Source organism: Nyctibius grandis, chromosome 2 (assembly GCF_013368605.1).
Source record: "Nyctibius grandis isolate bNycGra1 chromosome 2, bNycGra1.pri, whole genome shotgun sequence".
Lineage (NCBI taxonomy): Eukaryota > Metazoa > Chordata > Aves > Nyctibiiformes > Nyctibiidae > Nyctibius > Nyctibius grandis.
In genome coordinates, this window is record NC_090659.1 from 9,767,904 (window position 1) to 10,738,802 (window position 970,899).

The 970,899-nt window shown below is 38.3% G+C and overlaps 1 protein-coding gene and 2 long non-coding RNA genes across 4 annotated transcripts; 2 read left to right on the plus strand and 1 right to left on the minus strand.

Annotated features, from left to right (window-relative positions):
• Positions 1-109,899: 109,899 nt before the first annotated feature.
• On the minus strand, positions 109,900-115,092 carry LOC137673074 (uncharacterized). Its single transcript, XR_011049694.1, has 3 exons — positions 114,787-115,092; positions 112,307-112,381; positions 109,900-111,516 (listed from the first exon to the last, which is right to left on the minus strand). It is a non-coding gene; the product is annotated as an uncharacterized lncRNA (long non-coding RNA).
• ROBO1 (roundabout guidance receptor 1) lies at positions 114,792-667,572 on the plus strand. The gene is made up of 30 exons (XM_068417582.1): positions 114,792-114,900; positions 268,133-268,216; positions 387,510-387,836; positions 550,268-550,425; positions 578,395-578,515; positions 582,227-582,365; positions 582,881-583,008; positions 600,576-600,700; positions 604,890-605,061; positions 607,697-607,902; positions 609,327-609,408; positions 609,576-609,744; positions 609,845-610,011; positions 613,676-613,797; positions 616,246-616,477; positions 617,746-617,867; positions 621,429-621,600; positions 629,725-629,922; positions 633,324-633,350; positions 636,008-636,050; positions 639,757-639,911; positions 643,225-643,560; positions 646,027-646,134; positions 648,856-649,000; positions 649,309-649,560; positions 653,448-653,857; positions 655,689-655,841; positions 663,574-663,882; positions 665,148-665,344; positions 665,925-667,572. The coding sequence occupies exons 1-30, from the start codon at positions 114,792-114,794 to the stop codon at positions 665,937-665,939; spliced, it is 4,983 nt and encodes a 1,660-aa protein (XP_068273683.1). The 3' UTR covers positions 665,940-667,572.
• A 123,954-nt stretch (positions 667,573-791,526) lies between these two features.
• Positions 791,527-830,977, plus strand: LOC137660370 (uncharacterized). Of its 2 annotated transcripts, XR_011047674.1 has the most exons (4): positions 791,527-791,611; positions 799,991-800,125; positions 818,951-818,991; positions 829,591-830,977. It is a non-coding gene; the product is annotated as an uncharacterized lncRNA (long non-coding RNA). The 2 variants fall into 2 exon arrangements; XR_011047675.1 differs by lacking the exon at positions 818,951-818,991.
• Positions 830,978-970,899: the final 139,922 nt, after the last annotated feature.

The window sequence follows — 970,899 nt, forward strand, 5'->3', positions numbered from 1 at the left end:
TTGTTGGAGTGGAGCTTCATGTGTCAGCCTGCTTCACGTTTACAGTTGTGTTCGGTGCTCTCTAATCGTTGGTTAGGGTCAGGCAATTGTGCGCATCTGGTAACTTGACAGGCACTTAAAATAGCATCTCTTTTGTCATCAAGAACTTGACATGAACCCAGATACTATGCAATATATGGGACATTGCAGTCACGTACATTTCAGTTTGCATTGAGATAAAGGCCCTTATAAAAAAAACCCAAAACCACAAACCCAAACAAAAAACCCAAACCAAAACACTAAACCCGTTTATTTACAGATTATGTGTATTTTTAATTAGAGGGACTGTCTAAAAAACATCTTACTGTTTTTAGAAACCTATGATCATCTGAAAAACACTGATGTTTTTAGAACCCTATAGAGGAAAGGCATTTTGGACAGGTTGGTGTGCTGTAACCAAGGCCTGGGGAGTTCTGGCAAAGTCCGAACTATGCCCTAATGTAGTTGAAGTGTAAGAAATGAGTAGGATGAACAGAGATTATTTTTCAACAGTGGCAGAGTTGTGAATACTTTTCAATGTACAGTTGCAGTGGTCAGAAAAAATAGTTTAAAGGACGAAAATTTTCTGCCCTTAAGAATACAGAAACTCACCAGAAAGTTACCTCAACTGTTCAAGTTATTACTGGATAAAATGATCCCTAATCCTCATTCAGCAAACACCATGTCATAAGAAGATGACTAGTGTAAAAGTTTTAACCCTGCTTTTATAGAAAGCTGAATAGTATTGAAGGGTTTTCAACTTAGGCAAGTGTTTAAGTACTTCCTTGAACTGGGATGGATTAAACCTACACTGAATTATCTTGCTGAACTGAGCAATTTCTTTAATAACTTGGGTTACATGACCAAACAACATGCAGGACGTTAAAATATATATGTACACTATGGAGCTTCTTATGTCTCCCTTAAAAACATCTGGTTTAGGGTTGTCTGCTATGCAAGGATAGTTAATATTCTGGTTGTGGTTTACAACTTCCTAATTGTTAAAAAATTTAACATTATTTTAATAGCTAAAACTGTATTGAAATCAGCACACTTCATAGAGTTATACTGAGCAAAAATATTTGGAAGTGCCTTAAATTTATCACTAATCTGTCTCTTCTTATTTCCATTGTGTATTGCAGGTAACATTTACGTTAGCACTGCTGAGCTGGTGTAATGCAAGGAAGGACACATCATGAAATGGAAACATTATCCTTTTCTGGTCATAGTAGCTGTATTCAGCCTTTCCAGATGCCATCAGTTACTGGGTCAGCTCATTCCAGGTAGGTACCTTTTATTTAAACATAAATATTCATGTTTTTATGAATAATTTTTATGCTGTCTGTGTGAATATGTGCATGTATATACCTGAAGTTCTCTCTCTATGTACTAATGTGTGTGTATGTGTGTGTGGAGTTAAGGAATTCATAAGCATATCTGCATATTTAAAACACAGAATTTAATAAGTGCTGTATTGTCTGTGCTGCAATTAGTTGCTTTTTTCGATTGCAAAGGAAAAGACAGAACAACAGTGGCCTGAAAATATAAGTACGAGAAGGTTAAGGTGGCTATTAAAGCATTCCTTTAATTAGCACTGTTGGTGGAGGGAAGAAATACAGAGTGCAGAAACAGACTTGAATATCAAAGAGAATAGGAAATCTATAGAGAACCTTCCTGAAGAAGAAGGAAAATAGCAGCAACCATGAAATAGCTGAAATGCAGTGTTTTCAGTGAAGTCCTAGAGATCAGGGACTGTCATGGTGCTTGCGTACGGCAAGTCTTCAAGTCTTACTAGTGCAGAGAGCAGTAATAAGAGTGTATAAAAATGGTGAGATACTATCCAGCTTTAAAGAGAAAGTGATGGTAAAGTAGGTAACCTGTATCACTCCAGTGAACAGTGGATTTTTACTGAAGTAACATAGGGGAAACAAAATCTGTTGTGTGGTGTTTTCTGGGTTTTGTTTAAGAATAAATCTGTAAAAACAGCTTCTGAGTCATTCTGAATCATCTTCAATATTTTTCAGGAAAAACCCAAACAAACTGCTACAGTCAAAGAGCCTCCACCACTTGCTGAATAAGGAGGGTAGTGTAGTGTCAGGGGATGAGGAAAAGGCAGAGGTGCTCAATGCCTTCTTTGCCTCGGTCTTTAATGTCAAGACCGGTTGTCCTCAGGAGACTCGGCCCCCAGAGCCTGAAGTTAGGGACAGGGGGCTGTGTGAATCTCCCGTAATCCAGGAGGAGACGGTTAGTGACCTGCTGTGCCAGTTGGACACCCACAAGGCTATGGGCCCAGATGGGATTCACCCCAGAGTAATGAAGGAACTGGCAAACGAACTTGCCAAACCACTCTCTGTTATCTACCGGCAGTCCTGGTTAACTGGAGAAGTTCCAGCTGACTGGAAATTAGCAAATGTAACGCCCATCTACAAGAAGGGTTGGAAGGACGATCCAGGGAACTATAGGCCTGTCAGCCTGACCTCGGTGCCAGGCAAGGTGATGGAACAAATCATCCTGAGTGCCATTGCATGGCACATGGAGGACAATCGGGGCATCGGGGCCAGCCAACATGGATTCATGAAAGGCAGGTCCTGCTCGACCAACCTGGTCTCCTTCTATGACCAAGTGACCCGCTTAGTAGATGAGGGCAGGGCTGTGGATGTAGTCTATCTAGACTTCAGTAAGGCATTTGACACTGTCTCCCACAGCATCCTCCTAGACAAAATGGCTGCCCGGGGCTTGGATGGGGCTTGGACTCTTAAATGGGTTAAAAACTGTCTGGATGGCTGAGCCCAGAGAGTGGTGGTGAATGGGGCAAAGTCCAACTGGCGGCCGGTCACTAGCGGTGTTCCCCAGGGCTCAGTTCTGGGGCCGGTGCTGTTCAATATCTTTATAGATGATCTAGACGTAGGGATTGAGTGCACCCTCAGCAAATTTGCAGATGACACCAAGCTGGGTGGCAGTGTCGATCTGCTGGAGGGTAGGAAGGCCCTACAGAGGGATCTGGACAGGTTAGATAGATGGGCCAAGACCAACGGCATGAGGTTCAACAAGAACAAGTGCCGGGTCTTACACTTGGGCCACAACAACCCCATGCAGCTCTACAGGCTGGGGGAAGAGTGGTTAGAAAGCGGCCCCGTGGAAAGAGACCTGGGGGTGCTGATCGACAGCCGGCTAAACATGAGCCAGCAGTGTGCCCAGGTGGCCAAGAAGGCCAATGGCATCCTGGCCTCTATTAGGAATAGTGTAGCCAGCCGGTCAAGGGAAGTGATCATCCCTCTCTACTCGGCACTGGTAAGGCCACATCTTGAGTACTGTGTCCAGTTCTGGGCCCCACACTTCAAGAAAGATGTTGAGGTGTTGGAGCGAGTCCAGAGGAGGGCGACCAAGCTGGTGAAGGGTCTGGAGGGTATGACCTATGAGGAACGGCTGAGGGAGCTGGGGTTGTTTAGCCTGGAGAAGAGGAGGCTCAGAGGTGACCTTATTGCAGTCTACAACTACATGAAGGGAGGTTGTAGTGGAGTGGGAGTCGGCCTCTTCTCCCGGGCAACTAGCAATAGAACAAGAGGACACAGCCTCAAGCTTCGCCAGGGGAGGTTCAGGTTGGACATTAGGAAGAATTTATTTTCAGAAAGGGTCATTAGACATTGGAATGGGCTGCCCAGGGAGGTGGTGGAGTCACCATCTCTGGATGTGTTTAAGAAAAGCCTGGACATGGCACTTAGTGCCATGGTCTAGTTGACATGGTGGTGTCAGGGCAACGGTTGGACTCGATGATCCCTGAGGTCTCTTCCAACCTGGTTGATTCTGTGATTCTGTGAAACTATGATCAGTACTGCTAATAACGTACAACCTTTCAGTAAAATGTAGGAAAACACAATAGACATATAAAAAAGAAAGTGGCATGCTGATTTTTGGTGGTGTTTTTTTCTGCTTTGCATCTGAATAATAACGTACAAGACTCTACTGGATGGATTTCTAAGTTGAATACCTTGTGCATGCAGGATTTTGTGGCTATACAATTCTTCTCCATATATCTGTGGGCAACTAGTTCAAATATAGACTACTGAATGAAAAGAGAAATGAAAAGTTTTTTTCCTCAAGGGTTTGTTGACCTATAATGAATGGTGGTTCATGGAAAGTAAATTAAGGAAATGAATAGTGGTTTGTGTTTGTTTTTTTTTTTTCTGGTTTTGTTGGTTTCAAATGCATTATGTAGAAGATGCAAAAAGACTCCAGAATAAAGGAAGATGTAAGTTGAAATTATCATTTTAAAAGTTTGACCTCAGACTTCAAACATAATTTCAAAGCAATTTACCTGTCACAAAGACATCTACCACTCTTTTTAAAAGGAACGCCTGCAGATCCAAATGTATTTGCATGATAGCTACCTCCATCCACTTGCATTGGTTTCAATTTAGTCGTAGCTTTGTAGACTCTACTAAAAAGGTTGTTTGCATTGTATTACTTTTTTCATCAAATTAGTTTCAGAATAAAATCACAGGTGGCATTTTTATTTTGTCCCTGCTTTCTAATTTTCATCACAGACCTCAGACTTGAACCAAGAGATTACTCTACTTGGCCAGACATCGGAGTGCTCAGCCTTGCTGGCAGAGTGCCAGGAGTGTGATTATCACAAAAGATCAAACAAAGCAGGTTTTTTTTTATTTCCTTTAAGCAGTTCATCCCATTCATTTTGCTCTTTTCATGTCTTTTCCTTACAAAGGCATGTGTCTCTCTCAATTTTTTTTTAATGCACAGAGAGACCTGTGCATAATCTCAAACTTTTTTCCTCCATTTAATGGGGGAAAAAAAAGAAATAATCATTCTTTGGAATTCATCTGTACCCGTAAAAAATATCAATAAAGCAATAAGTAACAGCTTTTTCTGAGGATTGCTAAAAGCACTAAGCAGCTAAAATGTCTGTGATCATAGTACTCCTAAATTACGTGTGCTATTTTATTTCAATAAAAACTGTGCTTTCAAAATAACAGCTTCAATGAAATTATTTTTTGATCATGTTATTAGATATGTTTAAAAAATGAAATCTTATGGTTTCAAACTCTCCAATTCTGTCTTATCTAAAAACTGAAAATTGTTCCAGCTTATGGATGACATAGCTTTAATTTCATATGACAAACTATCAGCAATGTGTTAAAGCTTACCCTCAGAACTGGAATTCTCAACTTCAGTAAAATGTGATGAATTTTAATGGTGATCTTATAACTTTGAGACATTTATTGTAGTTTTTGCTGAATCTTTTCATATATTCTTGTTGAGTCTCACTCTTTTGCATATGGGCTCCACAGGGAAGTACTGTCTCCCCCCTTTATTAAAATCACGCCTGAGCCTTTCATCTAATGTCATTACATCTTACCTCTAATTCACATATAAAATACACTTGCAATTCCGCTATGGCTGTCTCCTGAGGCATAAAGTATCTCTGCTTTGGCACATCTTTATTTAATCAGGGGTTGAACATTATCTGGGAAAGATGTGATTTTTCTTCCCAGTTGCTCTGCATATTTAAAAGCTGGAAAAATTGATAGTTGATTTTAAAGTGCATTGATCTAAGAAAACATGGCAGCAACTAATGCTATATTATGTTTAGATGCATACATTGAGCTCTATGTTTTCAGTTGTCACTGAAGTGTTTTAAAGTTACCTGTTGCTACATTGTCAAAAAAAACATAGAACTATAAATCCCACATGCAGCAAAAGATTTTAATAATTTAAACTGCAGGTTTTTTTTAACATCAGTAGAAGTGAGTGCAAGCTTTCAGATTTGTGGTCTTTTAATAAAGACAGTAGGAGCATTCCTCATGGATTTGGTTGGGCTTGGGACGAGGTCCTCTAGCAGGGAGTATTGTGGAAGTGCCCTCCATCTGAACTGGAACAGATGCCAGATATGTGGGTTCCAGTCAATCCTTGAGCTTTACAGAGATATCTGGACAAAAAAAGCCTTTTGAAACCATGGCATGACAAATTTTGAATGCTTCTGATAGATTATGAATAGATTTTTGTAACAGTATTCACTGTAGATCTTGGGGAGAGGAGGATGAGGAGAAAACCTTTTTTGAACCTAGATTTTTTGAGAAATTTTGATAGAAACTTCTAGACCTCCGTGGTCTACAAGTACTGTCTCTCAGTACCTGAGCAAAGACTGATGCTGCACTAGAAAGCCTGATATATTTCCATAATTTTCAAGTAAAAAGAAAGGTTGCTTTTCTGATACTTTTTTTTATTTTTAAATCTGTGAAGTGTGTTGTTCCTCCAGGAAATAGGTTTTCTTTAGGAGATGCAGATATATAACAAATCATCAGATATATAAAACATATATGGTAAAATGTAAATTTGAGAAATATGTTTCGCTAGTGTAAGTTTTTGTTTTTTTTTTAAAAAAAAGGCAACCACAAAACAGCCCTCTCTGATAATCATAGAAGCTGACTGAAATCCTGAAGAAAACCAGCCCAGGATTTAACCTCTTCTGGGGCAGACAAGAAATATTTTAAGTTTCCTTTTCCCTAATAATTCTTGGCTTACTAATGAAACACTACAGGAAATACATTCACTATGCTAGCTTATTTGCCTCTTTCAACAGAAGACAGTTATTATTCATAATGAAACTTTTATAAATTCAAATTGTCTTTTTTCACTGCCTCTAACATGCTAAGGTGTAAGCAATCCTTTTTGGAATCTGAAAACTTTTACATCAGAGCTTTTGTCAAGTTAATCATAATTCAGTAACATAAGTAACTAAATTGTTTGGTGTGATTTTTTAAAAATCAGTTAACTTTTCAGTACTCAAGCCTCTGTGATCTGTCTAGTGAAAACAAGATTTGTAGTTTTCCCCTGTCACCTGCTTGCCAAACTACTGAGTCTGTTGTCAGAATATGATACTTTGGGTTTATATGTGTGTTAGTTACATTTTGGCAAGAAATTCTCTATTCCTCTGGTTTCCCTGCAACCTGTGAAGGTACCTTGAAAAAATGTACCTTGAAAAAGTGGTTCCTAGCACTGAAAGATCTTCATTTGCTGCTTCATAAAGAAGATCAGTGTCCTGTATAATGTAATGTGTACTCATTCATTCTTCTGTACTTTTTAAGTGCCCGAATGAATTTCCAATCAAATATCCAAAGTAAATCTCTCAATGATCTGAATAAGGCAATGAATAGTTCAGGTGAAGAATTTAGCTAGTTTTATGGTTGTACAGATTTTTTCTGAGAATAATGTTTAAAAAGGAAACGTTCAGCCAAACCCAACCCAACCTGTAGTTTTAACTATTGACTGTCTTTTGGCACAGGCTCAAAGGCAAAGAGCACTGGATGCTCAAATTCCATGTAAGCCCCTGATTGTGAAGCTGTAAAGGAAGAGTGAAGACTCATTGAGCTAAGGAAATTAAGTGACCAGTACTCCCTTGACACTTCTCAAAGAGTAGGGGATACGGATTTAAATTCCTTCAATTGGGAGGTACTTAAGGATAGTTTTCTGAGCAAGTGATCCAACAGCTGAGCTCATATTTTAAAAAGATGGCAGTTTTGTTAGTTATAATTTTGTACTCTTTTAAAGTAAAGTGATGTTCATAACTATTTTGTGATGAGCCAGTAAGCATTTCGGAGCACCTGAACAGGAAAGCCTAGTTTGTAGGTCACAGGGGAGATAAGACAAAGGATAGAAGCCAAAAAACTCAAAACTTATGTAAAGCTATGCCTTCTTAGGAGCAGAGCTTTAAGTCCCAGAGGAGTGTTAACTCTAAAGACGGAAGGACATGGTTTAACAGGGTCAAATTTTTAAATATATCTCCCCAAATTCCATGCAAATTCCACTTACTCTTTCATTGAATCTGAGCCCAAATGAAGATTACCTTTAGCTATTTTTGATTCAAGACATACATATAAATATAAGACTGGAAATGCATAACTCTCATGTAGGAACACTCATAGAATCATGGAAAAAATTAGGTTAGAAGGCATGTGGAGGTCATTTAGTCTGATTATTTTTGCACAAAACAGTACTATCTTCACATTTAAATCAGGTTGCACAGAGCCACATTCAGCTGCATTCTGAGCACCCCCAGGGATAGAAATTTTATAACCTCTTTGGACCATTTTCAAGGTCAATTTTTACTTCCATTTAGAGACAGCTGGAACTTCTTGTATTGCAATTTGTGACCCTTGCATCTTGTCCTTTCACTGTGCATTTCTGAGGAGAGCCTGGCTCCAGCTTCTGCAAAACTTTAAGGTAGTTGAAGAGTGTAATTACATCACTACCTTAGACTTCTTTATGCTAAACCAAACCACCTTCTTTAGCCTCTCCCAGTATCTCATATGCTCCAGCCCCTGACCATCTTGGAGGCTTTCCTCTGGGCTCTCTCCCATTTTTCTGTTTCTCTCTTGAAGTGAGTGGCTCAAAACTCGATGAACTCTTCCATGTGCAGACTCATGAATAACAACCAGAGGGAACTAATCACCCCTTGACCTGCTGGTTCTTCTCTCACTAAAGCATCCGAGTATGTTGGTATCCTTCCCTGGGTAAGGGGTACACTGCCAGCTCAAATTCAACTTACCAGCCAGGACTACAGATTTGTCTCTGTCATGTTCTTAACTTTCTGTCTTACAACTTCTACCATAAAAAGAATCATCTTGGAGGAACAGTTCTGTTGACAAACTGTAGTGGCAAGAAATACCGTGTTGTGGTGCACATTCCCCGGTAATTTTGTTTTCACAGGCTTTATAAAATGTCATTCTTGGCTATAAATTACGTTTTTGTGATTCTAATTTAATATAACTGTGACAAATGCATCTGCAAGTGATGTGTAGCAAGGGATGATGATTTTATATATTGTTTCCAGTTGTAAGTTTGTAGATTGTGGTATTCAAGGTCAAATTCAGAGAGAGTAGACAGGCAGTTTAGGGCTTGCTGGGGTCAAGGAACATGTGGAAAGATGTACTTCTGTCATCCACATCCAATTAACTTGAAGCAGACAGAAAATATTCTTCAGATCTAAAAAAAAGAAAGAAAGAAAAAAAACCATACCAAACCAAAACCAAACCAAACACCACTCACATTTTGGCTAGCACCTACAAAGGAGGAGCTCTATTTAGACAGACTAAATAAAATAAAAATTAAAAAAGAGAAAACCTGGCACCTGTACTCTTGTGAACACTGTGTTTGTGTTCATGTCTGCCTCTTCCTTCTCTCCTGTCAATGTGCATAGGCCATGCTGTAACCTCTTGTAGAGAGGAAGCAGCACCAACTGAGATAATCTAATTTGACCATTGTGTATTTGTATGCATGTGTATATGCATTTGTAAGTATACATAATGACATACAGTTATCCATTAATAACTCTTAAGACTGAAAAGTCATCTTGCCTCATGGAGTAGTCAGCTTTCTTTGAAGTGCAGGGTAATATGTCATCCTTGCAAAATATTTTAAAAATATTTTTCACTACTTTATATTCCTATATCCTAATATTCATGAATTAATGCTAGATCACATTATGTTACGATACAATGTATTTGTTATCAAGGAAACATGATGTTTCCATGCTATGATATTACCATGTATAATTTCCATTATGACTGTACAAACCATATTACTTAATAACACAAGAGATAATAATTTCTTGTTATCAGAAAATTGAAACCGTGTAGTAAATCTTGTGCACTGTTTTCAGTTAATTTACCTACAAGATGATCACATAATTTATCTAGTCATCCATCCCTGCTGATAGAAGTAAAAATACATAATTTTTTTTTCTTAATTTGGAATATTATGGCTAAATTTGTTCTGACTCTATCAGATATATGCCAGATGATTTTTACAGTTTTGTCATTTACCCATCTTTTTTACTTTTATTGACATCGGCACATTTTAAAAGTACTCAGATTGTTTCACATCTGTTGGCTTTATGGTGTGACCTTAGGTTTTCCCTGTTGTTTTGGTTTGGTTTTTCTTGATTATTTTTTTCCCAACTCCTCTCCCTGCTTTGAAGGATAACAAAAGTTTATAATTCCTATTAGTAGAACTGTTGTGCCTGGAAAGAGAACATTATTAAAAGGGGAAAAAAATCCCAGAATGTGCCTTGCCTTCCAGAGGTTGTCACTGTGTACACTGAGGTCTTAATAAATAAAAAGATTGCCAGCTGTACTTCAGTTCATGGCTTCTTTATTAGCCTTTAAAAAGAAATAAATAAAGCATGACACTTTATTTAATTGTCTGAATAGATGGAGACAAACCAAGAGGCACAGTCTGCTGCAAGACACTTAATGAAGAAATCCCTATTTTTAATCTAGCTGTAGAAGACACAACTCTTCTGCTTTGATGATGTGGCCTTTGTGATGAACCTGGCTGGAAAACCACATGTGCTGCACCGTCTTCCTAATTAAGTCATCAAAATGCACTGGAGCAAACTGAGTGACTTGCATAGACCAGTATAAGTAATTTTAGTTCCTCTATTGCTTGGTTAATAGAAAGTGGCACTGTTCTAGATTATGACTGATAGAGGTTAGATGCTACAGCTGCTATTATTGTGCCTGCAGGTAGGCGCCTTTATAAGCTGTTTCTGTGCGTGTGGAAGAAGACACACTTTGCTTTGTTTCCCTTTCTTTTCTCTTACTTTCCAAGGATGTAATCCCAGAGGCATTTCCTCCATTTTTTGTTTCCTCCAGAAGCCTCTGCCTGTGATTTTCCCCAAAACATACAGGTATTCTACTTGTTTTGGATGCACTGACAGAGCATTCGCCAAAAGTGATGTCAAAAGTAAGGTTTTGGGAAGGCTGCCCACTAAAGGAAATTAAAAGATAAACAACAAGAAAAAAATTCAACAATGACAATCATGGTCATATAAAAAATCCTCAGTATATATAATGAGGAGGGAATCAGTTTTTCTAATGTTGGCTTGATTGGCCACAGCAAATGTTTTTGTAAATGTGTAGACCAGAGTCTGAAGCTTTTATTGGTAAAATTGTTGGTAAATACTAATTTCTTGCTTCACAAATAGTCATACTTGAGGCTCTAGGCTTCTTAGAGACAAAAATCCACTGATTATGAGAATGGCATAATCAGGTCTTGAGTATCTATCATAGGCATTATAAACTTCTGTTGAAAAGCTTACCTAGTTTACATTGCTCTGTGACACTTGAAAGTTGATAGCAAGGTTACTGTACAGGCATTTGCATACAATAATCTAAGAAAGCATTTGCTTGAATTATTCTATAAATGTCATGTTTCTTATGGTTAATGGAGAAACCGGCATAAATGCTATGTATTTATTTGTAAATAATATAAATATATATAAGATAATAATATACTATAAAAAGAATTTTCACCAGAAGTTGTTCTACCTACATTAAAATTATCAAGAATAAATGTTTCTTTACATAATTCATCAATTATCCTGAGAACAATCTTCGGTTACAAAAGTAGAGCACAAAATGACATAGAGTCTCTATTGAATCTAATATTTATTTAGATGATGAATCTGTTAGAGCTTCAAAGCAATTTAATGTCTTTAACATCATTTATAAAACTAATTTCAGTCGTATCAGTGAAAGAATAACAATTTACAAGGGTGTTTTCACACTTATGAATACTCAAAGGCTTACTCTAGGCATATCTACACTTGCTAATTTATTTTCAGTGCTGTGAAAGAGTGTCTAGAGATGCTTTATTAAATATTTTAATAAGTGTCGAACATATTTGCACAATTTCTGCCTTGACAGTGGGTGATTTATATCCACCTGTATCTGCATACACAGAAAAAATATCCTTTTGTCAGACTGCCACCTTATTTTTGCACAAACTAACCAGGAAATTACTGCCTTTTGTCTAATCTGAATTTTAAATCAAAGTGGAACCGGTGAAAGCAAACAAGCTTTTAAGCTTTTTTTTGCAACCTCAACTGTTGAGTTAGATTGACAGTAACATTATTCTAAGTATTTCTCCTATATCCATGATGGTGTTATCAGTACAGCAATGTGTAACCGACTAGTTCCTGTGTCTTCTTTATTCAAGCTTTTTTTATAGCATTTTATAAATGTTTAGAAAAATGCTTTACTTTTGTCTGTGGTTCAAAAATCACCATCTATTATTTTGATCCAGAGAGAAACTTATATATGGCCCATATTCAGAGGAGTCGATATTTTATATTTGATAAACCATGTAAGGCTGCAGGTACCATGACTTTCAGTGAGTTTCTATTTTTTTGTTGATACAGCTTAAATATTTTTCCTACATTAATTTAATTATTGCACACTAATTGTCAAAATAACACGTCAAATGTTCTATGTATGCTACCACTAAATCAGTCAACTCTCCTTCCTCTGTTGTATGAAAACAAAGAAACACCTCTCCTTCACAAATGTTTTTTGCTCAAGGCGTTGTTACAGGCTACCAAGAATCACAGAATCACAGAATCACAGAATGTTAGGGATTGGAAGGGACCTCGAAAGATCATCTAGTCCAATCCCCCAAGATTATATATATGAAGATAAAAGAACCCTTAAAAGTGCTGCGAAGCACATCTGGTTAGCCATTTACTATTAAGTTTCCATGTTTAGAGATTTCTTTAATTACATTTTGAGTGTGTTTTTTTCTTTGTCTTTTTTTTTTTCCTTCCAACATTACCCTAAGGGTAAAATCTAATGATATTATTTAGAACTTGTTTTTTAAATCAGATCATAAATGACCGAGGTTTTAAGCCTGCTTCATTTTGACATGCAGCTGAGGCGAACTCCAAGGTCACAATTTTAATATATGAAAATAAAAAGGCAGTTAATGGTACACAACAAAAGGATGCTTTTTTTTCTTCCTTTCTCTCTTCTTTCTTTGCAACAGTTATGCCCTTCAGGATTTTATTCACTTACAGTACTCCCTACATACAGTAAGATTAAACGATTTCCAGTTTACTTCACGTCCATCTGGCATGTAAAAATATAGGTGTAAAATTAAAGGTTCTGTTCATATCAGAAAACATGCTTTGTTATATTCACTGACACTTATCTAAAAACATGTCACCGAACTAGCATAGAATTGATCACTTGCATTTTTTTGAAATTACTTAATGTCTAAACACGTCTTCCTTTAAGCGTATGTTACTCTAAAATGTCTAGGATACCTCAATACTTGAAATTTGGCACACACTTCGATTTCCTTGCTTATTTGGCCTGTGACACATAAACAAGCATCACAGTTTTGACAGATGTGGTGCCCGTGACCACTTCTATTCATCAGTTTCCACCATCTCTTTTGCCACGTCTCTTAAGTACGTGTTTGCTTATGGGTGGTAGCTGATAAGTTGTGTTTTATCTGGCTATTAAATCGGGACTAAGCATTGTCCTAATTCAGAATTGGAGTTAGCAGAGAGGTTAGAGCCTGTGGATGTTCACAACTACATCTTCCACTGAGGAAGACTGGGAAAGAGTTTACAGATGGTTAATTAAAGAGCTAAATCACCTCTTGGTTGCGTATGTTCAGTTGCCTCTTTAATCTGGTCTCTCCTAACTTATATGTGGATTCATTATTTTCCATTCCCATTGGTTTATTTCCTACATTTTACGATTTCGTTTGCTTTTATCAGTTGTTTATAACATCTCAGAATTTTATTCTTCAGTTTTCAATTTTTTTACAGTATGAAATACCTGTGATTAGCTTTACTGCCACCTTTAGGTTTACTTCAGCCACCTTCACGCAAAGAAGCTAACACCTGTTTTTTAATTTTAGCGCTTTGGTGGCCTGCTTCTGATATAGCACTTGGGGTGGGGGGGGGGGCGATTCTGTTTTTAAGTTGGAGCTGTTGCAAGAGAGAAGACTTATTATGCATTAACTTTATTTTAGCATTTGGGTTGAACAAGATAGTTTGGATTGGTCTCATAAGTTAGTCATGGCTATCTGTACACAGATCACAACTACTGTTTGAATTTGATGGTACTCTGTCCTAAATTTTCAAAATATACAGACAATTCTGAATTTGAACTAAAATGCATGAAACTTAGGACTGGGAAGAGGACAATGATTACTGCCTACCTAGTTTTTTTTCCATTCCTTTAAAACATATCTTTTTCAAAACTTCTCTGTCCTTGAAAGTGCTTGTTACACAGAGAGGTCAAAATGTTAACTTAAGATGGTCTCTTTCTGGCATTCACACAGCTTACCCGAATTGAGCTCCCTGCTGTCATGGCTAGATTACTTCTGGGACCTTAGCTCGCTTGTTTAAAGCTAGCCTGGGACCTTGACTTTACATTGCAGTCTGCTGTTCTTTCACTGTCTGCTGTCTTTATTTCATAGTACTGCTTTTCTTGTGAGACTTCATGGTGTTTTATCCTATTGTAGACATTTTAAATGTTATAATATAGCTTGTAAATGAAATTGGCTTTTAATTGCTGTTTTTTCAGAAATACTCCGTTATTAAGGTTTTTGTCTCACCTGGTTTTTGAAAGACTCTGCAGAGGGTTCTTTAAACATTGTAAGTAGTTGTGCGTGCTTTAGCAGGAAGGTCTGAATCATCTAGTATTTCAAAGGAATTAAGTACAGTGAGAAAAAGGATGGTCTGAGGTCAGTCATAGTTTATTGAAGGTATTCAGTCAATGTCAAGTCTGGCTTTGAGCTCTAGTTTGAAATATTTAACCTTTCTATTACTGCAGAAATTCCAATCAATCTATGTTACAGTCACCTTGCAAGAAATAAATGAAATCCCTTGGTCAGCATTTGCAGAACAGTCCATTTTGCTAATTCAGAAAGACTGACAGGATGTTGATACTAGAAATAAACCAACTAGTCTATCCTCTTCTCAAAAAAAGGACTAAAAGCATGTATGATCTATATGGCCACAGGAATAACATGTTTAAAATTCATAAAAGCACATTTTTCCACATTTTTTGAAACTGAAGGAAGATGTAGAGTAGAACTGCTTCATTCTAGGCCAGTTGTGTAAAATCTTCATTCTGATAGTTGATGACATAAGCAGTCGTGTAAATAACAAAGCATAAGCAATATTTTAATGCTACAGAGCCGAAGTAACAAATTCCGCTAAAGGGCCATAGGACACCACAGTCACCATTAAAACTTGCTAATGAATTGACTTCTGTCAAAGTGAAGAATTAAGTGATCTGAGTCTGCTTTTATTGAAGCCTTTGTCTTACTTCCTATTGTAATCTTTACTATATGTCATCATTCAGTCTCATAGAGGTACGTCATGTTTCATTCCCCAGCTGTAAAAGACTGGCTTGCAGCCTTTTCTCTGCAGAATTCTTCATTCCTACCTTGTGGCTATTTCTGTATGTTTGCTTTACCTTAGTTTTGTCTACAGAAAGTTGTTTGTTTTTTTTTTTAGCCTGTTTATGTAAGCAAGTAAAATACACAGGAGTAGCGTGAAATTTTTATACCTTTGCAATTCTCTTTTCCTGTCTTTTTTCCCATTCAGTCCCATTTCAACCATACAGCAAAGTTCTCCATCAGTTGGAAAGTTTATTTCAGTCTTCAGTAGTGATAAAGCAATGAACTTGACTATATGGTTAATAGTTCCCATTATTAGGACCTACCTTTTGACTAGCTTAATAATTTGGATTGTGCTTTTCCAGGTGAACCAAATTCATATGTTTTTTCAATGTAAGAGAAATGGTTTGGGGTTTGGTTTTTTTTTTCAATAAAAGGTCTGATAAAAGGACTCTCTTTTGCCCTTATTAGTACATACTTAACATTTAGAGCAAAAACTTGAAATTGGTAATGGGACTTGCCTGGCATCTTTTTGTCAGCTCTTTGAAAACTTAACTCAAATGTGCTCCAGTTGTATAAGCCCATGAAATCTCATATTCCATGGCTGATGTTGTATTTGACATATTGATGTAATTTGCAAAAAAAAAATCTTTCAATGTTCTTAGATTGGAAAGGATGAGCAAGACTTTCCCTGTGATCATTGCTCCTGAAGAATAGGAGTTGGACTTTGGTAAAGCAATCAGGAAGATTACCCAATGATTTGTTCTCTTAGGATGATGCCAAATAAATTTCTCGGAAGGAGCTGTTGAACAGAAGAGCCACTCTGGTGAAAACAATGTGGGAAAAGAGTCAGAGGATGTTTGTATTGAGGAATTAGGAAAATAAAGTGATTCTGCTGTGGAATTTGACCTAATAGGGGAAAAAAAAGAGAGTGGGACAAGGACAGGAAGAAGAGGAAGGAGAACAGAGGGACTGGTGCAGAATGACTGTTGCTGTAGGCACAGCAGTCCTAAGAGCCTGAAAACACATGTGGGAAATCTGGGTCTCATCCTTCACTACCTTTGCTTTTCTCTGTTGGATCATATGAAGAGATTTCTATCTCTGCCTCCTTCCAACTACAAGGTACAGTAAAGACAAACTCCTAAAAAGAAGGAGTTGATGTATTGCCATTCATATTGGGATGACTCTGGGGACCTACCAGATGCAATTCAGGAGGTGGAAGCACCCCTCAACAGCATATTTCGATTCTGAGGCTATGTAATTCCTCACGATGAAGGGCAGAAAGAGGGTTAGCCAAGGAAGTGCCACACGATGAATTATAGTAAAAGAACACTAGACTCACAAAATTAAATGTTTAGGTTATAAAGAATTCATCACCAGTATTTAAGTTAAGATAAATGAATGAACATTTTCTGTGTCAGTTGACTACATCCACGCTCGTAGCCTGTTTACTTCATATTATTAACTTGTTTAGCATAACATGAGGTAGCATTTCTTGCTAGCAGCTCTACGTCCATACTGTCAAAACTCCTGTTGCAGACATGCTACTGTGTACTGTAATAGTCTGTGTGTATACTAGAGCTCTTTTTGCACACAGTATTGTCATCTTTTTAACATAATTTAGCTTATCTGTTGGTAGTGTATGTCTGCATGTTAATAAATTCAGCCACTCTTCTCTCATTTTTTTAATCCTTCTTCCTTCACTAGTCTTGGAATCCATTGACTGATTTTTTGGCATGTGACAGAAAAAGAGAATTCAGAGATGTGAAATTCCTATGAGAACTGGGCTATGTAGAGAAAGAACCAGATTAGTACCCTCAGACACCTATTGCCCGTCAGCACATGGTGTAGCTGAGAATGAACCCAGTACATGTTGGGGTTTGGGCATATACAGCTGGGGGGCGTGGAGGGCAGAGAAGGAAGGAAGAAAGGAAAAGAAATGCAGAAGGATATAGAGGGACTGAAGGAGAAATGAAGCCACTGCTGAAAGGATTTCAGAGGGTATTTCATAAAGGGATTATCATGGTGGGAGAACAGAAGAGAGGGCTGTGCTTTGTTAGATTTACTGCTTATGAACAATTTCTTTTTCTATAATATCCCCCTGTCTTTGAGTGCATAGTGCTTCTGGACTGCGGTCGTGGTAATATCATAAAGAACTGCTGGTTTTGTATTGCCTGTCTTGTTTACTCTGTGGCCACAGGGAACTGGAGTCCATCCATGCATCTGTCACAGGTTCTTTAAGTGCTACTGCACACGAGTCTTCTAACAAACTGCCAACAGGTAGGCATTAATAGGCCGCATCTCATTTCGTAAACTGTCTAATTTGACTCCCAGGACCACATATTCCAGCAGGTCTGAGCATTCACTATTAGGATTAAACATAACCACATTTTTCACCACAAAAAATTATTAAGGTGTGAAATCTTCTTTAAAAATGAGACTTACCATGTCTTGGTTTATCTGAACAGTACTGGTGGAAGCTCTAGGTATTATGGATGGTAGTCCCCAATTCTTTCCATCTGTATAAGGGAAGAAATATTACTTTACATGGGGAAAATTGTCTTTTCTAATTATGAAGTTCAGATACTTTGAGAGTATCGTGTGCTGTGTCGATGTTAAGACAATACAATAGAAAATTCTCTTACGCTGTTTTATATTCTAGCATATCTACTGAATCATAGGCTTGATTTTTTTGTTTACAGGATTTGGGGGAAAAAACAATAGGGATTTACCAACAATTAAGTTTCAGTACTGCAGTATGCAGAATTCTGATTATAACTGTTCAGAAACAGCAGTCTAACAGAACTATAACTTTTATCAACAAACTTAAGAAATACCTAAATATTTGCAAACAAAAGAAATTTTTGTTTCCTGAAACAAGAAATCCTAGTTTTCTTCATACAGACTTTCCCTCATTGTGTTTTCTAGCACAGTGCAATGTTGCAACGCATTGCCTGGACCCATCAAATAGGCAGATTATTCATTCTGTGCTGACACTCGGTGTTCTTCATTCATCCAACTAGCATCACAGATGCAGATATCTAATGCTGTAGATACTTGCATCTGAGCTGATCACTTAGGCTTTAAATACTTTATACTCAATAAGGTGAGGCCATTCAGAGTATCGTTGATGTGACCTAGACGCATTTTGTGGGTTGCCCTCTGTAGTTGCCTGTTCTCTCCCTTTATTAAAGAAAGAGTATGGATTTGGTCAGATAAATCCCATCCTTGGTGTCTGCTAATTCTCTTTTGACAACTGGGCTGCTTCTAGACTAAACAGTGGATATGCTGTTGTTTATATTGCGCCTGTTCGTCCTATAATTATCCAAATGAGGGATCAAGGCAGAGAGTACTGTGACTCTCTTGTAGCCTACGTGTTCCTGTTTTCTTTCCAGGAAAACCAGAGCCTAGGGTAAAGGCCCTTGGTGCTCGCCTGAAGCACAGGTCAGGCTGAGGATGTACTACTAGCCGCGCTAATTTAGGTGTAGCATAGAAGTCTTCATCAGATTTTAAATATGAGGCCTTTTCCATTGTCAAGCTGATGAGAGGCCTAAGGATGATATATTAGAGGAAAAGTACTTTTCTCAACCTATTCTGACAGCAGCTCCAAATCATGCAGGAGGCTGGTAGCTCTAGTGCACAGAGGGCAAGTATTTGGGGTTCATTGGTATTTTCGAAAGCAAGCGAGGCTGTGGGAAAACCTGATATTTTTCATGGCATTGTTTGGACATTGTGCTGTCATAAATGAGGAATTTTGAAAGATTTTGTGAAGTCTTCAGCATCTTGCATGCTCTTGAAAGGGATGCTGGAGTGAACCTGCTGCTTGAAGCATCAGTCACAAGCTTCAGCAGGTGAGCCAGAGTTTCTCTGGTCTCAGAAGGGGAAAGAGAGTTATGCCCAGAGCTTTAACTCCAGGCACGATGCCTGGAAGATAACCAGCCTCAGGAGACATAAAAGCTCAACCATGTAGAGCCCAAGGAAATAAATTAGGGAGTAGTTATGAGGGTCTGAATTCATTCTAATTTATGTTGAGACACCTGAGGTAGGGCCCTGCTGCAGCCACGGTTAAAGTGGGCTGAATTATTCCTTGACTACCTGTGTCTCGCCATTGACTAAAGAAGGAACCAATAATGATACCTGATGCCTGATGTTGGATCTAATGTATCGAGTCTTTTTTTGTCATCTCAATACTGAAGAGCCTTCTTAGCAAATAATCCAGCTACACTCTCCAGGCTAAGAACTGCATTCTTGTTTTCTGTTGAGACGGGGAACGGGTGCTATGTAAGAAATAGTACCAACATTGTGAAGCAGCCTTGACATCACTTGCTTTAGTATGGATAAAGGAATTTTTTTCACACTCCTCAGATCCCCCAGCTTCTCAGCTGTTGGGCTCTGCAAATAATTCTGAATTGCCTTATTCTTTTTTTTGTCCCACAATATGTATGTAGTGAGAAAGTGTTTGATTAAATTGCGAACTATTTCTTTTTGTGGTTACTTTTCTCCTCTTCTTCGAATTAAAAAAAAAAAAAAGGTGCTAAAGGATGTAGTTTAAGGGGACAACGTAGGAACACCAGAGGAAGTAATTTATTACCAGGCTTTGCTTTGAATAGTAAATAAAACATTGGTTCACAGTTTTAAAGATGACAACAAAATGAAATATTGCAGCTAGGTATTGTGACCAATGTTCAGCCGATGCACTGAAAGAGGTATTCTACCATGTGAATAAACTTTACAGTATTACATAAACAGAGGAGAAGAATAGGAAGAAATTAAGGTTTCACATAGAATTATTTTACTGACATTACCTAAATGTTGAGTTTCACTTTATAATTTGCTCCTTAAATAAAAAAAAAACCACCACCACAAACCCATGCATATATCCTAGTTTTGCAGAAAGCCAACAAAATATTCAGTTTAGTTTTGAGGTTGAATTCAACATCTATTTTGAAAGTTGCTTGGAATTTTCTGTTACAAAATACTATAATAATAAAATAGTAAAATAATAAATATGCAATAACAAAAACGTGTATGAAAACTCAACCGTCTTCAGGTTAAGTTTGCATACTTTGATTACTTCTCCCCAAACAATTGAACTCTTCCTGAGGGTATGGTTCCATATATTTTAACAAGTTTTACCCCACATGCTTGTTTCTGCGTGAACTTCAGTTGTGCCTGCATGACTCTCTGTGGTGTTGTGGGGTAAACCAGTTCAGTGATATGATTAGTTTACAAAGCAGCCCTGTAACCCATTGCATCTTTATAACTAAGGTAGTGGCTTTGGAAGGGTGTGTGTGAGATACACAGCTTGTTAGAGCTTCCTTGGCGGAGGGCAGGGGAACAGAACGCTGCAGAAGTAAGAACCAACCTTTGCTGTTAGACTATATGCATTTGCAAATGTAATCATTTGGTGGGCTTTTTTTTTCTGTATGGTAGTTAGAAAGCTAATCAGAATCTTTCATTTTCAAATGGCATTTTAAATTCTGTTTTGGGCTACAGGTTTTTTTAATCACATTGGTGTTTTAAGGTTGTAAAAAACACACATAAAAATAGGTTTGGCTGTGCCCATGGAACTGGATGATCTTTAAGGTCCCTTCCAACCCAAACCATTATATGATTCTATGGTTTTATATCAAGACTGTTTCTTTAGGGAAGGACTTCAAAAAAGTTGTGAAAAAAATGGGTTTTATAATAATTAGAAGTAATGTAACTAATTTAAAACTGTTTAATTGAACTAATTTAAATTTAAATTGGGAAAGAATACATAGGAAGTACTTCATTTTGCATGCTGCTTGAAATTCAAATGTCAATCTATTCATTTCATAAGCATGAAAGTAAACCCTCGTATTCCAACTTTACGAGCATATCCGAATTCCCTAATTTATAGGACATGCAGATAGCATTTGCATAATTTTACATATAGGTATTTTACTCCCACAACGTTGTTTCATTTCTTGGTACTGTGCTTTTTTAATCTTTCTCTACACTCCCAACCAAACTTGAAAATGTTTAGATCTTCTCAAAATTACTCATGATTTCTCACATGAATTATCAAAGGCCTGTGATATTTATAAAATCCAGAGTTGCTCACTGAAGTGAAATGGAATTTAGAAATCTGATGTTTTCCAGACTTGTTTTTATAAATGTTTCATTTCTTTTAGAGTCTAAAAATATTCAGGGACTTACCCCTGGAATTATTCTGACACCAACAGAGGTCACTATCCTTTACGATTAATTGCTACTCATAAATAGATCTTATCTTCTGATTAATGACTCAGCATGTTGATGTTAGTGTTTTATTGCTCCTGCATTTTTACATATTTTGTGAATTATAGACTGAGTTATCACCCAGTGTTGCAAGAATAGCAAAGATATACATATTATTATTGCTCTGCTTTTGATACTGTTTATTACACGGACTTCTGCATGAATGATTTCATTTCTCTATTATTAAAAGCCTTTTTAGCTGGCACATACAGGAGTCATTGCCCCAGCGTGGTTCAGGTGTAATCTCCATGTTAGGGCTGTAATTCAGTGTAGTTGTTTGCCATAGCAGTGAGCATCCATACTTAGGGATAAGAAATGCCAAATTACTAATTTCTGAAAATTATATTGCACATTTGAGTCAGGCAATTTTAAACTCTCATTTGAGTAAGGGGGGGATGATCCCTGTTTACAGGCTGATAACGAAAAAGAGATGAATAGTTTTCACTACAGACAACCTGCCATGTTTTATCTCTCAATTGCTATTTTTCTGTAATGGTTTTGGGTTTTGAGTTTTGTTTTTCGGGTACTGAATGCTGCTTCTGCTGAGTTGTTATTAATGGAGCTGCGTAAGACTGAAATTTATACAGCTGCAGAAGGTCCATCGAGTAATATCTAGTTTTTGTTAAGAAATGAGTAGATTTTGAAAGAGAAGAGTTTCTATTCTGTGAAAAAGCTGTGTCGAAGTCTTCGACATAGCATGCATTGAAAGGAAGAGCAGATTCCTTGTACTGTGGAGCCCTGCTCTCTGAACTTAGCAGGGACAAAGAGAGGACAAAATACATGCGTTTTGGGGATTACTACTTAGGGGAGAGGAAAATTGCTGGATAAATAGCTGAGAGGCATTTACTAAACACATCTGTGAAATTAATTAAAGAAATGCAATAGCAGAGAGGAGAGAGAGTAAATGATGGAAGTCCTACAGCTTATATCCTTCTAGCAGCATTTGTGGCACATGCTCACTAGCTGTCAAAGAGAAAATTTAGAGGCCAGTGAGCAGCTCCAATACGAGAATTAGAGCTGTAGCGAAAAGGAGAGAGGAGCCCCAGGAATAATACATTTACTTACTAAGAGAAAAACAAAGTAAAAAGAACATTAACTAAAGGATTCAGCTCTCTGTGGTGACATGTCTGGTGGCATGTCTCCCAACATGCCACTCGGGGAGACTTTTTAGTGCTCACAGTACAATTCGAACATGTCAGCCATTGAGTCTTTCTCAGAAGTCTCTAAAGTCACTGTATCTTTTTAATACTTTTATGTATAAACACATCAGTAGCTCAGGCAACTACTGTACATTCAGACAAGTAGGCAAGAAAATGTTGACAGTCATATATGAAATATTTCTAAATGGATTCCTCAGGAAACAATTTTGTTAGTGAGTTTTTCTGAATTTATTTGAATTCAGAATAAGAAGTTGTGTACTGTCTCAATTATTGCAGTGATAAGGACTATAGAAGTTTAAAAAAAAATCTGATCAAGAACTAGGGTTTAATGTTTACTGTTGAACCTAAACAGTTGTAACATTATGCCAGCTCAAGGGGAAGCAAGATAATGAATGGATATTACTCTAGCTTATCCCTGTAAAAGAAGACCTATGAATTTTGCATCAGGGTTTGTCACAGAGCAGCTCATCCCAAAATCAAAGGGTTATTACTTAGGACAAATTGGTAAGTTGACTGGTTGCAAGAAAGTCAGGTAACATTTCAAAATACTTACTAATTTATTTTATTTCTCAGATGACAGACTGTGGTGACTATATAAGTACAGTTTCAAACAAATTCTGGAGGAAGGCAGACAATAGTCTGATACTTACCTGCCTTGCAGGAAAATACATGTTAGGGTGCTTCTAATGTAGAATGCTACAAGACAAGGATTAAGTTTCCTTTTGCTGGGAATTTTGAATTTTAGGGGATTTATTCTAATTTGAAACCAATTTTTATAATACTGAACTACAATTACTTTTCTCATGCAGTTCACAAGCAGTTTAGCAGGAATCCTTGGCAGATGAAGAGGAAGAATAAGTGGTCTCTGCACATGAGTGTATAACAGATAATATTGCCAAAGTACCTAGTCTATATATTACCACGTATTTATGTCGGTAATGAAACAATATATGCACACAGTTTTCCATTTGGAGAATAGATGTTGACTGGAGGAAAGCCCCCAAATGTGCTCTCTACCCTTGTTTCGTTGTAAATGCAGTGAGGGATAAAGAAGAGGCAGGAAAGAATGAAGAAAGGTCTTTTATCTGGACACTTGTCAGCTATGGAGGAAGCACAATACAGTGGAAAGGTATAAAAAACTGATTCATAGAAGGTAGCAGTGAAGTGCTAGGTAGTAACAAAGTAATATTGATCACTCAAGCTAAAAGCAGGAAAGACTTGGGTACGGAAAAGAGATCTGTAAAAATGTGAGAACGTACTATCAATTACTTTAATATAGCTATTTCTAAAATGTTCACTGATATATAATCTATATAGTTGTTTTAAAAATATATTTTATTGCCAATCTGAAGTTCAGAATGTGTTCCATTATGATTCCTGTTAATACTTCCCTGGCATACATTTCTTGCAGTCAGATAACTGATCCCAGTCTGTAGACTAAGCTACCTAATTACTTTGGTTAAAGGTGGGGGAGAATTGGCATATTTGTAAGTGTTATCTGTCATACAGCTTAGAAGTCTAATCCTTGTATTCTTTCAATCCATTGAGTCAGTGTGAGGTCACTGTGTGAAAGAAAATCTCCTTCCAAAATGTATTGATGCATTATTCATGTTATCTTAATATTCACATTTTTTCCCCCAGAAGATATCAAAACACAGTAAAATGACAAGACATTTATAGGTAGTCCTTCTGTTCACGTTAAATCCTAAATCAAGTTAAACAACTTCAATATATGTATAATAAAAATCAGAACACGGTACCTAGTATATTTTTTTGAGTAAATTATAGTTGCATCAGGTACCATTAAAGTAGAGTGTGTGTGTATGTACATCTATGTGCACACACACGTGTGCCAGCGCTCCTGAACACCCAAGAGCTAGGTTGTTTTTTTGCAAGGAAACCAAGTTTGTGCTCCATCCTGATGATATAACCGGCTTGTAGACGGTGTGGACAGTCACAGGACTGTAGAATAGTTTGGGTTGGAACAGCCTTAGGAGGTCACTAGTGCAACCTGCTGCTCAAAATGGGGTCAGCCACCAGGTCAGACCAGGTTGTTCGTGTCTGTGTCCCAGCAGTTCTCGGAAATCTCCTGTCCTGCTTTCATTGGGATTTTGTTTCAGTTCGTGGCCAGCCATGGTGATCAAGGCCCTCAGCAGTTAAATCCAGGGCAGCTGACCCAGGCTGGCCCACAGGTGTATTCTATATCATTAACATCAAGTTCACTATAAAAGGGAGGGCTTGGGGGAGAGAGGTGGGGCTCTTTTTGTTCTCATGTCTTCTGGTTCCCAATGATTGCTGTCCCTGAAGCAACTTGCTGCAACTTTGTAGGTAAGTATAATTTTGTGTGTTTTGTATTAGCATTTATATTTGTTTTTTTATTTTATTAAATCTGTTTAATTTTAACCATTGAGTCTCCCTCCTTTTCCCAATTCCCTTCCTCGGTCAGGGCAGGGACATTGGGTGAGAGAAAACTGTTCCTGTTTAGCCCTGGGTGCTGGCTAAATATGGACATCTCCAAAGACTGAGTTTGCACACTCTGTCTGTGCAGCCTTCTGGGATGCTTGACTGTCCTCATGGGGAGAGAGTTTTTCCTTATATCCAGTCTGAACCTCTTTTCTTTCAGTCCGTGTCTGTTGTTTCTTATTTTCCCACACTATAAAGGCCCTGCCTCCTTCTTAATGGTCATGACTTTTTTTTGTGTACCAGCATGATAATGTAGGTTCGTCTGTAGTGTCAGAAAAAATGTTCTGTAGCATTTACAGTAGCAAGAAGAATCAATGAAATACCTTTACTGAGAATTGTTTAATGTTTAGATGGAAACTTGTTACATGGCTTATTGAAGTATAATTAGTGGTCACACACAGTCTTTCCAAAGTGGGACTGTCATATGTCAGAAAGATAATGACACTTTGTTAGTGATTAATCCATATTTTTAATAAACGAAGACACGTACAATATGTTTGGATGCTGGTCATATTGTGAAATATTGAACTATCTCAATCCATGTTATTTTTTCATTAAAATAAATCAAGCAAATGCAGAATTACAACTCAGCTACCATGACCCACTTTATTATATTAGTGCTGTGAAATTAATTGGGTGAAATATGGCCTCTTTCAGTTTACCTGCTCTGGCCACTCTAATGTACAGGGTGGGAAAAGGCTGATGGGATAGGCTCTTTCATCTGTTCCTTTTAATTCTAGGACTTAAATGGTGATTTCAAGTGAAAGATAAGTGTACTCACAGGATTTAGGCTGTGTCTGTGAATGGGAAAGGAAATTTCTTTTATGGTTCTTCTGCCCTGTTATCAGAAGCTTTTACATCATGTTGCAAATTTTCTTATGTCATTTTAGTGTAATTTTTTAAAATTAATTTTCAAATAATTATTTTATGTTCTATGTAGCTATGTTTAATATGTATGGTGTTGCTGCTGGTTCTGTTTCCTGTGATAGTATATGAACAGAGAAGAAAGTTGGGTCTTCATGTGAATAGCTGTGCTACATCCTTGCATTGTCTGTGCTCTTACTCAGTGTATGTGGTGATTCAGGTTCCAGCTTCATGCCTGTATAGTTAGGGAGCAATGAAAGCCTGCTAGCAAACCTATTTGAGAGATTAGCGAGATAACAGCCGAGAAGCGGAAATGTCTTTACATATTCTTTTGGGGATGTGTTCGGCTGTTCAAAATTTGTGGTGTGGATAAAGCACCCAGGAAAATTTGTAAAACTGCCAGGATTCATACTTTGTGTTTCTCTCTACAAATGTGAGATGTATATATAAGATGTCATATTAGATTATATGAAATGAACAGTCAAATGCAAGTTAGTTCAGCACTTTCTGTTTTTAATGTCTTTTGAATAGCAAGGAGAGGAGAGTAAATAGTGGAATAAGGAAAACATTATGGAAAGTACTTCACAAATGACATCCAAAGCCTGTTCATACCTATACAGAAATATTTGTGATAACTAAGAACCTCAAATGCTCAACGGGGTGAAAAAAAAACAATGGACTTCATGCATCTTGGAAATATATATTACATTTACTAAAAATAAAAAACTAGTATTATCACATTTAAAGGGAAGAAATATTTTTTTTTTTGGTTTTGTGTGGTGGTGTTTTTTTAAAGTCACCTCACTGAACAGGGGACGCATGCGTCATCCTGCTCCAAGGCTTATCTATGTCAGTGGACTGATATATACCATGTAGTGTGCTAGTATTAGAGTTAACATATGGAGACAGCAGGGTGGATTGTATGGGTCTAGAGCTTTACTGATCTTGGAGTGAAAAAAAGAAGGTCACCGCATCTAAAAAAGTACCCTTTCTCCTGATTTTTCTCGCAAGAGAGTTGAGAAGGAGAGGAAGGAGAGCAAAAGAAAGGAGTAAAGATGGGAGTAGCAGTATAGAACTTTACACCTTCCCATGAAGCTATTTAATACCTGCAGTATATCTAAGCTAATTAAATGGACTGCTTTGCAAGGAAGAAAACTCACTTGCTTACTACCTATGTACTCGCTTGAAGGTAGCAATTATTGGCTGGGAAGCCCCAGGTACCTTTGTTTTAGTGTTAAAGTCTGAGCAGAGGAATAGGGAAAATAATCTTTTTTTATCCCATAGCATCTACTGTAAATAGTTATCAATAGAAAGTCTCAGGGGTATCCAAGTAAAAGCTGGGGGGCTGGGGGGGAATCAGTTTTGTAGTAGATTAATATTGTCAGCATATTATAATGAAAGGGTCAATCATATTATATATAAGTATTTACATACACTTGAATCCTGCTGTGGAATGATTCAAAATGGTTTTAATAACCACATATTGGAGCTGGAGTTAGTCACATTCTAAAGGTGCACAGACGGAATGTGACTGACATTGAGTGTAACTCTTCTTAAGGAGTCGGCAAGGTATTAAGGGAGGGAAAATACGTATGATCTGCATTGACACAACACATAGCTCTTCACAGAATAAGTACCCCAAATCTTTAACATAGTGATGGGTTGCAGCTTGTGCCCATTTTTTTAGGCTCATTACTTCTGATGTGAAGATTTCCTTTGCATATAACTGGTGGATATAAAATGTTTTGGGTTTTTATGTGGAGGTTTGTTTTTCCCCCCCCATAATAGTTATGAGAAAATACATGCAATAAAACCTGCTTATTTGCATTTGAGGGTAAGTTTTGTTATATATCCTAGAGTAAGCAGTACTGACCCTCCTTCTGTCCAGAAGCTACCTATTTCAGCTGTTGTTGCAGAAGGCATCTGGACAACAGTGTAGAATATTATAAGATGAAGTTGAAGAGATTAGTGCAAAAGAATTTTAAAAAGAGGAAAGGAGAGAGTGGAAAAATAAAGGTGGAATTTTAGCCTCGAAGCAGAGACAAGTCAGTCAGGAAACAGAAGACAGGAATACAAAGTTGCTCTTGAGAGAGAAGAGAGGTCACCAGCAGAGTCGCACATGTCTGGGTTGTTCAACATTTTCATTAATACTGAAAAAGCGGGGTGTGTATGAGTAGACAGAATTTACTGGTGACATTAAGTTTTTCAAGGTAATAAAAACAAAGGCTGACTATGATGAACTGAAGAAAGATATTACCATATTAAGTGACTGCAGTAAAATAGCAGATGAAATGCAATCTAGATAAATTTGAAGTGATGCACATGGGAAATAAACAATTCTAACTCTACATATGTAATGATGGATTCCTAGCTGACTATTATCACATGGAAATGAGACCTTGGAGTTATGATTGATAGTTCTATGAAATCGTCACTTCAGTGGTCAATAACAGTCAAAAGAAAGGCAAATCAAATGTAGGTGTTATTAGGGAAGACATAGAATAAGGCAAATAACATTAATATGCATATATAAAAATTTCTAGTGTACTAACATTTTGAATACTGTCTGAAGTTAGTTCTAGTCCTACCATCTCTAAAGCATGTAGTGGAGCTGGAAAAACTTTGGAGAAAAACAGTGGGTATGACTGCACCGAAAGACTGACCCATCAGATTAGGACTCTTCAGCACTTGAGAGAGAGGAGTGAAGGTAGATAGGATAGAGATTTAGAAACCATGATTGTAACAGAGAAACTGAGTTTGGAATGATTGCCCACTAGCTGTTCAGATTCAAGAACTGGAAATGTTCAGTAATATTTACAGGAGAAAAAATTGGGGGGGGGAACGGGGGACGGGGAACCAAAGCAAACAAGTCAGGTGGTTGTTCTTTTATGTAACATTGAGTCAGACTGAGAGACTCCTTACTACACGATGTCATTTCAAAAATGGACTGGAAAAATTAGTGGAAGAAAAAGTGCTATTACATACCAAATGATACTTTCAGCACTGAAAGTCCATGGCCTGATAATTGTTGGATATAGGGAAAGCAATGAAGGAAGAAGCACTATGCCCTTGCCCCAGCAATGCACACTCTGACTGGCATTGACCATTGGCTGCTGTTGGAGGCAGGAGCTGGATAGATCTTGGCAGAGCCATTCACATGTAAGATATGGTTTTAGGCAAGACCTGTATAAAACCATCTCCCTATTTATTTACAATGCAGCTTTTTTTTCTGTCACCAGCTGCACAGCTAAACGCAAAGTTCTGGGCTTGGGCCTAAAACATAAGCCTGTTTTATGCTAATATTGATTTTTGTTTTTCTGATGCAAGGAAGTAATATATATAACATTTGTCAGACACTATGTATTTACAGTGATATCTCTACAACACCAGTTCTCCAAATCGCCAAGTCTACTTTTGCTCATGATATAGCCAACATTGCCTGATTTTTTCTCCCCTTTTTTCTCTGCCAAATTGTGTGCTTAGAAAACCAAAATTCATTAAAACAATTATTAGAAGCTGCAAGCTTAAATTTGAGCTCTTATCATAACCAAGGTACCAAAATAATTTCTTTGCTCTTCAAAAGCACAGCCTTCCTGAATAGTTCAGAGGGCTCAGACTTGCTTGTGAAGTTATGAAAGTTGAAACTTTCCAAGGCTCGCTCACTCTACAGATTCCTTTGAGTTTTCTCTTCAATGTGTTTGTCACCCATTCCCATACTAATTCTGCTTTGCATTTATATTAACACATGCACTGGCATTTGATTCTGTTCAGCTGAAGTCAATAGATATTTCACTTTTGACTTCAGTTGAAGCAGAAACGAACCACAGGCAACAAGCACGACAATACCTGCTTTTCAACTTGGGAATTGACTATTTCCTTCGTCTACTACATTGGCTGTAATTGCTAATGTGGGACCTGCAGGTCTGTACTTTGCAACTTAATAGTTTAATAGGTCTTCTGAGCTAGTACAGATTGGTAAGAATAGAATTATATTTCGCATTTATATTTCTCCCTACCCAAAACTGAAAAACAACAACAAAAAAAAGCTCTTTAGTTAAACCAAATGTCTCTTCTCTTCCACCATCACTGTTTTTAATTGTGCTTAATTTGTTTTAAGCAAAACTTATTTTATTGGTTTGAAAAAAATGAAAATAAAGCAATATGCTTTTTAGATACACCAAGAACGTGCCTTAGCAGTTTCACGGTACATATAACCAATTAATAAGTAAATATATGTGTTAAAGTGTAGCGTAGTCTTTATGGGGAAAAAAATAGGGAGGTTGGAGCAAATGAAGTAAAATGTTGTTCATGAGATCACAGGATAACAGAAATAATTTTTGTTTTCTTCACATTGCACATACTAAGACAAGCAGGAAAATATGAGCAATAGCATGAATCAGTATCTTCATCTCTAGAAGCCCTGTACAGAGTTGACACCTGAAAGATACATAATAAGAGCACTTTGATGTGAAAAGGTATTCATTCTAGTCATATAGGACTAGTCTGTTTTTGCTCAGCTGCATAGTGTAGCCCAACAGCAGTAGTGGCCTTTGTTCGTTACTCACTGCGGTTGGTTGGGATGTACCTGAACAGTCCTTTACACAATGTATTATAATACGGTGTATATTCTCTTGTAGCCATTTCATTCTTTTAATGAAGATATTAATGTACATCTTTTCATATTACTCTGTTCTTGGAAGATATTTGTGCACTGAATCCTCTTTGGTGGGCTGAAGCCACGATGGTGGTTCTGCAGGTAGTTCCTGCCCAGATGAGATGCTCAAGCCAGTGGTCACAGTGCTTGCAGGGAGGCCGGACAGACAGTGGGGTGCTCACGTAGCTTAGGGGTACTGGTCTCTGTTTAGCAAATGTTCTGTAATGAAACAAAACCTTGTCTTCTTGATCCTGACTGAGTAGTCTCAGGGAGTTGAACTGAACTGCATGGACTTTCTGACCAGAGGCAGTTCTGGGCAGTTTTGGTAGCATGGGTCCAGACACCAAGGGAACTTCAAAGACAAGTACAGAAAGAGCTTCATTTCTTCTCCTCTTGGAAGAAAAGAAGAAATTTCAGTCACCTCAGTTCTACTTATCTTAGTATAGGTCCCTCAAATTTTGAATGGGCAGATACCTTTGCCTGACTTTCATATCAGAAAAGTAGGATGGTACTGTACTTCTGACAGGTGTGTTATGAAGATAAATATGTAAAGCAGCAGTGAGATAGCTTAGGTGCTGTGCTTATCCTGGGCTATGGCTGCACTACGTTACCCTGAGGTGGGGCCTTGGGGAAAGTCTGTGTAGCATCTTCTTCAAGGCAAGGGGGGAAAGATAAGCAAGTAGACATTGGCTTTATATAGCTGTAAGAAAATAAGTTTATAAACAAGGCAGATTCTGTAAATCCACTTACACAGCTATCATTTGCTCACTGGCTTGCTGGGACAGCTTAAATTTCTTTTTCTGTATTTCTTTAAGAAGTGTTTCCTTGATAGACTTCCATATGTTGCATTTTACTTTTCAAAACTGTACCATAGAACTCAAATTAAAATTATTCCTTCCACAAATGCAAATTAACAAAAAATGCTCGGAGCAACAGGCAGACAAGACAAAACTGATGTTTGTATTTCGAAGATATATTTTCCTTTTAATCATTCAATATCAATGCATCTTAGATATGTTTCTCACCTTTCTGTCATAAAATCAATGAGAAAGGAACACAAATCAATTTCAGTCTCAGAAAATAAGTTGTCAAGACTTCAGGAATTAGTTTATCATTATCTGCAATATATTTTAGAAAGAATAACAGTGTTTGTGACCCACAGTTTTATGTTTTGTGTCTTTTTAGAAAGGGATATAGTGGCATTCAGAATGTCACATATCATTCAGGAGTAAGTTTTCAGCTAGTATTTTATGAAAGGCAATTTTAAAACATCTGGGTATTTTAGGATTTTGATTGCATTTGATTTAGTTCTTTCTTTTACTTTTTTTTTTTAGGTTTTGTATTATAGAAAAAGACTTACAAACTATTATAATATATAGTTATTAGCTGCATTGCTATCAGATGTTAATGTAATCTAATTGCCTGGAGGTTGTAATCCAAAGTCTTCTGAAGTTATTGCAACCTTTTGTAAAGTTCAACATCTCTTTAAGTAGGAATTTAAGAGCCTTATTGCATTTTAAAGTAAAATTGAAGTCGCTCCCCACAACTCTTACCATTTTATGAGCATATACAAGCTGCGTAACAGTTTCAAGAATGATATTCAAGACTGATAGGAGAATGCTACCCTGAGAAATCAGAGAGTACATTGTATTTGAATGGGAGAATGCTCTGAGTTTCTGAAAGTCAAAGCTCAGTTTAGGGTTTTACAAACCAGATATCCTGAAATGTAGGTACAGAACACTTATCACATCTGAAAATTTTGGCTTAATGGTAGTACTGGAAATTACACATGTAAGGTTGTGCCTACCCTGCTATATTAAAGATTCTCATGAAAACATTCCCGGCCACCGAAACCTGGCAGTTTGTGCTGATGAATATTTGGACTGGCCCCTAGCACAGGTGTTGGCCCAGGCCAGACAGAAGCCCAGGCGGTCCCCAGGCATGGCTGAGTGCTTAATGTCAGCCAGAGAACAGTCCCTGCACCTCTCCATCCTTTGGAGAGTAAAATAGTTTGCTAGCACAAAGGGGTTGAACCATGTCGAAGGACCTCAGTGGCGTGCTTAGTTCGCTGTCATAGCCACACAAGAATCACAAATCCTAGAAAGATTCTGTATATGTTTTTATAATTATCTGATTCTTAAAAGAAGAAATCTGAACTTCAGAAATATCTAAAGTCTATCAAGAAACTAAATAGTACCTTCTAGAGATCAATGTTAATGTTAGCTGTGTCATCTGTTAAAGCTGGTATCAGACATGAGCACTAGCTCTGTGCTCATGTGCGTAGGTGCACCATAGATTTCTGGTAGGGTTTTCTGATCAAAGTCATTACCGTGGCAAGTGGTGAACAACTTACACATTTGCTAATCTCCATAGGTGCAAAATGCTAATTTGTAACATCTTAGATCTCTTATTAAAGGTGGAACGTGTGTTCTGTGTGTTTGTGTTGTCTACCATGCTGTCAACATTGAGATAACTAGGGAAGGACAACATTACACCAGAATAACTTTAATTGCCTTCTTAAGCAAATTAGTCCTGTCATACCTAGAGGCAGCAAAACCATCAACCAGTGTTTAATTATGAAACTATTATTTCTTTTTCTTTTGGTGTTGCTAAAAAATAAAAGAAAAAAATGAGTAGATTTCTTATTTAAAAAAAATTAAAATAAACATTGTAGATTTCAAATATATCTTATGCAGTTTCAGTATGATGCATTCTAACATGTCAACAATGCTTGTGACTTTACATTTATTGGTTTTGATTTTTGATATTAGAGCAAGACATTAATAAAAAATATTTCAGTGTTAGCGTATCAAGGCTATCCATGTGATATGGCATGTTAACTTACGGTGTTGCATCTGATAAAAGTTTTCTTAGAGGCCCTACAGTAAAAAGCAAAATGTTTATAGTTTCTGAACCCTTTTGTTGAAGTGGTGTTGCTGAATGAGAGCTGGAAAGGGAACAGAGGATATTTGGGATGTTCCTCTGCCCTTTGTAGAAAGAACTCTGTTTCCGCAAAACATTTGTGCAGCCCTACGGTCTGGAGAAACAGGTTGACTTAGAATAGTTAAAACAAGGCTAAGGAATCAGGTCTTTACTTTGGAATGGACCGAAACCAGAAAAGATTGGGAAATTGTGTCTTAAGTTTTTGTTTTATTAAGCCATTATTTTAATTTTTTCAGGGGTGAAAATTATTAGCTAGTTTTAAATGACAATAAAAATTTTATTTAGAAACAATTTTAAAAACTGTGTTGCACTGAATAAATGTTTCCCCTATTATTGACAATTATTACTGAATACCTCCTTGGTGCATAGATAATGTCTCCCAGAGGAAGTATCAGAAAATGCTCATGGGTAAAGCATTCAGCAACGAGCATTCTTGGCCTTTGTGTAGACTGCTTGTGCAGCTTAGTTCATTTAATACTGCTATGCTATTTTCAGCACTACCGTGATTATATATTTCTGCGTACCTAGAAAAGATCTTAAACATGTAACAATAAGAATACACTATACTAAGCCCAGCAAAATGCTCACTGGAAAATCAGTTTATATAAAGGCAATGACAAAATGACTGTTTATTGATGTTCTTCCTTATGCTTCCTTATAGTGACATTTAAACTTAATTTTCTTAGGGAAGAGAAATGGATCTGTGAATTAGACAAACTCTGATTAATAACTTTGACATATAGTGCAGTACAGAGAGTACAGGGATCAAAAGTTAGCCGTATGCTGTAACTTCCAAGTCTATTACAAGTATTTATCTTTGGCTTGCAAAGAGTAAAAAGGAATTGATTTCACACTTATCAATTCACTGCTTATTTTTCAGCTCAACAGAAAACTTTTTAATGGGTGAAAGGAAATCAATTGGTAGCAGTTGCCTCTCTAGTCTGTTTAGAGATTAACTATAGAAGCTAATCCAAGAAAACATATCTAGACCTTAAAAATTAGGGTGGTTTGACTTCATGAATTAGTCTGATAACGTAAATTTATTTCATAATAGCTACATATGATAATAAATTAAATTAAGCATGTTCCAAGTTCAGGCTCAAAGCCTACAAGATATACAATTAAAGCAAACCAACAAACCTGTAGAATTCAGAAGCTGTATCAGGGTACTAGAGAAGAAATTAAACTAACAACACCTGAGGCTTGACCAAGCTCTGAAAGGAAGAGTAGGTATACTCACATAATGTTTAGAGTAAGGAATTGCACAAAGAACTCTGTGGTGGCTTCTCGGCACTTCTGGATCAATGTGTCGTTTTGGACAGGTATTGTAATTTTTCTGTGCATAATTTTTTCCATCTATATAATGGAGATAAAACATTCCTATTTGTATGAACTGCTTGTAGACCTGTGAAACCTTCTTATTTTGATACTAATCAAACTGAAACTGAATATACCGATTTTTTCCAAAAACATTTTTCATAAGTTCAAGACTTTACTTTCAAAAACAGTTATTGAGCAGAATTATTTTTCATTACAAGTAATGAATCAGTAAGATTTTCAGCACACTTCAATATTTGGGTGACTTTCATTCTCATTATAGTGGCTGCTGTAACCATTATTCAAATTTCTATTAGTCATCACACATAGTCCGTCTTTCTATCTGGGTATAGAGTCTAAATTCTCTCTTGTTATATGAGTGTCTGTATATGCACATTTACATTTTTATGAATGTATATTTTATATAGCATGTGCGTATATGTGTAAATATATGCATACAAATAGGGGGTTGTATTTTTGAATACAGACACATGTATGTATGTATTTTAAACTGTCTTCTGTGTTATTTAAGATGTTGAGGTGTGTCATTGAATGAAGTGTTCAGGAATACGGTAAAGGAAGAAAAAGGTGCAGGTTTAATCCAATGGGAGGTAATAACATGACTTGATGAAGCGATGTACAAGCAGATTGTGTAGTATCTGTGTCAGAATTATTGAGCTTGAAATCTGATCAAAGATGGGAATTATTGAAAGCTAGTGTTTTAGAAGTGGAAATTCTTCTTTGACAAGGCAAGACAAGACTGCAGTAACCTTGACTTAAACGTGGAATCGGAATGATTAGAGTCGGTGCAAATTTCAGACCCGCTCCCTGACGATAAATAAATGGAGGTGTCGAGTCTCATTTCGATCACCTTCAGTAATGACCTTGAATGCATGCAAATGTGAAATTTGCTCAATGGGGACTCTGTGGCAACTCTGCGATTCAACTGTGAAATTAAAGTAGCTTGTACTTAAACTGGAATTTCACACCTGCTGAACTAGTCTCTTTCTGACTTACAGCAGGAAGGAACGAAACATTTTACAAAGCCATGTTTCCATTTGTTTATTTGAAATAATTTACTTTTCCTCAGTCATGACTAAATAGGTTAAATATAATTTTAAAACCAATCTGGGGGAACCTGAGGCAAAGTGACTGTGGTGGATTTCATTTGAAAGCTATGCTCACTCTATTTTTAAAACATTTTTCATTGTCGAAATAAATAGTACAATCTTTGTAGATGCTGTAAGAGTAAGAACTTACTGAAACACCAGAAGTGTTCTTCTGGTTCTTAAAAAGGAAAAAATTTTCAACACAGTGTATCTGATACATTAAACAATAGAATTGTTAAAATTACTAAAGTTGAGAATAATAGATATATGCTTGATTTCATAGGTCAGTCCTCATATTTATTTCTTGGCCTTGCTGTAGAGAGAATATTTTTGAGAGTAGAATGGAATATGCATTAATTGAAGAGTGGTATAGTGCCAGTCACGCCCTATCCCAAACGCTTTCCAAAGTAATCAACTGAATATAGTTTGTGTAGACAAACAGTACTTTCACAGCAGGGAATCTCAAATAGAATTGCATATTACGAAGTGGGTTTTTTGTGACACAGGAATTTGCAGTTTCTGATTATATACATCATCTGGAATTGCGTCATGACAGTGTTATTGCCTGTCTTGGCCACCCTCTGGAAAGAGAGAGCTGTTACATCCAAGTTCCATTGAGCACGTTGCCTGAGCCTACCCCCATCAAGGATTTTTACAGGTCAACTAAACTAATATGCACACAAAATGCTGAATTATCAAAAATTTAACTGATTAGTGGAACAATTTTTAATAGGATGTATATTCTTTTTAAAAAGGTTTAACAGTTAGCTACTTAAACTCTCTCCAACGAATTAACCTAAGTCATGTGTACAGTTTTCTTCCATATGGATGGTTGTTTCTGGTGAGTAATGCTGTGTGTATTTTGTGTGAACACATTTTATTGTTCAAACACTTAATGAAATTAAAAACAACAAAATAACAAATGTTTCTGTATATTTTCAAATTATGGCTGTGTAAAAACTGTACGTGATACCATGCAAAGCAGAAGAACCTCCATTACATCCCAGAATGTCTCCCTGTATGCAATAGAGTGAAAATGTCTGTGCTCTGGAGTTCAGGTGACAATACCCGTATCTTAGAAGGCACTTTTTGTCTTATCTGGTGGTTAGGACATCTTTCCAATCTTTGGACTTTAGCCCTGCTCCTTTTTAAAAGGGTTGAATTGAGAACATGTCCAGTCCGTATTTGTTCCTGCCACACCATTAGTGCTTCAAACGTTTGTCACTTCCCCGAGAGAAGGAACTGAAACATTTGTAGGGACTTTCCTGTTACAGATATTGGACTGTTATAAGAAGAGAAGACAACCACCACCACAACCTTCTCCTAAATGAATCAAACACTGAATCACCAAGCCACTGGGTGAAGTCAACCCTTATTTGTTTGCTTTTATTACAATTGCCAAAGGGAAAAAAAACAACTTCAAGTGAAATTTCAATGTAATATTACATTGTATTATCAAATACTATTAGAAAACACAAAAGTACATTTTAATGCATTCACAATTTCTCAGATTTTCTCAGTTTTTATGCCCTAAAAAAAGAATTATGAGAACATATGTCTACAGTCATTCAGCTAGTCCTGCCTGAGCCCATTCTCTGACAGGGTTACCTTTTAACTGGAAAACAATTTATGTTTTTCATCTTTTTCCTCAACATTCCAGAGCATGCACACAGCCTGGTCTTTGGGTTTTTCTGTTGTACTTTTTTATATAACGAGTTCACTATTAAGCGTATGTTTACAGGTGCATTTTATATTAAGTGCCTATCTCTTAATTAGCATACAATTGATCAAGGTTATTTTTACAATACCTTGTTCTGTTTGTTCTCATTGAAGCCACGTCTAAAAAAGTATCACCAGTTGGTGATTCAGTGGTGAAGAGATCATGAGCTATCACATCCAGATATGCCTACTCCTAAAGGTGGTATTTGTTCTCTAAGCTGTATCTTGAGGTCTCTACTGATCTTCAGAGGCAATGCTAGTGGTCTTGTCACTATTCCAGCAGCCTTTTTATTTTTTTATTTTTTTATTTTTTTATTATGAGATTTTTTTTTCTGTTCTAAAAAGCTGAAGCAAAAGCTAAGTGCTGGCATAGTGGCTATGTTTAAATTTGATTCAACCATCATGGAAAAATTTTTTCAGTAGTTATATATGCTTCTAAGAGGCAAACTCATGAAAAAAAGGGTTACAAAATGCCTCCTCTCTTGCCATGATTAGATATCAGAGATCTTTTATTTAGCTTCCTGGAAATTTTTCCAGATCACGCTGCATGTAACAGTGATAGAAACATAAGCATTTGCATTTCACTGAAGCCTTTTAGAGTACACTTTGTTTTGATAATTATTAGTCAAATATGTAACTATTGTGAGGCAAATGTGTTTCAATGTAGTTGCGCAGAATCCATAGGTCCCAGTCTAGGAAGTGTCTTAGGCAGATGTTTATCTTTAGACTGATGAGGTCTGTTAACTTTGATAAAACTAAACTTATGCTCTAAGTGGTTTGCTGGATTGGGGCCACAGACTGTAATTGAGTTGGATTTTTATCTTTAATCTTTCATCCATTTGTTAAAATTTTTGATGGATTTTGTTCTTTTACACAGAATTATCTTTGTTTAATGCTACTGGTTTCCTAATGTAATTATCTTCCAGGTTTCATTAATCATTTTTAAAGTACTTTCAGATATTCATGCATGATTTCTGCATGTTAATTTAACTTGGTTATTGGAATTTATTTAATGTCCTGAAATATCACAGGATACGCATCTGTATGTGTGTCCTGCTTAACAGATTAATCTGATTCTCAAATTGTAAGTACACTTATATTTGTATAAGGCTTAGCTAGACTGAATAGAGAGTCACTTTTGGCAATGTTTTGCATTGTAGCTGCAGGGCATACACTTCCCTCGTAAGACAGGTCTACTGAAAGCTGTCCTTCTGCAAGTTGCTGAAGTAACTGCAGATAGAGAATGTTTACTTTTTACTGTAAACAGTAGTTTGTGTCAGAATCTATTTCTGATAGATTATATTAGTGAGAAGACAATGAAAAGCAGCTAAAATAGAAGTCGGCATTTGAAAATATATTAAAGGGTAAAGAATATATTATTTATGCATATGGCTGGTTTTGTAAGCACAAGAATTTGTTTTTGAACTCTTTGACTGTCTTCATTTTCACCTTGTTTGTTTTATAATCACTTTGTCGTTCCTTTCAGTTGAAATGTTTTCAGGCATGGATCACATAAGATTTGTGTATGCTTGTATAGTATCTATCATAATGATTCTAATTAATGCCTACAATGCCTGCCTTTAAACAAATAATTATAATCACAGAAAGAAATGGATACACTTTACCAGTTTTAGAAGACAAGAACATCCTGAGAACTACTGCTGCTTCAAATAGGAACTGGTTCTTCCTGAATAATCTAATCAGTTATTAAACACTTTAATTAGTCATTATTGCACATTATTAATTATTGCAAATTTAAAGTACCCATGAAATTCGTAACAATTGAAAATTTATTAATAAGTTTTGAGATAATGTACCTTGAAATATATTTTCAGTATTTCATACATTTTATGTTGAAAATTTTCAGAATTTAATTTGAGAATATTTAAGCAATTTAATTGTCAGATTTTACCTCTGTTGCTTTTTATCATATAATATAGTTCTGTTGTTTTCTATCTAACATATTCTTTCTTAATTTTCATTAGTCCTTTTTTCCCCTCTACCAGTATACTTGGCCATGGTCCATATCCTTGCTGGTTCACACTATTACAGATTAACATGATAACTGTAGTTAATGATGAGTGATTAAAAACATCTTTCTAGAAACAGCAAATACACTTCTGAATTGTCCTTTCAGTGCCCTTTAAGCATACATTCATTACATCCTGCATATTTCATGTGCTTCAGTTAGAGAGAGACAAGGTAAATGGGCAAATTCCCTCCTTGGGCTACACATTTCTTCATACCCAAAAATATGTCAAGAGGGAAACTGTCAATGGCCCAGTGCTCCATAGGTAACGAAACCTAAGGGTATTGTGAAGTTAAACATCGAGCTCTGTGGATATGGTTCTGATACTTTCAAATATTCCCTGTTTCACTAGTTATCTTCAAAAAGGCTCCTTATTTGAATTATTTCTTTTTCTAAGATGATTTAGTGGGGAAGCTCTGCAGCATTTCGGTAGATGACTACTTCTACTCTGATCAGAGTATATTCATTTAATTTTTTTAGTATTCTATTTTCAAGCTTTTTAATTCTAAATACAAAGAGTAACATTTGACCCATATTATGTTTGTCCTTTTATATATAAAATGCCAAAGTAGAAAAGACATTTTGTTGTTGCTTATAGTTCTCTTGAGTTATGACTATGTCTGGGTGAACGGTTGAACCCATCAAATCTGAACCTAGCTAATAAAACCCAGATCGTTTTTGTTCAGCAACTGCTAGTGCCTTGGTATGTATTAGATTCAGACTTAACTCTGCTGAACTGTTCACCTCCTCTTAATCATTAATCAATTTAATGACAGCTTGAATGTATGAGCATCTTTTTTAGGACACTAGTATCATGCCTTTAATAGCAGAGATTAAATGGTTTAGTGTGATGCTTTCTGGAAAACATGCTGTTCTGTATCTTCCATCTTCCTTTCATTTTATGCATTTAAGGGTATATGGTCAACCCTGAATAATAGGATGTTTAACTCTCAGTCCTCATAAGTCAACATTAAAGACACTATATGTCCAGTTTACTGCCAGATAATTTGCTGATGGAAGAAAGCTGTTGATGTTGGCTACATGGCCAGAAACTACCAGCAAACTGTATATAGTGAATAAAACTTAAAAACTTAGTTTTGTGTGAGCTTATACTGGTTTATGGTGAGCACGTAAATGGATGATCAACTTTCCAGTTAAAGATCAGCATTGCTTTAATTCCTGTGGGGGCAATATTAATTATATGAACTTAGATTTGGGTCCAATTGATTGAAAAATATATATAACACTGCAGAACTAAAATATAATATTCCTTTTTTTGAAAAGTTAGTCCTTTTGCTTACTGCTAGAAGTTTTCCACTTTTGTGCGTGCACATGTGTCCGCCTGTGTGCATGAGAGAGGCAATATGGTGGCAAGCACAGTCTTTAATTGTAAGAACTTATTCAAAGACCAATAGAGATGTCGACCCCAAAGGGAAACATGCAGAAGCAATAGATACAGCTATGGTTTTAAGTTTGCATTGAACTTAATATTGCTTTTGTAACTGTAAACAAACAGAAACAGGGAAAAATATGTTTTTTTACAGGGGAAGGAATAATTTATCATTATTTTTAAAAAAGATTATTTGAATTGGATGATGATTTGAATGTTAAAGTAGATCTCAATTTCCAACTGAGCATACACAGCATTCACTGTGACTGTAGCTGGGAAATGCTGCAGCCTGGAGGGTCTCCACATAAAACATTAATTGTATTTAAAAACAAGATCATAGCATTATCTCTTCTATATTTTAAATAGAGGGGAAAAAACCTTCAAGACTTACCATTTAGATCTGTTTCTTCCACCCAGCCTTAGTCAAGTAGACTCAAGTAAATATTGTGTGTATATTGCAGAACTAAATTATATTGCATACAGCAAGATAAGTACAATAGTTAAAATTAATAAAACCTCTTAGTGTTTGTCAAATAGTTTTATTGGTCTGTTCATTATATATAAAACACATAACACTGTAACAGAAACACTGTTTTCATTTGTTCACTCATCTGTACAACTAATTTTTGATTTAGGTACCCATGAGTGACAATCCCAAATGCACACTCATAAAATCTATGTGCTAAACCATGTCATCAACTACTCTTTCTGAAATATTCATATAAAACCAATAACTGTTATAAAGGATAGAAATGTGACAAATTGAAGGGCGATTAAAACAATCGGTAGTGCTCATTTAATGTTCTTTGTTGTATGGATATAGGCTGAATTTACTGCTTAGCTTTAAAGGCAGCTATTAATTTTCTAATGGTCTTTTCCAGTTTGCTCATTCCAAAACTGAGTGATTCAGAAAAAATATTGAACTTACATTCACATGACTCCAGCAAGGTAAAAGGATGTTGTTATCCTGCTTTATAAATGAAGACCTGAACTGTAGAGAGGATTAGATTGGAAGTACCTACTTCTTGTCTTCCACTAGGGACACCTTCGACCTAGGTTTTGTAGCTGTTGAAGCATTCAGAGCACAGATCTCATTGTCTTCAGCTGCAGCTGTGAGCACTTGGCCATTTTGGAAATCAGGTGTTAAATAGCTGCGTGTAGACCTGACTAAGAGCAATGGACAGAGATCACGAGTGAGAACTCAGCTTTAAATGACTTGGCTGTCACCACGTAAGACAGAGTGCCAGTCCATTTCTTTTGGCAACCTTCACCCCACAACTGCTCTTTCTGCTCTTACCTCTGTACCTGATTCATGCTTTCTAACTCCTATAACAAGGGAAGCATACCTGACAGAAAACTGTTTGTTTGAGTTCATAATGGTTCAGATTTATCTGTAAAGTGGACTCTTTTCAGAAAATGATTCAGGATTCTGTGAATAACTTGCTCCCATGTGAGTAATGACTGTAGTAGTAAAGTTACGTCTAGTTCATGTGCTTGATTACAGGTACAAGGACAAACTGTAAATTCTAGTATTTCTCTGGTTCTGAGGCTTAGCCATGTAGTGTCAAATGTGTTTTTCTTTGTATTTTCTAAACTTTAAGAAAAAGATTTTAGCAGACTTTTAAAAAATGGAGAAGTGTCGAATTTAAATCTGATTCCTTGACCATGAAGAGCTCAAGGAGCTCGTCGGTTAAGAAGAAAGCAGAAAGTGTTATCTTTACATGCTTCTTTATAATGCCCCAGGGTTCTGAGATAATATTTTCCCTTACAGAAAAGTTTAGTGAGTACCTACATACCTTAATATGCTTTCATTTTAGACCCAATGATAATCTCAGTACAAAAATATTTCTCACCCTTTTAACAGAATTTTTAAAAACACTTGTAAACTAATTTTTCTTTAACATATTCATATATACGTAAAGCATACTATTGCCTTTTGTGATAAAAAGGCTCATTCTTAGTGCATTCTTTAGGGTTATCTATACCAGTGCAGAAGGAGTTTTAAATGTTACATTTTATATGCTTTCCATTGGCAAGGAAACAAAAAGTCCCTTTGTAATCCTCATACCCTGAGGATGTGCTTGTTGCCACATCATGAACTTGGCATGATGCTCATCATGTGGATGCTAAAAAAACGCCACACAGTCATTTCAGGAAATGGGAAGATTTGGTGTGCATTCTTGGTACTTTTGATGGGTGGGAGTACGCTGTGCGTGCTCATGGCCATTGCCATGGTCCCAAAACTTCCCGTGTAAAAGTTATTGTTCATAAAGTTGGAAGATTCACTTGCCTTGCCAGTGACTGATAAAATAAAACAAAACAATCCAGGCCGGTTAGCAACTGGCTACATGTCAACCTGAGTTATTACTCAGGCTCTGTATTAAGCTCTTGCTAATAGTACTTGCACTGTGCATCTTATTTTAAGGTGTTTTATATGTATATGCATGTATATAAATATGCATGTATGCATATGCACATATATATAAATAGGTGTATGTATATCTGTTCATGCAGATAGACAGTGCTCATTGGCCCTATTCATTACTAAAAGGTGGTGTCAGAGCAGCAGACACTGCATTCTGAAGGTTGCCAATGATCTCATTGAAGATACTGTCATATCTGTAAAATATGAAAGTACTAATTTGAAGAAATTGTTTTAACATTTATTAAAATACAATATACATGTATGTACACAGTTATGTAAATATTATAAAATTAATAACATTTCTTTCTTCAACAAAGAGAAAAAAGGTATTTATCCACTGAAGGCAATCGCATCTGGTGCTGCCAATAAGCTACAAATACTGAACATCTGAGTTCAGTTCTCAGAAAACAGGTTGTCTTTTTTTTATAATGTATATTGTTTTCATGCTTTATCTAGGAAATGATCACTCCTGTGATGGCAGCAGTATTAGCATTTACTTTCATAGAATTTTGATTAGGAAAAAAGTGTGATACATTTCTTTCTTCTCTTTTTTTAAGTTCATACTCACAAAAGGAGAAAAGAGGCAAAATGAAACACATTAAGCAGGGTGTTGCCAAGGCAACGAGTCCTTGAGCCCCCCAGGTGAAGTGTGACTGAAATGCATATGATGCCATCGCATAGAGACATGTGTTCTACTACACCGAGGAAGTAAAATCAGCTCTATTTTAAAAAAAAAAAAAAAAAAATTTAAAAGCACCATTTTTAATACCTGTGACTATTAAGATGGTTCAATTTCCAACTGATAGCACCATACAAAGAACAATGAATTTCAGATATACTGGGAAATATTGGTGGACACATACTTAAATCTTCTAAGGTCTTCTAAGAAAGAGGGGAGGTTTCTGTGTTTTGTTTTGGCCTGGGAACACTGTTTAGGGACAAATATTGATATAAATGAGGGAAAAGGAACTGAGCATTCAGGAAATGTGTGCAGACCTTCTGCTTTGGTAATACTTTATGGAATCATTGTTAGAATCAATATGGGCTGCCTGAGGGTTCCCTATCTAACCTGAGGCATGGTTGCATCGGAGTTGATCTTTGATTTGTTTTTTGCTCTTCACTTGGAAACTGTAATAAAACTTATTATCAGTAGAAGTAATTAAAGCTGAAAATATCATATACATGCAATAATGTCGATCCAGATCTTTAAAAAATCATGAGATAGGCTAAGAAAAAAATGTCATTTATTTTCCTTTTCAGTAATTTGGATTCTTTGTGTTTGAGCTTCATGTTTTCTTCAGTCTCTTCAGACAAATTAATAAATAAAGGTTGAGAGCTTCACAGAATCACGTGACTCCAGAACCTGAGGATTTAAAGCGATAATGAAAAACTGTGCAGTATCATCTAACCTCCTAGCTTAATGACAATGGGCCAGTTTTCTTCTTGTTGTTCACTGAGATGGTTCTTAGACCTTGTTCCATCACAAGAGATCCAAGTATTAGTGTTGCACAAAGCACCTGAGGAGCAAGAGTGAAGTGGAATCAGTCTCAGAGTAAAGATTATAAAGACCTAGGCTGAATGCAGCCCTGACCAAGCCTCAGGAAAATGCCAACAAATGCATGCAAAAGAACTGACACTCCCTTTCTCTAGTTTTATCAAATTAAAGGCATGAAGAGCTATATGTATGAACCTTTTTTTAAACTCCCTTCACACAGATCAAACCTTAACAAATGTTTTAGTCAAAGTTACAAACAATGTCAAAAGCAGCTACTTTTTGAAGAATTCCTTCTCCAAATTGACTGAGTAATGTCTGTCCTGTGATAGCAATTGCTGTTTTAGAATAATGTTTGAATACTGTAAAACAGAGTAGAGTTTGAGGAAAGCAAATCCTGTCTACCACAGCGTGTTCTACTTGCAGAGCTGTGTTTGCTATCCAGTGCTACAGAGTAGCTGTGAGAGTGTACCTTTAATTTTGTGTGCAGATTATTTTGGGCAAGAGATTTTCTCTAATTTTTGCTCTAAGGAAGAAGGAAAAGAGACAGGAAAAAGTCAGAGCTATCATTACTTTAACAACCATAATTGGTGAGTAACAATCATAATTGGTTTGGGATTAATTTTACCATGAAGAAGACTATTCAGTTGTCATTTCCTAGCATCTAGAACATTAGTTTCTAAACTCTTCAGTAAAAAATCTGTGATGTAGGGAAAAAAGGAACTTAAATGGAGAAAGTAGATTAAACAGATAAAAAGGGTTATTCTGTTACTTGCAAAGCACATATAGATTAATAACCATAAATTAAGCCATGGATTCTCTGCAATCGGAGCCATATTATGAGTAGAATTCAGATTGGCATGGCTGGGTGTGCTAAGAGGGGCGGAGTCTTGATCATGAGAAATATTCTTCTAGATAATCATATCAATGATATGCTTTGAATTTTGAAAAAAGCAATGTTGAAAATGTCTTTGCAGTATGAGCAAATGTGTGCATGTGTCTAATGTACTTACTTCTATGTGTATATTTGTAGACATAGGGTTATATATATCGGCACTGGTGAGGCCGCACCTTGAACACTGTGTTCACTTTTGGGCCCCTCACTACAAGAAAGATATTGAGGTGCTGGAGCGAGTCCAAAGAAGGGCAAAGAAGCTGGTGAAGGGTCTGGAGCACAAGTTTTATGAGGAGCAGCTGAGGGAACTGGGGTTGTTTAACCTGGAGAAAAGGAGGCTGAGGGGAGACCTTACTGCTCTTTACAACTACCTGAAAGGAGGTTGTAGCGAGGCAAGTGTCGGTCTCTTCTCCCAAGTAACAAGTGACAGGACAAGGGAAACAGCTTCAAGTTGTACCAGGGGAGGTTTAGATTGGATATTAGGAAAAATTTATTCACCAAAAGGGTTGTCAAGCATTGGAACAGGCTGCCCAGGGCAGTGGTTGAGTCACTATCCCTGGAGGTATTTAAAAGATGAGTAGATGTGGTGCTTAGGGACATGGTTTAGTGGTGGACTTGGCAGTGGTAGGGTAACGATCTTAAAGGTCCTTTCCAACCAAAATGATTCTATGATTCTATATAGTTTCCATGCGTATATCCCATTTCAGCGTCATTTATTCTAGAGGGGGTTGAGTTTGCTTGGGGAAATTTGATATACAGCCCAATATTCAGCACCAGCTGGTTTTTATCTTAGGAAATACCATTTGCTCCTACTGTTTTATGGTGGATAATACTCAGTGTTGTTGTAGTGGAGAAAGATGTTCTTTGTTGGTGCTTGTATATGGTTTGGCTTGTTTTCTAGAACAAGCTCTTTCTTTTGTCCATGGCATTTTCTCAGTGGTCATATAGATACTTGGTATAAGCAATAATAGTTGCTCAAAAATTTAAAGTTGACTCTTGTCAACATTGTGATACCATGCCAATATTAGCTTTTTCCTTTCTAGGAATATATATCTTCCTTATATTAACTAGACTAGACAGAATTTAATTTAAAATAACTGCAATTTTGTGTTATAAACCAAATTGCTATTTTCTAATTAGAACCACTTTGGCTATTCTTTGGAAGACTTCGCACAATCCTTTGAATTTTTAAAATTATCATTGTCTCAAAACCTGAACACTTCCTACAGAACAGTTCCTAAAAAATCCCTTAAGTGAGAGTCGTTTAACTCACAAAACCCCAATCTGGTAAGCTGAATGAGACAGCTCTGCAGAAAGTAACCAAAGTGTCAAAATTCTGTCTCTCTCTTTCAAGTTCATGTTAAAATACATCTCTGAACACTTGTGATTTTTAGCTGTTTTGTAATTTTTTTCATATTTGTTAATTTGCAGAAGGATAGCAAAACAATCATAGAGAAAGATTTTTTTCTTAAGTGTCATGATCAGAAGCCAAAGTAATACATCTGAATTGCACGTGTAGTCTGTTGCACTGTGATGTTCCTCTCCTCTGAATGGTCAAACACTGACCACAACAGGACTATTTTGTGTTGCAAGTAGCTCTTTAGGCAATACGTTCCTTCTGTGTAGTGTACAAAAGAAGACAGGAATGGGAAAACTTGGTGAGTGTGTACAGTGTGCTTATGTCTAGCAAGTATGCAGATCCCCAAGCCAAGATCTCCTTAAATACCTTTACCTAAGATATTCTCATTTTCTGGATACTCTCTACTCCCCCTCCATGTCTGCACCGGTTGTCTAGATTAGGATCTTTTGGGGTTACACTGTGTGTATCTATAAAATCAGACTAATTTGTTAAATCTGTGTTCCTCACCTCCGCATGGGGCTTGAGTAAGGCTGGATGACACCAGGTGCACCAGATTGGTCTCTTAAGAGTTGTGTTGTCTGGTGTCTCTCAGCTCTGGTGTTTGATGCTGCAAGCTGATGTGACATGGCTTTCCAGTCAGCAGCTTTCCATGTTCTCTCTCAAGCCAAGTGAAAGCCCTTGGGAGAGGGGATTGCAGTGGGGCACATACAGACTGTAGAAGAGTCAACATCCTTCCATTCCCCCATCCCTTGAGCAATAGGAAAGTACTGAAATGCCATGGGAAGAGGATAACTCCTATTAGACCCTACTTTCCACCCTTGGAAACTGAGGAGACAGAGTAGCCATCCTACCTTAATGGCACCCCTTCCTGCCTCTGCTTTGTTCCTAGCTAGCACAAAGGGCATGTGGATACTTCGACCCAAATCAGAGTTGATTGCAGTAGTCAAGGAGCCACTCCTGCTTTTCTTTTTTACCTAAAGAAGCAGTTTTCTCTAATGATTTCTTTACCCATCTTCATCCTATATCTTAAAACTATGTTTTCTGTTTGGCTCACTATTGTACTCACCTGTTAGTATTAAAAAACAGAATATATTTTCATCTTTCCTAATACTAATCTCTGGACAAACTCTCATGAAAAGGAGAAAATTTGGTTTTTGCTTTACCAGGTCAAATAATCCTGGCTATATGCGTTATATATACATAAACGTCAGCAGAAATACTTTTTAATAGGTTTTTCACTAGCAATTAAAAACCAAAAAACACTCCCCACCAAATAAATAAATAAAACTAGAACAAGCACAGGTGGCAGTAAAGCTTATTTCCATGCTGGAGTAATTGATAATTTGTGGGTTTGTTGTTTTTTTTTTTTTTTCTCTGTGAAGCCTTCAAGACAGGCAATTCCTTAGCGTATTGCAGTAGCATGCAGTACAGATGTAAGGGAAAGCTAGGTGTCACTCAGGAAGGAATCCTGTTGGTATGATTGACACATAAAGCAAATTTTTTTGCCATTCTGATGTGTGCTTTCTTATGTAGGGATATCTCAGAGACAAACCATTGGAGTAAACCCTTTTTGTTGTCATGTGGTGAGAAGATTTTTATTTTAATGAAAGCGATCTGTCTTGTGTGCAAATACTAGCCTTTGCTGTTTGATATGCACAGAAATTCAATCAGATGCTTAATTACATCTTAACATGCGTTCCAAACAGCTGGCTAATTCCCTTGTTTCTGATTAAAGAGATTACAAAAATAAAATTTAACATTGCATTTACATACAGCTCTAAAAGGAAACACTTGCCCATAAGTTTTAGTCATTTAGGAAATTCATGTCTGTTCGATGCTAGGGATCAAAGCTTTAGCATGATGAATTGCAGAGTGACAAGAGATTAAAAAAAAAAAGAAGGAACAGCAAATGGAATTTGTCAAATGTTCTGCTTGTTGATTATGGCAGGCTTTAACTTGAAGGTGTGAGTCCATACACACATGCAGGAAGTATTTTGTTTCAGACTTCTTTGTGAAAACATAGAAATTAAATTTATTCGCTAAGCCTTCACTTCCCATGAACTCAGAAGATTATTTTTCATACAGAATTATTGTAAGTGTAGGCACTAATTTGTTGGAAGTTGATTTAAATGTCACAAAATAAGGTAGAATTTCATTTTTTTTCTTTCTGGTTTAATCTTGAGTGGTTTAATCACTTTAAATTGACTTTTTAATGAAAAGTATAGTTATTCTAATATCAGAGGGTGTTTGACATTTACATATGTCTTCAGCAACAATAGTATAAAAATTCTCTGCCACAAAACCAGATAAACTCCTTATAGCTGTAATTCTTGTATCAATGCATGCACCAGAGGGGAAGCCAGAGTAACTGCTAAAAGGCAGTAGAAAATAGATTCCTAATATTGTCATTTAGGCCTAATTGAGATTCATTTAAACACGTTAAAAGACCTATTGTTATACGTAGAGAATTCATATGAAAACATTTCTTTAATATTTAAGTGAGAAATACGTCAATTATGTAGAAATAGGAAATCAAGGGAGCTGCAGACAGTGATAAGCAGCTGAATGAACCGTATGCATGACTCGCTGACACTGAGGGGTGTGAAGAAATACCTCCCTCTCTTGGCAATAAAGACTGAGCATTTGGAGAGGTTCTGGGACTATTCGCACTTTAAAAAATCAAATAGGAAATATTCAAGTCTGCTAAGAGAACTGGAGTATACAATGAACGAAAGGTTATTAAGAATATGCAGGTTTTCTTATTCAGGGGACTGGAGAGCGAGACATATCACAGCTATATTTTACAGTTGTCTATGTTTGAACCAGAGGACTACTGACCTCCACACCATATACTTTAGCCTAATCTATTAGTGAAAGGGAAGACCTGGGAGACCATGACCTGAGAAGTGTAAGCAGTAAAGTCTGTGTGAAAAAGAAAAACTCTCCCTTCTTGATCTGCTGACATTTTACAAACACGTTAATAAATGAGCATATTAAGGAGATCATAACTGTCATTTTTGTTTAGACTCTGCTGAGACTTCGAAGAGATCTCTTACAACACTTACGAAATACATTGAATAGTCATGGGATGCAAGCTGTAAGCGTTGTATTGTATCGGATCAAAAACTGACTTAGATACAGATGAAAACTGAGAATAAATGACCAGATTTCACTGTCAACCCCCTGTGCCCCTGCACCCCCTGATAAACAAACAAACAAACTCAGCAGAGATACCTACTTTAGAGCTTCTGAATTATTGCATGGAAGAACAAGGTAACAGGTCAGTCTAAAGGGCCAGCTTGTTTTTTACTGGCCAGCAGCATAGGGAAGAAGAACTGTTATAAGATGGTATTTCCCCTCATGGGCAGGTTAGGGAATCTCAGATGAAAGATTGTACTGAATAGTGGTGTTTAATAGTCCTTAAAGGGTTTTTTCATTACATTAAGTGATCTAACCACTTTGGACTGCATTAATGTCAAGAGTGTACTTCTCTCTGACCTGGTTATTTTTGATATTCCACACGTGAAGGGTTTGATGTGTAGTATCAGATTTACTTATTTGACGTTATCTGACATGACATGGGATTTTGATTTAGCACAGTGATGCAGCAGTGCGTGTAGAACAAAATATAAGTACACTTAACAGCATATAACAATTACGGTGCACAGCTGGATCCCAGTACAATGGCTGAGTGTCCCCAGCTGCTGAGAAGGAGTACATGGGTTCAAACCAGCTCAAGCCCTTTGCTGTCTTCTGAGTCCTGTTTCTTAGTTGTTCACTTGAGCCATGTATTAACCTGCATCTCACCGGTCTGGCTAGCTCAGGAAGACAGCTGATGTAGCCTAAATGCTACCCTCTGGACCCCTCTGTCTTGAGGTAAGTTCAGCTTTCATTGCATCAGGAGTAGACAGTCATTCCTCACATCCCATCACGCCTTCATGAGCACAAAGCCCTTGCCTGTCTCCTCAGAGCCTTCTTCCACTTCAGGGGTTCATTGATCAGTCACAAGTTTCTACTTTTGATGTTCACAAGGTTTTGTGGCAATGAGGGCTGCAATTTAAGCATGCATTGGATGAAAAAGAATTTATTTTTGTTGGTTATTAGGAAACAAATGTTGAAAGGCATGAAGGTCAAGAATGGCATGGAGAAGGTTACTTCAAAAGTAATAGCATGAAATAAAATGGTCAAGCCTCAGATTCAAACCCACCTGAAGAGTCCTAGGCTACCTTATCTCTCCTCAAACAAACTCTGCTACCTGTCTCCCATCAATTTTGTTACTTTCCTGTATTATTTCTATTTCTGCTATATACTATCTTTGCTTGTGTGTAGTATCCAAGATGTGGGCTCACTCTTGTTTTCTAATGTGGCTTAATAATGCTAAGCACTGGACCCAGATGGAGCTCCAGCCACCTGCTGTATTTTGTTCCATTGCCAGTGAGAACTGAGAGAGAAAAACCAAGAAGGGTCCCCAGCAAACTGTTCTGTGCAAAATCCCTCCCTGGCTGATTCATGCAATGCTGTAAAAACAGTAAACTGTCACTGTACACATCTCATGATGCTTTGTTCTACTTTCTGATGTGTATGTGCATCACCTCATAGCCTAGCCAAGATCATAGGCTTTTGTTTCCATTTCACTGTAACACAGTCTTTTCCCTTGCAACTCAGACCACTTAGTACCCTAAAGCTTTAGTGCACTAGAAATACTGAAGGAGAGGGGAAAGTGGAAGGCTTTATTGCCTTTATTGGTAAACAAACCAATAGCGGTCCAGAAACTAACATAATCTGTCTGCCTATTAATGAGAGAAACCTGCTATGGGTAATAATGAATTTATATGTTTATCATATCATCAATTAATTGTCTCCTTTCTAACCTAAAGAGATCACGGCTAGTTAATCTTTTCCTGGACAAAACTTGTTAAATACCTTCTCAGTGATCAATGGAAACAGTGTGTAAGCTATTTAAAGATTTATGCAACAGAACAGAGGTTTAGAATTACCACTGAGAGACCAGGCTGACTGTGAGCTCTCAGTTCCGGCTCTGAGCCATGAAATGCTTCTTGAACTCTGCTGCTGGCCACCAAGGCATATTCTTACGGGATTTTAGGATAGCGTGAACTCTTTAATTAAGTGAGAGTGGGAGGGAGATAGAAAATACACTCTAGAGACAGATGTAGGGTGTGCAGGCTGGGGGGTGTCTGAAAATGCTGAGATGGTTAATAGATCTGTTGGACTCTGCTAATCACTTGCATTAGCTTCTTTACTGATTTCATAAGGTCCTACTACTTGTTTCTGTCATATTAGATATACACCTGCATGCATACTACAAGAATCCAGTAATGTGGTCCAAATTTGCCTTGTCTCATTCTGCTTTTCTAATTCTTTTCTGATTGTTTTTACTTCTTTAACTGATTTACCCTCTCCTCTTTCTCCCCACACACATGCTATCTTAACTATTAGTTTGAAGCAGCAGCTTGTGCAAGACTGGAAAAGAAGCTTTCTCCAGAAAGTATTTGGGATGTTCGGTATCACGCTCCTAAGCTTTGGTTCATTTTGGAATCTGTTACAATACTGTGAGAAGTATTGTCTTCATAAAACAAATGCCGCATTTTAGGCTAACTGTAAAAACTCAGTAAAAGCATATTAACTTAATGGAAGTGCAGTGCTTCAATAAAATCAAAGTGTTTTAAACTTGAATTGTTCTATTCCATAATAAAGTGCTCATAAGCAGACTGAGAAACTTGGTATTGGAATAGAGGTCAAGAATTAGTGGGATTCAAGAAGTAGTTGGACATACCAGTAGAACCAAGAACATTAGTTGTTCAGAGTCTGAAAACAAGAGCTTGTTTTATCTTTCTCTGGCTTTTGGCTACTATGTTGAATCTTTAGTAGGAATGAAGAATAAGTTTTGATTCATATTTGTGGTACGTTTCCTTGTGGTCTTCGTTAAGAAATTGTATTTAGCTGGTGCTGATTTGTAGTAAGAGTGTTAACTGTGGCAGGACTCCAAGGTCACCATACAGAATTAGTCTTCATTGTTTCTTGTTTTTTTCCTAGAATGTTTTTTTTTTAGGGTGAAGGTTTAATAACCAAAAAAAATAGTGTTCCAGTAACTATATCCACTGTGGAAGAAAGATTTTCAAATGTCTTTAAAGCTACATTTCTTTCTCTCTTTCATTGCAGATTTAGAAAATGGAGCATTCTTGTTTTTTTCTGTAATTATATTCCATTTCTAGGAGTATCTTTAAGCATGTTACTGTGTACACAAACTACCATAGTGGATGTCAATTGTTACTAGTATACAACAGCTAACAGTAACTATGTAGTTGTTGTTTCTGTTGAAAACTATTTGTCAAAAAATAAAGCCACTAATCATAGAGAGCCCTGAACACTTAGTTAACGGTCTTCAATTACTTTCCTTATGATGAAGTGTTTCTCTGCATATTGCTTATTTGAAAGCTGGACCTAAATGTGCAATCCAAAGTAGAAGACAAAAATCATTAGAGCTGTTTGTGTGAGAAAACACATCAGAACAAGTCAGGCCATAGCTAATGCTGTACTGTAATTATGGTTGCAAAAACATTTCTGTTATGAGTCCATTTTTTTGCACAATTCTTAAAATTTAAGCCAAAAAAGGCCCTGGTTTTGTATTTATCCTGTCAGAAGTAGGGCAGCATTGTGCATGTATAGAGCTTATTAGTCATTTTTTCAAGTTCCATTAAAGCTATGTATTTTACATGCAAAGACACATATGCCTCAAGCTCAGATTGATGAAAGAGTAAGACAATTTCTTTACTGCATTGTCAGCTGTTAACTGCTTATATGTCTGCTCTATTAGAATTATCTTGTTTTAAAACACTTAATTTTCAATCTTGGAGACTTTGTTTCTGTAAATGAAACTGCTTTCCAATTCTTAGGTTTTCAGTAGTGTGTTCTGCATTGTAGTGTATGCATGGTATTAAAAAATTATTTGTTTTAGAAAAGAAAACATTGTAATTTCCTGGAAGTATCTGAGAATTGGTTAATTGAACTTGTGAGTGTTCCCTCCAAAGCAAGCAAATGCTTCAGAAATCACCCCCAAAACAAGTCCAAATAAAGAAATTAAATAAATGTATTTGAATTTAGCATATGAAATCCTTGCCTCCTTGCAGCCAGTGCTGGAGCTGACTTCAAAGGAGCCATAATGTTACCTAGAGCTTCAGCTTAAACTGACTCCGGGTATGAACCTTCCCCAGAGGAAAGTGAAGACAAGACAAGACTTTGAGCTGGGGCTACACTTATGTTCACAAGTGTGGAATCTCTCTCAACCAATGTAGATATGTTTGTGTGCTTATGTTGAGATGACTAGCAATTGTGCTGCAATTAACTGTGGCCAAAAACTTCCACTGTAATGAATAACTCTACCTTGGTTTCTGCAGCAAAGATGTTTTCATCAAATTAGCTAAAAAAATTTCATGCCTTAGAACGGTGGATACGTTTAGGAATTCTCACAGTCTTCAGTTAAATGAATCAATGGTTTATATTAAAAAACTTTCAACAAAAAAAAATCATCTTTCAACTTTTACTTAGTTTTCTAAAATTAAATTCATTGAGAAGCAAGCTTGCCTAGGCATGCAGTCATAGATTGGGTGAAAAAGAAAGAATAAAACCATGGTTTTTGATATTATAATTGTAAACATATGAGAAAAGGTTGTATCTTCTTTTGTTTTCCTGGGGAAATTGTATTGGTTTTAGGGAACACTGTTGTTAGTTCCTTTGTGATGTGAGATCTGAATATAGTGTGAAGTACAGACAGATGAACCTTCCACACTGTTCTGTATATATATAGTAAATATACTGTAACTCCAACAATTTAGCTTAGAATGATTACAGTAATTGTATTTTCATTTTAGAATTACTGCAGTATACCACAGATGCTGCATCATGGCAGTGACACGTTCCATTATTTTAGAGGCCTACATATTTACTTAGTTTTCAAGACTACATAAAATTGAAAGGAAGAAAACATATGGCACATAATTATACTTAATTTTGGAATTTAGCTTGAAATACAAACTACTGCATTCATAACCCATCTCCTCCAAAGGGTATTGTTTAGGCCCCTGTCAGATAAGGGTTACGTGTAGAAGATATGGAGGCAAATCTCATGCAGCATATCATCACAGCTGAGAGTTGACAAGTAGCCAAGAAGGCTGGAATACTGCCAGCCAGGCTGTATTTTATTTCCATATCATTTATACTGCTTGCAGTGATATGTGGTGCTATCTTTTAATCTCTTTTCCTATATTTAGAAGAGTTCATTGAGGGGAAGAAATCATAGTACTGCTGCTTTAAAGAGTGTGTTTTATTATTACTATAGAGCAGAAATTTTAAAATGCATTAATTTGTAAAGCACTCTTCTCTCTTCCTCCCCTCAAAATACACGCAGCAACCTTGCCAAAAGGCTTGGGGAGAACTATAAAGTCTTAAGTCTGAGTGAAGTCATCACTCTGCAGTTTTAGGAATTTTTGCTACAGCCTTCGCTGAGGCCCGGGCTGTGCTCCCAGATTATCTGTTGTTCTGCTTCTCTTTTATTATATTTGGCCTACTTTGTGTCTAGCTCTTCCCTCAGTTAACAGGTTGACTTACAGAATCTTTGGCATTATCTACCCAATATTAAAGTTTTTATGGTTGTATAAGAATATCTGTTTTCCTGCAATCATTTCCATAATAGAAAGTGTATTAGTGCTACTAATTTGGCAATATGTATTTCTTGTGATGGCAGAGACAGGCATGAAATGGGAGTGGGTGAATCTGTTTACCCAGCTCAACATAATCTACCTTCTGGTGATGACCCTTCTGTCTAGGAGGTCATGTAAACTCTCTTAGGCAATGTATACACTGATCCTTTGTGTGTATGTGAATTTCAATGACATTTTACATTAAGGCTAGAATAAATACCAACAGGATGTTTTACAAAGGGCTTAGTCAGCAGTCTTCCAAACTACTGAGATTGAATTAGAAAGAACAAGTAAAATATCTTGATGTGCAAGAAAGAAAAATATGAAAGATTCAGAAAAGCTGAGAAGCATTCATAGTATCACTTGGACTTTCAGGTCTTTTAAGAGTGTAAATCAGAACTGAAAAGAAAGACAATTTTATACAAAACATCTATTTTTTGAAACTTTCTTCCTAGAAGAGATGTAAGAGAGATAAGCATATGTATTTATATGAGAAGTACGTTATGTGTATCAATATAAATCAATAACATATTTGCAAATCATGGAAATGATGAAATATTTATCAAACTAACAATTTCATTTAGAAATATCTCAAAAGTAACTAACCTTTTATATGGAGTTTAAGATGTAAAATGGCTACATTTAATACTCTGGAAAGTAATAAACATCTTAGAAATTAAATCACTGTATTCACTTTATCTGTCTCCTGAAACATGATATATATGAAGAAGTGTAATAGGATGGTTTCAGGTAGCAAAAAAAGCCAGGGAAAGTAACATTACCAGATTTGGCACGTATTGTGTTTGACTAATGAATCACTTCCCTGGATTGGGTTTCTAGTCTAGAAGGCAAAGAAAATAAACACATCGAAGTCTGCCTTATTAGCTGATGTTTGTGAAGTAGTTGATGAATGAGGGGTGTAAATGTTAAGTGCTGTTACCACAATAAGTAATCTTGTGATATTTGAATTGCAAGAAAATGTAAGCCTTCAGACTTTTCTTCCTAATGAAATCTCGGTGAAGAATATGACACTTTTACTGCTGAAATAATTAGGATATGTTTAGGGCTTAGGGGTCAAGAAGAGTGTGGATCCATTGACCCTATAGACACAGATGAGATATTTACCACCTACTCTTCTTGCTCAAGACACAGACATGAAGCTCACTATCACGACATAAGATATAGATAGCAAGAGTTATCACACATTTGCATTGCTTAAACACTAATCTAGCCCAAAATCCAATCTTGTAAACTTTGTTGTTCCATTAGATTTTATGATGATATTGTCACCTTTTTCATATTCTTATAAATGCAGCACACCACCACACCTTTAAGAAAGCATTCTACAAACACATCAGAAATTTTCAAAAACTGTAACTGAACACTTTGCACAGTGCAAAATAATAAAGTAGCAGGCCCTCTGTGCTTTTGGCTTGTGTTTTGATTGGTAATCGTGTGCAGGAAGGAGGCAAGAAGGCTTGCAAAGGTTTATCTATCTCCTTAAATGATGAGAAATATCTCTTACGTGAAGCTATTCCATCATGTTCAGAAATCTTTCTAGTTTTACTTTCCTGCAGGGGCATTCAGTGTGGCAAGTAGTTGATATAGTCATCAGACAGAAATGCCTTTTTTCTTTCTTGTTTTTTTTTTTTTTTTCCTCTTTTTTGTCTTGGGGTCCACTCTAAATATTCCAGAAGTCTGACTGGAATAGTTATAATTTCCAAACTGTTAAAAACATGGTTATACTGCTTCCTAGTGGTGGATGAAAGAATATGTTCTTATTTGGTGAAACTTTTTTTTGTGATCGTGTGTGTGTAGTTTTTTTGTTCTTAGGATTTGGTGCAATACCAAAGTATTTAGAGCTTTTCTCTTTTCTATTACATGGTTTTATGACAGTGTAGATTGACTTCAGTGAATTTGTCCTAGTTGTTACCCGTTTGTGTTAAGAGAATATAAAACCAGAATGCCTTGCTCTTTTACAAGGGGTCTTAACTCAAGGCTAGAGCATGCTGTTTACAATCCAAGACAATGATTAAACTAGGCTAGTGGCTGTAATGTCTCCTGGAGATGGGCAAGCAAATAGTCTTTTCCCTTACCTCGGTTGCGCCTTATCTGTGCTGTATAGCAGCACACAGTGCTAAAAAGAAAATATGTTTCTAGGGAGGGAGAGAAAAATGTAAGTAGCTCCGAATATGTGGAGATACATTGAAAAACTGTTTGGCGGAGAGAAATGTCTGTCAATGAGAGAGATGATTGCTTTTTGAAGCATTCATTGGCAAAGAAGTGACACTGTGCACTGACCTCCCCAGGAGAACAAAGCTGTGAGTACCTTCAACATGTTAGTGACACTAGCCCAGTGGTTAAGATGCTGGGCAGAAGCTCAAGAGATCTGCACACAGCTCTTGCTTCTGCCATCACTTTCTTGCGAAAAGTTGGAGATGTACCATTCAGTACCAAAGGTCAACACAGGATAATTGGCAGTGTTAGATTTCTGTCTCCCTCCTTTTGCCTGCTTAGGGACGGACTTAATGCAGTTATTTATGTTATCACTTGAATATTCCCACTAATTTTTAGTGAGATTATGGAAGTGGTAAGAGGGTACTGAGCGAGAGAGTGGTGGGTCTGCACTTCAGAGCAGAACAGGCATGTGCAGTCTGTTTAAACAACACCTGGAGCTGGAAGTCCCGTGCCCAGGTCTGGGAAGGCAACTCCGAGTTCAGCGGTAATAATTCTTCTTCATATTCTTGCAAGGCGTGTGCTTTATTTCTATCTTTGAATGATATTTTTTCATCTAGAATCCCGAATCCACCTAGATTGAAAGAAGATGGACGTTTTGGCAGAATCCACACTTTTACGTTTTCTTTTTTAAAGTAGTTCAGATTCTCTAAAATTTCTTTGCAGTGTCAGCTGATTTTCTTACAAGACTTCAAGGCTCATGAAACTACCTATGAACTGACTGAATTGCTACATTGTAATGTCTCATCTTAGATCTTAAGAAAGAGAATGGGTAGTACCCATGAAAGAGAATGGGTCGTACCTCAGAACAGTGTGACCCCTTCTTATATTTGTAAGAATGGCTGAATTGGTGATTATATGTCATTCACAATCATATTTTCATCTTAGACATACTTATTTGTTGAGTCATTGTAGTATGACAACTGCTAAAATACAATATGTCAAATTAAAAAAAAAAAAATTAGAATCTGCTCTTACTACACAGAATGTTTTCCCCGTAATACCTGCTGCTGTTAATAGTGGTTGTGTATATGACTCCCTTGTGCATTAAAATGCAAATATATCCCTTTGTGTTTAGACAGAGATATACCCAGAAGTAGTGTTATGTTAAATATAGAATTTCATTATTGAAAATTAATTCAGCCTAGAGTGTGTCAAGTTTCAGACGTGTGGTTATCAGGGTTCAAAAGAACTGGGTGCATATACATTCATAGGAATTCTATATATCTTCCATAGCCTACAAATATCCTGAAACTAGTCTGTACGGAGTGATTTTATACAGTGACCCATGCATTTTCCTCTCTCAAATTAAACTTTGCTTATTTAACCAACTTTTACCAAAGTTATATAGACACAAAAATGCTATACTATTTACTTTCATGAGAAAGCAATTTCTAATTCACAGAAAAATTGTCAGACCTAAAGTCTGCAGATGGTTTCAACAGGCATTCTCTGGCGAACTGTGCTGCAGTGGCTAAGATATAAAATGAGTAAGTCTCCAGTATGTTCTTTACATCTCTGCAAGAAATCTAGTCCCCCGAAGGAGGGATGGCAGAGAGGACCACATCCCTGTACTCCAGGCATGTCAGCCTACCATGTTAGCGTAAGCTACTATTGCTCACGTGCCCACCGGAGCAAAACGCAGTGGATATTGTTGTCTGCAGAGCTTTGGCTTTTGCCACTCGTTGCATTTTGGTGCTGCGTGCCTGCACCAGCCCCAGCACTGCTCATGGGTTTAAGCCATTGTTTATCGTGAGCAGCACTGGAGAATCTGATCAGTTGAATTCCCCTGTCAGGAACTAATATACAAGGTTTTCCAGGGGATTTGGATTTTTATTGCGTTTATTTATAGAGACTGTTCTAGAAGTTTAATTGGGCCTGAAATTTTTTACAAAGCTGAAGGCAGTAGACAACTTCTGTAACTACCAGTGACAAGGTGTTTCCTTTCAAAATAAAACAGCAAAGCTCCTGTAAGTAACTAGCAACATCATTTATTTCTTTTGAGTCAGAAGCAGCTATTATTCTGTGTTCAGAATAGTTATTCTTTCTGTGTTCAGAAAGGCAAAATAAAAATACTATTAACGAACTCATACACTGACTGATTCTGCTATACTTAATCAGTTTAAATAATATTTTACTGTGCAAGAGGTCTTATTTAGTTTAATTAATCTAAAAGATGTTTCTATCTATGCTCACTATTAATGAGGATGACATGTTTTTACCAGTGGTTAGAGTATTAACTGTGCTCAGCAGTAATTTTATCCAGTTAGGAACTTGCCCTAAACTGAATGAAAATACACAGAAAAATATAGGAAAGCCAGGAAAAGCTAGTGATTTTGCTAGACTGTCTGATTAACCAAGGATAGCATTATGAACAGACTTTATTAATGAAACTTTTCTTTAAAATCAGCAAACGTAAAGTTGTGTTTCTTTAACTAAATTTTATAGCAATCATTGAAATAATTGATGTAGGTTAACATACCACTCATCAAAATACACTGAAGCTTAACAAGAGCATAGAAAAGGCTATCACAGGACCCATCAATGGTCTGTTTATCTTGATACCTCAAATCCAAAATTGCCAACAGCAAACATGTAGGCAATATAAGAACAAGCAAAGCCTACCTCCCTGAAACACTCCAAGGATTTCCAAGCCCAAGGTAGTATCTTTCACTTTAATAGTCCTTAGCGGGGGTGGAGGTTATCCATTAATTTGTCTAAACATTTTTTGACATCATGTAAACTTTTAGCATCTTCGCTGTCTTGTGGCAAGAAGTACACATGACTTCTTTGGCTTTTGAGAAAAAGAAAATAATCCAGAGGATATAAATATGCCACCTGCTGCCACCTCCTGCTGCTCTGTGGCTCTTGCATTACAGCTGGAGAATAATTCTTCCTGTCCTTGAGTAACCACCTCTTAGGTATTACTATTTTTAATCCAATCAACATGCTAGAGAGCTGATATTTCCACATATGAAAGAGGATGTTGTGCTCAGTCAAATATGAAGGCTCTTAAACTTAGCAGATGTACATACGTAAGTAAAAGCTGGGGGCATCGAAGTGTTCCTAGCAGTTTTTGCTCTGGTGATATGTAGTCAGGGTCATGCTTTGGTTCATCTCTGTAATACTAACTCTTTAAGAGAAAGTCTACTTGGAGCCTTGTTCTTTAGCAAGTATATATGCATACTTTTGGGGGTTTTTTAATGCCAACTTAGTAATCATGATACAGTAGCATCTCGACAAATATTTGAAACAGACTGGAATCTGAGGTGAAAATCAAGTAGGTTTGTTCTCATCAGGTAAAAAGAATGTAAGTTTTCTGAAACAGCTGGGAACAATGTGAGAAGCTGTGAAATTAACTTCACCACAGTGTTTGTGCAATGCTCTATGTTAGTAAAGAAAGGGTTGAAAGAGAGCAGTGAGATGGATTCCTGGGTGTATACGTAAAGGTGTTTGTACATAGATGAGGCATAGGAAAGCAGAAAAATGATAGAAAAATTGAGCTATCCAAAACCTACTTGATTATGAGGATTTGGGGTCTCCCTTCCCCCCCTTGTAGTACTTCTCCACTAGTTTGACTGATTTCAGTTGATATACAGATAATTAATCCCAGAGGAAGATCGAAGAAATTAATCCCTATCATATATTTGTAATTTGATACTTTGATATTTATGACTAGGGATGAGAAAACACTGTTTACCTCTTGTTCTGCTTTTAAAGCATTTGAGGGATAAGGTTGCACTGCCTAGTTAACCTGAGCAATATCAAACCCTAGACATAAAGGCTTGCACAGCTCAGGTGTGAACAACTATGAAAGGAAGTTCATATTAGCTTACTATGGCATCCTTTTTTTTCTGAATTTACCCTTGTGGAATACCAAGGTATCTGTGAGGAAAACGAAAAACAACCATGGATCTTTTGGAGTACAGTAATCTGATTTTTCCCTGTGATCCTTTCCCGGTCATTTTGGAGTTCATTCCCGTTTCTGGCCGTTGGGGCTGGGGAAGGAAGGACTACAGGAACAACAGACCGCAGCAAACGTTGACAGCATCGCTGCTCCAGTGCAACAGCAGCCCAAGGGAAAGGGGAGTTGGTGGGCCAGCCATACTCTCACTATTTCTACCAGTTTGGACTGAAATTATTGGTTAATTCCAGTTAAATGTACCATTTTAAGAATGAGGCAAAACTGGAACAAAAGAACAGCCAGTGAGTGGTATATATGGAGTGGGGCTTTTTCCTCTCCCTCCCTCCCTCTCCCCCTTCTTCGCCCTCCCCTTCCCCTCCCCTTCCCTCTCCCTCTCTCGTCTTTTATTGGTAGTTTATACACTCGTATGTTGATTTTTAGGAGACAGTGCAATTTCATCCTCCCAAACCAGCAATCTCCAGTCTGTCATTCAGCATGAAGCCTGAAATATATATACAATGTTACAAGCCTGAAATAATGCAATGTGAATTACATATTTGATTACAAATGGTAGCTATGCTGTTGTCCAAGCCATTCCCTTTGATTTCAAAACGCGTTTGAGTAAGTCCCGTTGCTGCCTGGATGCGCCTTCCTTCCCTGGCAGTGCCAGAAGCAGCTCTGTGTGAGGTGGGAGAGCTCCGAGCAGCTGCTCTGCCTCCCCTGGAGCAGCAGCTCAGCAGCCTTCCCTGACCATTTGTTGCCTTAGTTTGTGACTTTTCTGCCTTTTGTTTTCATTTAGTGCGTGTTCAGAGACCTCCTAAGGGGCTGCACAGGAGACATCTGCCAAAACCAGAAAGACTGAAGCTTCTAAAGTATAACTCTAGGCATAGGAAGAAATATAATGTGGCTAGGACAAGGCTTAGGATAGGAGATAATGTCTGTACACATTGCTTTTTTTGTGATGCTGCCCAACACGTCTAGGCTGTAACGGATGCATCGCTGCTCTTATGCAAAGCCTTTGGCTGCCACAGATGAGGCTTACTACGCAAGAATGAAAGGCAGAATTGCAGCGCAGCCTCGGTGAATTTTGCCGTCCCGTCTGAAACATATCTTTAGTCCTGTTAGCAGCAAATCACATGCAGCACTGCTCGAGTGCAGCTGAACGTAACTTCTCAGATTGCCAGCACACGTTGTTTGCCACTTACCCAAAATATGAGCCACTCCATTGAGGTGATGCAGTGGGATTCATCAAAGACACAGTGGGATACAGGAGTCTATGAGCCTGATTGCGAACAAAATGGTATCTTAATTGCTTTCAGTGGCAATACAACTGAATCGCACCTTGCTTTTATTAACTTGTTTAGGTGCATTTGTTTGTTGCATTCTTCTATGTATGAAGCTGGTCAGGTGAGCCAATGTACCTGTTAATCTCTTAATTTCTGGGAAACTCTTAATTCAGTTAATATTGTTTATAAAGAGCAATTTCAAATTTTAGAAGAAGGTCTTTTTAATCTGTCTGTTCATTTCTGTATTTGACTCTTTTGTGTCCTGGTATTGTTTCTGCATGTCTTACTATTGGATTCCTTGACAAGGCTGAGAGATGAATCCCTTCCTTTGATTTGTACTTCAGCCTAAATCCTAAATTCTGCATTCAGTTCTTGGTCATTTTCAACTTAAACATGCAGCCCTTTGAAGTCAATATGATTTGGCTTCAGGAGCTGACCTTAAGGCTTTGTGGTTCTGCAGCCGTCTCTGGGACACCAAACCCTCCGTGTTATGGCCGAGGTGGCAGCTGTAGGCCGGGGCACCCGGGCTGGGGCGCGAGCAGGCACCCAAGGGAACTGCCAGGGGCCTACTGGCGTGACACCTCTTGCTTTTCTTTTTCAGGGAAAGAAAACAGCGTATGTATACAAAGATTGTAGTGTATGGAGATAATTTTTGTGTAACTGACACCTTTCATAGAAAAAGCAGGTGAAATAGTTCAACTGGTGTCTTTGAAATGCTCCATGTAAAATGCAGGCTACCTTCGGTGGAGCCTTTTTGGGGTGCTCAGCTGCAGCCTCGTTCTGCCATCTAGTGTTTAACACATCGAATGTCAACTTCAGCAAGGTGATTTTTGAAGTGTATTTTTAGGACAAAAACATTTAAAAATAAGAACGAGATGGAGAAACAGCATTTGTTAGTGTGAAACAAATGCAACAAAAATGGGGGAAGGCTCACTACAATGTCATTTTTTGCATTCTTAAGTTGAACCGCTCTTGTAGACAGTAAATTGACTGGTCGTCATAGAGGCTAACACGTTTCATTCGTAGAGCTGTAAAAACTTGTATTAGAGTCCCACAATTTTGGACTCCCCTTTGTTTAGTTAAGAGTAAATTTATTTTAAGAGTGAATCCAGATGTTCCTTACACTGTGTCTGTTACCATAAACAGTCACTGAGCACTTTGGATAATGGGCTCTCAGATTTTTTTTTTGTTCCTTTCAGACTGTTTACTTTCGACTGTTTCACACTTTTATTTGTGCTGTGTTTGACTTATGAATAATTAGTTGATTATACGGGCTTGTACAACTAGAAAATAATTAACTCTATTTCAGATCTTACAAGATGGGGTCATCTTTTATCAAACAGATTACTTCTGTCTCGGGATGGTGTGGAAAGTCATTTAACTGGAAGTTATAGTACAGCCCAATCTTCTTTGTTGATGATTAAGCCCGTTAAGCTCTGGAACAAAAAGCATATCAGTTAAATACAGTTTTCTATTTACTTAGTTTATGGTTTATTTCATCTTCTGATTAGTAAAGTTTCTGGTTAGGAAAGTGATTCTTAATGATTTCTGCAAATCTTGCACAGCCCCTATTTTCTGCCAGTAAGTTCTACTTAATTGTCTGATTGCTTTTCTGTGTTGCATTTTTTTTTCAGTTGGTTTTCTTGTTTGTTTTTTTTTTTATTTTTTACAAATTTGTGTTAAATGGTAACCAGTAGTGATATCACTGAGGAAAAAAACACAAACCAAACATTTTCAGAGTTCTAAAGGATGACAGTGAGCTCTTGAAGAGCAAGTCTGTATGATTTTGATATTTGTCTGAGGAAAGGAAGGAGAAGGGTGCCTTCACTTTTACAGTAATAATATGTTTGGCTACAGCAAACAGGAGGAAAGGCATTGGCCGTGTTGGGAGCCAGAATGTGTTTTATCTGGGAAACTAACCTGTGCCATGCCTTTCTAGCTCTTGAATGGAAGGCCATTTGCAGACTGCAAATAAATCACATGCAAGAAATCATGGTGAAATCACTGATAAACACTAGACACAAGAATGGAAGTAGTGGGAATAGCCAGGAGTTGTACTATCCCAGCCATACTGAGAGGCAGAGAAAATGATGGGAAAATGAAGAGGTTTAAAAGAGAGACACAGGGAAATTCCAGGGGAAAAAAATAAAAGAAATACAAAGCTAATAAAAGAAAATACATAATTTACAACATTTTATGCTTAGCAAGGATCAGATCCATAAACAGTGAAATCCGTTCCATACCCTTTCACTTTGGTGGAGTTACACTAATTTGCAATTACTGGAAGACCTTTTCTTTAGACTTTAACAATCTCATTTCCTATTTTGAAATCTGAAATTCTCTCTTCTTATATTGCAATCTTATCAAAACTTAGAGATGAAGTGGGAATGCATAAAAAAAATTCCATAAAAGGCTTGAAGACTCCATTATTTGATATGCACGATGAATTCTCCATGGTGCCCCCAGTTGTCCTTTTCCAATTTTAATACTACCTTTGATCAGTCCCTGGGCATTGTCCTCTAAAAACATCATCTCATAAAAAAGCTGAAAGGTGATTAAGAAAACATTATTATTACTATAGATTTATTGATATCTCTGACAAATGTATGGTATGTTTTTCCAGCTCTTCTATTAATCACTGCCCATATTTTCATGGTTTATCCAATTTTTCCAGTTTTATTTTTACTACATTTTTTTTACCAAGTATTTAACAAAAGGTTGATATTCTGTTGAATACTTCTCAGTTACTGCTGTATTCCACTGGAATATGAGACTTTTCAGGGTCCTTTGGGATAAACTACTATGTTAATACAACATTTTTTTCAGTGATACTATTTAACAGTGGGTCTGAATGCATCGAGTCACTGGGCTGTTTAACCAATTTTCTAATAAATTCTCAGTTTCATTGGTTAGAAATTATGACTCAAGGAGCATCTTGTGACAAGAATTACAGCAATTTAATTTCCTATTTACGCATGTAAGATAGTAAAAAAATTAAACATTAAAAAATAATAAAAATCAGCTGTTTCTCCAAATTTTTGTCAAATTCACTGAACTATCTGTAATGAAGGCACACCGAGAATTTTGTTCTGTTTATGAAAGCTTACAGCTCATTCACATGCAGGCCATGATATATCCTTGTTTTGAAGCTACATTGTAGGATAATTAAAAATACATAAAATCGTAGGTTTCAAAACAATCATACTTGAGCCCAGAATTTTTTAATATCTTCTGTCTAAGGAATTCCTCCTGCAGCTTTCTAACTAACAAGACGAAATTAGACCAGATTAAAATATCCTATTGACACATTGAGCAGTACAGTACAGCACATATCTCCAGGAAAAGGAAGGATCAGGAAATTGTACATCATATCTCTTCAGTGATACCACGCTTTCACATTTCCTTCAGATTTGTATCCTTTTTGGTCTTTGTGGTAACTAGAAGGTTTATCGACATAAATTTGGCTGTCCTTCTCTTTCAAAAGGTAAAAAAAAAGACATTGTGGCCATGAAGTTTTTCCTAACATTTCTCAGCACCTTTAAAATGTCATTAACGATACCTATTTTTGTCTCCTGTTTTGCAGAGAGGCAAGCAAATCCTGTTTGTCTACTTTCCTTCTTAATTTTAGCATTTTGAATGGTAATTTCATCTTTCACACGCTTTCCTTGTCCAAGCATACCACAAGTTTCCATCTTTCCTCTCCTTCAGTACAGGGACTGCTTGTCCTCACAGAGCTTCTTCAGCTGCAGCCCAAACAGCATTAGAGCATGCTGCAGCTCTGCAGTGGTTCACCTCTGAACTGTCATACACAGACTTTCAGTGGGGTTTTTTTCTGCTTTCTGGAAAATATGATCCTGTCTGCTGCTCTTTATATGTTGTATACTTATGAAATATACACTTCTTTGTTTTGCTTTCTGTCTGATGCGGCTCATAACCTTAACAGCTGATTTCATGTTTGTAGAATAGAAACTTTGCTCCTTTTTGCGCTATCACTGTGAAATGTATTTATGTTATAAAACATTCCATGTTCAACCTTTTTATTTTTATTTTCTGGTATGAAGCAACTTACGACAAAAAGAAAAAAATCTACTACGTAAAAATCAAGGACAGAATGCTCATTTTTGTTGTGTTTACAATTTAGCTAGGAAAATTGCCTTCTGCTAGTGCAGAAGGTCCTTATCCCTAAGTTGGGTCTTTGTGAATGTATTCTTGAAACCATTCAAGTCAATTGATTTTATCAGGATTCAGCCATCCAGAAATATCTCATACAGTCTGAATTTTATAACACTCAGCATCCAATCTTGTCTTTATTCCTTTCACAATAATTTCTCAGCATCCAGTCATATCTGTATTCTTCACAGATAAACAGGATTATTTGTTTTAAAGTCAAAATCAGCATACCTATTCAGAACTGTTAAGTATGTATACATTATTTATGCAGTAGTAAAAACTCTGATGGATAAGTATGTTCAACTGTGTATTGAGATGGCACAACATAGCTCTGTTATTTTTCTAGTTGGCTGCAGACAATTTTTACATTTCATGTGGAAATTTACATCTCAAAAAGAAGAGATAATGTGTTTGCCATGCAGTAATCTCAAATCCTTTGTGGTTGCATTTTTGCATACCCTATTCCTTAGTCATTTTGAATGAAAATTTTTAATGTGTGTATCTTGATAATTGTCCACATTCATGAAAAAAGAAATAAAAAATGATTGCATAATTACCATTAATGGAGAGGAGAAAAAAGACTCTGAAAAAAAAAATTTTCAATTTCCATTTTACAATAGGCTTAAATATGTTATAATATCCATTTTAATAATGCTAAAATAATAGACTTTCATGCTCTTGTCCAGAGAAGGGGAACATTTTCACTATGAGAGAGAGCAAGTGCCCCTCAGTAAGAGCATACTTCTAAACTTTCTTCAGCATTGTGGTCTATAGCAAAACACTTGCTGTGTTTAAACAAATGTACAGTCTGTATTTTGCAGGAAACTTTAAGCAAACATGATGTAACTCTAAAGGAGTACAAGATAAAAGAAGGGAGGGAATATTTTTCCCTCAGTTTAGAACAGCAGTGTGGTTTATTGTGAAGCAGCAGATAAAAAAGGAGCCATGCCAACAAGTAAAGCTTGTCTGGCCCAAATTTCTTTTTCCCTCCTCACCCAACACATACACCTTCCAGTGACTGCAGGTGAAGCAGCATGTAGACATTTTTTTTTTTTTTTTTTTTTGCATATTTTCTCTGTCCTCGTTGTCCCTTTAGTGCTTCCTAGAACAGATGACATTTGCAAGCATCCATTTATTTTCTGTGCTACACCAGCCTTTCTCCCATAGTGCTCAGAACATTTAAAGAACAATAAGAAAAGGGTCCTGTCATCAGCTTGTGTTAGCTGATTCCCTCAAAATTAAGAACTTATTTACTGCTATGAACTACTGGAGTTACTTTCTACCTCTAGTAACACACATATATATTGTTTCTTAAATGTTTGCACCTCAAATTCTGCTAATAATCCTATAGGGAGAGAAGAGTAGCAGCATAAACGGGAGGTGTTCCATGCTTATTCGGCATGAGAATGAACATGAAAGTGCTGGCGGGGGAGAGCTGCCCAAGGAGAGGCAGCAAACAAACACACCACTAAAGGGTGTGATGAGAAGGAAAAATTGAAAGGCAAAAAAGGAAGTAAGATATGAATATATTTTTTTCTAATTCTTGGGTAGAAATGGTTCTTTAAGAAAATAAAAGATAGGGCACCAGAAAAGACTGCTAAGAAATTTATGTCAGTACCTTGTCCTATTCTGGTCAGTAGTAATTAAAGAGCCTTATCTTCCCCCAGCATGTTAGTATTAAAAGACAGTATATTCAAAGTATAAATTATCTTATTGTTTTTCAATCCTTGCAATCATTTCATCATCATATTCCAAATGTAATCGAGGTGTTCAATTTTACCTTGCATACTGTATGTACATATATGTATGTATGTACTACAACCTACTGGGCTGCAGCTGTGGATGGCAGCTTCACAGGCTCAGGTCCCTCTTTGGCTGATTCAAGCCACTTAAATGTGTTATTAATTCCACATCGCAGTTACAAAACCGTATACTGTAAATAAACATAGCTCTGACTGCATTGTTTGGCTGTTGGTAAAAATATATTTTAAAAATCAATTTACCATCATTGGATTCTATTTTGCATTCTTCCATGTGGGCAACAAAATCCAACGAGATATATTTTATTTCCAGAATGAAACAAATACATTTATATAACTGACTCTCCAAGGTGTCAGCAATGCATCTACTCAGTATTCAATCTCCATTACTCTAAACAGCTGAAGTTTCATAATTTATAACATCAGTATTACTGGCATCTTTTTCACTTCTCAGAAGCATTTGTAATGTTAATTAAGAAAAAACCTGTTTTGACAAAATACACAGCTTATAGCCAGAATTTCCACTTAAAGAAGTGTTCTTTCTTTTAAAAGCATGAAATTAGCTGAATAATAAAAAACTTGAAACTTGTTTTCCTCAAAATGCTATTGCTTTCTTCAGTAAGTTCATGAAGACAAAATGTGCTACTCTTTATAAAAACAACAGTGTTCTCTTGTTGCTAACAGCATTTTCTGAAATACTAGATCTGCAGATGCATGGATCAGTTAGTAAAGATAAAAAATATATCTTATGCTTTATTGTCATGGTTTAAAGCTGGGCCGGCTATTAAACCTGTGGCAGACGCTCTCTGTTAACCCTCCCCCCACCCCCCGAAGGGAAAGGGAAAAGGGAGAGAGACTTAGGGGTTGAAAAGTTAAAACAGTTTTAATAAGCTATAATAATGAAAAAGAGTATAATAATAATAATAGAAATAATCAAATATATACAAATATATATACAAAACCAAGATTGAGCTCCCCTGAAGTCAGCCATGTCACCACCGGCACTGCAGGGCAGGCTCCGGGAAGGCCCAGGCTGGGCCCAGCGATGGTCGAGAGCTGGATTCAGGGATGCACGGATCGGGGGCAGCAGGAAAACAGACAGAGTCCTGTTCGGACACTGGCCATAGCAGAAAGAGAGCGAGACCCTCATGATCCCCCCGCTTTATACAGAGAATGACGTGTATGGGATGGAATACCTTCGTTGGTCAATTTTGGGTCACCTGCCCTGTCCGCTCCTCCCTGCAGGTGTGACCCCCCTTCGGCTCTTCACTCGTAAGCAGTGAGGAATTTAGCAGTGACCTTGGTTTCTCTAAGACTAAGTACAGCAAGAGCCTCAGCGATAACTACAAACTTCGAGCATTATCAGTCCTAGAAGCAGACACTGTCTGCAAAACATGCAGTTAGTTTCAGAAAATGCAGTTACTTAGAAGAGACTTAGCTGAAAGTAAAAATAACTGAAAGGAAAATTAGCCTGGTTTAGGCCAAACCAGGACATTTATTAGATATCATAGTTTGCTGATATTTCTTTTGATATTATTTGTTCTCTGAAACTCTTCCACTGTCTACAAGTATTTCACAGTAATCGGAAATGAGTTCAACCTTAACTCTGCTGCTAGACGTTACATATTCTATGTGAAGATCAGGTTACCATTGGCTCATAGTATCTATGTGCATGCAGAATATTCCTATTTCTTATGCTTAGGGGATGCTCCCCACCCCTGCTCCTCTCACCTGGCTGTTGTTGCCTAAAGGACTAGTTTTCTTATTGCTGAATTGAGATGCAATGTATTTCAAGATGCTTCTCTTGAAATACTTGGGCCCTGGTCAAATACTAGGTCATATAGGATACAAATAAGAAGGCTCTGTAAACTTGTCTCTTCTCACAATGTTTTTGCGGGTGGGTCCTTGCATGCAGCCTTAGTCCCAGTTACCTTGCGTGATCTGAGTGGGAGCCAGCTCCGTACAGTCTCCTGAAAGCTGTTCCCCCCTGGCCAGAAGGTGAGCAGGCAGCTCCTGGCTCTGCTACCTGCAGGTAACCACTTTTTTAAGACTTATTTGGAATTTGTATCCTTGAACTGAAAGTATTTCTTCATTAAAGGTTCTAGGCATATATTTAGCAAGAAGGGAAAGAATGAATCAAAATCTAATGTTTCTAAGATAAGCAATCTGTTAATAACAGACACAGGAATTTGAAGTTTCACAAGAGACAGTTTTGGAATAAGACATATTCCTTTGGAATCTGTATTCCGCTGTCTTTTAGTAACTGTATGTAACTTAGGATAATCGAGATACTTTGACTACATCTTGACTGTGGATGGTACAGTTTTAGGAAAAAAAGCAGAAAGCTGAAAGGTTTTCCTGACTCCTACCAGCTGCTGTGCCACCCCACAGGGCTACCTGCCAGCTGAATCTAGGTAGGCACAGGCAGCGATCTGGCATCCTCCAAGCACAGATGCAGCATTTCCCCATTCCAAAGGCGAGGAGAGGTGGAGTGTGAATAGCAGTTACCTCCTACAGATTTTATGCCACTCATAAATAAGTAACATACATAAAAATGAATAATAACAAGATATAAAAGTGTGTTAGTATTTAGGTCAGTTTCTTTTCTCTTTCACTTGTTGATGTGGCAGAAATACTCTCAGAGATCATAGACAATTTATTTATAAACCAGTGTAAGGGAGAAGTACATAGATCAAAATGAAATCCAGAGAAATCTGGCAAACTGAAGAAAATGATTGTATCTGGTTTTTATGAAGTTGTTTGTAAAATACTGTGCTGGAACAAACAATTTATTTTAAATGTTTCTTTAAACTGTGACTTTCTTCTGGGATGGAAAATTTCCTTGTAAACTAAGCCCACTAAATTCTGGAGTAAACCCAGTGGTAGTGTTTCCCCTGACTGGCTTAGGGCTGGTTTTGTTTACCAGCAAGTAGATTGGTTGGCTGACCCTTTCCCTCCCGTTCCCTCCTGTCAGAGCTCTTGTACAGATGGCACTGATGAAAAGCTCAGTTCTCTTCTCCATGCTGCTGATTATCATCAACCGTAATGGGCTGGAGCCCTGTAGTGAGTGGAGATAATGGTAATTTGCAGGCAACTGGAAAGAGGGGTATTACTTGATTTCCTTTCTTATTTCAATTTCTGTGCTTTGCTAAGTACGTTTAGACAGCTATGCACATTCCAAGATCTATAGGTGTTCACAGCACTTCTCAGCTGATGGCAGTATCTTGAATAACTTACACCTTCCATGAGTGGTGACTTTGCTCCTAGAAATTGCATAGATGTCTTGTCAAAGTGATTAAAGCAACTCTTAAAGAACACTGTTGATTTAAAACATTTAGAGATTTGGCTCATCCTTTAAAAGCCATCAGTCTAAAACCAAAGGATAGAGGTCTTGAAACAGGGGCATGATGCGAGATGTATTTATTTTGAAAATGATGATGGAGAATGTTTAACAGGAATTGGGGAGGTTGCCAAATCCAATTGGGAAGAATGCTGTGTGGAAAAAAGGAAGGATATTAAAAGGGAGGGAGGGAGGCAGAGCAAAAGCCATAAATTTTTCATCATGAGGGATCATTTTAGCAGAGCTGACTCAGGGCTTCTCAACAATGTAGGCAAAAATAAATTTTGCTTTCCCAGCTGCTGTGGAATAGAGCTTTGACAGAGTGCTGGCTGAAGAGCAAGAATTTTTTTAGCTTGGTGCTGGCCGTGCCAATGGCCATTAGGTAGGCAAAAGGCATAAGGATAGTACCTCTCCCTCCTGTGGGTGGAAAGTTGAAAATGAGAGATGCATCCTGCCAGCTGTGTCTGCTACCACCACTGGTCCTAACTTCTCCCTTTGACTAGCACCTGGACTAGCTTTCCAGGACTGTGGTGTAGGCTAACAAATCAGCAGAGCCATGTCTGTTCTTGCCAGGGAGAGGGAGGCAGGGCCTAGGCAAGCTTTTGCTATCCCTTTCAACACTGTCTCGATATAAGTGAATAAAATACATAATACCTTACATAAACAATTTTGTCGGTTTAGAATTTACGTTCTGAGGCTTATGTAAATAACTGTCAAATTATGTTGAATCCTGTTATATTTTGCCCAGGATCTCCTCTTTATCACATTGTTTATGTACGTCATGAGTGGTCTTGCATGGGTTACCACAAGCTGTGATCATGGCTTCTGTCACCCGTCATGTTCAGTGGACGTGTAAGAGTCAATGGGACAACAGTGAACAGCAGAAGATGTAGAAGCTGCAGATAGACATAAGAAATGACAGAGAAGCTATAAATCTGTGATTAAAGGGATGTAACCTCCTTTTGTTACTGGGCTTTAACATTAGGCTCATTTTAATCCTTGGCTGTTGCTGGAGGCTAATGCAGTAACTCAGAACCCACCAATTTTAATGAGTTTGTGGAGATTTTGGGCCAAATGCTAATATTGCTTATCCTTGTTGTATTCAAACTCAGGTTTGCTTGAAAATCATTATTCTTATGATTCCGTTTTAGAACAGAAACATGATGAAGTGCTGTAGTATGTTGTAGTAATGCCTTCTTCATGTATGCCTGTGTTAAGGTAATTAAAATAGCATTCAACATGACAAAACATATTAGGTATTGCTCCGCCAAGATGTTACTGCAAAGAAGAGATTTGTTTTAACAGACTAAGAAACAAAACAAGAGAAAGTTTTACATTGATTTTAGTTGCGAAGTTGCTATACATGCACATTAACTATGAAGCAAAGTCAGCAGAAGACTGAAGTACCACATAAATCTTTTACTAGCTGGAAAGCACAAAGAATGTCAGTAGGGTTAATGTTGTGTCCTCTTGCCCCTTCCTACCTCCTGTGAAATGTGTTAAAGAAAGATATTTTCCTTGAGTTCTGGATACCAAAAATAAAAATGAATCCATGAGAGAAGACTGTATGTTTTGAACATTAAATGTTGGGTTGTATTATCTTTGGATATAACAACATTTTATTTGGGGGAGCTAGATTAAAAAAATATTTTGGGGAACAGTCCTGCATTTAATACAGTCTTTTTAAAGTGCAATAACTCGTGAAGGTAAAATGTTTTAAAGCATATTGATTTTGGGGCCGGGGGGTAGGGGGGATAAAAGCTATTTTAGAAGCTTTTTAAGACATCCAGCCTTTGGAAGGTCTATTGAACAAGGAGCTTTTTTTTCACCCACCTTTGTAAAGGAGTACAGCTGCTAATCTAAATTTACCAGGATATGAAACATTGATCATGACCCATGAAATGTTTTATCCAACTGAAAGTACTTTGTGTACACAGAATGGCTTTTATTTGTTCCTCAAAGGGACTGTTTGCAGACTCTCTTAATAGTCCTTGGGCTGATCATTATGTCAGTAGAAGGGACTTTCAAGTAACAGCTTGTGTTTCTGCATTACTCAGTGACAGATAGAAACCAGAAAGCACTTTTGCTTGTTATGTTTGAAAACCTGATTTTCTGAACATGGAAGATGCTAAGGAAGTGTTATAAGAGCAAATTAGGTAATGTTTTTCTATATTTCTTGCAGTCATAACTTTGTCGCTTTATCAATTATAACATAATCATCAATGAAAATTTCACTCTAGAGTTACTTCTGCACTGAGTTGCAGTGGTGGAATTCAGATCTAGTGTGACTGTCATACTAATTCTTGATTACAGCAGGCTTAATCCTGACCATTTACTTGCTAAGCATGGACTTAGAATCCCATCTTTTTTCCTTTCTTTTACATTCAGGTGCAGACGAACTTTCTAAGATTTATCCTTTTCTTTTCATCTAACTCATGAATTTATGAAGCTTATGCGTGGACAGTCTTTAGTATTTTCCACCTAAAGCTGTGAGGAAATGAAGGAGATGGCAGGGATGCTGGAGGTTAGGACCCTCTCCCCATAGTGGCTGTAGTATTGAATATTGCCTACATTTTTCCTTGGAGCATTTCGCACCAGACATCTTCACCCCTAATTTTCTACAGATATAACTCTAATTATCCTCTGCAGAAGTAACCCAAAGACAGGACGGCCCCGCCAGGAAGTTCTAATCGCACTAAAATAATAAAAACCTTGACTGAGCGAGCCCATCAGGCTGGTCAAGACCCAAACTGCTAACACTGATCTGCCTGTATCTGGCTCACAGAGAACCCAAAAGTTATTTTAGACAACTGTAGAGTTTCACTTAGTTTTGTATGTATGTGTGTGTGTATGTGAATTTGTGTATGCGCTGCATATGAAGGACTAGGTTTCACATTTTTTTTAGATTTCTCTAGTCTTTTTCATGGATGAAACGTTTTTGGTGCACTGATCAATTTCTGCTCTGTATGAATCATTTGTCAGAATCAACAGAAATACCAAGTACCTTGGCTGCTCCTCATGACTCTGGTAAACGGTACCGTTCCAAGATGATTTACCAGATATATAATATGAAGGTGTAAATGACTTTTTTTTTTTTCAGAAGAAAATATGTTTTGCTATTTGAAATGAGAGCAATTGCTATCTGGATATTACCAGAGTTACTGGTGCTGTATTTATGTCTGCTTTTGAGCAAGAATATAAGAGCAGTCACCTTAATATATGTTTTCATTTATCCTTGGTTTGGATGTTATGATAATTGCTCCTAAAGTCTCATGATCCGTACCTTTCTGGTGTGGAGATCAGTTCTGCTACATGATGCTGCTTCATGAATAAAGTTACAGGAGCTTGTCAAAAGGGCAGGGGCTATGTCAGTACTGCTGTTCTTTGTGAACACGTGAGCCTAATGCTTTGTGATATATGTAGGTGGTTTGGGGTTTAAAGTCTGGGCATTATTGACCTCAAACCACTAAAGCCTCAATTCACCTAGGTCATCTAACTGTGGTATTGCTTCACATTTCAATCAAGTCAAAGTAAACTGACACCGTTGACAAAAGCGATGGTTGTGTTCTCCCCAGTGCTCTCTGCCAGGCATCCCTTCCGCTTCCCTTGAGCCAGCATTAATGTTTGTGAAGCTACGTGGTCAGTCAGCTCAAAGAATTGATCAGACTAGCCCCAATAAACAGATCCAACAAAGAAAAAAAAAAAAGAAATTACTTTTCAGTCAGATCAGTTTATCTCATATTGGCATAAGCCTTATGAAATAGTTTTGTTTCTGTATTAATAACATTGAGATTATATTTTGTTGTATGTTTGCTGATATAAAAGTCATAATGCATTAAAAATTGCAGATACAATTTGTCTTTAACACACTTCTATGAAGCAGGGGTAACTCAAGTAATTTAGGTCCGATAAGCATGTATGAATGTATGTTAGAAGCATATGTGTATATAAACACAAGCATACACATTCTAATACTGTAAAAGCACAGAATCAGATTTAAGGGATGTTTTAGATAAAATTCTGAAGACTCTTGTTAGAAAACTGGGCTAGAAGAAACATGGAATAATCATCTGAGGATGACAGCAAATTCTTTAGGGCCTTATCAGTCCACAAAACTCAGCTTATAGGATGCTCGTTAATCATTGTTTTCCTAGAGCAAGGAGAAGCCACAGCCAAAAACTGCAGATGGGAGAAAAAAAGGGGGAGCTGCTAGAAACAAAACAAAGCTTGAAGACTTCCATTCATCTAAACATTTATCAATGACATTGTGGCCCCAAGTCGTTCACAGTCTCCATAAACAATCCCATATATTGAAAGTACTCAAACATCCTGTAGATTTACTTTTTTTGTGAGTCAGTCCAGGGATACCAACCAGTTAAACTTTGAAGCCCCCACCTCCTGGATGGATTTCATCCATGCAAATCAAGGTAAAATATTTAGTTTGTGCCAGCACTAGGAAAAGGGTCATGGGACAGGGTGAACTGAAGTGTGTTAGCTAATCACAACCTCCCTTCAGCCCCTTTTTTTAAACTAAATAAAACCTCAGTGGGTGAAGAATAAAGCAATCACACCAAATCCATCAGATCCTGCAGACGTATCAGTGACACCTTGCTGTCAGCAGTATCAGAGGCCGCTGATAACATTAACGTGGACACCTGACCTTTGTCCACAGCTGATGGAAATCTTTGATCAAGGGTACAAGTGTTGTACTAAACTGGCTCATTTCTGAAATCAGACTGAAAAGGTAAAAAAAAAACCAAAACAAACAAAACAATAAAAACAACCACTCAAGTATTTGAATTTGCCCTAAATATAATGCTATGTAAAGGTGTTAAATATAACTTACCTTCTGTTAAAAGACATTCTAAAGGAATTAAAATATTTATATTCTTATATAAGCAGATTTTCACAGGGAAAATTCAGGTACAGTTCAATTTTTAACTCTTTTGAAATATCCTAATAGCCTGTTAAACTGCCTTTGAAGTCCTTGATCGTTTCCTTTAGCTTCATTAAAATCTATTCTCTAATGTTTGATTAAATGTTTAATTCCGGTTTCCTGATTTTCTTCTTGGTTCATAAGGAAAATATTTCTCTCTTAAATGTGTATTGAAAAAAATAGGATTAAATGTATTGTTCTTTGAAAGACAGTATTTTAATTACTCTGCATTTAAAGAGTGAGTGATTTGATAGTGAAATATGAAGCATCCAAGGGATTCTATTTATGTGATAACTGATACAGGTAGTAGCAATCATAGGTGAGGTATGCCTTGAATTTTCAATAATAAACAGCTAAAAATTCTAAAATACCATTTTGTATGGTTAGCAAAAATTTTAACTTCGACAAGGATCTAAAATTATGTATAATTTATATTTTTTTTTTCCAAAGGAACAAATGAAACATTGACTAATATTCTAAGGCTCTACAATTTGCAGTGCGTGGGCCTGATTTACTAGAGTTAATCTACCTAGGTTCGTTTGTCAAATGTAGCCATTTACAGAGTATATTCAGTGTTTATCATGGTAAACTACTCCCCTCGTGAATTTAATAAATCATTACATTCCAGATATTAAAATATCACTGCAAAAGCGTAAAAAAAAGTAATTTGTACTTTATCACGGATTCCACAAGAGGGCAACATATACCAGGCATTTATCTGCAGCGATATTAAAATCCTTTCATTATTCAACAGACTTAGATGAAGTTCATTGATTTTGTATTTAGCATTCTTCTGTATTAATTTGTACTGTTATCTAAAGCTTGCACATTGATAGGTGTTAATAGAAACCGATTTTATTTTATATGGTACTGAACATGGACCAGTGTTCAGTTTGTTATGTGTAATTATAATTAATTACAGTTAAAGCTTAATATGCATTTAATTTATCACTTGGACTGTCTTAACAGAAGCATTCTTTTATTGGAAATGCCTTCATGGCTAACAGAAATGTACAGTGTCTGTTAGAAGGTCACACGTTAGCAGAGCAGATGCTAATATGCATGTTGGAGTAAGTTAATGGCAATATTGAGAGGTTTCTTGAAGAAAAAAAAAACACCACCACCATGTCACACAACTGAAGGATATAATCTATGCAGAGTATGTAAATTGTAAATGTGGAAGTGCAATTTTTGTGTGAATAGTCCTCTTGCATTTGCTCACTAGGGCAGAGGAGCCTGCGTTTCTTATGCGCACTAGGTAGGACTTTTCTCTGCAAGTAATCACAGTGAAATCAATTACACTCTTAATAGAAGAAGGGTGGTCCAACCTGGTCCAAACCAATTAAATCAGTCCTGTGAGACAGCAACATCTGATCAATTAGCATAAAACTTGCCATCTCATCAGTTTCTTGAGATTCACAAAGCTCACATCTAAGTGCTGAGCGTTTTTCTCTCTCCTTCCAAAGAATGAGGACATTAAACTTCTCAGTGTTTTGTGTGTGCTGCACAGAACATATATGAACATTTTTATGTAGTCTAACTTTGAATTAGTTTTATTTTAGAGTAATTGATACATCCATTTCTGTATCAAAATGGGCAGTATTGTTATATAGTATGGTCATAAAAACTGACCAATACAGTAGGATGCTCAAACTCTGAAAAATAATTTCTTTAATATATGTGAAAGACTTCATTTTTCACACACTTGTCTCTTCAGCCTGACTGTATGATGAACAATTTGCTGTAACTTACAGAATGTCTGACACTTTATATGAGTACTTAGGAATAGAGATAGTCATCGTTGTCTTCACAGAGCACTCAAGCTGACTTCTTCCTTCTTTATAGTAGCCTCACTGAAAGGGGCAAAACTTTACTGGAAAAATTAATGCCACCTGTCCAAAGTCTTCAGCAACAGCAGACAAAGAATACTTTTTTTGTTTTGTTTGCTTTGAGTAATGCTTAATGGAACAAAAATAATAAACTATATACTATTCAATGTGCTAGGAACTCACTGCTTTGAGTCAACCATTTGATAAAACGGCAAATGTATGTGGAGAGTGAATACCCTCACTTAGAAAACAGGAGACGCCATGCATACCCAAGTAAGCCCATATATATTTAAACTGGAGTCACAGAAGTTATTTATATATGAATTAGCCTGTGGTGATGTCTATGCTGTCACAACTGATTGACTACTGAAAGCCAAGCCAATTAAAGGTTGGCTGGTTTGTCTCTCAGCTACACAGCGCTGACTACAATGTGGACATGATTAACTCTAGCTTACCTACTTTGCTGTATTTGTCTTTGCTGTCCAAGAGTCTTGATGTAATATTTTTTCTTTTTTTTATTTAAGTCTTATTTTTCCTTTGCTTTTTCCTGGAGTAGTGTGAGTCAGTAGTATTAGGGGTTGTCTCAAGGAGCTAATACCTGCTTTTGCAATCTGCTGGTTCAGTCAGCAATTGCCTACATGTTCAAACCGTGTTTCCAGCAAAAGGAGTTCTTCTCTCCTTAGGTCTTCCAGATGCACCTCAGATGAATAAAAGACCCTCTGCTTGCACATCCTTTCCTGTGTCGATAAGTTCTTGATGCTATTGCTTGTTCCATCACTGCACATCAATAGCTCCTTTAACAAAAAAAGCAAAAGTATAGTTTGCCTTTATAATTTTACTAACAATCAGAATATGATGACCATAAGTCTAAATAGTCCTCTGGATTGAGCTCCCTTTCTTTGGTATTGTAGCCATTTTGACTGTTGTTTCTGTGATAATTATCCTTTGCGTAGTGATGGATTAAGTAAAAATGAGCTTCATTTGTGTTTTCTCACTAAGATGTTCTTCCAGTTTCCAAAGTTACCTTGTGCTTCTGAAGAAATGAAGATAGCTTTGTTTCCAAGCTATTACCACTGATACCCTTGATCGGATCTAAAAAATTTCTAACACCACATTTGAAGCTGGATGATATGGAAAATCTTTATCAGGTTTGTTTTATTCTTACTTAGGAAGTTTTTCAAGTCAATACTAGTAAAATTTGAAACATAGATAAAGTGTTTCTTGTAGTCCCTGTAAGATGAAGTTTCATCTCATTTTTCCACAGTTGTTTATATTCCATGTGCCATCGTGAATAAGCATGCATTGAAATTAAAAACCCTCTCCCTTTGTCTGACTTTGCAAAAGCTACATGTCCATGAAGCTGCTGGTCTTCCTGAGAAAAGAGTTGAGGAAAAATGTCTGCAGATATCACTGGTGCTATTGATCATACCATGCTGTAAAGTCTTAATTTCTTACTAGGGGGTGGTGGGGTGGGGTGAGCACTGTTTCTGTGTCCTGCAGTATGCATCCAGCTCTCGGTGCATCACTCTAACCCTTTCAAGGTTATGGATAGCTTGTAATATATGTTGCTGCACTAGGAAAGGATATGATCCTTTTATTTTTCTTATCTGGGAAACCTTTCCTGATGGCAGGTCAAGGGTGTCCCAGGAGTAATGCAATCTCCTCTGGAAATTTCAAAGAACTTGATGATTATCTGCAATTGACTGAGGACATCTGTGCTGGCATACTGACACCCTACCTAATTGATTATCCCACATTCACGCAGCTACATTCAAAAGCAGGGCCCCAGCTGAACAGATGCCATGGCTAACACCCCCTCGCATTTCATCAAAAAGTTCCACAAGTGGTTTGTTGTCTGTCAGAGCGGGGAATGTATACGTACACTGCTTGTATTTTTTATCAGCTTTTTCTTTCTGTAGTTGGGAAAAGTCTTATACAACTTCAGCCAGTACCTGGAGGCATAACTAATGGGTGATTATTAATACCTGTGGCAAAACCATCCTTACCCTTGGCTATGAGGTAGCGATATTAAAATGTGACTTTGCCCTGAAGGTGCCGAGGATTCTGAGGGCTGTGCCTGGAAAGGTCCCTTGCCTCTTCCCTGGGGGAGCTTGTTTCTTCAATTGCGTGCAAGAGCTAAAACATTTCGTAAAACCTAATAGTGCGTGATCACATCTGTGTTTTTCAGTGGGATGGTCACTTTGCCCTTGACCGCCGTAGGAGTAATTCTCCCTTCTAGTCTCTGCAGTTGACCACATGCTCTGATTTTACACAAACTAAGCAAATTCTCATAGACTCTAGTCAGCCTAGTCCCTCTCTATTGCTGACAGATGTTTATCATCACTTCTGCCAGTACTGAAAATGCCATCAGTCTTTAATATAACATATGGAATACTTTTCAACATATTTTCCACAGCAATCTATCCAGCAGATAAAAATTAAGTGTGAGCGTGTATTACAGTACATTTCTTAAAGTTTGCTAGTACATAAGTGGGCAGTCCATCGTAATAAATTTTCGATCTTTAATTTCGGTAGCAAGTTGCACTTTTATGTAAAGGAACAGCACTTCATCAGTTGTAAATTTATGATTCCTGCAGATACAGATCACATAGTTACGAACATTACAGAAAATGTCTGTTAAAAGCAAATGAAAAATATGAAATGAAAAATTGACACTGTTCTTCCCCAACTTATCTAACTCACTGTTAATTTTGGTGACTAAACAAAGGACTGATCTACTTTTGGCTTGACTAAATGTCAGTTCTCCATATGAATCTTGGCTGTAACACCTTTCAAGGCACTTTCTGTGAAAATGATTGGATGGACATCCACAGCATAGCAGGAGTTCTTATTTTATGCTTCACTGCAGGCTAAATTGAGTTTTACAGCTGATCTTTACCTAATGTATTCTGAGTTCCTGCCCTGGTTATCAGAACTAGGGTGTCTTTCAGGTGATACAAAGCCTACCATCTGGGTGAAGTCTCTAGTTAAAGCAGGGTTTTGTGGATTATTTCTGTATTTGCAATAAGGTTACTGCAGTGCAGGTATGTTCATTCATTGATCACAGCTGCTGAGCTCTTTGTACCTGTTTCCACCTGTAGATTGACTGTATCATTACTTGCTAAAATCTGTCCTGCTGTCTCCATTTTAGTAATGGGTAAGAGCTAAAATGAAAAGAAGTTTCAGTTTCTTTCTTTCTTTCCCTCAGTGTAAAATGTGCTATGAGAGGAGGTCTGCCCACTTTGGCTGTTTGGTAGGTAATAGCTTTAGGTTGGTCTGCTTTAAAATTACAAATTAGTGTACAGAAATGTCCACAATAGCAAGAGAAAAAGAAGCCTCTTACAACTAGCTTAACATTTCACTGTAATGGAAAATATCTGTTCTATATGATTTTTCTGCTTTGGAGCAGATCAAATTATAGTTAGGAAGACGTAATCTCAGATACTAGTATACTCCTTACTAGTATCTCAAGTTAATTCATCTTGCAGCATATTTTCTAGAACACTTCCTATACTGAGCAATGCTTAGTTAATGGTTTAGTTCCACCCATTTAGTTCATTTTAGGCCTTCTCATAGATTAGGGAATTTTTTATGTTCAGCAGTTACATTTGACATTGGTGTGTGCTGATATAAAGGAGCTCTGAGGAACAATAATGGAAGTTGTCTTCAAAAGATGGCCACCCGGGAACTTACGACCTTCTTCAGTTGCATTGCAAGAGAATGGGAAAGAAGGTCCTACTTGTAAAACAGAAAATAAAAAGTTAGAGTGTGACTTTGTGCTCAGTTACTTTGGAAAATGCAGTATATGCTTTCCTGACTGTTTTACTGTACTACTTCTGCTCCAAAATGTCATCCAATCATTTGCTTACATTACTAAAATGTTGTTTGGTTTTTTTCCCAGAAAACAAACAAGGATTTTTCTATGCTTATAGAATTAGCTAGTTAAAGTGTTTAAGATTACAATAAATTTTCTTCAGCTTTGAGTTTTTGAATTGAATCCTCCTGTACTTGAAGGCTTTACTTGTTGACCTTAATGCTGTGTAAACATACAGTTTGATAGCAGCTGATGTCCCTGTTCCAAAAGTGGGTTGGTGTTATCTCTCAGGTGTTCTCGTGATTTGTTCTGGTAGAGGTAAACAAATACAACAGATAATTTTATTTCCTTTTAAGTTCTTAATGCGCTGGAATGTGCAGAATTGGCTAAGGGTGGGAGAATTCCCTATATGCTGTGGGGTTTCCTCCATTAGACTCTCCATACCTGAAGTCCAGGTCAGTGCAAGGAGAATAAAAATAATTCCCTTCTCACAGGTGTGTCATAAGTACATTGAAAAAGTGATACGGTGCTTAGCTACTATAGTAAGGGGAGCAATTAAGGTCGGGAAAATAGGTAAGTCAAATTCTAAGAAGAGTTTTAGAGGAAAAGGTAAAGGAATGATCCCAGCAATGTCCTCCAGTTGCTTTGTGCTGCTCTTACACAGCAAAGCAGGGGTAGACGTAGCTTACCATGCCTGGGTACTCAGTGCAGCCCAGGATGGAAAGGGGCTGCCAGGGGATTCTCATAAATAGGCATTGTCCCCAAACATGGGGGAAAAGCTGCAAGCACACATGCAAAAGACACTGTATATGAGGAAGAAAAAGATTATTTTATTTGGTCAAGGCATGCAGATGACTGAAAAGAGACAAAAGGGAGTGGGCTATTTCTCCAATCTACTTTAGCTGCCTGTTGCAGGGGTTAGGAGACAGTGGTCATTATTCAGCCTCCCAAAGGAATTCAGCTCAGTGTAAGAAGGACAAAATGGTATAGAACACCATTTAAAATAGTAACATGGGTTTCTGCCTTTTGTCTGTACTGCTATCACAGAAAAAGGGAACAATCAGAACATTCATATTAACTCTTAAAAGTATGAATTGTTACCTGTCTTTGCTGCCTGTTCCGAGAAAGGTGAAATAGCCAACCGAATCTCTGTCTGTTTTGAACTACTGTTAAGCAATCATGGTTCCCTTAACAGTTGGTCTGTAAAACCTGAGGCATCCTGCAAATGTTGGCCTTAAACTACAACATGGGGGATAGACACTTTAGTTGCAGTCAAAATATGTGAGCCAACCTCTGCATTTTAGGGGAAGGTGCCTTCCCTCACCTGCTGGCCAGGGAACAGGAAGAGCCATCAGAAAGGGGAGATGCTTTGTCAGGGAGGAGCGTGCTACAAAATCATTCACATTATGAAGAAGTTTTTCATCTGATGACAAAGCTGGAGAATGTTTCCATTGATATCAAATAGACATCAGATATTGATATTTTCTTTGAAATTACCAAATACAGTGCTTGCGTGTACATAAATGTGCATACGTATTTGACTGAATTGCCTTTGAATAAGGTACTGGCATCTAACTAAATGGATAGTCTGGATAAAATGAAATATTTTAAGAAATTTAAAAAATTCATATTCACAGAATGAAAGATATAAACCCATTTGTTCAGCTATATGTTTTAAGATGAGTTTAAAAGTAAACAGTTTTAATTAATGATTGCTAACTGATAATGTCTTGAGCTTTCCTCAAAATGTCTGGTCAGTGAAAAAGCCACTTCAGCAATATTGAACAAAGGTTTATCTCAGGTTGTACTGTAAATTACATTAAGATATCAGAAAGAGTTCACCCAGGCAGCAAAGGTTGCTGCATCCTTGGCTGTAATCAGTAGAAAGGAAGCCATAGCTAAGATTATGTTTTAATTTAGCCAGTCTGCTGCAGGAAAAATCCTGTTAGTCATGCATTGATTTGGAATATTCAAGTGCAGCCTGTGTTGGTTTGGTTGAGAAGTAATCCTGATTTAAATGTTAAGCTTCTGAGGGCTAGCTTAATTTTAAAAAGATAAACCTTGGGGTTGTATAAGGTATTTACCACAAAGAATATGCTCTATATTTGAGACACTACTTAGCAGTTTAAAGAGCCAGAGAAATTTGAAGTTCTGAAGGCCATAGAAATGCTAGAGTTCAGTAACACTTTTTTACATATTTAGTTTGTATATATGTAAAAAGTAAGATCACCTGTTCCATTAGACAAATTCAGGCCTTCAGCAGCAGCAACGAAGGCAAGTCTCTCCGTCAGCAATGACAGCTTCTGGTAGTGGATCTAGCTTATTTTCTGGCATACCTGGAGAAGCAGTGGTGTAGCAGATGTGTAGCTGCTGAATGCCACAGCTTGAGAGTCCCTGCTCCAGGAAGTACAGTGCTGCTCCAGGACTCAGGTGGGCTCATTTCTGTTCTAGCAAGGAAAGTTCTGTTTTCCCTTCATGCTTCTGTTTCTTTTGTTCATCTTGCTTTAACTGTGCATGCATGATCTTGGCTAGGATGGCTAGACATTTCTGTAACATCAACACAGAATCACAGAAAGAATCACAGAAAGGTTCCACTTAAATATGAGGAAAAACTTCTTTACGGTGAGGGTGACTGAACACTGGAACAGGCTGCCCAGAGAGGTTGTGGAGTCTCCTTCTCTGGAGACATTCAAAACCCGCCTGGACGCGTTCCTGTGTGATATGGTCTAGGCAATCCTGCTGCGGCAGGGGGATTGGACTAGATGATCTTTCGAGGTCCCTTCCAATCCCTAACATTCTGTGATTCTGTTGAGGTTGGCAGGGACCTCTGGAGGTCATCTCATCCATCTGCCCTCCTTAAGCAGGGAAACCTAGAGCAGGCTGCCCAAGACCATGTCTAGACAGCTTTTGAATATCTTTACGAAAGGAGACTCCACAACCTCTCTGGGTAACCTATGCCAGTGCTCTGTCACCCTCACAGTGAAAAAGTGTTTCCTAATTTTCAGATGCTTCCTCCTGTGTTTCAGTTTGTGCCCATTGCCTCTGGTCTTGTCACTGGGCACCACTGAAAAGAGCCTGGCTCCATCCTCTTTGTACCTTCCCTTCAGGTATTTACATACATTGAAAAGATCCCCCCTGAGCCTGCTCTTCTCTAGGCTGAACAGCCCCAGCTCTCTCAGCCTTTCCTTATAGGAAAGATGCTCCAGTCCTTTAATCATCTTAGCTGCCCTTTGCTGAACTCTCCCCAGTAGCTCCATCTGTCTCTTGTACTAGGGAGCCCAGAACTGAACCCAGCACTCCAGGTGTGGCCTCGCTAGTGCTGAGCAAAGGGGAAGGGTCACCTCCCTTGACCTGCTGGCAACACTCCTCCTAATGCAGCCCAGGATGCCATTGGCCTTCTTTACAGCAAGGGCACGTTGCTGGCTCATGTTGAACTTGGTGTCCACCAATACGCCCAGGTCCTTATCTGCAAAGCTGGAAAAAAGTATATAGAACTTAAAATAATTGTAGAATTTTTGAGCAGATCATTAGCTGATATAAATTAGTGGAGCTCCGTTGAAGTTGATGGTTAATAACTATGTCAGTGCATAATGATGAAGTCTGTGATTGGCTTGAAACCAGTGTCCTTTGACCAGAAGTTAAAATCTTTACTTTGAATATTACTTCTACAGTTGTAAAGTTTAATATACATTTAATTTATAAAAGAAAACATAATGATAATTTGGTTAAAAATAAGTTTAAAATTACTTCAAACAGTGTTTTGACATCTTTGAAAACAAATAAGTTGATTTTCCTTTTGTAAAAAGAACTTCACATTTTGATTCATTATGTTTTAAAAAAAAAATATTTTCTTCAAAATTCTGTAATATAAAAGGAATATACTTGTTTGGAGAAGCATGAAAAAGGTCCTGCCATCTGATATTTTTCTGCTGTCATTACCAGCAGAATAGAAAAAAAAAGTATTCCTCCTGTTCTATTTAGAAGGACCATATTCAATGGACCATAAGAATCTGGTGAAAAATTAAAGACTATTTAGGAAGTTGACTGCTTTCAAAGGGCCACAAAAAGGGCTGAATTCTGTAACCAAAACAGAAATTTCACTTGCGTCAATCAAGGACTCTTCTGTTGTTATTGTGGTAGTATTATGTTTCTATGTTATATGAGAGCGCAAAGAGTTCAGTATAGTGATTCTGGCCTTTCTATTCCTGTTGAATTTGAAATACATAGTACATTTTCAAAGAAAAAAAGATGAAAATTGGTAATGACTTATGATCCTTCAGAATGAAACATACAAGGGAGGATCGTGCTTTAGCTAAGGTGGTGCTTTAAATTCATACCCTCGGATTTCCCTACAGATTCTGGATGGACACAGCTGAATATTTTTCTTGGAAATCACCGTTTGTGATACACAATTTGCCCTTGTAATGCAGTAAAACATACTCAGTACATACAAAATATAGATGTTATATACAAAAGCTTACTGCTGAGGTGGCATTAATGTACCCTGTCTTTTTTGAATAGAAAGATATGGACAGAAAAGAGCTAAGACTTTTTTGGGGTTTGGTTTTTTTTTTTCGCTGGTATGGTTTCATATTTCATGGTCTATTCCACTAGACTTACTGAAATTCAGAATGCCGACCAGGTATCATAGAGAAACCATACTGGGACATTAAAATGAACAATAGCAAACATAAAGTCTCCTTCGGATTCCAATTACAACACACCCATCACTCTCCATTTTTTTCTGTTCCCAAGGAACACAGGGAAAATATTACTCAATAATGTAAGATATGAATTAATAGCAAGCTATCTAATTCTAGCACACACTAAGAATATCTTTACACAAAATAGTTTACTTCATTCTACCTTGTCCAGCTAGGTTGTCTAAAAAAGGAATTAGTAGAAAAGATGTAGTGTATTGTAAATCCATAATTTCATTTGATGTGTTGGAAGTTTTTGCAAAGACTCAATATTTTTTGAAGGTAGCAAACTGAGCAGGAAAGCAAAACATCTACTCTTAGTCAAGGGAATATATAGACCATTCGAAGCCAGTCAAGACAGCAGGATGTGTTTATTTTGAGTAGCGGACATCCCAACCATAGAGACAGTTTTGTGCCTTAAAATTTCTATGGAGCTCTTTTAAGACTCCTGAATGAAGTAAAAAACAAATAAATATTGAAATAATTATTCAAGCTAGTGCAAGAGTATTGTAGCAGAAAATTGGAGACAGTGCCTTGAACATTGCATGGACAACAAAATGAAAATTAGCAGTAGTATTTAGAAAAATATTTAACGACTAGGAAGTCACAAACTGCTCACTGAAAAAGTACAATAGAAACATTGTAAACACTTCTGTGGTGTCAAAAATGACAAAGAGGAGGGTGAAGTTCTTTAATTTGTTTGTACTTTCCATTCAGCTCTCCCCTTATTCTTCTCACTCCTCAACTTGTTTTCTTTGTTCCTATCCTCTATTCTGCTGTTATTTATTAGATTATTTCTTTAAATGCCCTCAGTCATCATTTTCTGTTGCCTTTCTCTTTATTTTCATGTTACTGTTGGGTCTGTGGTTTGATGTATAGATTACGTGCTGAATTTTGGAGAGAGCTTTCTGTTAAACCTATCATCTCCCAGATGGAAATTATGGCAGTTGCTTTGTGTAAAAGCCTAAAGATCTTTCCCTGAGATTTCCTCTCTGCTCCGTGCCCCAGAGGGGCAGCTGAAGCAGCTGATGGCTTTCCATCAGGATCACGTTGGAGCTGTGATGGGGCAGGGGGGGAATCTGTCATGTGGGAGGCTGGTGCCAGGGACCACTCAGCTTTCATACCAACTTCTCCATTTGACATTCTTCCTCAAGTAACCTAAGACCATTGACCTTCTCATAGTGTTATAAAGCTCTTGATTTGGTATTCCCAGGGGGTGGGGAAATCTGAGATACTGTTGTGTATATGTCTGTAGGAGAAAAGGTTGCTTCCCTTTTTTCCTCCAAAATTCAAGGGCTGGGAAAATCTTTGGCCTGTGATACTTCTTTCTTGTCAGCCCTTTACTTTTAGAGATGTGCTTGTATTTGTGTTCTATTAAAGTATTGGTAAGACAGCCTAGGATATGAAATAGAGGGTAGCTTTATTATTTCAGATAAAGCTATGGAAATAAACATGTATTTGTTGTGTTACTCTCTATGCCAAGGCTCATTAACTGTTGCTAATTTTGATGGAGTCTGTGAATGAAACTGAGTTATTGCTTCGTAAAGGAGAAATTAACTCTTAGATATGTATTGTATGCATTAAATAGTCCAGGAAACTTCCTGACTGCCGTTTTGTGAAAAAAAGGTCCATCCTGAAAATAGGAAAAAAACATCTAAGGAGAGGAGAACCAATACTTACAGAAACATATGCCTGACATGTTTATGGAGTAAATAAAACATAAGTAAAATGAAAATGGTATTCAGGTACAAAGTTTTCAAGCTAAGCCTTAGGTCATGTAAATGTTAACTACATATTGATCTTCCAAGAAAGGATTTTAAGACAGAGAAGACTACATAAGGGGAAGAACTCTAGTTAACTACAGAGACCTTGCTAAGGTCATAGATTCTTGGTGCGGTAACTAAAACATGCTTTCAGATGGAAAGCAGGAAATATGTGTTACAAAATATTAAGGTATGCTATCTTACTTGTGCATTTCACTAAACTCCTGATAAATTTGTGAAATTTCAGCTTACTTCTTGGTTGTGAGATACTAATCGCTTAACAGTTTTTAACTTTCTTTTCTCATCTTTCTCAAATTGAAGGCAATATATCTGTATTGCCTGAGATAACTCGGCTTGAACCATTTCAACTCCTGCTCCCCGTAAAAGCAAAGCTCAGGTGTCAGCCAGTCCCTGCCCTGTATCTGAATTTTGTTGCCAAGAAAGCCAGAATGTGAACCAACATGTGAAAAGTGAAGATAATCTGGGGATTTGGGCTGCAGTACAGACTGTAGTTCCACTGTAATGTGATGTTATAGATACAGTTCTGCCTTGCTTTCTCTTCATAAAGGGGAGGAAGGAAACTGGAGTCTCACACTAGGGAAATATGTAACACGTTAAAGGCAAAGGTTTGTTCTGAAAGCCTAATGTGAAGAATCAATTCTAATCCATAACTGCTTGTCACAAGTAGCTCTTTCATGCATGAATAATAATATTGAACTCAATAAATACTCAGGTGATTGGTTTCTCTGAGATAGCTAAGTGCTATTTTCTTTTCTGCTTTGCGATTCCTGGTCAAGATAGTGCACCATGTCGAGAAAGAACACAACTAAAATATTCTAAAAACAGTGGATAGTAATGGTCCAAACCTCTGAATATAAAAGAAATAGTTGCTCATATATTTACAGTCTACTATGGCTCTTGAGCATCTACCTAGTTCCTGATATTATTACATTGCACTTTCATGCCTATTCCAGCATAAAAAGAGTTAATGGCCCTGACCAGTAAATGTGTTTCTTCATATTTGTAAGCTCCTTTGGCAATTCCAGTACTTATTAGGGTGGACTGATTTTCATCTATGGCTTGGACTGCTTGCTTAAAAAGCACGTTCTCTTCCTAAGCCAAAAATAATATGGTTGCATAGTGATGCTTCTGCTGTCCCAGCATTCTGTAGGACCTAAATCAGAGCGTGACACAAGTGTGACTGGCATAGCTACTGATACAGCAGTTATGAAAGTACATTTTTCAGAAATGTACACTGGCCTGCAGTGTGTTTTGTCATACTTCTCTATATTAACATTGATTTTAAGTTACAGTCATTTCTTTTATTGCAATTTTCACAGGGAAATCATGTGCTAGCTGCTAATATGCTATCTGTCTCCAGGATGCTTGGGTAGCTGAACCTAATATTAGTATTTCACTGACCTTATAAATTTTACCTTTAGGTTTATTTGTGTTTTGTAATGGATTTTTTTTTTTTTAATATTTAAGCTTTAAATCTTGTTTGATGTGTTAGAGAACAAATAACCTCTAATGAAACTGATGGGACTGTCCCTTTCAATTACAAAGACAAAGAAATCAATGTGACTCATTTCGCACATTAAATGAGGTTGGTATTATTTAACACTACAATGAGGGACAATAATTGATGATAAATTACAAATGAAGTCCTATTGGATTATGCATTACTTCACTCGTAGTGGTGTGAAGGATTAATTAAATTGTGTAGGAAGCTGCAATACATGAAGTTTTCACAGCTCTGCCTCAGCTGTCGAACCATAGGATGAGCATGTAAAGCACACTTTTATTTTTACTTCTTTGAGGGGAGAAAAATCAAATAATGCATTTTATATTTTTGTATATATGCATTTAGATAGACCATCATCGGTCTTAAATTGTTCATTTCAGCAGTGCAAGGAAAAGGAAACATGAAATTAGGAGAGATGTCATAAGATAAATCTCAGATCCTGAACACAAAACCTACCATTTATGTAAGGCAAGGAGAATTCAGTTAAACTATGTATCTTAATTTTTACTGTGCATAAAGATATATGAAATTAGTTCATATTCCTCCTCAGTCACTGCACGTAAGTGCTAGTGCACTTTTATGCACTAGCACTGTCAGTTCTTTCATAAGAAAGAATTTACATTCATTCACATTACTCCTGCGAAAAAGTAAACCCTAGAAGAAATGTGTTTCTAGCAGTGATTTCTGTAATGCCTTAATCCACCAGATACAATGGTGGATCCCAGAAGTACATCCCAGCAGTATATGTTTTTTATGTATTTGTTTTTTTTAATTTATGTATTTAATTGAGTAAATATATGAGTCTTGATATTAATTTCTTAAGGATCCATTTAATACTCTTCTGCTTTATTCCCACCGTTAGCCCCCTTATGTGCTCAGTAACTCCTCCTGGTACCCCTTGCCCTATCAGGTGAGCTCCGTTTCTTCAGCCAGCTGGTTACAAAGGAGGAAAGAGACTTCTGCAGCCCACCCTGGTCTCTGGGAAGTGCTTATTTATAGCACGATCAGCCAGGGCTGTTGATCCAAGATGAGTCTGGAGCAATGCTCAAGTTAGCATTGCTGGATCTTTAGCCAGATGCTGCAGTTTTGCTCCAATATCCTGCTCAGTTCTTGTAGGAAGATTACCTGTTTCTGCCTCTGGGCTGGCTGCTCATTTTCACTAGATGTTTTGTTTGAAAGTGTAAATGTCAGAGGCTGTAGAGGAGTCAGACTCATTGCTGAGTGCCTATATCAAGAGAATCTCCCTTACTCATCATGGCAGCTTCTACAGCTGTTTTGTGATGTCCTGGCTCTTTTACAGGTAGCTAACACTAGGAATAGGATAATGTATCAGAGATAACATCTCTCCTGCAAAACATAAAGGAAATGTTCTGCCCAATGTAATCCAATTTCAGTATTCATTTGGAGAAGTTACTAGATACCCTTTTATTCTATGAAATATAACCTTGTGAAATGTAATATCAGTGGGATTACTCAAGTTTTAAAAACAAAAACCCCAAACAAAACCACACAATTTTTCACATGAGCAAAGATGTGCAAGGAGGTCTTCTGTTATGCTGGAAGGTATTCCATCATTTATTTTCTCTTCTCACTAGGACAAAAGATAGAAAGTTAAATATGCAACCAGAATATGTTTCCTAAGAGATAAAATTATACCTTTGACTGACCTTGTGAGGTATTTGTAACGTTGGGAAGTCATATTTTAAGGTTTTCTGCAACCTGCTTTGTAGTCTGTAGTTCCTTTGTTCTTTTTATATTTCTTAAGTAGTGATGACAGTACAGCAAACTGTCAGTCATGACTAGCTCATGCACATCTTCCTTTCAGTATGTGTGTGGAGCACTGTGGAGATCTAATGGAGCAAGGGAACGAAAATCAGAAGGCAAAGTCATCCCTGTGTGACTTTGAACAGTCACTTAGCCTTTTTAAACAGGAGCTGTCACGAGTGGACTCAGCTGCCCTTGTTCTTCTTTGTTGCATCAGGGAAAAGATCTGTGTATGTTAATCAACACTTCCACCTCTTGCACTCTTGTTTCAAGTCTTGAAATTCCCATCAGCTCCTAGCTCATAATAACAACATCAGAATTTTAAACCTTTTTTGTTTATTTAAAAGAAGAGTTTCCAACTCGCTTGTAGAGAGTAAGCTTCCACAGGAATGCTTAAAATCTTCAGAATACATTTTGAAGTCATAATCAGGAAAACAGAAAACAAATTAGAACACACGATCTGAACTGTATCTTAAAATCTTGTTATTTGGGAGATCTTGTTATTTAGTGTTATATTTTTGTGGATTGATTATAATGAGAGTTATGTTTCTTTTGAATGACAAGCGAACATTTAATACAAAAATTGCACAATTGTTTCATAAGAAACTTAGAAAGTGCTTAACTTCTACATGCTATAAAATAATTTTGAAAACTCGGAAGTGTCTGAAAAGAAAAATCAAATTCTATTATCGCACTTAAATGAGAATAAGCTTAAGAACTGTTAATTGCGCTGTTCTGACTGCAGGCCATCTATCGTCATGTTGACAGAAATTTTCTTCAGTGCTGGGAACAGTGATAGGGTGTAGTAGTGATGATATAAATGGAATAGTCACTTTTTCACATCAATGTATGCACTTGCAAAAATAATGCAGTGGGATTCTGAAGTTGTGACAATGTAGGAAGCTGTGATTAGAAAAAATGGTGAGAAAGGACTTGACATGTTCAAGTATATTTCATTGACGTGAAATACAGAACAAATTGTATTTAATAACCTCCTTTAAAAATTATTTCTAATTAGTGAGAAATTTTGGCAGGTACGCTTTCCTTTTCATCCTTGAAATTTTATCTTAATTTTTTGTCAGACTAGTCTCATAATGATTACAAAAGAAAAGGCAAGCCACCTAGGTTATCTCATCTACAATTAACTCTGTTAATTTCCTACAAGAATAAAAAAGATTGATGTAAAATATTACACGTTACCTGATTCATCAGAAATATTGTTATACCTAGGAGTAGAACTTCAAGGCATATTTATTCTGCTAAAGATATATCACTGCAAGGTACAACACTTTAAAAGAAGTCTTTTCTGATCATATGTTAGCGCGTACAGCGAGGTGAGAAATCAAATCCTACTCAGTGACATGCCTTTAACCTCTGAGAACTTAGTGCAAGTGAGAGAGATTTATCCTCTAATTATATAACTGTGATCCAAAAAAAGAGAAGTGAATTTTTACAGGCAAATGTTCTTAACTGTTAAAGAAATTTTTTATGATGTGCTTTAACTTAGGTTATTTTGTGTTTGTAATATCATTTCAATGTAATGGTGGAAGGAACAAGGAGAAAGTTTATCCCAAATTCTGGATGCCCAACATGACTTGGACTCCACAATTGCAAATGCAAAATAAATAGCACAAAAGAAAACCATAATCATGCTAAAACTAAATAATGGCTCTGCTCTTTCTGAATGTCAGCTGCCTCTTCTCCCATACCCTTGGTAAGTGAAGAGATAGGGGCATGATCAAGGAGCTACACCATGCATGTTCCGTTTCTGGTGTTCAATTCTACTCAGTGAGTGCAAACCAACAGACCTCTTCTGTTCATGATGAAACAGCTGCAGGTATCTATCACACAGAGGAAGGCACATATTCTTAAACCATTTGGAGCTTTTTACATTAAAACCATATGTTGAATTCTACCAGTTTATTCTTTGGCACCATGTAGCCCAGAGCACTTATCTAACATTCCCCAGGTGTGAAATCCCCTATAACCAGAAGGTCCCAGAATGCTGCAGTTGTTTAAGTTTACCTTGATTTCAGTGTGACACCTTGCCTAACATGGGATTTATAGCAATCAAATGTTCAGGTACCAAAGCCATGAGTATTTGTGTGGCAAATTTTATATTGCAGAAAAGTTTTTCAGTTTCAGCCAGACACAAATCATTAGTAGATCTATATTCAAAAGGAAACTATGGTGAAACTCTGTTTTCTGTTGCAGGCAGCATTAAAAATCCCTGCTACTTTGGCAAGATCAGTTAAATCTACATTGAGTGCCTCTGAAAATCCTGTTTTAGATTCTTTAGCCACTACTTGCCAGATCTGTTCAAACTCTCCGTTACCAGTACCTAGTGTTCCCAAGGGCATTTGCAAGAGCGTCATGTTAAAAAATGTCCCTTAATTTTATGCGTGTGGGTAATTTATGTATGTGATGCTATATCTTTTTGTCTTTCTAATCTTCCTGTTCTCTATCAGAGGAATGAAAAGACTCCAGTTTTTCACTACTGTGTCCCCGTAGATTCTTTGTGAGAGTAGCATTATGGTGTAACACTAAGGGTTTTATCAGCTTCCAAGATCCCTTTTAAGTTGTCATCCTGTGGCTATGGGAGGTTGGATCTTCTAATAGGAATAGCCAAGGCAGGCTTTAAAACTTAACCCTTTCCAATTATTTTCTTCATTAACCACAAACACTTTTTTCTCCACTGCAGTTTTCAAACCCCAACTCTATTTCTGTCTTTTTCTAAAGTATTACTGTTCTCAAGTCATTTACTTTACACTATTCATCAATCCATTCCCTATATTACCTTGCAAACCCAGTAAGAATCAAGCTCACCCAGAAGAAATGAATGGCATCTGCTGCGAGGTATTACTTGTCACTAGGGAAAAAAACAAACACGAACAATTCCTTATGCCATAAATTTTTCAGTTTACGGTACAGGCAAACACCTTTAGGAAACACTAGCTGTGGGCAGATATTTGGATGATAAGCTAGGGAATGAAAGTAAGCTAACTGAAAAAAAAAAAGACACTGTAGATTTTTAAGTGTTGACAAGCATGCAGCTATAGATAAGTAACAGTTTTGTTTTCAGTGCTGAGTTCTTCCTAAATCTCCTCTAGATAATTTTTCCCCCTCAGAAAATTGCTTCAAAAAATGAAAATTTAATGTATGTTTTGGCAAACGTACATTGCTTTGAAGATTGCTTCCAAAAGTGTGAATTTATGTGGCACTTATGGATTTTTTTCAGTTTCCCTTTACATATTCATCCAAGGCATAGAAACAATACCAAGCAAAAATAGTAAGCATTTGAAGACACAGCTGAAAGCTGGACACTAAATACCTAAAATATTTTGTGAACACAAGGAATTCATAAAGCAAAGAAAAAGAGCATTTGTTTAATAATTCTCCTAAACACTACCAGTTTACACAAAATTAATTGAACTTTAAATGGGAAAAATCATTAGGAGAAACCTGCACACATATTCAGACAGCCACAGAGCAGATGACATGCAAATGTTAAACAAAGGTGCATCTCTACCAGTCTCTCAAACAGTCCCAACAATAGTAAGAAAATCCTAGCTGACGGTCAGGTAAAAAATATTTACTGCTACTTGTTCTTTTTTTCATTTACTAGGCCTTGCTGAATAGCAATTATGGATTCTGACCACAAACTTCAACACACATTTCTATTTTTCCTCCATCTCTGTGTGACACATTTTTTTTTTTATCAGCACTGGAACATATTCTAGTGAGCTTGAAGCATCCTGACAGCTAACAGGCAGGTTGAATAAATTGTTGCTGTGTGCCTGGGGGTCTACATTTCCCTGACTCCTCTTTTCTTTTTCACTGTCCCCACTCCTCTCCCTCCCCTTCCCCTCTCCTCCTCTCATTTCCCTGTCCTGTCAGCTGTTGCAGAATTCAATTTTTAATGCATCGTGTGCAATGTGTACAAGACTGTGTGCATGGGCAGGCTCATCTTCGTAATCATACTGTACCCTTCTAGTAGCACACATCGCAATAACAACAATAATATTTTAATATATGTAGCAATGTATTTTACATGCACAGAATTTGGAGGTATTGTGCTACCTAATACTCTATTCTTTTAATATCAAATTCACTTCAGTGATTGTGACTTCAGTAAACCAGGCAATTGTGCCATGGCTTTGTTCTGGATTGTCCCTTTAATCACATCATGCTTTAAGGAGTATACTTGCTGGCAAATAGGAGTTGCCCCCCCTGACCTTAAAGAAGAATATTGTCCCTTCCCACTGCAGTAGTGACTTTTTTCCCACATGCCCAGAAGGATGGAGCTTAAGAACTGTATTCCTAGTAGATTATACTGACATGCAGTAGCTCTCTGGTGCATGTGTTATAGTTTTGCTGGCTTACAATTGCATTTTTTTTTTCTCCTTGAGTGAATACAACATTGAGTTTGGGTTGCTGTGGCGTGATGTATTCACAACTTACAAAGAAGTGGATGTGGTCATTAGAAGAATTTTCGATTTCTTTCTATTTATCACATCAGGACCTTTCAGCGTTTGCATGGTGTGTCATATAACTGGAACTGAATTACTCACTGGCAAAGACCTGGATTCTTAATTACTAGGAGTTTCTACCTTTTCTGTAGAGATGGACAGAGGGAAGAGTGAGAGGGAGGACATCTATGGCACTGAAACATTTTAAATGTCTAGGGCTTTTTGTACAGCATGTCTAAGTGCAGACTCAGAAACCAGGCATAAACTTTTGGTCTGTACTATCACTCGTTTGCTTTGGCCCAAAGTCTGTGCAAGCGACTTATGAATGTTGGAAGTGTGGGTATCTGGTGCTAATCTCTTCCAAGGCTTGATGTACCCAGCCTGGGGGAATGTGAATAACCTCTAAGGTGTTAAGGAAGTGTCATTGCTCCTCCAGAGGTTCCTGACCCATGGTCCAAGTGTGCACATGAGCATGGGGATGGTAGATCAGGCTGAGCTCAGTCCTGAATTTGTCTGATCGAAGTGACTGACTGACGCTGACTAACCAAAGTGACCCATACAGTTCCCCCCTTGTTGACTTGACTTATAAACAAAAGACACGACAATCATGTGGCAAAGTAGTCGCTACCCTCATCTTTCTGTGCTCATGAAGCTGAATAAGCTGCATGTTAAGCAGTACACTTTTACATGGAAACACTGGACTGTAAATTGTGACATCTATGATCTGATTCATTTTTGGTTTAGGTGTCAGGCAGAAGAGATGGATGAAGATCATGGGAAATAAACTGATAAGCTTCCCTGTGGTAACCCATCTTCCCTCATAAATACAATTCTTGGGCTTTTTCTTGTCCAAGGCTGACTAATGACTCAAAAAAGGCACTTCTGCTTTCTATGGACATATATTAGCTACTTCGCTATATCCCTGAGCTATGTATTGTAATGTAATTTCTGAGGAGCATGGAGATTAACTTCAGTGCTAGTTACATTTCATAGTGAACTCTTAGAAAGTACAGTTTTGACATTCCTGACTTCTGTGATGTATCAATTCAAAACCTCATTTGTCTTGACTGAATTTGTGGTATGTGGTAATCTGAGAGAGATCATCTCTCTTTTATCAACTGTGCTTTTATCACTTTACTGTCGTCTTTACCATTTTCTCTTCTATACTCTGTAAGTTATATTGAAAAGAGAAATTTTCTTCTATAAGATAATTATATCTATAGGATATTTTCAGGACTTTTATTTCATTTTTTGTACATTGAGTCATTTATACAATAGGCATTCTGTGAGGTCTCAGATTTTTTTCAGGGCTGACTGTATCAATTCACCTGAAGTTTCCACTTACAATCCACTGAGGACTATCTGTAGGCAGATGTATGTGCTTATCCTCCATCTTGCTTCTGGAGAAATATATTTAATTATTTGCTACAGAACATAACCTAAAAGTATTGGTAAGAGGCATTTTCATTTATGTATCTGTTATCTTTGCTGTGAGGATTAGTCCACTTAAGTCTTGCATCTTAATAGCATCATGTATAAGGGTTAAATTTTAGAATTCTTAGTGAAACAGAACTTAAACTTCAAAGGCAATATTTAATATAATTGTAATAGGAATGTGTATTATTAGTGTATTGCTCATTGTAAACCTCACTAAATTAGAATTAACATTTGCTTTAGGAACAATGAGGACCGTAACATGTTCTCCTGTATTAAATTAGTTGGAGGAGGAAGATATCAGTAACAAGAACCATGGATGAGGTTTCTGCTGGAAAAAATAGTTTAGAAAAAATCGTAAATCAGATTGAATTTTGAATAAATAACATTGCTTTTAAAACTTCCTTGGCAAAAAAAACCCTAAAGACATTAGATTCATTATTATAAATTACTTCAATATTGAGTTTAATTATAAATGGGACATATAGAAAATTTTGGAAGGATGAATTAGTGAAATATGCCTAACAATTATATTTAAAAACTGCATCTTATTTCCTTAGCATGCACACTCATGAGAAAAAAGCATTATAGGACCATCCTATTTAAAATAAGAGAAAATTACTTCAGCACGTTTAGTAATCTTCTGTAATCCTTTCCATAATTTTGCAGCTGTCTATGATTGTTATAGAATATAGAAAATGAATTCATCTAACAAGTACTAAATTATTAAACATTTTGTTATAAATTTCATCACACAAGTTTTAAGTGTGTGAGAATTCTATATTGGATCTTTCTAAAATGAGTAGAGATTACATTACATTCCAGCAGTCTTTAGTAAAAGAAAACTGGAACAAACTGGAACTTTAAAATAGATGACATTCTCATTTTTATACATTGTTTAAGTTTGTCAAAGCAAGTTTATGTTTTTTGCCTTGAGGGAAGAAATATTGTATTAGGATTTTGATAGCATTATATCGTATTTTGATAACAACACTTCAAGCTGGGATTTTTACTGCATGCGTATTTTCTGGAATTCATAATTATGGGCGGAGCAGTGCTTTTCCTCTTTCCTCGGTCATCTGATTAAAAGGTCTTCGTGAGACACTGACACTTCTTTTTCTGAAAGTCTTTGTCTAAATTCTATAAAAGACAGTGGAAAAATTGCGATTGACCTCCATATGACTATATTACCTCTAAGGGCGTAATATTCTGTAACGGTATTTTTGTGACTGTAAGCTGCATAATTAGTACACATGTGTGGGGCTTCACAGCTTTGCATCATCTTGATTGTACATGCTCTGCATTCGAAATGTTTGTCTAATATTTTTTAAACAAGAGAAGATTAGTTGAAACTAAACAGAATTTCATTCAACAGACAAATAAGTTGAATCTGGTTCCACAGTGTTGGAAGTTTGACGTATCTTGTTTTGGATCATTCTCTTTGAAGTTAAGGTTTTATGATGACTTTATAGCTCTCCAATTTCCATAATTTAGAGAGAAAGAGGGAGAGAGAGTGAGGAAAAAAAAATTGGGATCGTATTAATTTTAAAGATGGTTGAATTGGTTTTGACATTGCATGAGGTAGAAACAACTTAAAATACTCCATGCAAGCATTTTGTTATATTTAAATCCTACTACCTCATCTAAAAATTTCATTGGAGTTTTATTATGTGCCTGAGAGCCATAAGATATCCTGAAATCTCCTCTGCAGATCTCTGACATCTGGTTTTATTTTTGTGTTTCTGGGGCTAGGAGAAGCCCCCATGGCTAACTGAAGACTTGCTGCTATGTTCCCATTCTCCAGAAGGAGGTGGATGACCCAACCTCCACTGTGTGGCTGGAGCAAACATGAATAGAATTAGTCCAAAGTGATATTATTCAGCATATAGGGTGTTCTAGTAAAATTAAAACTGGAGAGATTCATTGTAGAGCATACACTGGAATTAGCGTTAGCTTCAATATCATACCTTGTTTGATATATATATAGGAACTTAATACTTTTACACTAGTGAAAAAAAGAAAATGTTTGCAAAAGTTATAGTTGCTAACTGGTAATTATCCTGTTTCATAGTTAAGTTTAGGTTGCAAAATCTGAAATGAAAATAAATCCACAGTGTATCACATTCAGTTTTTTAAAGAACAAATGAGCAACCAAATGATATATACATTTTTCAGAACAAAATGGAGAGTGTGGTCATAGTTTCAGTGATGAAACACTTTACTAGACAGGTTAAAAATTTTGGACTGTCATTTTTTACAATATACAATAGAAATATTTTAAAGGCTGTAGTAAATTTAATGTAGTCTTACTCCTGTCTAGTGAGTGAAGTATATATACCTGTGCATTCTGCTTTATTTGTCAAGAGCCATGACAAAGCCATTATGTTATAGTTTTGAGTAAATAATACTGCTTTTAAAAGTCTCTTTGTAAACAAGGTTACAAGCATTAGATAGATCATTGTAAATTACTTCAATTTTATATTGTGTTTAATTATAGACTATTATAGTTACATCCATATAGACTATTTCAGAAAAGTTCTGGTGTAGAATGTCTAATGGAATTTTATTTAAAAGAATTCCTATAAAAAGAGTGCTAAACTATAAATTTTATATTATGGATTTCAGGCAAATTAAATGCACAAAAATAAACACGTTTTGAGCAGATGAATCTTCAGATACTTCATTCCTGAAGAGAAAAAAATAATGTGATTTTAGCTTTTATGTTTTTTAACCAATTTGCAAATTACAAAAAGGTGTTCAGACAGGAGTGACAAGCACACTGCGACTGATCTCACTGGAGTCCAGATCACTTTTTTATGTGAGGAACTTGGTTTAGAAGGTTATTGTGATACTATATTTTAAGTTTCTTGGCTCTCAGACCTCACATTTCCTATCCTTTTTTTGCCAAAGACTATTTGGAATAGTTTACCAACTTCGCAGCTCCTAGCAAAGTGCCTGACAAAATTTTGACCAAAAATAAATCTTTTTTTTTCCTACTGATTTTTTCCTTTTCCTTTTTGATTATCATTTTGATTTATAGTATTACAACTTTTCTTCATTCTTCATTAATCCTTCTTACCATTTTACTTTTCAAATTCTGCCTTATGATTTTCTTCTCTACAGTTCCCTTCTCTGCACTCAAAGGAATAGCATGTTCTTGTGCATTGTTTTTCATGAGGAGTTGGAGAAATTTTTAAGATTCAAAGAAGAATAAAAGAAAATCTGGATGTTCTGCTGCCAGAACCAGAAATCTTGCATGGAGTACTATTTCAAGAGTCAAAACTGGGAGAGTGGTTTTGAAGGAACTATCTGCTGACATAGAATAAAAGACTTGGCTCCTGAAGCTATTCATATGCACTCTAGAAAATTTAAAAAAAACATCACCTCTCCCTTTTAAGAATAGTGAAAAATTCTGAAACTACTGGAAAAGGCTGACTATTTCCAAGTGCATATGTTCCTATTTGGCTATGTATAAATTAGACTTTTATTCTAATGAGTTGTGCTTTGCCAATAAAAATGAAATATGTGCTACAATTAGAAAATGCTGATGCAGAACTTCACAAGTTAATTCAAAGCCAACTATTTATCCATCAGTGTATGGTGGTTCAAGTTCAAAAGCACATGCTTCTGTCCCAGAACAAATTTTGTCCCAAGGCCTAAATCAATACCTTTGCAAGTACTAATTTATCAATTCTTCTGTGTTGCACAAGAAAAAAATGTTCCTGTATATCAAAGGAATATTTATAGGTCTGGTGAATCCTCACCTTTGGAATTTGAACTCACAGAGCCAAGTCAGTATTTGATAGCAAAGGATTTCAAAAGTATGCTCTAAGCCTTCCACATCTCAGCATTGTAGTGTGAAAAAATGTTTCATGTTAAGTACTGATCTTTATAATATCTACAGTCACTTTTCCTAGCCTTCATTTCAGCTGGCTCTATACTGAGTCCAAATGCTGTTAGATTTGTTTGATTATTTAAATCCAATACCAATGAAAATTGTTTTTTCTTCATGTTAAAATTCAGTTGTTTAAAATTAATCTGGCTATATTGGTGCCATTTATAATTACAAGTATTTGCTTTAACAACAGTCGATACAGTGACATCTACAGTCTTAATTTTATTAAACAAAACATTAAACGTCGTTTTAAAAAACAGTTTTCAAAAGTGATTGCTTCCCAGGCTTTCTTTGGGGTTAACTTTAAAAAGCCAATATGATGAGCTTGAGTTAGTCATGAAATAAAGTTCAGACATTTGCCTGTAGCTGCAAATTTAATAGGCTGTTTCATTACTCTGTTAAGTACTGAGTAGGTTGTCCTTTGGTTATAACTCCTGCTGATTTTGAGAAAAAAATGAGTACTTTCTTCCTACTTCTCCTTTCAGGTGTTTTGTTTCTTTGTTTGGGTTTTTCCCTCTCTTTTTCTTTTACACCATTTTCTAAACTGTGACAAAGCAAATTACAGTTCCTAATTTCTGGTCTACATTGCCTTACATAATGAGCACAATAAGCATGGTAATGTATGAAGCAATTACATACATCTCAGAATCATGAATTTAAAATATATCTAATTCAAAACAAATCAAGCAGCAACATGGATTTCAAATATAAAGTTACTCTGGGGATTTCTGTGTGTACGCTGCACAGTTTTGCTGTGTGCTAACACTTTATATTCAGTAAATGGACCTCACAGAGTGAAACGGCCAACATATGTTGTAAGAGAATTATGTCATGTAGTGTTAAGGCTAATAGGCTAAATTAGAGATAAATGGTAGTGGATCCACAGGTGGCCTTACAGTGCCTGCTATGAAGTGTAACAGCTAGTTAGAGGAGAAGCTATCACCTCACGAAACAAGATGTTAGGTGTTTGCTTCATTTTATTCTCCATCTATTTACTTACTATAAACAAATAGCAAATACATATCCTAATATATATTGTGCATATATGTATATGTAAGGGGATATATAGCCATGAAAAAGACTTGAACTGCTCCAAAGAGAAATGCATTGCATCGATCACATTAGGAGAGGAAATTATTAAAGAATCCCTAGAAAGTTAGAATGAAGAGAGCAGGTTTGTTAATTCAGCTGAGGCCAACTCTTTCTGTAAAAAAAAATCCTCTAAATATGTAGTCTGATAAACCATTCAACTTTATGTTAGATGACTAAATTATTTAAATAAACTCAATTGGCATAACTGAAGTGATGCCATGTGACTTGTCTGAGCTGACTAGTTACATGTGTGTATTGTGAAGAAGTGTAGGGAATGGAAAGGAGGAGGAGAGAATGAGAAGGAAGATGAATGAAAGCAAGGACGAGCAAAGGTATGAGCTCTGTGCTGTTCTTATAGGGTTCTCTCTCCCCTCTTCCCTCGTTTCCAGATGTCATGGGGATTTATGTGGGATCGAAATCTGCCCTGAAGTTTGTGAACCAAATGCTTTTGATTTCTGTGGAGTTTGTTTACATCAGAGTTGACTGTGGGTTCTCTTTGACAGATTTTTTTTTTTTTTAACTTAAAGTAATTAATAAAATCCCACTGCATAGCAAAAGCTAATGGAAGATGATAGAAAAAAAACCCCAATTTTAGAGGCAGAGGTTCACTACAAAACCAACGTGAATGTTAAGGGTGTTCCCATACAGCAAGGCTGAGATTCATTTATGCAATGTATGTTGACTGTATCTAAAATTAAAAAAAATAACTTTAAGCCAGCCCTCTGGGTTTGTATTAGACATTTTGAGCCGAATTGCAGCAGACTGCGGTGGAGAGAAGGAAATGTGGAGTGGGAGTAAGTCAGGAAAGTTGTTGCCTACTTCCAGGGCCTCACAAAAAAAGCATATTCAGACTTTTTCCAGTATGAGCTTCTATCAGACCGCCTGCTGCCACCGTGTCAACCTGGAGCCTGCGTGAGTGCATACCCGTCCCAAGGACTGCCACTCATACTTTGCACTTACTCACCTCTTCTGTGGCACTCTTGGACTTTATTTTTGCTAAGGTCATGTCTTTGGTTTGAGAAGACTGTAGTACTTTCTTTGCAAGGCACAGGCAGGCTGTCATACTGCATAGTTCTGCAGGCTTCATATTTACAGACTACTGTTCCCATATGAAGTCTGCAGTGCAAATACACTGTATACAAAATCAGTAAGTTTTAGAGGTTAATTTTTACTCCTTTCGAAAATCTTCCATGTTATGGTATAAAATAGGCAAATATACTTCAATTTTATGCTAATGCTTAATAGTAATATAATTTTTATAGCTAAAAATGTAGTTTTATCTAGGAAGTTAACAGTATTTCTATGACTGCTGATATTTTTAAGATCCGATTAAAATACAAAAAAGAGAGTGCTTTTGAATTTTTTAAAAAATGGGGTTTTTGACAGACTCCCATAAATTTGAAACTATTGTCTCAGCTGGCCTGTCTGAGAAAGTCATGTTAACAGCTTTCATCTTTAAAATAACTCTGAATGCACTTAGAATAGCTGTCAACAGCAGAAATCTGTGAAATGTACCAGACAACAGGTCCACATGTAAGTGAGAAGCAAATGTGTTAACTTAGCTAACATGGAAAATCAAACAATCAGGGAAAAAGAAGAGAAGAATAAGAATAGACTAGACTTACTAATTAGAGAAGAACTAGGTTTTCTGTGGGAAGCAACACCTGCAGGCACTGAAACCATTTTACAGCATTCAGGTTGCATTCATTGTCATATACAGGGATTTATACTGATAACTTCAAAACGTGATACTCATCATTCCCATCTTATGAGAAAGTACGATAATCACTCTCTCATCTTCCCTTACTAAAGTTGAGGGTTTTTTTCATTTTATTTTGATGATTATTACTTATTTTTGTGTTATATATATCTGTCTTATCTGTAAAAATAAAAGTAAAGCCTGCTGGCAAATTACATTACCACATAGCTCTGCCTCTCAAAAATTCATCTTTTCCACACCAGAATTTAGACATGTTTCATCCTGGTATTAGTAAGGAGAATTTGATTATTACAGCCACACTGTTTTTGTTAAAGCCACATCTTTCACTTAAACATACAATTTTTTATTCCCATAAGAAACTCCTACCAAATGAAAGGTGCATTTGCATTTTATGGGTGTTCCGTTTTTTGTCAAAGGAAAATGGTCAGGATTAAATATCTCCAAAATGTGATTTGATAATCTTTAAAACAGTCACTTGATGACTGTTATTTCACATGCATATTTTCAATGATTTCCCAAAATAATGCTTCTTTTTATGACAGATAAAAATGATACCATGAACGCAACTCTTAAGCAAGCCTTATGGTGGCATATAAGAAATTTCATCTAACAGATGACAAAAGCTTCTGTGCATTAACTGAGTCAGAGCTTATATTGAAAGCAGTTACTAAATACTGTGAGAAAAGTATTGATTTTATTATTGAAGTTATTAATTTCAAGTAGCTCATATACTTAGGAATGTTTATTATCCCGTGTCTTAGTTATTATGATATCATTCTAAACACCAATATATTATACTGGTGATTTTCTAGATTAGAAAGTGTGGAACTCATTAAAAACACATACTTTTTTCATCGGGCTGATTTCCATTAACACATCTGTGTACGGTAGTACCACATGAAACTTAAAGTGAAATGCTGCCCTGAATCAGCTAAGAAAGTATTTTTTAGTTTGATATATAAACAAAAGCCAGGCACAGCGGCCTATGTTCTGAGTATTTCTATATCCCAACCCATAGAAAAACATATATGTATTATATTTCACTTGAATGTAGAGTTGGCATGAGATTTTAGATGGTAATTTTAGCCCCATGCTCTTTATGACATATTAGCTAGTGGTGAGTTTTTTTTATTTCCATACATCTATTAAGGATACGACATTTTAAATTCCATCAGCTCAGGGCTTAAATTAGAGTTTAAGATAAATATTTTCATTTAGCTTATTGATTCTGTTCCAATTTAGGAGATTACCCCATAGCTCTAATTCACCCAAAGAATCTCACTGGGGAGATTTTCAAAGGGACAAATAGAAGTCAGACCACTAAGTTCCATTGACTGCTGAAAATTGTATTACTGCCTTCTCTCTGGGTACACGGAAACCCAGTTCCCATTGTTCTCTTAATAGGAGTGAGCATCCATCTTTCTCAAATAGGCTTTGAAACTGTTGATCAAAGCAGTAGGAGGCCAGATGCTCACAGTTTGCTACAGTTCTGTTATGGTCAGTGAATTATTCGCACCACTTGGGACACAAGCCATATCATTGCTAAAATGATTATAAGTTACTTAGTCTCCTAATAACAAAATTCAACATTAAAGAATTAAGTTTTCCCAGCTAAAATGGAAAAAAGAAAAAATATTTTTTTAAAAAATTCCATTCATTAACACCAATGTAATTGCCTGTTAAAGTCAACCTTCAACTGGCATTTTTTTTTTATTAGGCTGTGAAACGTTGACCTTCATTTGTGTTTTGAGGAGTATGGAAGCACTGCAGATGAAATGCCCTCACCCGCTTGGATAAAGATAGTGTAATGCTCTCACTACATTGCAATTCATGTTGGAATAGGGTTGGCAGATGTAGAAAAAAAGCATCCAGACTATTATACCTGCTTTTACACATTTTGTTACGGTTCCTCTTCTCTGCCCTCCTGCCAAAATAGTTCCCCATGCTTCTGATGCCACCCACCCCAGGAAAAAAGCTGATTTTGTGTTCCAGCATCATGCCCTAGTCAGCATGCATGTGTAGAAAGCAATTTCTTTTCTTAAATGAACAAAATGAATGCCAGTAATGTCTCCATCTTCTGGGGTAAATTTCATGGGTTTTTTATATGCCGCCTCTGGTTTCTAGCATGTTGAGCTGAAATGTGCAACAGGGCCAGCGTACAAGGCATATCGCATTTTTATCTCATGTTATCTACTCAAAATCAGCTGCTGAGATAACGCCACCCTCGCCTTCGCCTTGGTTTCTCATCATCTGTTATTCACTCCTGTTGGCACAATTCTTAGCCCAACTACCTTTCCTTTGCACCTCTTCTGTGCGGTGTATCAGTGCTGAGTAGGGGTTGGTTAACTGGGGGTTCAGAAGAAGGAGGTGAGAACGATAAGCGAAGGGTATGCTGGAAAAAAGAGAGAGGTTCACTGAGAGAATGAAGAAGTCAGAGCTAGGTGGAAAGGAAAATAAGATTTTGGTAAAGAGCAATTAGCAAAAAGAGAAGAAAGTTTAAAAACATAAATAATAAAGAAGAAAAAATGTGACAGGCTTTGTCTTTGATCATGCAATCATAAAATGTCCACATCTCTGAATGCCTGCTTGAAACCCACTAATGTTATATTTTAAGTGGGTGAGAAAAAGTAAATATAGAAATGCAAATTAGGCCTGATGGATTAGCCTAACAATCAGTTTTTGAAACACAGAAGGCCGACCACAGTTTAGCAGTTTATTTTGAGAGCTGAGTAGGATGGCATATTTTTACATTAAACAATATTCATTTTCATTTTCTTGTGTTTATTTTTGTCTGAACATATCCTTATAATTCTCCCCCACTCAGTTAAAACTGCTACATATGCCTGAATTAATAGGATAAAGATTACCAGTTTGTTAGAATAGATAATGATAAATGACTTGCATGCATTAAATGTGTTTGGGACATGTTTAATCCATAAGTTTGATGTTAAAAGCACCAGCATTATCTTATAAAATTTTGCTGTCAACATGATCTGGGAGACATTCTTGCGGCTCATACGGTTCCTCATTTATGCTAACATAAAACAGTGGCTGTGCTGAAATATCAGTTCACATAGAGCTGTGTAGATCTGTTAGTTTTACACTCACACATAAAAATCCTAAATAATCATTATGAGAAAGCATGCTATGACTACTTGTTTGGAGTCAAAACAGTAGAAGACCAAGATGCCATGTTGTAATACAAGCTCGGCATATGGGTCCTGAAAGCTCTTGAGAGGTACCCAGGTTTTTTGCTGAAATGAAGATTTAGTACCAGGGCTAACATGGGATATCAAGATGTGATGCTTTTGTGAAAGTCATGCTTTCTTTACTGAACGGTGTGTTGGGTTTCAGAGTCTGCTGGTACTTTTTGCTTTTAAAGAAGAAGTAATTTTGAATTGCGTTTTGCATAGGAGCTATTTGTGGCTGTAGAAGGAGAAGGTACAGGAAGGAACTTGACTTGGTGACCTAGGGTAGCATCAGCACCACTCAGATACCTTACCTCATCTGGGGTGGGAGTGTACTGCTCTTCTGGTCCTTAGCCATTTGGCTACTCATTGTTTTATTTTTTTTTTTTTTTAGACAATGACTATAAATACATAAACTCTCCTGGGATGCCATGATATGAAGGATAAGTTAGTCACCTCCAGCTCCAATAACAGCCCTTAAGAGATGTTTTCTCATGTAGACTTTAGCCAGTTATGATGTCCCAGATGTCTAGGTAGCTTAGGAAGGCTGATTTTTTTTTTTGCCTGAGGGCAAGTTTGGAGATACCTCATAGGAACTTTACTTGCAAAAAAAAACCTTCTCTAATACATGTTTGTGGATCAGTTTTTGTTTCATTTTCTTCCTGATGGACTTAAAGTGTCTGTTGCAAACAAAGAGAAAAAATTCTGGGTTATGAGATAAGAAAAAAATACAGTCATAATTCTTGCTTTTCTCATACTAGTCAGGCCAGCAATGTGGAATTTCGTGTAAAAGACACAGTAGTTGCTGACTTAGCCTTACAGACGTTGTCTAATGCTTACTCTTCTGCAGCCAGATGGAAAAAATAAGTCTGGTAATATTCTTTGATCTCTGTATGTGAAGTTTCTTTTATAGTTGATAGCCTCAGACTCTTGCACTTAAAAAAAATCTGTGTTACTTTGAGGGCATGAGGATAGATGGCAAATTGATAAGGCACATGGATAAGAAAAATTGTATTTTTTCCCTCAAAAAAGCAGATCATCTCTTTTAAAGTTTTCATTAAGAGGACCTTTATTCCATGTTAATTGTATACAATAAATGAGTATATGTGTGAGACCAGTTGACCCAAACCAAGAATAATTTAATCAAATGTTACTTCAGCGAAGGTTAAATAATATGTATCAAAACTGATTTTTTGATTGTGCAACTCTTGCTCTGTTTATGTGTTTGTGAGTTTATTAGCAGGAGCGTGTATACATAGATGCATGTACATGCACTCAAAGATTTGTACGTGTGTATCTATTTATGCAGAGTACATTTGTTTTCCTCTACCATCAAGAACTTAAAAGATGCTAGCAAAATGTATAACGTGATGGTTGAGAATTTAAATTAAAAAATGAGGAAATTAAGAAACAAACAAACGTGCTCTCATAGAAGTGACGACTTTTAAGACATAGTTGTGCTAGACCATAAAGTCTTTAGGGGAGAGGTAATGTCAACTTATATGTTTATACAGTGCCGAGTGCACTGGTGGTGTTCAATAAGTAAACAGAAAAAGTAAAGGGTATGTTTGTAGGACCGTAAATTTTGCATATTCTTTTCTTCTATGCATTTGGATGATAAAAAAATTGTAAGGCATGTTTTGTACCCTCCGAGAGCTACAGAAAGTCTCAGGATCCTTTGTTTGGTTGTTGTATTTAATATTTCTATATTACAAGCAAAACAAAACACACCCCTACCAAGCTGATCTGGGAACTTTACCATTTCCCCAAGCTTGCAGGGCTAAAATGGTGCATAGGTCTGGTCCCCACACACACTGCTGAATTATGTGAGTGTGCCCTTCGCTTCACAGAGTTGCACTGTTTTCATGGCAAGCATTGCAGCATCTGAGTTGATCTCCCCAGAGTTGTTAGAGTCATAGGGGCTGCAAAATAAAACTGGGGTAATTCTTAGCTTTAATGAGTTCTGTAACAGTTGTCCTGTCATGCCTTAAAGTCTCTGTACGGCTGCCTCACAGAGGCTCTCTGATAGTCACCAGATTTAGTCTTTCTTCTGAAATGGGAGACTGTTGCAGAAATGCATCAAAGGCAATGTAAGAACTCTCTGTGACAGCAGTTTGAGTACAGCTTGAACTGCAGAAATAGAGACCTGTTTTGTTTTGCAAACTTGATAAAGATGCCTTAAAACCAAGGACCCTAAAGGGCAGCTCATTATCCTCCATGATAAGACAAGGAGAGAGCAACAGTTGCCCTTACTTATGAGTTGATCCAGTCCTAATGTGACTTTCAGGAGAGGATGACTCAGGAGCCCGTGCTACGGTGGCCAGGCTCTTCCTCATCAGTCTGTCCTCTCTCAGCACTAAAGCAGTGCGTGACCTCTGGGAAAAAAACGCTCTCCCAGTTCATCAATTTCCAACACATTCAGTGGTGGGTTCTTCAGAAGAGGTGACAGAGAAATGTCTGTGTCAGGAAGTGGCTTTGTCTTTGAGGAGAGTGAAGAAGGACTTCTGGGCTGACCTCACGGCCTTGCAGGCTTCCAGAGAGAGAGGCTGTAGCTTTCATCATGTCTCGGTGAATGAAGTATCCCTGTGCAGAAGAGAGGGCAGTTGTTTCAAATCCTTCCTGGAAGGCCGTGCCAAGATGCCGCAGAGAGCTCTGCTACCCTTTAGAAAAAGGTAAAGGTGAAGTCTCCAGTGAAGTGAGAGAGAACTGTAGAAAAAGTTCTGCTCTTTGTGGGTAAAAAGCTCTATGGAAGATATCTGATCCATGGAAATAACTGTGCAGTAAATTGCTAGTGACTTTTATTTAGGACACACTAAAACAAAAATTAAAAGGCTGGGGCATAATGAAAGCTGAGGAGAAAAGAAATTAAATATGTCTGATGATTTTAGAGAATGACATATATTAAGGCTAGATAGAACTAGTGTAACACAGACCATAAATTAATTTTGTAATTTTATCTTCAAGTCCTTAACTTCTGACTGAGCTGCGACATATAAGTCAGAAAGGCATCCGGTCCTGGTGTAACATCTTTAAGTGGTCCACTGCATCTCTGAAAAAGTTGTTGACATGGCTAATTCCAGAATTAATTACTTTGCTTTTGGGTAAGCTTTCAAATTGCTAAGGAACTCACATGAGCAGCAATTATACAGCAGAAACTGAAACTAGTTAAATGAGCTATAAAACACTGAATCACATAGGAGCAGGCCACCTTTTATTGGGCTTCACACCTCTGAATGCTTAATCAGTTTGCTTTTACTTGCTATTACTCCAGTGGGGAAGGCAGTGGCCCAGCATTGCCTCTACGGCAGCAATTGTCCACTACCCTGCTAACCAGCAACACTGACCATGAGGCAGTCTGTTAGATAAGGTGATATAAAACCTTTTTTGGTGATAAGTTTTCCCTGACTGACTGCATTTTGGGTGTGAATGAAGAGAAAAATGGTCACTTACGAGATGCTGCTTCGGTCATCCCTTCACATCCATCAGAACACGGGGCAGCTTTTCTGAAGGCAACAACTCCTTCTCCTGTGACAGAATAAATGGATGCAACCTGTGCAAAAATGTCCATGCAGGTTTTGTGTCTGTAAAGGTACCCTTCCATTAGTCTTGTAAGATTAAGAGCTCTCTGGCCTACAGTTCTGAACCTTTCCATTAACTCTGTGTTAGATTGAGTACCAGACAAAACTGTGTGGCTCAAGAGCTCAGCAGACACCTCTGAAACGACAATCTGATGCACCATTTTACTTCTGCACAGCACAAAGCTCAATGGGACCAAATAAAGGGTAACAAGCACTAGCTACAAGGCAGAGTTTTTTTCCATGAGGCAGCTCAAGTTTTTGGCTGGGATTTGTTTTGTGTAGCTCATTCTTGAATTCCAGGCTTTCCTTTATTTTTTTTTCTTGAAAATCTTTATCTTTTATCCTTCAGACAGTGCACTGCCAACTGCAAGATCACAAAGCCTTTTGGTTTTGGTGCTCAAAAATGCCGCTGTCATTTGAAAAGGCAATTTTTCTGCATTCATAGTAAATGACACCATTCCACATTACTGCTACTGTGCTCCTAAAGGACCACCTTATATTAACTGAGGTTTTTTCCTCCTGTGCCGTATTTTGGTGCAGTGAACAATTTGGTACATTCAGGTCTCTTACATAACCAGCAACACGATGAGTCATCTTTAAGAGAGTAGTATTGACACGCTTCCCTGGCATAAGTTCAGGTGATGAAGGATATGCAGTTAGAATGTGCTTTAAAAAAAAGGCAATCTGAAATTCCTAACCATTTCTTTTAACGCTGTATGTTACCATAGGAGTTATTTTTGCTAAGAGGCAAAGGCCCGATGGCAGGTATGGGACTGATGCTCTATTGTCAACTGTTTACTTAAAGTTGTCAGATTTCAGATGACAGCAGCGATACTGTACCAGAAAGTTTTCCATAAGTATTACAGTCGTTATCCACAAGCCCTTTAAAAGGAATGCTCTGTTTCTTCATTCAGACCAGTTGGAGAAATTAGGAACGGAGATGTGCTCTTATTTCAATTTGGGATAACTACATTCAGTACAAAAAGTGAGGCATTTGCAGCAGAGGACATAAAGAACGGGTGATCTGCCAAATCTCCCCCATGTTACACATTACAAGCAATCTTCAGTTTCAGACTGACCCCAGCAGCCCCCATGCGGTTGTTCCCCCCACGCAGATGACCAGGAGGGGGTGGTTTCCACATACGGACCCAGCACTGTGTCTGGGCAGAGAGAGACTGACTGCCTTCTCATCTCAGTGAAAGTTCCTGATGAAGAGGTTTGGTTTCATTGCTGTCATTTTATTCTACAGGAGTCACATGTATTGGCACTCTGGCTTTATTTTAGTGATTTTTCAGCTCTCAGGATGAAGCTTCCCTGGGCCTCCACAGGTGTTATGGAGTGAGTTCGTAACTGTGGTGAAAGGGTTAATGGATAATTTTTATTATAGTTCTTCCTTGAGACTGTTTTGATTGACATGGGAAAGTTTCTGATCTAGCTCCCTGGCACTGATAGTTAAATAGCTTCCAACAGTACTGCTGTTAATGCTGCAAGCACTGGGGTCTGCTTGCCCAGGGTACGGGCTGCCCAGAGGCTGGCTGGCTGCAAGGTGAAGGTTTGTTAGGTAACATAGGTTATATACATAAGTTCTTGGAACTTCTTTTACTGACAGTGAAATGTTCATTCATGCAGGGTCTGCTCACAGAAACCTGGGCTGAAGGTAGTATTATTTCTATTATTTTCCCTAGAAATAGGAGACAATAATGCTGACTAAGAGAAAGAGTTGTCAGTTTAAAAAAAAATTTCTTTTTTAAGCCTTTCTTTCTCATCCTAGATTTTCCTACTTTTCTTCCCTTCCCTTGCCTCCCTTTGTGGGTAGGAAAATAAGCTTTATAAACTTTGTTTTTACGCCCATTGATAAATGTAATGAGTTTTGAGTGTCAACATTAAAATGTTCTGTGCCATCAGCTCTGTGAAACTGCAGTGAAATACGCAAGTGAAGGAGAAGAAACTCCTCCGGTTTCAGCCCGGCTGTGTCCCCTCCTAGGGTGCTGTGGGGAATGTTGATAATCATTGGGAAGGGCTGAGAGGTGGCAGAGGCAGGTGAGGAGCTGGTGGCTTCTGAGGGACCACAGAAAGCTGCCAGAGCATCTCTTCCGGCGTCTGAGTGCTAGAGGCTCCTGCTTAGGGGAAGACTTTACAACTGTTCTGTTTTTACATTCCCTGGATGAAGGAAATAAGCAATGCAATGGAAATACAATTTTTAATAAACACTTCTAGTAGGAATAATATTTTACATCTCTCTCTGCCTCTGCTGAGTAAGTGCTGTTAACTCCAATTATTCATTCCTAAGGAAAGTCTTCTAATTCATCTGTACCAGTACTCCAGGTAGAGGTGATTTATTTTTTTTGTTACCTGGCATGGCTGTGCTGTCAGTGCTGCTGCTGCTTGGGATAGTAGACATAACTGCTGCTGCAGACGTCGCGCCTAGAATAAAAGCGGGGTCAAGGTGGAGAGGTGAAAAGAATCGTGAGTAACCCAGGCTTTTCCTTCTCTTCTTCTCGGCTCTCTGTTTGAAGAAATGTGTTAGGCCTCATTTCGCTGTGTAATTCTTCCTCTCCGGGAGGTTATTCTTTAATAATAACCTTAAGGCCATATAATTTTAAGTATTTAAATATCCATGCAGGCGGCACGGGCCACACCTTCTGTATGCTCCACACATCTGCAGTACAGTCCTGTATTTCACCGCAAGCTTTCCGAACTGCCTGTGCTGATTAACTCCTCTCTTCCCAGACGGTTGGAAGACTTCCAGGCTACAATCGGCTGTGCCTTTTCTATTTATAGTCTTAACATTTTGCATGCTATTTCAAATGTTAACATAGATAAAGGTAGAAAATTTTATAGGTCTACTGTTTGTGTGAAGGAACCTTGTAACCACGGTGATTATACTGGATAACTTTATGGATATATAACGGGTAACTGCAGTTTAAAATCTACAGATTTAGAAAGGAGGGTTTAACGCAGCATTGCAGCTTGTGCAGCACTTCATGCTGCGCTTAAAAAGAGAAAAGAACATTAGTATTAGAAAAGGAAAGTAGATGAGTCATGATAATATTTGGGAGTGAGACTTCCTATTGCGTACACAGTTTCTGGATTGAAATAGCCAGATGATTATTTTCATTTAAAGGGCAACTCAGTTCTTGCTGAGATTATTCTTCAGTGCTGTCCAGCTATTTATAAGCAAGGATTCCCCTGATGGGCAACATACTATTATCATTATGCATGTGAATTTTTGCTATTTCTTTTAGAAATACCTAGATTACAAAAAGGGGAAGGAGTACTGAAAACTGAATTGATGTTTTCAGTTTAATTCAGCTATATATAGTGTGGATGACTGGAAAATATATATGATGGAAGTCCGTAAAACAACCAGAACTTGTAGGGGTGGCTGTCGGTATCCCTGGGATGGGTATTATGCTGGCAGTCATATTGTCTGGAAGCTGATGTGCAGCTTGAGTAATATTTGTTTTTCCTAGAGTACAAACATACATATCAATAAATCTGCCACTTCATTCAGTCCCCCAAATCAGCAGCATGAAGGAAAGAGGTGCTGGACTGAGTGGAACTGAGAACTGCCTCATTCATTTGCAAGTAATTTACATCTAAAAGATACACAGCCCAAACTAGCAGGCTGTTAATGTGGGCATAAGTGATGCATAAAGATAACATCCTATGGCTTATAAATATTTAAGCATATTGACTAATAATGACTAAAAGAGCCCTTTAATTTAATGGGTGTGGAAACTGAGGCACAAATCTAATAAGACCTGAAATATGTTGATTGAAATTTTTCCAAGGCATGCTTCTTGCTCAGTAAAAAGGTCTTCCAAAATATGTATCTGTGTATCTTTTAAAGTACTAACTTTTATGAAAAAAGCCAGTTCCCAGAGTAAAAATACTGTATTTTCCATTTTGATTCAATGATTTTCAGATGTTTGGAAGTTTGTGATTCTGAGTATTTAGTCTGAGTTTTTTTCTATGAAGAACTGAAATAGGTGGAGATATAGATATTAATGTCTCACAAAAGCATTACTGAAGTTAATCAGTCTGGGATGGCATTTAGCCATGATGAGTAAATTGCACAAGGATATAGGAGTTTAGGAGTACCACATTTTTTGGAAATTGTTTTACAGGTATAATGGATCATTTAATGTCATCTGTAGTTAGCCATTAGACACTATGGATTCAAATTGCTTTCTTTCTTCTCTCAGGACAGGGGGCATGTTAGCAAATTGCTAATATTTGGCTAAAGGAAAAACAAGGATGTAAATTAGTTTTTGTATCCTATTGATATTGTGATACTGAATTGTTTAGTGAGATCAGTTGTGGAATGTGTTAAAAGTTATGGATCTGAATCAAGTCTCCTCGAAATTAAGAGAAGGTGTTTGGATTAGACCTTACTGTTCCTTTTATTTAAATATGAGCAATATTCATACTAGGAACAACTGTTGGGCAAGAGAGATTTTACAGCAATGCCATTTGAATTGTATACCATTTGGCTTTGCTATCCATGATGCAAAAATTTCTCTGGTACCAGAACGCAGATATCATGCAGAGCTGGATGCCATGGGAGGTAGCTAGCACCTTCTTTCTGAGAAAGGAGAAAGCCAAAATGTTATGTAATTGTAGTTGATTGATTCTTTGTCGATTGCTATTAATGTTATATATTTGCCTGTCAGTTGACAGAGTACTCAAAGGTGTTCTCTTGCTGGGTTATTTTTAGACATCATAGTTAAAATACTAATAAAAAAATACTCTGAGAAGGCGTGTGATTATGTAATATATATGTTCATTTAATTGGGTTACACTTAAATTGCATAACCCAAGCTGAAAAATATGATTTTAATTTAAAGGGGACATGACTGGTTTCTGCATCTCTTAACAGGAATTTTCACTAAAGCATTCAGGTGTGGCAGTTTAGCTATGCTTTAAAAGTCTTGTATTTGCTGTATTGAGATTTCAAAATCATTTTGCTCCAAGGTATCTTAAAAGGTAGAATAACTTTGCATTTGTTTAGATTCTCTGCAGTGCTTCTCCAAACAAGATTATGGCATATTAGGAGGCATAATGAGTTGCCCAGAAAAGTCACAGTGGTCCAGCAAGGACCACAACAAAACTCTCATTTCTGTGAGTGGTGTTTGCTTTATCTGAGCTTACATCTCCTTGGACAAAGCTTTGGTCTTTACTTTCCCATAGAAGGGTCTTGGAGCTGGGAGTTTTGTAGCGTAGTTTCTGCTCCACCGCAGCTCAAATGAATGAAATCAGATTTGGGGAGAGTGAGGAGAAATGATCATTTCTGACAAATACAAAAACTGCAGCAAAAAATATTATGGAAGGAAAATAAGAGGATTTATTCCCATACGCATCTGTACTTTTCATTATAACGGCACCTGAGGGGGCAGGGATGGGAACAGCACAGATCTTGGAGGTAATATTGAACTTAGGAAATGTTTCAATATATAAAAAAATCATTGTTGAATTGCTTATGCTATGGTGTCTTCTTGTGGCACATGTTATTACTTTTTTGTATACACTTCATTTTTAAGAAAGCCAACAATTGTTGTGTGAATGCCTGTATTTTACAACTTTCATGCTTATGATCATGGGAAATCATGCACTACTTAGTCTGTAGTATTAACTTCAGTGTCCCACTTTCATCATAGTGTCTGTAGGATCTGGGAAATGACCTCTTATGTCAAGAAATAAATTCACTTAGAACTTCAATTTGTCTAAGTTACGAGGATAAAATGAACTGTTTTATTTTAAAATTGCCTCGATAAGATTTTACAGTAAAAACTGAAGTGAAATGGCATTGATTAATAAAATCATAAGGATTTTGGAGTAATTAAAATTTGGAACATTTGATGCCCCAGAACTTTTGACTTTTAATAAGTTCGAATGGAATTGAACTGAATTTCAATGTACAGTGTACCATGTGATAGATAGTCAATGAAGCTGCTGTGAGATTGCATTTCTGTAAGACACTGCACAATTTCAAGAGAGCCCTTAAATGATTTTGAAGTACTTATATGAAGATAAAAAAAAGCATAATTTGTGTGCTGCTTCTGCTTGTTCTATTGAACTGTTGGTACAAATCCTGAAGAAGAGCTTGTGAGCTTGAGTTTATCTTCTAAATGGCTGTTTGTTCAGTGGCCCCATCAGTGATGTGATTTACTTACTTTATGCAAACACCCTTTTAAACTGGGTTTGTTCACAAATTACTAGGGAATGGCTGTTCTTTGTATAAATACCCATATTTGCATTCTTGCAAGTAATAAATGACAAGTATTTCAACTGTTCTCATTCTCTTTAAAAGTTTGCAATCCAATTAGGCACCAGAAACTGTAGTATGTTAGTTCAGGGACTAGTCACATACTACCTAAAGAAACTTTATGCAAATATGAATGAACATAGATTTAACAATGCATATGCAGAGTTTGTTCTTCAGAAGTGTATTGCCTATATTTACAGGGAATATATTTATAAAAAAACAGGATTACTTCTTAGACAATGAAAGAATGCATGAGATCATTTATTTGTCATAACTAGTTTTACTTGGTACTGTGACACAACATCATTTTTTTTTTCTGTGATACAAAACAACTAAGGCAAAATGCCATGAAACGTTATTTGTGCCCTGCAGAGTGCTTGGAAAATCAGTGTGTTTGTACTCAAGACTGAATATGATATAAAACAAAAACAATACAAAAAATTAGGAAATTCATGTACAGCAGAAATAATGAAGCCTATAGATGTGTGTTTCTCATCGCATGTTTTTAGTATCTTTAAAGGCACATGAATATTTTTAATTCCTTCCTCTCCCTTTCTGTCTATTTGTAGCACAAACCTCTGTCCTTGGCACCAACTTTTCCTGCAGAAAGGATGCTCACAGGGTCTCTGTCTCCTACCCAGCCTCCTGTTTTCATGCTACATGTAAGAGCTTAGTGTCTCTGAGAAACTCCAGGCTGCGGGGCTCCGTAGGGATTTTGGCAAAATAGAACAAAACCTTTTTTCATTTGTGAGCCACATACTTGAGTGGAGGAAGGCACTGACCACTCATAACATGCTAAAAGTCTGTATTTGAGTAATTAATGTGAAAATTGCATGAATTACAAAAATCTACAAAAATTAAAACATATATACTGTGTAATGAATCTTTGTGTGAAAAATCTGTCTGTGATGACTTGAGCTGAAAAACATAGCGCTACAGAAAAATACATTTATTTACTATTCTTTTACATATGTTCAGAATCAGTCAGTTTGCTGCTCTCAATTACACTGCCTTTCATCAAAGTTTTTATATGTTTCAGCCTACCCAACGAACTGAATTGTCAGGCTGGGAAATTACCCCTGTGGAATGTTTCCTCTGATCTATTGCAGTCCAGAAAATGGACTTGCTTTTGTTCCCTCTGTTTTTATTTGCATTTTCTCCTTAGCAGGCTTTACTGAGAGGAGCTACCTTTTTGAGGTCTTACTCTCTTTCATCCCTTCATTCTTGCTCTCCCCAAACAATTCTTGGTTGTCACATAGTGGGCAGAGAAAGCCCCTTCATGTTTCGGGGCTACCTTGGGTATCTTTGCTACTGCAGGGTGACGAGACACATGGACAGAAAGAGTGAGATGGAAATGTCCCCTAGCTGCTGACCCTTCTTATTCTACGTGCTGAATCAGAGCTGAGGAGGCTTCGAGAATTTACCTAAATCCTTAGTTATTAAACCTGTTTTTCTCGGGGAGATTTCTGCAACAGAAACACAATGCACTACAGAAAAAGTAAAGTATTTAATGAGAAACAGATGGGGCCTGTGTATTGTTAATGGAGAAAGACTACTGTTTTGTGTAAAGAGAAGCCAACATGTAACATTAGGAATAAAAACAGAGTAGGTTACAGGACATTGTAACAAGATGTGAGTTTTACACTTGGTGGTTTAGATATTGCTTAAAATAATGTCTTTTTAACTTACTCTGTCTACTATACAGTCTGTGTGTATGTCCTCATTAAAAAGAACAAACACAAAACAAAGCAACAAAACCACAGAAACTAGGAAATACCTATTCCACTTTTTATGTTGTTTCTCGTGCTTTCAGTATAATTTTACAGATATACTCTCTTTCTTTCTTAACACCAGTTGTCCCTTTATAACAATATCCAAAGATAATATTTTTCTCACAAGCAATTTCTGGCTGCTTTAACATCTGTTGATGTGATTTGTTAATGTTCAGGTACCAATAAAGATACTTTTTTCCTTTTTGTGTGTGTTCAGCAACGTAAGAAGAATCTAACTACATGCTTTCTTGAAAATAGCGTCTCACTGGCTTAGCTTTTCTTTTTTCTTAAAGACCGTTGGGAATATTACAGTTTTACATGTCAGCTACTAATGGTTTTATATTCGAAATTTGATTTAAAAATCACATGGCCCTGAATAGTAGTGTTTGTTTTTTTTAGCAAAGCCTGCTTAGTTTCGTGTAACACTACGACATTAACGTCTTCTTTTTAATGACTGTAAACATTTTAGTTTGCATTTTATATGCAGCACCTTTAAGCTTTAATTGGACATCTGATAGTCTGTGTACATAAGCACCTCCCAGATAATGTGCAAATTGTAGGCTGAGAAGCAATGATGCTATTGTGCTGGAGGATGCAGACTTTAGCCTGTTTCGTCAGATTGTCTCCCAGGAGTGTCTGTTGTATTTCAGAAACTCTTTTCCTATGAACTGTTAGAGAAATATGAAAATGATGAGGCAGGTGCTAAAGCAAACCTTTGACAGGCATTTTATCCCACCCAGATTATAAAGTTCACACCTTCTTTTTTTTTTTTTTTTTATCTTAAATATTAAAATCTTAAACTGTGAGTCTGGTAAGGTTGCATCTCTGACTTTTAATACATTTTCAATCTATTATCATATGTTGTAAGTACTATCCATCATTCTGTTGCTGTAGATGCTTCAGTCTATACCATATCTTACTTTTTGGGGATTCATGCTGTAGCTAGAGAACAACAAATGCTATTGATTTGTTTTCTGACAGATTCTTTGAGAAGTTCTCCCCCTTTCCTTCTGCAGCTGCAGCACCTTCTGCTCTGTGAAAATGTGTACCATCAGATTTAACCAATTTTCCCTTTCTAACTCATTGTCACTACTTAATTTAACTACAGGAATCATCAATGGTCACCTAATAGTGCTGCATCAAAAGGCGATTTAAAGAGTGAGTTCATCCTGGGATTCAGCCTTTTGGGATGGTATTTATCAAAAGCATTTTTTTTCTGAAGTAGCCCCAGCCCAAGAAATATAATCTAGCAACCTTGCAGCAATTGTAGCATCTAAAAACATTAATTGATCCATTTTCTTCACATCACTACCAGGTGCTATAAGTAGTACTGTTTGCTGTCTTTACATCATGGATGAAGTCAATGATAGACAAAGTGTATGTGAGAATTTGCAAAAGCCACACAGAAAATTAGTAGTTTTACAGATTCTTGTCTTGTAGTTCTAAGCTCATGAGAACATGGTGTTTCTAAAAAAAAAAAAAAAGACATATTGATATGTCATACAGTGCAAAGTCTATATATGGGTATTCTCTTGTGTATGTTTTTGGCTCTAGATATATTTTGTGATGGTTACTGACAGTGTTGCCATATGTTATGAACAGCTAGGGAAATAGGGTCAATCCAGAAATATCTGGGCATATGTGGTCTTTTGAGGACATTGCAGCAGAGGTAGAAAGCAGATGTAATTCTGGATTAGCTTAAGCATTTCTTTGTTGATAAAACTCTTTTGGCACAGATTCCAGCAAAAGTTATACATAATCTAGTGCATATATATAGCAGCATGTTCTGTACCACTGTGCGAGAATGGTTTTCAGTACCTAGTTTTTCTCACAAAGATAGCAGCTCATGACAATGAAGATAAGCAAGAGAATAAAAATTGAAGTTGTAATTTCAGGACTTAAGCAGCTCCGAAAAATCTACAGCAGCTTTTTTGTGATGGAGGAAAATGTGTTCTCTCTGGGCTATAGCAAAATTAAATGATTTAAGATTTTATTTGGAGTCCAAGGAACCAGATGTATAAGTAAGTCAATTAAGGTAGTAACTAAATAAGGGTGGTATTTCTGTGAAGGCTGAATTTAGCCTAGCTATCCCAAAGCTTCGCAGCAGAGAGTTTCCTTTGAAGGAGGCGGTAAGGGGAGCCTAGGGAAATTAACCTCATTAAGCTGAAGTTTGCCTTTGGACCACTCAAAGTGCAACAACATTTTTGGACAACACATCTCCACTAAGGGCTTGGGGTCCTCAATAAAACAGAAAATGTCTTAGGAGCCAAGAACATATCTAGGGACACATAATTCCAAAGCAGCCAGGAAAAGGAGTCTCAGCAACAGAGAAAACATGTAATAAAGCATGTTTCTTAGGGAACTGGATGCTTAACAGTCAGATCAATCATCTCATTGACATGTGAAGCTGAAGATCTCAATTACACAACAGTGCACGGAGACAATATTAGAAAATCTGAGTCTGTCTGCTCTTATAAAAAGCCCTGCTTTACATTTATATGATATTACTCACTAAGCAAGAGGCTTAAGATTACACACAGCAGTCTCCATCACTTATAGAGAGAAGGAAGTATTAAAAAAGTAGAATCTGATGGTAAGTACTCTGCCAAGTAAAACCTGCGCAGTGGTTGAGTAATTACCAAAGGGATGAATTTTTTTATGACAGAGTTTGAAAACAAATTTATAGTACTTGTAAAGCATACACAGCAGCAGATATGTCCCTCACATATACCAGAAGTGTTTACTTGGCACTTGGATAATTGTTACTTTCCCTAGATAAAAGAAGTCACGAGCTATAAACTAGGTTCCCTTAGTCTGATGAAATGAGGTTCTGGAATAAAAAGAAGCAGAAAGAAACTTCCCATTAGTTGGTTACAGAAGACCTGTATACATATATTTCAAAACACGCTATGCTAAATTTTAGGGTTAAACCTCTCCAGTTTAGAAAGAATTAGACAAATATAGATAAAGTAATAATAGATCTGCATGAAATTTCGAGATGTGACATCAGCCTGTGCAGCTGTCTATGTTTTTCTCAGAAGCTTCCATAGTATACTTGATTTTTTAGCTGTGAGAGCAATCTAGTTGCGTGTTATAGCAACTGAGTTTTCCTACGAACAGGAAATGGGCATAACAGCTCAGTTTACACCATTATATCAGCGCAATAGAAAATTGTTTTGTTAGGAGTTGGTAAGGTCAATGTCACTGTTACCAGTGAAACACAGATTCCAGGTTCTTCTGTGACATGTTTTGTATCACTCATGAGATTAGCTGGCCTCAGTGGAAGGCAGGATAGAAATATCTCATTCAGCAGAGAAGTGTTACAGCTGCTTTAAGCAATACCTTGTTACAATATCTTTGGTTCTGTTTAGGAAAAATGCCTCCTTAACCTCCCCAGTTTAGCCAGTCTGACACCAAGTTTACCTGATGTGACACTTAATTCCACTATTTCCTTGGAGTCGAACTGTTATAGTTACTCACCTGAGTTTTGATCTTATACAGGCAAAGGAAAACAGAGCCTAAAGGCCCAAGTCTCCTATATGTATACCCAGAGATGGGGAACATAAACAATGCCAGCTGTGTTCAGCCAGACAGTGTGTTGCTGATTATCTGTAGAGCTCTTGGGGGATATGTTGTATTCATACAGGTACGATATTTCAAATGAAAATGTCACTGCCTTGAAGCTGAGTTATACCTATTTCAGAAGGCTAGCATTTGAAGTAAAATTATAAATTACCAACGAATACACTGAAGCTGCCAACTACACTGAATGTGATTTCGTGCTCGAATACTCAAAATGCTACTAATGTAATCATTGATGAGCATTCTCAGAAAATGCCAGAATTCAGATTAAAAATCCAACATTTAGTTAGCATTTGCATTATCCAACTGCCTTTGATCATACAACACTTTTTATGCTTTGTGCATATTCATAAAGTTGTGTTCACGCTCTTTGCTTGCCACTGTGTTGTTCCTACAGTACTTCAGTACAGTTTTTACAGACTCAGGCTGCAGTCCTGAAGAGGGGGAGCATTCATAGAATAAGTCATCATTAGATTATTTATTTTTTCAAAATGTACTCTTTTCTTAGTCCCTTGTGTCAGTGTCAATGCCTGACAAAATCGCTGTGGCTCGTTCCGTATCAGTTCTGTGTTTTTTAAAAACTTCTGCAAACTTTTTGCACTTCTTCAGCCCTTTCATGCCTTGTGCTACAGCATCTGCAATAAGCCTATGGTAACCCAAGTGTTTTTTGTCCGCTCAGAAAAATGCAAATATCTAACTTAACATTTCACTTGTACAGTCTAATTATCCCTACACCCTCACACAGCACATTCTTGAGATAGAATTTCCAAGTTCAGGGCAAGAAGCATATTTTGTGTATTTAGTGCATAATTTCCATGTATTCATATAGCAACGGAACCAGTACCTTCCAGAGGCAGGTGGGCACAACTATTTCCTGAAACATATGGCTATGGTAGATTTTATCTTCCAGGCTACACCTGCTCCAGTTATTCAAAAGAAACATACTTGTGTGCTTACTAACACAGAAAAATAGTTCTTTCACTCAAAATGGATAGAGGCATTTTTGCTTAATGAAAAGCAATCACTTTCATGTGGGGTGGCAGCATGAAAAAAAAATATCAGGACCTTAGTGGTGTAAGTTCAAAAAAGTTATTGGTTCTTGGAAAAAAGCCACTAAAAGGGAACAGTTGTTCAGTTTTGCCTCTAGACTGCTACTTTTGTTCTTATCAATAGTATTCATACATTTCTGGCAACTAACAAATTCATTTAAGAGTTAGAAAGTACAGAGATGAGACTGAAAGGAGTGTTGTGAATTATTTAAAGAGTATTAAGAACTTTAAGATTCTTGGAATAATATACTGTAGAATGCAAGACATTTACTTCAATAAGATACTTTCATTACTGTGAGAAAGTTTTTTTTCTTTTGCCCTCAGCCTTAGTGGTTTAGCTTTATAGTAAAATGCTTATGTAAAAGCCCCCCAAAAGTTCTTAATTCGGAAACTGTGAGAAAAGATTTCAACTTGGACCTGCGCCATTCAAGCTACATAACTGTCAGCTACAATTGTTATTCTGATGATTTGAAATCAACTCTTCGTGCTTCACCGGTGACAAGAAATTTTGCTTAATTTGCAACATGTGCGTGCATAGGTTATGAGTTTGAATTTCAGAAGGATGATCAAAATAATGTAGAAAAGCTCCGTTCATGCATTAATTCTTTTAATGTAGTTATTCATGTGTAGTATAAAGTTACAGTATAAATCTCACTTTGTACAGAATATTTATTTAGACAGTTGCATTTTGACATCTGAGACAAAAAGCCTTCTAGAATCCTACTGCAGAAAACAGCTCACTGTGTTCTCACCTCATGGGAAATGCAAGCAGTGAATTTAGTGAGATGAGTATGAGTAGGTACTGATCTTCAAAGAGTACTTGCACTTTTTAGATGAGTTTTGTATACAACAGGATTCATATGATCGTCAAGACCCAAAGCAAGGTGATGAGGAAAGGAACAGTTCAGGAATTTTCATGCTTTGGGGTAGTCAGCTGTCTGTCTGTACAGGTTATTGGGTTTAAATGAGTAGAGAGTTTGTGTATGCCTATTTATGAAGGAGAATGAGAGAGTGCTGTTAAACTGGCCAGGTGTTTTGACTCTCTGCTATGTATTATCTTGAGTCCATCTATGGAGAGAAATAAGTGTAAGAATACCCTTAGACTGAAGTAATAAACCCCTACTTGTCATACTCAAAACTTGCATCCTATTTCAATAACTATTTAACATATTGTCACAGATCTTTAAATTGTTTTTATTTTCAAGGGTTCAATGGGCAAATGTGCGAAGTCAGGTGCCATTTACAGTAAGGAGAGTAGCTGTCTATCAGAAACATAACCATTTCTGGACTAGGTCTCCTGCGTATGAGATGACAAATGACAGAGTAGATGGAGTGTACTCAAAGGTACAGAGTAAAAAGAGGCCCCTTCCTTAGCTGGCAGAAATCAATTTAGTGATGAGATTGATTTGTACCAGCTGTGGATCTGGCCCACCTTTAAAAAAGAGTGGGATCAAAGGCAACAGCCCATAAGCAGCCTGGTCTTGTTGAAAAGAAGACTTAAGAATAATGTGGGAGGTGAAGGTATGTGTTACAGAATTGTTTTGTAAAACATGGGGATATCTTCTGTTATGAAAATACTCTGTATTGCTTTTTGGCTTGGTGGCTTTCACTACTGGCTTTCCAGTCTGAACTTGGTTTGGTCTTGAGCAGGTTTTTTCTTAAGTCCTGTAACCCCTGTTTAGCTGGTGGATACTTGCAATTCAGTCTGGAGAGGTTCCTGCTGAACTGCACTGGGAAACAGATGAAAAAATACAAGAAGGAGCAAACCTTAATATGTGTACCCTTCAAAGGGCAGGGAGAAGAAAAGACTAAGATGGGAACAGGTTGCCCAAGTAGTTTTCTTTGAGGAAAATAGTATGGTGGGCTTTGGCCTTGAGTTGGTAGCCTAAATTGGTATAGGAAGACAAAGCTAAAATATATATATTTTTTTTTCCATTACAGTTTTTAATGATTTTCTCTGTGTTGTTCAGACTTCTGTGGTTAAAGCTTACCTCATGGACTGATGGACTGTTTTGGAGTTTCCCCCCGCACCGTTTGTTTTTTGGTGTTTTTTTTGTTTGTGTTTTTTTTTTTCCTGCAGTCTTACATGGGTTGCAGGGCCCTAGGTGTGGTGAGACTGACAGTTTAACACGGTATATGTCGTATCTCTAGTTCTGATCTTGGCAATCTAGAGTCAAATCTTTTCTTGCTACTGAGTCCAGAATATCAAAGTGAGTAAACTCTTTTCCAAAACTTTCCCCACTGGGCTTTAGGAAAGTGGTATCTAACAGATTTTGAGTCTTGTTGATCTTGTTGAAGTGAGTAAGGTTGTTAAAAAGCAAAGGAACCCTTTTGATTACAAGGGATTGAAGTGTACTTGATGATTTTTTATGTCTGAAAGATAAAATTGTGGCCCTGTTAGCTGAATAAGCTGCATATGGTTCAGTGAAGAACAAAGTTGTATCTTGCCATTAGCTGTAAAGTGGGTAAATAGTAATTGCATTTAACTTAAGAACTGTCTAATGTAATGTATTCCTGATTATTTTTTTAATGTGCTATATAAATGCAATTAATACTTGTACTAAGAATTCTTAAATGATAATGCATGGTGTATTAGGTTGCTAATATTCTGAAACTGTGGGAACAGCAATCCTTATTGTGCTGGAAAATCCTCCATTATCCTTTGTACAAAACCATTCTTTAAAAAAGTTCAAGGAAATGTTGTCACAAAACTGCTATTCCTTCAGGCTTGTTTTCCAGCTGAGACATATTGGCAGGTAATTGGTTTGGGCATGAAGTTTCTATGTGAAGATGACTAAGGATCTCTTTAGCAATTACCTCTCTGAACAGCAGTTTAGGATTATCTGCTGGTATTTTGTATGTTGGGATTTTTTTTGTTTGTTCGTTTTATTTTTGATGTCAACAGCTGCTGTCTTAAAAAGCATCTCTAAATGGTCATTAGAGTCTTGTGAAGCATGAGATGGCCCCTCGTATGTCTGAGGGGCACTTGGCAGTGACTCAGCCTTCATCCTTAGGAACCACACTTTGTGTGTGTGGTAATACTGCTGTTCTGCGGTGTGTGTGGCACAGTTACCACCTGGCTTGCTGGCTTTTTTTTGGGCTGTAGTGGTCCTTTTGCATACAGTGTGATGTTTTTGCAGTGCATGTGTTTAGCTAAGGGTTTGAGCACTGAAGTTCAAAATAACAGTTCTGAAATTGCGTTTCTTACCAGTTTGCAAAGCAAATCGCAGTATGTCTACGGGGCACAGTGCCATTTAATTCTGACGTATCTTTAATGCTGTCGGAACTTTGTTCCTGGCTATCTGTATGCCTCTAGCAGCTTTAATGTATCAACATTCTGTTTATGTCTATCAACAGATCACACAGGTGAAAAGTCTCTATTGAAACTAAGTATTTCATCTTCCTGCTCTATGGGATTAGCTCACCTGTGGGAGCACAGGTTCTTTGGCTTAAAGTAAATGAATAAAAAAAAGAAAACTGCTCATAACATTTGCAAACATCGCTAGCCTATCTACCAGTTTGCCTCAAGTAAAACGGGCAGTGAGGGCTGTTTACATATTCTGCATCATGGTGGTTACTTTAAGGTCCCTTTTGAATGCTACTTTGTCTTTTGAGCCCATTAGCAATGCAATTAACTCTCTTGAAGAGTTTAATTTGGTTGGGGGAGGGAATCTCCTTCCATTGGTGACAATTGTCAGCAGCGTTTACCTTGTTTTACACTTGAAAGCACACCTGCTGAAAAGAGTCTGTGAAAAACCTCTATGCAAATAACATGTTTAAAACTGAGACAGATCTCTTGGCTTCTGGCAAATAAGTTCTAGGAAGCTGTAAATCAAACATCAAGGCCTAGATCTCTGCCTTAACATAAATATTACCAAGTTTTTATGTTACTTTTGTGAAATCTTAAACTACAGAGACCGTATCTTTCTGAAGCAGATAGCATCACAGAGCTAATTCAAAGGGGAAACTGAGAGCTGTGAAGATACTGCTATTGTGGAGGCAGATAAGGACTGAACGAATTTAAGGACATACCTGAGACTTGGCTTGACGTGGAAAATGCAGCAATGAAAGTTGCTAGGTGATTATGGATTTTAATGCACTTGGAGATAAATGGGCTAGCCTATCCCAAGATACTACCTCTGCTATGGCTAGGGTGAAAGTGTGTGAAATAGTACCTGGTATCCTTGAAAATCCTTGAAGAAACTCAATGCAGTTCGACTATAACAACGCTGGCTTTAATTGTCACTTTACCGATGAGCAGGGTTCACAGTTAAATTCTATCTATAGTTGCTGCAGAAGCAATTAAGAGAATATAGGGATCACTTCTTAAGATAACATGATCTTCTGTTGCTGCAGCCTCCTTTCACAAGACTTGATTTTGCTTTCTTTAGTACTGAAAACTAAGTGAATTCTTTGGGAATTAAAGACCCTTTCTGATGAACTGTGATGAAGGGCAAGATCCCTGGTAGGTAGTGCTCCCCTTGCACTGTCTGGTTGATATGAGGAGTGGAAATTAAGGATTAAGGTAGGAATGCAGGCACAAAAGGATTGGACTTTATCTAGTGCTTTCAGACATTCTGGCCAAGGTTAATATGTACAAGACGTAGGTCTGGGGCACACAGTCAAGGAGCTGCTGTTTGCTGGGTGTTCCTCTGAGTGGCCTGAGCAAGGAGCTGAATGTAAGCTGCTGCATCCTATGAGCACAAGTGGTGCGTTCTTGCAGCTGTAACAGAAGAGTTATTTTCAGTGAAATTGGAATAAGCAATACATGCAGTAATCTTTGAAGAGTTAGGTTTTAGCTGTGATAAAGACAAGTTACTTGTTTCCTTATGACTGGATTATTACAATAAGATTGTAATGGTGAGCTCAGAACAGCTTCAGCTAGGCTATACGTCTTCTTTCTCAACACATCCCCATTTTCTGCATTCACTATTTCTGCTGTGATTAAACTTGACTTTAAGTGAAACTACAATGCTGGCAAGTGCTGGAGAACTGTGGAAGTTGGGCTCCCTGCTCCTTAGTGTTATTGCAGAAAGTCAACCGCTGGAACATGAGCTCACCACACTACAAATTTTTTGCTTTTTTGTCTTTTTTCAGATGGCTGAGTAATTGCCTGTTTTCTTAGGTATAGAGCCTTGTGAATGATTGTCTTGTTACTTGCCTGACAGATGTAAACCTGCTATAAATTAAGTTGTCTACTTGTTTTACCAGGCGAGTGGAGCTGTGTTAGTCAATAGTTGAGCTAATGGAGAAATAGAAGGGGGGATGTGAAACGTTCACTGGAACATGAACCAAAAACTTGGTCCCGGGAGCCTACAGGGATTGGGTTGGGTTGGGTTTGGTTTTGTTTGCCTCTGGTGATTTTGTGTGGAAGTTGATGCAGCTCAAGTGGTTAAGTCATCCCAGATTTCTCTCCATCGCTGCTTACTAGATGGGAAGCCAAAGAATCAGCATGAAGAACTTGTGTTTTTGCAGGTTCCAGCACTACCTTTGCTGACACAAGGCAGATCATAGATGCAGAGCTGTTGGCTAAGCTTGGAGAAACTGGGTCAATATACTGTTCTCTGTACTTACGGCCACCTCTGGCAGGTGATTTCTTGCATGTGTAAAACTGTCTACTTGGCTTTGATAAGATCATTGAACAGCCATGGTAGTTCCTAATGAGAACAGAGGCTGGAGGCATCTGAATCGTTGGTCTTCAACTTTCCTTTGTACATCTTCAAGTTGCAATACTAAAACCACTGACTAAATACTGTGAAACTGTCTTTTACATGAATATTATCAAGTCAAGGACTTAATATTCAATGTTTAATCCTGCCTATAATGTCCTGCTTGTCTACAAAACAGTCGCATTCTGCAGAAGGCATTGATTAAACTTCATCGTGAAACTATTTCTGTACGTTTGCTGTTTCCTCGGCTATGCTTTTTACCAAGTGCATCATTATCCCTTCCACAACAGAACCTTCTGGAAAGGAGCAAAGGCTTCAGGGGGGAAAGAGAAGGGGGGAGCTTTTGTCATTTTAAATTTCTCACAGATTGCTCAGGGTAGCAAAATAATGAATGTTTCATTATTACCACAATAGATTAAAACATCTGCAATAAATAATGCTGATGGCTATTTGTGATGGCACGAAGTATTGTTTTTGTTCTCTTTTATAAAATTACAGCTCATTAACTGTCATAAAGCGAAGATACCATAAATAAAACAACTAGTAGTGTTTCATTTCCCAGAAATGTGAAAGCCTGCTGGTTGGGAACTTTGAAAGGTTTGTTTTCACAGCTGGAACAGTCAAGTATTGGAATATGTTGGGGTCTGTCACTTTTGTGGCCAGAGAAATTATGAGGATTTAAACAATTTTGTTTGCCCTCTTCACAAAGCTAATATAGCTCTTATCCTTCTAATCATGAAGTGCTTTTCATTTAGGCCACAAGACACCTGTATTGATCAGCAAGTATATATGCATTTAAGTACAGCAGTAATTACAGAAGGGTTGTTATTTCCAAAAAGTAATTGGACAACTTAGCCTGACTTCCACTATGCTACTAACCATAGAGTACTTGCCCAGATATCCCCACACTGAGCCCAGTAACTCGCATTTGTAGTGGTGTTTCAAGAAAAGGCCTAATCTTAACTTCAAGTTGTTTATAATAATCCAATTGGTCCTTCATCAGAGATCACCTCATCTCACCTGAGATTGCAGTGGTTTTATGTGCTCTCATTTTTCAGGCTGTGAGAACAGACTTGCAGTGGCTGACTTACCTCACAGATGTGCAAGGATATAACTTCAGATTTGTTTCCAATTTATTTGCCATAGACAGGTTTCTACAGGAAAAAAGTTCATTTGAACAGTAAAATAATTAGAAACATATCTTGTTGTCTCAAGTTCTGAATAATAGTTCAAGTTTCCAGCCCCAGATTTTCTCCTGCGCGGCTCGGTATTTGTGACAGATATAATCATGTGGCAGTTACAGGATAGCTAGGAATTTTTTTCACTGACCAGGACATGAGCTGGGTTCATGTTGGAGCTGCGGACTGCACACATGCTGCGTCTCGTTGTGGGATGCTTGAGCTCACAGCTGTAGACTGCACAATAGGAAATCCTCCTCTGGATTTAACATTTCTCAACATAAAGGCTAAATCTGTATTTTGGCTGTAGCCGTATGTGTTTTGAAACAACAGAGGCGTACAGCACTCTCTGTTCCTGAGGCAATTTAGGATCAGATTAAAAAAAAAACTTGTCTGGCAGTCTGAACCAAAGTGCTCAGTTGGCTGCACGGTGTAATCCTCTAGTCCAAGGTCCAGCAGGCATCAGGTGACAGGGTTTTTGGGGTTGTGGGGTTTTGATTTTTTTTTTTTTTTTTTTTTTTTTAAAATGCACGAAATAAGATGCTTCTGTTACCACAAGTAGTTCACAAGTAGTTGCACTGTAGAATTCTCTCCTGAAGGAGAGTGTGGAGGCTGGAAACTAACAGGAACTCAAACAAGTTCTGAAAAAATATCTTTAGGCCTGCACAGGAGGAGGAAAGAAAAAAACGAAAACAAACCAAAAACCTTAGCACATGTAATAAAAAATACCTCTGGTTTAGCAAGTACCGGTAGAGCATATCACCATGTACTGATACTGATAATTCATCAGTTCTGTGTGTAAGTGCAAACACCTTCTTGGACACCTGTCTGAAAGAGGATACTTGGCTCTTTGATCTGATTTACCATCTACTGGTCCATCCTCTTAATATTTACTCCCCTTTTTTGAAACCATGCCCATATAGAAAGATTTTGTTAATTAATTTGGAGGTAAATCCATCTTACTGTTAAGATGCTCAGGTGGGCTTAGGAAGTTTATAAGTATCACTTTTTTGGCAAATAGTAAGCCCAAGGTGCCTTTAAAGGGTGAGGAAGCTTGTTGGATAGATGCAGGCTGCACTTGCTTCTAATGATGGTGATAATCTCTTGCAGCTTCACTTCAGGATGTGCTGCAAGAGTACTGACCCCATTTTCCCTCCTCTAGGGCACTGCTCTGATTTTTTTGGAAGTGTGGGAAACCTCTTGTGCTCTTTTAAAAATGAGGTGAAGTTCCAGCTTTGCTGCTATCCAAGGCAGAACTGAGTTAATATCAGTGAAATTAACCTTCGTATGGTTTTGTATGACTTTTATCTAAATTGGTAGTATGGCATATCATTTCTATGCCATGTTTTTAAAAATGCATTTCTGGATGAGGAGTTCAATACAGATTTCAGAAATAAAAGATTATAATGTGCTTTGAAGTAAATGATTTGACTAAATATTTCTTTAAATTGTGGAGAAGAAAGGCTGGGCTAACAGGTAAGGGTCTATATTCTCAGTAGCATACAGCTGTGTTTCAGAAAAACCCAGCCTGTTAGATGAAAACGAACAATACATGTGGGGATCATAAAGGAGGGTGTCATTTATTTTGGGTTGGTTTGTTGTTTTTTTTTTTCCTCCTTGCTCCTTTGTGATAATTAACATCTTTCAGACTTAAGCACAGATTCTGGCTGAGCGCATACACTAGCTGTGCTTTTGCTGTCTCTGTGTGCATGCTTGCAATACACAAAAAAAAAAAATCTACATGTTGAAAATATCGTCTGCTCCAAGTGAATGTGCGTACGTCAATGCTGTGCAACACAGCTTTAGACAGCAGTAATAGCCAGAGCCCTGGAAGCAGTGTAGTCCCACTGCAACTGGTCTGAGCTGGGATCTTTTGGCTGCTTCTAGGTCTCCAGCTATTTGTTCAGAACTAGCTAAGACATTTCTGCATACAGATTAGTAAAATACGGTGCAGTGCAGATGTTCTTTGCTGTGTGAAATTTGGCAAGACCGTGTGGAGCAGATTTCAGTGATCTGAAACTTTTTGAACAAAAAGAGCATCTCTGCCACTTTGGCAGTATCAGTGGCTTGTTAGGAATCTCTGATTTCACAGACAGATAGAAACTGTATGCAGTTTCAGATCCATACTTACTTAGAGCATGGGAACTGTGGTCACAAATGATTAATATCACTCAGGAACAACTCTATATTGCATGAACCTATTCAGTGATTTGTAAACCTGAAGAATCCTTTGTCTTTTGTTCCAGAAAGGCTCTGAAAAATGGAAGGAAAATGCCTCCAAGCGATTTATCCTTAATAAAGGGCTTGTCACCGCAGTGCAGAACACATGAATCCAAGGAGAATTTGCATGTGTCTGTGCTAGTGTGATACACAACAATCCCAATGGAGCACAACTTCGTTTACACTCTAAAATGTGCTAGACAACCTGCTCAAATCTGGGAGAACCTGGCGATGAGCCCTCTATCTGTACCTTGTCTCAACTGTTCCAGAGTTATTTTATCTTCTCCTGTTGTAACAGATAGGAAGGGAGTAATCTCTAAAGGAACACTTGTTCCTACTGAGCAGTCTAAATGACATCTGTGAGCATGACATGCAGACACAGCAGTTCCTATTTGCTGCAGAATCCAAGTGCTCACAACTAATTGCAGCTGAGGTTGGCTGAGGACATGCAAAACAGAAAGTGTATTTTATGTCTTAAGGCTGTTAGTTTGTTTTTTATTCATGCGGCATCCCTGAAAAACATTGTTTGTGTGACCCTTGGAAGAAACCTGCAGAAAAATCACATGGGATGCAAGAACATATGTGTGTACACACAGGTTTTTATACATATAAGTGTGTGTGTGTATATAAAAATAATATAGTCACAAGATGGCGTAGCAGAGATAAGATGCCTAAAGACATAGGGCTGTGAAGGTGGTATTACCCGGCTATAAATGGCCATTCCTGAGGCTCCAGTTACACCTTAATAATCCCGGGATGCCCTTAGAGCTGAAGATAACAGACCAACTGCACGTCGTGGACTGTTTCTTGGGTGGGGAAGTGTTAAGTATGTCGTGATGATCCCATGTCTGGAACGATTTGCAGATCATTTGTGTATGCTGTGTAAAGGATACTACTGATGGTAATACTTCTAATTACTGTCTACTAAAAAATGCGGAGTAATGAACAAAGCACTCTTAAATGCCAGGAATAAAGAATTTTCTCAGTGACCTACAGATGGCAGACCAATATAACAGATGAACGATATGCTTGAAGCATATTTCTTTGAATATTAGAAACATAGTACACCGTATTTATGGAGACCTTCCCAGAGAAAGAAGTTTGAACTGGGTCACTATAAAATTTAAGCACTTTTGCAGCTTCTTCTTTTCCTTCAGAATATGTTCGAGATCTTTTTCTTTGTGCTATAAATTGTGTTCAAAACTAAATCCAGAACTTCTGAGCTGGAAATGTTTTAAGTATTGTTGGGCTTATCTGAAGATGTTGATAACTAAGCCCGAATTTTTAAAGACGGGCATGTACAGGAGCATGCATAGATTTGCTTGTATGTAGTTTATGCCTTCAAATTACTCGTTTTTTTAATGAGAATGCTGTACTTGTTTCCACTGATACCCTACTTATGTTTTGGGTAAATCTAGGTTGTTTTTTCCTGTGGAAGACATCAATAGATGAAACAGTTGACTTTTTCAATCACTTAATAAAAAGCAAAAATTGTTTAAGAAGCATTTGGTCTGGAAGGAAGAGTTGTAGATACAATAAAGCTTTTGTTTTCTCTTCCTCTTGGGTACTGAACTTCAGTGGATGATTTGGTACTCCTCTGCATCTTTAGCTCATAAAAGCTGTAATTCCAGAAGCACCAAAAAAAAGCAAGCCTTTTGCTTCACTCGGAGAAAAAGGAATTATTGGGAGGTGGGAAATAAGAAAGTGTGGGGTTTACCAACCTTGTTCAGTGAATATCTAACAGAAAAAGACATCTTAAACTCTGTACTCTTTCAAGTGTTTTGTATTTGTTATATAACATCATTAAAAAGGCGTTGGAAGAGAAAAGCTATTGTAGGTCATACCCTTTCATATTGTTTTTTTTTTAAATGGGTAGAAAGGCAAACTCACTGTAGTTCAGTGTGTTAGTCTTTTTTTTTATGATTGTAGATTGAAATAGGCATATATAAAATATTATAAGGGTGGAAGTGATTAGAACGTGCTGTGTAAGGCCCTACTCAGGAAATTGAAGAACAGGGGCTTAAAACTAGTCCCCAAACAATGGACTTAACAGACTCTCAAAAAATGCTTCAACAATTTTTTTAACTAGAAAATACTCTGTTTTAACCAAGTGACTGGAAAATATTTTGCTATATTCTTGAACTGTTTTCTATTATGAAAATCAAACAAACTGTCATGCTGGATTATCCTTCAGGCAAGGAGAAAGAATGCTGGTTGAAGCTGCACGCAGGTCTGTGGTTTGTGCTCTGCTGTACTGTCGCAGCTAAGCCTGTCCTAACCGTCTTCTAATCTGAAAGTGTTGTTCTGGCTGTTAAAAAATGTAGTGATGCAAAAACTCTGAAACCTAATTCTTTTGGGCAATATATATTGAACACACAAAGAGGCAGGAGGGTAGTATACCATCCCTCTGAGCTGCTCTTGTGCTGAGAAACCATGACAGAGGGGAGTCATGGTCTGCTCTGGCTGGTCTGCATTATCTGTCATGCATATGTTGGAGTGTGAAAAGAATGAATTTCCCAATGTATTAACTTCAAATGTGATGGGGAGGTGTCTGGTTGCGTAAAATCTGCTACAAAGATGAAACATGGAAGAGGCTGCAAAGGTGGCCCCTTAACTTTTCTGTATGTTAATGTGAGAGCTTTGCTATCTCTGTCATAAGATAGCTGTTATTGGAGGAAAATTCTCTTGAAGATCTGCCAGTATCAGAAGCCCAAATAAGAATACTGAGGGAGGGAGGTGGTGAGAATAATGATGCACCCTGATATTAGGGATGGAGCATCAACCTGGCACATACCTGGCTCATGCTTAGGTTGCTTTTTGCTTTGTGGTTTGTTTTTTTTTTTCCTAAACTGGGAATTATATGCAATCAGAGCAAAAGGGGAGGGGATAATCTTGCTTTGAAAATGGCTTCTGTCATGACACTGAGCTTTGCTGTCTCCTGAGGTTTCTCAAACACCAAGAAGCAAATAAGACTAAGTAATTAAATGTGAAAACTGATCAAATAAGTTCTGCAAGTCTTTGCTGGCTCATGGGAAGGGGCTTCTGAATCAGTGCTAAGGTGGTGAACTGGCATCATACAAAACAAACAGCGTACTTAAAAATTATGATTTAATGAGTCTACAGTCTGTGACTTCTAGCCTCAGAAGCAGGAATTCAGGTGACTAAAATGTGACTTGTACTTTCTCACACTTTTAAAAGAGATAGGGGTTCTAACCCATTTTCTTTCTTCTTCAAACTGCAGAAACTCTGCTTTCTCTCCCATATGCCAGCATATAGTATTCTTGTAACAACAACTGTATAGTTGGAGTTACTTTGAAAGGTAATACTTACAATGTGCTTTCCCTATAATATGACCTAGTAGTTACGAAACAGGAGGTTAGTGAAGATTATAGGAACAGCTGTCTGCTTTATGCCACTCCCATGGATTCCCTGAGCCAAACTTTGAGGTCCTGACAAAGCAAAGGATATTACAGCTAATATCTTTTCTTCTTAAGGATCCATGTCTACATAAAGAAGTCAATATATTCAGCAGTAGCGAATCATACTACTTTATAGTTTACTCTGACTAGATTACCATTACCCCGACATCCCCAGTTTGCAAGCAAAAATATGTGCTGCTGTTTTTCCCAGGCTATTCTGGGGAGACGTTTCCCCAAGCATCTATGCAGGGAGAAAGAGAAATTGAACGAGGATTAGTTCTGTTACTGCTCTCCAAAACATTCAGTCACTTAGAGTGCAGGGAAAGTGTAAAGTAGTTTCTTGTTGTTCTTTGTCTCTCTTTGATTTTTGGGGGTTTTTTATATAATAGTAAACATAAGCTCTGAGCCTGCAGATTACTGTGTGCATATGGACAGCTGCACCTGCACGGAGCCATGCTGACTTCGGTGAGGCACCATGTAGGCACAGCAATCTGCCCACCCGTAAGTTGTAAATCTCAGGATGAGGAATTTAACTTGTTTATTTAGTGTTCTTGAAGGAGTAAGGTATTGGAAAGTGCCTGTAGGGTGTCAGCAGGTGCCATATGCATTTTCCCACACAATCTTGCCAATACACAGCATTCCTGACCTGTAACTACCCTCCTTGTGCATATGGTGTTCAAGCTGATGACTATCTGTGACTGTGCTGTTTGCATTGAGGTAAGGGCATAGCAAGTCTTGCTGTGCTAACTCCAGTTTGTAGTTGGTATTATACTGCTAAAAGGCAAGTGAATGGAATGTAACTTCTGAACTTCATTCTGTTTAAAATGAAATACATTGATTTTTGTTGGTATTTTATTAGTTGTTTTTTTGTTCTAACTGTAGTTCAGTTTTTGCCTGGACATGAGGTTCTGGGGACAAGTTGTTCTTTACAGCAAGATAACGAGTAAAGATACTGAGCCATAAGGGGAAAGCAGCACTGCTAATGTACCTTGCAAGAAAACACAAGAAACTGCATCCACCTGTTCTAACCTGGCTGTGCAAACTCTTATGTGTTTTATCCATCTCATCTAAGAGTCACAAGTCTGGCTTGCTTGGGTACCACCATCAAAAGAGACTGTACCCAAACAGCACCTGCTTCAGGCCCTGAGCCAGGCCTCACACACACAGAAGATTCATGCCTTCTGCTGCACCTCTCTCTTCTCAAGTATCAAACTCACATCAAAAAGTTTGCAATATTCTTTCTAGCGTGCAGCTTACAGTCATTCTGCCTTCAGCTATCATCATTCTGTCTTGACTGATGCAATTAGTTCTACTTCAAAATAATTAATTTTTTTAATGTAGAGGTATTAAAACAATGTATGTGCGATGTAACATGGGGCCAAATTCATTGTTGGAAACTGTTTCATGTAACTGAGTTTCACTGTGTTTTCAGGTTTGTCTAGGGTTTATCTCAGATCTGTTTCATTATTTAATCAAGACTAAAAACTGCTCTCTGTTAATAATCAAGGGTATCAAAGAGGGCTGTATCAAGTTTCTGTGTTTTGAGAAGACTGCAAATAACTATCAGGAGGTGGGTAATTAAATACATAGTCTTTTGTGTCTTTTTCAACTGAAATTTCAGAAGGAGAGTCTGTTTATCTGAAGATGTGAAGTAGATAAAAATATTAGTAGCGTATATTAAATAGACTTTTGGTATGCAGAGGCATACTTCTTGTTGTGAAAGAGTTAACATCTGTGGGGAAGCCTTTGTTGGGTTCTTAAGCTGAGCAGCCCAAGGTTGACCAAAATGCTTTCAAACACTAAGAGATCAAGTTTTGTTAGAACATAAACTAGACCGTTTAACTGCTTAAATAACACAAAACTCAAATGTTCTATGTAAGGCAGCGTAACAACACAAAGGGTTTAACCATGACTGTCTCCCTTCTTGCTGTGTCCATGCAGCATGTGTCTGGTCTTGATCTTGGCCCTGTAGTAAGCTGGCTGTGCTCTCTGCTCTGGTCTGGCGTGAGGCTGGGCACGCTGCTGCCCGCTTCTCTCAGCAGTCCTTCAGCTGCTTTGTGTAGCAGCCAGCTGCAAGCTGTAGCCTGAATTTTTGTCTTCGATAGTCACTTTCTGTTGTAACTTTTAGGCACTAAATTCTACTGCATTCTCTTACAGAGAAATTAAAAGAGACTTTGACAAGTCTTTGGTACTGTAATTTTGAAGAACAGGATGTGCATGACTATAGTTGAGCAACTCCTTTCATGCTTCCCAATTATCTTGTAATATGCTTGTGATTTAATTTCCATTAAATGTCGGTAGCAGATTAATCTCTCTTAAAATGCTGAAGAGGCAAACAAATTACTGCCTTATTATGGAGTAATTTTAGCACAGGTTGAGCAGAACCTAAAGCAAGCTGATCTTGTTCTAAATCAAGGATGCAACCTGGTAGGCAGGTTTGTGTGGAAGGGGCTGAGAGCTTAAATATTTCTATTTTCTTCAACTGTGCATTGTCTGAATAAATAATTATGCTACTATATGATAGGCAAATATAAGATCACTCATTGTGTGAAGGATTGCTATGGCATATGCAGTAAGCATTTATTTTTTAAACAGGCTTTTAGGGAGACCTGTTTGATTTTTAGTTTTTCTCCAAAGCTGTCTTGGATAAGCTCAATTACACCCAACCTGGATGACTGCAGAGTTTTACCATGTGATCCTGAATGTCTAAATCACTCTTGAATACCCTGGATATCTTTTTTCCAATGGTCTTTGTGCAGTGGTGTGTTTGGTTGGGTTTTCCTCCTGTTGTTGTTTTTGTTTTAATCAGTAAACTGAAGACTTTTAGAACAGTGGAATCTAGGGGAACATAATGATAAACTGTCTTGCTATGTATTTTCCAAAGTGCAAGAGAACTCCATTAAAACCTAATGGTGACATCTTTAAGGAGCATGCCTGCTATATAACAACAGCCATAAAAGGGTGTTTTTAATGGGCATCTGTACAACAAACTGTAATAATGTACAGTAATTTTCTTGTTTCTGTTTGTCTCTTGCTGGTTTCCATTGCTAGTGCTCTTATGTCTGTCTCAGTAACACAGTTCTACTTGAACTTTGTATGGTACTTTAAGGTAAATGAAACAGTTACGAACTTTGGCTAAGTAAAATTCCTTCCTGTTTTTTTTACTATACTGTAAACATCAGTTAATGCTTCTTGAGTTCTTTCATTACTTGTTTCAGACAAATAAGACAGATATGATATAGCGTATGTTCAGGTAGTATTTGCTTAGGCATGTTTCTCTTCTCAGGAAAGAGCTGAAAACACAAAGAGTATTTTTCCTTTTCTGCTCTGCAGTTGTCCAGACTAGCAATAGTTCGTTGGCTGTCTTTGAAGACAAAATTCAGTTGCCTAAATGTGCATGGTTTTTATGACTTTAAGTCACCTTAGAGTATCGTACCTAGTTTCCAACAGGTTCTCCAGATTGTCATTGATGCCCCATAGGTCCTGCCTAATATGTGCCAGCTACACATGGGACATCCAGGATACCCTAGGGCAAATGAAATAGCCAGCTGGAGACTAGGAGGAATATCATAAGCCATACAAATGTCACCAGGCACCTGGGTTTAGGTAACTGCATGCAATAAAACTAGGCAAATCTTTGCGTTATAGTCAGAGTATTATGAGATCTGTAATACTCAGCTCTTTCCTTGATGTTATTCTTTCCAAGGGTAATGTGCTTATCAAAGGGATGTTGCTAGAATGACAAGCATAATATCAGATGTAATGTTCCATTTGTTTAAAATCAGTGCTCTGGGAAAGAGTAGAAACTGTAATCTGAAAAACTGCTGAACTCCATACCCCAAAAGAAACCAAGGCCTCTTTTATCAGAGGGTCAAATCACATTCAGCAGTGGCAGACTTTGATACTTAAACCACTGAATTCTTGTTCACAGTCATCTTACTGCACCTCTGTTAAAAACATTTATACTCTAATTTCTGTACCAGATGGAGGTAGTCTATGTACACATATTAGAAAAGATGGTAAAATGCAATCTCTGCTGCCATCATCCTTCACAGCAATAACTCCAACAGCAAAGAGAGCTACACTGGGATTTGGGAGCCTGTCTTGGAGACCCCATAAGTGCATGGTGACTGGTGATATGCAAAATCAAGAACTGATTTGGAGGAATGGCTCTGATGGTCTTTCATGTGGTGCTAGCAATGGGGATTTTTGTATGGCAGGACAGTAAATCATGTTGTGTGTGATTGCTTGTTATGATAGTGCTTTTCCATTCAAATATTGTGTAATAAGGAAGATATTAATTATACCACAAAACAGGCTTTAATGTGCTTGAATTCCTTGTTCTTGGCACAGAGAGTGATATGCAAGACTACTGTAGTGTATATTGCACACTGCTGTATTTTCTATGCAAACTTTGGTAACTACTAGCAGAGACCTGAGGTGTCCCGACTTCCCCTCATACGTCACCTTTGGCTTTAATCACGAACTCCAGGCTTGCTTTTGTTTCTGGAGTAAAGTTAGGAGTTTGGTATGTTCTTTATGACCCGCAGTGGTATAGGTCCCACAGCTCACAACAGGAGACTACACTGCTGGGTGGTTCAGGAGGTCATTCCACTTGAGGAAGTAAGTGCTCTTGTTTAATGGGCACTAAGGGCAGGATTCATCTTTTTCAAAGCAGTTAGAGAGAAGCACTCTGGGAAACAATTAGGGTTGTTTCCCTCCTCTGATTATGGAGGGAACCTAGGAGCACCATCTTTGTAAGCTTTTGCAAGGAACTCTGATTCATGTCCACAAAAAAAAAAACCCTTTTCAGCTTGAATCTCAAGTGAATTAGGCTTTTTTTTTCACAGGTTTGATGTTAAAACTTGTATGATGAGTGAAACACAATTTTTACCGTAACTTGTCAGAATTCTTCAGGAATTTTTGCTTTAACTGATTTTTTTTTTCTGCACTTATAATTGAAACGTCTTTGGTATAAGTCTCTGGGTTTAATGATATTTACTGAACAGCTCCATGCCTAGTGCCTGGCTTTCAGCATTATAGACCATGTTGTTTGTGCCCATTATGAGGGTTCACTTTTTTCTTTTCTTCTCTCTGGGAAACAAAGGGACTTTAACAACTGCAGGAAGCAACGGGTTCTGCTATGCATTTTATTAATGATTGCTTACTACAACTAAGTCCAGATGAGGGAAGAGCTTAAAACTAAGACTACTGTTATGCTTTCTATTAGAAACACATTCATGGTATTCTAAGTAGCTTGGCTGCACCTACTAATTTTAAAGAAAACAGCTGATTCCTGCACGTATCTATCACACATACAATTAGTTGCTCTTCGGTATAATCAGTTAGCCCTTATGAGGGGCAGTTTCTCAGTTTGAAGTTAGTAGCAAGAGATGCTATGTGAGGGCTGCTTCTGTGAGGCTGTACACAAAGGGAAATTTTTTTTATTTGTGTAAGTTTAATTCACACATTATCATGTTTCTTCATTTATTAATTTATTTTCATAGGAACCTCATTTATTTAGGCAGAAAGATAAAGCAATACTGGACTGTACTTAAGCCAAGTTTTCAAGCATAAAGTAGGCTTATAGCCAAGAGGCGATATCTTAAGACAGCTTCTTGTATTTCTCTTTGGAGATGATATCAGGTCATTAAAATGTCTTGCTTTGCAGGGAAGGATCAGGAAAACTTCTTGGCTGTAGGCTGATGCCAAATGACATAGAATGTGTCTGAAGAAAGTGGACTGTAACTTGGCTCAAGAAAGTACAGGTAGCACAGAGCCCAGCTCATGGCTTGATGTGAAGATCTGTTATAGATTAGGCATTATACACAAAAATCTTTGTTTCATTTAGCCTATGTGTGTGCAGTTGGCCAGAAGAGAAATCATCCTGTCCTGTGAGGAAATGTTTGCAGTGTCACTAGAAAACTCTTATGAGGAGGGGAATGCTTTTTGGGGCTATGTCTGAGGCCAAAGCTTGGAACAGACCGTTGGAGCATTCCAAGAATGAGTCCCCATTAAGAAACAAAATAGGACGTTGTTTTAGGAACCTGGCCATTTTGAGCATGTCAGCTGGTTAATGTGTTGGTCATAGTTGTTGTTCTTCAGGAAGATATGTAAGATGCAACTCTCCCTCTATGTATTTAAGCAATTTTCTATTGCTTCAGAGGAGACCACAGCCTTTCAACTTCCCCCAGTAGCAGAGGAACCTCCAAGTTTAGGTGTGTTGTACAGGCAGATACCGAGAGCGCTCATTGTCTACAGACCCATTCCTCAAAGCATTTGTTTCCCTTTCTGTAGATCCTAGTACGTGTTTGCCTGTGCAGTTTCTAATGTGGAGACAAGTAGCAAAAATAACAGTGATCATAGTAAGGCTGTGTCTTGCCTTTCTTGTGCTTGTTCTGTGCTATCTTTCACATTCACCCCAAATTTTGTGGAGACCAGTAATGAAAGGACTAGAGGCTGAATACTCCTTCTGCTTGCCAAATGTAGATGTGCTCCATTCTTATGTCTGCTGGTTCTTCTGCTGGTTGTCGTCTTCTGTCTGCGATGAAGGGCATTTTAAACTTAAGAAAATAAGATTGTTTAGAAATATTGGCATTGATTTTATTTTTCTGTATAGGAAATTAGAACATGAAAATATATATAAAACAACTTTGTATGTCTGTAGGAAAGTGTTACTCCAGGATAGAGGTTGTGCTAAAACCTAATCAATATGTACATATACCTCTGTGTGTGCTAAAGGCAACAGACAAAAAATTCTTGTAAAATGCCAAGTGATTACTTTACTCCTATCGGATATGATTTTTGAAGGCAAAACCATATTTTGGCTGAAAAAATCTTCATTTAAAAACTCTCATTTTTTTTTTTTGAAGAGCAGAATAATGTTTTTTAAAAATATACTAACTCTTATCTTAACAAATAAAAAAAAAAAATCCAAACTAAACCAGCATTAGAAAATTCTACAGTAAGAACATCCAGAATCATGCATTTGGGAAGAACATAAATGATGTTACAGGAACAAACAGGGTACAAGAACAAATTCTTTTTTGTTTTTTCCCTTTTATGAGTAAAACATCCAGAAGATGCACTGAGGAAAAATAATTTTTAAATAACTGCACTCTTGGGGTTTAAAGACAGCCCTAAATAATTGTGCACTGTTGTTTAGGTTATACTATCACCGACATTGGAAATACTACCTCTAGGGCGCATTTGTGGTTTAGTTTTCCCATGAAACAGATGTGAGGTACTTGTGAGAACAATCAAATTAAATTATTTCATTCCTGATATTTTTTTTTTTAAGATGACTTAGTGGTTGAAGATCTACTATAATTATTACTTACATATTTAGTTTACATTAAATCAGCCTCAGTGTGGGGTCAGGACATTAGGAAAAGGTTTGGATGTTAACATTGATTTTTTTTGTTGTTGTTGTTTTTTGTTTGGTTTGGAAGTACCTCAGCAGATAGAGATGGTATCTCTTGAATTCAATAGTGGAAGAAGAGTTGTGAACAGAACAGAGTTTTCCTTCTTAATTCATTTGTCTATTGGGAAGTAACCTCTGTGAATAAAAATTACTGCTGAACATAAAGTAATCCCATGTATACAAGCAGATGCAAGACTTCTGATGTCTGTTTCTGGTTAAAGCATACACGTGCTATGTAATGCCTTCAAAGTTATTAGTGATGGAGGGCTGTTTATTTCTTGAAGGGAAATTCACTTGAGCAAGTATTTTCAGTCTTTTTGAACATAATGGCCAAATGTTTGTCCCAGTGATAGTAAGGAGGATTTAAACTGGAAGAAACTGTACTTGTTTTAAAAAGCAGAAGTTTGAAGGAGGCACCAGGAAGTCAGTAATATTAAGAAACCCAAATGCTAATTAAAAGACTATGAAACATTATCTATGGATGCTTTAAATATGTCATACCGTCTATGTGCTAGCAGTAATTTCTCCAGGCTTCTATCCACAGGCAAAACATGCTGAAGCTTTCAGATGCTCAGTTTACCTCAAACTTTTCAGAGTTGTCCAGGAATTAAGAGATTTAGGAATGCAAAATTTTGTGACTAGCATCTGAATAATTGACAATAGAGTTAATATCCTGTATTGAAAAGAAATTTCACTGAAAACACCTTTAAGAAAAGCTGTTTTCAATAAAGCGTTTGAAATAAAGATTAGTGCTAATGAACAATGAACTATATGAAGTTTGAAACTCAAATGAAGCAGTGTGGTTCTTGTAAGGCTTGCTAAACTATGAAGGCCAAGCCAAGGATCCAGTATAACTTGTTTTTTGTTTATGCCAAGAAAGGAGAGTTGGAGAGATACAGTCCCAACAGCATGTATGGTGAACAGATTTGCATTTCAAATCCATGTATTTATTCCTGATATATGCTGGCATTTCCCTTCTCTGTGTGTCAAGGAGGTAAATAACTCCCTACCCTATCAGTTCTGTAATGAAAGACAACCATGTTTCTGGGAGCTCTTGCCCAAATGGAGCTTAGCCTGCACGCAGGTACCAGCCAGAGCATGTCTGTGCTGCCCAAGATCTGCTAAGGGGCCAGAAGGCCCAGACCTCCAGGTAGCTCCACCTCTGAGAAGCCCAGGTGGCTGTTGTTAATGTAATTTACTTTTTCTTTGAGAGGGCTAAGTCTAAGTCAAGTTTTCATGATGCTCTGGTTTTGGGGGGGAAACTGGCTGGAACCTGGGAAAAATCTGTATGAGCAGAAGCTGAATGCCTGTTAGAACTAGAAAAAGGTCAAACGGAAAGGCAAAAAGAAAACCTTCTGAAAAAGATTATGCACTGTAACGCAAAATCCAAGCATCTCACACAGCCTTGTTTGGTTTTGTTTGTGCTCACTCACCAAGCTTCTTTTAGTTGACATGTCTCAGTCCTTGGTCTTGACTTGCATGCCAGACTTGCTCCCTTTTTTGAAGTGCCTGCTGCCCCCAGTGCTTCTCCCCAGGTGCCAAGCAGACAAGATTGACCACCTTCCTGAGACCCAAATCTTAGGCCCCTCTGTCTCCCTTCCTTATAGCTCCTTTTCATATGCCAGCTCTAGCTGTGGTTTTTCTTACAGCCTGAACTGATGTTAGTCCTATCTGACAAGGATTTGATTGCCATTTTTAGTAATGAAAACCTTAATTTCTTTTTACTTTGAAATAATTGCCTTGTCCAATGTTGGCATTCCCATCCCACTCCCCAAAAAAAAAAAAAAAAAATTGTATCTTTGATGTCATTGATAATGAAGCCATGAAAAGTTTCTGTTCTAAAATATCATGATTACAATAAAATTACAAGAACTGGTTATTCATACTGTTTAAAATAGAAACCCAAAAGTCACTGTGCATGTATTATTGATGACATTACTACATGCCAGAGGAATGCATAAGTGAATTTTCTCAATGCTCCTTCATTTCTTCAAAGAAATGACTTAATCTGTGCTAGAAGTTGCCAAATTCATGTACAGTGTTTGCAATTGTACTCTCAGCAGTTGATCTGAGGATAAGTAAGGGTGAAAAGATATACTATCACTTTCTAATTTATTGAAATAAAAATAAATAAAACCTAGCTTTCCCATGTGAAATGTTTTTAATTTTGAAATGTCGGTCAATGTTATTGCAGTGCAACCAAATATCAGCCAAAATACACTGTTTGTCAATTTGAAGTGTTTAAACTATGTCTCTTAATACCTGAGCATTTTTTATTGGTATTATAATGGCTAATATATAAATAAGTGGTAATTAATCTTAATAAATGATTGGAAAATGAACACTAAAGTTATAGCAAGTGTGTAGTGTTAGAAACTGACCTTCTGAAGTAGTGTGTTATTTTTTTGTTAAAATCTCTTGAAATGTAATTATGAAAACTGATTCGTGTAGTTGAATAAGAAGGATTTTGGAATTACTGCCTGTTTCTATTGCAAGCTGTTAACGGGGTACACAAGTAGGAGGACTGCACAAAGACAAACTACCTTCATTAGGAGATTGACAGAAAAGTGAGGAGGTGGGAGCGTCAATATGTAAAGGAGAGATTTGAATATCTAACTTCCCTATGATTGTCAAGAAGTCAGGAGCACCCAAAGTAAAAAAAATCTTGTTTTCAACAGCTCTGTTCTGCCCTGTGTTGATTTTTTTTTTTTTTTTTTTTTTTTTTTAATTCATATAGCTGAGTGTTGGGTTCAAGTGGCCAAGGGGGAGATAAATGGATCAGTACTCTGTATTCAGGGCAGATTAACCTGCTTTTGTGGTAAATGGCATCTGCTGTTGAGACACTTCTGACATGATTCTGTTTTGTTTTTTTCTTGCAAAAATCAGTTAGGTACCTTAAAGATCAAGCATCTGTACTTAAGTGTGCCCATCTAAACGCACAAGCTCTGACATGATGTTTGCACATTAATAACATAATAGCATTGATATAGGAGAGGTCAGGACTGAGGGTTGTGTCAGATTGAGTGCAGGCCTGCTGGTGCATGTTTAATGGTGAAAATACCAGACTCTGTACTTGGAGCAAGCTGGGAGCTTGTGTGTGCTCAGGTATTATTGCTCAGCTAACAAACAATAACTCATTAAGCCATTTCTGAGCCAGTAGTTCTTTCTTGTGATCACCTGTTTGTACCTAAGTATAGTAGTTGCTGTTCACGCACGTAACTAAAAGTCTCACCCAGATTCTTAATATGCATCTCGGCTAGCACAGCACCTTTTTCTTTCAAGCTTTGACAAATGCTATCTTTCTCTGTTCAGGCGTGGCATGTTGACTGTAGTAAACATTTGGATACCCAGTGACAATATAAGCAGCAATAAAAAGGAAAAATTGAAGTGCTAACTTTGAAAATCATATTGAAGCGAAATATGAGGGCATATAGACATCTAGTTGACATACTGTATCCTTAACCTCTCCATATTTCAATGTTATCCCTCTGTAGTCAGATGACTGGTAGAAATTACTTTGTAGTGCACTGTGGGTTTGTGTTTGGTTTCTTTGTGATTTTGGGGTTCTCCCCCCTGCCCTCCCCCTTCAGACTATGGCTGAAAAAGGGCTGGTTAGTCACTTAAATATGTTCCAACAGTAGTATCAAAATAAACTGCCTCTGAGGTCTGTAAAGGAGGAAGCTGCTGTCAAGCCTGAAATGACATTATTTCTGTTTTTCCTACTCTAGTCATCTTGTGCGTGCTCCCAGTCTTAACTCTGTTTGTATATAATGGTTTGCTACATCTTAAACTAATCCTGCTTCTATTTCAGTTCAAAAAAAATAGTCATTTTAATATGTATCCAATATCACCCACCAGACTGTTTCCATCACCTTATTTATTTTTTTTTTTAATTCCCCAAAGCAAGAACCCAGAAAGGGTATCCATTCCTCGTAAAAGTTCAGAACTTCCTTTATTTTCACTATAGATCTGTTTTTTCATTGCCAAAATTTTACTAGCGTATTCTTCCATTGAGTAAGCATAGAGCTATTAGTAATTCAAGAGATAAAACTGCATTTATAGACTGCAAAAGAATTTAGAGATATTTCTTGATTACATATGGAGAGGAATCCTGAAACTCCTAAAGGTTGCTGCTGGTAACAGCACTGGGCTGAGGTGCTTAGCCCTCGCACCATTTGACAGCACTGATGAGGGCGACCAAGCTGGTGAAGGGTCTGGAGGGTCTGACCTACGAGGAACGGCTGAGGGAGCTGGGGTTGTTTAGCCTGGAGAAGAGGAGGCTCAGAGGTGACCTTATTGCAGTCTACAACTACCTGGAGGGAGGTTGTAGTGAAGTGGGAGTTGGCCTCTTCTCCCAGGCAACTAGTGATAGGACAAGAGGACACAGCCTCAAGCTTTGCCAGGGGAGGTTCAGGTTGGACATTAGGAAGAATTTCTTCTCAGAAAGGGTTATTAGACATTGGAAGGGGCTTCCCAGGGAGGTGGTGGAGTCACCATCTCTGGATGTGTTTAAGAAAAGACTGGACATGGCACTTAGTGCCATGGTCTAGTTGACATGGTGGTGTCAGGGCAACGGTTGGACTCGATGATCCAGAGGTGTCTTCCAACCTGGTTGTTGATTCTGTGATTCTATGTTGCTCTCCATTAAGAATTAATCACTTGTCAGAGTTGCCATTGCTGAGTCCTGTGAACTCCTACCCCAGTGGAAGTCTGTGACACAGAGACTGATGACATATGGAACCTATGGCAAAAGCTATTAGCTCTTACATAGATTGAAGAGTGATGGTCTTGGGGGTTTTGTATCTGCTTCTGAAGATGGCCTGTCTTCTTCCTAGGGCAGTAATCAGCCTTGCAGGCACAGCGCATCAGTGTCTGATGTTTTGGGCCTTGTTTTTGTCTTCCAGTATGGATAATGGGGTTGCATAAGACAAAGACTTGTTCATCTCCTATAAAAAGTCACAGAAATCAATCACGGATATGTTGTTGCACGTTGGTTGGGTTTGTTTTCTTTTTGTCTGTTTTTTAATGTGATGGCAGGTGCATATTTTTCTGGCAGATCTGCAAATTAGGAAGAAGGAAAAAGAAAAAAAGGAAGACTTTCACAGTCAAAAGTAGGACTAGTGTCTACAACCATAAGAACAATGTTTGCTATGTCCCCAAATACACACACACACACACACACATATATATACCCTCCCTCATAACAGGAGGAGGGTTAGACTTGTTTCCTACATACCAGAGGAAGTTATTCCCTCACCTCTGTTGTGCTCACCACTGATCTACTTCTCTGAATTATGACATATCTGTGTTTTCATCATGGAAACTTCTATGTCTGGTGATTGAAGTAAACTCAATAATAAAAAAAATGGATGAAAGTGTTAGTAAGCCATTAAAGCATTATACTTGCTTCTAGTACTTGTGTTGAAAAATCTTTAAAACGGGACTTTAAATTGTGATGTGAATAGTTATTTTTGGAAATGCATTGTGTACGTGAAAACTTAGAATTACCTACTCCTTGTGTAACTGAGAAAATCATAAAGTTGACATTGTTTCCTGGTGGCACAACCATAGTGGCATGAAAATTGGTCACATATTTGCAGCAGTCAGAGTGAGAAAGTGTAAGTAATTGAACATTTTCTTATTTTGCTGTCTTGGTCCCCTGTTTTGATGGATTACGTTGTTCAGGAAATGCAGTCTAGAACTGCTCAAATTTTCTGATGTTATATAGAGTTGCACATGGAAGTCAAAGGGCTTTGCAAAACTGCTTGATATTAGAACTTCGCTTAACATTTGTTACCTCTCTTGAGCTTGGTACTGTACTAAGATTCATCTTAATGCATTATAGTACACTGAATATGCTATGGATCTGTCTTTTCTAATATAGCACAAACATATAGAAGAAGAAAACTTGCTTACTCTTTGTACATCCTTCAACTGATATGTGGATGCAGTTTACCCAGGCATTTTTATACAGGAGCTCAATAGGAAAACAAATGAAATGGAGACATTCTCTCCATGAGAGAGAGATACTAATCCCAACAGCCTGTTTCTGCAAATGCTATTAGGTGGAATGTAACATCCAGATGTTGTCTCCTGAGTTTAGCTCATATGCAAAACATTCCGTTAGTAATATGATTCCACAAGAAACAATAAAATAAGAATAAAATAATGCTCATCAAGAGATGGTAAAAACTTATTTATTTTTAGTTGCTGTGATAGGCCCTTTCTCTCCTATTTTCCATTCAAAATTCTTTTGTTTGGTGGTTCAGGTCAGAATATGTTCTTGCTGTAGAAACCCAACTAGTATGGTGGCCCTCTACTTGGGTGATGAATAATGGTGAGTTGACATGGCAGCCAGTTTCACAGTGTCTTCCAGTTTGACAAATGCATTATCCAAATTTCTACCTTCAGTTGTATGATGCTTTGTCTTTTGGACATGCAAATTTTAAAATACTAAATGCAAAACATACTGTAGACAGTGCGCTAAGATCGGAGAGGATGATGCATGGTGATTTTTGTAAAATCATGGTCTGATCAATGATAACCTGTGTCTTTTAACTAGCAGAGTCTCCATCTTTGATTTTGTGGAAATGGAACCATAGAATGTTAGGGGTTGGAAGGGACCTCTGGAGATCGAGTCGAACCCCCCTGCCAGAGCAGGACCAATCTAGGGCAGGTTACTCAGGAACGCATCCAGACAGGTCTTGAAAGTCTCCAGTGAAGGAGAGTCCACAACCTCTCTGGGGAGCTTGTTCCAGTGCTCTGTAACCTTTACAGTAAAGAAGTTGTTCCTCATGTTGAGGTTGAACTTCCTGTGCTCTAGCTTGCATCCATTGCCCCTTGTCCTATCGCAGGGCACAAGTGAAAAGAGGTTACCGCTTTCCTCTTGACATCCAACCCTCATATATTTATACACACTAATCAGATCCCCTCTCAGTCTTCTCTCCTCCAGACTAAAAAGCCCCAGGTCTCTCAACCTTTCCTCATAAGGCAGGTGTTCCAGTCCCTTAATCATCCTCATAGCCCTCCGTTGGACTTTCTCCAGTAGATCTCTGTCCCTCTTGAACTGGGGAGCCCAGAACTGAACGCAATACTCCAGGTGATATCTCACAAGGGTAGAGTAGAGGGGGAGGACGACCTCCCTTGATCTGCTGGAGACACTCTTCTTCATGCACCCCAGCATCCCATTGGCATTGGCCACAAGGGCACATTGCTGTCCCATGGATAACTTGTTGTCCACCAGGACTCCAAGGTCCTTCTCCACGGAGCTGCTCTACAGCAGATTGCCTCCTAACCTGTACTGGTGCATTTTATTACTCCTTCCCATGTGCAGGACTCTGCACTTATTCTTGTTGAACCTCATTAGGTTCCTCTTTGCCCAGTTCTCCAGTCTGTCCAAATCACGCTGAATGGCCGCACGGCCTTCAGGTGTATCAGCCAAACCTCCCAGCTTTGTATCATCTGCAAACTTGCTGAGAAGACACTCTGTCCCTTCATCAAGGTTGTTGATAAAGATGTTGAACAGGACTGGACCCAGCACTGATCCTTGGGGGACTCCACTAGTTACAGGTCTCTAGCTGGACTTGGCACCATTGATTACCACTCTTTGGGCTCTATTGTGTAGCCAGTTCTTAATCCATCTTGCTGTCTGTTCTTCTACCTCATGCTTCCTGAGCTTGCTCGCGAGGATGTCATGGGAAACTGTGTCAAACGCCTTGCTAAGGTCAAGGTAGACTACATTCACTGGTCTCCTTGCATCTACCCATTCAGTCACGACATCATAGAATGCTATCAAGTTAGTCGAGCATGATTTCCCCTTGGTAAATCCATGCTGACTACTCCTGATAACCTTCTCTTCCATGTGCTTAGAGATGACCTCCAGAATGAGCCGCTCCATCATTTTTCCAGGGATGGAGGTGAGGCTGACTGGTCTGTAGTTTGCTGGATCTTCCTTCTTGCCTTTTTTGAAGACTGGAGTGAAATAGTTGATAAGCTACTATTAGTTGGACTGGGAGGTATGGCATGGGGAAACATTTCCCATTCTTCCCAAAGCCCTTCATGATTTAGATTTGGAATGCACTTGGTCCATGAGGCATGTGCAAACATCTGTGAAGTCTGAAAAAATGTGACAATTTTGAAGACTGAAAGGAACAAATAGAGAAAATGGAAGCTCAAAATACGTCTTTGAGTAAACTGGAAGTCAAGCATAAAGACATAGTTATACTTTTAAGACTTGTATTACAGCAGACTTTTATTCTGGATTTGGAGTAGCATAGTATAAATTTTTGTCCTTGAAGGCTACATTTAGAAAAGGAGAGCAACAATGTAAGGATGATACCACAGTGATAAACATCCGAGTTAACCGAGCAGTGTGGGGTAATTGTACCCCTGTACTGATTTTTCACAGTGATGCAGAAAAGTACTGTGTTGGACTAGACTGGATTACATATGCTGCATTAGAGATTATCTACAATACATATATAACAAAAATTGGTTTCAGCTCACAGTTAAACAGTCAAACAGGCTAACTTTTCATGTGTACTGTGCTGTGTTAGGCCTTTTGGGGGAAGAAGGTTTTGAAGTAATGTCTTTTTTCTTTAAAGGCTTCTTCCTTAAGATTTGCACATCATGTAAAAGAAAATCAGAGTAAAAATGTAAGGCACTGTCTCCTAAAAGTTCCCATAAATTTAACAATTATAACTTTGTAGGCTTCCCCCCCACCGCCCCACATATCCCTTCCTCTCCTCTATTCCCATCATCCCAACAAAAGGAGTCATCAAAAATGAAGCTATCCACCTCTCCTTTTGGAGGAGTCAACTGAGTTCTGGTGATGTCGCAACCTTGCGAGATTAGGATTGCAATATTTGACATAACTAATAAAATGCCTGTCTTGGTGCCAGCTGCCAATCCCTAACTTGACACGTGGAAGCAAACATTCCCATGCTTGTCTGCTGTTCTTCATGGAGCAGAAAATCTTTCTTTTTATTTGTATAACTTGGTATTACAAATGGTTACTGAGGCACAATGTATTTTAGTTATGTAAGGCACTGTACAGATACTTCAGTAAATGACAAGAAGAAAATTTGCAATGAGGAGAAGACAGTTAAGCTTTTATGCAATTTCTGGAAAGATTTACATAGCCTTAAACTACCTTTTCCACAACGTCACTTGTGTGTGAAGTTCTTGGAGAAGTCATGCCTCTCCAGAAGCATGCTTGAAGTGAAGCCATGTTGCCATGTAGTATGGAGCAGTCATGGGCCTGTAGGGATGGGATCTGTTTGTCCATGTCAGGAAGGCATGGTTAAGAATTTATTAATTTGTCTGACTGATTCCCTGTTTCCTGAGTGGAAGAAGTGATTAGTATTAATAGTTAGAAATGCAGTTAGTACTTGGTTAAATAGTAAAAGACAGTTTGAGTAGTAAGATATGCAGAAAAATGCACTGCTTTGAGAAAAGAAGGAAGAAAAAAAAAAAACCCGCAAAAAAGACAAAATCCTCAAATATTCCTTTGCTTATTGATGAAGGTCAGACTTATTCAAAGCACGTACTTTCAGTCTGATATAATACTGTCATTTCGATACAAGGTATAATTAAACAAAACCTTTTGGTGGTGAATAGAAATAAAGCTTTATATAAGGATTAAATCCTGCAATACTGCTGGGCAGAATTGTATATAGTATAGTCAGTCAATCTTTTAGACATCTTTCTTTTACCAAATATTTAGAAAGAGTGGAAAAAATATTGTATAAAACATAAAATTGTTGATCTAATGTTAATTTCCCTCTGTATTTAATCTCCCATTAAATTTGGATTTACATTTTTATTGGTTTGGAGGTCATTATTTGTGTATGCAGTGGCATTGGTTTTCTAAATTGCAACTTTGTGCTTTCAAGCATAGCCCTTTTCATTGGAAAGGGGATATACTGAAAATGTGCTAAAGAGCCAACTGTTATACAATGCTTTCCAAAGCTTTTTCCCAGGACTTAACGGCCAGCCCTCTCATTTGACCTGGAGTGAAACAAGTACCTCTCTTAGATAAGTATAGGTCTCCCAAGCAGGAAATCTTATTTGGAAAAAGTAGTATGTTGTTTTCATTTTTTTTTTTTTAAACTCGTGTGTTAACTTGGACTAAAATAACTTAAACTGGGTTTACTGGGAAGGGATTGTTGCACATTTTAAGTGAGCATCTGATACACACGCAACTGTGCCATATGCAATCCCAGTGTCTTTAGAAGGTGAAAGGCCAGTGTAGTGGTAATTTTGCCCTCTGCACCAGATGTTACAGCTCTGCAAGGTCCCTGAGTGACCATTAGATCACAGGCAGCTGGGATTGGTGGTTTATGTTTAATTTATTATCACACTATTAATCTATCTGACTGTCAGAACTCTCTCTTCCTCATCATTTCCAGAAGTCCTTATATTTTAAGGACAATTTAATTTCCCTTATGATCAATAACTTCTATTTTGGCTATGTATTTACATAGATGAAGCTTGGCATCCATTTTTTGGGGATAGCATTGAGAGTGACGATATATAAATCTAACAACTTATTAAGCTTTAAAAACATGCCTGAATTTATGCCACGGATTAAAACACATCTTCTACAATCACCTTTGGGTTTAAAAAAAATAAAAAACCCAAACAATCAACAAAAAACAATGAATGCCTCCCCCCCCCGCCCCAACTCACCAACAACACCCCTCCACTGTAGGTATTTTTCCCATTTACAAGTATATTTAGATTTAGCTGATACGTTTCTCGGACTTTTGGCTGGAGTTGGTTTGTTTAGTTTTGCATTTGTGTTTTCATGTGGGCAGGGAAGAAATGGAGAGGGAATGCTGGGGGAATGGAAGAGATAATGACAGTAATAAGGGAGGGAGGCTTGGAGTTTGCTATTGGTAATTCTTGGAATATTTTAAGATGACAGTGGGGAGAAATTGAAAATGCTGTTCTAATTTATTTTACCATCGAGATGTTTTCTTGCTTCAGTAGTTCATAGGCAATTTTAATAGCTTATTGACTTTGACTTAAACACTGTGGTCTTGACTTACCTTTAAGGGAGCAAAAGGAAAAAACCTATTCCCATATATTTGATTCCTGTATTTCTTCCCCTGCATACTGCAATGGCAAATATTTGTAACACTTGCTGGGGGAAAACACTTTTTATAATTAATATTTTGCTCCATCAAGTGAAGCCTTTATCCAAATGTGATGTTCATTATAGTGCTAAAAGAGATAGTGGAGTTTGCAGGACTAAATTATTCTTTGCTCCTGTCCTAGTTTCTGACACACACCCCTCTCCCCATCAGTGCCAAAGCTGCAGACCAGCTACTGTAGGAACAGGTGATGAGTGACTGGATGCTCGTCACTGGAAGCCACACAGCACTATAAATGGATTGTCTCCTCAGCAAGTCTCACCCACTCTTTTAGTCATAAGAAATTCATAGTTCCAAATTCACTTTTTGCATGTGCCCAGGGTGCTGCCTTCAAAGGTAGTTTTGAAAGTTTTTATTGAAAAAGATCCAGTGCTTTTGCCTCTGGCAGACTTGTTCTGTATCAATGTACCCGCTTTCGCGTATTGCCAGCCTTTCTGGGTCAAGAAGTACCACAGAACAGGTATTTCCATGCTGCTGTTCTTGTCCTAATAGGCTTGTGCACTCCCAGTAGGATACAGCACATCAAAAGGTTTTGGAAATGGAGAGAAAACTTGCTGATTCCTTTCAGGAGCCTGAATGATTTAAAAGAAAAGCAAAATGAGGCAAGTTAGGGAAGTCCTCGGAAGTTAGGATTTCAGTTCCCTGTGTGCTTCTGAAAAGGTGATTCTTCCAAATTAGCACATGCTATCAGTCATCCACGCAGTCCTTTATCTGTAGAACTCTATCTTCTGCATCTTGAATATATGGATTTTTAATACTAATTGAAAACCAGCAATGCGCTAACTTCTATGAGTTGATGTCCTTTACCTACTATTAGAGCATGAAGTGTTTGGGCATCGCACTGTCAGCTGATGCAGTGAAATTAGGAATGAATCTAAAACAGTACTGTTGAAATTTCAGCAGGACTGAAAGGAAGGTAAATACATCAACTAACAAAATAGAGCATGAGTTCTGTTTTTTATTACTTGAATATAAACTTGTACTGTGTTGTGTTGATATAAATTCAATAAAATCATTTCCAGTGATATGTAATCCTCATTTTTATTTATATTTATTATACAAAACACATTAATCTTTCCATGCAAATATTTTTTTCTATGATTAATGGCAATAAGTGTTGCATAAAAACTTGGGAAAAGTCCTTTTTTTTTTTTTTTCTTTTATGAAACTTCATGTAGTGAGGTCACAGTATCTTAAAATAGTGAGTTACTTAACTTTTAATGTTTACAGCAATGTTTTGAAAAATTGGTGATCTCATTATTCAAAATATATTTGTGTTAATTTATAGTAAGTTGCATGCATGGAATTTTATGATAAATATTATGTTTCTGCAAACATTGACACACTTCTAGAGAGGGGAGATCAGGCAGAAATCTGCACAGATGCATAGTAATTCATATTTATTCACTGGGATAAAGCTGCAAAGATTACCATGGCATTCTGTGTGTTTAATACCTAATAAATATTATGTTTGTGTAATTACTTGTAAAAGAATTTGTGGAGAGTTTAATGATGATCACTTTAATGCAAATGAGATTAAATTTTTCCCTAAATTAGCACTTCCAGCTCACTTGGGTCAGTGGCCAAATTGTAATTACTGTTTAACCTGTCTACAACCCCTGTAGTTTGCATGCTCCTTTGCAGACATACCAGAAAACAAGGTCTCTGCCCAGTAAATTTTAGCAGTTGTGTTTGTTCTTATAACTATAATTAACTACGTTTGGATAGATGCAAGTCACTATTGCTATGATATAGAGCACATTTCAAAACAGTCTGTTAGCACATAGGACTTCTCTCTTCATTTGCTAAGAACCAGAGACATGCAGAGAGCAAGGTTTAAAAACTATAGCTCTGTAGAGACAATTTTCTGTGAGTGGCCTGAGTTGTCCCTTTATTTAAATAAAATTCTGCATTTTTGAGAATTGTAGAAGCTTTTGGAAATGCCTTCTTTAGCCAATGCATTTGTAGGCATATTGTATACAATAACAGCTTTTAAGTTTGTCTTTATAATGCTGAGTATGTTTCAGCTTTCCACTGCAATTATAGCCAGTACATGAGAATCATTGGGGGATTTAAGAAAAGGGGGTTGGTAATCAAACAAAGTAGTGTAATTTGGGTACAGAATAAATTACAGTAGCACAATTGTAGCAGTATTTTTTGTAAACTAAGTTTCTGAGTTGTTTTTTTTTTAAGTGGTACCTATAGTTATGACAGTTAACTATGTGAATAGGACTTTTAGTATATAGTGCTAATTCTTAGGGAATGTCTGTTATAATAGTTATCTCAATAAGAGGAAAAATCATATTGGTCTTTTAATATCACCCCAAAAGTGTGATATGGAAAAAAAATCAATTATTATAATTTAGAAGAGGGAAGGTGTATTAAAATGGATGAGATTTCTTTTCTTTGTAACAATTGTGTGTTGCAAAGACTCAAGATTAAATTATGTCATTACAGGCGAAAGGCTTTTATAAATTTTAAGATTATTAAAATATGCTCAAAATACTGCAGTGAAGAAGTACCCCCACAACTGTAATGCTGAGAACTTTTACAACCTTTGATGTTGAAAAGAAAAAACACCAAAAAACCAACAGCCCCCCCAAACAACAACAAACAAAACACCATACCACTTATTTGTGCACCTTTCTGTCACTCATAGATGACACACGTGACTTTGCATTATCATGTGTCTTCAATTTCAACATATCTATGAGGGTTTTTTACAAAAAAATCCTTTATTTTTCCCCAAATATGACTTGCTACTACAAATTTTAAGCCTTATTATGCTATAATTGACCAGTCTGATACAGTGTGAAATTGTCCATGAAACAGTTAAGGCTTCTTTTTTACCTCTTTGCTTTACTTTCATTAATCTGCCTTATTCTGAGGGCCAAGCAAAAATGCTGCATTGAGCCCTAATGTCTCAGGAGAGTCAGGAGGAGCAAAGCACACCCATGCAGTATGATGAAAAAGGCTCAGCAATACCCGCAGCTGCCAAACAGATGAGCAGTTTTTAACGGAGCTAAGATTCACAATGAAATCTGGGCCCAGAACTAATCAGACCTAATTAAGACAGACATGTTATGGTCCAGTACTGTTGACAAGGTCAGGGTTCCTGTAGCTCTAAATGAGGCATGTTATAATTATGATATAATTGAAAAGCTGGGAGTGATACAGAACCTGTGCACTGCAGGGTCTGAAAGAAAAGTTGCTCTTCACATCCTGTTGTGTACCTTATTAGATTGTTAATGCTCAATTAGACAGCTGTGCATTTAAAGAAAAAAAGTGCATGTGACAGTTGCACATGGTTCAAAGAAAACCTATATGAATTTTCAGTATCTCTTTGAGTTTGATTTGTGGAGATCTGCTACATATACAGATGTAAGCTGTTTGTTTGATGCTTGCTTTTCACCTCACAGCTTATCTTGATATACAGCAAGGCAAAGGGCTCTTAGATTATTTTATCATGATTCAAAAATACAGTGGAGGTTTTTCAGAGTGCAGTACATGCATGTATCAATCTGCAGTATGATATATGAAATTTGGAGGCCATATTTTCTAGCTCTCATTTGTCCCTATCAAGCAATCAAAGTGCTGTGGAGTGGCTTTTTCATTCTAGAGACCATGGTGCCTTCATTTCTGTTATAAGTATGACTTGACATATGGTCTTATAAATTATCATGCCTTACCACAGGTTGTGTCATGCACAATTCCAATTTGCCTTTTTTTTCTGGTGAGGAATTCATGGATTTGAATTCATTCATTTCTCTTTATAAGACCATGTCTGCAATGGAAAGCTTTCTTAGAAGACAGGAGTTCTCACTCCACCTTGAAAAGTCATTCACACATGCACTATGTGCGTAGAAAATTGCTGCCATTGTGGAGAGTTCTGCTTTGATCCAGTGTGTTCTCGCACATAGCATGAACACATATGCATGAATAAGAGAGATACTGAGCCTAAATCTGCACTGCTTAGTGTGTGTTAGAGATGGAGATCACTGACTTTTTTTCAGTCTGCAGGGAATTCCAATATCACAAAATATTTTTGTTCTAGATTTTCAAGACATTTTTCAAAAATATTCCTGAAGAGTTCTCTTATTCTGCTTTTTACCCAAATCGAATTTGAAAAGCTTGCGTAAGCTCGTTGAAGACTTTTCATCCTGCAAAGCGATGTGTCCGTAACATTTGTGTGGTAGATTAGCCTTGGCTAACAGCCAAATGCTCACCCAGCTGCTCACTCACTCCCCCTTGTGAGTGGGACAGGGAGAAAATAGGATGAGGAACATTGTGTGTCAAGATAGACAGGAAGATGGCTTGCCAGTTACTGTCACAGGCAAAATAAACTTGACTTGGGCAGAATAAATTGAGAGTATTGCCAATCAAAAATAGAATCAGATGTTGAGAAACAAAGACAAAAGCTGAAACAGCTCCTTCCGTGTCAGCCCTTCTTCCCAGGCTCAACATCACTCCTTCGCTCCCAACTTCTCTACTATCTGCCGTGAGCAGCAGGGAGGGTACAGTCAGCACAGAGCAGTTTCTCTCTGACACTTCTTCCCCCTCACAGCTTTCCCTTGAAAGCTTGAGCTTTCCACAGCCCACAGTGAATCTCTGCTTGGGCACCATGGAGCATCTCCTCCTTCACTGACCTTGGTGTTTGTTGCCTCTCCTGTTTCTCACACTTTTCCCCTCACCCCTCACTGCTGGGCAGCACTTTGCCCTTTCTCATACAGACTCTCCCCCAGGCGCTGCCGTGGTGGCTGCAGGGCCCAGCCGTGCCCTGTGGTGGGTGGGTTGGAGCCGGCCGGAACTGGCTGTGTCCGGCACGGGGCAGCCCTGGCCGCTCCTCACAGAGGCTCCTGCAGACCCCTGCCAGCCCCTGCGCACCTGTGACCTGTAATCACTTCAAAAAGAAACATAAAGTGCTCTGATTTACTCTTCTAGTAGCAGCCAACTAAAAACAGTTATACAAACTTTGTGTCAATTAATGGCTGGTTTGTGAAGCCATCTCTAGCTGGATGCTTTTTCTCAGGTTGGTGGAAAGAATTTTACAGGTTCCTCTGTGCATACCCTACATCTTCTCTGCTAACTTGTGCCTCCCTCAGCTAATCATCATAGTCAACTCATGGCCAGCTAAACAAGGAAAGCATTCACTACCTTAATAAAAGCTCAGGCTGCTTCTGCCTTCTATATATTTCAAGTGAACAGGGTAACTCTTTGATCTGCTGCCAGAAGGTACCCTCTTCCCTGTCTTCCTAGGGCTGCAAAGCAGGCATGCCTCCTCACTCGGGGGGGATTAGCCAACCTGGGAGAAAGCAAATAATTATGCTGAACTGCTCTTGTGCCGATTTAGCAATAGCTGTGGCTGCCTGGAAGAAAAAAAAAAACACAAAACAACGACGATGAAAGAAAACACCACCCAATCCAGAACTGCACACAACTGCGTTGATCCCATTCATCTTTATGGAGGCTTTGGTTTGAATTTCAAGATCTTGAATGCCTGAGGAGATTTGTGTGTGGCCAGAGAATGAAAGCATGGATATTTGTAGTTCTGGCTGTCTTTCAGTAGCACGGCCATCCCCACCCCTTGCTGGACAGCGGGAGTTGGAGTGAGCTGAAAGCAGGAGGGAGTTGCATTAGAAATGGCAGCTGTTTGGGTTTAGCCAATAAACCCTTTGCTCCGATTTGCTGCATTGCCTGGTCTGTGCAAGTGGCTTCTGTCAGCTCCACAGTGGCTACAGGAGGCCAGCAAAGGCAACCTGAGCAAGGCTAAGTTAGCCAGCAGCAGGCAGCTGCGCGTGGCTTTTCACATATCTCCTTCCAAGTAGGAGCTGTGTCCAGACCTGCAGGACGTGCTTGCTTCTGTCTGCTTAACACTCTGCGAGGTCTTTGAGCCAGCCCTGTGTGTATCTTATCTTTTCTAATGTCTTTTTTTTTTTTTTTTTTTTAATCTCTTTCAAGCAATCCCAGTAAAAAGACTGCAAGCTGAGTCTTCTTGAGTAAAGCTTAACTGTTTTTTTTCGGCAGGTATGAAAAGGATCTCTGACACTCAGTTATTATCCCTTTGGGTAACCCTCTGTGCTGATGACTTAAGATACCCTGTAAATAAACATATTTAGAATGAAAGGTGCAGCCTTACTTCTCAATTGTTGCCAAACAATGTTCAATAACTTTTATTCTTATAAAAGATCTCCAAGAATTTATTCTTTCCCTCTCCTGTCCCAAAATTATAAATGCTACAAGTGATCAGATGCATTTTGGTAACTTAATTATTCCAAGAGTATACAGAGAAGGAAACAGATAATGATGGGAGTCAGTGCTGTATAGTAACTGATGGAAAAGAATGACTTTTAATTGAGAACACTTATTTCCAGAAAAAAAAAAACCAGGACTTTTCACGGGAAGCTATTTGTAGAGTCAACATTCCTTTTGAAAGCACAGTGAAAAATACACAGGCAGATGTTTCCATGTTCTATTTAAATAATCTCTTACAGAGATTTGCGTAACAGCTTAACTGCTTATTTTACTTGGTATCATAAAGAACATCTTAATTTTTATAATACGTATTTGTTCAGACAATATTCATCTTCAGAATTACAGAAATGAAGCTCTTACTTCCTTGTGCACAAAATTCAGAATATTTTGGAAGTTGGAGACGTGCAAATTTCAAAAGTACACATTTAATGTGATTTAAAACTGTATTTCTCTAACTCTTATTTTCTACAGAACTTGTCTTTCTAAAATTATTAGCTATTCTATCAACTGCTGCTATTTCTTAACCCCTTCTATACAGACAGGAGAGGTTAGACAAGCGGTTAGATAAAGATAGGAGAGGTTAAGAAGATACTTTTTGATTCCTCAGCTGGATAGATTTTAAGAGATTTTGCCAGTCACATACATTTTCTTAAAATTCATTCTCATTTAATTTTGAGCTACAGCCACTGGAACCTTGGTCTCTATGTAAAGGCATTTGCAGTTTTGTAGGTCTTACTGTTCTTTTTGGTATCCTATACGCATTGAGTTTCACTGCTCACTTGGAAAAAAACCCTGGATTTCCTTCTAAGTGTTGTTTTTGTGTATGTGTAGATTATTTTTATTCTTTTTTTTTCTTTTTAGTGAGAAATTCACATTAATAACGTATTTCTCTGTGACTATGCCTACACAGATTAAGGCTGCTGTGAAACCGACCCTTCCTATTGACACAAAGGTCTGGTCTATCACCTACAGTAATTCCTGATTATTTGGAATGTGTCATGTGTCAAGTGCTGATAAACTTCAACATTAAATTCTTTTCCACATGAGTTGTCATCAATATTTCATGTGGGCTGGCAGGACATAACATTTGCTATTCTGTTTTCCTTCCACTGCACTTTGTTTTGCCTCAGCAAATTACAGTGGAAAAAATATTTAATATGTGTGACTTCAGCTGATATGGCAAACTTCTGAATGTTGGCTCTTCACTGGTGTGTTTGTCTTTGTTTTGGGGGGTTTGGGCTTTTTTTGTGTGTTTTGTGTTGTGTTGTTTTGTTTTGTTTGGTTTTTTTTTAATTAGGGCTCTATTCCCGGTTTGTCCTGAGCGTCTTCTCTCTATTGAGGATATTCATGCCAAAAAGAATCACTCTGAAAGCACGACAGCATGCACAATATTAGATATTAGCTCTGTGGCTGTAGAATGGCTACAAGATTAATGTCTGTTTGACAGGGAAAGGCTCTGAGGAATGGCTTAATAGCACTCTACGCAAAACCTACAGATCAGGTTAAGGATATATACTGTATTTATTTCCCTCATAGGTCAGTACCTGGAATGTTGTTAGATGTGCAAGTAGTTACATTGTTTAGTGTTCTTAAGCCATAGGAAAAGTGTGTTGGTTTTGGTCAAAACTTAAGGCTCTGAGAAGCTAACAGAACAGTGCACAGATCAAACATATTCCACCTTGAAGTTTTTTTCACCAGGGCTTGGTTTCTGTGAAAATTACATTATTGGTCTTTCAGACCAGGGTCATCCTTGCCTCTCCCTGTATGTTCCAGACTACTTTAGTTGGATCCAAGTGGCTCTATTTATGGGGGTAAAGTAGAAACAAAAGAAACTATCCTGCTTCCCTGGGAGCAACTGGATTACAGCCACATCATAAATATAATGAATTACAGCAGCCATATAGGATGATAGGTCAGGACAAAGTAGAAATATTGATGGGTTAGTTATATACATGCATCTTTCTGTTTCATTGTGCTCCAGGAAACACTCCTAAAATGTGAAAAATACAGGAACAAGGGTGGTTAATCATGTTTCCTTGGAAGTCTTATCAACTCTCAAGTGAAGATTAGTATAGATTTGCAAAATAAGAAATGGTAGAAAAAAAAGAAAAGAGGAGGAGGGGGTTCCTGTCTTTCTTGAAGGAAAAGTAGGACATTGAACTTTGGTTGTACTACTAGATGCTAGTGTGGCTTCCCAGGGGCTTGGGGAAGGCATGGCTTGGGGAAACAACTGTTCTCTAAGCAGTTGAGAGTACATACAGGTATGTACTCCACCACCATGGCCATCTATCTCATCTTAACAAACAAAACATCCCTTACAAAAAAGGGTCTTATGTAAAAGCTATTATGTGATCTGTTAAAGCAAAGCAGTATACTGAAGACTTGAAGTGTATTACCTAAGCTGAAGAAATTAAATTATTTGAAAATAAGTTGAAAAAATAATTTAACTTCTCCATACTAACTCTAGCCTTAACTACTTAAAAAAAAATCATAGTCCCAAGGTGTATTGGTAAACAAAAAAAATCAAAACCCAGTCATGTTCCTAGTAACTGACATTCCTTGTCACAGATGGAGAACTATTCACAGTTTGAAGGAGAAAATGTTCAATGTTCAACTACCTTAATAATCTCTGAAAGCATGCACAATAGAAATATACACTATCAACGTAGTTTTCAGGAGTGTTATAGAAACTGTCATGTAGAGTATAAATGGAGAAAAAGAGAGAGGGGAGCACTTTGTACTGCTGCTGTGTGGTATTACCCAGATAAGGCTGCCACAATATCTGTTGCACAAGAAGGAATATTTAAGGTTATTTCTTTAATTTGGCCTGAATGTTTGGGGTGGGGGGTGGTTTGGTGGGATTTTTTTTTGTGTGTGTTTTTCTGATTCCATGGTTGATTCAGCATCTTGATTGTTGCAAAGGTACCTTCAACTCTGTTAGCTTACAGTCCAGAAATCTGTAAGCAGTTTCTGACTATGAATGCCTTACGATGGCATTATCTGCTACACACAAGGCTTGCTTTCTCTTGTTCTTTTCGTTTTGTTAATCCCTTCTTCTGTTTAGCTAGTCTAGTAGTTCAAGTAAACCTAGAAAAACTACATACTGATGGTCTGCTTGACTTTGCTCTAGCGCACCAAGCAACAGGATTTGTCTGGGTGAATATACTTGTAATGGTATGAATCCATTGGCCATGAAATAGATGGAGTTTGATATTCCTGGTTTTCATCTGGGTTTGACAAGCATGTTGTCAACTTATTGACTTCAAATTTTAATGCCTCATTGTCCTCTGCTCAAAAATAACTGTTTCCCTCATCTATCACTTCTGGAAACAAGAAGAATAACTAGTAACAGAATTCTGCAATGTGATTGTTTCTGTTGTGCATCATGCAACAGTTGATGAAGTGGTGCAATATTTTGTATGAAACTTGATTTTTGAGCATTGCCTCTGGAGAAAACGAAGTGCACTCCTCAGATTTGTAGCTATTGCATTGTTGATGAGCAAAAGCTTGGACTCTTGCTTCCTTAATGAAGAGCTCTACCATAAGCAATAATTGCTGTACTATAGGCTAGTTGCTGAAGGGACGATTATTATACTGCTTACCAAAAAAGTAGATAACTGTTAGCTCAACAGGTAATATATGTATAAAGTGTCTTATCTTTGCTGCTGACTAGAATGCTTCATCAATGAGAGGATGTCATGTGTGACAGCCAAGGGCAAAACGCATTCCCTCAAAATCAGTGGTAACACAAAAGCTCAAAATGAAGCTTCCAGAGAGTTTTATCTCATGGAGCTTCTGAGGAATTCCTCCACAGATAAAAGTAAGGGAGCCAACTCTGTCTGGAAACAGCATCATGACAGCTCTGAGGTGCTTTGACATTTATGTAGTTTATATGTAGATAGCCATTTTTTTTATTGATGCAGCCAGGGAAAAGAATGAGAACAACTGATACCCATAGCTTAAGAAATATTCCTTCAAGAGTTTTCAAAATGTTAAAGGCAAAACCCTTTCCTACAAGTTCTAGAGACTGGGAATCTGACTTCATGGAATTTAGAATGTAATTTCAGGGAAACTAGAAAAAGTAGAAAGTGGCTAGTGAAACAGAGCTGGTTGGTTGGTTTGTCCAATTGTATGGGTTTCCTTCCTTCTCCTTTTCTTTCCTGGAAATTCTGAAGGAAAGTGTGTTAATATTAAATTAAGGCTACAAAATTACTATTATGTATTTCAAAATAATGCTATGCTGTACCCCATTTGAATCCCCAAGGTTTTCGTCCTGAGATAACCAAGTAGTTGTGTTGCATCTTGCCACTGCTATATTTTTTCAGAAAAATTGGGACACTAAGACATTAAGTGGCAATAGATTCTTCTTCCTTTTAGTTTAGCTTTCTTTCCAGCCTCTGTATTCTGTTCCTCACCCTCCTCAGTCAGTGCAGGTTTTTTTTTAAAAAAAAACAACAACAAGTTTCAGTTCTTATTAATAGCTTCTGTTGATAGCAGTTTTCCTATGTTTGTTTTATTTTTTGATTTAGTCCAAATCCCAGTTCTAGTAAGTCCTATTCTGCATTAATTTACCTCTAAACCCTGAAGACTGCAGTAAAGTCTTTAATCTCCTTTAGCATGTTGAGGAGGGACACAATTGGATTGGCAATCATTAATGAAACATCTGTATTAAAGTGCTGTATCTTGCTCCCCTGCTCTTGCTTCAGTCCTTTGATATTTGTAGGTTTTCTTATTTCTTTGGCAAAAGCCATCCTTTCCTCCTTCCATTTTCAGAGCTATTTGCACTAATACCACTGCAGATTAGTCAACTAGGTTTTCAAATTATACCAATAAAGAGCGTATCAAAATTTAAATTCAGGTCACCCTGTGCCTGAAACAGTCTCATATGAAGAGCTGCGGAATGTGGAGGTATTCAAACAGTCAGTCAGTCTCGTGTATATTTTCTTTTGGGGCTCTTTGTAGCATTACACTTTATCAGCACATTGTACGAAGATACCAGTGTTGATGCCTGCTTTTTTGCTTCAGTGGCCGTTTCCATATCAGCATTTACACACCACAATAAAGTTGTCTGTCACTTCCAAATTTTAGACATAAAAATTTAAGAGCTCTTTGTGGAGTCCTTTTCTTGAGGAAAGGAACAATCTGCAATTTTCTTAAATGTATTAATGTAGGCTTTACCTGTTCATGTTATGGCTTTTCAAACATGAAGCTGACAAATGAAATGAAGTCTTGACAACAAAAACCTGGGGGGAGACAGTTTTGCTTTTCTTTTTCTTTTTTTTTTTTTTTTTCTTAAACCCCGAGTTGAGCTTGGCACGTAAAGTTCATAAGAAAATGACTAGTAAGAGTATGTTAGTGCTCTGTCTTTTGAAATGGCTCTAGCTGTTGATTCTCCGTAGTTGCGAACACATTGACCGTGCCTCTTTCCTCCCCTGATCTCCTATTACGGTGCCTCTCCAAGCTAGCCTAGCAAAAGACTTAATGTCATGAAGAGATGTTCCTTAAAAAAAAAAGGGTATATTTTTGTTGAGTGACCCTGCATGTGCTCTGCTACCTCGTGTAACTCAAGCAGCAGAATCCCCAGAGGCGATTATATACTTAAAGGCTGTCTGTGCTCGTAAGGTAAAACTTAGAGACTGTGCCAATTGATGAGACTTTTTTGTTAGAGCTTCAGAAGAAATAAGTCCTGAATGATAAAAGATCATCAAATATAAGACATAACCATTGTTACCTATGCATACTTGAGAAGTATCTTAGCTATGCTACTATATCATCCAGTCATATTCTGGTCTCAGAGACAACTATTATTCCTTTGCTTATACCAATTTTTTTGAATACACTAAATATTCAAAGGGATTATTCTTCCCATCTACAGGAAAAACTATGAAATCCTCAAGGAGTCATTTCCAGTCGCCTTGGCTTTGGCCTCATGAATACCAGCCTTGATCAGTGGACAGTGTAGTGTTGTGTGGAGCCTCCCATGAGAGTCCAGAATGTTAAAAAAGCAGATTTCAAATGTTTGACCTGTCAGGCTGAGCAGTCTGAACTAGATAAATTGTAGTGGCTTCTCAATTTTGGACAATATGAACTCCTCGACAATTGGATCACTTGGACATATTTGCTATACCTTATCTTTTTCTATGTAAACTTAATTTTTACTCACCTTCCTCATGCCCCACAATGTCATAATAATTCTTCTTCAACTAAAAACAACCCAATAACTGTAGCAAACTAATTCTTCAACTAATGGCAAGATAGGGACAGATAGCCTCCTCCTTTGAATAACTAGATACTCAAGGCTCCATTTTCAAAGATACTGTTACACTATATATGTTTCATTGTAGCAAGGTGGTAAATAGATCAGTGTGTTCTGAAATGATTATTTCATTTTCTGTTTCACTGCTGAGAGAACTGGTACTTTATTTACAAGTGGTGTTCATTTTTCATGTCATTGTTCCCACGGGAATTAACATAAATCAGACGAGCTCAAATGCTCTAATTTCAGTGTGGGACCAGCAGCTGTTTCCCAGAAGTTCAGACATGCAGGACTCAGTAAGTCACCAGTCAGACAGGCAAAATCAGCTATATCCAGTTTCATGCCATGATATATTCACGCTACATATGCCTGTTAGAGATTATGATAACAAAAGGATTGTGTAGGGCTTCCGAGAAATTATGAGTTTAAGTAAACAGTTATGTAATTGTCCCCCTCGCACTCTGTAAATCATAGTGGCATAAAAATGCAATCTGTGAGCGACCAGGTCTTTGGAGGTATGCAGTAGTGAACTGGTGTAAACATGAGTCACTGAGTAGTAGCAAGAACTAAAACCCCCTTTTTTTTCAGCATTAAGCATGTCTGTAGAAGCAGATAAACAAATGCAATGTGTGTGATTTTCAATCTATACTACTGTAGAATCATAGCATACCAGGTTGCAAGGGACCTCAAGGATCATCTGGTCCAATGTTTCTTGGCAAAAGCATGGTCTAAACAAGATGGCCGAGCATGCTGTCCAGGCGAATCTTAAGTGTCCAGTGTTGGGGGATCCACCACTTCCTGGGGAGATTATTCCCATCTAAAAAACTAAATTGTTAGAGCAGCTGGGAAGAGGTAGACAACTTCTGCTTTATTCTTCTGGCCTGTGATCGAACAGCTCTTGTGGCATAATCCATAGAAAGGACAAAAGACTGCTACAGGAGTGTATTGGGAAGGTTGTATAGATTCTTCTTTGTCCCTTCTGGTGCAGGCTTTCCTGGGCTGCCTTTTCTCTGCATTAGCTCTCACTTACTGGCCAGTATGTGGAAAGAAAGGAAAGGCAAAGGAAGGAAACTTTATTACTTTCTTATTTATGTTTTACTCATCAAAGGTATTAAGGTGATTCGTTTGATTATTTACAGTGTATGTTGTGCGGGAGTGTGCTGTGTTGTGCAAAATCATGGGGAACAGTAAGTTAAGAAGGATCAGTTGTGTGCTGAGTTGAACCTCTCAATTTCAGGCTCAGTGCCCAGACCCAGGGATGAAGTCTCCATTCTTATGAAGTCCATAAGATTTTGTCTCTGATACTGATAAACCTAGGATTTCTTTCCACCTTTGTGTTGCACACATGAGAATGGAGAAGGAACAGGTGAGAGTGAGTGGTAAGCATCTCTGTCTTCCAGTTTCACCGTCGCTTTGATACGGATGGAATCAGATCCTAGATCCACATGTGGTAAAGTGTATTCATGATAATATTTGTCAAAAATCTACAGCATTTATCTACTGTAATGTGAGCGTTGTTTGGTCTCGAATTGACATTTTAAAATACCCTTAATTAACAACACTTAGGAAAATTCAGAATTAGCTTAATATAATGCATATGTTTGTTTTGCACTAAGTATTTTTGTAAAAATCTCTCTTCCATCTTTGAGATATTTTGGTTTATTCATACACTGTTTCACAAAGCACCGGTATGACGTGGCTGTTGTTTTCCGTATCTTTGATTTGTTGAAGACTTCCACTTATAACAATGAAATTTCTGCTTTCGGATACAGAATGTTTTACGGCGATTTGTCAGTGGAAGGGACTGCCAGCTTGAAAGTGGCCATCAAATGGCACCACTCTATGGAAAGGCAACATTATCGTTCTGATTTACTGATGTGTGGGTTGTCTTTTTTTTAAAAAAAAAAAACAAACATGTATCTTGAAAACTATGTATCAGTTATAGTATGTATAAATGATGAATTTAGTTATCTAATGACCCCGTCCTTGATGGAATCCAAGTTATTAACTTTTTTTTTCTTTAAGTATATGCATTACTTATAGGGAGAAAAATCATTTCCAGACTTATTACTTCAATACTAATTGGAATTTACTGGAGATTTACTGCATTAGGCCTGAAGGTTCCATTTGGCTATTTCATTAATATGACCGATCTTTCTTTTAGAGAAAGAAAGCATTATCTTACTTTATTTTATTGAATGTTTTTCAACAGTCTAGCTGCAGTGGATATATCTCCTTGAAGTGTATGTTTGTGTAATCATCTCTTTTAATTTTTTTTTCTCCCTCCTCTCATTTCTTTTATTCCAAAAGCAAAATGAAGCAGGATGAGATTGATTAATGTAGGAATAAGGAGGCTAGGCAGACTGCACTTCTGTTGACTTTTGACTTTGGCCTAATAGAGATATATTGGGATATTCTAAAATGGCAGGTTGAGTCTAAAGATTAATTTCCCTATACTGTTGCTTAAATCTCTTCCTCCTCCTGCTCACAGAGCACTAGTATAAAACGTTTAGTAAACAGATTCGAATTATGAATTCATGGAAAGTGGAAATCTAAGTAGTTGTTTTCATATGGGAAAAAATGTACTTTAAAGCATATACTGGGATATCCAGGGATAATTGGTATACTGCAAACAAAATTAGAATGCATTATGCTCAGAGTGGGAGAAAATATTTATAGTTCATAACCAGATTATATTACCAATCAGTTTAAATAAACAGGACCATAGATAAATTTATGAAAGAATAGAAAGAATTACTTATGTCTTTAATACATTTAAATGGTTACTAATTATATTTGATATGTACTTAGTAGTACTACCTTTATGAAAGCATAAAGATGACTTCGTAATAGCAAAAAGCGGAGTCTCTCCTCATTTGGTAGTGCTGTAAGCCTCTCCAGCTTTGTTGGGTAAAACAGACTTGCACTACTGGAAAAAAATTTCATAATTGAAACATGATCAGATATGGGATATGGTCAGGTAGATTTTGAAACCTACCCAGACTATTTGGGACTAGTAATTGCAAGATTCACTGATCTATCCCAAATTCTGTATCAACATGAAGGCCAATGAAGGATGATAGAAAATATGCTATTGTTTCCTATGCATATTGTCCTTGTCAGGAGGGGGGAAGTCTGTTCTGGGTATCCTTTTATTAATCAAAGTAAGAAATTAATAGCTATGTACCTCAAATTAGGAAAAGGAACAGTTTCATTTATTCTGAATTGCATCTGCACATCTTAGTGGCCCATAGGAACAGGCTTGCTGTAATCACGTAACAGGCTGTTCTCACTGCATTTAGTCCGATCAATGATATGAAAAAGTACCAAGTATCAGTGCCTGTTCTTGTGACATGTGCATGAGTGGTGCAACAATAATTGGTTGAAAAGTTGTAGCTGTATCTCACATCCTTTTATGTTCAACAGCTATGTTCCTGCTTGAAAGAGAAAAGAGTAACTTCCAAAAAAATAAAAAAGACCAGAACTGCTGATGTGCACTAAAAGATATCATGTTAATAATACCTGCAACACCAAGTCGGGCAGTAGGTTAAAGGTCAGGCTCGGGGAGCAGCAGTGAACTTCTGAGGGAGCCAGTTCAATAAAGAAAACCACAGTGCTGGGGGCAGGGGAGATTTATTGCCAAACCAGTGGATTGTGCATCTGCTCTCCTTAGTTTCATATGGATCCAAAATCGGAGTTTTGCATTGCTTATCAGCACATGACTTAGGCTATTGAGGAACAGTTCCCATCTGAGCTTGTTTCATTCTGTCTTACGTAGGTAGATAAATTATCTTTTCCTAAGGCGCAGGCACAGAAAGCGCTGTAGGACTGTGATTTCACCAGTCTGGATAGTGTGCGTTTGCACCAGAAATGTTGATTTCTGTGCTAAGATGCTGACAGCGTATTGGGGAATAACTTCTGATGTAGCTGTAGCTAGAGCTGGATTGCAGGGAGGAAGCTAATGCCACTAAGCAGCTTCCTGCATGTGTTGTCCATCTGCCCTAGCAGCTTCTGAGGAAAAAAGGAATACCTGCGTCTCTCTTTTCTTACCAGCAATGGCCTGTAAATAGCATGGAGCTGAGCCCCATTTATGTAATTTTGGGGTTCCTGGCATATTTAGGAGATTTCTCCTTGATTATTATAAATGTACCTTTTAATTAAAAACTTCCCCAGAATAATAAATATATATAATTTCTAAACATAATGCTAGGTAAAGGGTAACATATTTTGTGAATTATAGTTGAAGAAATTACTATATGTTTTAAAAAGTAATTTTAAACAGAAAGAGAACTGCATTCAGAGTGCACTACAGATAATCAGAATCTGCCAATGCTTATACACACACTTATCAGCAAGATTAGACCTGGTGTTTAAAAAAAAAAAACCAACCACTTATTTTCCTTGTAAACACTTAAAATAAAAAAGAAACTATTTTTTTTCATAGTGATTTTTTTTTTTTTAAATAGAGTACATTTCAGTGGCACTGCTTAACTGTAACTTTGTGTTAGAAGCAAAAGTTACAACAGTTGAGCATATCTGATGCTTGAAAATATGCTTTGAATTAACTTGCCTTGTCTGTTGCTGGGGGTTTTTGCTTCCTTTTCTTTTCAAAAGCACAGTGCTGCTTGAAGATTTCTAAAATTTCTGGGGAATGTGCTCTAAGGATTTTTTTTTTTTTTAAGCATTCCCAGAAGATTGTTTTGAAGATATTTCCCTCCAGGGTTAGCAGGTGTGAGGATGAAATATCCATGCCTTTCTGCAATATCAGGTTTAGAATTTCTTAAGGGAATGAGACTGCAGCGAAGATGGTTAATAGTTTGCTAAACCCCTTAAAGCCAGGGAGTTAACAGGGAAAACGGAGGAGCGTCAGTGTGAGATGAAGCCCATTTTGGACTTCAGCTTCTCTTTTCTAAATGTAAACTTTGGAAAAGCTTGGATCACAGCATGTTGGGCGGACTCAGTGTTTGGGAAAGGCTGTGCAGAGAAGTAGTCCAACGTTTGCTCTTCAGCCACTCTTCTTTCATTGAAATCTGTTTCTATAAAGCCCGTCAAGGTCTGTCCCATCTGTCCCGCTCTCATTGCGATGGCATTTGATCGCTTGGTTCCAAGGACAGCAGCGTACAGTGGCGTTCCACCAGCCCCTGGAGGCTGACCTTCTGCCTTATGGGGTGTTGTAAGTGTTAATACATTATATCTTTCAGTGCATATCAGCAGTTCTTGTACAGTTAGAGGGACTGTCACTCCAACAGGCAGCTGAAAATAATATTGTTGATTTGTGTTCCCAGTGTAAATGAAGTAAAAACATGACAATACATGTTTGACCTAATGTTACCTTGTAAATTAAACCTGTCTTTTAACACTTCTCACTTTTTATCAGAAAAATTACTACAAAATTCAAAAAGTACAAACCAATCAGAATTCAGAGATGTAGGAATGACATGATCTATTTGTGTGCTATACTGAATTCTTACAGTGATGGGATTACCTGACTTGAACACAGCCATGTTATAGGAAGCTCACTAAACTAAAGGAAAACTTTGCAAATTATTTTTGTCTTTTTGACCAAATATTTCAAGCAATTATTAGTTTTTTTCCATACAAAACCAACACCCCGTGTATAATCTTAGAAAGACTGTTTTTCGGAAACACTTCAAAATACACTGTTCTAAACTCTGCTTGGTTTTCAAACCAAGCAGAGAGCTATCTAATGATGGTATCAATCATCCCAGTAAACAAACTCCCTCTTTTTCCACTTCTGGTATCTCAGAGATGACAGTGTGGCCAGCTGCCACTACATGTGGGGATAGTTTCTGTGATTTGGACACCTGTCAGCAAGAAACTGAAAACCCCACAGAACACAAAACAGCTGCCATGTGTAATGATTTAATATTAACATACAATAAGGAGCTGGGACATGTTTCTCTTTTTGTATTGAACTACCAAATAAATGATGTAGGTAAGTCACTGGTGATCTCCTCCAGCATTTGATATGCACTGTCAAGTGTTTAATAAATAAAATGAAGACTACTTTATGAACTCCTTGTTATATTAGATTTGAAACCTCTTTTGCTACCTGGCATGCTACAGAAGGTAGTTTTTTCTCCAGTCCTACATGCTCAAAACCAACTGCCTATTTCCCAGGACATGCTGTAATGCATGCCTATGTGTGTCGGACTGGAACTGAGCCACTGTCTTATCCATCAGCATTAAGAGCATGACAGGGAGCTGTTCTGTGTGTGCGTGTATCTGTAGAACAGAATGTTATTGCACAGTGTTTCAGATCTACTTGGTTTTTATACAATTCTGTCACGAATGTTCTTAAAGCAATTAAAACCAGTATTTCTAGTCTGATAGTAAAGCTTTACTAACCCTCCTTGCTTGCATACATTTCATAAACAAGTCATGCGTTTTCCAAGTCTTAGGGCTGTATTGTAGAAGAAGCTGTTCTCACCTGGTTCGATAACTGTTTAATAAATTTTTATATATAGGATTTTCATGTCATTGGAAAATGGAAGTTGAAAATATTGAATGATGCTCAGAAATGCAATGTAACATTATGATCATCAAGATACAATTTTCAATTAAAAATAAGAAACAGTAATAGTATTATCTCACAACAGATTATTCTGGGGGTAGTAGAGCATTTCATGTGCCACATATCTTATGTTTTCTATAGAGGGCTGTGCTTTGCAAAATTATAGGAAAGAAATTTTATGACTCTGTTCTCAGTGACACTGTGCTTCCTTCCCCATCTGCTTGTCTAGCAAATTTTTGGCCATATCCTTGAGGGTTAAGTCAAGGGCGGAGCATGGCAAGCTAATTCACATCTTGTTTTAAAGCTAGCTTCAACAGTTCAACTTTGGGAACATTCCAAAATACATCCATTTGTACAGGTTGCCACAGATGATTTAGTGGTTAGGGAGGGTCATGCTTTATTTTGCTTTCTGTTTAATTTAATTTCTGGTTTTATAATTTATAGTGAAGAAATCTAAGAGGTCTGGTTAAAGCCCTTTTATTTTCTTCTGTGCAAATATTGACTAAAATAACTTTAACAATAAATCTAGTATTTAGACTTGACAGAATAAGCTGTGTATTTCCAATACCTTCAGTAAGGGAAGGTCTAACACTGGAGTGAGTGAGTGGGAGAGAGGAAAGCAACAATGTTATATAAACTTGGAAGTAGACGAGTTCTGACCTCTGGAATGTGAAGTCCAATGAACTTGATGGTATCTTTCACTGAGGTCGGTGCCGTTTTATGAAAATTTGGTAGATAATGTATGTTTCAATGGTCCACAAACTTTTTTGATTTGAATTTGAACAAACACCAGTTAATCTTGGGAGGAAAAACATGCAGTGTGGTCAGTATTTTATTCCCCTATGTATGTTTCAATAGTCCACAAACTTTTTTTGTCCAATTTCTTTGGCCTGTGTGAGATGGTCCCATAAAATACATCCAACTACTGGTTTCACTGCTTTACTTTGTCAAGCACACCATCTAAAAACCAATTATTTACAGATTGTTGGTCCTTCTTCCTCTGATCACTAGCTGGAAACAAAGTATAGGAACTATTCAACAGTGAATTTACTTATTTTTAGTAAACTGCTTCAATTCAAAAAGCTATGCTGGAAAACTAGCTTTTAAAAGCCCTTGAGACATTTATTTCTTTACTGCTGGGACTGGTTTAAAAAACAGAGTATGGGCTGTATGTTTTGCTAAAATAATGTGGACAATTTCAGTGATTGTATTGATAAACTGTGCAGGCTCGTTCATAGAGTTTCTATTTATCTGGTTTTAGTATTTTTGCTTGTATTCCCAGGCATGGCTCCTTAGGGGAGGGAAAGTGTTGACTCCTCAGTGATGCCATTTTTCACATTGAAGGGTTACACATTTTGAGGAGGATAATAAATGTGCCCAAAGTGACAGAGCTGACATCTAGAAATCTGGAAGTGTTTCTGAATAAGTTATTAACAGGGTACAGCTAGGTTTTCATTTGAATCTATAATACATTCGTTTTAGGCTGAGTCAGTTCTAATTCATTTTTATACAGATTATACCTTCCTAAGCTTAATTACTATTCTTTTCCTAATATGTCCCTGAAGAACAGCTATTTTACTGCAATTACTGAAAATGAAAAGGAGAATAAAATTCAGTGACAGTAAACTAGGTTTCTCAATCATACATATTCATTTTTGGGGATCTGTTTTTCTTTTTCCTCTGCTGAATGAAAAACAGCTCCCAAGTCATTATGAATTTAATAATCAAGCTCTTAAGAGCCATAGAACCAAATTCTTTCCCGATAATATCTTATTGACATAATTGAGATGGATATTGTTGAATTCAACTCATTTATTTTTTTGGTACAGTAGGCTTAGGACACTTTTCAAATACAAACATTAAACAGTGTTTTTGATGTAGGTGCAATCATTGGTTGTATCTCCTGAGTGGTTTTTTGGAAACAATCTGGAGTAGAATTATTAGATGAAATTCTTAATGATGCATTCATTAAAGCAATTATTTCAAATATCTTCAATTAGTGGTAAGTAGCTGCGTGGAATGTACATCTGGAATGTAATTAGTAAATGAAATTGGACTATACTGCATGACTACAGATTCAGTACAAATATTTACGTGATACTATCCAAGCTCCTGAGGCAAAATCAAAGTGGCGAGATCTGAGCTCCTGACCACAGGTAATAAGAAAGCTGATGAACTTCCAGCAAAAACGGTCTCAACCTTAAAGTTGGGTCAGTCAGACTTCAGATATCAGTAGAACATAAGTGGTCTTTTAGGCTGCAAAAGCAAAGTAGAAAACACTTTTTTTTTTTTTTTTTTTAATATATATATATATATATACATACGTAACTTCAAAGAGCTGTAGCCAGGGAATCAGTGTTCTAGCTGGGCTCTAGCCTTGCTGGTTTTCTGTCCATGACTGACAGTAAGCAGGGTTTCTGAATGAGCTACACCTCCACCGTGAGGGAGCGGAAAGAGAGGTACCAAAAAAATCAAACACAGCTCTACAAAATGTCCCTTTCCCTTCCAGTTCTGGAACTTTTCTCCTGACACCAAACTTGAAAATAGCTGGGTTTGGATATTTTTTTTTTCTTGATATCCAATATCAGATGTGTATAGTGCCTATGTATATTAGCCCTCTAGGCTGAAAGGAGCCATAGCTGTTTCAGTCTTTACCTAGCAGGCTTTCTGATTAGTAGATTTTTGCATTCCCTGTGTTTTCATTCACTAGGTACAGTGTCCTCGAAAGTACTTGAAGCTGGTGGTTAGGAGAACTGCTAGAATATCTTCTTGCTAAGGTTCCACTTATAATGAGAAAGTTCTCAGATAGAAATCATTTGATAGAATTTACTATCCAAAACAGTTTTCTAAGAAGGATATTACTTTTATTCAAAAACCTTCTCTTCTGGAGTATGAGATGCCCAAGATTAATTTACCGCAAAATTATTAACTAAACTGCATTAGTCTAGGTGATTTTGTAATTGCTTAAGCTATAGAAATAGCTGATAGTCAGGCAATTCAGCATTTTTAAAAAACTATACTTTTTTTCTTGTGAGATTTTATTATTAGTCTAGAAACACTGGAAAATTTATTTAGTCTGAAATTAGGAGTCTCATGCCATGAAGCTTAGGTTGGTAGGCACCCTGGGACACAGCTATTTTGGTGATCGGTGGAGTCTTGAATAGTTGAGTCTTGATGGAAGCTAAAAGGCCAGAGCATGGTGAGCCTGAGTGAGGGAGACTACTTGCTTCCCTTGTCCAGAGACAAGATTTATCTTCTGGCATCTAAAGGAATGGGACCCAAGTTTGGCTTTTTAAGGGATGGGGAAATACCTGAGTGCATGTATTAGATGAAAGGAAGAGGGAAGACCTGCTCACCTGGACCAGTAAGACACACTCTTCCCCTCAGGGTTTTCAGTTTGATGCAGGCTGAGAGGGGAGAGAGAAGATAATCACAGATGTTCAAGGTTCATATTCTGTGTTCACCCCAAATCAGACCAGATTTGAGACACATAAGGTAATTTTATAGTCAATATTACCACCTAGCCGGCAATGAAACAGAGTGTTTTATTTAGGTTTGGGATGATTCCATTCCCTCATTCATGAATGTTTATCTACATTCCCAGGTCCAATTTTTGAGAGACTTATATTGCTTATGCTGAGGGTCCAAAGTTCAAAGCTGTAAACATGCAATTGAGAAGACCCAGCTGATTTCAGAATCAGTGGGGAGGAGTTACTGCAAAGCACGTTGGATGAGATTTAGTCATTCACCAACATCTCTTCCTTGTTGCTGTCTCCTCATGTGCTACCTTACTTCTGAAAATCATCTTTCTTACCTGTACTCTGATAATGCTCTCAAGGTGGAATTAGTTCCGAATAGTATGCGCTTTGTAACTTCCTATCCCATCTCACTTTCAATTTCTACCGCACAAAGACAACCCTATAGCATTACATTTTTAAGGTGTTCAAGACCTTAGTGTCCAATAATTTGATGTTATTTAAATGCCAAAGTTATTTATGTCTCTTCAAAAATGCTGCCCTGTGTTATGCTCACCACAACATAGTTGTGGCGTTAATGGCAGAATTTGGGTTGTTGTGTTGGTGTCTGTAGGGAGTAGAACTTGAGCTTTGCATTCTTGGGGTTCAGCCTTTCCCTGGCTGAACCCCAAGAATGTGTGTGTGTGTGTGTGTGTGTATATATATATATATATATATAAAAAATACTATACCAAGCTATAGTATGCTTGGTACAGCTGTGGGGGTGTAGAAGGACATCTAAAGTAGGCTGCTGCTCCCCAGATTTTAGGGTAGAGTCCTGTTTATACACACTGTGCGAAGGGCAGCTGCCCACACCATAAAGCAGCCTTCTTTATTAGATGACCATGGAGGTCACTGAGGGAAATACTGAGACAAATTACTCTTTTAGTCAAATAAATTGGTTTTATTTGTGGATCCAGTTCCTATCAAGGTACAATTTTTAAAATACTTGGTATTTATATGTGGCTAGAGCTTCACCATTACGTTTTAAAGTATCTCAATGGAATATTTAACCAGTAAAAAAGAATGCAGTTTGAAACTATTTACATCCGTATAAAAGCACTTATGATTTGTTTAATTTATGTTGTTCTTTCATATATCCTGGATGTTGTATGAAACCACTGTTTTCATATATTAGAAGCTAAGTATAATTTATTGAATTAGACTGCCTTCAGCTATGACAGATGAATTCATGTGACATAAGTACCTTAAAAAGGAAAAGAAAAAAGATGAAAACAATTGCAGAGTTAATAGGAATAAAAATCAATATATAATAAAGGAAAAGGTATATAGTATAAAAAGCACAATGTCAGCACAAATCAAGAAAGATGCTGAAAACCTATGGGTAGCTTTAGTATGTGGAATCAGCAATTCTGTGACAGATAAGTAGCTCAGACCATGGTCATATAAGTCTTATAAGACATTAAAAAGACATGTTTGCAAACAACTATGTAAATCTATGGTGCTTTATGAATAAGTTCTAATATTAGACAAACATTGAATGCATCAGCAGACATTTATCCTTATTATATCAGTTAATTCAAGCTTAATTTTCCTTTTAGGAAAGCTAACATCAGGTTAGCAGTGAATAAAGTTGATGTTATCTATAATCACAGATGAGGCTCCTGACTTGTGTGTGCTGATGAGACCTAGATGGATGACAGAAATGTTACTAGCTGTATTTTCCACGGAAGCTAGGCATGTATGAGCCACCAGAGGTACTGTGACATGAGATCTGACATGAACTCAAAGCAATTGACTCCAAGGGGATACAGTACCTTATCCATTAACTCAGGGTGATGTGGCCACCAGGCACCATGCATGAAGACTGAGATAGGAAACAGCAGAATTGCTGCTCCTTTGGTCAAACCTCCTAGTTGAATTTTGACTTTGAATAAGTTCCCTTGAAGTGAACACTTAGGGTTGTTTTAGGCACTGGGATTATGAGTGCTGTGTGGACAGATCATTTCAGTGCGCAGACAGGATCTGGTGCTTGGCTTGATGTTTTTGCAGGAAGGAAGCTAGAGGTGAAGCTGAATTTGGGAGTTAGCTTAACTGGAAAGCTCCCCCTTCCCACAGATAAATGTATGTTTTCAAGTAACAGACTAAGAAACTAAGTTGGAGTATCAATGAAATGCAAAGGCAGGGTGAAGCACTCTGAAGGGCAATGAGCACTTCTTAGTCTCTAACTCCTCAGGATTTGATGACACCTCAGCTGTTTTCAACCATGTATCTCGGGTTTGGTATTTTCTCTGCAGTTTCTAGGGCTTTCAATCCCAATTGAACTGTCGAATAACCCCCAGTTGATTCTTTAGTTGTAGCTTTCCCTGCCAAAATAGCCATCACACCAAAGTCATACTGATTTTGGAAAGCGCATCTAAAAAAGACTAAATAATGAATTAGGGAGGAAAATCCTGAAAAACTGCTATAGATCATGAAAGTAACAGATGACAGTATTGTGCAGATAGTCTTCACGAAATAGTGTCTCCAGATGAACAGATCTAGGGTTTCCAGAGATGAAGAAATTCAATACGGTATTGCCAATAAATGAAGGACAGTATAAGAACCTTCCAAAAGTGAAACCATCTTGCATTTAAGGTACTAGTAAGCTTAGCCTGACAATAACATTTTTGTCTGTTGATCAATCATCATGTAAGTTGTGAGAAATTCCTTGAGAGGTTTTTTTCATGCCTAAGATGAAAAAGAAAAAAGACTTTCCACCTCTTTATAGTGCAGTCTCTCAACTCTGTCATGGAAGTCTCCATTTGCCTAATATTGAATGTGGTTCTGTTATGACTAATAAAAATCTGTAAAGAAGTATCCACTATCTAAAAGTATAGGGAAAACGTGTTTAATACAGTCTTCTCTGTTTAACTACAGAAATAAAAGCTCCTTTTAAAAAGTCTACTTTGATCAACTTCTAAACTTGAATTAGTAAAGTCTGTCTTTAAAAACAAAGAAAAGAAATTGTAATTACTTTATTGTAAATATTTCTCAAAACCAAGGCCCATTAAAAAGATGTTTGAAATTAATGAACAGGAATTATTTTTTGAATTTGGAAAAAAAAAAAAAATCTTAATTTTTGTATAATCTATTTGCATTTATCATTACACTTTCCTTTTCTTATTACCTGTTTGGTATCTCTTATTACACATCTAGACCTAAAATATGCACTTTAAATTACACCTGAGTAATAGCAGTTGTCACACTTAACTATATTTCATCTGAACTTTACATTAAAACCTCAAATATGCTGACACAAATAGAGTGGGAGTAAGAATTGATAAATAAGTGATATTTGAGAACTTACTGCAGTTGAAATTTTATCTTTAATTTCAGGAACATGGCATGCTTCATTCTTTCCGTCTTCTCTTTGGGACACGTGACTTCTGCTTGCATCTTGAGTTATAACAGGGAGGCAGTATCTTAAAGAATTCTAGAAGCTGTGATTCTGATGCAGTGTTGAGTTGGGGATTATAACCTTGTTCTGTGCTGGTTTGGGGAAGTGGGTATATCCATTGCAACCTATTAAAAAAAGATGTTCTTTATGCATTGATCTTCTTTTTCCCATACTGTTTCTGAAATGCAAGGGAGGGGGGTATCACCAATTTGAAGAAGCTTTCAGCACTGTTTCCACATGGCTTTTGGGATATGATTAGCCCCACTAGCTGTGCTTATCAGACCTGTGTGCAGCTGAGAGGAAACCACATCTATGTGCCGTGGGGGTGGGAGGGAAGCAATGAAGAGGAAGCCCCATTCCACTCCTAACCCTTGACCATCCCTGAAGAATCAAAAAGGAAGCCACAGCTGTGGGTCAGGGTTTCTAATGTTGTTTAGAGCAAGGCAAACCAGCAGCTCTATAGATGTAGTAAGAGAGATATGTAGAGTATGAAAGTAATCTGCAGTGTGCACAGCAAGAGTTTGTGACCCTTCAACCACACAGCTTCACATATTCTCTGTGTAGCCCATCGCCAAACACGGAGGTGGGTGACACACTTACAGTGTCTTTTTCATTACATTTTCAGCTCAGATTTTATATTGTGAATCCTCATAATGAACAGCAATGTGTTTAAACAGAAAATACAATTTAAAGGTGATTTCTATCTTCTGCTTGGCGCTGGGGGGTTTGCACAGCTGTTTCCTTTTAGAGCACTTACACAGTTTGCTTTTCAGTAGGAACAACACATCAGGTGTTTGCACCAAGGTGGTTTGTTTTTTTTTTTTTTTAATGTCTGTACTCAGCAATTAGCAGCGAAGCATTTAAGTAGTTACAAAGCATAGCAGTTTTGGGAGAAAGCACATAGTTAAAAATGAAGGAGCTGTTGGCAAGTCAACTAGAGAGGGATCATGCAATCATGAATAGAGGCCCATAAAGGAAGACTTTGAAATGATGGAAATAATTATTGCACTTAAATTGCTTTGTGTACTTATTTTGCAGGCATGAAATAAAATCTTCCTCCACAACTGGTGGATATGTTTTAATTAAGACATGTACAAACCTAGTAGCATTTTAGTGTATTAAGAATAAAACAGATTAATAGACTATCTGAAAGTATGCTGGCTTTTTGCTGGTGTTGTTTTTTGTTTTTTTTTTCTTTAATGGGCTAAAATACAGTGTACAGGCTTTTTCTTACTGTGGTAAAAGCTTTGCAACTGTTATAAATTTTTTGATCACAAGTATTTAAATAGAAATTTCAGCAACCCTTTGACTAGCACAATAATATTATCATTTACTAGACTATTGAAATATAAAGGAAGATTGATGCGGCAGTAATTAAAAAAATAATACACAAGCAGTAGAACTTGTTCCAACATTGGATGATAAGAGTCTGCTCTGTTCTGGAATTCTGAATATCATAAAGAAATGCTGAGAACGGAATTTCCAAAGCCCATTTGAAGTAATACAATATTTATGATGATAAAGAACGTACCACTGGCTTCCCACATAATCCCTTGAGGCTCGTTGGCTGCATAATTAACATAGATATAAATTAGATTGCAGTAAAATCAGATGACAATTTCATTTTTTTTAGCAAAAAGACAAAGGCTTTATCAAAAGACAAGTATCAGAAAACTTAGTAACATATGACTGCCTCTTTTTTAGCTATCTTTAAACGGCACACTGTCTTGTGTCGGAGGTAAAAATGGCAGTGGACTAAAGCCACTTGTGTGTGGCTGATGGCTAAAAGCAGGAGACTGCTGACTGGGTGATAAAGAGCGATTGCTGCAGTCATTGACGAAGAGGTTTGAATATTGCACTGATTGATTGTTTGCCCCTGTGAACATGTGGTATCCCATTAGAAAGCTTAATCATCAAAGTCAAAAGTCACTAACTTATAAGGAATCTGTCTTAAAAAGTGGACTTACCAGTTAAAATTAATTGTGCAGTAAGCTTTGTGTACAGCCTACATATGGGCTTAAAAACTCTTTTTAGAACTGGAATTAGAGGAGCCAACCATCAATATGTCAGGTCATTATGTATTGCCTTCTCATCTGCATGACCTGTTATCGTGACACCACCATCCTATTAAACATGTCTGTTCACTAATGCCAGCCAGAAGTGACACTGGTAGAGCAGGCACAGTTTTTAGAGGCAAAACTAGGGGACTTTGAAATTAAATAGAGTTTCTAACTATTGGCTATTTTATCCTTTTGGCTGCTTTCCCACTATTACTGACAGTTGTCTTCATTTCCCTAAGGAGAGACCCTGTCCCGGCTGAAATCAGTGGGAATTTTGGCACTTTCTTAACATAGTCAGGAGCTCTCTTTCAATGCCTGAGGCCTATGTGAACGTAAGGGAATGAAATCTTGAAAAGAAATGTTTAGCCTAAAAAATTTAAGAATGGTATTCAGTTGTGAGGTCTGAGTCTACTAAATAGTTTCTCCATGAGAAGCTGTTTGGGATATGTGTCTATCGATTGTCCATATGGAATAATCTCCTTGCAACATAACAGGTATTAAATGAGGTGGTACTTTGTGGCTCATTGAGAAAAAACTCAAACTTTCTGTGGTGTTCTAATCAACCATGGCTGCCTAGAAAGTTTTAAGTTGTTTTTACCTGGTGGAGCCTGAGACAGATGCTTTTATAAACTTTAATGCTGGCTGATAATTGCTGTATGTGAAATGAATAAAAATGCAAGATTATATTTTATTTCTCACTATAATAAGCAATTATTGACTCCCCTGTCCTTGGCATAGTGTAAAGATTTATTAGCATCAGAAACTAATATTGATCAGAACTAAGACGGTGGGTCAATGAATATTAAATTAAGGTATTTTCATCTTCCCAAGGTTAAACTAAGATTTTGCTCTGTGAATTCTGTCATCAAGATTTTGCTTCTGGTTTCGGATATGCTGAAAATGTAATTGCAGATGCAGGACTCTAACTAATTCTATTCTAATGTGCTTTCATATGCAACATTATGTTTTGAGCAGTTTTAAGACAGATGGAAATGATTATCAAAATCATGCAAGCTTTTTTAAAAAAAAAAGGGGGAGAGGGGACTGAAGTCTTATTGTACATAAAAGTCTTGCCTATACTGCTATATCATTTCCTAGCCCTGACTGACATGATGGCAGATGCCCTGATGGTGGTTTATCTAATCACAATACACGCATGCAGATTGCTTTTGTGTGCCATGGCTCTACAGACCCTATTGAGTCTACATCACCTCCAGGAGACAGGGAAGTCTTTTGCTGAGCTGGGAAGCTGTAAGTTGCCATTGCCTCCACAGATGATGGTTTGTCCTGTTTGTCTCTTCTTAAGGCTGCATCTGCCCATCTTCTTTTTTATTCTCTGGTTGTAGCCTATTTCTCAACAAATTATAACCAAGATTTTTTCTTTTAAGACAGTTTGAGTTTTAATTTGAAACAAATGGTTTGAAGTTTTTACTGGTGTAAAGTACCTTCACTGGGATACACACCAGGATCTGTTTGGCTTGATGTTTTGAAGTGTTAGTTGTGCACTCTGGGCAAGTGCTTTCAATATGGAAATTTTGAGTGACAAAAAAATAAATAAAAATCTGCTGCTTAAAATGGTGATCTTGAATTGCACTCAATGCAGTGCTTAGACCTAAAGAATGTCTTTAAAGTATCTTTGCATTGTTGTTATGCGAACAAAGAGCTATTTTAATTTCTGCTTTCTTAAAATAAGTTCTTTCAGCCTTACGGTTAACTACAAAGCTAGACAATAACTGATCTGCAGCCAGTCCATGGATAGCCGTTTAAATATTTCTTTTTAAAACTGTGGTGAGGGTAAAATAAAATTGTGAGGTTGACTAAGATACAGTACTCCGAAAAGATAGAATGAGGCGGGGGGACATGGACCCAAATCATTGTGTTGTCAGTTAGAACACAGGATTAGTCTCTCACTTCTGCTGTCAATAGAAGGATGAGCAAGTTTTGGTTTTGTTCTTACCTTTCTGTGTCTGTTTCTCTTGTATTTGTCTTAACTGCCTAGATTTAGAGATGAGACCATCTCTTGCAGTCCTCAGTACTGAGAAATGTATAATATTACAAGTGAAGGAAAATTATGTCTGTATTTAGATGGGTATATATTCATTAGAGAAGATGTCTCAGCTCTCAGGCCTCAGTCTGAAGCTTTAAAGACGATTAATGACCAATGATTTAGGCTGCTGCCCTATACACTGCTTTGCAGTGGATGCTGGATACCCATGAGGGACGAGGACCAGAAGTCATCGTGAACGTTCCATGGTGGGATTGGGAAATGAAGTATGAGGAGTGACCATGTAACATAGAGAGCTACAGAGTGTTTTATAATATCAGTAATGCCAGGTCCAGTTCTAGTTTCCTCGGACCAGTTGTAGCTCACGTGGGGCCTGGGTTAGTAAGAGAAGGATGAGAGGAAAGGAATCATAGAATTGTAGAATCATTTAGGTTGGAAAAGACCCTTAAGATCATTGAGTCCAACCATAAACCTATCCGTACCAAGTCCACCACTAAACCACGTCCCTAAGTACCATCTCTACACGTCTTTTAAATACCTCCAGGTACGGTGACTGAACTACTTCCCTGGGCAGCCTGTTCCAATGCTTGATAACCCTTTCGGTGAAGAAATTTTTCCTGATATCCAATCTAAACCTCCCCTGGTGCAACTTGAGACCGTTTACACTCATCCTATCACTTGTTACTTGGGAAAAGAAACTGACACCCGCCTCACTACAACCTGCTTTTGTGTGGTTGTAGAGAGCGATAAGGTCTCCCCTGAGCCTCCTTTACTTCAGTCTGTTCTTCCTGCCTGCTTCTCCACTGGTCCTACGGCCCTTCTCCAGACCTCTGGTACCTGCAATAGGACCAGCATAGTAAGAACATGTAAGGTTAGGAGAAAATGATGTCCAATGACCAGGAGGTTTATTCTGTCTCCTTCTGATTACATTACATTATCTTATTCATGGCACTCTCCTGATCTAGGCCCAGGCCGTCTCGTCTGAGCAAATAGAAAGGTCACTGACTTTGAAAAGGTGCCTTTCTGTGGTCCCCTTTTTAGCATCCCCTGAAGTTAGCAGAAGGAGTAAGCTTTCTCTGGCTGGCACTTCTTGTTTATTTTTCCCAGTGCTCAGGAAACTATTGAAGAATACTGGGGACAATAAGCAACACATTTATTCTGCTCCATTGCAGGCTAGGGCTGTCTGAATTTGTGTGTTCCTACAAAATGAAATGCACTGATAAGAATCCTTTTTTTTAAGTAGCCAATGGCAGTACCTTGCCTTGTGTGACAACTAGAAAATAGGAAGGGCTTATATGGCTGAGCCACCCTCCTGTTCTTGGAGTGATTTTTTGAAGCAATACAATTACATGCTGTCTCATGTATTAGGTTAATTTAAAATACAATTTCACCCTTGTAACATGATGACTTAAGAGATGTGTTTTGCTCAAAGTTACTAATTCAATGAGAATTCTCTATTTCAATGTCATGTCTGAAAATTGAAGTACCAAAACTGAGTTGCAAACACATGGGTTTGAGACGATAGATTTGCCTTTAATGCTTAACTTTGTTCTGTCAAGAAAGTCCCTGATTTGTATTCATTTCCTGTTTCCTTTCTTCATGCTGCATTTGGGCAAAAGCTTGAAAAGTCCCTTATTCTCACTGGCTTTCTTATCTTAATTTCTCTTTGATCCTTTTATTTTAGTTCCTTTTTCCATTTTAACCTTTCTGTAGCTGTACATGTTGTCTGAAGCTGTTATTCTCTCTTCCCTTTCCTCAAGATAATTTCTGTCCTTGAATAAAACTTTCAAAGTAGCTCAAGTCTCATATTCATAAGATATAATTACTTAGAAGCCTTTTCTCTTTGAGAATCGTTGAACTAAATATTAAGCTAATCACTTCAAGTGATTTATGTTCCAAACTCACTTTTGTATTCTTTAAAATTTTGCCTTCTTTTACATTTTTCCTGGTTGTATCTAGTTCTTTCTTTCTCTCCCTTCCCATTTTTTATTTCTTTACTTACATAGTCTTCTGTTTTTTTCATGTCCATTATCTTCATTTGTCTCTCATGTTAATTCCCAGGTTTTTTTAATCTATATCCTCTATTTTTATTTTTTTTTTTTACTCACTGGTATATTCAACTTTCTTTTTCTTTTACAGTCCCGTCACATTTTCTACATCACTCTCTCGTAACTTTCATCTGGTCTTTTCTTTCAAGTTTGTGCGTGAGCAACGGTGGTATCTTAAGAAAGCAAGGGAAGAAAACAACTCTGTATAGCAGCCAAATCTAGTGTTATTCAGTTCCTCATATTCTGTTCATAAAAAACCTTCTTCATATCCATCTTCCAGCTCATTTTTTTGAAATGCATGCTATACAAATGTCTCTTAAGGGAGAATTTGTGAACCTCAGCAAGGTAAGCTGACAGCCTCAGAAGAGAAAAATTTAATACCTTCATTAAGCATGGCTACAAGGCAAAGACACTCTTCCATTTCTAGTAAATTCCCCAAACACTTTCTTTCCTAGTTATTCTTTCTACAAAATGGTATGAAGTTATGAGTCTTTTTTGCATTCAGAGTAGCCCACTATGCTATAAATTATAGTCTGAGGTTTTTGACCTCTCAGTTCCTTCTACAGATTCTTTCTTTCACAACTTTTATAATTGACAAACTTACTAAGAATTAGGCAGTAAAATCTGACAGTCCCTAAAATTGCATCAATTTATAAAATTCCTGATAGGAGTATTTCCTGTGGGAAGCAAAATTGTACCTATCTAAACCAAAACATTACAAGGAAGTAGTATAAATACAAATTTGGTTAAGAGATTATTCACCCTAAATTAACTAATGCCTTTAACTCCCAAAAGAATGGAAAATGAAGCCTATGCATATTTTTTGTTCATATGACTATACAGTATGTTATATTAATATTGTTAGTATGATATATTGATTTTAATTTAAAAAAGAGGTTACGCCTCTTTTAATATTTTACAGGTTTATTGGTTCCACCTTGCCATTTCCAATGGGCACTCATATTTCTTAAATGAGGCCAAGACAGTAAGCAGTTTTGTTGGAAAAGTGATAAAGTTGACCTGATTAAGTTATGAATTGTGAAACATTTGTGGGTGGAATGTCTGAGTCTGAGAAGCATCCTGGGGAGACTGAACATAAAAGGTTACATGTATCCTAGCAAAGATTTGCTCCAATGGAAGAAGTTCTTCATATGAAGGTTGGGTAGGCCTGGATCCCAGCTGTGAGTCTTTGGTCATCTGTTATAGCAGCTGGTTAGCTGGATAAAGCAAGAATGAAACTCCTTGGAAATTAACTAAAGTACAGGTAGCTGTAAGGATTGTTTCCTTATATGCATATGCCTTTCTGTATACCTGCTCATACTTGATGTTTTAAGTATAATGAATACATTGCTTCATTACTTATAGCTTAACACGCCTTAGATGTCAAGGCTGGTTTCAGGTTAACTGACAAGCCTAGAGGTATGATACGACAAGTCTTAAAATCAGGGACTTGGACAATTCTTGTATTCTGGTGTTAGGAGCATAAGATGCAAGCATACACTGGAGGCAGGCCTCCTTCTTGTGTGGTTTTAAGAGAGTTTTAAGCTGGTAAGGCAAACCACTGGTGTGGAAGAGGACTTTTTCTAGCTCATCAGATTGCTCTTAGGCACACAACTGCAAAAGCAGGGATAGCCTCCAGATCCTCTTTCAAGGATGTAGCTACTAAATTGGTATGCATTACTACTGAGTTCGTTATTGATACTTATTGAGGAGTTAGTTATTTATCATTTAAGATGTCATCAGTTACTGAATTGATAAGATGCATTGCTACATGTCAAAGTTTTATTTCTTAAAGCAGTGCAGTCAGATAGGATTTTGGTAAGCCTCTTAACATAGAACTTTATATGCATAAATTTAAAAGTTGACTTGATAACACTTGATGCAGTTGCAGCTGTTAGAAATCCTATGTTTGTCACTATTTTAATTTCCCCATAGAATTAGGGGATACGCTTACATTTTCCATAAAAAGGAAATGATAGAAAAAAGTTTAAAAAAGTTACTGAAAGTCTACTTTTTAGATTTTTGAAATACCATTTTACTCTACACATGTGACATTTTTATTTCTTTATGTATCACTGGATGATAGTAGTAGCAATAGCACGCTTTTATGGCTATAATGTCAGAAGATCACAAAATGTTCTGTTGTATTTTTATTTTGGTACATTTTTTAAATCATTGTGGACAGATGCTACTAAGTAAAATATCCCTTCTTTTTTCTCCAAAATGACTTTTGGTCTGAAAAGAACTTGACAGAACTTTCTTATATAGATATGTATATACATTTCAAATGTGATCATACCCAGCATGATCAGAAATAAATGTAAGGTAATAAATTTTAAACTGTAAAAAAGGTAAAATGCAATACAAAATTGTATAATCCTTCATTTTCTAAAGCAAAACCTTAAAATGAAGACATATTTCCCCATGGGAATTTTCTTCAAAAGTAAGATGTTCTCCTACAAGTTTTGCTTTAAACAAAATAAATCCCACCCCTCTTCCTTCCTTCCTCTGTCTTTCTCCCTTCACCTCCAAAAAAAGTGAAGAACTTCGTAGTAGCTCTGTGCATAAAAATACCTCTAAATCAAAGATTCTGGATGGTAATTAGAAACCCATCTCCTAATGAAAAAAAAAAGGACATTGTGGGACCACATCAACATGCTGCTACAACGTTATGCTGTACAGTGTAATAGGTATTGTGGCTATTCTGAACTAGAGAAGAACACTGAACATCGTTTATCTGTGGCACAGCTTTACTTCAAGTTCTACTTAAAATTCAGAGCTACTTCTCAGATGTTACACATCACAGCAACTGCTCTATGAACTATTGCATTTCTGTACATGTTACAGCCATGGTCCCAGGTTCTCCAAGTGCTGCAGCTGTTCAGTCAATACAAAGCCCTACAACTACAGTCAGTTTTGTTTCTCCTGTATTTAGTCTCTAGAAAAAAGTCTTCAGGTACTGCCCTCCCTAGATTCTCCAGAGAACATACACACTTTGAAGCAGTGGTTCTTCTAACATCACGGTTTTCTCATTTCTTCTGTGCTGTGTTCATGGCTGTTGGGCATTTACCTTTTTTCTAAGTTCCAAGCTCTTCAGGCTGATTTTACATTATATCCGAGAATCCTTATTCATATGAACAGAATGTTATTCATTTCATTTCATTCCTATTTGCAAAACATTTGGTTTTGAATAGAAGTTAGGAATAAACATTTCTAGACATGTTCAGTATACAGCTTTTATTTTTTTGTGAAAATTAAGCTGACAGAAGTTTCCTTCACCCTATTCTGGCTCTTCCTCAGAGCATGGAATGCCTTCAGTAATCAGTGATTCATTTAAGTGTTACAAGTGATTTGAGGGCAAGTTGTGGGGTTTTTTTTGGTTAAGGTTTGGCTTTTAAGGAAAGAAACTGAAAACAAAATCCAGAAATCTTAAATTCCAGAATGTAGCCGCACATTGACACTCTTTGAGGTTATTATGAACCTGCAAAGCTTTCATTCTACAGCTATTTCCAGCTTGAAAATCTTTTGCCTGAATAATGAGAAGTATAAGCAATTTCAAGCTGAGCCTCAGGAAAAGAATCAGCTGCAGCATCACACAACATTAGCAACGGACATGATCACCTTCACCAACTGTTAGAAAAAAAAATAGAAAAACTTATCTCCAGGTCTCCTAAGTGCACTCTCAGTTGTGCCTTTTGGCAGCAATTTCCATGGTTTCTTTGCATGGTGAATAAGTTGTTTTCTTTCAACTGTTCTCAGCTTCCTACTTCTTAAGCACTTTGACTGTTCCCTTGTTCCTGTATTGTGAGGTATGATGAACTGAAAAGCTCGGGGTTTTTTTGCCTGCGCTGTTTTTCATTGTGGTGTTGTGTGACTCCTTTTATTCATCTGTTTTGAAGGCAAGCATACTCTTCATCCTTGGCCCTACTTCTTACTTTAATTTCTTTGCTGGACAGTTTTTAAAGAAAAGGTTTTACCTTCATTTTCTACATGGCTATCTGACGTCTTGCCAGTGAAACCAGTTTCAGTGTACTTAAAAGCTTAAAGTACAGTTGAAGACTCAGTTGGGCACTCCAACTTACTCTGCTGACTTGGGTGTGTTATACCTCCAAAGAGAACTTAGCAGATGAAGAAAGTGGGCTTTGTGCAGTGCACACTTCTTTTAGGGATGGAAATTTGATTTCAGCTGATTTCCTAGGGGGAGTCTCATTTGAAGCCTTGTTATCTTAATAAAGCAATTTGCAAAAGACAATTTTGTTTAAAACTGGCATTTTGGAATTCTCTGTTTCTGGTGATTTAGTAAAATGTCAGATTATTTTAATCTCTTCTAAAGAAGAAGACTGCTGAAAGAGAGAAAGTCTGCTTTCTTTTTTTTTTTTCTTTTTAATTATTATTCCAAAGACAGTATATGCATTATTTGTGTCTGGCTCTAGTAGCAGCTTAAGATCAAAATAGCTTCATAACTGTTTACTATCGGAAGAAAATCCGGGGTTTCATTCTGTAAGTCCCACTGGGGTAAAAGGATCTGATCATGTAAAGATTTCCAGCAGGGCAGCGCATTCCCAAATTCAGTGCGTACTCTTGAGGCCACGTATGTGTTGTTAAGAGAAGCTTATTTATTCAGTGAACATAGCTTTCCAGTTAAAATACAGTCTTTTTTCCCCATTACTGTTTTTACTTGCATCTGGTGTACAAATTGTGTTCTTTATTTATCAATTTTTGTGCTTTTACCTTTTACTTGAGGAGGATGTCATAAGGCTTACAGAAGATCCAGAGTGGCTTGTGGGCATTGTAGTACAAAGGACTGAAAGCTTTTTCTTTCCTTCCTTATGGAATTCAGTGTCGAAACTGAGACATTTAAGTACAGTTGTTGAAATGCTTCTGTCGTGAGCAGAACTTGAAAAGAAAACAATGCCATAGCGAGTCACTTGTTCTTTTATTGCTTCTCCCTGTGCAACCTGCTTTTAGCTGTTTATTTTATGCTGATTAAACAGACTCCTTTCATTAACTGCACTTCCTTAGATATTGTTTCTTCTGCAAACATGGCAAGTGCCAAAAATAAAGTCATCTTTTGAGCTTTGTTCGACCTGAACTTTTGCTAAGCCATTCCCATGTACTCTGTAAATAATAAATATAATGTGATTCCATTAGCCTAATCATCCTAGCACAGAAGGAGAATATTTGACCAAGTCAAAAGCACATTTCATAATACATCCTGGAGAAGAATAAGCAACTGGTTAGTATAAGAAAGAAAAATAAAAAATACTATCCTGAAAAAAAAAAGCTTATCGTTTTCAGACCACCTTTTTCTGTTTGTCCTTCGCATTACCTTCCACCCTTTCCTTGAAATTTAGGAAATATTTCTAGGTTTTGGTTGGTTTTTTTTTTTCAGGAGAGAGTTTTCTATCATTCAAGGTGATGTTATTTATGTGTTCCATTATTCAGGACAATAGAATACTATGGCATGTGCTACATAGTGCTGGGCAGAAGCCCAGTTGTCCCCTGTGAGAGTTATTTCGGGTCTGACAGGGAAACTTAATTAGCTAGCCATGAGCTGTGTCTTGCAGAGCCACTTGGGTACTTCTGCACTACACTTCTCGTTGTGTCAGGTTTACTCACGGTGGCACGATGCCTCCCTGGCTTTGTGCTGATGCAGTACAGGACCACAGTGCCAGGCGTTCCCTTGCCCCCCCTGGTGCGAACCTGCCCTCCCTGCCAAGTTCGGCCAAGCCAGGCTCTGTCTGCCCTGTGCCCGGGGATGTGTAAGGATGACATGAGGTAGGCCAAAGTGTCTGAAACCACAGTATAGTTGCCTAAAAATCATGTAAGTCACCACTGGGTCAGAATCAACTACGACTCTAATCAGTAATAACTGGTAAATGGCCAAACTATTATATATTTGTTCTTGTTCAATATTACATTGCCTTGTGTACTCCCACCACTGCGGCTGTAGACTTCAGGAGAGTACAATTTAGGAAGGAAAATGGTGTTATTTAGTGTCTGAATTCCTTTCAGTCCTGGCAAACGCTGAGCATTCTGACCTTGATACAGCCAATTGTTTAAATACGAACTGGTCCAGTGGTTCTCCTTTCCTTCTCATTAGAGACATTCCTAAGCTCAAATTTAAGGAAAACAATACAGTTCGTTTTTTCATTGTTGCCTACCTCACCCTAACTGTTTAATTTTTATCACTGGCGGAAAAAAACCCAACACTCCAAGCCCTTTTACTCTATATTTTCTCACTACTGAAGACCTGACTTCACATCTTTTTGCAGTGAATCAAAGCATGGAAAGTTTTGTTCCACACTAACTCTTGAATGCTTATGCAAGAATAACTGTAAGGTTTTGCTCGCCTCTTTATCAGGTGAGATGTGGATCAATTCATAGTTACCTTTTCAATTCATGTCTAACTAATCACTCGAGTTTTTACAGCAAAAGTAGACGTTCATGTAAGGACAAATCTAGAGGCTGAGTTGGTATTCTTTATTTTTCAGATCCAAGTCAGTTGTATGACTTGTTTATATTAACTAGGCCTGCCAAGAAACCAGATATTATGTGGTCCAGAAAAAGGATAGCTCGCCACCTTAAGCATTTTAAGCAAGCTTTTCACACCTTATTATCCCATTTTATATATTTATAAAACAGAAACTCTTAAAACTGTGTCTGGATATAAAATTAGTGTATGCTTCATGCCATGTTGTTGTTGTTGTTATTGTAATTTAATCTCACACTTCACTACTAAATATACCTACTCTACGTAACCCCATATATTCTAATATATACAGAGATATTCATATCTAGCAATAGTAAGGTACCCCTACTTTCCTATTTATGCAAAAAAAAAAAAAAAAGTATTTTTTAACTAGCCTTCTGGATTAAAGGCTCTGTACTGTGACATCTACAGTTTAACTGATTTATTTCAAAGTGAATGAGATTTATTTTAGGTTTTTCAGGTCTAAATTTTCCTAAAATGCCTATATTTCAATTTCTTCAGTGCTTAAAAAAATAAAACTGATTCAACACATGATTAAATCAAAGTGAAACTGTCCCCTATAATAATACGTTTCACGTAAATGAATTTTTGGGCTTGTGTTAGTTGAGCAAACCCAAAATTAGTGTCTATAGGTCAACGTATTCTTGAAGTTATACTGAAATGCATCCAACAGAAACTCAAACATGTCTAAGCAGCATTGAACCATTGTTTGTTTTATTGTCCTGGCTCCATACTACAGTAAACGAGCTGCTCAGCTGTTTTGTAGTTCCAGCAGTTTTTAGAGCAAGAAATACTGGATCCTTAAAACTGTATGTAAGAAACTTTGCAAGTAACAGGTCTGTCAGATAAGCTGGCTGAAATCAATAGTAGACTGCATAGCTTTACTTTTTAGTTAGCCATTCAGTCAAACACAGAGATGTAGTTGAGAAGAAATAAGGTAAGAGTTTGAAAAATGAATAAAATGCTTAGTTGACTTAAATCTCCTGTCAAGATCAGTAACAGATTTACTTTAACTTTTACAGAAACAATGTTTAGGATAACCTGGAATTATTTAAAACTAGTAGTACGTTGTATTATCAAGTTATCTAGGGGAGAATAAATACTACTATTAAGTCATTAATGGTAGTGTATAAAACAGTTAATAAAAACTTAAATACATATGTTTTTCTACACCCCCTTTCTTTATATGTTTTCCTACACCCCCTTTCTTTATATATTTTCAAAAATGGCCTTAGTAGCACAAGTCCTGGCTGAGGATAAATTGCATTTTAGAGCTACCTCTTATTTGCATGAGTAAGAAAGTTGGCATATGACTTGTAATCAGTGCGTCATCAGTATTTAGAAGTGAACTGCAATGCTTCTGTCCCCCTTTTTCACTTTCCTCCCACTCTCTTGTCTTCCTCATCACAGTTTTTCTTCACCTGCTTCTGGCCCGTTGGCAAAGCCCAAGGCTGCATGCATAGAACAAAGTTTGTCAGTGCCGAAGTGTCAGTCCAAGTAGTTATCTCATGCTAGCATTATCAAAAGCCATAAAAACCTATCATTAGAGTGGGCTGCAGGATCAGCAACAGTAGGAATAATATGAGGGTGATCCTACAAAGACCAGGATGGATGCTTTGGGAATGGAGCAGGGATTGAGAAGAAGAGGTGGTGTCAAAGGCTGGGATGTGACGCATCTTAGATGTGAGGTATGGCAGAGCTCAGCAGAGAGGAGAAGGGGGTTTGTGGCTCCCTTGCTCAGATTATTTTGGTCCATCTGTTCAGTCTAAGTATTGCATTGCTATGGGACCAGGGTAAATCACTGCTGTTTCTCATCTGCAAGATGAGGAATGACAGCATTTCTGTGATGAGTGAATATATCTAAGATATAAAACACTGTGAAAGAGGCAAGCAATATTATTTTATCCAGGGGTTTAAGATGGAAAGAAGGAACTTCTGGAACAGATCTGAGGAAGGTTGGCCACAAAGACCAAAATTAGGATGAGGCCTCACTCTTCACCAACCTCTTCTCGCCCTACGATACTCAAAAGTGTTCTGTAGGTCTGTACAAGTTATTTTCCTACTGTTGAAGAAGTATACTTGATGATTGAAATGAAACTCATTGAGAATTATGTTGATATTCTAGATCAAGATGAGCATGCCTTGTATTAGACCAACAAATCAATACTTTGTTATTATCAGTGCTTCCAACAAAACTGGTTGGGAGATGTTGTTTGTTTCAAATTTTGATACTTTATCAAAACCTTAGAAGACGCTGAAAAATTAAAAGGAAATCTTTAGTTCTGCGATTTTGTATTTTCCTGTAAATTCTGGAGATCCCTTATTTAATCTGTTCTTAGTGTAAAGCAAAATGTAGCATTTCCATTCTCATTGCCATATTTTTCTAGCACTGTACAGAAGTATATAAACAGACGTGCTCTCATTCTAAAAAGCTCTGAACAGACTGCTGAAGGTTCTCCTCCCATTTTACTTGTCTGATTTATAGCTAGAGCTGGCAGCAATTTCTATAGCTAAAGTTTCTTAACACTTTCTGTTACCACGTCTGTTTTCAATTGCTTATAATTTTGCCAGCTTCAGCTGCTTCCTAGTGTTTTTAGACCTTTTGGCTTGGCCAGTGGTTTTGAGCTTTTATGATACTGGTGAGTTACTTCAGAAGTTTTATGGACCTCATCCTGAGCTGATCTAAATTTGTGTAATTCGAACACTGGGCTTAGCTGTACTTTCCTGCGTATAATGCTACAGAAAGAAGCCCAGCTGGTTTTATTTATTTTTTAGAGAGTTGTGATGTGAATGAGAATGAGACAGTAAGGAAGATGGGAGGAAGCTGGGCTGGAAACCCTACAGTCATGACATGTAGTAACTTCTTTCTATTATTCTGCCTTTTCATGTTGCACAAGCATGTGGATTCCATTTGACTGTAGCCAGCTCTGCCCTTCATCAGGCTCAAATTTCTTGCTATTGCAAAAGCAAGCTTGAGGGGGTTATCCTAAAGGAGGAAAACTTCCATCAGTAACCTAGTGCATTTTTCGCTGAATTCCTGCATGGAAAAGGTGGTAGAAGGAGCTACCTCCTTTATTCAAGCTGTCCTGCGTTTGTTACCCCCTAAGATCAAGCTCCCCTGCCTGCTGTAGGAGCAGATCCTCTGGGATACCTGAATTTCTGCCATTTATATGCCATAAAACAATGTCTGTAGCAGGAGGTTCCACTTCAGCATGGGTGCCGGAGAACGGCAGCACATAGTGACAGATGCACAGTCAGAACAAGCCTGATCCAGCAAAGTGGGTTGCTCCACTTCCAGTGGCTGCAGTAAAGCTGTACCCATAAAGAGGGTTCATGTGCTTAGTGCCTTAATGGCTATCGTGGGATTTTTCTAAATTTTATGAATAGAAATAATATGAATGATGATTTAATCAGAAGACTTTTGAGTCCTGCAGCAATGTTTTAGCTTAACAATGTATACTTAATCCGCATATGTATTGCTAGTTCCTCTCGGTTATAACACTTTATCCCTGCTGAGCTGACCCTTATTTTGAGTACCTGACCCAATTTATAGCTAAACTGGCCGTGGTTAAAAATAAGGTCAAGTGTCTTGCACAAAGATAAGGTAAAGTCTGGCTTGTTCGAGAGCATGAGACTCTTCTCAGCTGACATCTTCCTTTTAAAGCTGGTTTCCATATTGCTTATGCCTTTATTAGAATTTTTCATCAAGAAATCCAAAGTTCTGAAAAATAAAGGATTTTCACTAAAAGTTGTATGCTTGCCTTCAGCATATTCATTTTTCCCTCCTGGCAAGTTTAATTCTTTTTTGGGGGCATAAACCATTTAAATATCTGATAGAAAGCAGATGAATGGTGTCAGGGGAAAAAAAAAAAATTAATAATTTTTTTTTTTCCAGTGAAAAATGATTATGAGAAATATCTTCCTGTATTTTTGCAAATTGATCAATCTTTACCTCCGCAGGCTCTCAGTGCTTAGGATGACATATGTTTTGGTTTCTGTGAGTCAGTTTCACTATCTAGATATTTGCTTGATAGTTAAGCATGCATCTTAATATAAGCATGCCTTTACCGTTTGTTTTTTAACACTTTATTGCAAATATGTGTGTTTGCACTGAATATTACTCTGAATTGTATTTAGTATGGCATTCAAAAGCATTGTGCATTGTTTAAATGATTTCGATGCCCAGCACCTATCTCCATTCATTTTCTCTTGTGATTTCAGCTTTTGGACTTTATCCTGTTTTCTCGTCATCTTTTTATCTTTTAGTTATCTCAAAAGAGTAGTTTCTGTTAACCTGAATTTGTGCTTACTTTATTTCAGGCATTTTTGGGCTACGGCAGAGAAATTCCGTGTAGTATACTGTTTTTATTTAATTTCCAGTACTTCACTGAAGGTGTCAGTGTTTTCAAGGAGACTCCAGTGTTGCTGAAAATGTGTCAGTCTTACGCAGTTAGTACTATGGCTAAAATACACATGCAACAAGTTAAAGAGGACACTTAATTAGACCCTTAATTAAGGTTCAGTTTACTTCGCTGAGCTCTTAGTAGGGCACATATAGTAAGTAATGCAGTAATGAAACCCAATTGTTGCGTTTTTCTTTAAAAAAGGGCTGGACGTAGGGGTTGGGAGGGGGACTGAACCAGCAGCTTTTTATTCATGTCAGAAAAATCTGGTTTAGTTCAACCATGTTAGAGACTTTATGTTTTGTTGGATTAAGTAATTTATGAAGAAAATTGATCCAACAAAAGAAAAAAGACATGCACAAAACCCCCAAGCAGATTATTTTTAGCCTGAGTCCATTCTCGAGTATGGTTCTTTTCATGGTGTCAGCACTGTCCTGGCCTGACCAAGGGCATGTGGTGCCGGGAGAAGTAGTGCTTTGGTCAGTGCTGCTGTTGCTCAGCAAACTGAGGTTTGAACATAGCAATCAGGCAGACTTTCTGCTCATGAAACTGCTGCACAACAGGTACTGCCACATAGTGAGTTTGTTTAGACCAACAAATCAATACTTTGTTATTATCAGTGCATCCAGCGGTTCCCACTCTGCTCCCCAGGAGAGCCGGTACCAGAGTAATCTTCACAAGTCGTGTAACTTTGTAGAGGAAAAATGTTCATATTACCTGGGAGAGTAGCAGAGCTGCTTCTCAGGAGGCTCATTTCTTACTCAGTTATAACAAATATGATGCCTAGATCTAAGACCTGAACGTATCTGAGTTTTACCTAGCTGGACTTTTGAACAGACCACCTCTCCAGTTTGTTTTTTCAAAGACACTTGTAATTTTTCCAAACACTTATTGTGAATCTCTCACCCTTCATCATTAAGAATTCTGATTGTCTTCTTTCCCCTTCCCCTGCTCCCTGATTAATTCCTGGTGCTGGTTAATAAACACATCTTTTAGTGATATAATCAATCCCTCTTACTATCTCTGAATGCAGAGCTCCACGCCTTTGGATTCAGACAAGCTGAGTTGTCAGGATGCAAGATTTCTTATCCCGTGATCCCTAGGTGTTAAAGCCTACTTTCAGACTAAATTTCGAAGTTTTGAATACTATTGCAAATCGTTTTTTTTCCTGAGAATTAGTTTAAAAAGCACTTCAGAGCGCAATAATACTCTGACTGCACCCAGCAACGTGCTCTTGAGAGCTGAGCAGTATGCAGGCTCCTGTTGCCAGTATATTGCATTTGCTGGTTCTTAGCTATTGAAATCAGGTGAATTAGGGTGTAACTGGACATCAAGGGTGTAACTGATCACAAGGCTCACTGTCACTGAAAGGGATGGTCCCATGTTCTCCTCTGCTCCTTATTTTGTCCTGATGCTTAGTTGACCCCTTGGTAAACCAAAGCAGTTCAGAGGGGAATAGAAAAGTAATAAAGGGGGGAGGGAACTAGATTTTCCATTTGCCTCGGTGAGCCACATCAGCTTGCTGTTAAATCAGATTAGTACCACAGTACGAGAGAGGCACAAGAGCTTGTGTCTGGGAGCAAAAGAGAAAAGAGGTAGAATCAGGAGGCAGCGAAGGAATAGGTGAACTGCCCCTTACAGTAGCCTTTTAGGTCAGCTGAGCTGTCTTGCCTGCCATCACTCTGAATTTTATAGCCTTTTTATGCCAACACAGACATGCAATGGGGGTAGAGTGCGACCCACAATCTGGCCCTTCATATTCCTGAGAAAAGTCTCCCGGAAGGAATAGTATTTGAAGGAAAGTGCAGGATGACTGTCTTAATGGACCATGAAGTGCTGACAGGCTGCTTTTAAAACAAACAAAAGCCCAAACCATCCAAAATCCCCACTTGTTTTTGTATGTTTTTGGATTTGAACTCCCCCAATGTGTGTAGATGTCATACATAATATTACACTTTGAGAACGTTTTAGGTCATCAGTCTGTTACTTGCGGGATTAAAAATTTGTCTTAAAAGACACTACGATCTGTCTGGAAGGCCAATGAAAATGTATCCTTCTCATAGTTGTTAATCTCCACATCTGCCCCTCTAGAATGCTTTCATGTGATCTGCCCATGTTGTTTTTTAAGCTTATGTGACTGATGCTAGATAAAGATTATATAGATCAAATGGGAAAGAAGTATGATTATTTTACACACCATATAAAATGCAAAAAGCATGCTTTCATCTACCCAATCTTTTTTTTTAAAAAAAAGGGAAAGGGGAAGAAAGGTGTCAGACCTTACTCAAGGGATAATTATCTTCTCCTGCACAGTAAGTTATGTAAGAAACATTGAACTCATCAATATGAGAACATCCCCCCAAGTTATAAAGTGAAAAAATAGAGGGTGAAGCTAAGAACAAAGGCTTGTCAGACTAAAATGGCTACAGATGTGAGTATGATTTTAATACTGTTAATAAGGAATTATGCTAAGACTTCTACAAAAGGAATAGTGTGATCACCAAAGTGGACATTTCTCAAATTTAGAAATGCAGCAATAGCGGTGGGGTTTTTCTTCAGCGAATTTGAGCATGTTGTCCTTGTTTAGGTGTGTTACACTACTACTACTTGTGTTTTGAACACTGACACTCAGTTGGCCAGGGCTTTCCGTGAGCCTAATGTCTGAGAGCTGCACTAGCTGTCGGGGTGTGAGAAGGTGCACAGTCACTCTAAAGCCTCAGAGGAGCATGGTAGCTATTATTTGATGCAATCAAGATTTTAAAAGAAAACCTTCTTCTTCTTCTACTGTTTTTCCTGTGTTTTGATAATATTAAGTGATTTCCTGAGCTACTTCTATGGTAAGAATTCTTAGGAATTCAACACATGTAAAGCATAGGAGTGATTCAGTTTGAGAAAATCACTTGCAAATTCCTGTTAATTTTGCACGCAATTAACATGGTGATGGCCTTTCTTAGTACTAGTCAATATGATTGATGGCTTTCTTTCAGGGCAGTCGATTTAGTTTATTGAGGACTTTTAAACAGTGACTGATAGCTCTGTAAGTCAAAGAAAGAGTAGTTTAAAGGACTCTCAGAAAAAGTGCTGAATATAAAATAACAGTTTTTAAATTAAAAATTGGACTATAAAGTTTCATGAAAACAGTAAATCGTTGCACCTTTCTGAGAAAGAATGTATAGCCAGAAGTCTTATTGACAACATATTGAGATTTTCTGTGTTTGCTGTCTGTTAGGATATAAATAGCTTTGTTTTTTTATTCTTAATCTATCAGTTAATATGTTGTACCAGTGTTCAAAATAAAGTGTTATATGTTCAAAATAAAGTGTTATTCAAAATAAATGTTACTACTTAAAATGTAGCTGATACATTTACCTGTCAGAAAAGAAAATATGTAATTCCAGAGAACTTTTAGAAAAACATTTATTTCATGTGGGGTGGAAGGTGTTTTTAAAAGTGAAAGTGGTAGGAAAAGCCAGACTTCTATGGTTGTGGGATGTAGACTTCCAGCCACCATACAGCCTCCTAAATGTGTCTCAGTGGTGTGAATTTCACTGACAGTCACAGACTAGTCAAAGCAGGAGGCACCTTTGGAGATTGCCTGGTCCAACCCCCTGCTCAGAACAGGGTCAGCCAGAACAAGTTGCTCAGGGCCATGTGCAGTTGGGTTTTGAATATCTCCAGGGATGGAGATGACTTCTTCAGGATTTCCTATTACTTACTTAAAATACACTCTGTTCTTGCTGATGGTTGTTGTAAATGTTATTATGAGGACCTTAGCTTTCCCCAGGTATCGTAGATTGAATTCAGGTGACAAACTTGAAGACGAACAGTTCTGCCTGGGAGCTACACAAGTAGATTCACAAGATTTATGTTCCTTTGTACCTTTTCAAAATTGTACCTGGCATTTTTTTTATTTGTGGGGATGCGATTTCACAGGCAGCTGGGGTCTCTAAAGGCAGAATGGACTGCTAGAGGAAATGATCCAAGTCTTCTTTCTTTCCACTTTGGTCTGCAAACTTGGTTCTTACCAACTACCCAGTACCAGACGTAGTACTGCGTGGGCACAGCTTCAGCCACATAAGGGATCTGATCCAGCTAAATAGAAACTTCTGGGTTTCTTCTATTGTTTTGTGGGGGTTTCTGTTTGGTTTTTTTTTTTAAGGGATTGAGATTAGTTTTCAGCTGGATTTGTTGAAAGATTGAAGCGAAGTAGCAGAGTTGCCTTTGGTGGGCTGAAGCTTCTGAAGAAAATTTAGCCTAAAAACAAAGGCTAGTAGGCCTTTCATTCCTATGCCCCGAGCCTTTTTCTGATTATATAACTTTGTCCTTACAGAAATCTTCCCTTGTGAAAGAAACATGTAGCTGGATGAACCAATTTCAGTATACTTTAGATCCCTTAGGTTTCATTTCATTTTATTTTGAATCCTAGGGTTAGTGTTTGTTCCTAGTGGTAGTTCTTTACGCTGGAAACAGAGATGCACGTTTTTTCACAGATAAATCCTGCTTTAGCACAGACTATGGCTGGGAGACCATTTCAGTAATAGAAATTGGCAGTAGGTTGGCTGATGTTGGCAAAATCATCTGCTATAATCGCCTGATACAGCTGGTGTCTCTATGGCAAATGTACTCATGCTTCCTTCATGGTCTGCATGTAATGAAAAGGATTTGGTAGTATTGCTGTTCAACTTAAGGGTTTATTTAAGTGACATTATTAAGAATAAGGAGGATTTCATACTGTTTGTAAAATTATTTTCATATCTTCAGTGAAAATTATTTCATCTACATTGGTAATAAGCTGTTTTCATGCAGTAGTAGAAGTAGCTGTTGTGAAGATGTCAACAGTAGTTGCTACTTCCCTTGGGAAGTTAAATAACATTGTGAGGCATTGTAACATTTTGGTTGGCCTTCTTGCAGCCCAGGAGTCAGACTTAGAATATGTAGATTCAAGTTCTGCTGCAATGGAAATAATCTGCAATGTTAGGGGAGTCAAGCAATCTACAATCATCAGTTCTCTGTAAATAAATAAATTAGGGATGACAAAATGGTTCTTACCTCATGGGATATTAATATTTTACTCAATATGTACTTGAAATTCTGTAGTGTCAAGGGTCATACAAGATCATAGAATCATGGAACAGTTTGGGTTGAGAAGGGACCTTAAAGATCACCTAGTTCCAACCCCCCCTGCCACAGGCAGGGACACCTTTCCACTAGACTAGGTTGCTCAAAGCCTTATCCAACCTGGCCTTAAACACTGCCAGGGAGGGGACATCCACAGCTTCTCTAGGCAACCTGTTCCAGTGTCTCACCACCCTCACAGGAAAGAATTTCCTCCTGATACCTAATCTAAATCTCCCCTCTTTCAGTTTAAAAACATTCCCCCTCATCCTGTCACTACTTGCCCTTGTAAAAAGCCCCTCTCCCGCTTTCCTGTAGGCTCCCTTCAGGTACTGGAAGGCTGCTCTAAGGTCTCCCCGGAGCCTTCTCTTCTCCAGGCTGAAGAGCCCCAACTCTCTCAGCCTGTCTTCATAGGAGAGGTGCTCCAGCCCCTCTGATCATCTTCGTGGCCCTCCTCTGGACTCATTCCAACAGGTCCATGTCCTTCTTATGTTGGGGCCCCAGAGCTGGATGCAGTACTCCAGGTGGGGTCTCACGAGAGCAGAGTAAATGGGCAGAATCACCTTCCTCGACCTGTTGGCCACTCTTCTTTTGATGCAGCCCAGGATACGGTTGGCCTTCTGGGCTGCAAGTGCACACTGCCGCCTCATGTTGAGCTTCTCATCAACCATCACCCCCAAGTCCTTCTCCTCAGGGCTGCTCTCAATCCATTCTCTGCCCAGCCTGTATTTGTGCTTGGGATTGCCCTGATCCACGTGCAGAACCTTGCACTTGGCCTTGTTGAACGTCATGCAGTTCGCACAGGCCCAGCTCTCAAGCCTGTCAGGGTTCCTCTGGATGGCATCCCTTCCCTCCAGTGTGTCTACCGCACTGCACAGCTTGGTGTCGTCGGCAAACTTGCTGAGGGCTCACTCAATCCCACTGTCCATGTCACCGACAAAGATTTTAAACAGGACCGGTCCCAATACCGACACCTGCGAAACGCCACTCATCACTGGTGTCTGCTTGGACACTGAGCTGTTGACCATCACTCTTTGAGTGCAACCATTCAGCCAATTCTTTATCCACCGAGTGGTCCATCCATCAATTCCATGTCTCTCCAATTTAGAGACAAGGATGTCGTGCGGGACAGTGTCAAATGCTTTGCACAAGTTCAGGTAGATGACGTCAGTTGCTCTTCCCCTATCCACCAGTGCTGTAACCATGTTGTAGAAGGCCCCCAAATTTGTCAGGCATGATTTGCTCTTAGTGAAGCCATGTTGGCTGTCACCAATCACCTCCTTGATTTCCATGTGCCTCAGTATAGTTTCCAGGAGAATCTGCTCCATGATCTTGCAGGCACAGAGGTGAGACTTGACTGGCCTGTACTTCCCCAGGTCTTCCTTTATGGAAGATCTTGGGTCTGGACAGATATGCTGTTCATGCAAGCATCATCTGGAGAAAAAGTGTGGTGGGTTAACCTTGGCTAAGGGCCAAACAGCTACCTAGCTGCTCACTCATTCCCCCTCCTCAACAGGACAGGGGGAGTAAATAGGATGGAAAAGTTTCTGCATCGAGATAAAGATAGGGAGATCATTTACTGATTACTGTCACAGGCAAAACAGACTTGACTTGGAGAAAACTAAACTCATTCCAATTAATATAGTGAGAAACAAGGTAGTCAGTGCAGGGAGAAACAAAAAACAAACAAACACAAACAAACAAAACCAAACAAACATTAAACACCACTTCCCCTGCCCCACCATTTTCCCAGGCTCAGCTTCACTCCTGACTCCTCTAGCTCCTTCACCCCAGGCAGCACAGGAGGATTGGGAACAGGAGCTGTGGTCAGTCCATAACAGCTCCTCTCTGCTGCTCCTTCCTTCTCACACTTTCCCCCTGCTCCAGCGTGGGTCCTTCCCACGGGCTGCAGTCCTTCAGGGTAAACCTGCTCCAGCGTGGGCTCTCCATGAGCTGCAGCTTATGTCAAGGAACATCCACCTGCTCCAGCCCAAGGTCCTCCGCGGGCTGCAGTGTGGCTGTCTGCTCCAGCGTGGCCTCTCCAAGGGCTGCAGGGGAATCCCTGCTCCAGCACTGGGAGCACCTCCTCCCCCTCCTTCTCCTTCCCTCACCTTGGTGCTCACAGGGCTGTTTCTCACGCTTTTGTTCCTTTTTTTGTTTTCTGGCATTTTTTGCCCTTTCTTACACGTGCTTTCCCAGAGGCCACCTCAGCCGTGCCCTGCGGTGGGTGGGTTGGGGCCAGCTGGAACCGGCTGTGTCTGGCATGGGGCAGCCCCGGCCACTCCTCACGGAGGTCCCTCACGGAGGCCCCTGCAGCCCCCTGCCAGCCCCGGGCACCTGCATCCAGCACAACATGTCAGCAGTTCCACTGAAAACTTTAAAGCATAAAAAGATCATGTTTACCCTTCTCCAGATTTTTTGGGGGGATGGAAGTATGGAGGTCTACCACCATTTCTATGAAAATGTAGTGAGCATCGCATAGCAGACAGGTAAGTTTGTGCTGTTTAGGAAATCTCCTTACCTCAACCGACTAAATGCACCAATCATTTTTCTTTCTAAAAGTAATATTAGGATGTTACTTTCATATCAACAGACAGCTAGCATGCATACAGCAAATGAAAATATTTTCCTTTATTTCCTTAGTAAGAAACAAATAGTTTTCTGCTTTGTTCAAGATGGGCCACATTGTTCCACATGGCCTTTCTTGCTTGTGTTTTTGTGACTCTTGGGATGGGAACAATGATGGGCTTCATAGAAATTTTGCAACAGGCACTTTGGTCATCTGCCTTAGGGCAGGTTAAAAGCCTACAGGAATAGTCGTATGGTATTTCATATGCACATAGGCTTTCCAAATAGTAAATGTAATTTTTCATCTTATTTGTACCTTTTTGAAATAAATGTATAAATCTGATAGGAAACAGAGTATATGTCAATTATGTTGGCATTTGTACCTGCTAGCAATAATTTCATAGACAGGGAGAAGAAGCTACTTGGATAGGTAGGCATTAGGAAATGTTTTTATTCCCTTTTCTACAATTTCGGCAGAATATGTGGCTCATTTGTCAGAGTTCCTGCTTCTCCTTCTTTGTGTGACATTGCATTGCTAAAACAGTTGATCAGTGACCTGTACAAATCAATGGACTATCTTTTCAATATTTGACAGAGAGATATGGATGAGGTGCATGCCATTAGTTGGTTTGTCTGTGTTACTAATGCATATTCTTGACGACAAAACACCAAAAAGCAGAGAACAGGAGGCAGCCCAGGGTTGCTTTTCTGTCTTACACTGTCTTTGTGGCTGTCGCAACTCCATTAGGCTTGCATGCTAAAAGGGGTGGGAGTGGCAGTCTGCTAATTTCTGATCTCCTCTGACATCAGTAGGTCCTGTGGTTAAGTATATATGAACAAAGAGAGGTGGAGGAGGAAAAAAAAAAAAATCAGAGTTCTGAGAAAAATGCTTTGTGTTTGGAGGTGTTGCTTCTCTTAGCTTCTTCAAATGTACTTATATAGAAAACTGCTTTATTATACAGGAATCTTCCTGCCTTTTGCTGCCCTGTGTTTACATGTTCCTGGTATGGTTCTTTGGGATCTTGATGTGTCTGTGTTTCCATGAAAATTAAACTGTGGAAGAGCTGCTCTTCCAGATAATTAATCTAGTTTCAAAGCATAAGCATTAGCAACTGTGAAGGGCTTCTCTTTCAGAAATAACGTGTATTTATAAATCAGTTTGAACTGCGTGAGAGTTTTGGCTCAGGGGGCAAGTCTTGTTGGGGATTCTTATCTTACTTTATTAGACTAGGTGACATGGTTGAAAAGTACAGATTCCTTGGCTTTTAGGCACCAAGGTCAGAAACAGCAAACTTAAGGCTAACCACAGAAGAGAAGAGTTGCTTCAAGCTTAACTTAATTATATGAGGGAATTAAAGAGAAAATTCTTGTTGGTACTTTTTAGAGCAGAGGTGAATATGAGCAAGTGGAGAGTTGATAAGGTTATAGAAAAATCTTTAAAACTTTGTAAATGGAAAGTACTGAGAAGAGTGAAATGCTTTTAATACAAAATCTCTTGGTGTCAGGAAGAATAGTTCTGAGACCAAAAGAAGTACAAAGGCTGGCTTCCTCCATCTCTGAAGACTGGTACACTCCCATTCATCCCTGCAGCTTAACTCTCCACCCATTTTCTACTATATTTCTGTTTAAAGTTACTATGTTACTTGCCCTGGCTTCATATATTCACTAGTAAACTCTTAAGTCATCCTGAAAATTTGTTATACTTTCACTAACTGTTAAAAGCAACATGTTTTGCAATACATTGATGCTGTTTGATCAAAGAGAAATCATTTAGACTAAAAAGTTAGTGTTAGAAGAAATTATTATTACTAGAGGCTTCTTGTGAGTGTTTTATTATTTATACTGTTCTATAAATATACACATTTTTACAAAGAAAGGAAAAAAATGTATTTCATCAGTTACCATCTGAATTATACAAAGATGTGATTTTTTTTTTTTTAAAAAAAAAAACAAACAGGAAAAAAAGTGTAGCCTGTTCTAAATGACTAAATCAAACAAAATACAGATGGATCTTTGCTTTGCCTTTTGGGAGAGTTAGGGAAGGGAACACCAAGTGGCTATAATTTTTGATTTGCTTAGCCTGGTCATGTAAAGACATAAGTTTTCTTAGCTGTTTAAATACTATTTCACTTATATTTATAATGGGCTTCATATAGGTGGTATGAACTAATAATTTTATATGTTTATTGATTGGGGGTTGGGAGAAAGAATAACAATACAACAGTATAGTCCAAGAAGAATAAAAAGAAATGCTGGAAAATGTAGTTGTTAATGATTCTACTCCCTTTTTTAAATTTGACCAACAAACTACACACTATAATATGAAATCTGACAAAGAGTTAATATGTATACTATAGGGATGCCTAGAACTTTTGGCATAATTAGAGAGAACCCAAGGTAAAATTTTGATTAATAAAAACTTTTAGCTTCTTAACAGCACAGAACCATTTCGCTAGATCTTTCCAGCTGTGTGAGTAAACCAGATTTTCGGGATGATTTTTCTTAAATTCTAGAATCATAGAATGGTTTGGGTTGAAGGGACCTTTACAGGTCATCTAGTCCAACCTCCCCCTGCAGTGAGCAGGGGCATCTTCAACTAGATCAGGTTGCTCTGAGCCCCATCCAACCTGACCTTGAATGTTTCCAGGGACGGGACATTTACCACCTCTCTGGGCAACCTGCTCCAGTGTTTCACCACCCTCATCATAAAAAATTTCTTCCTTATATCTAGTCTGAATCTACCCTCTTTTAGTCTAAAACCATTACCCCTTGTCCTATTGAAACTGGCCCTGCTAAAAAGCTTGTCCCCATCTTTCTTGCAGGCCCCCTTTAAGTATTGAAAGGCCGCAATAAGGTCTCCCTGGAGCCTTCTCTTCTCCGGGCTGAACAATCCCAACTCTCTCAGCCTTTCCTCATAGGAGAGGTGTTCCATCCCTCTGATCGTTTTTGTGGCCTTCCCCTGGACCCGCTCCAACAGGTCCGTGTCTTTCCTGTGCTGAGGGCTCCAGAGCTGGATGCAGTACTCCAGGTGGAGTCTCACCAGAGTGGAGTCGAGGGGCAAAGTCCTCTAAGTATTCTCCAATACATTGATAAAACATACACTACCTTGGTCGCCAAAATGAAAATCATAAGAGCTCAGTAAAGTAGGTCTTCTGTTTGTGAACACACTGCATGAAGAAACAGTTATAGACAAGAAACTGTCATTTTCCGTAAGCAGAAGCTTTTTCTTACGTGCCATGACGATCATTTTAAAAGTTACTATTTAAAATTATTAAAATATATGTGCTTCCTTGTGCATACTGTAAGTTAAAGAATAGATTTTCAAATTCATTTTCTGCCACTAATCCAAAGAAAGCATGTTTTTACTTCTAAGCAGGTATCAACTTAAAGGAATACTTAGACGCTTGTATGTATCTATAGAACGAGAAGATAAAACTCCATCCATTTACTTACGTGGGGAGAAAGAGAATTGGTTCTTGTTCTGACTTGTAGGCTCTAGACTGTATGGATGTTAGCATGGAGTACACTTGTTGTAGTCCAAAAGCAACAGAAACTATTTTTACAACAGAATTAATTGGGTATTTCACACCTTGCTTAATACAGTATTTTAAAATCTCTTTATTTTTTGATTTATTTTTCTACCCATATTATCAAGGATACAAAAAAATATGGAACCTCTGTAAGAACCAGAACTATTTCTAGTGGTATTAGCGTTTCTTCATCTTTACATCAATATTAAGTTGCATAAATATATATATATCACATCAGAGGAGTTGAGGGGAGAGATTGAGGGCAATGTGAAATGCAGTCCTGATTCATCACCAGGCAATTCAATGTATAATTTCTTTGATTGTCTCCATAAAAACTGGTAGCAGTATATTATCATACACTTATAAGAAAAATGAGCAGCACGGCTCAAAAAAGCTGGGCAATTAATTAAATGATATGCTTGTTCATCTTGCAGGTCAAGCAGTTAATTGTGCCAAGAATTGCTTTGAAATCATGCATGCCTCAACTTAGACCTTTTGCCTCCCGAGAGAATTCCTCAGGTCTTACTGTGTATCACGCTTCCTGTGGCTGCCGGTCTAATGCTGGCTAATCCTGTTAGCATGTGTAATAGATACAGTGAGATCTGGAAATCTGCATCTGATTTCGGCAGTTCTACACACCAGCATAGGAGAAAACTGAAATCTTTGTTGCTTCTTGAACATGAGAGTAAAATATGATTCATGGTTAAAATTAGTGTCATGTGCTTCAATAATTCACACTTCCCAGGGCAGAGGAATAACTGCAAGCTAGGATTAAAGATTTTTTTAGCTACTTTTTTGTACATTTTAGCTGTACAGTGAAGTTGTGTTTGAATGAGTTACGTGCTTTTCAGCTGCCCATGCTCCCATATGTACAAGAGTCTACTTTTCTAGTGCAATTTTCCTTTTGGATTTGATGTTTTCATACAAATGTCTATGAGAATAGTGTAACTGATAAGGACTGGTTTGAATTTTTAATTTGTTTTACAAGGTGGAAAAAGATTGCTTTAGTTTAAGAATGCTGAATCTTGAATCTTCAGAAGATGTCCAGACAATGCAAAACCAATCTAAAGTCAATGGTATCTGATCCGTTGTGTAGGCTTTGGCCCTTTCCTGAAATATAAAAGGCCTAACCATAACCCAAATCAGTGTAAATAGCAGTCATCATTAGTGAGGTGGTAAGTAATGCAAAGATTAGGTCCAGTTGAGTTGTAGGGTTAGTTTTGAAGAAGTTGATAGTTGTAGTGATTATTCAGAAAGATTCAAATGCAATTATAAGTACTCAGTTGCAAAAAGTATTAATATTGCTTATTACTTGTAGTCCAGCATATTGCACTTCAAGCATATATTTTATTAATGACTATACGTGTTTTTTCCTGAAGAACTTGAAGTTGGTTGACATACATAGTTTCAAGGAGTTAGAAAATATTGCTATTAAACACAAGCAAGGCTGTTTTTTTCAAAATCTGTTTTTTATAGAAGTACTTTTATCAGAAGATGAAGCTGATTAAAAGTATATATATGTATTTCCTGAGATGATTGCTCAAAATCAGGATTTACAGTTTTGTAAATATTTGTAAGTGATGTCAGACTTTCCTCAACTGCGAGTAAGCCATTTAGTAAGTACGTGAACCATTATGAGTCCCCAAAACAATGGCAAATGGACTTGTGCCTGTTACAACAAAGCAACTATGTATTAGATGAAGAATGTACAGGGCAGAGTACATTCTTGGCTACATCTCAGCTGTTGCAAAGATTTTTTTTCCTATCTCTCTTCAAAGCAATAAAAAGATGTTTTTTAATTTCCTGTTAGCATTCCTTCTGGAAACTAGATTTTCTTTACAGGTCAACACCTTTTCAGAGATAAAAATGATGATCATACACAAAGATCCAAGAGGATCAGGAGATCTGCTGCAATGACTTCAAATAATACAATAAAATATATTCATATAATATATACATCTAATTTATAGTAGAATAAAAGGCTTTCTTCCCTTTAAGCCTGCTGTGAGGGGAAAAAAATTTCCATGCTTTTAAACAAAATTAACCTCATTTAAATGGAATCAACTTTGTTCTTCAATCTGGAAGGACTAGGTTACATTGTTAAACCAATGGTATTTAAATACTGTGAAGGCTTAAAAATAATAAATATATATGCAGAAATGTCTATCCCATAAATGAGTGTTAGATAGGGTTTATTTTACCATCTCTGTAAAAGTGAAAAGTACTTTCTCTCTCTTTGTAATGCTTTTCAACCTCCACATTCAACAGACAGGGAAAGAGGATTGGTTTTCCAAGGATATTCTGTAGAAAGTCATTCTTTCTTGGTGTCATGTCTCACTAATTATTAGTACAATACCACAAACATCTCCAAGGCTTTGTAAGCCCCGTGGTACAGGCTGTATGTGTAGTAACTGTTTCTATACAAAGCCTTCACATTATAAAGGCATAAAACAGTGGAAGGAATGGAAAAAGAAGCAATTTAAGAAGAGACCAAAAAGTTCCATTTGTAAATCACTGACATTTACTGACAATGTTATTTGTTGAAGGTCTTCCATGATAATATGTTTATGACAAAGTTTGTTTATTTCAAAGCTAGCCTTGTTTAAAGTGTCACTAAGACCTTCCACTATTCCTTTATATCTTTGGGAAGAAAACTTGAAATTTACAGTTTCACTTTTTTCATGACAAGATCATTTTGTATAAGACAGCACAGCCCTAATAAGGATAACCGTTTCATATAGGAGGCAAACTAATGAAGATCAGTGGGTATTTACTCCAGGTGATTGTCAGAAAAGATCCCATACCTGACTGGTTTTAGACTTGACATTCACTGGCATGCCAGTCTTCAGGGCCTCTCCAGCCACTGTCCCATTCTTCATAGCTTCAGTAAATGGACATTAATTCAGTCAAAAGTTCATTGTCTTTGCACAGTTTCTGGCCTTTCACAATTCTCTTCTTGCCTATTTGTTCCATCTGTCTTGTGAAGTTGGAGAATATTTGTAGATACCTTGAAATACATGAATATTTCAGAGATCACGTGACATAAGTGATGCTTACGTATTCCTCAGGAAACACTGATGTATCCTTCGTGACATAACTGAATAGTGTCCTTGCCACTGATATCGCTTGTTCTTTCTGTTAAATATTTTCAGTAGGTTGATTGCTGAAAAGATGGAAGGAGGAACTATTAATTAAGAACTGATCTGCTCATTCAGATCTCAGGGTATTGCAGGTTATCCTTCTACAGCGTGTCCTGGGAATACAAAGTTCCCTCTTTTGGCTCACTCATTTATCGTTGATTCAATGAATTCAAGTTGCCTGTCCGCAAGTTTCCTCCCTTTCTGACCTGCGTGCTTCTAGCCATTTGGTAAGAGCAGTTCTAAGTCTGAACCATGAAAAAGGTGTGCTTGGTAGCTGTGGTGGTGACTGATATTGTAGTGGGTCTTTTTGCTCTCTAAACAGTCTATCCTATGCATGTTCAAGGAATTTCTGTTTGAGAGGCACCCCAGGCTCAGAGTCAAGAATGCATTTTAAAGTATTTATTAAGTTTTGTTGAACTCACTGCTGCTTAGAATGAAAATAAGTATGTGCTTAAAGAGCTAGCTTTACAGGGGTGCTTTCCTGGATTGGGACCTCTATTGAATCAGAGTCCTATTTAGTCTACATTTTTAAATTCTTGCTCACTTCTCTTGTGAATACTTTGCTGTCTTGGTTGTTATGAATGGAGCTCTTTGTTTTCTATATCTGGAATTTAGTCTAAATAATGACCTCCAATGAAGTACTTCTGGAAGGTCACAAATGCCTCTCAGAGCTAAGCTAAAGTAAACATTCTAAATAATGATATTTTATTTTTTATGGACCTAATATATCACTGACAAATATTGAAAGTTCTCCAGTAGGGGAATGGCAACTCACCACCTCAGTTTCACTGACCTGCAAGCTGCATTTTCTTCTGAAGAGTTCGTTTAATTGCAAAGGACTGAACTCCTGAGTACTCACATAGAGCACATATGGCTAATTTAAAGCCAGCAAGTTTGATTCAGAAGATGGTTAAAATAGGCTGATTCTGTATTGATGAAAGTCCCTTAGCCAGGTAGTGTAGAGACCTTTCATTTTGAAGCACTTGCTCCTGATCCAGAGTATGATGGTCCTTACGTAGTCTCACATTGAGGTGTCTGAAGGGAAGACTTGCTTTTTCCTTTAAGGAAAAATGATAAACCGAAATCCTGAATGGTGTGTTATCTGATCCCATTATTAGGGAAGGCTGCAGCTGTTCATATTTTCTCTCTGCAGCACGTGTCACTGTGGCAAATGGAAAATATTTTCATCCTCTAGGATTACAGAGCTGCTGAAAAGCCATAAACAAAACATAACTAGAATTGTGCATGTAAGTGACAGTTAATGCAGTCTCTCAGAAGAAGGTAAGGTAGAAAGAAAAAATAATACAGGAGTTTTGCTTGCAAACAATACATTTCAGAGAGAGTTTCAGAGGAAATTATTCCACGTATCAGTGGAAGTGTTTTGCTTCCATTATTCTCAAACTAAACACAAACATATAAATCTGAGGAAAATACTTTATAAAGAGATGTATGCATGTGATGTTGTGTGTTATTCCATTAAATTAATCCGTATCAGAAAACAGTCGCACTGGTGCTGATGCACGTTAATGGTTTCTGTTCCCAGAGTATCTGACAGGCTTGCAGGCCTTATTGATAGTGAAGGAGAATGTGTCAATACTCCCACATTAAGATCTTATTCAGGAGCAAAGTGATTTTTTTCAAGGTCAGACAGAAAGTCTGTGTCTTAATTCTCAATTTCATCCTGGCAGTCTTACTCCTTTCTTGTGAGGAGAAGGTGGCCTTAGCATTTTTCTCAGTGTTGCTGATCCTTTCCTCATTCTGTCCCTAATTTATCCCAGCAGTGTAGATGTGCTCAATGAAAAAATAATTGCTAACAAATAATTTGGAAACTTTCAGTTTGTATGTTGTGGCTCGTTAAAGCGTCTTGAAACAGGATTTGGTGGTTCACGCCACAACAAAAGCAGAAGAGTAGGGTGGTGGTGGTTATTCAGACTCTGAGGAGAAGAGACAGCATGTGCTCTGCTTTTCATACTAAAGATGCTGGTAGTGATTATTGAATTTTATCAAAACCACCTCTGGTGTATCTAGAGGTCTCCCATCTCCCTCCTTTCCCAACAGTCGAGGCTCTTACTGGAGTGACATGGCAAAGCAGAAGCATGTTACCAGTGTTTCCCAAACCTCACCTTCCAGCCGTCCTGCTTTCTATCGCACACCTGCAGAGCAGGGCTGCTGGCAGATCCCAGTATTACAGGCTTCCTTTTGTGGGGCATCGTTTTGACACTCCTGCACGAGAGTGACACAGCTATTCCTGAATGAACTGCACCACACATCACTTGAGTGGATGCTATTCCTGCTGGAAAAAGAAATTCTTCATAACTTAAATAGAAAAGTGGTAGTTGCAGCATGTATGTAGGAGGATCAATTCACTGGGGTGATGTCCTAAATGTAAAAAAGATATAGCAGTGCCAGAAACCATTCATGTAGCTAATTACAGGTGACATGATAATCCATTTTCTTCATTTGCAGAATGTTTGAACAGAAAAAAACAGAGTCATTTTTAAAAAGCGGGGAGAGAGGAGGGCTTTAGAAACCTGCTTTTAGTCTTGGCATCTATAGCTACTCAGCTCCAGCAGGCAGCTGCCTGCAGGCCAGCCTGGCAGGGCTCTTCTGCCAGCCAGCCCTTCCCAAGGCACGAGGAGCCGTACCGAAGTTCCCAGTCCTGCCGCCGTACGTGAAAGCGCACGTGATGTTTGTTACAAGTACAAATGAACCGAACCCCAACATGGCATGATCTTATGTCTTTTTACAGTAGTGAAAAGGCTATTAACTATGAATAGGTTCAAAACAGAAAGATCTTTATAGAAGGCATTGCTTGATGGCTAATAGGGTCTGCTAATTCACCTCTGTTGTTTTTTCAAGTATTCAGACTACTGTCTAGAAATAAACCCAGACATCTAGGCACTGAAACAAGAACAATATTTTAGGGTTTAAAAAGCTAATTCTGAAGATCTAAACTGTCTAATGTTTAATAAAAAAAAAGGTGACATTGTTACTACTTCAAAAATAATCTGATGGATGTGATTTGGTAACCAGCTGACACTGAGTGTTTACCTCCTTACTTGAGAGCACATAATAAAAAGAACAAAAGCTGAAAAAGGATTTTGAATGCTCTTTTCCTGTTTAGGTGAGAGGAAGGCCACAGTCAGCAGGGTTGAAAATGCGTATTTCACATCATGGACATCAAAAACATTATGACATACTTCTAGCATCAAATCTGTCCATTGCATCAGATCACATTTTCAAAGATGTACTGTTGAATTCATAGCTTTGATTTACTAAGTGTGTTTTGGTGAACGAAAGCTATGAAATTGATTTTTCCTTTCCATATTTTTTAATTCTGCCATTTAGAAAGCAGTGTCATATGAATACAAAATACCTGGGTGTTCTTCATGATGAGATTTTTACTCTCTTGCTTTCCCTTTTGTTTGGGATCAACTCCTGGGAACATGCTGCAAGGTGAACAGTAATTTTACAATGTTAATTCTAGGGCATCAGAGGAGTGTAAATGTGCAGAAACCAGACAAAAAGGGGCATTCATATCTTTGAGAGGAATGAAGTGAGGGAACAGTTTTGTATTTACAGATGGGCCTTGGTTAAGATTCTGTTTTGAGTTTGGCTATCATGCAATTATGAATTTCAAGTTCATTTCACTGGTGGCACAAAGTCATGATCTTTCTTCACATGCTGGCGCTGAACTGCTGTTGGCACATCCACAGTGCAGAGAGCAAGTGCCAGGACTTGGCACTCTCAGGCCCAGCAACGTTTCCAGCTCCTGTGGTGCATTTGGGACTGGTCGGAAGTACTAGATTTCGCTTGTGGCCCACAATCCCAGAAGGATCCTGTAGCAGACAAGGGTTACCGTTTTAGGTGTGGGCTACACCTTGTCCTGCTAGTTTGTGCTTCGTACTTTCCCCTACCATAATGTAGATGTGTACCACATGCTAACTGTCAGAAAATTTCCACTTAAAATTCCCAGCTTATTTCTGACATCTATTACATATCCAGAAGGGGGCAAAATTCAAGGTATAACTCATGCAATTGACCTGTTTCAAGTGTGTTTTAATTCTCTGCTTTGAAATACAACTTTGACGCTATGAGTGGAGCCATTGCGATGCCGTTCAGCATGGAGATGGCTGAAGACCAGATCCACAGTAACCTCACAAAGTCTGATGGAAACAACTGATTGTGTCTCAAGGCTGTTTGATGATGCCATTCTCTAGCGGAAAAAAATGCCAAGCTTTTCCCTTAGAGTTGTTGATCAGTCTGGAATAGACAGCGTGAAAGCATGGAACTTCATAACTGTCGTGGCTGCCGGATATTCTCATGGCTTCAAAGGCCGTGAGATGACCACGTAGGTTTGATAAGGGCTGCTACACAATGTGTAGTTCCAAAAAGTGAACAATTACAAAATCTGTCTTTATAATACCCTTTTATCTTGCATGCTTCTTTCTTGCAGTTTGAGTGTTTTAATTGTGCCATCTAAGAGGGATGGCATCTGAATGACATGTTATCACTTATTGTTTTGAAGTATAGGAACATAGGTAATTTTTGCAATGGAATTGCTGTGTGAATGGTTGGCCAGCTTAATTAATTTCTCATTCAGAAATGAGGATGGAGCTAACATCCATTTTACAAGTGGAACAAATGGCTTGTAGGAGCAGGTGGCTGTTCACAGGAATTGCTCCAGCAGGTCTGAGTTTATAAGGGAAGCGTATCTTGTGCTCCATTTCAGTTATGCCTATACAGTTTCACTACAGATGGCAGTAGCAGTTTCCTCAGCAAGGTCTTCTAAAGATTTCACTGATTGACCATAAAGCAATTGTTTCATGTCTTCCCCAAGGCACAAAAGTCAGAACCGTGATTAAGAAATTCTGAATTCCTTTATAGTCACAAGAACTGGGGCTGCACCGTAACGTGTCTAAAATACTGCTTTCCTGTAACTCAAGATTAATTGGAAATTATCATCTGACAATATATATAGTACGTAGTGTTTTGGTGCCAAATCTACTAAAATATGATCTTTAAACTTATTTCATTTCAGTTGTAATCTTTATGATTTATTATGACAATCATTTCTGTGGCTCAGTTTGGAAAGCTATTGTACTCCTTGTCTAGAGACAAAAATTTTTTTTAAAAAAGTATTTTCTGTTATTGTAGTTGGTAAGAAAAGATGGAAAAAAATAGCATCTCAAAAAGAAGCTGCCAATTAAAGTGTTACCTTCTTAATAAGTTTTTGCAACACACATTTGTTGCTTGACTTTTTTAATATTCAAGCCACTTATATATTTAAAGATTGTTTCAGAAGTTTAAATTTTGTCATTTAGTTTTCAAACCAATGGCCACATGCTTTGGTAAATCTTGAATGCCCTGGTATAGTTTTATACCATGGACAAAATAAGGAGAAACTGGGAAAAGAAGAGATTTAAAAATCCCTGTAGAATGAGAAACAAATGCCAGTTAAGACATTAATTTTTTTTTTGCAGTACTTGGTATAATCTCATTGCCTCTCTGAGATTTCTCTCTGCTCCCTCATCTCAGACTGCCCAGCAAGACGGCTGTTGTTGGGATAATTTGTATAGGGGGGATTGTGACTATTTCATGGAAATACATGTACATATAATTCTTCAGATAATTAATCACATCTATTCTGTGTCATATCTGGCACACTTACAAAACCATGACAGATCTGGACAGATTTTGGCTCTCCCTTTGGGAAAATACAACTACTGTATGTCAAATCTTGCCAAATTACTGCATGTAAAATCCCTGCTCTTGCTACAGTGGTAATAAGTCATATTCAAATACTTTTTTGCTACCATTTTAATATGAATAATTAATAAACTAGTTTGTTACTTTAAATTGGACAGTGTCTGCAATTATTGATGGAAAAATACTAACTTACATATGATAATACTCTAGACTTGCATTTCTAACGAATAAAAGTGCATTATTTAGAGGGAATACCAGCACAGTTTACAATTATCTGAAATCAGGTGTTTTGTTTTGTATGAACATTGTGGACAAGAGTTACCTGTGACTATTAAGTCCCAAGTGATGAGGTGATGTCAGTTAATTTCTTTAGTCTGTGGAGTCACAAGTCACCATCAAGATCTAAACATTAAATTAGTGAAAGAAAAAAAAATAATCTGATTATTTTATTTAAAATTCCATTTTCTCTTACATATGTGACACGTAAAGAAAAAAATGCTTTGTAGTTCAGTGAAACCTTGATTGTTTGCGAACTATATCCCATCATCTGTAATAGCTCCAGCTTTGGAAGACAGATCCCTGTACATGGGAAGGGGTACATTGCTTTGCATCCCTCTGATACTTTCCAGAACTGAAAACTGTATCCAACATTAAAGGCATTCTGTGGTGATTTTCTTGTAAATTTGACACCAGTGATAAAAAGCAGCCCTGCAGCACCCACAGTTAACTACTAAATTTCAGGCGCCAGTGGCACGGTGTCGTTCCGTGTCCATGAAATTACTCATGGCATGTATTTCACCCTCCGAAAATCATTGTGTTCAGGGTACCTGTGGCCACTCCTTCAGGACAGTGGCCACCTTCCTTCAGTATCTCAGAAAAATGAAATTAATTGAAGGTGGATGCAAGGGTTAAGAACAAAATGCCATATAAGAGTAGTGTAGCATCCAGAAAATCGATATGCTTATTGCAAACTGGCAAAGGTAAGTCAATGCAACAACCATTAGAGAAGAGAGCTGATGGGTTTAAACTGAAGTATGTGGGGGACATTTTATTCTGAGCTCTTGGAGTCCTTATTCTGAAATAACATATGTAGGCTGTATGTCATTTCCCTCTATATCCACCACCTCGTTAATACAGGCTGGCAGCAGGAAAGGGAAAAAAAAAAAAAGAATGTGCAAGTCTTGCTACATATCGTAAAGGGGGCTTTTGCATACTGTAAAAATAGGCTTCCTTTGGGTGTCTATTCTGTGTTATCACTTCTGATCAGAAAAATAGTGTTTTCCTAATTAGATTGTGACACCTGTTTGAGCTGCCCCAAAACCTACCAACCAACATATGAAAGCCTAAACTTCAGGTAAATACCAATTCTAGTTTCAAAATGCTAGAGGAGTGAAAACCGAAGGGTTTTGTCTCCGTTTTAGGGGGGAAGTGCATAGTGTACATGCATGCCCTTGTATTTCATGTGCAAATACAGAATTTGGGTTAAGGGTATAACAACAGATGGTTATTGGGGGAAAGATTTAATAATACTGTGCTGGCACCTAATATTTCCACACTAACATCTGTGCAGCAGAGTTATGCTACTTTGGGCTTCAACCCCATGAGATGCGTAGTGATCTTCTTTCTGAGGACTGGGAGTTGTCAAATGTGGGCTTTGTGGGGCTCATTTGCACAGACTCCATAGCATGTAGCTGGAGACTTGGGGATTTTGGTCTGTGTCAGGACATCTGCAGCAGGTTTACTTTTCATCTGCAAAGTAGCTGGCTTGGTTCACAGCTAGGGTCAGGAGTCTCTCAGGGGTTGCAAGGCTCACAAGGCCACGAAGGTTGTGAAGATTTGTCTTTTGTTTTGCCATTGTCATTGTTTTGGACCTGTTGAGCTCTGGCATGGTTATTTTTCTTTTCTCACCTGTACCTCCATGAGTGAAACAAATGAATTCTCCTGAATTCAGAGCAGGACTGAATTTGGTGTCCGTTTGCTTCTTCGGTGCTGACCCCATATTTCATCCAGTATGAGTCAAAATAGAAACTGTCACAAGTGAGTAAATGGTGGCTCATTTCGTGCTAAGTGGTGGTAAGATGACTCAAGAAGGTTACAGGAATATTACAGAGTGTCATATAGGAAAGGGAGTTCCTCTCTTACACCTTTGCATTAATTATTTTTATGTTGCAGTTGCAACTGACTCCCCCATTTGATTTGTAAGGTGTATGCCAATGGAATGTAGCCTTTTAATTTTTAATTAGTCTCTCTTTGCAGCTTGTGTATGGAAAAATTCATAATACTCCCTATTTGATCAAAGGCGTTGAAATTATCTTGCATCATCCATTTGTATAAAGTATGTTCTCTGTATTTTTTGCACATTAGAGTGACTGTAACTTCTTATAAGTTAATTTCAGGAGTTTAGAGAGAAGGAAAAATGTTAGTTTCTGTTTCTTTTAGGTCTTTTATGACCTCAACTGTTTTTCATCATGGAACCTATTGCGAAAACGGTTTTCTGAAAAGAAAAGAGTGTTTACAAAGTAAACATTTTTTCTGGCTGCAAGATTGTTTGCTGTCCAGGAAGCAAACACATTCTAGTTCATTACATATATTTTGAGTGTATGAAAGGAAAATAAGTTCATACATTTTAAATGTGCAGCTTACAGACTTTCCGGCTGGAATCCACTTGGGAGTTGTAACACATTTCCAGGACCTCCCCTAGTGAGACTCCTCAGATATCAGAGTAGTAGTGACTCATTGACTGTAGGAGAGGCAATTGAATTAAAACTCAAATATTTATGTGTCTGACTCACTCAAATTGCAAAACAAATACAGCCCGATTTCTGGGTGAGATATCCGTGTTTCTCAAGAAAAGTTGGAGCTGGTGTTTCAAGAGCTGCAATGGCCTGAATTTGGCTGTTGGTCCTTGTTTTCACACCATCTTTTTTTTTTTTTTTAAAGCAGTTTTCATAGCTTTAGAACTACAGAAGTAGGACTATTGTAGCTTAGTTATTAAATATGTCTGGAGTACTTGATAGCAGTGACAGAAATGGAATTTTGATCAGGTAGTTCAGTATGCTCCTTTGCACTCGTAGCTGTTGCTTTTGGACGTACTGAGGTTAGGTTAGCATCCTCCCATCACTTCCCAGATACAGAAATGACTGTCTTAGATAAATACAATGAAAAACTGAGCCAAGGAAGAGATGCTGTAATGCTGCTGCCAAGCTGTGTTTTTGTCAAGTGCAGAGATTGACAGTAAGAACCACCAGGTCAAATGTCTTGCCCGCCCCAGCACAGCATCGAGATCTTTGCAAAAAGTTGAGCTTGATCCTCTGAATTTGTTTCTGAAGCTGGTCTTGCTAAACAAATACAGCACAGATGTTGCTACCCACACTCCACCGCTCCTTCTCCCTGCAGTCAGGTGCTGGAGCTGAGGCTGTTTCATTCTTCTAGGTCGGTCTGTTTGGAGAAAGTTATAATATATACCTAATTACCTTACAGCTAAGAAAGCCTTAGCAGATCCTACGTATTGAAAACTGAGCATGTGTTTGCTACAGTCATAATTTGAACTTTAACTATTTTATTACACATTTTCTGGTCCAAAATCCTGATTTCCAGCTTGCCCTTGAGCGAGAAGTATAGGCACTTGTCTGTCATCAGCAAGATATGAGGTATTTCATGAGACCACAAATAAAGTTGCTGTTCTGCAAACTCAAGAACAGCAAGTGTTTGCTTAAGACAGCTTTCTGTGCAACACAAAAGTGTGATCTGAGAATATAACCAAATGCTCTGTTCAACGTTCTTTATTTAAAGAATGTCTGATGTGCTACTGCCAATAATTATCAGCTCTTCATGGCCAATGGCAAAAATTATACAACTTCTTCCAGTTGTCTTTTTTTTTTAATGTTCTTATTTAGCCTAGGATCAGAAATATCTTCTGCCACTCCTATTTCTATCTTAAACAAATTGATAGATTTGGTTTCAAAGATGGCATCAATATGTTCAAGTTTAAATTCTACATGATAGATGGATCATCCAAATGTAAGTCATAATACTGTGTCATTAGGCTCTTTTTCTGAGGCTGAATTGCTCTGCTATGCCATGTGTGTTGTTTATCCTTTTTTTTTCTGGTTGCAGTAGGGTTGATTGCACATATTAGATAGAATCAAATTAAGCTGGATTTTTGGCAAATCTTGTATTGTTTGATCAACTTCAGCTTCACAAACACTGAATTAAATTTGGATGATTGGTCTCAGCCCTAGTTGTAGTGGTAACTGCAGCTCAGTATGGCATAGTTGCTTATCATAAAATAAAATTCACATTTCAATATGATCTTGTGATTACAAGTGTGTGTATTTTGTAATTTAAAAGAAATTTTATGATAGTATTGTATTAGACTTTTTTATCGCACAAAAGTATTTGGCTAATGCTGAGACAGATGTTTTTTAATACATCAGGTACTTTTTTTTTTTTCTTAAATTCTGTTGTGCTTGTGGCTGGGGGGCTGTCTTTGGCTATAACAAAAGCTAGGAAGGTTCATCCAGTGTAAAACAAAACAAATATTCCTTGCTGCTGCCACCTCTGAAGGTCATAAAAATATTACAGATTTGAGGGAGCTTGATCAGTTTACATAAGGGATTACAAAATGTGGTTGCCTGTAATACCAAGGGACTGTCCTTGATGACCTAAGAATTTTCTTCCAGTTTTTCATTATTAAAATCCATTCATAAGAGAGAAAACAAACCCATAATCACTGATGTATTATATTAGATGCTCAGCACATAGTCTGCTGCTTAGCCAATAAATGCTGTGCTGCTGAAGCCCACCAGCTGAATGGCATGAAACTGAGTGAATGACATGGCTGAGCATCAGATGCTGCCCAAGCCGAGAATCATACAGACCAATGTTCCGTGGATTTCCACTTGCATGTTTGCACATTGTAAACAGTACATAACAGGTTACGCCGAGAGGACCTAAACTCTAATCCGTGTAAGAAGGTGAAAAAATGCCAAATTTTCCTTTGGGGCTTCTGACATCAATAACCTGAAAGAACATTCTGTCTGGTTTGCTAAAATTCAGAGGCAAATCAACAGCAAGTTTTAGTCATAGCATCAGAAGCAGCTTATAATGCTAATAAAAAAATCACTTGAGGGCAACCTTCCCTGGGCCATTAGGTTGGTACAGTTTCAGTTCCACTTCCACATCATTTCAGCCTGTTAAGAATAAATAGCAAATATTATAGCATCCAGTTGTTCCTGGAGCTGCCTCATTATCACTTCCTTAATAACTCTTTACAGTCTGGCAGCTCTTTCCCTATTTAGGTTAACAATACTGACAAATTTTACTGTTTTCAGTAAAAAATCTACCTAAATTTTGTTGTAACTGTCCTCTCAAAGGGAAGTAGTAACAAGTATTGCCAACTGCCTGCTATTTCTATGTCAGCTTTATATTTGATTAAGCTCCATGTATATCTGATGAAAGCCACATTTGTTGAAAGCAAAATAAAACAGTGGAAATTGGAGGGGGAGTTTACAGGTTTTCTTTAAAGGCCAAAAAATTAAATTAAAATAATATACTTTTAGTATGCTTTTCAGGAATGTATTCATGGCTTGAGTGCTTTCAAAGTGCTTTAGTGAAGCTTCTAAAGATTGCCTAAAAGATTTAATTATATTATTTTACAGGCATTTTAATCACATCATTATCGTTCTTTAGGAGAACTGAAAACCTAAGGCATGTGCTGTGAATTACTATATTCAGAATAAATCTGAAGAAATCTCTGAATAAGGAAGAATACACATAATGCACCACATCTTAAAAGTAGTATAATTTATACACAGTCAGTGAAGAGAAAGGTAAACTATAAGCCTTGTATTTTCTGGGATGACCCATGACTATAATAACTTTTATCCTTTTGACTGACTTCGCACTTTGAAAGATAAGAACTCATTCTTTCCTGAATATAGGCAGACAAACTGAGCCAAATCTTTTGAATTGCCCTACTGATTTTTGTTGGTGAAAAACCAAAACCCCTGGCTTACATGTGTAGAGCAGAGTCACCTAGTTTTAGACTTCCAAATGCGGTGGGATTCTTGTCTTCTGTAAAACTGTTTCAAGAAGTTATAATACAAAAGAAAATACTGTGTGCTACTACTGTTATCCATGTAAATATGTGTTACGCATAATCCACTCTTGCCAAAATTTACACTTGTAGAGTCTCACATAGCATGATTGTTTAACTGTCGGTCATTCTTTAGTTCATCTTATTTTTTCAGTTGATTTTTAACACACCTTGTGTGAAATCTCTTCTAAGATTTCAAATTATACATGTAGTTTCACAGAGAATATTTCTTATTTCAGGAATACAAATATGATGAACAAAAACTACTTGCTTTTGTCAGCAGGTTGTTATTCTCTTAAGGAAAAAAAATTTACAAATGCAGGTGAATGGCAGGAAAAGGAAAAGCAGGGAGTCACAGCAAAGATATAACTGGGATCTCATGTAGAAAAAATTTTAAAAAACAATTACAGCCAATGGTGGGGATAGAAATAACCTCCCAGGGATCACCGCAGACCGGTCAGAGTTGCTCTAATCCGACAGTTTCTCAGCGAGTGAAACAAAGGGCTAAGGCAAATGTGCCAAGGCAAAGAGAGCAGTGGGAATTGCCTGTGACTTTTTACATTACTTTTTCCTCTTTTCTGTATGCAGAGTTTTTTCTCTTTTAGAAGTTAAGTACTGAAGGTTTTAGTTGATTAAAACCTGGTTTTTTTTGATCCTCTAGTCCACTTTGGGTACTTAGCCTAAGAGAAGAGTGTAGGCATATTCACCCTAAAAGGTCTGGCCCATTCAACATCCCATCTCCCCATGCAAGAAGTGGAAAAAAGCCCAAGTGATGGAGTACCTCAGCTTCAAGTTTACTGTTTTTTCGTCTTTCCACAAAATGAAGTTGTTTGGGTTTCTGTCAGACAGCTTGGCATGTCTACTCAGCAGGGATATTAAAGCAGTTGTCCAGTATTACTTGTTTCATGTGTGGAAGTGAGTTAATTTTCAAGTATTTATTTATCTTACGATTTGGTTCAGGGTGCTAGGGAATTGCAGTGAATTGCAAGAGCGTTCGATTACCTTAGAATGTCACAGCTGATAACACAGCACTGAATGATACTTTGGAGAAGAAATAGTTTTAGCTTTGTTTGCTACTTTTCTTTTTCTGTTGGTTGGTACAGATGTTAGTATTGTTTCAAGAGAGATGAAGGTGCCAGAGAGCAGCTGTGAGCAGTGGGAGCCTCTTCCCTAACAAAGGCTCTGAATTTGACAGTGGATTTTAGTGTTACTTCAGCTCCCAAACTCATGTAACATGCTGTGGGAAACAGGTTAATGCTTAGGTGCTCGGGTGAAAGGGCTGAAGAGTTTCTGAATAGGAAATAGCTTATTTAGTGTGCAGGGGTCCAGCAGATCATCACCCTTTCCCCAGGCACAGCAGAGGCAGATCAACAGCCAGCTCTTCCAGGCACTGAACGTCTCCTAAGCCACAAGACTGTCCACAACACAGACTGTCACTTACTGTCACGAATCACTGCTGCTGTGCATATTTTAGCTCATTTTTTTAAAAAAATAAGCCCAATCCAAGATGAATGTGGGGTTCCAAAACTCAGCTGGAATCAGCTAGGTTCCAAACTGACTGATTTTTTGCAACCAGCATCCAGGCTCTGAAGAAGCCCAGTGGAAAATCACTATTAGAGCTTTCCATCAGAGATGTAATCAGCCACATTGGCGAGAAGGCCAGGCACCAGGAGAAGGGGGACACTGAAGCGTTTTAGAGGAATGTTGTAGTTAACCTGCACGGGATGCTTTTGTATGAACATCTCCTTCTCTGGAGACATTCAAAACCTGCCTGGACGTGTTCCTGTGTGATATGATCTAGGTAATCCTGCTCCGGCAGGGGGATTGGACTAGATGATCTTTCGAGGTCCCTTCCAATCCCTAATATTCTGTGATTCTGTGAATGCTAGAGTGCAGTAATCACACGTCACTTCTTAAACACACCTCATAGTCATCTCGCCACAGATGTGAGACAGAGAAGTTCCCTGCAGAGGGAAAATATTTTAGGTGTACCCTTCTCACCCTTAGTTTATTGCAAGATTTAATATTAGGTGCAAATCTTGCTTTCAAGATTTCTTCAAGGTGAAAGCATGGAGAGGTGCAGGTGCCTGGGTGGTGAGGAACGGGCACGCTGTGGCTGGCTCTGGCTGTGCTGAAGTCCCCACGTCTCAGCTCAGTTTGCTATGCTAAGCTAGGCCCTTCAGGAGGTGAAAGCTGGACACATGATATCTGCGCACGTATAAATATTTTTGGTATAAATAATGGATCCCGGGGCATTTAGTGGTCCCTCTAGAAATACGAACCTCCATTATTGTGATCCTAATCATCGTGTAACTCTCACCTGTGAACAGGCTATTGTGTTTGACATCTGTGAAAGTCTGCTTCCTACTTGGGCTTGCTGCCCTCTCTGTGAAGTGTACTAAATCTTCTCAGCAGGGAAAATAACCTTAGCTGATAGAGATAGCATAGGCCTGAGTCCATAGAGATTTATCATCAGTGCAACTAAACACTGAAGTCCTTATATCGTGAATTAGCTCCGGTGTGCCTGTTCTTCTGCTGATTCTGGTAGTCTGTGACCAGATCCTACAGAAGTTCAAAAGTAGGAAATGCCTGCATGTAAACACACAGGGAATGAAACAGTACACAGAAATGAATGTTAAAATGTCAGCTGTGTTCTGAACACTGAGTAATATGAGAGTAACACAGTTTGAGAATGCACTTAGGTTTGGTATGGTTGCAGAACAACACCCAGTCCCCAGCTGCAGCAATTCCTACTGCTTGCAGAGGAGCCACCGAGGAGGTATGGCAGTCAGTAAGCCAGAGCTGCTGATCTGTGAGTCACAGGCTGGGATAGCTTTCCTTGATTGCTATCATTGAGCATCCTCTAGGGCAATCTCTCTCAAAGTTGGAGATAGAAATCCTCCACTGCCTTACACTTATACTCTGGGCATAAAAAGTTTGCTTGGTACTCTGCAATGTAACTGCTGTAGATTTTTCGCTTTTTGCCTTAGCCCATCTGAATTCAAAACCAAGAATTTTTGTATAGTCAATGAAGATGCTCAATCCATCTTGCTTTTTTTTTTTTTTTTGAAAGATAATCTTCCTTCAGTGACTCCTGCTCCATCTTGCAGCAGCACAGTCCTAACAGATGGAGAGATCTGAGAATCAGCTAATCTGAGAAAACAGTCCTTGAAGGAAATTAGTAAATAGATTGTACCCCATGCCGGGGAATTACTTCAGCTGGAAGGTGCCATGTAAATGTTTTATTTTGGAAATCAATATTTTATAGATTTGCTCTCACTGTCAAGATTCACTTAGTTAATGACATACGAACCTATTCTCATAAATGAAACATTCATCTAAATATTACAGGAAATGTGCTTGTAAAGGACTTTAAACTGTCTCACAGGGTACTGTAACATTTTCCCCTACGAGCTGCTCCTACATATAATACCTAATCTTGCTATCAAAGCAGTCCTGTAACAGAAAGAGTAACCCAAGCATAATTACCTCCTGATTAATCAGCTCATTTGCATGTTTGCCACTCCGGTGCCTGTGGCGATATTATGCTAAACACAGATGGGTTCTCTGATTCTCCTCACACGTAGGTTTTGGTGCAGCTGCATGTGAAACGGGTAGTGGGAATAGCAACACAGATGTAGCTACAGCTACATGGGGAAACCTGAGCAGAGCAGTTTCACCTTTATTGTGTGGAACTGGAATTCCTTAGGGGTTATCTCCTTCCCTGCACATATTTGGAATTTTTGTACTAATCTTGTCCTTCTGCATCACATCCTAAATACATTTAACATGTGGCAGTGATTTCCACTCCAAGTGCATTGTTTGGGACTTCTATTAGCAACAGTTGCTGAAATGTTCAGTGCGTCTCTCTGATGTGTATATTTTGTTTCCATATAACTTATTCTCTTTTTAGTCTTTTCTCTTAAAAAAAAATTAGTTAACTCGTCCTTCTAACCATAAATGGGATTATAAGTAGTCTTCCTCCATCTCTAACGCTGTCTAATAGGTTAGGTGTATTTTAGTTCTCTGAACATCCAGCATGGACAGAAATCTGGGTTGGATAGAACTAGTTATCAGATTTACTATGTCTAGTCCGGTATTTCATCAGTCTCTAACCACATTATAAAAAGATGCCAGGAAATAACGTTGTACTCCATGATTTATCACTTGCTTACGCACAAACGGACATTTGTATCCTTTTCCACTCTTTCCATCTTTTCTATTCCTCCCTAGATTAACTTGGTTTGTAATTTGATGGTTTAGTTCCAGAACTTGTCTGTCAAAAGCAGCCGTATTCATCCAGTAGGCTGTAAAAGCAGGTGTTTAATATTATTGTCCAATATTGGAGAAGAGTAGCCAGCCTTGATACAGATGTCCGCAATTTTGCGTGGTTTGAAAAGAAGTTTTGCTAAGTAGGTGCACTGTGAATTCATAGGCTATTACAAATTCAGTTGTCCTTTTCCAAAAAACAAAGTGTATGTGGAGGAGGGGTGTTTGATTTTTGGAGGGTTTTCTTAAATGTTTCAAGTACTTTGCATTATTATTTTAAATGCATTGCAGATACTCCTCAGATCCTTGAAAGCATTCTTCCTATACTGTAACCAGGTTAGATAAAGCTACTTCATCTCTCTTTGTAGTACAGAAAATTGTGTGGGTAAAACTGCAGCTCAGGCACAGTGAAAGAAGTTATCTGTGACCAAAAAGTACAGCAGAGTTTTATTTCTAGATTTACCTTCAAACTAATTAAAAATAAAGATTGCGGAGGACGTAGGTACTTTATAGAAGCAGCTAGATATACTGAAAATGAATTGAGTAACAAAGTAAAAATCCAAGGATTTTCACTGGGTAGATATTTGAAGTTCTTTTAAAAATGCACAGAATGAAAGTTGTTGCCTTGAATAAAGTTAGTGGAAAGTTGTGTTACATTAGCTACTATATGATGGAGGTTCTGATATGGCATTTTATAAAAAAATTAGCATAATTGAAAGTGAAAATATGGAATGAAGAGGACAATGATGCGTGCAGTATGAATAAAAGCGTTGATAATATCACTAGTATTTTCTAGATTTTTTTATTCTGTAACCTATTAATTTTATTTAATTTGAGAGCTGCTTAAATCTGTTCTGAAACCATGTCATTTAAATTCTGATTGCTTAAATAATTTAACTTTTTAACTGTGCTGCCAGATGGTATTAGCAGAATCCTTTGAATTATCTACAGTGTAGGTGGTAAAGAGCTGGCTTTTCTATTTTCTCAAAAACTCTGGGCAGTGTGGGAAATTAAATTTAGAAAGCAACTTGATTTACTGCAGCAGTGAATTTGCTTTCTGGACATATTCCCTGAGGCTCTGGCTACACTAGCGTCAAAATGTTGCACTTTGGGGTTGCTGGGAGTTAAACTAACTTGTAACTTATCACTCATTGAAATGTACTGGAAATGAACTTCTAGAATGAAAAGTCTTAAATGAAAATCAGAAAATTGCTGCTAAGTAATAATCAGCTCTTCTTAAAAAATAATCAGAAGGTCCACTAGCATCTTCCTATCTTTTCTTCACTCTTTTTCTAAACAACTTCTTAAGAAACAAAAACTTCTTAAAAACTTAACTTCATAAAGATCTTAAATTTTTAAAACCCTATTAGTACCATCTAATAAAAAACTCTAATAGTATTATCTTTATATTGGTTAAGCAATATTATAATACTTAGTCATCTAATACTAATATAGCCTTTTTGAAATTATCATTTTCATTTATTGCTTTGCAAGAAAGAGCATTGGTGTATACCATTTATTGAAGTACATATTTTTATGAAGTGAATGCATTTCCCTGGGCAGCAAAAGCGATCTCTGCAGAGACGTGGCTGCAGAGTTGTGGAATAAGGTGCCTAGTGACATTGATTTTGTGTATATGTGTCACGGTTTAAAGCTGGGCTGGCGATTAAACCTGCGGCAGATGCCCTCTGTTATCCCCCCCCCTCCCCCCAGAGGGAAAGGGAAAGGGAAAAGGGAGAGAGACTTCTGGGTTGGAAAATTAAAACAGTTTTAATAAACTATAATAATGAAAAAAAAAGTATAATAATAATAGAAATAATCAAATATATACAAATATATATACAAAACCAAGATTGAGCTCCCCTGAAGTCAGCCACGTCACCACCGGCACTGCAGGGCAGGCTCCGGGAAGGCCCAGCCTGGGCCTAGCGATGGTCGAGAGCTGGATTCAGGAACGCACGGATCGGGATCGGGGGCAGCAGGAAAACAGACGGAGTCCTCCTTGGACACCGGCCATAGCAGAAAGAGAGCGAGACCCTCGTGATCCCCCCACTTTATACCGAGAATGACGTGTATGGGATGGAATACCCTCGTTGGTCAATTTTGGGTCACCTGCCCTGTCTGCTTCCCACTGCAGCTGCGACCCCCCTTCGGCTCTTCACTCGTAAGCAATGAGGAATTCAGCAGTGACCTTGGTTTCTCTCAAGAATAAGTACAGCAAGAGCCTTTCTGCACAACATCCCTACCGGTGCCTCAGTGATAACTACAAACTTCGAGCGTTATCAGTCCTGGAAGCAGACACTGTCTGCAAAAACATGCAGTTAGTTAGAGGAGACTTAGCTGAAAGTAAAAATCACTGAAAGGAAAATCGGCCTGGTTTAGGCCAAACCAGGACATTCCACCCCTTATTCCATACCATTCACGTCATACTCAGATCACCACTAACTTTTCATTTTAAAATATATACAGATAACATTAGTTTATGATTCATCTCTATACAAAAAAAAAGTTCATCAAGTTCATTTAGTTCAGGATTGTGGGTTTCCATCTGGCTAGGAGTCTCCCAGGGTAGGAGAGATGATATGAGCTTTGTCACAGTTCGTGCCCATGGGTTGCAGGTTAAAGATGTCAGTCTCGAGGAGGTTACTGGACTCCACTTGCAGCTAGCTCCGGTCTCATCACCACTGCTTCAACCTGAAAGACACTTATGAACACTGTTAGTATTATGCAGCAATTAACATCATGCAGTTCAGAATTAAGTATTCTCACCCAAGATCAGATCACCTTCAGGGACACATCGGACTCCACCATCCTGCAGCATCACCCACCAAGTACATCCAGGTCCTTGAGCAAAAGCAATCCCATGAATGGGTTTACCTTTGCCCGTAGCAGGAAGAACCCAGACAGTTTTTCCCAACAGATTCCTTTCATGCACCACAGGGACTTTATCCCCTTCTATTGTATGTAAAAGGTCTGACTGAGCAGGGCCAGCTCGGTTGATAGATCCTCTGGTGTTAACTAGCCAGGTAGCTTGTGCCAAATGCTTATCCCAGTTTTTAAAGGTTCCACCCCCCATTGCTTTTAGGGTAGTTTTTAACAGCCCATTATACCGTTCAACTTTCCCAGAGGCTGGTGCATGATAGGGGATGTGATATACCCATTCGATGCCATGCTCTTTGGCCCAGTTATCTATGAGACTGTTTTTGAAATGAGTACCGTTATCCGACTCAATTCTCTCTGGTGTGCCGTGTCGCCACAAGATTTGCTTTTCGAGGCCCAGGATAGTGTTCCGGGCAGTGGCATGGGGCACAGAGTATGTTTCCAGCCATCCGGTGGTCGCCTCCACCATGGTAAGTACATAACGTTTACCCTGGCGGGTCTGAGAGAGTGTGATGTAGTCAATTTGCCAGGCCTCCCCATATTTATATTTCAACCACCGCCCCCCATACCACAGAGGTTTTAACCGTTTGGCTTGCTTAATTGCGGCGCATGTTTCACAATCATGGATAACCTGTGCAATAGAGTCCATAGTTAAGTCCACCCCTCGGTCACGAGCCCATCTGTATGTTGCATCTCTCCCTTGATGACCTGAAGTGTCATGAGCCCACCGAGCTAAAAATAGTTCACCTTTATGTTCCCAGTCCAAATCTATTTGGAACACTTTAGCAGCCTGATCTGCTTGTTGGTTGTTTCGATGTTCCTCAGTTGCCCGACTTTTAGGTACGTGAGCATCTACATGACGTACCTTCACGACTAGTTTCTCTAGCCGAGCAGCAATATCTTGCCACAGTTCAACAGCCCAAATAGGTTTACCTTTACGCTGCCAGTTGCTTCGCTTCCACTGCTTTAACCACCCCCACAAGGCATTTGCCACCATCCATGAGTCAGTATAAAGATACAGCCTTGGCCACTTTTCTCGTTCAGCAATGTCTAAAGCCAGCTGGATGGCTTTTACCTCTGCAAATTGACTTGATTCACCTTGTCCTTCTGTGGCTTCTGTGACTCGTCGTATGGGACTCCATACAGCAGCTTTCCACTTCCGATGCTTTCCTACAAGACGGCAGGATCCATCGGTGAACAGGGCATACTGCTTCTCATCCTCTGGTAGTTCATTATAAGGTGGGGCTTCTTCAGCACGTGTCACCTCCTTTTCTGGTGGCATTCCGAAGTCTTTGCCTTCTGGCCAGTCCATGATCACTTCTAAGATTCCTGGGCGATTAGGGTTTCCTATTCGAGCCCTCTGTGTAATTAATGCAATCCATTTACTCCATGTAGCATCAGTTGCATGATGAGTAGTAAGAACCTTACCCTTGAACATCCAGCCTAGTACTGGTAATCGGGGTGCCAGGAGAAGTTGTGCTTCAGTACCAATTACCTCTGAGGCAGCTCTAACTCCTTCATATGCTGCCAGTATCTCTTTTTCAGTTGGGGTGTAATTGGCCTCAGAGCCCTTGTATCCTCGACTCCAAAATCCTAGGGGTCGACCTCGAGTCTCCCCTGGCACTTTCTGCCAGAGGCTCCAGGTAGGACCATTGTCCCCAGCTGAGGTGTAGAGCACATTTTTAACATCTTGTCCCATACGGACTGGTCCAAGGGCTACTGCATGCACAATTTCTTGTTTAATCTGTTCAAAAGCCTGTTGTTGTTCAGGGCCCCACTGAAAATCATTTTTCTTTCTGGTCACCTGATAAAGAGGGCGTACAATCTGGCTGTAATCTGGAATATGCATTCTCCAGAAACCCACAACGCCTAAGAAGGCTTGTGTTTCCTTTTTGTTAGTTGGTGGGGACATGGCTGTTATTTTGTTGATCACCTCTATCGGGATCTGGCGACGCCCATCTTGCCATTTAATCCCTAAAAACTGGATCTCCCGGGCAGGCCCCTTGACCTTGCCTCTTTTTATGGCAAAACCAGCTTGCAGAAGAATTTGAATTATTTTCTCCCCTTTGTCAAAAACTTCTGCTGCTGTATCACCCCATACAATGATGTCATCAATATATTGCAAATGTTCTGGAGCTCCACCCTTTTCTAGTGCAGTCTGGATCAGTCCGTGGCAAATAGTAGGACTGTGTTTCCACCCCTGGGGCAGTCGATTCCAGGTGTACTGGATACCTCTCCAGGTAAAAGCAAACTGTGGCCTGCACTTTGGTGCCAAGGGAATAGAGAAAAATGCATTAGCAATGTCTATAGTGGCGTACCACTTGGCTGCCTTTGACTCCAGTTCGTATTGAAGTTCTAGCATGTCTGGCACAGCAGCACTCAGAGGTGGTGTAACTTCATTTAGGCCACGATAGTCCACAGTTAATCTCCATTCTCCATTAGACTTTTGCACTGGCCATATAGGACTATTAAAGGGTGAGCGAGTCTTGCTAATCACTCCTTGATTTTCTAATTGTCTAATCAGTTTATGAATGGGGATCAGGGAGTCTCGATTGGTGCGATATTGTCGTCGGTGCACCGTGGCAGTAGCAATTGGCACCTGTTGTTCTTCAACTTTCAGCAACCCCACAACAGAAGGATCCTCTGAGAGGCCAGGCAAGGTAGACAGCTGTTTAATGTCCTCAGTCTCTACAGCTGCTACACCAAAGGCCCATCTATATCCTTTTGGGTCCTTAAAATACCCTTTCTTAAGGTAGTCTATGCCAAGGATGCATGGAGCATCTGGACCAGTCACAATGGGGTGCTTTTTCCATTCATTTTCAGTTAGGCTCACTTCGGCCTCCAATACAGATAACTCTTGAGATCCCCCTGTTATTCCCGAGATACTGACAGATTCTGTCCCTTTATGATTCGATGGCATGAGGGTGCACTGTGCACCAGTGTCTACCAGGGCTCGATACTTTTGTGGTTCTAATGTGCCAGGCCATCGAATCCACACAGTCCAATAAATCCGGTTATCCCTCTCCTCCTCCTGGCTAGAGGCAGGGCCCCTCTAATTAAAGATTGGATTCGTGCTGCTCACGGGGATTGGACCTTCATTTCCTCTATTCACTCTTGGAAAAAAAGGATTTGAGGCCCATCTACCCTGACTGGAGTCCTGCTCATTGGTAACTGGAGCAGCCATCCTCCTAGAAAAATTCTCTCTGGTATTTCTGTTAGCTTGCAACTCACGTACTCGTGCCTGTAGGGTACTGGTAGGTTGTCCATGCCATCTGTTCATGTCCTCCCCATAATCACGCAGGGTAAACCACAGGATACCTCGTGACGTGTTCCGTTTCCTTTGAGCCGGTCCAGTAGGAGGGCGTTGCCTCCTAAAGGCTGCAACGCGGGCCTGTGTAGGTAGAGAGTCAAGTTTATTCTCGATCCTGGACAGTTTGTCTGACAGTTGTGTCAATGTGTCTTTGTTTTCCTTAGTCAGTTTTTCCACAGCCGAGACACGGGCCTGCAGTGGGGAAGAAATACTATCTTCATACTGTCGCATATAGTTAGCCATTTCGCCCACACTAGGTCGTGCCATAGCATCTTCTCCCCAGACTAATATTGACAATGTAGGGGCATGTGTTGGTGGAGCACTCTTCACAACCTTCCGGAACATGGATCGGTTGCATTCCACTTCATCAGGATTTACAGGATCTACAATGTCCTGAGGGTGTTTATAAATGATCTCTTGCACAGCTAGTTCTCTAAGGTAGTTAATACCTTTTTCTATAGTGGTCCATTTGCTTAGGTGGCTCATAACATCATCTTTATAGGGATACCTGCTCTTTACAGCTGACAAGAGTCGCCTCCAGAGACTGATACTGTTCGACCTTCTTGGAAGCATCTTATCAATACCACCATCTCTGGACAGGGATCCCAACTGTCTGGCTTCTCTGCCATCCAATTCTATGCTATCTGCCCCATTATCCCAGCATCGGAGCAACCAGGTAATTATTGGCTCACCGTCATAACGACTAAAATCTTTTCTTATATTTCGCAGTTCTTTCAGGGATAAGGAGTGGTAGGTTATCTCTACTTCCGAGTCCGAGTCCTCCTGTGATTGTTCTGCTTTAGAAGGACCTTTCTTGTCCTTCTTGTGTAATGGGCCTTCTTTAAAAAGACGATCAAGGAAACCCCCCTCTGTGTCAGGCCCTGACTCTGACTGAGAAGGGCCCTCACCTGGGTCCCGTGCTGGCTCTGCCTTAGAAGCCTCTGAATCATCATCCTTCACTTTACTAGTTGATTTCTTTCGGTGTTTTCTCCTGGTTACAGGGGCAGCATGATACCTCCCGCTGTTGCTGCACCGACATCTAATCACATAGCACACCAGTAACACATACAGGACACCCAAAAATAACAACATGCCCTGTTCGAATTTTGCAGGAATCAGCTTGGCAAAAAAGGAGCAGATACTATCAAAATCAGTTAAAAGACGCCCGGTGTGCGCAGCTACCGATTCGCGATTAAAGCTGCCCATCATTGTATCATAGAGATAAGAGATCGGAATAATGACTGCCCAGTTTATCACGACATAAATCAGTATCACAACCCATACCGAAACGACACATTTTGACCAGCACGCCCTGTTAAACCACACGTAAGCACTAACACACAGCGCATACGGCAAGTAAGGTATCATTACACATAACTGTAAAACAAGCTTTATAAAGAGAAGAGGTAACACAAGGCTCACAAATGACATTACCATCTTAGCTATCTGTTTTAATTTCCAACCCCTCGTAAATCTCAAAGGAAGAAATCTGATACTCTCTTGGCTGAGCTCTCCGGGTCTCCTCCCACTGGAGCTGGGATTCGACTTATCAGAGCAACCTGTCGGAGCTTCTCTCGAGCCCCACGTTGGGCGCCAATAAATCTGTCACGGTTTAAAGCTGGGCTGGCGATTAAACCTGCGGCAGATGCCCTCTGTTATCCCCCCCCCTCCCCCCAGAGGGAAAGGGAAAGGGAAAAGGGAGAGAGACTTCTGGGTTGGAAAATTAAAACAGTTTTAATAAACTATAATAATGAAAAAAAAAGTATAATAATAATAGAAATAATCAAATATATACAAATATATATACAAAACCAAGATTGAGCTCCCCTGAAGTCAGCCACGTCACCACCGGCACTGCAGGGCAGGCTCCGGGAAGGCCCAGCCTGGGCCTAGCGATGGTCGAGAGCTGGATTCAGGAACGCACGGATCGGGATCGGGGGCAGCAGGAAAACAGACGGAGTCCTCCTTGGACACCGGCCATAGCAGAAAGAGAGCGAGACCCTCGTGATCCCCCCACTTTATACCGAGAATGACGTGTATGGGATGGAATACCCTCGTTGGTCAATTTTGGGTCACCTGCCCTGTCTGCTTCCCACTGCAGCTGCGACCCCCCTTCGGCTCTTCACTCGTAAGCAATGAGGAATTCAGCAGTGACCTTGGTTTCTCTCAAGAATAAGTACAGCAAGAGCCTTTCTGCACAACATCCCTACCGGTGCCTCAGTGATAACTACAAACTTCGAGCGTTATCAGTCCTGGAAGCAGACACTGTCTGCAAAAACATGCAGTTAGTTAGAGGAGACTTAGCTGAAAGTAAAAATCACTGAAAGGAAAATCGGCCTGGTTTAGGCCAAACCAGGACAATATGTTCATGCCCTATTAACAGCATTTGAAGGCAGATGGATCTTTTGAATCTACAGCGCAAATGATGTGCAGCCCGTACTTTCTCAGGCATATTTTCATGATATGAGTCTTTATTAGAAAGGAGTTCAGTTCGGCTTTTTTGCTGCACCCACCAGCTGTTCCTCATCATGAATTCTTCTATACCAGGATCTGCCCTTGGACTACTTACCTGATTCACATGTAGTTCATGAAGCAGCCATTGCCTTGTATTGACTTTCCGTCCCTATTCATCTGACAGAATCTGAACCGGTAACCTACAGGTGATAGGTAATATATTCCTTAATTCTCTGAGTATTTGTATCCTGCCGCTATTTTGTCCATACTTCAAGATTTAGAATAAATGAAATTTCAGCATATTTATAGTCCATAGCTCAATATAAAGAAATGTTTTCTTCCAAAGTACAGGTCAGCCTGGGGGTATTTCCCAAATTTCTCTCTCTGAAGATCATTACAGATATCTTTTAGATCATGTCTACACGTTTTCATACTAAAAGTTCAAGGTGACTTGAGTACTTACTTTCTATTCTATATCTGGAAATACTTTAAAAATAAGAATGATTTTTAAAACCTGTATGTCTGTGCTCTACTGCGCCGACAGTTTAACATCCAAGCGTGCAATTCTGTAGTATACTTCTCGGAAGACTTACAGAGCCTCATCAGCATCAGCTGATAAAATTACCTGATTCCTTCTAGGCCAGCATGAACAAGAGTTTTTAACGAAGGCATCTTCTGGGTTTGTTTAGCCCTCTGAAGGGTCAGGGGTGGGTTCTTCAGTGTCTCTATTCCTAACACCAGAGCAAGGCATGAAGATTTTAGCCCACTGCCACAGAACAGAAACGTATGTAAAGAAAACTTAAGAAAATCCTGAGTGATTTTAGAAATAACAGATGTATTATAAACTCTAATAAAAACTATTCTTGAGTAATAATATACCAGTTTCTAAAGGCCCTTAAAGTTTTGTTAAGCTGGTGAAACATCAGTGGTTTAGGGCTCTACCTCGGTTCGGTTTTTTTTTTACTTTGCAGTCTCTAAAAAACATTTATATACAGTTTTATTTCCTTTCTAGAAATTGAAAATATAGAACAATAATTTGGATAAAATTATTTTACTAATGCAGTTTCAATAAAACACAACTCTTGTACTTCTTACTGATTTTAAATATTGTGAAGACATTGGTTTTCTGCATGTAATAAATGACAGAGCTGTAGCTGTTCTTTCCTCGTCTCTTCTGCAAGATTTTAGATTACATTGAGGTATTTTAAGTGGTTTTGTTAGTTTGTTTAAACAAGAAACTAAAACCAAACACACAAATGAAAGAGAACAGACTATGTGAAATCTTGAATCATTAACTGAACATTCATTCACTCAAAACTCAAATATTTAGAATTTGTCTTTGCTGTTCTTATCTGAGGGATAAACAATACAGAGTACCAGCAGTAGGGCATCTCGCATAGCATGGGCACCTCACACAGTTGTGCTTGACCTGCTTTAGGTTATGTGTATTCTTGCTGGAAAGACTATAAATACCAAATAATACATGGTTTAAGAACTTGTTTACAAACCTGTGAATAAAAAGATTTTTTGTTGTCATTAAACTGAGGGCAAGGAAAAATTTTCTGACAAAGCACAGACATGGTTTATTAAGTAGTATGTTATCTATATGAAGTTCATTCTAGCCACAAGTACTCAAGGAATGGTCCATCAAACAAAAGATCAGGTGAAGCATGGACATCTTAAATGCTGTCATTTTTCACTCAAGGTGTTGAAATGTGAATGGCGATTTTGAGCTCAGCCAGCCAGTGTCTTACTGTAAGAATAATGAAATAATTTTTTTTTTGTCTGTCTTTAGATGCCACTTAACTTCTTTATTCCACTTAAAAGCAAGGCTTGGACATTTCAGTGGTTTGCCTGCTGCAAGCTGCCTGTGCAGTTTCTGGCCACAGAGCTTTCCGTTGGGTGCAGGACTGCGAGAAAAAAAGAGAAAATGGTGTCTCTGATAACGGATTGATACAAAAAGAATCTGACATAATCACATTAGGAAGATTTATAGTGCAGGTTATTCTATAGCTATTTCATCCAGTAACAGTTGCATGTGTTTCCAGTATAGATCCATACAAGGACAAGAAAAGACTCTTAAAAAAACATAAAAGGAGAAAGGATAATCTTCCTTATTATATTTTTTAATAATTAATGTGTGTGTTTGCTTTTTTTAATGATGAGCATAAGAAAGAGGGAAAGTGATGTAAATCTGGGATTGTCTTCTTCCTTTACTACTTGCATCTCTGCTATCTCTGGACTTATTTCTAACTTATACGAGGAGACATACGTTTCCATATACAAAATCAGTAACAGACAAAATTGCTCACATACGTACATCTTCAACTTAATCACTTAAATATCCCAATCCTAGAAATTCCTCATGATGAGAGGGTCTCCACAACTTGTATTTCTTTCTTCTGCTTTCACACAAAGTAACACAAGCTTAATTTTGAGCATGTGTGGCTGAATGCCTTCTGATTATTCAGAATGCAGAGTGGAGTTGCTGCCAGGGCACTTAGTTTGCATAATGGAGAATTTCAGCTGATGGGTATCTCTGAGTTGGTTGTATTAGCAGCCATATACACGAGGGAAAGGCATGGCATGCATAGATGGAAGATTCTTGTAAAAGTATCCATGACGTGGTATTTTAATATAATTTCTGTTGATTCCTTAAGGAGTAAATGAAGTGGTATTTTCTGTATTTTAGTCGTTACATGAGATTAGAATATCATAGAGGCAGATATGTATGGTTTGTATAAATGGGACGAGTAATATCACATTGAAATTTGAATCTGTCTCGATGGATGCAAATTCTGGACTACAATTAGCTGGTAGTTTCTTCTCTCCTACATGCTCACATATGAATATGTTCTTCTAAAATGTTATTGAATCTTTAAGAAAGATGTGCTCCAGAAAATTCAGGTGGTTCCTGAAAGCACCAGTGCTGATGGAGAAGAATGTAGTGATATTTATCTCTCTTGTTTTGGGTAACATATCTCACTTCTAGTCATTTGCATTTTGAAATGGTTCCTGGTTTCTCTTTGCAGCATTCTGTTCTGATGGCCCCATGATTCTCCTAATGTAGCTGAATAAAATCATGTTAGAACATGAAGATCTTTTTATTTTTGCCTGGTTTTCTTTCATATGTTTACCTAGGCCTTTAATTCACGTTTATTTTTACAAGTATTTAAAGCATGCCCATAACGGTAGATATATTATAACTGCCTGGAGTTCTACATGAATGAAATGCAGGTCTGTTTAATTTGCTTTGAGGGGGGTCTTTTATGCATTGTGAGTTTTCTTTATTTTCTAGAATTGAACCTGTACATAAAATTTTTGGGGACCATTTTGTTCAAGGCATTCCGTAAAGAGACTTGAAAATATATAGACATCAGCATCATCATCTTAGAAGTAGAAGTTAGATAAATGCAAAGAAAACTGAAGTAACTGATGGGCAAAAAGTCAGAGTCCCATTACATGTGGGAGGATTAATACTTCCTCAGTATCTCAGTGTTCTTCTTTGCATGATGTCTCTATGTACGTGTGGTCTCATATGTATGACTTAAAAGCCTAGGTAAGCTTAAGGAAGACCTTCATATTATGTTTTCTTCCTAAATGGGGATAGGAAAGGAAATACAGTAAGATACTTTCCTGTGTCCTATAATGAAGTTTTCACAGTAGTGCTTTTATTGTTCACAGACTAAGCATTCCCTGAGGACAAGAGCCAAATCCCATTTGAGATTAGTGGAAGACTTTGGATTCAGCTCAAAGTCATAGAATAATATGTAATCTTTATCTTAAAATGAGGTAGCTGTTATCTCATCCTTCAGGGTGACTTCTCTGCATCAGCATGAGAGGGCAAACAGCAGACATGTATAGCAGTAGGAGAGTCCATCAGATCAAACGGTACCCAGCGTCCTCTCCAGGAAACTGATGAAGGATAGTCGCAGGAATTATGTGTGGCTTCAGGTTATAAAAGACATGTGGCTTTGCATTACCTCCTGATTCAGACTTTATGTTTGAAATATATAACATATTCTACTGTACTAGTTTCTAGGGGAAGGTTTACAACAAATTCCAAAATCAGATCCCTAAACTGCATTTTTTCTGATTTTCAAGCAAAAGTATTCCTATGCTGTCACTCTGATTATTTTTTTCATGACTGCTTTTGAAACACCACTTGGGGGGAAAAAAAAAAAGATTAAAAAAGGCCAAACCATCTGATGTACTTTGCCTTCTTTGTTGAAGTTCCACTGAGTCATTCTGAGATAAATGGAATTTTCTTCTTCAATCCAAAGCTTAATTATGGTAATTAGCCTGTGCAATTTGTAAAGTTTGGCAGTCAATTCAGCTCCTAATATGCATAAACCTCTTTCTGTTACAAATTGAGTAGGTTTAATCAGTTTTAAAAAGACAGTGTCTCACTATGTCTGTGTGGCACACTTAGATTTTCAGATTGGCTGTTATTCCAAACTCTGCTACATCATTAGCAGTTTTGATATTTTTAATATTCATGAAGCTTTCATTTTAGCATTAATCCCCAGCATCTGTGATTATGATGGGTACTTTTGGGATCTGTCTATTGTGTGTCTACTGAGAATGAAAAGCCCAGCAGTTCCTGGCAGTAAATTAACCCTCACAATGCCAGTTGGTGCTGAACTCCTTTTGAAATGTTGCCTTCTGCTATGTTCCTTTCTATTCAGATTTCACACTAGCGTCTGATTCCCTCAGCAGACACAAGCTTCATTTCATCCTGACAGCCATCTGTGACACTAAGAATTTTTCCTTTTTTCATTCAAAGAATATATCTTTTGCTGTGTGCTTTTTCCCCCCAGATTCAGTATGGTAATCAAATGGGAGAAAAAGAGTTCAGAATGCAGATTTATATCTTAAGTGAGAAGATGAAGGCATTAAAGAATTTTATTTTTCCAGGATTCAAGGAAGGGAGAAGGATGTTTTTCTTTTTTTTTTTTTTTCCTAATATTCATGGTAGGATTTTCTTTAGTGGAAGATTTTTTGCTTAACTTCAAAACGTGATCATACAAAGGTCTTTGCTGTGCAAATGAAGTCTAGTGAATGGAGAACAGACCTTGGGTACTGTTTCCCTCTCTACTGCTATCTTGTGGCATATAGCTAATTAAGCCCCTATCTGTTTTCCTCCTTTTCTTATTTAGAACTGTAAGCATTTTGGGGCACAAACCCTTTAGCATTATTTACAGTGCAGTATCACCTATTTTAGGTGTGCAATTTTAGCTGCTTATCTCTAGTTGACAAGCACTTAATGAATGAGGACAGATTCTTCCAGCTGGTAGTTGTAGTTCAGGTGCTTTAAATCACTGTGGAAGAACTTCCCACCATGCAAGAATCCTCGGGGGTGTAGATGGCATCTAAATTAGGATGGCTAGAATAGTGTAAAATATGCATACTCTTCCTTTTTCTGCTGTGCAAAGCATGAAGATGTTGGCATCAGCGGGGCATAGAAGTCCAATATAAAAAAAATAACACTATATAAATAATGTTTTTATGCACTGCCATGATTATAGTGAGAAGTCTTCACAGCTCATCATACTTTGCACCAGATAGGAGGCTCAGTTCATATCCTGAAGAACTTCTGAGCAGTTAGGGCAGCTTTGGATTCCTCTGTAGGCTCTGTGAAGCCTCTCTAACATGGATTGCCTGAAGATTGAAGTTTCCCTTGGCAAGTGTCACCTGCTCCTAATTGCCTTACCAGGCTCCCCTCCTGGGCTCTGCTACCTGATCACAAGTGCAGGGTTGTCAGGGTTTGCTATTGCATCCATTGTTCCAAACCCTCTTTGTCTCAGGCTGCTTAAAGGCTCTGCCTGCCTGCTCGGCTTGAAATGAAATGTCTGTCTTAAAAATCTATACAAGTAGGTGGCTTTTAGCACATTGTAAATAAAGGTAGAGGATACTTTTGTCTTTATTCACCAAGCTTTTTCTCCAAGTCTGCTTTGCTATTAACTGAAGCCATATGAGTTTAATTACATAGTTTTGGAGGAAACCAGTTGTGGGTAAGTTGCTACCCTCAAAGATAATTGGCCTGTCGTTAGGAGCCATGGATTGCCCTAGCTACAAAAGCAACTGTGCTAACTGTAGCGGGATTTGCCAGCACATACTTCCAGCAATATGGGGAGCACAGAAAGAGCTGCATCAGCAGTAAATGCAGTGAGAAAGCTAGGTGTGTAGTGTAGAATTAATATCACAGACCAGAAATGAGCTGCAGAGAAAGAAGAAAGAGACTGTGGTGCTTCATGATAACAAGCTTTTCTGATGTCCTAATGGGCCAGTCCCGAATGCTGTTTGTAATGCCTGCAGCATTAACGGGGGCCAAGGCTGGGCACACGCCGTATGTTTAGTGCCAGATTGTGTGGCACTGCTTCAAAGCTAGTCCGGGCATCCTGGTAGCTTAAAAAAACCACACTGTCACTGACTTTTCTATACCAACTCTTTCAATGTTTCTAGCAATTTTGACAGCAGGAGCATGCTGGCATTTGGGTGGATGAGTGTGCATCAGCAGGTGTGCAGTAGATGATATGTCCATAGTAATTTCTTGTGTCACTGATTTTAGATTCCATCTTCTCCCTTATTGCATCACGGAAGTGCAGAGGACAGACCTTCCCTTGGCACTGCTTGTTATTTTATTCCTCCCAGCTGTACAGCGTTTTCAGAACAAAGATCTGAACTCAGATCTTCTTAGTTTTTTAAGCTTGATGTATTTACCTAGGTTTCTTAGTTGTTGTGCTGTTTGTAATATCCTGGGAACAGCTTATAGGTAGATGCGAGTGCAAGAAAGCCCAAAACCATGCCTCTCTTCTTCAGCTTATTAGTTGCATTGTGTTGTGTGTATACAGTTTCTCTGGTGCTTTCTGGGAAATACTGGATATTCTGCTCATGTTTATGGGCATGCCCAGGCTCCCTGGTGTCTGGGAATATAGGGTAAGTGTACAAAATCTTTGCTGCCTGTCTGGACAACCTTTAGAAAAGGAAAATGTGAACATCCTGGGAAAGCTGCAGAGGTATTTCTTAGGCCCTGTTTACCCAACTCCGTGCCTTAACCAGGAGGCACTCTGCATGTTAGCATTATCTGTCCTAATGGTGAGAGCTGAACTGGCCTCCTTCTAGCAGTACCCATCTTCCAGCTTGGGTACTCCCTTCTGCCACGCTGGCGGCTGCTCTGCGCTTTCACTGCTGTCATCTGCATGGGGCACGGCTTGTAGCCACTCTCTTAAAAGCAACAATACTCTGCTGCTCCCTGCTTCTGCACAAATTAAGTGGCACCTTTTCACTCCTTTGGTAGGATGCCTGTCATGAACTGTATTCTCCCAGCGTAGACTCAGATTCTGTAGTTATCTGATTCTGACCACAGTAATCATGAATAACTTCAAGTACCAAGGATGGAATTTAACAGAGGTTCAGTTTTTATTACGAAAGGAACAAGAGCTTTGCAGTCTAATAAATGAAAGGAAGGTGACAGGGCTGGAATTTGATTTAAGGAAGCAGGACTCTAAAACGTAATTCCTTCTGTGTAATTTAATAGCCATTGAGGAAGTACTGGAATCTACAGTATGTGGTCTGTTAATCTAATTAATCTACCCTAAAGGTTAAGTCACACAACCGACAAGTATAAGTGGATTTTGATCAAGTTTTACTGGGCCTATAAAATATCGAATACGTGAGGATGTCCAGATTTACTTGTGTTTGCATTGGAAATACCTCAACTTTGTGAAGTCATGTACTGATATAAATGCACATACAGAGAGGCATTTTTATTTAACTTTCTATTTCCAAACATAACATGCTGTGGATTTAAGAATTGTTTTTTATGATGCTGAATGTCATTGAAAAAGTATGGCAAAAAAGGAGGGAGTAATGAGCACTGAATTCTAAAGCCTGATATTTTTAAGGCTGTAAAAGAGGCCCCTATTTAGTTCTGTGTTGCACTTGGTGCTCCACAGATTGGTGTCCTTGGTTTGCATGCACCCTGTCATCCTGAGAAGCGCTGAAAGCGAAGGCCAGTCTTTCTGTTCTTGGTTTCTCTTCAGCTGCAACCAGATTCCTGTGACAATGACTCTTCGTGAGAAAGATCAGGCAAAATTAACCTTTCTCTCAGGATTTCAGATGACACTAGTTCACTGTATCTTGAAGTAATCTAAATCCTGGTCTGACCTAAGAGGAAACTAGTCAGGATCTTAACAATTCCAGCTCTAGCTACTCAGGTGAACCTGAGTCTACGCAAAACTGTAGAGGAATTCAGTTAACAGGCTTTCCCATTTGTATACTTTCAATCCGTATTCTGTGTTCTATCAAAACCCAAATTCTGCTTCTCTCTCCATGGTTTTCAATAGTTTTTTGCCTTCCTGCAAACAGCATAAATATACAACATAAATATATGTATCGATGCACTTCTTGAAGGTTCTCATTCATTTGTCGGTATGTCTGCTACTGTTACTGTTATCATGGTGACAACCCTCAAAGAAACCTACACATGGAAGAGAAGTTCAGAAGAAGGGACAGATTGCTACATGCTTTTGGGGATCTCCAAGAGTTTTTGTTGCCTTCTCCTTCCCCCAAAGGGTTTTGTTATCTGTATTTAATTCAGAAAGCCTTTTTTCAAGTTGATTTTGAGCTCCCCCAAATCAGCACACCTTGTCACAGGTGTGCCAGGCCAGATCTCTTGAGTGTGGCAGACCACAGCAGTGGGGAAGCAGGAGGAGCTACTGGTGAGGCCAGCACTCAGGTTTGTTACAGGAGTCGGTTATGAGTTTGGGTACATCAGCAGACATGCTCTCCAGGAACCTCTCACATGTTATCATCATAGTTGTGTTCGTTTCAAAATGCAAATTAATTGCTTACTATAGGAGAAAATTATGTAATGAGGCTCTGGAGAACATAAATATTTAAACATGTTTTTAAATACATTCAAATATGTGTGTATGGAGAGGGGAGGGGTTAGTGGAGGTAATACATTCAAATAAACATGTTCAATATTCTGTTGTATAATATATCAACCCTGCAAATTCATACTAATTAGTATTTTGAGCTCTCATGGTGTTACTAAATCATTGGCACCAGATGAATAAAATGTTTAGAAAACTTTTTTATGATCTTATTGGTGCATTCACCCATATCAATGACTGAAATTTATCTTGCTTTAGCAAATCAATGGATTTCTTTCTTTTGCTAAATGTTTTTGGCAACACAGATGGAGAATGCAGCAGTCGGGGCCCTGCTCAAAGGCGCCAGATAACTGAATGGGTTACTTCCTACATTAAAACCAGCTTGTTGACTTGGCAAAGAGCCCTGGTCAAGTAATACAACCAGTGCTGCTGCCATTTGTTAATTCTGCATAATTAAACACCAATTATACATAGTATTGTTTTCTAGCAGGCTCCTCAGCTGGCTTTTCTTTATTACGATTCTGTGCCAGTTTCCTTCCTTATTACTAAAAAGGAGTTTTTATTTGTTATTGTAATTAGGAGGTTTAAAAGATATCAAATTTTTCTAAAGAGAGAATAGCAAATGATTATGGAAGTTGGCATATCATTTTACAGGAAAGACATTGCATATAATAGGTATTTTGATTTTTTGGTATAATCGGAGGGATCTGCACTGTACTATTACAGGACTCCCAAGCACAAGTCTATTAGTGAACATGCAATAAGAAATGAACGTATTTACAAACCACTTTCAAACTCTGTCTTAAAAAGACACCGGGAAATTCAAATGTAGAATCAATATTCATTTCATAGCACTTTTATCCTCATTCGATGGGGCATTGAACTGCTGCTAACCACGTGCTTAAGTCCTGTTGAAATGAATGTAGCTTAAACATGCTTGAACGGAGTATATGCTTAACTGCTGCTCAAGGGATAAACCTAAATATCTGTTCACTGTTCTGCTGAAGTTGGAACATTTTATGCATCCTATCATGCTACTACGTATTTGGAGACTGTAACAAAGGAGGGCATTGACTGTCTCGGTGCTTTAAACTGTGTTATTGTTGTCACTGATGCAGTTCTGTTGGTAATGACAATGGAGAAATTTCAAGAAAGGTTTTGCCTGTGTTGCTGTATTAAATGGAAACTGTGGAATGAGAGGAGCAGAAAGCTGGAGGCAGGTTCTGTGCTTGCTTGTTTGGGGTTTATATCCTTCCCTGAGTACTGATTAAGGTATTTGTTATGAAAACTCAGTATTTATTTTTCAGCTACTTAAATTTACAAAAATAGTCGGGAAAATGTTTTTTTCCCCTTTCTTTATGATTAATTATATAGCAATATCACCAAAGGTTACCATACAGCCAAAATAGATATGGGAACTCTCTGGAGACTTTAAGTGCGTATTATACAACCCATAAACTTTATTGGAGAAAAAAAGAAGAAACTTTCAGGCTTTTGATAGTCATTAGAACTCAGAAGCTCAGGAGGGATGTTAACTGTGTCTATAGTTTTTAATCCATGGACTATTTAGCAGTCACATACACATACCGAATCCGTATGCAACATCCTCATGAACTTTATTGAGAAATGTTTCTATGAGTCAGCAGCTGGAGCTCGTTCCTCAACCAAACTTTTTTCTTCCCTCTTCCATCCTTGTGGCTCTGCTCCCGTTATCTATCATTCCCTTCCTTTGAGTCCACATAATTATTGTCCCCTCCCAAATAACAATGCTTAGTTTTAAGCTTGGCAGTTCTTAGTTCTTCATTTGCTAGACCACAAGTCAACTAAACTATAAAGAGGAAAAGACGTAGTTGCCTACTTAACCTTCAAAGCCATGAGGTCAATGAGACTTCCCACAGCACATAATAGAAAGCACAAAAGTCTTTGCAAGATGAGGCTTTTTGTTCATTACAGTTACGTCAATGAAGCCATTTCAAGTTGTAATTGTCAGTAAAGTAATTTCTTGACTCTTTCTAAGGAAAGGTCAGCTGTTTTGAATCATGTTATGCGTGAAACATATATATTTCAAATTCCAAAACTCAATAAAACAATACTACTTTGTCTTACTTGCTTTAAGGAACACATTTTGGTAACTTCTATGGACCTTCTGTTGTCATATCCCTTATTCTTCCTGTCTTAGGCATATACTTTCATTTTAATTATGATTTAAATAGGAAAAAAACATGAAGGATTGTTTTCAAATATTGTAGCTAGATACTACATCAGGTATGCCTTCGTTTTACAACTAGATCAAATGCAGCAGAATTTAGCTAGTGATACATTTTCACCATAGAAAGCTTCCTTTTAGCCTTCTATCCTGAAAGAAATCTTTTAGAGGACACCAATGAGGAATGCAGTATAGAATCTTGAAGAGAAGAACTGGTGGGAATTACAGTGAAGAAGAGGGAGAAAAAAATATTTTTCTTCCTCACTGGCAATTCTTCTAAACAGCTCCAAGCTCTGGGATGGTATTTATTACTGATATTACAATAATGCCCCAAACATGGCAGGTGTTGAATTGTTTACCAGACATGTAGTCAAACCTGTTCCAAGTTTTGAAATGTTGGTTTGTAGTCTAAAGAGCTGTGACTAGACCCCAATTGAACAAAAGCTACTGAAACACATAGATAATTTCCCTAGTAGTTTGTGTCATTGATTTCCCTAGCTTTGTTTAAAGAGCACTCCCCAGTCGTGACACTAAGATTTGGCTTGAAGCAAAGTACCTGCATAAATCCTATTTTGGATTAGGGTAAGTGGGGAATACATGCATAAAAGTGGGTCACAGCGGCATAATGGATGCAGCTTGACTTATCTCCACTAAATGCCAATTTTTATTTATGCACACGTGTATTTATTTATAATATATTTATATGTATGCATTCTGAGTGTATCGTGATACCCCATTGATTAATTGTAGAATGATGTGATAAGTTGCATTTATAATGCACCTGGGAATGCACCCCTGTAGCCGTGCTGTTGATGCAAATCTCCTGGAGTCACCACTAATAGTCTTTGCAGGGTCAAAGGTTGAAGGTTAGAAACAGGAGCATCAAACCATGAGAAAGGATGGATCCTCATCTTCACTTGGGGAGAGCATTAGCCTCAAGCCATGGAAAGTCCCACAACACTAGGCCTTAATAATGTGCAGTTTTATGCCTGAAAACAACATTTCAGACTATAGCTGGAGTTTTTTAAGCTAATTACTTTCCTCTGCTTCTGGACTCAAAAATAATTTAACTCTCCTCCTCCTAGATTTGGAAGAAAAAGAACTGCCAAAAAATGTCAATATATTATAAATATCTTGGGAGAAAAAAAATAGGGAGATACTTTTGTCACACAACAATGACACATGGAAACTCCATATGGCTTTTGTAGATGCCAAGATTTTTTTTGTCTGGAGTTCTTTGTCTTGAGATTAACCTGGGCATGCTGCAGCTAGCCCAGCTTCATGACACAAAAATATTTAGACCACATTGTTATTTACTCTTTCCAAATTAGACTTTTTGGTATATTTAAAAGGTCACTAATTCCTTAAACTACAAAAGAGCAAGCTGTTGTGGTTTCTTCACCTAGACATGATCCCAGAAATCAACTTGGTGACAAGAGGTGCTTCTATGTAATAGAAAATAAAAAGCCACTCATCTTGCAGTTCATTTCATAACATAAATTAGCAGAACCTGAGTCAACAGTCTTACAAACTGCTAATTAGGTTTCTGCAAATGTGAGGTTTGCATTCAGTGAGACACTGGGAAGAAGGAAAGTATTTTGGGCTTGTATCATTTCAGATTTGCACTGAGTGGTATCGCAAAATGTCACATTTAAATGCTGCTAGAGGGTTCTGTAGTAGCACAGAAATACCAGAAACAATTTTGACGTTAGTTTATAGTAATGACAAAAAATAATCTGTTAAAATGTGATGTTCAAATTTGGTAGGCATAGTTAGATTTTGTAGCTTAGTAGTCTCATACTGAGAAAGCTGAGTTTGTAAGACTAAGTTGTCACTTGACCATTTAAGAGTCTTGCAGAAAGAACATTTTTAATACTTAACATATTAGTATTTCTCTTTATGTCGAAGAAAATGCCTGTCGTTGCCTCTAAAACGTGAATGGTGTTATGTGAGATAAATCTTTATTTTATAGAACGCTCAATATCTATAGATGCTCAGCAAAGTGCTGGCTTTCAGGAGTAGTGGTGAACTTAGGCTTAACAAAACTATTTCTTTTATAGGATGCAGCAGCTGACATTTCTGAAGATGTAATTACAATGCAAATACAACGTTCCCTTCAAAGTATAGGATTAGTAAGATAAGAGTTGTACTTATACAATTCTTAACCTTTCAGTGGTTAAGAAATGTCTTAGATAAATTTATGCCTCATAACTTGTCAAACCCTCTCAGATTGTTACTGAAACATTTTTAGTAGTGTAATTTATAGTCATAACAAAGACATTAAGACAAATTTCAATTTGATATGGACATGCATATTTTAGAATTCAGGAACCCTTTATTCCCATTCTATAAACTGGATAAAGAGAGATTTGGGAATAGATCCACAGAGGTGTCTGGCATCTTAGTACCTGTCTGGATTTGAGTACTATTGATCTGATCGCCGTAACCCAGCAAGAAAGTGACAGATTAAGATAATTGATTTCAAAAGTTAGCAGCTGAGATGGTTTCTAGGCTAGCAGTCTTTCTTTCAAAATGTCTGTCTCTCTGTAAGATTTCCTTTTCTTTAAGTTGTCTTGATTCCAGGAGCCAAAACATTCTCTAAAATAACTTTTCCTTTGTTTTCTTCCCAAGCAATCAGTCACAGACTGTTTCTTTTAAATAAAATGAACCTTTGTCAGCATGACCTTATTTTCTTCAGCACATACATAACTTTACCTCAACAATCAATTTTCTTCCACATGCATACCTACAAATGGCAACAGGGCTTACATTTTTGCTTTGTTGGGAGGACTGGGAAGAAGAAAGAGAAAAATAGAAGATAGCAATCAAAGTCTGTATTTTATATTTGATTTCATATTAGCCATGCAGGCATAAACCCAGATTTTTAAAGACTGAGTGTAACATTTAAATGTATTTTGCAAAAAAGTAGACATTAAATATGAATCTTGTTCAGAATATTACAGATTAACTATTACATCATTTAAACACATTCGGTGGAAGTGACAAATGTATTTCATGCTTACTAATCCTTTCCTAAGAATTGGGAATGCTCCTTTGTAGATTAATTAACTAATTATTTATTGGTCCAGTAATGTTCATAAAGGAAGGAGATGTCCCCTTTTGGGCTTTATGACATTTTTGGCTTGCTTGGTCCCTAGGGCTAGCTAGGCTAAAACTTTGAAACTAGTCAACCTCGTACTATTACACAGCAGCCTAAAAGCTCTAAAGCACAGAGGTCATCAGGGTATTGGGACATTATTGGTGTCCTCGTCTCCCTGTTCTAGTTGCAGCATTACAGGCTCTTAAACATGGAGCTGGAAGCCTTGGTGGTGGAAGTCTGAAGAGGGTAACTTTCTTTAGAGAACTTGACTCTAACCACAACAGCATCTCAGATTTCAAGCTTTAAGATGGAGATGATAACAGTACCTCCTCCAGCTTGCAGGCTCTTGGGGAAAGTGCATTAGTTTAGATTTGCAGAACATTCAGCAGTGGTGTCTGCGAGTTTGCTAATTTTGAAGAAGTCTGATTCCTAATCAGCGTTTGGTGTCCACGTACTTCAAACACTTTGGACTTCCATTACTATAGGGCGAAGTCACTTAGGAAAATGAAACTATCATTAGAGCAGTGTTTGGAATGTGTATTAACAGTAAGGAGAAATCAAGCATTGCATAGTTGCTTATTGACTGAGCATCATCTCTTCTCTGCACTGGAGGGATACTTTGATATGGTCATGGAATTAATGACTAAAACATGCCTGGGGAAGATGTGGTAAGATCAGTTGGGCAGCTTTACTTCTACAATTTCCTAAGTTTCAAGTTTGTGTCTGTGACCATAAGACTGTACAAGAGTCTTTTTACTTGCAAGGATTTTTGGTTGGGGGAGGTGTCATCTTGTAACTGTCTATTATTTGATGCTATTGACTAAAATAACTGGTCACAATGTTGAAGGAATGTGTATCTGGCTGCACTCATTTCATTGGGATTCAGGCAACAGTTTGTACTGTTTTTAATGCTTGTTCATTATCACTTTATTTCTACTCTCTGTAGATAGCCGCAAAGCATAAAGATAGAGGAACCAGACTTTCAAGTGATGGCTTTCATCTCCCTAAAGCCATTACTGAGAATATTAGAGGGATGAAAGCAAAACTGTGGTGTTTTCATCCCTTCAGCCATTGTGCTTTTTTACCCTCTCTGCCTCCCCCCTCCACACTATAATTTCATCCCCTCCCCTTCCAGCAGCAGCAGCTGTAACTCAGCTCTGTCGGGCCCCTGCGAAGCTCTCCCCGGAGGCACCGCAGCACCTCCCTGACCTCTACGGGGCTCCAGCCCCAGCTGCAGCAGTCGGGGGCTCTTCTCAAGGCCAGGCTTTCCCTGTGGTTGAGACACCAGCCGGATTTTTCTGAGCATCCTTGCAATGGGAGATCTGGTTCTGTTTTCCTCAGATATCTGTTTTCAGTTTTTCTAGTAATAAAAATACAAAATAAATTGTTTCCTTAAAAGGAGCCACGGACTGAACCAAATGTATGCTCTCTCCTCTCTCTCTTTTTCTTTCCCCCAAAGAGCTTAAATAAAATCTTGAGATAAACTTACCTGCCACCTTGCAGTTTCCCTTAGCATGGTGACCTTTCAGCAACTAACAGAATCCTGTGCGAACACAGTTTTCACAAAGATATATCTTCAACTTTGTTTTGTTTCCTGCCAACTAAACCTGAATCACTGAACAACATGAAACATTGAAAAAAATGCCAGGAGACTTTGTGTTTGATTGGGAAAAAGTTTGCTGTTGAGAAAGAGGTTTTTAAATGAAAACACTGAAAAGATCCTTGCAAAGTTAAACTTTCTAAATATGCAAATAATAAAATAATAACTGATTGAATTGGTCTAGGAATCAAGGATTAATCATTAATTGATCTGTTTAGTTGGAAAATGAAAACCACTTGTACAAGAAAGATATAACAATACTTACATTTTGTGAAAGGGAGGTCAAAGGGAAAACTGACCCTGCTTCCAGTATTTTTAAAAGACATACTGTGTTGATAGGGTAGTATTAGATATATTGTGCTGTGTTTTCGTTACATACTAGTTCAGTCTGCTCTATACTTTTCTTCACAGATTGAAGCCTATTGTACATAGTGCAGAGAATCATTTCGATTTCTCTCATTGATCAACTTTTCTTCAAAACAGACAAACGTTAGGGTGGGAGTCGTGCTCTGCTCTTTACATTTCAGTGAGAGCAAAAACCTAAACTCCATAAGATGCTTGTGAAATCAGATGTGCGTAGAAATGGAATATTTTCCCCTCTTCTCATCTTCAGGTACTGATAGGCTAGAGAAACCGTGGTCTCAGGTACCTGCTTCATCATTGTTCTCTGATGACCAAAGATTCCCAAGCAATCCAATACTCCTGAGTTTAGTGAAAAGTGGCACTTAGCATGTATCAGATCCTCAGCTGATGCGATGATGCTGAAGTCCATTTTAGTTACTAGCAATACACTACTTCCACGGATCACCTAGTGCATAGTATGTGATATTTCCCGCTGTGATTATAGGAATATGTCCTATAATTTCAGTACAGCAAATCTATTGTATAATAAACAATCTTAACTGCAAATTCAAGTATTTATCATTGAAATATTTTTCTCTAAAATTAATATCTTACAGTTACTCTCACCTTGGTTGGATGATGTATATAAGAATGAACACAAAGGAGAATCAATATAGTCATTAACTGACTCACCCACAGGATATGATAAATGAGGGGTCAGCTTAAATTCAACTAAATTTTCATTGATACTATATCATCAGAAAAAACTTCATGTGTCTATAGCATTTTTCATTAAGTGAATTTTTTTCTTCTTACAAATGAGCTTTATTTTCAATTGTAAGAGTCTTTATAATTGTTCAAATTGTGGAATTGGAGTCAGTCATTCAGATTATGAAATACGTAATTTCTATTCATGTTACTAATTCAGATTATGAAATATATATTGATAAACTCAGCTGAGTAGGATGGGGAATGACTTGGAAGTTCTTTTAGTCGGATTTTCTACAGAACAGGGTTTCTGTTATCACATAGTCTGCATCTGTTGAGTATGCTCCTCTAGTGTCTTCTCAATTCACTTGCTAATCTTAACCAAAATCTTAAATAAAGATGGAAAGAGTCTCAAAACTATATCAGAACCAGTGGATATGAGATGCTGTTACATTTTGTCTGCATATTAGGACAAGATTTTGCCATACATCAGCTTCTGTCTTTTGGTTGCCTTGAGAAAGATATCCGTGGTGGGAGGCTGCAAGGAAACCAGGGAAGGTTTTGTCTAGGACTCTGATTGGGATGATGGGAGGGGCAGGACCCTGAGACACACTCGGCCTGAATCTAGTCAAACATAATTATGTTCAAGTTTCAAGCTGACAAGAAAAGCTTAAATAGAGTTTACCTAGGGAGCCTTCTTAGGCGTGAATGCCAATCAGTGTAAAACTAGTTAACGTTCAGTCAGTGCTTATGAGAGATTTTATTTATTTATTTCAATTTTTTACCCAGTTTACCTTTCATTACTGAACATAACTTTCTTTATGTTCTGCGTGTCAGTGAATTCTTTTCTGAGACTAAATGCATTTTCAAAAATATAGCCATGTGCTATAGCCATTTAAAAAAATAAAAACTATAGGGAAAACATCTTAGATTATTTTTAATTATATTATTTATAGAGATAAATGTTTCTGTTCCCATTGCTCAGTCCTTTGTAGCTAAGAAAAAGTTCTAAAATGTTTAACGGTTTTTGAAGCTTTTGCTGAAGTGTGGTTGAAACAGTCTTCATCTCAGGTGTAAGCTCTTTTTCACTGATGTAATGCTTCAGTTGTATTCAGTTTTGAGCACTTACATACACTTACAGCTTACTTATCTCTGGTGTTATACTTTCAAAATCATACCACTCTCCAGTTGTAGAAAAATAACAACATAATTTTCAGTAGAGTTAGATAAACAATAAAACTTGAGTAATGGGAATGATGTGGTAAACTCAGTAATGTTTCTTTTGTTTTAAAGTTTAATTTCCTCACTATCTTTTGAGGCAATTTTTTTTTCTATTTGTAATATAAACTTGGTGCAATAAAATAATACCATTCTGCTTTGTGTGGTTTTACTTTCTCACCAGTGTTCAATGTCAGATCAGTCTCTAGCTGGATATGTTATTTGATCCAACGTGTTAGTCTCTTTTTTTCTTATCTAGCACTTTCTGAAATTACAGTGTTTTTCCAGGAATTCTCTGTAGTCTGGCCTGCTAAAATGAAAGATGATCAATTGCCTTTGATATGCTAAATATGCTTTTATTTCTCTAGGTTCTTGTGTTTTTGTTTTGTTCTCTTGTCTCCTTTTTCCATAATCTTTCATACCTATATTCCCAGCAAAGTCAATAAAAGAAATTTGAAGTCTGTAATAATATTAAATGTTTTTCTATTTTGGTTTGTCATACAGTAGAAGTTTAGTATTCTAGTTGCAGTAATCTTGGGCATACCTAGAAATACTTAGCATCATAATCTGATGACGTTCCGAACTAGCAAACCTTTAGACACAGCATGCAGTCTTTTAAATTCAGTATAGTTTTAAAGGTTCATTGCAGTGAGCTAGTTTTCAACTTGAGACCTAACCTGATTATAAGTTTCCCTGTCGACTAGGTAGTTAAAGTGTTGCTGAAGGACATTTGATTAGTCTATTGTCACATCTGCTGCACTCCAATAGCCTGTTGCCCACCTACGGCACCCAGCAAGGGCTGAGGGCTGCTAGCCCCCCTGCCACTGAGCTGGGGCACCCTTGGGCTGAGGTCTCAGCCATGAACAGTCAGAGAGGAACCCTGAGGGCACCGGGGTGTGCAGGAGTTTGGAGAGGGCTGCTGGCAGCAACCCTGGAGCTTAGGCCATGTGCTCTTAGTGGCAGCCCGTGGGAGAGTGCAGTACTCGGATCGAAGCCAGGGCATCATCTTCCCTGATGGAGTTTCTGTGATGGATGGCAGTCGTCCTAGCCCATAGGGATAAAGCGTCTACTTCTGACTTTTATCCAGTTTGACACGTTAAAATTTGCTGAGGAACTCTGCTAGAGGTGCTTGGGGGCCCCAACAATATGGAACCAATCACGCTAGAAACATATGATATGTATAATGTTGCTTCAGAAGTATTTTTTATTTCCTGCCCAAAGCAGCTGCACCAACACATTTAATGAAGCTAGGACAAACAAACAATCGAGGTTTGCTAAAGAAATTTTTTTTCGAGCTGTCACTCTTATAGTGTTGTACTTCAGTTCTGAGATATTAAAGCTGTGACCTAGCCAGCAATGATATACTTGGGAAACTTTCTACAAGTAAATCTGACAGAATGCATTCTTAGTCATCCGCGCTTCCATTTTCAATTCATTGTTGTGATGATAAATGAATCCCTTATTGTGAGAAGCCTATTTTCCTGATCTCTAGCACTATGGGTTTTCTGGTTTTTCTTTTTAAGGGTGGCATAACTGTTTCCTTCCATTTGCTATTTAGATGTTCTGTATCGACCAACACACGAACTGTAGTTTCTGATAAGTTGTGTCTTCTTGGGCAGTTTATCTCAAAGGTCTGGTTAGTTTTTGAACATAGATATGTGATTTGGTCTGTCTTTGCCATCTTGATAATCTTATGCATCAAAATTTTGATGTGACTGCTTTCATTATTTACACTGGCATTGTTCTCATCATATTTGTGTAATTTAAAACATCATTTTTCAGTGTTCGTACTTTATTGCTTTGAGTTCTGTGCTTTTAGTTACAGCTCTAATTATTTTAAGGGTTCCCATGGATGTATTGAAGGTCCTATTTTGTTTCAAAATTGCTGCCTCTAGCTAGTAATTCCCATGCTCAATGTACACAATATTACAAATTGACAATATCGAGAGAAATCTGTAGATCCTTGTAAATCCAAGTACCCCTTGCTGTGTTGTATGATTTCTTATCTAGTGTTAATTTTGCAGAGCTGAATTCTGACAAGATAGAAGAGTTATCAATTGTTCTCCTCCTTGGCTATTTCATTTCCTCGTTGTTCTATTTTGTCTGGAGTTTGAGTTCATAAACTTGGCGTAATTTTTGACACTGTGCTTTCTTTTGAGGCTGACATTAATCACATTGAGGAATGAGATTCCCAGCTGGAAGATGCTGAAGAACCACTAGGAGCTATTAAATGAACTTACCACTATTTTATGAATCTTTCCCCATTTAGACTGAGAATTATTAAGTTGATTGGGACAAATGTGTATGTTTCATTATGAGCTAGATAGTAATTGCTAATTCTTTATTTGTGGCTCTTTCTCCCGTTTCCCTGAAGTATTCACAGCTGTGCTAACAGAACCCTGCATACAGTCAATGGGAGCATTTTGCTGCTTTAACAAGAAAGGACTTCAGCCTAATATCAAATTTTCCAGGCAAATGCTTACATGCTCCATCATTTGTTTTCTTAAGGATATGATTTTGAGTGGTGAGTAGTCAGCTCAGGTAAACAAAGAAAGGAGGAACACCTGTTGTACGGCTTCTCTTCTCTCCAAGGGACAAACTTAAAAACCTGCTTGGTAGAATACATTTCATTACGCTGCACAAAAGCAGTAGCTCTTGGGAAGAACTTTACAAAAAAGAACCCCTGTGTTCTAACAAAAAAAAGACAAAAACTTCCTTGAAGTACTTACCTCTACTTAGTATGAATGAAAGAAAACATATTTTGGATATTAAAAAAAAAGTTTTGTTGCAAGTGAGAATCATTTGATATCTACGGGTAATTCACTGTCTTGGAAGGTTAATAGGAAAGGTAGTTCTGGACAGACTTGATTTGCTACTACATTGCATGGATACATATTTGTGATTTGATGATGCTTGTAGCTTGTAAATTTATTCTTGCAGAGATGCACTGGTTGACATGGTATATTTTTCAACTCAATTTCTTTTTACAAGTCAGTTTGAATATTTGTTTACCTTGCATTTCACCTTTTTGTTTCACTTCAAAATCATCCCTGTACAGTGCTTACCAAATTACTTTCTGTTAGGCCAGAAAGATTTAACTGTAAACTACGATAGAGTTAAAACCTCTTTTTAAAATCATCGAATCACTCCATACGATATAGGATTATCAGGTCTTTGCTTTATGCAGAAGGTTAAATAGAATGTGAGTGGCTTTAAGTATGAAAGGAAGAGGACCTTCAGAGCCTGTCCTGTCTGCTGGCTTCTCTGTCATAGCCAAAGGGCTGGGGTTGTGGAAGGCAAAAAGGAAGGAAAAGCACAGAAGAGCAACAACTGGACACATCTCCTCTGAGAAATCTATATGCTAAGGTTATCATTAATCAGGATGCGGCTGAAGTCACTTTTGCAAGGTAGAGAATGTGTTGGCAACAGCAAAATGGTTCAAAATGCTGTCCTTCTAAAAGGAAAGGGGGGAAACCAAACCAGGACAGCTAGAAATGTAGCTAGGAGCATCTCCTGAAAAAAAAGGACCTGGGATTCTTGCGATATCAGAGAGACTTTCTTGCTTGTGTAGCAGTTTTAATAGGCTTACTTAGAGAGCCAGTGTATTCCCTTGCTGGACAGTGTATCAGTGCAAGTGTGTCCTTTCTTTCTATAAACAAGCATTGACATACATTGATTTAATATTATTCTTCATGCTGAGCTCTGCAGATAGACTAGTAAAATGTAAATGACACAGCTGTGTTGGAGATATCTCTGACAACTCAGAAGATGACTTTGCATATACAGAAAAGCAAGGGAGAGAGAAAGGTCTTTCTCAGTTCTTCAATTGCGTATATCCCCTTCAGTGTTCATTTTTATGGTAGTTTTAATTTCAAATTATGTGACTGTAAGGCGGTTGGGGTGTTGAATTAGTTCCTGCATTTTCATTGTTTGTAATAGTCATTAATGAGGGAAATTCATCACCTTCCCTAAGTTCACGACTCAGATGAATAAAATAAGGGGTAATTAAGCATGCTGGGTTTCTTGCCGTGTTCCAGTTCTACAGGAAAGAGAAAATGAACCCAGTTCTTTGCTAGTATTTTGGGGACAGCTACTTGTAAAGCAGCTGCATAATTGAGCCTCAGAGCAACCTTACAGGGCTAAAGTCATAGAAGCAGCAGCTCCAGGGGTTAATGCCTGGAGGACTGGGTGTAGTCTCATAGAGTTGATTACAGTGGTTAGGGGATTATTGCAAGAAGGGCAGTGGAGTTGGAGGATTGCATGGGAAGCTTGTGTAACCCGTTCTTCAACTGGCTGTGGTGCTAGTTGCTATTATTTAAATGTCTTGATAGTAGTTCCCACAGTAATCAGAACTCTCTTGAGAAACATGTACGTTCACTTGGAAGAAAAGAAAATAAGAGAGCCTCTAAGGGAGAGGAAATTTCCTAAAGTAAGGGCAAATACAGTGCTTGCAGTAAAAAGAAAATACAAAATATTGATATGAAGAAACCTATGCCAAATACATCTTATGCATATGCCATATTGAACATAATCAAGATGACTGGTGAGCACTTCAGAATAAGTCATTTATTTCTGTATTTTCTGGAGAAAGTTTGCTTGTTGCTTTAGAGAAGAAAATTCTGTTATAAATCTGGTTGTCCCTCCTTCACAAAAGGCTTCTTGTCCCAATTAATAGTAGTGCCTTATACAGCCTGGTGACGGGTCTCTTATATACCCCTGCAACTAAAGCAGCTGGGGCCACCTCACTTTCAGCACCATTTAATTAGCATGAATGGCTGTTACCTTCGGGTTCATGTGGCAGGGACAGAAACGGGAGCAGATGCAGAACAGGAGAGAGCTACAAGGGACGGCCCAAAAAAGTACAAGGAAGAGCTAGGAGAAGTCAAGGTGTGGGAGGAGGTGAAGAGAGGACAATAGACAGGTTTGGAAGCATCAAAGTCTTACAGTGCATGTTTATGTGCTCTCTGCTAAATACTAAGCTTTGAAAATTTAAGTGTTCATTCAGAATTGTAGTTATGCAATTATATTTGTATGGTTTCCCATATGACTGATCACACATAGTACTTCAACTTTAGAGTTAAAAAGTGACGGAGATTTAAAAAACCAAACCCAACAAACCATTGTTACACTACTCCATAAGATATATTTGCTGGATCTGTGTTGAAGTTGCTAATACCTTTGTTTTCTACCTACTTCCAAAATAAATAAATAAGGTGCAAAGAGGTTGCTTACTAGCAGCATAAAGATGCAAAGAGGTTGTTTACTGCTCTTGCATAACTAGACGTCCTCATTTACTTTTTACTGAGTTAAAGGCTGTTATTGAATGAATCATGAAAATGAAGGGAAGGAAAGGTGTTCAAATAGCATCCGCTACTGAGGTATTGTCAAGATTTCAGTCATATGCGCTGTTCTTTGAGGACAACTGAAAAAAAGATACTCAAACCATTAAATAAAAGCTGTATTCTTCCTTCGTTTAGAAAAATTTGCTTCTAAGGGGTTTTTTTTACTCCACAAGGTATTCTGTTATTCTGTTCTCATCAGAAGATTCTCTCTTGTGCATAGTGAATAACATTTCTGTACCTGTGCATAAGTGTCCATTTTATTTTTAGAGCCACATATTGAGTTGCTAGAACATACTTGTACAGGCTATTAATAAAAAGCATACTTATAGATTTATTTGTAATTTACTTGTTTTTGCCTTTTCTTGCCTTTTCCCCTTAGCTTAAATCTTTCTTAACTTTTAAGATGAGGCAGCTGAACAGTGTAAACTTTTAATGAAGAACTTAATTACTTGTGGAGATTCTCAGCTGATAAAAATGGTCATAACTCCCTAAAGTTATCCAATCTAAACAAGTTAGCTGGCTGAAATGAATGTCTCTAGGAAGTTGCGCTATTAAGTCTTATGAAAAATAATAGAACTTTTCCTTTCAGCTAATATGAAATATTGGTAAGGATATTCTCCAGATTAATCAGCCATATGCTACATAGGCTTCTAATATAGACCTGTAAGTATTTACCAAGCTGTGACAGTCTAGGAGTGGCCTAATTATTCCCAATTATGCACATAGCTTGAAGATTTTCCTTTTTGTTCCAGATCTGAAGAATAGGTCTACATTCTTGAAAGCCTGTCTGTATTTCTCTAAATAAACATAATTTTAGCTAGTACTTCCCTCTACAGAAGTTAGTTCTCACAGATCTATTAATTTAACTTTAACAGTAGTTCTACCTTAGGTACTATGCTTACTTACCTATACTCTGATAGCATAAAATGTTTTGTCATTATGAATAACCAAATGAAGAAATAGAATTAAATCAAATATCCCTTAAGACATATTGTACTGTATTTCTACTATAACTCCACTGAAAACCTAGAATAAATCAAAATACTGGAAAAAAACAGGCTGCTAATTTATTTCCTCGGCTTAGGTTGTGGTTTGATGTGGTTACAGTTGGGTTTTTTTCCGATGTCTCTTCCTGAATTCCTCTAGATCACTAGAAGGGAATCAATGGGAATTGATCCAATTTGTAGAACACAGTTCTTATATTGATAGTAGTTTATATTCATTTGCTTCACCCTAATCTTTTATTAATGTTCATTTGCAAAATGCTGTTCATGCTGTTTCCTCCCAATTTTGTACCCCCAAGCTGATGATAATAATGAAATTTAGATAGAAGTAATAACAAATAATGGAGTTCTATATTTTGGAATTAAATATGTGTCACGGTTTAAAGCTGGGCCGGCTATTAACCAGGTGGCAGATGCTCTCTGTTAACCCTCTCCCGCTGCTAAGGGAAAGGGAAAAGGGAGAGAGACTTATGGGTTGGAAAGTTAAAACAGTTTTAATAAACTATAATAATGAAAAAGAGTATAATAAGAATAATAGAAATAATCAAATATATACAAATATATACAAAACCAAGATCCAGAGCTTGGAAATCCTCCTCAGGCAGAGTTGCTCCCCCCAGCACAGACAGAGGGGAAAATGCAGTAGCTTCCCCCAGCACGGGCAGAGGGGAAAATGCAGTAGCTCCCTGCCATCACACCTGCAGGCTTTTAACTGGAGATTTGGCAAAGCTGGTACCAATCAGTGGGAGACAGGAGGGCCCCTCCCTCCTGGGCCCCACCTCCAGGAGGCAGTGGGTTAGTGATAAATAGGAAAGTGAGAATGACGTGTATGGGATGGAATACCTCGTTGGTCAATGTTGGGTCACCTGCCCTGTCTGCTCCTCCCTGCAGCTGCGACCCCCCTTCAGCTCTTCACTCATAAGCAGTGAGGAATTTAGCAGTGACCTTGGTTTCTCTAAGACTAATTGGCCTGGTTTGGGCCAAACCAGGACAATATGGTAGCAGTTACTATTTTTGTAGTCAGACATTTTTCAGTAGATGGCTTTAATTTCAGATAAACAGTGACCTGTGTAGAAACTCAGATACATGAGATTCCTACAGTAGTAAGAAGTTGTGTCTGTTTAGGTCTTTTCAATTTTTGTCCATGTCCTCCAGGAGGATGGGCCAGGACATCAATACTGAATCATTTCGGGACTTCTAAGGATGCATCGTCAATAAAATGTGTCATACAGACCTATCTCCCTGGTTCAAAAGAAGCAATAGCTGATGGCTTCACTTTCTGTTGCCTGTGGAAAAAAATCACTGGTGATTTTTATATGAATAGCAGAGAGCCATCATTAAAAGCATGTTTAATATAATTTTTGAGGTTAAGATTGCACAAAGCTCTTGAAGTAAGTAGCTGCAAAAATAAATATATGTGTCTGGTTGGGGTGTTGTAGGAGCTGAGAATGAATAAAAATAGTAAATATTTAGTATTTGGATTTTCTGATCAGTTTGAAGACTTAAATATGTAAATTAAAGCAAGAATGATGTTTAGTGGATCCTGCTGCAGTCCAATAAAATGGAGTAACTTACAGATTTCAGTGGAAATTTCATTTGAAAAGGTTCCCCACATTCACATAAATCTGTGGTACTATCTGCCGTTGGACCACCTAAACTTGTTCTGAACTTGTATGATTAAGCCAAATCCTCTTGCTGCTTTGAAGGTGTCATCTGTGCTTGAGCTGCACTGACTAAACGTGAAACTGTTCCACCAAAAAGCTAGACCACTCAGTGCTGCTAAACTTAGTACTCTCCCATCAAGTCAAAATAGATGTTTGTTGGATTTTTTTTTTAATACCTTAAGATACTTGCCCAACTTAATGAATAGTGGCTCTGGAAACGGCTGTGGAACGAGGGAGTCGGGTATTTTTCATCACGATGAGGGGGCTCCCCCTCTCAAATGAGACCTCTCTCAAATGTTCCTGTGAAAGAAAAGTGTTGTAGCAACTGATAAGGGGTGGCTTGCTCCTTTTTTTCTCATGGTGGTCAAGGCTTCACTTTTTATCTTCCTGTTCCAAAATTAACCCATTTGGGACTGTAAAAAAAAAAAAAAGGTGGGGAGACTCCTTTTACCTTCTTCCTGAATTTTTGCATACTGTCAGGTAAAAGTAATTTTCTGTTGGATTCAATGTTGGGTTTTGTTTTGTTGTTTTTTTGTTTTTACTTAATGATTCAACCAGTTACTGCTGAGGCATTTTTTAAAGTGTAAGTTTTATTTCACTGAAAATAGGCTTTTCTGAGCAGCCAGGATATCAGAGACCTTGGTTTAAATTCAAACAAGACGTTCAGCCTTACTGGAGAGTTGTTTTGAGGGACACCTCTCTCTCTCAGTTCTGTGAAACCTGTTATAGAGCGATTATGGCGTTTCTCTGAGGGATGAGGTACTGAGTTCAGCCTCTGCTTTGACTTAGATGGAGCTGTAAATTTTTCATACATCAAGTGAATTGTTCCAGGTTATATAATTCATTCCCTTCACTTTTTTTGGCATGGCAACTAGCTCAAAAAGTGTAACGATGTAAAATGGTTCATTATATTTAGCAAAGCCAAGTGGAAAATTGCCTGATCCTACAGCAAAGTAGTCATAAGAAATACATCACATCTTAACATTCAGGCCCTTTGCCACCCATTCAACAGAGTGCCTTTGCAGCAGTCAAATGGTGAAATGTGCTGTTTAAGTCAATAGTACTTATTTCTGTTATATTTTAACAGGGACTCCCAAGCAAAGGCAAAGCTGGATCTTGTGACAGAGCCAAAATTAAATTCAGTACAGTGCAGGGGGCCACAGCCAGAAATGTAGGACTTGGGTGCAGAGTTATCGTTCAGTGGAATGGGTGGAATTCACCCACAGCAAAACCTGAATTGCAGCGATAGTCATTAGTGAAAGTCATTTCCAGCCAGAGACCATAATTTAACATTAGCTGAGTATCATGTTCTTTATGACCAGGTCAAAAAGTAGCATTTCTCAAAGAAAGGGAGAGTGAATGATGTCTGTGTGCTTTTGGATTGTAAATAATAAGTGCATTGTCACTAACAGATATCATGTAAGTATCAGTAGTGTTAAAAACTAATCCCCTCATTTCTGTCAGTGGAGGGATTGAAGCCAAGATTGTCGTGCCTAAATGGCTGCAAGTAGTTGTAGCCTAGGTTTTAAAGCTGCTGCTCTGATATCGTGTTGTCTGCATTAAATGCACAGAATTTCTGAAACGGAGACTGCTCCTATTTAAACATCTCAGTGAGTCTTGCTAAAGGACACAAGCATCAGTTGTTTCGTGAGGTGTTATGAGGAGGGTTGGCCCCTTGTTGGGCATGCTATGTTCGAGGGAGTATCTTGGGTAAAAAAAGATCAATTCATTATGCAATTATATTTTGCACATGACGCCAGACGTTACACTGACACATAGAACACTCCAGTAGCTTTCAGGGCATCTTCCTCCTTTTTCATCATTTTGAGTAGTGTGTTGTTCAATCTCCTAGAAGGCAATTAATCTTTCAAAATGATGATCAGCAGGTTCGTTGCTTGAAATCTCAGTCTGAGCTTTCTGTAGTCGGTTATAAACACTTGCCCTAAAAAAAGTAGGCACAGCCTCTGCCTCTTAATTTAATAAAAAGTCCCATCCTTCTGTCCTTTACTGCTGTAATTTAAAACTCTGACCCAATCAACCCTTGAATGCAAATAAGTGAGCAATCTGGAGAAGCAGAATGTTGATCCAGTCACTCTACGGCCATTTTCAGAGCAGATTTTAAAGATGTACGTGACATCGGCCATTAGCGAGCCAGAAAAGATGAATGGACCAATAAACGAACATATTTCACTTCTTTCATCTGCCAAGATGAAACACCATCTTGGTGTTTGGTTGATTTTTGTTCTTTGGTCTTTTATTTTCTTAATTTGCTCAACAGTATTTTAAAAGGCATGTGCTCAATTCTTTAATTGACTGTTTTTTAAAGAACATTTGTTCCAATAAGTCCCCTTAACTTGACTGGTCTTGAGGATTTTGGTTTTATTTTTGTTTTTCTTTTGCAATTCATTAAAAAGATATCGATTTGTAAGGATGCTGTCTCTATAAGATTGTTTAAAAGACAAATGGAGAATATTAATGTTTGGCATCACATTTTAAAAATTAGATTGACCGAGCTAGTAAAATTAAGCCTCCAGAAAGAAAAAAAAAAAAGTTATGTTTTTTCTATTAATTTCATACACAGTTGCTTTAGGTGTTTTGTGGAACTTCAGAATGATTTTTAGCAGCATGTGCATTTTATTGAAAAGGAACAGTTACTTTCAGTCATTATAGCAGTCCAGAATGTGTGTGTGTGTGAGAGAGCAAAACATATCTTTCCTATTCAGGGTCTTTACAATAACTAATAAATAATCTGACACTTGTCAACAGGAAAAAGAAATAAGGAGCCTATTGTTGTGGTAGTGATATTCTTGCAAAGAGATTTGCTTCTTGCAGTTTTATTTTAAACAAAATATGAATGTTTCTTTTTTTAAGTGTTATCTGTTGAACAGTGCACTATCAAAAGTAAATTAAAAATAGAATTTAAGTGTAATAAACAGTTTAACATTAAGTTGTATAGACAAGAGTAAAAAGATCTAGTGATATTGATAACAAACTCCTTTGGGTTCTGCTGTTTTGTTTTCAGAGCCACTGGCATTTTTATTTTATTTTTTTGCTTTGAATTATTTAGTTCATTATTATGAGTTATCTTTGCAGTGGTTTGTGGTGTTTTGATCAGCAATTTATCTTAGGGTCTTAAAACACGTGTTCATTTATGTGTTTAGCTGACCAGCTGCCTTCCTTTTTTCTTTTTTTTTTTTTTTAATGTGACATTAAAATTGAGTGTGTCCTTGCAAGCATCTTTCAACTCAGAAAATGCATCTTATGCTGCTGAACTGTTGCCTTTTCATAGAGGAGCTTTACCCCTTTTCACTGCCCCATCTTCCAGAAGAGGTAGAACAGCCCCCCTGCCTCTGTGCTTGTCAAGACACAGTCGTCCCCCCGCCTCCTCCTCACAAAGAGGTGAAGTCCCCTGAGTCTGTAATTGCCAGGAGATGAAGCGATGATGGGGAGTGATCACAGTCAATAGCTTTGATTAACAATAAGGTGGAAAATTAGCAATGCTAGCATTCAGCTCTCCTGCCTTCCCGTCCCCATATGCTCACCACAGCCTGCGCTGGCTGGTTGGCAGGGTGGCCACCGCGCCTGGCGGGCTGCGGAGCGAGACTTGGAGTGGGCAGAGGGACAGTGGGCAGTGTTTTGGGGACCCCAGGCAATGCTCCTGGCCGCCTTTCTCTGGACACCGCCATGCAGGCGGGGGAAGGACGAAGCATGCCGTGCTTTGGCACTGTGGCTTTTGCTGTCATGTGTGGAGTTAATTGTGTCTGGACGTGTTGTGATCGAAATGGCAACTACTGTTACTCCTGTGACCCCATCAGCAGCTCTGGTGTTGTTTCCGACAGACTCCGACGACCTAGAGAGGGGGAACGACAGCGGGACACCACTCCCCACCTCTGATAATGGCGACAATTCGCTGGGCTACACAGGTAGAGTGCATCTTTCCAAAATATTCCTGACTGCCTACTTGTGACACTTTCCACTTACCTCTGCCATTACCACCTGTACATGGTTTTTTAATCATCTTTGCTCGCTGGCTCTCTGTCACCATCACTCCAGAAGTTCAACATTGTTAGTACTGTTGGGAAATATTATTGTGCCTTTTAACTAACCAAGATGACTGTCTTTTTGTGTGTGTCAGCACATTTCAGTTATTTAAATGTTTAGTTTTCTATTGTTGAAACAATGCATCCATTATTTTCCTTTGAACTATGTATATTAGTGCATGAGGCAATATATAGTCTCAGGGAAATTTTTCCAAAGACCAAAGGCAGGATTTTTCCATATGTTTATTTGGGTTTTTTTTTCTTTGTTTCTGTTATAAACAAAAGTAAAATATATTGCAGCAGGGAACAAAAATCCAAGTGAAACTAAAATGTGACTGGAGAAGAATCTGTTTGGTTGACTTCTGCTTTGCATAAACTAGACAAACGTGTCTCTAGGCCAAATAAGAAAAGCCATAGCTAAGCAGCACTATGTGGTGCGTTGCAGCAGTGACCTCTGAGGGACCCAATTCTGTAGCTCCTCTGCACACTGAAATGATACCCAGCTCCAGGAGTCACACTGCTGACCACAGCCCGGGCTCAGCTATAGAGCCACTGAGTCTAGGGTTTTCGTGAACTACTGATAGTCCAGTACAGTGGCAGACTCTAGATCTAGGTAACTTTTAGATTGTGAACGTAAGTATTAATTATTCTGGTGGTAGCAACTTTTGAAAAGGGAAGGAGGGAGAATGAGATGGACATTTAACTTGAAGGTGTTCTTTAAATACTTTATTGGTGAGTTACTAGTGGTACTACTGCTCACACTGTGTAAAATTGCATATAGTCAAGTTATTAACAAAAATGTGTGAATCAGATATTCATAACTAAGACAGTCTTACAGTATACAAGAAGAGGATAAGCAGGTATAAGAGAGAGGGAGTAATTTCTTTTCCATTCGTAAAACTTCAGGTCTGTTATACACCACTTACAACGATTACAGCTTTTATCGCCTACCCCTCACAATCATCCCTGCATGTGGTTTAAAACCTTGAGACATAATTTTATCCCAGTTTAAAATACTATTTTTCTAAAAAGGTAAAAAAAGCAAAGCAATACAAATCTCCCCTCAGTCAAGAAGATAGATGCCTTCTTTGAAAAACATAGCATGAACCCTGCTGCATGTGGATTCTTTAGACTTTTCTACCTTCTGAATATTCCTATTAATTCTTTTCTAAATTTCCCCGCACCACTCTCAGAGTTTGGCACATCCATGCTCCCTGATGCATACGCGGTCATCATATTGACAAAATGGAAATGAATATAGCTTAAAGAATGCTTTTTTAAACTTACTGTAAGACAGATTTTTGCTTTCAGAAAATGGAGCCGGGAATGGTGATCCCTGGATCTTATGTTTAAACAGACATTAATTTACTTGGGACCATGAGTCAGACTCTATGATTAATAAAGTTGCTTAGTTTTACCTAGAGAGGAGCAATCTGTTCCCCTCCAGCCCCCTCGCCCCTCCCTGGCCTGAAGCTGGTGCCTGACAGACAGATTCCTGCACCCGGCAGCCTCACATCTGCCCACGGAGAGCGTGGGGGGAGGCCCTGCATGTGCCCTCCACAAGCCCCTTTCGCCTCAGGAGTAGCGGGGATAAGAATTTAGGGAGAGACACCATCGCCTTTCCCCACTGGCGTGTTTTGGAGAGGGGCTGGAGGCTTGTCGTGGGACCCCCAGGGGCAAGGGCACCGGGTGGGTGATGGCAGGCAAAGGGTGCAAGGGCTGCAGGCGGTGCTTCTCCGCAGCCGAGACTTTGTCCCCCTCTTTCAGGGAAGTATTTAAGGCACATAAGCCAGTGTTTAAGACAGTAGCTCCCCTCTGAGCATGGGGACGTGGGACGACTTCTGGAGCAGAGTACAGACCCTTCTGTGTCTGTCCACCCACAAGGATCCTTCGCCCGTACCACGGTGTGCACGTGCATCTGCCCGCTGCATCCAGGGACAGGCCTCTGAGGGGTATTGCAGCTGTTTAACCTGCCTCTCGGAGACTAATGGGGTCATTTGAGAGGACTGACAAAATCAGGCCCTGGTCTAGTAGTTCCCCAGAGGCTCCGGATCTTAACTCTAGGCCGTATTTTAATAGGCATTTTCCAAGCAAGCACAAAAGTCAGGATCACGTTAGAAGCAAACACAAGCTGAACAAAAATGAAAAGTGAGAGGATGGCTGGTTTTGTTTAATTGGAGTTTTTGTGCCTCTATTTGAATCAGCACAGAATGAAGGAAAGACCAAGTTTTTCATGTTTAAGGATTTAATGATCCAGTATTTTTTCTCCACTATGTAATAGTAACCAGCAGCACTATGTGTGTGTACCTTGGTTTATATGGAAAAGCCCTGAGGTATTTATTAAAATTAGTCCAACAGGTTTCTACAGTAATCAGTAAGGATTTTTTAAAATATCTAAAATAACATTAACTCTAATACAATTTTATAGGTAAAGTTACTTTTTTTTTCTAATTTATGGGCCCGCTTATGTGGGCCTAATATGGAGTTCCTGGATTTTACAGAAGTATTCTTAGATCATTTTTTGTTCTGTCTTACCTATAGAATTCAATTCCTCAAAAGGAAAACCATTCCAGGAGCTTGTTTGTACTGAAAATTCTCTAACTCATTCCTAAAATCACTTAGATAAAGTTCAGGATGTCTGGACCTGTGGGAAGTAAAAGCAGCATTTTATTTTTTAATCCTGTATTCATCTTCAGGTGGTGTCTGAATGGACAAAAAACAAAGCAGCTAATTGCCATCATACAGTAGGATCAGAAATTTTTACTCATACTAAGAGCAGTGATACATTTGTAGGGCACATCTTCCTTCCAGTTCGATATAAGCTTAGCTGTGAGGTAAATAAGCAAAGCATTTGCTAGTGTGGGAAGTTTCTGGATTAAAGATTATAATTTTTTCCTACATATTTTTCTTTCCATATACGTTTTTCAAGATGAATATATGCAGCTGTTTCATACTGTTCTTCAGTGGAGGTGCATGACTCCTAGACAGTGTTTCAGTGTGTTCTCCTAACGCCTGCTTTAAATCAGGAGATTTTTTGGCTATCCCATTAGGTTCTGTTGTCTCCACTGTCGATGTGAGCACTTGCCTTGAGAAGTAACCTTGTACCAAACAGGAAACACATCGGTTTCAGCGGGGAGAGAGAGGAGTTGCTAACCCAAGCTACTTCAGATCAAGACTGAAGTTGTTGATAAATTTTAAGACTCTTATTATGGGCAAATGATGAACTTGTATTTGACTTTTCATGATTCTTCGTATGTTACAGGACCAAACTCTAGATTTTTTTTATCTCCCTAACCAATATAGTAATGTGGTATCCAATAGATTGTTGCACTTTTTATAGATCATCAAGTTTTTATAATCAAAATAATTATTATTATTTATTAACTGTAGACCCAAATGGAGAGGCTGTATATACATCTATATTAAAGACGATCACTTTTGGAAAGTATTTGTAATGTAAATAAATAGGGACTGAATGAAATAACAAATCAATAAAGGAAGTTCAGTCACTGAGGACTGTTCCATATGCGTGACACTGATGTTAGACTGAAGGAGTTTATAGGAAGGTTTTATCTTGCATGTTTGGTGTGAGAGAAATGCTAAGAATAAAAAACATCTAAAAGCTGATGTGACCACATACATAGCATATGAAAGATGCTAGACATATCTGGATTGATTTAGCGAAGGATTTAGGGTCAAAAAAACAAAAAACTTTTAACTGTAACTCTATCAGTGTAAAGAAATGAGCCAGAAAGATTACCTTGTCTACGTCTTCACAAAAGACCAATTCTATTCTGTCAAGGCCAGATTGGAAAATAATTGCATAGTTAAGATGTGTAATAGTAAAAATCTAAATTACTATTTTAACAATATGCATAAAGAACAGGCCAAATCACAGTGACATTCGACAGGATAAAAGCATATGATTTAGATACTTTGTGTTGTATTTAATTTGCCCTAAAGAATGCATCCAAAGTAGTTTTCTGAAATTCTCTGTAACAATGCCTGTTTCTCTTTCTCCAGACTTTAGGGGAACTTAGGTAACTAGCAGTGATGTAGATACCTAAAAATGATTGCAAGTAATCCCACCTCTTCATCAGTTTGGATCTGGGTTCTGAAAGGAGAACCAGGTGATAGGAGTGTGCACCAGAGAATACAATGAAATCTTTTCTGATTAACAAAGGAAGGCAGGGGAATGGAAGATGCAAGTAGGAATTCAGTCCTTTATCAAATTTAGGCTGTGGAGATGTCAGCCGAAGACTATTGTTTTAGACAGTTATTTTAGAGTGGAAAGAAACCCTTAAATTACCCAACATTATTCCATTTTTTTTTTCATTAAAGTCCTGTAAGTAAGTACAGGGACAAACAGAAAAGGAAGGGAAGCAAGGAAAAATATCTAGGAGAGTTCCCACTGTATATCAGAGGAGAAATATAAAAAATAATCCAAATAAGATACTGGAGGAACCCAGGAGTTGGAGAACTTGGAAAAAAACTCATAGAAGGAAGGGCCTTAAACAACATCAGGATTTCCAAGGGAAGAGCTTGTGGTTGGTGGTCAAATGGAGCAGATGATGTGATGAATGTTGTCCCCTAGTGCCTGAGGATCTTTGAGAGCCACAACCCTGCAGCAGGGAGCGGGGAGTGAGGAAACCTGAAGAAGAGTATAGGATAAAAATCTCTTGATTAAAACTACTAAACATACTTTTCTGTTTAATACTTACCTGTTAGAGCAGATTTTCAAGAAAAGAGGAAAGTAATTAATATTTCCACATCAGATTCCACACGTGGTTTGCCAGCCTCATTAGTAAAGTAACCTTTCACTCTTAGCTCACGGGTTTCTCTTTTCCTCCCCAAAATAGTGCAAGGGCAGTAAGCGTCAAGTATGACCCTCAGTTATTTTCCACATAATCAGTGGCTGCAGAGTAATCTCTGAGATTGCATTGTGCTGTGCTATTGAAGTGTGCGCATGCATTATAGTCTAGGAAGTAGCACATTTCCTGTTAAATCAACTGTGACATAAATACCGGGGATCATTTGACAGATCACAGAGTATCGCTGTGTTACGGAGACCAGAATGATGGCTTGTTAAATTAACACTATATAGTCAAACATTTGCAGACAAGGATCACCACTGCTCATTAAGCAGATTCATAACTTTTTGAAGGAATCTTTCCAAACAAACTTTTTTATTCATAGCTTTCTCAAAAGACTCTTCCAGTATGCAAAGAAATCCTGTGGTTCCCACTTATGACCCAAAGTTAGCCTTCAGTTTTTCTCCCCTGATTTTAATCATGAAATCATTGTGGTGGTGTTCTTTTGTATGACAAGGGATCCCATCCCTTTTTTCCACATTACCTTTCTTTTTTATTACTATGTTGTTATGTGATCGGGAGAACTGTTCGTAGTGGATCACTGCTTGTCCCATGTCAAATAAGACAGATTGCCTTTGGTGAGCATTTCAAGAAATGAAGGTGAAATCTCTCTTCATTGCATGGCCATTCCTGAGATTTCTTCTTCTATTCCAGTAATTTTACGTAGGTTATCCTATGTATTACAGAGTGCTTGTTTTGAAAAGTGGTAGTTCTGAAAAAAAAAATTCAAGAAAACACTTCTAAGACTTCTTTGACATCAAAGTTGGAAATCTACAAATAATACTTATCCTGTGAGAAATACAGTATTTTTCAGCCATTTCTTTTCTAACGGATTACTACAGGTAGTAAATGCACATACAGATTTTGTGGCTGAGAGGAAAAGGTGAGAGGAGGAAAAGCTATGATATGCAACAGGATGACAAATAAGACTGTTGTAAAGGAATAATTGCCATTTGATTTGACATTCCTTCTAAATTATCGTCTTTAGTTTAAGGATTAGTTGGAAAGAATGAGCAATATTGGGAAAAAACACATGAAACAAAAGCAGAGTTTGGCTAATGGGATGCAAAAAGTGGTGAATGAAGATGTACGTTGTAGCGTTGGGATATTTTAGGTTGGGAGGAGGCTGGAATTTCAAATGTGAAACAGGTAGGTCATGATGTCTGACCAAAACAAAGACCTTGTTTCCATACAAGTATTCCAAGTAAGCTGTTGGCATGTCTTATGTTGCACTGAGTACATCATGTCCAACAACTTGAGAAAACCAAACACTTGTTTGCACTGCAGAACTCGCAGACATCTGACAGAGCTGAATGAATCACTAGATTAGGTAGCAGCAACATTAATTTAATTGCAGTTACAGAATCCTTATTGCTAGCAGTAATACACAGTAGACTTCTGCTTAACTTCTATATCTCAGGATACGTGCAAAGCTAGCAGTTAAGACCTTTTTCATGGTCTCTCTTTTTTACAACTGCCAACTGAGCAAGTGTGCTCTTGAGTCACTGGGAGAATGAACACAGAGCCCCCATGATACCAATTTTACGAAGTTACTACTTAGAGTACATCTGCACTCTAAATCCAGGAACAGATGGATACTGTTATGCTTATTCAAAAAAAAAAAAGAAAGAAAGAAAAAAAATCCCCTGCTCTTGTCTATCAGCAATCTCTCTGTTCCCCATGTCAGTCTACACTGCCAGAAAGGTCCTTTCAGTTTTGTGCTTCTCTTTGCAAGCATGCTTCCAACACAAATACTGAGGATTTTTTTTTAATGTGTGTAAAATATAGATGTAAATATAACACCAATCGATGGAATTGCCTGTCAACAGTAGCAATGTTCGGGAAATAATAATTTAATTAAAACATATAGTAGCAATATTGGAGTGCGGATACTCCCACTTACATAAATCTTGCACTGCCAGTTTTTATGAAAAAGTTTATAGAAAATCTTCTCCTCCAGTTATTGTGTTATACTTCAAGGCAGAGCTTTGCTTAAAATGGGAAGCAATGGCAATGATGTCCCATGTTTCTCAACCAGTTAGTGAGTTTTCTGGTAGCCATCAGACCAATTTAAAATGACACCCCCCCTTTCGCCACCACCCCCCCCAAAAAAAAAGATAGCAAAACCTTGTGTGAAGAATTTGTCTAATAATGACACTAGTAGATGTATATGCCTCTAAATTGCTGAGATACTAGGGGTTGCTCTAAGCAATCATATCTCAGGAAGATGAATTTGAGCTAGAGAAGGTGAAGGAAAGGGCTATTAAAATAATCAGGGAATAGAAAGCTTATTTTGACAGAGGCCTTAATGAAAGGGGGATGTGATTGGCATTTTTTGCCAGCCTTATGTTCTTAGAGAACACATAGAAAAAAAAAATAGCTACGGAGCATGTTGGCTATATAACTTTGAAGAAATCCAGTTATTGGTAAATAACCTGTCTTCAAAGAGTGCCCCAAATGTGTGCTCCTATAATGGGTGATTCTAAGCTTTTACTCATACGTTGCTACTTGACAAAAGAATAAGCAAGCATAAAATGGGCCCTAGTTAATTTAGGATAGACATTTAGGATAGAAATTCAGGTTGTTTTACAGCAGCAGATTCTAGACCAGTTTTCAGACAGGAGTTTGAAATCTGCTTTCCAAAGATTTAAACTTGTGATAGGCTATGATAGGCTGTGCATGCTAGATTTGATTCCCTATGATGAGCATTTTAATCTTGAGTTCATGTGTTCCTAATTAATCATGAGACAAGTAGAATCAAAACAAAAGGCGTTTGCAGCGTATTATACTTTCTCTTTTCCATTTGGAGTGTCACAGACAGGAACCCCTGGAGTTGATGAGAGGCTTTCTGCTGAGGGCTTCCTAGCAAGAGTAAAGACAGAGCAAGTTATCCTCAGACACTGCTGTCAGTTCACTGAATTAAGTATGCAAAGCAATTTGTGAAGATGTTCAGAAGTGCAAATTTCTGCCAGTAGGTCAAAAGAGTATGAATAATCACAGGATGAGAAAAGTAAGAAGACATCATTCCCCGTCCTCATCAGGGTGTGTTATACAAGTTAGTCTTTTGTTTTAGCCAGGCCGTTTGTTTTATTTCAAGTAGTAACTTAGTAACACACACAGTCTCATTAAATGCTGAAAAACATTGAAAGGTAATTTCTTATAATTCAGATATTAGCATTGTTGGTCAGTTTTCATAATAATTACTATGTAGTATCACGGATTTACAGGATAATTCAGGTTGGAAGCAACCATTGGAGGTCTCTAGTTCAACCTCCTGCACAAGCAGGGTCAGCGATGAGGTCAGACCAGGCTGCTCAGGGCTTGATCCAGTAAGGGCTTCAAAACTTCTGAAGACGGAGATGGCACAGCCTCTCTGGGCAACCTGCTCCACTGCTTGCTTGTCCTCATAAGGAAAAAATTTCTCCTTATATTCAGTCTGAACCTCTTTTGTTTTGACTTATGCCTATTGTCTCTCACCCTGCCATGGACCTCTGTGAAGAGTGTGTCTCCATCTCCTCAGTGGCCTCCCTGTTGGTATGGGCAGGTGGCTGTTCAGTCCTCCTGGAACTGCCTCTTTCCCAGGCTGAACAAGCCTCGGTCCCTCAGCCTCCCAGGAAAGTGCTCCAGCCCTGACCATCCTGGTGACCCTCTGTTGAACTCGTCACAGTTTATCAATGTCTGTCTTTTACTGGGAGGCCCAAAACTGGATGCACTACTCCAGATGAGGGCTGACTAGAGGGGGATAATCCCTTTCCTTGATCTACCACCTGTGCACTCATACAGCCCAGGATGCTGCTGGCCATCTCTGCTGCCAGGGCAGGCTGCTGGCTCATGCTCGGCTTGCTGCTGGCCCAGAGCCCCAGGGCTGCTCCCCAGCCTGGTAGTCCCCAGCCTGGTAGTCCCCAGCCTGTATGGATGCAGGGGGTTCTTCCTTCCTTCCCACAGCAGAACTTTGCATTTGTGCTTGTTAAATTTCATTAGGTTCCTGTTGGCCTGTTCCTCCAGCCAGTCTGGCTCCCTCCAGGTGGCAGCTCTGCTGTTGGGCATGTTGACTGGTTCCCCCAGTTTGGTTTTGCCTACAAATATGAGGAGCATGCCCTCCCTCACCTCCTCCAGGTCACTGATAAAGATCTTAAGCAGACCAGGTCCCATGACAGACCTGACAGTTCCTCTTCTTGTTACTGTCCTCCAGGTAGGCTGCAGCCCATTAGCCATTACCTTCTGAGATGATGAATCATCAAGTTTTGACTCATCTGGTGGTTCACCTATCCAGAGCATAATGTCCCTGCTTGGATACAGGAATATTGTGGGAGACAGTGTTGAACACAACACATGGGAGTCTAAAAAAACAAAGAATCTGTCAAATTAGGACTTCCCATCAAAACAGATCTCTCCTTTTAGCACTGTTTAGAATTGCAACTCTTGTCCCAGAATCACAGCTTCATACGACAACACTGAGTAAGAAAATAACAATCGACATCTATCAGAAGATCCAGAGTTATTTTTAGCAGATCCTTCTGGAATTACTGTCAGACATTTATTTCAGTGCTTTGTGTGTGTGTGATTCTTGTTTGTTACTTATCCATAAACCGTAACAAGTTGAACCATCACCTACAAGTGTTAAAACATTGTAGAGAGCTTTTTAGAAGGAACTGTATTGATTTTCAGTGACCCTTGTATAAGAAAGGAGACATTTTTCTGTGGTACAATTTACAATTTACTGGACAATATATTATTTATAGGGTTTCTGTCTGATATTTCCTAAAAGGCAGTGAAAAATTTCTACTAAAACTCACTGCTGCTTTCTTTATTGCAGAAAATCCTAAATTATTTCTCACTCCTAAATACAGGCAGAACTCTAATATTATTTTTTCAGATTATGAATATTATGAAATAATCTCTTCCAAATCTGCACTAGCTTTTTGACTGGATTCTCTGTCTCTTCTTAGACTCTTCCTTTTATTCCCATCAGATGGTTCTTGTGAGGTAATAAACTCCAGTTGCTTAATTCTCCCGTTCCCTCCCCCCATCCCCCCCCAATTTCATGGTTAATTTCTGAATACCCAACAGGAAAAGCAGCATTGCAGTTTGGCTACACTTGGAATGGAATAACCAGCCTACTCAAACACTTAAAACTTACCCACTCAAAAACCACTGAAAAACTATTTTCTTTATTTATTTCTGTCTAATCTTTACCAGAATAAATTTCTCTGTCTTGTTTCTGGATTAGTGCAAAGCCAAATATAAGATTTTGCTCTTTCTGTTAGGAATAAGTGTTGTCCAAGGGAAACCAAATTGCTTTTCAGTAGATTTAAACTTTTGGATAGCAAAGTATCATTTGCTTCATTTTCAGTGAGATTGTTTACTTGTACTCTGATGTGTTATGAGGCCTTTCATAATTTTATATGTAGATTCTTTTTCTTTTTTTTTTTTGCATAAAAACAAATGGATAATATTGCAGTCTTCACATCAATGGAAATGGTAATCTTTGACAGAAAGCGCAAGAGAAAGGAAGCATGAACTCACTGATCAAGTGATTACAAAGTTAGTGTTCTGGATTTCTCACAAAATCTCAAATAGCAAATTTAGCATAAAAACCTGGTGGGGGAGGAAGATGCCTGTTTCTCTGCAAAAAAACTGCTGTGCAACGTTCAGGTATTATATAGGGTCTAGAGACCATTTTTAATGAACAGTAAGTACATCACAGGAGGCTGAAAACGGCTTAGGGGTTATTTTTTCCTCCAAAATTGTAGCTGTTTAATTATACCTTCCAGACCATTATCAAATGGATAGAATAGAAAGAAAGCTTATTTAGAAAAGATGCTGTAGGAATTTGTGGGAATAGTGTGGATATTGTTGCACAATATGCACGAAAATTGTTGTCAACGTGATTTTCAGTTCTTAAGCATACAATATCACCCATGAGATAAATGGATTTTTATGCAAAATTTATATGCATAAATATAACTACCTCTTCTGGGTTTATTAAGAAATACTTAATAAAATTATATCCATAATATAATCAAAACAATCAGACAGTATGCAAGAAGAAATTAAATAAACCCTCTCTAATAAAAAAAATAAAAATATATATAGAGCTGATATAGACCTCACAGTCAACATTTGACTTTTTTTTTTTCCTCCCACATTTGGGGGGCTTTGCAAGAATGTATTGATGATTTGGCGGAGAAAATTCTCCATAATCACAATGTTTTGATTCCAGACAGCCCCTGATGGAAACTCTTCAAAATTCAAGATGTTGTAAGGGTATACAAGCCAGGTAAACAGCATAATCATCCCAAAGGGAAGGCTTTATAATGAAGTGAAGAACTTTCAGAAGAAATGCGTGTTTAGGTAAAGGAGGTGTGCATTTTTCTTGACAAACGAGGTTACTTGTAACACATTGCTAACAGCTGGGCAGTCATAATCTAGGCTTCACTTCAGCACATCAGCATAGTGAGACATTTTTTAGGTTATTAAGAATAGACAATCTTGAGCTAAAAGTTCACTAAAGTTTGTAATAAAAGGTGGGGATCTTATCGATGTATATAAATACCTAAAGGGAGGGTCCAAAGAGGATGGAGCCAGGCTCTTTTCAGTGGTGCCCAGTGACAGGACAAGAGGCGATGGGCCCAAACTGAAACAGAGGAGGTACCATCTGAACTTCAGGAAACACTTTTTCACTGTGAGGATGACCAAGCACTGGCACAGGTTGCCCAGAGAGGCTGTGGAGTCTCCATCCTTGGAGATATTCAGGAACCACCTGGACATGGTCCTGGGCAACCAGCTATAGGTGGCCCTGCTTGAGCAGACAAGATGACCTCCAGAGGTCCCTACCAACCTCAACCAGTCTCTGATTCTGTAATGTAAGAACAAACAAAAAAAAAAAGCTTTCTTGATCTTAACCTACATGAAGCTAACTATTTTCTTGGCTAAAAATGTTCCTTGAAAAACTAATACTTACAAGATGTGAGGAAGAGCAAGATTATTTATCTGCCCTTAAACTCCAGAAGGCAGAGGCTTTATCTTTCCAGAAAAAGACAAAAACCACCACTGAGATTAGGAGCTGTTTGCTCTTTCTTCCAGGAGCACAACCTAGAGTTTTAAAGCCCTGTTGTTACTGGCAGGAATGTGCTTTTAACATACAAATGTGTTAGAATATACTTTTATTGTTTAAGTGCTTTATAAACTAATTAATTTACATATAAATTCAATATAAGTTACTTATAAGCTTATTCACATGTATACACACAAGTGTGTCAGGCTAGCTTGTCTCTGTGCCTCTGTGCTTGCCAGCATGCTGAATATCGATCCAAACCAAGACAGCTACAAATATTATCAAGAGAGTAGGGACTGAGAAGAAAACAGAATAGAGAGGATAAGTGATTTTTTTTAAACCCACATGACTGTAGATATAATACCTAGAAAGAATATACATGGTGAGATCTCTTTCTTAGTAGGTCTATAAAAGTTCTCTGAAGAGTGGATGCAGCTAGTTTTAAAATCTGAATAATTAATTCTTTTTTAACACCCAGACGGCATCTTTATGAGTTTTCTACTTATTTGGTTGGAAAATGTCCTTGCATTAAGGTTAAGGTCTTTTTGTAGCTGCAGATGCTCTTAAAATCTGCTGTCCAGAAGCTGAACTGAGATAAAGAAAAAGCGTCATGACACATTTATTTTGGCAGCCTGATCAAAGCAGGATGGCTGTATTTAGGCAGATGAGTGTATCAAAGTGATGAAGTTTGAAATGGCTGAGTTAGCATTCCTAAAACTGTGTCCCTGTGGTAGGCTCTGCAGTGGTGCTGGCAGGGCAGCGCGGTGTTGGAAAGCGGTGTACAGCCGTCAGAACACAGCTTGAACTGAATATAGTGAGAAATTATGATTCACTACAATCTTTTGCTGTCTATATTAATTCTCCTCTAGCCATAACACATCTGTTCATGGCAGGACCGATCCAATGCCCATCCAAGTGCAATCCATTTACTTCAGGAAGCAATGGTTCCAATCAATACTATTCATGGAAAGATCTCAAAAAATGACTAAAAAGTGAGTTAAGGGCGTGAGTCCAACTAGAGCAACATAGGATCTTAGGTCATCTTGCAGCTTTTGAAACATAGTTTCCTTCTTTTATCTACTAAGATAGTGGAGAGGCCAGTCCTGAAAGGTATGGAGCATTTCTTAACTATCTTTTTTTTGCTTGTTTATTTGTTTGTCTTTTCTAGTGGGGGTAAACAACACACTTTCAGGACTATGTTAGGGCACTCAGATAATAGAAAAAGTGGATTTTAAATCTGTTATTTATCAGTATGTTTAAAGTTAAATCTGAAGTCTTTCTCTTGCAATAAGTTTTTTAAATAAATAGATAAAAGCCTTTTCTGAATTTGCTTTACAGTATCTCAAAATCGGTGGGTTTTGTTCATCCTTTTACTAGATGAGATCAATGGAATAAAAATTTATTCTGGATTCTTCTGAAACCACCTGATTCCAACATATGCACACAGAGTACATAGTCAGGTCTGGGACTTGGATTATGATGAGCCTCTCTTGTGAAATAACCTGTAGTTTGGAATAAAGTGGAATATTCCATATAAATGAAATATTTTTAGATAAGTGTTACATAGAGGTCAGTGAGTGAAGCACTGCAAATACTCACTTTCCACTTGTCTATTCTACTGTAATGGAGCAACAGTGGAGAGTTAGGAGAGCCTAAGTGATTAGACTGCCTGCAAAAGGGCTCCATACAAACAATTTAGTCAGTATTTCCTGCTGAGTCAGTAAGCTTGGCTTCTTAGTGCCACTACGAGGAGACAAGGAAGAAAATAGTATGGATAGAAGGAAAATGAACGTCAGGATGAAAATGAGAAGGAATGGAACAGTTTGAATGTTTCCTGTACTTTTCTGTATTCAAGTAGAACTCCAATTAGAGAGTTGGTTATAAGCTACTGGGAGTCATGATATGACACATATTGTACACAGTCTTCTGATTTACAGGTATTGATAGGTGTTTCTTTGAAAATAGCCCTGCAGATTTCTTGGTTAAAGAATTTCTTAACCAGTAGGCTAGGTTACTGCCTATCCTCAACTTTTGTGCTGAGGCACAAAGGGACATAATCAATTTTCATATCCTCCTGTGCCCCCTTACCATGTGTACTACTCTGGTCATAGAAAAGCTCTTCTCTACATGTCCCCATGTACGTAGAGCAGAAGAGGTGGGAAGGAGTGATGAGCTGATAAAGCACTGGGGTGGTTTCCTTCTCCTCCTTAAGCAATTGCTAACACACATGCATCGCCACACCAGAGCCTCTAAGCTGAGAGATTTTGTATTTTGAGGTAGAGCCCCAGAAATGTTGCAGATAAGTGCATAAGTCCCTGGCCTGTACTCTTGCTCTCAATCAAGGATCTCTGCCCAATGTAAGGTAAGGGGGGAGGGCTGGCATGCCGCAGAGTCACCCTCTTGCTTTTCCTGCTGTTGAGCTGTACGGCACCTGCTTCTTCTGGCCTTCCCCCAGGGTCCCCACCAGCCCTCATCTCTCCTTCCTCTCTTCTCCTTCTACACTTTTCCCAGCTGTGCTCATCAAACCCAAACTCAGAAGCAGATCTCTTGGTAGTAGATACAACAGAGAGGAGAAGAGGATGTGCAGAAAATATACTGCAGCAGTGTCACGGTTTAAGGCTGGGCTGGCTAATTAAACTGGTGGCAGACACTCTCTGTTAACCCTCCTCCCCCCAAAGAAGGGGAAGGAAAAGAGAAAAGGGAGAGAGACTTACGGATTGGAAAGTTAAAACAGTTTTAATAAACTATAATAATGAGAGTATAATAATAATAATGGAAATAATTAAATATATACAAATATATACAAAACCAAGATCGAGCTCCCCCGATGTCGGTCACGTTACCACCAGCACTGCAGGGCAGGCTCCAGGAAGGCCCAGGCTGGGCCTAGAGATGGTCGAGAGCTGGATTCAGGGATGCACAGATCGGGATCGGGGGCAGCAGGAAAACAGACAGAGTCCTCTTTGGACACCGGCCATAGCAGAAGGGGGAGCAAGACCCTCGTGATCCCCCCGCTTTATACTGAGAATGACGTGTATGGGATGGAATACCTCATTGGTCAATTTTTGGTCACCTGCCCTGTCCGCTCCTCCCTGGAAGTGTGACCTTTCTACGGCTCTTCACTCGTAAGCAGTGAGGAATTTAGCAGTGACCTTGGTTTCTCTAGGAATAAGTACAGCAAGAGCCTTTCTGCATAACATCCCTACCGATGCCTCTGTGATAGCTACAAACTTCGAGCATTATTAGTCCTAGAAGCAGACACTGACTGCAAAACATGCAGTTAGTTTCACAAAGTGCAGTTACTTAGAAGAAACTTAGCTGAAAGTAAAAATCACTGAAAGGAAAATTGGCCTGTTTTAGGCCAAACCAGGGCAAGCAGATAAAGGGGATTGCTGGTCTCAGCTGAAGTGACAGTTCCCAGACCCTAGGTGCCACTGAGTCATTACCTGTTTCCTGGGCTCTTAGGTCAGTATTAAAAACATGCTACCCTATAACGAACAGGTTCCCCAGAGAAGTTGTGGATGCCCCATCCCTGGAAGTGTTCAAGGCCAGGTTGGATGAGGCTTTGAACAACCTGGTCTAGTGGAAAGGTGTCCCTGCCTGTGGCAGTGGGGTTGGAACTAGATGATCTTTAAGGTCTTTTCCAACTCAAACCATTCTATGATTCTATAAATCAACCTGATGAACAAGCCACAGCTTGACCTGCATGACTTGTAAGGTTCAGTGCACACTGCTCAAAACAAAGCCCAGAGAAACTTTCTTTTTATTTAGTCGGAGATGCCTACTTCTTTACAGTGTACGGAAAACCTACCAAAACTCAAATATTTTAACAGTATGCGAGCATCTTCTATTCCTGACAGAGTTAAATAACAACTACATTTGAAAAAGTAAAATTACAATTGACAATTACAGCTTCTGGTGTCCTTCCTTTGCACCATTATTAACAACATCCAACTCTGCTCCCATTCTTGTCTTCACAATTTCTTTTATTGATAAACTTCAATATTTTTTAAGCAAACCTGCAAGAGAGTTAAATCGGAAAGTAGTCTTATAAGGTATATTAAAGGCTCCCAGGGTTGCAATGATGGTTGTTGATTCCATCTGAAGAATCATCAAGTGTGTGAGTTTCCATATGAATGGTTTCTTGCCTTTTCAAGCTCTAAATAGCTTTAGGCTCACTAATTATACTGGTTCTGGGACTACCTTAATGACAGTATGCATGAGAAAGTATTTTAGATGGTCAGCACAGAAGAACTAGGTCAGAGACCTCTGGGGATTTAATCAAAAGGTTAGCAAACCTAGCAGCACACCTTGAGCACCAACCACTGAGGCTAATGAGACCTCATTTAAATAGTTTTTCAGAGAAGTAGAAAAGATTATCTTCTTTTGGGAAATGAAATCTTGCTCTGATGTTTTTATCATACATCTAGTAGTAGGCCCTTTCCTCTATTTTATTTTCTTTACAAATTTTCTTCTTTATTCTGGCAAGGATATTAGATTAATAGACTTACCTAAAATATGCTGCCATTAGTACAGCAAACACTACTTTCCTGGGACATTAATGAAAAAAATTTCTCCACAGCTGATACTTTTTCTTTAAAATGGAGTCTATTAACCTATCATATTAGCTACTAAATGAAAACAATAACATACCTTTTTTTCGTTTCCAAAACAATGAATTCCTTGACTACGAGTATTCAGAGAATAATTTGAGTAAAGACTGAGTAAAGTATATTATCTGTGATGTTAAGATAACATACATTTCATTATCAAGGTTGTTATGTGAAAGGACTAAATACTGTTTATCAAAATATAAAAATGTACATGGAACAACATTAAAACTATTAATATCATTTAGTAAATAAAATATTAACATATTAAGTATTTATTGGCCTTCATTTTAAATACCATAAACAGATTTACCACATAAATGTTCTTTAAAACAGTCCCACTGAAGCTGGTCCTTCAGCGCTTAGCGCTGAAAGGTCTTTCAGCAAAACCTAAGGATGCAAAAATATTACGCCAGCGTGCCTTCAATACCTGTATAATCTGAGAATGATTTCCTATATGCTTTCTTCCTAATTTGAAGTACCTACATTCAACACAAGTACCAATTTTAAATGTACTTTAATTCAACCTCCTCTGACATAAGAAAGAAATGGCAGAGAAATGAGAATAGTTAAATACACAATATTCAAATAAGAAGCCAGAGAAATGCCACAGAGTGAAAGCAGTAAGCAGTAGATTCCTGCACAGACTTTGTGTCATTCTGAAATTGTTTTTATTTGCAATGTGTCCTTTCACGTACAAGCAAGAAACAGAAGGGATCTGAAACAATTACATTTCTTTTAAAGAATGATCATATAATGAAAGTCTGGGAATATAATACTAAGATAATAGAAATTAACTGTACCACTACACTCTAACTATGTTTCACAGCTTTACATTCCCCAAAGGCACCTGGTATACATGTTGTATTCAGTCAGTTTCTGATTTATAGACAGAAATTCCTCTTGACTACCAAATCAAGCATAATACTTTTTTGTTCCACATTGTATGGCTCTCAGTGTGATATGATGGAAAATTCTAATTCACTAAAGGGATTTTACTGTAACACCTGATATATATCAAAAAGCTCTTTCAAAAAACCCATTCAGGATATTCAGGATATCATTCATTTTCTTAAATGACCTCCCTAGGGATTTGCATTGTATTCAAGTGAGTGGAGTATTGAAGGGATTGTATTATTAGCTACCACTTAAAAATAAGAATACAAGGATTTCTCAAGGAAATTCTTTGGCCTTTCTTTTCTTTTTCAAGCAGTTGAAAAACTAGAACGCTGAACACAAGGATATAATTTTTTACGTCTTCGGGAAATCATTATGATTTGTATGAAATGCGAGTAGATGAAGCATTATTTTGGCAAAAGTTAATTACACAGGATCCAAATCTCATTAAAGACCCCCTTTGGCATGGGTAAATTTAGTTAGATGGGGCCTGTTGATCTTTGCCAAGTGCTGCCTTGAATTATTCCATACTAAAATGTTGCATGCACATTATTAAATGCCATCATCTCATTTATATTGATTATTCTAACCTATAGAGTTATAAATGAATTCACAATTTTTTATGAAGATGTGGTTCAGTTCACAGTGGCCAGCAATTCAGGGGGTATTGCTTTTGATCACCAGCCCTTCCCTCAGTACTGCTCAAAGCAAGGATTAAGCCTTATAATGACTTATATGGGTCCATGTCTAGAATTCCATTTAGCTGTGGGTCTGACCTCTGCCTGACTCCACCTCTCTTCTTCAAATATATTCTATAGGGAAAGTAGTGGAAATAGGTCTAGTTGGATTTAAACCAGTAAGAATTCTACTCAAATAGATACGCAAATGTGAGACTAACTAGTTGTCTGATTCAAGCAGTGAACATCTCATTTACTCTGTAGCTACCAGTTCTCTACACCTCTAACAACCTCCAAGAGTAGAGAGGAATGAATGTCCAGCAATGTGTTTAACTGGTATAGTAAACTGTAACTTTTTTCACGTAGGTTAAATAAGGTTTATCCCGCCTAAAATACAGGCTCTTGTTAAGAAAAAGAATATAAATATGGAAGGCAAATTATAAATACCTAGATAAATAACCTCCATGTAAGATGAATAAGGTTTTAGAGTAGTTAACTTTCACACATTGTCTTTATTACAAGACAGGTACACACATTATTGGTCCAAAACACTAAACAAATGCAGCTGTAGATTAAAACATTGAATTTCACAGAAGACTGCATTACAGCAAAGCATTTCCATTGATGAACTGTAAACATAAACAGAAATCAATGATGAAACAAATATTGTTTCTTCATATATCAGAATGAATGGATTTACATTTTGTTTCAGCATTGAAACTGTTACAACAGGTGGAGAATGCCTGGCTATTTATATAAAAAATGTGAGACATGCTTTTCACAGATAATCATGTAGAATGGTAAGACAAATATATGAAGTTTCCCAAATATCCTTTGTTTGGAACTCAGAGACTAGAACATCTCATGATATTGCTACCATACATCAGAATGAATCAATACAAACCGAGAGTAAGTTTCTTAAGTGAAAAAAAACATCAGAAAACATCTTCTGTCCTTATTGACTTCAACAAGCTACCAGCAATGTGGTGATGTTATAAGTTTTATACAATATCATGTTCCGCAGCAAGTATACAGTAAGGAGCTTTTCATTCTGTCTCTAGAATACAGTCTCTTGGGTTCTAGTTAAATAAGACTGAGCTCCGCAAGCAATGAACAGCAAGGGTTCATAAGAAGGTTGTGTTTTGCAATTTAATTTGATCACGGTTGTTTCCATTTTTTCTTGAATTTATGATCTGTATAATTCCAACTGAATAGGAAAAAGCCTGTCATATTCATACTCTTGAAGGAAAACCCTATTTTAAATGATGGTTGCAAACATTGCGTATTGAAGTAAATATAATAAAAATGAAAGGATAATATTTATTAAAGGTACATTACATTTTGATAAATGACAGGCAGTTATTTTAAAAAGTACAGTTAAGGAATGAAAACAGAATAAATGCTCAGAAGCATGATATACTAGAAATCGTGAGGCCTCCCTAACATTGTTATGCACTTCAGCCTTTACTAGTAAATCTCTGTTGAACAGCGAAGGAAGAGAGTCAGGGGGTGCTTCTGTACAGAACATAAACCATAATAATCAGACATTTTGGAGTCAATAAAATGTTAACATGACATGTTACGTAGGGAAAAAAAAAAGTGAATGCAGTCCTTGCTTCAAAGATAGGATAATACATAAAAATAATATGAATATTTTACATTTAAGGGCAAAAACAGTCTTTATTTGCTTGCACTTCTACAGGAACAAGATGTCTGTGATTGCAGCCCTGCTTTTAGCATTTCAATGTCAAATAAATTTGACAGAGGAGAAAGATCCTATTTTTGCTCCAAAAGGCAGGTCCCATTCTGTTTGGATTTCTTGACAAATTAACAGATATGTAGCTGCAGACTGCCTACAAGCATGGGCTAACTCCTGGCCAGCCAACATCTCCAAAATGGTGAATAGAAGACACAGGAGAGAGCTGAGATATTACAGTGTGCAAGGAAGACTGTGGGAGAACTGATGATAGCGCGTTACAATGCAGACAATGTAGAGATCATAAGAAAAGAGAGCACCAAATTGTGGTAAGGTGTATGCTGGGAGAGGAGGCAAGAAACAAATCCTTAGGAAACCAGGCTTCATTAATCTGCCTGTGCAGGAAACCATTTGTTCTCATGCCACGTGCCGTACTAGTCATGTATTCATCGTTGATGACACTGTGCAATTACTGCGTAATTTGAAAGAAAGCTAAAATTGTCATAATTCTAAGGAAAATAACTTTCCCATCCTCAATTTTAGAGGCTTAAAAATATATTTTTTTTCAGGAGCGTTATGTTACTCTCTGCTGTGAAGCAGGCAAATAGACAAAATGTCAAGAATCAACCTCACGATAAAACAGTTGGTTTGCTGTTATTTGAGAAATGCTTTCAGTAAAGTACTGTTTTTTTACTGGGAAGTAAATACATCTAGCTAAAACACCTCCAGTATATAAAAATGCTTTGCCACAGTACAGCAGAGTTACACAGAAAGCTCTCTCACTTGAAAGCACTAGAGATTCAATTGTCCACACATGTGCTTTTCGTTCAAGCACAGGGACTATCGCAGAGTTTCCTCCCCTTGTTGACATATTTACAAACCTTGGCAGGCCTACCAAAAATTTTTTTGGCTCGTACCACTGGATTCTTCTAGCTGAAGGATGAAAGGTGGTGATGGGATTGTCATTACTGTTACCCTCCTTACCTCTCGAGCTCTCTGCAAAGTCCAGGAATACTGAAAATCTCTCTGTGAGCAGGTTTTTAAAACGCATTGACTTCAGAACTGAGTCAGCAATGGCAGTGTGGAAAATCAAGGTAAGGCAGACACTTCACTTGTCCTAAGTGGGCATCATTGCCCTAATATATTGCATACAACACACATGCTCTACCCACAACAGAAGACATCTGTCAGGATGGCTTAGTGCCTGCACTCAGCCGATAAGATCTGTGTCCCTACAGTATGGGTGCCAACAACAATAGACTAGCTTTGGGAACCAGCACAACCCTGTGAATAACCTCGCATCGCGCAGGAAGCCCTGCTCTCTGTTGGCATTGAAGCATTGGTACCACATGCATCTTTTCAGTTGTTAACAGCTGCTAATTAGCAGTAGTCATATTCTGAACCTCATTCGTCAGATTGCATCTTGGCTAGGCGCTCAGCACACTCAGAAATAGAACTGTTAGAAATAAAATAAAATTGTAAGGCCTCTGGAGCAGAAATTGTCCTTTTAAGAGCATTGTATTGCAGTTGGCTCAAACTAAGCTTTTGGGTGTTACTGTAATAGAAACTAAACACGTGATTTTCTTTTCCTGTGAGAAGAAACCTTTGACTATGAAGTTCAAAAACTTTGAAAAATACAGCAGTAATGAAAAATTGTCAGTTTCAATTTTTATATTGCCTTAGTCTGAGAGGGAACAAGAGCCAATAAAGGAAATAAGCCCTGACAGCAGGATCCTAGACTTCAAAGCTTCAGTTTCAGATAAAAGTCCAATGCAAAAAAAAAAAGTCAGTCAGTTGCACAGTGAAGAAGCTGCATCCCTTATATGAAGACAGAAAATCCTATTATTGAGCACCCTTCTTCAAATGGTTGTGGAGAATTGTCAATTAATTACCTCTGCTAAGTGATAGACAACCTACTTGATTGCCTTGAGTGCATGCCTGTCTTGAGTAGCAGTAATGCCGGATTTCTGTGGTAGATTTCTTTTAGAGCCTCTTTGAAGGTCCCAGAATCACATGCACATATGCGATCCTCATTTGAAGCCCTATTTGCATTTCAGCACCTCGCTTCTCACTTCATACATCAGAGATGAGGACTAGATGAGCAAGGTCAAAGAAGAGGCAGACAGTCTGCAACTTGACTTACGTAAAAGGGCTTGTTTTACACAAAGTACATGAATGAAATTTTCTGTCTTCTTTCAGCATAAGTACAGAGCTCAGTCATGTTCCCTGTTCTTCAGTGTTCATGTTTTTTTTTCCATTTCTTTTTTAATAATCGTGCTTGGGTCCTACTCTCCTCTGTATTGGGGTGAAGCTTATATTCTGAGGGTCTAAAATTCTTAAAAGTCTTCCCAAACTCTCTCTTGTAGGTATGTATTTCTCTTTTTGTGTTATCAGTATAGTAGTAATGGCTTTTAAACTGCGTTCTCCGGCTTTTTAAAAACTAGCTTTGATCACTAAAATGTCACAGTGAAATATATTTTGCTTACCTTTACTTATTGTTATTCATTTAGATTAAAAAAAACACTCTAACTGCCCAATTAGTCCACATAATACTAGAGATCTAACCAGAAGAATGCATTTGAACAATGTAAGAGGTTCTAGGCCGTTTCTATAGCTCTTCCTTGCTTGTACAACATTAGAGGCAGTAATGAAATCGGATTTTAGCTGGTTAGTCAACCTTGTTCCCAAATGCAGCAGCAGGAAGAAATTCAGTATCACTTCTCAAAACAGTTCTGTATGTTCTTCATAGAAACTGATAAGACAGTGTCTCTCTCCGTCTATCTGCTTTTTCCACTTTGTACAAGAGACCAAAGGAAATAGAGTGAAAAGTAACAGATGCCAGAGAGATAGTGAGCAAGATTGTGCTAGGATGAAGATCTTGAACCAGTCCTTCCATATGCTGACATCTGGCATCTCTGCTCCTAACTGAGATAGCCAGCACGCTTTTGGGCCAGGAGAATTTTAGAGTTTATAATGAAACAGAGGAGAAATAAGGAGAAGTATATTACACCGTGATCACTTTATAGCAGTGTGGAGTTTCATTATGTGATGAAGTAGCTGTTCAAGTCTGACTCCCATAGCATAAAGGAACTGGAAGTCTGGCTTTAACACAAAATGCACTGAGTAATGTTTTCCCTAATGAGTGGGGAAAATAGAGCTTATATAGGTCTTTAGCAAACTCAGGAATGTTTATATCAAAATCTGGTTTTGCATACACATGAATCAATTTTAGCAAAGTGGCTAATCATCCCTTGCTGACTTAATTCCTCTTCTGTTCAATGTTGTAGATAATACGAATCAAACAGAAACTTCCTAGTTCATGTTTGGCACTTGGAGGAACTCTCATTCTTACAACTAAATCAGCTGTATATTCATCACACCCTTTTACTGCATAATAGATACGGACTTGAAGAGATAGGAAAAAAAAAAGAGGAGCTAGAATCCTAGCGTATTCGAGCAGCTTGGACTTTTGGATGTGGAGTATAGGGATTAGAGTTTAAGTGAAACACTCCACTCACTACACAGAAGGTAAGAACTGCATAATAAATGCCATTTATTTAGGACCATTTGAAAAGAAGGAAAGAAATCAGATTCCTATTTAACAGTAGACTCCCCCAAGAGCTCTGAGCAGCACTCCATTACTCATTTACAAAAGCAATGAAAACATTAATTGACCTCTTGATTAGTATTTAAATAATAAATACCACAGTGGATTAATGCACTGGCCTTTTACCTCAAAGACATAGTTTAAAACTGACTTGACAAAAAAATCAATTTAATTACATGATACTAAAATTGCAAGTGCCAATAGGTGAGAGTTTCCATGCACACAAGGCCACACAGCACATAATCATGCCAAATTGGAATTTATTCAGTGCTTTCTCTTTTTCTTTTTCTTTTTTTTTTTTTTAATGAATGCATACATAGTGTGTGTTGAAAGAAAGCAGGCTGCCACCTGCCACAGAAATATCCCACAGAGCAGCTCCCATCCTTGTGAACTAAAATATTTGGTTTAAATGCTGGAAACCTGAAAACTGACACAGTTCCATTATCACATTCAGCTAATTAAAACAGATGCATTCTGGAAAGAAATGTGAAATGTTTTATGTAAAGCACATATTTTGTAGAACTATTGCATACATAGTTTTGTGGAAAATAAACTCAGATTTTGGTTTTTTGGAAGATCTTTAAATGCAAACTCGATGTTGGCCAAGTCAATGGAGTCTGGAGGAACTTGTTTATATTATATTAAATTAGTTAATGCAAGACTTTCCTTATGACTTTGACAGCTGGGAAATATCATAAACTGCTCTTAGAAGGCTTCTACCCTAAGGAGTGGAAATCTCATGAGGTCATCTCTTCCTTTGAGTCTTCTTTTATCTTAGGCTGAAACTCTGTGAAAACAGCTGGCCAAAACAGACCAGGAGAAGAGACTGTGTCCACATTTAGGTAGGTCCCAGAAGAAAAATCCTTAGAGTAGGCTTTGACATTTAACAGTTCTGATGACTATAGCTAGATGCACACTGTTTTTTAGGGAAATTAGATCTGAACTGCCATATTATGACTGTGATCCTATTTTTGGCTTATAACAGTTATTAAAAAAGTAGTTTCCCCAAAACCATTCATTAAATGTGTAGGATGAATAGTTCTGGTTGTGCTGATCTGTGTGTCAGTGTTAGTGAGCTTGCTGTAGAGTTTAATAGATAACCCTAAATTTCTGAAAAACAACTGCGGTTGTTAGATTTGTCCAAAACCAGATTCTTTTTTGAACAGCCGTACTCTGTTTTCATTTATGCATATCTATTTTTGATGAGTACGATTATGCTATTATTCTGTCTGGCTGAAATTTTCTTGCAACATTGTTTTAAACAAGATTGTGTTTTCAGTTATTTTTGACAGAAACTATCTGTCTCTTGAAGACATCTTTGACTTCTTATTGAAAACATGAAAATTTTAGTCAAAAAATGTATTTTGACTGTGTTTAATTTTCAATTATATTCTAGTATATGAGTTTTTACTTGTTTTTATGTTGGAAGGATAGGAGCAAATCAGGTCTAAGTGTGCAGTTTATGTACACAAAAGGAAATTTGTCTGCATAAATGTACTTACAGAGAACATGAATTTTAGAATTACAGTAGTACAATAGAGAGGTAAAAGAGCCTACTAAATAATCTGCATATCCAATGCAAATATTCTGAATAAAATTCTAAAAGTGGCTGAAGTTTATTAATTTTAGTGAGCACAGTATTTCACCACCCCAGTTTCTTATTTTAATTCAGTGATTTGTTGCAAGTCTATAATGCTAAATGAAGAACAATTCTGAGAACTGTACCTGTTACCCAAGAAACTTCATAAAGTGGAATAATTTAACAAATTATTTGGTATGACTAAAGCTGTTTGCGTAAGTGATGGATAGTAACTAAGATTTACAGAAGAACTGTAGACTAATCAAAGTAATCACAAGAACTTGAAGTTGAGTTTTTAACATGCTTCTTAGAAATGGCTATAATCCATTATTACTTTTCATTTGGGGTATCTTCAGGATTAGGGATCCTCAAACATCAGTTGGAATTGAAGTGTAATGGCAGGATGAGAGAGATACATACAAAAGGCACATGTAAAAACTTGTTTTCTTTTTATTATTTTTCTCTTTTTCCAGCAACTGGAGGTTCACTGCTGCCTACTAAAGGTCACTCCCATGGATTAAATCTATGTAGAAAAACAAACATATGAAAAAAACAATTCAAATTACTGACTTGTTTCTACTTCAAAACAACTGTGCCATGTTTGCATTTGCAGGAATTTCTCTAGCACATGTTTTGATGTGGCTTTTGTTTGTCTCCGCATATGTTCTGAACTTTTGATTCATATAAAAATGGCAGCGAGATTCTGTTAAAATTCAAGAGCCACCTAACTGTAGTAGGAAAAAAATGAGATTACTTCAATTTGACCAATCTCTGCTAAGTTGTTTTGCTTTATCAGCTTTGTGTGATGAACATACAAATTTTGGCTCTTATTAAAAACCCTGTTGAAAAATATAATGTTATAGATTTTCACATATTGCAACAATGTGGTTCAGGCAGCTGGAAACACATTGTGGCAAAAGACCACATTGTAATTCTCTTTATAATCTTGATTTTCTCTCCCCCCATTGCTATTCATACTTAGTTGTGTCAAAGATTAGAAACTCTGTAGGGCAAGAATCATAACTTTGTTCATTTTGTAAAACACCTAAGACAGCTTTTTATGGCATCATTTCACTACACTTAAGGCACCATTTTATAATGTCTTCTTCACGCTTTGAAAGTCTTGCTAAGATTATTAGACAACTTTGGGCTACTGAGAAACTACGCCGTTTTCCTATCGTGTTTCATATGACAGAATGTGCGCTCAGAAAAAGCTTTCATAAGTTCATGGAAGTTCATAAGTTTCTTTTTTATTTAAAAGTAAACAAAAGAAGATCTGTTTTGAAAACACGGATCTCATTGATTTATGATGTTGCCTGTTTTGCATAAAGTACTTTTAGATGGAAAACCTCAGGTACTGAATTGTTTATTAAATTTTGTAACTAACCTATTTTATGCTTCATCACAAATCCTTCCTGGTGCTCTGTATGTCATAGCAACTTGTTCATTGACATATTCTTTGCTTTGACCCGAAAGACATAATCTAGCCATGAAAACTACACCTGCTTTATAATAAGATTCACTTAACTCTACTCATGAAAATTACTTATGGCTACAATGTATAAATTAGTGTTGAAATGCTGTATTTTAATTTTATTCAACTGATATTTCTTAACATTAGTCAAGAGGCTGATGCCCTGTAATTCGGGAGGGTGACAGGCAGATTCCACCCTAACAAGTCCAAAAAATCATAGGCATACTGTAATTGCAAGTTATGTAGGTGCATAGCTATGAATCTCTAAATAATCTTAATTTATGTATAGGTAAATGGATCTTGTGCTGAAGTTCTGAAAATGTGACTAGTCAGAAAATTTGACAGCTGAAGGCCCAGTTCACCAAAAGACCAATTCCCACGTACAACTTCAATCATACAAATAAAACGTATCCATTCACACGCAGAAGTACCTTTCTCATTTGGAAAGAGTTTTCTGGGCTTGACTGAAAATGCACCAACAAATTATCTGTTGATGCCAGTCATCGTTGTCTCAGACCCACAGCCTTTTAGAAAACTAGAAAATTACATCATCAACACCTGCCTAGGTGCTATTTAGGTTAAGCTTACTAGATCTTACACCAGCAAAAACTACCACTTAAATAATATTAGTCATGTTTTTGACAAACTTTGTAAGGCCCTTTATGTGTTTCAGAACCTATGAGAGAGAGTATTAACAATGCAAGTGTTCATTTTTGACAGAGGCGATGAAGTAGAGCTCATCACGTGTAGAAATGCTGTCTTCTTTGGAAGTAGTAATCAGCACGACACTTTTTAAAAGCAATATAATGTGTTTTGGCAGCACATAAATAAATAGCAATTGAAAACAATGCTGTTCTGTTTGATCGCTTGCCAAGAGATTCAGTGTTGTGGCTTAAAAGTCATACAGGTGTTCTTTTTTCTTGTTGTGGGAGCAAGAGACACATCATATTATTAGTGGTCTAGAATTTTCACTTTCATATGAAACCTTGTGTGTAGTTAAGAGATTAAAACAGGACTACACCTTTATTAAAGGAAAATAAACTATTTGGGTCAGTTGGCTTACGGGATAAGAATTGACTTATTGCAAAAAATTCTTATGTATTTCTGGAGCTTGGTTCAGAATCAAATGGCAACAGCTTAATTATAAACAACCTTTATGGCTCAGCTAATTAATTTGGAAATTAGTGCATATTATCAAATCACTTTATATAGGATAATCTGGTAGGAATTACAGTCTCCATTTTAAAGACCTAAGAAGATAAATGCTATGCTGAATTAATTTTACCATAAATAAAAGCAGAGGTCACAACAGGATAAATTACATAAAATTCCTAGTGCTGCAGCCTGCATAGCACCTCTGTGGCAAAACCAGTATTCTATATTAGCAATGCTTATCATTTCAAATTGTCTACGAGAGGTCTGTAAGCAAAATGATAGGGTTTTGTATATGTATGATTAGTTTTGTTCATCAGTATTCAATGTCTATCTTTTTTGACACATCTGTGAAGATTCTTACATTCTTATGTAGCACAATAAGGACGAAAAAACCCTGCAAAAAATAATTTTGCTGTTAACCCTTCTCTGGGAAATTAGAAATGCTAAGTATTCAGTCTGCTGAAGTCAACTGGATTTTTCCATTTATTTTAACGAACCTGGGATCCCAGTATTCATTCTAAATGGCACTTCTGTGTTCAAACTGCAGAATGATCCACCCCATATGTTTGATTATTACAATTTCATATTAAACAATATAATTATACATCCATAAAATGCTTATCACTATAGCTTATATATGACTCAGTCTCACAGTCATAGCTTTAGAAGGTAGATGAGTGCAAAAAATGTCTCCAGTTTAAAAGCTTATTTCAGAATCCAAAACAGATAGAAAGCCTGATAAACTGTCCTTTTGTGGCTGTTCATTCTGCCTGTGATACATTTCCTGTAGTTCGGAATTTTAGATGCAAAACTACGGGATGGAAGGAGTCCTATATTTTGGTTTTTTGTATATCAGAAGATATTGAAAAAATGGATGCAGGAGAGTATAAAACAGGCTGTTCTGTGTTTCTCACTGGAAGAGTAATAAGCTTAGTTTGTTTAGCTTAATTATTAAGAATAAGATCAAAGAGAAATTTGATCACAGTGTGTTACTGTCCTTACTAAATGGCTCTTGATGTGGAAGGTATAGAAGAACAGTGAATGGTGGTTAAAACCAGACATTTGGTTGAGAAAGAGGCAACACGTTTTAACATAATGGCCAAATAAGCACTGAATTCTTCATCATTTCGTGTCTTCAAATGCTTGAACACAAGGCCATGATAGTGCAGTTCATTCAGTGATGCGGGTTACTAAGCACAGGTTGCAGAAAGAGGCATAAAATTATATGGCTGTTTTATTTTAAGTAACTTAGATGTTTTTATGGTCTTCAGGCTTAAAATCCAGTCAGTGTTTTAAGTTTTAGTGACCTAGACTGTTCCAGGATGTTCCACAGCCAGCCTGCCCCTGGCTTGTACTTTCCTGCGGAGCGCCATGCAGACATACTGCTGAAGAGGCAGGGATAACCAGCGAGGTACCTACTCCTAAACCTTTACGTTAGTCTCATAGTCTGCTGGTGGTGACAAATGAATCTACCTGACCTGGCTGGACTTGCTCATATACCTTCTTCCAACCTGATTGATTCTGTGATTCTTCAGCTAACACTTTTGGTTTTCCCTCTCTTTTCCTTGCCTCACTTTGCTGGAGGGTATGGAGGGTATGGCCTCCAGTGAGCTGCTGGCTCAGCTGCTCCTGCAAATGGTCCCGAATCAGAGAGACGAGAGACTCACAAGTCACTGCTTCAGCTCACATCATTCCTTTTCACTGAACGGGTTAGAGAGCACCTGCATAAGAACCTGACCTCCAGCAGGGAGGCGTTAGGCAGTGACTTGTGGATAAATCTTCTTCAGTTGACACAGCTTCAGCTGAAAGATTTGTGAATAAGCACCTAGTGCAAGCTGGATGAAACCCACTAAGTTAAACTAACTTACTACCTTCCTAAAGCAAATTATTGAAACTTTTACTCTATCCTCCTGTACCTTGCAGTGGCCTGTTGTAGACATTTTGTGCACTCCGAAGTGTGTAAGCTACAGTATAGTACTATATGCAATAATCCAAAATAATGAGACACCTCTGCGAGTGTACAGTAATGTCAGTACACCGTATTTATGAATAAATGTGTTCAGGAATCAACCGAGTGGAGAACATCCGTGTTTCATGCTTCTAAAGACAGCAGTTCCCAAAGGACAGAAAAAAATATCTGTGCACCATCAGAGCCAGGTAGCACAAAAGCTACACCTTTTTTCAGCCGTACTTTGGTTATTTTCATCTCAACTTTCCCAACATACTTGGCAGAATGAAAAAGCTTGATGAATCACCTATCTGAATCTAAATGCATATGAACATAAATAGATGTGAAAATGAATTTGCATTGTATATATGCATGCTAATTTTTCCAGGCTACAACTGTCACCTTTTAGATGGATAAATTATTTAATTTCTCTCCTTGGCATTCTTTTTAAAGATTGCCTTTTGTAGCCTGGCAAACAGTATTTCATATGATATAAGAAATTGTCTTTAAGATTTATTTTTTGTTTAAACTTACAGACAGCTTAGTATTTCTGAATTTTAAGAAGTATTTCTAAATTCTATGAAGTTTCTAATTCTGAACTGATAAAATTTGCAACTGAAAATGCAAAAAATGTTTCAAAATAGATTTTTTTAGGTAAGAGCTATTAAGAAACAAGAACTTATACTTTTAGAAATCAACATCTAGGATACCACTTGAACACCAGCTTTCTCAGATATAAGTAGTATAAACATTAGCAAAATCTACTCCTAGCCAAATGTATGTTATTGCTTGATTGAGACAAGGAAAGACAGGCAGGCAGAGATGTCAGCTTTTGAAAAATACGTGTTTACCAGTAAGCGAACCCAATTGATATCACATAGTTTGTTTGACAAAACTTTAGCCATTTGCCTTCCAGAATGCATTGCCCCTGGTGATAAAACTCCAGTACACTTCAATATAAATTGTGAATTTTCTCTAGTTAATTCATTGCTGTACTCTTCTGAACAACTTACAATAAAGTGCATTGCCCTTCATGCAGCTATAGCCGTTCTGAGGCACAGGAGGAGGGGTGAACCCTCTGAACGTAGCATCATTAGTGCCCTAATGTTATTAGTGGTACTAATGTTTGATGGCTAGGACAGGCTGGAGTCACTGCCTTGCACAGGAGCAAGTCAGACTCTTGTACCTCTGAGAGAGAAGGGCAGCCTCTGGGTTCCAAAGTCGTTTTGAGGGGGAAGCCGATATCACCACAGACACAAGGTGCCATTAATCACCTGATTGACAGTACTTTAAGGCAGTGTGCCTGCCAAGTTGGGAATTTTACATCCTCACTTTTTCCTCAGTACTATGTTACTTATTAGAAAAAGAATGGTAGCTCTACTAAGCATCTTGGAAGGAGGGTAAAAAGGATTTGGAGGTGTTGGGAGAGGTGTAGTCCACAGTGAAGGGAATTGAGTCCCTGATCTCTGCTGGAACTCATAGAAGTGGGAGGAACAAAATAGTTTGCTGATGATACCAAACTGGGAGGTGCTATTGACTCTCTCGAGGGACAAGAAGCCTTGCAGAGGGATCTATATAGACTGGAGCACTGAGCAATGATTAATGGGATTAAATTTAACAAGTCCATATGCCAGATTCTCCACCTATGACAGAGTAACACTGGGCATAAGTATAAATTGGGAGAGGATCGGCTGGGGACCAGCCCCACAGAAAGGGATCTGGGGGTGCCGGTCGACAGCAGGCTCACCATGAGTCAGCAGTGTGCCCTGGCAGCCAAGGGGGCAAACCGCATCCTGGGGTGCATCAAACAGCATAACCAGATGGTCAAAGGAGGTGGTTATCCCACTGTATTTAGCATTGGTGTGGCCTCACCTCGAGTACTGTGTGCAGTTCTGGGCCCCAGATTTTAAGAAGGATGTTAAGGTACTTGAATGCGTCCCGAGTAGGACAACAAAGCTGGTGAAAAGGCTGGAAGGAATGTCCTGTGAGGAGCAGCTGAGGACTTTGGGCTTCTCTATTTTGGAGGAAAGGAGGCTGAGGGGTGACCTCATTGCCCTCAACAGCTTCCTGAGGGTGAGAGGGAGATGCTGAGCTCTTCTCCTTGGGATCCAGTGATAGGACACGTGGGAATGGTTTAAAGCTGCAGCAGGGGAGGTTTAGATTGGACATTAGGAAGCATTTCTTTATTGAGAGAGTGGTCAAACACTGGAAGGGGCTTCCTGGAGAGGCAGTCGATGCCCCAAGCCTGTCAGTGTTTAAGAGGCATTTGGACAATGCCCTTAATAACATGCTTTAGCTTTAGGTCAGCCCTGAATTGGTCAGGCACTTGGACTAGATCATTGTAGGTCCCTTCCAATTGAAATAGTCTATTCTGTTTTGTTCCTATGGGAAGTCAAGTAACAATAGGTACATCTGCTAGATCACTGTATTACTTCTATTTGTGTGATGATATACATATTTCAAATAAGACAGACACTAGCATTAAGACATTAAAATTTAAAAATGAAAACCATTGTCATTTCAGTTTTGGTAAAACAACTCAGGCTGGATGAAATAAAGATTAAACAAGCATGAGGCTATATAAAAACTGCTTATTTTAAGATGGAATGTGAAAATACACAAATACCTTTAGATAATAGATTTAGAAGCAACAGTTGCTTGAAGATATTAGACAGTGGTTCCCAAGCTAAACTAACTGCCCATATTTTCTTCTGTAGCATTGAATAAAAGGAAATAGTGTATTTAAAGTTAAAAAAAAAAGAAAAGTTTTGTCTAATACAAAGTTACTGGTTTGTTTTTTTTTTTTTATCTCTGTTAGTGGTCAATCCCAGAGGCCAGATCCTGGAGTAAAAAGGCTGTGTTTGATAAGAATACAGAAACTCTTATATTTTTGAAACATCAGAAATTATCTCCTGTTGGTGGGCAAAGGGACTAGCTTGAAAATGCCCAAGAAAGAGTTCTTCCATTTTCCAGTTATGGAATTTCATCTGAAAAATTATAGCTGCTCTGGGTGCAAGCTGGGCAAGATTCAGGCTATTACCTAAAGAATTACCTAAAGTATCTAGATGTAACAGGAAAATTATTATGGAAAATTAACTTTTAGACTCCTGCAATAATGTTTGTAAAATCTATGAAATAGAAAGAACTCAGTCTTTTACAAACTGTCACTGAGTAAGCTGCTTTTGTGATGACCCATTTAGGGCGTTTGCAAAAGCAGCATCCACATGGTGGTAGAAAATCTTTCATACTTCATTATCATGAAATACATTTGAATCATATGTATTCAAAGAAATCTGTGTGTTTATATATAGATATGCATTGTGTGATATATATACTATCTTCTTGCCCATTTTGTCTAGGTTGGCTAATATCCCAGTTCTATACAGTTAGTGTTTCACTCTCAGTTTCTAGTCCCTAGGCATAGAATAACCAGAGTTATTGTAACGCCATGAACCAACCGAGTCATTATAGTGAGGCCAGTACTACAGCTTTTGGGAGTGGAGGTTATTCTTGCATGGACATTAGAAAAACATGTAAATACACACAGAGTCTAGGGAGACATTCTTCTCCTAAAGGCAGAGTACCAACAAAATGGCTATAACTGAACGGTAACAAGGAGTGAAAATCATAAATTCCAGGACATGACATTGTACAGGATCCTCTGGTTTCTTACACTATGTCTGCATTGTGTTGTTTTCTTTTTATCAACTGTAACATATTAACTTATTAAGACATAATTTCAAATTCTTATTGCTGTTTTTATGTTCTAAATGCTAAAATGATTGTTTTCTTCTCCTTCAGAGAATTATCTTCTTCTTTTCATGAAGGAGATAATCTAAAACCCATAAATTCAGAGTATTTTACGTGCTTAGGTATTTCCTGACATATCAAATTACAGTATTAGCAATAAAATGTAGAGAAGTCAGACAAAAGCAAAACATCCGTGTGATCCTGTAGCTGTATTTCTTGAGTATTTATGTATATATTTCAAACCTAAATTGCAAAATAATTGCAAACTACCTGAGAGGAGGTTGTAGCGAGGTGGGTGTCGGTCTCTCCTCCCAAGTAACAAGTGATAGGACAAGAGGAAATGGCCTCAAGTTGCACCAGGGGAGGTTTAGACTGGATATTAGGAAAAATTTCTTCACTGAAAGGGTTGTCAAGCATCGGAGCAGGCTGCCCAGGGAAGTGGTGGAGTCGCCATCCCTGGAAGTATTTGAAAGACAAGTAGATGTGGTGCTTAGGGACATGGTTTGGTGGTGGACTTGGCAGTGCTACGTTAACAGTTGGATTTGATCTTAAAGATCTTTTCCAAACAAACCGATTCTATGATTCTGTGATTCTATAAAAAACTAAACATGAGGTCTTAATAAGATCACCAACTCCAATGTAGACATTTAATGTTTCATACAGAAGACAATTTTGAAGTAACTGAAATCCATAAATTTGAGCATAAATATGCAGACAACTTGAAAAGCATGGATAGGTGGATTCTGGTTACTTAAGAAGGCCTAAACAGCAACACACCTAAAAATTCCAGTTTAGGGAAAAATAGGATCATGCTGCTGTCATCCTTTCTGGATACAGAATGTTTTTTTCTGCTTTCTACTGATCTCCCTCTAGTGGAGACCTGTAAGTCTGCATGCGATGAAACGAATTTCTCTCCACAATTTTTCGTGCAACATATCTGTAACGCATGATGCGTATGCTACAAACATCTGTTTTCACTAATCAAGACAAATTCTGTCCGTTCCTTTAGGGAAAAGCAGCATATGTAGTAAACACAGAGACTGAAATTACAAAGCCTTGAAACTCAAAGGCCCATTAGAGAATGGTTAGGAATGTAATTTGTTTGCTTGCTAAACCTGTTCCTTATGGATTGCAATTTTAATTTTTTAAAGAAATTAGACTAACATGTGGGCTAGATTCTTCCTAGATATGACAACAGTGCAGAAGGAGAAAGGAAAAATAGAGAAACAGGTGTTTACAGAGACTTCTTTATCCCTTGTCCTTATTGGGTGAGCAGGCTCTAAAGGGGATAGGAAATAAAGTATGGCCTCACCTCCCCTAATCTCCACACCAGCCTGCACTCTGTATTTGGTATGCAGGAGGAGTACATTGCACCCCATAAATCAATGTCGTGCCAAATATGCTCTTTCCCTCACACCCATGTTTTGTGCCTTCAGACAAGTGGAGTTCTCTAATGCAGATTGTCTTCCAGTTCCTGCTGCAGAGTGCTGTTACTCAGCTGCCCCAGGCATTCCTTGGGTGGCAGCGAATGATGTGTTGCTCTAAAAGCATGCACTGGTGATTCACAGATGTAAATAACAATATTACTTGTGCACATATTACATGTGGCAGCCTTATACATAGAGAAGCAAATCTGTGTTACGGATACTGTGGATAAATACATAAAAGCCAAGAATACATGTGGATTCATTCACTCAGGTATACCCTCAAATGCAAATTGCCAATCATTTTAAAGAAGACAAAGTAGTTGCAAGGTAACAGAAGGTTGTTCTTCTGATATCAATAGCATTAATCATATATTTCACTGTGTATATACCATTAAAACATAACTTTGATTAATGATAGTGTCAGTGTATTTAATCAAGTGCAAGCAACACAGCACTGGTTGGTTGTGATTATTTCTCCCCTTGACCTCGTCTAGCTGAGGAGGAATGTGAGTGAAATCAGGGGCGTTCCACTGATGCGAACCTGACATGCAAGGAGACTCCAGGGTCCATCTTTGCCCAGATGACTTCTCAGAACTCGTAAGAAGGAAAAAGAGGAGCAAGCCTGAATGTTTTAACCCACATCAAACATTACAGTGATTAATTATAGGCAATGAAATCATACCTATGGATCCCAACTAAAAGCAGTGTCTTCTTGTCCTAAACCTTGCACTCACATATACTGAGGAACCATTCCAAAGAGTTTCCAGTTATTGCAGGAAAAGTTTAGGGAATGCTTACAGGTGCAAAAAAAGTTACCGACTGATCTGGACATAAACTTCTTACAGCCCTCTGGTACTCAGTCCTGTGCTAGATCTGTGTGGTTGGACTGTAGCTCTCGCTTTCGCAGGGGTTTGAGCTCTCTTTCACAGTTACCTTTTTTGTCAATACAATGGAGCCTCACAGTTCTCGGAGAGTGTGTTACTACTAGCTGCATGTAAGCCCTAGTGAAATGACACTAGTGGTAGAACAAAAGCAATGGAATGGCTTTGCAAGTGAAAAAGGCTAAACTCCAAGTAGCAAATCTCAGGAAAAGGGAGAAGAAAGATCAGAAAGAAATGATGGGAACAGGGAAAAGAGATGGAGAAGGGCAGGCCAACTGCAGTGCTCTTTGCTGCATGTAAAGGAAAGGGAGATGAAAATCTGTGATGAAAGTCATGCACAGATCTATCTGAAAGAACGGGGAGAGGGCTTTACTTAAAGAGCTTGCAAACCATTGCAGTAGCCCCAAAACCACCTTTCCTTCTACCATGCTCTATTTGATTTTGCTGCTGTATTGACTTTTGGGTGCTTTTAGTAGTTACTTTTTGGCAATTGCAACAGGAAATGTTTTAGAGAGTTGTGGGCATGGCGTTGTGTCAGCGAGCAGGAAGGAACTGGAAGGATTTTACCTGCATGTGGCAAAGATAACTAAAATGCCTCCTAGGGCACTTTGCCAGCATCCTTCAAAAGCACCACTTCAGCTGCACCTTTAAACTGGGCAGCTTGTGCTGTTCACTGTGAAATAAATAAAACTTCTCTTGATTTCTTTATAGATAGCTTTTGAATCATGGTGAAGCCGAAAAAACCCGTCTCTAATAAGTGCTATTTTTTCCACTCACCACTAACACAAAAATGCTGAACAGATTGAAGGCAGGGGGATGGGAAGGGAAGAGGGATGAGTGAGGAGGAGTTCCATTGTGCTGAGACCAATTATAGAGGTCTCAGCCCAAAAAAAGACTCTTTCAGAAAGTCACAAACAAATGAAAACAGAAGACTGATAAATCGTGGCACAGCTTTAACAGCCATGCATCTCTTCTTCCCCCAAAAGCTATAAGAATAAGCAAATTGTAATGGGTCATATACCTCTGAGGACTGTAAATTCAATCACTAAATGAATACTTTGCATCTTCTCTGTGTTAGATTGTTTTATTATTAATGAATTATAAGGAGGGTTTTTTTTTAATTAAAAAAAACCCTGCAAAAACATACCACTTTTAAAAATGTATTCATCTTTCTGATACCATAATACAGTATTGATAAAACATGCTTACAGCTTGGTGTTGGAAACAAAACAAAGCACCGGCTGGAAATAGGGCTTGTTCTGTTGAATATTAATTCATCCACCTCCTTCAGTTTTGAAATCTTAACAGCCTCACAGGTTGTTCCCTTGTATTTCTGTGCCTATTCATGCATCTTTATGTTCACAGAGCCTTACATCTCTTTTGCCCTCTTTAATATGTTTGTTCAATACGTTTTTCACATGGCATATCCTTCCCGAGTGTGTTTTCAGAAACCACCACATGGGAAACACTGTAGAACCTCCACTTTTTCAAGCACAAGAGGGGAAAATAACCAGCTGATAATCATTAGGATGAGGGGGCTGAAGGCATATGAGACATAAGTATGTGAGCATAGCTTTCATTAAAAAATGTTTAAATGGCTAACTGGAGCGGATAAATCTGTCCTGAAGATTATTTGGTGATACCTATCAGAGGCGATCATCACAACATGCAAGTTACAATGTGGTGTTTTCTTGACTATATCTCAAGGCAGTTTGGAAGACAGATTATGTCACCACTCTGTTTCTGGTTGCCATTATTCATGCTTCTATTGAATTCCATCTATTTCTGTTCTCATCATTGTTCAGAAATACGGGATTGTGCCACCACAGTTGGGAATCAGTAAGGAGGAGCATGCCAGTTCTAAAAAAGGAAAGCTTTTTGCTTTCACAAAAAGGCTTTGTTAATTAGTGCTATACAAGGAGGGAAATGACAAAACTCCATACTTTTCCATTTAAATGTTTGTAAAAGTGATTTTGTTTAAATTTCACTGAGTGAAGCAGGAAATGTTAAAACTGAAAGAGACCAGACAGACCGTACTAATGTCCTTTGGGGTAGAAGTGAGAGAGGGAAAGGGCCTGAGGATTATATTTTCTTTATTTATACTCTCTCCTTTCCACTAGAAAACTGTGAACTTTTAAAGCTTGTAAAAAAAAGGCATTGATTTTACAGCGCTGAAGATAGAACTCTTTATATAGAGAGACAGCACAACATAAGCAGTCACAGTACCAAACCCTTGTTCACTGCTGATCTGGGGACAAAGGGAACAATTACAGAGCCAGGCCAACACCTATGCAAGATGCCTTCTTGCGTACATTTGGCTCACTATTTCAGAGCGCCCTTACACCAGGATACATCTCACCTACCTTTTGGTATTTAATTTGAGGCAACCTATTTCCTTATTCTATGCAGGTAATAGCTAAAGAGAGATTCTTCTAGAGTGTAAGTGAAATCTCGAATGGATTCTTCATTGGTGATAGAAAAACTGCAGGATGCTTACACTTCTAACGTGAATTCTTCAGTTATATGCCCAAATTTAGGTACATGAATCTAGATCTTAGCATATCCATACAAGGAATTGGTGTTGAGTAGCAAGTATACTTTTAATTCACATGCTAGTTCACAGTGCATTCATTTCCTCATATAGCCAAGACATAACGCACAAATGGGACTGTTTTTTATTAGGACGAATTAGTAAGATTCTGCTGCAGCTATACAAAATAATTTCTAGAAACTGTATTACTCCACTGTCAAATAACTCATGCACTGTACGCAAAAATAACATGCCTAAAGTACAAGACCTTAGCTTTTTTCTGTAGAAGCAGGGTTGTCAGTGGCAGTAAAATTAAGTTTGTATTTGACTAGTCCTAAGAATACTATTTATTTATTAGTGGAAATGATAATACTTATTTTGGCAACCAATAATGACCTTATAAAACACAGATGTATGAATGTAGCTATATTTACATTCATGCAGGGATCTGCAATTTATAGTCACCTAGGGGCTCCCTGAATCCACAGTGACCACAGGCATTGGCTTCATGCTCAGCAAAGCCACGGAAGTTTTCTGTTCAGACTTCAGCTTCAGAGAGGTAAATGTGGATGTAGTATTCATTTAATTAATTACGCTTTCTCTGCCTCTTCACTTTTTTGCTTGATTCATGACAGTCCAAAACCAATCTCTTGTGGCCAACTAACTTTTCTTTTTAGGTCAGAAATTAAACTGCTAATATAAAGATTAATTTTCTCTATTGAAGCCAGGAAAATAAACTTTTCCCATAGCCTTCCCTATCCAGAGTGGTTTCTCCTCCACGAGGTAATGAAACAATATGTCGTATATCAATCCACCAACTTTCTGTTCTGGCGTCCAATGAACGTGACCTTGCTCCAGCCACATTCATCCTCCTTTCACCAAATATTTACTTCTGCTTCACTACACCTTCCACTACACTCCAGGGCCTTCAAGTACAAGTGACGTAAAACTTGCCTTTAGAAACATCATGCCACGTCATGATTTCTACACCTGTTACATCTTCTGGTGTTCGTTTGTTCCAGATAGACATAAGCCAACCTGGTGCCATAAGAGCACTTCAAAGCAAATTTGACTGGGTTTGTAGTTCTTCAAGACTTTTTATCCCACATGGCATCTAAAGAGTAGGTGCTTTGCACCTGTCTGCGGGTTCATCCTACCACTTTTGCATGGATTGAATAACCTACACTTGCCTGCAAAATTTTAGAACAAATTTCTTATTTTTCATTAGTAGTTTATTGCATTAGATCATGTTTGCACGTTTCCCCTTTTCTTCAAACACCAACAGACTCCAAACCTCTGTTTTGTTCTGTTTCATTCTGTTTTGTTTGAGGGTGTGGTTAATTAAATGCTGGCATCACTAACACCATTGCTATCTTAGCTATATATTTTGGAGTCACCCTTGAAAGTAATTTACATTTCATAAGAACCAGTTTGGTTCAAAATCCCATGGGGAAAAAAATGAGAGCAATTGGCTTGGGCTTGAATGGAAGTCACAGTTTCTAGGGAAAATCTAATCTATTAGCCTGGCTGCTTAATGAAAACCTTGAATATTGATCCTGTAGAACTTTGTTTAATTCTCTAGAAATTCTTGAGGAAAACTGTTTATCTGATTTTCTAGAGCACGACTGAGTTATTGGTTCTGTATGAACTTTTGGTTCTCGGCAGATCTTTGTTGCCAAGCAAAACCCCCTTGCCTATAAAGTGCCATGCATGGTTTATCTTTTTGCCAAATACCTAAATCTGTATCCCATGATTCTAGTGTAGCTTAGAATGAAACTTATTATAGCTGTTTATTCCTGATTTTTTTCCTCCTTAAACCATGTTATTTGACTTAATTGACCATTTGTGCCATCAGGTGTGAAGTAAGCAACAATTTACTAAAATGGGTCATGAATTTGGCTCGTGACATACAGGTGTAAAGCTAGCATCTCAGCATGAGTTCTCACCTTGCTGGCTAATCTCAGGAGGCATCAGTATATGTTAAAGCAGGTTTGCTTCACAGTAGAGCTTTGCACATAGAAAGTTAGTGGCGCACAAATGATTATAGATAGAGAAAGCCCCAAAGTACTAAAAGTAGAATTAATGTAATGCTTCCAGATTAACTACCACATGCATTTCTCATGGATTCAATCTGATCAGCCTGGTTTTGATTTGGTTATATGAGTAATTATCTGTGATTTCTCATGAGACCATAAAGTACATTCACTCACAAAGAGACAACAGTATGCTAGTGTGCTTCGAAACATGCAGCTGCATTTTGAGCTTGCATATGCAAGGGTCTGTTACTTATTATTTGATATGAAGTGCATTTATTATTTGGTATGAAGTACTAATATACATAGAAAGAACATCTGTGCTTTGTCTCATGCTTTGTCTTACGCTACTGCATCAAAAAGCAACTAGCTGCAGCTTTTGAACATGTCCTTTGCCCTGAGTATCTCATTAACACTTCAACCTTAGTTGCACTGTAGCTTTTTAATTTTTAATGCAAAAATTCAGAGTGAAGGAGAAAGGAAAAGAAAAGTGAAGGATAAAAAGAGAACAAAAGGATATTCAGATACCAATATAGATATATTCACATGCAGATTTTATATGGTATCTAGATACCTAGAGGGAAGGAGATAACAGTCAAATACAAATGTTCATATAACTCTCAGTGTTGGGAGTGCATTGACAGGTGCAGCTGTCAGATTGATGCAGAGACAAACATTCACAAAGCCTAAACTGAAAATGATTTAAACTTTTTATGTCCACATGTATGTAATGTGGTACGTAGCTAATAAAGAAAACATTTTTGGTTGGACAATGGAAGGCCCTTGAGTTCATAGGATTACACGTAGGGCTCCTTTAATTACTTCAAGTCATTCATTCCTCTAAAAGGTATCTCTAATTTTGTTCTATTGTTTTAGGGTCTGTGTCTTTCTGCTTTCACCGTGCATTCATTTTAATTTATAGCATCATTTTTCCAATTTTGTTTTTCTCAGTTATAGCACAGTTTTACTCATAATATATAATAACGAGCCAAAGGCCCAAATTACGTAAAATAAAACATTAACATTTCCTAAAAATACAAAACCTAGAACATTCCTGAAGTAAAGATTATCGGTTTATTCTATTCCCACTTCAGGAATTTCACTGACTTAGCAGTTTATCCCTGAATGTTAAAACATATGTCAATGATTTTGATTTGCATTTGCTACTCATCCTTAGACAAATCAATAATACTTTTAATATTTTTTTGTACCAGTCAGTACATAGGGACTGCGTAGGTACACCATATAGTAAAAAGGAGGAAAAAAGCCCTGAAAGCCCCACAGTTCATTAAAGATGCATCAGGCTTTATTATTATTCAAAAAGGAGGAAAATAAAAAAAAAAAAAATGGGTGAAGAGGCCATCCTCTGCAGTGTGATAGAAGCTAGGCTCATATAAAACAAGCCAAAGAATTAGTTCCTTCACCAAGGAATGACACGAAACCCTAGCCACGGTAGCTGTAAAAACAGTTAAAGGTCGTCTTTGTGCTCATTAGCACCACTGTGCTGGTATTCTGTGTTGGCAGCTTTTGGTTCGGCTGAGGCAGTCCTAAAGAAAGTTGTTACCAGCCTATATTCTACAGTTCACAGGCTCTCAAAAAGGACACATTAAAACGGCTAGAATCCCCAGGGCAAGTGGGGAGATTAAGTAGCCCTCTCCCTCAACAGAAGCCCCCACAGACAAAGCCTGGCATTGTGCATTCAGTACACTATCTCTTTCCAGCACTGAACTTTACTATTGTCCTCCCGGATCCTCGTTTGCAAAGTGTTTGGGGGACTTTGCGTAACGGTTCACTGGCACCACCATTGACAGCCATCTGAGTGTGGGAACTTTTTTAAGGGACGTGATGCCCCCCAAATCATTGGCCTATTCTATTGGTCCTTAAGCTGATGCCAGTGGCAGTGTTTTAGTGTGTGTATGTGTGGGTTACTTTGGAGTTTTCTTGGAGTCTCGTCTTTCACAAGAATACAAATTCAGGCAGGGAAAGCAAACATGGATTATTTGTTTCCCAAAGGATCAAGCTTTTTCAGAAGTTTTAACTGTTGCACTCTGCTGCAGAAGCCATCATCGCAAAGACCACAAGGTGCCTTGGAATACTTCTAGAGTTTTGGGGGGATATTAAAAACAAACTGTTGGGGGGAAAAAAAAATTGGAACAGTATTAAAGCGCTGCTGTTCCAGTTATAGCAGCCGTGAGAAGGATTCACTATTATCTACCCTATTTATTGCCATTTGCTTCTGTGCTGAAATTTTTCAAAATTATATTTAGTTATTTTGAATAAAGAATAGTAAAAAGATCTAATCTGATACAAGACCCATTTGTTTAATATGCTGGTTTTATCCGAAGACTTAAAGAGGACCTGGTATGAGATAAGCAGCCTTCTAGGAAATACCACATTGGAAAGAATACTTCAGCTGAATCTTATATTTCATTTTCAGCTTGTTTTATATTCCAAACAGATTTACCAGATTTTTTTGCCAGACTCTACGAATGTTAGCACTGATGCCTGGAAAATGGAAGAGGCTCATTCCGGGTAAAAGCATGTTTAGAAGCAGAGTAAGTTCTGACGAGGCGCACGAGCTTCCCCCTTCCCACAACCGTTTTCCTGTTTACCCCTCAGCCAATCTGAGGAGCTCCACCAGTGGCTAAGGTTACAGAAAGAGGAGCCAAGGTAGAGAAATACAGAAGGTGCGGAGCATGGTTCCTGTTAAGAGAGGTGTGCAGTAGAAGTGCTGATGGAGCAGGAGGGAATGGACATTGGCTTGGGGTTCTCTGAGGGAGGTAGAAAATACAGTAGAAAGGAGATGGTGGGAGAAGACCAGGGACAGTGTGGAAAGGTTTGGTAGGAAGCTGGAAGTCAATGTTAAAAACCCAAGGTGTGAGATGTCCTGCTCTTCAGTTACCCACACTTGCCTGCCATGTTCACAGCTGTGAGCTGGTAGTATTAGGTCTAAACTGGAGAGAAACTGTGGTTTTGCATGGCTTGTGTTTAGAGTATGGTGGATGGAAAAAGACTGTGTGTTGACAGGCACATTGATTTTTACTGTGAAAAACACTGTGATCACAGTGGTGTTAAATGAGATTCATATTTATGACTGAGAAAGGGAGGAGAAAAAAGGAAAGTGGAATAAGATTTTCTATACTTGATGACTATGAAGACAAATGCTGAGATCTCATATTTTTCTTCGATAACTGAGTCCTTGAGAGGAGAGAAAAGCACATATTTAATATATTTGGACTTGGGTACATATTTTTTCTATTCTATGTAAGCAAAAATTAAAGTACACTGCAGAATATTGAAACTAGTATGAGATCAGTAAATTGAATAAGCAACTCAAAGGCTGATACTGAAGGGAGAACTATAGAAATATTGAAGCTGAAGTAAAGTTACAGTGGAATCTTTCAAACATTTGTATTTGCTCTCCCCTAGATTACTAGTTTTCCTAACTATCCTTGTATGAGAACATGGTGTATGGTAAGATTTGGAGATATCATAAATACCAAAGAATATCAGAACATCATTTAGGGAAAGCCGTATTGACCATAAGGACCAGCAAAACTGAAGTGGGACTGAGTATGTGAAGAACAAGGTCATAAACTAGGGGACTCAGATTATCTACCACAAATTAGAGAATTCATGATTGTGAAATGATAATGGAAAACACCTGAGTGTACTCATCAATCACAAAATGACAACTGGTAAACAGTGATGCAGAAACAAAGTTGAAGGAGAAGGTTTGCTCCCAAAAGCATTCATCAGGAAATATTCATCAGGGAAAGAGAAGGTAACAATCAACACAAAGATGGTGTTGGCACAATGCTAAAAAGGCATAAAGTGGCTATAGATAGACTTATAAATTATAAAAAGGCATCTATGCACCGGAAGAGTAAAATTCTGGCACAGCATTCCAATAGGGATAGCTGGTGCAAAATCCAGCTTAAAATGTAATTCCTTTGCAGGAAAGTTAGTGTGTGAAATGGGAGTTAATGTTTAGCAAAACAGTTTTTACTCTGAAATGGTGATCTATAAAAATCAAAACATTTCATATTAATGAAAAAAAAAAGTTAAAAAGAGAAAATAAAAATTACAGCGTTTTAATAAGGATTGGGTGAGACATTTAAATTTTCCTTTTTTTGAACTCTTCTCATAGAACTTATTATGTACTTTAGTAGTAAAGATAAAATTAGAGAATGCCCTCTTCAGCAACCAAGTACTTCAGGCTTTGTATATTCTTTTTATTTGGTTCCTGAATAGGAAAAAAATACAGAGTTCCAAAGTTCCTTATGAAGCCATTGAGTACAGTTTCCACGCACCTCTAGTAAATTCTGCTACAAGCAGCAGGTTTGCAGATGGCGATTCTGCCAGGAGGAGTCAGAGCAGGGGAACTACTCTCTGGCCTCAGTCCAGCTCGCTACAGATTCCCAACTGAATAGATGCTCTGGTATTTGGGAAAAAATAGTACATTGCTATTAAGAGCTTGCAATGCACTGGAGAGCACTAGCCAACGGTCTGCTCTGGGGGAGAGCTGACTCAAAGCAGCCATTTTAAGGCAGGTGGTGTTATTGTGGACACAAGGAAAACCACCAAATGAATGCTTGCTCTAGTATATTCCGAATCAAAGGGTCTGTTCTAAGACTCCCCAGGCATCTAGCCATTATGTCCATGGTCTTAGCAAATTTTTAGTCTGTAAATCCTGTGTAAACTCATGACTACAGGACAATAATAGGAATTCTGTAATATATAAACTATTCTTCAGAGGCTGTTTTTTATTAATATAACATATTAGTGGAATGGAAAATTAACCTGGTCATCTTCTGGAGATACTCCTTCTTCTTTCATACGTGTTCCTGAGAGGGTATATTTATTCATAGGCTCATAAATAAAAGCTTAAACTGGTATTAGTTAGAAAATATGTCACCTCTGATCTTGAAACTAATTGGTTTGTATGGACTCTGTTTAATTTGCATAATTTCCTTAGCATGATGTCTTTACACTTCTTTCATTTTAAAAGAAAAAAAGTCTTTATTCCAATACTGAATGGAGAGTTTTAAAAAATAAGCCTTCCAGTGATTATAGGTTAGGTGTAATGTTTCATCTTGTAGTAAATGGATATATTTCTGTCACGTACTTTGAGACCTGGAATTCAGTCAGAGGCTGAAAATATTATTCATAGGCATGGATCCTTGTTAAATAGGTGTTACCTTTGCTTTACCCCTTCCACACTGGGGATGTACAGCAAAACATACGTTCTAGTGAGTCCTTATTTCCCCGTGGCAATTACTGGAGAAAACCTGACTGGAGAGCCTGTTTCACCCCACACTAACTCCCTGGCTGGGTCCCCCCACACCAGATGAGAGGTAATCTTGGCTCCCTCTTTACAGCTGCCTAAATCTTTCATACGCAGCATCTAAGAAAATAACTCCAACCGAACTCAACAAAAACCATTTGTTGCATTTGCGCCATTTCTCAGTAGCCTGCAGCTGGTGCCAAATTAGTTCTTTCAAGCAATAGATAATTTCAGAACTCCTATTTTTGGCTAGCAACAGGACTTAGCAGTTCTGCTTAGCAGCGTCACTTTTCATTTAAAGTAGCTTTAGAAGAACTAATACTCTAAAACCTGAGGTTTAGGAAGCAAAATGTACACAGCCCCAAATTCTCTGCTGCTTTTTTATCACTTTAAAGTGTATTGACACTCTCTAGCACTAATAAAAGGGTGTATATTTTCTTTGCAGGACTTGCCACAAAGCGGTGGTACAAATAGCGAGTGAGTGTAATGCTCTTCCACGTGGCAGTGGAGAGAAGTTATGCAATAGCACATCTACTTGTTTTACAAGGAAGCAGAGCGACAAGAGTGGCATTGCTTGTTGGCTAACTGAAACTTTGGGTTTAGCTCTGTTCTTAATATTAGCTATTATTAAGTCCGTGGCGACCACAGTGCATACACACAAGCAGTAAGATGATGAGAGCTGTTGAACAGCTCTCCTGTGTCTTGTTAGCTCATATGTGAAATATTGCTCTCGTTCGTTGTTGGAATGTCAGCCATACGACCTGTTGTCATGTGGTCCTAATATGAATGTGCCTTGGTTTACCTGAAGGAATAAAACATATATTAAACATGTAGTTTTTTAAGTGAACTATTAGGCTTGTATGCAAATTGCAATTCAACTTTATGTATGTAGATGATGATGTAAAATTTGATTGGAGTTTAAGAAGGTAAACTGTGATCTCTTCAGTCTAATCCCAGCCCTGAAACTATCCTTTTTTTGCTATCTGACACAATGTATTAAGCCACTGGGCAAAAATCTTTCTATTTATACAACCTACCTGCTTCACTGAGAAAAGCAGATTAGGAAACTGCAGAAAAGAATGAAGTAAATGAGAAGTATTACCACTGTAATTCTGGAATATGAATAGAAAGTATAAAAGATCAGTGTACCAGAAGAGACAAAAATGACTGATTCCTCCTTTAATATCACCTCTTGTTAGGTGGAGAGAAAAATGCAAACTGACGCTATAGGCAATGCAAAGACAGTGCTCACACACATGCCTCTGCTTCAAGGGAAAATCAAGGGAAAATCTTTGGAAGGGCTATGATAAAACGGCCAATATGCCATAAATTTGAGATTAAATTACATTGATATTAACTGAAATCAGCGCACTTAAAGTGAAAGGATTATGCAGGAATACAGCCAAACAGAAACTGGATACACGTATAAAAGTACACATGCTTTGAATGTCTGGTGTCAGCTAATAGGTGAATAGTATTGCTCGGAATGTAGGGATCCATGGCAAGTCCTGACTTCAAGACAGTTTTTAGAAATCTGTTTTGCAATGTGGTATAAAGACAGTTCAGTTTGCAAGTTTCATGTAATTTGACCAGTGTGTTGAAATTGAACAAAGCAGCAGCAAATCTCAGCATAAAGGACCTGAGAGTGAACAAATTAAATACACATTTTACTCATGCATCGCTTCATGTTGCAGTCTGATTAGAGGTTAGGTTTGGCACTAATTTCTGGGGTTTTGTCCTAGAAAGGTGACAATGAAATCCAAATGTCTTGATTTTTGTTTTGCTATTGCAAAAACACAAATCGTGTGACATATATTAATTGCAAAGTAATATTGCATAAGTTAACATACAATAGCTGAAAAGTAGCTCTGTGATGTATTTGTCACTGTGCTAGAACACATGTATGATGCTGTGATAAACACTCTACAAAGCACTTGTCAAGACAGCCCTTACCCCTATGGAATTTACAGCCTGGGAGACGGAGAGAGATAAGATAAGATGCACCTGGTAACCAAGAAGTGATGCTATTTACATTTTTCTTTTCTGTTTGCTTTCTTTTCCCAATGTTTCACCCCCTGTTTTATAATGAGGTGCTGGACTGGTTGATGTGACACTTGTGAGTCTCTAGGAAGAATTTGATTGAAGAGAAGTGGTGGCTGGCAGTGGGCTTGGGAAATCATATTTTACGAGGTAGGCAGCAGAGAGGAAAAATAGAAAGACAGCAATGATTTGAGATGATTCTTAAGGCCCAGTCCATGTCAAACACTGAACATTTTGACTCCTGTCAAAGAAATTAAGGAGGGGAGTATTATTCAGAAAGGGATAGGAACTCCAGGATGCTCAGAAAATGATTTTTTTTTTTCTGTTCAGATATTTAATGCATAACCCAGTCCTCTTCCCAACAGTGCAGTCTTTTGATGAACAGCGAGTAACTGTCACAACACTGGAACAAGAATTCAAGTTGTGCTGTTGCTAAAGATTTTCATTTACCTTGGTAGCATCCAGACTAGATATGAGGCCTTGTTTAAGTTCCCAAATGTCACTAGGTTTCTCAGGGTTATTGCTTTGCTACTAGACTTGCTGAAGCTATTCTAATCCTCTCCACTTCTCATTAGAGCATTGCTGTCACTTTTTCTTAGCTTCTGCATCTGCCTGTTCCCTGGTTTCCTTCAATATATTCCATCCAAACTGTCTTCAGTATTACTTCCTCCATTACCCCTCCCTCACTTTTCCTCTTATCTCCTTCTGGTAGCATAATATCATCATGTGAAATTCACGGCCAAGTTTTCTCATTCCTTTTGCCCATCCCTACTCCCTTCTCTGAGTGAGCATTTTGTATAGCTATACCTTGCAACATCAGCCAAGTCACACCTTATCTTTTCCAATGTGTTCTTTGCCACTTGCAAAGGTTTTTAGTAGTCTCAACTTGATTATATTTCTATTCTGAAATTAATTCTTTTGGTGATACTGAAAAATAACAGGCTTACAATTCACTGGAAGTGTACCTCACCTGAACATCTATGTTTTCAGTCAAAAAAGGTTTGATTTTGTTATCCAAATCAATTTGTTTCTTGTTGTCCTCCCCAAGTTTAAAACGGTCTTTTCCAATGAGAAATGAAAATAATATCTTTGGTTCTTCTGCCCCTCCTGCTAACAGCCTGCTCCCCATGAGAAAGTGGAACAGATCTGAATATATAGCACAGGCTACAATTTGCAATAAATTCTTAACAATTGTAATATGCGAATATACCGTGATAGTCAAGCAGGTAAGGCTGTGATACCCACCTCAGAAATATTTACTGTGTTATTATATATACTATATTATTATTCACTATATTAGTCTGCACAGACTAATAACAACATGCTTTTGTGCTCGGTAGGTGGCAATGATTATGAATCAGGTTGAATGTTATCCAGATGCACTATAGCTGTTAGAGTATAATATTTATGATAGTTTTGAAATGGTATAATATCTATAACCAGTCTAAAAACTCGTAAACATGTCCTCAAACATGATTAGCAGTAATTTATCTGAACAGAACATGAACAGATAAGCACCTCAGTTGACATAGTTAAAGCAGAAAAGAATTTGATTAATATAAAGCACCTGTACTCTTTAAATCATTTTAAAGATGGCATCTGTTTTCTTATGAGATTAAATCTATGTAATATCAGTATTTTACCTCTAGCCTGTGTGTCTAATAATCTCAGAAGTAGTATAAAAGAAGCGTACAAAGGAATGGATTTGAAAGAAGAAAAAGAAAGCAACACATATGTTTTCATAACTGTGTTTTTACCATTTATCAAAAGAGCTTTGGAAGAATTTATCAATGGCTTTGAAAACAAGCCGTAAGGATTAAACACTTGGGTGTTAAAACTCGAGAGATGTGAAAACAGAGTAAAGTAAGAGGCAACTTTTTGTCATCATCATCACACTTCATACATACTGTACAGAACATGGCAGAACACAGGGAACTCTACTGATTTCCATTGAGAACAGACCGATTTATTATTCTTTTCTTCGCCTGCTTAGTGTCTTTGTGTAGCATGTTTGGAGAATCAGACTTGATTTTGATGCTGATATTTTACATAGATTCACCACAATTTCTCTGTCATCTTCACAAATTTCAAAGGAAAATGCGTCTTCCAAAATGGGGCACAAGAAGAAGCAACATTGCCCCTGATAAAGGATGTCCTGTAATTCCAGGGTCATGGAAATAAAAAGTCATCCCAGAAATCTTTACTGGAAGAATGAATATTACCATCATGTGCCCTGTTTGCTTTATTAGACTGTTGATGCAAATTTTGCATATTGACAGTGTAATTTCTATAAGCCCAGAAGTGATGCACGTTTATAGAAAAACATGAAAAGATTTTTTTTGTTGATAGGCTATTATGATATACAACATCAAGGAGCCAGCCACCTTAAAGCAAGCTTAATTAAACATTTTGTTCAAAGGGAAATTAAGAGGGAGTTGAGGCCTCTAATACAGACATTAGGACAAGATCTTAATTGCACAGAGTTCATTATCGTTTCTTTCTGAAATACAAGAATGGGTAAATGACAAAGGGAACAAAGAGAGAAGCACACACATTGTGTACATGTAAGGCTCAATAGCAATCCTTTACTTTGGCTCGAGCAATTTCCTCTTGTACTGCAAAGCTGCTGGCCAGGGAAATATAGTTGTGTTTGTCTGTTTGCCCTTGCATAACAGTAGGAGAAATGTAATGCTGTTAAAGGAAACTGCAGAGTAATTAGTCTATCCCTTTCTTACAGCCACTTCATTTTTTAATTAATTTATGTATTCAAACAGCTGATTTAGAATTTTCTGTGAAAATAATCAAGGAAACTGCTTGATTCAGATGATTCAATCGGATGACTGATTTAGTCAAACCACTCAGATTCAGAGTTTAGTTAGAAGTTTCACTGCTTCTTCACAGACTTTGTCTACAGCAGAGACTCCTAACTCAAAGACCTCTGTTAAATATATCTAAATCTAGATATTGAAGATGCCTTTGTGTGAACATCTTTTCCAAGGAGAAGAAGGTCCTTTACGCAAGCAGACCTCTAGTATTACATGCAAAGATTGGGTTTATCATGCCTAACTTCAGGTGTATGAAAAGTCATTAGGCCAAGAGTAAACCAATCATGCAGTAAGAGGGCAGAAAAAGGCACTTCCAGAGGATGATTCATCAGTTCTAAGCCAGGTGTTAGACCCATCCATTAAAAAGCTTCTGGAGTTGTCCATTTCTCTGTGTTGGCTGTAGGTAGAATAGGGACAGAACTTGCTTTTAGACAGCTGACCATCTGTAAAACACTATTCCAAATCAGGCACACGGAAGTCATTAGTGCAGAAAAGAAAACACACCACAAATTTCCACTTTGGCTTTAAGTAAAACTTTTGAAAAGCATATGAGTAAAACAATTATCTTGGAATTTTCTGATGGAGGTAATGACTGATATTTATGTTCATGGAAAGGAAATCTGGGTTCAACAGAACAGGCTCTCTTTTAAGCCCAGGGCTCCACAGAGCTGTACCGTATGTGATGTTGCAAATACATCAGTAAACTTTGGTTACGACCCAGTGCTGTACTTTCACACATGGGATAAGGTTGTGGGTTGGAAGAGTATACACAATACTGTCAATACAGTGTTTTTTTCTTAATTCAGTTTCCTCCACTAGTCTCTGTACTACCTGCAGAGTCACTAATACAGCATTTCCACCTGCCTGTTTCCAATGCATGCGATAGGAAAAAAAACAAACCCCAAGTTGGGGGAATCACCTCACCGAGAACAGCTCTTATTCTCTATATATTCTGCTAATTCTTGGGAATGGTGATGGCATTTGAAGAATCATGGCAACTTCTCTATTATTTTTCTGTTTTAGGAACCAAAAATAGATTCTAATCTTGAGAACAGAATCCCTTTAAAGGGAGTTCTCCCTTGATTTCAGTAGAAGCTGTATTGTAAACTTAACATGACTGAAATTTTTGGTAATGTTAAATTTAGGTAATATGGTATAGTTTCATTTCAGACATTTTCCTACTCAATGTGCTGATACCACAAGAATATATTCTCTCCTGGTTTTACTCTTTTCCCCCTGCCACCAAGTCCCACATCAGAGCATTCCAACTTTACTGCAAATTAGCAATTTGAAATAATCACAGAATCATAGAATAGTTCGGGTTGGAAGGGAGAATCTCATTCTAAAATGGGAGAAGATGAGAAACATTCTCTGGCATATGCATATTGCCTTGATTTAACTTACAGATTGATTCATAACCTACTGACAAATGCTTCTTTGAATGATGGTGTGGCTGTAAGTTGTTCAGTAAGTTGGAGAGTATATGCATTTTTACATATAAAGTTTGTTATCAACACTACTTGACAGCGTAAAACTAGGATGACATAGCAATATAAACCTTTGTTAATGTTACACCTTCCAAGAAAATGATTTTTTGTATCCCAGTCTTAAAAATGCTGCAGCAGAAAGATCATACAATCTGACCATCATCAAACATTATCTGATGTCACTTTATACTTCAAATAGTTCAACTTGACACCCTGTTTACCCTTTGCTAAGATGGAGGTTTTACCCTGAAATGACCTCTTTGGCTTTGCAGTGAATTGTTTTAGTAAACAGATGGATCATTTGATTCAAAGAAAAAAATGTAAAATATTCATTTAGGTCTGCAAATCATTTCTCTGAATGAGAACAGTAAATTCTAAGTGCCTGGGGCTTCAAACCTTTCAGGAGTTGGAATTCTGCGTGAAATTGGGTTGTTAGTGTCTTGCCTTTATTTTGTGATTTATTCTTTGTACTCCAAGAAGCTGCATACTAGAAAACCTTTAATTACTTATTTCATGGAAACATTTGAAGAGTTGTATTTGTTTCACTTTATTGGCAGCTTTGCTGAGCAAAGTCTGATTGCATTTAGTACAACTGTGCCACCTATTTCATTAAAGGATTTTATTCCAATCTTACTTGTGATTAACTGAAGACATTATTTCATTGAAAGATATGAAAATTCCCTTAACTTCTATAATTAGGAACATGAGCGTAATCAGTTTATGTTGTAGTCTATAAACCACAAACTGAAGAGGTGTCAAAGGTGTAACTCATTTCCATTTTGTGGGTATGGACTATCATGTTTTGGATCTATGTTCATTTTTGTCAATTGTCCTGGTTTGGCCTAAACCAGGCCGATTTTCCTTTCAGTGATTTTTACTTTCAGCTAAGTCTCCTCTAACTAACTGCATGTATGTATTCAATATAATAGAAAAGAATCTTTTGCAAGCTGTGGCATGGTTATAGTTGCAGACACAAATAAAATCTTTTTAATTAGTTCTATATGAAATCTTTAAAATACTGATGTTCATCTCCTGGATAATGTATTGTTTAGGATCAGTTACATGATTTGTAGCATTTAAGATGGAAAAGACGACTTGATTAACAAGTATAATCTTCTAAAAGCCATTTAAATTTCACCCATTTAATCCCTGTACTGGGCTCCGTAAGACACGCCTGTATTTCCTTGAGGCTTCCAGAATAGCACCTTATCTTAATTTTCAGGGACCAAGAAATGAAGATTCCACTTCTTCCCTTGACTCTTCAGTACCATGTTATTATAGGTTGGTAGTAGTAGTAGTAATGATAATAATAATAATAATAATGATGATAATAATAATGATGATAATAATATTGTTTGTGAATATCAGTTCCAGAAGCTGGTATCTGATTTCAAAAGTAGAGATCTTTTCATATGTGCTACTAAACTTGTTAACAGTTTGGCATAAATGCACCCAAAAAGCTATTTATCTGTTCTTATTTTTTTCTGTGGGTACAAATACAATGTTCCTAGTTTTTCCAGGATATGACAGAAATAAGACTTTCACATTACTCCAGAAGTCATGACTGCAAGCCTCATGAGGTAGAATTGTTGTGCTCTCATTTGGATATGGCAGTGTTTCAGATGGCAAATGTTTGAAGAATGAGTGGACGGTACATAACTATTTTGTTGTTATTTTGTATATGGACCTGGATCAAACTTTATGGTTGTGGAATCTCAGTCAGACTTAAGGGATTGTTGCCTATGCAGCAGTAGAGCATTGAAGAGACAAGGCCTTTCAGTTTTCCTTTCTGCTTGTTGCTATTAGCGTGTGCTTGATTGAAAGATGCGGGCAAGATTGCTGTGCCACGGAAATGGCTGCCGTCCCTGGAACAGCTGAAGTTTAGTCTTTACTAAGACAGCTTTTTTTTTCAGAACTGAGACCTATGCTCTATGTAAAGCGTCATGGCAAGCTTGGGAGCATTTAGGCAAGGATATTACATGATTGCTGTACTTTAATTACATTGTTAAAGTGCCACAACAATCTATGTATGTATGTGTACCAAGATTGTAGAAACAAGTCCTCTCCTCTCTGTAGATGGGTTTTTCACTGTGTGCTTACTTGAGTGTCGTGTAAGCAACTCAGCACCACACAGCCACTTGCTCACTCCCCCCAGGTAGGATGGGTGAGAGAATTGGAAGATTAAAAGCGAGAAAACTTGTGGGTTGAGATAAAGACAGTTTAATAGGTAAAGCAAAAGCTGTGCATGCAAGCAAAGCAAAACAAGGAATTCATTCACTGGTTCCCATGGGCAGGCAGGTGTTCAGCCATCTCCAGGAAAGCAGGGCTCCATCACACGTAACGGTTACTTGGGAAGACAAATGCCATCACCCCAAATGTCCTCCCTTTCCTTCTTCTTCCCCCAGCTTTATATGCTGAGCATGATATCATATGGTATGGGATATCCCTTTGGTCAGTTGGGGTCAGCTGTCCCGGCTGTGTCCCCTCCCAGCTTCTTGTGCACCCCCAGCCTACTCGCTGGTGGGGTGGTGTGAGAAGCAGAAAAGGCTTTGACGCTTTGTAAGCACTGCTCAGCAGTAACGAAAACATCTCTGCATTATCAACACTGTTTCCAGCACAAATCCAAAACACAGCCCCACACTAGCTACTATGAAGAAGATTAAGTCTATCCCAGCCAAAACCAGCACATTCAGTCTCTCAGTGATTCAAGTGAGAAATCAGTGTCGAACCAATAGGTTATCCTGTATCCAATGGGTAGTAAAAGAATATGCTATTTCTTGAAGATGTCTTGTTTTAGCCACTGGATGCAATACTAACCTCTTTAGTAAGAAATGGTTACATATACTTGAGGCTAATATTACCTGTAATACATTGTTTAATAGAGAAGAGTAGAGATAAGAGACAATTCAAGAATTTTACTTTGGTAGACTACACTGGGCGATGTCTTCCAGAAAATCAATAAAGCAAATTCCACAAAAGCTAGGCATCACGTGATTTCACCAACAGGAACTCTGATCATTGATCAAACTGTTTCCTGTAGTTAATATGTTAAGTTTAAAAACCAAACCCAAACAAACAAAATAAAAGCAACTACAGTCCTCATCAGAGCAAAGCAGATTTCAAAGAGAACTACGTTATGCTATTTAAAATTTGTCTCCTCTCGTGTCTTCACTGTGGCCTAAATGACATGGATAATCAGAGATACAGCAAATCATTAAAATATTGGGGAAGAAAACAGATGGACTCCAGCTTTTCATACATATCTGAAAAGCGGCAGGCATGCCTCCCACACCTGCTCTCAGGCAGTGGGTTATCACCACAGGCTACTGCCAGCTTAGGATGTGGCATATCCAAGAACCTAAAATCCTCTAAGGATTAGCCTAAATCTACACAATAGTCTTGAGTGCTAACGTTTGCCTTTAACGTGTTTATTACCACATCTACATGTATTCATCATTTGGATCCAATGCCATTGTATCACACAGAAGCAGAACATTTTTGCCATCTGAAACGATGTTGTGTCAAAACAGTATGTCACCTATTGTGTAACAATTTGTCTCATGAAAACATTTTAGACTATTCAGACTCATATTTCTGTTGCACTAAAATTGTCTTTTTTTTGATTGTGAAACATACTGTGTGCTCAAACATGGATGAGACAGGCTGGTTTTGAACAAAAGCAGCTCTCCAGAGAAATGCATGTCCAAACTGTAATCAAGAAAATCCTTCATGTCTCCTGTTAATTGGTGATTTGCCCTGCATATCTGATGGGAAGATTTATGGCTTCAAGCAAAAATCTCTTTCAAGGGATTCTTAATAAAGGTTTAAGGGTGGGATTTTCAAGAATACCAAGGGGAGTTCTTTCAATGGCAGTTGAACATCCCTCTCTGCAAAGCACTTTTAAAACTCTCACACGCGTTTCCAAGATGCCAAATTTGAGCCAGGTTTATAATTCTTACTCTGTGCGCAGAGAGAACTGAAAGACAAAACCAAGAACATCCTAGACCTTATTTTTATCAGTAACCTACTTAATTAAGGCGATTTTAACCAAGCTGCTATGAACTACATAATTCAATTGATATGGTACTTTAAAAACCATCACTTGATTAATCTTGCTGCACGGAAAATGTTTGTTTGTTTGACATTTATTCAAGGAAAGTATTAATTAACTTCTTGGGAATGGGTAGCATCTCACTAAGCTTTCTGTAAGACAGAAGCAAGTTGGGAAGGAAAAAACTTCAGCTGATTTTTAATATTTCCTTCTTTCCATGCATTCATGCCATAAAAGTATTGAAGCAGGATTCTTCAGTACATATCTACTTCACTGTCTAAATTGTCGTTCCCATTTTCTTAAAAGTTATTCAAAATATTGACCAAGATTATCGCGTAAGTTCTAGTGCACACATTCAGTTCCTTGCTTTAACAGTGGCTTCAGTCTACGGTTATTGTCATGTGTTGGCTGGGTAAAATGTAAGCCAAGAGCTTTGACATTCTATTTGAAATACTGAAATCTAACGTGACCATTCTGATAAGGTTTTCACTGTCTATTTGCTAATGCAGAATTAACTTATTGAAGTTAAATGGATGTCAGTTGTTGCTCTTAGTAGTTTCTTCCTTTAGCCCTGGAATTTTCCATAGAATTAGAGAATTTAGCAAATATTCTTTCCTGAGAACTTTTTACAAAAGTTTTTATTTGGTCTTGTTTAAGGTCAATTTTGCTGTTTAAGATCAATTTGGCTGTTTTTACTGAAAAGCTTCTTACAGAGGCTCACCAGCCTAGGGTACTAGTAGAAGTTCATAGTGGTTTGAGCCCTCAGTCTTTAAACCATTTTTATACCTCTTTAAATCACCTAAAATGGAAATCTAAAGGGCTGTCACCAACTTAATACCAGCAGAGGGCATTACAGTATAGTTCACTAAAAACTAAAATCTTAATATTTTGGAAACAATCCAGATAAGAACAGACAAAGTATATTGGAGGTTTGATAAGTACTATACTGAACATGTAGACTCCTTAATGATCATATTGAACTGAGTGAAAGGATTTCCCCATTGTAATAATAAAAATCAGGTTTTTAAAACCTCATTTGCTTCTTTAAATCAAAATGCACATGTTGCTACACAAGTAGTATTGCATACCAAAATGTATTGCAAAAAGTAGGCATGTATATTTTATTAGAAATTGGGAAGAAAATTTAAAATTTTACAATTAAAAATGAAGCTGTTCATAAAGAGAACCAACTGAATATGTTTGAATGAATCTCTTCAACTTTTACTCAGGTGAATTGTTTCCCCTACCAGTTAAGAAGAGGTCCCTTGGTAGTGCCACATTTTCGTGTCAATATGCAAAGTTTAAGTATTGCAAACCCTCTCAATGCCAAGGCTCCTCCCCTGGCCTGAGGTTGTTATCTCTATGTGAGACTATCAATTTTGAATACATAAAAGTGACAGTTTCACAGCTCCATCATTAGGAAGCAACATATTCAAATGCCAGTTAAATCTAAAACAAAAAATAATTTATTAAATAAATAATGCAAAATGATCGCGAATACTTTTCTGCATGTGTGTGTCTAGGTGTAGGTTTAGAATTAGGTTTTTGGCACATAATGTTTGTGTCTTGCTGATGCTTTTCTGCTTACCCACCTAAGAATTACAACTACAGGGATCATACGTGGAAGGGGTAGATCCCAGGCGGTCTATAAGAACTTTGCCTGAGACTTTCTTTGGTCTGAGTATTTATTTAGTCTGCTATTACTATCTGAACTACCATTCTAGTGCTGTCCCCTTCCAGCATTAAGATTTAAAGAGCAATTTTTCTGTTCTTGTTGCATTCTTTGAGGTTAGTTATGAGTCCATGCAGCTCAGACTGTGCCCTCCAGCTAGAAGTAGGATAGTCCAACAGTATAGTTGAGGGTAAGTGCAGACAAGTTGTGTCTACTCAGTACCAACTGGGGAAATACAAAACTTGTCCATTTATATATGAGAAGGGTGAGTTTTTCACTTTTTATTTGAAAGCAGATTGCTGCATTTTTTAGGCCTTCTCCAGTGCTTAGTGTGTAATTTACTCTTGCATCTTCTCTGTTAAGAGGTGAGAGGACAGGAAACAAGAAATTGTATACCTGTGTGATCCTCGCTTAAGGTTGTGCTTTCCACTTGGGAAGGCGCCATTGTGGTGTGACAGAAGTGATCCTCTGACCTGCTAGAGGCAGTCAGCACTCCACAACCTTTCACAAATATACTATTTTCTAAATGTTCTTCTTTTATGCCAGGACAGTTTTTTGAGAGGAGCAGCTGCTGGCTTTAAATTAAACAACAAAATCCCCGGGAAGAAGAGGAGGAACACGCTGACGGCATGTCTACACAGTCAGGAGCAGATACTTAAGTGCCTGCTCCTCGCACATGGCAAGCCAGGCACACAGAGGCAGCTGCGGGGCAGCAGCCGTACAGCCATGTTATTACAGTAATGAGCCTGAGCTAATAAGGCCTGTTGAGACACAACCTCTGTTAGCTCAGGCTTGGCACTATGATAGCATATTTACTCAGCTTCTGGATTGGAGCTGGCTCGTGTCAGGCCGTCTCAGAGAGTGGGAGGAATAGTTGTGTTACTGGATGCTCCTAACTATGTAGACATACCCTGACAGATTTGTCCTTTGGGAGGTTTTAAGGAGAACACATGCAAGACCAGTTTTCTTTTTAATGAAATATTTATCTGGAGCCCAAGGCCTTCCCTCTAGTTTGTTTTTTGGTTTGGTAGTTTGGTGGGTTTTTTTTATTATTCTGAAGGCAGCCTGACCTGTGAGAAAGGAGATGTATGCAGTATGGGAGCCTGTGCTGCTGTTTCCTGTGTTTCCTGCACAAAGCTGAAAGGAACTATTTTTAAAAAAATTAGCCTGCTGTATGAATTGGTATACAAGACTCATCAACAGCACCCTCTCCCTCAGCAGCAATCCTTACTTGCCCTGCAGGTTTTGTACTTTATCAGTGTCTACTACCAAACTTCACAATATACATCACCTGGGCACTTCTCACCAGAATCCATTAGGATCTAGATCAACAGTTTGGAGGAAAAAAAAGAAAGTAAAAAGAAAACCCAAAAATAACTCCATGTCCCAAAGAGGAGAGAAATGCTTCTAAAGGCCAGAAAACGTTTAATATCTAGTAGAAGAAGATGGCTCTGATCAGCAGAACTCTGTTCTCTGTTTTGGGGGTGAGGGGTTTAACTAATCTTTTTCCTTTATTTGCTACCTTAAAAAGTAGAGGAGGGAGTTTGGTTTTACTCAAACACTTGAAATACATTTATACACGGTTTTGGTTTGGTAATTAAACTAAGTAATATACATTTTCACTGCTGTCTTGAGAGAAGTGTGGTTTTGAGAGCTTTTAATATGGATAAGGATTGATGGGGTCTTTATACCTTTTCAACGAGGGTATTCTGCAAAGAATTTTAGATTGTCGGTATGTATTCTGTACATGCACAAAAGGGTAAGGCTGGGCTAGCCCTTATACACAGAGGAAGGCAGTTCCACTTGTTCGTTAGAACAGACATATTGCCGCTTCAAGCAGGGTACCAACAGCAAGGCCAGCAAAGCGTACTGCTAGGGTAAGATTTTTGCTGCTCTTTCCAGTAGCATACTGTGTCTGTTGGCAGGTAGTACGTACTTCTGACACCAGCAAATAAACATACCATCATGGGGCAAAGACTTTCTCTTCTTCCCATGCTGGTCAACAGCACACACTGAAAAAATTTCAGGCGGTGTAATAAAATGTGTGCTCTAGGCACTGAAACAGGATGTCTCTATCATTTGTAGTCCCATCTTTACTTTCTTCCCTTCCTCCACTCAAGGGCAGAATGTAATATTAAAACTACAGTAAGCATTTTTTTAATTAAAAGAGGTTAAATATATGGGATCAGATAGGCTTTCATCATGCAATTATAAATTGTATGCTGGTTATTTTAAATTTCAACATGCAATTGAAATTGTACTGGGTGAGCTGGCTTGGGTATCTGCTTTGCATTTGACTGAGTTAATTCACTGCAGGTATTCGGTTCTTAAGTGGCGTCTGCTTTAAATATGTGCAGTAATTCAATCAAAGAAATAAGATGGATAGTTTATGTAATCCTTTTCATCTCCAGATTGCTAGGGTTAACCTTAACTATTCATGAATTATAAATGCATACAGCAGTCTCAAACTGATACACGTAAAAAACCTTTTTTTGATGGCCTGTTGAAAACCATGGAATAGTTCCTTCTTTTAAAATATGATTGATGGAACCTACAGGCACTGTATATATTTTCTTCCACTTATTTGTAATATTAAACAAAAGTTTTGTGCTACTCATTTAAAATGGTCATCTGTGGTAATATTAAACCTTTCCTCTGAGCCAGGAGCATAGGTAATTTTCTCTTCAAAATTTTGGATGCATCATTCTTACAGCCCTTTTCAGTGCCAGTAGATTCTGTGACATGAATGGGAACCCAAAGGCAGATATTAAAGAACAATAATGCTCTGTTGAAGCCTTCACAATTCCTGGAGTAATTAAATAAAGAAAAAAAGAATCCTTTCTCTCTCATGTTGTTAGTTCTTTCAATGCCATTTGGACATGTTTGCTTGTTAGCTCTCTTAGAGGCAGTCCGAACAATCCACTAGGTGACACCCTCATACTCTTCCTATACTCCGTATAGCAACAAGGAGACAGTGAGCACTGAATGGCTCATTTGTTAAACATCTAAACCAAATACTGAGATTTCAGGGACAGGTCTCTCTTTGTTTAGCAATACCAGAGATAACACTGGTTTTGTAATAAATACCGTGTTGTTTGTATATAAATTACATATTAAGCAGATTAGCATTTTGTCATTAACAAGAACAAAACCACAGAGCAGAAGTTGTATGCAATATTTCCTATAATTATAATAATTTTTAAAAAGCATTTGAGCTAGTCTGCTGAGTAGACTGAATAGAAAATATGCCCTTAGCATTTTTTACGGGGGGAACAGAAGGAATATAGCTTCAGTGAATTTTTTTTTCCAGTGGGGATGTGCTATAGCATCTGAAACAGAAATGAAAAGCCACATTCACCCCTAATATAAAGGAGTATTAAAGGATAAACATCAATGGAATTCTGCATGTTTATGCCAGTGGTGAATTTTTCTTGTAGTCCTTTATGTTGATAATGATGCTTTATAAATCCTTTGAAGAAAGGATCTTTTGTCATGTTGTTTTTATACACCTAGCATAATGAGGCTTGGGCTTGTTTAGGGTGTCTATATACGAGTTCAACATAGCAAATAAAATAATGTATTTTATTGCTAGTATTCCTTACTCTGCAGTGACTATGAGTACTATTCCAAATGTTGTACGTAGTGAAAGACACTGGAAGTCTGAATTCACTAGTGGTGTAATTAAGAGTAACATAAAAGAAATAGGAGTTACATCCAAAAATTAATGTAAATAAAAGCAAAATCATGCTAAGGCCCTAACAATCAAACATAAGAAAATAATTTCTTTGAATAGCAGGTTTAAACAGTAACCAGCCAGGTCAAGAAAGAGACAGAAATTTACTTATATGAGCATGGAAATCATAACATTTTTTGTTTACTCATAATAATTATCCCAATTAATTATATGGCAACTGTAGGTTTTCAGGCTTTTGCTATCCATGTACTTTTTATATTCAGCTACACTTTACAGTGCTCCTTCTTCTAACAACTTCACTGCCTCTTTATCTCTAACATAGAAAATTCCATTTTTTTACTACTGAAACTGGCAAAAAAACTACTGAAATTATACACTGTTCTGCTGCCATGTATGTTTATTGGCTTGAGTTAGGATTCTTACCATGGGTTAGGCCGATAGTACACTTAGAGACAAATATACAAACAGAGATGTATGTTTCCTTGTATTTTTCTCTTTCATTTTCGCTTATTAATGCTTACACTTAGAAAAAAAGATTTTTAATAGTTTTTTAAGACACTTTACTAAATAATCCAACAGGTCACTTCTGTGGTGTCCTAAACAGTCTGGGAAAAAAGAGTTTTTGAAACTTAGTTATATCTGATTGATAGAACAATGGCAGGAATATGGTGAACTGTTTAAGTGGCTGCCTCTTTTAAATGAGTATTACATTCTGAGGGTAACGCTCTGATCTGAACTAGTTCTCTCTGATGTCAATGGAAGCTTAATTCTAGCATATAGAATAATGTTACTGGTTTAGTCATCCTCGCTGCCAGCCTCAGAACGCTCAGAATGATAAACTCTGTGCGTATATGCAGACACGTGCGATCATATAACATACACGTGCACGCACATAGGTATTTCTGGCAGTCACCTCCCAGAGATAACCGGAAGGCTACACAGTAGTTTTAAGATGACGAAGGTAAGTGTCATTTGAAGTTCAAAAAGGTTTGTGGAGAGAGAGTGCAGTTGCCCCCAAAAGACATCCAAGACATCACATGCATCTCTCTGCCTTTAGAGAGAAGCACCCTGGGATCTTTAGTACTTACAGAAATTTAGTACTTACAGAAATGTTCTTCTGGGTAACGTGAAATAAATAATCTCTAAGAGCACATTGTCCCTTGTATCTGAGGCAGCACAGATTTCAGTCACTTCGAGGGAAGAGTGCCATCTGCTGAATCACAACTATCAGTTCTGTAGAACCTTTTTTCTTGGAGGTTTCCCAGCCAGGGTCCTGTGCCTCAAATACAGGCAGAATGTGTAATTTTGTGAGTAGGAGTAGTCCTGTTCTCTCAGAAATTACACATTTGTATAAATCTTAAAAATGGCGAGGTGCAGGGGGGTGAGATTTAGAAGAAGATAAATACCAGATTAAAAATTCAGTCCTTCAACTGTTGTGCGTTCTGTACTGCATTAAATTCAAATAAAAAGATAAATGCTGGGAATTACAGCTAATATTTCACTTTGATAAATGACGTAATGTATATTATCATACAATCAAATGCATACATTACTGTATTTTCTGTAGTTTTAAAATTCACTCAAAAACATGACTTTATGTCAGTGCAAGTGGGCTATTTTTTTATATGCTTTTTGGAGTCAAAATTATCCCTTGATATAATTTAGACTGGAATATGATTTTTTGCCTTCTCCCTTTCAGATGCCAACAAATTTACTTTATTTTACCTGATTTTCAGGAATTCACATTTCACATATTCCAGAATTAACACAGCAAGTACATCTGCATTTTAATACACATAGAAGAAGCGTTCCCCAGATCTGAAGAGGTTAAAGCCATATTTCTTTTCCAAGAAACATTTTCTGACGTATATATATATATGTACAAGCGTGTGTGTGTCTCATATATATGTATATATGTCTCAGTATCAAGGACAATAAGGATGCTTGAATAGCACACATTTTGTAAGAACATCTGCAGAATTAGAGATGATGTCAGTTACTTATAAGATATTCTGATGAATTTCTCTAGGCTTACAATTTGAAGAGATTCACTCAGCCATGCAGCTGTTATATATTATTACAATCTAAAGGAATTTTAAAAAAGATAATTAGAGCAGTATATACCCACTCCTAGCAATTTTTCTGAAGTAAGATAACACTGACTGCTAAACATTATGTTATGAAGTATCTGAGACAGTACTAATTGAACAAGTCTTTGAAGCTCTAGTGTACTTTCCTTTTTAGATACCTAAAGTAGAATGAATGTGTACTTCTCAAAGGATAAAGATTTATTTATAGTGATAGAAACAGTCTTAGATGCCTGTTAAAGATGGGCTAACTGTGGCAGAGAAGCTTTACAGTTTTACTTTCTCTCACCTCATGATCATATGGTAAGGTTATTCAAGCTTCAGACCTTTCATCCACTGCTGTGGATATCTCTGTATCTGAAATGTGAAATTATAAAATTAACATCCAGCATACATAAGACTTCAACACAGCATGAAGTTTTACTGGCCCTTTTTTTGAATGACCTAAGCAAAAGAGTGCGTGAATCTAGAAATCTACTATGTCACTAATGTACAGGAAATGGATTTATCTTGGGTAGAGAAAACGCCCTGGGAATTAGCTAAATGCTTTATTTACCTTCTCTCCACATCACATATACTTGTTGCCAGTTACAAAGTAAATGGATTAATTTATGTTGCTAGATAATACATATGTCATAGAAATGCATTTAAAATAACGTTTTTATAATGAAAGATGATGGGGAATATTGACAGCTTCATATAAAAACAGGGATACCTGAAACTGACACTTTACAAGTAAATAAATACATGTATATATAAAATATATGTATGTATTTACATTCACAGAATATGTAAACCCATTTATTCCCTATAGAGTGACCTACTTGTAGATTTGTGGTTTTGCTTTTTTAAAAGAAGCAATCAATTAAAATATGTAATTCGGTACAACGTGAGTCTGTCAAGTGTTGATACTACAGAAGGAATAAAAAACACGCCTTCAAAATGTTAGTTGGTGGTGTTGGTGTGTTTTCTTTCCTTGCTGGACACCGTTAGTCTAGGCTTAAATAAAAAATCTGACTATATAGTAACTGGAAGAGGTTACCTAAAGAGAATAAGAAATTCCAGTCATCAGAAGTGTATAGTAATAGGATTAAAAAATACTTGCTGGTGGTGGTCTACTTATATTTGTCCCTATCTCAGAACAGGGAGGTGAAATAAATGAACTCGAGGTTCATTTTCAGCCCTGCATGGGATTCCAGTTTATTTAATTTTAAAAAAACAGCCACCCCAAACCTAATTTACTGAAATCTCAAACTTCTCACTAGGGTTCAAGGATTATCTAGGACCTCTTCACTGGTTTTGCGGTGTGCTTTAATTCTGGAGGTGCTAACACAGGTTTCTTCCATAAAGTGCAGAACGATGGCTTGAGGTCACTGAACAGAAACTGTTGGCTACGTACAGCTCGAAGAAATCTGGTCATATCCAAAAGTGTTCAGTGTTATTGATTCCATAGTTGTGATTGTTTTCTACATGTGTTTGAAGTAGGACACTAATCCCTTTTTGTCTCTGAAAATTAATGTCCGATTGGTGTTAAAACAGTAGATTATTTTTCTGAGTCTTCTAATGCTTGGTCTATTCTTACCAGTTTTAGTGGAAAATCTTGACAGTTTGGCTACTGCTGATACCTATACATTTACAAACGAGGAACTTCCTTTTCCAACATAAACCAGTTTTGCTTTACACTTTTGAAAATTTGTCTGTACAGATCTTGCATGAAAGTGGACTAAAATAGAATCAGTGCAACCTACAGGACCTTTCTGTTGTTGGACTTTCAGTCAGTTTGCCCTACGCCACCCTGAGGAAGACGAAATGGGGCAAACAGTGACATGCCAGCATGGGTGCGGTTGGATTGATGGTGGCTGAGAGCATCTAACGTGTTTGGCTGCTAACAACGTGGGGCGTGTAAAAATCCTATGTCAGGAAGTAAAGGAAGATTCTTTCTCTGGAGTTCTGTTATCCCACTGCAAGAAAAGGCTCGCTTGCAATGGGGTTAATATATTCAACGTGCTTCTTGGAAATTAAATTTCTTTTTACATCTCATTCAATCCTCATAACCCAATGAGTCAAACCTAGGAATAGCTGGAGCTGTGCTGTGAGGTGGTAGCGCTGCCCTACGTCTGACTTGTCCGGCAGCAGTCTTTCTTCCAGGTCCACCTGCCCTTTTCACCTACGGCGTTGAGCCTTCTACCTCTCGTGGCGCGGGATAAAGCTAACACAACCACGTGGAGCTGACTGTGAGAGCCACTCAGGTATCTCTGTGTCGTACCTGTCCTTCTGCCCAGCCGCAAGAGCGTGGATTTGAGGACACTTGTCCCGGAGGTTTAGTCCACGCCTGGAGCACAGCCAGGCCTTAGGCACTAGGGATCACCCGGCAAACCGCAGCCTCCTCGCTCCACCGGGAGTGCCGGACAACGCTGTACCTGCCCGCGGTGCCGGCTGCTGGTGCCGTTGACCAGCACAGCGGCGGGAAGGGCAGGGAAGCAGCCAGGCAAGCCGTGAGGGGAGAGGCAGGCTGCGGCCCTGCCTGCCGGGCCCGCGCCGGCCGCGCCGCTGCGGTGAGCGGCGCCGAGCGGTGCGGGACCGCCGGTAACAGCGACCCAAACGGGCCGTAACCCCGAGGGAGGCCGCGACTCGCGCCCTGCGGCTTTCCGTCTGGGGCTTGGGGTTCCGGGCACCCGAGCTGGGGTTTGTCTGCTTGTTTTCATAGGGAATCGGCACTTTTTCTGTGACTGATGCTACCCCCGGCTCAGACCGAGGTCTCTTCACCCTGCCCCCGGCTCAGACTGGGGGCGGGGGGCTGTGCTGTGCCCCGGGGCACGGTCGGTGGCGGCGGGGGCAGGGGGCGGTGCCGGCTCCGCTCGGGGCGGGATCCGTCGGGCCGGGCCGGGCGTGCGGGGGCCGTGTAGGTGCGGCTCCTTTAAGGTGTCCTGAGGCGGCACCAGACCTGCCGCGGCGGCGGCGGCAGCAGCAGCAGCAGCGCGGGGAGGAGGCGGAGGCGGCCGGGAGGGGGGAAGGGGAAGCCCACGGCGGCCGCGAGCAGCTCGACGTGACACCAGAAAGTTCAGGCGCGGCGGGCTCGGCCCCGCCTGACTCGTGCACCCCTGCCCCGGCGGCGGGGGAAGGCGAGGAGCCGCTCCTCCTTCTCCTGCCGCCGCCGCTGCCGCACCGAGGGCGGGCGGGGTGGGTGGCTGGGGGCGTTGGCCCGGGGAAGTTTTGCCTGCCCTCTCTCTCTCTCTCCTTTCTTTCTTCCTTCGCCCCTCCTGTGCCCTCCTCCGGCGCTGGGGAGGGGGCGAGTTTGGGATTCCCGCGTGCAGGGGGCGGCGGCGATGCTAGGCAGGGCGAGGGGCTGCCGCCGGGGCTCCCCTGCCCGCCGCCCCGCCTGACTGCGGCCGGGCTCCGCCGCGGCCCCCGACGCGCCCGCCTCCTTCCCCCGTGATGGGAGCGGGGGCTGCCGCCGCTCCGCCGCGCTCTGCTCGCCGCTTTCCCTGCGCCGCCGCCCGCCCTTCGCCCGCGCCGGGTGCCCAGTGACTCGGCGGGGCACTTCGCGGAGAGCGCTTCCCTGCCCGCCTCTCGCCTTCGCGGAGGGCGGCGGTGGCCGGTCCGTACCCGTCCCGGCGGCGTTCCGTTACAGGCTCGTCCCGGGCACCCCAAGACAAAGTCTCGGGCCGGAGCAGCAACTTGTGATCGGGAGGCGGCGGACCTCGGCTGCGGGAACTCGAGGATCTTTTGTTTTCTCCTGTCGCTTTGGATGGTCCTGGGAAGTGTCAAGACGCCGCTGAGGAGAGCCCGGGCCGGGAGAGGAGAGGCCGGCCGGAGCCGGCGTGCTGCTGAAGCCCCGCGGACCTGACAGCGCCCTCCCCGGAGGGGGCTCGCCCTGGGAGTCCGTCGGGATTAGGAAACCTCGCGTACATTAAGCTTCTGTGGAATTACAACTGGGGGCTCTTCGTTTCTCCCCCCGCTCTCTCTGGCATGAGACTGCTTGCAGGCGCCACCCGAGGACAATGATCGCGGAGTTTGCTCACTTTTACCTCTTCGGATTCATATGTCTCACCTCAGGTAACCACCACACGTAGGCGAGTCAGATACGAGGCCGCGGCGGTGGCCGCGCTCCCGCCGCTCGCCCCGGTTTAGCGGCGGGGAGGGGGGCGATGCGCTAGCCGGCCTCTCCGCGCCTCCCGCCCCCCTCCCTTCCTCGGAAGCGAAGCTTGGTTTCCACCCGGCGGGCGCCCAAACCACGTTTGTCCCGGGCGCGGTGTCGGGAGCTGCTGCCGGCCGTGGCCCCTGCGCAGGCAGCGGCCGCCCCGGGCTGGGCGCGGGGACCGGGGGGGGCGCGGCGCCGAGTGCGGCCCCAGGGCTGCGGGCGGCCGCGGCGCCCCCTCCCCCGCCGGCAGCAGCGGCGGCGGGTTCCTGAGGGTCGTTTGATGTAGCCGCGGCTGGCAGGGAGCCCCGGCGGGGAGGAACCCCGTCCGCCCGCGGGAGGTGGGCTGCGCCTCCCGTTCGGCTGGGGCTCCCCTCGGCTACCGCGCCAGGGGAGAGGCCCCGGGTACCGCGCACCCTCCCCCGGGCGGTGCGTGAAGGGCCGCTCCCCTCTCCCAGCCGCCGGGGCAGCCCGGGACGCGGCCGGGCCCACGCGTGAAGGGGTTAACCCTGCGCAGCCGCCCCGGGTGGGGAGCACGGCGGTGGGGGGGGGTTGGGGACAGGTTTTGCTTCACCTCAGCGGTTAAAGTTTACCCACGTGTGTGAAGTGAAGCGCCAGCGTGATAAATGGGAGCGGGGGAGATCGCCGAGGAGATAGGGGGGATTAATGGTCATTAGCCGCTGTTTGCGCGGGGCTTAGGCGTGTTGGGGCATCTTATCGTGCCTGCAGATTAAAGATAGGGCCGTGCTAACAGGGTGTTGCGGGTAGCAGCTTTTGCTCTGTGTGAGCACCCTGTCGAACCGTGGTGTCGAGGAACGCGGTGAGGGGCTGCGGGTCGTGACTTCAGAGCGGGTGTGCATCCCTCGGCTCGGCCCGGGCACCGCGGGGTGCTGGTGTGGGCCCGAGTCCTCCTGAAGGTGCTCGGGGTTTTGGTTGATGTTTCTGCACAAGCTCCCTGTTGCTCTTAGGAGGCCGGATTTGTCTGCCTGCAGTATTCCTTCCCGTTCTCAACAACGCTTTTTGGCATACATTAAGCTACTAGTAAATTCAGTAAAACCTTGTGTTATGGTTAAGGTTAGTTTGGGCGCTAACTTTTCTACCCTGATTGATTTCTATAAGTTTGCTGAGGACCCCTTTGAGTCATTAAAGTTGTGGTAGCATGAGACACCTGGTCAGTAAATGAATGAATGAAGTTTTTGAAAGACTTAAGTACACTGCCTGAAGCTTTAAGTCTTAATTATGTCACTAAATGCAATAACTTATGTCTGTTTCTAGATTATATCATAAATTTAACTGTTACCTTTTTGCTGTTAGGTATTAGGTTTGCTTCTCATGGCTTTAAATATGGAAAGCTTTGCATCTCTCTCTTTTAAGAGAGAGAAACTCTAACCCTGTTCACTTTTGACCGTGTCAGTCATGCCATCTTTAATTTGCTTTTTTTTTTGCTTTTGCCTTCTTTATCTAATGGAGGAAACAATTGGAATGGGAAAGAACCTTTTCATCAATTTGCTCTTTGTAAATCTTTCGTGCTAATTGTCCCAGGCATGGAAAAGTTGACTTCATGGACAACGTAGTCTTTAACTCTGTTCTGTACTGGGCTATCTTTAATTCCAAGTTAGGAAACACGTGGGGTTTTTTTAATGTGTGTGTGGTGTTTTGTGGTTTGTTTTTTTTTTTTTAATTCTCTCATCTGCTTCTCACATAGGTGCTCAATAGAGTAAGATGGATGTAAGGTTTTTTGGGTTTTTTTTGACTTTTTTTTTTTCTTTTCCCCTCAGGGTAGAGATGTTCTCTTTCATAGTGTTGATTCCAGCTGAGTTGTTGGGCAGCAAAAAAAAAAAAAAAAAAAAAAGAAAAAAAAGCCATGATTTTTTTATGGAGGTTTTAAATTTTGCCTTGTAAGCAAAGTCAGTAGCAAAGATAGAGACAAACACCAGAGAATAACTTTGCTCCAACTCCTTCACCAGAGGAGTTTCTTTTTCCCCTCAATTAGAGCGTGGTCAAATAGTCGTTCTTGTGTCTAGAACAATGGAGATGCCAGAAGCCTTTGGCAGGATGAAGTTTAGGGGCAGATGGCTGCAGTGCAGAAGGAAGGACAGGAGTCTTCTACAGCAGTTTCCACACTGAAATCCTTTGAGTTCTACTGACAGCTGATCTGCTTGCAAGTTGATTGATCCTTTCCTCCCTTTTCCACTGAAGGTTTTCCCTTCCCTCACTTACAGCCAATACTGAATCAACGGTTTGTGTGGCCACGCTCTAAATGGAATGTTAGAAACTTCTATTGAGAGGTGGAAAACAATTGGGGGATGGGGAGGAGGAAAATCTTAATAATAGAAAGGTAAGTGGGTTAGTGTTTGTTAAAACAGTAATTGGTAAACCACTTAGAATTTAAAACCCCTAATTTTTACCCTGGTGTTGCCTCTGTGCAATCCTGTGATGTACCTCCTTTCATCTAAGCCTGTGGTTAATAAATGTTGAATAAATTTAAATTTGAATAATTTTGAACATTGGAATATAGCAGCTTTCCTCTCTTATTCTTCCAGTGTAATTTCAATGCTTCTTTGCATAGAGATAAGAATAAAACTTGCTTTAAAGGGTACTTCTCTGGTATCCTTGTTTTCTTGAGTATTTACCTGCATTCTGCCCTTTTTCTTCCATTTTGACGCAGTCTTTCCTTCATAATCCATAGAGTTTTCATATCTCTACCTCCCAAGAAACAGCAGCATCAAATTAGTACATTTGGAAAACAAAAGCTTTCAGTTATCTGGAGAGTAACATGCAGAATGCTTTTGCTGGGAATAAGAGTGTCGAGGTTCTGGCTTTCCACATGTGTGTTCACTGCTCTAGCAATTCTCAGGGCTAACTATATTACTGTTTGATTTTTCTGATCCCTCCACAGAAATCTTTATATTTTATGAGGTATTTCATTGTATTGCTGATTCCTACTTGCTCAACATGTTTTCCCTCTTTCCTGTCTGTGATATCCCATACTAATTACTGTACTTCACGTGGGATTGGTACATTTGCTCAAGAGGGCTTTTCATGCTGTATGAAATAGGCAGCTCTGGCAGCAGCGAGGCAGGCATGGTTTCCAGTGATAGTTCCAGCCAGTGGAGGGCAAAATTGTCTCTTGCATTCCTTCATGGGAGAGTTGTCTTCTGATGGTTAATGGTTTAGGGGGTGTCTGTGGAGTGTCCCCAAAGTCCTTTACAGTTGGCTAGACTACCTATTGGAGTAAATAAACCAGCCATTTCTTTGATACTTTTTGTTTGTTTGTTTGTTCAAGCTTGTACCTAAAGAGGGAAGTTTCCCTTCATGAAGTGATATTAGAGTATTTCAGGAAATGTTTCTGCTTTTTTTCCACATTTGCTGTCTAATAGCAATAAAATAAGAGAGACTTAAAAAATATTACACAGGAATTCAAAGGATTGTGAATGTCTAAGTGCATAATCTATAAAGTAAATGTCACCCAAGAAAGCATTAAAAAAGTGTGTTTTTCACCTGCCTCTAATACATTGTATCCTGGTCTAAGTACTTTGACTGTAAAAATGTTTAAGAAAGATTGAGTCAGCTACTTACAGTTGCAAAAGCTGGCCACGCTTGCATTGTGTTTGGGGACTTCAGGCTAGAAAAGAAATAACCATGTGCCGTGAAATGGAGAATGCTCCATCACAAGTAAGAAATTGCCAAAGTATCCAAGTGTTTAACTGATTCAAAACCACTTACCCTTTTGAGTACTGATAGTATCTGTGGAGATCAAACTTGTTTTTTTTTCGATGTGCATTAGTGTGTTTTTTGTTACCTTTCAACTAGAAAGAGGCACTTTTTCATATAGCTTAACAAGTAATTTGGATACCTGTTTAAAACAGAAGAACACTCAAGCTGACTCTTTTGCTTGCTGCAGTCTGTATTGGTTGTGAAATGTTTTCCTGCTTCTGTGTTGTGTAGTCCCATATCGTTGTCCTGAAGCAACACAGTATTTTCATTAGTAGGGACCATCTGTAATGTTTAGGGTACTGAACTTTGGAGCATTACTGTGTACTGTTCATAAGATTTTCTTAGAAAACATGAATTTACGTGAAGGATACTCCTGAATCTCCTGCCCAAAGTTTACAGGCTAAAAGTTCTGACTGGATCTACAAAGACAGATGGGCCATTACAAATATTATCAGAAACTAGTGACACTTAGGTAACAATGTTGTTTAATGTCAAATATTAACATGTGACATCCATGCCAAATAATGTTTTAATATAAAATGCTTTGGAAGTGATGGCCAAAGAGCTCCAATGGGGGATCGAAACCAATCTTGTTTTTGTAAGAAGTAGGGAGAGAAAATACTATCTTTAGATATTCAAGGCGAAGAAATCTACTGTTGTACTTAAGAATCTGAGAACCTCTTCCCTCATTCCCAAATAATATTGGTTTTGGTTTGGCACTTAGTTTTCCTCAATAACTGAAAGAGTTTTGTTTTGCAATCCTAAACAAATGTAATATTATGTCTCATTAGGTGATAGCTTTGTCTAATTAATTTAATAATACACTGGGGCTAGCAAGTCCAGTCAGTTGCTCAGCTTTTACAATTTATTATTTTTGTCATCGTTAAATGCACTGGGTGAGTAACGGTCACTTGGCTTGGTGTTGTGGTAGCTGTTCTAGATTCTTCAAAATATTTCTGTTTCATAGTGAAGATCAGTGTTGGCAATGTGTAGGTTATTGTTGTGAATTTGTTGGGGTTTTTGTGTACTTGAATGGCTGGGAATGAGGATTTTTTTTGTCAATAGGTTTTAATATTTTGAGGTTATTTTGTGGTCAGGAAGTTGGTAGGAACCTTGCTCTTTCCAAGCAAACTAAAGGGCACTTAAGAATTTTATATGCTGGGGTCCTGACACATTTTATTTGTGTATTCTCCTATATAATCTTGTTTGGTGGTGATAACCTTCCTTAACTTTTCACCTGAGTGCCTCTTCATAAAATTGTAAAGTAAATAGTGAAATAACTGGAGTAGCGACTGAGGGGTATTTTAAGTCCAATAAATTCTGTAAACAAGGGAAATAAGAGTATTTTCCTGTTAGTGAGTAGAAGCTTGACCAAGAGGTGAGAATAGAGCTACAAATAAAGGCTCTTCTTAAGTATCTTGAAAGAGGAGCTTTTAAGGGAGATAATTTACTAGTTTATACCTTCTCTTCATACCTTCTTTAGGAACCTACGTAGGTCCTAATACGAGTGTTTGACTGTAACAGCGTGTTTCACACATATGCTGATGCCTCTTGGCCGATTATTGCGTCAGCCTTAAATCAGTGCTAAATTGGTGTGGGTAGAAGGACATTTTATGTGAAGAAAGAAAATGTCTTATGAGAACAAATATTTTGGTCTGCAGACATGGGCCATAGCTGGCAGCCAGCCACGCTGCACTCGCACAGTTGAGGCTCAGTACTATGGAAAATCTCAACAGGTGAGAAAGAGGAGCAGCTGGGAAGCTGATAATGACTTCAGTTTTCAGTCAGATGTGCAGAGTTCTGTTATTCTGTTGTTGTATTACGTTTTTGGGTTTTCTTTTTTTAAAGAGCTAAGTTAATAATCAGGATACTGAAAGACTTAGTCCAGGTACTGGAAGTTACCTTTCCCTGAAGATGATGGTAAGCTTTTTTTGAAATAAGACAGTGGTGAATTTAATTCTGGATGCCAGAATTTCTTTGTTAGTTGACACTATGATTTCATTAGAAAAACTGTGCATTTACCCAGATTTACCCACAAAAATGATAAGATACAGTTGTGGAACATTTGTTGAGAGGTATGAGGGTAGGCCTTTCAGACCAGGAATGTGTATGTTTTAATTGGTGTTAAAACAACAGCACGAAGTTAGCCAGAGGGAGAGGTGAGCAAGTATTTATTCTCATTTAACTTTAAGGTATAAGGTATAAGTATATATAAGGTATAAGTAGTAGGGGATAAGGTATAAGTAGTAGGGGAAATATCCTACATTTCAATAAAACAATGAATAGAGGCTTAAGGAAAGTATATTCTATTTCTTTCCATATCTTTTGAAAATTAAGTGAGGAAACTATTTTTAGTGGGACAGTGAAGGAGTATGTGAACAACTAATGAAGTTAAATACTGTCAAATATTGAGAACTATTCTAGGGCTCTCTGTTGAGATTTGTAGCTATTTTCCATGACTCTCTTGTTCCGAAGCTTAGGAAAGTTTCTGGCCAAGACTGATGTGTCTATATGTGTGTCTGTGTATGACTGATTAAAGCAAAATACATAAATTGTCAATAATGTCAATGGTGGCAGGCCAGTCTTTTAAGAGCCTACTTGTCGTCTGAGTAGCTGCAGTTAAGGGGAAGATGCAGACTGCTCTGTTCACACCTACGAACAGAGAAGTCATTTCTCCTTTGCTGAGGACAGAACAGTTTATTGAATGGTGGCCTTGTCGAAAGGAGGTGAACTCTGTGCTGAGAAGGGGAATAGAAAACCTTTTGCCTTCACTTTTTTTTTTTTTAGTGGAAAGTACTGTTAATTGTGTTTTCCAGAACCAGAAGCTTGGAAAATTAGGAAGGAGGATCTACTGTTAATCAGTGGAGAATGCACTTGTAGATCTAAATAAAGGATCAGCATGTTTTAAAAGTTTAAAAAGCAGCTTTGTATCTTTGTGAAAACTGCATTTCAGGTCTTCAAGCTTACTCATAGTTGCTTTCAGCACCACTATCCAAAGAACTACACAGAACTTGAGCACTTTTCCATCTAGCTTTTAGTGAAATGATGTCAATGCGTTGCTACAGGAGGAGTGAAGGCCCTGGTGGTATATCTTGGGTGTGTACCTCACCTGACATAGGTGTTCAATACATGGATTTTGATAACAGCAGTAACATTTTTTTATGTCATCTTCAACCTCATTTTTAACATATTTGGTTTTTATCTTAAGGGTTTTTTTTTAATATAAACTCTATGCAGCTAGTGCATAAAAACATTGGGTTTTTTACAGAGATGTCTTAGGTATTATCTTCTCAATCAGAATGCTGAAATATATAGAATGCTTGTATTGGCATATATACTTTTACAAAATAGCAAATATGTTGCTGAAGATTTCTTTCTTGGATTTCAAAAAAATTTCATAACAAACAATTGGATTCTGTAACTAAACAAGAGGAGAGTACCTCTGTGGGTGTTGACTCGTGATAGAGATAAATTCCACAGTGTAATCCCATTCACCTCTTGTTTTCTGCCACCAGACTTTACACCTTTAGAGGCTTTCTGTACTATGTTGAATGGTTATGTTTATTTACATTTAAGTAAATCACTGTAGTTAAATAAGCAGAGCATTTAATTTAAATATAGCTTACTATAAATTCAGCTTAGACCAAAATGGCTAGTTGAATATAATAACATTGAAATGGTATGAATAATTTTTTAATCAGAAAACAAGCATGTTTTCTGGACTACTGCAGTCCTGAAATACATGCACTTTCTTTGAAGAAATGCATAGTCAGACATGCAAAATTATTCAAGCTGCCCTTTTCTTTTGGCAAGTATTTGCTCAATATGGTGTTGCATTACCTTAAGTCTAATGCTAATATAGCGAATGATTAAAATAATACGAACACCCCTTACTGTAGATTAAAGATCTGTAAAGCTGACAAGCCTGTGCTGAGCTCTGGATTTAAAATCTTAATATTTTATTTTCTTCATCTTGCATAGTGAATTAGCAGTTGGATATGTTCTATTTTGGAACAACCTCTCTTTTCGTATGTGGAGTGCAGGGTATAGTGAGGGTTGGTTTCCAACCAATGAAATCTGAAGTAATCCATGACAGCTGTGTGAGAGAACTGTATAGTATGTATACTTTTGATGTTAACTCGGTTTTGTAGTCTTTGTCTTCTGCTCCTTTAACTGTCTTGTACATAAATCAGAATTCTGATTTCTTTAGTACTGTTTAAACTGTTTTGTGCTAGTATTGCATTAAAAGTTGCTTGGCTGGCATTTTTGTACATTCTGAAATTTGCGTATCCCCAGGCAAGATATTTATTTTGCGTTCTGGGTTAGTTATATTGCCTCTTATCTAATTGCTTAAGTGCCTTTACATTGAAGATTAGACATATAAAGCAGTCATGGTTTTAAATTCATTTATAGAAGACTTTAATTTTACTATTTGCTTCTACATTAGCGTAATAGACGTTAATAGTTTCTCATCTTAGAAATTAGGTTATAATATATAACCAAGGATATAATGTAGGCCTAAAGATGTGCACTGGATGAACTTCCCTGTCTTTTGAAAGTGGGTAGAGGGGGAAAGAAGTAGGTTTTGATAGTGACCACATGGACGTGCTTTAAAGAGTGGCTTGATTTTCAGTAAACACTAAAGCTCAGATTTTTGTAACCCGGGATGTTGTGAGTTGTTGAAGTTGGGAACTTACAGCTTCAGTTTGGAGCCACTTAAGATCAGTAGTGCTTTTTGAAACTCTTGGTTCTCGTGTTTAAATTCAATTGCATAAAGTGTTTGACTTCATCTTCAGTTGTGAATGTTTATAGATCATTGTGGGTAACTTAGCCCATCTGACAATTGAGATTGTGGTGAACATTTCCTTAAGAGCCAATTAACTGAAAAAAGCTGTATACCATTGAATTTGCGTGTGCATCTATAGCTCTGTGTAGGGTGAGAAGCCAATCAAAAATGTGTTTGAGTATGTATTCTTTTAGAATCTTCTCGGCTTGATGCTTTAGTAGTACATTTTACTAACATCGGTCAAAAGCAGACTTTTCAACCTAGACATCTCCTTTGGCCAAATAAGCCCAAGCATGTAAGCCCGAGATAAGGGTAGCAACCCCCAAATCCAAAAATAGGTTGTTCCTGGATTTATATGGTGAATGCATAATACAGGGCTATAAAATATGGATTTTGGATCAAATGTTCAGCAATGTCACTACTCTCTTTCTTCTTTTTCTTCTGTCAAAACCTGTTGGCACCTGGTATTAAACTTGACACTTGCTCTAACTTTGTGCTGGGAGATCTCTTAGATGCTAGGCACGTTCAGAACTGGGATTTGCAAATCCTGAATGTTCCTCCCCTTCACTTCCCACTCACAAAACAACTCTGTCAGTGCAACTTTCTGCTTTTGGAATATAGCTGATGCCCTGGGTACAGCAGTTGACAGATACTTCACAATCAAAGTGTTTAATGGTAGGAGGTGATAAAGGGAGAAAAAAAAATAAAGTAGTGTGAGGGAACAAGGAGAAAAGAAAACAAGGTAAGAGTAGTAAAAAATTATTTTGCTTTTTGCTACCCAAACCAGGAGTTGTCACTGGAGAGGGTAGAATTTGGGCAGCAGAATTGTAGGAGAGAGGATGTATATAATGAACAGGTTTAATGAAAGGGTGTCTGATGAAATTGTGGAGCGGAACTTGCACTGTGCCAGTGCTCAGGCATAAAAGTGACTGGCAGGAGGCCCCATGCAAGGAGTAAAATCTTGTCTGCCAACATGGAAAATTATGGTTTCAGCTGCAAAAGGAGGTAAAGCTTGGAAGGAATTAGCATATCTCTAGCACTGAGTGGCATCTGGAGCTGAATGGCTGAGTTAAATCATTCAGTAGTGATTAATGAGACTCATTGCTTAGGTTATGCAGGCCTTAAAAATTAAAAGGAGTAATTTAAAACTAGATGCAAAGCAAACAGAAGGAACCATTGCTACTATTTACCTCTTGAATAAAGAAGGTGGAAGGAAGTCTTTCCTACCTTTTGATACAAGGAGAAATCTCTTAAGTGCTGCTATTAAGTTTAGAAACTAAGAAATTAACTTTTGAAAAATTGTTCTGAGGAACATTTTGTGACTTTTAAAATGTATATGCAGCAGTTAGAGCCTTGAAATGGGAAGGAGTGTGCAGGATAGAATTTTGCTGATGAGTACTTTGCTTAGAAAACTTCAGAAAATAATTTCTATTTTCTCTTTCACTCTTGAGCGTTAATCTGTGTTGCTTGTAGGGAAAGCAAAATATTGAAACGTATAAAGTGAAACAAGATTAGAGACATACACTGGACTTATTTTAACTTTTCTTGAGCATGATTCTGGCTGTTGGTGAGCTGAATGGTAGTGTAGTTTGGTATCATATCAGGCACGTTTGAACTGTTCGAAGGCTGTCATTCTGTAGGAGGATTCTAGTACTAATATAAATACACTTCTGTTTTCTTCCAAGTTTTTAGTGGAGAGAATAGAATAGTGAAGTGTGTGTTCAAGTGTTAATTTTCTTTAGAATTGTAAAAAGAAACAAACAGTAACATCATTTATGATGCTATTGCTTAAAATGGTTGACCTTTCTGCAAGAAATTCATAGAGGTAGAAAATAAAAGGGATCTAGGCCCTTCTAGAGTAAGATGTTATCCCTCTGGGGCTTATTGCTGCAAATACTAAAATAGAATTCAGCTTTAATCTCTAGCCGCTAGGGGCTGAGGTTCCCTAACTTCATTGCTGAAAAGTCTCTGCTCACAACACTTTTGGCTTCTGGATTGCCAGTTTTCCCAATTATTTGATGTCTGTCTTGGTTTTCTTTAAAATTTTGAATATTTTTTTTAATCTTTTTGGCATGGGGGTGGTATGTCCAGCAGAAAGCAAGGAAGTAAGACTTCTTAAAGCTAAGTGATTGCTTCTTTCCCATCTCTACATTTATGTGGTAGCCATTACCATAATGTGGAATGAGACTACTTAACTCCCTCCCACTCATCCCCGCAATACTCCATATCAGATGGGATTTTTTTTCCCTGCCTTTGCTGGGACAGCCAAGCTAGGAAGTTTGGCAGATTTAGGTTGACCCAGTGTATTAGTGTTGTGACCAGAAGGAGTGAATGTAATTTATACAGGCAGCTTTTGTTGTGTTTTTTTTTTTTTTTTTCCTCTGACTATAAGGATTATTGATACTGTGGATATTTGATTTTTGGCTGATAACTATGATTTTTTTTTTGGGGGGGGAGGGGGGGAAGTCACTATTTAAATGTCAGTGAAGTCAGTTGTTATTATTCAAAAAAGATTGGCTTAATGTCTGCACTCAGATTATCGTGTCTTAGGGACTGATATTTCTGTCTTTGACAGGAATTTACATTTTATTTTACATAAATTTACAGAAAGACATTTACATTTTGTTGGCCTGTTACCTTATTGCAGGAAGGAAAGCAACAACCTCACAGCTAAAAATTCATGGTGACCTACAGTCCAGTTATAACTAGAATTAAAGAGTTAGTCATTTAACTTGGTCATTTCATCACAATTCCTCTAGGCTTGCAGCTGATAATTTTGTATCTCATAAAATGAAATTTTATTTGACTCACCTTACGCAGGTCAAGAAAAAAGCCACATCAAGTTAATGAATCCTTTTCTTTGCAAGGAACTGAACATGGCATTTGTTTTTGTTCTAGCAGTCATGAAATCACAGGGTGTTGGCGACAAGTCCATTATTGGCTCTGTGCACTGTGTTTCTGAGGGCTTTTACTCCACCCAACACATTATGTGTGCAGACTGCAACGTACTTGTTAAAACTTGTTTTAAATTGAGGATTCCTTTTTTTTTTTTTAAAGCAGTAATAAAGAGAAAATAAAAATAGCTCCCTGTTCTTTATTAGCATAAAAGAAAGAGAAACAGCAACTCATTCCTTTTGTGGCCTGAGGAAGAAAAACAAAACCTGGATGAATTCTCAGCCCCTTAAAGTCAAAGGAATTTTAACTACCGATTTAATTTTACGTTGTCTTGCAAAGGCTTTAGTTGTGTGTCACTTCTCTGCTACGTTATATTAAGTAGAAAAGCTTAATAGTGGGGGAAAAAGAGATGATCCATAATGTCACTTCTAAACTTAAGAAGTGAGAAAAGTTTCAAGACTAATCAAATTCTGCAATTTAGGATCAGTTTTTGTCGTTGGTTGCAAGGTTGGATTTATTGCGTGTAGTGTTGGTGCTGTTGGCGTCTTTCCTGTGGTAGTCAGTCATTCCCCTGCTTCCTCAACACCTGAACTGGTTTTGGTTTAGCTTCTTATTTTTATCTGCATTGTTTGATTTTGTTTGTTTGCGTGTCTAATAGCTTTTGACTTTGAATTTTCCTGTGCTGTATAATATAATTTCTCTGGTGTTTAGCCACGATTGTGAGAGAAGTATAATACGTAAATGAATACAGTCTGGTTCCTACCAGCACAATATTTGAAGGGAGCAATAATACATTTATAAACACAGTGTTAAGCGCAGATCACTTCTTTAAAGAAAGAATTGTGCCAGCCATTTAAAATGATAACAAGCTCATCAACTTTTCAAACATGCTGTTTCCAAATCTTTACTTAATTTCATTTTTTTTTTTCCCAAAAGTTTTAAATTACAGAAAAAATAAAGCCAGGCTTTCCTCTGTGACTAGTTTTTTTCCCTAAAAGAGCCAGGTGTCTGATCAATAGCATGTGCTGGGAAGCATGAATTTCATCTCTGAGGAGACTTTAAATGCACTTATTTTCAGCTTTCATGAGCTACAAGTTGTATGTCTTGTTTTGTTTTCCTTGTCAACTGGGCAATGCTAGGTAGAGTTTTGTTATTTCGCTGCTGATTTAAGACACAGATACATACGTATTTTTCTTCAGGCTTTTAAGGGCTCAAGTTTAAGTGGTAGATCATTATTCTCCGCATCAAAAGTGAAGGGTGATTAACTCTGTCTGGGTGCATGCAGTGTAATTTTAGAGGCTACAAATGTTGTTACAAGTTAGGTTAAGGTTTAAAGGTGAAAGTTTGCCTGAATGAGTTTTACAGCTTTAAGTTAATGTACGCAAACAAAGAAACTCTTGTTTTCTACCCCTTTATGTCTAGTGAGCATGTAGCTCATGTGGTACAGAAAAGAAAATGTGAAGATTGTGCAGTTTGCCATAAAGTTCAAACTACATACTTTTTATTTCAATTTAGAAGTCCCATTAAATAAACTGAATCTAATACAACTTTTATTTAGACTGTTCATCTTCTAAATGTAAAGTGAAAGGATAATGGCTTTAAACTAAGTGATAATGATAAACTAAATGATAATGGCTTTAAACTATTATAGCTTAACTTTTAACATTAATGTATTTTTGTAGATTTCCTCCTATGCCATTAAATAATTTGAAGAACCTGTTGAGATAAAGCCCTAATAAAACTCCCCTAGTGTGTTTAAGCTTTTCTTCTAGATAGTTCTAAAGTTGCATTGATAACTTGGCTTTTCACTCAATTCTCTGACTTACCATATTCCCGAAAATTTAAGTTCGTCAGTATGTAGGAAGAGAGAGGGTGTTTTTTGAGTGACAGGGAAGTTACACGGAAAGGCTGGAATTTCTTTTAAAGATACCAGCCCGATTCATGATGTTAAAATTGTAAGTAATGAGACAGGTAGGATGTGTCCCTGTCTCTGTGCCTGCTCACCCACTTTAAAGATTTCTTGAAGAGCCAAGCAATTTGGAAGCTGTTTTGAATTTCTGTGATCGATTCCATTTACATCAGATAAAAGGTAAATGGTGTGGATTTTTATAGGGCTGTATACTAGTGTAAGAAGCTGTTCAGCTGCATCTGAAGAAGTGATCCAGTCTGATCGCAATACTGATTGCAAAAGCCAGGGCATATAAATGTAATAAACCAAAATGGAAGTGATTAACGGAAATAAAAATAAACAGCTTTTGGTCTCGGTAAATGATACCTTTAAAGCACAGCAGCCTTGTTGAACATAATTAAAGTTGTAAGAACTGGGGTAGGGTGAGTGGGCTCTATTCTCTGAGGTCATGGTGGAAATACAGGGGTCAGGGTTTTGCACTTAGTCTTATGTAAACAATGTCATGCCCTGGTAAGTATAAGAATTGATTTAACAAGGTTAAGCTAATTTAAAAAAAAAAACAAACCAAACCAAAAAAACAACAAAACCCCACCAAGATGCACTCATTTGATATCAAAATTTGTGTGCAGCCTCTATATCCTCATTTAACCAGTTAATGGTGAAAAGTGAGAATTATAGGTTTCTATTTATGCTTGCTTGGGGATGCCCGTTTTTACTGAGTGATTCTGTGGTGTCAGACTTTGGACAACAAAGTCTCTGTAGCTTTCCCAGAGCCTATTCCTTGAAATCTGCAGGTAGGCAGTTGTTCGTTTTTTCCCCCAGTTCAAAATGAGATGACTTCCTAGAACTTTTATTTCTAGTTACATCTATTGAATATTATTTTCTTTTGTCGCAGAGCTCATGTGCTTATCCTTCTTGCACTCTTGAATAATGCTGTATATCTCCCCAAGTATATTAAATCTTTATTTAGTTCCAGTGGTTGTGGGGTTTGGTTGGGTTTTTTTCCCCCTTCATTAGTGGTTTGGATTATGTATTCAGACCTACATTTATGCACGGTAGAAAAGAAATTCAAGGGTGTGGAGGTATCCTAACAGTTCTCCCTTCTGAATTACACAAATTTTCTTTCTTTCTGACTGACTTTGCGTCAAGCCTCCTTTCATTAGGGTACATCGCCAGTCAGAAGGAACCACCAGCTCCAGACAGAACATGTCTCTGACTGTTAAAAGAAGGATGGCTGGCAAAACCCATAAGAATTCAATTGAAAACAGAGTTCTGTAGCTTAGTGTGGCAAGCACAGGCACCACTCCCTCCCAGAAGTTTCAAGGGCAATTGCTCAGGCTTTCACACGCTTTGTCTAGTCATCTACCAGCTGTGAGCTGGCTGGGGCTGACCAGTCAGACATTGCTGGTTGTGTAGGCTGTCACTTCGTTATCACTGCAGCATAAGGAGGGCCGCAGGCCCTTGGAGAAGAGGAAGATGGGCATTCAGCATAACAATTAAGTATACGGAGGAAACACGCTGCAGTTCCTGGCTTCATCTGTCTTTAGGCAGCTGTTCCTTGGTGTGAAATGCTGCTTTAATATAGGTCAGCTTGAACTGTTGTAAATGAGTGTAGTTCTAGTGAAGTCAATGAGCCAGTGTTGATTTAGTTCACTTGAGAATCTGCCCAAGTAGATGAGCAACTAGCAGAGAAGTTCACGTCAGTTAGGTGTTTTGTATTTGTCTTCTTCTCCCTCTCTTCTGAGGAAGAATTTGACGTTCCTCCATCCTGATTGTGTTTACTGCAAGTAGAATTTTACTCACAAGTTAAAAGTTCATAAACTGTTACTGTTTTGGAAATAAAGGTGTAATAGGTACTTCAGCTTCTCTTGCAAATCCTCTCTTTACTAATAAAATGAGTAGGTGATCTCAGTTGAAGAATAGGTGAGATCACAAAACTGTCAGTCATCATTCAGCATGATTGACATAATTAGCAGCTTCTAGGTGGAGGAGGCTGAAGATTGCTTTTAGTGGAGACTGCTAACGCTTGCCCTGCCCCATTCATGGAATAGAGGCATCACATATCTCACGATTTTTGATATGTCTAGTGAAAATGAAAAAACCACTGTGTTTTGCCCCAAAAGAGTTTACTTTGCTGTGTTATAGATGGTGTTTACCTGACACTCTTACACAGCAGAAGGAACAGGATATAGCATAGTTACGCTTTTGGTGAGGCTCGTGAGAATGCACGCTCTGTCCGTTCAAAACTTCTCTGTGAAAGATGGACTTGGATCAGCCTGGTCCCTATAGATGCAGATATATGTTACAGAGAATTGCAAGGTAACACTTAAAATCTTCTGTTGTTAAAAAAATAATAGCCTTACAAGTCAAATGAAAATTGTGGCCCTTTTAGCAAGCTAGATGACAAAGCTGATGACTTTGAAAACCACATAACTAAGCCATTAGAGTTTCCTAATCTAATGTTATCAAGTAATGCTGTCTGTAAGTCTCGGAGAGGAGTCTGATGCTTATAGTACTGGACAGTGCAGTACTTAAAGATGTGCAAATAAGAGAAAAAAACCTTATTTCTATAGCATACTACAGACTTCCCTCTTGGAAGAGTGTGCAGTAAATGATGAAGGAAAATGCCAACTAACTGTCTTGGTTTTGTTGTTGTCCTTAACAATTTAGTGCTACCCGGAGACTCTGTAAGACTCTTCCCTTCCAGCTGGTGGGATTATTTGGTTACCTAGATTTAACGTTGTTCTAAATGTTTGCACGACTAGGGAAATTTATTTTGTTCAGTTTGAATTGCAGCTTTTTACTGCCCAGTACCTTGGTTCCTCCTGTAAGCGGGTATATTTAGGTTTCTTATGTGAAGTGCTTTGCATACCAATAGCTCTGCATTTACACTAGGTGCAACCATGTAAAGTGTTTACTCTTTAATGTGTATTTCCTATTTTTGTCATCAAATAGCTCCAGGAGTAAGGAAATATTTTAAAGGGAAGATTTGCAATAAGGAAAAGAATTCCTATATGCAGAATGCTACCTCTTGTATCAGAGCAATGTACGTGGAGCTTTGCTCCTTTCCCCCAACCACAGGCACTTCAAATGAAATGTTTATCCTGGAGTGTGTTCTGGCTGTTTTCAAATGGTATCAAGTATCATCACATTGGGGTTTTCTTGTGAATGGTTGATAGTTCTAGGAGAAGGCATGGTTGCATCCTGGTTGACTGTGTAAGACTTGTTGCCATTTGTAGCTGTGACTTGTAAGAGGATCTTTGATTCATCAGACGTTTCATCTGCCAGCTGTATGACTTCAGGGGATGTAAAGAAAGACATAGCCAAATACAAAGAAAGATTCCTCAATATTTCCTTTTACCAGGTCTGTAATGTGCTTTGTATATGTAAGAAAACAGAGGATCATATGTGGTTTTGTGTTTAGGGCAGCCTAAGCATGGTTTATCCTCTTAAATTCTCAAGGGTTGCAAACAGAGATAAGTTAGATCTCTATCGCGTTTGTCTGTGATGAGCATGCATACTCTCCAGCACAGGTACCTGTTTTGTTCAGCGTTGCCTTCGCAGCACGGGAATTCTCTTGCCATCTGTACATCAGCTGGACAGCAGCAGCGGTGGTCCAGAGGTCTGCCCTGAGCTGCGTGCCTGCTGATTGGGAAGTCATTTTCTAAGTACAGGTCAGTGGGGATTTGAAGGCACTTGTATGTCAGCAGTCTGAGCAGCAGTGTTTAACACAGCAGGTGTGATCCTAAGGGTGATGGAGACGGAGGGTTAGAGACCGATAGGTCCTCAGCGACATGTGATCTCTGCTAATTATTCAGAAACAAGCCTGGTATGCAGGATTTCATCAGCAGTTCCTTCCTTCCTGATTTGAGATTCCTTAGCATGGATGGTGGTGTGGGAGATTGCAACAGAAAACGTCTTGGTTTGAGTTGGCTGGTTGTGTCGTTGCTGTGTCATTTTGTGCTTCACTTAGTTTTTTCCCTTTTTAAACAGTCTATCTAGATGTCTTGCATGCCCTGCCCTGCTTATAGGGATTTATTTTAATTACAGCTTGAGTTAACTTTTCTTTGAACATGTTAAGGTATGTCTCTAAAATACATATGTATTTTTTTAAAGTCAGATATTATATAATGTATCTGGTATGTTTTGGAACATGCATAGTTCCCTGGCAGCTGTTAAGGAAAATTATGCCTTTACGTATATTGTAGCGTAGGAAATTATTATTTTACTCTTAAGTTACATATTGAGTTAAATTTTTTTTTTTTTAAATATGAAGTAATACCCTTGGGGATAAAGTAGGATCAAAAGCCATTTCTATTTAAGAATTTGGGTTAAATATTGTCAGTGTTAATACTGTAATTTTGCTAATATTTGTACCCAGTGAGATGACTTGGCAGTCGTGAGGGCTAATACCTAGTTTTGGGGCAGGTGTCAGACAGCACTCTTGCCTTCTAAACTTTGTTTCTATGTCATGACAGACCAAGTCAGAATAGTAGAGGCCACTTTGTATCTGGGGATGAATTAAACTAAAGGAAACAATGTTTCCACAGTTTGATTGTGGAAAGTGTCAGAAGGTGTGCTGGTGTGCACACATGCCTGGAAGACTGCATGTAAAGCTGCTCAGGTTTCATGGATATGGCTCAGTTCCAGAGACTAATATATCTGGCTTGTAAGCATATAGGCTTAAAAATATTAAATACGTGAGCAAATAAAATATGAAAAGTAAATTGGAGTTTCTTTCTGAATTGGAACCTGACAAGGGGATCAAAATCTTTAAGTAGTTTCTTTTGGAAACTGCACATTTCAACAGCCATTCAGTTCATGCATTCACCACTTCTTGCTAGTGTGTTAATGTGCAGGATATCAGCAGATCTGTAATGTACGGACTCGGTACATTTTAATTAGCTGGAATCTAGAAAGACAAAGCAAGCAGGATTTTTCATCGCTTTTGTTTCACGTTGATTGAGTAAAGATGCTTTTATGGGCTCTTTTGGTTTGACCTAGTGTAAATGGCCACCTGTTTGTGCAACGGCAAAGTCTAACTTAAGGTTCAGGTTGGTTTTGTGTTTTTTTGTGGTTGGGTTGTGTTGTGGTTTGTTTCCTTATTTTTTTTTTCCCAAATGTGATTAAGAAATCGCTAATTAGGACACCATGAAAGCCAGGGAAGAGGATCACAGCACCCAACCATCAGAAGCAATAGCAGTCTGGGAAGTATTCAGCAGTTGAGCTAATTAATGCCTCTGCGTTAGGCTGTTGATACATTGGCCAGCTTTAATTATGTGCATTCAATAAGAGGTAGATGCTACTCAAGCTGTTGTTTTTTTAAGTAAATATTTATATCATGAAGAAAATTGATAGAGACTCTGAAGAACAAGATTTATTAAAATAGCTACTTATTGGCTCTTGAAATGTGTCACAGTTTAAAGCTGGGCCAGCTATTAACCAGGTGGCAGATGCTCTCTGTTAACCCTCTCCCCCCCACCTAAGGGAAAGGGAAAGGGAAAAGGGAGAGAGACTTATGGGTTGGAAAGTTAAAACAGTTTTAATAAACTATAATAATGAAAAAGAATATAATAACAATAATAATAGAAATAACCAAATATATACAAATATGTACAAAACCAAGATCAAGAGCTTGGAAATCCTCCTCAGGCAGAATTGCTCCCCCCAGTACAGGCAGAGGGGAAAAGGCAGTACCTCCACCCAGCACGGGCAGAGGGGAAAATGCAGTAGCTCCCCCCAGCACGGGCAGAGGGGAAAATGCAGTAGCTCTCTGCCATCACACCTGCAGGCTTTTAACTGGAAACTGGCAAAGCTGGTACCAATCAGTGGGAGACAGGAGGGCCCCTCCCTCCTGGGCCCCACCTCCAGGAGGCAGTGGGTTAGTGATAAATAGGAAAGTGAGAATGACATGTATGGGATGGAATACCTCGTTGGTCAATCTTGGGTCACCTGCCCTGTCTGCTCCTCCCTGCAGGTGCGACCCCCCTTCAGCTCTTCACTCATAAGCAGTGAGGAATTTAGCAGTGACCTTGGTTTCTCTAAGACTAATTGGCCTGGTTTGGGCCAAACCAGGACATTCCACCCCTTATTCCATACCATTCACGTCATACTCAGATCACCACTACCTTTTCATTTTCAAATATATATACACATATCACTAGTTTATGATTCATCTCTATACAAAAAGTTCATTAAGTTCATTTGGTTCAGGATTGTGGGTTTGCATCTGGTTAGCAGTCTCTCAGCAGTCTTTCTGGCTAGCAGTCTCTCTTTTGTCATGGTTCGTGCCCACGGGTTGCAGGTTAAAGATGTCAGACTCGAGGAGGTTACTGGACGCCACTTGATGAAGCTAGCTCCGGTCGCATCACCACTGTCTTAACCTAAAAGACACTTATGCAGCAACAACATGCAGTTCAGACTTAAGTAGTCTCACCCATAATCAGATCACCTTCAGGGACACATCGGACTTCACCATCTTGCAACATCACCCACCAAGTACATCCAGGTCCCTGAGCAAAAGCAATCCCACGAATGGGTTTACCTTTGCCCGTTACAGGAAGAATCCAGACAGTTTTTCCCAATAGATTCCTTTCATGCACCACCGGGACTTTATTCTCCTTCTACAGTATGTAGAAGGTCTGACTGAGCAGGGCCAGCTCGACTGATAGATCCCCTGGTGTTAACTAACCAGGTAGCTTGTGCCAGATGTTTATCCCAGTTTTTAAAGGTTCCACCCCCCATTGCTTTCAGGGTAGTTTTTAACAGCCCATTATACCGTTCAACTTTCCCAGATGCTGGTGCATGATAGGGGATGTGATATACCCATTCAATGCCATGCTCTTTGGCCCAGTTGTCTATGAGACTGTTTTTGAAATGAGTCCCATTGTCCGACTCAATTCTCTCTGGCGTGCCGTGTCGCCACAAGATTTGCTTTTCAAGGCCCAGAATAGTGTTCCGGGCAGTGGCATGGGGCACAGAGTATGTTTCCAACCATCCGGTGGTCGCCTCCACCATGGTAAGCACATAGCGTTTACCCTGGCGGGTTTGAGGGAGTGTGATATAGTCAATTTGCCAGGCCTCCCCATATTTATATTTCAACCACCGCCCCCCATACCACAAAGGTTTTAACCGTTTGGCTTGCTTAATTGCGGCGCATGTTTCACAATCATGGATAACCTGTGCAATAGAGTCCATGGTTAAGTCCACCCCTCGGTCACGAGCCCATCTGTATGTTGCATCTCTCCCTTGATGACCTGAAGTGTCATGAGCCCACTGAGCTAAAAACAGTTCACCTTTATGTTCCCAGTCCAAATCTATTTGGAACACTTTAGCAGCTTGATCCGCTTGTTGGTTGTTTCGATGTTCCTCAGTTGCCCGACTTTTAGGTACGTGAGCATCTACATGACGTACCTTCACGACTAGTTTCTCTAGCTGAGCAGCAATATCTTGCCACAATTCAGCAGCCCAAATAGGTTTACCTTTACACTGCCAGTTGCTTCGCTTCCACTGCTTTAACCACCCCCACAAGGCATTTGCCACCATCCATGAGTCAGTATAAAGATACAGCCTTGGCCACTTTTCTCGTTTAGCAATGTCTAAAGCCAGCTGGATGGCTTTTACCTCTGCAAATTGACTTGATTCACCTTGTCCTTCTGTGGCTTCTGTGACTCGTCGTATGGGACTCCATACAGCAGCTTTCCACTTCCGATGCTTTCCTACAAGACGGCAGGATCCATCGGTGAACAGGACATACTGCTTCTCATCCTCTGGTAGTTCATTATATGGTGGGGCTTCTTCAGCACGTGTCACCTCCTTTTCTGGTGGCATTCCGAAGTCTTTGCCTTCTGGCCAGTCCATGATCACTTCTAAGATTCCTGGGCGATTAGGGTTTCCTATTCGAGCCCTCTGTGTAATTAATGCAATCCATTTACTCCATGTAGCATCAGTTGCATGATGGGTAGTGGGAACTTTACCCTTGAACATCCAGCCTAGTACTGGTAATCGAGGTGCCAGGAGAAGCTGTGCTTCAGTACCAATTACCTCTGAAGCAGCTCTAACTCCTTCATATGCTGCCAGTATCTCTTTTTCAGTTGGAGTGTAATTGGCCTCGGAGCCCTTGTATGCTCGACTCCAAAATCCTAGGGGTCGACCTCGAGTCTCCCCTGGTACTTTCTGCCAGAGGCTCCAGGTAGGACCATTGTCCCCAGCTGCGGTGTAGAGCACATTTTTAACATCTTGTCCCATACGGACTGGTCCAAGGGCTACTGCATGCACAATCTCTTGTTTAATCTGTTCAAAAGCCTGTCGTTGTTCAGGGCCCCACTGAAAATCATTCTTCTTTCTGGTCACTTGATAAAGAGGGCGTACAATCTGGCTGTAATCTGGAATATGCATTCTCCAGAAACCCACAACGCCTAAGAAGGCTTGTGTTTCCTTTTTGTTAGTAGGTGGGGACATAGCTGTTATTTTGTTGATCACCTCTATCGGGATCTGGCGACGCCCATCTTGCCATTTAATCCCTAAAAACTGGATCTCCCGGGCAGGTCCCTTGACCTTGCTTCTTTTTATGGCAAAACCAGCTTTCAGAAGCATTTGGATGATTTTCTCCCCTTTGTCAAAAACTTCTGCTGCTGTATCACCCCACACAATGATGTCATCAATGTATTGCAAATGTTCTGGAGCTCCACCCTTTTCTATTGCAGTCTGGATCAGTCCATGGCAAATAGTAGGACTGTGTTTCCACCCCTGGGGCAGTCGATTCCAGGTATACTGGATACCTCTCCAGGTAAAAGCAAACTGTGGCCTGCACTTTGGTGCCAAAGGAATAGAGAAAAAGGCATTAGCAATGTCTATGGTGGCGTACCACTTGGCTGCCTTTGACTCCAGTTCGTATTGAAGTTCTAGCATGTCTGGCACAGCAGCACTCAGCGGTGGCGTAACTTCATTTAGGCCACGATAGTCCACAGTTAATCTCCATTCTCCATCAGACTTTCGCACTGGCCATATAGGACTATTAAAGGGTGAGCGAGTCTTGGTAATCACTCCTTGATTTTCTAATTGTCTAATCAGTTTATGAATGGGGATCAGGGAGTCTCGATTGGTGCGATATTGTCGTCGGTGCACCGTGGTAGTAGCAATTGGCACCTGTTGTTCTTCAACCTTCAGCAACCCCACAACAGAAGGATCTTCTGAGAGGCCAGGCAAGGTAGACAGCTGTTTAATGTCCTCAGTCTCTACAGCTGCTATACCAAAGGCCCACCTGTACCCTTTTGGGTCCTTAAAATACCCTCTCTTGAGGTAGTCTATGCCAAGGATGCACGGAGCATCTGGGCCAGTCACAATGGGGTACTTTTTCCATTCATTTTTAGTTAGGCTCACTTCGGCCTCCAATACAGATAACACTTGAGATCCTCCTGTTACTCCTGAAATACTGATAGATTCTGCCCCTTTATGATCCGATGGCATTAGGGTGCACTGTGCACCAGTGTCTACCAGGGCTCGATACCTTTGTGGTTTTAATGTGCCAGGCCATCGAATCCACACAGTCCAATAAATCCGGTTGTCCCTCTCCTCCACCTGGCTGGAGGCAGGGCCCCCCTAATTAAGAAATGGATTCATGCTGCTCACAGGGACTGGACCTTCATTTCTCCTATTCACACTTGGGAAAAAGTGATTTGAGGCCCATCTCCCCTGACTGGGGTCCTGCTCACTGGTAACTGGAGCAACCATCCTCCTAGAAAAATTCTCTCTGGTATTTCTTTTAGCTTGCAACTCACGTACTCGTGCCTGTAGGGTACTGGTAGGTTGTCCATGCCATCTGCTCATGTCCTCCCCATAACCACGCAGTGCAAACCACAGGATACCTCGTGATGTGTTCCTTTTCCTTTGAGCTGGTCCTGTAGGAGAACGTTTTCTCTTAACAGCTGCAACGCGCGCCTGTGTAGGTAGAGAGTCAAGTTTATTCTCGATCATGGACAGTTTGTCTGACAGTTGTTTAAATGAGTCCTTGTTCTCCTTAGTCAGTTTTTCCACAGCCGAGATGCGTGCCTGCAGTGGGGAAGAAATACTATCTTCATACTGTCGCATACAGTTAGCCATTTCGCCCACACTAGATCGTGCCATAGCATCTTCTCCCCATACTAATATTGACAATGTATGGGTATATGTCGGTGGAGCATTCTTCACAACCTTCCGGAACATGGATCGGTTGCATTCCACTTCATCAGGATCTACAGGATCTACAATGTCCCGTGGGTGTCTATAAATGATCTCTTGCACAGCCAGTTCTCTAAGGTAGTTAATACCTTTTTCTATAGTGGTCCATTTGCTTAGGTGGCTCATAACATCATCTTTATAGGGATACCTGCTCTTTACAGCTGACAAGAGTCGCCTCCAGAGACTGATAGTGTTTGACTTTCTTGCGAGCGCCTTATCAATACCACCATCTCTGGACAGGGATCCCAGCTGTCTGGCTTCTCTGCCATCCAATTGCATGCTGTCTGCCCCATTATCCCAGCATCGGAGCAACCAGGTAATAATAGGTTCACCGTCATAACGACTGAAGTCTTTCCTTATATTTCTCAGGTCCTTCAGGGATAAGGAGTGGTAGGTTATCTCTACGTCTGAGTCCTCCTGTGATAGTTCTGCTTTAGAAGGGCCTTTCTTCTGTGATGGGTCTGCTTTAAAAGGACGATCGAGGAAACCCCCATCTGTGTCAGGCCCTAACTCTGCCTGAGAAGGGCCCTCACCTGGGTCATATGATGGCTCTGCCTTAGAAGGCTCTGAGTCATCATCCTTCACTTCACGAGCTGATTTCTTTTGGTATTTCTTCCTGGTTACAGGAGCAATTGGTACAGATTCGATAGATGCTGGAGTCTGAGTAGATGCAGTGGCTGTCGTGGGAGTGCTGAGAGTCTGAGTAGCTGCAGTGGCCATCTTGGGGGGTGTAGCAGCTGTGGTACAGGCTGCTGAGGTTTCAGTGGGTTTAGTGGCTGTAGCGGCAGTACACACTGTAGGATCTGAGGTGGCTGCATAACACCTACAACTGTCCCTGCATCGATATTTAATCTTATCCCACATCAGAAACACATTCAGGACAACCAAAAATAAAAACATGCCACCTAGACAGCACCATCCTAATTTCGCAAAATCTAGTGGAATCAGCTTGGCAGAAAAGGAGAAGGTGCTATTTCCCAAAGTAAAACTGGAAGTGTAATCATTAACAGAATCAGCTAAAGGACGCTTGGAGCGTGCAGATGAAGTCGCTGCTACTGATTCGCGATTAAAGCTGCCCATCATTGTGTCATAGAGATAAGAGATCGGAATATTAACTGCCCAGTTTATCACAGCATAAATCAGTATCAAACCCCATACCAAAACAATACATTTCGACCAGCGCCCACTGCTAAACTGCATGTAAACATTCATAAGAAGCAAGCAATAACACAGTGCCCACGGCAGGTAAGGCATCATTGCAATACTCAACTGTGAAAGAAACTCCATAAAAAGATGAGATAACACAGCATTCAAAAATGACATCACCATCTTCACTATCTGTTTTAACTTTCCAACCCCTCGTAAATCTCAAAGGAAGAAATGTGATATTCTCTTAGCTGAGCTCTCTGTGTCTCCTCCCACCAGAGCCAGGATTCAACTTATCAGAGTAACCTGTTGGAGCTTCTCTCGAGCCCCACGTTGGGCGCCAATTAAATCTGTCACGGTTTAAAGCTGGGCCAGCTATTAACCAGGTGGCAGATGCTCTCTGTTAACCCTCTCCCCCCCACCTAAGGGAAAGGGAAAGGGAAAAGGGAGAGAGACTTATGGGTTGGAAAGTTAAAACAGTTTTAATAAACTATAATAATGAAAAAGAATATAATAACAATAATAATAGAAATAACCAAATATATACAAATATGTACAAAACCAAGATCAAGAGCTTGGAAATCCTCCTCAGGCAGAATTGCTCCCCCCAGTACAGGCAGAGGGGAAAAGGCAGTACCTCCACCCAGCACGGGCAGAGGGGAAAATGCAGTAGCTCCCCCCAGCACGGGCAGAGGGGAAAATGCAGTAGCTCTCTGCCATCACACCTGCAGGCTTTTAACTGGAAACTGGCAAAGCTGGTACCAATCAGTGGGAGACAGGAGGGCCCCTCCCTCCTGGGCCCCACCTCCAGGAGGCAGTGGGTTAGTGATAAATAGGAAAGTGAGAATGACATGTATGGGATGGAATACCTCGTTGGTCAATCTTGGGTCACCTGCCCTGTCTGCTCCTCCCTGCAGGTGCGACCCCCCTTCAGCTCTTCACTCATAAGCAGTGAGGAATTTAGCAGTGACCTTGGTTTCTCTAAGACTAATTGGCCTGGTTTGGGCCAAACCAGGACAAATGATATTTTACCTTTTTGGGTGTAGCCTTGGAACAAGACTGCATTCAGCAACATGAGGGGAAGATTACAGAGTGTATCCAATATTATCTTGCCATCATAAGGAAGTGGTTTTAGTCTCACAGTTAAAGGAATGTTGTGTTAGGGATAAATATTTTATATATCCTTCAACAATGAAGCACTAGTTCTGTTTGTTGTTTTTATGTGTACGTGTGTACATTTGAATCTATGATACATAAGTGTAAAAAAAAAAATTGGTAGAATCCTTTATCTATCCTCACTGCATTTGTCTCCTATCATAGATTATCGAGAAGTATTGGATATTTACTTCACTTGATGTTCCCTGCTGGTGTGTATTATGTGGAACTCTACTGACACTCGATTGTTAAAGTGTTACAAGTACTCTTCCCATGATAAGATTCAGTAACTTCAAGGTATAGTTGGGAGTATGAGTCAGGTTTGTCCACGATAGGAGTACTAGCATGGCGTTAGGTTTACAATAGGCAGAACTGTTACTAACAACAAAAAATATTGCTTGTTTTTTATGTATCAGTTTTTGTTACTACTTTATTATTTGGGAATTGTATAGGAAATGTCACACCTGCTTGAAATGTGTTGGTATTAATCATATAACTTTTAGTATAATATTTGTGATTGAAGTCTACAACACTACACATTTTTTCAACATAATGAAAAAAAAAAAGCGTTTTTCAATTTTAGGAGCAGCAGGAAGAGAAGAATTCTCTACATTATACTTAGTAATACTTTTTCCTCTCACTGATTAAGATGTCCTCACCATAATGATAAAATCTTATCTATTTTGATTATATTTTTTCATCTTACTTTCTTCACTTTGAACAGTCTGAAGGAGTAAACCTTGTAAGCAGAGATTATATTAGCTTTTAAAGATAAGCTCTTTCTCTCCTTCCTTGCTTTCTAGGAAATGAAAACAATTTGTCATGGGAATAGACTTCAAAGTTAAGTCTGTAAATTTGGTAAATAAAATCATGCAAAGATATTAAGTACTTGTTAGAACAGTCCAGTCAGAGGCTTCATATGGCAAATGGCTTTGGTGTACCCAGGAAGGCCAGCAGCATCCTGGGGTGCATTAGGAAGAGTGTGGCCAGCAGGTCAAGGGAGGTTATCATCCACCTCTACACAGACCTAGTGAGGCCACACCTGCAGTACTGTGTCCAGTTCTGGGCTCCCCAGTTCAAGAAAGACAAGGAACTAATGGAGAGAGTCCAGTGGAGGGCTACAAAGATGATCAGAGGACTGGAGCATCTCTCTTATGAGGAGAAGCTGAGGGAGCTGGGTCTGTTTAGGCTGGAGAAGACTGAGGGGGGGATCTTATCAACACTTAGAAATACCTTAGGGGTGGGTATCGAGAAGATGAGGCCAGACACTTCTCAGTGGTGCCCAGTGACAGGACAAGGGGCAATGGACACAAACTGGAACATGGGAAGCTCCATCTCAATATGAGGAGAAACTTCTTTACTTTGAGGGTGGCAGAGCACTGGAACAGGCTGCCCAGGGAGGCTGTGGAGTCTCCTTCTCTGGAGATATTCAAAACCCGCCTGGACGCAACCCTGTGCAACATGCTCTAGGGAAACCTGCTTTGGCAGGGGGTTGGACTAGATGATCTCCAGAGGTCCCTTCCAACCCTTAACCATTCTATGATATTTCAGTAAGTCTCAGAATTGAGAGAACTGAATTTGGGAATAGGTAACATGACTAATCTAGTATAATATTGGATTTCAGTTCCAACAAAATTCAGGGTAGATAGCTGAAGTTTTATAGTATTTTTGAACATGTACATAACTGGCTATTTATTGGTTGATTGTCAGTTTCAAGTCTTTTGTAAATTTTAGCTTTCTCTGTATTGTATTGCTTTTTAATAATTGGGTTTTTTTTGATTGCTGAATATAGATTCTCATGACTCTGACTTGGACAGCTTTCTTCACTTACATTGTGTTGTCTTTCCCCAAAGGCTTTTTAAGTAGCGGAGTTCACTAGATAATAAGTAATTATGTTGCTTGTTACTTTGGTGTAATTCTGTTCTAGCTATGATGCACTGAATTATTCTTTAATGGATCATTAAATCCCAAACTCAAAGGCAATTCATTGTCCTAAGTAAGGTAAAAGTGTCTGTTTCTTCTTTCCAAAAATCTTTGTCTTGCTTCAAATTCCTTCTTGGAGATGGGCGAAAGGATTAACTTGTTTTTCCAGATCACAAACTGCCGTATTTTGTGTTCAGGATACCTAGTTATTTAGTTTGAAATAGATCAATCCTTGCATAACATGCAGGTATTAGTCTGTTGTGATCTTCTTTTTTTTTTTTCCCATAGCATATTCATCCTTCTCGTGAATAGCCAATAGTTTTGACAATTTTCAGCAACTCCTTTTAGACAGGCCTTTAATCCTCTACTACTGCCTGTCTCCATCATTACAAATACAAGTTTAGGCATGCTAGAGAAGGGGCGAACATTTTCTCTGAGAAAATATTCATCCTTAAACAAAAAGTGAAGTGTCTTAAAGTGTTATTAAAGTAAGGAAGCTTATATATAATTAGTAAAAAAGGTATAAACTTTTATGTGTGTATTTAAACAGCTTGTTATAATTTGGGAAGCTTCAGAGAGGAAAATTTGTTTATAAAATGTATTTTTTGTTCCATTAGAATAGAAAAGGCCATTTTAAAAATATATAATGATGAGCAATTCATTGCCCCTTCCATTTATGTTTCTCAGAATTTTTGTTTGATTCCTTCTGCTTCTGTTGTTAGAGACACGAATAGGAACGTGGCTATGGTAATGCTACAGTGTCCCTAGGAAATGCCACTCTTCCCCCTGCATCCAAACCCTCTTCTCTTATCTCTCTACCTTGCTTGAGTCTGTTGTGGGAACACAAGGCCACACCGCTCCTGTTCCTCCTCTTTCCGTAAAGGAAATGGTGGTCCACAGCATGAAACTCTGAGTGAATTTATATTTTATATAACCTACTGCTACAAAGCAGTATTGCTCTAGCTTTTTATATAAACAGCGTGAAATGCTGGGAGCTGCCTTTTTTTTTTTTTTTATCTGCCAGACTGTGATACTACAGTAGAAAGCATTTTATTGCTCAAGTAAAGATAATTGACTCCCCCCCAAAAAAGTCTGGAATTAAGTGGTTTCCACCTTTTTTGGATTAAGATACTATGTCAATGCAAAAAAAAAATCTTGTACATTATTATATATACACCGTTAAAATTCAGTTTAATGGAAAATACTGTAAAGGTGATGATGGTTCCACATTATCTGTATTGTTCCATCATATCAAACTATGAACCTCTTAAAACAGCCTCATGTGGGGGGATAGTGGCTTGCAGCTTACAGTTTAGGATCCATCTTCAAGGAAAGACCAAAAATGGGCTTCTTTTCTAATGACAGATAGCAGTGGAAAGGACTTTTGGAGCTTTGTATCATTGATATTTTACATATAGTATATTCTCCATATATATGTATTTTTTGGTCAGACTTAGATCTTATAAGCAGGCTGAGGTCTTGCTGACTCCCTTAATCTGAACACGGCTGTGTACTCACATCCAGGAGCTATTGCCTGTCTTCAAGAGTGTCCTGTGGATTCTTGCAGAAATGCTTTCCCTTCTAGCAGAGTAAGAGGAGGGAAAAAGTTCTTGAAGATACATTTGCCATGCCAGTGGAGGCATAGTTGTAACCAGTGAATCTTTTATAATTAAAACAGCAACTGTATGACTCAGATTTTGTGCTAGGCAGGTGGAATGCTTTGTTGTGGGTAATTAAATTACAGTTCTTCTGCTCTTAGATCTTGACCGTTTTTCAAGGAGTTTTCCCACCATATGCATTACCTGTGATAAGACCAACCTTGTCTTTGTTTGGCTTATGCATTCCTTTTTACATGGGTCAGAACCAAGATTATTGGAACTACGTGTCTGTCCTCTCTGAGGATGTTCTGTGTTAAGCATCTGCCTCCACCTTAAAAGAACAGGATTCAGCTATTGCTTCTTGTAGTTAAATTTCTTATTGGAGAAAAAAAGTGGAGCAGTGGGATAGATTCCGACTTTCTGAATGTTTAAATATTTCTGATAATTAAATCTTTGAGGTCCTTGCCACCAAAAGTTCAGTTTAACGTTATTGTTACAGTGTATTTTAATCGGTGAACCAACAATGAGGAAGAGAGTAATCCTAGGAATACGTATTTTTTTAAATACATTTAATTGCTAATAGAGTGATATTATTTAGAGGTATCTTTAACCTACCAGGTTCTATGAAAACTGCATTGTGTTACAACAGTTATTTTAACTCCAAAAACTGGTTCTTATATTTGGTGTTGTTTTTTCCCCCTGCAAGACTTCCTCTCAGTAGAAGCTAACCAAGTTGGTTTCAGGGTTTGTGAAGGATTCTGAGTTCATGTGTTTTCATTTAAGAATGCCTTAAGAATGCCTCATTTGTATCTGTTGGCATCAAGCACTTCTGGAATGTAAATTCAGAGTATTAAACCAGATACATTTAAAATTAAAGCATTTAAGCATTAAGAGTTGATTACTTAAAATGTTAGATTATGTTAGTAGGAAGTAGACACCCTGCAACAGGGGAGGGAGAAGCATGAGCAACCATGACCCAATTTTACATGGTATATCAGTGAGAAAACAGCACTACATGTCATCAGTTCCTACAGGAAAACAAAAGCAAAGATGCAGAAGGACTTTGACAGGAAAACCATTAGGTCTGAGCTTTTCACCTGTTAAGGCCAGCTGTCCCACGTAGGGTTTTGCTTTTCATTTAAGTCCATGTCTGCTACAGTCTGTAAAACTGCAGCAGAAAGTGCAAACTGTCAGACATTAATGGTAGCAAGTTTTACCTGATAGGTGGGAAAAAGTGTCATGTATTGGGAAGTTGAATTAACTTCTTCATGTACTTGTCTTGTGTTTATATTGAGTTTTTAAGTGGCATTTTACAAGCCCTATGACCATACTGCTGCTGCCAAAGTGACTAATAGACAGATCTATTGACACCATCTGTCTAAGGAATCTGCAGCCGCTCCTCCGAAGTCTGGTTTAGTTTTCAATAGAAAAGCATTCTTTATAGGAGGAATTATTTTGGTGTTCCTCTTTTCTTTCTCTTCTGCCCCCTTTCCTCTCCCAAGGATCCTCAGTGGTGATTCATACTGGAATTTCCCACAACTTCCCCCCCTGCCCCCAACATCCTTTTGCACATCCAGTAAATTTCTCTGTTGATTCTCCAGTACTGTATGATATGTTGGCACATTTTATCACAGTGTAGAAGCTGTAGGGCAATCTGGACAGAAATAAAACATGAGTAGCTCATTTTGCAGATAATTCTCTTAAATTGTTTTGTTCTTTTGGGAACTATTTGATGTATATAGATAATGTTTTTAGAATTGAACTGATGGTGCATTAACCAGATTTAATAGTGTGTCTTCTGAAATACTTCTGTTTGGTGATAGAAATACCTATTTCTACAAGAGGGAGTTAAATTGTACTTAATGCTTAGAATATCAGTTTCTTTAAAAATTATTCTAGTTGAGTAGTATGAGGGTGTTTAGGAGAAGGAAAACATGCATAGTTTTATATGCAGTGTTCCAGTAGTAACTAATGCTGCTCAGTCTTGCCATTTGTGGTTGGCAGAAGCAGTCTGATGCTCTAGGCAAATTATGTTGCTAAGGGTGATGATTTAGAGGGACAATTATATACATTTATATTAAAATGTAGACTTCTGTAAAGAAGACATTCTGAAGCGTGGTGGAGCTTTAGCTTGTGTCTCGCTGAGCCATTCACCAGTATCCATGAAATGAAAATAGTAAGGTCAGTCTCCAGAGCCACAGTGACTGCTTGTGCTTGTTGTAGCAAGTCAAAGCAAAATTTGTGGTTTGTGAATGAGGACCTAGTCAAGATAGGAGAATAGGTAAAGATCTAAGTTGGGCCATCTGTGAGCAATGTCAGTGAGCTGATGATGCCATTGTGAATGCTAGAGATTCTGGGAAGGGGAGGTGACTTCTCTCACGTAATGACTTACGGTTTAATTGTTCATAATGAACAAGTTTCTTCTGTTCAGCTGATGTGTGTTTCTTTTGTGACGTTTAACTTGGGTTAATATTAAACAATCTGAGTCTCTAAGTTATAAAGGCAATACTAATGTTGTAGGTACTTTCTCGATTGAGCTGAGCTGCCTGACCCATGTAATTTAATGTATTGAGAAACCTTAAGTTCATCTGCTTACCAGTTCCGCAAGACTATACTTTTATGTTAACAAAAAAATCCAAGTATAACAAGAATTTAGTAGTACTGTGCTCTGCTCTGTTCAACAAGTATGTTCTGACTGTATGAATGTCATTTGCAGTAGATTGTTTGAAAATACCTGCTGTTTGCGTCCATTGGGTTACTTCAGGGATCACAGAGAAAGAACCAAAGTATAAATCCTTTCTAGGTTTCCTGCAGTGGACCTGATGATGCTTTAATATCACAAGATTCTTGTTCTTCTGTCCCAGAGAATCTGTTGACTTGTTATTTCTGTAGGAGTTCATGGGATTTATTCTTGCTAGATTTGGAGGACAGGAGAAAGTGACTGTACTCTGCTAAATTTACTCATTCATGGCACTAAAATTAGCTGTTGGTCACAATGATGGGAGCCATATGAAGACATAATAGATGTCTTCATGATTTAATTTTTCATCTTTTCCACTTGTTTCTGTAAGCAGACATTCTATTTTGGATGTCTTTTATGAAAAATGTATGGGTCACACCTCTCAGGCACTGCATTCGGTTCTGCAGACCTGGGCAGGACCTATAACAGTTATCTTGGGAGCATTTTGGGGAAGAAGAGAAAAATTCATTTTTTTGAAAACATAAAGGTTTGGTATAATGAATTAAAATCTATTTCTCAAATAGCTTACAAATCTGTATCATAAAGGAGCTGATGCTTTGTGGGGAAAAAAATCTGGTTTTGGTTTATAGAAGGATGTTGTTTTTTCTGTTAGTTGCACATTCAGTTGTTTAGAAGTAGTTTCAGGGATATTCCTATTGTTTAAAAATGGCTTCGTGGTATTCAGTCATCACTTTTGCTGAGACCTGACCACAAGTAAAAGTGATCCAACAGTGGCTGCATGAAAGATAGGTACTGAAAAGCCTACAACCTCAAACCCATACTAAGAAAGGAAAGGAATGTTTGACAATTTAATAAATTAGAAGTGTAATAATAAGTTACATTATCTTCAACATCACACTGTATTACTTTGGATGTAATGTAACTTTGAACGTTATTTTTAAAATATAACTTAAGGAGACTTCTGTCGGTATTATACAGATTTTTATTAATATGCATAGTAATTTGTCAAGTTCAGCCACATTCTCTTTCAAAGTTTTTATCTTCATTTATTTCTCCTTCATGAAATGGTGTCTTGAACATATCTTCATATGCAAGACAGAAAAATCTGTCATCTGTATGCAGCAATTTGTTGGACCTTAAAAATAGAAAAGGAGGATGTACAAACAACACGTTAGGGTTTTTTGAAGGAATCCTTTTTGTGAATATGTATCTGTTCTTAGCTGTGTGAAGAAATCTTTCATCTCGAGAATATGTTTTGTTTTGTGAAATTTGTTTTGTGAAATTCTAGTGCCATCCTATCATATTTTGATTGAAAGCTCAACTTAAAAACATATTTACTTGGAGCAAATGGGCAAGCCATCTTTACTCTTTAACCAAGTTATGGTTTATTTTAATAATGTTTATCTTTAATGATTTATAAAATTGTTAAGTTGTGTGGATTAATATTTGATTCAGAGTAGTTTCTAGCAGTGTACTGTCTTTTCTACATTAGAAGCAATGTGCTACTTACTGCTACAATTTTGTCTGCCCCTGCAGATTTTTTCACCAGTAGTTATTCATAGAGTTCTGTCTCAGTGGAGAGCCAGCGTGCTGTAGAGCGAGTGATAGCTATTCATAAGGAAGGGAGTCATCTTAAGGGCGGGGGGGGGAGGGAAAAAGGAAGATGGTATGTTAGTGAAGGAGAGCAGGTGAATTGTTGCATGGAGAGGGACTACAATGAGCAATACTAAGAAGCATGCAAGGCTTTAGGTACTTGCGTTCGCAGCAGTGTTTTGTGGAGGTGGCCTCTTTAGCATTATTTGTCTTCTTTCTTCCCATCCACTGCTAATTCAGTCTTGTCATCATGAGAGCTTTTAACATAAAAGTACTGATTTTTTTGTGGTTTGTTCTGGGCTTTATGACAGCATTAACAGGAAATTGGGGATTTTTCCTCCTGAAATATACCAAGAAAGGCTTTCATCAAGGTCAGGCATGATCTTTACTATGGCTTGATTCTGCATGTTTATATGAGTATTCCTTTTGCAATTAATCATTGAGGGTATTTGCTTAAACTAGGATGAAAGATATTTTTGGGATCTGTTGTTTTACTTCAGAATAGTGGTTAAGTTTGTGTTTTGTTTGAGAGTTATATTTATGGTCATATACGAGAGAGACTATAGTCTGTGTTGGCCCATCAAACTGACTTCTCATGGAAGAATATAATCTAGTTAAGGAGTGTAATGAAGTGAGGCTGAAGAACTGCGATTCTGTAATTCTGTATTTGCTTTTTTGTTAAAGGTAGAATTTCAAAGAATTATAAGCTCATATTTTATCAAGGTTCAGGGAAGGAAATCTCTTTTATTTAGTAAATGAGGAATAGAAAACTATACTTGGTACCTCAGTTTCCTTTAGCCAGCCTTGCTTGAAGATGGGCACTATTAGGCTGTAAGGAGGATGGGATGAGATACTGGAGATACACTATTTACTTAAATATACATGCAGCATACTCAGTATACAGCTTCTTGTTTAATCATTTCCTTTATTGCTTCTAGTCGTCATCTCATAATGTTACTTTCCCAGAGCTCGATCAGTGAAACCTTTATGGATGTTGGTAAATGCTTGCTGAGGTAACCCATTTGACTTGGCGCGTATGTAGGCACACTGTAACAGGGGAAGAGTTCTATGGTCAAGTGATCTAAAGTAAAAAACAAAGAAACACTCTGCACACACTTTTCTCAGCAGTTATAGTAAGTTTTCCAGTTTTCAAATCAGCTTTAAGGATTTAGGCACTGGAATCCCATTGAAATGCAGTGGGACTTAGTACTTTGTAGAACCTTTTTATTGCCTGAATTCATAAACTGATGATTTCACAATAGGTCTGTGAGCACCTTTATTTTTATTTCTTTAGAAAATAATACTTTTAAAGTGATTACAACGGCCCAGACAATGATGACAATTACTTTAATTGGTAAGAACAGACATGTTGAGGGTCTGTAGCATTTTTAATATTAAATGCATTTCAAGACCTTTAGAGAAGGCTGTGTATATAAAGTGTATAGAATGACAGCTTGAATGTATATTATTTAGTATATTCAGTTTATGTCATTAGAAGAAAAGACTGTTAAATAAATGCTGTGTGGCCTTTTTTCTGGTTTCAGAGTGCTCTAGTCTCGCATGTAAAAAAAGTTGTCGTGTTTGATTTTTTTTTTTTTAATAATTTTTTTGTACCTGATTGAAACCCAGTCTTCTCTCTGATACGGTTTTCAGAGTAACTTAGGAACTCTTGTTTGATTCAACATTTTATCCTATGCTGTCAATTTATGTCCAAGTAAGATGTTCTTCCATTTACGGGTTTTTAGTATCTAAGCATTGTACAAAAGTTGGTCCCTGTTCATGTAAATAATACAAGGTCAAGGCTTCAGTAGCTGGGCGTTAACCCAATTCCCCGTGCCTTTCTTCATCAGTTAAGAGATGACTTTCTGGAGAATTACAAGTTCAAACATTGAGCTTTCTTGTCTCATTGATAGTGCTGCATGGTCAATTAAGAACTAATACAGCAACTAGATGAAAAATAGTTCTCTTTAAACACGAGAAAGGCAAGAGGTTTTATTTTCATTCTTAAAGCTATGTATCCTGACTTAAATGTAAGAAGTTTTCAGCTTTGGCTCAGACTCTTCTGTTTTTTTAAATAGAAATCTGTCTGGAGTAGACTTCTTTAATATTGTTGGTATTTCGTCAGCTTTTATTTTTTAATCAAAAACCATCTTATTCTTGTTTTTAAAAGTGGTATGGTCTCTTGCTATTTTGAGAAAGCCTGTTTAATACGCCAAATATCTTTGCACAGGTGAGAAAGCTACCTAGCAAAGCAGTTGTGAAATCGTAATGTTGATGTGTAAGAACAGTTGTTTGCACAGATTACAACTATGTTGTTTGATTATTATTGTTTTTTTTACTGATAATTAAATACTGATACTAAAAGAAAAAGCCCCACCCAACATGTTTACTGTTAAGCTTTGTGTGTCTGTGTTGTCAGCTCAACTGTTTCTGCTGGGACTTGTGATTTCTGGATATTTTGAGAAGTGCTTCTCAATCCTTTTAGTGTTGTTGATTGAATGGCACTAAAACCACCATGGAACTGCCATTTGAGATAAGAAAAAGAAAACAGATTTTGATAACTTTGATTAGATTCAGCATCTAACATACTGTTTTCAGGTTTCTGGTTTAGTTCTCCATTATTTATATTAGTATTTAAATAGTGCTATGCAGATGTTAGTAGATTGGGCTGCTAGCAGTTTCCATAAATGGGTGGATAAATATCTGCCTCTCTTCTAGAGTTTAAATAAGCACCCAGGTTAAAGTTAGGATCCAAAAGGAGCTTAGGTACCTGAAGTGGAACCGTGTCTGGAACTGCAGTTCTGAAACCTTCATGACCTATTGCCTAATCACACAGAAGCCTAAATGCTGCCAAATTCCTCCCTCCCCAACTTTCTGCGCCCTTCTTCATGCTTACTACTCTTTCTGTGGTCTTTAGGGCATTCAGTCCACTAACATGTTGTGTAACTGTCTGTCTCAGACCTACCAGACTGGGTTTCATAAACACCTCACAATTGCTTTCTTCTAAAGTAGGTGTTTTAACTGCTTTATGTAAAATTGGTCAATAGTCCGTGGAGCAGAGACTTGGTCCCAGGACTTCTCTGTTTGCTGGGATGTCTCTAATTGCTGATACAAATGGGCCCCCTCATCACCTTCCTCAGATTCTTCTCAAAAAAAAAATATTCCTGTATGTTTTGAAAGGAAGAACATAAACACCCTAAAGACACCTGCTTTGAGCACAGGTCTGTGGACTGCTCATTCTAGGTGGAAGGAGGTGACTAACTTACCATTACTAAAGTGGCGAGGCATGAAGAAACAAGAAATTTGTCTTTGGCTTGGTTAGGCAGTTTCACATCAAGCAGGCTAATTCTGTGTCATTTTCTGCTTAGAATGTTAAAAAAAATATTATTTTATATTGAGTCACTTTGTCTTTCCTCTGTACTCTGTAGGGGTTATATGTACCTAACAGAAAATCTTGATTTTCACTTTTTCTACTGCAAAGGCCAAGCACTTGGTGTTTATATATAGTGGTTTCACTTAGGAGTGTATCCAGAGAGGACCTTGAGTGGCTTCTCACCACATCATTCTTAAGCTGAAAGGAGAACACATGGCTGAGTGGCACACAATCTTTGAGAGCTTTGGGCTGTTCACAATGCCAATAACATTTTTTCCTGATGATAAAACATGGGATTTGGACTGAAATATTTTAGAGACCCTTTTCTTCCCTGCTTCTGAGTCTTATACACCAGTTTCTTCTTAATTTATTTTTCATTAGATTATAATTTTTGAAGTTGATGAATTAACTCATTTGCTTTTTTGATGGCAGTGTTACTCAATAATGATGATGTGCTCTGTAGAGAGATTTAAGCAGCTGATGCAAATAAAGACTTCCTAGTCTTTCTCCAGTGTTTCCTTCCTGACAGTCTTGAAAGTTATCTGCTTACCGCTGTCCTTATGAAGAATCAAATAGTGTCGAATCCGTCCTCTGCAGCTTGACTATTTGTAGTTCATTTCTGTGTATAAAGTCCTGTAGCTATTCCAGTGTGGTGTTCCTAATGCAGATATGCCAGTTTATAAATACTCGGTGCAATCACAAAATTATAGAACAAATTAAGAGTAGAATTCCCAAGTAATGCATAGAGGACTGATAATTTGTGGTACAATCTCTCAAGAAAAGACCCATTCATTTTTAATAACCTTTTTTAAGCACTACTTAGCTTTTGCTTTTAATCAAAACACTAAGGGAGAATTTCCTGTTTATTTAAAGTAAGAATTTAAAATAAGGACAGAAAACTTGTCATTAAAAATTCCTTTAAACTGATACATGTGCCATAATGCCTACTAATTAGTCATATAATGGTATATTAGAGAATAAAAAGATTGAGATTAGGGCTCTATGTGTAGAGAAGGGACAACTGATACCCGTTAATCAATTTAAACCCCTAACCATGCATTTAATGCTCAGCCTTTGCAGAGGGTGCCGGTGAGCAGCTGTGACCCTCAAGGCCTAGTGGTTCTCTCTAATTAGTCCCAGTGAAGGCTTTCAGCCTATTCAGGAAGCCTTAATTTAGGTTGAGGGGTCTTGTTTACATGAAGTGGAAAAGTCTGTATATTGATTGCCTTTTAGTGTTTAGAAACTATGCTGTACTTATATTCATGGCATAAAAAGGCAGTTTAGCCTTGAAAACCCTGTTGGAAAAAAGCCTGCTTAAAGCCTTGGATAGTCCTTTGCAAGGATGAAAATGAACAAAACCTCCGGTTCCTTGTATCCACCTCTCAAGTCATGGTTGATAACCTGCCTGGGCTGTAACAGAGATGGATGTAGCTCCTTGAACAGCCAAAGTTTCTAGTGAGATTAATGTTAGGTGTTGGCAGTAGAGGTCCCAGCCTACTTTTATCTCCCTGGAGGGATTGAGCAAGTTCTGCATGGAGTAGCCGTGGGAGGAGGGAGGCAGGGGGTGGACGTGGTAATTAGAACTAGTCTACTTTGTAATAAATTAGAGAGGAACATGCAAACTTAGTGAACAGGTAACTTCCATGCATAGTAGGAAGTCTTACCATAATCCTGAGTAGTAGAAGATGAGATACTTGTACTTGAGGTTAAATTTGTTTCTTTACATGAATATAAGTAGCTTTTTTTCCTTAGCATTTCTACATCCTTGTAAAATGTAGTTTAATTTGTTGGAAGGAGAACTAATGATATAATCATACTCAGACTAGAGAAAAATAGCTTTGCTGAAGGAGCAAAGGATTCTTTGGATTCTTTGACTCTAGCTGCCTGTTTTTTATGGATTGTTGCTGCTGTTTTTCCACTTGCCTCTCTGTGCAGGGCTATCTTAACTTGTGAAACAAGCTTTGTGCAGAGAAGTAATCTCTTTTATTAGATCTACCGATAAAGTTGCAAAAAAAAAGATGGATAATATTCCTGGGCACACAGACTTCTCTAAGGCTTAATCCTGGCATAATCTGTTTTCCTTTGCTGTTTGAACCCCCTCCCCCATCACATAGTGATTGCTGCTAGAAATAATTATAATGATGATTCCTTTCCCTTGTTTTCAAACAGCTATTCTCCTTAATAATGTTGAGGTTTCATCATCATTTGCATTTACGTATGTAAACCATACTTGCTTGCCTGTGGTGGTGGTGTATTATACCTTATAATATTCTCAAATCATACAGCTCTGTTCCTCTAATTTTCACTTACTGTTTTTTTCATATTTCTCATGCAGCTCTGCAGAACTCTTCTGAGATATCTTTCTCTTCCATTGCTTACTGCTTATATTCATCTCCGCTAGTTTTGACTCAGCCTCATGGTTATGTAGCACTGTGTCTTCCTCTTGCTTCTCCCCTTTGATTCCTTTTTCCATTTTTGACCTCTGAATATTGATCTCTGTTTCTCTATCAGCACTCCAATCCCTTCACCAGAACCCTTTATAACAGTAATTCAAAAGCTGGTTGTTAAACTAGCTGTTAAAAATAATTATAAATTAATTAAAATAATTTAAAAATATCCAAAATAAAAACACAGTCCTGAGTTTTTTCTTATGATCAAATAATTGTATTTTTCTAACTTCTTCTCATACTGTTAGTGATGTTCTTAACTCTTTAAATCTCATCCTCAACAATACATCCTGCCCTTCTTCAACCTTTTTTTCATTCCATTATAAGCTTTGGTAGGCAGAGTCAACAGCATTTTTGTTTATCTGTAAAAAATCTCACATTTAGCATGCTATGTAAGGTATAAACACTGTCTTCATTAATGTTCTGGATATGTCAGAATTTGCTTTTAAGGTTGAAAATTGACTGAGGTGGGCTGCATTCCTCTAGGGATTTGTTACTAATCCTTTAAAAGGCCATTTCAAATATTTTGTTTTCTAAAAGTATAAATGACTCCAGACAATTATCCTTAAAATTGTGGTTCGCTACTTTTTTTTTTTGAAGACGTTAATAACTCACCTAAAACCAGTGCTATTTAAATATCTTCCTTGAGTGTGCCTATCTTACAGGACATCTCAAAAGCTTTGTTTTTAATGTTTAAATACATTTCAGGCTGCTGAATACTAAGGCTATTAGCTACAGGCTTTGTGAAGAATTCACTATGAATATTCAGGAAAATAGTCTGTTAACATTTCTTTTTACCGTTTCTTTTATCAGTAACAACTTTGATAGCGTATGCTTTTTCTTTTTTCTCATGTTAATTTTATATAGAGATGTTAAATATAATTTTCATGCTTGAAGACTGAAGTTAGTGCCTCCAGAGAGTGCTTTGAAACTTAGATTCGTTTTGAAACTTTCCTTTGAGTTTTTTAATTTGTTCACAGATGGTGTTGTGTAGTGTAAAATGAGATATACATTGCGAACTGTATTTTATAAATATATATAGGTAGCTGTATATATACTGTAGAATCTTCTTTTAACAAAGCATGCTGTTGTGTTGAGAAAATTGAGAGGTTAGTTCAGCAATCTTCTAGAGATTGTAAAATAAAAATGAAAGTCCTTTGTACTTTTCTCAGTTCCATTTATACCCATATGTTGCATTTGGCAGAGTGTCAAACTGCTCGCTGGGGGAGTGCCTTTTATAGCAGGTACCACAGTCTGCCTTTCCCTTCGCTCTTCCTACAGGTAACATTCAGCTTGTTGGCTGAAATATCTCCTTGTGCTCGGATGAGATCACAGAGAAGTTTCACTGAGCTGCTTGTTTGTGCTTCTCCACTGTGTAAAAGGGTGATGTTTTCTACCACAATCACTTTAACATGGCTCTTACTTACAGTGAACTTATATTTTTCTTCTGTATGGGTCTTACTTTTAGTATTTGGATAACTGAGAAATTTTGCAGTATGCATCGGTAGAGGAGGAATATATGGAGCTGAGCAATTCCCTGCGTGGTTTTATTTCTTGGCATCTTCCAGAGAGTTTTCCTTGTAACATGATTCAGAGCTCAAAGTGTGAGAACTCTGGATGCAAAGGTGTAGGTGATCAAGATGACTTAAGGTTTACGTAAGAGTAAATACACAAGCTTGATAAATGGAACTTCTCCAGGCCCTCTTTCTAGGAAACTTTGTGGTAGCCACTGAACGATACCAAAGTCTTCACTGTGGTTGTATTCAAGTTGTACCATTTTCACTACAACCAGAACTAAAATCCAGTTGGGAAGGTATAGGAGTGGCAGGGATGTTGGTTAAAATTTTTGATGATTTTTTCACTAGCTTTTCAGCAGTCATGCTCTGGGATGGGAACTCAGACTACAGAGGATAATGGCAGCATTAATTCTTCATCCCTCAGAGAAGAAAACTCACTGAGTGTTAGTCTTCTGGGCCCGTACTATTGTACATTTAAGAAAGTCCTGGGACGTGGCTTTTGATGTGTAGTGCCATTCATCTGCAGTTGGATTCAGTGTTAGTGTTGTAGAGTTACGCTTTATGCAAGGGAGCAAATAGAAACAATTGTAAAAGAAATGGGCATGTGGAAGATCTCAGTTTGCATTTGGAACCAAAGAAACCATTAAAGAAACAAAAAACAAACCCAGTGGACTTTCTGGCCTGTTGAGGGACAAGAAATTCAAACACAGTCAAAGGGAAAACATTGCACAGTTGCTCAGAAAAAGATGATTTTGATAGTATTGATAGTTAGAAGTTTGAGGTGAAAGGTTGGTTACTATTTTGACATATCTTCATATTGGTGAAAAATAGCAATAGAAAGATATCTTCAGTCATCACTCAATGAATGTCATGTTGATTGCTATGCTAAGTAACTTATGGCATTTTAGTACACAAATGAGCTGTAATATGTTTTGAGGAGTATGTGATTAACCTGCATTTATATGGGAAGGTACAGTATTTCACACGTTCTCTGAAAATACCGTATTGGTTCGAGCTTATAGCTGCAAGCAGAATCATCTTTCACTGAGTCATTGAGATGTTGGTATCCAGCAGTACGGTCTGATTTCACTAGCAGTGTTCTTACAAGTTCAGCAGATGTTTAATTTCTAAACTGGTGGAATCGTTATTCTTTTTTTCTCCTCCTCTCAGGAGATATTTATTACTTTCCCCTGAGAGCATGTTATCTTTTATGCTTTTCATACTAATTTATGTAGCTTTATGTTTGAATAAAAGTATATTTTGGAAAGAGGGTAGGGATAGACGGCTTTTAAATAAATGCTTATTTGAGTTTAATTTTTTTTGAAAACTATTAATTGTAAAATATTGATACTGATCTGTACATTTTATGTAGTTGTAAACAACTCACTGAAAATAGTTTTTCACTTGGATTTAAATTTCCATTCTTCCTTATGCAACTAAAACATGACAGTAGTGTGTTACTGCAGTAACGACTTCTAATTGAAAATGCCTGGCCTTTTTGTAATTGTCCAAACTGTTGTTGTACAAAAAGTCAAATTGATTTAAATGGAGTGAAAGCAAGTTGGTTTAATCCAAATTTTTAACAAATTAAAATAATAACAATAGAAATAAGGAAATTGAACTACTTAATAGTGATTCTTTTTATTCCATTGTTAATCTTTTCTAAATTTTGAGCACTCTGGGTAATTAAATTCAAACTTATTCCTGAGCTGACATAACCCTCCTATTAGTACCGAACATTTGGATTCATGAAGGTAGTTTTGATAATTCCATTCACCCTTGTATCTGAAACAAATTTATAATCATCTTAAAAAGTAGGATTTTTGGATAGGTGTTTTGAATCCTTGTACTTCTCTTTAAATTTCTTTTGGAAACAAGAATAAATGGCAATATCAGTTGTATGAGATGTACCAAAATTGGCACAGGCGTAAGCTTAGGAATGCTATTGACTGTGCTGTTATATTGGGCTTCTGTTGTTGCAGAGTTGAGAAGTGTTGCCTAATGCAGCTGAGAAGAGAAAACCCTTATTCCTATTGAGAATTGCTATTTCTCTGGCTTCCCGATAGTCCTGCGGAAATGCGGATCCTTTTTCCCTTCTCTCAGCATCTCTCAGACATTTGAACATGCGGTTGATCAATAGCACATTCAGTCTCACACTGGATCTGGAATTGGAGATGAATTAGAAGTTGGTATTCCTAAGCACAGTAGGAGGTGGCTTTGAAAAGTCTGAAAGCATGTGGGGGCAACCCATCTGAAATCATATGAAGAGAATGTGTTACGTATGTTTTCATGATCAAATGATTTTAAAAAAGAACAACCCGAAAAGCAGGGATATCTTTAGATATATTTTGTTTTTATGAATGAGTGTGGTCATCCAGAAGGATATTTTGTGTTTTATTTGTTTGTCCACAGATAAAACTTTGGAGTAAAACAGCCTAGTGTGGTGTAATCACGCCACAAGTAGGTGAAATCTTTGACACTGATTACAGACAAACCTCAAGGTGAAGTATGTTTTTTCTGCATCAGTATGTCTGACATCTGAATTATCCACACAGAATATATAAAAAAAGTAGAATACAAAATATGTCATACAACTTATGTCAGCATATTAATATAATAATATTTTATATAATGTATCCATATCATTTTGGGTGCTAGGCATTTTCACTAAATTGACAGTTAATTGGGTTCCTTCAGTGCAGCTGAGAGTCCTCCTTTGGTTTTGGTGCACTATCATTGTTTTTCTCCAAGCTCTGTTTCCATGTTCCAAATGGCCAACCAATGGTTCACAACCAACAAGATGTTCTCCCTGTCTTGAATAAAACATGATTGAGGACAAGGATCGAAGGTGGAGAGGAGGAGGGCCTGACAGTCTCTTCTTTGTTTTCTAGTCCTGCACTGCTCAACAAAAAAGCAAGCCCTGGAAATGGCAATTCTTTGGTGTCTCACGTTAGCCTCTGTTCCCACACTTTCCTGTTTATTATAGTTTGTTTTTCTTCTCAGGTGTGCCAGTGAAGCTGTTGACAGCAGGTCAGAGCTGTCAGGCCTCCCTTTGTAAGGAACACGATCTGTCAGGGAAGAAAAGGGCAGCAGTGATTGCTCTGAGCTGGCCCAGATCTTCCTACCATGTCCCAACTTGTCTGTTTAACCCATGATCATTTCCAATATCTTTTGAACTCTGTAATCCACAGAATTAGCCAATTATCATCAAGTCCTATCACTTTAATATTTAAGTATCTGTTTCCCTAGTGCTCTTCCAGTTGCTCTTTACTTCAGTTCTACGTAATATTTACAGCCTTTTGATAATCCTTTGCCACCTCTTTTCCCCCAGCCATCCTTTTTTACACTCTTGACTGCCATTCCAGGGTCTGTGCAGCTCTCATAGGGTCACGATCTTCTCTGTGTTCCCCCGGTACCTGCCTGACCCCCATTGCTGCATTCATCCTGCAACTTAGTGTGATCACTTCCAAGCAGTTGGTCATTGCCAGGTTGTCACATCCAAATCTCCAAAGACAAGCTCGCCTTCAGATGAATCTCAGCCATTCTCAGTCTTGGTGTACTTTGCTTCTCAGTATCATCCCAGTGTAGGAAATATCTCCCAGCATTACTCCAGCCATTTCAAAGACAAAATGAGTGATGAAGTAGGCTTTATTACCATTGTGTTTGTTTTTGAATATAGTGTAATTGCTTACTGGGTCATAGTTAATTTTGCATTATTAATGAAAATACTCCTGTAATTTCATTGTTTTCTTTAAGGGAAAATACTATTCCCAGCTTACCAGTTTGGTGTGGGATATTGTAATTTTTATTGAGTGAAGTTTGGTTTCAAAAGTCAGTGCTCTAGATACTGCTATATCAGACTACTCCAGTGCCTGCTGAAGTCAGAGGAGACAAATATCTTGCCAGAAAGCAGAACTGAGGGAAAGAAAAAATAAAACTGAACACTTTCTTACATTGGGAACATTACCTACTGCCTGAGGTTTTATGTAAATGTCAGCCTCTTACATAGCTCAATATAAATATTATTATTTTAAATTTATATTCTAGCTAATTTAATTAATAACCAGGTCAGGACTTACTTATGCTAACTGCTGGACAAACCAGTAGCGTGTGTTCATGTAACAAAGATTGACTGTAAAGCTACGTCTCTTGAAAATAAATGGTTTGTCAAGAGCAATTTTAGAGAGTTGTATTTAATTTTGGATTAAGAAACTAAAGCATGACTCTTGCTGCTTTCAGCTGCTTTGTTAAAAGTGATTATTTGAGAGAGCCAGTCTCTCTTAGTATCTCCTGGGAAATATGTCTTTAGGTATTAAAACAAAGGCTTAGTATCTGTGCAGTGCAGTACAGTACCTGCCAATATGTTTTTTTTCATTCCCACTGGGCAGAGTATTTAAATAACTATAAGATGTTGTACAACTTCCCAGAAGTCTTTTTGCCTAAAAATTTATAGCTTTTTCTAACCTAATCATGTATGTCCAGAATTACTGCAGAGTAAGGACAAACAAACCGTTTAAACCAACATAATGTATAAACGTGTTCAATTTTTCTCCCTTGTTTATTTAGTTTATTGCTATCATACTTCAGCTAACTGCTGTTCAGTTGACCAGTCATGAGTATTGTGTAAATTAAATTTCTATAGCTTCCAATGTTTGGGTTACACCTTCTCTCAGTGTAAGAGCCAGGCACAAGATCAGTCTGGATTTGAGGCATTTTTAGTACAGCTCCCATTTAATCTCTTGTTTCAGAGAGACACACGGACATGGCTTAAAACTCCAGGCTCTCTGCGGTTATTCTAGTTTTTTTCCCAGCCATAAGTGTACAGTAAATTATTGGTTTCTGACAGCTCCTGATAGTGTGGTAGCCATGACAGAAATTTAATTGTAATTTATGGTGTTTTAGCAACATAAAATACTTTAAGGTTATCTTTCTAAGTGGAGAAAATGTTTTGTGGGTGCCTGCGACTTAAGTTGAAAAGCTATAGCCCACAACATTTATTTTTATATTTTATAATCAGACTTTGTATTACTTTACCCAAAAATATCCTTTAGTAACAGAAATAATGAAAAAGAACATTTATTAATAATTTAATATCTCATTAGGAACAGGATCTCCAATAGCAATTGAAGGAGGGAAACAAAAGTTTTCCTTGACATAATGGTGTAAACTGAAAAAAAGAGCAACTCCTTCTTCAGGGAGCGTCGCAGTGGTTTCATGGGTGGAAGGATCAGTTGGTGTTCAATGCTTTTCTTTTTGGTTACGTCTTGCTCACCTGTTTTCCACTGTGTGCTTAGAAAAAGAAATGAAGACGTTACTCTTCATTGGGAACATGTAGGGGAATTCCAGGTTCTACTGATCCAAAGGGAGAGTCTTGCTTGTCACATTTTGTGGTGTCTAAGGTATTGGAAAGAACTGGACCTATTCCCACATCAGTATTTGGAACCATTAAACACTTCTTAAAATGCATTTCAATAAACCTGTAGCCCTGGGTGGGCGTTAATCAACTGATGTAACAGTGCAGTTATGTTCCAACTATGCATTTTTCTCCTGACTGGCTCACTTGCAGGACTGTAACACCTCCATTGCCTGATATTTTTGTTCGTAAAGGTGGCATCCTTTTAAAGTAGTTAGGGAAATGTTCACGATTATGACTGTGCAAAGTAATGGCAGGATTTAGGTAAAAAGCATAACTTTATTTTTTGTCTAGGCTGTATGTTCAGTATTCGGTCGTTAGAGATGAACAATTGTAAATAAAACTATCTGTGCGAAGAACTACTTTCCGAGTCCGAAGTGATAAAATGACCAACGCTATTATCAAATCAGTGTTTCAGAAATATCAGTTAAGTGCAGTTTTGCCTCTTGTACTTACGCTGAAGTAGAATTCAAAAGTGAAATCTCCGTTCTTGTACAGTTTACTGTTTGGGGAAAATCCAAAGGCGTAGGCACAGCATTACTGCCTTCATTAATTACTTCATGTCTTTGGTTACGGAGGCGAGACTGCAACATCTGTAAAGGAAATTTCAAAATAGTTACTTTTTAATATGCACTGTTCTTGCAGGCTACAAAGCTCAGGAAATCAGAGTTTTTGGAAGATCTCTGTGGATCTTGCTTGTCCTATTTTTTTCCTTGAAAATTACTTATTGTCTGTGAGAACACATAAACCCAGTAAGTCAGGTTAGCTGCATGTCTTTGGCAGAAAAGCCGCTTTCAGAAAAATACTTTGATTTTTCCTTTAGTTATTTTTCCCCTGTAACATGATGTGACATTGCTTTGCAGTGTGTGACTGAAATAGTATTCAAAGTCTGCTTGCCTCTTAACTGGGTATGGTTTGGGTCTTCCATGTTCAAAGAGGATGAACTCAAACTAGAATTTAATATGAGGAAAAAATGAGTGAATCTTATGAGGGGAAAACCATATGAGACTAGTTTGTTGATTTTGACAGCAGCAAGAGCACAAAATCCAAGAGGATTGTGAAAAAGGAAAAGATTGCAATCTGCATGTAAAAGGGATAAGATCCCAAGAAGTGTATGGAGAGACCTGAATTAAAGGGCAGCTCCAGCACAGGAAGAATGAGGTATTTACTGCTCAGGGATCTGTTTAACCTGAGGATTAGAGAAAGATTTCTAACCACTAGAGCAAGGGAGTTATGAAACATCTTTCCAGTCAACATAAACAAAACCACAGAAAAATTCCCCCGACTTAAAAGTTCCTGAAAGAGGTTGTCTGTAGCGGAAATACTGCGAAATAGGGAATGCTCTTATGTTCTGATGAAGTATAATTGTTTGCAGGAATCATCTAACATTGATTTTAAACCTGTGGCTTTGTTTGTCAGCATTTTACTAATACCTGATAGCAATTGGGCCAGTCACTCAGGTCTTATGTTACGATATAAAGCATTTCAATAAAAGAAAAGAGCTGAGATCTTGTGCTCTGAAAATCGGTGTTAAATGCTGAAGTTGTGAAATGGAAAAGAAATGGGGCCGACTATACTAGCTTTTTGGCACTTGGCTAAAGACACAATCTGTCATGCAGCATTTTTATAAGACATCGGATAAATTATTATTTAGATATATAGAACTTGGGAAATCAGGTTTTCCATATCCATCTGAGCTGAAGTTGAGATCGACTGTAGATATAGTCTTGATTTTTAACTGTCTTAGGCTGCATGGTTCAAATTTGAGGCACTTTGTTCCAGTAGCACATAACCTTTTTGTTTTCCCCTTAAAGGGGACCAGCACAATGTTTGTACCCCTGCTATTAGTAGATTTCCCGTTTAAACACATTCCCAGCTATTTTTCAATACATTATATTTGTATATACTACCAACAGGAAGTTTTAAGGTGGGAATGAAGGCAAATCTTGCCTCTATGGCTTTAGCATTCATCTAATGCTAGCATTCTTTGAACCTTCACATCTGTTTATTTCAGTGTTTGAATTCTTGTAAAAATAGTTGTGGCACAGTCCAAGAAACTGGAAACATGATTTCATATAATAGTTCTTTTAAGTAGCAGCATGAAATAATTAGTATGGCGTACTTTAATTGGTGGCATCCTGTTTTCTTTTTATGAAAGACTTGAATTATAATAAAAGCAGAGAACACAAGTTGGTTAGTTCCTATAACCCAGCGCTGTCATCTTTCAGGGAAGGAAAATGCAGACCTGTAGTATATTTAATAGCAGATCCAACGTGTAAGAGGTGTTCTGCTTCTATTTTTTTTACCAAATATCCCCCTTGGAAGGATTTTTGACAGGAAAATTACAGGATTGGTGCCCACTGTAAGATTTATGTTGATAATTGAAGCTGCTTCTTCTCCATAAAATGTAAATGCAGCTTAAATAACTAGGCTAAAAGGAAAGAAAGATTTAAAAAAAAAAAAAAAAGTGTAGATATGTAGAAAGATTATAACTTGATTATCAAGGTCATTATACCCCTCAGGCAGTTGTCACTAAATCTGTGGTTAATGCTCACTATGTGCCAAGTAAACTACTCATGCAACTTTTGTCTCTTTCTGCTTCACGCAATTTTATGAAATTTTCTAGAGAAATGTTACTTTATAAAATGCTAGGATTAAAAAAAAAAATAAATTAATGGACATTTCTGTCATTTTAACTCCCCTAATGTTACCCAGCAAAGAAATTTAAAAAGTATATGAGCATTCCTGGAGTTTCCTGAGGACTTTTTCACCCCTAAGAGTTTTGAGTCTCAGTTTTCAAGAAAGTTTAGAGGTCAGTCTTTAAACTTTCATTCTGTACGGTACTTGAAGTTAGCGTACAGTGACTTGAATGTCAGTATGGAAAGTGTGCATACAATATATCTGAAAATGGTATTTCATTTATTTGTGGTCTAGACCAGGCTGACAGAAACAATAGGAGGCTTGTAGTACATTCTGTGCTGGTTGGCTAGCATAATCTGTGAAAATACAAGTGTGATACATAGTAGCATATGTGCAAACTTTGTTTTTTAAAACAATTCTTAACTATCTTTAAACATTTTACATTGAACTTGGATTTTTGTATCTCCAGAGTGACTTGTAATAATTGATTTTTAGCTCCCTACTCCTTTGTTTCTATGCCTTTCCTAGTGAGGTATATAAGAAGTGAGTAAAAGTGTAAACAAGATAAGGTTTTTATCCCTGTCTAGGCATTTTTCCTTTGGAAAGAGAGATCTAAAATTGATCCCACTGCTTCTGAGGGCAGCATTATTGCATGAGGGGCTTTTCAAAAAAGCTGTGTAAAAGTTTGGGATGGGTAGACACAACTGGAGTCTTCAGTGACTGAGGTGTGCTCTCAGGGCAAACAGAAGTATATTAGAGACTTTCTTAGCTACTGCAAAAGACCAGTGCTGGTTGGCACGATTTTATTTTCTTGTACTTTTAGCTCTCCTCTCACTGGATTTGGCCTGTGTCCTACCTCTGGGGGTGCAGCTCAAAATCTCGCTTTAGAGTGATGTACAAGGCTGGTCTGCACAGTGGTGTGTGTAGCCAGCAAAAGGATTCCAGGAGTTCCCTGGCTTCTGCTCTACCTGCCTGTGCTTTAGTTTTCACGTCTCAGGCAGTTGTTGTAAGTAAAAGTAAATGTAAAATATAATTACTTGTTTGCTTTAGGTACTACAAAATCTTTCAATATTATTGAATATCTGAACAGAAATAGGCAAATTAGATAAATGATAAAATATTTCTTATAATTTAGGAATATAGTCCTAAATACAATATTACTTATATTATCTTTCCTCGAAGGACTAAAGAGTAGGTTTAATGCTGGTGGAGTTATTTTGTATTTAATGATCAATAATGTTAAGGTAAAATCTTCTTTTACTGCATGCAGAATGAAAACGTATTTTGGTGTTGTCGAGCCATACTAGCACAGATTTGGGAATGTGTGGTTAGTGCTAGACAATTAGCGTAACATTTAATTTGCATTGATTATCTTGAGGTGAAGGGAATGTGAAATAAACTTTACATGAAAATTCTACATTTTAGAATATTTTTATTTTATATAAATATAATATATATATATTTTATATATATTATGTGTACACATACATATAGTATATACTGAAAATGGAGTGCTCTCTGGGACTCGACTCTCCTTGTCTTCTTCCCTTTTTCCATACCGTCCATAATTGTCTATTAACCTGCAGTGAATAGATCTTGTATTTCTTTGTGGTGCTTCACAGCTGTTCAAAAACCATGTTATTAATGTTAATGAAAAACCTTGGCATCTAAAATTTTAATAATCAGGAATTAGCAACCCAAGAGACTAATTTTCTCCATGGCAAAGTTGTATATCAAGAAAGAGAGAAATAAGGAAAACAGTAATTTGAAATTGAATCAACAATTTAAAACCTTGAAAGTTTTGGTAGCTACTTATTCCTAATTTGTAGTTCTTGGGCATCCAGTTGGTTGCCATATTCTTCCATGGTGTATATATCTATCCAGACTATTACAGGTTTTTTCATGCCAGTTATCACCTTGCAGTTTGAATTAGTTTGAAGTTGAATGCTTTTCTAGAAGAGTACCTTGTTTGCTTGTAACTTTTCTTTTAGCCCCGATACTGTTGTCTTATGTTGTATTAGGGGTCTAGATTGGAGACAGTAAAAATTTTATAATGTGAAACGTTGCTCTAGTTTTCCCTGACACAAGAGGTGTAAGAAGCACTCAGGCACTGCATGCATTTGTACCTCTGTGGTACTGCTTAAGAAGATAGCACAAGTCAAATAAAGCAGCTTTGGGTGCTGGAGATGTTAGCCTCACTCTGCAGACATTGCGTGATTTAATGAACTTTCCAAAAGGTCGAATGAGGTTGACTATGAGTTTGTGTTATGAATTAGAGCAGTACCAGTTTTGCTGGTAGAGATGGTCTGATGTCTGGAGTATCTGTAGGATTAGTTTTTCATAATGCTACATATACATAATGCATTTATGTATACATTTATATATGTGAGTAGATCAATATAAAAATGAATGTGGTTTAGGAACATGGCAGTTTAGTTCACTAATATAGGTTGCCTGTTGAAAAAATGCTTTTGAATGTATTCGCTTGGGAGAATGTTGCACACAGTGAAGTACATTAAGGATTTTGTTTTTTTTTCACTTTAAAAAGATGTTAATAGCTGTTCTTATTAAATCCTGTACTACGGGATAATGCTTAAATAGTTGTATTGCAAAACACAGTGACTGTACCTGGCAATGATCTCCTAAGAAAACTTTGTGTTTTTGTCTTGCAGGCTCCCGTCTTCGGCAAGAAGATTTCCCACCCCGAATTGTCGAACACCCTTCTGATCTAATTGTTTCCAAAGGAGAACCAGCAACTTTAAACTGTAAAGCTGAAGGAAGGCCGACCCCCACCATCGAGTGGTACAAGGGAGGGGAAAGAGTGGAAACGGACAAGGATGATCCACGCTCCCACCGCATGCTGCTGCCCAGCGGATCTTTATTTTTCTTACGCATAGTCCACGGGCGCAAGAGTAGGCCAGATGAAGGGGTCTATGTCTGTGTGGCAAGGAATTACCTTGGGGAAGCTGTAAGTCATAATGCGTCGCTGGAGGTGGCAAGTAAGTACATCTTTTTTTTCACTCTTTGGTAACAGCCGCTTGCTTTGATGTTATTTGAAGCTAAAAAAATAACTGTGAGCTGCCTCTGAGGCATTTACTTAAAAGCAATGAAGGAATTATATGGTTAATTATTATTGATAGAAAGACAGGAAAATAGAAAAACAGTCAGAAGAGGTATCATATCACTATAGAAATTTTGACGTTTTTGTGCGTTCTCACTACTTTTATGCTTTCATGCAATTATGATTACTTTTTGTTAAATTTTGTTTACTTAATTTCAATTTATAGATGTGTTTTCCTCTCCAGATAACCATGCAAAATGCAACATGTAATAGGAGGCAGTATAGCCAGGATTTGATCTAACAGGGTATGTTTGGAATTGTTGCACAAATAAACACTAAAAAAATAACGGCAGATTTAGAAACACATATATTTTTTTTTTTCTTTTTTCTCTAAAAGAGGTGGCCCACAAATTATCTCTGTATTTCTAAGTATTCGGTCAACGGAAGGAGCAGTCAAGTATGTTCACATCACTTTGTAATGCTTATCTCTTCCTGTATACCCTTTAAACTCTACTTATTTTAGAGGAAGAGAGTGTACATGAAAGCGTTTTAAGCATTTATGTGGAGGGCCAAGTGTAGGTCAAAAAATAGCAGTTTTGGGGTACTGAAGTATGAGAGGAAACCTTGCTATTCAAAGGTTAGTTATCTATTTTAAGTTGCTTTTATAGGCTTCCTCTGTAATCTGTAGCAATTCACACAGTGTCATGTTGAAGAGCTACCTCAGAACTGGGTGAGTCGCTCTTTGAAAACACTGATCTCTCACTAAGCAATTCATGTTGTTCACTAGCTCTGACGATGCTCCTAACTTTTAGACAAGTTAAATGCCACTCTTGATGTATAACTTTAGAAGAAGGGCTAGATTTTCATAATTCCCACGGAAGGCAAAGGAAGTAGACTATAAATTTGTGCATTTACTTGAGCCCTTTGTCTAGTCTCACTCACATTCAAAGAAAATTCCAAGGACTTTCATCCTTCTTATACCAGAAGGATCTCAAGCATCACATGATTAGGATCTAAGACCATGCAGTTTCCTTGTTACCGATTTTAGTGAAAAAAGTAATTAGTGTCTGGCTAGCTGGAAGTATGCTTATGCAGTAAATGTGTAACCTGTTTAAATTATCTGTTGATTGATTACTCCCAAATGTTATATCCAGTATCTTATAGGTGTAATTTTGAGCGTGTGTTAATGTTTAAGCAATTCTGTTTTTTATCTAATTGCTGTTGTTTACTTTATAGCATTGCTCGTTGATTTTTAAAATAAGTCTTAATGTTCTGTCCATGCAGCAAAGCAGCATGGTCAGTTGTGCTGATTTCGCCTTCTTTTGGTTTGTGGTGTACCTGGAAGTAATGTTTGAAATGCATGTAGTGCTTCTGTGTCTTCCACAATTTTTCATCAGAACCCAGAAACATGAGGTAGACTTCAGTGGTTGGTACACTATGGCATGTGTCAGTTCAGCTGGTATGTAGTTGCTATAAATGTATTCATCACCCCTGCCTCAAGTCATCTTCATGTGATTACAGTAGAGAGTCTGACAGGGTCTGAATACAAAATATTTGTACTGCCACCAGTTTTTTTTTAAGAGCCTCTACCAACACTCAAGACAAAAAATAAAAGATGAGTGTCTTTTTAAAGGGGTTCAAATGTACACCACCTAACAATAGTATACCATGAAATTGTTAGTCCAGCTCAAAATTACCCTCACATCGAGGGCTAGCATCAGAAAATAAACACCAACAATGCTGTAAGGGGAAAAAAAAAAATCACAATCTATATTTGGAAATAAGATTTGTAGGTATAATGGTATATAGTTTTAATTGTATACCAGCAGATTAATAGACAAAGAATTTTAACAAAAAAGGTTATGATTGGAAAACAAAAAGTGGTGATGTGACAGTGCAAAAGCACCAAAACACTTTAAAGAGCACAGAAGAGGTGAGGAACAAGGAAAGAGCTGGAGGCTGGTGGAATAAATTTGCATTAAATTCAAGATCTGTGCATTATAGCTGTAACATTATTGTCGTCATAAACTGTAGCTACATTCATAGTGGACTGCTGCAAATCAGCCAACTGTTTTGATTAGTTTCTCAGTACACCTGTTTTGAGCACCACAGCATTTACATTTGTATACATGTAGTCATATACAATTGCTGTTTTAGAAATCCTTGTGTTATAGTTTAATTTTTGTATGTTTACAGAGTAAAATTGCCTTTATTTGGTTTCCGTTTACAAAATACAGATCATTTGGAGTATTCATTTGAGTATATGCTTTGCTGCAAGTTTAACCAAAAACTTTTGCGAAACACGGGAAGCAGAAGCATGTTTTGCACTGTAACTGCTAGCTCTTGCTGGAAGAAGCAGCTCCTGTCCGCACCAGTTTGTTTCATAACATGACAGGGAATTTATCAGAAGGTTTTTGTCTATCGCCTCTTATGGTAATAACTTCAATTAGATGACATTCCTTCACTGTTCAATGTATGTGGAGATTTGACTTCAAATTAATATTAAAAATAAATTTTCGTGTATGGTATTCCTTCATGCAGGTAATTTTTTTTTTTTGAGCAGTTCAAATGTTTATCTTTCAGATAGGCAACAAATTGTCTTTGTGGACTACGTGATAAAGTGGACATTGTCCTTAAGTACACTGTGCGTAAATTCCACAGTTGCAAAGAAGGAAACGTAGAGGGATTTCAAATCTACAAAAATTTCAGAAGTACAATATATTAAAAGCTGTTTTATCTTCTTAAATACTTGTGTATTTTAAGAACTTTAAAAATAGCTTTAGATGTGATCACCGCAATGGGGGAGAGACTAAAATCATAAATCAAACACAAGAGAGTGTTTTCCCTCTGCTTTGTACCTTTCTGTTCTTCAGCCTTTCTTTGGTGACTTGACTGAGGTCTGCATGCCATTTAATCCAAAGGATGCTGCGTTTTCCTCCACTGATATGTATCTTGGTCATGATAGTGTAGTCCTCAATTAATACCATTGAACCTGATCTAAATACCATTTATTATCAGTGAATTAAGTAAGTCTCTTATTCAATCTCTGTCTCTTGTGGCCCTTCCAAAATGTTTGAAGATCCCATGTGTCTACTCATAGAATTGAGGATTTGTTATATATTCTCCATAGTGTTATTTTGTATCTACAAAAATATTTTTTCCATCTGTATTTCCTGCAGTTTCTGTGGTTATTTCCTTGAAACCATGCCCCATCCCTATCCCCACAAAAGCCTTAAAAACAAGATGATCCTTATGGCGAGTGAAGAGTGGTATCTTTCTTAAATCTATGAAGTGAGTACTTGAACCTCTGCTGACAATATTCTGTTTGTTTCTCTTGCAGGGCCTGTAACTTTCCCTAATCAAATAGCCAGCTACTTGATACTTCGAGAATTAAAATCTCTCAGACACTTTAGAGACTAGTAAAACTATTCTAAGCTACACAGCCCTGTGCAAAGTAGCTTTGTCATTTAATATTACGTGACATTTTCTGTGTAATTTAGATCTGTAAGATTTTCATAAAAGGGAAGGATATAAATTTGCATAAAGAGAAACTTGGCAGAAAGCTGAATTACAAGTCAAGTAAATAAGAGATGTAACTCCTATTTAATTGGGGGATTTTTTTTTTTTGTAGTTGACTGGTTTTGTCTTCATTTGAAATGTTATTCCCACAGAATTTCTGAAACAGACTCACTGTATCTGTTCAAACTTAATTTGCAGTAGAATGAAGTTTCACTAAGGTAGCCCAGAAAGGGTGTGTGATGGGATAATCAGATAACAGTCTGTAGTCATCCTTCAGACTTAGGCTGCTACAAGCCCATTTGCCTCCCTTTTCTTGACTTCCTGAACTCAGCCTTTTGATCACTGGAGACCTACTTAAATTAGTTCTGTGTTTTGTTTTTGAGGAATGTAACTGGTTTTGGATTACTGCCTACCAGTGACACATTCTGCAGTGGTGAAAGGTCCTAAAGAACGTGAATAAGGGCATGTCCCTGTCAAAACGAAGCTGGGTAATTCTCTGTATAAATGTCAGCTTTTACAGGTGGGAGCACAAAATGGAACCGTGCTTGATCCTCAGAGTAAGGGCTGGAGGCTGCTTTGGCTATCACATAAACAGTTGGCAAACAAAAGTAATTTTTCACAGTAGAGAAGTAGAAGCAGTTTTGGAAAAGTGGAAAGTTACCTGTTAGCAGACTGGAAGGTGGCTGCAGCTGCTTGAATCTCTCAGGATTGTCTGGTGAACGGATGTGCCTGATTAAGACCAAATTCAGTTATTGGTGTGTGGCAGTTTGATTCTGTGTTTAATTTTTTCTTTTGTTTTTGCCAGTTACTCCTTTTTTGAAGAAAATTTTATCTCCGGATCTCATAGGTGTCTTATGTAGCATTATGTAGAAACCTACCCATGTCAAGAGTGGCAACAATAGCTGCAGGGGTATATTCATCTTTCTCTCTCCACTCTAAAGTTTTTGAGGATGTTAAGAAAAATCAAGTGCAAATGAATTTGGTTATGTTTGCTGGTCAGTGGCTTTGTAAATCTTTATTTCAAATCATGTTTCTCTGTGAACTTCTTTCACCTTTGCCATGAAAGTTCTAGGTAACTTTTATCACTACATTTGTATTTTCCGTTGATATATGGATTTGATTCTCAAGAGCCTTGCTTTTAGAAAGGTATTTGTAAAGCATGTGCACATGCATGTTCTCTCTAACTTCAGTAACAGAATATCTTACAGTAAGTAAGCTGTTCTGTGTAAAAGTTTGCTCACATTTGTTTTCAATTTACAATAGATAATACTCCAAATAGTTTCTACTTTAGATCCCAGGAATGTCCCAGTTACAGACTTGCTATGTTGTGACTTTAAAAACAAACAAACAAACAACCTTCCATAGCACAGGATTGATATGAAAGATGACTTAACAGCTCTGTCTACTCAGTGGTTCTCAAACAGTAGTATCGTTCTCACAATGAGAAGTCATATTTCTTTGTGTATTGTTTTCATCGTATGTTCAGTCTGTATGGTGTTACATGAGCAAACATGCCCTCCTCATTGCCATTGTACACCATCAATGTTTTAAGCCAAGCTGAAATTAATGAACAGATTTACAGATTTTGTTACATGAGCTGTTCATACCTGACTGATAAACAAGTGACTTAATTCAAATGCTTATGTGCATATATAACAAAGACGAACCTCTATTTTACAATAATCTCATTAAACTCCTAAGTACGTATAAAAAAACTTAGTGAAGCTATACCATTGCTTACCACAAGCAATAGCATTAGCAAAAGTTGCTCGAGGCGGAGAAGGCCTAATAGTAGTACTGTTGCTAATGCTTCTTAAAACCTACCATTTATCAATGGTAGGTTTACCTTGACTTTTACTATGCAGCTGTAACAAGCTTTGAAAGCCTGGATTACTATAAACTGCCTCTGAAGCACAGCTTAACAAAAGAAGTAATGTCATTTAAGTGAAATTTCTTTGCAATGAGGTCCAAGTTACATGACGATGTGCTGTTTTTTATAATGTAGTTATCTCTGCTTGAGGAAAGCAAGAACAGTTATTTTAGTGACTTTTACAAGTTTGTGTGTATTAATTTCTTCTGCCATTACAGTCAGTTGAAGAACGTTGAGAGTTTGAAGGTCAATGTAGTCCTTTAAGTCCCCCACCTAATTTTAAAGATGCCTAGAGCCTTATTTTTACTCTTTTGATATTCTGCTTCCTTTACTAACGAATGCTGTAATAACTGGCATAACTCTCTCTCTGTTAAGCATAGTAGTGTTGCATCCCTGAATGTTTGGGAAGTGAACCTTGGACTTTCTTCTTTCTAATTTTTTTTCATTAAATGAAAACGATGTTGTCACATATTGAGTTAGATCTAATGAGAGTAGCAGATGCTTTACAAACCTCCCACATTTTAAAAAAGATTTATCCAGTTGTGTTTACTTTCACCTATAAAAAGGGTGAAGGTAGGGTGAAAGATAAGGAACTTCTTTGTCCCATTAAAACTCTCTGACAAAATAGTGAGGGTTTGTGTTCATATTTTATATAAATATTTCTACTCTGTGCACCTTCTTTAAATTCTAATATGAATCACCAAACGAAAAAGGAGATAGGGAAGTGAGGCTGCACAGAAATCTAGCAGTGCAGCAAATGGAAATGCTTAAATATTACAGCTCTTATGGTACTCAGATTTAATCATGTTAATATAACTATTATATTCCTGGTTCAGACTTAGAAAAATTGATCTTCCATGAGACTTCCATGGCTGTCCTGACAGCCCTCCATGACCGTCCTATAGCATGGTTGAAAAATGAAATAGTGACACATCTAAAGAATTTCAGTTTGAACTCATAGCATGGTGCAAACAAAAAAAAAGTATTTCAGGAGATTTCAAATGAAACAAAAATTGCTAGGGTGAAAATAAGACATTTCCACTGGGTGGAAATAAGACATAATTTTAGATTGTCTTCAGATTGAACTGTCCTGACATGTGAAGGCAATGTGTTGAGTCTCCGTGTTCATGTTCTTTGTGAAAAGAACTTATCTTCATGCAAGCAATCCACACATGGCCCATGTCAAGTTTCAGAGAAGGTGGTTGAATTACTTTAAGATGGTTTTATTTGATGAAATCAAGATATGAAATCTGATGTTTCCCACTGAATCAGACTATTTTCTTGTCTCTTCCCTCACCCCCTTGCTGTGTCATAATGACTTTTTAGTGAAGAGATATATTTATGACCAGGGAATTTGGCATGATTCTTTCATATGAAGCATGTCATCATTGTAACATAATCATCAGTACATATTTGATGACTGTTTGAGTCCTAAAAATGCATTGTTGCAGTTTTAAAATGATTTAAAAGAAATAAAAATGGCATAGAGTCAGTGTAGATGTCTTATGGTTAAAAACACTTCAAGTTCCTTTGAAATACAAGAAACAGAGTTAACCATGTGTGGAGAGAGGATGGTTTCATCAGCAGAATCATTAATTGTCATTGGTAAAATGAAATATCCCCTGTTGTTCTGAAATTCCTTTGGCATATGAAGAAAAGGTTGCTACAGAATCTAAAGATCAGTGATGACTTCCCTGTACTTCATTTTCCTGTGTTATGCAGAATATGAGCTGCTCAATTAGCTGCAAAATTCTTTCTCACTTTCCATTGATTTTAGGCAGCGTAGTCTCCCTGAGTTAATGTTTGTATGATTACCTGCAAGTGGTGCAATGCTGTCAAAATTCAAACCACTTCATTTTTATAAATGTTCTGTGTTTTAAATTATACCTAATACGCAATTGCTGGTATTTTACAATAATCAGGCAAACAACAGGTTGCTCCCTTTTTCAGTTACATGACAATGAACAAAACACTTTGACACTCTTCATAATTTCCATGGGTTGAGACACCCATGGCCTCGGATAAAAATATGCCGTTTTTAACCAAACCGTCAGCTCCTTTCTTCATTGAAGAGAGGAACTAAATATATTGTTGGCAGTATGCCATCCTACCAGGCTGCATCACTGTAGCATTGGGTGAACCTTAGAAGAACAGTTCTGTTTGCTGTCATGATCAACAGATCTCTATAAGTGACTGTGCTTAACAGTGGTACATGTTGGATAATGCGGGTACACTTTCTGTGCTTCCAACAGCTACGTCATTCACTATATTTTCACATTTCTTGATAACAAAACTTTAAGAATTTTGTTCTTAAAAGCTGTGCTGAAATAATTTGTTTGCGTGCTATTTACCATTCATAGTTCACCAGATCAGGGAAAAATGCCCTCAACTTCTAGTATGATCTTTTCTCTCTTCATCCTGGGGAAGGCAGCCCCCCTCACTTGGTGGTGGAGTGTCGCTACGAGAGCTGTGATCCATACCACCACTTCACTGTAAGATTTATTAACTCAATTTTAACTCACTATCATTTTGCTTACTTTGCATCCTCCTTGCAGTGGACCAGTAGACACATGCTACGGGGCACGCTACAGCTTACATTAGTGCTTGATAAACGTACGAGAAGAAATCATACTTAGTTATCAATACTTTGAGTGTATACAGTAACTCAGACTACAGTTCTTCTAGAAGTATTAATATATCTACAATTGTTTCCATTCCAGTGATGACACGAATATTTTCTGTGTGCAAAATACACATAGATTAATACTCCTTTGGCTTTAAAGGCCTTGCTTCCATCCAAGTTGCTTAGATCAAATCTGTTACATGGGATCTGAAACAAACACTCCTATAGTGAAGATAGCTCAGATTTAGACACCTGAGGACTCCCTTGGAGGAATATGGATTCGTGTCAAGTCAAAAGCAGGTCTTTTTTTCTGTTTACCTCCACCATAGGTTCTGGAGCTTCTTTCTGAATTTTATCAGCAACACTGAATGTGCCATAGTAAGTTCTTTGGGAAAAGAGTCTCCCCTCAGTTTGTAGCCTGTTAATGGTGGGTGATAGGTTTCAGAATACACTGGTACAGGGGCTTCTACCAGAAAGCTGATTTGCTGCACTCACATGCTATATGCAGTACTTTGCAGCAAGATATAGTGAAAGCCTGTGTAGGGAAACCATGTGCTGCTTATGTTGGTTATGACTTTATTTGACAAAGTCACATAAAAGTTGTGGATGATTTTTTGTTTCAAGTGTGCAGTTAGTTTTAAGGTATCACAAAAGGTCTGTCTTTTTTGAGTTTTTCATTTATCGTTTTGTTCAAAGACTAGGTTTCTTCAGGCAAACGCCCACCTTTGCAGGGGTGATGGGGGAGACAAAAAGAAGAGTTACTCTCTTTTTTTTTTTTTTTTTAGTATTGTTTGGTGAAGTTTTGATGTTTCAGTCTTGCCTGCATTTATGAAATGAATGAAATAAGAAATGTGCTTTATCAGAGTTATTGGATGTTCACACTGTAGAGAGGGTTACAAGGTTAATTTATGCATTGGGGAATAAAATGACATACAGATTTAAATAACACAAAAAACAACAGAAAACCAAAACACCAAAGCTTGACTGGAAACGCCATAACTGGAGTATGTATCCAAACTGACACAGTTCTTTGGTATGGTAGAAGTTCATTTTGTAGCTATGCCAAAGTCTATTCTTAAAGGAAAATTGTGTGTGTAGTATCTAAAATACAGCTTTTATTTGGGAATAAGTAAGAGTAATTTTTGAAGATCTGAAGGTTGTATAGTCTACAGTTGTAAGATTTAGTGGTTTAGGATTTTGGTTGTTCCGTGGGGAGGATTGGAAGCCCATACTGTTTATATCTTTCATGTTAGGTATGAAATGCTGATTCAATATATTTTGGAAGCAGAGTAAGAGGACTCTGTTGAGGATATGTGTCAACATATTTGAATATTATAGTTAATTCTGTACTCAAGACAGTTCACAGGTCAGTGGTATCATTAGTGGATAACAGTGATACTGATAAATGAAAGCTTCTTCTAGATGCTGATACATAGGAGACTTAAAACTACTGTGAAAACAGAGCACATAAGACTCCTATTTAGTGCAATTATCTACTCCTGCCAAGGTCAGGGCAAAGTAGTAGGCTAGATGAGCACTTCGTCTGACCTAAGAAAGCTGTTCTTACATCTTTGTGTCTTCTTGGACACTATGTGGAGCAGAGGAATTTAGGTTGCCTTCAGCCAACGGAGTTCTTGATCAGTTATGATACGGTGACTATACTGATTATTCTGAAGCTGATGAATAATTTATGATGTTATGGTGACCATGCTGGGATGGATGATCAAGCAAATTATGTGTTTTGTAGTCTTGGCAGAAATTGAAGTGGAGCTCAGCAAATTCATAAATCAAAGAATGTGGTGGCAGTCTTCATGTGGGATGGTGACTCTGATGGGTAAAAGACTATCTGAAACCTCAAACTGAAACTGGAGAAGTTGATTCTTAGAAGAAGGAGGAAGCAATGCCTTGCAGGTTTAGACTCACCAGTCAATAGTTTCAGAGAAAAAAATAACTGAATTAAAATTGTTCAGTTTAGAGGGCTCTTCCTTTCCAAGCATGAGCCTGAGATAGATGTGCAAGTCATTTTCCTGAATCCGACCGATATAGTAAATTGATACCAAAGCTCTCCTTAGTTTTGCTGTTGCTGTTCAGAAGCCTGTGGAAGACAATTCAGACTGTTAACATCAACTAGAAGTACCGATAAAGACAGGCATCCTAATTATATGAAAAAGGAAATGGAGGTTTTCCATCTCTGTTTTCCATCTCTCTTGCATACTCCCCTTCCCGCAGTGTTAGGCGATGTGCCGTGTCCCAAGCCTGTATGCCCTGTGAGCTGTGAAAGATGGAGCCTCAAGCAGAGTTCAGAGGGTTCTTCTTGGTGGAAGTCATCAAATGAATTGGGACCATTGGCTGTCTCCTCTTTTTTTCTCGTTGGTGAGCTTCCTCTGGTCCAAGGGAGTTTTAATATGTGGTTTTCAACTAACAGATGTCTAGTATATTTTTTTTCCCCCAGTTTCTGCTTTAAACTCTGATCTCCCCCTGCCCTGACATCTTGATAGAACTAGATGCAGTGAAGGAGATCTTTCCTATTTTTGTTAATGTTTACATTTCCTAGATGATAATATAGGACATAGGCCTGTAGGCGAAAGGATATAGGCAAAAGAATAAAGCCAGACAAATAAAATGCTGACTAGTAGTCCTCAAGTGTTGGTTGTTCTGATGCTTTTTTCCCTCACTCCTACATTTTAAAACATGTTTTCCTGGAGTACTGAAAGTCTTTCTCCTGAGCTAAATATGGAGATAAACTTGCATTGTTCCAATACTCTTTTCTGTATGAATTTAGAACCTTTGACAAATGCTTCATATTGAGGAGATATTTTATTATTATTATTTTGAATCATCATTCCCCAGAAAGAAAAAGTATCAGCTGTATTTAAAATTGTGAGGAAATGGATTTTCTTTTTTTCATGTCATCACGTTAAAACCTTTCTTAAAAATCATGCTGCTGACAAAGATAGATTTGCATCTTTGTGTCTGTGAGGTGTTTTGATGAGAACTGTCTGACTTCACTTGCATCCTATATGTAAATTGATTTCAGCTGATTGCTTTGAATTTGAAAGAAATTTAATTTGAAAACTGCCCTGTTCCACTCCCCGCGGTAGTCGATGCCTCTCTATGTCATCTGTTAAGCAGTACATAGTCAGCATATGGCTGTTCCTCTCCTATTTAAACTGTTTTCTCCAGAGAAAGAGAAATTCCCTTTAGACTAGTCAGACATCTGCTGACTCTGTCCTACTAGCAAAGCAACTGAAAAGATATCTTTCCCGTGATTAAAAGAAATACATCTGGAGGTGCTTAGTTTTTTGTTCAATTAATCAAAGATTAAACACACGTGGACTCTCTAAATGGGGCTTCTTTGTGCTTCTATGCTATCAAAAGTGATTGGAGGGGAGCTGCATGCTAGAGCTAGCTTGACTGAAATTTAATGTTTTACCTATATGCCCGCTATAATTCAGTTCCAAAAGTTCATAATGAAGTGGGAAAGAAACTAAAAATGAGCTTTTTTTATTAATCTACGACTTTAAAATATTCCAATTAACAAAAAAAAAAGGCAAAAGTGTGAAATACTTTCTCTAACCCATGTTCTTAAAAAAAGAAAAAAAAAAAGGCAACAACTTAGGGCTATGTGACCATGCTACTTTATACACAGTTACCATTTTGGTTTCTGTAACCATTTCCAGATGCAAGAGCATTCTTGGTTGCTTTTGTTCTTCAGTGCCTATTAGTAAATGCTTTACTGGCAGAAACTGTTAGTGTTAAAAGTCTGGTATTCAGCTCCATGCCTTACCCTTACTCGACAATTATGCTTCAAATATGGTATTAAGTAAAAACCTGCAGGTTTTTCTCTGATGTCAAAAAAATGAATAAGTTTTTTCACTCCACAGTATACAGAATATGTAGACTACAAATGGCAAGTAAGATGGCAATAATTAAGTGAATTCCTTGAATACCAAGCTGCTCTTAAATTTTTCATCAGACACTAGCAAGTCTCACCCGTAGACATCTTTATCTGAAGATAATTTGTTTGGCTCCAGTTTTATTACTGGAATTAGTTCTTTGGTGTAGTCTGTGGAGAGGTTTTAAACCAGGAAAGGCTCCACTGATAGTGTGACTTTACTAAGATGTTTTATAAAACTGTGTCTTCTGGACTGCTCTTTCTAATAGCTATGGATTTGGCTTATTAACTGAGCAAATTTTCTTCAAAACATATAAAAACTTACCTATGTACCACTTTCTGAATAAACAAATTACAATACTGTGGAAAGGACTATCCTTTCATAAATGGGCATCAAGCAGCATTTTTGGCAAGATACTTGATAACAAAATTTCCTTGTAAAATAAGATGTACTAGGCATATATTAAGAACTATTGAAGAAGCTGACGATGAAATATTCCAAACTGCTGTCATGAAATTGGCTAGTAAAATAGAATAATCAAAATCTGCTTGATATGTAGCTTTTTCACTATTAATGGGCTAAACCAGTCCTTTGATGTTAATAAAAGGTATAATGGTAGGCATTGCAAATTACTTCATTTTAAAATGCTAGCTGAAGTAATTAGGTTTTTAAACCAAAAATAGTCACAATATTTTCCAAAAATGAAAAAAAAAAAAACATAAAGGCCAGCTAATTTCAGTAAATATTGTTTGTGTACAGAAGAAGGAGTATCAATGCATATACTTCGATTCTGGTATCTTAGCATTGCTTTGTGGTGTTTTCTTTTGCAAGAGTACCTTGAAAAGTCCACGCTACTCTGGTTTTGTGTAGGTATTTCAAATCACATTTTTAAAAGCATTTTATAAATGTTCAAGTGTACTCATACTTGGGAAGGAAGGAGGTCTTGCTATTGCTGTTCTCTAGATAGAAAAACTGAGACAGGAAGAAATTAAATATTGGTCCTAGAGGGTCACAAAGATGTCTGTCAGCCATGGAGAGATTGGGAACACGCTCACTGTTACATTTGTTCCTCACAAGACTGCTCTTCATCGCTCTGCTTTAAGGCCTAATTGAAATGTTTCATAGCTATTTTTATCACTAATTGCAAATAACTTCGTAAGTCCTTTGAAATGTTCCAAGAATTCTCCCTTTTGGGTGGTGCTGAGTTATAAATTTAGTTCTCTAACTTATAATTTTCGATTTTCCTTCTGTGGATTTATTCCTCTAGAGCCTGGATTGCTGGTTCCCTATGGGTATGGGCCACCTTTTCTTTTTTTTTCTTTCTTTTTTTTTTTTTCCTCTGCCAGCTGCTCATGGATCAGATGAATGTATCAAGATGATTATGTATTTAACCCTTTATTGTCCAGAGAAAGAAAAGTACAAAAGAGAAATTCTAAGAATATACAGGTGCTATAGAAGGTGCTGGAGAGCCTGGTGCAGGGACACTTGTTTTTTTCTGACTTCAATTTAGTGTGTTCCTGCTGAACTTGGGACTGCTGCTGCAGGAACAGATGAGTGTCATTGATTTTAATTTCACCCATACTCAAGGAAAGCCTATAAAGTTAAATTCAGCCCCCTTGCTTTAATACATAGTGGATGTGAAGAAGAGGACTTTGTTCCCTGACCTGGAACATCTAGACTATCTCTCTGCCCCAGCAGCATGACCTCCCTTGGGAGAGACTGTAGGTCCCATGCAGAAATAGTGCTGCCTTCCACTCCTCTGTTTGTAGGGGTTCTTGGGGCACTGGTTCACTCCCAATCTACCCTAATTACCTAGTAGATCTAGCAAAGCTACCTCTTAAAAGCCTGTTACAAAAGGCATGTGGATCCTGGTATGGTTGTCCAAGTCACTGCAGCAGGAAGTGATCCCTCCTCTGGTTTAGTCGAGTTCAAGGCAGACCCTGTGAAGGACCCAGCCTTCTCCAGCTCTGCACTGTGCTAACTGCTGTCTGTATAGGCAACTCGAGTAGGTGGGAAAGTGCTGGAACAGTTACACTTCCTTTTTTAACCTGTCAGCCGTCACCCATGCTCTTTTGTTCCTCCCACCCCCTACATCTCCTCACTCCCTTTTCTTTCTTTCCTGCTCTCCTGTGGGCGAAGAGTATTGTTTAGCACAGTACATGATGTTCAGTTTTGCTCTAGGCCATTGTGGGAGCCAAGTAAAACCATCTTGTGGGGCTGGATTCAGCCTTCAGGCTGTCAATTAGTTTTCCCCATTCTAGAGGAAGAATAGCAACTGATGCATATTTCTGCTCTATGTCATGGAATAGATGCAGAGCTTCAAAGTTAAGAGGGTAGAAAATGGGAGCAGTAATTACAGAATCACAGAATCAACCAGGTTGGAAGAGACCTCTGGGATCATCGAGTCCAACCATTGCCCTGACACCACTATGTCAACTAGACCATGGCGCTAAGTACCATGTCCAGTCTTGTCTTAAACACATCCAGAGATGATGACTCCACCACCTCCCTGGGCAGCCCATTCCAATGTCTAATAACCCTTTCTGAAAAGAAATGCTTCCTAATGTCCAACCTGAACCTCCCCTGGCAAAGCTTGAGGCTGTGTCCTCTTGTCCTATCGCTAGTTGGCTGGGAGAAGAGGCTGACTCCCACTCCACTACAACCTCCCTTCAGGTAGTTGTAGACTGCAATAAGGTCACCTCTGAGCCTCCTCTTCTCCAGGCTAAACAACCCCAGCTCCCTCAGCCGTTCCTCATAGGTCAGACCCTCCAGACCCTTCACCAGCTTGGTCGCCCTCCTCTGGACTCGCTCCAACACCTCAACATCTTTCTTGAAGTGCGGGGCCCAGAACTGGACACAGTATTCAAGGTGCGGCCTCACCAGTGCCAAGTACAGAGGGACGATCACTTCCCCAGACTGACTGGCTACACTATTCCTAATAGAGGCCAGGATACCATTGGCCGCCTTGGCCACCTGGGCACACTGCTGGCTCATGTTTAGCCAGCTGTCGATCAGCACCCCCAGGTCTCTTTCCGCTGGGCCGCTTTCTAACCACTCTTTCCCCAGCCTGTAGCACTGCATGGGGTTGTTGTGGCCGAAGTGTGAGACCCGGCACTTGTTCTTGTTGAACTTCATGCCATTGGTCTCGGCCCATCTATCTAACCTGTCCAGATCCCTCTGTAGGGCCTTCCTACCCTCCAGCAGATCGACACTGCCACCCAGCTTGGTGTCATCTGCAAATTTGCTGAGGGTGCACTCAATCCCTATGTCTAGATCATCTATAAAGATATTGAACAGCACCGGCCCCAGAACTGAGCCCTGGGGAACACCGCTAGTGACCGGCTGCCAGTTGGACTTTGCCCCATTCACCACCACTCTCTGGGCTCGGCCATCCAGCCAGTTTTTAACCCATCAAAGAGTCCACCCATGCAAGCCAAGCCCCAGAAGTCACAGTCCCTGGTTTTGCTCCTTCAGTATGCTGTCATCATTGAAGTATTTTCTTACTGGAAAGAAGAAAGTAAGTTTAATCTTTTCCTGACTTCAATTATGACAAAAAAGAAACCTGATTTAAACCAGTCTTCATAGAGGGTTAGATGAGTGTGAGGAGAACTTGTCCATAGAAGAGCAGTATAAACTTATGTTGAAAAACTGATTTACTTTTCTTCAAATTATCTGACTAGTTTATAGAAAGAATGAAGCAGTGGCAGTTTCCTCTAAACATACACCAAAACAGCTAAGTTAATAGATACATGTAGAAAGAGTCACCGAGGTGGAAGTACATACCTCAAAATGGATTTACCCAATAATCATTAGTCACAACTTGCAGGATTCGCACCTAAAACAAATGTTGACAGAGAAACAAGTAAAGCTAAGTCCACTCTCCATATTTGAACTGAATGGCTTGTCAAGTATATTTTCTTGCATTCAAATCATACAACTAAACACAAAAGGTGTTTTTTTCAGAAGCTTAGCATTATGGGACCATAGTCAATAAGGGAGTGATGCTGAAAAGGACCTGGAATCACATTAGATAGTCTAACAATGTTTTTCCAGGTTATGCTGGGAAATACGAGTAGGAAGGTGAAGTACAGGTGAATCATCAGTGACACAGTCACTGGAATGCTGTGTCCACACACACACATGAAAAAGGACAATGGAAAGTTGGAACGGGCTCAGAAAACAGTTGCACAAATGATTCAAAATTTTAAAGACTTGGTATATGCTCAGCCTATTATAGTTTTATTAAAGCAAATGTTAAGAGGTAACTTGAGGCTACAAGTAAACTCATACTATATAGAAGTTCCAATTAGTACTATGTTTACATGGAAGTAGGTGCAGGGATTCTGTCCCTACGTATGTGAAGCTATACATATATGAACTACCCTGACCATGGTTATAGCATTGAAGAAAGTCTAAACGGTTTTGTGGGTACGAAGTAAATCAGTAGGTCAAACGTTGCTAATTCTGGTGCACTTTGGCTTTCATACTTCTCTGGGGACTTAAAGCAGCACTGGAGTTTATTTTGTTCCTGTAATTTATTCTTCAATTAAGAACACAGTAAGGGAAGTCACAGGATAAGAAAGTAAGTGTGTGATTTGCTGTCCAACTGTTTTGGCTTCCTCAGTAACTTTTGTGTCTTGAAGAAATAGTTATTCATATTGTACACAAATTAGTGAATCCAGTAGAAGTAGAAGAAGGGGCAGAAGAGAATTACAGTTGAAACTTCAGAAGCACAACTTGTCAGAAAACTGTAGTAGCTCTTAATATGCTTTTATTCCCTGGGAAATGTAGACTCCTTGGGTCACGTTTTACTGAAATGAGGAGATGTGCTTTTTTATTTTTTTGGTTTTGTGTTTGTTTTTTTTTTTCTCCTTAACATTTACTTGAAATATTTCTATATTGAAGCAAGACTGGATGAGGCTCTATGCGGTATCTTTATACTTAAAGAGTAGACTAGAAAGTTTGAATTGAACTGTGGTCTACATCTGAAGACATTAACTCTTCACCAGACTTCAGTTACTGTCTCTGCCTGTAATTCATCTCGATGGCGTCTTGTAAACCCATAGACCACCGAAAGAGCAGGAAATGGTTGAAAGTAGCTGGTTTACACACTGCAGTCTTGCTCAGCAGATTTCATTCAAAAGTGTCGTGATACATGCACAGTACACAGAAAAGAAATCTTTTATTCCTTAGCCTGTGGGCACTCAGCTGCATCAGATCTGCCAGCTGGATGTGTGTGGGAGGTGAAGCGCTCTGCCCAGTGGCAGAAGGTGCCAGGCCCTCAGGGCTCCATGCTTCCTCCCTTTCCTCCCCTCATCCTCTGTTTCTGGGGGCTTGTAAAAGTACATCTCTTTTCTGATAACGCTGTTTGTTGTACCAGCAGTTTTAGTCCTTAATGAGCCGTCCTTGGTCTTCCCTTCTGGATCTCAGGCTTTTGATACTCTCAGAGCGTGGAAGTGGGGCTTTGGCAGCTCTGCAGCCCCAGGGCTTAGCCCGGGACAGGGGCTCCTTGGGCAGGTGCTGCCGCGGGAGGGCTGGGGAGGGAAGGCCTCTCACAGGGTCGGCGTGGAAAGGCAGCTGCGACGCTGGCCTGGAAATAGGATCGTTACAACAAACCAAGAAAGCTGCTGTTAGTGGATGTGTCCAAGCTAGGTAAAATTTTGTCCATCTATTATTTCCAAGATTTATATTTTTTTCAAACCGTGGTGATGGCCTCTCTGGAATTTGTTAACTTCTTCCTGTATGAAAGCGAATGGGGGATTATTCCCACCGGTGTGTGGTGTTGGCCCTAATTTCAGCATAGTATTGTGGCTGAGGCCTAAAGCACAGGAAGGTAAATTAAGGGTAATCATATCTTTATTGCTGACCTTAATTATTTGAGTTTTTGTCTTTCTCTTTAAATGATTTGGAGAAAAAAAAATTACTTCCATTGAAGGATATTACTGTGGCTAAGATGATTTGTTGAGACGTATAGCTTAGTGTGTCTAGTGCCTGATGATTATTTTTATCTGGTTGTTTCTACTATAGATGTATTCAAGACTCTTCTGGTTGATGAGTAGAAATCATATCTGAAATACATTGCATAGTGAGAATAAATAGTCACAGGCAGGCTCTTCTATAAGCGTAGCAGAGTGTCGAACTTTGGAACAAGTGAAATTGCATTTTTTAATTGCAAGGGAAACAAATCAATTGAATGGAACACTGAGGTATGTCAGTGTTCGTATGGATTCAGATGTTTTAAGTAATAAAGAGTTTAACTTTAGATAACATACCCTATATTTCTTGTGCTGATCTTCTAAATAAAATCTATTCTAGCATTTTGTTTTAAAAACGTTTAATTAAACATACATGTGTGTATTATAAAGGTTTCATATATATCTGACTTGAAATAAAAATTCTGCACAAATTTATTCAGGCATCTTGTTCAAAGCTCTATTAATTTAATACACAGAGAAACTCTACCTTAAAAAATAAAATACAAAATATATTTTCAATTATTGCATGCAGTAAAGATCTTTTATGAGCCTGTGCATTTTATTTTTGTATCTTAGATTTACTGTATCATCTATAAGGGAAGTAATATGGCTACTGTAAAAAGTTATGGCAGGCTTTGCAGCTATATTTTTTTAAGGCACTGATTGGGAAATGGTAGAGATTTCACCTTCTTGAGGAAGTGCAAGGTGTGCTTGGAAATGCGAGAGCTTCTACAACAAGAATCAGGAAGGAGTAGTACTATGTTAGGGCTAATTAGAGCAAAAGAAGTACTCTTTATGAAAGAGAATTTTATCCAAAATACATTGGAAAATACTGTCTGAAAGCCCTCACCCTTTTTATGGATATAAATAAAGTTAATGCTGGCAGATGTTGTGTTTTGTTACAGTGGGGAGAAGTAAGCTGTATGGTGATGAGAAGGTAATTGTTTCTTTGTGACAGCAACAAAATGTAAGGTAGGATGATTTATATTGGTATAGTAGTAAACTTTTTTCTAAATATTGTTAAGCATGCAATTTCAGCGATGATTATTAAGATGGTCAAAGTACACAAATGCCTTCTGAGCATGCTTTGCCATTTTGTTTAAAAAAATAGTATCACAATAATTTTGAATTAATTCACAGTAAGAGGTTCCTAGTAGAGCATTGTTGTTTCTCTTGCAGCTTTGTTCTATGGTGAGGATTACGGGTGGTGTGAAATAAGACTTGTTAGCCAATAAAAGTCTCTGCAATACAGTTTATAATTAAAACTTGTGATAAATATGATAGTAGCATGTGGAGATTGTAAGGGCCTTTCATTCCAGTGAAGGTTAAAGAGATTTTGTTTACAAAGGATTTTTTTAATTAGAATTTTTTTCATAACTATTTGATGTCTTGAGACTAGGACTTCTTTTCCAGGCTTCTGTTATCTTCTAGAATTTGCACGTTATTTTGGAAGTATTCAATTTTCTATTTATCAGTGGAACATTCCGTTATCTCTCCAGCCATTTACGTACCAGTACCAGCATCTGTGTATGAAATCAGCTTTATGGTGTGATTATAGGCACCTGAACTTGTTCATTAATGGAGCAGAGGCCAAATCCATGCAGTTCTACACAGTTTGTTTGTAATACACAGGAAGATTTTGGAGGGAGTGTAATATGAAGAGTCTCTTTTGGCTGTCATTTAACCATTTCAGTGTATGAAGATTTCAAGGAGGCAGGGAACCTTGCTGTTCAACATATCTGGATTATAGTTCAAGATGAAGTACAAAAAGGCTGTAATTGAGGACGAAACTGATTTGTGTGCAGTCTTTTGGTGACACAGACATGCTCTTCTGTTAATGAGTGGAGAGAAAGTTCTTTTTAAATCCAATAACTTTTCCAATTTTTTTGCTTACTTTCTGGTAAGCACTGAATTTTTTCCTCTTTAGTTAAGGATGGGAAACCCTAATGTGAAAGATTTTAATTTATTTTAATGATAGGGAGAATATTTACCTTTTATCTATGGAATCCTGTACCCAGCTTTCAATTCAGCCTTGGGCATGCTTCCAGTAGAAAAGCTGTTAATCTCTATTACTGCTGTTATTTTTCATTTATCTTCTGAAGGCCTAGTTATCTCGAGAAACTAGTCTGTCCTTAAAGTCACTTTCATTTGCTATTTTTCTTTCTCTACGGGTTTTTCTTCCCCAAACTGGGGTTTATCTCTATATGAAGTGTTCTATATTAAATTAGTGTGTGTAAATAGACCAGTACAAAGGCTACAAACTAGGTCTTAGTTTGATCTGGAATATTTGCAAAAGAAATAAAAATAAATGAACTAAGAATGAAGGCTGTGTCTACACCAAAGTTCAATCAAACTGCTGCATGTTTGCTCATAGCATACATTATTAGGATAATAGTAATTACAGAGGTAGTATTGTATCAGATCTCTGGGCTGTTTGTTGCTCTGGGTGGGCCATAACCATCTCTATTATGTGGCATGTTGACAGACAATTTCCTTAAGCAGCAGATATACCTGCTGAAAGTGCATTGCTCAGTTACTTAGCTTGCTTACTTAAATTTGTTAAGTTCAATGTAATTTTTGATCAGATCAGTCAGCATTTAACAAGCTAAGTAATGGAGATATTTTTGATTTTAGATGGTTAGCAAAAACATCCTAGTTACTCTGCTTTTTATGTTTTATAATAGACAGGTTTTTGTAATAGACAGTACTGCAAGGGTGGAACTGGCCTAAAAGGAAAAAAAACAGGTTTTTAAAGGAGTTATGTCAGAGAGTGCTGAGGCCAGGAAGCCACACACTGTGTTCCAGACTTTAATTCATGTGCTTTGTGGCCCTGAACTAGCATAGCTTTTCTACCCTGGCCTCTGTAGAACATGTATCTAGAGACCTATGGCCATACAGAAACACCTTTGTACAGGAGTTCTGTACAACAAAGGCAGCGCTTTATTGAGTACTTGGAGGAAGAAGTGCCAGCTGTGTCTTCATTGACAAGTATTTCAGGCAGGTTAGCCATTCTGCTAGGGCAACTTTACTGAGGTTTGCAGATTAACATCATAATGTTGCGTATTGTAGGATTTAAGGAAAATATTTTTTAAAGAGATCTGCCAAGTTTTCCATGCTGGAATTGGTAACAACTGTAGAAGACAGAAAAACATTTCAGTGTACAGAGAGAAGTGGTTCCTGTTTTACATGAGCTGTGCTTAAACCCAGATAACTGGAAAAGTTCAACAAAGCCTTTGATATTCTTGTTTGTGGGTACAGTTAAGGTTTGCCTTTTGAGGGTTTCCCTCTTCTCATTTATTTTTTAGTGTTACCTGTTAGGTCAAAAGCTGTAGTTCAATAACTATGAAACAGCAACAACAAAAATGAGCCTGAATTAGGAAATGGATTTCATTTGGAAATATTAGGATAGGGAGATTGTAAAAATTAATGCAAACAATTTGTTCTTTGCCTGCAAAAGTACAGCAAGTCTGATCAATGTGTGAAACCACAGTAGCTGGTTAAAAATGAAGAAATGTATTATTTTCCTGCAGATAATTTTCAAGCTGCTTCTTCATATTTTCTTTAAGAAAAATACCAAAATGTTATTTGGTTACATACACGCATGATAAAAAAAATCCCTACTTGCAAATATTATAATTGTCCTTTAAATTAAAGCACTGCAAAATTTAGGTTGAAATTGTAACTCAGTAGAGTGTTGATATAGCACATTTCTAGAAATGATACATTTTAATAATGTTTTACTCTCTTGTAATCTGGATGCTTGCAATTTGGAAGGTAAATGAAAAAGTCTCTTGGACTACAAAGATAATCATTGTGTTGGTTGCCTTTATTTCCTCAATGTAAAGACACTGAATCATATTAAAATACAGATTTCTTGTAAGTGCAATTATGCTGATACTAGATGTTAGGGTCCTAAACTTGAAAGATCCAGTAGAGTTTTACATTAATTTCTTTGAGATGCTGTGATATTCGGGCTTGTGAGTTTGAGCAGGGATTTCAAGTTAAAAAACAGGAGAAATCTTGTTGATGTTTTAAAACAATAGTCCTCTTTCCTCTTAATTTACAATCATTAATTTCCCAGTTCATTTTAGGTAAAGATGAACTTTTAAGAGAACAAAAAAAACCAGCAAGACCTAACTTTTTTGGTGTTTTTGAGATACCTAATGTTCTCAGAAGGAAAGTACGGTCTCTTGTGGAAAGTGGTCTTCCTTGATTATACCCTTTCAGACTTTTAAGTTCAAAGATACTCCTTGAGGGCATGTCAATTTTTGTATACAGCCAGCAGGCTGTTAGTCCCTTTGAAAAACCACAGACCTTACAAGAAAAGTGAAATTAATCATAAATTTAAAGAGTATTTCAGTTTTTTTTTATTTTATATTTGAAATAAGCAAATGCTCTCACTGAGGCTTTTACAGAGGTTGGTTGTGCAACTAGCTAGAGAAGATGATTTGTTAGAGTCTGTGTAAAATGGCCTTGCATGTTTATTGCCTTTGTGAACATAGTTGAATATTGTGTTGTCAGTGTGCATGAAGGTCTTCTGCTGCAAGGTTCATTTAATAAGAGTGATAGTTGAATTATTAAAGTTTTAATAGAAAATAAACCTAGAAATCCTTTTACTAATGTGAGTATTTAAAGATGTACATTTAGCAGAGTGTTGTTTCTAAAACACCCTCATAATCACTGTGGTTGAAAGGTTCCTCTGGAGAACGTCTAGTCCAACCCCCCTCCTCAAAGCCTGTCAACTTTTAATCATATGGAAAGAGTTCAAAATCGTGTCAATGCCAAACTATGTGTCTGAGTTTATGGGAGAAGGTAATAGATTTCAGGCTGTCATAAATCTGATGCAATAAAGCGTCTCTTAGCTGTTGCTTGTAGCTTACTTCAGTACTTTCTTACTTGGGAGGGAAAGCAAGAGATGCACTGAGGAAAGTCAGTGCAACCCAGCATAGGTCTTTTTAAAGTTGTAAACTCTCAGACTTCTCTTAGGGGATTATTTTGTGCACATAGTTGTGCAGCAGATAATGAAAATACCAGTAATTGCAGTGTGAGATTACTTTATCTTTTCTGTTAATTAAATAAATGTCTTTATAAGTATTTTTTGATCAAGAACTTATCATGAATATTACACAGAAATAATATAGAGGAAAGTATAAACTACTTACGAATATATTTTTGTTCTGCTTATGTTATTCTAGGCAACAGGGAAAAAGACTTTATCAGTTTCCTGTATGAAGCTTTGCAAAAAAATGATTTATAATCTTCCACAGAGTTTCAAAAATCACATATTACAAGGAGGAAAAATAATCTACTTTATCCTGGTTATAACATCTCTGGTTGGCTTATTGTCATTTACTTTATCGTTTGCATATAATGATATCTGACATAACTCTGTTATTTCTCTTCTTATCTGTAAGGAAATTCTCCAGTATGAAAATATAAACCATTGTGTGGATAACTTTCTTCTAATGTATTAATATTTTTTTTTTCTAGAATAGTATTTTATTAACATGTCCTTCTCTAAAATCAGAATTTATAGGCATAGATAACTGAGCAAGTCAGGAAGGCGTTAAGAAAACTTGCTTGACTTTCACCCTTTTTTTATACTGACCATAGAATGAAAAGCAGCGTTCACAGGATCAAAAGAGCTTGCAACCTGGCCTGGCAGTGAACATGTCGGAAGAGGGGAGGAAGAGATGAATAAGCTTCAGGGAGCGGATGTGTTGTACTTTTTGAAAGTGCTGTTGTAGACACTTCCCCAGGCAGAGGTAGCAAGTGTCAGCAGCTGAATGTCTTTGGATATTTGACTTGGGCTTTGTCCTTAAGCTGCTTCGCAGTACTTTGCAGTGAGCGGTGCTTGGCACCCGAGTCGACAGCCTGAACTGAGTCATGGACACGGGCCAAAGCTGGTTTGAGTGAATCTCCTGGATTTTTCAGCTCAGATGTAGACGGAACCACCCTGCTATTGCAGGTCTTGTGATGCTGTGCCACAACTCATTTTGTGCGTGGCGAGCTGAGCGATTCTTTGTGTAGTTTCACAGGGGAAGCGGAGCCCCACGGCCGCATAGTTTACTGCTTTACTAAGCTCATTGGCAGGCATTGTCATGAATGAGAAGAAGACACAGTAGATCTTAATATGAATGAGTCTGTCTCCACCTAAAATAAATAACCTGAATACAGTTTGCAAGGGTTTGTTTTAGTGTTAGTTTTACGCGAGAGTTGTATTAGTTTTATGTGAGATAGCTCAGCCTGGATATTTGTTCACTGAGTTAAGGCTGCAGAGAAAACCTGCTGGTAAGGGAGTGGTTCCAGCCTGCTGCTGGTCTGGATCGCTATATCTCAATTACAACACTGTAGGAAGTCAAACCTGGTGTAATCCATATAATAGATGAATAATATAAGAGGTAATTAAATACTTGAGAGATCATATAGGCTCAAAAAAGAACCACAGCAGAAAAAGACTATTCCTTTTCAGGTGCTTATTCTTTCTTTGGAAACCTTCTGGAAAAAAAAAAAAAAAGAAAAGATTTTTTTTTACATTTGGAAGAGCAGACAAGCAGCAAGTACAGGCTATTTTGAGTGCATGGGGAAAGAAATTCCAGTACTGTGGAACTTACTTCTCCAGATGCCAGCTGCTGAAGTACTAGATTTTGTTATGCTGGGCAGACGATTGCCCTCGTTGCTGTGTGGCTCAGAAAGTGGGGACTGGGAGATAACCTGGTCTCTTTCCTTTGTGCATGCGACCCCACAGAAGTGGGGAGTTGTGACACTAGTTGCTTTGCTGTCAAATAAGGTCAGGTGAGCTCTTCTGGCTACAGTTAAGCCAAGGTAAGAGGTTTTGGTCCCAGCTGTTTGCTGCCGTCCTCCACTACCGTTATTACAGCCCCACTCAGATGCAGCATAACTGCATGTGTAGCCACTGTCAAGATGACCTGTTTTGAGAAAACCTGAATTAAATTATGCTATTTAAACTGTACAGAATTACTTTGACAAAACTAAGTTAGGGAAAGGCTATACGTACTGGCTGTTACTTAGCCTGTGTTTAGGCTAGCCTATTTAAACAGATCTTTATCAGAGAGGAGGGTAGCTTTTGGTAAAGGAGTGTGGATAAGCAGCCAAAGGTGGTAATATCATCTTGCTGTCAGGGTAGCATGCAGGGCTATGGCATATTGCTGCCAGACCATAATTACATATTTGCTAAAGGTATGAAAAAATCATATTCCTCCAGATTCTGTAATCCTTTTGTGACTTCTGTCTTCCTAGACAGTATTTGTGCCTATAATTGTTTTTTTCTTGTTTGACTTTAACCTAATGATCAACTGAACTTTTAAAATTCCACCTATTAATATTCTTTGTTTTTTCACCTGATATATTAGCCTTAAGTAATGACGTCTGGTAGGAACCGCTGTTTTCTGCCTGGATTACACAACTGTGTTCAGTTACTTGAAACAAAGGTCTAATCAGACTGAAGCAATAAAATTTGGACGGCATAGAAAATTTATTGTTTCAAAGTGCCTAAACTAAAAATAGTTTGTTTATTTATACAGCCATGCTCTAGAAAGAGGGTTTGTTTGAACTGACTGTTAAAAAAAACTTACACATTTAATGTAGTAGCTAACAGAATAAATTTGTGTTTACAGTATTTACTGTTCAGTATAATATAGTCACATCCTACTGCAGGGTTTTTGGTAAAATGTTAGACTGTTCTATAGGGAGTAAACTCTTATGCATGAAACCTGTGAAATAACATAAAATTTTTAACGGTCAGCTTAATTTTTCTGCTCCTGAAAGAAATTCCTATGTGTAAAAGAGCTTGAGGCATGCCTTAATTTCTGTAAAAATTGCCATAGAAACTTGTTCATTTTTTATCTGTGGGGTTTTTTTTCCATTAATAATCCAAGACCAATTGCTGAGTGTAATTACGTATTATAACCATTGTTTAACAGGGTATTGTGGTTAAACTTAGTTGGAGTTGCAAAAGCTGCCATTTTGCAGTTGAAGCAGAGCTGTGTCTTTGACACCCAAGTATTAACTCTGGCACAGGTGGCAGGGGCACAGGCAGGGTAACGCACTGCTGGGGCTGAGAAGTTAACTTAGCAGTTGGTCAGACTTAGAGAATTGATAGCTATGTGATTAACTTGTACACGAGCCTTTTTACATGCCGCTGAATATGCTCAGAGGTAACATATGGTAAGTAAGTTACATATTCTGCATATACCTGGAGATAGAATATGAGTGAATAATGTATCTGAAGATCAGATATAAAAACTGGCTTGTATTTCAGCGGACTTACAAGTTTTATTTTAAAATCTAATTTAATAAATGAATTTACCTTCTTAAAATTGTTTCCCTTCCCTTAAAAACAATTTTAAGAAGGTAAATTCATTTATATTTAAAGAATCTTATTTTTAGAGTATTTGAGGCTTTTTTAAAAGCAAAATGTGAATCTCAGTTGCTATGTAGATCAGCACAAGAAAAGCCTTGACTTGCTTCAGCTGAGAATAAAATAAATTTTATCAGCTTCAATGAAGTGGAAGCTAATTAAATGACTAGATATTTTAAGGTGATTTGTCAATAAATTGTACATCTCTTGCATGTTGAACTACATTATAACATGTTTTAAAATTAGAAGTTTCCTTGGATTAATTTTATGACAATTTTATGTTTTCTAGCCTGAAATTTCTAATAAGAAATCATATCTCACTCTTTAAAATCATGTTGTTCTGTGAATTTGTTTTTTTTGGGGGTGGGAATTAATTTACTTTTTAAATTTTGCTAACTCTGCAACTTAATACCAAGTAAGTGCAGACAAGGAAGGAATTAAAATAAATATTATGAGTAAACATGTGGTGACATTTTATTTGAAAAATTGAGAATTTCTAAATACTGAAGAGGCTAGGTGGTGGATTTGTGATTTATGTCATTTTAGCAAACAACGTAGGAATGGATACGGTGTTAAGTTTCTGCTCAGCTGTCACAAATTTCGCACCTGATCTAACAGAGTGAGTTGTATGAGTGAGCGAGCAGAGCTTTCACAGGGAGTCTGTGATCCTTCCTTTCAGTGTGACTCTCTCACGGCTTTGGGTCTTTAATTTTTTCTAAAACTGAAAGCAGCACAAGTGAATACTTGATTCTGGGTCAAAACCACAGTGCATTGTCCCAGAGCCCTGCAATAACCAGCAGTTTAGACCATGATGCAACAACTTCATACAAAATAATTATTTCAACATTTTTCACAAGCATTTGTTCAAACAAACATCTGAACGGCTGCTAGAGCAAAGTATTTGCAGGGATTGAGCAAGGCTAGAGAGCACCCCAAATCTCTGAAGTTTTAGAGACGCTCAGAATTAGAGATCCTTCATTGCACTCCTCGTTGATGTGTTCCTGCCTCCTATTCAGACATCCTTACTCTTCCTGGCAAATGGTGCAGCTTTTAGCCACTAACACCTGGCTGACAGACAGCAGTCAGCTGTATTCCATGCCAGGGACTCTCAAGGGCTGCCTTTTTTTTTTTTTTTTCCTTCAACAGAGAGAATAGCAGAAAAATAATAATATGAGGAGCCAGAATATTCTAATAAAGTTTGCCGCTCCTGTGGGATCTAAGGATTCAGGTTGAGTCTGCTTTTTTGGCAGAGCCGTGGTTGTGAAGATGGCAGAGTTACACTGTAGGTGATTCTCTTGCTTATTTCTTTATAAAACTCAGCTTGTGTTATAAAACTAGTTATTCAGAGCCACATTTCAAACATAAAAACACTCAATTAACTTGGCAAGAATCAGTGTCCAAATCAACAGAAAGTTGTTGCTGAGTATCTAGTTATTTGCTCCAAAAAAAAAAGTGCTGATCATGTATTTGTATCATAAATTACATGTTCTACTAACATTGTAAAACTTATTGAAACTTTTTTTTTTCCTAGCTATACAGAATGTGGGAAAATTTTTTTCCTTTTATTTTTTTTTCCCCCGGTTGGTTTTAAAGCTACAACAGTATTTATGATCTTGTAACACCAGTATTTGGTGTATTGCTTAAAATGTAAGCAGGACTTCTCACAGTATATAAAAAAAAGCTTGTTAAGTGCTCTTTTGCCAGACTGTGACTTAAAACAATTCTTCCCTAAAATCTTTTTAAAATTTTAATATTTTTTTTAATTCTTTTCCTCATTTTGTGTGTGTGTGTGTGTGTGCATGCGTGTGCATATGTGTTTGCTTTCCATTGTTTGCCTAAAGTAGTGATGCTAACGTAGTACACTGTAGATTAAGGCTTCAGGGAGCTGAAGTGTGAAGTTCAGCCTCTAGCTAAACATCACCACTGTGCTAATCTATGATTTACAATGATCCATCACGAATATTTACAAGTAGAGAGAGTGCAGTGCAAAATTAAACAGCATATGGGTACAGTTATCCCTGTTAAAATGACCAACGTGCCTTGTATTGTGTATGGAAGATAACTGGACAGGTGGTAATCTGTCTTCTCTGAGCGGAGACAGCTGGTATTTTCCTTGGGCTTCAGTGGTGCTTTTCTGTATGGTCTCACCTACCAGCTGATATCGTGCTTGTTAGAACAATACCAAGTATATATTAACCCTTTTGTCTTCCTATGTGATGTCCTAAGGCAGAAGTATCAGAGTGCCTGTCCATAAGCATGGTGATGTAATGTTCCTAGTAACAGAAGATGCATGCAGGTTGTCTTACTGACCTCCTTACATGCATCACTATGATGATATTTATCAGTAGATAGTAGATAAAAATCTTAGAGTTTATAATTTATATAGATTTTGGTTTTAAATGTCTGAAGTTCCACACTGAAGGAACATTTGAGAATCAACCCCTTTTCATTTAATTTAGGAGAATCTGAAAGGTCATATAGAAAAGAAATAAAATGGTTTTGTAACTTCACTTGTGTTTACTTCCAGCCATATTGCTTAATATTCATGTGTGTGTAACTTTTCCTTTCTGAACACAGTAATTTGGTTCCCAGCATGGGTACAATGGGTTGGCTTCCTTCCCCCCCGCCCTTCAGGATAAATTAGGAACAACTATTGTATTACTAACAGTTGATTTTTCTCTGAAACGTTTGTTTAATTATCTAGATAGTGGGGGAATCGGGTACTGACGTTCCACGAAAGGCAGCGGGCGCTGCTTCTGTGGGACTCAGACTTCTGCTTCTGTGCCCTAGCAAGCAGGAGCCAAGCTCACCCATCTCTACTTGTGGCTGTGTTCAGTTAATTGATAAATGAATCAGTAGTTAGGTTATTCTGTCACACCTGATGTTGTGGTTAGAACTCCAGACAAGCTCTGGTAATGTTGAACTACTGCAAGGGACAGCAGTGTTACAGGGCACAACGTGGATGGGTCAGGAGAGGGAAGGAAGCTCTGGGAGTTACCAGCACAGAAGTGGTCTTTAAAGCCGTATCAGTGGGACCAGCTAACACCAGTCCTGGAGGAAGGAGGGGAAAGAGGAATGGCTGCTGAAGGATGAGACAGGGTGGAGTGAGAGGGATGCAGGGACTGCGGAGACTGAGGGAGGCCAATGTTCAGACACTTTATTTTTAGTTGGGGATAGCAGAGAATTTAATGTCTTTTATCTGGATAGACTGGTTAGTGGTGGGTTTTGTTTTAGAAAACGTGTTTATGCTTGGATTTATTTATTTATTTATTTATTTATTTTGCTTAGCAATAAAAATGAGTGTAATAAACTTGGAGGAAAAGCCACAACCTAGATTTGAAACTGTGGTAGAAAGATTCTGTCTGGAAGAGGAGCATGACCTTTGTGAAACTGTAGCAGAGTGAGTCCAAGCACAGTACTTGTCAAGGCTTAAATTTCTAATAAAGATTAGACAGGTAAAAGCAGAAATTCTTCAGAAATTCTGATTAATTAACTTTAGAACTAGAAACTTCCATATTAATCAAGAATGTGTTCTCAACTTTGAAGTCTTCATTAACAGCTGCATGTATTCTCTTACAAAAGAGTTGCAAGAGATGTTTTAATGGCCTTACTAGAATGAAATGATTACCTAGAGAATCTACAATAGAGGAGATAAAACTAAATTGCTTAGGAAAATCAGCAGTTTTGCCAGCATTTTGCCTGGTTAATTGCCATTTGGTAAAGTGTTTTTCTTTTAAATTAGAGGTCGAAGAAACATCAGATAAAAGAACTACTAAAACTAACCTTCATTGTAGAAGACCATTGTAGATATGGTTTTTTCCTAAGCAAGTTAAGTTAGAAAATAGCAGTGTTCTTTCAAGTTTAGGAATGGATCCCAGGTTTTTCAAGTCAACCTTTTGATGACATCACCAAAGAAAAATTTTTATATATATATATATATATGTGTTTGACATGAATCAGCCTGGAATAAAAAGGATATTAACAAATCTTATTTTATTGACTAAGTAGAAATAAAGGGTTTTTTTATATCACAAAAGAGAGATTTTTGGATTTTGAACATGCTCAAGTTAAAGTGTTCCTGCATAAACAGAGTGTGACTTGGGGTTGTTTTATAGTATGACTTCTGAAATGACTAGTTTTTTGAAACTTAAATAGATGGCCAAATAAATATTTCTGTCTTGACTAGTAAAAATACTTTAGTGATACACTACCTTAAGTGTTGTACTAAAGCTTTTGGAAGTAATATTACTCAATCTCTTCTCCAATGTGAATGGTGCCAAAGTAACTTTTTTCTCCTGGTTGTCCTGTCCTGTGTTGCACATATATATATATAGGCAGCACATAGCCACCCAGGGAGGCATGAGCAGAACTTTGAGGATCTTCTGTTCTAATGGATTTCACTTGACTTTAATTGGTTCCAGCTTGTTAATCATATGTGTCCTTGGAGAACGGCATTTTTTTTCTTTTTCTATCTGATTACTGCTCACAGATACACATTTAGCAAGTATTTCCTAAGCATGTGAATGTCTGTACTGTTCTGTCCACGTGTTTTTTCAGCTATGATCAGATACAATGATGATAATTCTTCTCCTTTTTTATTTCTAAAAGTTACATTAGAAACATCTCATTTTCTGTCTAGGCTTCCAGGGTAAACTCTGATTGATTTTAATGTCCAATATTTCATGAGCCAGTGCACTTAGATGCTAATAATGTTCAGTGCTGCTTGAAAGCTGGGTTTTGGCCTTAAAAGAGAGAGTACAATGAAAGCAATGGTTCATAGATTTAGTCCTTTATGCTTTGTTAGTTACAAAAAATCAAGCTTGGAATCTATCTAATGAATGACAGCAAACTAGTAAAAAAAAAAAAATACCATTTTAAGCCCTCCAGACCGATCAGCTCTAGTGTGTGGTGTATAATAAGACATCAAAAATAGAAAATTTCTGAAGTTGGCTTGGCGTGTTGCTTTATTTTCTATCTTTGTTTTAAAATGTGTCTAATTTTAATGATGTCTTGCTTTCATTTGTAATTTAAAGTAGCAACCTTCCCAAGAAGTGTCAGCCTTGGACCAGTGTAGCTCTATTTTCATTGTATAAAATTCACTGCACCTCAGAGTTCAAGTGGCATGAAAAGTTATAATCAGAAGAAAAAAATGAAACTTGCAGCCTGTCATTCTGGGCTTTTCTCAACAGATTGTTTGTTACAGAATTGGTTGGCATGCACTGCTGGAAATGTTACTGTAAGAACGTGTAAAGTCACTTCTGTTTTCATTTGAATTAATATACTTCAGTTAGTATGCACAGATACGTATCCACTTAAAGCACAGTCAGTGAAAATTAACTTTGTAGTCACAAAGGAACATGGCTGTGACTACAAGAAGAGTCATGTTGGTTCAGGGAGTCGCAGAAATATTGGTGTTTGGTTTCATAAATAAAACAAACAATTTTATGCTAGGAAAGAGTTAGAAAGGTGGAGGAGAGTTTGAAGGTGGCAAAAGCAGGTTTGCTGAAAGGGAGCAAAGTAAATGTGAAGTTTATTTTGAGCGGGTCATGAGTTAAGAGTTAACAGATTTTTTTATAATAATTATTATTGATTTATGTTTACATAAATACACAAACTTATCACTGAACCCACTTCAAAACAGTCTAGATGGCTAGGGAGATGGTCCCTGAGGATGTGATGATACATGGGTGAGAACTTTGTCCACTGAGCTACTGAATGTGAAGAAGGTACATTTCCAAATGTTGCTATTTTTCAAAAGAATCACCCCCTTTTTCTTTTAAAAGAGGAATCTTATAATCTAAATCTAGAGGATCTTGGTTTATGAATTCAGTGATGAAAACATGCCTAAGTCTCTAAAGTGATGAGATTTCCTGTGCTCCTTGTTCAGCATTTACTAGTTTCAGCAAAATTCTTCTGTCCTGAAAGTTTTAGTGAATGGATAGTCTAGATTCACAAAAGGGCATCAATGTTTAAAGGAAGGCATAAGCAGAATTTATATGCTGAGTCCAGGAGTGCAATTATCAAAATCCTTTTGCGTGAATCTGGTTCTGAGCCTTCTCTTTCTCTTCTACAGTGAAATGAGAACTAAGGCACAGGGCAATAAAGTCCAGTGTGGAATTAAGGTTCTTGAAAAATAAGATGTCCTTTTGTGAATCAAATCTGTATTGTGTGTGAGTGAAATGACTGTACCATCATACTTTTCTTCTGAATCATTTAGCCTTTCTTCTGTGTGGGCATCCTGACGGAAGAGGTTTATATTCCAAAGTAATCAAAATTTGTGATTTGCCTGCAGTAGAGCAAAGCTATAGACTATTCCGAATAAATTTTGTACATGGACTCATCATCTGTGATACCTGACAAATCATTAAGGCTTTCATGAAGTGTCACATCAGGGAAATGAAGCCACAGTCAGTGACAAGCTTTATGCTTCTCCTATCCATAACGAGTTACTTAATGTATTCCATTTTAATTGTTATCTTGGAGTCAATCGTGGTCTCACACTGCAGCTACTGACAGGAATCATCAGTTATGTGCATCGTGTTTTGCAAAATTGCAAATTCACAATACATCTCTCTTCAATGGCAGCAATGTTTAGCAGCTCATTAGCTCTTGGGCTATGCCTTCTGGTCAGTAGATACTGGGAGAGACAGCCAGCCTCGTTGATTTGCAGACATATATTAGTCAAGATGAGCACTGCAGTGTAACTGAAAGGAAACACAATAGAATAAAATAGCATTTAGGGTAGACTTCCATTAACTGGGAGATTAAAAAAATAATGAGAATGGGGTTAAAAAAGAAATAAAGTTGATTTTTTTGCTTAGTAATCTCTATCACAAAATATCCTTTACTGTCACATTTGATGTTTTTGATTATAAATTTAAAAATGATCCATTTCCTCAATTTGTATTTGAGGAGAAGTAAACATACAGCTAGAAACTGTACTGCATGCTTTTGTCTTAAGTGGTGGAGTTCTTGAATTAAAATGTAATATCAGGAATAGGTCCCATGTGTAATATACCGGAGATACTGTGTAATATGTTCTCCATGGTTACACTTTCAGAGGTTTTGTTCAGATTTGATGACTTAATATTACTTTGGTGAGGAAGGTGGATTGGAACAGAATTGTATAGTACTGGATAGCCACTGTAGACATTTCTCTGTATTTACAGCTGAATGAGTGAGAAGAGGCTTTGATAATTCAGACAAATAGTAGGATCAGTAGGAATTACTACTGAGGAACTACAGGGTAGTGTAATTGGGAAGTATAGATCAGGTTGGAATGTTATCACTAAAAATGTGTGAAAGGTGTGTTAGTTCAGAAGAGACTAGGACTGGAGGTATTTCTTACCAAGTGTATGTTGAGAATAAAGAGGATTAATGCAAAAGGAGTTCTTGTCAAAAGAACCTTTTTTTTTGTTATTTTTTGTTTGGTTTTGGTTTTGTTTTTTTTTAACTTCCTTCTCTTCTCCTTTACTGCACCTTTTATGCTAACTTACTGAATGTGAAAGGGCCATGCTGGATCAGGCCAAAAGCCCAACGAGCCTGTATTAAATGTTAAGGGGGAAAAAGGTTTAATAAACATCAGGTGTGCTTGGAACACTTTCGCAGCTTCTAGTGGTGAGCAGAAGCTTGTAGCTAGAATTTGTGTCTTTTGAATGCACTTACATTTTGGCCTTTCATATTACTGTGAGGAAATCAAAATGGGCAAAGAGAAACCTTATGAAGTTCAACAATGGGAAGTGTAAAATCCTGCACCAGGGGAAGAGTAACCTCATATATCAATTACAGGCTGAGGGCTGATGGGCTGGGAAGCAGCTCTGCAGAGAGGGACCTGGGGGTCTTGGTGGACAACAACTTGACCACAACCCAGCAATGCATCCATTTGGCTAAGAAGGCCACCAGGCTCCTGGGCTGTGTTAGGAAGAGCGTCACCAGCAGGTCAAGTGAGGTGATCCTTCCCCTCTGCTCACCCCTGGTAAGACGTATCTGGAGTGCTGGGTTCAGTGCTGGGCCGCCCAGTACAGGAAAGATACAAACTTACTGGAGTGAGTCCAGTGCAGAGCCACAAAGATGATTAAGGGACTTGAGCATCTGTCATATGAGGAAAGGCTGAGACAGCTGGGACTGCTCATCCTGGAGCAGAGAAGGCTCAGGGGGATCTTAGCCATGTCTGTAGATACCTGGTGGAAAGCAATGAATAAGAGGGAGACAAACTTTTCTCACTAGTGCCCAGTGACAGGAGAAAAGACAATGGCCAGAAATTAAAACACACAACATTCAATCTGAATGCAAGAAAAAGCTTTTTACTGTGAGGATGGAACAGGTTTCACGGAGAGGTTATGAAGTCTCCATCTATGGAGATATTCAAAATGTGACTGGACATAATTGACGTGAGCAACCTGGTCAAGCTGATCATGCTTGAGCAGATAGGTTGGACTAGAAGATTTCAAGAGGTCCCTTCCACCCTCAGTGATTATTAGCATTGTGGAGCTATTTACAAAATGAGTACTGTGTTTAGAAACAAAAGAAAAAACACAAAACTTATTTTGAAAAAGACATGAGCAAATATGCTGCCTGGTATTTTTGTTGGTGTACCAAGTTATTCTGTTAAAAGTGACAAAATATGATGAATCACTCATGGGATCTTTGAATAGTTCTATGTCAGGTACAAGCATATCTTTTTAAGTTTTCTTCTGATGTTCTTTTAACAAAAATAGGCTTCTGTTTGATTTCTGTAGTTCACCTTTTTATCCTAGTTCATTATTTCCCCTTTTGGATGTTAATTGTGGTTTCTTATGGTCACTGTATTAGGTAGTCCTTCATTAGTGATGGTCTTGTGCTTGAGACCAAGTCAACAGTTCTTTCTTTACATTTTGTAGAATACTGCTTTTTGAAGAATTCTGAGCCTAACAGCAACTCTGCTTGACTCTTATGTTTCTCTTAATTTGGTTAACTAGTAGTTAGCCTGTTGCAATGTGTTATATATCTGACTTAGAATGGATGAACTTAAGATGTCTGTCTTGTTTTCTATATTTCTGTAAAACCCAGAAGCCATCTAGTCCTAACTCGTTATTGCAAAGCCTGTCCAGTCATACCTGTGTCATTACTGACGGATGGTCGCCTGACCTGTTCTTGGACATCTCCTGTGAGAAGTCTGTAAACTCCCCAGGCATTCAGTGATACTTTGCAGTCTTCAGCATTACAGATATTTTCATAGTCTTTGACCTCGCTGTGTCATTATTATTGAAATAGCAAGAATTTATTCTTTGTCCAGTATTTCATGGAGATGGAGAGTGTAAGTGTCTTTTTTCAGAAGAACTTTTTTGCCTACTTGAAGACCATTATTACTTGTTGCATGTAAGTTTTGTTTCCTTTGCTTAAGAAATCCTAACTCTCTTGATCTTTCCTCTTATGTTGAGTTTTTCATACCTTCTAGTCATTCATGTTGCACTCCCGTGGACTATTTCTGATGTCTGACTCTTTTTTAATTTTTTTTTTTCTTGAAGAGTGATACCCAAAATTGGACAGTTTTGTAGCAGAAGCCTGATGGATGCAAAGTATGTGTATAGCCTCACAACAGCACTGTATTATTGGCTCATCATCTTATCCCCTACAGGTTCAGACTCTTTTAAGATTCTGGATTATACAAAGAGTTAGGACGCTATGAGGAAGAAAAGAATGGATCTCATAGATCTCTAGTTGTACATAAAAGAACTATAATAGTCTGTGAGTTCAAAACTTGCTTATTGATATGTGTCACGAGATAAGGACCATACAAGAAGTTTTGATCAACAGAGTTTGAATGAGTTCACATTCAATCTAGCTGTTTAGTCTGTTCAGTGACAAAGCTGAGTTTACTTATATAGTGTGATCATTATAGTAGAATAGTTTCCTGAGGCGAGCCTTATATGTCCTCTGCAGTCACCTGTAGCTTCCATCACTGCTGCTGTTGCTAGCTAAGGACTAGGTTGGGCATTTCATCAGTACAGTATCTATGTAACTAATGATAAATGAGCCTGTCTTAATTCATTCTTCCTGAAATGTGATTTTTTTTTTTTAGCGTTTGAATTGAGAAACAGGGTGAAAGTGTTAGCCTAGTTATTGAAAACACAATCCCACAAATGTTATCTGATTCGTTACTTTTGCTGGAGCAGCATATGAAGTTCTGATCAAAGAGACCACAGGGAAATATATAATATTTAAAATAAATTCTTGATAATCTTTTTTGCATGTGATATTTGGGTTTGTATCTAATAAAAATGTGGTTTATAGGCAATTGGCTATTCACTTATTCAGTTTAGAAAAATAAGGGGGCACTCTCCCTCTGACATCTTCTGTGACTCTATGTGATGTTACATCATTCCTTTTGGCTGGATATTCATGTGTATTTCCAATAGAGACTAATAAATCTTCTAAAGCTGCATTTATTTATAGGCAAGTTAAATATTCTTTTGTTTTATTCCATTTGTCTATTTTAGATAAGAAGTTGCATTCTAACCAGTAGGCCTGATTTATTGCTCAGTCGCCTGTGTAAAATGAGTAAGTGAATATTCACCAATTTCTGGTGCCCAGGTGTTAAAGTTGTATACTAAATGCCGTAGTAATTTCCACTAATTACCAAGCTGTCATCAAAGAAACACCAAATATTTAAGCAACAATTTTGCAAAACGTTGAAGCTCATTCTTAGGTCATTTTGAAAAAAAGTTTTAAGAATGTGAAACTTACTATTAAGTATGTATCCAAGTCTTTTGCTTAACAGAATCAAATTGGTAAATTAGGGCATGAAAACGAGCACTGAACCATTTTGCTGGCAAATTCCTCCTTTAAAATTATGGTTTAGACAGATTTCATTTTTAATTACCCAGAAAAAGAAATCTTGTTCTTCGCCTGCAATGTTCTGCCTCTGTATGGATAAATAGAACATAGATAAGATTTCATTCTAAGTCTCTTTGCTTTATATTTATTTAAAAGTAATTTTCAGTGATTTTATTCGTAGTGTAGTCAGTCATAGTCCTCAGCAAGTCTGACATGCTTTTAAAAATGGGTTGTAGCTATTGACAATAGTATCAATGACATTGTGTGAAATGCAATAAAATCTTGAAACCCTTGATTTACAAATGATATTAGGAAATTATCTCAATGACTGTCACAGCATATCAAAAAGCATTTTTTTTTTCAGAATGGCTACCTCTAGCTAACCAGTTAAAAAAAATATATATTTTTCAACTGTTGTGGTTTGTAAGGGATAAGGAAATAGTATTTGCAATATACAAAATGATGGATAGATACAGTGTCTTAACACTGGTATTAATCAAGAACTAAACTAAAGAGTAAATATAATAAAACCTAGTATCAGTCTACAGATTTCAGAGGTAATGAAGGCCACTGTTTACCTTCTTTTTTTTTTTGCTACCTTCACTCTCTGTTAAATAATTCTTAATATTAGTATTTATAAACTAGAAATCTCTTCCCATCTTTTGTCTTCTGAATATTTGTCATTATTATTTTCCACAGATAAGTGAAATAGTAAAACTGATTTTGTGAAAAATCAGCGTTTCATAATATGAATTTTAGGACAGTATGAGAAAATATATGCAGATAGATGTCCCTTTAAAATATGGTTTTGATTCAGTACAAACTTAATTATAATTATGCAGATCTCTTAGAAAAACAGTAATGTAAAATCTTAATAAAAATATTTTGCTGCAGACTGGGTGGAGTTTTAAAGTTATCCAATGTGTACTGAAGCCAATGGAGGATAAGGAAAAGGAAACCAATTATTTGTACTAGTTTTATAAATCTCTCTCTTTATTGCCTAACCTTTTCAAACAAGAAATGGATTTATCCTCTGTGGAGACAGTAGTATAAATAACGTCATTCTCTGGCTAGAAATGGCTCTAAAATCCTTTGATCTGAAATAGGGTTGCTTAATTCTAAGTACATCCTGTTCTAGTATGTGCACTCTTAACTAGATTTTAAAAAAATCCAGCTCTAAAAATTCTTGACAATAAATATGTTTTCTTTAGACCAACTTAATAGTTCTAACATGGTACGGTTCTTGGTGTATTTAATTTCTAATGAATCCTTTTGATGTTTTGGACTTTCCCTGAAAACTAGATTTACTTTTTCTTCTTGAACTTGGTAGAAATATTACAGATTTTTAAGTGAAAGAATAATTAATAGGAAAAGCGTTTAGTCTGTAAAGGTTGGACTATAGTGACTCTAGGAAAAAGTAAATTTTTCTGTGTTCTGTTTTAAATTGTGGATAAGGAAACCAAACAGCACATGCACTTTCCCTTGGACGTGGCGATCAAGTATTGCATTTTTTTGTTCTGTTTTATTAAACCAGTATTGGAGGAGGAGGATGAAGATAAGGGAAAAACTGACATAATGAGAGAAAGAAAACAAGCATGAAAATGGCCATTGCTGAGGGAAAATTGGGCTGTCACAGAAGTTCGTTAAAGGAGACCTTTGATGTGGTCTAATTTATGAAAGGTGAGGGTGTGAAGAAATAGTAGCTAACATGTCCTCTACATATCAGAAGACAGGAGCCAATTCATGCCTGTCAGGCTAATGTTATATAGATTTAAATCATTTCTGTGCAAGATTGTTTTCCCCCACCTTAACAAGAATTTTTGTTCACTGTCAATTTTACAGTATTCTGCCTACCCACCCACCTTAAAAAAAAAAAAAAAAAAAAGTTGGTTGGAACTGGCAAGTTTTTTTGTAGTAAGTATTACTGTGTTAAAATCACCAGTATGGTGCTACCCTGCTGAATTTTGATTAGTTCCTAGATGCTACTGTTTCATAGTTTTGAAAAAGTCCTTTCAAATTTTAGTCCTTCAACAAAAGTGTTCTCATCTTTACTGTGATCTTCTCAAAATTTCTTCTTTTTCAAAATATTTTTTTCAACATGAGTCATGTCTTCTTTTATGTTCTGATAATGTATGCCACTGCAAGGTTATACCTTAATGAAATGGAGCTGGTTGATTAACTCTCCATGATGTGCGGAGGTGTCTGTCACTTCTTGTGGCTGTCATGTCATCATGAAACTCTGGGTACGAGCTCTTGTCAGAGGGGGGAACTTCCGAGTTTCCATGCCGACCCCTACAAAGATGATGGCCTCTGGGTGCTGGAGATCTTACTGCAATATGTACACAGTATATTAGTTTTTTCCAGCAGGAAAAACCCTAAGATACATCTATGAAATTACAGTTTATTAAATATTGATTTATATATTAAGCAATTTCCACTCTAATTATATAACAGTAATTGGAGGGGAGAATATTGCCAGAGAAAGAGAAAATGTAAGACAATAAAGCAGATATTTATGAAAGCCCCTAATTTTATTTATTTCTATCTTTTTTTTTTTTGTTAGATTACATAGAATATACAAACATTTGTTCTGAGTTTTCAGATAATAGATTTGTGGGGTTTTTTAATTTAATAATATAAATATTTTTTTATAGAATTTCATAATTTCAAAATACCCTCTGCAAATATGAAAACTGAATGATAATGAAATAGGTTTTCTCTTCATTATATTAGGTGAATAGAATTCTCCTTTGGCTAGTCAGGCCTAGGTTTTGGGTTTGGTTGGTATTGCAAGTCACATCTTCAAACTAAGGATCCGTCTGTATAAAACAAGAAAATTTGAATAATTGGTGTGTTCTTCTCTCAGGGTGGTTATTTTTTGTTGGGTTTTTTTGTTTGTTTTTTTTTTTTTGTTGTTTTTAAAAAAGCCAGCTGATAGGAGGAAACATCGTCCATCTTCCCAGTTTAAAAAAAATAGTTGATTATATGCAAAGTCAAGAGAAATCATGAGAAGTGTTTACAAATAACATGGATGATTGAGGGAATATTCAATAAAGCAGAGCAGTGTTCAGGAGACGCAGGAGCCTAATGTTAATATCACTTGCTGTAACGGTTTTTCACGTATTTTAAGAATAATACTTTGCCAAAGACTTGTTAGAGCAAGTTTTGAAGATACACTTGAAAATGATACTATTTTTGTAGTCTTCCAACAATAAATTAGAGAGAGAAGGATGCCACATATCTGTGTTTTGTCTTCCAGTGTAAATTAATTTGAAACACACTCAAACAAAACCAAACGCCCCTTCTCACTTCTTTTGTAGAAGATGCGCTCTAGCTGGACATTTGGCACATTTAGGACTCGGACTTGCAGGGATTTTATAAGTGTTATACATCATGCGTATGCACTTGCTATACTTTGTTTACTTTTCAAAGCAGGTTTTGAAGCTGGCTTAATTGAACAAGTTAAGTGTTCCAACTGAGTATTTGTACTGGTTTCAAACTGTTTATGTCAGCTTGGCTTATTTCTGTGTATTTATTGACGTGTTAAAATATACGAGTCAGTGGTAGACCCATTAAATTGTGTCAACATGTGAAGTTGAACTGATTTATTAAAACAGTCCAACTTTGTATGTGGACCAGAATTCAGTTTCTTTAAGGATATTCTTTGGATGACTCCCCCTGTGCCGCTTGTCTCTCTCCCCACCCCTCAAATCTGGTAGTACCAGAACCGAGAATGAAATAATGAATTCAAAGATGTGCCTATCAAGATATTTTTGTTCTAAAGTTCAGTTAGGAAAATAAAAAAGTCATCCATTCATTAACCAGCAAATGGATTGGTTTTTTTTCAGGGTACATATCTGAATTCATTTTGTGCGTGTTGGAGAACAGGTTACCTTGTCAAAAGGGCCTCGCTTGGAATAAAAATAAATATTAATTTAACTGTTCTGTGACGGCTTATGTGGTAATACTGATAAAATTTCAAGAGCCGCAGCTATGCACAGCTGCACTTTCAGAGTTCTTGTGGTTAAAATTGAAATTGCCATGTCCTCTGGTTTCTGCATTTTCCTGGAGCTGTGATCGCATTTCTGTCTATGAAAGCCTAGAAATAATAGCCTTACACTTTTCAAATTCCCACAGGCCTCTCTGCTTGCTTTCAATATGGACTGTTTTTCTTGAGAGCAGGAATTCTTTGCACTGGCAGGATATGAGGCAAGGCCAGTAGCTACTTTTGTTCTGTTTTTGAAAGATTACTTTTTATGACTTAATTTATTTCTGTGTTTCTTACACACAGAGATGTTATGGTAGTCTTGATTTACAGGCAGGGTTAGCAGTCTTCCTATAACTCTTACTCCTCTGAGTAGTATCAGTAAAATCATCTGAATTGTTTTGTGACCAAAGTGTATGCCTGCGGTGAGTGCTTTCGTAATGGTTTTCCCATGACAGCCCAGATAATAAAGACTAGGTTGCAGCTTTTATGAATTACTGACATTGATTCAAGAGCTAATAACAGTTCTGAAATGGAGAGGCTGCATGACTGTTCTTTAAAGTTTAAGGATGGTAAAAAGACTCCTATTTTTTTTTTAAAAAAAGGGGGAGGGGAGAAGAAAAAAGAACTTAGGTTTCTTGGTCCATCAGTGAGCTAAAATCATGCCTCTGTATGTAAAGTACAGGTACTGTGACTAGCTGTGCTTCTCACTGAGTTCAGTCACGTGGCAAACAGTTGTGGTATGGGAAAAAAGAGTTTCTTGCCTGTTGGCATGCCTCATTTTCTTTTTGCTAGCTAAAGTGTTTCATCAGGTCTTACTTAAAGGATCTATAATCCTGAACAATTTCAAGAAACTGATAGATCAATGTGTCTACCCTTCAAATGATGTGTTTCTTCCACAAAAATTACATCAGCCTAAATACAAAATAGACAAGCCAAGCAGACAAGATCAGTATCTGACATAAAGTGGGTTCCCTCCTCCATCCCCATTTCTGAGTAAGGCTTAATAACACTGGAAAAAGCAGCACATACATTGAGCCGTGTCAATGTCTGAGACAACAATACTGTCATCAAAAAAGGCTACCCAACTGTAGGTTACTTTGGGGAAGGTTGTACTGATCACTTGTCCTTGTGACCCTTTAACCTTGGCATCAGTAAATCAAACATGGAGAGCGATGGCCAATAACGAACCACCTGAATTTCGCAAGGATCAATGGGCAGACTGATCATTTAAGTTTTTAATTAAAACCATTGTTAAACAGGCTGTGGCCTGGCAGCAGGCCTGCGGCCAGACAGGCTGCGCAGCCTGGGAGCCACCTCGCTGCCCTGTTTCTCATTCGCGTCCATGCGGTGGGAAGGGTCTGCTTGATCCAAAAATGAACCAGACCAGGCTACAAGGCACCAAGGGAACCCCTTAAAAGAAGAGGAAAAAATAATTTATATCAGTGTAAAATAAATTAATTGGCTAAAAACCATTCAGTGCAAGGTACAGCAGCAGAAACAAGTGTTGTGTTTGAATATAAAGATTTTATGGCATACATATGAGATCACACCTCGAGTAACAGCACAAAGTGTCCCGTTTATCATCACTTATATGCTAGAGTCCTGAGTCCTCCAGTGTTTATCCTTGAAATATAATCTTTAAAAATTTAAGTACTTAGACTGAAGCTAGTGTGTAAATGCTTCATGGAGGTTTCTTCCTTTGTCCCAAAAAGTTAATTATATTTGATTTTATTTGTGTAAATTTATTCTCCTGAGTTCTCATTAACTTGAATAGAATTATTCTGCATATGGGTTCTTGTAGCTCAAATAAAATTTAGATGATTGAGATGACCATTGATATGATTTTAACACAGTATAGTAATTAGGACAAATTCCTTCAATTAAAATATGTTGTAAGAACGTTAGTTGACCCATGTAACATCTTATCAACCATGGTCTAAGTGTATGGATGGTTCAATTTAACTTTTAAAGGACAGCTTACTTGGAGATTTATAAGGTTCGGAAGAGATCTTTTGTATCATTCAGTAACAATGGATCGCATGTCTGCAAAGATTCCTCTAGGGCAATCAACCCTGTTAACCAGATAACTCCACAAATGAATGGGATTTATAGTATCAAGAGATATGATTAAATTAAGGGAATTTAAATTGAAATACATACTTAATTCCATTTAGGAATTATAACTAATTTGTATTGAGAATTTTCTTTGAAACTAGCTTTTGTAGTGAATATTTGTTATCTTAACCATTAAGGTAAAAAGTTCACTTTCAGGGTTGCTGCAGTTTTTTTTCATCAGTATTTTAGAAAATGTCATTTGAGAAGGTTCTTTTTGTATTTTAATAAAATTATTCAAGAAAAATATTCTTGGGAGGCATAATTGTGTAACTAATACTTTGGGGATGAAAATGTAATTTTTGTTTCATAGCATATTGAGATTTTAATTTTTAGATACAAACTGCTTCTTCAACAGCTCTCCAATGAATGGTATTTCAGAGTTTTATTAACAAATTGTTCTGTCATCTTCCAAGTATCTCTCAAATGTTGATGACCGTCTAGCTGTAAATGAGAAAAAAGTAGGAGATATTACAGTACTTACCCTCTCTGGATGACAGATTATATCTTAACTATTTTTTTTTCTGAAAAAATGTCTGAGTCTACATGGTTTGCTAGTCTTTTTTCTTCTCGTGCTGGCATGATACAGCTATTCTAGTGGAAATGTACACCATGACAATCGTGAATTGTACCTCTCACATTTAGAGAAGGTCTTTTCACAACTTCAGCTTGGAGGATCTTGGGCCTTTAGCCCCTAGGTTACCATTTCAAATTGGAGTCGCAGTGATGGTACTCAAACTTAGCAGTTTACAGACATCCTGTTGCTTGAGTGGCAAGAGTTCTTTGATTTGGACACTTCCTCATCTGCCTTATAAAAAAAATTGTCGTTTTAACAAATGTTTTTCTTAATAGACTCAGCAGAGGCCAAGAAGCACCTCTTGCATTTGTAATAGTGGACTCATTAAGTTTAGGATTTACTTCAGTGGGCAAACATAGGGCGTATTTGCATGGATACACAGTGTTTACCTGTTGCACTCTAGGTTATGACCTACCAGTTAGAAAAATTAATTTAACTGAATTTATTAATCACTGTCAAAACCCATGATGTAACCGCAAGGCAAACACTACCCTCTGTAGGGTTAGTAGGAACTATGTATCGTCTAACTGTGGCCATTTGAATGATGTCTAGTGAATACTATTTTTCTAGACTCTTCCTATAGTAAATCAGTTAACAGTGTGTGCCCCCAAAGCTTTAGCCTTGAGTTGCCTGTCCTTCTCCCTTAATTTCGACAGGGACCTATGCAACTAGCTAAGGCCAGTAGACTAAATTAACTAGCTAAGTGAGGTAAACATCTTTTCATTTGAAGAACTTAGATTGAATTAGCTTGATTTCCTGTGGATGGAGGCTTGATTTCTAAGTATTACAAGAGATTTAATAGATTTTAGCCTCTGTCCTATTTCATCCTGTAATATATTTTTGAAAATGACACTTCTTTTTAAATTTTTCCATGGGTAGCTAAATATTGGATTCTTGGCTCTTTATAATTCTCTTCATTCTTCCCTTTTTTTTTACCCTGAGACTGCTGTCACTGGAGTATCTAATAAATTCTTTATGGCTGATTTCAAAGTCTGTGTACTTTATACATGATAGGCCTCAGATTTGCTCTGGTTTTCTTCCCTTTTTCTTTGTGTTGCTATCAGTCAAAAAAGAGTATTTAAATAAATGCCATAGTGAATAACTATCCAGATTTGCCGCAACTGCAAATTGACTCAAATAATACTATCTGCATTTTGTCTCATTATAATTCTAATTTGTATATTCAATTATATTAGAGAATCATACACTCATGTCCTTTCCAATTTCTGTCTGCACCAAGTAAATACTATTGTAGTTAATGAATCCTCACATACGGTACTTCATAATTTTACTGATAGCTGCCTGAGGCCTGTAATCCTCCTGGAATCACCAATCTTCTTTTCTTAATGTGAGTTTTTCTTGTGAATATGTTGAACATTTTCTAGGCTCAGGCCAGTTTTTCCCCTATACTTCTTAGTTAAAGTATATACATTTTTTGAACCTCAATGCAAAATGTATTCCATGTGACTGATTTTGTCCGTACATTTCTTCAGCCATGATGCCTTTCTCTGCTTCTGGTCTTCAATGCTTTTACTCTTCTTGATTCCACATCATCTGCAAATGTAATGATTACAGTCCTGCTTTCTTCCAGGGCTTTATAAGACCTAAATTTGCTGTTCCTCAGGGAGGTAATTTTTTATAGTTCTCTAACTCATGTTTATTAGTATTCTTTTAATTACTATACCTTGTTTTATGCTTCCCCTGTCAAGTAGGTTAAGGTATTTAAAAGCATATATGTATGTATGTGTGTATATTAAGATTTACTAATAAATGGGTAATGTCACTGTTCATAGCCAAATTCTAAGAGTACTTTTTCACTTTCTCATATTTAATTTGTGTAATTTCAGAAAATGCCGTAAACTTTAAATTGCTTTTGTCTTTGTAATTCTGAGTGACGTCCCTTCTTTGGGGAATACTTTAAACCTTCAGGTCAACTGAAGTACAGTATTACGCTAACCAGCCATTTCAGTGAAACCTAGTGCTCAGATTAATGTCGTAGTTTTAGCAGTCTCATTTAATAGACGTGAAGTGCAATAAAAAAAAAAAAATCTGTATATTGTGTTTTATATATACTTGTGTGTACTTGCAATATTTTTGCAAGTGAAACTTAAAAAGCATAGAGAAGTTTATTTCTTTTTTTTTGGTAAGATATTTTTAATTTTAAAGACAATTTTTAGATGAGAATATATGGATTAGAAATGTTTCTTTAGGCTCTGAAATCTGAAGCTTTTGCTTCAGCAGAAATTTTCAGGTTCTTCCAAGACATTTGTTTATAATATATAATAAAGTGTTCCCATAAAGCTTTGTGAAAATAAAGGTATTGTGAGGACCAAACCCACAAACTCAGAGCACTTCATTTGGATGAAAATGTTGGCTCAGATGATGTAGAATTTGGGAAGAAGAGTACTTTTTTAAGTTTCAGTTTTATTTTAAGGACACCCAGCAGACTCTGAGGCAAATCCAGTTAGTGTAATATTAATAGCTTTAATGCTGTACAGCCAAATGCTGTATCTGGTTTTGCAGTGTTCTTTCAACAGCTAACAAAGGCACTCAAGACTCTGTGTGTGTGTTGTATTTAAAGCAGAATTATCAGAGGGGTTTGTATCCTTTAAAGCAAAAGAATAGATTATTCAAGCAAACATGAAGACTAACTCCTTGAATGGAGATCACAAACCTACATTTCCTGGAAAGAGCAGACAAAGTGTAATTGTCCACAGGCTGTGGTTATATTTCCTTTGAGTTTTCAGACAGATCACAAAACCCACTTACATTTACATACATTGCACAGATGGCACTTTGCAACATATGTATTTTGGGCTGGTGTCAGAGCTTATTGGGTATACTTTTAAACTTGTGACTTCTGGGTATTATCATGGTCTTTGTATTTTGAGTTGCAGTGATTTCTTTTTTATTCCTGAAACAATTTCTTATTGTTTCTTCTTTGTGCAATGCATGTATGTTAAGAATTCTACCATGTAATTTCTGTTCTTTTTGTTCACGTTACAGTAATTTGTATCTTATGCAAACAAAAATCTAAATGTGATGTGTGCTATAGTAGTATTTTTTGATTTAAAGTAATCTGTACATCTCAAGATAGAGTATAAATATTAACTGCCTTGTAATAATAGAAAAGTGCAATTGTTCTTTCTAGCACTTGTCATGAGGAAAAATAAGAAATTAGAATTTTACATATGTGTATTTTAATGGTCAGAGAGCTTTTTGTCCTTCGTCTCTTCTTGAGTAATATTTAAGAGGACTGGACTTGTTGAGAAGATACCACATTGTCATATGTACTCTGGGACATAAGCATGTAATCAAAGAAGAGGTGATTTCAGAGATAATTTTGGTTGAAGTTTTAAATAGAAATTCCCTAGTCATCAGAAATGAAAGATGCTTTTGAAACTTCCATCTCTGGGTTAAATTGAAAGGACTTATTCAAGAATTCTGGAACTATAGAAACATGGAAAACTGGTTTTATTTTCCTCTGTTTAAGGACACACAGCTTTAAAACTTCCATAGCCTTCTGAGGGAGGTGTAGATATCTTAATTTATAACCTCAGTTCCAGGCACTTCTAAATGACATTTAGGACATTATGTATATATAATGGCAGTATTCATGACTTCATGAGCTTTAATTTTCTGGACTCTCAGCAATTATACAATTCTGCTAATCAAAATGAGGCAGTCAGTCCCTTGGGACGCTTTGTGGACGTTTGCCGAGGTGATTGCCGACATCGCATTTCCCTCACGTGGCAGTTGAATGGAGCTGGTTTGACTGTGCCTCCATACACCCACTGCCACGTCCCCCTTCTTCTGTCTGTTGGTGGCAGCTTCTAAAGTACCAGCTTGTTTCATGTTGACTGCGTGTTGGGCCCGGTAATAAATCACCAATGAATAGCCATCTCTGTACTTCTGTATTTAAAGCAGTCCTGAACATTGATTAATGTGGCTCTTCAGTGGCAGAACAATGCTCAAGGCACATATGCACATGAAAAGCTCTTCTAGTGCAAGAGATAGCTTTGTCCTATGTGCTCCCCACTCTTCCCTTTAAATGGTTCCCTTCCTGGGCTGGCCTGGACCTTGGCTAATTGATTACCAGAACTTCAGGCAGGCTGAGTTTGGCCTCAACCTATAGGGCTACTGAGAGCCTTTGGAAAGTCTGGCGCTTGTCTCTGGAGAGGCCAGAGGCATGTGTCCCTGCCGTGGTCCTCACAGCTGCGAGGCCACTTACTGCTCGGGACCCCTGGCTGTATTTAATATGTAGTCTAAGGACTTTTTTTTTTTTTTTGTCAAAATGGATAATGAGCTTCACTTGGCAGATGACTAAATGGTTAAGACTAAATTTAGAATGAGGTGTTTGGTTTTGGTTTGGGTTTTTTTGCCATTTTAGGCTTGGAAAAGGGTATGGGGATACGAGAGTTCAGTAGTTATCTCACCTTGTGACAAGTTGCTGTTCCTAACTTAAGGTTGTTCGTGTACTCCTGCTTCTTTGAAACAAACCCCTGTGACAAGACTTGGAGAGCAGGGCCTTTCCTGCCCTTGGGAGACACCTCAGTTCGTTAGCCTCAGTTCATCTTCTGAGTGATCCTGCTCAATTCAGCCAATTAATAGAGGAAAGCCCACACAGAACAGGAGAGTATTGCTACTCTTTTTAAGACTCTTCTGTGCTTTCCGCTACCTTATTTTTAATTGACTTCATATGGAATTTAAATATATTTAAAAATAGCTATAAAATGGCAGCTCCTTACTGAATGTAAAACAGTTCCTACAAAGTAGTGACTGTCTAGTAAAATCAACTGCCCTCTAACTTTTTAATTGACAAGGTAGTTGGGGTAGAGGAAACTGTTCTTCAGAATACTGAGAATTTAGTATAAAAGCTTCTCACCTTACCAGTTAGCAGCTTAAATCCTTTCTTTTGCTAGTCCACTGTGAAATAATTGTGTGATATGATAGGAGGATAAATAAGGAAGAAGTATCTTTCAAAAAACACCCATATGCTAATTAGAAATGGCTGCAATCTGAAATGTAATTTTTCTATGATCAGTAAAGTGCATGTTTGTTTGTCCTGTAGGTGTATTTATAACGTACATCATGCTGTATTTGTACAGAACTCAAATTGTGTTTATTTTTGCATTCTAATCACATCTATAGGCAAAAATACTACTGTTGGAATTGATAACTATAGAGATAAATATTGTGTGTTTTCTTTACTACTTAGTGACTCATGAGTCGTATATTTTTATTTTTGTCTTGACTGTACATTAATATGTTTTTAATCCCTATCTCCAGAAGAATTAGCAATATCAAGGTATTTTCTTCTCACTAGAACCCGAAGTTTCTCTGGATCCCAAAGTTCTCATCATTTCAGGGATGTGCTTTTGCTCTTTAACTAATTTTTGCTCCTCCAAGTTCTTCTGACATTAATTTTGAATACAGAAGAATGCAGCAGCTTCCCCTCTCTGTTCATCTTGTCCTCAAATCCAGGAATCTTCAATGATCTCTTGTTTGACTGTTCAGTAGAAGAAATAATTCTTTGTATTTCTTTGCAGAAGTTTCTCAGAGATAAGTATTTTTTGTCACAAACAAGACACAGTAAAAATAATGGGGTTTACTATAGCTTGTTACCTAAACTCTGATTCCTTTTGCCTTCTCTAGTCTTCAGTGTTCATCTGCTCTGTTGGTGACTTTCTTTTCCCTTTTAGAAACCTTCATGTTTTGTAAGACTGAGTTTCCACTTGTGGGTAGTGTTTTGGGGTTTTTTTACTTGCGATACCTTGACTGTGTCTTTAAATCATCTTCAAAGTAGAGAAAGAAAAGCTAAGATCAGTCATACCAGTATTTGATTGATGTGCCCATTATAAAAATTCATCTTTTGTATTTATCTATCAAAATGTTAATGTTCTGATTATGTTTTAATGTGAATTTGACATGATGGAATGCTATAATTATGAAGCTTTGAAATAACCCAGTGGTTCTGTCTGAACTTGTATCTAGTTTCAAAGTGTAAGTCCTGTTTTGTACTTCCACGTGCACTGGTGGTGGTTGATCCAAGAGGTGGCACGTGCTGAATAGATTTTACTTTGGGAGGTTGGGACTGCAGCTCAAATCTCCTGGCTTTTGGTATTTTGCACTCTATGTCATTTGGAATCAGCGTTCCAAAGAGTGTGAATGCTCTTCCAGAGGATTGTTTTGAGGGGGAAATCATCAGAAAAAGGTTCACTCAATGAAATGGTCTTACTTTGAATGTGATAAGCTCGTGGCACTTCCTAAAGAAGTATTTTCAATAAAAAATTAAGTCAATGTTGGAAGAGACAATAGCAGTTCCTGAAAAAGACACATTATAATATTTCTTCACTTTCACTTAAGAAGAGAAAAAAGGGGCTGGCTTGGAGTATCCCAAGCCTCCTTCTGTCATTAGCATCTGAAGCCCTGTTACTCGTCCTCCCAGGTGTCCTCTTGCACCTAGCTAATGTCTCCTTGATGTCCAACAACTGTATAGGATATGAGATTCAACTTGCTTTGGTTAAACCCTGCCAGCATAAGCCAAAGGACACTTAGCAAGGCTGTGGTTATATTGATGTTGACAAAGACTACAGTGCAATAAGAGTGAAAAGTTTTGGGGTAAGGCCCCGGCATCAGCTGTTTAAGTTAGAAGCCCTAAAAGCCATAAACTAGGTCTAGTCCTAGAATGACATTAGCTCCTCTTCAGGACCCTGATTTCTCTCTCAGCTTCATCTGAAGGGAATCCAGTTCACACACTGCAGGACTGCTACACGATGCAAACTAAAATACTGTAAGTAGGGATATTTGGGAGTAATTTCAAAAGCAGACTTCTCTAAATTGAAAAACTAATGTATGCACACAGTTTGAGGCACAGCAGGGGTAAGAAATACCTTATTATGGAGCTGAGCACTCCCTGTACTGCGGAAGGTGACCTAGACAAGGAAATCCATCCTTAGTTTTTGCAAAATGAAGAAAAACAAAGGAGTTTGAATTTCATCTAGTCCTAGATTACTTTTTTGTTTGTTTGTTTAATGTGTCCTCTTTCCTAATAAATCCCTGATCTAATATCATATAAGGAATGAAATCTATTACTAGGGAGACTGGTAGGAAAATTTTCCTATCTACTTCTCTTTCATCATATTCCTCTGCTTTCACTGCGATCTTGTTACGTAAGAAAAATAGATAGGGCCTTGGCGAAATCCACTTATCCAAGGTAGTATTTTTTTTTCCCAGCCCTGTGTGGACTGTAATGATGCAGGACTCCTAAGAAACATTCAAGGAGATTCCCTCTTATGTGGATATTCTTTTAAGGTGTTTATGGATTGCAACACAAGCTTGGTTTGGCATTCTCTGAATAAAATGGCCAGTTTTGCTCTGGTCAAAAATGGACTGTTGATAAAGAAATCCCAAGGCTGTGTCTGAAACTGGATTTTCTGTAAATTAGTACATTATAGTACCTCCTTGAGCTCTGCATAATTAGCTCTTTCTGTTTTCATATGTTCATCAATTTGCATTCATTGAAGGATTTAGAAAATTGGATAAGATACAAAGTTAAAGCTTAAACCGATAGTTAACAGTGAAAGCATTTTTAAAAAAAAATCATGTAGATGCAGTGGCAGTTACTGGCTGAAGCCAAAAAAAGGGATAATTTCACTCCATTGCTGATTTCTGCACCCAGCCATAAGCTTCATGCCTCTCCTAATTAACTTCATGCTGGTGAGCAGATTGAGAATGGCTCTAGTCAGCGCTAAAAATGCCTGGAAACATGCTGTTTTACAGCCGTATGTAAAGTTGCTGAATTTTTTTTTTTTTAAATCACTGCCAAAAGCCACAACACATAGATGCATATGTTTCATGCTAATCACAAAATAATAAGGTAATTGATATTCAGCAATTTAAAACAACAAACAGAGCGCATACTCTAAATCTGGCTGGCTGGTTTTAATTAATGCTAGTGCCCACTGTTTGAGTGGAACCACAAAGGAAGTTGTGGGAACTTGGTTTTGAAAGAGAAGTCTTTTCCAAAATGTTGATAAAGCATTTAAATAACTCTTTATGTGTCCAGGAAGGCAGCTGACAGACTGTCCTCCTTTCTCTCTTGCTTACAATAAATTTGAAAAGCAAAAGCGAGGTTCTAGGAAGGTTAAACCCTGAGAAGGTCTGGGAAGGGTTTTGTTTCTTTCTTTCATATTAGCTAGTGCTTCCTAAGGAACTCATGTCAGGATTTGTCCAGATTTGTCCTGGTTGTTTTAAAATTAATTATACCTGTTCTCAGGGAATATCTGTGAAGCACATTCACTTGTTTTTGAGACTACTATTCAGCTACATCACAAAGAATCTGAGGATAGAAACAGTTGTATTTTTGATGGAAAAGTAAGAAGACAGTTAATATAACTTACTAGAAGGGAACAGGAGAAAAGGTCCTGGCATTGATAGAATAGGCACAATTAGTATTCAGAATCAGCTCTTGAGCTCAGGGGATTTTATGGAGGGGTTTTAGTTGTAGTACTTCTGTCAGCTCTAGTAGTCAAAATTCTAGGCTACCATGAGATGTCAGAGTTTTTTTGGTAGCACCCAGCCCTTCCAGTCATACTGGCAGTGAAACCAGCCAATAAGTGTATAAAATCTGAATGACACATCTTCAATAAAAATTCACATTTCTATCGGTTATTCAGTTTTAACTTTTCTGTGCTGGACAGTAACTTTTGATAAAATGTGATTTTTTTTTTTTTTTTCTCTCTTCTGGAAGACCACTGGGAATATCTTGAATGATTGTGCTGTGTGAAGCATTAGCCCATTGCCCTTGTTAGCTCAGCTAGTTTCATTTGGTTATTTATCTCTTTTGTTTATCCGTGGGTGTTTTTCCATTTCTGCATATGTTTGTTTTTAAAGAGTGGGACAGGACAGATGCAGAACTATGAAGAAGAACCTTTCTCTTGTCTTCATTGTCTGCCCATCCTCCTCTATGATAGCGATTGCCTCGTAAAACCTAAAATTTTAATATATGCAATGGTTGTTGCAAAGCCCTGCGATGAACGTTTTATTAACTGGCTGCTTCCACATAAACTGATAAGATTCTTTTACATTGGAATAACAACCATGGTAACATTTTAAGAAAGCTCTATTCAAGGAGGAGCTTGGGTAATTTTCCTACTGGAAATGCTATAGAAAGCAAGATTTTGTTCTTTTGGCCCGATTAAGCAGTTATCAGGAGCAGAAGGCTTCAGGCTCCAGTATGGGCATGGAAAGCACATTTCCTAAGCTTTTCTTGTGTTTTGACAATCTGCATGTGACAATCCCGAAAAATCCTATTGCTCCTTTTTAGTTATCCTTTCTAATTAGAATGTAATTTTTAAAGATTACATGGTTTCTGGGATGACTACCAGAAAAAGATTTTTGTGTCTATTGTCTCACTCCCATTAAACAGTGAATGATGTACCATTTTGCTTAATTGAGGTATTGTTCTGGAGAACTCTAAAGAAAATTACCAACTTAGTGGACTGGAAAATCTCAGCCTGTTTTTTTCCTTTTAGCATGATGAAATTGCTTCATTGGTGAAATATACTAGTGCGAAGTGTTTCCTAAAGGAAATACATAACTATGAAGAATAGATCTGTCAATGGCTACTAAATATTTAAGTCCAGATGCAAACTCTTTCAAACCCCAGTTTCTGGCTGCCAGAAGCTGAACTCTATGTATTAGGAAAACAATAATTCTATTAAATCTCTTACTAAAGAATCTGCAGCTCGCCACTAATGGGGACGTAGTACTGGGAAAAGCAGGCTTTGAGCCTAGTCCTGCAAGGAAATATTTCATGTTATGTTTTATAGGTAGAGATATTTTTGCTGTAGAGGCTAATGGAGAAACAGCAAAGAAAATTATAGTATGTGGCATTTTTTAAATATTCAAGAGAGTTCAAAAAGGGAAATTAAGAATACAGCCTGGAGTCAAACTGAAGTGGCTTTACACAGTTTTTGAGCCTTTCAGACCCTCTGTTGCCTTGGGCTCCCTTTCATTACTTAGCCTGCTGGGTGCACCAGTTTTTTCCCTAGGGTGCACAGTCTCAGGAACCTCAATACAGCATTGTCAGCTAGTGAAGTAAACGTAGTAGCTTTTTTTAAAAGAAAGTTTAAAAGTGGTATTTTATAAACTATTAAAAAGAGATAGGATACATTATTAAAACTAAGGAACTCATGAGTTACTAGAGGTGATCTACAGGGAGAAGTGCTGAAATTCTCCCATGCTTCTGTTGTTGCCCAAGAATTTAATTTCCTCTGGCTTTTTCTAGTAAATGCTTGATAAATTAAGCCTAACTCTTCTTTCTCATACCAATTTGCCTTTGGGAGAAGGGAAAAGAAGGCAACAGAGTTTTGCTCCTGTCCCCTTCACTCAGATCCATGGCTATGGTAAAAAACCTAGCTCTGGTGTTTGCTGTTCTGCAGCCAGCTTTTTGTGTCTGTATCTTCTGGGCATGCTTGTGTCAGTAACTGAAGCAAACCTTGCTCACTCTTGCTGTTCCTGCTACAAGGCCTGAGTACCAACACTTGATGTTGCCATTAGACCATGCCAAGGCCCATGGTGACAAAGTCGTGAATGTGGGACTTAACAAACAACAGACTTGGAATCTAGTAGATTTGTTGCAGTTGTAAATAGTTCATCTGTCTAGCCTGAGAGCTTTTCTAATGCTGTATTTCTGAGAAAAGAATAGTATGAAGTTGTAGGTAGGAAACCCAAACTGGCAGAGATTGTAATAACCAGTTCAGTGAGGATGAGTGTAAACCTGAAAGTGTCAGTTGAAAAGCATGCTTGGCAGATTCAGGAAAAAGAAACAATTAGGTTCCAGCTCACTTTTGGAATAATTTTTTCTGTAGAAACTTTAGGAGTCAAAAGTAACTACTTCCAACATATTTCTGAATCATCTGCTGGTTTGAGTTAATGGATATTTCAAGGCCAGTTACGATTTTTTTTTTTTAAATACAAAGTCCAGAAACTACTGGCTTTAACTAATAATACTTTATTTCCCCATAAACATGACATTATTTTTGTTATCTGCACCACTGAAGATTATTATTTGCTTTTCAGTTATGTGGTAGACAGAACTTAGATTTCCATTTCCTCCCATGTGTAAGCTCTCGAAGTGTCCTTCAGAGATTTTTGCTCAATTATTTTCATTTTTATAAATGTCCATGGAAAGCTGAAAATGTAGGTCAAGGCTGGACAAAAAAAAATAATGATACTGAGGAGGCTGAAAGTTTTCTGGAACCCAAACTATTGTACAAGTTCTATATTGCACTGTTAGATATTGTACAAATACATACCTTGTGTAGAAACTGTGTAACTTGGGTGTAGAAAATCCACACCTACATAAATAAATTAAAAGTTGAGTGTAGAACTTTCCATTGTTCTTTCTTTCTCTGCTGAACCCAAAGCAGACAAACTTTTTAATGTTGCACTGCTTACAATTTAGCACTTGAATACTCCCACTGGCAGTAATGCTTTTATCAGCATAAGAGGAATGAATGTTGCCGGAGAGAAGTTCCTTCTCACATGCAGTACTTACAATTTGAAAGATCAGTTTGCAGCTTTCTTCATACATGTATTATTTTTGAGCATCTACAATTAGATACGTAGAGTTTGTAATGAGTTCTTGATATTTCTTTCCTGTGTTGGTGACTCTGGCTGTCCAACTAAAATCATATTTAAAATAAATAAGTTGTATTAGGTTAAAAAAAAAGTATTGCTGTGCTGGCTTTTAAAGTAGCAGTTCAATTTTTCTTGTGGTGTAGATAAGTAAGGTATTTTAAAATATGTAATATGGTATGCAAAAGATAGAGAGGGAAGCAGTGAAGCAAGTGGACAGTTTGTAGCAGTTCTTTACTCACCAGGCAGGTAAAGGGAAAATAATCAGTTTAGCACCACAATGGCTCTGTAGCATTGAGTTGGCTTTCAGAACAGCAAAGAAAACTTCACTTTCCCTGTATAGAGCAAAATATTTCTTCTAGGTGAGATATTGAAAATGGAAGCAAAGTTGGTCTGCTTTTGTTCTTTTAGATTTTATTTTATAATATAAAAATTTCAAACAAAATCAACCATGCAGAAATCGAATTTCTAGGAATAGCAGTCATCTTGAAAGAACTTCTGCTGAAAAACAATTTGTCTGTCTTCTCATTTAGAACTTTGGGAAAAAGGTTCCATAGCTTGCACTGTATTTTGATTTTTATTACCCTCACTGGCTAGCTTTGTGTCCTTGACATTAAATGTATGTATACACTGTTACTAACAATTTTCTCTGTGTAAACATTTGAAGAGCAAACAGCAGTATCTTATAAAGGGTAAGTGGAGTTTCTGAGGTGAATACCCTGTAGGTAATGTGGACTTGAAAGAGCATTCCAGCAGAGCTTTGGCTTTTCCAAGGCTATCTCCAGTGCTCAGTTGTCCTTAGCCTTGCTCAGAATTGTGCCATCAGTATTTTCTTCAAACTATTGAAGAAGCAAATAAACCTTGTCTTTACTGGGATTAATTTACTGTAGCCTGAAGCAGCAAATCTCTTCTGGCAACCATTCATAAGCTGAGTAAGCAGCACCCTCACATGTGTTGACAGTGTGAGTTCATTGCAGAAGCCAGTATCTGAGAAGACACTAGAGTGTCCGGGTTGGGAGAGGGAATATTAGTCACTAACAAGGGAGAGCTCTGAATTTGAACACTTTGAGTCAACTACTCACATGGTGGAACATGGATATGGTGTTTGCTGTCTTCTGTTTCTCTGGTACTTATGTAGCTCAGCTGGAAAACCAAAGATCATTATGCTGAGAGAAGCCTGTCCATTCTGGCTTGGCCAGTTACTGATTAAAGTAATGTTTTTTATTTTAGTGAATTTGCTGAAATTTTAATGGAAGCAAATCTTTTCAGGGAAGTTAGTAGAGCCCTGATTTTTCAGAGATACTTTAAAACTAGCTTAAGTAATTAAATAAATTATGTTTGAGGATTTGCTTTTCTTCTGGATGGCCAGCTGTATCTTACGAAATCACTTTAAAACATTATTCATTGTAATCAATCTTTGGTTCTCCACAGCAGTGCTAGACTAGACAAGGGATAACATTGAAAATCAAAATTAGGTTCAATGACATAATCATGTTGAGTACCTCAACATTTACTGACTTGAGTCGTTTCCTTCTGCAGCTTAATTATTGCACGTCAATGATCATCTTTATGATAAAGCAGTGCTTTTAAAAGGTACTTGCGCTTCACCTGGCCACTGGTAAAGACCTGATACAGTCTTGGCAATGCTACTGCAAGGTCCTGGAGACCTGGCGTTCCCTCCCTGCTTGGTTATCTTGCACAACATTGGTGTATCAGTGACTTTTTGTATGGCGTTCTCCTAGCTAGAAGATTGGGATAGCAATGGGTATTACATTTAATATTTCCATAGTCTGGAAACATATACTACTCCCATAAAGGTATTCTGACTTAGTTTCAAACTGGAAAATGTTTTCAGAATACAAATTTTTAAGTCAGTGATAGATGATATACATATATATGTGTATTCAGTCAAGAAGCAGGCTAGTTGCATAACTGTGATTCATGACCAGCCTCACATTTTGAAATTTCTTTAGTCAAAGTGAATTATCAGAAGCCACTACAGAAATGGTAAAAAATAAAATAAAAAATAAATTTATTAAATACTTTAAACAAATAGAACCCATCTGTCTGTGAGCACTTGGTGAGCCAAAAAGAAAAAAAAATGTTTTGAATATGTATTTCTGAGCAAGTTCATTGCTTAGCTCTACAAGTTTCTGTCAAATTGTTGAATACAATATAAGCTGCTGAAACTTCTCAGAATTCCTGTTCAAAATACAACGATCTGATTTTCCGTTAAGGGTTTTGGTTGCGTGTTGTTACTAGCATTCATAAATTATCCCGTGATTAAAAAAAATTATGTGGCAAACAAACAGTTTTAAATTGATGGTAAAGCATGGTAGTGACTCTGTTTTAATAGAAGATTACTTTGTACATTTATCACTTCTATTTCTAAAATTAGTTTCTTCCAAATGGATCTCTGGTTTTGTGTGTAGTCAGACTCTTGTTATACAGTCAGTACAGCCTTTACTTATGTTTATACCTCATTTATTTTGTTTAAGAACTACTTATGTGCTCTTATCATTTAGTTTTCTATTGTTGGTGCCAAATCCTGAAAAATTGGTCCCTGTAGTATGCTGCAGCCATTAAATACCAGTCGGTTGCAGAATATCGTTTGAACTTATTAAAATGTGATTCATCTGGTGCCAAGTTTATTCACAAGCCTTGTGCTGGCCCAGGCTTTATACATCAAGGGAAAAAAATGCAAACTCCCGTGGGTAGAACTGGACAACTAAATTCTGTGAGGGTAGTTAACTTCTGTCTACACTGGATCCAGGAGGGTACTACTGTCCCTTTTCTCCCTTCTCCGCTTTTCTTTTTCCCTTAAGTGGCCAAGGGAGCAGGCGCTTGAACATGTGAGCGAGCAGAACTTCTGTGGTCCTAATCCCCTAATTAGACTATCTTGCACAGATGGTATTTAGATTCCTTTTTGTGTGTGAAGAAAGCATGTGGTAACAATATTCATGAATTTTTATAAGATCAAACATGCTACGTAGGTTTTGCTTGCATATTTCTTAACCTTGTATTTGGGCCAGACCACTGGATGGAAACAAATGTGAAATTGAACCTAAATACACAATGAAATTCTTACCAAATCACTTTACAGCATGCAATAAATAAGTGAATGCATTGCACCATGCTCGTGGTATTTGTGACAAAGCAACAAGATTTTTCATTATCTTGGTTGTTGACCCCCAAAAGTAAAATTCAATAAAGTTTGCGTTATTGCGCTCATTCAAATGTTATATCCAGTAGTGTATTATAAAGGAGCTATGTTTTACTTATGTTTTGAATAATAAATGCAGACAAAGGCATACTGAATTTTCAAGTTTAAAATATATAATAGGTTAATTTTCTATAGAATGATTTAGGCATTTTGGACAAAGGGATTATACAATGTAGATGTCAGAAGGAGATGTGTTATTGTAAAGCACTTGTAGTGGGAAGTCATTTGCAGACAATTTTTTTTAAATCTATCACATAAATATCCCCAATATTATATATGAGAAAAATTGCGTATTCACTTTAAAAATTACTCCAATGATGACAGTGTTTTGCATTTTCTTTTGCATCGCCCACAGAACCAACAAATAACACATAAATGAGCCATCATAAAAGCTGAGACTTGCTGTGTTTAAATCTTATATTGAACTTGCCAATTACAGTGACAGTTTCTCATTCTGTCTGGCATTTATATGGTGCAATTGGAATCAAATTGCAGCTTTTAAATTGTGTAAGGTGGACTTTCAAGAAATGAAATGGGATTTTTCCACATTGTTTTGATAAAACATTGATTTACCTTGTTTTGTTACTGGACATATTTGAAGTGTTGAAGAGATTTTCCTAAGAACTTCAAAGGAACAAATGAAAGAAAAAAATAACCATGCAAGTAACATCCAGAGTGCAAAACCAGAAGATAAGGAGAGATAAAGAAGAGTCAAAAAAATAATGGTTATAAAAAAATGTTGTGAATCTAATGGTAACAGAATTTAAGAGAATTATGTAAGTTCTAGTATTTTTTTAACAGTAGAGAGTGGAGGTTCTAGATGACCATAGGAGTAATGATGCAGGTCGAGAAAAGAGTACCAGGAACAGATTTCCTGTTCCAGGTAAGAAAGGTGAGAATTATCTCACGTAACAGGCACAAAGAACAGTCTCAGTGTAGGGGACAGGAAAAAGGGATATGGACATCAGTCTATCTTTTTTTTTTCCCCCCAGAAATTTAGATACTGTGCTAAAAATAGCAGAAAGTTGAAGGCTGTGAACTGGTCTCATGAGAATGTGTTCTAAACTTTTTGAACTCTGTGTAGAACTGAAATAATAACAATGAGGAAATTTTACCTGCATCATCTCAGTGCCTGAGAACTAATAGGTGAATTAGCATATATTAAAAATAAATAAATTGCCATTTAAATGACCAGGTTCACAGATAAAGTGTTTGTGGGGGCCACTAAATTCTAGAAGCAGACACTGTCTGCAAAACATGCAGTTAGTTTCAGAAAGTGCAGTTACTTAGAAGAGACTCAGCTGAAATGAAAAAATCACTGAAAGGACAATTGGCCTGGTTTAGGCCAAACCAGGACAATGGCTAATATTCAGCCGGCCATTGATCAACATCGCAGGTCCTTTTCCACCGGACAGCTTTCCAGCCACTCTTCCCCAAGCCTGTAGCAGGGCATGGGGTGGTTGTGCCCCAAGTACAGCACCCGACACTTGACCTTGTTGAACCTCATACAGTTGGCCTCAGCCCATCGATCCAGCTTGTCCAGATCCCTCTGCAGAGCCTTCCTCCCCTCAAGCAGAACAACATTCCCGCCCAACTTGGTGTCATCTGCGAACTTACTGAGGGTGCACTCGATCCCCTTGTCCAGATAGTTGATAAAGAGAATAAACATTTTAGTGGAAAGGGGTGAATGGCTAAGAAATACTGTTCTGTATTTGAAATTTTCTACGCACAGAAGTAACTCAGTGATTCCTTCTGTGACCTCTTGAGGATACAGTCTCCCCATGTGTTAGTAGAAATAGGTAGCCAATGGTTTCCATCTGAAAGAAGATAAGTTACAAATAGTCAAGTTCAAATTTCGAGTCTTGATATGTGTGCTGTCCCACATTTCAAAATATTGGATTTTTTTCCAGGTTATTGACTCTCCAATAGGCGAAGAAAGAAGCTACCTATTGTTTTGTGTTGAGAACTGTAATTTCTTTTAAGAAGTGACTCTATACTCTCCTTACATGGAGTTTATTAAGACATTTTGTATTTACTTTGATTTGTTCAGCGTCACGGGTTTAAAAAAAAAAAAAGTATAGGAAGATGAAGGAAGCTATTTTTGTTAAACATGTAAACTCTGTTGTTCTATGTATTTTTCTAAAATGCCTAAGAAAGTGTTGGTGGCTTACGTGCCCCTGAAGCAGAGGTGTGAAATACCTTGTTTATTGAACACACAGCTATTGTGATTATATTGTAAACAAAATTGTAATTCTTGTTTGATAACTGTTGGCATTGCTTGGCTTTTGTTAGCTTGCTGCATCCTAGCACAGTTTTTCTCTTGTACAGTAGGCAGCAAGCCTTGCGCAAAACTTGTCCTTCAAATTATCTTGTCTCCCAAGGAGATGAGAATGGACAGTGTTTGAAAGCTACATGTTCAGTATGAGTGTATATATCAGTGCCATATTTTTCAGCTAGTTGAAGGGTAAGCCTGGGAGAAAGCGCCAGCAGGAGATGTTCTCCTCTACTGTTCAGGAAGAATTGGAAAACAGATGTCTTGAACCAGCCTCCAGTATCAATCCTGGTAAATGTCTGTCTAATCCGTTTTTAAAGATCTGCAATGTTGGACATTCCACTATTTCCTGAGTGTAGTCTATTCTACTGTTTCCTTATCTCGTTCCCTAACATCTAAGCTGAATTATCTGTTCTTGCTGTAGTTTAAATGCATTACTCTTCGTCTGGTCCACTAGGGACACGGAGAATTGTTCACTTTCTCTTTGCAGCAGCCTTTGCATACTTGAAAACTGTTATCGTGGCCCCATATCACTTTTCTCCTAGCTAAAGGTGTGGATTTTGAGACAAGAATATAATTTCAATAATCTTATTTTTGTAAGTCCTGTGCAGTGATTACAATAGCAAAAACAAGAACACATTTTCACGTAACTAAAATAATTAAGTGTTTGGAAGAACAACACTAATTTCTAATTGTGATCATCTGGCAAGATGTGAGAAACAGTGAACTTTTGGTGGGGTAAAAATGGCCCTGCAGCTCTATTGGCAGCAGAGCCTTTGCCATTTGCCCTGCCCATTAGTCCAGCTTTGTAACTCTCTTAGTTCTCCACATTGAGGAAACAGAGTGATTATCTCATGGTGCCCTTTCACAGTACACGTTGCGTATAAAGCATGCCCACATGGGTGGAGCTACTGTATTCGTGCCAGGGCAGGGGCATGCTGGAGTGGGAGACAGGACACGTCCCACTCTCTTGTTCCTTCTAGCTGCCAAGAAGGGAGGTGAAGGAATGGAAAAATGAGTCAGATACCAGATGGAGTTACAGAGAGAGATTTGGAGCAGTATGTATTAAAACACAAATGCAGATGTTCTCCTTAAATTGGTACTGAATGACAGTGCATGCTGATACTGAGTACCACTGAAGCAGGTATGTAACATAGCACTCTTTCACTCTAGGACCATTGAGTATCCCTCAAGAGTAATATTATTGTGTCATGTACCAGTACTAGAAATACTCCAGAGGAAACTATTTTGTTAAAAAGGAGTTCTTCGTATAGTGAGTTGATGAGTGAAACTGCTAAGATCTTCTTAACTCACTTCCAGGAGAAAGACAAGTGTTTTCAAACAGTGTAAGTGAAAAAGTAACAAAAAGTCTGCCACAGGAGAAACCATGGGTCTATGCCACACTCATAGAATCACTCATTGAGGGGACAAATACTTGTTTTGTATGCCAGGCACATTGCACAAAGGTGAATTAATTCCTTTGGATGTAGTCACACTGGGCAAGAGGAAGATCTCTTCACTGTGTTAGAGATCAGGTTTTGCTGATGCAGAAGCTCATTGGCAAGGCTTCCGCTGTTTAGGTGTCTGCTTTTTAATCTAAATAATGAGCTATCAGGGCTGCCTATAAGCATGAAAGGAACCTTGAAACTGATGAACTTTTCAAGGAATTGTTTAGTGATCCCAGTGGTATTGAGATGTTTATACAGTAGCCTGGGAAAAGAGGGAGACCTGGTGCAGACATACTGCTGCAGACAGAGCTTCAGTTGATGGACAAAGGAATACGGACAACCTAGAAATAAGATCTAACAGTTTAGCTAGCCCCTCTATTTATCTTTTGGCGGAAGAGAGAGGGAAAAATCTGATCTCTCCTGAGGGAGATAATAGTGCAAACGAAACAATAAATCCTTCTGAAAGTCACACAGTTACCTCAGTTCTTTTGAAAAGGTGAATAAAATAAATCAGACATCTAAGAATAACACTCTTTGTCAGGCAGTTTCTCTTTTGTAAAGGAAGGAGAATGTTCGGATTGAAGAAAATGAGAAGAGGGAAGATATTTTTAATTGAGTCTGATAGATTAAAGCAATGGTTTTAGGAGTAAGGTAATGTTTAAAGAGTTTTTGAAGACACATGAAGTGAGAAAAGGACTAAATACTTTTCCTTAGTTCTGAATCCCTTTTCCTCAGTACTGAAAGGTATTATGGGAAAACTGGAAGTTTAAAGTAAAATTAGATGGCTAGATTATAAAATCATCTACACAAAGAGGAAATCATATTGGCAGTTGCTCAATACTGTGGAAAGTAGCAAGAGGCGAAAAGTGTTTTCAACCCTATGCAATAGCAGGGAAAGCTACAAAGAAGCTGGTTTTAAAAAGCAGAATTTGAAAATGTATAGCATCAGCAGAAATGTCACTTGGTTTCTGGTGGAGAATCTTTAAAGTTGATGTTAAATGTGAGAAGAAATAGTTATCCTGCACACAATTTCTGTAATACTTTCAGTATTCTTGATATTGAAAATGTTTGAGTTGCAACAGCAGCAGTTGTGAGTGGAAAGGCCAAGACTGAAACCACTATGTAGGTCAGAATTTTATGGAGAGCACCACATGTCTTGGGATCGTACCTTGTAAAGAGGTGATATTACATACAAATCTTCTTCTCTACAGCAGCAATAACATGAAAAATCTGAGTTTTATGTTCTCGAGAGTGAAGCAAACCCAAAAGACCAGTCTGTCTTTAAATTAGTCTGTGGTTTATGGTAATGATCCGTTATTATGAATTTGCGTCTTTGTAAGCTACTGGCTAGGATCTCCCTTGCAAAGGGAAAATCCAAGGTGCCTGCTTTAGTGGTGGGGTTTAAGATTGTTTTCCTCAGCATTTCTGTTACCTAATGACAGGGAACTTTCTGCTGAACATGCTGGCTTAAAAGTTTTTATTCAGCACGATGGCTTTTCAACATCCTACTCTGAATATGTTTTTACCCTCTTGGTAGTGTCTGAGGAAAACTGCTGCATTTTGATGTTAGGGAAGAGAGATTAACCCAGCACTGCAAATGTCTGACTCCCCATAATCCTTGCCTTCAAGATTTTGTTTCAATAATGAATATGGTAGTGGGGCTATCAAATTAGTATAGAAGAGAAGTGGGAGGGAAAGTGGATGTGTAAGCTCATTTGTTTTCAATTTTGGAAATTGTTTGGGATGGTGAGGTTGTTTTAATTCAACAGGAGAATGTTTGATCGTACTTTATTCCCTCACCCTTTTAATGATAGTGTATTTTAAGGAAAAGACATGTTAGTCTGTCATTAAATGCCTTTTTTTTCCCTAATTTTAACTTTAAAATATTGACACCTTTGGTCTTGTGTGATAGCATGAGTCTGCAGATATTAGTATTAGGACTTCACCCAGCAAAGAACATAAAATAATTTTAAATTCAGTATTAGCTGAAGCTTGTAGCCCTGTACAAGAATGATGAACAGAAAGTCCTGCATTTAAGGTGAATAACAGAATTGTTAAGTATAGGCAATGATCTTATGAAGCAAAAGTAACTGAAAACGAGAAGGTTTATGATGGTATCAGAAGATGACTGATCATTGCTGAGATTCTGCTTTAAAATGTTGTTGTTAAGTAGGTAAGGAAGCATCTGTGCCATTGTAGAAAGACTAGGTGAGACCTCATCTGGAATACTCTATATAGCTTTTACCTCCCATGTTCCAGAGACACGAATTGAGACTAGAAGTCATGCGAAGGAAAGCTACAGGAACGACTGGAAGAATGATGAGTCAGGGTTGTAAGAAGAGACTGTAAGAGCAGCTTTACTTCACTTTGTGAAATTGAGAGCTAAAAAATATATACTCTATGAATGGTGTAGAACAGGAAGGTATTTCCTTACTGTTAAAGACCAGATTTTACCCAGGAACAAATGAACAGAAAATGATTTTAAATAAAACCTAACTAGAAATTTTAAATGGGGATTTAATTATAAGAGATGTGAGGTTTTGAAGGAGCTTTTTGGTTGGAGTACTGGGGGCAAAAGTGTAACTTTCTAAGATCTCTGTAAATGTATTAGAAAGTTTATATACTTTGTATTGGAACTAAGGACTAGCCTCATTAATTCAGAACATCTGTACTAATCATTTGTTATTAAGTACATGAATGTAAGGTTAAATCTTTGAGTAAAATTTAACAAGGAACATATTTCAAAAATAATAGTTTTTTTTTTAAAATGACCCAATGTCTTACATTTAATTAAAACATCCACAATGCAAAGCAAAACCTGGTATGCTGCAAGTAGGATGCTTGGTGTTTTTCATTGCAAGTGGACATCGGGTACTGGAAAGAGTACTACACCGTTGCCTTGTAACACGCAGTTAACTATTGTTCCTTGTGTATCTTTTATTCCTAGCGTGTTCTGAACATGGATAATTACAGGTAATGGAAGAAAGCTGTGGTGTACCAAGCATAGGTTTTTTCCCTTTTATCTTTTGTGTGAGTGGGTAATATCTATGACTGTCCCTGTCCCTGGCTGTGAAAGCTGTAGTTAAAGTTGCAACTCAAATTCCATTGTAAATCTCTGTTTTTATTCACTTCCTCGGAGCTTAAGCCTGATATTTTTTCTTATTTTTCTTCTGCTGCTTTTGACAAGGTTGCTACTTTTTTCTTTGTCTTTTAATTGCATACTTTAAAATTTTGGAGTACTGTGCATAGAAGACCCCAAATACCCAAGTTATTCTGCAAATTTTTTAAAATAGAGACATGTCATTGTGAAAAAAGAGAAATTTCTGTGGCACTGTCATAGTCCTGATCTGCCTGTTTTGAGTGACTCTCAAATGTTTATGATGCATGTTGTCAACTGAATAAGTCTGGCAATTTTTTCCTGTATATACTCAAGATAATGGTTGAAGTATTTGTTTCTGCTTTCTGTGTACTAATGTACTTTATGTGTACAGCCAATCTTTGGTGTCCATCCTTTAAAAAACCAAAGAGATTTCGGGGGCCAGGCATTTCTTTTGTTTCATGCTAATGGAAGTCTGGATAACTGTTTGAGTAACCTGGTCACCTCGGTCAGAAAGTTTAGTCACCTCTGTCAAATAAAGTGCAAGATAAATTCTTTTTGCGTTGATGGAACTTGTACTAAGAACGCCTTAGATGCAGAGCCATCCTGCGGGTGTCATGTGCTTTCAATTTTCTGCGTGTTTGTGAAAAGAAAATAATCCATTAATCAAAATAGTCATTTATTCTTTCTTACCAAACTTTAAGTTCACCATGGATGTTTCACACTGATATCCTACTATACTGCAGATGCACCTGAGTCTTAGTTAATCGATTAACTAAGTTAATAGATAAAGTTAATAGGCTCTCTAATGGGAGAGGATTTACTAAAAAGGATACAATCCAACATATACATATTCTAGACAGCAAAACTTCAAAAAAAATGTTACATACAGGTAAAATTTCAGTTGATTGTTTCTATCCATCTCTGAATGGTAAGTATAATTAGTTTAGTATGGTTGCCTGTTTTTTTAGTCACCATTTTATATGGTTTAGTTTAATGAGTCACTTTTTCTTCTTTTTTTTTGAGAGGAGTGGTTTTGTCTGTGAGTGCACATATATGTCCCCTGCATAATATTTTGAAATGCATTTGCAGCTAGTTGTATGCTGATTGCTTTCCTACACGCAGCGTTTTCTAGCTGAGAGGGTGTTACTCTTAAACAAGTCATTCAGAGTCTTCTAAAGCTTTCAGTGAGTGCACAAGAAGCGAAATGGAAATACACGAGTATTCCGAACCTGTTTCCTCCGAGATGAGGGAAGTCCACTGCCAAATGCACATTTGCACTCAGTTGTTCATGTCATAAAATCTAGTTCAATTGCAACAATTATTGTACTGTCTTTAGAAGAAAAAGTAACCATTTTTTTTTGTGCTAAAGAGAAAAAAAAATGAGTAGGTTTTAGGAAGAGGTTTTGTTTGGTTGTTTTCAATGGAAAAACTATCAGTCTCAGACAGACTTATCTGCATCAGGTTTTTTGTCTGCTTTTTGGTGTTGTTTTTTTTTAAGGGCTCCTTTTCACAACTTTAGCTAAAGCTTTGCGTTAAATATAGGGAAGCTATTACTTTATCTGAGTATCAGGATGGTCTAGTATGAAACAGTGGTAGTGATAAATAGCTTCACTTAGTGCTGAGAATGTCCAACATAGAAAAGAAGTACAGCCTAATTGCAGCATTCTTTATTGGTTTTCCCTTTTGTTTGTACCTACGCTTTTCATCTCACAGGTGCCGTTGCCTCAAATTTTGTATTTGCTGTGGGCCTTTTCTTGGTTAATTATGCCAAAATTGAAACTTCAGAAGCAGAGGTGAATGGCAGGGAATGCATCTCAGCAGAGAACTTTCTTCAAAAATCTGACCTTTTATTATCAATCCTGTTCCACTGAGTATTTTCCAGTCTGTAATAAGGAATTTTTAATGCAATTGTTTAATTAAAAATAAACTAATAAATCTCTTTCCTTATCTCTGATTCAACTCCTTTGGCTTGGTCTAGAGATATTATCTGTTGATGTGGTGCCTTCTCTGAGATGACCTAGTTTCTCCTGCCTGTATCCTAATACTTTGTCTCTTTAGCTTAAAGTCTATCTTGTAAGAAACCAGCCAGCCGGTGTAATAACTGTTCATTTCTGAAGAGGAACAGCTTTTATTGCTGATTATTTAATGAAGTAGGTGTTCACAGTGCTTGGTAGTGTGCCTGGCTGACACCCAACTACCAGAGTATCTTCAACCTGTAGAGATGGAAGTCTAGAAAAGACAAATCTTACAGGGACACTTATAGAAAGAATTAACTTAGGTTGAATTTATTAAATGAAATAAGTTTCAAATAATCTGCTTTTTTCTCTGCTACAAGGGTGGAGTGTATGTCTAGGAATTAGCTTTAGTGAATGCCATGAAAAAATTGTTTATTTTAGTAAGGCATTAAATGAACAAAGATAGTTGGCCTGATGCACTGAAGCCTTGTGAGCTCATTTTTTGAGAGCAGCATAGAAAGAAACACACAGAGGTGGAGAGGACAGCTGATGGATGAAACCAGTGAGAATTGAACTGTTACTGAAATTATGTAAAGGAACTTAATAAAACATCATCTTGGAGCAGATGCCTCTTGTAGTAGCACAGTGATGTGTTTAACCCAAGCTGAAAAAGCAGCTTACTTGGGTTTTGTCTTGGACATGTGACGAAAGCAAAGCCGGAGCTGAAGCTAGTACTGTAAGCTGACTTTGTCAGCTGCCTTAAACTCTGTTCTGGTTTGTAAGGACAGAAAAATGAAGTGCTATATATTGATCACATTAACTGAAGCTTTTGGAAAATCTTCTGGAAGGAGCAAACCTAGTACAGGGAATGAGAGAGGAAGCTTATATGCAAGATACTTCCCATCTAATTGATAAATAATGTTTAGACTTACAGATAAACAAATCTGTTTTTCAGTTGTCAGTTTGCTATAATTGCACGGCTTAATAGGGTCATTCTCAGAATAGTCACATTGTTTGCCGGTGCAGCGTGGACTCGGGTGAGATGACAGGAAAAATCTTGGTTCTGTGCACCACAGCAAGACTAAGTCAGATGTTTCCATTCCTGTCTGCTGGAACCAATTTTTTGCAAACTTGACTTTTAGCATTTTAGTAGCAACTTCCAAAGGACCAGTATCTAATGTGGTGGCTAGGAGGGTGGTCTGGTTTAGCAGCTGCCTGATGCAGTATCTTAACTTCCTGGCTGGTGTCTTTTTAAAGGGAGAGAGAATTGTCTTGTTGAATAGCTCATTGTCGGGAGGATTATGCCATGACAATTAAGAAAAGAGAAATCTTCATGAGATCCAGGCCTTTTGTTAGGGCTAGTGATATGTATGCTAAAATCAGTGGGAAATATTTGTGAGTGATAACTGTAATAGAAGACACCTGGGAACGTTAAATGCCTACCTAGGCATCTAGGTGTGTGCTTGTTGATACATAAAACATCAGATATGTAGAGGCACATGTAGTTATTTTCTCTGTAGCTCAGTCATTCATAATAGGAGGAGAAGGGGAAAAACAAAGCCAAAACTTTCCTTCTCCTTCCCATCCAGGTGAAAAGGCTACAGACTCTGGAATTTTTGCTTAGCTATTTTCGCTCTCTGAAAAAAGGACCCCATGGACCAGCCGCAGGGTCCTTACTTCTTGCCTGCTTCCCCCCCCTGCTCACTGCTGCTGCTGCCGCTGCCCCCCTGCTCGGTGGCTGCTGCTCCCTGCCAAGGGGCCTACTTCTGCTGCTTCTTCGTCTGTGCCACCCTCCCACCGAGGAACGAGGACTGACGGCACACTGCTGGGTCTGTGGTGGTGACTAACTCTGCTGCTCTCTCTGCTCTCCTGCTTAGTTTTCTCCTCTCACTTCCTTCCTTTCCTATCGCTTCGTTTTCTCTCTGCCCTCTCGTTCAATAAAGCGGTCTGAGTGGCAGCATCTGACCTCGGTTGTGTCTTAATGTCACTCTCTGGGATCGCAAACAACCTTCTCAGAGCCCAGAACCTAGCTCAGGCCCTGACAAGGTGTTCAGCCTAAAGAAACAGAAAGCTTTAAGACAGAAAATGTATAAAGTCAAGAAGTAGCTTTCAAAACTTTTTTCTTACAATATTTGTAATTAAAAAAAAAAATAATCTTATTATTTTCACCACTAAATTCCAGACTTTTTGTACAAAGTGGATTGTAAAATTTCTCTGTATTCTTTTCAGAATACATGATTGCTTATTAGCAGAAATAAGAACTTGCACAATAACGTAATTAAAAATACAGTTAGAACTTGTGTTATCATCGTAGTAATTACTTATATATTTTAATGCATAGAGATTACATTTACAGATTATACTCTTCCAAGTAATTAATAACTAATTTCAGACTGTTAATCATTTTAATATACATAGTACTTCCATAGATAGTAAGGTACCATTGGTCTATTAGATAGACCTATTCATGTTTTGAAGTCTTCCTAATTTTTAATGTTACACCCTGTAGGTTTTTTTTTTACAAAGTAGCTTTTCCTATATACTGCTTTTATCAACTTCTTAGAGTTTTGAGTCTCAGTACATCACAGAACTTGTGTACGTCCTTACTCACAGAAAAATGGACTTGTCTTTTCAAATCTACTTTGTAGATTGTGGAGCTGGTATGTCAGAGTTATGTTGGTTTTGGCCAGCAAGATTAACATGAATTTTAATTAGTTAACATCACTGATGTCAAGGTTGCTGTTCGCAGCGTCACAAGGGCAAGCTTTTGTGGTCAGTAGAGTTGTACAGTTATCACTGAGGGAAGAAAAAAAAGATTTGAAAACTTTGGTGTATGCAAGGTGGAGAATCTAGAGCTTGGATGTTAGATTTTAGTTTGATTTTGTAGCTCGAGTCATTAGGTTGGTTGGTTTGTATTTATCCCTGTAAATGGAGCATTTTTGATACGTACATTTCTGAAAGAGTAACCATGGAATTTCACAGACGCTTGCTTTACAAAGGTGAACTTTAAGGTGGAAGGTTGGGGTATTTTAAGACACTTAGGGGCCTCCTGCTATACATGGATACATGGCTTGTGTGACTTCTGAAATACATTAGCGGGCATTTAGATGAGTGGGTAATTATCTAAGTTGGGCAAAAATACTTCTGAAAGTGTGCTGCCACCTAATCAGCATTCATGCCTATATGAATATTTAGGTTCCTGTAGCTCTGTTCGTAGGGCGCTCGGCACCTGACTGTCACTGATCTTGGGCCAAGTAGATAGGCCGTTTCTCATTATTGAACTGTAAAAACTTTCCTAGCAAGGAATTGGGTGAAGTCTGGAAGATGCTATGGTATGAAATAATCCCATGAGCATCTGATGTCTCCTTTTCCTGGCTAATGCTTTGCATTCAAATAGTGGATTCTTGTTTATAGGAGCAAATGCGTGGTTTTGTCCATGTCTCCCATGCTTCCCTCAACTTAAGGACTTTTTTTTTGTCAAAAAGCCACAAATAAGCACTGTCAAAATCCCAAATCCAATATTTATGTAAAATAATGCAGGGAAGATAGAGCTGAATGCGCTCATTTTCCAGCATGTTCAGTATTTTTTGTCTGCTCACTGAGCGTGACATAGAGTTTTCAACTAGCAATTTCAGATAGACTTTCATCTTGCAGAAACCATTTTCTGGCAATTCAGAGTGTATGCAATATTTGGTTGGACAAGCTAGAGACATTTTATCTTGATGTGATGGCTTCTCAGTCTGTTAGTTAGCGAGGTGCCCGCTTTGAGGCTGGAAAATAAAGCACGAGCCTAATAAAGAAAAGGTCTTTTGTATGTGTGTGCCCATGCACCTGTGCATATACTCTCAAATTGAGAATAAGCATTCTTCGCCGCTACTAAATTTATGTCCTTTAAGCTTCCTTGCCAGTTTTTCATTTGGCTCAGCTTGTTCTTTCTGGATGTGTTGATCTCATCCAAGAGAGAAACAACTTCGTCTTCTGAAGAATAAAGAAGTTACCTCAAGATCTTATTATGTTTTTACTGCTTAGGTTTGTTATAAAAATATACCGCAAAGTATTACTGTTTAGGTTGAGTAGCATTCATGTCTGAAGAACCTCAATGTTGTGTTTTGAATTTTGATAATGATATTACAATAACAGAAAATTGATGGTACGGTGTAAACGCTGCAGGCCCTGAAGTACAATAAAACTGAGCTGGGTTGTAATTCCAGCATGTGTGCGACTTACTGCAATTGCTTTCCGTCTGACTTGTCATCACCTACTGAAATGAAGAGGAAAATCTGAACAGTATCTATTCGTATCTGAAAGGTTTCACTTATGCTGAATGTCAGATGAAGGCATTTCATGTTTATCTTCCAGTGGGGGGAGAAAAATTATAAATTATAAATTATAAAATTATAGCAGGATTTTTTTTTTTTTTTTTTTTGCCAAGAAAGGTTGGACCAGATGATCCTTGAGGTCCCTTCCGGCCTGGTAGTCTATTCTATGAAAATTTTAAAAAAATTATATGAAAGACAAAGCACATAATAGTTTGGATCACTTTTCTAGACTCTGTTAATTAACCTGAAATATATATGATTTTTATTTCTTACTAAAACAACAGAGAAAAGTTCTATTGTGTTTGCTGCAAAATCGGGATAAGTAAGAGGACACTGAAGCTCTCCAAATCTGTACCATGGGCCTTTCTTGAAAGATATCTCCAAAATGTTGAATTAGATGTTTGTGATTTCATTTAATACAGTTAAATAATTTTCATTTACTAAAGATGCGTCTCATTTAGTGTCATAGATGATTTTTTCTTTTTTTTTTCTGTTTTCTATGTTATTTAAATTATTTTAAAGCCTATTTCAACAGTACTTCAACTTGGAGACCAATACAAGTAGTATTTACCTTTTATCTTTCTTAGTTATTTCAGAGTCATAGTTTGTGCAAATTTGGTTCTCAGTGAATTAATACCATTTACTACAGATAAAGATCCGAGTTTGTTTCCTAAAGGTTAAATGCTTGTGTCAATAATAGCTGAGTGTATTTTTGGAAGAAACTTATATTAGCACATAAGCACTGAGAATGCAGGCTGTTATTTCCACATCATGGGGAGTAATCAACAACACAAAAGAAATGTGATTACTGTGAAGTTACAAAAAAGTAGTTATAAAAAGTATTTTATACTTTTTCTCAAAAGGCATTGCTTCACATACAGTCTCAACAATCTTTTTGTGATGCGTCTTATTTCAATATAATTCTTCACGTTAAAGTAGCAGAGTCAAAAGTCTTTACTGAGTAGAGGTGCTATAAATGATAGGTATTCTTTGTTTTACCCGCTTTTAAATGGGATACAAGTTTGGATATTGGATGAGATTTAGTACATAGAAAAAACTGAAGGTTTTTGTATTGTGCTCTGGAATTCTGTCATACCACTTTCTGTGACTCGCTATAAGATGTTTGGCTAAGATTACAGGTTCAACCGCTTGTGTGTGATGCTAGCACTCACCAGACTGTCTTTTACACCCTAGCAATACTTTAGAAAACATCTGCTTGTCGGACAGAAAAGCCAAATATTTCAAGTCTATTACTCTATTCTAAGCTTTGCCCCTTTCATCTAGAGGAAAAGCCATTTTTTCCAGGGTTTGGAAAGTACATTCTTTCAAGTCCAAAAAAATATTTTCTGCATTAAAATATTTGAAGAGACATCAGTTTAGTCTCCTGCCAGCTGCCCATCTCGAATGAGCCAGAACAAAACAGCTTCCTTTTAACCAGAACTTTATAAGTTTGCCTTGTTTTTGAACTGGACAGTGTAATTTTTCTTGCTGTAAACAGTCTCGTTTCTGCACGTGAACGTTGCCAAGATGTAATCGCTACTTAATATGGCAAGAGAGAGTTTTTGCACAAATGTATTTTAGTTTTTATCTTGCTTGACACCCTGCCCTTTGTCCTTGGCTTGCTGAAATTATCTTGGTTTCTCCTCCGTTGGTATGCTTTTCCGTTCATTGTTCATAGTCCTTGGCATACATACCTCCTGGGAAGGCAATCTGGAAGGGAATTTTTTTCTGCCTCCCGTCCAGTAAATCTAAAACTGATTCAATACCTGTAATAAGTAGAATAATGCCATATGTGATGTACTGCTGGTTTCAAATCTTATTGTTCTTTCTTTCTGTCTAGCTAAGGACATAGTTGATAAAACAACAGCCTAGGAAATTTGCTGAACACAAGACTTCCTTGTGTTCTGTTTTCCTCCTTTTGGCTTTTATTCCTCCACCTCTATTTATACCAATCCAAAATGTCTTGGAAGTCTGCAGACAGTGATGGCAACTTTCGTGAGTGAGAGGTATTGCAGCCCACAGCCCTGCAACAGTCTCTCCCTGCCATTCACCAGGTGGGCAGTTGTCCTCAGTGAAGGGTGGCACTCCGCTCAGTAGCCATTACACTTTTCCAGACTTCCTTTAGGTTAGTGTGAGAGTCATTGCATTTGAGCGTTCATGAAATTTATAATTTCCCTTCTTCACAGCGGTGAACAGCAACGTTCAGAAGTATTTCACATTTATTTTTGTCAGGGCTTTACTGGAGTGATACTTTCAAATGCACAAGTGGAGGCTGCACTTACATGCCTACTGGTTTTAATTGAAAGTTCCCCTTTTGCCTTAGAAAATCTTCCCGTGCAACTGGCTATGTTTAGTTGGAAAATCTCTGTTTTAATTAAACAATAACAAGTAAAAATAAGTTTGTGTTTTGAACATAGAGAATGTGAAGCGTTGAGTAGATAGCTGTGGAAATCACTATCAACTTTACGGGCCACTTTTCACATTGCTGGTTTTCTTACACTAACTGTATTATCATTGAATTCCTGTGAATGTGTAACCGTTGTTCAGATATAGATCTCAAAGGACTTACTTATTTGTGCTTCCTGCTGTTTTCTCACTCCATATAAATCCCAAAAATGCAGAAGATGCTCCCATCATAGGAACTAGAGAGTACTAGTTCCTGTAATACAAGTTGGGAAAACTTTACTGGTTTGAAAATGGTTATAAATCCGGGTTTTGGAGAGAGGATTCTTCAGCAAAAGATCAAAACGCAAGTTCCTCTTCTGGCTTCCAAGCAGTGCTTATTCTGTACATTGGAAGGAGAGGGTACGGCTACTGCTATCTGTTTCTTTTCTTCTGGGACACTATTTCTATGCTTAGGGTGAAGGAGGTTCAGTGGAGCCTGTGAGCCTGTTCAATGCAAGTCACAATGTGAGGTACGTATGGTAAATCATGTGCTGAAGGCTTTCTTCTTTAACAGCTTTCCTCTTTGACAGCTCTTGTGAGTGAATGCGGGCAGTTAGTTTTATTTCAGCAAGACGAGACATTAAGGATAAATGTAAAATTACATACAAAATATGTAAATTTTTCATAATCCTACTACTGTGTGTGGAAGGGAAACAAACCCCAAAGTTCAAGCTCTTTTTTCCGTTTTAAGCTGTATGATTAAAATTTGCTTGGACAAAAATAATTTAATAAAATGTTCAAGAGCTAATGTGTTTTCCATAATAAAAATGAGAGAGCAGTAATGCATCTTTAAAGAGGATTGATTATTTATTGTTAACTCATCTTAGTGACATTGTATAATTGTTTCGTTCAAATATGAGCTTGCTTGTTCTTCAGTTTTACTTCCTAAGATACTAGAGTTTGTTTTCCCTCTGGCAAACTGCTGAAGTACAAGCAATTTTTGGCTTGAAAAACTAACAAAACAATCATCAAATCTGAGTTCATGAGAAGGTAAGCTACTTACTGGCACACATTGCAAATTATGTTTGCCTTCTCAATCCCTAGTTTGAATACTGTGGAATTATTAACTATGTATGTTCGGAAAATTTTACTTAGTGTAGTATTTTTGCATTCAATTAGTCGATTAACTGGAAAATGAGTAATTAAACATTATTAACATTTAATTTCTGCCAGGTAGAGACAAGTTTGAAATAACATTGTACCTCCCGTGACAGTAAAAGTGAACCAAAGGAGGGATGATCTGCTAGGGTGAGTTTAGAAGAGTTTACTGCGGTGAATGGCAGTCTTTCTCTTCAGAACAGATTTTAGTGGCTTCTAATGAACCTTTGTCGTGATCTTTTCTTTATTCTTCCTTATGAAGCCCTTATAAACCCTTGGTCATCATATGAAGGAAACCTGCAGAACTGAATATTAATGTGAATAAGTATTTTACAGAACTTAAAATGATTACTATCCTTGGTTAGATTCATCCTGTTACTTTTGCTTTGATAATTGAAGACAACAGCCTAGGAAAATAATCTCTTTTACAGTCATTATTTTTTTGTATTGGATAATCTTTACCATTCCTTTCCCCTCTGCTTTTGTTTGATTGCACTACTAAATCTTTTTTTTTTCATTTTAATACAGTAGAATAGGTCAATTTACAATTAAATGTCTTAGTTTTGTAAAATTATGCCACATCTCGAGCTGTGTTAAGAATAATGTATTTCCTTGCCAGTACGTTAAACATACGGACAAGGAATTTCAGTGAAAAAACTTCAACATTTTCATTTTATACTTCCTGTCAGTATAAACTTCTGAATGAAATAGATCAAGTGTACCTTTCAGGTATAAAGAAATATTGCTTAAGAAATAAGTGTATGTCATGCTATAGACTAAAAATTTCCATATATTCTTCATAGAGATTTATTATTTAAGTATTATTACCCTGACTGGTCTTATTCCCTTCAATCACTTGATATTGCCAAATGATACGAATGTAGGAAACAAAATTATTATAATTGTATGCAGAAAATATAATGCATATAATCCACAGGAGTTGATACTTTCCGATTCTAACAGTATTTGGCTGAATATTATGAAATATTCATTGCTGGAGAACTCAAGAGTCAGCATCTGATTAGAAGGACTCAAATCTTAAAATATATTAAAAGCTGTTGAGTGTTTGATCTGTTAGCACTTAGTAGGTCAAAGACGTTTAGGGGTCACTGCACTTCCACAGATAAAGACATCAGAGTAACCGTGGGGGTTGCATAAATTATTATTTCTACAGTAGTCCTGCTGGAGGATTAATAGGTTAGCTTTATCGGGTTTGTTTAACAGCTTTTAGGGCAGTCAGATGACTGAACTTCTTCCACTGTTTATTTGGGTTTTGTTTTTTTTTTCTTCTTTTAGTGTAAGTGTTCTCCCAAGTTACAGTGAGTGAAAGAGATGTTTTGTTCTGTAAATCCTATTATGAACCTTGCCCTTTCCACTTTCTCCATTTGGAAATATTTTGTGACACTTTATGAGCTTGAGCACTGGATGGAAGAAGATTTAGACTTCTTATATACATGCTGCTGGGCTTGCAACGGCAACGCAGACAAAAATGAAAGTATGTCGTAAAGAAGTAGAGGGTTTGTCACAGGTCTTGCCCGGACTTCCTAGCAGCGTATGGAGAGTGTGTGGCTGTTAATGTTTTCTGCCTGGAAGTAGCGGCAACAAGTCAAGCGTCTGTTTTATCCTAGTTGTACTCAATCACTCAGTTACATGTGTAAAGCTATTGTGCAGGAGTTGCATTCTGCATATATTGAGTGGTTTCAGAAAAAGCAAGCTGTACATCTTTCTCTTTTTGAATTGTGTCTCTTTTTTTCCCTTTTTTTTTTTTAAATCTCTTTCTGTCTGTCTTTCCTGAAAACAGATACTCTCTGTTCAGAACAGCAGAAATGGCCTGATGTTATTTGTACGAAATGCCAAATTAAAGAGAGAGAGAAGCTCTTAGTCGGCTGGAACTGTTTACTGATATTTATAGGTTCTCAGATGCCATTTGTTACACCAGAGCAATCACAGCTGAAAGATACGTGCAGGATGTACAGTGTGTAGCATGATGTTGTGCCAGTTCAGCTTCTGCGCGTCTGGCAGAAAAACTGCAATGATCTGTTGCCAAAATGCTAACAAGGGCCTATGTGTGTATCTTTTCCACTGAAATATTTTCTGAATCACCAGTGATCCATGTGGCAGGCGTTGATTTCAGAATGCTTTGTTCATGCAAAATCCACTAAATCACAGTCTAAATTCCAAAGTCGTATACTCCATCAACCCTCACTGCTCTTTCATCATCTCAGCAAATGTAAATATTGCAACATTTCTTTCTAACCAGTTCCTGGATGGAGGAGGAGTTCTCCAGGCAATCATGGAGTTAGTCTTGAAGTTTCTGTGCACATCCATAATGTTGTGTGATTTGACTTCCAATACTTTGTGTAAAATCACTGATCTGTAAATGAGCGGAACATTTTAGTAGCAGGATAAATGGCCTTTACCCATTTTGAACCTTAGAGGACTGTAGGTCTTGCGTGGAGAGAGGGCCCCACTTCATGCTGGTAGGCCAGTTCGCTTTTGTAGCAATTCCATTGTACTTTTATGCAACATAAAGGCATCTTCAGGTTCAAATATTTACACCATTATAAAAGATTCTTGTGCAACATTATAATCTTATGAAATATGTTTTTACAGAAAATAATTACTAGTAATAATACCTTTACTAGTAATAATTACTAGTAATTACCCTTCTACCTGAAGGGAGGTTGTACTGAAGTGGGAGTCGGCCTCTTCTCCTGGGCAACTAGCGATAGGACAAGAGGACACAGCCTCAAGCTTCGCCAGGGGAGGTTCAGGTGGGACATTAGGAAGAATTTCTTCTCAGAAAGGGTTATTAGACATTGGAATGGGCTGCCCAGGGAGGTGGTGGAGTCACCATCTCTGGATGTGTTTAAGAAAAGACTGGACATGGCACTTAGTGCCCTGGTCTAGTTGACAGGGTGGTGTCAGGGCAACGGTTGGACTCGATGATCCCAGAGGTCTCTTCCAACCTGATTGATTCTGTGTAATTCAAGATATAGCCTAATACTTTGTAGGCACATGAGGTGCTTTGCATACAAAATTGTTGCATATTATGGCAAAGTCCACCCTGATGTGTCCTGCAGTGGAGAAGTTGCTGAAGACCGGCTGGAGGAACAGATTTTTTGACTGCTTTTCAGTTTTCTATTTCTTTTTAACCAAAAAAGAACAGTATCCCAATGAGTGAAAGTTTTGCCTCATTAGTGCTTGGCAAAACTCCACAAATCAGTTGTAAGACTGAGACTGCCTTCTAGGAAAAATTATCATGAATGTTAAGCAAAATATATGGAGTCCCCTTCTTTTTCTTAGGATGTTAACTCTCTTGTTGTGTCTTTCCATCTTTCCTGCTCTCTCTCATATATGTATATAAAAGAAAATTATGTTGTCAACTGTCATTTGTTTCCTGTAGTATTTTTTGCCTGGTTTATTTTTTGCAAGCATGCTCACTGTATGCTGCTGCTGGAATGACAACATATTAACTCTGAGATGATGAACTGCAGGACGGCTCTTTGGCAGTTGTTTCTGCTCTGAACTGTAATGCATTTTCTCGTTGCGGTATCCTTTGATACTTCAGAAGTCATATCCTTTCTAAATTGACAGATACAGAGAATCAAATGTTATATTTAAATTAGAGATAAGAGCAGTGCTCAAGTCCTTTTGGACAATAGCCATGACATGGTTTAATGAAAGTGCTATAACTTTCACTTAGCGCTCTTTTCAAATCAGTACAAGCACTTTTTCTCCTATACACGATAAATGTAAGCCATAGAGCTCAATTGCTATTACTCTGAGCTGCAAATTCTAAAAAATTAAAATTTGTTACTCTAATGTAGGAGAGTACTCAATATCCGAGTTATTCTCAACTATGTTTGGTTTGATTTGGATTTCTTTTAAAATTTTACAGGTTAATCACATTAGTGTGCTTTTTAGGAGAGAAGAGATGTTACTTGTAATTTCTGTGTGATTGTCTCACAGCCAAAGAGAAAATTAGCTTTCAGTCTTTTATCAAGAACAGATAGCTCTTCTGCTTTCTTCCAGCTGTCTCCTGTCCCCTGTCAGGGAACAGGTGACATTGTAGTCCCATGGTTTCTTTCCATGCCTATTACCTAATTTCTAAACACATGTCCTGTCATTTTTTCTAGGTCTGTTTAGTGGCCATCCCTTTTCTTGGCAAGATTTACTTTCCCTCTCACCTTCTCCTTGTGTTCCGTTGAACCACTCTCTGTTTTGCCATGTCTTCCTTCCTCCCCAATTTTACTCTTTAAATCTGCACCCATTTGCCCCACAGACAGCAAACCCTTCCTTTTTTTTAAAAAAAAAAAAAAAAAAAATCTTTTTTTGCTTTCTCTTTCCCTTGATGTGGTTGCAATATAATAAGGACTTTGGTCTTTACGTCTTTTGATAATAATATCTGCTATATGACTATGTATGAATGGTCTATAATTTAAAATTATGTAATTTTAAAATTTTAATACTATACAAAATAATCTTTAAGAAATAAAATCCCTTAAATACCTTAGGTTAATGCTACCTACATTTTTTTGTGAAATTAAAATAGATGAGTTGCGTTATTTTACAAGTCCGAAGCAAAGAGTATAAGAACTTTTGCTAAACAATGCAGGTTCTATCTTCTTATCTGATTGAGTTGTACGGATAATTATGAGAGACGGTCAGACTCGTTTTGCTGAAATATTCACATAATGTTTCTCTAGTCTTCCAGTGTTTGCTTTAAGTGGTTAATCCTGTATGGTTACGTTCACCTGTTTGAACTGTGGTGCTTCACAGGGCTGAATTTCAGCTGAGGTATAAAATAGTTTAGAAGAAACAACATGTCCAAATTCAGTTCTGTTTCTGCTCGCTCTTTTTGCTTATTAGCAAAACAGTACTTATGTACTTCAAAGGAGTACGATCAAACTTTCACTATCTTCTTTTTAAATATCTATAATAGTTCTATATGAATGCTAATTTTTTTGTTAATATAAATGGAACATTTATTTTGATAACACAAAATCACTCTCATCTTGTGAATGTTTAATAGGTTGTACACAAGTCCCAATGGTTTATATTAACCATAATAAATTAATGTGTTTGCCTTGTTAAGGGCAATTGTAGTCACTTAACTTGTGGATCTATGAGATCCAGGGTCCTTGGCTATCACTAGAGAGTACCTGGATGGAAAAAGAGCCTGCCTTTAAATAACAAAGGAGTAAACTTGGTTTTTCAAGAGGCGGCTGTGAGTTTATTTCCTCCACAGGTAGGAGGAGATGGCTACCTTAGCCTTGTGGGCCAGCTGCTGACACTGGTGTATCATCGTATCAGCAGCTAGATTTTTCAGGCTGAGAAATGGCAATGCATATCTGATTCTTTAAGTGATTTTCTTGTTTGAATTTACAAGAATGCCTATTCTGTACATTTCAGGGTCCGCATTAAACCATTGGTCATTATTTCTGTGGGTAGCCAAAAGCAGCCGTGGTCTCCATGTCTACGTTCTTATCATCTGAAGCCAAGAAAAGAAGTAATAGACCTTCTAAATATTTTAAACTGAAAACCCACTAAAAATAGTTTACTGAATTTACTTTAACTTTAAAAAAACTGGAATACATTCCACTATAATTTGATTCCATTTCAGAGTTTTAAGTACATATTACGAACTTAAAATACAAGTGGTTGCTTCTTTCTAAGGAAATTAAAAATCAACAGTGGAACATGTTTCTAGTGCATAAAACTTTACAGGACTGAGGTCTAAAAATATATACAAATTAGGACAGTGATAAGTGCTTTTGAAATTGCAGACAAGTTATGAAATAAGTGTAGCTCTATGTGATTAAAAGTTGTTGATTGAAATTAATGATAGTTTCATTATCTCTAGTGAAAGCATGCAGTTTATTTAGACGATGATAAACTTTTGATTGTATATGAGTGAACAGAAAATGCTCATTTGCAGACTTCCATTGAATAGCTGCAGTCATTGTCAGAGGATTGTTGAAAGGAAGGCAAATAAAATGAGATATAAGACAAAATATTTGCATTTTCCAGGGTTGAAGTCAGGCACCTGAGCCATAGTATTGCAATTAATTTTGGTGACTTTTGGATATCTTATATATATATTTTTCTCTCGGAATTCATTTCCTTTGAAAACATACATAGGTTGTTCTGTTGTTAGTGTGCTGAAAAATGCTTACTGCATCATTTACAGCCTTAATGATATTTTAAAAATATTCTTTGTAGAACAAAAATGAAAATAACAGTTGAAAAAGGGAATATTCAGAGTGCTAATGAATGTGATTTAATTGGAAATGACTGAGTCAGCCAAATATATTTTGAGTGGAAAACAGTGTTTTGATAAATGACCTTTTCAACCTTCCTTAAAACATACTAAAACACTTATCTTAAATATAAATGTGACATAGTTCTAAACAAGAACCTGAAATGGCTTCAGGAGTGGCTGCAAATTGGTAGAAAGCATGAAAAAGTTTGACTGCCTACCAGAAGTGGTGTTTCATTTGCCAGCTTCTTGCACCAAATTAAAATCCTTCACTGATTTGCAGAAAGGCCGTTGGAACCATAGGAATAAGCTTTAGACTCACGTTATGTATAATGCAGAACATTTGTGAGTTAATAGTAATATTTATAAGAAGTACTTAGTTAAGAAAGAAAGATACCTGTTTAGTGTTGTAGTTTTTGGTGTAGAACTTACTTGGGAAAAAAGTAGTTACAGATACCAGATGTTAACCAGTGAGATTATCTTGTATTTAGTTCTTTATGTAACTTTCTTTTAGAGATGACATTTTCAAATGTCTGGTATTTCAGATGGATTCTGTGTGGCCTGGAAATGGAGCTGGAATTCCACATGTTTAGAATATCTCAATATTGTAAGCTTTTCAAAGGGAAAAAAAAAAAAAAGAAAAAAGTAAGGGGTACTTAATGTAAAAGTCTGTCTGACATGTAATTACTTTAATTCTACCTTTGTCCTAACATCTCATTTGAAGCTTTTTATTTTTCTTCTCTTAATGCACATATTTGGAATGCAGTGATAAGGTCTATGATAAATTGGCTTATCCCATTATTCACTTGCTTTTGCAGTCTGGTTAGGGTTAGCAGTTTTTGTATGAACACAAGCAAAAATACAATAAAGTCAATACCTGTACCACCTTTAGTATTGACTTGAATTCAAGTACTTCTCCATTAGTTTGTTAAACTTCGGTCTACATCAGTTTATTAGAGACTGTTATTTTAACAAATTCTCTTAGAAAAGAAACACTGAGATCATCCACTTGGAGAACAGTCTGCTTGGTTTGAAGAAAAAGTGTAATTTTACTGTGAGATCTGCAAAACATGGTAGACAAAAGTCTGAAGGCCGTAACCTCATGCAAAGCCCAATATCCTTGTGATACCAGTTGTTAAGTTTGGCATCTAGTATTGATCAGATCCGTGTTCAGCACTTCATAGATTTGGTTTTAGCCAGTATTTGTCTTTTGACACTGAGGGTGAGATGAGAAGGAGCTTTCCCATGGCAAAGCCTCTTGAGAAATAAAGAAGGAAGACAAAGTTTTGTGTCTGCTATTCATCTCGATCTCCTAGTCCATGACTTTTTTTCCCACCCAGTCTCAAGTTTATGGTCATGGTCGCCCACAATAACGCCAGATTTTAGGTCATATTTCTCCACAAATAATGGTATTTCCTGACTTTCTTAATGCTTGGATTTATTTTCAGGCATTTGACTCAGCAGCAGTGTGGCATTGGCATACTTATTTACAGTTTTACTGCTGCCCACAAGATTCTGTATAAGCAATAGTGAAGCTTGAAGTTTTTTCTTAACTTTATAGAGAGAATGCTTACAAATTCTGTGGTGTAGCTGATGGTGATGTTGCAGTTTTAATTAATATCCTGCTTACGTTTACCAAAACGAAAGAAGTACAAGTATTTTAAAACAATTACTTAAATTGTACAGGTGATGTTTAAGAGCCAGAGCTACAAAATTTCAGCAGAATTTTTGTTCTTAACCCAAATAAAGATTTCAAAAAGGCTCTGTCAAGTTGCTGGTAGCTCATGCTTTTATCAGCTGTCTACTTTTTTATTGTTCTGGGGACTCGCAATTACCACTGTCCCAGCTAAGGTGAGCATCTCATTTTGAATTCACGCCTACAGCTGCTTGGAACGTACAAACTAAATGTTGCTATGCTGTCTGAAAAGTTTGGTTCTCACAATTATCTCCTTTATGCGGGATGAGTTCTAAAGTGTGTCAGCTTTATCGGTAGTGACCCTCATTTTAGAAAGATAATGGCTGTAAAAGCCAATTTTCATTTTACTGCCTTTTTTTTTTTTTTACGTGGTAGCCTATTAGACTGCTTGCTCAGGAAGCAACACTGCAAGATGTAGGAGAGGTGAATTTGAATCTCTTGTGAATCCCAAAGGAACATTGAAAGTTAGTCTAACACTTCTTGAAAAAGTGCTTGAATCGCAAAGGCCTTATCTAGTGAAGTCAGAAATAGCTGTATATTTTAACTGGAAAAGTATAAAACCATTCAAGAAAATGCCCTGAGTGTTCTCACTTACAAAATCTTCAGTAGAGCTGTGCTTTTGGTCTTAATAGAAATGATATGAGCTCTCGTCATTTTTCTGATAGTGCCTCATGGATATGTAATTCTGACCTAAAATTCCAATAAATGTGTTACTAATAGGATCTTTTTCTTAAAATTGGCTGATACTAATTTCTGAGTTCTGAGTAAATTAAATAACATCCTTTTAGACTAGTTCTTTTCATTGTTTCATCTAAAGTTTCACAGACAATTTTACCAAATCTTGGGAAGTTGTAATTTTTCTGGCTTGTTTGACACTCAAAACCATATGAATTTCACTGTCATATTCTCTGACCTCATTGTTTTCAGTTATTTTAGGCTTAGGAAGATTAGGCGCTTTATTTTGGAAATTTTAACTTTTGTTGAAAAGATCTAATAATAATGTAATAGATGAATATAAATAGATCTAAGTAAGGATTGAGAAAGTGAAAGAGTATTTCTGTTTTATTTTGTCTACCAATGCTTTCATTGAAGTCATGGAGATTTTGTTTTGGTTCTAAACGCTAAGTATTCTTACTGCAGTTGTAGCAGTCAACTGTTGGATGTATCCAAAATGTCAGTTCTCAAGAAAGGAGGTAATGGAATTGTCTCGAAGCATTCGTAAGTGAAAATATCACATTTAATGTTCAGTAGCCAAATGGAATTACCTGCTGCTGCTACCCTTGATTTGCAGAGGAATATATAGTTATTTCTGGTAAGGCAGAAAAATTTCAATGGTAATTTTTTCAAACCTGCTTCACTGCTGGACATTTAAGGGGTAGTATTTTAATGCCAGATTTTCAAAGGAATTATTAAGGTTATGACATGTTAATATTCTAGCCCCCTGAATTAAAAGACTTTTTTCAATATTTATTCCTCATCTGAGATTTGAAGCTGTGTCTGGATGTACAATACAATGTATGGCATTGAAAAATGATTTTTATTTCTAATTTTCATGAATATCTCTCACCATAATAATGTTCTATAATGGGATCCCTGGCTGGCCAGGAATATGAGTAGTGAGAACCAAGGGTGGCCGCTACTGAAAATGTAGGTTTTAACTAAATACAAAACTAGAGTAGAGTAGCAGTCTTCTGTAGGAAGACTAAAGAGCTGTTGGGTGTGATCTGCGCTTTTCATGATAGTCTTTTGCTAGTTTTTTTCTGAAGTCTAGTATACCTCCAGGGGAGTTACAACATGAGCAGCATGAACTGCACATGCATCCTATGGGAAATGAAGCTTTCACGGGCTTCCCCAGCTTTCTGCCTGTCAAGGCCAGATGTCCTCTTGTCTGTAGGACCTGCTTTGCTCTGGCTTCTGTGATATTATGTCTTCTTTCAGGCTGTAGGTGATGCTTCATGATCTCTGCTTAGATGTTTGCACCATTTGCTATATATAACAACTGAAATAAATGAAATGGTACTTCTTTACAGACTGCTGAATGTGATGAATCCACTTTAGTGAAGGCTTTGTCTTTTCTACTGAAGTACCAGCAGTGCTGCTCATAGTGATACAGGAAGCGTCTAAAGCCTGAAGTGAGGGAGTCCAAAATATGGGAGCCAGTTGCTAGCTTAGAAAGAAATATAATGTTGAAGATTAGAAAGAAATTCTAGGCCCACCATAGCCAATTGTTGACTTAATTAGGTCCAGAATCCTACTGTAAACAAATTAATATTTATCTCCTATGTCTGCATTTCTAAGTAAGGTTGTGCATTTTTTTTCTGACTACCTCTTATAATAGTGCATGTGTCTGAAAGCTCTGAAAACTGCTTGTCTGAAGTCCATTTTCCAAATATAGGCTAAAACCAGCAACATTAAAATGAATCACTTCCCAGTCTACAGAAACAAAAGCTTCAAGCGTTTGCACCTGCATTTCAATGTATATAATAATTATTTATCACTAACTTCTCTGTGAAGTTAATTTCTTGAGCATCTGCAATGAAACGTACAAAATCCTTTTATAGATACAAAGATTCTGCCTTTTTTTTTAAAAAAAAATACATAATTCAGTAACAGAAAAGAAAAAAAGGTTAATTTCTGTTTATTTTAAAGCCTGCTTTATGGAGAAAAAACACGATTGGATTCATTTCAGACAAGACACATTTCTTCAGGATATTCAATCAAAATGTAACTTACGACTTACGTGTGTGGTACATAATTAAACATATGAAGTTTCTTTGTGTTATAACAGTAGTTTATGCCATATCTGTTGCTTGGTGGTTCTTAAATGAGAAGGACTTTACTGTGGAGAAGGACTTTTCATTTGTTTACTCTTTTAATTAATTATCATGAACCAAGAGTGATGATTTTGTAAAATTCCGTTATCCATCCTGTGACATAAACCAACACTGATCGTGTTACAGTTAATAAGCAAATTGTCAGTAAGTAGTTCTGGATTTTTGACTGTCTAAATGTGTATTTTCATGCATACTGACTTGCAGCTTTTAGTTGATATTGATTTCCAGCTGCCTGTGTGGTTTAGCTAACTTAATAGAACCATGACTACTTTGATACAAGTGGTTGTTTGTCTTCAACTTTTTTCACTATTGGGAAAGAGAGGGGATTTATGAATAAAGTCTTGAAGGATACCTTTTATCATAGCCAGTGATTAGATTATTAAAAAAATTTAAGCATTTAAAACTTATTAGGGGTATTTTAAGATACAAGAAAATGTTGTTAGTTTGGCTGATGGCAGAGGAATCTTCAGCTTCATAAGCTGTATTTTAGATGACTGAAGAAAGAAAAAATAATTTTCTGATAAGTCTCATGGAATATCATTATATCTTCCTTCAAATACAGCTGTTGAATTTCAGTCCTCAAGTTTTTCTCTAATTATGGCTAGATAGTTTTCTTAACGAAAAATGTCCATACCAAAATAATTTCCAAGCTCCTTTAAAAGATTTTTTTTTTTGGTATTAAAAAAAAAAAAAAAGCACATTTGAAATACATTCTCCTTCATTAAATTGTCTGCAACACAGTACAAAATAATTCTACCAGTGACTACAGGTGTTTTCTGAAGAAGCCATTGGTGTTATTTTTTTGAAAAGGGTGTTTATTTTTTGACAAACACTTAGTTGCTGGCTGTTGTGGGTTAAGCCCAGCAGGCACCCAGCCACTCTTGCTGGTCTGGGACATCCCTTTGGTCAGTTGGGGTCAGCTGTCCCGGCTGTGTCCCTTCCCAACCTCTTGTGCACCCCCAGCCTACTCGCTGGCGGGGTAGGGTGAGAAGCAGAAAAGGCCTTGGCACTGTGCAAGCACGGCTCAGCAACAGCTAAAACGTCCCTGTGTTATCAACACTGTATTGGTCACAGATCCAAAACAGAGCCCCATACCAGCTGCTATGAAGAAAATTAACTCCATCCCAGCCAAAACCAGTACACTGACCAAGAATACGACACTGCAGAAGGCAAATTCCCAAAGTCGCTCTGTTCATGTTTAAACACCTAAATTGAACTGGTCTCGTCATCATTATTATTGTTTTATGTTCAGCACTTTGCATTGTTCTCAGTTAGGAACTGAATCCTTATTTTTAAACCGAGCCTGAAAATTTGAATTTGCGTTTCTGTTTTGGTACTTTCCTCTATGCTTTAACTAAGCATCTACTGTCTTTTAGCTAAAAGAGGGTAGATTTAGACTAGATATAATGAAGAAATTTTTTATAATGAGAGTGGTGAAACACTGGAACAGGTGGCCCAGAGAGGCGGTAGGTGCCTCATCCCTGGAAACATTCAAGGTCAGGTTTGACAGGGCTCATTGCAGGGGGGTTGGACTAGATGACCTTCAAGGTCCCTTCCAACCCAAACTAATCTATGATTCTGTGATAAAGATTCTGTGATAAAGTTATTTTCTGTTCCAGGATCTGGATAAATTCAGTTAAAATAATATGAATTTTCGTGTTGGTTAAATAGACTTGAATACTTTAAAAACAACTGTAACCATGCTACCATTTTGTTTTAAACCAGTACTTGTTTGTAGATAAGTTCCAAAATGAGCAGTGTTGTTGAAATTACATGTATGGAATAGGATGCTTATTTTCTCCAAAATCCATAGTTACGTGTTTTCTCTCCCCCACCCCCCAGCTTTTTCATGAAGCTCCCAGAGGGGAATGTACAAGTATAACACAGTCATTTGTTGAAGAGTCACTGTTCACACAATCACTGTTGAACAGTGATCTTAAAAGATCTCCAGTCCTTTCCACTTAGGTTATTACTGCTGTTTTTCTTTGAACATGTGCTTCATATCACACTCTCCCATTATATCTGCCTTGGTCCGTATTTAATGGTATTAATTTTGTTGAGTTTTTTTTTTTCCTCCTAACATTCTACAAGAAACTGCTATCATTATTTCACATATATGCTGCTGTATATCAATTAAAATCATTTGTGGGGTTAACATAAATGCCTGTTCAAAAAAACCAAAAGTTAGTACTGACTCACACCGATGGCAGTTTCATACAGAGGTGGTAATTCAGTATGTAACAGAACCCAGTTTCCCTAAAATCAGCCCACTTCAATTTCCAGAGCTAAAAGCTTAGTGTTTGATCAATTATTTCTGGAGTTTTTTCATTCTGTTTAAGGACTATTTTTATTAATGCATTCTTCAAACCGAGACACAAAACATTATCGCTTGCTCGATCGCTGTAGTAAGTGTTGAGATCTGAGAGGACCAGCTGTAGCAGCTGTGTTCCCTCTTGAATCTGGAAGCTAAAAAACTTTTCATCTCTGTTGTGCTCTCAGCTGCCGGTGTTGGGCTGTGGCCTTCCCATAACTCAAACCAATTTCAAAGCGATGTAAGTAACCTCTTTGGAATGCTTTTGGAAAACCGCAGGAAGATTTTTTTTTTTTTCCCCCTTCTTCTTTTTTAAATAGTGCCTGTCCATTTTAAATGAATGTTTCCTTTTTAAGGTAATCTATGCATGATGTCTGCCATGAACTGACAGACCCATCCTACAGCCAGTTTAGGAACTTTGTTGCTGTTTTTCAAACAAGGTAAAAAATGCAGTGATTCCATCAGGGCATATGACACGTATGGACTGAGCTTAAGAGGTTTGTTTAAATCTTTTTGATATTTGCGTATAAGGGTATGACCTTTGAATCAGGTTGCACGCAGAATTGTATTTCAGACACGGTTTTGCTATAAAGAGACAATAACATTTCAGAAAGATACGCAAACATTTATAGGTTACACTGACATAATGGGGAGAAATGCATTTAACAATAGCAAAGCAGTGGGAGGAGAGCTTTTGAGACCTCATGGTAAGACCATGCACTTACAGGGGCGTTACTTGCTGCTTGATGTTTCTGACCTCAGAGGGAGCCTCAGACTTTTTAACCTTTCTTGACTGACTCCAGCGAAGTGTAAAATAGTAATAGTACGGGACTTGCCAGGAAGGGACAAATTCCTGCTGCTGACCTTCATCAAAACTGAGAGAAAAGCATTTGTCTCTTTTTCTGAATCCTACATCTGTGATTGCCAAGCTGACGAAATACAGGGGAAAGCCTCTCTCCCCCCTGCAGTGTAGTGACAAAGTGGCTTCCAGTCTCTCTAATAGGAATCTGTCAATAGGGAAGAAGCTGAGTGATAGCTAATCAGAATGCTAAGTCAGTAGCAAAAAATTGTTGAAACCAATAAAACTTTAATAGATAAAAAGAAATGATCAAACAAGGCACTGCTTTTCTGAGTGCATTCACAAGGTAAACACTGGAAACGCCAGTTACAGAATTTGTTCTGATAGGAGAAGAACCAGTGATGACTCTCTGAAGGTTATGTAATTAAATGTTTTATAGTTTAATTTTATCTAATTATTTGCAGCAATTTATCTCAAGATAAGATGTGTTTGTTCCAAAAGATCTGCAGGCAATGAACATGTTTCTGTCTCACAAGGGATAGAGCTCCTCTAGAAGCATTGAGATGCTTCTATTTTCAAAATAAATGCTGTCTTCTAGCCTAGCCCTGAACTTTCTCCTGTTTGACCTGGCTCAGAGCACTGCTTTGTGGTGGGACGATCAGGGAGTCAGCGCTATAGAAAACATTATCTGGGTACCAGAAGGGTTTGCAGTGTAAAGACCCCACATCCTTCCATAGAGGTTCAGCTAGTATTGCTCCAGTCGTCGCTTCTCCTCGCGTAATTGCAGCTGCATCCCGTTGCTAGTGGCTCCTTGCAGACGCATAAAATTTCTCTAAGTGGATAGCAAAAGCATGCTTGAGTGGCAGACTGTCACTGCCGACTTTCACTTTCTGGCTATTGACCCAATTAGTAGTCTCACGGTGAATTCCAAATTAAGTGTTATTTTACAGCACTAGCACAGCGCTAGTAATCACTCTCTTAGGCCAGCGGGGAAAGGCATCATCCTCTTAATTTCTGGTGTCGGGAACGTTTGGAGTTTATGGATGATGATTTCTGTCTCTCTCCCATTTATGACTGGTAACTGAATGATTTACAGTTTATCATTTCATTTTTCTGTTCAGTAAAGGACTAATATAGCAGAAGTATATTTTGGGAGTGTGGAAAAACAGAAGAATTTAGGCACGAGGTTTCATTAGTATTCTTTGAACCTTCTAAATGATTTGACCTTTATCCATAAAGTGATCGCTGTGGTCAACAAAGGCTGGTATTGATTTACAGCACAGCTAACCTGTCAGTTCTAAACTCAGCCTTTGACCTTTTGTTTTGTTGCTGGAAAAATTATGGTACGTGCCTGAGTCATACTGTTTAATAGGTTTTTTCCTATATTCAAAAGGCCAAAAGGCTCATTCTAAATAAATCAGCCAGCTTAATGATCTGGGTGGCAGGAGAAAGCAAATTGCCCATAATTAAGAAGTTCAGAAAACCTGACTGCCAAAAATATTACTCAGAATTAAACAATGAGTTTTTTCAGAAGACAGTAAATGTGCACGTTTCACAACGGGTAGCTGCCTTCTGTTATCACATGCATTTTTCTTCCTTCTTGCTTGTCTTTTAACTCACTTCTGTACCAAGTGGGGGAAAAAAAAAAGTGGTAGACAAGATCCTGATTGCTGCATTTTTCATGTTTTAAGCTTCCTCCCTTTTAATCTTGCTCACAAACAGAACACCACTGAGAGGGTCTGTTTCCTTCCCACTTCTTCATATATAAAGTATATGTTTGCCCTCCTCTCTGGAGCAAGGTATACCACTTCACAGCAACTTTAACCTCAAACACATGAAAGATGCTTTTTTTTTTTTTTTTTTTTTTGCCAGGATGTCGGCTCAGGGAGGTAGTATTGACATTGTTCAGTAATATGGCTTGTGTAAGTTAAATGTGCTGACTGACCATTGAACTGTGCAGATGGCTTCTTTTCTTTGGTTTGTCTTTCTTTGGTTTGTTTGGAATTGTTTGTAAAAAGCAGTTAATGGAACTAATCTGAATGAATTATAGTCCTTGCCCATGTGCCCCCACACCAAAAAAAAAAGTCATTTTAGACACTGAACACCAGTTGTTTATTTCTGAAAAGTAGACTGTGGTATTATCATTGGAGGTGTATAGATATATAGCATTATGCATATAATAATCATCAGTCTCAAAGCTTCTTATCTTTTAGTTTATGATTTCAGTCTAATATTCCACATTTAGTAAAGGAAAGTACTTCCATTAAAATGTGAACAAAATTTCCAGGGAATGCAAAATGTTGCTAAGCATCATTTAGAGCAAAATTTAACTTTTGTATTTTGAAGGGAAGAACGTGATCGGGTTTTAGAGAAGACAAAAGCCTTGACTGTTAGGGTTCTGAACTAGATTGTAGTTTCTCCTTCTGAAACAGTAGAAAACTATCCCATGTCCCTGCCAGACACCACTGTTCTTTTATTTCTTTGAAGCTGAATGCAAACTCTTGTTACATGTCCCAGGTAACTGCTAGTAGTTCAGGAATATTATTTTATTGAACAATGACTGTTATTAATGCAACATTCTGAATATCCGGGGAGCCCCCTCGCTCCCACCCCAGATTGCCCATACACAGATGCAGATATCCTTGCAGCTTCATTTTTATCTAGGTCTGTATGATAGGGGATTAGATATGCTTGCAGGAACGCACAGCTGTATCAAAGAGTTTGTCAATACTAACCTCCTTTTGATGATCATTCATTTTTGAATTCCAAATTCAAATTGATGCTTGGATCTTGTTTCCTTGACTACAGTTGCAGTCTCTGAGGTTGGTAATATTTGATGCCTATTTATGTCAGCAATTCATGTACTAGAAATATGTAGATAGGTGTAAATTAATATCGGTTTAGATTCTCCTTTATGCAAAGACTGGAACAGAATATCATGACAGCCTAATATATAACTAGCAGGCATGATGCTGAAGACAACGTGAGGATATGTAGTTCTGTGCAGTGTTCATAGAGTGAGAGGAGTCATATCTAGACTTGGCTGATTTGGTTAGGCAGGCAAACTCCCTCGTTCTACTTACCCCAGGGAAAACAGATGCCAATGCAGAGGAAGAGCTTTAATAATAGCAGTAGATTTGCCATCTGTCACCTTGCTGGACAAATAATCAAGGATTAAAGATTTAACGCCTGAGAGGGATTTTTTTTTTTTTTTTTTTAATTTCTGTTCTGGATTTTGTATGTAAATCCCTATGAACACTATAGTGGAGTTTATTGTACTTACTTTTTCCTATAGAGAGCAACCTTCAACAAGCTTCTGAAACCCCACCTTTTGTAAGCAGCTTTGGAACACATGTAGTTATCAAGGGATGCATCATGGAAGAGATCTTGTTTGATTCCTTTGCAGCTAGATTTGTCCCTCTTTGTTATTTCCCTGGAATAAAAAGAAGAAAGAAATTGAGTGATCATCACTATATGTTGCTGCAGAACCTGAGGTCTGAAAGCACTATTTCAAGGAGTCTGTTACTTGCTGGAATTAAGTACAAAGGTACAGTTACAAATAAAACCCAAACACCTCTTCCTGCTCTAGTTTTCTATGTCATCTTTGTGTGTTAATTTTCAGAAGTTTTAACTTGCTGAAGGGTTAGACAATACATTTTGAATGTGAGAGTTAAAGACGGTTCTTGCTTTTGGGAGGGGCACTTGCCACTCTGACATTTATTAACACTGCAGTAAACAGTTGCTGTAGTTTAGTCATTTCAATTGCTAAATAGAGAAGGAAAACAGGAGGGGAAGAAACTCTACACAATGTGTGCTTTATATGATACCAGGCACAGTGCAGGTAGGTCTATAATGTGAGATAGTAGATGGGTAAAGAAAAAACAGCCAGAGGGAATAATAATGAAAGAAGTAAATGGTAAGTGACGATGACAGCCCATCAGCAGCCTAGCAATTTTTGAGTTCTGTGTAAATATTGCAACAAGACAACTTCGATAAAACTGCTTTGTGACTTTGAGACTTTTGTGGGAAGCATTACTGTTACAGGGATGCTATGCAGAAATCACAGAGTTAGCTGTCTGTGGAGAAAAATGACGTAAAGGAAATACTGATTAAACAGAAGACAGAGGGGTAAGATGTTAAGGGGCCTCAAAAGTTAAGGTTATCATAGAGAATAACACTTGAACTGTTGTTGTAATAAAACTGTAAAAATGGTCTACACGTGCACCCTTCAATTATGTGACTAAACTCACAAGGGGATAAAGAGGATAGAATCTTTCTAAATATCTTATTCCAGTTGTGAAACAGGTTGTGAGACAGGTTCCAGTCTCAAGGAATAATGAGATTGAAATTGTTATTTCATATTTTTGGTCTCAGTTAAGAAGTACATTGGCTGTGCCAGAGACGTGATGATATGCCATTGACTCTTTTTGACAGTGTTTAACTAAATGAGCGTAAAAACATCAGAAACAATTTTCCTATCATATTCTGTGTCTTTATAACATGGAAGCCTCCACGTCATTCATAACTTTTTCACTTTGTTGAGAGACATTTGGCATGGAGAAATTGTCACAGAAGTGTAAGAAAGGTGTGCAGAACAGCATCAGTGTCCTCCAAACTGCAAGAAAACATACTGGTTTGCGATGCTTACAATTTTGGTATTGTGCTTTTCCCAAGAAAGAGAGCACTGACAGTTTCTCACAATTCTTCAGGGGCCGTGGGGAGAAGAGAGTTGCTTGTGTTGTCTTCGGCCTTCTCCTAACACCCTGACCCTTCAGTCACTGACTGTCCTATCTGGTCACCTGCATAGTCAGCCAGGAGGTTAGACCATTCCCTGGTACACAGCTGATCAAATGCATTTTCTTTTCTTTCTTTCCTCTTTTCCTCTTTGGCTCTGTAACATCAGAATATCTTTAGAGAGAGGCACTGAGCACTGAAGGAGATGGTACAAAACCCATGCTTTCTACAAATCTAGTTGGTGGCCTCTAGTCTAATACTTAAGCTGAAAATTATTTACCATGTATAGAGTGAGGGTTTGCAAACCAGATGGGAAAGGTCTTCAAAAAGGGGTTTGATTTTCCAAAACAGTGTGAAATATAAACTACTTGATAGAGTCCTCTGATCACATCGCCTAATCAGTTCTTTGACGTTTCAGTGCTCTAGCAGTTTGGTCTCTCCGGTTCTTTTTCTGTGGTACAAAACTGTTTCTAACAAATGGAAATGTTTCGGCATAGCTGAAGCTAGTGGATTTGTTATTACACTATAGAAGTGAAAATTAACAGTACACATGCAGTGTTCACTTGACCTTATACACTATTAATTTTATACCCCTAAAAGTTGATACCCTTGCAGAGGATATCATCCCTCTTGTTCTTATGGCAAAAAGTCTTAATTTGACTCAGATGAGGATAATATAAAAATTAGCTGTTATACCTGTTGTTGGCTTTCGCTGGTGTTATCAAATAGCTCTGAGAATATTTAGTTCATAAATGAGTAGCTGGTTGTGAATTAGTCAGCGTATTACTGCTTCCCTTAGAAAGAGCCAGGATTCTTTTTAATAGTGACGGGTACAGGTTGTATGTCTTTGAAAACTGGGATTACAGGCCTCAGCTGGGTTTGTTCGTTGAGAGGACAAGTGGAGTCCTCTGGAGCTAGTAGCCTCATTTTGCCTAGAATTTTATTTTCTCCCTTTTTTTAATTACTGGGCTTTAAATTTACTGTGTGCAGAAGAATTAAGGCGTGGGATTTTCAAAAGACTCGGCAGTGGCCTAATCTGTACTCAGTGAAGTTAGTGATAAAACACTCAAAGCTGGATTTGATAGGATTAAGCCGATTTACACCATCTGTGAATCTGGCCCCCATTAACTTCAGTGGTAGCAGATTTAACCAACATTGAGAGCTTTTGAAAACCCCATCCTAATTTGGTAGTAAATACTCTGACTACATAAATGGTAGATGTCAAAGAGAAGTTAAAAATAAATCAGGTCTTTCCAAAGCATCAGTCTGGGTTTCCCTTTGTCCTTTGTAGTTATATCTTCTTTTCTGTCTTGTGGTTATAATATATTGTGTACATGATGATGTGTAGATTTTTCTTTTTTTACTACTGGTGTTTTACTATATCCAGTCACAGGCAATCTCAAATCACAGGTTTACAAACAGGTTTTGTCTGTGGAGCCAAATACACAAAGACTAGATGTTTGGGGCTTGTGGTGTATGTTTCTACACTTGTTCTTTTGGAAGAGTGAGGGGGGAAAAAGCAGCAAAATTTCTCTGTAACAAAACAAGTATAATGTTGGTTATTTTCTTATTCTTTCAGCAGTAGGTAGTATCACACAACCACATAAAGCTAACTTGCTTTCTTCGTATATACATATGTCTGCATATTTCTGTGTGTATGAGTATGTGTATATATTTTTATATATGTTAGATGTAGCTCAGCTGTTTTTAGCTATTGTCCGTGTGCATTTATCACTCTGCAAAGTCTGAATAAGAGAATGCATTTCATAGCAGTGCTTAAAGGATCAGTGGTATGTCAGAAGAAATTGTGTGAAATTAATTTTGCTTTATGGAATCATCCTATTTTGTTCATCTGAGGACTAAGATAAAATGCCAAATACTTAATTTCATTGTACTGCTGTAGAAATATTTGCTAAATTGATAAGTAATCAAGTACTGTAGTTACTACCTATTTCACCCTTTGTACTCAAATATTTTGTGTTTGGGGTGGTGTAAAGTATGTATTTTGAGTTATTTTTTAACTCACAAATATTCTGTATTAAGTCCAGCAGGGAGGGTTTCCCACATGTTTGGAGTTGACCACTGCTAAAGCTTTCCGTTCAAGACAAACCAGGAGCAAAAATGACATTCCAACTTAGTAATTTGGGAGCCTTTTCATCAAGTCAGCGTGGCTTTTACATTTCTGTAATCCAGGATTAGAATTTATCTTGAGATATTTAGCATTGACTAGAGCGGTTAAAAAGCTATCACCAGCAGCTTTATGAAAAATATTATGCTCTTTGTTCTGCTGTCATTTGGATCCAAGTTACTTGCTCCATAAAGAGGAAAGTATCTTGCTTTAGACAGCCTTCAGAAGACACAGGGCATAAACAAAGCCTCCATCAACACTTTAGTTCTCAAAGTGGTAATCGAGATTTTAGCAACAAGACTCTGCTTGACTGTAATCAGAGTCAAATGACTAAAACTACGTTCAGCCCCTTGAACACTTACTCATTAAGGGACTTGGAAAATGAGCTCTGTGTTTGCTCAAATGAGAAACATAGATCTTTTTGCACCTTGAGCAAATTCACTTCTTTTGGCTACTTGCTGTTGTCTGCTTTAATCTTGATTTCTTCAGCCAAAGTGTATCAGCATGGTAAAATTGGAAGTTCTTGAAACAGGTTTTTTCAGATGCTATATCACTAAGAGATGAAGTAATTTTACTGCTTTAATCTAAGTTCACTGTATTTTTGAATAATATAAATTTCCAAGTCATTGCCAGGGTAGAGATTCTGCATATTTAAAAGTAATTTTAAAAGTTAACTAAAATATAGCATGAGGTCCTGATACAATTTTTTTGCATGTAGCTAAAAAAACAAAAAAAACAAAAACAACCAAGCAGTGCTACGCCAGAGATGTTTTTAAACTGTTAGTTTTTCACAGGCTGTAAAGCAGTGTTTTAGTTCAACAGTTGAATCAAACTCTTATCTGTGATCTTAAGAGGATATTAGTATTACAAGTATTAAACTTGACTGAAATAGTTTTCTCCTATTCTTATTTTCTATAATTAATGTAAATTGCTTAATTGTGCTTAAAATGAAATATGGATTAAGAAAAAAACGCTTGAATAGCATTTTGTGTGTCTACGTGATGGGGCACAGAGCGGCCAGCAATGATTTTATCATATAGCCTTAAAATAATCTGTATCCTCATGGAGATGATAGAATTATTCTTGTGGGCACAGTACTGCAGTGGTGAGGCATACTATTGCTCCCAAGACCCAAACTGGCATCTCTGCCGTGTGTTATGCTGAGGGCTTGAAAGGACTATTTGATTCAGGGCTAGTTTATTGTTTTCTCCTACATAGTCTTTCTGAAAGACAGAGCCTAACATGCAAAAAAGCAAATAATGCTTTTACTCATATCTGATATTTCATTATTATTCAGTTCTTTTATTGTAAAATGTAACCATCTTTCTTCTGTCAGTCCTGTTGTTATTCATTGTGAATGGAAGCACAGTTTCAATCCACAGGCTTTTGTTAATGGGCTTTGGGATGGATCTGAAATTAAACTTTGTAGCAGAAGATGCCCTTTTGAGGTCCAATTGTTAATGGATGCTGAAGATGTCAAACTGATAAGTCAAAACATTCTTCTTTAGGAAAAAAAACCACAACAAAACACAGCAATTAACTGTCCTGATTTATTGCTTTTAATTAGGAGAAATGGAAAACTGGGCTAGGTAGATATGGACTGCTGTATGTGTAATTGCATCGAAAGGGACACAAATTTTTGTTGTTGTCCAGTCCCTTTCTCATTTCATTTGCTCATTGAAACTCGGTATCATTTACAGCACAAGAATAACACGAAGCAGTTAGACCATTAAGCCCAACATGTTTTTACTGTTTTATTGGTATGGTGATGATTTTGAAATGTCAAGAATATCTCACATTTATATAATGGTACTTTCCATTTGCCATAGACTCTGTCACTGTGCATGGAGCTGAGCTTCTTATAGTAGCAGAAGAAGGGGTTGGGAAGAGAAGTGGGTCAGAGGTATTTTCTGCCTCTCTGTGGTGGCTGTAGAGAAGCATCATGGAAAGCTTTCCTAGCATTAGGGTTGCACACTGAGGTTCTCCGTCCTGATATCTGGAGTTCTTCTGTTAAAACCCCAAATCTACAGGCAGTCATAGGCAAAAATACTGTTCAAAGGTGAAAAATTCTGATGTTTTTTTCTTGATTCTTTCTCAACATATGGATAGGTATGCACATAACCCCATGTAATTTCTGTAGTCTGTGATGCTCAGGTAAGCCATGGAGCTGTTGTGGTTAATGTAAGTTTATGCTGATTGGTGAGCCAACTACTGCCTAAAAGCTTTGATTGCCTTTTTCTTGCTGGAAATGATGATTTAGACTCTTCTAGCTGTCATTTTCACAGAACTTGTAGGAGTGTAATTATCTCACAGACCAGAGCCTGATGTTGAATTTGGTTTAAAGTGACTTTATTTCACAAAGTTATTAGAAGGAGACAGGTAAGCAGACAGATAGGCCATCTATCCATATAAACCTTGCTTCTTTAGGAAAACTACTTCTATTGAAAAGCATCACTCACACAACACTGAATCTTTCAAATCTCATTATGTCCTGCAGCTATAATAGGTAGGAACTGTGTAGGAACTTGTTCTTACAGACAGCATCCTGTAGGGTGGAAATATCCCCTTCAGCAATGGCAATATTTTAAGACTCCAATATTGAACAGTTCTGCCTTGTATACGTTTTTGTGGTGCCTACACCTTTGAAGTGTCTTTGAGTTATGCATTAGGCAAAATTACGAACAGTGTTTCTTTTATCCCTCTTATGGAAATGATGGTGTAGCAAATACCGTATTGGACTTGGTTATTCTTATGAATTCCTTTTTATCATGTATTAGCAATAAAGAAGAAAATGCCCAGTGGAAACACATGTTATGTTTGGATACAGAAGGGCCTCGTTGGAATAGCCCTTCGTATCTGAGTAGGGAGCTATATTTGTCAAGAGCTAGCTTCTTCAGGTGACTTTGACTCTACCATCCACATAAATATTGCTCATTTAGGCATATTTGTCTAGCCCTATGTTTTTCCATCATCATACTACTGATGTTTTGGGACTTTGTAATCACACACATGCACATACCTGCACATGCAAATCTGAAAGAGAAAGATTTATTCACTGTCATAGTGACTAGTAATATGAAGAAAGTCTTTCAGATTGTCATCCCTGCCAGTCTGCTGCATGACATATCTCTCTACATAACGCTTGTTAAACCTTTCAATATAGCGATTTTGCAAACTATTGTGAAACCTCTGAAATTAGCATTTAACACCTGTTAACTTGCTGACAGATCTCCACGTTCATCCAGAATAAATTAAAAAAACTTAGTGAAAAGAAATAAAACCATCTCCTGTCTCCAGATACTATCATGACAGACAAAAGCGAGTTTACTTGGAGTCATTGCAAAGAATTGTGGGATGCAGTTCATGGAAGTTGAGCCTGCCTCTATCAATGACTTGTTTGTTAAAAAAAATATGATTTTAGATAATTTTTTTTTTTAGTTTGTGAATCAAAGTAAAAATACGAAGACCACTTAAGGAAAATAGCACAGAAGTCACAGTTTCTGCATTACAGAATACCAAGGCTTAATTCATTCTGTGACAGCATTTTTGGATCAAGATTTGTTAGATCATTCTTCTAATCCATACCTCCAGAAAGAACAAGCCTTAAGGTATCATCCTGTTGTCATCCTGACAGAAAGTTTGAACATGAACAATTAAAATTAAGCAAATCAAAAGCAGAGGTCTTGACACTTGAGGATGTCACGCAACATAATTTTGGCTGTATAATAATTTTGCTCTTCATATTTTGCATGCAAGTCAGAAGAGGCATGCTTTGTAATAGGGTGCAGGAGTTGTAAGATAATCTCTCTTCGACCATTCACATCAAGTCTGCTCCCAAATCTCGCAACAGATAACTATGTCCAAGTAAAACTTCTCAGCAGTGTTTAAGAAACTGAAATGTGTCTGATATATTAGTAAGTTACAGGAAAGGAATTTTTACATAAACAAGGACTGTTATCATGTCTCCCTTTCAGTCTTGTACATTCTTTAGAGTACTGTTGCTCCTTTTCCTCTGAGGACGCATCTAGACTTTCTGATTATCCTTTTCTGGTCTCCCTTTAACTCTGGCATTTTCTCTGAAGTGTGATGGCAAAGCTCCATCTCCAACTAAAACCCTGCCAGACTAATTGATTCAGGTATTTAAGGAGTTTCAGGAGACAACCAAGGTTCTTGAGTTTATGACAAAGTTGGATTAAATATGGATGTATTTAATGAATTCTTTAGTTGAGAGAGCAGTATGGGCAGGGATTTGGGGGAGAGAGGTGAAAGGGGCTATTGTTTTTATGAAGTTGATGGAAATTTCCTGTTTATGTTGGTCTTCTTTCTGCTATTTTATGAAATATTACTCTTCAAATATGTTTTGTCAATTACTAGGTTCCTGAATACACACGAGCATATCTAAATAATATGAATAATATCATAGCTAGTAAATATTACCACCTGCTCAAATCAGAATTTGTGGAGAATTTATGATTAGTGGGGCCATTTACACCTGGGTCCATGAACATGTATGTAGGAAAATGCCTTGAGAAATAGGGATTCCTAAACGTTTCCAATTTTCTTCATTTCCTCTGTTGTGTACTTGTAACGTTGCTTGCTCTGTCATGCAGATTCTGCCGTGCTGTCCCGTAGCTCTTCTACAGGTGAGATTGGTACAGAAGGACACCTGCTGATATCCAAGCCCATTTTACCCAGTGGGGCAATAAAGAGTTGTTTTGTTCCTAACCTACAGAAACGCATTCAAATGACTTCTCGTTCTGCCCGGGTTGATGCAAGTTGTAAGACCAGAAGAATGGTGGGAGTGAGGCAGAATTTCTGGGGAGCTGGGTTTGCTTGGCAGAATGCGTCATTTAAACAAGGTGGCAACCTAACTATACGTAAGCTCATCCCATTGCCTCCTAGTGCTTTCTTTAATGGCATTCAAAAAGTAGTAAAACCAGGTATCTTTTGTCTTTTAATTAATCAGTCTGTTCTATTGCACCTGAATTCCTAATGAATACTTAAGCTTTCATAGCAGGGAATGTCTTTAACACAAAGTTAAGATATATCACTGTGCCGTTCCAAAATGTTTAATTTGACTGTCTGGGTAAATTGAAATACTAGAGATTAATATAGCATTAAAAATACAATGAAATGTGCATTTCCCAGTCGGTTAAATACAGGCAACTTGGAATTCTTAAGTTGGTATAATTAATCTGTAAGACATACTGCCTCTGTAACACTCAGGTTATATCATTTCCCAGTAGGATTTTTATGTAAAAAATTATTGCTTTATAATTTAACACTAAGTGCTCCCTGTAGAAAAATTAGAGTGCAGTCTTGTAATGTAAACAATGTAGATTACTGTTGTGTAGGCTTAGTTCAGTCTTCTTTGTATTTCTACCATATTCATAAAGTCAGTTGTGAAGCATATGACACCAAATCACTTTTTCTAAAGTTGCTAGACAAAATTTTCTGAACAGTAGTAATGTTTTCTCAGGGAACTTCTATTTCTATTCACTAGAACCTTTCTATACAAAGTCATGGCTTTGTGACTGCCTTTCTGGAGATTTAATGATTTAATTTTCCCTGATTTCTTCAGAAAGGTGAAATGCTAAAATGTTTTCCAAACTACCAAATTAAAGTACGTAGATTTTAGTGAAAGAGACATATTTCCATTATCTGTCTGTAGTTAAAAATAAGGGTAAAGCAGCCTTTTGTAAAGACATAAAACTTTATACAAGCTATTGGGCTGTTTCATATTTAGCTATAGCAACAAAAACTAACCTGAACTGTTGACATTCTCCTTGTTACTGGTTTTATTTTATTCTTTTCCACTCCCATTAATCTGTTTGTATAAACAATTTAGTAAATAGTCTACATAGACAAACTGTAAATAGAACTGCAAAGCGGATGAATGACCTGGTTTTTAATCCTCATTACAGTTTAATTTGTTTTATTGGAGAAGATTTCTGACCTTGATTTTTTTTTAACCACATATTTAAAACCTTCTGGCATGGGAAACATTTAAAATATACATTTTGCTTTATTAATTTATCATAGTGACAAGAAAAAGATGTGTGTACCTTGAACCATTGGGTCAGTATAAAAGTATGTTCCTGGAAATGAAATACTGTAATTAGAATTCCTTGGAGGCAGTGTTTTCTTTTTAACTTGATGTTACAAGAGAATGACTTCAAAGACTTTGCTACTTCAGCTGATAGCGGAGCAACTCCCTAAGGCGGTCTCAGTTAGACAGCTCAGGGATGGTCATTCAGTAGCAGATAAGGGAGTCTGTGAAGTTAATGAGTAATTCTGCCATTTAAAAATGCATTGCGTATTTATTCATTGATGAAAATTACAGCTTTGACATCTTAGTTAAAAGTTGAGTAGGAATAGGGAAATGGAGCTGTAAGAATGATCAGAGGTGATGATGTTATAGCACTGTCAAGTAAGCATTTTAAAATTAAGTGCTTTTCTTTCCAAAGGCTCACAGAGGAGAGAAACTTGTTAGATCATCCCATCATCAATGCAGTTACTTCCCAAAGGAGAATAATTAAGTTAACGTTTAAATTACTTAAACATTGGGGCATCTTTCATATCACTGGAGCAGCTTTCCACAAGCTAAATGCACATTATTTGATTGTTTCACTCTTCCCCCCACCCTGCCCTGCTTTTTTTTTTTATTTGCTGTGGTTTATTTGATTCTCTTGCTTTTATGTAGATGAGCCTATTTGGAGAATGACCATATTCCAACATACAACTTTTGAGCTGCAAAAAGCACCTGTGCCCGCAAGAGCGAGATGTTCTCTGTGCACAGCCTATAGCCCCTAACAGGCTGGTTCACATCGGTCAAAAACCTAAACCTTATTCTTTCTCTCTTTGATTCTTTTGTTCAGACAGCAGGTTCCCTTTCTCTGTGCTCCAACGTATATCAAAAAGTTGATATCAATCAGCGACTGGAGCTGAGAAGCAGCAGGAAAAAACCCTGGATGGATATGGTGGAAGGGAGGGCTTGTGGGCTGCAATCTCAGACACAGAGGAGAGTACCTGTCCCTGCTGTGGAGGCTGGCAAGTGGCATGGGAAGTTAACCTGGGAGAACAGGTTATCCTGAGCTCTTTGTTTACGGAGTGCTGCTGTTGACGTGGGCAAGGTCTCCTCTGAAGCAGCCCGCCTTTCCCTGCAAGGCTGGCGTTGCTTATCCTGGCTCCACATCCTTCTGACAACTGAATAGGGATGAGCTGCCTGCAGCTGCCAGCCTGGTGCCAGCCCACTAATAACAGTAATAACAGCAGTGGAGGGGGAGGGAAGGGTTTTGTAACCCTGTGGACTTCAGGGCATCGATTTACCCAGCACGTAGTGCTGAGTCAGCCCAGTCTGGCTCATTTCTGGCCTTGCAGTGTCTGGGGGGCTCCATGCTCCGTAGCCAGTGTTTAATAATGTATGCAAGTTCTGAGCTTCAGTTTAAAGTTCAAAGCTCAGCGGGACTATCGGTGTAAATAAGGCCACTAGACTTGTACAGTCTAAGTAGACCCTCTCTTTTCTGCCCTTGGTACCCAGAGACAGTTTTCAGGATAGTATCATTTCATGTTGTCTTAGCAAAGGGAAAAGTTAGTATGTCTGCATACTTCTCCATAAACCACTCGTCTAAGTCTTTCAGTGCATTTTTTGTTGCTGTCCTTAAATTCTCATCAGTTTGTTGAGATACTTTTGAGTTATTGTGTGGAATGTTCTCTCTGTAACACACCCAGCACTATATATATAAAGAGATTATAAAATCTTTATAACATGTCACAGAAACTGTTTTGCATGCATTTATTAGAAATCTAGTTTAATTCCATTTTGTGTTAATGTGAAGGAAAATGCATACCTACTAGCAGGTAATTAAAGTGGTAAAAATCCCTTGTTCTTTAATGGTAGTAATATTACTCTAAGCTGTTCCACAGAACTGTAGAATAGTAAGCTGAGATGGTGTCTGAATAACAATATAACAAATCAATTAAGTAACATTTATTCCTGTTTAAAAAAAATTGTAAATAATTGAGTTTTTCTGATGCACTGGCATATTTTCTAGAGCTCATGTACAGCTACTACAGTTAGAAAAGTGTTGTCATACAAGAGAGGTAATTACCCTCTTCATTTAAAAGAAAGAGACTGCAGTCTGTGCCTGCATTCTTTCTTTCTGACCCCCGAGAACATGCATTGACTTCAGAATTCACAAAAATCAAATTAAGCACTACTTAGTTTTAGAGTACCTTTCATCTCAGTATAAATATAGACCAGGAATGGACCTCCTACATTACACAGGCCTTAGAATTTCACTCAGTACTTTTGACATCCAACCTGCAATTTGTGGTTGAGCTAGAGCATATCTTTAAGACAGACATCCAGTCTTAATTAAAAGATTTAAAATGAGGGAGAATCTACTACATTCCTTGACTGTTGAGTGTTCTCTATATTTTCTGGATTGAATTTGTCCAATTACAACTTTTATGAGCTTTATCTTTCTGTTTGCTAGATTAAAGTGTACTTTTTTTTTTTTACTAGAAATATTTGTCTTTTTAGATACTTAACTAGGCAGTAGTGTTTGAGGTTTGACATGCTGCAAACATAATCAGGATGACGTTAAAAAAATAATTTATGAAGTGCGGTACTTAACTGTATTTCTTTACATTGTTAATATCTTGTGGTGCAAAATCAGTATATTTCCGTATATTTTCCATGCATCATAAATATATAAAAAAGAATGCAAATATGTGGATTCCTATATATATATGTTCACCAGAAAAAACTATAAACATACAATGTAAACTCGATTTCAGAGTTTTAAACAATAAGATTCATCTTAGAACAAAAAAGCTTTTATTTTACAGGCTGTGTTGTGTGCCGTTTCTTAATCTTATTTCTCCCTGAACGTTCATATGGTCTTGCAAATCTATTGTGACAATATCTTCCTACTGAGTTTCAGGTAAAGGGCAGGCGATACAAATGTAGAAAACGGTTTAGTTGAATAGAAGGAATTAGATTTAACATATAACAACTTTGACATATAGCGTAACAGGAATCCTCCAAGATGCAGTGCCCATGCAAAATTTCATTAACCAATCTCATCAGTATCTGAAAATTATTGTTTATCAAGTATTATGTTCCTTTCACCTATCTTAGAACTATCGATCAGATTTTTAACCTAATCTAGTTTGTCTTTCGTTTTAAAATCTGATCAAATATTGCAGGAATTTTCATGTCTGTAGTGGTTATTTTAGAAAGGAAAAGCATTTATTCTTTCAATTAAGATAAACTCACAATAAAATCTCGTTAATGGCATTGCTCTGACAAATACATCCACAGGCTGTCTTGGCAACAAGAGATGGAGATGGAGAAATATATCTCTCGACAGAAATTTTTTAAAGTAATCTTTTATTATTTTTTTTTAAAAGAAAACAGTAATTTTTAGCTTTGCTCCATATTGTCGTAGGAAATGTATAGCATTTTAAAATATGCAATTGAAAAACCCCAGAAATTATTTTAAAACCTCCATTATCGTTACTCTGGCTGTAGCTTAATCTCTAAGGACTGTCATTTTAATGCTAATTCCAGAAGCAAATGGAGCCAGCTGACATGTGCAGTATCAAGAGAAGAAGGTCAGCGTAGCAGCTAGAGACACAGGGAACAGCAGGAGACTGCATTATTACTCATTACATATATTACATTAGACCTTGGGGATTCCTGCTATGCCCAGGACATTGTTATGCTTGATACTGTACAAATGCAGCAAGAGCAGTCCGTGGCCGGAGTGATATCAAAAGAGGAGCAAGCAAAACGTCGATGTAGATGGTCTTTTTTTGGGTTAATTTTTTGTCTTTATTTGCACATGTTGAACCAAAACAAACTGGCATATATTCAGAAAAATGCAAGAAGTCTTTTGCTCCCTTATGCCTCTGGCTGAGACTCAGATCTTTAATGAGTGTCATTAGAGGAAGCATGGGACAATCAATGGTTTATGAATTCCACCTGGTGCTATACATATCTGCATATACTCATGGAAGCATACGTGCAGTAAAGATCTTCTCAAACTCTATGTGATGCATCTGGCTGCATGCTCAGTCAAATGAAATCAGTTAAAGTGGAAATTATTTTATATTGCATTGATTTTTTTTTTTTTTTTTTAACCACCACCTCCCCCCCCAATTGTCATTAGGCACAATTGTTGTTTTCACCTGGGGATTCATCATAATTCAGCTCTGTCTGCTATGCACACTAGGTCTGGCTTTCATAATGTTTAAGACTGGGAAGGATCAATAAACCATTTAGTCTCACTGGGACCGTGCATGTCACATCTGTTAAATTTCACCCAGTTATCTGCGTGCTAAGACTGGCAACTTTATATAAATAAAATTATTTTTTAGAACAGCTGAAAACAGCAGAGACTAGAACATTATCAATTTCTGAGGTCTATGCAAAATGATCAGTTTGCTAAGATGATCTCAGGAGGTGTGTCATCATGCATGCTGAAAAGGGAAACGGTTTGTTTCCTTCCTCCCTCCCTGTCAGTCAGACCTACAGTGTACATCCCGTCTGGTTATACGTGGGGGGATCACCGTGACTCTCTGTGGGCAAGCAATGCACACAGGCTGGTATCTAGGAATAGTAATTCTTCAGTGGTTGGTGACCAACACGTGAAATTTTAAAGGAATTAAAGAGTTTTCCTTTTATTCCTGCTTTCCATCTCCCAGAAATGGAAAAAGGGTAGTAAAATGTGAAAACTGAAAGCAGTCAGACCAGAATGCATATGACCTCTTTTATATAGTGATCTAGACTTGCTGGGAATCAAGTGAAGAATGGGATTTCCTTCCCGTCCTAAGTTTAGCCTGGAAGACTAGGTTCTCTCTTAAGACTAAGAAGTGACGACTGCCTCTCTGTCTTGAGCTTTAGGAGCCAAAACTGGTAGGTTGCCTTCTACCACTGTGTAAAGGTGTAGCTAATTCTTCACTTGTACTTGAGGTTTCTCTTTGTGTACAACCAGTGATTGTTGTGTTGCTGCTGGTTTGTTTTTTTTTTTTTTTTTACTCTTTTTTTTTGGTCACCATATTACATTAGAAACACATGTTATGGCAACTGTCTGCAAGCATTGCTATATGGCATGTTTTTCTTGATGTGGTTCTGGATGCAGTGTAGCTATTTATTGGCTTAAAAGTTGGTCAAAGCCTGCACTGCTGCTGAAGGGAACGGGCTGTTCTTACTTCAGCCACAGCCACACATTCCCATTCCTCCCCTGCATTGGCTCTTGTACCCGAGTTGTAGCATGGTGAATCAAGTTTGCTCATCTGAATAAATCTACCACGGAAAAAAAAACCCAACAGTCTTGTCTCCATTTGAATCGGCGAGCTGATCCAAGTCCCCATGAAGAGCACTACAGCTGCCTTCTGGCCAGAAGCAGAGAAATTTGTAACCTTTTTTCAGTGGTAGTGTAACGTTAGATTAGTTTCAGTTGCGTGTGACCAGATTGTCTCTCAGAGCAGTATGGTGCCAAGGTTAGTCGGGCTCTGGCATGGTGCCGTACTGCTGTGGCTATGCTTTTTCCCTGTCCAACAGTAGCTTATTTGGGGGCTTGCATTCTGTATTGTTTTAGTTGTACTGTATGAAGACCTTCCAAACTTCAGTTTTTATTCTTCTATTACACTTAGTTGTATTTTAAACTCAAAGGTGTTATTTTTGATTTGTCAGTATAAAATATATTTTGATGAATTGCAGTTGTTTAACCTGGTAGATTATTCTGTAGCAGTAGCCAAGTTGCTTTAGTTCTTTAATTATTTATGTGCTTACTAATCTCTCTGTCATCTGCATGCTTGCAATAGAGATTTTATATTTAGATCATTGTTTAAAAAAAAAAAAAAAAAAAAAAAAAAAAACCAAAACAAAACCAACCAACAAACCAAACCCTCAACCCAAGACCGTTGGAAATAGCAATATACTAAGAACAGTTCCCTGGAGATCTTAAAGCACTCTGCTTTTTCATTGTGAGCCGAAAAGTCATAAAAGAGAAAACATATAATGCAGGTATTTAATAAAATCAAGTTCAGTTATTAAATTGGAAATAAAAATCTAGAATATCAACACAATGCAGACCACTAACACCATCACAAAAATATAGCAGGTTTGTTTGCTGGTTGACATTATTGATATTTATAGCCCCTAACTATTTGTTGTTAGAACAATGAATTTACTTTACTTGTTTGTAGTTTTCAAGGTTTGACTATTTGGAGTTTTATTGGTAATAGTATTACCTTGGCTTGCTTACTTTTCTTTTTCCTACCTTTTTTTACGAGTATACATCTTCTAATAATTTAAATTATTTTTAGATATAAAGGTAGATAGAAAAGTTAGAAATTAAGCTAGAAAATTTAAAAATCTTTGTGCAGTAGGAAATCTCTAAAAAGACTTACAAAGAATCACGGCATTGTGTCTCAGTGGTTCCATCTTAAGAAGTCTCATTCATTTCTCAGAAAATCTCTATTGAATGTATTGCATTCCACATTTTTCCTAATTAGCTATATATCATAATTAAAACTCAGCATCTGTAAATATGAGTCAATTATTGAAAAATACTTATTTCCGCTGTTGCTGTAAACAGGGCGATTTTGACAAGTATGCTAGCACATGCTGCTTATTAGAGAGAATTTAAAATTGAGTGCAGTTTTACTCCCGGCCACAGAAGAGTAAGAACTTGCTCTTGAGCTGTAGAGCATCGAGCAGAGCTGAAGTTGTTTCATGTGTCATCATTTTGGACATAAAATCTGAAAGAAACAGGTCTTCCAATAAACTCATTATAATTGAGAAGTTCTGTTACTTCTATTATCAGGTGATGCAGTTACTAGAAAATCTAATTTAGCTCCAGCAAATTCTTTAATATATTCCAGCTGACAGACTTTATCAGTATAAATAGAAAATATGTTCCAGTTTTGTCCGTTTCCTGCAAAATAATCTTATTGGCTTAAAGCCAAGTCAAAACACTCAGAATAGCCTTTTTGACATGCATCGAGTTTTTTAGAGTGGCTCTTGAGTTCCTGGTACCAGAAACATGAGTAAGAGAGAGTAGGAGAAAGTTTTTGTTTACTAGCAGCAAAAGTCAAGTTAAAGCAAGGAAATAGAATGAGATAATTTGTATAGACAAAATAATATTTTTAAAATAAATCAATGATCAGTGTGTCTAGTAGAAGTGTTTTTGCACAGTTGAGATGAGGTACTTAGAGGCTTGTTGTATTATAAATCTTGGGCTATATTCTTAGCCTAAGCAAACAGAAGGAGCTTCACTGATTTCAGTTAAGTTGTGCATATGTAAATAAGGTGAGGTTTTAGCTTTCTAGATGATGTTAAATAAGAAGTCACTGTCTCTGTCCATACCTGTTAGTATACATTTTTGAGTCTCTTAGTTGTACACAGATTACAATGCACAAAGGTGTATTATGCATACGTACGGTGCCAAGTAAGTAGAAGAGAGAAAATGGGATCTGTTAAACAAATCTGCCTTGAATCTTGTCACAGATGAATATGCTAAAAACTCTGGATGAAATCTTAGTTGCTTTTGGGTTTGTAGGATCAATAGAACATGGAATTTTTCCCTATGAAGAACTCTGTTCAGTTTTCCTCCAAATACAGTGCTTAATTCAGTCCTTCATAGACTAATGGATCGTTTTTGCAGTCATCAGTTTTACATCTAGTTTAGTTCCACATTAGGATAGTATAAAGTACCAGTTTACAGTAAGAGGAATTAAAATAGCACAGTGAGTACTCTCCAGACTTGCTCTCTGTGAGTGCTGAGATCCTCTTTCATGGTCTCCAAAGCAGAAGAGTTAGAAGGCTCATCTGGGGCTTGGTTGTCCTGATTTTCCTATTCATTGGCAACTTGTGTGACTGTGGACATGTTGGCTCATCTGTGCTTCAGTTCTCTGTCTGCGGAAAGCATATAATGGTGTTTTGCTAGCCATAGTATTATTTTGGAGCCTCCAAGTACCATGACAAGCAAGATCAGAACAATACAAAACTGCTTGATCACACATAGCGAGTTGTGCTCCCCCTGGATGTATATTGTGAAAATCCTATTCGTCTCCAGCTACGTACTCAGGCATCAGTCCTTTGGGAAACTCTCTCCAAGGACTAAACAACAGTACTAGAATAGTATTTTCCCTTCACTGTGACATGAATTCAATTGCACAGCCTTATTAAGATTTACCTGCAACTCTGGCACATTAATTTCTGCCAGGGGCTTGGAAACGTGAGAATCCGTTTAAACACCCCGACAAAAGGTGCTTGGTCTTTTCAAAATATCCCTTTCCTCTTTTAATAGGAAACAGAGAATCATGATATATTGCATTACAGCTGCCTTATAGAGTTTTGTACAAATTCTGTACCTTTTAATAACTGTCTTCAAGGTTATTGGTGTTAGCATTTCAAAAGTTTTTCTTCCTCATTCTTAGGATCAGATCTAAGGACAGTAAGCTGGTTGCAGTATCTCACTTTCATTGCCTTAATTCTTTGAGTCATTAGAGTGATCTTTCTCATATAGTGCTGACCTCAGGAGTACTTTTCAGTCCAAGACAGCTTCCACAGTTCCATATTTAATTTTTTTCTTTCTTTTTAAATATGAAAATGTCTTTAGAAAGAAAACTACATTCTCCAATGCCAGTCTTTCTCAATATGAAGTTCAACACTGGGAAAACTGTTCTGTCTTTCTTGGTGGCTCCCTTCTGTTATTAAATTAACATTCAGCATTCCAACAGCTCTCTTTTAATGTTAGCCTTTTTCTACTGCCAGCTCAGAGGAAAATGGAACTATTAATTTTTGCTATTCCAAAACTGCAACTACACAAAAAAGTTAAATGGGCAAATAATTATCAATACATAAAAAGGAACTAAGGTTATGCATTAGGATCAGTCGTGCCCAGTGACAGGGCAAGGGGCAATGGGCACAAACTGAAACATGGGAAGCTCCATCTGAATATGAGGAGGAACTTCTTTACTTTGAGGGTGACAGAGCACTGGAACAGGCTGCCCAGGGAGGTTGTGGAGTCTCCTTCTCTGGAGATATTCAAAACCCACCTGGACGCCGCCCTGTGCAACCTGCTCTAGGGGAACCTGCTTTGGCAGAGGGTTGGACTAGATGATCTCCAGAGGTCCCTTCCAACCCAACCATTCGGTGATTCTGTGATTCTATGATCATATACCTGATTTTAAAACTCAATGGTAAAGCACCTAATTACCATTATAGGGCCAGAATTTTCAGCCAATGAAAATTCGATCTATAGGCACACCGATGAGTAAGAGGTGTACTTTGTGTGTCCCTTAGGAGTTGGTGGTATGCAGTTCTCCATGATGAATTATCTTAAAATGTCTTCCGTTGTGTTCTGTTCTGCTTGACTTCCCCTTGGGACAGGATGAGCATGTCTGAATATTTTTGTTACCTAATCTGCTGCAATTTTAAAACCATTTTTTGGCATTTCCTTACTTAATATCCCATGAAAGGATACTTTGATTTGAACAGATTTCCAAGTCACCTGGTTAGATAAACCCCAGAAGAGTTTGGGTACTTTCCAATCAGTACGTAGTCATACCCACTTAAGAGACAAACTGTAGTTTTGTTTGCTACTGGCTCTGTGAGGTGCTGCATCTTTTCAAAGCTGAAGAGCCATATTTTTCGTGATATTCCCAATCTGTGACTTGCTTACATCTTCCATTGATATTGACTCTGTTGAAGCATATCTGTGCCTGCCATCTGTGTCCTTAAAAAGGAGTGGTATTGCAGAAGGAAGGATGAGTGAGCTAAACCCCCAGTTTTAAAGAAATAACTGTATTACCTATAGGCAAACCTTTTTTTTTCCCCGTGTAATTTCTGTGGTTGCTGTTACTGTAAATTGTCCTTCGTTCTGAAAGTTTGCCTTTTAGGGATTAATCAAAGCATAACACTTGAGGCCAGTTTACATACAGATAGTAATACACAAATATACATAGCATTTTTAAATGCCTGTATATCTTTCAGCATAACCTCTATGTTTATAAACACATCTGAATCAGTACTGCTGTTCATTTCAGTAACCAATTTTGAGCTTCATGTATATATTTTAAAACCAAACATCTGGTTCTTTTGGAACCAAGTCCTAAAATGTACACAATCCCATAGAACAGACAATGTTCCTGATTTTTTTATGTTGAGTTATCCTGAGATCCACTTTTTATGCTATTTTTGATTTGTAGCATAGACTATCTCTAGAATATATTTTCTCAGGATATATTGACCACCTAGAGTGGGACGTAGATCTGAAGAACCTGAGATTTATGTTATTAGTTGAACAGAATCTGCAACTGGCAGCAGGTCTCTGTTGATGTATATGAAGTGAACACAAGTGGGTTTCAAGCATCCACACACGAGAGTTTGTCCTTCTTCAGTTCTCAGTGAGAAGGGGGACCTGAATCTTTCATAGGAGTACAGAATTCAGAATGCTTAACCCCCGTGTCTCAGAGCTTATATGGCACAGTTGGGTTATTTTCTGTACTGTTGGTCGATAACAAAAGAAAGATCATAAAGGGTTTTTAGAACATTAATCTTCATAGCATCAGCTGGACTACAGATCCAGAGGAATTAGTTTTTCTTATGTCTCTTACATATTGGTTGCTACTATGTTCAATTTACATGTGTAGTTTCTAGCAGTATATGGCATTCTTTTGGAGTATTCCACTCCTTTGGGATCAAGAGAGGTGGCTGATGAAGAGTGGTTGTTCTTCACAATCAAGGACATCCTTAGATGAGTTAAACAGACAATGTGTAAGACTTGCCTATTCAGTCTATATCGAACTATATTGCAGGTTGGGGATTTGCCTTTCTGCTGTATGTGAAGGACAGTTATTTCTTCTAATAAATGATTTTCCATTCTTTCTTTTTATAGGGATTCGCCTGTGTACCTGTGACACATTTTGTCACGTTGAGGTTAGAGTTTGTCCATAGGACAAACCATGCAAAAACTGTAGCTAGTGAAAAAAAGAAAATCCACTTACTGGTGCTTTTTTTCTGCTCAGTGCGTCAGTAAATGGTGTCTCCTTATTTATACAGCCTGTAAAGTCTTGTATTTGCGAGCTTTTTGGGACAGAAGGTATCAGGATCGTGTCAGTTTTGTGATCTTAATTTGAAGCCAGCTGTTTTGGACCTTCATCTATTCAGCTGTCACAAGTCTGACACAGACTTGTGGTTGTGGATGGTTTGAACCAACTAAGGAATGGTTCTTTAATTTGGAAAGGAAAGAGACAAAGATATTCCCACTAATTATTAAAACATGACTTTTTTTTCTTTTCCAGAGGTAATATGGGTTACCTTTGCATTAACTACAATTCTTATGGCCCATATCAGAGTACAAAGTCACCTGAGTCTTTTCGAAGTGCCTGAATACTTGTTTATTACAACTTGTAAAAGATGTTCTTTATTAAAATCCATTACTGTTTTTTTTTTTTCCCCTTCTTTGTGTGAGTGTTCTGTGTTTTTCAGGCATCTTGTCAAGCCTTGCTGTTTCTTAGAGAATAGATGCTTAATGTAGAAACATACACATAACTCCTGACCTGGAAAGAAGTAGTTCTAACAAAGGGTTGAATCTTCATTATTGAAGACATTGAAGTGAAAAGTAGCCTGATTAAAGACAGCAGTATTGAGTTTTTGCCATTAGACTAGAAAGGTTGAATTGTTACTAAAAGCCATGGAGACGGGGACTCTGGAATTTGTGGTGAAAGGAAATTGAAAAGAAACAGAACATTTGGATTCATGTTTCATGAAATAATGTGTGTGACAGAATAGGAAGGCAGTCTGAGGGAAAATTGACATAATTTTTTCCTACAACTGGGAAAGGCCAGATAAATATGTCAGTGTTAACAAGTGAACTATTGTATACTTAGAGGAAAAGATTCAGAACAATTTGTAAATATTAATTTGTATTGGCCTTAGAAGTATGTTTTATAATGTACAAAAATGTACATTTTCTCTGTAAAATGTATATTTTCTCTGTAGAACTTTTATGAGCCTGTACTAATTAGAAATATTTCTTTGGTGTTCGTTAGTTTTATAGGAACAGTTCCTTATTCAGCTTCACTTATCTTAATTATGAAGTTATAAAATTAAAGATTTCCCACTGTATTTTGTTACAACCACATGAGAAATAGAGAAATGCTATAGTATTAAGTTTTTCAGATAGGAAAGAACATTAGGGAAAGAAAAAAGAGATTAGATACTGAGTGTTAACTAAAAAGACAAAAACCAAAACCAACAAAGACAGAATTGTGGAAATTATTTTTCTTTTTATAACAAGAGAACAAAGCACATTCTTTAATGATGATGTTCACAGAGTAATGGAGACTATGGGTTACAAAAGAGGGAACAAAATTATGCTTTAGTAATTGGAATAAACTCTCCAAGTAAATCAAATCACTGGAATATAGAATTCTTGTGAATAAAAGGGCATAGGATAACCTATATTTAAAAAAAAAAAAAAAAAAAATCAAAAAAACACCAACCAAACAAAAAAAAAAACAAACCAAAACAAAACCAAAAATGTTTTAGCAGAAAGCCAAAAATTGGGAAGTGGTCACTCAACAGATATCCTGAAACTTACTTACGGAGAGTGGCTAGATCCCAGAACCCAAGTGTTTGCAGTAGCAGCATCAGGATCTTGAGCAGTACAAGTGCAAATTAGTTATCGTTTCATCCACTCTGTCATTGCTACATGGTAACACCAATATTTTGTAATTATTTTGGTGGTAATTCTCTGAACTACTTCAGTTCTTTTTTGTGATCATTGAACTGCTTAGTTTTGTATACTGTTTTCAGCCATTTATATCAAACTGAGATAATTACAGTCTCAAAATGAGAGAAAACTAGGCACTTTCTTGGTATACTTCAGTTCATGGCTTTTATTAAGAGTGTTTCGAAGAATTTCTCAAGTGTGATGCTGTCTTGAGGCACATTGACATCAGTGGGAGATCTCACGTGCTGAAGTTGCACACGTTTTAGATGTCTAGAAATTGGATGTGTGTAAGAAGAGGAAGAATTGAAAAGCTGATATATTTGTACACTTATTGTATAGCCATTCCAAAACTTAATCCTTTCACCCAGGTGATGCGCAAGTCTTTTGACTTTTCTCTAGACCATAGATCATTCTTCTTTTCAACTACTTATTTTCAGCCCTGATTAGAGAAAATGCCTGTATTCATAGAAAATGAGATGCATAGAGTTGAGTAATTGCCTTAAAATGAATGTGTGCAGGTAGGTGGGCAGGTATTGGAGCAAGGTTTCTTGTTTGCCTGTTTTCCCTGGCAGACAATAGAGACTACTATGGACAGAAGAGGGCTTGATTCTCTTCCCTGAGGTTAGACCATGCAAAGCTTCTTGCTCTAAAACTCTTCTCTGGCTTCTACTGCTGTTTGCTCCAAGAAATCCTATAGATAAGCACTGTAAATATTTAATCCACCAGCCTTGCGGGTGGCATGGTGCATTAGTACAGCTTGCATGACATAACATGATTTATGTAGTTAGTTTTATATTGTTGGCCTTGGTGGCTGTAAAGCACAAGTATGAGCCCCTTGCCCATACACTTATTTTATTTTAGGATCTGAAGTCCATTCCTGTGTGACACTTTCCTACTACTGTTTATGAGAACGGAGATACTAAAGCAGTAAAGAATTGAGATTTGAATGTCGCTGCAGAGAAAGGGCGACAAAGAGGAGAAACAAGACAGAGGCACAGAAAATGAAAGTAACAGAAGGGTGTCTGCGTTTAGCCCGCGCCAGGGGCTAAACAGTAACAGTTGTTCTCTCACCCAATGTCCCTTCCCTGACCGAGGAAGGGAACTGGGAAAAGGAGGGAGACTCGTGGGTTAAAGTTAAACAGATTTAATAAAATAAAGAAACCAATACCAATGGTTTTGTGTGCAGAACACACAAAATTATACTTAGCTACAGAGTTGCAGCAAGTTGCTCCAGGAATAGCAATTGTTGGGAATGAGAAAGAGAGAGGAGAGCAAAAAGAGCCCCACCTCTCCCCAGCAAGCCCTCCCTTTTATAGTGAACTTGATGGCAATGATATAGAATATACCTGTGGGCCAGCCTGGGTCAGCTGCCCTTGATCACCATGGCTCGCCACAAACTGAAACAAAATCTAACAGAAACTTGATTCTATAAATTTTATCCCCAGGAAACCAGGACAAAGGGATGTATTGCAGACGTTTTTTTTAGTTGTATCATTTGTCAAGCAAATTCCATTGGTCAAGTAATTTGCAACCTCAGTCTGAGTGCATGATGGAGACAATGCTGCTGTTCTTGATGAAAGAATTTGTGGATACCAAAATCCCTGTCTGGCACGTCCTTGTCAGTATGTACAGAGGCAGAAAGGCTTATATAATTTTTAATGAACTTTGGGAGCCCGCAACAGAACATTAACAAATGTTTGATGGGTGCCGTGTTCTTATAAACAGGATTTTTTTTCCTTGTTCTTCTTGTGATTTAGTCCATAAACTGTTGATATTTCTAACCTCCCAGCCAAATTAATGCTCAAGAGGATACATGTGTCTGCAGTCTCCAAAGAGCTAGATATCACCCTGTTACCTCCAAGAATTTCCTTTTTGAAGGTATGTTAAAGTTACTGGGAATGTTTCCTGAACAACCTGAAAGAAGTCTATGTTGGGCACTGGGTTAACATATGCCAAAGCATATTAGTTTGATTACTTCTACTTGTGCTTTCAAATCAGCTGCAAATACAGAGTTGACAACGTAATTATTAACAACACACAGACTTCTCAGATTGAAGATGTTATCACAGATAGGATTCATAATTATAAGTCACTGAATTATACAATAATTGTACCTACATTGTGAATGGCCATTGAAGAGCTAGAAATGTTAACACGAAAAATATCTGAAAACCTTGGGAATTCTGTCTGTTCCTTTCTTTTCTTCCTTTTTATGCTAAGGCTTAAGAGAACAGTATGCAAATTCGCTTAAGAAGGACAACAAAAAAGAGTTCTCGGATTGTCTCTAAATATAGTCCTCCCATTGATTCTGCTTGCTAGACTGCACAAATCATCAAATCATTTTTGGGCTATCTTTTCACATGAAATAGTCCCTGAGCTCAGTATTCAAATTGAGAAACTCTTTTTTTTTTTTTAAAATTTGTTATTGGGATGACTTCTTTACCAAAAATTTTTGTCACAGAAAAGGTATCATTGAACTAAAGAATCTGTTCAGTATGGTCAGGTGTTCTCATTTGAAAAGCTTTGTCTCACCAAATCAAGGATCTGCCTGGTGGTATGTCATGGTAATTATATGCATAGAAGGAAAGCCTCACTACTTTTCAGAGCATTTCATATCCTTCTGTTCGCTTGGAACTTACTGGTAAATGTTCTTTCATTAAATGCAAGATACCTAAATTACATTAAGTAGACTATAGATTGAAATTAACCTCTGTTATACATTTTCAAGGGGTTACATATGAAGTCAACATTTGCAGTATTTTCGTTTTTGTTTGGTTTTCTTCTGTTTGGGCTTTTTTTTTAATGTCTTTGTTATAAATGCAATGCTGTTTTGAAAGCTCAAATGTTGGACAGATTTTATATTATGTCAGAAAAATAGTTATAAAGGACATGAAGGATGTATAATCTCTGCCCCAAATATGTAAGAGACGAAGAATGTAGTTGCAAGACAACAAAAACATAGATAAATGCAGCTTTATAGAGGATTTTTCCTTTACTTCGTACTTCAACAATCACATCCATACTTTTGTTGAAAGTACAAGTGAAGTTTTGTTCTGGAGGGAGTTAATTCAGATGCCATTTTCTAATGGTTGCTTGCAACCCCAAAATGTATTAGCATTTTAACTGAATTCTTGTGCTTTAGTTGCTTATTCTATACCTATCACAGATAGTAACAATCCAGATCTTCTGTGAATCCTAAGGACTAACCAAAATATTTGTATGTGTAGATTGACAAGAAATTTTGACCCATTAATAACTATCTTCTATAAAACTAGTTGTCAGTGCTTTGTAAAATTTCAGCTAGCTAAGCTGGTTTGTTTAGTATTTTTATTTCATTCTGTTGTGCTTGGTGTATTTATTTATTTACTCAGACCTAAAAAAATTAGCTTACACTCAGAATATTATGTGAAGTTATTTTACTTCTTTTGTTGCTCTGCTAATGTCTTCATTATCTCTCACATCATCTTTCCTCCTTAAATTTTAAAATATTTCTTCCTATATCCTCTGCTAACATTTCATAGAATCATAGAATTGTAGAATGGTTTGGGTTGGAAGGGATCTTAAAGATCATCTAGTTTCAACCCCCCTGCCATGGGCAGGGACACCTTTCCTCTAGACCAGGTTGCTCAAAGCCTCGTCCAATCTGACCTTAAACACTGCCAGGGAGGGGCAGCCACATCTTCTCTGGGCAGCCTGTGCCAGTGTCTCACCACCCTCACAGGAAAGAATTTCCTCCTAAGATCTAATCTAAATCTGCCCTTTTTCAGTTTAAAACCATTCCCCCTCATCCCGTCACTACTTGTCCTTGTAAAAAGTCCCTCTCCATCTTTCCTGTAGGCCCCCTTCAGGTACTGGAAGGCTGCTAGAAGGTCTCCCCGGAGCCTTCTCTTCTCCAGGCTGAACAAGCCCAACTCTCTCAGTCTCTCTTCATAGGAGAGGTGCTCCAGCCCTCTGATCACCTTTGTGGCCCTCCTCTGGACTCGCTCCAACAGGTCCCTCCCTTCTTATGTTGGGGCGCCAAGAGCTGAACGCAGTACTCTAGGTGGGGTCTCACGAGAGCAGAGTAGAGGGAGAGAATCACCTCCCTTGCCCTGCTGGCCACGCTTCTTTTGATGCAGCCCAGATTACGGTTGGCCTTCTGAGCTGCAAGCGCACATTGCCAGCTCATGTTGAGCTTTTCATCAACCATCACCCCCAAGTCCTTCTCCTCAGGGCTGCTCTCAATCCATTCTCTGCCCAGCCTGTATTTGTGCTTGGGATTGCCCCAACCCACATGCAGGACCTTGCACTTGGCCTTGTTGAACTTCATGCAGTTCGCACAGGCCCAGCTCTCAAGCCTGTCAAGGTCCCTCTGGATGGCATCCCTTCCCTCCAGTGTGTCAACCACACCACACAGCTTGGTGTCATCGGCAAACTTGCTGAGGGCACACTCAATCCCACTGTTGCCGACAAAGATGTTAAACAGCACCAGTCCCAATACTGACCCCAGAGGAACGCCACTCATCACTGGTCTCCACTTGGACATTGAGCAGTTGACTGCAACTCTTTGAGTGCAACCATCCAGCTAGTTGCTTATCCACCGAGTGGTCCATCTGTCAAGATTGCCATGACTTCTCAAAAATGATGGATAGTGGCTTAGCAACTTCATCCACCAGTTCCCTCAGGACTCGCAGATGCATCTCATCAGGTCCCATGGACTTAGGCACCTTCAGGTTCCTTAGATGATATTGAACCTGATCTTCTCCTACAGTGGGTGGTTCTTCATTCTCGTAGTCCCTGCCTCTGCCTTCTGTGACTCGGGTAGTGTGGCTAAAGCACTTGGCGGTGAAGGCTGAGGCAAAAATGTCGTTGAGTACCTCAGCCTTCTCCATATCCCGAGTAATCAGGTCTCCCGTTTCTTTCTGGAGGAGGCCCATATTTTCCCTAGTCTTCCTTTTATCACCAATGTACCTATAGAAGCTTTTCTTGTTGCCCTTGGCGTCCCTGGCCAAATTTAATTCTATCAGGGCATTAGTCTTACTAACCTGATCCTTGACTGCTCAGACAGTTTCTCTGTATTCCTCCCAGGCTACCTGTCCTTGCTTCCACCCTCTGTAGGCTCCCATTTTGTGTTTGAGTTTGTTCAAGAGCTCCTTGTTCATCCATGCAGGCGTCCTGGGTTTTTTGCCTGACTTCCTCTTTGTTGGGATGCATCACTCCTGAACTTGAAAGAGGTGATCCTTGGATATTAACCAGCTTTCTTGGGCCCCTCTTCCCTCCAGGGCTTTATCCCAAGGGACTCTCCCAAGCAGGTCCCTGAAGAGGCCAAAGTTTGCTCTCCTGAAGTCCAGGGTGGTGAGCTTGCTGTGCACCCTCCTTGCTGCCCTAAGGATCTTGAATTCCACCACTTCACATTCCCCACCAGCCCCTCCTTGTTGGTGAAAACAAGGTCCAGCATAGCACCTCTCCTCATTGGCTTCTTTTTCACTTGGAGAAGGAAGTTATTATCCACGCATTCTGGGAACCTCCTGTGTTGCTTATGCCCAGCTGTGTTGTCCTTCCAACAGATATCGGGGTGGTTGAAGTCCTCCATAAGGACCAGGGCCTGTGAACGTGAGGCTACTCCTATCTGTCTATAGAGGGCCTCGTCCGCTCAGTCTTCCTGGTCGGGTGGCCTGTAGCAGACACCCACTATAATGTCTCCAGTCCCTGCCTTCCTTTTAATAGTGACCCATAAGCTCTTGGTCAGCTCGTCCATCCCCAGGCAGAGCTCCACGTGCTCCAGCTGGTCATTGACATAGAGGGCGACACCCCCTCCTTGTCTCCCCTGCCTCCTCTTCCTAAAGAGCCTGTATCCTTCCATTCCAACACTCCAGTCATAGGAGCCATCCCACCATGTCTCTGTGATGCCAACAAGATCATAGCCCTGCAGGCATGCGGACATCTCTAGCTCCTCTAGTTTATTCCCCATGCTACGTGTGTTTGCATAGAGGCATTTCAGTTGGGCCCCCGATGGAGCTGACTTACTGGCTGGAGTGGCTGCAATTCCTTTGTGCTGCTCTTCAGGTGCTCTCTTGCTGACCTTCCATCCTTCTCCAGGCTCTGGGCACCTATTGCTGGCCCTGGCATCAAACTGGGAGGATTGGGATGGATTGAGATTCCCCTCCCCCAGCAACTTTAGTTTAAAGCCCTCTTCACCAGCTTGGCAAGCCTATGACCAAAGGTGCTCTTCCCCTTCTGCGACAGATGGACCCCATTACCCCCAGCAGACCAGTATACCAACCTTTACGTTGGCCCCAACATTTAGCTTTGTGTAATCTATCTTCCTCTAGTTTCCACCCACAGAAGAATGGTTCCCTTGCAGAACTGAACACACTCACAGGTATTTGGAAGAGTATGTAACAACAGGTGCTTCTTGGAAGAGTAGAGTGTGTAACAGCAGATGCTTCTCAGTTATGGAAATTCTTAGATGAATTTGTGTAAGAAAAAGGTAGCGTTTATTTTGAGGGCATTAAAACTGGACTGTGTCCTTGGATACACTTTCTGTAAGTGAAAGTTCGCTGTGCCTAATGCCCTGAGTTGCTGTAGCCAGACCAAGGAATCAGATTAGGAAAATGTTGGTTATGTTTTATGGAAGTTCAAAGTTGAGTTCTTTTGCTCTGGTTGCTGTTAGAACAGACAGCTACATTGCTGCACAGTAGCTTGTTATCATATTTCATTGCCTCATTTTAAAATGATGCTCTATATCAAATCTACGATTTCAGGAATAAAAGGGGAAAATCAGGCATACATTGTTTTTAAAAAAGAGAACTGAAGGAAAAGGGAGGTGTTGGACATTGCTGTATGTGCAGCTGATTCTTTGTAGGAAGAGATTTTTGTGAGGGAAGCCTTGACTGTGCTTAATGAAAACAGTGTTGATGAGGAAGAACTAGATGGCAGTTGATTGGAAGTGGACAGAGTGAAAAAAAAAGTGTCCCAAGCAAGTTAATAGCTGCAGCCACATCTGTTGCTGCTTTTTTATTGGAAATTTTCACATGCAAACCTGGTTTGCAAGCTGGAGTTTGGAATAACTTTTCTTTACGTTGGACCCTCACTTCCCTGCAACAAGCAATTAAAACCATATGTATCACTTTTTTGGATGCAAACGTCGCTTTGTCCCACACAGACCTGGGAGCATTATGGATAACATAAGAGCTGAATTATGAAAGTAGTTACAGAATAAAGTTATTTTTCCAATGCATTTTACAGAGTAATTTTTTCACCAGATGCATTTGCTTGCGTAAGTTTTCTTCTTTTTTCCTTTAAAAAAAAAAAACAACCCAATATCAAAATCTTGGTACCATAGTTCCCCTTTGGCATTACTAGGAGCAGTTATTGACCTTAAATGGTTTTAATGTGTTTTAAATGCCAGTCCTAAAACAGGCATTCTGTTATTTAACACCAACTGAGCGATTAGGCGAATGTATACTGGTTTGTGTGGCTACAAGAGCCGCACCAGTGGAAGCCGATCATATTGATCGCTTCAGCCAATTATACTTGTACAACACACCGTTATCCCATTTTATTCACTAATATGCAGTAAAGAAAGCTGGCAGCTAAGAGTTGTTATGCGATGAAAGCCTCTTTACTTACCAGTGTGATATCACTGCTGTGAAGGACAAGTCTTGTAACATGTTTAACAATCTTTTCAAGAATACAACCCGGAGTTACTGAGACAAGAAAAAAATTTTGGCACAATTAGCGTTTGGTTGAGAAGCAGCAGTTCCCAGCCAAATAAAATGTTTTAGATTAAAGTTTGGATTCAGCAATATATTTTGAAAGGAAAACTGTTGACAAGGCTACAAATATTGTGAAGGGCTGTGGTGCGACAGGCTTGATCTGGAGTGGAAGTTCTGTTTGTCTCTGAGATTTCTGTTAGCTTTGAAACTGATATGTCTTAATACCTCAGAAACTAAACCCATCTATAGTACTAGCTTTAGCCAGATGGAGCGTCAGGGACTCACTTAACAATATAGGCCTTTCGTTTCATTCCTGTGGAGACGCAAAGCTAGGCCTTTGCTAAACAGAATTGCAAAGGAGTTAAATCGGTATGCAGATGCAAATGTGTTTGGTTTGAGACTTAGCTAAAAGTGAAACACTGCCTGCAGTCATGGGGATTAATTCCTTCGTCCATTGTCATTTAGGCTCCCTCTTTTCTTCTGCTGTAGGATTCGCCATTTTATAAATCATTCTGTGGGGCTAAGATCTTCTTTTCAGCTCATTTCAGTATTAGGGAAGAGTACCTTCCTCCAAAAGGGCAAGCTTGTTTATTGTCAGTGAAAAGGCTTTTCCTTTTGTTTTGTTTTTTTTTCTTTTCCCTTTAACTTCTAATTCCATCCTTCTTCTCCATGCCACCAACTAGCTTTGCTTCTCTCTGAAATGACCAGCAAGAGTACTGTTAAAATTTATGTGACTTAACCTCTTCTCTGTGAAAATGGCCAGCAAAGCTAATATCCCGAGGCCCCTTCTGAGCCTGCATGCTCTCTCCTGGTTGAAATAATGTGTTTTAGTAATGCTTGCCAAAACATGGGTGGAAGAGGGGGAGGGAATCGCACGATCTTAATTTAGAAATGGCATCTCTGGAAAAGTTGATATTGAGAGTTGTTTAAAATTGTTAAATCTGTATTTTATGCAGGGCTGCAAACACTTGAAAAAAATAGCTTAAGATTCTCTTTTTAACATATTTGCTTAATGCTTTGTGTACGTGGAATATATTAGGTCTATGTTATCCATCATTTCTCCATTATGAAATCTCAGTTCATTAAGTCTTATCTGCAGCCTTTGAATAGAATGCAGTCTTCCTTTTTTTAGTAGCAGGGCAGGTTACTCTTTATCAGCTGTTAGACCTTGCAGATGTTTCCCTTGTAGCCGTATATAAAACGGCTGATATGGCATGAATCTCCGTATGACAAATAACCTTCAAATGCCAGAATCCTATTTTAGATTTCACTTCAACTCCTAATCTCATACACATCTTTCTATGATATGACAATTCAGGGTTACAGAAATGATTGACTAATTAAAAAATATTTTATTCAGGAATAGTTACAGCATTTTAACAAGGAATGCATGTAAGATTGATAGGGTATGAACTGTTGTATAGTAATGCACAAAAAGGGGCAAAGCTGTGTAATGTACTGTAAAGAAAGAGATGTTTCCATCTTCATGGTGGTACTGATATCTTCAATATTTAAAAGCATAAAATAGCAAGTTGAACTGATAACATGTGCCAGTGCAACCTGTGCTCCACACTAAGAAGAACGGTCTCCTTACGTTCTTGAAGTTACGTGCATGCCGAGTCCCTGAGTTATATCAGGAAGGAGGGGCTGAGGGAGCTGGGGTTGTTTAGCCTGGAGAAGAGGAGGCTCCGAGGTGACCTTATTGCAGTCTACAACTACCTGAAGGGAGGTTGTAGTGGAGTGCGAGTCGGCCTCTTCTCCCAGGCAACTAGCGATAGGACAAGAGGACATAGCCTCAAGCTTTGCCAGGGGAGGTTCAGGTTGGACATTAGGAAGAATTTCTTTTCAGAAAGGGTTATTAGACATTGGAATGGGCTGCCCAGGGAGGTGGTGGAGTCCCCATCTCTGGATGTGTTTAAGAAAAGCCTGGACATGGCACTTAGTGCCATGGTCTAGTTGACAGTGTGGTGTCAGGGCAACGGTTGGACTTGATGATCCCAGAGGTCTCTTCCAACCTGATTGATTCTGTGTGATTCTGTGTGATCAGGGCTTCAGTAGTGGTTTTGTGACTGTCGCTAAATCCCAAAGCTAACAGATATTTGGTGGCAGCGGAAAATGATAGTATGTATGAATGTTTTTTGTTCTAAATGGTATGGAAGAGCTGCCTTTAAGAATCTGGTTCTGCGTTAGAGGTCTTTCTTTAACAGCAGCAAGCAAAATTATTGTATATAAATGCTGCTGGATTTGTAAGTCAGCTCTCTTGTCTTTACAACATATAAATTTCCTTTCCTCTCTCCCTTAAAGGTATTTTTGCTCTAGGTTGCATATCCTCATTAGCACCATAGATTTCATAGAAGGGTTCCTGGCTTCCTTACCTTTCATTGTGGTTGAGTAGATGCAAATCAGAAGAATGAGATTAGGCTATTTTATTGTGCCCATTAGGATTCAACTTTTGGGGGTTAAAAAAAGAGAGAAAGAAAGTGTGCATGTTCAAGTGATTTTTTTTTTAGGTAGATGAAATCTAAAGCCAACTCCTAACTTTAAAGTACGTTGTGCCATGTTTTCTTATCAAACTGCAACAATTTTCTCAGCGGGTGGGTTTGCACAAGCCATCTAAGTAAGTACCTACATCTGAAAACTTGCTGGAAAAGTGAAGAGAATCTGTCCGTGTTGGAGCGCTACTTGAGAGAAGGAATGAGCCTCTGAGGAATCCTGAATTCCAGACAAAAGGGAACAAAGCTGCTGCTGACCTCTACAACTTGTTTTAAAGCTTGGCCTTGTGTAAGATGCTAAGCAGAGTACTGCTAGTTAAAGTAAGAGAAAGATGAAGGCAGCTGCTGTGCTGAGACTTGCACCACAGATTGACTCATTGTTGGAAAGGAACTATGAAAAAAATGGTGCCAGAATCAGCTCAGAAACCAGAAGAGCATGTGAAAAGCGGGAGTTGTGAGAATGCTTATGAGTGTAAGAGTTTGGGAACTTGATCCAAGAAGCACAGCAAAGAAATCTAGAGGACAGCAGAAGGCAAGCTAGCCCTGAGATGTCTGAGCTGTCCATAGAAAAAGGCATCAGGAACCACAACTATTGGGAAGGCTTCCAGGAGGGACAAGGACTTTGCCAGAAGCCACAAAGATTATAATTTTTTAAAAAATTTTTATTATTTTTTTTCTTTCTAGTGAACTAAGCAGCCAAGCACTAGGAAGCTGATCCAGGATGTGCCGGATCCTGAGGCAGATGCAAAACAAAAATCAGTTGTATTTGCTTTACTTTAAGGATTTACTGAGGAAATGGAACTTTTCTTTCATTTTAGGTTTTGTTTTAGTTTTGCTTTTTTAAACTGGAAAAAAGTGCAGTCGTTACCTCTTCTTTAGAGAGGGGCTGAAGTAACATTTTGATGCATAAAAGCATTTGTGTGTGAGTTTTACTGCAGAGAAATGCATAGTATGAAAATTCCGAATACTTTCTGTATGTATGAGTATACAATAATGAAACCAACCAAAACAATTGGAGGCATTTTTTTCCCTCTTCTTTGAAATAAATTGTAGCAAGTATTGCTAAACTTTCCAGAGGGATAGATAGATAACTGTCTTGCAAAGTTAATGGGGTTCTCCTGGCGTTGTGATCTGTCTTTGTGTTCTCTCTTACACGCAATTGTATATCAATTTGTATGCTGCGGTGGAAATTGTGTTTCATTGATCTGACAGCAGTCTCAAACCTTAATTCTGAAGAGTCCAAAACACACCTGGGAGGACAAAAGCCACCAGATAATATTTATGTATTTCCAGGACGGGGAATATCTTTCTAAGAAATAATGCGCTTGATGACTATCAGGTCACATTAAGCTTATTCTTATTTTACGACAAGATTATAGACACCAAGAAGTATATTCTAGCAAAGTAAAAAAACGGGCATGTGCTTACAAAATTAGAATGGATATTGCAAAAAAACCCATCTTAACAAGATGTAATTAGAGCACAATTCTAATCCCAAACACGAAACAAGATTGGGTACTAGTAATCTTTCTCAACAGGGAGCACTGATAACATCGCTCCAGCATGCACACTGGAGACCAACTTCTCTGATCAACCTTCTTCCATGATTACTGGCTTCTAATTATATTCCTGATATATCAGATAAGCACTGGCAGCAAATAAGCCTTCAGAATTAATCTGGGCACTCTACTTCTGTCCCTGCAAATTTGATGACATCATTAATTATGAGTTCTGTGTGTTGTTGAAAATGCAATTGAAATGTTAGTAGAGTAACCCTAGATGGAGTTAATTTTGATGTTTACATTTCATATCTTCATTTTCTGGCTTCATTTGAACTTGCCTCTCCCTCCCCTTCCTAAGTAAACAGAACCGTGAGTGCTCACCTTGGAGGTGCCATGCACTTACCAGGCAAAGCACTTAGTGCATGGCCATCTGCGTTGATGTACTTTGAATCCCATGTATTGTAAGAAACATGTACTATGCAAATTCTTAATAAGAATGCAATTGGCATTGTGGCGCCAGCGTTTGAGAAAGAAAAACGCGACAGAATGGGAAAAACTGGTAAAACTGAGAATGGTGATTCAAATGGGGATGCATTCAGGCATTTACAGAGTTGCACTCAGTTTAGGAGGCCTTGTCTCAACAACTACTTTGTTCATTCATTCAAATGCAGAAAAACGCTGTCTGTTCTACCAAATAGAAATTAGACCAGCAAAAGCACATGGCCCATTTTTCTTTTGAAATGAGCGAAGCAATGCTTAGAAACTTCAAAGTGAGCTGAAAACATTTTGGTTTAGACACCTAATCCTGGTTATAGCATTTAGGCTAGTAATCACCAAGTTTGTACTAAACTTATGCTATTAGTTTTCTGAACACTGAGAAGCTGTGAAATTGTAGGGTATCTGTGCTTCACTGTACATCCAAATAGTCTTTGTGTTCAGTTCATAGCCTAAGGATATATGACGGCCAGTGCACTCAATATCGGATGCATATCTCTCTTCATCTCTTAATTTTTACCCAGGTCTCCCTTGCAGAGTTTTACTTGAGTCTTACTCCGTACACAAAGGAGACTAACTGCTAGATTTGGGAAAGCAGCCTGTAAGTGAGGTAGCTGTTAAAGTTTTGATTGCTGATTTTTAAAAAATTGTTATTATTTCTAGATCAAATATTTCAGTTGGGGGCTTTTATTTTAGTCAACAAGGGATCAGCCACACAGCTAAAAAATAACAGCCCAAACTCTCTCATCTTCTATGAAACTGTCCTGCATTTCAAAGGAGAAGTTACATTAAACCCACTACAAAGCCCAGTGAAATTTTAGTTTAGGAAAATAAAACCCCTCCTATAAAAAAGGGTTGGACTAGATATCTTTAAAAGCCCTTTCCAACCCAAATAATTCTATGATCGTATGAGTTTTTCATTAATATCTAACAATATTGTCTAACATCAGAAGGGAGAGCCACCCTGCAGGAAGACTTGGATAGACTGGAAGAGTGGGCTAACAAGAACCTTATGAAATACAACAGAGACAAATATAAGGTCTTGCAACTGGGAAAACGTTATCTGTGAGTGCAGAACAGACTGGGATCTACCCGTCTGGGGAGCAGCTCTGTGGAAAGGGACCTGGGGGTCCTGATGGACAACAAGCTCAATATGAGTGAACAGTGCTGCTGCAGCAAAGCAAGCCAACAGGATGCTGGGTTACATCCACAAGGGCATCACCAGCAGAGATAAAGAAGTCATTATCCCACTTTACTCAGTGCTTGTCAGGACACACCTGGAATACTGTGTTCAGTTTTGGTCCCTGCTATACAAAAAAGATGTGGACAGGCTGGAGAGGGTGCAGAGAAGGGCACAAAGATGGTCAAAGGACTGGGAAGCCTGCCATGTGAGGAAAGGCTGAGAGAACTGGGTTTGTTCAGCCTTGAGAAAAGAAGGCTTAGGGGAGACCTCATCACCATGTTCCAGTACTTAAAGGGTGGCTACAAAGAAATGGAGACTCCCTTTTTACGAGGAGTCACATGGAAAAGACGAGGAGTACTGGGTACAAGTTACTCCTGGGGAGATTCTGACTGGACACAAGATGACAATTTTTCATAATGAGAGCCATCAGCCTTTGGAATAATCTCCCCAGGGAAGTGGTGGATTCCTCAACGTTGGACACTTTTAAGATCTGACTGGACAGGGTGCTGTGCCACCTTGTCTAGACTGTGCTTTTGCCAAGAAAGGTTGGACCAGATGATGCTTGAGGTCCCTTCCAACCTGGTATTCTGTGATTCTATGAATGTGGTCAGTACATTGCAAAACCAAGCCCTTCTTAGAGTATTTCAAAATGTAGTTGCATTTTTTAATCTTTTACTGCATTTGTCATAGCTGTTCAGATAACCCTTTTTGCCTCTGGAGGTGGTATAAAAAACAGCAACTAATACTGTCTTTAGCTGAAACATTCAAACTATGCAAGTTCCATACAAGCTCTCCTTGAGGAGTTCTTGAAGAGGAAATGTAGCTCCTGTGATGTACTGGAAGCTAATAATGTCAAGCCATGTATAAACTAATATTTGGAGTAGGTTATTGAGCATGAGACATCTTTTTGGGGAGTTAATTAGAGCACTAGCTTTGATTTCTTCTTGAGCTTTCTGAAGCAGATGAGAAAAGAAATGTGGGGTGTAAAAGGTAGGTATGATGTGGACTTCTCTGGATGAAATGTCTCTTGAATAGTGAAAGAGGGGATGATGGGGCTGGATTCTGTTGCCCCTCAAGATCCCTCACAGTCCTATGTTTTTATGTTTCCAGGATGACACATGCCACAGTATAATTTCCAGATGGCTTTTGAAGTAACAAAGCATTGCTAAATTGCTGTCATGTTGGTCTAAGAGAGCCCAAACTGCTTTCTGTTGTCAGAAGCAGTGAAAAGCTCATCTCTCTAGTTAAGACTATAGGGCTATTTTGTGGTGATACTTGTTTCCAAATGTCTCTGGGTTCTAATTCATTTTGTTATGAAGAATTTCATACATATTTTGTCAGTGGTAGATTTTGGAATTACTCAAGTATATTCAGGTATGGCATAGAGGAGATATAAAAACGTTATTTAAATAAGTGCAGCCAGAGAAAGTGGAGGTATGAGCACACCCAGATAAATTATATCAATATACTCAAAGAAAGAACTCCTGGCTATCGATTTAGAAGTCAGAGATAAAGCTTCTATTGACTTCAGTGGGTAAGAATTTCATCCAGAGAAAATAAGAAACATGCTTTACATGAGCTGATGTCAAGATGTACATCCTCTGCCCCACAGAAAGAGGATATTTAAAATATTTATGTAAATGTTTCAAAGGCTTGCCAGTTGAGCTTTGTTAAAGGAACCTGTATGCGTGTTGACCTTATGTTTGTTTGTTTCATGGAAAACTCATGCAGCTGCTTTTCATAACTGCGTTCACATCTGCTGTTGCTGTGTCATTTTAGCCTGGTTTCCAAAGGAAATGAGGTTTATGTGATTATACTGTGTGTGCCTGGGTGTGTGTGCACGCTTGCATCCACATGCATGTGAGTGTTTCCCACGACGACAGATTTTTTAACTCACTGGCCAGTTTCAACCAAATCTGAAGGGCTGAGAGAGAGAGAGCCCAGTTTCTTAGGTATTCCATTCCTACAAATTTCCTGAAATGTAGGCACCTAGGTGAGAAAGCCGGAGAACGGGAGACCTCGGAGGAAGTACTGTGCATGAGTTCAGCCCTTACGAGACACCAGAGAACAGAGCTGCTGTAAATGACCTAACTAGTGAAAAACTATAGGTCAAGCTGCTACCTTGTTAGATACTGGAATAACTGGTTATGAGATACAAATCTGCAAGAAATAGGGCTTCATTAATTTCACTGTTCACAAAGTTGTGTTTTCTAACTAATTGTCTTTTTATTTTAAAAAAATCTGATGATTTTTCAATAGTAATAACTATAGACTATTTTACGGGAGAAAATTTACTTAGGAGAGGAAGAAAGCATGAATGGTTGGTAGTAATTTCTGTTGTCAAGAGCTTTAGATGGTATTGCATGTGAAAGCCCTAAGTTACTTCTGCAGTTCATCCTAAGGAAAGGCAAATAAAACCTTTATGTTATACCATACATTTGGTATGTATGTTATTCATTTATGTTATGCCATGAATTCTCTGTGTACCACATAACTTGCATGGAAGAAAAATCTAGCTTCATAAAACTCTCTTGAGTTATTTCTCAGTTGCATCGATGTTATTTCTCATCTCTTCCTTTGCTTGACTGAATTCGTCTCATGGAACAAATCTTCCTCTGTGGAACTAGAAGAGAAAGAAAATTATAAGCAATAAATTGTAGAAACCTTTAAAAATTGCCTAATATAGCTCTTCCATAAATTTGCTGTTGAGAAAATGTGATTACTGTATATAAAGAGATACGTGTTAGGTTGAGTGTGTACCTGTGTGTTTATATATATATGTACATGGAGATATATATATATAAGGAGAATGAGTGAATAACCGAGAGTAGGAGCAGGCTCTTTCTTATTGGAAAGGGAATTTGTAGCTCACTAAATGCTAAAAAGCCTCCCTTTCCAGCCCTAATGGGCTGTGAAATATTATACTTTAAACCTGTCACTGTTCCAGGACTGAATATTGTTTGTCCTGTGCCTTAGGGAAGTAATTTGGAGTGTGTGCATGAGGGTGTTTTGGGGATAAAGAGGTAAATGGAAATTTCACAATGGAGAGAAAGAAAGGAAATATTTCCTGGTGGAGGGGGGACCAAGTTTTATTTTTAAGAAGTGATTGGAGGTGTTCAAATGTTTAAAAGTTAAGAATGTTAGAAATGGCCTTAGGGAAAATGGATTAGTGGGCACAGAAGTATAGAACAGGTGAGCGGTCAACAGCACATGATTAATTAAACTTACCATACAGTTACAAGCTTCATTACAAGACTTGTAGAATTATTACATGAATTTGCAATGTATTTGTCTTTAAAGCAATAAAAAATAAAAGAAGACCCTTTGGGGAAGAGGTGATGCCTTATTTAGGCATACCTTATCTAGGACATCAGTGGTTCTACTAAGCAAAATACTTACAAGTTTTTTGTGATTGAACTTACAAATGTAATCCCACCCTAACAGGAGTATGTTTTTCTCTCAGTTATGCGTAGAATGATGAGAGAAAGAGAGACAGTTTCTATGTGCGCACACAAAAGTTTCTCAGAGGAGGATTTCGTGCATGTCGTGTGATGTAGAAATATCCTTTTGAAAGCCAAGAGGAAAAGTCACTTTAAAATATGTCATAGTTTAACTGGAATGCCTCATAATGTAAGCTCAAAAGAACTGCAGAGCATCGTTTGAATGTAGTTCAAGCAATGGGAAAGAAAGAATATTAGCAGTCCTGCATCTCTCATTTATCTGAACATCAGCAAATGGACACTTCATTTGATATCCTGACATTTCTTTGGTTTTATATACTTGGCTGGTATATATCCAGGAAGACACAATGCAGTTTCTTTGATCTCTGTTGCTGAACATCTGTAAAAGTTTACTTGGCACATGGTAGCAATTTTAAGCTATGTGTATGGCAAAGATGTGTATATGTCTCTGTACAGAAGTTAAACTGGTGAATCTACCACATTTGTCTAAAACATTTTTTTATCCATCTTTTTTTAAAATCACATATGAAGTTAAAAATGTTATATTGAAAAGATCTTTTTTATGCTTAAGTGTACCTTTGAACAAAATGCTGAAAGAAGACTCTACATTAGCTCCACTATTTTGGATGAAGACATATATATATGCATATATGTAATTCGCATATGCATATCTTGCATTCACCATAGACACTGAGAATCGGTTTACTTTTATAAGTGTGGTCTGGAACCAAACCATTTCTAGTGTAAGTGAGAATGTTTGGATTGCTAGCACAGCATGGAGGACAATGTAAATCCCAATTTTTCTCCAAAATTAAACTTTGTGACTTCTTTTTTAATATAGTCCAGTCATGATCCTTTCTCCTCACAGGATCAAATGACAGATGCTTTTCATGAAAATATACAGATATTTTCTTAAAATCTATTTCCTATTTGTGTCGCTGGAATAAAAGTTTTTGCTTGTGACAGATGTGTGCTTGGGGACTCCGTTGCTGTTTCAGGGGACTTCACATAAAATCCATAGACTCTGGGGAGATACAAGGAACTCTTTGTATGGTAGTCTGTAGATTCGGGACCTTTTTTTCCCCTCATATTTACTTTTTATGTATTTATTTTAAAATATAGGAAATATAAATTTTAATTTCTGTACTATTCGAGTACATAGCATAGAGGACTGTCAGCCGTGTTGCAGCTGAGCTTTGTGGTGGAGCCTAGGTTACCAGCCTGGAGCTGCTGCTTGGAGACTGCTTCAGTTTACAGACCAGCAGAAGACACTGGAAATAACTTGGAAGTGGAAAAGGAGGCCTGTGAGGGCAACTGATGAAAGGAGATACAGAGGTGACCATGGGCAAGGTCAAAGGGTGGAGCACTGGCAGAGAACAGGGATGAAACTCCTCTACTTAGAGGCTGGATGCAGTGTTCGGCAGTAAATATTAATTTGGCTTAGTTTGAAGCTTCAGTTTTGAATTTTGTGCCATAAAAATCTTTTAACTTGTTGATTAAGCCATTAGTAAATCAGTCTACCCTCTTTAAAACCCTCTTGAAAGCCAGTGTTTATTGCTACTCATCAGGCATTTCTTTAGAAATGAAGTTTTGGTCTTTGATATGTTTTACAAATTTATTACCCATTTTGATTGTAACTGGTACTAATTTGTAACTGCATAGCTAATGGTGAAACACGGTACTAAAATGTTTGATGCTTACAGAAAGTTATTTATATCTCAACGGCAGGTCCATGAATGAATGCAGTGCGTACTGTGTTATGTTTCTATCAATGTTTACAGAAATAGCTGTATTTTGCAATGATCCATTATGCAGATTCATATTTCATGTAGGAAAATCTGCAAGGACTTTACTGAAAACTTACGAGATTTGCCTTTTTAATTCTATAGCAGCATCATCAGAAAATACTGTGCTTAAACTGAGTGTAAAATGCAACACTTTTTATACTTCTTCCCTGCGGTGGAAAATACAGTGCAGGTCCTTGATGTCGGTGTTCTTGAGAGTCCAGTATTTGCATTAGGAAATACTTAATATCTCATAGTGGGAATAATTAAACTGGATTCCTGTGGTGTGAATGGATGCCATCGCTTTTATTGTGCTCCATTTTTCCATGTGTAATTGAACAGCTTTGTAGTAGGAGAACAAAGGTTAGATGTGTGCAAGTTTATCTGGATACTAGGTTTCAATTAGAGGAAACCTCAATTTCTTCTACGTTTTCCAGGTTGTCTGAAGCTCGTATGCAAAGGACATGCCAATTTCCTCCTCCATTTCCCCCAACACCAACACTGAGTTCTTTTTTATTTGTAACCAGCATTTTTTGGCCTCAGATCCTAGATATCTGGGAAACATACAGGTAACAAAAGGTGTAGTTAAAAAGAACTCCAGGACCATCTCACAATGTACTTAGAAAAAAAAATGTATGGTAGGTAATATTTGCTTTTTTATGATCATTCAAGCTAATACACAGCACAGCTGAAAATCTCCAGGGAGCAAATGAGCTGTGTCCTTTGCACAAAGAGGTTTAGCAGATGCACTGTTACTTTTAAGGAGATGTTGTTATTATTATATTAGGCTGCAAATGTTTTTGATGTCTCTAAAATAACCTTTGAAGAGCTCCAGCTTCCTGTGTGGTGATATGGTCAGTAGCGCAATGTGGTCCAAGCAGTTTCGTGTTCCAAATCATCTGCCTCTAATACCCGTCCTTGCCAAAAAAAAAGAGGGGTTTGGTTTTAAGGGTATTTTTGGGTCTTTTTTGAAACCTTACGTCATTGGATCTTGCAGTTTCTGCAAATGAAAAATAAGACCGAAACTTTGTGTATTGTTTTGGAAGTTGTAGCTTGCTTTCATTCTGATTTCACGCCTGAAAGGTTTTACAGAAGGCCAGATTTATCTGGCTGTAACAACACTTCTCTATAACACAGTACATGAATTTTCTTTATTTTAAAGACAACTAAACTATGGAGAAAATTATGGGAGGCCAGCGGCTGTAAAACTTACCAAAACGAGGTTAAAGGCAGCACAAATGTATGCGCCCATGAAAGAGTAAATCAAGTCACGACTAGGTACAGTAACAACTTCAGCAATGCAGTTCTGCATTTGCTGATGTGGAGAGGTTGAGTATGTGTCTCCCACATCCTTCTAGCGCAAGCACCCTTCATTGCTCTCTCTGAAAGCATTGGCCCTCTGCATTTCTGTGCCAGGGTGTGGGGCAGCTGGGGCAGGCGGTCCTCCATCCCTGGGCTTGACCCTGGCCGTAGCCTCCCCACCACACAGTTGGGGACCCTCTCCCCTGGGCCCCGGCAGGACAGGGCCTCCCTTGGCCCCACCAAAGCTGGGCCAGCCCTGAGCCCCGCAGCCCAGCCCCCGGCTGGGGAAGGCACCCTGGGCCCCTTACTGCGCCCACATGCTCTGAACCCAGCTGTCAGAACATCTAGGAAAAAAGATGTCCAGGGAGCAGTAGGTTCATAATTCTGCCAAGTTACTTTTGTGATGAAAGGTACAACCAAAAATATTGGCTTTTCCCTTCTTCCAGCCGTACTCAGGTCAAGAGATCAGCGTAGATGCGCAGGACACATTGTGTTTGGTTCCTGATCTGAGCCACAGGTGACTTTCCATGAAGCCAGGGAAGTGAAGATGTGTTCTCATGTTCTCACTTCAACTGAGTGAAAGCAGCAGAACTTTTAAATGCACAGTACTTTATGTTTTTGTTAGGTCAGGATTATTCTTCCTATTTGCATTTCACGAGAGTGACAGAGCTGGTGGCATTACAGCATTGCTTTTGGTAGAAGCAGTTAGCTATGATAATACCCTGAACCTTTTAGTGGTATTTTGTGCATTTTTCATAGAGAATACTCATAGAGACAGAATTTTTATTTAGGCTTTCTAGGCATAGCTTTTGAGAGATATCGCTGTTTCCATTCTGCTTGGAGACCGAGGCAGAGAGATGTGGCTTGAGTTGTTCAGGGTGTCAGGAAAAGCTGAGTCAAACCAGCCGGATCCTTTGACCCCCAGTCCAGTGCCACTTGGAGCAGAGCCCCTTGACACCCCAGAGCTGCTATGCTGGAAACCGACGATGAAACCCGTTGTTTGACGTGGAACACTCCAGCCCCTGGGGGATCTGCACACTAATCCTTTGTGTGACAACACTGAAATCTCAGGCTTACAAACTCGGGGGCGATGAGTGTGTTATAAGTGTTTGGATAGATAAAAATAAAATAAACTGTTAAAATGGCTCCATTTTTTAACTTGTAAAAAAAGTCTCAACAAGACAAGATATTGCCAGTGCTAAGAACAGCTCTGAAAGGATGTCAAGATAGTGCTACTATCGACATGAGCGTTTGTGGTGTTCCTTCAAAAAAAATAAGCTGAGAAACAATTTTCATTCATTCTGTCCCTTGGGGACATGCTGACTAGTGATGACTTGTCTGGCTCAGCTATGTGTGGTCTAATTCACTTTATTTGCCAAGATCAGTCAACACTCATTAGAAGTAAACTTCAGCACTTAGTTCAGATTCAGTAAATAGGTTTATTAGTTTAGGTGAAATACTCTTAAATCCTCAGCCACACCCAGATGACACAGTAATCTGGGTGTAAAAGGAGAGACACTATTCATAAATCCTTCTATTATTTTAGTGTCACTGAAATGGAGTTCAGTTTTATAAATTACCAGTTTGGCTCTCTCTTCCACAGAGATTCTGCTGTTACAGACCCAAGATTTATTGATTTTATCTAAGTGTAAGTTTAATTTTAGTTCAGAAAATTATTCAGTCACGTGATTACAACTGTGTAATGCAAACCTAAATGTAGACTAGAGTTTGAGTTTTTAATAATCCTTCTGTACTAGAATTAATAAAATGAATTAATTTGTAGAATATAGATGATCTATTAGTGATGACAAAATACTTCAGCACGAAGCTTTATTGATTGTGTTAAAAACACATTGCACTCATTAAATACGAATGCATTTGTACTCGAGCTACAAGTTTGTTTCAGGAAGCAGTTTTTAGCCACTTCAGAATCATAATAGGCTAACACCAAAGAAAACACAAAGGAGAACAGTTGTCTTTTTTGTGAAGATTGTTTTATATAATGCTTGGAAATTGGGTACTATCCACCAGTGTACCCAAATAGAAAATCATAAAGAGTTATTCAGTGCAATAAATAAGGGATTATATTTCATCTTAAATTTTGAATTTGCTTTATTGATATAAGTTTGGCGATTGGCATTACTTTAACATTTGTTCTTCTCTTCCCCATACTTTTCTTTAAAAAAGCATCTAACAATGTCTTGCGATCAGTGAGCTTGTAGCAGTGTTACAGACATGAAGCCACAACCACAGGAGGAGTCATAGTATTTAGCTGAAGAGTGTTCTCAGGTAAATTACATAGGAGCTGGCCTGTGCATGAGGCTTTTAAAATTATTTTTAAAAAATCAACAACAAGCCACCCAAAAAAATCCCATAGTATGCCTGGAAGCAGGTTTGCTTGGGAACAGATTCTTGTGTTAGTGCTGGTGTAGCTGTTATGACCCCAAGGCCTCCTCAGAAATCGGAAGGACACGAAGCCACTGTCAGGATCTTGGGAGGTATTGGGACTTCCAGTGGATCACCTGCTGTTTCAGGATTGCTGACAGACAGACAATGAAAGTGTGCATATTTCTTTGCGTGTGTATATATAAATATGTGCTGTGAGTCTTAAGCATGTGGATCTGTTGATACGTAGTTTGGGGATTTTGTGTGTGAAAAAGAGATGGAAGGCAATACAAAAGATTTCTTAAGCTCATGGTCTGAATTGTATCATATCTATCAAGGTGCGGATTCTGATAAGATTGTGAATTTTTTATCATTATTTAGGCAATTTGAAAACATGGAAACCTATGGAACAGTATAATGCTTGTGTGTAGTCCAGCTCCATGAATATATTCAACTGCTGTCCTCTTTCTTCCTGTCGTCTTTTGTAGCTATTCCTGAACTTTAGCGATCTGACTTGAATTCAAGTTAACATAATTACTTATAACTTTAAAGTACAGCAATAATTAGAATACACATAATATTAACAGAACTTCAAGAAGCTTGTTAAAGAATGTTAATTTAATCATAGAATCGTTTTGCTTGGAGAGGACCTTTAAGATCATCGAGTCCAACTGTTAACCAGACAGTGCCAAGCCCACCACTAAACCATGTCCCGAAGCACCACATCTACACATGTTTTAAATACCTCCGGGGATGGTGACTCCACCACTTCCCTGGGCAGCCTGTTCCAGTGCTTGATAACCCTTTTGGTGAAGAAATTTTTCCTGATATCCAATCTAAACCTCCCCTGGCGCAACTTGAGGCCATTTCCTCGCATCCTAAAATGGTAGCCTAGACTCGGGTATGGTGTCAGTCTCATTATCCAATAAAAATCAGTGATGTAAATTCCTCATATATTTTGCCCCAGGAGTCTGACAGCCATTTACTCTGCAGGATTTGATACTATGAGAGCAAGTGAAAAGGTGAGATTTCAATTATGGTACTTTTCATTTAAATCGGCATCTTTTATTAACCGCATGCTCCCATTAGAACAGATGAATGGAAATTATCAGATCCATATCACATAAATGATTACAGTGCTTTTTATGTTATGAACAGACAATAGAAAATCTCACTTGTACCATATCAGTATGATTTAAATCTATTTAATGACTGGTTTGCAGGCTTTCATTTCAGAATTTAATGCGGGTATAACAAATACAGTGAAGCATCTTGTTAATACCTTCTCAAGTTAACATATCAATAGTGTGGTCAAGGAAAATGTGTCTGTCTTTGTGGCAAAAATAGGACGTTAAGCTCAGAAAGCTACGAATAAGTTGAATTTCTTAACATATGTGCATGGACTTTTGTCTATATGGAAAGGATGGAAGGATTTTCATTAACGTAAAGCCATTTTAGTTTCTGAAGGGCTCAGTGATCTAAATCCTCTCAGTATTTATCTACGTTTCGTATTTATGTATAGATCTAGGTCATGTTCTACATCTGTCTGAGGTTTTCGTATGGCCTTCGTGTTTCTCATGTTTTCTGACCTTTAGCTGTGTGGTAAGCCATGCGTTTTTGCAGACAGGAAGCAGGGACGAGAAAAAGTAAGGACATGCTCGCACTACAGAGGCCATCAGCCTGGTTCTGTTCCCAGATTTGTAAATGCTGATGAGTAGGTTCGTTGCCTCAGGTGCTGGGTTATGTGGCTTCACTGATTTCAGACCTGCAGTGGAAGCCCCACATCACTGGTACTGCACCGTGGGGATGTACTAACTTGATTGTAGCTACCTTGCGATCTGTCTGCAGGAGGCAGATACGCCCTGAGTGGCCCATGCACAGTGTATAGGATATTTATAGTGGGACAGGAATGGCATTTAGATGATGCCCTAGCAGACTGGGGTACTCAGTGGACAATAATCTTGCATGATCCATCTCTAACGTTGCTGACTTTTTACAAGCTTTCAGACAGAGTCATGAAACAACAGTAAGTTAACCTGACTGAGATGTGGTACTCTCATTTTGGTACTGATAAGTATATACTTATTGATGAAAATAGTTCTGAAGGACTTCTAATTTCTTGGAAGCACTGAGAGATTAGTCTGTCTTTGTGTCGCTGAAGCATCCTGTGAATACTGGTAAATTCCATGGTGTGCACATCCAGCTGTTGCTGTGAACACAGCATCAAAAATACAGGCCATGTCATAGTATGTTTTATTATAAGCTACAAGTACTACTTAACAGATTAAATGCTGGCATGTTTGCTAAAGGAAAGAATTTTGACAGTATCACTGTAAAAAAAAGAAAAAAAAAGATTATTTTCAACACCAAATACTTAAAGCAGCTTGAAGCCTAAAACTGCTGCATGCTAAATCACTCCAGTAATAGGCCTAACTTTTTGCAGAGAGCAGAGCTCACAAATAAGAATGGAATGGAGCTGCCAATACTAGTTTTTATTGTTTAGATAAACCAAAAGCTTAGTGTTTGAGACATTGTTCAGAAAGACAACATCAAAAGTTTCTCCATGAATCACAACAAGGAGATGTGAACTTAATTGCTGACCTCTCGGGTGTGAGAAGTAACGTGTGTGTGCCACCAGCATATATACTATGGGTGTCAGTTTGTTTCAGAGGCAGTTTAAGGACCGTTAACATGACATTCATGAAATTTAAACGCATATTTGTTGAAGTTATTCAGTGATTCAGGTCAAATCAAGAAATAGTTCACAAAGTTTTCAAGTTGATACTTTTTGCAGAAGAAGCTCTTTTCAGCTGTTCCCAGAGGAGGAACCTGGCCAGGGCAAGGCAAAGAGAAACATACAATTCAGTGCTTAGCTTAACCAGACATAAAATCCTGCACCACAGCCTTGTTTTTGGATGGGTGGAGGGGAGGAAGATTATGCCTCAGGCTTACTTTCGTTGTGAGGCAGCAAAGAAGTTGTTCTCTACTTTGCCCTTCTCCCCTCCATTCTCTTGGAGCAAGTGTTTGAAAGTCTAAGAGGATGACAGAGATCTTTTAGTCATCAACTAAGTCTGTGGATGTTAGGCCATTACATAGAAATGGTTCTTCTGACTCATTGTCACTTGCATATTCGAGAGATGGTCAGCATCTCGGGAACCTGCCTTGTATGACTGATCCTTGACAGACTGGTTTAGAGAGAAACGTAGCCCAAAGGATGCTGTATTCTTGTCTTAGTTGCCCATAAAGCTGAACTATAAAGCAGGGGTGAGCCTAGCCTGTAGTTATGGGTCTGTGCTCTGCAGAGGAAACAAATGGGAACCGACTCTCCTCCAGATAGGTAACACTATGAAGTACTGAAAAATAGTGGATTTACTCTCTCCATCTGTAGCTCTCAGTAATTATGTATTTGTTATTGTTAAACACTTGTGAGATGGTTTTGATTACTTTATTCTAAATGGGGATAAATAAAACACACACTTGCAGTTGATAGGAAGAACAGTTTCATCCCTGTTCATGGTTAGAGATCATACAGGAATATGCATACATAACTGCATATATTATTGTAAACTAATTGCGTATTCTGTTCTCTATCAATATTCAGAAACCTTAGGGAAAGGCAGTTCCTCTGGTGCTTCTTCTGTCTAGCCTAACACTGAGCAGATGGCTTTTAGCATGATTTGTAAAAAGACATCTGAAAAAATAGGGTTGATTTTTAGTTGCAGTTTATACCATACATGGATGTTTATTCCCTTTCTGACAGATGATATTTGCAGTGAATAGCAAAGCAGCGCAGAGAGGCAGTAGTTATGGAATCATCTGAAAGAAATTATCAGTAATGCTGTTAGGAACCAGTAATGGAAGGAGTTGTAAAGGATCATAGAATCATTTTGGTTGGAAGGGACCTTTAAGATCATCAAGACCCACTGTTAAAGAGTGCCAGCAAGCTTTCATGCAGCAACTACACACTTTGCAAGAAGCTCAGTTGTGAACCATGAAATAGATACTGTAGTTCTTGAAAAGTGCTGATAACTTCACTGATTATTTCCTGTTGTTTCTCTTAATCCAGATGCATAAGCATCTGAATGCTGTGAGAAATGAGGCTGAGGGTAGCTAATGCATACCTAGTGCACAACCTCATGTTGACTTGGAGTCGTTCTTCCTTCCCTAACAGTAGGCTTCAATGTAACGGAGCCCTTGAGATAGGTGATAGCAGCATGCTGTCTGAGTGTGATGTGGATGCCTCTTAGTCTTTTTCATATCTATGTTGAATAAGAAAGAGTATTATTTGTGTCCAAGCAACTCAAACTAGGACAAAAGTCTGCTTTAAGACAGACAACAGTAAAGCACTGTTGCTTAGGCTCTAGAAGGTGGGCAACGCTTGTCTCTGGCCTGTGCCTACCTCACTAGAATTTGTTGTGCAGCTATTCTTGAGTTGCAGATTCTTGCACTCCTCACAAATGCATATAAGACACTCGTTAACTTTTGTTCTCCTCCTTCTCAAATACAAATACTTTTTCTGATGAGGGACTGAAAGATAGGAAACATAACCCAGTGTAGATCTCTCCATTTCCCCTGGCTCCTGGGTATGCTGGTGGAAGATCTTTGCCCCAGATATTTCTCAGTGTTGGTAAAGGAAGGCAATTTGGTTTTCACTGCTGCCCATAGTATGTTCTCTTCGGTCAGCACAAGTTTTGTTCCGAGCCCTCCTTTTCTGATATACATTACACTAATCATTTTGATTGATAGAAATTACTGCTGTTGCTTATACAAAGTGATTCTGTGGTGTTCTGGCTTTGAACAGCTGCTGTTCAAAGCTCTCCACTACCTTTGCCTGGTTCTATGTGTCCTTTTCTTGTTGCATCTCTCTGTAACGTAGAAAAATCTTGGATCACTCTGTATTGCTATAACTGAAGACAGATGCCTGTGTATGTTGAGGCAAAATAGTTGCTAGGGCTTGTTTGTTTGTTTTGCTTTGCATTTGAGAATAAGCAGGGCACTTTTGGAAATAACCTAAATGTTAAAAAACCTCAACTAATAGCAGCGATGCTCAGTGATGGGTTTTGGGTACAGTGTAAAGTAATTAACTGTAAGAAACAAGAAAATCCCACAACTTGGTAGAATCTCACTGAACAAACACGTGATGGAGGGAAGCTCCTAGAGGTATATAGAGCAGGGAGTACCTGTGGGGAGAGAAGAACAAGACAGGAGGAGGTCAGGGGGTTGTGAGATTTGGAGAACAGATTTCATGACATGTCACTTCTGTGGGCATGGTTCTGCAAGTCTGGTGAACACATAGGACATCACTCATGGTGACCTACCTTCATTCCCTTAAAGTGCAATTTTCTGGTTTCAATGATGAGGACCAGTAAATGTAGCAGTAATAACGATTGTGGGCAAATCTTTTTTATCCTGTCAGTGCTGAGATTGCTTGTTTTTCATCTTTGCATACAAGTGAAAAAGACTTTCTCCAGTGTATGTATCCTGCTTTGGAAACCTCTTCAAAAACTTTAACTTAACAAGTATCATAGTGTACATTCTTATAGTTTGCAAACACTGAACATTTGTTTTTCACATGTTAATGCTTTATTAATACTTCCTCTCCCTTAAAACCTAATCTTTTCCTGTACCGTCAACAGAAGAATGTAATCTTCCAGTAGAAAAATCTGTTGAAAATTCCCATTATATTTGTTTATTTGTGTGTGAATGTGTATAAAACAGTGCATTTTAAATAGAAGTAATTATGAAACAGGAATTCTTTGTTTTCTTTCATTTTGTTTGGTCAACTGAAAAAGAACATCTGTACCATCATCCTCACTGCAATTTTCCACCCTGGCAATTACCCACATGAGCAAAGATCATGTGCTGTTTTAGAGAGCAGGATATAATTGTGCAGGGTTTCTGTGGATCTGGGTAATTTAGTGGAAAAACTGATTAGACTAAGCTTGCCAAAAGGTAGTAAGGGACACATTAGATGGCTTACCTGTAATTTAGATTTCTTTTAAGCTGGGTTGAAATTGATGTTTTTGTGTACATAAGAAGACATTAGAAAAAGATGTATTATTCATAGGTACTGCTTCCTAATGGAAGCTAAAACTTTTTTAATGCATAATACATTCTCACTAAGGCAAATATGGCCAATATTTCTTAAATGTCAAATATATTTAAATATTAAAAAAATTAGTTGAATTTTTGCTTTATTTAGCAATATATTTTAAAAATACATTCAGCATTGTGAGTTGTTTTGAAAATGCATTATCTCCAGTTAGCAATTGAATAAAATATTTATCTGACATGCTGACATAAAGATGCAAAATCGTTGTAGTATAATTCTTTTTATAGAGGTCATAAAGTGAGGTCAAACTCAAATTTCCATTCATTCATAGCCACAGAACAAGGTTACTAGAAGGTCACCTCTTCTGAATGAATAGAGCAGCAGTTACAGTAGAAAACAATGAAAGCTGCTCAGTTGAATCTTTAAGTGTTTATTCTTTGTGCAACTGCAGAGAATTACAGGGATTGTTGAATCACATTATTTTGTGCATTGCCAGCTAGAGTAAAGACTAATCTGAGTATCGTTACACTCGTCGTAAGGATTAGTGCTTGGAAGGGTACTGGTAGGGCCTGACCCATCCTATTAGGCGCTTTGTCGTTCACTTTCCAAGACTTTTGAAACAAATATGTCTGAAACATCGGTTTAAAAACTTGTTGTTTGTGAAGCTAGAGATGCTCCCGCCATCAAAAGGTCTGAATGCACTTTCAAAAACCTTGTACTCTGCTCTGATGTATGTGCCGTTCAGCCATTATAACCTGATTGGGGAAATGGGCCTGGCCTGACTTCGGTGAAACTTTTAAGTGCAAGGCTACAAAGCCTCTGAAGAGGGTAGGAAAATGAGGCAATAGATGAAATCAAGCACAGGTGCAATCATGAGTAATAACTGGAGAGCAAGAAAGTAGAAAAGAAGAACACAGCACGCAGACCTGTCCTTCTTTGCTGGCTCTCTCCTGCAGGGGATTAAGGCACATCTGACCTTTGGGGGCTGTTGCATTTATCTGTTGGAATTTGCTCTTCTCTCAAAATCCTCTTTTCAGATGAGTCAAGCAAAAATGCTTCTCCTAGAAGGTAAAGATAGAGGACAGAAAGGGCCTGAAGTGGACACCATCAGTTGCTCACTCACCCTCAGTGTGCAGAGGTCATGTTTGCAGCAGTGCCAAGTTACTCTGTCCATCTTGTCTTTCCTTCCCTCGGCCTCCCTTTGTGCTGAGTGCTACCTGTGCTCGGAAGGTTTTGTGGTTTATTTTTCTTGGTATTTTGAATGGCAAGTTTTCTTATTTTGGACCACGTGCTTCTTTTCCCGGTAAATTACATAGTCAGTCATGTTGTACTATATGACCTTTGACTACCTCAACGTTTTCGCATTTCACCGTTCCTACTGCGGTCGCTCTACACTGCAGTAAAAGACTACAAGTCACAAGGCAGTCAAGAGTAGTGTGCCATCCTTCCTTAGTTAAATTAGTACCTGAAAATTCTGCTGACATTACCCAATTCATAATTCGATTTAGGAAGCATGTCTGTTGTGGACCCTGACTTTTGGGGGTTTTTATTTCCTTTTTTCTCCAGTTGCATTGTCTATTGTGATTAAAATGCTTAGGGACCTAATTTTCAGTGGTGCTCCTCAGCCAGAACTTCAATAGATCAGTGATGAATAGATTTGAAAATCAGGCTCCTTGTGTACACTCTGTTGAGCATTTGCCTTCTGTAAAAGACACGATGATGTCTTCCCCAGGCAATTGTGCGTAAGTGCCTATGAAACAGATTTTGCTGAATTAGTGAACTGTTCAAAATCCAGTATGATTTCTGTCGTCTAAAAGTACATAGGGATGCATATGCGTCTTGTTGGGTCACTTTATTTCTGCTGTTGTAGAAAACAGTGATAAACCTTTTGTTTTCCGACTTTCAAGGAAAGCTTTCATTTTATAGCTGCTGAGTGGGGCACCAGTGTTTCCACTACACTCTTCTTAATGACATTTAGGTCTTTTCCCTGACTACCATCATTTAATTTATTACTAGTATGTAGACATGCATGAACAGTTCAGATTTCATTTCCTAGATAGTAATTTACACTTCAGACATTTAATTTCATTTGCAGTTGTGTTGTATGTTTTATAGTTTTTGACTGGCTTTTCCCTCAACAAAATGCTGCCAGCATGAAATAATTGGTATGGGAAAAGGCTGAGCACATGGTTTATGTATGAAGGGACTTAATTGATTAGCTTTGCAAAAGATCCAAGCTTTGCTTGGTGTACGTTTGCCCCAGTTCAGTCAGTGATACCAAATTTTTATGGATGGCTCAGCACATCACAAAAATGCCTTCTCTTTTCTCATGAAAGTGGATGCTCAGCTTTCCGGGGTACAGACCTGCTAGACTGCACTTCGTAATTCTTGAAATATATGGCAAAATCTCAAAGTTTTGGGAGTTTTGCTTTTGGGTGGCATTTGGTGGGGTTTTTTTTATACCAAAGGTACTGTTTTTTCTATTCATCTCGGTGCATTATTACAAGGCAGTTGAATGCCAAATTGAATTAGAGCTGCTACAGGGTTGCATAATAATACTGCTGTAACTTTTCAGTATAGCCTTTTCTCTATATATTTTATTAGATAATAGTCAAGATTCACTTTGCATTGTAAGAAAAATTTAGATGACAACCTAATAGAAGATGTTGGTAGTTTGTCAGTAACAGAGTAAAGGAAAATAAGAAGTGGCTTGTGTGGTGAATAAAAATTATCAAGATACTTCTAAAGTAATTGTTTCATAAAACTACCCAAAGGGAAAGTTCTGCAGCAGCTTTTTAAATCGAAGTAGTGTTTTTTCAGTTTAGACTTGTCGAACAGTTGGTTCACATAGTACTTTTTTTTCCTTTGTGCTCCATCCCAACGCTTGAGAAGAGGGTTATGAAAGTAAATAAATACAAATCAATAGGAACGCTGTTTTATTATTTCATTGGAAATTTCTGTACAATTTGAGAGCAACCTGCTACAAGCTGAGCAGACGTTTAAGTTTAACCTTGATCTTAAGCCAGCTAGGTTGGCTTACATCCTATCAGCAAGGGGTTTAAATTTACTCGGACACATTTTAATTGGCATTTATGCAACATGTACTCACAGATGCTGAATTCATTGAGAAATCTTGAGTGCCATCTGTTTAACTCTGTTTCCTCTCTATTAAATTATAATAAAATAAGGCTAGATCCTTCTGGCTTGCTAATATATTTATCTTTCAGAATACAATATTTTAATTACCACATCAATAATGTGTTATTTTGTGTTAGATATTAATTTCTGTGTTTAATTAAAAGTAACCTTATTTTCTTTGCTCTTTTTCAAAAGAGCATTTCAAAAGAGCATATTCTCTCTAAATATTTTCTCAAAAACATTTAAATCAAAGATTTCAGGCCTAACTTTTACATCTGACATAAAATGTCTTTAAAAATACTGGATTGTTTCAATGTTTGCTGAATGTGGGTGCTACTAATATTGACTCACATGGAAAAATAATTAAAGTTACTAAGTAACATCCATCCCATTTCTGAAAAATTTGGCAGCCTTTAAAAACGTGATTGATTGTTATTGATTGATCATGTTGCCTAAAGTAAATATGTATAAATTCTAGACACATTTTATTTTACGATAAAGAATACATGCGTATGCTAGTACATTTTATTTATTTGGAAACATAAGAAACAAAAGCTACTTTGATGGAGTATCTGGACAATGTGTGAATATATATATATAAAAATGTACAATAGCATTAATTTTAACAATTTGCAACCTCCTCATATGCTAAACGTAAACCAAAAATGCTCCTTGAACACATTTCATAAAGGGACAAAGCTGTTTTGAATCCTTGATGTCTCACGTGGAGCTGGAGAAGGCAGCTCCCATTCTGTAAAAATGATGATTGTTAGTGTTATTTAAGGGTTCGGGTTTTTTGGTTATGTTTTGGTTTTGGGTTTGTTTGTTTGGTTTTTTTTACCTGAGCACCATACTTGTGCTTTAACAAGATCGAAGACCTTTTGCCTGCTTTCAGCATTTATAGGGAGAACTGACAGGTCTCTCACTGACTGAAGAAAACTTTTAAGCATATCTTCAACTTATTGTTTCTCCAGAAACATTGGGACATGCTTAAGTACTTTTCTAACTTGAGTTCCAATAATTCTCTTTTACTTTTACATTGATGGAAATCATGGAACTGATGGAAGGTACAGATTTTCGTGGTGAGGAGTAGAAGGTTCCTCTTTTTTACTTTAGAACTTATAGTTGTCTCCAAATTAGTCACTTTTTGTTCATATTCTTACAGTAGAAGCTGCTAAATATAATGAGAGTTTTCCAAATTGCTGTTTAGGTCATACTTCCACTTGTGCACATGACACTTTCTTCATAAATTTTTTTTAGCACTGTTGCTTGCTACATGAGAAATACAAATATTTTTATGATGAAATTTTCTTGTTAGTTTCTCTGTTGCATTTCCATATTTTTTCTACTTTATCTTAAATCAACTTGTAGAGTAATTTGGACCTGTATTATAGGAAAATGTAAGACTTGCAGAGGGTAAGGAAATTTGAATGTAAAATAAATAGCGAGAACAGTGAGTTAATATGATGAAAGATATATAGTAACATCTAACTGTGAAATCACATACCTCCTTCATATCTGTATTCTTTTTTTTCTCCTCTCTCTCTTTTTTTTTTCTTTTTCTTTTTTTCCCTCTTCTCCCAAGGTTTACTTTGCAGGGTAAGCTGGCTGATATTTGAACATAATTATTACGGTTATAAAGATAATTTGTGAAATTTTCCTGTTTTACCTGTGCAAGATAGTTGCCTTTGATAGTGTGTTTGTGATGCTGTCTTTACGTAAAGCTTGTTACAACAGTGCCTCAGCTTTCATCATTTCTCTATGGTGGGTTATATTGAAATAATAGTAATTCCCTTGCATACTATGCAATTAGCCTTGCTAGATGATATTGGATCTAGAGATTGAGTTTCAAAGGAAAGGTTAAGACACCATGAATATCTTTTTCCTTTGAAGTATGCAGCTGAGACTTCATCTGGGGACGAAAGTGTATGGACTTGTAGGGCAGAGGGGGCTAAAAGAAGAATGCCAATCTCAAATATGGGCAAATCAGATTGTTTCCATCTCTCTGCAAATAAAACACTGATGCTTCAAAGAGCTGAAGAGTTAATCAGATAGATGTTGATGGATATATCAGGTTCAGTGTCCAATCACACCAGAGGAAAAAAAACCCAATCCCTTCTGGGGGAAAAAAAAAATCATATAAAATATACGTGCATGTAATAGGATTTTCTTGATATTTATTTCTTTACTTGTTACCAGCACTGCTAAGCTAAGTGTATTCCCACTTGGAAAGTATCTTTTTAATTATCCATCTGTTTTTCCCTTACCTTTTATTATTCTGTCTGAATTGGTGGTTCTGTGTGCTTCACATGGTATGTAGATTAATTTCTGTTCTGGAAGTCTTAAATTATTTATACTGTTTGGGAATAATGTGCGTTTCCGTTGTTTACAGCTCTGGTGTTTCTGATTATCTGTCTTGTTTTGCTGAGAGTGTCCTCTGTTGATTAACTCTCTAGATAGTTTGATAATGGCCTATATCCAAATGATGTATATACAAATCCCAGTTGTTTCCATGAACCCTGACAGAATTTAGTGAGGTACTTGTTACTGGTTTTTTTAGATGAATATGTATAGTGTTACCACTTTACTCTTTAAAATATTTTCCTCTGAGAAATCAGATAGTTTTGTCTGTTGTTCAGTTTCACATGTTAAAATAACAAAGGCTACCTACACATTATTCATACAGACTTACAGTGAAAACAAGGTTGACACAATAACGGGAATAAATAGTAGTGGCACTGCTTACATCTGTTTACTGGTAAAGGCACTCACTTGTTTTTTTTCCCCCGCTTAGTATTACTTTCCTAAGGGTTCCCATTTTAGACCAGGCACATTGATGCAATGGATTTGTGGACATATAATACTATTATTTTTGTGGCTTTAGTAAAGATATAACAGATATACTCCTTCCCCCCAACAAATCCAAAGTATACAAATATATTTTAGCATTTAGCTGTAGTGCACATGTATTGCATTTTTGGTACTACGTAATACACTCTATATATTTAATTTCTGAGACTAGTATCTTGTTTCTATAAAGCAAACAAGGAACACAGCAAAGAAAACCAAGTACTTATATGCACCTTAGAGTTGGTATAAAGGAGTGTCTAGTATTTAAAAGCATTTTCTACATAAAGTAACTGTAGTGCCTCAGCCTGAAAGTTCAGGAAAGCTTCTGAGTAATCACTTGTCATGGGAAGCTACTGAAAGATGACAATCAATTTCATTCAAGCACTCAAGCATCAATGAAGCACTTTCTTTAGCAAAGAAATTTCTTTTTTTGTTTTAGATTCTCAGTTATAAACGATATAAACATGGTTACTTTGAAGATTCTTGTTTACCGTTTTGTATTTTCTTCTTTCCTGACAAAAGGCGGCTTCTATCATCTTTCTGTTAGCCCTCTTGCTCCCAGTTGGTTTTGTAATTACTGGCCAAAATCTAATAAATGAATGCATACACTGAAAGAAAACCTGTAATACGAACTTAAAACTTATCTGTCCTTTTTGGCCTCCTGGCTGAGCAAACAGCACATAAATATTGACAGTAGGCATGCAGCTCCTCTTATCCCATAGTCATTTAGTGCACACATGGGAGGAAAGGCATGGTGGTGTTGAAAGTGATGGTGGACAGGCCATGGTGTGGTGGCTAAAAGAAATGGGGAGAGGAAAAGCTGAGATTGTTACAGTATATGAGTAAGGAGATCTGGAAAGAAAATTTTTATGGTGTCGGGTGTTCTTAGTTCTGCTGTATGTGTGTTACGTCTACAGTAAGTAGTTGCAAGTAACGCAACCCAATAGAGGTGTATTTATAGAGGGAAAGAGTTGGCCTGAGAACCAATGTCTACACTGTGCATGTTTCATGAGGACTCCAGTTTGGTCTGTTGCCTGAACATCCATTGGAACCTGGTGTTTGTCTTCTGGTCTAGTTCCATCCATCCCCCCTTAATAATCAGGTTTTGCATTCCTAGCCCAGTCCAAGATAGAAATCAAGGCCAGGTTGGTGGAGAAGATTTGGAGATTTCCTTCACAGTGCAGTCCTGATCCAAACTCAAGTACTGAAATAAACGCATCCATAGAGGAACTTCCATTTTGCTTTTGAGTTTGGTTTTTGCTCTGTTTGCAAGCAAAATGAAGAGAGGCAAGAGAAGCCAAAATTATTTTTTATTTTCTTTTATTATACCTTGTGTATTAACTAGAGGCCCACATGAATACGCAGACCAGGTACCTAACAAATTAACTGAGATTCTGACGTGCCTGGTACAGCTTCTCTGCACTAAATAGGTAGGGTAGGAAAACAAGTTGGAATTCTTCCTGATTGTACACTGCTGAAGCCAATGTTGTATTGCACTAAAGACACTAATAGTGATGAGTAACGGTAAATAACCTCATAGTGCCATTCACCAGTAACTTTTAAAGTGTCTAACAATGAAAGTAAGCAACACCAAACCATTTGGAGGTTTTGTTTACTAGAAAGTCCTATAACAGCAGAAGTGTATTCTCACAGTATATCAGAAAAACAAGTGTAAGGATTTGGGCACTCCAGGTAGTGTTTTGGGGTTGTTTTTTTCCCCTTAACTCAGTTGTTTCCGAGTGAATTATTAGAAGATACCAGTAGTTTTTTTCCTTGCAAATTCACTGGCTTCTCAGCATCCTGTTTACCAAAATTAGTCGCAATGTCTTTGCTTTTTAAAACTGTCCTGAAAATGTATTACTTCCATTTTTATGCAGCTATTAACAATCTAGATCAAGCCTCATAATGTTTTAAAGCTTACTTTTTGTGCTTAAACATACAGAAAAGAACCAGTCCACTGAACTGACTTGAAAATTTTATTATATTCAGAGTTCATAAAGAAATAAAAGAATCCTGTTCTCACATAATACCACATTTGCTTGTTCTCTCTGTAACAATTCTTAATTGAAATTTAAGAGTCTTGTGGTTTACCAGGAAATTAACCTCTATGGGCTGTGTAGGACTGATAGGAATTGAATTTACAGAGTTGGTAGATCTTTGTAGAATGTGTCATGGCACCCCACAGTTCAGGCTTGTAATGGCAAGGGAAATTGAGCATAGGTGCTTCTGCTAATGGTACCCCAGCTCGTATGCAGTCAGGGAAAAGTGTGGTCTCTTGAATTTTGTCCTAACTTAAGTTTCATCATTAGGAGTTAGAAATAGCAGATTAAGGGGAAAAAAGCCAACAGTCAGTAACTAAAATTTACATGTTACAATTTCTTTACTGCCGTTGTTTCCTGGGAAGTTTTTAAGGAGTTGCACTGGACTGCAGTTTCTCACAGGGTGTAAAACAAAGGTGGAAGCAACGTTTCCACCAAATGCACTCACTGCCTTGATACTTTTAGACTTCTATAGCCATTTCCATTATGTTGGTTTGTTTTGTCTTGGATGCATTTACAAGTTCCTATTTCAAACAGACTAAGTTCATGTTCCAGTCATTCACTTTCCTTTTTCTTGGTAGTGAGTGCAGACGTGTTGTATGGCGTGCCACAAAGTCCCTACCAGCCCACGGTGCCTCACAGCATTACTAAGTTGGACCGCGATGGATGCCAGCATCTCTTTTGTAGCTGTTATTAAAGATGCTATCTTTAGCTGCAACACTGAAGTTACGCAACTTAATGATCTGTGTGTATTAAAATATTAATGAAAACACAGGGTTGAAAACAATCACTGCGACCCAATATAAAAGGAAGTGTTTAATCAAAATTAAAATCTTCAGCAATGAAATCTTGCTGGCTTTATGTGCATTTGTGTTCATGCTGAGCATCGCCCTCTGTTTCCTTTTGTTAATTCTGAATCAGATTGCTGGCTGCTGTTTTACCACATGGGGTGATACAAAACTTCATGCACTCCTTCCTGCCAGCAATAAGGCAGACTCTGCTAACAGGCAATGTTTCTCTGATTTTTGCTCAGTAGCACTTATTGCACATTAAATACTAACATATTGATCAATTGGCACGTTGCCTTTGAATATCTCATAGGGATTGAAGCCAGAATAAGAGTCCAAATGCACAAGAACTTTTCTGCATGATTTTATTGTCTTTTGCCTTAGCATATAAATCTCCAAGAGCTGCAATTCAGAGTTCCAGCTTGGTGAATTTGGTAATGTCCATTTTCTTACAAAACCATTTTTCACTGTTGTAGCTATTAACTTTGCTACTTTTTGTAATGCTCTACGTACAATTTTACAATATTTGAAGCCTTTGGATGGTTGTCTAAATGAAGAACTATCATTGTAAATCATGAAGACGCCCATCTAGAGATTTTTCAAACTCTGAACAATAAAAAATTTGAGTGTATGATATTGCACTGTGCTGCTTTATACTGAGAAAGCGGAATGATTCATATCTTATAAAGTGCCTGAAATAGAACAAACGTTTGCCTGTACCGTTTGGGATCTAGCTCAAAGCAGTTAATTGAATTAGATGAAGACTATATTTCTCTTATGACCTCTGTATAAGACTGTCTGCCATTTTCCCCTGAGGTGATTTCCTGGAATGTTTTCTAAAACCAGCAAAAGTAATTTGAAAAGTAGATGATATTTGGCATAAATGTAATTTTGAAAAGGTTTACCTGTTTCTACCGTGGCAATCTGTTGTCAATTTACTTCTTGAATGTTTTAGGAGGTAAAGAAAGAGATAACATTACCGTAAGTATGATAACATTTGTGCATTTGGACGTGCAGAGTATAATTAATGAAACATCCACTAACTAAGCTGTATCCTACTGTATAACAATCCAGAGAGGTGAGAAAAGACGGTGGAGCTCTGTGGTCTGTAGTTCTTTTCAACAGGATAAAATTGTATATAACAACAACAGAAAATAGAACAGAATAAAATTGTATGAAATAGTTCAGCGACATTTTTGAGCAGCGTGGCTTTGCTATAGTGTGTGGTGCCAACAAATGCTGTTCTTAGCTCTGCTGTTATTTAGAATTAGCCACTCAGCCGTGTGAAGTGCCTGCATCTTGTACCTTCTGACTGACGTTTCAGGCTTGACCTCCAGTGTAATGGTGGAATATCATTTTCCAGAATATTAAAGGAGAAGTGGCTTAGCTGTTTGAGTGTGATAATGATACTGTATATTCTCTGGTATTAAAATGTCATATTTTTCAACCACTTTAGCAGCATAATGTTTTTTTTTCCATGGAAATGGGGTCCTTTAAAAAAATGTTGATTGTAGTTGTACAGTTATAACACACTAAAATTTGAATGCTGAGCAGAAGGACACAGCTAAAATTGTTGCCTTGAGGCAAGACCTTAGCAAAACGGTAGCATAGTGCATATGCAGATTTAGGGCTGTGCTGCAGAAACATTGTTATCGCAGGCATGTGAATCTTTATTTCTTTGAAAATGTCTCTTCTGATAAGCTTTTGGCTTCTTCAGAGTGAAAGGATGATTATAAGCAATTGTACAAGCATCGACCATTTAAGTCTTGCCTCTACTACAGAAACAGTGCTGCCGCCGTTTCATTGGCAGGTCTGTGGAATAGTTCTATCTCCTCTTTTAGCAACACAAGTTAAGACAAATAAGGTTCCTTCAGGTTTGGCCTATTGAGGGATTTTCCAACTTCGAAACTATGGGGAAGAGAGTTTTTCCAATCTTAAGCCAGTGTAGCTTGCTGTTTGGCAGCAACACCTTTTTAATCAATTGCAGTCTAACTCCATTTGCCAGTGCCACGTATCCTAGCTTTTAGCTCTCATTGAAAACTGGGTAAATGTTTGCTTCTGTCCTTGCTACACATATTCCTTCCTCTATTTTTCTCTTTGGAATCCTGAGTTACAGGACACTGGCGCTTCTGGCTTGGTTCATGTCTTCTTTCTTAAATGGGAAAGCCATTCTGCCCAGGAAATAAGGTTTGGTAAGTAGTTAAGAAAAACACTGGCATTTTGGTGAAGTGTCTTTTCACCTTTTCTCCTTCATTGTTTGGTTGCTATATCTCTTTTGTCATTTCAGTTACCTCTTTATGCTTTAATGTGGAGGGCCAAGACAAGGTCTCGCTGCAGCATCTTAGTCTGATTCTTTTTCTCTATTATAATCTGCTTTGAAGTCAGGACCTTGACTTGGAGTGTACAGAAAAAAAACCTTTATTTACAAAACACACCCAGATCCTTGGATTTAAAGATGTAAACCCTTCTTTGCCTAGGGAAAACTACTTTATGATCTCCCAAAGACACAGTTCTTCTGTGAGCTGTGTCTAAAACCCCTTGGTTTGTGTCTGTACGTTTGGAAATCGTCTGTGCTAGTCACACTAAAAATATTGTCTGTAGTGAAGCATGATTCAAATAACTCCAAAACTCTAAAATGAAATGCACAATAAAATAATAATAATAATAATAATAATAAAAGAAAGTAACTGTAAATATTTATGACAAGTGAAGGGAAACTGCCTCTACAGTCTGTACAAATGAATCTACTCTTCCGGGAGGTAAGTTTCGACTTACAGGTGGTAAATGCCTTGTCCCAGACCATACTATGTGGAAGATGTTGAGGGGGATCATGTTTTGTACACACTTAATCAAATTAATAATTAGGCCCATTCTCCTTACCTATTTTCAGTTTTCAGTCAACCTCAGGGACACTCTCAGAGTCACATGCCTGAGGCATCCCAGATCCTTCAGGGTTTAATTAGGATTCCCAGTGCTGCAGCATGCTCTCTTAGGCCTGTCAGTTGCCCTTCTCACGGGAGTTAAAATTACTCTTTATATGACTTATCAGATTTGGTCATTTAATTGATTCCCAATTCATCACCTAATTCATTTACACTTTCCTTTCCACACATGGAAATACTGTTATGGGATGATAGCTATGCTGCCCAGTAAGATTCCTGACAATACTTACAAGCCCAAATCTTCAACTAGTGAAATAAAATCAGACTGATGGTGAGTGGTTTCCGTTAATTTTTGTAATTATCGTCAATAACTTTCAGTCAATGGTTTTTACAGAAGTCTTTTTTGGAACCTGCTCGTTAATCATGCATTTCTTTCTGTTAACAATTTCTCTTCTCAGAAAGGGTCGTTAGATATTGGAACGGGCTGCCCAGGGAGGTGTTGGAGTCACCATCTCTGGAGGTGTTTAAGAAAAGACTGGACATGGCACTTAGTGCCATGGTCTAGTTGACATGGTGGTGTCAGGGCAATGGTTGGACTCGATCCCGGAGGTCTCTTCCAACCTGGTTGATTCTGTGATTCTGTAAGTTTCTTAATGACTGAATGAAAAATAATGAATGACAATAAATATATTTATTTTAACGTCTTTATGTACATTCAGTATATTGCCAAATACCTCAACATTTGATTGCTTTTGCATGTAGCATATTGCTCGATTCAAGCATATCGCTTGTATTTGTCATCAGCACCTTTTAAAAGATGTGATTCAGTAGGTGCAGCACTTCTTGATTTCTTTCTGCATTAATGGTTTAGAAGCATGTGGGTGTTACATTTGCTAATATGTATTGCTTAATACAACGAGGAATGACACTTTTGTTCCAGAGAAGGTAACTATTGACCTTCAGTAGATCTAAGATCCCAGTTAGGTGGTGCTGTATAAAAAACAACCAATCAAATACTTTACTCTTTAGAGATAATACATTTTAAAGCAACTTAAAGGTTACAGTAATTGAGGGAGTATATTTTGTTAACATTTTAGACGTGGGATCTAATTTCACTGCTGCTTTTTCATACATCTCACTGCACCTTATGATCAGTGTCTTTACAATGAGCAGTCTCTTACAACTGGAAACCTATTCAATGTGAATTCTTAGGCTGTAATCGGGGAAGTCCTGTGTCGTAGGAGGGCTGGCTCTGTGGGAGAGTTAAACTGTTAGGCCACGTGTCTGGTGTTGGGTAGTTTTGAAGCTCAGAGAAGGCTAAAAGAAGATTAGACATCTGGATACTGAACTGATTGGCATCTGCTTGCCCATAGAAGGCTCTTTAGTCCGACTGAGAAAGCTGTAGCAAGATCCAGTAGCTGAGGTCAAAGTGCTTCAAGGCAGGAATCAGATGAGAACTGAAAATTATGAAGGTGAGGAACCCCTAGGCAGGCTGGCTGCTAGATGAAATTAATCCCTGCCTGTAGGAGGCTTTATAAAAGTGTGGACATATTTTGAAAAATTCAATACCATATTGCTGGACTCAGTCACTGCATAAAATTATTGCCCGTGTTACATGAGTAATCTTGTTAGATGATCATAACAGTAATTTCTGACTATTTATAGCCCTACTCCTTCTGTTCCATTTTAATGACTATGTGCTGTAGTTAATGCCAGCGTTAACCTGTTTTTAACATCTTCAGAAAGGAAAAGAAATAATTTTTTTCAGGGAACCGGTTTTTGCTTTAACTTCACATGACTGCATGGAAACTTTTAGGGGGTTGTCTTCAGAAAAGGGTGTTTCTCAGTTGTAAAAGATCAAGCTTTTCGTCAAACTGGATAACATGCCAAAAATATCTGAATTACAACAAGTTCAGGAGGTAGTGGGGAAAAGGGATCATTGCTGGTCCTAGATTACAGGAGCTGTTCTTCTGTTGAATAACAGCTCAGTCCTGACTAAGAAATAATTAGTTTCTCTTTGATTATGGGTTCACGGGATTATAACATTTATATAGCCTCCTGAATCTCGTTTTTCCTTTTCCTAATGTTACAGCATTTTACAACAAGTGCACATTGTTGTTGTTTTGTTCCTCATATTAGATGGAAACTCTCTTTTTAATACTGTCGTTTTGTTGGTAGGAGGGAAGAGAAACATTGAAATATTTGTTATACATTTACAGGAGTTAACAGAATTGATGGGTATTAAAAATATTAAAACGTATTAAATGTTTTTTTTAATAAAACATTAGCCAAAAGGAAGGGCGGTGGCCTTTAGTAGGGTTGCATTGCTCAGCTTTAGCACATAGTTTCATGTTAGTACATTTTTGTTTGCTGGGAGGAAATGTGCTCGTTAGTTGAGGTCTGGTTGTTTTATAAAGCAATGTGAGGAAGGAGCATTTCTTCTGTTTATTTCACTTTTCCCCATTTTTGAGGCACATGCTGCAATACAAACAATCATTTAAATTGTCTTTGTGCTGAAAGAGTGGAAATTGTTGGGATCTCTTCGGTTGTCTAATTGTGTGACACTGGCTCAGGGATCTCGCTCCAACAGCTAGCCTTGCAAAATAGCATGTGCTTTGTCCAGGGCAATGCAGGAGAGTTAGCAGGAAGCAAGTCTGGATGATCTCTTTTAGAAGAATTGAAATGGATTAAGATTGCTTTAATCTGATTATGAAACTGCACCCCAAACATCTTCATTTCCCTCTCTTCCTCTGTTCACTGGGTGACCATGGCTGTAATACCTTGCTTGATTAGGGATCCTGGATCTATTTTGGTGCACTGCTTTGAACTGATCTAGCATGAAGTGTCTAGCTAGTCTGACTAGAATAGACCTGTAATCAAAATTTCCAGGAGATTTTCTTATTTCCAGCTCTTAAATGATACCACATGTTAAGGCATGATATCCACAATATATGATGATAATTAGTGTGTTCCTTACAAATTCATTCTTTTCACTTACTGACTAAAGCTTTCTGGTTGGTTTCTTTCTTTTTGTGTTCTGCCTTGGTTTTCTTTATTGTCTTTGAACTAGATCACAGTTATTTAATGATAAATTCTAACAATAATCTTTCTTAAATATCTGCAGTGTGTATATGCAAAGAAACCCTGCCTGCCTGCCTCCCATTTCACCCAGTAATGACTCCCTGCTCTTTTTCATAGTAGCCAATGAAGAGCTTAAGAAAAAGAACATTAGGTGCTGCATTTTGAAAGGCACTGTTTAGGGTTTACACAAAAAATACTGTCTTTTCTTATACTTGTCACTAAAAATTTCTCCTCAAGTGATTGCTAGTTCCTTTCTGCTCTGGGAAAGATTCTCTGGGGAAAGTGCAATTGCTTTATTGATTGAATATTACGTGATTTTTAATAGTTGTCTGAGTAGTTGACTTTTAAAGTGGAGTTAGAAAAGTTGCTCTTGAACCTGATTAGTTCAGCAAGCATAGCATAAAAATGTTTCCAGCACAAGCACAGGAGTTCAGAGTTCACACAGCAAGATCATGGAGTTGTCCTAGCTGTGCAATGACAGTAATTACAGTCATTATTCATTGTATTTTAGAAAATATTAGAGTGAAATGTTAGAAAACCTTACCCATAGTATGTCAGAAATGTAGGGAGGGTTTTATGTCTATGAAGATTCTAAACTGAATTTGTTAAAAAAAGAAAAAAAGGCAAGCATCCTCTTAATTTATCCATTTTCATTCCAGCTGCATATATGTAGAAAGAGGTGTGTGTGGTGAAATTTGACCCTGTGGTGACTGAAAGCACATGCTGTACTGGATTACAAAGTATACTTCTAATGTATCTTCAAAAGGAAATGTATTCTCAGTTTACAGTGAGCTTTGACTAGGAAGGACAGAAAAGAATAAATATTTTTTTTTTTTCAGTAAGGGAAGAAAATTTTAAATTTATAACTTTATGGAAGATTGCCAGGGCCTGAGGCAAAAAAACGGGGCATGTATCTACTTTACAGCTGCAAAAATAATTACATGACAACTATCTGTGGAGTAATCTCTAATGGATTACATTTTGTTAGCATTTCATTATGTAATGTTAGAGCCAAAATAATTCATAGCAAATGGAAAAAAAAAGACTTGTTTTGATGTATCTATGGCCTGGACCTTTGATGTCCTCCAAAGGCTTCTGTTATACATTGGTTAATTTGTGAAAGGTCTTGGTTTCCAGACAAGGTACTATGCTTGTAAAGCTGATCTGAGACTAAGGAGTGTAGAAATTACTGAAGTAATTTGTTTTTATTATGCAAGTACTGGACTTCTTTGTTGCTTCAAAGGTGCTAAAAGCCATCTGAGGTGATATCTGATAGGCTTTCCTCTTAGATTTCAAGTCTTTCAGACTTGAGAAGCACTTATGGTTTATTAAGATCACTTCACTTGATTTTTTTTTTTTTAAACTTAAGGGCACTTCTTTTTATATATCTCTTAGCTTTATCCAAGTGGTACTATCTTTAGCAGTAATAAAAGGCTTCTTACTCATGGTCAAAACACCCCTTTTATTGTGTTGCAATAGAACTGTGGTGTAAATAAACTCTTCTGCACTTTCATTTGCTGTTGGCACTGGGAACAGGATATATTGGGTTTTTTTAGTAACTTGGTGCAACTTCTGTTTCTTCTTCTTTTATGTTTTTTAGTTTGGAGAAGTAAAAAAAAAAGTAGTAATAATATGACCAGTGGCTCCAAGCCAGATCAAGTCTTTCTTAAAGTAAATAGAAAAAATTCTTTGACTTCAGCAGAAGCAGTGTTGTCAGCCCAGCCACTTATGCTACACGATTTACAGTATCTGGATGGCTTGAGGGCTATTTGGGAACACAAGAAGTTGCATCTGGTTATTAATGCCATATTCAGTTTAAGCTGAATAAGTATATATAAAGTTTTCAGTGTATGTGAGTAGTATTTTAATGCTCCCATAACCAAAATAATTTCATGTGTCCAATTTTGATGCATCAGTATTTAGGGGAGTGTAGTAAGGAAGCTGTAAGAGAATGCAGGTTAAATTTAGTAAAGTTTTGTTGAAAGCAGGAGGGAAGCTAAAGGATCGATCTTTTGACTTACCTTTCCCAATAACTAAAGATGACATCATTCCCCATTCTGAAAACATGTTGTTTCCTCTAAATATAACCTGGATTAATTTTATAGCTGAAAACATTGTCAATTTTCCCTAGTCCATAGAAGGAAAATATCCATGTGTTTTGCTTTTTAGAGAGAGAAATTCTTTGTTCCTAGATGCTTTCTCAGGTTTTCGTACACCAAACAATAGGTGCGTTTTGTGGGGGCTTTTTTGTTTTTCTTTGGTTTTTGTTGTTTGTTTTTTTTAAATAAACTTTCTAGACTAGGTCTGTTTGAGAGACTTAGTTCATCCAAGAGAACAAGTTCATCCAACAGCATCTCATTTTGTAAACTAGATGACCTCCAGAGGTCCCTTCCAACCTAAATTATTCTATAATTTCTTCATTAAGTCCTATCATTCTGTTTTATTAGTTTGTATTGTTAAAGTGATAGAGACATTTTATCCTTGATCATCCTCTTTCAGTGCATCAGTATCTCCTGATTTCAGGGTATCCAGAAAGCTCAATAATTAAACTGAAATATTTGAAATGTGAGTGCTTCAGTGTGGTAGGGGATTGGTAAATTCAGATGTCTGATGAGATCTGCAATATACTTCAGTCTTGTTGATACACAGATGTTCTTTGGTACTTCCAGAAATTATATCCTGTTTCTAGAAAAGTGGTAATTTTTTCTGTATTTACTGCTTTTATTTCCCAACTATACTTCTATATTAATCTGGAACTTTTCCTGTTGTGTGTTGTATTATAGTGAACCAAGCTGGATACATGTGCCTGTGACTGTAGCTGCTGAATGGTAGGGTATCAGAATGTAAGGTAGATGTACTTGAGAAGAAAAAATAGAAGATTGTCATATTGATTGTTAACAGGGCTGTTTGCCAATAATCCCCCAAAATAAAGAACTGCAGGTCATTTTTACTCCCTCCCTTCATTTTAGATTATATAGCATTGCAGAAAGTAGGTGTGAGAAGGGTGTATCCCTCTGTCCCAAAGTAGATGACCCATTTGCCTTCAGACCATTTTAAGAGCTTGAAAGACCTTACAGAATGGTTTGGTGGCAGGGCTGTACCTGCCAACCTGTGAGCACACCCACATTCCTTAATGCCTAACAATAAATCACACCTGGCTTTGAAGCAGCATTAACAACTAAACCATTATTCAGTGAATGTCCGTGTATCTGTGGTCCATGGCTTGGGGGATGTATTTTTTGATGTAGATTCTTGGCACTATTTCCTATTGACACAAGATTGTTGCAGGTAGCAAGAGTGACAGATAGCTTTGTCAAAGGCCTAAGAGTCCTTTGGTTGTAATGTACTTTTCCATTACCATATCCTTTGTTCAGTGTGGATGAAGTAGCAGCAGTGGAGAGGCCTAGAATGTTATATTTGTTACTATTTGAGTTATTTATTTTTAGATTGAACCTAATGCCACTTACTTGGCGAGACTTAGGAGTGCCATTATTCTGTTAAACTGTGTCCCTCTGTAGTGGTCTACTGAGCACAGTGTGATGTCTCTCCTCTCCCAAAAAGAAAAATAATCACACAGCTATTGATAAAATTCATAGTGGATGATTGAAGGGAACTAGAGTTTCCTAGGCCTAGACTTGGACAAATGATAAGAAAGAACAAATTCTAGTAATTGAGCCACAATAAAAATGTTTCTGTCTGTGGAAAGATAGTGAAATTGACTTCTCCCAAATGAAGGATGTTGTCCTGGCTCAGACTAAGGGAAGACTCCCAGAGATCAGGAAGGACTTTTTTTTTTTTTTTTTCTTTTTTTCTCTTGAAAAAGACACAAGCAAACTTGCTAAGATGAGTTTGGCTAAGGCTGCACAAATGTTTGGAGTCTTATAACGTCATCAAAGCACTGGGTAGTTTAGCTAGCTTGTTCGTCTTTGGCATAAATACAGGGATAGGTGCAATTCATATGGCCAGTGGCCAATCTTGAACCATAAACCTTTAATTAGTGTCAGGCTGACCTTGTGTCTCGGAAAAAGAGGGTAAGGAAGGAATCTCTGCCGTGCTTCTCCCCAAGTGACATTCTGCCTGAGCAGAAGACATCATGCCTTCTTCAGCTGTGATAGGAATCCTGTGCTCACACTCTAGGCAGATGCTATGCCAAGTACTACCAGTGAGGCAGCTCTTCTGTGTAGACAGTCCTATGTATGCGTCAGCCTTTCACCTCTGTCAGTGTTAGTCACTTGTCTTGTATGTTGGAAGTTAAAGATGAGTTGTACATGGGTTTTCACTGTTACTGTGTGGAAGTACCGGAGACCATCCACAGATGCCAAATGGAATTCATTAATTGAGTTGTTCATGGATATAAAGTACAATGACAACAGGAACCATTAAAGGCCAAAACAAAACACTTTGCTGTGCTATTGCTGTGTTGTTGGGTAATTTTAGACTTCATTTTCTTCATTCTTTCAGTTCTACGGGATGACTTCAGACAAAATCCATCAGATGTAATGGTAGCCGTGGGTGAACCTGCAGTGATGGAATGCCAGCCCCCAAGAGGTCACCCAGAACCCACCATATCGTGGAAAAAAGATGGGACCCCTCTAGATGACAAAGATGAAAGAATTACAGTAAGTATAAAAAGTTTTTCAAACAATGCAAAAATGAACTAATCTAAAATTACTAGTCTCTTCAGCATGTGGGCATCCAGCCATGCTGTACTTCCTAGGATCTGTCCTTTGCTTGCCTTGGAGGCAAGGCTAGTTTGCATTTAGCTTGGAATGCATCCTCCAGTCTTGTACTACTTCATTGCAGGGTATGCATTTGTTTGTTAAAGAGGACCATGCAAAACCTGTGTTCTTCTCTTGCTCAGTGGAATTTGAAGCTTGTGGAAATGAAATTCATTATATTTGTCACTGTCCTATAATTTTCTTGCCTTTTATCCACCTACACATTTCTACAACCTATAATACCTGCCTTCTTTGATTGGAAAGAGGAACTATTAGTAGTCTAGGTGAGACCACCTTTTGTAATTCTGTTGAAAAGAATCATTGCAGAAAAGTTGTGCGTTGTATTAGAAAGGATAAGGTGGCTTTTGGGAGATAGTCACATGTCTTTAGAGAGATGATAGCTTATCCTGCCCTCTCAAATTAAGCTGTTTTCTCATTAGAGGTGTTGTCATACTCATTTGTATCAGTAGCTTGCTGAATACAGTGTGCCATTATTCAAGAGTATGGATAAAGCAGCTTCTCAAATCAGAAAACTGTCCTTCTAATTTTTGACATGTGAAACAATAAGCTAGTGAGCCTAAATGGCTTGAAGAAATGGCAATGAAAAATGGCGTTCAAAAATCATTTATATGCTGCCAACATGGTGATACAAAACATTTTTCCATATGGTGAGAAAATGTATCATCTGAAAGCACGTACCATATAAGATCCTGTTGGTACTGGTAGGATTACTAGCAGAAAACAAGATCAGAAGCCCATACAATTTATATACCGTCATCATATGCTGAAGTGAGGGAAATTTTTAATGGAAGAACACTTAAACCCCAGAAACCTAAGTAAAAAATTACCATTTTTGTTTGAGATTTAAATTGCCTGTTGTTCCACTTGTTTTTTACAAACCAGACAAAGCTCAGTCATTCTGTAGTTGTGGCATATACATACATTTAAATTTTTAAGTACCCTACCAAACCTATACTGATTGCTGGCTATTAACTCAATTCCTCCAATCATACTTGCTAAGAACTTGCAATTTCCTTTTCAAATCTCCTTCCCACTGTGACAACTCAATTGACCTGAGATAAAGAGAAGATTCCAGTGCTACCTTTTTTTTCAGGAAATGCTTTCTAAACTTGCATTTTCTGTTTCTATAGTTTATTCTCTTGAAGGATTTTCAGGTGTTGCCTATTAAGTACATTTCTTTCATTATACATGAAAACTGCTCTTCTCCCAGCTGCCGGAACAAAAACATAGCCAGAACAAAAGCAAGTATCACTGACTGGCAGTGCCACCTGTATTTGTTAAAACTGTGCTTACGATGGAATAAAGCCCCTCAGCCTGGTTTTCTTTTCTGGTGATTGTGTCAAATACTCACCTACATGGTATTCTTTCACCATGACTTCTGGTGATACCTTGCATTATCAGTTTCTGCTTCCAAAAAGAAACAAATGAAAATGAGTTTTGATGTAGGTGTAGTTATATGCTTGTTTCACGTGCTCAAATGAGTGTTTGTTTTCAGAGGTGTAAATTAACAGTGCTGTGATAGCTAGCTCAACTGCATTCATTTACGTCATATTTGCCTGGTGTTGTCTTAAGCAGCACTATTAATATCATGGCTGCTTTCTCACACAGGCAAGAGACTGAAGCTACATTGTAATGCAGATTTGCATCGACTTACAGCTGTAGCAGAATCTTGCCAAGTGGATAAATATGCATTCAGATGTACATCTTAATAGCTTTGCAGTAACCATCTGTATTATCTTAGAATCATAGAATGGTTTGGGTTGGAAGGGACCTTAAAGATCATCTAGTTTCAACTCCCCTGCCACAGGCAGGGACACCTTTCCACTAGACCAGGTTGCTCAAAGCCCCGTCCAACCTGGCCTTGAACACTGCCAGGGAGGGGGCAGCCACAACTTCTCTGGGCAACCTGTTCCAGTGTCTCACCACCCTCACAGTAAAGAATTTCCTCCTAATATCTAGTCTAAATCTACCCTCTTTCATCTTGCTAGGGGCTGGGAGGTGACGAGAGATTGGGACCTGGAATGGACAGCATGCTAAAGGACAGATGGGCAAAAAATATTGATTTTGAAACCTGACTTAGAATTATTCAATTTCTGTTAACTTATCTCCTTTAGGTCATTTCTATTTCAGTTTAGCAGCAGGAACATAAAGAATTAAAAGAGTACAACAGCTGAAATAAGGATGAAGTTGTTGGGTTTTAAGTTGTTGGGTTTTAAGTGATAGATTTCATTTTTACATGAAATCAACCTTTTTTTAAAAAAAAAGTTTTTCATTTAAGTGCCGATGTTTAGAATGAACACTTACATTCGTTTGATGGCAAAATTATCATTGACTCAGTGAGACTAAATTTCAGGTAATATATTTTACAGGTGTTACCTTCCTCTTTTTAAGCCATGAAATTACCAGATCAGGAGATGTCAAACTATATGTGTTGGTGTTCAATGTATATGTAATACCAGTGGGCATTTAATCAATGAAAATACTTCAGTGGCTCAACTTCTAAAGCATTTCCAGTTGTTTTCATTCTTAAAGGCTTGTTGATCTTTGACTCATTGCCGTTTTAAGAGTTCTGTAAGTGTCAAAGGCTGTTTAAAGCATTTCATATTAATGCTTTCCTTTCTGACAGATTTAAAATAAACATCATGATTGTACTTTTTTTTAATAAGGGCTGATGCTTGACACCTCTTTTTTGATTCATATCTCTACTTTCTTTAAAAAGATTATATGTCCATGAAGCAACCTTATTTTTAATATATGGAAGCTTTTTTCCTCATCTGCAGTGACAATGTTGGTCTTTGAGTCAGAAGAACTGGGCTTTACAGACTGAGTATTAAGGGTGCTGGAGAAACAGAGGTGGGAGCTTGGTTCCTGACAGAGACTTTGAAGCAAGAGATGTAGATAAATAGTAGTTAAATAAGATCCAAGTTAAGGCACAACTTCCTCTGGAATGCAATAAAAAGAAAATATTATTTTGTTCTGGTAGGGTTAAGGAAATCGATATGTTTATGTAGGTGAGATAATAAAAATCAACGTAGTCTTTGCATATTTTTGGTCCATTTGTAGAGCAAATAAATGTGCTCTGAAGAGAAATAAATTTATATGTCTTTCAGGTTATAAACAGTAGTGAATGGAACAAATAAGAAATGAAAGTAAGGGTATGAGCACAGCTACCTGTGATGGGGATTATAGAAAGAGACATTTTCTTTGAGCACAGCTCTCCCTGTACTGCTCAGTTTTAGCACAAGTCGGATTCGGTGTAGACTCTTCAGTGTACACATGTCCACTGGGTGCATCTGATGAAGAATCATCATCAAAACATTTTTTTTCTCTCTGCTCTTGAATATGTTGTCTACAAAGAGTTTTCTCAACGCATTGGAGGGAAACATGATTTTTCTCATGTGTATTCTTTACACCGCAGTATGAAAGCATATGCTTGATGTGGCTAATCCCTCTCCATCTATTACAAATGAAGCGGGAATGAGAGTCTTGCATGTGAAGCAAATGCTTATCTTTAACTTAATTTGTTGAATTGAAAAACGATTATCATGAGGCCAGAGCAAAGTAGCGTGCTTCTGTGCTCATCTAGTTAATTTTTCTCCTGGGATTACTGTGGAGTCAAGAATCCCTCCTATAATATATATAGCTGAAAAGGAGGGCTTCAGTGCAGTCCAGTGAATAGCTCTAACTTCTCGCTGTGAACAATTTAAAAATAAAATGTGTTTTTCCAATTTTGGAAATGTTCCATCTGCACTGGGAGAGGCTGTGCGATTCTTCTCTTGGAGCTGAGACATGGTGGAGAAAGAAGATGCAAGGCCTTGTCTATGAGTAAGAGAGAAGTCAGCTCACCAGAGTGGGGAAGTTCCTCGTTCTGTTTCCAACCCTTAGTGGTGTTTACGTGTTTGGAGTCACTGTCTTGCCAGGTGAAGTTCATAGACTCGCAGATTGCTTGGAGCAAGGATCTAGGCCAGGACTTTGGGCTTCTGGATATCCTCCCCAGGAACAGGCCCGCTCCCAGCCCCATCAGTCTAGCCATCTTCTTTGCATGGCAGCCCAGTGTCATTAGAACATAGCTGGGTGTTTCAGGCACTTACCTTGGCACTGAAAGCTATGAGTTTGCATTCCCTTGGGCTGAGGAGGAAGTGCAGTCAGTCTAGTTTCTGCTGACTGCTGTAATCACTGGGCTTGGTCTTTCCAAATTTATTTTGTCTGGATGCAGTTGGCAGGAGCGTCGGTGGCCACAAGTACCATTAGCAATGACTTGGTTGGGCACACACAGCAATTGCAGTGAACGTTGGTTGCTTGTAAGCCTGTGAATACCTCCAGTGTGCCTCCATTCCCTTCTCAGACATCTTCCTGTTGTACCCTGAAACCTCCCACTACTTTTCAAATGGTGTCCCCACTGCCTTCCTACCACACACCACTGCAATGAAATTTTCACCTCATTCCCTGTCCATTTCCTCCATCTCACAACCTGCCCTTGCATCCACCCAGCCTTTTTCTCCCACCTGTCTAGCCCCACTCTATCATCTGATTAGTGCCAGCTGCTTGTGTGGAGGTAACAATTTGGAAGCTCAGATAAGCAAAACCTCCTGCCGTATGCTATAATGTAAAGGCACTCTTCCTTTGGCTTTGCTGTTAATGTAAATGGCTGGTGTGCTGTGATTTGTAATGAATGCGGTGTTGTCTGTGTTAGGTTTGCTCAGAGCCTCCCTTAAGGAACTCTGTTGCTGCCCCGTCGTCTTTGTGAATTCCAAATGCAATTGCCTGTATATAAGATTCTGACATCGGTAATCTAACCAGGATGGTGGGGCCTTTGAGCATATCTTTAGGCAAAAACTGGCAATAATTACAGACTCTGAGGAGCACAAAGCATTCAGAGAGGTTTTTGTGGCTCTCCCATCTAGACAGGGCAACCTCCATATGCTTTTGGATCTCTCTCTCTCAATTTGTCTCATATTTTAGGGGCAGTACCTGCATAATTAACTAAGCCTCAATACGATCAGGATGCAGTCAGAGTGCCTGTAAGTATCAATACTTCCCCAGTGGGAAAATGTATACATATCTTGCATAAGCTCCGGAGCAAGTTGATGTTTGAGCCAGGTTTGGAGGTCAGGATTTCACAGCTGCTTCTGTTCCTGCCCCGTGACTAGTAGTAGCCCATGCTTCAGAAAGCTTCCTAATTGTTCACATGAAGTCATGGTGTAGGTGGTAGAAGAAAAAAGCTATGCATACTGAACATGAAATTTTAATAGGTAAAATCTTTTACATATACATGAAAAAGGATGCTGGTACCTAAAAAAGAAATTCTTTGTAATTGAATACAAAAAGCAAAGCCTTTTGCATTGAAACTTTAGTGCAGCACTGTGATTGCAATTTCCCCCTCTTTCGTATTAACTCTTATCTATCATTTATCCTGAATCATCCTCATTTGATTTTTAAAAGAAAAAGCTTGAGAAGCCATTTATCTTTCCTTGTTCAAGTTTTTTAGCTTTTAAGATCAAAGTTACAGGATGAATAATGCATAGAGGTTTTCATTCCTTTTTTGTGTGGCTGTCTCGTGACATCAACAGTTTTGAATGACTTACACTCTTATTCTAGATAAGTTGTAACTTGAATTCTTGATTCCTGTTTCATTTTCTGGCCCTTAAATAGTACATCACAAATATGAAGCATTTATTGTTTCTTGCACAATGCTGTTTTTACACGAGTGGGTGATGAAAATGTTTTCTACGAAATGTGAAAACAAAGCCTCTGATCTTCTGCTGTGACAAGGAAACATCCTTAAAGGTACCATCCACAGGAAGAAGTTTTATTTGCCTTGAATTTTTTGTTAGAATTGTCAAAGAGAACTTGGTTCGTTCTTCTTGGTGGAGATTATTCACAGCCTTATTGTGTTTTGGCAAGTTTAAAACTACATAGGTGATCCCAACCTGATCACAGTCATAACAAGAAAGAAAAAAGAAATGGAAGAAATTGCTATGCCTGTCAGTTAAAAATGAAAAGAGAATGAGTTGTTTGTATTGGAGGGAACAGTGGAAAAAAACAGAAATTAATTACTTATTTAGGAAAGGGGTATTTCCTTCCAAAGTTAAATTGCAGTGGGAAAAATTGCAGAGGGGAGGTGAATCAAGAAAAAGAAAACAAAAACTGACTGAATTTGTTGCTGTGTGCTGTGCAGTAGTAACAGTCTTAACCCTTCAAAACAGCGATGCTCCTGACCCAAACCATACTGTTGTGGTGCCACTCCAAATTAATTCAAGATGTTTATCCTTATATTTCTCTCTTTTTTTTCTGGCTTTCTCTCTTTTTTCATTGATTTATTAATCGTTAATCTCTTAACATCTTAATCTCCCCAAATTACGTTTTTTAGATACACAACAAAAAAAAAGCGTATTCCTGTGGACGATGTAATGCTAATGGTAACATAGTCTGTCCTATGCAGAGCTGCATGAAAGATCATGGCCTGGGTACACAGCACACAAAGCAATGGGGGTGAGGGGAAGAGGGGGAGCAAATACCTACAGTTCAGGGTTTTATTTCATTTTAATTGTTTTTCTTTTTGGGGGCAGATTAAAGGGTAAGCAGCAATTTCCTATATGCCTCAGGAGGGTTAGAAAGAGAAGTGTATTTTTTCTTCTGATTCCCAATATGTGTTTGTTGCCCCCCAGCAATTTCCTTTCTTCCCAGTCCTTTTTCTTCATTCTGTCTCTTTTTCTCACTCCCTGAGAGGACTGGCTTCCCACTCTACCTCTCTTTTTTCTTCATCTGCTGATCCCTACAATGGTGGGCTTCCTCGAGGATCAAGAGTCATTTTTGTTAATGATTTATATTTCTTCTGCTATTCATATTGCTTCCTCTGGTGACACAGCTGGAGCTGCTGTGAGTTAGCTTGGCACCCCAAGGGGAAAAAAATGTAAAAGATTTTGAAAAATAATTTGGAACCACACAGCTGTCCCAGAGGGTAGTGAGAATGGCTCTAAATTCTGCTGTGTATTGCTCTTAGTTTTTCCAAAAATGTGACATTGTTTTTCTGTGTTCACGCTTAAAGCTCTGTTTCAGGGTCCATGTTGCTCCTGCTGGACTCTCTGCTCTCCAGATTCCACAAACCATTCAAAATCTGTCTTCTGGATCGTCTCCCTTGTTTGCTGTTCTGACCACGGCGTGTGCTGCTTCTGTCTCCTGCATTATCATCAGGGCACCTTTCCCATCTTCCTCCTCAGTCCTCTGTGTGTGCCTGCCTTTTCCCCTGCCGTGTCTAAACCACTCGAGTTTCCACATCTGCGCAACCACTCTTTCTGTGTTAAAACAAAGAGTTCTCAGGGTATCATCTGCTATGCTGCTACTTCCCATGTCATTTTTTTTATTATCACAGCCATATCTGAGCTCTTTCCAGTGGTATGTTAAACTTTGATTAGCATTTGTTACATCGTTTTGTACATTGTGGGGTTTTTGGCTGAGCCCTAAAAACCATTACCTTCTTCTACAGAGGACCCTGCTCATCTTGGAATGCTGTAAAAAATCTGCCTAATAGCCTGGACTAACAAAAAAAGAGAAAATGCCAGATATACTTTTATTTTTGTATTCATTTTCCTCTTTCTCTTCTTCCATCCTATTTGGAGTCTTACCATACTCGCATCGTTTTTCAGACTCAGCTCTTTGAGACAAAACTTTTAATCTCTAACACATCCACGAGTAGTTTCCAACCCTGACCACAGCTGTTAATAGTGACAGCTTGTATTTCTACAGGCACTGAAGTAAATGTGAATTGAAAATCCTAACCTATTACAAGATTCTCTCCTTGCAGCTTTTTGCAGGTTTGCCATTTTAAAGAGCATAGCGATGCAGACTTTGCCAGGCAGATGTGAGCTCATTCAGTTCGCTCTTTGAATCAACCAGAAGCCATATGGCAGCGGTTAATGTGGCGCCGAGCCTGAGCTAATAAGCCCTGCTGAGAGACGGGCTAGATCACTCCAGCACGGTATTGTACTAATATGGCCACACAGCTTCTGTTGCTCTGAGGGTAAGGGCAAAATGAGCTTGCATTGGCTTGAAGTCTCCACGCACCAAGCCAAAGCAAATGGCCTAAAAATGCCTGTGTGGACATTCCCTTCCTTCTCTATAGCTCTTACAGTCAACTTTCCCGAATACTTCTTTTGGGGGGCAAGATGCTTTCTCCATTAGCATGATGTTTGCTGCAAGAAAATGGTGAGGAAAAAGCCCATTAGTCCGGCAATGTTCTAATTGGTTTAAATGGCTCGTTAGTAGCCCTGAATCTTTTATGCAAGGTTGCTGGATAAAGTGTAGGACAGGGTAAACCATGCATTGGTTCACACTTTATATGATGTGTCCTTTCAGTAGACGTCTCCAAAGGATAATATTGGTCTGTGGAACTAGTGGAAAGGGAAGGAGCATCATGACTCAGGGCAAAAGAGTGTCCCAGTGTCAAACATCTGTGGACTGGGGAGGACACCAGGTTCTGTAGGCTTGTGCTGACTATCACAGAGACTAGATTTTGCATTTAGGACCAAACTGTCCTCCTGTGTCCCCAGGGGCATGCCTGGTAATAATGTAACCTACTGTGTGAAGTTATGAGATCTATAGACTGTGTTCACAGTAACCGAAACTACTAGAATTAAAACTCATCATAATTCAGTGTTAGACTAAAAGGCTCATTATGGTCATTCAATTGCTGGCATCTTAAACCAAATTATTGCTGATCATGTTGTCTCTATAGCTGAGAGTATCTGTTCCTTCTATTTTTCCTCACAATTTTCAAAAATGTTCCTCTGCATCAGTGATGTGTATTGCTTCGGCTATTTTGTCTTCTTGCCACTTAAAATGTTAGGCATTAGATATGCATAGCTATGGTTTCTCGGTATTGTATCACCCAGCAGTAGTGAAAAGTACTCCTTTACTGTGAACAAAGTATGTATTTTTCTATGCTCAACTTTATTTTACACTGATTTCTACTTTTAAATATAAAAGGGAAGAAGAATGAAGTTCTTTTGCAGATACTCTGTGGACTTAAAGGAATTTGAAAACCCCTCATTGAGTCAAAATTATCCACAGATTTCTTTTGTCCCTAGTCATGAACTGATGACCTAGATAGTAAAAGAAAATAAATGCCTGCAGCAAATAGAGTACGTGTTAGATATCTGAGTTTTGAGACTTCCACAGGCCTAGACATTAGACTATCAGGATTTTCTTGTTAAAATGGCTTATTGAAAGTTTTGAACCTCTGGGACCATCCAAAATTATAGAAATGGAGTCTGGGAAGCTTTTCTTCAAAAAAATAATAAAAAAACAGGTGGTTGTTATCTCAGACTAGGTCACTTGAGCTATTCAGAGTGTGTAGGACTTTATGATTTGAATGGTTAGGAGGAAAGGTGATTTATTATGCTGAGAAAGTAAATTCTTTGTTTTGTTTGGCTGACAGTCTAGTTGTTGGGTTTTTTTGGGATGGGTAAGGGAGATGAAGAAAGGATGTGGGAGGGAAATTATTTCTTCATTCATTTTTTTCTCTTAATGAAAAAGAAACATTTTTGTTTGGTTAGTTTTTTTAAATAGTCAGGAAAGGAGCCTTTGCTTGTATTACGCACCATAAAGATGAAGATTGGGTTTAGAAAGTTAATTCTTCTCCTCCCCTCCCTTCATCAGCTGTATGGAAATCCTACATGTAGAGTGTGGATATCCTCCTCTAAGTTAAAAATCCATTTCTGGAGACTCTGTTCTCCCCAACCCCGTAGGGACTGCTGTGCCATGTGCCTTCTCCAGTTCCTCATGATGAGCAAAAACAATGAGTTGCAAAGCAATATTCAAAGAATCAGACTTTTAAAGCATTTTATGAATCTGATGCACTGAACATTAGGACTCACACTGGGAAGTGCGCACACTGTGTACAGGCAGAAAACACATTCAGAGCAGAGTTCAGCCCATCGGACGTGGGGCTTAGGATCCCTACAGATCAAATGTACAAAAAAGCACTAGAAATTTTCTGTGTTCCAGGGTTCTTTCATGCAGATTCTTGGACCTGTGAGCCTTTTACTGTACTTTTTACTGTATTTACATTAACTTTATACTCGTATACAGAGATGTTTCCATTGGTAAAGCATGGAGGACCTTTTAACACACAAATATCCTACAGAAATCAATGTATTATTTCTGGCAAGTCCATATCAGTGAAGCGAAGCAACCAACTCCTTACTGTGTTCACTGTTTTCCAAACACTGAAACCCTCTCCATTTCGTGGGGGAAGGGAAAAAAAAAAAGTACATTTTTATTCTTAAAAATCTCTAGTGGACCTTATACATTTGATTGCTCTTGGCATTTTTGATATTTCTAGTCGCTTGCACACTGTAGCAGCCACATGTTGTCACTTAAAATCTAAATATCGGATAACTGCTAACTGAGACTTTATTGTGTATCATGCTTTTTTTTAGGAATTAGTTTTGTAAAGTAAAAATGACACTAACTCTGAAAGCATGTTTAATAAAACCTCAACAATCTATGTGCTGAGTTTGCACATATTATGTTCTCATAATCAAAAGAAAAATGTAGAATAAAAATAGTAGAGAAGAACAGTGCCCATTTTTGGAGCCTTGAACAGATGTAAGTGATTAGAGCTTCTTGTTTGGTTTGCTTTGATTTTTTGGTCTACTTTTTGAAAGTTCTGTCAACTTCATTTTTGCTTATTTCACTTTGTTTAGATAGTTTTGCCTTACTGAGTTTCCTGTGATGCTTCTGGTTATATGAAAAGTCTAGTCCAAATCACAGCACTTCAAAAATAATAATTTTTCAGTTCTTGGGTTTCCTCAACCAAACAGAGTACTTCTCTCTCTCCAGGTAATAATATACTCACAATTGCTTGCTGCCAAGTTCAGATATTCACCACGTGCAGTAGTGTGGGACTAACATACACATTGCAGGGTGTTATTCCAGACTCCTGTGTAATATTATGCAGGGCCAAGTCTGCCTTCTTATGGTTATCCTCCTTAAAAGGGAAAGAAAAAAAAGCTACTTTCTTTCCTTATCTAGCTGTAGGACAAGTCTTGCTAATACTCATGCTGCATTGAGCAATTAATTGAACTTTTTTTTTCCTCCTGAAAAATCATTATCTAACAACAATCTATTTGGCACATGGTCACATGAAGATTGTGCTTTTATTTAACGTGGAAGCGTGGGTGGTTAGTTGGGCTTGGGTCTAATTATACTCATTTTCTTCTAACTCAACAGCTTTGCTTTGCCTCTCTTTGCTGCTGTTGTCAGTTGTCTACTTGCCTCTGCTAGGCCTCCTGGTTCTGACTGCATGGGGGAGAATAAATTACACACAGATAAAAGGGGGGAAAGTGAGTAAGTTCTTCCCCCTATATGTTTAAGAGAGAGTAAAACTCACAGACCTTCCAGGGAAAATAATACTGTTAAAAAAGTAAAACTTGAGAAAGTGAAATGCTTTCCTGGTGTATATCTTGAAATGTTTTTAGTGCTCCATGGAATATATTTAATTTTGAAACTAGCCATAGAGATGTATGCTTAAGTAACTTTGTTTTACCTCACAAAATGTGAAGTTTGGTTCCTTGAACAAAATGATTATGACTCAAGGTCTCTTAACTGTAAGTTTATGTATTTTGCATCATTGCTTTTCCAAGTGGCTATGCCGTTCAGAATGGCAAGTTTTTGAAAGCAAAAGATGGTGTCATGATGATGTGGGCTTCCCTCCAACACTGCCCACAATTCAGACTCTTCAGATCTTGCTCTTCCCATTCATCTGAAATCATTTGTCTCTCAGGACTCATTTGAACTCTGGTGTTCAGTTTGAGCATTTCTCTTGGAGTAAGACTTGACGCAAATCAAGTAGGAAAAAAATTGCTTGTTCAGGGTAAAGTGTTACCATAGAAGCTGAAGGTATCTATTTGAAGCTATTTTATGGTTCATGGTATTCCAGGAATGAGTGGTTCTGCACTCTGGCAGACCTGTACACTGCATGGAATTAAAGATGGGCTGTTTTTACCATGAGACTCTAGTCATTGCAACACAATTTTTAGGTGATCTGCAAAGCATTTTCCTACGGAGAAAATTATTGTATAGTAAAGGAAAGATTGCCTTGAGGTAGAAAGTGTGCAAGCTAAGCAAAGCAGATTGCTGGGCTGCTGCAATCTTCCTGTGTGATTTTGGGCAAGCCTTGAAGTTGTTCAATACTTCTTATTCAGCGTTTCATGAGTCGTGGGACTGAATTCATTTATAGATGTAAAGCAGCCTGACACTATTGCAACAAAGCTGTGTTGTGCCACTTTGCCAAAGTGCAAAGTGTTATTACATCCTAAATAATGAATAGGCTCTTTTTTGTAGACAAAACAGTGGAGTAATATTCTCACTTACATACTCGGGCCATGCTCTGCTCTAGGTGTTTGTGATTGTATAATACTTGCAGGATCTAGCCCAGCTACAAATATTTTGAGATTTTCTTTTATTTTAAAGAAAACATCTCTTTACCATTCAAGTTACATGCTGAAGTGTCGAAGCGGTTTTGAAATTATTGTCCCTTTTATTCAAGGATCTCAAAAGTTTATTAATAAACTAGGAATGTCTTTTTAGTGTGTACTTGCATGAGTTTAACTCCTGGGAAATTTGCATTCACAGTGACTAGGGTTAGTATGTTTCATGAAAATACATTTTGCACACATCCTGAACTCTTAAGTGTGAAATTCTGGCATTACTGAAATCAGTGTGAGTATTGTCTTCACCGTTGTCTTCACTGAGACTGGTATTTCACCCTTTCCAAGAAAGCATATAGTATAATTTATAGCAAGGGAGAAGCCCCTTTTTGAAGTGCTGAAAGAGTTGACATTCTTCATCTTTTTGTTGCTGTTGTTTGTGCTTCACTTTTTGTTATTATTGGCTTGTTTGTCATTAAGTTACTTTCCTTTTGCCAGCTGGAGTTTTATGGGCGTACTCCATATTCATTCTCGGTTTTGTACTAATGAGATTTTCTGCTAAGAAAATTTCCGTGTTATATATCATGCCAGTCTCTTTTGCGTTTGTCATTCCTAAATATTAGGAATTACCCAACTGGAGGTGACAGCTATTACTCTACTTTTGTCAGCCAAAATCAAAGGCTGTGGTGGTATAAGATGTCATCTATTGTATCTGTTATTCTTGAAGCTAATGAACGTAGGTAGTTGTAACAGGTTTTTCAGTAGGAGGAGAAACCTTAATTTTTAGCAATCTGGACATTTTAAGTGGGATATGGGGAAATAACTTAAAATTCACAAAATTAAGAGTAGCTGGAGTAACCAGAGTAAAACCTGTGAGCCTGCTTTGCTAATAATTTCTGATTCAAAAATAGAAGGTAATCTTTGAAAATGTTCGCTTTTAGTATTTCAGCTGGTGGTGAACTGTGTTCTCCTTGCCTTAACCATCTTAACAAAGGCCATTTCTTCTACAGCTATGACTATAAAGTTCAAGAAAAAGGCAGTTCTTCGTCTTTGTAACATATACGTTTCTTAGACTGCAGTGTCAGTTTTACTGTGCTGCCCTGTCAATGAGTCTCAAATTCACCTTGAAGGATCACCCCCAGGGATGCCAGCTGAACCTTTGACCCTTCTGTTCTGACTGTCACCAAGGTTAACACATCATTACAGATTGTGATGTTCGGGTTACCTGTTCATTTGGAGCTTTTGTCAACCTACACTGTTTCAGACAACTTAAACAGAAGCCTCAGTATCTCATTGCTTTTTCATAAGAGTATGTTTTGATGATTTTTGAGAATGAATTATATTTCTTCCTAATTTTGTGTTAAAATAGATGTGAAATTGTAAAACTTACAGCTTTATCTCTGTTTTCCCTAAATTATTAAAATAACAACTATATAGCTATAAGCAAAAATAAAAAGATGAGGATGCATTTTCTTTTAAATTTGAAAATGGGCACATTCATACCTGAACTGTTGCTTACAGTACTACATAGCTACCCAGTGCGAAAAAGTGTGTGGTGACAGACAGAAGGACATCATTAAGTATTGGCTTTGTGGTATAAGTTCTAGCTACTGACAAGTTAAGGACACTTTGTTTATTTGGAATAGTCTTACAAGGTACCATGTTGGATAATTAGCTGGTTACAATTAAAATGGGATTTGGTTTGCTAACCCAGAAAATATATTTGCAAATACTGTTCTTATCGGTGGAACTGATATCTAGCCAAGGGAACTCTTATGAAAGAGGAGTCCATTGGCACAGATCTTCCAAATACGTATTAAAATATCGTTTTAAGATATTGTACCCTATAAATCTGCTTTTAGCAGAGTTCATATTTTTTTTTTCCCAACATTGCCCTCTGATAAAGCATACAGGCCATTTGATTGTCTAGATCTACTTCTGGATACTGTTAATGGCCATCAGTTTTCTGTTCATGAAATAATAAAAGGAATAGATACCAAAATTGGTTTTAATCTCTCTCCTACATTGTTTCAAATGACTTCCACATATTCCTGTTGGAGAATTGATGCTAGCTAATGTTGAAAAGTTTTCTATGGTATAGATGACCTATTTATTCAGGCGCAGTGGAGAATGCCAATGCAATTTTTGTTTCTGCAGGTGGAGGAGATTACTTTTAATCCCAAGCAGCACATAGTCTACTAGGTTTTACCTTTGTATTCTTTCCTCCTTACTTTCTACAAAATACAGTCTTTAAAATAGGTCTACAGGCATTACACCTAGGTCCCTATCTGCAGCAGTCAGACTATATGCAAAGTTATTCTATTTCCACTTTACATTCAGTTGAGAGAGTTGAGATAATAATGGGACAGTGTTGTATCCTTTTCTGTCCTCTCTATAAACGCTCTGAACACAATCTTTTAGGTAACAAATCTTAAATCACGTATTCTTTTCAATTAAGTTTATGTCATTTTCCTTCACTTAGACTTGTCTGGAAGCTTATAATAGTCACTGTAACAGCTACACTAACTCCTGTTAGGTGTGATCCAATGGTTTTTCCCCTTGGAAGCATTTGAACAGGAGTTGACAATGCCACAAAAGAGCTTTCTGAAAAGGAAAAGTATTATTTCTTTAACCACATGATCATACAGAAAAAGAAACAACACTTCAAACCACTCTAATATCTACACACCTAGCTGACTAATTTAGTATTTAAAATTTCTTTCCCATGGAAAATCCCCACTTAATGAGCTTCTGTTCTTCCACTCCTCAAGGAAGTGTGCATCTCATTAAATCCCTCTTCCTGCTTTGGTTTTCGCCTCCTCTTATGTCTCAGGAAAGGAGTTGCTGCTTTGGGCTACAAGTATGTCAGGCTCAGCTGAGGCCCAAGTCCTCCTCTTCAAGGTGAATTTCCCCTAAGCATTTGTTGAAAAGTTACGATTAGAATCATAAGTTCATACCCTTGTGGTATATTTCCAGGCAATCCTGCTATGAAATTAGCTTCCTGTGCGAGCAGAATGAGCCTAGATCAAAATCTAACATGTTATTAAAGGCAACTCTAAATACAACAAATATGATATTTTAATATTCCACACATAGAATGGCCCGTATATCAGATTGTTCTTTGCATGGATGTTTGAAAGTGTCAGTAATAGTACCTGTAGTACAGCATTTATGCTTTAGTTCTTACAGGGCTTGAACAAGGATTTTCCAGAATTTCTGTATTTGGAAATTTAAGAATATTTAAGCATTTTTCTGAAATATAGTAGAAATATTCATATTGTATTCTGCCAAACATTACAGAATCACAGAATCACAGAATCAATCAGGTTGGAAGAGACCTCTGGGATCATCGAGTCCAACCATTGCCCTGACACCACCATGTCAACTAGACCATGGCACTAAGTGCCATGTCCAGTCTTTTCTTAAACACATCCAGGGATGGTGACGCCACCACCTCCCTGGGCAGCCCGTTCCAATGGCTAATGACCCTTTCTGAAAAGAAATTCTTCCTAATGTTCAACCTGAACCTCCCCTGTCAAAGCTTGAGGCTGTGTCCTCTTATCCTATCGCTAGTTGCCTGGGAGAAGAGGCTGACTCCCACTCCAGTACAACCTCCCTTCAGGCAGCTGTAGACTGCAATAAGGTCACCTCTGAGCCTCCTCTTCTCCAGGCTAAACAACCCCAGCTCCCCCAGCCGTTCCTCATAGGTCAGACCCTCCAGACCCTTCACCAGCTTGGTCGCCCTCCTCTGGACTCGCTCCAACACCTCAACATCTTTCTTGAAGTGCGGGGCCCAGAACTGGACACAGTGTTCAAGGTGCGACCTCACCAGTGCCGAGTAGAGAGGGACGATCACTTCCCTAGACCGGCTGTCTACACGATTCCTAATAGAGGCCAGGATGCCATTGGCCTTCTTGGCCACCTGGGCACACTGCTGGCTCATGTTTAGCCAGCTGTCGATCAGCACCCCCAGGTCTCTTTCCGCCGGGCCGCTTTCTAACCACTCTTCCCCCAGCCTGTAGCGCAGCATGGGGTTGTTGTGGCTGAAGTGTAAGACCCGACACTTGTTCTTGTTGAACCTCATGCTGTTGGTCTCGGCCCATCTGTCTAACCTGTCCAGATCCCTCTGTAGGGCCTTCCACCCTCCAGCAGATTGACACTGCCACCCAGCTTGGTGTCATCTGCAAATTTGCTGAGGGTGCACTCAATCCCTACGTCTAGATCATCTATAAAGATATTGAACAGCACCGGCCCCAGAACTGAGCCCTGGGGAACACCGCTAGTGACCGGCTGTCAGTTGGACTTTGCCCCATTCACCACCACTCTCTGGACTCTGCCATCCAGCCAGTTTTTAACCCATCGAAGAGTCCACCCATCCAAGCCCCGGGCAGCCAGTTTGTCTAGGAGGATGCTGTGGGAGACAGTGTCGAATACCTTACTGAAGTCTAGATAGACTACATCCACATTTCTTGCCAGACTTTAGGTCTGGGGGAAACAAGTATCATTTCATTGCCATCCACTAAAAGTGTATCTCATCAAAGTACAAAACTTCTTATGGAACTATTTGAAAGGTGAAGAGAATCATCAGAACCCTCTTTTTTACCCTCTATATCAAACATTCTCTAAAATCATGACTATTCTGGTCGTGACTGACTTCTGTTTTCAGTAGAATTTGGCTTTTTTCTTCAAAAAAGTCAACAATATGGCTGTCTTAGAAAAGGTCTGTATGAAGTACATGAAGTATAATACCTCATACTATAATGCAAAGTACAATGCATAGTTGATGAAGTCTTAGTTCAGCTGGCTATTTTGTTCTTATGTTTACCATACTTGAGGGTTTTTAGAACTTTTTCCCTTAATTTCTGAATGTTTATTCAGGGTTTGAAAACCACGTTACTAGTCTTCCATTAAAAATTAATTTGCAAGTGTAGCAAGTATCATTTCTTTACCTTTTTTGGACATAATTAAGTGAAACTAGTAGATCTATGTTGGAACAAACATGTCCTCTAAGATAAACAAGTGTGAACTTTACTGTTAACAGAATTTTCTGTGAGGTTGTACCTTGGTACAGACATCAGGGTACTGATGTGAGCTAGTGAAATTTGTTTATGTACTGCAGTAGTGGTCGATCCTGTTAATGTTTGTTGTGTTGGAAAAAAAGGCAAAAAGACAAAGGAAGCTTATTGATAAGGTCTTTTGTTTCCATAGATACTATCAAGACAGTCCTTTAAATACTGTCTTCCATGCCTGTTCACATATGTCAACTTTCCCCCGCATTCTTTAGTGTGTATTTTTGCATCATTTTCCTTACCTTTTCTTGAGATACATCAGCGTGGAAAGGAAGTCAGCAAAGGAAAAATTTGCAGTAACAGGAACAACACAGAGAAATGCCAGTCATAAATATTTTTCCTATAAATATTTTTATGTATTTGGGGTGCTGATTGGAGTCATAGAGTGTCTCAGGAGTGGTGAGTTCAGACCTTGGTGGGGCTCCATCTGAGGGCAGCTCTTACTCTTCCCATTTGGAAATGGACCCCCATTGGTCAGGATGTCTCTCAGTCTATTGCATGCCATGGGCTACAGGCAGCACCTTTTGGTGATCTGCATTCAGGACCAGATTTTGAAAGCAGATTTGCAAACTCAACTACCTGGAAATGTCAATATGTCCATCTGATAGTCAGAAGTGTTGACTACCCGTTACCTTACCCAGCAGCCAAGGACTTCTAACTTTTGCCATCTGCTTTGGAAAAAATTGACTGGAATGTTAGGTAGATGAGTCTTTTAAATGCAAAAGTGTATCTTCTTTTCTGTTTGTCATGCTAAGTAGCTACAAAGAAATGTCTTTAAAAGTTAAGTGTTTACTTCAGACTGAACATTTGGGTTTGTGTTTGTTTTGGAAGCATGGTGTGGCTGTTTCTGTGTTTTTAGGGAGGAAAGTTTACTATGGGAATGCAATTGCAGTTTTTAACTTCCTGTCGCTGTCATAAAAAAGGTAATTCCTGCCAAAGGAACTGAAATCTGATCAGGTAACACTTTTAGTTTTCTGTAAAGATCACTTCTTATTCCTTATGTGTTTTTACAGTGCTCACACAGAACACATCAAAGCTTCTTATTTGTGGTAGGATAGTACTAGTTTAAAAAAAGGCATGCATGCAGCCACAAGAAAAACTGGGAAAATGGAAGTGCTCCGTAATTTCAATATGTGTGCCATTTTTACAAGCCTGTTCCACCAATAGCAAACTGCCACAAACAGGAGACACTGATTTCCATACAGAACTTGGCCAGCTAGATTGTAGTTTACTTTGCTTTGTAAATACAAGTGGAAAAACTTGAGCAGCTGATATTTCCAGTGTCCAGAACAGTTTCTCCCTGCTTCCAGCCCCTTTTTTTTCCTCCACCTTTTACATTGGTGCAGTTTACAATACCCTTTTAACAACAATGAAAATCGTGTCAGGAGTTTAAACCCACCGTGGCATCTGAGAGGAATAGCAAGAAACTGCTGCAAAGGAAGCAATTATCCCAGCAGGGCTCCAGAGCCCCCCTGAATAGCTCTAGCAGCCCCCAACCGCGAGCAGAAGAGGCGAGGGGAGAGGCACCATTCTTCAGGCTTCAGTCTCCTCATTCTCCTTGGCTATTCACACTGTAACCGCTTCATTGACACACTGAGCAATAAGTGGTTCACTGCTCCAAAGGCAAGGGCTGAGTGGGAAGAGCAGAACTGGTCGGCAGCCTGTTCCTGCTGACACTGGAGCCGTATTTCTCCCTGGTGAGCCTAGCAGTAGCCCACAAACAACAACCCTTAGAGGGTATCATAGTTAAAGGATGGCGATGGGAAACGTGTGAGCATCAGGGAGCAATGATCCCAGTATGTACAGAGATTTGGAACAGTGTATGCTTTGTTCTGCTTGATTGCAACCTGTGCTGGCTTATTTTAAGAGTAACAGAAACTCTAAGTAGCTCCTGGCTTCAGTGTCCATTGCTAAAGATTAGCTTATATTGTATAGTCCCCTGTGGCAAAAGAGGGCTGAACATTTGTGAACAGACCAAAATCTACAGGTCACTCACTGCTTGTTGAGTCTATCTGGAGGATCTAAATTTGAACGTGAAAATAAAAATAATGATGCTGGGCTGCTGTGTGGGCTGGGAAGATCAGGGGATTTGATCTTTACCTCTCTGTGCATACATTCTCCTCATTATTCTTTGTAAGTTTTAATTTGAGCATATTCCCACCAAGGACCTCATGTGTAACTGTAACGTCTAGCCCAGTGGCTTTCCAGTGTTCCTTCAATAAAATTAAAGTCAAATTTGCTTGTAGTTGTCTGTGACTGCAGGTTTTTACCTCAGTCCTGTAGCACAGTTTGTGTGCAGACCACAAAAAATAGAAGGAAATCTGTGATTTATGGTTTTCATGTGCTACAGTCAGAAGAGTTGCAGTGATCGCTGATGGAAGAGTGAAATGTGGCAAATTAATATATGACTTTTGTGTTTAACTGTTCATGAAAAATGAACGATGTGGTGCACGTGTTCCTTTTTTTGAAAGTGTTACACAAAGGATGTGAAAGGTTTAATGTTTTCACATCTTTGTATGCCCAGCATAGTCTTAGTATAAGAGAGTTCCAAGCTTAGGCTCAGTCAGAGATAAACGCAATAGAAATTTAACCCAGGTTTATCTGCTTTTTTTTGAAGCATAGTCTCGTTTCCATGACGTCTTCTTGGTCAAAAGTCAGAAAATCAGTAGTTTTTTAGTTATGTTAGAAAACATTTTGTACGTTTTCAAGGTTACATTTTGCAAAATATTTGTATATTTGTAGTGTTTAGTTGGTAGGGCCAACACTTCTTTGGAAGTAAACTGGATTGTAAAGTTTTAAAAGAAAATGTTCTGAATGAGAAGTCAAATCTGTCTCAAAATTTAAAACTGTCAAAATACCAACTTGGAAATGTATGAAATAATCCACTCTTTTTTTGCTAACCGTGACAGATTTTATTTGCTTAATTTGGTTCTCAGTTTGTATTCTGTGCCATAAAGGGCTCAGGTTTACCCCCAGAGGAAGACTGAAATTCCTTCTTCCCTTAGGGAGCTGCTGTGCCAGCTCCAGGGAGGAAAGCTTTCACAGGCAATCGAGTGCAGGAAGTGCCATGGTCACGGGAAGGATCCAGGAGCCTGTAATTTGCATCCCATTCAGTGAGGAGCCAGCAGTGGGCAGCCAGTCTCAGAGGGGATGTGCCCTCTCCCTGAGGCAAGTGGGAGTCTGAGCCAAATCTGCTGCATCTCAGCAGGTCACTGTATGACTAAAGCCAAAGCTGAAAATAATGACCCGCTGCACAGACCCATGCCACGAGAAAAATTTTGAATAATTCTTTTTTATTTCTATTCTCTCTTCTCAGACTGTGATGATTTGTTGTTGTTTCACAATTCTACTTTTAAGTCTAGGAGAACCTTGTTTTTGCATGTTAAAGGCCTTTCAGTTTCCTGTGGGCCCTTATCATAGAGGAAGACCTATGAACGTCTACTTCAAAGCTCTTGATAACTTCAGTCCTGTCAGACCAGTTCCCTTTAGAAGACCCTATATCAGGACCTTGAAAAATCCCATATTTTGGCACAATGACTGTGAGAGATCTGCACTCTGAGAAATGTCTTTCATCCGATTACAAGTGTTAGTGAAGTTTTATCTACCCATGCTTCTAAGCTTTGAAGTTGAAAGTTAGGACTCTGCTGTTGGAAACGTGCTCTGCACAGCTCCTCTTTCCTTAGGTGAAAGTAGGAAATTTCCTGTTGACGAAATACACGCTATGATACCAAGTTGTCTGAAATCCATGTCGTTGTCCTGCCACCATTAATTCCAGGCTTAGAAAAGTAAGACAACGTTGGTTAATACCTACAATGACAGTTAGGAACTGAAATCCCCTTGAAATCAGCAGCAGAGTCCATACCGCTCTGAAATGGCGTGGTGGTGGTACTCCTTCCCTCTCCACCCCCCTGGTGCCGCCTCCAGGGCTTAGGCATATTCCGCAGCGTGCAAACTCACTGCAGAGTCTGGTCTGGTCATGTAAATGGGCACTTCTTGTCCCTGGGGAGCCGGCCTGAAACTGCCCTTGGCTTCATTCTTGGTGACTTTTCCACATAGCCCCGTGGAGTGGCCTTGCGTCTGTCTTCTGCAGTGTAGGCCGCAGTTTCCACTCTCAGTGGCAATCGGCTGCTAAATTCCTCTGTAGATTTGGGCTATGTTGTTTCTTTTATGGTTACCAGGTAGGAAATTTTTATATATTTTAAAATTTGTGGTTTGTTAGGATTATTTTTCAATATTATATTTGTGATACTTTAGGTAACATAATTAAAAGCTGAGAGATTTTGTAGGGCAAATTAACCCCAGCTGGTCTGGGATTTTATCCTTGGAGGTGTGTAAAAAACACAGTGGTGGTGATGCTTAAAAGAAAATTCCTGTGTAACAGATACTTCAAATCATCTGACTTGCTTAAGGGGAGAGAAATGAAGACATACCAGACACGGAGTTCAGTTCAAGTTCACTTTTATTTCTGATTTCAATCACTGATTGCAGTGAAAGTTATATATGCACTAGTGCATCCAGGGGAGATTGATGCATAAGGTTAAATTTACAGTTTTACAGAAATATTGTAGTTGGCATTACATACATGTTGTTCCCATGTTTGGCTCAGTTGGGCATTCTTTGGGCTCTGCAAAAAGATTGGTTAGTTCCATGTATTTTTTTACTGACCCATAGGATGTGTTTATGTATTGCCTATTAGTTAAGTTTAGTGTGTTTTCTGGTTGGTTTGGGGGTTTTTTTGAGATCTTGGTAGAGCAGATTTAAGGCCATGAAGGTAGTCATAACATGCTTTTGTTGTAGGAGGATTTTAATCTTGGTTTAGAATAAGAAAGGAAGTATTACATAGTAAATGTTTTGAACTGTAGCTGTGAAAACGTTTCAGGAAAGTATTTTACTGGTTCACATATTTTCATGTAAACATAGCTGTCTGTTCAGAAACTAATTCTGATTAATGTGAGCCAATACAGCCTGTTTTGAATTATATCTTCCTTTGTGATTAACAAAAGCCAAATGTCAAAAGTAAGTTTGGGATTGTTACCATTTTAAACTTCTGAAAATTGTATGTGCTGAGGTATAGATTTTTCTTTTCTGAAGTTGATTTATGACATTCTCCATATATCTTGGCTGTTTCCATGATCTTGTTGGTTGGGTGAAGTATCAAACACATATGGTAATTCTGATATTTGGTGTCTTGTGATAATGCCAAGTGCTGAATAACCCTCAGCTCCCTCTGAAGTCACCAAACAGTTTAGGACACAGATAACCCTTAAGCCTTTGAGATATCCATCTTCATGTAGATACAGCCATTAATAATGAGGCCATAAAAGAGGGGAAGGCAGTCTCATTAGCAAACTTGAATCCGATACTGACTCTGATGTAGCCTGGCCAGATTGGCAGGGGTGCCAGAAGCAGCAGCTTGAATCTATTGTCATTTTATCTGCCTTAAATGTGCTTTCTTTTTAAGTAAAGCTATCTTCCTATGCATTTTGCACCATCCTTTATAGACTTTACCTTCAGGCCTGTCATCATTGCAAGACTGTTTTGTTGGTCTGTATGGTAGGAGGGAACAATTGATTTGCACTTTGTCATGACAGATTTACAGCACAGGAAGACCACTTGAAAGTATGTTTTAAACTTCTTTCAAATAGAACTTTTTGTGTGTTTGATATGGAGGAGGCAGCACGTACCCTCCTGGGGTCCCAGAGAATGGAACCGAACGTGGGACAGACTCCTCTGTCTGAACTTTGAAGTTGAACAAGAACAAACTTTAATCATTGTTGAAGACCTATTCCAAACACGTTTTGATGTCTAGTGTCTGAAGTTTAAGCATGCTATAATAGATAGGAAAGAATACATGGGATTCACAAGGCTTGGAACAAGATACACGTTTTTAAATAAAAATTTAAGATGGGTATTCTTTCATACTCTTTTTAACTCAACTTCGTTAAAACTGCAAAATTGTCTTCTATTGGTGACATTCTGTGCCTTACAGTCTGTGCTGCAATGACAAGTCATGATACGGATGTACTGATCTGTTTTGGGATGATAGACCGCATAGGAGGAAATGAGCAAACTCCGTGTTCCCTAACGAAGAAACGAAAGCTCCATTTTACTTGTATCTACCATTGGTGACACTATTAATTACAATTGCCTGGTCTCTGCTTGTTCTTTAACTGTTTTATTGTCATTTATAATTAGATGGTATGCTTTTAAAGCAAAGACCATGTCTGACAGGTTAATATCACATGCCCATCACATTTCATTTAAATAAAATGTGGTGTTATGTATGCTGTACTGTAGAAGACTGAAATATGTGAAATTGGTGATAATACATATGCAGAAACCCTGGCTATACAAACAGAGGCCAGTATTTCACTCTGCAGCTAAATTTCATTTTGTTATGGATTTAAGTTCGCTTTTGAATTATTTTGCAACAGAGCAGATTTAATTTATTAAATAGAATGAAACTAGGAGCTAAAAGAAAGTTAAAAAAAATACCAGTCACCTTTATATTTGGACTTCCCAAGCATTTCTCTCATGGCTTCATTCTTTCTCATATTTCATAGCACATTTCTGTGAAAAGTAAATGAATCACCCACATATATAAAAATATTTCTTAACACAGACAGATGGATATGGATTTATACATACAAAAATTTACACATGCACACACAACACACATAGGTACATAAAATATGGTCTTAGGATAAGTATATATATGTGTACAGCTATACTGAATACTTGGTGCTATGTTGTAGAACCCTTGGGTAAGTTTTTATGGATTTGATTTATTGGCTGACCGAGTTGATTCATTATTTGTATATGATTTTTTGCTGCTGGGTGGCCATAATTTACAATTCTGGACCTCGTTAACTCTGTGGGTGCCTAGAGTTTTCTGTATGAACATCTCCAACTATTGTTTAAAGAAATAAATGAAGTGGACTAGCCTGAATGAACAATTGACTCGTGAGGAACAAAATATGGTCAGGCAGGTCATAGAAAATAGCTTTCAATAAGTCTTTGTAAGTCACCATGCTATCCTATATTCTCTTAACATACATACAACAATCCATGTGTGTTACAGGCAACTGAAGATCATCTGTGGACTGCTGATCACAATCTTCTTCTCTCATCAGTATTCAGTGCTATTCTTGTATTCTCTTCTTGCACAGCCCTGATAAATTTGCTGGTAGGCACAGAACAGAACAAAATCCTGAAGAGGCGTCAAAAGTCAAAAAGTGCCTTGGCATCATTTCTGTGTAGATAAAACATGATGCTTACTTCCATCTTTTCAAAACTGGACTTAAGGCTTTGGCAGTTAGCAAAGCAATTCCTTTTCCCATGATGTGCAGTATCTACCAGAGCAGTGTAATAAAACTGTTTGCTGTATCTTGTTTACTAGGAAGAAAGGACTTCTCTTTGCGTTCAGTATGGTAACAGCTCTTCCGGAGCTTTAAGATGAAATGTTACACTGCCTGTCATTTTTTTCAAACCATTATATCATTTGCTACTATGAAGTCCAGCTGGTGTATTCTGGGGCAAGGTCTCAAATATGAGAAGAGCCAAAGCACTCAAATTAAAACGTCTTGATTAACTGTTAAGTATCCACAGACTATTAATAGTTTTAATTTTCAGCATTTCAGATACTGCCCCCAAAGGTGATTTGGCTCTTTACTGCTCTGAATACTGGATATGAACTTACAGTACTGGGCTTACTGGATATGAACTTAGTAAGACAAAGAAATGTAGCAGTGATTACGTGTTCCTACAAAAATTCTCCTGCGTGTATTTCATTGTGTACTTTGTTAGTTAAAGCCATTGGTCTACAGTCCATAGGTATTTCTAGGATTTCCTATTGCAAGAAGAAGTGGCAAACATCGCACAGAGAGAACGTAAATTTGTCATAGCTACAGATTTGATTTGCAATATCTTGTTAATAGAAGGTCTTGATCAATCTTATTGAGATGGTGGGTAAATAATTGTTAAAATTTAATGGAAAACTTGGATAGTGACCCCACAGAGGAAGTATGCTTTCTTGTAGCCATCTGTGAATGCTCTAGTTACAGACATGTAATTCCACACGCAGTTGTGGTATATTTTATTGTAACTGCGTAATTCATCACAATTTAATTGGGCATAGCCATCATTGTAGCCAATGTTCTAAACCCTTTTTCTGTTTTAAGGAAAAAAACCAAACAAACAAACAAGATCAACAAAGGAAAACCCGTAGGAAAAATCAGCCAAATGCATTCAGAATTCCATCTAGGAAGCACAGCTTCCTTCAGTAGGCATGTCACATTTTTGGAAGTCTGCCTCAATGTCCATGAAGAAATGTTTCCTGTGCCCCTCCTTCCTTATGTAAATCTCAAATAACTTGGAAGAAAAGCAGCTTTCAATGATTTTTCAGTTGTTCAAATGTTTCTGCTTTAATGCTTCACTCCATCTATGCCTTGAAGAAAGTCTTGTGGTGACTCCTAAAGAAGTTCCTAGGATCGTTCTTGCTGGAGGTTGAATTTTGTGCAAAATATACAATTTTGTCATATTGTAATAGGTTTGAATGGGATTTTCTTAAGTGCCAAAGTCACAGAGGAGCATAAGTGCTACTGAACATGAGTAGGACTTAAGCTCTTAAGACGTGTGAAAATCACTGCTTACAGTTTACATGGGTTTGAAATCATCAACTGAGTTTGTAAATTCTTGTGATATGTAAATACATGTATTTCTTAAATCCAGTGCATTCAGTAGTGATATACGTGAAAAGTATGCATTTCTGCACACATATCTGGATATACAAATACCCCAAAATGCATGTGGAAATCTTGAGAAAGTTGTTTTTTAAAATCCCTTGCATAGATTAATTGGGAATAAATAGCTTTCTGTGATTTAGAGATGTAAACTGGGAATAAATATAGATAGGCTTTTAGTTATATGTTACATTCTCTCCTTGTGCTTGCCATTTCAGGTGGTCAACGATCTAAAAATGCACACAGATTCTTGAAAAATGTGTCTTTGCAGGTCACCTTTGTTTTTTCATTCTTCATGCCTCAAATCCCCATTGAAATTTCAGCATTACTAGATTACTGGATGATAAAGGACATATCTTTTCTGTTCTCAAACAACAAGTGCCAAAGGCAACAGAATGAAATTTGTATGCAATACTATCTACGTTACATGTGCATGTTCATTTATCTCAATAACTGACTGTCATCTTTGTGTGCGTACATCTTACAATGATAATAAGAGCCCAACGCTGCTCAAGATGTCAATTTTTCAGGGATAGATTTCTAGCTGCAGGCAACTTGAGCAAAATACCTCATATTGAGAACACTCTTCTCCTTGTCACTGACCACATTAGACCCTTTCATGTAGCTCCATATGTGGCTTTTATTTATTGTTTACTTCCACCCACGCCTTGAACTGCAGTGGTTTTCATATGTGATTGGACTCATAAGCGTGTGTTCACTTAAAAACGTAATTAAGTAACATTTTTGTGTGTTAAACTAAACATTGTACGTATTCAGTTGCCTACACAAATTTTACTGCATTTTGGTGAACTTCGAAACTTGTTCAACCGTTTTGTCAATCAAATGGGAGAATAAATATTTTTAAAGGGAGATCAGATATTTTCATATGCATTTAATATGTATTTTTAAATAAAATAATAAGATTTGGAATCCCAAAGGGGAAGTATGTTTTCTAATTTTGGGGTTATTGCAATTCCATTATCTTCCAAAAACTGAATAACAGCAGAATGTTATTCATTTCCCAGTAAGGTTTTAATTGCTAGTGCCCAGCTGCTTATCAGCCTTTAAGATTACTTGTTTAAAGGTGAAGAACTAAACAATAAAAAAATTCCTTCATTTCCTTTAGAAATGAAAACCAAAACAAACACAAAATTCATGAATAATAACGAGCATGACCAACGGTAGGATAACGTGTACATATTTCTTGTCAAGAAAAAGTAATTGCAGCACTTGCTAATTTTTACTCTCCACCTGATTATATCAAACTGCAGTAGTACATAAGAAGGAATTGTGGTCCTTCTGGCCAACAAGCATTAAACAGGCTGTTGAACAGCTAGTATTACATTATGCAGAATGAAGAAAAAAGTAATAGGGCTCCAAATCTGAGAGATTTTAAAATACTGTTGTAAAACTAAGAGGCAAGCTTTTTGTAAGAGGACAAAACTAGGTTAGTAGTAATTTTTTTTTCACTTTTTTTGTACGATTTGGAAAATCACTGATAGTTTGTTTTTTTTCATAATCTGTAACAAAACCTTTTTCAAGTTAATAAATATTATTAAATTGTTAGTTCATATTAAAGTATTTTTTATTATCCTTGATTTGTCTTAGATCAGAGGAGGAAAGCTTATGATCACATACACAAGAAAGAACGATGCTGGCAAATATGTTTGTGTCGGAACAAATATGGTTGGAGAACGTGAAAGTGAAGTTGCGGAGCTCACTGTTTTAGGTAAGAACTCCTCCTTTAAGACTGTTAGTGGAAATGTTCAACTTTTGTTTTTCCTAGTAAGCCTTTTATTAAGAATCTTTCTCATCTATTTCCTTTCCAGTGTCTATGTTGTGAGAATGTTTTTGTCATGGTTGTGCTTTAGTAAATGGGTGGCAGTTAATGGCTTTGCAGTCCACCTTGGACTGGTTTGCTATCGGAAGACACTTTCTTACTTAGTTCTCGAAATGAAAATAGTTCCGGTGTCCACTGACTGGATCAGTATTGTAAAATAATAGCAAAACAAAAATTAACATCACTAAGAAGCAGAGGCTTAATTTTTCCCTCTTGTTGAAGAAAATCAGAATTATTCTAAATTTATATTTTAAATAATTATCCTTTCATTTATGGTTGTGTGTACTGAGTGTTGTAAAATAGAACAGGTCTACTTGTTCAAGTGATCCTAATGATAGTTCTTCCAAGCATCAAAAAATGTGAACTCATTTAAGATAACTGAGCTTAGCTGAAAATTGCATTTTTTGTTGCTATCGCAGAAGAGAAGCTGTAACTCAAGTGCAATCTCAAAATACCTTCAGCATGGGAGAATTGCCTAATGATCACTGTAGATGCAACTTTGGTAGTTTTTATTGAAAATGTGTCCTGTATTACTTTAAAGTAGGGGAGGCTTGAGATAGCTTAATTGTTTCTGCAGAAGGAAGAGATATTTTATCATCACAGGATGAGAATATCCAAGCCATGGTTCATAACATGCTGGTTTCCATCACACTGCTGCTGCAGTAGTCCTGGCTCTTCCTTTTTTTTTTTTTTTTAATTCAGGTTTAAGATCTGTCTTGTCAGTCTTCAGCACTTTTATCTGTCTTCACTACTTTTTAGAGTTAGGGCTCAGGCAACTTGAAGTCCTCTTCAGAGTTCTATTTGAAGCAGGGTTTTCCGTAATAAAATGAGATTGTATGCTAACTTAAAGTTGTTGAACCTAAATATCCAGCAAGATAGTGTGTAACTTTTTAGAAGCTAAGGAAGACTTCCTATGATCCACTGTACTGTTTGTTTTTGTTTTAATTTAGAGACACCTTTGAAGCACTTTGGGAGGAAGTTTATTGTCAAATAGACTTTTAGAACTTCCAAGCAAAATCTAGAATTGAAAGAAAGTTGTAATTACATGAGTGAAGTCCTGACACTGGGCTCCTGGTTAACTGTACCAGTTGATTGCTCATCACTAGTCTACTACTAACCAGAGAATCGTGGTATGGACTGTTATGTAATCCAGGCTGGAAAATATTACTCTTGCTGAACACTTGTAAGAGGGATGCATTGCAGAGAGAGGTCTGTCTTTTCCTTTTTCTTCATCTCATTTTCCCTCCAAACATATTTCTGATTTTCAGTTTGGGAAAACTAATGAGGTTTTCTTTTCAAACAGGACAGTGCAGCTTTGACTGTCTTACCAGTGTGTCTAGAAATCTTTAATATACCTTATTCTTTCAACTCAGGCCTTAGATATGTGTGAAAAAGTATGAGAAACATGCTGACTTCATATATTAAAATCTTTCAACATAAATCTTCTGTTTATGGGGTTTGGTTATTTAGAAGTTGAACTTTTGCTTTTAGGTCTCTGCTTTAGATCAGAGGGAGGATTGCATGCCAGAAACTGTAACATTAGAAAGTTTCAAAGTGGTCTTTGCTAAGCTTTCCTTGTGTTTGCCAAATAATCGTGTGACAAGGATAGATACTTAAACCAGTGCTGATTTCCCCTGGCCATTTATGCATTTGAATAAGAGTGTTATGAATGGGCACAAAAAGCCCTCGGACTATTACTTTTCCTTTAGGAAACTGACCTAGAGAACAATGTGCCTCTTGTGGGTTTTGCTGTTGTGCAGCAGTCCTGGCCTTACCAGATCAGCCCTTTTTCTCTTGCATAATGAAGTTGGGTATTCTTCCCCAAACTATTGTTACTCCGAAGTTTAATCCGGAATGTTCCTTTCTTGCATTCAGATTGCGTTTTTACTGCACCTACAAGAAAGGGGCCAGGGCAGGGGGGAATGTCTATATTTGTATTTTTTTTATTTCACAGCTAGATTCATGTCTGTAGGTCTCTGTTTTACTTCTCGCTTCTTGTATATGAACCCAGGCTAGAACTGACAGCTTAAAGATCAACTTGCTGTTTCATCTAACATTATTTGCCTCGTATTGCAAGCCAAGGTGAGTTTTCTCCAACACAAGTGTCCCGTTGGTCTGGCCATCCTCGAGAACAAAAGAAGCTCTTTTACAGGGTTTTGTGCGGTTCACATTTCCACTTCAATCCCTTTTGAACTATTCTGTAAGGTTTTATAATACTGAATCTCTAGATCTTTATCTGCAAAGTCAAAGTAATATTCAGAACCACCTTTTTCAAACACAAATATGAGACACTAAGAATATGGGATTGTTTCTTTATCCTTCTGTCTGGTGCTTTTGTACTCCTGTGAGAAATCTGTGGTGTGTTTTTGGGTATTCACACTTCCTGATTGTGCCAATGGCTCCAGACTCTCCCAGTTCCAGGGCGATGATGTTTATATCTTTAATACATACAAGTCAAAACATGCAACTGCCTTCTCAACTCCCTCAGAGCTTTCACAGGTTTATAGGCAAAAAGGTCATCTGCCTTAGGCAAAGGAACCTGCCAAACACTCTCCTGTTAAACCTTCCCTGTTCTTTTATGGACATCCTGTTGTCATCTGGTGCTGACTTTCTAGATGGGTAATCCTTCCTGGAGTATCCCAGAAGTTGTTAAACACTCTTCCTTGTGCGTGTGCAAACCTCACAGCACTCCAGCCTGGTGTGGAACTCTGAAACTGTGAATAGCCCAGCACCATAAAGCTTTGAACCCTGTTACAGGTAGAAAAGTGTGTCGATCCCTTTCCTGAGATTTCCATCTAGTATCTGGGTTGCCAGAAGAGCACGGCCTGTACTGAGATCCCATTTTGTTTCAGAAAGCCTGAGAAAAAGCATGCAGCAATTAATCTGACTCTCGTGAGCCAGGACTTGGGTCATTCATGTCCTACAGTGTAAGTCAGGGATAACGGGATAACAGCAATTTTTGTGAACAAAAATTATAGAGAGGACATTGTGGGATTTTTTTGGCTTGTTGTATTTTATGTGTGCTAGTGAAAGAAAATGTTTTCTTTCTAATGCAGCATTGGAAATGATTTCATCAAACACTAGCTGCTGCTGACACCTGCAAGCAACCTTGTAGAGATACTGTGCTGGACCTTACGTAGCCTTCGAATTTAGAGGCACCATTGAGTCAAAACCTCCAGTGAGACAATGTTTGGTTTGCGCCTTCTGTCTTTTTGAAGCAGTGCAGCAGATGAGTGGACGTTTGGGTCCTTGCAGCAGGCCTGCTTCTATCTGAGGATTGATGTGTATTTAGATTTTCTGTGTAGGTTGTTTTCCTTTAGCTTTATTATCTGTGACGATAATACATAAGAAATAAGGAAGTCTGTTCTTGGATCCTGAGCCACTGTTGAGAGCGTCTGCCTCCTGTGCTGAGGCTCACACTGCTGGCCACCTGCAGGGCTATGGACCTTCTTCCTGGGAGCAAGAGGAGTGGTGGCAGAGGCACCTCTATCAGATTCGTCACCCTGCTCCCCTTGCTCTAACAGCCACAGTTCAGGGAAAATAGCAATTAGGGCACGGAATTGCTGGACTAATCCCGTTTTTCCTTTCCTTTCCTTTTAGAGAGACCATCTTTTGTGAAGAGACCAAGTAATTTGGCTGTAACTGTGGATGATAGTGCGGAGTTTAAGTGTGAGGCCAGAGGTGACCCAGTCCCTACAGTAAGGTGGAGGAAAGATGATGGGGAATTACCAAAAGCAAGGTGCAGTACATGGAGTTACCTTTTTTATGACATCTAGCTTGGTATATGGTGTAGCCATTCAACATGTGACAGCTAGCATTTCTGTTTCTTGAATGGAGAAGTCCTGGCTGATCTAATGAGACATTTCTAATTACCATTGATGTTGTGACAAAACATGACAAATACACAACAAAAAATAACTAAGTTTAGTCAGTAATACCTGATACAGATTAATTCTTCACCTAAAGAGTCTTTTGTAATTGTATTGCACCAGTGAAATTCTACTGACATCCATAAAACTGACTCATGTTGCAAATGAAATCAGTATAAGGTTTTCAGATATTTAGATACATCTTGCTTTTAAAACTTTATTTTTACATTATCAGTTTAGAAGGATTTTTTACATATTTTTATTTCTAAGGCAAATGTAGGAATAAAAATATTTGAGAGCAAACCCACGATTTTTTTACCCTTTATAGAAATTGTGCAAAGTCCTATTATTCGTATTCATTGTTTATTACTGTGTATATTTAAAGATATGAAATCCGTGATGATCATACCTTGAAAATCCGGAAAGTTATGGCAGGAGACATGGGCTCGTATACTTGTGTTGCAGAAAATATGGTTGGAAAAGCTGAAGCATCAGCAACTCTAACAGTTCAAGGTAAGAATGTTTCTTTGCATAGTACTCCAATCTAGAATAAAGTTGATTTTTTTGCACAGCAGCTTTATAGAGTTGCTATACGCAGACTAATTGAGTCTATACACGGTTATTAGAGATGCGACTTATGCAGGAACTCTATGCTGTGTTGTAAAAAAAAAGCAAAAATATAAATTTGGTTTGAGTTTTGTTCTTAAGAAATTGCACCACTTCACATATAAGATTTTTTGTAAGCAGTTTTTACGGTACTGGGATGGGGAACTGAATATGTTTTGAACTTCAGTTTGATCAGAATCATGTCACTTACAATGTTTGTATCTGAAACCCTAACAGAAAGAATAAAACCAGTGTTACTAAACTACATTGTTTTAACCTGAAAAGAAAGAGTTATAAGTTCAAGTATCTGCCAAATTTTTTCAATTAAGTATAGTAAAGAAGCAGCGAATGATAAATCTGTTTGTGTATCTTTTAATACACTAACCCAGACCACTGGAATTCCCGTTGCTTTTTCATTATAAAAGCGTATCATAGCACTACTGTTTCTTTGTAAGATAAAAATTCGGTGGAACTCAGTGAACTAATATGTATAAAAATCCTTCATTGCCTTTATATACACAATCCAGATGTTCACTGTTCAGATAATCCCTCTCTTCCTTTCCTGGCTAGCAGACAGGCAATGATGTCATCTTGATGCTTTTTTCTAAGTACTGATGGTCCTTTTCTCTGTTCAGTGGGAATTAGTCATTATGGAGTTCTGGGGGAATATAGGCTTAAAAGTATTTTATTTGGTAACAGACCTTTATTTTGACACATTTACTGTAACAGGAAAGGTCTTGTCCTTAACTTGCTCTTTTCCACCAGAAACATTTGGTGTCCCTAACATCTGTAGCTGTTAGGAAAATAGGAATTCTTTTGTTGAAGCTCTCATAAAACCAAGGATTTTGAGATGTTCTGTTTTGTTAGTCACCACGATGTTTATACATCGAAACTGATACCTTATGTCTGCAAAATAACCAGCTCTTATGCTCAGTGTTTTAGAATAAAAGATTAACACGTGAGCAGTAAGCACAGTTAATTCAAAAGAAGACGACAATTATTTTTTAAATGGCGATTTGTTCTGAAGATCACGTCTTATATCAACTGTTAATCTTGTAAAATGCTAGTATTAAGAAAATTTGCTTTCTGACTAGCTGAGCAGTTACTTCTCCAGTTATTTCTGGAAATAAGCTATTGGTAGCCCTAATACTTCATAGGCCTATTCAAAATAATAAGCAAACACATTTCTGTAATCCCATTTAGGTTAACAGTGCTAGTTAGATATAAAATGACAGAAGTATGTAGATGTTACAGATCTGGACTGAGGTCTTTTGAATAAAATGGTAGTTTTAAGGAACATGATCATAACCTAAGTCTTGATTCAGCAAGATTCTTGGTTTTTTCAAGTACTTGTATTGCACAGTAGGTATTTACATTGTAACAGCTTTGCTCTGCAGATATTGTTATGGGATAATTTGTTTCCCAGTGTGAATGGATTACCTCCTGAGCCATTTGTCTGTACTAATGTCTTCATAGAGGGGATTGATGTGAGAAACTGTAATGTGTAAGGCCAATTTGTAGTTGGTAATGTAGTAAATTATGTTCAAAATCCATTTATTAGAGTATCCACGAGACGCAGTTTTATGGGAAGGGAAAAAAAAAAGACTCCTCTAGAAAACATGCGTTTTTCCATTCAGATTTTTTCACATTTCTCCTTCTTTTTCCTCTTTCTCCTCTTCTTCCCTCCTCTCCCCTCCTCTTCCCTTGTTTAAAACACTTTTTTTTCCCTAAAGGGTCAGCTTTTTGACTATGCTCCATCTAGAGAGGTAGATTTGATCTTCTTGTTTCAGTGCTAAGATGGCATTGATCTGACTGTTCATGGACACACAGCTCTTGAGAATTTTTTTTTTCATATGAGTAGTATTTTTTCCGGGTGATTTAAGGAGTGGAAATGACAAATCTTTTCTGCACTTTTGGTAATTTTCACGTGATCTGTTGAATGTAGAGTTTAATAGATGTGTGTTCTGCTATGCCAAATAGAGCTATTTCGATTACGTATTTGTAAACGGGGCTACGTTGCAAGTCGTGGCCTCAGAAGTTGCAGCTGCCACTGTGCAGACTTGTTAAATTCAGCAAAGGACAAAGAGGGATTTTTGCTCGGTTTTGGGTTTGTCTGGGTTTTGCTTTTTTCTGGTGGGGGTTTGTTTTGGGTTTTTTCCCTCCTCAGTATCTCAGCAGTAGGCTGTGGTGTTTTCATGCCAGAGTATATGCCAGAGAAAGAACATGAGAGTTGTTAATGGTAACCCCAGAAGATGCGCATCCGTGTTAGGAAAGGGGCAGTCATCACCTATCAAGTAGGTGTCTGTATAGTGGAACTGCTGCACGGGATTAAACGTGGCACCCAGCAGGAAGGACTGTAAGCAGTGCTCTTCGGGACACTGCTCGGGCCTTAGAGGTGGTAGCACTGCTAAGAAGAGGACATACCCTCTTCTATACTTGTCGTTTTTCAAGCCTCAAGCACTGTTATTGACCTGTGTGTGTTCTGCACTATACAGGGTTATCTAGGTATCACAAGGTGGAGCATGCAACAGCGGGGCTGACTGAGATATCTGTGTGTCAGGGATGTGTTGATGAAACGCGGCGAATAGCTAGCCTGGTGTCTCAGCAGAGAGCTGCCCTGGATATGGTGGTGTTATTTACCTCCAGGTCAGCTCTGACCCTACTCGAGCTAGCAGACGTTGGAGTGCATAGCGCATGCCCTGCAGTACTCCCTATCTCCGGGAAACTGCACAGCCCTGCCTCTGACCTAGGTGAATGGGCCCTGTCTCTGTCTGTGGACTAGGAACTGTCAGCTCAGATAGCTCGACTGCAAGTAATAGAATCCTAACTGTAGACAACACAAAAGAGGGGAGGGAATATCAATTCCATTGTAATGTTCTTCCTGCTCATGGCACAAGCATCACAGATTCTGATTATTGGAATGGCTGTTTTCCTTTATACAGACTCCTAACTTTGGGGTTTATATTTCCTACATGAAGTACAGATGCTGTATTTTTATTGTGATTTCAGTCATATTCCTAAACCAAATTTTGAGTTCTGTATTCACACAGATATTTGAACCCTTCACTTAGTCTTTTACTATCACAGCTTAAAAGCATTTCCATCCTTGAAACTGTTTGTCAAATTATCTTGTTTTCTCCTTGGAAAATTAAATAGTTAAGAAAATGTAATCCTGCTGTTGTTTGCATTTTCCTAAAATTAGAGTGTCTTAGTCCACTGCTATCATTTTGCAGCAATGTGTAGTGCATATGTAAGGCATCCAGAGATGTTGCTGAATACATATGGAAGCGTTTCATTCAGGAGATGATTAATTATTAAATAAATACCTCAGTCAGTACAAACTGCCAGGAAGCAGCCCATAGAACAATACATTATATTTTACAAATACATTATATTTTACCAAGTGATTGATGTGCTCCAGCAGAGGGGAACAATGGCCAAAAGTGTACCTCTGGAACCAGTGGATTTCTCTCTTGCTCTAGCACTAAGCAAGTTGGATGTATTTATTGTGTATGTATTTAATATATATACAAGATGCTTTTCATGTTTTCATGGAGATTTCTGTTATGTGGTTTGCTTAGTTTTATGCCTTGAAGCAGAACTGTAGAAATTGTAATATTATGTGCAATTTAATTTAAGCCCATATTCCTAAGATACACAAAATAACCAAAAATGCATGCCTCAGAACTTCAGTTATAAAAGAGAATTAGCTTTATCATTAAGGGAAATAGAAGTAGAGCTTCTTCAAAAACCTGCAAATTTCATATTTAATCATAAAAATGCTTTTAAGTAAATCTAACAACCAAAGGTTTTACATATTTTCTCCTGCTTCCATTTGCTTCACTCCCGTTTGCAGTACTTAATTAGGCTTTTTTAACATCTAATTTATAATAATTTTATAATTTTTGCTGAAACAAGCTTTACTCTCTGATACAAGTGGAAATTATAGCTCCAGTGGAAGTCCTACTAGGCAGTTGGCCAAGAGCCATTATAGCGATGGCTACTTATCAGGAGTTGAAAGAGGAACGGGTCAAGTAGGTCAGTTGAGTTGAGGACTTCACAAGAATAATACCAACACTGTGGCTCGGTCACCAGCAGGCTGGTAGTGAACAACAATCTTTGAGTTCTTCTTAACTCTTCTTCCTCAAGCAGTGGCTCTGGAGGAGCTCCTAATACTTGTTCCATTGCCCTGCCTAATATGCATCTAAACATGCAGCGGCAGTGACTGGACTGTAAAATGTAAATTTTGCCATTCAAAGACACTAAACACATTTGGTGTTATCAGTTTGGCAGGAAAAAACTGCCTATGGAAAAATCCTTATGGAAATTACACTGGCCAACTCATATTTTTCAGTGGTGATCTCTGATATCAAGTTTTTTTAGCTTATGTCATTAATTTTAGGGTTAACAGAGCTTGTCTGGAAGGTGGATAGCGAGCAGAACTTTTGATAAGTAACTTCTGGCTGTGATTTTGCTGTCGTAGTCAACTGACAGGGAGTTTTAATCTGAAAAGGCGGCACATGCTTCAGGTCTGGAATTTCCTCCTCCTTCCACCCTCTCTTTGTACAAAGTAGCTTCAAGGCATGCCATAAAAGACATCTATTTGATAAGGCCTCTGCGTAGGGCTGAGAATACCACCTGGAATGAAAAGGACTAGGATTTGCTCTTTTATCTGCCAGATACCATATAAATGTTTCCACTGCGTCAGGCCACCGGTACACATTATAAGTTGGCTGTAAAGGTAATTGCTTTATAGGCGTCTGAGCTATCTACATTAAAATAACAAAGACAAAATTCAGATTTTCATGGCATTACAAAAATGCTATTGAGGTATATGGTGGTTATTATGTGTTGCAGTGAATGCCTCACAGTATCATGGGTGAATTTAACCACTTGCATTTTAAAACTAGGATTTGGATTTAAATCTGAACTTGTCTACATGGTCTCTCTTTAAGGCAGTATTTCTCCTTTTGAAAGAACTAATTTTAGGCCATATTCTGTCTTCAGTGCCCAGGAAAGAGGAAGAAAGAATAGTGATTGTCCCATGAACTCCAGGATTTTTTTTAATTAATAAACTTTTGGCAGGATGAATGAGGAAAACCATCTCTTGTGATTTGTATAGCTTAAAGAGACCGCCCTTTCCCCCTTAATTACTGCTGTAAACTATGAAAACACTTCAGATTTCTATCAAGGATCTGAGGAGTTGGACTGCCACCTATTTCTGGGGAAAGAATATAAATCTTAAAAGTTAATCAGAAGGAACTGAGGAAACTCTCTGAAGAAGAGATTAGTGCCCTGAAGGTGCTTGTTCTACTAATGCAAGTGATGAACACTAAGATTCCTGAAGCATTTCTAAAATACAGGTAAAAGAAGGAATCAGTAAATATTTCAGTGACATTTAAAAGGAAAAAAAGTTATTTATAGTTGATTCAAATCCATGTAACATACTTTAATAAATAACTGCTTCTATGGTTTTTAATTTTTAAATAGAGTTTTATTTTTTTATGTAGAGTCTCACAACAGTGGCAGCAATTGCTTACGGGGAAATAACACCTAAAAACTTTTCAGATCCATTCCTGCAATTTAGTACTTTGAAACAAGGACTTGAGACAGATGTTTCTGAGTAAGTAGAACAGGAGTCCAAATAATCTGGAGAAACATTACTACAAAAATAAGTCGAAGCTAGAGGCTTTCTTCTGCTGAAAGGGTTTTATTTACTGTAAATTTCTTAAAAATTCTACCTTTTAATCACTCACTGCAGACAACTGAAGAAAGTAAATTTGTGTAGCATACTTCAGCACTCAATTATAAAGTAGCAAAGAAAGTCTGAAGACTGTTTTCTAGTGCCTGCAATTTCCTAAATCCCATGGCTAGGAAAAAATCGATTGGTTTTGTATCAGGCTTCACTGTTGCAGACTTTGTTTTGTGAATGCTGTTCTAAAGGTAACACTTCAATAGTTCTGCCTTTGGAACAGACGAAGTAGAATTTTACTACAAGTTGTTGAGTTTGCAGATTTTTAGTTTTATGTATAAAATTAAATAGAGTGCAAGGAATAATAATTTTCATTGGTTGCTCATTCAACAGTACTTCTGCTATGTGTTCTTTCTGAAATAAACTTAGACTTTATTAAATTATGCTCAACATCCATAAAAAGATAATGCACACTTTATTTTTGCCTTGTTTATAGCCTGTAAGTAATTTTCATAAGGACTATACAGCGACTGTAGTGCACTCTCTTATTTTTGTTAGTTTACTGCATCATTAAAATCAGTCTTCTCTGAATTGGTTCTTGACAAAAAAAATGCTGACTTACAATAACAGTGCATTCAAACATTATTTTTATAAGCTATTTTGAGTACGTTTTGTTACTATGAATTATGTTTTGTTTGAACACTAAAATATTTTATTGTTATGTGCTGAATTACACTCAAGAACTGCTATAAAGTATCTTGCAGTCTTTATACAGGAACTACACCACCTAGTAGGCTCAGTATCAGAATCTTCCAGTGCAAGAAAAAAACCTGCTTCTTCAGGTGAAACTGCTAAATATCAAGTATGCTCACATTATTTTCTGCAGGAGGTAGTTGCATGCTCTTCTTGTCACTGTGACCGTACATTAATTCCCAAAGTTTAGGATGATTTTTTTTTTCCATTTAAGTATGGAATAGAATGAGAGGATTGAGAAACAAAAAATCAAACGTGTCTGGATGGACGTCAGGTTGCTTGTCTAGTTTGCGTAAATGTCGTATGCTCTCTAAACACAGCATTGAAGGGGATTCTGTTTTTTTAGCGTGTTTCAGTGGCATAATGAGAGCCCATTTAGGCTTGCATCTCCTCAAATTAAACAGCTGGTCTCTCTTGACACAGTTAAGGTAGCACATTGATACTTGGGTCTCAGTACTGAGAGTTCTGCTGTGGTCCAGTCTTCCACTAGCAAGGTCTGATGGCCGTTTCTGTACCACTTCCTTCAGATTTCTTGGGTGCTCAGATCTTGTCAGACCTTTTTTTCCTCGAAGAGTATAACTAACTTACCTATAGACTTAATCTGAAAACATGTTTGCTAATATCCCTAGACCATCATAGCTGCAGCAATACTTTTGTTTCAGACTACCAGCAATTTTTGATAGCATTATCGTCTTTTGGCAGAAGTGAACCACTGCTTCACTGTATGAAAATCCAGCTGAGTGTCCCCAATTTTTTTATTTTGTTTTATTTTTGCACATTGTGTTTATTTCCTTAAGCAGCTTGTTCCCTTTTCTACCTCCATCACAGTAAAAATTCCCAGTACCTGATGGCTAATTCCGTCTTGTATAGAATTCTTATATGTTGTATTTTTTTGCTACCTATAATTAAAATTTATTAATATGTCACAGTTACCTTCCTGTTAACATTATTAAAAAGTTCAGGTATTAGTGTCCCATATGCGGACTTGGGTTGTCTCTATGTGGGGGATGTGGTGTCCCATAAAAAGAAGTCCAGGTTTCTTTCAAAATACTATCTGTTTCAGTTGACAGTATTCCTTACTGAGTATTGCATGTCTGAAATAACATTTTTTAATAATCAAAAGTTACTGCGCTATAGGAATTTATTGTCCTTCCATTTTTAGTGTGTTTTTGGTATCCATTGATCAAGAGGCTTTGGCCACTTTTCACAGATAGCTTTAGCTTATTATAAGAAGGTTGCTGTGGATTTCAAGTCCTTCTTTCCAAGAAGAACACTGTGCTATCATAAACAGCTGGGAAAAAAATCCCAGTCTGTTTCCTTTTCAGCTCTACTATCTTTTAGTGTAAGTCAAAAAATGCAGTAGGAAGCTCCTAAGAATTCTTCAAATAGTGTCCAGCTATCACAATCTTTTTGTACTTCTGCACAGCTTATTTCATCTATCTTTTTTCACTCTTTTAAAAGGCTTTGGTATAAATATTTGTAGCCATGACTACTTAGATTGCGGCAGTGCCCAAAATTGCCTCAGTTCTTTTTAAACACAGGGGAAGACAACTCTTCTGCAGAAAGAGAAGCCTGGGAAACAGGACTCCACAGTTCACTGCATTACTCTAGTTTTTAAATAGATGGAATTAGACTTGTTCTAAGTGTACTCTCTAAATTGTATTTGGTTTACGGGGTGGTTTAGGAGGACTCAGAGCAAGGAAAGGGGAGGGGAGACTAGGAGAGGAACTTCTAGAAGACCTTAAATCCTTCTCTCCCTCTCACTGTCTTCTAACCCCCATATTTCAGATTTCTCTTGTCACCTCAAGGCAATGACTACAGGATTTATAAACTTTTAAACTGCGTAGTACATGTATTAACCTGAGAAGTACTACCTTTTAAAACCACACTGCAAAGTCTATTTCCACATTTTCGATTTTTATCGTACAAATGTTCATTGACTCCTGCAGAAGGAGAGGTTATGAACTTTCTCATTTTGTAGCTAGTATCAGCAAAATCAGTTGCAAATCAAAAACCTCATGTGAGTACATTTTACACACTGTTCTCTTCCCACAAGCTTTTGCAGTAAGTTCCTCCCCCACACACGTGCGCGCATCTTTTCATCTTGACTTTTTAAATGTTTTAAAGGGAAGATTCATTAGCCTGCTGTGAGGCGGACATTAAGATAATATAGTTCCACGACTGAAACACAGCTGAGATAGAGACAGATTTTACTGCCCAGCCCCGTCAGTTAGAGTTGAGGAGGGAAACACCTCTCAGCCTAAACTGAATCTCAAAATAGCCAGAAATCCTTAAGGAGTCAAAATACCATTTGATAGCTCTTGAAAACAGAATAGCACCTAACCAGGAGTTTTGGTTAATGCACAGATCTTGTGCTGTTTATCGTCAAAGAGTGGCATTTAAGCCACCAAAGAGAGTAGAGAAGCTTAGTGACAATTTAATGCCAATAACGAAACCAACAAACTTACTGCCTGTTGTTCCCGCTGCAGAGCTGAGAACAGACACCTTCCTGCTTGCTGCCGAAGGGAGAACCATTGATTTGGAATGAGATGAGAAGTGCAGCTGGCAGCCTACTGGTGCCTTAAGAGTAGCACTTCCGTGTAGGGCACAGACTCAAGCCAGCCTGTTTCTAAGTTACTGCCCAGCACATGAGAAGTCTTCACTATTCAGACTCCTAACAGATGAGGCAATGTGGCTCAACTGTAAACAAAAAATGAGTAAATAAAAATAAAAAAATAAAAACTCATTGGGAAGTATGTTGAGGAACACAGCAGCTGATTGGTGCTGAGATCTTTCCCTTACTAGCTTTTCTGTGCATGAATCTGAAACATTGTTATAGGTTTCTGAGTTTCCACTAGTTCTAAAGGTAATCTTAGGATCAGAACTGTTTTTCCTAATACTCAGTCAACTGCTTTCTTTCTTAATTTCGTTCTCTTACTTATAGTACCATTATAGAAAACAATTAACCTGTTTCTTTTCCCATCAGTTAGATTTCTGTCTTCTTGCCTTTGGTAACTTTGAAGTTGCCATAGTCACTTTTTCCTTTAAACTTAAGAAGTGCTTATCTGACACATCACAGCAATCCAAACAGAATTTTTCTAGTCATCATAAACGTAATAAACCACAATCACTCCCTTGCTGGGGGTTTGGAATTACAAGTCGTCATGTTTGATTTGAACCATCAAAAATCTCATGCAAACATTTTGCCTCAACTGTATGGCTGTGGCATGCTTGGCGCCAGACTGTTAGACCTTTCCTCAGAATTTTGTACCACGCTGTATCACACTTTGTGCTCTGGGACTACGTACTGTGAAAACATTCATGGTGAGTAAGGGTGTCCCAGTCTGGTCTTACATGAATATGAATTTTAGCAGAAAATCTGGGAAAATATGAATTATTTATATATGTATCTAGACCTCAGTAAGTGACAGCTGAAAATAGAGAGACCAATGAGGATGAAAAGCGATATACCCAAATTCTTTTGTAATGTACCTGGTATTATTTTCCCATATTTTTCACAGGTTGAAGCCAATAGGCAGTTGAATGGCAGCATTTTTATTTTTTTCAGAACAAGAGATTTTGGCCTGTGTTTATTTCTCTGTAGAAAGCAATGCTTTCCACAAATGACTCCAGAGAGATGTGCGTATCAAGGATATTGGGTGTTTCAGATTGCTTTGATTAGAACAAAGAGCCTACGAATCACTAGATGGGAAATGAAACATGGCACATTGTCTTAAACTATCTATCTCCCTTAGTAATAGTTTTTGCAAAACACCAACATAAATTTCTGGTAGTCATGTTGAAGAAAGGCATTCAATAGTCCTTCTTCACATACTTGAAGGTAAAAAATAGTTAATTAGATTTAAGAGTTTAGTAGGCTTAGCCATGAAACATATTTATGAAGAGAAGAGATTGGCAGCTTTTTAGCTGAGTTTTTGTTTGGAATTAGGAAAGGAACTGGAAAATAAAATTGTTCAGAATTTCTTTATTTTTTTTTAAGGACTGAGCGCTCAGAGTTTGACCAGTTTGCTAAATGTACTCAGACTCTCACTTTTCCTCTACATGTGACTCTAGTACCCAAATTTTCTGTACCCACTCATTTCAGACAGAAATAATAAACAGTGGATTTCTCACACACTCATTTAATACAAAGCTTATAGGTAGCTGAGTTTCAGCCATTCTGTAGAACTGCAATGCTCCATGACAGATCATGTAGCTATCTCTCTCTATACTATCTCTGTTGCTAGCTCTGGAGTTTCTCCTCTCGCACGGTCTAGTCTCTGCCTTGCCAACCACATCAGAAATGCCTGCGCTCTCAAGCTGTGCTCTCTCTCCCAGCACATAGGCTCATACTCAGATCCCATCTCCTGCCTACTAGTTTGTTTCTACAGGCACATTCAACCTCTGATATTTTTCACTTGAACTGGAATTAATGTATCACAAAATTAATTGAAAGCAATCTAAATTTGGTTGTGACTGCCATTTCCTTCATTAATCATATGGCTTCCATATGGAAGCTAAAGATTGTGTATGAGCTTGTTTATTGTATGTAATTACTGGCCTGAGGATTGGGATTGTTTCATTTCTGTGGTGTAGAATTAGACTTTCTTGCTTCCTTTATAATAGCCTCTATATGCTATAAGGGTGTCAAGCAGTCCTTGAAGATGAGAAGATTTTTATTTAAATAATGAAAAATGAAACACGTTGAGCTTAAATCGAAAGTATTCAGCTTGTGTCAGCTGAATAAAAAGATATGTTCTGAGCACCTGGAAGGTAGTCATAAATAATAATAGTCAGAACAATAATTAATGAGTATATAATATGCCAAAGAAAATACTGTTTAGTAATTAAGTACCACCTTGAATCTCAGGATCTTAAAAGCATCTTATTAGTATAAATGAATGAAAATGTCTATAATTTTACTCTTTTTGAGATAAATAATTACTACCAGAGCTTTCAAGAATAGGGTACTTGAAGTTTATAGCTTGTCCAATATCAGACTAATAGACACAACTCTGTAATATTTAATTCTAAATATGAGGAAACCAGTGAGTTATAGAGAAACACTAGATGAACCTTTGCATTCACCGGTGTGAGGAAGAATTACAAAATGTGTTATTTAGAGAGGTAAGCATTGCATACAGTATGTTGAGGTCTCATACTGAAGGGCTGAGAGAATGGTGCTTGCTCAGCTTGGAGGAGAAGTGGCTTCAGGGGGAACATAACAACAGCCCCCAGTACCTACGGGGAGGTTGTCGGTAAGACGGAGCCAGGCTCGTCACAGCGGTGCACTGTGGGAGGACAAGAGGTAACGGATATAACTTGAAACAAGGGAGACTGAGGCTGGGTATAAGGAGAACTTTCTTCACTGGGTGGAAACAGTGGAGCGGGTTACCCAGAGTGGCTGTGCGTTCTCAGTCCTTGGAAGTTTTCAAGACCCGACTGGATCAAGTCGTGCGCAACCTGGTCTAACCCTATAACTGACCCTGCTTGAGCAGGAGGTTGGACTAGAGACCTCCCGAGGTTGCTTCCAACCTGATTATCCTATGACCCTACAATACTACATCTGTCAAATACAGTAGTTGCTCCATTAACATCTGGCAATGAATACTAGTCTGTAGTTTAAGTCCTAAAACTGCAAATTCCTACTCCTGTGAGTGGATTTAATGATACCAATAGTCCCAGTGAGGTTGATAGGATTGCTGGCAAGAATAAGGCATTAAAAGATCACATCACTAGTCTGGAAACCACTTTTCTTTTGTTTTTGTTCAGTGACTGGACACATCTTCCCTGAAAAACCTCACATGTCAAGGAAATTATTTGAAAAGCAAAAATACTATTCCTTTGGTATTTGTGGTTTTACATGCTGACTTCCTGTTTTAAAAACAGGTTATTCCCCCTAATTGCCCTGTGAAAAGCCATGATTAACACAGGGAAAATTAATTTACTTTATAAATGAAAGTACTGTCAGATAAAGTGTGCCATAATAGAGGAAAAACTATTTACTTCTCAGTTTTAATAACCTTAGATATCAATAGGATGTAAATCATACTAAGTGATCTTTGTTGTAGTTGTTGCTATTGTTGTTCTTTTAAACCACTTGATGTCCCTCTGACAGAACTGTTTAAATTTTTCTGTGAAATTTCACCCTCTGCTGTTGCTACAAATTTGCAACCCATGTGATGCCCTGTTTCTACAGGGATTTATTTTCATGTATCGGTATCCCCTCTGTTTTTATAGGTGGGCAGAAAACTACATTTGCTTGACAGGGTTATTTTTGACCTACGATAACAAAACTATGTGGTAAAAGAAAAGTGGAAATTCAGCATTTACAAGTAAATTCAATTGAGCAACCAAGACAGATTTGTATCTGTTAGAAATTTTCAAGTGAGCTTTCAGTAGAGGGCTTAGGCAGTTTTGCATTGCTACTGAGAAGGCTGAACTTTTCTCTTTTTAAACTAGTCAAGTAATGGAAAATTGGTAATTTAGAGTTACTTCCTCTGTGCAAGAATGGCATCCCATTAAGTCTCTTATCAGGCTATTTCATGTGGAATATGAGTTGTGTTTTATGGAGAAGCATTTCTAATTCCAGAGCAGGTCAGACTGTAATTGAAAGTTTCATAGAGAGCTTTACAGTTAAAAAGGAGGGGTTACTGGGTAGTACACTTACCCACGATCAAGAGTAGCTAGGAGCTGAGTCTTGGGGATGAGCATATTTATCTCAGGAATTCTTGTGTATTATTTCTTGGCCACTTCTCTTACAAACCATAGACTTGCAGATTATCTGAGCATGCTGATTTTCGCTTTGAGAAATACTGAACTCCCACATTTAAATAAGTCTAATGTACATCCAGAATACTTCCTTAAAATTGAAACGCAGATCTTTGAAAAATGGTAATTTCAACTTCCTCTGTTTGGGATTATTTCCTAAAAAAATGTCTCTAATAACATAAAATCCAGATTCTCTATCTGATCTGGTTTTGGCACATTCAGTTGCAGCTTCTTGCCTTCAACGTGATCCAAATTCCAATATTATATCTGATTCTCTTTCTACTTCATTTTCATAATACACCTGGAGTCCTCTGTATTTATTTGAACAGTAAGCCAGTATTCCTCATGCCTAATGAATGTTGGCAGACTGAATATTATTAGTTTGCTCCATGTGTTTTATCAGAGAAAGGTGTATTGCAGGTGCTTACCTACTCTGTATGAAAGTGTACCCTGCTGAAAAATAGTTGTTTTACTCTCAGTGTAAAGCCATAAGACCAAAGTGTTGAAGGGCTTGGTATTTCTAACATGCATTAAAAAGAATATATATTTTTTGACTTTTACTGTAATTATCTTATACCAACTACCCTTTTTTGATTGACTTTTTTTGTCAGGATCTGTGTATATTTTTGAAATGGATGATTTACATTTTTATTTTCAATCTATTCTTTCAATTAGTAATATGTGTTTGGAAAGCTTTCTAACATGCCTTTCTTTTATAAGCAAAGTTAGCCTACCAGGATCTGTGCCATTTCAAAGTTTATGAAAGTTTTCAACTATGGTTGAAAGATAATTTAATATTAGATAATTTATTGACAATTTCTATTGAAAAATCTAATATTTTGCAATAAATCTCTGGTTTTGAATATTTTAGCAAAATTGAGGTTTGGGGTGGGGAAAGAAAAGGGTTAAGAATCTTTTCAAATTCATTTTAATTTTGGTTTAGTTTGCATTTACAGTTTAATAATGAGCATTATGACCTTGATACAGCGTTCTTATTCTAAAGAGATTGGTGTGTGGGCTAAATGCCTCAGCATATTATTATTTTTTAATAAATTTCCTTCGTAATAGCTGTTTGCCTCAGAAAAGTATTTTCCATTTGTAGATGTTTGGATGCTTTAGAAAGGATTTTAATGTCACTGTTCCATTTCAGCAATATTGAAGATTAATATTTACTGGAGATTTCAAGTTAATTTTACCATGGAAAGCTCTTGATGCAGAGAAATAAAGATAATATGAAAAAAAATTTTACTTAAGGTTACACAACAGTTCATTGGATAGGCTTGGAGTAGAACTCAGGTTGCCTGACCGTTATTTCAGTCTGTTATCCCTTTTCCTCTACAGCCTGCTTTCAGTATTTGATAGAGACTTCTGCTTAAAAATAAAATAAAAAATATGTGGTTCAACATTTTAAACCTATTTTTCATATGTCAGAATATATGTGTACTTTCTAGGGTCCTTACCAAGGGTCCTTTTTATTTACTTTTTTTTTAATTTTGCTTTATTCTTTGCTTTGTTTCATGCTATTCAATTTTATTTATTCCATGTTTTCTTTTTGTTTTGTTTTTGTTTTTAGTTGTGTCTGGTAAGTTGAAATTTTATTGGCCATCTTCTAGTCATCGTATCACTGTGACGGGAACTTCTCCTCCCCTTCCCATCCATCCCCTTCCATGTCCTTCAACCAGTCAGCTCCCATCTTTTACTTGTTATTGACAAGACACATCGCACAGAATAAATTCTGCATGAAGTATGGGTAACTTTATGGCAAAGAGAAAGGTAATGGGTTGCTAACTTTCTGTCTGTTTTTACATGATGTAAGGAGTCAAATCCTAATGTCTTCTTTCTTCAGTGACTGCGTTAGTTGAACTTCAAAGTGTTCTATAAAAAATTATTTTTGTTTTAAAGGTCTCAAGGATAGAAGTTGTTCTTTCCTTAAGTGGTTTATTATTTCAGCATCTTTTACAGTATATTCAGCACATACCACACATTTGTGACCCAAGGTGTGAAAGCAAACTGAAGTTAAAAAAAAAGACAGTGAAAATGCTTCCAGTACAGTGAACATTGCATGGAATTTAATAACAAAGTTTCACTTAACCCTGTTTTAATTCTTCTGACATTGAAGCTAATAGGATTTTTATTATGTACCTTAACGGCAATAGATTTAGAACACACATATGCATAAAGCACATATATAATTAGATATACATACAAAATACATATTTAGAATAATATCTAGAGAAACATATACCTATTTACCTTTTATAAATTCTACCATGGTTACCTAAAAGACTTAATTTCCCCTCATTTTTTGTGTTCAGTAATCCCTGAATGGTCATCTTCAGGTACTAGAATCATAAGCATTCAGATATTTCTGCACTAGCACAGGATTTAGAAACCCTTAGTTCCATTTTCTGTGACATTGTGTCACAGACTAGTATAGAACAAGCCAAGCCCTAGATTTAACTATATGCTAAATTTATTCTTGCTATTAGAATCCAAGAGCATAACAAAGGTGCTTCACCCTCATCTCCATTTTCCCCATCATACCTTACAACCCTGTGGCAAACCCCCAATGGTTTCACCTTCCATTCTAAATTAAACATGCTGTCATGTCAAAGTCTTTCCACATCTTCTTCCAAGATATTGATTGAATGTTTCAGAGCTAGATGTTTTGAAGTCTGCTAATTACTGTAGGTCAATCTCACCTTCACTGTGGGTAGTTTCTTACCTAAGGAAATTCTCAAGAGGGTAGCATTTGCATCCAAAGGTAAATAATAATGTGTTGTGCTTGAAAAATTCCTCCCAAAGCAGGAGGGTCATAGGAGGAGTATATTCTAATATGAACTCAATAGGGAGCAGAGAGGCAAGGCATGAGGAACAGATGACTGAAAGTATTGGCCCACATGAACACTGAAAGCAATATGTTAGAAAGGACTTTGAGTGTTATTGAGTTCATTCTAGATAAATCCACAATTACTTGATTTTTATAAAACACATTGAGTGATATCTTCAAATTCTATGATTCACACACTTTTTAAAGGAAAATCATGTAAATACAGAAATGTTTGAAAGGAAAAAAATACCAAACACCAAAAACATTTGAGTTATTAGTCGGATTCAAAACATCCCCTTTATTCTCAACCCAAAGAAGAGGGAGAGAATAATTAGTTTTGGACAGATGATCAGAAGGAATTGGAAATGAATAAATAAAAGGACTTTCATTTAGTGCATATTTTTCAAGAAATGCGAGTTAACAGCCTATAAAACAAGCTAGATTTTTTTTCTGTGCTAGCCCCATCAAGATAGCTAATGCTGTCGTCTATGCTGATTTTTTTTTAATGTGACTGACATGATTTTTTGACATTCTATTTACTGCTGGATGAAGGGGTTATTGAAGTCTGTGTAAATCAAACAGTTTGGACAATGCTGGCAGTATTTATAATGTTAGGCTCAGCAGATGTTTCAAATTTGCCTTCATTTGCATATATGTTTGAACATGCCTTTGCCTATGTAAATTAGGAAGACATTTAGCTCTGCTGTTCCTTTAAATTCATTCCTCTTCAGTAATTGGACTGAAGGTTTTAAATGGTTACAATTTGTTCAATAGTATTTCGGAGGCTTTTGATTTAAAATTTTGCTGAGAGCCCAACTACATCAAAAGTTTCTTACATAAGCAACTAAGGGCTTTTTCTCTCCTCAGCTTTCCTAAATCAAAGACGATGACTTTAGTGCATGTAAGCCTGAATTCATAGTTACTCAACAGTGTTTACCGCAGCCCTTGACAAAGTGTGGCCTGGGGGCCAGTTGTCCCTCAAAGATTTCTCCATTCTGAATCCATTCTAGGGAGCTGGACTCAATAATCCTTATGGGTCTCTTCCAACTTGAGATATACTATGATTGTATGACTTGTAGCGTACTCCTTCTTTAAAGAAACAAATTGTAACAAATTTGTTCATATCAGGTGACTGTTGCTCTGCAATTGTCCCATTAAGTCGGTAGGACTTACTTTCTTGTATAAGTGGTTGCTAATAAAAGCAAGTGATGCACAGTCAGAGTTTTAATTGGGAGGTCCAGCAACAGAAAACGTGATCTGAGTGATGCTGAAGCTGTGGCTGTTAGAGACTGATGTGTCTTTGCGCTGCCTCTCCTTTGTTTTATACCATTTAAAGTTAGTAGGCAAATTGTGGCTTTCAGTTAGGCTAACTTTGGTCTTCTGATAGCAGTGTGATTTATTTTTTCTTTTGGTATTTTTCTCTTTCAGAGCCTCCACAGTTTGTTGTAAAGCCTCGAGATCAGGTAGCTGCACTGGGGAGAACAGTGACTTTCCAGTGTGAAGCAACTGGAAACCCTCAGCCAGCCATCTTTTGGCGGAGAGAGGGAAGTCAGGTAAAACAGACTTCCTGTCCCTTCTTCCTGATAGTTTCCTGAAGAGATGATGTCACACGAAAGAAAAATATTTTAATTATTGTTTTTAAGATGTGAAAATTAGGTCTAGAGCTTGGAGATGCTGGATATTTCTTCTCTAAGTCACATGCATGCTAGGTGATGTCAACCTTCCTAGAAGGAATATCTGTGTTTTACTCAGTCACCCATTTTCTCCATGAATGTAAAAATAAATCTATGAAAAAACTAGAAACATTCCGTGTTTCACTCCTATGAATATCTTTTTCACCTAACAGGGAGAAATTTTAAAGACATTAAAAGATGAATATTGCTGAAGTTTGTTTGAACTCCTGAACACTCCCAGATTTTCAGAAAGTTTGGCTCTGGGTTCATGGTGCAGATGTTAGTTTGCCACATGTTTGTGTGCATCTGGCTAACTAAACCATTTCCGGTATTAATCTGCATCACCGCAGGGGCAGGACACTAGTTTGGGACTAAGGAGATTTACTTTCCCACTCAGTCAGTTGGCTGACAGGTCATACCTGAATAGGTCACTTTTTCTTCCAGCTTCCTTGTTTGAATGGGAGGGAAAATTATTTTCAGCTTCTTTGTAAAGGATCTATCTTGAAAGCCAGTGGGTGAAACACTATATAGCACAGCAAGAGAATCACAGTTTTCTTTCAGAGTCATGTTTTGAAGGAGGGACGTGACACAAAGTATTCTTTATTGGAGGGAAAGAAGGAATATGGGACTCTGGTATTCCTGTGAATGAAGGAATGAATGGTGCAAAAGCATATGACCGGGTTCTTTGTGTTACAAAACAATAGGCCAGAGAAATTGAGAATGCTTAGAGATTGACTCCTTTACTTCATTTGCAACGTTTCTGTCTAAATACCTAAGGACAACTATACTAGTAACCAAATTTAAGTGATGATCTTCAGTGGTATAAGTATGCTTCTATACTATGTTTGTATTTTGTATGACCTGGCTATTTTTTTTTTGCCAAGTATTGTCTAGTACATTATTTTTCTGGCTCATTTTTGACTCTGCTGAGTCAATGCTGTTATGAACAAGGGAACTGGAGAAGGAGGTCAATGAATAGGGTTTGCTAATGCTGAAGTAGCAGGTGTTGTGTCCCATTCCTTTGGATGCTTTTTGGAAATGCAAAATGTAGTTAGGCAACAGAGAGAAAAATTAGCCTCTGTGACCTTGGAGTATTCTCATTCACAAATTGTTCAGCCAGAGGTAGAAATTTAGAAAGCATATTTGATGTAACAGACTTCTGCTATTATTGTTGCAGTTCTGACTTTTGACCACTGCTGTTAAAATACCATGTGCTTCATACCAAAACTATTATGTAGAAACTGGCATAGGATTTAATTCTATATTATAAGGCTCCTTATAGAACTCAAAACACTATGATTAGAAAGACCTAAACAGCATCTCTTCTTTAAAAAACTACTCCATTCTTAGGAAGTTGAAAGTTAAAATACAAATAAGTAAACCAACATCTACATTTAAATGAAATAAATAGAATGCCCTGGAGTAAGTTCTAAAAAAGGGTGTTAGAGCAAATTATTTAGGTTTACCACAGTTGCTTGCGCCGTTATGGTATCTATATATATCAGATCTTTGCTAGTGCCTGTTAAACTTTGTGTAAAGCCCAACATTGACCACTGAGGATGTTAGAGCAATCCCAAAAGACTTTTGCACAAGTATATGTGCATATCTGCACCTATTTTCACAGAATCACAGAATCACAGAATGTTAGGGATTGGAAGGGACCTCGAAAGATCATCTAGTCCAATCCCCCTGCCGGAGCAGGATTGCCTAGACCATATCACACAGGAACGCGTCCAGGCGGGTTTTGAATGTCTCCAGAGAAGGAGACTCCACAACCTCTCTGGGCAGCCTGTTCCAGTGTTCGGTCACCCTCACCGTAAAGAAGTTTTTCCTCAAATTTAAGTGGAACCTCCTGTGTTCCAGCTTGCACCCATTGCCCCTTGTCCTGTCAAGGGATGTCACTGAGAAGAGCCTGGCTCCATCCTCATGACACTTGCCCTTTACATATTTATAAACATTAATGAGGTCACCCCTCAGTCTCCTCTTCTCTAAGCTAAAGAGACCCAGCTCCCTCAGCCTCTCCTCATAAGGGAGATGTTCCACCCCCTTAATCATCTTCGTGGCTCTGCGCTGGACTCTCTCTAGCAGTTCCCTGTCCTTCTTGAACTGAGGGGCCCAGAACTGGACACAATACTCCAGATGCGGCCTCACCAGGGCAGAGTAGAGGGGGAGGAGAACCTCTCTTGACCTGCTGACCACACCCCTTCTAATACACCCCAGGATGCCATTGGCCTTCTTGGCCACAAGGGCACACTGCTGGCTCATGGTCATCCTGTTGTCCACTAGGACCCCCAGGTCCCTTTCCCCTACGCTTGTCTCCAACAGGTCTGCCCCCAACTTGTACTGGTACATGGGGTTGTTCTTGCCCATATGCAGGACTCTACACTTGCCCTTGTTATATTTCATTAAATTTCTCCCCGCCCAACTCTCCAGCCTGTCCAGGTCCCTCTGAATGGCTGCGCAGCCTTCCGGCGCGTCAGCCGCTCCTCCCAGTTTTGTGTCATCAGTGAACTTGCTGACAGCGCACTCTAATCCCTCATCCAAGTCATTAATGAATATATTGAATAGAACTGGTCCCAGAACTGACCCTTGCGGGTCTCCGCTAGACACAGACCTCCAACTGGACTCAGTGCCATTGACCACCACTCTCTGGCTTCTTTCCTTCAGCCAGTTCACAATCCACCTCACTACCCGATCATCCAGACCACACTTCCCCAGTTTAGCTGCGAGGATGCTGTGGGAGACCGTGTCAAACGCTTTACTGAAGTCGAGATAGACCACATCCACAGCTTTACCATCATCTATCCACCGGGTAACATCCTCATAAAAGGCTATCAAGTTGGTTGAGCATGACTTCCCGTTGGTGAAGCCATGCTGAGTGCCCCTAATGATCCCCCTATCCTTGATGTGCCTAGAGACAGCACCAAGAACAAGTTGTTCCATTACCTTTCCGGGGATGGAGGTGAGGCTGACCGGTCTATAGTTACCCGGGTCCTCCTTCTTGCCCTTTTTGAAGACTGGAGTGACATTCGCTTTTCTCCAGTCCTCAGGCACCTCTCCCGTTGCCCACGACTTAGCAAAGATGACGGAGAGTGGCCTAGCAATGACTTCCGCCAGCTCCCTCAGCACCCGCGGGTGCATCCCATCAGGGCCCATGGATTTATGGACGTCCAGGTTGCTTAATTGGTCCCTGACCCAGCCCTCATCAACCAAGACAGATTCCTCCTCTATCCTGACTTCTTCTGAGGCCTCAGGGGTCCGGGGCTCCTCAGGACAGCCTCCAGCAGTATAGACAGAGGCAAAGAAGGCATTCAGTAACTCCGCCTTCTTTTTATCCTCTGTCTCCAGGGCCCCCACCTCATTCATCAGTGGGCCTACATTGCCTCTAGTGTTGGCTTTACCTGCAATGTATTTGAAGAAGCCCTTTCTGTTGTCCTTGACCTCTCTTGCAAGGTTTAATTCCAAGGAGGCCTTAGCTTTCCTAGTTGCCTCCCTACATCCTCTGACAACAGACTTATATTCCTCCCAAGTGGCCAGCCCCTCCTTCCACGATCTGTACACCCTCTTCTTCCACTCGAGTTTGCCCAGCAGTTCCCTGTTCAACCATGCAGGTCTCCTGGTACCCTTCCTTGACTTCCTACCTGTTGGGATGCTCTGATCTTGAGCTCGGAAGAAGCAGTCCTTGAATGCTAACCAACTATCTTGGGCCCCCTTACCTTCTAGTACCCTGTCCCATGGGATTTCCCCTAGCAATTGCTTGAAAAGGCCAAAGTTGGCCCTCCTGAAGTTCAGGGTTGTGATTCTGCTAGCTATTCTGTTCCTGCCACATGAAAATGGAATGAAAAATGCCAATGAAAATGGAATGAAAAAATGCCAGCATTTTTTATCATAAAAAATCCTGTAAAAGCTATTCACATTGTGATATAGACATGCTTAAGATAGGAAGAGCAGTATGTTTTATGTATAATGTGAAAAGATGAATATGTTCATACATATTAAACTTAAGACTATTGATGTTTGAATTTATTTAACCCGTTTTTTCCCACTTTCTTTCCTGTACATCTTGTAGAATCTGCTTTTCTCATACCAGCCCCCTCAGTCATCCAGCCGATTTTCAGTTTCCCAGACAGGTGACCTCACTATCACCAACGTCCAGAGATCTGATGTTGGGTACTATATCTGCCAGACTTTAAATGTTGCAGGAAGTATCATAACAAAAGCCTACTTGGAAGTTACTGATGGTAATGATACCTTTATTTTATCATTCCCAAGTTTTTATTTTTATTTGAAGACAGCAGTGGGATGACGTGACAATACTTTGGTATCTGCTTTGCGTAAATGCGTATTGCATGTGTCTTTGAACATAAAAATCCTGTTTTGGCAATCTCTGTCAAGGGTTTAAAATTTTGGATATTGTGTAACACATTGTTCAATTTTGTGTTTGGTAAGTATACTTCAGTTTATGGATTTTTGTCAGATCTGTTAATTTATCTGACTGTTTTTTAGCTTTCCCCACTAGGTTTAGGTTGCTTTCAGATTGCTTGCTGCCTAGCTCTTTATCCCTGTTTACTGTGTGTCCATTTGCTTAGCATCTCCATTTACCTGTTTTTTTCCTGTTTTTTTAATATTGCAATATAGCAAGGGAAAAAAGCTTCAAACTGTATGGAAGTCAGTAGAATAACGTATAAATGAATATTTATTATCATACATTCCTTTTAAGGAGCAGTTGGGACAAAATTTAAGATGAAAAAGCTAGAAGGAGCATGACTGCAGGCAGTAATATATGCTGGTTTGAGGCCAACTTGCCAATTACCAGAAATACTTCATATTTTTAATAGCAAAGATACCCAGGAAAAGTAATAATCTTAGTACTTAAGGAAAAAAAAAGAAGATAAGTGCAATCTGTGGAGAGATTTTGAGGGGGGAAGCTGTTGTCAGAGAATAGTTTCCATAAACAAGGCCTTTGCCCTATAGAAAGCATAGAAATAATACAGTGCTAAAAACGTGGCGTGAACCTGGAGAATAAAATTGTTTATTTACACCTACTGGATTGAGATGGTTTGGAGGAATAGAACTGAATCCTTTCTGGTTTCTCACAAGTGGTAAGCCACATTTCTTAATCCACTTTTATTTGTTTACCGTTGGGGAGAATGCTATGGCAAGGTGAGTAAAAAAATTTTTTAAAGTTAAGGTAAGGACCTTAACCTTAAGTGTTTTTCTCTTAATGACCTACGCCATCTGAACTTGGAAAAAATCAGTTTCATTTAAATATATTTCCTATACTGTGATTATAAGGTCTGGATTGATTTGATGGATAGTTGTTTTGTACAGTGTCTTGGGGCAGTAATTTTTTTTGTACTTTTATAAAAGTGAAGGCAGGATATGTGGAATGATACCCTTGTATTCCTAAAAGTAATTGAAGTTGCCATCAACCTCAGCGGCACTTAACATTGCCACGGATTTTAGCGTGCTCTGTAGAGCAGGGATCAGGCAGCCCCTTACCATTGACAACTGCAAAGCTCTTACAAACTTGTCAAAGCTAAATACAAACTTATAAATGAGCTTATTTTGACTGTCTCAGTCAAGTCAAAATAAGCTCATTTTGACTTTTTTGAAACTCAAAGTCAAAATCTTCAGAGAAGGATACTAATGGCCTCACAGTGCATTGCTGCACATTGCAACAGGTTGGGGCAAGAAGTGAAGGATAAATTATGCGGTTGAAAACACAGAGTGTCATTTGAACATGCAAATGAAATTATGGGAGTTGGAATTTAGCCAGAAAGAGCAGTACTAACACCCTGTCTGTTGTTACGAAAAGTAATTTAGAAATATCTGAAGTTCACAAATTATCAGAATTTCGGCTTTATATTTCAGCTACCAATCCAGTTTTTAAGTTACGTGAGCTCCTATGACACTGCTGGACAGATTTATGTCATTTAAAGTCGTGGCTGTTTTCAGGTCGTCAGTCCATGTCATGTTAGATGGTACAGGCAGAGGAAGTCACTGAAATGCAGTAAGATAGCTTTTACCTTTTTCTCTGATTATCCATTGGATAATGGGAAAAAAACCTCATGTAGACAATCATTCTTTTTTTCTGTGAATACTGAGACTGCTTTATACCTTTCTGTGTGCAAGTATTAAATAACCTATCAATAACATTTAATTTTCATTGTGTGAAAGATGCATTAAAATTGATGCAAACACACTGTGGGATTCTCTGTGTGACTTTGAAGTCATATTTACAGATTAAGTCATCATAGAACTAAAAGTCACAAACTACTGGAAAACTATTTCTTAGGTGAAAATTTTTAATATGGTCCTATTCATTAGCTTTGTGTTTACTTTACCCTTCTGCTAGGCATCTCCCAATTAGGAAGCAGCACCAAGATGAGCTGATGGTACACAATCAATTTTTTTTTAGGAAGTACCTATTTGCTGGGTTATTCCCCTGCCTGCCTACCTCCTTTTTCTCTGTCTTTGAATGCTTGAAGTATGAATTCTGTTATACAGGCCTGCTGCATGGTAAATGATGAACCAGGTGAAATCTGTGCCTTGACAAAGAATTTGGGAAGTCCTTTCTCATTCCGTTACCATTTTATAAAGACACTGGAATTAGAGAATAGCTAGCAGATACCACTGTGTAATATGTCATGCTGCTTTACTTTCTGAAGGTACTATGTTGTGTTATCATTTTAAAATTCTGCAGTTGTGCATCATTATGATGCACCCTGCCCTGAATAATGCGTGCCCCCAACTTTAATTACTTGTTTAATTATCTTTAGTTTGTTTCGAAGCCTCAAGCAACTACTGTTGCTTAGATGATTAGAAAACTGCTTCCAGTTGCAGAAATCTCTTTCCTGTTGTTTCTTCTGGCAGTGATTGCAGACCGGCCTCCCCCTGTCATTCGACAGGGTCCTGTGAATCAGACTGTAGCCGTAGATGGTACTTTAGTACTGAACTGCGTGGCCACAGGCACTTCAATGCCCACTATCCTCTGGAAAAAGGATGGGATCCTCATTTCTACCCAGGACTCTCGCATCAAGCAGTTGGAGACAGGAGCGTTACAGATCCGATATGCCAAGGTAGCTTGAAATGGCAAACAAGTTTTCTTGTTGTTTGTTTCATTTCATTTTTTCACCTCTAGGCACTTTTGATGTAGTAAATCCTACATTTAGAATTAATGAAATGTTAAATAATTGTATTAAAATATTTGATACTTCATGCTTTCAGCTAGTTCATTCTTTATGCTTAACACCTTGGCTTATTCTGCCTAGGGCACATTATTTCAGATTTCATAAGGAAAAATGCTTTTAAGAGGTTTTAATTAAGGGAATTATTTGGTACTTAAAACATGAAGGGGAAAGCAAAACTTGTATATCAGTAAGACGAATCCTTAAATTATTTGGGCTCTAGCACTAATAGATTAAAATGATCTAATTATTTCAAATGTTTATAAAGAAGACCTTTGTTTAGCATACTGCAGTAATACAGCCATGTACACAGCTTTTTCAAAACAGTTTTTAAAGTTTAAACATATTCACTCAACACTGTAAACATCGCTTAAAATGGTTACCCACCTGTCAAATACCTGGCCTCCTTAGGGAATTATAGCAAGTACCTGGTCAGTGTTGCTGGTCATGCCTCGCACGCTGTAAAATGTTTTAAAATATTGTTTAAGTTTTGGTGTACTGGATATTCTCTTCTATCTTTTCTATGGTTTGAAAAGTAGTAATTTTTAAACATTAGGCTGAATACATCACTTTACTGTGTTCCCTAGAGTTGCCCTGTTACCAATTACAAGTTACACTGGCTTAGAGTTTGAACCTCTGATTTTTGAGCACTTCCGTTCAGCTCATCTGCTGAGGCTAGGAGCTTAGGAGGATAGCATTTCTTTTTGGGGGGAAAAGGAAACTCTTTTGAAATGTGATTAAATCACATATGGACAAATAATCCAGCATTCAGAACTGGATGAGAATAGCATATGGAGATTCTTTCCTGGGTCTGCTGTAGAGTGAAATTTATACTAACACAGGGAACCCCATAGGTACAAGGCCCTGTGCAATCTTTAAGCTTTGTTTTGGAGATGACATGCTCTCCAGTGCTGCAGTCCAGACAAATCCACAGGCGTTATTTAGGCAGAAGGTTGGCAGTTGCATGGGGTCTTGTCATCTGAGTTCCTTCTCAATTTATTTGTTAGGACCTCTGCAGAGTAAGGCATAAATGCTGCAAGAACTGGCCTTCAGTTTGTTTGTTACAGAATAGGTAACATTAAATTAGAATCTGCAGCTTTTCCGTTTCTTTAATGAATGCTTAGAAGTAAGTATCTGTTTTCATTTTGCAGCACACAAAATCATACCTTCTAGCGGAAGAAGTTTCTGGTTCGAAGTCTTTGCAGCCTAATATGTTTATACATATTCATGGGGGAACATAGAGAGCTGTAATTACTTTTCTAGCCCACTGAGTGCCTGATTGTTTCAAATATTTATTCTTCTCTTTTCCCACTCAGCTGGGCGACACTGGTCGGTACACCTGCATTGCTTCAACCCCAAGTGGCGAAGCTACATGGAGTGCATACATAGAGGTCCAAGGTAAATCAATTAGTGTTTCTCCGCATGGAGAAAATACATAGAGGAAAATCAGAAATTGAAATGCAGAAGTTATCTGTCTCTGTCATAAATTACCATTGCAGATGTGAACAGTATTTAGCTTACAGCTGCTTCCTGTCTGTACTCAGCATTTCTCTCTCCTTTCTTAGAGTTTGGAGTCCCAGTGCAGCCACCAAGACCCACTGACCCAAATTTAATTCCTAGTGCTCCATCAAAACCCGAGGTTACAGATGTCAGCAGAAATACAGTGACTTTGTCATGGCAACCTAATTTGAATTCAGGTGCAACACCAACCTCTTACATAATTGAGGCCTTCAGGTATATGAGTCTCATGTGACCTTGCTGTACTTATGCTTATATATAATATGTTGTTAAAGAAGCACGTGCTAACCTGCTGTTGTGTGTGTTTTATCCTTAGCCATGCATCTGGTAGCAGCTGGCAAACTGTAGCTGAAAATGTGAAAACAGAGAGTTTTGCAGTTAAAGGGCTAAAACCTAATGCAATTTATCTATTCCTTGTGAGGGCAGCTAATGCATATGGACTAAGTGACCCAAGCCAAATATCTGATCCAGTGAAAACTCAAGGTGAGTTTTTGATACTGAACGTTTTAGGTGTCCACAGTGGCTGTCACAAGTTGACTGAGCAAAACCAGATGCAGGAATTCTGCTAGCTTTCGTCTGTTTGTCTGTCCTGGCTGTAATATATGCTAGATCGTAAAATACAATGTTTAAACTTGCATTTCCCTATAACATCGATTCTAAAAGCTGCTTAGACAGCATCTTGCATTGCCTAAGGGAACCCTAGTATCTCTTATCCAAAGATAGTTACATCTTGCAGAATAGCTCTTGTTAGCAACAGAAGTAATCTCTGTTTTTTAAGTTATCACGCAAATCCTTAAATTCCTTAGAAATGATATTATTATGTCCAGTGAATCAAATGAGGCTTAAGACTGAGACATAAAGAGAAACAGCACATAATCTGGTTTGGTTTCTGCTACGTTAGGAAAGGGAAACATTTAAAATTTGAAGGAATCAGGGATCATGAGCCAGTAAATCAGAGGTTTTGGCAATATATTAAAAGTATTGCAATTGTACTACTATTAAAAGTGAAACAGTAGGGAAGAGAGACAATGCTTACAGATAGCCGGGTAGAAGAAAAGGCCAGATAGTAGTGGATGAAGGAGTAATTTGCTGACTCCAGCTATGACTGAAGTCCAGCTCTGGGCTGAATTCAGCTATGTAAAATTTAAAATAACTTTGTGTTCACTGTAGAAAATAAATGACACTTATGATGGTGTACAGGGAATAATGCACTGCAACTTTGCAGCATGCATTTTTCCAGTGGAAATACTTTGATTCTTAAGGGAACAACTGGGCATACTCTTTTTCAAAGTAAAAGTGATAGAGATCATCTTTCTTTTTTTTTTTCTGCTTTTCCTACTTACTGGAGAAATTGACCCATTGCCTTATTTTTTTTATATATATATATATATATATATAAAAATGAACATATACTTACTTATGCAAACAAAGAAACAAACATACAACAACAGGCACACATATGTTCATTTTTGAAAGGAAGTTCCTTAAAGGAGACAAAGCATTTTCGTTTCCTTACTTTTCATTTGTTCTAAAGTTGGTCTGAAAGCAAGTCATTCTCATCTCTCATGGGAAGAGACCAGTTTCACATTGCTGTCCTTTGTTATTATGCATTTTTCCTGATGGTGACAATTTCAGTGGATATATAGATGGCAGAGCCATGGCCACATGGCAAATAAGGTTTGCACAGGTTCCTAGGTCTGTTACAAAGGAGAGATTTAGTAGCCTAATTTAGTGATTTCTGTGTTCCTGGGAATAGGGCAACATGTGTTATTATGCAGACAGGCTGCAGTGTTCTGCACGAGTCCGTTTTTCATATAGTATGGTTTCATTCCTGGAGATGAGATGAGGTGTCAGGTCCGAATGTCCCAAATTAACTGATCGCTGTCCTGACTCTGACAGTGAATGAGGCAGAGTATTCTGTTCACTCACAGAACTGAATGGTTTATAATGGCATGGAAAAGCTTTGCTGTCCTCTGGGAATCTAGTAGAGCTGAAGACCTGAGAACTACACAAAGCCTGAGTGAAAATAACAACCAATATCTAAAATTTTCATCAACAGTAAAAAATGTAATCAAGTATCAAGTTCTTTAAAGCAGTTCCGCTCTCTTCCAATACTGTTTCAGTTTGGTGCAAGTTGTGGTCTAGCTTAGTAAGTTCAAAAATTTCCCGGTTCACTTTTGTCTAGAGGGTGGTATAGTCTTGTCCTAAATGCATGTCCAGACCAGGAACCTAACCTACCTTCATCTTTACACTTTACCAACATTAACAACAACATGCTTAGGTGATCTCACTGATGGTCCCTGTCTTGGAAGCTTGGAGGCAAAACAAGAAAACATACGTATTGTTGTAGAGCACAGATGTGCAAATGGCTGAGCCTATTAATAGTTTGATTCATATTGTTGATGACTCATCTTTTATGACTAGCAAAGAGAGAACTAATTATTCCACTGACTTTCCTCTTACATTCTAAGCAGGGTGAAATTTAGGCAACTCTCCAAACAGAAGCTTCTCTCTTTAATGCTTTCAAACTATGGGGGAAGGGAAATCCTCTGATAAATGGACTGTTTGGCAGAACATACTACATGTGGATACAGCAATGACTTTGTTGTTGTTGTTGTTATCAGTGTTCCTTGCTAAGAATCCAGATTTGTCACCCACTGACTACACGCTAACCTCAGTTTGCTTCTTTAACTTTGAGGAAATCCCATATTGTAAATATGTTGAGGAAACTGAATGATAAAAGTTAAAAGTGACATAGGCTTTGTATTTGCAAATGGGGCCTATATCTCTGGAAAGAAACTTGTCCTCATGCCTTGTCCTAATGCACTCTCACAAAGTTTTCATTATTATTTAGACAAGACCAAAAGCTGGTAAACTGAGAACATGACCACCATGAAAACCATGCTTTACAACTATTGCACTTGCATTTAATGCATGTCTTCTATATCAGCATCAACTGCGCTATCCAAACCTCAGCTTTCAAGATAATCTACACACCTGCAGTGACTTATTACAGTAGTTGTAGTTGTACATAAACGTATGCACAATTTCTGTGTAGTCTCTCTTTGGCACTTCTTGTAAGCAGACAGGTATGGAAATTTCCAAGTTCTTCAGAGAGCAGAACCCCTGAAGATTTCCCCATCTTGCCTAGTCACTAGAGGAGGTCAGACAGGGAAGTAGTAGACTACAGCAAAGTTTATGTAATGCATTACTCTGTATCTGGAATTAGATTAATTAAAAAAAAGAAAGAAATCACTGTACATACTTTACCTGAATTTCCCAGTCTATGATTTTTAGCCATAGTCAGCATAGTATTTGCTTAAAATGAAGTGATCAGAGACATATGAAATCAATACAGAAACTATGTTACTCTGCTGTCCATAGTGCATGTATATTTTAGACACTCTATTAGTGATTGCCCTATAAATTTTATACATGTCTGACAGTCATTCCAGTTCAGTTAAATATGCTTTCAAGGGCTCTGCGTGCAGAAAATATGTGTTTCTGTTGTACCATTGCGTATTTTGAGAGGAATTTGTCCCTTCATGCGTATGAACGATTCTTTTAGCTATAAGATAGACCAAATGTCAGAAAAGCCAAACAGCACTCAGCTGTGCTCTGCCTCCTGTTTACAGAAGTCACTTGCCATCAGAGAAGCTGCATCCACACGACTCATTTTTCTTTTATTCAGTCGCTACATTTCTTTTGTAATTAAAAACAGTAAGTTTGCCCATGAATTTATCTGAAGATACAGCTTCTGCTTTTGCCGTTCTTTATAGGTTTCCTGGTCTCTTGGAATTTGCAATGGGTAATAGAACGTTGTCTCCTCCCAGCAGGAAAGAATAAAGAGATGCTGCTGAATCATTTACCAAAGACATCTCTGGGTGTGGGAGTTTTTTTATGCAGCATTTCCCTCTGTTTCTCTCTGTCAAAGAAAGTGCAGTGCATTGATTTGGTAGTACCTAAGCATTGGTGGTTTGCTCAGGAAAATACTTCATGTAGTTTTTTCGTACATAATTGGCAAGTACGTAGGGTAAACTTTATTGGTGACAGCATCATATACTTTATGATATATTCATTTGTATTTACATATACTTATTTTCACAATCATATATACTTGTGAGAATGGAATCTTAAATTATTACAGATGTTCCACCAACAAGTCAAGGTGTGGATCACAAGCAGGTCCAGAGAGAACTAGGTGATGTGGTACTACATCTGCATAACCCTACTATCCTTTCTTCCTCTTCAATTGAAGTTCATTGGACTGTAAGTATAAATCTGTATCATGGAGGTGGTTATATATACTGCTGAATTGTACTGTTTGACTGCAGTGGAGTCACACTTTAAGAAGCTCTGTGGTTGGTATGCTTGCAAATGTTTTTCTCTGGAATAAGTGCTACTTGGGCTTTGTTCTCCTACTTCATTAAATTTTGTCCCACTTTCACCATTTTACATCTCCATAGAGAGTGCTGTTTGCAATATGATGAGAGTTTGAGAGTCCTGGAAGCTAAGGAACTGATCAAAGCCTTCTTAAGTCATTTCATTTGAAGCTTTTGCACTGCTTTCAGTAGGAAGTGTATCATTCTCCTAATGAGATATAACATGGGCACTTCTCTGTCAGTCACCAGTGGAGAGAAATACTGCATAATTCTGTTTGAAAGTGGTACCTCCATCCTACATACATACTGAGAAACACACTCAAACCCATATAGCTTCATCTGAACCTATCCTTTCCCACGGTGCTGTGAGTACGTGCAGATTAGGGAGAAGATGCAAAAAGGGCAAACGGTTTTCAGATGTTGTGTTGATGTTGATCTGGCAGGAGGAAGCAGGAAGTTGGCTGCATGGAGGATATAGCAGAGGAAGTAAGAGAGTAGGGAAACAATACTGTAGGAGTCCTGAAGCACGGGGAATGGTAACATACATGAAAAAGATTCAAGTCAGCTTACAAAGCTGAGGCCTTAGTGAGAGAAAGGATTAGAAATGGCTTTCTGTGGGAGGCGTTTGGCAAACAAGATGCAGAAATGAAGAGAAAGAACAACCCAGGAAACTGCAAGTACCAAGCAATGAGATAAGAAAATGTAATTCAGAGAAGAGCAGTTTTAAAATAGAATGCAGAATGAAGAAAAAATGAGGTATCACTATTCCAGGTGCAGGAGCTCCAAAGGGAGTGAGCTTTGAAGTCTTTTTAGGACTTCCATCTGAACACATCAATATATTGGCAGGGACAGTGTAGGAGAGCACAGGGTGTAGCCCCTGCCATGCCATGGCAGAACATTTTGAACAAGAACAAAAGGCATTTTGACTTTGCAGAAGAGCCCTAGCCCAATGGAGTCCTGGTCCGTGACCAGGGCTCCTCGGTGCTGCAAGAGCACAAATAATACCTGCTGTGTTGCACGGTAATTGCATTGTCACCTGCAGTATGGCCACCTGCAGCAGGCAATCTCCTGTTTTAACTAATAACATGAAAACATCTTTAAGGTTCCTAGCACGATTTTGACCTTTACTTACAGAACAACCTTTTCCAGACAGGCAGTTTTTGTCAGTCTCTTGGGTGGGCTGTGGCTTCTCTGTAATTTCAAAAATAAGCATTACCTCAGTTCCAGCTAACACAACATGCATTCTTTAAGTGATTATTAAAAATGAAACGTGTTGCTTTTTGGAGTAAAATTGCAAGCAAACACTTTTATTATATCACTGTATGAGATTTTGGAAAAGAGGGAAAAACTGATGCACTTTTAAAAATTTTTGTTATTGTTACTGGACTTTCTTATCCATCAGAAATTGAAACTGGTAGTTAAAAGATAGTGAATGCTCCACGAGAGATCACTTCTATAGGATGGCTTTCTGTTTCCGCTATAGCCAAACAGATTGAGTCCCACCCTTGTTTACGTTAAGATCTCTTTCTCCATACACATGATATAAAACAACCTTGGTCTAAAAAGCACTCAGAACCACTGGGTATCATTTTGATCTGCTTTTCCAAGTCTCATCTGTGTTACCATACTGAGTTTTATGAGCCTCTTCAGAGCCCTCTCAAAACAGCCCTTTCCCTCCAGCAGAGGAGCCTCCCGCTGAGCGGGTGGACATGGAGGAAGTGCTTGGACAAACCTGCCCTCTGACAGAGCCCAGCCTCATCACAGCGATGGAGATAGTGCCAGCTGGCTGCCCTTTCAATTGGCTTTCTCCAGAAGGAAGCAGGCAGGAAGTGGTGCTCATTTCATGGATTTTGGGAGGCTTCCACACCTCGGGAGAGTTGGCAGGCTCTCTCTTTGATCTCTGTATTCATTACCTTGAGTTGTGGAGCTGTAGATCCCCAGCGCTCGCCCTCTCCCCTTTCCCTGTGTGTGCCCTGCCCTGCCGGGCAGATTCGGGTGGGCAGAAGTCTGGCCTGTGCTGAGCTCCATCACTCCACGGATGTAAAGGCTGTTCATTTCACAGAGCTGGGGCATATTATACAACTCCGTTATCCCCCTTTAATGCCTTCATAAATCCACGGAAGTCAGCACAGTTCTACCAGCATCAAACAGATTAATGCACTGGTGAATCAGGCCTGTAATGTGCTGTAATGCAAGGAGCCTTCATCTGCTTTGGCAGTGTTGTTTGCTTTGAATAAAGTGAATGGACAGTCCAAGGGCCATGCATAGTGTCACAGACATTGTTCCTGGTTCATATTTGTTAAAGGATGTGTTGTGTGTTCTGCTGTCTTGCCAGGTGGACCAGCAATCCCAGTATATTCAAGGATATAAAATTCTGTACCGGCCTACGTCAGCATCCTATGGAGAGTCAGAGTGGTTAATCTTTGAAGTGAGGACTCCAACAAAAAACAGCGTTATCATTCCTGAGCTGAAGAAAGGTGTAAACTACGAAATCAAGGCCCGCCCTTTTTTTAATGAGTTTCAGGGAGCAGATAGTGAAGTGAAATTTGCAAAGACCCTGGAAGAAGGCAAGTAGGAGCCAGACTGTCTTCATCTTGCCTTTTTGAAGTTGTAGTCTGGCCTGCTTTCCTCTGATATGTTCATAATTTGATTTTGTTTGAAGTGCGTGCTGTTTGAGAACAGCTATCTGCGGCAGAGGAGACTGTGTTGGACTGATCATTATGTGAATTGTTTGGTGACACAGAAGTAAATATTCAGAACCACACGCGAGAGACAGAGAGAGAGGGATGTGCAAAAATCTCCTCCAGCACACAATGGGAAATGCGCTTTTTATCTTCCCTGCAGTGTGCACTCCTCCCTGCTGAGTTCATGGTCTGGTCACAAGTGACTTCTGTCAGATTCAAGCACTTGCTAATCACTATCTTGAGTAGATAGCAGACACCACAGGAATCATCAAAAGCGCTGTAGCTGAGGGAATGGAAACCACATTTTTAGAAGGCTTTTATATCTGGATCAATCAGTAAGACAAAATGAAAAGATGAATGAGGGCAACAGATATAGAGGACTAAATTATATATTTCCATCTCATACATGTGCTAAAAAGAGAAGGTTCCTGAAGCTCTTCCTTTTGTGGCTGCTCAGGCATAATCAATATGCAAGATGGCCAGTGCCTCTGAATAGGGATTTTGGTGCCTCTGTTGGGATGTGCAACCTTTCCCCTTCTCTCTTCCTTCTCCAGTATAAATGCCACATAGCTCTGGTATATTGCTGTGAGTGGTTCAAGAGGTGTGTTTAACTGCGTTCAACCTAAGCATCATATAAACATCCAGTTTTTAGAAAGACTATTTAAAATGCAAAACATAAATCATTATTATAAATGTGTTAATATTAACGCATTCTGTCCTGATTTTAATAAGTTTTGTATTACTCATTTACACACTAGAGGAACTGAGGTTTAGCATTCTATTGGGGTCAATTTATAGACTTTAGTTTTCAAAACTGTTGATCCTGGGTGAGACGATTTGAGACCAATGAGGAATTCAGTGCTCAGGACTGTGACATTCAGGTAATGGGTATCTGAGTTTGAAGAGTCTGGTGACCAGTGTGACTTTTCCTGTCCTGCACAGTGAGACCGTAGCAGAACTCAGGAGCCTGCTTGCAGCTTCACATCACTTACTTTCTGTATCATTTTATCTTGTGGGCAAGAACTGCCCGCAACGAAGGGTGAGGCATAAAAGCATGCATTTGTGTAACCCAGAAACCATCTTGCTCTTGAAAAAGCTCACTTCCACATGTGATGAACTTAACCATTTAATCCTTCTTTCCAAACAAACAGCTCCTAGTGCTCCACCTCAGAGTGTTTCAGTAACTAAGAACGATGGGAACGGGACGGCAATTGTGGTCACCTGGCAGCCGCCCCCCGAGGACAACCAGAACGGGATGGTTCAAGAATATAAGGTACTGCTGGCATACCTTGATGCCCTGGCAGAGGGAGTCTTGGCCGGGTAGTGACAGCTGAGGTTGTTCGTGGATGCTTGGCTCCATCTACTGGTTAGTCACAGCAAATGAGGTAGAAAATCACTTCTTTCAGTCAAACTCCATATTTAGTAATTCTCTCTAGATGGTAGAAAGCAATTAAAACACCCTCCATAAATGAAAGCAAAGGGTCAACACTCTTAATTAAAACAGCTACCTTCGTGCTTTCATTACAAACTGAGAAATGCACACACAAGTAGAGAGGGAACCATACCTGGTTGAGAACCGTTTTGTCACTCAAAGACATTGGCCAGGTAATAAATATAAACAGGCTTCATGAGTTGAAAAGCTCAGGGATACTAATTAACAGTGTTAAGATCTGAGTAAATTACGCATAACTGTGTAGTTAAAACAAATGGAAAACTTTCAAGTAAAGAATGTGCTTGTGTAATACTAAACGTATTTAGTGTATAGAAATATTTCTTTTCTTTTGAACAAGCACATCTCTCATTATGCTATTTAATTTTTAACAAATTGTAAGTACATTATAAAATATTTATTATTTAATGTTCACTTAGCAACATACACTGTATTTATTTTCAGTTCAAATTGTTTTGGGATAATTTACATAACAAAGTAAATGGAGCTTATTTTTCCTATGGAAGCTGCAAACGTTTTAAATGTCTAGTTGTGGATATCAAGTAAGCTTTATAGCCACAGAGAGGCAGGATCTTTGGTTTCAGTCTCCTGCAAATGCATGTTGTTGAGAAAATTTTTAAAATGAGAATGTCTTGGCTATTTTTTCAGGTTAAAACACTGTGCTGTTGACATACATTCCTAGCCATCAAAACTCATTCTGCTTTTTTTTTTTCCTCAGTAAGAAAGGGAAAGAGAAGAGAACACTAAGCTTCATGGTCAATTTAGAATAATAAAATGCCTTTCAGAACCTGGTCAACTGGTAAAAAAATAGCTTACGGCTTAGTTTCAGATATATAATGTAATTGGAAAAAAAATACTTGCAAAGTTATTTTATTTAAAGACAGACCTTGAGCTGAAGAGGTTGAATTATTTACATCAAGAAACTGCATGAGAGGAATGTTGAGATTGTAAGGACGAAACAATAAAAATCAGGAAATTCACATTTCCCAGTGGATATAATACCTAACGTACGTCCTAGCATTCAGAGGTAATAGGCTATCAGGTGTAGGAGCAAGCGTCATGTAGTGCTTGTGTAGCAGTAGATGGCACACTGGCACGTTTCACATCATTTATTGTGTGGATGCCGTTATTTTCCTTTGTGCTTTTCACCACGGACAGAAACAGACAAAATGAATATATATGTAATTGCTATATGTAATTAGTATTTTTGTCTAAAAACTGAATAAATGCAGAACCAGTGATGTAAGATTAAGAACTAATAACAAGAAAAAACCAAATATAAGTCTTGTAAAATTTTCTCTTTTTTCTTTCCTCTTTGTTTTTCTATATCCTATGTTTTCTCCCAGAAGAAAAGGTACATATATGTGGGGGAATTCTTTGTTTTCTCAGCAACTTGCATCTAAAGCAAGAGTATACCTACTGTAGTTAAAGGATAAAATAAATTGGAATGAAGATACCATCTTAATTGAAGAAGTGTTAGTAGCACACACAAAAAGCCAGAAATTCAAATCACAGCAGAAGTCATTCCCTCCTTCCCCAGCATGAAGTTAGAAATTCTCTTGTTATACTAATTCTTTCTTCAATTATATGTCTATTATAATGTGAATTCCTCCTTCCTTCATGACATTGTAAAAGTTCGTTTTCACTTGCCTGTTTAGGTATACAATCAAATATAGTATGGCAAGTACTGAACAACCTGATGGTTAACCTAACATTCTTGTTCTGTGAATTTCTCCATGTATGTGAGCACCTGAGATCAAAACATGTTTATGAATTAGAAGTGCATAGTTACAAGTACATAATAAATTGGGTTTTATTGTTTGCACATACACCATTGTACAAGGTGGCAGTAACAATTTCTGTGAAAATGGCGTAAGTGAAAATGTAGATTTAAATCTTTTGTTCCTCACTTCATTGAGTTCTTATTTACATAAGAGCATTTTCATGGACCATCCTTTAGGATTTAAGAGCAGTATTACTAATATTACTAATAATTATGCTACTACTACTGACTGAAACAGTCTCTACTTAGTATCAGAATATAAAAAGGAGATTCTCTTCTCTTCATGTGCTCTGACCTGCTCTGCAGCAGCAGTTACGTATGTGCTGCATTGGGATTCTATTACAAAGGAGCTGAAAATACATTTCAGATCCTCACAGTGTCCCACTACCCTTGTTTCAATCCTTGGCATCCAGAAAGGAAAAAGAATCTTACAATGTCCTGAAAGTGAAATAAAATTTCCAGTGTCCAGGCGGAAAGGGCTCTGCAGAAAGGGCCCTAGCAATTGTTGTATGCGTGAAACTCTAGCTCACTCACGTGGCAATCTCTACAGTGGCAGAATTGCACAAGGGATTAAGAGCAGCTATCTGGTACTAAATCTTTTAGGAGCTCCATGTGTCAAAAGCAAAATCTTCCCTCCTGTGTATAGTCAGCACAGGTTCAGAAATGCTGCTGTTCTCAGGAAAGTTTGCTTCTTTACAGATAGAGTACTGAATTTAACTAATGTAACTTTCTGGATAAATATTAATTGTAGAGCAGTATATTTGTGGAAAGGGAATAAAAAGGAAACCAACACAGCTTCGTCATTTTTTTCACAGATCTAGATTAGCTGCTGTTTCACCTTTAATAGCAGTTGGGAGTTCAACCATAATCTTAAAAGCATTTGCCACATCAATGGCGCAGCCTAAAGAGATACAAATACATCATCATATTGTTTCTCCCAATCATTTAATATTACTGATGTAATTTATAAAGTGGTGAATTGAAGTCATTAGACTTGTGTCCTGATCTCAGCCGAAAAATGACATCTGATATCATGCTGTTGTCTCTCAACAGAAGATGGCAGATTACTCAATCCTTGCCTCTTGCTGCCATTTAAAAAAAAAAAAAAGATAGTATTTGGATTTCAGCATGACATTGGTTCTCTTGTGATGTCATGTGATGAAAGGCTTGCCCTTGCACTTCAGTGACGAAAGCCTCGCTTGACAAATGATTCCTGAACAAGAGAATTGCAAATTCATTTAACTGAATGCTCTTACTTTGTTGTTTATGTGAACGATTCTTGGCTATGGGGCTTCCCTTATTTGTTCCGTGTTACTAATGCTTTTAGTTTTATTAGCACTGATGTCACTGCTTGAACTGTAAATGAATTATGATAAACCCATCAAATAATTCTAGTAGTTGGAGCTGCTCTTTGTAACAAGAAGTGTCTTTCAGTATTCATACAGTGCCTAGGACTGCCATACATGACTGCAGATGTTCGAGTAGTGACAAATTCTGAATTTCTTTATCCAGCAGCAAGGAATGCATCATCCTTCCTTCTACTTATCCTTTGGTGTTGAATTTTGAACTTTTATACATACCGTACACTTACTTCCCTGCAGGTTTGGTGTCTTGGCAATGAAAGTCGATACCATATAAACAAGACGGTAGATGGTTCCACCTTTTCTGTAGTCATCCCCTCCCTAGTTCCTGGTATTCGATACAGCGTGGAAGTGGCGGCAAGTACTGGGGCAGGACCTGGAGTGAAAAGCGATCCCCAGTTTATCCAATTAGGTAAGCCTGCTGGTAATCCTACCTATTGGTTTCAATGATTTTTGTTTGTTTGCGTTTGTCTTTTGTGGCACCAGCAGTACTTTCAAGACGAGTAAAATAGATAGTGTTACTTGATCTCTGGAATAGCAGGATTTGGCATGTCTGGTTTTAAACTTGCCTTAGAACTGCATTCTAAAGATGGGATTGTAACAATAGGTTTTTTAAGCTCCCAGTTCAGCAGTGCTTTTTGATTATTGATTTTTCAAAGTGAATTTTCACACTTAAGACTGGTATAATAAAACATGTTAGGGGAGTGTGAATCACTAAGTGTTGGCTCACTTTAGTTTAGGGATGTAATTTGTCTTGATTAGTTTTTATCTTTATTGAAGCAAAAAACCAAGAGCATGCTAAAATTAGTCACAGTAAGTATCAACTATGTGTGAAACCTAGTAAATAACCTGAATACAGGAAAAAGAGGTACACAGATGATTTACAATAATCTTGACCTCCTAACTTCATTTACACCAAACATCTCTGTCATAAATGCAGATCAGGGGCATTGTTCCTGGATGTATCTGGGAGAAATACATCTTTGCTGTTGGTTAGCTGAAGATTATTTAAAAGTAGCTTTAGGTATAGTCATATGCTGCTTTACCAGTATGCCTGTATCAAAATACCTTATCATTACAGTATAGAATGGTGAAAGCAAACTCAACATGCTGCTTTGGACTTCATGTCCCATCTGTCTCTGTATCATTAGTAGATCTTCCTTGTTATTTCACTTTTTATATTTAAAAGTCTATAATTACTGCATGTGAAAACAAGACCAAACGACTGATATATTCTCTGGAAAATTAGATGTACATTTCTTTGGCTATTAAAATGAAGGTCATCCTTAACTTATTTAATTTATACAGGCATATGATTCCCAATTACATTAATAGAAATTTTACGACAAAATTACATACAACTTATATGAGGTTCCATCAATATGTGCAAAACCCCATAGTTATTTGATGCATTGTTCTTTCCTACAGCCAGCTTCCTTTCAGAGCTTCCTACAGCTAGCTTTCCAGTCAAAGTCAAGTTTGTTCTAGATGGCTTAGATTTTGAAAATTTTAAATTAGTGAGACTTATTAGTGTAAAATAATGGAGTAACCTCAATGTCCAAAGCCAAAGACTTCATAACCACTTTTTTTTTTCCTTTTTCTCTGATGATAAGCAAATACTAAATGAAGGTTAATTTTATAATGGAACTTAATCACTTTGGGGTTTTGGTAAGTGGAAGAAGAAAGAAATGAGACTGTGTCAGGGTAAGATTTTTGCCTGCTTCTGGGTTCCTGGCCTTTACTGACACTGTTAGAAAGCATGAAGCGATCACACGCCTCAGGGGGTGTTCAAATGTGCAAGTCTGGTAGAATCCATGTATTTCCTTGTGGTTGGGGTTTGCTTTCATAGTCTGTACTGCTTGCTTCTACTTAAGTGGCATGGCCAAATCTACATATACTGTAATAAAAATCCCGTAATTTGGTTGTTACATGGCAAAGATCTGGAGACAGGAGTCTTATAGAATCATAGAATTGTTTTGGTTGGAAAGGACCTTTAAGGTCATTGAATCTGACTATTAACCTAGCACTGCCAAGTCCACCACTAAACCATATTCCTAAGCACCACATCTACATGTCTTTTAAATACCTCCAGGGATGGTGACTCCACCACTTCCCTGGGCAGCCTGTTCCAATGCTTGACAACCCTTTCAGTGAAGAATTTTTTTCTGATATCCAATAAACCTCCCCTGGCACAATCTGAGGCCGTTTCCTCTCGTCCTATCACTTGTTACCTGGGAGAAGAGATTAATACCTGACTCGCTACAACCTCCTTTCAGGTACTTGTAGACAGCAATAAGGTCTCCCCTGAGCCTTCTTTTCTCCACGCTAAACAACCCCAGTTCCCTCAGCTGCTCCTCATAAGACTTGTTCTCCAGACCCTTCACCAGCTTCGTTGCCCTTCTTTGGACTCGCTCCAGCACCTCAATGTCTTGTAGTAAGGGGCCCAAAACTGGACACAGTATTCAAGGTGTGACCTCACCAGTGCCAAGTACAGAGAGACGATCACTTCCCTAGTCGTACTGGCCACACTTTCTGATACAAGCCAGGATGCTGTTGGCCTGCTTGGCCACCTGGGCACACTGCTGGCTTGTATTCAGCCAGTCATTAATCAACACCCCCAGGTCCTTTTCTGCTCAGCAGCTTTCCAGCCACTCTTTCCCAAGCCTGTAATGTTGCATGGGGTTGTTGTGCCCCAAGTGCAGGACCCGACACGTAGCCTTGTTGAACCTCGTCAATTGACCTTGGCCCCTTGATCCAGCCTGTCCAGATCCCTCTGCAGAGCCTCCCTACCCTCGAGCAGATCAACACGCCCTTGTGTCTTATGGAGATCCATGCCACTAGATGCAGGATAAAGAAATACCTAGGCAGTGCTGCAGGCCTTTCGGCAGCTGCAGGAGGCTGCTGAAGATTAGTACTTAAATTTAAGAGGAGTACCCTTTAGTAGCACAGATCAACCTAAAATCATCAAGGCAGAAGAATGACTGCAGTTTACCTAACTGTAGCCTGGGATACAAGTTCTCCTACAGCCCCTGCAAGGAATCGCATTCTTAGTTCTTGGATGTGCTCCCAGCATGGGGGTGGAGCAGACGCTGGAGTTTTCTGGTAGCTCTTCTGAAGAAAGAAAATTAATTTGTTGATGTCATCAATTGGCACTTTTCACCAGCAATAAATTACATGGTTACAGAGAGAAGGAAGGGAGGCCAGGGAGGGGGAAGAAAGAGGACTAAGGATGCTACTTTTAGAAGGTTTGAAAGAGTCCTGACTCCCTGTACCTACGTGCTCTACAACTGCGTGTTTGCCACTGATAACTTCAAGTTTCTACATTTATGTCACTGATCCCAGCTATTCCTTCAGGAAATCTTTTCCTGATACTTGAATAAGTACAATCTTTTTTTTTTTTTTTTTTTAACCAGGATTTTCTATGTGATTTAGATATTCACTTTTTTTTTTAAAGAACTGTTTGTTAAAATTAAACTTCTGTCCCCTTATAATGTGTTTTTCCTACAAAAATGGGAGACTAGCTTGTGGCTGGCTCCGGAGCATCCAGAGGAGAGGTTTTTTTCCCCGGTGTAGCCTGTTCTCTTGCACAGTGATCTCATATTTGAGTCTGCATGCTGTGCAGGGTGCTCCTGGGAGAAACGCCTGGGCAAAGTTTCAGCCGGGTGGATGACAGGAGGAAGCTTCACCTTTCAGATGCCGCCTTCCAGAACAAGAGGGGAGGACAGGAGAAATTGGATTCTCTGAGAGCTGAGGCATGCAATCATGGTCCCATGCATCAGCTGAGCTGTGATAACTGACCTTGTGCATGCGTTTAACCTGTTACAAAGACAGGTACAAATTGTAAGCTCAAAGCTCTTTCATTCTGCATGTCTCAGCTGACATGAGGCAGCTCACTGAGCTGCAGTACCACAGACTTCCCGTGCCACCAGGGACAAGCCAACAATATACTTGCTTGTTATTCAAAAATCACCTTTCAGTGTTTAAAATCATAACATCAACTGAAAAATCATGTGTCTTCTTAAAACACTCCCGTTGGGGCTTCTGAATTTTCCTCTTGGCTTTTTAATGACTTTTTAAAGCTTTCTATGGAATTCCAAGGGCTGGAAAACCACTTGTTTGTTTGTTTTAGAAGAAAAGTTGATATTTTACATGAAGAAAGACTGCTAGAGCTTTGGTGTAGGGAAAAAAAATTATATTTCATAAAAGCTAGCCACAGCTCACTATATTGTGCTTATAATACTATGTGGAGAAAAAAAATCATAGGATTTTGATAGAACTTTTTTTCTTGTCACGACATGTAACTTCAGGACATTGTTTACAAAAATACTCCATACAGAAAGGTGAGAATTGTCACAACAAATTGTTTTTGCTGATCTCTAGCCTAACATTTGTACAGTGATGGGATGTACCTACTATAGCTTGGCAGTATTACCTGTGCTTGTTGGCAAATAAGTAGTGAAATTAGAACATACTGCAACATATTTTGTTCAAGGTACCAGCTCTGAGAAGCTCCACAACTGCACTTACTGTTACTCTTAAACACATAATTTGTATGAATATATGGTGTGCAGTTATTTATTAAGAGTTGTCTGCACAGCTTTATAAACATTGAGTGCATTATTCAACCAGTGGATGTCTCAAGTGTACAAAACACAGGAAAGTCTCATTGAATCTTTATTATTCTAATTGCTTCATTTAGGAGATGTGATTTGTGAACCTAGCTAGTATGCCTTCAGGGATTTTATTCTGCCAGCCCTTCAAGTACTTCTGCTGTGATAGTTGTAAGGGTTTTTTATTGATATTTTTGTCTTGTGGCCTGCAAATGACTCGAAGAAAGTACTGTCTTTTTTTCCCTCACAGCAAGCCCTTCCAAACCAGTTTGGTGCTGCCTTCTCAAACTGTATGTTATAAGATTAAAGTGCAAAACGGATATTTTTCCAGTTTTGGAAATGTATATAACTAGAAAGGAGACAAAACAGCATATTCTTAACCTGGTAATATTTTACCAAATCATTTTCATATTGCATCATACACATATATTTAAGGAAACACTCAGATGTTATGTTGCAGATTCCAGGTGTTTTGCAAGTTTTGAATTGCCAGAATGAGCAATGTTAACAAAACATCCTACTTATTGTTTGTACATTTTGTATGCTAAATGAGACAGGCATGTGGAAAAGTACCGTTCCATAGGTTGTACATATACAGGGCAAAGTTAAGGTTGCTTGCACACCTGTGAACCTGGAATTCCCTGTCTTTTTTGCATCTTTGACATTCCAATCTTAATTGTATATTAATCTTTTAACATGTAACAACTTAAACATTAGTTTTTTACATTATTATTATTTATATGAATATTTAACATTAGAGAATTAGAGGTCCCAGTTCTTCTCAATGTAAATTCTAATGAGTTTTCATTGAAGTTTGTACCTTGGAGCTTCAAGACAAGTCAGATCGGGTAGCCTGTGAGCAATAGCCATAGCAACATTATCTGTGAAGGCTCTTATCACGGGGTAGAAGAAGAAGGGATGAGTCACTGTGATAATATGCTGGTTTCAGGGAGTTGTGGGATCAGTCTGCTCCAACAACTCTGAGGCATTTTCAAGTACATTAAATGCTAATGCTGCTGCTGCTCTGGCAGTAAGATGTGCTTTGCTGTAGAATGTTTATGTTCACTTATTATTTTGGCACGTCTCCCCACAGAGTGCAAGCAGAAACAGGAATGTTGATTATGAACCGTTTATATCTCAGTCAAAGCTTCCAGAAATTTCCTGGGATGAAGAAAAAGTACATTTTTAGTTCAAGAGCTTTTTTCCTGACTGATCATTCAGGATCTCACAGGACTATTATGGAGAAGGAACATGCCCTTCTCAAAGAAATGCTTCCAAGATATTGTTCCTGGAAATTTTTAGTAATGAGGAGTTCACTAGATTTCATTCCCTTTGCTTTACATTTAGCTTACTTTCTATTTTTGAATTATAAGAGGAGCAGGACATGGGTCAAATGTGGCATCTTGAAAGCCCTACCATCTTCTTTTCTATGATGCTGTTTGTATGTCTGTACACAAAAACATAACGCATTTTTCACTTCACTATGTGTGTAAATATATACCAGCTGATTTAATGTAATGCTTCTAACAGCCCACCCACGTACAATGTTCCGTAAGCCTAGTTTCTTAAAAGCAAATCTGTTATTATGCTGTTCTTATGTTTGCAATGGCTAGCAAAATAATACCAGGAAATTAATCTTGATTAAAAATTAGAAAAATAGATGTTCAAAGAAATTCTTCAGTATTTTGTAATCTTCAGACGTGAATTGACTGAGCAATGCAAAATGTTTGTATATATAAAAATACTATCCTTCTGTATGGCTGCATTGTTGACATGTTTAAAAAACATTCTTATTTGGCTTTTGAGTTTGTGATTATTTTTCCCCCTGGATTTTTTGTTTTAAATATATATATTTGAAGGATTAGAGAAACAATGTTTATCAGTCTTCTGAATTTATTCAGGACCATAGGTTCTCCAGAAATCTTTTGTTCTATTCCATTAAGACGTACAAGATAGCGTAGCTGTTTAAAAATACAGAAATAGTAGGCTTTACTCATTTTAAGAAGACGCTGATGATGCAAGTTTTCATATCTTAATATGGCCTCAGCTGCAAAGAGACAAAAGATGAGAGAGAGAGTGACAGATTTAATTCATTGGTCACAGTATACTTTATACGTTTAAGCCCATCTGGCCACTTGTGTGGAACTTCACTCGACTGTCTCCATAAAATCTGAAGCAACCCATCTTAACCTTGCACAAATAGGCATGAAATCTATAAACCCAGCAGACACAAAGGGAGTATTAGTAAGAAAAGAATGAGTCTGCCTGGTGAACTTTCAGACTAGGCAGTGCACCTAGGATCACGGAAGATAAAGGGACCTGAAATATGAAATACAGTTTCCAATAAGGTAGCAGTCAAAGACAGTGGTGATTCCTCGGCAAAATAGGTATTTGACCTTGATGTCGCAAAAACTGAAATCTGGAATTCTTCACTGGAAGAAGTTGTTATTAATTTAACCATTTCCCATTCAAAAAGGTATCCTTTTCCAGAGGAGGTTTGTTATTTGTATGGTTTGTTGTGATTCCACCTCCAGTTTGTATTGCAGTTTCTTATATTTTATTTAGGCTTATTTTGGAATAATGCAAGACATGTCATCATAAAAAAAAGTTAAAAATCTATTCACTGCTTAGTCCATAGGGAAAAGGTATTTTTTTTTAAGTAAATAGGTTTTCATTTCTTACATAGTTTATATTAATAGGATTAATAACAGCACCTTTCTCTTTAAAATGCTAATCTCATTCTGAATCTGATGCCGTAGTAAAAAGTAACTAACTGTTGGATTTACACAAGAGTAAAAATGGGTATTCAAAGACTAAGCTTTGGAATGTGTAAAGCAATATCCGCTGTGAGAAAAGGTTTCGAATTCTTGCCCTCAACCTGAGCAGTAATGAAATTTCCAGTAAGTGCTCACTGTAGTGGTAAAAAATCAGGGAGGCAGTGTTTTGTCTTTGAGTTACTTCATTTCAGTTAGAAAGCGTTGGTCACTGATTGGATATTCTTACTGCTGTTCCTAGAAGGTTCTTACAAAAGTTCAATACAGAAAGAGCAGAAAAGACTGATTCTTACAGGTGCTTTGTCTGTTTATAAAAAATCAAAGGTGTGTGGAAAAATACATGTTCTTTATTTTGATGTGGGGTATTTAAGGATAAACTGTTTCTGAAAAGGGCTGCTTGTTCAGTAATAATGAGACTGCTTGACTATTTTTACCAATTCATAACTTCATTTTTAGTTATGCTTTAGTTTTTTTCATCCACATCAAGAGGGCAGGATTGGTTATTTTGTACTTTTACTTCTTTACGTACTTTTAAATATTCAGTCTTTTTTAATTGAGGCCAAAGTGAGAGACTGCAAAGAGTATGTTAGACTGTGTAATACAAGGTTTAAGTCATCTGTCAGGAACTGCTAAATTAAAATGTATCCCTCAATGTCAACTTCATGTGAATGTACTTCAAATTTGTAATTCTTCTGTGGTTTTCAGTTAGGAGAGTGCAGGTTTGGGTAGCTGACTTCTATCCATTCACAGAGCTCGAAGAACAGACTACGCATGTTTCATGCTTGAGCTTTCTTTTACTTTCTGTGTTCTTTGCTGACTTTCTGAATAATTTTCTGAAGCTGGTGTTGCTTTGCTAAAATAAAAATAAAAAAAAAAATAGCAGTGCCCAAATTTGAAATTTATGAGCCTAACTTTCTCTTTGTATGCCTAGTGGCCTGATTTTAGCGGTTTTCTTAAACAAACAAAAAAGTCAGTGAAGTTGGAATTACCTGTCTTGCATGGAAAACAAACCATTTCTGTCTAGACCAGTAAAAAGAGATTTTGAAGAGCAGTCTTAAGGATTTTATCTTGAAAAACTGTCTGTTCTTTTTATGCTGCCTTTTACAGTTGTTCATTTGAATTAATGGGCTGTTTTTGGTGTCTTTTTTTCAGATTCTCATGGAAACCCTGTGTCTTCAGAAGATCAAGTCAGTTTAGCCCAGCAGATTTCTGATGTAGTAAAGCAGCCTGCCTTTATTGCTGGAATTGGTGCAGCCTGTTGGATTATCCTTATGGTCTTCAGCATCTGGTTATATCGCCACAGGAAGAAGCGAAATGGACTCACTAGTACTTATGCTGGTATCAGAAAAGGTGCCGTATTATATATTTCAGTCCACTGGCTGCTGAATGCCTGTTTACTGGCTATTTACTTTATCGTCAGTCTCTTGTTCTTCTAAGACTCAATGCAGGAATTATCAAAGTACTTCAGTACTTGCAGGAAGTGTGGATCAGGAGCCAATGCAGAAAGCAACAGTATTTACATAACGTGTTAAACCTGGCTTTAAAGGATAAGCCTTTAGCAAAACATCTAGACTAGCTTTTCATAAAGATACCTCTACAAGTGGGAAATGTAAAAATGGATTTAAGGCCTGGAGCTTCCAATATGCCCTTGCTACCTGACACTGTACCATCTGAAAAGGAGCCAAGTGGATGGTAGTTCATTGTCCCTCCTGTTTCGGTCCTTTGCTTGCTGCTAAGAATACTAACAGTGGTGTACATTACAGTAACGCTTTTGGTGTATGTACTTGAATTTCCTTGAATTCCAGGGGGATGTGGTGAAGTGGCTGTTTGTGAAAGCACAACAGCCAATAATACTTTCCAAGACTCTTTCATAAATGCTGTTGTGAGACCCTTCTTTGGGACTGAACTCTGGGGCTATCACATCTTGCATCTGCATTCGGTTAGAATGGCAGCAGTGGGACTAACTTAAAGCACCCCTCATTTTCATGTTATTGATACCTTTTATATCAGCTTGTCAGTGGGCAAGCAGTACTTTACAGTATACTCTTTGACAAACAAAACTAGGACCTCTATGTGGAAGATCTTCTGGAATAAAAACTTGATTTTTTCTGATTCAATCATCTTTTGATTAAGCCCCGAAGTAAAGCTGAATTCAATAAGCTACAGTTCATTCATTACATCTCAAAGCTGTACCTCATAGGCACTCGTAGAGTGAGAACTGTAAATTCTGGAATGAATCAGAAAATGGGAGATCCTGCTTTTGAAGGAATAGAGGGAGAATGTTTGATATTTAGCAATCAAAATATAGACCTAGGCTTAAAAGGGGCACACATCTTAATGTATGAAAGGTGTCATGAGATTTACGTTCTTCAGTCACTTCAGGAATGAATGTGTGATGGGCAAGACAGGCAAATACAACTCAAATGTTTTTAAACAGTAGCATTGTGTTGCTAGGAAAAAGAAGCAGTGCTCAAAATAGCAACTGAGTGAGTGGAAACATGGAAGTAGTTCTGGAGTATTGCAGAGTTTATGTGTCCTCCGTACTATTAAAGTATCAATGCTCGCGGTACGCTTCAGGCACAGTGGTTGTAGTGGAGTTGTAACCACAGAAATCAGGGATGAATTTCACCTTTGATTTTGTTCTGCTAGGATTTCCTAGATAAGTCAGACCCTGACATACTGCTGCATTGGCCTGCGCTGTTTTGTTTTACTAATAGCATGCTGCCATACCGCCTTACTACGGCTCTATCAAACTAACATCACTATGCTTTCAGCAGTACCTATGATTAAGCAAAAGGCATACAATTTGTCCTTAAAAATGGTTACTTTAATGACATCAGTTATTGTTCAAAACAGCTGTGTTTTTCAGTATCTGTAAAAATACCTTTTGTGTAATTTGGTGGGGATTTTAATGAAAATACACAGAAAAGCAGGGTCTGCATCTCCATTATAAAGTATTCTTCAAGGAAAAAAGCCATCTTTAGCGAAATATAAATTGCAAAGTAGTTTGCCACTCTGCAGTGAATGAAGTCATCACTGCAAGCCCGAACTTTCTTCAGTCTTGCATTTATTTATTTATTTTTATATTTAGCTTCAGGCCTGACATCTGTTAAAATACTTCACTACTCCCACACATACATATTGTCCTAGCACTCTTACACACTCAGAAGAGTTTATTAATAGAAGCTCTGAGAATTAAGTTGTTCTTTCATGTGGTAGTGATAAAGATTTCATTTAGTTGAACCTCTGTTCATCTGTTCCTCAGTTCCTTAAGAAACTAAACTAGGTTTAGTACTTAGCTCACAGGAGAGTAATGAGAGAGTAGTTTAAGACTTTTTCTCATGTCCTTGTGATTGCAAATTAATTTTGAGACCCTTGATTCTCTTTTGAATAGCTCGGGTTTAAATGCACCTTCTGTTTTGATGAAAGCTTGTTACTATGGTTCTATATTTTTGAAAGTAGCTAAATTAAACTTGACTGTGTGAAAAGGCCTATCTCAAAGAAAATACAATGGAATTCCCAAGATAAAGAGCTGTGCTACAAATGAAGCCTGAAACGGGCAAATGCTCATAGGTTTTTCTTTTTTTGCTTAGTGTCATATCCCTGGAAGTAAATTGGCTTAGTAAAAGGGGGGAAAAACTACAGCATATGCTAAATTATAACGAGATACTCTGGACTCCCCCCAGACATCAGAGGTATTGTAAAAATTAGGTTAAGCAGTTGTTCTCTTAGCCAGAACCTTTTCTTTCTGTGCCAGGTTTGCTGATCAAATTCTGTCTCAAGGCTACTTTTAGTGACCATTTTATTGTTTCTCTTACATTTCTCGTTGCTGTCATTAGATCAAAAAGGGCGATGTTAGTGTTTTTCTGCCCATCAGTGATAGAAAAACTATACTGTCTTGTCAACAGGAGGGGGAGCATGTGCTAATAGGACAAGCAGATGCTGGTGCTCTATATTTGAATTAGAGACCCTATTGATCCAAAGAGGATTTATAGTAGCTGTGAGAATGAAGATTGTCAAGCAATGTCATTGTTCCATTGTTAACCTTTCCCTCTTAAAGCCAAGGGTTGAAAGGTAGAAAGGTGTTACAGCTAGGGAGATCTTTTACCTTTTTTTTGTGATTATTTAAGAAAGAAAGATAATAACTCTCTTTAACAGTCTCATCTATGAAAACAAAAATTAATTGCTGCAGTAGATTTTACTGCCTTTATTACAGTGAGAGTTGGTGCCATTCTTGACTTGGAGACAGTAAAACAGCAGTTCTCTTTGTTCCTTTATATTACTATTATTTCCTTACTGAATACTTAAGTGTGCCTATTAGTTCAGCGTAATGAGCATTTACTTAGTGAACTGCAGATAAGATTCAATAGAACCTTGATAAAGCTTTGTTAGGGAATTTGTCATTCTGCATTCTAAAATGATTAACAGTGTGGGGGTTTTGTTTGTGCTAGGATTTTCAGAAAAACTTAAGATACCAAACTGAGGGGTATTCGAAAGGCTAAACCACAGTCCAGTCCCCTCAGGAGCACAATAGAATATCAAGCTTTTTTTTCAGAATGGTACCTGCAGAGACAAGCTTCTTCCTGAATTGCAAATTTAATTTTATTTCTATATCAATGTGACTGAACTACTGGGTTAGTTATATACATTTGTTTTATGTTCAGCTGTCTGCTAGATTTATACTAATGTGGTATGTTTCCCTTTCTCTCTTCAGCTTAATAACCAGTTTGTATTTTGTTTTGATTTTTCAGTCCCGTCTTTTACCTTCACACCAACAGGTATATATTTGCACTTTTCCCCCCTTCTTTGTTACTTTAGCATGTGTTTGTGGTACTGTTTCTCTTTTTCTGACATAACCAGCCCAGCTGTTCTGAAGATTTTTTAAACAATTTCATTAATGACAGGTATCATTATTTTGGTTTCTAAGTAGTGTATATTTGCTTTGTAGCTGACGCTTTTCTCCATTTGTGCGTACCATTTTGTAGCATACTGTTTGATGCAAGCATACCATTTTGTAGCATGATCCCGTTGGTTTGTACAGCCTGGGCTCTCTTCTTGCATTGCAATGGAGTAGTGTGGCCCTCTGCACCTAGCGATGCGAAAGGTGATTCTGGTGGAGGAGGAATGACTTAGCAGAGCCCAGATGCTGAATTGAAAAGGATTCAGTGGGATTGTAGTTGGTGAAACATTTGCTTCTTTTCTTTCCTCTGAATCTGCATTAAACCAGTGTCCTAGGAGTTGTCTGCTTTGGAAGATACAGAAAATCAAACTGTTATAGCAGTTAGATTTCTTTGCTTGCTGCCTTAAACTGTATTTGTGCTATGAAATTTTACAATAATCATCCTGTTCTACATAAACAGAGGTGCATTTCAAATTCAGGGTGGGTTTAAAATAATCTTTTTTTTTTTCTTGGAAATGTACGAAATATGACATAACCTGAGCCATAGCCCACCAAAGTCTGTGGGAGACTTTCTGTTCTGTAGAGCTGACCTTCAGTCAGTCCCACAATCTGGCAGCTCAGTGGCTTTTCCTCTACAGTAGATAAAATTCAACACGTTCAGTGCCCACCAGTATGCTGCATGCATTACTTTCAGCTACAGCCCTAGTGAACAGACAGGTGTTTTCTTCCTCCTTTGTTCTAAACTCCTTATTTTCACAAGAGGTCTATAAGACTTGCAGGACATGGATATCCAGGCAGGGTAAAAACCACCTTCCCCCTCCTCTGCAGACTCACGTTAGCAGGGTATATTAGCTCAAAATCAGCACTGTACTAATTTGGCCTCTGGGCAGCAGCTGAGTTACATCCTTCCAAGTTGGACCACAGATGAGGCTTTCTCATGTCTGTCTGCGTTCATCTGCATAGACCTAATCGTGATGGGTCAGATTCTTACCCACGTGCTTTTAATCACATTGAATAGTATCTGGTTTCAAAAGTCATCCTATTATGTTCAGTGGAGTTGCTTACTGTTCAGCATGAGTCAGAGTGGCCCTTAATGTTTCTGAAGTCCTTTGAGATCCTAACTCAAACTATTATTTTGCTTATTACTTCAATTGGATTAACAGAGGGCTTCTATTGCAATCACAGTTGTAGCACACTACTGAAATTCTGCAGAGGTTGGTAGGTTAGCTATCGTATGTTTTCTCAGTTGGGTTCTTAACATTAAATAAAATATGAGGGCTCCATAAGATGTGGCAGAGCTGCAAAATAAATAGCACTAAGATTTTTAAAGAAGAAATTGGAAAAAACACCAAGTATGCAAAACATTTAAAGGAAAAAAAATCCTTTTTCAATCCAGGATCCCAGTCATTAGTTCCATTGACTTTAAATGGAACCAGTCCCTCTTCTTCAGCATTACCTACAGTAAAAGACTTACCTGTAGCAATGCATCCTACATTTTAATCCTGTTATTGTAATCACTGCCAGCATTTATCTCTCTCTTGCAGACTCCCAGTTTGGAGTTCTTCTAAAGAGCAGAATTTGGCTGCTTTTTGTCAACATATTCCTAGTTGGAAAATGTAGAATCCATCAGCATTTGCAGGGAGGCAATCTCCTTAACCCTTTGCCAAGCCCAGTGCAAACCTGCAGAATTTATAGCACTTACTTCTTGTGTATTTGCATCCTAAAAACTAACTTTTCAATCATGATGCTTCCTGTGAAGGATATGCGATCTATGCCAACATATAAATGCATGTGAACATCCACTTTGTTAATATGCAATGCTTCTGAAATGCTAGCAAAACTGTTCCTTCTAATTTAGGAAGTATTCTTTCTGCCAGACATTTTTTATCAAGATTTATACATTTAAATTTTTAGATAAAAAATTATTATTAATAAATCCAATTGTAAAATGCTATAAAATGCGAAGCTGCTGTGGGCTTTTAGAGTGTGCTTGTTCCATGAGCATAGTGCAGTAACGTTCAGAAAGAGCATGTGCTTTTGCAGTAGGTTCAGCTGTAACGAGACATTGTTTACATTGGAAGTAAGGTCTGTTATAGAATCATAATACCTCTTTAATCTTGACAAAATAATAAGGTAGAGCAAAGCTTTAACCTCTAGTCATTCATGAAATAAATATATGACCTAAATTCTTCCTCAGAGTAACTCCACTGAAGTCAGCAGAGTTATGTTAAGTTCAGCCTGATGTGTGGCTTCCTGCTCTCTTAAGGCGATACATGTGCGTGTTTGTGTTTTTCGGAACAGAACTGAAATATAAAACTTTGGAGCTAAGACTAGCAGTTATCAAGCAACACGAGTATTATGTGTAAACTTACATTTGAAGGAATAACTTGCAGAATGAGACTCAGAGTTATTGTATAAACAATGCACGTTTATTGTCTTAGCTAAAATGAAACAAAGGCAAATTTAATACTGCTCTTTAAGGAGTCTTTTATGATTTTAAAATTATTTCCTTTTTTTTATCTTTCACTATTTCAGTAACGTATCAGAGAGGAGGAGAGGCTGTAAGCAGTGGAGGCAGGTAATTATGTGCTTTATTTTTAAAGCTACGAATCGTGTGTAACTAAATTTAAGGATGCTAGGAGTACAGTTGTCCTTGTAAGTGATGGCAGAATAATCACTTGCAAAGACAGGTTTTAATTTATTACATTAATTTATACATTTTGGCCATATATTTTTCTGATTAGGAGGATATATGGTTTGAATTTTTAGGTTGATTTCTAAAGAAGGAGCGGTAATATTTTCAGCTTTGTTAACCTGTAAAAAATGCATCTCAAAAAATGAGCAGGAGAGGGAGCACTTCCACTTCAAAATAAAGACCTGGCTTGCCAGCTGATAAAGGGAGTAAAAGTAATTAAGTCGTGGCATTTATGAAGATTAAGAAATATAGCTGGTTCACAAATACTACAAAGAAATAAAATGTTTATTGGAAAAAATTGCTGAAGACATAAACGGCTTATAAGATGACTTTTTAAGAAAACATCTTGCTAAGAATGCAGAACAGTTAAAGCATCGCTCACAAGAGACGGGACACTGAAGGACTGGGAAATGGGTAGGTTTTAAATTTAAAACCCCCTGCTTTGAGAACCTAGCCCATTCCAGATTGAGGTTTTAACTAAAACATGTTTACTGGGTTTATGTTATTACTTAATGAATGGCAATGGACAAAACAGTAATTTACATTTCCTGTGTTGAGGTGGGGTTTTCTTCGGGAGGCAAAATCACGGTTTGAGCAAAAAGGCAGGGCAGAGCAGTGCCACTTTAGTAGCACGCCTTTTTTTTTCTAGGTCACGTTCAAGCATGCCTTTTTATAAGCATCTCAGTTGAAGATTTGTCATGACACTGAAATAAACTCTAAAATGTCGGAGAGCAGCTGGGCGATAAATTCCTATATCAATTCCTGTTTCACAAGTAGCATCTTGTGATTCCTAATTTGCAAGACCGTACAAAAATTTGGTAATGGTAAAGATTAGGTATAAAATTAAACATTCCCTGTCTACTTGAATGCTGTGCAGAGGCAAGGCTACCCGGCTGCTGTTGCTGAGCCTGATATGTTAAGAGCAGTTGCAGATGTCTCTGTCCAGCGCTGTATGCTGCTGTGTTGTCGTAGCCATAAAACCACGGAGGAAAACCTCTAGAACTGTTCCCACGTGATTTTTGAATGGACAAATCTGTAAATCACTGGGTTGCTGCCTTCACCCCAGGATAGTGAGAAAATAAGAGAGAACAGAGATGAACCCTCTCTTTCCCTGACAAGATTGTTCAAAAAGATATGCAGTTAACATCCTTTGTGTTCTTTGTGCCACTGTGCTTTCTCGCTCTTCCCATAGCGCAAGCTAGACAAAGCACACTCACATAGACTCAGAGGACAGAAATGAACCCAGAAGTGTCTACATCATGTACAGTCTTTTTTATACTGCTAGAGAAGAAGCATCATTTTTTGCTGTCCTAGTTTTAAGGATCAGTGCCACAATCTTAGCAGTGTAATTGATTCAAGGTGCTAACATCTATGCTTCTTTTGTTCATTTGCATATATAGCATTTACAGGATGTGTGATGTTGTACCTTATTTTGTAGAATATGAAACATACTTCTGCAATGTAAAAAAAAAGTGTTATTTTTACATATGAAACCTTTACTCTGATTTCCAAGCCTAAGGTTTTCACTTCTGTAAATTATATTTGCAATGTTTTGGAAAAGTTTAGCGATTTTGCCAAGTGCAGTTATGTGAGCATGTTAAAGCATTATTGAGAATTCAAAATGTCACAGTGATATATTTCAATATAATCCTCACTTCTGCGATGCTGAAAAAAATACCCATTTCTGTGTCAATCCCTTTTCTAGACAGGATTCAAGTAATGGTAATTGTGGTGGATTGACTCCAGCCAGCAGCTAGGCACCCACACAGCCACTTGCTCAGTTCACCCCAGACCCAGTACAGTAATTCAAGGATTCAAGGAATTTGCTGGAAAGAGTAAAGATCTTTGGAAATGATGATCTCCGATCATCATCAGGCTATGGAGCTGTAATGCAAGCATCTCTTGCCTAGAGTTCCACCTAAATGGCTCCAATTAGTAGAGTTTTTGTCTATTTATATACCTCACACTACATTTCTTAAATTACAACAGGTGTGAATGCAAAGTAAATTTTAGAAGCAAAGCACCTTTAACTCTCTATTCAAAAATCCATTACACAAATCTTGAAACTGCTGAAACATTCTGGAAGGCTTTGTCTCCTCCAAATGCCTTGAGGTGTAGTCTCATTGTAAGAGAATAATGGTAGGGAAAAAAGCAAAATATTTCAAATCAGCTGGCCTGCTCACAGGACTACATAGCTGTACATTTATTTCAGATTTACAAAAAATACTTGTTTAGCACATGTGTATTGGCTGGTTTGTTAGCCTGACAGAAAGTCAAGCCTCATCACCTCCTAAGTTAAATTGTCAGATGACATATGCAGTGCAGAAATATGTATACATATATATGTATAGATCTTTTAAATGTCATTCTGAGACTATGACTTAAGCCTGTGGCACTGACAGACTATGTCCCCCGCAACTAACTGCATGCAGTTTGTATTCTCAGCTTGCAGTTTAAGAGGATTAGCATATTTTATTTTTGAAGAGCATCACATTTAATATTATGGAGACCAGTTTCTGCACTATTTCAAATGGAAAGTTGCCTGTTAAATCCTGTGATGAAAGAGACTGTGTTCCTTTTTTTAAAAAATATATGACAGTGGCTAAAATTATCTATTTTCAAAAGCATCTTAGTTATCAAAGGCAATTTGAAGTTGTTAGGGGATGCTACTTATGTGGGACTTTATAACATGCCATTGCATTGTTAGTGTGAAAGCTCAAGAGGCACCAAAGATTCTACAAAACATTCATCAGAGCATCTTTCACACTCACTAGAAAAATTCAGCAGCTTGGAAACCAAGGAATACAATTTCTTTCTGCTGATGGCAGGAATACACTTTATTCGAAATGCAGCCAATAAGCAGCATTGATACCTGGATATTTTTAAAGGTGTTGAGTAATTTCCAGTTACTTTAAACTTGCTTAGGAGCTGCTGCTGTTCCACCCACATAAAGATTAAGTGAGTGACTTACTCATTAACAAAGATGTATTGCACACTCGGTATGCTTTGTGAGATCAAAATATTCCCAAGCGGCAGAGGTTTCTGTAATCTGCTGTTCCCTTTGATCCACTACAGTAGTACTAGCTGATGGTGAGACCTTGGTTTCCTAAATCACCAACAATTTGGGAGTATTCACATCCAAACTCGGCTCTTATTTCCACATATCCATCTTGTTTCCATGTGTCAACTTTTTGTTTGTTTGACTTGCCGATTCCCCCTTTTTTACTTTGCTTTCTTTAAGAAAAGGAGAAGGGGCAGAAAAATAAAAATACAACTTTCCCAGAAAAAAAAAATTAAAAAAACTCAAAACTGAAGTGACAGGTAAAGGTTGCACACCAATGTATGTGTGTAGTTCAGTGAACTGGACTGATGCTGTCTTTGGCTGTTCACTTCAGAGTGTCTTAGCAAGGAACAGGTTATATAGGAGACTAGAAGACATTAAATAATTGAATCAAGCTGTATTTTCCAAAGCTCAAGCCTTTAAATACGTGATACTATTTTGTAACATCTAACCTTTTCAGAAGAATACAATTGCAATGTGAAAATGCTTTTGTTTAATTTTTGAAATGACCAAGCTTTGTTTTTAAAGGCCAGGACTCCTGAACATCAGTGAACCCGCCACTCAGCCATGGCTAGCAGATACTTGGCCTAACACAGGGAACAATCACAATGACTGCTCCATCAACTGCTGCACCTCTGGCAATGGAAACAGTGATAGCAACCTTACGACGTACAGTCGACCAGGTTAGATGTGTTTCTACCTTGATAAGGAATCTTCTTTACAGAGTATATGCTTCTAATACCTGAGAGTGTACAGCTTTGTTTGTTTTTTTATTTCCAATGCATTTAGACAATATAGTTTCTCCTCTATGTCATGACTATGCTTTCAGTCCCTTTTTGGATCCCTTTTTTCAGGTCTCTTTGGATAGTTATAGCAAGCTGTAGGCTGAAGGAGCCCCTGCGAAGTTCAATGTTACCAAAAGTCACACTGAATTGATCTGTTTCAGCATCTGAAAAAAAGATAAGGTCATTTTTAGGTTGTTCTGTACATCCTTGTTGCTTGGATGGAGAAGGAGAATTACCAAAATGACACTAGTGAGATTTTCCTTCTGGTGATGGGAAGCAAGAAGTAAAACATTGCTACAGTACTTGCAAGACAGTCTACTTTTGCACGTTCAAAACCTCCCTTAGGGTGCCATTCTGTACAAAATTGGATAGCTGGTTTTCTGTTTAGGGCATGTGGATAAAAAGTTAACTTCACATTCTAAAAGCAATTATGAGATGTTAGGTTAAGTGGTAGTTCCCACGAGCTTGGGCAGGACTCAGAGTGCTCTTGTGCCTTGTGCATTCCATGGGAACACAGTTGGGGAAATATATCTGGAAGAAGTGCTAATTGTTGAACATTTTGTTTTAAACAGACCTTAGGTTCCTTTTGTTTTAACCTGGTTTGTGTTACTGGTCAGGAATGAAAATGAGTCTTTTCCACTACCAGTATCTCTAGCAGATTTTTGCTAGTAGCGTTTCCCAGCATTTCAGAGAGGGAGTCTGATTACCTGTAGTGAAGTTGCATAAGTGCAAAACAGCATTGCCTCCTGTAATTAATGTGAAACCAGTCATAATGTGATGGTGGTAATTCATCTGCTGCAATATGCTGTCTGACAGTGACCAGTGCCAGGTGCTTCAGAGGAAGGTGAGAGATTTTAACATTAGAGACTCGTATCTTACCCTGCTTGAGGATATCACGTCCACAAATGCCTATGTAAAAAGATTTCTGATACAGAGATACTTTATTGTGGCAAGTACAGACATACCAAGTTCTAGCAACAGAAACTTAACAAATTCAGAAAAGGAAGATAATACACATTTTTGAGGGCTGTAAACTATTATAACATCTTGTCATGAGGTGCAGTGGGTTCTTTCTCAATTTAGCTTTTATGTTAACCTTGGTTGTGTTGCAAAGTGATTCCTTCCTTTCAAGTAGAGCTTATGAGCTTGAGGGTCAGGCAAGATGCACACAGTGGTCTCTTCTGTCCTGGAAAATCTGGCAAATATTCTTAATTACGTCAGCTTGGGCTTGGCTTATGCTCTGAAGCAGCAGAGCTGGATGTCCCCTCTATAGCTGTGAATATGCTAAGTAACTGTGCTTTTTAAATTTATTTTCAGTATAGTACTGTCTTCCAAGTCTACAGAATGGGAACAGGTTGTTCTAAAAGTAGTTGATATAAAAAAATCTAACAGAATAAATCTTCTGTTATATAGGTAAACCAGTTTTGTTTCAGTACTTTGTATGAGGAATTCTAATGTGTCTATGTAAAAAAATGTACCTACTGCATATACTGTATTGATTATATTGTGCTACACACAAATCGGATGTAGCTGAAAATGGAAGGAGGTAAAAATATATGTTATAAGTGACTCTGCAAGGATATTATAGCAAAGCATGAGGTATTAGGAATGAAGAATATGCTGCATATATAATTGCTCAATATAATACAATAGACTTGGATAGGAGGAAAACTAGCATGGTTTCAGTGAGTGGGAGAAAAAGCAGAAATTAAAACATTTAAAAAGTAGAAATCAAGCAGCTGAAGACTGTGAAGCAATAAATAACAGCTCGCATAAGAAAGAAAAATATATCAAACAGTAAAACCTTTGAAAAAACACAAACTGGGAGGGGGCATGAAATGTGCAATGATAAGTGGTATGTGGCATGTTCCGATACTGTTCCTTAATCACTGAAAATGTGGATCAGTGGTTTTTTCCTCAAGTAGTATTTTATTTCTCTTCTTCAGGAAATATTTCTCAAAAAAAGATGTATATATTAGGGAATATTTTTGAAATTGAACATCCTCTATAATTAGTAGTTATTTCATTTAGTATAATGGTCACATCCTGAATTTTGTACTTAGTTTTACTGGCACCCTCTCCAGTAAATTAATTGTGGCCACAGGTAATGGACTTCAGGTTTTGAATCAAACCCATTAGCATAAATATCACATCTTTTAAAAGAGGAAAACTATATTCCTGGTGATTGTTATGTAATTATTGATGCATTAATCAGCTGGCAAATGAGAATTTTTGCTTAATGATCATTGAATACTGATTTCCCTAAACCTTCTAACTACCAGCCCACAGACTGTGTTACTCCATTCAGTATTCTTCCAGTGGACTGGATGTGGAGAGGAAAAAAAGCTCATGGAGCTGCTGTCACACAGAGGCAAAAGAACATGGAAAGGCAGGCACACTGGTCCACACAGTAGTGACCAGAGCATCAGTATATGTCTGATTTACTCTATGGAATAAATGGTGATCTCATGATGCGTTAACTGTTAATGAATTCATGCTCTCTGTATGATATATATTTAGCATACAGGACAATGGTATTACTATGGTATTACTAAAAACCACCAAAAACTCCAGATTGCTTTCCTGTCTTTACATTTCAAACCAATATATAAGATTGTACAACAAAACAATGATCAAATAAAGACTTCCTACTGGGTACTGAGTTACCTTTCACATTGTGCTGTTTCTCTTTAATTCTGTTATGTGTAATCATTTTTCAGTCTGTTTTATAAAAATCTGTTGTATCTCTGTTTCTTATCACAAGTACAAGAAAGTCTAAATGCTGTTGCGATGACATGCGGTGGCTGTCATGTTTAGTTATTCCCACTATTAAGTTTTGGTTGCTTTTTCCTTTCAATGCAAATTATTTAATCACAGTTATTGATTGGATATCTCTACTGCTTTGAGAATAATGTCTAAAAATGTGAAAGTTTATATGGCCACTGTAGAAAAGCCCAGCAAGGTAAGTCTTTGTAGATACAATTCAGAAGGTCTGAATTTACAGTGAATCAAAACGGTGAACACTACTTTTGAAGCAGTAGCTTATAAGGTAAATAATATTCTATAAATTATTTAGTTAATTACAGTGTCTCTGCTTCATGGATGCAAGCCATATAGTTATGCACTAAAAAAATTTTTAAAGGGAATTTCATTGAAAGTATAGTGTAAGCGAACAGAATGACCTTTTCTTTTTTCTTTCCTCTGTGGTTAGCCGATTGTATAGCAAATTACAACAATCAGCTGGACAACAAGCAAACAAACCTGATGTTGCCTGAGTCAACTGTATATGGTGACGTGGACCTCAGCAACAAAATCAATGAGATGAAAACCTTCAATAGTCCAAATCTAAAGGACGGAAGATTTGTCAGCCAGCCTGGGCAGCCCACTCCTTATGCCACCACTCAACTCATCCAGTCAAATATCAGCAATAATGTTAACAATGGCAGCGGGGATACGAATGAGAAACACTGGAAACCCTCTGTTCAGCAAAAGCAAGAGGTTGCACCCATACAGTACAACATTATGGAGCAAAACAAATTAAACAAAGGTGAAGAGCTTTTAGCTTGTTTCTCCTCTTTAGGCATCAGAGGAGTTTTGACCTTCTGGTGCTGGGAGTCTGAAGCTTTCAGGTTCAGCAATTACAGACTTCTGTGGTGCTTTTAGATTTCTCCCTCTTTAGATTTAGAAATCCACAGTTAGCAGTGTCAAAAAGTTAATTAGCACCACAATAACCTTCAGATACTGAATTTATTATAAAAAATAACAAGCTGTATCTTTAGAAAAGAGTTAAATAAAATACATTTCCTGTGGATTTGAGATTAATTTAAATTTAATAGTAGTTAAGGGATTGGTTAGGACAGAGGCCAGATATTTTATTCATAAGCCAGATGCATGGTAGTCATATTATACTCTACCTTAAATTTTAAATAGGTCAACCCACTCTTCCCAGTCGTGGATGGAGACTAATTAAATCTACATGTTCATGTAAACGAATGAAATTTTGCATATCAAACTCTGTAAAATTTTATTGTGTTGTACACTGGGGACACAAATGGAGTGATCCAATTCATTTTAGACTTGTTCCTAGCAAGCCTTCGATTCACATATTGAGAGGCAATGCTACTGCACACAGTTTTGGAAACTAAATTCCTTTGTTACTCTGACTGAAGTCTGTGGATCCAGAAGCTAAAAATAAATTGATTTCAGTGTTAACGGGAAACATCAGAATGTACTTTTGTGGCCTTGAGGGCATGTTTCTTTAATATAATGTGTGGGAGTTGGAAGAAATAGGTATGTGATTTCTTGCTAGTCCTCCAGGCTACCATGCAACCTCTTTTAATAACCTGATTTGCAAAACAGTATCCCTAGGAACTGGACCCATTCTAACTTGGAACTATGTGCATGGAATGTTGTAACTCCAGCGATCGCATAGTGATAAGTTATCCAGTAAAAAGATACACTTCATTACAGCAATGTTGATTTCTCTACCGGACCCATCTGCTCACAGAGGAGTTCAAAGGGCAATATAAAATGTGGCACCTTCCCTTGACATAAACATGTCAAAAGAAAATTCAATTTTTGTGGCTCCTTACTAGAGGGTGAAAGCTGTATTTTTTTTGTAATAATGTTTTCTTTCATGAACTGTGTATTACATATCTGTTTTGGAATTAAAACATGTTTGGTTTTTACACCCTGGAAGATACTGCATCTTTCAAACTGTGTATATTACAGCTGCATATTCTCTAGCATATTGTAGTGTGGAAAGGCCCCTTTAAAGCATTGCCTGCTGACAGTCATATATACATATTTCAGAGTGTTGATTTACTGTTTATCCTCTGTGTAAACATATGCGGTATGTAGGGCTTCAGCGTGGTCTCTGGAATGCAACTAGGCTGAGAAGCTATTACAGAATACACTCTGGTGTGGAATTTATCATTTTGCTCTTTTTTCCCATGCTTACATTATCACAAACATTACTGTAGCAGATGGGGACTGGATTCTTAGTTTTGTTTATTTTTGTTTTGATTTGCTATTTTGTGAGTCAATATTCTGATCTTGGTTTTCTCATTTCCTAAGTCAAAACCATCTTGCTGGCGATTATACCTATAGCTTTTGTGATGGGAAATAACCATTTTGATGAGTTACATGCTGTGCTTCATTGTCACTACTCTATGTCCAGTGGTTCTGTTTATGATGCAGTTTTATTTGCCGTATGAAGAGTAACTAGTAACTCAGCTCTTTTCTGTTCTCTGTAAATTATAATTCCTTTTTGCCATGACAGGATTGTTTTGTCAGATGAGTATTTTACTTCTGATAAAGTTTTACAGATCTGATTGCCAAATCTACATTTAAAAGTAACATATGTATATCAAGTACTTTGGAACTGGAGAAGGAACTTACAGTAATAGCCGTTAGCAAAAAAAAAAAGACCCTGCCTGTAGCTAGAACCTGCATGACCCGATGTAAATAGAAATCTTCTTGGAGCCAGCAAGCTTAAGGAAAGACCTCTTCTGTTGTAAACCAAATTTGGTGGAGCTGCGTTGTTGCTCCAGCAGGTCATTCAGCCCTTGTAATGCAGGGCTGAATCCTACCTGAGTTTGTCACCTTTGAAATACAAAAAGTAGCTCCCACAGTCCATTGGTTGCCCTGCATGTGTAAATTAAGCAGAGACCATGGAAAATCAGTCAAGATGACAGTCTGTTAATATGCAAAATGCTCACACAGGTCCTATTGAGACTTAATCCTTGCAGAGGCATTGGGACAACCCTGTGCATAGCGTTTCATTTTACTTAATTTTTGCTGTGGAGCTACTAAGTTCCCATGATTTTCCTTAAACTTACAATTAGAGACAAGATAAAAATAAAACATGATTATAGGATGATTTTCCTTTCAAAAAAATGTATTTATTTCTTCTTTGCTATTTTCAGGAGATCTTACTTTGTGCTATAAAGCAGGTTTATAAAAGTAGATGTGTTTCTGAAGGGTAGCATTAACTATACTATTAAACTTGCAGATTACCGGGTTAATGACAACATTGCTCCAACTATTCCGTACAACCAGTCATACGACCAGAATACAGGTGGATCCTACAACAGCTCGGACAGAGGCAGTAGTACATCTGGTGAGTAGCTACAGTGTTTTCTAAACCTTAGGTTTGTTGGTGTTTGGATGCTCTAGCCGTAGTTAGCACTAGTTACTGGACTTACAGAAGAGATGACGGGGAAGGACCCACTGACAGTAATACAGCACAGGAATGTTGAACAGCATAAAAACTGGCCCAACAGGCGCCTGTATTTCTGTTGCATCTCATGATTGCTTAGTGCCATCTAGGTGTCAATTAAGTAATTGATGGTCCAAAATTGTGAGTCATGAAATCAAATAGAAGTTGGATTTCCTAATGTTAATACCCTACTGATTAATAATATGGCTTCCAGATGAGCAAGTCAGAGAAATTCCTTTTCAGCTGTCACCAAAAAAAAAAAAAAAAAAAAAAAAAAAAAGATGATTTTAATTTATGTATTACTTTCCTGATAGTTTACTGACTTCTTTTCCATCTCTTGGGTCTACTCACCCAAGACAACATTATTCATAAACAGACTCGAGATACCAGAACATTTGAGTGATACCTAACAGAACTGCTTTAAGAAATTTTTCATTTTTAAAATTAAACCTATGCGTTTTATTGAGTAAAAAAAACCCATGCATGCATCCATAAAATTTTTATAGATTTCAGTGGCTATATGTCAAAACTATTCTTGTATGTCATTCAAACGTAGACAATAGAGAATTCAAGTTAAATTTTGTTTCTCATCGGCATCTCCTATGCAAAATATCTATAAGTCCTTTGTAAAAATCTTGAAACAAGACAGCTTTTTGTACTGGAGAATGCTGACCAGGGCATTGAAATTGCACTCTGTGCTTTGGAACCACAGAATATGGTTTAATTCAAAAGTTATTTCTTCTCATCATGGTATAACCTATTTACTTTCAGCTTTAATTTCTGGTAGAAGAGTGTGAAATGTTCAGAGCTAAACCAGAAACTCTGCATAGGCTTGGTTTGGGGCTTTACTGTAAGTCTGGTGCTTAGCCTGTGTTTATTTACATCACGCCAGTTATAGGGTGAGTTATGGTCACAGTCACCAGTGCCCTGGACTTCACATCTACTAATCGAGGATAACTTTCCTTTTCACCTTTTGTTCTGCTGTTGCCTTTGATAGTCCAGTTGCCTTAATCCTAACCTGTGCTCCATCTCGACCGATTGTGACTGAGGCACAGCAGAGGCATAAAAATGTAGGTGAGCCTGCTGAGCCTTTGGGCAACCTGAATTCTCAGTGGCTGGGGTGAGATAGGCACGGCTCCGGATTCTCCCAGCTGCTCAGGGGTGTTCTTCTGGGAGCCAGCCTTTTGCCCATTCCCAGGTCTGCAACATCAGGATGTGGTGCTGAGCCTGTGCTCAATGATGTTAAGACCTGAAATTCAGCGTGAAACATCTCAGGGGTATGAACCCATGCAAATTAAAAACGAGAAAGTGGTATTCTTCATGCTGACACCTATTAGGGTTATTCATAACGCTAACAATTTATAGTCCTATACCAAGGACTCCAGCAGGAATGAAGCAATGTGACCAGAGTAATAAATTAATTGTACTGAACCTAGTATATATCATGGTGCTTAGGGCAGAGAATGCAGATAGTGGTCGCCTTGGGATAGTTAGGGTCTTGCTTGGCATACTGAGATACCAGAAACATAATTGTGCATAGCTAAAACATATTTGTATCTGGCAGCTAATGTGGGACAGTAATAAGCAGAGCTATTGTCCTTAAGAATGGAAAATCTGAGACAGCAGAAGTGAGAAAAACAAGCTTCCTAAATCTCACTGCAACTTATTTAATCATGTGTATGAGGCTTAACTATGGGAATATAAAACTACGCCTCAGTTGAAGAGAGAAATGTGAAGGACTCTAAAACATACTCAAAAATACGGTGACTTTACAACTAAAGAAGTAACAATAACAAGGATAAAAATGTATACCAAGGAACAATGGTAGAGTCAGTTCTCATCATAGCCGTGTCCAAAGTTAAAATTCAAGACCACCTGAATAATTGGTCTTATTCGAAGTTATTGGAACTGTTCAAGCTGCGTTGTTATGTTATGAGCTATAATTTCCCAGTAATAATAGTTGAAAACATTTGTGCCATACTTCATCGATCTTTTTTCTTAGTTTTCTGTTATTTTAGTTCTTCCAGCAGTTATTTTCAACTGCACCTGCCATTTAGACTAAAACCAGTAATTTCATTGTGCCTAAAACATTTCAGTGGACAAGTACAAATTACATATATTCAGTGACTTAATGCAATAGTGGAAGTTTAATAGATCATATCTGTATCATATTGTATTTTAGGTTCCAGCAATTAAATAGTATAAAGGCACTTTAGAAAATACGTCCACAGCTCATTTGTTTTAGATGATAATCTGTAATACAATTAATAGAAGTAGGAAGCTCACTCTTAATGACATTGCTTGTAAAATTCATTTATGGTTTTATCGCATTTTGACTATTTATTAACAATTCAAGCTTTGTATCCCATGTGCTTTTTTCCATGCTATGTAGAGTTTCTGGTTAAATTCAACTGCTTAAAATGTAGGGTAGTTCTACAAAGAAGCTACAATTACAAATTGGTGTAACAAAGAGGAATGACAGTTTATTCCAATTCAGCACAACAGTAAATTCCCAGAGAATTCAAGAGGATCTGGGAAGGACTACGGATATTTTGTTTTTCAAAGCTAGTGGTGAGGCGACACTTAAAAGCATTACAAATATGTACTGCTTCTTATTCACAGGGAGTCAAGGACACAAGAAGGGTGCTCGGACACCAAAGGCTCCCAAGCAAGCTGGCATGAACTGGGCAGATCTTCTTCCACCCCCTCCAGCACATCCACCTCCCCACAGCAATAGTGAAGATTACAGTCTTTCAGTGGATGAAAGGTAAGAAAAATGAATACGTCATCCATTTCTCACTTTAATCACTAGTTAATTGAACTGTAATTTGCCCTACAAGCTGGCAGTGAGACCTTCCTTCAGTACCATTCTGGTGCTCCTCATCGAGCTGTAGTGTGGCTATTTAGAGATCACTTACTGACAGTGGTGTACGTCCACTCAGTACATCCTTACTAAGCTGTTTTCAAGACCACATATAACAATGATTTTTTTCTGGACTATTTATACATGTGTCAAATATGCTAATTACACAGTAAAAATTTAAGACTTTATTTTCTTAAAAAAATTAATTTTAGCTATGAGCAAGAAATTCCTTGTCCTGTCCCACCTGCAAGGATGTACCTGCAGCAGGATGAGCTAGAGGAAGAGGAAGAAGATGAGCGAGGTCCTACTCCACCTGTCCGAGGAGCAGCTTCCTCTCCAGCCGCTGTCTCCTATAGCCATCAGTCAACTGCCACCCTCACCCCATCTCCCCAGGAAGAACTCCAGCCCATGTTACAGGACTGTCAGGAAGATCTGGGACACATACAACACCAATCTGACCGGAGGTGTGTTAATGCAAATGTAGTGAGAGAGATGTGACAAAAGTCATCCTGGCCCCACTGAAAATTCCTGTTGAATTCAGTGAGGCCAAAATTTTTCCCATGATATTTATTCTGTTAATATTTAACTTCTAATCCAGGATGCTAGAACTATTTGTAACCTAAGAAATACATAATTAAGTTGCTTTATTATTATACTATGGAAAGAAATGCAGTATATCACTTTACGGTACGTACGATGCTGACATAAGTTAAATTCACAGTCATCAGGATATTAAAGTGGTATCGTTAACACAGCTTACCATATAATTACAGTTCCATTGTTTCCAATAGATTTACTGCATTATTACCATAAAATAGCATGCATTATTTCACACTAACTGTGCAATTAACTTGTCACCAATATGTATGAATATATATAAATATATAATTTATATAACCTATAGATTTTCCTCCTCTCATAAATCCTAATACAGGAAATTATTGCTTGCAAAATTTTCTTAACATTTCCACCTACCATTATTTAAAGGAATGACCAACGTTAATAAAGATAGATATTTGTTACAGGGAAATTTTGTTTCTTCTCTGAGTTGCTTTTAGTACAAACTATTTTGCATATACACTCTCACAGCTTCCCTTCCATCGAACAGTGAATTCTGAATGAGGCTTTTTATGTATGATGCTTACTTGTCTTGGTTTTTGTTAAGAAGGCACAGGTTCTCCATCCCAAATTGTGTTTCTTTTATTATTTTTTTTTCCTCCAGTGGTTTGCACCTGCTGTTTATTACCACAAATATACAAACTGACCTGCAATGTTCTAGTGATGCTTTCTATTTTTAGTGAAACGCAGGCGTATTATGATGAAATCAATTTGATCTTGCCGAGCAGACTGTAGACCTTTGATTTTATTAATATAGCTTACTGGACATTTATGGATGCATTTTCCAGAATGTTTATTGAAAAGTTAGTTCACTTTTATGTTTTCCTTTTTTAAGTAAGCAGTACTTATCATTCTTTTTTTTAAAGGGCCTATATCTGCTTTTACTCTTGCTCCCTACTTTTACTTGGTCTGCCTTGTTTTGTTTTTTTTTATGGTAACACTTCTTGTACTATGTATCTTTTTCTATTCTTGTCTCTTCCTGAGTCTTTAAAATCACTCTTTGTATTAGTGGGTGGCTAATAATATTTTCCTGTAATTTCCATTGGCCCTGATATGTCGGGGCACAGAAATGTTCATTTTAATCACTTAAGTTTTCTAGGTTATTTAGAGGTTAGACTAGCTGGACACTAATGGAAAAGGGAAATGCTAAGTGAGCAATGTGTTGTGAGTGACTTTCCAGAACCTCAGCTACCATGTTCTGGAGAGTGGGAGATGCATACTGCCATACAGAATGGAGTAGGCGTTGGAGCAGATATATGCAAACATGCATAACCAGCCAGCAACTGCCTGAGAAGCAGAACATTTGCTCAACACAAAGACTCATGGCTAGTCACCATAAATGTCATCAAAAGTAGCAGCAAAAGTATCTGGAAGGATGTTCTGCTTTGAGCTTCTAGGGCATACATCTTACTCATTGACTGGACTGAAAAAATAAAATGTATTTTTATTTTGTTCTTCCTACAATGGTTAAGTCCAGCTTAGCTGAAAGTCTTAGAATTGTTAGTGACTAAATTTGTCTTTTTTATCTTACTTTTCAAACATTGTTTCTTTTCTTTTTGCTACATCCATCTCATCAGTTAAGAAAGATTCACATAATTCTATTTACTTGATCTGTAAGGCTTAGCTGACTACCTTTTCCATCTAACAGCATTGATATGACCCGTGGCATTGCTGTTTAGGAGTTGGATGTACTGTGCTCAACAGCTGTAGCCCATTCTGGAAGGGAGGTTTCTGTTTTGAATGTGGTGTAACAATACTTTCCATTTAAGAATACATTCTGAGTGGTGCCTCTCTGTATTTTTTGGGGGGGTTTTGTAGCGGTTGGACTCGATGATCCCTGAGGTCTCTTCCAACCTGGTTGATTCTGTGATTCTGTGATTCTGTTTTATAGTGAAAATAATGCCTAAAATACCGTTTGTCATACTTTTTATTAGCTTTACTTGTAGTTCTGCTGAATATTATCTCAATTTCTGATCAGAACCAGGCATCTAGAGTATGATTCTGGTGGTGATGGTCTACTGTAATATTTCTCTGTCCAGGCAGCTTGCTAGAAGTATAGCAAACTGAAATAGTAATCTATGCTCTGGAAGAGTGGACAAGCAGAGAAAAAACTAAAAATTTAGTGAGATGGCAGAGGATGTCAATGTTAAAGAGCTGAGATAGGAGGCAATGTCCCTGTTAAAGCAAGAACCACTGCATCAGATAAAGTGAACAAAATATTGTTAATTCTGTGTGTCCATGAACCAGCTGCTCTCACTTAGCCTATCCTGAAAGGCTGGCAGGCCAGCTATATTTTCAAGAGCCCTACCATATTTTGTAACCAGTAGCCTGTCTCCTAATACCAAAACCTAGAGAATACAAAGACTGGCAAATATATTACAAGGACAGTTGTCACAAGAGCTGTAAATTAAGGAAGTGAAACTTTATTGGGCATGGTCTCTAGTCAAAGGCAGGTAGAGATTCCCGTGCAGCAATGGCTTCTGGGATTTGACGGGGTGTGTGGGGGGGTATTACATGATTATAGGGTATATATCCCTAACTGACCTTTTCTTCGTTCCATTGAGTACGTAATACAGAAAGTGAAAACAGTGGCTAGATGATGTAGTCCAGGGAGGTTCCAGTTTGCTCTTGCCACAAAGCATTAGGTGTTTCCTTGCTAAATTTTCCCTTCAAAATTAGTAAGTATTCCCATTTATTAAAATAAAAAAATCGCATCCCCCCCAAAAGGAAAGATTTAGTTTATGAGAGTCAATGTTTGTCAATGAGATAATGAGGGAAAAACACTACTTTGGAAATTTTTGCAAAGCAGACAGCAATAGAAATTCCTGTTAGGAAAAGCCAACAGTACAACCATTGCTGCAGAAAGTATTTTTTCCTATCAGACAAATGGCAATTAAAGAGCATGCCTGTGGCCCTGTTGAAGGAAAACTGTTGACAATGTTTCTACCTGGGACTTCGGAGCGGATTATTGACTAAACTGAACATTGCTCTAATGATATCTAATACTTTGCCTCTTTAAGCTGGAGACACCATTACTGGTGATTTAAGCTCAAAATAAATTAACCCATACATCTATATGCATTTTGGTATCCTTAAGACCTAGAACTAATGTCACAGTAGATAATTCTTTCATTCTATTATCACCTAGACCAATTTAAAAAATAATGAAATAACAGTATCTCTTTTCATATCTTTTTGAATCACTGGGGTGGGTGGAAGAAAGATAATGTTTATGGAGCAATCTGTTTGGATAGAGGCATCTGTTGACATTGATAGTTTCAAGTTTCTAGAGCAATATACAGACACTTCTTTTGCTCATACTGTCAAGGGTGCACAAATAATTTTTTTAAATAATCACATAAACTGTAACCACCTCTTCACCTAGCTGTACATGTACTACTTTAGGAAAAAGGAACAGCTTTATGCAAAATAAGCCAATATGCAAAATAAGCCAATTTGCATTAAAATCAGTGATAAAGGAACCGTATTAAAAAATCGGATTTCTTTGTGGTAGATTTCAAACTACATAGCTGTCAGTCAGTTCTGATTTACAGCAAAAACAAAAACTCAAAAAAACCCCAAACAACCCTGAACCTTTCAGATATAAATTCCATTGATTTAAAAAGGCAAGTCAAGCTTGTTGGGAAATAAAAGAAATATTTTCATCAATCTACTATTTCCTCTGACTATGTTACATGACTTCAATTCTTCTTACCCTTGTATTTTTGTGCAGACGTCAACCTGTGAGTCCTCCACCCCCTCCAAGGCCTATCTCCCCACCACATACCTATGGATATATCTCAGGGCCCTTGGTCTCTGATATGGATACTGACGCACCAGAAGAAGAAGAGGACGAGGCAGATATAGAGGTTGCCAAGATGCAGAACAGAAGGCTCCTTTTGCGTGGCCTTGAGCAGACACCTGCCTCCAGCGTTGGGGATTTGGAGAGCTCTGTAACAGGGTCCATGATCAATGGCTGGGGTTCAGCCTCTGAGGAAGATAACATCTCAAGCGGGCGGTCTAGTGTCAGCTCTTCAGATGGATCGTTTTTTACCGATGCAGATTTTGCACAGGCTGTTGCAGCAGCTGCGGAATACGCTGGCCTGAAAGTAGCCAGGCGTCAAATGCAGGATGCAGCAGGAGGTGAGTTTGTCCTCTATTTGGTGGGAGAATTAAAAAATGGCCATTGTGAAATGTATTTATCCACGACTGTTTCCTGGATTATTCTTGTTCTTACAACATTTAGAAATTCGGGGCGGGGCGGGGGGGTGTCAATTTATACTAGGGGAAGAGTCAGAAAAGGAGTTTTGGTGAAACAGTTCAAATAAATTGCTGCTCTACATTGTTTTTCATAAGCAGTTCCTAATTTTTTGGTCTCATTGATTACTGCCAAACTTCAACCCTGCTGGTGGATTTCCACCCAGAACCGAATGAGGGGGAATAAAAAAAGGCATTACAGAATTGTATCCTTTTCCTAGTATAAGGCTCCCAGTGTTTTCAGTCACTCTTCATGAGAGATTTAATCCCTCTCTATTGAAATGTCAAAATACATAGTAAACCTTTAGGGTCATATTTCCCCTGGATTTGGAAAAAAAAAAAAAAGGTAATATATTTGTTTTCCATTTTATATTTTGTTGTTATCTTTTGGAGAACGCTGTTCGAGTTCTTACTGCTGTGTTATTGAGATGAACTGATTTTGTGTTGGTTTCTTAGTTTGACAGCTGTTATTAGTTGCAGTTTAGATTATAGATTATGAATATGCAGCAACGCCTTATGCATATGTTTCTTTTTCTTCCCTTGAATCACCACTGGACATATGAAATATGATATTTGAAATATTTAGTGTTTTACAACATACTGGTTACTAGTAACACTGAGTATATATACACAGGTAGTCAGTAACTTGACCAGTAACTAGGCCCAGTGGATATTGTTATAGTTCAGCTAAGAAAAAAGAATACCGCAGGGTGGGATGCAGGTTTCAAGCAGATCCATGAATGTTTTGCCAATCAATCCTGTTAAACTGCCAAACCTGGAGAAGAGGTACTCTGTCACAACTGCCCCCACTCTGACTCCACAGATTTGCGGAGTGGATTCCTCCCATTTCTGATATCCTCTCCCAGTTAACAGTCCTTTGTTTCATTTCAACACAGCTGTTCATCATGAAGAGTGAGAGGGGAGGTAATTTAGTAATTCTGGATGAAATCCTGGCCGATTGTAGTAGGTGGCAAAACTCCCATTCGTACCCACAGGGCCAGGATTGTATCCATTTTATACATATACGTTCATATAAATATGTGTGTCTATGTGTGTGTAAATTTATATATTTAGAGGAGATCTTTTTGCACCCCGTTCCTATTACAGGTAACTAATTTTACAACAGTCAAGTTCATGTTATGCAGTGATTTTTATATATTTATATTACCTGTACCTGACTACACATCCTAAAAACGTGAGGTTTCTTGTCTGCAAATAAGCTGTGATAAAATACCAGTCATACATCCCCGATACATTCTTGGTAATTCACTCAAAGCAGTGGAGGGGGCACCTGTACCTGTGACCTGCTAGTGACTTGCTCTGCTTATGGCATGGGTGACCTCGCACTGCCCAAGATAGGGGAGGTGAAACCTTGAAAGTGAAATGTTTTGTTTTTTTCTGGAAGGCAAGAAGCCTGCCTGCACTTGACTGCTGATGGTGTTCAGCTTCCTGGGGCAAGAGCTACCAGCTACCAACCAGTTGGATAACCTGTGAAACTAAGCCAACCTGCCTACTGATAGGATAGGAAATACTTTGATTTGGTTATGGCTCAGTCTAAAAGTGATTACAGGAAGGATGAGAGTTTTATTATTGTTCCAACAGTGTATTTTCAGGTTTTGTATAGCTAGGTCATTCTGATGTGGGAAAAAAGAGAAAGTATGAAATGTCTTATTTTAGATAAGAAAAGTAATAGCTATTGTTCTGTAACAATTTCCAGGGCGTAGACATTTTCATGCATCACACTGTCCTAGACCCACCAGTCCCGTGTCTACCGACAGCAACATGAGTGCTGTTGTAATACAGAAGGTCCGACCTGCCAAAAAGCAAAAACACCAGCCAGGACATCTGCGCAGAGAAGTCTACACAGATGGTGAGTCCACTGAAATGGGTGAAAATATCAGTGAACCTTTCTAAATATGCATTCAGTGTGTGTGTGTGAAATTTTTCCACAGAGATAACATTATGTTTTAGAATTCAGTGATTTGTGTTTCCTGTTGCTAAACACACTGAACAGATTAATCATTTTAAATGCCAGAGTTCCTTAATACTGTACATTGATGCTTCCACTCCAGAGCCTTGCACCTGTTTTCTGTAGTGTCCTAATCGGCTAATTACTGTCATTATTTAAGAGCCCAGATAGCATAAATAGTATAGTCATTCAGAATAATGTGTGGTTAGGATTAAAATCTTCGTTCAAATGACTGACTATTAAAACCTTCAGAATGTATCTCTTCCTGAAAAAAACAATTTACCATTCAAGTGGTGGACAACACAAATCAATGAATTTTAATCCTGAACACAGCGTTGTTGCAAGCGGTTACTTTGTGAGTAAAAGCAAAATCTAATCATCTTCTCTCGTGCCTTCACACACAATATCAACTCTTGCTGAAAAGGTAGTGCTTGTATTCTCTTGGGAGTGTGGGAGGATAATGCAAACATTGTGATGTTGTCTAGAGAGAGCCTTTAATGAAAATGCCTCAGGTGGTGCAGTTTTTATTAAACCGCTACCTTCCAGTTTTATAAAACAACCCACGGGCTTTGCTGGAAATTCATGTAAGATAAATTCTCCAAGACTTAACCCATCTTCTCAAATTTGCTAAATTTGCTAACGGGGGAGAGGGGAAGGAAAGGCATCGTACTGCATCTCCTTGTTCTCTGCAACAACAATCTGATTAGGACTTTCATTACCAGTCTGAAATTTTTCAGAGGGGCATCATTTGCCATTATCATATGAAAGCCTAATGTTGTAGATCCTTATCCAGGGTTACAGGAAGCGAGTCGTGAGCCACTTCTCCCTATGATTCCTGCCACTTGACGAAAAAATTTAATACAAAGCTCACAGCACGATGAGCAGAAGTAATTTAGCAATGAGTGGTTGTCCATGCTATTATCTGTACTTTATTCTGAGTATTTTCTCTCACTAGCATCTATCTGATATTAGGCTGCATAAAATACTGGCATGACACAGTGCACCTGGGCCTCTTGGCTTATGCCCAGGCCCCTTCTGCCAGTGAAACTGAGCTGTTGGAATATTATCTGATTTCAAGAGGTTATTACAGCGGTTTTGTGCATGTTTGCTCCTGTGGAAGGACAACACAAGGTGTAAATCCCAAAACTGTACCAGAAATGTTACATTTATGAGAGCCTTGTAATGGCATTTGCAAGATTTTATGGACATTTTATCAGCTTTTATTCTCTTGAAGAGAATGCTCTTAACTGAATAATTGGCTGAGCATTAAACCTCGATACAAACACAACAGCGAGGACATCAGAAATACAATCTGGACAGGAGTTTTATGTGGCCATTCTCTTCTAACACAGGAATAAATAAGAGGTGGGCCTGTATTTGATGACAGGTTTTTGTGAAAGTAATTATACAAAGTTAAATCAGAGAGCATTGTGGTTAGATATTGCAATAGATTTGACAATCATGATCAATATTTGTTTTGGGTGATATAGCACCTGATTATTTCAGCATGTTTTCTAATTAGGTAAGAATTTCTGCTAACCTGTTTAGTGTGCAATACAGTGCGGTCATTCAGGGAACAGCAAATTATGGTTTTAATTTCTGCAGAACTAATAAAACCCAGTTCAAAGGTTGAAGGGCTTGTTTGGGTTTGATTTTTTAATTATTATTTTTTTCCCCTCAATCCATTTACATAAGCATATTTAGAACCTTATTGAAGATTAGAACCATTCATTTTAATAGCCACATCTAGTATATTGTCCCTTTAGAATTAGCTGTGAAATAACATCTACTAATTGTTTTCTTAAGTGGAGAAAAGTGATATGGAGACATGAATGAAACATTTAAGGACAATTGACCTTTCCCAGATATGCTTAGGTTTTTCTGTTGGCTTGATGTCACACTGTTACTTATCTTTTTTATAAAGGAGTGCCCGATACAAAGATTTTTTTTTTTTTTCCTTCATAGTGGGTGAACATATATGTGTTTGTAATAAAACAAAGCAGATATTCTGAATTTAAGCATTTATTGGTGTCCAGAAGCATTGAATAAATACTAAAAAGAGAAAAATACATTGCTTCATTACTTTCTCAGCCTTTAAAATGGAATTTACTTTCACATATAAAGAATTTTCTACTGTCCCCAAATTACCTGAATTAGTATTTGCTAGCGGTTTCATGAAATAGCAGTGTCATGAAGAATTTACATGATTGGTTGACAGAAATTATATATAAATAAATTGCCGCTGTATGAATGGTTGAAAATGCCAAGAGTATTATCAGCAGCAATATATGTAAGTCTTAAAAAAAAAATTGTTTTTTTTTTTTCTTTATATGGCAAGATTTGTGAAAAAGATTGGTATTTCTGAAAGTGTGTTTGTTACTAATGTAGCAGTGGAAGGTCTCCTAATACCCTTTTGTAAATAAAGGAGAGAGCTCTCTGATCTACTCTGCATTGTACCAGTAGTAACATTTTGTATTTTCTGCCAGGAATAGTTCAAATCAGTTTCTACTTTATGTGGAACAGGATTTCAGCTCACTTGTTTTGTTCCTTGACGGTTATCCAGGCGGTGAAATGTTCTCCATATTTGTTGCTAAAAGTCTTTGCTCAGTAGGTGGTAAGGATTAAAATGTATGAATTTTTAATTGCTCTTCATCTAGCCATTTAGAGAGTTAACTACTAATAGTACATTACAAGAACCAGCTAACAGATGTATCCTCCTTCTCAGCCTTGCCTGACCTACTTACATATTTAATTTAAGGAACCAAATTTTAAAAGAATGTTTTTGTCTTTTCTAAAATTATATATGTGAAAGTCTCTTCTGAACCATCTTGAATTATTAGTAGTTATAAACCCTCAGAATTGTAAGCATTTAGATAAAAAGGATAAAAGTACTTTGTCATTGCTTCGTTTCAGTAGGTCTTTCAATAGAAATTATGTCATTGGCAGTTCACACGAGGTTTTACATCCTGATTCTTTTGTAAATCTCTGAGTGACAAAGGAAAAAATACCGACATTTTCACAACTAACTGATTGAGAATGTAACTGAGTTATTTAGCTGTGTTATCAATGACATGACGTTAGGGCAGCTGAATTTCTCACAAAAGGCAATTGAATATCTGCCAAATATTTCCTTGAATTTTCACTTTGAAATGTTAAGCCATTATGCATGCCAGCATCGTTTGTACTTTTGTCTCCCTCTGCCTGTGCAGTACAAAAAAAATATATTCTGCACAAATTTCATCAAGGTAAAAAATAAGTAGGAATGCATTTCTTACCTCTGCTAAAAAAACAGCTTGTTATTGAATGATAGTAATTTTCAGATACCTGCTCTCTTTGCAGTCCTTACTTCTGATTCCGTTGTGAAATATTTTATCAATGTTAATTTTGTTACTGAGGGAGTTTTTGTGGAATGAAAATTGTTTTGATAAAAGCATTATGTAAATGTACATACAGGCAAAAAAAACCCTACAACCCAGTGCTTTTATACATCATATTGGGTTTTACTCTATTTATTCATCCAATTACTATGTACAGTTTGAGCCATGTTTCTTGAAAGACAAAGCATGAAAATAACTTGAGTACATGAATAATAGTAGCTGAGGTTATTATGTATCTAGGAATCTTAAATGATTTTAAAGCTTTACTAAGTCAGGAACAATCCTGAGTTTTGCATGCCTGCATAAATATGCAATAGAAAAAATTTCACTCTGTATCTTCTCCAATATTGCATCAAATCTTTAACTCTGCTGTTTTCTTTAGGGTATGACTTAAAAGAGAGTTGCCTAATAAGGCCTACTTCCCTCATTTGTCACTACTTATATTTCATTTTTTTGTACTTATTTGTAGTTTCTCCACTTCAGTGCCAAAAAACCTAGCAGATTATTTTTCCCCACTGGTGTTTTGCTTATCCCATCATTCCTGTATATGTTCTCATTTAGAAAATTTTCATTGCTTCTTTCAAAAGTCATATATGGAAGGTTTCCCCTGTAGACTGTGCTGTGAAATGGCATCCATTAGTTGTTTTAGTTACGTGGGAAGCAGTACAACAGTAATACATAGATATGAATGAAACATGTGAGCACAGCTGACCTTTAACAAATACTTCTGAGTTCTTTATATTGGTTTGATGTTGCTTTGTGATTTATTTTTTATTCCTTACAATGGAAGCTTCCATTTTCCTTTTAATAAGAAGTGTGCCAGTTTGTTCTCAAGGAGGCAGATTGAATCTGGATTTTCTCTGTGATCTGAGCTGTTAAAATAAATACCACAGTGGTGTAATCATGTTGACCTCTGAAAAGTTTTTTTTTTTTCCTCTGTGAAGGATTCTTCTCAGCAAGGAGTACTGTTTTATAATATTTTTATACTTTCCCTGCAGGCTGCAAAAATGTTCTCGAAAGAGAATATTACTTTTCTTTAGCTACAACTGTACCATAGAGCTACTGCCTTTTAATGAAACTTTTTGTATCAATGCGTCTTTCCTTTCCATAGTCAAGAGTTAACACCACTTTGTTCATTGTCCTGTGTAGCTGGATAGGATTCTTGAATTAAGTAGTTTGTTCCAAGTTGTATTTTATAGGCTACAGTAAAGATGCTGTTCCTCCCCTTTGGTATTCAGCCAGTGCTTTGCCATGCAACAACTGTTGGTGACTGACTCCAAGGGTGACTGAAAAGGCTTGGTATTAAGTGCTTACACTCTCTTTATATCAGCAGGCTCAACAGAAGGGCTATTCAGTGCTCTGGTAACTTAATAGAGACAGTGAGGGGGGAACGTGAGACACAAAATACTGCATGAACAACTGTGGTTTCAGAAGCCTACACTTCTGAGTTTGAGTATCTTCATCCACTTCTGATTTGGTGTCTCCTGTTCTGAGAGAAGGCATGTGAGAAGGATGTTTTCCAGAGAAAGGAAAATACTGTTTGAATTTCCTCAGGCTAATGAAGAGTTTGTCTTATTTTTTAAATCTTGACCAAGTTCTATAATCACTAAAAGTATTCTACAAAAGGTAAGAATCATCACCATCTCCAGCATTGCTTTTGAAGAACAGTTGTGCTTGATAAGCCTTAGGCTGGATGTGACATGGTCTGATGCACTGGGCTTTCAAGGAACATATCACATGCCATTCTGAGGTCTTGGGTAGACTTCACACGATTTTTCACCTAGTCGTGGAATTGTAAGAGGTTATGGACTTATTCAGACCAACACTTTTTGGAGCAGATATTGACACTTAAGCTCATGTCACTATGGAGCCCTGATATCCAGATGTCAAAACTTGTAGGCACATATTGAAAGTAGTTTGGTTTGCGCTTTGGTGGCTGGAGCTCACAGGGCATATTTAGAGGAGGTAGTCTGAATGCTACTCTGATGTCTGGAATTAGAGTTTCATTGCTAAGGTTGTGTATTGGACAGAGGTTACCACTGTAAACCATGTTTAAACAGTTACGGATAAGAAAGAAATGAAACATAACTGATTCTATGCTTTCTCGCCAAAATCTGTTGTGTTTCATATCTTACTGAATCAGAAGTTGCCTCTCCATTTTACAGTTTTAGTTCCATCTGATAAACAAGTCCAGTCCATTGCCCACAGATCTGCCTTTGTTCTTACTTTATAGTCTAATAATTCCCACTCCATAAAGAAAATTATTTTGATTTAGCCACTTAGCATATTCAAGTTTCCAGCTAATTTACCTTATGCCTTCTCAAGTTTTGGAAATGACAGTGCTTTTCCTTAAAAGGCATCTGCAAATGGTGGGTGTTAAGTAGATACTTAAAATTAAGTGTCAGTATTCAATTGTTTACCTTTAGCTACTCTCTAAAACTGATGTTCCCCAAACTGACAGAATTTGAAAAACGAACTAGCCTACAGAATTTGCAAGTAATGTAAGGCCAGTTGTCCAACTTGTTCTTAGCTAAGAGGAACAGAAGGAAAGAAGTTTCTATGTTTCTTGTTAAATGGGTTTGTTCCCTTATTCAAACCATAAATTAGAACAAGGAGAAGTTTTCTTGGTTGTTGGGGTTTTTTATGTTTTTTTTTCTTTTCTCTTTTTTCTGTGTTTTTTTTACCAGGACAGTGGAGTTAATGCAGCAAGAATGATATTACAGATCTCATTTAGCTGAAGTATATCCAGCCTTAGGAAATTAACTTTATGACATCTTTCTTCCTCATCATGCCAGTCTAGACAACTGATAAAACTTCCAGTCTTATTTAAAACAGGTCAAGGGCAATTCCAAGTTATGTCACCAGTTTAACATGGAGGATGGTGCCCAGCAAGCCTGCATAGAGCACTGAATTCTGCATTGCTACACCTTTCCACAGGGCTAGATCAAGTCATTCCTGATTGGTGTCACTGGAAAACCTCTCAAAAATATCTGACTTCTGCCATATCTGAATTTATGCATATATGTTAGATGCCTTTTTTTTTTCTTATTCCGGTGTACTACCTTTATTCTTGGTCCAATTTAGTTAATTTTTAGTTGAAATGTTCTCTTGAATAGACTGTGAATTAGCTGTACATATAATGATGGCGTTTGAAAAACACAGCTGCTCCAAGATTTTTGTGGAAGTAGAAAGAATGAATGCACACTATTATAAAATGCTGAAGTTACATTTTTTTAATAGTGCTGTTATTTTTTTTTAGCAATCTCACTTGAGAATATTAACCTCAGAAACAACTTTCACATCTCACTTTTTTTAACCTGTTGTTCTCTTATATGCACATGGTTTGTTCCTGCAGCTTTGTTGTGAACTGCTTTTGTATTGTCGCTTCCTTGTTTGACTTTGACATTCTTTTCCTTCACGTTTAATATTCCACAGAACACTATTGTATCCTGATGAACAGAACACATTCTAGTTTTAAGTCTTGACGCAGGAGTAGAAAAATTTAGCTAAATAAAACGTGTGCCTTATAAATACTACTTAAAAATATACAGAATTTTAGAACCCCTTAAGCTGTGCTAACTTAAGGAGACAAATGCAAAAGTCTTGCGTGTCTTTTTTTTGTTCTTCCTAAGAGCTTGTCACTTTGTTGATTGAGTGTGGATTTTTTATGTCTCATGAGATACCCACAGACATCAGGGATATGTGTTTTAGATTAACCTGTTATTTTGAAAGAAGAATGCAATAATTAATATAGTTTATCCTTACATTATCAGCAGTGCGTCTGATACACGTTCTTACACCCCAGCCAACTTGCGTTAACGCTCAGCACACTGAAGACCTTGAGTAACTATAGCACAAGCTGTTGTGTTGTTGCATGGACTTAGCAAAAATTATAAATATCAGCAAAGATATGTTACCATCTTTAACTCTGTGTTGATATCCATAACTGATATATTAATATCCAAGTGCCTAAAGTTTATTACAGCTTTTTGTAATGATTTTTAAGAAAATATTGTGATTTGAAAAGGCAATGAGAGGTCTTTACTTTGCATTTTTAAAGAAAATGCAACATATTTGGAAACATACCCATCAGCAGTTGTAACAGTAACATAATACTTTTTGGGGTGGAGAGAGAAGGGCAGAGGGAGGGCTGAATGTAAATAGGGCATCTGTTTCTTCAGTGGGAGTTAAATATTATTTCTTAATTTCATTAGTGTATGTTGTCATTGTAATTATTATTCTTCTCAACTTTGTAGACTTGCCACCCCCTCCTGTGCCACCTCCAGCTATAAAATCACCAACGGCCCAGTCCAAATCTCAGCTGGAGGTGCGGCCGGTCATGTTGCCAAAACTTGCTTCTATAGAAGCAAGGACAGACAGATCTGCGGAAAGGAAAGGAGCGAGCTACAAGGGGAGGGACGGGGTGGATGGGCGGCAGCATTCAGACGTGCGGACAAATTCGGGGGAGCGGAGAGAATCACAGGAACAGCAAAATGATGGGAAGCTGCGAGGAAATAAAGCACCAAAACGAGAAGGCACACCAGCAAAAACTCATCTTCTTCAAGGTTATTTTGCATGCTCTGGGTTTAATGAAGTATGTGTGTTGATCATAGGGAAGAGGCAGCTCTTTCCATGTCTCTCACACCAGTAGTGTGAATGAAGTTAGGTCTGCTGAATTGTCCCCTTTTGTTGTAATTATAGGTGCTAATATAGGCCATGTTGCAAGTTCTCATTAGGGTAAAATGGAAACAAAAGCTTATGAAAAACGTAGATTTTCTATCTTGCTTTCCTTATGCACCCATCACGTATTAAATCTAACACCGAGGAAGCCCAAACAGAAATATTGCTCAAGAGCTGTAAGGATCAGTGTCTTTTTCCCTACCATACTTTTATAGTCTAGTTATGTCTAATCTATCTAATTATAATCTAATTTACAAGGGAACTGAGTGAAGTCAGATAGTAGATCTGTAAGTCAGATATTCAACTTTTCTACCAAAGAGTTGGCACTTGGCCCATTTTTGTCTATTTGTAAACCTGGTCCCGTTTAAAAAATAAGAAAGCCATAGTAGTAATGCATTAGTTATAAATACTAACTGACGTGGCATTGTACGAATCAGACCTGATCAATGTAATCTCTTGTTTATGGAAGTTGGCGAGATTGCTAATTAATGGAACATGATTAATGGCGTTTGCCAAGTGTTTACTAAGGCTTTCAACAAATTCATACAAATGCCTGGTCCTTTCTTCCTACAGGTATCCAGAGTCAATATCAAGGGTGATTGGGCAGTAAGTTGGTTAAATGGGGACATTAGTAAGAGATTGGTACTGATTACATTGGAATACTATAGAGAAAAGTTATTAGTTTACCTTAAGAAGATGGTGCTGAAATTTTAAAACATCCCCACTAATTTTGTTACAAACTCAATTTGAGAAATACAGGGTCTAACATTTAGATGCAGTGATCTCCTTGCGAGTATCATGCATGTATTGTCATTTCCTCCTAGTCAGTCATATGGAAAATATACTACAAGGGTTATTTTTTTTCTTCATTTTCCTGTAGAACACAGAGCAGTGATCATAAATTGAAATGAAGTAGACAGTAATCATGAATTAGTTTTTCTGTGGTGAATGTTACCACGTGAATACTATAAATTTCCTTGAGCTTCTATAATGCTATTATGGAAACAGTGTATTTCATATTCCTGTCAGGCTTCACTTTAAACCTACTGAGGATCATAAAAAGTAAAATAAATCAACTGCATGCAGAAATTTTAGGATCACAGTATCTCTGAGCTGGTAAACATAACAATGTATATATTTAATTATACAGAGGACATCCTGCCATATTCTAGACCAACGTTTCCAACATCAAATAATCCTAGAGATCCCAGCTCCTCCAGCTCTATGTCATCAAGGGGATCAGGAGGTAGACAGAGGGCAGATCAAGCAAATATAGCCCGAAGGAATGTTGCAGAAATGCAAGTACTGGGAGCGTATGAACAAGGAGAAGAGGAAGAAGAGATGGAGGTAACTGCAGCTGTACTACTGAAGATGACTACAATAAGGCTATTTTCTGTGCTTAGATGCCAAGAAAAACACTTTTGAACCAGAAATATTTCTCCTCAGAAAAATTAGTACATTTATCTGTCTATTAAAGTTATGCCCAATCCAAGAAAAGAAACTTTAAGAATGTGTCAAAAACATAAAAAACAAGTAATATGTAGCACTAAAACCTGTGGAATAGAACTTGCAGAAGTACAATATTTAAATGTGTACTTTTCATTATCCAGATTCTTTCAAAAGTGAAAACAAAGCATTAGAGCATCTAAGAACACCTTGACATTGCCTTTCATGTTTTTTGAAAGTTTATCATTCTAGATTTTATTAGATATTAAGGCATGAACTTTTTTCTTCTTTGTTTTCTGCCTAATGTTATGAATTCAATTTAAATCCTGATTGTAGAAAGGGTGTCCAACATGCAGTCACGTTGCTGCACGTAATTAAAAGTAGTAATAATTATTTGAAGGTAACAGATCTCTAAAAACTATGCGAAACAAACTTTAAATAATAAAAACTAACATGTATATGTCTTTTTTTTTTAATACAGGAGACAGAAAGCTGAAGACAACAACATGTACTGTAACAGGCTTTTAAAATCTAATCAGAAAAAAAAATCACTTAAGATGCCTCAAGTCTGATGATGTTTGACGCCAGAAATAATGTTCAGTGCAATCAGAGTGTACAATTTTTCATTTTTCTTCATGCCATCAGAATGCTGATTTTTATTTTGCTCTTTCTTTGTAAACCCTCATTATTAGGAATGGCCCTTGCCTATTCCGTAACGCTAAGTGCATCACCTTTGCTGCCCAAGAAGGCAGGTAAGCTGCTCTTTGTTTTACTTGGGCCAGCTGCTGCTTCAGGATTAGAACAGAAGGGGATTCCAGAGCCTGAGATCCCGAAGTTTCTCCTCAGCGAGGCAGTGCTTAGTACACTGCCGGTACATCAGCGAGCCACTCGATAACATTGCAAGTAATACAGCATTGATTAAAAAGTTCCCCAAAGTGAACATCGTGCAGAACATTCTTTTATTCTAGGGGTTTCACTGTAGTCTGCAGTTAGTGCAAATGGTATCTTGCAATTTCAATACAGACTCTGTGTCTTGTTTTCTGCCAGTCTCTTGCTAACCTTTTGCAGATGATACAGTTTTACAAATGCAAGTGAAATTAATTTGGGATGAGGTGGCTCTTATTGTAAATATGTACTCATTTTAAATCCCCTGTGGTACTTTGATTTATCTTTCCATTTTCATCATTAAGTACATTCTTATTAAAAATGTCCTTTGGGATAGGCAGGAGGTAAGCCAATGTGATTGCTATTTGCTTAATCATGGCACGAGCAAGTTTATCTGAAACTTTTTCTAATTTTCAGCTCAACAGTGCTTATGAAAATAAGCAAGAAAATCAGTGGACATTTTTAATAATGATTGGGTAATATCATTAACTGTTACTGGCCCAAATCTCAGACCTCTACTTGTGTCAATTCACCTTAAAGAAGAAGTGCCACTTAAAGAAGTTTTGTTTGATCTTGGCGATTAATTTTTTTGTAATGCACTGCTTATCTTTTTTTTTTTTTTTTTGGTTTTAAAAGCACAATCACTAAACTTTGTTTGTAAACCATTGTAACTATTAACCTTTTTTTTTCGTCTTATTGAAAATATTAAGCATTTGTTTGGGATATTTTTCATCTTTTTGTTAATGCTCTATGTTTGTATTTGGAATATTTGAATGATGACAGATGGTAAAGTAACAAACCTAAATGTGGGCCGTAATCAAAACACTTCTCACTTTTCCTGGACTTACAGAAAATTATCGGTTTTGCTGTGGCCTCTCTCAACATTGGATTATCATTAAAGCTGAAATAGAGGCATTAGTTGCATTGAATTTGCCAAATGATGTCCTCTGTCTGTAGATTTTATGATCTTTTTTGTAATTATAAAATTTCTTTGTCATTGGTGCTAATGGAAGAATGTGTGTTTGTTTATTGACAGCTATCAGGACTAGCCCCAATGAAAAAAAAAAAGAAGAAAAAAAAAAGTGTTTTGGTGTTTACCGAGGACTGAAATTTTTCATTTAGCTGATTTTTAAAGAAAGGTTCCATAGAAAGGGTGTGCAGTACTAAAGGAACAATCCATGTGATAAATGTTTTCATTATGTTCATGTAAGAAACCTCATATTTTAGCCATAATTTTGCATACTGAGGATCCAATAATCAGAAAAGTAATTTTTGTCACATTATTTATTAAAAATGTTCTCAAATACATTACCTTTCTTGCATAGTTTCTTGTGTTACCTTAGACATAATTTTAGGGCCAACTCTGGTCTTATTTCTATTGATAAGAGTCAGAATGTGTTCCACTGAAATCATGCAGTTACAGTAGCATGAGCAAAGTGAGAGAGCTGGATGCAGCCTAAGGTTTTACGTAATTACAATTGATTGCCTTAAAGATCTGATTTCTGGGTGCTTCATGAACCGTGATAACGAAAATGTCTCTTAGCCTGCCAATTTCCAGAGAGAGCTGGTGAAGAAAATCTGTACCAACAAAAGCATTCACCTCAGGGGTGAGGTACATTTGTTACAAAGGAAATAAGATCCAAATATGTGAAGGGAATGAATATTATGAGTCATATGTTTGTCGGGGCCTGGACAAATACAAGTTTTCTTACCTGCCTGCTGTCCTTCCGCATTGTAGTCGTTCTGTGGTCAGCAGAGTCCTGATGTGGATCACAATCAAGTACGTGATTGTCCCTTTTCTGCTCTTGCATTTTCGTAACCCTGTACTCTTACTGATACCTCATTCTTGCTAGAGCCTTGACAACTTAATCGAGTGCAAGCCTCAAGTATAATTTCTTTTCATAATTGTAGCTTTGAAGCAGGTATTAAGTAGAATAAGTTAAATATGTAACCTTTCTGTGTTGCTTAGAGAGGTTTTATGGTGTGTCTTCAGTCCTCATGCCTGAGTTCAGACCGCCATGTGTTAGAGCTGCTGACATAACGCAGACAGGAGCCTGTAGACCAGACTGTGCCAAAGGAGACATCCATCTGACTTGCACCTTTCCTTTGGAGGAGGCAGGAGAGGTTGATTTGATGAGCACAGACTGCTTCACCAGCTGATTGTCTTTCCTGGCACCAGAAATGGCCTCGTGGTTTGGGACCAAGCCATTGCCATAGGAGGGTGTGGGGAATGAGGTGCAGCTCGAGGCAGGGTCGCTGAGCGTGACAGCCCCTTGGCTCAAAACCTTAAGCTTCTGCCAAAGATGTAGTGGCGCATCACAAAACTGGGATCTAGTTGCAGCTGTCGTGTGTAGGCCTCTGTAAGGTGTATCTGTCCAGAAACACTGGCGCTGCATGCCTATCTGCATAGCTTCTCTGTAAGTCAGACTCCAGCTGAAGTTTTGACCTCAAACAGTGGTAAGTCAGAAATCTTGACCAATGAGGTTTTTTTATTAAGAGTTGTTATAAATTAGTTTGATGGTGTTCCCTAAGAAGTTCTTTGAAATGTTTTGTGATTGCATTCAGTTGTGATTACCAGTATCTGACACTGTGCATCGCAGAATTCTGAGTTCTTGCACCCACACTGGGTCCTCAGTACATTGTGGTCTTACCAGAAACACTGTAATGAATATATTAATCAGGATTGATACACACTTGACTTGGTCTTTGGCATTCAGTTACAGTAAAACTAGGTCATTTATGCATTGCTACTTTACCTGAAGATTTGTTCAGTGATTGGAAGACCAACACAACAGAATAACGTAGTGTTCAGAGGTTTTAATTACACTGTATATCTGAAGAAAACAAGTAATGTACTAGAAAATCCTTAGCATTTGTGTGCTGAATTAATATAATAGATGTAGAAGTTTGATTTTTCTTGTAGTGTGTTCTGTGAAATCCTGTATGAGTTACTGTTAAATTTGACTTTACTCAAAATAATATTTGTTGGGATACTATGAAAGATGTCTACAAATATCAGAATTATATCATTTTTAGATGCCTGGCACATGTTTTAACATTATGTATCAGTTTATTTTCCAAAGAGTACTTATTTTGAAGCATAAATGACAAAGTGGTTTTATTTTAGGGTGATGCAGATATACCTTAGATCTGTATTTGCAAAAATTTTATAGGAGTAGGTTAGCTGTAACTGATCATGAAACCTAAACAATGTAATTTGCTTCAACTCCTGCAAATATATTTGACCACCTGTCTACAACCTTACTTCCTATGTTCCAGAACCTGCTATTAGTTAAAATACCAGCCTAGTTAATTGCTTTAGTTAGTGTGTAAATTTTACACAATATGTTGCTTTTAACATTGTCTACTTCAGTTTTCCATAATTCATTATCTTCCATGAATAAATTTAAGGAAGAAAGAACTTCCATGGGAAAAATGTAGGATCTGCCTAACATAACATCTATTCTGCAATATGCTTTTTCAAAAGTTAATTCCCAACCTCTGTATTCACAGCTCTTAAAGGATTTTTTTACTGTCAACAGCAGAACCGTCTATTAAAAACTAAAAATACTATATTCCTTAAGTGAAGCTTTCAAATTACTTAAAGGATCTACTTACAAGTGGAGAAAATATTCTTATACATTGTTTTTGCTTATGTTATAGATGAAAATTCTTTGCAAATGAAAGTCCTACTGCTTATGTATAAGAGAAGCATTATAATATGGTCAGTGTGTACACAGGAAGATACTGGTATCTGCAACTGCAGATTTACATGTGTATACAGTTTTGTATTTGCTGGGAGATTAATGTTGGGAACTGAGAGTCTGTTCCACTCAGCTGAAAGATGAACATGTTTACGGATGTTTGAGGTTTACCCACACGTGAGTAACTCCTAGTGTTGCCAAGGACATCATCCTCACTGGACATGTCCTTCAACATCTTCATTTTGTATTGAACTAACTGAAAATTTCAGAATTTGAATCAAAGATGAATCTTTAAAATTGACAACTGTGGATCTCAGTGTGAATTGTTTACCCAGGTTTGATTTTGTTTACTTCATTGTATATGATTTTTCCGTTGCCTATAAATATGTTCCTCACAAAAGCCAGTGCACTGTTGTGCTATGTCAGTGGAACATTTGAAGACTAGGAACATTATTTCTTAAACTATTCCTTTCTTTTTATCAAGCCACTGAACTGTGAATCACAGAAACAGTCAAAGATTTGAGATGGCACCATGAAAATGAGGATCCCTTTACATTTTGTGTCCATATTGAGGATGGGAAAAAATTCCATCCTATTCAGAATGGAAGCCAGTCTGTATGAAAGCCATAAAGCAGGAAGACAGGATGGAGAAGGGGAATCAAGGGATATAAAGAGAAAAAAGCTCAACCTGAGGAACCCAAGTCTCATTGAAGCTAATGGCAAAAATCCTGTTGAATTGAACTGTCCTGGAAGTGAATTACCTCCTCACAGACTGGCAAACAATAGCCATCACAGTGCAATGAACACTGGAAGAGTGAAATCCTTGCTGCATGCTTGTTTTGTTCTGTGTCCTTGCTAAATATGCACCAAATGGGCTCATTTTAAGCTGCCAGAAGAGGAAAGTGAGTTTTTAATTCACCGTGGCATTCAGCTTTCTTGTCGCATGAGATGATGTGGATGGAACCTACTTGGCTCTAGTCTTTCTATCTTGCATAAAGTGGAGCCAATTGCTTTGCAGAATTTTTTGGAGCGTGACAATCAAAGCCATGATGATAAAAATTGTGTTTATTGAATTTTTTTTCAGGCCTAAGATATTTTTAGCGAGACTAATATCAGGAAATGTAGAATAAAACTACTTAGTATGGACTTTATTCTGTGGCTTCCCACCAGTCTTCAAGCACAAGTGTGGTTCAAAGTCGGCAGCAAGGGATAACAGTAAAGGAGCCCTTATGGGCTTTGATGCATAGAAGGACAAAAGCAAAACAAAGCAAAAAAAAACCCCAAACCCCAACCCCCTGTCTTTCAGCAAATGATAACTAATAGGGTATTCCTAAAGCATTTGGATAGCATGAAAATAATGGCCAAGAACCTTTATTTCTGCAATTTAATTGTCACAGAATCAAAGAAGTCGTTATATTCCTGAATTAGATGTTTGCAAAAGAAATTGCACTCTACTGACCCGAGTACAGAGCAATGCAGTTTTTCATACCTAGTAAAAGCCCAAAAAAAGTGGAGCTGAGAACTAAGTCCTGCCACAATCGTCTCAGCAGCATGCCAGTTCTGTACCCCACTAATCACTCACCTTACTAGTACAAATTAAAATAGAAACAAAACAATAGTTTCCATAGCCGTCATTACCATATATTACAAAGGTGGCTGCATTTGATGGCTTAGCTTAAAATTCAAAAGCTGTCATAATCCTGAAGTTGTTATTTCTTGGATACTGGTACCCGAAATAATTGTACAGATAGTATAACAATGCAAGGTGCTAATGGAGTCCAGTCTTGTAGGAAACAGAATCTATTGAGGCAGAAGTAAGTAATATATGAGTACCACATGGCTTTATATATATATATAATATATGTCTTCTGTTCCTCAAGCTAACCTCATTCTTATGTGACCCATTTGGGGGGGGGGCATGGATATTACTATGCTTCTGCTACTGTAGGTTGAATTCTTTGGAAGGCCTTCACAAGAATCATCATCAGCTTTATGTGTGCAGGGTGTAAAGGAAAAGAATGTACATTTGTTCATCAACCTAAAATTTTCTGCCCTTCTTTGCTTGCATTATGACATGCTTTTCACTTACATTTCACCTTTTTTGCTACAAAACCTGTTTCATAGAGTGTACAGGATGAAGATCGACTGTCCAGTTTGCTAAAACCCTTTCTGTTTGTTGAGCACGTCCGTGCCTGTGGTGAGTATTTTGCAAATGCTTCTCTTCAGGGAGAATTTTTAATATGTCCATTAAAACTCTGCACAGTACTATGAAACCCAAAACACATCTTCATTGGGAACCTAATCCTTGAGAGCTCGCTTTGGCTGGCTATAGTAGAGGCAGGCAGTAAATCTAGAGTGCACGCTACTAGCACTCTATCCTGCCTATGTAGCTGTTCATACTATTACAACCTCACATGTAGGTACCCCCATCGTATTCCTGTGAGACAGGTGACTTTTTCCTAGCTATACCAAATACAAGCTGAAACATATTCTCAGAGCTCTTCTGGGAATTTATCCAAATCACAAAGACAGACTAGCACAGTGGTGATGTTCAGTTTCTGAAGTCTTGCAACATTTTCCTTCATTCCACATTAATAAATGCCACAAATACAAGCTCAGCCTACTGATGCTCTGGGAATGCAGCATCTCATACAGTCTTATATCCACATCCACATGTACTTCTTCTTTGCCTTTCGCAGGGTTTTGTCCACTGATCTCCAAGGAGGAGGTTAAGTAGGGCAGCAACATGAAGCTAGATGTAAGGCAAGGGGGGCTGAAGAAGCTGTTGTTTTCAGAGTATTAGTCTCAGACCATGAACAAAATCAAGGTGTCGAACCCCCAGGCATTTGGTCCTCCTGGCACCCTGATCTGTGATGGGTTGAGTGCACAAGTGCTTGGAAAGGAGTTGGTCAGAAATGTTACATGTTTTGGAACAAAAATTCGAAGTTGAAAAAGGGAGGTGAAGAGGGGATTTGAAAATGTGCTTTAATGTTTTTTGTGGTTTTTGGGTTTTTTTGCCCTGAAAGAATAAGTAAACACTGTTATGTTCCTACTTTATGGTATATAAAAGCTTAGGACAGCAAAGAACAGGTGATATTTCCTATGGAGATTGCCATTTTTGGCTATCACAGTAATCATCGCAAAACTTTCAAATGAGAAATTTCAGCTACATCCATTTTTTACACGACTGAGAGATTAAGAAGGCTGTGCCAACAAGATAGCAACCAGGATGTCTGAGCCCCATTTCAAAATGTAGGAAAACAACCTCGAAAGAATATTCTTACTAAAATAACAAACGAGAGCTTAACTCTTGTTTCCTGCACTAGGAACGTGCTACAGACACTTAACTTTTGCAGCAGATATTCCTCAGAACAGTCGGAATCCCTGTGGCAATTAGAATTAAGATACAGTGGGATTAGTTTAATGTCTGTCAAGCACTCTGAATATGAATGTTTCTGTATAAGCCGTAAGTAGTAGCAGCACTTCTGTCAGTTTTGCTTTGCGATCACAGGCAGAATGGTTTCTCAATAGCTTTTGGAGAGCTTTTATTTAGTTAGTTAACCAGTCCACTGAAGTGAAATAAATCTGTACTACAAAAAAAGGAAAACAAAAAATAGATTTTATGTGGATTCTTTTTTTTTGTTCCATGCTCAGTGCTTGTAGGCTTGCTTTCTTGGATGCATGCACACTGTCACTACATTTTGACATCATGCCCACACTGGGGAAATGCAGATTCTAAGTGCCAGGAAAACACATATGTATTAATTTCAGTTGCTTTATACTTCTTGTTGAGGGCAAACTATGGAGGGTGTTAGTCCAGCTAACAATAGGAACATTTTGTTACTATCAGTGATCAGTGATATACCAACAAAGGTCCTAACAAAGTGAGCGATTTAATGAATTCATCAAGTTTTAAGGAAATTAATTCAAATATTACCCTCAATTTATAGAAAGGATCAAAGGAAAACTGAGAGGAAAAATATAAACGCTGCTTTCCTTAAGTATTTGCAGGTTGCAATGCTTCAACAATCAGAAGCAAACAGTTCTTCATGGATTCTGATTATTGTCATCAAACCAGTTTTGTGTTGGTGAAAGATGGTATGTTAAAAATTTTCCCAGAAATACTGAAAGTAATGTTGAAAAATGTTTCCATTAAATCATTAGGAATCTCATTCAACACATCCAGAGAAGCCTTGTGTGACAGCATGCTGATTTGTGAAGAGCATAAAAAGAAAAATTCAGAATATTTCTTCAGGCATTATAATAGATGTCGAAGTATCTTTATCGCTATCCATTTCCTTACCAGCTGCTTAAAAATTTCAATTTTCTATTCCCACTGTTAATCTGCAAATAGCAGAAATCTAGATTTTAACCAATGTTAAATTATCAGATAAGCTTCATTACAGCTGCCGTAACATCATCTAGATTATGGCCTCTCAAAACAGTAGAATGCTACTCCCAGCCTGTCTGCATTTGTCTGGTCAGTTCAGGTGGTTGGCTCCTGTGGACACAGCTCTCTCTTACTGTGTACATACACGTGTAGTGCTGCAGGACGGCTGAGTCTAGCATTGCTGCCTTAATGTAAATAACACAATATAATTAGTATTAAAATGTAAGGCCTAATGATATTCTGAGACTCTCAGTGGACTCCCTTGAGAATCAATTTTGGGACAATCTTATTTAATATTTTCATTAAAGTATTTGGCACAAAAGCAGGAGTCTGGTAATGAAATGTGCTGATCACGAAAGTTGTGAGCAATTGTTGGTATGGAGGAGAAGTGGGTCACCTTGAGGGCTGGAATAACAGAAACAGGATGAAATTAAGTAGTTCACTATGCAAGGTCGTGCATTTGGGAATTAATATGAATGCCTGTTATATGCTGGAAATTCATCAGTCGTAAACAACTGTGAGGAAGAAAAAGGCCTCAATGTTATTTGTTGATCCCAGGAAGTTTTATAAGCTCCCAGTATAAAAACAAATCAAAATAAATGCAAACCTGGGATATCTCATAAAATGTATTTCCAGTAGAAAGAGGGGGAAATGCAGATGTCATTGTCTCAGCACTTACAAAAACACAAATGGGATGCTTCGTCCATTCTAGTTGTGTAGCTGATGCTGTGGTGAAATTTATAGAAAATTAGAAGTATCTATGCTCTATAATCAGATATACTCCTTGTAAACTGAAGGATTGTGGTAAAGAGATTTTCATTCATGTCATAATGCAACTTTTTGGTAGGAACTATTATAGGCACATGGAAAAACAGCTGTTTGCCATGTTTATATGTGAAAAAATCCAGAATAATTTCTATTTGGTCTCAGTATAATTGGTCTAAAATTCCAGTGAAATCTCACTCTTCAGTAGGAACTTTTTGACAGCTGGACTCATCAGGACAGTCATGAAAGCACAAGATGCAACTTTTCCCCTGACAGTGGCTTCTGAAACAGGCTGAAATGATTGAGTGTCACATTCACTTTCAGAGCAAGGCTTTAAGGTTAATATTTAAGTCAGGCTTTTCCATCTAAACCTCAATCTAAATATAGAAAAACCGAACAGTTATCTTAGTGGGTTTGGAGAAATGGCAGAGTGGCAATAGCTTGAGATAACCTATGGTGGTCAACTTGGTTTCACTATTCAGACAATTAAATGTATAGACTGAAAGTAATGAGCTTTATTCCTATAATAACTTATCTTTTGGAGATGGATCCAAAGTTGAATGTTTCACCCTAACTTGAATCTGAACTAGGGGTATCTTAATCTGTTTGGAAAGATGACAGCTGAGACCATCCGAATGTCTGAGATAGTTCAGAACATAAATGTAAGGAAGTGGAAATGAGAATATAAGGAAAAGGGAGAACATGAGCCCTCCAAAAGTAAAACTGAAAAAGCCCCGCTCAATGGCATGGTCCAGAAGACAAAAAGAGGACAACTCTATGATCACCAGGAAGCCAGGGAGAATAAATACCCTGTAACCAGAAGGTAGATTTTATGGGATGCAAAGGAGCAAGAGTGCCATGGGAGCAGTACCAGCATGGCATCATCAGGCAAGGTTGAGTTACCAGAAACTAGGATGCTCACAAGGTTGCGCAGATCGTCCCCGGGCCCAAGGAAGGCTCTGCTGAGCCTGGTGGTAATTCTCTGATGCCACATTAATGATGAGCAGGACCTCTGCCCCTGTCTTACAGGCACTAACTGCCGTACATGAACTTGAGAGCAGAAAACAAGTTCCCTCTTGTGTTTGCTTTATGCAATTAATCGAGGCAGCTCAGCTCCTCCTGAAATTTTGTTAGCCTGGTGCTTTTTTTATAGGGTGTTACATATTTCTTTGATTCCTTTCTGTGTGACTGCATGAATGATTCAGTGTCCTGAGAGCACATCTTTTTCACCCAAGGTGCTAAGTGTGAAAATAAAAGACATAATTTTCAAATGTGCTTAAATTATTTAGAAGCCTAGGATTTAGCCCCTGAGCACGTTTTACTACATTCAAATATTTTAAGCCCCTTCACATGATGGTTGTGCAATTTTTAATATCTCAATGTAATTAGAGATAACCTCCTCCCCAAATATTTCAGTGTAGCAATCTTGCTGCCTGCATAGCTGAATCTCACACAGAGGGGGAAAGAGATTTACAATAGTTTGTAATGTTTTTATTGATATTGAATTATCTTACAGTGACACGATACTTAAATGCCAGTACAACTGTAATCACAGTAGTTTACAGAGCAGTAAAGCAACCACTCTAAACTGAATATTCATTCTGTGGCAAAAAAAATAAGTGTAGTTTGCATTTAAGTGTTTTTGAAAATTGTATCCACTACCAAAATATCTTTATTCGTTTTCTTGACTGTCACGATCTCTCGTATGGCTTTTGCCGCTGATGTTATACACCGGAGCATGAAAGCTGTAGCATGATTTTTCAGATGGAGCCTACCTATGAACACATTCAGGCACCCCCCCGGTACACATTACTTTTCTGCATCCACCTCCTGAAATTGCTTGTCGTATCCAGCTTGTATCATTGAAAGGGAATTACACCCCAAAGGCTCTGGAGCAGATCTTTGGAAAAAGTACTTCTCCTAGCCAGTCTTGGAGTAATTGCCTCTCAGCAGCCTGAGCACAGTGCCTGGTTTGGCAGCCTGACCTCAAACTCTAACCTCTAGGTCTTTATTATCATTATTGTCATAACTGCTCCTCTGTCATTAAGAGACTTTCCAGTTTCACTTTATTCAGCTGGGAGCTTTAAACCCTCTGGCCCATAATTTCCTTGTCTTTTTTTGGCATTTCTTTTTCTCAGTCCTTTCATGAGACTTGTCTGCTGAGTGACATGCCCTCTGTAAAACATAAACCATAATTACTCTAGGATTGCTCATACTTGGCATTAATACTGTACTTGCAAGTGTGTAGCTTATAGCAACACATGTCGCATTTAATGAAAATGCAAAGCTACATCTTATGTTGTCCTTTAGGAGAAAGAAAAAAGCGAGAGAGAAGGCAAACTTGTCTGAAAGAATTTTTCATTCCAGCTGCTGTGTTTGGGCAACATTCTTGCGTAAACTGGGCATATGCATGCATGGATGACACATACCTTTCTCTTTTTTTGATTGCCAGGATTAAATCCATGCTTTACAGGTAGGACAGTCATATCTTCCTGGTTTTTGTTGTTGTGATCTGTAGCCCTGGGTGAGAGTCTTCTGACCTGACCATAGCTGTCTACACCTGAGATGGGACTACGCCCTGGCTCCTTGTATGGGAGAGGAAATGGCACCTTCCTGGTGTCACTCATTTCATCCTGAGATACGTATCTAAAACAGGTCTGATAAATCATGCTCTGACACTGCCTCTTTCTCTTGTTTGATGGTCTATGCCAGGGACCCAGGAGGACCACCTCAGATTTAGGTATCTGCACTGCTGATGTCTAAACTTGGGTGGGATTAATTCCATCCTTGTCATCTTTACTTAAAAAAAAGTTACAGGATTAAGATACAAACTTTATTTTTACCATTGAGGTAACCATTCACATTACACTGCAAAACACTTACATTTGAGCATCTCAAGTAGTTCCTTCAAAAGAACTCCTGATATTTTTTTTTTTGGGGAGCTGCTTATATTGCCTTCATTCTTGTTAAGATAATAAGAACTGATGTTCTAAAAAAAGGCAAAAGAAGCATTAGTTTACTGAAAGGTGTAAGTTTTATGGAACTGTGCTACTTCTAACGCAATTTTCTCTTGGAAAATGCTAAAATGAGTTATTTTGAATTTCTCATTTTTATCAGTTCTGGTTTGTCACTACATGTTAACATAGCAAAAATGAAACATTATTGATTTGGATGGTTTCAACATTCTCTGAATTAGTAGGGGGTTTTTTTGAATCCTGTCACTGGAAAATTTTTGAAACATTAACCTTCAGTTCTTATAGGGAATAAAAACAAACTCAAAAAGAATTCTGTTTTCTGTTTAGCTGCGGTTTTCTTTAGACACTGAAGCTTAAAAATGCTGACTTAGTCTACAATTTCAACCAAACCCTTCTGGCTTTATACAAATGCAAATATGATCGAAATCTTGATCTTGGTTGGAGGCCTCAAAGCAGAGTTTTCATTCAAAATCTAGGTCTGCTTAGCTTCCAGACTCTAATGATGTGAAGGCTGCTTGGATCTGCATCACCGTCTTTCAGGCTACCCCTCAAACTGAACTTAACTATAATCTGTGGTGATGCAGAAAGGACAGTAGGGAGACAGACAGTTTTAACAGCAAATCTGTAGAAGTTTGGTACTTTTATTTCTGAAGAAAAGTACTGTGGCAGGTAGCTTTTATAGTCTCTTTAGTTAGAGTTCAAATCTTAACATAATTTTTATTTTCTCATGGAAATTCTTAAGTATGACATTATTAAAAGTCAATGTGAACTGGCAATTATGAGGTATACATTTATCAATAATACATAGCACTTTGGGATATAAACCATAACTTGAAAAATATTTTTTAATGCTCAGAGTATGTTTTCATTAAGAGCTGGAAAATGAGATCCTAATGTTACTAAATTTGAATCATGTTCATAAATAATTTTGGTCCAGTTCTTACTGTCACATCAAACTAATTATGTGAGAGCAGTTCATGAAGAGGTCGTCAAAGGTATGTAAAAATTAGAGCAGACTCTTTACTTACTTCTAGGACAACGCAAATACTATGGTATTTTAAGCACAAATTTCTGCCAGTTCTTCACTGAATATGACCAAACTGTTCATAATGTTTTTCTTTTCTGTTCTAAAAAGACCTGGCTGAAATTCTATAAATCGTACAAATACATATAAATCTGGTATATAAACCTATAAAATGGTGACACCACCATAACAGTTTAGCCCTTAATATTTTTAAGCAATCCCAACCTTTGTTATAATTCAGACTTTTCAAGTGTTTTCTTCTTGGTGCTGTTTTCCTGTCTGGGTCCTGTAATTCACATCTCACTAATTCCTTATCATACCTGACAGTTGAAGGATTAGTGGGTGCTTTTTTTTGTACAGTTTTAATATAGCTAATTTAAAGAGGCATTTGACACGGAATATGGAAAGAACTATTTCATTGTTCAGCAGAACACATTTTCATTACAGCTGCATCTGGCTGTGGTAGTTGACCTTTATTTGAATGTAAAAATTAATGCTTTGTCTAAACTAAAACATAGATGATTTCCCTGCAAATTACCAGTAGAGGTCTTTGATAAATAGTCACAGCACTTTAACACAAAATGACTTTGAACATCATGACAATAGGAAAGCAAAATATTTGTTAATATATTTCAATAGCACATGGGCATTTCATTTTAATTCTTGTTGGCTGTGGTGTGTGGATTCTCTAAAAAATGGTAATTCAATAGTATTTACAGATCTACTGACATTCATTAACCACTTTTACAGACATTTTATTTATTTATTTTTAATACATCTCCTGTCATGAGCGTATCTGCAAAATGCATTGACATAGTATCTGTAGCTGGAAGCTGCAGTAGCAAGAACGCAGCCGACTCGAAAAAAAATCTTCCCTTAATCTTTCTTGATATATATATATATAACAACTAATGTTCAGCATTTAACAGGTTTTCTTTGCTACCTGGATACTTATTACACCTTTATTTCACAAATATTCTGCTTTTCTGTTTTTTAATTATTTTGATTTTTTTTTCTGGCATTGTTTTTTTTCTAGGTTATTTTATTATCAGTATTGTCACTATTCATCATTGTGATTAATTTATTATTTACATATCATCTAAAGGGTAGAGAGATTATGTTTTTTATAGTGTGCAGTGAATATTGCTTTGGTGTTTTCTGCTCTGGGTAGAAAGCTCACGTTTGCTCTCTTCCTCACTACCCCATGATCCTTGTATCATCGGTCCAAGTTCAATAACTGGATACCAGTACCCTAGTTATGTACATCTTATCTCAATAATTTCCTATGCTCAGGCTGTAAAAACTAATGGAAAATCTGCGGTAATGTTTGCCAGTAATTCTGACTGAACAGATCTCACTTTGGATCCAAGTGGCATGCAGAAGTACTCCTCTTCTCCCCTCACGCCTTCGTAATAGTGCCTCACATTGCAATCACAGCAAGGATTTGCAGTGATGATTTCTGTTTGACAGAAACAAGCCATGGAACTGGCATTAGGAGGGTAAGATATACTCTGTAGTTCCCAATTCCAGTCACAGCATGGCAAACACTCAGCCTGTGCAAACCACGTAATATTAATATCAGTATTAAAATAATCCTTTTGAGTTGGATACATAACTAAATCACAAGTAATCTCTTGCTGCTAAGCGTACTCAGAGTCACTCAGATTTATACCTAGTGATGAACAAATATTGTGTATTAATCTCAAGCTATGCAAGCAGAACAAGTTTGTAGCTTCTCTACCACTCTTTGATCCTTGATTTTTTTGGGTTTGTCTAGGTCTGTCTTTATCTACAAAACTCTTGGGGCCAGGGACTCTGCTGCTCAAATGTTGTCTGCTTCGGTATGGGATCACCCTGAAGCTCGAGTTACTGGAGCTAATAGCATTATCACATAGTTCAGGGCAAGTATTCCCCTCCCAAATGATTTTAAACAATTAGAACTGGTATCTGTGTACTTTCTCACTTGTATTAGTCACTGAGCGTAGATACCAAAGCAGTTTTAGAAGACAATCCTCTACTTCGTTTCAGCAGAACTTGAGCTCCTGTGGATTATCATTGATTACTGGTGATGGTGATTACTGTTACATTTTGACATTTTGGTATTTTGACTAAGGATTAGGATTAAGGAATTAAGGAAACAAAGTTATTTCATCCTTAATGAGTGCTTAAAGAATGTCTATGTTGCTTTTACTTTCTAGGCTTACAGCACTTCTGTATTAACATAGGCAGATTTTCATAGCCTATTCACTGTTATGAAGCTAAAACAGAATCTAATAACATTAACAAAGCTTGTTTAAAAAGAAATTGATTTGGGCATTTTAAAATACAGGATTAGGTCTAGCTGTTCTGTGAAAGTGTGATATCCTCAATAAATCACGGAACATAACACAGAAGTAAAATCAAAGTTAAACATCTCGTTTTAAGTCTATGGAATCTGAGCCAAATTCATCCCTGGTAATATTGAATATGACATTCCAGGTGCAAATGTTGGTGGAGGGTTAGCTACATAAAATAAAGAAAATAGGGACATTATTTATTGGATTTTTGATGAAAATTCTGTTTACTTCTCTGTTACATAGTTATGAAATGGGCATGAGCTACTGCGTAATCTGATTGCCTGGAAGTCTTACAAACCGTGAGTAATCAACACCATTCATGACACTGAAGTCACTTGCAGTGAATAGGGCTGATTGCAGTTACAGCCCAGAACGTCATTGCTTAGTTAGCTCTATAAATGTTTCTAGCTAACATTTTCTAACAGCAATAGGGTGCAGTAGTACAAGACTTGTATATTGTTGACCTAAGCCTGGTTGTACTGGTGGTACTTGGCTTCTGTTCTGAGGTTAACAGGGTAGGCATGAATGAATGCAAAAGAGCAAGCACCCCGTTGCTTAATTATCATATCAGAAATATGAAGGTAGCTGTATGGGGGGATTTAGCTGTGTGGGGTCCCATTAATGTCACTGAGCATGATGGGGCTGAATCCCCTTTATATAATTTCAAATATTTACCCTACAGCGAGCAACTCAGTCTGATGATATGGTTGTGCTGACTCGTGTTTGCTCAAGCTTTGTCTGCTAGGGCAGTTCTGTGTTTTCTGTGCCGCAGTACTATTTTAAGTGGTTGAAATGACTATATTATTAGCAGAACAATGGCACTGTCTTAACTTTCATTACGGATTCCGCCTTTCAAGCTTCATGACTCAGATGTAAAAATCTGCTCCAGGCACAGGTTTGTTGTATTGTACAAAATATGATCCAGAAGTAATTTTATTTATTTTTATTTGTTCTGCAGAAAAGCTGAGCTGTGCATTTTCCTTAGGTGGATAAGCATTCATCTCACGGGTGGTGATCAAGAAAGAGGGTGTCTGGATATCTTCTCGCTTTTTCCAACTTACCTGCAACTTAGGCACAAGTGTGAGATAAGCCACTATAAGCTGATTTCCAGAAAACCGAATGAACTGGAGGGATCTCCACAACATTTTGTACCCCAGTTCTTTTTTTGAACTCCTCCTAGGGAAAGATCTGTTCCAGACTTCAGCTTGCAAAATGCTGCTGTGCCCTTGAAGATCTTAGCAGCGCCATCAAAGAATCTTTTTGCGCACACAGGGGCAATTTCTTCTCTGGTGAAAGGAGAGCATGTGAATGTATCCCACCCTGAACTAAAAAAAAAGAAGAGAAAGGAAGAGAAAGAGAAAGGGAAAGAAAGGGAGAAGGGAAAGGGGAAAGAGAGAGCAAAAGACAGCAAAAGAGCCAGGGAAAGAGAGAAACTTCTCTATCTCTAAAGTCTGAAGACATCACTGCAATGTAATGGAGGAGGCAAGGTCTGATCCAGCTAGCAGAGACCCTGTTACTTCAGGATTCTTTATTTAGGAGGCAATTACAGAAAAACTTCCAATGTGGCAGCCTGCCTTATGCACCTCCATGGCCTCGTTGCCCTCCAGCCCTGCTCCTCCTGGCCCAGCTCCCTGGCCCTGCTGCAAGGGAACAGTGGAGCAACCCTGGTACTACAGCAGTAAATTACAGGGGCAGACTGGGATGTAGCATCTGCTTTCCACTTCTTCCTCTTCTCCTGAGCTAAAAGAGAAGCTATGCTTGCTACTTTCAAAGAAAAAAAGGGTTTTCTGCCCCTTGTAGGGAAGAGTTTTCTTTAGCTTCTTCTATGCGGACTAATGCAGGATGTAACTAACAGATAATTGCTGCAGGCTGAGACAGACAGAGGTGCATTTAGCACAGGAGCAAGAAAATAGGGCTTAAGATCTGCTTATGACTTTAAGTTAAAGATCCAATCCTTTATCCTGGTAATTTCATTTTAAGAAGTATGTATATTATGGAGCAAATGGGGACCAGATGGACTGCAAGCTGTGAATCAAGGCTTTCAGGAGGGCTCTGGTTTTTCACTTTAAAGCATCAGTGTGTACTGCTGAATCTTTAAAGGCAGACCAGTTTTCCCCATACTTCTAGAAGCCACACATTGCTCAGTCTGTTAAGCCACTGTAAGTATATGTATGGGCATATTTTTGTCACCGCTTTAAATTTGTTTACTCTTATTTGTCAGAACTTTTCAACTGTCTTAAGGTCATTTCTGGTAGCATATTAACACTAACTGCCTCGTAGCTGAATTTTTCAGCTTCCATGCTGAGCAGAATCAATTCTGCTTTCAGGCAAAGCTTTTCCACAGTGATTGACAGGAATGGATGGCAAGGGAAGTTCCAATTGAGTGCTGTAGGAGACATTAAAAACGGTCATGCTGCTTATTATTTTGGATTAATAATAATGCAAAGGTTTGTGTTTCATTGCTGCACTGATGGGTGGGGTTGGGGGAGCTATTACTACACTGAAGTCCCTTAGCACTACTGCCCTGCACCTAGAGCTGAAAGACGTTTCCGTCTTCCGAGGGACAGACGAGATAAGGGAGCTGAAAATGTTTATGTGACTCATTATCCAAAAGAGAAATTAATGTTTTGTAATAGCTAAAAATGTCCCCACAAGAACTGGAATCTTAGTGCAAATTTGTGTTGCAGGGAAAATTTAAGGAGTTTTGCCTGTTTGCTTTTTTAAGACAGAACAGACAGACATTTTAAATCCCAAACATTGAGCTCTAGCTGTTTTTTTCCATATTTGCAGTATGCAATGAAGTCTAAATTGTCATGAGGGTACAAACTCCAACAAATCAACGTAATACAGCTTGAGATCTGCACTGTGGTTCTGAAGTGATGCAGTCATCAAAAGAGATCTCTTGTCTCTTCCCAAGTGCTTTGGATCAAAATCCTCCAAACCATGCATTTGACTGTGTAGTACTTAGAAGTGAGATCATGATGGACAAGACTCTATCACATTTAGACATACCTAAAAAAAAGGGAAAGAAAATTGTTTTAGCCTGAAAGATTGTTATCTCCAGTAGTTCCTCAGTCAAGGAAAAGCCATGAGCATCTATATTTTTGGTATAGCTCTAGGAACAGCTTTGCTGGCAGAAGTAGTACCTGAACAAAAGGTATAGTCAGTACATTTTTAGCCTGCATTCTTTCTCAGATTAACCCAGGGAAAGCATATATACATGATACCATTTGACCATGAAGAAAACATGAGCTCTGCTTTGGCTATCAAGTCAGGAATAGTCTATACATTTTTTTCCCATGGAAAACAAACAAACAAAAAATAGATCTGGCAAATATGAAATCTAACCTTCCTGTAACCACAGACATTCTTAAAAATTGCAGTCAAATGTTATTGCCCCCGTCAGAGAGAGAACAGAGATACTGTAGACTTAATGACCCATAACCGTATACTTATTTCACAGATACGTAGTTTCTAGCGCTCTGTTTGGCTAGAGAGATCTCATCTGAATAATGACTGCACAGTCGTTTCTGCCAAACTGCAGTGGTTCTGCATCTCCCCTCACTCCAGCTCTTCCATGTGAGCATTCTCCCTCCGGTACCGGCTCCTTGCTGATGTGCCCATCCCACCATCACTCCTCTGTGCTCTGTCAATCACATCCATCATCATGCCTGCCCACTTTTGCAGATACTCTTTTATGGAAGAGTAGTAGTATGCTGTAGCTGTATAATGGAACAGAAGGGCACTTAACCTGTCCCCACAAAAAAGGGTAAAGTGATGTATTGAATAAACAGGCACCAGGAAATTATCAGAGCAGAAGTGAGGTTAAAAATCCTGAAACAGAGGTTTGTGGCCAGGATATGGCTGGGGAATTTTGATGGTGGGAGAAAGTCAGCCACATTAATATTCAATAAGCAATGCAGAGATGAAAGAAAGAGTAATGTTTTCAGTAGCTACTTACAAGTTTCGCTCTTAGCAAGTTTTCAGTCCAAAATTCAGCACTCCCTTATAAGCAGAGGAAGATGCTGAATAGTTGCTTAGAGGCAGTTTGGAGAACATAAAAAATAAGAACTGCTGGAGGTTGCCATCCCTTTTGCCTACCCCAGAGCTCCAGGATCATTCTCCCAGTATTGTCTTTGGGGCACAGAAGCACGTTGTTTGTCTCCTGAAGAAACAGACTTCCCTTGCATCAGCCACTTTGCTCACATGGAGCTTACAAAGGTGCCCACATTATGAACGGGAGAAGTTATTTTACATTCTGTCTGGGAAAAAATGGCTTACCTGAGCTCTGACATTGTGACAGCTAGCTGTCTTGGTGCTGGTATTTTAGCTTTATTTCTTCCATTAATCGAGCAACAGCTACCCACAGACTCATTTCACCTTTGGGTTGCACTTGTTTGTAAGCTATTTATTTCCCTGACTTTTTATCCTCCCACTGCTTTCTCTCCCTTTGCACTGCAGTTTGCTACTGTGGCTTCTGGGCCAGAGGAAATATCTGTGTCAAAAGAGTAAATTGGTAATCTCAGCTACTACTCTGAGTCCCACTTAAGAAGATGATGTAGGATTCCTTGGTCCATGAACTGAAAAGAACCTAAAGTAGAGGATATATGTTGCCAGAAGAAAAATAAACGCACGCACATAACTGAGCAGAGTAACAATGAAAGACGAAATAATAGCTGTAAGGCTGGAAACCCAATCAGTCTCCAGAAAATGTTGAATTTCAGTCATCGCTACCTTGCTAGCAACAACTTTCAATGGAGGATGCTAAGAAAAAGGTTTTTGGGGTGCTGTATGAAGTATGTTGTAACTGGCATAAGAAAGCCCGGCTAGAAGAGATTTTGAAAGGAAAATAGCTTTATTCTTCTCCCTCTGCTCTCTTCACTCTTTTATATATTTCACTTTTTTCCATTTTCTTTTCCATTATACTGTGTTCTTCCTCCTTACTTTTCTTGCCAATCCTCATTATAGTCCACTGTTTTGTCTTTATTATGAGCCTGGTAAATCCTTTTTACAAGTAAAATCTTATTCAATACAAATTATTCTGAATTAGAGAAGCAGCTACTGAGATTTTATAAATCATTTAGATCCCAACCTTGCCGGGTGCCAACCACCCTTTTCTCTTAGTTATCTCAGTGGAGATGAGGGTGCTTAACAGCTCAGAGATTTAATAATAGCTGAGATTATAGCCCAAAGAGCATGCAAGGAGGCATTTTCATTCAAGAGCTAAATGTTTTTTTGTCTTTATCTGCATCGTCAAGACAATAAGCTATGCATGTGTGTATGTATATTTGCATGTATAAAGAAACAGAAGAAAAGCAGCACAACAGCAAGAAGGTAAGCCTCCAGATCTGAACGGTATCCTTGTACTGTTGTACTGTTGTTGGTCAGAAATATTCTCCTGCCTGTGAGTGAAAGGAATGATTTGTGACTTGGACTCTGTCCCAGTGGGTCAGCACACACATGGTAAATCCTGGTATGTCCTTTGGGGCATTTATAGGATCGTGGACTTTCCCACTGCGCCAAGCTGGCCATCGTTGCGTGACAAATCATGAAACTCCAACTGTGAAAATTATGGACTCAGTCAAACTGTCAATCCATTCCTGAAAAACAACTGCTGGTAGAAGTAACCTTGACAAAAATTTGTTCTAAATGTGGTAATATTTGTAATCTTCAATACATGGATTTCAGTGGCAAGATATTCACTTAGCCTCTCCTAGTGACACAATATACTACTCCTATCAGTGTTTGGAAAACACCCGTACTCAGTAGACACTGTGTGTCATGGGATGCTCACATTTCTTGACAATTCTTGACTTTTGAGTTCAAAAAACCCGTCAGTTTGTGGTAGAACAAGCACTATTATTATGTTGAACTGAATGTACCATTTTTGTGATTGAAGCTATACAAGACGCCATGTTCTGTTTGAAATTCAACTTCAATTAACATATAGTTAATTTTCATGCTCTGTGAAGTTCTTGTTAGTATTTTTACTTTCTTATAGCTATATGTATTTTAAATATATTCCAGATTTACCAGGACTTCAGTTTTAATACATGCATTTATTTTTAAGAATGTGGAAGTGCAATTGTATGCATATGCTTTTCTACTAATAGGTATACAGTTGAAGAATCATCTTTAAAAGAAGAAAAGGAAATGGAATATCTATAGCATAACAACGTATAACCTAAAGGAATTCTCTTTTGGAGCTTCTAATACCTGGAGTCTCCTTTTAATATATCAGTGAGAAACACCAAGTTCACGATTTTACATTCACTACACTTAGCTAGCCAACTTTTTTTTTTAACCAAAAGTAACTTTTCTTTTTCAAGAAAATTTAACACAGCTTTTAATCTTTTTTAATTTGATGGATTTTGTGTAAGGCTGAACTAAAAAAGTACAATTTAATCTTCTGCTTTATGCTTCCTTCATTTCTCTTTTTTAATCTTTTTTCTAGTTCTTTCTTATTCATATCACTAAAAGGAAGTAAGAAAGTGAAAGACAAAGCAATCAAATATAATGGAAATTTTATACCTATTGAAAGCATTTTCAGAACTTCAATGATTTCTTATGCTTACTTATGTTCTTGACTTATCCTTCTTCCAGGGTTATGATCCACTTCGATGGTACTTTTTTGTCATTTCAGACATGATTTACAGTGTTTATTGCGTGCTCAGATTTTTATTTCTTCTTTTTTTTTTGCTAATTCTAAGAGATGTTGATGTATTATCATGATTCCAGCACATATATGGAAGTTATTAACAGCAGTCTGAAGGAATGAAAACAATCTGTTCTGAATAGCAAAATGGTCAGTGAAACAGATGTCATGATTGTAAGATTATAATATGACAACTTGTAAGAGAGAATATAACATGGAGGTCTCTCTAGCTACACCACCCTACCCTGTTGAGGTATGTCAGAGCTGGATGGAGACAGTGAAGAGAAAAGTTGGCTGTAAAAGACATAACTTTGGAGTCAGACAAACTTCAGCCTTCACTCATAAATTCTTTCAGAGCAAAGAAAAAGAGTATTAAATTGCATTATCATATGAAATTATTGCATTATTATATTATTACAATATAGCATGAAATATTAGAGAAATTGCTGGTGGATGACTGACAGATATCAATTCATTTCAGCTTGTTCAAGGGCTCAGACCTGGATGACAAGGAAATTCTGGATGTGTTTAAGAAAAGACTGGACATGGCAGTTAGTGCCATGGTCTAGTTGACATGGTGGTGTCAGGGCAACGGTTGGACTCGATGATCCCAGAGGTCTCTTCCAGCCTGGTTAATTCTGTGATTCTGTGTGATTCTGTGAAAAGGATCAGGTTTGTCACAGATGACGAGTATGTGGGAATACATGAAGGCTACTACCATAGCCTTGTTTGGAAGCGATGTGAAAAATATACAAACCTATGGAGAGCTCATAGAAGGTAGCCTTACTGTTAAGCCATTCTGAAGATTTTTGCGTTCGCTCACTATGGTTTTGCTGATAAAGCCGTGTCAAAATATTATGGTTGTGAAAAACCTTTTTAGCACCTTTGAAGCAATATTTGTGTAGGAACCTCTCCTGCATTTTGTCAGGCCCTTCATAGGTGGAATGGGACAACCTGGACCATGCCTTGTCCATGTGTAACCTGTAATTATTGCCTCCAATCTTTAGTCCATCTGGTAGGTTTTATTTGTTATACAGTAGATGGTGGTTTGAATTATGACTGCATATGTAGAAAAAGGCCGAAGGCTGACAAAATATTTGTGACTAAACTGTATATTTTACTGAAAATAATTGTTAGGTTAGATTTTTTTTCTCTTTTAACTATTCAAAATGTTATGATTACGGAAACATTCCTCAGTCTTGCAACATTTTAATTTTATAATGCCTCTTACACCCTTTTCATTCTCAAAATATAATTGCCTACAATGAAGTAAAAGCAGATACTAGTCTACTAGAAATGAAACTGCCACAGCATTTGTCATATCAGAAAGCGTTCTTCATTAGCACTTGGGGATATGAGGGAGAAGGGAAGAAAACAAAGAATGACTACAAGCATAGAAGGTCAACGTCCTCTTAGTTATTGTTCTGCGCAGAGCATGTTCATTTTAACATTGTCATTGGCCAGCATTCGTTAGGGCATGATTTTAAAGCAATATGGTTTCAGAAAATGAAAAGGGAATAGGCTGCAAATTGTGACAATGTTTTTCTCTTGTGACGATTCACCCAATAATTAGAGCCTGGCAGTCCTGTGGAAGCTGGTGCAGGTTTGACATCTGATTTGTGCACAGGCTTGGTGCATTGACAGCTGCAGAGGCGAATGTTTTAAGCAAGCTTGAGTCACTGCGATCTTTAATTCTTCTCTCACAACCATACAAAGCATTTTCTGGCCTTGATTATTTTAACTCATTGGTCTCTGACAGGGAGATAGTGGAGACCATCCCCTTCAGATATGCCTGTGGTTGTGTAACAGCAAGGGTCATCATTTGAATACACACGTAAGTCCACCTTTGGGATTTATGTTGTACTTGACTCTGGGACTGGTTTCAAGCTGTCTCGTAAAGCCGAGCATCTCCTCCTGCAATTTCTCCAACAGCGGGTCAGTGCTGGTGGCAGCAGACAGTGAGCAGTAGTACTGAATAACACAGATGGCAGTACATCTGACAGTGTAGATTATTCTACAATAAAAAAATGGTTGTCATTTTTATGCTTGCTATTATGAGGCCACCTGTATTCAGTCTGCTCTTGGGCAATAGGAAGTAATGGGAAATATGAGTATGTTGTGCCGAGTGTTGCATATCTATGCGCTCTATGGGTATGTGTTCAGAGACATATGTACATGTAAATGTGTATGTGTACACAGACGTGTACAGAAGCATATGATGAAAAGGTATAGGGTTTTTTTCCCATGGACAGCAGAAAATTTTGAATTCTGCAATTTGCAGAAACATTTTATCATATTTATTGGTTCTTAAGAGAGCTTCATTTTTAAAATATAGCCTCATTTTCTGAGAAAAAGAGTTCTTCCTCTATGCTGTCAGGGGGTGGGGTACTTATTTAATAATTGTGGTAAAAAAAAGGAAGAGTTCGGTATCCCACAGGGTAAGAGAGATGCAGAGCAGCTTGCAGCCATCAGCATGTTTGAATCCAGTTTCCATGCTAAGTAATTCTGGCAGCCACAACTCGCCTAGGAAGCAACAGTGCTGTGCTTGATATTATCAGTCCTGTCGCTGACACTGGTCCCCCACCCACACCCAGGTCTCTCCTCTCTGAGAGGTTCATGTGAACAGAATCACAGAATGACAGAATGACAGAATGACAGAATGTTAGGGATTGGAAGGGACCTCGAAAGATCATCTAGTCCAATCCCCCTGCCGGAGCAGGATTGCCTAGACCATATCACACAGGAACGTGTCCAGGCGGGTTTTGAATGTCTCCAGAGAAGGAGACTCCACAACCTCTGCTTTCTCTGACAGTTTCTCTCAAGGAAGATTTTGCCCCTGTGGATTTAGATATTTTTTTGCATCACATTAGTCTGTCAAAAAGGACTGGAGTCTGATCACGGGTGTGATGTGACACTATGAGAAAAGTCATTACTCCAAAGAAAAGGTTCTTTGGTCATAAAATAGTATTGAGTAGATATTATTTTCTTAATGAAAGGGAAAATGTCAAAAGATGAGTGAGCAACAATCCATAAAGAGACACCATAAACAAAAACCCAGTCATTTGGGGTCAGTCAGGTGCTCAGCTGCTGCTGTGGCTGGACTACAAGTAAAAAGTAAATGCAAGGTAGGTCTGCCAATCCCTCTTCAAGAAAAAATATGTACAAATAATGGGAATTTTGACCCTCAAAACCAAAGCTTTTCTGGAGGACAACCTAGAATGTTTGCATTTACTCAGAATTTGCAGGGTAAGACTGACCTCCCACCCATTGTGCCCCTGCAAAGAGGGTCATCTTTGCTCTCAGTCCAGAAACATTCTCTAGATTTCTTAAGTACTGAAAACTTCCACACATTAACACCTTGCTCCCTAGCGGGAGTTTCTTTTCTGTCTCTTGAAGGTCTGGATGTATACCTGCTGTTGTTTCTAACTGAATATTTCTGTCTTGGTCCCACAGCAGGGTGCTTGCAGGTGTTGTTTCTCCTTTCTCCTCCCTGACAGCCCACTTTGAGGAGACAGAAGTCCTCGAAGCTGCACAGATGTCACATGCACACACAGGTAAGGAGCCGTCCAGGAGCCAGAGTACCACAAACCATAGCCTGCCTTTCGGCCAAACATGAGGTACCCTCCCAGGGAGCTGCCAGCGGCAAATAAAGCTGACACTTCTCCTGCTAAGCTGTAACACAGGAGAGTGATGATGCCAGTACAATCATTTTGATCTATTTTAGGTCTGGAGACACTGATTTGTGCTTTTTATGCTGGTAAACAGTTTTCATACCCTAAGCAGGGTAACAAGACAGTAGAGCTTTGTTTTTCAGACCTTTATCTCTTTTCCTGAAAAGAACTTCTCTGACCAAAGTGGTATAAATAAAACCTAAAAATCAAATGAGGGCCAAAACTGTTTTAGTTTACAACTGTTTCTTAAGATTATGAGGATTTCACTGTGTCATGGTTTGGTCTTTAGCCATTTATCTGACTGAGTATAAAATGACAGCTACAGGCTTCTCTAATTCATGTGTTTCTGAAAATTCAATAGCAGGAAATCGATGAAGAGAAACAAGTACATGAATTAAGATTCAGCATACACGTCTTTACTTGTGTATTGAACTCAGGAAGAGTGATAGTCACCTGTAGGAATTAATAGATTTGAAGGACAACGTAACTGCTTCTTTCACCTTGCACTTCACAGGAATGGTATGTTGTCCTCTTCATGCCAGTCCCTACAAGCTCCAAAAAGGAAATGCCTTTCAGACCTTAAAAAATCTACCCTTAATATTTCAGTAGAAAAAGAATGATAGAAAAGCAATTGACAACTACAACAATTGGATCAAGATATGGTTTTCCTAAGAAAGTCAAAATCAAAAGAGATAGAGACTGATAAGCATTTGCAGTAATTTTTTCAGTAGGGATTCTATGTCTAGAAGAAGAGATTTGAGTAGGTATTAGTAAAACATTTGGAAGCTCCCAGAAGACCTGGCTCGATCTCTGTCAAAAACAGTAGGAGTCCTTCTTTTAGTCTTGCAAAGGCAAGACTTTGATTTGGTTTCAAACTATTCAGCTGGGGTACAGTTTGTATTTGAAATCAGCTATAGTACGTGTGAGCATGAGCAAACCTCAATAGAAAGCAGGTACGGGTTTGATGTAGAGTTTAGATGACTAGACAGAATAAGAGACCTTTACTAAGGTCATTTAATCAGTAAAAGAAAATCCTCACGCAATATTTAAAAACCAATTACAACTGCATTTAGTATTTCCTTTTTCGCGAACCCAGAATCACAGAACAGAGTTTTTTCAAAATAAGAGGTTAAGTTTTCATGTCTGGGTTGGTCTCCTCTCTCTGAAGTAAATATTTTTTCCTTTTATTAAAATAATTTGTCTTACATTTATGCTGATATGCATGAGGACTACAAAGGGATATAGCCGTATGTGTACAAACTGCATTGTGGTCAACAATGTGACTTCAACTTACCTGGATATAAAAGCATGTTTAGCCTTTAAACTGGTGTAAACAAGTTTGAGTGCCAGTGCATTAGATATAGTAGACCAGAGAGCAGTATGGGCTACCCTTCCATTAGTTTGCCTGGTCTGTGCACTTAACTCCACACTTTGTCTCTACCCGTACCCATATCCTGGCTAGTTAGCTTCAAATTAACTTGGACATTGCTAAAGAAATTCCTATCACATCTTTAATTGTTATGTAGTATTTCTCTTTTTAAAGATAACCCCACTAACAGTCATCTATTCAAACAAGGGTTATGTCTTCAGATATGGACCAGTGTGTCTTTCCTCATACCAAGTAGACTCAAACCCATTGGGCTAATCCAGTCAAAACTGAACAGGGTTCAGAGTTTTGAAAGTCATTAATGCTGCAGAACTGTTTGGAAATACAAGGCTAGGTGGAGAAGAGAAACTCTCTAATATCCTTGGTCGAAAAAAAATACTACAGCATGATAGTACATCATACCGTACCAGACAGTAGAGAATCCGCACAGATGTTAATTGAAGCAGTCCCACTCACAGAGAAAAGCTTACATCGGAGTTTACATCATCCTAGATGTGAAAGTCAATAAAACTGAATCCAAGGAAACCAAGCCTCATTAGTTCTACTTTTTTTTTTCCAGAACAGCAATCTTGGGTCAGGTTTTCTGCCTACGTTATTCTGTGAAAATAGTGGTTAATAATATATGAGATGGTAAAATAATAATTGAAGTAGCATTAGTACCGCAATTACAATAAATTAAAAAAAAGTATGGTGGTTTTTTCTAGATGTTTTTTAGGATATGTTTGATATAACCCTGTGTTGCAAGGCCATATCTAGCTCATGTTTAAATGTAAAGATTTAATCCTGTCTGTGTTTAGCTTTAAAACATCACGGACTAAATCTCCAAATCTTCTTATCTTCAAAATTATGTCAGCAGCTATGACAAAATGACATCTGTTCTGAAGCTGTAACAAGAATACCGCATTACTTGACACTCGGTTCATTCCCGTTACAGTACAATGTCTGCCTCCTACATAACAGATGCAGCGATTCCTCTGCTGAATGTATATGTTTCAGCTGATAGCCATACTTAGTAACTGGTTAATAATTAGTATTTACTGCTTCTGTTCCAGTGAAAAATGTCAGTATTTTGTAGATTTGCATTGGTCAGAGGAATGTGAGACCTTTTTACAAAAGTAAGGTGTGGCAATACTTTCAATTTCTAGAACTTGAAGGCTGGAGAACGGCACAGCAAAACCACTTGCTGTCTCTCCTCCCCATTCATTGTGCACATTTAGTCTGTCAGAAACGCTCTGCTGCTGCAGTTAATGCTGAGCAGAGATTGATTGCGGGCTGTTGTTCCACAAGACATGGCTGAGGCAAATTAATAGCTCGTTGCTACTGAAAAGGGATGGGGTCCCATTCCCACCTTTCCTATTCCCCCTGGTAATCCTGGCCCCGGGCTCCTGCTCCTTACCTTGTCTGAGGAATTAACCCCGTGGTTTCCTCAGACCCCCTGCGTGTCTTTCTCAAGGGTCTAAGGGATGGCGAGCAAACCACAAAAACCTGGGTCGGTCTCTGGCAAAGGGGAAGAGTGAGAGCAGGATGGGCCCTTCCCCTTATGGGAGCAATATGCTTTTGATGAGCTAAGCTGTCCCTGGAGCTGCCCTCTGCCATGCACTAATGGCACATCTGGCCAATAGTCCCTCCAAATCAAGGGGTTGGATTTTTTTTTTTTGCTTTATGCAGAGTCTGGCTGCTCACTGCTGTGTAATGTAATGCTCCAAACAGCACAATAGCTCCAGTGGCTCAGCTCTCTGGCAGTGGCTTCCTATAGGTACAGCTTCCCACACCTGCTTTCTGCAGCCAAACATAGTGATATTGAGTAACAACAAAAAGGATGGTGAGATTTCACAGATGCATTATCTCCTATAAACCAATAACGTTCTTGTAGCCTCTGAAGTGCCACGTGTTCCTTCACAGACACATATGTTTCTCTATGGACTCCAGCAGTGTTATTTTTCTGGTGTCTGCAAGCCCTGAGGCCAAGCAGTGTCAGTCTGTTGTATCTGACAGAATGGCAGGAGCATCACCTCTGGTCTTCCCCACTATCTGTTACTGTGAAAAGGGATATTTGCTTTTTCTGAGTGTGCCTCTGAGACTGGAGCAGCAATCTGTGGGCCTCTGGCACTAATTCCTGGGTGCTGCTGCTATCCGTGAGCTTAGGACTGTTCACAGTCTTTTTTGGGAATTAATGGAAGTTTCCTCACCTCCAAATCACAGTGAGAGGTTTGTCTTGTACATCTGGAAGCCTCCAGTGTCTCTCACATAAGTGCAAACATTCTTATTTTGTGACTTCTGTCAAACTAGATGTTATCAACTTGCAACCTATATTTCACCAGTCCCAAACTGTAATCTGGCACTGCTAAATATGGAGAAAGGTCTGGCTTTCGAGTGTTTTTCCCTGTTTCCTGTTCGGATTTTCAGCAGATTATGTCAAAACATGTAATTTGCTGAAAATTGCATAGTCATACCCACTGTTTCAGGGATAGTGGGTAGCAAAAATAACTGTTGAACTGAAGTATTATTTAGTAAGGCTATCTGAAGGAAGTGAGTCTAAGTAGTCTAGGACAAGGACATACTTGTCAATGACTACCTGCTATTTTTTTCTAACAAAAGAGCTTCCCTCATGGTTCAGTTTTTGCTGTAAAGTATCTTTTGTATATTTGAGATGAATATAGAACCCTGCAGTCTTCTTTCACTGTTTTCTTTTGTTTCAGTCCCTAATAGACTTCATTTTTTTCTTTTAGACCTCTTTATTTCCAAAGCCTTACAATCATCAGACTTACTTTCTTCAGAATTCATTACATACTTCATGGTCTCATTCTTTGTGCTACCTAGGACATTCCTGACACTCAAAGTATCAGGAGAAAAATCAGTACCAGTTATCTGCCCTTGGCTATTTATTGTTGTATGTCGTGAACAAGTTTTTTTATATATGTATTTATTTAAAAAAATATTTTAGTGATTGTGGAGGGTACTGAGTCTCTTGATCCTTGTCTTTGCTTTCTGTTTCTTGGAACTTCAAGAACAAGGAGAACTTGCCCATTAACTTTAGCACTTGTAGTTCTTCACATCCCTTTAATAATTTATTGAGATGTTTTCTATGCCTTTTCAACGATTTCTTCAATGGCTTTGTTGCACATTGCAAATTCTAGTGGACCAAGGACTGCCATGTTCTTAACCCCCAGAGGTATATTTTCTCCTTTGAGATTGTTCTGAGTTTTATCTTTTCTCATTTCTAATCAGGAATGTTAATCATACTCTCCCTTAATGGTCATGAACTCTGCCCTTGGTACATTCAACAAATTCTTGCTCCGTTGAAAAAATTAATGCAGCTCTTCTCACTAAGGGTGGGATAGTGCCTTGGCATGTTCCTTTTGCAGCAGCATATGCAATCTTTTGCAGACTCCAACTTCGCCCAGCATATGAGGGTTTTTTTTTTAATCATCAGATGTCTCTTCTTGTAGCATTTTTGATAATGACTCATTTGATTTCTGAGCACTTTCTGGTTCCTGGTTGATTAGTCAGAACAACTTATTTCTTTGTCAAGTTGTGCCTTTCCTTTGGGCAAAATCCCAGTTTTGTTCCTTATTCGGTCTGGTTTCTTGTTCCTCTGCTTTTTCCCAGTTGTGAAATGTTTTTTCAGGTATTCAGACGTTCATGTACTTTTAAACAGAGCACAACACAGTGGGGAAAAAACCCCAAAACACAACTGACTTTGCTTTGCACCAAGCCATTTATTTGTAATTTATTTTCATACTTAGTCTCTTTTGCCTGCATTAACTAGAAAACTTTTAAGAAAATTCAAGTACATCAGGAAAGTCATAGCTCTTACCAGAAATAGTATCATTCATACTTGAGGTAAGAGCCAGTGCAACTTGAATAAAATCCTGTTAACAGCATGGCTGTACAGACTTTTATGGATTGAAAACTTTTTCAGGGAGATAAAGATTAAGACACTAGGGGGATAAAACTTAACAAATCATTAGAAAAGGTACTTTTGTAGCCAGTTGCTCAGGAGTCATTAGAGTGGGCAGTATCAATCATTATATAGTTGAGAGGAGCTGGTGAGAGATCTTTTCAGGAAAATGTCACGACAAAGAGTGAGTCTTTCCTGCCCTGCAACAAAGTGTGAATCACCCAAACTTCCAAAGTATTATGGCATCATTTTACATACTTTATAATAACTCTGTATTACAAAGGAAAAAAAAGTATTAAAATGACTTCTATATGTAAGTACAAATTTTAATATTATAGTTTACAGATACCTGAATGCTTTCTTCGTGTATAACAAACACTCACTGTTGCTACCAGTGACTTCCAAATCAGTCAGTAATTTCCAAATGTTGTGATAATCTAGGTATTGGTATGCAACTGACCGAATTGTGTCATGCAGTTGTAATAGCTGAGTTTTGGTGTCCTGTAGCTGCAGTGGTATTTCTTATTCATTTTGTATATGTCAGTATGTACAAGAGAGAGTTTCTCTTTCCTCCTGGGTGTGGACTGAAGCACATGAATACAAGCAAAACAGCAGCTCAGGAGGAAAATCTCTGCCTAAATTAAAGGTATAAAGGGAAGATTTCACACAAATAGTTGTTTTTATTGAGGGTATTATTTTTCCTTGAATGGCCTATTAATTTTGAAGGCCATTTGAGTTAGAATTCTTAATCTGAATTGTGTTGTTATTCGTGGCCTCATTTTGTGTCTTTTCATCATCATCTTTGTCTGATGGCTATTTTATATAAGGCTTTTAAGAACAGGATGGATGGCAACAAAAGAATGTGTTTATCCATTGTTGTGGTCTGATTCCACTATACTTACCCTCACTGAGGCATGCATTAGATTTCAAGTGTCCCATTCATCCCAGCGAAACTAATTGCAGAGCAAAATAGAACAAATGTGAAAGAGGATTCAAATAATCCAGTTTGCAGTAATTATTGAAGCAAATAAAAACACTTTGTTTTGGTGACTTCTCCTTTAGTGCATAATGGCTAGATGTGAGTCCTGGAGGGGGGGGTGTCACTATGCACTTGGATAAGAAGGGCAACCACTGTATACCAGAAAAGACGTGATTTGGCAAAAAAGCTCAGCTGATCAGAGAGGATGAGATCTTATGGTACTGGAGTTGAGATTCCTTCATGTGCTAAATACATCCTAAAGTATTATCTCTGTTCAGTTACTGGAAATATTTACATAGTGGAAATATTTGAAATAGTATTTATTTTGCTTTTCATTAAGGTGTATATGGAAAAACCTGGTAAATTTGAAGTTTCCCTCTAGAAATTCTTCAGGAGCTTAGTTTTCTGTCCAATAAGTTTTTAGGCAGAGATAGATAAGATCTTTTACCCAAACTTCTCGTACAGTTAGTAGAGGAGATAAGCTTTTTTGCACACCTTTCAGGTTCGAGATAGAAACAGCAAACTTCAAATATAAGCTGAGTTTAATTAGCTAAATCTCAGCTAGGTCATGAGACAAAAAGTATTAGGTCTGTTGGAAGTAGAGGGGATGTTACTGCTGGGGAGGGATGATAAGGTAGAGGAAAAGAAAAGGATGGTTCATACCCTCCAGAACTTGAAGAGATTAGTAGGAGTGCAAGTGAGCATGAGGCTGAGAAAGTTTTTAAACTAATAACTGTGTGGGCTATGAAATTTTTGGTATTCAGTAGATTTACAAACTTTAGTTCCCAAGCTCATGTCTGGAAATGTTTTACACGTTTCTTTTGGGCTGAGAGACCACTGATAGAGTGGTTGCTTTGTGGGAAATACTTTCATGTGAGTCACTGGGGCTTTCTGTCCTTTAATCATCACGCAGGAGTTCATTTTAATGTGTTACCATCTTGGCGAAGACTTTCGATGCATTGGGAAATGCAGCTGTCAGGCCTCGGGATCCTGATGGCTCTGTTTTGGGGATATTTATTATGATGATTTTAAAGGTGTGTCAGCAAGTTTGCCAAAATTTATGGTCGGGAATTATTCAGCACGTGTCAGATTGTGACATTGTCCTCCTATACAGAAACATGGTCAGACCCATGAAGAACTTGCATTCTAAATAGTTGAAGTATGCAAAAGACTGCACTAGTATGCAAGTTTTCTTCTCTCTTGAGTAAAATATAGCCTGTGCAATGTAAGACCAGGCACAGAAATAAAAGCTGACTCTGAACAAGGCAGCAGGTTGGTGTGGCGTGCTTTCTGTGTTCTGCAGATGCAGAACAGCCACTCCATAATATAGTAATTACTCAAGGGTGGCACTACATGATGTGGCTATGCTGCATCCAGAGCCTCGGCTAAACTGTCTTTAGTCATAGGGTGTCCCTGAACAGTGCTCCCTGCTCGTAATTTACAGTTGTTGAACTCACTCTGCACCTCCTGCAAGGGAGCTCTTTGTCTTGGTAGGACTCACGGCCACTTTTCAATTAAATCCTTGATCAAAGCGCTCTTCTAAGAAGAAGTAATAAGCCAAAGAGAAAGTCACATCCACATTTGACGTAAAATGGATTATCTCCATCTGGTTTGGACTCTCCCCTGGTATTTTGTGTCTGACTTCTATTATCTGTGTCTGATTTAGAGGATAAACACCTTAGGGCAGTGTTTGCACAGTACCACATGCCATGACAGCAGTCAATAAATTATAGGAGAAGATGATCACACAGGATTGTTCCCAGCTTCACATCCCTGATGCCGCTATCCACAGATTCCAAGCAGTGCAGAAGAGCTGTGTTTTCTGAGGGTACACTGTTCCATAATAACCTCATTCAATATTTGAAAATACTTAAGCATGACTGTAACAGAAAAGAAACACTTAATTGGGTAGGATATGCTCTTAATTTTAGCTTATTCAAGTTATCTCACAGAAGCCTGATTTTTACGCTTTCTGCATTTTTATTGTTCTCCTACAGGCACTAATGAAATACAAAATACTGTTGGTTTGAAAGGCAGCATTTGCATTTAAAGGACAGAACGCACAAGGTCAGTGGAGACTCTGTCCCATATAGTTATTTTAACCTTTTTTCCAACTCACCCCTCGGGTTTTATGGTATCTTGTGTTGTTTTCTTCCATTTTCCTTACAAGCATAAAATAAATACAGTAAGAAAAGCTGATTTTTCCTTACCACCTTTCCCCCTCTACATAGCAAACATAAAAAAATTCTGTGTGGATATGTTAAACGTTTGCAAATTATTAGGCATGAAGTCTAATGGGCTATACTGCTTATCTGAAATATATAGATTCCCTTAAATCACAAGTTAAATCACGGAAATATGTGTTCTCTGGTTTTCAGAGACAGTCAGATTGAATGCCTTTCTACTTACTCTGCAGTTCTCATTAACGTTAACAGGCATATTTCTTTTTGCTTCCGTTGGAGTCAACTTGATCCACATGTAGGATCCTTTGATAACCTCTTAAAAAGACACCCTTCTGCTTTACATGCACTTTAGAGCTTTAATGAACTCATGATGGTTCTTTGTGTCTCCATGGCCAAAATGTTATCTAATACTTCTTGTAAATAATACAAGATAGCTTTTTACTCTGTAAGTGACCTCTGTAACATGTGCTAACAGTCTGTGTGAATATACCTTGCCCACAGGGTGTTTTGCTGGAGTCAGGGGAAAGCACCAGGAAGCAAAGCAGAACTGCCATTCCCTTGCTTTTCTGCAGCTCAGAAACAGCCATATCTGTTCAGCCACTGGGCAAGACAAAACCTGGGAGTGGGAAAGGTGAGAGAAGGAGGAGCCAATACCGTTATCTTTGCTTTCCAGTTCATAGGTTCAAAGACGTGTGGCAGCAAGTCATTTCTCCTGGGAAGCCTCTGAGCAATCCCTGTTGTGATGAAGATTTTTAATATCTACTTCAAAGGCTACTGTAAACATACCACAATGAATTGTAATGTGTCTGTGTGCATATTTGTTCCTACTTCTATTTATAGCTACTGTATTTAAATCTTCGAGTCCTTAGCTCACATCACATGCTAACCAGTCTCTTTGGCTAAATTTTCCATAAAAAGCATGAAATCAGAGCTTTGGATTCCTTTTTATAGCTACATTTTAGGTCCGTAGGAAATGTTAAACAACTGTTGGAATATAGCCTTGTGTGCAGAGCTGTCTGATCTGTAGGTATTCAAAGGAGTGCGCTGCAAGACTTTAAACTCCCAGTGTGCCCATGCACATCACACGCTTCAGCATGGCTTTCCCCTGCAAAATTTCTGGGATTTCTGCCATCTGTAAATCACTTGAGCAGGATGGTTTTAGCAGTGGGACATGGGGTGGGCTTGGCTGTTCTCCCTCTGGCTTTGGCCCCCTCCCCTGTGTCCCCTTGGCAGTGCTTGGAGATCAGCCCTGTGCCCTCTGCCTTAGCCGTCAGGCAGCAGCTCTGCACAGCAATGCAAAATGCAAGAGAGCTGGGATAAGGCGAAAAAAGCCTCCCTTCCCTCCCTGAAGGCCTATGGGCATGTCCCTGTGGTGGGATCCAGGTGGGAGAGGGCGCTCGCCCTGCCTCTGAGCTCTTGAGCCTCCTCCTGCTCCCACCCCGTCCTTGGCCAACGGAGACAGTGGTTAAGCCACATCTTTGGGATCTGCTGAGTAAATATGGGGTACTCTGCTCTGTAACATGGAGCTGGTGGCTGGTTTACAACTGTCAGCAATGGAACAGATTGCTTTTGTAAATTAAATAAACCAGGAGGGTGATTGGCATAATTAAGATGTGGGGTCTAATGGAGACTAGAAAGGGTGATACCTGCTGTTCATCCCTTTGCATGCATGTCACACAAGGGATACTAAACATGAGCATGTGGCTTCAGATTCCTGCAGTTCTAGAACTTTGATGTCAGTAGGAAGTGTGAAAAATCTAAAGTAACTGATCATCTGCACATGTAACATCAGGAAGCAAAGGAGCGAGCTTCCCTTCATTTCTCCAAATACAGATTCTGTTCTGTTCCTTCTTACTGCAGCTGGCCAGATAATTTACGTCTATCTTTTTTATGTTTTCTGTGTTTCTGGTAGTGTCTCTGAAAGAATTGAACCAACTGAATACTGAAGGTACTAGCTCACAGTGTCGCTCAAATATTCCTCTCTCTCTAACCTGCACAAAGCTGGTGTGACTATTATTGCATTTAGGACGAATAAAATTATTAAAAATGCATTTACCATTTCTGATACTTACAGTAATCCTAGAATACATATGTTTTAACAGTTAGCAAATTCTGGTTATTGGGGTTTTTTTGGTAGATACTTGCATACTTGGGCACTACCTTGCAATGAATATTCATTTTGGTTGCATTGCACTTCCTCATCAATGGCAAAGAGAGATTAACTAAATATTTTATTTCCTGCTTTAATGTTGAGTACATAGCATTAATTATATTATTAATCCAACTAGAAACTCTTGTACAAAGCTATTTCAAGCCATTAGTTGCCCTGTTGTAATTGATGGATTACTGCATTACCATTTAATTTAGTATTGTTTTCAAGGCATTACATTCAGTTTCATTCAAGTTAATTGTATAGCCAAATAAGGAAAGAACTTGCTTCATGAGCATGAGTGATGCAAGAGTGAATTCTTCCTGTTTTCAGATGTATAATGGGATGTGATCCATATAGCAATTCTGTACAAGGCCCTCCAGTTAGCATTACCTTGCAATTTATGGCAACAAGAAATGAGGGAATGGACCAGAAGATTGCATGGCATTTGGATTCAACATTGTGATAGTCTTCTTTGCAAATGGAAATTAACATCAATTATTCAAATCTAGTTATGCTTTCAACCCTCTTAATTGCAAAGTGTTTTCCATTCAGTGATCAAGCCCAATTCCCTAAACATAATAGCAATTATAACTGTGCATCCAGAGGAAAATATACTCTCTTTGGCCCAATATTCAGCTCTGATATGACCTCTTTATGCTGCTTTTTACACAGAGGGGTTGTTAAGCTGGAGTTCGTTTTGCATAGAACATATCCCAGGGCTGTTGAGAAACATGGACTATAACCTTCTTTACTGCCCCAGCACAAAACCAGGGAAAATGTAATGGCTGGGATTCAGCTGCCTAGACACAAGTACGTAGACATTTTAGATAGAAGCCCTTAGGTACTGGAGACACCTTCACAATGGTAGCGAATGTGGTGTAGGACGGGGGAAGATCTGTGACAGCTGGAGGCAAGGCTGGAGGCAATACTCTTGGGTATCTAAAATAGCACAGTGGTTAGTTGCCTGAATTACCCTGGTTTTGCCTGGTGCCTGGGACAGTTCTTCTGGGCCATGCAAGGCTAAATGTAAATTATATATTCTTGAAGGTGAAAATTTCTTCATGCACTGGATTGCATAAGGGCATAATGAAGCTTCTTTCTCCTTGGTGCAATTCCTATTTTTTTATGAGAGTAACTTCAAGCAGCTCCTGTCCATCTAGCTTTTCTGTCGCAGAAGTGGTGATTCTGTTGCATTCTTTGACTGTTTAGTCCATAAGGGTTTCAGGATTTGAAAATACTGCATGTTTTGCTGCAAATAAACAATAATGCATAGTGTGGGTCTCAAACTACAGTCAGATCTTTACTGAGTGGACAATAAACACCAAGGCTTAATATGAAGTCCCAGTCCTCTGGTCAACCACAATAAGAACTTGGTCCAAAAGTGCCATGTCTCCTTCCCAGCCACCTTCCCTGTTCATGTTTCTGTAACATGAGAGTAGAAAGACCAGGGAGCAGCTGGTGATATGTTCTGCGTAGAGAAGGTGTCTTGTCTGATACTCAGGGACAATTCCAGGCCTCTCATTCCTTTGCCTTTAAGAAACAGTTGCATGAAACATCAAAAATCAATGACGTCTACTGACAGAGAAGAAAACATTAACTTTTTTGAACCAAGTGGTTAGTTAAAGTTGGTGCCCCGTGGATTACATTTATTAGAGATAGAAACTGTTGATGGAGTCAGGTAATTCCTTGCTGCGTTCTCTTTTGATTAAAAAAAAAAAAAAAAAAAAAAGAAGAAAAGAGACAAAGTTTCAGTCTTCTGAACTCTTTAGGAATCAAATCTAGGATTCATTATCCTTGGTTACAGTTCACTATTTTCTATCAGTATCTAATCTAGAGCTCTCCTTCTCCAGGTTTTACCACTTGTGCTTTTGAGAAAGAGATTATTTGCTTGCTGCCTTTTCCATTTCCTGATGTGACATTTTGGATTCGTTCTAAAACAAACAAACAAACAAACTCATTCAGCCATAACTCTTTGGTTAGATTTCAGCCAGTACTGATTGGCCTACATTTGGGCAGTGATTCCTGCTTCAACTCTCTCTGGCAGAAAAATTTGGTTTATATATTTGTTCTGAACAAAGGTAGGTTGCTTTAACAACCATCTTTGATTAAATAGTAACCTCCTAGTAAAACAGTGCAGAGGTATGAATAGTCGATGGCAGGGATGGGCTTCAACCTGAAAAGGTGGGATCCTCATTTTGGAACCTCCTGGGCTGAGTGTGTTTAGATAGCAGATTTTGTTGGCTACAGAGGTTTTCCCTTCTAAAACAGAAAGGCTGCTTCCTAAAGGTATCAGAGGTTGGAACAAAGATCAGTTTTATCTCCAATAACAGTCTGTAGAGATTGGGGAAGTTGCCAAGGTTTATGCCACTTTTTCCTTGTTTTCAAAGTTAGTCCTTCACTTCCAGAGGATTAGTCCAAGATCTATGTAACACCTCTTGCAATGTAAGCTTCATTTTGAGGGATTGGGAAGGATTTCACTTGCACACAGAGGATTTCTGTTTTGTTTTTCTACGGAGGCATGATTTTCAAGATTTGAAAGAACTGGAAATGCTGCTTGACAGAAGGAAGCTTGAATCCCATGCTCACATATATTCAGAGTCCACCCCTTTTAGGAATGGCTGCTGTTCATGTATACTGAGAGCTTTGTTTTGTATTACTCTACAGATGCATATGGTAGGTTATTCTATTTATTATAATTGGAGTCTGGAAGTAATGATAGACATAGTGAGATCAGAGCTTCTTCTCTTCTTATAACTTACCACGGGGTGTACATATGCGTACATTTCTGGTGGAGCATATTACTGGTATTTGGACACTGATACACAAGAAATGAGATGCATTAACTGCAATAATCAGACTGTTGTCCTGAAGCACATTCGGTACAGTATGATCTGCTCATTCTAATAGATGCCTTTTTATTCATCATTACTTTAGAATGAATCTCTCATTCAAGGAAAAAAGAAAAGAAGGAAAAAACTGCAACACAGAGAAATTACTCTACTGGTGGTAACATACGGAAGCATTTGCCATGGGCACTGGTTGGAGTAGTTGTCATATATTTATGTCATGATATAATGGCATACTGTAGGCTATTCTTGTATGCATTCTCATTTCAAGCTCATTTATCACTTGTCTGTGTAAATTCAACATCTTCCTCATCTGGGGGAGTTTATATATCTCCTTTCAGTTGACTGTAAACAAATTGCAAGTGCTGCTTGGCAGGTGACAGATAGATCCAGTTGGTTAGGTAAGGCTGTTGCAGTCTCAGTGCAATATGAAAAATTTTCACATTTGAGAAATTCCAGGCTGCTGCTTTCTAGTGCAGAATTTGGGATATGGCAGCAGATGTCTGATTTAAAAAGGAGAAGAATGAGATTCTGTGGGGGATTGAACTCGTTCATTCTATTTTTAGGAAAAGAAGTCCAGAGGCTTACCTGGCTTGCTGCTGCAATTGGTTGCTTTATGTGCACTGTGTGAAATGAGCTCGTATGTGGGGACTGTGTTGCTACACTCTGCTAAGGCAGAGTTTAGTTTCTGATTTTCAGCATATGACAGCCTCTGAGCCTTACATGGCAGTCAAGCAAAGGCCTCCATCGTGTACGACTGGATCAAGGTGCTCAGATCCTCCCCAGCTTCAGAGTGGCTGCGCACACACTCTGCTGTAGAGCTCACTGCAGCCCTGGGGCCTCAGCACATCTCTGCCTTGGATGATGGAAAACTTTAATAACACATACGAAATTAATTTGGACCTTCTCCTAACACAAGTATTTGAAGTCAGTGGGAAGCACTGAGGATTTTTGGCATGCCAGCTCTTTATTTCTGTGTATTCGGCTACTATACCTATTGATTTCAGTTGATGTGAGTCACTGTTGTTTCCATAAGCACCTCTTTTAATATGTAAAAGCCATATGTATTTGTTACTTCTTGGTGATCAGTCTCTCACCTCTCAGTGTACGAAAAGAATAAATTGGTAGTGTAGCTCTTTGTGCCTTGCTAAGATAAGATGCTAGCCATATGGCTCCAGTGCTGGGCACTGAGAAAGCAGCTGAGAGCTGGGAGGTTTGGGGGGGTTTGTTTGTTTTGTTGGTTGGTTTGGTTTTATTAGGCACTTCTTTTAGTTATTTCTTTTTTCCTCTGCTCACTTAGAGCCGAGACCTTGTGGTTCTGCATGTGATTGTGCTAGCTTTTGTTCAGGAGAAATCATATGGTAGTCTATAAGAGCACAGGAAAGGTTCCTGGGGTCGTGAAGGGCAGCCACAGCCTGCCTTGTGTTATCTAATGACATTCACAGATTTACTGAATTCTCTTTTCATATAGGCTCCCTGTGCTACCTATTACTTCTACTAGAAATTTGTTTAGAAACTTCACTCCTCTAGAAATCTCCTCATTTTCTGTACAACGTTTTCCTCCCCTTTTTTCACGTGCCAAAGACTACACTGTCTTTTAGTGTAAATAGCTTTTCTTTTGAATGTTTATCCCTCTCTTCCCACAACACACACACACACACATTTGCAAAATATACATATCTGCTTACATGAACAGTAATTTTTTCACTAAATGGAACAAAGGGAGCCCTTTTAGTTGTCATATTAACCTAGACACCCTTCTTTCTTTCTATTCCAGTTTGAAGCTGTCTTCCTTGACTGTACATGACTGGAACTACACAAAGTATCCCTATAGTATTCTACATAAATTATCATCAAGATCTTATATAATAGAGTTAATATTGCGTCTCCCTATGGAAATATTTGGTTTGCATTGTTGTACAAACATATTAGCTTTTTTAAAATAGAAAATGCACCAATGGTTCATGTTCACCCTGCTTATACATTTCATCAATTCATCTAGTTTATGCACCTAATATACCCATATTTTCTCAGTCATTTAGAAATGCTGATTGTGTATAGTAAATTATAAAACAAGGTGGATAGAATAATAGAAAAAGATGTAATCCAGCACATAGCATATAGAGTTGGAGGCTTTAGTGCCTGGCCCCAGCTATTTTTTTCCCCAAAGACAAAGCATGTAGAAAAGGTCTCTTCTAGCTGCTTTTTGAAAATGCAAATTGTAACTCAGGTTAACAGGTTAACCATTTTGAATACTATTGTATAGTTGACATGAAACAACCCAATTCTTACTTCATTAGTTGAAAAAAGAGTTAATAAGTATATAACTTTGAAATACCATACAGGTCAAAACAAAGGACATTTTTATCAGTGATCACTCTGCGTCAGCATTTCAGTGCAAATATTCAGGAATATTGTGTTATAGGATGAAAGATATTAGAGATTTACTTATTCTAAACGATGTTATTGTTTCAGAATCCATCTATTCTTACTAATAACATCCATTCAGTCCAATAATGTGTGTAATTGTCATTTTTATAAGACTAACTTACATCTTGAATTTACTTTCCATTTTAACCTTTGCCAAATGTTATCTATAAACTTAAAAGTTCAATTGTCACACCAATCTCTGTGTTAATTTTGTCCCCTTTGCTTATATTAGATCTGTTAAAATAGGTTTTCATTATGATTTTGAATTATCATAAATATGGTTTGAACAGATCCATTATAACCTTCCATATTTGCATATTATACTAGCAGTGTATTCTTAGCATGAAAAAAAATACATAGCCAAAAAAAATGTAATGTCTTCAGTTCATCTTTTTCATTATCTGCCCTGCCTGGAAGTTTGAAATCTCTGCAAATCAACATTGTTTAATGTGCTGACCATTTTTTTTGGTGAGAAAGTGCATGTCTGCATGCATGTATCTAGACAAATAAGGGTAGCTACCCAAAGGACTGGCTATGGATACATTATTTATTATGAGTTACTGATGATCTTACAGCTCATGAGTGACAGAGCAAAACAGAATGACAAGGTGGTATGAAAGCTCGTCAATAACTTGAAACAATAAATAATGTATTTGTCGTCTGCCAATTGAATATATTTTTTAAGCATTAGTATATTTTTCATGTTTTTAATAATTATTTTGGAATTAAGTAGGGAATTGCATCATCTAGATTCAAGGAAGTATTTAAAAAATCCCATTTTATTCTCTGGCACACCTTTGGTTTTGTTTAAATTATACAGAGAGATCCTAGAGATGAGCAACTATTCTCAATGAATAATTTATTTGAATTTAACCTCCTTTTCTACTATTGGATTATTCAAACAATAGTCCACAACTTATTCTGATTTATATGTTATTAAAATTTTATTTGACAGATGTCTTTTTGAATTTTTATTTTATGTCTTGACAGTGATTATTTGAAAATGGAGCTATGTACTCTAATTCTACTGAAATAAATGGGATGCTTTTTATGTGATCCTTGATTAGCTGCAATTGGTCTCATGAATCCCACGGTACTTTGTGACCTGGCTGCATGAAAACACAAGCAATTCTTACGTGAGCATTTTATGCACAGACATAAAGGTTGGTTTCTGCCAATTCTCATGCATATAGCTTTGAAGTTACTTTCAAAGAATATATTGGTCAGCTATGAAAAACTACTGCAGATACAGAATGAAATAACTTCCCCTAAAATTTCAAACATTTTTCCCTTGCAGGTTTTTAAGTAAGTTCACCATTGAGGCTTCACGTTTTACATCATTTTCTCTACTCTGTATGGTGTGATCTGCCTTTTCCTGATGTTCACCTGCCCAGTCCTGAGAAGATGATCTTCCAGTAGCTGCTGCTTTCACTATGGAATGAAGGTGAAACTAAATGTTATAGGTAAGTGACAAAAAAATTTAGGTGCTACAATACTCACTCCACTCTTATTCCTCTTGTGTTTTCTATACAGACCATTAAATTAATATATATGAGTGAAAGTATAGTCCAAAAATGCCTGTTGGACAGAGATTTATAGACCCAGATGCCTTTCACCTAATTCCAGACATGTAACCGAGGTCGATACGTGAGGCTCAAGAGGTGAACCTCACTCTCAAAGTGTTTATTTCATGATAGTCACCAGTTTTAGCTCCCTTTTCAATCAATACACAGAGAGATGGGTACCACATAAGGAGAATTTGGATCACAAATGCTCTGGATTGCTCTCTAAATCATCTTGCTCACTCTCATTACTGATCACAGTGGAAGACCAGGAGGCCAAAACCAGGTTTTATCTAACTGAAATGTAGAGGACACCAGTGAAATAGGCATTTCTAGACAATGATTTTATCCTAAAGCAGCACAGTGCTAAGGCAGTTAGCTCAAGTGGAGATTTCTACATTGCAGATATCTGAATCTAGGTTAAATGATTCTTGGCTTATGTTAGCTGCCTAAATACAGTGAGGTAATCTACAGTACAGACTTTTTTAATGCAGTGGAGTATGTGAGTTTGGATAGTAACAACAAGGACTCAGCTCTACCTGGAGAAGCAAAATTCCTGTTGCCTCGCTGGGAGCAGCTCTGCTACTCACCTCGCTTCTGCTTATTAAGGTTTTCATTACATGTTGCAGGTTAGATACATTCCTGGTCTGAAGTTCAGGCCAAATCTCTGATTTGATTTTTACTCAAAACCTCAGAACAAGGCTTTGAAGGGAAGTAAAGTGGCCCCATGCTGACTCCCTGGTCCAGGGCATCTCCTCTTGGTACATGATGGTTCCCAGTCTGTCTTGATAAGCCCCTGCTGCACTGGAGCATTTGTTCATAATTATTATGAAGTAATACAAATGATCTCATAAAAATAAACTTGGGCATATGCTCCTTTTTCACAGATTCCCACAAATGGTTTGAAAAGATATAGTTTTAGGAATGTTGGTGACAGTCAGCCTTATATGTCATTTTATTTTCTGACAGAGCAGCATTTGTGGAATCTCAGAGGCAGACTCCTAGCTAGCATAATTTGCCTTCTCTCCGTTGAATTGCCACGGTTTTATTGCAGCTCAAGAATCTGGCCTATGACTCTTGTTCCACTCTGACTTTTGCAATTCCTGTGTGTCCCATATACCCCTATTTTATTAAACCAAAGTAAGAAGGAGGGGTGAGTTTCCTTCGTGTCACTCCAGAAATACAAAACAACTTAATTAGACAGAGCAGGCAGGTTTACAGCTGCTTTATGTTGACAAAAAGGCACAAAGGATCCAGAAGGTACTACTGAAACAAGGTCTGTACCTGATAGTGGCAAGATGTATAAAGGAATGCATGAATCATAAATACATTTAGATTTGACAATAAGTCTCTTCATGGCCCTTTCCTAAAGCTGGATTCTATTTCAATGCTCTTATTCACTGGAAGAAAAAAATATTTCTTTTGGGAAAAGTTCTGTTCTAAATTGACACTAGGGCTCTGCTCTCTGCTGTGTGATGCAGACTGTTCCCCCTCCATTGCCAAAAGAGCTGGGAAGTCAGAGAGTCTGTAGTAAATGCCTGGTCAGTGTGTTTTTGAATTGGGGTAACATGATGGTCCATCCCAACAATAATTTGATGCAGCTGAAAGACGCTTTGAAGACCCTAAAGCACTTGCTGACACTAAGAGCCCCTTCCAGAAGCCCTGCTGGTCTTTAAGGACCTTTTCCTTGGAGGAAACCCTTTTAATTAGGCTTCACTCCAGTTCTCAGACATTACATTTCAGAATACTGAAAATAAGTATTCTGAGAATAAGAAGTGCATATACCACTTTGATATTTTCTTTATTCATAGCACCGCTGAAACCCAAACAATAAAAAAATGATAGCAGCAAATATAACTAGTTGCATTATGGGAAGAACTTTCTCATCAGTCATAATTTATTTTTCATGACACTATCTGATATTCCCTCCCTCCACTCCCCCCTGCCTAACCCTCAAAAGAAAAAAGCATGAAGGAGGGAGGATGGGAGGGAGTTCACAAGCAAATGAACCTCTGCATCTTAAAAAGACTGCAGTTACTGACGTTACAAATCACTTTATTCTCCAAACAACAAGGAGAATGCATCTGCTATCAGCAGCAGTGGGGTTAATAAAAACACGTTCTTCTGTATCTATCTTATTTTATAGATCTCTGTGCTTTTTCAGGATTTCTGTAATGAGCATGTTGTGCCTGTCAGGGGTTGGTTTCCTCAGTGAAACCTTCACAGTCACTTTCATCCCCAAAGTCTCAAACTTCTTGTCAAAACCTATAATTACCTCCCAGAGTCAAATCTGCCATTAATCATCTCAGAAAGAGTTTTGCTAAGCCTTATCACTCAGAGTGCTGAAAATGAGTAGGGACCTCCTGTATCTGTGCCACCTCTCTGGACTGTGTTGTCCTGTTCTGGGAAAATTGAGAATTAACTAAAATAAGCTTTGCTGAAATTACAAGGCTTTCAAGCGATCATACTATATAATGTGAAGGTAATCCAGGTGTCTTTTTTTCTTCTTTCACTCCTTCCTTTTCTTTCATCAAAGGCAGACACGCATCTTCCATCTCTTGCTACAATACAGCTATGACAATTAGAGGCCGCATAATGTGTGAAGTATTTTTCCCAGTGTCTATATTTTGCAGAAAAGACACAGTCAAAAGGCTAAAAAGAGGATTTATTTTTTTTTTCCTGTTCGCTTTTAAAAAATCAAGGTAAAAGCTTTTATCAATGTTAAATATACCAAGGAGGGGAAAGGAACTTATTTAGAAACAAAAAAAGGAAATACATCTTTAATCAGAGGTGATTCTTCTTTTTATTTTATTTTTCTTCCCTGTTCTTTTTCATTTCCACATTTAACTTTTTTCACTTAGGAAAAAAAATCTGTGGGAGAAAAAGAAGGGAGGAATACTGATTGTTTAAAATAATGTTCACAGAGCCTCCAGAAAATTACAAGAAATAAACTTTTTTTTAAAAAAAAAAATAAAAAGCTTGTACTTGAAAACAGTAATATATATTTGTTCCAAAATGTCAGGTAGTCTGAATATTAACATCAAAATAAATACACAGCTCTTTTAATGAATATAAAAGCAAAGGAACACCTCCTTCCCTGTATCTTTAACCATAATGTATACATTCAATTAAAATCACTAAGAAACTGAGAGTTTCAAGGACAGTGATATTTTGATATTATAAGTATTCATCTACTTGGTGTGGATAGTTTGCCAGCATAAGGAAAAGAGCAATGTGGCCAATTAATGCCGTTTTCAGGGCATCTGCAGACTTAGAGCTCCATGGTCATGTCTACACCATGATCATCACATGAACAAAGGCCAATAATAAAAAGAAGGAGTCCTGATGACTCTCCCTTACTACGTAGCATTTTCCTCAGCACCTGGCAAATTTATTTGATTTTACTACGGTTGGTTAAAGGCAAAGTTCAGTCTTTTTTTTCAATCTGCTTTTTTTTATTCCTTCTTTTTTTTTTTTTTTTCTGGAAGAAGTGAACTAAACTGCGTGGAAGATGTTTATATTTGAGACATTTAGAAGGTTTTTTTCAGTACATTTGAGACTACTATCAGCATTCTGGTTGGTAAAACCAAAATAAAGTGAAAAGGTGTGATGGAGGAGCAATAATAGAGCATGTATGATCAAGCTCTGGAATCGGGAAAAAAAAAGGCAGACTATCCATCTAGCCTCTGGTGCTCCTCTCCAGGCACCGCTGTGCACCTGCATGCTGTCAAGAGAAGAGCTGAGTTCAGTGTAAAGACACCAAATTGGTTTTGGTGGGTCATTGTGAAAAAGTTTGGGTTCAAAGAAACAAGTGGACACATTTCTGTGTCTGCTCTGTTTGTACTGATGCTGGTCTGGCATCCTCATAGTTGAGGGCAACTACGAGTCTCAGTTGTGCCCTGTGTAGCTGGACACTGGGCTCGGGAGGATATGCTTTGAGCAAGAGCTAGTTCCTCAAGGGCCACAACGTTAAATCTTTCCCTATGTTTTCTGTACTCCAATTTAAGCCATTGCAGAGCAATGCAATCATAATCCATATATTCATCCTGCCCTGCATGGGATTTCCCAAGTAGGGGGTTCCCAATGCTGAAATTCCCCGAGTGTATTTCTAAGCTGTTCTTTTCCCATAGAACACGTGGGAATTTTAAAGTTTTAAAAGCTAAGGTGGTGCCATCTGTTTGGGACATCTGAATCCTAATGTGAATGATCTGATAGTTTCCTGAAATTCAGAACTCACCTGAAGCTTATTTCCAAATTCATCACTATCACTGGATTCTAAGAAGACACTAGTTAGAAAAATGATATAAAATACTTCACTGTCCAAGTGGCTAAAGGTTTTGTAGGCATTTGTAGGTAACTCAAAGGAAGGGGATGCATGCAGCAGAAAAGAAGAGGATTATGTCATGAACCGAGATGGACATTATGGAAAGTTCTGCTAGAATAGAGCTAACTGATTTGCGTTTGGATAACCATTTAAGTAAGAAGCATAAAGCTAATTGGAAAATGATTATTCAGCACAGGCCAAATGCTAGTGTAGATAATGAGAAAGTTGATTAGTGAGTTGAGAGAAATTAGAAGGATGAACCTGCTGAAGTTTGTTGTGATTCCTGAAATGAATATCACATGGGAAATATGCAACAGGAAATATTTTAGAAATTCATGTGTGGAATTGTATCTTTACAAATGAAAGGGAATATAAAACAAATTTTCTCTTATATGTTGATGGTGGGTGAAGTTAAAAAAAGAAAAAAGCTTTAATTTAGGTAAGAATCATGGATATGCTCAGGGATCACATAGTGCATAATTCCAACCATTTTTATCAGCCTCTGAAATTTATCTCATTCTGTGTTGAATCCTGCAAAAAGACCCTTGGTTTTGTGCAGAATTTTCATCCTAGCTATCCAGGAAACTTCCCTGCAATTCCAGCTGTCTTTGCACTCTTCCACTGCCTGAAATGGCTGTCAGTTACTGCCTTACTTCAGTGACTGGGATATTTTTCTTATCATTGGTATTCCTCTCTCCACACCCCAATTCCCTCACTGGTGCATTGCACTCTGAGAGCTGCACCCCCATTTTTCAGTGACTCTGGGATCTAAAATCTAATCAAACTGTTTTCTGATCTCTGTTCCTCTGTCTGATCTATCAAGACCTCTTTTCCACTTGAAAGGGTAAACAGATATCCATCTCTACCAACATCATTTGTACTGACAGCAAGGGAAAATCATGAGCCTGTGACGACAGACTCAGTAACTTGACTAAGGAAGTTAGGCAGACTTTAAATTCTGAAGCAGTTATTCAAATTCTTTTCTGCTGTGTGTATGCATCTTGCCAATATCTTTCTGTGCATTTATATTATGCTTTTATATTTTGTATGCTTTTTATATATTTATAATTTTATAAGTTGGATACATTTTTAAACAGCTTTGCAAAGAAATATCTTATAATATGAAGCATACAGAATCTGCCAAAGGGTTAAGTAAATTAAAGCAGTAGGTAAGTAAGTGAACTGGTTAGGCAGAACATTGATTTCTGAAAAGAAATATTATGGCTGACATACAAATCTGTATAGAAATTAGAGCTATAAAGTGGTAAGTTGATTCTGGGATGCCATAGAGAGAGTTTACATCTCTAGGGTAGTTAAAATAAAATAACACAGAATCAGCAAATGTTTTTATACATTGGAGAATCCTATAACAGGGCAGGATATTTGATCCTGGCAGAGTTTTAATTACTCAGATGTTGATTTGGATGCCACTCAATACAAAAATGAAGAGGAGGAACACATTTTGAGAGATATTTCAGGATTGCTTTCTTCCACGCCTTATTGAAGCATTCAGATGGTTAGAGGCTATTTTGGACCAAGTCCTAGAAAATATACCAAGTATGATTAATAGGGCTGAAGCAAAGAAACACCCAGGACACTATAATATCATTAGTTCAAAATATTATTGGGGGCTGATGGAAGCAAAGTGAACGTTCTGGACCACTGGAAAGCTGACTTTGAGAAAACATAAAATGCCCTAACAGGTTTTGTTTAGTATTTTATTGGTCAAGATTTTATTATGCAGAGGGAATCTAGTGGAGACTCTAGGAAGTGTTTTAGAAACAGTTGGTGATGCAATTAAAATCCATCCTGGTTCAGTCTAGAGGGAAAAAAAGGCAACAGATGCAAGTTTGTTTAAGTGGCAATGTAAAAATAATTATAAACAGAAGGATTCTTTAAAAATATATACAAAAACTAGTGAGGGGTGGATTGGGAAATCTCTAAAAATAAGCATAAGCAAGTCAAGAACATAATTAGCAATACTGAATATCGAATTATAAAGAGTATTTCAACTAACAAAGGATTCTGCTCCTGTATTTACAGTAAATGAAAAGTAAAATGCGAAAGTGATATACTTAAAAGGGAGATTGGGGAACCAAAAAAGGTCTAATAAAATAACAGATTTCGAGAAGAGACCGGAGATGACCTGTATGCCTAGGCTGCAAGCAGGCTTCCTTCCATCTTTCCTTCCTTCTGTCCTTCCATCCTTCCTTCCGTGCTTCTACCACTGGCTGACTTGTACAGTCCTAGAGAAAAAATTTGGACCCCAGCTTGTAAAACACATGTATGACTTAAAACTTTAAATGTTTCCAGCAGTTTCAAAAAGACCACTCATCTACTTGAAGCTGAGAACAAGTTTATGTTCTTAAATGATTCAGGACCACAGTCTTCAAGATGTAGAGCTGATCATAAAGGAAAATTTCTAGTATCTTGAGGACGGAGAAATACTAGAATGCAAATAATTCGTAGCTATGAAAGTTCAAGAAAATGAAGACAGAAACAGATGAAGTCTTCAGGAAATTACTTTCCAAGTTCCTTGATGAGAGCACTAGAAACTTGCAAACATAATGTCATTAGTCTGAGATAGGTCTGTGACATCAATTATGGGAAAATATTAGCAAAAATGTGTAAGGTCATTGATGGAGCATGCTGTGGTACTTAATTTCTTTAGAGACAAGTAACATAAATTTATGAGAGTCTGGTATTGCTTAATTCAATTGTCATTTTTTCCCCCAGTTTTTATTGTGTGTTATTGTCTGCATTCAGTATAGAAAAAATTGACATAATTTTATTTTTTAATATATACCATATTCACCCTTGACAGTGATTAATTTCATGAAGGAGTTACCTTGGTGAAGAAGGCAAAGATATTCTTATACTTTTCCTTTGAAGACTGAGCCTGTTCCCACCATTTCATAAGGTGATGCTTCTAGATGCATGGTTTGGGCTTACCCCTTCCTCTGTTCTCACTGTGGCAGACAGGCAAGGTGAGCTCACCCCTCCTGTGGGGCTCTGCATGGCCACAGCTCGGCTCAGCATGTCAGATGCTGCTGAAACACATTGCTTCTGTCTTTGAAATATTACACATCGCTTTTGAGAGCAGGACTGAAGCTTTCAGGTCAATTATTTTTCATCAAAGGTAGTGCTACTTTTTTGTGTGATGATTTCAGAGTTTTCAAATTGCTCAAATAGTTCCTAGAAAATATGAGACAAAAGGTTACTACTGAAGGAGCACAATTCTGGATTAAAACAAGTCAAGTGGAAGTGTCCAAACAAATACGTTAAAATCAATAAGATTTTGAGACAGATTTTGCTTGTAATCAGCTTTATGATGTATTTCTCTTTTTCAGTTCTTTTCTTTCCTTCTCTTCAGTAAATTTCCTAAAAGCCTGATGATATGGTTTACACTGGACTTGGGGGAGGGGATTTCTCTGTCCATCAAACAGTAGAATGGTACTGTGGTTTCAGAAGACTTGCTTTCACCAGCATTCTCACAAGGTTATAAAGTACTGAATGTGTAGCTATTCAACAGGTGTAGAGTCTTCTTGGTCAAGTACTGCTACTCATACAGTAGTAATCTTGGAGCTAAGTGACTGTTGCAGGATTACTGTTTCAGTTAGAAGGCAAATTCATCTATAAATATTCACTATAGTGTCTGGAAGATCAGACTTATAGACTATTACCAAGTTATTTGTTATTTGTATAAATGTCTTACTCTTTATTCATTCTACCTGATACTGTGTTCCCTTTCTCTTAAGTTGTGGCTCTTTTGCATGCTGCATCGACATTTGTGACCGAGGAAGCAGTATGTTTCAGGAACAGACAAAACATTGGGGTAATTCTGGAAATACAGGGTGATGAGTCAGACAGTGATTTCACATGCAAGAGTAATCCGTTAGTGTTAGAGCCTGGCTCTGCCGCTGAGGAGTGCACTGAGCAGTAGCTTGCCCTTGGAGCTCGTCATTCCACTTGCTTTGCCAGTTCTATGTCCTGAGATTTCTCCAGATGCTTGCACACATTGACTCCTACTTTCTATTGTATATGGCTCACTGAGGATGCAAAAATTTCTTAATGATGATAAGTATCTACCTTACAAAGGCTTCATGACCCAGTTAGATGCTGCGCCTCACCCTGTCAAATTACATCTAGTGTCAGTCAAGTCTTTTGCTAAAATCCTTAAGTAGTCATGTTTTAGTCATGAGTATGAATTATTGACTGACACACACTGAACTAAAAGGACTTTTGAACCTTCGCAGAAAGCAAGTACAGAATATCTCTGAGAGATGTGAAAAATGCTTATAATACTCAATCAGTTGTATTCCCGTGTAGTGTCTCCAGCTTGAGCTCCACCAAGCAGCACCTTTAGGTTTTGTTAGTATGGGCTACCTCTTCCTCCATTAGACTGATGAACACTGGCCAGTCGTAATGCTGTTCATTCTAGCACAGTTTACTACTGATAACAAATCTGTAAAAAAAGCAAAAATAAAGGAATTGTTTGCAATAGGATCAGAAGCTGTCATGTTACCGGTCCAAACAGATGAAAATGTAATCTGACTTATTTAGTTAGAACATCAAAATTACTATTTTTTTTTTAATTAGCACCCAGGAAATTTGCAACATTTTTGCCTTCAAAAAACTTCATAATAGTGAATACAGCCTTGATATCCCCTCTTCCACTCAGTTTCCAAAGCTGCCACAAGTAGGATAAAGTGAATGCTTGTGTGTGTAAGAAGAAATGGATGACAAAAAATAATAACAGCTATAGGAAACTGAAGACACAAGCAACAAAAAAGGGGTTTTATTGTTTAGTGGTCCTTGAATTCCTGACTGCATGTAATAGCACTGGAAAAGACAAGCAGGCTACAGAGGTATCTCCACAGGGAAATTGAAATGCTATTGTTTGCTATACAAGCTACTGGCCAGACTTCAGCTAGTTCACTGTATCTGGTTTCAGCGACCTTTTCAAACAAAGAGTAGTGCCCTGCTGAAGGTACAGAGCACAACAACGTCAAGGATAATTCAAAGTGATGGGAAGAAGATGTTCTTTATGGTATATAATAAATAACAGGACTATCCCTGGGTGGCTATATTGTGGATAGTTATATTTATGATCCAGCAGAAGTCCCTGACATGTATGTTTGTGGGGCACTTCTTTTTAGAGGGAAGCAATTTTCTAACTAAATGGAAATTACTCTTACTGGAAAAGACTGAAGGAAAAATATAAATGAAGCTTCCTTTTTTATTCTTCATTAGATAAAGCATCTCATAGCTGAAGATTGCTAAGCTGGTTTTCCAAAAAGAGATTCGTAGGTTTTAAGCTCCTGACCCGGGAAAGTCATTAAACACATTGTTTAACTTGAAGCACGTGAGCTGCATTTTGAATTCAGTAGGTTTACTTGAAGTTGTATATTTACTTAAGTGCATGGCTGGACTGGGACCAAAGCTCTGTGGGGAAGGATTTGTAACTCTCTGTTGTTGATATTACTGCAGTGCAAATAGTAAGTAGTAGTAATTATTGTGCTGTTTCACAGTCATGATTAGAATAAAACTTTATGTAGCTTGTTGCTCCTTTGGTAAAAGAGTATCTTTTTGGTAATTTGTATTACATAGTTTTGCCTTGTTCCTTCAAGGTTCTGCAACAATGTTAACAAAATATTTGCTTGCAAGTTTCTCTTCTTTTGCTCTTAAGGAGCATCTTGTATGTAGCAATTAGTGGGACAACTAAAGGAGGAGACTTCTATCAGTAAAAATCAGCAATGGCAAAGATAAATGAAAACATTTAAAAATAACTGGTAGCTGCTATCTCAAAAGTTAAGGTTTGATAGGATTTGTTTTTTTCTCCCCTGTAAATGGCATTACCTCACATAACATACCACATAAAATCATAGAATCATAGAATGTCCTTAGTTGGAAGGGACCCACAAGGATCGTTGAGTCCAAATCCTGTCCCAGCATAGGACAACCCCAGAATTCACCCCATGTGTCTGAGGGCATTGTCCAAATGCTTCTTGAATGCTGTTAGGCTTGGCGCCATGACTGCTTCCCTGGGGAGCCTGTTCCAGTGCTCCACCACCCTCTGGGTGAAGAACCTTTTTCTAATACCCTACCTAAATCTCCCCTGGCATATCTTCCTGCCATTCCCTTGAGTTCTGTCACTGGTTGCCAGGGTGAAGAGGTCATTGCCTACTCTTCCACTTCCCCTTGTGAGGAAGTTATAGACTGCAGTGAGGTCTCCCCTCAATCTTCTCTTCTCCAAGCTGAACAGATCTAGTGACTTCAGCCACTTATCGTACGGCTTCCCCTCTAGACCCTTCACCATCTTTGTGGCTCTCTTCTGGACACTCTCTAGTATCTTCATATCCTTTTTATACTGCACACAGTACTCAAGGTGAGGCTGCACCAGTGCAGAGTAGAGTGGGACAATCACCTCGCTCGACTGGCTAGCAATACTATGCTTGATGCACCCCAGGACACGGTTGGCCCTCTTGGCTGCCATGGCACACTGTTGGCTCATGTTCAACTTGCCGCTGACCAGAACCCCCAGATCCCTTTCTGCAGGGTGCGCTCTAGACTCTTGTTCCCCAGTCTGTATGTACATTTAGGGTTGCCATGTCCCAGGTGCAAAATCCGGCACTTTTCCTTGTTAACCTTCATGCGGTTGGTGTTCGCCCACCTTTCTAATTTATCTAGGTGTCTCTGGAGGGCCTCTCTGCCCTCAGGAATGTCAACAGGTCTTCCCAGTTTTGTGTCATCAGCAAACTTGGACAGTAGTCCTTCAAGTCCTGTGTCCAAATCATTAATGAAGATATTGAATGCATGTATGCAGACGTGCACGTCAGTATGCAGACCTGCATGTCAGTATGCAGACCTGCATGTCAGGATGAGATATCCAGCTAAAATTTAATATCTGATACTAAAAATTAAAATTAATTTTAAAAAATCTATAAATTAAAAGGCTCTCTGATTTCTGTCTCATATTTCTACAGAGAAGGTGCTTATGTAACACACGACATATTCATAGAGTTTTACATGTCCAGGACTGATTAGCCATGCAGTGCCTGCTCCAAACAATTGATCTAACTTAGACAGACTAACCTACAAGAAGTGCACTCTGGGACCCCGTATCACATTTATTGCTCATGTGCATGCAGTCTGCATCAATTCTGAGCTGCAGTCACAGTGGGACTTCTGCAACTCAGAGTCAATTCATACATGTATGATGACTGCTTGCCTAGGATTTTGTGTGAGCTACCAGCTTTCAATGAAATTAATAAAAAAATGACTAGCCAAAGGGGTATATTGAAGGGTAAAATCTACAAGTTAACTCATAGTGTTTTCATAGTAAACCCATTAAAGCTGTGTCCTGCAATTACTTACCAACAGTTCAGTGCTTATTTTGTTTCCCTGGGGAATGGCTCAGTGTAAAAAGCAGCAATATATTTGACAATAACTAATTGCTGTCAATTAATAAAACAATTGGCAATTAAATCAAACATGGTAGCAATTTTGCATGGCTGATCCTTCATATGCAAGTGTGGTGCAAGCAGGCATTCCATCTTATGTGCCCCCATGGTTGGGATAGTCAGTTAGAGCAGTAGACATTTTTTGGAAAGGGAAATTTTATTTGATTGGGTGAAAATTTGGAATATGTACTTATCTAAATAAAACACAAGGCTCTCCAAGTAGCTTGCAAATGGAAGGGAAGAAAATTTTTGTCAGGATTTTGCACCTGGAAAAAAAATGAGGTGAGAACCATGAGATAAAATTGTGAGCTGCTGACAGCCTTAAAAATTGCCTTAATTGAGAATGAGACTGTGAGGCACATCCAACTGTTGCTAGGACCTTGAAAGGACTGACACTCAATCTTCTAATTCTGTATTACGGAGCAAACCTGTGGTGTTTGTGACCTTGCAAAATCAGTTTGAGCCCAGCTGACTTTTGAAGCCTTAAATCAAGATCCTGCCAGAATGAGGTGATTCTTGTAAGAATGATAACTCACAGATAAGGCAAAATGAATTCTAGTTGGCTCTTGAAATGACTTGGACAAACTCTGGCAATGGAAATGTCAATCACATGGCCTTCTGCCAAGGTTAAATCTCAACATCCCCGTGATTCAACAGTCTGGATACCTTGGCAATTGTTTCCAACACAAATACTGTAGAAAAGGAAGAAATTTCTGTGAACAGCTTGTGTGAGGTGACTTGAAATAGTCTTCTTAGCTTTACTTGGGAAGTAAGTGCTAGAAAAAGAGGAGAAAGTGATTGTTTGGGACAGTAACTGGTCTCCAGACATATGGACCTAAAATACTTCTCTACTTGCTCATATACATGAAATGTAGAGCCAAGTCAGAGGGCTGTATCTACCAGCTAAAACTGGAGAATTGACAAATGCTTTAAAGTGAATCTGTTAATTCAGCATTCCAGGTATATTCTTTTTCAAATCCTTACCATAAATTCCAAACATCACATTTCCCCCACTGACATTTTGTTCCATATTTCCTCATTGCTCTTAAATTAGACATGCCAATTTTTAAAATGTGAAATCATGAGAACTTCTGCTGATTTACAAGGAGAGTATATTAATAGACTACCACTGCTGTTCACCCCAAGTCTGTACAGTATCCTAGTATTTCTAGAACAATGACATCTGTCACTTGTTTCTAAGTGTCAGGCAATGACATGTTTTCTTCTCGTGTTCCTGACCATAGCTGGAATGCTATAACTAAAAGCACCTTTCTCTTAAATAAAATTAAATTACAGTGCAGAAATTGTTTCTGGCTGGACTCCAAACTTAATTTAATTGAAGTGTGGCATTGTCTTTCCTTACAAGTAAAAGCAGAGAAGAACCTAGGACTCATTCCACTGCCATGGCACCTAGTTACAAATCATTTATTTATCTTTCTGAGGTAAGAAGGGTAGGTAATAGAAGGAAGCAATATGTTTATTGGGTACTTTTAAATTCCTCTTCCAGAGGTAGATTTGATATTAGATATGTTTTCACACTAAGTGGGGAATAGAGTTTCCACGGCAAGGAAAATTGTCAACACAAATGGTCCAGGTTTATGTTATCTTCCTTTGCAGCTCTTTACTGAACTGGTTACATGTACCATAATATCTTGTAATTCCTGAGCTTGGAGAGGTTCATTAGTTCCTAACAAGGGTGTTTGCTTTTACCAGCCAGGCTCCTCTCAGCACTACAGATCCGGTTCCCCACCATACCGCACTATTCTGTCTCTTCCCTGCCACTTCTACCACTTCTCTACCATACACCTTTTAATCTTTACAATACTTACACAAGTGGGGGTGCTTAAATTATTTCAGCCTTTCTGGGGTGGCCAGCGTGGATCTTTATTGTTCCCTCCCATACCTCAGCCAGGCATGTCACAGATGCAACGTCTTCCTAGAAGTATGCTTCTCTCCCATTTCCTTCCCCCCCTTGTAATTTCATGCTGATGCCCTGTAGAGTATATTTCCCAGTGAATGTTTTTAAACTTTTTGCTGCATTGCTTCCACTTCTTTGCTAAATCTGTTCTAAGCAGATCAAATCTGATAGATAACTGATGTTATAGAAGGAACTCTGCAGGAGTTTTCTGGGAGGCAGAATGCAGTGCAGATCTGTATGAAAACAGAAAATCTGCAAGGCAGTTTTTCTGGGTTTAAAATATTTTTTTTCTGTAATGTTTTTTTAAGTATCTATAGAAAGAATGTTGTTGGGCCATTTGATCTGGGATGAGGAGTAACAGATGGTATGGATCAGTGAATTTGTTCTCTTTAGGAATGCTTGATTGAGAACTCTTCACAAAACACTTTATGTTTTGTTTTTCCAGGTACCTATACAGTGTTGTGCTTGATGTTTCCCTGTCATTCACAGCAGAAGGTGAGGTTGTCGTTTGTTTTCTAGTATTTGGAATATGTGCTATGCCTTCTGGAATAAACAACAACTGCAAAAGATTATTGATATGCCTCAAAACTCAGCCTTTCAGTTTTGAGAATAATACTTCCACCACTGTCATGGAATAAGAGTGAAATCTTTTTTAGAAGGTTAATTCTTCGTTTTGTAGCATTCATGCAAACCCTTGTTTCAGATGGGACGTATTTGAAAAAGCCACCAAATGCATAAAAAATGAAGAAAAGACAACCGTATTCAACAGTACATCATAGATAGGAAAAAGCACCTGATTTGCTCAAAAGGTGGGTGAATCCTAGAAAAAAAGTTAGCTAAGTTTTATGAAAATAAACCAGTGTATCCAACACCCTTCTCAACCTTGGAAGAACTGTGTGCTTATATGTGTGCTAGTAAACTGAATGTGACCAGGAGGGCTCCTGTGCATGGATGCCAACTTTCAAAGAATGATCCAAGTCTTTGCTTGTAAAATGCTTTATTCCTCACAGCAGGGCTGGCTGCATGCAAGCTGCCTACCAATACTGGCTCTGGAAGGACCTAGTTCCTCAGCTGTACCTGATAATTGCTTGGAATTTGACAAAAGATAAGCTGGCTCTTCTAAGAGTATAACAGCCTTAAACACCGTATTTCAGTTCCCAAGCAATGCTTTGTTTTGCTGTATATATATATATGTCCCCTCTGGTTCCAAAGAAAGACACCGCTTTTCTTCACCTGCCACTATAACAGCAGAACTTCTCTCTTTACAGGGGAGAGCATGCTCCTCACTAAAACAAGACCTTTAACCTTTGACAAAAGTAATTTTCTATATCTAATTTAAAGATAAATAAGCTGACCATAAAATGAAGATGGATTAATATCTTGCCAGCATTCCTCATAGGAATTTACAAGGTTGGAATGAATCTCCCACAGGTTTTATGGAGAAAAAGCAAGTTTCAAAGCGGTATTTTCAGTGTTTAGTTCCTTATCTGTTATCAGATATTGTATGTAGTACGTGTGCTGAATTACACTGGTCATTTTAGTTCCTGCTTTAGGTGCTGGTACTGAGTTAGATCAGGATGGCCAACTTGCAACTCTTGAGCTGCATGCAGCTTATGAACTGCTCAAGTGAAACTTATTCAAATGCTGCTCTTTAATTAACCACTCTCAGAGATCATCTCTTTGGTCTCTGAAGTATGTGGGATGTATTAAATGGCCCTCAATCATATGATGGTTCTGGTGAGAAGTTCAAAGGGCTGGAAGGGCTGTCTGTCTCTAGTTGGGTCATAAGATGTCTTGGCAAGGAGAACACGTACACAAAATCTTTCCATCTTTCCCCTGCACAGCAATATGAGACATTGGCATGACAGCTGGCATCATCCCTGCCTCTCCCTTCAGGGAATAAAATGTTGAGATAAAATGTTGAGAACTGGATAGGAGGTGAAAAGAGCAGGCATGATCTCCAAAGCATTGCTTAACTTCATTCTTAATATAGGTGCTCTACATTTTCATATGGGCTGGGTTTTCTGGTTGAAAAAACACACTTTTAAAAAGATGATAGAATTAAATTCTTAATATTACATTTTGACTGACTATTTTGTGCCCTTTCTGGATGAATTCTGATCTGCTTAGTGAAAATACGATTGCAAGTTATTGAAATGTATCATTTTTTGAACACTAGCTGTTTCAGTAAATTAAAGTTATTGATCATATGTCAGTTTCAACAAAGAAGAACAAAAAATAGAAATGAACATGATTTCAGTTTCAAATGCTTTGAACTAAAAAAAGAAAATATATTTATTCTTTAGTACTAGTTCTAAGTACTCGAAGCAATGAAACACTTATCAACACCCCTGGGAATATTCTCTGTAGCTGAATCAGTCTTATTCTCAAGTGTTTTCCTGAAGTTCAGTGTAAATTATCCTTTTCTTAATATCATTTTATAACTCCTACATGTCTTCAATTTGCTTTTGAAGTATTTGTCGTGAAGCTTCAGATACAACCAATACTAGGTCTCTTTTTCAATGATAAAAACCCTGTTCAATGCAAATCAAATCTTCCATTAGAACCTGATTAATATTGGCTCTGATGGCTTTGGGTTAGACCCTGAAAGACAAGCTGTGGATTGAGTGAGTAAGTGGAGAGAAGGAGTGAAATTCTGTACAAAAATATAATTTCTCAGGTTTTGTGCCTGAAAATTTGGAGAGAAATTATTTGTAAGCTCCTGGGCCAGTGTTCTCAGATAAAACTCTAACTCATCTTCAAGCAGAGGAAGACAGTAAAGTACTGTGGACATTTATCAATTACATTGAAGTTGTTTTATTAAAAAGACAAGTAAATCTGTGTTCTGATGGCATCTTAAATCTAAGTAATGTTTAAATTTTCGTGCTATAGGATTATAATATCTTGAAGATTACCATCTATACACATTGTTCCAAGCACAAAATATTTTGCATCCAGCATGGAAGTAATCCAATATTAGAACTAATCATGACAAAGAATCTTCTATATTGAAGTGTTGAGAACATCATAAAAAAAGTCTCACAGAGTTATGAATTCAGAAAGCTGAGTCACAGTGGTTATCCCATTGAAAATGAGCTCCCAGTAGAAATTATGGCCAAAGAAGGCCAATGGAATTGTTTAGGGCAGAAACCTGGGAAACTGATGAGAAGTATAGATTTTCTATCATGAAGAATAAACATTTTTGGAATGCTCAAGTTTAGAGTCCGCTTCTGAAGAAAATAGTTAAATACTAGAGGAGGTTCAAACAAGAATAAAGAAAATGGTTAAAGAAAATTGATTGTTTTGAGAGATCCCACATGATTTAGTTTAGCAAACGGACATATGACCTCATTTCTATTTTTTAGTGTGGAACAAAAATTTGATAAAGAACTCCTCAGTCTAAACTGAAAAGAAAAGAACAAGACCCCATGACTGGAAGCTATAAAAAAACAATTGGACATTCAACTTGAATATGGTTGACAATTCATCACTTGGAATACCACGTATTGTTTGGTGTTCCCTAACAACTTCTATCAAGAATTTAAGGGACATAACTTTGTTCACATTTGGCTATTCGGCTGAAAGTAGAAATTGATAGAGTCCACTGTAGTGATTCACAGATAGATATGATCCCAGATCTTTAACTAGAAAGCTTTAAACATCTATTATTTAGCACAATTTCTGTGGTGGTTATATTTTAAAGTAACAGCAAAGTAGAAAATGGAATGGAAAATGGAAACTCAATGTGCTTCCCTAACCAGCTTTTTTAACGTGACATTTATCCTGGTAAGGCAGTATTTTACCTTTCAACTTTTCACAGGAGTGGGTTGTAGTATTTTAAAAACTTTGTCTCTCTCCCTCTCTCTCCATCCCATGTCCTTATTTTGTCTTTTTTTTTTAAACCACAAAAATTATTAACTACTTATTTGTACTCAGCAGTCTCAGCAGAAAAATGTGCCTTTAGCATTTTGCAGAATGACTGCAACAAAACTGTTCAAGGGAATGTGAATAAATAATGACAGTTCACAGGCACAAGTGATGCTATGTTTAAGCTTCAAATGCTGGAGTGTATCACTCCGATAACAAAGACATGTAGAAATATTGATATATAGAGAGAGATATAATGTGACGTACTTACACTTTGTTTTCAAATGTACCTCAGCTGCTTCAGGAAATCAAACTGTAGTGGTTGCTCAAAAGAAGAGTGAAAAGTCTCCATACCTCTCATATTGCATATGAAGCAAATATCATTATGAAAACTTCATTAATATGTAAATTGCAACATTTTGATTAACACTTGCAGACCCTTTTTGTTAAGAAAAGAGTCGGAAGGAGCTAACCAGATTGCAATAATTTACATAATAACTCAGTGGTGGCAATGCAACCAAGAAGAGAACTAAGGAACGCTATAATGTCTTTTTTAACAGCTTAACACAGTATTAAAACACATTGTACAAAAGGAAAGAAAATATTTTTCTTTAAACTGACAAACTCTTTTTGGTAGTAGTGGGATATATTAAAGATATGCTGGAGCTTATTTTAAAATAAAAGGATATACATTTGCTCGACAAAGGAATACAAATATTTTGGGTCATTATACAGTGGTCTGAAGCCAAACGAAGAGTAGCTTTTGTAACTTGGTTTTATTATGTGTTTCTCTACAGTGATTTTGCAATATGCCAGATTCTATCCATTTGAAAAGCAGTGAAAATTTGTCCATTTACTTCAACAGCCTGAAGATTTATTTCTGTGCTCTTAGTTTTCACACTGGAGTATGTCAGTAGGACATGTACATCTCTCACTCAGATGACCAAATCACAGTGTTGTAACTGCACAAGATGTCATTTGAATTTCTAAATTCTGATATAGGCATCCAGATGTGTTCTTTTCTGATGAGATCCATCAGTGGGATTTATAGGTATACTAGATTTATGTTGCTTGAGCAATACGAGAAAGCTAGTATGTTACGGTTTTACTTATTACTTCAAATATTCAGAGCAATAAATTAATTAAGTCTCTCTTTAACTGTCAGCTTTTTACTTCTAGTACTGGCCATTTGAAAGATATTTTGATATTTGGTTGCTCTAAAGGGAGCTCAACAGTCTTGTTTGCTCGGCTCTTTGGGCCACTGACTGTCAAGAGACAGTAGAGCACCTACAGCTGTCTTACAACAGCATGGCTTTTTTAGTGTAACCCAGAAGATGGCTAGTAACAGAAGAAAGAGAAAGAAAATAGTGGGGATTCTGAGGACTTTCATATACCCACCAAAGTTCAGAGACCTCAGGGCAAAACAGTAAAAAGAAAAGAAAAGAAGATATTTGAAAAGCAAAGTTCAACAGCTCTGCTTGGTGCTACTTGAAAGTACACTACAGGCATCATACTAGATTTCTCAGAAAAAATAACTGTGATCTTTTAAAATTAGTGAGCTGTGTGGCATATTCTGTTTGTTACAGTTCCATAGGAATTTTTTTTCCCCACCTGATTTCTGTAGAAAGGGCTTCATTATGATGTAACTGAAGCAAATATTAGTCTAAGAGTTAAGAACAACAATACAGCTTTTTGCCATGAAAAGGATATTCTGTTACATTGGGAAAAGAGTTTCTATGAAGCAGTGTGCCCACAGGTAACTTCAGAATACGGATGGATGAACCTGCAGAGATTTTTTTTTATTTGGCTTTGTTAAATCTTTAAAGCATTTATAGACATTTTTAATGTTTTAGAGGCCATTGTAAAAAGCATGAAACTTTTGTCAAACTTTTTAAAGGTATTCAGAATACAGTTAAAATAATACCAAAAAAACCACAGTCACGCTTATAGGAAGGACTGGGCTTTCCGCTGGTGATAATCAGCCTTGTTCCATCAAATTCAGTAACCTTACACTGACCGTCTGGCATTGCAGGCATCTGCAGGAAGGAGCCTATCACAAAAACATCAGCCTAGCTCCAACTAGTGAAATATTTTTTGAGTTGATGGAATAAGACTTATTTGCAACAGATAAGTATCATCTGGCGTATAGGATCATGTGAGTCAGCAGGCATGAAGTAATTGCCTAAAAAAAATCCTAAACAGAATTACTAGGTTTTATTGACCTTTTAAGACCAGCAAATTTTGACTTGTCCGTGTATCGCTAGTGTTTGTGAGATGAACTCCTAACTGGATTAGTGGATTCTTTTCAATGGATAACCCTATCACCTTTTGGTTTTCAAGTGTGTTAAAAAGCATGTAGCATTTTTAGCCCCCTTAACAGTTATGAGGTGTTATACAATAAACAAATCTTGATAATTGACATTTGATCATGTGTTTACAGAAAAACCAGCACCAAGTCCCCTCTTGTACGTCCTCGAAAGCAACAGTTCCTAAAAAGATGAACAGCTGAAGCCAAGATGAACAGCTGAAGCCAAGCAGTAGTTGGTGACATAGAGTGCCTGGTACCCTTCCCCCCTAGGTGACAGGTGACCAGACCTTTTAGCTGTCTGACCCAGAGTCTCTGATTTGCCTGAACCGTGCTTTGTGCAGGCTCAGAAGGGAAAATGTGACATTTCAGTTATCTTTCTACTCCTTCTTTCAGGACCCGCCAGATGCCTGTTAAATCTTTGCCATAAAACATTTATCCTCAAGCTTGTCTGTTTTGTGACCGGCAACCCATAGCTGTTGGGGCCATTCCAGTATCAAGAGACTAGAAACTCCAATGTGCAGGAGGCAAAACAATATCTTCTTTACAGCTGTATTCATGTTGGCAAAGTGGATGTTTTTGGAGCTATTGTGCTACTGTGTATGCAAAGGGGTAAGACTAATGAGGGACCGGGATGAATCAGACTTGCTAATCAGGTCTGTTGTCCACATTGACAGAGCTGCTGCTTCATGATAGTATAAACAGTTCTGCTAGCCGTTATGCGTGTGTAACAGAAGTGGCTGGGATTGTGTTAGCATTTTATTTGTAATAGGGCTAGAACTGTTCCAAAACTACTTGCAGATCATCCTACTTTCCCAGGCATCAGTTTGATTCACAGGGTTAGTCTGGTGTGTGCAACCTTGAATCCTTTCAAGGGAAACTAAGCTGCTCCTATTCCACCAAACTGCTTGAGCTTAGCATTAAGTGACTTGTTTACAGGTACTTCCTTCCTTTAGGTATCTTATAGGGGACCTGGCTAGTCTCAGACAATGGCACATGGAATGGTCCTAGACTCACACCTATGACACAGCTTTCTGTATCTCACCCACAGGCCTCTCTGTCCCATTGTATATTCAGTGCACAAAATTTGCCTGTTCACTACTTTTCAGATATCCATACTAATTTTCATGATGGACCTTCAAGTGGAGTGGTTTTCATACTTCAGTTTCGAGTGGCACTGCTCTAAAATTCTCAGCAGCAAGCTGAGCTGGTACATCCTCCTGTAACTGGCAATTGCAGTCATGAACGCCTTTTCCTTCCCCCTACATGCTCCCAGTTCTGGGGTAGTTCAAGGTAGGAGCCTCGTGGCCCTGCCAAGCATTCTGCGATCCTGAGATGTTTTACCTGTTTTAAGGTATTTTAATTATTGATATTTCTTTGCAATGTGCCACAGATAATGGCCTTTTGCATTTGTGTTCAAATGATAACATGAGACTGCAGGTTATGTCTGTGGGCATGCCAAGAGGATGCGTGAGAATGCAAGACCTGTTAGCACCATAGGACAGGGCTCTACATCAGGAGAAAATCCTGGTGCAGACCTATCTATACAGCCCATCTGATCAGTGCCTGGGCTGATCTAGCCACAGCACCATGCCTGGGTTTTAGCTGGTGAGAGCAACCTACCTCTTTTTCTCCAGAAGGGATCCCTCAGGCATGCAGTGGGGCTGGTCACAGCAACAAGACACTGAAGTGCAACAAAGAGTAATCTGAATTGACAGCGTAAGTTCAACGGATGTGTCTACTAGCTGTGACCCAGGGGGATTTGAGACATGCAGATGCTGCAAATGCAGTGAGAATAAGAGTAAGTTAAATGTGCTTAGTCAGCTATTAATTTCTAATTTCATGTACCTCTATAAAATTATTTTTTGCAAAGAAAATTCATTGTAATCTCAGCAATGTATGTCCTGAATTTCAGCCAACTTTATTTTCTGTTATTGAAGCATTCCATTAATTCCCTTTCCCCTCCTCACCCCACAATACCGATATGTTTACAGCAAGCCAGGTATAATGAGAGCGTCTTAATTGTTTCTCTTTCAGTGCAGGAAATTATCTTCGGTCCTCTATTTTTATTGTGAAATTTGAAAAAGCCTATCTATCTATATTAATTGTAGGGTTGTTCCATACATAAATATAATGCTGATTATGCTGTTGAAATATTATTTTCAACATCTCAAACAGTCAATGTACCATTCAGTCTTTTCAAATGAGGAGCGGTGCTCCTGTGAAAGCAAATTGTGGTGAACAACACTCAAAAAACATTAATGTATGTGAAGCAACTTAAAGCAGTAACTGTGGCCTTGGACACGCAGGCAATCATTCACTTGGACTACAAAGCAATCATTTTGTCCAAGAGGAGAGAAAAATAGGTTGGAGCAACAATTTGTTCCTAAAAAAAATCCGAATCAGTTAATCAATTTGCAGTAACTATCTGATTTATTTGTGTAATAACATGACTGACAATTTACAGCCTTTTCCAATAAGTCTCAAAGCCATGATTTGCTGCAGCCATAAGCCATTTATTTTATAAAGATGACCTTTAATCTCTCTGATGATTGATTAATCAGTGTATCATAAATAGAGTTGTGAGAGGTGAAGAAAAATTTGCTTGATGATGGCCAATCTTCTGTTCCTAAAGAGCTCTGCACATGTGTCCAGCGCACAGAGAGCTTCATTAAAGGCAACGAAGGAGTGAAAGTGGTATGTGGTGCAGCACTGAGAAAAGATGAAAACAATAGGATTGCTTGATATTTGTTCATTCAAAAAAGCCACAATGAACAAACATAATCCTCCAGTCGTAAAGAGCTAGCCTGTTGCTTTACAACACGTCCTAAATAAGAGGGAGATGGACGGTTAACCCCTGGATAGAAGGGACAATGAGCTATGGCTGTGATTTCAGCATCCTCTTAACCTTCCCCACTCTGGAGTGCTGAGTAGATACTTTAGCCCATTTGGTAAACACTGTTTTCAGCTGTTCTACCTAATGACTAGAGAGAGAGAGACATTAGCAGAGCTGTTCCCACTTGTCTTTTTCTCCACTTCTGCTCCGTAGGCATGCACTTGGAAGAGTGAATAGCAGGTAAGCATTGCTTTTCCTCCTGACTGTTCAGCTAAGTCTGAAGGATCACCCCCCACTCTCTAGAGATGTGTTTTCATGACACAGCTTCAATCATGCAATTGCTTGTCACCACTGAAAAGGGGTTTCCCCCTCCTTCACATGCAGCTCTCCCCTGTCAGGCTCACATTCCTGCTGTTTCTCCTGAGCATGGTGTGGCACTCGGGTGAGCTTGCAGTAACTGTTCCTAAAAAAAAGGGAGAGAAACACTTGGGGGGAAAAAAAGTGAATTTGTTTTTTTTCACTCAGTTAGCAACGACTCATGTACTTAGTGACTGGGCGAAGGTCAGACACAGTACAAGGAAGAGTGTGTGGGGGGGGTGGTAAGAATCCTTTCCATGGAGGTGAGCATTCAGATGGCTCAGTTGCAAGTCTGAAACTATATCCACAGATTCTCTAAAATGCTGATGCTGTGGTTCCTTTGCTCCCCAGTTGCATCCCCCTTGCCTCCCTTGTGCCTGTGGTCACACAGTGAGCTGTGTCGACATGCTGACATGGGTGCCCATGGCCAGCCCTCATCATAACACAGAGAAGACAGGAAGGAACAAAAGGCTCTGGAGAGCTGTCTGTTTTCTGGACTTATGCTTGAAAAAAAGGTGCAAATAGCTCGTCCAAAGTCTTTGGTCCTTCTAAATGGTTTTTTTTTTTTTGGGTCAAAAGTTGATTGCTCACTTCCAAACTTTGTATTATAGGTTTGTTCATAAAGTACTACTAAAATTAAGTAAAAGTACCTACCACCTGGTTTTCACTTGATTTGTAGAGCTGCGAATGACTCTATCAGAAGTGATATAGTGAGGAACCAGAACCACGGTGTATTAAAATGCTGCTTGTGAGTGATAGCTGAAGAAAGCCTGGTGACAGCTGGTGAAATGGTCTGTGATGTTATTCCAGGGCACTCTCCCATTCCTGGATTGCAATTTCTTTATCTATATGAGTCATGCAAGAGGCACATTTGATAATTCTTCTACCTCTTAGGCGCTGTCTGCACATGGATAGTCTCTAGAAACAGTACCACAGTAAATCCCCCTAGAAAGGAGGGAGAAAGACTGCAAGCTGCTGAGCTGGGGAAGGGGACAGTCAGAGTAAGGGTGCATGCCCCAAGGGAAAGCAGGGCACAGAGGGGCAGTAAAACCCAAACCAGGACCTGGACCATGCTTTCCTCTCTTTCAAAAAGTTCAGCAGGCCATTTAGGCATCTGCAATATCAGCAGTGAGTCTGTGGGGTGTCTGATCATTTTTCTTCCCAAGCTTATGATATTTCAGCTTTTAAATGGGGCAGATTGATTTTGATGGCACAATCTTCTGAGATTCTGCTGACTTTACAAAGACTTATTCAGTAGCATTTGAGTCTCTGGTGAATGGCTCTCTGAAGCTTTATTCATGCATGTCTTAGCAAGCAGTTCTACTTAGTGATTTGCTGGATTGTGTGTTCTTTTAGAGGATAGATGAAGTGACAGTATCCTTTTTCTGCTCATGATTTCCACAGGCATTTCGAATCTGGTTATTTCACTAATATATATATATGACCCAGGAGAATCATAAATATCTCTCACAGGGTTTTGGATTAAAAAGGAATGCAGAACTTTGGTTAAAAGTCACAGATGGTTTGATTGTTATGAACGGTGATGTTGTTATATTTGTTTTCCAAAAACATCCTCTACAATGACTGCGTACCATTTTGTGATTTACATGTGCCAGAAGACTGAATTTGATTTGAAAAAACCTGAGTGTCAAGCTTTGGGTTGACAAAGTCCAATATCTGAAATCCAGGAACACAAGCAGGGCTGGCCTGAAATACAGTGATTTTTGCAACTCCACCTCCTCTCCAGCAAAGTGTATGTTTCCACCATATAATTAACTCTGGATTTCTCCTCATTTAGCCTGTATTTTTAGTGAAAAGGAATAATATTATTGTCAGTCCCATCAAACAGTCACTGCCATAGGCTCAACAATGCAATGGAGCAAAGCATTAAGAGATGACAGAATTGCTTTATTTTGAGGTTTAGGAGGAGGAGGGAATCATCAAGTCATTGGGATTTTTTAATGCATGTATTAAGTTGGCTGGCAGAACATTTCAACAGGGATGCCAAGCCAGCCAAAAGGCCTAGCCCATAACCTCTAATCTTAAGGAGCTGAACTCTATTATTTGCCATTAAAATTAGATGTTACTGAGTTGTAACAGATGTCTTCAGCAGACACATTTTTATTACTGAAGAAGTTTAGGTAAATGGAAACTGAGCCCCAAATTTTATTTTGTAGATTATGGGACTGCTGTGCTTTGTGATTGAAGCTAGCATTTTAAACATGGATTATAAAAGCTTTTAGAAACCACACACTAATTGATGCCTCAGCAATTCTGTTGAATCACAATAAGAACACAGGCTGCCATGAGAAAAAAGGTTACAATAACTAGTTACTCAACACTTTGGCTCACTATTTGCACAATGACTGACACTAGTTAGTGGGTCCATGTTGTGCATCTCCATGGAAGTATTTTAATTAACTGTTCTGAAGAAGCAAGGAAGGGGGTAAGAGGAAAATCTTCCCAAAGACCTTTAATAAAAACCATCTGGAAGATGCATGATGAGATATGAAACATCTTTATGAATACGCACCAGCACAGGTGTTTGAATAAAAACAAGAGGAATTAAGACAATCTCTGTATTTGTAACAGTTGAACAGAAAAAGGTCAGAAACCACAGGAAAACTTTTAACAAAGCCATTTAAGAAAGGATATTGCATTACTGTGAAACTGCCCTCTTCAACTTGAAACGTCTAATATAAATCTGAATATATTAATCTTTTGCAGCATGTAGGTATGGCTCCATGTGCCTCTAGCACTGGATTAGAGACCCTGGCTTCAAGAGTGCAGTGATATTCTTTTTCCAATTTAACAATACCATTCAAAGGCACTAGACAGTAAAATGAACTTAATAATTTCAATAATATTCCTCTCTCCCTGAAGGTACTATGGGAATAGACACTTAGATATATGGATCATGTTTGCTTTAGGAACGTTTCAGGAAAGAGTTTGCTGTTTCTCCCTATTTCGCCTTAGGCTTGCTATTTCAATGATGGTAGAGGTAAAGGCATAATTAAAGAAAATAGGGTCTTTTTGGTGTTCTGCTTCCCAAGTGTGCTTCAGTGTGATAGCAACAGTAGTGAGAAATCTGGACTTCAGGAGCCCTGAATGATACTGTGAATGTTGTTGAAAATCAAATTTTTCATTCTTTCAGGATTATTTCTGTTACCTTCATAACTAATTTTAAATTATAAGACAGACTGTAAAATATAATGCTATATACGGCACATACTTCTCTCAGTAGTATTTAAAAATAGAGTGAAATAATAAAACTTCCATGAAAGTGAAAAATATCTTGGTTTCACTTTCAAAAATCTGCTACCATGGAGGCCAATAAAATAAGTTAGTGAGGTTATTTGTGAAGTAAATCAACATGAACAAGGTGGGGAACATTGCCCCAGGGAAGGATTTCTATCTTTGTAGTATCCTGGACCAATCAAGAATGCAGTCACTGCATGTGAACCCCTTATGTTACTCTGGCAGTGTAATTAAAATCATCGTTTTGCACCTTGACACAATTAATTGTTATTTTTAATAGCCATGGTGGATAGAACAGAAAAATAATGTATTTTCCATCCTCAATTATCTTCACTAAGCACGCACTTTATGCAGAAGCATACGCCACTTCTGTACTGCTTTAAAAAAAAAGAGTATCTGCTATTTTTAAACTGAAAACCATTTCTGACCTGGAAGAGGTTGTAAAGGATGTGTTTGTCAGGGAGCATATTTCAGTGTGCTTAAAATGGCTTTAGGAAACATTTATTCTCTGAACGGTTTATGAGCAATGGCTTTGTAAATACATATTAGATATAATCTGCCTTATTTCTCTGTGTCTTGTACATGGCACCATACGCTTGCTGCCGGTGTTTTTAAATAGACTTGGCCCATAAATCCATGACCTGAAGAAATCATGGTTTGAAGAATGTATTCCCAAAAGCTTCCATGTTTCTTTTCACCTTTATTAATTAGCCTCATAAAAGATTTTGTCTCTCTTTATGAAATGGCCCATTCACTAAATACTGAGGTTTGATTTATGGCAGCATTGTATTATTTTCTCCAATAGCAGGAGAAACTGCAAAACTTAGGAGTGTTTTACACAGTACGTGCATTTTGTGGCTAAGTAGAAAGTGGGACAAGGCAAACACATTGCCTTAACTTTTGGATACAAGGGGAGCTACAGGCTGTGTCCTTCCTTTCCCGTCTGGAGCAGGAAGACAGCAGGCAAATAGAAGCAGCATTGCTCTTGTGGAGGGCATCAGCATTTGAAAACTTGCACTCTCTCAGCTATAAGCCCTTTAATTACACTTGGAGCTGTACATTGAAGAGTGTCTGGCATAAGGAAGTTGAAGTTGGCTCACATTGAATGAAGGAGATCTCTGACAAAACCTTGGGCTATAAGGTGAAATTGATGAAAAATTAGTAGTTGGGTAGGCAAGAGACAGCTTCAGGATATATCTCCCTGTTGGTGGCCAAAGTCCTTGCCTTGGCTTTTCTGAACTGGTTCTTGGTGTCCAAGAGTGAAAACGGAGTGGAGACCTGTCAGCTCAGCTTTGCCCAGAGGGAACACTCCTCTTCCTCTGCTGCTGCATCTTCCCCTGTCTTATCCAAGAGGGATTGATGAAGAAAAAGAAATACAGAGAATAAAAAGTAACATAGAGATGTAGAGGTGTTGCTGACCAATGGAGGTAGAGCATCTTGGGGTCCAAAGAGCTGAACTGTGACTGATCTGTGACTGATGTGTGACTGAACTAAGACTGATCTGTGGAGATCGGGGAAAACTGAGGCAATGAAAGAGGGAAGGTAGGTGACTAAGGGAAGGAGCTCGGAGGTGGCAGAGGCTTGTTGGGGTTATGGGGGAGGATACACAAGGAGGTGATGTCTTCCAATTCCTAAAGTTGAAAAGGAGACAACTGTCTCTTTTTTCCCATTCTGCCCCAATGCTTTCCCCTTCTTAAACAAACCTTTACAGATTGCTGCTTTCACCTATGGTGAAGAAATAAGCGTTGCTAGAGCACTTCATTGAATTTGGAGATCTTAGGGAATGAGAAGGCTGTATGGCTTTTGCAAAGTTGTCTCTGCTGTGGCCTGAGTGGGCCTAAGAAATACCAGACCCATGGCTCTTCCTGTTTTGCTGCAGTGCAACATACAGGTTGGCTGAAAAGGCCTCATCTCTACGTGGACCAAGCTGCCATCGTCCAGGTGCTTCTTTCACAGTGGGCCTGGGTATTGAGATCCTCCTTTCCTCCTCAGATTAATTCTACATCTGATCATGATTTGCTTTCACTGATTTTAGTTTAAGACCTTAATGCATAAGTCCAGATTCATTCAGTAGTCTAAATTTACATTATATTACTTGAGAAAAAAAATGGCCATGAGGGTAGACACTAGATATCTTTCTGCAGGGGGAAAAAAACACAGAGGGCTATTGTCATTGTGCATTTGCACTAACAGCCTAATTTCTTTAGAATATTTGTGATTTCTTTTTTTAATTTTTAATTGTTTTATTTCAGTTTTTAAAAAAGTAGTTTTAATTGTCAAGTTAATCATAAATAAGTTGAAAACACTGTTGGACAGGCACTGTATTGACCAAGATATTTTAAACCTCTGTTTTGATTAATCATTTAAAATTAAATAACAACACTCCTTTTTGCCATCAGCTGAAGTATGGTCTTTACATACAATTATTTCTGCAGTCATGTAATTAGTAGTTCAACAGTGCATGTATACAAAGAGAGAGAGTTAAAGTTGAACATACAGCCCTAAATTTGTCATTTTCTGACTTTTCAGTGCTTGACTGAGTAACCTGAATGCTCCTCTTTTAAGGTAAGTTTCATGGGGAATATGCTTAAATTTTCTGTTTCATGACCTAGTTCCTTTGTTCTGAAGATTCAGTGCTGAGGTAAACCGTCAGAGCCCTGACAGCTGGCACCACGACAGAAATACTGGCATTTTTCAAGCTTATCTCATAGATTAATTCCTCAAAGCACTTGCACACCTGAATGGCAGACCCTTCCAGGTTCCACTTCATCACAGTCAACACTTTGACTTTCGCTGAGCAGATTGCTGAGAATTCATTTGTTCTCTGCCATGTTTTTCAATACATAAAGCTGAATTTCTAGCCAATTCTTTCTGGAAATACTTTTTTCCTGGCTAGAAATTGTAAGAATTGGAGCCCTGGCTAGTGTGGCACCCTGAGTAGGAACAGTAGCGGGGCAGCTGAAGATTTCAGTAGCTCTGAAGCTTGTTTCTGTAGGTTTAACACGAATTACTTTAAGATAATTGATGAATTGTTTTTTCCAGACCAGGGCTAAAGGGGAGGAAGCAAAGTCTTAGCTGTGTAATATTTGTATGTATGTAACTATGAAGTGCATACCACATCCTCAACTGCTGTATGTCATCATAACCTGTGAAGTCAGAAGAACAATGGCAATTTTCATTAGCTAAGCATTTACCCCATGGTCCAAAGTTATAAGTGCTTTGTGTAATACCAAATTAATGTTAGTAAGGGAAAGCTTACATTGCCTGCACACCATGCCAACTGTACAAATGATACAGCATTTGCTCAAGTGCTGCTTTCTTTTCAGGAAGTAACAAAATGGTAATGTTTCTACCTGTCTCCAAAACTGAGCAATTTGGGTGTGATTAGGTGCAAAGATGCAAGGTGAACAATATACTTCTAAAAACTGAACAATAGGAGTTCCTACCTCGGCAAAGATTGGGTACCGTAGTAAATGTGCATTTAGGTGTAACACATTGGTTGTGACTTCTTTGTTTGAACTGTCTAAGTTACCTTATTACTGACCTAGAGAAACAGCTCTTTAATCTTTTTACTTTTTAATTTTCTCTTTGTCCACCAGCTTTTCTCTCACCCTTTCAACCCAGCTAATGCTCTAACAAGGAATGAATATATTACTCTGCTGAAATTTGAACAGAAGGCTAATTCCTAATCAAAATAGGCACTAATTTCTTTCACTGCAAATTATCATCATTCATTGCAAATTTGCTCTCCTTGAGCTATGCCAACATGCATGAATTTCAGCACTTGGAGCCAGCTTCTTATATACATCAAATCAAATAATATACTGTTGGCTTTTTATTATTTCTGCTGCACATTTTCATGGAAAAAAATAACGTTAAAGGCTTACTAAATAAATATTGCTACTGTTATGATGAAAAGAAATGTTTAAACTTTTGTTGGGCTCTTATACCAATAAGAGATTGTTCCATTAAAAGAAAGAAAATTCACCTGAAAATGCAGAGAAATTAAATAACGACACATTGTTTATCTCTTTCTTCCTGAAAAAGATCATCCGTAGGGAATACAGAGCTTTCAGGAAAAAGGTGCTGCTGAGGTACCAGTGGAGATCTTTATTCCTATACCCAACGGGTATTATTTTACAAGCATTGCAAAGATGGCATTTGATATTATGAAAAAGACACACCTATCAACCATCCCGGGAAACTGGGCCTCCCAGTTGGGGTGCTTATCTATTTTACATAGCTTTTGTGGTCTTCTAGGTGTCATCACATGTACGCCTACACACATACTACGTCTTCAAACACCTCTTCCCAGATACAATTGTGTTTTATAGCACCATCTGTTCAAAGGGTGGATTTCATAGATTTATAATAATGCCATCAAGCAAATAGCTTTGCAAATTGCAAATATGGTTAAAATATACACAAAAGATAGATACAAACACTAAACACAGCAATTATGTATTCTTTTCAGTCTCAAAATGTGTATGTGTCTGGATACAATTACTTTTTGCTGTTGGTGAGGTATAGTGCATATCGGTATGCAAACAGGATTTGGAACATTTTGTTAATTGTGGTTTTTATTCTTTTGTTTGCTGTTTCCTCTTGCAAGACAGAAATCTGTACTCCAGTGTAGTGTTCCTTACCTGTGAAAAACATTGATTATAGTATAAATGAAATAATTGAAAAAATAAAATATGTGAAACCTAATTACCTGCAGCCAAAGTGTCTATTCCAAGTAGTCTAGCACTGGGGCTGTTTGAGTCATGGGACTTACTTTTTAGGAAGAAGAAACTGCAAAAGGGGGGAACCATATATGCCAAAAGTTAAAAACATCTTGGACTGAGATACCTAAAACTGAACTTCTGCCCTCCTTCATTTATAGTATGTTAAAATAGTAATTTTTTTCTTCACTAGGATGTTCATACAATGGCTTTAATTTGTTTGCTATTCAGTCCTAGTTTTGGAAAGCTCCCAAATGAAGTATATAACGTATACAGCTACCTGAAAATCTGGGAAATTATATTAATTGTAAAAGGAGAGGGTGGTGGGATATTTCCTAAATCCAACCACGGACACCAAATTGCAAAACAGCAAGGCTGTATTCCACTTGACAATAAGTTGATCTTAAATGCTATAATTAAAAATGAGTTAATTTCACTAAATACTGAACCCCCATTGTGCCAATTATGCTTTGCATAATGCTTGTGAATCTATAATGCTTAAAGATACAAGATGAAACACACTGTAAAGACTGTGAGGGACAAAACCCTAACTCTTAAAACATTAATTGAATTTTTTCTTTTGTTGTGTTCTTCAGTTTCCATCAAGTGAGGCTGAACAGCTGAACACTTAATGTTGCATGTGAGTATATATATATGACCCTGTGATCAGTTGTGATCACTAGTGAAACTTGGATATCAAACAAGTGAATCCAGTTGCTATATATAAGAATTCAGTTGCTATATGTAAGGGCTATCACTAGCTATTAAATCTAACATTGTTTCCTGGGCCAAGCACTGAGAGAAGGATTTAGAGTCGGCATGCTATATTTTTTGATGTAGGCATCACTCACAGTGGATAGTTGCAACATGGTCTCTGGAGCTGGCTGTGGTCACTCAGGCTGCAAGCTGCAGCTGTCTCCTGCTGTTTCTTCTGAACAAGAACCACCTCATGCCAGGTGGTGTGCAAGGACAGAGTAAAAATGCAGTCCCTCCTTTAGGCCTTATGCTCTCAGACAAGTGATAAAAGGGATGCCAGAAAATCTCACTGGCAACCTATTCTGTTGTGTCAGAGTAGCAGCAGCTGAGGTATAGCCAAGGTGTTTGTTGGTATCAAGACACCTATGAGTTTTTGGGGGGCATCTAAAGAACCATGAGATGGCTTTGTGGTGTTTAAAGAGAGCTCTTCTGAAGAATAAGGATCCACAAGGCAGAAAGCATAAAGATGTTTGGTGAACTAAAAGCTACTGTCATAATCTGACTAGAGATGAGATATATTTTCAATACTAGTAAATAAATGCCAGGCAAGGTAGGAATGGACTTGCAAAAACTCGTGTTTTGGCACAATATAGAAGAATCAGTGATGCAATGCTTAGGAAACTCCTAGCTATGTGTTCACCCATAACAACAGTGAATATTTACTATCTCAGGAGAACAAAAGCTTTTCACAAAGCAATTTTCCCATGTTACAGCCACAGAGAAATTTTGCAGGAAGGAGAAATCAGAGATTTGTTGTATTTTTCTGGTTTGGTAATGCTTTTTTGGGTTTGTTTGGTTTGGTGATGTTTTTTCCTGTCTATATTTAAGGTTTCTTTTTGCATCTTTGGGTGGAGAGACTACAGCACCTGCTTTTTTTATGCTGAATCAAAATACTGTGTTAGATTCATATCCATGCAGTAGTCACACATCCAGAAGATCAGGCTTCCTTCATTGAGGAATTCCTTAATTCATCATCTCATCATAATGGTTTTAATTCTTTCTTCTTGCATGATGCAAGAATATGGCCATGCATAAGGGTTTGAGCCCAGGACACAAAGCATACAGCTGGTCCTTGGATGATGGGAAAATCCCCCTGGAATATTAGTGGCTAGACTAAGAGAAGCCTTTGGATGTCAAGTGAATTTACAGTGGGTTTAAGCCACTCTGCTTTGTGCTGTCAGCACTGCTTGTGCCAGTAAGTCCCCACACTGGGATGTCACCAACAATTTCCCTGCTTACCTTCAAGCTCGTGCCAGCCAAGCTGCCATAAGAGACCCCAAGTATCATGTTTACAATGAGTGATTAGGAAGGTACCAGCAGACAGAGAGCCCTTTAGGAAAGAACAGCGGTTTCACCAGTGTAACAATGCTTAAAGGAGCATAGAGACTGTCTCATTCAGTGTTTCGTGCGATGTCTTACACAGCCCCAAACAGCAAAGGGAGAGAGGTGACCATAGCTAGAACTTGTTCAGAAAACAGAAGCAGGAAAGGGAGTCTTAGGATGATGCAAGAGGAACAATATTGTGAAACTGAGCAAACATAATATTTAGGTGATAAAGACATTTCCAGCGGTGAGCTGGAAGTGACCACCATAAGAAATGCCGTGGTAGCATCGATCACCGCGGAACCCAGTGAGCTGCAGATTTTGTTCCTATCACAAATGAGAGCGGGAGGGGAGCCCCTGAGGCGGGCGAGGGAAAGCTGTAACCTGACTCACAGCTGTCACGTCTGTGACCAGGGCTGCCAAAGTGCTGTCAGCTCTCATGTCAGATAAGACAAGCTCCCTTCCCTTGGCTCGCTCTCCAGTTTCCTCTGCTAGTACGCCCATGGCCAGCTTGTGTTCCAGTAACTTGCAGGATAAATCTTCCCATCATCCCTACCGTTGCCTTACACTCTCCAGTCATTTCTTATTTTTAGGCATACGCGCTTTTGGCTAATCTGCGCTGCCGAAGGCACGAGCCCTTTGTGTTCTTTTTCACTGTAATCAAAAGGAGCCTGAACCCAGAAGATGCCAAAATACATCAGTTTCCCTTGTAGGCAGTGTAAGCTGAGTGTGCTCATTGCCTCCAAAGATGCTCAACACACTTCTAAGATGGGGCCCTGAGTACGTATTTATCCAAGTCCGGTGCTCACAGGGCAAAGGCCTGCATTTAATTTTTGTTGACGATTAATACTGTGTTTCAAAATGAATTTTCTCCAACAGCAGTGAATTTTGAGACCTTAAGGAATGCACTTTGTTCTAGAATCAAGCTCGCTATGTTGACTGGTTCAGATGAACTCCACAGAATTGCAGGCAGCTTAAACAAACCTTATTAACTGAATCCATTAAAACTTAAGGAAGTGGTTGTAGGGGCCTTTCTCTTTAAAATGTGTGAGTGTGTTTGTACAAATGTATGTGTGTATTTCTCATTGTGATATGATAATAATAGCTTTAGAATAGCAACACTACAACTACCTGGTACTAGAATATGATACCGTATTGGATTATCTGTGTTGCAAGTACACAAATGCCGTGTTGCAGCATAGCAAAATATCTTCAACAAGGAATCTCATTTTACTTCTCTGAGTATCTAAATAAATTATGAAAAATATAAAATACAGTTCATGGAGTACATAAGAGAAGTGCCTACAAAGCGTGGCAGATCTCAAGGAAATGTTGATGGTTTTAGTACTGTCATCCATCATCGTAATGAGTGCCAAAACTCCTTTGAAAATTAGCTGTCTGTGATTAGGTGGGTTTCAGAATGCAGGTTGTTTCTGTATCTGATTCTGAAATATATGAATATGAATGTTATGCTAATTTGTCTACTTCTGACCTAGAGCTTATCTCAAAGATTCAAGAGGATATTGCCTCATTAACTAACTCACTCACAAAATAAAACTACCTTCACCTTCTCACTTCATTAGATGGAATTGTTGGTTTTCTTCTTTTGGGGAGAAGTGAATAAACAAGGGTCCTTCAAAATATGTTGCTTATTTCAACTTCAAGTACAGTTGTCTTGTGCATACATAATACAGGTATTAAAATTAGTATTCAGCTGTAATTCTCTCCAGTCTAACTGATAGTGTTTTGATGAGTTTTGGAGTTTCTGTTCTGTCTGGGAATTTTAGTGATGAGGTAAGGCAGACAGACGGCAGCTTGGTTTTCATAAGCTTAGTTGACCTTGCAGGACACAGAAGCATAAAATGTTTATTGTGAAACTGAATAAATGTTCCTAACAGGCAAAGAGTATGAATAAAGGAAGAGGAAAACACAGACACCTTTATAAATATCCCAGACTGACCAGGAATTCATATTATTACATTTCTGCAGGACAAAATCATGCCTCTCAAAACGTACAATAAGTTGCATCTATTTTTCATATTGTAATTTTGTTTTCTACATTTTCCTGACATTGCAAAGACGACATTTCTCCCTCCATAATCAATGGGAGAATTTAGCTGGATTGTATTAAATTCCTCCCTCCTGCCTGCCCTGACCTGTAGTTTGGGGCATGTTTACTGGACAGGGATAAAAAGTGGAATTTGTACCCATACTCTGATCTAAATTTGCCTAAAATGGGGATGTGTTGAATCCAGTGACTCTAGTTGGAATCTTTAAATATATTATTCAAAACCTGAAATAAATACTAGGAGAATCTTTTACATATTCTCATTGTCTCTTTTTAACTCTTATCTGAGTCTCAAGTTTCGATGCAAATTTAATTTAAAAAAATGACACAGAAGTCTCTTTCAGCATTTTACCACTGCCATTAAAAATAAGTTGTGCAAGCAACCTCTCTAAAAGACTTCCTTCCTTATCTTTTTGGCCCCATTGTAGGTCTGTTCAACTATTGCACAACCAGACCGGTTCCTTTCTTTGACTTCTGGTCTATCCAATACACTCAGTGATCCCTTAGTCTTTCTCAAGGCAACTCTCTCTAGCACTAGGGATGTACCCTAATTTTGATTTTCTTCTGACAAAAGACATAGAAATCCAGGGACTGTAACTGCAGCCCTGGTCCCTAAACTCCGTAATGATTGCTTATATCATTTGATTTAGCCCACTGAATAGCCTAAAGAAGATTAAAATAATTCCTTCTGCCCAGCTGAGATATAGTGCTTGGCTGAAATATGTCCCTGACCTCTTCTGCTGATCTGTAATATGGAGGCTAATAGCCCTTATATCTGTTATCTTACCTAGTGTAACTGCAAAGGCTGCATTTTTTCCTGTTTCAAGTGGTTTGGTGTGGCTTTCTCTTTTTCCCCCTTTTAATCTGAATAAAACACCTTCATGAAATCTCCTGAAAGTAGCGTCGCATCTCTCTGCTCCAATCTCAGCAGATGACTTTATTTTTTCCTTCTTACAGCAGTGCAGATGACACGAGTAGTTTGTGTAGAAATGAGTCATAGACTCCTGCTCCTGCCTTCAGCCAGGGGAGGCTCTCAAGTCACAGAAATGTCCTACTGCTACCCAGGGAGAGACGGGACCCTCCTGCTACCCAACTCATCCCTCTGTGGAGAGATGGTTCAGGAAAGGTTCAGGAGCAAACCTCTGTGGAAGAGTTTAACTGCATTTGGATACATCAATGTATTCGTTTGAAGCAGTGGATCGAATACTTGCTGTTTCCAATCCTGTAGTACTCAAACATCCTGGGGAAGTTTTGGATCAGAAATGTGCCTCATCCCCAGTCGTAACGCAAATTTCCAGTCAATACTTTAAAGATTGTATTTTGTCCTGAGATGACTCATGAATAATTCAGTCACTGGGATATCTCTGTGTGTTCACTTGAGCATAAGTTTGTTGCCCTGCTTTACCCTGAGGGCAAATGTAGACCTATGTAAAGCTACTGTATAGAAGGACTAATATTTTCTAATTCTGTAAAACTTGGCCTTTATTCTATGAAGGGGTCTTGGTAGTGTAGCAAAGTAAACGATAGAAGGTCATTGTATGAATGATAAATATCATGCCATAAAGGTAGCAGCAGAACCCCCTGATGGAACTGGAGCAGTGCTTATCTATGCACACTACAATGTTGTTGTTTATATTTGGGATAAAAACTAAATTACTTGTATATCCTCTTGACTATCCCTTCCTTCATATGCTCACATATTTCTCATGGCTTTTACAGCACAGAACAACAATGCTAAGAGATAAGAGTATATAAATCTTACTTGGGCCCCTGGAGAGAGAGAAAGTATTTGCATACTTTGTTGTTGTTGTTACAGTGTGTTGAGATAATGTAAAGCAGAAATGTAAATACTTTCACAAATTAATAATTTCTTAAGAAAAACGACCAACCAACAAACAAAATCAAAACAAAACACAGTAAGTAGGTAATACAAAAGCCAAGGCTCAGTCCTGGCTTGGCAGCAGTCAGTTAGTGTTTCAGTCTCAGATACTATGTTGGAATCTTCCAGTGCAGCCAGGGGTAATATTTGCTAAGAAGTCAGTCAGATGTCAGCTTCAGCTTCTTAAAACTGCTGTATGTGCTGCCGAGAATGATGGCAGCACTTTTGTTATTTACAGTTCACAAAAATTTGTGCTGTTTTAATGATCTGTCCACTATGTAATATTTGTGTTGCCATATTCTGGAATCCAAATTTTTGAACAATACCTCAATTAATTAGATGTTATTTTCAGGAGGCTGAGGTGGAGGGGAGGTGGTGATTGAAGGAGGGAGTCATTAGTGTTTCTCTTAGCGAAGTAACAATGCCTGGTACTTGCTGTCATCCTGTTTCTTCTTGGTGTTTTGCAATATGTTCTAAGGAGCAGACGTTATTTACTATAGAAACTTAAATGTCTTTATTGACAAATAGCAGGAGACAGACCCTCAGGAAGAGTGGCTTCATTAGCATGCAGCTTATACTATTTTTCAAGTATATGTTTGAGTCTTTACACTTTTTTTTTGGATCACTAAAATGCTGATAGTAAATGGCAGTGGGAATAAGTGCGGCTGGCAGGATAAAACCGATGGTTTAAAAAGCCTCAATCTGTTTTCTTGATCTGTTTTCACCATGTTTGATATAGTCTTAAAAGCTATACATTTTAAAAGATGGATGCAGCATTTATAGTAGTGATTTTTATATTTCCTTTTGCCAAGGAAGGGCAAAGAACTTAATTTTATATCACACAGTTTACAAGCAAGGTATCACAAAATCCTTTTCCAAAGAAGTGCTACTGGGTGAGGACAGAAGCTGCGTGAACGTGACTGCAGTGGTAACTGCTTCATTTTAAATCCTCAGCTTCATTTTTAGAGCCTCATTTTGTGTAGACTTTTTATAGGTGCAAAATGTAAGAGGAGAAAGGGGATGGGAAGAGCACCAGAAGGGGTTTTCCCCCACTTGTGTGGAGAGTCACAGTCCCTGTGCTCAGCGAGGAGCAGGAATTGCTTCCACATTTTTCCCTGGGGTGAGTCCCACCAGCTGAGGACAGCAGTGGCACTCTGAGGTGTGTGCTGCATGGCACCGCAGTGGCACGCTCTGCTTTCCTCGGGCAGAATTCACACCCCACAGCAGAGTGCTGAAGGGGTTATAGTAGAGGGGCTGGGCCCACAAGCCATGACTAACTCTGTAACACTGCATTCACGCATCTAATGCACCATCTAATGCACTGATTTTCCCCCTCACTTAGTATCATTGAGGACACTTGGCCCCCCTCTTCCCTATCGAGGAGAGCTGATTAAGAAGCATGAGTTACTGTTATGGCCCCTTCTGGCTGCGAAAAATCACACTGAGAAGTGATAAAATCTGTTTTGCACTAGGAGCTAATAATCCCCCATTAATGGGACCCATGGACTACTACCTGTGAGCAGCTACTTGAATATCTTCCAGACCAGTGTCTCTCCCTCTCTCTGACAGTCAAGTGAAAACAAAGTCCTCCTTGCAGTCTCTTCTGATGGATTTGCATTAAATGAGAGAAGATATCACCCCAGCGCATGGAAACTACTCACCTTGTCTCTCCTTATTAGTTCCCAACCTAGTTTACTTCTTTCTGGGGGCTGCTTAGTATCCTCTTACTCCTCCTTTTCCTCATGTCCTCAGAGCTGCTTGCCTTCCTCTCTTCAGTCAGTTTATTACGAATCCCTGAATCTATCAATCTCCTAAACGCACTACAATAATAGCCATTTCTGTCAAAACAGGCATCTAATCCCTGCGTTAATCTAAGCAATGCAAAGAGATAAAAAAGGGGTAAAATTGATGATGTAGTTTTGGAACACGGTTACATATTTATTCCTAAAAGAAGTATATGATAAGCATTATGTGACTTTCTGCACATGGGGGAAAAGGTTTCTAGAGTGCACCATCATATAGTGACTTTGTCCGATACCTTAACTTGAAAAGACAATCATAAAGCAGAAAAATACTTATAAAACTGCTGACTCAAAACAAAATTTTATCAGTATTAAGAAAAATCAGAAGTGCTTGAAATTAAATAGAGGTGAAGCTAGATAGTGCAGTAAAAATTAAGCTACAGCTTTTTTAGAGGAAAAGAGTATTTCCTACTAGGTTCTGTTTTCTGAACATCTTGAGCAAATAACAGTGAGGATTATTTGGAAGGAAGGCTCTGAGTACTTTCAAGGATGATTTTTTCACACTGGAGATAAACTGGACTAATAACCTAAGGACACTGGCCTTCTCATGGTATTTTTTAATTGATTACCTTAAGGTTTAGTAGTAAATGCTGAACAATTGAAAAAATAAATGAAAGCTGTCACATGCAGACCTTTTAAAGTGCCTGCTGAAAAGAATTGCTTAGTTTTGTACAAAACAAGGACAATGTTTGCTTGCAATTGTGCATTCAGGCTACTCAAAGCTATGATTATAAAACTAAGCTTGAAATCCTCTCTGTGAATTAAGCAATATTCCCATTTTTCTTTCAGAAGAATAGAAAATATGATGCACAGGTTCAATTGCATAAAATGATAAATTAATTTAAATTATTAGGACAGGATCACGTAACAGAATTTTCTTTTTGTATCAGGAGGATGATTGTCAAAAAATAGGATCCTATTTACTTCTTTTATAGGTTGTAGGTTATTAGATAAAATGTTATTATATATAAGGTTTACATCATCAGAGTTCTGACACACTGCTTGTGAAAGTTAACGAAAGACTGGCCACTGATCTTTGGATTATCCATTAAATCTGTGAGAATCATGCCATTACTGTTAATACTGAAACTGGCAATTTTCTAAAGCAAGTAACTTGTTATTTTAGCATTATTGATTAAAATTACAGTAAACTATATAACAAGACCTGTAGATACAACTACAGTCAAAAAAAATGAAGGCTACTTGACGTGCAGCATTAGAATGGAAATAAATAGATGGTATTAAAATCCGTAGCATTTCTTTGATTATCTTTTCCTTTTTACAGCTCAAGTATAGGTTTACAATTACAAGGGTAGGAATGGTTACACTGATAGTTTTCTCACTGATAGTATATTAATCTAATATATTGAAGCTGAGACACAGTCAACACTGATATTTTAACAGTGAGATATATCACCTATATTAATATATTTTGCTTAAGACATAGTTACTCTTATTGATGTTATGTCAGTATAATAAAATGACAGAGAAACTGATTGTGTCTTAATTTTGACTTTTCCAGAGGACAGTGATTCTGTTTGATACGGAAGCTTCCTGATCTTTGAAATGTGTTTATCAATGTGTATTATTTTCTCCCACTTGGGAGAAATACGGAATTGTGCTGAAATTTCACATATTTTATGTGAAGAAAAACGAGTTCCTCTATTTTGAATGATGTGTTGGGTACATAGCTTGTCCACATCTGTGTGAACACACTTGCCCTTTCTTAAGACAAAAATTTAATTACCTAAACCAGTGCTTACTCAGAACAATAACAACAAATAATTTTTGGAAAAAAGATAACATAACTTTGTGACTGGTTTCAAGCCAATATTTTTCCCACGTATCTGATAATGGCTAAATATATTCCTCTACTTGCTGCTCTGCTTTAATTCAACCTACTAACTGTCCACGAATTCAGACTTCCTGGATTCTTGCTTGAGAGTCTCTGATTTAAGAAACAAAATAAAAACAAGTAATCAAGCCCTTTACCACGGAGTATCATTTTCTATATGTGTACACATTTGTGTCAGGTAGGCACAAATGGTATTTGTAAAATTTTTAGGGCCTCACAGGGCAGGTAGTTAAATGATAGCATTTTTCTTGACAACATAGGACAAACTGATATAACATACATGTGTTTATTGAGATGCTACCATCCTCCTCCATTACTGATTTGTGATGTTCTATCTGCTAATACTGTATTTATTTACAGCAAGCTTTTCTGTTTGTCTTTAACTTATTAGTGGGTTTTGAGAATTTTTGGCATGTGGGCAGTTAATCCAAAGGTCTCATGTCAACAGCTGGAACACTGGAGCGTCTGTGCAGTCTAGAGGTGATTTCCAGACGTTTAATTTCTTTCTCATATATGGAAGTGGAAAAAGTCTTTCTTTGTGGCCAGTTATGAGAATATCTTTGAAATCACCTACTTTCTGAGTACACAAGGACACAATAATATGGATAATGATAAATATCAAGGGCTGGCACCCTGCCTCATCAACACATCTGCCAATATCAGATTTGATATTAAGAGGAAACAGTCTATTTATAGAGTACAGAGATCTTGGGCTTTCCGCAAGCAGATCTTGCCATTCTGAGATTAATGAATACAAATGAACAGAGAGCATTGCAAATATAGAACTGTTGTGCTTCTAGTTGTACATGAGTTACATCTTAGATGTTCATGGGGAATGACATTTGATATAGCTGCTCAAATCAGTGCAAATGGGAGAAGGCCCTTTGTGTATGGATACATGTACGGATACAGGCCATAACACAACTTTTTACCCTGTTCTTAGGGTACGAATTCCACATCTTTTCTTTCACTTTTTGACTAAAAAGAATTCCAAGCCTGTTCCACATTCATTCATCTATGCAGTCCAGAGGACTCCACTATCTCAAAGTCTGTCTTTTTGAAACAGAAATCCATAGTTCATTAATCTTAGTTTAAATTGAATTCACTCATGATCACCCCATTCAACATTATTTTCTGCAATCAACTCTTCTTTTCTGTCCATGCCGCTTACCAAAACCTCAAGTAAAAATAGCATAAAGTCTTGTCTTGCTGACTCAGTAGGTATTTGGTGAATAAATCTGTTTACTATTATATCCTGAAATAGCTGCACTTTATAATTGTACTTAGCATTACTTATTCAGTCTATATTAGTTACCCTATATGTTTTATTTTCATATTTACTTTCTAGTGCATATAACCTTTGATATTTGTGTTATAATTAAACTTTTTAGGATTAGATTTTACATTTTCTTGAAAAATATGTGTTAAAACTCAGGTTTGGTTGCTGATGCTTATTGGTGATATTGGAATTTCTGGAGTCCCAGAACTTCTTCTCCAGGAGTCCACAGTCGTTGCTGTATTGTTCAGAAATTATAACCATGAAATAGGTATTCTAACAACACAGAGGCAGACAAGCACAGCAAAAAAGAGTGTTTAATGATCTTAACCAATTAATTAAAACTAAATCCTACAAAGCTTAATTATAGTTTGGCTTCTTTAGTATCTGCTCTTCCGTCTTACACTGGTATTTCATTTTGCTGTTTCATTTACACCTTACATTAGTTCACAAACAGCTCAGATGTTTCTCACTATCCATACCAATTTCTGTCTTCCACCTCATTGATACTCCTTTATTCATTGCTGAATCTCTATTTACCTCTTATTATTCTTTTGTACACTAAAGCCAGATGGAGATTTGCCTGAATCTTTTCTAACCTTCTTCCAATAGTGTTTTGTTTCTTTTTGTCATTTAAACCTCATTAAATGTTATTTAGTTGGATAATTTATTTTTTATTTATGAATCAGCATTTGTGCAAAGGTGCATTTGTTGGCATTTCAGATGGAGACCTGACCTCTTGGGACATGCTTTCTTTAATGAGCAGCCTGTATGAATATATGGTAAGCACACACTAAAATAAATCACTTGAATGCATTTAGAACTCAATGTTGTTATGAGTATCTTTTTTTTTCTCCAGGCACCTTCTCTTTTTTTACAGTCACGCTAACTTTACAATCACTCTGTCACTCAGAGTACCTAGTGTTAAATTATTGCATTTTCTTCCTAAAGAGTTAAGGCTAGAGCTCCGTTCAGTGTTTGGAATCAATGGTATTTTCAATTAAGAACATTTTCATGAAGATTTTTCCATTATATTCAATCTTGGCCAGCACAGAGTACAGCTAATTATTACAAAAAAAAAAAAAAAAAAAAAAAGTTCAAATGATCATGCTGTAATGTACCAGTTCTCCACAAATTCCTTTTCTTTTCTTTCTTCTTTTCTTGATTTTTGTATTTACACTGAAGACCAACCTTAAATGCAACACTGAAGGCTGCTTAGGTCTATTAGCTCAGTTCATGCTGGCATATTCTGTTGTGCACGGAACAGACAGACATAAATTATCTGGGAATTCTTGTTTCTTTGCTGTTATTTTCTTTTTATGAAGGAATAAAATTGTGAAAGTACTAATGGATGCTCTATTTTTAAGATTGTATTGAAAAGTATTTTTGCCTATGGCCTCAAATACTTAAAAAAAAAAAGGATCACCTTAAAAAACACTTTATTATTAAAAACAATACATTTGGGATTCTCTTTATATGACTGCTACCTACTGGGTTCTTCTGTTCCAATGTGATGACTATAAAGACAGTTTTAAAAGAGTATGAATGAAATTTAAGATACTTATTCATATTTATGCTGTTGTGGCCTGAGTTATGATTTCTGAATATTTAATGTTTTCAGTCCTGGAGGTAGTCAGAGGTATAAATGTATGTATGATATTGTAGATTTCAGAAAATGGACTATGGAAGTGTGAGGAGAAATAAGTGAAAACATTGTGGAGAATATGCAGAGCATAAACTACAGTTCCTAAAAGAACAGAGTCCATGTGATTCTGTTTTCTGATTTTTACCTTTTCCATTAGGTTAGACAGTTTTCTAGACTGGGCATTGTTAGAGCAGCAGTAGCCTGAGGCAGTGGGTTCAAGATGAAATATTACAAAATCTGGAAGATATAAAGAGAAAAATGACTGAGGAATTTAAATCACAAAGGTTTGTTGGTACCCGTAGCTGAACTTGTTCAAAATAATGTAGTCATATGTAATATGTGAGCACTGTGTCCAGACAGAACATTCAAACAACAAGGCTGAATATTTACTTTGTGCTCTGTGTTAAGGATAAATGAATTCTCTGCTGTCAGCTTGTCTTGTGTTGTTGTGAAATCAGATCAGTGCCCAGAATGCCCAACGTGCCTAAATACAGAAGAATGTTCAAACAACACACACATTTTATTCTTTAATTTTCTGTTTATTAGCTTATTAATCTGGGGCAGGTCATAATGTAAAAGAGAGATAAGCCTGCGTCACGGCATGAAATTCCCAAATATTTGAACACAAAAGAGATTTATACCTGCACAAAAACATTTGTCTCATTAAATGTAAAAATCTATCAATCTGTCCATTGATAGCCACACATACCCACACTTAAAGCCTTGTAAGTCCGTTATAGTCATTTGTGTGCACACACAGTATCTATAGATTATTAATATCAATTAATACATATGTTATTGTTATGAATACTTAACACACACATATGAATCCATAATCTATGTATACTCATTTTATGGGTAATAATCCATAAAATTGTTTTGCAGTGTTCGAAGGCTAATTTTGAAAAGTCCTCTGTTAATGTAGTGCTACTGTACAAAACCCACAGAAATTAGGAACTGAAAATTACAGAAAAGTAATGGGAAATATAGCCTAATCAAAATGACCTTCATCCATAAACAGACCTCTGTCTTGGAGCTCCTGGTTCAATGTTATGTATGTGTGCGTATTTTTACTGTAGTAATTAAGGCTCATGTGACTTCATTCTACAATGTTCATATTTCTGTAAACACAAATATATTAAAAAAAATATAACTGTATAGGATCTTTTCACTGACATATGTCTAACTTTACCATAGCTTTTCGTTTTGAGAGATGATACCATGCTTCTAATCCTGGGGAAGTAGAGCCAGGATATTCTATCAGCTAACATGGATGAAAATGAAAAAAAGACCCACACAGATATAGACTGATTTTCAGAATTGTCACTGTATAAAGCTGTTGGTTCCTTCACCTTAAATTCTGGAGTTTCTTTCCAAAACAATTTCATGAACCTATACGTTCTGATAAAGACTGTCATGCCAGCTCAACTACATTATCAGACACCAGAAAATCTATAGTGGAAGTGTGAATGCCCCACTGAAAAGAAAAACCTAGCAGATGGGGAAAATTCAGAAATAAAACATAAAGATACAGGAAGCTGAGTTTCTTAAGTTTTACTGCTCACAAAACTATTTTTTTTTCTTGTTTGCAGATTTAAAGACATATGACTGAGCTGTCAGAGTAATATAGAGGAGATATAATGAACCATGAATTGTGCTGTCCGATTTACTCAAGTATCTGAGCTCTCCAGTGCTTCCAAGCAACCAAAGCCTCCAAACAAAACAAGTTGCTTTTGTCCTTTTGTTTTTGACTTAGAACTAAGAAAATGTGACTTCACTTTCAGTTGTATTGAACAGAATAAAATAAGGGACACTGGATCTTTCTGTTTTAAATCTTAAAAATATGCTTATGAAATGAGACTTGCTTACAGTACTAATCTAAACACATTAATATTTAAGGTCGTACTATACTGGATGTGGAGCTATGTCTTCTACCCCCTTCTTGAAACAGGTTGGTTTGGTCCCAATTTCTTAAAATGCTAGCCAGCTAGCGTGGCTGGATGTGGATGTATGTAGAACAAAAAGAAAATGTATGACAGTGTGTCTCTATTATGGTGGCCAATGTATAGATTGTTGCTTTTAAATCTTTTTAGCTAGCCTTTTAGAAAAAAAAGCAGTGCTAGTCCCAAACCCTTGAATAATTCTGTATAGACTGTTTCAGTGGTTTATTTTACATTATTTTGGAAATTAGGCTAAATTATGAGTGTTTATATATGTGTTATTACCTTAATTATTGCCCCACCTGCTTGCAATTGCAGAAAGATGCATGTATATTTCACGTGTGACTTTTAAAAGTCACTGTTGGTCCATGAACCACAGGCAGAAGAACACCACTTGAGATTAACCAGTGAAGTTTTCCACAGTGGTGAATGATAATAAATAGAAGTCAGAAACTGAAGCCAGAAACCTGATAACAGCAACATATTTTAATATATTTGCATTTCCTTTGGTGTGATACTTGCATACAGAAAGCCACCAGAAGTTTTATTTAATGTTACTTCCTCAAAGTATTTTCCCAGTTCGTAGTTAAAAGACTTCCAAAATCAGTGATTTTTTTTTCTATAGTTAATAGCCCACAGCAGATATCTATTATATGAATTTACTCAGTTGTCCTTTGAATTCAAGCGAACTTTAAACACCTATAGCACCTTGGAACAAGATGCTCCAACGCTTGACTATACATTGTATGAACAACTTCCTACTTTTCACTTTATTAATCCAGTCCAAGGAGCCACTGTGGTAACGCTCTTACTTGTTCCTACTGGCTTTAAAAAAAAATTTCTTTCTATTTTCTAATGTGTAACTCTGTTCATGTTAATATATTGTATATTTTTCTCTCTCAACTTCCACATTATTTAGTCCTGCTCTGAGCAAGGTTATGTGATACAAAAAAATGGGTTGGCTTCTAAACCCTTTCGTTGCTATATTTTGATCAGCAGCTCACTTTTGCTATGTTAAAGTAAACCAGTATGTTATTGTGCACTGGTATTATATACATACTTATGTACATATATACACGTGCAAAAACGTACCTGTTTCTGTAGGGGATCTGTCCACAACAGGCTAAATAGGCTGTGTTTACATTAGCTTTTTTGGGTTGGAACAGCAGAGCGGTTTTGAAGCAAATATCCTCATTGTCTCCTTATACTGCATGTTGGTTCAGTTTTCAGAAAAGTTTCACATACCATTTTATGTTTATTCAAGTTCCCTGGTAATTATATAATTTTAATCAATAACCATTTTTTTACTGTTCATTTGAAATTGTAATGTGTTCTTACATACCGTCTCATATAGCTGGTTACACTTAGAGTAAGCTTGCAGTAAGAGTTTTCCATTGTCTGTTTTGTTTCAAATGTTATTTCTCTCGGTTGTAGGACCTTGTAAATTCACTGCTTTGACAGCTAACAAGTACATGTGTAGAAAAATTTTCTTTTTTAGAAAAAAATGACTACAGGAATCTAAATTAATAGAATTTAATGTTATGAGTGAAAAAATATTCAACAAGATCTAACTAGAATACATTGAAATCTCATAAAGATAAGTGATACACCTTTTATTGATTCCCTTTACTGTATCTTTTTTATTAATTCTGGAGGTATAAATGACTACTCACGTCAAAAAGTAAAGTACAAGTTTGAGATAGCTGCAATGAAGGAAAGAACATATGAATGCAACTTAGTCCTTAGCTGTAAAAGCAAAATTCTCCATAAAACTGGTCATTTGCCAGTCATACTTTGTTAAAAAATTGTTTTACCAATGGATAGTGTCATATGTCACTGATTTATTCTACTAGTGATCTTCACCACGATAATGGACTAGTGCCTCACCTATTTACGGCTGAAACTATAGACCTGAATGTTCCAATGCTGTCACTGAAATTCTGTAGGAGGCAGTTTGTCATTAGTGACCACTTTAAAGTGGCCACGTTCATTCCAGCTGAACTTTGTGTGACTTTTGGTTATAATGCTTGTTTGTTTGGCAAAATAATTTTATCTGCCCCTTCGGAAGTTGTTTAAATGTGTTCTGCTGTTTTGTGGATTGTCCTCATTTGCAAGTATGCTTAAGATACAGTGTAGGTTCAAGGACTGTTCATTCATTAACCTCTGTTTAGAGATTTGGGAGAGAAATTCATGTGGATTCTTCTAGAACTAATTGCAGATTTCTGCTGAAGTTTTTGTATACAATAATTCTGAGGTTAAATACAGAAAAAGAAAATGTGTACTATATTGTAATATTAAAAAAAAGCAAACCAATCTAAAACCAAAAAACCCCAACTTTTGAGGGTTTAGTAACAACGTTCAATTTCCTATAGATTTCCAGGGTGAGGATTCACGTATGTTGTGTTAATATATAATACACAGTTCCCACAATAGGGAAGAAGCAGAAAAATATTACTGCTTTGTCTTTTTAAACCTCCTCTTTTCAGTAGCATTTTGCAATTTTGACACTTGCACAATATCATTTTTTTCTTCAGTGCTTAAGACTTAATCGCTCTAATGCATTCAGCTATCCCTGATTTTGTATAAGCACAACATAAATCTATCGTAAATCAGTGTATTTATACAGAAAATAAATAATATCACACTATCCTTCATGAAAGGTAAGGACAACACAAAGCAACAATAGTTGAAGATGTATGTTCTTTCAACACATACTTTATTGGAACTTCATTAAATGCAGACGAGTATTAAAAGAAAAAAAGCAGGAGTTTTTTTATCAAGAGTTTTAACAAAATCCTCAGAAGACAAGAAACAACAAATGATGAAATTGAAATCCAGCAAGGGAGCATTTGACGTATAAATTAGCTTTTGTAAGATGAAAGGCTGAGTACATTAAATAAGAACTACTTTAGTCAGGAATGTAAAATACCAGAAGGAGTCTTAGACATCCAAGAGTTTAAAGTATAAGCCATAATTCTTTAAATCTTTATGTCCACATCACAAATGGATAAACTGTAGGTTCGGAGCCTGTTCCCATGCTCTGTGTGTTCTTGGGGAACGGGGTTACTAGCATTTTCGTTGAAATTCCCAGCGGTTTCTTAACTACCTTTTTGCCCACTGAAACAGCCATTCTACCCCTGGCAGACCCACACCCATGCACCCCTCTTGGGTTCTCCCAGCATCCCATGCCTGCCCTGACACTTTCAGGCCAACTCCTTGCCTGTTGGTAGAGAAGGCTGGTGGGGTGTGTCAGGAAACAGTGGAAGCCAAAGCTCTGTGGTTTTTTTTCAGTTTTAAGGGGCATGTTTCAGCTGCTACCGTCACTGGTACTTTACTGGCACTTTTTTGTGATCAGCTGTTAGACAGTTCAAAACTGAACCTTACATAGTTCTACATATGTGACTCTCATTCACTTTCTGAGACTGGTCAAAAACAGGGATGTGGAAGAAGCCTGTGAGTGTGGAAGGATGGAGGAGGGGGAGGGAGAAAGCAGGAAGCAGAAGTTTGTATAGGAGAGAGGATATATTCCTCTTATGTTCCTCAAGCAGTGATGGCTCAACACTTGGACGTAGTTTACTGGTGTTTTTATAGCAAAATTAATATGAATAGGGAACCAGACAACAGAATAGAGGAAACCTTCAGCTTGAGGAGCTGCTGGCTAGCAGTGGTGTAGTGGTCCTCCAGTGGAGGGTGGCGTGCATCTGCAGGGTGGCCTTGCAAAGCCATAGCAGATGTGTCACCTTGAATTTCAGATAGTTTTAACTGACAAATGGCAGCAAACCCACATGATGCCGGTTTTGTGAGTACTGTGCTGCAGATGCTATTGAGGTACTAGATATTTGTGAGGCTACCAAGTGAGGAGGTCATCATGCAAAAATATACCCCTTGCTCATTTTGCCAGGTCTGTAGAGTGAAGTGCCTGCTTGCCTCCCACCACCAAATCCACCTGTTATCATGGGGAAGCTGTGGCTGTTGGGAGAGCTTGGTCCACTACCAAAAGTTTGTGTGACGGAGAGCACAACTTTCCCCCGTGAAGACAACAGTAGAGGCAGCAATAGTGAGGGACACATGGCTGTACAGAGATGGTGGTGAAGGAGCAAGTGGCTGCCCCAGGCTGCTATAAGGAGAGCATTGGTGAGGTCTGGCCATGACGAGGGTGCAAGGGAGGTGTGCATTTTGAAAGGGCAGGTCTTTGGGACAGATCTGGTGACATGGAGTGCTTCTGCTGCTCTGCATGGCTGGGAGCTACCCTGTGCTGCCTGGCAGAGGAACTGAAGGGTGCTTCCCAGGGACCTGCCAAGAAATAAGTAGATGTAACCTAATGCTTCAGTAAGCACTCTGGCTCTGCCCTGGGATTGGAGTGGAGAGCTAGGCTTAATGTTTAGGATCTGTTAAAGCATTTTAAAGCAAACGAATGAGTGAGATCAAATTTATAATTTATCCTTTCTACTGGATTACGTTCCTATGTTTTGTTTTCTAGCATCTGATAAAGGAGCCCTGAGGGTAAAATTTTGGAATTCAGAAATATGCAGGGTTTAATAGTTGCAATAATAGTGCTTTTTCCTGAAGGATTTGAAACAGATAGATGCATTTAACTCCCTAGAAAATAACTGCAGATTTCAATTATGTAATATACACCCTTTTTATTTAGCTCATGCAGTATTTTTCCTTGACTTTTTAAATATAAACAGCTGCACAGAGGAAAGGATTTATAGGAAATGCAGTTTGGTTCTGAAAACTTGAGGAATAGCAATGACCTATTATTGGAGTGAATTCTCCTGTGCTGAAAAATAGAAATCCCATGAAAACTATTTACTAGCAGAAGGAAGTGTTGGCTTTTTGCAGAATTTTTAACTTTCTCTTTGAAGAGTGGGCTTTGGCTGTATTTAATACTTTGGCTTTCTTTCAAAAAAAAGGTGGAACATTTTACTAAAAGTTTGCTGTCTCTTACTCTTCTGTTTGCAAAGAAGTTTTGCTAATGAGCGACAATGTTTTCCATCCAGATCCACTAATGAGTCTTTCCTGGAATTCTTTGATGTGAACTCATGTAGTGACTGAAAACAAGCCCTTCAGAAACACATCTCATAAAGTGTTTCTTATATCAAGACTATCCCCAAAGGGAAAGTAAATAAGTGTCTATGTTTTATCTTAAACAGTGTAGCAGTACTTGATTACTGCATGTGGTAAAATTGAGACTGAGTAAGATCAAGTGAATGGCTGATGTCAATATTAAAACAAAAGTGTGGTTTCATGAATTGAAGATATTGCTCAGAAGCCACCGAGATTTCTGTAGCATAGTAGATTTGCTTGCAAAAAAATGGCAAAGAAGGATAGCTGGGATTACATTCTTTAGTGTCTAGCCCTGGACTAGTTTAATCTTCTAATACTCTTATTTTCCATGCAAGGGTACCTATTCCTAATTTTTAAAAGTAATATCACCTTTTATTTGTCTCTCACCAAAAATCTTAGGGCTTAATTACAGCTTAAGTGATTTAAACAAACAGAAGTCCTGGCTATTTTCATTTTCATTTATGGCCCTATAAGCTGTATATACATTGAATGAGTCAAAAGCTCTGCAAATAAACTACAAATTTTAATGAAGTGAGATTTAATTTACTATCTTTTTAAAAACATCTTGTTACTCAACTGGATGGTGCAGTATGTCCTGTGGTTCTTAAAAAAGAGGGAGGTTAATCAGATTGTTTCCTGTGTTGAATATGTTCTTAAATGGTTGCTATGACAATCCTCTTCCATTTTCTTCCTCCCTTGTAGGCTTATCTCTTTTTGAGGAGTTTGCCAAGGTAAGAAGTAAGAAGTTTCTCCTTATTTTTTTTACTTCAAGGATTTCATATTACAGTCAAAGCCTTAGATTTCCAGTGTGTCTGTTCTTATTCTGCCTTTTAAGATTTACAAATGAAATATGTAGGATTTTAATCTTTACAAAAGATACAAGCAATGATTTTTCACCTAAGAGAAATTAAATATTCTTCTTGTCATGAATCTCTTATGACTATGAAAATTATTTCTTTAAGAACTTGCCATAGAAAATACCACATGTACAGACCCCACAGTGCCTGAGTAGGGTAGTCTAAGTGCCTATTTTGCACAGCTACCCAGCAGGAGTTTCAGTGGTGTAATTATGCAGAGAATCTCACAGAAATATATTTTTAAAAAGTGCTTGACAAAAAGAACGATGTAGCTGGAAGGAAGAATAAACCCTGGTTTTACTCTTTGCTAAGCCAGATTTACTTGTTTCTTGTTCTCAGATGTTGAAAGTGTGGATACTCTAAAATTTGAAGTGAATTTTAAATTTGTTTTTTCTGAAAGTTCTTGAAACAATCTGGCTAAATAATTTTGTTAACAAAATGCCTTTTACAGGCTTAGGGATCATCTTCTTAAGTGTTGGAAGGATGTGGTTCTGCAGAGAGATTGCTTGAGGCTTTTAAGAGAAAGGGTAAAAGCAAGAAGAGGTTTGGTCTGTCCTTTCTTGTGTAAGTAGGGAAGGTGTGCTTTCAGATTCACAATTCTGAATAAAGAAAAAAAATATTTTTAACTATTCCTTCATCCTTTCTCTTTATATATCTCAACTGTGCATTTGTATCGTTCTTCTCTTCTGCTCTTCTTAAATTTCATGTGGTCTTTTAAACTCAGAATAATCTACCTGTTCTCTTTTCTGAAATACTTCTTTACCATTTTTCTTTGTGATCTTTACCTGATCTTCCTCAGCATCTCCACCTTCAGATCCAACTTCTTCCTGCAGAGAGCTGAGAAATATTGAAAAAGGAAGTAAAATAAATATAATTAAGTATCTAATACAAATAGATTGGAAAGTATGTCTAGTAAACTAAAATATTCTTACATTTATGTTTATCTCAAATGCTTCCCTTGAGTTCTGTAGGCCCTGATTCATTTTCTACCTTTTCTCAAGAATGGTTCCTTTCTTGGACTCATTTTTGTAGTGTGCCTGGAAAATTTTTAGGATAAGAACATATGGGTAGTCACACTGGATAATTCTTAAACTCAACGAGGATCTGACAGCGGCCAATAGTATATGTGGATCAAAGAGTATAATAATGACGCTATACACAAAATTTCCACTCAAACTCCAAAAGTTTGTGGCTCAAGGACTACCTGTGCCAGAGGTTATTTATTTTCATATAAAGTGTGATGAATTTTCCCTCCCAAGAATTTAACCTGTATCTGAATTTTCAGCATTCATATCATCCTCCTTCAGGAAGTTCCACAGCTTAGATGGAGAGAGGATCTTTTGTTTTGTGTTTTGCCCTCACCACCTGCTAACTTTCCTAGTTCTTATGCAGTAAGATCTAATAATTCCTTCATCATTCTATTTATGCCACTCATTATTTTATTGATCTCTACTTTATCTCCTATTATTTTTAACTTTTCAATCTCAGGAGACCTAGTTGATTAAGTCCCCTTATAGAAACAATTTCATACCTTTCACATCCTTGTTGTCCCTGCCTGAACTTTTATCGCTTCCATGTCACTCTTTCCAAGTTGCAGAAGGTGAGATCGGTACACAATTTCAAGTTGTGGGTGTATTGCAAATTTATACAGGGGTGTAACAGTTCTGCTCTCTTTTCTATTTGGGTTTTTTTCATCCACCACCAAGCATTCAGTTTAGAACTGCTATCCCTCCCAGATCTCATTGCCAAACAGGAATAGTCATCTTAGTGTTGATAATTTCATATATCAAGCTAGGATTATTTTTGTGCAACACTTTACATCTATCTATCTTGAATTTCAACTGCCATTGTCATTAGCTACTGTCTCCTTTGATAGGTCCTTTGACAGTGGTTCACTCAGCCATTATCTGTATCACCATCCTTAATAACTTAGTATCATCAGCAAATTTTGCCATGCCCTTTTCCAGATCACTTATAAATATGCTGAAAAGCAAAGGCACAGATGCCTGTGGACTTTTCCTTTGCTATGAAAATGTTCCAATTACTAATATTTTTTTTCCTTTATTTTAACCAGTTACTTATGTACGGAAGATCCTTTTCTCTTATTTCATGACTGTATATTTTCCTTAAGAGCATATGGTGAAAGCTTTTCTGAAATTCATTGAGATTAACATTAACAAGGCCTCTTTTGTCTATATGCCTTTGACTCCTTTAAAAAAATCTAACAATCTGTGAGTCCGGACTTATCCTTCAAAGGGTGTGTTGATTTTTCTTTTCCTGTTTGTGCATCAATCCATCAGTTCCTTGATAATGCTTCTACTCATTTTCCTGGTAGGTTTATCAATTTGCAGTTCCATGAATGTCAGAGTCTCAAAACCTTTAAAATATTGATTAGATATTTGGCCACCTCCCTGTCATCGTATGTGAATGCAGAGAAGTTATACACCACAATTAGTAGGCAAGGTATTTTATTCCTGAAATATCCTAAAGTGCTGGATGAGTATCATATGAACTTGCAATTTGTTGCTGCTCATTTAATCTGTTCAGTCCACAACCTCTTCTATCTGCACTTCGATTTGATTCACATCCTCTGCTGAGAAAGACTAGAGAGAGATCCAAATTCCAAAATAAAAAGAAATTAATTTAATCTTTCTGCTCTCACTTCATATTTTGCCAGTTCTGTCCCTGAGATGTTCTTCGCAGATTTTTGCTCTGATATGTTTCAGAAAAGGATCTATTGTTTTTGTGATGATATGGATGAACCAATGACCTAGTTGCTTTTAAAGCAGCATATGTTTAGTATCTCTATCTCAATTCTTTATTATAAGGAGTCTTTTAATAACTGTTCTGTTTGTCTGACAAAAAAAGGAAGATATGGATTGCAGATATTTGGAAGATAATACACATTAATGCAAAGCCAAAAAGGAATGTTTCTGCATGTTTCTATAAAACTACTAGTTAATCTAGGTGTGGATGAATTTGGAGTGTGAGCAGTGCTGCAGGTCTTTCTCAGATATGTCAGAGAAAGTTGCATCACAGATATTTCATTTTGTGTTCAAATTGTTCTTCACATTGAGTTTTTCAGACTGGGCATTTGTTCCCAGATATTTGATAAATCCAAAAGAAACTAGAATTCCCTTCTCTCAGCTGGCAGAAGAATAAACTGTGTTTATTTTCAACATAGTTTGGAACATCTTTTGGGTTACAAATCCTACAAGTCCTAAAACAGTGTCTTACCAATTTTCCTACATAATCATAACCTGCAGAGCCCCTCTGGGTAGTACAATTTGCTCTTCTGTTAAGTGGCTACTCTCTTACCTTCCCAGGCTGGGTGAGACCCATGAGGTAGCTACTATATGGCACTAGAGCAAGGTAACACAAATGAACCAATGCGCCGTACATGTTTCTGTGAACACAAGTCATTTTGCCATGCTGGAGACCATATCACAGAATCATGGAATGGCTTGGGTTGGAAGGGACCTTTAAAGATCACCTAGTCCAACCCCCCTGCACAACTCTCTTGACAGTTTAGGCACAGGAACAGTAGATTCAAGTTTTTTATTGACACTGTGTTATACAGATAAGCAAAGCACACCGTATTTTATGTATACAGTTTCTTGCCTGTATCATACAACTGTCCTGTTTTTCTCTGCTTCAAAGAGAGGATAGATTTTCTCACAGCTGCTTTCTGTAATTGAAAGGCTCAGATTTTAGAGAACTATTTTATTTTTCCTTTGCTGTAGTTAAATTACTTAAACTGACACCTTTCAGAATCTATTTCTCTTATTTAAGAGTCCTCTGTGGTAGTTCTTTGTTTCTTGTACGAGCATTATCCCAGATTTACCGTAGACATTGTAACAAAGAGTAGGCAGCTGTAACTGCTTTTCTAATGTCAAACAATCTCTGTCAGCATGCCTGTTCTTCCTGTACAGATTATTTTTGTTTGTGTTTAGTTTTCTGTTCATAGTGGAGCCACAAGGGATATAGCGCTAGCCCACCTGCAGTGTCTAAACCCTTATGTAGTTGGGTTTCTCAGTGTGCCTGTAGAAAACCAGAACATGCAAATCCCATATTGGATGGCTGGCAAAAATAAGGTTGGTTTCCACAGCACAGCTCTGAAAAATGCTAAGTATTCCTGTCATGTTGCATTTTACGTAACATTGCCATTGTACATGGAATACATTTAGACATCTCAGAGGTGAACATAATGGATGTCATGATGAGGAATTAGAAACCGTTAGGAACGCTTGCTGGCCCTAGTGAGATCAGAACTACAAAGAATCAATTAATAGCTCTGCCAGTCATTCTATCATGCAGATCTCAGTAAGGGACATAAAGCATTTTTATCAAGGTAACAATCACATCTTCTCCAGGATGATCTGATAAAAATGGTGTTTACATGTTTCTTCTTAAATGAACTGTATATCTTGCATGCTTGCTTTCTCATTCCTTTCCTAACTGAATTTTAAAAAAAATCAAATTTTCTTCTAAAGCAAGGTTTCCCCAGTCTGCACCTGGCTCCTGGTGAGTTGGTGGGCTCTGCTCAGGCTGAGGCTCAGGCTTCTCCTGAGATCTGAAGCCCAAGTGGGGAGAAGGGGCAGGACTCCTGCTTTTCTAAAATTTGCTTTGCTAAATTTAGAGTTCTCATGATTTGTGAATCACAGCTCTTTAAATAGAGGGAAATTATGCTTGCAGGAGAGGTAGCAGCTCCCACTTCTGTGCTTGCAGGCAAGTGGGATCACAGAGCTGGGAGCTAACTTCCTGCAGAGCCAAGTCAGCAGCCAGAAGGCAGCAGGAGCCCGTTTTTCTGGCAAAAAAGGGATCCTTGCCCCTGCAGGAGGCAGCACATTTAGCTGAGTGCTGAGTTCAGCAGGAGCTGAGAAACAGAAGCAGCCACTTTTTACAGAGGAGAGACTGCTGTTCAGCAGGTTGGTGACAGCTGGTCCCAGGAGGGCCCCTTTCAAAGCACTTGTAAGAGTGCAACTACCCTGATATTCTGGAAATGAGTGGTGACACAGTGATGCCAAAAAAACCCAATCCAAACCCTAGAAAAGGTATCACATACCTGCTCATTACTGAGCCTACCCTAGACACCCATTATGCTCTATACCCTGCTCCATGTGTTGTTTTTTGCTTTAAAACCATGACAAGTTAATGATAAACTATGCAACCAAGTCGAGTGATGTGAGAGATTTACATTTCCAAAGTAAATTGTGACTTTTTTTTATACACATAGGAACCTCCTCAAAGCATTCAAGACAGGTTTTTAAAGAACTTAGGTCTGTATGTGGATATTCAAGTGACTGTGCTATCCTCCCTCTCTTCCTTTGGCCATGCACAGGCGTTTCCACCGTTGAAAAGCATCTAGAAGTGATATCCAGAAGCCTACTGACACTTGTGTTACTACCTCTCTCTGCTCTAATTTAAATAGAGAGTCCTTCCAAATTGTGGCTTCTCAGCAGGGCACAATAGGTTCGCAAGTCTTTCCATGGTATTAAAAGCTGTGAGTACTAAGAGCTAATCTGTGAAGCAGAGACTCTTCACAGGATGGATATTTTGTATTTTTTGTGTAATCTGGTAGACTGAATTGAATGGAACCTGAAATGGTGCCCTTACGAATCATACCAAGACACTCGTTCCTCCAGCTACTGGCAGGTGACATGCTGTGATGGCATGGTGGCTGTGTTGGCCACTTCCCAGTGCTGCAAGAATTCTGTCCAGTGACTCTCATATCACAGGTGAGTAAAATTTGTGCAATAGTTTATCATTTTGGAATTAAGCAGGAAGGTAATTTTAGCTTTAAGCTGGAAAAAAAATTTTCTGCCTTGAGTACATAGTTTTTTTGAGTGGATTGAAAAAAAACAAAGTAGGTCAGTATGCTTTGTAAATAATGGTGCAGTTCTATAGAACCTTTTATAGCGGTTTTCAGGTACTTTATCAACTTTTTTACATTGTATATAAGTTATAGAATCATAGAATCATTTTGGTTGGAAAAAAACCTTTGAAATCATCAAGTCCAACGGTTACCTGAGCACTGCCAAGTCCACCACTAAACCATGTTCCTAAACACCACATCTACTCATCTTTTAAATACCTCCAGGGATGGTGACTCAACCACTTCCCTGGGCAGCCTGTTCCAATGCTTGACAACCCTTTTAGTGAAGAAATGTTTCCTAATATCCAATCTAAACCTCCCCTGGCACAACTTGAGGCTGTTTCCTCTTGTCCTATCACATGTTACTTGGGAGAAAAGACTGACAGCTCACTACAACCTCAGCAATAAGGTCTCCCCTGAGCCTCCTTCTCTCCAGGCTAAACAACCCCTGTTCCCTCAGCTGCTCCTCGTGAGACTTGTGCTCTAGACTTTTCACCAGCTTCATTGCCCTTCTTTGGACTCGCTCCAGCACCTCAATGTCTTTCTTGTAGTGAGGGCCCCAAAACTGAACATAGTATTCAAGGTGCAGCCTCACCAGTGCTGAGTACAGGAGGATGATCACTTCCCTAGTCCTGCTGGCCACACTATTTCTGATACAAGCCAGGATGCTGTTGGCCTTCTTGGCCACCTGGGCACACTGCTAGCTCATATTCAGCCGGCTGTCAACCAACACCCCCAGGTCCTTTTCCACCAGGCGGCTTTCCGGCCACTCTTCCCCAAGCCTGTAGCGTTGCATGGGGTTGTTGTGCCCCAAGTGCAGGAGCCGATGCTTAACCCATCGATGCAGCCTGTTCAGATCCCTCTGCAGAGCCTTCCTACCCTCAAGCAGATCAGCACTCCCACCCAACTTAGTGTCATCTGCAAACTTACTGAGGGTGCACTCGATCCCCTCATCCAGATCACTGATAAAGATATTAAAGAGAACTGGCTCCAACACTGAGCCCTGGGGAACACCAGTTGTGACCGGCCACAAACTGGATTGAACTCCATTCACCACAATTCTTTGTTTATCATCATTATCTCTTAAAAGAATTCATAAACACTCATGGCAATCAATAGGAAAACTCAATTTAATTCCCATTCTTTGGCAAATGCTCACTTGCTAGTGTAGGAAAGGGAAACATTTATTTTAATCTTGTTTGTTGGCTTTCAAATAATCACCTTGGTAATATTTGAAGGTGACTTGCAAATCTTTATATAATATTAGATGTGGATTTTATATGTGCTTTTGGTGGTTAGTCTCATGGTTCTATATAAAAGCATCAATAGCTATTCTTCAGCCTTTTACTGAAAACTTTTTTCCTGCTCTTTACTGTAGGTAAGAAAGATTGACCTAAATAATTCCTTCATAGGAGACTATAGAATGTGGGACATGCAGCACCCATTGTAGCATTTCTTCAGTATTCTGAATTCGTTTGAATAAGCCTTTAAGCCCACAAACAGCAAAATAATTGGAGATGCTCTCAGCCCAAATAACTAAAATGAAAATCAACTCTAATGACATGGTCAAATGTGTTGCCAAAACCATCATAATAATAAATACTTTTGCTTTGAATGACATGTTTTACTGCAAAATACTTTCACTTAGAATATTCCAGTGATGCGTCACATCATAGATTCCACCTTAAAGCTTTCATTTTATCTTTCTCTATGTAGGTTATACAGTGAACAGCATTTGGATCAGAAGTCTCATTGTGCATATTAATCTGAGGGGGATTTTTTCACTGTTCATACGCAGGGTTTGAGACAATGATTCAAAAAGGCTGATATCTATGAATAGTTAGTATAATTGCCATGAATTTGGCCAGGTGTAGCTAAATAATGTTTCAGGCAAAGAACTAAGAGCAAAGCTTTTTACACAATAATTTTCTGGGTAAGATTCAACAAAATGAAAACTCATCAGAAACCCTGCTGGGATTCCGTCAGCCAGCATTTGTTTGCAGTTGCTGGTACACCTGCTTGCACAGTAATAATACACCAGTGAGTTAAGTCACTATGCCAATGCAAATTAGCTATATTTTGAATCAAACACTAGATTTTAAAACATACGATGAGTAAAAAAAACCCAAACCTGTAAAGCCACTAGATATATGCAGGAAACTGATGGGACAAAAAAAAATAACTGCACATTTATTCTGGCCTTTTCTGTTGCTGCTCTTCTGTATGCTGATATATCCCATAAGAGTACCTAGTCTATTTATAGTATGTATCTGGAACATATGCTTTTCTCCTCTGCTATAACTAGATTTTCCTTAGCCGGAGCCTTGCCATCTGCAATATTATTTTTTTTTTAAGATGATCCAGTATTTCAGTCTGAGGAGAAATTTCTCAAAGTGGTCTTATCTGTCTATTTGTTTAATATTATCTCGCCTTACCCCTAGACAGACTGGTTTTCGTAACATCAGTTTGTCCTATATGTGCTTGTTTTTGGTGATACAATCACTAACCTTAAAAAGGAATCTAACATTATGCAATGACTTTCAGTGCCACAGACTGATTTCTCATGTTTGAACCCTAAATCCTTTTTTTTTTTATTGTATTTTTAAAAAATTTTCAGACAATAAAAGCCTTATTTTGTGTGCTGGGATTATCAAGGTATCATGGGAGAATCAGGTGCCCAAAAATCACTGAAATCTGACCTCCCTTATAGTCCTTTGAAAATCTCAGCCATCGCCAGCAGGCACTCGGTGATCACAGTGATGAGGTGTGGGATTTTGAACCTGAACAGAATAGTAAGAATTCGAATGTCGAGCCATGTAACAACAATAGAGATCTAAATTTCATCCTGTCTTTCAATCTTCAGCATACTACAAATTTATTCAAATGTTTCTTTCCCTTAAGCGCTTTTCCTTTGTTTCCAGAAACTGAGTACAGATCTACCCTGGATTCTGCCAGCACAGCTATTTCAGTCAGGAGTGTGAAGGCAAAGCTGTGGTGACAGGAGAGCAAGCAAGACACTTGTTTTGGCACTGAGGCCACTGGCAACTTGTGTGAGCGCATACAGAGGGTAACAAATGCTCAGGAAGCAGCAAGCTCGTGCACAGCTCAGTTGGCCTCAGAGGAACCCTTTTTGCAGAGAGCGGTGGTTGCTGGTGCATTAGCAGGAGCCCTTCATGCATCCGCATGAGTCTGCATGGTAAAATAACATAGCTTCCAGCATCACTCCTGGATTCTGGAGCCCCTGTTGTCTGCTCCACAGATACTAGTTCACTCCAGGACATCTCTTAAAGGAAACATGAAGGTTCCTCCTAGGTAAAATCCAGAGTTGTTCTGGTGGTGGATTAAATCACTCACTGTGAGTACTTCCTTACCAGATAACACAGATGAGACTATGCCAGCTTTGGCCCTCTCTTCTCTTCACAGTCCTCCAATACCATCCTAGCAGACTCTACACTCAAGTATTTTGTGTCTTCTCATTAAAGTATCCTTCTTAAATGAAAACAAAATTCAAAAAAACAAAAAAAAAGCCCCCACAACAAAAAAAAAGACCAAAACCCCAAAACAGCAACAAAAAATCCCAGGCTGACCTTGCTTGATCTGAGGTTTGGACCAGATGATCTGAAGAGATTCCTTTCAACCTCAGCCATTGTTTGATTCTGTGCCATGCTCTCTCCACCTATGTACAAAGCTGTGTGTATCAGGACAGTAATACCAAAACTGCTGTTCTATCCGCTCTGGAATACTTTTGCTGTTGATGGCAGAACTACAGTAGGGTTAGGGGCAGGATGGATTCAAAGGTAACATAAGCATTGGACGCAGAGTGACACCAACTCTCTTTGACTTCAGGAGATGTGCAGAGACATTCACCTCCCATTTTCCTTTGTGGTGCTCTTCAAGCTGTGACAGCTTGTCACTATTCATTTCTACTTTTTAAAGGTAAGGGTTTCAGATGCCTAGAATGTTGGTTAACTTGTGTACTGCTCTTTCAGTCCTACTAGGAAACTGCTATTGGCCTCAGTGCTGATTATCCACATGAAAGTATGTCAGATCTGGCCTTTAAACTATACTCAAAATTTGCCTACAGATAAATAATTTGCCTATAGCTAAGTAAATAGAAGGGTTTGCATTGTATGTGCAGGCAGACTTCGACACACCACAGGGTTGTTTCATCAGGAAACCAAGTGAACCACAGGAGATTTTGTGTCTTGAACCAGTTTCATTTCATGCTGCTCTAGGAGAGTTCTTGGTTCCATGGGAAAAATCAGTGTCACTGCCTTGTGACAACTATGTGCTGGAACAGATTTGTCTTGCACAAGTGGAGCTATAATCTTCCCTTATTTGGCAGACTAATGTAGTGCCTTCTGCTGTATACCAAGCTACTGAATACCAAGCAATTGATCCACTGAAGTTTCACTTGGAATCAGCAGCTTGGATCCTACATTAAATCTGGCAAACCAACAGAATCATATTTAAGAAGCTGGAAATCCTGTTGCTGGGTCAAATTCTTCAACAGAAGCTCCATGTTTGGCTTTCATCTAGCCATTCCCCAAATGCATTATTCAAGCAACAGGAATATTTTTAGATGAAAAGATACATGACCATAAACATTTTGACAGTAAGAGGCAAATGCTATTCAAAAACGTCTTTGACTGTACTGGTGGTCTCCAAATTAATTTTTCCAGGCTACTTTATTTCTCATGGAAGGTATGCATGCACCATAGAACATGTGTCCATAAAAGGTGTGCTCCTGAGGGTGTGTCTGATTGTGGCTCCTTTGTACTGTCACAAGATGCCTGCTCAGTAATGCCGCTGTATGATTTCTTTGCTCATTCTTGCATGTTATTGTACACATTTTCAATATTCACTAAAACCCTATTGTCATAACTGGTAAACAGCAATTGTCTTTTGAGTAAAACATTTATATTCAGCTCATTAAAACAGATTAGCTTGACAAAGCTGTAAATTCATCTGCCTTCATTGTATTTGGGAACGTGAGCTGTAGAAATTCATCAGCACTCATATGCTGCTTTTCAACTAATGAATAGCCCTGAGGACAAGATAGCCAGTGAGATTGGCAACTGGATCTGAGCTTTTAGGAGGTTGTCACTAGCTATTATAAAATAGCCACCTTGGTCAAAAACAAAAACTTATCTTTTTCGTGTCCATTGAAGAAACGTGAGTGGAGCAGTTCATCCCAGCATTGTTCCCAAAGAACAGGAGTGACAGGAAAACTACTACCACAGCTGGAAAGCCAAAGGCAGAATGGACAAAGGTTGAGTGACTCCCTCCCAAGTAAGAAACAAAGAAAACAGGCAAAGCTGTACAGAAATCTTTCATCTCCACTGACTAGAGAAATATTTTTTTGTAGATGATCAGCTCATCTGATTTGCAATTAAACCCTTCATGCAAATCTGGTAATACTAACAAGGAAATTTACAGGTGTGCTTAGGTTAAGGTTGGTTACGTTTCCAACAGCTGTGTTTGCTATCAAACAAGTGTGAGGTCCCTGTCTTGATGTAAAACACTTGAGTAGAACCAAGGCTTGCAAAAAAAAAGAAACAAACAGATGGAATTTTTCTTGAGTGTATTCATCAAAATACCTGTAGGGTTGGTTGGTTGGTTGGTCAGTTTGTTTTCCTGCGGTGTTACACTGGTGTGGCCAGCATTTAAGATGCAGGGTAAAAATCAAGCCGGGGCCTCTGTTATCTGGATGGATGGGAACAAACCCTTCTCTCACTGAACCCCTACTGATTCCAGAGTGGGGACTGGTCAACTGGCAGGACTGCTAATTCACCTGTTCCAAAAATGAGGGCTATGTGAAGGATGAGAGCTGTAGGTTCATGAGCTGAAGGGCTTCAAGGAGTAATGAAGCAGCAACCAATGTAAACTCAAGTGTCTTATCACTTCAGGAAAACTAGAAATGAACTTAACTTGATCTAAAACCCAAGTGCACTTTGTTATTAGGTGTAGGATTATGTCCACATTAAACAGCCAGACACAAATTATCTCTAATCCAGAAGTCATATTTTCATGCTACTGAGACAGATTTTGGCATTAAGAATTGAGGAATAGGTTTTTATTTCTAGATTTGAATGAAAAAGCTCTGTATATTTGAAATACTAGGTGTTTTCATTATGGTTTCTCTATTTAGTGTCCTTTCAAAGAAATTAAATGGTTCCATCTGCACAGAAAATTACTTGTCTGGAAGAGAATTCAAGGTGTTTGTCTTAAAGTGGTGATGAACATATCATGTAGAAGTCTGGTGTGACCATCTGAAAAGGAGGATGCCTTGACTATGGTAACATTGAATGTTTTAATTAGCACATAAGCTAGCTGATGCTAATAGTTCATTTTTAGAATCTTATAGGCAATGAAATAGTCAAAAAAGCAAACTATCGTATAGTTTTACTGCACATATTCTGCTGATAAGTGCCCTTTGCATACGATAATTCCAAATGATTTAGTGAGAATATAGTTCCTGCTGAACTGTTCTGAAAAAGAGTTATCCTTCCTCAACAAAAGGTTATTTAGCTTGCCTCAATTTAAAAGCCACTGCTCAGTTTGGGTTTTTTGTTTAGATAAAGAAGAAATAAAAAATTGCTTTGCTGAAATAATTTCTTTGTGTGTGTGTGTAAGTGCAACAGTGAAAGTAGAAAAAATATCAACAGGATGACAGAAAATAGCTGACATTCAAAATTCCTTTTTTTTTCCTTTCTCTGAGATGTTGCAGGTCTATTCAAAGTAGCAATATTGGAAACATATTTTTAGAGTGACTAAATTTAACAATACAGTCCAGAGAAAAACAACCCCTAGGTGATCTGCTTTTTATAAAATACATAAATAGTCTTTGAGAATTAGTTGTAGAAACAATATGTCTTATTCCTCTGTTTCCTTTATGTAATAATATTGTGGTCCTGAGGGATGACAAGAAAAAATAGTTTCATTTACTAGGGCTTGAATGTTAGTGGGTTTAAATCTATAATTCTGTGACAGAATGGCACAACACTATTTTCTGTTTGCAATTTATGTCCAACACAACAAGAAGTCTAGCATCGTTGCTGATATTATAGATCTTTCCGTGGTCCTATGTGTTTTGCTGTTCATTCTCAATACTTTCCTTCCATAAATAATTGATACTTAACATTTACATATTGAAATCTGTAGTAATGTTTTCCTGAGTAAGTGATCAAGTCTCTGCTCTGGAACAAAAAAACCTCTGGATCTATATTTTGATAGCGGTTGCAGATACAAATCTCATCACCCTGTACAAGCACTGTAAACCAACTAATCCTGTATAAAGAGCTCACAAGACAAGCACTTTCTGCAAGAAACACAGTGATTTAATTCTTACTTACTTCAAAAATGCAGGCTCAGATTCCGTAAAGTCATAATTCGAACGTACCACTAGCATTTCTACATATACCTATTGTATGTCTAAATGCAATGTTTAGGTATTGCAGAACATCTTTAATGTACTATTGTTAATTTTATTTCATAAGCCACAAAAGCATTTAGCCTGGGAGGAGGGCGAAGGTGGTGTACAGCTATTGAGTCATTACATCATGCTTGGTGGAAGTTAGCTTGTCCTTACCTGGTAAACTACAGCTACAAAGGTGATGTCATGCTTGGGAACTTTGAAAGAGCAATGAGAATAGAGGAGTGTGATCTTCGCAAACCAGGAATAAAAATTTAAATGAACTGTTCTGTAGCAGCTTAATTTGCAATTTTTGAATTTCTCATTTTATTTCAGTGTTTGTGAATGCTTTTGTGCTACACATTGTTCAGACACTGAAAAATAAGCAGGTAATGCTTCAAAGGATTTATAATATGTAGTTCATATTCTGCTACTTTTTTTTGTAAATGCGTCAAATAACTAGATACAATTTTTTTAGTGCTTTAGTAAGCATTCAACATATCCCTGTATACAGGATATTGTATTGTTTATAGCTATAATGCTATTACTTTTTAGAGAAATATTAGCTACATGTAAGGGGTGGAGGGAACCTCATTTGATATATATATCCCAGGAATCACTTTTTATGGTTTTATACATAAAGAATCCAAGAGAACCTCAGCATAACCTCCACAAAGAAAACTCTTATTGTTATGTTTCATCATTGAGAAATGTTTATGGGTCCCATAAGATTTCACTCAGATGTTTAAATAATTTGTGTAACCTTTTGGTCGTGTAATTTATTTGATTTATCTGAAATGATTGTAGACAAGAAATTTCATCAGCTCTGCTTTGTTTGAGAGTTTTATCACAAAGCAATGGAAAGAAAATAGTTCTCAAGTTATGTTAGACTTAAAATTTTTGTAAGCAGCCCTCACAAAAGCTAGACAAATAGTGGGTTTTCTCCTAATTTCGTCCATACTATGTGCTTGTCCTAGATGCTTAGTATAATTTGATCAGAAAAGACATAATAAAGACTTGCCTACAAAAAAAGAAAAAAATCACGTTTGCTGTTTACAGTGGAGAAAATTTGCAACAGCACCTGGATGGATACACGAGGAGATCACAGGGAGACTCCTTTGGGAGCCCACAAGTCACTGACAGGCACAGATGTATCCATGTGCTCTCTCAGGTATGGGGACTGCACTCTGTGTCTCAACATAGCCTTTTGCATATAAAGTTCACAGGTAAGCCTTTTCACTTTATGTTAAAATTAAATGCGTCAGCATTAATATCCAGCTGTGTTACAGTTTAAGTACCTGTACCGAACACTGGAACAGGCTGCCCAGAGAGGTTGTGGAGTCTCCTTCTATGGAGACATTCAAAACCCGCTTGGACGCGTTCCTGTGTGATACGGTCTAGGTAATCCTGCTCCGGCAGGGGGATTGGACTAGATGATTTTTCAAGGTCCCTTCCAATCCCTAACATTCTGTGATTCTATGATTCTGTGATTCTGTAAGTAGTATCAATAGCACCATATGTTATGTACTGATCAAGCATGACTTTAGTTAGCAAGCTTTTGTATGCAGCCCTGTAAAAAACATATTCTGAAATGTTTCCTGCCTCTGTGCTTATACTTGAAGTGTTTGGTTATACTTTGGATACAGCATTGGCCGCTGTGCCTCCTATAGGCGTATGTTCTTCTCTGTCGGTGCATATGTAGAAAACATTAAGCAGTGAAACTATGCAGGCGTAAAACTATGGAGGCTGGCAAAACCTAACCTTCTGTGTCCTCAACCAGCCCCTCAGGTGAGTTTTTTAGGATGTATTGACTTCTATGGGAGAACAGAAGGCACTGATTAAAGGACTGTTTAGTACTAATGAAAGGGCTTAAATGAGTTAGAGGGACATCTTACAACCAGCAGACCTAAGCTGTGCCTCTTCTTGTTAAGCCATCGAGGGAGTTTGCACAGCATATAGCTTAGCTTTTCAGTTCAAAGGAGTGCATAGAAACCAGGGGTGGTCCCATTTACTGTTTCTTCAGAATATCAAAAAATTTATAAGAAAAATGAGGACATTGTTGAAATAAAAGAATTTGGATATGATTATTTTCAAAACCCAGTACAAAGCAGAAGCAGGCCCAGTGAAGTCAGAGGAGTTATTTTGATATAAATAAGTGTGAAGGAGACTGAAGGCAGAACTGTCAAATTAGTTCCCTTTATCCTTATAATGATAAAAGCTCATGACTGCTCATTATGCTTTGAAGAAAGGCATTTCCAGTGAATTTATTAGTGAAAAGCAGGTGCTTTAATTTGTGATCTTTCCCATGCAAAGACTTTTTGCTAAAATTCCTGGAGGACTCACAACAGAGGATTCATTCTGGTAATAACATACAAATGTACCTGGCAATAGAGATCACTCTGAACTGTTAAGAGGTTACGAGGATCAACAAGACAAATTCTTCAAGAGATGCAAACACGGTTTAGTTATGGTACATGAAACTCTTTTACCTCTTTTAAGATGAATCATTATGAATAAGAGGAGAATAATAGATTGTGGTGCTAAACTTGGATGTTGCTTCTGTGTTTGTTTCTACCCATAAGCATATTTTTTGCCTTGGAAGCATATCTGACTGGGTGCTTTTGTGCTGTTTCCATTTCATCCCTATCCTGCTGAAAGACTATCTTTTAGCACAGTCTTTCTTTGGCGGCTCCACATACAATTGAGAGTTCCTATTCTGATGTAGGACACAGAAGCAGTGAAAACTATCCTACAGACAGGTCACTTCAATTCTGCAATGATGCCATAGGAGGGAATAACTCCTGGGGCCATAAACAGCTAGTAAAAACAGAGTAAATCTTGATATCCTCTCCTTTTGATCAGCCAGAGCAAAACACCACATAGTTGCAGTTTTTAGGAGAGAAAAGTAAGCAGATTACTTCACCTGAACTGTCCTTAGAGCAGGACAGTAAGTTGCTGTCCCCTGGTCAGCTCAGCTTTACCTTCTTGTTATCTGAGTTGCCTATATAGTTCTCACGAAAGTGAAGCCTGGTAGCTAAAGTAGGAGTTCAAACTTGATTCATCTCTGGTGCATCTGTTTCGTGGTAAGTGTTTTGATAAGTGGGAACAGGAAATGTTAACACCTTGTAAGACGATTTGCTATGTGAGAAAACTGCACTTCACAACAAGATAAATAGCAACACATCCAACTTTGCAACTGCCAAAGAAGTATCCCAATAGCCTGCGGAGCAGAGAGGGTAGGTTGAACTCCAGCCTCCCTAAAAATAATGCAGAAGAGCTGACAATTTGTCACAATGCCTATGGATTACCAAAAGTTTAATTCATGGCCAAAAAGCCTTTGAAACTGAAGTAGCTATAGTTATCTCTTAGAAGCACCTGTCAAAGACATTGAAGTTTATTTATCTCTCACTATATTTTAGGAACATCTTGAATTGTCATATTCCACCTGTTCTCACAAGCACAATGCTTTTCACTAATCAAAAGCCATCAGATTTGTAGCCTCAAGGCACAATCAAGGTGTCAAACGAAATCTGCTTTTTACCTTTTTATATTCCTCTGAAGTGCAGATGACTCTGACTTGGCAGCGGTATTCCATACAAAAGCAAAGTCTCAGGGCTTCCAGGTACAATAATTGATCCTCAGCAGAGAGTTTGTGCAATATATCTGGACTTAACATTAATGAAGTAAGTCAGAAAAATTACACTTTGCAATCACAATGTGTGTTTTATTTGAGAAGACAAGGAGATACAAAATGTATTTAATATAACAAAGAACAGCTACATTTGGAATAGAATAGCATTTATGAATGTTATTGAGTTAAGATAATTAAATATATCCTCTAAAGTAGTACAGTTCAAGCTCTTGTTCAGCTGTCTGTAAATTTTATTTTGAAAAGTCAGTGAAGTCTCATCCTCAGTGAAGTCAATAAGTCACTTGACTAAGCCAAGAGCTTTCATCAAATCAGACTGGGGGTTTCTTCTGACAGTCTGTAGAAAGTACCTAGGCTATGATCCAAGACACAGTCTTTAACTTCTAGAAGTCTAGAAGAAGTAAAAGGCAAGGTATTACCTCCATATTCATTGACTGCTGTTATTTCAATGTAATTAGACATGCACAAAATTTTTCTGCATTTAAGGTTTTTGACAACATTCATTATTATATTTAATAATATAGGGAGGCTGAAATGGAGATAGACCGGTGGAGCCAGGCTCTGCCCTCCCTGCAACAAAAATGGGAGCACCTGCCGGAGAGCTCCCAGGATTGAGGGACCCCTGTACTCTGCCCCTCTCAGGTGGAAAATGATAACCTAGAGGAGAGGAGTGAGTGGAGGCAAGTCTATGGCCGTGGCAAAAGGTGAGTGCCCTCCTTGCCTACCTTGCCTCCACAGGTGCCTCTGAGCAATAGATATGAAGCCCTAATGGAATACAGCCGGTCCAATGGGGATGTGGTGGAGAGGCAACCTATATCAGAGGTCCCACCACAGTCAGAAAAACCTGACAGGCGTATAGCTACCTCCTCCACAAGGAAGAAGAGAAGAGTTTTAGTGGTTGGAGACTCCTTCCTAAAGGGATCTGAGGGCCCAATATGCAGAGCTGACCCCCATCACAGGGAGGTCTGCAGCCTGCCTGGAGCCCGAATCAGGGATATCACCAGGCAACTCCCCAACCTGGTGAAGGCCACAGACTACTACCCCCTGCTGGTCTTCCAGACAGGTGGGGAAGAAGCTGCATCCTGTAGTCTGAGGGGGATGAAGAAAGACTACAAGGCCCTAGGACGGTTGGTGAAAGAGTCTGGGGCACAAGTTGTTTTCTCCTCCCTCCTTCCATTTTCAGGTGATGACGCGGGATGGAATAGTAGGATTCTCTCTATTAATGCCTGGCTATGAGACTGGTGCTACAGGCAGGGCTTTGGGTTCTTTGATAATGGCTGGTTTTATAAGACACCAGGCGTGACTGTAATACATGGGAAAGGTTTATGTCGTAGGGGCAAAAGGGTTCTGGGACAGGAATTAGCAGGGCTCATTCGGAGAGCTTTAAACTAGATTTGAAGGGGGATGGGGTAGTAGCTGGGCTTGCACCACTGGGGCAACTCTCTAGTGTTGAGGTAGACCAGGAGGCCCCCCATCCCCCTGGGGTGAAATTGGTGTGCTCAGCTTGCTCCCTGAAATGCCTGTACACCAATGCACGCAGCATGGGGAATAAACAGGAGGAGTTGGAAATCCGTGTTCGGTCGGGGGGCTATGATCTAGTGGCAATTACAGAGACTTGGTGGGACGCCTCGCATGACTGGAATGTGGTCATGGATGGCTATGTTCTGTTCAGGAAAGACAGGCCGCTAAGGAGAGGTGGTGGAGTTGCTGTTTATGTGAGTGAGCAGCTAGAATGTATTGAGTTCTGTCCAGGGGCGGATCAGGAGCGAGTTGAGAGTTTGTGGGTGCGAATTAAGGGGCACGCTGGCAGGGGTGATACTGTTGTGGGTGTCTATTACAGGCCACCGGATCAGGATGAGGAGGGTGATGAGGCCTTCTACAGGCAGCTGAGAGCAGTCTCGCAATTACAGGGCCTGGTTGTTGTGGGGGATTTCAACTACCCTGATATTTGCTGGGAGGCCTACTCAGCCAGCCATCCTCAGTCCAGGAGGTTCCTCCAGTGCATTGATGATAACTTTCTGATGCAAATGGTGGATGAGCTAACTAGGAGAGGAGCGCTGCTGGATCTTATCCTTACTAACAAGGAGGGTCTGGTTGAAGAGGTGAAGGTTGAGGGCAGCCTTGGTTGTAGTGACCATGAGATGGTAGAGTTCAGGATCTCATGTGGCAGGAACAGAATAGCTAGCAGAATCGCAACCCTGAACTTCAGGAGGGCCAACTCTGCTTATCAAGCAATTGCTAGGGGAAATCCCATGGGACAGGGTACTAGAAGGTAAGGGGGCCCAAGATAGTTGGTTAGCATTCAAGGACTGCTTCTTCCGAGCTCAAGATCAGAGCATCCCAGCAGGTAGGAAGTCAAGGAAGGGTACCAGGAGACCTGCATGGTTAAACAGGGAACTGCTGGGCAAACTCGAGTGGAAGAAGAGAGTGTACAGATCATGGAAGGAAGGGCTGGCCACTTGGGGGGAATATAAGTCTGTTGTCAGAGGATGTAGGGAGGCAACTAGGAAAGCTAAGGCCTCCTTGGAATTAAACCTTGCAAGAGAGGTCAAGGACAACAGAAAGGGCTTCTTCAAATACATTGCAGGTAAAGCCAACACTAGAGGCAATGTAGGCCCACTGATGAATGAGGTGGGGGTCCTGGAGACAGAAGATAAATAGAAGGCGGAGTTACTGAATGCCTTCTTTGCCTCTGTCTATACTGCTGGAGGCTGTCCTGAGGAGCCCCGCACCCCTGAGGCCCCAGAAGAAGTCAGGATAGAGGAGGAATCTGTCTTGGTAGATGAGGGCTGGGTCAGGGACCAATTAAGCAATCTGGATGTCCATAAATCCATGGGCTCTGATGGGATGCACCCGCGGGTGCTGAGGGAGCTGGCAGAAGTCATTGCTAGGCCACTCTCCGTCATCTTTACTAAGTCGTGGGCAACGGGAGAGGTGCCTGAGGACTGGAGGAAAGCGAATGTCACTCCAGTCTTCAAAAAGGGCAAGAAGGAGGACCCGGGTAACTATAGACCGGTCAGCCTCACCTCCATCCCCGGAAAGGTGATGGAGCAACTTGTTCTTGGTGCTGTCTCTAGGCACATCAAGGATAGGGGGATCATTAGGGGCACTCAGCATGGCTTCACCAAGGGGAAGTCATGCTCAACCAACTTGATAGCCTTTTATGAGGACGTAACCCGGTGGATAGATGATGGTAAAGCTGTGGATGTGGTCTATCTCGATTTCAGTAAAGCGTTTGACACGGTCTCCCACAGCATCCTCGCAGCTAAACTGGGGAAGTGTGGTCTGGATGATCGGGTAGTGAGGTGGATTGTGAACTGGCTGAAGGAAAGAAGCCAGAGAGTGGTGGTCAATGGGACAGAGTCCAGTTGGAGGTCTGTGTCTAGCGGAGTCCCGCAAGGGTCGGTACTGGGACCAGTTCTATTCAATATATTCATTAATGACTTGGATGAGGGATTAGAGTGCACTGTCAGCAAGTTTGCTGATGACACAAAACTGGGAGGAGTGGCTGAGATGCCGGAAGGCTGCGCAGCCATTCAGAGAGACCTGGACAGGCTGGAGAGTTGGGCGGGGAGAAATTTAATGAAATATAACAAGGGCAAGTGTAGAGTCCTGCATCTGGGCAAGAACAACCCCATGTACCAGTACAAGTTGGGGACAGACCTGTTGGAGAGCAGTGTAGGGGAAAGGGACCTGGGGGTCCTAGTGGACAACAGGATGACCATGAGCCAGCAGTGTGCCCTTGTGGCCAAGAAGGCCAATGGCATCCTGGGGTGTATTAGAAGGGGTGTGGTCAGCAGGTCGAGAGAGGTTCTCCTCCCCCTCTACTCTGCCCTGGTGAGGCCGCATCTGGAGTATTGTGTCCAGTTCTGGGCGCCTCTGTTTGAGAAGGACAGGGAACTGCTAGAGAGAGTCCAGCGCAGAGCCACGAAGATGATTAAGGGAGTGGAACATCTCCCTTATGAGGAGAGGCTGAGGGAGCTGGGTCTCTTTAGCTTAGAGAAGAGGAGACTGAGGGGTGACCTCATTAATGTTTATAAATATGTAAAGGGCAAGTGTGAAGAGGATGGAGCCAGGCTCTTCTCAGTGACATCCCTTGACAGGACAAGGGGCAATGGGTGCAAGCTGGAGCACAGGAGGTTCCACTTAAATTTGAGGAAAAACTTCTTTACGGTGAGGGTGACCGAACACTGGAACAGGCTGCCCAGAGAGGTTGTGGAGTCTCCTTCTCTGGAGACATTCAAAACCCACCTGGACACGTTCCTGTGTGATATGGTCTAGGCAATCCTGCCCCGGCAGGGGGATTGGACTAGATGATCTTTCGAGGTCCCTTCCAATCCCTAACATTCTGTGATTCTGTGATTCTGTGATTAAAGACAATCTTGATGAAAGTGAGTGTTGTTGAATCTTTTATGCTTTCTACCTACTTAATAGCTCCCATAAAATCTGCATTTTGAAATCTTGAATATCCCCTGCAGTTCCCTCTCCATCACTAGTATGTTTGTTAAAAAATAATTTCTGGTAATAGTGTATATGCTTTACAGTTGATCTTACTCCTGCATGTATTCCATTTCATTAATTATACCTTTTCCTTGGTGTCTAATTTCTGGAGGCTAAAATTTAATAGGAAGTTTTATTATCAGCATGTTGCTTTTGTTCTCTCTGTTTGATATTTGTTGGTGCCATTTTCTGCCTCCTTTACAAGGAATACCAGAGGAGGTATTTTGCTTCAGTTCATTTCTGAGCCATTTAAAAGTTTAGTCTTTATAGAAAAAAAAGAAATTTCTTAAAATAGCTTAATTGTTAATATAAATGCAGCTCAATGACCCTTATTCCTGTCCCTACCATTTTGTCTAAACATGTATTTATAGCTATGTGAAGTGATTGAATTTTTACTTTCCTCAGAGTTTTCCAGTATGAAGTGTCTAGATGTTAATGATAGAGCACTACAGGAATCTTTCTTCCAGAAAGTATATCCCTCGAACTGCTTTGAATCATACATTTTAATCTTTCTGGGTTCAGGTGGTCAGCAGGCTATCTATTTCAGCCCCCAGGCTTCATTATCTGAACATTAGACTAGTGCTGGAAAAAGACAGACCCCCAATGAATCTTATGAAAATATTGTGGTGTTCAAATACATTATATTGTTGGTATTAATAAGATGAAAAATTAGACAGTACAAAGCATGCTATGACATTTTTCAATTCAGAAAAGGACACTTTCTTCAGAATATATCTAAAGGAAAATATGACAGCAGGGAAACAGATCTGAAGAGGGGTTTTTTTGAGCTTGTGAACTAAAGAATGATGCCAAAGAACATAGAGCCTGGGTTAAAATACATTAGTGAAATAGCTACATATTTCACATAAACAGAAGAAATGTCTGCATCAAGGTTGTCAAACGATATTTTCATATGGAGATGGTCTGGTTAATGAAAGTCCAGCATGTTACAGAAGTGCAAAAGTATCAAAAAATAATTTAAGTATTTCTATTTCTGAAAGCAACTAGCATTTCACTCTCTTTAAAAAAGGCTGGAGCCCTCTTTACCAGGAGAGATCACATTGCAACAAAGAAAAAAAGTGACAGAGAACTCAAGTCAGAAAATGGGACTACAGACTACAAAAGGAAATGGCTTCAGTTTAGCACAGTGCACATAATACAAAACCGAGGAAAATATATATGGTACTTAACAAATTTAATATGGCTAATAATGAGCTTCTGGATATTTGTGTTAGTGGTACTGGGGAAGATGGTGCAAAATTTCTTTCTGCCAGTGAAGGCAGAGTGGCTCTGCCTCCCTGTATTGGCAACAGAACCACTGCTGACACTATGAGATTTTTCCCATCTTAGCTCCGGGAGCGTGGCAAGGGGAACAAGGACAGTTAGCACATGGTTTATCTTCGAAGACGGGCATTAAATCCTACTGTTAAATGCAACTGGTGGAACAAGAAGGCAAAATCTTAGCATATTAACAAAACAGCCAGTGTTTCAAAGGCAATAAGCAATAGCACCAAGTCCTGGGTCACCAGCTTTCTTGTGTTCTTCCAACATAGTCACCTATAGGACAAAGGGTGATGAAAATGTTCTCTTGTGGATTGCTCTAAGATGAAAACTTTTTCTCGTTTAGGTAGAGATGTGATTCTTCACAATGCTTCTCTACCAGTGAAAGCCTTCCCATTGAAGCCGCCATGACACACTTCAAGAAATGTGTAAGTAATACTCATGGAAATTCGTTATTGTCAACAGGAGTTGTGAATGCAGTGTAACATTTTGTTAGTATATCTGTAAGAGTAAATCATATCTAACTTTAAACAATGAGGAGGCTTCAACTAATCAGCATTCATTCTTATACCAAATATCTTTTGAGAGTTTTTCAAAATCCTTAAAGAATTTAGGAGGCAAAAGTATACCTTTTACAGTTCCAAAGCAGTTTAGTCATACCTGTAAATGCTATCTTTCTAGCTATACGTCTTGGTATTAAAAGCTCTACTGCTCGTATCTGAAAAGATACCAGCACTGTAGAACAGTCAATAGTTCTCCAGTTACACATAGGGAGAATAGTTTACTTAGTGGAATACATTCTCCATTTCAGTCTTTTGTCTGTATCTTCTGTCACTGTTGCATATATTAGGAGAAAAAGGAAAGGCAAATATAAACATCACAGAAGTTACCATAAAGAAGCCTCACACAAAGCTCAGGCCTGTAATTTCACTGTTCATATGTAGGTACTCTTTTACTGAATCGTACAATGAAGAAAATAATGCTTATCTATAATGCAGGAATAACAGCACTTGATAAAGTAGCAGAATATTTTATTATATGCTAATAAGACTGATTCAGCCAATGAATTGTACCAAACTGGACAGTTGCTTATATTTTAATATCCTGGGGAGAGTTTTACCAAAATAACTTTATTGAGCCCACTGAGTTACTGCAAGATTAAATTAGCAGAATGAAGAGGATGACGTGGTCCTATGCAGATAAATTACCACAAGTCCTTTGAACTTTACAGTGTACTAGCAAGTACATACACTCATACATCCCAACAGTTGACTGGGAGAGAGACTGGACAAAAAGAATCACTACTGACACTAGAAATTGGAAATATTTTTTTCTGTCTACTTGCTACTGAGTGTAATGTGACAATCCCAGCTATTCATGTGTAAGTGCTAACTGAACAACTACTAATCCCGCTGCTATGCTGAATTGGGAGTAAAATGGTAATGGTTTTGATCAACATACATAATGTTTTGCCATATATTTTGCTATACTTCATACAATCATAATATTTATCTTGCTTATAACCTTCACTGGTGACAAACCTAAACAAAACCAAATACACTAAGCATCCTTTAATAAGGCAAAGTTGTAGTTTATTATAAGCATAGCATTTCCTGTGTGTTGGTAACTATATCAAAGCCTCTGTCCAAGAACTTGAGTCATAACAAAAGGTGGCATCAAAGCTAAAGGTACAGTCGACAACCTGTTTCAGACACAGTTGGAGCTGTGAAAGACTGTACTGCCATTTTGCTGTAGGGTAATGCTCTATGGAAGTCAGCCCATGGACTGCAACTTGTGAGCACTCCTTAGCCCATTAGAGCATAAAGGTAAGGAGCTGAGTGTCCATGGCTGTAGAAGGGTGAAATGTCTGGGTTTGCATGGCAGAAGTGATACCTGTGTGCTCTCTCTTAGCCCCATTTGCCATGCACTGGCTGTAAACAGAGGAGGTGAGCAGTGACTGACAGTCCAAATCATGTATTTTAGCAGTAGAGAGTCAGAAGACAGGTAGATAAATCTGCCCTGTTCCTGAGACAGAGGAAAGAAAATTCTCTTGTGAAAGAGATTGTTATTGTTGTTGGAGAAAGAAACCTGTTTCTCTAACACAGAAGCTGTTAGAGAAACAGACTTGGAAAGGATGAGGAAGGAAACTGACTGTTTTCCTTCCTATGTTCTGGTTCTGGGAAAATAATTCTCTAAGTGCATTCTTTTTTAAAAATGGCTAAACTAAAGATATTGCACCTAAGAAATAACCAACTGTTGTGATATTTATTTCTTCTCAGCAGTTAAGCTATAGGGTCGCGAATGGGTGATTTAGATCGCTTAAAGAACCGCTGTCAAAGGTATTTGCAAAAGCGGTTTTATTGAAATATGATGTTGTAGAAGTGCGACTTAATAAAATTCAATGGCAAGGTTCATTCTATTACTGTACTGCACAATCATTTGAACAATGATTCAAAGTTACAAATACAAAAATCAAAAGTTACCAAGACAAAAATCAGTTACCAAGACAAAATCTTATTGCACTATAATACAAGATTATGCATGATATCGGTCACTTACTAAAGATCTGCAGTTGGTGAAAGGTCTCTCCGCCTCGAGAAGCAACCTTGAGATGTGTCCCATCTCAAGGGGAGATGACTGCCATGCAGCCAGGCTCCTTAGTGTTGAGAGCTCAAAGATGGCTCACCTCGGCTGTCATATTTATGGAATAAAGTGGTTGGCTTATAGTCAAATTACATGTGATGGAAAAGCTACGCATGAGACTCCTTGTACCCACAACTTTCTTTGCTCCTTGATAAATGAGTCTTGGAAAAGCCACCCGCTACTCTTGTGTAAATTGCATGATCTGTGTTCCAAGCTTATATGCATCGATGCTCACTGTGTCACTGTGCTCCTTTGTGGGTTTTCAGAGAACAGATTGGAACTAGAGAAGTTCTTGGCCCAGTTACGTCTCAGGCCTTTACCTCCTTTGGAGCCTGTACAAAACTACTGCTAGTTTAGTTAAGCGGTCGAGTGCATTCATCACAGAAGATTATACTTTAATTGGCTGAGCCAAAGGACAGAAGTATCAGTAGGATGGGACGTCATTTTCCTTCTGGATACTATATTCAGACCCAAAAGGTACGGCATGAAATACTATAAACACAAAGGAAACCGGTCGAAAGTTAGAACACATTGGGTTTTGTTACCCCTTCTCAAACATTGTAACAGAAGGAAGGGATAAAAGAGTTTGAACAGTGATATTATATAAAATAAATGATCAATATGTCAAGTATAACGTTGTAACAAAAAATGTTTAGTTTTAGGTGACTTGGTAAAAAAATTTATTTTGATTTATGCCTAGACACTTTCCAATCCCTCTGTGAACAATGAACCTATAGTATTAATAGGACACTACCCAATGTGTCTTTTTTCTTTATAACAGTGGAAAAGAATACCGAAGTATTTGAAAGAAGAATGAACTTAAGCTTTGAGTGTTTTATCTGGCTCTGCTCCAAAACAAACGGAGCGCAGGGAGGGCAGTTACTCTAGGGTGCCGAGAATAACTGTCAGACTTAGAGTACTGAATGGTCTTTGTTCACCTCTTAAAAGAAGTAGTGGAGAGAGATTATATAGGGTACATAGGATATATTTATATGTTATGTATGTATATGCATTGCCAGTTGTTTCAGGAGGACATTAAAAAGAGAGAAAAGCAGAAGGTGATATGATCTTATTTTCCACTGAATGTTTTCTAAGTTTAGACAGTATTTTATTTTGAAATGCTGTGATACAAATTGGTGGTCATATGTTGTTGAAGTCCCCACCTGTTCCAATTATTTCTGTATGGAGTTGATTGCGAAGCTGTTGCATATAGAAACACGAAGCCACATCTGTGGCTTCTGTGACGGAAAGAGAAGAATTTCTGTCTTAGCGTGATGCTCATGTTTACAGTATCACTGAAGTTAAAATTTCTATGTTAATGTTGCTATGGATTCTGAGGCAGAAACAGGTTAGCAGACTTTAAATCAAGGTTATCTACAAGGAGAATGGGATGTTGTTCATGACAGCTTTACACCTCTTATTGCTTTCTGTGATTTTTCTAGTTAACCGCAGAGATCTCAAAATGAGATCCACTGCTGTTCTTCTGAAGCAGACTCTAGTCTTATACCCTGATTTTTTTTTTTTGTCATTTACCTTGGTGTTGTCCTACGAGGGGTAATATACTGCAGTCAGTAAAATGGAGTTGTGCTAGTGTAGCAACATGTGTGTAATACATCGCTGTTTCTGCTCAATAAAATATATGTGTTTTTCTCTCTTTTTTAATGGCTTGTCCATTAAGATGGCCTTAATATTCTTCACAGGTCTGATTTGAGATAGTTTTAAAAATCCAAATACTAGAAGTGTATTCCCTCCTTGATCTGCTTTAATGGAAGTTATGCCTAGGGATGAGAGGACAATAGATCTTCCCGTGTCTGAGTGAGATTACTTCTTTGGAGTTTCAGAAAGGTAATTTGTCTTTAAAAATGATGTTGTTTAAAAGTGCTTTGTTTGTTTCTTAAATGTAATAAATCGGAGCTGCCAGCTGCATAGAAGTAAGCAGAATCTTAGAAAAATACTCAGGTACTTGAAAATTATTTCTGGGAATCCTGGAATATGGGATTTACAAGCTTATGGTATGTGCAAAAAGAAAATCTTAAAGCTGTAAAGTAAGCCACGCACACACAGCTTCTGTCTCCTTTCAAGGGTTTATTTCCTGTGTCCTTCTAGCATCTGGCAAGAAATAAAGTCTTAAGATTGAGATGCAGTACAAGGGCTTAATTTTTCAGAGTGAATGTAGTTTAAATGACTTGCTATAAATGCATTGCAATGAACAGCAAGAAAACATAAAAATTAAGTAACCAGTTACCAGGACAGATCTACTTCCATGCTGTCTCTGCAATAAAGTATCAAGCTTAGAAGTCATCTTTTAGTGTGACAGATTCTCTCTCCCTGGGATGAATTAATGTGGTTTTGTTTTCAATGTCTTCGAGGTATTCAGAGGCCTGCCTTTTTGTTATTTACTTTTTTTATTTACTTATACTTAACAAATATTCATTTCTCACAGGATTGCGTGCTTGCGTCCCTGAATGTGGAACTTTGTATCCCAGCAGTAGTACAGCTTCTGACAGGATTAATTGGAAAACAGAGTTGTTGGTAAAGAGAGTTGTCAGAAAACACATCTTAAGATTTCTGAAATACCGATTCAGTTAAAATACTGATTCTTAAACTATCAGTTGTTACTGCTTACTGCTCTGAGAAGGAAGCAGTTTTCCTTATTGTCAGAAATCCAATTGGCTGCAGTGCTCAGTATCATGTGGTGCACTCCAGTAGCTGTCCTGAAGAAGATGTGGTGCAGATGCATCAAAGAGTAAGCAGACGAAATTTTATTGTTGAATAGGTAAAATATGTCCTGTGGTGGAAGAATTGGTCCCATGTCAACAAAACATTGGTATATGTCAGTTTTGGTGGCCTTCATTGTAAGATACTCTGTGGTAAATGAGTCATTTTTTGTCAAGCATGTTCCAAGATAATCCGCAAACCAAAATGGAAAGCTGTTTGCTTCATCAGTTACCTGCTTCCAAGAAACATATTCAGCGTAAGTGTTGAGTATATTTCCCTCACGATACAAGATTATTGTACGTGTTTTTTCTACCTTCAGTGTTAAGTTCCAGCTTCAGTTATGTTGGCCTCTCCAATTTTCAATACTTATTTTTTATATTATTGTTATTCTATAACCTGTAGGGTACAGTTAGTTTTATTCTCCAGGTACCTTATATCTAGTCATTCCCCAGCCTAACCACTCTACATAAACATTTTTCAGACCACTTCCCCTGAGTTGTAAAAATATCATTTATAATAACTGCAAGGGGAGACCATAAGGTCTATCATTGTATAAATCATTTCAACCATGAGATGGGAAATATTTTCAAAAGGAAGACATATTAACAACTGAATACATTTTGAAAAAAAGTTTCTTATAAGAAGCTTTTAAAGACTTAAAACTGAAGTTGAGGGGGCAATGTTCATTCACCGTACAATCACTTCGCTTGGATGGAAAAATCAAGAGGCAGATTCCAGCCTCACTGAAATGAGTGGCATAGAGCCCTCTCTGCACATGTGTGGCTTGCCTCCATAAGCCTAGCCACTGCTTATGCACGTACATCTTTTGAAACTACAAAACTGAGACATCAGGTGGAAGCTGACATTTCCTTTTACAGAAGTCTGTGGAAATGCCAAGGCCCATGGTACAGTACTTCCAAAGCAGGTGGTACAAGGATGCCAGTAGGAGCACATCCCAAAGGCATTTCTGCAGCGTGGAATTCCTCAGTCAGCCTGCTGGAGGTTTCTAAATGAAAGATGGAGATAGTCTGTTTTGGACAGCTGTTGCCATGGATTCCTGATTTTTGGGGTTTTTCCATTCCGTTTTAACCATTTATCAACATGGTCTGTATCATTTACATAGTTGATGGGTTTGGAAAAAAACATCAACTTCCAGTCATCTTAGCACCATTTTTCTGCTAAAAATAATGCTCAGAGAATGATGAATTACACTTCTTTTGTTCTACCCTACCTCTCTGCTAATTTCTTCGTCTCCTTTGAGAACATAAAATGATTACTATATCACTGACTTCTGGGTTTAAATTCAAAGTTTCAAAATGATTCTACTAACTCTTATGTTTTTCTCCAGTTACAGTTATTTCCAGATCTGTAGGTAACTCTGTGTACTAAATGCAATGCAATCCAGTGCAACTTACATTATGCTATAATAAAATAAACTTTTCATGTCAGAACTATATGCTATAATAAAATAAAGTTTTCAGAAGCCTATTTATTAATAACTCTTCACTATGAACTGCATTTACAGCTAAGTGTTGCAGCCATTTCCCATGCAATAACAAAAATTTACTACCACATTTTTCGTTCGGTAACATTTTATCATCTACAGTAGAAGAATTACAAATCCAGACAGTTAAATCCTAAGCCATATTTTTTCCAACTTAATACTGGTATCCTTTTGCTTGGAGGATACATACTAGCTTTAATTACACCCATTGTTTACTAAGGAAACAGCAGCATGACACTTAACCCTTTGCTTTACAGTTAAAGGAAAAAGTTCACAGAGTTGATGAAGGACTCTCTGCATGCAGGTGTGAAACTTCAGTGCAGCTATTGCTCTGTTTTTACAGCTGTTGATCTTTCACACCTCTCAAGCAGACCATGCTGGGCAGGAATTAGTATGTAGAAAATAACTGGGCACAGTGATCGGGTATCACTAACCTCATAATTCTTCTGCAGTATCTCAGGATAGTGTTTACATTTTCTTTCTACTTATTGTCAATTAGGTACAAAAGGAAAGAAATTGGTCTAATTATTTCAGTTGAAAATGAATCTGGATGCCTGCTTTATATACAGTTGTGGGGTTTTTTTCTTTTAATTTTTCTTATTATTATTCCAGTTATGTAATTTTTATTTCTAAGAAAATGGAACTCGGGCAATGATCTGAGAATATTTTACTCAAATCTTGATAAGGACACTTGAAAATTTCAGCAGACACCTCTCTGAAATAATTAATTGCCAATCTTTACATAGCCCTGATGAATATTGTGACGGTGCTAAGAATGAGATATTAGCAGCCCAGTTGCCTGTTTGGTAGAGACTTTTCTCATTAAAATAGTTCATTACATCATTTAGTGGTGGTGTTAAGGCTAAATATAGAGCCTCAAGACACCAAAGAACATTTTCAGCAGAAATAATGATGTCTGATAAGTTAAAAGAGACTAGAAAGAAAATCAAATGTGGAACTCATATCATTTTTATATATGACATTGTGTAGAAGGAAGCAAAAGTTGGGAGCAGGGTTTCAAACCAGACTGAAAATGCAACTGAAGGAAAGGGAGGATGGCCCAAAAGTGGTTGTGAAGGTCACAGCTGCTGTCATGTACGGTCTCTTGGGGAAAGCGGATCCACAGCTGGCCCAGAGCCTGTGAGGCAACTTCTATCACGAGGGGCAGAAGATGAGCTGAATCTTAATCTGGGAATTAAAGCTGTTTCTCCAGAAGGTGAGACTCCTTTCTACTGGTTCTAGTCATATGAAAGTCGTTGCAGAAATGAGGGAGGCTTTTTTTTCTGTAATGTATTACCAATATTAATCTTCAGTTTATAAGAAAGCATAGCAGTATCCCTGGTGTAAATGATTATCAGGCAACCGTATGCCTTCTAAAATTAGACCATAATGCTGCCAGATCTGATGTCTCTCTCCAGTTTTGGGATGTTACAAACATAATTCACAGATACTGTAATTTTCACAGAGGGAAATAGTACGCAGATGTACATTATCACTCTGTAATATCCAGAAAATTTAAGCCTATAGATCCCATTAAAAATACAGTTTTCAGTGAATCACAAGGAAAATGTTCTGTGAATCTATCTTTCTCTTACAACATTGAATTAAATGAATAATTTATGTAGTTCAATTTTTATTCCTTGTCCATTTTATTTTAAAGCAAGAATTAATTTTTCTTAGAATATTCTTAACGAAAAAAATGTAACATAGAAAGGATGGAATTTACGTACCATTTCCAACAAAGAAAAGAATTATTTTGATGCTTTTACTGTTATTCATGCCATAATAACTTATGTGACTTTCTAAACTATGCAATCTTGCATATGGAAGAATCTCTACCCTAGGGGTGGTGAGCTCGTAGCTGAGGTTGAAATAAAATTAATCTTTTTTTTTTCTTTCCATAATGCACACTCTTCATGCTTCATAATACTATGCGGTTTGACGCTTCTCCAGATAGATGCAGCCTCCTCATGATGTGTCATGCTTCATTATGTTAGCAAGTTCTGTTCCTTAGAGTTAATCAAATGGCCGGTGGAATTTTCTCACATCTGTTTCATGTGTGCCTTATGCATTTCTTTGCTGAAGGAAGGCATTTTATATCCCTCTGAAATGGCTTTTAAGAGCAAGTCTATAAATGATGAAGAAAGTGCTAAGGTCAAAAGTGTGGGATGCACCAAGAAGGTGGCCTAGTCCTCTGGTTGTTTACACAGGTGCTCTGCTAGTGCAAACCTGTTGCCCTTGGGGAACTTGTACCTGCCTTGGGACTTGGCTGATTTTCAGTTATGCTGCCAAACGAGAACTCCCCAACTGATCTCTGCCACTGTGGCTCGTGTGGAAGGAACTGTACAAATGCAGTTCCAGAGCAGTAGTAACAGGGTAGAAAAAAAGACAAAACTAGCAGAATTATGCATGTTCTGGTAAAGGAATAGCTCTAGGTCCATAGCAATGTATCAGAACACTAACATGCATGTTATTTTTGTGCTTCAGACCACCATGAGTTCCCAATGGGGAAGTTGGGGTTATATGTATCTCTGATGTTTATGCGTGTACTTTTCTTATTTCACTCTGTATTCACAATGCATGTTTTTCCCAAGTTAATGTTGGAACTAAAACCCAGTTTTAATTGGACCCAAAAGACTTACCGATATATTTTTATGTGCAAAAGGTCATCTTCTGTTCTTCTGAAGGTTAAAGAGATTCTTCATTCAGTGTAAGTCAAACCTGACCCATCCCAGAAGTCCCAGCAGACTTCTGTTCTCTCTTCATTTTTTACTAAAGGGTAAATGTGACACTTTTTCAGGAGTAATGAGGTCACCCTGTACTCTGACATCACTTTTCCCACCTTCCTCTTCCTTTAAGAGCTGCAAGCTCTTGTACCATTGCCAGGTGAGAGGAACCATCCCTCTGTGTAACACCTGTGGATACTGTGTAGGATAGGATAATGTTTGCACTAAAGCATGTCAGAATATCAACATATCTCAAACTAATTTGTATTTTCCTGCAAACTTGGTGAGTACAAATTTCCTTTCATGAACACATTCGTTTATTTATGTTAAATCTCATCTCTTCTTCTTTTTTTTTTTTTTAAATAGGAAGTCTTTTGTATTTACATTCTCTGAGCATATGAGTTAAATCCTCAGTTCTATATGGCTAATAAGCATAGCTGAGGCCTGATCAACTATTAGCTTAGACTGAGACCAAAAATCATAATAGCAACAAGTATTTGGAGGGAGTTTACCAATATCTGTACTGTTGCAAGCCACTCAGTCTCACGGCCTTGCCACAAGCATTGGCCAAGAGGTGACTGTTGCAAGGTGCCTTGAAGTTCAGCAAACATTAGAAATTATTTTTCTATCATTCTCAAGAAGATAAATTAACTTTTCCTCTGAAAGGGAGCTAAAATACATTTTGCCTTTTTTGTTCACTTGTTTAATAACAGCAAAACTGGCTACATATAAAAGCACACTGAAAGTCAAAGCTTGTTGTTTCTGCTTCATCATCACTGAGTTATGTCAAACAGCAGAGCTCTGGGTCTAGTGTTTGTCAGCTTCCTGCGTTCCAGGACCAGCAGAGGGAGCACAAAATGCTGGTTGACTGGTTGCTTTTCATTTCTTGACAATGATGTGGTTGACTTAAAAATGACAATCACAAATCCCAGAGGTTGTTAGAACCCACAGGGCATCATCAAGTTATATATTTTTCTAGCTGTTTGCTTAGAACTGTTACTGATGGTATTTCTCATCTCCCAAAAAATCACACACAACTTCCAGGTATTGATTGTTTTCTTCATAAAATCTGACTAATCTGTTTGTGATGGGTTTGAAAAATTAATTTTTCAGCTGAACTTTAGATGCCACATCTTTTGATCACCACCTAAAGGTCCAGATAAGTGGTAAACCAGTTAAGAATATGTAAAATTTTCTACTTCAAAATAAACTACCTTGGCTGATGTAATTCTGGAGCAAGTCAGCATCATGATCTTGTCAATTCGGTTTCTATACCTTTTTCTGTGTTATACAGCTGTGTGTGTGTTCTGCAGTTCTTGAAATATCTTGTTCCAGCTTCACTGCCTGAGGCCACAAGTGTGCAGCGCAGTTCTGTCTCCCAAAGTATGTCAAATATAATGAAAAAATGAACTTGCAAAAGAGCTGATTTTTGTATGCCTTCCTGCTTGATTCTATGCCTGCTCTTTTTGCTTTCCCCAGTTCTCCTAGGCTTTATTTTCTGCTTTTGGAACTGTATCCAAAGTTCCTCAGAATGAATTGCTTTCAAAAAGCTTCCTTATAATGAGGCTTATCACACAAATGAATGGAGCACTGCTGAACTCTCACAATGTGGCGCAGGCTGACTCAACCTTTCGATGCTTGCTGTCAGAATTAGCATTCCTGTCTAACAATGGTTTTTACCCCTTCTCTTTCTGTTGCTGAAGCTCATGACCTGATATATTCAAGAAATCGCACTCACAAAAATGAATAAAAAGTATAAGGATTAAAGTGAAGGTTAACCTCACAGAATAGGAGAACTTCAGAGTCGGGTTGCCTTCCTTATCCATTGGACCTAAGTATAGTAGTATAAGCAGAAGAGTGAGTGTTCTTGCATTTAGTGCCAAAGGTGAAGGTAGCTTTCTTCACAAGGGACAAAGCTTGCATGCTTTAAGAGTAACTTCAATGAAACTACTCTCACGCTGAGGCAAACAGGGTTGGACCACAGATGCATACTCTTCTGCTTTACCAAGGAGGACAGAAGAAGTGCTCAACATCTGTTGAACACCTTGTGCCCCTTTAGACCTCTGAACAGCCTAACCATGAAGGAGAAAATGTGCAAGATGCCTGTTTTGAACTGGTGAATGCTGAAAGAGTATAGGCTAGAAAGCCTTCCTGCCAATTTGTTGAAGACAGTAGCAGTAAATAGAAGAAAAGAGGACAGCCCTGCTGCCTGGAGTCCTGAGAACTGAACAGTTCTCACCAGAGCTCACACCCTGAATTACTGGTGTTGAGCAGCCCCGGGGGTTGTGTCTGCTTGTGTGCGCCCCAGATTGCAGCTGACCTTACAAGTTCTGGAAAGTTTTTGAGCACAGCCTTCTTCCCCAAGGGGACACAGTACAGAAGAAAAAAAGAGTGAGAATTTATCTGAAATCCTGTATTACCATTCTGCATGTAATTTTAACCTTGGGAAGGAAGGAAAGAGAGAAAAAAAGAGAGAAGAGGCAAGACATAAGAGAGAAGGGAAAGGAAGAGAAGGGAAGGGAAGAGAGGGGAAGGGAAGGAAAAGGAAAAGAGCAAGAACACCAAGACTCCTGTTCAGCATTTACTACTGAAATGTCCAGTGGAATGGAAACTCAAATAATATTTTTTTTTAAATAATCATAATAAATTTTTATTTCAGCCTTTAGAAATTATGTGTAACTCCCCATGCTGATCTGGCAAGCTTGTAGTTAGGCTTTCAGCCAGCTATCATGAGTGCTGGAAAAGCCTAGTAGTCCCAGCTCAACTGAGAGTGTTTCTGATGTGATATATGGTATGTATGGCATCCTCCACAATCAGAGTGTAAAAATCTGATGACTACAGAAGTTCTTTTTCATGTCTTGGCTTCTTCTGTTTAGTATTTTTTCAAAAGCAAGCAGTCTAGAAGCATTGTATATGGTGGACAACATCACATTTCTTCCATGAAGTTTTAATCCCAGTTTGTACTGATGACCTTGCACAATCTTTGAAAACCTCCATTGCTCCACTGATTAAGCTGATGGACTGACAGTTTTCTGCTTTCTATGCAAAAGATGCTTAACACCTTGCTTGATTACAGATACAATTGCACAGAATTATTAGCATTATGCAGTAGAAATTATGAAAGTGCAATTCATGATCATCTAGCTCCCAGTCTACTGTACTTTGTTAAAACAAGAGAATATTTAGGGGAAGAAAAATAGGAAGCAGGAGCAGGGTAGCTGATGATCCCATAAGCAATTCCACTTGAGGCAGAAACGAAGCATGCAAAATTTAGTTCAGAATTATTAATGTTCCTGGGGTTATAAACTATACTGAAAACTGAAAGCTATAAAGGAAATTATTAGACAACCTTAATTAAAAACATCACTACCAACTCCCCACATAATAAACACACTAGATCTGAGTAAAAGAAAATGAAGTTAATGGTGAATAAACATTTGAAATAAAAGGAATATTCTACAACTTGAGGAGGGGGGGCATTGTGAGCAGGGTCTGCCCCCCCACACCCCGCCCCATGGTCCCTGCAGCCCCATTTCTCACAGCAGTGGTAGAGAATCATGAAGCTGCTAAATTTGGGGAGGTTGTACATACCCACCCTGTCACACAGAGGAAAGATGAAAGCAGAACACCGATTACCCCTAAGTTAGTGCTAGATGAGGAAAGAGAAGTACAAACGGTAGAGACGCTGGACTCCCTGACGGCCAGAGGAGGCAGATGAGAGGCCAAGCAGGGAGGGGAGCTGACCTGACACCCCTGTTTGGGAGGGAGCCAAGACTGGCTGCAGAGATGAGCAGGACCTCGATGGGGAGCACCCGACAGGTACAGCCTTAGACAGGTCCAGGCTAGCTAAAGCAGAGATCAGGACGAACAAATCCGATTAACTTCTCCTAGGAAGTGACAATGACACCTGACAGGAGTGCCGCAGTAGACATAATCTCATTGGACTTCCAGAAGCCTTTTGCTGTGGTGTGGCTTCAAAGTCTGGTTTTTAAAACTGGTGTTGCTGGCAGGATTTTACTAGCTAAATCAGCAACAGAGTGAAGGAGGCAGGTTAAAAGCTCATTTGGATTTGGTGCTAATCACCTTGGCAGTGACCCTTTAAAATAAAAGGCATTTTAAAAATAGACTTTACACTGCTTGCAGCTGTAAGTACTGCCTGTGCTTACCCAAGCAAAGGCGGCTGACTTCAGTCAGAAAGATGAGCTTGATAGCTTTCTTTAATTAATTCTTAATAAAAGAAAAATAAAGCAGATGAAAGAAGCCAGCTCAAGAACTTAGAAGTAAGCCAAGAATTTCATACTTATGGTCTGGGTCTTGTAAGTACAAGCATCAGAGTAAACTTATTTCCATATGTGAAAATCAATGGTCTTTGTAATTAAATCTGTACTTAAAAGTATAACTATTTTCCTTAGGAGATGTTTTGCCTGCTTGTTTCACTAAGAGTTATACCACTACTGGCAGACAGGGAAAGTCTCAGGCTGCACGTAAGTTATAAAGGCACAATGGCATTACTTCTTTTCTTCTCGGGTGTAAGCTGCCCATGCACATCCTGCCATCAGGACCCCACCTTGCGCCTGTTTTCATAGAAACATCAAATCACCGAAAGATCAGCAGGAAGGGGCTGCTGAAGGTCTTTTAGTTGAAACCCCATCTCGAAGTAGGACTGTCACCACTGCTAGATCAGTGCTAGACCCTCTGGCTGGGTCTAGCTGGGTTGTGAAAATCTGATTCGCAGATTTGACAGCCTCTCTGGGTAATCTGCTCCAGTGCTATGCTACCCACCCAGCTTTGAAATTGCTGCTTTGGTTTTGTTTTTTTTTTTAGTGCTTTACCTATAATGCTTGATGAGCAGGGTTCCCTGAACACTAATTCAAAGGGGAGAAACCTTTATAAATAAACACACCCTTCCTTTTCTATTGTTTCCTACCTCAGGAGTGTGTTAAGCCTGAATTGTCAACACTGAGTACAATGTGTTGCGTTTTGTTGATTTCATCCAGTCTATTACTACTGATTAAACTTTTTTTTTTTAAATTATTGCAGTGCATTGTCTTGGGGCTATTTGAGGCTGAAAAACAAGGCTTTAATGATAAAATACAGAAGCAAAAACAGGCTACTCTTGTCAGTGTCAGCAAATAAATAACACTAATCTGTCTTCGTTACTGCCATGCATGGTGTAACACAAAAGTCCACCAGGTGGGAAGAGGTATATCTTTTAACCGCTCTACGAGTGCTAAGAATTAAGCTGAAACTTAAACCGAAAAATTTTCTTTGATCAGTAAAAAAAATAGCAACAGTCATTTTGTCTTCAGAAACTTTTTGATATCTTTCCGTTATGATACTGAGAGAGTGCAGAATTGTGTGACCTGACCTGTCATCACCAGTTCTCCATGGGAGATGCCTCACTGCCATTTGTGCCTTTGGAAACCCTGCCTTGTCTGTATGTTGTAGTGGGATGCTTATTCCAGCTAGAATTGTCTCTCTTTCCTGCTTTATTATTTAAAAGTATGAAGTTTTAATTAGCACATAGTTATGTTTCAGAGTGCTTTAGAACATGTCATTCCTTAAAGGCTTTCAGAAAACTGATGTTTGGTTCCCCGCTCCCCACCACGAGTTATCCAAGCAATCTGTGCTAAATGTTTTTGAGAATAAGGGTTGGACACACACAACTAGATTATGTGGCAGTGTAAATCAGAAATATACAATTCATTCAGTGATTTACATTACCTGAAGATCTGGACTATTAATTATTGGAAGCCTACCTTTTTAAAAGCAATTTTTTAGTCACTTTGACATCTAATCATATGGCTTCAGTTTCCCTTGGTGTGCACTTTCAGTCATGAATACTAGGAAGCTTTGTTTAAATATGCAGATTACCTAAGCAGTGTGCAGGAGATGGTGAAAGATACAGCTTTAATTGCACAGTTTATTTCCTTGCAAAGTCATCTTGATTAAACTTCACATACCAGTCAGTAATGGATTTGATTTGCTGATCTCTTTATTATGGATTTTGTACTACTGTTCAAGAATTTAACTGATGGGATAAGGAAAAAAAATGCCCTGGCTGGTGTGAGCACCAGCCACAGTAGCCGGTCCCCTGTGGTGGCAACAGGAGATGTTTTTTAGGGAGTGCCTGTGAGCCTGACTACTTTTGGCAGTCTGTTCCTCTGGCACATCTCTGTAAAATATAGGCATGATTTTTTTTGGGAAGAATAACAGCTACTGCAGCACTATCCACACCAAGTGTATATCATGGCCTATTTGCAGCTCTCCTGTTAGGGAGGGTTTTGTACCCATCTTTCACAGGTTTCTATGCCTTCCTACACGTCCATATGTTGGGTTGCCTCACTCTCCCTGAGGGTGCTCACACATCGCAGCTCTAACACTGCTGGGTCTCTTGTTCCCAGCCTGGAGGCTTAGCCCTCTTTGGCTGCCACTGCTCCATCTGACAAGGAGGCTGAATCAGCATCCTCACCCTGCAGAGCTGATAGTCCAGAGTATTAACACCAAGTCAAATGGGCAGAAGATGTAGACTGGGCCGTGAACCCACAGAGTTCTAGGCTACCTCTAACAGGCTGCTCACCAGGAACAGCAGAGCTGCTCAGTCCCATCCTGAGATTCATAGCATACTCTTTCATATAGCTCCTACACATGGACTGTAATTTTCTTTACCATCAGAGAACAGTCTCATCTGTAAAGTAAGATCAAGTGTTTTAACAGTGTTCTGTTCCCCAGAGGGATATGATTTTACCTAGCACAATATTTCCTGAGGCAGCAGTTATTGACTGCAATACTTTATGTTGCTGCAGAATGGAAGCCTCTGTAAAATAGCCTTTAATTGTCACCCTGTTTTGTCATTATTGTATGTTCAGGTATGGAATTAGAAGGTACAGGATACAGAAGAATCTCCAAGAGCTTTGGACCAGTCCACTATTTTTTCCTTCAGTCCTCCTTGTGAAATTTCCCCACACATCAGATGTGGAGACAACCTGTGGTCCTGGGCAGAGGTACGTGCTCCTGCACCTTTACAGTCTCAAGTCACTATCCCCCACCCCGTCTTCCTCCACCCTCAAAGCAGGAGTGTACTCTTGTCACCTGGTGTCCCCCACAGGAGAAAAATGCCCTAGTGTTTCTCTGCTACCCCAGTTGTGAGGCTGTCACCACTCTTGTTGATAAAGCCTGAAGGCTTGATTTTGTCTTGATTAGGAGTTGAGGGATGGTTGGTATATGCTGATAATAAAAAAAACCCCACTTATGTGGAAAGGTTTTTTTTATAATCTCAATTTTGTAACATTTGTGACATCTCAGACATAACTATTTCATCAGAGGTAATGGTATGTAAATGGTTAACTTTAAGTTCCTTAAGACCTTTCTAAGAAAATTAATTTCCTATTGTCACTAATTTTTCACTCTCCCCAGTTTAAAATAACTATAGAGTTTCAGTAGCTTAGGGTCTTATATATGTGCTATTAATCAGCAAAGGAGAGGTATGTTTGTATGAAGAAAAACAGCTTAGGTCCTGTTAAGACCCTCTTCGCCCCAAAACCTGTGGCAGTGTTGAGAATTCTCTGGTCCTGACACATGTGGCTGAATTTCCCAGCTCAGTGTGCGCATCTAACAAAACCCGTCATCAGCCAATTGGAAGTCTGATTTTTGAGGACCATTGAACACTGAACATTCCCTGTGAGCTGCAATTACAGAAACAATTGTGCTAAATAACTTTGGACTGATGGTGTGCGAGCATCAGCCTTCCCAACTTCCCCTTTCTTATTTTGGTTGCAGTCTGACAATGCACAGGGTTACAGCAGGAATATTTTAGGGAGTGTTGATGCACTTCAGAAATTCTAGCATTTCTTCATCTGCCTGTGACTTATGCCTGTGTTTTGTGCCTCCATAGGCTGAATAGCCCCATATTTGCAATTGTATTTGATGTTGAGAAGAAAAAGAGCAGGGTATGTTTTACTGAAGGTGAAGCATCTCCAACTCCCCTCAAATAATTCCAATTACACTTTCAATCATAGCAGCCTAAGTCAGTAGACGGCAGCATGTTCCATATGTTTCCATAGTGCTGGACATACGTCAAATGTGTGAGGCAGTTTACCTAAGGCAAATAATAGACTGTATCAGAAAAATCTACCTTTGTTTATTAACCTTGTGAACTGTTTATTTTGCATTTTTATTTGGCACAGCAGAAAGTGTTAATACATATATTATGGTGAAAGTGAAGGGTTCAACCCCCCCTTACGAGTCCTACAAAGCATGTAAACAACATTAACTTTTCAGTCTGAAAAAATTAATACCTGATGCCAATGCATGGGTGGCACTGACCCAACATCAGTAGGGTGCTCGAGGTCACCTCACACCATTATTAGGAGTCAACAGTCTGCCTCTACGTATTTTATACAGGTCTTGTTCTCATCTCCACTAGCTCTCTGGATCAAATGCTGCACACTGATCATGACATAAGTTTTTCACATATGATGACTCTTTTCAAATGCATGTGAAATGACTCTGTGGTCTCACTTAAATTTACAGATGAGCCTATACACGATACAGAGTGTCTGTCCTTGCTGGCTGCACCTGAGATCAAAGATCAAAAAGCTGTGTAGTTGGGCTAGATGATTGGTTGTCTTGCCCCACTTACAGCTATCCCATCTCAGGTTGACTACCTGAGTGAAAATGCCATGCAAACATTGACTAGCCTCTGCAGGCAGCCAAATTATCTCTGTTTTAGGACTTCAAACTTGTTACCAGCAGTGAGCACAGCACAGACTTAAAATATTTGCTATGTAATATGAATATTAAAGGTAATAATTAAAAACAGCTATATAAACATAAGGTAATCCACTATCTTTAACAGGCACTTCTCCAATCCTACTCAAGCACAGATGGAAATGCAGACTAAATTGTGTAAACCAAACCTCCACGAAGTAGTACATAAATGGTGATGTATTGTGACAAGGTAGTTAACAAAGTGGAAGGACAAACATCTGTCTCCTGCATATGGGTTGGCAGGTACAGTGAAGACTTGAAGTACATGAAGGCTTATAGGGAAACTTGCAACATGTTGCCTATGTAAAACCTCTCCTTAGTCCTCTTTCTAAAACTGGACGTTTTCCATTGTTTTTCTAAAAGAATGAACTGACTGAGGAGGAAAAGGTAGTTTCTTATATGCCTGTCTGGCAGCACAGGTTATTTATATTCTGATCACAGAATGGAAATGAGTATGATTTAAAGTTAAAATGTCTAGAAGCAAGGTTTGGAAGGCCCATAGGGAAAAGACTGAAGGAATGTGAAAAGGGAAGCTGTCATTCTAATAAGAAATATTTAGTTAATAAATAAATATATCACATTTGGATGTGTTGTATAGTCAATTATTAGAAGACCTGAAACCAATATGTCATAAAGAAGTGTTTTATGTTATTTGTTTTGTTTTATTTTTCCACCTCTGATATTACAGGAACAAATGCTTACCAAAAAGGAAAGAGAGAGAGAGATATTTTAAGAAATTGCTCTCAAATTTACTTGGAATGGTAACCAGACATTTCAGTTGAAAACAAAAAAGATCGTTCTGCCTTTTTAACATTAACGTTAATATTAATTCTGCCTTTCATGTGTGCATACAGTAGAAGCAAGCTCCTGGTAAGTCAAGGGTTACATTTAAAGTTAAGAGTTACACTTGCAAGGCCTCTGAGGGAAGAGATGGTAAACTTAATAGAATGGTAATGTACTTTGTTGGGCTGAATTTTTGTTCTTATGCTTGAATGTTATTGCACCCTTCGAAAAACTCACATGAGACAGATTTGCAATTAGAGATCTCCTAAACTCAGAACAAATAATTTAAGTAGTGTCCACAAGAAATATATGTTTTCAAAATAGATAATAACTTTGTACCTTTGTCACACTTCTGCTGTCCCTTGCTCTTAAGTTCTCAGGTGCAACATGAGACAGGTGAGGAGATTTACTTAGCAACATGAACACAGGAAAATTCTCTCTGGCAGTAAGCTATTCAGCACTTCTGCTTTAGTTCATCTTCCGTTCATGCTAGAACAACAGTAAGGTGGGCTTTGGGACAACCTTTCAACTTCTTCTCACTATAAACAAGATTGCAAAATTTTATTGGTCTTAAAGGGATGAGATGAGGGTAGTTGAGCGATTGTGATAAAAAACCTAAAACTTTTCTGAATATAAGTAGCTTAGACTATGAAATGCAATAGCCATTTAAAACCTTCCTTAAAGCCACATATGACCAAATGGAGCCGCACAGGACTGTGCACAAGATTTCCACTGCTATGCTATAGGTCAAGCCATGGAGGATGTATACTGCTCTTTGGTAAAACTGTTTCCAAGGTAGGATTATCCCAGCAGCCTGATCTGAGTGATAATAGATGCCTGTGAGAACAATGGGAGTTTGAGCAGTACAAACCTATTTGTTTTCAAGTGGGTCATAGGCAGATTTTTTTTTTTGGATGATAGAAGAGCACAGGAATATGGACCATCTAGGTGCTAGTTGCTACAGTAACCATAAAATCACATTCTCCAAAACTTTTCTACTTAATTATACACATCACTGACTATTGAGTGGAGTAAATTTCACTCCTTAAAACTCCACAGTGCAAAGGGAAAAAGGCATGTTCATTGCAGTTTTAACCTTTCCTTTGTCACTGATATACTTGGGAAGAGAATTTTTTTACTGGCATTTTGTGTTGATGTTCCATTCAGTTTTATTGACATAGTAAATTATTGTATTGGGGTGTAGTGGTACACAGTTAAGGGTTAGAGGTTTGTCATTGTTTCTGTATATTTATAGCCTAATTCTCCAGACTTCTCCTTGATACACATGATTTGTTCCCAACCTGCATGCTATTGGGGTTGTATTTCACCTTTGAAAACACCTGCATCGTGCTGAAATTCATGTCTACTTGAAGACTACATGAAAAACACCACTTGTATATAGAAAACTTTATATATTGCCATTTAAACACAAAGCCAAGATACCAAAATAAAAACTAAGATCATACAATGTCTCAGATGTACTTTCTGAACCTTTGTCGTACACCAGGTGATTTAGGTGAATGGACATTAATAGCCAGACCAGTCTGTACCCAGATAATTCAGGTAACTTTTCTGTTCCTAAGCTACCTTCTTTGTAAAATGACAATAATTATAGCTAACTTTGATATCTAGGGAAAAAAGTGTAAAGTGTTTTTATAATTTATTTTATTTCTCTACTTTCATAGCTTTTATGACACATCCTTTTTTATGTTAGAAGAAGAGACACATATGTGACTGACTTGGATACAAAAATTATAATTTTCTTGCTTTCTTTACAATATATGTAATATACAAATTTAATTTTTTCTTTTCCTTTTTTAAATATTTTTCTTTAAAATGCATTGATTTAAAAAAAAAAAGTAATGAGAAATTATCTCCATATAGGTATTATACATTCATGTTCAATTCATATAATTCTTTCTTCATTATTCTGATACTGCATTGTCACACCTTACTAAAATGAGTATTTTCATATAAAAATTAATCTTTTCATATTAAAAAAAAATCCAGATCCCACACAAGTTTGTTGTATGAAGTTAAACTGCACATGCTGTTGGAGGTTTTCCAGGCAATAGGTCACATGTTAATAATTATGGTTATTAGCTACAGGAGTATTACCATTGCAATCAAAATCGCACTTTGCAAATCATTATTACTGTTTTGGAAAGTAAATAATAGAATTGAGAGACGTGTTAAGACAGTTCATAAAGGCAATCTCTCTGAAATCAATATACAGAATCCCAAAACAGGAGGCACCTTTAGCCAGATAATAAATAAATACAGTGTTTGAGCTTTACAGAGTGAATTTCACCTAACCTGAATAATATTTAAGTGTAATCACAATATTCTTTGTATTGGACAAAATAATTCAGTATAAATACAATGAAAAAAAAAATTCAGGTCAGGAAATCTAAAGCTATAGTGTTAATAATGTAACAAGACAACTTTATCAAAATTAGTGCTAATGAGTTTATTTTTGCCAGAAATTAGCTATTACTGTGGTTAACTGTTTTGCTTTCTAATGAAAAAGTAAATTATATTAAAAAATAATAAGTGCTCTGAAATGTGTGCTTATAATATTCGGTAAGTATTTGAAATCTTAATAGTACTGAAAAACTAAAATTACTGTCATTGCTTTGGGTGTTAAGCGCCAATCTTTTTCATGTTAAAAAAAGGAATTCCTCTGAGAGGGTAAAAACCCAGAAAAACCCTACAGTCTACCTGAGCGAGAAGCCTAGCCGTCCTGAAGAAACCCAAAGTCCTAGTATATTGCCTACGAGGGTGAATCCCAATCTGTTGTTCGGGTTTACAAATTCATGACAGATAGACAGATGGTTCTAAGCAGTCCTCAGTCCAGCATCATGCTTTGAGCTGCAGATGCCAATGATGACAATTTCACATCTATTATGAACTTGGGACAATCCTCAATTTCCACTTTCTTTATTATCCTCCTTCCAGACCAGGAGATTCTTGACTAATTCGGGAAGATCCTTTCTCTGTACGCATGGACTTTATATTATTATTATTATCTCCTAAAATGTCTCAACAACTTGGTGGAGATATATCTTCTTACCTTTTTGAAACACCAGAGAAATGCACTTGGGTATTGTGGATCCTGCAAGTGTTGCCAGTTTGTTGCATCCAGGTTACAGAGTAAGTTGCATTTATTTGCACTTATTTGCTACACTCAAAATCTTGATACAGGGAAAATGAGTACGTATTACATACAAACAGGGATTTTATTGTTATTCTAATTTAAGTCTTAACAGATTGATCGAAGAATAACCATTAGTCCACTTACAATTGTACTAACATTTATGATTCAAATTGTATACAGTTAACATTAGTATACACAAATAGCCTAATATCTCCATGTTTCTCTGGTATTACTGTCATCCTTCCACTGTGTTTCTGGGTCCTAAGGTTCAGGCTTTGGTTCAGGGTTGGGGAGAAATATTACAGCCAGTCGCCAGCATCATAGTCCTTTTTGGGAGAACTGCAATGTTGATGTACATGTTTCCTTCCTTCTCACTGTTGGGTCTATCAGGAGTCATTTTACATGTTTTATAGTATGCTCTATGCCCTGCTGCTTCTTCATTGGTTCACATTTCCACATTACCGTGTATAGTACATTTAACTTGTGTTAGATACGTGTTCATTTATGTTAGATATGTGTTCATTGTTCTCTTTGTTATCCTTAAAACTTACTTTCCCCTGCTCACATGGTTGCATTCTTTTAATGACTATTAAATGACCATTGGTGACATGTTTATAGCCCTAGGTCCCCTGGTGTCATCCTGGGCCCATAGTTTCAACACCCCTGCTATCACCTCACGCCAGTATTCCTCTACTCTTCTTTTTATTCTAGAGTCATAAATAGTTCATTCTGCACTAAATAACTGCTTGCTATTACCCCATACAGTTGTTCACAAGCTAAAACAAAGTAGGTAATAGTCACAGGACTATTAGATAATTGTTGTTACAGCTAAACAAGACTAAATATGGCTCCAGCTAGGCCAAAACAAGTCCAGACAGAGCCTGATAGGTGTGGAGTTCTGTGTTATTAGCTTAGCACAAAATCTGTTGCAAACAACACCATACTTACTGGGTAGCAAGGCTACAAACAAGCGCAACCCCAAAGCCCTCGCTTTAAGGATTTGTGCAAGTATGAATGAAGTACCTACTTGTTGGTTAGCAGTGAAACTTCTATAATACAGGACACAGAACTGAACATCTTGCTTACTTATAGTTTTGCAATGGTGGAATAGAGTTATAAAGAAATAGAATAACAAAAGACATTGCTATGCCCATACTTAACAAGAATAATTTTGAATACTCCAGTTTCTCAGGCTGCTTGGTTAGTTTGTGTGAGCTATCCCCAGGCTGGCACACTAGAGAGAGCTCTTAGATCTGAATGTTTTCTACTTGAACTGTTAATGTTGGTTAGAGAAGCCATTTGGAACAGTTTCTTCTTTGGCCCACAATCAAAGGACCTGGTTTTTTTCTCTCTTACTTGTTTACCTACTCATCATTTTCCTGTGTGAGAGCACTGAGACATTATACGGTGCCAAAAGGATTATGTAATCGCTTTCCCCCATCCTCCCTAAGTTTACTTGATTAACATTTTTATTGCATATCTTAATTAGTCGATTCCTAGCTTTAGGCTTCAGGCTGCTTTCTCCCCCTTACATCCTTCCTCGAATGTATTGATTTAATTTTAAAAATTCTGTAACGTGGCAAAATTCTGTAACATGTTCTGAGAAGGAACAGCTTCTTCCTTTACACTCCATTAGACTTCAGAAAACTCATTTATATGAGCAAAAATTATAAATAAAAATTGGATGTCCTTAATGTGAAGGATTTAGAAACAGCTTTTGTCATTGGAAGAATACGGTGACATAGTCTTGCAAATATAAAGGAAAACAGAGGACAGAATTGATCCCTTTCTAGCTCAAGAGTTGGAAATGTAGTATTTCTTTGTGTAGGTCACTTGAGGAATTGATCCAGAAAGCAGTGTCAAGCCAATTCCAAATCTGCAGAAAGCACAGCTGGGAAGAGTGTGGTCTCTTCTTTTTGTCCAATAGTTCAGTGATTATAGAATTAATCTGTAAAATGATATTGCAGTTACTTAAGCACATTTTCTACACTGGATGGAGTTTGCTGAACACCATATTGCAGCATATTCTGATTCTTGTGATCTGTCTTGCTGAATCATTTGTGTTTTTATAAAAAACTTAATTGTATTTGATGGAGCAGAGACTTGACTCCTACACTGACAACAGTGCTACCAGTGTGTTAGTTGTCATTATTGCATTGTCTGTTTCTTATTCCCCCAAATATTTCATGATTTGGAGGGCAGGGAAACAGCTTCAAAAGGATGCTTCAGGATATTTGACGCAACAGGATTAGGTTGGCCCCTGGCACCTGGTGACTCCTGGACACTCTGTCCTCGCTGAGATTCCTCAGGCTGGGGAGAGAGACTTCATGCCTAATATGTGGTTTCAAACTCCATCATGTAGCAGACTGATTACAAGTTGTCCAGTGCAATGTAGTTCTTGTGGATCAAGCCTAATGCTACCAGCAGCTTGTTAATGCAATGAACAGCTGTATTTCCTGCTCCTTTTTCTTTTTTTGTGCTTTTTTTTCAATGTACAGAAAATACAAAACATAGTTTGCACCTGTACTGTTTGGTGTAATGAAAAGGTCTTTTTTTCATGTGTTTTCCCTTTCTACACATAAGTTAAAAAGCATAATTTTCTTGCTATGGAGGTATGCAGCAAAATTATGTGCTGGGATCTGTAGGTATGTGTGAGAGAAACCCCTTATGGTCTCTTGTTTCTTTCTGCACTACAAATCAGGCAGTAGCAAATATAATTTATCCCCAAATCACGTTAAGAGTAACTTCTCATATCGTTATGCCTTTAAAGGAACTCTGGGCTTGGCATATATCTGGGGCCCCTCATATCTCTTATCCTAGGAACAACTTCTCCTTTGCTAAGCTTTCTGGCTTGTTTTACATGAAAATGATCCCGCAGGATGGAATGAGGCCAAACGCTGCATTGGCCAAAATACGAGGTGATGAGTATAATTGGGGTTTTATTTATTATGTGACTTGGCATTATGATATCTGAGTTATCTACACAGGCCGACACAAGACACATAAGAAAATGAGCCTGCTAGCTGGATCTTGTGCCTGGAATTAATCATCCATATGTTGCTTCCTTTCTTCCTCTCCTCTCCTCTCCTCTCCTCTCCTCTCCTCTCCTCTCCTCTCCTCTCCTCTCCTCTCCTCTCCTCTCCTCTCCTCTCCTCTCCTCTCCTCTCCTCTCCTCCCCTCCCCTCCCCTCCCCTCCCCTCCCCTCTCCTCCCCTTTCCTTTCTTTCCCACAGGATCCCATCTTGTGTGCTCTGTGTCAGGCCAGTTTAAGTAGCCAGGTATGTGTGGATGTTTGTAGTTGACTGGAGGGTGAAACACACAGGGCTGGAGGCATTATCCATTATCCCTTACCCTCCGTGCAAAGAAGTTTGTAACACCAGGCTATCTTTTCAGAGCCTAATTCCTGTTTTACGCAACAGAATCACGCTGATATCTTTCCCAAAAGAACACCTCCATTTTGAAGGCAAGGAATGGGCTTGCAATTCACTGAAGGTTTCGATTTTTAATTGAATTTCTGCATCTATTTTAGCTAAATGTTAACAGTCTTATTTTTCCCTTTGGGATATGCTAGCGGTGAGCCCAGCTGCCAATCAGATCAGTTGCTCTGTGCTTTTATTGTGCTAGGATGTCAGAATTGTGATTTTGGTCCCACAGATCACACTATGAATTGTACTGTTTCCATTTCTTTGAATTTATCCCTGCTAGCCTATCTAGATGACTTCAATATGTGGCACGGCAAGTACCTTTCCAGAGAAAAGAATATAATGATTACAAATCATTACAAAAGAAGTATTTACGTAATTTACAATTTTCTTTGTCAGATAATTCCACAGGTCATGACAGTTTCGGGAGAGAAAATATTTGAAGTCTCTTGTCCATGGAAGCCTGGAATCAAACATATTGCATTTAATATTAATTTTGGATCACGAAAAGTGCAAAATTCCTTTGTGTATGCATTTTCTTGCATGAACTCAGAAACACGCATTCAATAAATTCTGCAGAACTGTTATGTTGGGAAATAATATGTTCACAGGATTAGTAATACCAAATATTAGTTCTACATATAAAAAAACCTGTGATATTTAATTATTCAATGAAATCTCTGTTCTTCACATGTAGTTTTTGAGAACATTGACAAAAACCATTTGGCTATTCATAGCAAATCTAGCTCTTCAGACTACTTAAATATTCAGTATTCACAGTGTATCTACTACTTGTTCTGAATTCCTTGATTTAACAAGCATCATTTGTGAACCTGTTTTGTAACTCATAATGTTGTACACACTACAAGTGATATAACTATACTGGTAAAAGTAGTGATGCAGCTACAGTCCTATGAAAATGCATCATACTAACAGCATTAATGCCTTTCTCCTCAGAGGAATAGTATTGCTGATAAAACTGACTGTCAACTCAGTTATAAATGTACATTTCTCTGTCTACAGGACCTTACTGTCAAAATTTTGATGCAAATATTTGGGTTTCTAAAATGGTTCCAAATTAAGGAAATAGAACTGTTCAATACAGTATGTAGCTGTTCTGAACTAGGAAATGGGAACAGTGTTTCTATGAGTATCCTTGCTCATGGTTTCTAAAGATGTTATTCCCAGAAAACTTGTTCACTAGATCTTCCTATAAAGTAAGTACGACTGAGTGCAACCAAAATAAATCAGTTTAGAATGTATTTCTTTTTTCTCTACCCTGATTTTTTTATTGCTTTTAGCTGAGTCTTCTCAGTTCCATATATTGGAAATATATAGTATTACTTAGAAGCCTATGTATTTCCTTTTTTTTTGTTTTGTTAACAATTTTTTCAGTGATTTAATGTAATTTACAGAATTGTGCAATATATAACCAGTGACTTTATTACATTATCCTAATAATTAATGGATATAACCATCAAACAAGGAAAAAAAATGAATCTATAAAAGATGTTGCTAAGGCTGTGGAAGAGCCTCTGACTATGCAGTAAACCAGTAATTTCCTTGAAAATTTCCCATCTCCCTAAAAGAAAGCTGTTATTCTTACATAAACAGGGAAAATAACATTATTTATATTTATCAAAATGTCTGCTACTGAAATATTTTTAATGTCAGTCATCACTGGGCAATTGCTTTCCACTTAATAATGGTGTTGCCTTGAGTCTTTTGGCTGTACACGGTTGTATTCAACAGTTTCGGACGTGGAAGAAAGATATATGGAATTTGACAATTCAAATAACTAACAGCGAGAACACACATATGGAGAAATTTGTGTGTGTATTTATAGATACATCTACGAATACATATATTTTTATAGCTTGTTTGCATGCGATTCATAAACCTCCATTAAATAACCATTGGCTATATGATACTTAGGTGGTTTAAATATAAAATAAAAGCCAACTCCAATGAAAACAAATAATTCAGTACCATTCTCCTGTTCTGTAGCATTTTATACTGGGGACAGGGGAAGACCAGGTTCCACTGACATGCATACTGAAAAAGTCTTCTAGTCATAGAGTCCTAGGGTTTAATTATCATTATTCACAATACAAGATCATACCTAACGGGAACAAGTGTGGCAGAATTTGCCCTGAATTAAATCAAAAAGAGAGGTCCAGTTTTTCAGTACAGTTCCTTATTGACTTCAGTGGAGAACTCTGTTAAAAAAAAATGGCACCCTGTGGCCCTATGCTATTTCTCACATAGAGCACAACTTCCAAAACTTATAGAGCTCTGGTTCTTTGCAAATATGCAGTCATCTGAAATTATTGAAGTCCAGTGTGGAAATGTGTGTCTTGTTACTAATTTGAGCCAGCTTTTTCTATTAACTCATGAAGTGCATATTAAAATGTAATGGATCTCTAGGTTTATCAAATTAGAAAGGAAACCACTTGGATCTAGCCCATAACAACTTAAACACAGATTATACTGCAGCCTCTGCAGACACCCACAGCACTTGAGGCTGAAAGAAGTTTTCGAACACACTGCACAATTTTAGTCCCAATAGATTGGCTAAAAATAATACTGTTGAAATATCTTACTACCTCCACAAAGTGTTGCAGACATTTCAGTAGTAGGGCTCAGGGTAAAGGCACTCAGGCCTGATCCTTAACCTAGTGATGACAATGAGATTTTACATACTACTTTGATTACACTTCATGCTTCAAAGCATGTGGAAATACCAGTACAGCTCATTAACATTTTTACAGGAAAAGGACAAGGAAGACAAAGAAGGAAGGGAGATAGGGAGGGAGAAGTACAATTATTGACTTTGAACAAAGAATTCTGAAACTGTCTATAAAATTCATTAGTGGAAGACTGAGTAAAATTATGATTTTTAAAAGCAGAAAACAATGACTGAATATCTTTTATCTTCTCTTATTTCAGAAAAATATAATATAAAGGAAACAAGTCCTTTTAAAGTCATGTGAAATTTAACCAACTGTGCCATTTCACATTTTTTATTATTAAAAATATATGGAAATATCCACCAGTCAACAGTATAATGAACTCCAAGAAACCTGGATAAAGGATTTTTGGGCACAGATCAGAGAGAAGATGGAGTGACTGAGAATTCATTTATCCTAAAACAATCTATAATGTAATTATTTAATGAAAGAACTCAGGTAGCTTTGAAGCTTGGTGGAAAAAAAAGGAGTGAAGGAGAAAAAGCTGAATTTGACAGAGCTTCCAGACTAATAAGATAAATATTTAGTGCACAAATTCATGAGGTGTACTGAGACTGAGTTGTGATCATCTCATTGTTATTTGGTGAGAACTAGATCCAAGAAAGAGTGTATGTACCTAGAAGTTAGTTTCTTCAGGAAGGAAGGAAGAACACTTCTTCATCTTTATTTGAAATTTGTTCTTGCACAAATGAAAAATTCTTTGATAAAGAAGAGAGAACAACTCTAGGTTTACTAAAGCAAGAAAAGAGGCAAGAGGAACCTTGTCTGTTTAACTTAACAGCGTTCATCAGGAAGAAGGGGGACATCTTTTCTGTTTGTACTTTAGCCCAGCAGGCTTGTCCATTGGCAGACTTTGATCCCCAGTACCACCATAGCTCTATCTCAGAAAACTTTGGTGAACACATTCAGGTGGGTCTGGAAAATAAAATAAATAACCAAGAGGATTACAAATACTGATAATTCTTGGCATTTTGAGTAGTACATTTAAAAGCAAATTGTCTTAACTATTATTTGATAATAACAGTAGATTATTAGATGCTACTACATCTGATCAAGAGCACCACAATATGTCTCCAGTCCTTAGTGAGATGTGTTAGAAAAATAGGCACAGAGTCATAGAATCATAGAACTGTTTTTCTTGGAAAGGACCTTTAAGATCATCGAGTCCAACCATTAACCTAACACTACCAAGTCCACCACTAAACCATATCCCTAAGCTCAGTTTTGAGTCCCTTACTAGAAGACAGACATTGAGGTGCTGGAGAAAGTCCAAAGAAGGACAACGAAGTTGGTGAAGGGTCTGGAGAACAAGTCTTATGAGGAACGACTGAGGGAACTGGGATTGTTTAGTCTGGAGAAGAGGAGGCTCAGGGGAGACCTTATTGCTGTCTACAACTACCTGAAAGGATGTTGTAGTGAGGAGGGTGTTAGTCTCTTCTCCCAGGTAACAAGTGATAGAATGAGAGGAAATGGCCTCAGGTTGTGCCAGGGGAGGTTTAGATTGGATATCAGGAAAAATTTCTTCACTGAAAGGGTTATCAAGCATTGGAACAGGCTGCCCAGGGAAGTGGTGGAGTCACCATCCCCGGAGGTATTTAAAAGACGAGTAAATGTGGTGCATAGTAATAACTGCTGAAATTAGGTCATGTCTGTCCCTGCAAACATAATTTTCCTTAGGGTAGACTGGCAAACTTCTCTGAATTCACTGATCTTAACAGTTAAAAAATAATAGCAATAGGCTGAATGTTTGAGTCCCACTTTTTAAACTTGTTATTTAATGAACCTTTTCCAAGCATTTTGCTCAGTTAACCCACTACATTTTCCACTTTCAAACTTTAGCTAAGGGAGAAAGTTCTCCACATAAATTACATCATCTGGAAGCTGTCTTCTAATATTCAGCCTTTGCTGCAATATTTCCCTGAAAAGGGTTGTCACCTACATTGTAAATCCTTTTTACTCCAAATCACTAAGTTCACTGAATGCACATAACTCCAATTAACTGCAGCCTGCTGGCTCAAAAGCAATTTGGTCTTTCATTAATTACTCAGGTAAACACAGGAAAAGCTCTTTTAGTTTGCCTGAATTCACAGAGCAAACAAACTCCTCTGTCTTTGATGATCCAAGACAATCTTGTCTTTTGATGCTTATCACTTAGTTGTTCAATAAAATGTAATTAAAAACAAAGACAACAACATCCCCCTATCACCAACCCTGAATTACAGTTAATTGTCAGGCTTTCAAACTTACTCTCACAGTGCAAAGCTTATTGCACTTTAGGTCACAAGACTATTTGTTTAATCTCTTTCCTTGCGGATTGACTCTCCTGAGTCTTAGAATGGGATTTCTGGAGGTGAAATTCAGTTACAGTTGCTTGGAGGTTTTTCTCACTTGGTTTTGTATAGAATATATGCAAAATCGAAGAGATTATGCATCTTTTTATTCAAAGGCATAAATCAGCTCTTCTAGAAATCCAAAACTATTTATGATGCTTAGCAAACCATTTGATCAATTCATTCTGCCTTTCAAGAAGGAAAAAAAAAAGCTAAACTGTTGCTATTTATCTTAATTTGAGGTTAATTAGAATTTCACATAGAAGAAGAAGAGGGGTGAAGGGCATTAGAAAGTGTACAAATATAAAAATCCAGGTAAATCTAATCTAGTAAATGCAAAACCAGTGGAAGGTAAATGAAGTATCCAGTATGATCACGCCAAGGAGCCAATCTGAAGCTAACAAGGGATTCAGAAACTAAACTGAGCAGTGATACGGGCATGCAAGAAGAAATTATAAAAATTAATGGTCTGTTATTCATCTAGGTTTTTTAATGCTAATGAACAAATTAGTCTTGCATGTGAGTGTACCACATCTGTTTGTGCCTACATACAGAGAGAAACACATCCACATGTCAAGCAAGCTGGCTTGATTGCACTTTGTAGGACATATTTGTATATATTTTATCACTGTTTCTATAAACAGCAGTTTCTTTCAGTATGTTCCATGCTCTCTGCCTGGGTCTTAATGGAAGTGTTAATTAGAAGCGCAGTAGGAAAACAATTTATGCTTCTAAACATGTCTTGTGTATGGAGTTTGAGTAATGAGAAAAAACAGGCCAGAACATTTGTATGTACAGATACCAATTACTGTTTCTGAGTCTGACATGCTCACTATTATTGCCAAGAGTACAGCACAGAACTATGAAAAAGACAGATGATGAGAGATTTTAAATAATCGAAAAAAAGGGCCAAAGTCCCCGATTTCCATAAAAGTAATTTTACATGAAGGTAGAATGGTGGTTTGCTTTCACAAAACCTCATTCTGCAGTGTATTTAATTTGCTTCAAGTTCAGTATCTACTGAAGTCTCTGTACACTTACTTTGATGAAATTATTAGAAATCTGTGGCAGGATTTTACCTGATCATAACTATTCTGACTCAAATGTAGTTTGCATGTATCCAAGTGTATCCTTGCACTGTGAAAAATCAGGTTCACAAGCACTCAGGAAAAATTTCTGCCCTGTCCTATATTCCTGGAATTAACTGAGAATTTATCAGGAAAGAGGGTGATAACAGGATAGACTTGCGTATGGTTAGCTAAAGAACTTGCATTGACATGTTTATACTGACGAATAATTAACTTTATAAACCAAAGAGTCTTTAAACCTGATAGTAAATTTGGTGAATAACAATATCAGAATCCCGGAAGGGGGAGGAAAAAGGAACAATAAAGAAAACGTAACAGGGAAATATTGATAATATAAATAGCAAAAAATAAAGGACAGCAGGAAATAAAAGGCACTAACAGTACATGGGGCTTCTTATTGCTTGCAAAATGGTAGAAGAAATACCAAGACTAATGAAGAGTTTAGTTTGATTCTTTACCACCTGGTTTCATTTATTTTTTTACTGGAGTTCATTGTACTTCATATATCACACACAGTTGGAGTGGAACAGTAAGTATATAATTTTCTGCTGCATAAGTACATTATTCACTATAAGTTGAAAACTTTCAGCTTGCTTTAACTTTCTGTACAGCCAGACAAAGTGATCAGCAGTTCAGTCATCCAGCAGTATGGTGGGTTCCTTCAGAATTATGTTTTAGATTTGGTTGCCTGGTGTCTGTAAACTGCTTTTACGGGGTGGGGTGATACAGGCATTGGTCTCTTTCCTCAGATGCGTAGTCAAATATACAATGTTTTACAGTTATGAGTAAGACAGATTGCCCTGAATTTTTGTTGTGATCCTTACTGTATTTTTTTAGGGTATAGCAGGCAACATCAGAAAGCTCTAGCTAAAAATGAAATTAAATTTGAGAGACAGATGCAGTGTTTGTACATGTATGTGTGTACATATACACATACTTATGCGTATATAATGAAGAATGCACACTAAAGTATTGTTAATAACTCTACACACAACTCTCTTCTGCTTAGGTATAGTCATAGAATAATAGAATCATAGAATGGTTTGGCTTGGAAGGGACCTTAAAGGTCATCTAGTTCCAACCCCCCTGCCACAGGCAGGGACACCTTTCCTCTAGACCAGGTTACTCAAAGCCCCATCCAACCTGGCCTTAAACACTGCCAGGGAGGGGGCATCCACAACCTTTCTGGGCAACCTGTTCCAGTGTCTCACCACCCTCACAGTAAAGAATTTCTTCCTAGTGGTTATATTTTTCAAATTTGCTCACTGTCCTGTTAATATGGAAGCCAACAGTGAAACCATTGGCCAGATTTAGACCAACTGAAAAATCTTTTAAGGCCCCACTAAGGACCTTGTTGTCTTGCTTGCAAAGAAACTAGATGAATGTAAAACTTGGAATATTGCATATGGAATTCACAGTAGGTCCCTGAAGGGCGAGATAAAAAAAATGAGGTTAGGGTTCCTGGAACACTTGATTTCATAACAAAACTTCAAAGGGAGGTCTGGGTCCAGACGATACATTGAAAAATGATGGGTAACGAAGGTGGCATTTCAGGGTTAAAGTCTGAAAAAATGGAGCAATGTTTTCTTGAAGCCACATCTAATGTAATTTCCTGCTGACAACAGTACAGTTTGCAGTTTGGGAGAATTCACATACCCTACCACGCATAAGTGCTCATGGTTTTTAAAGTGTCCTTTTTCGTTTTCCAATGGCGATGAAAGATAGCAAGCAGATGATAGAAGCAGGTGGACACTGTCAACAGTAAGTTCTGAAAAACAGCTATCAAGCTGTGTGGGTTGAAGAAAGAAAGACAGAAGATGATTGGTGAAAATAAGGAAGATGAAAGGGATAGTTAAATGGAAGAAAAGGTGAGAAAAAGGGGTAAACACAGGAGAATAAGTAGGACATGAAATGCTGAACGCCAGAGTCACCAACAACAATTTATGTCCTCTCCATTGGCCAGTCCTTCCAATTTCTAGTCCCATGTTTTGGGTCTTTCACATCAAAATTTTTTTTTTGGTGTGAATTATTAAAATGCAGAAATTAATCTCACCCCACTGTCATCACTGATAAGGTAGACTGCTATACCAGCACTTGTCACCTGTGTTTCCCCTCTAGTTATTGAAGTGAAATGGGCATTTTTAAGGCATGATTTATCTGACCTATTTTAGGCATTTGCATTAGCATAAGACAAATTGTGCAATGGAAGTTCTTACTTTTCTTCATTGCCTGGACCTTTCTCACATTACTACTTCATATACTAGCAGCTACAATAGATCAGATTACTTAGCTCTTTTGTACCCTTGCATTTAAACCGTCTGGTGGCTTGTAATAGTTGCCTGTGAGTAGCTGAGAGTTTTGGCTCACTGTCAGCATTCTTAAAATTGGTAGAGCCCCAAGTTATTTTTTGTTCTTCCATTTTCTGAGCAAAATGAAAAGCTAAAAATAAAGATATGTTTCAGGTACACCAAAATGTTTTACACATTCTAAAGCAAATCTTTTAGTTTTAGCTTTTATCAACTCTCAAAAATATTTTTATGTCACCTCTAAAATATATAAAAATCAAAACTTTTTAAAATTGAAGAGTCATTCCACTGCCTTTTGAAATGTTACCTTTGTTCTTTGCAACTGTTTGGCAAATTTGACCTAGTTTTGGCTGAGCTTAAAAAAGATTTTTGGCTAGTAAGAGAGCTGAAAAAAGATGTTTGACCAGCTCTAATGGCCAGATTAATTGTGCTTTTTTTTTCCCAGCTTGATCCTTTTTTGAAAAACTCTCAGTTGTATGTCTGTGAAATGATTGCTTGCCCTTATTACGAGTTGGGCCCAAGTACTGTACACCAATTTGCCTGTGCAATAGCTGGCAGCCAGGCAGTCAGCAGCAGAATGTGTCTGTCTTCTATACAAAGTCCAGAGGCCTGCTAGGCAGGTTGCTAATTGCACATTGGCAGCTGTGGTGGAGGACAGGAGAACTGTGAATAGGACTGGGGTGTTCAGTATTTGGAAGAAGCTGTAAAATTCAGTGGACTAATTTGATGTAGCAATGAACCTCTCCACCCAACTGTCTTCTATACATTGAAGTATGATTTGAATTGTTGCTGGGATATGTAACACCTGTAGCTGATGCTAAGAAAAAGAGACAGCCTATAGATCCTTCCTTTAGATGAGACAAAATGCTGTGTTAGCAGGAGCACAAGTAGCGGGGAAATGGGAGTGGGCTGGGGAAAAGGGCGGAGCCGTGGGACGGCAGCAGCAATCCCCACATATGGTCCGAGTACACAGCAAGGAGAAAACACATTCAATGTCAAACCAGGCAGAAAGAGGCCCTAGTGAAGAACCATATGACGTAGTTTAGACGAAGATAAATACATATAAATGAGATGTCCCCACTAACAACTGCCTGCTCTGAAAAACCAAACATCTCTTTATTTCCCACATGCTAATGTGCTGATGTGGGGTATTTCTTTTCATTTTTTCTAATCCTTACATGCTTTGAGGAATTACCTCTATTTCTACTTGTATCTTTGCAAACAGGACGAAGAAATCATATTTTTGCCTAGAACTGTACCTGCCAGGTAAGTACCACAATGACCCATTCTTTTTTGTTAAGACGGGCTTTCTCGGTGTTGCTGGCACTCAAATGTTATTAGCATAATGTTTTTTTAGTGAACTCTGTCAGCAGAGCACTGTATGGCTAATCAAGCACTCATTGGGGATAAATGGTAAACTTAATATTCTTATCAGGCTACTGGAGCTTAGAAGTTACTGACCCTTGTTCCACTTATATCAAAGCCACTTACAATGCTACTAGCTTGTAGCAAATTCATTTTCTGTTCATGTCTGATTGCCTATGATGGTGCCTAGAAACAGAAGTCAGAAAATGGGAAATGGGAAGGAACAACGGCCCCTGTTGCCTGAGGCCTTAATGCGATTGCAAGATATTGATCATACTGGATACTTCAACCTAATCCTCACAGTTTCATAGGCTTTGAAAAAAATGTTTCTCATAAGCACATTTTCAATAATGTTTGAACCTTAGCGATTCAAAAACGCTATTCTTTAAGAGGATCTATTTAATGTAGGTAGCAACTGCAAATTAAACTGGGGATTTTATTAATTTTCTCTAGTATTTAATCTTGTTTGCTGTCTCTGTGAAATCTGGAGAGTCTAGGTCAAGGTGATGCCGTGGGTCAAACCCAGGAGTTACTTCCCTCTAGCACTCTGCCTTTTCCCTAGGAAAGATCAGGCCTGATTGCAGGGCCAGTGGTGTTTGCCCAAGCACTGAAACTCCTCCTGTGGTGCCTGCTGTGTCCTGCCACATTTTCCCATTTCTGCCACAGTTTTCCATTCCTGCCATTTCTGCTGGACCTCTGGGCTCATGGGCCCAGCAGCATGGCAGAAGAGCTCCTTCAGCTACTCTATATCAGTGTCAATGGCAGCATCGCTTCACATTTATTGATCTATGTGTTGGGCAGTAGGTTTGGCATGAGATTCAGTTTTCCACTGAGAAGAGAAACCACAGCCAAAGGCAAAGCAAATAATTTTTTTTTAATACTATAAGGAAGGATACTAAAGGAAGGAACTGTACAGGCTGATGCATACACAGAGATCCTTAAAAGCAATCCCTTGGGACAGCCATTAGAAGTAGTATGGAAACGAGAAGAACAAATGTCTCACTTATTCTGTAATTTTATTTTTGTATTTCTTGGGACAAAAGGAACCATAGTTTTCTGCTGTTCTGAGATTTTAAGCCAACTGCATGTCATTCAGAATTCTTCTGTGATAGGTCCAGAAGGTCTACTGCCTTCCCGGTCTGGATCTGTGTGTGTGCATGTGTGCACGTGAGTCCCTGTTCATTTTTGGTCATGCATGTGTGGGCACATGTGTGTGTGCCTGCATACACGTCCATGTGCACCTATGACTATGTGTGTCTGCATGTGTGTGCATATATCTGTGTTTCTTTTCCAAAACCTGGGCTCTGTCCCTGCAGCTACTTGTTCTGGATAACAGCAGCTTACATTGAAATACTGATAGTCTCTACTAATGTCTTGTCGTCTACCCTCCACAATATGATTTAGCTGTGTTTCAAAGTAATTCTTTAAGGTTTTCTATGCTTCAGTGAGATTTAAACCTATACATTTTGCAGAGAAAACAGTTCTAGCAGTAAATAGTTTCAAAATGTACCATGAAGCTGATTTTTTCATGAGACATTTCTGTCATCAGTTAATTGGTCACCAGATGACTTAAGGTAGTTAACATACTTCTTAAAGGCTAGAGGACACTACACACATTTCTCCTGCAGGCTTTGAATGTTTCTGCTTTACCGTAAGCAAATCTAACATTAAAAGACTGGCAAATTTTTAAATATTGATTGTGCTGCTGGTGAATATGTTTGACTCTTCTAAAGTCATTCCTTTGAAAGATGGAAGAAGCATGGGTGTTATTGTCCTGCTAGCTTTTATCCAGCATTATTGGCTCCCCCTACTTACTCAGTAATCAAATAAATATCGTAGTGCAGTGTAGGTAAACCTACTTTAAGAGAAGCCTTAGAGGTTTCTGAGATTAAATAAGAATTAAAAGATAAGTCTTGGATAGAAGATGATCTAGTTGTCATGTTTTTTCTCAGAGTGGCTACTTCATCCAATATTTGTATCACTTTAGGTAAGTGAAACAATTTCTATATAGCGTTAAATGAATATTTTAGGCTCTCAATGAATACTTAAATTTTAATGTGATTTAACAAAGCCACAATAAATGTATTCTATTTCTTTAGAACAACCTTTTTGAGTGACTTTGACCAGACAAACCAGCAAATCTGTTCCAAAATACACTGCGTAACAAGTGTTGCTACATGAACAAGTCATTGTAGGATAAGCAAGTTATAGATTCAGCTGCTTTGAAATAACTGTGTGCATGCTACTATCCAAAGCAAATAAGTAAGATAACTTACTCCTCACATTTGCTGTAGGGTAAACATTTGCAAACTTAAAACTTGAAAAATTTCAATGGAGTAGCTAACATACCATGAATCTCTAGTCTAGCTTACTGCACAGTAACTAATATCTGTAACTTTATGCTGAGCCTGACACCTTAAATACCACTCAGGAGTCAATGAAGGTGATAAACTTCTCACTTCTCAGAAAATTTCATTTTTTATTTTAACACCAATTGGTTTTCCAAATACTGAAGTCAGTGTAAAATGGTATGTTTTGATACAAGGAATAAATCAATCCTCTCCTCTCCTCTCCCCTCCCCTCTCCTCCCCTCCCCTCCCTTCTCCTCTCCTCTCCTCTCCTCTCCTCTCCTCTCCTCTCCTCTCCTCTCCTCTCCTCTCCTCTCCTCCCCCTTTTTGTCTTTGAGTCTGCACAGCTGAAATGCATAAGAAAAATATATTCATAGTATAGGTTCAAAAATCATTGTCTCAGAAAGTTGAAAAGTGTTTAGAATAGGTAAGGTGTTGTTTAGCTATTCTCTTTCATCAGCATTAATCTTTTAGAAGCCGTAATATTTCTCACAGAAACAATTTTTCCTCTTATTGATTATGTGACATTTGGGGAACAAAGATAATAATTTCTTATAATTGTATCATGCCTTCCACCCAAATGATTCCTTAGCTTTTCACCAGTTATATACTGCATGGTGGTACAAACATCTACAAAAATAGATGCCTAAGGTAAAGGACAGAAATAAACTCGGAGATTTATACTTCCTTTACAAAAGCCTACAGCTTTATATGTGTTGTCTAAGCATCTGTTGCTCTTGTTGACTGGGATGGGGAACAGCTGCCATCCTTGGGAAAGGAGTGGAGTTTTACGTACATGTAAAAAAATTGCTCTTCTGCCCTGACTGAAATCCTGTGGCTACTTAAAAGAGTGACAAAAGGACTCATCACTTATATTGAAAAAATACCTCTTAGTATGCTGGATTTTGTAGCACGTTTGCCTAGAAGTGGGTGTTGGCTGTCGGCTCCCCTTGCAGGAGGGGAGCTGGTCTGTGCCTCTGAAGGGGAATTCCTCCCCAGAGCATGGTACCAGCAGGACCAGCCTCCACCCTCTCTACACGCTTTGGCAGGCGACACTATTCCCCCTCCACATCCTGGGCTGCAAGTCCCCCCAGGCATCAACAATACCTGCAGCTATGTTGCAATTTCTTATCTTCAAAGCACTGGAACATCCTAAATTTATTTCCAGATGCAAACCCTTTTGCTTAGTCACACCTTCCCAAGCATGTTTGCCGGAGGTTTCTTGTTCCCTTTTATGGTGGCTGAAGCATTCAGAACTTAGCTAGAAGTGACTATCTTTCATCTTTAAAGCATTAATGATAAGCCTGTTTCCAAATCTTTCTTACCTTTCTTCCTAGAAGTGTGTTGCATTACATTTTTTACCCATTCTTTCCTTACCAGATGGAATTAAAAAACAATAAAAATATTTCTTGATATTTCAAATGTATATATAAAATGTAAAGCAACAGGGTTTAGTTTATAATTTTTGGTATATCAGCTTTTCTATAAAGACTGCATATGATGATTTAACAATACAGTTGGCAGATTTGGTAACTAGCTGCTTTGGCTAAGGAGACCTTCTTCATTTTCAAGGACTTCCATTTGTTTCTCATTAGCACATATCACTGCTGTACAAATATTTAGGGGAAGATATCCTGCAATTCTCATGCAAGGAGAAATTTGTTATTTCATCATAAGTATGTGAAAACAAGACAACAAAGCCTCCTGAACAGATAAGTTAAGTCTTCCCCTGTTATCCTCTAACAAGTAGTTTTCTCTTCAGAAAAACTATGTTGTTTTACAGGTTGTATACAGAGAAATAGCTTTCAAAATGGTTGTAATCCTCCATTGTCAATAATATAACTGAAGGTGCCAGCTTGCTTTCAGGAGCTTATTTTAGAAAGACATCCATTTCTGCTATTTTCCTTAGATCACTGGGAGATAGCCTTTATGATACTCTCCTGGAGAAGAGGTTATGCAGCTGCTTCTGCTCGTTGGTGAACTCCTAGTTATAAAAAATGATGGCAAAAATTATTATTTCAATAAGGATCACACTTCAGGAAGATAACAGAATTTGGGCCGAAATAGTTTCAAGTGAGGTAATGTGGCCACAGAAAGCAGAGGGAATTTGTTATTTGGTCATATGGATGCTCATACATGCACATTTGTGCATAGTGGAACGGGAAGGTTAAAGCAGGTGTATAACAAGAGAATAAAAGTCAAGATTTGGGAATGTACATTTGTTCACGTCCTCCATGGGAAAAAATGGATTTTTTTGTTGTTTTTAATAGGACCCCTTTAAGATATTTAGCATTTTATATTTTTAATAAATGAATAATAACACAAGCATTGCAAGCTCACTATGCAATTTGACCTACACTAAATCTTTGGTGTAGAGCATGTGACAATTTTGTTTTAGCGACCAGATTTTAATGAACCTGTAAATCCTCAAAAAATCAATTCTTCATTCAAAATGAGTGGAAATTTGGTAGAAGAGTGGTTGTGTGTCTCATGTATGATAAAGGGATCGAATTCCAGCTTTAACTTACATACAAAGCTTCAGCTGGCACTTCCACAATGTGTGCCCTGAATTCTGTTTGATGTGTATATCATTGTCCTTCAAATACCACAAGCTAAGAAAAACACTGTTAACCGCCAGTTTTTGAAATTGTTTAATGCCTGCTGACTGATTAAAGGAAGCTTGTCTATATGCTGCTATCATTTATGCTATTTAAAACTTAGCTCATTTTTCACTCCCTGTTTTCAATGCTATTATCCACCCACTCTGTTTGACTGGGAAAGGATGAACATCAGAAATTCCTTTCATGGCAGATGGGTGGGGTTTTTTTCCAAATATTGCTGTGAATATCGAAAAGATCTGGCAGCATTGGATTTGGATTTTATTCGTGTTCTTAAGGATGATGGATATGGGTCATTTAATGTATTCACTATATGTGAATTCTTGCTGTTGTTTGTCAGACTTTATGTTCTCTAAAAGGAAAATTTAAATAGCAACAAAGCATTTAAACAGAAAGCGAAGAATTATAAAGAACTGAGTTGTAATCAAAAGGAATAGTAGGCAGAATTTAAGGCCACCATGACTGCAACTGAATTTTTGCTCTGTGTCTCACCAAAAAGACAAAGCCTCCACCAGCATAATGTGTGCCCCAAACACCAGTCTGATGATTTTTTTTTAAGGCGTGAGTTAATGAAAATAATTCCGCCTTCTGAATCTCCACGGTAGGGCTGGTCTAAGCTGGGAAGCTTTGGTATGAGGTGGAAAATATTCTTTTATATATGTGGTTGTGGTCTTTAAGGGTGAACCTCAGCAGACCAAGGGAGTTGTTCATGTTAGGTTTTATCAGCTGGCAGTTCTTGTTAAGATACTGAATGCTCTAGCTTTTCAAGTAACCAAAGAGAAAATATTGTTACATATATCTGTTAGGGGTAAAGGGCAAGAGGGTCAATTCTTTCACAGCTCTTTAATAATGCTGAGATCATATTCTGGAATATTTTAGTGAGCTCAAGTAACTGAATTCCTTAAGATTCAAGATTCACATCTGGTATTTTGCTGGTATTTTTAGAGAAGAAAGAATTTAGCCCAGCATGTACTTACAACTCCAATGTCTCGTAGCATCCATCACAGACAATGAAGTTGTACATACTTCCTCTTACCAGAGATTTTTTTTGTTTCCTGAAGTCACCATTGATAATATGTCAACCATACACCCCAGATATTTGCCTTTTAGAATAAATATGTCTTTTCTGTCTCAATGACATAAAGAGTACTTGCAGAAAGCTACAGATCAAAACAAATTATGAAGATCATTATGAAACAACAGTGGGCCTGCAAAGACCCATTGCTGTATGAAATATATTACAACCTCCACAACAGCCCTTTACTGAAGGAAGTTCATTTTAATCTTACCTTCTGTGAACTTTTCATGTACTGAAACAGATGAACTTCTGAAGGAAAAGGCGTGAGACAAGGTTAACCAGAGAGGGAGTGAAAGTGGTCCATGAATGGGTCTGTATGTTAGAAGGTTAGTCAGAATACAGAAAATGTTAAAAAGCTGTCTAAAGTCCAAAGAAATGTTTCTTTTGCTCTGTGCAACTGATGAAAACCACACTAAAGCCACAAACTTGATATGCAGCAACAGTAGAATGCACCTCTAAACATATGAAAGGCACTGGGCTGAAACTGGACAAAGCCTTTCACGAGTCTCACCTTTCAGTTTATTCTCAAGGGGACTGCTGTTTCAGAAACTGAAAGATACTTTTCCATATTAAAAAGGTCTTTTTTAACTAGTGCCTTAGTTTATTGTTGACTCATTCAAGTGGCACCCAATAGAGCAACTGAATTTTATTTGGAAACCTTCTTAGGGCTTAACAATTTTGGCAGTATAACTTTCCTCTGGCTTTGGGAGATTTTTCTACAGCTTTTTACCATGTAAATGTGCCCACTGAGTGATTCAGTTAGAAATTTCCATGAGAATACACCCTGACAGCAAGAGCCATAGTTATGCCCCAGCATACACTTTCACACAGGATGGGCTGAAAAGCTTTCTGGGAATCACTAAACATGCAAACTGATTACTTAAATCTTTTCCTTTCTGTATTAAATTTTCAAGGTGAGCATATGTTTCTAAGTATACCTAGCTGTTTTAGCCACTGGTGGTTTGAAGCCATTTTCCCACTGATATTATCTTCATTGATACACACTTAGAGCTTTTCCCACAATGAACTTTCATGACATTTTCTCTACTGCTCATGCTTGTTGAACTTTGTTCTTAAACAGTAGGAAGTATGGGGTTTATTCCCTCCAAGATACCACCCTTTCTATTATTTCTGTGTAGGTCTGAAAAGTTTCTTTTATGCTGTCTGGTATTTTAATAAAGACCTGTTTCTTCTAGTTGATTAATTTTGCTATGCTTTCAAGATGCTAAATGCTACTTAGATCCTATATAGTTTGACAGTACATATATTTTTAAAGGTGGTTGCTGTTTCACTTACTTCTCAGCATCTGGTATCCTAGTTTTATCTTCCTGCATAGAACTACTTATATAAGTAAAGTTTTCACAGATGGGAATTTTGGACACTGACTCCTTTGGGAACTGGCAGCTGTGGTTATAATTGTGTGAGGAGGTACGGCGAGCTGGAGGAACTGACAGAATAAACTGGCAGAGCACTGCTGAATACAGGGGACAAAAGTGAACATTTTAGTTGAGGTCAGAATGGATTGTCTGGAAAGAGGTAGAGAAATTTGTTTTGAAACCAACCGATTAAGAAAAGGAGAAACAGTTTTGTTAAGAGTACTTTGGTTAGTAAATTTGAGATTTGGGCTAGCAGAAGTTCTTATGGGGGAGACCGACAGCTTTATTTGGCATTTCATAATTAGGAGGAAACGAGTGATATTGACTGGGCAGCAATTTATTGGCTATGGTATATAAACTTACAGAGAAACAAGGTTTTTTTTGGTTTTGCATGGGGATGGTACGCCAACAGAAAAGAATCAGCATAAACTTGAGAGCTTGATATTACAGGTAGTCTTCAGGTGAATCTAAATAAGGCAAGCAAATACAACTATTTTGCTGACTGCAGATTGGTTCATTTTCCTATTTGTTCTTCTGGAAAGCTGTACTTTGTCTGCCACATCTGATGGTTCTCTTGCTGTTTTATTTCCTGCCAGCACTACTTAGCTGAATCTTTATCAAGGTCTGTATTGTACGTAACTTGACTACTTATGTAATTCTATGCGTGTATATATCCTTAAAAGTACATCAAAAGCCGCTGCCTAACTCACTTGAGGCTGACAGGTTAATGGTAACAGTCTATAATGTCTAGAATGCCAAAGGACACTCTGCAATATGAGAAGGAGGGGACCTGCTACAGTATATTGCTTCCAATATCATTCAGGCGCAACCCAAAGGTGTCTGGCTGTTCTCAGAAGATCAGCATTTAGATATGTTTGGTTTAAGTGTTTCTCTTCTCAGCCTTTTTGGCACATCATTCATGTAGATCTTAAAATGTTTTCAGCCATGCGTGAATATTCTCTTTGTTACTGTTGCTGAAATCACTGCAGCAATGTTCAACAAGGTAATGCTTTCCTGAAAGTGACTTGAAGTATTTTGATTTAACCTTGTATCACTCACAGTTTAAATCCTATATGCATGAAGTTCAAATTTTAACTCCAAGGTCTGAGTATATTCAGTCTGAATGCTTCTTCAGTCCTTTACAGAAGTGAAAATAGTGTTTGGATCCGAGTAAACAAATTAAACTTCATCTGCAGTTCAGATGTGTTTGGATCCCTTTTTTTTTTTTACTTAATGTCCACTTACCACACTGACTTCCAATTCCTGTTTGCTACCTAACTTGTCTTTGATAAATTGTTTCCACAGAAAGATATAATTAGTAGATGAACAACACATTTATACTGATCAAGGTGTCTGTTGAAATGTGTTGTCATGGTGACAGCAAGGCCAAAGAATTTTGTGAGACAAGATTAGATATTTCACAGAGTTTTTGAGAGTGGCAACAGATACATCCCATAACATAGTATATTTGCTTTGCTTTATTATTTTTTTTTATGAGGGGAAAAAAACCCTGTGCTTCCAGGCATAAACCATAGAACATAGAGTGCAGGAAGCTTTGTCTAAGGCAAATCATTCTGTTGCTGAGGTCTTAGCCTCAGGAACTGACCAATGTTAGCGAGGGGTTCCCTGGGACCCAGTCCAAGAGGGACCACTGATATGTCAGTTAATTTGTTATTTTGAATATTAGTTGTACAGCTAAGGAGAAAGACCCTCATTTATGTTTTCTTCCAATACTAAAACAATAAGAAAATATGTGATACTTTCTTCTGGAGAACTACTTTGCAATAGTTGCTGCCAAAGCACACAACTAATAAATAAGCAAAGGAAGCAAAATGTCCTGCTAAAGAAAAGCTATTCTACGAAATGTCGTCAAAATGATATTTCAGCAATGATGAATTCTGTAGTAATAAGTCCAAAGACATAAATTGTGCTTTCAACATCTACATATTATTTGGAAATTCTCATTTCCGTTGTGGGTTTAGTATTCTGACTGCTGTCACTTCCATTTAATTGTTGTTTTGTAAAAAAAAAAAGTCTTTAAAATGGGCTTTACTGCTACCTAAGCCACTAAGAAAAGTATCAGCTAACTTGTGAAACATTCTTGTTTAATGAGTATATTGACAATGAACCATTTTTTGCTTTTTTTTAATAACAGAAACTAGATTTCTGTGCATTGACTCCAGTAGGATGTTTACAGTATTGCAATGACATGATAGATTAAAAAGAAATTAAAGAAACCATAAATGGAAAAGAATTTTACCAGTTGGGTTTTGAGGTTTGGTGCTCCTGCCCTTCATGGATATTCCAATCATTCAGTTTGCAGCATTTTCTTGTTTAATACTGTTGATAGGTGGTTAATCAGTTTTCCTTCCTCCCCTCTACATTGTCTTCCAGTGAACATTTGGCTTCAAACCAAGCATGATCTCCAGTAGTAAATAAACCAATTCTGTGTAATTGCCCAAGGGTGCCCTGTTTTTTCCCGTCTTTCTCTTCTGTCTAAGGTACCCTGAAGAAAAAAATTTAGTCCCTTCTCTCATTGATGCATGTGGCAGCACATCCCTGCCCCCATGTTCTCCTGTCCAGGAAAAGAAGCCTGGTTTGATGCCCTTCTTCAAAGCACCAATCTGTTTTGTAGAAACTGATATTTCTGATTTTCTGTTGCCCCAAGCAGAGGTATTTTGCATAATGACAATTTACTTTGGGCAGATCTTATATTAGAAGAGCAAATTCAAAATATCTTTTTCCTAATTTCTAGGGGATGGTATTTTTTTAATTTCACAGGTAAAATTTAAAAGCAATAATGTTGCACAATGTAAGAGAGAATTTTGGTAATTAAAATTAAATTCATAGTTACTCAACTATTTGTGAAAATGTATAGAACCTTGGTAAATGCATAAAATAGACCTACTAGGTTAGTAAGTCATAAGAGTAAGTGTAATTCTTAGCTATGTATTTTAGTGTACTGTTATAGTTATTCTCTATGAAAAATAAAATACCACAATTAAATAAACCTCTGATGAGAGTATTTTGTAAAACCTTGGCATGCTAAAGAGTATTATGTTTGTTTTTTTATTTTACAGTTTGAACACTCTTTCCTGAGTATAGTGGATCTGTCATGGGAAACTCATCATACAGGAAAGTGGAAGAGGAAGAAGGCACAGGTAGCTTGATGTGTATGTGAAAGGAATTGGTTGCAGCTAAGGATCACATTCACAAAAGAGCATAAAGAGAGGGGAAGAAAGCAAAGAGAACATTTGGAAGAGAACAAAGTTATATTCAGATTCCTCAGACCATATCCTTCTCTGAGGAAGTAGCAGGTGGACCTGCCTTTTCCAACCTTCATGTCATTTCTACTTCAGTAGTATCTGGAGACCTTCAGATTAAATTGCAGCCTCATTCTGCTAGCTCCAGATGAGCTGCTGAACAACTTTCCCTTGTAAATCCTGACCCTGCAAAGCAAAGTGTTTACCCAGGCTTCTTGGAGTCACAAACCCTAGTGATTTTAATCCAGTTGCTAGCTGCTAGCTGCTAGAGAAACAGGTCTCAGGCATTGTATGCAGGATCTAAAAGGCGAAGAGAAAGGGCTGGTAAAGAAGAACAGCAAAAGAGAGGTAAAATAACTTGCATACATCATGCAGGCTAAATAGCTTAATTGCTATTTAAAAATAATAGCACAAGTAAATGTAAAAGTAATGCCAACTCATACAGACATACCTGAACTATTTTCAAGCTAGCTATCTTGAACAGTGATAACTTTGCCTCTGTTTCCCTCATATTCCTTTAAAATAAGAACAAGGCAACTCTTCTTGGCTTTTCATAATATGAAGTCTAGTACAATCCGATGGTTATTATATGATTTAAATAATATTTTTTTGTCTGGGACAGAAATTACAAGAGATCATCATATCTTTGAGTATAACTTTTATCTGACCTCAAGCAGCATTCAGCAAAAACAGCAGAATCTGTAAAGACAGGTTCCACACCAGAAAAAGAGTAAACAAACAGAACAGTACCAGAGCACAGTGGTTCATATAGCCATGGCATCTTATAATATTTCCATCAAAACTAAAAGCGCTAAAAGGGAAAAAAGCCAAGGAAAGACAATTCTTCTGAAATATAATAGGAGCAATGAGAAAACAGGCAGACAAAATGAAGCATTCTTGAAATTCTACAACATACGTATATACAGAGGGCAGAAGAGATGTGACACACAAGCTTTTAAGAAACAGACAAGGAATTACAGATGTGCAGTGTTTTGCCCTGAACAAATTAATTTGTCAGGAGCTTGAAGAGTTCTCGGGTTTGGTGGTTGGTTTTTTTTTTTTTGAAAGAAGCTTGTTTTCACAGAATACACTATGTGTGCATAACAAGTCATCTAAATCAATGTTGTACATTGTCTTTAGGCAATTACTTTCTCCACTATTTGTCAAACATAAGAAGTAAATTCCAAGCACTTTTGAGCTGTTATTTTGTTGTAATTATCCTTCTCTTTTAAAAAAATACTGTGATTTATGATGCAAAATGAGTGCTTCAGGGTTACTTTCTGGCATTCATTATGTCAAAGAGAGAAACAATTAAAACCCAGTACATAAGGGACTTGTAGATGCAAGAGTGTGCAGTGCAGCCTGAAATTAATTTGAACACCAAAGATTTATAAACACACTTTGTGTACTCGATGGTAGCATTAGATCTATTGATTGCCATCTGAGTGCAATGTACACCTATACTAAAACTTAATTTTAACCTTTGCCAACATTGTGAGAACAGTCTTGTAACAGAGTGTATGTGTGTGTGAGAGAGAAAGTGTCTGTGTGTGCATGTACATGTGTGTGTGCCCTGCACTCTGCCAGGGAGCAGGGTGTCAAATCCATAGGATACACCAAGGTTAATAGTGCATTACAAAGTGTGGCTCAGGGGGAGCAACATCAATATCATTGTCTAAAGATGTGAAAAAATGCACAGCAATAAGAGATAGCATAAAAGTAGTAATTGAATCTGTTCTTAGGACTGTGTTTTCTGAGTTTCTTTGTTTAGAAGGAACTAGCTGTGTGATTTCCATTAGTATCCCTCAAGACATTTTACAGCTTCTGGATTACAGCTACTGTAAATCCCATTGGAAATACTGTAACCATACCTGTCTTCAACATCCTATACTATCATATCCATACCGGTTTGCTTTTACCACTTGATCCACCTTCCTTGTCATTCCTGGTACATGACACCACTGTCCAGGTGCAGTTTTACAAAAATAAGGTAGGCCATAGACTTCCTTTCATTGCCTTTACTTGAATGTTAGAATATTCTCCAATTTGGAGCTTAAGGGCATGAAATTAGCAGTATGACAGCAATTTTCATTAAAAAAAATGCTTTATTTCAGAAAGTGAAAAACCAAACTTCTTTGTACAAAGGTAAGAACAATGAATTAATACTTTGGAAACTTTCTGAAGTACCTGACAGATTATGAATGTGGGGGTATATTCACAAAGATTAGTTTTAATCATTAAGAGGACAAACTCTCTAATTTTCAAAAGACCTTCAAGGGACAGGTCAGAATAAATAAAAGCAAACCCTATTTTAACTCAAAGGAGGGTGTTCTCTCTCTCTTGCACTCTCACTCTCTTTTGCTTGCCATTAAATACAGAGGTATCTTAGGGAGCTCTTGTCTTTTAAACTGTAATTAATTTGTTGAAGATGACCTTGCTTCAAGTGGTGGAGTAGGACTCAAGTGACTTCTGAATCTGAACCTTGCAACCTGAATTATTCTATTATTCTATTTAGATTTAACTTCACTGAGAGTATGGATTGTGATGTTCTTATTGATTATACTCTCCCTTCTGTTAAGAAGTACATTTTTGCATTATACCTTAACCTTATATACTTACGCAATTTAGGAGAGAAAAATATTGTTTAAATATGCCAGTCAGAAATAACACAATAGTTTTCCTCTGGCAAGTATATTGAAGATATTTTGGATAAGTTGGAGAGCAGTCAAAAGAAACTACATGTGCATTTCAAACATCATCATGATTCCCTTCTCCATACCAGGCATCACTAAAATAATTGTGCACACTTCTGTATGTCTTATCATTATTTTTTAATTGGTACATTTGGTAGCCTGCGCATTTCTGTATACTTAAATCCATTGCTAATCGGTATATATTCACTGATTATACAAGCTGCTTTTCATAAGCTCCAGGACACCTTTGAGAGCTGATGATCTGGTAGTCCCTGAATGTTTTGGTTCCTTTTCATGTCAGTTGTCCCACCATAGCTTGTTGGATCAGAGTGCTGCTTAAAGCACTGAGGGCAGGCAAAATAACTCACACCTTCCCATTTAATATTTGTTTGACTGATTTCCTTAATCTGATCTTTGGTTACAGGATCCTTTGGTGCATGTAGATAGACTTGCACAGTAAAGACATTACTTATTTTATAACTCAGGTCTGTAATGTATTGGATTTTTTTCTGCATTATGTGACCAAGAGTTTGATGAGACTAGAGTGCCATTCATAAGGTAGCACAGGTTTTATTTCTGTTGTTGGAACTTGTCTCATACAATTTATGTGTTTGGAATTAATGTTTGTGCTAGAACTCAACCAGAAGGTATAAGGCAATATACCAGTAAAAGGCAGTAACTTTTGACATTGTATCAGTTCTAAAATGTTCTCTCTTCTTATGCTATTTAAGTATAAATGATCAGGCTCACTTCACAAATATTTTGTTGAGCACATTCTGTATGGGATTATCAGCCATACAGCTGGATGACAACAGATGGTTAGTGAGCCTTATTACCCTATTCTCTACTCTTCATTGAAGTTGTAATTTTAATTTTTTTTTTTTATTTAAAAAAATTATCCTCCACTATTTCAGTCCCTATGGAATGTGGCCAGGTGAGTGTGTTAGTTCTATTTTTGTTCATATTCCTCTCTTGCCCAGTGCCCTGCTTTGAGCAACAGTTAGTGGGTTTATAAATAAGTCCTTCATTCAAGAGACAATGTCTTGGTGTCTATTTTCTTTTCTGCACCACTTCATCCTGTGCCCATCTGTCTGCAACTCAGCCAACACTCCAGAAATCCTTTATTTTTCCATATTTTTTTTTGACTGAAGATAGATTTTGCTTTATGTTGCTCCACCTTGCTCTTTTCACAGCCTATTTCACTTAGACTTCAGCTTTAGGCTTTGTCTTTTTCCTGAGATCTTGCCTGTGCTGTGGATCATAAGCATCCATCTTGATGTGGACACTAGCTCCTGATTGAGAATGGCTTCCTACAGAGTCGAATCTCTTTATTTAATGTACGGTTGAAGAAAACATATTATAATTCTAACAAGTACTCTTCATTCCATTTTTTTTGGTAAGAAATGCATCTCTTCTTTCATGCACATAATTGAATTCTAAACTATACCATCTTACACCACTAAAAAATTTCAGAGGAAGATAGTCCCTGGAGTCCCCTCCTAATAAAAATTTCTTTCAACTAAAGACTTATTAATCAAAGCTCAGAGAGTATGAAACTGTGGAAGCCCCTAGCACTGACAGACAGAGGTTGGTTTTAATTATTTGGAAATAATTTTTTCATGGGTGGAGATAAAGATAATAATTCAAGTAGAAAATGAAAGTTGAAACTCAACCATGTTTATACAATAATGAAAGCTGAGCTTGGGTGCTATTTTCCAATCCAAGAATATATATACATACATGCCTGTCTATACAAATGAGATTTCTCTCCAAGTTTGTGTGTGCATGAATCCTATATGCACACCTTTCCCTCACTTTTCTTAGCAGACAAGCAGTTCCAGTTCAGGCTGGTAATGTTTTACTGCATATCACAAATGGGATCTGCAAAAAACCCATGAATGTGCCATTCACTGAAATAATATTTACTTTGTCAGTTTGAATAGCATCTTCACTTTTTTTTTTTTTATTTTTTTTAAATCATGTTGGAAGAGACCTCTGGGATCATCGAGTCCAACCGTTGCCCTGACACCGCCATGTCAACTAGATCATGGCACTAAGTGCCATGTCCAGTCTTTTCTTAAACATATCCAGAGATGGTGACTCCACCACCTCCCTGGGCAGCCCATTCCAATGTCTAATAACCCTTTCTGAAAAGAAATTCTTCCTAATGTCCAACCTGAACCTCCCCTGGCGAAGCTTGAGGCTATGTCCTCTTGTCCTATGGCTAGTTGCCTGGGAGAAGAGGCCGACTCGCACTCCACTACAACCTCCCTTCAGGTAGTTATAAACTGCAATAAGGTCACCTCTGAGCTTCCTCTTCTCCAGGCTAAACAATCCCAGCTCCCTCAGCCGTTCCTCGTAGGTCAGACCCTCCAGACCCTTCACCAGCTTGGTCGCCCTCCTCTGGACTCGCTCCAACACCTCAACATCTTTCTTGAAGTGCGGGGCACAGAACTGGACACAGTATTCAAGGTGTGGCCTCACCAGTGCCGAGTACAGAGGGACGATCACTTCCCTAGACCGGCTGGCTACACTATTCCTAATAGAGGCCAGGATGCCATTGGCCTTCTTGGCCACCTGGGCACACTGCTGGCTCATGTTTAGCCGGCTGTCGATCAGCACCCCCCAGGTCTCTTTCTGCTGGGCCGCTTTCTAACCACTCTTCCCCCAGCCTGTAAAGCTGCATGGGGTTGTTGTGGCCGAAGTGTAAGACCCGGCACTTGTTCTTGTTGAACCTCATGCCGTTGGTCTTGGCCCATCTATCTAACCTGTCCAGATCCCTCTGTAGGGCCTTCCTACCCTCCAGCAGATCGACACTGCCACCCAGCTTGGTGTCATCTGCAAATTTACTGAGGGTGCACTCAATCCCTACGTCTACGTCATCTGTAAAGATATTGAACAGCACCGGCCCCAGAACTGAGCTCTGGGGAACACCTCTAGTGACCAGCCACCAGTTGGACTTTGCCCCATTCACCACCACTCTCTGGGCTCTGCCATCCAGCCAGTTTTTAACCCATCAAAGAGTTCATCCATCCAAGTCCCGGGCAGCCAGTTTGTCTAGGAGGATGCTGTGGGAGACAGTGTCAAATACCTTACTGAAGTCTAGATAGACTACATCCACAGCCCTGCCCTCATCTACTAAGCGGGCCTCTTTGTCATAGAAGTCACTTGCTGCTTAAATCTTTCTACCAGCGTTTGACCTCCATTTTCTCTCCTCTCTCTGCTGATTATAAGTTATTATTTATGCTCTAAACACAGAAGGTTTTTTACCTTGGTCATTCATGTATCTTCTATATCGAGGTCTCGCACTTACCTGTCCTCTCATAAATTAAACTGGATTTCATATTTATCAGATAGTCAGAAATATAGCTACAGCACAACTGTGGCTTTTGGCAGACATTAAATGATCCATAATGAAAAAGACAAACTATTTACCCAAAAGACACTGTAAAATACATTTAAATTATAGGAAGTCTCTGTTTTTCTACCTTTACCTTTTGGATACCTTCCTATGAATTTGATATAGGTTTTCTTGTATCAAGAAAACATGGCACTTCTACAGAAGCAACTTTGTAGTAAAAATATACAATAGCCAGGTAATCCTCAAAATTTAGGATCAGGTCTATGTATTGGAAGTAAGTTTTCCTGCTGTTATTATTTCTGGAGTTGGAAGTACATCTCCAAAGAGCAGACATCAGCCTTAGCATTACATCAAAAAGTGTAGCTGTTGTACCAACCGGAATAGTCTAGATTGTCATGCAGCTATATGGCAGGAGGAAAAATGTAAAAAGAGAAGAGGTCAGGGAAGTTTTTTAAACTTCTCTTTGAGGATGAAGTGTATGGATATTTAGAAATCCTCAAAGAGAGGATGAAGTCTTCTTGAGAAAGACTGGGGGAGATGGCTGCTGCTGTGGGAGAGGATCAGAAGAAAGATCAGGTCTCCAGAGGAAAATCTGGGCATATAAACTCAGACATTTTCCGGCAGGTTTGTAGTCAATGTAACGTCACTCCCCCCTCCAGGTATCCAATGGTTTAGACGCTAGGATACCAGCCTGGTCACTGGTTTGAGCTTGCCCAGGCAGAAGCAGCCAGGAGTGTAAGTCCTCTTTCATTCCGTCACAGAGTATGTGAGGGGCCCCATGAACAAAACTCCTCCACCTCCCTCTCCTGCTTTCAACCCCTGAAGTGGGAGAGAAACATCTAATTAATATTACGTAATGAGATCAGGAAACTGACTTTAGTCCCAAACAAAATTTTTTTATCAGATTTATATAAGTAGTTTCATTCCTTGGTATATGAAGGAAGTTTGTATAGTTGATGGTTTCTCAGGACAGCAGATAGATAGCTGCTCTGCTCTACTTGCAATGTACAAGTAATCTACTCATAAAGGTTTATCTCTGAAAAAACCACCCATCCTCTTTTTGAAGTTCCATAGAACAGGTTTGTAATGTTCATGTGAATGATTGAAAGCCATCTTTTGAGCATGCTAATGTGATTTCATACACTAAATTGTCTCTTAATAGCAGAAAAATTATGTTTTCTGTCATCCAGGGTTTATACATTTGCTTTAATAATTATAAGACCAGGCCATTTTCTAGATAATTGCAAACATTGGCAATGCACATTTAAGTTTATGCATAAGGATATTATAGGTACCGTAAATTTTATGCTTTCTGGAAGATGCAGGATTAGTCTGATACATTTCTTTTATGCACAGCCATTGATTGATGTGCCAGAGACTAATAAATTTTGTCTGAAGAGTTTCACTGCAATCTAATTCCCATTCATTTGCATATGACTTCATTTGCTGAGCAGTGTAAGAGTGTAACTATTTCTCAGTAGCATTAAACTGACCTAAATCTGTCATGGAGGGAAGGAGGTGGGGGATAATATCAGACTTGCCTATGACAAGCTTTGAGTTGACATGAGAAGGTTAGAGGGACAGGGTGCTAGTGAGGGCCCTCAGCCTGTTGCTCTGAGACATGCTGGCTGCACTGGAGCACAATTGAAGTCTTACGTAGATGAGCCAGGGGCTCCAGAGGTAACAGAACCCAACAGGGAAACACCAGTGAAATACCTCAAAGGAATTAAGGGGTGTTCCTCTAAGAAGGTGATGAGGCCAACAGCTTAGCTGAAGTGCCTCTACACCAATGCTTGCAGCATGGACAACAAACAGGAGCAGTTGGAAGCCACTGTGCTACTAGAAAGCTATGACCTAGTTACCGTTACTGAAACTTGGTGGGACAAGTCCCATGACTGGAGTGAGGCTATCAATGGCTACAGGCTATTCAGAAGAGACAGGCAAGGAAGGAGGGGTGGACTCCTGGAGTGCTTGGAGATAACTTCTTAATCCAGGTAACAGACAGCCCTACCAGAAGGTATGCGATACTGGTTCTGATGGTCACCAACACAAGTGAGCTAATTGGTGACATCAAGACTGGAGGCAGCCTGGGCTGCAGTGATCACTCACTGGTGGGGTTCGCAGTCCTGAGGAGTATGGGTCAGGCAAAGAGTAAAGTCAGGACCCTGAATTTTAGGAAAGCAAACTTCCAGCTGTTCAAGGAATTAGTCGATAGGACCCCCTGGGAAACTGCCCTCCGGGACAAAGGAGAGAACAGAGCTGGCAGATCTTTAAGGATGCTTTCCATAGAACACAAGAGTTCTTCATCCCCAAGTGTAAGAAATCAGGCAAGGAAGGCAAGAGGCCAGCATGGCTGAGTCAAGACCTGCTGGTCAAATTAAAGGGCAAGAAGGAAATGCACAGACAGTGGAAGCAGGGACAGATATCCTGGAAAGAGTACAGGAACACTGCCCGATTTTGTAGGGATGTGGTCAGGAAGGCCAAGGCATGGATGGAGCTGAACTTGGCAAGGGATGCAAAGAATAATAAGAAGGGCTTCTACAGGTATGTCAGTCAGAAAAGGAAGATCAAAGAAAGCATACCCCCCCTTGATGAGCAAGACTGGCAAACAGGTAAAAACAGATGAAGAAAAGGCTGAGGTACTCAACAACATTTTTGCCTCAGTCTTCACTGGCAACTTCTCTTCCCACACCTCTCAAGTGGATGGACTGCAAAACAGGGACTAGGAGAGCAAAGTCCCTCTCACTGTAAGAGAAGATCAGGTGCGTGACCACCTGAGGAACCTGAATATATGTAAGTCTACGGGACCCGACGAGATGCATCCCAGAGTCATAGAATTATAGAATGGTTTCAGTTGGAAGCGACCTTAAAGATCATCTAGTTCCAACCCCCCTGCCGTGGGCAGGGACACCTTTCCACTAGACCAGGTTTCTCAAAGCCTCATCCAATCTGGCCTTGAACACTGCCAGGGAGGGGGCATCCACAACTTCTCTGGGCAACCTGTTCCAGTGTCTCACTACCTTTACAGTAAAGGATTTCTTCCTAATATCTAATCTACCCTCTTTCAGTTTAAAACTCTTCTCCGTCATCCTGTCACTACTTGCCCTTGTAAAAAACCCCTCTCCAGCTTTCCTGTAGGCCCCCTTCAAGTACTGGAAGGCTGCTATAAGGTCTCCCCGAAGCCTTCTCTTCTCCAGGCTGAAGAGCCCCAGCTCTCTCAGCCTCTCTTCACAGGAGAGGCGATCATCTTCGTGGCCCTCCTCTGGACTTGTTCCAACAGCTCCATGTCCTTCTTACGTCGGGGGCCCCAGAGCTGAACGCAGTACTCCAGGTGGGGTCTCACAAGAGCGGAGTAAAGGGACAGAATCCTCCCTCGACCTGCTGGCCACGCTTCTTTTGATGCAGCCCAGGATACGACTGGCTTTCTGGGCTTCAAGAGCACATTGTTGGCTCATGTTGAGCTTCTCATCAACCATCATCCCCAAGTGCTTCTCCTCAGGGCTGCTCTCAATCCATTCTCTGCCCAGCCTGTATTTGTGCTTGGGATTGTCCTGACCCACGTGCAGGACCTTGCACTTGGCCTTGTTGAACTTCATGCGGTTGGCACAGGCCCAGCTCTCAAGCCTGTCAAGGTCCTTCTGGATGGCATCCCTTCCCTCCAGTGTGTCGACCACACCGCACTTAATCCCGCTGTCCATGTTGCCAACAAAGATGTTAAACAGGACCAGTCCCAATACCGACCCCTGAGGAATGCCTTTCGTCACTGGTGTCCACTTGGACATCGAGTCATTGACCATAACTCTTTGAGTGCGACCATCCAGACAATTCTCTGTCTACCGAATGGTCCACCGTCAAGTCCATGTCTCTCCAATTTAGAGACAAGGTTGTCATGTGGGACAGTGTCAAATGCTTTGCACAAGTCCAGGTAGATGACATCAGTTGCTCTTCCCCTATCCACCAGTGCTGTAACCCTGTCGTAGAAGGCCCCCAAATTTGTCAGGCATGATTTGCCCTTGATGAAGCCATGCTGGCTGTCACCAATTACCTCCTTGATTTCCATGTGCCTCAGTATAGTTTCCAGGAGGATCTGCTCTGTGACCTTGCCAGGCACAGAGGTGAGACTGACTGGCCTGTAGTTCCCCGGGTCTTCCTTTTTTCTCTTCTTGAAGATGGGGGTTACATTTCCCCTTTTCCATTTAGTGGGGACTTCACCATATTGCCACGACTTCTCAAAAATGGATAGCCGCTTAGCAACTTCATCCGCCAGTTCCCTCAGGACCCGTGGATGCACCTCATCAGGTCAGAGTCCTGAGGGAGTTGGCTGATGTAGTTGCCAAGAAACTCTCCATGATATTTGAAAAGTCATGGCAGTCAAGTGAAGTCCCTGGTGACTGGAAAAAGGGAAATACTGCACCCATTTTTTAAAAGGGTAGAAAGGAGGGCCCTGGGAACTACCAACCTGTCAGCCTCACCTCTGTGCCTAGGAAGATCATGGAACAGATCATCCTAGAAGCTATGCTAAGGCACATGGAGGACAGGGAGGTGATTTGAGAGAGCCTGCATGGCTTCACCATGGGCAAGTCCTGCCTGACCACAGAATCACAGAATGTTAGGGATTGGAAGGGACCTCGAAAGATCATCTAGTCCAATTCCCCTGCCGGAGCAGGATTACCTAGATCATATCACACAGGAACGCGTCCAGGCGGGTTTTGAATGTCTCCAGAGAAGGAGACTCCACAACCTCTCTGGGCAGCCTGTTCCAGTGTTCAGTCACCCTCACCGTAAAGAAGTTTTTCCTCATATTTATGTGGAACCTCCTGTGTTCCAACTTGCACCTGTTGCCCCTTGTCCTGTCAATGGATGTCACTGAGAAGAGCCTGGCTCCATCCTCTTGACACTTGCCCTTTATGTATTTATAAACATTAATGAGGTCACCCCTCAGTCTCCTCTTCTCCAAGCTAAAGAGACCCAGCTCCCTCAGCCTCTCCTCATAAGGGAGATGTTCCACTCCCTTAATCATCTTCGTGGCTCTGCGCTGGACTCTCTCTAGCAGTTCCCTGTCCCTCTTGAACTGAGGGGCCCAGAACTGGACACAATATTCCAGATGCGGCCTCACCAGGGCAGAGTAGAGGGGGAGGAGAACCTCTCTTGACCTGCTAACCACACCCCTTCTAATACACCCCAGGATGCCATTGGCCCTCTTGGCCACAAGGGCACACTGCTGGCTCATGGTCATCGTGCTGTCCACTAGGACCCCCAGGTCCCTTTCCCCTACACTGCTCTCCAACAGGTCTGTCCCCAACTTGTACTGGTACATGGGGTTGTTCTTGCCCAGATGCAGGACTCTACACTTGCCCTTGTTATATTTCATTAAATTTCTCCCTGCCCAACTCTCCAGCCTGTCCAGGTCCCTCTGAATGGCTGCGCAGCCTTCCGGTGCGTCAGCCACTCCTCCCAGTTTTGTGTCATCAGCGAACTTGCTGACAGTGCACTCTATTCCCTCATCCAAGTCATTAATGAATATATTGAATAGAACTGGTCCCAGTACCGACCCTTGAGGGACTCCGTTAGACACAGGCCTCCAACTGGACAAATATTATCCAAATATCCAAATAATATCCAAATATTACAGTATCCACAATATAAGAGAGACACTTCTTAAGGGTCTCAAGATAGATACACCATGGAAACATCTTTCACTTGCCTTTCAGTTTGCCAGAACTACAGTCTGTTTCACAGCTGAGAGGACTAATGCAATCCCTGCAGGTATGAAAATGGGACTATGACACAGAAGCGGAGGAGAGATCTTACTTCTTTACCTTGCACTGTTAAATGCAATACTGTATCCAGAACCAGAAGTCATATTTCAAAAAGATCTTAAAATATTAGTAATAGAAAAGAAGTGATAAAAATTGACTAAGGCTCTAGAAAGCAAGTTTACAATGTGAAGTTTATGGAGTTCAACCTATGCAGATGATGAAGAAAATGGAGAAAGGACCTGATGAATCTGTCTAGCATTCCAACATTTGGAATGAGTGGATAGATAAGGAAGATAGGAGAGATCCTTCCTACTGAGTAACTCTTGTACTCAGGAGCCCAGAACTGGATACAGCACTCCCGGTGTGGCCTCATCAGTGCTTAGTAGAGGGGAAGGATCATGTTCCTTGACCTGCTGGCAACACTCCTCCTAATGCACCCCAGGACACCATTAGCCTTCTTTGCCACAAGGACATGTCACTGGCTCATGTTCAGCTTGGTGTCCACCAGGACCTCCAGGTCTTCTTCTGCAAAGCTGCTTTCTGGCTTGTCATGTCCCAGCATATGCTGCTGCATGGAAAGGAGACAAAGAGGTTGAGTTAAAAGAGGCAGAGTAACCCGGTTTCTGGAATGTAGCTGAAAGAGCCAGCATATAATAAAGGTTAGTACTGTGGAATAGAAAGGGATTCATTTTAAAAAAATGTTAGAGGGAGAAAAATTATGATACCTAGCAAGAGACTCTGTGTAGGAAGAAAAGCCAACCTAGTGGCCTTCTATGATGGAGTGACTACATTAGTGGACAAGGGAAGAGCTATGGATGTCGTCTATCTGGACCTCAGAAAGGCCTTTGACACGTCCCCCACAACATCCTTCTCTCTAAATTTGAGAGATATGGATTTGATGCGTGGATTGTTAGGTGGATGAGGAATTGGTTGGATTGTTGCATCCAGAGGGTAGTGGTCAATGGCTCAATGTCAACATGGAAATCAGTGACAAGTGATGTCCCTCAGTGGTCTATTTTGGGACCGGCTGTTTAATGTCTTCATCAATGACACAGACAGTGGGATCAAGTGCACACTCAGCAAGTTTGCAGACAACACCAAGCTGAGTGGTGCAGTTGACATGCCTGAGGGACGGAATGCCATCCAGAGGGACCTGGACAAGCTTGAGAAGTGGGCCCGTGTGAACCTCATGAGGTTCAACAAGGCCAAGTGCAAGGTCCTGCACCTGGGTCAGGGCACCCGGTATCAATACAGGCTGGGGATGAAGGGATTGAGAGCAGCCCTGCAGAGAAAGACTTGGAGGTACCAGTGGATGAAAAGATGGACATGAGCTGCGCTCGCAGCCCAGAAAGCCAACCATATCCTGGGCTGCATCAAAAGAACCATTGCCAGCAGATCAAGGGAGGTGATCCTGCCCCTCTACTCTGCTCTGGTGAGACCCCACCTGGAGTACTGCATCAAGCTCTGGACAGCAAAGACATGGACCTGTTGGAGTGAGTACAGAGGAGGGCCACAAAAATTATCAGAGGGATGGAACACCTCTCCTATGAAGACAGGCTGAGAGATTTAGGGTTGTTCAGGCTGCAGAAGAGGAGACTCTGGGAAGACCTTATTTTCAGTACTTAAAGGGGGCCTATAAGAAAGATGGGGACAAACTTTTTAGCAGGGCCTGTTGCCATAGGACAAAGGATAACAGCTTAAACTAAAAGAGGGTAGCTTCAGACTATATATAAGGAAGACATTTTTTACAGTGAGGGTGGTGAAACACTGGAACAGGTTGCCCAGAGAGGTTGTAGATGTCCCACCCCTGGAAACATTCAAGGTCAGATTGGATGGGGCTCTGAGCAACCTGATCTAGTTGAAGATGTCCCTGCTCACTGCAGGGGGATCAGACTAGATGACCTTTAAAGGTCTCTTCCAATCCAAACTATTCTATGATTCTCTGATTCTATGGATTAATTCTGGGAGGTGACAGAGCAGAGGTATGTAAACACCACTGATGGTACTGAGAAGACTTAGGCATATCTGAACATGGTGAAACTGGTTTTGTAGATAATACAACACCCAACAAAGGATAAGGCATAATTTGGGGATTCTAAAATTAGGGAATACTTTTAATCTTTGAATGCTGATGTTTTTTCCAGTTGTAAAGAGCTGTTATGATATGGTTTATGAAGTACTCAGATGCTATAATAATGATCAAATCAGAAAAATCCACAGGGCAATTAATATTTCTGATTTCAGAGAAGGATTGTGCAGAGTGCAGTATATACATCCTAGAGACATGTAGTGAGCAATAATGATAAAAGAGATCTTGAATAGTTGCTCATTACATGAACACTATAGCAAACAGATCTCACAGGGAAAAAAGAAAAATGTGATCATGTAATTAAGTCTGTGTCATATAATTTATGCCAAAATACCTGAAATTTTCACCAGAAGTTTTAATGTTGTTATTTTCTAACTTTGAAATGTTTCATCCTACAACCTTAATAATGGTTTTAAATGTTTTTTATTGCAACTTCTTCATAGTTTAGAAAAAAAAAAAAACATTTAGCAAAAATGTCTTTCACACATCTAGATTTAGGTCAGTTTGACTAGGCTGCCTCCTGTAGTCAACAGAGAGATAGAGATAACAAATGAGAGAATCATCCAGAAGGTAATTCTGGATTTCTATTCAGATCATTTATACTAGGCTTATGGTATTTTAGCAGCTAAAATCTCACGCATCTCTACTGAGTGTGTTCAAACTCTACATTTAGCAGGATTATTCATTTTAGTAGATTTTCTTTTCACTGGAAACAGCTCAACAATATCTGTCATGTTCCAAAATGTTTATTAATACACAGAACCTCCAGAGAGGATAGCAATAATAATATAATAACACATTATGTATTAATACCATAATATGTAGATTATTATCTGAGTTATGAGGAAGAAAGTTAAAAATTGGTATAAAAAGCAATGGAAATTAAATCACTTTAATAACAAGAAGGTCCTTATAACTTACTAATAGCTCATGCTGCAAATACTGCCTTTAGTAAATATAAGAAGAGTGACAAATTATTATATTGTCATTTGAATACCAGTATCCCTTAGGGTAGGTCCATATCTTTGCAGAGAAGCTACTAAAACTAAAATCCACTTTGTGAGAAGCCTTTGTGTCTGGAGTGGCAGTGATTAACAGCCACAAGGACCGTGGTTATGAAGTCCACTTCTAAAGCCATGGTGTACAAACTTTACATAAAAGAGTGTTCGTTTAACTGAATGAATATCCTAATTTAACTGAATAAATATCCTAAATGTCCATATCTGGATCACATTTTCAAAGGTGAAAATCCTGTCACATGTTTCTAATGATCACTGTTGCAAAGGGGACTACGTGCTAATCTGAGCAACTGTATACTCAGTTGTGTCAGACAGCAAGTTTGCCACTATATTACTCTCCTATCTCCTTATTTAACTGCTGTGATGTTTCAAGGCATCTCATTTAACTGCAATGTGCTTTGAGCCAGAGCTAGCTTTCTAACTACTGACAAACATCTTAAATGTATTCCCTACTTTCATTTGTTGAGGTTTTCTTCTTTTCTTTCTTTTTCCTCCCAGTCCTTAACATATAACGTTCTTAAGACTTGGATAATTCAGTTGTCAAATTTAAGTATGAAAGTCTAAAAATAAGGCCTCTGTTCATGCTCATTGAATGTTATCAGGCTATGACTGGGCAGAGTAATTTCAGTTTAAAGATCAATTCACCTTTTTCCATTGTACTGATGATCAGGAAGTTAGTTAACCTTAATGCAGTAGTTTTATGTAAGGAAGCTATCTTAAATTATCTGAAATAACTATTCATGCTCACCCCACTGCAGTTTAGTTTGTAGCATCATTTGCTTCTGTTCAGACAGCTGCTGAATGTGTAGCTCATCCTCTTTGCTAGTTTAATTTTGATCTGTAACAAACAGCCACCACTCACGTTGCTAGACTGTGCACTGATTTACATATGTTCATGACTCTCCCGTTCTGAATGAGAGCTAACAATGTTTATTAGCAAATACCATTGTCCCTGCCTTGTCATTCCTAAAAACATTGTGGCCAGGAATTTTTTTTTTAACTTTTTTTTTTTCACATTCCAACAACACAACCCTTCTCACTGGCTTTCAGCATAGCAAGTTAGGCCAGATTACCTCTCTATGAGGAGAATTTCCAGTTCTTTGTGTTTATTACCTAGATGTTTAGCACCATTGAAAAAGCAATTAATTTTCTCGTTCTTTTCCACCTCTATACATATCATATGTATCACCCTGAGTCTGACACATATTTGTCTTCCCTCCCACCAGCATTGTTAGTAGATTATGTTTGAGAAGAGAAACAAGAACTGTAAGAGAGAAACAATCAAGTACAACTTGTACTTACAAAGCAGAAATTATGGCAAGAATGGACCATGTGATTACTGTAATGAATCTGAAGGACAAACCTATGAGAAGAAATCCTCTTGCTGTGTTTTTTTTCCAGGCCCACATTTTCTTTTCAGGCTGAAGAACAGAAAAGAAATATGGTGGTTGTCTAGTTACCAGGTTCATGAGAAGAGATATTAAAACTCAAGTTCCTTAGGCTCACTGTTGCCCAGCGTATCAGTGCTATGTGGTTAGTGACACTGTGGCCACTATAAATGCACTACTCAGAGCCCCTCACATAGTAAAATGTGGCCTGAGGTTCAGAAACCACTGAGACATTTTTTTTCTTCTTGAAAGCGATCATGACTACAGTGAAGGAATGGTCAAGGAGGCAGCACCTCTTCCAGTGCCAGGTGAAAAAACACCCAAAGATGAAAGAAAGCATCAGGAATATTGAGGAACTCAGAAAGGAAAAACCAAAACCAAAACCAGCTGGTATCATTTTCCAGACCAGAAAAAGCTTCATTTAACATACTGCTTATAAACAGGACATTACTTTATTACAGAAATACATGCTTGAAAGGTGAGTAGGAAAGTGCTGTCTCCAATTTACACCTAGGTCAGAGAAAGGTGACAATAGTTGTCAGAGATCACACAGCGTGTGTGACAGAAGAAGGAGTCTTGCTTTTCTTTGATAGACTATCCTAAGCTGTTAAGAAAAGTGAATCCCAAGAATTCAGTCATCTGGTGGAAGAGTATACCAGAAATCCTTACTTTAAAGTAGATAACACAGCTCAAATGTCACACATTGAAGACTTGCAGTGAAGTGCTCTGAAATGAGATGCAGACCAGAATTGTTAATAGGAATTATTCAGCAAGTGTATTTATGAGAGTCATAAATAACTCACAAACAGGGAGGAGGGAGTGAAATTAACCAAATCAGCAATTCATTAGGAATTATTTGCTCACTCTTAAAGGAAAATAACAAGGACCAAGGTCTCCTTCTGTCTTAACATTAAGGTGAAGTGCGGTCAATCAGTTCAGACAGCCTGGGGGACAGGAACTATAACAAGAGCAGACCCCTGTCGGAGAGTTGTTCCAGCCTGGCTTCCTTGCGTGGGACATACAGAAATACTCAGAAAAGTAGGGGAGGAAGAAAGCAAAAAGGGAAAGGTAAAAACAAGTGAACAAACAAATAAAACTCAAACTCAGACTAAAACCTCTGTAATTGTTTTCAAAGATTAAGGAGTTTTCTATCAAGAATTTTTTTCCTTGACATTTTACCTCAGTATTCTTTCATTTCATGAACTCCAGAAGGGAATGCTCAGCCTGAATATGCTCTAAATACCACAAAGACTCTTACCTTTCAGACAACTGGGGCCAAATTCCTTCAAAATAAATGTCAGGAAAGCAGATGATGTTTGCTGTATATCTTCTGGCAAGTCCTACATATGTGATGACAAACGTTTTTAATATCCCGTCTGTGCCCATTATCTTTGCCTAATACTTCTCAGCCTATCTGCACGAACCATTGTCTTACCCACTTTTACCTGCAGGGCTGAGTTCATGTCTCCAGGCAGTTGATTTGATGTTAACAGTATACCCTCTGCATTGTCCCACTCACTGGAGACCTATGATCCTGACGCTCAAGCAAGCTACCAAGTAATATAGCAGTCTGTTACTCATGCCATGATGATCTAAAAAATAAATAAATATTGGAAGTTGATGGGGACCATAATTTTTTTTCTCATTTTCCCCTTACATGAACATAATTAAACATATTTTCTTCAGTTACAGCTAACTTCTGAAAGGGACTCCAGTCTTGACCTAAAGTCAGCAAGAGGTGGAGGGTCCACTATTTCCCCTGCTAATTTTCATCAATTTTTACCTTTCCAGCTAAAAATATGTACTGTGTTTTTAATTTTCAGTTTCAGCTTTTAGTCATCAATTCTTTCTATACTTCTTTTTCTTCTCCAATAGATTAAAGAATCATTTGTTCCCTGGTGTTTTTTCCCTATGCATGTGGTTATAAACCATTATCAAATCACCTTTCAATCTTCCTTTTTATAAGCTTAACAAAATAATGCTTTAAATTTCTCACTGTAAGTCATTAAGTGTCCAGCCATTAAATCATTTTTATGACTCTTTTTAGCACCCTCGACAACATCCTTTAAAAATATGGAGACCAGAACAGCACAGAGTATTGCAATAACAATCACACAGAGGTAAGCTCGCCTCCCTCTACTCCTGTGTTTATATACACATGGATGGCATTAACCCTTTTCCAACAGCACCACATAAAGGTTTTTGGAGTCATATATCTACTGTGACCCCTAAATTCCTTTCAGAGCCACTGCTTTCTAAGGCAAACTACTCCATTCTCTAGGCTTAACTTGTGTTCCTTATTTCTCAGTCTGCTATCTGGCATTTGGTGAGACGGAACAAAACACATTTTGATTTGCCAACTAGAGTAGCTCCTGCAATCATCTTTTTTTTTCCATGCCATCACTCCCCATCTCTTCTGCAAACCTATCAGAAGTGATTTTATACTCACTTCTATGTAGTTGATGAAAATGTTTTCAAAGTCTGCTGCTAAAAGCTTTGTCAAATCCCAGGCAATACAAGTAAGGAGAGGTTGACACCACAAGCTGGGAGTGGGCTTTGTTTCAGTCATGTGCAAAGTATCTTCTTATGAATGTCTCCAAACACACACCCCAAATATGTCTCTGCTTTCCACACAGCTAAATGAAGAAAAACAGAACAATACTGCCAGAGGAAAAGAGGCATAGAGAAATCAATGGGCTTGCTCACAGTCATGCACAAAAGTGAGGAATAGGATTCCCATTTCTACATCTTACCATTTGTACTCCTTGCCTAACCAGCCATAACCTGCCTTGATTTTCGCCTCTTTCTCCATGTATTTTCCCTTCTTCTCAGACAAAAAAAGAAAAAAAGAAAAAATAGAGGAGGAAAAAAAAGAAACAAGACAAAAAATTGCCATTGGTTAGTTCATCTGTCTGTCTTTCTAAAGGGAGTATGCTACCTGAATCAGAACTTATGGTCAGTAGGAATTATATAGATTCTGGAAGGTGCTTTAAGTAGACTGTCTAACCAAGCAATTATAGTGGCTCCTTCTGGTTTGAAAAGAACATTTTTGTGTGTTGCCTTTAAGAAGAATTTGGATGCATTTGCTAGTGGTCACTTTCTGATAGTTGTGGAGTTTTTTGTGAACTTGAGTTCTACAGTCAACAGCAAAATAGATGGGTTTGAATGTAAAGCTGTCAGGAGGCAGGTGGATGTTCAAGTGTTACCTGTGCCGGTGTTAGTGATGTCTTCACAGATAAAGAGAACGAGTGTAAAAGTTGTGAGAAGAAAGAAACATCTGACTTGCAGCCAGGTCTGCTGGGAGATTTATGGACAAAAAGGAGAAAAATTCCTGGGGAGGATGAATCATTCAAAGCCAGGAAAGAGGTAGACTAACCTCTGAGGGGAGGTCCTGGGGGAAGAAAGGCAGAACTGTCTAAATGATGGGGCAGATATCCCAATGGAATTAGAGTGCCAGACTCAGAAACAAAGAGGCTAAGATTAGAGTTGGTGCTTATGGCTTCCTCCTCCAGTCTAGACTTCATTAATACTGCAGGATCTGATTCAGTGTGTGGAGGTTACATGACCTCGAGGTCACACAATAAGCTTGTTTCATAAGTCATATGCAGTTTCCATCTCTGCTTCCTCATTCAACTTCTCTCTTGCTCTCCCTTTCCACACACAGTTTGTAGCCTCCAGCCCTAGACTTTTCCTTTGAGACCTTTGTCACATGTCACTATCCTCATCACTCAGACTTCTTGACCCACCATCACTAACCTTACAGGCCCACCCTCTTCTCCCATTTCACCCTAAGAACCACACTCTTTTCCGCTGAAGCCTGCCATTCCAGTCTCTATCTCTCCATGCTTTACCCTGGGATACTTCCTCTCATACGACTGCTAGGTTTTATCTCCCCTGTATTTGAATCTGAGTATTTTCTCACTATATCGCCCTTGAGTCATTTGTAGGATGTCACAGAGAGCACTAGAGTGACAGACTCAGTTTTTGGTGCAGCTGCAGGACCAGGCATGGCCTGCAGGTTCTTAGAAGACAATAGCAGGGAAAGTCATTCTCAGCCCAGGCTGGAGCATTGCCAGTGCAGATGGTATCCTTTGGGAATATATAACTGTTAAAAACTTTAACACATCACTGCTGACCATGTGCAAACAGTGATTTCCCAAAGGTGTAACAAGTTTGAGTAGATTTTTACAGAGAAGGCAAAAGGCAGATCTCTGACAAACACCACCCTATGTATCTAATTTTAAATTCCAGTTCCAAATCATGAGAATGTTAGGGTTTTCCAAACACTCTATGTTCTTTTTAAGAAAAAAATATGGCTTTAGAAAATCTTTGCTTTACATTATGTCAAAAAGGTAAGAAAAAGTTTATTAACAGAATGAGAAAATCAGTTTGTCTAACTTGATCTGACTTTGCAGTAACAATTTTGAAATAAGGCAGAAAAAAGCTATCATTTCAGGATAAAATGTCACATAATCTATTCTACATAGCCTTCAATATAACTAGCTATTTGAAATCACCCAGAGAACCAGAATTAACATACATGGCTGCGGAGGAAAAAATACCCCAACACACAAATCAATGGTACTTTCAATAATATCTCTGAATGCTGACAAACCACGACTCCGTGACATCCTCCCTAACCCAGTGGTGCAACATTGTTCCAGTAGTAACTCAGAGGATCACTGATTTAAACAAATTCCTGCAGCACATGTGCTTTTCTTAGAGCTCTTCTACTCAAGCATTGACAACTCCAAGGCCTGTTTAGTTTTTGATATGTGATTTTAACTTCCAAATCTTTATCTATATCATGTAACACTTCCCCATTTAATGGAGACTAGTTTTTGTTCTCTTGGATTTATCATTGTTCTAACTGCATTTCTAATCTGTTAATTCATATCTGCTGCAAACACAATCTATATTGATCTAGAACTCAATTTTTCTTAATTTTATTTCTGATAGTATTGTAGGAAAACCTTTACACATGAAATTTAGTATTTATTACAAAAGCATGAAGTATCAAGTCTGCTATTTCTTTCAATGAATAGATTACTTATTTTCTTCTCTTAAATTATCCTAACTATAAACAAAATCTGTATTACAAATGAGTATTGAAGTATTAGTTGCGGATACCGTTCAGTCTGCAGTTAATTCTGTTGTTTCTCTCTCCGTCTATTCAGGTAAAGCATTTACTGACAGCTTACTTTTTAAATATTTAGAGGGTTCGTTTACCCGTTCTGATTTTTGCTCTGAATCTTTATGAAGTGATGCCTACATTTCATTGTATGGCAAGTGATACAACATATAGACTCTAAGAAATCCCAAGCCTAGATCTTTGCATCAGGCTAGCCACGGAAAAAGTGGTAAATCTAGAATAAATATATTGACTTCAAAGGGTGTATTCTCAGCTGGCAGACTTACATGAGAAAATAGTGTTTGGCCTATTGATTTCCACTAACTATTTGTATTTGCCTATGTGATCATTACACCACGCTTGTAGTTGGAAATAGTTTCTCAAGGTTGAGTCTACAGCAAGTTATAAATCATTAGAGTTTAGGAAGTCCCCCAAGTACTAAGTGTACATTAAAATCATCATTTAAGAAATGCTAGACAGAGAAGTGGGAGAAATTATCTCAATTTTCTAATTTGAAGTCCACTTAGATAAGCAAACAGCCTGAGAGCAAATGGAAAAATCAAAGGTGTAGCTTAGTCTATGGTATAGTCTATCAAAGATATATAGCAAACCACTTATCTGAATTTTTAAAAGTAAATTGTGCCCATGGATGTGGAGAAAGAGATTGCTGGGGTAAAGAGTATTCCCAAATCGTCACCTTGGAGAGAGCAGTTTGTAAGCTGATCCACTTACTGTGTTGTTTGCCAAAAGAAAATTTAAGTCAAATATAACTTTAACCATGGCAAAATGTATAGATCTTCACATATAACTAACAAGTAGTCAAACCAATATAGTTTCTGTAACTAAATATTAACACTACACAGACAGCAGAATATATGGAGACTACATAGAAGTCTTTTTTCAAAATTCTGTGACAAAGTTGTTCCGAGGGTCCAAATTCTCAGTATTCAGTTAAAGTTTTGATTTTCCTTGAACTTCTGTATGCATGCAACATAACCCGCCATCATTTTATTTTGATGGGCAGAAACCCAGTGGCAATTTGTATGACCAGAAACATGCTTTGTGAATCAAAGTTTGGAAAGTAGTGAAAAAGGACACTAAAAAAGGAATAACAATGGCTCTATCTTCTACTCAAACTTCCATACATCAGAATTTCAGAGATTTATTCCAGCAAACCTGGAGCTTGCAGCAAGAGTTTCTAAAGTTTGTTTCTCCTGAGATTTATGTCTCTTGGCCCATGGGATCATTCCAGCTTTTAGGGATCATTGGAACAACACAGTTCCTTGGGCTCAAACCATTTTCCTGGGATTTTTATTTAAAATATTAAGGGCCAGGACTCTTACCATCTCTATGGCAACTTAGGATCCCCTATAGACAAAATTCACTCCCGGGTTTCCTGTCAGGTTGACTCTTCAGTAACTCTGTGCAGCTGGGGTGGTGAGAAGTTGCCAGATTGCAGGAAATAATTATAGTAAAAATTCACAAAAATGCAAATATGCAAACAAAAGCTAATTAAAATTTAAAAATTATCATAGTAATTGACCCTTACAGAACTCATACAGTGATGGACTTCAAATGGGAAAATAAGTACAACCAGGTGAAGGTGACGTGACAGTATGCATAACTCCATGGCAATCCTCCATTTTCCTGCCTCTCATCTTAAATTAGCTCAAACACAGGACAGAATTTGTGCTTCAGAAGTCCTTATACAGAATTAAAGCCCAAGAACCTAGTTGCAAGTGTCCCAGCTTTTTGTCATCTTGGGTTCTTTTTGAGCAGATTGATGAGAAAAATAGGACCTCAATTCTTTTGCAAACAGTTGTGAAAGATCCTGAGCCAATTTGAGCTTGCTTCAACTCCAGTTTTCTCTTTCACCTATCAAATAAGGCCATTAAATAATTTCTGCCCTTGCCCAGGTCATTGTGCTTCCTTTCTTATTGGAGCTTTGCACAGAGTTGATCTCGCTAATCCAGCAGAAATCATTTTACATCCTATTCCAGTAGTTTAGTGAGTTAAAATGGCTCACACAGAGGTCTGTAAGTGGCAAAACTTAACCGTCAGGACTCCGCAGCCTCAGAGGGTAAGTGGAAAAGGACGTCTACCTCTTGGTGGCAGCAAACTGTGAGATCAAATCTGCTCAATCATGTATGTGAGTTTGCCCAAAGAACACACAGCCTTTTTGACTGAATGTAGAAAGAGCTTCATAGACAGCATTTTTGCTTTTCAGCTAAAATTGTGTGGTCTTTTTAGCAAGAATATAGCAGTGCTCCAGAAACATCTTGGGCCTAGCAAATAAACTGTCCAGTTTTTGACCTCTGGAGATCCCTATCTTTTGTCCTTAAAATTAACTGGATCAGCTAAGAATTTGTAAACCCCAACATCACCAGAAGTGATTCTGATCATCCTATAGAGAGGATAGAAACCCAGTGTAACTGGTTGATAGCAAAATGTAAGTTACAGGACGTGACGCTTCAACACAAGATGATTGCTTCCTCACATCTCTACATCTTAACACAAGGGTAGTGCAAGCAGTATCTGGTGAAGAACTTCTTCAGTAAAGAAGTGAAAGGTTTCAGTCAGATAAAATGCTGTCCTTAAAGAGGAATGCTTTAAGTAGCAGACTAACGGGTGATAAAATCACAGAATTACGCGATACAGATTTAGCTAGCATTGTTATTTATTACGGATGAAAAAAAAAGAAGAAAAGCAAAAGCAAAGAAGACATGTGTTATGACTTGACTAAAAAGAACATACTGAATGAACTATTTTTTATTAGTTCTTCTGTCTTTGCAAGTGGTATTTGGTAGTTAAGTGAATGGTGAAAGAGTCAAGGCCTACAAGAGAAGAGTTAGAAAATAATTAGAGGGAGAACAAAGATGCTAAAACTCCGCTTAGCTGGTTACAGATAAAGATTTGTTTGCAGCAGCAGGGGTCTGCCCTGATCAAAGCTTCCAAAATACGGCCACAAAGTATAAAATATTAAACGAGCTAACAGGCAAGGAAGCAATATACCTTTCGCGATTATACTGGTGTATGGGAAATAAGTACACATATTTAAATGTTAGCATTGCATAGCTGAGTCTTTGACTGAGATTTTGGAGTGACATGTAAAGATCTTGTGGACTAACACAACTCAGAGGAGTCTTAAGGAACTTTTCTGTGGTCATGGTAGGATTTGCAGGTCTTTAAATAAATTCGTAATCAGATGATTTCCTTCTGAACCATCTGTTTACACATACGGTCTCCTGGCTTTTGTAGAAAAGATCCTCATTATTTAAAAGACACCATCTCTATTTTTTTCCTCTTTGCTTAGAGAATTAGACTAATAGAAAATTTATCTTATTTAAATCACCAAACAATAAACTTGACCACAGAGGCGGATCTTACACTTGACTTTTGTGAACTATTTTTTTCTGAATAGTCAGCAAGGCACTACAATAAGTTTCTGCAGCTTGATTTGTGACATGCAAATATTGGGAATTCATGTTTATTTAATTGCTCAGAAAAGAGTGTTTTGGCATTTTTCTCTAGGAAAGTAAGCACAAGCACAGAAATGCAACAGGCTTTTAATTTGATAAGAGCTCTTGTACTGCAAATTTTTATTTATTCTCATGGGACTCTTTGAGCTTTCCCAGATCTACCTTGTACCATAGAACTGCCTGATGTTCTTCATCAGCTTTTAAAACAGAATTGTTACAAATGAGAGCTTACAGTGGCAGTTCTGGTTTATTTTATGCAATGCCTCCACATAATAATTATATTACAAAAGTTTGGCAGCGTTTCACAGCTGCACTAAGTCACGCTAATGGGTGGTATCCAGTTGCTAATGTTGAAAACTGCTTCTGCACAGAAGCTGATTGAATAGGTTTGCTCACTAGCAGAGGCTCACTCGTTTCTTTCATTTTTTTAAAGAGAGGCCTCAGGTCATCAAATTTGTGTGTCTGATGAAAAGTTTCAATAAAGGGTGGATAAAGTAGTATGGCGTGAAATTTGAGTGCTCACAAAAAACCCAAAATGAAATTTTCCATATATATCTATGTTTTCTAACCAAGACATCAGGAAGAAGAGCCTTCTTAAGTTATGAATTTAAAGCAGTTTCAGGTTTATTTGATACCTCTGAGCCTTTACCAAATTTTTTTAATCTTACAAGCCTGTCTCCCGTGCAGTTATGTAAAGCTTAGCTGAGCCGAAAGTAGTTAAGATGAAATTGAATGAAGAGCTCAGGCACTTCAGGAAATGGAGATTATACAGTACAGTAACCAATAGGTCATAGGGTCCAGTGTGATACAACTTAGAGCTAGTGCCAAATGTGCATGTGGGAGTCCTTCCTCCTGCTGACTCCAGAGCAGCCCCTGCCTCACCTCCCTTCAAGTGCCTCTTCTCCCCTCCTTTCCTAGAAGGATATCCCATCCTTCCCTTGCGTGCAGAAACCCACACACTTCCCTGCCCATGTGGTGCAAACAGCTTCTCCTCTTGGCCATCTGCACACTTTCAATCATCTGTCCAAGTGAGTGATCCACCTCTCTGCACAGTGGTAGCAAACTGCCTCCCTCCTCTTATTCATCAGCGACTATCTGCTTTGCTTGTCCTTGTGCCAGCAGATGCTCATGCTTCCCAGCTGCACCCAGCATGGAGCCTATCTGCGTGTGCTGGGGTGAGCACAGGGGGAGCTCTGCACTATTTTTCTTGTCTCAGAGAAGGCAGTGGACAGGTGGAGCAACTTGTGGACCACTTTTGATCTATGAATGTCCTTCCTTATCCTTCACTAACAGCTAGGTGGGTGATACAACCACCATTTCCAACCCTAAGTGTGCCTTAGTTGTAGCATGCTGAGCAGGCTCCAGATGTGAACCTGGCATTGACTCCTCAGGAAACACAAATGGCACTGCTAGATTCTGAAAAGAAGAATTGGGTTACCAATTCTACTTGGGCTCACCAAGTAGCTCAAGTGAGTCAAAATGGTCTGTATCTGTGCATGCAGATGATGAAGTCTCAAACACTGAAAGAGTTTCAAGCTCATAAACACCACCATCTATGCATTTGGATGACTCTGGAAGAAAGCGGCAGACAGAGAAGAATTAAGCACTTGGCTAAACATACTTTGTACAAGTCTCATTGTGATGGTTCAGTTTGTTTTATGGGACCAGATTACCTGATATTAATACAAGAAAACATAACAGACCTGAGCAAACCTGAAATGTTTTAAAATAATAATAAAAAAAATCACATCCAAGGTTATTAGTCTATGAGAAACCTAACAGTGTAAGTGCATGCTTTCTTTTTTCATTTTTCCAAAGCTGTCTTTTTCTAAACTCAGAGTTGGGAAGCCTCTGTTGTATTTCCAGATCTGGAACCCATATGGACAATATTTTTCAGAGCATCCTTCATGGTAGGCTATATGCAAGTCTGAGATGGCCTAACTTCTCACACAGAAACCTTGCCACCTTTCATGGTTTTGTGTCAAACACAGATCATTTTATGTGGGACAGGCAGGAGAAAAACAGTAAGCATAACACTGTTTCTTGAAAGAGCTTCCTAAAGAGTTTCTCATTGCTTCTTAAGGAGCATGAGTCTTCAGTGAAGTGATCAGGATGCTGAAAGATGAAACATGGGATACAGTCTTTGTCTCAAGCAATAACTGTGATTATTGTTAGAGAAAAGAAGTCCTTGGAATAGGAATGGAAATCTAAGTCCTCTCTCTTTCCATTAGAATATTTAAATCTTCATGATGGATAGTAATTAAAAATCATCCCTCGACTCAGTGGCCAGTTCCTGGTGTATTCTGCTTTAGCACACTGTAGTTTGTAGCTCCTGTTTTGAGAAGAAAAGTAATTTGCCTGAGAATTACCTTTGAAATACTCAGATTTACGTTACCATACCCTCTTTGTAAAACTAACTGTAGCGTTAACAAGCCTGTGCAAGGTCCCATGCATCACTCATTCTTACAGCATTTTATTGACAGTGCAAGAGAGACACAAGGGTAATTTTAAAAGACATTTGCTGTTTTAATAAAACAAAATATCCAAGTATGATAAGTGTGATATGAAGCAGAAACATCTTACAGCTACACAGTAAAATGAAAAGGAAATGTAGAGGACTACGATCAAAGAGAAATTATCATTCACTTCTAATTAAAAGGTGAAAGAGTAAAAAGTACTTCTTAGGCTATGGTCTACAGATCAGGACCAGGCTGAGAAAGTAAAGCTCATATATCTAAGACTTCTAGTTAAGAAATAACAAAGACTACACAAAAATAGGAACTTTTAACACAACAGAATATTCTCAAGGTTGAATTAAAATATAGTTCACCTTTCTGCATTGTACAAAAGACACTGTTAAAATAAATGGCACTAATTTAGTGTGAGAGTAAAATGGCCTGATTGACAGCTGTGGGAAATTTTATTCAGAAAACAGTGCTAGAGAGGCAAATTTCCCTACATTGTCATCACCAATTTACCTTACCTAGAAAGAGCTATCATAGGGGTAATTACTGTGTCAAACCAACTTGGTTTTTTTTATCTTTTTTTGGTCACATGGCTTCTGTCTCACTAGGTTTTAAATTGATACTGTCGAGTTCATTGCAAGTAGTCCAGCAAGCAGAGATCATTTCACACTGGTCACAACACTTTGAGGTGTGTGACAGACCCTGGACCAAATACCAGCGTGTTTGGCACTCTGCAAGTGCATCTGTTTGTGCAGCATAACAGCCAGCAAAGCAGTTGGTGCTGATGGTCATGCCCCTGCCTGTGTCCATGCCCATGTCCATGACAGTGCCCATGCCCATGTCCATGTCCTGCCCGTGCATGTTGGTGCTCAGACAAGCTCAGTCCTACTCCAGAGCTGTGCCTGAGGTTGGTGTGGGCTAGGGGTACCCTGGGGCCTCCATTGCGGGTGAGGCAATGCTGCAAGGAACCTGGTTTGCATACTCTGAGGCTGTGCCATGGTGTGAAACATGTCACAGTAAATTGGGGTGATCATTAAATTGCTTCCAAAAAAGCACAGTCCTTTTTCAAGCTGGAAGGCTGACTGTAATGGCTCCTCCATACCTCTTCAGCTACAGATTTTATTGGCTGAAATTAACTGCAGGTGCAAAAAAATAGAAGCCAAATTTTGAAGAACTGTCCCAGAGGTAAGCTTTGATTTAAATATTTTGTTTGAATTTGTATTGGGTGTAGGTGTCAAGGGGTGGCCTCTGTGAGGAGAGGCCGTGGCTGTCCTGTGCTGGACACAGATAGTTCCAGACAGCTACAATATACCTACTGCAAAGCATGGCTGAGCCGCAAGGCCACAGTGATGGTGCCTCAGAGTAAATGCATATAAGAAGGGGCAGAAAGTGCCAGATGGAGAGAGGATGAGAAAACAGTGAGAAACAGGAGTGGCAAGGTCAGAGGAGGAGGAGCAGAAGGTAGTACCTGGCACTGGACCAGGCATCCACTGCAGCCCGTGGAGGACTCCATGCCACAGCACATGGCTATTCCAAAAGGAGCTGCTGCAATGGAGAGTACATGCTGGAGCAGAGAAAAGATGTGAGAAGGATGGAGCAGCAGAGAGACTGCTGCACGCTGACTGTGACACCCCAGCATGCCCTGCATTGCTCAGCTGGTGGATTCTGGAGAGAAGGAGTGAAGCTGACCGTGGGGAAAAGAGACGGAGAAGTGTTGTTTTAATATTTGTCTTTTTGTTTACCTGCACCTGAGTCAGTAATTAAATATTTATTTTAATTGACAATAAATTAATTTCATTTTCCCCAGCTTGAGTCTGTTTTGTCCACAAAGGTAATTGATAAGTGATGTCCCTGTCCTTACCTCAACATCGGAGCTTTCTCTTTTTTGTTCTTCCTATTTTCTTCCCTATCCCACTGAGAGTGAGGAACAAGTGAGCAGCTGGGTGGGATTTTGGCTGTTCGCCATGGCTAACCCACCACATTTTTTTTAAAATGAAAATTACTTTAAAATACCAATTTTTCTTTTTTGCTGTTGTTTTTGCTTTTGGGCATTTGCAAAAATTCAAATAATTCCAGCTGCAAGAAGACTACTCTTAGTTTGGGATATTTTGCATTTGAATCAAAGCATTCCCTAAAAATTGAACCCGAAGGATAAAAGAGCAAGTTCTTCAAAGACATCAAGTGAAATTAAGTCAATGAGAATGTTTCGTTAAGCTTTGGATGAGTCCCTTGGGGAAATTTCTAAGCAAAGCTCGTGTTCCCTCCATGTTCTCTACAGGTTAAAAGAAAACTTAGAATTGAAGTTAATACTCTTTGAACCTAAAATCAATGCAAACTAGGAATAACACAGCAGTGAAAAAGTGATTTTAATTCAAAACATGAAGCAGAATGCATCCCTGGTCATTTTAGATTTAGAAAAATTAATTAACTTTGACACAACTACAAGTGAGCTGGTCCATCGCACGTCTTTCGAAGTCCAAGACAATCATCTTAACAATCATGCTTAGTATAATTGGAATAAATGGAGAAATACATTTGAAAATGTCAGAATCACAATCGATATAATTGACCAGAAAGGCAGGAACAGCTTTGTTACTCCCTTACGCAGTCAATGAAATCTTCTATTTTTTGTAAGACTGTCCCAGAGAGGTTTAAATTTAAAATTATAAGGAATATGTTCACCAGCCTGCAGAAAATGAGATGGAATCCCATTCAGTTCCTAGAGTTCTAGCTGTAGATAGAAGTTTTGATGATAGACTTTGAAAAAAATAAGGTTCTTATCCCAGTGAGACATTAACTGATCTCAATTACCTTGAAGCTAATCAGTGTTAAGGATGCTGAAAGTTAATAGTTTCTGATGGAGTACCATGGCTTACCTGTATTTCCCTGCTACTTGAAAAAAGTACTTTTGCAGGTTCTTCATACTGAAGATCAATTTTGTTGAATTCATGCTAGGCTGAGGAATGGAAATACAGGATGAAGACACATGAAGAGCTTTGACAGTCATGTAGTGAGTCTGAATATAGATTAGAAGAAAACTGTTTCAAAATGAAAACTAAAAATAAAAAAAAACATTTTTTTTCTCAGCATATCACCAAGCTTGTTTGGAGATCTTACTTGTTCATTTCTATATAAAGCAATCTTCCATTATTATTTTTTTTAATAGTTTTTTACTTTCATTTTGAATAGCTCACATTAATCACTTCTGTTTTGGGGACAATCCTTGTGCTCAAAGTAAAATTACTGATGTTAACTCTTGAGCTGGACTCAATCACAGAATCACAGAATCACAGAATCACAGAATGTTAGGGATTGGAAGGGACCTCGAAAGATCATCTAGTCCAATCCCCCTGCCAGAGCAGGATTACCTAGACCATATCACACAGGAACGCGTCCAGGCGGGTTTTGAATGTCTCCAGAGAAGGAGACTCCACAACCTCTCTGGGCAGCCTGTTCCAGTGTTCGGTCACCCTCACCGTAAAGAAGTTTTTCCTCATATTTATGTGGAACCTCCTGTGTTCCAACTTGCACCCATTGCCCTTGTCCTGTCAAGGGATGTCACTGAGAAGAGCCTGGCTCCATCCTCATGACACTTGCCCTTTACATATTTAAAAACATTAATGAGGTCACCCCTCAGTCTCCTCTTCTCTAAGCTAAAGAGACCCAGCTCCCTCAGCCTCTCCTCATAAGGGAGATGTTCCACTCCTTTAATCATCTTTGTGGCTCTGCGCTGGACTCTCTCTAGCAGTTCCCTGTCCTTCTTGAACTGAGGGGCCCAGAACTGGACACAATATTCCAGATGCGGCCTCACCAGGGCAGAGTAGAGGGGAAGGAGAACCTCTCTTGACCTGCTAACCACACCCCTTCTAATACACCCCAGGATGCCATTGGCCCTCTTGGCCACAAGGGCACACTGCTGGCTCATGGTCATCCTGTTGTCCACTAGGACCCCCAGGTCCCTTTCCCCTATGCTGCTCCTTAATGACTCCTTAATGTCATTTTTATTATCAGGTGTATTGATTTCTTTGACAAAAAATATGCTACTTTTTTGACACTGAATGAGCCAAAAACTCAAAATGAAAATCAAATGCGGTCGGTAGCACAGAAACAAAAAGTCTGTAGTATGAATATCCTTTGGTTCTTTTCGTGTGAGCTGTTCATCAATGTTTGGTGTTTATCTACTTGTTTCCGCTTCTGTTAGAAGGTAACATTAGTTACAATAATCATGTTTCTTCAAAACAAATCTAATTTTACAAAAATGTACTAAAACCAGTCTTTCTTAAACACATCAGAAGTCTCACAACAGCTGACCTGTTTTTTGGTTTTGTTTTTTTTGTTTTTTTCAGGGGTAGATTTTCACCAGTACAATATCCAGAAAGATCTTTTTTTCTTGGCTTTATTCTGCAAGTGATCCTCTGAGTGTTTGTAGCTGTCTGCATCTGCTATGTTTCTGATGTGTCTGAGAGCACACGGATATACAGTGAAAAGAGAATTGCTTCTTATGTCTATCATGACTGAAGGACAGCCTGTGCCTCCACAAGCTTAATGAGATTTTATCCAACTGACAGAGAAAACAGAGAATTGAAACAAAATTCAGTGCAGTTTAAAAATAAGCTGGGGTGGCTTGACAGTGAACTAAGGTATATGGTTACCTTGTGGGGGAAGGGAGAAACCTGGAATTCTGCAACATTGCTTTCTAGTGCATCCCAAGAAAAAGGGTGGGAAAGCCATTACTTGGCTCATTGATTTCAATGGCTACTTTGTCAATGTGGAGAATATGAATAGGTGCAAGCATAGTTTTTCTAAAGAGCTCAGGTATTAATGAAATTAGGACATAGTTTATGAAGAAAGCCATTTGTCATGGTTTAATCACAGCTGGCAACTAGGCACAACACAGCTGCTCTCTCACTCCTCCCAGCCCTCCCGGTGGGATGGGGAGAAGAATCGAAGAAAGAGTAAAACTCACGGGTTGACATAAGAGTAGTTCAATAATTGAAATAAAATAAAAATGGTACTAGTACTACTACTACTAATAATGATAACAATAATAATTATATGAAAACGAAGATAACAAAAAAAGAGAAATAAAACCCAAGAAAGACAAGTGATGCACAATGCAATGCTCACCAACTGCTAGCCGATTCCCAGCTCAACCCCGAGCAGCTATCAAACCCCTGGCCAACTCCCCCTCAGTTTCTGTACTGAGTATGACATCATATGGTATGGAGTATCCCTTTGGCTAGTTTGGGTCAGCTGTCCTGGCTATGCTCCCACCCAGCTTCTTGTGCACCTCCTCGCTGGCAAAGCATGGGAAAACTGAAAAGTCCTTGACTTACACTAATACTATTTAGCTGTAACTATTAAAATAGATACACTGATCACAAACTGGGGCACTTGAGCCTTTTCTATCTGTAATGGATATGGGGACAAATTCTGAAGGCTTTATTCAGTGCTTAGCTGAACCAATGAAAGTCATGAACTGCTTGTCCAGAAAGGAAGCAAAGCAAAAACTTCTATACAAGGACGTCACCTCCTGCCAGTTTGCACAGTTGGTAACCTACATGTGTTCAGGTGTATAGAGAAGAAAAAAGATGGGCTAGGTAGAGAACAACTTTGTGGAGAGCTTTACAACTTGCACTGTCATTTCTTAGAACTGAGACCCAAAAAACCTTAATTTGCTTTTCCTGCTCTCTGCCACCTCCTCTCTTTATGCTTCCACAGTTTTCTTCATACTGAAAGATAACAGTGGGGCCTCCTGCTTCCCTTTCCCTTCCCTTCCCTTCCCTTCCCTTCCCTTCCCTTCCCTTCCCTTCCCTTCCCTTCCCTTCCCTTCCCTTCCCTTCCCTTCCCTTCCCTTCCCTTCCCTTCCCTTCCCTTCCCTTCCCTTCCCTTCCCTTCCCTTCCCTTCCCTTCTTAAACCTTTCCAGAATTGTGAAACACTTTTACTTTCAATGTCGTCTACAAAAAAAAAGTTTTGTTTCATCTCACAAGTTTACTTGATCAGTCTCACTGTTTAAGCCTTCTGCCCAAGTATGCAGCAGTATCATAGAGTTCTTGAACTTTGTACACATTCAGAAAGCTCCTTGAAGACTACAAAAAACTATAAAGATATAGATACAAGGAGCAAAATCTTAAGATAGAATATCTGAAGTGGAAGTCTGCTAAATTAGTGGTCTTTCCTGAGTTATTAACCTGAGTCTGGGAAGAAAATTCATAAAGATTTGAAATACTAAGTACAGGAGATGAATGCTTGAAATATATTCAGCTGCTGCAACTTTTCAAAGTATAATCCACAGAGTAATTCAGTACATACCTGATGTCCCTAATGGTAGTGATGACATTTTAATCTTTGGCAAAATTCAGGAAGTACACAGGCAACCTCTTGTGATATTTGACTGACTGACAGCTATTAATTTAATGTTTTGCAATGCCAGTTGAAATTGAATGAAGTAATGCTACAATTTTTTCCCCCAGAAAATACTATAGAGACAGACCTAAAAAATAACAGCAAACAAAACCACAAAGAAGTTTAACATTTATATTTCAAAAAAAATATATATGTCTTTAAATACAGCCTGACATTCTGTGGAAAATACACCTTAACACCACTTCCAATCTGACAAGTTTACATGGAACGTCCTTATTGTAAGCTAGGAAAATCACCAAGGTGTGATTTCCTTTCTTAAATCTGTCTCCTCACTGCTCTTACCCCATGGCTGAACCTACTAGAGACTTCCATTCATGATCACTTATACATTTTACCAGACTTTTCCCCACTGACTACAGGGTATAAATTACTGTCTGCCTCCTGGTTCAGTCTAAGTAAAATACCATGCATGAACAGCGATGGTTAATGATGACCAGATGTCTGGATCTCAAACTATGACATCTTTCTTAAGACCATGTTTGAATACCTACTGTGTCTAACATCACATCCCTCTGCAACTTTGGGCAAGTCAGTTGTGGCAAACAAACAGAAAAACCAAACTAAAAAAAAACCCTGTGCATTATTTTTTTCTATCCAGCTTAGGCTATCTAGACTTTGAATTTTCAAAACTTCTTAAGCCCCCACAGAAGCTAGAGGGAAAAGTAAATCTTCAGTATGTTTTATAATCAGGCCATAAATACTTGAAGTTGGTGGTAGACCATCTTAGGTGTAAAAATGAATTGTTGAAGAGCAACACAGGAAGAAAGCCAGGATGTGCACAAAGAACCTTCTGCTCAGGTGCTCAAACAATCCAGCTACATATTTTACACTGATTCTGTCCCCTTCTTACAGAAAATAAACAGAAGGGAACTGGGCATATGAGTAGAGTAGCTCACACTTCCCTGAGATATGCACTCTTCAAGGATTGTGCAGATGGATAGATGTGAGACCCTACAAAAGTGCTCACTTTATCAGGCAAACATGGAGTTGCTCATCTGAAGGAATCAGGCAGACTCAAGAGTTGATGTTTTTCTATAAGCTGTTTGAAGTCATTCTCTTTGGAAATAGTTCCCAGGAAAAGGAAACATTCATACGTATAGAGAAAAATACAACTTTGCCCCCAAAGAAGGGACAAACCCTCTGTTTTCAAGTAAAAGGTGCAGTTATGCTGCAGAGAGACAGCTACATAAGGCAGTCTTACCACTGTTCCCTCTGCCAGCTTCAAGACAGACATTTCACAATAAAAAGCTGGAGGATCTGAGTCAGAGATGGTATAGAGGCGTATATGTATAGAGGTAACTGTCGTAAGATATATGTCTGTATGCTAGCTGTTTATGATGGATAGCGTGTGCCACTAAAATTGGTATGGTACTTTCATGGCTTTTTTTCCGTTTCCTTTTCGCACTCACCTTTATAAATTAACACAGTCATCTCTGAATGCATAGATGAAACCAAAATTTTTTGCCACAAAACAAAAAATCTATGAAAAACCTTGAGCCTGCAACTCTGATCTTGATTCCAATAAATAAGCGCCATCATTACGCATTCCATTTGATTAAGAAAGAGTAACCAAATTCGATACTGACACTCATAACAACCTGTGAGAATGCTGTTAACTGACGATAGTAGCCTGCCATTTGTGCATGGCGAAGGACCACCAGTATTTCCTGCCTGTTTTGTTTTGATTTACAGATACAAAGTGTTTCTGTACTCCTTAATAAAAGTAATTATATCCTATTCAGATATTTCTAGTCATGGAACCATAATGTTATCAGTTCAATTCCTGTTTAATGATTATACTAGATGCTATTTCATAACTAGCCTGAGGTTTTTATTTTGTTGCAAAATTCTAATTTGGTCCTTCTCAATATATGTGATGACAGTATTATTTATAGTTAAATTAAAATTCTCAATAGTAGAAAGTCAGTGAGCATAGCAAAGCTTGCTGTTAATAGTTGCACAGCCTGCTAGAATGATGGTCTATTATGTATGTTCATCATGCAGTGGAAAAATGCCATCATTGGGAAGCTCTTTCTCAGATAATTAATTAATTAAGTACTATCAGATTGTTGTTGAACATATTTTGTAGTGTCATGTGTAACAGAAACAGGGTATTATTAATATAATTTAATTAAAAAATAACTCTCACTCTTAAACTAATCATTTAAGAGGACTTAGTAAATGAAAAATTATCCAAGAAGAATAAAAGTCCATTGAGAGTTACTTAGGTTTGGCTATTTTCCCCAAACACTGGGTATCATTGGGAAGGACTTAAATATTTCTCTCCAGTCAGTGAAATCTATAATAAAATAAAAGAATGACAAATCAACAAGACAAGAATGTAAACCGTTACAAATAAATCATCCCTTTTCCAGTCTTAGCAAGATTCAGAAAGCTGAGCTGTTTTCCTCTCAGATGTCTGCAACACGGTGAGTATTTTTGCAAGGTGTTATATGTCCTCTGTATTAAAAGCCAAGGATTGTAAAGGATGTCCAAAACTGCAAGGAAGGGTACTCAGACCACCATTATGAAAAGAGTATAAGTTTGAAGGACTGGTCCATGGTTTCTTCTGCTGAAAGAAACAATTTCTACTTGAAGAAAATCATAAATTTATCTATCAATCAGTTAGAGCGGTATAGAAAGTACCAAAATGTGTGATAAAACACCTAAGAAGGGAGGTGATCATCAGAAAACAATCAACTCTGCCAATCTCCAGTGTTAGACTTTTGTACTGCTTTTGATCCCACAAATGTCACATCTGCATTGTGAATGACCATATCCTAACAGAAACAGAGTGACTTGCAGTTTACCACGGGCTTGCGGTGAAACTGATGGACAAGTTGTGCAACCAGCGCCGATATCTAGGCTAACAGCCAAGTCCTTGACTGGGACGTCCTGATCAATAACAGTCTAATCAACAATCTGCTTAACACTGCTGTTGATTAAGGAAGTTATATTCATTAGATTTCTTGTCTTTCAGATTTTTATTCCAATACCCTCTTCAGACAGAAGACATGAATAGATTGAGAGAAACATAATACAACTGCACTCATGCCAAAGGACATGATAGAGACCAAATGGATTGCTTTGGGTAAAGACTTCAAAGTAATTCCTGAGAGAAAGGTAGTCCAATTGAGTCTGTGTATAGAATTGTAGCTGTGACCTTTAGGTGTGAATTTCTAAGCTTTTATTGTAGACTTAACTTTCTTTTAAGAGTAGAACATGCTGGACATGTTTCAGAGGTCAAAAATAAACAAAAAGTTGGTAGCTGACAATTAAAAAGAGAAGCCAATAAACACAACAAAGTTAAAAATAAATAACAGTGATCAGAGAACATACAGTTTTATAGCTAAATTGTATGTATCCTTCCTGCATGAGGTGATCAGGGAACTGTATATAGCCCAGGATAGTAGGTTTCTGTTCTGCCAGAAAGTTACTTTCAGTTTATATGAAATTTCCATATGATTCTGATGTAATTTTTGTTCCACCTGATTTATGAGATTCTCCAGGATGGGACAAAGGTAAAACTATGCTCTATGGAGAAGGAATAAAGAACTGATAACCATTGCTTTCTATGACTTTTAGTATGCTAGTGTTTTTTCTTAAGCAGAAGGAGCTAACAGTAAGGTTATTCATACTGAGGTCATATGCCTCCTATTTGAAATCTGTCTTGATACAGGCCTTACAATAATAACTTATGGACAACAATTTTCCCATTTTCGTGGGAAATTGAACAGTTGTAACCACTTAGGTTTTTTAAAGAGCTTTTACTAATAGCTGCGTGAAAAACGTTGAACAAATATTTGTACAATATTTGCCAGTGCATTTTCTGTTACAGAATAGACAAATAATTTCTAGCCTATCATCAGTTACATAGGAACTCTACATAGAACCACTATTTTGTAAATGGCTTTATGCACAGAAATGCACATGCAGCTTATCAGTTACCACATGTACAAATTAATTTATTTGAACTACAAAACCGAAGGGAAAAAAGCTCTTACTTCTCATATCCTCACAGGTGCCTCTTCTCTCACTCTTTTAAAAGAGAAGTTGATACACGGTTACAAGAACTGTCTCCTGAAGCCAAATAAAAAGCTGCTCAGGAGTTTATCCAGTGTGGAGACTTCAAGAATCCAAACACAATTAAGAAAATACTACTAGTTTTAAACATGTTAAGTGATTACTTGTTTTAGTAGAATTTTTACAGACTTTCCAAAAGATGCAGACTTGCTCTAGTGCCTCCTTTTTCTTCCAGAGTGAAGAAATTTCCAACTAATCTCTTAACATAGAAACTATCTATAAATTTCTTCATATCAGTTATGTTCCTCTTGTCTGTTAAGCGCAAACAAATACCCAGATCTGTGAGTCTCCTGTGATTTCTGTTGCGTTCTTTGAAATGACGTGCCAACAATGTGAGTGACATATCCACCCTCTGGTAATTTGTCAGTGATAGATTATTCTTTAATTAAAGTTTCAAGACGGATTTTCTTGTACTCAGGAAAAGCTGGCTTTACAATTTTTATCTGTAGGCATAACGTAACAATGCAGATCTATAAGTAGATGTCGTTTATCAGAAAGATAAATAAATGTATATTTTTATATATTGCATTTATATAAATATTTCTGAGTAATGTATTTATCTATGTTATACATATAGAGACACATTTTAACCCCAACATTTAAAGACCTTTCTAGACTAAAAATACTGATGTAAATCAATATATATTTCAGTATACTTGTGTTGATGTATGTCTGTTCAAGATACTGCTATCTGATCCCATGACTTGTACTATTAATAACAAAATCAATCAAGTGCCACAAAAGTGAATGGAAAGACTACTATGGCCAAATTTGAAAACAGAATTAAGAACCACAAAACTGATTAACACTGCATAACCTTGAGACCACTTGAACTCCACAATGGCTGTAGCTTTTTATTTAGAGAGACTCATCAAAGTGTTTTTAGAGTATGACAGGGTCAAGCTCATCTGATCTTAAAGGTCTTTTCCAACCAAAATGATTCTATCATTCTATGCAAATGAGATGGCAGACATACTTGTTTAAAAGATGGATGCAGTAGGAGATGGAAGACCATGATTTATGTCTGCCTTGCACACAGGAATTCAAACTCATCTCTCTAAAAATACTGCACTTACTACACCAGGTTATCAGCTATTTGTATTTTTGCTCACATATTTTGCAATCGTGCCACTGTGCAGGAAAAAATTCAAGACAAAGCCATTCAGAAAGCAAAACAAGCAAAAGACATCACAAGTCTGTAGCTGCCAGTTCACCTCACAGAAATGTCACACTGGAAATACGTGCAGGGCTCTGTGAACAAGCCATGAAGTCTTTGAGTGCCCCCCATAAGCTTAGCAAGGTCTACGTTAAAGGTCATTGGGAGCAGTGGGAGCAAAAACCCTGTAATTTTGATGGGATCAAGAAGCCTTTTGCTAGTCCCAGTGACTTCTGATTGTTCATGGAATACTGAGACGCCGGCACCCTTTACTGAATCTAGCACTTAATTCCAGCAGCAAGCGAGTCTGTCTCAAAAATAGCCTATTGGCTGGGGCATGTCCTGTTGTTGCTGATGTGTCTCAGAATAAAGTCTTAGTCAATGTAAGATATCCAAACTGTATATACAATATCTTGATACTGGATATACAATTAGAATATATCACAATACTGATCTGATGTACCTTTTTTTTTTCCCATAAAGCTAATCTTCAATGGATGATTTACAAAAGCAAGCAAACAAACAAAGAAACAAACCCCCAAAACCAAACAATCGCCCAAAGAAACAAAAAAACACAAAATGAAGAGATACAGATTTTTTCCAAATCAGGGGCTAGTTGACCTAAAAACCAAGAACATGTTGACTCTCTTGAGTTCTGTATTTGCCTGGCCATTCCGGCCAAGCACTTCTTAACAAAGGAACATTTTTCCAGTAAATTCATTTCCAAGTAGCAGCCAGCTTTCCTTCTGGCTTTTTTTTTTCCTTGCCTGATGCAAGGTGAAGAGCTGGGAGTGAAAGACCTGACAGATTTTCTCTTTTCAGACAGGTGTGATTTAGGGGTATTATTTCTGTTTTCAGTATACTGTGAAGCACACAGATTTGGAGCGCAAGGGTTGCACAAAATGTAATGAGTCAAATCCTTAATAAATATTTACACCACTAGTGCAAAACTAAATAAACTATAGGTCCTGAGTACTCTAACCTTTCATAAAAAAATGTAAACTAGCCCCCACAGGACATGTCAGCTTCTCATACATCATATGAAATCCAACACAAACATTCAGGAGCAGTAGTATGCTTTGCAGCATTTATTAAACTTGCTCCTTTATCCTCCCTCCTTATGATTCTTCTAATAATGTATTACGTGGCAAAAGATTATTGGGTTTGTGTTGGCTTTTTTAATGAAAAACTCACAAAATATATGCCGTGGAGACATGAGAAAATTACATCGTTATTAGGAGAGTATGGAACCTATAATGCATCACAGCATAATTGCTGTGCAACTTACCTTCCCTTACTGATTTCTGTCAAAATCTCAATTCATATCTTGTTTCTTTCGAGCTTCCTTCTGCAATTTTATACTGCACAGAAAAGGTTCCATTTGTCAATTATTAATAAATAACTAGAGGCTAATAAATAACTATAGCATGCCTGTAGTTATCAATAACTGATTATTAACAGTTTATTGATATTTGGATTCTGTAATAATGAACTATGTATTAAAACATATATTCATCTTTCCTTGACCTTTTAATTAAAGTCTGATTTATAAATAATCCCCAAGAAATTACCTATTCCCATTTATAAGGTAGTCTTAACTCTCTAAGGTGTTTATGATTTCCAGAATGCTGCATCCATGTTCACTCTAATTTGGATATCAGAAATATCTTAAGCCCATATTCTTTTGTATTTGCTGCCTGGCTTCCTCTGCCTGCTCACACTTCTGTTTTTCACCATCCCTTTCTGAGCATTCATTGTGCTTCACTTCAGCCAAGGACCCTGCTTTAATTTATACTGGCCATCTCATCCAGAAGTCATTCCATTCTGGTGAGACAATATCTTTTTGCTGGAGACTGAAAAAAAAAAAAAGAAAAAAAAAGAAGAAAATTAAAAATGTGTTTTAGATTACTGAACTGTTGCCAGCAGCACAAAATAGCTTATAACCTGGTCTGGTAGCAGTATGAAAATGGTAGGCTTCAAGCATAGTTTTAAATTAAGAAATTTGCATGAATACAAAATTTATATTCTTAAAAAATAGAATCATAGATGTTTTAAATCTTTTGCTTTAACCAGTGAACAGCAATGCCTAGGTTATCCTTTTCTTTATGAAATGTATAATGGTGCTCTTTTAAGACATGCTGCATTGTAATTACTGCTTTGCTACTGCAGTGTACTTCAGGGAATTGTAACTCACAGAACAAAGGTATCTTGCTTTTAGTTGCTGAACAGGCAATTAGCTTGCCCCAAGATGTCATGTTCATATCCCAGCAGCCCCAGGAAACAAGAAAAAAAGTCTATACATCATATCCTGAGCTCTCTTCTGTTTCATAGAGTCTGAGGTTCCTTTCACACATACTACTGATCTGCATCTGTCAGTGAAAAATCAGAATAACAAAGCAACATTCCACTCCCGCTTGTCACTTGTCATATCTTTTCCACCAAAGGAAATTTGCACTGATCAGCTGTAGCGATTTGGAAATATTCAGCACAGAGGCTGCCTCCTCTTTCCTATCTTTTGCAAGGAAGGTACTGGGTTGTGCATGCTTGCGGAGAATTTATCCTGAGTTCTGGCATTTGATCCTCTAGGTCCCCAAACTTTCACGATGGAAGCTTCCTCCATGTGCAGTGCTCTTGCAAGACTTTCCTGCAAAACGTCACTTCAATTGAATGTTACACCCAAGAAAAAAGAACATTATAGATTTGTCACCCATGAATAAAGTTGAAACTTAGAAATTAAAAAGAAGCTTTATTCTGGCAAAGGAAATGGTTAAATTTTGATGAAAAATGTTACAAAAATAAAAATAGTGCAAAAAAAAACCACCAAGCCCCAAACCCAGGCATCAGTCACCTTTCCTTGCTGTCTCCTAAGATTTCATGACAGTATGTCTTGGGAGGGAAAAAGGTCCTGCACACCTGACTACTACCTTTTAAAACTGACCTCTTAATCTAATGTGGGAAGCTGGCAGCATAGCCCTCTTCACCCCATCTGCATTGCCTCAGGGAGCATATACATATTCTTTTTGGTTTTGCCTATGGTAAAACTTCCTCTCCTATCTTTCCCTTCATCTCATCCTTTTCTTCACCTTTTCATGAGATGCAGGTTTTACATTTATACTAAATATGTCAGTTATTAATCAACCTTCCTTGTTCTTCAGGACTGGTATCCAAGACACATAATGCAGTTTCAGCAAATGGGATCCTTCATCTTTGTTTAGGGTTTACAGTCCCATGGCATTCCTCAGTTTCACATTCTTCATAGTTTAAATGACCTTCTTACTGAGTTCAGTGTTTTCAGAACTCTTACTATGGAAGGAATAGGATAGTGCCCTATATAAGTGACCGTCCTGACTTGCCTATACTGTGGACAAGGATTCCTATGAAATAGGGTCAACTTTGGCTCATTGACTTTAAGCAGAGCCTAGACCACAGCTGTATCCATGCAGTCTTTTGCTTCAAAAAAGGAGAAAATCTCTCAACTGTGGTAGAGATTACAATGAGAATGATCAATCACTGGAACAACCTCCCCAGCAATGTGGTGGAGTACCCATCACTGGAGGTTTCCAAGATGTGATCAGACAGGGTGCTAGATCTAGGCTCTCTTTTCCATGAAAGGTTGGACCAGAGGATCTTTCAAGGTCCTTTCCAACCTGGGCTGTTCCATGATTCTATGATTCTATGACTCTATGATTCTATGAATACCAGGTCTCTATGAGTTTGCAAAGGAAGAGGAGTTAATGGTTTTGCTTTCCAGTTTGGTACACCTACAGCTGTACCCTAGAAGATGAAATACATAATAACTATTATATTACACACATTGGCCAAACAGAATACTAAAGTGTTCATTTTCACAGAACAGACATCTTGACCATGTCTATATTTAAAAAAAAAATTGTTTAGTCCCTTAGCTAACCTTTTTTGGTTCAACAGGTTAGCAGTTATTTCCTTTTTATTATACTAATGCCATTTAACTATTTCATTCTTATTTTTTCCTCCTTTTGGTCTTTAATATTCTTTCTGGAAAATTCTTGCACACATGCCTGTATTTTAAGTCCAATTTTGTCCATTGTGCCTCATATTTACTCAATTAGTCTATAACATACTACATCAGAATACCTGTTATTCTCACTCTCTACAAAGCCAGGTGTGTATCATACTTCATTCCCCATCAGTGACATAGTCCTAACTGAAGCAACTCCTAGAATTACCCTACATATTCAGAATGCCATAATTAGTCAACACAAACAAGGAAGCAGCTTTTGAAATCAGTTTCCTGAATTAACAGAAAAGAAAGATTCATTGTATACCAGTTATTCAAGGGAATTTTTAGAGGAAAACTGTGATTTTTTTTCTAACAAAAATAATTGTGCCACTTTGACAGAAATTTACTATGTGTGGCTATTTCAGTGTGTTGCCACAGATTTCCAGGAGGCTCAGATGACAGCAGGCAATTGCAATTGCCACCAAGAAAGCAGCAACTCTTTTTAGACTCTCTGCAAAGTGCTGATGTGTCCACAGATTCAGCGAACAAACAACTTGCTTTCTGTACAGCTGAAGCAAGCTGTGTCAACAAGACAGAATTTGAATTATTACATGCTGCTGTTGCATCTATAGAAGCAGAAGAAGGGAGTACATGATTATGGCCTAGAGCTTGTGGTTAGGGAGGGGGTAATAGTAGCTCTTCTGCATTAGTTGTTGATGTAAAACATCTGCTTCCTTTCTCATCCCCATGAAACAGGCACTTGGGAAATGTCCCCTGATGGTATCTCTCTGAACTGGGTCATTCCTCTCCTTGGAATTCGTATGAAACATGTGTATCAACTGGGGAATCATTAAAAAATTGGAATGGAAAGCAGATAAGAAATCTGGGAAGCCTGCATTTCTACATCATGTCCGAAACGCGGCATGTGGCCTCTAACTATATGAAAAGTGATGCCAGCCCCTGTTGCTATAGCAGGGAGCACAAGCAGTCCTTTAGTCTCCCCTGGGGCAGGAGTGGGGGAAATCCAGATTCCTGCACTGGTTACATCAGAACCCACCACAGCCCAAGTTGATACTATTCATCTTCAATTGCAGCACATCAAGCTCAGAGGTTAGCTATCCCCACATAATGAGCGGGAGGTGAATGCTACACATGTTAGGGGGGAAATTTATTTCCTACTGATTATATATATCCTTTTTTTTTTTTTCCCCAGGCACATGCTTTCTTTTCAGGCCTAAAGTTCATTCATGCTCTTCCAGGTAAACCACACAATGTATCACTGTGCAAAAAATTTAAGAGATGTGATGCAAAGGAGTGATGGTTTTGCTTAGCTACCATATTTTCAAAAATTGTTACCAGCACAGTTAATCTACCATACAGAAAAATGATCCAGGTTGTGAAATAATGATTGAAAGAGAATAAGGATATTAGAGGAGAGGTAATTTTTCATTTTGAATCCAAATTTAGACAAAAGGGTGGCAGGATTGATTTCATGGACTCATGAAGTAGCGTTCACGAAGGAAGAAATGTGAGTTTTCCATTTAAAGAATCTCTGATTTCAGAAAGCATGAATACAGGAATGATTCCCCAGCTTGTGTTTTAATCCATCAGAGTTTGAAGTGAGATATATTTGTATATATAAATCTCATATGAACATACACATATATAGAGAGTATATATTCTTACAGATAGGAACATTACTGAGTCTTACAGATAAGCATTCAAAAAGATAACAAGCCTTTCTTTTATGTTCCTTAATGATATACATACAGGAATCTTATTTTTTTGTATTGTGTGAGTTTATATGTAATTAGTAGATAAGTGAGGTGAAGGAGATAAGAGTTTTATTTCAAGGTGCCTTTATTTTATGTGTGTAGAATGTATCAGTGTTAAAATGCCTGTATATAATAGAGCATGTTATTCACATTGTGTGTATGTCAGATTGGTTACTATAATTGTATTCAAGTCTCAAAACAACTTGGTTTAAAGCCTTTAAGAACTGCAGTTAAAAAAAAGCAGGAAAGCAAGTCTTAGAGTTTCCCCACATAATGGTGGACGATATGACAAAACATCTCTTCACAGCTAGAGCATCCAGCCATTATGCTTCATAAATCCAAACCTGTCTTACTCACATTTATTTACAATATTTTGGGAGAAATCTGGCACCCGACCAAAAATACAGTTTAAAAAGCAATAAATGTCAGAGAAAAAAAATCCCTTCTGTCATCAAGTGATAAAAGAAGGAGTTTGCTAAATATTTGGTGATGAATTAAAATATTACGACTAAGACAGAGACTATACATAATCTTGGAAGAGAAATTCTGGAGATGAAGAGATACTGTAGTACAAGCTAGCTATTCTGTAAATAACAAAATAACACACTACAATGAGCCATCTGCTTGCTCTTAATACAGACAATTGGAAATTCTCATACTGCATGTATTTATTTACTTAAAAAATACATTATTTCTTTCATTTATCTTTAAGCATTTAGGAATATTAATTAAAATGTCTAAGGAACCTACAAAAGGGGAATGGGCTTGAAGTAGCAGATTTTGACTCTTATTCTGTTCCTTGATATGTGACAAATCAGTTTAAAGACACTGATTTGGCTTCCCTGATACGCAGCATGTGATAGCAATGCCAAGAAATTATTCCCCTAAATACAGACTCGTGTCTCTTGATTCAGTGGGACTATTGTTCACTACTATTGTTCACTAAAGTCTAAATCCACAATAAGGTTTTGGGGGCAAAATCCCAGGAAAACTGACAAAACTTAAAGCTGAGAATCCAAAAATTCCTAATGCCTATTCCTGAAGTTTTGTTAGTCCAAAGGAGCAAAATTGCACAGACTGCCTGCATCCCAGTATAATCAAGTTTGGCGATGTATGGCAGTGAATGCTGGAACTGCCTTTCAAACTCCCTCTCTCTTTCAAACGGGCTACAACATACTGTCCTCTCCTCTTAAGGTATATCCATAAACTTTGGCATAAGTGATCATCCAAATTTTAAAGCATTGACCAGTGAAGGCCTTCCAGGATCCATAAATATGGAATTTCTCTGCCTGTATTGCCTGCAGGGACCAGTTCAGTAAAACAATTCATACCTTCAGGATCAGATGCCATAAAAAATCATAAAGGCACATAAAGTGCCTTTATCCACACACTTTTGCCCAACAGCGTAGCATCAGAGCATTTATCCATGATCTAGGACATTTGGATTAAGTTGTCTCCATCCAGTTATTTGAATACCTTTCTATCATTTGAATAAGTTTTCTACTCTTCTGGTCTAGAAAACAGAGGGAAGGGACTAGAAAAAAATAGGAATTGATGGGTCTTCCAGTCGGACTGAAAAAAAATCAATTTAGCTTCTGTTTCTCATTGTCACAGATCCTACTTAAGATTGGAGGGCTCTGTGGCACAAAAGTGTCAGTGTGCCATTACTAGTTATTGCAGCCAGGGCACACTAAACTAACCTTGCCATGGACCTGCTGGGACTAGCATCTCTTCTGCCGGGGTTGCAAGAGGAGGTAAGGATCCAGGCAATCACTGCTTCTCTTCATTTATGTTCTTGGCAACATACATATTATCATCCCACTCAAGTACTTACCCCTCTCTACTTGGAGTTTGGGATTAATATTCTTTACCATAATTACCTTAACTGCATCGATAACAACAGGTGGTCTCTCATCCTTGGATAGGTGAAACTGAGGCAACACGACTAAATGATAGCAGAGCTTCCCTGGCTTGCTACAAGCATAGTATTTTAACCCACCATTTTAGCCTACATAAAACCCAGACCCCGTGCCTTTTCTTTGAAAGCTAAGGGGAAAAAACAAAAAGGTGGACAATATTCATTCAGCAGCTAGTCACAGGACCTCCTCCTGAACTTGCTGGGCAACATCAAGCGACATGGCTGTCACATTTTACAAGCCCTGTTTTCTGATGTGGACTGGTTCAGGAGATTGCATGTGAGGAAGTTGCCCTGCTGAAATTGTTTTAGTGTGCATGAAATAATTGAATCTTCACAGGACACAATAAGAAATCATTAGAAAAGTGTAGTGTAATGGTGAAGAAGTAGCCAAGACAGATATTCCAATGTGTACTAAGAGTAGTGGACACTTGAAGGATGCTTTATGGCCCAATAGATTAGATACACATTTGATGATGGCAAAACACGTCTTCCTATATTTCCTGCATTCAGAATGAATGCTTTTCACAGAATCACAGAATCACAGAATCACAGAATGTTAGGGATTGGAAGGGACCTCGAAAGATCATCTAGTCCAATCCCCCTGCCAGGGCAGGATTGCCTAGACCATATCACACAGGAACGCGTCCAGGCGGGTTTTGAATGTCTCCAGAGAAGGAGACTCCACAACCTCTCTGGGCAGCCTGTTCCAGTGTTCAGTCACCCTTACAGTAAAGAAGTTTTTCCTCAAATTTAAGTGGAACCTCCTGTGCTCCAGCTTGCACCCATTGCCCCTTGTCCTGTCAAGGGATGTCACTGAGAAGAGCCTGGCTCCATCCTCTTGACACTTGCCCTTTACATATTTATAAACATTAATGAGGTCACCCCTCAGTCTCCTCTTCTCTAAGCTAAAGAGACCCAGCTCCCTCAGCCTCTCCTCATAAGGGAGATGTTCCACTCCCTTAATCATCTTCGTGGCTCTGCGCTGGACTCTCTCTAGCAGTTCCCTGTCCTTCTTGAACTGAGGGGCCCAGAACTGGACACAATACTCCAGATGCGGCCTCACCAGGGCAGAGTAGAGGGGGAGGAGAACCTCTCTCGACCTGCTAACCACACCCCTTCTAATCCACGCCAGGATGCCATTGGCCTTCTTGGCCACAAGGGCACACTGCTGGCTCATGGTCATCGTGCTGTCCACTAGGACCCCCAGGTCCCTTTCCCCTACACTGCTCTCCAACAGCTCTGTCCCCAACTTGTACTGGTACATGGGGTTGTTCTTGCCCAGATGCAGGACTCTACACTTGCCCTTGTTATATTTCATTAAATTTCTCCCCGCCCAACTCTCCAGCCTGTCCAGGTCTCTCTGAATGGCTGCGCAGCCTTCCGGCATCTCAGCCACTCCTCCCAGTTTTGTGTCATCAGCGAACTTGCTGACAGCGCACTCTAATCCCTCATCCAAGTCATTAATGAATATATTGAATAGAACTGGTCCCAGAACCGACCCTTGCGGAACTCCGCTAGACACAGGCCTCCAACTGGACTCTGTCCCGCTGACCACTACTCTCTGGCTTCTTTCCTTCAGCCAGTTCACAATCCACCTCACTACCCGATCATCCAGACCACACTTCCTCAGTTTAGCTGCGAGGATGCTGTGGGAGACCGTGTCAAACGCTTTACTGAAATCGAGATAGACCACATCCACAGCTTTACCATCATCTATCCACCGGGTAACATCCTCATAAAAGGCTATCAAGTTGGTTGAGCAAGACTTTTACCGTTAGAGTGACAGGGAAAGCCATCTCTTCCCTCTGTTTTTTATCAGGAAGGGCTGGATTTAGACACCTCCTTCCAGTAGATGGATCACAAAGCACAGTCCCGATCCTGCAATGAAGCTCCAAAACCCCAGAGAAGGAGCAAGTACAGAATATAACCTTCACTGCTGCACTTCCCATTTGCAGACTTATTAGGACGTCTGATGTGAGTCACATCCTTTGATGCCTGATTTGCCACATGCATGTTTCAGGACTGCATAGGCAGCCTAGGAACAGAAGTCAGAACTGTGAATTCCCTTATGTTAACAAAACTACTCAACACTGAGGCCATATGGCCAAACATTTCAATGCCTAAGCTTTTGTGTGGCTTCAGCCCTGTGCCACATGCAGGGCAAATGATGGAATTATGCAGGACACAAAAATAATTAGATTGCTAGCCTGTTATGAGATGGCAGGAGTATGAATACTTACAGGTGCTTGCCTAATATTATTTCATCCTATGAATAAGAGGACTTACTGCCCTAAGTACCTACAAAGTCATGAATATTTTCCAATTATTTTCTTATGTAAACAGCTTCTGCTGCTGTCACAAGGATATTATTGGTGGACAAAGGGAAAAAAATACCTGTGCAGTAATGAACGGAGAGCTGGCATTCATAAGCTGTCACACTCCATTAAGATGAAGGCTACACTGAAAAAATACACACCCCCACAAGCTAATACAAATGCCCGTAGCCAACGGGACCAAAAATCTGACAGCTTTTACACTGCCATTTCTGATACCATAGACAATGCTGATTTGACAGGCATTGTCAAAGCCCTGTCCCACAGTAAGGGCAATAGGACAAGGAACTGGTACTTTGAATGCTCAGACATGAAAAAGCCATTTCATTTCCCTGGAGGTATTGCAGAAAGTCATTAAAGAACACTGGTTACTTTAGCACAATGGAGCCCTGAAGGATAATCCAAAAAGCAGACATGGGTTTGGAAAAATATCCTAGATTCCACAATTTCTTCAGTGTACCAGTCAGAGGGTTACTTGAAAAGACAAAATCGAAAATTATGGCTTCTACCTTATGAAGTGATTTAACACCTCTAGTGTTGGTAGGAATAGGGTTAGGTGGACAGAGGAAATAATAAAAGTCAAGCTTAAAATATATATGTAAATCTTTAAAAGAAAAGATTATATAAAAATGTGGGTGTAAAAATATTACTGTTACAGAACTGTTTCCAGCACCTAAATGCCAAAAGAATGTAGCCTTCTTTAAATAAGGAAGTAACATTCAAATAGTAGAAAAAAATCTTTGGATTTATGACTGTTGATGTTTATTCTTTTTTCTTTTAACAGATCATTAACTTATAATACAACACGTTTCTGAGTTTGCCTTGGTCTATACAGATATGAAGCCCATGGGAATATATGAAAAGAGCTCTTTCAAACTGTGGCAGGCAATTGTCTTTTCTTTCTTCTTTTCCATAAATACACCAAAAACTGTGGCAGATGCCATTATTCCCCCTCTTTTCCAGCTGTGTAATAGAAAGTCCAATAACAAGTGAATGTGAGGGAAATGCCTAGTGACACCAAGTTCAATGAGTTGCTACACCTTCAAATGAAAGCATTATACAGCTGGATATCAGAGAACACTAAATATTAAATTAGCACCACCGAAAGACAATTATGCATTGCTAGGGATGTCTTTAAAGAGAAAACCTCTTTTCTGATCCATCCTTATTCACCTATATAGCAAAAGTTTCTTCCATTAGAAAAAATTCTATCGTTCTATCAAGCTTTACTATTCAATATTCAAATGCAAAAAGTTTTGATGTGGTTATCAAGAATATTCAGGATGTATTCCAAAGAAAAAAAACCCCACACCTGTCTTTAAAAGTACATAAATGTATATATACATATAGATGCTTGTGTATACTGAAGGCTTTCCAGTCATAGAAGTGTAACCGAGCTGACTATATTTTAACTCCATTTACTTGGTATCAGTTATGTATTCTTTCAATGCTGTCGTCACAGAGGAAGATATGGTTTTATTTGCTTCTTTAAATTAAAAAATCCATTTCTATTTTCCTCCTGGGAAAGATGGATGGAGAGCATTAATCCTTGAGCAGTGACAAATTACAGGAGAAGTAATAAAAACAAACAAAATAGTAAATGGTATAGAGTATACATCAAGCACCTCTTTTCACCTACTCTCCTTAGACGTAGAGAAGGAGCAGCTAGTGAAAACGAAATTGAATTGAAATAGTGAAATTATTGGTATGGTTAGAAGAGATGACTAGACCTTTTCCTATACAGCTTCTTATTGCAGGTTTTCTTGCCCCATTCTCTGAAGCAATTGGTTCTAGACACTTTTCCATACAGGACATCAGGCTCTGGAAACCAGTTGGTTTGCAAGAACTTTTGCTTTTCTGTTGGTCTGCTCTAAATCAGTTAATACAAGATTTGATTCCACGAAATTATGCATAAAAAAATTTTCTCATAAATATACCTTATTATTTCCTCAGCTCCCTCAAGCAGACATAGATTCCTTTAGGCAACTCCTGTGGCAGAGTTAATGTAATACATTAAGATCATTTAAAGTGTTCGGTTAAAGTCCCACTTAGCTGTTATCAGAGTCTCAACACATTTTGTCAGTTCTTTGGCAGAACTTGAAAAAATATTAAATTACTATGAGAACACTTTTGTTTTATGTGGTCTGAAGATCGATGGCAAATAAAAAAAAGCCATAGAATATGCCTGTGCTTGAATGGTAATTTAATGTATTGTTAACATCTGCTTTCTTTGTATGGCTAGACACACTCACACTACTGTTGTTCTTTATTACCAAAATTATCAGTCCTTTATATGAACTATGTGTTACTGTTATAATTAATAAAGAAATCCTGAATAAAACAGCTCTCACATATGCAAGTTTAACTCTCCCAGCTTCTATTCCATTCTCTAAAGCACTATGAACCCACTTCTCTCACCTTCCAGGTGAAGGTTTGAATCAGTATACTACAGCCTTATGTGAGAGCAGATGCTCTCATGCCCTCCTATCGTGATTGTCCCACTTTAATATTAAATATAATGTTATCTTTCCGTATTCAGTAGACCAGAAAAAGAGGGTGAACAAATATAAACATGACTGTATATGTTAGCTATTAGGGTATTCACCTACAAAAAAAATTACTTTCTGTTACTGTCCCTTCTACAATGCATACTTAAATTTAAAATACTTAAACTTTCACTGGCATTTCAAGAAGAACTTAGACTTCTTAGGCAAATACTCTTATAACAAGGCACAGGAAGCATGCTTACAGGCCTTCTTCTCTGGTCCACACTGTATGGAACTGTTTCATCAGGAAGGATGAAGACTGAAGGGTATCCAGGGGGTTAAAGTATTTAGTGAAGGCATTAATTTAAAATGTCCACAAGACCACCAAGAAGAAGAGAGAGTTTCAAACCTCTAAACCTCTTACTAGTGGAAGTGTATGCTAATGGCTAATCCACAGAGGAAGTGATGGTAAGAACAGAAGGGTATTTCTTTTTTCTTGCTTTGTATAAACACAATCTAGAAATGTCTTCTAAAGATGAATCTCAACAGGTGAGAAAAGTGAGGACTGCTCAGTGTCTCAATTTCGGTGGGCTTTAAATAAAGCTAAGTGCAGTCTCATAGTAGTCAGACAGTTACATGCCTTAGGGTCCTTATTAGTAGAAACCCGAGACATTTAGTGATCTTTTGAGGTTAAGGATGAAGTGGAGTTGGGGTCATTTGACCATCTAAACTTTACATTAGGGATAGCCAATGATAGGTCTGAGCATTTAAGGTGAGCAAGAGCATGCTGACAAAGACATACAATGCCATGCCTTTGTCACAATGTTTCAAGCTGGGCCAGCAGGGTGCTCTGGACCCCTAGATGCAGCACTGCCCCAGGCTCCCAGCCCCACTGCCCAGAGGGTGCTTTAACGCCAGCTGTGTTGCAATGGCACAGTTACACAGTTTCCAGCTTGGTGTCAGCTCAAGCTCTGTCACAGCAGACATCAAAAGGCCTGGAGAGTTTTTATGGATCTAGCCCAAGTGACAAGAACATAGATATCAGTCATGATATGTCATTCTGAAACTGCGGGTGGGATAAAAAGCAGCTCTGATCACCTCTGCCATTCCAAAAGCTTAAAAGCAGTTGAAAATCTTAATAGAAACCTTGATTATGAGTTCAGATCACAGGACATTCTTGCACAAAATTTTAAAAAAAAGATCCTTGTGTTCTTTTCCAGTTGGTCTGTTTGCTTCTCCACAAAATGCCTTGTATTATGTCAGTCAACTTGTAACTAAGCTCTCCAGCACCAACAAAATGTAGGCTGTTTTCTTGATTTGAGTCAGTTGATGTGGAGATGAAGATTAAGTCAACCATCAGCCTTTCAAAGGCTTCTTCACTAACCTCCTTAGCCTGTCTACAGCCTTAACTTGTGTACCAAACAAGTGATCAGCACAGCAACAAATTCCTAAAGTAACGGAGAAGTAGCACCATACATTTAATAAATGTCTAGACAATACCAATAGTGTTATTTTCTGAATCGCAGCATAACAAACAGGGGCATATACAGGTTAATTAGTAATAAAGTTGAACTGTTAAAATGGATCTCAGTTAATTCATAGGTTTTCAAAGTATTTTAGGCTAGATGGATTCTAGCCAAGACTCCAAGCTTATGAAACAGTGATTCATGGCTAATAAGGGCAAATGCCCTAGAGATATGAATATTTGCTACCCCAACACGCTGACCTTTTCCCAAAGAGGCAGAAATTTAATTAGCTCTTTTGAAAAGCACAATTATGGAAAAAGTCAAAACCTGATTTATATTTAGTTTCTGCATTTTTCACAGATAAATAAGTAGGGAGAAAGAGAAACTGAAGGAACATTTCCAATAACCAGAACCAAAATTAGTATATGTGTGTGTGTGTATTTTGTGGGACTGGAGAAGATTTCTTCTCCTGCTACTCATTTAGATTTTGCCAGCAATTTCAATTTTGTCTCACTTTGGCTCATAAACCATATAGCACAAAACTTTCTTTGCAGCGAAATAAAAACTCAGAAAGCTGCCTCGTCTCTCTGTCCCTACGTGTGTCTCAGCTGTGGTTGGCATTATTCTCTTCACCGGCAAGGTAAGTAACTGGACAAAGGGGTCAGTGACATATCCCACGTGACAGAGACAAGGATGTAGCTACCAGTCCCAGATTCAGCACCAGCAGACACCACCACATTGCCACACTGGCAGGTCTTACGGGGGCTGTTGCTTTAACTCTGAGTGCAAATGCCAAATAATAAGTGCTTGAGGTCAGGGATCAAAAAATTAAATTTTGTGAAACTTTATTCGAAGCTATATTTTCATCTGTTTAGCTATGTGTGGAATTATCTGCATTAATTTTGCTTCTTGTACTAAGACTCCTCCAACGGCTAAAATCATGACACTGTAAATGTGCTGATTAAGTCAGTAATTGTCCATGGTCAAGGCACCTACATTAAAAAATAATAAAAAAGCCTTCTTAATTATAAATGAAAAACAAGCTGAAGGCAGATTAGCTGACACACTTGCATCAAGTAGTCTTCTTCAAGAGTGATCTGCTATACTCACACAGGATCTCTTGGGAATGTATCTCCTGTAAGATCATATCTTAATTTGCACGGGTATTATTTTTAGCAATTTGATGTCTTCCTCCCCCCTTTCCCACCAATGAAATAAATCATATTGTGGTCATTAAGTAAACTCATTCATTCAGTTCCATTTGCTATAATTCTGTCTGCTACTGTGTAGCCTAGGGCTATTGATCAAGCATAGCATTCCCATCCAAGAGTGTGTGTGTGAGCATGTGTTTAATTAGAAACTTAATTTATCGCAATGACAGCATGGAAACTTTTAAACACAGGAATTTTTAGCCCTATTTCTGGCTCTCGAAAACATAGATGCCTTCTTTGATTGCAGACAACTTATTTCATTTACATAAAAAATATTTCCATAATTAAAATTAACTATGAAAAAAATAATTTTATATGAAAAATTTTCATTCAGCTATTTTTCATACATTTCTTCTAAGAACTTAAAAGCCTCACACAGGTAGAAACAAAAGTTATTTCAACCAGCATATGTCTCTGCAATGTTACAGAATCACGGACTCACAGGGACTGGAAGACACCTCCAAGCCCCTGCTCAGAGCAGGATCACCTGCAGGAGGTTGATCAGGACCATGTCCCGTTGGCTTCTTATTATCTCCAAGGATGGAGACTCCACAGCCTCTGTGGGCAAACCTTAGAAAATTCACATTCAAGGAATGTGGAATTCCTCATTTCTTGGTCGTAACACGGCAATCCCAAGATCTATTGCACAGCTAAAACTTAGGTTGCAAAATGCAAACTGAGTTTCCATAATTTTCATCTGGACTATCAGAATTAAACTGCATGATAAACCACCTCCCTTGCTCTCCTTCAAATGAAACCTTTCTCCAAATCTCCCTCACTCACTTCAAATCGTGCAGACTTTACTCATTGGCTATATTTACTACTTACTTCCTCCTAAAAATATCATTTTTTCCTAATGTTTAAGTACAGAATATGACCAGAATATACTGCCAGAACAGAAATGGCTCAGTCTTCTCTTACAAGGCTTCAGCTGATGTGCTTCTCCTAAGATTAAAGGAAAATCAGTGGTAGGCATGCTTTGATTTGAGCATTACTAAGACATATCTGCCAAGATGCTAGCACAATTATCCAATATAGTACACACTTTTCTAATTTATTATTCTATTTATTTATTTATTTCCAACATAGACAGTGTTGCATAAACTAATACTTCATTTCCAGTAAAATAAGTGGATAAGATGCTATCCAAGAAGTTGGCAAAGAAAAAAGCACAGATAACCTCAAGATTTATCTTCTTCCCAAGCAGCTAGAGAAGAGGGAGGAAGAGCTTGTGCTCCTGTCAAGAATATCCTTCAACTTAATGGTTTACTCTGTTTTGGAAATAATTAGGCATTGTAACAATTCATCCACAATGCTAAGTTTTGTCTCTGGACACCACATCTTATTGTACTGTGTGCTGCTTTAAACAAGAAAAATAAAAGGTAAAAAGGAATCTGACTTTTAAAAATTTTCTGTTGTGTGCCACTTTATGTCCAGCACTAATAAAGCAACTTAGATGTGGCAAAGAAATGAGAAGTACATGTGTTCTCTGCAATAATTTGACAACCTTATTTGTCATCTCAGAATCCTGGAAAATACATGTTTTATAAATGTTTAAACGTCTTTTTTTTTTTGTCATCATAGGGAAAAAATCCCTCATGAAAAACTTTGCCACCCACTTAAATGTGAAGAAATCCTTCTTTAGACACAGAAAGACAGTTTTCTACTACTAAACAGATTACGTCTGATACGCCTCCAGTAGTTTGATGTTCAATATTTCCCTAAATGCATTGCAACTGCTGAGTTGGGGTTTTTTTTAAGAACATACTGGAAAATATATATACTTCTATTATTTTCTCTGGAAAATATATATACTTCTATTATTTTCTCTCTTGTGTTTGTTACCACCAATAATTGGATCAACTTTTCCTCCCCTTTTTGGGGAGAAAGTCATCTTTACCACACAAATCATTGTTTTGTTGTTTTCATCTCCAGCTGTTTAAGAACCTTTATGCAAAGAGGTGCATAGAGCTGCATATCCCCTCACTGGGATAGACACAGTAGAGTGCTGCTCCAGGAGTAGTATGACACTTTGGAGAATCAGTCGTTCCCTATGGTAGTTTGTATTATTACAAGGAAGAGAGTAAGTCAAAAGTAACAGTGTGACAAAGGGGTTATCAGGATCAGGACTTAAGGTTCTTGAAAAGGAAAAGGTTAAATTTCTCTTGCATTTGCTACTTTCTTACTCATTTTTATTTACTTTTCTTGCCTCATCTTCCATGCACAGGGGGCGGCTCCATCACAGAGATATTTTCCCCCCTAGTCGTCCCTCCAGGGCAGGCAACAGCGACTCATTTTTTCTATTTTATTATTCAAATGCCCTTTTCTACATTTCCTCTGTTTCTTCCAATGACATTATATCTGTGCCAAAGTTCTTGACTCCATGGAATTTTTGACTTCACTGTTGTTACTTGTAATTATCTTAACAACTTATCACTCATCCACAGAAGCTTTAAATAATTTATATTTCAGGTTTTACTTTGCAGTGTAGCCTCCCAATCTTTTTGCAAATTATTCTTTTTTTTGTCCTCAGAGTTCTTTGCTCATAAACACTGCCAATCTATTTTACTTAATACATTTCTGATTGTATTAAATTGGACCATTTACATGTTAATACACCTGTATTTGTATCCGAAATCCATCCCTAATGATCATGGTACTTACCATTTTACCTAATAAAATTCAGTCTGAAGCTTTTCCTTGTTGAGTTGCCTGTAACACATACTGATATAAAAATGAGTTCTATATAAAACTCTAGTCCTCCTTATTAATGACTGAATAAATTATACAAATTAAAATTCCCTAGATATCACTGCAGTCACTAATCCAATGCTCTCAGCTATCTCGTAGTGTGCTTCCCTACTCTAAACCACAGGTGGTAAACACTTTTTCCTTCCCCCTCAATACTTCAATTTAAACTGACTCCATATTTCCACATTCCCCTTCATTTTTAATAATCCTCATCACAAGTTGAAAAGAGTTATTAACTCACAGTGCCACCTTCCTCTACTTCCCCTCAGCAAATATTCTGATGCAGAATGCCCTCCAGATTCTTAATTTAATCACAGACACCACACACTACACAAATAAGAACTGACCCATGTCTACCCAAATTTTTAAATAGTATTAATAAAATAAAAAGAAAGTCTTATAACCATTGCCAATAGAAAGACTATCAAGACCTTATATAGACTTTTATGTGCCAGGATGTTGTTATATGTAGAGCCTAGGAACCTCAGTAATCAACCTGTAGCCAATAGTGTTAAGCACTTCAGAAAATTATGTTTAACTTGCTCACCCAGCAAGTCTGCAAAGCTGTTGCAACAGCATTAGTAATGCTGTCTCAATATCTACTTTTTTTTTTTTCTGTGAAAAGCCATATACCTGCCCCACACCATTCAGTTGCAAGCCTAAATGTTTAAATGAGAACTTCTATGAAAAATGTTTTTCTCTCAGTGCTATATAGAGGAAAAAGTAGCACACACACCCCACCCCCCCCCAATATCCTTCTATGAACTGATCAACATTTTAATGTTGAGGTTGTTTTAATAAAGAACAAGACAATCAACCTTGTCTTTCTCCTGGAACATCACCAAACAGCCTTTCCAGAACCAACAGGGCAAAGATTTTGTGCTTCAGAAGGGGAACTTTCCTTTCTTCTAAGACTATTTAAAACTCAATCTCTGTAGCAGATTCATTGCTATATGCATAATAAAGGGAATATAAAATTGACTAAAAATATCAGCAAGCTGCAACAGCGTTGGAGGCTGATTTCCTTTAGATTTGTACTCTGTCATCAAAATTGTTTTTGCTGCTTCCCCTCTCTCTGCCACGTAGCTGCATTGCCCCATTGCTTTTCCTCATTCTTGGCAGAATGGACTGGGTGAATGTGGTACAACCGGCTGCTGATTGATTGCTTGTTCATACATAGACAGGCAAGTCTATGGACAGACAGGCAAGGTATGCTCAGCTAGAGCTACACCTTGAATACTGTGTCCAGTTCTGGGCCCCGCACTTCAAGAAACATGTTGAGGTGTTGGAGCAAGTCCAGAGGAGGGCGACCAAGCTGGTGAAGGGTCTGGAGGGTCTGACCTACGAGGAACGGCTGAGGGAGCTGGGGTTGTTTAGCCTGGAGAAGAGGAGGCTCAGAGGTGACCTTATTGCAGTCTACAACTACCTGAAGGGAGCTTGTAGTGAAGTGGGAGTCGGCCTCTTCTCCCGGGCAACTAGCAATAGGACAAGAGGACACAGCCTCAAGCTTCGCCAGGGGAGGTTCAGGTTGGACATTAAGAAGAATTTCTTCTCAGAAAGGGTTATTAGACATTGGAATGGGCTGCCCAGGGAGGTGGTGGAGTCCCCATCTCTGGATGTGTTTAAGAAAAGACTGGACATGGCACTTAGAGCCATGGTCTAGTTGACAGTGTGGTGTCAGGGCAACGGTTGGACTTGATGATCCCTGAGGTCTCTTCCAACCTGGTTGATTCTGTGATTCTGTGATTCTGTGAAACTTGTAGAATTGAAATAATCTTGGAAAACCTCTGTCTTTCCATCCCATTTAGTTAAAACTGATCCATAGGTTCAAATGTTAACAGATAACAGAAAGAGAGCGGACACAGAGGACAGCATGCAAACACAAACTTCATTTTTTTAGGAGGCCAGGCTAAAGAGTAGGAAAGTGAATTATCCCTGTCCAATCTACACTTCATTGTGTGCCTCAGAAGGAATACCATGCCCATGAAGCAATTTTTTCACATTCCTTCTCTAAATTCAGTACTGTCAAAGAAAAACGTGGGTATGTTCTTACTACTTGCCTGCTAGTGAGAGTACTTCCTTACTGCTTCTCTCATATGCGACAGGCCAGAAATCTCTATTTCTTAGTATTAAAAACTTAATTATGTGACCAATCCTCATGCACCTGACCAATACTAATGCACCTTAAACTATGGATAATGAAAATTAAGTATAAAAATCAGATATTTATTCTCAGTCATAGAAAACGTATTCCCTTTTTCTGCCAAATACCAGAACAGTATTCTGGACTGTGAACTTTAAACAGAAGTTAGATTTCTGCCTGACTGAGGACAATGTGAAGCTTCAGGATGCACAAATGAAAAATGAGTATCTGGAGAAGAGCACTTCTCAGGCTTATGCCTGCACATGGTCTAGTTTGAAGTAACACAACCTGCCCAGCTGCACTACAGGACTATACTAGAAATATAGATGACTATCCTAAAAATAATTATACAGATAAAAGCATGTATAAAACAGCCAACAGTCTGTTACCGAGGTTGCTCCCTTCCCTGAGCTGTAATATAGTATACTATAATAAGATATTTTAAATCTATACATCAATGAAATTTATCTACAAGGTATATGCACTCAGCTATGCAACTCAGCAGCAGGCAATGAATCAAGAACACCAGATAAATTAATGTGAGAAAATACTTTTTCTCACCTATTTTCCAGTCCTGTAGTATTCAGCAGGTCAGATGTTTGTACAGCTACAAAAGAGTGTTTATCTGAAAGTTAGCACTCCCTCTCCACACAGGTTTCTCAGACTCACCTGGACAGCTGCCCTTCTGTGCTATCCGCTGAGCCACATGAATGGTTTGCAGAGCAAGTGGTCTCACAGCATAGCTTGTTTGCTTTGATTTATCAGTTGGAGGCAGAAGAGCTGCACATCTTGCTCTAGGTGAATATATACAAGTTTACATTTCTTATCAGTAAGAAAAGCATTTGAAAGCCTGTAAAAAAAAAAAAAAAAGAGAAGTTTGCCTCAGTCTAATATTGCACTGCCTGGCATAAGAATGTGATTCTTCCTCTCAGCCTATCCTCTCTTAAACTATTAAAGGGAAAAATGTACAGAGTAAAGACACCTTGCATTTCTTCCAGAACAATTTAAAACCTTTTTTTTTCTTTTTTTCTGTGGTAGACTACATACTTGACAAAAAGTCTCTCAACTATCATTTCTTCCTTTCCCCCATACTACTTCACCATTTCTTTCAAGGCGTTGTTTGGGAAGCTAGTAAATCTTTTTTTTTTTTCTTTTAAGGATAGTAAAGTCTAGAAATATGATCAGAGTAACGGACTGCGACAAGAATACAAAAACACTTTCTGTATCCTATATTCATTATCAGTCCCTGGTTGCCATTCATTTTTTTCCATGTCCTCACCTCTTCTTTAGCATCTCTTCTGATTTTTTTTTTCTTCTGTCCCTTCTTCCCCCCTTTCTGCAGACTTAAAATATGCTAGTGTTTTAAAATGATAAATCAAATCCCCTCTTTATTCTCTTTTCCCCTCTAAAATTCATCTGACTGATGTACACTCATAACTCTACAATAATTTCTGAACTACATTTTCTTTACTCTGATCCATTTTAAAGAGAGAATGATTTTATTTTGAAGTGCTTTCTGCAGCCACAAGACTTAGAGACTTTTTTTTCTCCCCCCAAAAAATGCTGAAATTTTATCACAGTCATAGGCCTTCTACTCATTAGAACTTTAACAGAAACAAAACTGTTGCAAAACTCATGGTAAAATAAAGTGAGCAGCACAACTGTTCCCCCTATCCATCTTCAATGTGCTAAAAGGGAGACAAGAAAAGACGGGAAACAACCACAACAGAAAGGCACAGCTTGAAGAAATGGTCTAAGTCCCATTCTCTTACATTGATGTGTTAGAAGCATCCCTCCTGTGAAACAACTGTCTAGCATGCACATGGTCCTTGGCTGACAGCACATTTTCCTTCTAGAAGACAATTGATTTGGATTAATACATTCATTTCATATTTTGTGTCTGTGCTCAAAACAAATGTACACCCACATATTTATGTACTACCATTGTTTCATTGTGTGAAAAAACATATTGTCTGAACTTACTCGAATTACCAGTATTAATAAATCATATCATGAAATACATTTGATACATCACTTCTGTCAGTAAGCCATGGGGGAAAAGGGAAAAAAAAACCCCAAGCTTCATGCATATGTTTTAGGGACATTTTGTTCTTGCTTCTCATTGTCTCGCTTCCTAACGCCAGCCAGAAACTCAGCAAATGAGGGCTGACTTGTAGAGCACCCTCCAAATGTGCTGAAATGAGTTTACTCACAGCCCACACAGAATGCTATTTCTATTTACTGGAGTCCAAATCTGCTCTACAAGTGAGGAGCATGGATCAAAGATCAGCCAGCAGACAGCAGATATTCTATTTCCAAATCTTGCTTGTGGAAGACAAAAAATTTGTCACTTAGCAGACTTTACATGAAATACATGTAAAGTGGGTTTTACATTAAATATATACAAGAATCATAAAAAGGGTTCAATCAAACAACAGGATATATTAATCATAAAAGTGTGACAAGAAATTTTGACAGCAATGTGATTGTCCAGCTGTTATAAGACTTATTTTGTAGAATATTGTTTCAGTTCAGGTCCACATTAACTGTTTGCTTTTAGATTATACTATTAAAAATACTATTTCCCTTAAACAGGCTATCTAAAAAGCTTTTAAGACGTGTTTATGGCGTATCTGATGATATAATAAAGTTCTTTTAGTTCCTGTAAATATTCTTAAAGGAGTGTTTTCCGCAGGTTTTTCTTTTTCCACACCATGTCACATACTGATATATGATGTCATTAGTAGGCCATCTTTAGCCCAGTTTCTGCACCAGATGCATATATTTTTAACGATTCTTTCCTTGTCAGAATGAGTGAGTTTTTACTGGTTGCTATACTGAAAGTGGCATGCAGTTGATAAAGTGCTCCATGGATCTGTCCTTCCATTCATCAGTTTCTTGCAGGTGTACAGTTTTGTTTTTAAACACTATAATTCTATATCAGATGAGACGTATATAGGCTTAGGGGGTCTATTCGATAAGGCATAAATTCTGTAGGTGGCTCTTTATATTACTATAAAGTTCGTGTGCCTTTGCTCTTTTCAGCTCAACATACAGCTTTTTTTTTTCACATTCATCTGGAAGCTCATGGTAATAATTAGGAAAAAAAAAAACAGAAGCAGAAAGGCAGGCCCTGTTTTCTCTGCAATAAAATTTGTATTCTTCTCTCCAATCCTATACATGCACAGCACGCAACCCCTACTTAAGGTCGCAGCTTTTGTGCCCCACTTGCTTTCTGTCTCTTTATCTTAATTGAGTCAGAGTAAATGTTATATCCCCCTGTGACTGCCAGAGAGGAAAGCACTTTTGAGGAAAGAAAAAAAGGAGACAGAAAGCGGGAATGAAGAAAGAGTAGAGACAAGATGGAGTTTACCTGGATCCTAGGGGACCTGCCCAATTTAAGAACAGCCTTTTTAGAAACAAGCTTAAAAAAACTTCTAAAAGAAGGTGCAAGCTCAGCATCAAGTACTAGTTAAGATCTTTTTGTAGTAGCCCTATATGTACATTTATTCTTCTATGCATCTGATATTATAGGGACATGCTTAGCTGAAAGGTGCTATGGATTATTGTTTTGGAACAGCAAAAATTTACACACCCATTTAAACTTCAGGTTCCTGTCTTGACAGATGGCTTTATACATTTGCTCATCTCTTCTGTCTTCAGGCTGTATTCTCTCTCAAACATATGACTATGGCTCACAACTAATTGCATTAATGGGTTGGATCCATTTCTGTACTGCCCAATACACTTGTGAAACAAGCTGTCACAGAAGCTGTATAGCTATGTTAATGCACAGCTCTGCTAAGGTCTTTAAGCCAAGTAGTTATTTTATTAGGGACCAACATAAAGACATCAGAAATGGAAAATCTATCATTTATGCACATGGTTTATTACACATGTTAATCACCTTTGCATCAAAACTCTATTATTTCTCAAGTGAATTCATGCAGCTCTAGTTTGCACATACTGGCTCTGTTTTTTTCTCCATTATACTACAGAGCAGTTAGTATCTAGACATTTTGCCACTGGGAGAGATTGTCAATACAATCAAAGTAATCTCTCAACCTGTTTTTCCATAAATTGAAAAAGATGTGTTCTATATGTCTCTTAAAACACATGGCATTTTTTACTCAGTGCTCAGCTTTGTTTTCTCTTCTTTCTCTGTGACTTCTCTAGCTTTTTAATATCGTGCCATTGTTGGACCAAACCTGTGGTAGACAGAGTCAAGCTAATGTTCTTCACCCGTGGAGGTAAAACTCAGTCCTTACCCATGCTTGTAGTTCCTTGTGCAGCTGATACCACCTTGACCACTTCTTGCCACTGTGTAGCTTCATGTAGAAATGAAGACTGCATACTTCAAGCAAATATTTTAGCAATATCAAATACCTCTCAAAAAACTTTTAGGTGAAATAAAAGTCCCTTTTTCTTTGATCTAATCCACTGATTTATCTTATGTAAACATCCTACGTCAGTAAAACGTGTTAATACATTTAATGGACATTTAAAGTGGCAAGACAAATTAAAAAAAAGAGAATGGACTAGAGGCTCTGTACAGACTGAGTGATTTATGGGCTCAGATATTTTTCAGTAATGTCATTGTTAAAATGTTTTTAGGTTAAAATTGAAATATATTGGATAAAACATTAATTTAATGAAAATTTAGTGTAAGAGCTAGATTTTACACTAGATCAGATTCAGGAAATATATTTTCCAGGACCAAACTGAAGTGCCTAAACTAGGAGTGTCCTTGTTCTACTCATGGAGAAACAGACTGCTCAGAAATTCAGCCCACCTAAAATCTCAGTTTGTACCTGGCATCTTCTATGGTTAAACTTGTGTCATTGAAAGCATCTGCTCCACTGCAAAATTCTTGGTCCCTGTGTGCATTCATAGAGAGAGACCCATGCCTGCCCCACGATGGACCATGTCTATCTCAGGTAAAAGGTCCGTGTCCACAATGAGTAGGATTATTATTATTCCTTGTAGGGTTTAATTAAAATGCTTTTGGTGCAGCATGAGGTTACAAAGGAGTAGGTAAGGATGCAAAGACTGCAGGAACCATGCTGGAGGTATGCAGAGAACTGAGGGAGTCCAACCTGCTGCAGTTGCATCCATATGGTACAGGGGTGGTTCTAGGACCATTTCCCAGAGCTGCATCATGTTTTCCTCTCAAAAGGAATTAGCTGATTTGCTGTGAACGACAGCTCAGGAGTAAACTGCTTTACATTGTGCATAATAAGAAGACAAGGAGCCAGGATTGAATCAGTCTAAGTTATCTGACGGTGTAGATTTCAAGGATTAATCTTCTAGGTATCTTAAAGAATATCTACGGTGCTTTTTTTTAAAAAAAAACAAGAGTATTAAAGAGCAAATCTGAACACTGGTCCCCTGATCTCTACATGCTTAATCATTATCTAATTCCCTTAGTTTACTTTGGCCCTCAACAAGCTGCCCAGATCAAGCCTACCATATTCTTGAGGACTTTAGACTTTCAGTGCCTCTTGCTTTCAGATGTAAGGGTTGGTCTCTGGTTCTTTTTCGAATTTAGCAGGATAGATATATCTCATTTAGTCTGGGTGAATTCAAGCCTATGGATATTATAGTGTTAATAAAAACATTTCAGTTCTTACAGTGATATTTAGTACAGACCATAGGTACATGAAAAATATTCTGTTTTCTTTTGTTGTACAGACTTTTTCAGTGAAGCAGAAATTAATGAAAAACCAATAAACTTCTTCTTTTAAATTATTTGATAAAGCAAATTTTTACAGTCACAGTGTACGACTATATTCTTTGTAAACTTTCTCAGTGGATGTCATGTCTCAGAAGAAAAGTGAAACTTTATGTTATAAGCCCATCATTAGTTCATCATACGTGTAAAAGTATAAATACAATTTTTCTTTGGCATAATGAGTCAAAAAGGTCATCTTGCTGCCAACAAAGACCAGTTTATTGCAATATGTGGGTAAACATATTTTAATCAAATTTTTATCAGTGAAGATCCTGCCTTCTAAGTCCTGTTATGTCAGATGTCATGGGCAAAATATAACCTATGCATATTTTAACTCACCTAAAATATCTCTGCTTGCTTTTTCCCTTGGGAAAAGTGAATAACATAACTGGTTATGGCAGAAACATGAAATGTGTATAGACTAGTCTCTCTATTAGCTTTCAAAAATCAATTAAATTAGAACAGCATGTAGTTAAACATGACTAAAAGATTTATCAGACAGACAAATAAGTTTCAGTGAAAGCCGTTGAGGTTCAGGCTTCTAAGAGCCAAACTCACTTTTGAAAAATTACCTTAAGTTCTTAAAAATCACCTAGGTACTTTTTGAAATTGCAGCCAAAAGAAATACTGTCATATTCTAGAATGACTCTTCATAAACTGCAGCAGAAGAAACAGCATTTTTTTTTCTGATATATTACAAAATAAGATGAATTAGCAAAATAAATAAACAAACCATAGACAAATCTGTTGCAATGTACATAAATTATGAAACATCTATACAATACAGTAGATGCTTGGATTATCTGTTTAATTGTTTAACACAGAGGTACATTGCACCCATTAAATACAGAATTTGTGTAACAATAATCCAGTAGGGAGAGCTAGAGCGTAATATTTTTGCCAAGCAATTAATGGCAAAGATTCAGACTGCATAATCAATTGAGAAGACATTGCTATTATGATATGCATTTCTGAAGGACCTCTCCAAAATGCCTAAGCTCTCTTATTTCCATTTTGGCTTGTATTGGTTGCCTCCAGGAAAGAAACCAACCTTTCCTCTCTTCCGTATGAATCTGCTAACTTGCAAGCCACTTGCTTTGCAGCTGCCTTCAGAGACACACAACCATGCTCTTCCACAGCTGGTTGTCCACCCTGTTCTGAAATCATCTTGCATCATAACCCAAAGACTATGACACTCTGGATTCAGTATGACCTCCAGAACAGTGTCAACAAGCTGCCAGATAAGTCCCTACATAACCTTTGGTATGTAGGACTGGTGCTATTTTTCTAACTTTGATCTTTGCAATAAAATTTGAATTTGATCCAACCACTGTGCTTGGATATAGTTGTAAATCAGTCTTAATCATTATGTTTCTACATGGTTTCATGTCAGCGGAGTGTATAGATCTTAAAGGTCCTTTCCAACCAAAACCATTCTATGATTCTATGATTTGCAACTTCCAATGAGTAGAATGTTATCTGAAATTTGATGAAACCAAGATATATTGTACAAAAATATTCTAGTTGATTATTTGCCCTTATATGGGTGGATTATATGTTCATCTGCATTTTATAAAGCTATAACTATTACAACTCTACACAAGATAGATAGATGGAAAGATAGATACCTGTAGAATGGATACAACTGTACAGGCCAGGATTCTTCAACCCACAGAATCACAGAATGTTAGGGATTGGAAGGGACCTCGAAAGATCATCTAGTCCAATCCCCCTGCCAGAGCAGGATTACCTAGACCATATCACACAGGAACGCGTCCAGGCGGGTTTTGAATGTCTCCAGAGAAGGAGACTCCACAACCTCTCTGGGCAGCCTGTTCCAGTGTTCGGTCACCCTCACCGTAAAGAAGTTTTTCCTCATATTTATGTGGAACCTCCTGTGTTCCAGCTTGCACCCATTGCCCCTTGTCCTGTCAAGGGATGTCACTGAGAAGAGCCTGGCTCCATCCTCATGACACTTGCCCTTTACATATTTATAAACATTAATGAGGTCACCCCTCAGTCTCCTCTTCTCTAAGCTAAAGAGACCCAGCTCCCTCAGCCTCTCCTCATAAGGGAGATGTTCCACCCCCTTAATCATCTTTGTGGCTCTGCGCTGGACTCTCTCTAGCAGTTCCCTGTCCTTCTTGAACTGAGGGGCCCAGAACTGGACACAATATTCCAGATGCGGCCTCACCAGGGCAGAGTAGAGGGGGAGGAGAACCTCTCTTGACCTGCTAACCACACCTCTTCTAATACACCCCAGGATGCCATTGGCCCTCTTGGCCACAAGGGCACACTGCTGGCTCATGGTCATCCTGTTGTCCACTAGGACCCCCAGGTCCCTTTCCCCTACGCTGCTTTCCAATAGGTCTGTCTCCAACTTGTACTGGTACATGGGGTTGTTCTTGCCCAGATGCAGGACTCTACACTTGCCCTTGTTATATTTCATTAAGTTTCTCCCCGCCCAACTCTCCAGCCTGTCCAGGTCTCTCTGAATGGCTGCGCAGCCTTCCGGTGCGTCGGCCACTCCTCCCAGTTTTGTGTCATCAGCGAACTTGCTGACAGTGCACTCTAATCCCTCATCCAAGTCATTAATGAATATATTGAATAGAACTGGTCCCAGTACCGACCCTTGAGGGACTCCACTAGACACAGGCCTCCAACTGGACTCTGTCCCATTGACCACCACTCTCTGGCTTCTTTCCTTCAGCCAGTTCACAATCCACCTCACTACCCGATCATCCAGACCACACTTCCTCAGTTTAGCTGCGAGGATGCTGTGGGAGACAGTGTCAAACGCTTTACTGAAATCAAGATAGACCACATCCACAGCTTTACCATCATCTATCCACCGGGTTATGTCCTCATAAAAGGCTATCAAGTTGGTTAAGCATGACTTTCCCTTGGTGAAGCCATGTTGAGTGCCCCTAATGATCCCCCTATCCTTGATGTGCCTAGAGACAGCACCAAGAACAAGTTGTTCCATCACCTTTCCAGGGATGGAGGTGAGGCTGACAGTGGAGTGCCTGCAGGTGCATGATGCTGGTATTCCCCTTGCTGTTTTCCTCCCTCCCCATGCAATTGAAAATCGTATGTCTCTGATGTGTTAACAGATCTTCCAAATCTTTTCAGCTCTTTTTGAATAGCCGTCTAAGAAGTATGGTCCAGTTATAGCTATAAGACCTGCTTCATGAAGTATATTTTCTCCAAGTTCTTGCAAGTGCCAGCTGGAACCAGTTACAGCGTAGAGCAGAAATTCATGTGCAGAACTGCGTTACAGAGTGCTAAGAGGCAGAACACAAACACTACACAAAGGAAATCTCCGACAAATGCTTTGGCTCCGAGTGATTGCTGAGCAGCCCATGCTAATAACAGCAGGAAAATTACTGAGTAGAGAATGAAGCAATTAAAAGCTATGCTGGGTTTAGCACATTCCTGAGACACAAAGGGCAACTGAAGAAATTTAATAATGTTGCACTCTACATTTGTCAACACTAGAAATATCAACTCTCAGAATTTATTTCTGTCTAATAATAGCCAGTTCTAAGGCACCCCGATATTATCAAATTTGTGTGCATAAAATTGTAGCATAGACATTTGGGCAGTAATGAACATCATATAATAGTTACCCAGAAGGTAGAGTGATGTTTATTCAGAAAGTGTATTTATCTAGGGAGTTATCCAGAAGGTAAATGGAGAATACAGTGGTCTGCTAACACTCGGAAAAAATTACCAATGGTCAGAGATCCAATCTTGCAATGCTGAGTTGAGTTTGAAAAATGTTGCAACGTGGTAGAAGGAAAATATTAAAGGGGGATTTGAGAAATGAGGATCTAATTAAACATGCCCTCTACCTGAAATATTTTGACAGTAATAAAAACTACACTGTCCACAGGTACCATTAGTCTTTCTACCACACTATTGTCTTTCTACAAAAAAATATAACCAAATCTTCTACTAATTAAAAAAAAAAGAATGTTGTACAGGCCAAATAAAAACACAATTTCAAAATAGCATTTCCATTAAAGATGTAATTTTTCCAGGCAGAGATATATGCAATGTACAGTGATGTACAGATGCATCTGAGCATTATTACTTTTGATGGGAGAGTGGAAACGGTGTTCAAGTAACAAAGCACTTGCCAAATAGGAACATGAAAGTGGACACCAATTTGTACTTTTCACCATAAAATAACAAAACAGAACCAGTATAACAGGTGCTGTCCCCTGCTAACCTTTTGTTTGGGAGAAAACTGGAAAAAAAGCACATCTGTGCCATCAGAAACTGATGTCAGAGTCATTTGGGGCTAAATAACAACACAAAGGCTGAAACACTCACTGTAATTTGTGATTCCAAGAGCTGCTATTACTTTGGAAAGGCTGCGCTATCGTGTGCGATGAGGAGAGATGGCAACCGCAGCTGTGCTGTCATAACAAGGTTAACCTCACAGTCATGGGAAGTTGTCAATCTAAATGGAGACGTATCGTGGAGGACCAGGCTCGACTTTTCCTGCCTCCCTGGGGGAAGGAGACCAGGGGAGCTGAGTCGCTCGTCTTGCCCAAGGAGGTCTCGGTGAGACAATTGCCACCACAGGCTGAGCCAGGCCGCAGAGCTCGTGACCATTCAGGTTGATAAAATTGCAACTAGTGGATTTATCTTTTCACAGCAGCAGTGCTGCTGAAATTTTAGAGGATAGTGACAGATTAACACAAGAGGATTATGCTTATTAATTGATATTACTGGTACATTTGACTGGAAAATGAAGGTGTCAGGATCTGGCTGTTGAGCTAGCTCTGTAAAGAAACAGTTGAAACTGGGGCTTGTGCTATGGCACAGCAGTTCATGGGTGAGAAGTTGCTCAGCACAATGTAAAACAGACTACTTGGGACTGAAGAACACCTAAACAGCCAAGGCTCCTTGGCCCCCAGAGGATTGTGGCTGTGACGGCACTTTGCAGGCCCCCGCCTGCCTCCTGCCCGTTCCTCCACACCTCCATTCCTGTTGGTAACACCAAAGTGCAAGTAAAGGTGATGAACATCTCTCTCTCTCTCTCTCCCTCTCTCTCTGATATTTCTCTTAGCACCTTTCATCCAAAATGAAAAATATACCTTTGCTGATGTTTCTTTGGAAATTATGCAGCTTCAAGGGATCACATAGGAAATCAGACCAGCTTTAACTTGTAATGAAAACTGGTTAAAATTTATGCTGTTCTTCATTTTTATTATTTATTACAGTCCCTGCCTGAGTACATTGATTTTATGCCAGCCTCTGTTCTTGTCACAGTTTTTGTCACACAAATGAAGTTCCAGAAATGTAATGCCTATATTTTATGAAATACAGTCCTATGCCATTTCAGGATGGCCTTTTCAGTATTCTGCATTCTGATGGGTTGGCCATTTCTGAGGCAGAGGCCTATTTCCATCTACACCTTACCCCCTCAACACTTATGTTTTAAAAGTAATTTAAACAGAGGTTGATATATCAATTTCTTTTCTTTGTATTGGCATGCAAAGCTTATAGTCTCCTTTCTGGAAAATCGGTGAACTCTGGACAGGTCACCCTTCACTGTACGTGCCTCCATGCAGCCTCTGCGTAGGAATGAACTTTTAACTATGGTCTTAATTTTAGTATTAGGATATGTTAAACTGATGGGACTGTTTTGCTTTTGTTTCCAAGCAATTCCAAAGGTAGATTTGAAATAGCACTATGAAGCACACTAATGAAACAGCAGTTTACCCAGATCAGTAGCCGTCAGCATAAATGTCTGAACAAGAAGTAGAGGCCACAAAAAGAGACAAACAGACTTACAGAGTCATTGTAATGTCACCATAGGGTGGTTGAACATACACAAGATGCAGAGAAGAACCTAGCTAAGTAGATCCTACAGTGGCAGGGTGAGTCCTTACAGTGTCTGCATGTCAGGCATCTTCTGTAGGCAGTATCACAATTGCAGAATATGAATACCATAAATAGCAATTTCTGTTAATTCCTTATTAACTTTTCCAGCTGTAGCATAAGACAAAGGCGCAGCGAAACTTTCTTTAAAAGCATATCTGATTCTCGTTTTTTTTCCCTTCATGCTCAGCATGGTAAGCCCCTTGCAGGCTTTGTGAAGGCATCTGTTCCAGTTAATCACCCCCTATCACACAGATCACAGGAGCTGCTGACTCTTGATTTTTCTTACAACTTTAGCATGTTGTATTTTCCCCAGTACACATTAATTTACTTTTGAACTGAGTATTTTAGAATGCACAACAAAAGACACTGAAATTATGTATCCTGACAAGATAATCCAATGAGTTGGATATTTAACCAGAATTCAGGAAGCTGAGAATTTTTGTTGGTCCCTACTATGGCTCTGCTGATCCTCTGAGCCCACGCTCTGAGCCTCTACTCCCCTGGCGGCACTCTTCATCCGTCTATTTAGGCCAGTGGTTCCCAGAAGCACGAGCTCAGAGGGAGCTGACAGCTATCCAGATCTCAACACCGCAGTGCATGTGTAGTGACTATGACTCATCTGTGACAGATTATCCAGTTTTTGCGTGCACTGTGGAGACAATTTGTGTACGCACAGTAAATCCAGTACAACAGAATATATCATCTGACTGGCTACACACACTCTTGTCACCTGCGTAGCTTGTGCAGAAGTTCTGACACAGCCTGACCACATCAGATTCATAGTGCATGTGCACTTTTTGTGTGCATTTATTTCTGCCTGGAAAATATATGAGCTGTGAGAGTCTCAAGGTTGTGAAATGGAAAAGCAATCCTGACAGATTTTTACCAGCTGAAGTCCAGCAAGTCTCTGCTACATGTACACAGGGTAGGTAAATTGGACATAGCAAAATATTTATTGCTGCAAAACATAGGGAACCCCGAATATTTCAAAAGAAACACTTCATCTGCAGGAAGGGGCAGGGGCCATTCAGAAGGAGAGCTGAGCAGTGCTAACTAATATAAAGCAACTGAGGGGCTGTATCATCCACCAGCAAGTAGAAATCAGCATAGCACCCTGCACTGCTCAGGTGGGTGCCCTTTGTGCAGCAGCATGACATGCCACCACTGCTTTATTTTGAACATCAGCATCCTGCTGCTTCTTCTGAGATAACATCAAGGCAAGCAGGGACACACCCCCACGGGAAATCTTCCAGGCACTGCAGAGAGACCAGACTGAGCTGATCCGCACTATTTTGCTGAGCCTGAGTTCATCCCACTGTACTTTCGTTTTACAGCACAGGATGTTACAGAATAGCCTATTCATTGTTTACAGAAAAATTACTTTGGATAACATATTTTGGGGATAAAATAGAGGACAGAACAGTCAAACTGACCAGGCATTTACACCTCATCCATTCTCATGCCGAAATTATTGAACAGCCTAAACTGCAGTTCAGCCAGTGAAAAGGCCTTCCTGCCCTGCCTGCACTGCTTCCTGGAAGAATTAATTGTCAGAGTGGAAAAAAAAGCACTCTTCTCCAGCAAACAAACAAACTTATAAATAACAAGTACTTTAGCCCCCGAGTATGTAGATAGACCTCTGAGCAGTTAGTTATCTGCACACATTTCAAAGCTATTACTGTCAAAAATGCGAGAAAACATGAGCAAAAAATGAAAATGTAAATATGTGTGAGGCAAAACCTTTCCTGCAGAGAACAGGAACCCAGAAAAGCTTCTAGATCAAACAGTTTAAGGAAATACATTACCATTTTGGATTCATACGGGTTTCCTTAGGAGGATTAAACACCACCTTCTTTAGAAAAAGTTCCTCTTAAAAGCTGTCACTTGTCATCCACAATGCCTTGGAGCTTTAGTAGGGGTCTAGACAGCCTTGCAAGTCAGAATTTTATTCAACGTTTCCAAGTCAGTCTCATAAAAATCAGGCAAACCTAAACGAACATTCCAGAAAGAGAGATTTGTTGAAAAACATTACTGAGCTGTATAAATAATGACAGCCAAACAGCAGGAGCAGGGTGTGGGAAGAGGAAAGGCTATAATAAATGCAAGCAAGAAACTTTGTGAGTAACAATGCACAGTTATCCTGTTATCACCAACACGGGTACTAACAATAGCAAACATTTTCAGAAAGGGATATGTTGTAGCTATGGTATAACAGTAACACTTCACTGACATAAACACATCAATGCTGATCTGTCCCAGCTGAGTACCTGGCTCTTGAGGCCTCTTCAGATCTGCTGTTCTTGGGAAAATAACAGCCAGACAGTGCTGGACCTCATACCAGCCAAAACGAAATAGAAATTAATATCTGTAAATTGTACAACATGCTTTAACTACATGAGCCAGTAAGAATACTTACACTTTCCCTGTGAGGACATCAAGGCATGGGCTTGTAAACCTAGAAACATGTGGTCTGAGCTCAGCTGTAACAGCGTAGGGTCCTAGGGGCACCAGCCAACACACCCGAGTCTTGTTGACCTCTTCAGCTCAAGAAGTAGAGGCTGTGGTACCGTCCAGAGGGTGATAGGGGCCAGACCAAGCAGAGCTCAACAAAGCTATGAGGTGGGTGAAACAAAAGATGCCACACAGCCAAGATTTCCAAACCCTGGCATGCAGTGAATTGGCTGATGCCACATTGTGTGATTTGTTGTTCTTGCACCCAGCTGCCAAATCACATTAAAAAGAGCTAAAACATATTAAACATCTCCTAATATGAAGTTGCCTTGAAACAATGGCTGGAGTTGTCCCAGAGATGCTACATGAATATGGGAATTGTTCCATGTGATCCTGATGCATCCACAAAACAATTTCCCTTTTAAACTGTTCAAGCCAGCTGTGGGAAAGGCAAAACAGGCAGATGCTTAGACCAGTAAAACTACTCTCAAGAAGCATAATAGATACTGCCCTGTCACCTAGAGTCAGGCGGGTATTGACAGCTGAAGGACAGAGGATCCATGCTTGCAGGGAGGTAACCCAGCAGTGACAGCAGCAGCAAGACTCAGTCTCTGAGCCCCTCTCTTTCCTATATGTTCCTCCCTTCATCCCAGATCAGCTTTTTCTGTACTCTTCTCCAGTAGCCCAGTGTCTTTCTTTGACCTATAAGAAAAATCAGTTACTGTTCACTCTTGGGAATTTTTGGGAGCTTTAAACTAATGCTGAAATTGTACTTTACATATTGAATACGCTGGATGGAAAGAGGCAAAGCAAAGACATGTCCCTGGTACGTGGTGTTCATTTGTTCTGTTTGTGTTTAAGCTAAAATAATCTAACCTGGGATTCTTCCCTCCAGGCTGTTCTTTTTTGTTCCTGGGAATCAAGGATGTTAAAATCTAACCTCAGCTCCTCATATTTAAAATGGGAAAATAAGTGCCTACCTTGGTGGGGGAAGGAGAAGTGAAATGGAGCCATTTGAACACGGAAGCATTAAAGATTATGAGGCACCAGGAGCTATATCAGTGGGGTTCTTGTAAGTAGCAGAGATCAAAAGGAAGTTGTGCATGCTCTGAACACACCTATATGTTTTTGGAGAAAAAATGGCATAAAAAATTCTACTGCTATATTCTCCCTGTCTAGACATTAAATATAACATAGAAGCACAATGTGTTCATTTACCTAAACACTTCCTCATCATAAAAACAGTCCTACTCACTCACTTCTTCTAGCCGAACATTATCAGAGGGTGCTTTCTTACTTTGTATGGTTTAAAATGTTGATTTTATAGCCTGGATTCTTCAGAAAAGGGATGCAAACAAAAAAATTCAGTCAATACCTAAAAAGGAGCCTTGTCAGAATTTCATGTAAGTAAAATATGCAATTTTGAATCAGTGGCAGATCTAAATTAGAAAAATAGAATATTTAACACAGTTTAAAAGATTTGGAGATATAAAATGTTCCTGTTTTTTCTTTTTCCACACATTGGCAAGACTGTCCCTTTATCTGTCATCCTGTTGGCCTACATTTCAGATAGATGTGAAGACAGCATAGTTACTCATCCCGTAAAAAGTATCTCTTTAAATGTAAATAAAAATTTATTTTCCTGAATGCTTTCAGGAACTTCCAGCCGAGACAACAGAAATTCATGCAAAAGGGTCCCTTAGGTTCCCCAGTCCTCCTCTGTGCTTATGCCCACACTTGTAATCAGAAGTGACATAATAACCCCTTTGCTTTTGGTGCTGCTGCTGCTGATGATGGTGACAGCTTCTACGGTTCAGCCATTCGTGGTGGAAAGAGACATGCAGTAGAGATGCCAGGTTTTAAAAATTTGAAGATATTCATAGCATAACATAGAAAGATAATAAATATCAAACAGGTTTTAAGGGTTATCGAGTCAGAAATTAATCCCCCTAAATTCTGGTTTGGGTTTAAAATCATATTTTAAAAACTGAAAATGTTGAATTCTAGTGCTAGGTGCATAAAACTTCAAAATTTTAAAGCTTTTTAGAACAATCTGTGAGAGCTGTAAAGTTAGATAAAAAAAAAAAAGGAAAGGAAAAAAAAAAGTTTTTGATTGCTTCACACAATAACCTGACTCCAGGAGTTGAGATTTTAAGGGAAAAACGAGCATCAGAGGACAACATATGATAAAGAACATAGAGAACATAAATCCAGTCCAGAAAGAGCAATAATTCAGTACTGAGTATGGAACTGGAACATTGAGGTAAGAATGATTAAAAGTAAGTGTGAAAACAAAGAAGTAAAGCTAAATATCTCTTGTTTCTTCCAATCCTTCTGTTCTCTGAAGCAAAGTGAGTTCCAGAATAAAAAGACTGACTATGATGATGTTCCCTCTGTTTTGAACGTGATTATCCTATAGGGATCAGTATTTTACTCTTCCTTATATTTTTAAAAATTTTTACCTTCTGCATATGGGTTTCAAATTGCTAATAAAATGCCTTACTTAGCTAAGAATATGTCAGGTCAACTCAGCAACAGAATGAGTCCAAGAACAGCAGAACTGGAACAGAAATAGATGTAATTATTCTGTTTTCAGTACGAAGTATATTTGCAAGATACTGCAAAGAAATGAATATTCAAAACAAACACATTGTCAGGAGAAAAACCACCCTTATTAGGTAAAGAAAGGCAGCAAAGAACCACTAAACTCTGTAAAACAAAGAATTTCATTTCTGACATCAAGGAGCAGGTGAGGAAATGGAAATATCTACCTTTGACAACTGAAGGGGAAACGTGATGACTAGCGGATCTGATGAACGACATAAACTGTGTTTCATGGCAGCTTACACCACCCAAATCCAGTCCAGAATAGCAGTAAACCAGTCTGATGACTGTTGAGAGGGATGTGTGAAATGGCTTTAGGCATTTCTGTCCAGAATTTATACCCATTAATTCATGTTACCAAAAATAAGTTCTAAATAATTTGGTTGAGAGTAATTATTTTTGGGTCAAAGTCATCTGATATAAATGAATTGATGGCATATAGTTTGGTCTACCATACGCAGATGTATAATAAACACACATTGACGGCCACTGTTTGAAATTCTTGGTCATTTTACATTATAATCCCACACGTCCTTGCCATCTCTGTGATGATAGTCACCACATTGCATCTAACCTAGCACTTACACAGAGTGTTCCCCTCCTGTCTCATTTTACCAGCTTTTCTTTCACTAATCAGCAACATATATAACTTTCATGACAAAATTAGATGTACTTAGTTTTATTAAATAGGGCAATACTCTATCCTTATACACGACTTTGGAGCTATAAGCATCAGAGAGGCACTAGGTCATTCCATGGGTGTGAGTATGTCTATAGCATTCCTTGGCTGCAGCAAATATAGCTCATTACGGTCTGTCAACCAGGGTGAATTTGAGAAAAGGTGTAATGTATCACAGCTGGTAAAAAGGGATTTACCCATCTAAAGATCCTAGTCTCACAGTGGAATTTAAAAAAAATCACATTATACACATAATTTTTACTCATACTCTAACAAAAAAGAAATTAATGCCAATTTCATGGTACTGTTGATTTGATAAACCATATGGACCCCCGAGAATAGTGCTTCCTTCAGCAAAGAAGAAAGTAAATTTTCAGGTAAATATGCTGGCACTTAGCACTTAGTGTTAACAGGATGCACAGCTGATTGCTTGCCTGTTATGCCAAAGCTTCAGTATGGAGCTGTGACTGTCTCGTGGCCCACCAGGGCCCAGCTCCTCAGCTTCATCCCACAACAAAACAGACTTCAAGGGACAGAGAAAGGGATTTTTGGTCAAGGCTTTACTAGACAGATCTAAGCTTAAATCAATTCTAATGGCGACCTCATGAAGTTCAACAAAGGCAAGTGTAGAGTCCTGCACCTTGGGAGGAATAACCCCATGCACCGGTACAGGTTGGGGGCTGATCTACTGGAGAGCAGCTCTGCAGAGAAGGACCTGGGTGTTCTGGTGGACAAGAAGTTCACCATGAGCCAGCAGTGTGCCCTTGTGGCCAGGAAGGCCAATGGTATCCTGGGATGCATTAAGAAGCGTGTGGCCAACAGGTCAAGGGAGGTTAACCTGCCCCTCTACACGGCCCTCGTGAGGCCACATCTGGAGTACTGTGTGCAGTTCTGGGCCCCCCAGTTCAAGAAAGATAAGGAATTACTGGAGAGAGTCCAGCGAAGGGCTACAAAGATGATCAAAGGACTGGAGCACCTCTCTTACGAGGAAAGGCTGAGGGAGGTGGGTCTGTTCAGTTTGGAGAAGATGAGACCGAGAGGGGATCTTATCAACACTTACAAATATCTTAGGGGTGGGTGTCAAGAGGAGGGGGCCAGACTCTTCTCAGTGGTGCCCAGTAACAGGACAAGGGGCAATTGGCACAAACTGAAACATGGAAAGTTCCATCTGAATATGAGGAGGAACTTCTTTACATTAAGTGTGACAGAGCACTGGAACAGGCTGCCCAGGGAGGTTGTGAAGTCTCCTTCTCTGGAGATATTCAAAACCCGCCTGGACACAACCCTGTGCAACATGCTCTAGGTGAACTTGCTTTGGCAGGTTTGGACTAGATGATCTCCAGAGGTCCCTTCCAACCCTTAACCATTCTGGGATTCTGTGGCAGGGCAGTAGTGTCTCTCCTGAAGGGGGCAGCTGAAAATTGATGGTCTTACAAAACAATGCTGTGAGCATATTTTGAAATTGATATTCCAAGTAAGCCTACCAAATGCAGAGCAAATTAATTTTACTTTGAAACACTAGAAAGGATATTTCATTGTTCTCTGATTCAATGGTGGCATTAAAACTTGTCAGTTAATTATCAAAAAGATTATATGAGCATCTTTGATTGTTTCACTAACTATAATGACAAAGCTTGCTCAAATTTATTTTTACACATTATTTCCTTGACAAGACTATGAAAAACAAGACACTTCTATCATTAAATTGCAGTTGCATTATTCCTTTGTTCAATCATTTCAGATATACCCTCAACATCAAGAGGCAATCTGAAGCATAACTTGGATATCAAGCTTAGTGTGGCCTTGCTAAAAGTAAAAGTCCATACCTTAATATCCAACTCTTTCAGCGCTCTTTGTAGTTTAGCTCTTGGATCCTTATAAGCAACTTAATCCGTATAAGCTTGAAGCTTAATTTAAATTGGAAAAATGCCTTTAAGGCCTTGAAAAATTTTGAAGGATAAAACATATTTTTCAAGTCTACTGTCAGAGAGATGACAAGGTTGTGGGGGGGGGGTGAAGCCTGGGAAGGCAGCATGAGGTGCTGTTGTTAACTTAAGCCCTCATCTCAGCCTGCAGAATTAAGTCAGGTTATGGGTTTGGCAGAAGACGGGAATGTACTTAAGTACTTGGTTTGCTCATAAAGGTGCCTGGGGTCAACCTCAGGGAAATGGCCACCTGTAGCCCTCCCATACCCTACCACAGGTGGCCAGAAGTTCAAAGTGAAAGACCTAAGGCTTTAGATAAGGCTCTAGAAGGAAGAGATACTCAGCAATACTGGGGAGTGAAAATTAGGCCTAATAATCTCCTTTGTTTTCAGTCATCCTAGTTGGACAGAATACACTGCTGAGATTTTGGGCTCTGGTTTAGTTTACAAGTTAGATTTAAGACTTAATTTTAGGTACCAATATATGACTTAGTTTGAGGCCAAAGTCTGAGGTTTTAATAATTTGTAGTCTTGAAAATTGAAACCAGGAGCCTCAGTTGGATCTTATTTTATCTGAATAGGAAGAAGAGATTGCCTGTAACAGTAAATTGGACTCAACACCTATACGGCATTGTTTTATGGTTTACTGGACATTTTTTTTAGTGAATTCTGCATCTGCATTACATTAAAGTTGAAAGGAAAGCCACAAATGAAACTCAAATTCAGATCCAGGCAACAGTCGAGTCAGCTATGGAGTTGCTAACTGCATTTGTATTGATTAAATTTACATTATGGAAATAATGAAACTACTTCTGCTGCATTTATCTTATCATGATCCCAAGCAAGGCAGAAATATTATGTAAAAGGAAACAGTAATGTAAAATAGCAGGTTCAGGGAGAGAAAAAACATCACAACCCAAACACACAAAACTCTCGCTCTTTTCCTCTCTAGTCCCCCAAAGCTACATAATTTACTCCCAGTCCATAAGGCTCTTAATTCCAGTGATTGGGATGATGGATGGCTCTACTTCAGCTGCAGCAAGAGAAGATACTGCAATGTATCACTCTGCAGGAAAAAACAATAGAGCAAACGAAGCAGCAGGACAATGTGGTGGGCGGAAGAGCCAGGGGAATTCTCTGCTGGTGGAAAAATAGACAGCCCTACCCTGGAGTTGTGTAAAACACAGCATGTTGGTTTTGCATTCATCATGGCCATGCTTATGCGAAACCTGATAAAGAGGGGGTGCCCAGCGACTGCAGAAGGCGGAAGATCTTTTCCATTTGAGTACTGGTGTTTTTACAGGAGTAGAGGCTATAGTAGATGTGCCATAGACTTATTTCTGATGATGTACTTAATTATAAACATTTGAAAGAGAGTTGGGTCCGTTCATGATTAGTCTCTGTGAAAACTAGGTGACTCTGCAGTTTACCTGTGAAAACTACTATTGCCTAAATCATTTTACAGCAATTGATTAAAACATTTATGTTTTAATGTATGTTGGTGTTCAAACTCAAATCCAATAAATCAACAATTGCTCTGCTAAAACTATCACAATTCCTAGCATAAAACTCAGCAACAAATGTAGTAAAAAAAGGAATGCTACTACTAAATATTACGCTCTTTTCCACAAGAATCAAAAGCACTGTCCCTTGGCAAAGACAAGTGATAGCCTGAGGAAATTCTGGAGACTTAGGTGAAAGGCTTAAAACCAAGAAGACACATCCAAAATATATTAATTATTTATGTATGATTTTGGCACATAATGTAGTAACAGTGTATTAATTACAGCTTGTAATTTAGATGATTTAGACAGAACATAAGGAGAGAAATAGAACCATAAACAAATAAATTTACATAATTCGCATCACAAAAGTTCAAGGGCACTTTCTAATGCCTACAGGGAGTAGAAAATTTTTAAGCTTTTTGTTTTGAATTAAATGCTGCAACAGGACAGGTTTTCCAATTTTTACAGGAAAATGGGTTCATCATCCAGAGAAAGTCATATGAAGCTCTAATGACTTGTTGTTAAGCATGTTAATACTGCTTAGTACTCAAGCTTTTTCTCACTTTCCATTGTAAAACCTGTTTGAGTAGCATGTAATTTTACTGAACTTTAAACAGTGAAGTAGAGAATTATTTTAGAAAACACCTCTACCATTTCTACAAGGTCAAAGAAATAAATAGATAATATTTTACCCACCTGAAAAACTCAGTGACTGTTCTCTGAACAGCGACGATTCCTGCATTTTTTTAGATCTGTTTTATGAAATCTGGAAAGAGGGGCCACAGATTATTGGATTTCTCTTTTGCTTTTCTTCTACAATTCAGCAACAGTTTACAGAAATCAAAAACCTTTGTAAATGCAAACACTATTCCAGTTAACTAAAATATCTGGAAAGTCAAACCTTGCAGAGCAGGGACAAAGCTCTCAGACTAGAGGACCGCACCTGTTCTGGGAATGCATCAGAAGCCTTCCTGTAAACCCTTTGCAGGGGAGACAAAGAAAGTCTCACATTCAAGGTGGAGAGGAATACCATGTCCAGGATGTGGATGCCCTGCCTTTGTATGCCTCCCAGTTCCTGTGCACGCTAGGTGAATAGATGGTCAGGATTAGTTGGACATTTTTTCTTGGAGGTGAGGCTGACCGACAAAATGGTTGAGCCCCACGGTTGCAACTGTATCAATGTTTTTCTTGCTTTAGCATCCAAAATAGCGATAAGTACTCTGAAAAGCCAGCTGTACATCTGAAGTTCAGCCCCAGAGTGTACACTTTAAACTTTTATCTCTGTGAGCCAGCTCCCAACGTCCCTCAGTCACTGCACAGGGAAGATACATTCATTAATGTCTCCAAAACACTAAAATACTACAATGGTGATAGGAGAGAAAAGCCCATCAGGAATTAATAACCTTGGCTTTGGAGCAGAGTTTTAACAGACTGCAGTTAAGTAAAGCCTATGACCTCATATCGACTATAGAAGATGAAACAAAATATTGAATCGACAAGGGAGTGCTGTTGATTCTGTACACTGCATAAAGAAAGGTACCTACGGACATACTCTACATGTTTGCGTAATTAAAGATTAGTATATTACTAAATACACGGAAGAGTGAAGAAGACATAATCTTGATTTTTATGTTTCCTGACTTCTGAATACTGGATTTTACAAGTTTATTAATATTCTCCTTTCTTATGCTTTTGTATATGTTCAAGATAAATGTTCACATTCAACAGGAATATTTAGAATTCCAGAGAAATTAATTTTCTGCAGAACTGAAATCTCCCTTCCAGTTGGAACCTACTCATCTCGTAATTTCTTTAACCCTCCAAATCAGAATATTTGCTTTTGTTGAATTGATCTGAAACCGCGCTTTTAAAATCTGACTATAAAACCTTTTATTACACTTCTCCTCCAGTGAATTGGCACAGGTCTTGTAAAAAAGTCACAATCACCTCTGGTAAATATGAACATATATGTTAAAAAAATATTACTAAGTTTGTAAAATCAGGCATTCAAAACAAAAATTTGAAAGATTTGCCTTCAACTGATGCCTCATCCTCTCCCCTTTCCATCTATTTGCCATACTTAAATTAGGATAGTAGTCTGAGAAGTCATTCTCTGCAATGGATTTGACTCCCTGTAGGACTACATATCTTCCAGCAAAGACTGTGCGCATCTTTTGACTGCCATGTGCAAACCTGGTCATGCCATTTCAAAGTTCACCGTTTAGTATGAGACAAGGTACAGGGAAGAGGAAGAAAGGATGATCATCATACTTTCTTTCTATGGGGGAATTTAAATCAACCATAACTCTACAGTTTAGAAATGAGAGAAATGAAAGAGCATGCATAATATAATAAAATATAGTAGAATCTAAAAAATATAATACAATAATAAAATGTAATAAAATAATGGCTACAAAATCATGAATGGCGTAGAGAAAGTAAAGAAAACATTCATTGTTCATAACAGGAGATTGAGAGGGCACTCAGCGAAAGAAAGTACTACTCACACTATAATTAAATGATGGAACTCATTGAAGTAGCATTTTTTTAATCTGCTCAGTATATAAATGAGTAAAGAAGAGATTAGATAAATCATGAAGGAAATGTCCACAAATATCTATGAAACACAGTGATGTAATTGAAACTTCTGGTTCATCAAATCACAAACTATAGTTTACTTATAGCCAAGACTAGTGACAGATTAGAGAATTTGGAGACTATACTGAAGAAAGATTACCCCATAATTTCCCTGTTTCTTAAGCTTTTTTCCCAAAGCACTCATAATTTGCCCCTGTCAGAGACCAGATACTGGGTTGGAGGTACCTCTGGTCTGCCTCTAACTGCCATATTTACTATGTCATAATCCTGGAAAAAAAAAAGCTTTAATTTTAATATTCTATCAGCTGAGTGAGCTGGCTTCTGAATGAGACAAAGAATACATTCACTTGAATGTTATAACAACTTTTCCCCTAACTGAGAAAAAAATAACTGCTATATTCATGAACACGACAGATTGTTTTTGTTGGTTGCTTGGTTGGTTTTTTTTTCAATATGCAGTATTTCCATTTCATACATGAGAGTATAGATTTTTCTGCATTGCCAAAAATCTCACTTTCCTTGTGATACGAAAGGGTTAGTGGCTACAGGGTTAAGGACTAAAACCTTTTGAACAGAAGTCATGTATACTTTACAAGGTGATTGGAGGAGGTCAGCTTGGCTCCAGCCTGTCTTTCTTTTATTTTCTAACTTATTTAAGGGCTTTCATTAAATAGTTTTGATCAAACATGTTGTGGAGTCAAGTGGGATCAGAGAGTCCTCTGAAGTGTCCCTGGAGTTAGAAGCCACGACTCCTGCTCACGTTGCTGTCAGGCACCTGCCGTATCCGACGGCTGCAGGCAGACACCTAGCTGGTAAAGCCCTCGGGAAGAAATCGGTCAAGCTTTCACTCTCTTTTTCTAGGTTTCATTTTTATCCCACCAAACAGTTAATGTAAAAGTGTTTAATCCGAACAACTCCATTTCTAAAGAGCTTTGACATTGGGCAGCACTCTACACGCTCTTGAATCCCACATTAGGCTTAATGTACTCTGAGAGGTGGTGTGCATCTGACATGACTCCAGAAGAAGAGGAGGAAAGAAAAGAGCTCATCGAAGTCATTAGCAGGATTCTGAATCTAGCAGAAGCGAAAGTCTCACACACTCCAACTGTTCTCTGCTGTCACTGTGATTATTAACTTCATGATAACAATAAAGTTGTAAGCAAATTTGTAGCTCAGCTGGGGAAAGGATTGGAACAGACTACATTTCTTTCTTTCTCATTAAACATTTCAAATACAACTGAGAGGAATTTTAATATTTTAAAAGAGAGGCTCAAAAGCTATTTACTTCTGGTCAGCTTATTCTAACACCACCTCATCTTATTTTTGCTCCCATGCATCTCTAATAAGTAAATACATGTTCACAGTTAACTCTAGAAATCTTTGCTATTTAATGAATATGAAATTAATTTAAGCCTTTAAAGCATTTCCCCTTAAAGCTTCTCTCTTCTCCTCCACCCTGGCCTCATTTTTCTTCTCAATTCAGAATTGCTAAGACAGACAAAGTCCTTCATTGATATGCATCATAAAAATATAAGATTTCCCCCTTTTCAGAAGGCATGCCACTACTTATTTGGCTGAAAACCATCACCATGTGTCAGTCTATTCAACTCAACAGAAACCTATTGTAGCTGAAGGTCATGCTGTTGTTTCACTGTATGCCACTGTCGTTTAAGCTGTACTGCAGAAATCCTCAATTTTTCCAGAATGAGCAGGCAGTTTTGTGAGCTGAGAGAGGATAAGGTGATAGGAAACAGCACTTCGAGAAGGGACCCGTTCCATCAGTGAAAACATACTGGACGAGTGATACTCGTGAGACTAAAAGGCTGATACAAGCAAGAAAGAAGAGTTTAAGAGACCATGGGGTGGAGGCTTGTTAGAATTAATAAAGCCCCTCGTTATCTTGAGCCAACATATATAGTGAAGTGGTGAAAAGAAATAAATATGTAACAACTGCAAAATTATTAATTTTAAATCTGTTGATAGTTTTTGACTGAATGGCTTTGTTTCACTAATGAAATTATTTTATTTATTAAGGATAGAAGCACTTCCAGTAAAGCCTCATCGAACTTATTAAGCATAAGAATAGTTTCTTTTATTTTGCACCTTTCAAAGCAATAACAAGTAAGGGAAGAGAAGAAATATTCCCACTGCCTTTAATAAGGCCAAATTTAATTCAGAATAGTCCATTAACTAACCTTAGATAATATGGTCACTATTTCAAAATTCCACTCAATAATTTAGGAAGAGGTCTCTTTATAATTACTAATTGAACACTAGTAGCAGTTAAAGCTTCCTAGAGAGTGAAACGCCTTTTTCAACCATATTTCTTCCTTGTGTATCATACATATTTTCTCCAACATTTGGCTAGGCAGGTGGCCAGCAGGCACTGTCAAGATAATTTATGTCTCTTGTTTATTTGAATAATTAAAATAACAACAACACTGGAACCCTGCAATTTTTGCACACCCCCAGCTTATACACCACTTTCCTGTTCCTTCTACTCTTGTACTCTTCTCCCACAGAAGAAATCCCATGCATAAGAATGAGGCTCCTGGTGAATCGCTAAGGCACATGGAAGTAGAACTTTGTGAAAGCAACAAATTTCTGTTAACCAACGAGAGAAGAAAACTCCCATAGCACCTTATGAATCCGCCTCCTTCCCTGTTTATCAAAAGCACTCACACCCACCTCAGGACTGCCTCCTTCTCCAGGGAGCTCAGAGGGTGTCCAGCTTCACCCAGCTCTGCTGCTCTTGTGCTGCAGGCAGCATTTGGCAGCTGGCTGTGACTGCATATGCAGCATGTGTAAACAGCTCTAATTCTCCTACTTCTGAAGGACAGAGGATCCGATCCAAAAACAGTAATCTTGAATTTTAACTGAGAAAAGGAAAGCAATTTAAATCAATGTGCTCTGAATCTCACTTCAACACACGTCCTGTCATGGCTTCTCTGTGGCTACATTTGCCCACATGTGATCGCCTCTGATGCCCACAAGAACCCACCTGAAAAAGAAGGAGCTAAACCATAGCAATTAAATTGTAGCAACTGATTGTGATCCAGATTGATTCCTGTGACCAGCTAAATCCAAAGCATTCTACTTATTTTGGGCAAAATACTTGGTCAGGTTAAGCCACATAACGTCACTGACCATAGGACAGCCAGAGTAATTTACAACAGGAGTAAACTCTTGATTTGTGTCTACATATTTTCTTTGTCATTACCCTTCTTTTCTAGACAACCCATATTTTCCCCTGTTTCAGGAGGTTTTTCTGAGATGCACATGGTACATGGACGTCTCCCTGCACTGTACCAATGCGGCTGGCCTTGAGATGCAACACAGCTCCATTTTATGGCTGTTTTTTATAACCCTTCTTCACATTTTCAAAAACTGTCAGGTGATTTTAAAAGATGAGAAAATAAAGTGGTCTAACTCAAGGCCTTTTTTTTTTTTTAATGTCTGTAAAATAATTAGAAGCCCGAACTCCTGTACTCACAAGACGGGGGCAAAGTCTGAAGCAATATAAATTGCTTTGCTGATGAGCATGTTAGCTAAAAGAGGTCTGTTTTCCCGCTAAGCAGAATTAGTTTGTGCCAGTATGGGGGAACCAAACCATTGCCATTTTAATCCTCATCACTGGTGGGTGGCATATTAATCCTGGTATCATTGTTTATGTTCTCAGCTGAGTAATGTCCAGGACTCCGAGCTATAAGGTAGCAAGTTCCTTTAGTTAGTAAACGATTCCTTCTGATATGCTTTTTCCTCAATATACATATCTTGCTATGAATACAAAAAAAATACAATCAATAGGTAGTAGTTAATGTGATACTTGTAACATGCCATCTTGTTCCCTTCTTCCAATAAAAAATAAAGGACATGCAGAGCAGGGTTAGAACTTAAGGAGTATTATCAGTCACTCAATTTCAAGGGTCAGAATGTTCTGCCTATGTTATGTTGATTCATCACGCAACTGAATGTCTTTCTTTAAAAGGAAGTATTTTGAAATTATACATATATTTCTTTGGGAAAGTCCAGAGCAAAATCAGATGTCAGACATACATAAATGAGATGCTAAAATATGGTAAGCATATCTGACAGTTCAAAATACATTATTTCTTTGCTGTCTGTCTTGGTGAACTTCTGAAAGAGAAAATAATATTACCTACTTTATTGTAAATTGTATTGTGAGACAGAAGGTTTTTGTTCTATAGCCCTGGCAATCTTCTTGTACTTCTACTACTAGAAACATTGTCTTTAGTTTGGGACATTTCTTGACTTGAATCCTACTTCTTTCAACATATCAACTGAGCAACAAAAAGCTTTTATTTTGAGAGGCTTCTCTGTTTTCAGAGAATGTGTGCCTTCTTGTTGGAAATCCTGACACCATGTCTCTAAGTTTACAACTGAGTATAACAGTCTTGATGCTAAACTGACCTTTGCTTTAAGAAAATGTATTTATTAAACTTGTCACCTAGATTTGTCTTCTGGAAAAAAAAAAAACCTAAGAAAAAAAGGGAAAGGAGGACTGAGAAGCACTCAGTTCAGACAACTGGAATCACGTTTCTGTGTGTATTTCTATTTTTGGTATTCTGCTTATAGCTCTGCAAAACCTATCCTTTTCAAAGTGCTATTCATTATTAACGGTTACAGCTATTATTTTAAAATGATTACAAACTCACTTTTTCCCTTACAAAGCAGCTACAAGTCAAAGTTATTTACATACATATGAACATATGTATTTGTATCTATTGATAAACACACATAAATTCCTAAAGGAAAAAGCCTCCAATTTCAGTACAAACACACGTCAAAATGTACAAAAGGAATTTAAAAATATATATGATTACAAAAAAACCCTTAAAAATTAACATTTCAAGGAAATCAATGATTTTAAAACTGAGATGCTGCCACAGTAATCTATTTGATTCAAATAAAGAATTTATCACAAATGCAAGCAACCTTATAGTTCTCCTAGAAGCTGTGCAGGCACTTTATGTCAGTTCAGAACCCTGTTTGGTTATTTCCTTTTACTAAGGCAACTACAAGGATTAGAGGCTAAGGCTCAGTTCATTGGAGATTATAGGTTCTTAACCACTTCTCTGGCATTGCTTTAGGGCACACAGACCAGTTCCCACGAGTCCTGAGCCATGGAGCTTTTTGCACCGGCAGGCACCAGAGCAGGTGCATTTTGCTGATGCTGCAGCTCCAAATGGAGCATACCACAGGTGATGCTCATTATGGAGCTATGGAGCTATAAAGGAGAGCACGGGTTATTGCTGATGGTGGAGTGCCAAAGGTTAGTGAAAAGCTGGATTGTCTGCTGGACCAGGGTAGATAAGAACACAAAAGGGCGCAGAAATGGATTTGAATACAGCCACTTATCAGTGTGCCTTTTAAACTACATTATGCTGCATATAATGGTGTGCTGTTAGCACTAAAACTGGGAGCCTCCTTTTATGAGTGTACTAATTTATTAATATCAGTTTGTGTCACCATTTTAGTGGCTCCTCTACTTCCCTCAACCAAGAAGTAAGACACCAAGTCAGCTAAATTCAGACTGAATTCAAGTAGCTCTAGTTCTCTTCAAACAACTATTGCAATCTGCTGATGTAGCTCTCTGTTGGCCACTGTATTGTTTTCCCCACAATAAAAGCAAAGAAGCGCATATAAAAAAGATGTTTACGATTTGGAATAAATAGTAGCCTTATTATTCTTTATTACTGGAAATCAGCCAATTATTATGCAAAAGAATAAAAAAGGATCACTTATATACCATACTGTTAAATTTTATATCGAGTGATATGATAAAATAGCCAACTGGGACAGTGGGTGAGGAATGGGAGGAATGCTAAATTTTATTTATGTCATGTTTATAGTTAGCTAGGTTTATCCTTTTTTTGTCAGTTAAAGGAACATTAAATAGAATTATCTTGGATTTATGGTAAGTAATAAAGCAGATTTTTTTTTTCCACAAATGCTCAATTAGATTGAAGTATACAGTCACAAGTGTAAAGTAGGCACCTATTTATGATTTCTTTCCTGAGGCCATCTTCATGTTCCTCTCTTGATATTGCAAGAATTTGGAAGACTTTGGACAAAACAGTGCATGTGTTTACTGTAACACATGCGAGAGCATAATGCAAGACTGGTAGGACTAAAACATGGAGTTTGGAGATTGTGAAAGAGAATGGAAAGGTGCAAAACCTGTTAGCACCATACCAAAAAAAAACCCCACCAAGTGGGGATTTCTGGCAAGAAGTAATAAATATTATTTCAAAAGGGCACTAGCACTGCATGGTATTTGTGGAGGCAGACTCAAAAAGGCTTTGGTTAACCTTTGTGCTGCCATGATTCACTTGTGTCTAAAAGAAGGGGAAGCCTAGAAATCCTTGGTAGAAGGCACCCGATGTCTCGCTGTGTGTCACTCTGGCATAGACTCCGACATTTTGCTCAGACAGGGATCTGTCATCTAAAGTCAGGGGACGGATTTACGTTTCTTTTCCTGGCACGTGATATCCTTTAAAACTTTTTTAAAATGTGAAGATACCTTTGCAAACCACACTTGGTGTCCTTTTTTCTTACTTTACAGCTGTGTCCTTTGTGTGAGAACACCCTTGTGAAACAAAGGAAAGGCAAGCAGGGTTAAGGTTTATGTTTTTCAACAAGGTTACACCTGCAGGTCAAGGTTTGGGGATTTAGTCTTTGCTGTTTGCTCATACACAAGATAAAGGAAAAAAAGACCAGTGGTCTGAATCAAGTCCTCTCAAAATATTCTGTAAGGCTTATACCCAAATACTGGCTCGGTCTATTGGATGCCTTTTTTTGGATTAGCTGATAAAATCTACAGCCAATGCTGTCACGAAAAAAGCAAAGGTCCAGATTCATTAAGATCATTTGTGCTGTCTCTCATGCTGCCTTCAACATAATTTTAGAGTGAGCTTAACTTGTTACACAAGGACTTCCCCAGACAGCATGTTCCTTAGGTAGCACAGTGATTCTCAGCTCCAGCACAGAGATACTGCCTAAAAGGAGTTATGGCTGGGAAACTGCCAGACCTCCTGGGACCTAAGCAAGACAGGTAATTGATGGTGCCACGGCTAGGAACTCTGAAAACCTGCTGTTTCTCCTAATTTCTCTTTAATACACAGCTGAACATCATTCATGCTATACTAATAGCAAGGATTATATTATTACAAGCTATGCTTCCAAACAGACTCTTCTTACTGACAAACAAGTGCAGACTTTGAGGATTCTGCTTTGGTTTTATGCCAGCAAATTGTAAAGGCACAAACTTCTCTGCACTTTTGCTCCTGAATTTTCCATGCCTCTTTTGTCCTTCATATGTGTCTTACAGGTAGATGCAATCAAGTAGATCTTGTTAAAAATTTTATAATTCATATCCTAAATAACTGAAACAGTAAGGCAAGATTTAAAAGTCATCTTGCTTGCTCACTTTGGGGAAGTTCTCTCAAAATCACTGTTGTTGCAGATTTTCCTAGTTCATATTTATTACAGCAAGTGAAACCTGTTCTTTTATTATGGCCTAGGATGTAAGTCATTGCAAAAAATCATTTCAGGTCAATTTTATTTACCTAGTATGGAAAGGTAATATTACATACACAAGTGCTACACATTTGTGTTATTCATTAGCTATGAATTACTCAGTGGCCTAACCTTATGTGCCTTCATTCTTTATCAATGCAGAAATACAGTGGAAGCTTGTGAGACAAGGAGGGTTGTGATCTTCAAATATCATCCAGAGCCAAGCAGACTGACAGAAGCCTGTGTAGGCATTGGCCAAGTACAAACTGCTCAGACACATCTAGTATGAGAAACTGCTCTGCATGTTACACAACAATAACTCGTTCCATCAGCTTTTGCATATTGAATTGTAATCCTCTACATTGCTTTTCTCCAACTGGACATAAAAACTACTGAAAAATGAAATAAAGAATCCCAGAGAAAATTAAAGTTATAACTAGCCGATATCCATTTGTATCTGAAGTACCTACCTCTGCTCTGGGCGTCCTCGCAGCAAACAGCACCAGGGCTGTTGACACCAGCAGGTGCCTTATTTCTGTCTCCCTCCCTGCCAGGATGCGGAGCTGTGACATTCGGGGGCAGAGAGACTCACGCTGAAGCAGCCAGCTTTGTTACAGAGCTTGTGCATGGTACAGCACACACCTATTCAAAGTGTCTTCAGGGTCCTTTGCTCTTCTCTGCAGCTCCTCAACACCAGCAGTTACGATGCTGGGGGATGATGCTGGGGGTTACACCAGGCTGTTTTAGGCATCTGTATCATTTGGCTGAGAGACAAACACCTCTCAATATCGACTGTAAAGGAAACACAGAGGAAATACGTAGGAAACCTAGTTTCCTAACATTGCTGATTCCTGTGAATTGTGTAAAGCATATGCCTCAAACAGCTTAATACTCTGGGTGCAAAATGCACCCCTCCCCCAGAGTTATAGCAACTGCCGACTTCCCAGAAGATCTCAGTGGTTCTGCCATCGAGAGAAGAAAAAGTTATGCAGTGGAAAAAGGTTGAAAAGTTAGTCAGCAAGTGGTGTAATGGCCAGTCTATAAACAAGACCTCTCTCCCTCAGCAGTGATTAGCCTGTCTGTTAGCAAAGACTTGCAGTAACGATGCATTTGCCAGAGAACAATAACCTACGTAAAACTTATTTGTAGCTCAGGCAGTTTAACTAGAAATCTAAGCCATCGGTAAATCCTCTTTTAAGTTTAATTTAATTTAATCTTCTCCTCGGGGCATGGAGTATGCACAGGAAGAAATTGTTATTATATTTTTCCTGAGAGAGAAAAAAAAGAAAAATTTTTGGTGAGACTGATGGGGACGTGGAGCAGTGCAGGGGAGGGGGCTAGGGGGGAGCTCAGTACTGCAGACGCCTTCAGGTGAACACTTGAGAGAAACTGACTTTTCAGCTGATGGCACCAGAGATTGTGGATGGATGAAGACAGATCATGAAAGCCAGATATCAAAAGAGAGATCACAGCAAGCTATTAAAATGTACATTTATATTGCTAAATATTTTTAGGGTTGCTGAATTGAGACAGCTAGCAAACAGCACATCATGGAGAACATTTGATTGAAAAGCTCACTGGCTTGGGAAAGAATTTTTCATTTCATAAGTCATTTGCTGTAACCATTCCAAAAAGTCAGCAGATTTTTAAAATTAATGAGAGTCGTTCTCTGATGAAGTCTGGCTTGATGGCCACTTCCTTCCCTGCGTTTTCTCTGGAGAACTGAACCTCATCCTTTTGTGCCATTAGAATTTTTCAGTCAGTAATGCTAATTTGTTTGGCATGTTTACAGCATGGGAAATTATCTTATCCTGTTTATAAAATCCCATACAGATACAGTGCTTTACTGAGATTTTTAAGTCCAACTCCAGAGAGCTTTTTCTAAGAAGCTGATACTATATATTGAATAAACAGTGAGTGGAGCAGAAGGTTTGTCATTAGAAGAGGCTACAAAAAGCAACAGCTACATTTTTTTCACTTGTGGAGATCTGGAATTCTACTATTTTTTAAATTAATACGGTGTTGCTATCATTATTTATTTGTTTATTTCCTGCAAACTATTTAAGTCTTCAAACAAAGGACGGAAATTCCCTGGCCATGTTCCACTTCTGCAGATGAAAACAGGCACTGAACAAAAAATCAACATCTATTACTCAAAATGGGCATTTTCATTGTTTTCCATTGATCACTCTCCAGTACGTGTTTCAATTTTACAATAAGATACCTCTATAGACGTACGAGTCAAGCCAAAGCTACTTCAATAAATACCTGCCATGTCTTTGACCTAGTATAGATATAAACAAAAATCTTCTTTTGTTAGTATACTGCCAAACATTAATTGATTTTAGCAAATTTTAGGAATCTCAACATGTTTTTTCTTGTACATAATAAGAACATTTGTTTCAAAGTGACAGCTAGCAGGACTTAATCTCAGTAGTGACTTGCTCATTGCAGGTAAGAAATGTTGCGTAAGCATAGGCCTTCCACTTGTTAAAAGTTCTCCTCATAGTAAGATCCTGAAAAACCTCCAGGACATAATGTATGAAGGTGTGAAAGTCTAACAAACAATAATTAACACCTAACATTTGTCAGGTTGTTGGAAATCATCTAGTTACTAATATTCTACTGAGAACCAGCAAGGGTTGTAAGATCCAACCTGCCATCTGCAACCCGAATTGTTGTCCTTTAAGAGCTATTTTCTCTCTGTTGCCCGTCAGAGAAGTCCAGATGACAACACTGTAGATAATGTAAGTCAGATGGAATAAATGCCATCCCTATTCTCTTGGGCATCAGATGTAATCTCAGTTATACTGCATTGTTACTGAAATTACTGCTGTCTATAGCCTCACGAGTGCTGAAAATTTCATTTTCCTTGTGTTCAGTATTACATTACATTAACAATAATAATGTATATTCTGACATCCTGCTACTGTTGGTCTTGCCTTTTACTTCTTTTACTTAAAGCACCAGGAAAAAGGGTGTAGTGATTTGATCAACTAATTTGCATATGCATTTTGCTTTGCAAATTATCTCACTATCCAGAGCTTTAACCAGTCTGGACCACAATCCTACAACAGTCACAGCAACTGTTTTGTTTTGTCAAATGAATGAGCTTTTTTCAATTTCTATTTTTGTTTCTCTTACTGAAACAAATGTAATTATGAAGAAAATAAATTTCCATGACAATCATTTAGAGCTGTAGTTAAATTCCTAATGGTTTAATATAAGTTTTAATTTTTAAAATTTATTCTGACTGAAATTTAAATGTAAACAGAAATAGAAGCTTTTAAGACAATTTAATTCAGAAATGTTCTGTTCACAAAAAATAATTCTTTCCAGTCCTCTTTGTCAACAGTCTCTTTCACATTTACACATTGCACAATGAGGAATGTGAAATCTAAAAGGTTTTCTTTAGAAAGAAAACATACAAGAGGATATACCCAAGGGCAATTGATCTTGGCCAAAATCAGCAAGCCTTTTCTGTGTATTTGTATGTTTCTATTTACTTCTGCCTCATATGGTCTTCTTGAAGAATCAGAAAAGAATAAACACCAAGGAGAACCAGAAAAACGTGATAATGGAAATCCAAGGAGAGAAAGATGACAGAAGAAGAGCGGATGGTTACGGCTATCAGAAGAAAGCTGGTAAGCACAGAAATATAGAGAGAACTTGCAGATTTTAGCCAAACGGGATCCTTGGGGGCTGTACACAAGTTTTCTGGCAGCTGTATTTTTCTGGTTCATCTCATCGCAGTGTAGGTACTCCTTACCTCAGTTAAGACTCCTCATTCATCTTTTCTCTGTGTGCTGCCTGAGTGCCCAGGCTATTCTCATTCCTTGGCACTGAATGAGATGGAGGACAGGCAAAGCTGTAGGGAAAAAAAAGAAATCTGCATGAAGGCAGGAAAAAAGTGCTACTGCAATGTACGGAGAGGTATATATCAGCCTTTGTGTCCAGGGCTGCTCAGCAACCCATGTTCCTTCCTCAAGTGCCTGATGCTCTTCTTTGGGTGCTGAACACAGACCCTAACACTTTTCCTCCCCACGCTTTCTCACAGGCCTCTCTGCTACTCCATGGTGCCTATGGCTCATACTCACTGTCAGTTGTTGTACCTTCCACTGCCGTTTCAACACCTTTTGACTTCTGACTTTTTTTCTGCCATCTTTAAATGTAAGGGGGACATTCCCCCCTCCCCAATGCTCACACAAGTACTGATCATCACAAATCTCACCACAAAATGGCTCAGATGAGAACACATCATATTTCTGTAGGATTGCACACACATAAGCTGTTTGGACCAAGATCCAGTTCCTCCTCATTTCAGGGGCTGCCTGCAGTTTCCTCTTCCTCCTCTATCATACATGGGACCCCAAGTGCATGTGACCTTCCCCTGCTGCCTCTGCACCAGGTTCTTTGGGAGTGACTGTCATCTTTTTAGGCAGTGGGAACACACTCCCGATGAGCATCACCTCATGCTGAAACCTGCAGTGCAAGGCACATCCGTGCCAGTGCCCTGGCATTCCCTGATCTTCCTCTTCTTCTCATGACCCTGTGTCAGCCTCTCCTCCCAGGCCGAGTACCTTCTCTGTGCCCCCAGGTGCAGGTGTCTGTGCCAGGCACCCTCCTCCTAGAGCCTCTCTTCCCTCCCCAGTCTGTCTTTTATATGTAAAGCAGCTTCCCACACACTGTATCCTAAGTTGCCTCACTCATTCTTCCCCCTAACAGGCTGCCTCCACTCCATCTCTCAAACATAGTCTAACCCCCTACGCATTGTCTGGGCACAGACTGTAAACTCTTCACACATGATGATGCTGCTGTCACGTATTTGTTCAGTTCTATATGTCATTGCTTTATAAAGGACCAAAATCATGGCTTTGCCTTCAAAACTACTCGTCTATTCAGGTACTAATTCAGATGCTATTTAAATGACAATGGGTTCACAGAATATGGCTTCCAAGTATTTTAATTTGATTAGGAATCAATCCTTCCTAATTACTTTTACAAATAATTCCTATTTTCCAGCTGGAAATAGAGATAAGGTTGTATGTATGTATATTTTGCTCTGAGATTGGAAAAAAAAAAGATTTAATAATTGTGTATCATCTGATATATTGGACAAAAGAGAGATGACAACTTTTAAAGAATTTAAAAGCAGATCTGATTCTGGTAATAAACCCTATATAAAAGCACTAATCACATTAGCAGAAAATAATCTAAAAAGAGTAAAGTGAATCAAGTGCATGTCAGAGCAAGGGAGAAGTTTTATAATTTGGGAGATAGATAAGTGATTTATCCAGTGAGATGACTGGGTTAAAAAAGATCAGAAAAAGCTCTAAATTCACAGCAGGTGTCAAAAAACAAAGATGATCCTTTATACTATTTTACAGTAAAGATATATACACGGTTAGTTTAAAGGCATTGGTGAGATAGTCCATCTTATGCTAAAACCAGGATATTGAAATCAATTGTATCTTAAAATCTTTATGTCTATGCTATTTAAAAGCCAGTCCTTTGAAAAATTATAAGAAACATTAAAATATTACAGTGCATGTTCAAGTTCTTTTACCCTGCACATCCCCAATTGGGATATTAAATAACTCTGTGGAGGAGCTATATAAGGAATAGCAGATACAAATGTATTAAATTTTAACCACCTATAAAAGCTAAGCCAACCATTGCTGTTCCCTCCAGGTCTATGCTGGAAACAGTGGAAGCAGCTACAGCGTCACACAAAGAACAGCTGTGGTGAGTGTAGCAGAAGAAAGAGTGGGACAGGGAATGGCTACAATCATATGTATCGTAGAAAAATGCTATCTCTGAGGGTCTCTTTTCCTATTAACTAAAAAAATAATTCTTTAAAGGGATAATAAGCTATAATAAATCTACATGAGACATGTTTCTTTCGGTTTTGTTCACTCTGAAATATAAACAGATAAAATCTTGTAGATGTGTATAGACACATGGAGAGAAATGAAGGCGACTTGTGTTCATTTCTTGCTTTTGATTAACAAATTTGTTGAAACCACTCCTGGAATTACAGGAAAAAGCTTCCTATGCGTCCTGCACAACAACCTACTATAGCTTGGAACACAGACGATGTCTAGTGCTCACCAGATACTGAGGTGGAGATCCTTTTCCATGGCTGACAATGCAGACAGGTAAATCATCTATGCACAAAACTGTCCCTGTTGCAATAGTCTGCTCAAATGCAGCACAAATATAGCTCCAAAAAGGGCATACCGGCTATGATCATGACCTTCTAACTCCAGCGATAATAAGAAGAAATGGTGCACGCTCCTTGGCTGTTTCTATCCTCTACAAATCACTTCATTGCCAGTCCCTTTTCTGGCTTCCCAAAGGTAGTCAGAGTAGCCTAATGCAGTCCTGGTGCTTCAATGGCTAACATGGGGACAGAATTAAATAAGCCAAGTTTGTAGAGAAGAGAGAAGCAAGATTCCGTATTCTATGTTTGCACTGTGAGCTGAGCAAGCAAGCACAGAGAACACCACCACAAAGCTGCTCTGAACCGCGGGTACCTTCCACACTCAGTGGAAGCAAGTGTGGAAGCACCAAGTCAGACTCTTGAGATGCTTGTTTCTCCTTTACTTCTGCTGGGATTAGAAATTGACTTAAAGTAACTTTTGCTAGAATTTAAATTAAAGGTGTCTATTTCAAATTCAGTGTCAAATGGGGCAGCTAAAATAAGAAAAATCAGAATAAATAAAAGTTAACATTTGTACTGCCAATGCAAATATACATTTCCTTTTCAACTGTTCAACCATACAGCCTATTCAGCAAAATGCTCACTTCCTAAACCTTGTTGAAATGAACAGGACTTAAGTACATATGCCTAAAGTTAGGTATTTGTTGGCTAATATTTACCTACGTTCAGGAAAGTATTGAGTTTTGCCCAATAGCTCAGCATATAACACACACATGACATGAAATGAATCTTGAGTTCTATAATAAATAAGCATCTAGTCCGAGTTATTTTGTTTATGTTAAAACTGTGGGATCTTTCCAGCTGCATACACCAGCTGTTTCCAGAGGCAGTCAGAATAAGATCCAGGCACATATCAATACCCTTCTGCATACTGGTTTCAACTGGAGGTTAGTTACACACCCCGGAGAGAGCAGGAGGCACATTCTGCAGTCAGGACAGCAAAACTGAGAAGCATACCTCAAAGCCCAGCACACCCTAGAGCATCTGCCCCTCAAATTAGGTTCGGCTGTACATACATGCCCCTGTCTTTCTCCACTGGTGACAGATAACAACTTCAAGAACGATGGTTGTGTATGGTGCATCTCATTCACTGTGTGGGAGAATAGATTTTTAGTGCTGGTTTAAAGAATAAAAGATTTGGAATTTTCTTATACAGTTCAGAAATATGTATACTCTTATTTTAAAATTGGAAACTGCATTGTGTTGAACTACAATGTCTCTGTGTTATTGCTGTTTAGATGAAGGGACATAGAAGCCAAAATTGGACTGTATTTTTTTTGCTAAAAAAGTCTCGACACTGCAAAAAATGGAAGTTAAAACAGATAGCCATATACATATACCTACATCTACAACATTTTGTATTTAATATATAAAGATATATTCAGACAGATTTGCATTTCTTTTATTTTACTATATGGTAGATATGTTTGCTTACAGATCTGGCACTATTCAGTAAAGCAACAAAAGCAAAAATTAGTTCATCAAGTCAGTCACTGAATGAAAGTGTGAGCTTGTAATTTCATTTTTTCTCTTTTCTCCAGGTGGTTTCAGCACACTGAGATGGTTTCACATGTTCTTTGGCCTCCTAAAATGGCTTCAATATAACCTGACACAGACAATTTCAGTCTAACAATAAAGGAAATCAAAACCCATAATGCAAAATCATTCAGAGCTGCTGGGATTTTAAAATCCCATGCCCTTTAAGGAACTTTCAAAATAAATGAAATTTTTTATTAATTCTAACAGCTTAATGTACAGAACTAATAGAGGTGTAGTCCATCCATCATAAAAATCTTTGTCTTCTCCCATAATACATTAATTTCTTTATACAGACAGATTGTGTGGCTATGTTTGTGTGACACTTTTTTTCCACTCAGATAAGTTCTAAGACCTATGAACTAAAGAAAATCATCTTTCTAAATGGAATACTAATTTTAGCTAAGCTGCTTTTGAAGACTATGCTCTTTAAAAAAAAAAGCCAAAGCTCTGTACAAAAGGTAGGGAGAAGAGGGAGAGTGTAGCTGATGAAATGCAAATGAGTCTTTTCTCAGACAGCTGGCTACTTTGGGATGACATGTGTGATGAATGGCTCTTAAAACATGAGCAGGCATCAAGCTCCAATTCAGTGTCAGACTGGCAAAAACAGCAGCATTACTGGATGCTTTCTTTAATTAATGCAACACTTCTGCATTAGCCCGGACACTGCCGATAAATGGGAAAGAACTGATATCAGTGGTAATATCAGAAATCTTTCAACCTTGAAGCTGGGATGCATTAGCCAAAAGCTGCGGTATCGTAAAAGGTTTAATTGTATTTGTAATGTACCAGTGCACCATGACAAAAATGGGAGATAGTGTAGGCAGGACAGAGTAAGCCAGTGATAAATGAGTGTAAGTGAGCAGTTATAAAGCAAGGAGGAGTGTGAAAACAGACAATAGACAAGGAAGGGGAAGGGGGCAGGGATGGAGGGTTATGATAGCAACAGCTACTCAATGTGAAAAGTAGGTAACGAGATAAACCTGGTTATAGTTTTGAGCGAGGCTACAAGCACAAAGCAGTTTAACATAAATCTTTCCTCCTAAATAATTTTCATTGACGAAAGATTTACCACTGCACCTACTCCTAGCAGGACTTCATGGGGAAGGCTTTGCTAGCCAGTCACCTACTGCAAAGCATTACAACTCACTAAATCAAACACACAGCACAAGGTTTTCTATTAATTGCATACCAAAGTAATAGGATACACACACTGCTCATCCACTGAGCATAGAATTATGTTTTCTGCCACAACATACCATAAAACTCCCGTGCAATCTTTATGCTGTCCATAGCCACCAAATACCAGTACGTAATAGCGATAACACCTTTCTTGAGATTGCTTGAAACTAAAGACTAATCTTCCACTGAAAGTATAAGAACCTATCACACTGAAAGGCTACAAAGCATTCATGTACAAAGTATTCATGTTTCATGATTGCCATCAGTTGCAAGCATTTCTAAAGAATCCATCTTCTCAGCAAGTAGGCTAAGGCACATAATTAAGATTAACAACAAGTTCTGGTGAGGTTCTTGAAAATGGCCTATGCTTAGTGTTTCTGAGAAAGGTGAAGTATTCCCGTAATGTACTGAAAGTGATTTGCTGTTTCATGATGACACCTTTATTCATGTGGTGGCCTTTTGAAACCATTCCAGTTGTTCTCTCCCTTTTTAGTGCACACATGAAAAGTATTTACTGTGTGCACCGAGTATTGACTGTAGTTTCAAAACTGTTGTTTTCCTCCTTTTAATTAAACTTCATTCTATGAAGCATAAAAAAATATATCTCTTGCTTTTTAAGAAGAACACCAAGATGAATTATTGTCAATGCTTATTTTCGTACTTGGGGAGAGAGCAGGGGAAGAGAGAAACGCTGGAGAAAGACTAACGCATTTTCAGGCATCAAAACTAGATCCTGGAAATATGATATACAGAGCACTTTATTATGATATACACAGCACAGGAAAAAAAAAGTTATTTTTTTAGTATTTGTATGTATGCTTTTCTCATTGTAGTAGAACACAGGTGACAGACAGTTTATCAGTTAGGAAAGTACCTACAGTTAAGAGCACACATATATGTATCTGCTTCCCCAAACTGAGGCTAAAGACATTAAAACATCCTTTAAATTTTTTTTTCAAGTATAGCATGCTTTCTTAAACATAAAGGACTGTAGAAAAAAATCAAAATATAGATATTTAAGTGGTTCTTTTTACTACATTTCTAAATTGTTTTCTTTATTAAAATATTTCTGTATTAAAATTATTATGCATAGATATGTTTTGATACTAATAGAAATATCTGAATAGAAGGAAACTCACCAGTGTTATGGCATAAAAGTTTTACCCAGGAGAGAAGAGGAATAGCAGGTTAGTGTTTTTGTTTCTTGCTTGATGATAGACCATTTTCGTTAAATCTTTTAAGTCTGGTTTTAAATTCTGTGCCTTTTGGGTAAAACCACAGTTAGCATGATTGCAAAATACCTGTCTAGCTCCAGAAAGTTAATTGGAAAACAGCTTGGTATTGATTAGCAGAGCAGTTGAACAAGGAAGAGGGTCAAAGGGGTTGGGATCAAAATCACTTTTTGCTAAGAAATCTCCAAACAAATAAAAAAAAAAAAGGCAAACAAAACCAACCAACCAAACCAAAAAACCAAACCCACAGACTTCATAAATTACCAGATTTTACAGATGTGCTCCTCACTAGCCATATTTTCAGACTAATAACTTGGCATAGGACTGACAACCGTAGTGCTAATGTTTACATTGTGCCTGTTTATTTCTAAGGACTGGTAGCTGTCCCAACAAGCTTATAAGCCTGGATGCAAAGTGTCCTATCGTGTCAGGAGCTTTCCCAGTAAGGTAGGCAAGGCATCAGTCTACTTGGCTTCGCAATTTTGCAGGAGAAAACTCCATTATAATGCATTGAATGGATTCCAGTGTTTCTGGAATTTTGACGGTAGTCATGAAACAGGGGAAATATAAAGGCAGTCATGACCTAGCTTGTCTCAAAGTTAGCATTCAGTACTTACTGTAATGTACATCTATTCAGATGGTCCATTTTCATTTTTAACTCCCCATGTCCCTATAATACAGTTTAGCTCCTACATTATTTACAAAGTACTTTACCACAGGATAAAGAGGCTATGATCCAACAATTCTCTTCAGCCTATGTCCGGAAGACTATTTACTGCCCCTTTCCCTCCCTCCCTCATCTAATATTTAATGTACAGGACAAAGCATTCATTTCCACTAAATGAGAGATGCCATCAGATGTGAAGGCTTCATGCTCAACCAGGATCAGATAATGATATGCTTACTCATGCTTACTACATTAGGAAGTTTTAATAGGACTACACGAGATCAGGTGCTAATGGTTGGAACAGCATCAGATTGCAGTCCATAATCTGGCTCACTCCTTCTGCAGAGCAGCTATTCAGCACTGATGACTGAATTCTATCCATCTCTGAAAATTCAGGAAGACAAAATAAGAATAGGAACAGAATTTGAAAGGTCCCTAACTGTATGGTTGCATGGCCAGAGGAAAGCCATCAGGTAATTGTCCCTGCACTCCGTGGTGGCTGGGTCACTGGCTGTACAGATAGTTCCTAACAATCCCCCATTGTGCTCCTGTCTCATGGGGTTTTACTTGAACAGTGCTTTCCACTAATGAATGCCGGTCATGAACAAACAGCTATAAATCACTTTGGCCAAATTAACCCAAAGACACACGCCAAATTCTAGTGTCAAACTGTCTAACACACATTTCCAAATAAATAGAAATGCTTTTTTAGCTGAAAACAAACAACCAGCAACATGGGGTAGGATGAAATCATCCAACTTCAAGGACAGGCCCAGATGGCTCTGCATTTCTTGGTAGAGTCCAGAGCTCCAGTGATCTGCCACAGTGAGCCTGGCCCCAGCGAGTATGAAAGGATACACACCCTCACGGTTCTGCTAAAAAAGGCATAGGAGCGTGATCAAGTACAAAAACTCTGATGAAAGAGAAATATCCTAAAGATTAAGTGTTTATAGCAAAGATTTTGATGCAACAATTCCATGCAGAAACAACATATATATAATACATGTTTTATGTAATATCTATTTTTAAGAGTGTGCTTTCATCATCGACCGATACCCCTAGTTCCCTGAGATCTCATGGTAAGATGTAAAGATGATATTTATAACCCAGTTATATAACCTATAATATTCAATACTGACAGAAGGCCAGGAGTCCAGCTTAAGGAAGTTTCTGAGAATGTAGAATCTGATAATTGTGGCTGAAATAATTTTGGGGCAGGAGAAGTTTTGAAGAGAAGTTTCTAAGTTTATTATAAAAGCAGATGCTTGAAAACATAGACTTTCCTGTGTTTTTAAAAGTTGTAAGCCATGCACCCAATCAAGGAGCTGGCTCTGTTTTCCTTGCACCACTAACTAGCACAAGATAAAAAGCAAAAGGAATGTGGTAATTTTTTAGTTCACAACAGTTTTTGTTTTTTATATATTTTACTTTTCAGACACAACAGATTTTGCAATCATTATAAATGGAGCTTGCATTTGGGTTGGTAATGACACGTATAGCAAACCACATTTCTTTTCAGTTGGAGCTTCATTATGAGAGTCTCTCATGGAGTAATAGACACATTAGAAACCTTTTCAGAAAAAAAGGAGGCAGGGGGAAGTATAACTGAATACCTAAAACTCCTTTAAGCAGGAATATAGTAATTGATAAATCCTTTGGAGCAGATGGTCTTCTAGCTGATTTAAGAGATATGAGGTCCCTGGGAGCAATTGCTCCTGGAACATCAACAACTAATTCCCATTCTTCACATGTTCCAAATTCTGCATTCTCTGGAATGCTGCTAATTGTTTTACTTTGGCTCCGTTCACAAGAGAAACCTAAATAATTTTATTTCACTAGCAAAGTTTATTCATAATCACTAGAACAACTGAACTATGTATCAGAAACTACCTTTTCTGTGTTATACTTATTGACTATTTTACATGCTTAGGTAATCACACTGAAATTAGTTTGAAGGAAATAAGAGAAATACACCACAGTTGAATCACTTGTGTAATGCACAGATGATTTCATGTTACCCCCACCCCCCGCCGATGAAATTAGTGAGGTGTGTGCTGCAAAAGGTGATGTGAGTCAGAGGACAAAAATGGAAACCAAAAAACCTGGTGCTTGGCCTATGGCTAGTCAATTCAATTCTTTATAGACATTTTTATTTAGATCATAAGCGCTTTTTGGACAAGGTCTATCTTGTGCCATGTGTTCACACAGTGCTTTCCACAGTGCTGTCCTTAAATCAGATCTCTGGGTGCTATTGAAATACAAATAAAAAGGTGATGAAACACAACATCAGTGACAATGTTATCATAGTTTATCATAATTTTCTCTTTCTGCATGGCCTGAAAACATCCTACGTTATGATTTGGGCATAAAAGTCCTTCACACTTTTGTGAAAGGGCAGCACAAAAAAATCAACGCTTTTTACTACAGGAACAGATTAATCAAACTCAAAGAGCTATGGAAATCAAGATTCAAATAGATGTTTCTTTTGTTTTGAGCAGTTACCTTAATTCCTGCTGAGCAAAGAAGAGGCATGAACCAACAGGCAATCAAATATGATACAGATAGTTTACTTGGTTTAGTTAACAAAATACCTTTAGCCTTCTAAGAGAATTCTTATTACCAAGATTGCTGCTGCTGTTGTTATTTTTCTTTTACAAGCCTATTTTGACAAGACATTACCTCACAAGCAGCACTTGCAAAAGAATAATAAATTTATAAATCATCTTCAACATGATTGTTTCACACCTTGCTTGGCATAAAAACCACTATGTTATCATAATACTATTCCATCCATTTTAAGACTAATCCGTCTGCATTGTACATCACTGCATTATATGCATCATTACATTGTAACAGTAAAAAGGAATATTAAGGTGTGATAAGACCCAAACATCTTCATAACATTTTCAAGTTTGTGGATATGTAAGATGCAATTGTCAATTACGTCACACACTCAGTTTAAATAATAGCCCTGTTGGAAAACAACAAACATTGATTGTGCCTGCATTCCAAGTTTTCTTTTGTTTTTGCCTCAGGTTTTGGCAAAGTATCTATTCCAGTTAGAGTTTATTAGAACTAAGTGAAAAAAACTGTCATTTTTCTGCATCTTTTTCTCCCAGGATTTTTGGCATCCCAAAATTTCAGGGTCAAAGAAATGCAAAAACCCAGAAGAGGAAATCAGTTGCTCAGTTGAAATGATCTGCTAATGCACAATGACTTGTCTAAAGAACAGAATGGTTAAAAATTGGTCAACTTTTAGCAAATGCCTTATTAGCAAATGCAAGACTGAATTACATTTTCTTCACCAACTAAGAGAGAAGCACTACTTCAAAAAGAAAACCTGTTTCCTTTGATTCCTCATCTAAATAAATAATAGTTCAGGAAAAGTTTGGCCTCTGATCATTTTCTGTAGTATAATATTTGACAGCTGGATTAGACTGAGAAAATCCTGGTGAGGAAGCTCACTCAGTCTTGAAGTAACCTCCAAAGGCTCCAAAACATTCAGCAACCCTCAACTATTTTTCCATTTCCCTTTGCTCAGGGGCAAAGCTGTAGTGTTGCAGTAGATGTACTGCTGGGTTGTACCTACCTTAATTAACTCCTTAGCTCTGTTATTCTGACCATCTAGTAAGATGGATGAATGTTATACATCACCTCACCACCATCAATTGTTCACCCCATTAGAGCAGAGCAGAAGAATATAGACAAATGATTTATTCATCAAAAAAGAACAGGTTCATCTGACCTGAAAAATAGTCACAAAACTGGGTCAAATCCATCAAAAGGTTTCTACTGGTTTTCTCTCACACATACACACACCCCCCCACACATCCTCCCCCACAAATTGCCTGTAAAAAGAGAAAGTCTGGGACTCACCTTTTGCTAGTATTGTGGCCAGGACAATCATGGAGGAAATGGGAGGGACCAAAGTTCATTTTGCTCTTCTGCTTGGACCCATAGCTGCTGACCCTGGCAGTCTCAAGCCACCAGGCTTCATGGTCTCTCACAATACCCCCTGCTACAGCTGACCTACAAAGTGTGAGGGAATAACGTATTTATTTGGGCCCAGAGGAATGAAAATAACACTCTCAGCAATGATGAGTGACCCCAGTGATGGAGTTGCTGAAATGTCAGTGCCCCAAGCCTGGAGTCAATGAACTTGGATCTCCCACTTCTTAACCTCCTCAGCTTCAGGCTGACAAAGTTGCCCACAGCTTTCTCACACCACCTATATCCATCTCTCTACCTCTGCTGGTTAGCATTAATTAAAGATTCTCCAAATAGGACTGAAATATTTGCTCTGAGTCAATGGAAAGGGTTTGATTGATCCAGAAAATGTTAAGGAAGGGAGATGGAAGATAAAAAGTTCACATCAGTGAGAAAAAGCCAACAGTGTCTCTCTTCAAAATGTTCACGTCACAGGTCAGCAGAAAAACAGTACATCATCGGTACTCTCCTGTCCCTTACTGACTTGTTCTAGTGAGTAAGAGGGCAGGTGACCCCCTCACAGAACAACACCGAGAACACTTCTCATGCACCCTTATTCCCTTGAACGTCAGGTAGATTGGCTTCTGATTCAAACTAATTTGTTCACTGGTAATGAGCTGTGATACTGTCACCTAAATATAGAAATAAGTATTCAGTGAAGATTTTAATAAATGCAGGAGTGGAAAAGAGTGTCTCATACCTAGCAATAGCCCTTTTGAAAAACTAGAAATCTAATAATGGAAGTTGTTTCTTCTAATGCTTCTAATGAGATAATATTAATAGCTTTCAATCAAATTAACTGCCTGATGCTGAATATCCACTAGCTCGGATCCCATGCTCATTTTTATTGTTTTTTTTTTTCAATAGGACATCTGGTGCATCGACACGTTAAGGACTATGTTCCTGAAATAAGGCTAACAAATCCTATTTAGATTGTCATCTCTATAAAGCAGCAAATTCCCAGATTTTTTTCACTGGGCAAGAAAGGACTTCAGTTATTTTGACAAAGTATAAAAGTCTACAAAATGCTGTCCTATTGGAAGATCAAAATAGATTCTGCCAGTCATTTCCCAAAAGCACGGAATTGGTTTCTGTGCTGTAAAAATAACTGTAAATGTTCACTGTGTTTCTGTTCCTACCAACTTTTTTGCAAAATATTTCTGAGCTCCACAGTATCATTTGGAAATGGTCATAAGTTTGGGCAGGTCTAACTGCGTAGGCCATAAGAGAATGGAAGTGAGACATGACAAATTATGTCAATGGTGCTAGGCTGTCGATGCTGAAGAATCACAAAAGCAAAGATAAATGAATTGTGGTTCATAGAATCATAGAAATGTTTCGGTTGGAAGGGACCTCAAAGATCCTCTAGTTCCAACCCCCCTGCCACAAGCAGGGACACCTTTCCACTGGACCACGTTGCTCAAAGCCCCATCCAATCTGGCCTTAAACACTGCCAGGGAGGGGGCATCCACAACTTCTCTGGGCAACCTGTTCCAGTGTCTCACTACCCTCACAGTAAGGAATTTCTTCCTAATATCTAATCTAAATCTATTCTCTTTCAGTTTAAAACTGTTCCCCCTCGTCCTATCACTACATGCCCTTGTAAAAAGTCCCTCTTCATCTTTCCTGTAGGCCCCCTTCAGGTACTGGAAGGCTGCTATAAGGTCTCCCTGGAGCCTTCTCTTCTCCAGGCTGAACAGCCCCCGCTCTCTCAGCCTGGCTTCGTATGAGAGGTGCTCCAGCCCTCTCATCATCTTTGTGGCCCTTCTCTGGACTTGTTCACTTGTTTTCTTCAGGTGAGTTCCAGATCAGAAGTTCATCCCAAATCCATGTATCACTAAAGGCTAGTATTTGAAGTATGTGGGATTCACAGCATTACGAACATGGCAAAAAATCTACCAGGTATTTATGTGCTTTTCTAAGTAAGAAGGACACAAGCATGTAATCTACTGTTTGGAAACACTTTGTGAACTTGTCAAAATCTTTAAACTGGCATGTCATTCTGTTTCTTGCAGTTCTACAACTTAATATCCTGACAAAACAACCAATTTCTTTTCTTCATCTATCCAAAGAAGTTTGCCTTATAATACCTTCTAACTTTTTTTTATTCACACTTTCTCCCTTTTGTTGGTTCCTAACTTAACAAGAACCATAAATCAAGTAATTCTTTATATGCTTTTACTCATAAGTTTTAAATCAAGATCAGTGTCTTATTATGATAGCCACTTGTGAAAAGATGGACAGCTATAGGAACCGTTCTCCCAGAATTTCACTGATTTATGATATGTTTAAGAAAAAGCAAGCAGAACAAAAGAAGTACAACTGTAACAGCACTGTTAACCATGTAGTTGCCTCAGTCAGTTAGTCATAATTTGATTAGCTTGGTTTTCCCGCCTTGTTATTCACCCATTCCTACTCCCCCTACTCTCCAAATATTTCAGCATATTTCCTTCTTGACCCCTGTTTTACAGAAGGAAAACAAACAAACAAAACCACACCAAACATCAGGATAGTCTTCTGTATAGATTAAAAAATCTAGGTCATTTCTACTTCCTTAATAAAGCTGGGAAAACCACACTCAGCAAAACTCGATTTTCGTTGTGAATAATGGCTTCTTTGATCAAAATGAAAAGGTGGCAACAAAAAAAAAAAACTTATGGCTTTATATCATTTCCACTCAAGAGACTGAAGTCCAGAATGTATGAGTTTGAAAAACAATGGTATTAATTTTTGCATAAAACTCTCAAGATAATCTTATATTCTTCATAATTGTTATAGTCTTAATTTTGTAAGTAAAATTCTGACATAATTGAGCTGGTTTTGGCAGGATAAAATTCCTCAGCAAGACTTCTTCCCTAATTTCTAGCTCACAATAAGACTTTTCCCTGGTTGAAGAGACTTCATATTGGATCAAAATCAAGCTTTGCACAGTCTTTAAGGCATTCACACTGTCACCTAGACTGTGGCAACTGCATTCTATTCCTGCTCTCCCTGTGTATCAACAGACCCTGTTGTGTAATATTGTACAAGTTTGTATTTCCATATATATAGGCCCTGATTCTGCAATCAGATCCATTTGGACAAAAGCCTTTTGTCTGTGGAGAATACTCATGATTTCGAAGTATGGCCATCTGTTCTGAGATTTTAAAACTAAGGCTGCATGACAGTAATTATTTTTTCTCACAATAGAAATGCTATACAATGCTTATTGCTTATTGTACACTGCTACTGTAGGTATTGTGGCTGAGCTGAAGTTTTATTTTGTACAAAAAAAGTATGGGCAAGAGACTTGTTACACTGCCAGTGTAAAAACAAATGTTGCAGAGAGTTGAAGAGTGCAAATGCACCATACCAAGAAACTACTGATCACATCTGATTGTATTGTAGTTACCTATCCAGCAGAAGCAGACGTAGATGTCAAAAGGTTTACGTTATTTCTTGTTCAAACAACTATCATTATTCCCCTCCCTGCTTCCATATACATACACATATGCCTTAATTCTGGGTTTGGGTTATTATTTTTTTGGACAGCTGCATGGTGAATTAACACACATCTAGTGTATGACATCATGCAGCTCTAGTGTTGCATAATCTCCTTCTCCCGGGTGGTATTAATAATCATTAGTCTGTTATATTGAATAACAAAAATCCATAAAGGATTAATCAGAGAAATTAAGTTTGGGGTTGATTTCCGAGTAAATCGTCATCTATATTGAAAATGTTTCATCACAGAATCCCAGAATGGTTAAGGGTTGGAAGGGACCTCTGGAGATCATCTAGTCCAACCCCGTGCCAAAGCAGGTTCACCTAAAGCATGTTGCACTGGGTCGCGTCCAGGCGGGTTTTGAATATCTCCAGAGCAGGAGACTCCACAACCTCCCTGGGCAGCCTGTTCCAGTGCTCTGTCACCCTCAAAGTAAAGAAGTTCCTCCTCATATTCAGATGGAACTTCCCATGTTTCAGCTTGTGCCCATTGCCCCTTGTCCTGTCACTGGGCACCACTGAGAAGAGTCTGGTCCCCTCCTCTTGACACCCACCCCTAAGGTATTTGTAAGTGTTGATAAGATCCCCTCTCAGTCTTCTCATCTCCAAGCTGAACAGACCCAGCTCTCTTGGCAATATTTTGATAATATTGCCAATTATCAAAAGATAATTGGCAATATTTATTTTAATGAAGTGAGAAACTGAATGACCATGAACAATAAGAATATTCTCTAGCTTCATCATCAAATGATTCTCTACTGGTCAAGATGAGGGCCTTTATCAGTCAGGTTCTCTGAAGCTCCAGTTTGCATCTGCCTGCACACTGTGCATAGCACTAAAAGGAAAGAGGAAGCTTTCACAGGTAAGTGTATTTCTCATTATCCTCCCAAGAGTATTTTAGCTTTATTTTATAGCTGTGCTAAATGAGCAAGGGATGCAAGAGGAACATAACTTATTGCTTAAAGCAAAAATATGCCCAACTTTGCATCCACAAGCACCTCCTTTTTCATAACCAACCGAAATAAGGATGTAGCTCATAATTTGTAGAATCTACTACTATAGTGAGAGATTCAGACTCACTGTAAGTAAAAGAATGATGTTTTTTCCTCATTACTTTCAACTGACTGAGCAGCAGTCTCTTGGTTCAGCACATGTAGAGAGAAATCATTTTGAAACATAGCATGGGAGTTTTCACAAATAATGTAAGTCACAGAGGCAAAGGTGAGAAGAATGATTCTGTTTTGTTTTTTAAGTGCTCCTGTTCATCAGAAAAGATCTTAGCAAAATATTACTAAAATGATGGAATAATTGATGAATTCCTTTTTCAGATTTCAAAACTTTTGTTGGAAAAACAGGCACTGATTCACAAGGGTGTGTCAGTAGATTCAATTTTTATCATCTGATTTAGTCCATTCTAATGAACAAAGCACTTCAGTATATGGCTAATTTGAAGGCTTTGCTCAACTCAACTAGAATCAACAGAACATACCTCATGCGTAAGGATATTAGTGAGGGGAGATGGACTTAAGCATGCACTTAAATGGCCTTACCGAATCAGGGTGTGGACAATTTGATCTGCACAGGCAGGCCACAGTAAGCATGAAATCTCACTGACATGAACGAGGTTTTCTTTGAGTAGACTGCAAAATTAGAGCTCCATTTAGTAGGTGGAAAAAATGTGCAGTTTTATGCAGCTTCTAGATAACAAAGAAAAAAACAACAGAGCACAACAGACATAAAAACTGCATGCTTTATGCAGTTATACATATATTTTTAAATATTGCATATAAATGCAAGTAGTGTTACATCTGCTGACAGAATTGTGGTTATTAAAGCCATCCACCAACAGAACTTAAGGAAAGTTAGGTGATGAATTGCAAGCAGCTGCATCTTTACTGCACAGTCAGGATTTTATAATAAGCCTGTAGGTAATGTTTCTCTGCATAATTTGATTTCTCTGCTAAAAAAGAAGGTCTTTCTTGGGAAAACCTCAAGAATATGTACTAAAGACTAGGTCCCATGGGGAATTAAAAGAGATTTTAGACAACTAAAGTATCAATTAGATGCCTAATTTAGATCCTCAAAAACCACACCTAGCCCTAATAGCACTGCAAAACCATGCAATCCAAACTTTCCAACACAAAAACCCCCTAAGTGCCTTAACATGAGACAAGAGTCTGCCACCTTAATCATTTGGCCTGATGGTCAGAACATGTGCACACGCTTAAACATAAATTCTATAAACATGAAATCTGACAGACATCAGAGCAGCTCCAACAAAAGATAATGAGCTTGCGAAACCTCAGCCTAGTCTGGCTACCCTGCAGAGTGCTAATTGAGGCACTCTCCTGGGAGGTTTGGGTTCAAATCCTCTTAGATAAAGGATGCTGAACAGCATCCTGAGTGTCCTTATCAGCCAGTGAATGCACAAAAAGAGCACCCAGCCAGTGTTTCACAATATAGTCCTAATCCCTCATTGGCTTTATAAAGAAGAGACTTTCACCCAATCTCTAAGGGATGTTTCAAGGGTATGAAGGGAACGAAAAGTCTGTGTATTAATTAAATCCTATCCAAGAGAAGCATTTCCTATTAACTTCTGTAGGTCTTGCATTTTTACAGCACCCAAAGCTCCTCATGAACAATATATGGATGCTATGCACTGTCTTGATATTCTACAAGACTCTTCCATATTTAACTATGATAAAACTCTAATCTTCTTTGTATAGCTGAATTTTCCCCAAAATATTTCTAAATTGTTCCTTTGGATATTTCAGGCAAACTAAGTAATGTCCAGAGAGTCATCAAAGTATCACAGTGTTTCAGCCTGTTTAAATATTTTAAAATGTACATTACAAAATAATTGTTCAGAGCCATAATAACACCAAAATTATTACGTACAGAGAAAGCTTTTATTTTCTAAGTGGTATTTATGTGAAAATGTTAAGTGTCAGAAAGAAAATAAAAAGCAGACAGATTCAACAAGTGAAACATACTAAGATATTCGCTATCCCAGGCACTCTTTTGTCAGGTCAATTTGTGCAGCTCCAAGAAAGGCACAAATGTTCTCTGTCCAAACAGAATCACAGAATCAACCAGGTTGGAAGAGACCTCAGGGATCATCGAGTCCAGCCGTTGCCCTTACACCACCCTGTCAACTAGATCATGGCACTAAGTGCCACGTCCAGTCTTTTCTTAAACACATCCAGAGATGGGGACTTCACCACCTCCCTGGGCAGCCCATTCCAATGTCTAATAACCCTTTCTGAAAAGAAATTCTTCCTAATGTCCAACCTGAACCTCCCCTGTCGAAGCTTGAGGCTGTGTCCTCTTGTCCTATCGCTAGTTGCCCAGGAGAAGAGCTTGACTCTCACTTCACTACAACCTCCCTTCAGGCAGTTGTAGACTGCAATAAGGTCACCTCTGAGCCTCCTCTTCTCCAGGCTAAACAACCCCAGCTCCCTCAGCCGTTCCTCGTAGGTCAGACCCTCCAGACCCTTCACCAGCTTGGTCGCCCTCCTCTGGACTCGCTCCAACACCTCAACATCTTTCTTGAATTGCGGGGCCCAGAACTGGACACAGTACTCAAGGTGCGGCCTCACCAGTGCTGAGTAGAGAGGGACGATCACTTCCCTAGACCGGCTGGCTACACTATTCCTAATAGAGGCCAGGATGCCATTGGCCTTCTTGGCCACCTGGGCACACTGCTGGCTCATGTTTAGCTGGCTGTCGATCAGCACCCCCAGGTCTCTTTCCGCCGGGCCGCTTTCTAACCACTCTTCCCCCAGCCTGTAGCGCTGCATGGGGTTGTTGTGGCCGAAGTGTAAGACCTGGCACTTGTTCTTGTTGAACTTCATGCCGTTGGTCTCGGCCCATCTATCTAACCTGTCCAGATCCCTCTGTAGGGCCTTCCTACCCTCCAGCAGATCGACACTCCCACCCAGCTTGGTGTCATCTGCAAATTTACTGAGGGTGCACTCAATCCCTAAGTCTCAATCATCTATAAAGATATCAAACAGCACCGGCCCCAGAACTGAGCCCTGGGGAACACCGCTAGTGACCGGCCGCCAGTTGGACTTTGCCCCATTCACCACCACGCTCTGGGCTCGGCCATCCAGCCAGTTTTTAACCCATCGAAGAGTCCACCCATCCAAGCCCCGGGCAGCCAGTTTGTCTAGGAGGATGCTGTGGGAGACAGTGTCGAATGCCTTACTGAAGTCTAGATAGACTACATCCACAGCCTTGCCCTCATCTACTAAGCGGGTCACTTGGTCATAGAAGGAGACCAGGTTGGTCAAGCAGGACCTGCCTTTCATGAATCCATGTTGGCTGGCCCCCATGCCCCGATTGTCCTGCATGTGCCATGTAATGGCACTCAGGATGATCTGTTCCATCACCTTGCCTGGCACCGACGTCAGGCTGACAGGCCTATAGTTCCCTGGATCATCCTTCGGACCCTTCTTGTAGATGAGCATTACATTTGCTAATTTCCAGTCAGCTGGAACTTCTCCAGTTAACCAGGACTGCCGGTAGATAGTCGAGAGTGGTTTGGCAAGTTCATTTGCCAGTTCCTTCATTACTCTGGGGTGAATCCCATCCGGGCCCATAGCCTTGTGGGTGTCCAACTGGCACAGCAGGTCACTAACCGTCCCCTCCTGGATTACTGGGGGTTCACACAGCACCCCCGTCCCTAACTTCAGGCTCTGGGGGCCGAGTCTCCTGAGGACAACCAGTCTTGACATTAAAGACCGAGGCAAATAAGGCATTGAGCACCTCTGCCTTTTCCTCATCCCCTGACACTACACTACCCTCTTCATTCTGCAAGTGGTGGAGGCTCTCCTTGACCCTCCTTTTGCTGTTGATGTATTTGTAAAAGCCTTTTTTGTTGTCTTTGACTGTAGTAGCCAAATCAAGCTCTAATTGAGCTTTGGCCCTTCTAATCTTCTCCCTACATGACCTGGCCACATCCCTATAGACCTCCCAAGTTACCCGACCCTTCTTCCAGAGCAAGTAGGCTCTCTTTTTTTCCTCAAATTCTAGCCTAAGTTCTCTGTTTAACCAGGCCGGTCTTTTTCCCTGACGGCTTTTCTTCCTACACACCGGGACAGCCTGCTCCTGAATATTTAGCAATTCCCTTTTGAAGCACTTCCAGCCTTCCTGGACTCCTTTGCCCTTCAGGACCGACTCCCAAGGGACTCGGTCCACCAGCCTCTTAAACAGGCTAAAGTCTGCCTGCCGGAAATCTAAGGCAGAAATTCTGCTCTTGCCCCTCCTTACTTCCCCCACTATCGAAAACTCTAACATTTCATGGTCGCTATTCCCAAGACGGCCACCGACCCTCACATCTCCCACTAGTCCTTCTCTGTTCACAAACAACAGGTCAAGCAGGGCCCCTCCTCTAGTGGGCTCATTTACCACTTGCATGAGGAAGTTGTCCTCCACACATTCGAGGAACCTCCTAGATTGCTTCCTCTCTGCCATGTTGTATTTCCAGCAGACATCCGGCAAGTTGAAGTTGCCCACGAGTACAAGGGCCGGCGACCGGGCGGCTTCTGACAGCCGCTTGTAAAACGCCTCATCTGCCTGCTCATCCTGGTTGGGTGGTCTATAACAGACTCCCACCGTAATGTCCGCCCTGCCGACCTTCCCCCTGATCTTCACCCATAAACATTCAACCTTGTCATCCTCACCATCTTCCTCAATTTCAACACAGTCCAAGCACTCCCTAACATATAGCGCTACCCCACCACCTCTCCTGCTTCGCCTGTCCCTCTTAAAGAGCTTATAGCCATCCATAGCTGCACTCCAGTCACGACAGTTATCCCACCACATTTCTGTGATGACAACCACATCATAACCTTCCTGCTGTACAGTGGCTTCTAACTCTTCCTGTTTGTTGCCCATACTGTGTGCATTGGTGTAAATGCACTTCAGCTGGGCTAGCAGCCTTGCCCCCGACGCAGGCCTGTCGCCCCTAGGTTTATTTGTGGTTGCCCTGGTCTTATCCCCCTCCCCCATCGAACCTAGTTTAAAGACCTCTTAACCAGCCCTGCCAACTTCTGGGCCATAACCCTTTTCCCCTTTTGATTCAGCTGTTCCCCATCCGGCATAAGCATGCCCGGTGCCATGAAAGCCGCCCCATGGTCAACGAACCCAAAATCCCACCTACGGCACCAGTCTCTTAGCCACATATTAATCTGTTGTACTTTCATAGTCTTTTCCCTATTTTCACCAAACGCTGAAGGAATTGAAGAGAATATCACCTGCGCACCTACCCCCTTCACCAAACGCCCCAGGGCTCTGAAGTCCCTTTTGATAGCCCTGGCACTTCTCTCTTCAATCTCATCCCTACCCACCTGGAATACTAATAGTGGGTAGTAGTCAGAGGGCCTCACCAGTTGAGGAATCCTCCTGGCAACATCCCTTACCTGAGCCCCAGGGAGGCAGCAGACTTCCCTGTGAGTCGGGTCTGGCCTGCATATGGGGCCCTCCGTTCCCCTTAGCAGGGAGTCGCCTATAACAATTACTTTTCTTTTCTCCTTTTTGGAGCTGGTTGCAACCCTCTACTTGGTTGCTTCTGTTTACATAGCCCCGTAGAAGGTCTTTCACTTAGATTCGTGTCTTCCTGACACTCAGGAAGACGCTCAGGCTCCAGCACCTCATACCTATTCTTCAGGGGGACGCTGGGAGGGGAGGAAGGTCGGGATGGGATTCGTCTCCCACCCCGAGCAGGGACCTGCCTCCATTCCCCCCCATCCCCTAGGTCTCCTCCTGCTCCTTGTGGAGGAGGAAGAGGATCCTCCACTACCCGGGGAGCATTAGACCCATCCGTTTTCCCCAGGACAGGCAGGGAACAGCACTGCCTGTCAACCTCTTCCTGGGATGCTCTTGTGCTCCTTAACCTTTGCACCTCCTCCTTGAGTTGGGCCACTAAGGAGATCAGGTCATTGACCTGTTCACACCTCACACAGGTGAGGTCTCCGTTACCCTCGAGTGCCAGGGCCAGGCTCTGGCACTCCCTGCAGCTGACGCCTGCGCCTCCGCATGCTTCCGCAGCAGCTCCGTTTGGGTTGCCATGTCCTTTCTGGCATCCGCAGAGAACTTAGGGCCCCGCCGAGTGGAAACCATACCTTCCTGCCCACCTACCCTGCTCGCCCTGCCCGCGCAAACTGCCGCGCACACTGCAGCGCTCTGGGCCGCTCACGCTCCCCAGGGGCCCTTCAAATCCCCTGCGGTGCCTCCGGCTCCACCCCCTCCTCACCTGATTCGTTGCCGGGAGCTTCCGGGTCCAGCCGGGGGTCGGGGCTGCTGCTCGGGGGGGCCCAGAGTACAGAACCCGCCCGGTACAGCCCGATCTCACTCTCGCCCGCACTCCCCTCAGTTGCTGTCGCTGTCACTGCTGCTGCTGCCGCTGCTGCTGCCGCCGCCGCTGCTGTTGCCACTGCTGCCGCTGCTGCCGCCAACTGACTGTGTGTTAGGGTTTCACCGCGTTTAAATCCCCCGCGGTGCCTCCAGCTCCGTCCCCTCCTCGCCTGATTCGCTGCTGGGAACTTCCGGGTCTGGACGGGACTCGAGGCTGCTGCTTGGGGGGCCCTGAGTACGGAACCCGCCCGGTACAGCCCGATCTCACCCTCGCCCGCACTCACCTCAGTCGCTGTCGCTGCTGCCGCCGCTGCCGCCGCTGCTGCCAACTGACCAACTGTGCAGTACATGTTGCTCCATGGTGAACCTGCAGTCCTCATTCCTGGATGAGGATCTGATGGCCTGGTTGCATGTCAGAAGGAAACCTGAAAGTGCAGCTGCCCCCTTCATGTCCACATTTGTTTCAGAAAGAAACATTTGTTTGTTCCAATAGCTGACATTGCCCATTTATCAGAGCGCCAGGATAAAGGCACAGATCATACTTGCTCTTTCTTCTGGACATACAGCACCACTGAGTATTCTTTCATCATTCAGTTACTAATTTCATCTAGCTTTATATGTCTATTTGCACAAGTAGCCATACAGTCTCACCAAAATGGAGACTAGTGACAGAAAGCCATGTTCTTCTGCAGATACAGGGGAAACTGTTGCTATGCAAGTAGCAACCAAAGCAGGCCATTAGCCTTTGAGGTATACCTGAAACCCAGTTAAGTGTACACTGGAAATAAGTTGCTGAGAAAATGTTCCAGGGGGTTTCTGCGGTATTACAATTGCTCTGTATGTTGGTGACAAAGTTTGCTTGCCTATTAAACCTAGACACTATAGAACTCTTTTTAAAATACTCACAAAGGAAGTGTTTTTAAATTGTGCCTTGCTCAGGTGGTAAAGGATGCTGCCTTTGGTTTTGGACTTAAACTCTTTCGCTGGTAGAATAAAGAAGATATGCAACTATTGTAGAGGTAGATAGGAAAATTCATTACCGAGTTAATTGCTAATTAGTCACAGAAACCAGGCAGCATTTGAGCACCTCTTTCTGAAAGTGTCTCTGAACAGAAAGTCTTTCATTCCACTTTTGAATGTTTCAGACAGGCGCCACTTCCGACCCTGCACCAGCAGAAGGGCTGGTTCTGCCCATCTCTCTGATGTGCTCTTGGCCAGGACCTTTCTGCAGGCGAGCAGGGGTTCATGCCCTCGTAGACGTGAGGCATTCTATGGACGTTGTGTCCAGCTGCCACTAGGCAGTCCCTGCTTATTTCTTAAATATGAACCCCCTGTGAAAATACCTTTGGGTCCCAGGAAGGACACCGCTCTCTTGAGCTACTTCTGCAGCAGCCTTTCTCTCACCCAGTGATGGAAATCACCATGTCCCCTTTCCAGAAGGGACAGTAAGCACTGCCACTTGCAGAGCAGTGCTTCACATGTGCCCAGCTTGGAGGGATGCTTCCCCCAGAGAGCCCAGAGAGCCTACTTCATTGCTGTGACGCTCAAGATGCCCAAGGAAATGTACCTGACTGTCTAGCAACAGTGTACTTGGTTTGACAATCAGCTGTAGGTTTTGCAAGGGGAATATCCTTTCAGCAAATATGCAGGTCTGAGTTTAATACAAGAAACAATTCACTCAAACTTTTGTTTTCTCAGAGTCATTTGTTGACACTATGTTTTGCCCTTGTGTGAACTCAGTTAAATATCATGTACCTGATGTGTAGGCACACCAGTTGCCACCAGTTTCATATTCCAGTGCTCTCCTCCAGCAGATAGCCGCACAAGGACTCTACAGTGCAGCCACTACAAAGTGTAGTATATGCTTAACCATGGGTGAGCCATTCATGGCACTTATATTAATCAAGCTGCATAAGGGGAAATTCCTGTTGCCATTAAGTCAGGAGAAGTTAGATCAGATGCAAAAGACCATAAGAAATACATCGACTATGTGCAGACTTTTAGGATAGTTGCAGGTTCTGATTTTTTCACTTTCATGTCATTCCTTATCTCTGCAGTCAAACTAAAGAAGAATATTTTCTTGACAAAATGGTTTCAAAGTCTGTGCTAATAGCCTAAGCTATTCTCTCCTTCTCTTCCAGGTGGTTGCTTTGGTTTCATGTGGTGCAGCATGCTGCTGTTGTATTTGTCTAACAGGACAGCTTCAAATGCCTAATGCTTTCAGTGTGTTAGTAAATTCTTTCTTTGTTTCACTATACACACAGAGACATTGCCAAGGAAATGGAAATATAAAGAAGTCACAGAATTTCTGAAATACAGATGACATAAAAGCCACTTACTAAAGTAAATCATACACTAGCAACTTAATGTCTTTCAGTAATGAGAAAATTCAAAGTTATTTCTAGTGACAATTGATCACACTACTACAGTCTTCATGAGAAACACTAAATAAAATAGAAAAGAATGCCAAGTCCATTAGTAGAGAAAATACCTCTGAAAGCAAGTATAGCAGAAGATATCCTAAATAAATTGATTGAGCCTTTTAACGGGATAAACTCAAGTCAGATTTGATCCTAAAATTAGATTGTTAATGATACTTGAGACCTCTGAAAACATTTAGCTTAAAAACCAAAACATGCTGTTTATTACCCTCCTTTGCTTGCAAACAGATTTGTTCTGCTTGGATATGACAACATGAAAGAAAAATTGTGTGGAAGGCAGCCACAAACAAAAGAAAAACTTCACTGTGTTCTCATTGCTGAAGACAAAAGAAAGGTGTCATGAATAAAGAAAGGAATCAGCAGCTGAATTATTTTCTGCATATATTTTTCATGTGGCATATACTTCTCATCTGAAAGCTCTATGGTGTCTTTAATAGTGTTGCTAATTTCGTTCTTTTAAATAAGATTTTCAGACTCACACTGCTCTTTCCTGAAGTGCTGCAACTGAGGAGGATGAGAAGCACAAAAGGAAGCAGAACTGAACTGCTTTGGGGTTCCACTAATTCCTACTGCTGAAGAAAAAATAGTAGAGACATAATGCCTGTTTGACACCAAACAAGACTACTTTCTCCTTTGTGGAGTGAGGTCACTTGTGGCTGGATCAGCTGGCATCTGACCGCACTGTACTGGCAGCATGTCAAAGCACAAAACCAGGCAGGAATAGCTTTGATCATGGGAATGGGTTAAGTGCCCATGCAGTGAACATACACATATTGTCCAGGTCCACATTTCAAGTCCATGTCATTTAACCTGCATCACATATGGATAACATTATTTAATGTTTACATCACTTTAAAGATAGGATAGGATAGGATAGGATAGGATAGGATAGGATAGGATAGGATAGGATAGGATACAAAAGTAGGCAGACAAGAGGGTGGGCAGAGATACTTAAAAACCCTCTCAGCTATAGCTAAATCCCACCCTGGCCTTTTTGTGAAAATCAGTGAATATTGTACTTAGTGTTGCAGGGCAGGGGGGAAAGAAAACAAAAACATGTGAGTCAGACAGCGTGTCAGAAATACGTCTCCAGTTAGGAGTAACTGGAAACTACATCTCAGTAGCAACCTAACCTCACTAAGGCAGCACCACTGCCAGCCACCTGTAACCCTCACGCCAGCTATGGCCCACCATGTTTCTGCACTTCTCCGGCTATTGCAAAGTTTCTACTCCTCCTAGCAGCTCTAGCTCTTACATTCCCATTGCAGCACAGCAGGGACAGAGACTAAAGAAAGGTTTTACTGGGAATTAAATACATAACTGACATTTATTATTGTTATCATATTTTCTTATGGCAGTCACCCCTCAAGGCCTGGGGCCACTGTGCTGTAATCTGAATAGACATAAAGGAAAAGTTGGCCAGGGACCTTCTGTTGAAAATACAGTTTTGATTAAGAATTTTTAATACCTAAATCTTATTTAGAGGCAGGAGAATTACGTTTAAACCAGAAAGTCTTGCACATGCTCAAGCAAAGTTAAAAACAGAGAGCTCCCACTGCAAAAATGGAAATCTCCTCATGTGACATGAATGTCACACCATAAGACAGCAGAGCAGGAAAACACACATGTAAAATTATTTTGTGAAAAGAAAAGTCTTTTCATGAAACAGTTTACATAAAGAGCAAACCTGAAGACCTGTAATGATTTGCTTTATCTGTAGGACTCTCAACACAGAATCTTAGACCCCTTGATTCAGTAAATCATATATATAAATTGAAACTCTTTCAGTGTTTTCCTGAATTTTGTTTACATTCACTACATATATATGTGATTTGTTCTTCACAATACGTAATCTCTCTTTTACTGAGATTACAGGAAAATAAAGTTCCAATCTTGTGTTTTGTGGCACTCACTCTGTTAAGTATAAAAATGCCTGTGACATAAGAAATTTATCATTATTATGATTTCACCAGGAGAGAAAACATTATAATGGGAAAGCCTTTCATCTAGAGCTGCTCCAGAACTCTGAAGTTTGTATCACAATTTTGAACTAAAGCCTAATTTTCATAAACATTATGACTAACTATGTCAGGCATAATTTCTAATACATTATGATTTTGAGATAGTTCATGACATGCAATAGTGGCAACCATGGACCACTCTTTGTGTCTCTGTGTGTGTGTGGTATGTATGTTGTGTGTGTTTCTGTCTATGTTGGGGGGCGAGGACATCCAAATCATGGTGAGCCTCCTCTTTACTGAGCCATGGTGTATGCATTGCTATACAGGGTGACATACCACACCAGATAGGGCGATCATGCTGTTGGAGCAAAAGGAGCCAGGCTGCTACTATGGGCTTCAGCATGCATTGTAAACATTCAGCAGGGTCATTTGGTCATGCTTGGATGCTTAGCCCATGCTGAAGGCCAACCTATTGTTTTCATCTCCATTATAGCTAGCATGCCTGCCCTTCTGATTACAGACCTTACAGTAACTCTTCCATCTGGTAAGCCACAAAAATAGAATCTGGTTTTCCAAGCCCTGATGCACTGGAGCAATTTTCACTCTTGCAGATCTTCCCACTGAAACCATCAGATCTATTCTTATGACTGAAGGTCACACTAAAAGATTGAGGCAACTGGGGTTTTTTTCATATCTGACATTTTAGAAGGCACTCAGAACGCTGTGAGATCACTGCTAAAACAATGTTTGCAAGGGAACTACTGCATGTAGCAGAGAGTAAAAAAAAACAGTGAAGGAGATGATAAACATACAGCAGGGAAGACAAAAGTAAATGTCTCCTAAGGCACGATTAGAACTACACAAAGGCAGACAACAGTGCCTTGAACTTGCGTCCTTGCTAAATCAAGTGCATTCTAAGTGAAATAATTGGCTGTCTGCAAATCAGAAAACAGTAGACTGTAGCTGCCAAGGTTTGTTGTTTTAATGGAAAAACACTGCAAAGAGATTTCAAATGGTGGCACACTGCACAGTCTCCTTTTATAAAGAGTTGCTTTGTCAACATCTTGGAAAAGATAGCAACACATTTCAGCTTTGAGTCAGAACACTGGGAGAAATGCCAGGCTAGCCCAAACTGATTTGGTTACCTACATCACTTCCAGCAGATGTCTTAACAGTGTAGATGCTGCTAAGATGCATATAAAGAGTGGAACATGATTAGAATACACATTAGTGAAAAGGAAAATGGCCCATTCCATACATATACACATAAAACTACATAAAAAGGATTGTTCAAAAGACATTACTAGGATTGCTAACTGTATCACTAAACTGACAGCCCTCCTCTTTAAATTGAGTTCAGCATCCCCTTCCAAACATCTCTAGTGCATCATCTGATTTCTCTCCCCCTTCTCCTTGGTGGCTTCCAAAACCTGGAGCTGATTCCAGCATTCATTACCTAACCACAGTTTCTGTAAGTCCTTTCTTCTGGTGCTTGCCCCACTCTCTGCCTTCCTCCTCCCACCTCTCTGCAAACTCATAGATATCTCAGCCCCAAGTTCCTTTCTGATTCCCCTCTGTACTTCTTCAGAAACTTGTTTAGTTTGTCCAACCTGTCAGTAACTGGGGCAGCCAGCACACCCCATCATCCAAAGAAGACCAAGGGGGTGAGGCTGGTCCTTCTGCACCTGCCAGCCACTGTGGCAGGTAGCATCTAACTACGTAAAGCCTTTACGACGTTCTCTTGAAGGAACCTAAGAGAAGATCAGGTGTGTCTACTGTGGACAGCATTTTCAAACTTTTTAGAAGACATATGCAGACAAACCTCTCAAGAGAAGATTTGGATGTTTTTTGAGCAGACTGAAAAAAGAAGCATTGATGACAAAATGTCACCCTCACTACCAAACGGATGAGGAAACTCACACTGTTGAAGGCATAGGTGGCTAGATTTCATTTTTTGTTGTCGAGAGCAACCTCTTTTTCTGTGCCCTCTTTTCTTGAAATAGCATAACAATTTTACTGTAGTGCCCATCATCCATCATCACTTGCATTGTACTATGAATTCATAGCACATATTACTATCACCTGTACAGGATCAAGTGCCTCAGCTGGCAAAGCAGCTGTTGCTCTGGCCCATAAGAAAGACATACATGAGCTGCTGAGAGTAACTGTGAAGATCCAGATGCAGTTAAACTCAGCTGTAGTTATTCCTTACCTCCGAAAGACTGTGGCACTTCTTTCGAGAAGACTTTGGCAAAGGGCTGTGGGGAAGCTCTGCAGTGGGAAAGATGGTCTCCTTCTCCACTGCCCCTATGGTGACTTTGGTACCTCCCAGGGGTAAGCAAGGCTACTGCAGGTCTCCTGGTGAGGGAGCAGGACGAGCTCTGTAGATGGCTCCTTCTCAGTTATTTGACAGGTTGCCGAAATTTCCCTAAGGAATCTAAGCAAAATAAGTTAAAGTGCTATAAATGTATAATGGCATAGAGCTTTATCAGGTAGAGACAGGGCATTTTGTATAGCCAAGGGGCTTTCTTCCTTCCAGATTTAAAAGGTCTCCTGTGAACAAAAGCAGTAGCAAGCTGCTTAAAGAAATTTTATACACATTTAAGATGTAAGATTACAGAGCTTTGCTATAGGAGTCACTCCTGGCTCCCACTAAGATTCTAAATATACTGTTCTTTGTGTGTGAATTTCACATATGTTTTTGTTAAAATAAGGTCACACTCTGAATCTGTTGGATTTTTACATTTCTGGAGGTAGTGGATTCCAGAGATGTAAATTCTTCTTTCAAAATAATACAAACTATCACAATTTTTTTGCCTGAAGGATCAGCATCCATGGCTGTTTCCAGCTGATAGCTACAGATCAGTGCTGTTTAAACATCATTTGATCTACTGAGATGGTACTAAGTGAACACAGTTGATGGTTTTGTGGAGTTCTAGTTGTCTGCTCCAGCTGAAAGCTAGTTGTCTGCTTCACTGGAGATATAAGCCGAAAAAGCTGATCAAGAATTATTTGAATAGTTAAACACTGTCTTCACCTGAGCATTAACTAATTTGCATGGCAAAATTCCAATTTACTATCTATCACTTAAATGACAGCTTGTGAAACAGTAGTTCAGCATTCTTCACTTGCGGTGTTAGATTTCTATTCAAATCAGGAGACGAAACATATGTGGAGTGTGTGTTGGGGGCAGGCATTGTAAAACACACACAGAATGCATACTTAGCACCAAAAGCATTAGATATAAAATATAGAACATAAACATGGAAATTACCCTGTTCCATTAAAAAAAAAAAAAAAACACCAAAAAACAACTGTTTGAATTGAACAGAAACAATAAGCAATATGTTAAAATCTTCTCTTAATCCGTAGGACCAGAGGCATGTGGGAAATCTAAATTCATTTCCTTGAGCATAATGGCAGCATCCCATGGAGTTGTTCCTTAGAAACTACAAATGTGCCACAAAAGAAAGACATCCACCCATTTTCCTGGAATGCAAAAAGAATTGTGCTTGTTCCTTGGTTTGGGGTAGCTTAAGCACTCAGTTAGAAAGAAGCTATTCCTGGGTAAAACCCAGATTTAGAGCTAATCCAAAATCTGTCATTGTGTGTTGGCCTGTCAAAGTTACCCAGCTGTATAGGGCCCAGAAACCTGACGAGATCTTCTATCTGAAAATATTATCTGTTTGGAGAGTATCTGTATCTACTACAAAGTCAGCATGTTTTAAGCCTGTAAATTGACGGCTTAAAATAGGAGCAATTTCAGGAAGCGGGAGCAACTGCAACCGAAGCACTGTTGCATGCAGACTATTAATGCAGAGCTGCTGGACACCCCTTTGAGGCCCTGCTCACAGGCAGAAGGTTAACGCAGCGTCCCGTCTGCCAACACAAGTTTAGAAAAAGACATATTTTGACTTCAGGGAGGTTTTAAGTTGTTATTTTTGCTTCAGGGATAATCTAAAGATGTTGTTACTGTGTTCCATTTCAAGGTTAAGCAATACAACCAAAATTCTCTCTGAAACAAACACATGTCCTCATCAATGTCCCAAGTGCTTCTGCTCCCTCATACATCCCACGGCTCCCATGATGTACCTCAGTTTCATGCTATAAAGACATTCATGGTACAGCATGGTTCTCACCTTATTTCAGACATTTTAAATTCAAGAAGAAACCTGCAGAAAACAATTAGGTTTCAGCACTGAGGGGATGCCATGGAAAGCCAAGTGGAGCGGTCAGCAGGCTCTGCAGAAGGCTTGACACTTGACCCCGAGGACAGGGAATCAATGATCCTGGATGCCGTTACCAGTGTTGACGTGACCAATCCAGATGTCTAGTATAAGACTCTGGCACACTTTGTACACCGAGGTAGTATATCCTCTCTTTTGTATGCAAATCACAAGCATATGCCTCCCAAGAGCCCTTTTTTTTTCTGAAATAAATGTAGCCTTTCCCCAAACCAGATCCTAACCATTAAAGCAAGACCTCTTTGGTTACTCTCATAGGTGATCCTTCAGCACTGGCAGGTGCTCAGCGTCCTGCAGGAGCTGGAAACAAAACCACTTTTTTTCGGAAAAGCCAAACAAGTTTGAAAACTCTGGCTCACATTTCCACATAAGAAACCAGACAGCTCACCTCTACATCCCAGCACCTGCTCTGAGAAGAACCACAGGTTTCTATCAATGCACCCTGGGTGGCAGCCCTGCCACATGCTGCCATGGTCATGGGGGTCCTTCCCCTCGCTGACTTGCTCCTGGCCTGAGCACAGTGACGCAGCGGTTCTTGCCCCAGGATGGTGGCTTAGCCGTGCAATGCTAAGCTGGCTTCTCCTGCCTTACAGCTCTCAGAGTTGGTGAAGCATGCTCCTACTGCTGCTGCTTCCAGTTTGGTCTGGCCCAATGTTCTAGCGTGGCATGCCACCCGTGGCTGCCAAAAGTGTGTGCAATCGGCAACCCTGGACCCTTGGGGGCCTGCGGCGTGGGGTGGGCAATGGGAGCTACAGGGTAAGGTGGCTTCTTCCTCTGGTCTTCAGCTCCCTGGAACTGGTCTTTAAACTCTCGAATATGTGATTTTTTTTAAAACAGTATTAGGTATAAATAACAGAGGATGGGTGCAATCTATGCCTTCAATTACATTTTTTAAATGCCAGTGACATATACTGATGAAATCATGCTGTTTGTACTGCCATACGGGAGCGCTCTAGAAACTTGTTGCCATGTTTGTACATGCTATGATGGCACTGATCTTTAAAAAAGGGGGACAAAATGGCCTTTTAGCCATTTTCATAAAGAAGTAAATACATAATTTCATAAAACTCACCTCTGAACAAAAAAGCTAACCTGAAAATATGGCTGCAAGTCACAATCCAAGTTATGTTTTGCCAATGTGGGATGGTCAACTTCTTCCCATTTCATACGTGAAATGCTGAATTTGGCATTGTATGTATTTTGATGTGTGAACCCTCCCTACCCCATTCATACAGGTGGATCATTATGAGGAGCTGTGCAAGCATCTCGTGCCAGAACTACTGTAGTAGGAAAATTCTGCTGTGTGTGCATGCGTGCTGGAATGTGTCTGCTTCCAGTAAGACATATATTTAAAAAAATTAAAAACACATGTGAGAAAAATCAGTTCTTAAAGTCTGTGGTCACATCTCGGTCTTTTCATTCTTGAGACACACGTTTGGAGAGGAAATTAAAAAACCAAAACCACATACACACAGATGAGGGAAAAATGAGTTTAGATATAAACATGCGACCCTCAAAGAGCAGACGGAAAAAACGTACTATCCCTGTATTTGCCTCTGTGAGTTTAACCATTACTTACGATTAAACAAGTAATCACAAAAACACACAAAAATTGTGCCCTGTTGAGAGGCTCTTAATGCACCGGGAAGACGCTTGCGTTCTGTAGACTGTTTGCTTACAAAGAGAAACTGCTGGCTCTTTGGGCTTTTCCCAGAGGAGATGGGCATTTTGCCAGTGTTTCATTTTCAAGTGCCATTGTTCACCTAGGGCTTTAGCAAAAAAGCTTTTGCTTATTTATTACTAATCCTAGCCTAAGTAATGATCATTTTTAATCCTTTTACATTTTAAAACAAATTTATCAGACAATGAGACCAAACACAATGTCCCCCAAAGCTCTGACATTCATTTTTTTGTTTAATAGGTAATTCTATAATTCAAACATCCATGGAATTGCTTTATTGGTTTGTGAAACCTGCTTCTATGAGCATTCCTTTGACAAAATATAAATATTACTCAGGTTGTGAGGACTCTCTTCAACATGCTTTCGTTAGTTATAGTCTTGACAACACAGTAACTGGGAGGAGCAGTGATTATTGCTTACTTTATCCATCTGCCTGTGAATCTTTGTAAAATGCTGGTGTATTCGTACATTGTATTATTCAGCTTGATATGTATTAGAGAGAATGAATATTTTTAAAAAAGTAGTACAGCTTTTTTAGTAATGTGAATTAGTGTCACATCTTCATTTATCGTCACGATTTGGTATAAATTCACGCTATAATCTGGACTGAAATCAGTTTGAGACACCCAGTGTAATCCTTGTTCTCAACACCAAACACTATAATTTGGTGTAACTGTCTGTGGTTGGTCATGAGGTGCTCAAAACCAAACTAAGCATATGCTGGATGTCATTTTACACCTTACAGAAAAGATCTTATCCCTCCATTTTGATGATTAATGTTCTGTTATTGGTAAGAGATGTTGTGAATATCAGCTGGCTATTTCTGTAACTTTGCTACAAGGCTGCCAGTCTGTAATCCACACTATGAAATAATTTACCTGTCATTTAACTAGTTTAGTGTCAATAGAAAACACTTGCCAAGTAGTTTGCAATACATACATATGAAGAGCTGTTTGGGTTTTTCAGAAGGGTTGGAAGGAGAGAATTATTGTCATAACTGTCAGCAACAAATCCATCTAGTCTTCAACTTTAGCTAATGCAGCTCTCTAGAAAACAAAAAGACACAAAAGAATCCCTATATATAAAAAGTTTTAGCAGATTATTTAAATACTTCATGGAAATGGAGATTTCCTTGTGAAATCTCTATGTTCCTAGCTGGCTGTACCAGAGTAGTACAGAGACTGTCAGTGCAATTTTGTGGTTCCAGTCCATGCAGGAACCAGAATCTTGTGGGAAAAGGGAAAATGAGAATATGGCAACTTTGTACCGGGATTTATTTTGTTAATCTTTGCACCAGGAATGAGGCTTACCTTTCAGCATACAACCAATGAAAATGAAGAGATGAAACATCTCTAGAATTTATAGAAATCAACACAAAAACCACAGAATCAGGAAGGGAAGCGGGGTGGAGGGGAGAAAGATATGGCACATGGGACAAAAAGAAGGAGATCCAAACAGTTTCCTTGTTTCCAAACCCCTGACTGTCTCCCAGACACCCCAAAAGCCAGTACCTTCTTTCCCTCCTTGTTCTACAGGTTTACCCTGGCTGCAAGCAACAAGAAGGAAGGGAGAAGATGCTTTGAGGTATTTCCACCATATCCAGCCTTACAGACAGAGGCAAAAGACATCTGAGAAGTTGACCGGGACCTGCAGAAGCTGCTTCTTTCCATGAAAACCACAGTAACTCTCCAGGGTGTAGGATTAAAACAAAACCAAACCAAAAACTGGCATTTGCTGTGCAGCATCACACAGGACACAGACTGGCTTCCCCCCTCCCCAAGAGAGGCATGGCCAAAGCCCTGTAGGTTGTCCCCATAACACTTCCGCTCCCTGTGTGGCCCTGCTCATGACCATGGTACTCTCAGGGGCCTGACTGTTGTGTGGTCACCAGACAAAATAAAAGCTGTGCCCCAAAATGAGGATGATTTTCCTGCTGATTCTCAAAAAAATATCAGGAGATGAGAACAACACTTTCAGCTGCACTTGAAATCACCTGGATTAAAATATGATACTAATCTGCTCTCCTTTAGTTAAACCAGTAGACTAAGCTATACTGCTAAGGTATATCATCTTTGCAAAAATTCACTTTCTTTTCAATTACATTTAATTTCCACTTCATCTTTCCCTTTTATTTATTCCATAAACAAGCCATTGTGTTATTAATGATTCAGAGTTCCCCAAATCCATAAGTTTTATGGATTTTATGTCAAAGTGGACTCATAATACTTTAATGAGGAAAAAGAATAATATTTTACTGTACTCACATCTTACACTACCCAGCCAATTGGCCTGTAAGCAGTTCTAAATCTTTCTGTAACAGCACCATGGAGGTTACAAAAAAGAAATAGGCATTGCTAGCTTCCTCTGCCCCCCCAGCCCTCAAAAGGATTGATGTTTTCCTACAAGACCTTCTTAAAGAGCTAGTATATTTGTAGCAAATTGTTAAGTCCTCTCTGATGGTTATACACCTACATACAGGTGTAGAAAATCTTTTAATGTTTTGTAACAAGTGGAGATCAGGTAGATGAAAAAACAGGGCTATCAGTTACTTTAGCAGTCAAGTGAATTTGATTCTCCTCATTTTTCTGGAGACATCAAGCTTGCTATGTGCATGCTCATAGATTTAGCTATTCACGTATTAGAATGACATATTTAAAGTAGTGAATTTCACATTAGCAATGCAGATGGAGGAACAAATGATCTTGGAAAATTAGACAGTGGAAAGACTGGTGCTGGAGAGTAAGCATGAGAGTTGGAAATCCTAGACAAAGCAGAGAAAAAGGGTATTAGACAGGAAGCAGAATGGGAAAAGCAGAAAGACATATGTTAAAAAAAGAAGGAAAAGCTGCGATACAAGAAATGACTGGAAGATGGAGTAAAGAATCTGAGGAAAAGCTAAAGTGAAAAGACTAAGATTAACAGCTAGTAGAAACATTAAAATGTTCAGATAGCAGCATTTCATTAACACTAATTAACAAGAAATGTGTTATTGTCTACAAAGTTGATGCCATTTTTTCACAAAATAACTTACTGGGGCCATTGTCTCCCCGATCTTCCAGTTGTGCCAATCACTTGCTGGTAGATTAAGATACCGAAATGCCTGTTTATACCATTCAGTTTAAGCTCTATTATACACACATAGGCACATGCACAGAAAAGTGCTTCAATGACTGCTTATGAGATAAGGAATTTGTATAAAGGAAAGGATAAGACTGGGGAGGGGCAGAGGAGGGATAAGGGGAAAATCTCTGAGAAAAAAGGAGACATATTCAAAAGATATCAGTCTTGAAATTAGAAACTCATTAATTCTCAGCTTATTTTCAGTCTCTGTGGAGATTTACCATATGTGACAGCTACTCAGCCTTGGAGTCTGATTAGAACTCTTTTCCAACTACTAGTCTGAATTACCACCTGAAAGCCTCAGCATTTTCAGCAAAGTTTGATGAACTGGTTACCCTTTAACAGCAATGTTTTGTGCACCAAATTGCAACTGGCCTGCTATTTTTCTCATATCTCCGCTGACAGATGAGCTCGATTATCATGCTAGATCCACCTTGCCCATGCTCATTTGGACAACAAAGATAGCAACTGAACTGAAAGAAAATTCCAGGAAAAGTAATTGAAGACAAATTTAAAATTTCAATAGATTTTCCTGGAAATCTGCCCACAAAGCATATTGTTTACACATCCACCTCCATCCAGAAGTTTGAAAGCATATCCCAGGATGCCTGCTGTTAATGTTTTAGCCCTACCCTGGCCAGGTTTCTCACAAAGCTCCTGGATGCTCTAGGCCAAGACCAATTTGTCAGTGCCAGGTTGTATGATGATTTATGACTATAGCCAAGTGAGGGTGCCGGCTATGTTCTGTCTCTCCCTAACTAGCTGTGTTGAACTGAAGCCATTCCAAATCACTAGCTATGTGTATGCACACTTAGAGAGGCTGAAGTTGTTCATTGAATTTCCAGGTATAATCAGCATCAATAACTTCTGCAGTTGAAGGAAAATTTTGGAAGAGAAAATATGAAATTGTTCAAGGCTGCATCACATCTGAACACATACCCAAGATACGCCTGTAAAAATGGCAACAGCTATCTTAGCATGCATGTAAGTGTGGCAACCTCTAAAGGATTCTTCTCACACAGGGTGAACACTTAGGCTCTGATTTCCCTTATCCAAACAGCAAAGAAGTCATGTATGATCTGTAGAAGGGGCTCAAAGAAAAAAATCATATCTTTAAGAAAAAAAATTAAGGAAAATTGGGGGTAAGAAAATTAAGAATAGTGAAGCTAGTACTAAAATAAGGATACATTACAAATGTTAGAGTCCAGAGGGTAGGACATAAGAAATTTAAGAGCAGTGGTGTGAAAAAATGAATGACATGAATAAGGAAGGTCCAAGTGGCTTGTATGAAGAACATAGGATAGATGTTGTTCTCTGAGTAACACCACTTCTTCTTTGGGACTGCTGTACGTAAGATGGTGCTTAATGTATATGAAAGGATAAGGATCAGGTCCTGTTTGGCAGTGAATTAATGCCTCTATGAAACTGTTTCTCTGAAGGAAACCTTAATTTATTTTTCTGAATAAGACATTTCTTTCTGGAGAGCTGTAAAGACTGGCAGAAGTTCTATAAAGAGAAAAAGGAAATATAGCTTCTTTTAGCAGCATTTGCCAATTGTTTTTGTTGATTGTTCCTTTTTTTTTTCCCAGTGTAGCCATCCAGGAGTGCTTTATCAGCAGGGTTATGCTGGTAATTGGCTACACCTCAACTAAGATGAACCTGAGTCTATTGCAGGGGGGAGTAGAAGGCAAAAAAAAAGAAGAGGAACAGAGACAAAAAAAATATGTTATTAGTGTTTCCTCAGTATCACAGAATCCACTAGCAGGTCAAAGTTGTAATAATTCCATTTCAGAATAATAAAATCAATGCTGAAGAATGATGAAACAACAGCTACCATAGCTGCTTCAGGTGTTATGATACCATTATAGCACAATAGACTTATTATTCACTGTAGTTCTTCCTAGCATGCCTTGACCACCTGTGACAAGTGTTTCTGAATCTGTGCACAGTCAAAACCTCAAATTAATTCTGACAAACACAGAAAGTGTTTTGAGCTAACTTGTCCTCTCTTCGTAGTTGCTCGTTATGGAGTGACCTACACTTTTCGTGTCCTACATGACTCACATCCCTGTAGACTGTGTTTATTGAAAGCTGATAGTTACAAGTGCTGACATTCACCAGGTTTTATATATCAGGGAAATAAAACAAGAAGAGTCTGACAAACAAAGATATTATAAATAACACGAGAGACCCTTACTAAACCTGTACACTGTATAAATGCAGAAGAAAATTAAGTTATTCTACTTTCAGAGGCTCCTTGTTGTGCTCAGTTCCCATTGTATGAGTGTTATTAGGAGTGCAAGTACATAGCTGCAGATAAAATGTCAAAGTCATCCACATTATAACAAGGTTTCAGATGCTCCATAATGAAGCATCAGAGAGAAAATTATTGGCTCCCTTGTTGATGACTTTCACAAAAATCTTAAAAGCAGAAAGTTTGCCAGCTGGATTAATCTTCCTGTGCACAGTCATTTATGAAGCCTTGAAATTTTAACCATTGGCAACAATGCCATAGTTGAAAAAAATCCAAGAATATCAGTTCGATGGCAAACAATGGTCTGCTAAATAGAGACACACTGTCCTGACAGCTCTGCTTCAGCTATATGGTATGATATGTGCCAGCAAAAGCAGAGAAGACATTTTGTAACATCATAAAACTGCTTCCAAAAATGAGCACCCTGCAGCTATTAGAAACTGCGTGAGGATCACCAAATGTCAACCTCATGTTCAACAACATTCGATTTAATAAATGGATTTAAGAAAGTGAACCGCATAAGATGCTTCAGAACACCCTTAAGATTACCATGATAATACTGAGTGCTTGAGAAAAAAAAGCAACTGTTCACCATAAAAAAAAAAAGGGGATAATTTTGGGTCTCATTTTTGTTCCCTGGGACCAATTAAGAGCATCCTGTCATTATTATTGTCAGCACTAGGAACAGTGCACATTTTATAATCAATTTACTGACACTTCCTAATATTGATGACCAGAGGCCTGCACTGAGGACAGCCCCACATTGTCTGGCAGTTAAGATAATTTTTTCCTGAAATTTTTTTTTCTGAGATAGGTATTTACATTTACCCAAATCTAAAGAAAAAAAAATGGACAGTGAGAAAAAGGAGTATTTCTGTGTACCAGATCCACAATGTGCTACAAAACTGGCTGGAAACAAATAGAAGATTTCTTTTTTGTCCTGAAAACTGTTGTTGAAATACTGTATGTCTTCTTATTCTCTGCTACCTTTCCTTTTCTTCTCCTTGCCCTCCACTCACTTGGCTGCTCCAGCTCTGAGTGTGACCGGTAAGGCAAGAGGTGCCAGGGATGTCAGCAGGCTCAGAGACATCCCTGCACCAAAAATTTCCTGCCTTATGTCAGAGACCAAAGGAGAGGAAACCTCAACTACTCACTAAAGGTGTTTGTTTTGGTTCTTTTTTTGTAACAGTGCTGCTACTGTTAGAAAGGCATGTAATATTTACTCGTCCCATAAAAGTCCATATGCTGATCAAAGCAACCCAGTTTCAAAGTGAAGTTTCTTCACCCAGACAGCTCTACCGGGAAACTACAAAATTCTGTAATTCCATGATCTAATTAATTAAGGTAAAAGTAGCTGCACAAGTACTGAAAGGTTTTACCCTCAGCTAAAGTACAAGGGTACTTACCAGATCTCAGAGGTCTAGTACTTTTACCATTAGTTTCTGATTAACTAATTTACATCAGTTTCTATGACAATCGTGCCTCCTAAATCCCTCAATGAAACCAGAAGTGTAACATATCAGCAACCAAAAGCTGAAATCGGTTTCTGTTCTTTTTCATAGGCCTGCATGAGACAGTAAAGAACATGAAAATATGGAAAGGGTTGTTCTTTGAATATTCTTAGTTAGCAACAAGTGCTTGTGAAAACACTTGGGATTTGGGTAGCTCCCAATAGATCCAAAAGCACTTATGGACTATGACAGAAGGGAATTCAAAGCCCTATGTTTGGAAACAAGTTTTTACGTACACAAATATTAAATCAGAATATGTTTGAATATCCCAGGGCTGTAAGGTACACAGAGTAGAAAGGCAGTCCTCTGACAGGCAAAAATCTGCTACTACACTACAGAGATTACCCTGGAAACTAATACTTCATCTTGATTAAAGAAAGGCTAAAATTTTAACACAGATTTCACCAGACCCAAGATTTACTCACACGTTGTCACTATTCAGAGCTACTATTTATTTCAGATGTTTTAAGGTACATTCCTGTGCTGCTGTTAATACATGCACATTGACGCAGAGAATCACATATGGCACAGTGGACACGGGTTGCGACACTTGGCCGTAATCCTTCTGCAACTGTGATCATCCACCCTGAGTTTCTCAGGCTCTGCGTACAGGGCTGAAACACTCAAGTCGAGACTCATTAAGGGCTCTCCCTTACTTTGAAATGCTCTAAAGGCACCCAATGACCTAGTTTAAATTTAAACCTCATATTCCACATAGATCAAACATAAAAGTGAACTTGTACAAATCTTTAAGTGTGATGTCTATCTAAAGATGGCTTTCTGGGCAAAGAAGGCCAAAAATAGAAAAGACTCATTATATGCCTAACAACAAGGTAGAAAATATGTAGATGAAGGTTATGCCTGATGGGAAAAAAGAAGAGAAAAGAAGAAGAAAGGGGGTGGGTAGGCTGAAGCTAGTTTGAAGCCTGTGACACCAGTGTAAATGCAAAAGGTTTGTTTATCAGAATCTGCGATTCACTGGAAGATTTGGGGGACTGGGGAAGGAACGGCAGAGATAGATTTATTTTGAATACAAACTGGATTGGGTGCTTGTCATTTTAAGATTGGGAGCGGGGGAGACAGGTCTGCAGTAGCTCAGGAGAAGAAAGTGTTTCAGGCAATTGGTGATTAATTGTGCTCTGCTATGCCACGTCTCTTTCTATTAAAAGATAGCCAAATCTGTTTCCTAATTGTTTTTTGTGTTTCTCAGTCTTCCTTTTGTCTTGCATAGGAGTAGGTAATTTCTGTGCCATCAATATCTCATTAAGGAGCCCGGGATGTGAAATGCCTTGTTTTGTTTTTAATTTTGTTTTCCAGGCTTTTTGCTATATTTTATGACATGGCATTTTTTGTTTGCTTGTTGCGGTCCATTTATTCTCTGGCATTCCCTTTCTCCAGGTTATAGCTTTATTTGTTTCTTTGCCTGTTGGCACTCGAGGTGTATGTAAATTATTGTTACATGCTTCACCATCACTACCTATTGCTCTTCATTTCCCCTAATGACATTCTCATATGAATGCTAGTGGCCTGCTCAGGTTGTACATGTGTAGAAAACAACTTCAACTCATCTGTGAGGTCTTTTTTTTCTTTTTTTTCCCCTCTCTTTCCTATTTCGGTTTGCCTCAGACTTGTATTCATGAGGTAAGGAATACAGCTGCATGCATTCTGCCTAGGGCAAAATCCAGCTGCCACTAGTGCAAGTAGCATCTTAGAGGAAAAAGGAAGGGCATTCACACAAATAGCTAATCAAAGGGTTTTTTAATGATACTCATTAGGAAAGAAATTCATTAACAAGCCAGCACATGAACATTCCCTGAAGGGAGAGTGATGTTATTGGTCACATCAAAGTCCCCACCTGACTAACACCTTTATTGCTGTTAATAGTAAGGCCAAGTTGGCAGCAAAATCAGTCGCATTCAGTTCCTGATAAGGAAAAAGTCAGTAAAGCATGGTCATTGAAACTGGATTAATTCCATTTTACTAATAAGAATGGCTTTTCAGCTTTTCACTGGGATGTGTACTTTAGCACTCACCACTGCTGTTTTTGAATTCATACAATTTTATATTTCTTACCTTTCATTCTCTCCCTTACTCTTTCTCTCTCTACTTTTATTTGGATACCTTTGATTATGTCCACATTGGTGCCCATGGTAAGTGGTGCATACACCCTCTCTGTGCCCCAGTCCCCTGGCACCACAAACCTCAGGTGGATGGATGTCAGTGCCCCTTTTTGAGCAGAAGTCTGCAGAAGGCAACCTCATGGCAAGGTGCAGCAGGGAGCCATGCTAAACTGTAGGCAGATCATTCACCGGACAAGGCACCAATCCAGGCACACCAGAGCTTACACCTACTACTCAGGATAGACACTTTGTCTGCACATCAGAGCCGTTTCCAACTTGCAGGCATATAACTGCCTTTTTTAATGCTCACTCTATTACTTACCTATAAAAGGGACTATTTTTCTGCCAGCTCATTCCTAGAGATTAGTATTGGTATCTTGAGATGCTCATTTGCTCTGTAAAAATTAGTTTTTTAAATAGACTGAACTGGAAATATTGCTTTTATTGCACTGCCCTGACGCAGTAGAGCTCAGTTATTAGAACAAATTGGAGCAAGCCGCTTCCTGGTTGTTATACCCACATAATTACTACAGGCTGATACATGAAACCATGCTTCACTCTTATGCTTAGAGGCGAGATCTCCATTTTGCAAGGACAGAGCAAGTTCTATTATGCATTTTACTGCCAAAGGAGGTCAATTAAGTTTAATTGGTTCTAATTAGCACTTGCTCGAGCTGTTATATTCTTTACCTGCATCCGAGTGGCTCTCCAAGTGCTGCACAATGGATTCCTGCTTTTGAACACAAACGAGAATCTCTAATGGCATCCTTGAAGGCAAAAGATGCAGTGATCAGCATAAACGGGGAACAAATATCAGCACAAATAGTAGCAGGACTTCTCAGGAAAAAAACACAAACATGTCATCCCCATCTGGCTTTGATCTATTGAACTGAATGCAACTGTGCAGCTTGTTGTTGAAAGTTATAACATGGAAAGTACACAAATGTAATTATTCTCTACTGTAACTTCTTTACAGCTGGAAGATAAGTACTGGAGAATGGGAGGGGTGGAGGGAGAGTGTAGCAGCTCTGAAAAAAAAATAAATAGATCATTTCTATGGGAGCTAAGACAAATACCAAGAAAAGAAAGAAAAAAAAATAATCCCCAAACATGTACATCTGAAATGCTTTGTTTTCTAGGGTTTTTGAGAATTGTTTTAAAAGGTTTGTGTTTAAGTGACAGGTTTGTTTTTTGCTTTTTGTTTTTATTGGTTTGTGTTGGTTTTTGGTTTGGTTTTGTTTGGTTTTTTCCATTCCTTCGCACAGAGAGGAACAACCTCACTTGCCTAAATGTCAGCGTAAGCCATTTCAGTCTTCAGGATGTGGTGAGAAGACAGCATTGAACTCATTCAGTCTGTCTTAGACTGTCCTGAGGAGTCATGTGCCAGAAGAGATGCTGCAATGCTGAGGTGTGCTCTAGGAACTTGTTTTCTGCTGGGGTCTTCCTGGATGTAGCTACACAGTTAAATAAATGCAGGCTAGAGAGCAATCTAGTCCTCACACCAATGCTAGAGCTCAGAGCTAGCTCTCCCCAGATCCCCAGTCCACATTCACAGCACATAGGCCCAGACCTACATCTCCTCTGGGTCCCATGAGATGTCTCTTAAGTCGTACCTGTTATTTTGAGTGGAGGAACAGCTGGCAGGGCAAGAGGTCAGTCTGAAACAGAAGCAGGGAAAGAGGCAGAAACAGCAGAGCTGGTGTTTGGGACCACTGCTCAACTGTGTTCCCCAGTCCCCTCTTAAATAATAGGGCATATATCCAGCCACTCAATGCATGCAGAGCATTACGTGACCCCTAGCACCACCACGCCTCTTCATCTCTTGCACCCCCCATGCCAGGCACCCCAGATCCAGGGGACAGCAGCAGCACTGAGTACACATACCATAGCAGGACAGCATTGAGACGAGGACTGGGGAGGGTGGTCCTAAAACATGAGACTTGCCTGACTAAGTGGTCCCAGTGTGAACCACCACAATGCCTAACTCATTGGACACCCTCCCTGCCTTGAAAAACTCCACCCTTGGTGAAGTACCCTGCCTCTTCATATGTGACACCTGATAAGGTGCCTAGAGAAGGCATCCACTGAAACCTGCTGAGCCTGAAGCCACTTGTGCTTCGCAGCTGGAGAATGCTGCAGTGCAAGCAGCCAGGGCTGGGCGCTCGTACACTCTGAGCATACTCCAGTCCTACCAGCTTGGATTAACCACACATTTAAAGTACCAGATTTAGTGTCCCAAGGATCTAGGCTTCCTATGGACTTTGGATAATTTATTTTGGTATGGAAACCAAAAGCAATGAAGCTTATACGTATTATCAACAGTTCAGAATTACATGTGAAACTGCAGTGGACTTGGCTGATTCTAAGGCAAGGTATGTGTTCCTTTTTTTGGTGTTACTCTTTGCCATCTTTCCTGCTGTTTGAATGAACTTCCTAAATGAATTATCCATTGCCCACATGGTGTGCAAATATAATTTATTTTTAGCTAACGTGTTCCCAGTAGACGGAACAAAACGTGTTAAAAAAATAAAAATGAAATTAAAAAATTCTCCCCTCAGCAACCAAGTTCCCCCCACTCTTTATAAAAGAAGGCCAACTTTTTCCCTTCTAGTTCCCCTGCTAAATTTCCACAAGTCCATTAATGATTAAAAAACCCAAACTGCATAAATTGTAGAAAAGCCAAAGGAGCTGCCTATATTTTTTTAAAAAAGAAAAAGTTCCTGCCAGAATCTCCCCCAACCTGATTATCTTTCCTCTGTCAGTTGTGAGGACTCTTTCTCAGCCTTAGTACACACATTTTCTCCTGGCTGGCAATGTATGGGCTGAAGCAAGCATAAGCCACCATATTATTATTTCAAATAGTCATGTCTTCCTTTTGCATTGGTGTAGAGTTAAATCAATATACTTAAAACACTTCATTCTCCTTTTCTTTTGTACTTTTCCCAAGGAATGGTGTTTCTATTGTATTTCAGGTGACAACAAAAAGTTATTCAAAGGGTTTACTGACTTGGATAAGGACTTGAGAAATAATAAATAATAAAAAAAAAGAAATTTCTATGTTTGCATCACTGAAATGGCTGCCCATACAGCAATACACCACTGAAGCACATGTAACAATTTATTACTTGGTCCTTCCACCCTCCTGTATTTAAAATTGATCATATAGTCAATGCAAAGATTGAGAAAAACTGACCTAGCATCTATCTATACATTCTGGATGTTCTGCACTGGGTTGGCAGTAGCTCCACCAGTACAAAATCCCAAGCCCAAGGGTTCAGACCCACCAAACACAGGTTTTACATGTCCACTACTTTATGGGCTTTAAGCAAAGTAAGATGTGCACTTGCAGTCCTTACTGTACATTGAGATCGTTAAGTCTACAAACGGAGGATGTATCACCAGAATAGCTGTATCAGGATAATTACATCAGTACAACTACTCCCAATACAGACAGGACCGTAAACAGAAATCCCTATGACAGGCAGTGTTTACCACTGGCCTATTTATAAATAGTTCTAGTTTATAATTAGTTCAAAAATCAGTGTATAAAATGTTCCTTGTTACTGTAAGTGGACAGTGATGATTATAGCTCAGTCTATGTTATTATTGCCTGATTTTCCCAGTTTGGGTTTTCACATATTGACTCCTTACTCAAGGTCTTTTAACATAGATTTGAAATGTGAATATGTTTTATTTTTTTCCCCAGTAAATATACAATACACACTTCAACAGTACTATTAACCAACTTTTTATGCCAATTAAACTTTGCTGCACTAACAATACCAATGAAACACATTAAGAGGTCATACTTTTTCGTGAACAAACTGTAGCCAATAAACACTTTTTTTAAAAAAAACAAATTAAAAAACAATTCTAAGTGCTGCCACAACATCCCTTTTCTTTAAACACATTATTCACAATAAATGTTTTCAATTTTTTTTTAAAAAAAAGAAGAATACTTCTTTTAAAATAGTAAATTAAATGGCATTTTTAAAAATATGTACTGTGGTTCATTGGAAGTACACTGTATAGAAAAGAGAGAGAGAAAAAAAAGAAGAGACATCACCTGTAAGATAATGGAGACACTTTGCGATATACAACACCTTATGTAATATTGTAAGCAAATTATTAATGAACAAAAATGTACAGAAGCAGATGGACAAGTTAGTGAATATCATGGTACTGCACAGCTTTAATACTGACACACATTTACTTTCCAGTGGAAGAGATAAAACACATATTTGAAAGTAATTGAGATGGCTTTATCAATGTCTAATGATACTGAATTTTGAATAGAATATAGTGAGTAAGGTGTTCCACCAAAGCTCAGCACAAGCTTTTGAATTAAAATGAAAAAAAAAATCTACTAGTGACTGAGTTAAACATTTTCCAGAAAATTAAATTTGAATTGTACCCTGAATAGTCTTCTCTTCATATGATAATACCAAAATAAAAACCATACATATGTAAATATGATGCCTTCTTTATCTTGCTTGAACATTTTTGCACATTTTTAAGTAACGGTTTTAGCTATAATGGTATAATGAGCAGGAAAATTACATATATTCATGGGTCACATATATAAATAAATGCATACATTTTTTTTCTCAACTTTTGTGGTTTGTAACCTGCTAAATAACTGTCTTGACCTTAAGGAAGTTAACTAGAATTTTTTTAATATTCAATAGTGCTGAGTTATAGTTGATGACTGTAGTGTTTTATCTTATCATGGAACAAGATAATGAAATGAAAAGCAACACATATTTAGCATTTTAATTTACTTTTCTAAAATTCTGCCATTACTAAAAGTGTTCTTAATACTGGTGAGCTCCAAGGCAATATATAAAACAACATAGACTGGTTATATGAAAAGGGTATTCAAATGGAAACGTGTGTTCATGGTTGGATAACTAACAGAAATAAGCTGTAGGATGCAATATTTAAATTAAGCATCAAATGAGTGGGCTAGCCACATACAATATTCTAATCAAAGTTTGACAATTTACTCATTGAGATTTCAGAGGTACAGAAGATTTGGACAAAGTCATGAAAACTTATGAAGAGACAGGATGCTGTCATTAATGTCCACTTACAGAGTTTGGTTTATTCAAAAAGTGTATAAACATGTGTTATTTCCTCATCATAGTAGGGTTTGAAGCCACTCACTAAAACACAGGTCAAAGATTTTCTTTGCTTATATCCAATTTTTTGGATGTATTGTATTGCCAGAAATTTGCTCAATGCAAGCTGAAAATAATTTGACCGTTGCTTTCCTTCCAAACCCTAAACATTTTACTACAAATTTAGCGGATCCAGCTTCAGCTCTCACAGACTTCAGGTAACACACAAAGGTCAAAACAATTAATGTCATGAATTTCAGTGGTGCAGCTCTATCCTCTATTGTACTGTACATGTATTGGAAAGATGAAATACGATACTCTGACATTTCAATTTTTTGGAAGCAGCCTGAATATGTCTTAATAATAAATTGCAGCCTTAACTACTTACTAGGTATTCCTTGAGTTTATATTATTTGTTTCTCCCGGGAAATCTCTGTCTTATATCTTGAGTTGGAGAAATTATTGGCAATAATTCTTTTAAAACTGCAATATAAAAACAGCTTTAGTGAAACACCTTAAGTTCTTTTGTTTATAGCAAGGTTTGTTTTTCTTCCCCTTTACTTAGTGGCATGGGATGGCTAAAAACAGTTACCAAGGGCATCATTCTAGTGAAAGGGTCTAGGCCATCTCATGCTACCTTGAATTGTCATATTCACTCTAATCTCACACTTCCAACTTCTGACCCCTTCTTAAATAGGAAGAGCGACTCTGTTGCTTGCTTTTAAAAGATTTAAATCTGTCTCTAATGTCTTCATTGACATCAGTTTTGCCTGTCAGTTTCTCATTTCTACACCCCAATGGAAAACCACCTAACATACTCCTTTACATCCAGCATTATCCAAAGTAGCTTACAGTACGTAAACCTTCACACATTCAGTCTCTTTTTTTCTTCACGTCATGAGGAGTAGAGTTTTGTGCTTATCACCAAATAAAATTGCAGTGCAAACTTTAAACATAAAAGTTA

Bases quoted from the DNA above. Each gene is read 5' to 3' on its own strand.
- ROBO1 (XM_068417582.1), top strand. From the start codon at position 114,792: ATGGCTGTGCTGTCAGTGCTGCTGCTGCTTGGGATAGTAGACATAACT. The intron at 621,601-629,724 runs GTAAGCCTGCTG...TCTTTTTTTCAG, and splicing joins TCCCCAGTTTATCCAATTAG to ATTCTCATGGAAACCCTGTG. The intron at 646,135-648,855 runs GTGAGTAGCTAC...TCTTATTCACAG, and splicing joins CAGAGGCAGTAGTACATCTG to GGAGTCAAGGACACAAGAAG.